Genomic DNA, 907,359 nt, shown 5'->3' on the forward strand with positions numbered 1-907,359 from the left:
TTTTACTTACCGCAGTTTAAAATGTATGTATTTATAGGGAATAGATACATATAATATATGTAGACTGTGATATTTGATCAATGAATGGGGCATCAGACCAATTAATCAAATTAAAAGTTGAGAAGGGCCTAAGTTCTTTGGCTCAAACTTGGGGATCCCAGAGACTTTTCTATAAATTTAGATACAGTAAAAAAAAAAAAAAGAAAAGAAAAGAAAAGAAGAAAAAGGCTTCTGGCATTCCTTCTAGAAATAAAAATTATTGATTAAACCTAATAAATATTAAAATTAAAGGTATAAGTGTTAATAAAATTGAGATAAAAGTTTGTAAAATTGGTATGTTTAAATGGGCTTTATATAAACTTTTTGCTTAATTATGTTGTGGGATAGATATGTTTCAATGGAAAAACGCTTCCCCTTCTTGGTATTACAAGGCTGGGCACATTTCTGTCCCTCAGAAAATATTAATTGAACAAAATAAAGGAAACCAATAGAGTTACATGAGCCGTCCAATATAATGTAAAACTAAAAACTAATATTCAGTGGCTAATAGAAAAATATAATAAGAGGTTTACCCTGGGTTTAACTTATAACTCAAGGAAAAGAGACCTTACTAAATGCCTTATGCAAGCTTTGGAAGACAAGATAAATTGAACCTTAAAGTTTTAAAACATGGAATTCTTTGTTTACAGCTCTTCTCACTGATACAAAAAAGCCAAATAAGGAGATACAATTGGGCCTGCGTGACAGAGCAGTTCTCTGGGGAACTGGAAGTGTCTGTCATTGTCTTGCAGATCAGAAATGTATATACAGCAAACAGTGACCTAGGACTGAGCCTAATTAGCTCAATGAGAGAAAACTTAAGGCCAAAGAAATTTTTGGCATTTTAGAACTCAGAACTCTGATGGGTCCGTCAGACTTTGTCAAGAAATCTTAAATGTCTTTTTCATAAATAGTAAGCCTTAGTGATTTGAGCAAGCAAATTAAGCTTACTCCAACTATTATTATACCTATCTTATAAGTAAGTTTTAAAGTGAAGCTATGAGATCTCTAGCTTTGGTCTGTTTATAAGCCTGAGTACACATTATAGATGTGAGATATTTCTACAGCTAAAAAAAAAAAAAAAAAACAAAGTCAAAGAGCTCTGCTTAATTGACGTAAAAAGTAATAGCTTACAAATTAAGTATTTTTAAAATAAAAACTGACTAAGTTGACCTTCAGGTTCACGTGAACTGGAAAATATTCAATATTAAGATAACACTTGGTATTGTTTAGTTTAAGTATGTTCTAATTAATATAGACATCTTTAAAGTCATCAATATTAAGTATAATACCTTTACTGTACCTAGGTTTAATGAAAGTCAAATAAGATCCTGTTATATATGTTACAGATTTGTCAAAAAAAATAATAGTAATGTGGTGTGATAAAATTTGAAGTAAATTAAATGCAAATGAGATGAGAGTTTTGGGTAAATTTTTTAAAATATATATTTAAAATGTATGCTTAAGATAATCTCTAAATGTTTGGTATCTAAATTCTAGAGTTGTGCTAAATTAAGTTAAATGATAGGATTTTATTTAATAGCTATACCATTTTCAGATAAAATAAGATTGAAATATGAATTACTTAACATATGACTTCCTCTTACAGAGAAACTAAAGGTGTTTAGAAATATTAATAAATGCTTGGTGCCACTCTGAAATAGTCTCTATTATTAAGGGAAAGATCTCAGTATCCTAGGAAGGTAAGATAAATGTGTAAAGGAAGATATAAGGAATGGAATTATATTTTGTTAATGAAAAATAGTGACTTTGTCCTGAATCTGGTTACTTCTGAATGGAAGAAAAAATAAGGGACACACTAATACGAGTATAGAAAGCTGGGGAAGGCTTGTGGAAGAGGAACCCTGAGGAAAGAGTTTTGTACGTGGTCAGAATTGGCTAAGTTTAGAATCAATTTGGGCAAAGTAAATGAATCTTAGAAGTAAGCTGGTACAAGACTAGATTTGGTTTTCTCTCTGTTAAGGGGACAAAATTTTCTTAAAATATTAATCCACCTTCAGTAACAAATTGTAAAGCTTCTTATGCGACTTAAGTGATCTGTTGTGCCTTTACCTTTGAAATATTTTCTTGTTAATGAGTAAGTACTACTTTACAGTGATCTATACGTTTATCTGACCAAGTGTTTTGAAAACTTTTAACAAGCTCCCCAAATATCAATTTCTCATTAAAATTCTTTTAGTCTCCAGTTAACTATGGGATGCTACAAAGGGTCCCTGAAACATCTCAAAGAGAGATTTTAAAGTAGTAAGTTTCATTTGGCATGTTAACTAACATGGGAAGTATTGTCAAATGAATAATAAATCTTCCTAGGTTATATTGTATGAGAAAATATTATTAATATAGATATTCTAGAAATTATATGGACTCCCTAACATTCTGGTATATCTGAAATGTTACCAGTCATAATTCTGGTTATTGTGACCAGGTTTCTTTATAGATTACAGTGTAATGTTGTTTAACCATGCTGTTAATTCTGTTGTCATTTATAGGCAGGTAATTGTTTTCTTCTGATGATTTTGCAAAATACTCTCTCTTCAAGGAGATTTACTGATTTCTAATAAATTTCAAACTATAGCACTGAAATAAACTGGGTAAGAAATTTTAAAGGTCTAATGAAAACTCTGATTAAAAGAATTAGTTACGTGGGACTGAGTAAACTGATGAATATGGTTACAATTTTTGATTTTGTCTGAAATACTACTGGCTTTTAACCTGTTTACCAGACATAAAGAAACTCTTCTCCTTAAACTAGTTATGATTCACGTCAATTTGATAAATTATACCTATGTAAGCAGACTTAGAACAGTTATCTTTTCTCTCTATCTGATCCCTCAAGAGACTAAAATCTTTAAGGTCCCCAGTGGCTCTATGAGATAAATTAGGAAGATCGTCTCCTAACAGGTATAGGAACCTCAAGGTATTTTAAGGACTTCAAAAAGAAAAGAATTTACCTAAATCTGTTAGGCAGAAATCTATGACAAGCCCTTGACGGGGCTTTCCTGGCCTTAGCAAACCTTATTAACATTCTAGCTTAAAAGTCCTTATTAAAAGTTCCAACACAGCCAATTTAAAAGAGCCTATATGATCAAATAATCAGACTTAACTTGTAAACAAATTCACCTTGATTTGACTATATTTGATAAAAATGAGGGAACTTTAGAGAGAAAAAGATTATATTTTAGTGGATATTAAATTCTCGTTTTGTTAATTGAGGTCTATATTTAGTAAGACACTTCCCAGATCATTCCTTGCTGTCATGTTACATTGCTGCAAAGTTTAATTGAATTATTAAAAGGACACTGTATGTTTCTTTCTGAAGCTTAGTAATATATCCTTGGGTAAAGATCCAATGCCCCATGACATGCGGCCAGGGGATTATACATACTGGAACAGGCATGACTTAAAAAACTGTCTCCAACATGAATGGAAGGACTCTATCAGGTACTCTTAACTAGACCATACACAGCAAAGCTGAAGGAAACTGACTTTCAGATTCATTTCCAATCAGAAAGAGCCCCTGCAGTGCACTGGCCTATAGAGCACTGCTCACCTTAAAACAAGGCCCAAATGGAGAAAAAGCTACCAGGCCAGGATGAGAAGACGACGACATATGAGGTAGACAGCTGACCCAAGACACCAGACCAGGCCTGTATACCAATTACTTTGATAATTTCTCCTACCTTTGATTATGAACTACTCCAATTGTTAAGTTTATGGTAAATTACCTATGTCTAGTACTTCTGTGTTACCTTGGTGGGTTTCCCTACTCCAAGGCTCTAACTAGATAGCCCTCAGAAACGTTATTCTAAAAAGGAAATTATAGTTCTGTTTAGGCCACTGTTGATCTTACAAGGTGGGAGACCTCACCTGGCCAATTAATACCTGCTCGAAGCCTGACCATAAATACGAACTTTCTCGTAAGATCACTCAAACTCAGTCAGAAACACAAGAAAAATTTTAACCCAAAAATATAACTTCTTGACTATTAAATTCTTAATCGTGACTTTATTAACGTTACTAGCTGTATTACTTATATCCTGTCTATTTTATAAGATTGTTTTCTCTTACATTTCCCAAAGTGTAGCTAGGCCTACAACAAGATTGATGATGGCAAATCATATTGAAGAAATACATAAAATTTATAACCCTGCATAAAATAATTATAACAGTGTGATTCTAGGTATGGGAATGAGCAACGAAGGGTAAACATTTCCTGGATCATAACAGACTAGTAAGACAGGCCATCCAGAGAACTTTTAGTATCAACAGGGCCTGATAAAAACACCTAACACCTTGAATGGCAGGTCAGAAGTTTCTTCAACCTGAACTAGGAATGAGCCTTCATAGCACCCTGGGACAAAATTGGTCATGAAATGTCTCTCAAAATATTGGTCGAATTTAGGACCAAGGGGGAGCACTGTGAATGAAAATACTACAATGTGAATGAAAATACGGCAACCATGTCAGTAAACAAAGAATGCTGAAACCAAGTCATCAGCAGCTGCCACCATCTCCCAGGGAGGACAGGCCTGTTGCTCAGCCTAGGCAGCCACTCAGAATGGTGCCCTCTGAGGGGACTCAGAATAAGAAAGGACAGAATACTGGCCCTAGATAACTAGGTGCTTGTAAAAGGAATGAATTCAATGAGCCAAAATGTTTACTTCCTCCCATACAAAGAAAATCACTAAATTCTTGAACTTGAGATGCCTGGATTTCTTTAGATAACAAGCAATCTTTTATTCTTCCAACTCCCTGGTCTTTGTTGTAAAGTTCCTATATAATCCTAGCTCCTCCCCTACTTCTTGGGAGCAGTCCCTCAGACAGATTTGAAGGCTGTCATCCCGCCTCGAGTCCTCCCGCCAAATAAAGCATAACTCTAAACTTTCAGGCTACACATTTCTTTCAGTCGACAAGTCCCAGAATAGACACAACTCATCAATTCTGTAATGGAACACACTGGATCAGGAACCAAAAGCATGTTCTAGTCCAGAAAAACTACGGGACCCTCTTTCTTCCTGTCATTATACAATCCCACCAGAACTCATTAATTTGCTGTCTGCTCATCTGGCAACCAAACTCAGAGAAGAGTCAACTCAGCAGAGTGCCGTGCTGGGGAGAACACCCCGCAGCAGCATGGCGGGCTGCCTGCCCTCCCGCACGCTCTGCTGACCCCTAGTGTCCTCCGTGGAGACCAGGCCAACAGAGCTGTTCCCAACAGCTGCAAAGTCCCACACATTAAATAAAAGCGTTTTATTTTATACGATATGTTACGTATATAACCATCTCTGAAGACAGCTTTGCAAGAAGCCCAAATCTTCAACATTAATCTGCAAAGGCAAATGCTGCCCCCAAGGGAAAACAAGTCTTAAAACGATGCTAAGGCCTCCAAAGTCCTCTCCAGGACCATCAATCAAACTGCCTGCAGGCCTGCAGCTGCAGGCGGCTACATGTCTGTTTTTAAAGCAACCCCTTCCTGCCGTCAGGTGCTACAATGTCCCTCTACGCCCTCCCATCTGAGGGTAAGAGCAGCCAATGCAGAACCTTGCAGGGAAGCACTGACAAGACTGGACACAGAGGATCAGAGCTAAACTAAGCCTTCTGATGACACGAGCTTGTCACTGTGTCATTTTACAGATGAAGATATATAGAGAGAGGTGGGGTGATCTTGCTCAAAGTCACACAGCTAATAAGTGGCAAAGTCTGTAACCCAGCTACACCCTCCGGTGTGACGCCCCCGCTGGGACGCCCACAGGGTTCTCTCGTGCCTGCCGGACCAGTCCTTTACTGTCACTCATAACCCACCACAGGGTCTGACACTAGCCTGCCTTTTCAGCCTCTTCTCCCTCTAGTTTCTCAGGAACAAGGCTGCTCGGGACACTGTGTGACTTCCGGCTCCCCAAACCCTCCGTGCTCAGGGTGGTCTTGCCTGTGCATCCAGCACCCTGCTCAGAGGCTCTTCCTCCCCTGCAGGAGGACGTTTCCACTCTCCGCAGGGACACCCCCTCAGGGAAGCCCTCTTTTCGCCCTCAGCATGGCAGGTGTCCCAGGCCACATCCCGAGCTGCCCCATTAGGACTGCGGGTGCCCAGGTTTGCTAGTCAGACCAGCAGCCTCAGAGCCAGGGTTTATGCCCGGGTCACCCTGCAAACCTACTGCCCGCCATCACAGCCCCCAGCCAGCAGGTCACCTGGAAGTCGCAGCAAGTGCCCCACCCAATCCCGAAGTCTCTTCATTTGCCAGCACCGCTGATGACTGGTCTCCAACCTTTGGTCAGTTTTGCACAAAACAGCAGCTTCCACTGTGAAGCAGGGGGTTTTCTCTTCTGCTCCCCATCCTTACTGGAAACGTCAAGGGAAACCAAAAGGCCTTTTCTCAACCCTTTTCTGATGACACCCTCCCACCCACAATATTCACATGCTCAAGAGCTTTGGGTCCACGTGGTTTTGTTTCCCATACGCTAAGTGGCTCAAAACACTGCGGGATTCTTTCTCTTTTGAGAGTATTTGTTTGTACTGAGTTTATCGGCTTTAATCACTTTTTGTGTCTCTCTTCAGTGTCCCTAGCAGTTGCCACTTCTTACTCCCTTCAGCAGCCTCCCTCCCAACATCTAGTCTAGGAAATCAGCTGTGATGAGGGGCCCGGGGGCAGTCACAGAAGATGGAACTAAGGCACAGAGAGGCGACATAATTTGCCTGAGAAGATCAGCTTCAAGCCCCAACACTGTGTGTCACGTCCCTCTGTTTAACTCTTATGCTAAACTAGTTAACTTTTTATAGATTATGGTTATAAACAGATGAGGTATCAAAATACATACAAGGACACACATCAACTCTATGATGTTCATTAACTCCACTATTTTGTTTCTATTTATTTTATTTCTGTTAAAAAAAATTAGGAACCTCTGCAGTCAATATAGCAAAATGTTAATGGGTTTTAAATCCAGAATGTAGAGGCGTAAGTGTATCATTAATCATAATTATTTGTATGCTCACAAAATGATTTGACAGTCTCTCTCCCCTCCCGCTACTCGCTACTGGCTCTCACCTGAGCTCCCAGACCACACATCGAACAGCCTTTCACTTTACCCACAGCTGAACTCATCAGTTTTCCCCCAGAGCTCCCTCTGCAGCTTTCCCTCCTCAGAGCACAGCAGGACCATCACTTACCTCATTAATCCACCCAGAAACCTGGGCCTTACTCCATCCTACCTTCACAGACATCATTCATCCTTTCCTTTTTACCATCTAAACATGCCTAAAGTCTGTTCGTTTTTTCCCAGTGACTGTCCCACTGACTGTCCCACCGCTCAGGTGGAAGCCACCAACACTGCACACCTGGACTCACGAGTCTCCCAAGTGGCCCCACAGCCGCTCTCCCATACTAGACACAAATGGGATATTGTCACTCCCGTGCTTTTATGACTCTTTTCAAACCTACTGTTCTTAGAAGAAACTCCAAGTTTTTCACCTGGTGAAGGTGTTTGCCATGAAACTTTGAGCTCAGGAACGGCAGGACCCCCCTCCTTCTTGGCCCTCCCCTTTCCCCAAGGCCCAGCCCTCTCCCCCTCAGCCCCGCCCTCTGGCACAGCGCTGGCTCAGGAGGACCTGCTGAGCTACACCAGCCTGTATTCTAACCCTGGTCTTGAGTTCTTAGCAAACTGCTTCACTTATCCATACAAATCCAAGGTAGATTAGAAAGATTTTAGATGTTGAGCTAGACTATTGATTTGGGGATTTTGCACTAGCAACCTGCAAGTACATGTTCTAATGATTCTGTCTTCTTAAAACCACACCCAGGTTTTAGTAGTATTTGTGGAATGTCTTCGGAGTAAAAGGGACTGTACTTTAACAGACTATATGTTTTATAACATGAACAACCCGGACAGGGTCACAAATGGAATCGCCTCACAAGTGACAGAAGACAGGTGAGAGGCACAAAGCAACAGGTCTCAAAGATGGTAAGAGCAAAGTTGTTTCGCCAACCCCCCAAAAATTCCTGAAAGAACCAAAAATTCTGAATTTTGAAAGTAAAAGGCTATCATATATAGAAATAAAATAAATGATCCTCTTCATCAGTGTTTCAAGATCTGACTCCAGATATTTTAGCAGGCCATACTGAATCCTAGCACAGAAAAATCAGATGGACTAGTGGTGAGTAAGTTCCAGGAAAACGGCAGTAATTCCTCCACTTGTGTAAAGACATACACTCACCTGCCGAAGGTGAATGTAGAACGCATTCTGGAGAAATTTGGAAGCTTCCAGGGTCCGCTTCTGAATGGCAAGGACACGGACAGCTTGGGAGCATGCTTCTAACTCAGTCACCGGCATTCTTACACTGCAGGGGGAAAAGGAGGCCCTCAGTCGAGAGCAGAGATATTCCTGTCGTGTCTCCCAGGCCGCGCCTCGGGGACTCAGTGCCCTGCAGCAGCCCGGCCCCAGGCGAGGACACGCAGCGTGGCCCACCCAAGCAGGAGGGGCACTGTGCTTGAGAAATCCCATCCCCGATGGGGGCAAGAGGGGCTGGTGGGGTTGAGTGAACCTATAAATGCCCACAGAAATATGCCTGCATTCATTCAAGTGATACAAGCAACAGTAGCAGGCTATTTAACAAAATTTCAATTTTCAGTGGAAATTTTGCCATTCCTTTCCACTTGTCCCCTGCACTCTGAGACAGGCTTAGGCTCTCTCACACCTGCAACTCTGAAGCAATAGTTGTGAAGTAATTTTACTTTGCTGCAAGTGTCCTCGCTCCCCGTGTCACTGTGTCTGTCCTCTCTTAACACAGTCGGATATCTTCCTGGATCTCTACCTGAGTTCCTTTCTCCTCCTCCTCAGATCCTGAGATAAAGGACAAGTGAAGACACATGACCAGAAAAGGCACTGTGGACTTGACCGAAATCCACAGTGACCCCCTAGGTGAGTGCTGCCCACCCCTTACCTTCGATTCTCAAGGTTCTGCCCAGGGTGACATCCAGCCCAGAGAGGTGGCCCAATTAAAAGCTATGTGGCTTGGGCACGGGGACAGGTGCAGGAGCTGGTTCCGGGGCCAGGCCCCTCCCCACGTCTGCTCCCCTCTCCCCCGAAGCCCCGCTGCCAAGCACTCAGGCTCCGTGATCTGATGTCCTTCTCTTCTACTCTACTCCAAACCCTTTTCCTTTTCCTTTTTTCCCTAATTATCCCCAGCTGGAGTGATTTTTCAATCGCAGTATCTAAAAAATTTCCTGCAGCCGAAAATGAGGTCTCCAGATATCAATGCCCATATGCTGGCTCCTGAAGAGAGCCGCTGGCTAGGGGGACCCTCACCAACACTCACGGGGCATCAGACATGTTCCAGGGTCGGCCACCCCCAACAAGAGTTTGCTGTGACCCCTATGCCCGCACAGCATCCCTGCTCACAAAAATATAGTTGGCCCACTTATCGGTTATTAAGAAGCAAAAATACAAAATTGCTCATGTTTCTTACTAAAATTATCTATGAAGCGGAAAAGGGAATTGTAATAGAAAAGAACAATTTTGACCCCATGTTAGGTCTGTTCCTTTGGCTTTAACCCTGTGCCCTGTTTTCTAGGCTCAGACTTGCTATCTCTGCACCATTTGTAAAAGAAAGTTGCCTTTAGACTGAAATATCCAGGACAGCCTCTTCTCCTGGCCGTGATCTTGAAGGATGCTAACTAATCTGCACTTATGTAGAGATGGCAAGTTGCAAAATAGAGAATAACTTTGTTTTATTTTTGGAGGTTTTACAGGGGCAACATGATTTGATCCACATGGACAGCTGCAAGAACAGCGGATTCAAAGGACAAGCAATTCATACAACAAGAAGTTTCCAACAACCAACTGCAGCCCCGCCCCTTTTTAGTATAAAAGGAGACTCAATTCTGACTTGGGGAAGATGGTTCTCCAGGACATCAGTCTGCCATCTTCTGGGTCTGCCAGCTTTGCAAATAAAGTCACTATTCCTTGCTCCAACACCTCATCTCCCAGTTTATTGGCCTGTCATTTGGTGAGCAGAATGAGTTTGGACTCGGTAACAAAATGACTGCATTGGAGGTAGTATGTCTCCACTCTTTCCTCGTTTCCAATATGTAACATGCACATTATTTATGATCTAGTGCAAATAATTCATCAAAGACAACCACAAAAAGAAACTATACTCACCCAGCTATCAACACTGAAGTCAAAACCTGTCAATTTTATATGCTGTTTAAGAACACAACCGAAAAACCTAACATAGGGAGTCGATTCCACGGAAATAAAATTATTTCTACTCCTTCAAAACTTTTTCTTTTCTTTTCTATTTTATTTTGTTTTGCTTATTGAAAAGAAAATAAAAGTCAAATCATTTTATTTCACGTATTTTTGTTATAGCTACATACTTTAAATACTACAAAAAGACTTAAATTGCAATAAAAAATTGTTCATATATTAGTATAAAGATATATACACAATCAATGGGGATTAGGAAAGGAATGGACATTTACTAAAAATCCACTGCAATCCAGTCTTTTACAAGCATATCATGGAATATAAGCTCTATTATCCAGGGAGCCTCACCCACATTCTCACTACTGAGTCCCTTAGTAATCAACCACTAAGTCACCAGCATAGAACCATGTGATCAGTATTTTAGGAATAAATGAGGGAATTAGCTCATTCAATTCTAAAACAAAAACCCTAAAATAAATACTGAACTTATTTACAGATAAAGAAAATTTGTCCCCAAAAAAGTAAAGTTTCTTCCTCAAGGTCACAAAGCTAATAACTGGTAAAGGTAAGATTTGAACTAATCTGCCTGATTCTAAAAACTAAGGTGGAAATCCCATTCGACTGGGGAGTGTCCAGCTGCACAGCCTATCACCCTATCTTTGTTCAGAGCTGGCCTTAGACAGCCTGAGACAGCACCCCATTCCTGTGGAACTCGAGGGCAAATGATAACAATAAGGATTTTATATCCAGCAGTTTCTTAGGTCTCATGTATATAAAGTGTCAGCAGGTCAGCAGAAAATCTCTGGGAACCATGAGTGGGTCCAGACCTTTTTGCTGATTAGAAACTCAATCTATCAGGATAGAGTGACCTTCCCATGAGAGGCCACATGGACATAAACTAAAGGCAGCTGAACAATGGAAACTAGCAAGACCCCGGAACTCAAGCAAGGATCCCTGCCATCCCCCACCCAGTTGCCTCTTCATCCGCGTGGACATGAAGACAGAAGACCCGGGTTCTTGTCCAAGTTACACTATCATGGATTCTCACCCATAAAAAGGTACGACTCTATGCTGTCGTAAGTCCTTTCCAACTCAAATATGATGACACCAATATCTCAGCAGAATATCTATGTCTCCACTTCCCCTCTTCTAATAGGAGACTATTTCTGTGGACACAAAGCAGAAATCCAATTTAAAAAACCATGCAAGAAGCCAGGCGAATTTCTGCTTAAGAGACTTTGCTCTCACGCTCAGTGAATGAAAACTCAGAAAAAGTGGTCCTTCTCCCTCAGCAAATGGGAGGTAGCCTGATTGTGTGTGTGTGTGTGTGTGTGTGTGTGTGTGTGTGTGTGTAAATCAAATATAATCATGTCTGGGACGTGTACAGATTATTTTTAATTTCACTGTAATTTCATGGGGATGAGCCAACATTTAAAGTAATTTGAATGTAGTGTTCTGAGACAGACTCAGTCTCTTTTGGTGGAGGAGGTGAAAGGGGAGAGTAAAGGAGGAAAGAGGTAAATGAAGCAAAGAAGTAAGAATACTGCTAGGGAAAGGCAAGACGTTAATTTTGTTCCTCATTGCATCACATACAAATTAGGGACTGGCTTTCCCCCGATGTCTTATCGAGCACTGAGTTGCAGAAGAAGAGGCGACAGCCCATTTCTCACTGAGATTGTGACTGTACGTGGCATCTTATAGACACAAATCATTTACCCTGATCAAACACTCTAGCAGCAGGCTGTAATTCTCCTGTTTTGAGAGACAAGAAAACAGGAGTTCAAAGCGGGTAGATAACTTGACAAAAGTCAGAGGACCAGTAAACAAGAGAGGATGAATTCAAACTCAGATCTGAATGCAGAGTCTCATCTTCCCACTCCCAGGGCTGGAAAATCCTTAACACACAGGCTCCCCAGCTCCCCTGCAGTGTTCCTGGCGCCAAGCATTTCCCATGGTAATGGTCTCCAGTTCTCACAGACACAGCGCTCTGTGCAGCCAATGACCTTGATCAGACCTTGATCATCTACCTGCCACGCCCACCAGGCTTCACCATACAGGCAGGAAAGCTGGCTTTCAAGTGCATACAAAGCCACCCTTGGTCTAACCTGGGCTCTTCTGCAGCTTCTCCAGCCTAAAGGCAGCCATGAAAGTGCTCACAGTTTGTACGTGAGCCACACTACCTCTCTCCATCTGTGTCCCCACCTATACTACTTAGCTATGAACATTTTGAGAATCTTGGAAACAAATTTTTAAAAACAGAAAAGAAAGGATTCTGGAACAAGTACTTAATACTTACAATTTTAAATGACAAGTTACAAAGTGAGTATTGACAAACCGAATCTTCCTTTCTAAATGTCAGTTTTAAGCATTTAAAAATATAATAGCAAAAAATTCTCACTTACAAAATTAACAAAAACATAAACAATAATCTGGAATAAATTCAAAAATAATGCCCATATTCTAAATGGAGAAACTTCAGGACTGTACTGAGGGTTAAAGTAAGAGGTATGAATGTAGAGACATAAACATATTGCATGGAGAAAAGCAGTTTTGTAAAGATGTAAGTTCTCCTAAGAATAATTCAAAACTTACTAAAAAATCCCATGAAAATTCCAATCTGATTTTTTTTAACTTGAACAAAATATTTTGGAATTCTTCAGGAATAATAAAGTCATAATACTTGACAAGAAAATTTGGGATGGAAGAAAAGAATCAAAAAAAATCAGACTGCCAGTTATTAAATAAATTTTTACAATATGTAAGATATGGTGCTGGAGTAAGGAAAGGAGATTGACAGAAGGGAACCATGAGCTCAAAAAGAGACTCTAGTGTATGTAAGTATTTTGTACAGGTGGGATTTCAAATCAAAGAGAAAATTATGAATTCGATAATTGTCCTGGGACAGAGAATCACCTGGAAAGAATAAATTCCATTCCTGTCATAATGACCACAAGATAAATTGCAGATAGTGATGTAAATATTAAAAAGTACTAGTAACAGCAAATACAACTCTTTGCTCTTATTAACTCAACTTCTCCTCACTATAACATGTACTATTATAATCTCCATCTTAGAGATTAAAAAAACCTACAGAAGAGATTTATTCCATTATAAGAGAGTATTTCTAAGAATAATGTCAAAGATAAAACCCATAAGGAAGACATTTACTATCCTAAGAATAGTTTGAGCCACAACAAAAATCAAAAAACTTCCTGAACAAAATGAAAGGAAAGAAATGACAAGAAAAAGCTCTGTGATACATGTTGATGAATTCACGAAGTTAATTTTCATAACATACAAAAAGCTGTCACAAAGCAACAAGAAGCTCCCTCACTTAAATGTGGGCAAAGGACAAAAGGAATCATTCATTTTAAAAAAGTCAAATGGCTAATGAGTGAAAAATGCTCAAAACTTCACTGGTCATCAAATGCAAACAAAAACAATGAAAAAGCACTTTTGCTTATCATATTGGCAAATATTTTTAAGATATTCTAGCTAGTGTCCATCTGTGGGAGAACAAATCATGAGCGACTTTTTCAGAGGATGACATATCAATGGATTTGTAAGCTCTGAAAAACGTACATACACACTGACTCAACTCCACTTCTAGGAATCGTTTCCTTTAGGAAAAAAAAATCAGTCCAAAAAGATGTACCCATCAGGGCATTTACACAGCACTGTTTACAAAGGTGGGAAGAAAAACTGAAGTGAAATCATATCCAGCGATAGAGAATTGGTTACATAAGTAATTGTGCATTTTTTCATTCCCCAATGGAGAAGGAATTTCTAGTCACTTGAAAGGAGTCTGTGATGAATGTAAATGTCACATCCAGGGACTAAATTTCCAGAAGCCTTAACTAAAGGAATACACATACAAGATCACAGGAATGTCTGTACAAGAAGGATGCAACTCAAACATTCTTTCTGACAGTGGAAAATGGAGAAAACTTAACTGTCCACCATCAAGACAATGATGCGGTAAATCAAGGCGAGCTGCGGGCGCTGAGGGAGCCGGCGTTTCGCCGTGGTCCAGGGCCTTGTCCACAGCACTCTCCCACCAAATGTGTCCGTGGACAAGAGACGACACCCGCACATCAGGAGACCCCTCCAATCTATCTGAAAGGGCCGGGTGAGTCTGGAGTGGGAGGACGTCCATGATATACCCCTGAGTGAATAAAGCGAGCTGCAGAAAAACATATAGTATGGTCTCATTTTTAAATAAAGCATATATACACACACCTATACATTGATTTCTCATATGTGTATATATATGTATCTCATAGGCATAAAGGTCATGAAATATATATACCAAATTTTCAACAGCTTTTACTCTCAGGAAATAATGGGAAGGGAGTTAGGGGCCTTCCTGTACCACCACAGTTCTCTTTTCAGTATTTCAGTTAAGTATACTTGGAATTTAAAAGTTTATTTAAGTCCGAAGTAAAATGGACGATGCCTCCATAAGACAGAATGCTACACTGGTCTTTAAAAATCATGCCAGGGGAGATAGAATATTGTAGAAAAACATGTAATAAGCCGAATGGAAAATGGAGGTCTCCGAACAGTAAACAGGGACAGAGTGCTCACTGGTTTTTATGACAGAGATGATACACACTGACGAAAAGAACAGAAAATAAATGTTAAATTGTTAATTATTATCTCTGAGTAGCGGGACCAGGATAGACTCTTTTGCCCCTTTTTTCAGACATATTATATTAAATGCACATTATTTTTCATCTGAAAAAAGCATTTTTAGACGTGTAGTACCACGCAGTGGGGAATAATACATGAATACTTACAGAAACAAGTAACTAGGAGACACCGCAGCAGCGCCACACAATGTAGAACGGGCAATCCTGATTAACACCGCTCAGTTACATAAGGATCCACAAAGTGAGAGCACCTGCTGTAACAGGGCGTGGCCCCCTTCTATTTGTCAGTTGTGTCTTCAGGGCTGAGGCAGTTCTGAGCACGGCCAGTGTCAGTTCCGGTGTCTGGATGGATGCTACTGGAGGTGAGGGCACCTGCAAGCAGAAAGGAAGAACAGAAACCATCCTCTGCCTTTTCTGTCTTGTTTCTTTGTTACTTTAAAAGAGAGGCATAAATAAGATAAACTGTGTATCTCCCCTACTGAAATTTCAGTAATGAAACCGTTTTTAAAGGCTTCAGAGCTTATATTCTGTCTATAACTGTCTTTTCAACAAAGCATCATATTTATTAAATGTTAATTGACTCAGTTAATTAACTCCCTGTTGAAACATTCAAGTAAAGAACATGAAAGGCCTTACGTAAAAGAACCACACCTGCAGTGACTAGCTCAGCTGTCTTGACGGCAATGCAGTCAGCCCCCACCATCCCGTGGCCCTGAGCTCCTGATGCTGGTAAGAGAGCACGCTGCCGCCTCAGATGGAGAGATACTGTGAAAGCATTTTTTGAACTCTACAGTACTGACAAAACATAACTGACAAATCCCAGGCTCCTTTGAAGCTGTCATTTTCGGTTTCTGGCCAACCCCAGTCAATGAGCAGAACCACCCCATTCCCGAGTCATGGGACTCACGTGGGAAGAAATTTTGTAGAAATTTCCAGGTACAGAATGTAACCAACTATATGTAGAACTCTGACAAAAGAAAAGATGAAATACTCTGATGTTGAAGACACTCAAAATATTCTCCTAAGCCTTAGTAGCTGGAAAGGCTGGGCTTCTCCTCAGCCACTTATTTATTTCACAGCCAGTGAGCATCTCCCACAAACCCTGTTTCCCTGTGTCTGCTGGGAGCCTCAGGCACACTCTTGCTGTCGATCTTATAAGTCACAGGGCAGACGCGTGTCTCTCATGCCTGCCACCCTCACACAGGCTCGCCTCCTAGCCTCACTGTCTGAACTTGGCCCCATTTTCTCACCTGTTTATTTGGTATCTGTTCTTCTGTAAGCTGCCTGAAATGCTTTTTGGAACAAGTCAGAAGAATGAGTGGGTAGAGAAATGGACAGTTGGACAGGTGAGAGGTGGGCAGACAGACAGAGAGACTCCAAGAAAAGGGGAACAAAGAAAATTCCCTATGCAGAACCCTCTTCTAGTCAGGGAAGAAAACCGCCACGGAGACGTGTGAAGAGCTAGGTGGCTTAGGGCTGTTTCCTGGATTCCATGAAAAGTCCCACCAAGAGAGAGGGTAGAACTATAAATAATAAAAGAAAAAAGCATGCATGCTTGAAAAATATATCTACAATATGTACTTTCTAAAGAATAGATTCAAATCAGCAGGGCCCAATTACACAATCCTTGGGTATTTACAGAAATGAGAATCCCATCTCCAAACCACAAGGCATCCCTTCGGAGCACTGAGAGTCTACACGGGGCTGTTATAAAGCCTTCACCACAAAAGCTATGCTCTCCTGCACTTACGAGGAACGAGCAGCTGTGCTCGGGCTGCCCACGCGCATCATTTGCACCCTACAGCACCTCTACGGGGGAGGGACGCCTAGCGAGCCCCATCTCTGCAGGACAGAAAACAAGCCCGGGAGAGGCTAAGCCGACCTACCAGTTCTCCATCTCACAGGACTGGTCACTCCAGAGCAGGACTCGAACTCGGACCCACGTTTGTAATCACGGTACTACCGTGCTTTGTGTGCTTTTTGTGTGTATAATACATTTGTTTCTGGCATGAAAGTATATTTAATAAATGATCGGTTGTCCTGTCTATCTCATTTGCTCACAATCAATCTTTATAGTGTTGAATTGTACTCTTTTTCCGTGGAGAAAGGAACGGAACGAGCGGGTGTTAGAATGAGGTGGGGCTCCATTCTTTATCTGTTACCTCATCTCATCCAAGTCCCCAACCAGGGAGAAGGAGCAAATGTTTTCTTCATCTTTTAAAGAGAGGGCTCCACTGATGGTGACTTAACTCCAAAACCAAGTCTGGGGAAAGGGCACATTCAGCAACCAGAGCATTATCACCTGTAGGAAGGCAAAAACAGCTCACGGGAGGGCTCAGGGGGTCACCCTGATTTAATTTCAATCGATAAAACAATAATGCACTCTAAAAATACTAGCATGCAATGGATTGGCTCTTTCTTGACATCTAGCAAGTTTCCACAGCCCACATGTAAAATTATCGTGAACCAGTGAAAGGAAGTGTCTACAGACAAGAAAAATCAATGCCACAGGTAAACTGAAACCCAGGCTGGAGGAAAGGAAGAGAAAGGGCATAGTAAAGAAGTGGGGAAAGGCTGGGGAAAAAAAATCATCACACGGACTCTCAAGCATCATCCAACAAGCATATAATCATTCGAGAGAGAGAGTTACTGAGGTCCTATTCTGTGCAAGATTGTAGAGCGGGTGAAGCAAGAGCGCAGCGACCATGGTGGCAGCAAGTGGCGGGGCTCAAATACACTTCTGATCCCGGTACCTGGCACACTTGTCCTCAGTATAAAGGCAAAAAAAAAAAAAAGTAAAATAACTCTGTAAACTCAAAGCATTGTTAAAAAAAAAATTAAACAAAACCTAAATACCTGGACAGACAAACCACGCACATTGCTGGATCAGAAGACAGCGCTCTTGGAATGGCAGTGCTCCCCAGAACGATCCGTATATTCAACGTGGTCTCGATCACAATCCCTGCGGGCTCCTCTGCAGAAACTGACTAGCTGCTGCTACAATTCATATGGGAATTCGAGGGTCTCAGTAACCAAAACGTACTTGAAAAAGAAGAACAATGTGAGAGGACTTGTAATTCTCAATTTCAAACCTTACAACTGTATGTCTAGGTGAGATTAGAGGCCATTGTGAAGTTATTACTGTGTTTATCCGTATTTTCTAAATTCTCTACAATGAATATAACTGTTACAATAAGAAAAATAAAAAGTAAGGTATCTTTTAAAACATGCACACCGATTCATTCATTGGGAAAAAAATATTTTAACTATAAAGAGGTAACCAAATATCTAGTGAAAAAGGACTACTTAAAAACAAGTGTGTATTTACATTTTTCATAAATTGAAAACTGAAAAGCACAAACACATCAAGTTTCTAGGGAGACCGATGCAACATATTAATAGTTATTTTCAAAAATTCTAATTGAACAATGAAAACTCAAGAAAGGGAAAATCGCGATTGACAGCCAACTGCAAACACATGGAGAGCAAAGGCCTAGAAATCACAGTTCCTTTAACTCTGATACTAACTCAATAGAAGAGGAAATTCCTCCCTGTGGGGACAGTGGAATCCCATGCATAAGACAGGATACACAGTACAAACTGCACTAGAATCTGGGGTGATTTTCTTAGAAGAATTCTAAAGTTACAACATTGCTGAAAAACTATAAAAACACTGAAAGACAGATTAAAACACACAGTCATATATATTATATAGAAACATATGAAGTCTGCTCCCATGTTGCATAGAAATACAAACATATTTGTTCATTTATGGGCACTGAATATTTTATCCCAGGTAGAATATTTCAACTAAAACAAATAATCAATAATACACACCTCTTGTCAAATCTACTTGATAAGGTACTCTGCTATGTAACCATAATGTGTCTAAGATAGATCTAAAATTAGTGAAAAAGATCTTTGTATGGTTTCTTGAACTCTTCTCAAAATTCCAAGCTTAATTTTAAAATAGATCTGAGCAGTATTTCTATATTAACTTTTCCCTCGTGAAATGAACAGCACAGTCTGTTGTCAAAATTCTGTCCTTACAATGATTCACGAGCACTGTATCCTAACAAAACTGCTGGACAGCAAGGCACTATCCAGACACTGTGACCAAACAAATGAAACACAAGGAAGACAGTGACCCTATTCTGGAGGGCTTACCGTCTGTGTCAACTCTGGGGTTTTTATTTGATTGGTTTGATTGGGTAGCAAAATAAAATCAATCAAGTACTTTCTTCTTTAAGCATTCTGTAAGTCATGACTCTGTTGTTAGTGTCATGAGAAGGAAAGACTAAAGCAAGACTTCATTAGGTCAATTAGCAACAGCCATCACTGGGGAGTGAGTAATAAAGAAGTTAACTGATAGCAATGCTTCTGCCTACATGAGACCTAAAATAAACCTACACTGATCTCTTTAAGGAAAATGAGGAGATGAGGCCCCAATGAGAAAAACAAAAACTAACAAGAAATCAAAAAAGTAAAGACTTTTTCATTAACGATTCCAGGAAGGAGTGGAGCATGGTGGTGAAGAGCACAGATGCTGGGGACAAACATGAGGGTCTGAACTCCCACAGCACTGGGTAGCTTTGACACTGATAAGTCAGTGAAATTTTCTGCATCCCAGTCTCCTATCCATAGACTGGGGACAACAACAGCACCCGTCTCCTAGAACGGTCCTAATAATTAAGTTATTTTATATATAAAAGTTTAAATAAAATACCTCAGATATTAAATATTACCCCAAAAGCACAAGGAAAAAGAAAACAGAGATAAATTGGAGTTCATCAAATTTTAAAACTTTGCTTCAAAGGACACCATCCAGAAAGTGAAAAAACAACACACAGCAGAAATTTTTTCAAATCATTTATCTGATAAGGAATTTGTATCTACCAAAAAAAAAAAAAAAAAAAAAAAAAAGAACCTCCTACAACTCAACAATAAAAAGGCAACTCAATTAAAAAATGAATAGAGGATCTGAAAAACATTTTCAAGGAAAATATACAAATGGCCAATAAGCACAACGAAACGATGTTCAATATCATTAGCTGTAAGGGAAATCAAGTCAAAACCACTAGGAGAAACCGCTTCACACTCACTACAATAGGTTATAATCAAAAAAAGAGTAACAAGCACTAATGAGGACACAGAAGATGCAGAGGTCGCAGCCGTTGCTGGTGAGGATGTAACACAGCCTGGCCACTTTGGAAAAACGCCTGGCAGGTCCTTAGAGAGTTGAACATTTGGTTTCTGAATAACCAGGCAATTTTGCTTCCTGGGCACACACGTAAGAGAACTGAAAACAAATGTTCACATAAAAACTCCTACAGGAATATTCACGGTGCCATTACTCATCACAGCCAAAAAGCAGAAACAACACAAATGTCTATCACGTGATGAATGGGTAAACAGAGGGGCCCAGCCATACAGAGGAATATTATTCAGCAATAGCAAAGCATAGAGTACTGACCCAGGCCACAACGTGGACAAATATTGAAAACGTTACTCAGTGTGAAAGAAGTCAGTCACAATAGATGCTTCCACTTACATGAAGTAACTCGATTTACATGAAATTTCCAGCAGAGGCAAACCCACAGAGAGAGAAAAGTGGCTCCCTGGGGCTGTGGGAGGATGGGGAAGATGGGGATGTCTGCTTATGCGTAAGGAGCTTCCTGTTGGGGGGATGAAAATGTTCTAAGATTGAATGGGATGCACAATTCTGGGCATAGAGTAAAAACCACTGTACATTTTAATGGGTGAATTGTTATTAAAACTGTTAAGAACGAAAGCACCTCGGGCCAGTACCTTCCCATAGTAAATGCAAATTGCTAAATTTTATTACAGGAAGAAGAAACTGCCCTCAGCATGAAAGCAGGAGTTCAGCAAATGTGAGTTAACCGAAATTGGACAAGAGCATTTCACTTGAAACAGTTGCTGAGTGTACACAAAATATTAAGACATGACAAGGAAAATCAGTTTGACATCACGAAGAAGCATTCTGCTTCAAATGCAGATCAAGGATTCGGCAAGCCCAGCTGCTAGAAATGACCAGAGAAGAAACCTGGTTCTTTAAACAAGCACCAGAGCCAACAAGGAAATAGTGGTGAGGAAAGCAGGCGGCCGAAAATCTGGAACAGTTTGCTACAAATAATTTCTCCACTGAAAATTCAAAAATAAAATGAAAGTGATGTAATACTGTGTTGACCTCACGTGAATGGGCTTCCTCCGGTTCTCGACAGTTTTGTAACCCCGAATGAGAGACTCAGGAGAATCAGAATGGCTCCTGGGAGTCCCCAAATGACTGCCCACCAGCACGCTGACCACCATCACATCTGCCAGGGTGGAATTGCAGAGAAGAGACCAACTTCTGAAAGGCACAGGAAATATTGACAAGGGAAAAAAAGGCTGATGTCAGTCTTGGGACAGAGGCCCTGAGAGCAGAGGCCAGAAGGCTGCAGGTGAACTGGAGTGGCCCTGGGGCAGGAAGGGACCACGGGGGAGCAGATCTCAATTCTCTTCTCTCTCTCCCTCGGGTAGGAGAGATAAAGTCTGCATCCTTCTCACCTGGAACTGTGGGTTCTGGCTGGCAGAAGTCTTACCGACATGGAATGAATGACTCAAGACTGTGGAAAAAGGAAAGAAAGCGAGAGGGAGTAGGGAGCCAACTCCAAGAGCCTCTCAAATGCTCCCATATTTATTGTGTATAATCAAAGAAAATAGTCTTTAACAGTTGTGTGATAGTAAACAGGAACTTGGGGAAAGACAGGATGAGACAGAGATTGTAGAATCCACAATGAGTAAAAAGGCTTAGTTTACCTTTAGGGGAGTCATGGGGAGAGGGGAACAAGATAAATTCTTTAGATATTCATTACAAAGCAGACCACCAGTCCAGCCAGGTCCGTGTTTTGGGGATAATAGACTATCTAACAGCACGCACGCCCAGCATTTATAGCTGAGGGCCTGGGTCATTGCTGTGCAATGAACAGAGTGCTATCTAAAACCTCAAATATGCAAGCAAGGCATTGTCTCTGCTTTTTATGGCAAGGAGACAGGAGTGAGGATGCACAGGTGCTTGCTTGAAAGCAGTTACTAAGCACACTTTTTCTTCTTAAGGTTGACATGCGTCTGGTGTCTGTTAAATTTGTTAACCCAATCATGGGCTATCACATGGAACCATTATGGAGGACACCCTAGGATGACAAATCCTGGCTCTGGGTCTTTTCCTGCCAGCTTCGGCCATTCCAGCAGGGTCTAGACACATCCCTGAATAACGATCCCACAGAACCACCCAGACTCTTAACTCCTGGTGCTTGGAACTTAATTTTAGCTCTACACAACTTAACATAGAAAAGTTTCAGAAATAATAGATATTATATTCTTTTTATATCTCATCATAGAACTGATTTTTCTGATTGCTCTAAGCTGCTTCTACTTGGTAAATCACCTAATTCTGCAGGTGAATTCAGTACTTTCCATTGCGCATAACTAGACAGTCTGGGCCCTCTGACTTCTATTGGTCAAATAAATACCGATACACCTAATTGATTTCATTGTTCATCAATTTCAGCCTGGAGGTGAGGGAGTGTCACTCTGTTCCTCAGCCCACCCTCTACTCTATTCTCTTCAGCAACTCAGGCCTCCTGAATACAAAACGTAGCATCTGTTTCCCTTCATCTACACTTTCCACAAACGCAACAGGAAACATCAGCCTAGAGAATGAATTCAACACAAATGTTAAAACAAAAATCTACAAACCTGAAGCAACTCCATCTCCGAATCATGATACACAATGACATGAAAGTAAGGGTGTCAGGTACAAAGCACGCGTGAGCCTGACCACCTCATTTCTATTCTTCAAAGGAAGGAAGGTTTTCATGTTTTTTATTATCATTCTTTGTCATTGTTTCTGATTAAGCCAAAAAATAGTTTATGAAATAATTAAGCACTGCAATAACAGATTTTCGCTGTATCAATTACAGAAGGCATTCAGAGGGGATAGGAAAACCCACCTATGTAAAAAATGCAAAATTTCTTCCCCTGTTAAGAACACGTATACAAAATGCAACAGAGAATTCAAATTCATGTGGAGAGGAGCAAAAGCCACAGAATCAAACAAAGTCATTACTATGAGTCAATTCAAAATTCACTGGACAAACATGCTCAATGCATTCAAAGAATTTTAAAGGCACACTGCAAACCATTCACTTAATGATCTACAGGCTAGAGGAAGAATTTCCCTCTTTAACAGACAACAGAAATCAATAGGTTGCCCCACCAAACGAGGACCAAACAACAATCAGGTTTTTAACAGTTCTGATAAATCAGCATGTTCTAAACATCAAAATCCAGAAATTTTAAACATTCATTCACACCACAATGAAACAAGCACTTAAAAAAAAAAAACAATAACCCGAAGAAACTAAGCACAATTATCATGTACCTGGATCAATGGGAACTTCTTGTAACGCTGGAAGAAAGAACAGGCTATAGCCTTTTACTTAAAAAATAAAACTACATTTAAAGATAACTGCTAAAACACATTTCATCATTCATGTTGCCTTGAAAAATCTGAGGCACTCGTATCTGATCAGAAAAGCAATTCTGAGTAATAGTATGTTACAATTCAGTGCCAGTTTGCTTTAGTAGAAAAAAGAAAAGCTACTGTTTCTCATCCTGCACAAAGAGTAAAGAACCTTCCTGCCTCTATCTCCTCCTATTTTCTAAGCTCATTCTCCCCAACCCTTCTGAAACAAGTATGAGAACCTTTTATTCCCACCAATATGCCAAATGACAAAAGAGTATCAATTTATTTGTATAAATATATGCCTACACCTTGAACTGGAAGAGAAAGGTATCAGAAGGCTATATGGAACTTATTTCTACCTTCCTGAAATCACACACACACACACACACACGTTCACAGAGACACAGACATGTACACACTGAATTACTGGGCAATTCACAAGCTGAGGACTTCCAATTTATAGAAGATAACTTTGTAGTTAGTTTAAAATACAAAACTGTCAGCTTTTGAAAGCCTTCATCATCTGCTAAATCATCCAAATATCAACGAGACCCAATTAGCCTTCTCTGTAGAATATAATTTCCCATGATGGCAAAACAGACCCTAAGTAGTGGATCCAAGACTCGTGTTTATCACTACCTATGATCGTTTTTAAACACGTAAACAGATTCAGAAAGTATGTCCCAACAACATTTATTCTTATTGAAATAGCATATGTATTCAATTGTCTATACAGAAAATAGGTCCCATGATGGTGTTTAAGAGCTATTTTGTGTATTGAAATATTTATTTTTAAGTTCAGACAAGGAGGGTCTGTATTACTCAGTTGTAGAACACCTGCTTAGCATGCACAATGTGCTGGCTTCAGTCCCCAGTACCTTCATAAAAATAAATAAAAATAAGTGCTTATTTAAAAATAAGAATAAATTTATAAAAAGAGTAAATGCAGACTAAAAACCACTGCAATCTAGGAGCCATAATTTTAATAAAAAACAAGAGTTTCTATCAAATATTCACTATATGACAATCACAGAGACAACCACAAATCGCCCCTGACAACCATCACGTGTGATTCTCAGCAACCCTACTAAGTAGACACCGAAGAGAAACCCAGCATTGCGGATGAAGAAACGGAGCTCGGAGGAGCCGGGGACGCTGACCGTCCTGCTCCCCGTGACACCACGTCAGCCCAGGATGAGCGCTGACAGAGCTGCACTGAGGGGACACCCAGCTGCACGGAACCTTGGTGCACTGGGGAGTCCCAGAAAACACTCAAAACTGTTCAGTGAAGAACCAGCTCAAATATATTACATTGTGCCACATCCTTTAAACAGGGAACATGACTGAGACCTTTTTGATGCCTCCGTGTCCTTTCTGCCATTATCAATTATTTGCCCTCTCAGCATGCCCAGTCATGAATTGGACCCCATATGAAGTGCACTCAGATGGCAGAGCTTTTAAAGCTGTTTTATGAAGTTTGTAAGACTCTGTCTATGCCTCACACAGGCGGTCATCCATCACTTCTCACCGGTGTGGATGTACCACATGAAATCACACCTTTCTGCTTTTTAAAATCCCTCCATGTAATCCAGACTTTTCAACAGCAAAGAAGCAGCTCAACCAGAAACAGTGGATAGCTTTTCACCAAATGGACTCGAACAGCCCATCGGACTACCTGGAAGCCCTTTTTTTCTATTAAACCCACTTCCAAGGACTTCATCATTTTCTGATTGGTGGACTTGGCCTCTGACTGGCCTACTCTGAGAGCTCCCAGCCTCACATCCGGGGGTGGGAGAGGACCCTGCTGTTCGGGGAAATCAGTGCGGAAGGCGGAAATCTTCCACCCAGGTCCGCACGGGTAGAAGTGCCACAACGTGCTCAGAAAATATACCGTCAGCAACCCTGGGCTCCCATGGACTGATGTCACATTAACCAAACTCATGAGAGACTGATGCAAGAAAACCAGAAATTGAATTTATTAATGTAACAGGAGATGTGAAACTACGAACCAGACTGAAATATCAGAGTTCAACTATGAGTACAGATTCTCCTCAACGGCCCAATCACGGGCAGGCAGTCACATGGCAACCATGGACAGAAGCAGAGCAGGAAGGGTTTCTAGATTAACTCAATGGACTAAATTTCTGTTATACGAACAGATCTGCTGCCCAGAAGACATTTAACGCCAATCACGGTGCACTGTCCGTGGACAGTGGCTGAGACACGACTGTGAGCACCTGTGTAACTCTCCTTTCCCTGTCCTTTCTGGGCTAAGTGATGCACAGAGGTACAGAGATCCAGGGATGCAGATACCTCTAAACACCCAAAGCCCATCCCTGGGAGCCTGGAAACCAGACAGCCAGGGTTTAAATACCAGCTCTGCCACTTACTAGCTCTGTGACCTTGGCCAACTTACTTACTCTCTCCGTGCCTCAATTTCCACATTGTAAACCTGGGATAACAATCAAATCTCCCTTACTCACTTGTTGTGAAGATTGAAGGATTCATTTCTGTAAAACGCTCAGAAAAGAATGTAGCACATTTTTGGTGCTCAACAAATGTGAATTTAATAAGAAAGTGATTTACAAGTCTCCCTACTAATCATCTTCTGTGTTTCATGGCTAGTCTGAGTCCCAAAGGAAATCCTTATTTCCCCTCTTATAAACTCTTGGGGAGCACCCTTCTCTTGCATCCCACCACCTGTTTAAACTGAGAGAAGGGATGCCTCCTCCACACTCCTCTGGTCCATGGAGAGTGCTTCCCCCTTCACACCCCTGACCCCTGGCCAACGGCTAGCACTCCTCACAATAACAGATTGAGGTGTGAGTCCGGAGAGACAAGCAGGGCATATGAAACCTTTCCTTTCCCTCCAGTGTTGGCCACCCTTGGGAAGCACCCGGGATGCTCAGCTCCATGGCAGGGCAGCCCTGTGCAGGATGGGGCAGATCATCTTAAGGGAAGGCTCGCTGTGGCCCAGAGCTAACTGGGACTGCGTGAGTCTCTAATTCTGGGACACAGTATCATGACACGCATTTTCCCACAGCCCTGAATTTCATGGAGAACGTGGCTTCATCAGTAATAAAGGAGACATTTATCGCCTGTCTGTTCTTCTGTGTCATCTCTCAGTTGGCTGCTGGAGAAAACATGTGTATAAGTATTGGGTCCCCTTAAGCCCCAATATATATGAAGTAACAAAAAATTCTGTGGCTTAACATTGGTTCAGGGCGACTGTGTAACGGTCCTGACTCTGCTGATGCTAAATTATGGGTATAGGAACTATGGAACCTCCTCAAATATCTTTCATCATAAAACCAGCTTTTCTTATTTTCCTGTTTCTTAGTAATTGCCAAAGACTGTAAAATGATGGCTTCATACAAAACAGGAGCTAAACTTTATGAGCCCTTTGACATTCCCACTGTGCTAAACACTTTACATAATTTCTAATTCTCACAATTCTGCAAAGCAGATACGAGCATCCCCATCTCACAGACGAGGGAGAAACTCAGAACAAACTGACTCAGGCTCACGTGGCTCAGTGGCAGCGCGTGCACGCAAACCCAAGTCAAAACACTACACCCCTTCTTATATGTACAAAATCACCTCCCACCAAATGACACACAGCGGCTGGGTCAATACTCAGGGAACTCAGTACACTTTTCAGCTTTAAGGTGCTCCAGAGGCCGCTTCTAGCTGCTTTATAAAATCCCGGCTCACTGGTTGCTAACACTGGAATAAAAGACCGATTTTGCCATTGTTTGCACAGCAAGTCTGAAATGTTCACAGCGAGATGACAGAATAAAACTAAGATATAAGCAGAATAATTTTTCCAGGTAGACAGACATAATGGACATTGTGCTATTCTGAAGCACTAAGCAAAGGAATCAAAGCAAAAAAATATTTGTTAAGCCTTCTTTTACAAACAGGAAAATTAAGACTGTATGAAGGTGCAACAGCGCCTCCTATGGCTAAAAAGACCTTCCAGGTTGCCGGGAAAGATGCAACACAAAAATTGCCTGTTGAATCAGAAACAAGAATCAGATAACTAAAAGCTTATGTAGCACATACTGCACTTTGCTTCGGGGAAGGGAGGGGTATTCAGTATTTAATCTGACATTGCTAATACTCCTGAATATAAACAAAAGACACAGGCTCATGGAAACTCATCTTAGAAGAGGAAAGAATCCAGTCCAGCCACTTCATTTTACAGGAGGGGAGACTGAGATCTGGGATCTGTCCTCCTGGCAATCAGCAGCAAAGCTCTCTCTCCTAGGCCTCATGTCTTGCACTGTAGCAAAAACCAACAGATCTGTACTAGGCCTATATTCATAAAAGTCACGTCTGTATTTTTCCAACAGTAGGTAATCTAAGTATCTTGCAAAATACTTCTCAAAGAGCCAGGAAATCATACAAGTGTATTGAAATACAAAAACATTTATTTGCACATTAAAACAGCATGAGCTTTATTCTATTAAAAAAAGTGACATGTCAAATCAATGTTTTGATATTTTAAAACCTATTAAGCAGTGCAGAAAAATAAATCAAAATTTCTTTAATCACAAAAGAAAGAAGCTTATTCCCTGAAAATGATCAATGTGGATTTTTCTAAACTTAATAGTTCTGGTCAGATTTCTACGAATTTAAATGTCTGAGTGGATGGTTACACGGCAACATGAATTCTGAGTTGTAACAACACACATTCTGTGTAAATAATCTTCAAGGCCGTCTGCTTAAGGTGATTTAACTAGTCCCTGTCTCACTAGAATGATACAGATTTCATTAAACCTTCATACTGCACACACACACACAAAACCCTGAATCCTTGTTACTTTAAGCCATATTCATATATTCATATATATGCATATTGAATATGCATCAGAAACAAGCCACCCTCTTTAGTATTCAGAGTTGATCCTTCTAAACTATCTGTCCTTGTGACAGCATATTTTTACTAAGCAGCTCTTGGGTGCTTCGTATACAAGGCGTCTACATCTCACAGTCAAACAAGGTAAACGGCATCACTCAAATTTCACAAATGAGGAAATGTACTTAAGCCATGAAAACAACTTACATATTCATCATCAGGAAAGAAAAGAGTAAAGATTTTACTTACAATATTCACTGACAAAACTTTCCTCCATACTAAGACTACATAGAACCAATTCAGTCTTTGTAAATTTTTCTGTCAATAAGCACCACTAGAGAAAAACAAGCAACATCATTAGCAATGGTTGGACTTTCAAAGCCCACTCCTATTTTGCACTATAATCATTTTTAATGTTTTGTTTTTAGTGTTTACAGAGCACTAAAATAAAAAAATATAAACTTTTTAAGTCATTGCCTGAGAATGCAACATTTGTGAAAATGTACAATTTAATTTATGCCACTCTGTCTCACATTCTCACTGGTGTCTCTCCTTTGAAGGCTTCATCAAGCTGAGATCGCTAAAATCGGTCATTTATGGACTCACAGGAGTTCGGGAAACCACTCAACGTGGGGCTGATCAGAGGAGCAATTGAGAATGCATCCTGTGCAGCCTGGGTTCCAGCCCTGAGTCCTGCCAGCGCCAGCTGCTGTGAGATTTGGACAAGCTGCCCCATCTCTCAATCCCTCAGCTGCAAAAAAGGAGACACTGATACCTACCCTCAAACACCTGCTATGAAGTAAAACATGAGGAAAGCATTTTAGCCTTAGGTAGGTGTCCACTCAGAGCAAGCTTGGTCATTATGATGATGAGGATTACTTTTAATAAGTTAAGGCAGACCAAAAAATTAGAAATCACCATAAAGGAGAAACATTTTATGTCAATGAGCATTTCCTTTTGAATGGATTGCAGAATGTTCTATTGAATTTTTTAATAAACCAAATTTTGTCCACTAATTATAGATTTACAGGTTCATGGACAAGTCTCCAGAAAAAGAATTAGAGGCCTCTAACCTCTGAATACTAAGAAAGTAAAGTTTAAAAAAAATCAGGGGGGAGATTATACCTCACTTGAGAGAGTATGTGCTCAGCATGCATGAGGCCCTCAGTTCAGACACCAGTAACTCCATTTAAAAACTTTTTTTTAAGAAATGGAGAATTAAATCAAAAAGATGGAGGAATACAGAATTTTTTTAGAGACTCAACTCAGATTTAAGATGGGGAAAAAAATATCCATTTCTCATAGGAAATCTTGAGAACTATGTAAACCGGATCTGAGTTGTCTAATCTTTTAACATTATTCATGAATTCATATTACCAAGTCTTAAAACTGCCTGATAACCCACAGTGGTGATACTGATCATAACAGCTGCCAACACGGATCGAGCTCCGGCTAGGAATGCTCTGTTCTGCCATCTCTGCCCCTGAGGCCTCACCAGGCTGAGAGCACTAAATTCAGTCATTCATGAGCATCTCGTGTAAGTCCTCCCTTTGTGCTTCTCACTCCCCCCTCACCAGCCCCTCTGAGGGAAGCACTGTTATCATCTTCCCCACCGCAGATAAGGCCACTGAGGCACAGAGACTAAACCTGCTCCAGGTCACATCGGCATTAAAGGACGTCTATAATTCTGCTGTTTTACTATTGACAAAGGAATCTGAGATATCAATTCAAGGGAGACTGTTAAATAATCAAGTCTGTCAGGTCTTCACCTCAAAGAGCAGATACTATAAATTCCTGATGTAGGATGAGGCTGCCGCCACAAACTGACTCAGCTTGAAATTAATATCCAAGATGAAGCAGCGGATACACGTAAATATTCACGATTGTCAACTCCGCTCACGGGTCTGGGCCCTTCACTGCCTGAACGGGGGTGAAATCCCCACCCGTGTCAGGGAGGGAAGCGCGGCTCTTCCAGGTCTCACCCAGGCTTCACGGGCTGTTTCCCCCCACAGGCTGTCCTCAACGATTAAAAAGCTCTCAAGATTTTTACACCATGCAAAACTGAAAGACATTTCTGCAGATGGAGCACTTTCTCAGGCTTAAACCTTTTTTGCCTACACTCAGCAAGGGGGAAAATAACACATGACTCTGCAAAGTCTCTGAGCCTCACCACTCACAGGAGTAGAATGGCCTCAGCACAAGATGACTCTTCACGGATGAGAACAAAATAAAGCCGCCCCCAACCACAGGCACTCCCAGAGACAGCGCTCAGCAGTCTTCTGCACACTCACGGTTGTGCAGCCCTCACCACCATCTATTTCCAGAACACTTCATCACCCAAAAGAACACCCCTGTCACTAGCAGTCACTCCCTAACCCCCCTCCACCTAGCCCCTTGCAACCATCACCTGCTCTCTGCCTCTGCATGTGCCTATTCTGGGCATTTCAGATCACTGAAGTCAACAATATGTGGCCGTTTGTGTCTGCTTCCTTTCACTTAACGTGCTGTTATCAAGGCTCGTCCATGTTGAAGTGGTATCAGCATCTCTCTTTTTTTTTTTTTGAAAATGTTAAAGTTTATTAGAGGGTTGTAAGTACTATCAAAAAGAGTAGAGAGGAGCATAAGTGATTGGGTTTCAAAGGGAAAAGGGCGGGTTGAGCAGTCAGGGTGGACTTCCCAGAGCAGGTGGCCTTTTTCATATTCCCCTTTATTTATTTTTTCTTTTTTATTCACTCTTACGTCTGAATAATGTTCCACTACATGGAGATACTACATTCTGTTCATCCATTCAGCAGCTATGTATGGACGAGGTCCAGAAGAATGAGTGTAAGAGGTGACTAGGCAGGGATGGCATTTAAGCAAAGGGCAAGATGTGCTTTAAAAAAAAAAAAGCCAACAAACAGAGGCACAAGGAAATTCAGCGAGTTTCTGAGAAAGTGCATGCTTGCTTCAGCAAGACTGCCGTGCAGGGCTGTGGGGGAGAGTGACAGGAGACACAGTGAGGGAGTCACCTGAGAAGATTCCCCACTGCAAGCAGCTCAGCCAATTCTCCTCCCTCATCCTGTATTTTAGAGCCATTTTTTTCTAGGTTTTCTCTTATTTCAAGTAACAGTACTTTAACTACACATCTGATCATCTGCATCAGATCACCTTACCTCCAAGCCACAGAAAGTCATTCACTGACTGGAGCAGCTCCAAGACATAACGGTGATGGACCAGGGAGTCCTGCAGCATCCCGGCCTGCAGGCACAAACCCCCACATGTTCCATGGTGATGTCCGGAAAGTAAAATGCATGGAAATATCTCACTGCTTGTGCACGATATCTGCCCCCAAATTGCCCCAAAATCATGCTGGCAAAGCACTACTGAGCCCTCTCACTACAAAAAAAAAAAAAAAAAAAAGATAGAGAGAGAGAGAACAGAAAAGAAAAGAATAAAGCTAAGAAGGCAAATTTAGGGTCTTCCATTGAAAACCAGCAACCATCACTGCCAGTATCTCAGCTGGAATGGTCCTGACTTCAAAAACCACTGCGCAGTTACATTTCAAACGTGATAGACATATATGTATTTCACGTAGATGATATTACAGTAGGATTTTTCTTTTCGAAATTTCCAGTTGCAACATTAACACAAGAAAGTTTATGTTTCAGCTTTAAAAAAATCAATTATCTTCCACTTTCTTAATTTTGAACCTATTATTATTTTATAAAGGGAGCTATGCTGCAGATTATAAACCAACTGTTTGGCTTCTGCAAACAAGACCTTTATGACTTCACTATTTCAGAGCAAGCTTTAATGATGCTTTGAGAAGTGGGGCCTGGGGCGCTCACTAACAGCTCTTTAAATACTGACAAGGATGTGCTATTAAGTAATGCAAAGGCTCTAACTCTACATTAACTCAGAAACCAAAGAAACTACACCAAAGCCTTACTTTATCATTTTTAAATATTCCTATTCTTTTGAATATTAAATTTCTTAAAAGATAAGATTTTTTTTTTGAGAAAGACAGCAGCTGTATTAAATTTCCTCTCACCAAGAAAGCAATCTTTATCAAGAATAAATACCCCTATGGAAATCCAAAAGACGGGACGTTTCTAGCTAAGTGAACATGCAGATCTCAACACAAACCTAAATCCTATCAGATCTCACTCGAACGAGCTCAACAAAGTCCTGGGCTACCCTGGAACTTAGCTCTTCTCTTCCAAATGTTGGCTGAGCTAAGATCATCACACAAGGCAGGGAAGAAGAGAAAAGTCCACCTGGCTGCATCCGTTTTCTTCCAGCCACAAGGTGCCGCTAGGGGGTCCCCGTTAATAAGCCCTCCCCATGAGGAAATCCGGCATCCACACTGCCCCTGCCGTCCCCAAGCAGCCCCGACGCCCCTCTCCCACTGGTGGCCCCCCAGCCTGTCAATGGTCTTCTAATGACCCTCCCAGTTGGTGGCACTCTCCCCCTCTTCCCTGCTTCACACACACACACACACACACACACACACACACACACACACACAGAGCCAGGACAGCCTTCCCAAAGCACAAATTTGATTACATCACCCCCACTTCAAACCCTTCAGAGGCTCCCTGGTAGAGTTCTAGCCCCACCCCCGACCCTGCTCGCCCAGCCTCACCTCAGTACCCAGGTCCCCAATGACCTCAGGTGCCCCCTGACCTGCTGCTACTTCCCACTTGCCTCCAGGCTCATTTTGACTGTTTGTCAAGGAAGCCTTCCTTCCCTCGAACCTCTGCACTTTGGGTTAGGTGCCCCTGCTGTGTTCCTAGAACATTCTACGCTAAGACAACTTCTGACACTGCTAAGCTCTCAAGAAGCAATACATTTTGCTTACTACTGTGAGTCCACCCTCTCTCCCCTGGACACTCAGAATTGCATGTGTTATGAATAAATGAATGAAGGGGTGGGTCTCAAAGGGACGGGCAGAGCTGCTCTCGCCCACCCCGACCCCTTCTTTCTGTAGAACATCAGAAGCAAAACCAGGAGTACCTCTCCTGAGGGTCACTTTCTGCTGACACCCTTCACTGCCTCTTCTGTGTCAGTTCTAGTAAAAAACCAAGCTCCTCCAAAGCCCTCCATCCCTAGGCCCACTCCAGTGTCCTCCCAAGCAGGGGCACCCTCCACCCTGGACCACACAGTGCACTCTCCCCGAGTCCCCACCCCACAAGCCTCCAGGCCTCTACCCGGGCTGCTCCTGCCACCTGAGTCACCCTCTTGATTCCTTCTCCTGGCTGACTCTTACTCTGTCCTCATAACTGAATGTAGAGCCCATTTCTTCAAGGAAGTCCTCTCTGATGATGTCCTTTAGCTCTTGGCTGGGCTCCCTCTACAGCAGGACTGCTTGGCGACCAACTGGTGTTTGTCCACCTGCTCCTCTGAGACCATGACCTCTTGGAGGCCACGTGGGAAAAAGGAGTGAGATGACAAGAGGGGTGGGAAGAGCAAAAAGCAAAATCACAGCCCAAGTCCCAGATTCAAGGATTCTGTCTCAGAAGAAAAGAATAAAATGTTTCATACGTATGTCATTTGGCTATGATTTTTGTGGCTCATGGAAAGCAAGAGGTTGGTGTTCTAGTCTAAAATCCAAGTTACATGCAAAGAAATGTACATATTCATATCCAAAGGAAACCAGAGCTGCTCAACAACAGTTTGCAGTTAAAATCAAAGGAAATTTGATAAAGGCAATCTCTCTCTCTCTCTCTCTTTGTTTTTTTTTTTTTTTGTATCATATAGTTGTAGAAGTATTTGTATAACTAAGTGATGGCTACAGCCTATGATTCTGCACTGGAGTGTTTGGGGCAGAGGAAGCCCAGATTACATGCACTGTGTAAATACAATCACACCAACACACTGACAGGTGCCCTACTGGCTGAGCTGAAGTTCCAAAGCAGACAACCTTACGATGCAAGACAGCTCTCATTAGAAAGTAAGGAATGCAATGTTCTGTACTCAATTACATACGTTATATGGGCCATTAAGCGATAGTGCATCTTGTCTAATGAAACCCCAAAATAAATTGTTAACGTCGATTTTCTCCATCTGACCCTTATTTGCTAACTTTGGATATCAAACCCTCACTCCATACGGAAAGCTCAGACCTACGCTGCAGCAGGTTACATCCCGTGGAAGAAAGCCTATCAAGGGAGAACTGGAGAGTTTCCCTTCAGAAGCTGCTAAGTCTGGTTTTGCACCTGTACGTCATTTGCAACCACGTCATCGTCAAAGGAGTAAGACCTTACCTCTGTGGGGCGAAAAGCACTGCGGTGCTTCCGAACCATCAAAGAACACTGAGCTTTGTGAAACAGTCCTGAGGCACTTAAATCGTACTTTTTCTGAAAGGCTCCAAAACTGACCCAATTCACCATTCCAGGTACAACAGGGAGGTACCGGAATTAGTAGAGAGAACATGCCCTTGAAGTCTGACAAGGCCCTGCTTGAATCCTGCTACAGCATTTACTAGCCGCTAAATGGACCAATTCCTTAACCCCTCTGAGAAGGCTTCCCAATCTGCAAAAGGGGGCTGCCACCGCCCACCTGGGAGGCACGGATGTGAATGCAACACGCAAGTAGGGCGGCCGACTGGTACCTGACACGGGGCCTGGCTAGTTTCCCTCCGCTGCCCTTCTCCCCCTTTAAACTTGCACTGTTCCCCTGGTAAGGGTCAAGCCCCGGACCAGAATGCCCGATTCTTCTGTGTATCCCCGGATACATGTCTTACCCTTAGGAGGCCAGAAAAAGAACTATCTCCTCCAACGTCACTATCAATGTTCTTAAGAGTCTGGGTTTTTTAAACTCTATTTTGCAGGGAGACTATTCCAGAACTGTCCAACCACCATTCTCCACTTTGGCTCCTTCTCACCTCAAATCTTCTGACTGCTGGCCTTTTGTTCGTGGGAAAGAGAGTCCGCTAGGGTGGAGACTCCCTAGGCCTCTGTCCCTCCCTCACAGGTGAGTGTGACTACCTTCTCAACACTCCTCACTCCGACTCCATCTTCCGAGGAGGTTCCCCTCCTGGAACATGCAGCCTCTGCATCATCCCCAGACGCGCACGCGTGGCCACAACCCTCCATTCAGATTTCTTCCTGGGTGGCCCTGCCCACCCCCAAGACCCTTAAGGATAAATGCCATTGCTCTGAAAATCCCAAACGCCGCTGACTGACACACCAAACCTGCATGGTCTGGGCTTTCCTCCAACCCAGGCACAGCCCTGCCCCCCCTCAGCCTCAGTCTGCACCTCTTGAGATGAGCTCATCCACCTGCACAGCTGTGAACACCAACTAGGAATGACGACTCCCAACGTGTATCTCTAGTCCGGCTCCTTCAACTGAGCCCCAGGGCCATAGACCCGAGTGCCTCTTTGAAGTCCTAACTTGGATGACACATGGCATCTTAAAAATGCCTCATGTCCACCATTTACTCTGGACTTCTATTCCTGGCAGGTACCTAGCAGACTCCCCAATTTAGTAATAGCCCAAGCACCCACCTAGGTGTTTGAGGTCACATTCAATTTCCCCTATTCCCTCCCCCCAGCCCTGCCCTGGAATCAGTCTTGTCATTTCCATCACTAAGCCAATCTCAAATCTGGTTCTGCAGGGACCACGGCCGGAACCCTACAAGCTCACAGCAAGGTACAGTGAGTCACAGTCCTCCGAAGGGTGCTTCCTGGAGGCGGAGGCATCTCCTGCCATCTGTCACCTCAGAAGTTACTGGATTCTCACAAACAAGGACCAGGAGAAGGGACTCAAGGTTCTCCCATGGTCTGAACTTTGAAGGGCCCGAGGTCTGGGGGAGCTCCTAGTTAGCAGACACACTTGCCAGTGAGCAGATGAGGATGGAGGAACCCAGGCAAGACTGTTCTCACTCCGACCCCTGGGCTCTCGGGAGCCACAGGAAAGGCCTGTGTCCAGGGCACAGCCCAGCCTTCACAGATCCCAGCCTGCATTTGTCAACCCGGACAGCCTGGACTCCTTCTACTTGCGACACTTACTTCTGTTCTGTTCCCCCCGAGAATGTGATGGACTCTTTCAGAAAGTCTGGCCTGTCTCAAGCGAGACCAAGTCAGTGAAGGATGAAGTGTCGACATTTGGACCAGAGCATGAAAGGAGAAACAAGGCCTCATGGCCAGCATGACGGTGGTGGCCAAACCCTTCCCCCGGGTGAGATGAACCAGGGTGTGGGTGAGATTGCAAGGTCACTTCACAGCTGAATAGGGTGTTGGAGACTCACTACCGCAAACTAACGACACGGCCGTCAGTGGTGGACGTCAGCTGCAACAGACACGGAGTCAGCTATTTACTGCCATCATGGGTTAATAGTAAAGGCTGGTGCAGGGAGGACTGCATGGCTGCTGGAGGCAAACCACAGACCCGGCTCTGAATGCCCACTGGCTGGAGCAGAGAGGAAGCTACAGTCCCCTTTAGCGGTCCCTGTGTCCACCAGATCCAAGTGAGCCAGCTACTTAGGAGAAGGCCATGTTGTTCTGATACTCAGAAAAACCAGCCTCGTAAAGGGAAAATAAGAGTGGCATGGAGTTTAGACCCGCTCCTGCCTCTCTATGAAGGCAAAGTAAAGTAAATGGCACCGGGAAGGTGAATGAAAAAACAAAAAACAAAAAACCGGTGACTGCTTCTTCCAACAGCATCCCCTGCAGCTGCTCACCCCCGAGACTGCCACTTTCTCACCAGTGACCGCCGGCCAGGAAGCTCCGTCACGCACGTCACACAGCGACAGCCCTGAACCGCGTGCCAAGCACGTTTGTCTAAAAGCCAGAATCAAGGAAGATGCTGCAGATTTTGACATTCCAAGTTTAAATACTCCTTGAAAAAAATCCCTCAGCAGCCGCCTAAATCAATTCACATCTCACTTCTTCAAAACAATCAAACAAATTTAATAAGGGCGCATTTGTCACCAAACATAAGGAGGACCAAACTGGTTCCTCAAAGCAAGGATTTTAACAGGTATCAAACACCAGTGGGTGATGTGCTAACAAAGCAAAAATTCCAAAAATCTAGAAAATAAAAAGATGACTAGGATAATATATGGATCAAGGCAACTATTAAGTTTTTGCTTTTTAAAGCGATGGGGACAGCACGGAGGACAATCTCGCTATTTCCAATGCAGGGTGTGCACAGTCCACTTTTCAGACGCAACAACATGCTCACAGGGCGGTACAAGATAGAAAGGGAAATAGAAAAAGGAAAAGAGGAACAGCGAAAATTAGAAACACATGAGAACAAAATAACTGAGAGCAATTACAAGAATTTACGTGAGTTTGGTGAGGACAGGGACGAGGGGACGGTGAGACCCACCCTCACCTATTGTTCCAGGGAAGGCAGGGGCCTGAAGCGAGCGGCGCTGCCGGGGGACCCCAACGTGGTCAGCGCCCCAAACCTAAACTTCACCTAGATGCGTGTAAACAACTTTTGAGCTACAAAATGTGGTCGCATTTCAAGCTGGACAATTTTACTCACTCCCACCAAGAGTAACAGGAGAGAATTAGGCTCTGTTCCTGCACCAAAGCATTGTTTAAAAAAGTAATGACTGTGGAATAGTAAAAGCAACAATGGAGTAAAAGTGACTGGAGGAGAACTTACTTGACCCGAGCTCACAGGCCGCGTTATCTCAGTGACGTTCAGATGCTGACTGAGCGCTTATGGTACGAAAACAGACCCACTAGGAGGGAGGGTTAATGCGGTGCTGTATTTTGATGCTGAGAGCCATGCCTGGTACACGAGGTTCTGGGTAAACAATGGTGACAGTGTCAACCACTATGGGCTAAGCACACATCCAGCTACTCCTCCAAATCCCAAGGGCAGACTTCAAAAGGCAAAAAAAAGCTGGCATTCTCTGGTGGGTCTGCAGACTCAGAGCCAAGCAGTTGCTGAGGAAAATGTCACCAGTGCCTCCTACGACAAAAGAGGAGGCACTGGCCAGGGGGCTGGGACAGGGCTACAGGCTTTCACTTCTCACCCACCAGTCTGTCCAGGGGGAGAAGATGGTCCCTGCTTACGTTGCACTGATGCACCTACCTTGACTAATGCCTGGGGGCTCAGCAGGAGGTGACAGGTGATGTGAATGGAGCCAGCCTCGGTGTATCATGGTGCTGGCAGCTGTGCCCTCAGCAGTACCCAGGCTCCTAAACCTGCCACCTAATCTCCAAGTAGCAGAAGGGGAGTGGTTGCATGCAGATCTCAGGGTCCTGCAAGGACAAGTACAGATCATGGCCACTACATGCCTCGCCCCTTCCTTAAGCCATAAAGGCATGTCCGGAGAGGAACTGAAAATCCATCCAGAGCCCGCCAGGCACCACACACAGGTGGGACTCGGGTATCCTGAGGATCTCACTCACAGGGCTGGTCTGGACTTTCTTTTTATCAATTCTCTGGCATCTTCTCCTCCAACTTACCAACAACCAGAAAGTAGGATCTGATCTTTAGTAAGTTCAAGAATCACAGAGCACCGCCTCCACAGCAGTCCCGGCAGCACGTGCCAGGTACTCCGACTGTCACCTGTGGGACCGCCATCAGCGCTCTCCAGACTCAAGGCCGTAGGCTGGGGGACAGAGCTTCCCTCACTCTCCCCAGCAAAGGGGGACCACCTCTTGGCAAAGGCATCTCAAACTCTTCTGCCCGAGGGACAGCACGATAGATACACGGGGAAACAGAGCAGAAGGTGGGGGTGTAGGCAGCCCAGAAGAGCTCGTCTGCACTTCCTACGCAAAGTGAGGCCTTTGACCTAATCACAGGGACAAAGTGAGGACGAACCTTTCCCTGCTCTGTCCCATACTCCGTGACAAGCATTTCCCTGCGTAAGGAGCTCATTCGGAAGTCCCTGGGGTGTTACTGATGTCCTAATCTGGCATGGTGGCTTTCGGGCTTGAAGAGAGGGCCTGAGCCATGCAGGTGCTGGGCCTGGGAGGCAGGAGACACCGGCTCCACCCCCAGCTCAAGTAGTGCCTCATTCTGCGTCTCAGGATTGAGCATCTCATCTATAAGCAAAGGGATGAGTCTGTCCCAGGACAGGCTGCCCAACAGAAATGAAATGAGATCCATGTAAAGAAAGTTTCCCAGTTGCCACATTTAAAAAGTAAACGAAGAAACAAACAAACAAAAAACAAATACAAGAAACTGATTTTAAGAACAGATCTTACTTATTCTACTGTATGTAAAATACTATCATTTTGACATGTAATCAATATAGAAAGTAACAAGATAGATTACATTCCTTTTACTAGATGTCTCAGCATCTGATGTGCATTTGACCTACAGCACATGTCAGTTCAGACCAGCCTCCTCCCCAGCGCTCCTAGCATCAGTGGCTGTGGCTGCTCTATTGGACAGCAACACCAGGGGTCCCACCAGGGGTCCTGGCTGAAAAGCGGGAGTAAGTGTCCACACTAACTCTAAAAGGATCTCTCTGAAACAAAGGCGGATTCACTTTTAAATGTCTGTAAACCGGCAGGCTTCACCTCCCTCCACCCCTGGCTACAAGACAGCCCTCCTCCTTGCTGATCCCTTCCTGGTTGTAGGGAAGCAATCCGGCACACAGCCAGGGCGGCCGGGGCTCCAGGAAGACTTACATGCTGTCTGTGTCCAGTTCCATGAAGTCCTCCTTCTCAAACAAGATGCAGAGGAGGGGTATCCTGTCCCCAGGCTTGTTGGGGGCCCATCCAGCCACTTGGACTTGAGCATGATGAAGAGTGACTCAGTGAAGTCCTTGATCCTCTTCTCCACCACACTGCAGTCCTCGTAGATTGAAGACCACGTCGGTGCGCATCTGCTAGGCTACCTCCCCATGCAGCACAAAGACAAAGAGCTGAGAGTCATTAAGCGAGGTGTCATACAGCTCCTCTGCACGTGGAGCTTCTTGAAGGCCTTGGCCAAGAGGCAGTCGGTAATGGTGACAAGGCCCACTACCTTGCGGTGTGTCTGGAAGTTTCTCCAACCATTCTCGGGTGCATAGTGGTGTCTGTTGTGGATACAGAGTGCCCACTGGAGCCACACTGGCTGATCTGGCTCACCAAGGAGATTCGCTTATAGATGCAAAAGAAATTCTTCTCTGAGATGATCCCCATGGCTTGGACCACCACGGGGAGAATCTCGTCGTTCTCAGTGCACTGCACGTAGTCAGGGAAGCTTATATTGCAGCACCTGCCGAGAGGGGAGAGGAGATCGAGGTACATACTGTGCTGTGGGCTGTGTGCCCCTCTGGGTTGTGGTGACCTGGTGTGTACCAGCCAGAAGGCAAGGGAAGCCCAAGCAAAGCTGGGGGTACAGTTTGTCCTCAGTGTCTGCACATGGCTACCGTAGCTCGGATCACATTACCCAGCTTTTGGTCTAGGCTTCCTGCCCCTGCATAAAAGGGTCATTTCTTGTTTTCTGTTTCCAAGCACCTAGCAAGACCCTGATGCAAAGTCAGTGCTCAACACTGCTGAATAAAGAAATGAACAAAGGAACTGCTTTCCCCACCCCCCTTCAGCAGAATATAAAGAAAATAACCACAGTGGGATCAAAAGATCTGGATTTCAACTCCAATTTATTTGAACTCCTAAGCTGCAGAATAATGGATAAGAAAACTTGCCTTGGGGAGGAGGGTACAGTTCAGTGGTAGAGCACGTGCTTAGCATGTACGAGGTCCTGGGTTCAATCCCCAGTACCTCATTTTAAAAAATGAAACAAATAAATAAACCTAATTACCCTCCTCAAAAATATTTTTTAATTCAAAATTCAAAAAACACCTTGCAATTGACACAACATTGTAAACTTGATTATACTTCAATAAAAAAAAAAAAATCCTTGCCTTACAAGAATATATCTGGATTACGGAAGTTTGCAAATGTAAAATGCCTAGGGTACCACCTGCATAAAAAGGGGGTACTGTACAAATTTACTATCCCTCGTTTATGAGCTGTATTTCCTTCGGGGGTGTTATAACCTCCCAGAGCTAATTTTCTCAGATTAAAAAGAAAATATTACCTGATTCTCAGTACTGCTGAAGAATCAGATAACCCTATGAAAACATCTGACACACAGAGGTTACTCAATAAATGTTTGTTGAATGAATGAATAAACAAGCAAAGTGAATGCTCATCCCTGCCACAGACCATCAAAACGGTACTGCCTGGAAATCCCAAGCCCACATTCCACCCGACTCTACACTAACCATGTGGGTGACCTGAGCAGGCCTGTGTGCTTCTCTAAGCCCCAGTTTAATCATGAATAGAAATGAGGGCAATAACACAAACCGCAAAGGGTTAGTGAGTCAGTAATGAATTATACCCGAACTTTGCAAGATTGAACCATTAAGGAAAATTGGGCAAAATGTCCATAGGGCCTCTCCATATTATCTCTTACGACTACATGGGAATCTACATTACATCTCAAAATTAAAAGTCTAACGTTTTAAAGAGGCTATTGAGATTAAATGAGCTCACTTTCTCAAATAAGGAACACACAGTACAAATAGGACAATGCTCAGCCCATGAGATACACTCAGTTAAATTTCCCACAAAACCCACTGGTCCCTCCAACTTCAGAGCACAAGGATGGGTCCTCGTGGCCAGAGGCCACTGCACCTCAAGCTAACAAAGCTAATGGTCCCCACTTCTTAGTGTCCCTGTCACCACCCTAGGTTTAATTTTGTATTTGTAATATTTTTCTTTTTATTAAATGGTACCCCCCAATTGCATAGCCTTCAGGTCACCAAAATCTGACCACAGAGATCATGATGGCAGCCCTTCTTGGTGAAACAATAAAATTAAAAGCCATTTCCACAAGAACTCTGTGTAAATCTACTAGGGAACTTCATCCTGGACTGAGGGGAAGAGGACTGGGGAGGAATGGGCAATCTGGGGCACAGAGAACCATGGGCCACCTGTCCCACGATGGACTTTAGTTTCAACACTCACCCTCCAGGAACTTCAAAATACACACAGACAGAGTGCTATGGACAAGATTTGTTTTCTTTTTAAAGAAATCCCTGACTCCCTAGCAGGTCTTGTTTCTACCGAGACACAAATGGCTTATGTGTATAATGTTTCACAAAAACCCTAAAATATTATCACCCCAACTTGACACATGAAGACACTGAGGGATAGAAGTTTATCACATTGTGCAACATTAGAGAGAGGACACGTCAGACACCGAATTTAAACCCAAGCCCCCGCTCCAGTCCTTGCACTAGAAAGTGTGACATACTGACCCTTTCCTGCCCTCTCCCTGCAATAAATCTCTGAAGAGTCTTTTCTGTGCCACCTGGAATCACAATCACATGAGTTTTCCACAAAGAGCTATGCCACTCCTTGGAGGACGTATCAAAATCTAAAGGGTTGGAATGGGAGGAGAGATTTGCATTTTCTGTTTCTCAAAGGAAACATGGCTTTAAAAGAAACTGAAAAGGACTTATCTAGTCTAAGGTCTCAGTGTGCAGAGAAGGAAACGGAGGCTCAGAAGAGATGAGGAAAGAGCCTTATTAACATATATTGCCTGAGTGCAGCACTAAGCCAGCCCTGGGCACTGCTGGGGGAGGATCTGGGAGGCCCAGGAGAATGAGTGTTAGAAAAAGGAAAGAGAAGAAGCATACAAGACCCTGTCTCTACATCACCATACCATGGAGTTCCACCAAATTACCCAGTATGGGTGCAGTCAACATTGAGGTGGGCTAAACAGGTTATAGAAACCTGGAAGTCTCAACCACAGTGGAAATTCCAACATTTACTGTGCTTTTTTCCCAGTTCAAGCATCAGCTCAGTGGATGCTCTGTACCAGGGACTACACGAGGCCTGGAGTTCTCCCAAATACAGATCTCTATTACCACGTGTGCAAACCACATAAAGGCCCACCAGAAGAAAAGTGCCCACAGATAAGATGGAATTACTGAAACTGAAAGCAGCCAACCAGCATATATTACTAGGAAAAATGGTGCTGCTAGAAATGGACTCATGGACATAGAAAGCAAACTGTGTTTAACAGGCAGGAAAGGGGGGATTAACAGATACACATTAATAAATATAAAATACATGACAAGGACCTACTATATAGCACAGGGAACTATATTCAATTTCTTGTAATGAGTTGTACTAAAAACAATATATAACATATGTATATACATATGAATATGTTTATAACTGAATCTCTGTTGTACACCTAAAACTAACATTGTAAATTGACTACACTTCAATAAAAAATAATTTAAAAAATAAGAAAAAATAAAAGAAAATTGTAATCCCCTTAGCTGTAGGTGGTGGGGAATTCTGGTTGCAAGCACGAAGTCCACTGTATCACTCCAGCACTGACTGAACTCTTTCTCACCATCAGAGAGTTACTTGGTTTCACTGAGGTTACTTTTCTCTCCTGTGAAAGGCAACAGTTGCAACTAATGATGTATAGAATCTCATCATTCACAAGTCCAACAATTAGTGAGAACTTCCCATGGGCCAGGCTCTAGACAGATGAAAAGGTAGGGTCCCAGATTTATTCATGCATAGAAGAAGTTTAAGCCATAAAGACATTAATTCTTCCTGTTTTGATAGACAGATTCAATGCAATTCTGATTAGAATACACACCAGATTTTTCCTGGAATGTAACAAGTTAATTTATGATCAGGAACAGCCAAGAAACTTCTTTAGAACCACCACTGGGGAGGGGTGGATAGATCATTCATTTCCACTGTTCTTTCTGAAGTGATGAAACGTTCTGGAATAATAATGGTTGCACCACTGTGAATATTGCAAAAGCTGCTGAATTGTACCATTTAAATGGATGGACTTCATGGTGTGTGAACAATATCACAATAAAGCTGTTATATGAAAAAATATTTCTCGACAATTATTTTTCACTCTATACAACTAGTCTGCCCCACAATTTAAGAAAAACAAAAAACCGAAACAAACCAAACTGTGCCAGGAGTTCTTTAGGACTGCAATGTCCCTAGGTCTCCAATGCCTCTGGTGGTACAGTTCCTGTTAACACACTCTAGCTGGGCTGGACTAGTTAGGGACTGTAACTGTATTCCTAAAATCGGCGGTCACGTGTTTCACCCTGGGAGAGGGAAGGAAGGAGGATGTCCCAGCCTCATGCCTTCAATTCATTTTTAACTGAACAAAGCCCTGCTTTCAACACTGTAATCCCTCTCACTATAAAAACACGTGACATCAACAAGCACCACCATCATAACACCTGAAAGTGTTCAAGATACTTACCTGGGGCAGAAACACTGAGGGAGGAGACGGAAGCTCGCTCAGCACTGGCGCTCCCTTTTCCCGACTTCACCAGGAGAAGCTGGGCTTTACAGCTGGAGACTCTCAGCCCGGGGAGCAGCGCCCACACCTCTGAGCTTGTCCTCAGGGAGCGGAAAAGGGAGAGGAGGGCAGCCCCGGGGTCGCGGGGCAGGGAAAGCGGGGGCGGGGTGACGCTGGCTGCAGCCCCGCTCGGAGGCCAGCCCCAGCCCCAGCCGCCCGCCCCCGTCCGGGTCCGCAGACACCGCCCGCCCGGGATACAGCCCGCCTAGGGGCGGGGACGGGTCGGCTGCCGAGGAGAGGAAGCCCGGGAGGAGGGGACTCGCGGGCGGGAGAGGGAAAGGGGACGCCAGCAGCGGACTGAGTGGAGCCCGGCTGGGGCGAGAGGCGGCAGGTGCCCACCTGGCCCTGGACAGGTGTGGCCGAGGCGCCTGGGCAGGTGGCGCGGGCAGAGGGCCCTGGCCCAAGGAATTCAGCTGAACACACGCTGACTCGCGCCCTCGCGGGCTGTGACACGCGGACCGCCCTCCCGCAGCCGCCTGACCGCTTTTCCGGGAGACCCCACCTTGCACTTCAACAGCCAGAGGCCCCAGCCTCGGGAAGGAGCCAAAGGCCTACCGGGCGACAGAGCTGAGAAGCCTTTGGGGCTGATCCCCGTCTTGGAGCTGGGGCTTATAACCCGCGGTCCAGCTGGCACCGACTGCGCATGCACAGGAGGGCCAGAGATCCTCTTGGTTCTTTGAGAAAAGCTGAGGTAGCAAGGGAGAGAGAAGATGGGAGAAGGAGGAGAGGAGGGGAAAAGTGGAGGGAGACAGATGGACAGGAGGAGCAGAGAGAAGGGAGGGATCTGGAGAGGGAAGGGTAGTAGTGGAGATGGAGAGAAAAAGCTTTACCTCTGGGGGCACCCCAAAGGAGGAAGCAGTCCTGCCTCTGTACCTTTCTCTAACCCTTCAAGACCCACAGCTCAAGTTTTACCTCCCTGGTCCAGCCCTCCAGCCAAGGCCTCTGCAGGACCCCTACAGGGATCACACCCGTTGCCCCCACGAGGAGCTGGGTTTCCTGTTGCTCTGGGAACCAAGTACCCGCAAGTGTTGTCGCTCAGAATTACCTTGGGAAGAGTACATATTCCCCTTTTACACGCTGGGAAACAGGTAGGCAGGATCTCTGCCTTAGCTCCACTGTCCCAGGTGCTGGGCTGGCGGGGAGCGGGAGGTACAAATCAGAGCCCCAGACGGAGCAACTGCCTTATTGTTGGTGCATAGTCCCCATCCCTACTGAGTAAACCACACCCCACCCTAGAGGAACCATCAAGGGCTCACAGTAGGTCCCTGGGTGTGGGAGAGCTGTCCTCAGTTCCAGTGCCCAGCTTGCTAGGTAGATAGGAGTGTTACCGAGTCCAAATTCATACTCCTCAGTGCAGGACAGGCCAGTAAGTTGGGAGACCAGGTGTTGGGGCATGGAATAGCAAGTTTCTGTAGACCTAGATGACAAACTAATGTCCTGGAAAACCATCTCCCCAAGTCAGAATGCAGGCTCCTTTCCTAAGTGCTTGGTTGCTGCAAACTTCTTGGTATAGGAATTCTTTGTTGTTAGAATCCTTTGTTCTTGCAGCTATCTGCCTGGGTCAAATCTCTGTAAACCTCCAGCAAAACAAACGTTATTTTCTATTCTGCAACATGTTATCTTTATATGAATGGAAAAGTGTTAAATACCCTTAAAAGTCAGAGCCTTCAGAATAGGCTCTCCTGTATATTTTAGGCTTTAGGCAACATTGTTTCACAAGCAAGATGAAGCCTAGGAGACAGAGCACAGTGTTAAAGTCAAAGGAACAGATATAATATGGAGTCAGATTTGTTCTTTTCTATTATCGGGGCAGAAGACACTTGAGGATTTGAATCCCTTTAAGTTAAAAATAAGTAAAACTTTAAAGGAATTTACATACATAGGTGGGAATGTGCATAGCATATCTGGAAAAGCACACAAAGGATTGTAAACAGTGACATCTCCAGGGAGGGCTGAAAGAACAGAGGATGAGGGAAAACTTCTTTCACGTGTATTTTTGTGCTCTGTTTCAATTTTTTAACCATCTGCATGTATTTCTTTTTCAGTTAAAAAAAAAGTGTAATGGAGCAAAGGAGTAACTAGCTCAGCAAATACAGCTGTGAAGGAAAAGCCCAGCTGGGCTAACGAGCTAAGTCACAAATCTAAGTGTGATAAGTGTAGGTTTACTGATCTAAGTTCTGCTGGGCTAACTCATAAATCTGAAGTTTAGTGTCAGTTTACTTGGCTAACAAGCTAACTCGTAAATCCAAGCTCAACAAGTGTCAGTAATGTGATCTGTTCCAAATTGATAAGCTCCAGTGTACTGATTCCTTGCTTTTTGTTGTTTGAACCTTATTGGCTAATAGCCCCATACTTGTAATTAACCCTATAAAACCTCATGTGCATGTCTTGGAGGTGCTCAGAGCTTCGGAGCAGAAGCCCCTCTGAGCCCGCCGGCATAATAAATCTGAGTACTCCAACCCTCTGAGTGGTGCTTGTTTCTTGGCTGGCCTGTCATTTCCGTAACACAGCAGCCATGGAATCACTGAGCCATCATGTTTGATTTAAGCCAGGAAGCATTTATTGACTCTCTCCTATGTGCCCAGTGCTGTTTTAATTCTTCTTTTTTTTTTTTTATAAAGTAATAACATGCTATCCCTTACCGCTGCCCAGGGCTGGTGGAAAACCAACTGAGTTTTTCTTGAGTTGTTTTCCAAGGTGTAGGGATGAGTTATAAACAGAACACATCTTCAGGGCAAAACAGGCGGAGTGGTTTTCCAGAAGGCCAGATAGCTATGAAGAGTTTTCAATAGAGGCGCCCAGACGCTGAGAGAGAAAGCCTCCAGGACTCTACAAAAAGCTGCCCAAAGTGCCTTCTCCATGGCACTACTGAAATAGGAAAGAACAAATCTGACTCCATATTAGATCTGTTCCTTTGACTTTAACCCTGTGCCCTGTTTCCTAGGCTTAGTCTTGTTGGTTCTGCACCTTTTGTAAAACAATGTTGCCTAGAGCCTGAAATATACAGGAGACCCTATTCTCAAGGCTCTGACTTTTAAGGATATTAACACTTTTGCATTCATATAAAGATAACAAGTTACAGAATAGAAAATAACATTTGTTTGTTGGAGGTTTACACGGATCTGACCCAGGTGAAGAGCTGCAAGAACAAAGGATTCTAACAAAGAATTCATACACCAAGTTTGCAACAACCAAGCATTCCCACTTCCCCTTTTTAATATAAGAGCCTGAATTCTGACTTGGGGAGATGATTCTCCAGGACATTAGTCTACCATCTTCTCAGCTGGCTTTCCAAATTAAAGTCTCTATTTCTTGCCCCAAAACTGTTCTCCTGATTTATTGGCCTGTAATGCACGAGCAGAACAAGTCTGGACTTGGGAACACAAACATACATTGAAAGTACCCATTTGGTATATTAAATGACCTGCTTCCACATGTCTTCCTGATGTTTTCTTCTCTTGACCACTCCTGCTATGTTTATGAAAACCCTGTCATGTGGACACATTTGCATCTCTAGCCACTACCCTTCCAGGTAAGAACTGATGCCAAGAAAGCAATGGAAGTTGCAAGAAGTTATTACCTGGCCATAAAAGAGCAGAAGTGTATTCTGGCTGATGTTCAGGAGCAGGATAGGACACCTGACAAGATGTCATAAGTTGGATAAACAGCTGGGCACCAAAGGAGAAGCTTCTAAACTTCCATGAGGGACTTGTTGGATAGGAAGGAAAAGTCCCAGACTATAGCTCGGATCCCACCAAGAGCTTCCTGGGCGAGGCTGGGCAAGTCATTTAAATTCTCTAGGCCCGTGCTGTCCAACATGGGAACTACCAGCCACATGCAGAATTATGAAGTTATTCTGTAGCCAGACAGAATTATAAATAAACATTTTATTGCAAAGGCTCAGCACATATAATGTTTAAAAACATTATTTATTATCTTGCCCTAAAGAGTTATTTTTGTATGTCTAGCTTTCTGTGGTTTGTAATGCTTGCGACTAATGATTCCCTTACAGTGAGGTATTTTGAAATTATAAGATACTGGACACAGTACCCTCATATCACAGTTGAAAAAAACTGATCCACATAAGCAAGGTGATCTGACTTAGTTGTTATGAGCAAGGGCTCTGGGGCCAGCTTGCATGAGTATAAATTCTCACTCTGCCTCCAGGGGGTTCTGTGTGAATCTTGGACAATCTATTTTTGTTGTTGTTGTTGTCGTTGTTATTATTTGTGCCTCTTTTTCCTCACCTTTTAAGTAGCGAGGAATATGTAGACTCTATCTCCTATTGTGTTGGCAGGATTAAATGAGTAAACGTCTGTGCTGCCCACTTCCCTGGGTTTCAGCATTCTCCAGGCAATCAGTGTCAAACTCAGAGGCATTCTCCACTGTCTTCGTCAGTCTGGGATGCTGTAACAAATTACCGTGGGTTGGGTGGCTTAAACAACCAGCATATTCCTTATGGATTGGAGGCTGAGATTTTCAAGGTCAATGTATCTGGGAGAGAATTGCCTTCATGGCTCGAAGATGGGTGTCTTCCCACTATCTTCATGGGCCAGAGAACATAGAGAAGCAAGCACTCTGGGGCCCTTTATAAGGGCACTAATCCCATTCATGAGGGCTGTATTCTCATGACCTCATTTTATCCTAGTAATCACCTCCCAAAGGCCCCGCCTCCCAATACCATCACCCTGAGAGGTGGGGTTTTGACATATGGATTTTGAGGGGATGCAAACATTCAGTCCACACATCGGCTAACTCTCCCCAATATGCAGTCATCAAACCTGTAGCTAATTTCAAAGTAATGTTTATATCTCTCTGCCCATTTCCATTCCTACATCCACTAACACTGAAGCCCTGTTATATTTTATTCCTTATTTTTCTGGTAGAGATTTAGTTGATTCCTCTAACTCCAATGTTCTCCTCACTCCAAACAGTCTGCTTAACAGCCCTGCCAGGTAGGTCTTCCTTAAAACACCTTCCCACTTCACCTGGTTGTTTTTTAGGTGTAAATCTCAGAATTCTCTCCACACCCCATCCTAGACCTTTAATCCCTTACACTACCTCTCACTATGTTATTTTCCTATTACCACTGTAACAAATTTCCATAAGCTTAATAGCTTAAACCAGCACAGATTTGTCAGCTTATGGCTGTGGAGGTCAGAGATCCAACACATTTCTCATTGGGCTAAATTCAAGGTAACAGCAGTGTTCCTTCCTTCTAGAGGGTCTAGAAGAGAATGTTTCCTTGTTTTTTCTTTTCCAGTTTCTAGAGGTCACCCACCTTCCTTAGCTGGTGCCCCACGACTTCCTCCATTTTCATGGTCAGCAGCCTTTCTGAACATTGCCCCATGGCTACACCTCCCTCTGATTTTAAACTCAGCTGGGAAATATCCTCCATTTTAAGGACCCCTGTAATTACATTCAGCCCGCCTGGACAATCCAGGCTACTCACCCTATTGTCTCATCTCAGGATCCCCTTGTCCCATCCCACTCAGGCATTATGTATGTGGCTGTGACACTCACCTTGTGTAACATTTCCTTTCATGAGCAATTTAACGTTCAAGGCACTTATGAATGACTTTTTGATTTTCTTCCTTAGCCTTTCTACATTCAGTGTGTCTGGTGAGATTATATGAATCCTTTTTATTTGTGGCCCTCCACTAATCTTTAATAATGTATCATGGGTTTAAAAGGCTAATAGACAATTTAGAAGACAGAAATCCTCTAAGATTTTTGTCCTAAGTGGAGAAACAAATGATGGTGTATCCAAACACTGCTCACAATAAACTATTCAGTAAAAACTCAGCACTAAACAATACTCTGCTATAAGACAAATAAGCTATTAATACAGCAACACAGATGACTCTCAAAATAATTACACTGAATGTAAGATGTCAGACAACATAGAGTAGATACTGCATGAATCCATTCATACAGGGATCTTGAAAATGCAAACCAGTATTTTGTGATAGAAAGCAGATCAATGGTTTCCAGGGGAAGAGATGGGGAGGGAGGGAGGGACAACAAAAGGCAGGAGAGAAGCTTTGTGGGTGATGGGTATGTTCACCGTCTTGAGTGTGGTCATGGTTTCTTGGGGATATACTTATGTCAAAACGTATTAAGCTGTACACTTTAAACGTGTGAAAATTATTTTGCCAAGTATACCTCAAAGCTGTTTTAAGAAAAAAGACACTTCAGTCCTGATCCACCTCAGCGCCTGATTGGTGTGACATGATCAGTATCTCACCCAGTCTGCCTAACGGGAAGGTAGAAAACCTCTCACGGAAGATAACATATGGATTTTTCACTTGCAATGTCTGCCATGTAATAAAGAATTTCTAGACATGCAACATGTCAAGACTATATGACAGATAATATGAGAATAAGAAACATTAGACAAAGGATGCAAACCCCCAGGTGATGAAGGCATCAAAGTTACCAATAAAGGCTATAAAATACTTTTAATATATTCAAGAAAATAAGGAAATTATGGGAGAATAGATAACAGGGTAAAGACTTTCACCAGAGACATATACTGGAATCTATTTTTAAGAAAAATCAAACAGATACTCTAGAACTGAAGCTTTCAGCTGTGGAAACAGGTAAACAGAGCTAATTAGGATCCCTTTTAAGTAAAACTTTCAGTAATGCCGGGTAAAATACAACAACAAAAGTAACACAGAGCTAACTATGGAGAGAGAAGTTCCCAGGTGACAATAAAAGAAGACACATAAAGCCCAGTGTGGTAATCTTGTGAGCTGATGCCACCGCACCCTGGAGGGAAGGGGTTTTAATCTGCACATAAATAGGGACACAATGTCCATTTCTGAAAAAGGGTCCATACCAGATGTAGAAGACTCTTCCTTTATATCTATATAGTCAGAGACAGAGATGTAAAGTGGCAGCAGAGGTCACAGTGACACAGGGCCCTGGGCCAAGGAGTGTGAGCACCTCTGCAAGCTGGGAAAGGCAGGAAGATGAATCCATCCCAACAGCCTCGGTGTGGAAGGTAGCCTTGGCCACACGTTGGTTTTAGCCCACTGATAATGACTTTGCACTTCTGCACCCTAGAACAGTGAGACGATGCATGTGTATTGCTTTAAGCCACTGAGTCTTTGCTCCTTTGTTACAACAGCAATAGGAAAGGCACTCAGGAACCAACATGAACATGAACCACAGGCTGCCTGCTGTGCTGGCAGCAAGTCCTTTGTCTCTGAACCTGGGGGAGTCTCCTGTCTTGTGGCAGCAACCAAAAACTACCTCATGCTAACTTGGCAGCTTGCAGAGGGTCAAATCTTAACCCTGCACAGTTCTTGATATTTAGTTAATAAAAATAATGGTGTCATCATGGATATTTTTCCATCTTTTAAATACCCTTCAGTCTTCTAATAAAGCTACTTCTAATTGAGAGACCGTGTAAATAGTTTTCAATCTTAATAATAAATAGCTGAGGTTTTATTTGCTTACTTAAATTATGAATGATAATATTCACATTAGTAAAAGTTATTAAAATCAACATTGTTTAATGAAAATATCAAGTTTCTTTTTGCATGAACATGTATTAACTACAGGAAATGTTCCATACTTTGTTCTACAATTTAGTGGTAGAGTCTTAAAGAATATTTTCCTCAAAAGATACTATGGCGAAGGGATTTCTTTTGGTGGAACAGTTCTTACATCAAATCTGGTGCATGGCTCAGGCCACTGGGAACTTAGAGATGATAGAAATTAGGAGGCATTATAAACACAGAATCATTTTTAAAGGAATTAAAAAACTGGATGTGTGAAAACAAATAATCAGAGAATATTCTGGTGAAATAAAAGTATTTTTTCAGCTTAAGCAAGACACGGGGTGAATAAATCTAAAATGAAAAAAAGCACCCAGAAATTAGCAGCGAGTCATGCATGCAGTGTGACTGATCAAAACCAAGTTGTTTCCAAACCAGTGTGCAGGCTTGAAGCCTTCATGAATCAAGTCTGTGTGGCACCAGGCCACCTCGAATACATGTTGATGAGGTATGTATAAGCCCTTCACCATCCCAGCTCAAAGCCCACACATGAGCCACAAGACCATCACCTACACATCTGCAAAACACACAGCATGGTGAATAACACTTTTCTTGTTCAGTAGCCGGTGGCAGGGCACTGTGAGCAGACAGAGATACAGGGGCACAGAGACACAGAGGTACTTCCCCTCGCTCAGCTGATAAACTTCCATGCATTCCTGGGTACAGGATTGTCATAAAATGCACCAGGGATTGATCCTCCTTCTAGGAAAGGAATGGTAGGGCTGTCCTCAGGTTTGAGCAAGGGTGGCCGGAGGATCTCAGAAGAGCTGTTTCAGCACAACGAATAGAAATTTCGGCCACCGTGAACACGAGAGACAAGTCTCCTGCCATCCCGGTTGGCACTTGGGCTCCTGACAAAAGCTGGGCTCAGTAAAGGGTTGAGCAGAAGGCACAGACCTTAGGGATGCCCCAGCAAGAGACAGGAGGTAGGGCCTGGTTTATACTGCTCTGGGTGTATCCCAGCCTCATCCGAATACGAAAACAGAAATTTGCAAAACAGCAGAGCTGGGATGGATCACCTACTCCAGACTCCTCACATTACAGTTAAAAGGGTGGCAGCCCTGAGAGGCAAAGCAACGTGCTAAAGGCAGAGCGTGGAAGTGGCAGCGCCAGATAAAATGCACCGTGCCAACCCCTGTTCAAGGATGCTGACACTGAGTATGGGGCCAAGGTTTCCAACGAGGAGAATGAGACAGTGTAAATACTTTGTTCCCCCCAAAACCCCAAATAGTTTTTAATGGCACAAAACTCACCTTAACTAGCTCTCTTCTGAGGGGGCTCTCTTCTGCTTCTTCGTCTTTCTGTCTGTCTCCATTTCTCTGTCTCAGACACAAACACATACAATTTTGTGAAAGGGGACTTCCTGCCATACAAAGACAGACTTCACATCTTCAGAAAGACACTTAACAAAGCACATTTCTGAATTCAAGTCTTTGGGTGAGGTCTGGGCAAGTGGCTTATTTTCTAGAACAATCGGTGGTTCCAAAATCAGGAGATCATCTTCCCCAAAGGAAGAGTTCTGGTCCGTGTTGATGAAGTTGGGGATGTCACATTTCATGAGCCTGTTTGGCTCCTCCTCTGGCCACCTGCTGCATCTGATGGCTTCCTGGAGCCGAATATCACTGTCAACGGCTATGGTTGGGATACCAGCTTTGGCCTTGTCCAAGTGGTCCACTTCATCGACGTAGCAGTGAAAGAGGGACCTAGATTCGTCATTGCCCTGCCAGAGAACACCTTGGGCACCAGCGGCCTTCCAAAGTCTGACACAAAGCTGTTCAGTCTGAATCCTTTCTCGGGAGACACTACATTGCAATAAAGAAAACCAAAATAAAAGACCGCTCACACTCTAGCTCGGTGACCTGAAGAATCATAGTTTTTGCCATCTACTGAGTGCAAATCCCTGCACAGAGCATGCTGACAAGCACTGGAAGTGAGAGACATCACTTCTGAACACATACAATTAAACCCAAGGCAAAAGTGTCAAGTGAGGACCCTTGGACCATCCTGAAAAGACATCGCTCCCTTAGAATCTTCAATATTGGTGCATCGCACCCCAGTGTTTCTCAGTGGGACATTCAGATCATCTTCATCAGAATTAGTTAAAGTGCTTCTTAAAATGCAGAATTCTGGTGTGCACACACCCAGTCTCCAGAGGTAGGGACCGGTAGTCTGTATTCATAGCCACCAAGATCACTAAACATGCTCAGGTTTAGCACCGCGGTCTATATCGGGTCACCTGAGCATCGACAATGCTGTCTCACGGGGTGGGGGGTTGCCATGTGTGTCAGGGTGTTGTCCTACCCACGTGTCTCCCCTGATTCCCAGAACTGACAGTGCAGCCCCATTGGGCAAGAAATACTACCATTTCACAATGCATACACAGGGCGCCCGACTGATAGATACAATCAGTGATAGGAGAGGGGACAAAACTCAGGTTCCTGATCCCTTGTTTCACTTACTCTGGGACAAATGATCAATTCAAGGGTAATAAATCAGTGAATGAGTGAATAACATGACTCTTGTTAGTCCCACGAATGCCTGGAAGAGCGAGCCTGGGCACACTAAGAACCATAACAGCCCATCTACTTAATTGCCATTCTCCCCAGATTTATGGAAAGGTTACTTCCACCCAGGCAGTGACCCCTGAAGGGCAAGAATCATGTCTGAACACACTCTTAAATCCAGAACAGAACCTGACAACAATCAGGCTCCTGAGTCTGTGTTTAGCGAGTGTGGAATCTCAGTAATTTCAGCTCTTAGACCTTGCCTTCCCATCCCGCCCCTCACGATATGGCCCTTATGACCAGCTCTCCCGGGGCTGGGGCCACGGATCCCATTTACAGGACTGGAAGAATCTGATCATGTAAACCATCCCCCAGATTATCATCAAGAGTCACCTGCATTTCAGGGATCAGTAATCCCAGAAGCTTTGCAGTTCAGGCAGCTGAGGCATTTTTATATCAGCTCTGTCTTCTACTGTGACGGCCTGGGTGACATCAGACAAGGAATTCTCAAAAGCCTGAGCCTTTCCTTTCAGGAATAATCTAATTAAAAAATCTCATTGACCACTCAACAAATGTGATGTGAAGATCAATGATTTACACAGGAGTACAACATTTACTAGGTGGTGGATTTAGAATCAGAGAAAAATCATTTGAGAAAGATTGACAGAATGTAGCTTTAACACGAATTTAAGTATTCTTACTTTTCAGTAAATCATCTTCTCTCCCACTTATCACTTCACCCAAGTTTAAAAGATGTTTGAGAACAGGGATGAGTGTGCCAGCACTCTGTGACCCAATAAGCTAAAATGTCACCTAGGAAAGAGGGGAGTAACACATTTTTAAAAAGCATGGTGAGGATGGTGGGGTCATCCCCCAACTCCAGACTAACAAGCTCTGAGTAATAGCTTTCCTGCCTGCCTGGGGCATCAGCTGATGTGAGAACCCACCCAGAAACCTCACTGGTCAGCAGCTCTTCTGTAACACAGGCTACACTTTCTCAGAATTAAGAATTGGTTCCAGTAACCCCTTCGCTGAAGAATAAAGACAAAGGAGAACAACAGAGTTCTGCCCCTCCCCAGGGGAGAGCCCAGACCTTGGGCTGCATGCACTGCACCCTCCTTCCAGGAGAAGGATAAACTGGAGAAGGGCGTCCTGCAAAACTGAGGCAGCAAAGGTTGAGATGGGAACAAATTGACCAGCTGGCCAGGGACAGAACCCTCTGTCGCTGCCTTGGCGGCTGCCTCCGCCCCCTCAGCACATCCTGCCCACCTCTGGTGGTTAGGTTGTCAGGGAAACTGTGCTTTGCAACCTGGGGCAACAGAGGCTGCCCCAAGCCAAGCTGCGGGGGAGATGGGAGCTAAACCACCAGCTCCCAAGCGGCAAGCTCCATACCCCGCCAACACCCCGCCGCCCCCGCACCCTACCGCACCCCCAGGGCAATATGACCCGGAGAAGGGTGACCTGGGAACGAGGGGCAGCAGAGGCCGCCCCCACATCAGGCCTCCAGAGAGATGGGAGCTTATTCTCCAGCTCGCCAGGGGCAGCCTCCCTCTCCTCTCCACCCCCTGATCTCACCGCACCCACCTCCCAGGAGCAACCTGACCGGGTGTGGGGTGTCAGGCGAATCTTGGGCGGGAGAGGCCGTCCCCAGGCCAGGTAGGGGAGAGGAGAAGGAGTGGCCCCATTAGGCGGGGCAGAAAGCTGTCGCAGCTGCCCATAACCCTCAACCGAATCGCGCTGGCCTCCCAGGAGCAAGCTGACCTGGAGACGGGCATCCGGCTTCTTTGGCAGCAGAGGACGCCCCCAGGATTGGCCACGGGGAAGAGGAGAGCAAATTGACAGGCTCTGCGCTGCAGGTCCTCTACCCCCGCCATCGCCACCACTGCACCTTAAAGGCACCGCCCAGGGCGCCCCTCTCCCAGCAGGCTGAATGGGACAGGTGTGTCTGGTGATCTGGGGCAGGAGAGGCTGCTCCCACACCAGGCCATCGGGGATACTGGAGCTAATCCACCAGCTCCCCAAGGCAGCCCCCTCCCCCCTCAGCAGCCACCAGTCCTGCCCCCTGACCTCAGGGTGGCCTCCTCTAGGGAGCAGGCTGACCTGGAGATGGATGTCCGATGAACTTGGGGCAACAGGGACCGCCCCCAGGGCAAACCATGGGGGGAAATGGGAGAAAATGGACCAGCTCCATAGGAAAACCTGCCTCTAATGCCACCACCACCAACGTACCACGCCCGCCTCCCGGGGACAGGCTGACTAGGATACATGTGTCCCGTAACACAGGGCAACAGAGACAGCCCCCAGGGCAAGCCAAGGGGAAGATGGGAGCAAATGGGCCCCCTCCCCCGCTGCAGGCCCCTGACCCCCGCCACCCCTGCACCCTGACTACCCTGCCTCCCTCCCCCAGCAGGCAAAGTGGGACACGGGTGTCCCGGGACCTGGCGCACCAGAGGCCGCCTGCAGGCCACGCGGCGCAGACATGGGAGCTAATCCACAAGCTTCCCAAGGCAGCCTCCCTATCCCAGCAGCCACCAACTTACCAGCCCCCTGACTGCACCGCACCCATCGCCCAGGAGCAAGCTCACCTGGAGTCGGACCTCAGGCAAATCTCCTGCGGCAGAGGTCGTCCCCAGGCTCTACCGCGGGGGAGAGCAGAGCGAAATGACCGGCTTCCGCGCAGCAGCCCTTCTACCCCCATGGGCCCCGCAACTTAATGGTACCGCCCCCACTCCCCACTCAGCAAGCTGAGTGGCACAGCTGTGTCCGGAGACCTGGGGCAGCAGAGGCGGCTCCCAGGCCCAGCAGCCAGGAGAAGGCAGCTATTGCACCAGTTCGCCAGGGGCAGCCCCGCTCCGCCCCTCTGCCGCTGCCAAAGGCCACTGACCTAACCGCCCCACATCCCAGGAGCAAGCTTACTTGGAGTCCAACATCTGGCGAATCTCTGGCGGCCAAGACACCCCCAGGCCAGGCTGCAGGGAAGAGAAGAAATCAACCGCCTTGCCCGGGCAGCCTCCCACCCGCTGCTGCCGCCGCCGCCGCCCCAAACCATTGCACCAGCCTCCCGGCGTCAAGCTGACTGCGAGGATGTGCACTTGCCTTCTGATCCTACCCAAGTACCTGATCACCTCCCTGCACCCCTACACTCCCTGCACCTCTGCACCCATGCCACTCTCTGCACTTCTGCACTCCCTGCACTTCTGCACCCCCGCATCCCCTGAACTGCCTGCGCCCTCCACAGCCCCTGCATCCCTGGCACCACTTACACTTTTGCACTGCCTACACCCCTGCACCCCTGCACCCCTGCATATCCCACACACCACCTCTTGGGCCTGTGGCAGAGTCTCTGCTGTTAGACCAATGCACAGGGACTCACATCTTTGCCAGTATATGATGCATCAGTGGACGTCTGGGGTTGGCTGCAGGAAGGTACATGTTCCCGGTCACTAGCTAGGGCCACTAGGGTGATCTCTGTGAGGTCACCCAGGACGGGCTCAGAGATGCTGTTTTCCGAGAAGAGAGGAGTTGAAACTGGTCTTGAGGGCAGAGCTGTGCTCACCAGGCCATCCACGCTTCATGTTTTACACAGGGCTTGGGGGAGTGAAATGGATCTGGCCAAGTAAGACCTGCCTGCTGTGCGCCCAACTCAGTCCTGGGCTCTGAGGCAAACCCACTGGCTCCCACCATCAGGGCCGAGTTTGGGCACCTGAATGGTCCCTTGGAGGCATCCCATCAGTTCTCAGGAAGAAGTCTGGCTGCTTCCAACCCATGGCCCTCCCTCCCACTGTGCTGGCCTCAGGAAGGTTCCTTATTTGGGGAAAAAGGCAGCCAACCCCCTACCCCACCCCTCACAGTGCTCTCACCCAGGCTGGTGCTTTCTCTGCCCTTCAGAGTCTGGAAAGCCATCCCTCTTCACTTATGTCCCTTCTGAGATGGACTTGCTTCCACTCAATTCTAGGCGAGGATGCACCATGGAATGCACTGGGTAAGAGCACCAAAATAAATAGCTTCTTCTGTGAGGATTTCTGTTTATCTACTGGGGCTGGGCTGTGTGTAGTTTGCTACAGCTATTGGTGTGAGAAGCTAACGCCAACAGTGTGTCCTTGTTTTCATCTCCCCGCTGTCTTTGGGTTTTCCATAGACACTCCTGAGACATTTCCTTCTTTTAGTTTTATTCCTGTTATTATACAGGGGCCCTACTGACATGGAGGTAAGGTATTGGGGGACCAGGACACAGCAGGGCATCTGTAGTCCTGTGATTATTTCTCATTGAGCCTGTGCCCTGAGCTGTGACATCCACAAGTGTGTCTCTTTCCCCCCACCCCAATTTGGGTGACACAGAAGGGATTTCCCTTCCCCCAGGTTGGTTAGGCTCTGGTAAAATAATTTCTCATTTAAAAAAAAAAACAAAAAAACACAACCCCCCACAATGGAACAGAATGTTCTGGGTGTATTTCAATAGAGATATTTTCTCCTTTACTGGCAGGAAGCATGAGGGGTTCTTCTCTGATCTTCACTCTGAGAACAGTGCATGGTCCTGGAGGTAAAATGCATGTAAAAGAGCAGAGGGCCCCTCTGACTGGCCCCCTGGAGTTGTCACACTCAGACTTCCCCACGCTGAGCCTCCTGATGGTCACAGGGAGCTTTGAAATCTGCCTGCCCCAGCGGGTCTTACAGCAGTGTGTTCTGCCCTGGGAGATGTGACTCTCCAAGCCTGCCTGGCTGCCTTTCTGGGTGGGGAGCAGCTTTTTCCCTCAGTTTTCTGGTGGATCTAAGAAGAGCAGTGGGTTTGCAGCTTCTTAAGCTCTGGTGTTGTTTTCAGGACAGAAGGAGCAACTTCTGAGCTCCTCACAAGCTGGACCAGAGGCTGGAAGCCTCCCCTCCTCTGCCTCCATGCAGACAATCAGTGGCTGTGGTTCTAGCCGACTTTCTGAAGATGTGGATTTAAACACACATATCCCAGCCCCCACAGGAGCACACAGTCCCATAAATCCCTATAATTTCCACTGGTAACTACGGAGCTGATGGGGACATGGGTTTCACGGCTGCAGAGACCTGACTGCACGACTTGCTCCGTGGAAAAATAACGTGGTTGTTCTGGGCCTTGTCTGAAGTGGCTCGCTTACCATACCTGGTACATGGGAAATATAAAATAAGTACTAGAACCTCCAGTTTTGCTCCCTCCAGGGCCTTCGAACATAAAAAGCAATAAGTGAACTCAGACGGCCTAGTCACCACAATGAGGTCCAACCAGCCTGGCTCTCCTGAGTGACGGGCACTGACTTGCACCTTAACTCGGAACAGTAGGAGAACCGCCTTCCTCTAACTGGGCCTCTCCCCACACCAGGCACGCCCTCAGCTGAGACGGGGCCAACTCCCCCATTGAGGTGTGTGCTGGTGGCTTCAGTGTGACCTGGCCCTGCCGGGACATGAACCTGCAGTGAGTGAGGTGGAGGGTCAGGAGGAGGGGAGTCCCTGCTGGGGCAGCAGGGGGCCCAGCAGCACCCTGCCCAGCCTGGTGTCTGGGGCTCCCCAACACCTCCTACGGCCCCCGGGTCAGCTCTGGTCTGGGCCACTCCACGCACCCACCCAGTATCTTATCATTAAGTTCCTTTTTGGCTTTTATCAGCCAGAGGTGGCTTCTGTTGCTTGTTCAGTGAAACAGTGCATCGGGAAACCAGACTATTTCTAACATCAGTAAAATACCAACCTCGGTCAGCTCGCCAGCAGACTGTGCAGCACAAAGGCCTGCACAGGGCTGTGCAAATGCCTTACGTGAAAGGTCCTCATCATCTGTCATCAGAGATACAGAAGCTGGTGGTTCAGGTAAAACCTCAGGGAGGGATTGAGGAATCCAAAGCTGGTTGGTTTCAAAGACTAACTGGTTGGAACAGACCCGAGCTGTGGTCAGAAACCTGGCTCAAAGTCACGCAGACTCAGCGCCATAAGTGCCGGGTGGGGCCAGTGCTGTTCCCTTCGCAGGCTCTCGTTTGGGAGCCACTGTAGCCCCTTACATGCAGCAGGGAATCCAGCCCCCTTAGCCCTCATCCTGAGTGTTACATGACACAAATGCTGGGAGTGTTTAATTTTCATCTTTGTTTAGGGGGACGATGGTGGGGCAAGAGGAGACATAAATTCACACTTAGTGACACCAAGTCACAGCCAGTACCTCCTCCTCGGAGAGCTATGTGCTCCCACAGTGGTGGCTGGGGGCTGGGCAGAGCCCCTCTGCTGGTCCCAGAGGGAATCGCTCCTCTAGCTGTAACTGATGGGTTGGACAACCAATCCAGAGGGGACAGAGCATCTTTCCTGGGAATTTGGAACTGACACACAGAAATCAAGTTCACTCATCTGGGGATTGGGAGGAGGGTGGAAATCAAATGAAACAGAGCAGGAGAGAAAGTTACAAGTGAATGAGAGAGAGACAGAGAGGCTGAACTTGTGAGAGCAAATAGTGGGAAGGAAGGAAAACAATCAGGGGACAGAGGAATTCCAGCTCCTGACTGTCTAGTCTGTCCCAGCCCATCAACGACCCTGCAGGGATGGTTAACATCATTCCAGTTTTGCAGATTAGGAAACAGGCTGAAAGAGATGGGGGTTGGCTTCAGGTGCACAGTTAATTTAAGTGCCACTGGACCCCTCACTTCCCACTGCCTGAAGGCACCATGATCCTCAAAGGGACCCTGCTGTGCTGACAGCCCAGCACCCTGATCAAAGGGCCTCTGCGGGAGTGGGAACCCCTCTGAGTGTGGAGAGTTCCCTGCACCGAGATGCCATGCATCAGCCGGCTCCCGCTCACCCCAGGTTAACGTCTCCCCAGCTGTGCAGTCTCCCGCACCGCTTCCCTCCCTGCCAGGCACCCCCATCCTTACCACCGAGTGTACTGCAGGAATTCAGGCACAGGGATGCCCAAAGCAACACGAGCCCACCGGCTGTACAAACAGCAGACTCCCAGCCCCAACTGGGCTTCATGGGGATAGTAGGTGTCCTCAACTTTCATGTATCTAAGGCAATCTGCTTCTTCAGCTGGAGGCTATAGAGAAAAATAAAAGGTCCAAAACATCATTCAGTGAGGAATTCCTCCAAGGACCTGACTCCAGAGTCTACAACCAGGTGTGCTGGCCGCTCCTACCCCCGGACTTGGGGTGAAGTGATCAGCACAACCCCCGGTGGCCCAGCTCCTCGGCTTGGCTGCCCAGAGGGGGCTGGGGGAATGGGTAAGGCCAGGGCACTCAGGAAGAGCACAGAGGCCCTGTCCTCACCCCTCCACACTTGTAAGCCCTTCCCCAAATCTCAAGGCATCGGACAGAGAGCAGCCACCACAATAAGGAGATGCCCCCATCTCTTCACTCACTCCTGTCAGCTCACTTACATGCTGAGCATCCACTGGGTCCCAGGACATGACACACAGGATGGCCGATGGGACAGACTTGGTCCTTCCCCATGGACCCTGTTCAATCTGATGGAAGAATGATCACTCATAAACGGTTTCTCAAAAGGATACATAGACCAAAGACAAACTGCAGAGTGAATCAAATTTTAAAATATATATGAAGATCCCCCAGTCTCCCGGCTGAATGTTAACAGCATAAAGCAAAAAGATCTTGCCTTCGATCACCAAGGAATTGGTCACCCCCTCTCAGGAGGAAAGGAGAGTTATTCTTTGAGCAGGACACAGAAGTTGTCCATCAGATTGGACCAGGGCCTCTGCATTCATTCAGCAATTCTGTATAAGCTCCTACTACGTATGGGCATCTAGTAACTAGACCCATTCCCAAGGCCCTTGGGCTTTATTAGTCAACAAAATACACATGACTCCCCATCACTGGGGGCTCAGAATTTTAGCAGAGGAAACAGGCAGCATGTTGGAGGTAGCAAGAGCTTGGGAAAAAAAAGAGTGATATGAGCAAACTCAGGTGATGGTGGTGGGGTGGGAGGCAGGCAGGAGGGAATAAGGTAATCCTGGCAGATCTCACGGAGTAATGAACTTGAAGCAGAATAGATCCGGAGGAAGAAGGAAGAGCCGGAGACAGAGGCCCCCAGAGTGAAGGGGAGAGTGTGGGTGGAGGGGCAGAGCACGCTGGGTCCTAGAAGACTTTGGGACGACTTTGGCTCCTAATGAAATGGTGACTCTTTTAGTGAGTTTTGATGGGATGGGTGATGTAGTCCAATTTATGCTTTTGTTTTGGTTTTTTTGGGGGGGAGGGTAATTTATTTATTTTAATGAAGGTGCTGGGGATTGAACCCAGGATCTCATGCATGCTAAGCAAGCGCTCTACCACTGAGCTACACCCACCCCCTCAATGTATGATTTTAAAGGCTCCCTCTGACTCTGTGTGGATGAGAGATTGTAGAAAAGCAAAGATGGAAGAAGGAGGCTATTTGGTGTCCAGGAAGGGGCTGAAGGTGGCTCCTAGGAGGGCATGGAGCAGGGAGTAGGTGGTTAATGAAGACAGAGTAGCCAGAATTTTCTAACAAGCTGGATTTGCTGTGTGTGTGTGTGTGTAAGAGAAAGAGAGAGAAACAACATGGTTCCAACATATGTACCTGGATAATGGGAGTGATGTCCTCTCCATCCACAGTGGATGGGACAAGGTGGGGCTGAGCAGGTGGAAAGGGGCTGGAATCAGCTCAGTTCTTCAATGTCATGGTTAAGGGTTCTTATTAGATATTGCCACAGAAATGCCTAATAGGTAGAGTCTGGGGTTTTTTTTCTTTCTTTTTAACATTAAAAAAATATAATTTAAATCTATTAATTGTATTATGTAAATTAATTTGGAATTTCATTTCATGCCAAGGTATATGTTATAATAGCCAAATGGAAAATGTATCAGAAAAGGGGAGAAATGAGGGCTTTCACATAAACTGACTGTCCATAGCGTAGGTAAAATTTCAATAAAACCCGTCTTCAGGGCAAAAACCTCATCTTGGTGTTACATAAAAATAAACGAAAAAGGACTATGTTGAGGTATCATTATTTCATGTTATGTAATAGCCCCAAACAAACACACTGTTTAACTATGAGGCTTGTAGAAATACTATTTGCTTTATTCACATAAATACAAAAATGCAGAAAAGTTCTAAGGTAGAATAAGCATCTTAGTGGAAATAATAGAGATCTGAGCATTTTACATGATATGTATGGACTGATTCAAAATTTGGAAAAGTTATTTACATAGTAGAACATATGTATGAATGTGAAAGCAAGATGAATGAAAGAAAAAGAACATGAGTATCAGGGAGAGAGTTCCAAATGGAAAGGGCAAATCAGGGAGTTTTGGACAAATCGATAATTTTATGGCATGTCAATTTCCAAGTCTGGTTGCTTCCACCAAAGGTATAGCAGAGAGATAGAGAGACCCAGGACCCAACTCCGGGGCACATTCACAGTAAATGTTCGGAAAAAAGAGCAGACGTTGACAAAAGACCAGCCAGTGGACAGAAAGCAGAGCGATGGTCTGGAGGCCAAGTAAAGCAGGAACAAGGGGGAGGAGGGATGGGAGAGTTGGGTCAAATGCTGCCAAAGGACCACGCATGATGAAGACTAAAAACTGACCTCTATATTTAGCAATGTGGGGTCACTGATGGCCTTGACAGAGCAGTTTCCATACAGCGAGGGATCGGGGAAAAGCCAGAGTGTCTGTAAAAGGGGATGGCTCAAGAGAATACGCAGACAGTGAGTTTAAACTACTCCTTAAAGATTTGCTGCAAAGACATGGGGTGGCAATTGGTGGGGGTGAATTAGGGTCAAGGAGTGCTGTTTGTTTCTTTTAAGAGGATGGACTTTTATATACTGATAGGAGCCAACTAGCAGAAGAACAAAATAAATGAGGTAGTGAGAGAGACGATGGTTGTGGGAGTGACAGCCCAGAGAAGATGGGAGGGATGGGACCCCCCCCCCGTGACTTTGGAGGAACTGGCTTTTGATGTCACCTGTAACAAGAGGTGGGACAGCGAGAGTGAGGTCACAGACATCAGAAAGCGAGCGGATGTGCTGGGAGTTGCTCGTAAAGTTCTCTTATGTTGGCTTCAGTTTGCTTGTTCAAAGTAGAAAAGTAACCTTATCACCTGAGGAACGAGGAGGAAGAGTTACTGGAATAATGAGCAGAAGATACGAAAGAGCCTTCAGGGAGAATGGGACAGTGAAAAGAGCAGGGGAAATGGGGGGAGTGTGCTCTCAGAAAGTTACATTTTATCTTTGAGGTCCCCAAGTGTGTGATGTGTGATTGCCCTCCCTGCTGCCTATGAAATAAAAATTAAGTATGGTTCAGGGAAAATGCTATTTCATTCTAAGAGGCTGCCTGTTTCTCAGGAATGGTCATCTTAAACTGCAAACATTACAAAAATGTTCAAAAGATGAACTTGTGTATCCAAAGACCCACTATTTTCTATAAATTTGGTTGCTATTTATTTCCCCTATCAATACCACGGAACCGGTACTGCCTAGGATGGTGGTACATCGATGCTTAAAAAGAAATGAGTTCTGTATCCTTTTCCTAAACTCCATGGCTTCCTTAACACCCCATTCCCCTTGGAATTTAGGGATGTCCGCTATAAGAATTGAGAAACAGTTTGAGAAAATCCCAGCTCAGAATTACACAGCACAACCTCAGCTCAGAAGTATACAGCCGTCAAAAAATTTTTAGAAGCAAAACTCCGTAACTACTCTTAAAGACTTTTGCAAACCTGTGCCTGCCAAGATGTTTCCAAACTGGAAAGGTACTCCAATCACTTGCCCGGTACGGGAACCAGAAGCTGGCCAGCCTTTTCTGTAAAAGCCAGAGAGTAAATATTTTCAGTTTTGCAGCTCATTGTGTTGTAACCATGCAGGTCTGCAATAAGAAAGCTAAGAGCACTGGGAGACAGGAAACAAATGGGCATGCCCACACCCTCCCTTCCACTCAGGGCAGCTTCTCTGTGGTGGGGAGCTTTGCCACAATCACTTGTTTCTTTGTTTCCATTGGTTTCTTTGTTTCCACCTTACTGCTCAACCTCAGAACTTCAAGTGAGCCTGGTCCTTCAGCATCCATGCAGAGAGAAGGCTGAGTGGGGGTGGGGACCCCACCTGACAGAGAAGGGAGATTGCTTGTCACCATGACATGAGACAATCACACCTTCTGGGGTGAAAGGGAACAAAGACAAGGGAGGGGCACAGCAGTGGGACCCCTGGGTCACCTGCCAGGCTTGCTCTCCCTCCACGGCCACCCTGGGGGCCTGAGGGGTGTTGGGCCTCAGCTACAGTGATTAGGCTGAGGGGACTCAGGATAAAGGACCCTCCACCTCCTCACCGGGTTCCAAATGCAGCCTCTCTAATTCTACCCTCTGAGTTTCTGGAACTCAGCTGGAAGAATACATAGATCAGGCCAGACCCAGAGCCCAAGCCAAACACGTCAGCGGTCACGTAGGTTGTAACCCCATGCTCAGTGGTCGGGGTCTCCTTGCAAATCAGCAGAAATCCCTGTTCTGCCTCATTCCTGGGAGAAACCCCAGATCTCCTGCTCTGTCTGTTCTCTTGAGGGTATTGTCCTGGAAGGATGGAGAGTCCTTGAACTTGGCCTTCCAAACGTACATAAGCAGCCTGTTCAATGAAACAAATTATGCGACTTTTCACATTTGCCAGTTTTTTGATTCCAGAAAGGCCGCGGGACTCATTCTCACTGTCTCCTGTGCCCCCACCACTTGGTGTCCCTCTGCTCATGGAAACACTATTTTCCACAACTGCACCCTGCCTCCCAGCTGGTCAGAGGGGAGTGTCCCACAAAGACACGGGTGTTTGTGAGGATACTGTCCCCCAGCAGAAAGCCTGCTCCTGGAGCCACGGACAGGGGTCTAGCCTCCTGAGCCACTCAGCTCTAATTCAAAGCCTGAAGTGGGGACCCAAAACATTGCTGAATGACTTTCTGAGTCACCTGGGCTGGAGGGACCTGGTTTTTCTTTCCAGGAATGGATGTAGCGCAGTCTCCATTTTCAGGGCTGACATTCATGATGTATCTAGTTCCCGCAACTGCACCTCAGGAAGGAGAGGCCCTTCCACCCCACTGGTTGGAAACCCAGCCCAGGGGAGTTCTGAAGCACCGCATCGCTGCCAGGTCCAGCATCCCTGCAGAGTGGCCCCTGCCCCTGAATGAGCCCCTTCCCTGGGCCTTCCCTGCCCCAACACGACCACACCCCAGGCTGTGCCAGAGCTCTGGGGCTCTGCGTGTCCAGGTCACACAGGTGGGACCTGATCCAGGTGTCCCCTGGACCTCAAGGGGGAGAGTTCTGCCTCTGCATCAGGGGAAGGTGACCCCACATGGCTGGCAGGACACTCTCACTATGGACCTCCAGGAGCCCTGGGAGCAGTTTCCCTGCAGGTGTTAGGAGCCATCATCAGAAGGGCAGGCCCCTCTTTGGGCAGACCGTCTTGCTGTCCTGGGCCCACGTGCTGACCAGAGGAATCTACACGCTCCCAGGAAACCCCAGGCAGCCTTACAAATTGGTCACTTGGTGGCCTGGTACCATGGGCTCCTTGACCATCCCATGAGGGTGGTCCTGGCAGGCATGGTCTCCAGCTGCTCCCGTTAAGAAATCCCCCTGGGTTTCTGTGGTCACAGAGCCCACACCAGAAGCTTCCAGTCCTGCAGTGACCCCCACAACAGTCAGCTCCCCTGTGCATGTCCAGGGACAAATGACAGCAATTTATTGCCAGGAACCTGTGATGAACAAGGGGATGGGATTCCATACTAAGTTCAGGATTCTGGTAACTCACTCTGCACCCCAAAAAGCATCCATGAGAAATGTGTGTATTGGAATGTCTTTGCCCCTAGGAGAGCTGCTCCTCAGGGCTCCTGTGGCCCTCCAGCCCCACTCAAGTTTCTCAGAGCCTGGGTCTAAATTTCTATCTCCCTGCTTTGGTGGAAGGCCGCCTGTGTCTTGTGGTCACGGGTCACTTTATTGCATGACTTGGCATGTTCTTAGTGCCCGTCCTCCACTCCTGCGCCCGACTCCCAAGATGTTCCCACTGACCCTTGGCTCCCTGTGTGGGTCAGGGGCCCTAAGGCTGCCCCCTTCACTCTCCTCCTCTGCCCCACCCCTGGGACCACCCCTAGATGGACTGGGAGGTGTTTGTAAATGAGTCTCACACGAGGACATGACTGAACAAAGCAGAGCCCCCCACCGGGAAGCACACCTGCTCCCTTCTCTGAAGAGGACCCCACAGCCCCACACTGCCACCCAGGGGTCTACTCAGGACACAGTCCGCCAGTTCTGGGCAAGCGTCTCCCTGGAATCCTTGCTTCCAGAAGGGTCTCTCTGTCCTTCTTCAGAGTTTAGAGTTGTTCCAGTGTCCCTGACCACCAGAATGCCCAGCACGGACCCTTCAAGAGACCTGGGGAGGCAAGGAAGATATGTGGCCACAGGTCTCACAAGACACATCTGCTGGGACCCCAGGCCAAAGGGCGGTCCTCCTTCCTTCTCAGGTGTGGATCCCGTGGTAACTTTTTGCAGGGAGCCCGACTGGGGAGTGGGGCCCGGAGCAGTTCATGGGGCTCTCTGGGCAGGGAAGACTTAGGCCAGGAGGCCTTGCCTGGTTTCCCTGCTGGGCCAGCTCTGAAAACCCCCAGTTCCTCTGTCTGTGGCTGGAGGCCCCCCAAGCCTCAGGGCGGGGCCCTTTCTCTCAGCCTCCACTGCCTCCAAAGCCACGCTGGCGCTGGCGTGGGGAAAGAGCTTTCTTGCCCTCTTGTGTCCAATTAGCCACAGGTGGATGCTGTGGGGAGCTGGAGAGAGAGGTAGCACTTGCTCAGGTGTGAGTGGTTAAGCAAGTTGACACCCTTTCAACTAGCCTTATACATTGGAAAGAGGACTTTCCTGGGAAAGAGAGAAGTTACTTTCAGTAGTATGTGTATAGATATCTTTGTTTCTTTTCTTTTCTTTTTCTTAAGGACTCATAAAACTTCTCCCAGATCATTCCTGGTAAGGACCATTATCTAGGGATCAATCAAGAAATGAAGGAGGAGAGGGGTAAGGATATGAGGAGAGAGGAGGGGAGATCAGAGCCCACAGAGAGGAGATGCCCCTCCCTGGGGCCGCACACTGGGCAGTGGCTGCTGGCATCCAGGTCTCCTGTTCTCAGACCCATTTCATCCGGGGGGTGTTTCTAAAAGAAACAGTGGTGGAAGGGCCGTGGAGGACACCTAGACCTCCCAGAATGGACAGCGGGAGAAGAGTCACCATGCTGGCCCTGGGCTCTGGAGCCAGACCTACAGTGGAGACCACAGGTCTTGTGAGAAGAGATTCCCAGCGTGTTCAGAGCTGTTTCGGGCTGTGTCCCAACTGGAGGTTGCAATCCCCAACCTCCAGAAAGAGAGGCCAGGCACCCCACCCGCCAGGTGGTGTTGCCTTTGTTGGGGAACAGTGATATTTGGTTGTGACATGTTTGGTGGCTCTCTCTAAAAACTTCTTTGACTTACATTTGTATCCCAGACACCAGTTCCAGGGCAACAGAAAAAGCATACCCTACATCCTTTTGCACTCAAATCTTCCCCAAAGAGCAAGTATTTGCCCATGAAAATGCCAGCTGCTCTTCTAAGGCCCCCTAAATACCCAGCAGTGTAGGCGGTGCAATCTTGATCAGGGACAGGAGGAGAGGGACCAGCGGTCCTCCGGCAGGCTTGGCCCGGTGTGGAAGCTGCGCTGTGTGTGTGTGGTGGGGAGGGCCATGCACGCAATCCTGTTTGAGGGGCCTCTGTGCACACCAGCATTATGGTCTGAGGTTTCATATAAAAGATCCAGGCATCCTAACCGGTCATATACAGCCCCTCACCCTTGGGCTGGAGCCACCAGGAGCTCAGTACCTCTAACAGAGGCGTGCCCAAAGTGGGGAAAGTTCATGGGACACTCCGGGGGCAGGGCCAGTGGTGCTGGGGAAGGCAGGGAGTGCAGTGAAGGGTGGGGGAAGCAGAGCCCCTTGCTCTGGAGTGAGGGTTCTTGGGGAAACCACAGAGCAAGGCACACACCATCCCCACCCTATACCCCAAACTCCTAGCCCCGCCTTCACAGGGGCCGCTCTGCGCCCTCTCACAATGGCTCTCCTGTGAGACCGCACCCAACCCGGCATCTGGCACCCCTGCCCTACCTCCCCTGTTGGGACAGAACCCTGTCTTCTTGGAAACTGCCCAGCAGCGCAAATTCAAGGCCGGCAGCGGGCCTGGTGGATCTGCACTTCAGGTGCCCTACCTGGCCAGCCGTGTGTGCCTGCGCTCAGTCCTCTATCTTGCCCACCGGTAGCCTGGGTCCACGTCCGGTGCAAGCGGAGGCCGCGGAGCCCAGGCTGAGCCACGCACACGGACAGGTGAGGGTGCCCCCGCCCTGCTGCCCCGCCCAGTGGTGGCAGCAAAGCCCCAGCCTCCGGCCTGCGCCACCTGCAAGTGAGAACTTCTGCTCGCGCGCGGCCCCGCCCAGCTGCCCCATAAGCCTCCCCCCACCCGCGTCCTGGCCTCGCCCTGGCTCCCACTGGCTCCGCAAGTTCTGACCTCGCACGTCTAGCCTTGGGAGGACGCAGACGCAAGCGCTAGGGGAGAGCCCCTCTGCGTTGCCATGGCTACAGGCGCCGCGCTCTGCGCGGGCCGGCGTGCGCTTCTGGGGCGGGGAGCGGGCTCCGGAAGTGTGTAGCTGCCGGGGACCAAGGCGGTGCTTGCTGCTGGGGATGGCGGCTTGCTCGGCCGGGCGACTAGTTCTGGCCTGGTCAGTCGGCGGCCGACATCCTATCTGGGGCGGCGTCCCACAGACGGTAAACGTACATCCGTGCCGTCGGCGAGGCCGGTGGACATGAACCGGGGTGGGATCGGGGTTGGGGTGGTGGCCAGGGAGGGGCTGTGGTGCCAGGGAGCGGGTTGGGCTGGGGGGACTGGGCTGGGGCACAGCCTCAGGCTTTCCTCCCCCTCAGGCCCTGGGGCTGGGGCCGCGAGTCTGGGTCGCCCTGGGTGGCCGCGGCCTCCCAGAACCCCCGGGAAGGGCAGGCAGGAGGACCCCTCTTAGATGAAGCGGGGCCTTACCCGGGTTTTGAAGAGCCCCAGAATCAGATGTTGGAATGGGGTGGTTTATCAGCCTTGTTTATCTGCAGGGAAATTTCAGTTCCATCCAGATGTTGGTTCCTTCAGTCAACCTCAGGAATAAGACACAAGGGTCAGTGCTGATTAGCAGTTATCTAGGGCTTGACTCAAAATAGACTGTGCGGGGTGTAGGGATGGTAGATGGGACCCTCCCTCTCGAAGTTAGCAGTCTTCTGGGATTAGAGGCCCCAGTTGAGGATTACATCCTCATCTGCAGTAATGGACGTTGTGGGAAACACACAGAGAATGGAGTGGTGTGGCGGCGGTAACTCATTACAGAATCCAGGACCCTTGCCTGGCTCTTGTGTAGAGAAGTCTCGCCTAGGATAGGGCAGCAGTTATCAAAATGTATCCAAGGCCCCTGAGGTGCAAGACCATTTTCATAGAAATGCCGGGATGTCACCTGCCTTTTGCACACTCTTGCTCTCCCGAGTTCCTGTGGGGTTTTCCAGGAAGGAACTGGCCTGTGATATCACAAAACAGGGAATGCAGAGGCAGATAGGAGAATTCAGCTCTCACGAGTCCAAAAGAGATTTGCAGAAATTAAAATCACTGCTATTCTTCTCACTAATGATTTTTGTTTTGAAAAAAGACTTATTTTCTTGTTTAAGAGTATTAATGGTAACATGTAGTAGGTTGTTAATTTTTTAAGTGAATTCATACACTTTTTTTAAGTTCTTATTTAACTTCTAACATAGGACCTATTGATAGATTTAACTCACATATAAATATATATAACTATAACTATATATAACTATATATAACTCACATATAAATAGCAGCCTTTTGGAGTTCTCAGTAATTGTTAAGAGTGTATAGGGTTCTGTAGAACAAGAAGTTTGAGAGCCCCTGGAGAACGGGTGCTCAGGTGCTAGTCAGGTGCTTAGCGGTGTTAGACGGATGCCAAGATGTCTTCCGCAACTGCTCCTGGACTCGAAGTAATTGGCCACATGGAGATGGGTGGGCAGTGCCTCCACTTTACAAACCAGAAGCTCCTGAATGTGCCTGGAGTCTAGGCCATGGGCTGTGCAGGGATTCCTGTTCTATCTGTTCTATCTAAGCCGGGATTCCTGTGCAGAGGCCTGTCCCTGAAGACCCGCTCTCCTTTGCTCCCTGCCAGGTACCTTCTGTGTGATGTCAACCCTCCAGAGGGCTTCAGCCTCCATAGGAATGTCTGCATCTACATTACCTTCCTCCTGAAGACCCTGCTGAAAATGGAGGAGTCGGTACTGGTGCTATCCCCTTGGGGCCACCTCTACCACTGGCAGAGCCCCGACATCAACCAGGTCCAGATTCTCTAGTCCGACTTCTTTGATCTCCCATGTCTCAACATAAACATCCCTGACATTGAGTATGAGCAGTTCATTGCAGGTGAGGTGGTGGTCATTTCACTGGAGCCAGGTGGTCGTTGTTCTGGTTCCGATCTGAAAATCGGGCCATCTTAATTTGGGCTTGTCAGTCTGCTTAGGGGCCCTGCTCATGTTTCCCACACTGCAGGTGAATTTGGCCTTTCCATAGTTTTTCTCGGGAAATCGATTTGAAGTGTATGAGCTCTATGTCCCCTTACCTCTGAAAACCCTGGCCTCCTGGTGAGATGGAGCGGTGACAAGGAGGCCACTGCCACAGAGGCCTTTTCCCAGCAGGACTCGCTCCCTGTGTAGCCAGAGCTGTTCTTACCTGTAGGAAAACACGATGTGTGTGTAGCATGGGCCACGTGCTGGAGAAGATATGTAACTGCCCATCCAGTATAATTTGGTCCTGCTCAAGCTTCCCATTTTAAGTTTTGTAAGAGGGAAGTGTTGAATATTTTCATTGAATAAAGGTATTTAGAGCTTATCATTATTTTTTTTTTTATTGAAATATGGTTGATTCACAATGTTTTGTTAGTTTCAGATATACAGCTGTTTTGTTAGTTTCAGGTATACAGCATAGTGATTCAGTTGTACATATACATAGTCTATTCTTTTTCAGGTTCTTTTCCATTATAGGTTTCAAGATACTGAATATTGTTCCCTGTGTTCTACAGTGAATCCTTGTTGTTTGTCTGTTTTACATATAGTAATTTGTATCTGTTAATCCCAAACTCCTGAGTTTGTTTTCTAAGTCTGTGAGTCTGTTTTTGTTTGATAAATAATTTCATTTGTATCATTTTTTAAAATTCCACATATAAGTGATATCATATGATACTTGTCTTTGTCTGACTTATTTCACTTAGTGTGATAATCTCCAGGTCCATCCATGTTGCTGTAAGTGGCATTATTTCCTTCTTTGTTACGACTGAGAAATATTCTGTTATATCTAAATACCACATCTTTATCCAGTCATCTGTCAGTGGATGTTTATGTTGCTTCTATGTCTTGGCCATTGCAAACAGTGCTGCCTGTGAACATTGTGGTGCAGGTATCTTTTGGAATTAAGGTTCCCTCTGGATATATGACCAGGAGTGGGATTGCTGGATCAAGTGATAAGTCTTTTTTTTTTTTTTTTTTTTTTTGTCTTTTGAGGAATCTCCATACTGTTTTCCACAGTGGCTGCACCAAACTACATTCCCATCAACAATGTAGGAGGGTTCCCTTTTCTCCACAGCCTCTCCGGCATTTATGGTTTGTGGATTTTTGAATACTGGCCATTCTGACTGGTGTTAGATGATAACTTACTCTAGTTTTGCTTTGCATTTCTCTCATAATTGAGCAACATTGAGCATTTTTTTAATATGCCTATTGGCCATTTGTGTGTCTTCATTGGAGAATTGCTTGTTTAGTTGTTCTGCCCATTTTTGGATTTGGTTGTTTATTTTTTTCTTATTAAGTTGTATGAACTATTTATATAGTCTAGAAATTAAGCCATGGTCAGTCTCATCTTTTGCAAATATTTTCTCCCATTCCATAGGTTGTCTTTTAGTTTTGCTTATGGTTTCTATTGCTGTGCAAAAGTTTATAAGTTTAATTAGGTCTCATTCATTTATTTTGGCTTTTATTTCTGTTGCTTGGGTTGCTTAGATTGCCCTAGGAAAACATTGCTGAGATGTATGTCAAATAATGTTTTGCTTATGTTTTCTTGTGAGAAGTTTATAGTGTCTTGTCTAATGTTTAAGTTTTTAAGCCATTTTGAGTTTGTTTCTTTTTGGTTTATTTGTGACTCTATTGTATGCTTTTGATTTGTGGTTACCTTATTTTTCAACTATATCAACCCAATACTATACCTATTTCCTTTAGACTGATAATCACGTAGGCTCCAACACATCCTAAGAATAATGAAGAAAAAAAAGAAAGAAAAAAATCTATATTTTCTTGCTCCCCTCTCCCATTCCCACCTTTTTTTATTTTGATGTCCTTTTTCTTTTTACATCTTCATGTTTATTCTCTTGTAACTCGTTATTGCATTTCCAACTATGGTTTTCCTGTTTCTATAGCATCCTGCTTCCTTTCTGTTTAGAATAGAACCTTTTAATGTCTCTGATAGGTTCAATATTGCTGAGTTATCTCCCCTCCTCCCTCCCCACCCCACACCTCTGAATCCTCAGCCCAGGAAAGCTAAACCATTCTAGCCTTCATCAGTTCTGGGAAAGCAGTCTTCAGAGTGGGAAAAAAACATTGAAAAATAATATACTGTGAGTTGCTTTCTACCCTTGCCTAGAGATGAGAAACATGAAGGTGGAGGAAAAAAGTTGGAGGTGGGGATCACAAAGTCTTTTCTCCTTTTGCTACTGAAGAAATGATTGCTTTTGTAATTAATGATGATGCCCTTTAAATTGGTGAGATCGAGATTCCACAGCTTCAGCCCCTGTGAATAACCAGCCGGGAGAAAGCTCTCCAGGGCCCCTGCAGTGGGAAAGGCAGCCCCTCTGAGCACCTGTTGTTCTGTATTCTTCCTGCCTCCACACGGGTTCCTAGGCACCGTGCAGGACGATGCAGTTACCCGAGGTGGAGGACGGGAGACCCCTGCTGGGTGGCGAGCCACAGGAGCCCTCACTTGAAGGACAAAGTGAAGAGTAGTGGGGCGGGCGTAGGAATAGAGGATGGTTGAGACCCAGGATGGTGTCTTGGAGTCCAGCAGGCGAGGCTGGCGGGGCAGATGGGGCCATGGGGCATGGGCAGTCCTTGAGGGATCTGAAGCAAAGATAGGAACCAAGAGACTGGATTCGTGTGGGGGTACAGCGCCCCCTGGAGGCCGCGGGGCAGCGCAGTGAGCCCAGAGGGAGCGGGCACTTCCCCAAAGCTGGGTTGACAGGTCACAACCAACTCACTGGGGACCAAGAGGCACTGAGTTATTTTTAACTTTTTGTCCCTCTTCCTGGAAAAGAAACTGCTGCCTGTTTAATAGCCTCTGTCGTTAGTGAGAATTAAAGACATGAAGCAAGATTGCCTCAAAAGTCATCCATTGTGTAGTTGTTAATAAGGGTCAAATGCAGACTTGAATAGATGAAATGAAACATTCATCAGAGGATTTTAAAATCCTTTAAAATAAAAATTCTTGCTGCCTTTGTTCTTCATTTCAGGGTTCACTTGGTGATAATAATAGTAACCAAAGTAATAGCAAACCCTTACAGAACTCTGTCCTGCTGTTCCAGGAACGCTGTGTTCATGACAATCCAATGAGTTGGCACCACTGTGAGTTCCACTTTAAAGGTAAGGACATTCACTAATCACACGGCTAATAAATGGCAGAGCTGGGACTTGAACCCAAGCTGTCTGGCCCCAGAGCCCCCTCTCAGCCCCTTCACTGCAGCTCATCACTTGGCATGCCCGACACAGGCCAGCATTTAAGAGCAGTGTGTCCTTGGCCAAGTTTGCTTCACCGCTTGGTCTCTATTTCCTCATCTGTAGAATGGGGGTGTGGGCAGTGAACTCTGTGAGCTCAGTTGTCATTTCCTCCAGCTCTGATATTCTACTGCTTTGGGTTAATTTAGTAAGTATCCAAGCCCCTTTATGGCCCACTCATGGGCTGGCGCTTTGCTAGGCCCTGGGTTACGGAGCAAACTAAGATCAGCCTGCTTCTCCAAGGAGCCTGTGTCCCTCCATGGGAAACAGCTGCGAGGCCCAGGCTCCCTCACTGGCAGTTGGGGTCTGGGCAGGAAAGTCTGATAGGAGATGATGGAGGCAGAGCTCCTCCGGGAACAGTGGTGGCCACACAGCTCTCAGGAGCGGGAGCCTCTGTCCAGACTTCTGAGAGGGGAGTCCTCATGAGGCCAGTAGCCCCCCAACCTAAGCCCTCAGGACAAAGATCCAGCCATCCCGCCAGTGTCACCATGGAGCCAGTCCATCCTCATCACTGTGCCTCTGTGCTCCTTTGTCCTGGGGCCTCTCTTCCCCCTACACCCAGAAGACTCTTCTCCCTCTCTTCTCTGAGTGTCCCCTCACTTCACCCGTGGTCCCTGCTTCCTGGGCAACCATCTCTGGAGTTGACGCTTTGCCCCCTCACAACCCCCGTTTGATCAGGAGCCTGGGTTGACCTCCTTGTGCTCACTTTCCACCTTCAGATCATTGCTCCTCCTCTCTTGGGAGCACCTGGAAAACCCAGATCCTTTCCTAGCAGTGCCTGCCACCCTGGCCTCCCTGCTCATCTGCCTCAGTCAGGAGCACCTGGACCACCACCTCTGTATTGCCTCGCCTCCTACCATCAAGACGTCAAAGCTGATTCTCCCTCCACCACCCAGTATGGTCATTTTAGGGTCTTCTTCTCCATCAGCCTGAGCCAGCCACCCCCCATTCACCCTACCCATGGGCTCATACCCGGGCCTGACTCCACCCCAGGTCCATGCTCTCTCCTTTAAGTGCCCACCTCTAGCCATCCAGCTACTTCACCACTGGCCTCCCTGGCCCTCCTTCACCCTCACTGGGGCATCATGGGCTGACTCCTCTGCTTTCCTGCCTGTCCACGTTCCTCTTACTTCCACTTCCCCACCTTCTAGCTCTGCATCCACAGTCAGCACTCTCTTTATGACAAACAAAACTCCCTTGACCCTTGATCTTTTCAGTTCCTCACCAGGCCGACTTCCATCTCGGTTCACCCAGCTCTATTTGTTCTGAGCCTGCAAGCAGAAGGCTCTCCCAGCACAGATTTCTAAGACTACAAATCAATGCCCACCATGTTGCCACTGCCAGGTAATCCTCCAGGGTTTCTCTAGTGAGCACATTTCCCCACTTATCACTCAGTGGTGTCAACATTCTCTGCTCTCTGCACACCTCTAACCTTCCCTCTGTCTCTTCCCTGACTCCCAGCAGATGGCCTTGCCTCCTGCTTCAGAGAGAATGGCATGTTACTGGAAAGGAACTCGCTCACCTGCAGCAAATCTGCTCACCTCACCTTTTCTCTGTCCCTCACCCACCTGGACTCTAGCTGTAGTTGTTCATAATTTGGTGAGTTTAGTTGACATATATATACACAGTTAAAAGCATAGCACACTATAGGCTACCTTCTAGGGCTTACTTTATTCATTTAACATTGAGTGTATGATTCATCCACTTCGCTGCATGTACCTGCAGCTCATTTGTTTTAACTGATCTTAAATGTTGTGTGTGTGAAAGTAACACAAGACAAGGGTAAGCCAGGATTCAGGATGCTGGTTACTTCCTGTGAGAAGAGGCCAAGAGCAGGATAGGGAAAGAGGACACAGTATGTCACTGTCAATAGTCCTGTTCTGATGCTGGGTGATACGTTCACAACTGTTTCTTATAATATTAATTTTAATACATAAATACCTCTGACAGGCACCTAAGGTGAGAATGTGTCATGAACCAAGACATACAATGGGTAATATTACATCATTATTGTTATGTAATCTTGTTATAAAATATATTAATCATAATCTTACATTATGTGTTATGTGTTATATATTATATAGATGCATGAATTATATATTATGTATATAAACACCTACATATATATTATATACTATCTGCTAATAAATAAACAGAACATAATATGCTAGTATATCTACTATTATGTATTATTTAATAAATAATAACATACTATATCCTGTTATATGACATGGCACATAATCTTTAATAAAATAAGAAATCTGTCACTATATATAATGGTAATTAATAAAATTAAATAAAAACGCCCGCAGCTTTTAACGCCAACACCGCTCCAGCTGTCACTGTCTTTTCTCTTCCCTTTCATGGTCGAGGTCCTCACAGTGCTATCCGTTCCCCCTTTCATCTCCTTATCCTGAACCTTCCTCCTCCTCCCATCCCATGCTGCCTTCTGCCCCGTGGTCCCTCTAGTCACCAGCGGCCTCTGGGGCACTGATTTCCGGGCACGGTCTCAGGCCCCAGCTCACCTGCCTGTCCGCCACCTCTGCCACCGCTGGTGGGGGCGGGGTGGGGGCAGAGTGCACCTCTTGTCCTGGAAGAGAACACAGCACAGACTCAGTGACCAGCAGCAGGTGTGGCCGGGAACTGCAGGACTGAGGGGAGAGCCAGGCTGTCTGCATCCAGACCTGGGGCACTTGGAGTGTGAAGAAGCCCCGTCCTCACTGCCCCTGAAGTGAGGAAAACACCCTCAGGTGAGTTAAAGTGCTTATGACCCAGGTCTGTTGGCTGGAAAGGACAAACGGGCCCCTAAGGGGAGGGTAGTTGATGTTCCAGGCCCCACCAAGGCCCTAAGGGCTGGCGGGGAACCAGGCTGGACACTCCACTGGACCCAGTGCCCCCTCCGGGGTGGGGCCTTCTGGAACAAGCAAAAAGCCCTCGGTCTGTGAGGTGAATGGGGCAGTGAGGGAGCATCCCTGCAGCGAGTCAATTGACGTCAGGGCCTGTGGGATCCATTTTTATGGCCACATCGAGCCTCAGCAGAAGCCACAGCAGGAGTGGATTCCTGTCTCTCCAGCTCTCATCCTCGTGTCTGATTGCCAGGATTCAGAACCGATCCCCTGGGGTGCTAGGACAGTTATAGGCAGAGGCAGCTTGGGGAGGCCTCAAGAGGGCGGTACTGGCCTTCCTGCCAACACGATTACACGAAGATCAAACAATCCATCGATGGGAAGAAAATAAGAACCATGGTCACATCTGGACCCCAAGCTTAGACGTGGTGCATGGGTGACATTTATCGACAATCCAGTGAGGTTCTGTCCAGAGCTAGAGGCCAGGGCAGCAAGCCGGGAGTGGCACTAAGGAGCATCATGGTGCAGAGGCTGGACTGGGGGCCTGCAGGCTCCTCCCAGGAGGAGCCTCAGTGTTTGGGAGGTGGCTCACATGCCTCCTTCGTGTCACCAGCAAGTGATGCCACCTGCGGAAAATCAGCTGTAATCCTGAGCCGGGTCAGCCCTGGGTGATGTGATAAAGGCTCCTACAAGAAGGGGCACCAGATGGACAGTGAACCAACCAACAGGCTGATGAGTTTCCCGCCTGTGTTTATCCTGTTTTCATAGCCAAGAATGAGGAGAGAGTTGCATGGCTCACCATGAATATTTTAACAACTTGAGAGGGTTCCATGTCTCACTGCAATTCAGTGTCACCTGGAGGAATTCAGGCGGTGTTTAGACCCAGGGGAGGCTAACGGCCTCTCAGTTCCTCATCAACCTGGCAAACCCACCAGCCCTCTATGGCCAGAAATTGGCAAGTGCCCTCCCTTGTTATAACAAAACCCTTCCCACTCACATCTGTGGTGAGCTTTTGTTTTTTTAATTAATGGGAATGAAGATACCTTACAGTCTCCTCAGGCCTTTCCTTAGGGATTCTGCCCTTAGTCCCCGGCAAGGGGGCCCGCTGCCCTGGGTCCTGCACTACAGAAGGTCCCCCTGGCCCTGACACTTCCTCTGGCCACGCCCTCCATGGGGTGGAGTCAGCAGGGCCAAGGGGACACGGTCATTGGCTCCATCCCGTGCTCTGGAAACCCAGGACCCCGAATGCCTTGCCTCTGCAGCCCCTGACCCATTTCTAGGTCATGCACCGGCTCTCCCCAGATTTCAGATTCCCAGGACTCATAGAGAGGCCAAAGGGCAGCTGTTTGCATGGAGGGTATAGGCCGAGCACAGACGTGAATTCTGAGTGTCCCCCTTTGCACATCCAAGGCCCCTTGTGACAAGGGATGGACCCAGCATTTGGAAGAAAAGGGTCAGGCTAGTGATCAGAGACTTGGAATCAGCTCTCCCCACACACTCACTTTCTTTGCAGGACTCTCCTGAGTCTGGGAATTCTAAATTTGAACCTGGCCTTCCCCCTTATAATGAATGTATATTTGTAAAGGCAGGACTTTAGAACCTACTGCACTTAAAATGTTTAGATATATAGGATGTGAGCTCCCAGGTATGTTCTGGCCCTGCACTTCCAAAGGTCCAGAGCAGTTATGTTGGCTCTGCTGAGACTGTAAGTGGCAAAGACCATCTCCAGAGAGGAGGGGCTCCTGCTTCACGCTCCGAAGTCAGGATCTTCTGAGCGGATAAAACAATGGACACTGAGACCCTCAATTGTAAATTGATTTAGAATAACGCCAAAGGTGTGTATGATGTGTGTGTGTGCACGCGCGCACCTGGGGATGTGTGTGGTACATGACTGTGACTGTGTGTGTGTGTGTGCGCTCGCGCCTGGGGATGTATGTGGTTGTGTGTATGTTATGTGTGTGTTTGAGCCTGAGGACGTGTGTGGTTGTTTGTATGGTATGTGCTGTGTGTGGTACATGAGTCCATGTGTGTGTGCGCGTGGGGATGTATGTGAAGCAGAGCCAGTGTGTCTGCACATGTGTTTGTGTGTACGTGCATGCATTAGTTTTAACAGTAGAAGCTGTCCTTTAGAATTCTGAAGTAGTAAAAATTGTGTGATGTCCTTTGCTGTATAATTCAAAATTAAAATAATATTCAATCACCAGAAATTTATTCCCCAACAGATTCTGATTTTTTTTTTCCATATTGATTATGTCTTCATTTTACTGATGAGGAAACTGTAGCTTAGAGATGTTAAATGACTCAACCAAGGGCATGGAGCTCACGAGCCCAGGGCCAGGACGCAGTCCAAGCCATGCTGTTCCAGAGTCCTGGAGCCCTGCTCACGATCACGCATGGCCTCTTGGCGGGGGAACAGATTCTGATGGGCTGTGGCCAGCGTGCAGACTGCCCAAGCCGGGGACTCGGGAAGCCGGGCGGGGAGTACCAGACAGCAGACATGAGTGAAGGGCTGCTCAGAAATCAGATAGTTTCCTAGGTCTTCGATGAGTAAGGAGGCTTACTACTCATCCTTTATCCCTTTGCTGGTGGCTAAAAGGGACCAAGGCCCAGAAGAGCACTTCTGGGAGCTGCCTGCCAAAACCTGGAAAAGGACTGCGCAGGACTGGCTCTGCAGTAGGAGCAGAGGAAGGAAATGTCGCCTCCTGGTGGACATTCTTGGTGATGGCAGTAGGAGGCCTAGCAGCCTTATTATGGAGGTGTCAGGACAGGGTCCTTAGTGGAGGATATTTTTCACGTGGTTTAAAAATCATTGCTTCATATATTGTATCCAATTTGTGGTTTATTTTAGGATGGTATATATTGTCTCTGTTACTCCATATTAGCTGGATTGATTACTTTTTTATTGTTAATTTTCTCTTCAATGATTTGGAAGCTATATTGCCTTTTAATGAAAATTCTCTCTAAATTTTTATAAATCATCTCTAATTTCATAACTTTATATGTAATTGGACCAGTATTTCTATAACAGTCTCAAAAATGAAATAATCTATTAGATCCTGTTCCTCAATAATGATAAATTTAGCATATTTTACCTCTCTGCTGTTCCAGATTGTGTGTGTGTGTGTGTGTGTGTGTGTGTGTTTGTCCTCCAGTTACTATTTCTTAGACAGTTACTTTCAGTTTGTTACATTAACAATGAAATTATAGGTATAAACTTCTTGGATTTCATTGCTCACTACCACTATTTAATCCCATGTCTTTCCCACTTTTGAGTTATTTACTTATAGGGATTTTCAAATCACTGGACACATGATTAGCTAAGTTTTTTTGAGCAGTGGACTTGGAACCCTTACATGTCTATATGCAGCTTTATGTTCTCCTCCTCAACAACTCTCAGCGTGTTATTGATGGCCCAAGCCATGTTTTAAAATATGGCATTGTTTTTCATCAACAAAAAATGTTTTATTGATTTAAAGTGCTGTCTTTTTATGACTGCCTAGTCATGTCTGGTGAATAAAGATTTCCTTAACCTTCCTCCATCTTTTCGCCATAACTCGGATTCAATGACATGCATGTTTTCACCATTTCTCAGTTGGGCTTCCGCTTTGACTTCCACTTTAAACCATCACCCCACTCTTTTTATCTATGCTTATTCCTGAATAAGTGAGGTCTCTATCGGATTAAAGGTGGTTCCCGTCAGAGATATGTGGCTCCCTGTCCAAAGGTCCAAAGGAAGAGAAAAGGAAAGATTCCTGTTTCTGGTGGTTACATTTTGTCAGCTTAGAGATCTAGTTATCCGTGTGGCTGTGGTGGAATTTGCAATATCTTGGCTCAGAGTTTCCTTTTTCTGGCTTACTAGGGGAGCCGCATTAGCTGGGGTCACGGCGCTGTGGCCATTGTCAGGATCCCGGGGCTGAGGCAGGTCCTCTCCTCCCTTGTTATTTTGATCTTGCAAACTGGGTCCCAGCTATGTGAACCCTGCACCTAGGCGGCCAGGATCGCCCCCCAAGTGGCTTGTCCCCAGTTCCTCGGCGTCCCTCACTGCTATCAACTAGCTCCAGTCAGGGTACAAGCTGGCTTCCACTGCGGTCCTTCCTCCTTCCTCTCCAGGCAGGCCCTCCTTTCCCACTAGTTGGCCCTAAACCTTCTCTCCTGCTCTACATACGCTGAAGGAGTTCTTCAGCGTTTATAGCAGGTAGATGGCGCTCTTCTATATTTGGAACCCTTCAGTGCTTGCAGTGGAAATTTAGGTGGAAAGGAAGAGCTTGGGGGTTCTCCATATCTAGAGGCTCCCTATCCAGCAGATTCAACTAACTGTGGATTGAAAATGTTCGGGAAAAAACAGAAAGTTTCAAAAAGCAACACTTGAATTTGCCATACACTGGCAACTACTTACATAGCATTCATGTTGTATTAGATACCATGAATAATCTAGAGATGACTTAAAGTACACAGGAGGACACAGCAAAAGAGAATATGACAACGAATGTACGTGAATATTCATGTATAACTGAAAAACTGTGCTCTACACTGGAATTTGATGCAACATTGTAAAATGACTATAACTCCATAAAACAAAAGTTTGTATATATATATAGAAAATGTACATGGGAGGGTGCACATAAGTTCCATGCAAGTCCTATGCCATTTTATACAAGAGGTGTCAGCATCCATGGATGTTGACGTCTGGGGGAGTCCTGGAACCAGTGCCCCATGGTTACCAAGGGATGACTGGAAGTCCAGGCTCCTTGTCCCAGCCTATCAGGTCCCCACATGGTCTGAATGCTGCCTGTACCACACTCTCCCTGTCACTCTCCTCCAGCCCTGCCAGACTGCCCTCTGATTCTTCAACAGGCCACACTCACTGCACTTCATGTCTGGCCCCTAGAAATACACGTTACTTTCTGAGCATGGCTCTGCTTTAATAAAACGGGCTGCATTGTCACTAGAGAGGACAGTGTGGAGGTTGCTTTAAAAACTGAAAATGGACTTAACTCATGATCCAGCCCTCCCACTCCCAGGCATATATCAAGAGAAAACTCTAATTCAAAAAGTCACATGCACCTCAATGCTCACAGCAGCACTATTTATAATAGCCAGGACATGGCAACAACCCAAGTGTCCATCGACAGCTGACTGGATAAAGAAGTAGTAGTATATTTATACAAAGGAATACTACTCAGCTATTAAAAAGAACAAAATAATGCCATTTGCAGCAACATGGATGGACGTAAAGATAGTCATTCTAAGTGAAGTAAGCCAGAAAAAGTGAAAAATGCCATATAATATCACTTATATGTGGAATCTAAAAAAAGACATAAATGAACTTAACTACAAAAGAGAAACAGACCCACAGACATAGAGAAACAAATCTTACGGTTACCAGGGAGAGAAGGGGATGGGAAGGGATAAATACGGGAATTCAAAAAGTGTCCCTCTTGGGGAGTGATGGGAATGATAGATATCTTGATTGTGGTGATGGTTTTCTGGGTGTAGACATCTATCAAATTCATCAAATAGTACATGTGAAATATGTGTAATTTACTGTAAAGGAATCATACCACAATAAATGTGCCTGTAAAAAAAAAAGAAAAGAAAAGAAAAGATTGGCGGCATTGTGTCCTACGTTTTTATGTGTCTTCAGTGAGTGGGTCTTCAAGTTTCTGGTCTGCCATATTTTCTGAACCAGAAGTGCCCTCCTTCCCTTCTCTTTGATAAACTGTCAGTGGGTGGCATTTATTCCTGTGGCTTCAACTGCTCTCTGTCCACTGATTAACCGTCAAATGTTTTCAGTCCCAGAAATATACTTGTAATTGAAAAGTAGACATTCCCACTTGATTAGCCCATAAAAATCTCAAGCTCTGTATGTTTGAATTTACACTTGCTCAGAACTAGGTTTACATCTTCAAACAATGGCATCACTATCCCATCTGTTTTCCGTGCCATATATCTGGGAGTTTTCCTTTACTTTTCCACTCCCTCACTCCCGTCAGTATTACAATTCTATTCCTTAATGTCCCCCAGCTAAGTCCCTGCCCCTCGCTCCCCACTGCATTAACTCACACCCCTTGCTAGTATCCCCAGTGCTGTTCTTTAGAGTGAACAATCCACTTTGCTCACTTTTAATGACAAATTTGTGTCACTCTCCTCCTTAAAACCCCAAAGAATTCCCCGCTGCATATGTGAGGAAGTCCACGCTCCCTGATTTAAAGTTACACCTTCTCATCAGCTAGTTGCTGCTTTTTTTCAGCCTCAGCTTCCATTAGTTCCTCACAGCCTTTAACCTCACTGACCTTCCTTCCCTAAGTGCAAAGTGCTCTTAGACACGACCAGACCTCTGCACTAGACACGCAAGCTGGCGAGAATCCCGTGCCCAGCACGCACTCTCCTGGTCTAGAGATTTGCTGGAATCCTTCAGATGTCAGTGCAGAAAGCATTTCCTCTCTGACACCTTCCCTACCTTCTAGAACCCTTCCCCAGGCAGTGCAAGAGCCCCTCTGAACATACAATATACATGATGCCAAGTGACTCTTACCACATTGTTTTGAAAATCTATTTAAATTTGTCTCTTCCACGATACACTGTGATCTCCTTGAGGGATAGGGGGCTGTGTGGTATTTGTCTAGACAGCTAATGTCTGGCGCAGACCCTGGGCCATCGGAAACAGTCTGCTGACTCATCAAGGATTGTTGTCTTTGCGATGCAAGAAAGACTACATGATTTCTGATCTTACACCATCCGGCAAGGGTCAAAATAATTTCACATAGAACTACACAGGCAAAATATGTGTATTCCTTTCCTCTTTGTGAGCCTGAGATCATAGGCATCTTGGAACGAAGGTGTCACTCTAAGCTGTGTGTCCCCAAGGCTGTCACGTCCAGCTTCAACATATTTTTTAGAAGTTGTAGGGATACGCGTACATCACCCCATCTTAGAGCAAACGGCGCTTCAGCCTGACCTAGTTTAATGTTCATATAAATATCATAAGTCTTCCAAACTGAAGCCTGAGGAAACATTTCCCTTCTCTCCTTCCAGTCTGTCTGCCATCTGCACCCCACATCCCCACTGCTCAACTGTGTCAGACCACCTTCCATCTAGAAACATTTTCAGTGGGACAGTTGGATGAGAACTAATTACAGCAGTCATGAAAATGGTCCCATGAACGTAGGCTCTGCACAAGGATGCTTTGACCAGAGGCCTCAGCCGTGGCCTGCAGGATCTGTTCACGTGTTCTGCCTGGCTTCCCTGAAGACGTTCTGCAGACAATCAAGCCTGCAGTTAAAGTCATAGAAGGCCCAAAAAATCCAGAAAAATAGAGTGAGATTCATCTCCTTGGGAATATTTTTGAAAACCATCCACTAATAGGAAAAAGAGTTTTAAGATGTTCATTTCAGAGCAGATTATGTCCAACTGCAGGTGGGTCAGTTTTGTCATTGCTGCTCGCTAGTTGGCTTTCTGCTGCTTCTAACACGCCTCTGTTTAGAGAAGTGGCCTGAGTCGGCCCTCAGAGCAGAAAGGTGAGCTGGGCCTGGTGACAGCCAAGCTCCTCTGCTGTGTAGTAACCTGCTGAGAAGGAAGGGATGGCCCAGGGCTTCCTCTGACTCTCTCCCTCAGTTATAAACTCTATGAAGGGAAAATGGAACAAAAAATCTTAATTCAATATGGTATTGTCAAAGTATAAAAATAACTGTCTTTGGAGGGGATGGTATAGTTCAAGGGGTAGAGTACATGCTGAGTTCAATTCTCAGTACCTCAATGTAAAAAAAAAATAAGAAAAAATCTTTAAAAAAAAGAAAAAGAACAAAGAAGAAAAGAGATCTCAAACAACCCAAGTTTAAAAAGAAAAAAATAAAGTCTTTTAATAATAGTAATCAGCTCGGTCTTTTGCTAGATTAGGAGTTTGGGATTAACAGATACAAACTACTATGTATTAAATAAATAACCAACTCCCAGGTCCTTAATTACCTAGTTCAACCTGAATCCTTTCTCTTTTTTCCCCTAAGCAACCCGTGGAAGCCACTGAAATTCTCATTTTATGAAAGAATTCATTTAAAGGCAGTTTGAAAGTTACTGGTTAAAACAGTTATTTGTGGCTTCCATGAATATAGGTATAGTAAGAAAAATAGACAATAAACAAGTAAGCAAATAAATATATGATGTACTGCCAGGTACTAATAATTGCCACAAAGAAAGATAAAGCATATTAGGAGAGAAAATGATTGAATAGGAAATATGTGCGTGCTATTTTAAATAATGTGGTCAGATAAGTCCTCTCTGAGGGTAAAATAATTTGAACAATGTCCTGAATGAAGCAAAAGAATAAGCCACGTAGGTAACAGACAAGAAAATCCTCCCAGGCCAGGAGAAGTGTAAGTACAAGACTTGGAGTTACAAACACAGCTGTCCTGGTGGGGATCATCTGGGCAGGTGAAGATGGGCTGGAGCAGAACGGTGAGAACAGAGGCTTCAGAGACGGGTGAGGGACCAGATCACACAGGGCCTTGGTAGGGACTCTGGATATCCTTCTGAATACAATGGAAGATCACGAGAGTATTTTGCAAAGCGGAACAACTTGATCTGATTCATACTTTAATAAGACCATTGTGGGTAACATATAGGGAATAAACAATGGAAGCAGGGCAAGGTAAGCTGATGGGAAGCCAATGGGAAGAGTGCTGCTGACCTGGAGAGAGACACCGAGGTTGGGCTGGGATGATGGCGGGAGACAGGCTGAAAGGGGGACTACGATTTGACAGTAACGGTCACAGGCATTAATGCTCAAGTTGCACACAGACACAGAGTGGTTCAGGGTGATGGGTATGTGATATTTGGGGCTGAGTCACAGTTTTTGTGCAGAGACCTGACAGGAGAATAAAGTGGGGACGTTAACGTTGGTAAGAAGAGTTGGTGGGTGTTGAATTCCCCCTAGAGCCGCATCTCTGTTTCTCGGTAGATGAAGTCAGCAGAGCAGGGATGGGTGTTCCTATTTCTGCAGAGAATTGCGTGTCTTCCTCATCGACAATTTCGAGAGGCCGACGTGCCCATCCAATTGCAACATCTTCAATCTGCCTCTTTCTATCCAGGAGGAGATTTCAAAATAAGATGCCAATCAAAAATCCCCGTGTCCAGAGTTAGAGCTGTGTGCCTTTGGGATGATCTCAGAGATGCCTCCACAGATGCTCAGTGTGCTCTCTCTCCCTCAGAGCACACAGTTCCCTTCAGTCCGGTGGGTCTCAGCAGAGATTTCACAAATAGACCCTCTCAGGCCCTGGGGACCAACTTCCCGCTTGGCCGAGCTCTGAAAATGAGCACGAGTTCCGGGCAAAGGGCCTTCTTCAGGACGCCATCTGGCAGATTACATGAGGAAAGTGTCCAAAGAATGGAAGGGTTGATGGTATAAATGGATTTTAATTTTTGCTCTGAATCTGATTCTGTCCTTCTGTTTTGTTAAGGAAGTTTTCTTAGGCCAGACATGATTCTAATTTCTTCTATTTGATCATCCAAGAGGTTGAGATAGGGTTTTTGTTTTAGGGTAAGTATCTTTAAAAAAAAAAAAAATCCTTGCAAATAGCATCTTGTTAGGCATTTGGGCAAGACAACCAGTAAATTCTGCCAGCAGTATTGAACCCCCTTGTTCCTCCAGGGGGTCTCCAAATTTATATATGTTCCAAATCTGACCCAAAACCAATGAGTCTTTTCTTTTTTTAAGCACTTCACCATGGACAAAAGATGTCACTAAAGAAGGTGTGAAAAGAGCAGGTCCCCATCATTCAGAATCCCTTCCAAAGGGCCCACAGAAGTAAAGAGGAGACGAACGAGAGAAAAGGTTTATTTATACACATGCAGGAGCCAACCAGAAAAGTAACTACCATGTTAAATGGTGAAAGTTAAAGGCTTTTTATCAACCTAACTTAATAGGGCAAAGGGAGAGGAGAGAATTGGCTTCCATGACAGGTTTTCTTCTACATCTATTGAATCTCAGGTATCTTCAGCTTAAAGTGCTTTTGTATTAACCGTGGGTTCCATCTGACTTTCCATTCCTCGAACTTTGTTCTTTTTCAAGATTCACTCATGTATTCTGAGCCCCTGGATTTTCCACGTGAATTTTAGATTGATTGTCAGTTCCTGCAAAACAGAACCTGGGATTTGGGTAGGCATTCTTTGAATCCTTAGATCTATTTGTGGACTATTGTCATCTTAGTAGAATGAAGCCTTCTGCTCCATGAATATGGGATTATTTTCTGTGAATGTAGGTCTTAATTTCTCTCAACAGAATCTCTCATCTATTGTAGTCTTCAGTGCCCAAGTTTGATACTTCTTCCTCACCTCTATTGGACGCTGATTCAGAAAAGACACGACCTCCTGGAGAACCTCTGCTGCCACGGAGCTGACATGGAGCTGAGTCCTGAAAAGGCTTTAAATTCTTTTAAAAACAGGATTAGTGTACTTTAATTACTCCATAGATGAATAATGAATGGGTCACATTAACATAGGATTTTAATCCTTTTAGAATTAGTAGAGTAATACAGACACATTACAAAAAATTGAAATATTGCCTAAAAGAGAAGAGATTTGTAATTCCCACCCACAGAGGTGACTGTCATGAATGATTTGTTGCTTAGGTCTCAGTCTCTGTGTCTCTCAGTATGTCTCTTTCCATCTCTGCCTCTCACACACTCACAATCAGATCAATTTACAACTATATTGATTTCACACATATGTGGTAGTGCAGATGGGACCCTGGATGCAGACAGTGGGTCTGCATACTTCCACCCTGAGGCCTCCCTTGACATTGGATTGAGACCAGGCACCCACTTTTCCAACTGCACAGCATTCATTCATTCACATCAACCAGAACGAATGGACCCCATCCCCTCTCCATCAACATTAGTGTTGCCTTAATTCCGACTGTTTCAGCCAGTGCTGTGATGAACACCCTTGAAAAGGCATCTTTGAATAGGTGTGTAAGGATTTTAGTGGGATGAAATGTAAGGATCAGAAGTTCTGGGGAAGAGATGCATCTGTGGCCCTTTGATGCGTCCTGCACCCTGTTCTCCTGAAGAGGAGCGTCCCTTCACTCTTCCCTCCAGGGGATCTGCTGGAACCTCTGCCTGCTTACATTGTCGCCAGGGCTGGTTGTCACCTGACTAAAGACCCGCCAGTGTGATGGTGACCGGTGCTGTCTCTGCAGTGTTTCCGTCTGCCTGAGTTCTCACCTGAGTGGTCAAGCCTCTCTAACACACACTGGCCACCTGCATTGCCTCTCATTGGAACTGCCCATTTCTGTTCTATTTCTGTTTAGAACACTGGGTTTGAAAGATTTTTGGACTACAGGGGTGGGAAACCCTTCGCCAACCTTGGGTTATGAAGAATGCTTTTTCCAGGTTGTGGTTTGTCTTTCCAGCTGTTTTTCTGGGCTTTTGCTAATTTTTTTTATTTGTTTGGTTTTGTTTTTGCCACAGGAAGAGCTAAGCATCTCCCTTATGTCTTCTGGCTGTGGTGTCTCAGGGGGAACAGCAGTGTCTACCCTGAGATTATGCACAGAGTTACTAAAACGGGCTTCATTTTGTACATCACATCTTTAATGTGATATCCCTGGATATCCCCTTAAAATAATAAAAATGCTGTTTCAAGTGAAAACAAAAAAAATCACCAGCCCCAGCTTAAAACATGTGGGCAGGGACAAAAAAAAACACCTTTTTTAAAGTTTCATTGACAGGGAACACCCAGGAGAGGTAAAGACACGCAGAGAGAAAGAGGACTTGGGGTTGTCAGGGGCTGGGTGAGGAGGGAGGGGAGTGCACGCTCTGGATCCATGGTTTCACTTTGAGGAAAGAAATAGTGTGAAACTAGATGGTAGTGATGGTCGCACATCATTATGAATGCACCTAATGCTCCTGAATTGCACAATTTAAAAGGGAAAAGGTCTATATTTTATTACAGGAAACTTTAAAAAGAAAAGTAAAATCTGAAACAAACAAAGCAAAGTAAAGAAAAACCAAACAAAAACATCTCCAGCGGAAGGGACGTCGTTTGGGAAGGGGGAGGGGGAGGGGACTGATGGTGGGATTTTGGAGAAGATTTTGGAGAAGGTGTGGGTGGGTGCAGAGGGCGCTCTGCCCCAGGGGGTGGTGATGCCTGAATTGGCTCTTCATTGCCCAGCAGTCCAGCTGCAGATGCAGGTTCAGGAGGAGCTGCAGGAGCGGCAGGAGGGAGCTTGGGGTCTCCTGCTGGATCCAGATCGTCCTTTTTTTGGTCTCTGACATCTTCCCCTGCCCCTACCTGCTTCGTAGCTGTTGGATGTGGAGAGAGTTTTAAGTCCTGTGGAAGTGCTCATGCTGTGAGAGAGGAAAAATTTACCCACCTGCCTCCCTTTCCATGTTCCTCTTCAAGGACACAAATCTTCCTAGACCTTTCCAGACAGCTCCCACCCAGAAAGTGCCCACAAGATGTGTTCTGTGACTGAATTCTCCCAGACAGGTGGTCTGAGGCCATTCTTTGCTCTGGTCCCAACAGTAGCCTCTGGGGACGCCTCCCTGTGTGGCCCAGCCCTCACCCCTCCCTCACTTACGCACATGCACCAGCCCTGCCCTTCTCATCTTCGGGCTCTGCTTCGGGGGCTCCTGGTCCTCCACCTGACTTGCAGCGAGATGGGCACTATGCTCCAGGTCAGAGCCGGGTGTGCTGAGTTGCCCGTCAGCCCCAGGCAGGTCCCTGGGTCAGAGGCCTGCCCCATTCATTTCTGGGTCGTCGTGGTGGGGACTCCCCCATATCCAGACCCACCTGGAGCCTGCGCTGGCCCTCAGAAGAGTAGCACACGAGCCTTTCACTTGGGGAGGTGGCGTGGGTGTTCTTATCCATCAGCTCCTGTTCAATATGTGGTATCTGGCTCTGCAATGACAGTGACCAGCAGCTGACCCGGCCTGGAAGTCTCAGAGCCCTGCACGGCCAGGAACACTCCTGCTTCTGTCCACTCAACCCTCTGCTGCCAGATCAGACCTTGTTCAGCTCAGTCACCCAGGAGGGAAGAGACATACCCAGAGAGCATGGGCTCCACCTCGGGCAGCAGGACCCTTCCCCGGCTATCCACATCCCAGCCAGCCAGCTTTGACCTGGGCTGTGGGTGTGACCGGTCCCCCAGGCCTCTGACCTGCTCTTGCTTGATGCAGAAACCCATCCCCAACTTGACTGCTTCACCTCTACCAGCCAGGAAGGGGCCGTGGGGCTACCTGGGTGGGATCTGAGTGGTGGCCTGGCCTGGCCGGGCCTGCCCTGGGCCTCCCTGTGTTACCTTTGGGTCTCTCTGGCCAAAAGACCAGAGGCGCCTGTGGTGAGACCTGACCCAGCACCGGCAGCGTTGGTACAGCCCCTCGCTGCGGGCTTTCCGGAGGCCTTGGCCTCGGGATGTTGGGATGCAGCAGAACATGCCTCTGTCTCCAACCAAGTGAGCTGAGTAGGGGCTTCTCTACAAAGCGGGTGCCTGCTGACCTTGGTTCCAAGTTGTGCTCTATTGCCAGGGAAGTGAGGTCAATTCCTGCGGTCCCCTTACCCAAGCTTCCTCCTTAAACAAAGCTCCCCAAGGGACTTTCTGGGCTGCCAATGGCTCACTTCCCACCCCATGCCATGTCCTCACACAGCGACACCAACTCAGCCCGCCCCCATAGCCCTGGGGGAGCCTGGATACAGCCAGGGCCACAGCTCTGAGGACACAGCTGGGTTCATAGCCAGCTCCCCCCACTCAGCAGTGCTGTCACCCTGGACAAGCCACGTGCCTCTCAGGGTCTCCCCAGTCCCCCATCGGCACAGTGGGGATCATTCTAGCCCCTGATTCCTAGAGAAACCATTCTGTCTGTAGACCAAGAAACAGCTACTGCACCTGTCTCATCCACGGGCTGGCATCACAGGGAGCTCATGCACAGACTCAGCAAAGGAAGGACCTCTCAGAGGGCTGGTGAAGCACAGAGCACATGCCACACAGGCCGGGGTCTGCCCTGGGGTCTGGAGAAAGTCACCTTCCTTGCTGCTTGCTTCCCAGCTCCCGGTCGTGGGATTGAAATTAAATACAACTCTGACATCATCCGCTCTGGCATACAACCTCCTAGGTCATTCTGTCATGTTGACATACAGGCCCAGTGTCCCATCTCGGCCTCTGTGGTGGGCTGCCCCACAATGGCTTCCTGTTTTTTGCCTTCTGGTCACACGTCCTTGTATGACCCCCACACCCTCCCCTGGAGGGTGGATGGACATTGGGACCAGCTTCTGACATGTAGGCTGACTTGTGAAAATGTGTGTGAGTTCCACTCCTTCCCAACTCCAGTGTTCGTTTTCTCTGTCTGACTCTCAGTGCCTCTCTCTCTGTCTTGTCTCTCTCTGTTTCTCTGTCTCCCTCTGCTTCTCTGTGTTTCAGTCTGTCTGTCTCTTTTCCTGGATGTATGTGTGTATATATTTATGTGTATATGTGTGTATTTATGTGTGTGTATTGTCAGGGCCCAGGGAAGGTCACTTCTGAAAATGCCTTGATGACATATTGATTATTTTGAATTCATGTTACTGAAGAAAAATCACCTTTGAAAGTTGTGTAAGAACTTTGGTGGGATCAGCGCTAAGGATCAGCACTACTGGGGAGGGATGCACCTGTGGCACTTTTATGTGTCCTGTACCCTGTTCTCCCAGAGAGCAGAGTCTATTTGCTCTTCCTTCCAGGCAATCTGCTGGGTCCTCTGCCTCCTCACATTGTCACCAGAGCTGGCTGTCACCAGGCTATAGACCTGCCAGTGTGATGGTGGCCAATGCTGTCTCCACAGTGTGTCTGTCTGCCTGTGTCCTCACCTGACACACACTGGCCACCTGCACTGCCTCTCATTGGAACTGACTGTGTGTGTGTTTTGTTTCTTTTCAGAACACTAGATTTCAAGAGGTTTATGTACCACAGGGATGTGAAGCCTTTCTCTGACCTTGGGTCATGAGGAACGCTTTTTCCATTTTGTGGTTTGTCTTTCCAGCTGTCTTTCTTGGCCTTTGTTTTCTGGTTTTGTTTGGTTTTATTTTGCCACAGGAAGAGCTAAGCATCTCCCTTCTAGCTCTGTTTTTGCACTTAGAACAGCAGTGCCTACCATGAGATTATGCACAGAGTTACTAAAAGGGCTTTGTTTAGTACATCTCATCTTTAATCCATCTGGATTTTCCTCTCAAAATACAAAAATGCTAATTCACATAAAAACAAAAAAATTTACCCATCCCTGCTTAAGATATATGGGCAGACAAAAAAAAAAAAAAAAAAACAAAAAGGCCACCATTTATATGATTTCATTGATAGGGAACCTCCAGGATAGGTAAAGACACAGAAAGAGAAGGAGAATTAGGGCGTGTAACAGGCTGGGGGAGGGAGGACTTGGGGTGTGCTTTGGATACAAGCTTTTACTTTGAGGAAGGCAATAGTCTGAAACCAGTGGTGTTGGTCTCACAGCATTGTGAATGCACCTAATGCACCTTAATTTCACAATTTAAAATGGGAAAAGGCTAAACTTTATTCTTATAAACATAAAATATAAAAATAGAATACACTATATTAGAAAAGAATAAATATGACTCCATATTAGATCTGTTCTTTTGGCTTTAATCTTGTGCCCTCTTTTCTAGGCTTAGTCTTCCTAGCTCTGCACATTTTGTAAAATAATGTTGCCTTTACCTGAAATATACAGGAGAGCCTATTTTCAATGCTCTGATCTTTAAGGATATTAACATATTTGAGCTGATATAAAGACAACAAGTTGCAGAATAGAAAATAAATTATGTCTTGTTAGAGGTTTTACAGAGGCACTATGACCTGATCCACATAGACAGCTGCAGACCAAGATAATGGCAGACTAATGTCCTGGAGAACCATCTTCCCCAAGTCAGACTTCAGGCTCTTTATTTAATGAAAAGGGCAAGGGCTGTGGTTGGTTGTTGCAAACTTCTTGGTGTAGAATTTCTTTGTTCTTGGAATCCTCTGCAGCTGTCCATGTGGGTCAGATCATGGTCCCTGTAAAACCTGGAACACAGTTTCTGCTTAAGGGGAACTATGCTACTTACATATCTGTGGCGAAGCACTCGCTCCAAATCAGCTTTCCAGTGCAAATTGCCTTTCCTTGCAAACCGGCTCTAGGAAGCATGCTGAGAGATTACAGTCAGTGTTTCTAGATGTCCCTAAGCCCTTGATGCTAGATGCAGCAATGCCTCTCTCCTTGTTCCTTTATCAGATCTTAATGTGTGTGGAAGAGGTCCTTCACCTACGTTGTTCGGAACACAGAGTTTCTGCTTGAGGGGAACTAAGCTATTTACATATCTATGGGGAGGCACTCGCTCCAACTTGGTTATCCAGCACCTTTTTGCAAGGAAAGGCAGCATGCGCTGGAATTCTGAGTTGGAGCGAGTGCACCCCCATAGATATGTAAGAAGCATAGTTCCCCTCAAGCAGAAACTGTGCTCCCAATAAGTTAGGTGAAGGATGGCTTCCCAACACCTTTAGTTCTGAGAATAGAACAAGTGAAGAGTCATTCCTTTCCCTAGCAGGAAGGGCTTGGGGATGTCTAGAAACACTTGCTGTGAATTTTCATCATGCTTCCAAGAGCCAGTTTACAAGTACAGACAGTTTGCACTGGCAAACAGAGTTGGAGCGAGTGCCTCCTCTAAGATATGTAAGTAGCATAGTTCCCCTCAAGCAGAAACTCTGTGTTCCCAAAAAGCTTGGTGATGGACGGCTTCCACATACATTCAGCTCTCATAATGAGCATGTGGAGATGCGTTTGTTCATCAAGCATAAAGGCAATGGGTTATAGGAACACTTACTCTGATTTCTCAGTATGTTTCCTGTTGCCGGTTTTCAGCTTCATGCTATTTTCACTGTAAAACCGAGTTGGAGCTTGTGCCTCCTGATAGATATGTATGTAGCATTTTTCCCCTATCAAAGAAACTGTGTTTTCCCAACAAGCTAGGTGATGGACGGCTTCCAACACATTCAGCTCTCAGAATTGAGCATGTGGAGAGCCGTCCGTTCATCTAGCATAAAGGAAATGGGTAGTACTAGAAACACTTACTCTGATTTTTCAGTATGTTTCCTAGTGATGGGCTTCAAGTTCATGCTGTTTTCACTGTAAAACCGTGTTGGAGCTAGTGCCTCCCCATAGATATGTATGTAGCGTAGTTCCCCTCTCAAGGAAACTCTGTGTTCCCAATAAGCTAGGTGAAGGATGGCTTCCAGACACATTCAGCTCTCAGAATTGAGCACGTGAAGAGACATTCATTCATCTAGCTTAAACGGAATGGGTAGTACTAGAAACACTTACTCTGATTTCTCAGTATATTTCCTACAGCCAGTTTCAAATTTCTTACTGTTTTCAATGTAAATCTGAGTTAGACCTAGTGCCTCCCCATAGGTATGTATGTAACATAGTTCCCCTCTCAAGGAAACTCTCTGTTCCCAACAAGCTAGGTGATGGATGGCTTCCATATCATTCAGCTCTCAGAATTGAGCATGTGGAGAGGCGTTCGTTCATCTAGCATAAAAGGCAGAAGGACATCTAGAAACACTTACCCTGATATTTCAGCATGTTTCTTAAAGCCAGTTTCCAAGTAAAACTGTATGCAATGGAAAACTGGGTAGGAGCATGTGCCTCCCCTTAGATATGTAAGTAGCGTAGTTCCTTTAGGCCAGAAACTCTGGGTTCACAGCAAGTTTTTTGAAGGATGGCTTCAACACACATTCAGAGCTCAGAATTGAGCATCTAAAGAGGTGTTCATTAATCCAGCATAAAAGGCACACGGACATCTAGAAACACTTGCTCTGATACCTCATCATGTTACCTAAAACCTGTTTCCAAGTAAAAGCTGTCTGCAGTGGAAAACCAGCTTGGAACGAGTGCATCCCCATAGATATATAAGTAGCGTAGTTCCCCTAGGCTAGAAACTCTGGGTTTGCAACAAGCTAGGGGATGGACGGCTTCCACACACATTCAGCTCTCAAAATTTAGCAAGTGGAGAGACTTTCATCCATCTAGCATAAAGGAAGTGGTTTGTACTAGAAACACTTACTCTGATTTCTCAGCATGCCCTAAAGCCGGTTTCCAAGTAAATGCACTTTGTGTTGGAAAACAGAGTTGGAGCAAGTGTCTCCCCATAGATATGTAGGGCTGGTAGTTCCCCTAGGTCAGAATCTCCGTGTTCCCAAGAAGCTAGGAGAAGGAAGGATTCATCACAAATCCAGATCTTAGAAGTAAGCATGTGGAGAGGCATTCATTAATCCAGCGTAAAGGGCAGGATGACGTCTGGACACACTTACTCTGATTACTCAGCATGTTCCTTAGAGCCAGTTTAAATGTAAAGGCGATTTGCACTGCAAAACCCACTTGAAGCTAGAGACTCCACATAGATATGTAAGAAGCGCAGTAGCCCTAGTAGGAAAACTCTGGGTTCACAACAAGCTAGTTGAAGGATGGCTTCCACACACAATCCTATCTCAGAAGTGAGCTTGTGGAGAAGTGTTCATTCATCCAGCATAAAGGACAGGAGGACATCTAGAAACACTTACTCTGATTTCTCAGCATGTTTCCTAACCGGTTTCCAAGTAAAAGCAGTTTGTACTGTAGAATGGTGTTGGATCAAGTGCTTCCCAATAGATATGTAAGTATCATAGATCCCCTAGAACAGGAATTCTGTGTTCCCAACAAGCTAGGTGAAGGATGGTTTCCACACACATTCAGATCTCAGAAGTGAGCACGTGGAGAGGTGTTCATTCATCAGCGTAAAGGGCACAGGGACATCTAGAAACACTTACTCTGATTTCTCAGCATGTTTCCTAAATCCGGTTTTGCAAGTAATAGCAGGTTGTGCTGGAAAACCGAGTTGGAGCGAGTGCTTCCCCATACATATGTAAGTAGCATAATTCCCCTAGGACAGAAACTCTGGGTTCCCAACAAGCTAGGTGAAGGACGGCTTCCACACACATTCAGATCTCAGAAGTGAGCATGTGGAGAGGTGTTCTTTCATCCAGCATAAAGGGCAGGGGGACATCTAGAAACACTTTCTCTGATTTCTCAGCATGTTTCCTAGAGCTGGTTTCCAAGAAAAGGCGATTTGCACTGGAAAACCATGTTGCAGCGAGTGCCTCCCCTATATATATAGATATGTCAGTGCCCTATCACAGAAACTCTGTGTCCCCAACAAGGTTGGTGAAGGATGGATTCCACACACATTGTTTCCAGAGGGGAACAAGTGGAGAAGAGTTCATTTAACTAACATAAATTGCATGGTTATATTACACACAAGTACCCTGATTTCGCTGCAAGTTTACTAAAGCTGGTTTCAAGGTAAAGGCAGTTTGCACTGGAAAACCGAGATGGAGCGAGTGATTCCCCTTATAATTATAGGTACGGCAGTCCACCTAATACCGAAACTGTTTTCCCAAAGAGGTAGGTGAAGGACGGCTTCCATACACATTCAGATCCCAGAATGGAGCAAGTCGAGAAGTGTTCATTCAGCTAGCCTAAAGGGCTTTGGTACTTTAACATACAATTACGCTGATTTCTCAGTACGTTTCCCAGAGGCGGTTTAAAGGTAAAGGCAGTTTGTTTTGGAAAACCGAGTTTGTGTGATTGCCTCCACTTATATATATAGTTAAGACAGTCCCTCCAACACAGAAACTCAGTGTTCCCAACAAAGTAGATGAAGGACATCTTCCCCACACATTCAGCTCCCCAAATGGAACATGCGGACAAACGTTCATTCAGCTAACCTAAATGTTAAGATTGCACCTAGAAACACTTACCCTGATTTCTCAGCATGTTTTCTAGAGCCGGGTTCAAGGTAAAGGCATTTTGCAATGGAAAACCGAGTTGGAGTGAGTGCCTTCCCTCATATATATAGGTAGAGCAGTACCCTAACACAGATACTCTGTGTTCCCAACAAATAGATGTAGGACGGCTTCCACACACATTCAGTTCCCAGAATCTAACATGTTGAGAATCGTTCATTCAGCTAACCAAAATAATCAAAATAAAAGAGCTCTACTTATTTGACTTAAAAATAAGAGCTTACCAATTAAATATTTCTAAAATAAAAACTGACCAAACTGTCTTTCAGGTTTACATGAACTGGAAAATATTCAATATGAATGTAATACTTGGTATTAATTTTTGTTTAAGTGTGTTCTAATTAATATAATACCTCTACTGTACCTAGGTTTAATGAAACTCAAATAAGATCCTGTTACATTTGTTGTAGATTTGTCAAAAAAATAACTGTAATGCGGTGTGATAAACTTCTAAGTAAATTAAATGCAATGAGGTGAGAGCTTTGGGGTAAATTCTTTAAAAATATATTTTTAGTCATGTATGCTTAAGGTAACCTCTCTAAATATTTGGTATCTTTAAATTCTAGAATTGTGCTAAATTCAGTTAAATGATGGGAGTTTATTAAACAGCTATGCCATTTTCAGATTAAATAAGATTGAAATATTAATTACTTAACATTTGACTCCTCTTACAGATAAACTAAAGGTGTTTAGAAATATGAATAAATGGTTGGTGCCACCCTGAAATATTCTCTAACTCTTAAGGGAAACATCTTAGTATCCTGGGAAAGTAAGATGAATATGTAAAGGAAGACACAAGGAATAGAATTATATTTTGTTAATGGAAAATAGTGACTTTCTCCTAAAGCTGGTTACTTTTGAATGGAAGAGAAAATAAGGGACAAAATAATATGAGTATAGAAAGTTGTGGAAGAGGAACCCTGAGGAAAGAGTTTTGTACATGGTCGGGATTGGCTAAGTTTAGAATAAATTTGGTAAAAGTAACTGAATCTTAGAGGTAAGCCAGTACAAGCCTAGATTTGGTTTTGTCTCTGTTCATAGGACAAAGTTTTCTTAAAATGTTAATCCGTCTTCAGTAACAAATTGTAAAGCTTCTTTTGCCCCTTAAGTGATCTATTCTGCATTTACCTTTGGAATATTTTCTTGTTAAGGAATGAATACTATTTCACAGTAATCTATACTTTTATCTAACCAAGTGTTTTGAAAGCTTTTAACAATCTTCCCAAATATTAAATTCTGATTAAAGCCTTTTGACCTCCTGTTAATTTTGGGATGCTACAGAGGGCCCCTGAAACAGCCCAAACAAAGATTTTAAACAAGTAAGTTTCAGTTGACATGTTAAATATCATGGGAAGTATTGTCAAACAGATAATAAATATTCCTAGGTTGTATTGTATGAGAAAATATTATTAATATAGATATTCTAGGAATTATATGGAATCCATAAAATTCTGGCATATCTGAAATGCTACCCATCATAATTCTGCTTATTGTGACCGGGTTTCTTTATCGATTACTGTGCAACAGTGTTTAACCATGCCTTTAAATCTTTGGTCATTTATAGACTGTTATTGTTTTATTCTGATGATTTTGCAAAATGCTTTCTCTTCAAGGAGATTTACTGGTTTCTAGTAAATTTCAAACAATAGCACTGAACTAAACTGGGTAAGAAATTTTAAAGGTCTGACAAAAATTCTTATTTCATAAAACTGTTAACAAAAGTATTGGTTACATGGGATTGAGTAAACTGATGAATATGGTTATAATTTTTGATTTTGTCTGAGATATTACTGGCTTTTAATCTGAAGAAAGAAATTCTTTTCCTTAAGCTAATTATGATTCACAGCAATTTGATAAATTATACGTTTGTAAGCAGACTTGGAACAGTTATCTTTTCCCTCTATCTGACCTCTCCAGAGATTGGAAACACTTAGGTCCCCAGTGGCTCTATCAGATCAATTAGATAGATCAACTCCTAACAGGTATAGGAATCTCAAGGTATTTTAAGGACCTTAAAGAGAAAAGAATTTACCTAAATCTGTAAGGCAAAAATCGATGACAAGTCCTTGACATGGCTTTCCTGGCCTTAGAAAACCTTATTGAAATTCTAGCCTGAGACTCCTTATTAAAAGTTCCAACACATCCAATTTAAAAGAGCCTATATGCTCAAATAACCAGAATTAACTTGTAAACAAATTAATCTTGATGTGACTATATTTGATAAAAATGAGCATAACTTTAGGGAGGAAAAGATTATATTTTAGTGGATATTAAATTCTACTTTTGTTAATTGAGGTCTATATTTACTAAGACACTTCCCAGGTCATTCCTTGCTGTTATGTTACATTGCTGCAAAGTTTAATTGAATTATTAAAAGGACACTCTAGGTTTGTTTCTGAAGCTCAGTAATCTATCCTTGGGTGAAGGTCCAATGCCCCATCACCTGCAACCAGGGGATTATACATACTGGAACAGGCATGACTTAAAGAATTATCTCCAACCTGAGTGGAAGGACCCTTTATCACGTACTCTGAACTAGACCATATACAGCAAAGCTGAAGGAAACTGACTTTTGCACTAGTTTCTAGTCAGAAAGGTCCCCTGCAGTGGACTGGCCTATAGAGTACTGCTCACCTTCAAAAAATGCTCAAGTGGAGAAGAAGCTACCAGGCCAGGATGAGAAGAAGATGACATCTGAGGTAGACAGCTGACCCAAGATACCAGACCAGGCCTGTATACCAATTACTTTGATAATTGTTCATATCTTTAATTATAAACTAATCTGATTGTTAGGTTTGTGGTAAATGACCTATATCTAGTACTTCTGTGTTACCTTGGTGGGTTTCCCTACTCCAAGGTTCTAACTAGATAGCCCTCAGAAAATTTATTCTAAACAGAAATTGTACTGTTTAGGCCACTGTTGACATTACAAGGTGGGAGACCTCACCTGGACAGTTAATAATAGCTGCTCCGAGCCTGACCATGAATATGAATTTTCTTATAAGATTGCTCAAGCTCAATCAGAACAACAAGCAAAATTTTAACCCAAAAATGTAACTTCTTGACTGTTAAATCCTTACTCATAACTTTATTAACATTACTAGCAGTATTACTCATATCCTGTCTATTTTATAAGATTGTTGTCTCTTATACGTCCCAATGTGTAGCTAGGCCTCCAACAAGATTGATGATAGCTAAACATCTTGAGGAAAAAAATAAAATTTATAACCCTGCATACAAAAATTTTTAACAGTGTGATTCTAGGTATGGGAATGAGCAACAAGGGGTAAACAACTCCTGGATCATAATAGACTAATGAAACAGGTGATCCAGAGAATTTTTACTATCAACAGGGTGTGATTCAAAAACTAGCATTTTAAGTGACATGTCAACAGATTCTTCACCTGATCTAGGAATGAGCCTTCCTAGCACCGTGGGACAAAATTCGTCATGAAATACCTCCCAAAATATTGGTCTAATTTAGGACAAAAGGGGAACGCTGTGAACAAAAATACTGCAACCATATCAGTAAACAAAAAATGCTGAAACCAAGGCATCAACGGCTGCTGCCACCCCCCCTCTGAGGACAGGCCTGCAGCCCAGCCTCTGCAGCCACTCACAATGGTGCCCTCTGAGGGGACTCAGAATAAGAAAGGACAAGACACTGGCCCTAGATAGCTAGATGCTTGTCAAAGGAATGAATTCAATGAGCCCAAATGTTTGCTTCCTCCCATAAATAGGTGAGAATTAAATTCTTGAATTTGAGATGCCTGGTTTTCTTTAGGTAAAAAGTAACCCTTTATTGTTTCATCTACCTGTTCTTTGTTGTAAAGCTCCTATATATATCTTAGCTCCTCCCCTGTCTCTTCCAAGCAGTCCCTCAGAGCCATGTGAGGGGCTATCATCCCAGCTCAAGTCCTCCCACTAAATAAAACATAACTCTCAACTTTTATTTATTTATTTCAGTTGACAGTTTTGGCAACCATGGAGGGCCCCAGAGCAGACTTCCCTCCTTCCCCTGAACTGTACGAGAAACTGAAGCCTTGGTACCAGCAGTGGCCCTTTGTGCCCATGCACCTCCTCGAGCAGTCCAGATGAATTTGGGTGAGTCTCTCCTGGTTCTTGGATCTCCCATAATTGTCTATAATCCTGAGTTTGATTTGGTAGTGTATCCAGGTAGCTGGCCCTCCAGTTGAAAGATGCTGGGGGGAATTACCCATCCAGTGGAGACATACTGGGTGGGACCTGGTAGAAAGATACCAGGAAATGCCCACCTAGATGAGACATCCTAGGTGGGTGGGTGGTTGAAAGACACCAGGACAATACCTACCTTGAGGAGACGTCCTAGGTGGGGCTGGTTGAAGATCCCAGGGAAATGCCCACTCAGTGGAGATGTCCTAGTTGGGGCCCGGTTGAAAGATACTGGGGTCTGGACTGAGTGGTTAGGTAAGAGGCTGGTCTGATGCTTTCCTCAATTTGGCTACCTCCATTGCATTTGTCGAGGTAAAAGTAAACATCCTATGAGGAACCTTTCAACTCCAAAATATGGGACCTTCCTCCTGGCTGGCAACAGCTTCCTTGGGTGACTGAGAAACTTGCAGTAGTGGTAGAGGCAATACCTAAATAAATGGAGAGAGATACTCTCATGTCCTGTTCATGTATAAGTGATAAATTTGATGTATCAAAGTGCCCAATAGACTTAATATGTTTTTTCTTCTTAAAACATGTATAGACTCAGAACAATCTCAATTTAATTCCCAGCATACTTTCATAGAGTAATTGCCTATCTGATTCTAAACTTTATACATAAATGCAAAGAGCTAGTAAAACTAAAATCTTTCAAAATAAAAGCTAAGTTGTAGGGATAACACTGCCTGATTTCAAGACTTACTATAATTATGGTAAATAAGACAGTGTGGTTTTAGCATTAGGAAAGACACAAGGAGGAGTAGATCAGAGTAGAGACCCCAGAAATAAATCCATTCATGTATATTAGTATGTCAGAGCTTATCAGATTATATAGTTGAACCGTAATCAGTCAATTCATCAGCTTTACCTCACTGAAGCTTTTTTGTGATTGCTATGAAAGTTTCTAAATGGTTGCTCTCAATCTTTGTATTTATCGTATCATCTACTTGTTGCATTATGTTGACTGGCAGCAATTTGCAAACCCCACTTTTCAGTAGCACCGCTTTAGGGACACTTCCAGATACTCAGCAGTGGTGTAGAGAAGAATGTCTGTCTCTGTATTGTTCGTAATAACAGAAAAACTAGAATCAACCAGACTATCCATCAAATAGAATCAATATGTAAATTATGGTATGTTACATAGTCATATGCAACAGTGTGGATGAATTTTTGGAAATGCAGAGTTAAAAAAAGAACAATATATCAGTAAAGTCTAAAATGTAAGTGGACTTTTTTTAAAGAAAACAATTTTGATTAAACCCACTTTCATGATAGCTATACCTCCAATTTTGGAGGATTTTCCAGTAAAAGGAGGGGAATTATATAGCTGAAAAACACTCTGATATTTTCAGAGATACTGCTTTTTTTTTAATGGATTGTACAGTGGACAGTATATTATCAGGGTACAGTTTTCTTCAGTGTGATCATGCCTTTACTCTTAGGAGATATAATGCTGACATATTTGGAGTAATGGGTTATGATGTTTGTAATGAATGAAAATTGTTAATGGTCGAGAAGAATTTATACAGAAAAGACAAAGTATATGTGGCAAAGTTTTAAAATTCTGTGAACCTAGATGAAAGATTTAGAGGTGATCATTTTACTGCTCAGGCAAGTTTGATATTTTCTTTTTCTCGTGTGAGAGTTGTTCTGTTTATATTTTCTGTCTCTATGAGAGTAAATTTTGATAAGTTGTATTTCCTAGGAAATTATTTGCTTCTCTTTCAAATGCATTTGTATCAAGTTGAAAAAAAATCTTTTAAGATCTTTTCATGCATTGTATCCATGATTGCTTCTTCCTTGTCATTTCTTATTTTGTGTAGTTGAGATTTCTCTTGTCTTGCAGATAAGTTTGGCTAGTGATTTGTCTTTTTTGTGAATTTTTTCAAAGAACCAGCCTTCTGACTTACCTGTTCTGTTTTTCTGTTTCTGTTTCATTAACTTCTAATCTAAGGAAACTGCAGAAATAAAAGGTGTTCACATGTTCAAAGGGACCACCAGGAACCTGAGGAAACATACCTGGGAACAGTCCTAAGACATATCTTAATAAAATTACTGGACATTTAAAATGAAGAAAATGTTTTTATTATTTTTAATTTATTTTCTTCTTTGTCCTGTCTACTTTCTTTTACATTCCTATTGTCTTTTTCTAGGTTGTTTGTTTGTTTGTTTGTTTTTGAGTCAAAAATTCACTTGCTTTCATTCATTCTTTTTTCCTTGATATAAACACCTCATGCTATGGAATTTCTTCTGACCAGTACACATATCCCATACATCCTCATAAGTAATATTTTTATTAGTTTTTGTTTTGGAACTTCTTCAGCTCTGGCTTGTGTTTTTCCTCTCACCAAAGAGCAGTTTGCTAGAGAGTTGTTTGCTTTTCAGGTCCAGATGGAAGCTCGTTCTTCACCATTAATTGCTAGTTTTACTGCATTATTACCTGTGTGTGTTATCTGGATCAGTTTTTGCGAATGTTCCATGTACCCTTGAGATGCAAGTATATTTTCTATTACAAGTTTTGATATTATAAAATTAGATATGGATTCATAATACTTTTTATTATATTTCTGTTTGATGCCCCTAATGTTTTGCCTTGATTTGTCTTGAAATACTTATCTTATTAGTGTGTTTCTATTTTACCTTACTTCTCTGAGTTCTGCTTTATGAAGGTTGTTTGGTCTATTATTTCTCCATTCAAATTTATAGATTTTAGCATTGTAAGTGTTTCTTTGTCCTTCTGATGACAAGATTACCCCTCTGCTTCCTTCTTGTTTCATTTTGTCTGGAATCATACTGTTCATCTCGTTTTTAGCCCTTTTGTACCATTTTGCTTAAGTATGTTTTCCCTTTACAGCAGAGATTTATGCTTTGTCCATGACTCAGTTTGAAAATCAAAAGCGAATTTAATTAGTGGGTTAAGCCTAGTCATATTTATTGACATGATTTGTATGTTAGGTTTCAGTTTTGTCCTATTGTTACATTCAATGAGTATCACATTTACTAAGTTTTTCTATTTGGTCTTTTTTCTTTGTTCTTTTTGGATGGCTGTAATTAGGAAATTCTAATGCTTTTGTTTTAGTATTACTTCTATATTGATATAATAGCCTTAGTTGTCCTTTTTTTCCTTAATCTTCTAATTGACTTTTTGCTTATAGTGACATCCTTAGACCCTGATTAGTTTTATGGCTGTTTCTGAGCTTATTTGTATTTCCTGTCTTTTCCTTCCTGTTTCCTGTAGCTTGTTACATTATTTCCACTTCACCAGAGCACATAACATTGTTTTCAGATCTACAATTGAATGTACTCACTGCTCAGTTTTTCTGCCAGCTTTTCCCGTCAAGTCTTGGTTGCTTGAAATTTCTCCCTTTCTGTAAGGTTTCATGATAACAGTGTTACCTGTGTTTGTGAATATCTAAATTGGTTTACATCCTCTCAGAGCCTTGCTCCTTAAAGGGTAATACATGATGGGTAACAGTCCTTGATACACTTCCTTTTCTTGAAAATGTTGCTCCACTTATGTTTGCTTTGTTTACTGGTGACAAAGTCTGTTGCCAAACCTACATTTGTTTGTTTGTTGAGACTTGACCTTTTTTTTCCAACATCCTCATTCTTGTCCAGAGGGCTTTTTCTTCTTTTTAAAGATCTAGTGGCTTTATTAAGGTATGTATTTAAGAGGACTGTTTCAGGTTAGTTTTCTCAGGTTCAGGGTGGTCATTTTGAAAATGTGGATTAGGAATTCTTTTATTTCTGGACAATTTTTCTAGATTATGGCTTTTAATTTTAGATTTATTTCATTATTCTCTTTAGATGCTACAGTCATTTTTAATTTTTTATTTCTTATATTATTTTGCAGTCTGCTGTCTTTATCCAGAACTTTGTTTGTTTCAGTTTTTTCTTTTTTTTTCCTTTTAATCTTTGGTTGCTCTTTTGCTGCTTTAATGCCCTTTTTCACTGCTGTTTATTAAAATTTTTAGTCAAGTATGTTTTCTCTCTGGGCTGTCTATTAGTCTGCTTGGGCTGCTATGACAAAACACCACACACGGGGTGCTACACAACAGAACTTGAATTTCTCAAAGTTCTAGAGACTGAATGTTCAAGGTGAAGGTGCCAGCAGGGTTGATTTCTGCCAAGGCCTCTCTGCTTAGCTTGCAGGCCACACCTTTTCACTGCCTCCTCACATGGCCTTTTCTCTGTGTGCACATGGAGAGTAAGTGAGATCTGGTTTCTCTTCCTCTTCTAATAAGAATGTTATTCCCATGGGATTAGTGCTCCACCCTTATGACCTCATTTAACCTTAATTATTTCCTTAAAGGCTCTATCTCCAAATTTAGCCACATCAGGGTTAGGGCTTCAATATATGCATTGGTGAAGGGACATGGTCCAGTCTGCACCAGGCTCCTTGTAATTTAGTTACTATTCTAAATCACTTTATTTTTATGTTTATTCCTCACTTTGATCAGCTCTTACTTCCTTAGTTCCCACATACTACAAATCCATTCTTTTGGATTTCCCGGTAGTCTGAGCTCTCATCCCCCAGAACTGAGACATCATCTCAGTACTTTCCAACTCATGGTGGGACTTTTTCTTTCTGGGAGTCATATTATTTGTGTTTAACCATCTCTAAATTCTCTGTCTCTGCTTTTACATGTGTTTGCCACAGTCTCCAGCTGACTCTTTCCATAGATGTGGCTCTCAGCTTCTATATTTGAATATTTATTTGCTTATTTAATGATGATTTGAAGTTAGTAATATTTTGTATCTCCTCATTATTCTAAAGTCATGGGATGTTGTCATTAATTTTATTTGCTCTCCTAATATTGATCCTGTTAGTTTTTTAGAGGATACATGGACAGATCCAGATTTTAATAGTTGCTGTTATTCATCAGATATTGGAAACCAAATGTATCTGTTTTAATATGTTTCCTCTCCTTTTTCCTGCTATATCAGGCACTCTGTTTCTTGTTTTTCTTTTTTTACCTCAAACCCTAGAAATAGAAAAATAAACAAATGAGACCTAATGAAACTTACAAGCCTCTGCATAGTAAAGGAAACCATAAATAAAACAAAACAAAACAAACAAAAAAAACCTATGGAATGGGAGAAATTGTTTGCAAATGAAACTGGCAAAGGCTTAATCTCCAGAATTATAAGCAGCTCATACAACTTAATAAGAAAGAAACAAACAACCCAATCCAAAAATGGGCAGAAGACTTAAATAAGCAATTCTCCAAGGAAGAAATACAAATGATCAATAGGCACATGAAAAATGTTCAATATCAATAATTATCAGATAAATGCAAATCAAAACTACAATGAGATATCACCTCACACCAGTCAAAATGGCCATCATTCAAAAATCCACAAATGACAAATCCTGGAGAGGCTGTAGAGAAAAGGGAACCCTCCTACACTGCTGGAGGGAATGCAGTTTGGTGCAGCCACTGTGAAAGACAGTATAGAAATTCCTCAAAATACTAGGAATAGACTTACCATATGACCCAGGATTCCTGCTCCTGGGCTTATATCCAGAAGGAACCCTTCTTCAGAATGACACCTGCACCACAATGTTCATAGCAGGACTATTTACAATAGCCAAGACATGGAAACAGCCTAAGTGTCCATCAACAGATGACTGGATAAAGAAGAAGTGGTATATTTATACAATGGAATACTACTCAGCCATAAAAACTGACACCATAATGCCATTTCCAGCAATAAGTATGTTCCTGGAGAATGTCATTCTAAGTGAAGTAAGCCAGAAAGAGAAAGAAAAATACCATATGAGATCACTCATAAGTGAAATCTAAAATACATACATACATACATACATGTCAGAAACAGACTCATAGAATACAAACTTGTGGTTGCCAAGGGGGTGGGGTGGGTGGGAAGGGACAGATTGGGATTTCAAAATGTAGAGTAGATAAGCAAGGTTATACTGTATAGCACAGGGAAATATATACAAGATCTTATGGTAGCTCATGGAGAAAAAAATGTGACAATGAATATATATATGTTCATGTATAACTGAAAAATCGTGCTCTTCACTGGAATTTGATGCAACATTGTAAAATGATTATAACTCAATAAAAAATGCTTTAAAAAAAAGTTCCCATGGGTTAATAATCATAGCCTTTCTGCCACCCTAATCCTGGCAACTGTTTGAATATGAAGCTTTTAAAAAGCAGAGATAAATTGAATAGTTAGAGCAACAGCAATAAACACATGTGGTATCTCTGAAATTCACAGGACATGATTATGTACATTATATAAACTGTGTAAGTTTCTCATACAAAACAGAACTTAATATAATTGTGAGTAGAAAATAGATGCTCCTAGTTTAGCAGCTATTACAACATCAGGTAAGTCCCCTTTGTGTGTAGTGCCTGGAGCAACAGTTTAAAAGGAAGTCCACAAAGCTAATGTCTAACCTTTTTAAAACTCATAAATCAAAATAAAAAGATGTTCAATAAGATGTATTCTGTGCATAGGAATATGTAGTCCTAGTCCCACTGCCCCTTTTATCTTTTCACACATGGTTCATTTCAAACCATGATGTGCCTTGAATGTACATATTTGAATATTCTAACTTTCAGCCTAAATTTGATCCAAACTCTCTGTAAGCAACTGCTCTCTAAGACAGGCTCCAGGAAAGAAGTTTCAGGCTAGACCACTCAGGGCTGTAAATTGGACTGTGAATTGAGTGGCCTGATGTACCCAGAGTGGGATCTTGGCCCTTAATGTCTTTTGACTCTACGAGAAGGAGGAGTGGGGCTGGAGCAGGGATGAAGTAGAACTAGAATGGTGCTTTTATTGACAATGCAAAGGTGATAGGCTAATTACATGATCAGATTACATAAATAATTAGGTTAAGCTAATAATCTAAAATTACACAGTCTAATGATCTTAGGTAACATCCTTTTTAAGATTCCTTTTTAGGAAACTGGAAAAAGAAGAGCACATTGTGTCTGAAGTATATAAAACAAAAGAATGATGACACTTAGAATGGAAATCAGTGAAATGGAAAACAGGAAACCAATAGAGAAAATCAGTAAAACCAAAAGCTGGTTCTTTGAGAAGGTCAAGAACATTGATAAATCTCCAGCCAGGTTAACTAAGAAAAACAGAAGACACAAACTGCTAATATCAGGAATGAAAGAGAGCCATAAATATGGATCCCCTAGTCATCAATTTGATAACCTAGATGAAATGGTCCAATTCCTTAAAAGAAAGAATTCTGCCAAAACTCCCAGAAGGATAAATCTGAATAGGCATATATTTGTTAAAGAAACTGAATCAATATTTAATCTCCCAAATCAGAAAGTATCAGGCCCTCATGTGTCACTGGTGAATTCTACCAAGTTAAGGAAGAAATGATACCAATTCTCTGCAGTCTCTAACAGAATGTAAAAGGAGAGGGAATACTTCCTAACTCATTCTGTGAAGCCAAAATTATTTTCATAGCAAAACCAGGCAAAGACATACAAGAAAGAAAAACTACAGACCAATATCTCTCATGAACATAGATGCAGAAATGCTCAACAAAATATTAGCAGGTTGAATCTAACAATGTATAAAATGAATTATATGCCATGATAAAGTGGGATTATCCAGCTACGCATGGCTGGTTTACCATTTGATAATCAGTCAATGTAACCCATCATATCAATAGCCATAATAAGAAATATCATATAATCATACAATAGATACAGAAGAGCATTTCAAAAAATCTTGGGGGAGACAGAGAAGATGGTGGAGTAGAAGGATGCTCGCAGGTCACCCTCTCCCACAAATACACCAAGACCCACATCTACAGACCCACTCAGCCAACCAGAGCACCTGTGGAACTCCGACAGAACATCGCCCTCTTCAAAAGATAAAGATGCCAAAAATCTGGTAGGAGAAAAGGAAAAAAGAAAGAACAAAAGGCAAAGCAGCGCGGGATGGGTCCCGCGGGGAGGGAGCGGCAAAGGAGGACTGGCGCTCGCTCGCTGGGTCTCCCCTCTCCAACTGAGAGGCCAGCGGGATGGAGGGGGAGCCTCTGAGGCTCGGATCTGTACAGAACAGCCCTTGACTAACAGAACTAAGTTAAATGGGCACAGAGCGTCCCCCCGACACCCAGCCTGAGATGCGGGCCGGCAGTGGCGGGCAGGGCCAGGCTGCAAAAGCCGGGCGGAGGACGGCGGTGGCTGCACAGAGGCAGCCCCGGGGGAATGCAAGGGGCTGCGCGCGGTGGCTGTGGGTGCACAGGGCAGAACAACCTGGGCCCTCCATAAAACAGCAAGGTTGATGTGCTCTCGGGGGAAGGGTGCACACCCCCATCTCTGAAAACCCGCGGAAAGTTTTCGGGGGAAGAGAGGCGGGGCTCAGGCACAGCCGCCATATTCTCCACGCTTAGCACTCAGGCGGGGGCGGGGGCAAAACCTGCATCCGCACAGAAGGGCTTAGCAGCCTCAAAGGCCAGGCTGAGACTGGCCTGCAGCCCGGGGCAGATAGGATCCTTCCGTCCTGGTCCCTCAGAGAACTTGCTCCACAAAGACAAACAAGGAGCTGGGTTTTGGCTCGGAGCTGGGTTTTGGCTCGGAGCAGGGACAAGGCTGTCCCTTGGTCTTCCCCGAGCCCACCCGCGGAGCGCCGACCAGGGCGGAGCGCGCAGCCGCACAGAGCAGCGGAGCTACCGGCGGCGCAGGTAGAGCGAGAGCGGCCCCCGCCTTTCGGGCAGGAACACAGCCCCTGACTGAGGTGCTAGGAGGGGGCACAACCCACCCTCCTACCTGGCCAGTCTGCAACATCTGACTGCGGCATCCGGAGGGGCAGCGACCCGCCCGCCCACAGCAGAGGAGAGCTGCATCTGACCCAGTGTTAGGAGGAGGCGCGATCTGCTTGCCGACAGGTGCTGGGAGCAGCACAGAAGAGGGCGCCAACGGAGGGCCTCTGAAAACAGCAAGCTGAGCTTCCAAAACAGGATGAAGACAGAAAGACTTCGCATTAAAAGCACACAGACTCCAGGAGAACACCGACAACCCCCCCCCTTTTTTTTAAATCTGTTTTTACCTGTTCTATTTTCTATTACTCTCTTAATCTTTACTTCTTAATTCATTTCTATTTCTCTTGGGTTTTGATGTCCTGCTATTGATTAGACACAGGTTTCAAATACCTGGACACAGGTATCAAATATTCATCTCCCCCCCACTTTTTTGTAAAGGTTTTAAAAGGACGTCTCAACCTGATTAATACTCTGCTTCAACTCACTCTTCTATTATTCATTATACACTGTTTTCAAACCCTCTTTCTCCCTTCTTTTAAAATTCTTTCTCTCTCTCTCTTATTTTTTTTCCCTAAGTTCTATTCCTAAATAGGCATCAGATAGATAAAATCCTTAAGGACCAAAATAAACAACTGATACTCCATAAACCACAGTGCCAAAGAGGTATGACCAAGATGAAGAAGCAGAAAAACCTTTCCCAATTAAAAGAACAAGAGAAATCCCCTGAAAGAAAGATCAACAAAATAGACATCGATAGCCTACTAGATCAAGATTTCAAAAAAGGAGTGATCGAATTGCTGAAGGAATTAAAAGAGATAGTGTTTAGAGATATAAAATATGTCAAAAATGAAATTGAAGCTATAAAGAAGAGCCAAGTAGAATGGGTAAACTCATTGACAGAGATGAGGAATGATCTAATAGCTGTGCAAAGCTGACTAGATAATGCAGAGGAACGAATTAGTGATCTAGAAGACAGGGCAATAGAAAGCACCCATTCAGAAGAACTACAAGAGAAGCAAATAAAAAATAATGAAAATAGCATAAGGGACCTATGGGATAATACAAAGTGTCCCAATCTTCACATAATAGGGGTCCCAGAAGGAGAAAAAAGATCAAAGGGGATTGAAAAGGTTTTTGAAGAAATCATGACCGAAAACTTCCCAAACTTAAAGAAGGAATCAGATATCCAAGTACAGGAAGCTCAGAGGGTCCCAAACAGGAAGAACCCAAATAGACCCACACCAAGACATATCATAATCAAGATGGCCAGAGTCAAGGATAAAGAAATGATTCTAAAGGCAGCAAGAGAAAAGCAAAGAGTAAGTTACAAGGGAACCCCCATGAGGCTCTCAGCTGATTTCTCTACACAAACACTACAGGCCAGAAGGGAGTGGCAAGATATATTCAAAGCCCTGAATGAAAAAAAGATGCAGCCTAGGATCCTTTATCCAGCAAGGCTATCCTTGAGGATAGAAGGAGAAATAAAGAGTTTCACAGACAAAAAAAAAAAAAAAATGCTGCAGGAGTTTAACAACACTAAACCCATGCTAAAAGAAATATTGAAAGGGCTATTCTAAATAGAAAAGCAGCAGGATGCTACAGAAATGAGAAACACACAACTGGAAAGGTGATAACTCATGAATTACAAATAAAGTAAACATGAAATTATAAAAGAAGACATACAAATCACTGAGAGTGGGAGAGGGAGGCAGGGAAATATAGAATATTTTTTCTTTCTTTTTTAAATTTTTTTTAACAGTAGGATGGGTTTGAGATCATGTTACTATCAGTTTAATAAAAACAGTTATAGTAATGGGTTGATAGATTTACAAAAAAAGGGTAACCACAAGCCAAAAATTTACAAAGGAGTCACAAAAAGTAAATAAAATCCATGATAATACAAAGGAAAATTACCAAACCACAAAAGGAAGAAGAAAGGAACAAAGAGGATATACCAATTCAACTGCAAAGATAAGTTCAAAATGGCAATAAACACACATCTATCATTAATTACTGTAAATGTTAATGGACTAAATGCTCCAGTCAAAAGACACAGAGTGGCAGACTGGATAATAAAGCAAGAACCTTCAATATGCTGCATACAAGAGACCCACTTTAGGGAGAAGGACACATATAGACTGAGAGTGAAAGGATGGAAAGGACATTCCATGCAAATGGAAAAGCCAAAAAAGCAGGTGTTGCAGTACTGATTTCAGACAAAATAGACTTTAAAACAAAGGCCATAAAGAAAGATAAAGACGGACATTTTATAATGATTAAAGGAGTGATCCAAGATGAGGATATTACACTCGTTAATATATATGCACCCAATATAGGAGCACCTAAGTATATACAAGAATTACTAACAGAGATAAAGGGGGATATTGATGGGAATACAATCATAGTTGGAGATTTTAACACTGCATTAACATCACTAGACAGATCTTCCAGACAGAAAATAAACAAGGCAACAGAGAAATTAAATACTACAATAGAAAAACTAGATTTGGTGGATATTTTCAGAGCATTACACCCCCAAAAAATAGGCTATACATTCTTTTCAAGTGCACATGGAACATTTTCCAGGATCGATCATGTACTTGGGCACAAAATAAACCTCAACAATTTTAAGAAGATAGAAATTATCTCAAGCATCTTTACTGACCACAATGCCATGAAACTGGAAATCAACAACAGAGAAACAAAGGAGAAAAAAAGGAAAGCATGGAGATTAAACAATATGTTATTGAAAAAACAATGGATCAATGAGGAAATCAAAGCTGAAATTAAAAAATACCTTGAGACAAATGATAATGAAAGCACAACCACTCAAAACCTATGGGACACAGCAAAGGCAGTGCTAAGAGGGAAGTTTATAGCGATACAGGCCTTCCTCAAAAAAGAAGAACAATCTCAAATAAACAATTTAACCCACCACCTGAATGAATTAGAAAAATAAGAACAAAAAGCCCCAAAAAGCAGCAGAAGGAAGGAAATAATAAAGATCAGAGAGGAATTAAATATGATAGAGATTAACAAGACCACAGAAAAAATCAACCAAACCAAAAGCTGGTTTTTTAAAAAAGTAAATAAAATCGACAAACCTCTAGCCAAACTCACAAAGAAGAAAAAAGAGAGAGCACAAATTAGCAAAATAAGAAAGGAAAATGGAGAAATTACAACAAACAAAATAGAAATACAGAATATCATACGAGAATATTATGAAAAACTATATGGAACCAAACTGGTTAACCTAGAGGAGATGGACAAGTTTCTGGAAACATACTGTCCACCAAAACTGAATCAAGAAGAATCTGAACACTTGAACAATCCGATCACTAGAAAGGAAATAGAAATAGCAATTAAAAACCTCCCTACAAATAAAAGTCCAAGACCGGACGGCTTCACCGGGGAATTCTACCAAACATACAAAGAAGAACTCATACCAGTCCTTCTCAAACTCTTCCAGATGATTGAAAAGGAGGGAATACTCCCAAACTCATTCTATGAAGCCACCATCACCCTGATACCAAAACCAGGCAAAGACACTACAAAAAGAATTATAGGCCAATATCACTGATGAACATAGACGCCAAAATCCTCACCAAAATTTTAGCAAATAGAATCCAACAACACATAAAAATGATTATACATCATGACCAAGTGGGGTTCATCCCAGGGACACAAGGCTGGTTCAACATACTCAAATCAATCAGTGTAATGCATCACATCAACAAGAGAAAGGACAAAAACCACGTGATCATCTCAATCGATGCAGAAAAAGCATTTGATAAAATTCAACACCCATTTATGATAAAAACTCTTGCCAAAGTGGGTATAGAGGGAACATATCTCAACATAATAAAAGCTATATATGACAAACCTACAGCCAGCATAGTACTCAATGGTGAAAAACTCAAAAGCTTCCCACTAAAATCTGGGACAAGACAAGGATGCCCACTATCACCACTCCTATTCAACATAGTCCTGGAAGTCCTAGCCACAGCAGTCAGGCAAGAGAAAGAAATAAAAGGGATCCAAATTGGAAAAGAAGAGGTAAAGGTGTCATTATATGCTGATGACACGTTACTATATATAGAAAACCCTAAAAGGTCCACACAAAAGCTACTAGAGCTGATTGAAGAATTCAGCAAGGTAGCAGGTTACAAAATTAACGTTCAAAAATCAGTTGCATTTCTTTACACTAACGATAAGTCAACAGAAGAAGAAAGTAAAGAAACAATCCCCTTTAAAATAGCACCCAAAGTAATAAAATACCTGGGAATAAATCTAACCAAGGAGGTGAAAGAATTATACACAGAAAACTATAAACCATTGATGAAGGAAATTAAAGAAGACTTTAAAAAAAATGGAAAGATATTCCATGCTCTTGGTTTGGAAGAATCAATATTGTTAAAATGGTCACACTGCCCAAGGCAATCTCCAGATTTAATGCAATCCCTACCCAATTACCCAGGACATATTTCACAGAACTAGAAAAAATCATAATAAAATTCATATTGAACCATCAAAGACCTAGAATTGCCAAAGAATTACTGAAGAGAGAGAAAGAGGCTGGAGGAATAACTCTCCCAGACTTCAGACAATACTATAGAGCTAGAGTCATCAAGACAGCATGGTATTGGTACCAAAACAGACATATAGACCAATGGAACAGAAAAGAGAGCCCAGAAATGAACCCACAAACTTTTGGTCAACTCATCTTTGACAAAGGAGGCAAGAATATACATTGGAATAAAGACAGTCTCTTCAGCAAATGGTGTTGGGAAAACTGGACAGCAGCATGTAAAACAATGAAGCTAGAACACTCCCTTACACCATATACAAAAATCAACTCAAAATGGATTAAAGACTTAAACATAAGACAAGATACAATAAACCTCCTAGAGAAAAACATAGGCAAAACATTATCTGACATACATTTCAAAAATTTTCTCCTAGAAGAAATAAAAGCAAGAATAAACAAATGGGACCTAATGAAACTTACAAGCTTCTGCACAGCAAAGGAAACCAGAAATAAAACAAGAAGAAAACCTACAGAATGGGAGAAAATTTTTGCAAGTGAAACCGACAAAGGCTTGATCTCCAGAATATATAAGCAGCTCATACAACTCAATAAGAAAAAAATAAACAACCCAATCCAAAAATGGGCAGAAGACCTAAACAAGCAATTCTCCAAGGAAGACATACAAATGATCAAAAAGCACATGAAAAAATGCTCAATATCACTAATTATCAGAGAAATGCAAATCAAAACTACAATGAGGTATCACCTCACACCAGTCAGAATGGCCGTCATTCAAAAATCCACAAATGACAAATGCTGGAGAGGCTGTGGAGAAAGGGGAACCCTCCTACACTGCTGGTGGGAATGCAGTTTGGTGCAGCCACTATGGAAAACAGTGTGGAGATTCTTACCATATGACCCAGGAATCCCACTCCTGGGCTTGTATCCAGAAGGAAATCTACTTCAGGATGACACCTGCACCCCAATGTTCATAGCAGCACTATTTACAATAGCCAAAACATGGAAACAGCCTAAATGTCCATCAACAGGTGACTGGATAAAGAAGAGGTGGTATATTTATACAATGGAATACTACTCAGCCATAAAAACCGACAACATAATGCCATTTGCAGCAACATGGATGCTCCTGGAGAATGTCATTCTAAGTGAAGTAAGCCAGAAATAGAAAGAAAAATACCATATGAGATCGCTCATATGTGGAATCTAAAAAACAAAAACAAAAACAAACAAACAAAAACAAAGCGTAAATAAAGAACAGAAATAGACTCACAGACAGAGAATACAGACTTGTGGTTACCAGGGGGGTGGAGGGTGGGAAGGGATAGACTGGGATTTCAAAATTGTAGAATAGACTACACTGTATAGCACAGGGAAATATACACAAAATGTTATGATAACTCACAGAGAAAAAATGTGACAATGAGTGTGTATATGTCCATGAATAACTGAAAAATTGTGCTGAACACTGGAATTTGACACAACAATGTAAAATGATTATAAATCAATAAAAAATGTTAAAAAAAATCTTAATATCCATTCTTTTTTTTTAATATTAGTAAACTAGGAATAAAAGAACTTCCTTAACTTCTTAACTTGGTAAAGAACATCTACAGACATCCTACAGCTAACATCATACTTAATGAGGAGAAATTAGATGCTTTCCCTATAAGATAAGAAGCAAGGTAAGGTGATCCTCTCTCACCATGTCTTTTCAGCAACCTTCTGGAAGTCCTAGCTAATGCAGTAAGACAATTAAGGGAAACAAAAGATACGCAGATTTGGAAGGAAGAGGTGAAACAGTGTTTGTTCACAGATAGCATTGATTGTCTATATAAAAATTTCCAAAGAATCAACAACAAGAAACCTCCTGACACTACTAAGCAATCATTGTAAAGTTACAGGATATGATGCTCAGGCAGGTGGTAAAAAGAAATGAGCTCTCAAGTAACAAAGAGTTCCTCTAAGAAGACACCTAGATGCATATTGCTAAATGAAAGAAGTCAACCTGAAAAGGCTTTATTCTGTATGACTCCAGCTGTAATATATTCTGATGAAGGCAAAACTATGTAGATAGCAAAAAGATCAGTGGTTGCCAGGGATTCAGGGTGATAGAGGGAGGGAGGAACAGGCAGATTACAGAGAATTGTTAGGACAGTGAAACTATACTGTAGGATACTGTGATGTGGTTTCATGTCATTATCCATTTGTCAAAACCTACAAAGTGTAAAACACAAAAGGTCCACCCTGATGTAAACTATGGATTGTAGTTAGTAAAAATGTATCAGTATTGGCTCATCAGTTGTAACAAATGTAGCACACTCATGCAGATATTAATAATAGGGAAACTGTGGAGGGAGGTAGAGGTAAAGGGGTGTATAGGAACTCTGTGCTTTCTGCTCATTTTTTCTGTAACGCTAAAACTTCTCTACAAAATGAAGTGTGTTAAAATAAATAAACAAATCTGCCACATATAGCAGTATAGATGAGTCTGTGAGGATGTTATTTTTTTACATATTTTCACAATTAAAAACTTACATCATTAGGTACCAGTTTTCCCATGGTGAGGGGCTGGGAATGCAGTCTCAGAAATCATATATTAACAATCACTAAAGCATATTTTCAGTTACAGCCTTCTGCTTTTCTAAGCCTTCTTATCTTTTTTGGAATTATCTTAAAACTCCTTACCCATCTTACTTCTATACTAAAGTTTTGTTTGTCACTCATATGTTTTTGGGCTGCAACTATAAACACCGCTGATGAAAATTGGGTTTGTTTTTAATAGTCTTCAAAATACTTTAAATTGTAGCAACAGTGGCCTGAAATTAAGGCCCAGTCTGAATGACTCTTTTAACATCTGAAACCAAGAGGGGTTCTTTTGGCCTAATTGCAAGTTTCCATCTGCATTCTTCTTTCACAGGTGAGGTCCTGTGGTCAGACAAACCTTCTTCCTTATCAAAAGGACCAAGTAGGTGAGGTTCTTGTTTATCCCTGAGTAGCAAGTTTCACTTCCCAAGCAGCCCGCAGAATTACACAGAAAAGCCACTCACATCCTCCCACAGGAACCAGGGGTCACTGCACCCTCTTGATAATGCAGAGCCCACTTCCCATAACCCCTGGATGTTCCCTCTGCTCCCGAGTGCAGTGCCCGTGTGGCCCTGGATGGCCTGTGCCCTTCCAGCCTCACCTATGAGTGTGTATGACTAGTAAACTTACATAGGTCTCATCTGTCCAGTGTGAGATGGTGGGTACTCAGCTATTTAATTACCCCAGGGCAGGAATCTTGCCACCAACAGAGTGACTAGGAGGCAGTTGGAATCATGAACAGACTTGTCCATGCCTGACCACGGTCACCTAGTCAGTGTTGGCTTGATTGCTCTTGGCTAACTGGTTCTGTGATATGGCAGGGGCCACTTGGGACACAACCACCAGTTGCTGGCAGGCTTGTACTTTGGCCTGCTCTGCTCTGTGTTCTTTTTTGGGTGTCACTATCTCTTCCCACTCTAAAAGCTCTTGTCCCTAAAAGAGAATTGTTAATTTGCTATGTCCCTGTGTGACTTGTCAATCTGTTTAGCAGATGGTCTGTGAGGCTCCTGCCTGCAAAAGTGGTGACAACACAGTCCCCCAACTACTCAGAACTTGAGCCCCACCTACCAGAGTAACTCTAGTTGCTGCGTGTAGCCTGGTGACCATCCCTGGCTGCTCAGGGTACCATTACCTACCATGGTTGTTGTGCACCACCGGGCACATGAATGGCTCCTTGAGGAAAGGCAGGAGACTACCACTCCAGGGAGAATTAAGCATGGTAGCCCAGTTGCCTAATGAGCTGGTGTTGTTCAGACAAGGGTAGCAGCCTTTCCCATCTCTGCTGCTCCTCCCCTCCTGCCATTGCACATGCTCTTCTGACCCTCAAGGGTATCTAGAGGCACATTCATGGTGGCCTGTGGCCCAAATGCTGATGAGTAAGAAAAAAGGATCTGTCCCTTCAAGTGACCAGAGGAGGTACCTTAACTGTTCATCCAGTACAAACCCTCTAGCCAAAGTACCTGAGTTTTGCTTAGTCCTGCTGTTTACCAACCAGAGGACTAACCTTGGCATCATAGGCCTTGACCCAGGCCATGGACTAAATGACCTCTTATTTGTGGACTCTGAACCCAGGACACTGACTGGCATTCCCTGGGGGAGGAGGCAGATGCCTATGAGGCTGACTGCTGGGTTCTCTTTCCCTTGTGACCCATCCAGAAGGCCCACTCTGTGGGTGATTAGATAGACAAAAACTGAAAGCCAAGACTTTCCATGGCTAGAAATCCAAAATAACTGAGGAAATCTGTACAGAGAGAAATGAGAGATAAAGAGACCTGCATGGCAGGAGAAAAAGAGCATATCAGAGGATGCTCAATCAACTTCTGGGTTATGTCCAGCTTGCATCCTCCCTTTGGACCTAATATCTCTAGGCCAGCAGAGCAGAAGGTTGGTGGGACAGGAAGCAAAAAAAAAAATTGTTACAGAGTCATTGTGGGTAATAGTGAGTAGTGCAAGTCTCATCTCCACCCCTTGATTCCATGGCCTGTGAATCCTGGCTGCAGGGGAAATAGCACCAAATACCCAACGCTGATTCCAATCACATACAGCCTCCTGGAGAACCTTGCCTCAGTTTATGCAAGGTATTGCCACCCAGCTGGCACTGTAACTGAATCTTCAAAACATTCAATCAAGCCACCTGCTTCAGGATGGTAGAAAAAGTGGAATGACTAATGAACCCCATGAATATGGGCTTATTACCTCACTTCATTTGCTGTGAAGAGTGTTCCTTAATCAGAAGCAATGCTGTGCAGAATACCATTCCCCTTCCATGATGGAAGCAGTCTGATATAATCACCGGGTAGCTGACTGATCACCCTGGAGAATGGTGCCATATAGATATCTTTATATATACTATATATAAATATCTTTATATCTATATCTATCTGTATCTGTATCATCTATATCTATATCTACATCTATATCTATCTATCTATCTATCTATCTATCTATCTATCTATCTATCTATATATATATATATAGAGAGAGAGAGAGAGAGAGAGAGATACACACATAGCAGACAGTGCTGGTCTCTGCTGCTGGCACATGGGGCTCTCAGCAGCTGCTATAGCCACGTTGGCCTTGGTGATTGGAAGCCTGTGTTGCTGAGCTCATGTGGAACCTCCATCCCTACCACCACGGCCACTTTGTTCATGAGCCCATTGGTTGATGACAGGTGTGGCCGGGGAACAGAGTTGGACCTGCATCCAGAGAACAGGTAATGTTATCAACTGTCTACTTATTAAAATCTTTCTCAGCTGAGGTCACCTCTTGCTGAACATTTACCTGGAACACAAATATTTTCACTTTTTTTTTTTTTTGCCCATTCAGAAAAGTCTGTCCACCTAGCTTTTCTCTAGACTTTGTTGTCATCAGTTTTCCAATCATGTTTTTGCCAAGTCCCTGACTATCAAGCCAAACCATGGACCACAGCCCATGAATTAGTGTAATTGCATGTCTCGTTGTTTCTCCTTCCGAGCTGTGAGATAACAGAATGAATATTATATATACGTCTCTGACCCAGGTTCCTGGCACAGAGCTTCTGAAACCTTTGTAATTTCCTAAGTGGTAAGAGCACTAGAAGCAGCTTTTGTTCTAATATTTGCTTTTGACCCCATCCCTTTCACAGGGCTCCTGAAACCCTTGTAAATTCCTAAGTGATAAGAGCAGTAGGAGCATCTTTTCTACTAAGGTGACTCTGAATAGGCCCCTGGATGGCTCCTGGATGGGGCCTGGTCACCAGTAAGACCAAGCCATAATTAGAAGCTTGGAATTTCCAGTGGGGAGGATATAGCTCAGCATTAAAGAGCATGCTTAGCAAGCACGAGGTCCTGACCTCCACTAAAAATAAATAAATAAACCTAATTACCTCCCTCCAAAAACTTAATAAAAAATGTTTTTTAAATAAGCCACAGTAATTTTTTCTATAAAATAGAAGCTTGGAATTTTCAGCCCCAATCCCCATCTTCCAGAAAGGGGCTGGAAATGGAGTTCATAATTGATCATGTCTATGTGAGGAAGACCCCATAAAATCCCCAAAGGATGGGGTTCAGGGAGCTTCCATGTTGGTGAACACATCCACACCATGAGGGTGAAAACCCTCAAATCAGGATAGTCTCAGACCTTGCCCTATGTATCACCTCATCTGGCTACTTACTTATATTATTTATTATACCTTTTAATAAGCTGATAAATGTTAACTGTTTACATAAGTTCAGTGAGCTGCTCTAGGAAATTAATCAAATCTGAGGATTGTGGGAACCTCCAGTTTGTAGCCAAATTGGACAGAAGTTGTGTGTAACCTCGGGACCTATTACCTGTGATTGGCATCTAATTGTAGTAGGGTAGGAGAAATCTTGTGGGAATGAGCCTTTATATATATATAGTGACCTGACACTATCTCCAGGTATATAGTAAGACACACATCTGGTGTCACAGAGAATTACTTGCAACGAGGAAAAACCTCCACAAGTTTGATGACCGGAAGTGTTCTGTGTGAGTGTTCTATGTGACAGTAAAGGACACTCTTTGGTGGAAAACTGAGTTTTTTCTTTACACAAGCAAAATGAACAACCAGGGGCATTTTTTGAAATTCTGACCACTAGGAAGATTTCCCTTCATGATTTGCTCAAGAATGTTTCAGAAAGGGCCTGCAGTGCTGCAGTTGCTCACTTTTGGTAAGTGCCTACATATTTTGCAGGACCATATGTAAACGAGGTCCTAGTTCTCTCTTTCTCTGTCCACTGGTCATAGACAACTCCCCATGAGGACACAGATGCATGCTGGGAGAGAGAAAGTAGTGTAGCAGGAATGGGGACCATGGGCTTTTGGTCCATTTCTTTTTGTTTGTTGTATTAGGTAAAATTGATAAAGTTTGGCAGCACATGTACAATATATTGTATGTAAATACATATATGCAATATACTGCACATATTTTTAAAATTTACATATATGTACTCTTCATTGTTTCTAGGAACAGTTTAGAGCTTTAGCTCTTTAAACTTACACAGTTATCAAAGGAATAAAGTCAACCACAAATTAAGAATCAACAGAATGCGGTAATCCAATAATAAAGAACAGTCAAATGTGCTTACACATATTCAAGAATTCAATCATCCAATTTATAAATAATAAGCAGTTCATTTGAGTCTTTTTTTTTAGATTCCACATATACGTGATATCATATGGCATTTTTCTTTCTCTTTTTGGCTTACTTTATGTAGAATGACGATCTCCAGTTCCATCCATGTTGCTGCAAATGGCATTATTTTATTCTTTTTAATGACCAAGTAGCATTCCATTGCATACATTATATCACACTTTCTTCATCTAATCATCTGTTGATGGACTTTTGGGTTGTTTCCATGTCTTGGCTATTCCAAACAGTTCTGCCGTGAACATTGGGGTGCACATGTTTTTTTGAATTATATTTCTCTCTGGGTGTATGCCCAGGAGTGGGACTGCTGGATCACATGGTAATTCTATTTTTAGTTTTCTAAGGAACCTCCATACTGTCCTCCACAGTGGCTGCACCAATTTACATTCCCACCAACAGCATAAGAGGGTTGCTTTTTCTGCACACCCTCTCCAACGTTTATCATTTGTGGACTTTTTACTTAATGGCATTTCTGACTAATGTGAGATGATATCTTGTAGTTTTGATTTGCATTTCTCTAACATTTAGTGATGTTAAGTATCTTTTCATGTGCTTATTGGCCATCAGTCTGTCCTCTTTGAAGAGATGTCTATTTAGGTCTTCTCCTCATTTTTTGATTGGGTTGCTTTTTTGTTGTTATTTTGTTTTGTTTTGTTTTTGGTATTAAGGTGTATGTGCTGTTTGTATATTTTGAAATGTAGGCACTTGTCAGCCACATCATTTGCAAATATTTTCTGCTATTCTGTAGGTTGTCTTTCTGTTTTGTTGATGGTATCCTTAGCTGTGCAAAAGCTTTAATGTTTAGCATCTGGTCCATTTCTTCATGAAATGTACTTGTGCCTTCAGGGTCTGCTTGAGCCCAGTCTCATATATACCACTTTGATTTGATAATTCAGTGCTGCTGTGCATGACCAATTTTATGGATTTGTGGGTTGGGAAACACTCAATTCATTATGGGCAAGTTAGGCTATGTATTAGGGTTCTACAGAGAAACAGAAACAACAGGAGATATATAAGTGTATATAAATATACACACCCCAACAGACCTTATATGTTTATTATAGGAACTAGCTAACAATTACAGAAGCTGAGATGTTCCAAGTACTGCAATCAGCAAGCTGAGGAGAGCCAATCCTATAATTCCAGTCCAAATCTGAAGCCAGGAAAAAACTGATATCTCAGATCATGTGGTCAGGCAGGAGGAGATCATTCTTACTCTTACTAGGAGGGCTAGTCTTTTTGTTTTATTCAGGCCCTCAACTGACTGATGAGGGAAACCCATATTAGGGACAGTAATCTGCTTTACTCTGATTCAAATGTTAATCTCATTCAAAAACACCCTTACAGACAAACACAGAATAATTTTTGATCAAATATCTGTGTACCCTATGACATAGTCAAGTTGATACAGAAAATTAACCATCACAGGTTGCATGCAACTTGGTGGCCCATGGTTATACATTTAATCCCTATAGGCCATGCTGTTTCTCAAAAGGAGAACAGTTATCTGCAAATGATGGTAGGGCCATACTTAAAAATCCTAAAGACCTGTGCTGTGAGTCACCTGTATGGGCCAGTCAAAGATCCCAAACAGCATCCCTATCTGCCACTGACACTCTAAGCATGTGTAGAAGGGGTATCTTGACATGCTCCACGCCATTGAACCCTAGAAATTTCACTAAGGTTAAATTTCCGTGAATTTTTTTTCAGATTAATTTCCCACCCTTTGACATACAAATATATCTGCCTTTTTCTCTTTCTCTTGTCATTCAAGTCTTTTCAACAAATAATGCAAATATTGATTTTTCTTGATATTCCATAAGTCCCATAGGCTTTATTCATTCTTTTTCATCTTTTGGTTTTTTTTGTTTATGTTCCTCTGGGTAATTTCAAATGACCTGGCTGTGAGTTCACTTATTCTTTCTTCTGCTTGATTGGGTCAATTGTTGAGGCTCTCTCCATTGAAATGTTCAGCTCAGTCTTTGTATTCTTAGCCCCAGAATTTGTTTGGTTCCTTTTTGGGGTTGCTTTCTGTTGAAATTCTGATTCCATTCATATACTGTTTTTCTGATTTCTTTTAGCTGTTTGTCTGTTCTTTTGTAGCTAACTGAGCTTCTTTAAGGTGACTATTTTGAATTCTGTCAGGCAGTTCATAGATCTCCTTTTCTTTAATGTTGGTCACCAGAGCTTTATTTTGTTCCTATGGTGGAGTTGTTTACCTAATTCTTTGTTATTCATGTAGACTTGTGTTAGTATCTGGGTGTTTGAAGAAGAAATCACCTCTTCCAGTCTTTACAGACTAGCATTGTCAGGGAAAGCCCTAGTTGTCAGGGTCTGCAGGTGGATGGGCCCAGTGCTGGGACCTGCAGTGAAATTGGGCATTCACTTTGCTCTCTTTCTTCCACAGGAGAATCCATAGGCTGAGGGAATCTCTTTTGGTATTTCATGGTGCAGCCCAGGGGAAGAAGTGAGGCAGGTATAATGTGACTCTTTCTCTTACCCTTTTCAGTGTATCTTTTTTCATTTTTGTGCTCCATCAATATGCTGTAACTTCTCATCTGGATTTTGGAGCTCTCTTGAAGTTATTTTCATCCATGAGTTGTTGTTAAATTGGTGTTTCTGTGGAGAGACAAGCCTACAACTTTATTTTTGCCATCTTGCAGACATCAGTCTTGACTTTATATTTAGAGCTTTTAAAATCTTTCAATGAAGTTTTCATTAGGCAAATCTTGTGCAAGTTCTTCAGTTTTCACTGTAAGAAAATTTCACTGTAAATTTTCTCTTCCACTTTCTTTTGTTAAATTCATTCCTAAGAATTTTTTTTGATGCTATTGCAAATGAGTTTTTTATCTTAATTTTGTTTTTGGATTGCTCATTGCTAATGTATGCAAGTTCAATAGATATTTATAAATTGATCGTGTATCTTGTAACTTTGCTGAACTCATTTATTAGTTCTGATATTTTTCAGTGGGTTTCTAAGACTTTTCTATATACAAGGTCATGTCATCTGCATATAGAGGTAGCTTTACCTTTTAATTTCCCATCTGGATGACTTTTATTCCATTTTCTTACCTAATAGCCCTGAGACCTTCAGTGCAAAATTAACTAGTAGTGGTGAGAGTGGTGTAAGGGCAAATATAAATGAAGAATAAGAAACTTAATATTCTCTCTTAAAAATAAAGGAAAAGATGTCCCCCTTTCTTTTCCTTACAGCATATTCTCTTATAAACTTATAACTGTAAATTCTTTATCTACACCTTTAAGATGAATATGACTCTTTTTAAAAGCCTCATGGCAGCTTATAACCCTTAGAATATCTTTTTCAAGGAGCCTCAGAGCCATCTCTTTGAAATGGACACTTCGTGGGAGATAGTACTTAATTTCTGTGGCAGCGTGGGAGCCTAACTTCGAAGGGTGCCTCGCTCCAAGTTACAAAATTACTTCCTGTCATAAAGATACGAGAAGCTTATTTTTCCTTTTATAAGTACAATTAATTAACACAGATGGTCATCCCAATTACCAATAGAATTTAGGATAAACCATATGCAACAAATGGTGCTCTCCAGTCTTCTTACTTGAGGACTAGTTGTTTATCTTGAGAACATGTGTGTAATGAGTTGTATCTGTTTCGTCACATAGAAGTGTGAGATATCTTTCTGTCTTTGTAGTCTCTTAGCAGATTGCCTGTAATGTGCATCATTTTCTGGTTTAATGCTTATTCAATAAAAAATTCTTTTCTTTGCCTTCTACTTTTGTGTAAAGGTTTTCTCTGTTGGGACAAAGCTTTATCACCGACAGTTTTGGTGATGAGAATGGGATGAGTCTGGCAGTTCCTGACTTGGGCAGATCAGCTGGAAATCTGTGGCCACACTATAGTCAAGTAAAGGCCCTAAATTATAAACAATCTTCTTCCTTCTAATTCTCTGCTCTTTTGGTATACTAGCCAAACAAACTACCCTGTCCAAATTCAAGGTTTTACTATTGAGTAAGCGCAGATAATTATGGGCTCTAAAATCTCATCAGGGTCACCATATGGTTAGAAAATACAGGAAGCTAGGGATGCTGCCTGTAAGGTCCTTTTTTAAACTGTCATACTTGGGATGGGCATGCACATGTGATTCCAGTCCTACAGTGACAAGTGGACAATTCTTTTGATTTGCAAAGGTTTTAGAAAGGCTTTATCCCAGTAAATCAGTTAATTATATTTATGAGATGAACATCATTCTAATCATTCTAAGAGGAAAGTTAAAAAAAATTATTTGGAGAGCCAGAAGGAAATATTTTAAAAAATAGAAGAGAAAATGTGAGAATTAAAGGCATTTTCTCTTTCACAGACCATTGCTCTTCCTCACTGTTGGGCCCTCCATGCTTCTTCTGCTTCCCCTGAATGCCTCCCTCCCTGCTCACCTCTCCATGCCTCAAACTGACTCAGGGAAAGAGGGAGGTGGTAATCTTTGAGATGGGTGGTTCCCTTTAGAGCACAATTTCTTTAGTTGGTAATAAATTGCCAGCTCAGTTTGAAGGCACAGAGTTATGTACTTCATGGCCTAGGCTGAGTCCACTTAATGTCTTAGACAGGATTATCTTTTCAGGAGTCCTCTATTATCCACACACCATGTAGCTAGAAAGACAGAAATGATAAAGAGAGAATCACAGAAAGATTAAGAGCTTGGATAAAATTGCATGTCTGCATAGGAAGGCAACAGATGGAGAATAGCTGTGCTTGGCACTTGGAAAAAGGCAAATCAACAAGGTATTACCCTAATTAATGTAAACACACAAAGGGAAACCAAAGTGCTCACGTGACTCACATTTTTCCTGTGTTAATGTAAAGGAAGCGAGCCCATCCTAACTGGATCACCAGCAAAGCTGATGCCATTGAGAGGCTACCCAGAACTCCTGGGTAATGCAGACATCCTTCTCACCAGCTGATGTTCCTCATTTAAAGGCTTCTTTTCCCCATGCCCCAGAATTTCACTGAAGTACATCTCAGTGTGTTTTCAGTTTACAGCGTACGCATGGGAATGTACTCTGATTACTGCGCAGCATTTAACAACCAGCAGCTGCATGGAATTCTGCAATTGGCAGATTTTGCTCCTTTGATAGAGCAATCACATTAGATTAGGGTCTGGAAGAGCACAACATAGAGGGATACGGTGGCCAAGGGAAGCTGACTATCTGCCGCCCCACCCCCTATAGCTATGGAATAAATGGGGAGTTAAGAACTCATTGAGAAGTGTTGCTAAGAGCTGTACTTGAAGCCTTTCCACTAAAGGTGAGCTGGGAGATGTCACAACAGTGTTCTCAGAAGACAGGTGAGTCCCCCATTGATTTCCATCAGTGGTTTGTTGAAGCTTTCTCAGAATTCCCTGCTGTTACCCTGGAGGCAGACCAAAATATGCTCTGGTTTTTTGTTTGTTTGTTTGCTTGTTTTGGCTCTTTTGCTAACTATTCACATCCAAATTAAGGAAAACTATTAGGGTGGCAAGAACAGACTATTAGTCAAATCTTAGCAGCAGATACTTAATTTCGGGACAATCTAGAGAAAGACAAAAAAGAAAAGAACAAATTAGACTTCTGTGTTGGCTGCTCAGTTAGAATTCTTTACTAAAAGTAGCAATTCCTACTCTGGTCAACCTATGAAAGGATCAAAGGAAGGGATTCTAGGAAGAGACTATGGAGTATTCAGGGATTTCAGGGACAAGAGAATCAGGAGAACCTAGATGAACAAAACCTTCATCTAGGAAATACTTGGCAAATGGCTCAAAATTGGACAGATTGAGAGAATCCTGGTGGTGGGAACTGGTAAACGATATGTGTCAGTACCTTTTCCTCAGGCTAATCTCTTTGCCTGTTCTGAGAAAGACTGGTGCTGCTTATTCTACAATTTCCTCAGAAATTTCTTACTTTCCATCTGGCAAGAAATCATTACAGGTTGTTGGTATTCTGAACCAGTCTCCTTACTTGTTCCTTTTCCTTCACAATTCCCATGAGATAATGTCCTCTTACTAAGGAATGTGTGTTCTTATTTCTCCCTATTCATCTATAAACCTACTGGGGAGTGATCTATGTGCAACTGAAATGGAATATTCTGCCCTCTGGATGGAGTATCTCTGGGCTCCTTGGGGAAAAGACAGCCAATTTGGTCACTACGGGCCTTTTGAAAGAAGAGGGGCATGATAGAGAGTGGAAGTCTCACACCAGGCTGGGCAAGCACACCAAGCTAAAACAAAGCAATGTATCACTTTGGGTCTAAGAAATGATGTTTTATTTCCCTTCCACCTTTGTGGAGAGGTTTTTTAAGTTGAAAGATTTCGGTTTTAATTATATTTCCCCAATAGTGGACATCCTTGTCTTCTTCCTGATCTTAGGGGAAAAGCATTTTATCTTCCATCATCAAGTACCATTTTCAATCATCAAATATGATGTTAGCTGTGGGTTTTCAAAAATGGCCCTTATTAGGTTGAGGCAATTTCATTCTATTCCTAGTTTGTTGTGGGTTGTGTCATGAAAGGGTGCTGGTTTTCTCAAATGTTTTCCCATATCTATTGAGAGAATCATATGTGTTAAAGTGAGATAACAATTTGAGTTTATCCTATTAGTATGATGTATTACTGTGGCAATCGTTTTTGATATTGTGTAATTGATGGTTTAGCATCTTCAAATCATGGGCCAAGCTAATGGCTGAAGATGTTTACATAAATACCACTCCTGAGTTTCCACAGATACATAAAAATCATATTACAAACCCTTCCACCATTAACCCCAACATCTGTGTTTTGCTTCCTGCTCAGTAGGTCCCAGTAGGGCACTTCCTCACCTTACATATTATAGTAGGGTTACTATAGTTTATTACCACCATTCATGATTTTCCTTCATGTCTCTGTCTCTTGGCCAACCCTGGTGCTTCCCTGTGTGGCCCTGGATGGTGTGGCTTGTCCCTTCCTCTTGGTAAATTGCAAATAATAAAGTTTTCCTTCAAGGGCAGTTGTCTCCATGTCTCATTTTACTATACTTGATTAAAACAAATCCCAGGTGCATCTTAACAGCTGGTGCAGTGAGCAGGGTGGTTCAGTGATGGATGGGAATGATACATCTCTTACTAACTGGATCCAGCTGACCACAAATACTGCTGGATGTTGACACACTTGTGATTTAGCAGCCACCACATTGTATTGTGTCTGTTGGGTTTCTCAGCTTATCCAATTCAATTGTCAGAGCTCAAAAAGCTGAATCCACACTTCTTAGCTTGGGATGCTGTAGTCTGAGCACAGAGGTCCCCAGTTGGTCCCTATATGTTTGTGATGTACCTAATCTGGATGAGGTCTCCAGGGATCTTTAGGATAATTGGCAAAGGTCTGAGCAAAGGTCACCTAAAGGGACAGCAACAGTTACTCTCTTGCCTTCACCTGATGAGTGAGACCTATCTGTTGTCCTTCCAGGACAGTGTTGGTAGGGGCTGCTCCAATAGTCTTCCTTATATTCCTTGTATGCAAAAGACATACTAGCCTGGCTTATTAGGTAGCAGAAGACTGCCTGAGTAAGCATCTTCACACTGAAAGGACCTACTGGCTCTCAGTTTGTGGGTACCCATCCCATGGAGACCATGGCTCCCCACAAATGTTATGTTGTTGCAAAATCCTCTTCTGCTGTCTGCCTTGCTGCTGTCACAGTTTGATCCCAGACCCAAGGATATAAGATATAATACAGCCCATCCCCAGAGCCCTCCCTGGAAATCAATGACCCAATGTTTAATGAAAAAGAGAAAAGGAAAGGAATATCTGGTTGTGACTCCCCCAAAACTCCCAAGGATGTGTTCCAGTTAATAAAAAATTTAAAATACCTAATCAATGTGCATGAGATATCTTAAGTGCTGCTGCTAATAAGTATACAAAAGGTCTTAGACTTAAAACAAAAAAAAAACCTGACATCTAAAGCTGATGCCACTCCTGTGCTCTTGGATGTAAATGCCAGACCTTCTGAGGTCAAGTAGACATCCTGTTGACCACCAAGGGAGGCCATCACTCACAGTGAAAGCCACCAAGGATCACTAGGAGTTTTCAGGTAAATACCCAAAGCGGTCTGATCAAAGACAGACAGGGGACAACCCACTTAAAGATACAAGCTACTCTAAAAGAGTTTGTTTCAGAGTTAAAAGGTTAGGGGAAAGGAGCTGATTATAATGCAGAGAGGGGCTGTACCAGGTAAAAGCTGCTGCCTAGAGCCACCGGGCCACTCCCTCTCTTTCCATTTGTCTTATCAGCAGAGAAAAAAACTAAAAAGCACATCTTCAAGCAAATAAAAGCTTTAAAACAGAAAAAAAGGGAAAAACCTTAGATAAGGGAGAAAAATCAAAGATAATGAAATAAATGATACATATGATATTTTAATATTAATATAGTAAATAAATTATATGTGTATATAACACAGAATTATATTAAAAGAATGGTCCATAATTTGACCCAATCGGATGTCCAAACTTTCTATATGAAGTTTATAAACTAAAATACTTTTTGTAAAAAAAAAGATTAAAAAAAAGATGTTGATTGGCTTTTGTGCCTCTAACACAGGTTGTAAATTAACTTTATTATTTTCTAAAATGTTCCAACTGACAAAACTTCATGGACTTCATTAATACTGGGGCACAAATATACCTATGGATACCACTAAATTTAAACATTGTACAATCTATAATCTTAGGAGTGTAAACTAAATATAAAACATAGGGAAAATAGGTAAACTTCACTTTAACTGTTTTCTCACCTAAATTTTCCATAGTCATAGTACTTATTGTCTTAAAATATCCCATATTGGGAATAGGTGCTCTAACAATAAATAAAACATTAAAATTTTAGTAAATCTTTGGCACTTACAAACTGGCTTGATAAAATGGAAATCCATGGACCTCTAGTTAAAATAGTTAACGTGGCCCAGTAAGATAAAATAAGGCATTCGTGTATCAAAAGTTATTATACCAAACCTAATTAATAGAGAAATGATTGTTTCCACTACTTTTCTGTTTGACACTGATTTTACCTGTTCTTAGACATGGAAAAAATAATACCTCATGGTCAGTTACTACAACCTTCATCCTATAGTCCCATCCATTAGGGTCCTGAATTCATCTGCTTGGGCTGCCCTAACAAAACAATACAGGCTGACTATTTTAAACAGCAGAAATTTATTTTGTCACAGTTCTGGGAGCTGGAAAGTACAAGATCAAGGTCTGGTAGGGTGCAGTTTCTAGTGAGGGCTCTCTTCATGTCTTGTATACAGCTACTGTCTCACCATGTCCTCTCATGCCTTTTTTTATGGTGTGCAGACACAGAAAGAAAAGAGCTCTCTGCTCTCTCTTCTTATAAGGCCAATAGTCCTATGGGATCTGGACCCCACCTTTATGACCTCATTTAGTCTTAGTTACTTCCTACTCCAAATACAGCGACCCTGGGGGTTAGGTCTTCAACATATGAATTTTCTGGGACACAAACTTTCATTCCTTAACTTCCCTTATACTTAGTATCCAATAATATTAAAATTACTGGCTCTATCCAATTAACAACTGGTAAACAAATGTCTACAAAACTGACCAAATTTCAGGTAGTCAACTCAGCACTGGATGCACGATGCACTTACCAAAAAATTATCCCATCTCCACATTTATTAGAACTATTGGGACATTGCCTGCCTAAGAGTTGACTCCTTCAGGATAAAGAGCTCTGTGAACCTCTTGTCTCACACTTACCCAAAATATAAATATGGTAGGCCCTCCGTGTCCCTGGGATCCACATCCATGGATTCCACATCCACAGATTCAAACAATTATGAACTGAAAATATTTTTAAAAATTTAAGAAATTTCCAAAAAGCAAAACTTGAATTTGTGTTGTGCTGACAACTATTTATGTAACATTTGCATTGTATTTGTGACTACTTACATGGTATTTACATCATATTAGGTATTATTAGTAACCTAGAGGTGATTTTAGATTGTATAGGTTATATGCAAATACTAATCTAGTTTCTATAAGGGACTTGAGCATCTGAGAATTTTGGTGTCCATGAGAGTCCCTGGAAACAATCCCTGTGGATCCTGAGGAATGACTGTGTAAATAAAAAATATAAATCAAAATCATATGTCTCTATTTATACAAGGCCTTGTCAGGATATTCCTTTTTTCCTTTGAAGTTATAGACATTACTAATACGATCCAAGGCACACATTGTACTTCTCAAAATACACATTCTGGACTCTTGGAAAAGGCATTTAATAGAAATTCCATGTCACTGCTAGGTCTCAGATAGATGGTATAAATGAGAGATGTAATTTTCTTCTCAAACAATTCCTTTTCAAATTCTGATCCAGGCAATGGATTCCTAAATGGATCTCTAACTTAGTCATTGAGGAGAAACTGGGATGGAAAACAGGTTGGGCATCTAATTGAAGGAAAGCCCAGGACAATGACATTGTTGTTAGTTTGGAGTTGGCTAAAATTGTATGAACAGAGTAAGCTTTTAAGGTCATGCACAGAGGATTGGAAACCAAATGGCAGGTACACCAATTTCTGATCCCCAATGTGTGGGTAGCTTTCTCAGCTAAGTCAGTAACCAGAACTTCCCATCCTAGATAACAGATCACTTTGGATAACTGATTGGTTCCTCATCCTCCACCATCTGTCAGGTGATGTCTGATAACCCTGGGCTGTCTTTAGAAAGACTTCTATTAGGTTGGTTTTGCCAGAGTTCCCCTTAACACGGATATTTCCTCAGTAATTTTCCATCCACTGACCTCCACTCTGCTCCTTGACTATACATGTCTATTTGCCCATGCTATATTTCGTATTGAGTCTGGTTCTACACTGAGATCTCTTTTCCCCTATTTTCCTCTATTGCAATAGTCCTGACTAAAATCTCTTTTTATGGATTTACTGTCCAACTCTGGTTTCTCTTTGATGAAACAATGATTTAGCCATATTTAAGTGACTCAGTATCATTCTACCTAATCCCACTTTTGATGTCAACTGTATCCAGGGTCCCCAAGATTACCCTTGGGTTGAGTGATTCACTAGAAGTTTTCACAGGACTTACTTATGACTAAGATTGATTCTAGCAAAATCAGCAAGTGAAAGGGGTCATGGGTTAATGTCCAGAGGAAATTAGGCATAAGCTTCCAAGGGTCTTCTCCCAGGGGAGTCATATAGAATGTGTGTGATTCCTCCAGAAACAAATTTTGATAGCACATGTGGCATGTTGTCTACAGAAGCCATTAGAGACTCAGCGACCAGGGTTTTTATGGGGGCTGGTCATGTAGGCACCCTTTGCCTGGCACATACTAAAATTCCAGACCCTTTGAAGGACAGCAAACAATTTTGTTTGCACAAAGAGGTTTAGGTGCAGTGAAATACACTTTCAGAAATCCAGGTTTCCAAACCTTTTCAAAATTAAAGTTCTAAGATACTAGCTAAGGGCCAACTTTAAAGCAGGCCTTCTAAGGATAGCAGTCTCAGTCCACTTAAATGGCAACATTGCTTCAATTTATTTTTAGTTTGCAAATTCACAGTGCTTTCAGTGGCTCAACCCCTGTTTGTGGTTAGTTGTGAGTTCAGACTTGTGAGTGACAGACACATTAACGTGGCATGGGATTATCAAATTCAATCATTTCAACTGTTGCAGTTGTTGCTACTATCTGTTTTCGTGTGTATTTGAATCCTAAATGCCAAAATGCAAACAAGTATAAACTTTGTGATGAATTTTCTAAGTGGACATTTAAACAAGAAGAAGTTCCCTCTGAAGATTTTTGTACAGTTTGTAAAAATGGTAGTCAGTCAGATATAAACCAGCATATGCTAACAGCTAAGCACAAGAGACGGATTATTTTCTCAGTACTATAGAAAGTGGTAAAATAATTTTTTGATTAATAGGAATTCAGACTGAGATACAATAGTTGCAGCAGAAGTTGTGAACACCCTCCATACTATATATCTTCATCAGTCTTTCAACTCAAATGACTGAACATACTGCTGCCAGAATTACTTTCTGATTCCAAAGTTGCAATTAAAATGTCAAGTGCCAGGATAAAGTCCACTGCAAAAACTCCACAAATAATAGCTTCACTTATGATTACAGAGATTATCAATGTTCTAAATGCTTCATCTTTTTTTTTTTTTTAGCATAGCCTTGGATGCAAGCAATTGCATGGCAGAAAATACATTATTTACCACTTGCTTCTACATGACTCTTGCTGCTGGTAAAACAAACACAAATTTTGGTGAATGTTTGCATAAACATACAAAAATGTTTATTCCAAGCCGAAATAAAGTATGATTCTATGGCAGATGTTGGCTGTTCTACCCATATTCTGCATAATGTTTACTGTTCAAATAGCTTTGTTGCTGAGTCAAAACTTATTCTGTTCACCTCACAACAGGGCAATAAACTGGGAGATGAAGTGTTGGGGCAAGGAATAGTGACTTTATTAGGAAAGCCAGCAGAGGATAGCAGACTAATGTCTTAGAGAACCATCCTGCTCTAGTTATAACACAGGCTCCTTTTATACAAAAAAAAAAAAAACAAAAAACCAAGGGAGGGCAAGTGGTTGGTTGTTGCAAACTTCTTGCTGCAGGCATTCTTTGTTCTTGCAGCTGTCCACGTGGGCCAGGTCATGATGTCCCTGTAAACTTCCAACAGAGTTTTTTCTCTATTTTGCAACTTGCCATCTCCACCTAAGTGAAGAAGGGCTGACATCCTTAAAGGTCAGAGCCCTGAGATAGGCTCTCCTATCTATTTCAGGCTAAAGGCAACATTATTTCACAAAAGGTGCAGAGCTGGCAAGACTGAGCCTAGAAAGCAGGGCACAGTGGTTAAAATTAAAGGAACAGATATAATATAGAGTCAGATTTGTTTTCCTTGATTACAGTTTCTGTTGTCCTTTCCATTAATGTTGAAGTAACTGTCATGAAGTTGTTTTCTGACTTCAGTATTTACACTGTTTGAATTGAGCGATTGAAAGATTTTTGTGACTTTTGTTGGCATTCAGTATTTTTCATTTCTCTTGCATTCAGAAACTCATTGGTGCTCTCTAACAAACACAGCTGGAAGAGTTCTCAGTTAATTTAAAGCAGGGAACTAATATTTTAATTTTCAAGGAAAGGCCCCAAATTCTTGTTTACTTTTTGAATAATCCATTGAATGAAGCCAGTTTGCTTATTTCTTATTTATCATTTTCAATATCTCTTTAGCGATAGAACTATGGAAATTGAAAGAAGAGCAAAAAGTGTTACTGAAATATTCCATTGTTTAATGGAACTTGGTGAAATCTCCCTGTCAGACTGTTCTTAAAAGGGAAAACATTAGTTATGAATAGGAAAATAAATTCTGACTTGTGGATAATCATTATTGTATCTGCCATGACTCTATTTTGAAGTGAGTTTCATCTCTTGAAGAATTTGAGTGTTATACATGGATGTTACTAGTTGCTCTTCTAACAAAGAGACAAGTGGAATTATCATGTGTAGTTTTAAAAAGGAAAGAAATAGCTGACCTAAAAGTTCTCTTTTTGTCAGTGGACATGTTAGGAAGTCATTAATCAAGAGATCCAACATAATCCTGAAGAATGGAAAAGGCAAGTTTTGCCATGAATGATGTATCAGGTGTTTCAACAAATCAATTTGTAGAGCAGTTCCCAGAGTTGTTAACTTTATGCCATTATACTTGTTCATAAGGCTAAAGTTGTGTGTTTTCTCATTAATGAATGTCCAACGGACAAAGAACAAGTGAGATGTGACCATTGCAGAAGATATGTGACAAAGTAAATTGAACAATGGCAAAGTACTCTCTCTGGAAGAAATTCTATAACTGAATTCCACAAAACAAAGAACTGTTAAGCAGAACCAACAGTTCAGGGAAATATAACTAATGAAAGAGATATGTAATTTAAATGCTTGTAATTTATTTCAGATGAACAACAAATAAAAGTATGTCTCACGGCTTGAGCATTACTTGCTAAACCTGGCAATTCTACCCAGTGTGCTGGAAGTCGCAGACCCCTTTCTAACTGAGCTGGCTGGAGGGCTTTAGGGAAATGCACCGCGGGCTTTCTGGCCCAGGACGAGGCAGTCGCTCTGGGCCTTCTGCGCATGTGCGCCGCCCCCACTTCCCCTCCCCCCACTCGCCCGTGTGTTCCAGTTCCCTGGTCGCGAGGAGACGGCGCCCGAGACTCTGGCGCCTGAAGGCGCGGGGGGGGGGGGAAGGCTGGGAAGCGGCTGTTGAGCGCCGGAGGGTTGGGCGCGTGGAGCAGGGGCCTTCGCGCGAGAGGGGTGAGTGAGAAACGGCTTTGTCCTCTGACCTCGGTGTGAATCCGGCTCCGTTTTCACGCACCTGAGGAGACCCGGCGCGTCCCAGCGCTTGTTACCGGGCGAGGCGGAGTTTCCTCATCTCCGGGATGAAGCGCGGTCCGAGGCGCCGGTGCGGCCGCGCGCGGACTCCGGCTTTCCGGCGCTCGGTATACACGCACTTCTCATCTCAGCAGAGAAACGCCTTCTTTTCTCCTCGGGATCTCGCTCCATCCTCCCAACCACCTGCGGTCAGTGTCGCGGCCCTTTTTAACAGTGAAATAGGCTCAGAGAGGCGATAGGAATCCGAAGTGGCGACCGGCGCAGGGGCAGGAGGAAGGAGAGATTCCATACCTCATCCTCGGCCCAGCATGAAACCTGAGCATGAGTCAGTCGCAGCAGTTAGCAGCTCCGTGGCCCTAACCTAACCCCTTTAGGAAATCATTTTGAAGTCAATGCGGCATTGGATTTGGGGAGTTCTTGTTTCTAAAGAACTTGTGAGCCTGGCACATAAACGGACGCGTCCAGGTCCCTCTGACCGCCCCCGCCCCAGCGTTGCCTGTGTTCTCAGTAGCGCCAGTTTGCTTTTACAGGTGGTCCTGCTTGTAACTCAAGCTGACAGGAAGATCCCGGAGCTTGAGATTTTGGGTGAATATTCCAGCTGGCTTGGGTCCAGCTTTTATGTAACAAAGCAGCTTTTGTGATGTAAGGGGGTTCCAGGAGCAGGAATCCCTGATAGGACAACAGTAGGTCTGAGACTTCAGTACAGATCCAGAGCCCTAGTGGAAGGGGCTCTTATTGCTCAGCCAGAAGCAACGTGGGTCCTCTTGCCAGGACCACTGTCATATCCAGACTGTCACAGACTGGGTGACGGTGGAAGCTTTGGGCCAACTTTCAGAGGAGGTGTAAGCTGTGGCTGGGATAGGAGGGCAAGACAAAAGGAACAGAAGATACTGCTTCTTGGGGAGTTATGAAAGCATCGTGTGGAAGGAAGAGCTTACCAGCCACAGGGGAGGGAATTGCCTACTTCATCCCTTCATTCTTCACTGCACTCTTTCTGGACTCTAAGCTGCTCCCCCACTACACCACAACTAGAGATATGCTGATGCCCTGTAGTGATGTTAGAGAATCAGAGATGGTACGGCAAGACAGGTCTTTAATACCTGGACTTCAGACAGGACTGTTTCTGCTTTAATTGAAAGACGGTGTTGGGATAGTGTGGGCAGGAAGTGGGTCTAAAATATTAAGTGGTTACAGTCATATATTTTATTATGGCAGAATCAGGAGCAGACATTGAGTCTCTTGATAGTTCAGGCAGGTTTTCTATACTTTGACAACAGATAAATCAAAACCAAATTTTTTGTTTGTTTGCTTGTTTTTGTTTTTGTCAAAAGATACTTTTGAGAACCTGAAACCATAACTTGTTAAGAGGATTTTTTTTTCCTTCCAAAAGAGACCAGCCCTTTAAAACACCCCATCCCTTTTTTTTCAGAATCTTGTTGGGATTCTCTGTTTTGTGATGAAGATTACACATTTTTGTTCACTGTTTTTGCTCAGCATCAGTTTTAAGGAAAGCATTATATTCCATTACTTGGTTTTTCCTAATTGGCTGAATTAGTTTAATGTGTTTACATTTTTCTGGGTTACAGCATACATTGTTCATAAATTAGCAGGAAACAAATGTTTTTACATTTGAAAACTAATGTGACCAGGCACTGCATAGTCATACAGAGTCATGCATGGACACAGAGTGTCCCTTTCTGCCCCTTCTCAAGTTGTCTCCCTTTCTGAGGTGTTTGCCAGCTACTGTGTGGAGCTTGTTGGGCAGGTGACGTCTCTCATGACCTTTCCTTCTTTCTCAGCTGTACCCTCACAGTTCTGCACTCTCTTCCAGGACCAGCAGAAAATGATCACATCCAAGGTGAGTTGTTTAATTTATGCACAGTTTTGCTTAACGGTGACTATCTGAGGTTTATAAAATGCACATTCATATGAAATAGTAGAAATGAATAAGTTAACATCAGGAAAAATAGAGAGGAGAAGTCAGCAAATGGCAGTCTATGGGCCACGTGCAGCATGCTGCCTGTTTTTTCATGGCACACAAACTTTAGAATTTTTAGATGATGGAGAAACAAGCAAATCAATAGTAATATTCTGTGATGTGAAAATTTTATGAAATTCCAGTCTCAGTATGTGTAACATTTTACTGGGACACAGTCATGGTCATTCATTTATGGTTCTGGCTGCTTTAGATTTGTGTACAAGGGCACATTTGAGTGTTGTGGCAGGCACTGTATGGCTCACAAGTTTAAAATATTTTCTGTGTGGACATTTACTGAATATGTTTGCTTACCTCTAGTACAGAGTAGCAGATCGATAGTAGGACAAAGACACCATGTAGGTAAATGTGAATCTTGTGATCTTACTGAGTTGTGAAACTAGGAAATAAAAAGTTTTTTGAGAGGTTTCATTAGGTGACATTGTGAACCTTCCAGTTGCAGCCTTAAACATTACCTAAAGAAGTGGTAGAAATAAGGTGAACGATTCTTATCCAATCCAGGGGAAAAGTTAAGAGATGCCAAAAGAACATACATGATAAATAATTCAAATGAATTGAGTCAGTGTTAGCACTTATAATTGTTCAGAGAAGGGACTGGTCTTGGTAGGCCAGGGCGACCTAGGGTGGTTAGTAGGATGAGGCTTTGTGACAGTCCTGAGGACTGGGCAGAATCTAACTCTTTGTAGAGTCTGATAAGGGATCCCCCTCTTATTTAATTGTGGTAAAATGCATGTGACATGAAATTCACAGTGCAACCATTGAAAAGTATAGAATTCAGTGGCATTTTGTACATTTACAATATTGTGCAACCATAGCCACCGTCTACTTCTAGAATCTCTTCATCACACCGAAAGGAAACCCTGTGCCCTTAACAAGCAGTACCATAACTTAACAGTTACTCTCCATTTACCCCAACCCCTAGCAACCACAAATCTGTTTCCTGTTCATGGATTTCCCTATTCTGGGTAGCCCATATACATGGAATCATGTAGCCTTTTGTTTATGGCTTCTTTCACTTATTGTGTTTTCAAGATCTATCCATGTTGTACCCTATATCACTTCTTCATCTGTTTTATGACTGAATAAATATTCCATTGTGTGTATGTATGTATATATATATTTATGTATATATATACATGTAATTGATGGGCACTTGTGATTCCATTTTCGGTTATTGAGAATAGTGCTGCTGTGAGCGTTCTTGTACAAGTTTTTGTTTGAAGACCTATTTTCAGTTTTTTCCTAGGGGTGAAATGGATGGGTCATGTATGTGATAATTCTGTGTTTAAATTATTTTGAAGCTGCCAAACTGTTCCACAGCAAGGTCCCTTGCAAGTCATATGAATTTTATGTTAGCTTTTCTATTTCCACACAAAAGTCTGTTGAAATTTTGATAAGGATTGCATTGTATCTGTAGGCCATTTTTGGGAATATTGTCATTTTGAGAATAGTAAGTCTCAGAATCCATGAACATGAGGTGTTTTTCCATTAATTTAGGTTTTTAATTTCTTTCAGCAATGTTCTGTAGTTTTTAGTGTACAGACCTTACACATCCTTGCTTAAATTTATTCTTAAATATTATTTTAGATGCTGTTGTAAATGGAATTGTTTTCCTAACTTCCTATTTGATTGCTTATTGATAGTGTACAAATACAAAGGTTTTTTTAGTGTTGATCTTGTATCTTACAACTTTGCTGAATTTATTCACTAGTTCTAATAGTTTGTAGATTCTTTAGGATTTTCTATTTATGTCATCATGTCATCTGCAAATAAGAGACAATTGTACTTCTTCCTTTCCAGTTTGAATGCCATTTATTTATTTACCTTCCTACCCACCTACATACCTACCTACTGACCTATTTGCTCTGGCTAGAATTTCTAGTGCAGTGTTGAATATATAAGTGGCCAAAGCAGGCATCCTTGTTTTTTGTTTGTTTGTTTTGTTTGTTTTGTTTTGTTTTTTAAATCATCTCAGTCTTCTTCAATGTGCAGTTCAGAAGTGTTAAGTTTATTTACACTGTTGTGCAACCAACCTCCAAAGCATTTTCATCTTGCAAAATTGAAAATCTGTACCCATTAAACAGAAACTCCCCACTCCCCTCTGCCTCCTATTCAACTTTCTGTTTTTGTGAGTGTGAGTACTCTTGATACTTCATATATGAGTGAAATCATACAGGACTTGTCTTTTTGTGACTGGCTTATTTTACTTACTGTAATGTCTTCAGGGTTCATCCATGTTGAACTATGTTTCAGAGTTTTCTTCCTTTCTTAAGGTTGAATGATATTCTGTTGTGTATATATATATCACATTTTGTTTATTCATTCATCTGTTGATGGATATTTGGTTTGCTTCTGCCTTTTGGCTATTGTGCATGATGCTTCTATGAACATGGGTGTACAAGTATCTCTTTGAGACTCTGCTTTCAATTCTTTTGAATAAATACCAAGAAATGGTATTGCTGGATCACATGGTAATTATATTTTTAAGTTTTTGAGGAATCACCATACTGTTCTCCACAGCATGTATACCATTTTATATTCCCACCAACAGTGCTCAAGTGTTCCAAGTTCTATATGTCCTCACCAACACTTGTTATTTTCTATTTTTTTTATAGCAGCTATCGTAATGGGTGTAAAGTAGTATCTGATTGTGCTTTTGATTTGTGTTTCCCTAATGATTAGTGATATGGAGCATATTTTCATAAGCTTGTCGGCCATTTGTATAGTTCCTTTGGAGAATTGTCTTAAGTCCTTTGCTCATTTTTAAATAGGTTTTTTTTTTTTTTTTGGTTATTGAGTTGTAGGAGTTCTCAGGGAGCCCCCAGACAGATCAAAACGCAATTCTTTGACGATACACGTATAGCTGTATCTCGTTTTAGTGTGCCTTGCAGATATTGCATTTTTTATAAATTGAAGGTTTGTGGCAACCCTACATTGAACAAATCTATTTGTGCCATTTTTCCAGAAGCATTTGCTTACTTCTTGGTAATTCTCATAACGCTTCAAATATTTTCATTATTATTTTATTTGTTATGGTGATCTGTGGTCAGTGACATTTGATGTTACCATTGCAAAATGATTGTGACTTGTTGCAAGCACAGATGATGGTTATTGTTTTTTAGCAATGAAGTATTTTTTAACTTAAGTATGTCCATTTTAAAAGATGTAACAATATTTGCACAATTATTAGACTACAGTATAGTGTAAAAATAACTTTTATATGCACTGGAAAACCAAAAAATTCACATTACTGAATTTAGTGCATTGATCTGGAACTGAACCTGAAATATCTACGAGGTGTGCCTGTATTGACCACTCTGTCACCAGCAAGCCAAACCAGGAATGCCTTGATTATTGCAGGTGTTTTGTTAGATAGCAGAGTTCTGAAAAACTTGATTCTGAGAAGTTTTTTTTAGTTTAAACATTGCTTTACAGGAGGGATGGAATTCTGTGTTTCCCTACTTTACTATTTTACCTCAAGATTTCCACATCAGTTTTATTTTCATTTTTTGAAACTTATTTTTTTTATTGAAGTGTAGTTGATTTGCAACATTGTTTTAGTTTCTCTTATATAACAGAGTGATTCAGTTATACATATATACACATACTCTTTTTCATTATTATTTTCCACTGTGTTTTATTACAGGATATTGAGTATGGTTCATTATGCTACACAGTAAGGCATTGTTGTTTATCTGTTTTATATATAGTAGTTTGTATCTGCTAATCCTAGAGTCCTAATGTACCCTCCCCATCCTCTTTCCCCTTTGGTAACCATAAGTTTGTTTTCTATGTCTGAGAGTCTGTTTCTGTTTTGTAAATAAATTCATTTGTGTCATATTTTAGATTCCACATGTAAGTGATATCATAAGGAATTTGTCTTTCTCTTTCTGACTTGCTTCAATTAATATGATAATCTCTAGGTCCATCCATGTTGCCGCAAATGGCATGATTTCATTCTTTTTTATGGCTGAGTAATATTCCATTGTGTATATATACCACTTCTTCTTGATCCATATATTGGCTAATGAACATTTAGGTTGCTTTCATGTCTTGGCTATTATAGATAGTGCTGCTATGAACATTGGGGTGCATGTATCTTCTTAAATTATAGTTTTCTCTAGATATATGTTGAGTGGGATTTCTGGATCATATGGAACTCTGTTTTTAGTTTTTAAAGGAACCTCCATTTTGTTTTCCATTGTGCTACACCAATTTACATTCCTACCAACAGTGTAGGAGGGTTCCCTTTTCTCCACATTCTCTCCAGCATTTGTTATTTGTGTTTTTTTAATGATGGCCATTCTGGCCATTGTGATTTTGCTTTGCATTTCTTTAATAATTAATGATTTTGAGCATCTTTTCATGTGTCTGTTGGCCATCTGTATGTGTTGTTTGGAGAAATGTGTCTTTAGGTCTTCTGCCCATTTTTTGATTGGGTTGTATTTTTTGTTGTTATGTTTGAGTTGTATGAGCTACTTATATATTATGGAAATTAATCCCTTGTCAGCCTCATTGTTTGCAAATATTTCCTCCCAGTCCTTATGTTGTCTTTTCATTTAACTTATGGTTTCCTTTACTGTGCAAAAGCTTATAGGTATGATTAGCTCCCATTTGTTGATTTTTGCTTTTATTTCTATTACCTTGGGAGATTGAACTAAGAAAACATTGGTACAACTGATGTCAGAAAATGTGCCTGATTTCTCTTCTAGGAGTTTTATGTCATCGTGTCTTATGTTTAAGTCTTCAATCCATTTAGAGTTCATTTTTGTATCTGGTCTGAGGGAGTAATCTAACTTCACTGATTTGCATGTAGCTGTCTAGCTTTTGCAACACCACTTGCTGAAGAGACTGTCTTTTCTCCATTGTATATTCTGGCCTCCTTTGTCAAGATTAATTGACCATTGTTGTGTGTGGGTTTGTTTATTGGCTCTCTATTCTGTTCCATTGATCCATATGTCTGTTTTTATGCCAGTACCATGCTGTTTTGATTACTGTAGCTTTGTAGCATTATCTTAAGTCTGTGAGTGTTATGCCTCCAGCTTTGTTCTTTTTCTTCACAATTGCTTTGTTAATTCAGGATCCTTTAGGGTTCTGTATACATTGTAGGATTATTTGTTCTAGTTCTGGGAAAAATGTCCTGGGTAACTTTTTAGGTATCCCATTAAATCTGTAGATTGCTTTAGGTCTGTCACCTTCTTGGTCAGGTTTATTACTAAATATTTTATTTATTTTTGATGTGATTTTAAAAACAAACTGTTTTTTAACTTTCCCTTTCTGATATATCATTGTTAATGTAAAGAAATGCAACTGATTTCTGTATATTAATCTTATATCTGCTACCTTGCTGAATTCATTTACTAGTTCTAACAGTTTCTGCGTGGCATCATCCGTGTTTTCTACATATAGTATCATATCTTCATATAATGATAATTTTGCCTCTTCTTTCAATGTGGATCCCTTTTATTTATTTATTTATTTATTTTTTGTCTGATTGCTGTGCCTAGGACTTCCCAATACTATATTGAATAGAAGTGGTGAGAGTGGGCATCCTTGTCTTGTTCCAGATTTTAGTGGAAAGGCTTTCAAGTTTTCACTGTTGAATGTTATGTTGGCTATGGGTTTATCATGAATAGGTTTTTTTATGTTGAAATATATTCCCTCTATATCCACTTTGGTAAGAGTTGTTATCATAAATGAGTGTTGAATTTTATCAAATGCATTTTCTGCATCTCGAGATGATTATGTGATTTTTGTTCTTTATTTGATATGGTGTATCAAGGTGATTGATTTGCATATGTTGAACCATCCTTGTGTCCCTGGGATGAATCCAAGTTGTGTGATCTTTTTTATGTGTAGCTGCATTCTGTTTGCTAATACTTTGTTAAGAATTCTTGTATCTCTGTTCATCAGTGATATTGGCTTATAATTTTCTTTTTTGGTAATGTCTGTGTCTGGTTTTGGCATCAGGGTGATGGTGGTTTCATAGAATGAGATTGGGAGTATTCTCTCTTCAATCTTTTGGAAGAATTTCAGAAGGATTGGTATAATTTCTTCTTTGTATGTTTAGTGGAATTCCCCAGTAAAGCCATCTGGTCCTGGACTTTTGTTTGCAGGGAAGTTTTTTGGGGGGTTTTTTGGTGTTTTTTGTTTTTGTTTTTTTTAATTACTGATTCTATTTCACTTTTGGTGATTGGTCTGTTCAGATTATCTGTTTGTTCCTGTTCAGTTTGGTGGGCTGTGTGTTTCTAGAAAGTTCAATTACTTCTAGGTTTTCCAGCTTGTTGACATATAATTGTTCATAGTATTCTCTTGTTTTTGTTTGTTTGTTTTTTGTTTTTGTATTTCTGTGGTACTGGTTGTTATTTTTCTTCTTTCATTTCTTATTTTGTGTATTTGGGTTCTCACCTTTCTTCTTGGTGACCCTGACCAGAGGTTTGTTGATTTTGTTTACCCTTCCAAAGAACCAGCTTTTGGATTTAAAAAAAAAAAATTTTTTTTTTTTTGCTTTTTTAAAAATGTCTATTTTATATATTTTTTTCCTCTGATCTTTATTGTTTCCTTCATTCTGCTGACTTTAGATTTTGTTTGAGCTTTTTCTAATTTTTTTAGTTGGTATTTTAGGTTGTTTGATATTTTTCTTATTTTTTTGAGGAAGGCCCGTGTCACTATGAACTTCCCTCTTAGGATTGTTTTAGCTGCATCCCATAGATTTTGTGTGGTTGTGTTTTCATTGTCGGATGTCTCAAGATAGTTTTAAATTTTCTCTTTGATTTCAAAATTGACCCATTGGTTTTTTAGTAGCATGCTGTTTAGTCTCCATGCAGTCAGTTTTTTTCTCATTTCTCCTGCTGTAGTTGATTTCTATTTTTATGTCATTGTGGTCAGAAAAGATGCTTGAAATAATTTCTATCCTCTTAAATTTGTTGAGACTTTTGTTTCATAGTATGTGGTTAGTCCTAGCAAATGTTCCATGTGCATTTGAAAACAATGTATATTCTGGTGTTTTGGAGGACATAATGTTCTGATAATATCAGTTAGGTCTAATTGTTCCATAATATCATTGAGAATTTCTCTTTGATTTTCTGTCTGGAAGATATGTCCATTGATGTGAGTGGGTGTTAAAGTCTCCTAATCTTACTGTAATTCCATTAGTTTCTCCCTTTAAGTGTGTGTGTGTGTGTGTGTGTGTGTGTGTGTGTGTGTGTGTTTGTGTGTGTGTGTGTGTGTTTAGATTTCACATGAATGATATCGTGGTATTTTTGTTTCTCTTTCTGGCTTACTTTGCTTAGAATGGTGAAGGACCTAAAGAATAGTCATTCTAAGGGAATTTTGTAACTTTTGACCACCTTCCTCCAGTTTCCTCTCACCACCCCTTAGTCCTCCACTCCCAGCCAATGGTAACCACTAATCTGATCTCTTTACTTATGAGTTTGTTGAGTTTTTTGTTTGTTATGTTTTTATTTAGATTCCACATAGAAGTGAAATCATATAATATCTTGTGTCTGACATCACACTTATAATGCCTTCAAGGTCCATCCATATTGTCATAAATAGCAGACATTCCTTCTTTTATTGCTGAGTAATATTCTCTCTATATATATATTTTATATTCTATATATATTTTATTCATAGTAGTTTATACCTCTTAATATTCCCTACCTCTGTAATGCCCTGCCCCCTTCCTTACCCTACTGGTAACAGTTTGTTCTCTATATCTGTGTGTGTTTCTTTTTTCTTATATTCACTAGATTTTTTTTAATTTATTCTACAAATAAGTGATATCATACAGTATTTGTCTTTTTCTATCTGACTTATTTCACTTAGTATAATACCCTCCAAGACCATCCATATTATTACAGATAGCAAAATTTCATTATTTTTAATGGATGAGTAGTATTCCTTTATGTATATATGTACCACATCTTCTTTATCCACTCATCTGTTAATGGACACTTAGGTTGCTTCCATATCTTGGCTATTGTAAATAATGCTGCTAAGATCATCAAGTACATATATTCTTTGAATTAGGGTTTTAATTATTTTTTTTGGATATATACCCAGGAGTGGAATTGCTGGGTCATATTTTCAAATTCTTTGAGAATCGTCTATACTGTTTTCCACATTAGCTGCACCAGTTTACATTCCTACCAACGGTATACGAGGGTTCCCTTTTCTCCACATGCTTTCCAACATTTAATATTTATTCTCTTTGATAATAGCCATTCTGATAGGTGTGAGGTCATATCTCATTTGTCTGATGATGGCCATACATATGTTTTCTTTGGAAACATGTCTATTCAGGTCTTCTGCCCATAGTTATTTTTTAGGGGTTTCTCTTGCTCATTCATTTGGACATATTCTTCTGTCTTCTAATTTTGCTTAGTTTTCTCTCTCTAGGAGATAAGTGAAACAGTTACTGTTGCTGTCTTGAAGGGGCTTCCTTATGTGGAAGCATCCCCATACAGTCATCATGTACCCAGTTGATCTGACTTGAACACACGTTATGCCTTTCCTTAGGGTGTGCTGGCAGCTGTCACCTTGGTAGTAGGTGTTACTGGAATGGAGAGACTACAGTTGGATCCAGGTTTGAACTCGGGCTTCCACTCTGCTTAGTGGCTGTCTCTGCCTTCTTATGAGTGGATGTGAGTCACAGATTGCTGGACTAGGAGCCCTGAAGGTCAGGTCCAAGCTGGCTTCATGTATGTGCTCTCCCCGCTTCCAGCACTGGTACCTTTGCTCTAGAGGGGAGCAGCACTGGAGCGAGGTTGGGCATTTGGCTTGAAATGGGGTACAGGCCATGGGGGTCCTGCCAGGGCAGAGATCTGGACTGCTTCTGTAGTAAGCCTGGGTAAGCAGCAGCAATGCATGCCCTGACCTTGCTCAGATGCTGTTTTGAGTCTGAGTTTCCTTTTTCCCTCACAGCTTGGCTCTTCCCTTGGCTTCTGTCACACTTGCCCTGGTACAGAATTGCACCACAGGGCACATAGGGCCTGTGTGGGCTCCCAGCATGGGTCTGGGCACCAGCTGTGTTCATTTGACTTCAGCTGGAGATCAGAGGTGCTCCTCATGTGCTTACTGTGTAAGCACCAGTAACGGATGCCCCTGCTCTTCTCAGGTGCCAAGCTGGGTTACACACACCTGGGACCTCATCCCAGTGTGGAGCTGCTTCATGAAGCAGGTGGGGCTCCAACGTTCACTGGGCTCTGTTTTGGATGCCTGCTGCAGCAGTCACAGGAAACCAGGCAGCCCGTGTGCTTAGCCTTGCTTCAGGAGCAAGCAGGCATGTGAATGCTCCTCACTGGTGAAGTTCACAGCCCTCCTGTTGAACTTACTGGCCCTCCAATTGGCCAAGGGGCTCACCTTCCCTGTATCAGACCCCATGCTAGGGCACCAAATATGTGGCTTGACCACTCACTGCCTGAGGAGGATCTCCCCTGTGTAATCTCCCTTTTCATCTGTGTCCTCTCTCAGGGGCACAGGTCTCAACCTGATCACTTCTCTTCCCTTCTTGCCATATTCTGTGTGGATCTTTCTTGCAGCCTCGGTGGTACAGGAGTCTTTCTGCCAGTCTCCAGTTAGTTTTAAGTGCGAATTGTTCCACTTGTGGATGTAGCTTTGATGTGTTTGTGAGGGGAGGTGAGTTCTGCGTTGTTCTGTACTATCTTCATCTCCTTCCTCTGTCAAGTGAATACTTTGCCCGTTAAGTTAAATCTTGTATTACTTATTTATAAAGTCCTATAATATACATGTACGTGGAGACATTCTCAAAATAACTCAGAGACTTGGGTGCAATATTCAGGTATTACAAAGTTACAAAGCAAGCAGTAATAAAGACATCACCAAGAAGTTATTATTGAATCCAGAGAATCTTCAGTGGCTCAGGATAAGATGGATTATTTTTCACATGGGCGTTAGAATTATTTTTCATCTTTAAATTCTCTAGTTTTCTCAGAAATACCATGTATTGGTAAAGTATAAGAACTCAACTGTTCAACAGTTTATCACAAAATGTCTGAACTTTTAATGAATTTTTTCAATTCAATTCAATTATTCATTCATCAACTACTTATAAGAATCTGCTAGGTGTCCTTTGCTATATACTGTAGGTTCTAAGAAAAATGAACTGTGGGCGCTTACAAAGGAGCCACTCTCAGTGTGGTGGGAGTGGGAGATGGGGACACTGATAGAATATTGTAAAAGTCTTATAAGTGAGGTGCACACAAAATTCTGGTTCATAGTCTTTTTCTTTAAAACTTGCAGCTGTTTTATTGATCACTTTATCACACTTCCCTGTAGTGGAAATATATGAATAAACTGAGATTTAAGGGTTGTTTAAAAATTTTCCTGTCATGATAAAACTTATTATTCCAAGTAATCAAAACAAATATAATTCAACTATTTATGAATAAGTCTTAAACACAAAAGTAAAGTTTTATTGGAAATATGTCTTACAGAGATTGAGTTGCATGGATTTTTTGGAAACTAGTGTATTTTATTAGTGGATGAGAATTACCGCAAGGAAAAATAGTTTAGCATTAATTCTACTTCAAGGTCAATTCCATGGATGTAAGCACTGAGAAAATTTGTTTGCATAAATAAGTAGATGTGAGTGAATGGAGTTTTGTTATAGTAATGCCTCTCAATTTTTGGAATTGCTCCTGAATAATATGCCACCGAAGAGCTATCAAAGAAAAAATACTTTTAATGATCTATCAGCTGATAACTCTGATTAGGTTCTCTTTCAATTTAATTGAAATCCAGTATAGTCATCCCTTGGTATCTGCACGATCCCATACAAGGATACGAAAAGTGATCTTTGGGTGTCTCTCTATATTCGTGGGTTCTGCATCCTCAGATATGGGCGACTATAACTGAAAACCCCTTGACTTGTAAAAGGATATGTTCTCACTCACCAGTTAGTTGTTCCTTTCTTTGATGTACTTGAGGGGTTTGCACCTTGAGGGGATTGCACCTCCATAAGATTTTCCATGGTCTTTATAAGTATGTTTTTGGTAAAGAACATGTAACTAGACTTGTTAATCCTATTATGAAATGCTCCGCCCTTTATATTGAGTATTTAACCTGATTTCATTTTGTTGTGGTTACACATTTAAATTTATAGCAGCTTGACTTCAACATCCTGCAGAAAACTGCTCCTTTACAGCTTTGTCCCCAATTCTTGATGTCACAAAATTACATCTTTATACATTGTGTGCTCTAAAATACAAAAATTATTATTTTAAATGTCTTATTCTCTAAATTCTGTAGAAAAAAAGATTTGGAATTACAAATCATAGTTACATTAATAAAAACTTTTATTCTAAATTTTTAAAAATGTATAACTCAAATTATGTAGAAAATAAAAAGTACAGTTATAAATAATTGTCATAGTAATACTACTTCTTTAATTGCCTATGTATTTCCTTTTATTGGATCTTTATTCATATGGTTTCAAGTTAATGTTTAGCATCCTTTCATTTTACCTTGCAGGACTTCCTTGAGCATTTCTTGCAGGGCAGGTCTAGTGGGCATTCACTCCCTCAACTTTGGTTTATCTGGGAATGTCTTGGTTTCTTGGCTATTTAAAGAGCAGTTTTGTCAGATTTGTATTCATGGTTGACAGGTTTTTTCATTTAGCTCTTTGAGTATATTGACCCACCGCCTTCTGACCACCAAAGTTTCTGATGAGAAGTCTGAAGATAATCTTAATTGAGGATCCCTTGTATGTGATGAGTCACTTCCTCTTGCTGCTTTCAAGATTCACTTTGTCTTTTGAAAGTTTGATTGTAAGGTGTCTTGATATGAGTCTCTTTGATTATCTTAAAACTTGGAGTTTGTCAAACTTCATGGATGTTTATATTCATGTCTTTCATTAAATTTGGGAACTTCAATTGAAACATTATTTCTTTGAATATTCTTCGAATATTTCTGTGACTTTCTTTGAATGTTTTCTGTGCCCCTTTTTCTCTTTCTCTCTTCTTGCTCTGGGACTCCTACATGCATGTTTTGCTGTGATTGATGGTGTTTCTTAGGTCCCTTAGCCTCTGTTCAGTTTTCTTCAATCTTTGTACTTTTCCGTTCCTCAGCCTTGATAATTTCCATTGTCCTGTCATCAAGTTCACTGATTCTTTTTTCCATCAGCTCAAATCAGCTTTTGAATATCCATATGAACTTTTCATCTCAGTTAATGTACTTTGAAGCTGCATAATTTCTTCCTGGTTTCTTTTTAGATTTTCTGTCTCACTGATTTCCATTTAGTTCACATATCATTCTTGATTTTCTCCACATTTTTCTTAACTTATTTGAGCATCAGTAAAACAGTTGTGTTAAAGTCTTTGTCTGATATACCTGCCATTAAGTCTTCTGTAGTGATGGATTCTTTTGATTTTTTTCTTTTGCATGGGCTATACTTTTCTGTTCCTTTGTATCTTTTGTGATTTTTTTGGTTGTACACTGGTAAACACTGGTAATAATGTCATAACTCTAGAAAAAAAAGATTTTCCCCCTTTGCAGGGTTTGCTGTTCTTTCTTTTTTGTTAATTTTTTTTAATTGATATAGATTCTCTGTGTGAAGAATCAGCCTGATGTGTAAACTTAATGTCTTCTTAAGTCTTTTCTGGGCTGTTCCTTGGGTAAGCACAGTCACTTTTTAATTTTCCCAATATTTGCAATTGTTTTTTAATTTCCTAATTGTTAATCTGGTTCTGAAAAGGGAAAAGGAAAAAAAAGGGGGGGCCCAAAAAAATGAAGGGGCTTGTGACACTGTGGGGAAGTGCATCAGTGGCATTCTGCTTTTTTGCACCTCTTTGATCAGAAGTCTCAGCCGTCAGAACACAGATCCCCAGTATTTGGAGGACTTTGTCCTTTTTATCCACTCTAGCTCCTGTAAGGAGCTGCTACTCTGCTATGGGCTTAAATTCAATGAAATAAGCCAAAAACACCACCCAAGCCTTCTCCTGGTCATTGCAAGCCTCAACGGAGCCCAGAGTTCCAAAATCCTACATTCAGACAGATTCTGCCAGTGCAGTTGTTGTTTGTGTAGGTATATCTGTCTGGTGCTCATTCTCCATTTTTTCAGAATTCTCTCACATTCCTTTATATAGCTGAATAATATTCCATTGTATGTAAATACTACATTTATTTATCCATTCATTGATGAATTCATCTATTAATGGAAATTTGGATATTTTCTACCTTTTGGTTGTTTTGAATAGTGCTGCTATGAATATGTGTGTGTATGTAGTTCCTGAGTGTGTATACATACACACACAGATATGAATATGGAATTTCACACATCATGTCAAATATGACAGTTTTATGTTTAATTTTTTGAGGAACAGTCAAAACTATTTTCTGTAGCATCTTAAACGAGTTTTTCATTTCCACCAGAAATGTATGCTGGTTTCAGATTCTGTAATTCTGGCCAAAACCTGTTTTCCATTTTTCAATTGTAGTCATACTAGCATGCGCCAAGTGGTACCTCATTGTGATTTTGATTTCCATTTCCCTAATGACTTGTGAGGTTGAACAGCTTTCTATATTTGAACATTAAAAAAACAGCAGCAAACTTTGGAGCAATGTCCTCTCAAGTGCTTTGCACATATTTTAATTGGTCCTTTTTGTTGAGTTGTCAGAGTTCAGTGTATATTCTGGATATCCGACCTATATTAGATACATGATTTGGGAATATTTTCACCAATTGTGGAAATTTATTTTCCTTTCTGATAAGATCCTTTAATGCACACAAGTTTTAATTTGAGATGAAGTCCAATTTATCTGTTTTTACTTTTACTGTTTATGCTCTTGCTGTCATATTTAAGAATACATTGCCAAATCTTATGTTTTCTTCTAAGACTTTTGTGGCTTTAACTCATATTTAGATTCATTTTGAGTTAATTTTTGAATATACTGTTGAGGTAGTTGTCCAACATCATTCTTTCCCTGTGTTATGCACTTGTCCCAGGACCAGACTGTTCTTTCCCCATTGAAAGGTCTTGGCCCATTGTTGAAAATCAGTTGTCCATAATGCATGCATTTATTTCTGGACTCTGTATTTTTCCATTAGTCTTCATGTTTATACTTATGCCAGTACCACACTGTTTTGAGTACTGTAGCTTTGTAGTACTTTTTGAAATCAAACTCCTCCTAATTTGTTCTTTTTGTTTTTTTAAGATTGTTTGGACTATTTAGGACTGCTTGCAGTTCCTTAATTTTGAATATCCGCTTTTCCATTTGTGTAGAAAAGGCTGTTGTATTTTAATAGGGATTGCATTGAATCTTCAGATCATTCTTGGTAGTATTACCACTTTAACAATATAAAATCTTCTAATTTATGAGAATGGAATATCTTTCTATTTATTTAGGTCTTTCATTTCTTTTAGAATTTTTTTGTAGTTTTGGATATCCTTGATTAAATTTAGGTATTTTACTCTACTGGATGGTATTTTAAATACATTATTTAAATTTACTTTTTGTGTTGTTCACTGCTGGCATAGAGGGGAAAAACTGATTGTTGTGTGTTGATTTTGCACTCTGCAACTATGGTGAAATTCATTTATTAGCTCTTGTAGCTTATTTTGTGGGGTTTGTGTGTGTGTGTGTGTGCGTGGTGTGTGTGTGCGTGTGCGCGTGATTTTCTCTATATAGGATAATATATGCAAATAGAGACAGTTTTACTTCCGCCTTTCCAATATGAGTGTATTTTATTTTTCCTAATCACTCTGGCTAGAACTTAAATTTTTAATTTTTTATTGAGTTACAGTCATTTTACAATGTTGTGTCAAATTCCAGTGTAGAGCACAACTTTTCAGTTACACATGAACATATGTATATTCATTGTCACTTTTTTTTCACTGTGAGCTACCAGAAGATTTTGTATATATTTTCCTGTGCTATACAGTATAATCTTGTTTATCTGTCAGCGTCTACAGTATTTTGTCAGTATCTACAAATTTTTCAATCCCAGTCTGTCCCTTCTCATCCTCCACCCCCTTGACAACCACAGGTTTGTATTCTATGTCTATGAGTCTGTTTCTGTTTAGTATTTATGTTCTTTTTGTTTTTTTTTAGATTCCACATATGGACGATCTCATATGGTATTTTTCTTTCTCTTTCTGGCTTACTTCACTTAGAATGACGTTCTCCAGGAACATCCATGTTGCTGCAAATGGCATTATGTTGTCGGTTTTTATGGCTGAATAGTATTCCATTGTATCAATATACCACATCTTTATCCAGTCATGTGTTGATGGACATTAAGAGGCTGTGGAGAAAAGGGAACCCTCCTACACTGTTGGTGGGCATGCAGTTTGGTGCAGCCACTGTGGAAAACAGTATGGAGATTCCTCAAAAGACTAGGAATAGACTTACCGTATGACCCAGGAATCCTGCTCCTGGGCATATATCCAGAAGGAACGCTACTTCAGGATGACACCTGCACCCCAATGTTTATAGCAGCACTATTTACAATAGCCAAGACATGGTAGGAGCCTAAATGGCTAGAACTTTTAGTACAATAGTGAACAGAAGTTTTGCAAATGGGCATCCTTGTTCTGTTCTTCATCATGAGGAAGTTTTCAGTCTTTCACCAGTAAGTATGTTTTTTGTAGGCTTTTCATACTTGCCCTTTATCATGTTGACGAACTTTGCTTGTGTGGTTTATTTTCTTCATGTTTTTATCATCAAATGGTGTTGAATTTTTTTGTCCTGCATCAATTGAGATGATCATGCGGTATTTTTTCATTTGTTTTACTGGGGTGGTGTGTTACATTGATTGATTTTTATTATGTTAACCATCATTCTATTCCTGGGATAAATCCCACTTCATCATGGCATATAATCCTCTTAATATGCTGCTGAATTCAGTTTCCTAGTATTCTGTTGAGGATTTTTGCATCTGTATTCTTAAGGAATATTAGTCTTTGGTTTTCTTTGCTTATGAAGTTTTTATCTGGCTTTGGTATCAAGATAATGCTGAACTCATAGAGTGAGTTAGGAAGTATTCCTAGCTTTTCTATTTTTTTGGAAGAGTTTGAGAAGGATTGGTAATTCTTTAATCATTCATTAGAATTCACCAGTGAAGCCATCTAGTCCTTGATTTTTCTTTGTTGTGCTGTTTTTCATTACTGATTCTATCTGTTTACTTGTTACATGTCTGTTGACATTTTGTATTTCTTCTTGAGTCAGTTTTGGCAATTTGTGTTTTTCTAGGAATTTGCCCATTTCATCTAGTTATCTAATTTATTTGGTGTACAGTTGTTCATAGTATTCTCTTTAAATGATTTCTTCCTGTAATGTATCCACTTTCATTTCTGATTTAGTTCCTTGTGTCTTCTTTCTTTTTCTTAGTCAACATAGTTTAGCTAATGTTGTTTTATTAAAGGAATTAACTTTGGGATTGACTTTTTCTCTCTGATTTTTATTCTCTCTTCATTTGTTTTTGCTCTAATATTGATTATTTCCTTCATTTTTTTGGTTTGGGTTTCATTTGCTCCTCTTTTTCTAATTTCTGAAGATGTAAAGTTATGCTATTGATTTGAGATCATTCTTCTTTCTTAATATAGGCATGTACTACTATAAATCTCCCTATATGTATATCTTTGGCTGCATCCTATAAGTTGAGTTATTTTGTGTTTTCTTTTTCTTTTGTTTCTAAGTGTTTTCTAATTTTTCTTGTGATTTCTTCTTTGACCCATTGATTGTTTAAGAATGTATTGTTTAATATCCACATATTTTTAAAATTTCCAGTTTTCACTTTGTTACAGATTTCTAGCTTTATTCTGTTATGGGCAAAGTGCTTATGATGATTTTGGTCTTTTTAACTGTATTGATACTTGTTTGTGGTCAAACCTATGGTCTATCCTGTACAGTGCTTCTTTTGCCATTGGAAGAACATATATTCTGCTAATGGTTGGTAGGGTATTCTACATACTTTTCTTATGTCTGTCTGTTTTATAATGTTGTTCAAGTACTCTTTTCTTACTGATCTTTTATCTAGACATTCTATTCATTGATTGAAGTGGTGTAGTGAAATCTCAACCTATTGTCGTAGAACCACTTCCTTCTCCCTTCTAGTCTGTCAATATTTGCCACATATATTTTGGTTCTCTCTTCTTAAGTCCATACATGTTTTTGATTGATTGATTTTCTTCATGAATTAATCATTTTCAAAATATATAATGTCCTTTGTGACTTAATATATTTTTTCTGATATTAATATAGAGATCCAGCACTCTTTAGGTTACTATTTGCATGGATATCATTTTCCATCCTTTAGCTTTGAACATACTATGCCTTTGGATCTAGACTGATTCTCTTGTAGACAGCATATAGTTGGATCATGCTGTTGTTGTTGTTTTAGTCTGCCAATCTCTGCCTTTTAATTGGTGAATTTAATCCATCTCTGTTTAAAATAATTATTCGTAAGGGAGGACATATGCAACTGTGTTCAATATTTTGTCTTATACCATTTATGTCCCTAATTTTGTCAGTTACTGTTTTCCTTTGTTTTTACTTGATTTGTTTGTAGTGTACTGACTTAATTTCCTTGTCATTCTCTCTTGGGTATGTAATTTAAATATTTTCTTAGTGGCTACCATGGTGATTATTTTTAACATATGAAACTTATAACAATCTAGTTTAAATTCATAGCATTGTGGCATCGAGAGCATGCAAAAATTCTGCTCCTCTACTTCTCTCTCTACCCTCACCATGTTGTTGCTTTCCCAAATTGCACCTTTATCAGTTTTGTATCTAATAACATACAATTATTTTTTATGTATTTGTCTTTTGAATCTTGTAGGGGGGAAAAAAGTGGAGTTGCAAACCCAAGTGCAATAATATTGGTTTCTATATTTACTTACATAGTTATCTTTACTGGAAGTCTTTATTTTATGGCTTTGTGTCAGTTAACTGTCTTATATCCTTTCATCTCAACCTGGGGGTCTCCCTTTAGCATTTCTTGCAGGGTAGGGCTGGTGTAATGAACTCCTTTGGCTTATGCTTATCTGGAAATATCCTCATTTTTAAAGGACATTTTTCGTTGGTATAGAATGTTCAGTTGACAGGTATTTTTTTTTCCCTTCAGCACTTTGAATATATCAACCCAATGCTTTCTGGCCTCCCAGGTTTCTGCTCAGAAATCTGCTTTTAATCTTAATTTGGATCCCTTGCATTTGATGAGCTGTTTTTCTCTTGCTGCTTTAAAGATTCTTTCCTTTGTGTGTTTGATTGTAATGTGTCTTGATGAATGTATTTTAAGTTTATCCTACTTGACATTCTTTGAGTTTCTTGGGTGTATAGATTCTTGTTTTCCTTGAAATTTGGGGAATTGGGGGCCATTATTTCTGCAGTTATTCTTTTCTCTCCTCTCTCTCTCATTCTCCTGCAACTCCATAGTTTTTGTGTTGGTCTGCTTGATGGTGCCCCATAGGTCATTTCTGTCATGTTTACTTTTCTTCATTCCTTTTTGCTCTGCTCTTCAGACTTGATAATTTCAATTTTCCTATCTTAAGTTAGATGATCCTTTTATGCAGTCTCAAGTCTTATTAAACTCCTGTAGTGAATTTTTCATTTCACTTATGGTAATTTTCAGTTACAGAATTTCTATTTGGTTCTTTGTTTTATTTTCTCTTTATTGATATTAATTTTTCATTTATAAATTGTTTTCCTGGTTGCATTTATTTCTTTGTTTTATAGTTTCTTTTTGCATATATTTAATACAGTTGATTTTATTTTAAGTCTTTGTTTAGAAAGTTCAGTGTTTGATCTTCCTCAGGGGCATTTCTGTCAATCATGTTTTTCCATTGATTGGGCCGTACTTTCCTATTTCTTTGTATGACTTGTGATTTTGTTGTTGTTGTTGTTGAAACTGGACATTTTGCATATTATATTGTTATTGTATGTTGTGTAATATAATTCTAGAAGTTGCTTTCTTGCTTTTCTCCAAGTTTTGCTGTTCTTGATTGTCAAAGGCTTCAGTTATCCATATGACTTTTCCAAACTGCCTTTTTTTCCCCCACAAAGTCTGTATTTCTTGTCATGTGTGGTAATTGAATTCTCTGTTCTTTTAGCTTGTGTTCAGTTAGTGTTTTGACAGACTTTCCCTTGTAGGCAGGATTAAAACAAAAACTAAAAAAACAAAACAAAACAAAACTTCCCAAACCTCCATCTTTCACACTATGGAAATTGGCTGTGTGCTGGTGTTATTCTTCAGGACTCAGCATGTCCATGTTCAACTGCCCCAGCCTTCACATTCTGCTTGCAGTGTTGTAGAGACTGGCTAGAGGTGAAAGCTAAGGGTCTCTGAGGTCTTTTCTAGGCATTCATTCTGTCCTGGGCATGTGTATGGCTTTCTAAATTCCCTGATGTACAAAAGTCATTTTGATTATCTTAATTTCCCAAAGAAGATAGATACTCTGTCAACTTTTTCCCCAGGCTTCAGGTGATCTGTTCTGTCTCTATTGTAATCTTTTGCCCAAGTAATTATGAGTTTTTCTTATTTTTGAGCAGTGCAGAAACCCCTGCTTTTCTGCCTGGACTGAGGCTTTTTTTCCCCTATAATTAAAAATTATTATTATTTTTTGGTATAGTTGATTTACAGTATTATGTTAGTTTCAGGAATACAACATAATTTGATATTTGCATATATTGCAAAAGGATAAACGAGGTATGATTCTTTGCAAGTGTTTACTCCTTTCCCCTATATTGCATGTTTTATAGAAATCATTTTACTAGTTTGCTTACATGCTGAATATTAATATTTTTTCAATTTTTCACTCTTCTGTATTTGTTCCAAGTTTCCTTTTGACTTGATGGCACTGATGCCAAAAGATAGGTGCCCTAAATGGGCTCCCAGATGACTGTACAATCCACAGCCACTGAGAAGAGGATGCTATGATACATTTGAAAAGAAGTAAAGGTAGATTGTGTTTCAAGTTACTATTTGTCTTTTCTTGAATCAGTAGAGAAAGGTATGGCACAAACAAACCTTTGATGCCAGGCAAAACTGAATTTGAATGCTAACTGGTTGCCTTTACCAGTTTGTAACCTCAGCCTAGTTACTTAATTTCTCTGTTTTTTTTTCAATTAATAATGAAGCACTAATAATTAAGACTTGCCTATAAGTATGCAGGTTATTTTGTTGTCCCAGTATTAAAGGTAATTTGTGAAAATAGGAGTTCTTGAGCTGTAGAAAAGCTGTAATTTAAGAATGGCCATGTGTGAGGCCCTTCAAGGTGCTACCCCTTTATTAGCTCATATAATTCCTACAGTTTTGGAGTTAGCTTTCACTTTTACATCATTATAGAGCTGATGAATACTAGTGAATAAAGTTTTATATATAGAATGTACTTGGAATGATTTATTCAAGGGAACATTGTAAGTGGGTGAGATATTTTACCTGAGTTTGAGTTCACTGCAAGAAATGACAGTAGACTTGTCATTTTTTCTTTTTTGTCATTTTTTTCATCTCATTTGCCTACTTGAGAACTTGTCTTTATAGCTTTAGATTTTCAGCTGATTGGCGGAGCAATGCCACTACTCATATTTCAGGGCATCACAGTCTCTGAGTCCTGAGCATGTGGGAGTGTGCATGATCATTATGGAGGGATGCTTAAGGTACATGTACTTCCTCAGGAAGTTAACAGTCTTATGCTACCTGTTCAGTAAACCACAGAACCACTTCCTTTCCATTTATGACCCCAATAAGTGTCTTCTCTGGCTTTACCAGAAACTAGTTAATGCTGGTCTCTTATATTCTCAGTGATTTCTTATGTCATATGTTTCTCTCTCTTGGATTCTGCTGTTTCAACAGATTGAATTCTGGAATATTTTATACAGTGTGTTCAGGGATTTATGGTTTTTAGTTTTATGATCCACTTCTTTTTCTTTGTTGTATGAATGCCTGTTTGGCTGCTTGTATAGTTCTGGGTGAAAAAATAGTTATAGTCATCAGAAAATTGTAAGCATCTCTCTTTCCATTTCCTTCTATTACTGATTTTTACTGAGGATGAATCAGGTGTCAGTCTGAGTCTCATTTCTTTGTGGCCAGTCATTGCTTATTTACTTTCATAGGCTTTAAAGATTTTTAGTTGTATTTCAGAAATGTCATCAGATTGAGCTACACATTTTTACTTTCTTCCCATAAATGTCTTTGTATTTACAAGTGTTAAAATGTGTTCTTTAAATCTGAAGATTCATGTGTCTCTTCAGGCAGATGTTCTGTTGTTTCTTCTTTTGTTTCCTCTATTCTACGTGGTCTGTCCTGGAATTTCTTTTAGAGTAGTGTTTACCTCCTGGATTCATCCATATTTTATAAACTCTTCAATAGTTCTTTGATTTTCATTTTTATGAGAGGTTTATATAATTTTGTATTCGCTATCCTATTTGTTTTCTAGTAGCCTTTTGACAGCATTTATCTTATGTTTCCACAATTAAGAAAATGTGATGATTTAATTTTCAAGTGCTCTCATTTTTCTCTCTCATGGATTCTTGTAACACTCTTTATTTTAACGTCTAATTTGTCCAAGTATTGCTACTCCAGCTTTCTTTTGGTTTCCATTTGCATAGAATATTCTTTTCCATCCCATTACTTTCAGCCTGCATGTGTCTCTAGCTCTGAAGTGGGTCTCTTATAGAAAGTGTATATATGGGTCATGTATTTTTTTTAATTAATGATAGACTTTATTTTCTAGAGCAGTTTCAGGTTCACAGCAGAATTGAGCAGAATATACAGAGTTCGCACATAGCCCTCCCCACCCACACATATATACTCCCCTTCCCTCAACCTCCCTCATCATGTGGCATATTTGGTGCAATCGATCAACCAACATGGACACACTATTATCAACCAAAGTCCATAGTTTACAGTAGGGTTCACTCTAGATGCTGTACATTCTATAGGATTTGACAAATGCATCATGACATGTAGCCACCACTATAGTATCATACAGAATAATTTCATTGCCCTAGAAATCCCCTGTGGTCCATCTATTCATTCTTTTCTCCTTCTATCTCTCCAAACCCCTGGAAACCACAATCTTTTTTTTTTTTGTTCCTGTATCTGTGCCTTTTCCAGAGTGTCATTTGGTTGGAATCGTACAGTTTATAGCCTTTTGAGACTGACTTCTTTCATTTAGTAATATGTCTTTTAATTTTCTTCCATGTCTTTCATGGCTTGATAGCTCATTTCTTTCTTTCTTTTTTTTTTACTGCACATATGTTTTTTAATTTACATATATGTATTGTTCATTGTTTCTAAGAATGTTTAGAGTTTTGGCTTACATAGTTATCAAAGGAATAAAGCCAAACACAAAATAAGAATTAATGCAAAAAGATACATACATCCTGCTATTAACAGCAACATTATTTATGATTGCCAAGATAAGGAAGCATCCTAAGTGCACATCAATAGTTGAATAGCTAATGAAGATGCAGCATATATATATGTAATGGAATACAGCTCACCCATAAGAATCAATGATATTTTTTGCTGTTTTTGGCCCTTAATTCACTCTTTTTTTGTTTTTTTTTCACTTCAAAAACCAGAATTTTATAACTGGCATAAACATTTCCATTACATCAAAATACCTAGAAATAAACTTAACCACAGGGGTTACCTATACTCCAAAACTCAAAATGATACAAAGAAATGGAAAGATTTTTGTGCTCTTGGATTGGAAGAATCAACACTATCAAAATTGGCCACACTACCCAAAGCAACCCACAGATCCAGCACAACTGCTCTCAAAATACTCAGCAACACTCCTCACATAACTAGAACAAACAATTGCAAAATTTATAAGGAACCACAAAAGATATGGGTCTCATTTTTCTATCCATTCAGCCAGTCTATATCTTTGGTTTCAGCATTTAATCTATTTACATTGTATGTTCTTATTGCCATCCTCTTCTTATTCTGTTTTCTTGTGGTTGATGACTAGAGAAATTTAACATTTGTTGTAAAGCTGGTTTTGTGGTGCTGATTTCTTTTAGCTTTTGTTTATCTGTGAAGCTTTTGATTTCTCAATCAAATCTGAATGAGAGCCTTGCTGAATAGCGTATTCTTGGTTTTAAGTTTCCCCTTGCATCACTTGAAATATATCGTGCTGCTCCCTTCTGGCCTGTAGAGTTTCTGCTGAAAAATCAGCTGATAACCTTATAGGAGTTCCCTTATATGTTATTTTTTGCTTTTTTGTTCCTGATTTTAATATGTTCTCCTTATCCTTAACTTTTATCAGTTTGATGACTATGTGCCTTGGTGTGTTCCCCTTTGAGCTGATTCTTTGTGGAACTCCCTGTGCTTCCTAGACGTGGGTGACTTAAATTTCCCAAGTTAGGAAAGTTTTTGGTGGTTATCTCTCCAAAATTTTTCTGAGGTTCTTCCTCTCTCTTCTCTTTCTGGGACCCCTATAATGTGAACATTAATGCACTTCATGTTGTCGCAGAGTTCCCTTAAACTATCTTCACTTCTTTTCATTCTTTTTCCTTTTTTCTGTTCTGCAGTAGTGATTTCCACTAATCTGTCTTCTAGCTCATGGATCCGTTCTTCTGCCTCATTTAGTCTATTCTTGTTTCCTACTAGTATGTTACTCATTTCAGTAATTTTATTTTTCAACTCTGTTTGGGCATTCTTTATATTTTCTGACTCTTTGCTGAAACCTCCCCAGTGCATCTGTACTTCTTCTGAGCCTCGGAACATCTTCACCATCATTAGTCTAAACTCCTTGGATAGTTTGCCTATCTACTCATCACTTAGTTCTTCTTCTGGAGGTTTATCTTCTGTCTTGACCTAGAAGATATTTCTCTGCCACCTCATACTTTCCATCTTTCTATTTGTATCTTTAGGTAGATTAGTTATGTTTCTCAGCCTTGGAGAAGTGGCCCTCTGTGGGAGTCATCCTGTGTGTCCCAGCAGTACACTCCTGTCTTGTCACCCAAGGCCCAGAGTCCAGCTGGTCCCATGGCAGAGTCTGGCCTGTGTTTGTGGACTCCTTCCACAGTCTTTGGCATTGCTGCTTTCTTATTTTCAGTGCCTGCTCCCTGTTGGATGAGGCTGAACTAGAGGCTTATGCTGGTTTCTTGGCAGGAGGAGTCAGTGCCTGGCCACTGCTGGGTGAAGGTTGGTCCTGGACCTCTGATGGTTAGAACCCTGTTTAGGCACATGTCTAGAGATGTTTATGGCTCTGGAAGACTGCTGATGGGTGGGTCTATGTCTTGGTGCTGATGGCCATATCAAGATGACAGCCTCCAGGAAAGCTCATGTAGATGAACACTCCCAGAATGTCCACTACCAGCTTTTATGTCCCCTGGGTGAGCCACAGCCATCCCCTAACTCTCCAGGAGACCTTCCAAAACCAGCAGGCAGGTCTGGCCCAGGTTCCTATGAAATCACTGCCTTTGCCCTTGGACCTGGCACACGTGAGATTCTGTGTGTGTTTCCCAAGAGAGTGAATTCTCTGTTTCCCCCCACTCCCATGGGGATCCTGAAGTTAAGTCCTGCTGGCCTTCAAAACCAGATGTCCTGGGGTCTTCTCCCAATGCCAGAACCCTGGGCTGTGGAGTGTAATGTGGGGCTCAGACTGCTCACTCCTGCAGGGGGGCCTCTGCTACTTATTCTTCAGCGTGTGGGTTGCCCACTCAGTGAGTATGGGGCCCCAATTATACCACAAGCATGCCCCTCCTGCTGTCCCTCTGCGGTTCCCTCTTTATGTTTCCAGTTGAAGATGATCTGTTTTGCTAGGTTCCAATCTTTTTATTTTAAATGGTTGTTTACCAGTCAGTTGTGGTTTTGTTGTAGTCATGAGGAGAGGCGAGCTCGTGGTCCCACTACTGTGCCATCTTGACTCCTCTCTGATGGATTCTTATAGCCAACTCTTCTCACTTTATGTAGAAGCAATATTCCCCTGAACATATTTGAGTATTCTATTTAGACTATTTCAAAATTTTCCCTTATTTTTGTACTTCCCCCCCTTTCTCTTTAGTCATTCTGTTCATTCTGGTGGCTTACTTTTAATGCTTTGGTTTTCCCTTCTTGTTTGATATGTCATCATTTTTCTCTCCTGTTTTTCTTTGAAAACTAGTTTAGCACAGGTGACTTGGTAGGTAAGGATGCAGGTATGGATGTATCTTACCACAGGCTCTAACCAGAAGGTTCTGTAGGTGAGTGGGTAGGGGATTGACATATGAGGACTCTCCTTCAGCCCAGGCAGAAAGGAGGCAGGCAAGCAAGCAGGAGGTCCCCCTTCAGTTCTTGAAATGGAGAATGGTATATCCTGAAATTAGAGCACTAAGATCTGTTTCATTAAGTAATTGCTTTGAAAGAAGCTACACGCTGTTATGGAGGATTGAAGTGTGAGGAGCTGCATTCTTAGTTAGCTTCACTTTGGGCAGAACTGTCTGTGTTGTCCATATATAGTCATCTGTTGGTATCTGCAGGAGGTTGGCTCCGGGACCGCCCATGGATACCAAAATCTGCAGACACTCAATTTCCTTACATAAAATGATGTAGTAATTGCATAAAACCTACTCACATCTTCCTATGTATTTTTATTTTTTAATTTTTTTTCAGTTTTATTGAGGTAAAATTGACATATGGCACTGTATACATTTAAGATATACAACATAATGATTTGACTTATCATGAAATGACTGCCACAATATACATAATTAATATTCATCATCTCATATACATAGAACATTAAAGAAATAGAAAAAAAAGTCTCCCTTGTAAGGATTTAACTCTTAACAATTATCATTTATAACATAGAGCAATGTTAGTTATCTCTATCATGTTGTATATTACATCCCTAGTACTTACCTTATAACTGAAAGTTTGTACCATTTGTTTACCTTCATCTATTTCCCTCTTCTCCTGCCTCCCTACCCCACCTCTGGTAGCCACAAATCTCATCTCTTTTTCTATGAGTTTGTTTGCTTGTTTTGGGAATATAATTTACCTGTAGAACTAAGTTAGTTCCTGGTATACAACATGATGATTCTGTATACATTTCAAAATGATCACCATGATAAGTCTAGTTATAATGTTACTCTACAAAGATATTATATAAATACTGACTATATTCCCTACACCTTATATTTTGTACCTGAGACTCATTTATCTTGTAAACTGAAAGTTTTTGCCTCTTTAATATCCCTCACCTATTTCACATGCAATATAATGTGTATGTGCAGTCAGACTGTAATAATTCTACCTAATAAAAAGGGAAAGAAAAGTCCCTCACCTGTTTCTCTCCTTACCCCACCTCCCTCCCCTCTGGCACCCACCTGTTTGTTCTCTGTGTGACTTTGTTTCTGTTTGGTTATGTTTGTATTGATACTTTTTTGTTATCAAATTTATGGTCTATCCTGTACAGTGCTTCTTCTGCCCTTGGGAAGAACATATATTCTGCTAATGGTTGGTGGGGTATTCTACATACTTTTCTTATGTCTGTCTGTTTTATAATGTTGTTCAAATACTCTGTTTTCTTACTGATCTTATCTAGACATTCTATTTATTAACTAAAGTGGTGTAGTGAAATCTCAACCTGTTGTCATAGAACCACTTCCTTCTCCCATCTAGTCTGTCAATATTTGCTACATATAGTTTGGTTCTCTCTTCTTTAGTCCATACATGTTTTTGATTGATTGATTTTCTTCATGAATTAATCATTTTAAAAATATATAATGTCCTTTGTGTCTTAATAGTGTATTCTGATATTAATACAGAGATCCAGCACTCTTTAGGTTTCTATTTGCATGGATATCTTTTTCCATCCTTTTGCTTTGAACACACTATGCCTTTGGATCTAGACTGATTCTATTGTAGACAGCATATAGTTGGATCATGCTGTTGTTGTTGTTTTAGTCTGCCAATCTCTGCCTTTTAATTCATGAATTTAATCTATCTCTATTTAAAATAATTATTTATTAGGGAGGACATATGCAACTGTGTTCAATTTTTTGTCTTATAACATTTTTGTCCCTAATTTTGTCAGTTCATTTGTTCATTTGTTTTAATTTTCAGATTCCACATATAAGTGCAATCATATAGTATATGTCTTTGATTTATTTCACTTAGCATAATACTTTCTAGGTCCATCCAGTGTTGTTGCAAATGGCAAGATTTCATTCTTTTCTATGGTTGAGGAATATTCCATTGTGTGTGTGTGTATTTATGCATATATATATATATATCATATCTTCTTTATCCAGTCATCTGTTGATGGACACTTAAGTTGCTTCTATATCTTAGCTATTGTGAATAATGTTGCATTGAACACAGGGGTACAAATTTCTTTTCAAATTAGTATTTTCATTTTCTTCAGATAAACAGCCAAAAGTAGAATTGTTGGGTTGTATGGTAGTTTTACTTTTAATATTTTGAGTATTCATACTGTTTTCCATATTTATTGGTTGCACTAATTTACATTCCCACCAGTAGTGCATGAAGGTTCCCTTGTCTCCACATCTTTGCCAACACTTGTTATTTGTTGTCTTTTTGATGATAGTCATCTGACAAGTGTGAGGTGATATCTCATTGTGGTTTTGATTTTTATTTCCCTGATGATTAATGATCTTGAGCATCTTTTCATGTGCCTATTGGCCACCTGTATGTCTTTGGAACAATGTCTGTTCAGTCCGTTGCCCATTTTTAATTGTTGTTTTTTCATTAATGTCAAGTTATTTGAGTTTTTTGTGTATTTTAGATATTAACCCCTTGTTCGATGTATCTTTTGCTAATATCTTCTCCCATTCAGTAGGCAGCCTTTTTATTTTGTTCATAATTTTCTTCAATGTGCAAAAGCTTTTTAGTTTGATGGAGTCCCAATTGTTAATTTTTGCTTTTGTTTCCCTTGCTCAAGCAGACATATGCAAAACATATTGCTAAGACTCATGTCAGACAGTGCACTGCCTGTGTTTTTTGGGAGAAGTTTAATGGTTTCAGGTCTTTCGTTTAGGTCTTTGATCCGTTTGAGTTTATTTTCCTATGCGGTATGAGAAAGTAGTCTGGTTTGATTCTTTTGCAAGTGACTATCCAGCTCTGCCAGCAACATTTATTGAAGAAGCTGTATTTCCCCCATTGTATATTCATGCCTTCTTTATGGTAGACCCTCCCATATAATTTATAGTCTCTAGATTACTCTGATACCTCACACAATATAAATACTATGTAAATAGTTGTAAATACAGTGTAAATTCTACATAAGTAATTGCTGGTGTGTGGCAAATTCGGTTTTGCTTTTGGAACTTTCTGGAATTTTTTCCCCAAATATTTTCAATCCACAGTTGGTTGAATCTATGGATGCGGAACCTGGACATATGAAGGGCTGACTGTATGTAGATTTATTATTTTTTAATGTGTCCCAGATTTAGAGAATGGCTGCTCATCAGCCTTAGTCTTCACTGATTGCTGGATCTCCACAGAGTAGTGGGCCACCAAGGGGCCCTGGCAGTCGGTTTTTTCGTCAGTGGGTCACCCATCTGACTACCTGTGCTGACTCCCACCTGGTTTGAAGGCTTAGAGCTTGGTGGTCTCTGGCTGTGGTTGGAAGCCACCGCTTCTGCCTACCTGTGTTTCTATAAATTGTAGGCACCGTGCCTCTAGCTTTGTCTGATGCTATTTGCTGGTATTATCCAGAAGTTACATGAAATTGCCTTTTTTTAGTGTATTCTCTTATTTGCACATTTGTTTGTTTAATTGTTTCTTCTACTTCTATTATTGGAGGCATCAGAGGCAGATGTGTGTTTTAACTCCAGTATCTTTAATTGGAAATGTCAGATATTTGTGAAATTGTGCTTATTATTTTCCACTATTGTCTGTCATCTGGTTATGCTCTCACATTTCAGAAAATTTCTTCTCAGCCTTCATAGCCTAGTTTTCTTTTTTTCTTCCAGCCACTCAAATATTGCTGTTCCCTCAAGTTCTGTGCTGCTTTCTCTTTCCTCAATCTGTCTCATTGCCATTTTCACCCACATCCTTATTTTCATAGTAGACCCCTCTCCTGAACTCCAGAATCCTCTGTCTCACCTTTAAGTGAATATTTCCACTTCTATGTTCTGAAGACATTTGGAGCCCTGTATGTAAGTCTAGTATCTGTTTCATTGTCACTGCTCTTCCTTCTGTTTCTCCAGACTTGACAAGTTTCCAGAACCTCCAGGGCAGATCATGCAGACCCTCTGGGAATAAACTCTTCCTCCCTCCCTTTGCTCAGCAATTTCCCTGTTTAGCATCTTCAGTGCTGCCCCCCTTAATTTAGTCAATCCAGCTACACTGTACTCTGGGATCATTGCTTCCTCACTGACAATTAGTTTGTATAACTGGGACAGAGATGTGTATTCCCATTGCATGATTGGCTTCCTGCTGTTCACAGCAGAGACCTGCATTGAGTGGAGGTGGGGGAAGGGAGGGAGGCAAGGCCCCAAGGGAGTGTGTAAGATGCTTCTGCACACATCATCTGTTGCCATTCCTTTAGGGCATGAGAAGAAAATATTAGCTTGTTCATTTACATTTTTATCGGAAAAATAACACAATTAAGCTCTCTTCAAATGTGAATTGACAGCATTGTATTTAATTTATAGATAAATATAAATAAAACTGATGATTGCTCAAGAATTTTAGGGATTTAGGTGAGTGATTAAATATTTGGAGATCACTAACAGGATTTAAGTCAAATAGATTAGCTTATTTCCTCCCCAGAATCTCTTCTCCCTGCCTCTGTAGCCTTTATTTTATCACAGGTTCAGACTTGCTCTCCTGTCCTGTTTTGCAGTCCATTGTCTAGCCACATTTTTTCAAGTCTTTTTAACTTTCATTGATGTTCTGCCATCTATTTATAGAGAAACTGCTATTTATATTTAATCACTGAAAGTTTTATCTGCTCAGTCAAATCCAAGGTGTTAACACTCACACGAACTTGCACAGAACCCCTTTATGATCTCTGTCAGCATTGTATGTATTTGTAGTATGGATCTTGTAAGTCCTATGTTAGGTATGTCTTTATATGTTTCATTATAAGAGTAAGTTCTTTCAGACCAGGAAGAGTTTACTATTCAACTTGGAATTCTCAAAATCTAGAGCAGATCTGGGCGCATGAGGGCATGCAGATATTTTTCCATTTAGTAGTAAATTAATTCACCAGTGTTATTTCTGCTGATTTCTTTTTCACTCACAAAGTGTAGCACAAAACAAGCTATATATTAGAGGTCCTTTATAACATTTCTGGTCAATTTTCAATAGTAAAAATGGTAAAAATTTGTACTTAAACAGTTATTCTTTTTCCCACATCACCTGATTTGGGCCATTTCAGATTGAGTAGAAGCACATTTTTCTAGGGATCCTTGTCATTCAGGGATGTGGCTGTGGGCTTCACCCAGGCAGAATGGCAGCACCTGGCCCTGCTTAGAGGACCCTGCACAGGGACGTGATGCTGAAGAACTACAGCCACCTCCTCCCAGTGGGTGGGTAGCACTTGCTTCCCATGTAGTCCCCCCATTTACATGTCCTTTCTTACTTACTTGTGGAATTTTTGTAGAATATAATAATATTTAGGTTGGGGATTTAGAGGTAAAGGATAATTTATCCCTTTTTGGTACCAGGAAGAATATGTTGTCCTCTGTCCCATAAAAGGATTAAGTGAGCTTTTTTTTAATTGGACACTCTTTGAGGCATACTGTCCTCCTCCTTCAAAGGCCCCGCAACTCATCCAATTTGTCTCATCATGCAGTGCTCATTTACAGGGTATTGCATCCCTAAACCAGAAGTGATCCTCAAGCTGGAGCAAGGAGAGGAGCCATGGATATTAGGGGAAGAATCATCAAGCCGGAGTGTCCCAGGTGAGTTAGTGTGAGTCTGAGCCAGATGAAGTTGAGGAGGAAATTAGATCACAAAGAGTTAGTTCAGAGATTACGGCCATTGAAATGGTCTTCAGGAGTCACTTTTTAGTGGCTCTTGAACTTTGGAAGTAGCTTGCTGACATGACCCAAACCCAGTGTCACTAAATCATCCAGTGTCTCCTTTTGTCACTCTCATACCCAAATGGTTTCCTTTTTTTTTTTTTAAAAGGTGTAAATTATATAGAGTTAAATACAGTGTTTAAGTGTTCAAGTAAATACAATTTTGTATGTGTACAGACCCATATTTCCATTATGAAGGTTTATATATGGAACATTTTTTAGCACCCCAGGAGGCTCCCTGGTGTCCTCTTACCAGTAAGTAAGTAACATCTCTCCCTTCTATTATCATAGATCAAGTTTGCCTGATTTTAACTTCAGATAACTAGTCATACAGTACGCACTGTATGTGTATTTGCTCTGTGTATATACATGCGTACACACTATACATGTGTATATATACTACAAATACACAAACATATATGTAGAATCTAGCTTCTTTGGATCAGCACTGTGTTTGTGAGATACATGTGTATTATATATATTAGTAGTTTATTGCTTTGTGTTGCTGTGTAGTGTTCCATTGTGACTGTTCCAGAATTTATCTGTCCATTTTATTATTGAAACACATTTAGGGTACATATTTGAAACATACTTGTTATAGATAGATTTATTTTGAAATTTGGGGCATTTGAAAAAGGGTGTTATAAATTGTTGTAATTGAAGTATAGCTGATTTACAATATTTTATTTGTTTCAGGTGCTCCATTTAAAGTTACTACAAGATAATGCCTATAATTCCCTGTGCTATACAATATATCCTTGTTGCTCATCTATTTTATACATTGTAGTTTCTATTTGATAAACCAGACCCCGAATTTGTCCCTCTCCACTTCCATCTCCCCTTTAGTAACCATGTTTGTTTTCTGTATCTGTGAGTCTGTTTCTGTTTTGCATATACATTCATTTGTAAAATTTTTTAGTTTCCACGTATAATTGATATATAGTATTTGTCTTGCTCTGACTCATTTCACTAGAGCATAATGTTTTCTAGGTCTATCCACATTGCTGCAAAAGACAGATTTAATTATTTTTTATGACTGAGTAATGTTCCACTGTGTGTGTGTGTGTGTGTGTGTGTGTGTGTGTGTGTGTGTGTGTGTGTGTGTGTGTGTGTGTGTGTGTGTACGTACCTCCTCATGTCTTTATCTGGTCATCTGTCAGTGGGCACTTGTGTTGTTTCCATGTCTTGGCCATTATAAATAATGCTGCTGTGAACATTGGGGTGCATGTATTTCTTCAAATTAGTGTTTTTGTTTCCTTTGGATATATACTCAGGAGTATTATCTGCAAACAGGGACAGTTAAACCACTAACCCTCCAATTTGGACACCTCTTACTCTGTGTGCATGTGTCTATGATTGCTGTGATTAGGGCTTCCAATACTGTGTTAACAAGTGGCGATAGTGGGCATCCCTGTCTTGTTCCTGGATTTAATGGGAAAGCTTTCAGCTTTTCACCATTGAGTATGATGTTGGCTGTGAGTTTGTCATAAATGGCCTTTATTATGTTGAGCTATGCTCCCTCTATACCCACTTTAATGAGAGTTTCTATCATGAATGAATATTGAATTTCATCAAATGCTTTCATCTGCATCTGAGATGATCATGTGATTTTTTCCTTCCATTCATTAATGTGGTGTGTCACATTGATTGATTTGCACATTATGATCCTTTTTGTATACTTTTGTATTCACTTTGCTAATATTTTGTTGAGGATTTTTCCATCTATATTCATCAGAAATATTGGCCTATAATTTTCTTATTTCATAGTGTCTTTGCCTGATTTTGGTATCAGGGTACTTTTTACCTGTGGAATGAATTTGGGCATGTTCTGTTCTCTTCAACTTTCAGAATAGTGTGAGAAGGGAGGTATTATTTCTTCTTTATGTGTTTGGTAGAATTTCCCTGTGAAGCCATCCGGTCTTGGACCTTTGTTTGTTGGGAGATTTTTTTATTACAAAACAACCATTGTACATTTTTTATTTGTAGTTACCATAGCCTTAAGGTACTAGCTCAGAAGCCCTGAGAGCTGGGTCAGAGCTGGTTCCATTCCTCAGAAGGAAGCAGTACAGGAGCAGGAGAGGCTGGACTGTGCACCCTCTGTACTAGCCCTGGCACATGTCAGTGTTCCAGGACACTCCCGGTCTGCCATCCCTGACAGCACCAGTAATGCCCCCCATCCCATTCAATGTACTGTCAGGTCTAGTCCAGTTCTGTCCCCCATTTGTGCACTCCCCTCAGCAGCAGCCTAGTGAGGAGCTGTGCCATGAAGCAAAAGGGGCAGGAGCGGGTACTTTGTGTAGTCTGGGGGGCAGTCCAGGGAAACCAGCCAGAGTTCTGGCAGTCTCAGTCTGCTTCCTCCACCTTCTTTTTTGAGCAGGCAAGCATGTGTGACATGCCCTTCATGAGTGGAGTGCCGAGTTTCTCACAGTGCCCTCTCCAGTCCCACCGATGTTCATACCAGCCAAGGGGCCTTGTCTTCCTGGTGTTGGGCCCCAGGGCTGGGGGGCCCGGTATGTGGTTTGAACTCACTCCTTGGGGAGGATCTCTGAGCCTGTGTAATATCCCTCCTAGTGGTGCAGGTCTCGACCTGATCCCTTCCTTCCCAGCTCCCTGTGGGTCCTGTTTACAGCCTTAGTTGTGTAAGGGTCTTTCTGTGGGTCTCCAGATTGTCTTCAGTGAGAATTGCTCCAAATATAGATGTATTTTTGATGTGTTCATGGAAGGAGATGAACTCAGCATTTTCCTCTGCTGCCACTTTGATTTACTTTTCCATAAGTATTCTTCATGTGTCTTGCAGGATGTTATTTTTGTTAGATGTATAACCAGAAATAAACTTTCTGAGTATAGAGTAGTTACATGTTTAGCTTTAGTAATATTTAATTTAAACAGTTTTCCAAAATATTTGTACTCAATTATACTGCCACTATCCATGTGTGAGAGTTCCAGTTGCATCACATCCTGTTAGCGCTTAGTATTGTCAGTCTAATTAATTTTAGCCATTCTAGTCATTGTGGTGTGTTACCTGATGAAATTTTAATTTCCATTTCTGTGATGATTAATGATTTTGAACATCTTTCCTTATGTTTGTTTTCTATTTGGGTATCTCCTTTAGTGAGGTGAATATTCAGGTCCTCTATTTTTATTATATTATTGGGTTATTGGTCTTTTTCTATTGATTTATAGTATTTAAAAATGTATTCCAAGAATGAATCTTTTGTCAATAGTATGTATTGAAAAATACATTTTTGAAATGTCTTGCCATTTTCTTAATATCTTCTGATGAACAGAAACATTAAAAAGACTATCCTTTCTTCTACTGAATTGCAGTTTTGTCTTTGTCAATTATCAGGCAATCATATATGTATGATTATGTTCCTGGGCTTTCTGTTCTGTTCCATTGGCTGATCTATCCATCTTTAGGACAACACTACACTTATAATATTATAACTTAATAATAAGTCTTGCTATCTGGCAGCATTAGCCTTGTAGGTTTGCTGTTTTCCTCAAGACTGCTTGGCTGTTCTACAGCATGAATACAGACTGCTGCCAGGATTATCTTTCATCTACAGAATATATTATAATGATATCTATGTTTTTAGACATTCTGGACAATTCTGTGCTACTATAGGTCTTCTGCATTTTCATTAAATTTTAGAATCAGCTCATTTCCACAAATACACACACGCACACACACACGCACACAGGCACACCCTGTTAGGACTTTTTTTTTTTTTTTTTTTTTTTGAGATTGTATTGCTTATTTTGAGGAGAACTGACATCTCAACAGTGTTGCATTTTCCAGTCCATGACCCTGGTACCTTTACTTAGGTCTTTAATTTCTCCTGGTTCTGTGGTTTTCAGTTTAGCAGTTTTGCCAATTTTTCATTAAGTACGTTCCTGAGTATTTTATACTGTTTTCACTTTTTTCTTTGTGCTGTCTGTACTATTTATTCTCTAATTGTTTAATGCTAATATATAGGAAAACAGTTGACGTTTGCACATTTCCCTTGTATCCCGCAGCCTCCCTGATTCACTTATTCTGGTAGTTGTGATGTAGATTTATGAAAATTTTCTGTGTAAACCATTTTGTCATCTGTGAATAAAGACAAGTTTACTTCTTCCTTCATAATCTTTATGCTATTTTTCTTTTCCTTGTGTTTTGTACTGGCTCAGAATACCAGTAAAGTGTATAAAAGTAGTGAGAGTGAAAATCTTGGTCTTGTTTCTGACCTCAGAGAGAAACCACTCAGTAAGTTACCATTAATTTTTGTGTTAACTGAAGGATTTCTGTAAATTCCCTTTATTTCTTGAGGAAGTTCTCTTCCATTCCTTGTTTGCTAAGACTTTCTTTAAAATTATGAATAAATATTGAATTTGGCCAAATGCTTTCATTGCATGTAGTGAGATAATCACATAACTTTCCTTATTTATTCTGTGATTATGGTGTATAGTCTTAGTTGATTTTCAGTTGTTAAACCAATCTGATATTTCTCAAATACATCATCTTTGATCATAATGTATTGTTTTTATAATTACTGAATTTGATTTTTCTGTGTGTATCCATAGAGAGGTTATCCTGTAATTTTCCTTGTTGTAATCTTCCATATTTGAGGTTGAAGACTGTACTACTTTCATTTTCATAAGATGTTGAACATTGTTTCATATTTTTCAATTCTGTCCATGATTTTATAGAAGATTTTATTATTTTAATATTTGGAAGATGTTACCAATGAAGCCATTTGGGCCTGAAGTTATCTCTTTGTAGAGATATAAAGTTTCAGGCTGTTATGTTTTTAATATTTATCTTTCTTAATATTATCATAAATACAACAGATGTAGTTTCTGGAACACTACAGACAAATTATTATTTATTAAAGCCAAGTAATAACAGTGTGGTTCTGACATACCTTAATACCTTACACTTGGTATGATGAGGTATTCTACACATACATGCAAAGTTAATGTTGCAGGAGAAGAACGGTGATAAAATGAATCTGGCCATGTTTCTATGGAAGAGAGAGGGGTAGCTCTCCCCCATCCTCTTTTCAAAGAAGAGATAAAAACCTTTCTTCCCTTGGAGGATCCTGAGTTCTCTCTCTAAACTTTTGGTATATAAATAAATTTCTTCATGGAGGAAAAAAGCCCATTGTTTTCAGCTTTGCACCAAGGATGTCACCAGTATCAGGATGAAATATTGAATTTTCAGAAACTTCAAAACTGGTCTATATACTGCCTCCTCCAAAAACACATCATTTTTGTCCTCATTGTAACCAGTTAGTAGCCCGGAGACCATCCCATTCTGAAGACAGCAGTGTTCAATAATATGACTACCATGCTGAGGTGTGTGTACCAAGAAGGAGGTGAGGACAGTAGAATCAGGCTCATTCTTTCTCATTTTTGAAAAGTCAGCAGTGGTTAGATGTCCTCCAGAGGGGGGTTTAAATCCAGATTTGATACACTGTCCCAGAAATGAGTGTCCCTCCCCACTACCTTGTGCCTTCCACAGGAATCATAAACTAAGTATTTGGGAAGCCTCTGTAATCTTGGTTGTACAGGCTACTAGAACAAGCTTTTCACATGGGAACCAGTGACCCAGACAGTTTTTTGCCAGGATCCACAGTGTTTCCATTGCTTATAGCACCACATGGGTGTTTTTCAACATTGTCAGAGTTCTGTCATTGAGCAGGATGACCGCACCTGCTTGCACTTTGGCAAAGCTGAAGGCCAGAGCAGAGAAGGCAGTTAGAGAAAGCCTCTGTGACTCCAGGCATTAGATGTTTAGCTTGCTGGCCTGCAAGGCTTTACTTGCAGAGTTTTCTTTTTGAAAGTCTTTTTCACGTTGTAAGCTGTAGATCCCAAATTGAAACACTGAAGAGTGGGTACAAGCAGCCTAGAGACCCATTATCAGCCCCTGATGGGTCAGACATCAGATTTTAACTCATTAACTCATTTTAACACATTTGCTCTTTAGCAAACAGCGTTACTTTTCCAAAAGGCATCTCCTAAAGTGTATCTCCATCTCGAGACTGCCCTGCTCATGCTGTCTCCTTTGTATACCACCTTCCCTCAGGTAAAAATAATTTCTAAGCCTTTTAAAGCCCCCATAAGCAAAACTTATCCATCATGGGAGCCTGTTCTCTCCAGGAGTGTAAGATTCTAGATACGGATGCTAAGCTTTCACCACAAACACTTCTTTCCCTGATTGGGAGGACCGTCTCTAGGAACTATGCCAAGTTGATTTATACCGTATATTCTGATGTAGTAGCTAAAAAATAACACAAAGCTGTTGTTAAAAATTACCTCTTTGAGTGATGTCAGCATCGTGGCAGTGTGAGATACTCATTTTCTATACGCCATTCAACCTATAAGCAGTAAAACATCTGTAACTCAACACATCGCCTGTCTGCCCAACACACCAGGACACCAGAGAGTTCCATATGCTTACACATCTAAAGGTGGCTGGCCTGGAACACATAGAGGAGGTGGGACCTGAGAACAGCCAAGAGTGGATGACAGTGGATGAAAATGAGCAGTTTATTGGGGACAAAGGTGTGGACTTGCCCAGAAGAAAAATATATTTATTCTAGATTTGTAAAATGGTGGCTTGATTCTGATCTGAATCCAGATGTAATGATAATGTTTGTCTCAGTGATACATTTTTTAAAAAATATGTATTATCGGTTCTTAGGACTTTGAATGCAAAGAAGCAGAATTTTGTAGATAGTAGAGGAGTAAAAAACAGTCATCCATAACCAAAAATCTTATAATAAAGGTAAATGAAACTTTTGGAACCAGGTTTAGAATTTTATTCCTTAAGGTTTTGTTTTCATGGTATATAGAAAGAAATGTTGAAGCATGTATATGAAAGCAGGATTGAATACTGATATTAAATCAGGTGAGGTTTGGGTGAAAGCCAGAAAGGATTGAAACAGGGTTTGATGGTCAGGAGAGGTCCACTGCTGAACAATGCTGATGAAATAAAGGGAAAACACCAGAACTAGGGTGGAGCTGTTAAGTCCAATCCTGTGGCAAGAATGGCTTGTCCATTGCTTGATTTTTCTCTTTTTAACATATTTTTCTTCCTCATGAATCAGAGCTAGAAATAGAATTAAAGCTTGTAGATTAGTATTGTTCCTTTGTGAATTAGACCTTTTAGAATATTAATTCATTATTTTTTTCTGTAAAATGCTAATTATACTTTTTTATTTTTTAACATTTTTATTGACTTATAATCAGTTTACAATGTTGTATCAAATTCCAGTGAAGAGCACAGTTTTTCAGTTACACATGAACATATATTTATTCCTTGTCACAATTTTTTCTCTGTGAGCTACCATAAGATCTTGTATATATTTCCCTGTGCTGTACACTATAATCTTGTTATCTAGTCAACATTTTGAAATCCCAGTCTATCCCTTCCCAACCCCTGCCCCCTTGGCAACCACAAGTTTGTATTCTATGTCTCTGAGTCTGTTTCTGTTTTGTATTTATGTTTTGTTTGTTTGTTTGTTTAGATTCCACATATGAGCAGTCTCATATGGTATTTTTCTTTCTCTTTCTGGCTTGCTTCACTTAGAATGACATTCTCCAGGAGCATCCACATTGCTGCCAATGGCATTATGTTGTCGGTTTTTATGGTTGAATAGTATTCCATTGTATAAATACACCACATCTTCTTTATCCAGTCATCTGTTGATGGACATTTAGGTTGTTTCCATGTCTTGGCTATTGTAAATAGTGCTTCTATGAATACTGGGGTGCAGGTGTCATTCTGAAGTAGGGTTCCTTCTGGATATATGCCCAAGAGTGGGATTTTTGGGTCATATGGTAAGTCTATTCCTAGTCTTTTGAGGAATCTCCACACTGTTTTCCACAGTGGCTGCACAAACTGCATTCCCACCAGCAGTGTAGGATGGCCCCTTTTTCTCCACAGCCCCAAGCATGATTTATTATTGCCAGGTACAATAGGAAAGAAGATGTGAGTGGATGTGTATACGCAGTTGTCATATTCTAGGCATGAAGAGTTACCGATCTAAACTGATGAAGTCCCCAAAACGAATGCTATTTCCTCTAAATATACTTGTCAGCTTATCTTCCTTATCACTCTATTTATATTACAGGATTAATTTAGAGCAGTAGAAACTATTCAAGGAAGAAGTTTGATGAGTTAAACAAAGGTAGAAAATGGCGCCATGATGACAAACATGAAAGAATTCATTCTGAAGAGAAACCTTAAGAATGTAATAAAAATGGGAATGGCCTCTTTCTTAATGAAGACTCTGTTCAGCATCAGAAAATTCAAATTTTGGAGCAACCTTTTGAATACAATGAATGTAGGAAAGCTTTCCATGAAAATTCACTCTTTGTTATACATAAGAAAGCTTAACATAGGAGAGAACACCTGTCAATACACTGAATGTGGAAAAAAGTTCTGAGACATGCCATCTCTTATTGCTCATCAAAGAACACATCCAGAAGATAATCACTATGAATTTAATAAATGTGGAGAGAACTTCTCTGAGAAATCCATTCTCTTTGAACACAGTGTTCACCTTTTGAACCAGAAGTCAAACCTCATTCCAAATCACAGAACCAACTCAACTGACAACATAATTAAGTATAATGAATATGGAAATGCTTTCAGTGAAAATCTAGTCTAGGTGTGCAACAGAGCATACGCGTAAGAGAAAAACCTTATGCGTGCCATGAATGTGGAAAAACTTTCAACCAGAAGCCAGCCCACAAAAGATGTAAGAGAACCCATGCAGGGGGAAAATCCTGTGAAAGTGATAATTGTGGGAAAACTTTCTTCAAGAATTCAGACCTCATTAAACATCAGAGAATTCATACAGTGGAGAAACCTTAGAAATGGCAGGAATGCAGGAAATCCTTCAGTGAAAAGTCAACTTTCACCCAGCATTTTAGAACACAGGAGAGAAACCATATGAATGCCCTGAATGTGGGAAACCCTTCTCAGTTAAGTCGGTCCTTACTGTACATCAGAAAATGCACACAAGGGAGAAGACTTATGAATGCTATGAATGTGGGAAAGCCTTTCTCAGAAGGTCAGACCTCATTAAACATCAGTGAACTCACACAGGGGAGAAGCCTTAGAAATGTAATGAATGTGGGAAGTCCTCCTCTGAGACGTCAACTCTCACTAAACATTTGCAAACTCACACAGGTGAGAAGCCCTATGAATGTATTGACTGTGGAAGTTTTTTGCGCTACTTCTTGGGTTTCACAGAACATCAGAGGATACACACGGGAGAGAAACCATTTGGCTGTCATGAATGTGGGGAAAACTTTCATCAGAAGTCAGCCCTAGTTGTTCATGAGAGAACTCACATAAGAGAGAAACCATATGAATGTGGGAAATCATTGTGTGTGAAGTCAAAACTCATTGCACATCAGAGAACACACACAGAGGAGAAACCCTTGGAATGTAATGTTTGTGGGAAATCCTTCTGTGTGAAGTCAAAACTCACTGTACATCAGAGAACACACCTGGGGAGAAACTCTATAAATATGATAAATGAGGGAATTCACATTGGGTGAGGTCCAGAGTTTGTAGAACACAGAACACAGAGTGGAGAGGAAATCTATTAATATAATGATTTTGAGAACACCTTTGGTCTAAAATGAGTTCTCACAATACAGAGCAGAGAACTTCTGGGGGGGGAGAAAATAATATGAAGAGGTTCTGAACACAGGAAAATTTTCTAGTAGAATTTGGACCCTGCAGTGTATGACACAGCTGAGTGGGGATAATCCATTGTTGAGTGAATACAGGGCACCTTTTGCCCAAAGCCACACCTTACTAAACATCAGAGAAACCACATAGGGTAGAAACCTCTATCAGCATTTGCAGAGAAGACTTTACCCACAGGCTGGAGAAGATGCACAAGCTATAGGAAATTATAGGAGAACATTTACTATGAGGTGATATTTTATTGGCCTTGTGTGAAATTCTTGATGTGGCATCTCAGTGGGCATGAGGTAGTAGTTTGTAGAAAAAGTGAGTGGAAGCTTTTAAGTTAAACCTAAGTTTATCATACATCAGAGATGTTCAATTGAAGTGTCTAGCAATTTAGGAAATGTGGGGAATGTCTTCAGTTTAGCACTTTACTTTGTTAAAATACAATCTGGCCCATTGCCCGGTGTGCTGTTCCTTTCAGTTTGAGGTAGTAGATGTGAACTGGAGCCAGTGGTTGTAAGCAGTGCAAAGGTTTATTGCTCCGGCATATGTGAAACAAGGGAAGATTTTTGCAGGGAGACCTACCTGCAAGAAGACTTTCTGATGTCCAGGTGGAGAGAGAGATCCTGGTCTTGGTGACATACATAGGACAGGAGCCTGCCAGCAGGATTTTTAAAATACTTCTGGGGCAGACTAATTTTGAGTGGCCTGTCCTGAAGTGGTGGGTCAAGGGGGCAAGGTGGGTTGCCTTGAGTGCAACTTACTAGTTGTAGCAGAAGTGGGTGAGTATAGAACATGGGTGGTTTCTGCCCTACCAGTGTTTTAATGGTTTGGCCAACTGTCATCCTTCTGTGAGTGGCTAACTGCAAGCAACTTTATTTCCCAACTCACTTAATACTTCTCGTGTGTGATACATACAGTGATTTTTTAGAAAGCAAAACATTCACCTACAAATGTATACGTTGGCAGGTACGGAGCTTTAAAAGGCACAGATAGATTAAACAACTAGGTGGGTCACTGTCGCTTTCAGCAGAGCAGTGCACTCAGTAAGGACAACGAGAAAAGCAGTTCACAAAAAGCACCTATTTAAATGCAACCTGTTGTTGCAAAAGCAAGGAGGGCTAGTATGGTAAAATCCAGGAGGGGAGTGAAAGACGGAAAGCAAATGGGGAAATGTGGCTGTTTTACCTGGGAGCACTTGTCAGTTCTGGCTACAGGGAGGAACCTGGCTATTGAGCTTGGCTCAGGCAGAGGGCTATAGCTTGGTGGCAGGGGAGCGGAGCTGTAGGGTGCAGGGAGACCAGAAACCAGAGACTGGCAGAACTTTGGCAGTCAAGGCTTGAGTGAACATTTTTGAAACATAGGAGACTTCAAACACATGGCCAGTTTCTCAAAATTTTTAGAAGACTGACACAGGGCAGGAGTCTGGAAACCTAAGCTGTTTTTTGTTTTTTCATCACTGAGGGAAACGTGAATAGAATTCAGGAACTGCCAGCAGGATGGGCCCTCGGTGAGCACAGCATGCTCTCAGTGAGTGCAGGGTCGTACCAAAGGATGGCTGTCCTTTACCAAACCTGCAAACAATTTGCCACTCATTTCAAAAATCTCCCAGAAAGAAAACTCAGGAACAGATGACTTCACTCCAGCTATTCCAAATATTTAAAGAAATAGTAGCAAGCTTTTATAAGCTTTTCCAGAGAAAGGATGATGGGGGTTTTCCTGTTCATTGATAGCAAAACCTGTAAGATATTTCAGGAAAGTAAAGGTACATTATGAATTTAGATGCAAAATCCTGGAATTTAAAAAAAAAAAACATCCAACAATATCATCGCAGAACATATCTTGACTAAACGATGTTTATTAGAGGAATGAAAGAATGGATTTAATATTTAAAACTCAATTGATTTGGTTTCCCAATCCCCTTACTCTCGGATTCCGCTTTCTCCCTTGCATTTGCACATTTCTCTCCTGCTTGCCTGTCCTAGAGTGGGAGTCAGAACGGCCCTGACCTAGGGGATGAGAAAGGTGTTGAGGTGAGGTGCCCCCTTGCAGCAGAAGTGCTGAGGGCACATGGAAGAGATGATCAGCATGGCTGAGATGCTGGTAATACTGGGCAGATAAGTAAGTGTACTGAGGGTGGCAAAAGCCAGGTTTCTCACTGTTGGAGACGGTATCTGTAAACACGGAAGGGGGTAGCTAGAAAACCACCTAAAGTGTTGGATTGGAATGTAATTCAGATTTTAAATACACAAATAGTTATCGTAGTGCTTGCGGGTGTGTGTTTTGGATCTGTGTGCTGAGAGGACCTAAACAGAATGACACCCCACCAGCGTTGAGCACACCAGGTGCCAGGTTGTTAATTTTAAGTACTGTCTTCCCACCAATGAAAGACCAGGTCTGTGAAGTGATGGCTTATTGAAAGTCAGAGATGGCGAGAAATACAAGACGATCCTGAATCATCTTATCTATTAGACAATAAAATGTCAAAGAATTACAGAGACATGTTAAAAGGACAAAAGAACCATCTAGTACAGCTTCCACTGGCCAAATTTGAGACAATTGAAACTTCAAAACAAAATGAACAGCATCATAATAAAGGAGACTTAAAATGGGAATCCATTAATTTGTACTGATACAAATCTGTGAATACACGAAGGAAATCTTTATACAAGGCCAACTAATAAATGTAGGAGGAACAATGGCGATAGAAATATCACAGTGTGATAACTGTCATACTGGTGGCTGATTCAGTAAGTAATTGACAATGCAGGCTAGAGTTTGTGGGTAGAGGTTTGATGGACAGGATATTGGCATACTCTCCAAATAGTTCCCCCCAAAGAATAATCAGCTACAAAGGTGAAAACAGTGACTTTATGAGAAACCTGGCAGACAGCAGCATAATCAGATGATCAAAGTTCACTTCACCAGCAGTAGGGCAAGTCAGTGTGTCGTACCCCTGATGAGATGCACTGAGAAGAGCCAGGGTCACTCGTGCTGTATTCCTGCTGAGGACGCGTGGCCAGAGTGTGCTCACGAGGAAACGTTAGATAAACCCCCTTGAAAGGTTCTTTTACAAAATTGAAAGTGTATGTTTAAATTGGCAAGGACAAAAGGAAAAGGCTTCCAGATTGGAGGAGGTTGAAGATACTTAACAAGAAAACAAAAAGGAAAACCAGAGCAGTTGGCATAATTCAGAGTGTACGGATTGAATGATAGTGTCTGTTTCCTGACTTGGTTCAGTAGGTGAGTGTTTTTGTTAGGGGAAGTGGAGTCTCACGTCTGCAGGTTATTTTCAGATGCTTTAGCGAAAGGGGAATGCATGTGAGTGTGTGTAGAGGTAAGAGTGCGAGCAGGTGTGCAAGGGACGTGGAGGAGATGCAGTGCGTGCGCAGTTGGGGAAATCTGAGGTTTTTGTACACTGCTTGTGACTTAAAGTTTGAAGTCATTTCAAAGTAAATCTGTAAGCATTAAAGTTAACTGATGTAGCCTAACACACTAGTAGGAAAAGACAAGTGAAGCCATGTTAGTATCAGTAGATGCAGAAAATATATTTGAAAAATATATTTACACACCTTCATGATTGAAAAAAAAAAACAAACTAGGAATGAAAGGAAGTTTCATTAAAAACAACACTAACAAAATAAAAATCATACTCAGCAGATAAATACTGGACTATCTCTTCCTTATGTGAATAATGAGACCAAGAAGGCTTGTCACCACTACTTTTATTCAACATTGGACTGAAAGCTCTAGTTTGGTCAGGTCAGTAAGGCCAAAAAGATTAAAAAAAAAAATAAAAGAGGCATAAAAACTGTTAAGATTGAAGTAAAACTCATTATTTTCAGGTGTTATCATTGTATTCATAAGAGTCAAAAAAGTTTATGGAAGAGTTATTAGAAATAAGTGAATTTAGCAAACCGACTATATAAAAATCATATTTTTGTGTATAACCAACAAATAGAAAAATTAAGTGATACCAGGACAATTGTATCCTTCTGGGTAGGGTAGCATGGGCCAGACTTATCCCCCTGCCTGACAAAATTGGGTAAAAGGAAACGAAGAATTATTTTCACGTCACTGGATGTCAGGCAATAAAGGGCAGTGATCCTTGGAGATGATGGGTAGGTTCGCCGCATTGTGATGGTTACACAGGTGTATTTGTTCAATTTTACCAAGTCGTACAATTGAAATATGTGCATTTAAAACACTGTTACATTGCTGTTAAATTTATAACAGCCCTAAAACAGTTCTAGAAATCCAAAAACTGCATCCAAAAATCGAGAAGTTAAAAGACAAAAAGGACTTTTGATGACTTTGAAGGCTGAATTCTCCCCCAGATTGGTTGATTGAGTGCTTCCCTGATCACCATCCAACAGCTGGTTTTGTTGTTAGAAATTAGCAAGTCTGAATTGAAAATGTGTATGCAGATTCCGTGGCCGATCACAGCTAAGGAGATCTGAAAATAGCAAAGTCAGTCTACAGGGCGTAGACCGCTAGATGACAAGGCTGTTACAGGCACACCTCAGAGTCGCTGTGGGCTTGGTTTGGGACCACTGCAATAAAGTAAATATCGCAGTAAAGTGAGTCACAAATGTTTTGGTTTTCCAGTCATATAAAAGTTATACATTGTAGCCTATAAAGTGTGCCATAGTCTTATGTCTAGAAAAAGTGTACTTGCCGTAATAAAAAATACTCTTAAAAAATGCTAACCATCATACGAGCCTTCAGCAACTTGCAATCTTTTTGTAATGGTAACATCAAGGAACACTGATCACAGGTTATCGTAACAAGTTAAATAGTAATGAAAAGTATGAAATGCTGGGAGAATTACCAGAGTGTGACACACACACATGAAGGGAGCAAATGTTGTTTTTTCCCAGACCCCATCCCCAACCTGAACCCCTAGACCCACAGCCCTCCCACTCCCCATCAGTCTTGTCCTCAGGAAGTCCCACCCCTTTCCTTGAGGTGGTTTGATGCAATTTAACAATTTCTCTAATTCTGGGCCCTGTGGCAACTGCTTCGTTCCTGACAGCCTACTATATTTGCAAAATCCATGAGAGCCACATTTAGTAGGCAAAGTTCCCAGGAACAAAAAGGAACAGGAAAGATGGAGCTGAACTCCATTTGGTGAGGCCAGCCCCGGGGGAGAGTGAGGCCTTGCGGCTGGGTGAGGAGGACCCAGGAATGGGGGTGGGTCAGGGAGACCCAAGGCTCTTCTCTGCCACTGGTTGGAGCTCATCTCATTGAGGTCTTCCAGCTAAAATCTGCAGGCACAAGATCCCGCATCTGGCCGGACAAGGGCAGCTCACCCAGGCCCGCCCACATCCAGCGACCCCGCTCTGGGCACCGGGCCCATATCAGTGGGGGGGGGATGCCCCGCTACACAGGGCCTGCCTGGGTGTGGCTGCCCCATGGGTCAGGGCAGTGACAGACACGGGTAGGGGATTGCTCTCCATACAGCTTATTAAGATGGACCCAGAGCCTGACCTGGTCCCACTATGGAATGTGGATGGTGGGGCTACTGGCCCATCTTGAGCACCACGATGAACGGTCAGCCCCTTACCTCCCATCCCAAACCGTGTGGTCCCAACCTCCTGCCCTGGACAGGGCTGTGGGGAAAAAACACTGCTCTCGAGAATACTTGGGTGTAAAAAACACCAGAAGCCCCTCCTGACCCCTGTCCTCGGCATGTGGCAAGGACTGGGCCACCCCCTCCAGCAGAGTGCTCACAGGCCTGGCTGGTAGTCTTGGAGACTCTAGCCAGCTGCTCCTTCCCTGCCGATGCTCAGGCTGGTGAGAAGTCCTGCAGTGATGTTAGAGCAGCCACATAGCTAGATATGAGCAGAGAAAGGGAGACACAGAGCAATGGCAGGAGTTGGGCAGAAAGGAGGGCCACAGGCCAGATGCAGGAAACCTTGTGTCATATAAGCACCAGGGGTCCCTGGGCAGAGAAAGAAAAGCAGGAACCTCTGGGCTGATAAGTGGTCATGCCTTTGGGGGTGAGAAGTGGCTCTGAGGTCAATAAAGAAAGGTGAGGAAAGTAGGAATTTCCAGTGTCTGAATGTAACTTTTTGCTTATTTTCCCCACATTTCAATAAAATTAGCCTTGCTGATAAGAAGTACCCATCATGCACCGACCCCGTGACACTTCCCATCCAGACTAAACAAGGACAAACATCCCTCCTCCCTTTGGAAGGTGGAGCTGGGATGAAAATCAGGCAATTGAACCTAGACCGTTCTCTCCCTAATGAATATCCTGCCCATTCATCTTTGCACCCCATGTAACCAACTTGCCAAAGAAACCCAGGGCAGCCCCTCACCTGAGCCTGCCCGCTCTCGCCTTGAGAGCGTACTACCCATCCTTTAATAAATCCTCACTTTACTTTTTTAACCACCGTGTCTTGTCTCTGAATTCTTTCTGGGATGGGACGAGAGCCTGGAACACTGGTTGCATCTACCGGCAACAGAATCATGCAGTACTTTTCCTTTCGTGTCTGGCATACAGCGCCCCGCCCGTCAGCCGTGCTCACCCATGTGCAGCCCCTGGATGCTGTTTGGTCTTTTCTCCCCACCTTCCCTTCTGCCGGGGACGCTGGCCTCCCTCTGCTCTACCCGCCTAATTCCCTTCCTGTGTTTGAAAGTTCAGCTCCTGCCACCTACTCCAGGAAACCCCCCAGGTTGAGGGGCTCACCCCTCTGCACCTCTGCTGTTCTCTCTGCAATGGCTGGTTCTCTGTCTTTCTGTCTAAGTGACTGCACACTCCTTCAGGGCAGGAACCAGGACTCATTACTCATGTTTGTGTCCCTGTGTTGACCTGGTCAGAGCTCGTATCTCCGCTGATGTCTCCCATTTTCTGCATCCCAGGTCCTCCCTCTCGAGCTTTACGCCCACACATCTACCTGCCTAGTAGATACGTTCATGCAGTTGGCCTCCAGCAGTGGTTCTGGGGCCCCAGGTTCACATCACAACCACCTGGAGCTACCATGATGCCTGCGGGTGACAACTGCTGTGTCTCTTCTCAACTCTGTGTGGAGCAAATTCAGACGAGTGGCTAGAAGTCAGCCCCGTGGTGGGATGCTTCCCACCACTGAATTGGCAGATACTAAAATCAGGACTCCTCCCCTCTCCCCAGGAATGAGTTGTTAAACACTGACCATCACACCCTTCCTGGGAGGGCCTGACGGTTTGTCAACACCCAGATTGCTGGGTCCACCCACCCACAGGGTTCCTGACTTAGGAGGTCAGGGGTAGGGCCTGAGAAATTGCATTTAAAAAGTTCCCAGTGACGCAAGGCAGCTGGACTCAGAGTCAGAGGCCTACAGACCCTTTAGCATCATGTCCAAAAGGAAAGTCATCATCCTTCCATCAAGCCTGCTCTTTCTCTGTGTTGTGTGTGGGCAATGGCAGCACCTTCCACCCAGTTTCCTCAGCCAGAAATCTGAGGATTGTCTCCTCAACTTCTGGGCTAAGTGGTCACCAGATCCTGTCACCTCTCTTCCATCAGCCCCCTCTGATCCTTCCCCTTCTCCCTGATCTCAGGGCCTGGGCCCAGCCTCATTCACTCTCCCTCCCTCCCTCCTGTCTGTTCTTGTGCCAGCCTCCCAGGGAGGCATCCAGCTCCCCTCCTCACCTGTTCTGGTCCACTCTCCTTGTCACCTGGCGGCCTGGTCCTTATGAGCTGAGACATCCATCCCATCATAGGATTCCAGCATGAAAGGGGTCCTGGCTCCCGATTCATTCTCTTCATGAGTCCTTCGGTCTGGAGGTCCCCTCCCTTCATCATCCTTCAGCCCCCACCCCCATCAGGGCTGGGCAGCTGTATTTCCTCTGGGATCGCTGCACCCTCTCCGTCCCCATGGCCTATTGAAGAACATTGATTGACAGCGTTGCATTCGTTCCTGCTGTACAGCGTGGTGATTCAGTTATACATGTATATACATTCTGCTTCATAGTCTTGTCATTATAGGTTATTAATACTTACTGGATACAGTTCCCTGTACTATAAAGTGGTCCTTGTTGTTTATCTAGTGTGTGCATGGTCATGTGCACCTGCTGACCCCACCCTCCTCATTTAACCCTCCTCACCACCACTTTCCATCCTGGGAACCGTAGTTTGTTTTCTGTGTCTGTGAGTCTGTTTCTGTTTTATAAATAAGTTGACGTGTATCATTTTTTTAGATTCCACATACCAGTGATATATTTGTCTTTCTTTGACTTACCTCACTTAGTATGATAAATGCCATGTCCATCCATGTTACTGGGAATGACATTATTTCATTCTTTTTATGGCTGAGTAGTATTTTATTGTGTGCATACATGACATCTTCCTTATCCATCATCTGTCAATGGGCATTTAGGTTGCTTCCGTGTCTTGGCTGTTGTAAATAGTGCTGCTGTGAACATTGGGGTGTATGTCTGGGAAAACTAAAGATTGTCATACTAAGTGAAGTAAGTCAGAGAGACAAAGATAAATACTACATGATGTAACTAATACGAGGAATCTAAACAAATTGCAAAACTGATACCATGTTATAATGAAGCCACTGGGAGAAACTGCTTCTCAGGGGTTACAAGCAAGCTGAGATACTCCAGCTGAGTACAAATCCTCTTGTTCCTGGTGATCTCGCCTCTGTTTCTACTGGGATTGGGCCTGGATAAAATCTGACCACCAGCCTCAGTCTTGGGGAGAGGCATTTAAAGACAGAAACATAAAGGAAGCATCACATGAGATTGTCAAGTCTGTCTGGAGTCAGCAGCCCATCATCTGCCCATCTGTCCCTGGGCCACTTCACGTCCAGCCAGAGAAACCCAGCCTGCCAGACTGTCACCGGGGAAGTGGACCATTTCCCTGCCCCCAGCACTGTGGTACTGAGAGTGGACATTGGAGACACACTGTCTTTGATCCCAGTTCCAGCCCTGCTACCTGTATGGACTTGAGTCACAGTGCTCTGACCTCCTAGCCAGGGCCTCAGCCCCTCTCATTGGGTTTGCTCTGGAAATTAGAAACCCTCAGACCTCAGGATGCTCTTGCCCATCCCTCTCATGTGGGCGCAGTTTTCCGCTGGCCACACAGAGTGTGAGCACTGGCTTAGACACACACACATACAAAGACACACACATAGACCCCCGTGCACGGTGACATTGAATACGGATTATGGGGTGGGATCAGAAGAGGAACAGACATTGAGGAGGAAGTAAGAGGAAGAATAAAGGGGTAGAAGGCAGCACCTACATATGACAGCACTCCCCCATTTTTCCAGGTCTTATTCTGCATATGCCTGAGGACATCCCTGGAAGAATCTGCTAGAATCATTCTCACTGTGCAGGTGGGGAGACAGACAGACCTGGACAGACACCAGGACTTATCCAGGATGGAGAACAGGTAAGACTGAGGAGCTGAGTCTGGAAGCCAGGGCGTCTCCTCACAGCTGCACACTGAGCCTCCCCGGGAGCCGTGGAGAGGGCGGGGCTGCTGTCACTGCGGAAGAGGTGGGTCTGCGTGGAGAAGGGGGTGAGCAGGCAGCAGCCCACAGGGCTGTGTGTGGAGGTGTTGTCTGTGGAGGGGGTTCCAGGAAGTGGACCCCAGGAAGTGACATCACTTCCTTGACCACAGACCCCAACAGAAGTGGAACCTGGTTACCAGGCACCCACATTCTAGAGATGGCCCCAAACCAGCTCACTTGGCTGGAGACAGTTGAGGAAGAAACATATTTTCCTTCTGTGTCCCGATCTCCCAGGGCTTCTCCATCAGGAAGCCCTGGAGTGAGAGCTTGTTCAGTGGCTGTAGGCATTGGATGAACCCTCAACCCAGATGCCTCTGGTCTGTTATGAGGAGGTCACCTAAGGTAACACGGGGTGGCCTGGAACAAGCCAGTCTGGGACCAGCCTCCTCTGAGAGCCCTCCCTGGGCAGGCTCGCTTCCCCTCATCTCCACGTGGGGGAAGGGGGACTTGAGGGGAGGTGGTCCCTCTGGGCAGTAACGGGTGATTGAACATGTGGTAACCCGGTGGTCCTGTCATGGCCACACCCGAGGACAGGGCTGGCAGGGGGGAAAGAGGACTCCTGAGGGGCATCTTATCTGTGCCAGTGGGAATCCAAGGCCCTCAGGTTGTCAGACTCTTTGTCCCTGATGGAGGTCCGTGCAGAGAGCGGTGTGAGTGTGTCTGGACTGGAGATGCCCTGTGGGTCTGAGAACCAGCCTAGAGAGCCAGACAGGGCTCTGAGGTTTCTGCCTGGCCGCTGGGCACTGTGTTTGCAGGACCCACACAGGAGGTACAATTATTTGGCCCAGTCACCAATGTTCCATGTCATCAGAGTGCTCACCTTTGAAACAGAAGGTCCAGCACCTGCTGGGCAGTGGTGAAACCTCTATAGTTGCCCAGGTATGTGTACAGTTAGGAGCGGTTGCCACACAGGATGGCAGGCATCAGGTTTGCCACCAGCTTCTCCAGCCTGCGTTGCTGGACTCTTCATAGAGACCTGAGTCAGAGGCAATACTGGGGACCACCATGGGGGTTTGGGCTGGTGCTCAGACCAAATCCTCAAGCCTTAAGTTATTGTGCCAAGAGCTGGAATAGGGGAGCCCTGAGCAGATTCAAGGTACTCAGAATCACCAGTACATGAGGCGGAGGTGATGATTAAATGCATTAGTGTCTCAGATCATTGTGTCAGCACCACAGTGACAGCACCTCCCTGCATGAACTACATCATCCCTGTGACTGCTGCCACAATATCCCATTCCAGAGATGAGAAGACAGAGGATCATCCCTTGGTGGGAGGGATGAGGTTTTTCAGGCCAATGTGGACATGTGGGATGGAGGGAAAACAGGATAGTCTGTAGAAAAATGCAGAAACACCGTTGACTTAACATGAACTGAGATTCTGTCAAAGTCTCTTTCTGAGATTCTGACTCATATGTGTCCACTGACTTTGTATCTGACCAAGGCAGGGCCTGGGCTGTGAGGACAGGTGGGGGAGATGAGGAATGAGATTCCTTTCCCAGCAGGTCTCTAAGAGGGAGCCCAGGGGAGGAGCGGGACAGTACTGGACTCAGGGCTTCCTGGGTATGGCGTCTCTTCGCTGGCACTCAACTTGTGCCTGTCGTGGGATTTGCTGGTGTCATGGGGCGCCAGCCTCTCCTCCAGGGAGATGGAGTGTGGGATCCCATGGACCAGGTCTTGTCCCAGCTCTTGTGTGGGTCCTGCAAACACAGTGCCCAGCGGCCAGGCAGAAACCTCAGAGCCCTGTCTGGCTCTCTAGGCTGGTTCTCAGACCCACAGGGCATCTCCAGTCCAGACACACTCACACCGCTCTCTGCACGGACCTCCATCAGGGACAAAGAGTCTGACAACCTGAGGGCCTTGGATTCCCACTGGCACAGATAAGATGCCCCTCAGGAGTCCTCTTTCCCCCCTGCCAGCCCTGTCCTCGGGTGTGGCCATGACAGGACCACCGGGTTACCACATGTTCAATCACCCGTTACTGCCCAGAGGGACCACCTCCCCTCAAGTCCCCCTTCCCCCACGTGGAGATGAGGGGAAGCGAGCCTGCCCAGGGAGGGCTCTCAGAGGAGGCTGGTCCCAGACTGGCTTGTTCCAGGCCACCCCGTGTTACCTTAGGTGACCTCCTCATAACAGACCAGAGGCATCTGGGTTGAGGGTTCATCCAATGCCTACAGCCACTGAACAAGCTCTCACTCCAGGGCTTCCTGATGGAGAAGCCCTGGGAGATCGGGACACAGAAGGAAAATATGTTTCTTCCTCAACTGTCTCCAGCCAAGTGAGCTGGTTTGGGGCCATCTCTAGAATGTGGGTGCCTGGTAACCAGGTTCCACTTCTGTTGGGGTCTGTGGTCAAGGAAGTGATGTCACTTCCTGGGGTCCACTTCCTGGAACCCCCTCCACAGACAACACCTCCACACACAGCCCTGTGGGCTGCTGCCTGCTCACCCCCTTCTCCACGCAGACCCACCTCTTCCGCAGTGACAGCAGCCCCGCCCTCTCCACGGCTCCCGGGGAGGCTCAGTGTGCAGCTGTGAGGAGACGCCCTGGCTTCCAGACTCAGCTCCTCAGTCTTACCTGTTCTCCATCCTGGATAAGTCCTGGTGTCTGTCCAGGTCTGTCTGTCTCCCCACCTGCACAGTGAGAATGATTCTAGCAGATTCTTCCAGGGATGTCCTCAGGCATATGCAGAATAAGACCTGGAAAAATGGGGGAGTGCTGTCATATGTAGGTGCTGCCTTCTACCCCTTTATTCTTCCTCTTACTTCCTCCTCAATGTCTGTTCCTCTTCTGATCCCACCCCATAATCCGTATTCAATGTCACCGTGCACGGGGGTCTATGTGTGTGTCTTTGTATGTGTGTGTGTCTAAGCCAGTGCTCACACTCTGTGTGGCCAGCGGAAAACTGCGCCCACATGAGAGGGATGGGCAAGAGCATCCTGAGGTCTGAGGGTTTCTAATTTCCAGAGCAAACCCAATGAGAGGGGCTGAGGCCCTGGCTAGGAGGTCAGAGCACTGTGACTCAAGTCCATACAGGTAGCAGGGCTGGAACTGGGATCAAAGACAGTGTGTCTCCAATGTCCACTCTCAGTACCACAGTGCTGGGGGCAGGGAAATGGTCCACTTCCCCGGTGACAGTCTGGCAGGCTGGGTTTCTCTGGCTGGACGTGAAGTGGCCCAGGGACAGATGGGCAGATGATGGGCTGCTGACTCCAGACAGACTTGACAATCTCATGTGATGCTTCCTTTATGTTTCTGTCTTTAAATGCCTCTCCCCAAGACTGAGGCTGGTGGTCAGATTTTATCCAGGCCCAATCCCAGTAGAAACAGAGGCGAGATCACCAGGAACAAGAGGATTTGTACTCAGCTGGAGTATCTCAGCTTGCTTGTAACCCCTGAGAAGCAGTTTCTCCCAGTGGCTTCATTATAACATGGTATCAGTTTTGCAATTTGTTTAGATTCCTCGTATTAGTTACATCATGTAGTATTTATCTTTGTCTCTCTGACTTACTTCACTTAGTATGACAATCTTTAGTTTTCCCAGACATACACCCCAATGTTCACAGCAGCACTATTTACAACAGCCAAGACACGGAAGCAACCTAAATGCCCATTGACAGATGATGGATAAGGAAGATGTCATGTATGCACACAATAAAATACTACTCAGCCATAAAAAGAATGAAATAATGTCATTCCCAGTAACATGGATGGACATGGCATTTATCATACTAAGTGAGGTAAGTCAAAGAAAGACAAATATATCACTGGTATGTGGAATCTAAAAAAATGATACACGTCAACTTATTTATAAAACAGAAACAGACTCACAGACACAGAAAACAAACTACGGTTCCCAGGATGGAAAGTGGTGGTGAGGAGGGTTAAATGAGGAGGGTGGGGTCAGCAGGTGCACATGACCATGCACACACTAGATAAACAACAAGGACCACTTTATAGTACAGGGAACTGTATCCAGTAAGTATTAATAACCTATAATGACAAGACTATGAAGCAGAATGTATATACATGTATAACTGAATCACCACGCTGTACAGCAGGAACGAATGCAACGCTGTCAATCAATGTTCTTCAATAGGCCATGGGGACGGAGAGGGTGCAGCGATCCCAGAGGAAATACAGCTGCCCAGCCCTGATGGGGGTGGGGGCTGAAGGATGATGAAGGGAGGGGACCTCCAGACCGAAGGACTCATGAAGAGAATGAATCGGGAGCCAGGACCCCTTTCATGCTGGAATCCTATGATGGGATGGATGTCTCAGCTCATAAGGACCAGGCCGCCAGGTGACAAGGAGAGTGGACCAGAACAGGTGAGGAGGGGAGCTGGGTGCCTCCCTGGGAGGCTGGCACAAGAACAGACAGGAGGGAGGGAGGGAGAGTGAATGAGGCTGGGCCCAGGCCCTGAGATCAGGGAGAAGGGGAAGGATCAGAGGGGGCTGATGGAAGAGAGGTGACAGGATCTGGTGACCACTTAGCCCAGAAGTTGAGGAGACAATCCTCAGATTTCTGGCTGAGGAAACTGGGTGGAAGGTGCTGCCATTGCCCACACACAACACAGAGAAAGAGCAGGCTTGATGGAAGGATGATGACTTTCCTTTTGGACATGATGCTAAAGGGTCTGTAGGCCTCTGACTCTGAGTCCAGCTGCCTTGCGTCACTGGGAACTTTTTAAATGCAATTTCTCAGGCCCTACCCCTGACCTCCTAAGTCAGGAACCCTGTGGGTGGGTGGACCCAGCAATCTGGGTGTTGACAAACCGTCAGGCCCTCCCAGGAAGGGTGTGATGGTCAGTGTTTAACAACTCATTCCTGGGGAGAGGGGAGGAGTCCTGATTTTAGTATCTGCCAATTCAGTGGTGGGAAGCATCCCACCACGGGGCTGACTTCTAGCCACTCGTCTGAATTTGCTCCACACAGAGTTGAGAAGAGACACAGCAGTTGTCACCCGCAGGCATCATGGTAGCTCCAGGTGGTTGTGATGTGAACCTGGGGCCCCAGAACCACTGCTGGAGGCCAACTGCATGAACGTATCTACTAGGCAGGTAGATGTGTGGGCGTAAAGCTCGAGAGGGAGGACCTGGGATGCAGAAAATGGGAGACATCAGCGGAGATACGAGCTCTGACCAGGTCAACACAGGGACACAAACATGAGTAATGAGTCCTGGTTCCTGCCCTGAAGGAGTGTGCAGTCACTTAGACAGAAAGACAGAGAACCAGCCATTGCAGAGAGAACAGCAGAGGTGCAGAGGGGTGAGCCCCTCAACCTGGGGGGTTTCCTGGAGTAGGTGGCAGGAGCTGAACTTTCAAACACAGGAAGGGAATTAGGCGGGTAGAGCAGAGGGAGGCCAGCGTCCCCGGCAGAAGGGAAGGTGGGGAGAAAAGACCAAACAGCATCCAGGGGCTGCACATGGGTGAGCACGGCTGACGGGCGGGGCGCTGTATGCCAGACACGAAAGGAAAAGTACTGCATGATTCTGTTGCCGGTAGATGCAACCAGTGTTCCAGGCTCTCGTCCCATCCCAGAAAGAATTCAGAGACAAGACACGGTGGTTAAAAAAGTAAAGTGAGGATTTATTAAAGGATGGGTAGTACGCTCTCAAGGCGAGAGCGGGCAGGCTCAGGTGAGGGGCTGCCCTGGGTTTCTTTGGCAAGTTGGTTACATGGGGTGCAAAGATGAATGGGCAGGATATTCATTAGGGAGAGAACGGTCTAGGTTCAATTGCCTGATTTTCATCCCAGCTCCACCTTCCAAAGGGAGGAGGGATGTTTGTCCTTGTTTAGTCTGGATGGGAAGTGTCACGGGGTCGGTGCATGATGGGTACTTCTTATCAGCAAGGCTAATTTTATTGAAATGTGGGGAAAATAAGCAAAAAGTTACATTCAGACACTGGAAATTCCTACTTTCCTCACCTTTCTTTATTGACCTCAGAGCCACTTCTCACCCCCAAAGGCATGACCACTTATCAGCCCAGAGGTTCCTGCTTTTCTTTCTCTGCCCAGGGACCCCTGGTGCTTATATGACACAAGGTTTCCTGCATCTGGCCTGTGGCCCTCCTTTCTGCCCAACTCCTGCCATTGCTCTGTGTCTCCCTTTCTCTGCTCATATCTAGCTATGTGGCTGCTCTAACATCACTGCAGGACTTCTCACCAGCCTGAGCATCGGCAGGGAAGGAGCAGCTGGCTAGAGTCTCCAAGACTACCAGCCAGGCCTGTGAGCACTCTGCTGGAGGGGGTGGCCCAGTCCTTGCCACATGCCGAGGACAGGGGTCAGGAGGGGCTTCTGGTGTTTTTTACACCCAAGTATTCTCGAGAGCAGTGTTTTTTCCCCACAGCCCTGTCCAGGGCAGGAGGTTGGGACCACACGGTTTGGGATGGGAGGTAAGGGGCTGACCGTTCATCGTGGTGCTCAAGATGGGCCAGTAGCCCCACCATCCACATTCCATAGTGGGACCAGGTCAGGCTCTGGGTCCATCTTAATAAGCTGTATGGAGAGCAATCCCCTACCCGTGTCTGTCACTGCCCTGACCCATGGGGCAGCCACACCCAGGCAGGCCCTGTGTAGCGGGGCATCCCCCCCCCACTGATATGGGCCCGGTGCCCAGAGCGGGGTCGCTGGATGTGGGCGGGCCTGGGTGAGCTGCCCTTGTCCGGCCAGATGCGGGATCTTGTGCCTGCAGATTTTAGCTGGAAGACCTCAATGAGATGAGCTCCAACCAGTGGCAGAGAAGAGCCTTGGGTCTCCCTGACCCACCCCCATTCCTGGGTCCTCCTCACCCAGCCGCAAGGCCTCACTCTCCCCCGGGGCTGGCCTCACCAAATGGAGTTCAGCTCCATCTTTCCTGTTCCTTTTTGTTCCTGGGAACTTTGCCTACTAAATGTGGCTCTCATGGATTTTGCAAATATAGTAGGCTGTCAGGAACGAAGCAGTTGCCACAGGGCCCAGAATTAGAGAAATTGTTAAATTGCATCAAACCACCTCAAGGAAAGGGGTGGGACTTCCTGAGGACAAGACTGATGGGGAGTGGGAGGGCTGTGGGTCTAGGGGTTCAGGTTGGGGATGGGGTCTGGGAAAAAACAACATTTGCTCCCTTCATGTGTGTGTGTCACACTCTGGTAATTCTCCCAGCATTTCATACTTTTCATTACTATTTAACTTGTTACGATAACCTGTGATCAGTGTTCCTTGATGTTACCATTACAAAAAGATTGCAAGTTGCTGAAGGCTCGTATGATGGTTAGCATTTTTTAAGAGTATTTTTTATTACGGCAAGTACACTTTTTCTAGACATAAGACTATGGCACACTTTATAGGCTACAATGTATAACTTTTATATGACTGGAAAACCAAAACATTTGTGACTCACTTTACTGCGATATTTACTTTATTGCAGTGGTCCCAAACCAAGCCCACAGCGACTCTGAGGTGTGCCTGTAACAGCCTTGTCATCTAGCGGTCTACGCCCTGTAGACTGACTTTGCTATTTTCAGATCTCCTTAGCTGTGATCGGCCACGGAATCTGCATACACATTTTCAATTCAGACTTGCTAATTTCTAACAACAAAACCAGCTGTTGGATGGTGATCAGGGAAGCACTCAATCAACCAATCTGGGGGAGAATTCAGCCTTCAAAGTCATCAAAAGTCCTTTTTGTCTTTTAACTTCTCGATTTTTGGATGCAGTTTTTGGATTTCTAGAACTGTTTTAGGGCTGTTATAAATTTAACAGCAATGTAACAGTGTTTTAAATGCACATATTTCAATTGTACGACTTGGTAAAATTGAACAAATACACCTGTGTAACCATCACAATGCGGCGAACCTACCCATCATCTCCAAGGATCACTGCCCTTTATTGCCTGACATCCAGTGACGTGAAAATAATTCTTCGTTTCCTTTTACCCAATTTTGTCAGGCAGGGGGATAAGTCTGGCCCATGCTACCCTACCCAGAAGGATACAATTGTCCTGGTATCACTTAATTTTTCTATTTGTTGGTTATACACAAAAATATGATTTTTATATAGTCGGTTTGCTAAATTCACTTATTTCTAATAACTCTTCCATAAACTTTTTTGACTCTTATGAATACAATGATAACACCTGAAAATAATGAGTTTTACTTCAATCTTAACAGTTTTTATGCCTCTTTTATTTTTTTTTTTAATCTTTTTGGCCTTACTGACCTGACCAAACTAGAGCTTTCAGTCCAATGTTGAATAAAAGTAGTGGTGACAAGCCTTCTTGGTCTCATTATTCACATAAGGAAGAGATAGTCCAGTATTTATCTGCTGAGTATGATTTTTATTTTGTTAGTGTTGTTTTTAATGAAACTTCCTTTCATTCCTAGTTTGTTTTTTTTTTTCAATCATGAAGGTGTGTAAATATATTTTTCAAATATATTTTCTGCATCTACTGATACTAACATGGCTTCACTTGTCTTTTCCTACTAGTGTGTTAGGCTACATCAGTTAACTTTAATGCTTACAGATTTACTTTGAAATGACTTCAAACTTTAAGTCACAAGCAGTGTACAAAAACCTCAGATTTCCCCAACTGCGCACGCACTGCATCTCCTCCACGTCCCTTGCACACCTGCTCGCACTCTTACCTCTACACACACTCACATGCATTCCCCTTTCGCTAAAGCATCTGAAAATAACCTGCAGACGTGAGACTCCACTTCCCCTAACAAAAACACTCACCTACTGAACCAAGTCAGGAAACAGACACTATCATTCAATCCGTACACTCTGAATTATGCCAACTGCTCTGGTTTTCCTTTTTGTTTTCTTGTTAAGTATCTTCAACCTCCTCCAATCTGGAAGCCTTTTCCTTTTGTCCTTGCCAATTTAAACATACACTTTCAATTTTGTAAAAGAACCTTTCAAGGGGGTTTATCTAACGTTTCCTCGTGAGCACACTCTGGCCACGCGTCCTCAGCAGGAATACAGCACGAGTGACCCTGGCTCTTCTCAGTGCATCTCATCAGGGGTACGACACACTGACTTGCCCTACTGCTGGTGAAGTGAACTTTGATCATCTGATTATGCTGCTGTCTGCCAGGTTTCTCATAAAGTCACTGTTTTCACCTTTGTAGCTGATTATTCTTTGGGGGGAACTATTTGGAGAGTATGCCAATATCCTGTCCATCAAACCTCTACCCACAAACTCTAGCCTGCATTGTCAATTACTTACTGAATCAGCCACCAGTATGACAGTTATCACACTGTGATATTTCTATCGCCATTGTTCCTCCTACATTTATTAGTTGGCCTTGTATAAAGATTTCCTTCGTGTATTCACAGATTTGTATCAGTACAAATTAATGGATTCCCATTTTAAGTCTCCTTTATTATGATGCTGTTCATTTTGTTTTGAAGTTTCAATTGTCTCAAATTTGGCCAGTGGAAGCTGTACTAGATGGTTCTTTTGTCCTTTTAACATGTCTCTGTAATTCTTTGACATTTTATTGTCTAATAGATAAGATGATTCAGGATCGTCTTGTATTTCTCGCCATCTCTGACTTTCAATAAGCCATCACTTCACAGACCTGGTCTTTCATTGGTGGGAAGACAGTACTTAAAATTAACAACCTGGCACCTGGTGTGCTCAACGCTGGTGGGGTGTCATTCTGTTTAGGTCCTCTCAGCACACAGATCCAAAACACACACCCGCAAGCACTACGATAACTATTTGTGTATTTAAAATCTGAATTACATTCCAATCCAACACTTTAGGTGGTTTTCTAGCTACCCCCTTCCGTGTTTACAGATACCGTCTCCAACAGTGAGAAACCTGGCTTTTGCCACCCTCAGTACACTTACTTATCTGCCCAGTATTACCAGCATCTCAGCCATGCTGATCATCTCTTCCATGTGCCCTCAGCACTTCTGCTGCAAGGGGGCACCTCACCTCAACACCTTTCTCATCCCCTAGGTCAGGGCCGTTCTGACTCCCACTCTAGGACAGGCAAGCAGGAGAGAAATGTGCAAATGCAAGGGAGAAAGCGGAATCCGAGAGTAAGGGGATTGGGAAACCAAATCAATTGAGTTTTAAATATTAAATCCATTCTTTCATTCCTCTAATAAACATCGTTTAGTCAAGATATGTTCTGCGATGATATTGTTGGATGTTTTTTTTTTTTTAAATTCCAGGATTTTGCATCTAAATTCATAATGTACCTTTACTTTCCTGAAATATCTTACAGGTTTTGCTATCAATGAACAGGAAAACCCCCATCATCCTTTCTCTGGAAAAGCTTATAAAAGCTTGCTACTATTTCTTTAAATATTTGGAATAGCTGGAGTGAAGTCATCTGTTCCTGAGTTTTCTTTCTGGGAGATTTTTGAAATGAGTGGCAAATTGTTTGCAGGTTTGGTAAAGGACAGCCATCCTTTGGTACGACCCTGCACTCACTGAGAGCATGCTGTGCTCACCGAGGGCCCATCCTGCTGGCAGTTCCTGAATTCTATTCACGTTTCCCTCAGTGATGAAAAAACAAAAAACAGCTTAGGTTTCCAGACTCCTGCCCTGTGTCAGTCTTCTAAAAATTTTGAGAAACTGGCCATGTGTTTGAAGTCTCCTATGTTTCAAAAATGTTCACTCAAGCCTTGACTGCCAAAGTTCTGCCAGTCTCTGGTTTCTGGTCTCCCTGCACCCTACAGCTCCGCTCCCCTGCCACCAAGCTATAGCCCTCTGCCTGAGCCAAGCTCAATAGCCAGGTTCCTCCCTGTAGCCAGAACTGACAAGTGCTCCCAGGTAAAACAGCCACATTTCCCCATTTGCTTTCCGTCTTTCACTCCCCTCCTGGATTTTACCATACTAGCCCTCCTTGCTTTTGCAACAACAGGTTGCATTTAAATAGGTGCTTTTTGTGAACTGTTTTTCTCGTTGTCCTTACTGAGTGCACTGCTCTGCTGAAAGCGACAGTGACCCACCTAGTTGTTTAATCTATCTGTGCCTTTTAAAGCTCCGTACCTGCCAACGTATACATTTGTAGGTGAATGTTTTGCTTTCTAAAAAATCACTGTATGTATCACACACGAGAAGTATTAAGTGAGTTGGGAAATAAAGTTGCTTGCAGTTAGCCACTCACAGAAGGATGACAGTTGGCCAAACCATTAAAACACTGGTAGGGCAGAAACCACCCATGTTCTATACTCACCCACTTCTGCTACAACTAGTAAGTTGCACTCAAGGCAACCCACCTTGCCCCCTTGACCCACCACTTCAGGACAGGCCACTCAAAATTAGTCTGCCCCAGAAGTATTTTAAAAATCCTGCTGGCAGGCTCCTGTCCTATGTATGTCACCAAGACCAGGATCTCTCTCTCCACCTGGACATCAGAAAGTCTTCTTGCAGGTAGGTCTCCCTGCAAAAATCTTCCCTTGTTTCACATATGCCGGAGCAATAAACCTTTGCACTGCTTACAACCACTGGCTCCAGTTCACATCTACTACCTCAAACTGAAAGGAACAGCACACCGGGCAATGGGCCAGATTGTATTTTAACAAAGTAAAGTGCTAAACTGAAGACATTCCCCACATTTCCTAAATTGCTAGACACTTCAATTGAACATCTCTGATGTATGATAAACTTAGGTTTAACTTAAAAGCTTCCACTCACTTTTTCTACAAACTACTACCTCATGCCCACTGAGATGCCACATCAAGAATTTCACACAAGGCCAATAAAATATCACCTCATAGTAAATGTTCTCCTATAATTTCCTATAGCTTGTGCATCTTCTCCAGCCTGTGGGTAAAGTCTTCTCTGCAAATGCTGATAGAGGTTTCTACCCTATGTGGTTTCTCTGATGTTTAGTAAGGTGTGGCTTTGGGCAAAAGGTGCCCTGTATTCACTCAACAATGGATTATCCCCACTCAGCTGTGTCATACACTGCAGGGTCCAAATTCTACTAGAAAATTTTCCTGTGTTCAGAACCTCTTCATATTATTTTCTCCCCCCCCCAGAAGTTCTCTGCTCTGTATTGTGAGAACTCATTTTAGACCAAAGGTGTTCTCAAAATCATTATATTAATAGATTTCCTCTCCACTCTGTGTTCTGTGTTCTACAAACTCTGGACCTCACCCAATGTGAATTCCCTCATTTATCATATTTATAGAGTTTCTCCCCAGGTGTGTTCTCTGATGTACAGTGAGTTTTGACTTCACACAGAAGGATTTCCCACAAACATTACATTCCAAGGGTTTCTCCTCTGTGTGTGTTCTCTGATGTGCAATGAGTTTTGACTTCACACACAATGATTTCCCACATTCATATGGTTTCTCTCTTATGTGAGTTCTCTCATGAACAACTAGGGCTGACTTCTGATGAAAGTTTTCCCCACATTCATGACAGCCAAATGGTTTCTCTCCCGTGTGTATCCTCTGATGTTCTGTGAAACCCAAGAAGTAGCGCAAAAAACTTCCACAGTCAATACATTCATAGGGCTTCTCACCTGTGTGAGTTTGCAAATGTTTAGTGAGAGTTGACGTCTCAGAGGAGGACTTCCCACATTCATTACATTTCTAAGGCTTCTCCCCTGTGTGAGTTCACTGATGTTTAATGAGGTCTGACCTTCTGAGAAAGGCTTTCCCACATTCATAGCATTCATAAGTCTTCTCCCTTGTGTGCATTTTCTGATGTACAGTAAGGACCGACTTAACTGAGAAGGGTTTCCCACATTCAGGGCATTCATATGGTTTCTCTCCTGTGTTCTAAAATGCTGGGTGAAAGTTGACTTTTCACTGAAGGATTTCCTGCATTCCTGCCATTTCTAAGGTTTCTCCACTGTATGAATTCTCTGATGTTTAATGAGGTCTGAATTCTTGAAGAAAGTTTTCCCACAATTATCACTTTCACAGGATTTTCCCCCTGCATGGGTTCTCTTACATCTTTTGTGGGCTGGCTTCTGGTTGAAAGTTTTTCCACATTCATGGCACGCATAAGGTTTTTCTCTTACGCGTATGCTCTGTTGCACACCTAGACTAGATTTTCACTGAAAGCATTTCCATATTCATTATACTTAATTATGTTGTCAGTTGAGTTGGTTCTGTGATTTGGAATGAGGTTTGACTTCTGGTTCAAAAGGTGAACACTGTGTTCAAAGAGAATGGATTTCTCAGAGAAGTTCTCTCCACATTTATTAAATTCATAGTGATTATCTTCTGGATGTGTTCTTTGATGAGCAATAAGAGATGGCATGTCTCAGAACTTTTTTCCACATTCAGTGTATTGACAGGTGTTCTCTCCTATGTTAAGCTTTCTTATGTATAACAAAGAGTGAATTTTCATGGAAAGCTTTCCTACATTCATTGTATTCAAAAGGTTGCTCCAAAATTTGAATTTTCTGATGCTGAACAGAGTCTTCATTAAGAAAGAGGCCATTCCCATTTTTATTACATTCTTAAGGTTTCTCTTCAGAATGAATTCTTTCATGTTTGTCATCATGGCGCCATTTTCTACCTTTGTTTAACTCATCAAACTTCTTCCTTGAATAGTTTCTACTGCTCTAAATTAATCCTGTAATATAAATAGAGTGATAAGGAAGATAAGCTGACAAGTATATTTAGAGGAAATAGCATTCGTTTTGGGGACTTCATCAGTTTAGATCGGTAACTCTTCATGCCTAGAATATGACAACTGCGTATACACATCCACTCACATCTTCTTTCCTATTGTACCTGGCAATAATAAATCATGCTTGGGGCTGTGGAGAAAAAGGGGCCATCCTACACTGCTGGTGGGAATGCAGTTTGTGCAGCCACTGTGGAAAACAGTGTGGAGATTCCTCAAAAGACTAGGAATAGACTTACCATATGACCCAAAAATCCCACTCTTGGGCATATATCCAGAAGGAACCCTACTTCAGAATGACACCTGCACCCCAGTATTCATAGAAGCACTATTTACAATAGCCAAGACATGGAAACAACCTAAATGTCCATCAACAGATGACTGGATAAAGAAGATGTGGTGTATTTATACAATGGAATACTATTCAACCATAAAAACCGACAACATAATGCCATTGGCAGCAATGTGGATGCTCCTGGAGAATGTCATTCTAAGTGAAGCAAGCCAGAAAGAGAAAGAAAAATACCATATGAGACTGCTCATATGTGGAATCTAAACAAACAAACAAACAAAACATAAATACAAAACAGAAACAGACTCAGAGACATAGAATACAAACTTGTGGTTGCCAAGGGGGCAGGGGTTGGGAAGGGATAGACTGGGATTTCAAAATGTTGACTAGATAACAAGATTATAGTGTACAGCACAGGGAAATATATACAAGATCTTATGGTAGCTCACAGAGAAAAAATTGTGACAAGGAATAAATATATGTTCATGTGTAACTGAAAAACTGTGCTCTTCACTGGAATTTGATACAACATTGTAAACTGATTATAAGTCAATAAAAATGTTAAAAAATAAAAAAGTATAATTAGCATTTTACAGAAAAAAATAATGAATTAATATTCTAAAAGGTCTAATTCACAAAGGAACAATACTAATCTACAAGCTTTAATTCTATTTCTAGCTCTGATTCATGAGGAAGAAAAATATGTTAAAAAGAGAAAAATCAAGCAATGGACAAGCCATTCTTGCCACAGGATTGGACTTAACAGCTCCACCCTAGTTCTGGTGTTTTCCCTTTATTTCATCAGCATTGTTCAGCAGTGGACCTCTCCTGACCATCAAACCCTGTTTCAATCCTTTCTGGCTTTCACCCAAACCTCACCTGATTTAATATCAGTATTCAATCCTGCTTTCATATACATGCTTCAACATTTCTTTCTATATACCATGAAAACAAAACCTTAAGGAATAAAATTCTAAACCTGGTTCCAAAAGTTTCATTTACCTTTATTATAAGATTTTTGGTTATGGATGACTGTTTTTTACTCCTCTACTATCTACAAAATTCTGCTTCTTTGCATTCAAAGTCCTAAGAACCGATAATACATATTTTTTAAAAAATGTATCACTGAGACAAACATTATCATTACATCTGGATTCAGATCAGAATCAAGCCACCATTTTACAAATCTAGAATAAATATATTTTTCTTCTGGGCAAGTCCACACCTTTGTCCCCAATAAACTGCTCATTTTCATCCACTGTCATCCACTCTTGGCTGTTCTCAGGTCCCACCACCTCCATGTGTTCCAGGCCAGCCACCTTTAGATGTGTAAGCATATGGAACTCTCTGGTGTCCTGGTGTGTTGGGCAGACAGGCGATGTGTTGAGTTACAGATGTTTTACTGCTTATAGGTTGAATGGCGTATAGAAAATGAGTATCTCACACTGCCACGATGCTGACATCACTCAAAGAGGTAATTTTTAACAACAGCTTTGTGTTATTTTTTAGCTACTACATCAGAATATACGGTATAAATCAACTTGGCATAGTTCCTAGAGACGGTCCTCCCAATCAGGGAAAGAAGTGTTTGTGGTGAAAGCTTAGCATCCGTATCTAGAATCTTACACTCCTGGAGAGAACAGGCTCCCATGATGGATAAGTTTTGCTTATGGGGGCTTTAAAAGGCTTAGAAATTATTTTTACCTGAGGGAAGGTGGTATACAAAGGAGACAGCATGAGCAGGGCAGTCTCGAGATGGAGATACACTTTAGGAGATGCCTTTTGGAAAAGTAACGCTGTTTGCTAAAGAGCAAATGTGTTAAAATGAGTTAATGAGTTAAAATCTGATGTCTGACCCATCAGGGGCTGATAATGGGTCTCTAGGCTGCTTGTACCCACTCTTCAGTGTTTCAATTTGGGATCTACAGCTTACAACGTGAAAAAGACTTTCAAAAAGAAAACTCTGCAAGTAAAGCCTTGCAGGCCAGCAAGCTAAACATCTAATGCCTGGAGTCACAGAGGCTTTCTCTAACTGCCTTCTCTGCTCTGGCCTTCAGCTTTGCCAAAGTGCAAGCAGGTGCGGTCATCCTGCTCAATGACAGAACTCTGACAATGTTGAAAAACACCCATGTGGTGCTATAAGCAATGGAAACACTGTGGATCCTGGCAAAAAACTGTCTGGGTCACTGGTTCCCATGTGAAAAGCTTGTTCTAGTAGCCTGTACAACCAAGATTACAGAGGCTTCCCAAATACTTAGTTTATGATTCCTGTGGAAGGCACAAGGTAGTGGGGAGGGACACTCATTTCTGGGACAGTGTATCAAATCTGGATTTAAACCCCCCTCTGGAGGACATCTAACCACTGCTGACTTTTCAAAAATGAGAAAGAATGAGCCTGATTCTACTGTCCTCACCTCCTTCTTGGTACACACACCTCAGCATGGTAGTCATATTATTGAACACTGCTGTCTTCAGAATGGGATGGTCTCCGGGCTACTAACTGGTTACAATGAGGACAAAAATGATGTGTTTTTGGAGGAGGCAGTATATAGACCAGTTTTGAAGTTTCTGAAAATTCAATATTTCATCCTGATACTGGTGACATCCTTGGTGCAAAGCTGAAAACAATGGGCTTTTTTCCTCCATGAAGAAATTTATTTATATACCAAAAGTTTAGAGAGAGAACTCAGGATCCTCCAAGGGAAGAAAGGTTTTTATCTCTTCTTTGAAAAGAGGATGGGGGAGAGCTACCCCTCTCTCTTCCATAGAAACATGGCCAGATTCATTTTATCACCGTTCTTCTCCTGCAACATTAACTTTGCATGTATGTGTAGAATACCTCATCATACCAAGTGTAAGGTATTAAGGTATGTCAGAACCACACTGTTATTACTTGGCTTTAATAAATAATAATTTGTCTGTAGTGTTCCAGAAACTACATCTGTTGTATTTATGATAATATTAAGAAAGATAAATATTAAAAACATAACAGCCTGAAACTTTATATCTCTACAAAGAGATAACTTCAGGCCCAAATGGCTTCATTGGTAACATCTTCCAAATATTAAAATAATAAAATCTTCTATAAAATCATGGACAGAATTGAAAAATATGAAACAATGTTCAACATCTTATGAAAATGAAAGTAGTACAGTCTTCAACCTCAAATATGGAAGATTACAACAAGGAAAATTACAGGATAACCTCTCTATGGATACACACAGAAAAATCAAATTCAGTAATTATAAAAACAATACATTATGATCAAAGATGATGTATTTGAGAAATATCAGATTGGTTTAACAACTGAAAATCAACTAAGACTATACACCATAATCACAGAATAAATAAGGAAAGTTATGTGATTATCTCACTACATGCAATGAAAGCATTTGGCCAAATTCAATATTTATTCATAATTTTAAAGAAAGTCTTAGCAAACAAGGAATGGAAGAGAACTTCCTCAAGAAATAAAGGGAATTTACAGAAATCCTTCAGTTAACACAAAAATTAATGGTAACTTACTGAGTGGTTTCTCTCTGAGGTCAGAAACAAGACCAAGATTTTCACTCTCACTACTTTTATACACTTTACTGGTATTCTGAGCCAGTACAAAACACAAGGAAAAGAAAAATAGCATAAAGATTATGAAGGAAGAAGTAAACTTGTCTTTATTCACAGATGACAAAATGGTTTACACAGAAAATTTTCATAAATCTACATCACAACTACCAGAATAAGTGAATCAGGGAGGCTGCGGGATACAAGGGAAATGTGCAAACGTCAACTGTTTTCCTATATATTAGCATTAAACAATTAGAGAATAAATAGTACAGACAGCACAAAGAAAAAAGTGAAAACAGTATAAAATACTCAGGAACGTACTTAATGAAAAATTGGCAAAACTGCTAAACTGAAAACCACAGAACCAGGAGAAATTAAAGACCTAAGTAAAGGTACCAGGGTCATGGACTGGAAAATGCAACACTGTTGAGATGTCAGTTCTCCTCAAAATAAGCAATACAATCTCAAAAAAAAAAAAAAAAAAAAAAGTCCTAACAGGGTGTGCCTGTGTGCGTGTGTGTGTGCGTGTGTGTATTTGTGGAAATGAGCTGATTCTAAAATTTAATGAAAATGCAGAAGACCTATAGTAGCACAGAATTGTCCAGAATGTCTAAAAACATAGATATTATTTTAATATATTCTTTAGATTAAAGATATTCCTGGCAACATTCTGTATTCATGCTGTAGAACAGCCAAGCAGTCTTGAGGAAAACAGCAAACCTACAAGGCTAATGCTGCCAGATAGCAAGACTTATTACTAAGTTATAATATTATAATAGTATAAGTGTAGTGCTGTCCTAAAGATGGATGGATCAGCCAATGGAACAGAACAGAAAGCCCAGGAACATAATCATACATATATGATTGCCTGATAAATATAAAACTGCAATTCAGTGGAAGAAAGGATAGTCTTTTTAATATGTTTCTGTTCATCAGAAGATATCATTAAGAAAGTGATAAGACATAGTTCAAAAAAGGTATTTTTCAATGCATACCACCGACAAAAGACTCATACTCAGAAGATATTTTTAAACAACTATAAATCAGTAAGACCATTATCCCAATAATATAATAAAAGTAAATGGCCTGTATAATCACTTCAGTAAAGGAGATATCCAAATAGGCAACAAACATATGAAAGAATGTTCAACATAATTAGTCATCAGAGAAATGGAAATTAAAACTTCATGAGGTAACACACCACAATGACTAGAATGGCTAAAATTAATTAGACTGACAATACCAAGTGCTAACAAAGATGTAATGCAATTGGAACTCTCACACAAGGATGGTGGCACTATAATTTAGTAAAAACGTTTTGGAAAACTATTTAAATTAAATATTACTAAAGCTAAATATGTAACTACTCTATACTCAGAAAGTTTATTTCTGGTTATACATCTAACAAAAATAACATCCTGCAAGACACATGAAGAATATTTATGGAAAAGGAAATCAAAGTGGCAGCAGAGGAAAATGCTGAGTTCATCTCCTTCCATGAACACATCAAAAATACATCTATATTTGGAGCAATTCTCACTGAAGACAATCTGGAGACCCGCAGAAAGACCCTTACACAACTAAGGCTGTAAACAGGACCCACAGGGAGCTGGGAAGGAAGGGATCAGGTCGAGACCTGCACCAGTAGGAGGGATATTACACAGGCTCAGAGATCCTCCCCAGGGAGTGAGTTCAAACCACATACCGGGCCCCCCAGCCTTGGGGCCCAACACCAGGAAGACAAGGCCCCTTGGCTGGTATGAACATCGGTGGGACTGGAGAGGGCACTGTGAGAAACTCGGCACTCCACTCATGAAGAGCATGTCACACATGCTTGCCTGCTCAAAAAAGAAGGTGGAGGAAGCAGACTGAGACTGCCAGAACTCTGGCTGGTTTCCCTGGACTGCCCCCCAGACTACACAAAGTACCCGCTCCTGCCCCTTTTGCTTCATGGCACAGCTCCTCACTAGGCTGCTGCTGAGGGGAGTGCACAAATGGGGGACAGAACTGGACTAGACCTGACAGTACACTGAATGGGATGGGGGGCATTACTGGTGCTGTCAGGGACGGCAGACCGGGAGTGTCCTGGAACACTGACATGTGCCAGGGCTAGTACAGAGGGTGCACAGTCCAGCCTCTCCTGCTCCTGTACTGCTTCCTTCTGAGGAATGGAACCAGCTCTGACCCAACTCTCAGGGCTTCTGAGCTAGTACCTTAAGGCTATGGTAACTACAAATAAAAAATGTACAATGGTTGTTTTGTAATAAAAAAATCTCCCAACAAACAAAGGTCCAAGACCGGATGGCTTCACAGGGAAATTCTACCAAACACATAAAGAAGAAATAATACCTCCCTTCTCACACTATTCTGAAAGTTGAAGAGAACAGAACATGCCCAAATTCATTCCACAGGTAAAAAGTACCCTGATACCAAAATCAGGCAAAGACACTATGAAATAAGAAAATTATAGGCCAATATTTCTGATGAATATAGATGGAAAAATCCTCAACAAAATATTAGCAAAGTGAATACAAAAGTGTATAAAAAGGATCATACACCATGATCAAGCGGGTAAATTTATTTGAGAGATGCAAGGATGGATCATTATGTGCAAATCAATCAATGTGACACACCACATTAATGAATGGAAGGGAATAAGTTCCATGTTCATCTCAATACATGCAGATGAAAACATTTGATCAAATTCAATATTCATTCATGATAGAAACTCTCATTAACGTGGGTATAGAGGGAGCATAGCTCAACATAATAAAGGCCATTTATGACAAACTCACAGCCAACATCATACTCAATGGTGAAAAGCTGAAAGCTTTCCCATTAAATCCAGGAACAAGACAGGGATGCCCACTATCGGCACTTGTTAACACAGTATTGGAAGCCCTAATCACAGCAATCATAGACACATGCACACAGAGTAAGAGGTGTCCAAATTGAAGGGTTATTGGTATAACTGTCCATTTGCAGATAATACTCCTGAGTATATATCCAAAGAAAACAAAAACACTAATTTGAAGAAATACATGCACCCCAATGTTCACAGCAGCATTATTTACAATGGCCAAGACATGGAAACAACACAAGTGCCCATCGACAGATGACCAGATAAAGAACATGTGGGAGGTGTGTGTGTGTATGTACTTATGTACACACACACACATACACAATGGAACATTACTCAGTCATAAAAAATAATAAAATCTGTCTTTTGCAGCAATGTGGATGGAACTAGAGAACATTATGCTCTAGTGAAATGAGTCAGAGAAAGACAAATACTATATATCAATTATATGTGGAACCTAAAAAATTATACAAATGAATATATATGCAAAACAGAAACAGACTCACAGATACAGAAAACAAACACGGCTACTAAATGGGAGACGGAACTGGAGAGGAACAAATTCAGGGTCTGGTTTAACAAATAGAAACTACAATGTATAAAATAGATGAGCAACAAGGATATATTGTATAGCACAGGGAATTATAGGCATTATCGTGTAATAACTTTAAATAGAGCACCTGAAACAAATATAATATTGAAAATCAACTGTACTTCAACTGAAACAATTTATAGCACCATTTTTCAAAAGCCCCAAAGGTCAAAATAAATATATTTAAAACAAGTATGTTTCAAATATATACCCTAAATGTGTTTCAATAATAAAATGGACAGATAAACTCTGGAATAGTCACAATGGAACATTACACAGCAATAGAAAGCAATATACTACTCATATACACAATACACATGTATCTCACAAACACAGTGCTGATCCAAAGAAGGTAGATTCTATATGTATATGTGTGTTTGTAGTATATATACACATGTATACAGTGTGTATGTGTGTAAGTATATACAATGCAAATGCACATACAGTGCATACTGTATGACTAGTTATCTGAAGTTAAAATCAGGCAAACTTGATCTATGATAATAGAAGGGAGAGATGTTACTTAATTACTGGTAAGAGGACACCAGGGAGCCTCCTGGGGTGCTAAAAAATGTTCCATATGTTAACCTTCATAATGGAAATATGGGTCTGTACACATACAAAATTGTATTTACTTGAACACTTAAACACTGTGTATTTAACTCTATATAGTTTATACCATTTTTTAAAAAAAGGAAACCATTTGGGTATGAGAGTGACAATAGGAGATACTGGGTGATTCAGTGACACTGGGTATTTGAGTCATGTCAACAAGCTACTTCCAAAGTTCAAGAGCCACTAAAAAGTGACTCCTGAAGACCATTTCAATGGCCGTAATCTCTGAACTAACTCTTTGTGAACTAATTTCCTCCTCAACTTCATCTGGCTCAGACTCACACTAACTCACCTGGGACACTCCGGCTTGATGATTCTTCCCCTAATATCCATGGCTCCTCTCCTTGCTCCAGCTTGAGGATCACTTCTGGTTTAGGGATGCAATACCCTGTAAATGAGCACTGCATGATGAGACAAATTGGATGAGTTGTGGGGCCTTTGAAGGAGGAGGACAGTATACCTCAAAGAGTGTCCAATTAAAAAAAAAGCTCACTTAATCCTGTTATGGGACAGAGGACAACACATTCTTTCTGGTACCCAAAAGGGATAAATTATCCTTTACCTCTGAATCCCCAACCTAAATATCATTATATTTACAAAAATTCCACAAGTAAATAAGAAAGGACATGTAAATGGGGGGTATACATGGGAAGCAAGTGCTACCCATCCACTGGGAGGAGGTGGCTGTAGTTCTCCAGCATCACATCCCTGTACAGGGTCCTCTAAGCAGGATCCAGGTGCTACCATTCCGCCTGGGTGAAGCCCACAGGTACATCCCTGAATGACAAGGATCTCTAGAAAAACGTATTTCTACTCAATCTGAAATGGTCCAAATTAGGTGATGTGGGGAAAAAAAGTGTTTAAATACTAATTTTTACCATTTTTACTACTGAAAATTGACCAGAAATGTTACAAAGGACCTCTACTATATAGCTTGTTTTGTTACACTTTGTGAGTGAAAAAGAAATCAGCAGAAATACCACTGGTTAATTAATTTACTACTAAATGAAAAAATATCTGCATGCCCTCATGTGCCCAGATCTGCCCTAGATTATGAGAATTCCAAGTTGAATAATAAACTCTTCCTTCTTTGGAAGAACTTACTCTTATAATGAAACATATAAAGACATACCTAACATAGGACTTAAAGGACCCATACTACAAATACATATGATGCAGACACAGATCATAAAAGGGTTCTGTGCAAGTTCGTGTGAGTGTTAGCACCTTGGGTTTGACTGAGCAGATAAAACTTTCAGTGATTAAATATAAATAGCAATTTCTTTACAAATATATGGCAGAATATCAATGAAAGTTAAAAAGACTTGAAAAAATGTGGCTAGACAATGGACTGCACAACAGGACAGGAGAGCAGGTCTGAACCTGTGATAAAATAAAGGCTGCCATGGCAGGGGGAAGAGATTCTGGGAGGAAATAAGCTAATCTATTTGACTTAAATCCTGTTAGTGATCTCCAAATATTTAATCACTCACCTAAATCCCTAAAATTCTTGAGCAATCATCAGTTTTATTTATATTTATCTATAAATTAAATACAATGCTGTCAATTCACATTTGAAGAGAGCTTAATTGTGTTATTTTTCCGATAAAAATGTAAATGAACAAGCTAATATTTTCTTCTCATGCCCTAAAGGAATGGCAACAGATGATGTGTGCAGAAGCATCTTACACACTCCCTTGGGGCCTTGCCTCCCTCCCTTCCCCCACCTCCACTCAATGCAGGTCTCTGCTGTGAACAGCAGGAAGCCAATCATGCAATGGGAATACACATCTCTGTCCCAGTTATACAAACTAATTGTCAGTGAGGAAGCAATGATCCCAGAGTACAGTGTAGCTGGATTGACTAAATTAAGGGGGGCAGCACTGAAGATGCTAAACAGGGAAATTGCTGAGCAAAGGGAGGGAGGAAGAGTTTATTCCCAGAGGGTCTGCATGATCTGCCCTGGAGGTTCTGGAAACTTGTCAAGTCTGGAGAAACAGAAGGAAGAGCAGTGACAATGAAACAGATACTAGACTTACATACAGGGCTCCAAATGTCTTCAGAACATAGAAGTGGAAATATTCACTTAAAGGTGAGACAGAGGATTCTGGAGTTCAGGAGAGGGGTCTACTATGAAAATAAGGATGTGGGTGAAAATGGCAATGAGACAGATTGAGGAAAGAGAAAGCAGCACAGAACTTGAGGGAACAGCAATATTTGAGTGGCTGGAAGAAAAAAAGAAAACTAGGCTATGAAGGCTGAGAAGAAATTTTCTGAAATGTGAGAGCATTACCAGATGACAGAGACTAGTGGAAATAGTAAGCACAATTTCACAAGTATCTGACATTTCCAATTAAAGATACTGGAGTTAAAACACACATCTGCCTCTGATGCCTCCAATAATAGAAGTAGAAGAAACAATTAAACAAACAAATGTGCAAATAAGAGAATACACTAAAAAAAGGCAATTTCATGTAACTTCTGGATAATACCAGCAAATAGCATCAGACAAAACTGGAGGCACGGTGCCTACAATTTATAGAAACACAGGTAAGCAGAAGCGGTGGCTTCCAGCCACAGCCAGAGACCACCAAGCTCTAAGCCTTCAAACCAGGTGGGAGTCAGCACAGGTAGTCGGATGGGTGACCCACTGATGAAATAACCGACTGCCAGGGCACCTTGGTGGGCCCCTACTCTGTGGAGATCCAGCAGTCAGTGAAGACTAAGGCTGATGAGCAGCCATTCTCTAAAGCTGGGACACATTAAAAAGTAATAAATCTATATACAGTCAGCCCTTCATATGTCCAGGTTCCGCATCCATAGATTCAACCAACTGTGGATTGAAAATATTTGGGGAAAAAATTCCAGAAAGTTCCAAAAGCAAAACCGAATTTGCCACACACCAGCAATTACTTATGTAGAATTTACACTGTATTTACAACTATTTACATAGTATTTATATTGTGTGAGGTATCAGAGTAATCTAGAGACTATAAATTATATGGGAGGGTCTACCATAAAGAAGGCATGAATATACAATGGGGGAAATACAGCTTCTTCAATAAATGTTGCTGGCAGAGCCGGATAGTCACTTGCAAAAGAATCAAACCAGACTACTTTCTCATACCACATAGGAAAATAAACTCAAATGGATCAAAGACCTAAACGAAAGACCTGAAACCATTAAACTTCTCCCAAAAAACACAGGCAGTGCACTATCTGACATGAGTCTTAGCAATATGTTTTGCATATGTCTGCTTGAGCAAGGGAAACAAAAGCAAAAATTAACAATTGGGACTCCATCAAACTAAAAAGCTTTTGCACATTGAAGAAAATTATGAACAAAATAAAAAGGCTGCCTACTGAATGGGAGAAGATATTAGCAAAAGATACATCGAACAAGGGGTTAATATCTAAAATACACAAAAAACTCAAATAACTTGACATTAATGAAAAAACAACAATTAAAAATGGGCAAGGGACTGAACAGACATTGTTCCAAAGACATCCAAAGACATACAGATGGCCAATAGGCACATGAAAAGATGCTCAAGATCATTAATCATCAGGGAAATAAAAATCAAAACCACAATGAGATATCACTTCACACTTGTCAGATGACTATCATCAAAAAGACAACAAATAACAAGTGTTGGCAAGGATGTGGAGACAAGGTAACCATCATGCGCTATTATTAGGAATGTAAATTAGTGCAGCCAATATGGAAAACATTATCAATACTTCTCAAAATATTAAAACTAGAACTATCATACAACCCAACAATTCTACTTTTGGCTGTTTATCTGAAGAAAATGAAAATACTAATTTGAAAAGATATTTGTACCCCTGTGTTGAAAGCAACATTATCTACAATAGCTAAGATATGGAAGCAACGTAAGTGTCCAGCAACAGATGACTGTTTAAAGAAGATATGAGATATATATACATATATATATATAATATATATGATTACACACACACACATAATGGAATATTCCTCAGCCATAAAAAATAATGAAATCTTGTCATTTGTGACAACACTGGATGGACCTAGAAAGTACTATGCTAAGTGAAGTAAATCAAAGACAAATACTGTATGATTGCACTTATATGTGGAATCTGAAAATTAAAACAAATGAACAAATATAACCAAACAGAAACAAAGTCACTCAGAGAACAAACAGGTGGGTGCCAGAGGGGAGGGAGGTGGGGTAAGGAGAGAAACAGGTGAGGGACTTTTCTTTCCCTTTTTCAGTTTTATTAGGTAGAATTATTACAGTCTGACTGCACATACACATTATATTGCATGTGAAATAGGTGAGGGATATTAAACAGGCAGAAACTTTCAGTTTACAAGATAAATGAGTCACAAGTATAAAATGTACAGTGTAGGGAATATAGTCAGTAATTATATAATAACTTTGTAGAGTAACATTATAACTAGACTTATCATGGTGATCATTTTGAAGTGTATACAGAATCATCATGTTGTGTACCAGTAACGAACTTAGTTCTATAGGTAAATTACATTCCCAAGACAAGCAAACAAACTCATAGAAAAAGAGATCAGATTTGTGGCTACCAGAGGTGGGGTATCGAGGCAGGAGGAGAGAGAAATAGATGAAGGTAAACAAAAGATACTTTCAGTTATAAGATAAGTACTAGGGATGTAATGTACAAAATGATAGAGATAATTAACATTGCTGTATGTTATAAATGATCATCGTTAAGAGTAGTAAATCCTTACAGTTCTTAGCACAAGGGAAACAATTTTTTCTATTTCTTTAATGTTGTATCTATAGGAGATGATGAACATTCATTATGTCTCTTGTGGTAATCATTTCATGAAGTAAGTCAAATTATTATGTTGTACATCTTAAATGTATACAGTGCCATATAAAAAAATTAAAAGATAAAACACACAGGAAGATGTGAGTAGGTTTTATGCAAATACTACATCATTTTATGTAAGGAAATTGAGTGTATGCAGATTTTGTTGTCCATCGGAGGTCCTGAAGCCTACCTCCTGCAGACACGGACAGATGACTGTATATGGACAACACAGAAGTTTCTGCCCAAAGTGAAGCCAGCTAAGAATGCAGCTCCTCACACTTGACTCCTCCATAGCAGCATGCATTTCTTTTAAAGCCACTATTTAATGAAACAGATCTTGATGCTCTAATTTCAGGACACACCACTCTCCCTTTCAAGAACTGAAGGGGGACCTCCTGTTCCCTTGGCTGCCTCCTTTCTGCCTGGCCTGAAGGAAGAGTCATCCCATATCCATCCCATACCCATTCACCTATAGAAACTTCTGGTGAGAGTCTGTGGTAAAATACATCCAAATCTGCACCCTTACCTACCAAGTCACCTGTGCTAATCAAACTAAATCTTAAGAGAAAAACATGAGAGTCAAATGATGATTTGTCAAACAAGAAGAGAAAACCAAAGTATTAAAAGTAAGCCACCAGAATGAACAGAATGACTGAAGAGTTAGGGGGGAAGTTCAAAAATAAGGGAAAGTCTTGAAATATTCTAAATAGAATACTCAAATATGTTCAGGGGAATATTGCTTCTACATAAAGTGAGAACAGTTGGCTATAAGAATCCATCAGAGAGAGGAGTCAAGATGGTGGAATAGTAGGACCATAAGCTTGCCTCTCCTCATGACTACAACAAAACCACAACAGACTGGTAAACTATCATTAAAAAAAAAAAAAAAAGATTGGAAACTAGGAAAAAAAGATCTTCTTCAACTGGAAATATAAAAAGGGAACCACAGAGGGACAGCAGGAGGGGCCTTGCTTGCGGTATAATCAGGGCCCCATACCCACTGAGTGGGCAACCCACACGCTGAAGAATAATTAAGTGGCAGAGGTCCCCCTACGGGAGTGTGCATTCTGAGCCCCACATTACACTCCATAGCCCAGGATTCTGGCATTGAGAGAAGACCCCAGGACATCTGGTTTTGAAGGCCAGCAGGACTTAACTTCAGGATCCCCATGTAGTGGGGGGAAACAGAGACTTCATTCTCTTGGGAAACACACACAGAATCTCATGTGTGCTAGATCCAATGGCAGAGGCAGTGATTTCATAGGAACATGGGCCAGACCTGCCTGCTGGTTTTGGAAGGTCTCCTGGAGAGTTAGGGGATGGCTGTGGCTCATCCAGGGGACATAAAAGCTGGTGGTGGACATTCTGGGAGTGTTCATCTACATGAGCTTTCCTGGAGGCTGTCATCTTGATAGGGACATCAGTACCAAGACATAGACCCACCCATCAGCAGACTTCCTGAGCCATAAACACCTCTAGACATGCCCCTAAACAGGGCCCTAACCATCAGAGGTCCAGGACCAAGCTTCACCCATCAGTGGGCAGGCACTGACTCCTCCTGCCAAGAAACCTGCATAAGCCTCTAGTTCAGCCTCATCCAACAGGGAGCAGGCACCAGAAATAAGAAAGCAGCAATGCCAAAGCCTGTGGAAGGAGTCTACAAACACAGGCCAGACTCTGCTGTGGGACCAGCTGGACTCTGGGCCTTGGATGACAAGAGAGGAGTGTACTGCTGGGACATACAGGATGTCTCCCACAGAGGGCCACTTCTCCAAGGCTGAGAAACATAACTAATCTACCTAAAGATACAAATAGAAAGATGGAAAGTATGAGGTGGCAGAGAAATATCTTCCAGGCCAAGACACAAGATAAAATTCCAGAAGTTAGTGATGAGTAGATAGGCAACCTATCCAAGAAACAGTTTAGACTAATGATGGTGAAGATGTTCAGAGACTCAGAAGGAGTACAGATGCACTAGGGAATATTTTAGCAAAGAGTCAGAAAATATAAAGAATACCCAAACAGAGTTGAAAAATAAAATTACTGAAATGAATAACACACTAGAAGGAAACAAGAATAGACTAAATGAGGCAGAAGAAAGGATCTGTGAGCTAGAAGACAGATTAGTGGAAATCACTACTGCAGAACAGAAAAAAGGAAAAAGAATGAAAAGAAGTGAAGATAGTTTAAGGGAACTCTGCGACAACATGAAGTGCATTAATGTTCACATTATAGGGGTCCCAGAAAGAGAAGAGATTAAGAAAGGACCTCGGAAAAATTTTGGAGATATAATAACCAAAAACTTCCCTAACTTGGGAAAGCTAACAGTCACCCAAATCCAGGAAGCACAGACAGTAACACCCAGAATCAGCCCAAAGAGGAACACACCAAGGCACACAGCAATCAAAGTGATAAAAATTAAGGATAAGGCAAACATATTAAAATCAGCGACAAAAAAGCAAAAAATAAAATACAAGGGAACTCCTATAAGGTTATAAGCTGATTTTTCAGCAGAAACTCTACAGGCCAGAAGGGAGCAGCACAATATATTTCAAGTGATGCAAGGGGGAAACTTACAACCAAGAATACTCTATTCAGCAAGGCTCTCATTCAGATTTGATTGAGAAATCAAAAGCTTCACAGATAAAAAAAAAAAGCTAAAAGAATTCAGCACCACAAAACCAGCTTTACAACAAATGTTAAAGGATTTTTTCTAGTCATCAACCAGAAGAAAACAGAATAAGAAGAGGAAAAAAAAAAAAAAAAAGACCTACAAAATAAAACCAAAGCAATTAAAATGGCAATAAGAACATACAATGTAAATAGATTAAATGCTGCAACCAGAAGATACAGACTGGCTGAATGGATAGAAAAAGGAGAACCATATCTTTTGTGGTTCCTTATAAATTTTGCAATTGTTTGTTCTAGTTATGTGAGGAGTGTCATTGAGTGTTCTGACAGAGGTTGTGCTGGATCTGTGGATTGCTTTGTGTAGTGTGGTCAATTTTGGTAGTGTTGATTCTTCCAATCCAAGAGCACAAGAAATCTTTCCATTTCTTTGTGTCATTTTGAGTTTTGGACTATAGGTAACCTCTGTGGTTAAGTTTATTTCTAGGTATTTTGACGTAATGGAAATGTTTATGCCAGTTATAAAATTCTGGCTTTTGAAGTGAAAAAAAAAAAAAAAAGAGTGAATGAAGGGCCACAAATGGCAAAAATACCCGTCTTTGTTATGGGTGAGCTGTATTCCATTACAGATATATATGCTGCATCTTCATTATCTATTCAACTATTGATGACCTAGAATGCTTCCATATCTTGGCAATTATAAATAATGTTGCTGTTAATAGCAGGGTGTATGTATTTTTTGCATTAATTCTTATTTTGTGGTTGGCTTTATTCCTTTGATAACTATGTAAGCTAAAACTCTAAACATTCTTAGAAACAATGAACAGTTCAGATATGTAAATTACAAAATATGTGTAATAAAAAAAAAGAAAAGAAATGAGCTATCAAGCCATGAAAGACATGGAAGAAAATTAAAAGACATATTACTAAATGAAAGAAGTCAGTCTGAAAAGGCTATAAACTGTATGATTCCAACCAAATGACACTCTGGAAAAGGCACAGGTATAGGATCAATAAAAAGATCACAGTTTCCAGGGGTCTGGGGAGATGGAGGGAGGGAGGAACGAATAGATGGAGCACAAGGGATTGTTAGGACAATGAAATTATTCTGCTTGATACTATAGTGTTGGCTACATGTCATTATGCATCTGTTGAAAACCATAGAATGTACAACATCTACAGTGAACTCTACTGTAGACTATGGACTTTGGTTGATAATAGTGTGTCCATGTTGGTTCATTGATTGCACCAAATATGCCACATGATGAGTGAGATTGAGGAAAGGGGAGTATACATGTGTGGGTGGGGAGGGCTATGTGTGAACTCTGTATATTATACTCAATTCTGCTGTGAACCTGAAACTGCTCTAAAAAAAAAAAGTCTAGTATTAATTAAAAAGAAAAAAAAAGACCCATATATATGCTTTCTTTAAGAGACCTACTTCAGAGCTAGAGACACAAACAGGCTGAAAGTAAGGGGATGGAAAAGAATATTCTATGCAAATGGAAACCAAAAGAAAGCTGGAGTAGCAATACTTGGACAAAATAGATTTAAAAATACTGTTACAAGAATCCACGAGAGAGATAAAAGAGAATACTTGGAAATGAAATAGTCACATTTACTTCATTGTGGAAACATAAGATAAATGCTGCCAAAAGGCTACTAGAAAACAAATTGGATAGCGAATAGAAAATTATATAAACCTCTCATAAAAATGAAAATCAAAGAACCATTGAAGAGTTTATAAAATATGGATGAATCCAGGAGGTAAACATCACTCTAAAACAAATTCCAAAACAGATCACATAGAATAGAGGAAACAAAAGAAGAAACAACAGAACATCTACCTGAAGAGATACATGAATCTTCAGATTTAAAGAACACATTTTAACACTTGTAAATACAAAGACATTTATGGGAAGAAAGTAAAAATGTGTAGCTCAATCTGATGACATTTCTGAAATACAACTAAAAATCTTTAAAGCCTATGAAAGTAAGTAAGCAGTGACTGGCCACAAAGAAATGAGACTCAAACTGACTCCTGATTCATCTTCAGCAAAAATCAGTAATAGAAGGAAATGGAAAGAGAGATGCTTACAATTTTCTGAGGACTATAACTATTTTTTCACCCAGAACTATACAAGCAGCCAAATAGCCATTCATACAGAAAAGAAAAAGAAGTAGATCATAAAACTAAAAACCATAAATCCCTGAACACACTGTATAAAATATTTCAGAATTCAATCTATTGAAACAGCAGAATCCAAGAGAGAGAAACATATGACATAAGAAATCACTGAGAATATAAGAGACCAGCATTAACTAGTTTCTGGTAAAGCCAGAGAAGACACTTATTGGGGTCATAAATGGAAAGGAAGTGGTTCTGTGGTTTACTGAACAGGTAGCATAAGACTGTTAACTTCCCAAGGAAGTACATGCACCTTAAGCATCCCTCCATCATGCCCATGGACACTGCCACATGCTCAGGACTCAGAGACTGTGATGCCCTGAAATATGAGTAGTGGCACTGCTCCACCATTCAACTGACAATCTAAAGCTATAAAGACAAGTTCTCAAGTAGGCAAATGAGATGAAAAAATTGACAAAAAAGAAAAAATGAGAAGTCTACTGTCATTTCTTGCAGTGAACTCAAACTCAGGTAAAATATCTCACTCACTTAATAATGTTCCCTTGAATAAATCATTCTGTGTACCTTCTATACATAAAACTTTATTCACTAGCAGTCATCAGCTCTAAAATGATGTAAAAGTGAAATCTAACTCTAAAACTGTTGGAATTATTTGATCTAATAAAGGGGTGGCACCTGAAGGGCCTCACACAGGCCGTTCTTAAATTACAACTTTCTACAGCTCAGGAACTGCTATTCTCAAAATTACCTTTAATACTGGGACAACAAAATAACCTGCATATTTATAGTCAAGTCTAAATTATTAGGACTTGATTATTAAAAATGGAAAAAATAGAGAAATTAAGTAACTAGTCCATGGTTACACACACCTGGTAAAGTGCACTAGTCAGCATTCAAATTCAGTTCTGTCTGGCATCAAAGGTTTATTTGTGCCATATCTTTTCCTACTGATTCAAGAAAAGACAAATAGTAACTTGAAATACAATCTACCCTTACTTATTTGCAAATGTATTATCCTTTTCTCAATGGCTGTTGATGGTAACAGTCATCTGGAAGCCCATTTAGGGCACCTATCTAATGGCATCCATGCTATCAAGTCAAAAGGAAACTTGGAATAAATACAGAAGAGTGAAATAAATGAAAAAATTAGTAACATTCAACATGTAAGCAAACTAGTAAAATGATTTCTATAAAACATGCAATATAGGGAAAAGGAGTAAATACTTACAAAAAATCATATCATGTTTATCCTTTTTCAATATATACAAATATCAAATTATTTTGTATTCCTGAAACTAAAATAATACTGTAAATCACCTATATAAAAAAATTAATTATGGGGAAAAAGAGAAAAAAAACATAAAACAAAAAAAAATCCTCAGTCCAGGCAGTAAAGCAGGGGTTTTCTGCACTGCTGAAAAATAAGAAAAACTCATACTTACCTGGGGAAAAGATTACAGTAGAGACATAGTAGATCACCTGAAGCCTGGGGGAGAAGTTTAGAGAGTATCTTTGGGAAATTAAGATAATCAAAACCACTTGTGTACATGAGGGAATTTAGAAAGCCATACACATACCCAGGACAGAATGAATGCCCAGAAAAGACCTCAGAGACCCTAAGCTTCCACCTCTAGCTGTTCTCTACAACACTCCAAGCAGGATGTGAAGGCTGGGGCAGTTGAACATGGACATGCTAAGTCCTGAAGAATAACCCAGCACACAGCCAATTTCCAAAGAGTATGAAAGATGGAGGTTTGGGAAGATTTTTTAGTTTTTGTTTTATCCCAATCTACAAGGGAAAGTCTGACAAAACACTAACTGAACACAAGCTAAAGGAACAGAGAATTCCATGACCACACATGACAAGAAATATAGACTTTGGGGGAAAAAAAGGCAGTTTGGAAAAGTCATACGGATAACTGAAGCCTTCAACAATCAAGAACAGCCAAACTTGGAGAAAAGCAAGAAAGAAATTTCTAAAATTATATTATACAATATACAATCACATTATAATATGTAAATGTCCAGTTTCAACAACAACAACAACATAATCACAAGTCATACAAAGAAATAGGAAAATATGGCCCAATCAATAGAAAAATATGATTGACAGAAGTGTCCCTGAGGAAGACCAAACACTGAACTTTCTAAACAAAGACTTAAAATCAACTGTATTAAATATACTCAAAAAGCAAAAAGAAACTACAAAACAAAGAAATGAATGCAACCAGGAAAACAATTTATAAGTGAAAAATGAGTACCAATAAAGAGAAATTAAAACAAAGAACCAAATAGAAATTCTGTAACTGAAATGAAAAATTCACTAAAGGAGTTTAACAAGATTTGAGAGTGCATAAAAGAATCATCTAACTTTAAAATAGAAAAATTGAAATTATCAAGTCTGAGGAGCAGATCAAAAAATGAATGAAGAAAAGTAAACATGACCTAAATGATCTATGGGGCATGATCAAGCAGACCAACACAAACACTATGGAGTTGCAGGAGAATGAGAGAGAGAGGAGAGAAAAGAATAACTGCACAAATAATGGCCCCAAACCACCCAAATTTCAAGGAAAACATGAATCTACACACCCAAGAAACTCAAAGAATGTCAAGTAGGATAAACTTAAAATACATTCACCAAGACACATTACAGTCAAACTCACAAAGGAAAAAATCTTTAAAGAAGTAAGAGAAAAATAACTCATCAAATGCAAGGGATCCTAAGTAAGATTAGCAGCAGATTTCTGAGCAGAAACCTTGGAGGCCAGAAGATATTGGGATGATATATTCAAAGTGCTAAAGGGAAATAAATACCTGTCAACTGAAAATTCTGTATCAATGAAAAATGTCCTTTAAAATGACAGTATTTCCAGATAAGCATAAACCAAAGGAATTCATTACCACGAGCCCTACCCTGCAAGAAATGCTAAAGGGAGATCCCCAGGTTGAGATGAAAGGATATGAGACAGTTAATTGACTCAAAGCCATAAAATAAAGATTTCCAGTAAAGATAACTATGTAAGTAAATATAGAAGCCAGTATTATTGCATTTGAGGTTGCAACTCCATTTTTTTCCCTTACATGATTTAAAAGACAAATGCATAAGAAATAATTATATGTTATTAGACACAAAATTTATAAAGTGCAATTTGGGAAAGCAACAACATGGTAAGGGTAGAGAGAGCAGTAGAAGAGCAGAATTTTTGCATGCTCTCAATGCCACATTGCTGTCAATTTAAACTAGATTGTTATAAATATCATATGTTAATAATCTCCATGGTAGCCACTAAGAAAATATTTAAATTACATACACAAGAAAGAATGACAAGGAAATTAAGTCAGTACACTACAAACAAATCAAGTAAAAACAAAGGAAAGCAGTAACTGACAAAATTAGGGACAAAAATGGTACAAGACAAAAAATTGAACACAGTTGCATATGTCCTCCCTAATAAATAATTATTTTAAACAGAGATGGATTAAATTCACGAATTAAAAGGCAGAGATTGGCAGACTAAAACAACAACAGCATGATCCAACTATATGCTGTCTACAAGAGAATCAGTCTAGATCCAAAGGCATAGTACGTTCAAAGCAAAAGGATGGAAAAAGATATCCATGCAAATAGAAACCTAAAGAGTGCTGGATCTCTATATTAATATCAGAATACACTATTAAGACACAAAGGACATTATATATTTTGAAAATGATTAATTCATGAAGAAAATCAATCAATCAAAAACATGTATGTACTAAAGAATAGAGAACCAAAATATATGTAGCAAATATTCACAGACTAGATGGGAGAAGGAAGTGGATCTATGACAACAGGTTGAGATTTCACTACACCACTTTAGTCAATAAATAGAATGTCTAGATAAGATCAGTAAGAAAACAGAGTACTTGAACAACATTATAAAACAGACAGACATAAGAAAAGTATGTAGAATACCCTACCAACCATTAGCAGAATATATGTTCTTCCCAAGGGCAAAAGAAGCACTGTACAGGATAGACCATAAGTTTGATAACAAAAAAGCATCAATACAGTTAAAAAGACTGAAATCATAATAAGTACTTTGCCCATAACAGAATAAAGCAATAATCTGTAACAAAGTGAAAACTGGAAAATTTAAAAATACGTGGCTATTAAACAATACACTCTTAATCAATGGGTCAAAGAAGAATTCACAAGAAAAATTAGAAAACACTAAGAAACAAATGAAAAAGAAAACACAAAATATCTCAACTTATGGGATGCAGCCAAAGACATACATATAGGGAGATTTATAGTAGTAAATGCCTATTTTAAGAAATAAGAATGATCTCAAATCAATAGCATAACTTTACATCTTCAGAAATTAGAAAAAGAGGAGCAAATGAAACCCAAACCAAAAAAATGAAGGAAATAATCAATATTAGAGAAAAAACAAATGAAGAGAGAATAAAAATCAGAGAGAAAAACAGTCAATCCCAAAGTTAATTCCTTGAATAAAACAACAGTAAGTAGTCTTTAGCTATGTTGACTTAGAAAAAGAAAGAAGACACAAGGAACTAAATCAGAAATGAAAGTGAGGACATTAAAGGAAGAAATCATTTAAAGAGAATGCTATGAACAACTGTACACCAAATAAATTAGATAACTAGATGAAATGAGCAAATTCTTAGAAAAACACAAATTACCAACACCGGCTTAAGAAGAAATATAAAATCTCAACAGACATGTAACAAGTAAACAGAATCAGTAACGAAAGACAGCACAACAAAGAAGGGTCAAGGACTAGATGGCTTCACTGGTGAATTCTAACGAATGATTGAAGAATTACCAATCCTTCTCAAACTCTTCCAAAAAATAGAAAAGTTGAAACTACTTCCTAACTCACTCTATGAGGTCAGCATTGTCTTGATACCAAAGCCAGATAAAAACTTCATAAGCAAAGGCAACCATAGACCAATATTCATTAAGAATACAAATGCAAAAATCCTCAGCAGAATACTAGGAAACTGAATTCAGCAGCATATTAAAAGGATTATACTCCAAGATGAAGTGGGATTTATCCCAGGAATAGAATGATGGTTAACATAATAAAAATCAATCACTGTAAAGCACCACCCCAGTAAAACAAATGAAAAAATACCACATGATCATCTCAATTGATGCAGGAAAAAAAAAACAACAACAATATCATTTGATGATAAAAACACGAAGAAAATAAAGAACAGAGGCAAACTTCCTCCACATGATAAAGGGCATGTAAAAAAAGCCAAAAAAACATACTTACTGGTGAAAGACTGAAAGCTTCCTCATGATGAGGAACAGAACAAGGACACCCATTCACACCACTGCTGTTCACTGTTGTCCTGAAAGTTCTAGCCAGAGCAACTAGGAAAAATAAAAGACACTCATATTAGAAAGGCAGAAGTAAAACTATCTCTATCTGCATATATTATCCTATATAGAGAAAATCACACACACACATACACACACAGACCCACAAAATAAGCAAGAGCTAATACATGAATTTCACCATAGTTGTAGAGTGCAAAATCAACACGCAACAAATCAGGCTTTTTTTTTTTTTTTCCCTATACCAGCGATGAACAACACAAAAAGTAAATTAAAAAAATAATTCTATTTACAATAACCATCCAGTAGAGTAAAATATCTAATAATAAATTTAACCAAGGATATGCAAATCTACAAAAAATTTCTGAAAGAAATTAAAGACCTAAATAAATAGAAAGATAGTCCATTCTCATGAATTAGAAGACTTTATATTGTTAAAGTGGTAATACTACCAAGAATGATCTGAAGATTCAATGCAATCCCTATTAAAATTCCAACAGCCTTTTCTGCAAAAATGGAAAAGCTGACACTCAAAATTATGGAATTGAAAGCAGTCCTAAATAGTCCAAACAATCTTAAAGAAAGCAAATGAACAAATTAGGAGTTTGATTTCAAAAAGTACTACAAAGCTACAGTACTGAAAACAGTGTGGTACTGGCATAAGAATAAACATGAAGACTAATGGAACAATACAGAGTCCAGAAATAAACGCATGCACTATGGACAAATGATTTTCAACAATGGGCCAAGTCCTTTCAATGGGGAAAGAACAGTCTGGTCCTGGGACAAGTGTATAACACAGGGAAAGAATGATGTTGGACAACTACCTCAACACCATATTCAAAAATTAACTCAAAATGAACCTAAATATGAGCTAAAGCTACAAAATTCTTAAGAAGAAAACATAAGATTTGGCAATGTATTCTTAAATATGACAGCAAGAGCATAAACAATAAAAGTAAAAACAGATAAATCAGACTTCATCTAAATTTAAAACTGTGTGCATCAAAAGATCTTATCAAGAAAGAAAAATCAATTTCCAGAATTGGTGAAAATATTTCCAAATCATGTATCTAATATAGTTCTGATATCCAGAATATACACTGAACTCTGACAAATCAACAAAAAGGACCAAATAAATACGTGCAAAGAACTTGAATGGACATTTCTCCAAATTATTTTTTTTAATGTTCAAATATAGAAAGATGCTCAACGTCACAAGTCATTAGGGAAATGCAAATCAAAACCACTTAGCCCATGCTAGTATGACTACAATTAAAAAATGGATAACAGGTTTTGGCCAGAATCAGAGAATCTGAAACCAGCATATGTTTCTGGTGGAAATGAAAAAATGGTTTAAGACACTATAGAAAACAGTTTGACTGTTCCTCAAAAAATTAAACATAAAACTGTCGTATTTGACATGATGTATGAAATTCCATAATCATACATGTCTGTGTGTGTGTGTGTACACACACTCAGGAACTACATATATACACATATTCATAGCAGCACTATTCAAAATAACCAAAAGGTAGAAAAATTCCAAATGTCCATCAACAGATGCATTCATCAATGAATGGATAAACAAATGTAGTATTTACATACAATGGAATATTATTTGGCTATAAAAAGGAATGTGAGAGAATTCTGGGAAGATGGTGGGGTAGGAGCACCACACAGATATACCCACACAGACAACAACAGCACTGGCAGAATCTGTCCAAATGTAAGATTTTGGAACTGTGTGGTCCATTGAAGGCTTGCAACTTCCAGGAGAAGGCTTGCACAGTGTTTTTGGCTAATTTCAATGAATTTTAGCCCATAGCAGAGTAGCAGCTCCTTACAAGAGCTAGAGTGGGTAAAAAGAACAAAGTCCCACAAATACTGGGGATCTGTGCTCTGAGTGCTGATTGATACTTCTGATCACAGAGGTGTAAAGAAGCAGAAAGCCACTGATGCACTTCCCCACAGTGTCACAAGCCCCTTCATTTTTTGGTTTTCCCCCTTTATTTTATTTTTTATTTTTATTTTTTGCATTTCCCCCATTCAGAACCAGATTAACAATCAGGAAATTAAAAAGCAATTGCAAATATTGGGAAAATTAAACAGTGACTGTGCTTACCCAAGGAAGGGCCCAGAAAAGACTTAGAAGACATTAAGTTTACACATCAGGCTGATTCTTTGCACAGAGAACCTATATCAATAATAAAACAAAAATAACAAAAAAGAAAGAACAGCAAACCCTGCAAAGGGGGAAAATCTTTTTTTTTTCTAGAGTTACCATATTATTACCAGTGTTTACCAGTGTACAACCAAAAAATCACAAAGGATACAAAGGAACAGAAAAGTATAGCCCATGCAAAAGAAAAACATGAAAAGAATCAACTACAGAAGACTTAATGGTGGATATATCAGACAAAGGCTTTAACACAACTGTTTTACTGATGCTGAAAGAACTCAAGAAAGATGTGGAGAAAATCAAGACCATGATACATGAACAAAATGGAAACCAGTGAGATAGAAAATCTAAAAAGAAACCAGAAAGAAATTATGCAGCTTCAAAGTACATTAACTGAGATGAAAAATTCATATGGATATTCAAAAGCTGATTTGAGCTGATGGAAAAAAGAATCAGTGAACTTGATGACAGGACAATGGAAATTATCAAGGCTAAGGAATGGAAAAGTACAAAGATTGAAGAAAACTGAACAGAGGCTAAGGGACCTAAGAAACACCATCAATCACAGCAAAACATGCATGTGGGAGTCCCAGAGCAAGAAGAGAGAAAGAGAAAAAGGGGCACAGAAAACATTCAAAGAAAGTCACAGAAATATTCGAAGAATATTCAAAGAAATAATGTTTCAATTGAAGTTCCCAAATTTAATGAAAGACATGAATATAAACATCCATGAAGTTTGACAAACTCCACGTTTTAAGATAAAATCAAAGAGACTCATATCAAGACACCTTACAATCAAACTTTCAAAAGACAAAGTGAATCTTGAAAGCAGCAAGAGGAAGTGACTCATCACATACAAGGGATCCTCAATTAAGATTATCTTCAGACTTCTCATCAGAAACTTTGGTGGTCAGAAGGCAGTGGGTCAATATACTCAAAGAGCTAAATGAAAAAAACCTGTCAACCATGAATACAAATCTGGCAAAACTGCTCTTTAAATAGCCAAGAAACCAAGACATTCCCAGATAAACCAAAGTTGAGGGAGTGAATGCCCACTAGACCTGCCCTGCAAGAAATGCTCAAGGAAGTCCTGCAAGGTAAAATGAAAGGATGCTAAACATTAACTTGAAACCATATGAATAAAGATCCAATAAAAGGAAATACATAGGCAATTAAAGAAGTAGTATTACTATGACAATTATTTATAACTGTACTTTCTATTTTCTACATGATGTGAGTTATACATTTTTAAAAATTTAGAATAAAAGTTTTTATTAATGTAACTATGATTTGTAATTCCAAATCTTTTTTTCTACAGAATTTAGAGAATAAGACATTTAAAATAATAATTTTTGTAGTTTAGAGCACACAATGTATAAAGATGTAATTTTGTGACATCAAGAATTGGGGACAAGCTGTAAAGGAGCAGTTTTCTGCAGGATGTTAAAGTCAAGCTGCTATAAATTTAAATGTGTAACCACAACAAAATGAAATCAGGTTAAATACTCAATATAAAGGTGGAGCATTTCATAATAGGATTAACAAGTCTAGTTACATGTTCTTTACCAAAAACATACTCATAAAGAACATGGAAAATCTTATGGAGGTGCAATCCCCTCATGGTGCAAACCCCTCAAGTACATCAAAGAAAGCAACAACTAACTGGTGAGTGAGAACATATCCTTTTACAAGTCAAGGGGTTTTCAGTTATAGTCGCCCATATCTGAGGATGCGGAACCCACGAATATAGAGAGACACCCAGGAGCATCAGTCACTTTTGGTATCCTTGGAGGGGATCGTGCAGATACCAAGGGATGACTATACTGGATTTCAATTAAATTGAAAGAGAACCTAATCAGAGTTATCAGCTGATAGATCATTAAAAGTATTTTTTCTCTGACAGCTCTTCGGTGGCATATTATTCAGGAGCAATTCCAAAAATTGAGAGGCATTACTATAACAAAACTCCATTCACTCACATCTACTTATTTATGCAAACAAATTTTCTCAGTGCTTACATCCATGGAATTGACCTTGGAGTAGAATTAATGCTAAACTATTTTTCCTTGCGGTAATTCTCATCCACTAATAAAATACACTAGTTTCCAAAAAATCCATGCAACTCAATCTCTGTAAGACATATTTCCAATAAAACTTTACTTTTGTGTTTAATACTTATTCATAAATAGTTGAATTATATTTGTTTTGATTACTTGGAATAATAAGTTTTATCATGACAGGAAAATTTTTAAACAACCCTTAAATCTCAGTTTATTCATATATTTCCACTACAGGGAAGTGTGATAAAGTGATCAATAAAACAGCTGCAAGTTTTAAAGAAAAAGAATATGAACCAGAATTTTGTGTGCATCTCACTTATAAGACTTTTACAATATTCTATCAGTGTCCCCATCTCCCACTCCCACCCCACTGAGAGTGGCTCCTTTGTAAGCGCCCACAGTTCATTTTTCTTAGAACCTACAGTACTACAGTATATAGCAAAGGACACCTAGTAGATTCTTGTAAGTAGTTGATGAATGAATAATTGAATTGAATTGAAAAAATTCATTAAAAGTTCAGACATTTTGTGATAAAATTAGTTGAACAGTTGAGTTCTTATACTTTACCAATACATGGTATTTCTGAGAAAACTAGAGAATTTAAAGATGAAAAATAATTCTAACGCCCATGTGAAAAATAATCCATCTTATCCTGAGCCGCTGAAGATCCTCTGGATTCAATAGTAACTTCTTGGTAATGTCTTTATTGCTGCTTGCTTTGTAACTTTGTAATACCTGAATATTGCACCCAAGTATCTGAGTTATTTTGAGAATGTCTCCACGTACATGTATATTATAGGACTTTATAAATAAGTAATACAAGATTTAACTTAACGGGCAAAGTATTCACTTGACAGAGGAAGGAGATGAAGATAGTACAGAACAACGCAGAACTCACCTCCCCTCACAAACACATCAAAGCTACATCCACATGTGGAACAGTTCGCACTTAAAACTAACTGGAGACTGGCAGAAAGACTCCTGTACCACCAAGGTTGTAAGGAAGATCCACACAGAATATGGTAGGAAGGGAAGAGAAGTGATTAGGTTGAGACCTGTGCCCCTGAGAGAGGACACAGATGAAAAGGGAGATTACACAGGGGAGATCCTCCTCAGGCAGTGAGTGGTCAAGCCACATATTTGGTGCCCTAGCATGGGGTCTAATACAGGGAAGGTGAGCCCCTTGGCCAATTGGAGGGCCAGTAAGTTCAACAGGAGGGCTGTGAACTTCACCAGTGAGGAGCATTCACATGCCTGCTTGCTCCTGAAGCAAGGCTAAGCACACAGACTGAAAACTGCACAGGAGGCTGCCTGGTTTCCTGTGACTGCTGCAGCAGGCATCCAAGCCTGAGCCCAGTGAACGTTGGAGCCCCACTTGTTTCATGAAGCAGCTCCACACTGGGATGAGGTCCCGGGTGTGTGTAACCCAGCTTGGCACCTGAGAAGAGCAGGGGCATCCGTTACTGGTGCTTACACAGTAAGCACATGAGAAACACCTCTGATCTCCAGCTGAAGTCAAATGTACACAGCTGGTGCCCAGACCCACGCTGGAAGTCCACACAGGCCCTATGTGCCCTGTGGTGCAATTCTGTACCAGGGCAAGTGTGACAGAAGCCAAGGGAAGAGCCAAGCTGTGAGGGAAAAAGGAAGCTCAGACCCAAAGCAGCATTTGAGCAAGGTCGGGGCATGCAATGCTGCTGCTCACCCAGGCTTACAATAGAAGCAGGCCAGATCTCTGCTCCGGTAGGACCACAATGTCCTGTGCCCCAGTTCAAGCCAAATGCCCAACCTCGCTCCAGTGCTGCTCCCCTCTGGAGCAAAGGTACCAGTGCTGGAAGCGGGGAGAGCACATACATGGAGCCAGCTTGGGCCTGACCTTCAGGGCTCCTAGTCCAGCAATATGTGACTCATGTCCACTCCTAAGAGGGCAGAGACAGCCACTGAGCAGATTGGAAGCCTGAGTTCAAACGTGGATCCAGCTGTAGTCTCTCCATCTCCAGTAACACCTACTAGCAAGGTGACAGCTGCCAGCAAACCCTAAGGAAAGGCATAACTTGTGTTCAAGTCAGATCCAGCTATCCCTCCAAATCCACTAGTTACATGCTGACTGTATGGGGATGCTTCCACATAAGGAAGCCCCTTCAAGACAGCAACAGTAACTGTTTCACTTATTTCCTAGAGAGAGAAAACTAAGCAAAATGAGAAGACAGAAGAATGTATCTCAAATGAAAGAGCAAGAGAAAACTCCTAAAAAAAAAAAACTATTGGCAGAATACCTGAATAGACATATTTCCAAGGAAGATATGTGTATGGCCAGTACATGTGTGAAAACATGTTCAGCATTGTTCAGCATCAGAGAAATGATATATCACCTCACGGCTATCAGACTGGCTATTATCAGAGAAAATAAATATCAAATGTTGGAGAGCATGTGGAGAAAAGGGAACCCTCATACACAGTCGGTAGGAATGTAAACTGGTGTAGCTACTGTGGAAAACAGTTTCTCAAAAAATTTGAAAATATGACCCAGCAATTTCACTCCTGGGTATATATCCAAAAAAAAAAAAAAATTAAAACACTAATTGAATAAAATATATGCACTCAATGAACACAGCAGCATTATTTACAATAGCCAAGATATGGATGCAATCTAAGTGTCCATGACAGATGAATGGATAAAGAAATGTGGTATATATACACATAATGGAATACTACTCAGCCATAAAAAAGAGTGAAAGTTTTGCCATTTGTAATAATATGGATGGTCTTGGAGGGTATTATACTAAGTGAAATAAGTCAGATAGAGAAAGACAAATGTTGTATGATACCACTTATTTGTAGAATATATTTAAAAAAGCTAGTGAATATAAGAAAAAAGAAACACAAATATAGAGAACAAACTAACAGTTACCAGTAGGACAAGAAAGGGGGAGGGGCATCATAGAGGTAAGGAATATTAAGAGGTATAATCTCCTATGAATAAAATATACATAGGATATATATAGAATATAAAATATATATAGAGAGACTATTACTCAGCAATAAAAGAAGAAATTTCTATTTATAACAATATGGATGGACCTTGAATGTATTATGATAAGTGTGATGTCAGACACAAGATATTGTATGATTTTACTTATATGTGGAATCTAAATAAACACATAACAAACAAACAAACAAACCCACCAAACTCATAGGCAAAGAGATCAGATTAGTGGTTACCAGTGGCTGGGAGTGGAGAACTAAGGGGTGGTGAGCAGAAACTGGATGAAGGTGGTCAAAATTTACAAACTTCCCTTAGAATGACTATTCTTTAGGTCCTTCATCATTCTAAGTGAAGTAAGTCAGAAAGAGAAAAAAAAAATACCACGATATCACTCACATGTGGAATCTAAACACACACACACACACACACACACACACACAGACAAATGAACTTATTTACAAAACAGAAACAGACTCACAGACATAGAAAACAAACTTACGGATAGCAGGGGGAAAGGAGGCCAGAAGGGATAAATTGGGAGCTCAGAGATTTGCAGATCCTAACTACTTTGTATAAAATAGATAAATAATAAGTTCCTTTTATACAGCACAGGGAAATATACTCAATATCATATAGCAACCTATAATGAAAAATATGAAAATGAATATATGTATGTATATGCATAACTGAAACATTATGCTGTACCCCAGAAGTTGACACAGCATTGTAAACTAACTATACTTCAATAATAAATAGATAAACAAAAAATATTTACAAAATTCCAGTTATAAATTAAATGGGTACTGGGGGTTTAATGTACAACATGATGATTACAGGTCACACAAAGTGTGGTATATATGAAAGTTTGAGTAAATCCTAAGAGTTACATCACAAGGAAAAACATTTTTTTGGTATGTATATGAGATGATGGACATTAACCAAACTTTTTGTGATATCTGTTTCATGATATATGTAAGTCAAGTTATGTTGTACACTTGGACTTTATGGTTGTAGGTCAACCATATTTCAATAAAACTGGAAATAGAGGAGAGGTCAGATCAAAATGACAGAATAGAAGGACATGGAGCTCATTTTCTCCTACAAATACATCAAAAATAAATCTACATGTGGAACAATTCTCACAGAATACCTGCTGAATGCTGGTAGAAGCTCTCATAAGACCAAAATTCCAAGGATTACCACATAACAAGGTAGAATGAAGGGGAAAAGAGTGGAATCAGATTGGGACCTGCACCCCTGGGTGGGAGCTGTGAGGGAGGAGATGTTTCCTCACCCTGGGCAACCCCTTCACCAGCATGGAGATCCACCAGGACAGAAAGGGAGCTTCACAGGCTCAGAGGAGAGGGCAGCAGTCAGTGTGCAGCAGGCAGAAGGGAAAGAGACTGGCACAGAGGGTCCGTGCCACCTCGCTGCATTCCCCAGCCCAAGGGGCGTATCTCCATGTGCCTGCAGAGGCTGGGTGCTGAAACTCAGGCTTCAGAGGTCAGATCTGGGGAGAGGACTAGGGTTGGCTGTGCAGGGACAGCCTGAAAGGGCTAGAGCCTGTTCTGAGCCACAATCAGGGGCATGCACAGGAAGAAAGTTGGGTTCATCATGGAACCCCCAGTGTTGACATGCATGATCAAAGAAAGGGGCAGGGTGGGGCCACAGGAGCCTCACTCACAGAGCACTCACAGTAGGGGAGGCTCCACCTACCCTCCTATAAGCATGCCAGCACCAGTGGGAGGCTGTGCTCAAATCCAAGCCGATCCCCAGAGGCTGTGCAACCTCAGAAGCAGGGCTGAAATCTGAGCATCACAGGGGCTGGGCAACCCCCAGATGTATACAACCACAGGCATTCTGTAAACTCAGTGCCTGCAGGACAGCTGAGCAGAGCTGGTGCTTCCCTGGCCAGGGGAGGTCTGGCTGTAGGCTCCGTGACCTTGTGCATGCAAACGTGAGGTTGGGGTCTGGGCTGACCCAGCAGCACCCACAGCAGGTCCAGGTGCATGACTCCAGCGGGCCTGGGCCTCAGCTCAGCAGTTCTGCACCAGCAGATCTGTGCCAGTGATTTTGGAATCACAACACCTAAGGGACACCCAGGCTGAGGGCCTGAATTCCCATGGTTGCAGTGGGCCAAGGGCAGTGCCCAAAACAGTGTACTTTCTGAGCCACACACCAGGTGACTGGTGACACCACAGAGCACTCTTCCTAGGGGACAGCTACTGCAGAGGAACACTAAGTAGCTCCTCTCCCAGCGGGAGCACTCCAGGCCCGCCTACACACACTACAGTTCTGTGTCCAATCTAGGGGCATCCAACCCAACAACTAGGAAGTAGACCTGCCCTCAACAGAGCTGTGACAACCACAGAGCAAAAAGGAGACCCCACCCAACACCCAGTGCAGGCTCTGGGAACCACAGCAAAAATCACACCCCATACCAAGGGAATAACGACCAGCACACACTGAGGAAGCATATGGGAGGCAGCCATACTAAAACCAACCCTCACACCAAAAATATTAGACTCACAGAGGCTACACAGGGACACTCCCACTTAAAAAAGCCCTTCAAGACTGTAGCAGATAACTGTTTCACCTAAATTCATAGAGTCAGAGAAATGTAAGTAAAATGAAAAAGTAGAGGAACCACTACCAACTAAAGAAACTAGAGGATTCTACTGAAAGAATAAACAACGTAACAGACCTCTCCAGACTACCAGAACGTGAGTTCAAAAAGGAGGTAATGAAACCACTGATGGAATTAAGAAAGTCTACTGATGGGAATGCAGATCATTTTAACAAGGAACTAGAAATTATAAAGAGGAGCCAATTAATTTAGAAAACTCATTTGCTGAGACAAAAACTGGCTAAAGGCAACAAACAGCAAACTGGATAATGCAGTTTGAATGAAAAAGTGATTTGGAAGATAGAATAACAGAAATCACCCAATTGGTACAGCAGACAGAAAGACAAATGAAAAAAAAAACAGTGAAAGCAATATACCAGACCTATGGGATAATATAAAACATCCCAATCTAAGCATAATAGGGATCCCAGAAAGAGAAGAAAGAGAAAAGGAGATAAAAAATTTATCTGAAGAAACTATGGCTGAATACTTCGCAAACCTAAAGAAGGAAACAGATATCCAGGTACAGGAAGCACTGAGGATCTCATAAAACATGAGCCCAAAGAGACCTACAATAAAACAAATTGTAATTAAAATGGCCAAAGTTAAAGAGAAGATTCTAAAGGTAGCAAGAGAAAAACAAAGAGTTAATTACAAGGGAATCCCCATAAGGCTACCAGTTAATTTCTCTACAGAAACATTGCAGACCAGAAAGGAGCAGCAAAATACATTCAAAGTCCCGAAGGAAAAACACCTGCAACCTACGATACTCTACCCAGCAAGATTATCATTTAGAATAGAGGGAGAGACAAAAACTTTCTCAGACAAGTAAAAACTAAAACAATACAGGAACACTATAACTATCCTAAAAGAAATAGTGAAAGTCCTTCTCTAAATACAAAAGAAGCAGGAATTCATAGAAAAGAAAAAAAATCACAACTGGAAATGTGATAACTACAGTGAATGGCAAAAAGAAATATGAAGATGCAAAAGAGGACATCAAAATCATAAAATGTGGGGGAGGAGAGTAAGAAGGTGTAGATTTTTTTTTTTTAGAATGTGTTTGAGCCCATATGGCTACCAGTCTAAAGGAAATATATAAAGTAATGGGTTAACATACTTGAAAAACAGGGTAACCACAAATGAAAAACATACAATAGAGTCAGAAAAAGCAAAAAGAACAGAACAACAGCATAATACAAAAGAAAACCATCAAGAACACAGTATGAATACTACTCAGCCATAAAAACCGACAACATAATGCCATTTGCAGCAACATGGATGCTCCTAGAGAATGTCATTCTAAGTGAAGTAAGCCAGAAAGAGAAAGAAAAATACCATATGAGATCGCTCATATGTGGAATCTAAAAAACAAAAACAAAAACAAACAAACAAAAACAAAGCATAAATACAGGACAGAAATAGACTCACAGACAGAGAATACAGACTTGTGGTTATCAGGGGGGTGGACAGTGGGAAGGGATAGACTTGGATTTCAAAATTGTAGAATAGATAAACAAGATTACACTGTATAGCACAGGGAAATATACACAAAATGTTATGATAACTCACAGAGAAAAAAATGTGACAATGAGTGTGTATATGTCCATGAATGACTGAAAAATTGTGCTGAACACGAATTTGACACAAAATTGTAAAATGATTATAAATCAATAAAAAATGTTAAAAAAAATACAATATGAAAAACAAAAAAGAACAAAGAAGAAATACAAAATCAATCAGAAAACAAAGTTTAAAATGGCAATAAATACATATCTATCAATAATTTAAAAGTCAATGGACTAAAGGAAAACACAAATGAACATTAATACAAAACATAAACAAACTCATAGTGATAGAAAACAAAATTGTGGTTGCCAGGAGGAGAGGGGTGGGAAGGGACAGACTGGGAGTTAAAAATTTGTAGATACTGACAGACATATGAAGAACAGATAAACAAGATTATACTGTATAGCACAGGGAAATATACACAAGATCTTGTGGTAGCTCATGGTGAAAAAGAATGTGACAAAGAATATATGTATGTTCATGTATAACTGAAAAATTGTGCTCCACACTGGAAACTGACACAATATCATAAATTGACTATAACTCAAAAAAAAAAAAAAAAAAAGAAAGAAAAAAGAAAAATGAAAAACTGAATGGATTAAATGTTCCAAGCAAAAGACACAGACTTGTATACTGGATAATAAAACAAAAGCCTACAATATGCTACCTATAAGAGGTCCACTTTAGGGCAAAGGACACATACAGATTGAAAGTCAAAGGATGTAAAATGATGTTTCATGCAAAAAGAAATGACAAGAAAGTGGGGGTATCAATACTCATATCAGACAAAATAGACTTTAAAATAAAGACCATAAAGAAAGAATAAAGGACACTATGTAATGATAAAAGGAACAATACAACAAGAGGTTTTTATACTCATTAACATATGTGCTTGCAATACAGGAGCACCTAAGTCCTAATAGACATAAAGGGAGTGTGTGTGCGTATGAATGCGTGTGTGTGTATGTATATATATATATACATACACACATATATATATACACATAAACATAAAGGGAGAAACTAATGGGATTACAGTAAGAGTAGGAGACTTTAACACCCACTCACATCAATGGACAGATCTTCCAGACAGAAAATCAAAGAGAAATTCTCAATGATATAATAGAACAATTAGACCTACCTGATATTATCAGAACATTATATCCCCCAAAATACGAGAATATGCATTCTATTCAAATGCACATGGAACATTTATAAGGATTGATTATGTAATATGAAACAAAAGCCTCAACAAATTTAAGAGGATAGAAATTATTTCAAGCATCTTTTCTGACCACAATGACATAAAAATAGAAATCAACTACTGCAGGAGAAATGAGAAAAAAACTTACTGCATGGAGACTAAACAACGTGCTACTAAAAAACCTGTGGGTCAATAATGAAATCAAAGAGAAAATTTAAAAATATCTTGAGACATTTGACAATAAAAACACAACCACACAAAATCTATGGGATGCAGCTAAAATAATCCTAAGAGGGAAGTTCAGAGTGACACAGGCCTTTCTCAAAAAATAAGAGAAATATCAAACAATGTAACCTACCAATTAAAAAAACTAGAAAAAGATGAAACAAAATCTAAAGTCAGCAGGATGAAGGAAACAATAAAAATCAGAGGAAAAAATATATAAAATAGACATTTTAAAAACAGTAGGAAAAAATGTTTTAAATCCAAAAGCTGGTTCTTTGGAAGGGTAAACAAAATCAACAAACCTCTGGCCAGGTTCACCAAGAAGAAAAGAGAGAGAACCTAAATACACAAAATAAGGAATAAAAGAAGAAAAATAACAACCAGTACCACAGAAATACAAACAAAAACAAAAACAAAAACCACAAGAGAATACTATGAACAATTATATGTCAACAATTGGAAAACCTAGAAGAAATGGAAGTTTCTAGAAACACAAAGCCCACCAAACTGAACAGGAACAATCAGATAATCTGAGCAGATCAATCACCAAAAGTGAAATAGAATCAGTAATTAAGAAAGAAAAACAAAAAGCTTCCCTGCAAACAAAAGTCCAGGACCAGATGGCTTCACTGGGGAATTTCACTAAACATACAAAGAAGAAATTAAACCAATCCTTCTCATATTCTTCCCAAAGATTGAAGAGAGAATACTCCAAATCTCATTCTATGAAACCACCATCACCCTGATACCAAAAACAGACCTAGACATTACTAAAAAAGAAAATTATAGGCCAATATCATTGATGAACAGTGATACAAGAATTTTAACAAAATATTAGCAAACAGAATGCAATTACACATAAAAAAAGATCACACAAGTTGGATTCATCCCAGGGACACAAGAACAGTTCCACATATGCAAATCAATCACCTTGATACACCATACCAAATAAAGAAAGGACAAAAATCACATAATCATCTCAAGATGCAGAAAATGCATTTGATAAAATTCAACATCCACTTATGATAAGAACTCTTACCAAAGTGGGTATAGAGGGAATATATCTCAACATAAAAAAAACCTATTTATGATAAGCCCACAGTCAACATAACATTCAACAGTGAAAACTTGAAAGCCTTTCCACTAAAATCTGGAACAAGACAAGGATGCCCACTCTCACCGCTTCTATTCAATATAGTATCGGGAAGTCCTAGTCACAGCAATCAGACAAAAAATAAATAAATAAATAAAAGGGATCCACATTGAGAGAAGAGGCAAAATTATCATTATATGAAGATGATATGATACTATATGTAGAAAACATGAATGATGCCACACAGAAACTACTACAACTAGTAGATGAATTCAGCAAGGTAGCAGATATAAGATTAACATACAGAAATCAGTTGCATTTCTTTACATTAACAATGAAATATCAGAAAGGGAAAGTTAAAAAAATGTTTTTAAAATCACACCAAGAATAAGTGAAATATTTAGTAATAAACCTCACCAAGGAGGTGAAAGACCTAAAGCAATGTACAGATTTAATGTGATATTTAAAAAGTTACCCAAGACATTTTCCCCAGAACTAGAACAAATAACCCTAAAATGTATACAGAACCCTAAAAGATCCTGAATTACCAAAGCAACTGTGAAGAAAAAGAACAAAGGTGGAGGCATAACACTCCCAGACTTATGATAATGTGACAAATCTACAGTAATCAAAACAGCATGGTACTGGCATGAGTATATAAACCCACACACCTATGGTCAATTAATCTTGACAAAGGAGGCCAGAATATACAATGGAGAAAAGACAGTCTCTTCAGCAAGTGGTATTGCAAAAGCTAGACAGATGCATGCAAATAAATGAAGTTAGAATAGTCCCTCACACCATATACAAAAATGAAGTCTAAATGGATTGAAGACTTAAACATAAGACATGATGACATAAAACTCCTAGAAGAGAAAGCAGGCACATCATTTTCTGACATAAGCTGTACCAACGTTTTCTTAGGTCAGTCTCCCAAGGTAATAGAAATAAAAGCAAAAATAAACAAATGGAAGCTAATCATACCTATAAGCTTTTGCTCAGTAAAGGAAACCATAAACAATATGAAAATACATCCTATGGAATTGGAGAAAATATTTGCAAACAATGAGACTGACAAGGGATTAATTTCCAAAATATATAAATAGCTCATACAACTCAAACATAACAAAAAAATCCAACCAAATCAAAAAGTGGGCAGAAGACCTAAACAGACATTTCTCCAAATAAGACATACAGATGGCCAATAGGCACATGAAAAGATGCTCAACATCATTAATTATTAAAGAAATGTAAAGCAAACCACCATGGGGTACTACTTCACAATGGTCAGAATGGCCATCATTAAAAAAAACACAAAAAACAAATGCTGAAGAGAATGTGGAGAAAAGGGAACCCTCCTACACTGTTGGCAGGAATGTAAATTGGTGCAGCACAATGGAAAACAAAATGGAGGTTCCTTAAGTAACTAAAAACAGAGTTCCATATGATCCAGAAATCCCACTCCTCAACATATATCTAGAGAAAACTATAATTTAAAAAGATACATGCACCCCAGTGTTCATAGCAGCACTATTTACAATAGCTAAGACATGGAAGCAACCTAAATGTTCATTAGCCAATGAATGGATCAAGAAGTGGTATACATACACAATGGAATATTACTCAGCCATAAAAGAGTGGAATCATGCCATTTGCGGCAACATGGATGGATCTAGAGATTATCATATTAAGTGAAGCAAGTCAAAAAGAGAAAGACAAATTCCTTATGATATCATTTACATATGGAATCTAAAATATGACACAAAAGAACTTATTTACAAAACAGAAACAGACTCTCAGACATAAAAAACAATCTTACAGTTACCAAAGGGGAAAGAGGATGGGGGAGGGTAAATTAGGACTCTAGGATTAGCAGATACAAACTACTATACATAAAACAGATAAACAACAATGCCTTAATGTATAGCATAGTGAACTATACTCAATATTCTGTAATAATACATAATGGAAAATAATATGAAAGAGTATGTGTATGTATGTGTGTATAACTGAATCACTTTGCTAGATACCAGAAACTAACACAATGTTGCAAATCAACTATACTTCAATAAAAAAGTAAGTCTTAGAAAATTAAAATAAAACTGATGTGGAAATCTTTAGGTAAAATAATAGAGTAGGGAAACCTAGAATTCCATACCTCTTGTAAAGCAATGATTAAACTAGAAAAAACTCTCAGAATCAAGTTTTTCGGAACTCTGCAATCTAACAAAACACCTGGAATAACCAAGGCATTCCTGGTTTGGCTTCCTGCTGCCAGAGTGGTCAATACAGGCACACCTTGTATATATTTCAGGTTCAAGTTCCAGACCAATGCACTAAATTCAGTAATGTGATTTTTTGGTTTCCCAGTGCATATAAAAGTTATTTTTACACTATATTGTAGTACAGTAAGTGTGCAATAGTGTTACATCTTTTAAAATGTACATACTTTAATTTAAAAATACTTTATTGCTAAAAAATGCTAGCCATCTTCTGAGCTTCTAATGAGTCACAATAATTTGGCAATGGTAACATCAAAGGTCACTGATCACAGATCACCATAACAAATATAATAATAATGAAAATGTTTGAAGTGTTATAAGAATTACCAAGAAGTGAGTAAGTACTTCTGGAAAAATGGCACAAATAGATTTGTTTGATGCAAGGATGCCACAAACATTCAATGTATAAAAAATGCAGTATCTGCAAGGCACACTAAAACAAGATACAGCTATATGCAACTTGTTTTTCAAAGAATTGTGTTTTGACCTGTCTGGGGGCTCCCTGAGAACTCCTACAACTCAATAACAAAAAAAAAAAAAAAAAAAGAAAGAAAGAAAAAAATTATTTAAAAATGAGCAAAGGACTTAAACAGACGTTTCTCCAAAGAAAATATACAAATGGCCAACAAGCTTATAAAAATATGCTCAACATCACTAATCATTAGGGAAATGCAAATCAAAAGCACAATCAGATACTACTTTACACCCATTACGATAGCTGCTATCAAAAAAAAGCAGAAAATAACAAGTGTTGGTGAGGATGTACAGAAATTGGAACACTTGTGCACTGTTCGTGGGAATATAAAATGGTATAGATGCTATGGAGAACAGTATGATGGTTCCTCAAAAAATTTAAAATATAATTACCGTGTGATCCAGCAATATCATTTCTTGGTATTTATCCAAAAGAATTGAAAGCAGAGTCTCAAACAGATATTTGTACACCCATGTTCATAGAAGCATCATGCACAATAGCCAAAAGGCAGAAGCAAACCAAATATCCATCAACAGATGAATGAATAAACAAAATGTGATATATATACACAACAGAATAACATTCAACCTTAAAAAATGAAGAAAATTCTAAAACATTGTACAACATGGGTGAACCCTGAACACATTACCTTAAGTAAAATAAGCCAGTCACAAAAAGACAAGTCCTATATGATTTCACTTATATATACATGAAGTATCAAGAGTAGCCAAACTCACAGAAAGTTGAATAGGAGGCAGACGGGAGTGGGGAGTGTGAATAAAAATACTGCAATGTGAGTGAAAATAGTGCAAACATATCAGTAAACAAAGAATGCTGAAACTAAGCCATCAGCGGCTGCCACCACCCCCCAGTGAGGACAGGCCTGCAGCCCAGCCTCTGAAGCCACTCACAATGGTGCCCTCTGAGTGGACTCAGAATAAGAAAGGACAGGACACTGGCCCTAGATAGCTAGATGCTTGTCAAAGGAATGAATTCAATGAACCCAAATGTTTGTTCCTCCCATACATAGAAAAACACTAAATTCTTGAACTTGAGATGCCTGGTTTTCTTTAGATAACAAGTAATCTTTTATTGTTCCAACCACCTGGTCTTTGTTGTAAAGCTCCTATATATCCTAGCTCCTCCCCTACCTCTTTGGAGTGGTCCCTCAGAGCGATCTGGGAGGCTGTCATCCTGGCTCAAGTCCTTCTGCCAAATAAAACATAACCCTTAACTTTTAGGCTGCATATTTATTTCAGTTGACAGGAGTTTCTGTTTAATGGGTACACATTTTCAATTTTGCAAGATGAAAATGCTTTGGAGGTTGGTTGCACAGCAGTGTAAATAAACTTAACACTTCTGAACTGCACACTTAAGAAGACTAAGATGATTAAAAAAAAAGAAAAGAAAAACAAGGATGCCTGCTTTAGACACTTATATATTCAACACTGTACTAGAAATTCTAGCCAGAGCAAATAGCACAGTAGATAGGTATGTAGGTGGGTAGGTAGGTAAATAAATAAATGGCATTCAAATTGGAAAGGAAGAATTACAATTATCTATCTTCAGATCACATGATGACATATATAGAAAATCCTAAAGAATCTACAAACTATTAGAACTAGTGAATAAATTCAGCAAAGTTGTAAGATACAAGATCAACACTAAAAAATCCTTTGTATTTCTACACACTATCAATAAGCAATCAAAAAGGAAGTTAGGAAAACAATTCCACTTACAATAGCATCTAAAATAATACTTAAGAATAAATTTAAGTAAGGATGTGTAAGATCTGTACACTAAAAACTACAGAACATTGCTGAAAGAAATTAAAAACCTAAGTTAATGGAAAAACACCCCATGTTCATGGATTCTAAGATTTACTATTCTTAAAATGGCAATATTCCCCAAAGTGGTCTACAGATACGATGTAATCCTTATCAAAATTTCAATGGCCTTTTGTGTGGAAATAGAAAAGCTAACATAAAATTCATATGACTTGCAAGGGACCTTGCTGTGGAACAGTTTGACAGTTTCAAAATAAGTTAAACACAGAATTATCACATACATGACCCATCCATTTCACTCCTAGGAAAAAACTGAAAATAGATCTTCAAACAAAAATTTGTACAAGAACGCTCACAACAGCACTATTCTAAATAACCAAAAATGGAATCACAAGTGCCCAATTACATGTATATATACATATATATATATACATATATACATACAATGGAATATTTATTGTCATAAAAGGGATGAAGAAGTGATATAAGCTACAATATGGATGGATCTTGAAAACACAATAAGTGAAAGAAGCCACAAACAAAAGGCTACATGATTCCATGTATATGGGCTACCCAGAATAGGGAAATCCATGAACAGGAAACAGATTTGTGGTTGCTAGGGGCTGGGGTAAACGAGAGTAACTGTTAGTTAGCTTACGTACTGCTTGTTAAGGGCACACAGTTTCCTTTTGGTGTGATGAAGAGATTCTAGAAGTAGATGGTGGCTATGGTTGCACATTTTGAATGTACAAAATGTCACTGAATTCTACACTTTTTAATGGTTGAACTGTGAATTTCATGTCACGTGTATTCTATCACAATTAAATAAGAGGACTCAACAAAGATTTAGATTCTGCCTCTAAATGTCACAAAGCTTCATCCTACTAACCACCCTAGGTTGCCCTGGTCTACTCAGACCTGTCCCTTCTCTGAACAATCATGAGTCCTAATACTGACTCAATTCATTTGAAGTATTTATCACATATGTTCTTTTGACATCTCTTAACTTATCCCCTGGATTGGATAAGAATCATTCACTTTATTTTTACCACTTCTTTAGGTAATGTTAAGGCTGTCACTGGAAGGTTCACAATCCCACCTAACAAAGCCTCTCAAAAAACTTTTTACATCCTAGTTTCACAAGTCAGTAAGATCACAAGATTCACATTTACCTACATGGCGTCTTTGTCCTACTGTTGATCTGCTACTCTGTATTAGAGGTGAGCAAACATATTCAGTAAATGTCCACACAGTAAATATCTTAGGTTTGTGAGCCAATCTATTTCACAACCACTCAACTCCACCCTTGTAATGTACACAAATTTAAGCAGCCACAGCTGCAAATGAATGAGTGTGACTGTGTTCCAGTAAAATGTTACAGACACTGAGAATAGAATTTCATAAAATTTTCATATCACAGAATATTACTCTTGATTTACTTGTTACTCAGTCATCTAAAAATTCTAAAGTTTGTGGGCCCTGGAAAAACAAGCAGCATGCTGCAAGTGGCCCATGGACTGTGATTTGCTGACTTCTGCTATTTTTCCTGATGTTAACTTATTCATTTCTACTATTTCATATGAATGTGCATTTTATAAACCTCAGATAGTCTCCGTTAAGCAAAACTGTGCATAAATTAAACAACTCACCTTGGATGTGATCATTTTCTGCTGGTCCTGGAAGAGAGTGCAGAACTGTAAGGGTACAGCTGAGAAAGAGGGAAAGGTCATGAGAGACATCACCTGCCCAACAAGCTCCACACAGTAGCTGGCAAACACCTCAGAAAGGGAGACAACTTGAGAAGGGGCAGAAAGGGACACTCTGTGTCCATGCATGACTCTGTATGACTATGCAGTGCCTGGTCACATTAGTTTTCAAATGTAAAAACATTTGTTTCCTGCTAATTTATGAACAATGTATGCTGTAACCCAGAAAAATGTAAACACATTAAACTAATTCAGCCAATTAGGAAAAACCAAGTAATGGAATATAATGCTTTCCTTAAAACTGATGCTGAGCAAAAACAGTGAACAAAAATGTGTAATCTTCATCACAAAACAGAGAATCCCAACAAGATTCTGAAAAAAAAGGGATGGGGTGTTTTAAAGGGCTGGTCTCTTTTGGAAGGAAAAAAAAATCCTCTTAACAAGTTATGGTTTCAGGTTCTCAAAAGTATCTTTTGACAAAAACAAAAACAAGCAAACAAACAAAAAATTTGGTTTTGATTTATCTGTTGTCAAAGTATAGAAAACCTGCCTGAACTATCAAGAGACTCAATGTCTGCTCCTGATTCTGCCATAATAAAATATATGACTGTAACCACTTAATATTTTAGACCCACTTCCTGCCCACACTATCCCAACACCGTCTTTCAATTAAAGCAGAAACAGTCCTGTCTGAAGTCCAGGTATTAAAGACCTGTCTTGCCGTACCATCTCTGATTCTCTAACATCACTACAGGGCATCAGCATATCTCTAGTTGTGGTGTAGTGGGGGAGCAGCTTAGAGTCCAGAAAGAGTGCAGTGAAGAATGAAGGGATGAAGTAGGCAATTCCCTCCCCTGTGGCTGGTAAGCTCTTCCTTCCACACGATGCTTTCATAACTCCCCAAGAAGCAGTATCTTCTGTTCCTTTTGTCTTGCCCTCCTATCCCAGCCACAGCTTACACCTCCTCTGAAAGTTGGCCCAAAGCTTCCACCGTCACCCAGTCTGTGACAGTCTGGATATGACAGTGGTCCTGGCAAGAGGACCCACGTTGCTTCTGGCTGAGCAATAAGAGCCCCTTCCACTAGGGCTCTGGATCTGTACTGAAGTCTCAGACCTACTGTTGTCCTATCAGGGATTCCTGCTCCTGGAACCCCCTTACATCACAAAAGCTGCTTTGTTACACAAAAGCTGGACCCAAGCCAGCTGGAATATTCACCCAAAATCTCAAGCTCCGGGATCTTCCTGTCAGCTTGAGTTACAAGCAGGACCACCTGTAAAAGCAAACTGGCGCTACTGAGAACACAGGCAACGCTGGGGCGGGGGCGGTCAGAGGGACCTGGACGCGTCCGTTTATGTGCCAGGCTCACAAGTTCTTTAGAAACAAGAACTCCCCAAATCCAATGCCGCATTGACTTCAAAATGATTTCCTAAAGGGGTTAGGTTAGGGCCACGGAGCTGCTAACTGCTGCGACTGACTCATGCTCAGGTTTCATGCTGGGCCGAGGATGAGGTATGGAATCTCTCCTTCCTCCTGCCCCTGCGCCGGTCGCCACTTCGGATTCCTATCGCCTCTCTGAGCCTATTTCACTGTTAAAAAGGGCCGCGACACTGACCGCAGGTGGTTGGGAGGATGGAGCGAGATCCCGAGGAGAAAAGAAGGCGTTTCTCTGCTGAGATGAGAAGTGCGTGTATACCGAGCGCCGGAAAGCCGGAGTCCGCGCGCGGCCGCACCGGCGCCTCGGACCGCGCTTCATCCCGGAGATGAGGAAACTCCGCCTCGCCCGGTAACAAGCGCTGGGACGCGCCGGGTCTCCTCAGGTGCGTGAAAACGGAGCCGGATTCACACCGAGGTCAGAGGACAAAGCCGTTTCTCACTCACCCCTCTCGCGCGAAGGCCCCTGCTCCACGCGCCCAACCCTCCGGCGCTCAACAGCCGCTTCCCAGCCTTCCCCCCCCCCCCCCCCCCCCCCGCGCCTTCAGGCGCCAGAGTCTCGGGCGCCGTCTCCTCGCGACCAGGGAACTGGAACACACGGGCGAGTGGGGGGAGGGGAAGTGGGGGCGGCGCACATGCGCAGAAGGCCCAGAGCGACTGCCTCGTCCTGGGCCAGAAAGCCCGCGGTGCATTTCCCTAAAGCCCTCCAGCCAGCTCAGTTAGAAAGGGGTCTGCGACTTCCAGCACACTGGGTAGAATTGCCAGGTTTAGCAAGTAATGCTCAAGCCGTGAGACATACTTTTATTTGTTGTTCATCTGAAATAAATTACAAGCATTTAAATTACATATCTCTTTCATTAGTTATATTTCCCTGAACTGTTGGTTCTGCTTAACAGTTCTTTGTTTTGTGGAATTCAGTTATAGAATTTCTTCCAGAGAGAGTACTTTGCCATTGTTCAATTTACTTTGTCACATATCTTCTGCAATGGTCACATCTCACTTGTTCTTTGTCCGTTGGACATTCATTAATGAGAAAACACACAACTTTAGCCTTATGAACAAGTATAATGGCATAAAGTTAACAACTCTGGGAACTGCTCTACAAATTGATTTGTTGAAACACCTGATACATCATTCATGGCAAAACTTGCCTTTTCCATTCTTCAGGATTATGTTGGATCTCTTGATTAATGACTTCCTAACATGTCCACTGACAAAAAGAGAACTTTTAGGTCAGCTATTTCTTTCCTTTTTAAAACTACACATGATAATTCCACTTGTCTCTTTGTTAGAAGAGCAACTAGTAACATCCATGTATAACACTCAAATTCTTCAAGAGATGAAACTCACTTCAAAATAGAGTCATGGCAGATACAATAATGATTATCCACAAGTCAGAATTTATTTTCCTATTCATAACTAATGTTTTCCCTTTTAAGAACAGTCTGACAGGGAGATTTCACCAAGTTCCATTAAACAATGGAATATTTCAGTAACACTTTTTGCTCTTCTTTCAATTTCCATAGTTCTATTGCTAAAGAGATATTGAAAATGATAAATAAGAAATAAGCAAACTGGCTTCATTCAATGGATTATTCAAAAAGTAAACAAGAATTTGGGGCCTTTCCTTGAAAATTAAAATATTAGTTCCCTGCTTTAAATTAACTGAGAACTCTTCCAGCTGTGTTTGTTAGAGAGCACCAATGAGTTTCTGAATGCAAGAGAAATGAAAAATACTGAATGCCAACAAAAGTCACAAAAATCTTTCAATCGCTCAATTCAAACAGTGTAAATACTGAAGTCAGAAAACAACTTCATGACAATTACTTCAACATTAATAGAAAGGACAACAGAAGCTGTAATAGAGGAGAACCAATCTGACTTTTTATTGGATCTGTTCGTTTAATTTTAACCACTGTGCCCTGCTTTCTAGGCTCAGTCTTGCTAGCTCTGCACCTTTTGTGAAACAATGTTGCCTTTAGCCTGAAATACACAGGAGAGCCTAGTCTCAGATCTCTGACCTTTAAGGATGTTAGCCCTTCGGCACTGTTGTGGAGATGGCAAGTTGCAAAACAGAGAAAAACTTTTTTTGTTGGAAGTTTCCAGGGACACCTTGACCTGGCCCACCTGGATGGCTGCAAGAACAAAGAGTGCCTGCAGCAAGAAGTTTGCAACAACCAATCACACCCCTTCCCTTGCTTTTTGTATAAAAGGAGCCTGTATTCTGACTAAAGCAGGATGGTTCTCTAAAACATTGGTCTGCCATCCTCTCTGCTGGCTTTGTGAATAAAGTTGCTATTCTTTGCCCCAGTACCTCATCTCCAGATTTATTGGCCTGTCCTAAGGTGAGCAGAATGAGTTTGGACTCAGCAACAAAGCTATTTTAACAGCAAGCACTATGCAGAATTTGGGCAGAACATCCAACATCTTCCATAGAATCATTCATGCTTAGTTTCAGCTTGGAATAAACATTTTTGCTCCTTTATGCAAACATTCACCAAAATGTGTATTTGTTTTACCACCAGCAAGAGTCGTGTAGAAGCAAGAGGTAAATATGTATTTTCTGCATTGCAATTGCTTGCATCCAAGGCTGTGCTGAAAAAAGATGAAGCATTTAGAACACTGATAATCTCTGTACTCATAAGTGAAGCTATTATTTGTGGTGTTTTTGCAGTGGACTTTATCCTGGCACTTGACATTTTGATTGCATTCTCACTGTGCTAGTGGGGAGATAGACAGGCCTGGACAGACACCAGGACTTATCCAGGATGGAGAACAGGTAAGGAGGAGGAACTGAGTCTGGAAGCCAGGGCGTCCCCTCACAGCTGCACACAGAGCCTCCCCGGGAGCCGTGGAGAGGGCGGGGCTGCTGTCACTGCGGAAGAGGTGGGTCTGCGTGGAGAAGGGGGTGAGCAGGCAGCAGCCCAGAGGGCTGTCTGGAGGTGTTGTCTGAGGAGGGGGTTCCAAGAAGTGGACCCCAGGAAGTGACATCACTTCCTTGTCAACAGATCCCAATAGAAATGGAACCTGGTTACCAGGCACCCACATTCTAGTGATGGCCCCTGAGCCAGCTCACTTGGCTGGAGGCAGTTGAGGAAGAAACATGTTTTCCTTCTGTGTCCTGATATCCTGGGGCTTCTCTGTCAGGAAGCCCTGGAGTGAGAGCTTGTTCAGTGGCTGTAGGCATTGGATGAACCCTCAACCCAGATGCCTCTTGTCTGTTATGAGATCACTTAAGGTAACAAGGGGTGGCCTGGAATAAGCCAGTCTAGGACCAGCCTCCTCTAGGAGCCCCCAGGCATGCCCACTTCCCCTCATCTCCATGTGGGAGAAGGGGGACTTGAGGGGAGTTGTCCCCTCTGGGCAGGAACTGGTTGTTGAACCTAGTGGTCCTGTCATGGCCATACCTGAGGACAGGCCTGGCAGGGGGGAAAGAGGACTCCTGAGGGGCCTCTAATCTGTGCCAATGGGAACCCAAGGCCCTCAGGTTGTCAGATTTTTTTCCCTGATGGAGGTCCATGCAGAGGGTGGCGTGTGTGTCTGGAGTGGAGATCTCTTATGGGTCTGAGAACCAGCCGAGAGAGCCAGACAGGGCTCTGAGGTCTCTGCCTGTCCGCTGAGCACTGTGTTTGCAGGACTCCACACAGAAGATGGGACAGGACCTGGTTCATGGAGCCCCCTACTCCATCTCCCTGCAGGAGGGATAGGTGCTCCACGACACCAACAGAGCCCAGGACAGGCTCAGGGTGAGTGTGAGGAAGGAGACTCCACATATATGAAAACCTGGATACCTGCCCTGCCCTGCTCCTCCTCTGGGCTTCCTCTTAGAGAGCTGCTGGCAAAGGAATCTGATTCCTCATCTCTCCCACCCGCCCTCACAGCCCAGGCCCTGCCCTAGCCAGATACAAAGTCAGTGGCCACATATGAGTCAGAATTTCTCCAAGAGACTTTGACAGAATCTCAGTTCATGTTAAGTCAAGGATGTTTCTGCATTTTTCTACAGATTTTCCTGGTTTTCCTCAATCCTCACATGTCCATGTTGGCCTGAAAATCCTGATCCCCCCCCCACCCTGGAATCAGCCTCTGTCTTCTCATCTCTAGAATGGGATGTTGTGACAGCAGTCACAGGGATGATGTAGTTCATGCAAGGAGGTGCTGCCAGTGCTGTGCTGAGACAATGATCATAGACACTACTGCATTTAATCATCGCCCACTGCTCCTTGTACTGATGATGCTAAGAACCGTGAATCTGCTCAGGGCTCCCCTCTTCCACCTCAGGCACAAGAAACTGAGGCTTGGGGATTTGGTCTGAGCAACAGCTGGAACCCCCCTGGTGGTCCCCAGTGCTGCCTCTGACTCAGGTCTCTCCTCTTTCCACCCCAGGGGGAAGATGCATCAGTAGAAAGAAGCAATGAGACCTGCATGGCATCAAGCCTTCAGCAACATAAGCTGGAGAAGCTGGTAGCAAACCTAGTGCCTGCTGCCCTGGGAGGCCACCCCTCCTACCTGCACACATTCCTGGGCACCTATAGAGCTTTGGCCACCACCCAGCAGGTGCTGGACCTTCTGTTCCAAAGGTGAGCACTCTGTCCTCATGGGACATTGGTGACAGACACCTAATTGCAGTGACATGTGGGATTGTCCCTCTACCTCTCTGAGCCTAAATTTGCTCCTCTGCACACTGTGGTCAAGGGAGGATCAGGCCCTAGGCGGGTAGGAACAGAGGGAAACCTTCATGGAAAGTGCTTTCTAGGAATCTGGCCCCTGGAAAGGTCAGCTGGAGGGGCTGTGGTTGTGCTAACTGGTCACTGTCCTCCTGCCCATGTGGAAGCCTCTGCCTCCTGGGTAACTGGGATTTTGTCCTTGGGTGGAAATTTTTCCCATTTAAAAGGGGATTTGTGATGCCATTAGCTGTCCCTGTCCTAGGAGAGTGAGAGTAGGGTCTGCAGGAGGGAGAAGTGGGGTCCCAGGCCCACTCAGATGTGTGTGATATAGTAAGGGCCCCTAGAGACAGGTGCTTCTCTAGGAACAACCATCATGTAATGCATTAAGCAGAAAACAGCCTTGCATTCCAGGACTTCCATTTTCCCGGGAGTCACGCTGTCACACTAGACATCACATCCACGTAGTGTTCTCAGTACAGTCCATGTGACACCTTCCTGGCCTCCTCTAGGTACGGATGCATCCTCCCTTACACTTATGATGACAGTGGACCCCTGCACCAGCTGAAACAGTGAGTCCCTGAATGAAGAGGGAGGGACTCCCTTCCCCAAAGACTATGTGGAGCTGTGGGCTGTGTGGATGGGTGGGGGTGGGCATAACCCTGGATCTCACACATCCTCTGATTCTGGCTTGAGAGCAGAAGTCTAAGAGCATCTCCTGGCAAAGAGGAAAGGAGATCCTGAGGGCTATCGTCCACACTGTGGTGCTGTGAGGGGCATACAGGTGGGCAGAGGCCAGAGTCAGCCCCTACGAGAACCCACAGCCATCTCCTCTCCATCCCAGCCATGCCCCCACCCACTTCCTGGGACCCAGCACACAAGCGGTGGAGAGCATCCTGCTCAGCATCTGGTGGAGCCTCAATGGTGGGGACTTAGCTGGTGCTCAGGGGACACAGTGAGCCTCAGGGGACAGCTGTGGCATCCTATGGAAGGAGAGTGGAAGAGGCAGGAGGACACCCAGGCAGGGTCCCTGGCAGGTTAGGCAGCAGGCAGGTGCAGAAGCTAATATCTGAGGTGTTAGGGATCCCGCAGGAAGCCTGGGTGGCAGACACAGCCTGTCTGTTCCCTCCTGGGTCAGACACTCATAGACCAGCTCCTGTGTTCCTGAGATGGCAGTGCCCAGAGCAGACAGCCTGCCTGTCCTCACAGAGTTGCCATGCAGTGGGGAGGGGCAAGCAGAGGGACAGAGAAGTGTGACAGGCATCCCTGAAGAGGGGAAGAGGTGGTCACACCACTGACAAAGGGCTGTCCTTTCTGAAGGCTTGTAGCAGCCCCTCCTCTGTGTCCAAGCCCACCTCTGCCCAGACTGCCAGCCGAGATGGGACATGGAGCAGAGCCAGTCTCTGGATGGGCAGGAGCCAAAGGCAAAGAGGCCCAGGTCCCTGCTGGGCTACCCTGGGAGCCCAGCCTGGAAGGAAAGGCCAAGCCTCTGACTCTAGTGCCCCCCCAACTACCCCCAGAGCCATGCCTCCATCCTGGGCACCTGGCTGCTCCAGTACCCAGAGGATCTCCACTAGCCTCCAGAATTTCCCTGCCTAAAGACCGTACTAATGTATTTAGAGGTGGGCATGCCTGGCTCAGACATGGAGCATCAGGCCCACTTTCTCCTGGCACAGCTGGAGCAATGGAGCTCCCAGAGGCAGAGAGTGATGGTGGGGAGGATGCAGGTGGGTGATGGGGTGAGTGAGGAGGGGAAGGCACTGGACCACACAGAGCAGAGCCTCCTGAAGCTGGAACTGGCACAGGAGCAATGAGGATGCTCAGAACACTCATCCCCTGGATTGCAGTCTGGGAAGACTTCCTGGGGGTGGAATCTTGGACTAAGAGTTTACTGATTCGCAGTGATGTTTCCCCTTTCTTTGGGAGAGACGTGGGAAAGCAGTCATACTGATGAGAGTTTCCCTTCTTGGAGCTACAGCACAAGCTCCAAACCTGCTGGGGAAACACTTCTGGACAGAGAGCCAGCTACACCTCTCCTGCCTGAGACAGCTCCAGAGCCAGAGCAAAGGACCGTGCTGTAAGTATCAGTCAGTCTCTGCTGTCTCCCCTCCCCTTCAGTGCCAGGACACTCACTGTTCCTGATGTGCCTGTGAATTTACATTTCTAAAATAACCTAACATGTTATCTTAGAGGTGATAACATGTTACTTGTGGCCTGTTGTGCCTGGCTGACTAATGTATGTGGACACTGATTATCATTTTTTAATCTTTTAAAAAATAAAAAAAGGCAGGACATCACGTTAAGGCAGGGTCCTGGATATGTTCCCTTCATGGGAATTTTGATTTGCAACAGGGGCACCCACTCGAGCTCAGATGAGCAGAGTCTTCCCAAAACATATCAGATGCCGGAGAAGCTGCAGGGAGGTCCTAACCTCAGGCCAGAGGTCCTGGGAGGTGCTCACAGGCCCACCCATTCCTCAGTCTCCTCCAGCAGTGACCCACTGCCCCACCCCTGGTCCAAGCCCCAGGACTGTCATCCTTGCCTTCAGCTTCTGCAGGGGATGGAGATCTGCCTTTCCCCTAAAACCACAAATAGGGGGTGAGGGCCAATGATGTCCAACAGCGTAAAGTCAGGGATTCCCATGGTTTGAGATAACTGAGTGAGGCCACGGTCAGCGACGTCTCTACTCTCTGCCTGAAGACGGCTGCCCCCAATCACAGAACATAGGTCCTCACAGGGAGAACATGCTGAGCTTTTCCTGGATGAGGAGAGACAGAAGCCCCTGATTAAACTGGGAGCAGACAAAGGAGAGATCAGAGGACTCAGGGGAAGGGCTGCCTGGGCTGAAGCGCTACCCTGATGCTTTGGAGCACAGGCTCAGTGTCAGTTGGTAGGACTTGGGCAGAAATGATCACATCCAAGTCTGAAGGCAAAACCAAATTCAACTCTAGAAAATGCCTTCAGTACAGAAGCCCAGACAGCCCTGGGCCACTTGGAGGTTTTGGAAGCTTGAGATGCTGTGTAGCTTATGACAGACCAGGGGTTAAGTAACACACTCCCAAGTTCTTAGAAAACCACAAACAAAACCTCTGAGACTTCTGATTCTGCTAAGGGTCCCACCTGGTAAAACCCCTCAGGAGATGCTCTGATGTCAGCCAGTCATGGAAAGCTTACAGTTCAGCTGTGAGGACCTGTAGTCTGGCTGCAAGGGCCATCCAATCCCCTTACAAGTCACCCACCTATACATTCTGTGGTTTTGCTTTTAGAAATCCTTCAGCCCGTCAACCCTCTGAGTTCATACTGTCAAATACAGGTAAAAGCTTTGTGTTCCTGGTTTGCAAACCTTGCAAACAACACACTGGTCCTTTTGCTTCAAGACATCCTGATTCATTTCTGGGATTTAATTCTCATTTTAGGATGACATCAGAAATACTGCATAACTTATTCAGATTAATTATTTCCAGATCTTGATTGAGTATTTACTGTATGTCAAGCACTGAGCAGAGAGCAGACTGAGAACTGATTGAGGAGCTTCCTGGCCTGGGAGAAGCTCTGAATCCACAGAAGGAGAGAAGACATGGTGGAAAGCACCTGTATCCTAGCAAAATGGACAGGGATCATGCTCAGAAAAGTCAGAGAGTGATCCTAGATTTAGAAGCCGCCTGTGGATGACAGGATTGGGCTCCAGTATCAGACATGAAAAAGACATGGCTGTGGAAGAAGCTGGCAGCAGGAACAACAGAAGCAGCTTCTTTAAGGGCAAAGGACCAGAAGGTACATTATGCAGCTTTGAATTTCACATTTTCTAAAGCTTTCAATGGATATGATAATAACTCAAGTTAAGTGCAAATGTGACTGCTAATATAAGGTCATGCCATTTTTTCAAGTTCTACATCATTTTAGATGAAATGAGACAAATATGCTGTGTGATACGTTTCTAATCTGCTTTTACATTTTATTGTTAATATAAACAGCAAAGGGCCATATGTGTCTTTGGATATATTAACTTCTCTGCACCAGACACACAGGGTTGGGATATGGACAAGTGACCCCAGCAGGTTCCCACTCTCTCCTTGTCTCCAATGTCTCCTGTGAGACATTGACCTCCTCTCTGTTCTCTGCTGTGGACCATGGACCCAGGGCCCAGCTCAGGGACTCCATCAAATCTCCCTGAGACCCTGCCCTTGGGAAGTGCCCAGTAGAGTTATGAACAAGAAAAGGACTTCAACTAGAAGGCAAACTGAAGACTTTGATCTTACGGAATCTGGTTTCTCCCAACAGCAAGACTGATGTGTGTGTGTGAATGTTGCCTGTTTGTCTGACATCCATGGAGCCAGCAGGATGCATGCCATTCCTCACATGGCCACCAGAAGGAGGGGTGTGTAGCTGCTTATGACAAACACTCTGCTCCATTCAATTTAGCCTTCATCAGAACATGTTTTATAAACTCAGGATTTCTTTAAGGCATATAGATTTGCTTTTCTTCTTCAATCTCATTTGGAATCTAATGTAAATACACTATAATTCACAACTATAAGGTGAGCCACTGAGTGGAAGTTGTCCCTTGTGGCACACTGACATGTATAATTCTGTGTCCAGCCCCCATCTGTGTCCACCTCTGTCCCTTCCTCTCTCCCTTCAACCATCTGTAAATATCTAAGTAAAACACTTTGACAAGCAGTGTAATGTTCTAAAGATATTTTAAATAATGTTGCCCTTTGTGTGTGTGATGTAGATCTTTGGGTGCAAGTGGTCTGCTCACAGGACAGTGGGATTGTCTCTGAATCCCTAGGAGACAACTGAAAGGGGCAGTGGGTCTCAGTGGGAGCCACTTAAAGGGAAAGATCTGCCTAGAACAGCCAAGGTGGATCCACGCTGTCTCCTATCCCCAGAGCACTGGATCTGCTTTCCCCTGGGGAGCTTTGCTAAAATCCTGTGTATCCTAAAGGGTCAGAATAAACAACAGTGATTATAGGAACTGTGGGAGAGGGACAGGTTATGGTTTTAAACCTGCTACTCTGCATACAACAGCCTTCCTTGTATTGTATTATAATGAATGCTCAGCCACCTGGGAGCAGAGTCTACACCTTGGTTTTGAGTATATTACAGGTTCCTAGCCCAGCACTCGGCCAAGAAGACATGCTCATGTTGCTGAATGAATACATTTGGGAGGGAAGATATGACAAGTTTGCAAATGTATTTGAAACGGGGACTCTCCTGGAGCTGTCCTGACAGGTCATCATAAGTAGTCACCTTTCTCACCTGCCAGGCCTGTTACACCTGATGGTCTTCTCATAGTGCCCCTCAGCCAAGACCCACCTGATCCCAGGTGTCTCCAAGGTCACATCTCACCACCTGCTCTCACTTCTGTTCTCACTTCAGCCCCTTTGACTGCCTTACTGTGTAGCCCTCCACTCTAGTTCTCAGGGGACACCTCTAATTCCCTTAGGGATCCAATATCAGAATATTAGATCCTATGGACCTACAGTTTCATGATGGGACTGAATTTACAGATCAGTAACCACATGGAGAAACACAGCTCTGCATCACTGTTGTAATGGTGGGTTTCCCTTGAATGTTAAACTCAATGGCGTAAAACAAATGTGTTCCATTTTTCTTTGCAATGAGCATCCCTGCTAAATTTTACCCTTTCTTTCATAATGCTCTAAGAGACCTGACACACAGCAGGAGGAACAGAATGAAGTTACATCGTGTTATAATGCAGTATAGAATAGTGTGATACTTCTGAAAACTGCTGTTATCCAGTTGTGCTAGTTATGTTAAAAAAGTGTATGAATGTTACCCCTTAAATTTCTCATGTTTACATGAAATTCAGAAGATAGTGGTGAATTTATCAATTTCTTTCTCTGCATTAATTTGGATGATCCTGGTTTTTTCTATTCACACTGTTAATGTAGTGCATTACACTGATGTATTTTCTTACGTTGAAGCCTTCTTGCATTTCAGGAATAATTTGCACTTGTTTATGGTGTACAATTCTTCTTAGGTATATAGATATAAATGACTAGTATATAAGTATTTTTCTGCCCTTCCAACCTCAGCTCAGCCTTCCTGAGCCCTGGTAGGGTGGCCGGTGATGGCCAGGGCACAACACTGAACCACAGAGGTTTATGCCTTGTCATTAGTCATGGTAAGTGTTATTACTAACCTCTGACTGTTGACTTACACAGTCATGACTGTCAGACAGACCTGCACTCACCCATTTCCCGCCTCCATGCCTCACTCTCCACTCATTTCTTCTTGGATACATTCACTTCTTCCTTAAATCCATCCTTCCTCACTCTCAGTGACAACCTGACAGTGGCAAACTCTCTCAGTCTCTTTGATCTGGAAATGGTCTCATTTTGCTTTTACTCCTGAGTGATGGCTCAGAAGGAAAAATATACGGATGCTCCTGTGATGTGTCGCTTGGCATCTGAAGATGTCGTTCTGTCATGTGCTCTGCCCTGATTTGGTCCTGCTGCCTGGACTGCTGTTTGCACTCATTGTCCTCAGCCTTCCCTCCTCTGTGAGAAAGTCTTCAATTGTCCTTCACAGTAAAGCAAAATGCTTCAGTCATACATGATGTACGTATATTCACTTTCATATTCTTTTTCACCATAAGTTACTACAAGATATTGAATACAGTTCCCTGTGCTACACAGTGTGAACTTGTTGTTTATCTAGTTTATATATAGTACTTAGTATCTGCAAATCTTGAACTCTATTTATCCCTTCCCACCCCCTTCTACACCTGGTAACCATAGGTTTCTCTATGTCTGTGAGTCTATTTCTGTTTTGTATATAAGTTTTTTTTTCTTTTTTTAGTTTTGACATATAAATTCTATCGTATATCTCTCCTCTTTCTGATTTACTTCACTTAGAATGACAATCTCAAAGTCCATCCAAATTGCTCCAAATGGCATTATTTTATTGTTTTTATAGCTGAGTAGTATTCCATTGTATAAATATACCACAACTTCTTTATCCAGTCATCTGTCAATGGACACAGAGGTTGTTTCCAAGTCTTGGCTATTGTAAATAGTGCTGCTATGAATATTGGGGTGCAGGTGCTCTTTTGAATTATGGTTCCTTCTGGATATATGTCCAGGAGTGGGATTGCTGGGTCATACAGTAAGTCTAGTTTTAGTCCTTTGAGGAATCTCCATACTGTTTTCCACAGTGGCTGCACCAAACTGCATTCCCACCAGCAGTGTAGGAGGGTTCTCTTTTCTCCACACCCTCTACAGCATTTATTGTTTATGGATCTTTTGTTTTCAAATGTCCCACATTTATATATATGTGAAATATGTTTAATACAGTGATGGTGGGTGTGGTTAGTGCATCTGGCAGCAGCAAGACATTTTGAAGAACCAAATGTTGACTACAGTATATCATGCAAGGATATCTATATACACACAAAAAGATTTCTTTTCTTAAAAAAAAAAAAGTACAAAACATGTTAAAGGATAAATACAAGATACAAAATGCAAAATGCAAAAGATAACACAGAACAATAAAACCAAAAAGTATAACTCCCAGAGAACTATAAACATTTGGAAGGGACAGAGGAGTACCCTTGGCTGCACTAAGAAAGCAGAACCACCAATATTAAAGACACTTACTGAAATGTCTGAACTAAAACCCAGGTGGACCAGTGCTGAATTGCATGGCCAATTGCGACACGCTGGCTACTGCATTGACAAGTCGGTGGCTGGAGCTGTGCAGCACCTGAACATTTGGCAGTAGAACCCAGAACAGGAAATGCCAACTCTCTAGACAGCAAAGGGTTAAGTCAACTGTGATTCTTTTTCTTCCTGTCAAGAGCCAGAGAAATACTTGATATTTTCAGTTGTGTCTTTGTAATAGTTAATAAATTAACATGACAAAAACTTGACTATATACATCTGCTGGTCTAACTACATATTATAACTTTTACAGGAGTCCAGCCCTTTCATCACTTTATCTGCTGTGCTCTTTTATAAGCCAGCCTTGCAAATCTGCCCAGAAAAACCACCATCACCATCACCACCACCCCCAGTTTTTTCCCATTAGGATACCCTTCTTCCCTGTTCTGAGATGGAATTAAGGAAATCTGAGTTCCTTACTAGATTTCTGGCCCAAGTTTTCATCCCTCACTGGGACCTGAGACATCTGCAAGGCTGCTTCCAACACTGCTTGGCTTGGCCTGGAGAGGACACCACATGCTGGAGTGTGACCACAGGATGGGTGCCTGTGGGTGGGGCAGGCACGCTGAGGACAGTGCTAAGACATTTAAAAGTCCCTAATGTTTTGGAGACCTACAGTCACCTACAATTTAGGTAGTTAAATCTAAAAATTGAAAACACTAAAAAAAGTATTATCGTAGCCTGTGATTAGTTAACCCATTCAAATCTGTGACATACAAAATGGTTTATTGGAATTCAGGAACTGCCCATTATTAAGAACTCTGTTTTAAAGGAACAGTGCAAAAAAGAAAAACCTAACCCAAATTGAAAAAAGAACCAAAAAAAAGAAAACAACAAAACAAAAAACGCCAAAACCACACTTCAAAACATTTTTCACTAAATACTGATACAAACATAGCAAAGAGTATAAAAATTTATTCATTTAAATATACACAAACTCTTTTCAACACAAATACTGTTTTAATACTCATCGAGGATATACAGACGAGGTAGAGGAGGACATGGAGAGAGGATATATTGCAACAGCCTAGACTAAACTGTTAACTTTATTTTACTGCAAACTTTTTGTAACAAAAATGTCTTTTTTCTTCCAATGTGGACAAGGATTCTCTCAGCAGAGGTGCGGGGCTATTTCTTGGCCAAGCTCACTCTTTTGGATGTGATGAAGGCCATGCCATCCATGGGTCCATGTGTGCGCATTTAAGGCAGCTTCCATCTCAAAGGTCTTGGCTCACACTTTGCACGTTCAGTCCTACACTGGGCAGTGGCTGGCTTGTCCTCAGGTCCAGGCTTGTTCCCCTGGACCTCGTTCTGCTTGGCCATAGGCTGTCATTCCTTGAGTTTGTGGACGATGAAGAGGTGCTGGGATAGGGAGACGTGCGACGTGTAGCCAAGGCCGCACTCCTGGCACTGGTGTGAGGAGCCATCTGACTTGCACTGCGGGATGTGCTCGTGGAACCGCAGCAGGGTCTCCAAGGTGAAGCTGCACATGAGCACCTGCGGACCTTGAAAACATTTTATCTTCAGCTTCTTCACGTGTTGGGTGATGGCTCCTCTGGCAGGCCTGAACTCTAGAATGGGTTCTTCCAACTTCCACTTGGGGCTGGGAAACTTGGCATCTTCTTTGTTTCCTCCTCATTGGTGACTTCTGTCATTTCTTTCAAGTCAGGATCCTTAATACTGTGCATGAGTTGGATGTGTTTCTCCAGCATCAGCCATTTAGTGAAGGTATCCCTGGAGTCTGCACAGTGCGAGCAGGTGTAAGCTTTCCTGATGCCTGTGTTTGACCCGGTTGTGCTGGCAGATGCTGACGGATGAGCTGAAAGATCTGTCACACTGGCGGCAGAGGGGTTTCTTCATTTGCTTCCTGTGCTCCTTCCTCATGTGGGAAATGTAAAAATCTCTGCACGAACAGGCAGTCACACTCCCAACACATCCACCCAGGACTGGTCACTTTCTTCAGTTCCACTGACTTTTTCACAGGTGATGGGGATTTCTTTCCCAGTTTCTCTTTCGCATTCATGGATCTGGTGTCTTTGTTTTGATTTGCTGAATTTTGAGTTGTAGGCCTAATGCTCAAAGGCAAGTCTATACCGAAGTTTGGAGGCCCTTTGATGATTTTCAGTGTCCATGTGTAGACTTGATATGGTCAATCATGAGTTGCTTCTGTGCATATAAAAGAGAACAGTCCAGACACTTGGAAACAGACACCTTCTAGTTTTCACTGTGTTGGTCACAGTGGTGATACAGCAGGCTTTGCAGTGTGAATACAGTGTCACACATGGAACACTTATATGTTATTTTTGGCTCTCTGATCTTGATGCCAGAATGCTGTCTGTAGGCATGGGAATGTGTACTTGGGGAGGACTTAAATGCCAGAGGACAGATAAGACACTTGTAAAAGACTTCACACTTGCATGTGAGACTTCAGCGGGGCCACGTCAGGGTACACAACATTGCAATGCAAACATCAAAAGCCAACTCTCCGTGTGTAGTGTAGACAGTTCTTGGTGACGTGGGTGTGGAAGTGCACCAACCTGCAGATGGCCTCGCACTCAGGGTGGGTGTAGGGAGATTTGTGCTGATGGATTCTCTAGTGGGAGGCATAGCTGCACTAGTTAGGAAGCCACATCTGGCAGACAGTGCAAGTCTTTTGTCCATTTGTATCTGCAGCCTGCTGGACGTGGGCAGCCAGCGATGTCTCACCCTGGAAAACTTCTTCACACTCCAAACATTCCAGACTATGCCTCCAGAGCTTGGATGGGTCTTCATCCAGGGGCATAGCTGGAATGATGGGTGTGCTCGAAGGGGCTGACATGACCGTCCCAGTTATGCCAGACTGAATTTATGTTACAGTGTGGGTGTCAGCTCCCATGGAGCTTGGGAGAGCAGAAGATGAAGCAGGAGTATTACGTGACAGAGAAACAATAATTTGATCAGCTGAGATCGGCTTCAAAATCAAGTGGAAGCCCTGCATCACCACCCCCTTGTGCCCGCAGGCATGAGACAGGAGGCTGTGCTTGTTGTAAAAGACAAGGTTCTTACCATAGTGGTTGCACATTACTTCGGTGCGCATGCTGCATCTGTCCTAGTGTTGGGTCAGGCTCTTTTCCAGGGCAAAGGAGTCCCCACACTCCAAGCACTTGTACCCATGGGTCCATAACATGATGCTCATGTTGGCAGGAGGACTGAGGCTGGGGATGTAAACTGGGGCTGGGTTGATGCTGCGCAGCACCTTGTTGAAAGCTGCCACCACAGAACTCTGCAGGGAGGACACCACCTGGACCTGTGACATCTTTTTGGGTGGCTATGAGGCTGTGATGTTAATTATTTGCTGCTGAGGTTGAGTGAGCACTTGGCAGAGCTCGGAGGTGGCCTGGGCACCCTTAGGCTGAAGGTTAAGGTTGGTGAGGTGCACAGTCTTTGGCATAAGTTTGGCGTTGGCCAGGCTGATGGATTCTCTAGTGGGAGGCATAGCTGCACTGGTTAGGAAGCCGCAAACAGCGGTTTGTTGCTGGATCGCGTCGGTGGCTTTAATGATGGCGCTGCTGGTGCTCTGAATGGAGGCAGCAGATATGACCATGGCTTTGACTGTGGTGTTGTTGACGAGCTTCAAATTAACGAGCTGCAAGCCAGCCATCTTCATGGCCGGCACCGGGAGGAAGGTGGTCACCACAGTCTTGATCATGACCTGTCTGAGGGTGAGCTTGACAGGGGCAACAGCGTTGAAGACCAGCAACTGCAGAGGAGCCCTGGGTGGGAGGAAAGGATGGTGGCCAAGGCTGGAGATGAAAGAAGTGGCATCATGGATGCCACCATGGACCCCATTTGCTTGGAAGGCTTTTTTCCAGCATCGAGATCAACTTGGGGCATCACCCTCATCACCGTCCCCTTGATTTCCCCAGAGGACATCTTGATGGTTTCGATGCGGACTTTGGGGACTGCCGGTGTTGACCCTGCGGGAGAGGAGGGTGACCCCTTGCTACTGTTCTCACTGGAGATGCTCCGGGGAACACCTGGCTGCTTGAGGGATGCTTTTTTCATCCCATCGATGAGACTCTGGGATTCAGGAGATTTTTCAATGGCTCTAGGGCTGTTGTTTACTTCTTTTGGTAATGGAGAGGACTCCCGGGAATTGGTCACGGTTCTTTGGAGGAGTCGGAAGCAGACTTTTCAGAATCAAGGGCTGCGATCACAGCTCTACAGGAAGAAATCTTGGAGGCTGGCTTGGTCCTCTACAGTGCCATGATGCCAAGGGAGGTGTCTTTCTTCTCAGAGCTCAGCTTCCCCTCATGGACCCTGTTTTCAAGCACATTTTCAGAGTTCTCCTTCAATCTATCCTCCATTTCTCACTTTAAAAGGTTCGTAAGCACTTAGATTTACAGAATTTGTTTCCATTTCCATTTCTCTCTTAACAACTGTGTTTTTATCTAGACTGCCTGATGTAGGGAATCCAGTTTTGCTTAAGCTTAAGATGTTTCCCTTCATTAATTAGCAAGAAGCAGCCAGACTACATACAAACTTATCTGTTACAAGGAAAATACATGGCCTGTCTAAAAACCTGTTCTATTTCAACATATTTTAAAAATGATTTAAAGGTCCATAAAGAAAAAAAAAAGGAAAAGCTCTTCTAAGGAGGCTCACCTATAATAAAAAACACAAAAGAAAATACACTGCCACAAGAGGAGGAGGAACAGGGAAATTTCTGACTTGATTTTTGTTGATGGGGCAGGAGAGGAAAGAGTACAATGTTGCCCCTCTTAGGAAACATGCAACCAGTCCCCTCTCTCCCTCTTCTTTATTCCTGTCAAGGTAGTTTTGAAATTACATATCAGCAAAATAATGATATAAATAGAATTTCAGAAAAGATTTAATAAAAAACATTGTTAACATAACCATGTGCTAAGGTGCACAGTATCAATCACCCATATTCTAAGTGACCCTTCCCACCAAAAGCCACCACAGGTCCCCAGCTGGGAGTGAAGCACAAGCTTACTCCTACGGAGTCAACAAGTCTTGCAGCTAAAATACTGAGAGATTTGACAATCTTTAAATGTCTGTATTTCTAAACTATACTGGAGAGTGGAGAATATGCTGTAAAGGCAATAGCTATGGTCACTGCAGAGGGAAAGGAAAGCTGAATTTAAGAACGTCTTTAACCAATTTCTAGGGAAGGGGCTGAGAGAGGGTGCTGAGGGGTCCATGCAGCCTGCTCAGTAGAGAAACGCATTTCCATCACACAGGATAAGGGATCAGATCCTAGGTTCTGAGTGGAAGCCTCTCAATAAGCCAAATCCACCCTTTTCTGTCACCACACTGCAGAACACAACATCGTGAGTGGCTGAGGGGTGGGAAAGAGTCACAGCATTTACTTCTATGCAGCATGCAGTAGGCACAAGGTGGGAAACAGCGTGGCCTATCTGGGCAATTTAGAAAGTACCCCAAGAGTCTGACAGATTTGAAATTTGAGGAATGTAGTTTTAAGTTTGGGGTCTTGCAGTAGTAACAAGTCATCATTCCCTAAATGATGGTGAGTCAAGAGAGACTGGTGAGAGAGGAGTTATATGATCAGATGTGCTCTTAAGGCAGTCAGCCATGGCGGCGGTGTGCAGGACTTCAGGAATGGGGAGTCACGAGAGCAGCAAGGATAGGAAGGGTGGAGGGGAGACTGAGCCCTGCAGGATGTCATTGTGTGGGGGGTGATGGGACATGACAGCAGAGTCTCCTGGGCTCCCTAGGCAGGCTGCCCTCACCACAGAGCAGCACATACTGCACAGAACCACCTGCTTCTTTGTTTCTTTTCCACTTAAGCCTTGGGCAAACCAATTTCCTTTACATTTTGTGGTATCAGCTAGCTTTCTGGGGTTAGTCATAATAATCCCCCAGGTAACAAAGACATCTTAGGTTCCATGAATTCACAACACTTCCCACAACCTAAGGATCTTATAATATCTTTAGAGACAAGAGAGATATAGATGGATAGGAATTTACTAACATAGGAAAGATGGCCCAAAATAAATCACATCTAAGAACTCAAGTTAATTTCAAGAAGTATTACTTAAGAAAGACCATGACTGAAACTAGGGTGTGTGCAAAATACAATACTGAAAAATCTTTAAGTTTAAATAGCATGCCCATCATTTTTTTGGGGGGGTGGCTATTGAAGGAGACTCTTGCTCCTTCCCTTCTCTTGGCATATACTTCTCATTTGCCCTTAAAATCTCTGGATTTTAAGGAAATAAGGGAAAGGCCTGAGCTGAAGAGATTACATACAGGAAGGGGAATAAAGCTCTTGTAGGGCCTATGATAAGAACTCTGGTCTTGATCCTGAAAGCAGTGGTGCCACCAAGGGCCACAAAGAAGTAGACGAGTGTGCACTTAGATCAGAGCTTGACTGCAATGTAAATATGGAAGAGATGGACAAGAAGGATTCAGAAAAATACACAGGATTTAAGACAAATGGAAACAGTAGAAAGCAAGACAATGCAGAAATGTCGATGGCAAAAATGAAGAAATGTGAGTGGGTTGATAGAAGCCCTTCAGATCATGGTCTTTACTTCTAATCCTTCAGCCTCAGAAAAGAAAAATTAACTGTCCAACTATACAAAAGACCTCTCTCCACTCTTTCTTGCATCCTCAATGACCCCGGCTCCTAAGGGGGAAAAACCCTCCCTTTTATTTTAAAACCTGGCTCTTCTATGGGGTCTTTCTGTTAAAAAATATCCATATGTTCCCCTTTTTAAAGGAGACCATCCCAATAGCCAGAACCTGTCCACCTCTGTGCTGATTCAGCCCGAATGTCTAGACACTCACATACTTCTCATAGTTAAATCACGATGATCTAAATCTCATGTAGTAATTCCATTTTCCTGGCCAATGGGTAGATCAAACAAAAGCAAGTGAGCCAATGTTGGCTAAGGTGAGGGGAAGGCTACTTTTTGCAGTGGGTGTGCAGGGGTCCTAGGGAAAAGAAACCATTGCTCTTACAAACAAACATATGGGAAGAGGCCACCTTCTTCCACTGGACATTAGTTAAGTAGACAAGACACGTAGCTAGAGTCAGCACGGGGCCATGAAGACAGCTAGCAAAGACAAGATGACATGTAGAGTACAGCAGAGTTTAAAGACAGAAATTCTGAGTCTGATGCTCTCACTAAGGCTGGACTTTTCCACCTCAAGCCAGTTGGGCACAGGTTTTAGAAGATGCTCTCTTTGACCTCAACCAAAGGCACAGTGAATCCATTCCTCCATTAACCTGGGAGTTTTCTCATTAAACTCAGCATATTCTTACTTTGAAATGTACCTTCTAAAGTTCACCAAATATAAGGGGATAAGAAAAAGTCATAAGTTAATTAGGCACTGATATGAAGCGGTCACAACGAAATCTTTTTAAGACACATAAAGTCCATACTTACTGGACTCTCTTGGCAGAGACACTCAAGAAGTAGTGCTGTGTATGAGGCTAAGATGCAATCCTCCATGTGTTTGCCAGCACGCTGAAGAGCTGAAAATATTTAAACCAAAAACTGTAACAGTACATTAAAACACAAAAGCACACAAAGACACACAAAAGCATCCAAGAAATCAATACCTCTGTTAGTCATTTCCTTCAAAACCACTAAACATCAATAAATGGTGCTAGGAAAATGGGATATCCACACAAGCCAACAAAAAATAACACAGATGGAAGAGGGACCTTAACATAAGAGTCATAAAACCCTTAGATGAAAACATAGGACTAAATCTCAGTGGCCTTGGGTTAGAAAATAGTTTCTTAGATACAACAACAAAATCACAAGTGACAAAATAAAAAGTAGGTAAGTTGGACTTCATCAAACTTAAAGCTTTTGTGTTTCAAAAGACACCATAAAAAAAGTGAAGACAATTCACAAAATTTATCTGCAAATCATGTACTCGGTAAGAGTCAAGTCTGTGGAACATATAGAATTCTTATAACTCAACCAAAAAAAGACAACCCAATTAAAAATATGGGCAAAAGATTTTGAGAACTATTATTGTAATTTATGGCAATACCTCTCAGTTTAACAAAGTGAGGCTAATAAAAGAACCCCCAAATTTCAGAAGTATAAAAACCTTTAGGGGTCCTATTATTCAGCTGCTTCTCTTTACAGATAAGTAAAGAGAGAAGCAGGAAAGAAGAGCAGACCTTGCCTGCATTGGACACATACCTTCCTCACTTCCTAGTGAGTTCTTCCTCACTGTGAAGAACTCCTACATGCACTGAAATATCAAAGCTTATTTGCACTGAACTAGAGGGGCCATACAAATAGCAAGTTTATAAAAATGTATGAGTTAAACATGTTTTGGAGGAAAAAGAACACATTTAATTTGAATACATCAAAATAAACATACCTTTATTGAGGTCAAGTTCTTCATCATTTTCCTCCTGTTTCTCTTCTGTACCATCTATCTTCTCATTTGACACCCACCGTATTTCTCCACTTCTTTCTTGCCTCTCCACTCTTATCATGTTGACTGGTGGGAGCATCTTTGATCAACTCATCTGTTTTATTTTCTGCCAAATGGGCTGTTCTCTCTCACTCAAGGAATAGCTGATAAAGATGATTTTTGAAGATCATTAATAGAGATCACCAACCAGCATGAATATATCCAAAGCTAAGGCTCAATTTGCTTTTAAACATCACCAACCCTAAGAAGCATTTGTCTGGTAAACAAGTGTAGATATCAATAAATGCCCTTGCTCCTCATCCAACTGAAGGCCAAAACAAAAGTATAAATGCTGTTGAAATTCAATCAAGTAAATTAAGTGCATCTACTAATGATGCAGGAATTCTGTTTATGAGAATCTCAACATTTTTTCTTAATTTGGATTATACTGAGAGGAAATTCAAGCAAAAAATACAAATGAAAAGTTAAAAGAATTAAACAATTTTTAAATCCTAGCAGCCTGGATAAATTAACTGGAAGGAAGAAAGAACATTGAATAAAACATAATATTGGGGGAAAGTAATGTGGCTTCTTTAAAATGAATTTAAAGGGATTAAGAGATAAACAAGAACTAGTAAAAGTAAAAAGCTAGTTCTCAGAGAAAGACCTAGAACTGGACCTCAACTAGAATACTTAACAATGGAAGTACAATTGTCAATGGAAGGACACACCAAAAACTCTAAAAGGGAACCACTAAACCTCCTGCCTTCACTCCCTTTATTTCCACTTGCTGCTGCAGTGCTGAATGTACAGAAAGCATTTCATATACTCACTGATACGACTGGGGAAACCCAAAGTTACTAATGACAGCTACATGAAAACCACATGCCAAGGAGATCTCAAAACTTTGCTAAATATATACAAGCATGGTATGTAAAATTTAATATCCTCAACAAAATAAAATTTCAGCTTTATATGAAGCAGTATTTCTTAAAATTGGTTCCAGGTTCCCTAGGGGTCCCCCAAATCCTTTCAGGAATCTGTGAGCTCAAAACACCATTCATAAGTATATTAAAAGGTCAACTGACTCCTTTCATTCTCTCACAACTAAATGGTGGGAGTTTTCCAGAATCTACATGCCATGTGATTATGTTTATACACCAATGGCTAATAGATTGAGTTCCTGAATTTTACCATTTTTTTGTTTTGACTTCTAATTTATCAATAGATAAAGCACACATAAACAAAAGTTACTTGGTATGCCCAATAATTATTATAATGTATACTTTATATCACGTAAAAGTATACAGAATAAATAAGTCCTGAGATCCAAATGTTTGAAAAGGAATGATAGGCTCCTATTTCTGACTCAAGAAAATGAGAAGTTGTTGAACGTTAATACCTAAAGACACAGATCAAGCATTTCTAGTTTCAGAAAGGCCAAAAGGATTAACGGGTTAGCAAAGGCTTTGGAAAAAATAGTAATAAAGAAAAGGTTCATGATCACTTCTCAACATGTGCAAACTGTCACTTAAGGAAATGACAAAGGTAGCTAGGAACTGGCAGAAAGTATTATACTGGCAAAAGTGAAAACCAGTAACAGCCTGCACTGTCAAGAAGCAAAAAACCCACATACAGTGTTACAGAGGAGTATAAATCAGCTGATGAGGGAGTATGTGACAGGGGTGGGGGCAAGCTGGGGACATCAATTTTAAATATACATACTCTGACACAATTCCTAAGCCAGGAAATTACTCCAAAGACATACATACTTTGAATGGTATGCCCCAATATTTAGGTACACACATCCCGGGCACAGATCAGACCAGTAAGTGATGCTGGAGGACTTGAACCAGATGGGATAAAGCTAAAACTTGATTTGTAATTTGTTGTTAATAATCTACATTTGACTCATAAACAAAGAGGCCTTGTTTCTGTTTTTTGCTAACAATGCCTAAGGAGTGATTACAGTAGTTGAAAACAGTCAGCAAAGTGAATGATAAGTAAGGGTACACAGTCTAACTGAGTATGCCTCTCACTGACCCAGTGAGAGAGGAAGAGGAAGAGGATGGGAGGGAAGGTAGGAGCGAGACAAGGTAACAACAGATGAAGAAACTGGACAGATGTAAAGACTGAAGGTGTTAGTTTGTTTTTAATTTGTTGCTTACTGCACTAAAGCCTGAACTGCAGGGACTTGTCCAGCCACCCTTAAACTACCACCTCCCTCTCCCCTACAGAAGGAAGAATCAAAAAGACATGATGTTTCTATGTTGACAAGACAGTGCCAATCCCAAGCATTATACTCAACTAGATTGACCAGTAGACCTAAACCCTACAAAAGGTAAAATATGCCTGTTACCACAGGTGAGAATTAAAACAAGTGAATATACAACTTTTATTGACAGCTAGAAAACTAATCAGTGTGCTATCATCTTCAGAATGGTTAATAACCAACTTATAATTATAAATAATGGTCTTCCCAAAGAATGACTTCACCACTTTTAGTTCTTATACCCTTTATTTTCACACATGGCCCTTCATGGCTCTCTTGTGCGCTCTAAGAGGTTCTATTCATAAGGAATTGATTGAAACTCACAATATATTGAGCAACTGATTCTTAAATCCAAAACTAAGATGCAGTCTTGGTCATCTTAACAGATCAAGTACTCACTTCTGAAACAGTCACCTGAACCCACCAGCCCTCGAATACCAGACCTCTGCCCCTGAGGTAGGTGCCGCGGCACCTGAAGCACACAGCTCACCGCTGTGCCCGTCACACCGCCCTGCCCTCCTGCTGTGCTGCTGCCCCATTCTGACACAGGGAGTGGGAAGAGGATAAAGGCTGTCACCATTGTTATGACACTAACAACGAATATGCATCAACACAAATATTAAAAATTAAAAAGGTATAGCTATTCCTTTACTGAGATACACTGTTGACAATAATATTTCTGAGCCAAGATACCAGGCTGGTTTTTAAAATATCAACTGCTAAAAGCAGTTAAATCTTTACATGAATAAGTGAATTATATGATGGCAATTTTAAAATGATGACATTAAGAAAAGAAGAAACAAGAGGAGTAACTTATTTTTACATGTAATACAATCTTTCAGTGAGAATATATGTAGAAAATACGACCTACCATTATCATTAGTTAAACTGAGCAGCACCCCAGGGACGGCCCTCATGCCGTCTTCTACTGCTCTGCCCACGTGATTGGTGATATTCTGGTGAGGCAGAGGCTGACTGTTGGGTAAGCAAATACTGTTCTCAGCATGGTTATACTGCTTAGTTAATTCTTTACAATGTTGTGATGCTCTTAAGAGAAAACAAAATGTAGACTATTATGCTAAACACACATACATTAAGAATGTCTACCTACTTGGACCTTACTGTTTTAAATTTATCATAAATGCTGCCAAATTAATTTTTTCTACTAAAGAACTTATAATGTATTACCTATTCAATTCTGAACCAAATGTGTCTGGTAATCAAACTAAGTGCTAAAATTTTGCTTTATTTTGGGAAAACTTGATACTATAATTTTTTGTAAGCAAACTTAAAATTATAAATTCAATGCAGATGTTTATCACTTTACTACCCACAGCTGTCCCCCATTTTACAAAACCGTCCAGCATAACATCCTACTACAACCCATCCCCAAACAAGTTAAATATTTAAAAGCTAACACTGGGCACTTCTGAATTTCATTTAGATGTTTTTTCCATTTCAAATGTAAGTTCTTAGCTTAGGTAAAGAATACTATTTATATTAATATTGCATAATAACCCTGTATAGATAACTATTAAATACTTCATAAACATTAGAACAAATCAAGTTTTTTATGGAGGTACTGGGGATTGAACCCAGGACCTTGTGCACACTAAGTGTGTGGTCTATACTGAGCTATACCCAACCCCCCACATCATATTGTTTAACATGAGGTCATTTAACTGACATGTCTCCTGGCAGTCATACAAGGGTATCATCTATATCGAAGGATTCTCAAGATGCTACCCAAAATAATAAAGAAATATAATCTTTAAGTGGGTCTAGTATTTCTGAAAACTCTGTTTAAGTCCATTGATTTAAAAAAAGTCTATGAGAGATGAAGTAACCTGACTCTGCCAGCTGAGTCTTCATGTATTATAAACCACACAAAACCCCTAAAGAAACCTGTACTATGTCTGATTGCTCTCCACCTGCTCCTTAAAACATACTCTTTGGTTAAGAAGCAGTTCCTTGTGTCTGACATGAAATAATTTGTTCTTTAGAAGTTTGGGGATGTTCACCAGAATTGCCATGCTATTACTGTTAACTCACAGGCTTTAAGGAGCACTGAGCTAATAAATCTGCTGGGAGGTGAGGTGGGAACAACAGGAGAATATTTAATTGTTCAATATGCTATCCCTGCTTTAATCAGGGTTCTGCTGAAAATTTGGAAAAGCCAGATGAGTGGTCTTTCACAAACATCCAATTCTGACCTCTACTGCCTCTTTTAAGACATCTGATACAAAGGTCCTAATCACAAAGGTTCCTAACTGCCTCCTTTTAGAAGGCACGTGTCAGGGGTCATGAAGTACACAAAAGACATTTTCAAACTAAGAAACAGATTTTAACTTGCAAGAATATACTTTGGTAAGGGAGGGTAAACTTGGTTACAGAACAACCAGAATATGCCTTAAGGCTACTAAGCGTGATATAATTTATAAATATAAGACAAAAAGAGATGACAAGGGAGCCTACAAATTAAAAGCAAATCTAATAGTAACTAGAGACTCCTAGAAATTTGAGACTATTGGAAATTTGAATAATGACTATATATATGATAATATTAAGCAATTAATAATTTATAAGGTATGAGAAGGGTATTGTGGTTATATTTTTAAGAGTCCTCTTTTAAAGATTATATACTCAAGTATTTATGGATTAAATGTTTTGAAATCTGTAATTTGCTTCAAAATAATATAGAAGGGGGAATGGATAGGGTTATACATGGAAACAGGACTGGCCATGACTGCTGGTTATTCAAGCTGAATGAGGTGTACAACAGGGGTTATGATGCTACTGTCTGCTTTTATCTCTGTTTGAAACTCTTTGAAATAAGAGGTTAAAAAACAGACAAATGTGTCAGGCTGAAGTGGGTATTTGATACTATACTAAGGATGTTGGATATACATCCAAAGAAATAAGGTATCACACAGAATTGGAGTTTGGATTATTACAAAGCAGAGATCTGTGGAAGGTTAACCCCCTGTGGTACTGGGGTTGTACTGGACAGGCTAGAGACCAGAGAACCAAGGCAGCGATATCAAGAACTGGGGTAGAGATATTAGGAAGAAGCTGCTATAATGAGCTAGAATCAGGGCTGGAGACAGACTTGGAAACTTTACATGCACTGAGGAGGATGAAATAATGCTATCTGCAGCAACATGGGTGGACCTAGAGATGATCATGTTAAGGGAAGTAAACCAGAAGGAGAAAGACAAATACAATGATACCACTCATAAGGGGAACCTAAAAAGATGTCATGAGCCTATTTACAAAACAATAATTACTCACAGAAACTAACAGACATAGACCCTTTTATCTTTGGTAACATATAGTTACCGAAGGGGAAGGGGAAGTGGGAGTCATAGGTTAGGAGTTTGGGATTAGCAGACACAAACTACTATAAACAAAATCAATAAACAACAAGGTCCTACTGTACAGCACAGGGAACTACATTCACTAGCTTGTAATAACCTATAATGAAAAACAATCTGTCTATCTATTGATATCTATCTATAACTGAATCACAATGCTGTACACTAAAAACACAACACTGCATATCAGTTTGAAAGGAAAAAACAAAGAAAGCATGACATTTCAGAAAAACTTACTCAGCTGATGAAACAATGAGTTGGGAATCTTTATACGCTATCAAGTAGCTTTGATTCTCTGGATTATGCACTGTTACCTAAAAGGGAATTTTTTGAAATTTCATGGCAATCCATAACATTCATTCATTAATTCATGCACAACACGCAGTGCTCTAAAAGACATAAAGATGAAGAAGGATTGTCAGCCTTTGTCATCTAAGGGAATAGCAACCCCTGTGTTCTAAATTGAAAATAATAGAGCTATTGCTTTACTACAAAATTAAAACATCACTGTTATAATTGCTTGTTCATAATTAATATATTCTGTACTATACATTCCCAGTAATGAATTACCAAGCATTTTAAAGATCAGAAAAGAACAATCACTAACTTAATAAACAAACTAATATTTAAAGTTCTTGAAGTAGATTCATCTAGAATTTTTAAAAATTATATGTTTATCAACTGTACTTGAAGCACTCTAGAAGAACCAAGAAATAATTTCCATTTCATCTATGCCAGAAACTTTTCATTCATAATAGATCATTTTCCCACAGGTGTTTCAAAAAAATTCCCTGCTAATCCAATCTGGCCAACACACAGTCTATGTGTCTTGAAATTCACTGGCAGCATAAATTCTAGTCTACTGTGAACTTGGTTAAGTCATTCAGAAAAGTCAAAAAAACCACAAATATACTTATGGAATACAGTTCAGAAGTACTCTTCAAAGCCAGATATTATTATAAGTTGTGATTACAACAATGTGACTAAGTAGTTACATCAAGAAAATTCTTATTAATTAAAAAATATAACAAAAACTGGACTGAATTTAACTATTATTTTCTACAAACAAGTTAATGTATTTAAGCAGGATTCCACATTAAGGAAAGAACTATAATGTTTGGCAATATGAACAAACTGACACGCATGATTTCATATGGTGCCACAAACTTAAAAAAACTACACTGCTCATTTAACATGTTCTTTAACTTTGGTTGCTCAAGAATGCATTACAATTTCAACTTGGATTAGTAAACGTAAAACTCTAGGGATGTTTAATATAAAACTATGACAGTCTCACACACAGAGTCATATTTAAGATTAAATAATTTCCCCCATTATTACACTTTCTTAAACTCATTAACATCTCTCTGCTCCCCATAATGAGGCCACTAGTTTCTGTTCATCTTCATCTCTACTTAAATGATCCACACATCTTTCACTAGGAGAAAAGAAATGAATATACATTAGCATGTCTCATCACTTCAATACTTATCCCCTTAACTAACATATAAAAGCCATCTGTACACATGCTATGAATATGCTAGAACTTCTCTGAATACTATTTATTCTAAGTTTTATTCTGTGAGATGTTAAAATATGAGATTGTAATTTATTTTTTTTAATTTCCATAACTTTCCCATATCAAAGTGTTAATGGCTTTATCTTTAAAAGATTTTCAAGATGCTACTAAAAAGAACAGATCTTTTCAAACTGATGCAATTATTCTTTGAAGTATGTGAATTTTCTTCAGGCTTTAAATAATATATTAAAATGTTTTATGTATATATATCATACCTTTACAATATGACTCAGACCACCCAAGAGCCAGAGTTCTTTAACAAGTCTCCTGCTCATTTTGAAGTAGGAGACAGTAACGTGTCCATAGCTAAATGTCCAGTCTGAAAATCAGAAGCACCATTAATGCTTATTGATGCACAACAAGAATTCTGAAGCAACAACTGTAGAGATTTTATTAAAAAAATACTGCATGCAACCAGCCCATAGTATTTTGGGGGGTTGTGTAATTAGGTTTGTTTGTTTATTTACTTTTAATTTATTTTTCAATGGAGGCACTGGGGATTGAACCCAGGACCTCATGCATGCTAAACATGTGCTCTACCACTAAGCTAAAACCCCACAGTATTTTTATAACACACTAAATGTCTTTTTCTGTTAACCTAAACTTATTTAAATTGGTATCAGGAAAGTCTTAAACTGAAGAATTTTTTTTTTAACCACTGGCTTATTTCAGAGAAAATCCATTATTTCCAGGAGTCGATCATTTGCTAGTTCAATAAAATACATACTGGTATTGTTATTTCTACCATATAGAGGCTCAAGGGTGAGGCAGATAAACCAAAGTGTACATGTATTTCAACTATAGATCAATATATTGAATTAATTTACCACAAAAGTTGTAACAAGCACCATTGCATGAAGAGGGTGTGGGTGTGTCTAAATTTTTGCCTGATGGTAAAAATTGGTATCTTACTGCTATGCTTTGTATTTTTCTGTTTTGAAAATGAGCCTGTTTTCATGTATTTATCAGTTAACTGTATTTCTTCTACTGTGAGCCCCCCTGTCAAATATTCCTTCCTTATTTTCCAGCAAAGTTTCTTATCTTGTTCATATTGTTCTCTATATTTTCTTATCTATTCTGAATAAAAATCCTTTGTTACTTTTAGGGTTTCAGATTCACCAGTTTTAAACTTTACACTGCAGCGTTAGCAGCTTGGATACCCGTCATGTGGCCACCATGACAGTATATATATACACAAATAATTATTTAGGACTACAACTAGAGGGAGCACAGAGCACTGAGAGCCTTATTTATAAACCAATCTACTTTTTCTTTTTCTTTATATTCCTTTAATTTTTATTTTTCCTTTTTATTGTATTTCTTAAAAAAAAAAAAACAAAAAAAAACAGAAAAACATGTAGCCACACTCCCAATAAAGGGCAACCTGGTTCCTGCTGCATAAAGAAGCTTTAGTCTAACAAAAGAAACGCTTTAATTAAGCAAAGCTGAAAAGACCTGGCTTTCTTCCCAATGTGTCTTTCCTTTGAAAGAAACTTTACATTAAGTCTTCCTGACCTATCTAAAACTGAATATAAATTATATATTTAGAAATGTAAAAAACAGATCTAGTCAACAAAAATCTTAGTATTATTTGATTTAGAAGAGATCTAATCACACAAAGCAACTTTAAGATTAATGTAATTTATAATATAGCTCTTAATACAAACATGAAATACATAATACTGCATTTCCACAAAGTGTGGGTCAGGAGTAAAGTAGTCTAATATTTTTTGAGGCTTTCATTTATAACCTAGTAATAGCAGGATTTCTGTTATTCTGTCCACAATCTCTACTTTTCCAATAAATAAAATTAAGCCACTAAATTTCAGTGAGGAATTCACAAATAAACTATTAGAAAAGCCAGAAACTTTCAAATTATGAATGAAGATAACAACATGATTAATTTATAATTCGTTACACAAACATGAAACTGTAAAGTATATTTCATTTACTGTGACACTCTGAGGTTTACTACCAGTGGCCCAGGTAGTATTTCTGAGTCTGGATGGTTCCAAAATCTGGCATTATATAGAGCTTTTGTAGGAAACTAGAGAAAAAAGAAAAAAGGTCAACTGTTTCCACCCTAGAGTGGTGCCTTATAAAATTACCTCATTTTAAAAAAAATCATACAGAATAATTGAAATACAGAAATACACATCCTAGACAGAGGACAGACAGTACCTGGCCCCATAGCAGACATGGTGTCACTGGGCTTTTCTGCCACAAAATCAACATGTGCACTCAGGTAAAGGGTCCCAGGTCCCAGCCTGTCTCCTAATGGCTTTATGTTCTGAGAATGTAGAAATGGTACAATCAAAAGAGAGGGAAGGGGGAGGAGAGAACTGACAGATGCAACTAAAGTTTTAACTTTTCAGAAGTCACAGCTGGTTCTATATTATATTTATCTTTGGATACTGTAGCTTTTCTTTTTCTTTTTGAGGTATGATTGGCACACATTAGGTCAGTTTCAAATGAGTAACATAATCATTCCATACTTGTACATATTGTGAAATAGTCACCCCAAGTCAGTTGATGAGTCCAAGCTGTTACTGTTTGCCACTTAACAGGCCAATAAACCAAGAGAGGAGTTGCTGGGACAAGGAATAGTGACTTTATTCAGAAAGCCAGCAGATGGAGATAATAGCTGACTGGTGTCCCCAAAAACCTTACCCGAGTTCAAATTCAGGTTTCTTTATACTAAAAGGGGAGTGGTTGTGGTTGGTTGGTGCAAACCTCCTGGAACCTGAATCCTTTCTTTGCTGCTGTTGATCTGGTCACAGTGTTCCTATAAATCTCCACAAGACCAATGTTCTTCTGTGTTTTGCAACTTTTTATTTCTATATGAATGGAAAGGTGTTCTTCTTTAAGGGATAAGAGCCTCGAGAATAGGCTCTCCTGTACATTTCAGGCTAGAGACAACATTCTTTTAGTGATTACTTTGTAGCAAAACCAATAGAATACAAAGCTTAAAATACAAGAAACAGATCAACATGGAGTCAGGTTTGTTCTTCCCTATTTGAAGTCTAGATGAACTTCCATCACCATAGACACATAAATAATTTTTTTTTCTGGTGAGAATTTTGAAGGTCAACTCTCTTAGCAAGTTTCAAATATGCAATATAATATTATTAAGTATGGCCACCATGCTGCTTCTTACATTTCCATGCCTCATTTGTATTAAAACTGAAGTTAAGTTTCTCTTCACCTTCACCCATTTCTCTGCACTCACCTCCTGCCTCTGGAACAACCAATCTGTTCTCTATATCTATGAGCTTGGATCTCTTTCTTAATTCCACATATAAGTGAAATCCTCCAGTATTTGCCTTTCTCTGAGTTATTTCATTGAGCATAATGCTCTTGAGGTCCTTCCATATTGTCACATGGCAAGATTTCATTCTTTTATTTGGCTGAATAATCCAGTTGTACACCTGTATCACCATTTCTTTATCCACTCATCTGTCATTGAACACGGGTAGTTTTGACATCTTAGGTGTTGTAAATAATGCTGCAGTGAGCATATGGGTGCATATATCTTTTCAAGTATTTTCCTTATATGCATGACCATGACATTGAGCAGTACACCAGCAATTGACCCAACGTTAACTGACTGTACTTCAATTTTTTAAAAAAAGTTAAGTGTTTTCCTTTTCTTTGGATACATACCAGAAGTGGGTAGCAGTGTTGTATGGTAGTACTGTTTTGAATTTGTTGAGAAAACTCCATTCTGTATCCATAGTGACTGCACCCATTTACATTCCCAACAATAATGCACAAGGGTTCCCTACTCTCAATATTCTCTCCAATATTTGTAATGTCTTAGGCTTTTTTTTCCCTTGATAATAGCCATTGTATTCAGTGTGAGGTGATATCTCATTGTGGTTTTCATTAGCACCTCCTTGATGATTAGTGACACTGAGCTTCTGTTCTTGTACCTATTGGCCACCTGTATATCTTTCTTAAAAATTATTTATTTAGATCTTCTATGCATTTTATAATCATAGAACTTGTTTATTTTTTGTTTCCTATTGATTTATATGATTTCTCACATGTTTTGGATATTATCCACATGTCAGTTATGATTTTCAAATACTTTCTCCCATTCAGAGGGAACTTTTTTATTTATTGATGGTTTCCTTTGTTGTGCAGCTTTTGAGGTTCATGTGATCTGACTTGTTTATTTTTGCTTTTGTTTCCTTTGCTCTGGAGGCAGATCAAAAAAAAAAAAAATCACCAAAGCTGACATGAAGAAGCTGACTGCCTTTTTTATTTCTAGAAGTTTTATATTTTCAGATCTTACATTTAAGGCTTTAATCCATTTTAAGTTAATTTTTGTGGATGGTGTGAGATGGTGACTCAGTTTCCTTCTTTTGCTTCTGGCTGTCCAGCATTCCCATCAGCATTTACTGAAGAGATTATCCTTTCCCCATTGTATATTCTTAGCCATTTGTTGTAAATTGACTGAAGTAACTGATGATACATGCATAGGTTTATTCCTGAGCTCTGTATTTGGTTCCATTCACTTGTGGGTTTTTGTCTATGCCAATGCCATCCTGTTTTGATCACTATAGCTTTTTAATAATAGTTTGACATGAGGGAATGTGATGCCTCCAGCTTTGTTCTTCCTTCTCAAGGTTGCTTTTGCTATTGGGTGTCTCTTGTGTTTCCATACAATTTTTAGGATTGTCCTATTTCTGTGAAGAATGCCATTGGATTATATTAAAGATTGCAGTACATCTGGAGACTTTGGGTATATGGACATTTTAACAATATTAACTTTTTCAATCCATGTGGATGGAATATCTTTTCATTTATTCCTGTTGTCTTCAATTTCTCTCATTGAAGTCTTACACGGTATTATGGATATTATTCATCTGAACTTGAGTGTGCATCAATTGAGGTGAAACAAATGACTAGTTGGATATTCTAATTCAATTATTCCCTGTGCCTTTGAGAATCACATTTGCCAGTGAGGAAGAAAGGAGAAACAGATGTCCCAGAAGAGGTTAAGTAAAAATCTCACAGTTCTCAATTTGAATCGGATGCATCTGTATAAACAACAGAGAATTTTCTCAAATATGTAATATCTAGCACTTCCTAGGGAAAAGACCTAGAAACAATGATCAAGCCAGAAGCAGGGGGGATACCAGTGTCAAATATTTAGTATTCAATATTATTTCCCACTAAAAGAAACTAAGGTTTCTTGGAGAAATTACTGATTCTAGTCCTGGGCAGGAAGCATACAAGATAAGCTTGAAACATTTTGCCAAACCAGATGTCAAGGAAGCTTTCAGACTACAAGGATCACATCAAAAGGACTTAAGATCTAACCTGAAGGGGTTCTAACTGGTGACAAGATCAGACAGGTTGAACAGCAGCAAATACAATAACTGCAGTGCATTGTAATCTGTCAAATAGGTTTTAATCCTTGACTTCACTTTGGTTTTTAAAATACATCATCTTTGCAAGATGACAGGGTAGCAATTCATTGTTTTGATAATGGATAAGTGAATGAAAACAAAGAAGCATCTAACCTGCCTTTCCTCTATGAACTGGTTCAATGGGTGACCCAACAGTAGATGAAGGGAAGTGTCTCTTTACAAAATTAAACCAGCTGATAAGTGAAGAAGAAATGATGTAATTAAAATATCATCCTTCTTCACCCCCAAATGGATTAACCAATCTAAGCATTGAACGTCATTGCTGCTAACACCTCAAAATAGACAGACAACTTGACATTTTGTCATTTGATGCAACAGCACATCAATACCTAGGGTCTCATCAAACATCTTGAACGTTAGTCTGATCAAGCCTCTGAATACCCACCTAAAGACCCAGCTCAGGAGTCACTTCTTCCAGAATGCCTCCCATGGTTGCTCCCAAACTAGATTAGGCACCCCATCTGTGCGCCCAGGGCCCCTGGGCTGGCTACGCTCTCCTGTAGCACAGCTCATACTCTTAGCCCACTTGTCTGTCCCTGCCACACCCAGCAGGAAGGATGGGCAGCCTCCCAGAGCTCTCCCCAAGAGTGGCCTTGGCCCAGCTGGAAACCTATCTCATCAGCCCTGCCCAGCCTCATGGCCCTAAGGAGGGTCCCATTTCTTTCTCCTCCACTGCCTGCTTTCTCCAGATAAAATTAACTTTAAAGTAATTAAGCCCAGCAAAACATAACTGACTGAGTAAGAACTGTTGGTGCCTGGCAGAGCTGTGAAGCACCACTTCTGCCTAAGCCTGTGTTTGGAGGGCAGTGGGGTAGGGGCCTGATCCCAGGTCCACACTCTTGGGGCCTAACCACCCTGTGGCAGAGATAAACCTCTCTGAGCATCCAGCCACCTACTGAGACTGTCAGGAGACTTCTTAATGAGATTAGGCAGAGCCTGAGAGAGCTCTGTCTCATGTGTGGAGGATTTCTATTCAATTATTCAGAGCAGGACAGAACCTGCCCAGGAGGATGTGGGACCCCTTGTCAATAAGGCAGCTCACTCCTGCCCTAATTCTGCCATGGTCAGTCCAGCCCCCCAGGGTCCATGGTAGCCTGGGGCAGAGTCCCCACCAGACAGAAGGATGATCAGAGCTGGCCTGGGGTATGGGGCAAAGCCAGGTCTCTTGCTGCCAACCTGGGATTTCTCACCCTCCTTTGGAACCTAGGTGAGCTCTCAGGGGTGACCACAAATGAGCCATCCCATAAGGAAGCAGACAGCCCTGCCCACAACAGGGTGTGGTGATAGGAAAGACTTTCCCAAGTGGAAAACACTGAGTCTGGGGCCAAGGTTATGGGTTGTGGCTACATAAAAAGTGGGGGCACGGTGTGTAAGGCCAAGACCCACCACCCACCCCCCTCCTGGGAATAAGATGGTGACATCACACACATTGAGGGGAAGGACACAGACACCCCAGGACCTGGAGGAGGCCACAGAGCAGTGTGCTCCACCTCCTGGCCATCAGGTCGTCCTCCCTTCAGGACTTAAGGGTGTGAAGAGAGGTCCCGGTCACATCACATCCACAGGGACCCTCAGGACACCTGGGGGGAGGGGCTCAGACCCAGCATCCTCTCCCTTCTTTACCCCTCCCAGCCCCTGCCCCACCAGGCTGGTCCCCACCCTTCCCTCACTGCCCAGCTCAGCTCAATCTTTCCTATGAGCCTGAAACACTCATATCTTATACTCAAAGCCTCATGACCTTTGGGCCAGTGCAAGTGTCTCTCCCCCCAAAAGCCTTCCCGCACTGCCCAGCCCCCATCTGGTCTCCTACCTGCCCCCATGAGCACAGAACAGAGCTCAAAGCCTGCCTCTTTCCCTCCTAATGCTGCCTGCCCCCAGAGAGCTTTCAAGTCCTCGAAGTCTGAGGTCTGGAATCCACTGTGCAGAAAGGTTTCATCACCAGTGTGGCCGCACAGCCTCCAGTCCAATCCCGACCCCCAGAGCACCCGGTGGGCAGAGAAGCCCCATGCAGCGCGGCTGCTCTCACCTCCAGGGGGCAGCAAAGAGGAGGCGGAGGGCAAGCTCATGTTGGGTGGACCCAGCCTCCTTTCTCTTCTTCAGATGACACCGCCCACATCCATTCTGCCCCTTGCACTCTCAGCTCAGGGACTGGCATCCCACTCCCCTGGCACCAGGACTGGTCTGGGAGTAGACTGTCTCCATGCCGGGCCCATGAGCAGCAATCCTGGGACACTTGGGAGGCTCTTGTTAAACAGTCTCCCTCTTCCCGTGGGGCAGGCCCAGGGGGCTGGGCTGATTAGACATGAGCCTGCAACAGCCTGGGGGCTCTGAATGGGTAAGGCTGGCTGGGAGGGAGGCCCACCCCCAGGTAGGCAGGGACAGGGTGAGGAAAAGGAGGCAATGTCCCAAGGATACCATTTGGGCCCCTGGATCCAGCCACGCCTGAAGTTACACAGCCTGAGGCCTTTTCCATTATATGGCCTGATAAATATCCCTATTTGCTTAGGCCGGTACAGGTGTTCCTGACACCCACATGACTAACATAACTAACATGGAGAGTGACTTCAGGCCCTCGGCAGGATTCCCTGATGTGAGGCTGGGGGGTGGTATTCTCAGGTGGTCCAACTTAGCAGTCCCACAAGCACACATGGGGACAACAGCTTCCTCTCAGACATGTGAGGCAGAAACTCTCCACATCACTCAGGGCACCATAGCTCTGCCTCCTTGTCACAGAAGTGGGGTCCTGACAGGAAGGGGCTCTCTTAAGCAGATGATCCTTGGACCCTCCCACCACCAGGGTCTCAGCCCATCTGCAGGTGTTATGCCTGGGAGCTCACTAGGGCACACAGGCAACACTCCTGTGTGTTTGCAGGCCCACACGTGTACATGCCACAGGTACAGTCACACAGCCACTCAAACACTTGCTCTGGCCCTGCATTGCTGGGAGTCCTGAGATGCATAAAAAATGGTACCTGTGCTCCCAGACCCCACAGGTGATCCCTAAGACATGTGGGGAGATGGGCAGGATGGCATGGTCGCAAAGAGAAAGTCCGAGCCCCCTCAGGGAACAGAGCAGCCAGGGAGGGCTTCCTAAAGAATGCCCCAGAGGCAAGGCTGGAGCAGAGCTGGCACACAGTCCCTGTCCGGCTACACCCCGCCATCTAGAAGCTCCCCTGGAGCACTCACCAGCACTGCTCAGTGGGTGCTGATACTCATCAGAGACCCATTCTGTCCTCCTCTTAACCAAGTTCCAAGAGCTAAGCAGCCTGACACAGCTGGAGTCCCAAGCTGTGGTCCCCAGGATGCTCCTGATGAGGACTCCATCATCAACAACACAGAACTTCAAAGCCCCTTCAGCCCTGGCTCACCAGGAGGGTTCTAATTCCTGCTTCCTCAGAGGCCAACGTGACACAGTTGGCGGCTACATCCTTGTAAATAGGCACCACTCACCACCTGCTGCAGGGGTACAGGGGTAAGTGGGTCTGCAGCTTGAGCACCTCCAGTTGCTCCTCTCTCTCCCTCCCCCTTCCCCTTCCTAAGTCATCATCCCCATTTCACACATGTGGAGACTGAGGCCAGAATCGGCGGGCTCCTGAGCCCACCAGAGCATTCCCAGGTGGAAGATAAGAATGGAAACCCAGATGCAAATGAACATCTTTACAAAACAGAAAGAGACTCACAAACACAGAAAACAAACTTATGATTACCGGGGGAAAGCAGAGGGAAGTGATAAATTGGGTGTGGGATGAACAGATACAAACTACTACATACAGAACAGATAAACAAGGTCCTGCTGCAGAGCACAGGGAGCTGTACTCACTAACTTGTAGTAACCTATGATGAAAAAGAATATCTATGTGCATAACTGAATCACAATGCTGCAAAAAATAAACCAATGCAACATTGTAAATCAACTATAGTTTAATTAAAAAAAAAAAAACAGATCTGAAAGAACCCAGATCCTGGCTTATACCCAATACCCAGACAGCTATCAGGCCACACAGACCCCAAGGCCAGTACCTGGAGCCCAGTGTGAGATTCTACTTCCCCTGGGTAACCTCCCTTCCTTCATCACCTACTCCCAGCCCCACAGGCACAGCTCAGAGGGGATGGACAGACCAGTGGCCCTGAGCCCCTGATAGAACAGCTTAGGAGGGGAAACACCTTCCAGAAATGAGTCCCCCAAAACTATTCCCTGCTCCAGACAGTGAGCATGGCAAAACCCCTCAGTGTGACTGTAGCCTTTGTGCTGGACCTCAGCATCCCCCGTGGAAGTGGCCCCTGCCCGGGAGAGGCTGTGCCATCAACTCCTATCATTTCTTGCCAGGAGAGGCCTTCAAATCCAGAAGCTGACCAGGAGGGAAAGGCCAGCAAGAGGTGGCAGGACACGGCAGCTATAAATGCAACAAGCCCCACATGCCGTGGGACCCTGAGTGGTTCTGAGCATGACCCCGAGCTTGAGGGGGTCTTAGAGAACAGAGGTCCCATGTGTCCATCTGCCCTGTTATCCATCCAGGGGCTTTTACTGAGCACCCATGACCGATGCACCAGGCTCCGCTCTAGGAACTGAGCAGTGAATGAGACAGACTAGTCCCCACCCTCACAGACCTGATGCTCCTCACAAATAAACTAATAACATAATTGCAGGTGGGGAAGCTAGCAAAGGAAAAGAAGGCTTTGTCAGGGAATGAGAGGGGCCCTTCTTGGAGCCAAGAGGAGCCTCTCTGAGGAGGTGAGATCTGAGGAAGAGCTGAGCCTGAGGAGGAGCCTGTCATGTGAAGAGCCTTCCAGATAGGTGTGGATAGCATGCGCTAAGGCGCCGCGGTGGGAGCCTGCTTCACCTATTGGAGAAACAGGAATAAAGTCAAGATTGCTGAAGCTGAGATGTCAAGAGGAGTGGCGGCAGTGAAACAGGGGAGCTCAGCCCTTGTGGGGGTACTTGGGGGCTTTCAGGCCATGATAAGGGGGTCTAGATTTTATTCTCAGTACTGAAAAAAACCATTGAAGGGTTTCAACAGGAGAGGGAGGTGATTGGACTGATTTTTCAGGTAATTCTGGCTGCTGCATGGACAGAGTCCTGGAAGGGAGAGCAGAGGCAGGGAACATTAAGTGAACACAAGGATCCAGGCTGAGGCTGGGGACATGGCGGTGGAGGTGGTGAGAACTGGACAAAGGCCTGAGATAGGGTGAGGGTCACGTGCATAGTGGGAAGGCAGGCAAGGAACAAGGAGAATGCTGGTTTGCTATCAATCCTTCACGTTTCCCACATCCAATTACTGACCCTAACCAGGCCCGACCCTGCTTAGCTTCCAAGGTGCCTTCACATTTCTGAAGCAATCCCTGCTTCACTCTGCTCTCTGTATAATCCCCCATGCTCCCCAGGGCTATCTGAGATGATGCTCACACAGCCCTGGGCACAGGGGTCCATAGACACTGGGTATTGAGAGATGCCTCTGCTTTTTAACAGGCCATCACCAGGAGCCTGTACTAGACCACAGCTGCCAAGCACACCACATTCCTCCCCTTGGTGAGGTTCCTGGGCTGGCTCCCAGGGCCATTCAGATGACTCCCCACAGACTTCTACACTGAAGGAAGGAGGAACGGAAAGTCTGGGGTCCAGGCCCTAGAAGACCCCATGTGCTGTGACTCTGTAAAGTCCATATATAAAGAGTGTACAGAAACAGAATACAAGATGGAGTCTGGGGCAGAAATGCAGCCATTAGTGGTACATCAGTGATTCCCACCAGATAAGATCCCGTGTCCCATGCACACTGGCCAGTGACCCCATGTGGAGCCACGGAGTAAGCTAGGGAGCTCGAGCAGCAGGATTGGGCCAGGTCCGGCCTACTGAGCATTTTGGAGGTGGGTAAGAGTGACACAGACACCCTGTGGGATGGCTCAGGGCTGGGTAGGAGAGGAAACCCTCTGGAAGGCATGAGTGAGTCTGACAAGCTCTGAGCAGGCTGGACTTTAAAGGAGCAGTTGTAAAGTCACACACTAGAGTCAGTCACCTGCACAGGCTCCAGGAGGGGTTCTGTGACACATCACCCTTTCTTGGGCAAAAGCCCTGCACTTGAGGACCAGAGACTCAACCAGAGCCATAGCGGGAGGAGAGGCTGAGGGTCAACAATCACCAAGGTTTCATTAATATCAGCAGAGCATCCAGAACCAGCAGTGACCATGCTTCTCCCCCTGCACCAGTCAGACATCATGAGGACAGTGACTGTGGCTCCTGTTTCCTGAGCACCTCTTTAGTGCCAGGCACCAGCTTAGTTCTCCACTGTCATTACCTCATTTGGCTCTGGAGACAACCTGTTAAGGGAGGGACCACTGTCCCCATCTTATAGGCAGGAAAGCTGAGGTCAGCAAATTAAGTCCCCTATCAAGAGACATTAGGGATGCTGTGTGTTAAGAGGGGCAAGGATAAAATGAACAAATCCAAAAGAACCAAGTGAGAAATATTCAGGCTGCAGGATGTGAAGCCTGAAAAAGTCTGAGGGCACAGTGGCTGTCTTTAAACATTTAAAGGGCTGTGGGGTGGAAAGAGCCTCAGGTTAGTGTATCCCAGCGTAAGGGCCCTCGGAGCTGCAGGGATCTCATCCCACACATATGGGCCCTGAGGCCCTGGGGGCCAACTCCAGTAAAAGCCTGGGAGGGAGGGAGAGGTGAGTGCCGGCAGGGGCCCTGGGACCACCGAGGACTGAGGAGGAGCAGCAACTGATGTCTGCAGCCATGACAGGGAAGGCAGCAAGGACCCTGGGGCCAAGCCAGGTCAGGGCCCCTCAGCACCTGGCACTGGCCTCCCAAGTTGGGCACCACTGTGACAAGCTCCAGGAGCCCAGCCCAGTGCCGAGTTCAGGTCTCAGAGCTTTAGGCCCCAGTCCAGGAGCAGAGCTAAGGCAAGAGCTAATGCCTCTGCCTTTGCACCAAGCAGGAGGTCTGCATGGGGAGGAGAGAGCACCGAGACCGCCTCCCAGGCCAGGCCCAGGCTGAGCCTGCAGGGGCTCAGGCCACGTCAGGGCCGGCACAGGGACAGACTGAGCCAAGAGCTCTAGCCAAGGGCCCAAGGAGGATGGTGTCTAGCCAGTGGGGTCCATGTCTCTGCCCTGAACTGGGGGTTGGTAGACCTAGGCAGGGCCCAGAGACCAAGGGGTGTCATGTACTCTTGTCCAGGGAACAGGAGAACAGAGCGAACGGTAGCCAGGACACAGAGAGAACCAAGGCTAAGGGTACAATGTGCCACCGCCCAAATCCCTTAACTACAGCACGGGGCTCAGTATGCCTCTGCTGGGCTCCCCAAGGATGGCTGCTTGCCAACAGCCTTCTTCCTGCTATACACACATCACCTGTCTAGATCCACCACCACAACGCTGAGGTAACCCCACATCACAGACACTGAAACTGAGGCTTGGACAGGGCGAGTGGCCTTTTAAGATCACACAGCAGATCAGTCACAGCTGGGATTTGAAACTGGCTCTGCCTGACCCCTTCCCACCAAATAGAGCAAGTTATGGGCTCTACAGCCAGCTGCTCAGGGGCTGGCCAGGTTGGCTGGGTTCTGGCCCTGATGCGCACTCAGAACAGTAAGGCTGCAGTAAGACTGTGGTTCCGTGCAGTGGCAGCCACGGGTTCACAGAGCCTGGCCCACACCGGTGGCTGCAGGCAGCCTCTCTGTGAGTCAGGTCATCAATATCAACCTGCTTCCCTGTGGCCTGGCCTGGCCCAACTCCATTCCTTCCGTGGTCCAACAGCGCCCACCTCCGGCCCAGGCAGGGAAGGCAAGAGAGCTTGGCTTCTCCAAAACCAGAGAAGGGCAGCCAAGAAAAGCAGGCCAGGGCACAGAGGGGCCATGAAATCCTGTGCCTCCAGGCTTGTGCTCCTGAGAGGGGAGACCACGGGCTTGGGTGCCAGAGGCTCCTCTGTAGGCAGTGAAGAGGACACCAGCCCACCCAGGTCAGGGGAGGGGCACCACCCCAGACACATGCCTCACAGACACACCCACCCACAAACACTCACAACAATGAGGGACCTGAGCCACAAACACCTGTGCCACCAGGACTGGGTGCACACACTGGCCCATGGAGATGGAAATGAGCCTCACACGCCTGTGACATGGCCCACAAGGAGCCCAGCCCACCTGCTCACAAGCTCTCCACTCTTGCCCTGCAGGGCAGAGCACAACCTGTGCCGTGGCTTTGGTGGGCCAGGGAAAGCCTGCACCTTGCGTAGCATGGTGACTGCCCAGGCACACAGGGGGCCCTGCGCAGCCCAGCTGGTAACAACCCCGCTGGTCTCCAGTGCTGTGCACAGGGGCCAGACACTCACCTTCCTGCAGGGCCTGAAAAGGGTTGTTGACCTTGATGACCCTGAAGGAGCAGGTTATCTTCTAGCTCTGCCAGATATCATCGCTGAGGCTCAGGTCTGGTGCGGCCAGCTAGAAATGCCCTGTCGTCCTTGGCCACATTCTCCTGGAAGATGGCACCTGGAGGAGAGGAGAGGTCATGACCAGGCCTAGAGAGGGGGTCTCCTTCCCCACCCCACCCCCTCCCTTGGCCCTCAGGTAATGGTGCTGGCAGGACTGCAGGTTGCCAGGTGGTGGGAGTTCTGGGCTGGAGTTTCAGCTGGATAGGAGAGTTTAAGGCTCTCCTTGGTCCACCAGCACAGAAATACACCAGCCCCCATAGGCCAACACACTTGACATGAGTTACACATGCACATGGCACATGCTGCCACCAGGTCACACAAGTCTCTCACAACCAAGCTACTTCAATTATGAGCCATGACCCACATAATGGACTGAGCCAAGCTGGCATGACCTCAGGCAGCACATAAAGGCCCTGACATGGTCACAGGAGTGTCATCCCAGAAGCCAGAAAATTTCCCCACACCAATGGCCCCGGCCCCAATCCCAAAAATGGATCGATGACTTCCTTCTGCCCTGCTGGCCTAGAGCAGAGCAAGCAGGTCCGCGGTGGCTTTCCTGTGCCAGGGGGCTTTGTTATGCAGGGGCTTTTGGTGACTGATGACAGGCAGCTCAGTGCCAGTCTGGCTGCCTGGGCTCTGCCTCCTGTTCTCCATCCTTCCCCACTTTTTCTTCTTCCGATTACACTGGGGGTCTCTGGAAGAGGGTATTGGAGAAAGTTCCTAGACTCCTTGCCTCCTGACACAGGAAGGCTGAGCCCAGAAGGGGCCATTCTTAAACCATGAACAGCTCCTCCAGGGTGGCCTCCAGCTGGACCTTTGCATCCTTGCCTTGCCCAACTCTGTGCACTTACACCTGAGATCAGTCAGACTCGCCAGAGCCGGGCTCTGTAGCCTGGACAGCTCTGGAGTCCTCCCTCCTCTCCAGGATCTGGGGGTCATCACAGTCCCAGGGTTGGCCCCAATGATTCCCCCCGAGCTGGGGGCTGGGCAGGAGGATGGAGGTCCCCTTCCATGCTATACCCAGAGCTGCAACGCTGACCTCAAGACCCAAGCCCCACGGACACCACCACCCACCACTGGGAAGCAGGCTTGGCCCGGGTCTCTGCCTGGGGATTGCAGCGCACCAAGCCCAGGCCTAGTCCCTCACCAACCCTCACACCCCTGCCTGGCCTGGCCCATCATTCCTCAGTTCTCACCCCTCCCAACTCCCAGTTTCTCTCAGCTCCCTGGTCTTTCCCAACTCCCAAAAAGCAACCCCTGTCAGTCCCCCAAACCTGCCCAACTTTCTGGGATTTCCCCATGCTGCTATCAACTCCTACACACTCCCCATCCACAGGCCCCCTCCTCCTCTCCTCTGTCTCATCTTTTCTCTCCTGGTTTTCCCTCCATTGGTCGCATCCTGCTCATCTTGCACACACACACTCCCCCAATACACTACTGCCCAGGCTTCTCCCCTGGCTCTCTCCCCCCAGACCATCTGCCAGCACCCAAACTTGGGCCTTGAGAAACTTCTGGGGCTGTCCAGGATTGGGTTTCCATCGCCACAATCAGATACACACTCACACCCACATCCACACTGGGAGATACAGACACACACCAGGGAAACAGGCAAACACTGTGTCTACTCTAACTAGCTGAGAGACAATCATGTACACACCAACACAAGCTACAATGGCCCCACACACCCCAATGCTCTCTTACAGTGACATCAACGTGGTGCCAGGCCCATACACAGCCACACATGCTGACAACACCCACCCACCCACAGTTCAGGTTGGGCCTCTTTGATCCTGCCCTGCCAACTTGGTGAGACCAGGGCCCTGTCTGACCCAACTCCCACTGCTCTGAGATGAGAATAAAGGCTAGTGCTACCCCACCTGAGGCCCAGCCAGGGTCTAGATGTGTCCTCTAGCCCAGGGTTCCCCAAAGCCAAGTCCCTAAGTGTCCACAGAGGCCACAAGGCCCCACAGGGGTACTGGAAACTCAGGAAGCAGCGGGAGCCCTCGGGAGCAAGGGGCTGCCCATGCACATCTCCCCATGGGGTGGCACAGCCTGGCATTTCTTGGTAGCAGCACCCACCAAGCCACTCAGCTCAGGGAACAGCCAAGTCTGGACACTGCATGGCTGGGGTCCCCCTGCTCAGCCTCGGTCCCGCAGCCCACTGCACCTACCGATGTGGATGTTGGAGTCAGGCCTACACCGACATGCATTGGCATACCCAGCAGAGAAGTCACAGTGTCAGTGCTTCCATGTCCCCTGGTATGCGGTTCATCTGTGGGCAGAGCAAGGCTGAGGGCAGCATGAAGCTAGGAGGCACCAGTCTGGGTGCAGTCCTGGTGAGCTGAGCACGGTGCATCTTCCCAGGCCTGCCTGCCCCAGCCCAGCCCAGCCCAGCCCATCGCGGTCAGGCCGCTGCTCCGAATCTGATGGTGGCTGTGGTGACGCGACAGCTCAAGCCCAGGCTGGCGCAGCGGTGGAGTTGGTGGTGCTTCCCATGGCTCATGAGGCTTCAGAGGCAGCAGAGGCAGTGGCAGTGACAGCCAGGACCACACAGTGGCCTGTGGCTCACAGTGTGTCTGGGCCCCCGTGAGGAGTGAACTGCAGAAGAAGACCCCCCTTCCCTGCCCCCCTCCACCCTCCTCTTGTCCAGGTGACCGCACAGTCTCAGCCTTGCCCTGCGCTGCTCTTCACTTGCAGCTCAGAGAGGGTGCAGGATGCTCCTTGCTCCCAGCCAGAGGGACTTTCAGAGGCCAGGATGGTGGGGGGAACCACCAGGGCTGCAGTGTGCAGATGTGAAGGAAAAGCCGAGCTGGGCTGAACTCGTAAATCTAAGTTTAACAAGTGTCTGATTACTGATCTGAGTTCTGCTGGGTTCACTCATAAATCTAAGTTAATAAGTTTTGGTATGCTGATTCCCTGCTCATGTATTTTTTGATAGCCAGCTAAATTTTCAGAGAGACATATCTGGCCTTGGAATGTCAGTTTGCTGCCTCCCTGCCTCTGCTTTTGTGATAATGATGCTGCCTAAAGCTGTTCCATGCCTACTGGTGGAATACCCCAACCTTATAATTAACCCTATAAAACCTTATGCATACGTTCTGGAGGTGCTCAGAGCTTCGGAGCAGAAGCCCTTCCAAGCCCGCCGGTTTAATAAATCTGAGTACTCCAACTCTCCCACTGGTGTTTGTTTCTTGGCTGGCCTATCGTTTCCATACACACAGACTTGGTAGCCCGGGGCCTCGTGCCCCTTGTTCGCCAATGATGTGAAGATGAAGAAGGGTAGGACTTGCACTGCTCTCTGGGGTTCCTGGAACCCCCTGGTGCCTGCCAACCTCAGCCACTAACTGCCTCACTCCACGACCCTCGCTCTGGGCAGAAAGACCCTCATGGAGCCAGGACAAGGATAGCCAGGAGAAAGATGGGGAAGGATGCTGAGCCAGGCCCCGGGATGCAAGGGGACACACCATGGCCAAATATCTGGAGCAGAGCTATGGCCATGGGCTGGACCCTAGATGGCCCCAGGGACCTTGGTGGATGCCCATCCACTGCCCTACAACTTGGGGCTCAGCAGCAAGTCAGGCAGGATGCTCGGACTCTGAAGCCCAATTCATGGCCAGAAGCTGGCACATCCCTCACCTCAGTGCCTGGAGGTGAGGAGCTTTGCAAGGGGCTGGCCTGCTCAAAATCTGACTATGCAGGGAGCCTTTTACACGTGAGCCAGGGGTTGAGAGTTCCTTTCTCTTAGCTAGTGGAGAGCGGGGTTCTCCACACTGCTAGGTGAATGTTTCTGGCCAGCTACCACCACCAGATGTAGAGTTAAGCTATTTAGGGCCCCAGCCTGGGAGGAAGTGGTAAGCCTGAAGGGTAGTCACCACTTCCCACCTTCCGACCCCCTACCAAGTTTCAGACACACTGGGCTCCACATGGCACACTCAAGATTTTGGGCAAACAGCTGAGACTTCCCAGACCAAGATTCCATGGAAGTTTGATCTGGAAGCACCTGATAGAGCCTCCTACTGGAGTCCACTCCTGGGAGCCCAGGAGCACCCCTTAGCCCTGTTGTTGGCCTAGCCCCAAGGCCTCTACCTTGATCAGGATCAGATGCTGGGCATGAGAGATTCAGAGATGCTTTCCTGGAACTCCTCACTCAGAGGAGAGACAGACAGTTAAACAGATTATTAAAAGATGTGGCAAGGACCCCGAGTGCCATGTATGCACAGGCACATCCTGGGCTGTGATCTAGCCTGGGAGGAAGAGCCAGAGGATGGCTGCCTGGATGAGGCGACAGCTCTAAAGGCTGAGTGAGGACTACCAAGGGAGAAGGAAGGGAGGCTTTCAGGCATTGAATGCTGGTTAGCCAGCCAAAGCAAGAAGAAAAATAATTTAGTGTGAGTGACAGACTGTGTGTGTGTGTGTGTCCCCAGTGAGGCAGCCACTGCAGTGGCTGATGGGATTTAGTTGGGCAGGGGCAGCCTAGGGGAGAGAAGCTGGTTTGAAGAAACAGTAGGGAGCCACATGGACTGGCAAGGTGACTTCCGGGATGAGGGGCCAATGAGCAGAAACAGAAAATTGACCATGTATGCAGAAGGCCGAGCTGTCCAGTTGAGTGTGGTGCTCACACAAAGGCACTTCCTCAAGGAATCCATCTTGGCCTTGAATTGTAAAACATGCCCCACTCAGGCTCTACAAACTCTCCATGTCTCCCTTCTCATTCCCTGGAAATTCTACTGTGCACTGGCTGAACAGCTGTAGACAGAAGAAAAACAAATAAAGGATGGATTTTATTATATAACAGTTTGGTTCCTATGGGGACTGTCTCCACCTCGGAAGCATGGTAGTATACTCACCCTCTAGGGGCTCAAACTTGAGATCAAGAGCCACAGGGTCAGGGATTCTGCAAACACACTTGTTTGGACCCCTGCAGTATGGCAGTAAAGTAGGCATGTGATAATTCTAACCCAGTCAGAAGTTTTTCTTGATATTATACTAGGCAGAGGTAGCATGATTGCAATGAGACCAATCTCAAGACCCCCTTCCAAATACTAAGACTGTCAACTGACAAGCACACAGTTTTGAGGAGGCTTCTGTCAGTTTGTAGTCTGGATGATGAGATCCCTCTACTTTGAAACCTGAGGGCTATGACTCAGGCTGGCTTTCCCCTGGAAGTTCTTGGCCAGAGTATCTTCGTCCTCTCCACCTCCCACAGTGTGGGGTCCTTCCCCATCCCAAGATGCTCAGCTCCTAATGCTCATCCTCCTGCACTCCCAAGGCAAGCCAGTTTTCCCTGCTAGACTGGAATGGCCTGGGGAGCCCTTCACTAACCAGGAGGGGCACTCTGCACAGGTCCCATTTCTCCTTGAGCTGGGAGGCTGGCCCAGAGATGACTGGGGCACTATGCCCCCTACCTCTATGCAAGATTCTGTGAATCCTGTCTGCCACCTGAAGTTGGGATTACCAGTTTCTAAGGACATTGGCTATTACTGGGGCTTTATCAGGCTCATCAAATCCTTAATTACTTATTGATCCTGGCCAGCCCAGTCCCTTTAAGACCTAATAACCTCTGAGACTGCAAAAGCTGTCTCCCCCAAACCAGACTCCTGGGGCAGCAACTCTCCTTGATGAACAAGTTCACCCCAACTCTAATAACCTGGCTGGAGAAAGATTAGCAATCTCTGAGTCATATGATGTAAATCCATTTCACAGAGGGGAAAACTGAGGCCAAGAGGAGTAACTTGCTGAAGGCACCTGGTGAGTTGCTGGTAGACCCAGGACTCAATCCTCTTGGTTTGCTCCTCACTACACAAAGATGTATTCACAGAAATTAAAAGTGGGTCAATAAATCCTTCATTTGAACATTGTTTAGCCAACACAAGTGATCACTTTTTCTAAAAAGATCTTCAGCTATACCAATTCTAGCTATATTTATTCAATATTTACCGTAGGTAGGCACTGGGCTCAGAACCTACATCTTACTAGAAGATGGTATTCCCACTTCCCACTTGGGAAAGGAGGTGCAAAGCGATACCCTGAGCCCATCAGGAGTCTTAATGGGAACACTACTGCAAGCCTGTAGTTTGCCACCAAACCTGCAGATGAAATGTCAAGAAAAAGAAAACATGGTGGCTGCTAGGAAACCACAATCATCGTCACTTAAAGTATTGTCATCCCATAAAGCAGACCTCTCCTTTCTCTGCCATCTCGTTTCTCATCCCAGCCAATAACTGGACTTAGGGAGCACCAGCTGGAATCCTGATCTTCCCAGGAGCCTGTGGCCCTGGCATATTCCCTGTGGGGCTGTCTGCTGCACGTAGAACCACCACTGCCCAATCCCTGAAGAGGTAGCCCCTCCCCAATCATGCTCCTTTAAGTAAGCCCCCAAACCAGACAAGATACTGTACCATGAAATACTGCCTTCCTCCCCCCCTCCCCAGCATAGAGCCCTGACCCAGGATTTCTAAGCTAGTTCAGCCCAGACCTGCAGTGAAGGTGACCACTTGCAAGAGAGAGCAAGACCCAGCTTGGGGGATTCTCTGCAGGCTTTGGCACAGAAGACCAGTGCCCCTGAGAACACAAGGAGGAAGCCAACCACCGTACTGGGATCAACCTCCCCCAGGGAGGGGTCAGCATCTTAGAAAGAGCCAAGCTCTATGCCCTGTATCTTCAGTTCCAAGCTGAGCTCTACCCAGTGGCTCCAAAGAACCCGCATCTGCCAGAATCTGAGCTCAGAAAATCCCACTGCTATTTTCCTCTCTCAACCCACTGGGTTTTTCTTTAAAAGAAAAAAAGACAAACCAACAACAACAACAAAAGCATGTATTTATTCCTTATTTCATGCTTTCCCTCAGTCACTGCCTTTGGTCTTCTGTTGTACATTAACTGTCCATCTCTACTCGACCTCCTTACCCCTTCCTCCCAACCTCTTTCATCTCATTTTTACTGTTTCTTAGCATATGTTTATTTGATTTCATCTTCTTTGTATTACTGTACTTTTTACTTTATTTTTACTCTGGTTAGCCTCATGGGTTTTTACTTTTCAATTTTCCAGGCCAGCAATCTTCTGCAGCCATCATTTCTCATTCCATTATTTGAGGCTTCTATTCATTTAGCTTTGATTTTCTCCACCTTGGGGGCTGGGCAAGTGAAACTAACTGAAGGTGCCCTCCAGGCACCCGCCTTGCTGCAGCCTCCAATGCAGGACCCACTGGTAGGCCCCAACCCCCTGGCCACACCCCGCCTCCCCAGGTACTCTTTCTACTTCATTGACAATGTAACAGAGGACAACAAATCTGACTCTATGTTGGATCTGTTCCTTTAGTTTTAACCACTGTGCTCTGCTATCTAGGCTCAATCAACAATGTTGCCTTTGGCCTGAAATAGACATGAGAGCCTATCTTGGGGCTCTGACCTTTAAGGATTTTAGCCCTTCTGCACTTATGTGGAAACAGCAAGTTGAAAAATAGAGAGAAACTTTGTTTTTGTTGGAAATTTACAGGGACACCATGATCTGGCACACGTGGATGGCTGCAAGAACAAAGAATGCCTGCAGCAAGAAGTTTGCAACAACCAACCATACCCCTCGTTTGCAGTGTGTGTGTGTGTGTGTGTGTGTGTGTGTGTGTGTAAAAGGAACTTGTACTCTGACTAGAGTAGGATGGTTCTCCAAGACATTGTTTGGCCATCCTCTCAATCGGCTGGCTTTCAAATAAAGTCGCTATTCCTTGCCCCAACATCTCATCTTCCAATTTATTGGCCTGTCGTGTGGCTAGCAGAGTGAGTTTGGACTTGGCAATACCAGTGGCACAGTGCAGGGACCCATGTCTGGCAGCCCAGGTGAAGAGGCTTCCATTGGTTGGAGCCACGACCCACAGGCCAGCAAGGAGGAAGGAAATCCCACAGTGTATCCTCCTTAGACAGCAGCACCTCCTGTCTGTCTGCAGGGCAGGGGCCTCTCTATCCCCATTCTATGGTTAGGAAACTGGAGCCCATTTAGAGTATGCAGTGTGCTTAAAACCAGGATAATCTGAAATGTTACCTGCGTGAGAAGTTCCCTCCTCTGCAAAAAAAAATCTAGAACCTCAGAGATCTGGTCCCCTGAACCCAGGCTTCCCTGACATGGTAGATGGTAGGACCAAATGCTTGTGGCTGTCATGCTGACATCTAGGGCTCCCACTGGCCACAAGGAGTCCAGCAAGGTCCATCCTTTCCATAGGCTCCTCCTCAAAAGGGCAGAAAAGGCAGGCCTGAGTTTGCAGAGAGCCATTATCAAATACCAAAGGCGAGCAAAAAGAAGGAGGGTTCGGTTACCAGGAAGAACCTGAGCTGTCATCTCAGTCCCAGGCCTCCTGGGGCAGCCTGTGTCCCAGCTTCCTCCTAGAGCAGTGGTCCTCCAGGTATGTGTGTGCCCCCAGCCTGGATCCAGGGTGTTCCTCAGAGGAGGTCCTGGCTTCCAGGGATCTAGCCCCACCCCACTTCCCTCAGGCTTGAACTTGTGTGCTCCAAGTCCTGCTGTCTTCAAGGGAAGGGCTCTGCAGCTGAGAGTCTAAAGTTTGAAAACCTCTGCCCTGATGAATCAATCTCTCCGGAGTCCAAAGGCTGCCCCAGGCCCTTCCCTGGCTGCAGACAGGGATCCCTGCTTCCCCACTACAAGGCCTGAGGAGGCTTCTCCTTTCCCTGGCTCCTGGGCCCTGCGACTCTGGCCATTTTGCACTTGCGGGAGCTCCCAATCCCCCCAGGAAGGACAAGAAGCAGGGAACCAAACCCCAGGCTATCTTCCTCCAGAGAAAAACTCGGGTCTTTACACCCTGATCAGTCACTGCCAAAGCTCTACACCCAGGATGTGGAGCAGCACAGAGGCCTCCTGTCCTTCCCACCACTGCCCAGAGGCCTTCCCGCCCCTGCCATCTGCTGCAGTAGGTCCCTGCAGTGGGCTCCACATGGGCTGAGATGAGCCCATGAGCTGAGTCAAGGAAGAAAGTGCACATCCCAAACTGAGAAAACAGAAAAAGGTAAAGTGTGGAGGTAGAAGCACACATAGAAACACAGAGGGGAGGGCAGCAAGATGTGAAGGAGGAGTTGGTGGAGGGGCCAGGATGGAATTTGCCAGAAGGGTCCTGGTGGGAGAATGCTGAGGCCAGTTCACTACTTTTCAGACATGTCTCTACAAAGCAGGGGCCTAGGGTGGCCCTGGGCAGCCAGAGACATGTAAGCCATTATGTCTTCAGCAGGCATCACAGGTTAGCCAGAGGGCCACTGATGCTCAATAGAGAGTCAAGACTGAAGGGTGAACCCCTTGTCCCCTTGGCCACCAGGGAGCTCACAGGAGGCTTACCCACCCTGACTCTGCACATCACACTCTGTGCCAGTTGTATGTCTTCTGCCCTCATGAGGGATGGGGCTGCAGGTGTCCACAAGTGAGGTGCGGTCCCTGGTCTCATTGGACCCGACTCACATCTGCTCCTCATTCGGTGATGGGATACCCAACTGTCACCATTCTTCCTGTGCTAAGAGCTAGAATGGAGGCTCCAGACACTCTGTGAAATGAATGTGAGAGGCTCAGCCCTTCCCAACTCATCCCATCCTACATCAGTTACAGCCTGGCCTGCAACCTCTCAGAGCTGAACCCCCACTTTCCAAAGAGGCAGGGATTAGGGGACCTGCATCTGCCTGTAGCCTTGGCTCACCTGGAAGATAACTCCTTCCCCAGGCTCAGGCATCCAGCTAGACACAACCCCTAATGAATCAGATCACCCTGTTCATGGACACACTCATTTCCATGAGCAGTTTTTCTTGACTAATCACCTCTTATTTTACGTGGCAATGAAATGAAATTTTGATTGATTTACTCTGTCTGGGTAAAACAGCATTTTAGCAGTGTGTAAACCCACAGGACGAAGGTGCTACCTCCTGGGCATGCTTCTGAGGACTTGTCCAGGATTGGGGCTTTTCCCCAAAGTGCCTCTGAGAGATTTCTGTGTGCTAGCAGAGTGACAGGAACAGATTTGTCTTTTAAACATCTGCTCCTTGGGTAAGAGGGAGTGAGAAAAGGAAGCAAAGAGCATGAATCCAGGACAGTGTCAGTGGTGGCCTGGACAGGGAGGGGAGGGAGATACAGAGAGGTGATGAACGCACTTGGAGTTGGGACCCAGGGACAGGGGAGGACTGACAGAGCCCCAGGTTCTGGTTTGAGAAGTGGGGAGATGAAGCTGCAGCATGGACAGGGGAATGGGTGGGAAGATAGTTTCAGAAGGCAGCTTGGGGCCAACTGAAACTTAGACACTTAGGAGATTAGATCAAATCTAATACACTTTCCTTATGAAATCACTGGGAGAAGCTGATTAGCAGGGAATTTCCACTGAGACTGAGGGTCTTCTTACTCCAGCGGATAAAAATCCTACTGTTCCTGGGGAAGGTGACTGTTTATACTGGGGATGGAATTTGGGGAGAAGCATGTGAGGACAGGAACATAGAGGTAGAAACAAATGAGACTGTGAAATCTCTCTGGTGACAGCAACCCTTCAACTGCCCATCAGTCACTGGACCACTGTGTGTCCAGCCAGAGATGACCCTGCCAGGCTGTGTGCCCATGAAAGGGACAGTCTCCCTGTCCCCAGCACTGTGGTGCTGAGTGTGGAGAGTGGAACCAGACTGTGTGAGTCTGGGATCCCAGCTCCAGCCCCTGCTGCCTGCATGGCCTGGGGTCACGGGGCTCTGACCTGCTGGCCAAGGCTTGAACCCCTTTCATTGGGTTTGCTTTGGAAATCAGAAACCCTCAGATGTCAGGAAGCTCTTGCCCAACCCTCCCACATGGGGGCAGTTTTCTGCTGGCCACACAGAGAGTGAGCACTGGCTTGCACGTGTGCACAAGCACACACACACAAACACACATGCACAGTGACATTAAATAAGGACTATGGGGCGGGATCAGGAGAGGAACAGATGTGCAGGTGGTAATAAGACAAAAAATCATGGGGTCGGAGGCATCACCTACAAGTGACACAACCCCCACACTTTTCAGGTCTTATCCCACATGCGCCTGAGGACGTCCCTATAAGTATGAGCTAGAATCAGCCCCACTGTGCAGGTGGGGAGACTGTCCTGGAGAAACACCAGGATAAATCCAAGATGGACAACAGGTAAGAATGAGGAGTTGAGTCTGGAAGCCAGGTCGTCTCCTCACAGCTACACACAGAGCCTCCCCGGGAGCCGTGGAGAGGGCACGGCTGCTGTAACTGCGGAAGAGGTGGGTTTGTGACAAGAAGGGGGTGAGCAGGCAGCAGCCCAGAGGGCAGTGTGTGGAGGTGTTGTCTGAGGAGGGGGTTCAAGGAAGTGGACCCCAGGAAGTGACATCACTTCCTTTACCACAGACCCCAACAGAAATGGAACCTGGTTACCAGGCACCCACATTCTAGGGACAGCCCCAGAGCAACCTCACTTGGCTGGAGACAGTTCACAGAGAAACAAGTTCTTTCTGTTTCACAAACTCCTGGGGCTTCTCCTCCAGGAAACCCTGGAGTGAGAGGTTTCTGAGAGGCCGTAGGTGTTGGTTGAACCCTCAACCCCAACATCTCTGCTCTATTATGAGGCGATCACTTAAGGTAACACCGAGCAGCCTGGAGCAGGCCAATCTGGGACCAGCCTCCTCTGGGAGCCCTCCCTGGGCAGGCCCACTTCCCCTCATCTCCATGTGGGGGAAGGGGGACATGAGGGGAGGTGTCCCATCTGGGCAGGAACCAGTCATTGAACATGTGGTAACCTGGTGGTCCTGTCATGGCCACACCTGAGGACAGGGCTGGCAGGGGGGAAAGAGGACTCCTGAGGGGCCACTTCTCTGTGCCAGTGGGAATCCAAGCCCCTCAGGTTGTCAGCTTTTTTGTCCCTGATGGAGGTCTGTGCAGAGTGGTGTGTGTGTGTGTGTGTGTGTGTCGAGACTGGAGCTGTCTTATGGGTCTGAGAATCAGTCAGGACAACCAGACAGGGCTCTGAGGTTTCTGCCTGGCTGCTGGGCACTGTGTTTGCAGGACTCCTCACAGGACCTGGTCCATAGACTACCCCATGCCATGTCCCTGCAGGAAAGGCAGGTGACCCACAACACCAACAGAGTCCAGGACAGGCTCAGGGTGAGTGTGAGCGAGGAGACTCCACACCCAGGAAGCCCGGGTCCCCGAGCTGCCCTGCTGCTCCCCTGGGCTCCCTCTTATACACCTGCTGGCAAAGGAATCTGATTCCCCATCTCTCCCACCCGCCCTCACAGCCCAGGCCGTGCCTTGGCCAGATGCAAAGTCAATGCCCACTTATAAGTCAGAATCTGAGAAAGAGACTTTGACAGAATCTCAGTTCATGTTAAGTCAAGAGTGTTTCTGCATTTTTCTACAGACTGTCCTGTTTCTCCTCCATCCCCACATGTCCACGTTGGCCTAACAATCCTGATCCCTCCCACCCAGGGATCAGCCTCTGTGTTCTCATCTCTAGAATGGGATGTTGTGGCAGCAGCCACAGGGATGAGGTCATTCATGCAGGGAGGTGCTGTCACTGCTGTGCTGACACAATGATCTGAGACACTGATGCATTTAATCATCGCCCTCCGCCCCTTGTACTGGTGATGCTGAGAACCTTGAATCTGCTCAGGGCTCCCCTCTTCCACCTCTGGCACAAGAACTTGAGGGTTTAGGATTTGGGCTGAGCTCCAGCCCCAACCCACTGGGGGTCCCCAGTGCCACTGCTGACTCATGTCTCTCCTCTTTCCACCCCAGGGGAGAGATGGACCATCAGGAAGCAGGGCTGAGACCTACAGAGTGTGGAGCCTTCAGTGACACAGGCTGGAGAAGCTGGTGCTGAACCTGGTGCCTGCCATCCTGGGTGGCCACCCCTCCTACCTGAACACATTCCTGGGCAACTATAGAGGCTTCACCAATGTCCAGCAGGTGCTGGACCTTCCGTTCCAAAGGTGAGCACTCTGTCCTCTTGGGACATTGATAACTCAACCACTTACTAGCAGTCACATGTGGGATTGTCACTCTACCTCTCTGAGCCTCAGTTTGCCCATCTGCACACTGGGGTCAACAGAGGATCAGGCCCTAGGAGGGCAGGAACAGAGGGGGCCCTTCATGGAAAGTGCTTTCTGGGGCCCTGGCCCCTGGAAAGGTCAGCTGGAGGTGCTGTGGTTGTGCTAATTTGTCATTGTCCTCCTGACCATGAGGAAGCCTCTGCCTCCTGAATCACTGGGACTTTGGCCTTGGGTGAAACTGTTTTTCCATTTCAAAGGAGACTTGTGATTCCATTAGCGGTCCCTGTCCTAGGAGAGTGAGGGCAGGGATCCCTGGGTGGGAGAAGTGGGGTCCCAGGCCCACTCAGATCTGTGTGATGGGGCTTGTTGGGCTCATTTATTCTTCAAATATGAAGGTCCACTAGGGACAGGTGCTTTCCTAGAAACAACCATCATTTGATGGATCAAGTAGATAACAGCCCTGTCCTCCAGGGCTTCCATTCTCCCAGGAGTGACACTGTCACACAAGATGTCACATCCAGGTAGTGTTCTCAGTACAGTCCATGTGACTCCATCCTTGTCTCCTCTGTGGGCCTTCCATGCAGGCCTGTTTCAATTCAGTGACCTGGGTGTATGCTATTGAACGCCATCCAGTGCTGGGAGGCAGGGGTGGCCCCAGACCTGGTATCTGCCCCAGGAGCAGCTCCCTGGTGGGGACAGTACCTCACAGGCCTTGACTGTCCCCAGCACAACCTCTTCTGATTCATCCATCTCTGCTCCCTTGGTGGGCTCCAGAGCCCAGGCCTTTTTCTCAGCATGGCCTGTGCCTCCCTTACCTTCAGGTTCATGGAGTTTGAGGCAAAGGAGGAGATGCAGTTTCAGCAGGTGCAGTGGATGCAGAGGGTGCAGGGCCTGCCTCCTCCAGTCCCACCAAAGCTGGAACCTCAGGGTCCCAGCTCAAAAAATGGGCCCTCAGCCAGGTACCCATGTGCCCAGTGGAGCTGAACACAATGGTAACAGGGGCTTAGGGACAGCCACTGTGCCCCCATCAGTCCTCTTCCCTCAAGGGGGTCACCTCAACAGCCACTGAGGGAGTCTAAGCTGCCCTTTTTCACCCTGGGGTACTGATTTGGTCAGTTACAAAACTCCCATCTCCCTGTCTAAGGACACCACATACAGCCTGCCTGAGAAGTGGGCTGGATGGGGAGACACTTGGAAAATTGGAGGTTCCACACTTGCTCATATGTGACTCTTTTAGAAGCTCCCCCTTACCTCTCCCTCCTCATTCCCCATCACTGTGAGTGAAGATGCAGGTGGTCTTGACTCCCAACCACACCCACATCTATGTCTTCAAAACACTGTCTGAACCTACATGTGCGCTGTGTGGTCAGGAGCTGGACGCAGGGGCCCCTCACCTTTATTTCCTCCTCCCGCTCTGTCCCAGTGTGTGTGCCCAGGAAGCTACACACATCCCAGTGTCCCTGGGAGACCATGGCACCTAAGGAGATTCTCCCTGAGGCTGTGAAACAGTATGTGGACACCATGGATGAGCTGGTGGGGCCTGTCCCCTTAGCCACTGGGGGGCTAGATGCAGAATTCCAAGAGGACAGAAATGAACTGAAGCAGGAAGAGAACGGGACCTACACAGACCCAGATCTCCTGAGCTACACTGACAAGCTGTGCTCCCAGGAAGCCTGCGTCACCAAGGTGGGCTGGGCCTGGAGCCTGGGGGCTGCAAGATTCCAGGGACTGGCACTCTCAGCACCAGGACTGGGGTTCTACCCGGGCATTTGGGACTTAAGTTCTGAACCTTGTCTCTGAGCTCTGTGTGTGTGCGTGTGAGCGTGTGTGTGTGTGTGTGAGCGTGTGTGTGTGTGTGTGTGTGTGTGTGTAGCTGACTGCCTCGGTGGTTTAAAACATGCTACCTAATGGAGGACAATGGGGTAGGTCTCTTTTTCACTTTCCCTCCTGGTATTCATGGCTCACAAATTACCCCAGGACAAGGATACTCACAGCCTCTTCCTTCCTTCTTAGGGAGAGGCAGTCATTCACCCTCGATTCCTGGCAGACTTGCTTTCCCCAGAACCACAGCTGGACCTCTTGGCCCTAGCTGAGGAGTTGGAACAGGAGGAAGGACTCACCCTTGAAGAGGTGAGCCAGAGGAGAGAGGGACACTCAGGGAGACAAGGGAGGGATGGACCCCAGGTAGAAGAGGGAAGGCGAGAGACACCCAGGTAACCAAGGGAGGAAAGGACCCAGGTCAGCCGGGGGAGGGATGGGAATGCAGAACAGGAGGCCCACCTGGCTCTGTTCATCCCTCCCCTGCCTGGAAGGCCTGGCCTTGTGGAGGGCCTGCTAGGGACTCGATGCGATGCAGGACCATAGGAAGGAGAGGATGGGGGCCCAGAGGGAAAGGAAGGACACACAGCTGGGAATAAGGCCCAGGAGGACAGCAGGAGTGCTCTAGTGTCTGTACTTTGACTGGAGTCCTGGAGACATCCCCCCTCTTGCTCCCCAATGCCATCATCCCCCTGCCCAGCCCTCCTTCTCCCCTCACCATGTATGCGGGGCCAGTCACTGTATGCCTCCCTCCTACCAGCTGGTGCAGAAAGGACTCCTGGATCTGAAGGAGGAGTTGGGTGTGCGGGCACCCACCAGTCACAGTGCACCCCATTAGGACTCAAGTCCTCGTGAGTCTGATGTTGGCCTAGATGCCCAGACACATGACTAAGGCCCCCAGCTAGGGGTCGGTGATGAAGACAGCCCAGCAGACGTTCATTTTGAGGAACTTCTAAGGTGCTGCCGAGCAGACAGTGGCCTGTTCAGCACCAAATGCTTTATTCTCTCCAGGACATCAGGGTTTCCCTCCATTCCAGGCTGGACAGCCCCTCTCCCCTTCCCAGGGTCAAAAGCGCACTGCAAGGAGCCTGGGACCCAGGGATGCCTCAGTTCTCAGAGAGACATCTCCTATAAGGGAGGACCCAGGGCCAGGGGATGGGTCCAGTGAAGACAAGGGGCAGCTCCCCAGCCTGGCCTTCCTCTTGGCCTCTCAGTCCAGCCTGTGGCCCTGGGCGATGTCCCACAGCTCTGCCCCAGGGCCCTTGAGATTTGTCTGCCCTGGAGGTGGGGGGCCCCCCAGGCCCCCTCCCCTCAGAGAAATGGTCTCAGCCCAGCACCTCCACCAGCTGCCAAGTCAAGGAAGCGACCTCTAGTGGAGGCCCAGTACCTGCTGGGAAGCTGTCCCTGCCCAAGCCTGACCTCGGGGTCTCTGGGAGGCCAGCCTTAACTCTGGGGCTGGCTCACCCCTCACTGGGAAAAAAGAGGTGTGACCTGTTTGTCACAGGGAGGAGGAGGAGAAAGAGGCACTGCAGCCAGTAGGGAACAGCAGGCCAGCCCTCCACTGCCAGCCCCCAGGGGGTCCCCCGGGGACCTTAGGGCTTCTTCTCATTCAGTGCTGACCCCAGCTGATGTGGGGGTTAGGGAGGAAGGACAAGGAAGGAGGGGGGACCATCAGGGCCCGGGTGGTGTAGGGTGGAGGGGAGTTAAGAGGCTGGGGGGTGGATCTGGATGGCTGTGGGTGGGAGCAGCACCTTGGGGTGATGTATGTAAAATGTGAATGATGACAGTTTTGTTTGGAAATGATCTCAGACCACTGTAGTCTTATTCATGTCTGTGCTGCTCTACAGAGAGGGGTCCAGAGAAGGAGGCTGAGGAGGTCCCAGGAGCTACGGATCCACAGGGGGCTGACTAGATCTTCCTCCACATTGACACAGGGTCCTCAGACTGGTCCTGGGAGCCTGCAGCTCCCACTTACCCCAGGGACCCCTGCATTGTCATTTTCCCTCGAGCCTGATTGGCCACGGGCCTGTGGGGCATTCCCTCATCATCTGCACCCCTGAGCAAACTAGGGATGGAGAGCTGTTTTCATGCCTTTCAGCCCTCTGAACACTATCCAGTTTTCTAGAATGGAGCCAAGAGACAGCCCTTGTCTTTGGGGAGCTTCAGTCTGCTTCCCTGAGGTGGCCAGATGATAGGCCAGGGTGTCCTGACCAGAGAGGAAGTCTTGGCCTGAGAGACAGGGCTTTTTGCCTCTCTGCTCCATTGTAGAGGGAGCCTCCTGGGATTATTGCAATGTGGGGAGTGGTGGAGGCAGCTCCCTCTTAATCCCAAGGACACAAGGGGAATGGGCTGAGAGGAAGTTCACGGGGCACCTGTTAAAGGTGTGTGAAAAGGGAATGACAGTCAGTGTCGTGGGATTTGTGGGATTTATGGGATTTCTGTGCGGAGCATCTTGTCCAGCTGAGGGAGGAGGACTCATCTTGCTGTGGCCTTAGGGGCTAACGAGTCTGCAGAGGTGCCTCACAATTACTATTCTTTCCCTTCCCACCCACAGCTGGCTGGACCTGTGTGTGGACTGGTGGCAACAGAAATTTGTATTTGCATATAAAACAGTTCCTCCTATAAGGGAACCCCACTACACTGTTGATGGGAATGCAGTTTGGTGCAGCCATTATGGAAAACAGTACGGAGATTCCTCAAACAACTTAAAAGACTTACCCTATGATCCAGCAATTCCATTCTTGTGCATATATCTGGAGAAAACTCTAACTGGAAAAGATATATGCACCCCAATGTTCACAGCAGCACTACTTACAATAGCCAAGACATAGAAACAACCTAAATGTCCAATGACAGATGACTGGATAAAGTAAGTTGTGGTACATTTACACAATGGAATACTACTCAGTCATAAACAAGAATAAAATAATGCCATTTGCAACACTTAGGTAGACTTGGAGATGGTCATTCTAAGTGAAGTTCACTAGAAAGTGAAATATAAATACCATATGATATCACTTACATGTGGAATCTAAAGGAGAAGACACAAATGGACTTATCTGCAAAACAGAAACAGACTCACAGACAGAGAAAACAAACTTATGGTTATCAGAGGGGAAGGGAGAGGGAACGGGTAAATTGAGAGTTTGAGATTTGCAGATACTAACTACAATATATAAAATAGATAAACAACAGGTTTATACTGTATAGCACAGGGAACTATATTCAACATCTTGCAGTAACCTTTAATGAAATAGAATATGAAAGCAAATATATGTATGCTCATGGGGTATGACTAAAGCATTACACTGTACACCAGAAATTGACACAAAATTGCAAACCAACTACACTTCAAAATATATATATATACACACACACACACACACACATGCACACACACACAGGGAAAAGAGACATGAAACGGGAAAATTTCCTTGAAAACCACAAACTACCAAAACTTAACTCTGATGAACTAGATGACCTAATACATATTAAAACTCTTAAAGTCATTCAATTCATAGGTAGAGTCCTTCCAAAGAAGAAATCTCCTGATCCATGTATTCACTGGCGATTTCCACCAAACGTTTCAAAAGAATAATATGAATTCCACAAAACCTGTTCCACCAAGTAGAAGCAAAGCGATTATGTCCCAACTTATTTTATGAGGCCAGCATAACATAACACTAAACCCTGATAATGACAGCTCAAAAATGTAAATTTCTGACAAATACTCCCAGGAATATGGATACATACCTACACAAATTCTCAACAAAATATAAGTTGTGTTCATTTTCTCTGGCTGTTATGACAAATTATTATAAAGTATTACAAATTACAAACTGTATCATTAAATTACAAATTACTATTTACTAGCTTAAAATACCTCAAATTTATTATAGTAATGTTTTGCAGGTCAGTAGTCTGATGTCAGTCAAGGTGTCAGCAGGGCTGATTCCTTTTGAGGCCTTACAGGAGAATCTGTTCCCTTTCCCTTTCTGGCTTCCAGAGGATGCATGTCATCCTTGGAAGAAGTTGGTCCCTTCTTCCATCTTCAAAGTGCATCACATTAGTCTCTGCTTCTATCATCTCATGGTCTCTCTGACTCAGTTCCTGTGTCCCTCCTTTTATATTAAGTAAACCCAGAAAATGTATGATAAACTCAAAATTTTTAACTTAGTTACTTCTGCAAAATCCTTTTTGCATACAAGGTAACAATCACACATTGCTATAGAAGTGATTAGACACGGATCTCTTTGGGGAACTGTAATTTAGCCTACAGCAAGAAATCCACGAGAATACCTACCTTAAGCATCCACATGAATATCACCAAGTGGAATTTATTCCAAGAATGCAAGCCTGGTTCAATAGCCAAAAATCAACACTGTAATTTAACCTATGAAGAGTCTAAAGAAGAGAACCCATGTAGTCACATCAATTAATACAGAAAAAAACATTAAACAAAATTCAACACCCGTTCATATTAAAAATGCTCAGAAACTAGGAATAGAAGGGTACTACCTTCAACCTAACAAAGAACATCTGCAAAACACTCACATCTCACATCATAATGGTGAAAGAATGAACGCTTTTCCCAAGTTCGAAAACGTTAGAATGTCTGCTGTCTTCTGTCAGTTTGCAACTTTACTACAGGTTCTAGTTAGTGCAGTACAGCAAGAAAGGAAATAAAGGCATATCGACTAGAAAAGAAGAAATATAATTGTCATTTACAGATGACATCATTGTCTATGGAGAAAACTCCAAGGAATCTATAAGAAAACTCATAATATATTATAATAAATAGATTTAGCAAGATCCCAGAATATAAGATTCATACATAAACATGAATACACAGCATTAATCATACTTCCATATACTAGCAGTGACCTGAGCACTTGAAAACCAAAGTTTAAAACATATACAATAGGTTTCAGTTCAATGTGGCGCCATGGAAACATCCTGAACTCACCTCCACCCACAAACACACCAAATGTACAGCTACATGTGGAACAATTTCCTCTGGAAAAGCCTGAGAAATGGTGGAGCAACCCCTTCACATCAGGCAAACCAGAGGGAAACCATATCAAAGCAGGTGGGAAAGGCTGAGACACAATTTCACCATAAACCCCACCCCTGAACAGACACACTCAGGAGGGAACTCAAAACACGGAACTTCTCCCTGAGGTATGAACGGTGTGTACCCCCACACTGGGGACTCAAACTTTGAAGACTGACAACTGAGAGAGAAACCCCCAAAACATCTGACTTGGAAGACCCTCAAGGACACATGACTGTGAGACCCACTGAGTTGTGGTGAATTCAGGAACGCCTCTTAAAAGGCCTGTGCTTTTGGTCCAGGGCCAAGTGCAGAAGTGGCTCTTTGAAAAGCACCCACACTTTATGTGAAAGAGACTCATTTCCAAAATTTAAAGCATTGGTCTGAGGGGCAGGGGCTGCTGGGATACTCTACAGGGGCTGAGGCTGGTGGTGGTGCCATCCTCCTGCTCTCCCTCTGCCTTAATAAAACTGGCAGGTACCATCTTTTTTTTCCCTTCCCTTTGGGTGCCAGCTTTATGCTCCAGCCAGCAGGTGCCATCTTCCCTGCTCTCCCTCTGTCTTGCCGTATTTCTTACTTCATCTTTTCCCATTTCTTCTGCTCCCCTTTATTCAGAAGGTGTCATCTTTGCACCCTCCCACTGCTTCACTCCAGCCATCTTCGCTCTCTCCCTCTGATGGGCTTCAGAGAGCCAGTATCTCCAAGCGGGGAATGTCTACACACCGGTGACCCAGGTTTTGTGGCTTCCACTCAGGGGATGCTCCTTGATCACCTACCTCTGGAGGCCAGGACCGATTGCATGTCTCGGTCCAATGGGACTGTAACAGTTGGAGAGGCACTTCTTGGCAAGCTATGACTTTCAGGGCACTGAGACACACCCCCAGCCTTTATGTGAAAAAAAAGGCCTTCTTTCTAGTCTTAGAGCTTTCGACTTGGAGGCAGGCTTCAGGTTTGGCACACATCATGAGACTACTGAGGTGCTCTCAGGGAAGGTAGGCTATGGGTGCCATCATTACACTCTCAGTCTGCCTTGTTACATACAGCTCACTGACATTTTCCAGAAAGGAGCTTGTATACTTATCTGAAGCCCTGTTCACTGTGACTGTTCTCCAGGAGACATCTCCAGAATTCCTAGCTCTAGGGGCCAGCAGGGCCTATATTTGCAGTCCCAAGCCGCAGGATATTTGTATTCTTTAAAAGTTGTTACTGGGCGGTTTGGATTCCAATCAGCCTGAATCTTGGTGTTGATTGAGAGCCTACCCTTTAGGATACTGACTGGTCTTGGCACACCCTCAACTGCTAGGAGCTGTTAAAATAAAACAAGCTGCTTGGATAATCAGTTTCACTGACAACCAAGGGTAGGCAGGGTTAATTGACAAAGTTCTTCTCCCACACAACTCTTCAAGACTGGGAGAGGTGGCTGTTTTACTTAATGCATAGAAACCAACACAGAAAGTCAAGTGAAATGAAGAAACAGAAGACTCTGGACAACATTCCAAATGAAAGAACAAGATAAAACCCCAGAAAAAAAAAAAAACTTAATGAAATGAAGAAAAGTAATTTGCCTGATGAAAAATTCAAAGTACACTCATAAGTAAAGCCCACTGAACTCAGAAGAATAATGGATGAACACAGTGAGAACTTCAACAAAGAGCTAGAAAATAAAAGAAAGTTCCTAACAGAAGTCACAGAACTAAAGAATACAATAATTAAACTTAAAAATGCACTAGATGAAGCACACACACACACACAAAATCAGTGAACTCAAGGACAGGTGAGGGGAACTCCCTCAAACATAGAAGCAAAAATGGAAAGGAAGGAAAAAAAAAAGTGAAGGCAGCTTACAAGATTAATGGCAAAACATCAAGCAGAGTAACATTCTCATTATAGGAGCTCCAGAAGAAGAGAAAAGGGGCAGAGAACATATTTGAATAAACAAGGTCTGAAAACTTTTCCTAACCTGGGAAAGGAAACAGACACCCAGTTACAGGAAGCCCAGTGAGCTCCAAAGCAGACTGAAAACTAGCAAGGAGTTTTATTAAATCAGTAAATTTTAAAACTTCCTACAAAACAAATCCAGGACCACCAATATCATAGAAATACAAAATATCATACAAGGATACTATGAACAACTACATAGAAACAAAATGAATAACCTAGATGAAATGGACAAGTTTCTGGAAATATACAGTCCATCAAGACTGAATCAAGAAACTGACCACTTGAACAAACTTATCACTAGAAATGAAATTGAATTAGCAATAAAAAAACCTCCCTACAAATAAAAATCCAAGACCAGATGGCTTCACTGGGGAATTCTACTGAACATACAAAGAACTCATACCAGTCCTTCTCAAAATCTTCCAGAAGACTGAAAAAGAGGGAGTACTCCCAAACTCGTTCTATAAAGCCACCATCACCCTGATACCAAAACCAGGCAAAGACACTACCAAGAAAGAGAATTATAGGCCAGTATCACTGATTAAAATAGATGCAAAAATCCTCAACAAAATATTAGCAAACAGAATCCAGCAGCACATAAAAAAGTTCACAAACCATGATCAAGTTGGACTCATCCCAGGAACACAAGGAAGGTTCAACATAAGCAAATCAATCAATATATTACACCACATCAACCAGAGAAAGGACAAAAAACACATGATCATCTCAATCAATGCAGGATAAGCATTTGATAAAATTCAACACCCATTTATGATAAAAACTCTCACCACAGTGGGTATAGAGGGAACATATATGAACATAATAAAAACTATTTATGACAAACCTATAGCCAGCTTAGTACTCAAAGGTGAAAAACTAAAAACTTTCCCACTAAAATCTGGGGCCATCAAAGTTGTCCACTCTCACCACTCCTATTCAACATAGTCTTGAAAGTCCTAGCCACAGTAATCAGGCAAGGAAAAAGAAATAAAAGGGATCCAAATTGGAAAACAAGAGGTAAAATTGTCACTATATGCAGATGGCATGATACTATAGATAGAAAAACCTAAAAGTTTCATATAAAAACTACTAGAACTAATCAAATAACTCAGCAAGGTAGCAGGATACAAGATTAATGTACAAAAATCAGTTGCATTTATTTACACTAACAATGAATCAATAGGAAAAGAAAGTAAAGAAACAGTCCCTTTTTGAACAGTACTGAAAGTAATAAAATACCTAGGAATAAATCTAACCAAGGAGGTGAAAGACTTATACACGGAGAACTAGAAAACACTGATTAAGGAAATTAAAGAAGACTTAACAAAATGACAAGATATCCCATGCTCCTGGATTGGAAGAATCAATAGTGTTAAAGTGGTCATACTGCCCAAGGCAACATACAGATTTAATGTAACCTCTATTAAATTACCCAGGGCATATTTCACAGAACTAGAACAAATCATAATAAAATTTATATGGAATCACAAAAGACCCAGAATTGCCATAGCACTGCTGAAGAAAAAGAATGAGGCTGGAGGAATAATGCTCCCAGACTTCAGACAATACTATAGAGCTACAGTCATCAAAACAGTATGGCATTGGTACAAAAACAGACCTGTGGACCAATGGAACAGGATAGAGCCCAGAAATGAACCCACAAACTTTTGGTCAATTAATCTTTGACAAAGGAGGCAAGAACATACAATGGAATAAAGACAGTCTCTTCAGCAAACGGTTTTGGGAAAACTGAACAGCAGCAATGTTAATCAATGAAGCAAGAATACTCCCTCACATCGTATACAAAAATACACTCAAAATTGATTAAAGACTTAAACATAAGACAAGACACAATAAACCTCCTAGAAGAAAACATAGGAGAAACATTATCTCACATCTATCTCGGTAATGTTCTCCTAGTGCAGTCTACTCAAGAAACAGAAATAAAAGCAAAAACAAATGAATGGGATCTAATTAAACTTACAAGCTTTTGCACAGCAAGGGAAAACATAAGCAAAACCAAACAACAACCTATGGAATGGGCTCACTCTAAGCCAGGCATACACTGTCCATGAGCCTCCCGGGGACTAGGTGTTTTATTCACTGAAGTAGCTTAACAACTAGTACGTGTCCTAATGCATACCGACACCACTTGCTGAATTAATTACAAACTGGGAAACCCAGGTGGAGTTAGCGGTTCTGTCCAGAATTATCTCGTATCAGTGTTTTCACCAACTGACACAGTTATCTATTTCCTTATCAGTCTGTCTCCTACACCACCTGCAGCTCTCCTCAGGGTGGGCAGGAACATGGGCCAGGGCCAGGCAGAGAAGATGCTCTAAGTGATAAATCTCACCAGGAGAGGATGTTGCCCTAGCCCACATAACACTGTGACACAAGTCTGACAGTCTCACTTCCACAGACTCTGCTTCACACTCCAGGATGATGTCCAAGAGACTGAGGGGAGGGAGGACACTGGTCTCACCAGGCCTGCTCACTTCCAGGGAGTAACAACTAGAGCACTAACCCGAGGCCAAGGGCTCAGAGCTCACCGATGTGTTTCATTCAATCCTCCCAACCCTGAGGTGGGTATCGCTACCCCCTCTCTACAGGAGAGAAAAACAAGCTCAGGTCACATACAGGTGTCCAGAACCCACAGTATTCCCTGCTCTACTATACAGACTCCCAGCCAGAGATCAGAACATGGGCCTCCGACAATCTGGTGTGAAGTCAGTCAGTGGGTGGTGGGTTCTTGGGTGTTTATTGTTAGGCTGCATAACTCACATGTTAGATATGTATCAAATATTAAATACATTGTAAAGAACGCCATCCAGTTTGGCTGCCACCCCCATACTGCCAGAGACAGGAAAGCAGAAGCACCATAAAAGCAACCCAAAGACCCTCTCCTGCCTAAATGACTTTGCTGTCCTCTCTTCTCCTACCCCCAGCCCCCATCAGCAGGCCTCAGGCCCAGCACAAGAGTAAGGGAAGCAGCATCAAGAGCTACCCTGGTAAGTGTCAGAGGTCAGCAGCAGACATCTCATGACCACCCACACCTCACTGTGCCACCTTAAAGAAGTTCAGCCTTATCAGATGACTCCACCTGGGCCTCAGATGCCCAGACCAGTGGTGGACACTAGCCCAGGCTGCATTAGAATCTCTCCCCCAGGAGCTGGAGTGCTCTGAAGACACATACCTCTGGGAAGCTAGGGTCAGCTCTCTTCTGCCAAGTGCATGGGAATGTAGTAAAATTGAAACAAGAAGAAACAACAACAACAAAAAAAAAAACAAACAGCTGTGCAGAGATGCAGCATGCAAGAAGATTTTGTAAATGTACAGAGAGTGGGGAGTAGATGCCTTGATCTAGTTTTCAGTTCCTACCTTCCTATCTTCTTTTAGTTCCTATGATCTAGTTTTACATCCATACCTGAAGCTTTAACTGCTCTTCCTGTCTGTGCAACACCATGAGAAATATCCCTGGATCATAATCACAAACTCCCCGATTTCTACAACCCATTTGCTACACGTAGTGCCTGAAATGCTTTAGCACCCTTTCCCTATCTTTCACTCTGCTAGCTGCAAGTCATTCTCCAGATTCTGGCTTAAACAGCACTTCCTCCAGGAAACCCTCCCAGACTACTCCTCAAACCTTTGCTCAACTTTTTATTCGTATAAACGGTAGCACTCTGCATTCATCATATTGAGTAAATGTGATTACTTTCCTGTTAGACTGCAAACACCAAAAAGTAAAAAACCACTTTGATCATACTGCTTAGCACACAGGACAGGTACATGCTCAGTATCATTACTAAATGAATGAAAATCAAGAAACTGGTGGAGGTACATAGGAGGAGTCAGAAGGATCAACACTGATAAACACCCTTCTGACAAAAATGAAGCTGCTTTGACCCTACCTTCCTCACCCCTTCCAAGTTTCTCAGTTCCTCCCTTCTTCCATCTCCACAACAGGCCCAAGTTGGCCATGACAATCATCATGTTATATTCTGGTGCCAACATATTCAGGAATCCAGGATGCAAGAAGCACATTTCCAGGTAACTCACTGTAACAGAGGAAAGTCTACAGTAGTTTAGGGAAAAAAATAATAATTACAGGTTTTGAGGTCTAGACAAATCCCAGTTCTGCTATACATTTACTGGCTGTGAACCCTGGACAAGTTACCTGAGGCCTGGTTTCCTCAATCTGTACAGTGAAAAAAATAATAACTCAGAGGTGAGGATGAAAATGACTTTGCAACCACAGCAACTAAGGCAAGCTTGCAACTAATGTTAGCCAGCTGGTCATGGTGAAGTACCGCAGACCTCACCCCTACACCCCACCCCCAGCTCCTACAAGCCATGGATGGGTTCAGAGACCAGAGCTTACCCTAAGACTGAGCATCTGAGACAGACCTTGGAGAACATCTATCCTGTTGGCTTTCCAATGCATGGGAGCCCCAAGAAGTGAAAGAGAAAAGAGAAGGCAAAGAGGAAGAAACAGCATACCAGAATCAGGCAGGTGGGTGGGCAGAGCAGGCTGGATGTGTGGTGGGGTCGCCTGAGATTTTTTGGGGGAATCATTTGTTTTTTATTTAGTAGGTACATTACTGCGAGCAAGGTGAGGAATAAACTATACATAATTCCTGGAAAACTCAACTAGGATGCTTTTCATTAAAGTATTTTTATTAATACTTGAGAATTGAGAACACACAAATTCAATTCACCAGAATGACATATATATTATAGCTAACCACCAGAAGCACATTAGGGATGTAACTAATATCAAAATGAATTTTGTTTGCATTTTACTTGCACTCAAAACTGTTCAGAAACTCTGGATTTTCTGTTGCTCATGTAAGACGGTCTCCTCCCATCTTTGAGCTCCAAAAACCAAACAAGGGACTTCTTTATTAAAAGTCAAATTAACAGCTAAACCAGCACAACTAGGAATCTGGCCTGGAGCCTCTGTACATGATTTATACCACTGCTGGTCCTGCCTTTGAAACAGGTGGTACCAATACCCAGCAAAGTCCCGGGGAGGGATGGAGGGAGGGCTAGAGGTGAAAGTAATAAGGATACATTGTTGGAGGAGATGAATGTCAGAGGAAGGCAGGACCTGAATAGGGCCCAGCACCTCTGTAGGATGGGCTGGAGGGAAACACCACGGGCATCTAAACAGGACATTCCTCTGGTGCAGGGACTGAATGTGCTGCGCACAAACTGCATGCAGGTCATTTGGCAGAACCGCCTCCACCACATACACACCAGAGGCCAATAACACTTCCAATCAATGCAACAACAAAAAGCAAAACAAAACCCATATACATTTCAAAATTCCTGTGGAGACTGGATAAAAATCACACCCACTGAGTAGCCGTAAATAAGTAGACGGAAGAGACAAGTGCACCGGTTAGAAAGTCAAAGAGAGACAAAGAAGGAAACACAAAATTGGATGAGGAACCAGCAGAAAACGGCCATCCTTCGAGGACCTTCCCCTACCAAATCAAGTCCCAACTCCTTAGAAAACAAAGCCCCTCAGAACTCGGCCCCACCCATCACAGTTGCCTCCACTCCAGCTTTCTCCCCAAGGCACCCACCCACAGCCTCACTTCTCAGACAACTCCTGGTTTTCCTGACCTAAGGTACCGTGTTCAGACTGCTGTGCCTCGGCGTGTGCACTCTCCTCTACCCAGAGTGAACTTCTCACGGCAAAATCCCAGTCAGACACCAACACCCAGTGCGAAGGTTTGCGAAGTCAGACATGGACATCCACACACCACTCAGGCCTTTGTCACCCACGGCACTCTACAGGGGCTTCTGTGTTCCTGCTCAACTGCACCCCATTGTCTGGAACAAGAGCTACTGAAGGGCAGGTGCCACGTGAGTCCTTGCAGAGAACTGATGCTCAATGAATTCTAAGTGAATGACCTTGCATGAAAGGTTTTTAAAAGGCTAAAAAGCAAACCATGCAAAAAGCAGACAATAGATATTTTCTGTTATTGAAAGCATGCATTTTCTCAACTCCAATCTTTGGCTGAGTATCACTTAGGAAGCAGACACAGATGCTCTACCACTTCCTAGTTGGGTATCTGTGGGCAAATTAAGTAACCTCGCTGTGTCTCAGACTTCCACTTACTGAAAGGAACCACCCCTGCAGTGTGGTTAAGAGGACTAATGAATATATGCTTAAAAAAATAACAGAAAACATTGACTAAATGGTAGTTCTTACCAGCCTGCTGTGATCACAGAAACATTAACAGGACCAGATACTGCACCATCAGGAATATGAGCACGACAAAATTTTTGTTAAAACTATGTTTTTTTTGAGGACAGCTGAAAGTCAACAAATCCAACAGCCTGTCTTCCAGCTGCACCCTGCTCTCTACATCCTCAGTACTGATCCCTAGTGACCACTATGTCCCCGGCTCCTCCGACAATGTGGACTCCCAGGTCTCTGGCCTCTGACCACACCTCCTCCTCCTCTTCTGTAGCTTGTACACTAAGGACACCTAAAGTCAGGCATTCCTTCAGCTCAGCTCACACTTTTTTCTCAACTTGTCCCCTCTCAAACCTTCAATTATCAGATCTATGGAGATGACCCCACAACCTCTCAGTTACATTCAGAAAATGTTTCAAGCTGGATTTATACAACATAGATGGTTACCTTAATTAGATGATGAAGCATACAGCTTCAGCTTCTCTCTTTCATACCAATTTTTTTCCCTTTTCTCCTGAGTCATACACCTCACCAGTCTTAGGCATCCTCTTCCTTTAACCACCTCTTAAAACTACTTGCTTGCCAAGGCTTCTTCTTTGGTCTTTCTGTTCTGTCTCACTGGTTCTTAACTTCTCTGGGATAATGAACCCTTTGAAAATCTACAAATGATATGGATTGTTTACTAAAAAGATAAACACACAGCATATATGTATGCAATTTCACCTAACCAATGATCTCAAATAAGAATCTGTGTTCCTGTACACCAGACTACCACTTACACAAATTTTCATCTCCAGATTCTATGTCCCTCTTATTTCCAGGATACCTTGTGGATACAACCCAAAGGACCTACTGGCATCATAAACTTAACAAGTCCAACCAGAACTCACTAATTCTCCTTAACAAACTTCCTCTGCCTACAGTATTCCTCCTCTAATAATGGCACCACCATGTCCCTAAGCTAGAAGCCTTGCAATTAACAAACTTCCCCATACCACATCACCAGGTCCTGTCTCAGAATCTCTCCCAAATCCATATCCCACCTCTTAAGCCTCTTACCCTGTAAGACCTCATCATCCTTTGCATCCCATACCTGCCATGATGAAAAGTCCACCACACCTCTGACAAGAGCCCATTATTGACTCTAACATCTCCATCCTCCACACCGCTACCTCACTTCACCTTTAGAAGGTCACTAGCCTAGCTGATTCCCCACCTCAGTTTCCTCCTGTCATTTCCACCTGTGTCAACCTAGATGTTCCCAGAATTTCAAAACTGATCATGTGCCTGCCTCTCTTCAAAAACTCTGATGCTTCTCCATTGCACAAACATAAAATCAAACTCCTTTCTGCCTACAGAGTCCTCCACAATTTGCCACCTAAGTCCTTTTGCAGGATTGGATCCCATAGCTTAGATTGTCACTTGCACCTATTATCTTTCTATCAAAATCACACCACTAAGAAAGGCTCAGTTCAAACTCCACTCTTTATATTCCCTACATAATGTTAAGGAAAGGACTTTTCATAGAAAAGACAAAATTCCTGATGAACAGATTAAGAAAATAAAATAAAATAAATTTCTTCCTTAAAATTTAAGTCCTTCTGGAAACATTAAGCTTCTCAAAACATCAGTTCTTCAAATATTATTAATAATTCAATCAAGAAATCCTTCAAAAACCCAGCATCATTAACCAACATTTACTAAATACTAATAATGCACAATGTAAATTAAACTCTTATATGAAATACCATCAACCTGAAGATAAAAAGTCATAATCTGGGCCCAGGATTCTAATTCCAGTAATATTAGTAATTGAATTTTACTTAAGAAAGGAAAAAAATATATAGTAAGTGGACTTCACATTTTACCTAATAGAGACTTAAGTCACGTAAGTCCACAGTCGAGATAGAATGTTACCAGATATAAATCGTCTTCAGACTAGGAAAAATTCTCATCAGATTAAAAAAAAAACTTAACTGAAATGTCACAAAATTAGACTTTTTCAGTACATATTTAAGCGTTAATTTTTTCTAAGGGCCCAAGGCTGTGATGGGCAATTCCAAGCCCCTCACAATGAGACCTGGTGACTAGCACACATACCAGCAGGTGCACAGCAATCAGACCTACTCCAGGTAAGCGAAGTTGTGGGCAGTACCGTCTTTCTGTTACCTTCTAGGACCTTGTTTCTTTTAGGCCTGACCTAACTTAATTCCTCTTATGGCTCCTAGCCTACTGAGTTCACATGAATCTTCACAGCTGTGTACTGTGAAGCACTCTGCTCCTGAAGAGAATGCAAATATTCAAGCATTTTTTAAAAGGATTGTAACTAGTCTTTATACCTAGCTAGCATACGTGGTAAAATATTCCTTCTATGTATTTCTAAAATTATGACCATTCAAATTTGAATACGTTTCTGAAATAAATTTGCTTTAAGAGTAAAATATACTAAAATTCCAAAATTATTAATAACACTAATTAAGGAAAATAGGGAGTAATGAAAAGAGCTCTGGCAACCGAAACAGGATCTCACTCTACAATCTCAAGTTTGACTTTTTAGTTGTGTGACCTTAGGAACTGGCTTCACCTCAAAACACTTTCTCATCTGAAATAGAGCTAGCACTGCCCTTCCCTCTCTGCTGGTGACTGTTCAGATAACATGAGATAAGGTACCTAGCAGAGTACCTGACACGAAGTGTTCATAAGTAGCCTGCTTCCTTCATTCAATACAAAAGGCACACTCACATGAAAGTTTAGGTGTAAGGAAGCCTACACCTCCACAAGTCTCCATCAGCACAAAATACCACAGGTAGTTGGTTCCAATAAAAAAAAAAAAAAAAAAAAAAACAGCATAACCCCCATCCCACGAACAATTCTGAGGGATCTGGAGCCAGACAAGGGAGCCTGCATGTGGTTCTGCAAGAACTCCATCAGGGCGGCATACGCACTGGCCACTAAAGCTTCAACAGGAAAAGTCCACAGTCATTGTGCTAAAATCTCTGGAAGTCTTTATGCCAGCACGAGAACTCACACAGGGTAAAAGAGGGAACAAAAGTCAAATTAGGCCCAACTCCAAAAGACTCCTTAAATAAATCACAACAGCGATGCTGACTTATCCTTCCTGAAAAGCGAACAGTACCATGCCCAAACCCATTTAAACACTTCAAGATGGAGACATTCCACACCCTAACTGATGCCACTTCATGCCTTTTAGAGAGCCTGCTCAGGACAGCACCCCTGGCACCATGGAAGGTTCTGAACCAAAGCCGACCACGGAAAAGGCAGGGGAGGGGGGAAAACAAGACGATGACTTCAGGGTTGTGCACACCGGCCTCTGAGGCCCGCTGTCCGGACCACAGCCGCCTCCTCAAGCATCTGAAGTAATTCGCGGCTTCACTATGGAGACATCAGGGAAAAGCCGCGAGGCGAGCACCCTGGGGCAGGGGGCCGTTCCTGTCCCGGGGATCCCGGGGTCCCCTGGTCCCGGCCTCTGCCCCCGGGCCCCTCCCCCAGTCTGCGAGCCCAGCGAGGGCCGCCCAGGAAGCGCCGCGAGTAACGCCCCGGCCAAGCGGCCCGGCCCTACCCGAGACCCCCTGCTGCGGTCCGGCCAGGGTCGGTGTCGCGGGTCGGGGCCAGCGCAACGGCCGCATTAGGCGAGACCAAGCTGGAAGCCGGGCGGGCGCGGCCGGCACGCGGGACGCGGACACTCACCACACCACGCGGTAGGAGCCCTCGCGGATGAGGCTGCTGGAGCGCGGCCCCACGTGGAACACCTGCCAGCGGACCATTTAGGGACCGCGCCACTGCCGCCGCCTCAGCAGCCGCCTCGGAAGAGCTGCGGGACTTCGGAACCGCCAGCTGCTAAGCCCAACTGCCAACTGCCGCTTGCCTGCCTGACCAACCGGCGGGCCGGTAGGCAGAGGGAGGGGCGCAGCTAAGGAGGGGCTCTGGGGCGGGGCCGGGCAGCGAGCACGCGGATTGGCTCCTGTAGCCTGGGGGCGGGGCTGCGCATCAGGATGGAGACACGTATGTGAACTCGTGTCCACACAATTTGTATTCTTTTTTTTTCTAGTAGCAATAATTTTGCTGTGAACATTTGAATACCAGTTTTTTGGGGATCTATGTTTTCATTTCTCACAGCTGCATACCTGAGATTGTCATGGCTGGGTTATAAGGAAACTCTATGGTTGGCCTTTTTAGAAACTCCAGACTGTTTCCAAAGTGGCTGGACCATGTTACATATTTCCACTAGTAGACTATGAGGGTTCCAATTTAGCTCTACAATATAGGCAACAGCTGTTATTGTCTGTCTTTTTGATGATAGTCATCCTCATGGTTCTGAAGTGGCATCTCCTTGTGGTTTTGGATTGCGCTTCCCTGATATTGAGCTTCTTTCATATGCTTTTTGGCCATTTGTATATCTTCTTTAGAGCAGTATGTATTAGCAATTATGTATTCTAGATAAAAGGCTCTTTTCAGAAATGTAATTTGTAAAAAATAGTCTCTCATTCTGTGGCTTGTCCATTACTTTCTCGAGAATGTCCTGCCCCAGGGCCTGGCATTAGCTCTTCCCTCTGCCTTGAATCCTCCCTGGACACGTACGTGGTGGTCTCCCTCCTTCCTTCAGGTCTTGGCTCAAATGCCTGCTTGTCAGTAAGATCTCCCCGGATCCCTTGCAGTGATCACCCAGTAAGAAGAGTGATGACAGCCCCATGCTTCACCATCTGTCCCACCTCCCTGCCTCATTTCCCTTCAAGCTTTTATTATCATTTCCATGTAAAGAACAGTCTTTTGTGAGTTGTATAATTCTTAACTGAAATGAAAATTTCATAAAGGATTTTTTTAACCAATTTGTTACTGCTGTATCCCAAATGTTATTCACTTTTTGTAATGCACTATGAATGCAAATGAAAGAATGAATGAATTGCATGAGAAACAGTAATATATTTCACTTTATTTTAATAAATCTATGACTTTTTCCAAATCTGCGTGTGAATGTATATGCCAGCATAGTTCAGCCATTCTTTAGTCAGCTGATATAAAACTAATTTCTTCATTTTTCTTGGAAAGTAACCTTTGGCTTTGGAAGATTTAATAGAAAATAATAGAGGAAAAGCTAAAATAATTAACTACTTAATAAAGACTTAAATGTGGCTACCAGTGGTACAACTTGAGTTGATTGAAGCTTGAAGATGGGTAGCTCCTGGGAAGGGTCATCATCTGCCACTGTGTCTCCCCTCTGAGTGTGAGGGAGTTTGCATGTCCATGGATGCATGTGTGACCAGTCTGGGAGGTCACAGGTCTCGAAGGCTTGTCAGTACCAGCTTCTGCTCTATCCTGGCCTGGCCTTGTGTACATTGACAATCAGGTTCAGTCCTTGGGAGTTTTCTGGGAGTGTCTGTCTTTCCCTGGGACACAACTAAATAATTACAGCCTAATGTGATAAGTGCTAGGCTAGAGTTCTATGGAAAGAACAGGATAGTTGCTGTAGAGGCCACAATTTATTTTGGGGGACCTGGGGTAATCTTCATGGTGAGGCAATATTTGGGGCTGTTCTTAAATGTTCTTATAAACTTAAGAGAAGAGATGAGAGACTTTCACAGTACATGGAGCAGTTTGATCAAAGGCATAGATGTGGAAAGCTGTAATGTATTTGGGGTGAGGAATTCTGAAGTTGGAGGAGGGTAATACACAGCAGAATTGGAATGGGATTTGGGTAGGGGTTGAGACTTGCAGAGATGGATGTGGTCATAGCATTCTGGAGTGGCAGTGAGATTGGAGAGGGAGAAATCTGCTTCTGAGACTTTTTTTGGGGCTGACCTAGATAGGAAGTGTTGCCTAACTGGATGTGGAGGGGAGAGACTGGAAGAAGACTTCTTGCTTGGTTGTTTGGACTGGATTGGCATAAGCCAAGGTTGGATATTCAGAGGATGGACACTGGGGACATAAAGGAACAGAGGATCAACTGGTCACATTGATTTCTTTTAAGTTTTTATTTTGAAATAATTATAGCATAACTAGTACACTGAGATCCTAGGTAGCCTTCACCCAGTTTTCCTGAATGATAACACTTACAAAAGTGTTAAAATCTGGAAATTGACATTGGTATGATCCATAGAACTTTTTGTGATTTCGCCGGTTTCCAATGCACCCGTGTATGTGTGTGTGCATGTATGCCTCTTTGTATCTGTGCAGTTTTATTACATGTTGATTTCTGTAACCATCACTACAATCAAGATATAGAATTGTTCCATCCTCTGCAAAATCTCTCACACTCTTTCCCTTTTCCTTTTCCTGACCCCTTGCAGTCACGAATGTGTTTTCCATCTCTGTAATTCTTGTCATTTTTGAGAGTGTTAAATAAATGGAGTCATATAGTATGTAACCTTTGATATTGGCTTTTTATCACTCAGTACAATTAATTCCCTTGAGATCCATCCAATTGTTGAGTGTATCAAAAGTTCAGTTCTTTCCATTGTTGAGTAGTAGTATTCTGTGGTATGAATGCATCAAAATTTGTTTCATACATTGAGGGACATTTGGGTTGTGTTGAAGTTTTGGCTATTACAAAGAAAACTGTTATGAATATTCATATATATTAACTTTTGTGTGTGGATATGTTTTCATAACTTTGTGAAAAGTGACCAGCATTGCATCTGCTGTGTTGCATATTAAATGTATATTTAGGATGTATTTTTAAGAAGCTGCCAAACTATTTTCCACAATGGCTGTACCATTTTAACATTCTCAGAAGCAATATATGAGATATCTAATTTTGCCACATCCTTGGTATTGCCTCCATTTTAAACAATTTTAGCTGTTCTAATAGATAGGTATAGACTAATATCTCATTGTGATTTTAATTTGCAGTTTCCTAATAGCAAATGATCATCTTTTCATGTGTTTGTCTTCTGTGTATTCTCTTTGATAAAAAAGATCTATGTCTTTTGCCCATGTTCTAGTTGTATTGAAGTGCTCAGCATCACCACTCTGTGCCACCTCGTCCTGCCTCGTTGCTCCTGAAGGGGGAGGAAGCAACTACTGGCCCCACAGACTCTGCTGGGAGGGGCTGGGGAGGCAGATTTCTGAGTAGCACTCCTCCCACTAACCACCTTTACCTCAGGGCTGTCAGGTCAGGCTGCAGGTCCAGTTCTACACTTGGCCACACTGATTCCACAAGGGGTCAGGTTTGTTTTGTTTTTTTTTTTTTTTTGGTTTTTTTTTTTTTGGTTTTTAGCTGGAGTAGGGCCAGTATTAAGAACAAGGTTTTTTTCTGCCAGACGTCCTTTCCCTGTCCCTGGGCAAGAGGTGGGCAGAGGCTTTATTTACAACCCTTATGTTCTGATGGTTCCAAGTCTAGGCTTTTCCAGCACCTCATCAGGGATGAAGGGGGAAAGAAAACCCAGGGAGCTTCACCACTCTTCACATTGTCAGCTTCCTGGCCAAGTCAGACTTCCCTCCATTTATCATAGCTTTCCTGTGTTTGTTTGTGGTCTTAATGCCAGGATTTTTAGTCACAAGAAGGACTGGCAGCAATGGAGTGACTTCATCTTGGCCTCATGTTGGTTTTTAAGGACCTGGGCCACTTCAGGAGATGGTCTAGACTCAGTAGAGCTTTGTGAAGAGACCTCAGCGTAGGGCCATTGACACCAGGAGATGATGGATGAGGGCTTGGGAGCCACTCCAACTGTGTCTGAACCTTGGCACCTGTGCTTACTGTTTGGGACATAAGGCTCAGCTTTCTCATCGTACAAATGGGGGTGATGCTGTTGCTGCTAATAATGCCTGTGTCTGTGACATTAAACATTTAGAGCAAGTTGCAGGGTACCTGACCGTTCTAAGGGCCCAGTAAAATTGAGCTCTTGCTTTATCTGTAGGTGAGATTCTTGGCTCTAAGAAGATCATTTTTGGGCTTAGTGAGAGTGATCTAAGTGAGAACAAAAGCCAGATTACACGGGATTCAAAAACCAAGCAAAAGATGAGAAAAGAAGTCAGTGTACCTTCAAGGTAATTTGCTGGACAAGTAGAGAGAGGGTTGTGAAGGGATTACAGGGAAGTGACTGGGGGAGAAACGAGTGTGAAGTTTAGATAGGAAAGAATAAAGGACTGAAGAGGGAGATATAAACAGGTAAATTACAGAAAGAGCCAGGTTGCTGCTGATCCTGCATTTAATACCCGGGTATAAAGGAAAGAAAACTATTCCCTGAGACCAGGCACACTCTGCCCTGAACTCCTGTCCAGCACAGAGCCCAGTTCCTGGCTGTCATCACTGATGCCACCAAGTATGTTGACCTTTACCACTTCCAAATCAGACACACACTGAAACTGTCACCCACCACTTCAGCCGCTGGTAGTATGCAGCTCCTGTTGCAGAAAGGAGAGAAACAGAGGAAAGGTGAGACTGAATGAGGAGCTGGGGCATCAGGAATTTTTATATAATAAACTCCAGTCATTTATTATTATACCATCAGACATTTATTAAGCATCTGCTTTATTTCAGGCATGTGCTCTGGTTATGATGATGACAAAATAGACATTATCCTTGTGCTTACGGAGCTTTCCTTCTAATGTGGGAGTCAAGCCTTACGTATTCATGCACAGTTGTGACACGTGCTGTGAGGGGAAGGGAACTTGTACAGTGGGGTTATATTACCAGGAGGAATCTGCATACATGTAGAAGGTAAGGAAGGCCATCTCAAGGTAGAGAGATTGGAGCTGAAATGAGGTAGTGGGTACTGTGGAAGCTGAGAAGTGTGGGGAAAGTTCTAGACACAGGACACAGCATTTATGAAAGATAAATGCGAAATGTTTGTGGAACTGAATGAAAGCCACCAAGAACAATGTGTTCAGCAAGTAGAGGCAAGACCTGAGATGGGAGGTGGAGGAAGGTGAGCCATGCAGACATCGTAGGCACCCAAGGTCTAGGGTGTTATTCTAAGAATGGTGGTTTCCTGTTACAGAGTCATAAGTAGAGTGACATAGAGTACATGTTCTGGTCCACATCTTTAAGAAATGACACTGTGTGCCCTGTAGGACTTATATTAGAGAGAGCCATGGATGGGTATGAGGAGACTAAGCCCAGTATCAAAGGGGGAAAATTGAGAGAGGAGGCAGTTTGGACAAGGGTTATGGCCATGGAAATGGAGGGAAGTAAGTGAACTGGAGACTTAGTGATGCAACAGATGTGGAGGCAAAGTAGAGAGAGATGTTCAGACGACTCTCAGCTTTGTGGCTGGGTGACTAGTTTCCAGTTTCCAGTAATCAGGATCACTGGATATTTGGGGGAAGTAAATATGTTTATTTTTAGACTTTTATTTGATCCAAGATGCTTCTTGGAAATGTTGAAAAAGAAGTTGCCTGTGTGGATATGAAGGGAAAACAAAGGCTTATAATGGAAACAGGGGCTTCAGACTGGGCAGTGAAGACTGAGGAGGTCTGCAGAGGGGTGGGAGGAATTCCAGGAAAGATGATATAATACTGTCATCAAAGGGAACAGTATTAGGAGGCAAGCCTAAGAGTGAGAGGCATGGCGGTGTCTGAGGAGAGAGGCAAAGATTTAAAGATTAGATTTAGAATAGAAATTGTATGAACATTGTAGAAACTGAATGAAGGAACTGGTGAAAGTCTGGCCTGGCACAATGTTTTCATCCATATCCCTTAGAGCACTGGGTCCTTGGGAGTGTTACTGTCATGTTCTCTCTCTGTCTTTCTCTTTTTCTCTCTCTCACACACAAACATGTTTCATGATAGAGTAAGTATGGGGATCACTCTTAAGATGAAACAGTTTGTCAACAACATAACTTCTAAGAGTATTTGTCTAGGATTGTGAGTTCTAAAGGTGTATGGCCCATTTAAAAATTCGTACTACTCTCAGGGATCCAAGTTAGCGTTCTCTGGAACAGCACTGGAGAGACACCTGCTGGGTGTCATTAACAGACTCGGCCACAGAACTGTGCATCAGCCCCTCTCAACATCCTCCTTACCCTCTTGACCCCTGCTCCCCAACCCCCTCTCTGGTAAAGGTACAGTTTTTCTCAGGTGTTGAAATAGCCGGGGTCACTGTCAGGGTGCTGTGGGTTTAGGGCAGCGGAGGTCAAAATATTTGGTGAAATCAGAGATGACAGCCAGGAATCTGGATCCATTCCAGCCAGTGGTTGGGTGAATAGTGTGACTGGGTGTTGGGTGGGATGAATCTTTGGTAACCAGTGAAAGCCTCCAACTTAGCAGCAGGGGTCTAGTTCATTTACAGGCAAACAGGAAACCTTTTGAAAAGGATATTCTGGAAGAAACCTTCTGCAGATAATCGCCGTGGGGATGGGAAGGGATGAACAGTAAAAGAAAGGAAGTAACTGAAAGATAGCCCCTGTCCTGGAGACTGTAATGATTTAATCTTAGAACGTTTGTGAGTGACATTTGGAGAGTGAAAGTTTGTTATTTAAATGTTTAGAACTTGGAAGTTCTTTTATGTTGGTAATCGATGTGTTAGTGTATAGCTACTTTGCACATAGCTTTGGCCATAAGGAAAAATGGACCTATTTCAATAAGTAACTCTCATCACCACTGGTATGGTAGTGAGATCACCAACATCCTCTTCATAGAGGGTTATATACAGTTTTAAAAAGCAGAGGAAGAAGATCACTATAGAAGGTTTGAGCAAATAAGAGTGATATTATGAGTAACTGGGTGTTTTGTGAGGTGGGATTTTGCTGGAATCGGAAGCCCAGCATTTATCTTGTCATCTCCAGTGCCTAGTGCAATACCTGGTAAACAGTCAGCTTTTGATTGAATGGTTGGATGAATAAATAATCCCTAAAATACATTTTTTTAAAAGAAGAACCAGAGCAGAACACTTGAGACTATATTTACTTTGGAGGTCAGACAAAGCCAAAAGTATCCAGATGACCTCTAAGTTCTGGCATGAATTTGTAGCACTAGTTTTACATAGTTGATGGTTGCTGATAAGAGTGAGAAATTGGGGATTTTAACAGGTAGAAAACTACTGACTTTTGCTTGGTCCCACATGTTTTGCAAGGAGAAAGCCAAGATGTCAGGCAAGAAGAAACAGTTGGTCTTGCTATAGCAATGAATAGCAGAATATTGCAGATTTGATTAACATTAAGTTTTAGTTCTATTTTTGTAACTTCCTACACATAAGTATTCCTGCATAAAAGATGAATGATATGCACATGAGAGTGTTGTGTTGAGTGAATGTATAGATGAGTGAATTCACATGTACCTTTGCTGGACGCAGCCTTCTTATTTCTTAATCTATTTGTATCCTAGTGTTTGACATGACCAGTTCTGTCTCAAGCATGCATAGGTATCTATTTAAGATTCAAATTACCTCATAAGGACCCTCATTTTACCCTAGGATGATGGTAAACAATTGGCATTATCTGTATATCATTATGTCCTCTATATTTCTTATTTTGATTGTCTTGTCATTAATTTCCTCATTTTACCTCTTTCTTCTCCCAGGACATGGAGGCTTTATTTTTCTCTGTTCAATTACTGATTTAATTTTTCTATGTTTAAAAAAAAATTACTGACTTGTAACTACAGTCATCCCTCGTTATCTGCAGGGGATTGCTACCTAAATCCCCAGATGCTCAATCCCTTAAGTAAAATTGTTCGTAGTTTGCATATAACCCACACAAATCCTGCTGTATACTTGAAATCACCTCTTGATTACTTATAATTTCTAATACAACATAAATGCTATGTAAGTTGTTACTGGAGCACAGCAAATTCAAGTTTGCTTTTTGGAACTTTATGGAATTTTACACTCAGTATTTTGGATCTGTGGTTGGTTGAATCCACAAATGCAGACCTCATGGATACAGAGTGCTGACTGTAACATGAACCATACTTGTCATTAGGACCACAGAGATACACAGGACATAGCCCTTCTCTCCAATAAGCTCCAGTCAGTAGAAGAAGTAAACATACATGTGTAGCACCAGTAAGACATTGTAGTAAGCACAGAACAGAACAAATATAAGGTTCTGTGTTATTGTGGACAGAGACTTGTTATAATGAGGATCAAGGTGGGCAAGGCAGGCTTTTTAGTGGAGGTTATGCTGCAGCCAAACCATCTCCTTTACTTCTCTGTCTCTTTTGCTGCATTACATTCCAAAAGCCAAATGGATCAAACCCTCAGAAGATAGTGTTGATCTGTCATCAAATTTTCTTTCCCTGCTGAAAGAAGCTTCCTTTGAGGAGCTAGTCTTTGCTAGGTAATCCCATTAACAGAAAACCCTGTATTTCAAATCAATCAGTGAATACAAAACACAAAATAGCTTTGTTAGAAATCGCTCAGGTTCTATCATTTACAGCAGTTTATGGCTGAACTGCCTTTATCTTTAAACAACAAAAAATGTTGAAGGGATTTTAATTTCTGAGGACTCAACTCAAACCCAAGATATGGTGGTCGACTCAGACTTCTTAATGCACTTAGAAAATGTAGGATTTTGACTGTTTTGAAACATCTTTGTGAATTACAGAGATAAGACTGAAAATAAAAATCATCTAAATTCTCTATTAAGAATAAATTTTGTGTTTTTTGAAACCTAAAAAATATTCTGGCTTATGTTAAAATGCAGAGGATCCTCTCCTATAAAGAACCAAACTTAGAGCAACAAATTTTTAGCTTGGGTTTTAAAGGGTGAAAGAGGACAGTTAGAAAGAAAAGAAGCCTAGAGCCAGTTTTGTGTCAAAAAAAATTTGAAAGAATCAAAATCTTTTATTTTTGCTCCATGACTTAATAATTAAATTGAACTTTTCTTTTTCCAAAACAAACAGTCAGAAACGATGATTGCAATAGTTAAATAAGTAATTTTTTCTTTCAAAATGTTATAACACCTTTAGGATCAAATTACTTTCAAAATTAACTTGATTTCTTTCTGAATGAGAAGTACCACTTGAAAATGAAAATCTTGCATTCTAGAGGCATTATAAACAAGGGAGAAAAACTGTACTGTTTTAAAGCATGCTGGAATAAATAACAATATTTCTTTATTTGGGCACATCACTAATAGCCAATAACATTTGGAAGATTTGGAGGCGATCTAGTTTGTATTAAACATATTTAAACACTTTAAAATGCATCATGAATTAAGTCAAGCTTTACCTCAAATAGATGCTAAAAATATCAAAATTTATAGAGTTTTCCTGTATTTAAGTTCATGATTATCTAACAACCACTTGGCTTTTGTTTTTCCGCAGAGCACAGTGAGATGAACTAGAAAAAATGGAGAAGCATGGCCGGTCCTCGAAAGACAAGTAAAATGCCAAGTCTCCGGACAAACCTGAGCGGTGAGCACATCATAGGAGCCTGTAGATGGCATCCAGGCTATGCGTGGGTGCTTTCCATTCGGAAAATGCAGTATCTTCTGTGCACACATGTCACAAATAATGTGAGGATAAATGTGTTTTGTACATTGTGTTTTACCTCTTAACTTGGTTTCATCAGGCTTCTATGAAATGCCACACACTGTGCTTTCCCAAAATTGGGGAAAGCATCATCCTTGCTTAGAACACCAACAGCATGTAATTTTTGTGATTTTTTATGGTTATATTTATTCAAATGCTGTTTATTTGTATGATACACATTTTCATAGGAACTTCCACTTTGTCAACCTGATAAATCACATTTCTTCAAAAAAAAAAAAAACCAACTTTCTTCTAAACATATGCTAGCTTTTGAATAGTTTTTAACAACTGATTTTTGGATTGAAACAAGTAGTTTTTGTAAATATTACTTATAAAAATGGATCTGAAACAGAGTCTGAGAATCATAACTGTATATGAATAAGGGATATGAATAAGGGATTTTTTTTGTATTGGTAAATATATCTTATTCAATCCTCCAATAAGCTAAATTTCATTAATTTAAATAATTAAGAAGTAATCTGATTAAAAGTAATGAGGCAAGAAACAAGATTTTTTATAATATCACAAGAGCTATGCAAAATCTGCCTGATTTCATTCATTCTCTATAAAACACACGTAACTATATTTATATAGTTATATATGTATATAGTTAGTACTATTTGTATACCCACGTGGATGGAGCTGTTACTCCAATCACTCGGAATTAATTTTTGCTCAGCATGCCTATCAGCAGGCATTTACTACGTGTTTTGTTAATTGATTCAGGTATTGCTAATCAGTTCACTGATTTGCAAGTTAGGAAAGACAAAGTCAAGTTGCTTAAATCATTTTACAAACAATCCTGTTTCTTAAAAATATATCACTTTTATTATCATAGCTGTACATATACTGTATACAGATATGTTAGTAGTATAGAATCTATTACTATATGGGTAATCTAATAGATATATTATCATGTCATCATGTCATGTCAAAGTTGATTATAAAGCGATGTTGCTCTTTTTATCAATGGGGGAAAAAGTCCTGGCTGAATATTGTAGAAAACAAAGCTTGTATTACAGAGTGCATTTTAAAAATATGTATTAGGTTTCACACATCCAGATTTTGAGCAATGAAAAAGAATAAAAATTAATGTCTCTAAATGTGCCAGAAAGAAAATGAGCATCTTTGTTAGATATGAAACAATTTTGCATTTTTTCTTTAGAACTACACACATTTTGCATTATTTATAGCTGCCTGTAAGTTAATTTCTACATCTCAATTGCTAATGTTATTTATAATATGTATTTGCTTTTTTCTAACATTTTTTACTGATTTATAATCATTTTACAATGTTGTGTCAAATTCCAGTGTAGAACCCAATTTTTCAATTATACATGAACATATATATATTGTCACTTTTTTCTCTGTGAGCTACCATAAGATCTTGCATATATTTCCCTGTGCTATACAGTATAATCTTGTTTGTCTATTCTACAATTTTGAAATCCCGTCTATCCCTTCCCACTCTCCCCCCCTTGGCAACCACAAGTTTGTATTCTGTATCTATGAGTCTGTTTCTGTTTTGTATTTATGCTTTGTTTGATTCTTTGTTTGTTTGTTTGTTTTAGATTCCACATATAAGCAATCTCATATGGTATTTTTCTTTCTCTTTCTGGCTTACTTCACTTAGAATGACATTCTCCAGGAGCATCCATGTTGCTGCAAATGGTGGTGTTGTTTGTTTTTATGGCTGAGTAGTATTCCATTGTATAAATGTACCACCTCTTCTTTATCCAGTCATCTGTTGATGGACATTTAGGCTGTCTCCATGTCTTTGCTATTGTAAATAGTGCTGCTATGAACATTGGGGTGCAGGTGTCATCTTGAAGTAGGGTTCCTTCTGGATATATGCCCAGGAGCGGGATTCCTGGGTCATATGGTGAGTCTATTCTTAGTCTTTTGAGGAATCTCCATACTGTTTTCCACAGTGGCTGTACCAAACTGCATTCCCACCAGCAGTGTGGAGGGTTCCCCTTTCTCCACAGCCTCTCCAGCATTTGTCATTTGTGGACTTTTGAATGATGGCCATTCTGACTGGTGTGAGGTGATACCTCATTGTAGTTTTGATTTGCATTTCTCTGATAATTAGTGATATTGAGCATTTTTTCATGTGCCTATTGATCATTTGTATTTCTTCCTTGGAGAATTGCTTGTTTAGGTCTTTTGCCCATTTTTGTATATGCATTTTTTAAAAGCTCCAGCTTACTTGAAATAATACTTAACTTTTAAATTTTCTTCATGTACATACTAACAAGCCTCAGTCTGACTCACTGTTGCAGTGGTACCTGTTGGTCCAGCTGTGTAGAAATGCTGGCGATAGTTTGCCTTTTCAGTTTAGATGGTAGTTATACTTTTAATAATAAAACATAAAAATTAATAAGCTAATTTCTGATCAAGGAGGGTGAAAACAGGAAAGTGCACACAGTTGAGACTCCACCCTGAAACAGCTGTGCTTCCACTTGGAGATTAGGTTGGAACAGTGGGGAACACAAGGTCTTCTGTGCTATTAAGCTAAAGTAATGTGAAACACAGAATTTCACCTTTCATTCTAAATATTCTCATCTAAATATGTGGATTTACTGGAATTAATTTTATTTGACACTGTATATGTAATAATTTGCAAAATCTATTTCTACTTACTTTGGTCTTTCTGCCTAGGACAATAGCAGAAGCCTTTTGTCATATATTGTTTCCTATTATCTGCACAATTTTGATGAGGTCAGACAGTTTTACATAGAGTCGTGTTGTTCTTCACTGGTGAGCGATTTGACAGTGTGTGTCATTGTTTTGTCACTGCTGCTGTTGTATTCTTCTCAATTATTTGAATATCCTGTGCTTCTCACTGATTAGGACACTGGAAAGGAGCAGTGTGTGTTTCTACTGCCTGAACACCAGGACCTCCTTCAGACCTCACAGATGAAGTTTGAAGATTTTCCAAAAGACCTCAGAAAACTAAAGAAAGACATGAGAGGTAATGTACAGTCTTAAAGAAACTCATGATTGTTATTTATGCTTTTTCAGTGAGAAGACAGACTTCTGTCACGTCATTGTTAAAAGATAAATAATCCCCCCCACCCCGCCCTTGGTGCACCTGCCCAGGATCTTGTGGCTTGTGAACTTGCCTGGGAAGAAAATATTTTCTTTCACATATTTGATCAAAAAACACATGCATGTGTAATGCTTTATTGTTAGTTGAGAAGCCTTATAACAAACCATTTTGAAGAGAGTTTGAAATTCTTTGAATTTGTAAATTCAAAGTAATATATAAAAGCAAATTATTTATGATTTTTTTGTGTGTGAAAAAATCTCTCATCCCCTCCCCCCTTTTGATGAAGTACAGCTGGCTTACAATATTTTATTAGTTTCAGGTGCACAACTTAGTGATTCAGTTTTTTCACATATAACAGACCGTACAAAGTTATTAGAGTGTTACTGACTATATTCCCTATGCTGTGCCTTACATCCCTGTGACTTACTTATTTTATAACTGGCAGTTTGTACCTCCTAATTTCCTTCATTTTTTTTACTCATCCTTTTAATGTTCTTTTCATGAGACTTCTTGTTATTGAGTTGAGACACCTCACCTACCTATTTAATCCTCTTTCTAACTATTTAAGTACAGAAAGGAAGTGAGTAAGTTTATGTGAGGTTTTCATTTCATGTCTCACTTGATGAGAAGAAGAGGCTTGGTTACTGCTGCCCAGAAACAAAAACAAAAAAAAATGATAAAAAATTTTAAGAGAGTCAGTCTCAGTGCTAAAGTGTTTATTCAAAGATATTGCTCTATACTCAAATTTACAGAGTTGTTATACTCCAGTTAGAGATGTCTTTATATGGATTAAAATCAAAATAGTAACATTATATAGTCTGCTTGTAGTTTGTCAACACTCAGCATTTATTATAGGCCTGATGCAGGATAGGTATTTGCTAGGTGCTGTGGGTACCCAAGGATACAGCCATAGCTGTCCAGGGAGGGTGAAGACTTGTCATCAAGATGCTCCGCCTTAGAGCCTCTAATATGAGTGCTCATTGAGCCCTAAAATGACTGCCTTGTTTTTTAAAAAATAACAATTAAAACTACGTTATGTTTATGTAATGCTATGTTACTATGCATTTAAGTATGATTTCTTAAAGCAATACAAAACCCAAACCCAAATGCTATGTTACTATGCATTTAAGTATGATTTCTTAAAGCAATACAAAACCCATGTATAATATTTATCATACCTCAAAATTTTGCCAGTTATCTTGATTTGCTTATGAAATTCCTCTCTCTCTCCCTGTTTTCCAACCCCTGCTTCAGATGTAGTGCTGGACATTTCAGGGCTATCTGGAAAATATTTAACACTTAATCAGTTCAGTCTTGAAAAGCAGGATTTTATAGTTCACAAATGATTTTATAAACAAGTGTCATGGTGAGCTCATTAACAGGGGATTTATGTTTACTTTGGTTGGTGCTGCACTTTGGAATGTTACCTCATTTACTTTTCATATCTACATGCTTTCTTGCTATAGTTACATGAGGTCATGAAAATGCTCACATTTCTAACTCACAAGACTCAGAGCTAAAAAGGGAGAACTAACAGCCACTGGGAAATGGATTTGAAAAGGATGGGTAGGCAGCAGCGATGAGAGCTATTTCCTCCTGCATGTCTGTCTTCTCGAGCAATGATCACTTATTGAAGGAGCATCTTAGCAATTTCTGAGTGCCTCAGAGGGTTAAGAAGGTGATGATCTTAGCCCCGAGGGTTTATACTTTATATTGGGATAAGAAGAACTTTTCTGAATGGTCTGTTCCCTCAACTAGCACCTGTTATATGTACCCAGCACCACATTTCTCAAGTTTGTCCATAGGCTGTTACAATTTGGTGCCCTAGAAATGGGGGACTTCATGGCTAAATGAGTATGAGAACTGCTGGGCTAAGATAAGCTTGAAGGCATTTCCAGGGCCCTCTGGACAAAGGGCGGCAGCAGTTCCCAGCTCACTTGACCACAGGGCACTTTTCCCACAGTGTGTCTGGTAGGTGCTGTACTCGGAGGAACTCACTTCAAGAAATGCAGGCCTGCTGCCCTGTTAGTAACAGAAGTATGGCGTGTGCCTCAGAGGGGCTTACAGTAAAGGTGGGGAAATGAAACTTTAGGTCATGAAATAGTCTCATTACATGTTACTGTTCTTGTAAAATGAGATCAGCTTGAATGGCTGTTGACAAGGCTGTCAAACTCTGAGTGATCTTTTAAAAACTGACAAAATTCAGAACAAATTATGCCTTTTATTTTTTGCTTTTCCAAATTTTTTTTTCATAAAAATAAGATGTTTTGTGACACAAGGAAGGAAATCTTGTGATCTGGAATTTAAATTCTATTTCTAGGAAGGATCTAGCATGAAGGCAGCATTCCATATCAACAAGGTGTAGAATAAAACTGCCTCATGTCCCTTTATGGAATGAGATGGGTATAAATATACATTGATTTGACTAAATAGGAGTCAAATAGGAGGTTATTTTGGATACAATTACTTTAAATTAATATCTACCTTGATAAATGTACCCTAATAATGATCCCTTTTGAGTGATCAATTTAGGTAATTCATTTCAGAAGATTCAAATAGCCTGTACACTTTTTTTTTCAGAAGCAACATTTTTAAAGAAGACTTAGAGAATTAGATGATATATATAAAGAACTTATCCCAATACTTTCCATATAATAAATATCTCAAAAACATTGGCTATTTATAATAAGGAAAATAGAATAAAGAGTGTAATTAGTTTGATAAAGACAGATAAGCTGTCAGCCCCAAGTCACCCATCTTCTGGCTCTGTCACTATTTTTGCTTCCAGTCTTAATTTTTATTTCTAAGGAAAGATTGAGAAATAATGTGTCATGGCTCAGACATTTTAATAAGACAACTGAATCTCATTTTAGCATTTTATAAGAGCATCCACTGTGTTTGGAAAGATTGAGAAATAATGTGTCATGGCTCAGACATTTTAATAAGACAACTGAATCTCATTTTAGCATTTTATAAGAGCATCCACTGTGTTTGGTATGTATATTGTTGCCACGCTATCTCCAGCTCCTCAGGGAGCTCCCTGGCTTTCCAAGCTCAGTGACATGTAGTTGGTTTACCAGCCTAGTCAGCTTGTGCCTCTTCTGACTGTGAGCAGCTCTTCTTGATGCCATCGTGCCCCATGATGCCTTCTGTTCCCGTTCCTTTCTTGGGTAGACATCATTCCACTTGCCACATGACTTAATATGAACAGAGCATTGAGTAATTAAGTTACTAGAACTGGACATAAATGTTCTCATGCACATTCTTCCCTGTATCCTCTGCCCTCCCCCACCTTCAGTATCTGACTTGAAAATATTTAAAATTCATTACCTATATCTTCAAGTTGAAATAATGTCTTTGTCCAGACATACACAGGAAAAATCAGCCCATAGACTTATTTGTATTGATTTGTATTTGTTTGGAACACTTACATTTATAATTGTAGATTTCTGATTTTATTTATTTTTGTTTGAGAAAAGAAAAAAATGATGTTATAAACTTAATTCCAATACAACCAGTAGCTTTTTTTGAAATAACTTTATTATGAGTAGCTTGAATTGAGTCCCCCAAGCAGAGGAGGGGGGCTTGGAGGGAGCCCTCCTGGAGTCCAGGGTCCCGAATGCCTGCTCAGGGCCAGCCTGACAATTCATATATATTGGATATTTTATCTCTAGTTTCCTACATACCAAGGTAATAAAAACAACTTACTGGCCTTATTTTTAAGTGGTGAAAATTCAACAGTATATATTTATATAAATTCAATATATTTAAATTAGTATTTAATATATTTAAATTATTGTTTAAATAGATTAAATTTATATGAATATATAAATACATTTATATTGATATGTTTAAATTAGCATATATTAGTATACACTATATATTAGTTTTATATATTTTACCATAGCTTTATATATGTATATATATATACACACAGAGTAAATTACCTGAGGATGAGAAGGCCTTCTATACCCAGGGCTTTACATCTTGGGATGTTTGCCAAAGCCTTAGACAGAAGCAGAATGGGGACAGCACACCAATGTCTACTTGTCTTGTCATCCTCTGAATAAACTTTAACAGGAAACTACCTAAAGGAAAAAGTTTTAAGGAATCACTGTTGCCAATAAGCACATGAAAGGATGCTCAACACCATCAGATATCATGTGGGGAAATGCAAATCAAACCCATAATGATGTAACTGCTCACCCACTAGGACAGCTCTAATCCAAAGGACAGACAGTAACCACTGTTCACAAGGACGTGGAGAAACTAAACTCATCTACTGCCAGGTGGGAATGCAAAACGGGGCAGCTACTGTGGAAAACAGGCAGCTTCTCTAAAAACTAAACACAGTTATGATACGATCCAACAATTCCACTCCTAGGTATATAACTAAGAGAAGTGAAAGATTGTGTTCATATAAAAACTTGTTCAGTGAACATTCAAAGTAGTTATTCATAACAGTTAAAAGTGGAAACAATTCAAACATCTACCAACCAATGAGTGGATAAATAGAATGTGAAGTATCTCTGCAGTGGAATATTATTCAGCCACAAAAAGGAATGAAATATGGACACGTTACAGCACAGATGAATCTTAAACACATTATACTATGTGAAAGAAGATGGACATAAAACAAAGGGCCACATATTATATGATTCCTTTTATATGAAATGTTTGGACTATGCAAATACACAAATCTTTTTATATGAAAAATTTAGAATACAGACAGAAAATAAATTAGCTGACAGCAGCTGGGGACATGGAAAATGAGTTCTGACTGTTTATGGGCACAGAGTTTCCTTCTCTAGATGATGAAAATACTCTGGAATTAGTGGTGATGGGTGTACAACTTTGTAATTATACTAAAAACCACTGAATTGAACAATTTAAAAGAATAAATTTTGTGGTATGTGAATTGTATCTTAAAAAGGCTGTTGTAAAAAGAATCAGCATTATTTCAATTTCATTCCTTTTAGTAAGATAAGTATTCTTCTATATTGTAGAGTTTCTGATAACCATGCAGCTATATATATATATATTTTTTTTTAAGTTAAGGTAAAAGATACTTTTTTTTTTTTTTACTGTTGGAAGCCGTTCTTCTGTTGTAGATGTTAAAAAGAAAAAAAAAGAAGAAAAAAACAGAAACAACAACAACAAAAAAAACCAGGATAAATACCAAGGGTAACTGGCCTCCAGTATCTGCAAACAATAATATTAGATCATTCTCATAGGCTATTTCTTCCCTACCATGGATCTAATCACTATAATTATACTATTTTGAGATAACAAAGGGGTGGTGCTTTATTGTGCATTCTCTGCTACTGTGTGGTATCTTAAGGACCTTGAAGCCATGTAGTTAATGAAAATCTGACTGCTTCCTCAGATCATCACTATAGAACGATTTTTAGGAAATCCTTGGGAGCTCCTGGAAGGGTATTACCCGTATTTTATATCTCCCAAAGTGCCTAGCACAGAACTGCATATGCTTACGATATTCACTGGAAATTGTTGACTGAAAAAACTACAAAGTAAAAAGTGTAAGTAGACGTCTCACTTGCCCTCCCTTCTGGTGGCCTAACACCTCACTCATGACACGGGGAACATGGTAACAGCCAAGCTTCCATTTCACTGTTCACGTGGACCAGGGTCTACCAGGTGCCTGGCACCACCACAGACACCAGGCCCGCAACTTCTAAGGGGCGCTGACTACTATCCTCTCACTCACTGTGCTACGGGCAACGGGATCAGCAAACTCATCCCCAGACTGTAAACTTCCAAGCTCTAGCAAGCTACAGAATAGCTCTTCTCATTATCAACCTTGACAAAGGGTAAAGGTGGGAAACAAATGCTGTGTTCCGTAGAATGGCCGCCCCATCAGATATGGAAAAGGGGAAGTTAGAATGGGCCGTTGGTGCTGCTCTGGAAGTGGGTGCATTAACGGATGGTTTTTAACATGGATGGATGAACGATGGACAGACACTGAGATACATATGAGTACGTCTGCTCGGGGACAGAACTAAGAAACAGATGTACACACATACCACATACACACACAGAGGGAGAGAGGTGATGATTAAACAAATGTGATAAAACATTATCAGGTAGGGAAGTGGGTAAAAGGTAAATGAGCATCTTTATATTATTCTCACAACTTTTCTATGAGTTGAAATCAAAAGAAGGAGGAGAAAATAAAGTGTTAAGCGTTGGTCAGCCAAAACCACTATGATTTTCAGGAGGGCGGAAACCAGGCAGGAGTGAGGGAAAGGAAGCTCTGTGAGATGCCCTTTCCGGAAGCCCAGGAATGGAAGGGCTCCAAGTAGGAGAGAAAAGAAAAAGAGGAACATCCTGACGTATAACTAAAAGAAAGGCAAAAGGAGCAACAAATGCAGAAGGGATGACATGGTAGGAAAGAGCTGGATGTCTGTGAGGCAACGTGTACTTATGCACCAAACACATTAAACAGCCTGGTCCCTGTCATACTCATGTTACCCTTGTCTATGAAGTGCATATCACTGCACAGCTGCTTGGTAACAATGCGTGTTTACCTGCAATACGGAGAGCTCTCTGAAAGTGCGTCCATCAACGGTCTGATGATAAACTAATAAAAAAAAAAAAAGGAAAACAGTATTTGGTGTTGAGTTGTAACTATAATTTTGAAAAGTCAGCCTGCCCCACCTGCACATCCTACACAGCCTACAGAAGAGCCGTTATAAGCAAAGCTCATCTCTTCTGCTGGAGGTTAGTTTACGACAGCCTTGGAGGACACCTAAATTCCACCAGAATGACAAAATACTGAATTTCCCCACCTGATAAAAACCTACGGAACACTGAGAAGACAATACACATTAAGAAGGAAGGAAGGAATCCAAAGGAGAAACACATGGTGGAAAATGTGGAAGTCTATCCTCAAAAATATCACTAGACAAAGGCAAGCTCACAGGAGAGCAAGAGGTGGGGAATGGAGGGAACGGTGCCTAGTCCAGCACTATCCACGCAGTGGGACAATGAGGGAAGTTTACTCAGGCTCCCTCTAAAGGGGGGCTCAATTACCATCCCCAAGTCAGTGAACGAATGACTCACAGGCACCATAATATAAAACGTGAAAGCACATCTGTGATCGTCACAATTGCTTTGCTTTGGGTGCTTTCTGACAAATGGAAGTGTAGACGCTAATAACACAGCTCAAAAGGCCACGTATGCTCAATACAGTGGATAACAATTCACTGACTCAGAACTGGGGGAGCGGCATCACTAGACAGGCAGCAAGACTTCAGAGACTCAGGACCGTGGAACAGGACCGCCGACAAGCTTCTGGCGCAGTCTTCATGCTGCTGACTTCTGCTCAGAACACTGACACCGAACAGCTGCTTTTTCACACTGGTCATGAGGCCGGCAGCCTGTCGACAAACTACATTACAGGAAGTCTTTCCAAGCACGATAGCTGAGTTTAGAGAAACAGGATTTGATGTACACAAATCTGTAAAATGTTACTTGTAATGTTAGACCCCTAGTATTTATTTGTGAAGATCTCGTATGCTACAATGTATGGCTTCGCCTTTCATCCTTTGACAGAGGCAACACAGGAATGGAAAGACTGTCATTACCTCAGAAAATTCTGGTGAAAATGGGAGAACCCTTGTTTCATACAGCTCCAAAAAATGGGTAACGCCTTCTTTGGTCAGGATTTTGTTTCCACTTTCAAACATTCTTTTATAAATACACAGGTGCCAGGATGGGTGGAAGAGCCAGCATCCTGTGGAAATAAACATGCAGCACTGACATTTGCTTCTCACTCTGTTTACTTCCACAGTGGACGATATATTCATAAACAATCACATGCACAAATGTTAATTTCCCCACACCGCTACAAACTTGAGTTTCTTTTTAATCACATCCAAGAGTGTCTAATTACTGAGGAACCAAAATAACCTCAGTATTCCATTTTCAGATCATTTTATTTAGAAAGACTGCAAGCAAATGCTACGGCAGCTACAGGGTACAAGAATTAAATGTTACCCCACACATGGGGGCTGGAACCTTAGATCTGGGGTGGTTTCAGTCCACTTTTCTCTCACCTTACTTCCATTTGTTTCTCATACACAGACCTGACACTCTCCTTTGCTGAACACCCTTGAGTGGCTTCTCAAAACCTGTAACAGAATCAGAACAAGGCAGGAACTGACCCTGACAATTGTCCCAGCCTTACACCTCCCACCCCACACCACTATCCTGTGCCTCCCTGGTCTGCTCCCCTGGTCCTGTCTCAGGGGTCCTGCACCCAGAGCCCCCTCCTCAACTTCCACATCATTCCTCAGGCAGGCCCTTCCTGCCTGCCCTCTCCAGGGCGTGGCCTCGCTCCCTGGACAGTCCATTTCAGCCCCTTGTATGGGACTTATGATCAAAACTATTGGTTCATGGAAAACAAATCAAGTGCAGAACAGCACGTCTGTCTCACGACTTTAGCCCAGTGCTTAGGATGTTCTGGACACTAAAGTAAATATCTATTAAACAAATACATAAATGAGTAAGGAACAAAAAATGAAATCAATATGCACTTTAGAGATACTTTAATTATTGTGAAATATTCTTTAATTCTGTTTTTGAAAATATAGCAAGTTTTCTCCAGCTCTCGTATTCTATAAATAAATCAATCCATTTGTGTGTGTGTAATTTACAGCAAGGTGCCTGTTCAGTTCTTTGGCAATGGTTAATTTTTCAAAATCTGTCACTGCTATTTGATTTGGTTTGCCAAGAGTTGAGGGCAAAACATGGTAATAAGAGAATCGTTTTAATAGTAAATGTATAAGTGAAGTCACAACAGGATTGAATTAAATTCTAGCCCCAGGTGGGGCTGTAGATTCTTACGGTCTGAGAAAAATCCCAGTGTATCAGAAAACAAGCACAGCAATCAGCTAGTAAAGCTCAGTCCCTAATGGGCTCAAACCGTTAAAGCTGTAATTACCTAAAGCAGGCCCTACAACTCACTTACCTAGGTTAATCTCATGTGTAAACACGGTAATGAAGCACTTTATCATTCATGTGAATACAAGACACCGTTAGCCTGCATTTAGCTGTTCCACTGACCTAAACTTAATTTCATAAAATAATTTTATGAAGCTCTCTGGGCTTCATTTTATTTCTCCTATAATGCTCACATAATACTATACTGATTAAGGACCTAAAACCAAATTTAAAACAATACCTTGGAATTTTCTCTTCCTAAGAAGTCCAACCTACAGAGCAGTAACTGAAACCCCAAGAAAGCAACTCAAACAATGAGAGAATAAGAATGGAAAGCAGTTAAAATATAAAATTAAAAATGCATAATATACCATCATTAAAACATTACCAAAGAGTCCTTATCCCTTAAGGCTATATACTGAAATAATTTCAGATGAAATGATGTGCTGTCTAGGAATGTGCCTCAGAATCATTCGAGACAGGTTACGTGTAAGGCAGAGGCTAGCCACAAGCCGCTCACTGTGGAAGCTGGGTGATGAGGGTTCATCATATCAACTCGTTTTCTATAAATGTCTGAAATTTTTCATAATCAAAAGCTTATTAAATTACCATACCTCTAAATTATAGAAAACTCTGCAGCCACTTGGTATTAAATTCTCAAGGACTATTTAAGGATATAGGTAAATGCATTTGGATACTCCGCTGAGTGAGAAAGAAATACTACAATCAACCCACAAGGTATGTATCTGGAATGTCAACAGCTGGCTCTTGGTGGCGGCAAATTCATATATTCATACAACATTCTCCACAATGAACGGGATTAGTTATAAAATCAAGGGGGAAAACTGGAAATGCTAGAAAAAATCAAAATGAAAGTATTACCATTTTCCTCTGACACTGCATATTCAAACAGATTGTTTAGCTTTGATAAAACTGGCTTTATAACATGTATCTGAAAACAAAAGCAAAAAGCCGTAAGAAATGAAAACTCACCTTTAAAAACTCAAAATAATTTTTCATCTATTTATGTAACAGTAGCCCGTCTGTTTCCCACCCCCCCCACCTCCCCACTATGCATAAAAAATATGCAGAAAGTGCCTGATTGCCCAGTTTTTCAACTGTATAAATTCAGGTCTGTAAGACAGAGTATGGCAAAACTAACAAATATGACCCAGAACACAGTTACAGTCATGTCACAAATATGGCCTGAGCATAAAGGACATCATGTAGTCCTCAATGGTCCCGGGAAACAGGCAGGGCTGATAATACCACTGTACCACAAGGAGGAAAAAATACTGAAACACTTAAGTCACTCAAGTCATTCACGGTCACACATTTAGAAGCAAAGCCAGTTCAGAGTTCAGTGCTCCTTATTTTTAGACTGCGCTGTAGATGCCAGAGGCTAATTTATATGTCCTTCCAACTAAAGGTAAATCGGAATTTCTGAACAGTGAGATCTTAACAGATCTACGGATTAAGGAAAACCGTAAAATTCTCTACGACTTTAGCAATGCTTTCTCTACTCCTCATCCAAGCATCTGCATATATATTTAGCACATGAGAGTAATTTCTTATTCCAGTCCACACAGTGCTCAGTGTGCATTTGGACTGACACCTGACAATGACTCCATAGACGGCTGGCCCCAGAGTGGCCTTCAGCTTACAGACTGGGAACCCCTACACCAGGGCTTCCCCTGGGAACACGTAAAATATTCAAGTTCTCAGGTCCCGTCCCAGACCTACTGAATCAGAAACTTGGGGTACCAGATCCAGCAATTTATACTTAAGCCACCTGGGAGACTTTAAGGACTGTTACAGTTTGAGAACCACTGCACTGCATTAGGTAATCTTAAGAGATTCCTCTCAATGAAAAAACTCCATGATGCTAAAAAAATGAACTCAAAGTCAACTGAAAATGATTTTTCAAGTTTCCATCCTCAGGATCAGGTATGCAAAGACAAAAAGAAACAAAAAAACAAAACAAAAAACTAAAAAGCAAAGCAAAGGAAAAACAAAATCAAAGGGCTATTAATTAATTAATAACAATTTACCTCTGACTTTAAGTATTATTTTCCTAAGTGTGTATTTCTTTGGAGATTACTCATAACATCAAGAAACTAAAAATTAACAAACACTTAAGTAAATGTCAGGAAGATCGAATACAACAAATTCTCTGAATGATAATTAAAGTCAACTGAAAGTATTCTTTAATTTCCTGAGCTTATATTCAATTTTAAATTGTATCTATGCCAGGAAACAAAGTACACTTATATTCTATTATGCTATATCCAAGCTGGTCTTTTTGTCTTTTTTAATTTTACAGAATGTTTGAAGAAAAGAAAATAAAAAACCTGTATCTACATAGGATTCTTAATATAGGAAAACACTTACCTGATTTCCTTCAAGAGTTTCCATAATTAAAATATAGTTTTCCCAAAACTTTAGAAGCTCATCTTTTTCCTTCTCAGACCACCAACACAGACTTGGGCCTAATGTGGTTTAAAAAATTAGTTCCAGGATTTAGTTCCTAAAGTAGGAAACTTCATTAAGTTTCTAAATGACAGTAGTTCTAAAAATTACGCCACTATTACCAAACATTGCATTCTCTAACAATGGGGAGCTTTAAACATGACTTTTGGTTCTACGTTCTTAAATGTGAGCAAGTATCTAAGGGTCACCAGACATCCAGAGAAGCCTCCAAAGATTGAGACTAAAACAAACAAACAAGGAAATCCAGAAAAAACAAAACTACGCAGGAAAAAGAAAACCTAAACAAGAAAAAAACTTTCACTAGTATTTTAAGGGGAGATAAAACAGTGTTAGTTATGATATAAGAACAAGATACTATTAAAAAGAGGAGAATCCAAAAATGAAAAAGATCTCATGAGAACACAAACTGATAGCAAAAACAAGAAACTCAAATAAAGGACTGGAAATAAAGTTGAGGCAATCACCCAGGAAGTGGAGCAAAAAGACAAAACCATAGAAAGTCAGAGAGAAAAGATGCCTTGCAGACCAGTCCAGGCAGTCCAATATTCAAAAAGAGAACAGAAAGTGAACAGGGAGGAAGGAAAGCAAAGTCACTTGGGAAAAGTTCCCAGAACCAAAGGACATGATTTCCAGATGGAAGAGGCCCACCAAGTGCCCAGCACAAGGATGTAAACAGGCCCATGCCAAAACTGGGACTGCAGGACCCCGGGGACACAGCCTCCACGATCTTCCATGGAGAAAACATCACATCTAAACAAACATGATTCAGGATGGTTCCAGACTTCTACCCAGTAACAACGGAAGCTCTAGCTTCTAAGACAACAGATCAACGCCTTTAAAATCTTGAACAGCAATGTTTTCCAAGCTAGACCTCTACTCCAATCAAACCTTCGATCAAATGATCAAATGTGAGAGCAAAACAAAGGCTCTAGACATGCTTGGTCTTGGCTCCCACTTGGGACATAAAAAGCCACATGAGAACAGGACTGCCATACCAACGAAGAGAAAAGGCTGGATAATCTACAGAAGCATAAGCTTTTGGGGGTGCCCATCAGAGAGCTGAGGTTGCAGTGCAACCAGGTGTTGTGAATTCCAAAGGGCAGGATGTGATGGTCGTTCAAAAAAAAAAGCAGTTAAGAAATAAAATAAAATTTTGACAAGTTTTAAACAGTCAAGTGGTCCCAATGCCAAGAGATAAAATAGAAAACAAAACCTGGCTTAGCAATGGTCCAGGTATAGAACTTGTACATAATCATAATGATAATTAGTATGTTAAAGAATCTAGCAGAAAAGAAAGACAACATGCACGAACAGATGGGGACTTTCAGGAGATGAAAACTATTTTTAAAAATTGTCAGGTGGAAAGGAGAGAAATAAAAACATCAGAAATTAAGGATCCTTTGACAAAATTATCAGATAAGCAACGTCTTAAAAAATTTTATCTCAGGAAACTACTGGAAAATGAACTACACCAAAACAGATAAGTAAACCAAAAAAGAAGAGATGAACTCCAGGAAACAAGAGCTCCAACACAGGACTCAGGTAAAGGGAATCCCCTGGATGATGGTGAAGGCAGATCTAAGAATGTCAGCTGTGCACCAGGCTGAGCTTGTAAGAGGACACCAGGAGAGACTTCTTTGGGAAAGTTTATAATGCCGGATGATCTGACTTTGTACAGGAAAGATTTAGACAACTAAGAATTTGGGGCTGAATTAGTGATAAGGATGGAGATAACCAAACAAATTTTAAAATGACACAAATCTAGGAAAAACCTGCAGGAAGGAAAAAAATCATCATAGTTTACTATATACATCACCTGTGAACAGTATTTTCTTGGTCATAATTTTCTAAATGTTGAACCCACACTTAACCAAAATGAGAAGTATGACAAAGGATTTTATGATATAACTAGATTATTCAAGATAGAGGGCAAATACCAAAATAATCAGCTAAAAGAGTAAAAGTGGTTGATCTCTCTGAAAGGAAGGAAACTAGGGGGGAGGGGCAAGCATGGAAAGACCATTATCTTTAAATGTGTAGAATGATTGACTCTTTAAAATAAATGCAAGTTTAACTCTGGTAATTTTAAAAATGTTTTCCAGTGACAACTCTCATTAGATGATTACCAACTTATGGTCTATTAAAATACTACTATCTCATGTTTTAACTTACATAAAAATCTAATCTCACAACTTCAACCAAGCAAAAATCCTTTACCAGTATAAATAATTACATAGCTACAGGTGAAAGACTAGAAAATTTGCATCTACTGAGGCAGTTTTGAATCACTCAATCCACTTTGGATTTTGACAGCTCAAAATGAACTTAAGATGACTTTCACATATTTCAGCGAAGAAACCAAACTGAAGGGCCTTGCTATTTCATCTGCTCTTGTTCGGCAATAAAGCGGTAGGAATTTACTCATACACAGGATCAAAATGTTAGAAAAAAATTAAAACTTCATTCTTTTCTTTTAAATGAATTGCAAAAATACCCTCAAAATGTCTACTTAAGGCACATATGCTGAACAAACACTGTTTAGAGAACTACCAAGGGAAATTTCAAGAGTGTGATGGTTTCCAGGACAAAATCCTCCTAACAGTCAAGAGTCAATTCATTGATCAGTACTTGCAAATAGTTTTCCTACCCCTCTGATGGGCTCTAACCCTTCATTAGAACGGACCTACCACGATATAGTAAAAATTTGGTCTGTAAAATCCTGCAGGGGCTCAGTCCCCTTCCTGAATTACTGCGTGGATGCAGTATGTCACTGCTGTGGGTCAGAAAGGTGAGGAAATGCAGACTGCTCTTGGCTGCAGTGATTTGTTATCACTTTAAAGAACAACGTTGAGATGAGGTTCCCCAGGTTTTTCGGACTCTCTGGGTACCATGAGAATAACCAAATTCTGTATGGATCGCGGAGATGACCCCTGGAACTGACTGTCGGAAGCAGAGGACCTCCCTCCCAGAAAGTCAGGCAGGGATGGGCCCTTTGGGGAGGGGGAGGGGCAAGTACCAGTTCCTTCCTGGGGGGCGCACGCGCACTGCGCCCCCAGCTCCGCCGACACCTCCACCGCCCGCTGCAGCAGGTAGCGCGCCCGCTTGCGCGTCAGGGCGTCCTCGGCCTGGGCCAGCCCGGCCTGCACGGTCCTACAGAAGAGCTCCGCGCCGGGCTCGGGCAGCAGCTTCTCGGCCAGGGCGCTGAGCACCAGCAGCTGCGGCCCCACGAGGCCCAACCCTGAGGGCGCCCCGGGCGCGACCAGCCCGCCCCCCACGGCCCGCAGCGCCGCCCCGCCGCACTGGCCCAGGGCCGGCAGCAGCCGCCGGGCCACCAGCGCCGCCGCCTCCTCGGCCGGCCCCGCCTCGTCCCCGCCCAACGCCAGGCCGAGGGCGGCCTGCGCCACCCGCTCCAGCAGCGCCGCGTCTTCGCGGGGCCGCAGGCAGGGCCCCACGGCCGCCAGCACCTCCACAGCCGCCTCGGAGGCCCCCTCGAGGCCGGGCGCCAGCCCCACGGCGACTAAGTCGCGCAGCGCCTCCTGCGGGCCCCCGGCGAGGCGGGCGCACGAGCGCAGGGCCGCGCCCGCCGCCCTCAGCAGGCGCCGGCGCTGGTGGGCCGGGGAGCCGGAGTGCGGGGCGCACGCGCAGGCTCCGCAGCAGCGGCACCAGGTACCTGGCCGCGGACCTCGCGCGCCGCCGCCCCCGCTCGCCTCCTGGTCCTCGAGTCGCTGCAGAAGAAAGCGCAGCGTCTCCACGCGCTCCGCGGAAGCTTCCCCGCGGCACAGCGCCCCAAGCAGGACCCGGGGATCCCATCTCTGCGCGATCAGCGTACCCGCGAGCCGCCGAGGCCGGGCGCCCAAAGGAAGGCGTGCGCGTGCGCGGCTGGCCCGGGCGCGCGCCGGCAGGTAGGGAGCTTGGCTTCCCGCCTTGGGCCTTGGCGCGCTTCTGACAGATTCCACAGCCAGTTCCTGGAGGCTGATCCGCTCGCTCCTGCCCCCCCCCCTTTTTTTTTAACTTTAAAAAAATATGTTTTATTTTCAAGGCACAAGTTTACAAAAAGGCAATTTTAAATTGTTAGCACTTTAATCCAATGCCAGTGTGATACAAGCACTAAATCTGCTATTAGTCATAAATGTTCTCATTGTTCACGGCAGACCGGTAGGCACTATACAGATAAATCAAGTATCATTTATCTTGTTCCACTTCAATTCAGTAATGTTCTGACTCCACAAGTTCTCTTTAAGAAAGATAATTCTGAATTTAAATAAAAATTTTCATTTCCCTATCATGCCAAAATCCTTGAAGTTTTCTTGTGCTAAATGACAGAACATTAATTGTAGAGAATCAAGTACCCCATAAACTCCATTATGCCAACACTAATTAAAATTTCTAATTTAGGGTAAATTCAGATCAACTTCTTCAGAAATAGAGGTGTCTCTTGTTATTCAGCAAAACATGATGGAGACAGAGTAATTGGACCGACATCTAGACATCTAGACCCTTTAAATAACTAACTTTTAGATGCCCCAGTTTCCCACTTTATCATTAAGGAACAATATTCTCCCTCTTGACAAATTTGCAAGTCTGTTTTGAAAATGAACCATTCCCATCAATTGTGAAATTAAAATTCCTCAACTAACAGAGCTTACAAAAGATAAATCTAGTACCATGTATTGGTCACTTAGAAGTCAATGAAATCCACTTTCATTTTGTGCTTGGGGAAAATGCTTTCAATGAAAAAGGAAATATACATGGGGACCAGCAAAAAGAAATAAACCAGTCCACTATTATATTTGGAAACTTCAACATCCCTCTTTCAGTAGGAATAATTTAGGATGGAATGTAGAATTTAACAAAAGAATCTCACTGTATTACAATGCATCAAGCAATCTCACTGAAAGGGGTGGGGGAAAAGATGCTGACCTAAGTAACTTGGGAAATAAACAGAATCTATAAAACTAAAGGCAAACGGAACTGCACATAAGCACTGTACTCCAGTTGATAAAGCTGTTTCCGTGGTATAGTAGTTAATTCTGATACTGCTATACGTGTACACTGGAACTGAACAATTAGGTAAATGAATAGCAGTAGGTAGAAAGAGAGATTTCTCACTATTGGAGTGGAAATTCACAGATAAGCAAAGGAGGAGGCTACAGTGATCCATGTGGTAATGTATTAAAGTTGGAGACATCAATAAGAACTCACATTTTATTGGTTATAGAAAAATATGTGTGTGTGCCTAGGTTACTATACACACATATATTTTACACTCTGTTCTCTGAGAGAGCCTAGAAGCAGTGACATCCCAGTAGCAACAAGAACATCTAAGGCCCAGATCTTGGTTTCAAATACCATTTTTCCAGATAAAAGAACCAGGCTCCTTGCAGAAATGGCTGATTCTAGGGCTAGAGCAGAAAATATACAATGTGAGCTCTTATAGTGACAGAAGGCAAGTACTTAAGGAAGTACTTCTTTTTTTTTTTTTTTTTTAGTATTTTTTAAAATTGGATTATAGTCATTTTACAATGTTGTGTCAAATTCCAGTGTAGAGCACAATTTTTCAGTTATACATGAACATATATATATTCATTGTCCCCTTTTTTTTCTTTTGCTATGAGCTACCACAAGATCTTGTATATATTTCCCTGTGCCATACAGTATAATCTTGTTTATCTATTCTGCATATGCCTGTTGTATCTACAAATTTTGAAATCCCAGTCTGTCCCTTCCCACCCCTTGCCCCTTGGCAACCACAAGTCTGTGTTCTATGTCTATGAGTCTGTTTCTGTTCTGTATTTATGCTTTGTTTGTTTTTTTTTTTAGATTCCACATATGAGCGATCTCATATGGTCTTTTTCTTTCTCTTTCTGGCTTACTTCACTTAGAATGACATTCTCCAGGAGCATCCATGTTGCTGCAAATGGAGTTATGTTGTCGGTTTTTATGGCTGAGTGGTATGTTTTATGTATAGTATATATGTTAATCCCAAACTCCTGGTTAATCGCACCCCCCCATACACTTTCTCCTTTGGTAAGCATACTTTGTTTTCTATGTTTGTGAGTTAAATTCTAGTTTGTAAAAAGGTTCATTTTTGTCATTATTTTTTGATATCACATATGTGTGATATCATATGACATTTGTCTTTCTCTGTCATATGTAATTCACTTAATATAATAATCTCTATGTCCATTCATGTTGCTTAAAATGGTATAATATTGTTTTAATGGCTGAGTAATATTTCATTGTATACATATTCATTGTATCACATCTTCTTTATCCAGTCATCTGCTCATGGACATTTATCTTGCTTCCATATCTTGGTTATGGAAACACTGCTGCTAAGAACACTGGGATGCATGTATCTATTCATGTTATGGTTTTACCTAGATATATGCCCAAGAGTAGAATTACTCAATCATATGGTAACTCTGTTTTTAGTTTTTGGGGGACCTTCCATACTATTCTCCATATTGGCTGCACCAGTTTACATTACCCCCAACAGTGTAGGAGGGTCCCTTTTTCTCTATACTCTCCCCAGCATTTATTCTTTGTGGACTTTTTAAGGATGGCCATTCTTCCTGATGTGAGGTGATACCTCATGTAGTTTTTATTTGCATTTCTGATCACTAGTAATGTTGAGCATCTTTTCATGTGCCTGTTGGCCATCTGTCTGTCTTAGAGAAATGTCTCTTTAAGTATTCTGCCCATTTTTTGATTGGGTTGGTTGTTTTCTTTTATATTAAATTGTATGAGCTATTTGTATATTTTGGAACTTAATCCCTTGTCAGTCTCATCATTTGCAAATGTTTTTTCCCATTCTGTAGATTGTCTTTTTATTTTGTTTATGGAATCCTTTGCTCTACAGAAGCTTTTAAACTTAATTAGGTCCCAGTTGCTTATTTTTGCTTTTATTCCATTACACTATGGAGCTGTTGGAAAAAATGTTGACACAATCCATAATTTTCAGTGCCTTGGCTTTTGCCTCTGGATACAAAAAAAAAAAAGTCCTGACTGAGGACCATCACCAGGACACAGCCAGAAAGAACCAAATGTACAGCTGAGAGAACAGAACCAAATCCCGGGAAGAAGTACAAACATTTGAGACCCAAGCTAGACTTGGATCCTGCCCCAAATGCCAGAAATATGATCTGTGGCACACTGTATAATGAATAACTTGCTCAGTTCCTTATATGACTCTTCCTTCATAATCTGAATTTTGTGTATGCATGAAAATGTTCTTCGGTGACCCCCACATCTCACTTCTACCTTCCACAGGAGAGCCAGGTGGCTTTATTCTCCCAGTTGTGTCCCAGGGAAAGATAGACACTCCCAGAAAACTCCCAAGGACTGAACCTGATTTTTAATCTGCACAAGGCTAGGTCTGGAGGGAGCAGAAACAGGAACTGACAAGCCTTCCAGACCTGCAACCTCCCGGACTGGTCACACACGCATCCATGGACATGCGACCTTCCTCACACTCAGAGGGGAGACACAGTGGCAGATGATGACCCCTCCTAGGAGCTACCCATTCTCAAGCTTCAATCAGTTCAAGTTGCACCACTGGTAGCCACATTAAAGACTTTATTAAGGTTTTTGTTTAGTTTTGCTTTGTTTGTTTGTTTGTTTGTTTTTAGCTTTTCCTCTACTGTTTTCTATTAAATCTTCCAAAGCAGAAGGTTACTTCTGAAGAAAAATGAAGAAATTAGTTTTATATCAGCCGACTAAAGAGTGACTGAACTGTACTGGCATATATGTCCACAAGCAGATTTGGAAAAAGTCATAGATTTATTTAAATAAAATGAAATATATTTTTTAATTCTCATACAATTCAGTCATTCTTTCATTTGCATTTATACTGCATCTGTTATGTAATGAGAATTATACTTGGGGTACAGCAATAACAAATTGGTTAAAAAAAATCATGGAACTTCCAATTCAGTTAAGAATTAAACAATTCACAAAAGACTGTACTTTACATAGGAAATGGTAATAAAATCTTGAAGGGAATGAGATAGGGATGTGGAGCAGCAAGGAGGCCTGTAGGGCTGGAGCAGAGTGAGGCCCGGCCAGGCTGTAGAGTTAGATCAGAGAGGTAACCACTTAACAGATGACGTAGGACTCATGGGTGCTGTGTGCATTTTGGCTTGATCTCTGAGGAGTGGAAAGCTATGGGCAGAATGAGTTGAGCAGTGACCTGACTGGATCCCCTGGTGCTGGGTGGTAAACAGCCTGAAGGAGTGAGGGCAGGGGAAGGAGCATGGTTAGTGGCAACCACAGCCATCCTGTCAAGTGGTGGTGGTAACTCTGAGCAGGTAGAATGAAGGAGATGAATGAGGGACATATTCTGAAACTGGGGATGGAGTTCAGTGATGGTGAGGAGATGAGGTGGAGATAGGGGAGAAGTCAAGAAAGACCATGAAACTGGGGCTTCAGCACCTGTCAGGATGGAGTTACTGTCACAAAAAGAAGGGGAGACTGAGGGAGAGCAGGTTCATGGGAGAAGTTTAATCTGTTTTTGGCATGATAGGTGTTCACATGGAGATATTGTGGTGACAGCTTGGATAGAATAAATCTGGACTGTATGGAAATGTTTGGAATGAAGAAATTAATTTCAAGTCATGACAGTCTAGATGTCATGGATGCCACAAGTCTGGATGAGGTCAGCAAGGAGATGAGTTGCTGAGAAAGAAAACTGGTCCAAGAACTACTTCCTGGGTCAAAACTAATCCTAAAGGATTTAAAGAAAAGTAGAAACCATCAGTAGAGTCACAGAATGAAAGGCCAGTGAGTTCTAAAAATACAGAAAACAGCCACAAAAACAATTATAAAAATGGTAGAATGTATTGAACTGGAATCCACATGATGGAAGCATTTCAAAGAAAGAGAGAGATTGACTGTGTCAAATGAAGCCAATAAAAAAAAGTGAAGATTGAGAAATCTTTATTTTTCTGTGATAGAATTTTCCTAAAATGGGATTGTGAGGGAGACACAGTTCAGCACATTTGCACACACAAGAACCAAAGGATTGTGTATTTAAATGCTTGAACTTCTGGCAAGTAAATTATACCTCAAGAAATCTTGCAAAATAAAGGAGCATTTAACACATATCTACCTAATATAGCTACTCCCAGGTATCCATCACACAGAGTAAATGAAAACAAATATTTAAAAATAGACACATGTATAATTATTAAAAAATATTTATTCATAACCCACACTTGAACTAACCCAAATATCTATTATTAAGAGAATGGATAAATATTTTGTGATATATTCTTACAAGGACAATTTTTTAGCCCTACAAACAGAATGAATGGAATATTCAAATAAAAACAAGTAATTCTGAAAAACATTACCTAGATCCAAAGAGACAGACATCAATGTGTATATTGTGATTTATTTCATTTTTATCAAGTTCAGCCACCATCCAACTGATGGATACATATTGTGAGAGTGTTTGTGTTTCAATAGGAATGTGACAGAGAGGTATTTTCTGTGTTAATGGATATGATAAAAAACATATGGTTCATACACTGAGTTTCAGATATTGTTGAGGGTTAAGTTAAAGATTTATGAAGCCATAAACTTAACATTCACACATTTCACTACATTTTAATTTTATATACATATAAACACATAAAGAGTTAAGAAAAATTACCAGTAGCCAGTAATAGAGAGAATCACATTTTAGTTACAACCCTCCCCTCTGACACAGCCCCTCCCCTACACACTGGGTAACTGACCAGTCCAGGATGTCAGTTGCTGGTTGGGTTCCAAGTGGAATGTTGGGGTGTCCCCTGGGGCTTGCTGTCATTGGTGGATCCACGGTAATTGGGCAGAGCCCTGAGTATGTCAGTGCCATGGAGGGGCTGCTGTCCTCTGTGGAGCTTGGCTTTAGTCTGATCCTGAGGGAGCTGAGTGCAGACCTGGTGTTGCTGCTGCCCATTGGTCTGTGTTCTCAGTTCACTTTCCAGAGCCTTCAGTGGGAAACAGTGTTGAGTCTGCCTGTCCTCAGCTCATTGCTTGGTGTCTTATTTACTTTCAGACTTGTTCAGTCTGTTAGAAGTCACCATAAAGGTCGCCGTAAAAGTCACCAGAAAGGAAGACATGAAAAGCAGCTGGCAGAAACACTGGCTGCACAGATTGAGGAGAAATGCCACCTCATTAACAAGCTTCGTGCTGCTAAAAAAGAGTGTGCCAGGATGGAGACATCTGTAGAGAATGCCAAGCTAGAGAAGGAGCCAATAAACATACCCAGCCTCGCTGACACTTTCAGAACAGTGATGAACATCAACCTGAGTTTGAGGAAGGAAATCAATTCTCTGCTTCAAGAACAGAAGAAAGAGACATTCCTGCAGTCTATACAGGAAGAGATGGCAGAGATGCTAAAAGTGTTCAAGTTCCTGGAAGAGGTCATGAGAATCAGCACATCACAAGGGGCTTTTATAAACCAGCCAGGAGACCAGGTACCAAGCCCTGCTGGTCTGTTTCCCAGGAGTGGGCCCTCTTATTAAAGCTGTGCTGTTCCCTCTCCTCCAACTCAGGCCTCCCAAGCTGCCAGGCTGCATTCACTCAGTAAGTCAGATCTCCACCTGAGCTGCACTGAGGCCAGTGGATGGAGGGGAAATCCCTCCTTTGGACCAGAGTTCCTCCAGCTGTACCCGTGAGCACAGCAGTGAACTTTTTCATGGTCAGCTTCATCTAAAATGTACTGGAATTCCCAGAAAACACCAAGTAATGTGGGACTTTCTCAATATTCACAGAATGCTTGGATTGTCTCTAATTAGCAGTGAAAGAAATGTATTTAAGAGACTGATCTTTTACTCAGTTTCAACCTTCATTAAACCATATTTCTCAAGACAGTTTTGGTAATTATTATACATCAATTGTATAAGAGAACTGTATATATAGTTTTCTCTGTACAAATATTGCATTATAATTTGATAATATATGTAGTTTATCAATATAGACTTTAGTTGGCCATAGCATTTTTTCTAAAGTTAATTTCTTAAAAGTCAAAAGTTGAAGTTAAACAAATGTTTATGCCTGAGTTTTGTATTAAAAAAAAAAAGACTATCTTTTCAGATGGTAATAGTTTATCCTTATAAAAATTTTTATTTAATATTTATATTGTGCTATAACAATAGATATATTTCAAAATAAATTTGATAAATTTCATAGAAATTGTTTCTTTTTCCTGCAATAATGCTGTAGTATGAGTTTTCTGACCAAGAAGAAATCCACCTGGACAATTTGTGGGAACCTCCACATACCTGCCCTTATCTCTCCCTTGCCATCTGGCACGCAGTTTTCTTTTCATACATAATTAAGTCTTAGGTCCATAATAAGTATCATTATTCACAAATGATGTGCAGTCATTGCACAATGGGCACAAAGTGGTTTTTATTATGGTAGAAGGGAAGGAGCTCATAACACTTTGGTAACTGGAGAGAATCACATGAATAAATGACGGAGCATCATCATAAGATATATGGCATTTCCTAAAGAAAAATTGTGCTTGGGTTGGAGAAGATTAATTAAAACTAAAAAGAAAGTCCTGTCTTCCTGTTGGGGAGGAAAGGATGATTCCAAACACATTTCAAAATAAACAGAAGATGTGGCATTTCAGAGGTGATACATGTAAATATAAAGAGGGAAAGTGGAAGCAGTGCAATCTGGACTGGTCTTGGCAGAAGTGGTCCTGAAAGACCTTTTCTAGGAAGGGACACCTGAGCATGAAGGACACCTGGAGAGAAGCTCTGTAGGTTGTGGGGACAGTACAGGTGACAGCTCTGAAGGAGTTGTCATGATCACAGTGTGTGTGAGGACCAGTCAAATCCAGAGTCTCCAGAATGCAGTGAAAGAATGGGAGAAGTGAGTGTAAGGCTACCAGAGGTCAGAAGATTGAAGGAGCTGACACCACAAAACTTTGATTTCAATTTGAACAGTTATTAGCTACCACTTTGGAAAAAAGATAAAAAGGGTAGGACAGCATGACAGTGATTTGAGGCTGATGATGGTGGTGACTGGAATAGGGGAGAGATGGAAGTGCAGGTGGAGCAGTGAAACTGGTTCCTCTTGAGTCCTGCAGGCAGAGACCATGGGACATAAAGGGGTTTGTGGGTTGAGGAAAGTGAAGAGTCAGGATGAAGATAAGAAGTCCTAGTGAAGCATCTGCATCAGAGGTGATGACTTCCAGTGAAATAGGGATGAAAACAGGAGTGCATTTAGAAGAGAAATTGGAAAGAGACTGTTTTGAAGAAGACTTTAAACAAGGTCCCATGACACCAGAGTACAAATGCCCAGTGCTCAGGGGGTACAAAGATCTTGGGGTCAGGGAGTGATTAGAAGGGCAGCTACAAACTCAGGGAGGAATGTTACTCTAGCAGAGACATAGACCAAGGCTGGGTCAACTACAGAGGGGAAACTCCATGGGCCTGTTTGTGCTCCCAGGTCAACTTGGGTTTCTCAGTATCAACAATAAAACAAAGGGCCACAATGGTGGTCTCCTTGAGTCTGTCCCCACATGCTGGGGTTTGAGTTATGCAGAATCCCCACCCTGGTCCCTTTTCACAACAAAGGAAGTGACACCTCAGGTAGTCACAAAACCCTCGAGAGCAATGAGGAACATGGTCTGAAGCATCACACAAGAGTCATGGCACAGGAAGTGCTCCTGTTGCCTTTGGCTCTTGTAAAATGATGGCATCCTGTGTTTGACATGGTGACTCAGCCTGAAGTTGGGGTTTGAACTCAGTTCTACCTCTAGGCACTCTGTTCCCCTATCAGGTGATCTTGAGATGGTAAGACAACCTACTTTCCTTATGCTTCTGAGGGTGAATTCCACACTATCATCTATGAAACTCTGAATCTATTACCTCCCACTTCCCAAGGCTGGGGTTGAGCATCCTTTAGCCAGAACATTAGAGCCCATGCAAGCAATGTCACATGTGTCTTAACCCGGAGCAGGAGCCTCACTTCCCTTTGAAAATTAGAATATACGCTGTAATAAGGGACAGTAGTCGGATACCTGGATGCTTAAAGGAGAATATTAAAATTACGCTAAAAATGAGATACTTTCAGTTACATAAATAAAGTAACTTATCTCACTAAGAAGGGAGAATTGACATTTGGGGGACATTTCTTTGAGTATGAAAAGTTCACTATCAATGCAGTCAGATCCTTTTATCTTTTTAATATTTCTTTTCTTTTCTTTCTTTTGTCCTGGGACCATCCAATTCAAGTACATTAGATAGGATGGTGGGGAGAGGGAGATGCACTCGCCCTCACTCTCCCTAACATAGTGCAAAGTAGGCATACCTCTGCTGGTCCAGGTAGGAGTAGGGAAGTGGGTGAGCCCACAGCCTCAGTCCTAGAGGCAAGCTGAGAGAGAGGTGGTGGAGGTCTGTGTCTTCCTCATCACAGAGGCTCAAGACCCCTCCACCTTGGCCTCTCCCCTACCAGCAAAGGCAGATGGCAGTGGGATCCTGGCTTCAATTCCAACACACTCTGTCCTGACTTGGTCACCAGCAACATGTGTTCTCCAAAGATCACTGACAGGAGCTTGAAGGATATGTCCCTGCAGTGCTGTGGAAACCACAGGTGGTGCTGACCTGCTCAGAGATGGTGCTGGCCATCTGCTTGTCAGTCTCTTGATTCCCAGGTGTCACCAGCACCACACCTACACTCAGCACCAGGTAAGGGAGCTGTTCTAGGATTCGCTCCAGCCCCCAGGTCAGGGCAGAAGGCATCACAGCCTTAGGTGCTGGAGGGAGCTTTCTGCCATATGTGGCTTCCAGGTCCACTTCAACTGCAAAACTTACTAACTTACAATTAGAGAGAAAAACCATAGAGCCTGAGACAGCTCCCAGCCCCCCCCTCTGTCAATTACTAATCTGTTCTTTGTAACTAGGAGTTAGGTTTTGGTGTTTTGACAGTTTTGGGGGTTTTTTGTTTGCTTGGGGTTTCTTTTTTGGTTCCACAATGTGAGATCATATGATATCTGTCTTTCTCTGTCTGATTTATTTCAATTAACATAAGATTCTCAAAGTCCATCTGTGTTGTTGCAAATGGCAAGATATCTTTCCTTTTATGTCTGAAAAATATCCCATATATATTCAATTGGATATTTATTATATATATGCATCACGTTTTCATACATGTGGAATATTTGTATCATATGTATATATCACATTTTCTTTATCTGTTCATCTATTGATGGAAATTTAAGATTACTTCCATGTTTTGGCTGTAGTAAATAATGCTGCAGTAAGCATGGGAGTGCAGATAGGTTTTTCAGTTAGTGTTTTTGCTTTCTTTGGATAAATACCTAGGGGGGATTGCTGGATCATATAGTAGTTCTATTTTTATTTTTTGAGGAACCTCCATAGTGTATTCCATAGTGGCTGGATCAATTTACATTTCCACCAACAGTGCAGGAGGGTTCCCTTTTTACCACATCCCTGATAGCACTTGTCATTTCTTGTCTTTTTGATAATAGCTGTTCCAATAGGTGTGAGGTGAAATCTCATTGTGGCTTTGATTTGCATTTCCTAGATGATCAGACACCTTGAAGATTCTTTCATGTGTCTGTTGACTCTCTGTATGTCTTCTTTGAAAAAATGCCTAAACAGATCGTCTGCACATTTTTAATCAGATTGTGTTTTCTTTTTCTTTTGTCTTTTTCTTTCTTCCCTTCTTTGGCTATTGAACTGTAGAAGATCTTTATATATTTTCAATACTAACTACTAGTCATACATGAGTTTACAAATATTTCCTCCCATTCCATAGGTTGCCATTCCATTTTGTTGATGGTTTCCTTTGCTGTGCAAAAGTTTTTTAGTTTGATGGAGTCCCATTTTTTTTTTCACTTTTGCTTTTGTTGCCTTTGCTTGTGGTGTCAAATTTTAAAACTCAGTATTAAGATCAATATCAAGGAGCTTAGCACGTATGTTTTCTTCTGTAAGTTTTACATCTACATTCAACTCTTTAATCCACTTTGAGTTAGTTTTTGTGGGTGGTGTAAGCTAGTGGTATAGCTTCATTCTTTTGCATGTGGCTCTTCTGTTTTCCAGACCCCATTTATTGAAGAGAATGCATTTTCTCCATTGTATATTCTTGGCTCCTTTGTCATAAATTAATTAATTCATGGGTTTATTTCTGGCCTCTCAATTCTGTTCCACTGATCTGTGTGTCTGTTTTTATGCCATTATCATATTATTTTGCCTCCTGTAGCTTTGTAATAAAGTTTGAAGTGAGGAAGTATGATTCATCCAGCTTTGTTCTTTCTCGAAATTTTTCTGACTATTCAGGGTCTTTTTTTCTTCTATAAAAATTCTTGGATCAATTATTCTCTTTCTGTGTTCCCACCTTATATGTTGTTTGGCCTGAGGCTTCCCTGCCCTTAAGCCTACAGGCTATTGGGTGGGGCTGGGTCTTGGTGCTAATGATCCCATCAGCCTCCAGGGAATCTTATTTACATGAACATTCCTGGAATGTCAGTCATAAGTTTTTATGTCTCCAGGGTGAAGCACAGCCATCCCCTAACTCCCCAGGAGACATTTTAAAACCAGTAGGCAGGTCTGGCCCAAGTTCCTATGATATCACTGCCTCTGCCCTTGGACCTGGCACATGTGAGATTCTGTATGTGTCCCAAGAGAATGAAGTCTGTTTCCCCTAGTCATGTGGGGCTCCTGGAGGTAAGCCCCCTGGCCTTCAAAACAGATGTTCTTGGGTCTCCTTCTCCCACTGCTGGAGCCCTGGGCTGGGGAGCCTGACATGGGGCTCAAAGCTCTCAGTCCTGTGGGAGGGCCTCTGTCACAATTATTCTTCAGCTTGTGGGTCACTCTGTGGAAATTTCTTTATATTTCCTGTTGAAGAAGATCTTTTTTGCTAGGTTCCAGTCTTATTTTCAATGGTTGTTTAGCAGTCAGTTGTGGTTTTGTTGTAGTCGTGAGAAGAGGTCAACTCATGGTCCTACGACTCTGCCATCTTGACCCCCTGATACTCTATTTTCTTTTAGCCAGACATACAGAGCTGTGATGTAGGTCAGGTGTAACCAGTACTTTCCCACCCCACCCAGGATTTGACTTTTTATCATGGGATCCAGTGCCTGACTTGGGTGCCCAGTAGTCCCTGATATATGGTGCTTGGGAAAAAGCCTGTTTTTCCATAGTGTGAAATAACAAGACAATTCCTTACCCTGCATATCTGTTTGGTTAAAATCTTACTCCAATGCATCTCCAAGGACTCCCAGATCCCTTTCTCTTCTTCATCCTAACACAAGGTCCTTAGCTTGCAGCATATCTGACTAGCTAGTTCTCCAGCTTCAAGTCTCCCCTCTAAACCATCATTCACAAGTGCTTCATGATGGCCTTTCAAAAACACCTATCTGAGTGCACTGCATCCTGGTGTTGACTGAAATAAACACACAGCCTAGAAGTTAAGAGTTATGTTTTATTTGGTGGGAGGACTCAAGCTGGGATGACAGCCTCTCAGATCATTCTGAGGGACTGCTCCAAAGAGGTAGGGGAGGAGCTAGGATATATAGGAGCTTTACAACAAAGACCAGGTAGTTGGAACTATAAAAGATTACTTGTTATCTAAAGAAAACCAGGCATTTCAAGTTAAAGAATTTAGTGTTTTTTTATGTATGGGAGGAAGCAAACATTTGGGCTCACTGAATTCATTCCTATGACAAGCACCTAGCTATCTAGGGCCAGTATCCTGTCCTTTCTTATTCTGAGTCCACTCAGAGTGCACAACTGTGAGTGGCTGCAGAGTCTGGGCTGCAGGCCTGTCCCCACTGGGGAGTGACGGCAGCTGCTGATGACTTGGTTTACTGATATGGTTGCAGTATTTTCACTCACATTGCTGTATTTTCATTCACACTGGCATAAATGCATTTCCATGGCTAAGCAGTGACTACAGAATGGTGCCCAAACTCTTCAGCAGACCCTTAAGACCCTTTTGCAAAGATGGCTTGCCATATTCTGATTCTTTGTCTCTGAGCACCTTATATTCTAGCTATATCAGATTTTACCATCCATTTCTTGTCATTTTATTGGTTACTTTTCAAAATCCAATTTAAATATAATTGTACAAGTATATTTAATCACTTCTCTCTTGTGTTTCTATTGTTTCTTTTATATAACTAAAAAAAAACCCTTTATACTCGGTAGTGGTTACTCAGATATCTATCAGTTCTCTACTAGTCTATGAACTATGAAGGGAGGGTCTAGTTTTTATTTTTTATTTTCTATTAATTTAATAAAACAATTGTTGAATGATAGTTATTAGAGTATAATATCTATGATTCCTTACTGATCTAAATATCATAAATTTTTATTATTCAGTTCTATTTTAGGAGACAAATCACCCTTTAAATTCATAACTTGCCTTTCTAGAAAGCATTTTGGTAATAAAAGTATCAAGAATCTTAAAAACTGTCCATTAACTCTGACCCAGTAATTATAATTCTAATAATCTATATTAAGGAAATAATCAGAAATGTAATTTAAAAAAAGGCTATCAATAAGGATGTTCAACACAATATTTCTTAAGAGCAGGGAAAATTGGAGTATAATTACTTGCAAGAATCTAATGACTTACTAAACTACAGCACAATCATAAGATGGATTATTATGAAACCATCTTAAAGGGTTCTTGAATTATAGTAAATGACATAGGAAATGCTTATGGTGTAACTTTCAGTGGGAAAACATGTATAAAAGTGAATACAGATGTCCAGTCAAATGGAATGATGAATTCATAGGCTGAGCCTTTCTTCTGCTGAAAACACATTGCGATGAATGGGAACATAAAAGAGAAAACCAAACCAACACAATGTGCTTTACAAAAAATGTTAATATCACTTTGGACCAGAAATTGTAGAGAAGCCCAAGTTAATAAATACTGCGGAGGTGAGAGGTCACTGGAGTGTACACATGGAGGAGAAGGTAAAGATCTTGGCTTACATGGAAACTGGTGGGGAAAGAGGTCACACAGCAGGGAATGAAACTGGTCTCACCACTGGAAATCCAGAGCTGTGACCGGGCTCCAGACTCATGAAAAGAGGGTGAAAAGAGCTATGGTCCATACACAGCTGTGTGTCTAGGGCAGCAACAGCAGACAGATACAGCTTTCTAGACATAACCTGAGCCAAGTCATTCACTACCTTGATGTCCGAATCTGCAATAACCTAACATGTCCACATGGCAGGACTCCCAGGCAGGCTAAGTCAAAATAATTGAAAAAATTAAGAGAGTGCAGATGCATGGGGTCAGGGGATGGGAGAGAGCAAGGGACAATCAGATTGACAGACAGTTTCTGTCAGAACTCCTCAACTCTTCAGTTGTAACACAAAAGCAGTCATACATAATTCATAAATGATTGGATGTATAAGGCTATGTTCCAATTGAACTTTACTTACAAAAAGCCTACAGGCTGTAAACTTCTGACATCTTCTGACACCTGTTTTAAATCAACATTCAAAATCCTTAAAGAAAACTAATGAATAGAAATAAAGTGTACAGCTATTAACAAGTGAAAGATGAAACAAAAGCTAGAAAATCCAAACAGAATTTTAATATATTTTAATAAACATCAAAGAGATAAAGGAAAGATAATATTCAAAATAAGAACAAAAATTATTTTAAAAGAAACACAGATATGGTAAACAACATATTATAAATCTTAAGAAAAAATTATTATGATTTTAAGATAGTTGCATTGAAAATATAAACACCAGGTTGGAGAGAGTCATAGAGACAGTTAATGAACTGGAAGACATCGTTGAGGAATGCATGAAGGTTATAGCAAAAGGAGTGGGGTAGATTTTAAAAATATAAAAGACAAGTTAGGAGACATAGAGTGTTGGACTAAGTGGCTCCAATACCCATCTAAGAGGAATTTCAGGAAAAGAGGAGAAACTGATCTATATATGAAAAGGTAATTGTCAAGAATTCTTAAAACATTAAGGTAGACATCAGTCTTTAAAATAAAAGTTCTATGTGCAGAGAAAGATAATAAACAAACAAACAAACAAAGTCATACTACATATATTAAAGCAAAGCCAAAGATGAATAAGGATGAGAAAATTACAAAAGTCAACAAAAATAAAAGATTATCTACAAAAGAATGACAGATTGAAAACAGATGTATCAGTGATAAGAGCTGGCAGAAGAAAAAAAGTATCCTCAAAATATTGATGAAAATGTATCAATCTACAATTCTATATCCAGCAGACTGTTCATTCAAAAATAAGAAAGAAAATATTTTGCAGTCATTTCCAGACTCAGAACTTAATGCCCACCAAGCCTCAGTGAGAAAACAACCAAATGAGAAAGGAAAAATGGGATGCAAAAGTGGTGGCAGAGTGATTAAATATATTGATAAATGTTGTTATTATTTAAAGATTATAAAATATCAGTAATTTTTAAAAGAAGAATGATAGTAGTAAAAGTCTGGAAAAACAGAAGAAAGAAAAAAGTAGTTAATTAGTAGTTAGAATGTTCTAAAAGTTTTATCTTATTTGGGAAGGTAAATATATTGAGTAAATTTATGGCATGTTTTAAAACTAGATACATTAAGAAAATATGTTAATAATTAAGATCAGCCAACAAATTAATAGTAATACTGTCTACAGCTTTCAAAATGTATTGCAGGAGTCAGGGAGAGAATGTTGACAAAATTTTAGGACAATAGGAAGCCAGAAAAAAGACATAGTGTAAACATAAATACATTATCCAACTATAGAGCAGAGTATGTAAGAATGGACAAAAATTACGAAAACTGTATGCATCATGGTGTCAATGGAATAATTCATGCATGTGCAACATATACACATACTAGAGAAAAACATACCAAAATATTAACCTTATATTTTTGGACTACAGAATGGCAGATGATGGAAGAAATTTTCACATGCTGAAATATGGATAAGTCATTCTGGCTTATACATGATTTGGCTTAAAGTTTATGCTAGCTACAACAGACTATTTTGAGGGTTTCAAACATGAATTGTACATCTGCTTTAACTATGAAAGAAAAGAATGCATTCAAGAATCAAAATGGATCAGTACCATACTGTTTTAATTATTGTAGCTTTGTACTATACTCTGAAGTCAGGGAGCATTTTTCCCTTAGTTCTGTTCCTCTTTCTTAAGATTGTTTTGTCTATTTGGATTCTTTAGTGTTTCCACACAAATTTAAATCATTTGTTCTAGGTCTGTGAAAAATGCCCTTGGTATTTTGATAGGGATTACATTGAATCTGTAGACCGTCTTGGGTAGTACTTAACAATACTAATTCTTCCAATCCCAGAACATGGTATACCTTTCCACCCATTTGTGTTGTCTTCAACTTCTTTCATCAGTGTCACTATAGATGTGTTCCTATATCACTGAAAACTTGAGTTTTCTGCACTGAATCATACTCGAGGACACCACCAGTCATTCTCAAAACAATATCTGCTAATAGTTGCTAGCTGTAACCTCATGGTCTCAGGGTCTCCCCTTGTAACTATGCAACCACTTTGGACCATTCTTTGCTTAACAAACACCTTTACTTCTTGCCAGCTCCAATTCTAATTCTTGACAAACAACATATGTAATTTTGCAGTTTTTGCATGTATAAGTCTTCCCCATTTTGTGCTTCACCAGAACATAAACCAAGTGCTTCTCGATTCTTTGTCTCCCAAGCCACAATCCTGAGATTGGCTCAAATAAAACTGTTCTCTGTTCCTACTGTAAATTGCTCATTGATTATTTCCATTGATAAAAATAAATATATTTTCTTCTCCACATTTTTCCATGTTGCCTGATGTTCCATACTGAAATGTTAGCACTTCTCCGTTACAGACTCGGCTGAATTCTAACCTATGTCCTCTATAAGTTATATATATTTTTGACGACAGGAATCTTTTTTTTTTTAAATTTTATATTTCTTCAGTGGCCTAAGAGACCACTGAGACTCGGGATGTGATTATTTCCTTTAGAAAGCACCTCCGGCTTCGGGGGCACAGAGAGAAATGAGAAATCAGGTTGAACTATGTTAACACAATTCAGGCACAAAATAATGAGGGTGTAGAGTTAGGGTAATGGCAGAGGGAGTGAGGAAGGGGCTACCTGGGGCCTTTAAAAGTTTGAATTTCACTTTATTTTCTTGATCATAGTACATCTAATTAGGTGGAATCTGAAAAATTCGGAACCGTGGAAAGCAAGTAAAAATCACCTGTAATGCCAACCATCAAATCCATATTTTTTGGTTTAATTCTTAATTTTTGAATGTATGTATTCTCACTCTTGCTTTCTCACTATATACATTTATTTTAAATGCTAATTTAGTATATATCATATTTCTAAGCAAATTAACATTATACTGTTTTGAAGTTTTTCATCTTTACATATATTTGAGTATTTTACAGCATGTTGCTAAAGAATTTTCCACTACGTGATATTTAAAAATTCAGTTGGGGTGGTAATAGCTCAATGGTAGAGCACATGCTTAGCATGCACAAGGTCCTGGGTTCAATCCTCAGTACCTCCATTTAAAAACTAAATAAAATAAAAATTCAGCTGATTAACTATTTTATAGCTTATTTAATCAGTTCCATTTGTTGGACTTTTGCTTCAAATCTTATTTCATTTAGAAATGTGTACAGCTAAAAGGTAAGATTTTTAAAGAGTCTAAGAAAAAGACCTTGCTCACACTGAAATGTGTTAATTTGTTTCTTGATATCAAATATTCAGTGTTTAAATTTCTCCAGATGTTCAATAAGTGTGTTTTTCTGTTTCTTTTTGGCATTTCGTTTGTTCAGATACTCAGTTTTGTTCAAGCACCTAAGTAAGGTCTGTTCATTGCAATGATATGTATAGTTTGCACATTGTGGTTAATCCATCCTGAGCTTGTCTTGATATCTGGAGTGAGCTGTGAGGTGTAAATGAAAAAAAGTGCGTGTAAACATGTTTCAGACTGTGCTTAGCCCATGCTCAGTATCTGCTATGACTCTTGTCTTTTCCCCTTGGTTTCATCAGGCAGCTGCTTGTTTTGTTTGTTTTTAAGGAACCAGCCCTTAGATTTCTTTCTTAATTTCTCAGTTTTCTCATTCATTCATATCTGTTTTAATTTTTCCTACTTTTACATTCTTTTAGGATTTCTTGCTGATCTCATAGTGTCTTCATTTATTGAAAATTCAATTGCACACCTTCCACACACTGGGCTTTGTGCCAGGTGTTGGGAATGCAGTGGTCAGCAGATAAAGATGCCCTGTCCCCAGGAAGCTTATAGTTGAGCCCAGACTTTAATTCTCTTTGTTTAATAATAAAAGCATCTCTATATACAGATAGGCAGATGTATGAGTGTAGATATGGCTGTTTTCTGTAATTTTTGCTATAGAGTCATATTCTCATTATTATGTAAATCTCTACTGTATAATGTTGAATCATAGAAAATTGTTGATATTCAGGATCAACACAGGGTCAGGAGGAACACACCAAGGCACATGGTCATCAAATTGACCAAAATAAAGGATAAGGAGAAAATATTAAAATTAGTAGTAGAAAAGCAACAAAAAACATACAAGGGAACTCCCATAAAGTCATCAGCTGATTTTTCAGCACAAACTCTACAGGCTAGAAGGGAGTGGCATGATATATTTAAAGTGATGAAAGAAGAAGACTTAAAACCAAGAATACTCTTTCCATCAAAATCTTCACAGATAAATGAAAGCTAAAAGATTTCAGCACCACCAAACCAGCTTTACAACAAATGTTAAAGGACCTTCTCTAGTCATCCATAAGAAAAGAGAACAAAAAGAAGAAAGTGGAAGAAGAAAAAAAAAAGACCTACAAAAGATTGTTTTGGCAGTTTGGGGTATTTTGTGGTTCCTTACAAATTTTGGAATTGTTTGTTCTGGTTCTGTGAGGAATGCTGTGAATATTTTGATGGGGTTGCATTGGATCTGTGGGTTGCTTTGGGCAGTGTGGCCATTTTGATAGTGTTGATTATTCAAATCCAAGAGCACAAGAAATATTTCCATTTCTTTGTGGCATTTCAGTTTTCAGGGTATAGGTAACCTCCTTGGTTAAGTTTATTTCTAGGTATTTTGTTGTTTTTGATGTAATAGAACTGTCTCTGCCAGTTAAAAATGTCTGGCTTTTGAAGTGAAAAAAAGTGAATGAAGGGCCACAAATGGCAAAATATCTTTCTTTTTCATAGGTGAGTTAATTCCATTATATACACATATACTGCATCTTCATTATCTATTCAAATATTGATGTGCACTTAGGATGCTTCCTTATCTTAGTAATTATAAATAATGTGTTAATAGCAAGGTGTATATATCTTTTTAAATTAATTCTTATTTTGTAGTTGGCTTTATTCCTTTGATAATTATGTAAGTTTAAAAAGCTAAAGCTCTAAACATTCATAGAGACAATAAATAGTACATATAGGTAAATTTTAAAAATATAGGTGCAGTAAAAAGAAAAGAAAAAAAGATAAAGCCATGAGAGACTGGGGAGTAACTTTAAAGACCTATTACTAAATGAAAAAAGCCAGCCTGAAAAGGTTAAAAACTGTACGATTCTAACCAAATGACAATCTGGAAAAGGCACAGCTACAGAAATAATAAAAAGATCCTGGGGAGAGGGAGGGAGGGAGGGATGAATAGATGGTGCACAAGGGATTTTTAGGGCAATGAAATTATTCTGTGTGATACTATAGTGGCTATGTGTCATATGCATTTGTCAAAGCCCACAGAATGTACAACATCAAGAGTGAACCCTAATGTAAACTATAGACTTTGGTTGATAATAATGTGCCCATGTTGGTTCATCGATTGTACCAAATATACCACATTGATGTGGGATGTTGAGACTAGGGGAGTATGTGTGTGGTGGTGATGAGGGCTATGTGTGAACACTCTGTATTGTCTGCTCAATTCTGCTGTGCACCTGAAACTGCTCTAAAAGAATAAAGTCCATTAACAAAAAAAAAACGAGGATGGATCAATTTGTGATATAATCTTACAAGGACGAATTATTCAGGCCTACAAACAGAATGAATAGCATATTCAATTAAAAACATGTATCTTTAAAAATGTTACTTACAGCAAAAGAGACAGACATCACAGTGTACAGTGTGATTTATTTCATTTTTATCAAGTTCAGCCACAATCAAACTGATGGATGCATGTTGTCAGAGGGTGTGGTTCAGTTGAAATGTGACAGAAGTGTATATTCTGTGTTAATGGATATGATTCAAACATATGGTTCATACACCTGACTTTTTGGAGACTGTGGAAGTTTAGGAATTTGAAAAATTTGTGAAATCAATAACTTAACATTGATACATTTCACTCTATTTTTTTACTGTATGTAGATATAAACACAAAAAGAAAGAGGTAAGAGAAGTTATCATGGACAGTAATGGAGAGAATGACACTTTGGTTACAACCCTCCCCTCTGACGCACCCCCCCCCACACACATGGTAACTGACCAATCTGGGATGGCAGTTGCTGGTTGGGTTCCAGGTGGAATGTTGGGGTGTCCCCTGGGGCTTGTGGCTGGTGGCTCCATGGTAACTGGGCAGAGCCCTGGGTGGGTCAGTGCCATGGAAGGGCTGCTGTCCTCCATGGAGCTTGGCTTTGGGCTGATCCTGAGGGAGCTGAGTGCAGGTCCTGGTGGTGCTGCTGCGCGATGGCCTGTGTTCTCAGTTCATGTTCCAGAGCCTCCAGTGGGAGGCAGTGTTGAGTCTCCCTGTCTTCACCTCATTGGTGAGTATCTTATTTACCTGCAGACTTGTTCAGTGTGTTAGAAGACACCTTTATCAAAGCTATGAAAACCAGCAGGCTGAAACACTGGCTGCCTAGATCGAAGAGAAGTGCCATCCTCATCGACCAGCTGTAAGTGGCTAAACAGGAGTGTGCCAGGATGGAGACTGACATTAAAGAACGCCAGGCTAGAGAAGGAGCCAGTAAATACACCCAGCCTTGCTAACACTTACAGACAGTTGATGACGGTCAACCTGAGTTCAAGGAAGGAAATCAGTTTTCTCAGTTGAAGAACTGAGGAAAGAGAGATCCCTGCAGTCTATTCAAGCAGAGGTGGCGGAGATGCTGAAAGGGCGCACGTTCCTGGAGGAGGTCACGAGAATCAGCACATCACAAGGGGCTGTTACAAACCAGCCAGGGGACCGAGCACCAAGTCCTGTTGGTCCCTTTCCCAGGAGTGGGCCCTCGTATTAAACCTGTGCTGTGCCCTCACTCCATTCAGACCTCCCAAGCTGCCTCTGCCCTTGGACCTGGCACATGCGAAATTCTGTGTATGTGTCCCAAGAGAATGAAATCTGTTTGCCCCAGTCACATGGGGCTCCTGGAAGGTAAGCCCCCTGGCCTTCAAAACCACATGTCCTGGGCTCTCCTCTTACCAACGCTGGACCCCAGGGCTGGGGAGCCTGTCATGGGGCTCAGAACTCTCAGTCCTGTGGGAGGGCCTCTGTGACTTAATTACTCTTCAACTTGTGGGTCACACACCCAGGCGGTATGGGGCCTGATTCTATTGTGAGCATGCCCTCCTACTGTCCCCTGCAGGTCTCTCTGTATATTTCTAATTGAAGAAGATCTTTTTTGCTAGGTTACAGTCTTTTTTGTCAATGGTTGTTTAGCAGTCATTGTGGTTTTTGTTTTTAGTCATGAGAAGAGGTGAACTCGTGGTCCTACGACTCTGCCATCTTGACCCCCCGATACTCTATTTTCTTTTAGCCAGACATACAGAGCTATAATATAGGTCAGGTGTAACCAGTGCTTTCCCACCCCACCCAGGCTTTGACTTTTTAAACTTGGGACCCAGTGCCTGACTCGGGTGCCCAGTAGTCCCTGATATACTGTGCTTGGGAAAAAGCCTGTGTTTTCATAGTGTGAAATAACAAGACAATTCCTTACCCTGTATATGTGTTTGGTTAGAATCTTACTCCATTGCATCTCCAAGGACTCCCAGATCCCTTTCTCCTCTTCATCCTAACCCAGGGTCCTTAGCTTGCACCAGAATATCTGACTAGCTAGTTCTCCAGCTTCAAGTCTCCCCTCTAAACCATCATTCACAAGTGCTTCATGATGGCCTTTCAGAAACGCCTATCTGAGTGCACTGCATCCCGGCCTAGAAGCATTCCCGTGGCTAAGCAGTGACTGCACAATGGAGCCCAAACTCTTCAGCAGGCCCTTAAGACCCTTTGCAAAGATGGCTTGCCATCTTCTGATTCCATGTCCCTCAGCACCTTATGTTCTAGCTATATCAGATTTTACCATCCATTTCTTGTCACTTTATTGGTTACTTTTCAAAATCCAATTTAAATATAATTGTACAAGTATATTTAATCATTCCTTTTCTGTGTTTCTATAGTATCTTATTTATATAACTAAAAAAATACCTTTATACTGGGTAGTGGTTACTCAGATATCTATCGGTTCTCTACTAGTCTATGAGCTATGAAGGAAGGGTCTATGTTTCTATTTTTTATTTTCTATTAATTTCATAGAAGCCTGATGAAAGCCAAGTTAAGAGGTAAAAGACAATGCACAAAACACATTTATCCTCACATTATTCATGATGTGTGCACAGAAGATACTGCATTTTCCAAATGGAAAGAGCCCACCCATAGCCTGGATGCCATCTACAGGCTGCTATGATATGCTCACTGCTCAGGTTTGTCCAGAAACCTGGCATTTTCCTTGTCTTTGGAGGACCAGCCATGCTTCTCCACTTCTTCCAGTTCATCTGACTGTGCTCTGTGGAAAAACAAAAGCCAAGTGGTTGTTAGATAATCATGATCTTGAATACAGGAAAACTCCATGTATTTTGATATTTTTAGCATCTGTTCGAGGTAAATCTTGACTTAATTCATGTCATTTTAAAATATTTAAATATGTTTAATACAAACCAGCTCATCTCCAAATCTTCCAAATGCTATTGGCTATTAGTGATGTGCCAAAAAAATTTTTTTTAATTTATTCCAGCATACTTTAAAACAGTACAGTTTTCCTCCCTTGTTTGTTTTTTTGTTGTTTGTTTGTTTGTTTTGTTTTTTAGCTGTTTATAATGCTGTCTGTAATGGAAGACTTTCATTTTAAAGGGGTATTTCTCTCAGAAAGTAATCAAGTTTAATTTGAAAGTAATTTGATCCTAAAGGTGTTATAACAATTTTATACAAAAGAAATATGTATTTAACTATTTCAGTCATTGTTTATGCCTATTTGTTTTCAGAAAAGAAAAGTACAATTTAATTATTAAGTCATGGAACAAAAAGAAAAGATTTTGATTCTTTCAAATTTTTTTTGACACAAAACTGGCTCTAGGCTTCTTTTCTTTCTCACTATCCTCTTTCACCCTTTAAAACCCAAGCTAAAAATTTGTTGCTCTCAGTTTGGATATAGCAGAGGATCCTCTGCATTTTAACATACGGCAGAATATTTTATAGGTTTCAAAAAACACAAAATTTATTCTTAATAGAGAATTTAGATGATTTTTATTTTCAGTCTTATCTCTATAATTCACAAAGATGTTTCAAAACAGTCAAAATCCTATATTTTCCTAAGTGCATTAAGAAGTCTGAGTTGACCACCATGTCTTGGTTTGAGTCTAGTCCTCAGAAGTTAAAATCCCTTCAACATTTTTTGTTGTTTAAACATAAAGGCAGCTCAGCCATAAACTGCTGTAAATGATAGAACCTGAGAGATTTCTAACAAAGCTATTTTGTGTTTTGTCTTCGCTGATTGATTTGAAATGCAGGCTTTTCTGTTGATGGGATTACCCAGCAAAGGCTAGCTCCTCAAAGGAAGCTTCTTCCAGCAGGGAAAGAAGATTTGATGACAGATCAACACTATCTTCTGAGGGTTTGATCCATTTGGCTATTGGAAGGTAATAGAACAAAAAGATAAAGAGAGGTAAAGGAGATGGTTTGGCTTCAGTATAACCTTCACTAAAAAGCCTGCCTTGCCCACCTTGATCCTCATTATAACAAGTCTCTGTCCACAATAACACAGAACCTTATATTCTGTTCTGTGCTTACTACAATGTCTTACTGGTGCTACACATGTATGTCTACTTCTTCTACTGACTGGAGCTTATTGGAGAGAAGGGCTATGTCCTGTGTATCTCTGTGGTCCTAGTGACCAGTATGATTCACGGTACAGTCAGCACTCTGTATCCATGGGGTCTGCATTTGTGGATTCAAAGAAACACAGATCCAAAATACTCAGGCAAAAAATTTCATGAAGTTCCAAAAAGCAAACTTGAATTTGCTGTGCTCCAGTAACAACTTACATAGCATTTATGTTGTATTAGAAATTGTAAGTAATCAAGAGGTGATTTCAAGTATACAGGAGGATGTGTGTGGGTTATATGCAAACTACAAACAGTTTTATTTAAGGGATTGAGCATCTGGGGATTTTGGTAGCAATCTCCTGCAGATACCGAGGGATAACTGTATGTAGTTACAAGTCAGTAATTTTTTTAAAGACAGAAAAATTAAATCAGTAATTGAATAGGAAAAAAGAAGGCCTCCATGTCCTGGGTGAAGAGAGAGATAAAAGGAGGAAAGTCAATAACAACACAATCAAAATAAGAAATATTGAAGACATAATGATATACAGATAATGCCAACTGTTTACCATCATCCTAGAGTAAAATGAGGGTCTTTTTTTTTATCTTGTATCTCCATTAGGAAAACATAGCATTATTGAGTTACTATTACATACATCCAATGAAGAACTCAATCATTGATCACAGCGTTAAGAGCTCCTGGGTTTTGGTCCCATCAGCCCTCTTTGAAATGACCTATAAAATGAGGGTCCTTATGAGGTAATTTGAAATCCAAATAGATACCTATGCATTGCTTGAGACAGAACTGGTCATGTCAAACACTAGGATACAACTAGATTAAGAAATAAGGAGGCTGCATCCAGCAAAGGTACATGTGAATTCACTCATCTATACATTCATTCAACACAACGCTCCTCGTGTACATATCATTATCTCTTATGCAGGAATACTTATGTGTAGAAAGTTACAAAAATAGAACTAACTTACTGTTAATCAAATCTGCAACATTCTGCTATTCATTGCTACATCAAGGCCAACTGTTTCTTCTTGCCTGATATCTTGGCTTTCTCCTTGCAAGACATGTGGGATCAAGCAAAAGTCAGTATTTTTCTACCTGTCAAAATCCCCAATTTCTCACTCTTATCAGCAACCTATCAACTATGTCAAACTAGTGCTACAAATTCATACCAGAACTTAGAGGTCATCTCGATACTTTTGGCTTTGTTTCACCTCCAAAATTTAGTCTCAAGTGTTCTCCTCTGGTTCTTCTTTTAAAAAAATGAATTTTAGAGATTATTTATTCATCCACCCATGCAATCAAAAGCTGACTGTTTACCAGTCATTACACTAGGCACTGGAGATAACAAGATAAATGCTGGGCTTCGGATTCCAGCAAAATCCCACCTCACAAAACACCCAGTTACTCATAATATCACTCTTATTTGCTCAAACCTTCTATAGTGATCTTCTTCCTCTGCTTTTTAAAACTGTATATAACCCTCTATGAAGAGGATGTTGGTGATCTCACTGCCATACCAGTGGTGATGAGAGTTACTTATTGAAATAGGTCCATTTTTCCTTATGGCCAAAGCTATGTGCAAAGTAGCTATACACTAACACATCAATTACCAACATAAAAGAACCTCCAGGTTATAAACATTTAAATAACAAACTTTCACTCTGCAAATCCCAGGCACATACCTTCTAAGATTAAATCATTTCAGTCTCCAGGACAGGGGCTATTTTTTGGTTACTTCCTTTCTTTTACTGTTCACCCCTTCCCACCCTGACCCCGATTATCTGCAGAAGGTTTCTTCCAGAATATCATTTTCTCGGTATCCTATTTGCCTATACATGAACTAGTCCCCTGCTGCTAAGTTGGAGGCTTTCACTGGTTACCAAAGATTCATCCCACCCAACACCCAGACATGCTATTTACCCAACCACAGGCCAGAATGGATCCAGATTCCTGGCTGTCATCTCTGATTTCGCCAAATATTTTGACCTCCACTGCTCTAAACCCACAACACCATGACACTGAACCTCTGCTATTTCAACTGCCTGAGAAAAACTGTAACTTTCCCAGAGAGGTGGTTGGGGAGCAGGGGTGGAGAGGGAGGGGAGGATGATTGAGATGGACTGATGCACAGTTCATGTGGCCGAGTCTGTTAATGACACCCAGCAGGTGTCTCTCCAGTGCTGTTCCAGAGAACGTGGACTTGGATTCCTGAGAGTCAGTAAGTACTGCTGCATGGGCCGTCCACCCTGAGACTCACGGTGCTAGACAAACACTCTTCGAAGTTATGTTGTTGACAAACTGCTTCATCTTAACAGTGATCCCCATACTTACTCCATCATGAAACATGATTGTGCACGAAAGAGAGAAAAAGAGAAAGACAGAGACAGAGAGACAGAGAGAGAACATGACAGTAACACTCCCAAGACCCAGTGCTCTAAGGGATAGTGGATGAAAACACTGTGCTAGGCCAGACTTTTACGAGTTCCTTAATTCAGTTTCTACAATGTTCATACAATTTCTATTCTAAATCTAATCTTTAAATCTTTGCCTCTCTCCTCAGACACCGCCATGCCTCTCACTCTTAGGCTTGCCTCCTAATAATATCCCCTTTGATTACAGTACTGTAACCTCTTTCCTGGAATTCCTCTCACCCCTCTGCTGACCTCCTCAGTCTTCACTGCCCAGTCTGAAGCCCTTGTTTCCATCGTAATCCTTTGTTTTCCTTTCATATCCACACATACAACTACTTTTTCAACATTTCCAAGAAGTATGTTGGATCAAATAAAAGTCTGAAAATAAACTCATGTTTTCTTCCCCCAAATATTCAGTGATCCTGATTACTGGAAACTGGAAACTAGTCACCCAGCCACAAAGCTGAAAGTCATTTAAACATCCCTCCCTACTTTGCCTCCACATCTGATGCATCACTAAGTCTCCAGTTCACTTACTTCCCTCCATTTCCACGGCCATAACCCTTGTCCAAACTACCTCCTCTCTCAATTTGCCTCCTTTGATTACTGGGCTTAGTCTCCTCATAGTCCATCCAGTGGCTCTCTCTAATATAAGTCCTACAGGGCACACAGTGTTATTTTTAAAAAATGTGGACCAGAGCATGTACTCTATGTCACTCTACTTATGACTCTGTAACAGCTAACTGCCATTCTTAGAATAACACCCTAGACCTTGGGTGCCTACGATGTCTGCATGGCCCACCTTCCTCCACCTCCCATCGCAGGTCTTGCTCCCACTTGCTGAACACATTGTTCTTGGTGACTTTCATTCAGTTCCACAAACATGTCACATTTATCTTTCATAAATGCTGTGTCCTGTGTCTAGAACATTCCCCACACTTCTCAGCTTCCACAGTACCCACTACCTCATTTCAGCTCCAATCTCTCTACCTTGGGGAGGCCTTCCTTACCCTCCACATCCATGCAGAATCTCCCTGGCAATATAACTCCACTGTATAAATTCCCTACCCCTCACAGCACGTGTCACAACTGTGCATGAACACGTAAGGCTTGACTCCCACATTCGAAGGAAAGCTCCATAAGCACAAGGATAATGTCTATTTTGTCATCATCATAACCAGAGCACACACCTGAAATAAAGCAGATGCTTAATAAATGTCTGATGGTATAATAATAAATGTACTGGAGATTTATTATATAAAAATTCCTAATGTCCTAGCTCCTCATTCAGTCTCACCTTTCCTCTGTTTCTCTCCTTTCTGCAACAGGAGCTGCAGACTACCAGGAGCTGAAGTGGTGGGTGACAGTTCCAGTGGGTGTCTGATTTGGAAGTGATAAAGGTCAACATACTTGGTGGCATCAGTGATGACAGTCAGGAACTGGGCTTTGTGCTGGACTGGGTGTTCAGGGCAGAGTGTGCCTGGTCTCAGGGAATAGTTTTCTTTCCTTTATACCCGGGTATTAAATCCAGTATCAGCAGCAACCTGGCTCTTTCTGTAACTTTACCTGTTTATATCTCCCTCTTCAGTCCTTTATTCTTTCCTATCTAAACTTCACACTCCTTTCTCCCCCAGTCACTTCCATGAATCCCTTCACAACCCTCTCTCTACTTGTCCAGCAAAATACCTTGAAGGTACACTGACTTCTTTTCTCATCTTTTGCTTGGTTTTTGAATTCCCTGTAATCCTGGCTTTTGTTCTCACTTAGATCACTCTCACTAAGCCCAAAAACGATCTTCTTAGAGCCAAGAATCTCATCTATAGATAAAACCAGAGCTCAGTTTTACTGGGCCCTTAGTAACAGTCAGGAATCCTGCAACTCACTTTACATGTATAATGTCACAGACACAGGCATCATTAGCAGCAACAGCATCACCCCCATTAGCACGATGAGAAAGCCGAGCCTTAAGTCCCAACCAGGAAGCACAGGTGCCAAGGTTCACACACAGTTGGAGTGGCTCCCAAGCCCTCATCCCTCATCTCCTGGTGTCAATGTCCCTACGCTGAGGTCTCTTCACAAAGCTCTACTGAGTCTAGACCGCCTCCTGAAGTGGCTCAGGTCCTTAAAAACCAACATGGGGCTAAGATGAAGTCACTCCATTGCTGCCAGTCCTTCTTGTGACTAAAAATCCTGGCATTAAGACCACAAACAAACACAGGAAATCTATCAAAAATGGAGGGAAGGCTGACTGGCCAGGAAGCTGACAACGTGAGGAGTCATGAAGCTCCCTGGGTTTTCTTTCCCCTTCACCCCTTATGAGGTGCTGGAGAAGCCTGGACCTGGAACCACCAGAAGATAAGGGTTGTAAATAAAGCCTCTCCCTCCCTCTAGCCCAGGGACAGGGAAAGGAACATTCTGCAGAAAAACCTTGTTCTTAATACTGGCTCTACTCCAGCCAAGACCAAAAGAAAACTGGCCTCTTGTGGAATCAGTGTGGCCACATGCAGAACTGGACCTGCAGCCTGACCTGGCAGCACTGAGGTAAAGGTGAGTGGGAGGCTATGGTACTCAGCAACCTGCTTCCCTCAGCCTTCCCCCAGGTTCTGGGGGGTCAGAAGGCACTTCCTCCCTGCCAGCAGCAATGAGGCAGAACAAGGTAGCTCAGAGTGGTGATACTGAGCACTACCATCTAACTAGGACATGGGACAAAGACATAGATACTTTTTATGAAAGAGAGTACACAGAAGACAAACACATGAAAACATTTGCCATTAGGAAACTGCAAATTAAAATCACAATGAGATATTACTCTATACCTACATATTAGAACAGCTAAATCTGTTTTAAATGGTGACAATACCAAGGATGTGGCAAAATTAGATATCTCATATATTGCTTCTGAGAATGTTAAAATGGTACAGTCATTATGGAAAATAGTTTGGCAGCTTCTTAAAAATACATTCTAAATGTACATTTAATATGCAACACAGCAGATGCAATGCTGGCCACTTATCACAAAGATATGAAAATGTATCCACACACAAAAGTTAATACATATGAATATTCATAACAGTTTGATTTGTAATAGGCTAAAACTTCAACACAACCCAAATGTCCCTCAATGTATGGAACACATTTTGGTGCATACATACCACGGAACACTACTATTCAACAATGGAAAGAAGTGAACTTTTGATACACTCAACAATTGGATGGATCTCAAGGGAATTAATTCTACTGAGTGAAAAAAAGCCAATATCAAAATATTACATAGTATATGACTCCATTTTTTAACTACTCTCAAAAATGACAAGAATTACACGAGATGGAAAACACATTCGTGACTGCAAGGGGTCAGGAAAAGGAAAAGGGAAAGAGTGTGAGAGATTTTGCAGAGGAAGGACAATTCTATATCTTGATTGTAGTGATGGTTACACAAATCAACATGTAATAAAACTGCACAGATACAAAGAGGCATACATGCACGCACACATACACGGGTGCCCAGGGAAACCGGCGAAATCACAAAAAGTTCTATAGATCATACCAATGTCAATTTCCAGATTTTAACACTTTTGTAAGTGTTATCATTCAGGAAAACTGGGTGAAGGCTACCTAGGATCTCAGTGTACTAGTTATGCTATAATTATTTCAAAATAAAAACTTAAAAGAAATCAATGTGACCAATTGATCCTCTGTTCCTTTATATCCCCAGTGTCCATCCTCTGAATATCCAACCTTGGTTTATGGCCATCCGGTCCAAACACCCAAGCAAGAAGTCTTCTTCCAGTCTCTCCCCTCCACATCCAGTTAGGCAACACTTCCTATCTAGGTCGGCTCTGAAAAAAAATCTCAGAAGCAGATTTCTCCCTCTCCAATCTCACTGCCACTCCAGAATGCTATGGCCACATCCATCTCTGTCAGTCTCAACCCCTACCCAAATCCCATTCCAATTCCCCTATATATTACCCTCCTCCAACTCAGAATTCCTCACCCCAAATACATTTTATAAGAACAGTCCCAAATGTTGCCTCACCATGAAGATTACCCCAGGTCCCCTAAGATCAAGAAATCATGGCCTCTTCAGCAACTATCCTGTTCTTTCCATAGAACTCTAGCCTAGCACTTACCACATTAGGCTGTAATTACTTAGTTGTGTCCCAGGGAAATACAAACACTCCCAGAAAACTCCCAAGGACTGAACCTGATTGTCAATCTACACAAGGCCAGGCCAAGAAAGAGCAGAAGCTGGTACTGAAAAGCCTTCCAGACCTGTGAAAATCCAGACTGGTCACACATGCATCCATGGACATGCAAACTCCCTCACACTCAGAGGGGAGACACAGTGGCAGATGATGACCCTTCCCAGGAGCTACCATCCTCAAGCTTCAATCAGCTCAAGTTGCACCACTGGTAGCCACATTTAAGTCTTTATTAAGTAGTTATTTATTTATTTTCGCTTTTCCTCTATTATTTTCTATTAAATCTTCCAAAGCCAAAGGTTACTTTCCAAGAAAAATGAAGAAATTAGTTTTATATCAGCTGACTAAAGAATGAGTGAACTATGCTGGCATATACATTCACATGCAGATTTGGAAAAAGTCATAGGTTTATTAAAATGAAGTGAAATATATTATTGTTTCTCATGCAATTCATTCCTTCTTTCATTTGCATTCATACTGCTTACGTAAAGTGAATTACATTTGGGATAAAGTAAACTAGTTAAAAAATCCTTTATGAAATTTCCAATTCAGTTAAGAATTAGACAATTCACAAAAGACTGTACTTTACATGGAAATGGTAATAAAAGCTTGAAGGGAAATGAGGCAGGGAGGTGGAACGGATGGTGATGCATGGGGCTGTCATCATTGTTCTTACTGGGTGATCACTACAAGGGATCCTGCGAGATCTTACTGACAAGTAGGCATTTGAGCCAAGACCTGAAGTAAGGAGGGAGACCACCACGTATGTGTCCAGGGAGGATTCAAGGCAGAGGGAAGAGCTAATGCCAGGCCCTGGGGCAGGATATTCTCGAGAAAGTAATGGACAATCCACAGAATGAGAGACTATTTTCCCCAAATCATATTTCTGAAAAGAGCCTTTTATCTATAATATATAATTTCTAATACATACTGCTCCAAAGAAGATATACAAATGGCCAACAAGCATATGAAAGAAGCTGAATATCAGGGAAGCACAATCTAAAACCACAAGGAGATGCCACTTCAGAGCCATGAGGATGACTATCATCAAAAAGACACACGATGACAGGTGTTGGCTATAATGTAGAGGTAAATTGGAACTCTCATAGTCTGCTAGTGGAAATATGTAAAACGGTGCAGCCACTTTGGAAGCAGTCTGGAGTTTCTAAAAAGGCCAACCATAGTTTCCTTATAACCCAGCCATGACAACCTCAGGTATGCAGCTGTGAGAAATAAAACATAGATCCCCAAAAAACTGGTATACAAATGTTCACAGCAAAATTATTCCTAATAGAAAAAACAATACAAATTATTTGGACACCAGTTCACGTAACCTGTCTTCATCCTGAGGCGCAGCCCCGCCCCAGACCACAGGAGCCAATCCGGGCGCTCGCTGCCAGGACAGGCCCCGTCCCAGAGCCTTCTTCAGCTGAGCCCCTCCCTCCGCCTACCGGCCCGCCCCTTGGTCAGGCAGGGAAGCGGCAGTTGGCAGTTGGTCTTAGCAGCCAGCGGTTCCGACGCGCGGCAGCTCTTCCGAGGCGGCTGCTGCGGAGGCGGCGGCGACAGCGCGGTACCTCCGGGAGGCGCGGCGTGGGCCGAGCGGCGGCCGCGGAGCGTTGAGCCCAGCGCGGCGGCGACGGCGGCGACGGGCGCGGGCCCCGAGCTGGTCCGCGGGCAGGTATTCAACGTGGGGCCGCGCTCCAGCAGCCTCAACCGCGAGGGCTCCTACCGCGTGGTGTGGTGAGTGTCCGCGCCCCGCGTGCCGGCCGCGCCCGCCCGGCCTCCCGATGGGCCTCGTTGGATGCAGCAGTGGCGTCGGGCCCAATTCGAGACCCAGACCCTGGCTGGACCCAAGCCGGGCTGCCCCGTCGTCCGCGTGCCGGGGGTCTCGGGCGGGGCCAGTCCGCTTGGGACGGGGCGTTACTTGCGGCGCTTCCCGGGAGGTCCTCGCTGGAGCACGGAGTGGGGGAGGGGCGCGGGGGTCGGAGACCGAGATCCGGGAACCCCGGGAGCCCCGGGACGGGAACGGCCCCCACCCCAGGGTGCTCGCCTCGCGGATTTCCCTTGACTTCCCCATAGTGAAGCCACGAAGTACTTCAGATGCTTGAGGAGGCGGCTGCGGTCTGGAAAGTGGTTCTCAGCAGCGCGTGTGCACAACCCCGAAGTCACCGTCTTGTTTTCTCCCCCCCTTGCCTTTTGCGCAGACGGCTTTGGTTCAGCACCTTCCGTGGTGCCGGGGTGCTCCCCTGCACAGGCTCTCTAAAAGGCATTTAGTGGCACCAGTGTGGGTGTGGAATGTCTCCATCTTCAACTGTTTAAGTGGGTTTGGGCATGGTACTGTTCGCGTTTCAGGAAGAGTAAGTCAGCATCGCTGTTGTGATTTATTTAAGGAGTCTTTTGGAGTTGGGCCTAATTTGACTTTTCCCCCCTTTTACCTGGCATAAGCTCTCTTACTAGCATAAAGGTTTCCAGAGGTTTTAGCACAATGACTGTGGACTTTCCCTGTTAATGCTTATGTGGCCAGTGTGTATGCGGCCCTGATGGAGTTCTTGCAGAACCACATGCAGGCTGCCTTTGTCTGGCTCCAGATCCCTCAGAAGTGTTCGTGGGATGGGGTTCGTGGTGTTTTTTTGTTTTTGTTTTTGGTTTTTTGTTAGAACCAACTACCTGTGGTATTTTGTGCTGATGCAGACTTGTGGAGGTGCAGGCTTCCTTACGCCTAACCTTCATGTGAGTGTGTCTTTTGTTTTGAATGAAGGAAGCAGACTATGATCACTTCATGTCAGGTACTGTGCTAGGTACGTTATCTCATGTTACCTGAACAGCCACCCGCAGAGAGGGAAGGGCAGGGCTAGCTCTATTTCAGATGAGAAAGTGTTTTGAGGTGAAGCCAGTTCTGAAGGTGCCACAACTAAAGAGTCAGACTTGAGATGGTAGACTGAGATCTTGTTTCAGTTGCTAGAGCTCTTTTCATTACTCCCTATTTCCTTAGTGTTATTAATAATTTTGAAATTTTAGCATATTTTACTCTTACAAGCAAATTTATTTCAGAAACATTCAAATTTTAACGGTAATAATTTTAGAAATACATAGAGGGAATATTTTACCATGTATGTTAGCTAGGTACAAAGACTAGTTAAAATACTTGAATATTTGCATTCTCTTCAGGAGCGGAGTGCTTCACAGTACACAGCTGTGAAGATTCACGTGAACTCAGTAGGCTAGGAGCCATAAGAAGGAATTAAATTAGGTCAGGCCTAAAAGAAATAAGGTCCTAGAAGGTAACAGAAAGACAGTACTGCCCACAACATCACTTATCTGGAGTAAGTCTGATTGCTGTGCACCTGCTGGTATGTCTGCTAGTCACCAGGTCTTGTTGTGAGAGGCTCGGAATTGCCCCATCACATCCTTGGGCCCTTAGAAAAAATTAACTGCTTAAATGTGTACTGAAAAAGTCTAATTTAATGACATCTCAGTCAAAAATTTTTTTTTAATCTGATGAGAATTTGTCCTAGCCTGAAGATGATTTAGATCTGGTAACTTTCTATCTCGGCTGTGGACTTACGTGACTTAAGTCTCTATTAGGTGAAATGTCAAGTCCACTTACTAAATATATAATTTTCCTTTCTTAAGAAAGATCCAAGTACAACTAATATTGGAATTAGAATCCTGGGACTAGATTATAACTTTTTACCTTCACGTTGATGGTACTTCATATAACAGTTTAATTTCCATTGTGCATTATTAGTATTTAGTAAATGTTGGTTAACAATGCTGGGTTTTTGAAGTATTTCTTGATTGAAATATTAATAATATTTGAAGAAGTGATATTTTAAAAAGCTTAATGTTTACAGAAGGACTTAAATTTTAAGGAAGAAAAAATGTTTTTAATTTTCTGAATCTGTTCATCAGGAATTTTGCCTTTTCCATGAAAAGTCCTTTCCTAAACATTATGTAGGGGATATAAAGAGTGGAGTTTGAACTGAGCCTTTCTGAGTGGTGTGATTTTGATAGAAAGATAATAGGTGCGAGTGACAATCTAAGCTATGGGATCCAATCCTGCAAAAGGACTTAGGTGGCAAATTGTGGAGGACTCTGTAGGCAGAAAGGAGTTTGATTTTATGTTTGTGCAATGGAGAAGCATCAGAGTTTTTGAAGAGAGGCAGGCACATGATCAGTTTTGAAATTCTGGGAACCTCTAGGTTGACACAGGTGGAAATGACAGGAGGAAACTGAGGTGGGGAATCAGCTAGGCTAGTGACCTTCTAAAGGTGAAGTGAGGTAGCGGTGTGGAGGATGGAGATGTTAGAGTCAGTAATGGGCTCTTGTCAGAGGTGTGGTGGACTTTTCATCATGGCAGGTATGGGATGCAAAGGATGATGAGGTCTTACAGGGTAAGAGGCTTAAGAGGTGGGATATGGATTTGGGAGAGATTCTGAGACAGGACCTGGTGATGTGGTATGGGGAAGGTTGTTAGTTGCAAGGCTTCTAGCTTAGGGACATGGTGGTGCCATTATTAGAGGAGGAATACTGTAGGCAGAGGAAGTTTGTTAAGGAGAATTAGTGAGTTCTGGTTGGACTTGTTAAGTTTATGATGCCAGTAGGTCCTTTGGGTTGTATCCACAAGGTATCCTGGAAATAAGAGGGACATAGAATCTGGAGATGAAAATTTGTGTAAGTGGTAGTCTGGTGTACAGGAACACTGATTCTTATTTGAGATCATTGGTTAGGTGAAATTGCATTCATATATGCTGTGTGTTTATCTTTCCAGTAAACGATCCATATCATTTGTAGATTTTCAAAGGGTTCATATCCCAGAGAAGTTAAGAACCAGTGAGACAGAACAGAAAGACCAAAGAAGAAGCCTTGGCAAGCAAGTAGTTCTAGGAGATGGGAAAGGAAGAGGAAGCTTAGGACTGGTGAGATGTATAAGACCAGAGAAAAGGGGAAAAAAATGGCATGAAAGAGAGAAGTTTAAGCTGTATGCTTCATCATCTAATTAAGGTAACCATCTATGTTGTATAAATCCAGCTTGAAACATTTTCTGAATGTAACTGAGAAGTTGTGGGGTCATCTCCATAGATCTGATAATTGAAGGCTTGAGAGGGGACAGATGAGAAAAAATGTGTGAGCTGAGCTGAAGGAATGCCTGAGTTTAGGTGTCCTTAGTGGGCAAGCTACAGAAGAGGAGGAGGAGGAGGTGTGGTCAGAGGCCAGAGACCTGGGAGTCCACATTGTCGGAGGAGCCAGGGACATAGTGGTCACTAGGGGTCAGTCCTGAGGACTGTAGAGAGCACAGTGCAGCTGGAAGATAAGCTGTTGGATTTGTTGACTTTCAGCTGTCCTCAAAAAAACATAGTTTTAACAAAAATTTGTCGTGCTCATATTCCTGATGGCGCAGTATCTGGTCCTGTTAATGTTTCTGTGATCACAGCAGGCTGGTAAGAACTAACATTTAGTCAATGTTTTCTGGTATTTTTTTAAGCATATATTCATTAGTCCTCTTAACCACACTGCAGGGGTGGTTCCTTTCGGTAAGTGGGAGTCTGAGACACAGCGAGGTTACTTAATTTGCCCACAGATACCTAACTAGGAAGTGGTAGAGCATCTGTGTCTGCTTCCTAAGTGATACTCAGCCAAAGATTAGAGTTGAGAAAATGCATGCTTTCAATAGCAGAAAATATCTATTGTCTGCTTTTCCCATGGTTTGCTTTTTAGCCTTTTAAAACCTTTCATGCAAGCTCATTCACTTAGAATTCATTCAGCACCAGTTCTCTGCAAGGACTCACGTGGCACCTGCCCTTCAGTAGCTCTTGTTCCAGACAATGGGGTGCAGTTGGGCAGGAACACAGAAGCCCCTGTAGAGTGCCGTGGGTGATAAAGGCCTGAGTGGCGTGCAGCTGTCTGTGTCTGGCTTCACAAACCTTAATGCTGGGTGTTGGTGTCTGACTGGGAGTTTGCCGTGAGACGTGCACTCCGGGTAGAGGAGAGTGCACACGCCGAGGCACAGCAGTCTGAACACGGCACAGCTGGCCAGGAAAACCAGGAGTTGTCTGAGAAGTGAGGCTGTGGGTGGGTGCCTTGGGGAGAAAGCTGGAGTGGAGGCAGCTGGGATGGGTGGGGCCAAGTTCTGAGGGGCTTTGTTTTCTAAGGAGTTGGGACTTGATTTGGTAGGGGAAGGTCCCCGAAGGATGCCCTTTTTCTGCTGGTTCCTCATCCAATTTTGTGTTTCCCTCTTTGTCTCTGTGACTTTCTACCTGCTGCACTTGTCTCTTCTGTCTACTTATTTAGGGCTACTTAGTGGGTGTGATTTTTATCCAGTCTCCACAGGAATTTTGAAATGTATGTGGGTTTTGTTTCACTTTGTTGTTGCATTGATTGGAAGTGTTATTGGCCTCCGGTGTGTATGTGGTGGAGGTGGATGTGCCAAATGACCTGCATGCAGTTTGCATGCAGCACACTCAGTTCCTGCACCAGAGGAGCGTCCTGTTTAGGTACCAGTGGAGTTTCCCTCCAGCCCATCCTACAGAGGTGCTGGGCCCTAGTGAGGTCCTGTCTTCCTCTGACATTCGTCTCCTCCATCAACCTGTCCTTATTACTTTCACCTCTAGCCCTCCCTCCATCCCTCCCTGGGACTTTGCTGGGTATTGGTACCACCTGTTTCAAAAGCAGGACCAGGAATGATATAAGTCATCTACAGAGGCTCCAGGCCAGATTCCTAGTTGTGCTGGTTTAGCTGTTAATTTGACTTTTAATAAAGAAGTCTCTTATCTGGTTTTCAGAGCTCAGAGATGGGATGAGACCCATTTTACATGAGCAACAGAAAATCCAGAGTTTCTGAACAGTTTTGAGTGAAAGTAAAATGCAAACAAAATTCATTCTGATATTAGTAACATCCCTAATAATGTGCTTCTTGTGGTTAGCTATAATATATATGCCATTCTGGTGAATTGAATTTGTATGTTCTCAATTCTCAAGTATTAATAAAAATACTTTAATGAAAAGCATCCTGGTTGAGTTTTCCAGAAACTATAGTTTATTCCTAACCTTGCTTGCAGTAATGTACCTACTAAGTAAAAATCAAGCGATTCCCCAAAAAACATCTCAAGCGACCCCACCACACATCCAGCCTGCTCTGCCAACCCACCTGCCTGACCCTGAGATGCTGTTTCTTCCTTTTTCCTTCTCTTTTCTCTTTCACTTCTTGAGGCTTCCATACATTGGAAAGCCAACAGGATAGATGTTCTCCAGGGTCCCCCAGATGCTCAGTCTTAGGGCAGGCTCTGGCCTCTGAACCCATCTGTGACTGGTAGGAGCTGGGGATGGGGTGTAGGGGTGTAGTCTGCAGGACTTCACCATGACCAGCTGACTAGGATTAGTTGCAAGCTTGCCTTAGGTGCTGTGGTTTCAAAGTCCTTTTCATCCTCACCTTTGAGATATTATTTTTTTCACTACACAGATAAGGAAACCAGGTCTCAGGTAACTTGTCCAGGGTTCACAGCCCGTATATGTATAGCAGAAGTGGGATTTGTGTAGACCTCAAAACCTGTCATTATTCTTTTTTTCCCGTAAACTACTGTAGACTTTCCTCTGTTATAGCGAGTTACCTGAAACGTGCTTCTTCCAGCCTGGTTTCCTGAATGTATTGTCACCAAAGTATAAAATGATGATTGTCATGGCAAACTTGGGCCTGTTGTGGAGATGGAAGAAGGAGGAACCAGAAACTTGGAATGGGTGAGGAAGGTAGGGTCAAAGCAGCTACATTTTTATCAGAAGGGTGTTTATCAGTGTTGATCCTTCTCACTCATCCTACGTACCTCCACCAGTTTCTTGATTTTCATTCATTTAGGAATGATACTGAGCGTGTACCTGACCTGTGTGCTAAGCAGTACGATCGAAGTGGTTTTTATTTTTTGGTGCTTACAGTCTAACAGGAAAGTAATCACATTTACTGAAAATGATGAGGTGCACAGTGCTTCCCTTTATACCCATGAAAACTGGAGCAAAGCTTTGAGGAGTAGTCCAGGCCAGTTTCCTGGAGGAAGTCCTGTTTAAGCTAGGACCTGGAGAATGACTTAGAGCTTGCTGAGTGAAAGAGAGGGAAGGGTGCTAAAGTGTTTCAGGCACTACTTGTGGGAAATAGATGGTAAGAAGGTAGGAACTAAAAACTAGATCAAAGCAGCTGCTCCCCACCCTTTGTACATTTACAAAATCTTCTTGTAGCCTGCATCTCTGCACAGCTGTTCTTGTTTGTTTGTTTCTTCTCTTTTCACTTTTACCACATCCCATGCACTTGGCAGAAGAGAGCTGACCCTCGCTCCCGTGAGATATTTGTCTTCAGAGCAGTCTGATTCCTGGGGGAGAGAGTCTGATCCAGCCTGGGATAGTGTTCACCACTGGTCTGGGAACCTGAGGCCCAGGTGGAGTCATCTGATAAGGCTGAGCCTCTCTAAGTTGGTGCAGTGAGGTGGGGGTGGTCATGAGATGTCTCCTGCTGGCCTCTGACACTTACCAGGGTAGCTATTGGTGCTGCTTCCCCGGCTCTTGTGCTGGGCCGAGGCCTACTGATGGGGGCTGCGGGGGAGGAGAAGAGGGGAGGGCAAAGTCATTTAGGCAGGAGAGGGGCTTTGGGCTAGTATTAGGGTGCTTCTGCTTTCCTGTATCTGGCAGTATGGGGGTGGCAGCCAAACTGGGTGGCGTTCTTTACAATGTATTTAATATTTGATACGTATCTAACATGTGAGTTATGCAGCCTAACCGTAAACACCCAGGAACCCACCACCCACTGACTGACTTCACACCAGATTGTCGGAGGCCCACGTTCTGATCTCTGGCTGGGAATCTGTATAGTAGAGCAGGGAATAGTGTGGGTTCTGGACACCTGTATGTGACCTGAGCTTGTTTTTCTCTCCTGTAGAGAGGGGGTAGCGATACCCACCTCAGGATTGGGAGGATTGAATGAAACACATCGGTGAGTGCTGAGCCCTTGGCCTCGGGTTAGTGCTCTAGTTGTTACTCCCTGGAAGTGAGCGGGACTGGTGAGACCAGTGTCCTCCCTCCCCTCAGTCTCTTGGACATTGTCCTGGAGTGTGAAGCAGAGTCTGTGGAAGTGAGACTGTCAGACTTGTGTCACAGTGTTATGTGGGCTAGGGCAACATCCTTTCCTGGTGAGATTTATCACTTAGAGCATCTTCTCTGCCTGGCCCTGGTCCATGTTCCTGCCCACCCTGAGGAGAGCTGCAGGTGGTGTAGGAGACAGACTGATAAGGAAATAGATAACTGTGTCAGTTGGTGAAAACACTGATACGAGATAATTCTGGACAGAACCACTAACTCCACCTGGGCTTCCCAGTTTGTAGTTAATTCAGCAAGTGGTGTCGGTATGCATTAGGACATGTACTAGTTGTTCAGCTACTTCAGTGAATAAAACACCTAGTCCCCGGGAGGCTCATGGACAGTGTATGCCTGGCTTAGAGTGAGCCCATTCCATAGGTTGTTGTTTGGTTTTGCTTATGTTTTCCCTTGCTGTGCAAAAGGTTGTAAGTTTAATTGGATCCCATTCATTTGGTTTTGCTTTTATTTCTGTTTCTTGAGTAGACTGCCCTAGGAGAACATTGCCGAAATATATGTGAGATAATGTTTCTCCTATGTTTTCTTCTAGGAGGTTTATTGTGTCTCGTCTTATGTTTAAGTCTTTAATTGATTTTGAGTTTAGTTTTGTATATAGTGTGAGGGAGTATTCTCACTTCACTGATTTATGCTGCTGTTCAGTTTTCCTAAAACCATTTGCTGAAGAGACTGTCTTTATTCCATTGTATGTTCTTGCCTCCTTTGTCAAACATTAATTGACCAAAACCTTGTGGGTTCATTCCTGCACTCTCTGTTCTGTTCCATTGGTCCATAGGTCTGTTTTTGTATCAATGCCATGCTGTTTTGATGACTGTAGATCCGTAGTACTGTCTGAAGTCAGGGAGGATTATTTCTTCAGCCTCGATCTTTTTCTTCAGTAGTGCTGTGGCAATTCTAGGTCTTTTTTGATTCCATATAAATGTTATTATTATTATTTGTTCTAGTTCTGTGAAATATGCCCTGGGTAATTTAATAGAGGTTACATTAAATCTCTATGTTGCCTTGGGCAGAATGACCATTTTAACAATATTGATTCTTCCAATACAAGAGCATGGGATATCTTTCCATTTTGTTAAGTCTTCTTTAATTTCCTTAGTCAATGTTTTCTAGTTCTCCGTGTATAAGTCTCTCACCTCCTTGGCTAGATTGATTCCTAGGTATTTTATTACTTCGGGTGCTGTTTAGAAAGGGACTGTTTCTTTACTTTCTTTTCCTGTTGATTCATTGTTAGTGTAAATAAGTGCAACAGATTTTTGTACATTAATCTTGCATCCTGCTACCTTGCTGAGTTCTTTGATTAGTTCTGGTAGTTTTGTGTGGAACTTTTAGGTTTTTCTATATATAGTACCATGTCATCTGCATATAGTGGCACTTTTACCTCTTGTTTTCCAATTTGGATCCCTTTTATTTCTTTTTCCTTGCCTGATTGCTGTGGCTAGGACTTCCAAGACTATGTTGAATAGGAGTGGTGAGAGTGGGCAACCTTGATAGTCCCAGATTTTAGTGGGAAAGTTTTTAGTTTTTCACCTTTGAGTACTAAGCTGGCTATCGGTTTGTCATAAATAGTTTTTATTATGTTCATATATGTTCCCTCTATACCCACTGTGGTGAGAGTTTTTTATCACAAATGGGTGTTGAATTTTATCAAATGCTTATCCTGCATTGATTGAGATGATCATGTGTTTTTTGTCCTTTCTCTGGTTGATGTGGTATAATATATTGATTGATTTGCTTATGTTGAACCGTCCTTGTGTTCCTGGGATGAGTCCAACTTGATCATGGTTTGTGAACTTTTTTATGAGCTGCTGGATTCTGTTTGTTAATATTTTGTTGAGGATTTTTGCATCTATCTTAATCAGTGATATTGGCCTGTAATTCTCTTCTTTGGTAGTGTCTTTGCTTGGTTTTGGTATCAGGGTGATGGTGGCTTCATAGAATGAGTTTGGGAGTACTCCCTCTTTTTCAGTCTTCTGGAAGGGTTTGAGTAGGACTAGTATGAGTTCTTCTTTGTATGGTTGGTAGAATTCCCCAGTGAAGCCATCTGGTCGTGGACTTTTATCTGTAGGGAGGTTTTTTTATTGCTAATTTCATTTCATGTCTAGTGATTGGTTTGTTCAAGAGGTCAGTTTCTGCTTGATTCAGTCTTGGTGGACTGTATATTTCCAGAAACTTGTCCATTTCTTCTAGGTTTTTCACTTTGTTTCTATGTAGTTGTTCATAGTATCCTCATATGATATTTTGTAATTCTGTGATATTGGTGGTCCTGGATTTTTGTTTGTAGGAAGTTCCAAAATTTACTGATTCTTACTAGTTATCAGTCTGCTTTGGAGCTCTCTGGGCTTCCTGTAACTGGGTGTCTGTTTCCTTTTCCAGGTTAGGAAAAGTTTCAGACCTCGTTTCTTTAAATATGTTTTCTGCCCCCTTTTCTCTTCTCCTTCTGGAGCTCTTATAATGAGAACGTTATTGTGCTTGATGTTGTGCCATTAATCCTCTTAGCTGCCTTCACTTTTTTTCCTTCCTTTCCCTTTTTGCTTCTATCTTTGAGGGAGTTCCTCATACCTGTCCTCGAGTTCACTGATTCTTTCTCGTGCTTCATCTATTGTATTTTTAAGTTCAATTATTGTGTTCTTTAGTTCTGTGACTTCTGTTAGGAACTTTCTTAAATTTTCTAACTCTTTGTTGAAGTTCTCACTGTCTTCATCCATTATTCTTCTGAGTTCAGTGGGCTTTATACGAGTGTACTTTGAATTCTTCATCAGGGTAATTACTTTTCTTCATTTCATTGTTTTTCTTTTTTCTGGGGTTTTATCTTGTTCTCTCCTTTGGTACATTGTCCACAGTTTTCTGTGTTTTCATTTCACTTGACTCTCTGTGTTGGTTTGTATGCGTTAAGTAAAACAGCTACCTCTCCCAGTCTTGAGAGTTCTGTGGGAGATGAACTTTGTCAGTTAGCCCTGCCTACTCTTGCTTGTCAGTGAAACTGTGATTATCCAAGCAGCTAATTTTATTTTGACCAGCGGTTGAGGGTGTGCCAAGACCAGTCAGTATCTCAAAGGTGAGGATCTCAACACCAAGGTTCAGACTGATTGGAAACCATACCCCCCAGGTAACAGCTTTTGAAGAATATAAATATCGAGGCTTGGGACTGCAAATGTAGGCCCTGCTGGCCCTTAGAGCTAGGAAGTCTGGAGGTGTCCCCTGGAGAACAGTCACAAAGAACAGGGCTTCAGATAAGTATACAAGCTCCTTTCTGGGAAATGTCAGTGAGCTGGAGCAAGGCAGGCTAAGAGTGTAATGAAGGCGCCCCCAGGCTACCTTCCTTGAGAGCACCTCAGTAGCCTCCTGATGTGTGCCAAACCTGAAGCCTGCCTCCAAGTCCAAAGCTCTTGGACTAGAAAAGGGGGCCTTTTTTCACATAAAGGCTGGGGGGGTGTCTCAGTCTAATGTGCAAGGCACGAAAGTGGTAGCCTGCTGGGAAGTGTGTCTCCAACTGTTACAGACCCATGGGAGTGAGACATGCAGTTGGTCCTGGCCTCCAGAGCCAGGTGATCAAGGAGCATGCCCTGAGTGGAAGCCACAAAACCTGGGTCACCAGTGTGTAGACATTCCCTGCTTGGAGATACGCTCACTCTGCAGCCTATCAGAGGGAGAGCGCAAATATGGCTGGAGTGAGGCAGTGGGAGGGTGCAAAGATGACACCTTCTGAATAAAGAGGAGCAGAAGAAATGGGAAAAGATGAAGTAAGAAATATAGCAAGACAGAGGGAGAGCGGGAAGATGGCACCTGCTGGCTGGAGCATAAAGCTGGCACCCAAAGGGAAGGGAAAAAAAAGATGGTACCTGCCAGTTTTATTAAGGCAGAGGGAGAGCAGGAGGATGGCACCCACCACCAGCCTCAGTCCCTGAGGAGTATCCCGGCAGCCCCTGCCCCTCAGACCAATGCTTTAAATTTTGGAAATGAGTCTCTTTCACATAAAGTGTGGGTGCTTTTCCAAGGGCCACTTCTGCACTTGGCCCTTGGACCAAGAGCACAGGCCCTTTAAGAGGGGTTCCTGAATTCACCACATCCCAGTGGATCTCACAGCCATGTGTCCTGAGGGTCTTGCAAGTCAGATGCTTTGGAGGTTTCTCTCTCAGTTGTCAGTCTTAAAAGTTTGAGTCCCCTGTGCAGGGGTACAAACCGTTCACACCTCAGGTGGAAGTTCTGTGTTTTGAGCTCCCTCCTGAGTGTGTGCACACCAGGGGTGGGGTTTCTGGTGAAACTGTGTCTCAGCCTTTCCCACCTGCTTTGTTGTGGTTTCCCTGTGGTTTGCCTGATGTGAAGGGGTTGCTCCACCATTTCTCAGGCTTTTCCAGAGGAAATTGTTCCACATATAGCTGTACATTTTGTGTGTTTGTGGGAGGAGGTGAATTCAGGATGTTTCCATGGTGCCACCTTGAAATCAAACCTATTGTATATGTTTTAAACTTTGGTTTTCAATTGCTCAGGTCACTGCTAGTATATGGAAGTATGATTAATGCTGTGTATTCATGTTTATGTATGGATCTCATATTCTGGGATCTTTCTAAAGCTATTTATTATAATTTATTGTGAGTTTTCTTACAGATTCCTTGCAGTTTTCTCCATAGACAATGATGTCATCTGTAAATAATGACAATTATATTTCTTCTTTTCTAATCGGTATGACTTTATTTCCTCTTTTGCTGTACTGCACTGACTAGAACCTGTAGTAAACTTCCAGACTGACAGAAGAGAGCAGACATTCTAACGTTGTTTTCAAGCCAAGAAAAGCGTTCATTCTTTCACCATTATAATGTGAGATGTGGGTGTTTTGCGGATGTTCTTTGTTAGGTTGAGGCAGTGCCCTTGTACTAGTTTCTGAGCATTTTTTATATGAATGGGTGTTGAATTTTGTTTAATGCTTTTTCTGTGTTAATTGATGTGACTGCATGGGTTGTCTTCTTTGGACTCTTCATAGGGTAGGTTACAGTGTTGATTTTTGACTATTGAACCAGGCTTGCATTCCTGGAATAAATTCCACTTGGTGATTGTCTATTCATGTGGATGCTTATGGTAGGTGTTCTTGTGGATTTCTTGCTGTAGGCTAAATTATGGTTCCCCAAAGGAGTCAGTGTTTAATCACTTCTATGACAACTTGTGAGTGTTACCTTGTATGGCAAAAGGGAGTTTGCAGAAGTAACTAAGTTAAAAATCTTGAGATGAGCTTATCATAAATTTTCTGGGTTTACTTAATATAAAAGGAGGTACACAGGAACTGAGTCAGAGAGACCATGAGATGATAGAAGCAGAGACTAATGTGATGCACTTTGAAGATGGAAGAAGGGACCAACTGCAAGGATGACAGGCATCCTCTGGAAGCCAGAAAGGGAAAGGGAACAGATTCTCCTGTGAGGCCTCAAAAGGAACCAGCCCTGCTGACACCTTGACTGACATCAGACTGCTGACCTGCAAAACATTACTATAATAAATTTGAGATATTTTAAGCTAGTAAATAGTAATTTGTAATTTAATGATACAGTTTGTAATTTGTAATACTTTATAATAATTTGTCATAACAGCCAGAGAAAATGAACACACATATTTTGTTGAGAATTTGGGTATGTATCCTGGGGATATTTGTCAGAAATTTTCTTTTTTGAGCTGTCATTGTCAGGTTTTGGTATTACGTTATGCTGGCCTCATAAAATAAGTTGGGACATAATCACTTTGCTTCTACTTGCTGAAACAGATTTTGTGGCATTCATATTATTCTTTATAAATGTTTGTGGTTTTCAAGGAATTTACCCACTTCATGTTTCTTCTCCCTGCATTTGTGTGTGTGTGTGTGTTTGTATAATTTTTTTTGAACTGTAGTCGGTTTACAATGTTGTGTCAATTTCCAGTGTACAATATAATGCTTTAGTCATAAATGAACATACATATATTTACTTTCATATTCTAGTTCATTAAAGGTTACTGCAAGATGTTGAATATAGTTCCCTGTGCTATACAGTATAAACCTATTCTTTATCTATTTTATATTTTGTAGTTACTGTCTGCAAATCTCAAACTCTCAAATTACCCGTTCCCTCTCCCTTCTCCTCTGATAACCATAGTTTGACCGCTCTGTCTGTGAGTCTGTTTCTGTTATATGGATAAGTCCATTTGCATCTTCTCCTTTAGATTCCACATTTAAGTGATATCATATAGTATTCATATTTCACTTTCGGGCTAATTTCACTTAGAATGCCCATCTCAAAGTCTATGCATGTTGTTGCAAATGGCATTATTTTATTCTTGTTTATGGCTTGAGTCGTATTCCATTGTGTAAATGTACCACAACTTATTTATCCCGTCATCTGTCGTTGGACATTTAGGTTGTTGCTATGTCTTGGCTACTGTAAGTAGTGCTGCTGTGAACATTGGTGTGCGTGTATCTTTTCAATTAGCGTTTTCTCTGGATATATGCACAAGAATGGGATTGCTGGATCATAGGGTAAGTCTTTTTAGTTGTTTGAGGAATCTCTGTACTGTTTTCCGTAATGGCTGCACCAAACTGCATTCCCAAAAACAGTGTAGGGAGGTCCCTTATAGGAGAAACTGTTTCATATGCAAATACAAATCTGTGTTGACACCAGTCCACACAGTTCCAGCCATGGGTGGGAAGGGAACAAATTGTAATTGTGGGGCCCCTTTGCAGACTCGTTAGTTCTTAAGGCCACAGCAAGATGGGTCATCCTCCCTCACCTGGACAAGATGCTCCCGCACAGAAATCCCACAAATCCCACAGCATCGCTGAATATCATTCCCCTTTTACACAACTTTAATAGGAACCCTGTGAACTTCCTTCAGCCCATTCCCCTTGTGTCCTTGGGATTAAGAGGAAGCTGTCTCCACCACTCCCCACATTGCAGTAATCCCAGGAGGCTAGAAGAGGCTCCCTCTACAATGGTGCAGAGAGAGAAAAAGCCCTGTCTCTCAGGCCAAGTCTTCCCCTCTGCTCAGGACACCCAGACAGGACACCCTGGCCTATCATCTGGCTGCCTCAGGGAAGCAGACTGAAGCTCCCCTAAGACAAGGGCTGTCTCCAGGCTCCATTCTAGACAACTGGTTAGTGTCCAGAGGGCTGAAAGGCATGAAAACAGCTCTCTATCACTTGTTTGCTCAGGAGTTCAGATGATGATGGGATTCCCCACAGGCCCGTGGCCAATCAGGCTTGAAGGAAAAGGACAATGCAGGGGCCCATGGGGAAAGTGAGAGCTGCAGGCTCCCAGGAGCAGTCTAAGGACCCTGTGTCAATGTGGAGGCAGATCTAGTCAGCCCCCTGTGGATCCGTAGCTCCTGGGACCTCCTCAGCCTCCTTCTCAGGACCCCTCTCTGTAGAGCAGCACAGACATGAATAAGACTACAGTGGTCTGAGATCATTTCCAAACAAAGCTATCATCATTCACATTTTACATGCATCACCCCAAGGTGCTGCTCCCACCCACAGCCACCCAGACCCTCCTCCCCCAGCCTCTAACTCCCCACCACCCCACCCCACCTTGGCCCTGATGGTCCCCCCTCCTTCCCTGCCCTTCTCCCTGCCCCTCACATTACCTAGGGTCAGCACTGAATGAGGAGGAGCCCCTAAGGTCCCCTGGGGACCCCCTGGGGGCTGGCAGTGGAGGGATGGCCCGCTGTTCCCTACTGGCTGTTTCTCCTCCTCCTCCTCCCTGCGACAAACAGGTCACACTTTGTCTGTTTTGCCTGTGAGGGGAGAACCAACCCCAGAGTCAAGGCAGGCCCCCCAGATTCCTAGGTCAGGCCTAGGCAGGGACAGCTTCCCAGCAGACTCTGGGCCTCCACTAGAGGACCACTTCCTTGACTTCACAGCTGGAGGAGGTGCTGGACTGAGGCCAGTTCTTTGAGGGGAAGGGGCCTGGGGAGCCCCCTGACCTTCAGGGCAGTCAAATCTCAAGGACCCTGGGGCAGAGCTATGGGACATCCCCCAGGGCCACAGGCTGTACTGAGAAGCCAAGAGGAAGGCCAGGCTGCAGAGCTCCTCCTTGTGCTCACTGGACCCATCCCTTGGCCCTGGGGCCTCCCTAAGAGGAGATGTCTCTCTGAGAACTGAAGCATCACTGGGTCCCAGGCTCCGTGCAGTGCGCTTTCGACCTTGGGGAGGCAAGAGGGGCTGTCCAGCCCGGAATGGAGGGAAACCGCGATGTCCTGGAGAGAGAATAAAGCCTTTGGTCCTGAACAGGCCATTGTCTGCTCAGTAGTGCCTTAGAAGTTCCTCAGAATCAATGTCTGGTGGACTGTCTTTATCACTAACCCCTAGCTGGGGGCCTTGGTCATGTGTCTGGCATCTTGGCCAACATTAGACTCATGAGTGCTTGAGTCCAAATGGGGTGCATTGTGACTGGTGGGTGCCCGCACACCAAACTCTTCGTTCAGGTCCAGGAATCGTTTCTGCACCACCTGGTAGGAGGGAGGTGGACAGTGACTGGCCCCGCATACATGAGTGAGGGGAGAAGCAGGGCTGGGCAGGGGGATGATGGCATTGGGGAGCAAGAAAGGGGGCATTGCCAGGACTCCAGTCAAAGTACAGACACTAGAGCACTCCTGCTGTCCTCCTGGGCCTTATTCCGAGCTGTGTGTCCTTCCTTTCCCTCTGGGCCCCCATCCTCTCCTTCCTATGGTCTTGCATCATACCCAGTCCCTAGCAGGCCCTCCACAAGGCCAGGCCATTCCAGGCAGGTGAGAGATGAACAGAGCCAGGTGGGCCTCCTGTTCTGCATTCCCATCTCTCCCCCAGCTGACCTGGGTCCTTGCCTCCCTTGGTTACCTAGGTGTCTCTCGCCTTCCCTCTTCTACCTGGTGTCCATCCCTCCCTTGTCTCCCTGAGTGTCCCTCCCTCCTCTGGCTCACCTCTTCAAGGGTGAGTCCTTCCTTCTGTTCCAACTCTTCAGCTAGGGCCAGGAGGTCCAGGTGTGGCCCTGGGGAAAGCAAGTCTATCAGGAATGAAGGGTGAATGACTGCCTCTACCTAAGAGGGAAGGAAGAGGCCTGGAGTAACTTTTGAGTCATGAATACCAGGAGGGAAAGTGAAAAACAGACCCACCCCATTGTCCTCCACAAGGTAGCCTGTTTTAAACCACCGAGGCATTCATCTAGACACACATTGAGAGAGAGAGAGAGTGAGCGAGAGAGAGTGAGCAAGCAAGAGCACTCAGGGATAAGGATCAGAACTTAAGTCCCAAAGACCCAGCAGAACCCCAGTCCTGGGTGCTGAGAGTGCCAGTCCCTGGAATCTTGCAGCCCCCAGGCTCCAGGCCCAGCCCACCTTGGTGACACAGGCTTCCTGGGAGCACAGCTTGTCAGTGTAGCCCAGGAGATCCGGGTCCATGTAGGTCCCATTCTCTTCCTGCTTCAGTTCATTTCTGTCCTCTTGGAACTCTGCATCTAGCCCACCAGTGGCTGAGGGGACAGGCCCCGCCAGCTCCTCCATGGTGTCCACATAGTGTTTCACAGCCTCAGGGGGAATCTCCTTAGGTGCCCTGGTCTCCCAGGGACACTGGGATGTGTGTAGCTTCCTGGGCACACACACTGGGGCAGAGCGGGAGGAGGAAATAAAGGTGAGGGGCTCCTGCGTCCAGCTCCTGACCACGCAGCACACATGTTGGTTTGGACAGTGTTTGAACAACATGGACGTGGGTGTGGTTTGAGTCAAGGCCGACTGTATCTTCACCCACATTGATGGGGAATGAAGAGATAGAGGTAAGGGAGCTTCTAAGAGAGTCACATGTGAGGAAGTGTGGAACCTCCAATTTTCCAAGTGTCTCCCCATCCAGCCCGCTTCTCAGGCAGATTGTATGTGGTGGCCATAGGTAGGGAGGTGGGAGTTTTGTAGCTGACCAAATCAGTACCCCAGGGTGACAAAGGACTGCTGAGACCCCACAATGGCTGTTGAGGGTGAAAGACCAGTAACCCCCTTGAGGGAAAAGGACTGATGGGGGGACAGTGGCCATCCCTAAGCCCCTGTTACCTTTGTGTTCAGCTCCAGTGGGCACTTAGGTACCTCGCTGAGGGCCTACTTTTGGGGCTGGGAACCCCCAAGGTTCTGGCTTTGGTGGGGCTGGAAGAGGCAGGCCCTGTACCCCCTTCATCCACTGCACCTGCTGAGTCTGCATCTCCTCCTTTGCCTCACACTCCATGAACCTGAGGGGTGAGGGAGGCACAGGCCATGCTGAGAAAAAGGCCTGGGCTCTGGAGCCCACCAAGGAAGCAGAGACAGAGGCATCAGAAGAGGTTGTGCTGGATACAGTCAAGGTCTGTGAGGTACAGTCCCCAGCAGGGAACTGCTACTGGGGCAGATATCAGGCCTGGGGACACCCCTGCCTCCCCAGCACCGGATGGTGTTCAACAGCATACACCCAGGTCACTGAATTGAAATGGGCCTGCATGGAAGGCATAGAGGGGAGATCAGGTAGGATTCATGTGAACTGTACTGAGAGAACTACCTGGATGTGACATCTTGTGTGACGGTGACTCCTGGGAGAATAGAAGCCCTGGAGGGCAGGGCTGTTGTCTGCTGGATGCATTAAATGATGGTTGTTCCTAGGGAAGCACCTGTCCCTAGTGGACCTTCCTATTTGAGAAATGAATGAGCCCAATCAGCCCCATCACACAGATCTGAGTGGACCTGGGATCCCACTTCTCCCTCCCAGGGGTCGCTGCCCTCACTCTCCTAGGACAGGGACAGCTATTGGACCACAAGTCCCTTTTGAAATGGGAAAACAGTTCCACCTAAGACCAAAGTTCCAGTGACCCAGGAGGCAGAGGCTTTTCATGGGCAGGAGGACAATGACCAATTAGCCCAATCACATCCCTTCCAGCTGACCTTTCCAGGGGCCAGGGCCCCAGGAAGCACTTTCCATGAAGGGCCCCCTCTGTTCCTGCCCTCCTAGGGTCTGATCCTCTCTTGACCCCAGTGTGCAGAGGGGAAAACTGAGGCTCACAGAGGTAGAGTGACAATCCCACATGTGACTGCTAGTAAGTGGCTGAGTCACCAATGTCCCATGAGAACAGAGTGCTCACCTTTGGAACAGAATGTCCAGCACCTGATGGGCGGTGGTGAAAGTTTATAGTTGCCCAAGATTGTGTGCAGGTAGGAGGGGTGGCCACACAGGATGGCAGGCACCATGTTCACCACCAGCTTCTCCAGCCTGTGTCACTGGAGGCTCCACACCCTGTAGGTCTCATCCCTGCTCCCTGATGGTCCAGCTCCCCCCTGGGGTGGAAAGAGGAGAGACATGAGTCAGAGGTAGCACTAGGGACCCCCAGGGATTGGGGCTGGGTCTCAGACCAAATGGTTAAGCCTAAAGTTCTTGTGCCAGAGGTGGAAGAGAGAAGCCCTGAGCAGATTCAAGGTTATCAGCATCACCAGTACAAGGGGCAGAGAGCGATGATTAAATGCATTAGTGTCTCAGATCATTGTGTCAGCACAGCAGTAACAGCACCTCCCTGATGAACTACCTCATCCCTGTGACTGCTGCCACAACATCCCATTCTAGAGATGAGAAGACAGAGGCTGATCCCTGGGTGGGAGGGATCAGGGTCCTCAGGCCAATGTGGACACGTGGGGATGGAGGAGAAACAGGACGGTCTGTAGAAAAATGCATAAACATCCTTGACTTAACGTGAACTGAGATTCTGTCAAAGTCTCTTGAGATTCTGACTCGTATGAGGGCACTGACTTTGCATCTGGCCAAGGCAGGGCCTGGGTTGTGAGGGTGGGTAGGAGAGATGGGGAATCAGATTCCTTTGCCAGCAGGTCTTTAAGAGGGAGCCCAGGGGAGCAGCAGGGCAGCTCTGGGACCCGGGCTTCCTGGGTGTGGACTCTTCTTGTTCACACTCACCCTGAGCCTGTCCTGGACTCTGTTGGTGTCGTGGGTCACCTGCCCTTCCTGCAGGGACATGGCATGGGGTAGTCTATGGACCAGGTCCTGTGAGGAGTCCTGCAAACACAGTGCCCAGCAGCCAGGCAGAAACCTCAGAGCCCTGTCTGGTTGTCCTGACTGGTTCTCAGACCCAAAAGACAGCTCCAGTCTCGACAGGCACACACCACTCTCTGCACAGACCTCCATCAGGGACAAAAAAGCTGACAACCTGAAGGGCTTGGATTCCCACTGGCACGGAGAAGAGGCCCCTCAGGAGTCCTCTTTCCCCCCTGCCAGCCCTGTCCTCGGGTGTGGCCATGATAGGACCACCAGGTTACCACATGTTCAATGGCTGGTTCCTGCCCAGAGGGGACACCTTCTCTCAAGTCCCCCTTCCCCCACATGGAGATGAGGGGAAGTGGGCCTGCCCAGGGAGGGCTCCCAGAGGAGGCTGGTCCCAGATTGGCCTGCTCCAGCCTGCCCGGTGTTACCTTAAGTGATCGCCTCATAATAGAGCAGAGGTGTTGGGGTTGAGGGTTCAACCAACACCCACGGCCTCTCAAAAACCTCTCACTCCAGGGTTTCCTGGAGGAGAAGCCCCGAGAGTTCACGAAACAGAAAGAACATGTTTCTCTGTTAACTGTCTCCAGCCAAGTGAGGTTGCTCTGGGGCTGTCCCTAGAATGTGGGTGCCTGGTAACCCGGTTCCATTTCTGTTGGGGTCTGTGGTAAAGGAAGTGATGTCACTTCCTGGGGTCCACTTCCTTGAACCCCCTCCTCAGACAACACCTCCACACATTGCCCTCTCGGCTGCTGCCTGCTCACCCCCTTCTCCTCACAAACCCACCTCTTCCACAGTTACAGCAGCTGTGCCCTCTCCACGGCTCTCGGGGAGGGTCTGTGTGCAGCTGCGAGGAGAGGACTTGGCTTCCAGACTCAACTCCTCATTGTTACCTGTTCTACATCTTGGATTTATCCTGGTGTTTCTCCAGGACGGTCTCCCCATCTGCACAGTGGGGCTGACTCTAGTCGTACGTCTAGAGATGTCCTCAGGCGCATGTGGGGTAAGACCTGAGAAGTGTGGGGGTGGTGTCACTTATAGGTGATGCCTCCAACCCCATGATTTTTTGTCTATAACCAAGCTCACATCTGTTCCTCTCCTGATCCCACCCCATAGTCCTTAATGTCACTGTACATGTGTGTCTATGTGTTTGTGTTTCTATTTTTTCTTTTTCTTTTTTTAACATTTTTTATTGATTTATAATCATTTTACAATGTTGTGTCAAATTCCAGTGTTCAGCACAATTTTTCAGTCATTCATGGACATATACACACTCATTGTCACATTTTTTCCTCTGTGAGTTATCATAACATTTTGTGTATATTTCCCTGTGCTATACAGTGTAATCTTGTTTATCTATTCTACAATTTTGAAATCCCAGTCTATCCCTTCCCACCCTCCACCCCCCTGGTAACCACAAGTCTGTTCTCTATCAGTTTATTTCTGTCCTGTATTTGTGCTTTGTTTTTGTTTGTTTGTTTGTTTTTGTTTTTGTTTTTTAGATTCCACATATGAGCGATCTCATACGGTATTTTTCTTTCTCTTTCTGGCCTACTTCACTTAGAATGACATTCTCCAGGAGCATACATGTTGCTGCAAATGGCATTATGTTGTCAGGTTTTATGGCTGAGTAGTATTCCATTGTATAAATATACCACATTTTCTTTATCCAGTCACCTGTTGATGGAAATGTAGGCTGTTTCCATGTTTTGGCTATTGTAAATAGTGCTGCTATGAACATTGGGGTGCAGGTGTCTGTGTTTCTGTGTGTGTGCTTGTGCACAAGTTCAAGCCAGTGCTCACTCTGTGTGGCCAGCATAAAACTCCCCCAACATGGGAGGGTTGGGCAAGAGCTTCCTGAGGTCTGAGGGTTTCTAATTTCCAAAGCAAACCCAATGAAAGGGGTTCAAGCCTTGGCCAGCAGGTCAGAGCCCTGTGACACCAGGCCATTCAGGCAGCAGGGGCTGGAGCTGGGGTCACAGACTCACACAGTCTGGTTCCACTGTCCACACTCAGAACCACAGTGCTGGGGGCAGGGAGACTGTCCCCTTCATGGGCACACAGCCTGGCAAGGTCATCTCTGGCTGGACACACAGTGGTCCAGGGACAGATGGGCAGTTGAGTGGTTGCTGTCACCAGAGAGATTTGACAGTCTCATTTGTTTCTACCTCTATGTTCCTGTCCTCAAATCCCTCTCCCCAAGTTACAGCCCCAGTATAAACAGTCACCTTCCCTGGGAACAATAGGATTTTTACCCAAGGAGTAAGAAGACCCTCAGTCTCAGTGGAAATTCCCTGCTAATCAGCTTCTCCCAGTGATTTCATGAGGAATGTGTATTAGATTTGATCTAATCTCAGAAGTGTCTAAGGTTCAGTCTGCCCCAAGCTGCCTTCTAGGAACTCTCTTCCCACCCATTCCTCTGTCCATGCTGCAGCTTCTCTCCCCACCTGCTCAAACCAGAACCTGGGGCCCTGTCTGTTCCCTCTTCCTCACCCTACATGCAGCCAGCTCCTCCCCTGTCCCTGGGTCCCAACTCCAAGTGCATTCATCACCTCTCTGTATCTCCCTCCCCTCCCTGTCCAGGCCACCACTGACACTGTCCTGGATTCATGCTCTTTGCTTCCCTTTCTCACTCCCTCTGACCCAAGGGAGGGATGGTTAAAAGACAGATCTGTTCCTGTCACTCTGCTAACACACAGGGAACCTCTCAGAGGCACTTTGGGGAAAAGCCCCAATCAGCCAGACCTGAAGGCCCTCCTCCTGCCAGCAGCCCACCTGGCCTTGCTCCCCTCAGTCCAGCCACTCTGGCCTCTGTCTGTTCTTCCAAGAACCACCCCCAACCCCTTCAAAAGCCCTAAGCTGGGAGCACATTGAGCACTTTATCTGGATGACTCCTTCTTCAGGTTTACCTCAAATGCTGGATGTTGGTCTGCCCTGGGCCCTCAGCTCCTCCCCCAGGGCTCTTTCCATCAACCAGGGAGTCGTTATTGTAGTCTGCTGGGCCCCAGGGTTGGTTTGGGGAAATTTCAGGAACCTGGGATCCTGGGCAACCTCCCGGTGCCCAGCCCTGTGACTCCTCCTGCCACTAGCTTGCAGGTGACCCAGAGTGCTTTGTCACTCCCTGTCAACCTGGGAGAAGAGGCCCTGCAGCCCTCCAGAGCCCCTCCTCCCTGCTCATTTTCCAAGGTGAATTAAATGAAGGAGAAAGCCAGAGGAGTGTGAGGGGCTTTCAGATCCTGACCTGCCCGTTACAAACACAACTCTTCTTTAGTTTCCTAGGTTGGTCTTCCAGGGCTCAGGGTTCCTAGTCACCTGGTTGCAATCCTCACTTCTTTTGTTTTATGATGTGGCTGGTACAACTTGCCTGGCACCATTCCAGGCAATGGCAATACTGCAGTGAATGAAATCTACAGAGCCTGCCTGCTTGGAGCTTACAGTCTAGTGTGGGGAGAGTGATCATTAATATGTTTACATCTCTGTTGGATCTGACCCCTGCCCTCTTCGTCCAGCTGCTACCCCATCTCTCCTTCCCTTTAAAGGAGACACTGTCAGAGGCTTGTCTAGACTCTGCTCTGACTGCTCTGATGGAATTATCTGTCTGTGAGAAGAGCATTCTGAGTGGAGCAAACTGCAAGCCACAGGGGTGTTCAAGGGATTCAGATAGTCCAGGGTGATGGGGTGGGTGGCAGGTCAGCAGGGATGAGGCCTGGGAGGGAACCCTAGAGAGAGGTGTGCTTCTGCTCTGCATGGGGGGGGCAGGAGGGCTCTTGGCCCAGGAGTGACAGGATAGACACCCAGTAACCGAGTCACTGTGGCTGCTGTGGCTGAGAACAGACTGCAGGGGACAAGAGAGGAGCCCCAGGTCCAGGCAGGGGTGATTGTGCTGTCAGGAGGCCAGGGTGGTGCTGGTGGATGGGTGAGAAGAGGTTGGATTCCAGGTCTCAGTTGAAGCTAGAGAGGTTAGGGTTTGCTGTTGGATTGGATGTGGGGTTTCAGGGAAACTCACAAGTTTCACCACATCAGAAAAGCTGGAACTGTCTGGGTAGGGGAAGGCTATTGGAGAAGCAGGCTTAGGGATGGAGAAAATATGTTAATAATTAAGATCAGCCAACAAATTAATAGTAATACTGTCTACAGCTTTCAAAATGTATTGCAGGAGTCAGGGAGAGAATGTTGACAAAATTTTAGGACAATAGGAAGCCAGAAAAAAGACATAGTGTAAACATAAATACATTATCCAACTATAGAGCAGAGAATGTAAGAATGGACAAAAATTAACAAAACTGTATGCATCATGGTGTCGATGGAATAATTCGTGCATGTGCAACATATACACATACTAGAGAAAAACATACCAAAATATTAACCTTATATTTTTGGACTACAGAATGGCAGATGATGGAAGAAATTTTCACATGCTGAAATATGGATAAGTCATTCTGGCTTATACATGATTTGGCTTAAAGTTTATGCTAGCTACAACAGACTATTTTGAGGGTTTCAAACATGAATTGTACATCTGCTTTAACTATGAAAGAAAAGAATGCATTCAAGAACAAAATGGATCAGTACCATACTGTTTTAATTATTGTAGCTTTGTACTATACTCTGAAGTCAGGGAGCATTTTTCCCTTAGTTCTGTTCCTCTTTCTTAAGATTGTTTTGTCTATTTGGATTCTTTAGTGTTTCCACACAAATTTAAATAATTTGTTCTAGGTCTGTGAAAAATGCCCTTGGTATTTTGATAGGGATTACATTGAATCTGTAGACCGTCTTGGGTAGTACTTAACAATACTAATTCTTCCAATCCCAGAACATGGTATACCTTTCCACCCATTTGTGTTGTCTTCAACTTCTTTCGTCAGTGTCACTATAGATGTGTTCCTATATTACTGAAAACTTGAGTTTTCTGCACTGAATCATACATGAGGACACCACCAATCATTCTCAAAACAATATCTGCTAATAGTTGCTAGCTGTAACCTCATGGTCTCAGGGTCTCCCCTTGTAACTATGCAACCACTTTGGACCATTCTTTGCTTAACAAACACCTTTACTTCTTGCCAGCTCCAATTCTAATTCTTGACAAACAACATATGTAATTTTGCAGTTTTTGCATGTATAAGTCTTCCCAATTTTGTGCTTCAACAGAACATAAACCAAGTGCTTCTCGATTCTTTGTCTCCCAAGCCACAATCCTTAGATTGGCTCAAATAAAACTGTTCTCTGTTCCTACTGTAAATTACTCATTGATTATTTCCATTGATAAAAATAAACATATTTTCTTCTCCACATTTTTCCATGTTGCCTGATGTTCCATACTGAAATGTTAGCACTTCTCCGTTACAGACTCGGCTGAATTCTAACCTATGTCCTCTATAAGTTATATATATTTTTGACGACAGGAATCTTTTTTTTTTTTTAATTTTATATTTCTTCAGTGCCTAAGAGACCACTGAGACTCGGGATGTGATTATTTCCTTTAGAAAGCACCTCCGGCTTCAGGGGCATAGAGAGAAATGAGAAATCAGGTTGAACTATGTTAACACAATTCAGGCACAAAATAATGAGGGTGCAGAGTTAGGGTAATGGCAGACGGAGTGAGGAAGGGGCTACCTGGGGCCTTTAAAAATTCGAATTTCACTTTATTTTCTTGACCATAGTACATCTAATTAGGTGGAATCTGAAAAATTCAGAACCGTGGAAAGCAAGTAAAAATCACCTGTAAGGCCAACCATCAAATCTGTATTTTTTTGGTTTAATTCTTAATTTTTGAATGTGTGTATTCTCACTCTTGTTTTCTCACTATATGCATTTATTTTAAATGATATTTTAATACATACTGTATTTCCAAGCAAATTAAGGTTATACTGTTTTGAATTTTATTTTTCACCTTCACATACGTTTCAGTGTTTTACAGCATGTTGCTAAAGAATTCTCCAGTATGTGATATTTAAAAATTCAGTGGGGGGTGGGTGGGTAATAGCTCAGTGGTAGAGCACGTGCTTAGCATGCACAAAGTCCTGGATTCAATCTTCAGTACCTCCATTAAAAAAATAAATAAAATAAAAATTGAGTGATTACCTATTTTAGAGTTCATTTAATCAGTTCCTTTTGTTGGACTTTTGCTTCAAATCTTATTTCATCTAGAAATGTGTACAGCTAAAAGGTAAGATTTTAAAGGGTCTAAGAAACAGACCCTTCTCACACCTGAAAATGTTAATTCGTTTCTTGAAGACAAATACTTAGTGTTTAAATTTCTCCAGATGTTCAATTAATTTTTTTCTGTTTCTTTTTTGCATTTTGTGTGTTGAGGTATTCAATTTTGTTCAAGTAAATAAATAAGTTCTGTTCATTGCAATGATACATAGAGTTTGCACATTGTGGTTAATCCATCCCGAGCTTTTTAGTATTTGGTGTGAGCCGTGAGGTTTAAATTTAAAAAATGCATGTAAACATCTTTCAGACTGTGCTTAGCATGTGCTCAGTATCCGCTACAAGTCTTGTCTTTTCCCCTTGGTTTCATCAGGCAGCTGCTTCTTTTGTTTGTTTTTAAGGAACCAGCCCTTAGATTTCTTTCTTAATTTCTCAATTCCCTCATTCATTCATAGTTGTTTTCATTTTTCCTTCTTTTACCTTCTTTTAGTATGTCTTACTGATCTCATAGTGTCTTCATTTATTGAAAATTCAATTGCACACCTTCCGCACACCGGGCTTTGTTCCAGGTGTTGGGAATGCAGTGGTCAGCAGATAAAGATGCCCTGTCTCCAGGAACCTTATAGTTGAGCCCAGACTTTAATTCTCTTTGTTTAATAATAAAAGCATATGTATATACAGATACATAGGCAGGTGTATGACTGTAGATATGGCTGTTTTCTGTAATTTTTGCTATAGAGTCATATTCTCATTATTATGTAAATCTCTACTGTATAATGTTGAATCATAGAAAATTGTTGATATTCAGGATCAGCCCAAAGAGGAACATACCAAGGCACATGGTCATCAAATTGACCAAAGTAAAGGATAAGGAGAAAATATTAAAATTAGCCGTGGAAAAGCAACAAAAAACATACAAGGGAACTCCCATAAAGTCATCAGCTGATTTTTCAGCACAAAATCTACAGGCCAGAAGGGAGTGGCTCGATATATTTAAAGTGATGAAAGAGGAAGACTTAAAACCAAGAACACTCTTTCCATCAAAAGCTTCACAGGTAAACAAAAGCTAAAAGATTTCAGCACCACCAAACCAGCTTTACAATAAATGTTAAAGGACCTTCTCTAGTCATCAAACCATAAGAAAACAGAACAAAAAGAGGAAAGTGGAGAAAAAAAAAAAGACAAAAGATTTCTTTGGCTGTTCGGGGTATTTTGTGGTTCCTTACAAATTTTGAAATTGTTCTAGTTCTGTGAGGAATGTTGTGAGTATTCTGATGGGGTTGCGTTGGCTCTGTGGGTTGCTTTGGGCAGTGTGGCCATTTTGATAGTGTTGATTATTCAAATCCAAGAGCACAAGAAATCTTTCCATTTCTTTGTGTCATTTCAGTTTTCAGGGTATAGGTAACCTCCTTGGTTAACTATATTTCTAGGCATTTTGTTGTTTTTGATGTAGTAGAACTGTCTCTGCCAGTTAAAAATGTCTGGTTTTTGAAGTGAAAAAAAGTGAATGAAGGGCCACAAATGGCAAAATATCCTTCTTTTTCATAGGTGAGTTAATTCCATTATATACACATATACTGCATCTTCATTATCTATTCAACTATTGATATGCACTTAGGATGCTTCCTTATCTTAGCAATTATAAATAATGTGTTAATAGCAAGGCGTATGTATCTTTTTAAACTAATTCTTATTTTGTGGTTGGCTTTATTCCTTTGATAAGTATGTAAGTTTATAAAGCTAAAGCTCTAAACATTCATAGAGACAATAAACAGTACATATAGGTAAAATTTAAAAACATAGGTCAGTAAAAAGAAAAGTGAAAAAGATAAAACCATGAGAGACAGGGAAGTAACTTAAAAGACCTATTACTAAATGAAAAGAGCCAGTCTGAAAAGGCTACAAACTGTATGATTCCAACCAAATGACATTCTGGAAAAGGCACAGATACAGGAACAATAAAAAGATACTGGGGAGAGGGAGGGAGGGAGGGATGAATAGATGGTGCACAAGGGATTTTTAGGGCAATGAAATTATTCTGTGTGATACTATAGTGGCTACATGTCATATGCATTTGTCAAAGCCCACAGAATGTACAACATCTAGAGTGAACCCTATATAAACTATAGACTATGGTTGATAATAACGTGCCCATGTTGGTTCATCGATTGTACTGCATATGCCACAGTGATGCGGGATGTTGAGGCTAGGGGAGTACGTGTGTGGTGGTGATGAGGGCTATGTGTGAACACTCTGTATTGTCTGCTTAATTCTGCTGTGAACCTGAAACTGCTCTAAAAGAATAAAGTCTAGTAAAAAAAAAAAGGATGGATCAATTTGTGATATAATCTTACAAGGACGAATTATTCAGGCCTACAACCAGAATGAATGGCATAGTCAATTAAAAACATGTATCTTTAAAAATGTTACTTACAGCAAAAGAGACAGACCTCACAGTGTGCAGTGTGATTTTTTTCATTTTTATCAAGTTCAGCTACCATCAAACTGATGGATACATGTTGTCAGAGGGTGTGGTTCAGTTGAAATGTGACAGAAGTGGATATTCTGTGTTAATGGATATGATTCAAATATATAGCTCATACATTGACTTTTTGGATACTGTGGAGGGTTAGAAATTTGAAAAATTTGTGAAATCAATAACTTAACATTGATACATTTCACTCTATTTTTTACTGTATGTAGATATAAACACAAAAAGAAAGAGGTAAGAAAAGTTATCATTGGACAGTAATGGAGAGAATGACACTTTGGTTACAACCCTCCCCTCTGATGCACCCCTCCCCCACACATGATAACTGACCAATCCAGGATGTCAGTTGCTGGTTGGTTTCCGGGTGGAATGTTGGGTTGTCCCCGGTGCTTGTTGTGGCTGGTGGCTCCATGGTAACTGGGCAGAGCTCTGGGATGGGTCAGTGCCATGGAAGGGCTGCTGTCCTCCATGGAGCTTGGCTTTGGGCTGATCCTGAGGGAGCTGAGTGCGGTCCTGGTGGTGCTGCTGCGCGATGGCCTGTGTTCTCAGTTCATCTTCCAGAGCCTCCAGTGGGAGGCAGTGTTGAGTCTCTCTGTCTTCACCTCGTTGGTGGGTGTCTTATTTACCTGCAGGCTTATTCAGTGTGATAGAAGTCACCGTTATCAAAGCTATGAAAAGCAGCGGGCTGAAACAATGGCTGCCCAGATCGAAGTGAAGTGCCACCTCATCGACCAGCTATATGCGGCTAAACAGGAGTGTGCCAGCATGGAGACGACTTTAAAGTATGCTGGGCTAGAGAAGGAGCCAGTAAACGTACGCAGCCTCGCTAACGCTTATCAACAGCCTCATCAACAGACAGTTGATGACGGTCAACCTGAGTTCAAGGAAGGAAATCAATTTGCGCATTGAAGAACTGAGGAAAGAGAGATCCCTGCAGTCTATTCAAGCAGAGGTGGCAGAGATGCTGAAAGGGCGCACGTTCCTGGAGGAGGTCACGAGAATCAGCACATCACAAGGGGCTGTTACAAACCAGTCAGGGGACCGAGCACCAAGTCCTGCTGGTCCCTTTCCCAGGAGTGGGCCCTCGTGTTAAACCTGTGCTGTGCCCTCACTCCACTCAGACCTCCCAAGCTGCCTCTGCCCTTGGACCTGGCACATGCGAAATTCTGTGTATGTGTCCCAAGAGAATGAAATCTGTTTGCCCCAGTCACATGGGGCTCCTGGAGGTAAGCCCCCTGGCCTTCAAAACCACATGTCCTGGGCTCTCCTCTTACCAACGCTGGACCCCAGGCTGGGGAGCCTGACATGGGGCTCAGCGCTCTCAGTCCTGTGGGAGGGCCTCTGTGACTTAATTACTCTTCAGCTTGTGGGTCACCCACCCAGGCGGTATGGGGCCTGATTCTACTGTGAGCATGCCTTCCTACTGTCCCCTGCAGGTCTCTCTCTATATTTCCAATTAAAGAAGATCTTTTTTGCTAGGTTACAGTCTTTTTTCTCAATGGTTGTTTAGCAGTCATTGTGGTTTTTATTTAGTCGTGAGAAGAGGTGAACTCGTGGTCCTACAACTCTGCCATCTTGACCCTCCCCGATACTCTATTTTCTTTTAACCAGACATACAGCGCTCTGATGTAGATCAGGTATAACCAGTACTTTCGCACCCTATCCAGGCTTTGACTTTTTAATCATGGGACCCAGTGCCTGACTCGGGTGCCCAGTAGTCCCTGATATACTGTGCTTGGGAAAAAGCCTGTGTTTTCATAGTGTGAAATAACAAGACAATTCCTTACCCTGTATATGTGTTTGGTTAGAATCTTACTCCATTGCATCTCCAAGGACTCCCAGATCCCTTTCTTCTCTTCATCCTAACCCAGGGTCCTTAGCTTGCACCATAATACCTGACTAGCTAGTTCTCCAGCTTCAAGTCTCCCCTCTACACCATCATTCACAAGTGCCCCATGATGGCTTTCAGAAAAGCCTATCTGAGTGCACTGCATCCTGGCCTAGATGCATTCCCGTGGCTAAGCAGTGACTGCCCAATGGAGTCCAAACTCTTCAGCAGGCCCTTAAGACCCTTTGCAAAGATGGCTTGCCATCTTCTGATTCCATGTCCCTCAGCACTGTATATTCTAGCTATATCAGATTTTACCGTCCATTTCTTGTCACTTTATTTGTTACTTTTCAAAATCCAATTTAAATATAATTCTACAAGTATATTTAATCATTCCTTTTCTGTGTTTCTATTGTATCTTATTTATATAACTAAAAAAATACCTTTATAGTGGGTAGTGGTTACTCAGATACCTATCAGTTCTGTACTAGTCTATGAACTATGAAGGAAGGGTCTATGTTTCTATTTTTTATTTTCTATTAATTTAATAAAACAGTTGTTGAATGATAGGTATTAGACATAATATCTATGAGATTCCTTACTGATCTAAATATCCTAATTTTTTATTATTCAATTCTATTTTAGGAACCAAACCACCCTTTAATTCATAAAAGTTGCCTTTCTAGAAAGCATTTTGGTAATAAAAGTATCAGGAATCTTTAAAAAATGTCCATTAAATCTGATCCAGTAATTGTAGTTCTAATAATCTATATTAAGGAAATAATAAAAAGTATAGTAAAAAAAAAAAAGCTATCAATAGGATGTTCTACACAATATTTCTTAAGAGCAGGGAAATTTGGAGTCTAATTTCTTACCAGAATCTAATGACTTACTAAATTACAGCACAATCATAAGATGGATTATTATCAAACCATCTTAAACAGTTCTTGAATTATAGTAAATGACATAGGAAATGCTCATGGTATAACTTTCAAGGCGAAAACATATATAAAAGAGAATACAGATGTCCAGTCAAATGGAATGATGAATTCATAGGCTGAGCCTTTCTTCTGCTGAAAACACATAGCAATGAATGGGAACATAAAAGAGAAAATCAAACCAACACAATGTGCTTTACAAAAAAATGTTAATATCTCTTTGGACCAGAAATAGCAGAGAAGCCCAAGTTAATAAATAATGTGGAGATGAGAGGTCACTGGAGTGTGCACATGGAGGAGAAGGTAAAGATCTTAGCTTACATGGAAACTGGTCGGGGAAAGAGGTCACACAGCAGGGAATGGAACTGGTCTCACCACTGGAAACCCAGAGCTGTGACCGGGCTCTAGACTCATGAAAGGAGGGTGAAAAGAGCTATGGTCCATACACAGCTGTGTATCTAGGGCAGCAACAGCAGACAGATACATCTTTCCAGGCATGACCTGAGCCAAGTCGTTCACTAGCTTGCTGACCGAATCTGCAATAACTAAACATGTCCATATGGCAGGACTCCCAGGCAGACTAAGTCAAAATAACTGAAAAAATTAAGAGAGTGCAGATGTGTGGGGTCACGGTACGGGAGAGAGCAAGGGACAAACAGATTGACAGGCATTTTCTGTCAGAACTCCTCAACTCTTCAGTTGTAACACAAAAGCAATCATACATAATTCATAAATGATTGGATGTATAAGGCTATATTCCAATTGAATTTTATTTACAAAAAGCTCACAGGCTGTAAACTTCTGACATATTCTGACACCTGTTTTAAATCAACATTCAAATACCTTAAAGAAAACTAATGAGTAGAAACAAAGCATACAGCTATTAACAAAAGTAAACATAGATATGGTAAAAAAAAAACATATTATAAATCTTAAGAAACAAAAAGTTATTATGATTTTAACATAATTGCATTGAAAATATTAACATCAATTTGGACAGAGTTATAGAGAGGGTTAATGAACTGGAAGACATTGTTGAGAAATACATGAAGGTTATAGCAAAAGGAGTGGGGTAGGTTTTAAAAATATAAAAGACAAGTTAGGAGACATAGAGTGTTGGACCAAATGGCTCCGATACCCTTCTAAGAGGAATTTCAGGAAAAGAGGAGAAACTGATCAATATATGAAAAGGTAATTGTCAAGAATTCTTGAAACATTAAGGTACACATCAGTCTTTAAAATAAAAGTTCTAAGTACAGGGAAAGATAATAAACAAACAAACAAACAGACAAATAAACAAATAAATAAAGTCATACTACATATATTAAAGCAAAGCCAAAGATGAATAAGGATGAGAAAATTACAAAAGTCAACAAAAATAAAAGACATTATCTACAAAAGAATGACAGATTGAAAACAGATTTATCAGTGATAAGAGATGGCAGAAGAAAAACAGTATCTTCAAAATATTGATGAAAATGTGTCAATCTACAATTCTATGTCCAGCACACTGGTCATTCAAAAATAAGAAAGACAATTTTTTGCAGTCATTTCCAGACTCAGAACTTAACGCCCACCAAGCCTCACTGAGCAAACAACCAAATGAGAAGGGAAAAATGGGATGCAAAAGTGGTGGCAGAGTGATTAAATATGTTGGTAAATGTTATTATTTAAGGATTATAAAATATCAGTAATTTTTAAAAGAAAAATGATACTAGTAAAAGTCTGAAAAACAGAAGAAAGAAAAGAGTAGTTAATTATTAGTCAGAATGTTCTAAAAGTTTCAGCTTATTTGGGAAGGTAAATATATTGAGTAAATTTATGGGATATTTTAAAACTATATACATTAAGAAAATATGTTAACAATTAAGATCAGCCAACAACAGTAATACTGTCTATAGCTTTCACAATGTATTGCAGGAGTCAGGGAGAGAATGTCAACAAAATTTTAAGACAATAGAAAGCCAGAAAAAGACATAATGTAAACATAAATATATTATCCAACTATAGAGCAGAGAACGTAAGAATGGACAAAAATTACAAAAATTGTATGCATCATGGTGTCGATGGAATAATTCGTGCATGTGCAACATATACACACACTAGATAAAAACATGCCAAATATTAACCTTATATTACTGGACTACAGGATGACAGATGATGGAAGAAATTTTCACATACTGAAATATGGGTAAGTCATTCTGGCTTACACATGATTCGGCTTAAAGTTTATGCTAGCTACAACAGACTGTTGTGAGGCTTTCAAACATGCACTGTACATCTGCTTTAACTATGAAAGAAAAGAATGCATTCAAGAATCAAAATGGATCAGTACCATACTGTTTTAATTACTATAGCTTTGTAGTATACTCTGAAGTCCGGGAGCATGATTCCCTTACTTCTGTTCCCCTTTCTTAAGATTGTTTTGGCTATTTGGATTCTACTGTGTTTCCACACAAATTTTAATAATTTATTCTAGGTCTGTGAAAAATGCCCTTGGTATTTTGATAGGGATTGCATTGAATCTGTAGACCGCCTTGTGTAGTATGGTCATATTAACAATACTAATTCTTCCAATCCCAGAACATGGTATACCTTTCCCTCTGTTTGTGTTGTCATTATAGATACGTTCCTATATTACCAAAAACTTGAATTTTCTGCACTATAGCAAACTCAAGGACACCACCAGTCATTCTCTGAACAATATCTGCTACTAGTTGCTATCTGTAACCTCATGGCCTCAAGGTCTCCCCTTGTAACAATGCAACTGTTTTGGACCAATCTTTGCTTCACAAACACCCTTACTTCTTGCCAGCTCCAGTTCTAATTCTTGACAAGCAACATATGTAATTTTGTAGTTTTTGCCTGTATAAGCCTTCCCCATTTTGTGGTTCAGCAGAATACAATCCAAGTGCTTCCTGACTCTGTCTCCCAGGCTATAATCCTCAGATTGGCTCAAATAAAACTGTTTTCTGTTCCTACTGTAATTGTTTATTGATTATTTCCATTGATAAAAATAAATATATTTTCTTCCCTACATTTTTCAATGTTGTCTGATGTTCCATACTAAAATGTTACTCATTCTAAAACCATATTAAGAAGTAATTTTTAAAAAGCTACTGGTTGCATTTGAATTAAGTTTATAACATCATTTTTTCTTTTCTCAAACAAAAATAAATAAAATCAGACATCTACAATTATAAATGTAAGTGTTCAAAACAAATATAAATCAATACAAATAAGTCTATGAGCTGATTTTTCCTGTATATATCTGGACAAAGACATTATTTCAACTTGAAATGATAGGTAATGAATTTTAAATATTTTCAAGTCAGATACTGAAGGTGGGGGAGGGCAGGAGGTACAGGGAAGAACGTGCATGAGAACATTCGTGCCCAGTTTCAGGAACTTAAGACCTTGTGTTCCCCACTGTTCCAACCTAATCTCCAAGTGGACGCACAGCGGTTTCAGGGTGGGGTCTCAACTGTGTACACTTTCCTGTTTTCACCCTCCTAGACCAGAAAATTAGCTCATTAATTTTTATGTTTTATTATTAAAAGTATAACTACCATCTAAACTGAAAAGGCAAACTCTCTCCAGCATTTCTGCACAGCTGGACCAACAGTGCCACTCCAACAGTGAGTCTGACCGAGGCTTGTTAGTATGTAGATTAAGAAAATTTTAAAGTTAAGTATTATTTCAAGTAAGCTAGAGCTTTAAAAAAATGCAAAGACATATTATAAATCACGTTAGCAATTGAGATGTAGAAATTAACATCCAGGTAGCTATAAATAATGCAAAATGTGTGTAGTTCCAAAGAAAAAAGTAAAATTGTTTCATATCTAACAAAGAAGAAGCTGTTCACCTTCTTTCTGGCACATTTAGAGACATTAATTTTTTTTTATTGCTGAAAATCTGGATGTGTGAAACCTAATACATATTTTTTAAAACACCCTCTGTAATACAAGCTTTGTTTTGTATAATATTCAATCAGCCAGGACTATTTCCCCCATTGATAAAAAGAGCAACATGGCTTTATAATCAAGTTTGACATGACATGATAATATATCTATTAGATTACCCATATAGTAATATATTCTGTACTACTAACATATCTGTATACAGTGTATGTACAGCTATGGTAATAAAAGTGATATATTTTTAAGAAACAGGATTGTTTGTAAAATGATTTAAGCAACTTGACTTCCTTTGTCTTTCCTAACTTGTAAATCAGTGAACTGACTAGCAATACCTGAATCAATTAACAAAACATGTAGTAAATGCCTGCTGATAGGCACGCTGAGCAAAATTAATTCCGAGTGATTGGAGTAACAGCTCCATCCACGTGGGTATACAAATAGGACTAACTATATACATATATAACTATATAAATATAGTTATATGTGTTTTATAGAGAAAGAATGAAATCAGGAAGACTTTGCATAGCTCTTGTGAAATTATACAAAAATCTTGCTTCATTACTTTTTACTCAGATTACTTCTTAATTCTTTAAATTAATGAAATTTAACGTATTGGAGGATTGAATAAGATATATTTACCAATACAAAAGAAATCTTTATTCATATACAGTTATGATCCTCAGACTCTGTTTCAGATCCATTGTTATAAGTAACATTTACAAAAACTACTTGTTTCAATCCAAAAATCAGTTGTTAAAAACTATTCAAGAGCTAGCATATGTTTAGAAGAAAGTTTTTGTTTTTAAAGAAATGTGATTTATCAGGTTGACAAAGTGGAGATTCCTATGAAAATGTGTATCATACAGATAAACAGCGTTTGAACAAATATAACCATAAAAAGTCACAAAAATTACATGCTCTTGGTGTCCTAAGCAAGGATGATGTCTTCCCCAATTTTGGGAAAGCACAGTGTCTGGCATTTCACAGAAGCCTGATGAAAGCCAAGTTAAGAGGTAAAAGACAATGCACAAAACACGTTTATCCTCACATTATTCATGACACGTGTGCACAGAAGATACTGCATTTTCCAAATGGAAAGAGCCCACCCATAGCCTGGATGCCATCTACAGGGTCCTATGATGCACTCACTGCTCAGGTTCATCCAGAGACTTGGCATTTTCCTTGTCTTTGGAGGACCGGCCATGCGTCTCCATTTTTTCCAGTTCATCTGATTGTGCTCTGTGGAAAAACAAAAGCCAAGTGGTTGTTAGATAATCATGATCTTAAATACAGGAAAATTCTGTGTATTTTGATATTTTCAGCATCTATTTGAGGTAAAGCTTGACTTACTTCATGACACATTTTAAAATGTTTAAATATGTTTAATGCAAACCAGATCATCTCCAAATCTTCCAAATGCTATTGGCTATTAGTCATGCACCAAAAAAAAAAAAAAATTTTTATTTATTCCAGCATGCTTTAAAACAGTACAGTTTTCCTCCCTTGTTTTTAGGTATTTATAATGCTCTCTGGAATGCAAGACTTTTATTTTAAAGTGGTATTTCTCTCAGAAAGTAATCAAGTTAAATTTGAAAGTAATTTGATCCTAAAGGTGTTATAACTTTTTTAAAGAAAAAATATGTATTTAACTATTGCAATCATTGTTTCTGCCTCTTTGTTTTGGGAAAAGAAAAGTACAATTTAATTATTAAGTCATGGAACAAAAAGAAAAGATTTTGATTCTTTCAAATTTTTTCGTCACAAAAATGCTCCAGGCTTCTTTACTTCCTCACTGTCCTCTTTCACAAAATTTGTTGCTCTAAGTTTGGTTCTTTATAGGAGAGGATCCTCTGCATTTTAACATAAGGCAGAATATTTTACAGGTTTCAAAAAACACAAAATTTATTCTTAATACAGAATTTAGATGATTTTTATTTTCAGTCTTATCTCTATAATTCACAAAGATGTTTCAAAACAGTCAAAATCCTACATTTTCTAAGTGCATTAAGAAGTCTGAGTCAACCACCATATCTTGGGTTTGAGTCTAGTCCTCAGAAGTTAAAATCCCTTCAACATTTTCTGTTGTTTAAACATAAGGCAGCTCAGCCATAAACTGCTGTAAATGATAGAACCTGAGAGATTTCTAACAAAGCTATTTTGTGTTTTGCGTTCGCTGACTGATTTGAAATGCAGGCTTTTCTGTTGATGGGATTACCCAGCAAAGGCTAGCTCCTCAAAGGAAGCTTCTTCAGCAGGAGAAGAGATTTGATGACAGATCAATAGATCTTCTGAGGGCTTGATCCATTTTGCTTTTGGAATGTAATGCAACAAAAGATACATAGAAGTAAATGAGATGGTTTGCCTGCAGCATAGCCTCCACTAAAAAGCCTGCCTTGCCCACCTTGATCCTCATTATAACAAGTCTCTGTCCACAATAACACAGAACCTTATATTTGTTCTATTCTGTGCTTACTACAATGTCTTACTGGTGCTACACATGTATGTCTACTTCTTCTACTGACTGGAGCTTATTGGAGAGAAGGGCTATGTCCTGTGTATATCTGTGGTCCTAGTGACCAGTATGATTCATGGTACAGTCAGCACTCTGTATCCATGAGGTCTGCTTTTGTGGATTCAACTGAACACAGATCCAAAATACTCAGGGCAAAAAATTTCATAAAGTTCCAAAAAGCAAACAAATTTGCTGTGCTCCAGCAACAATTTACATAGCATTTATGTTGTATTAGAAATTAAGTAATCAAGAGGTGATTTCAAGTATACAGGAGGATGTGTGTGGGTTATATGCAAACTACAAACAATTTTATTTAAGGGATTGAGCATATGGGGATTTGGGTAGCAATTCCCTGCAGGTATCGAGGGATGACTGTATGTAGTTAGAAGTCAGTAATTTTTTTTAAAGACAGAAGAATTAAATCAGTAATTGAATAGGAAAAAAGAAAGCCTCCATGTCCTGGGAGAAGAGAGAAGTTAAAGGAGGAAAGTTAATGACAAGACAATCAAAATAAGAAATATCAAAGACATAATGATATACAGATAATGCCAAGTGTTTACCATCATCCTACAGTAAAATGAGGGTCCTTATGAGGTAATTTGAATCTCAAATAGATACTTATGCATGCCTGAGACAGAGCTGGTCATGTCAAACACTAGGATACAAATAGATAGATTAAGAAATAAGAAGGCTGCGTCCAGCAAAGGTACATGTGAATTCACTCATGTATACATTCACTCAAAAAAACACTCTCGTGTACATATCATTCATCTCTTATGCAGGAATACTTATGTGTAGGAAGTTACAAAAAATAGAACTAAAACTTAATGTTAATCAAATCTGCAATATTCCGCTATTCATTGCTACAGCAAGACCAGCTGTTTCTTCTTGCCTGACATCTTGGCTTTCTCCTTGCAAGACATGTGGGATCAAGCAAAAGTCAGTAATTTTCTACCTGTTAAAAACCCCAGTTTCTCACTCTTATCAGCAACCATCAACTATGTCAAACTAGTGCTACGAATTCATGCCAGAACTTAGAGGTCATCTCGATACTTTTGGCTTTGTCTGACCTCCAAAGTTAATATAGACTCAAGTGTTCTCCCCTGGTTCTTCTTTTAAAAAATGAATTTTAGGGATTATTTATTTTCCACCCATGCAATCAAAGGCTGACTGTTTACCAGGCATTACACTAGGCACTGGAGATAGCAAGATAAATGCTGGGCTTCAGATTCCAGCAAAATCCCACCTCACAAAATACCCACTTACTCATAATATCACTCTTACTTGCTCAAACCTTCTATAGTGATCTTCTTCCTCTGCTTTTTAAAACTGTATATAACCCTCTATGAAGAGGATGTTGGTGATCTCACTGCCATACCTGTGGTGATGAGAGTTACTTATTGAAATAGGTTCATTTTTCCTTATGGCCAAAGCTATGTACAAAGTAGCTACACACTAACACATCAATTACCAACATAAAGGAACTTCCAAGTTCTAAACGTTTAAATAACAAACCTTCCATCTCCAAATCTCACTCATAAACCTTCTAAGATTAAATCATTTCAGTCTCCAGGACAGGGGTTATCTTTTGGTTACTTCCTTTGTTTTACTGTTCACCCCTTCCCACCCCCACCCCAATTATCTGCAGAAGGTTTCTTCCAGAATATCCTTTTCTGAGGGTTTCCTGTTTGCCTGTAAATAAACTAGAGCCCTGCTGCTAAGTCGGAGGCTTTCACTGGTTACCAAAGATTCATCCCACCCAACACCCAGACACGCTATTCACCCAACCACTGGCCGGAATGGATCCAGATTCCTGGCTGCCATCCCTGATTTCACCAAATATTTTGACCTCCGCTGCCCTAAACCCACAACACTCTGACACTGAACCCTGCTATTTCAACGCCTGAGAAAAACAGTACCTTTCACAGAGAGGGGGTTCGGGAGCAGGGGTGGAGAGGGAGGGGAGGATGTTGAGAGGGACGGATGCACAGTTCTGTGGCCAAGTCTGTTAATGACACCCAGCAGGTGTCTCTCCAGCGCTGTTCCAGAGAACTCGGACTTGGATCCCTGAGAGTCGGTAAGTATTGCTGCATGGGCCGTCCACCTTGAGACTCACAATCATAGACAAACACTCTTAGAAGTTATGTTGTTGACAAACTGTTTCGTCTTAAAAGTGATCCCCATACTTACTCCTTCGTGAAACATGATTGTGTGTGAGAGAGAGAAAAAGAGAAAGACAGAGACAGAGAGACAGAGACAGAGAGAGAGAGACACAGAGAGAACATGACAGTAACACTCCCAAGGACCCAGTGCTCTAAGGGATACGGGTGAAAACACTGTGCCAGGCCAGACTTTTACGAGTTCCTTAATTCAGTTTCTACAATGTTCATACTATTTCTACTCTAAATCTAATCTTTACATCTTTGCCTCTCTCCTCAGACACCGCCATGCCTCTCACTCTTAGGCTTGCCTCCTAATGCTGTCCCCTTTGATGACAGTACTATACCCTCTGTCCTGGATTTCCTCCCACCCCTCTGCCGACCTCCTCAGTCTTCACTGCCCAGGCTGAAGCCCCTGTTTCCATCATAAGCCTTTGTTTTCCCTTCATATCCACACAGGCAACTACTTTCTCAACACTTCCAAGAAGCATCTTGGATCAAATGAAAATCTAAAAATAAACTCATGTTTTCTTCCCCCAAATATTCAGTGATCCTGATTACTGGAAACTGGAAACTAGTCACCCAGCCACAAAGCTGAGAGTCATCTAAACATCCCTCCCTACTTTGCGTCAGCATTTGATGCATCACTAAGTCTCCAGTTCACTTACTTCCCTCCATTTCCACGGCCATAACCCTTGTCCAAACTACCTCCTCTCTCAATTTGCCTCCTTTGATACTGGGCTTAGTCTCCTCATAGCCATCCATGGCTCTCTCTAATATAAGTCCTACAGGGCACACAGTGTCATTTCTTAAAGATGTGGACCAGAGCATGTACTCTATGTCACTCTACTTATGACTCTGTAACAGCTAACCGCCATTCTTAGAATAACACCCTAGACCTTGGGTGCCTACGATGTCCGCATGGCTCACCTTCCTCCGCCTCCCATCTCAGGTCTTGCTTCTGCTTGCTGAACACACTGGTCTTGGTGGCTTTCATTCACTTCCACAAACATTTCACATTCCTCTTTCATAGATGCTGTGCCCTGTGTCTAGAACATTCCCCATGCTTCTCAGCTTCCACAGTACCCACTACCTCATTTCAGCTCCAATCTCTCTACCTTGGGGAGGCCTTCCTTACCCTCCACATCCATGCAGAATCCCCCTGGTAATATAACCCCACTGTACAAATTCCCTTCCCCTCACAGCACGTGTCACAACTGTGCATGAACACGTAAGGCTTGACTCCCACATTCGAAGGAAAGCTACATAAGCCCAAGGATAATGTCTGTTTTGTCATCATCATAACCAGAGCACAACCTGAAATAAAGCAGATGCTTAATAAATGTCTGATGGCATAATAATGAATGACTGGAGCTTATTATATAAAAATTCCTGATATCCCAGCTCCTCATTCAGTCTCACCTTTCCTCTGTTTCTCTCCTTTCTGCAACAGGAGCTGCAGACTACCAGGAGCTGAAGTGGTGGGTGACAGTTCCAGTGGGTGTCTGATTTGGAAGTGGTAAAGGTCAACATACTTGGTGGCATCAGTGATGACAGCCAGGAACTGGGCTCTGTGCTGGATGGCAGTTCAGGGCAGAGTGTGTCTGGTCTCAGGGAATAGTTTTCTTTCCTTTATACCAGGTATTAAATGCAGCATCAGCAGCAACCTGGCTCTTTCTGTAACTTACCTGTTTATTTCTCCCTCTTCAGTCCTTTATTCTTTCCTATCTAAACTTCACACTCCTTTCTCCCCCAGTCACTTCCCTGAATCCCTTCACAACCCTCTCTCTACTTGTCCAGCAAAATATCTTGGAGGTACGCTGACTTCTTTTCTCATCTTTTGCTTGGTTTTTGAATCCCTGTAATCTGGCTTTTGTTCTCACTTAGATCACTCTCACTAAGCCCAAAAACGATCTTCTTAGAGCCAAGAATCTCATCTATAGGTAAAGCAAGAGCTCAGTTTTACTGGGCCCTTAGTAACGGTCAGGTGCCCTGCAACTCACTCTACATGTATAATGTCACAGGCACAGGCATTATTAGCAGCAACAGCATCACCCCCATTTGAACGATGAGAAAGCTGGGCCTTAAGTCCCAACCAGGAAGCACAGGTGCCAAGGTTCAGACAAAGTTGGAATGGCTCCCAAGCCCTCATCTGTCATCTCCTGGTGTCAATGGCCCTATGCTGAGGTCTCTTCACAAAGCTCTACTGAGTCTAGACCACCTCCTGAAGCAGCTCAGGTCCTTAAAAACCAACATGGGGCCAAGATGAAGTCACTCCATTGCTGCCAGTCCTTCTTGTGACTAAAAATCCTGGCACTAAGACCACAAACAAACACAGGAAAGCTATCAAAAATGGAGGGAAGGCTGACTGGCCAGGAAGCTGACAACGTGAGGAGTGGTGAAGCTCCCCGGGTTTTCTTTCCCCCTTCATCCCTGATGAGGTGCTGGAGAAGCCTGGACCTGGAACCACCAGAAGATAAGGTTGTAAATAAAGCCTCTCTCCACCTGTAGCCCAGGGACAGAGAAAGGGACGTCTGGCAGAAAAACCTTTTTCTTAATACTGGCTCTACTCCAGCCAAGACCAAAAGAAAACTGACCCCTTGTGGAATCAGTGTGGCCACGTGCAGAACTGGACCTGCAGCCTGACCTGGCAGTGCTGAGGTAAAGGTGGTGAGTGGGAGGAGTGCTACTCGGCAATCCGCCTCCCCCAACCTTCACCCCGTGGGACTATGGGGCCAGCAGGTGCTTCCTCACCCCCTCCCCCAGCAGCGACGAGGCAGACTGAGGTGTCTCAGAGTGGTGATACTGAGCCCTGTAATACAACTAGGACATGGGCAAAGACATAGATGTTTTTATCAAAGAGAATACACAGAAGAGAAACACAGGAAATGATGGTCATTTGCCATTAGGAAACTGCAAATTAAAATCACAATGAGATATTACTCTATACCTATCTATTAGAACAGTGAAAACTTTTTAAAATGGTGACAATACCAAGGATGTGGCAAAATTAGATACCTCATATATTGCTTCTGAGAATGTTAAAATGGTACAGCCATTATGGAAAATAGTTTGGCAGCTTCTTAGAAATACATTCTAAATATACATTTAATATACAACACAGCAGATGCAATGCTGGTCACTTATCACAAAGATATGAAAATGTATCCACACACAGAAGTTAATACATATGAATATTCATAACAGTTTGATTTGTAATAGCTAAAACTTCAACACAACCCAAATGTCCCTCAATGTATGGAACAAATTTTGGTGCATTCATACCACGGAATACTACTACTCAACAATGGAAAGAAGTGAACTTTTGATACACTCAACAATTGGATGGATCTCAAGGGAATTAATTCTACTGAGTGAAAAAAAGCCAATATCAAAATATTACATAGTATATGACTCCATTTTTTAACACTCTCAAAAATGACAAGAATTACAGAGATGGAAAACACATTCGTGACTGCAAGGGGTCAGGAAAAGAAAAAGGGAAAGGGTGTGAGAGATTTTGCAGAGGAAGGACAATTCTATATCTTGATTGTAGTGATGGTTACACAAATCAACATGTAATAAAACTGCACAGATACATACAGGCATACATGCACGCACACATACACGGGTGCCTGGGAAACTGGCAAAATCACAAAAAGCTCTATGGATCATACCAATGTCAATTTCCAGATTTTAACACTGTACTACACTTTTGTAAGTGTTATCATTCAGGAAAACTAGGTGAAGGCTACCTAGGATCTCAGTGTACTAATTATGCTATAATTATTTCAAAATAAAAACTTAAAAGAAAAGAAATCAATGTGACCAATTGATCATCTGTTCCTTTATGTCCCCAGTGTCCATCCTCTGAATATCCAACCTTGGTTTATGGCCATTCGGTCCAAACACCCAAGGAAGAAGTCTTCTTCCAGTCTCTCCCCTCCACATCCAGTTAGGCAACACTTCCTATCTAGGTCAGCCCTGAAAAAAAGTCTCAGAAGCAGATTTCTCCCTCTCCAATCTCACTGCCACTCCAGAATGCTATGGCCACATCCATCTCTGTCAGTCTCAACCCCTACCCAAATCCCATTCCAATTCCCCTATATATTACCCTCCTCCAACTCAGAATTCCTCACCCCAAATACATTTTATAAGAACAGCCCCAAATGTTGCCTCACCATGAAGATTACCCCAGGTCCCCCAAGATCAAGAAATCGTGGCCTCTTCAGCAACTATCCTGTTCTTTCCATAGAACTCTAGCCTAGCACTTACCACATTAGGCTGTAATTATTTAGTTGTGTCCCAGGGAAATACAAACGTTCCCAGAAAACTCCTAAGGACTGAACCTGATTGCCAATCTACACAAGGCCAGGCCAAGAAAGTGCAGAAGCTGGTACTGAAAAGACTTCCTGACCTGTGACCTCCCAGCCTGATCACACATGCATCCATGGATATGCAAACTCCCTCACACTCAGAGGGGAGACACAGCGGCAGATGATGACCCTTCCCAGGAGCTACCCATCCTCAAGCTTCAATCAGCTCAAGTTGCACCACTGGTAGCCACATTTAAGTCTTTATTAAGTAGTTATTTATTTTAGCTTTTCCTCTATTATTTTCTATTAAATCTTCCAAAGCCAAAGGTTACTTCCCAAGAAAAATGAACAAATTAATTTTCTATCAGACGACTAAAGAATGAGTGAACTATGCTGGCATATACATTCACATGCAGATTTGGAAAAAGTCATAGGTTTATTAAAATGAAGTGAAATATATTATTGTTTCTCATGCAATTCATTCATTCTTCCATTTGCATTCATACTGGATTACCTAAAGTGAATTACATTTGGGATAAAGTAGTAACAAACTGATTTAAAAAATCCTTTATGAAATTTCCAACTCAGTTAAGAATTAGACAAGTCACAAAAGACTACTTTACATGGAAATGGTAATAAAAGCTTGAAGGGAAATGAGGTAGGGAGGTGGGACGGATGGTGATGCATGGGGCTGTCATCATTGTTCTTACTGGGTGATCACTACAAGGGATCCAGGGAGATCTTACTGACAAGAAGGCATTTGAGCCAAGACCTGAAGGAAGGAGGGAGACCACCACGTATGTGTCCAGGGAGGATTCAATGCGAGGGAAGAGCTTATGTCAGCCCCTGGGGCAGAATATTCTCAAGAAAGTAAGGGACAAGCCACAGAATGAGAGACTATTTTTTCCAAATCATATTTCTGAAAAGAGCCTTTTATCTAGAATACATAATTGCTAATACATACTGCTCCAAAGAAGATATACAAATGGCCAACAAGCGTATGAAAAAGCTCAATATCAGGGAAGCGCAATCCAAAACCACAAGGAGATGCCACTTCAGAACCATGAGGATGACTATCATCAAAAAGACAGACGATGACAGGTGTTGGCTATAATGTAGAGATAAATCGGAACCCTCATATTCTGCTAGTGGAACTATGTAAAACGGTGCAGCCACTTTGGAAGCAGTCTGGAGTTTCTAAAAAGTCCAACCATAGAGTTTCCTTATAACGCAGCCATGACAATCTCAGGTATGCAGCTGTAAGAAATAAAACCTAGATCCCCAAAAAACTGGTATACAAATGTTCACAGCAAAATTATTCCTAATAGAAAAAAAAAACCAAACTGTGTGGACACCAGTTCATGTATCCTGTCTCCATCCTGAGGCGCAGCCCCGCCCCCAGACCACAGGAGCCAATCCCCGCGCTCGCTGCCAGGACAGGCCCCGCCCCAGAGCCCTCCTCGGCCGCGCCCCTCCCTCGCCTACCGGCCCGCGCATTGGCAGTTGGCAGTTGGTCTGAGCGGTCGTCGGTTTGGATGCTCCGCGGCTCCCGCGAGGCGGCGGCGGCTGCTGCTGCGGTGGCGGCGGCGGCAGCGTGGTCCCTCTGGGAGGAGCGGCGTGGGCCGAGCGGCGGCCGCGGAGCGTTGAGCCCAGCGCGGCGGCGGCGGCGGCGGCGGCGGGCGCGGGCCCCGAGCTGGTCCGCCGGGAGGTCTTAGACGTGGAGCCGCGCTCCAGCAGCCTCATCCGCGAGGGCTCCTACCGCGTGGTGTGGTGAGTGTCCGCGGCCCGCGTGCCGGCGGCCCCCTTCCGGCCTCCCGCTCCGCCTCGTTGGCTGCGGCAGTGGCGTCGTGTCCGAATCGCGACCCTACCCTGGCCGGACCGCAGCCGTTCTGCCCTCCGTCCGCGCGCCGGGTGTCTCGGGCGGGGCCGGACCGCTGGGGCCGGGGCGTTACGCGCGGCGCTTCCCGGGCGGCCCTCGCTGGCGCACCGAGTGGGGGAGCGGCGCGGGGGTCGGAGGCCGGGACCCGGGACCCCCGGGACGGGAACGGCCCCCAGCCCCAGGGTGCTTGACTAGAGGCCTTCCCTTGACGTCCCCATAGTGAAGCCGCGAAGTACTTCAGATGCTTGAGGAGGCGGCTGCGGTCTGGAAAGCGGTTCTCAGCGGCGCGTGTGCACAATCCCGAAGTCATCGTCTTGTTTTCCCCCCTCCCCTGCCTTTTCCGCGGACGGCTTTCGTGGTGCCAGTGGTGCTCCCCTGCGCAGGCTCTCTAAAAGGCATGAAGAAGCACCAGTGTGGGTGTGGAATGTCTCCATCTTCAAGTGTTTAAATGGATTTGGGCATGGTACTCTTCGCGTTTCAGGAAGGGTAAGTCAGCATCGCTGTTGTGATTTATTTAAGGAGTCTTTTGGAGTTGGGCCTAATTTGACTTTTCCCCTCTTTTACCGGGCGTGAGCTGTCCTACTAGCATAAAGGCTTCCAGAGGTTTTAGCATAATGACTGTGGACTTTTCCTGTTAAAGCTTTAGTGGTCTGTGTGTATGCCGCCCTAATGGAGTTCTTGCAGAACCACATGCAGGCGCCCTTCTCTGGCTCCACATCCCTCAGAAGTGTTAGTGGGATGGGGTTGATGGTGGTTTTGCTTTTGTTCTTGTTTTTGTTTTTTGTTGTTAGAACAAACTACCTGTGATATTTTGTGCTTATGCAGACTTGTGGAGGTGTAGGCTTCCTTACCCCTGAACCTTCATGTGTGTCTTTTGTGTTGTATGAAGGAAGCAGACTATTTATGATCACTTCATGTCAGGTATTGTGCTATGTACCTTATCTCATGTTACCTGAACAGCCACCTGCAGAGAGGGAAGGGCAGTGCTAGCTCTATTTCAGATGACAAAGTGTTTTGAGGTGAAGCCAGTTCTGAAGGTCGCACAGCTAAAGAATCAGACTTGAGATTGTAGACTGAGACCCTGGTTCAGTTGCCAGAGCTCTTTTCATTACTCCCTATTTTCCTTAATTAGTGTTATTAATAATTTTGAAATTTTAGCATATTTTACCCTTACAAGCAAATTTATTTCAGAAACATTCAAATTTGAACGGTAATAATTTTAGAAATACATAGAGGGAATATTTTACCACGTATGCTAGCTAGGTACAAAGACTAGTTAAAATTCTTTAAAAAAAAATACTTGAATATTTGCATTGTCTTCAGGAGCAGAGTACTTCACAGTACACAGCTGTGAAGATTCACGTGAACTCAGTAGGCTAGGAGCCATAAGAGGAATTAAATTAGGCCAGGCCTAAAAGAAATAAGGTCCTAGAAGGTAACAGAAAGACAGTAATGCCAACAACATCACTTATCTGGAGTAAGTCTGATTGCTGTGCACCTGCTGGTATGTGTGCTAGTCACCGGTCTCGTTGTGAGAGGCTCGGAATTGCCCATCACATCCTTGGGCCCTTAGAAAAAATTAACTGCTTAAATGTGTACTGAAAAAGTCTAGTTCTATGACATCTCAGTCAAAAAAAATTTTTTTTTAATCTGATGAGAATTTGTCCTAGCCTGAAGATGATTTAGATCTGGTAACTTTATATCTCGGCTGTGGACTTAAGTGACTTAAGTCTCTATTAGGTGAAATGTCAAGTCCACTTACTAAATATATATTTTCCTTTCTTAAGAAAGATCCAAGTACAAATAATATTGGAGTTAGAATCCTGGGACCAGACTATAACTTTTTACCTTCAGGTTGATGATATTTCATATAAGAGTTTAATTTCCATTGTGCATTATTAGTATTTAGTAAATGTTGGTTAACAATGCTGGGTTTTTGAAGGATTTCTTGATTGAAATATTAATAATATTTGAAGAACTGATATTTTAAAAAGCTTAGTGTTTCCAGAAGGACTTAAAATTTTAAGGAAGAATTTTTTTTTTTTAATTTTCTGAATCTGTTCATTAGGAATTTTGCCTTTTCCATGAAGAGTCCTTTCCTAAACATTACGTAGGGGATATAAAGAATGTAGTTTGAATTGAGCCTTTCTGAGTGGTGTGATTTTGATAGAAAGATAATAGGTGCAAGTGACAATCTAAACTATGGAATCCAATCCTAGAAAAGGACTTAGGTGGCAAATTGTGGAGGACTCTGTAGGCAGAATGGAGTTAGATTTTATGTTTGTGCAGTGGAGAAGCATCAGAGTTTTTGAAAAGAGGCAGGCACATGATCAGTTTTGAAATTTTGGGAGAATCTAGATCGATACTGGTGGAAATGACAGGAGAAAACTAAGGTAGGGAATCAGCTAGGCCAGTGACCTTCTAAAGGTGAAGTGAGGTAGCGGTGTGGAGGATGGAGATGTTAGAGTCAATAATGGGCTCTTGTCAGAGGTGTGGTGGACTTTTCATCATGGTAGGTATGGGATGCAAAGGATGATGAGGTCTTACAGGGTATTGGTTTTGCTTATGTTTTCCTTTGCTGTGCAAAAGCTTGTAAGTTTAATTAGATCCCATTTGTTTGTTTTTGCTTTTATTTCTATTTCTTGAATAGGCTGCACTAGGAGAACATTGCCGAGATATATGTGAGATAATGTTTTGCCTATGTTTTCTTCAAGGAGGTTTATTGTGTCTTGTCTTATGTTTAAGTCTTTAATCGACTTTGAGTTTAGTTTTGTACATGATGTGAGGGAGTATTCTTGTTTTATTGATTTACATTGCTGCTGTTCAGTTTTCCCAAAACCACTTGCTGAAGAGACTGTCTTTATTCCATTGTATGTTCTTGCCTCCTTTGTCAAAGATTAATTGACCAAAAGTTTGTGGGTTCATTTCTGCGCTCTCTATTCTGTTCCATTGGTCTGTAGGTCTGTTTTTGTACCAGTGCCATGCTGTTTTGATGACTGTAGCTCTGTAATATTTCTGAAGTCTGGGAGGGTTATTTCTCCAGCCTTGTTCTTTTTCTTCAGGAGCGCTGTGGCAATTCTGGGTCTTTTGTGATTCCATATAAATGTTATTATTATTATTTGTTCTAGTTCTGTGAAATATGCCCTGGGTAATTTAATAGAGGTTACATTAAATCTCTATGTTGCCTTGGGCAGAATGACCATTTTAACAATATTGATTCTTCCAATACAAGAGCATGGGATATCTTTCCATTTTGTTAAGTCTTCTTTAATTTCCTTAGTCAATGTTTTCTAGTTCTCAGTGTATAAGTCTTTCACCTCCTTGGTTAGATTTATTTCTAGGTATTTTATTACTTTGGGTGCCGTTTAAAAAGGGACTGTTTCTTTACTTTCTTTTCCTATTGATTCATTGTTAGTGTAATATAAGTGCAACTGATTTTTGTACATTAATCTTGCATCCTGCTACCTTGCTGAGTTCTTTGATTAGTTCTAGTAGTTTCTGTATGGAACTTTTAGGTTTTTCTATCTATAGTATCATGCCATCTGCATATAGTGACAATTTTACCTCTTGTTTTCCAATTTGGATCCCTTTTATTTCTTTCTTCCTTGCCTGATTACTGTGGCTAGGACTTTCAAGACTATGTTGAATAGGAGTGATGAGAGTGGACAACTTTGATGGCCCCAGATTTTAGTGGGAAAGTTTTTAGTTTTTCACCTTTGAGTACTAAGCTGGCTATAGGTTTGTCATAAATAGTTTTTATTATGTTGATATATGTTCCCTGTATACCCACTGTGGTGAGAGTTTTTATCACAAATGGGTGTTGAATTTTATCAAATGCTTATCCTGCATTGATTGAGATGCTCATGTGTTTTTTGTCCTTTCTCTCTTGATGTGGTGTATTATATTTACTGATTTGCTTATGTTGACCCATCCTTGTGTTCCTGGGATGAGTCCAACTTGATCATGGTTTGTGAACTTTTTTATGTGCTGCTGGATTCTGTTTGCTAATATTTTGTTGAGGATTTTTGCATCTACTTTAATCAGTGATACTGGCCTATAATTCTCTTTTTTGGTAGTGTCTTTGCTTGGTTTTGGTATCAGGGTGATGGTGGCTTCATAGAATGAGTTTGGGAGTACTCCCTCTTTTTCAGTCTTCTGGAAGGGTTTGAGTAGGACTAGTATGAGTTCTTCATTGTATGGTTGGTAGAATTCCCCAGTGAAGCCATCTGGTCTTGGACTTTTATCTGTAAGGAGGTTTTTTATTGCTAATTAAATTTCATGTCTGGTGATCGGTTTGTTCAAGAGGTCAGTTTCTTCTTGATTCAGTCTTGGTGGACTGTATATTTCCAGAAACTTGTCCGTTTCTTCTCAGTTTTTCACTTGGTTTCTATGTAGTTGTTCCTAGTATCCTCGTATGATATTTTGTATTTCTGTGATATTGGTGGTCCTGGATTTTTGTTTGTAGGAAGTTCCAAAATTTACTGATTCTTACTAGTTATCAGTCTGCTTTGGAGCTCTCTGGGCTTCCTGTAACTGGGTGTCTGTTTCCTTTTCCAGGTTAGGAAAAGTTTGAGACCTCGTTTCTTTAAATATGTTTTCTGCCCCCTTTCCTCTTCTTCTGGAGCTCCTATAATGAGAACATTATTGTGCTTGATCTTGTGCCATTAATCCTCTTAGCTGCCTTCACTTTTTTTCCCTTCCTTTCCCTTTTTGCTTCTATCTTTGAGGGAGTTCCTCATACCTGTCCTCGAGTTCACTGATTCTTTCTCGTGCTTCATCTATTGTATTTTTAAGTTCAATTATTGTGTTCTTTAGTTCTGTGACTTCTGTTAGGAACTTTCTTATATTTTCTAACTCTTTGTTGAAGTTCTCACTGTCTTCATCCATTATTCTTCTGAGTTCAGTGGGCTTTATACGAGTGTACTTTGAATTCTTCATCAGGCTAATTACTTTTCTTCATTTCATTGTGTTTTTTTTTCTCGTGTTTTATCTTGTTCTTTCATTTGGAACATTGTCCACAGTCTTCTGTTTTTTCATTTCACTTGACTCTGTTTGTTGGTTTCTATGCATTAAGTAAAACAGCCACCTCTCCCAGTCTTGAAGAGTTGTGTGGGAGATGAACTTTGTCAGTTAGCCCTGCCTACTCTTGCTTGTCAATGAAACTGTGATTATCCAAGCAGCTAATTTTATTTTGACAGCTCCCAGCAGTTGAGGGTGTGCCAAGACCAGTCAGTATCTCAAAGGGGAGGATCTCAACACCAAGGTTCAGACTGATTGGAATCCATACCCCCCAGTAACAGCTTTTGAAGAATACAAATATCTTGAGGCTTGGGACTGCAAATGTAGGCCCTGCTGGCCCCTAGAGCTAGGAAGTCTGGAGGTGTCCCCTGGAGAACAGTCACAAAGAACAGGGCTTCAGATAAGTATACAAGCTCCTTTCTGGGAAATGTCAGTGAGCTGTGGCAAGGCAGGCTGAGAGTGTAATGATGGCACCCCCAGCCTACCTTCCCTGAGAGCACCTCAGTAGCCTCCTGATGTGTGCCAAACCTGAAGCCTGCCTCCAAGTCCAAAGCTCTTGGACTAGAAAAGGAGGCCTTTTTTCGCATAAAGGCTGGGGGTGTGTCTCAGTCTAATGTGCAGGGCCCTGAAAGTGGTAGCCTGCCAGGAAGTGTGTCTCCAACTGTTACAGACCCATGGGACCGAGACATGCAGTCGGTCCTGGCCTCCAGAGCCAGGTGATCAAGGAGCATGCCCTGAGTGGAAGCCACAAAACCTGGGTCACCAGTGTGTAGACATTCCCTGCTTGGAGATACGCTCACTCTGCAGCCTATCAGAGGGAGAGCGCAAATATGGCTGGAGTGAGGCAGTGGGAGGGTGCAAAGATGACACCTTCTGAATAAAGAGGAGCAGAAGAAATGGGAAAAGATGAAGTAAGAAATATGGCAAGACAGAGGGAGAGCAGGGAAGATGGCACCAGCTGGCTGGAGCATAAAGCTGGCACCCAAAAGGAAGGGGAAAAAAAGATGGTACCTGCCAGTTTTATTAAGGCAGAGGGAGAGCAGGAGGATGGCACCCACCACCAGCCTCAGTCCCTGAGGAGTATCCCAGCAGCCCCTGCCCCTCAGACCAATGCTTTAAATTTTGGAAGTAAGTCTCTTTCACATAAAGTGTGGGTGCTTTTCCAAGCGCCACTTCTGCACTTGGCCCTGGACCAAAAGCACAGGCACTTTAAGAGGGGTTCCTGAATTCACCACATCCCAGTGGGTCTCACAGCCATGTGTCCTGAGGGTCTTGCAAGTCAGATGCTTTGGGGGTTTCTCTCTCAGTTGTCAGTCCTTCAAAGTTTGAGTCCCCAGTGCGGGGGTACAAACCGTAGTCCCACCTCAGGTAGAAGTTCCATGTTCTGAGCTTCCCTCCTGAGTGTGTTGTGCACACCAGGGGTGGGGTTTCTGGTGAAACTGTGTCTCAGCCTTTCCCACCTGCTTTGATATGGTTTCCCTCTGGTTTGCCTGATGTGAAGGGGTTGCTCCTACCATTTCTCAGGCTTTTCCAGAGGAAATTGTTCCACGTGTAACTGTAGATTTCGTGTGTTTGTGGGAGGAGGTGAATTCAGGATGATTCCATGGCGCCACCTTGAATTCAAACCTATTGTATATGTTTTAAATTTTGGTTTTCAATTGCTCAGGTCACTGCTAGTATATGGAAGTATGATTAATGCTGTTTATTCATGTTTATGTATGGATCTTATATTCTGGGATTTTTCTAAAGCTATTTATTATAATTATCAGTTTTCCTACAGATTCCTTGCAGTTTTCTCCATAGACAATGATGTCATCTGTAAATAATGACGATTATATTTATTCTTTTCTAGTCGGTGTGCCTTCATTTCCTTTCTTGCTGCACTGCACTGACTAGAACCTGTAGTGCTAAGTTGCAAACTGACAGAAAAGAGCAGACATTCTAACGTTGTTTTCAAACCAAGAAAAGCGTTCATTCTTTCACCATTATGATGTGGGATGTGGGTGTTTTGCGGATGTTCTTTGTTAGGTTGAGGTAGTGCCCTTCTACTCCTAGTTTCTGAGCATTTTTTATATGAATGGGTGTTGAATTTTGTTTAATGCTTTTTCTGTATTAATTGATGTGACTGCATGGGTTCTCTTCTTTAGACTCTTCATAGGGTAGGTTACAGTGTTGATTTTTGACTATTGAACCAGGCTTGCATTCCTGGAATAAATTCCCCTTGGTGATCGTCTATTCATGTGGATGCTTATGGCAGGTATTCTTGTGAATTTCTTGCTGTAGGCTAAATTATGGTTCCCCAAAGGGGTCCATGTCTAATCACTTCTATGACAACGAGTGAGTGTTACCTTGTATGGCAAAAGGGAGTTTGCAGAAGTAACTAAGTTAAAAATCTTGAGATGAGTTTATCACAAATTTTCTGGGTTTACTTAATATAAAAGGAGGTACACAGGAACTGAGTCAGAGAGACCATGAGATGATAGAAGCAGAGACTAATGTGATGCACTTTGAAGATGGAAGAAGGGGCCAACTGCAAGGATGACAGGCATCCTCTGGAAGCCAGAAAGGGAAAGGGAACAGATTCTCCTGTGAGGCCTCAAAAGCAATCAGCCCTGCTGACACCTTGACTGACATCAGACTGCTGACCTGCAAAAGATTACTATAATAAATTTGAGATATTTTAAGCTAGTAAATAGTAATTTGTAATTTAATGATACAGTTTGTAATTTGTAATACTTTACAATAATTTGTCATAACAGCCAGAGAAAATGAACACACTTATATTTTGTTGAGAATTTGGGTGTGTATCCTGGGGATATTTGTCAGAAATTTTCTTTTTTGAGCTGTCATTGTCAGTTTTTGGTGTTACGTTATGCTGGCCTCATAAAATAAGTTGGTACATAATCACTTTGCTTCTACTTGCTGGAACAGGTTTTGTGGCATTCATATTATTCTTTATAAATGTTTGTGGTTTTCAAGGAATTTACCCACTTCATGTTTCTTCTCCCTGCGTTTCTTTGTGTGTGTGTGTGTGTGTGTGTGTTTGTATAATTTTTTTGAAGTGTAGTCAGTTTACAATGTTGTGTCAATTTCTGGTGTGCAGTGTAATGCTTTAGTCATAAATGAACATACATATATTTGCTTTCATATTCTATTTCATTAAAGGTTACTGCAAGATGTTGAATATAGTTCCCTGTGCTTTACAGTATAAACCTGTTGTTTATCTATTTTATATATTGTAGTTAGTATCTGCAAATCTCAAACTCTCAATTTACCCGTTCCCACTTCCTTCCCCTCTGATAACGATAGTTTGTTCGCTCTGTCTGTGAGTCTGTTTCTGTTTTGCAGATAAGTCCATTTGCGTCTTCTCCTTTAGATTCCATATTTAAGTGATAACATATGGTATTTATATTTCACTGTCTGGCTAATTTCACTTAGAGTGTCCATCTCCAAATCTACCTATGTTTTGCAAATGGCATTATTTTATTCTTGTTTATGCCTTGAGTCGTATTCCATTGTGTAAATGTACCACAACTTATTTATCCAGTCATCTGTCGTTGGACATTTAGGTGTTTCTATGTCTTGGCTATTGTAAGTAGTGCTGCTGTGAACATTGGGGTGCGTGTATCTTTTCAATTAGAGTTTTCTCTGGATATATGCACAAGAATGGGAATTGCTGGATCATAGGGTAAGTCTTTTTAGTTGTTTGAGGAATCTCCATACTGTTTTCCGTAATGGCTGCACCAAACTGCATTCCCAAAAACAGTGTAGGGGGGTCCCTCATAGGAGAAACTGTTTCATACGCAAATACAAATCTGTGTTGACACCAGTCCACACACAGTTCCAGCTGTGTGTGGGAAGGGAACAAATAGTAATTGTGGGGCGCATTTGCAGACTCGTTAGCCCCTAAGGCCACAGCAAGATTGGGTCATCCTCCCTCACCTGGACAAGATGCTCCCGCACAGAAATCCCACAAATCCCACAGCGATGCTGACTGTCATTCCCCATTCTCCTTTTACACACCTTTAACAGGCACCCCATGAACTTCCTCTCAGCCCATTCCCCTTGTGTCCTTGGGATTAAGAGGGAGCTGCCTCCACCACTCCCCACATTGCAGTAATCCCAGGAGGCTAGAAGAGGCTCCCTCTACAATGGTGCAGAGAGGCAAAAAGCCCTGTCTCTCAGGCCAGGTCTTCCCCGTCTGGTCAGGACACCCAGACAGGACACCCTGGCCTGTCATCTGGCCACCTCAGGGAAGAAGACTGAAGCTCCCCAAGGCCAAGGGCTGTCTCCAGGCTCCATTCTAGAGAACTGGTTAGTGTCCAGAGGGCTGAAAGGCATGAAAACGTCTCTCCATCCCTAGTTTGCTTAGGGGTGCAGATGATGATGGGATGCCCCACAGGCCCGTGGCCAATCAGGCTCGAGGGAAAAGGACAATGCAGGGGTCCCTGGGGAAAGTGAGAGCCTCAGGCTCCCAGGAGCAGCCTGAGGACCCCGTGTCAATGCGGAGGAAGGTCTAGTCAGCCCCCTGTGGATCCGTAGCTCCTGGGACCTCCTCAGCCTCCTTCTCAGGACCCCTCTCTGTAGAGCAGTGCAGACACAAGTAAGACTACAGTGGTCTGAGATCATTTCCAAACAAAATTATCATTATTCATATTTTAAATACATCACCCCAAGGTGCTGCTCCCACCCACAGCCACCCAGACCCTCCTCCCCCAGCCTCTAACTCCCCACCACCCCACCCCACCTTGGCCCTGATGGTCCCCCCTCCTTCCCTGCCCTTCCTCCCTGCCCCCCACTTCAGCTGGGGTCAGCACTGAATGAGGAGGAGCCCCTAAGGTCCCCTGGGGACCCCCTGGGGGCTGGCAGTGGAGGACTGGCCCGCTGTTCCCTACTGGCTGTTTCTCCTCCTCCTCCTCCCTGTGACAAACAGGTCACACCTTGTCTGTTTTGCCTGTGAGGGGCGAACCAGCCCCAGAGTCAAGGCAGGCCCCCCAGATCCCGAGGTCAGGCCTGGGCAGGGACAGCTTCCCAGCAGACACTGGGCCTCCACTAGAGGCCACTTCCTCGACTTCACAGCTGGTGGAGGTGCTGGGCTGAGGCCAGTTCTTTGAGGGGAAGGGGCCTGGGGAGCCCCCTGACCTTCAGGGCAGACAAATCTCAAGGGCCTGGGGCAGAGCTCTGGGACATCCCCCAGGGCCACAGGCTGTACTGAGAGGCCAAGAGGAAGGCCAGGCTGCGGAGCTCCTCCTTGTGCTCACTGGACCCATCCCTTGGCCCTGGGGCCTCCCTAAGAGGAGACGTCTCTCTGAGAACTGAAGCATCACTGGGTCCCAGGCTCCGTGCAGTGCACTTTCGACCCTGGGGAGGTGAGAGGGGCTGTCCAGCCTGGAATGGAGGGAAATCATGATGTCCTGGAGAGAGAATAAAGCCTTTGGTCCACTGTCTGCTCAGTAGTGCCTTAGAAGTTCCTCAAAATCAATGTCTGGTGGGCTGTCTTTATCACTGACCCCTACCTGGGGTCTTGGTCACGTGTCTGGTATCTTGGCCAACATTAGACTCACGAGTGCTTGAGTCCAAATGGGGTGCACTGTGACTGGTGGGTGCCCGCACACCGAACTCTTCGTTCAGGTCCAGGAATCGTTTCTGCACCAGCTGGTAGGAGGGAGGTGGACAGTGACTGGCCCTGCATACATGGGTGAGGGGAGAAGCAGGGCTGGGCAGGGGATGATGGCATTGGGGAGCAAGAGGGGGGATGTCTCCAGGACTCCAGTCAAAGTACAGACACTAGAGCACTCCTGCTGTCCTCCTGGGCCTTATTCTGAGCTGTGTGTCCTTCCTTTCCCTCTGGGCCCCCATCCTCTCCTTCCTATGGTCCTGCATCGTACCCAGTCCCTAGCAGGCCCTCCACAAGGCCAGGCCTTCCAGGCAGGGGAGGGATGAACAGAGCCATGTGGGCCTCCTGTTCTGCGGTCCCATCCCTCCCCCGGCTGACCTGGGTCCTTGCCTCCCTTGGTTACCTGGGTGTCCCTTGCCTTCCCTCTTCTACCTGGGGTCCATCCCTCCCTTGTCTCCCGGAGTGTCCCTCCCTCCTCTGGCTCACCTCTTCAAGGGTGAGTCCTTCCTCCTGTTCCAACTCCTCAGCTAGGGCCAAGAAGTCCAGATGTGGTTCTGTGGAAAGCAATTCTGCCAGAAATTGAGGGTGAATGACTGCCTCTACCTAAGAATGAAGGAAGAGGCTGTGAGTATCCTTGGCCTGGAGTAACTTGTGAGTCATGAATACCTGGAGGGAAAGTGAAAAAGAGACCTACCCCATTGTCCTCCACAAGGTAGCCTGTTTTAAACCACCGAGGCAGTCAGCAAGACACAGAGAGAGAGAGAGAGAGTGTGTGAGCAAGCGAGCGAGAGCACTCAGGGACAAGGATCAGAACTTAAGTCCCAAAGACCCGGCAGAACCCTAGTCCTGGGTGCTGAGAGTGCCAATCCCTGGAATCTTGCAGCCCCCAGGCTCCAGGCCCAGCCCACCTTGGTGACGCAGGCTTCCTGGGAGCACAGCTTGTCAGCGTAGCTCAGGACATCCGGGTCCGTGTAGGTTCCGTTCTCTTCCTGCTTCAGTTCATTTCTGTCCTCTTGGAATTCTGCATCTAGCCCACCAGTGGCTGAGGGGACAGGCCCCACCAGCTCCTCCATGGTGTCCACATACTGTTTCACAGCCTCAGGGGGAATCTCCTTAGGTGCCCTGGTCTCCCAGGGACACTGGGATGTGTGTAGCTTCCTGGGCACACAGACTGGGGCAGAGCGGGAGGAGGAAATAAAGGTGAGGGTCTCCTGCGTCCAGCTCCTGACCACGCAGCGCACATGTCGGTTCGGACAGTGTTTGAACAACATGGACGTGGGTGTGGTTCGAGTTAAGGCCAACTGTATCTTCACCCACAGTGATGGGAAATGAAGAGGGAGAGGTAAGGGGGAGCTTCTAAGAGAGTCACATGTGAGGAATTGTGGAACCTCTAATTTTCCAAGAGTCTCCCCATGCAGCCCACTTCTCAGGCAGGCTGTATGTGGTGGCCTTAGACAGGGAGATGGGAGTTTTGTAACTGACCAAATCAGTACCCCAGGGTGAAGGCAGCTGAGACTCCTCGATGGCAGTTGAGGTTGAAATACCAATGACCCCCTTGAGGGAAAAGGACTGATGTGGGGACAGTGGCCATCCCTAAGCCCCTGTTACCTTTGTGTTCAGCTCCAGTGGGCATGTGGGTACCTGGTTGAGGGCCCACTTTTGGGGCTGGGGGCCCCCAAACTTCCGGCTTTGGTGGGGCTGGAGGAGGCAGGCCCTGCACCCCCTTCATCCACTGCACCGGCTGAGTCTGCATCTCCTCCTTTGCCTCAAACTCCATGAACCTGAAGGGTAAGGGAGGCACAGGCCATGCTGAGAAAAAGGCCTGGGCTCTGCAGCCCACCAAGGGAGCAGAGACGGAGGCATCAGAAGAGATTGTGCTGGGGGCAGTCAATGTCTGTGAGGTACTGTCCCCAGTGGGGAACTGCTACTGGAGCAAATATCAGATCTGGGGACACCCCTGCCTCCCCAGCACCGGGTGGTGTTCAGTAGCATACACCCAGGTCGCTGAATTGAAATGGGCCTGTGTGGAAGGCGTAGAGGGGAGATCAGGAAGGAGTCACGTGGACTGTACTGAGAGCACTACCTGGATGTGACGTCTTGTGTGACGGTGTGACTCCTGGGAGAACGGAAGCCCTGGAGGGCAGGGCTGTTGTCTGCTGGATGCATTAAATGATGGTTGTTCCTAGGAAAGCACCTGTCCCTAGTGGACCTTCCTATTTGCAGAATGAATGAGCCCAACCAGCCCCATCACACAGATCTGAATGTGCCTGGGACCCCACTTCTCCCTCCCAGGGGTCCCTGCCCTCACTCGCCTAGGACAGGGACAGCTATTGGACCACATGTCCCCTTTGAAATGGGAAAAAAGTTCCACCCAAAGCCAAAGTGCCAGTGACCCAGGAGGCAGAGGCTTCCTCATGGGCAGGAGGACAGTGACCAATTAGCCCAAACACATCCCTTCCAGCTGATGTTTCCAGGGGCCAGGGCCCCAGGAAGCACTTTCCATGAAGGGCCCCCTCTGTTCCTGCCCTCCTAGGGTCTGATCCTCTCTTGACCCCAGTGTGCAGAGGGGAAAACTGAGGCTCACAGAGGTAGGGTGACAATCCCACATGTGACTGCTAGTAAGTGGCTGAGTCACCAATGTCCCATGAGAACAGAGTGCTCACCTTTGGAACAGAAGGTCCAGGACCTGCTGGGCAGTGGCGAAAGTTTATAGTTGCCCAGGAATGTGTGCATGTAGGAGAGGTTGCTGCCCAGGACGGCAGTTACCAGAGTCACCACCAGCTTCTCCAGCCTGTGTCACTGAAGGCTCCACACCCTGTAGGTCTCATGCCTGCTCCCTGATGGTCCAGCTCCCCCCTGGGGTGGAAAGAGGAGAGACCTGAGGCAGAGGCAGCACCGGGGACCCCCAGGGGTTTGAGGCTGGAGCTCAGACCAAATGGTTAAGCCTAAAGTTCTTGTGCTAGAGGTGGAAGAGGGAATCCCTGAGTGGATTCAAGGTTCTCAGCATCACCAGTACAAGGGGCGGAAGGCGATGATTAAATGCATTAGTGTCTCAGATCATTGTGTCAGCACAGCAATGACAGCACCTCCCTGATGAACTACCTCATCCCTGTGACTGCTGCCACAACATCCCATTCCAGAGATGAGAAGACAGAGGCTGATCCCAGGGTGGGAGGGATCAGGGTCCTCAGGCCATCGTGGACATGTGGGGATGGAGGAGAATCAGGACGGTCTGTAGAAAAATGCAGAAACTTCCTTGACTTAACATGAACTGAGATTCTGTCAAAGTCTCTTAGATTCCGACTCATGTGGGCACTGACTTTGCATCTGGCCAAGGCAGGGCCTGGGCTGTGAGGGCGGGTGGGAGAGATGGGGAATCAGATTCCTTTGCCAGCAGGTCTCTAAGAGGGAGCCCAGGGGAGGAGCAGGGCAGCTCTAGGACCCGGGCTTCCTGGGTGTGGACTCTTCTCGATCACACTCACCCTGAGCCTGTCCTGGACCCTGTTGGTGTCGTGGGTCACCTGCCCTTCCTGCAGGGACATGGCATGGGGTAGTCTATGGACCAGGTCCTGTGAGGAGTCCTGCAAACACAGTGCCCAGCAGCCAGGCAGAAACCTCAGAGCCCTGTCTGGTTGTCCTGACTGGTTCTCAGACTCATAAGACAGCTCCAGTCTCGACACGCACACACCACTCTCTGCACAGACCTCCATCAGGGACAGAAAGCTGACAACCTGAAGGGCTTGGATTCCCACTGGCATGGAGAAGAGGCCCCTCAGGAGTCCTCTTTCCCCCCTGCCAGCCATGTCCTCGGGTGTGGCCATGACAGGACCACCAGATTACCACGTGTTCAATGGCTGGTTCCTGCCCAGAGGGGCCACCTCCCCTCAAGTCTCCCTTCCCCCACATGGAGACGAGGGGAAGTGGGCCTGCCCAGGGAGGGCTCCCAGAGGAGGCTGGTCCCAGATTGGCCTGCTCCAGGCTGCCCGGTGTTACCTTAAGTGACCGCCTCGTAACAGCAGAGGTGTTGGGGTTGAGGGTTCCACCAACGCCTACAGCCTCTCAAAAACCTCTCACTCCAGGGTTTCCTGGACGAGAAGCCCCGAGAGTTCACAAAACTGAAAGAACATGTTTCTCTGTGAACTGTCTCCAGCCAAGTGAGCTGGCTCAGGGGCCGTCACTAGAATGTGGGTGCCTGGTTACTGGGTTCCAATTCTGTTGGGGTCTGTTATCAAGGAAGTGACATCACTTCCTGGGGTCCACTTCTTGGGACTCATTCCTCAGACAACACCTCCGGACAGCCCTCTGGGCTGCTGCCTGCTCACCCCCTCCTCCTCACAAACCCACCTCTTCCACAGTTACAGCAGCCCTGCCCTCTCCACGGCTCCCGGGGAGGCTCTGTGTGCAGCTGTGAGGAGAGGACTTGGCTTCCAGACTCAACTTCTCATTGTTACCTGTTCTACATCTTGTATTTATCCTGGTGTTTCTCCAGGACGGTCTCCCCATCTGCACAGTGGGGCTGACTCTGGCCGTACTTCTAGAGATGTCCTCAGGCGTGTGTGGGATTAGACAAGAGAAGTGTAGGAGTGGTGTCACTTGTAGGTGATGCATCCAACCTCATGATTTTTTGTCTTATAACCAAGCTCACATCTATTCCTCTCCTGATCCCGCCTCATCGTCCTTATTTAATGTCACTGTGCACATGTGTCTGCGTTTGTGTTTCTGTGTGTGTGCTTGTGCACACGTGCAAGCCAGTGCTCACTCTCTGTGTGGCCAGCAGAACACTGCCCCCATGTGGGAGGGTTGGGCAAGAGCTTCCTGAGGTCTGAGGGTTTCTAATTTCCACAGCAAACCTGATGAAAGGGGCTCAAGCCTTGGCCAGCAGGTCAGAGCCCCGTGACCCCAGGCCATGCAGGCAGCAGGGGCTGGAGCTGGGGTCACAGGCTCACACAGTCTGGTTCCACTGTCCACACTCAGCACCACAGTGCTGGGGGCAGGGAGACTGTCCCCTTCATGGACACACAGCCTGGCAGGGTCATCTTCTCTGGACACACACTGGTCCAGGGACAGGTGGGCAGTTGAAGGGTTGCTGTCACCAGAGAGATTTGACAGTCTCATTTGTTTCTACCTCTATGTTCCTGTCCTCACATGCCTCTCCCCAAGTTCCAACCCCAGTATAAACAGTCACCTTCCCCCAGGAACAACAGTTTTATCCACTGGAGTAAGAAGACCCTCAGTCTCAGTGGAAATTCCCTGCTAATCAGCTTCTCCCAGTGATTTCATGAGGAAAGTGTATTAGATTTGATCTAATCTCCTAAGTGTCTAAGGTTCAGTCTGCCCCAAGCTGCCTTCTGAAACTCTCTTCCCACCCATTCCCCTGTCCATGCTGCAGCTTCATCTCCCCACTGCTCAAGCTAGAACCTGGGGTTCTGTCAACTTCACCCCTGTCCCTGGGTCCCATCTCCAAGTGCATTCACCACCTCTCTGTATCTCCCTCCCCTCCCTGTCCAGGCCGCCACTGACACTGTCCTGGATTCATGCTCTCTGCTTCCCTTTCTCACTCCCTCTGACCCAAGGAGCAGATGTTTAAAAGACAAATCTGTTCCTGTCACTCTGGTAACACACAGAAGTCTCTCAGAGGCACTTTGGGGAAAAGCCCCAATCCTGGACAAGTCCTCAGAAGCATCCCCAGGAGGTAGCACCTTCGTCCTGTGGGTTTACACACTGGTAAAACACTGGGATCCCCAGACAGAGTAAATCAATCAAATTTTCATTTCATTGCCACGTAAAATAAATGGTGTATAGTCAAGAAAAACTGCTCATGGAAATGAGTGTGTCCATGAACAGGGTTATCTGATTCATTAGGGGTTGTGTCTAGCTGGATGCCTGAGTGTGGGGAAGGAGTTATCTTCCAGGTTAGCCAGGGCTCCAGGCAGATGCAGGTCCCCTAATCACTGCCTCTTGGGAAAGTGGGGGTTCAGCTCTGAGAGGCTGCAGGCCAGGCTGTACCTGACGTAGGATGGGATGAGTTGGGAAGGGCTGAGCCTCTCACATTCATTTCAAAGAGTGTCTGGAGTCTCCACTTTGTAGCTCTTAGCTCAGAAGGAATGGTGACACTTGGGTATCCCATCACCAATGTGGAGCAGATGTGAGTTGGGTCCAGTGAGACCTGGGGCCGCACCTCACTTGTGGACACCTGCAGCCCCATCCTTCATGAGGGCAGAAGACATACAACTGGCACAGAGTGTGGTGTGCAGAGTCAGGGTGGGTAAGCCTCCTGTGAGCTCCCTGGTGGCCAAGGGGACAAGGGCTTCTCCCTTCGGTCTTGACTCTCTATTCAGAATCAGTGGCCCTCAGGCTAACCTCTGATGCCCACTGAAGACATAAATGGTTGACATGTCTCTGGCTGCCCAGGGCCACCCTAGGCCCCTGCTCTGTAGAGACATGTCTGAAAAGTAGTGAGCTGGCCTCAGCATTCTCCCATCAGGACCCTTCTGGCAAATTCCATCCTGGCCCGTCCACTAACTCCTCCTTCACATCTTGCTGCCCTCCCCTCTGTGTTTGTATGTGTGCTTCTAACTCCACACTTTACCTTCTGCTGTTTTCTCAGTTTGGGATGTGCGCTTTCTTCCTTGACTCAGCTCATGGGCTCATCTCAGCCCGTGTGGAGCCCACTGCAGGGACCTGCTGCAGCAGACGGCAGGGGCGGGAAGGCCTCTGGGCAGTGGTGGGAAGGACAGGAGGCCTCTGTGCTGCTCCACATCCTGGGTGTAGAGCCTTGGCAGTGACTGATCAGGGTGTGAAGACCCGAGTTTTTCTCTGGAGAAAGATAGCCTGGGGTTTGGTTCCCTGCTACTTGTCCTTCCTGGGGGGATTGGGAGCTCCCTCAAGTGCAAAATGGCCAGAGTCGCAGGGCCCAGGAGCCAGGGAAAGGAGAAGCCTCCTCAGGCCTTGTAGTGGGGGAGCAGGGATCCCTGCATGCAACCTGGGAAGGGCCTGGGCCAGCCTTTGGGCTCCGGAGAGATTCATCAGGGAGAAGTTTTCAAACTTTAGACTCTCAGCAGCAGAACACTTTCCTTGAAGACAATGGACTTAGAGCACAGAAGTTCAAGCCTGAGGGAAGTGGGGTGGGGCTAGATCCCTGGAAGCCAGGACCTCCTCTGAGGAACACCCTGGATCCAGGCTGGGGGCACACACACACCTGGAGGACCACTGCTCTAGGAGGAAGTTGGGACACAGGCTGCCCCAGGAGGCCTGGGACTGAGATGACAGCTCAGGTTCTTCCTGGTAACCGAACCCTCCTTCTTTTTGCTCGCCTTTGGTATTTGGTAATGGCTCTCTGCAAACTCCTGCCTGCCTTTTCTGCCCTTCAGAGGAGCCTATGGAAAGGATGGACCTTGCTGGACTCCATGGAGCCAAAGGGAGCCCTGGATGTCAGCATGAGAGCCACAGGCGGGCTTGAGCTGGCATTTGGGCCTGCCACCTACCATGTCAGGGAGGCCTGGGTCCAGGGACCAGATCTCTGAGGTTCTAGATTGCTTTTTGCAGAGGAGGCAACTTCTCACGGAGGTAACATTTCAGATTATCCTGGTTTTAAGCACACTGCACACTCTAAATGGGCCCGTTTCCTGACCACAGAATGGGGATAAAGAGAGGCCCCTGCCCTGCAGACAGGAGGTGCTCCTGTTTAGGGAGGATACGCTGTGTGATTTCCTTCCTCCTCACTGGCCTGTGGGGCGTGGCTCCAACAAATGGAAGCCTCCTCACCTGGGCTGCCAGACATGGGTCCCTGCACTGTGCCGCTGGTGTTGCCAAGTCCGAACTCACTCTGCTAGCCACACGACAGGCCAATAAATTGGGAGATGAGATATTGGGGCAAGGAATAGCGACAGAAAGCCGACAGATTTAGAGGATGGCAGAACAATATCTTGGAGAACCATCCTGCTCTAGTCACAATATAGGCTCCTTTTATACAAAAAAACCCCCAAAATACAAAGGGGGTGTGGTTGGTTGTTGCAAACTTCTTGCTGCAGGCATTGTTTGTTCTTGCAGCCATCCACTGGGCCAGGTCAAGGTGTCCCTGTAAACTTCCAACAAAAACAAAGGTTTTTCCTCTATTTTGCAACTTACTATCTCCACATGAGTGCAGAGGGGCTAACACCCTTAACCGTCAGAGCCCGGAGAATAGGCTGAGTCCCGAGAATAGGCTCTCCTGTCTATTTCAGGCTAAAGGCAACATTGATTCACAAAAGGTGCAGCGCTGGCAAGACCGAGCCTGGAAAACAGGGCACAGTGGTTAAAACTAAAGGAACAGATCCAATATAGACTCAGGTTTGTTCTCCTCTGTTACATTGTCAATGAAGTAGAAAGAGTACCTGGGGAGGCGGGGTGTGGCCAGGGGGTTGGGCCTACCAGTGGGTCCTGCCTTGCAGGCTGCCGCAAGGCGGGTGCCTGGAGGGCACCTTCAGTTTCACTTGCCCAGCCCCCAAGGTGGAGAAAATCAAAGGCTAACTGAATAGAAGCCTCAAATAATGGAATGAGGGCTGCAAAAGATTGCTGGCCTGGGAAATTGAAAAGTAAAAACCCATGAGGCTAACCAGAGTAAAAATAAAGTAAAAAGTACAGTGGTATAAAAGAAAATGAAATCAAATAAACATATGCTGAGAAACAGTAAAAATGAGATGAAAGAGGTTGGGAGGAAGGGATAAGGAGGTCGAGTAGAGATGGACAGTTAATGTACAACAGAAGACCAAAGGCAGTGACTGAGGGAAAGCATGAAATAAGGAATGAATACATGTTTTTGTTGTTGTTGGATTGTCTTTTTTTTCTTTTGAAGAAAAACCCAGTGGGTTGAGAGAGGAAAATAGCAGTGGGATTTTCTGAGCTCAGATTCTGGCAGATGCGGGTTTTTTGGAGCCACTGGGTAGAGCCCAGCTTGGAACTGAAGATACAGGGCGTAGAGCTTGGCTCTTTCTAAGATGCTGACCCCTCCCTGGGGGAGGTTGATCCCAGTACTGGGGTTGGCTTCCCCCTTGTGTTCTCAGGGGCACTGGTCTTCTGTGCCAAAGCCTGCAGAGAATCCCCCAAGCTGGGTCTTGCTCTGTCTTGCAAGTGGTCACCTTCATGCAGGTCTGGGCTGAATTAGCTTAGAAATCCTGGGTCAGGGCTCTATGCTGGGGAGGGAGGGAGGGAGGAAGGCATTCTTTCCTGGTACAGTATCTTGTCTGGTTTGGAGGCTTGCTTAAAGGAGCAAATTTGGGGTGGGGATTGGGCAGTGGTGGTTCTACGTGCAACAGACCGTGCCCCAGGGAATATGCCAGGGCTGCAGGCTCCTGGGAAGGTCAGGATACCAGCTGGTGCTCCCTCAGTCCAGTTATTGGCTGAGATGAGAGACGAGACGACAGAGAAAGGAGAGGTCTGCTTTATGGGATGACAAAACTTTAAGTGACGATGATTGTGGTTTCCTAGCGGCCACCATGTTTTCTTTTTCTTGACATTTCATCTGCAGGTTTGGTGGCAAACTACAGGCTTGCAGTAGTGTTCCCGTTAAGATTCGTGATGGGCTCAGGGTATCACTTTGCACCTCCTTTCCCAAGTGGGAAATGGGAATACCATCTCCTAGTAAGATGTAGGTGCTGAGCACAGTGCCTACCTATGGTAAATATCGAATACATTTAGCTAGAATTGGTATAACTAAAGATGTTTTTAGAAAAAAATGATCACCTGTGTTGGCTAAAGTCTGTTCAAATGAAAGATTTACTGACCCACTTTTAATTTCTATGAATACATCTTTGTTTAGAGAAGAGCAAACAGAGGATTGAGTCCTGGGTCTGCCAGCATCTCACCTAGCGTCTTGGGCAAGTTACTCCTCTGAGCCTCAGTTTTCCCCTCTGTGAAATGGATTTATATCGTATGACCCAGAGATTGCTAATCTCTCTTCTCCAGCCAGATTTAGAGTTGGGGTGAACTTGTTCATCAGGTTGAGTCGCTCCCCCAGGAGTCTGGTTTAGGGGAGCCAGCTTTTGCAGTCCTTGAGGTTATCAGCTCTTAAAGGGACTGGGCTGGCCAGGATCAATAAGTCTTAAAGATTTGATGAGCCTGCTAAAGCCCCAATAATAGCCAATGTCCTTGGAAACTGGTAATCCCAACTTGAGGTGGCAGACAGGATTCAAAGAGTCTTGCCTAGAGGTAGGGGGCATAGTGCCCCAGTCATCTCTGGGGCAGCCTCCCAGCTCTAGGAGAAATGGGACCTGTGCAGAGTGCTCCTCCTGGCTAGTGAATGGCCCCTCCAGGCCATTCCAGTCTAGCAGGGAAAACTGGCTTGGCTTGGGAGTGCAGGAGGATGAGCATTAGGAGCTGAGCATCTTGGGATGGGGAAGGACCCCACACTGTGGGAGGTGGAGAGGACGAAGATACTCTGGCCAAGAGCTTCCAGGGGAAAGCCAGCCTGAGTCATAGCCCTCAGGTCACAAACTAGAGGGACCTCATCATCCAAACTAGAAACTGACAGGAGCCTCCTCAAAACTGTCTGTCTCCTCAAGTACTTCTTAGTATTTGGAAGGGGGTCTTGAGATTGGTCTCACGGCAATCATGCTACCTCTGCCTAGCATAGTATCAAGAAAGCCTTCTAACTGGGTTAGAATTATCACATGCCTACTTTACTGCCATACTGCAGGGGTCCAAATTAAGTGTGTTTGCAGAATCCCCTACCCTGTGGCTCTTGTTCTCAAGTTTGAGCCCCTAGAGGGTGAGTATACTACCATGCTTCCGAGGTGGAGACAGTCCCCATAGGAACCAAACTGTTATATAATAAAATCCATCCTTTATTTATCCTGTGTCTGCAGCTGTTCAGCCAGTACATGGTAGAATTTCCAGGGAATGAGAAGGGAGACATGGAGAGTTTGTAGAGCCTGAGTGGGGCATGTTGTACAATTCGAGGCCAAGATGGATTTCTTGAGGAAGTGCCTTTGTGTGAGCACCACACTCAGCTGGACAGCTCGGCCTCCTGCATACCGGGTCAATTTTCTGTTTCTGCCCATTGGCCCCTCATCCCGGAAGCCACCTTGCCAGTCCATGTGGCTCCCTACTGTTTCTCCAAACCAGCTTTTCCTCTCCCCTAGGCTGCCCCTGCCCAGCCGAGTCAGTCCCATCAGCCACTGCAAGGGCTGCCTCACTGCTCTCCAAGCCTGCACTGGCCCCTCTCCACGGCCTCCTCCCCCATCTTTCCAAGGTAAAATTTGCCAGTGACTTCTATGCCAGGCAGCACGGGGACACACACACACGGATACACACGGACAGACACACACACACACACACACACACACACACTTCATTTTCCTCTTGCTTTGGCTGGCTAACTAGCATTCAATGCCTGAGAGCCTCACTTCCTTCTCCTTTGGTAACCCTCACTCAGCCTTTAGAGCTGTCACCTCTTCCTGGCAGCCATCCTCTGGCTCTTCCTCCCAGGCTAGATCACAGCCCAGGACGTGCCTGTGCATATACATGGTACTTGGGGTCCTTGCCACATCTTTTAATAATCTGTTTAGCTGTCTGCCTCTCCTCTGAGTGGGGAGTTCTAGGAAAGCATCTCTGAATCTCTCATGCCCAGCACCTGATCCTGATCAAGGTAGAGGCCTTGGGGCCAGGCCAACGACAGGGCTAAGGGGTGCTCCTGGGCACCCAGGAGTGGACCCTGGTAGGAGGCTCTGCCAGGTGCTCCCAGATCAAACTTCCATGGAATCTTGGTCTGGGAACACTCAGCTGTCTCCTCCAAATCTTGGGTGTGCCATGTGGAGCCCAGTCTGTCTGAAACTTGGTGGGGGGTGGGGCGGTGGGGAATGGTGGCTACCCTTCAGGCTTGCCACCTCCTCCCAGGCTGGGGCCCAAATAGCTTACCTCTACATCTGATGGTGGTGCCTGGCCAGAAACATTCACCTAGTGGTGTAGACAGCCCCGCTCTCCACTGGCTCAGAGAAAGGAACTCTCAACCCCAGCTCACGTGTCAAAGGCTCCGTGCAGGGTTGGAGTCTGAGCAGGCCAGCCCCTTGGAAAGCTCCTCACCTCCAGGCGCTGAGGTGAGGGATGCGCTGGTTTCTGCCCATGAATTGGGCTTCAGAGTCTGAGCATCCTGCCTGACTCGCTGCTGAGCCCCAAGTTGTGGGGCAGGGGATGGGCACCTGCCAAGGTCCCAGGGGCCATCTAGGGTCCAGCCCATGGCCACAGCTCTCCTCCAGCAGTTTGGCCACCAGCGGGTCCCCTTGCATCATGGTGCCTGGCTCAGCGTCCCTCCCCATCTTTCTACTGGCTATCCTTGGCCTGGCTCCATGAGGGTCTCTGCCTAGGATGGGGGTCGTGGCGTGAGGCACTGAATGGCTGAGGTCAGTGGGCACCAGTGGGTTCTGGGAACCCCTGAGGGCAGTGCAAGTCCTACACTTCTTCGTTTTCACGTCTGGCGAACAGGGGGCGCAAGGCCCCGGGCCGCCAAGTCTCTGCCCACCGCAGCCCTGGTGGTTCCCCCCACCATCCTGGCCTCTGAGCATCCCCCAGGCTGGGAGTGAGGAGCACCTGGAGCCCTCTCCAAGCTGCGCGGGGCAAGGCTGAGACTCCACAGTCACCTGGAGTCAAGAGGATGGTGGAGGGGAGGGAGGCAGGCAGGGAGGGGAACAGGAGCGGACCAGAGGGTGGGTGGGTTGGCTTCCTCTGCAGTTTGCTCCTCGCAGGGGCCCAGACACACTGTGAGCCATGAGCCGCTGTGTGGGCCCGGCTGCCACAGCCACCACCAGATTCAGAGCAGAGGCCTGATGGCACTGGGCTGGGCTGGGGCAGGCAGGCCGGGGAAGATGCACCGGGCTCAGCTCCCCAGGACTGCACCCGGACCGGCGCCTCCCTGCTCCACGCTGCCCTCAGCCTCGCCCTGCCCTGGGCAGATGAGCCGCATGCCCAGGGGACATGGAAACACTGACACTGTGACTTCTCCGCTGGATATGCCAATGCTTGTCAGGGCAGGTCGACTCTTCCACCTCGGTAGGTGCGGTGGGCAGCGGGACAGAGGCTGAGCAGGGGGGCCCCAGCGGTGTGGGGGGCACATGGCGTGCAAACTTGGCTGTTCCCTGAGCTGAGGGGCTTGGGGGTGGTGCTCCCTAGAAGGGCCAGGCCGCGCCGCCCCACGGGGGAGATGTGCATGGGCAGCTCCTTGCTCCTGAGGGCTCCCGCTGCTCCCCGAGTTTCCAGTACCCGTGGGGCCTTGTGGCCTCTGTGGACACTTAGGGCCTAAGCTGTGGGGAGCCCCAGGCTAGAGGCATATCTAGACCCTTGCTGGGCCTCAGGCAGGGTAGCGCTAGCCTTTACTCTTGGGTGAGAGTAGCGGGAATCAGGGGGCAGAAAGGGCCCTGGTCTCACCAGGTTGGCAGGGCAGGATCAAAGAGGCCCAACCTGAACTGTGGGTGAACGTGGGTGGGTGGGTGTTGTCAGCGTGTGTGGCTGTGTATGTGCCTGGCACCATGTTGATGTCACTGTAAGAGAGCACTGGGGTGTGTGGGGCCATCCTAGCTTGTGTTGGTGTGTGCATGACTGTCTCTCAGCCTGTTAGAGTAGGCACAGTGTCTGCCTGTTTCCCTGGTATGTGTGTCTATGTATCTCTCATTGTGGGTGTGGGAGTGTGTGTGTATCTGATTGTGGCGATGACAGCCCAATTCTGGACAGTCCCAGAGTTTCCCAAGGCCCAGGTGTTGGGGGCTGGCAGGTGGTCTGGGGAACGAGAGCCAGGGGAGAAGCCTGGGCAGTGGTGTGTTGGGGGAGTGTGTGTGTGTAAGATGAGCAGGATGCGACCAATGGAGGGAGAACCAGGAGAGGAAAGATGAGACAGAGGAGAGGAGGAGGGGGCCTGTCGATGGGGAGTGTGTGGGAGCTGGTAGCAGCATAGGGAAATCCTAGAAAGTTGGGCAAGTTTAGGGGACTGATGGGTTGCTTTTGGGGAGCTCCTCGGCAGTAGCCTTTATAGAAGTTGGGAAAGACCAGAGAGCTGGGAGAAACTGGGGGTTGGGAGGTGTGAGAAGGCAGGAATGATGGGCCAGGCCAGGCAGGGGTGTGAGGGTTGGTGAGGGACTAGGCCTGGGCTTGGTGCGCTGCAATCCCTAGGCAGAGACCCGGGCCAAGCCTGCTTCCCAGTGGTGAGTGGTGGTGTCCGTGGGGCTTGGGTCTTGAGGTCAGTGTTGCAGCTCTGGGTATAGCGTGGAAGGGGACCTCCCTCCTCCTTCCCAGCCCCCAGCCTGGGGATCATTGGGCCCAGCCCTGGGACTGTGATGACCCTCAGGGCCTGGAGAGGAGGGAGGACTCCAGAGCTGTCCAGGCTGCAGAGCCAGGCTCTGGCGAGTCTGACTGATCTCAGGTGTAAGTGCACAGAGTTGGGCAAGGCAAGGATGCAAAGGTCCAGCTGGAGGCCACCCTGGAGGAGCTGTTCATGGTTTAAGAATGGCCCCTTCTGGGCTCAGCCTTCCTGTGTCAGGAGGCAAGGAGTCTAGGAACTTTGTCCAATACCCTCTTCCAGAGACCCCCAGTGTAATCGGAAGAAGAAAAAGCTGGGAGTGATGGAGAACAGGAGGCAGAGCCCAGGCAGCCAGGCTGGGACTGAGCTGCCTGTCATCAGTCACCAAAAGCCCCTGCATAAAGAAGCCCCTGGCACAGGAAAGCCACCGCGGACCTGCTTGCTCTGTTCTAGGCCAGCAGGGCAGAAGGAAGTCATCGATCCATTTTTGGGATAGGGGCCAGGGCCATTGGCCTGCGGGGAAATTTTCTGGCTCCTGGGATGACATTCCTGTGACCATGTCAGGGCCTTTAGGTGCTGCCTGAGGTCATGCCGGCTTGGCTCAGTCCATTCTGTGAGGCATGGCTCATACATGAGGTGGCTTGGTTGTGAGAGACTTGTGTGACCTGGTGGCAGCATGTGCCATGTGCATGTGTAACTCACGTCAAGTGTGTTGGCCTATGGGGGCGGGTGTATTTCTGTGCTGGTGGACCAAGGAGAGCCTTAATCTCTCCTACCCGGCTGGAACTCCAGCCCAGAACTCCCACCACCTGGCAACCTGCAGTCCTGCGAGCACCTAAAGGCCAAAGGTGGAGGTGGGGTGGGGAAGGAGAGCCCCTCTCTAGGCCTGGTCGTGACCCCTCCTCTCCTCCAGGTGCCATGTTCCAGGAGAATGTGGCCAAGGACGACAGGGCATTTCCAGCTGGCCGCAGCAGACCTGAGCCTCAGCGATGACATCCTGCAGAGCTAGAAGATCACCTGCTCCGTCAAGGTCATCGAGGTCAACAACCCTTTTCAGGCCCTGCAGGAAGGTGAGTGGCTGGCCCCTGTGCCCAGGGCTAACAGGGGTGGGGCCTGCCAGGCGGCACAGCACTGGAGACCAGCGGGGTTGTTACCAGCTGGGCTGCGCAGGGACCCCAGTGCCCCTGGGCAGTCGCTGTGCTACACAAGGTGCGCGCTCCCTCCCTGGCCCACCAAAGCCATGGCACAGGGAGTGCTCTGCCCTGTGGGACTGGAGTGGAGAGCTTGTGAGCAGGTGAGCTCAGCTCCTTTTGGACCATGTCACAGGCATGTGAGGCTCGTTTCCAGCTCCGTGGGCCAGTGTGTGTGCCCAGCGCTGGTGGCACAGGTGTGTGTGGCTCAGGGCCCTCTTTTTGTTGTGTTTGTGGGTGGGTGTGTCTGTGCGCCGGGTGTCTGGGGTGGTGCCCCTCCCCTGACCTGGGTGGGCTGGTGTCTTCTTCGCTGCCTATGGAGGAGCCTCTGGCACCCAAGCCCGTGGTCTCCCCTCTCAGGAGCACAAGCCTGGAGGCACAGCATTTCACGGCCCCTCTGTGCTTTGGCCTGCCTTTCTCGGCTGCCCTTCTCTGGTTTTGGAGGAACCAAGCTCTCTTGCCTTCCCTGCCTGGGCCAGAGGTGGGCGCTGTTGGACCAGGGAAGGAATGGAGTTGGGCCAGGCCAGGCTTGGGGGTGGGGGGTGGGAAGAAGAGCAGGGAAGCAGGTTGATGTTGATCACGTGACTCACAGGGAGGCTGCCTGCAGCCACCTGTGTGGGCGGGGCTCTGGGAACCCTTGGCCGCCACTGCACTGAACTGCAGTCTTGCTGCAGCCTTATGCTTCTGAGTGTGCGTCGCGGACAGAACCCAGCCAGCCTGGCCCGGCCCCTGAACAGCTGGCTGTAGAGCCCATAACTTGCTCTATTTGGTGGGCAGGGGTCAGGCAGAGCCAGTTTCAAATCCCAGCTCTGTGACTGATCTGCTGTGTGATCTTAAAAGGTCACTCACCCTGTCCAAGCCCCTAGTTTCAGTGTCTGTGAAGTGGGGCTACCTCAGCGTTGTGGTGGTGGGTCTAGAGAGGTAATGTACACACAGCAGGAAGCAGGCTGTTGGCAAGCAGCCATCCCTGGGGAGCCCAGCAGCGGTGTGCTGAGCCCCGTGCTGTAGTTAAGGGTTTGAGCGGTGGCACATTGTACCCTAAGTAGGCCTTGATTCTCTTTATGTCCTGGCTACCATTCACTCTGTTCTCCTGTTCCCTGGACAAGAATACATGACACCCCTTGGTCTCTGGGCCCTGCCTGGTTCTACCAACCCCCAGGTCAGGGCAGAGACATGGACCCTGCTGGCTAGACACCATCCTCCCCGGGCCCTTGGCTAGAGCTCTTGGCTCAGTCTGTCCGTGTGCCAGCCCTGATGTGGCCTGAGCCCCTGCAGGCTCGACCCGGGCCTGGCCTGGCAGGCGGTCTCCGTGCTTTCTTTTCTGTACGCAGCCCTCCTGCTCGGTGCAAAGGCAGAGGCATTAGGCCTTGCCTTAGCTCTGCTCCTGGCCTGGGGTTGGGGGCTTTTTTCCATCCTTTAGTCTGAGTACCCAGAGGCCTAGGAGGAAGGGCGGGGCCACACTGTGGTCCCTCGTCTGGGTTCTGGGCCCGAAGATCTGAGACCTGAACTTCGCACTGGGCTGGGCTCCTGGGGCGTGTCACAGTGGTGCCCATCTTGGGAGGCCAGTGCCAGGAGCTGAGGGGCCCTGACTTGGTTCCGCCCCAGGGTCCTGGCTGCCTTCCCTGTCATGGCTGCAGACATCAGGTGCTGCTCCCCCTCAGTCCTGGGTGGTTCCAGGGCACCTGCCCTCACTGGTCTCTTCCTCCCTCCCTCCCAGGCTCTTACTGAGGGGGTTGGCCTCCGACTGCCTCAGGGCCCACACATGTGGGATGAGATCCCTGCAGCTCCAAGGGTTACACTGGGGTACAGTGGCCTGAGGCTCTCTCCACCCCACAGCCCTTTAGATGTTTAAAGACAGCTACTGTGCCCTCAGACTTTTTCAGGCTTCACATCCTGCAGCCTGAATATTTCTCATTCGGTTCTCTTTTGGAATTGTTCATTTTGTCCTTGCCCCTCTGAACACACAGCATCCCTGATATCTCTTGATAGGGGACTTAATTTGCTGACCTCAGCTTTCCTGCCTCTAAGATGGGGACAGTGGTCCCTCCCTTAACAGGTTGTTTCCAGGACCAAATGAGGTAAGGACAGTGGAGAACTTAGCTGGTGCCTGGCACTAATCAGTAAAAGCCCCTGGATGGATAACAGGGCAGATGGACACGTGGGACCTCTGTTCTCTGAGACCCCCTCAAGCTCAGGGCCCCACGGCATGTGGGGCTTGTTGCATTTATAGCTGCCCCGTCCTGCCACCTCATGCCGGCCTTTCCCTCCTGGTCAGCTTCTGGATTTGAAGGCCTCTCCTGGCAAGAAATGATAGGAGCTGATGGCACAGCCTCTCCCGGGCAGGGGCCACTTCCACGGGGGATGCTGAGGCCCAGCACTAAGGCTACGGTCACACCGAGGGGGTTTCCCGTGCTCACCGTCTGGAGTGGGGAATAGTTTTGGGGGACCCACTTCTGGAAGGTGTTTCCCCTCCTGAGCTGTTCTGTCAGGGGCTCAGGGCCACTGGTCTGTCCGTCCCCTCTGAGATGTGCCTGTGGGGCTGGGAGTGGGTGGTGATGGAAGGGAGGTTACCCAGGGGAAGCAGATGCTCACCCTGGGCTCCGGGTGCTGGCCTTGGGGGCTGTGTGGGCTGATTGCTGTCTGGGTGTTGGGTGTGAGCAAGGAACTGGGTTTCTGGTCTTCTGTTTTTAACTGAAGTGTAGTTGATTTACAATGTTGTGTTGGTTTATTTTGTGCAGCATAGTGATTCAGTTATGCATGTATATTCTTTTTAGTTATAGGTTATTACAAGTTAGTGAGTATAGCTCCCTGTGCTCTACAGCAGGACCTTGTTGTTTATCTGGTCTGTATGTAGTAGTTTGTGTCTGCTCATCCCACACTCCCAATTTATCCCTTCCCTCTGCTTTCCCCCTGGTAACCATAAGTTTGTTTTCTGTGTCTGTGAGTCTCTTTCTGTTTTGTAAAGAATTTTACTTGCATCTGGGTTTCTGTTCTTGTCCCCACCTGGGAATCCTCTGGCGGGCTTGGGAGACCCCCTCCCTGGCCTCAGTTTCCACATGTGTGAAATGGGGATGATGACTTGGGGAAGGGAAGCGGGAGGAGGAGAGAGGAGCAACTGGAGGTGTGGGGCCTGCGAGCCTGGCTGCTCGAGCTGCCGACAGCATTACCCCCGCACCCCTGCAGGAGGTGGTGAGTGGTGCCCATTTGCAAGGAAGTAGCTACCAACCCTCCCGTGTTGGCCTCTGAGGAAGCAGGAATTAGAACCCTCCTGGTGAGCCAGGGCTGAAGGGGCTTTGAAGCTCTGTGTTATTATTGATGGAGTCCTCATTTGGAGCATCCTGGGGAGCACAGCTTGGGGGTCCAGCTGTGTCAGGCTGCTTAGCTCCTGGAACTTCATTAAAGGAAGGACTGTGGGTCTGTTACGAGTATCAGCTCCCACTGAGCAGTGCTGGTGAGTGCTCCAGGGGAGCTTCTAGATGGCGGGGTGCAGCTAGCTGGACAGGGACTGCATGCCAGCTCTGCTCCAGCCTTGCCTCTGGGGCATTCTTTAGGAAGCCCTCCCTGGCTGCTCTGTTCCCTGAGGGAGCTGGGGCCTTCACTCTGTGGCCATGCCATCCTGCCCATCTCCCCACATGTCTTAGGGGTCACCTGTGGGGTCTGGGAACGCAGGCACCATTTGTTCTGCCTCTCACGACTCCCAGCAATGCAGGAGCACAGCAAGTGTTTGTTGAGTGGCTGTGTGACTGTACCTGTGGCATGTACACGTGTGGGCCTGCAAACACACAGGAGTGTCGCCTGTGTGCCCTAGTGAGCTCCCAGGCATAACACCTGCAGATGGGCTGAGACCCTGGTGGTGGGAGGGTCCAAGGATCGTCTGCTTAGAGAGCCCCTTCCTGTCAGGACCCCACTTCTGTGACAAGGAGGCTGAGCTACATGCCCTGGGTGATGTGGAGTTTCTGCCTCACATGTCTGAGAGGAAGCTGTTGCCCCCATGTGTGCTTGCGGGACTGCTAAGTTGGACCACCTGAGAATACCACCCCCCAGCCTCACATCAGGGAATCCTGCCAAGGGTCTGAAGTCACTCTCCGTGTTAGTTATGTTAGTCATGTGGGTGTCAGGAACACCTGTACTGGCCTAAGCAAATAGGGATATTTATCAGGCCATATAGTGGAAAAGGCCTCAGGCTGTGTAACTTCAGGCGTGGCTGGATCCAGGGGCCCAAATGGTATCCTTGGGACATTGCCTCCTTTTCCTCACCCTGCCCCTGCCTACCTGGGGGTGGGCCTCCCTCCCAGCCAGCCTTACCCATTCAGAGCCCCCAGGCTGTTGCAGGCTCATGTCTAATCAGCCCAGCCCCCTGGCCCTGCCCCACGGGAAGAGGGAGACTGTTTAACAAGAGCCTCCCAAGTGTCCCAGGATTGCTGCTCATGGGCCCGGCATGGAGACAGTCTACTCCCAGACCAGTCCTGGTGCCAGGAGAGTGGGATGCCAGTCCCTGAGCTGAGAGTGCAAGGGGCAGAATGGATGTGGGCGGTGTCATCTGAAGAAGAGAAAGGAGGCTGGGTCCACCCAACATGAGCTTGCCCTCCGCCTCCTCTTTGCTGCCCCCTGGAGGTGAGAGCAGCCGCGCTGCATGGGGCTTCTCTGCCCACCGGGTGCTCTGGGGGTCGGGATTGGACTGGAGGCTGTGCGGCCACACTGGTGATGAAACCTTTCTGCACAGTGGATTCCAGACCTCAGACTTCGAGGACTTGAAAGCTCTCTGGGGGCGGGCAGCATTAGGAAGGAAAGAGGCAGGCTTTGAGCTCTGTTCTGTGCTCATGGGGGCAGGTAGGAGACCAGATGGGGGCTGGGCAGTGCGGGAAGGCTTTTGGGGGGAGAGACACTTGCACTGGCCCAAAGGTCATGAGGCTTTGAGTATAAGATATGAGTGTTTCAGGCTCATAGGAAAGATTGAGCTGAGCTGGGCAGTGAGGGAAGGGTGGGGACCAGCCTGGTGGGGCAGGGGCTGGGAGGGGTAAAGAAGGGAGAGGAGCCTGGGTCTGAGCCCCTCCCCCCAGGTGTCCTGAGGGTCCCTGTGGATGTGATGTGACCGGGACCTCTCTTCACACCCTTAAGTCCTGAAGGGAGGAGGACCTGATGGCCAGGAGGTGGAGCACACTGCTCTGTGGCCTCCTCCAGGTCCTGGGGTGTCTGTGTCCTTCCCCTCAATGTGTGTGATGTCACCATCTTATTCCCAGGAGGGGGGTGGGTGGTGGGTCTTGGCCTTACACACCGTGCCCCCACTTTATATGTAGCCACAACCCATTACCTTGGCTCCAGACTCAGCCTTTCCCACCTGGGAAGATCTTTCCTATCCCCACACCCTGTTGTGGGCAGGGCTGTCTGCTGCCTTAGGGATGGCTCATTTGTGGTCACCCCTGAGAGCTCACCCAGGTTCCAAAGGAGGGTGAGAAATCCCAGGTTGGCAGAGAGAGACCTGGCTTTGCCCCATACCCCAGGCCAGCTCTGCTCCTCCTTCTGTCTGGTGGGGACTCTGCCCCAGGCTACTGTGGACCCTGGGGGGCTGGACTGACCATGGCAGAATTAGGAGGGCAGGAGGGAGCTGCCTTATTGACAAGGGCTCCCACATCCTCCTGGGCAGGTTCTGTCCTGCTCTGAATAATTGAATAGAAATCCTCCACACATGAGACAGAGCTCTCTCGGGCTCTGCCTAATCTCATTAAGAAGTCTCCTGACAGTCTCAGTAGGTGGCTGGATGCTCAGAGAGGTTTATCTCTGCCACAGGGTGGTTAGGCCCCAAGTGTGTGGACCTGGGATCAGGCCCCTACCCCACTGCCCTCCAAACTCAGGCTTAGGCAGAAGTGGTGCTTCACAGCTCTGCCAGCCACCAGCAGTTCTTACTCAATCAGTTATGGTTTGCTGGGCTTAATTACTTTAAAATTATTAATTTCAGCTGGAGAAAGCAGGCAGTGGAGGTGGAGGAAGCAATGGGGCCCTCCTTAGGGCCGTGAGGCTGGTCAGGGCTGATGGGATGGTTTCCAGCTGGGCCAAGACCACTCTCTGGGAGAGCTCTGGCAGGCTGCCCATCCTGCCTGCCGGGTGTGGCAGGGACAGACAAGTGGGCTAAGAGTATGATCTGTGCCACAGGAGAATGTAGCCAGCCCAGGGGCCCTGGGAGCACAGATTGGGTGCCTAATCTTGTTTGGGAGCAACCATGGGAGGCATCCTGGAAGAAGTGACTCCTGAGCTGGGTCTTGAGGTGGGTATTCAGAGGCTTGATCAGACTAAAGATCAAGATGTTTGATGAGACCATAGGTATTGGTGTGCTGTTTCATGAAATGACACAAAGTCAAGCTGTCTGTCTATTTTTGAGGTGTTAGCAGCAATGATGTTCAGTGCTTATTACATTGGTTAATCCATTTGGGGGTGAGGAATGATGATATTCTAATTACATCATTTCTTTTTTATTTATCAGCTGGTTTAATTTTGTAAAGGGACACTTCCCTTCATCTACAGCCACCCATTGAAGCAGTTCATAGAGGAAAGGCAGGTTAGATGCTTCTTTCTTTTCATTTATTAATCCCATTATTAAGACAATGAATTACTACCCTGACATCCAGCAAAGATGACAAATTAATTTTAAAAACCAAGATGAAGTCAAGGATTAAAACCTATTTGATGGATTATAATGCACTACAGTTATTGTATTTGCTGATGTTCAAACTGTCTCATCTTGTCACCAGTTGGAACCACTTCAGGTTAACTCTTAAGTCCTTTTGATGTGACCCTAGAAGTCTGAAAGTTTCCTTGATATCTGGTTTGCCAAGATGTTTCAAGCTCTTCTTGTATGTTTCCTGCCCAGGACTAGAATCAGTCATTTCTACAAGCAACCTTAGTTTCTTTTAGTGGGAAATAATATTGAATACTAAATATTTGATATTGGTATCCCCCCTGCTTCTGGCTTGATGATTGTTTCTAGGTCTTTTCAGTGCGAAGTGCTAGATAGTACATATATGGAAAAATTCTCTGGTTGTTTATACAGATACATCCAATTCAAATTGAGAACTGTTAAGATTTTTACTTAACCTCTTCTGTGACATCTGTTTCTGCTTTCTTCCTCACTGGCAAATCTGATTCTCAAAGGCACAGGTAATAATTGAATTAGAATATCCAGCTAGTCATTTGTTTCACCTCAATTGATGCACACCCAAGTTCAGATGAAAAATATCCGTAATACCATGTAAGACCTCACTGAGAGAAACTGAACAACAGGAATAAATGGGATGACATTCCATCCAATGGATTTGAAGAGTTAATATTGTTAAAAAATACCCAAAATGACCTACAGACTTAAGGCAATCTTTAATATAATCCAATGGCATTCTTCACAGAAATAGAACAAACCATCCTAAAAATTGTATGGAAACACAAAATACACTCGATAGCCAAAGCAATCCTGAGAAAAAGAACAAAGCTGAAGGCATCACATTCCCTCATTTCAAATGATATTACAAAGCTATAGTGATCAAAACAGTATGGCATTGCTATAAACACAAACCAACAGATGAATGGAACTGAATACAGAGCTCAGGAATAAACCTATGCATATATCATCAGTTACTTCAGTCAATTTACAACAGATGGTTAAGAATATACAATAGGGAACAGATACTCTTCAGTAAATGCTTATGAGAATGCTGGACAGCCACAAGCAAAAGAAAGAAACCGAGCCACCATCTCAAACCATCCACAAAAATTAACTTAAAATAGATTCAAGCCTTGAATGTAAGATCTGAAACTGTAAACCTTCTAGGAAAAAAAAAAATGGCAGTCAGCTTCTTCATGTCAGCCTCAGTGATAATCTGCCTCCAAACCAAAGGAAACAAAAGCAAAAATAAACAAGTGGGACTACATGAAACTCAAAAGCTTCTGCACAACAAAGGAAACCAACAAATAAAAAGCTCCCTGTGAATGGGAGAAAGTGTTTGAAAATCATAATTGACGTGTGGATAATATCCAAAACATGTGAGAAATCATATAAATAAATAGGAAACAAAAAATAAACAAGCTCTATGATTATAAAATGCATAGAAGATCTAAATAAATACTTTTTAAGAAAGATATACAGGTGGCCAGTAGGTACAAGAACAAAAGCTCAATGTCACTAATCATCAAGGAAATGCTAATGAAAACCACAATGAGACATCACCTCACAGTGAATACAATGGCTATTATATATATTTTAAAAAAGCCCAAGACCTAACAAATATTGGAGAGGATGTTGAGAATAGGGAACCCTTGGGCACTATTGATGGGAGTGTAAGTTGGTGCAGTCACTATGGAATACAGAATGGAGTTTTCTTAAAAAATTAAAAATAGTACGACCAACAAACCTGCTATCCACTTCTGATATTTATCCAAAGAAAAGGAAAACACTAACTTTTTTCTTAAAAATTGAAGTAGAGTCAGTTATAATGTGTCAATTGCTGGTGTACCATTCAATGTCACAGTCATGCATGTAAGGAAAACACTAACTTGAAAATATATATGTACCCCTATGCTCACTGTAGAATTATTTATAATAACCAAGATATAGAAACTACACAAGTGTATGATGACAGATGAGTGGATAAAGAAATGGTGATACAGGTGTACAATGGAATATTATTCAGCCAAATAAAAGAATGAAATCTTGCAATGTGATAATATGGAAGGACTCCAAGAGCATTATGCTCAATGAAATAACTCAGACAGAGAAAGGCAAATACTGGAGGATTTCACTTATATGTGGAATTAAGAAAGAGATCCAAGCTCATAGATAACAGAGAACAGACTGGTGGTTCCAGAGGCAGGAGGTGGGTGTGGTGAAATGGGTGAAGTTGAAGAGGAACTATCTTCCAGTTTTAATACAAATGACGCATGGAGATGTAAGAAGCAGCATGGTGACCATACTTAGTAATATTATACTGCATATTTGAAACTGGCTAAGAGAGTTGACCTTCAAAATTCTGAGAAAAAAAATTGTTTACACATGTATTGTGATGTTAATCTAGACTTCAAATAGGGAAAAACAAACCTGACTCCATATTGATCTGTTTCTTTGATTTCAACCTTTGTATTCTATTGCTTTTGCTACAAGGTAATCACTAAAAGAATGTTGCCTCTAGCATGAAATGTACAGGAGAGCCTATTCTCAAGGCTCTCTCTCTTAAAGAACACCTTTCTATTCATATAGAAATAAAAAAGTTGCAAAACAGAGAAAAACATTGGTTTTGTGGAGATTTATAGGAACATTGTGAGCAGATCTAAAGCAGCAATGAAAGGATCAGGTACTTGGAGGTTTGTACCAACCAACAACAACCCCTTCCTTTTAGTATAAAAGAAACCTGAATTCAAACTTGAGTAAGAAGGTTTTGTGAGACACTAGTCTGCTATTATCTCCGTCGGCTGGCTTTCTGTATAAAGTTGCTATTCCTTGTCCCAGCGACTCCTCTTTCAATGTATTGGCCTCTTAAGTGGCAAACAGTACCAGCTTGGACTCATTAACTGACTTATTGTGATTACTTCACAGTGTATACAAGTATGGAATCATTATGTTGCTCATTTGAAACTAACTTAAGTTGTGTGCCAAGTATACCTCAAAAAACAAACAAACAGAAAGCTATGGTATCCTAGCACAAATATAATATAGAACTAGCTGTGACTGCTGAAAAGTTCAAACTTTTGTTGCATCACATGTCAGGTCTCTCCTCCCGCTTCCCCCCGTCTTGTTTGTACCATTTCTACATTCTCAGAACATAAAGCCATTAACAGATAGGCTGGGACCTGGGACCCTTTACCCAAGGGCTTGTGTTGATTTTATGGCAGAAAACCCAGTGACACCATGTCTGCTACAGGGCCAAGTACTGTCTGTCCTCTGTCTAGGATGTATATTTCTATATTCTGTATACTTTTTAGTTTTTAAAATGTAATTTTATAAGGAAGCAAAGTAAGGTGGCAACAGTTGATCTTTTTCTCTTTTCTCTAGTCTCCTACGAAATCTGTATATAGTGCCAGACATTGGACCCATCCAGACTGAGAACTACCTGGGCCACTGGGAGTAAAACCTCAGACTGTCACAGTAAGTGAGCTGTAAGTGTCTTTCTGAGATTCCTACTAATGTTTGGGCATCGATATTGCATCTGGCCAAGGCAGGGCCTGGGCTGTGAGGGCAAGTGCGAGAGATGGAGAATCAGATTTCTTTGCCAAAAGATATCTATGAGGGACCCTAGGGGAGGAGCAGGGCAGCTCTGTGAACCGGGTCTTACTGGATGTGGAGTCTCCTCTCTCGCACTCCCCCTGAGCCCATCCCGGTCTCTGTTGTTGTCGTGGGGCACCTGCCGTTCCTGCAGGGAGATGGAGCAGGGACTCCATGGACCAGGTCCTGTCCCATCTCCTGTGTGGGGTCCTGCAAACACAGTGCCCAGCAGCCAGGCAGAAACCTCAGAGCCCTGTTAGGCTGTCTTGGCTGGTTCTGGATCTACAAGACATCTCCAGTCCAGACACACACACACACAACCCTATGCACAGATCTCGATCAGAGACTAAAAAGCTGACAACCTGAGAGCCTTGGATTCCCATTGGTACAGATTAGAGGCCCCTCAGGAGTCCTCACTACCCCCTGCCAGCCCTGTCCTCGGGTGTGCCATGACAGGACCACCGGGTTACCAAGTGTTCAACAACCTGTTCTTGCCCAGAGGGGACACCTCCCCTCAAGTAACCTTTTCCCCACATGGAGATGAGGGGAAGTGGGCCTGCCCAGGGAGGGCTCCCAGAGCTGACTGGTCCCAGACTGGCCTACTCCAAGCCACCCTGTTACTGTAGGCGACCTCCTTATAATATACCAGAGGTGTCGGGGCTGAGGGTTCAATAAATGCCTACAGCCTCTCAGAAACCTCTCACTCCAGGATTTCCTGAACTGAGAAGCCCCGTGAGGTAGTGAAACACATGGAGAACATGTTTCTCTGTGAACTGTCTCTAGCCAAGTGAGCTGGCTCTGGGGCCGTCATTAGAATGTGGGTGCCTGGTAACCAGGTTCCATTTCTGTTGGGGTCTTTGGTCAAGGAAGTGACATCACTTTCTGGAGTCCACTTCCTTGACCCCCCTCCTCAGACAACACCTCCACACACAGCCCTCTGGGCTGCTGCCTGCTCACCCCCTTCTCCTCACAAACCCACCTCTTCCACAGTTACAGCAGCCCTGCCCTCTCCACGGCTCCCAGGGAGGCTCTGTGTGCAGCTGTGAGGAGAGGACCTGGCTTCAAGACTCAGCAACTCATTCCTACCTATTCCTCATCTTGGATTTATCCTGGTGTTTCTCCAGGATGGTCTCCCCATCTGCACAGTGGGGCTGATTCTAGTCGTACTTCTAGAGATGTCCTCAGGTGCATGCGGGATAAAACCTGAGAAGCGTGGGGGTGGTGTCACCTGTAGGCTGATGCATCCAACCACAATGTTTTGTCTTATTACCACCTGCACATCTGTTCCTCTCCTGATCCCAGCCCCACAGTCCTTATTTAATGTCACTGTGCACGTGTGTCTGTGTGTGTGTATTTCTGTGTGTGTGCTTGTGCACATGTGCAAGCCAGTGCTCACTCTCTGTGTGGCCAGCAGAAAACTCCCCCCACGTGGGAGGGTTGGGCAAGAGCTTCCTGAGGTCTGAGGGTTTCTAATTTCCACAGCAAACCTGATGAAAGGGGTTCAAGCCTTGGCCAGCAGGTCAGAGCCCCGTGACCCCAGGCCATGCAGGCAGCAGGGGCTGGAGCAGGGATCACAGACTCACACAGTCTGGTTCCACTGTCCACACTCAGAAGCACAGTGCTGGGGGCAGGGGGACTGTCCCCTTCATGGGCACACAGCCTGGCAGGGTCATCTTCTCTGGACACACAGTGGTCCAGGGACAGACGGGCAGTTGAAGGGTTGCTGTCACCAGAGAGATTTGACAGTCTCATTTGGTGCTGCCTCTATGTTCCTGTCCTCACATGCCTCTCCCCAGGTTCCAACCCCAGTATAAACCGACACCTTCCCCAGGAACAACAGGATTTTTATCCGCTGGAGTAAGAAGACCCTCAGTCTTAGTGGAAATTCCCTGGTAATCAGCTTCTCCCAGTGATTTCATGAGGAAAGTGTATCAGATTTGATCTAATCTCAGAAGTGTCTAAGGTTCAGATAGCCTCAAACTGCCTTCTGGAACTCTCCTCCCACCCATTCCCCTGTCCATGCTGCAGCTTCATCTCCCCACCTGCTCAAACCAGAACCTGGGGCCCTGTCTGCTCCCTCTTTCTTCCTCACCCTATATGCAGTCAGCTCCTCCCCTGTCCCTGGGTCCCAACTCCAAGTGCATTCATCACCTCTCTGTATCTCCCTCCCCTCCCTGTCCAGGCCACCACTGACACTGTCCTGGATTCATGCTCTCTGCTTCCCTTTCTCACTCCCTCTGACCCAAGGGAGGGATGTTTAAAAGACAAATCTGTTCCTGTCACTCTAACACACAGGGAACCTCTCAGAGGCACTATGGGGAAAAGCCCCAATCCTCAGCCAGACCTGAAGGCCCTCCTCCTGCCAGCAGCCCACCTGGCCTTGCTCCCCTCAGTCCAGCCACTCTGGCCTCTCTGTCTGTTCTTCCGAGAACCATCACCTGCCCCACCTTCAAAAGCCCTAAGCTGGGAGCATATTGAGCACTTTACCTGGATGACTCCTCCTTCAGGTTTAGCCTCAAATGCTGGGTGTTGGTCTGCCCTGGGCCCTCAGCTCCTCCCCCAGGGCTCTTTCCATCAACCAGGGAGTCGTTATTGTAGTCTGCTGGGCCCCAGGGTTGGTTTGGGGAAATTTCAGGAACCTGAGATCCTGGGCAAACTCCCAGTGCCTAGCCCTGTGACTCCTCCTGCCACTAGCTTGCAGGTGACCCAGAGGGCTGTCACCCCATGTCAACCTTGGAGAAAAGGCCCTGCAGCCCTCCAGAGCCCCTCCCTGCTGGTTTTCCAAGGGGAATTAAAGGGAGGAGCAATCCAGGGTGGTGGGCGGGGCTTTCAGATCCTGAGCTGCTCATCACAAGCCCAGCTGTTTAGTTTCCTAGGTTGGTCTTCCAGGGCTCAGGGTTCCTAGTCACCTGGGTGCAATCCTCACTTCTTTTGTTTTACTATGTGGCTGGTACAACTTGCCTGGCACCATTCCAGGCACTGGGAATACTGCAGTGAATGAAACCTACAGAGCCTGCCTGCTTTTAGCTTACAGTCTAGCGTGGGGAGAGTGATCACTAATATGTTTACATCTCTGTTGGATCTGACCCCTGCTCCCTCCCTCCAGCTGCTACCCCATCTCTCCTTCCCTTTAAAGCAGACACTGTCAGAGGCTTGTCTAGACTCTGCTCTGACTGCTCTGATGGAATTATCTGTCTTTGAGAAGAGCATTCTGAGTGGAGCAAACAGCAAGCCACAGGGGTGTTCAAGGGATTCAGATAGTCCAGGGTGCTGGGGTGGGTGGCAGGGCAGCAGGGATGAGGCCCTGGGAGGGAACCCTAGAGAGAGGTGTGCTTCTGCTCTGCATGAGGGGGAGGCAGGGAGGGCTCTTGGCCCAGGAGTGACAGGATAGATACCCAGTAACTGAGTCCCTGTGGCTGCTGTGGCTGAGAACAGACTGCAGGGGACAAGAGAGGGGCCCTGGGTCCAGGCAGGGGTGATTGTGCTGTCAGGAGACCAGGGTGGTGCTGGTGGATGGGTGAGAAGAGGCTTGGATTCCAGGTCTCAGCTGAAGCTAGAGAGGTTAGGGTTTGCTGTTGGATTGGGTGTGGGGTTTCAGGGAAACTCACAAGTTTCACCACATCAGAAAAGCTGGAACTGTCTGGGATGGGAGCAGGCTATTGGAGAAGCAGGCTTAGGGATGGAGAAAGGAGCTCACCTGTGGACAAGTCCAGTTAGAGCTGAACACAGGACCTCTAGTGCTGATGCTGGTTAGATGCTGATGATAAAGGAGAGGAATTCAAAGGAAGTCTTGGCTGGAAACCAAGGTTTGTGGGTCAGGGAGAGACAGCACTTAAAGCCTTGGAACTAGGTGAGATCATTTAAAGACCAAATGTGAAAAGGAAAGGGCAAAACGTGTGTGTGTTGCGGTGGTGGGGAGTGGAGTAGACTGAGCAGGAGAAGCCACAGAGGTAAGAATCAGGAAGCTGTGGAGCAGGGAGAGCAGGGCCAGGTGAAGTGACTGTTTCATGGAGAAGGGGATGTCAGCTGTACCAAATGCTGATGGGGAAAGATGAGAATTGAGGGGTGACCACTTGATTTAGCAACATGGAGGCCACAAGTGACCTTTACAGCGTGATTGGGTGAATGGTGGGGGTGAGGCTTGGAGTGGGTTCTAGAAAGAAGTGGCAGAACATTTGGAGGGGAGTCTGGACAAGCCTCTGACAGTGTCTGCTTTAAAGGGAAGGAGAGATGGGGCAGCAGCTGTTGGAGATACGAGGGTCCAGATCCGATAGAGAGGTGAACACACTGATGCAGGAGAGGAGGGAGTTACTGGAGTGATGTCCTAGGGTGGAGAGCTTGACTTTCCAGGAGCAGAGAGCGAGGGGAGGTGGAGACGGAGGAGGGTCCGAGGAGCAACTGCATTCCGGCCGAGCCGACACCGCGGGCCATGGCAGTTGGACTCCCGCGGCAGGAGGAGCTTGATCCTCCGAGGTGGCGGGGCGCTCCTTTCCTTACCCTTTCGGAGCTGCTCCTGCTCCCTCTTCGGAGCCATACTTCATCGTGGGCGCGCGGTCCTGGCGTCGGGTAGCCGGCCTGGCGCAGCCCGGAGGCCTGGGGTGAGGATCGGTTGGTGCGGGCGGGGGCGCCGGGGTCTAGCCCGGGGGACGGAGGGCGGCGACCGGGCCCGGGCTGGGGTCGCGCCGCTCTTCGGGGTCCCTGGGGGCTCGGCTTGTAGGGAGGGGGCGCTGCGATGGCGCGTCAGGGAGCTGGGCTGGTGGGCAGGGTATTGGGGATGGGGGGGCCTGTGGTTTCTGTCCGGGGCTGCTGAGGCTGAGTCTGAGGGAGGAACACTGCGCCTCGGGACACGCCCGGGCCTGGGTGGGGGACGGGACTCTGCCTTCCCAGCCTCCGCAGGCGGTTGGGGTTAGGGCGCTGGGCCTGGGACGCCACCCTAGGTCCTGTCTGCCCTGGGGATGGGGCCAGTGGACTTTCCCTCCAGGTTCCCTCCTTCATTCTTAAGGACAAATTGTTAGGAGAATTGTTATTGTCTGTTTTAATGTTCTGCCTATGTGAGTTTGGCACTGGCACTTGTCTAACTACCAGCAACTTTAAATTTAAATCTTAGAGGATCCAAACTTCTAGTACAGATGGTGCGATGTTGCCAGGGAGGTTTGCACGTATAAAATCCGTGTCTTGTATGTATATTTTCTTGCACAGTTCAGGTGAGTGAAAGCGGCTTGCAAGGTCCTGAGAGGTTTCGGATTCCCTGGTTGTGAGTATTAGACCCTAGTGAAAATACGGGCGAGGACGACTGGCTTACTGGCCCTTATCAAGTGACCCGCGGGCTCTGACTACTTGGAGAATGCTGTTCATAGGGATTATTATTCGGATAGTTTTGTGGTGGCTAAACTTGATTTTTAGAGCATTTTTCAGCAGAGTAATTTTTTCTCCCTTGCTGTGGAATTGCCCAAATGAGATTCCTGGTGTTGCAACTTCTGGGCGTGTTTTGTCTGGGGAGACTGGGAACAGACTCTGGAAGTTAAGTTCTCACAGCCCCCTTGTGAATCCCCTAAGCTTGAAAGCTTTGGCTGTGGGGTAGTTGTTTACTTTGTTTTCTGTTCCCTCTGGGAGGAAGCATTGTCTCCTACTTTGTATCTTCCAGACATCTGTGGCCTCCCCCACCCCGCCCCCCTGTTTGTGAGCAGTGAATGAGGAGAGGCTGGCCTAGTGGTATGCAGAGGTCTGCAAAAGGAAATCCAGGAGTGGTTTTAGTGAAATGAGAGCTTTGTGCCATGAATAGCGGTGGCTCAGACCAGACAGCAACTTGAAGAGATGGCTGTCCTTTGATGAAGCCTGGGCTGATGTTTTTTAGATCGCTGAGTTATGAAGTATTTTGTCTGGAACCTGGGAAGCCATTTCATTATTGCCATTTGGTGTACGTTCAGTACCTTCCAGTATCACTGATGTTAACTTGTCTTTGTCCTAAGAAATATTAGTCGCAGCTTGAAGTGTTATTTACATAGTGCTGCTGCTTGGTTATCTGCCGATTTCATGATGCAAACTTCCTCAGACTTCTACTTTGGAGGCTTTTCTTCCTGGTCTGAACTAAGGCAGCTGCTGCATTTATTTTACTTTTACATTTAAACCCACAAAAATCTCTGGATTAAAAAAAAAAAGTGCCTTTAAGGTTTGAGAATCTCCTTTCACAAAATTTGATTACTTTGCACCCAATATTCATTACTTTGACCTCGTCTTTGTTCTGAAGGCCACATACAAGGCACTAAAGTTATTGCAGAAGTAACTTGAAAAACTTGGGAAAGACAATTCTATAGGATTAAAGGAATGCTGAGACTATTCAAGTCTGAAGTCCTTGAAGAGGAAATAAAAAACTGCACTAGGAAGTGTAGTGTAGCCTGTAACTGGAGTCCTTGTGGGGCTCTGGGCCTGAGATTCTCCTAGAGGCTAGAAGAGTCACTTAAAATAGCCTTCAGGAAAAACCAATTTTTAAAAATAAGGTGGCAAAAACCAACCAAACAAAAACACCCAACATTTAGCAGTGTTCAGGTGTCAGTAAGCAAGGTTTTCTTTCTTTTGAAGTGTCATTTGACTACTTCCCTTACCAAGATAATTGTGTGGAAAAATGTAGATTCCAATATTAAAATTTAAAGTGAATTGAGTTTCCTACTCTTACTAGTGATGACTGGAGTAAAAATTATCCATATAAAAAACTCTCTAGTTTTGTTTTGTTTTTTTAATTCTGAAAGCTTTCTAGCTTCTTTCCTATTTAGGTCTTTAATCTGCCTGGAATTTACTTTGGTGTGTGGTGTGAAGAGTAGTCTCTTTCCCATGTGAATATTGAAGTACCATTTATTAAGAATGCTGTTTCCCTACTGACCTGCTGAGGCATTTCTGCCAGATATCAAGTGTTGGTGTATGTAAGTGTCCTTTCTGAGCTCTCTGTGCTGTTCCATTCTGTCTTTCTATCTTTAGATCAACAGCACGCTGTCTGAATGTCTACTGCATTATAATAGGTGTTACTGTCTAGTAGACTAGATTTTCCCATCTCGTTCTTTAAGAGTGTCTTGGCCATCTTGGCACTACACTCCCTACAAGTTTTAGAATCTTTTGACATCTTCTACCAAAATCTCTGTTGGGATTGTTACTGGCATTGATACCTATACTATACTTGCTTGTGCAGTGTTTATTCATCACATACCTTTCCGTCTACTTAGGTGTTCTTTGATACTTGCCAATAAAGGCTAATGTAAGGTTTCTTCCTGCACACTTTCAATCCATATAGTCCATACGTTGTTCATAGTACTTGATGCCAGTGTAAATGCTATTTCTTTTTCTCTTTCAGTCCATTACAATGCGATGAATGTCACTGATTGATTTTCCAGTGTTAATCTACTTTTGTCCCTAGAATAGACTGGTCTGCTCATAATGTATTATTCTCTTTATATATTACTGGATTTGGTTGGCCGATGTTATGATTACAGTTTTGGAGTTTACTTCCTTGAAGGCCATTGGCCTGTAATTTTTATTTCTCTGTCTTTGTGAAGTTTTAGTAATTAAGGCTGTGCTGGCTTTGTGACCAAGCTGGGGTTTGCTTCCTCTTTTTCTGCTCTCTGCAGGAGGTCCTGTACTAGTGACATTATTTCTTCCTTAAATGTTTGGTAGACTTCATCAGTGAAGCCACTGGACCTGGAAGATGTATATTCCTTTAATAATTATAGGACTATTTAGATTTTACATTTCTTTTGGTATAAATTTTGGTAATTGTATTTTTGAAAGAAATATATCCATGTCATCTGAATTTTTAAATATTGTTCATAGTATTTTCTCATTATTTTCCATATATATAGGATCCTTAATTAATTTCTTTTTAAAATCTTGCTTGTTTTTTGTTTTCTTTCTCTCTTTCTCAGTTTCTGATCACTCTTGCCAGCCAGGGATTTTCAACTTTATTAGTCATTTCAAAGAACCGTGTTTTTTCTTTTCTTTTGATCTTTCCATTGTATATATTGCATTATTTTATATGTTATTAATTTCCACTCTTATTTATTCTATGTTTTTGGGTTATTTTCTTTTTCTAATATCTAAAATGGATGCTTTCTCATTAGTTTGCTGCATTTCTTACTTCAAGACTAAAAATCTACTTAGAAGCACAAACTTTGACATGTAACATTGAAATTTTTCTTTATTGACAGATAGTTGATTTATAATGTTTCAGATATGTAGCAAAATGACTCAGTTATACATATATAAACATATATTTTAGATAATTTTTCATTGTAGGTTATTACAAGTCATTGAATGTAGTTCCTCGTGCCATACAGTAGGTTCCTGTTATTTATCTATCTTATATATAGTAGTGTGTATCTGTTAATCCCAAATTCCAGATTCATCCTTCCTCACTCCCCTTTCCTCTTTGGTGACTTTAATTTTGTTTTCTATGTCTGTGGGTCTAGTTCTGTTTTATAAATACATTCACTTGTGTCACTGTTTTAGATCCCACATGTAAGTGCTATCACATGATATTACTTTTTCTCTGGCTTACTTCACGTAGGATAATCATCTCTAGGTCCATCCATGTAGCTTCAAATGGCATTAATTCATACAGTATTCCACCTGAATACCACATCTTTATACATTTATATGTCGATGGACATTTAGGTTGCTTCCATGTCTTCGCTGTTGCAAACAGTGCTGCTGTATGTGTCTTTCTGAGTGAGAGTTTTCTCTAGATATGTGCCCAGGAGTGGGATTCCTCGATCATATGGTAACGCTATTTTTAGTTTTTAAAAGAAGCTCCATACTGTGCTCCATAGTGGCTGCACCAGTTTTATTTGTGGAATTTTTGTTATTATTATGTTCTAAAGAGTTACTAAGTTCCATTTGGTATTTCCTTTTTGTCCACTGCATTGTTTAAGAATGTATTTCTCCATTTTCAAATATATGGGGATTTTCTCATTATCTTTTCATCATGTCTTGCCATTATTGATTGCATTGTTGTAAATCATGTTTACCACTCTTTCAATTAAGCATGGTCTTTTTGTAAATGTTTCAAATAGAATGTGTAATCTGTTCTCATTGGGTGTGAGTTGTAGGTGTGTCATTAGGTTAAATGTGTTAATAGCTATATTGATCAAATTGTCTATTTCTTCACTGAATTTAACTGCTTTTGACTGCTTTTTCTATCTATTCCTCAGAGACTGTGTTAAATCCTTCCATTGATATTTTGGTTTTTCTATATCTGTAGTTTTGAGTTTTACATATTTTGAGCTTCCTTTCTTAAGTACATATCAACCTTAAATTGTTACATCTCCTTGGTAAGCTGAACTTTGTATTACCATGTAATAACCCCCTTAATCTCTAGGAATACTTTTTTACTTTAAAATCTATTTTGTCTGATACTAACATAGCCACACTAGCTCTTTTTGGGTTAGTGTTCACACAGCGTATTTCTTTTATTCCTTTTTCTTACAGTCTTTCTGTATCTTTATGTTTTAGATGTGACCTTTGTAAAGATACAGTTGAATTTTTTAAAAGTCCGATTTACAACTATTTGCCATTTAACTAAAGCATTTAATTATCTTACATTTGATAGAGTTATCAATGTATTCATGTTAAAAGTAACATCTTATTTTGTTCTCTCTATTCATCATCCTCTTTTATCTTTCTTTTTCTTTCCTTTCCTTTCTCGCTTCTTGGGTTTGTTTATATTTGTCACTCCACTTTCCCCCCTGATTTTCCTCTCTGCCCCTCTTTGTGTTTGTCTGTTATTTTCTCCTAAATTAAAATCTGCATTCTTAATTTACCAATTCTACAGTTAACCAATATTTTTACTATTTTCCTGGACAACACATCTGCTGGCTTGTATTTTCATTCTTTTACTTTTGCTTTACTCCACAGACATCACTGTTGTGGACAGTGCTCATTTATATCTACCAACCTATTAAATGCCCTTTCCTTTCCATTCCTTCTTGTGTCTCAGTCCTTCCTCCTGGGATCACTTTCCTTTTGCATGAAATACCTCCTTTAGCATTTCCGTTAGTGCAAACCTGCTTCTCAGTGAACTCTTTCAGTTTTGTTTGCCTGAAAACAATATTTCACCCTCTTTCTCGAAAGCTATTTTTCCCCTAGTCTGGAATTCTAGGTCAGAAATGTTCTTTAGTACATCAGAGTTTCATACCACTATTTTCTGCCCTGTGTGTGTGTGCACACTGTTGAGAAGTCCACTGTCAGTCTAAGGAGTCTGTTATTTCCTCAACCTGCTTTAAAGAATTTTCTGTCTTAGTTTTCTAGTGTTGCTTTACATTATATCAACATGTTGGCTTTTTACTGAGGTGTTCCAAGTGCATAGTGATGGGTTTTTGCAGTTGAGAGGCCTGGGGGATAGGATGAGACACAGAGATGCATAGAGTTTGTAGGAATTTAGACTGGGATTTCCACATCTTTGAGCCTCAGTTGTTGGTTCTATGAAAGAGGTTTGGTGATATTTACTTGGAATTTATGTATTTATGTTGTATACCTGGAGCGTCCACTAGGTGCCAGATCCTGACCTGGGGAGTGTGAACACAAAGATGAGCCTCTGCTTCTGAGACTCTTCCAGCAAGTTGGGTTCCGGTAGGCTTGTTAACAGACATGTGCAGAGGGGAGCGTTACAGCCAAAGGCAGTACAGGATGGTGGGTTCTATGAGCTCTCTGGGGTGTGAGTCACAAAGACTTCCTGGTTGGTGGGGCTTGAATTTATCTTAGAGGTTGAGTAAATTTTCACTGGACAACTCAGGAGAGAAGGTATTTGTAGGAGAGAGAAGAGCATGAGCCAGGGCTGAAAGGTGGGAAAGAGCATGGCTCTTTAGTGGTACTGAATTGTTCGGATGGGAGAGGGGAAGCCTTTGGGAAGGTGCTGATTGGCTTAGTTGGATGAGTGGCCATCCCGAGACCAATCGTGTGTAGCCTGGGCCAGGCTCTTGCAAGACCTCCGTTACTGCTGCAGCCCTGAGTGCTGGTGTAGTTCCCAGGGGAGGAGGTGTTACTGGGTGCCAGTCCTGGAGGTGTTCATTGCAGCTTGAGCAGTCTGACCTTTGTTTGGCAGTCAGAGGAGTCAGTAAAGGATTCATTTAATTTAATTAATTTTAATTAAATTTTTAATTGTGATGAAATACACATAACATAAAATTTGTCATTTTAACCATTTTTTAAGTGAACGACTCAACGGCCCTTCAGTATAGTCACACAGATGTTCAACCATCCATCTCCAGAGCTGTAAAAGCAAGTTGCTATTTGACTCATTTGTGGTAAATGATAAAAGTTACTCAGCATGATTTTTGTATTGTTTATCAATTCTTCCGCTTTATTTAGTTACACACACCCTCTGCACCAGTTTGTGCATTTGGATATTTTCTATTACAAGTTATATGGTAGAACTTTGTCTTTCAAGCTTCTTATGAAATTACATAAAAGAAAAAGATCAGATCTTGAATCAACAGCTAATTTATCATTTTTGTCCATCTCTGAGGGGATTCCCAGGGAATATATAATGATGTCCTAGACTAAGAACTTGCTGTGTTGCTTATGAATACAGAGGGAGCTAACTACTCATGGAAAATTTTTGGAAGGCCACCTATGCCCTGAAATGTACAAAACTGGTAAAATTGATATTTATCTGGCATGTATAATTTTTGTAGCTTGATTAATTAGTAATAAAATACACACTGGTTCGGTGAATAATGTTGCTGTCACTTTCAACCTTAGTTGTACAATTACTCTATCTAATAATACATAGTGTGTTCCCATGAAGAGATAAAGCAAGGTGAGTGCAGTCCTTTTATCTGTATTCTAACTGGTATCCCAGGAGGCCATCAGCATGAGTTTTAATTCAAAACATCTGTGTTACCTAAACATACTAGATACTGAAATACTATTTAGATGATTCTGTTAGATGTTTCATATTTACACACATTAAACAGCATTTTATATAATTAAATGTAAAAAGGTTAAGCAAAATTAATTTTTGAACAAATTTTGAATAAAAGACATTACAGAATTATACATTGACCCAGAGCTTTTATAATCTCCCTTAACTGAAGCTCTGTACCCATTAAACCACCACACCCCATTTTCCCTCCCCTCCCAACCCTAGCTCTTTACAGCCTCCATTCTACCTTCTGTCCCTATGACTCTGACTACTCTAGGGACCACATACGCATGGACTTATAGAGTGTTTATCATTTTGTGACCGATTTATCCTGGAAGCCTTATGTCCTCAAGATTCATCCGTGTTGTAGCAGGTCAGAATTTCCTTCCATTATGAGGTCAGATTGTACAGATATACCACATTTTGTTTGCCTGTTGATCTTATTAATGGATGTTTGGGTAGCTTCTGCCTTTTAGCTATTGTGAATGTTGTGAACATGGGTGTACTAATATTTCTTTGAGAACCTGCTTTCAGTTATATTGGGTATATACCCAGAGGTGGAATTGCTAGATCATATGTAATTTTTAGTCTGTATATTTCTAGTTTTTTAAAATTATGATAGAACTGAAAATAGCATTATATTAGTTTCAGGTGTAAATCATCATGATTCAGTATCTGTATACATTGTGAGATGATCACAATAATAAGTCTAGTTAACATTCACCACCATAGGTAGTTACACAAATTATTCTTTTGGTAATACTATTTTTAGTTTCTTGAGGAATTGATATGCTGTTTTCCATAGCGTCTGCACCGTTGTATATTCCTACGAACAGTACACAAAAGTTACAATTTTTTCACATATTTGCCAACACTTGTGTTAAAAAGGTTTTTTTTTTTTGATCCTAATAGGTGTGAGGTGTTATCTCACATCATGGTTTTAATTTGCATTTTCCTAATAACTAAAGATGCTGAGCTTCTGTTTATATCTTTTTTGGCTACTTTCAGTATCTTTTTTGGAGAAATATCTTTTAAAATCCTTCACCCATTTGTTTTAATTGAAGGTTAGTTGATTTACAGTGTTGTGTTCTGGTGTACAGCATAGTGATTCAATTATACATACATATAAATATATATTCTTTTTCATTATTTCTTGTTGTTTCAAGATATTGAATGCAGTTCCCTGTGCTCTACAGTAGAAACTTGTTGTTTATTTTATATATAGTTGTTTGTATCTATGAATCCCAAACTCCTAAATTATCCCTCTTCCTCTTCCCCTTTGGTAACTCTACATTGGTTTTCCATGTCTATGAGTCTCTTTGTCTCTTGTTTTAATTTTAAAGATCCTACATATAAGTGAAATCATGTATTTATCTTTCTCTGCTTGACTTACTACACTTATTTTGATTACCTCTAGACCCATCCATGTTGCTGCAAATGTCAGCATTTTATTCTCGTTCTATGGCTGAGTAGTATTCCATTGTATATACGTACCACACCTTTATCCATTCATCTTTTGATGGAAATTTGAGTTGCTTTCATGTCCTGGTTATTGTAATAGTGCTACTGTGAACATTGGGGTGCATGTCTCTTTTGGAGTTAGAGTTTTCTCTGGATGTATGCCCAGGAGTGGGATTGCTGGGTCGTATTCTTCATCCATTTTTAATTTACTTATTTTGTTGTTGAGTTGTAGTAAAGACTTAAGCAGGATGTTCTCATTTTGACCTATGGTTTGGAGAGGACTGAGCTTGAAACTTTTGCAGTAACCAGGGCAAGAGTAGAGGAGGACCAGAGCTGTCTGCAGCTGAGAGGATGCACACTGCACATACAGGTGTTCTACACAATGGCCCACCTGGCTGTCCTTCTCTGGACCTTGGGTGGCCTTGGACAAGGAAGACTTAGGTCATTCCCTTAAAGTCTGGGATCTGCCAAGATCCTTGCCTTGTTAACTTCCATGAAAGGCTCAAAGTAGTCCCAGGCCCATGTGAAATCCAGGGTTTTGGTCCTTCCAAGTGACCCAGGCTTGAATGGCTTATAATCAGGGCTATAGGATGTCTGGTCTTCTGCAGCAGTGGCTGGGGGGTGGGGCAGGCTCTAGAAATCACAGAGAGTGACGCCATGTTGGAACACATAAAAGCAGACTCTCCTATTCCTGTTTTTGACAAGCAGATAGTTCAAAGGGTTGTAGAGTCAGACTGCCTGGGGTCAAATCCTACTTGGTCACTTCCTGGGTGGGCAACTTACATAAACTTCTAGTACCTCAGTTTCCTCCTCTGTCTAATGAGAATAATTAGCATGCTTCCCCTATTAAGAATTAAGAGTAAATGAGTTAATAATGTATGTAAAGCATTAGAGCCATGCCTAGTTCATAGAAAATTATGACCAGTATTGTCATTTTCACTGAGATCAGGGCCTCCCCAGCTTCTGATTTAACTACTGCCCAGCTTCCTGCAGCAATCCCCACCCAGGTCAAGGTGCCTGTATTACCCAACCAGGTCCTGTCTCCTGGGGGTTCTCATGCCCATCATAACAGGGCCTGATCCCAGGCTGCCAGCATAGGGCAGCATTGCACCATGCTGTCCCTGCACAGAGCAGTAGGTCCAGCCTGGGAAGTCTGCATCTGTGTCCCTGGCAGGATCCCCTCTGGCCTGGCATGCTGGGCATGGGTGGCTGGAGACTGTTGTTTCTGCCAGCACAGCTCCTGGCATCCGCCTTCAGGAGGCTCCCAACCCTGTGGGGCTCCTGTAGCTCTTTCTCTGCCTTTTGTGCAGCCTGGAGGCACTAGAAAATGGCCTTGACTTGGTGCACAATCTCCTCATCTGTAAAATGGGAACAACTCTGTTGCAGGGCTTGGCTTAGGGTGTAGGGTGGAGGCAGGAGATGTTTTAACAACTTCCACCATGGCCTTCTTTAGGGAGTGGGCTGGGCTGGGAGGTGATGTCATCTGGTGGGGTTTGGGGGGGTGTTAGGGGAGTGGGGAAATGGGGTGTGGGGGGTTGTGTTTCTGGACATGTAACCTGCTGAAGTAGAGTGTGGCCGTGAGGACGTGCACAGGGGTCTCTGCTCCAGGCTGTGGCTGGCTGTGTGGTCCTGAAGACAGGGCTGATCTGGGCATGAGCGCACCTCATTCTTGAAGAGCCTCAGTGCCTTTTCCTCTATTTCGTGGAATGGCCCTCCCTTTCTCCTTCATCATCTTCTAACCCTGCTTGGGCTTCTCAGAAGTTCTTAACAGCCTTCTAGGTAGCTCAGGGCCTGACATCAACTTCCCCTGGTCCCATGCCAGCCCCCAACAGCAGTCATAGCCCCATCTGGGGCTACCCAAGTTCCTGCCATTAGGGCCTGAAGCTCACACCAGAACAAGTGTCTGTCCCAACATGGCCCTTAGCAGGGGACCAGGGAAGTGGTCCAGCTTCCAGTAAAGAAGAGTCCCAGCTCAATGTTTCTAGTCCTGGAATCTCAGGGGCTTCAGGGGTCTAGCCCTTGGCTTCCTCCCCTACAATTCTTTGAGGGCCCTGAACACTGGCCAACCCCACTTTAACCATCTGTGGTCACACACCTCCAATAGACCATGGCAGATGCAGGTTCCCCCCCACCTCCTTAGAAGCTTAGGACCTGAAAAGCCCTGCAAAAGAGCCATAGACTGGCAAAAGAACACTCTGTGACTCCAGCGATCCAGAAATGCACATTAAAACAACTTTGAGACATAATTGTTCACTTACCAAAATGAAGAACTTTAGAAATTAATAACACTTAATGTTGGTGGAGATGCAGAGAAACAGTCATGATTTTCTCTTGGAAATATTAATTGGTTCTAAAAAACTGCTTTCAAAGACCATTTTGGAAATATGTATTAAAATATTTAAATCATGTATTCCTTTCTAGTCATTTATCATAAAAATAATTGCATAAGACCCAAAATGCACATATGAGTACTTTTATAGTGGCATAAAAAAAGTCCATCAGCAAGTGACTGGTTAAATAACTAATGACATGTGCATGGGAGAGAACTGTCATCAGGGGAAAAAAATAAAGATAACAGAAAATAAATTCACAGCCAGGAAAGGGCTCACATTAAAATGTTCATTTACTTACTAATTAATCCATTGGTTTAACTTTAACTAACATTTATTGAACATTGAGATGTGTCAGGCGTTGTTCTGGATAAAGGACATAAAATCATAAATGAGATACACCCTATCTTTCTTTTCATGAGTCTTATCCCTCTATGGGGAGACAGATAATAAACAAATGAAAAATAAAATAATTTCATGTATGATCCTTTTGTCAGCTTGTATTTAAAAATGAATAGAGAAAATGATAGGAAGAGAAACATCATAAGATAAACAGTCGTTTCATGTTGGTGGTTAACAGTTAGCATTTGTGTTACTAATAACTGAAAACTTTACTGCAGGAGCTGAACTAGTCAACGGTTGAACTGTCTCGTGTGTCCTGTGTCCGGGGCTGAGAAAGCCGACCACTGTCATCTGGCAGCACTGCCACCTGGGGTGAGGCTGTCAGTCTCTGCTTGGCTCCTCAAGGTCACATCACAGCCTCTTCTGGATCTGCTGTCCACATTCCAGGTCTGAAGGAAGAATGGGGAAGTGGGAAGGGAAAAGTCTTTCTCCTGGGGTCTTTATCTTTTTATCATCCAGGATCAGAGCTTCAGCCAAGATAGTTTTTCAGAGAGGGCCACGTGGCAGCTTTTAGCTGCAGGAGGGCAGGGGAGAACATGGAGATGGTGTCAGAAGCGATCGTCATTGTCTTCTCCACATTTTGTGGCATTTTCTAAATCAATCAAGGCATTAAAAAGAGGTTTCATGTAGAGGAAATCAAGAGCTTTCTACATTTTAAGAGATAGGGGAGGGGTGGTGTATTGCATTCTCTTAAGGCCTGGCAGGTTGACAGAATCTGGCAGACAGAAAAAAAGTCACAGAGCCCTGGGTGACACTGATGTGCCTCTTTTGTGGAGAGGCAGTACATAGGTTTCAGTGGCGGCAGGTGGAAAGTGTCAGCTGAGCAGTAGCCCAGCCTCTCTTAGGTTATGACACTGAATCATCTTCAAGTGGAGCTAAATCTCCTGAGATTTGCCCCTTTCCTCATGAGACTAAGTCCTCTGTACAGGGGAGAAAATTCCCTTTGGCCTGCCTGAGAATAAAATATTTTCTTTACTGTCTGTATGGCGTCCCTCCTCAAGCAAAAAGCAGCCCAGCATCTCACAGGTGATCGCCCCTAATCTTAATCAGGTGGAGCAAAATTGCATGAGTTTTTCCACTTTTCTCTCAAGACTGAGTCTTCTGTTCAGAAGAGAGAAACCTTTTTGAGCCACTGAGAATAAAAGCTTTACTTCACTCTCTGTATGACTTCCTTTCTCAGGCCAGAATTAGCCTCTCAGATGATCACCAAGAATAATCTTTAGGTGGAACCAAACCTCGTGAGATTTGCCCCTTGTTCTCCTGAGGCTGTGTCCCCTGATCTGGGGAGAGAATCCCTTCTGCCCTTTTGAGAATAATAGCATTTCTTTACATTCTGTATGGCTGGCCCTCTCAGGCGAGCAGTAGCCCAGTCTGTGACAGGTGATCCCCAATAATCCTAATCGTGTGGAGCCAAATCTTGACAGAGGCCCCAGTTTTCTCAAGAGAGTAAGTCTCCAGATCTTTACTGTCTGCGTATCTTCCCTTCTCGTGCGCGCTGTATCGCAGCCTCTCGCAGGTGGTCATCCTGAAGCCTCTTAAGGTTAAGCCATGTCTCGTGAGATCTGCTCCTCTTCTTGCTGAATTCAGGCCTCTCCTTTGGCGTAAAATCATTCCCCGTATTGGAATCAGGTCGGTTCTTCTTCTGAAGGGATGAAAGGGCTCCATCCCCAGATGGTGTTACTCATAGCTCCGGAGACAGCACCTATCTTGTAAGGATGCATTTTCTTCTCACATGATCGTGAATCCAGTCCGACTCATCTCAGTGAGCACACATCCTCTCAGAAGCCCCAGCGGTCTCAGGAGAGCTGCCCCTTTTCTCGAGAGCCTGAGTCCCCTACTCAAGCAAGAGGAATCCCTTTGGCTCTCCTGAGTGTTAAAGCTTTCCTTTCCTGTCTGTATGCCTTCACTTCTCAGGCCAGCTGCAGCCCAGTTTCTCTCAGGTGATCACCCTGAATCCTCTTTAGTTGGAGTCAAATCTTGCAAGATTTGCACCTTTTCTCACAAGACTAAGTCCCTGGTTCAGGGGAGAAAAATTCCTGTGGCATCCCTGAGAATAAAAGCTGTTCTTTACTGTCTGTGTGGCATCCCTTCTCAGGCCAGCAGTAGTGCAGGCTCCCACAGGTGATCACCCCTCATCCTAGTGAGGTGGTGTGAAATCTCATGATTTGTCCCTCTTCTCACAAGTCTAATTCCTGTTCAAGGGAGAAGAGTCCCTTTGGCACTCCTGAGAAACAAACATATGGATCAATGGAACAGAACAGAGAGCCCAGAAATGAACCCACAGACTTTTGGTCAATTAATCTTTGACAAAGGAGGCAATGGAATAAAGACAGTCTCTTCAGCAAATGGTGTTCGGAAAACTGGACAGCAGAATGTAAATCAATGAAGTTAGAACACTCTGTCACACTACACAAAAATAAACTCAAAATGGGTTAAAGACTTAAAAATAAGACAAGACACAATAAACCTCCTAGAAGAAAACACAGGCAAAACGTTATGTCACATTTATCTCAGCAATGTTCTCCTAGGGCAGTCTACCCAAGCAATAGAAATAAAAGCAAAAATAAGCACATGGGACCTAATTAAACTTACAAGATTTTGCACAGCAAAGGAAATAATAAGCAAAACAAAATGATATCTTTTGGAATGGGAGAAAATATTTGCAATGGGTGAAACTGACAAGGGCTTGATCTCCAGATATAAAAAGTTCATATGACTTAGTAAGAAAAAAAAAAACAACCCAATCCAAAAATGGGCAGAAGACCTAAACAAGCAATTCTCCAAGGAAGACATGAATGATCAAGAGGCGCATGAAAAGATGATCAATATCACTAATTATCAGAGAAATGCAAATCAAAACTACAGTGAGGTATCACCTCACACCAGTCAGGATGGCCGTCATTCAAAAGTCCACAGATAATGGATGCTAGAGAAGGTGTCAAGAAAAGGGAACCCTCCTACACTGCTGGTGGAAATGCAGTTTGGTGCAGCCACTGTGGAAAACGGTATGGGGATTCCTCAAAAGACTAGGAATAGACTTACCATATGACCCAGCAATCCCACTTCTGGGCATATATCCAGGTGGAACCCTAATTCAAAAAGACACCTGCACCCCAATGTTAATAGCAGCACTATTTACAATAGCTGAGACATGGAAACAACCTAAATGTCCACTTACAGATGACTGGACAAAGAAGATGTAGTATATTTATACAGTGGAATGCTATTCAGTCATAAAAATGACAACATAATGCCATTTGCTGTAATATGGGTTCCCTGGAGAATGTCATTCTAAATGAAGTAAACCAGATAGAGAAAGAAAAATATCATATGATTATCACTCATACGTGGAATCTAAAAAAAAAAAAAGAAGAAGAAGACAAGTAAACTAAAATACAAAACAGAAACAGACTCACAGACATAGAATGCAAACTGTGGTTGCCATGGGGGAGGGGTGTAGGAGGGACAGACTGGGAGTTTGAGATGTGTAGATACTGAGAGGTATATATAAACTAGATAAACAAGCTTATACTGTGTAGCACAGGGAAATATATTTAAGATCTTCTAATAGCTCTTGGTGAAAAAGAACATGAAAATGGATATATGTATATTAATTTATGACTGAAAAATTGTGCTGTACACCAGAAATTGACACAGCATTGTAAACTGACTATAACTCAATAAAAAGAAAAAACAATTCAAAAAGCCTCTTTTTTTGTTTTCACTTTCAGGTTCTGCTAATTAAGCCAAGTGTGTAGTCTTAGGTGATGGGGGCTGTGTATATATTTCAAGGACACGATAAGAGCTATAACTTCAACTTTTCTCCTAGGATTAGTTTTCTTCTCTCAGGGTCAGCATTTTGAAAAGATGTCTGATCAAGTCAGCTTTCTCTACAGTTTTGGGATGTCGAAAGAGCTCCATCCTGGCATTTCAGAGTTGAGTTCTTGCCAGCATTGGCAAGAGAAGAAGCCAGCCAGAGATCCAACAAGTGGCTGCCTCTCCAGGAGCTGTTCAGCTTTTGAGCTACAGTTTCCCATCATTAACTTGGTATCCTAAATCAGCTATGATCTGAACAACCTTCTGAGGGCCTAGTGATGGATCCAAAGTGTGCTGCTTCTGAGTCTAGCTCCCTAAGGAGTTCTTCTTGGGTCTGTTGGACTCTCTCATCTGTCCCTCTCCAGCAGGAACGGCTGGGGGGATTTGGAGCACTAGGTGATCGGCCTTACGGTGCCCACTGTCCGGCAGAATTGACAGAATTGCTATAGTGGGATCCCCTGCAGAAACACTACCCATCAAGAAGACAGATCCACAGACATTCCACTGGGTTCTCAGTTGCCAGAGGACACCTTGTGACCCGAAAAAGCAGATTCCTTTTCTTCAGAGATGAGCACACTCAGTCCCTCATGTCACCAGCAAAGTGTTTGTTCAGACCAAATGTACATAATCTTCCCAGTTTAAGCCTAATATTGAAAAAGGACAGCCAACCCACTTCCTTTCAATATTCCCCCTAGGTCCCTGCCTAGGAAATGTACCAGTACCCTCTCAGGACTCCAAGTCCCAACAAAAACAGCTCCAGTACAATTCAGGACATTATTTAAAGCAATGACATCCTGATATCAGGAGACTCACCAAAGCACCTAGAAAGACCAAGAAGCAGGTGGCATTAGAAAGACCTGTGCTGGTACCACGCTGCAGTCTGGGGTAGGCTCCAGCTGTACCCCTGGTGGTGTTTCTAGACTATCTGAAGAACAATACTTTTCTCTCTGAATAAGAACACAGAATTCCAGAAAACACACCATCTGCAGTCAAAGAAAGGAATCATTTCTCCTGCAGTCATCTTCCCTGTACCCAGGACTGGGGAGACAGTGCTGGCCTTCCCAAGGCCAGGATGAGCTGGCTAACAAACCCTGTCTCTCCACCTTCCTCTCACTGTCAGCCCCGGCAGTTTCCTTGCTGGTATTTTTGTCTTGATCTCTGAGTCTCTCCTTACACCTGTCTTTGTCTCTTTTTTTCCCTGTCAGTCTCTGTCTTTGTCACAGTGTCTCTGTTCTTCTCTCTCTCCCCTTTAACTTGCTCTCTTTTACTCTTCTTGCCTCATCTTTGCTGTGGTTGATGCCTGATGAACATGTCTCTGCCTCTCTTAGGTCCTCACAGGCAGGGCTCTTTCATAAAACACAATCACTGGCAAATGCCTCTGTCAAAAATTCACTACACCGAGACGACAGTAATTAAAATCCCATGCTGCCTGGGAAAGACTCATTGACTGGGAGCGACCTCTTGGTGGATACAGGCCATGGCCACTTCTAGGTCAGGAGACTCTTCTGTACTCCATCTCCATCTTTCAGTCGCAGGTCATTGTCTTCAACAGTGAGATGATGTGCTGGCTGCCTCACTAACAGAGACAAAGGGTAGTAGGTTTTTTTTTTTAAGTCATTTCTGAGTGTTTTGTGTAGAAAATTTGGTGCATCAAGAAAAAATTTTAATAAAGACTATCTTACAAACCATTGTAAATTACAGTGATCCCTTGTTTTAACAACCTTCTATTATGATTTGAAGCCTGCTAACGAGGCATGTTTGTACCAAAAAAATAGCACATAAAAATCCAGAGGACAAACAACAAAGTATTCTAAAAGCATACTCATTTGCTGGAGCCAACCTGAGATTCAACTGCAATTAGATACTCAAAATTGCAACAGTGCATAGCAGAGTGTCATGAAATAAGCATTTCTCCTGCTTCCATAGGCTTCCCTTCATCGTGCAAAATTTATCACAGGACCCCCCAAAACAAAAAGCCACCAAGCCTTTTAATTTGAATTTTCAAATATTTGAGTGTCTATGATAACTGCTCAAAATGCTCATTGAACTTAGAGTAAACTTGCTTCTCCAAAAGATGGCCTGTTGCTGAAAAAGAGTACCACCAACAGGAAACACACACATACACACTGTTCAAAAGGCCCTCGAGATGCAAAAATGTCAAAATGGCCATGTCTTTCTAATTTTGGATAGATGTTAGTATGTCACAACTTGCCCTCCAGGAGGCGCTCTGGGACTCAGTAATTGTCATTTCTGTCAATAAAGTGGGAAAATGCTCAAAGGTAACCTGGAGCCTTTTGGATCTGATCCTACCCCTTAAGTCTTTTAAGAAGTGCTATCTGAATACACTCTCCAGGCGGCTGGTGGTCCAGGGACATCATGTGGTTTCCGCACCCACCATCTATGCGCAACCAGAATCCAAAGGCAACATCACAGCTCTGGACACTTCGAGGGGAGACTTGAGCCCCGCGGCCCCGACTTTGTGGATCCTCTCGGGCGGCCGCCTGGTCCAGAGCCCGCGAGCCTCGGGGCAAGTGGCCGAGTCCGGGCCCCGCAGCCCCAGGCCAGGTCCCGCCCCGCCCCGTCCCCCAACGCAGGCGCCCGAGGGGACGGCCCCGCTGCCCTGTGGGCCCGGGGCGCGCGCAGGAGGGACGCCCTCCACTCAACACCCGCCTTCGTGGCCCGAGCCCAACGGCCTTACGCTGCCGACAGCGGAGCGGCTGCGACTGGTAGCGGCGGCCCCGGAGCCGAGGACCCGGGTAGGATCGCGGCCTGGCAGCTGGAGACTCGGGCCCCTTGCTGGCGCGCAGGCGGGCGGGGAGGAGCGACAGGCAGAGCTGCACTTACCAGCCTCTGTGCTTCTCCCCGGCCGCCGGGAGGGTCACATAGTCAGTGACCCACTCAATCTTCAACTTCCTTGTCACGATCCCGGGCCTCCCAGGCACCCACACAGTTCAGGGGTGAATCCCCTTCCCCGCAGCCCTCACACCTGCCTCTGCTCACGCCTGCGCACTGGCTCCTGGGGGGGGGTGGGGGGCTGGGGGCGGCTCCCAGCCTCAGGACTGCCGCAGGGATAGCCATGTTTATTTTTCATTTACTGAAAGTATTTCACTTGGGATCAAATGTAAAAGAAATACGTGGTAAGATTTCTTGTCCAAAACATAATTTAATGACTACAGTCTGCCTTTGTAAGATTTCCTTAGTGAACATTATTTGGATCCCGTCAACTGACCTGAGTCAAACAGCAGGTACCAAAATTGTTCAGTAGTACATTTTCCTTGCGTCATCAGTGAGTAATGCATTTGACCATGTGGAGTTTTATTGGATGTGAACTATTTTTACTAATAATCACCTTGATGTCCTATGTACTTCTAGGCTGAAAGTGTGGGTGTCCAATACGCCTAATTTTTGATGACAGAGTTTTTTGTTTGGTTTTTTTTTTTTTTTTTTGGCAGATCTCAATTTTTGATCCAGTTTTTTGGACATACTGCTTCCCCAAGTTCCTATTCCTCCACCTCTGCCCACCTCATTAGAGAACAGAAGAGGATCTTCTCTGAGCTGCTTCTAAGGAACAGGCAGATGAAAACCCCACTGTAGATCCAATCGCCTGCCTGGGAAATGAAAGCATCTTTGCCACAAGAAAATCCTGGTTAGAAACTGCATCTCTAATTCCCCTGGGAATGAAGAGACACCAAGCAGAGGGCCTCTGTGGTGGGTAAACGAAACCCAACTCATCTGAAAATCACTCCATCTCCTCCCCTTCTTCTTGGTGTTTAGTGTAAGCAAACAGCCCAGGTCATCACCACATGGCTTTCATTAGTTTTTTTACTTAAGAAGAGAAAAGTCATCTAAATGAGGACAAATTCTCCAAATCAATGGTTGACTTCCTAAGGTCTCTTGTAGCTGAAAGTGGCCAGATGAACGTCAGGCAGATTAGAAGTGAGCAAAAGGATCGATGTGGGCTGTGTGGGTTTTGGGGAGACTGTTTAGATAGAGTAGATGCAGCTGAGTTGGCCCTTTGACCCTTCCTCTTTCCTCATTCCTGCCTCAGAGGTAAAGACACGGGGACTGGACAAGGTTGGTGCTCCAGCAGCCATTTTGGACCAAGAGACAGCCTTGAGGATGGACACCAGCTAAAGATACTGAAAGGGTCTGAAAGATGGATAATGGCTGACTACTGTGGTGTGCTGTTGACAGTATGAACTCTCTACACTTGTAGTTCTTTTCCATGAGAAAGGAAAAACCTTACCACTCTACGCCTGTGGTATTCTGGGGTTTCTGCTCTATTAGGGAAATATCGGCATCCAATGAGAGTGGTCCCGTCTGGCCAAGTCAGACAACCTGAGCTGCCCTGACTCTGACACCACATCCCCTATCATTCTCTCTACTTATGAGCTACACAACATCTCAACCTTCTACAGGGTCTAAGGTAGAAAAGGGATGTTCAGGGATCTGTACTGAATGTGTTTTCTAGGGGCAAATTTGGTTTTACATAGAGACTCTGGAATGATGATTCTTAGTAACATCCTACAAACCAACCCAGAGCCTGTGCTCCTAAGCCTCAGGGTAGAGCCTCAGCCCAAGCAGGCCTTCCCCTGGGCCCTTGAATCTCTGCTTCATCTGCTCCCAATTTAAACAAGGGCTTCTGTTTTTCCCCCTCTTGGGAGACCTTGGAATTTCCTTTGTGAGGACCTATGTTCTCTGCACCGGGGGCTCCATCTCTGGGCGGCGAGGAGGGAGGTCACTGACCGTGGTCTCACTAACTCAGACCATGGGACCCCCTTGACCTTACTTTGATGGACATGTTGGCCCTCCTTCCTCGCCACTTGTGCTTTTGGGCAAAAGGCAGAGTCCCTTCCCCTGCAGAAGCTGAATGACAGGATGTTAGCCACGGGGGTTCTGGACCAGGAACAAGGCAGGGAGTCACTGCTGGGGGAGCCTGAGGGGTGGAAGGGCCTGTGCTCAGCTCTGAAGCTCCTGACCTGAAGCTCTGGCCTTCGCGTAGTTTCCTTGAGCACCTGATATGTTTTGTTACAACTGTTTCTGCTCATATGAGCTCAAGTGGGAGCCGCTGCTGCAGCTAGGAAATTCCGCTGGAGGGAACACATCCAAGGCCTTGTCTTTAATTTGGTGACACACCTTATTTTTAATATTTAAAATTTATATTTAAAGCAAAAAACCCCATGATAATCAGTCTTCTCATACATTACTCAGCCAGACACAACAGGCTACTGTAATATGATATCACCAGTAAGAATAACCAGGGCTTGTAAATTCACAGCCACATCAGGCACAGTGGGTGTGCCAGCACTGAAGGGGAGGGGAGGCAGCAGAGCCTGACTCATACTTACAGCACTTTCCTTTGATCAAAATGTTCTGGAATAGATATTAAAGGGGGTTATGTAACATTGTGAATGTACTTAATGCCAAGTACACGTACAATATAAAATAATCAAAAAATTAAACTTGAAAGTAACTGTATATCATAGAATAAATAATTTAGTGTATGTAAGAGAACAAATTTATTTTTTTTAAATAAGGAATTACAGGGAAGGGGAAGGACGTCTCCAGTGCTGCTGCTGGCACCCGGGGCAGCTCAGCCCCCGGCCCTGAAGGCACTGCGCGTGCTGGAGCTCCTTGCTGATCGGGTAGCAGCTCTAGGTGTATCCGGGGAGGACCTGGCTCTAGCACCTGAGTAACCAGGAGAACTGGGTGTGTTGTGGTCTCTGATCTAGAACTGGATAACCCTGTGGGGTCACAGCTGGGCCAAAGCACAATGGCGCCCCAGGGCCGGTGGGGGAGCTCTTGCTGAGGTTGGCTGAGGCTCTGGATGTGAGGCCGGGCAGGCGGCTGGCTGAGGTGGTAGAGGAAGTGCTCGAGCAGCTTTTCCTGATGTTTCGGGCTCTGAGATGGAGGATAGCTGTTGCCTGAACCTCCTCTAGAATTGGAGCCTGTGCAGGTGCTTTTCCTGGCTTTGAACTTAAATGAGAGCTGGGGCGGGAGCAGGCTCTGGCTCTGGAGCTGTCCTGGGCAGGAGACGTGCAGCAGGCTTTAGGTCTCCAGGTGCTTCCAGAGCTTGCTCTGAGCTGCTGCTGTAGCTCTAAGACGGGAAACTGTCATCAATAGGACTGCTTTTCCATGTGTCTCCCCAAAACAGGCAAGTCCTCACTGCCAGGCAGTGAAGCCTCAGTCCAAGAGCCCATGCCCAAGAAGCATTCTCAGATGCAGTCCAGGGCAAATGGTCTGAGGCTCCGCATTGCTCCTGGGCCAGTTCCAGCCTCAGGAGGCTCTGCTCTGTGGGGTCCAGTGCTTTCCCGTCCTGACTCACCCCATCACCCACCCTGCATGGTCCCCACCATCACCCTCTGCCTCTGGGAGCTCCAGCTGTGCCAGAAAATGGGCCTGGTGCTCCAGGTCTGAGCCAGGTATGCTCAGCTCTGCATAAGCCAGTACCATCTTCAGGCAGGGAAATTCTGGGGGCTGGTGGAAATCCTCTGGGCACTGGCGCAGCCAGGTGCACAGGACGGAGGACATGGCCCTGGGGGTGATAGTGGGGAAGCAGAGTGACAGGCCTGGCCTTGCCTCCCATGCTGTGCTTGCATGGCAGCCCTGCAGGGACATGGCCACTCTGCCCTTGGCTCCTGCCCATCCAGAGGCCGGCTCTGCTCCATGTCCCATCTCACCTGGCAGTCTGTGCAGAGGAGGGCCTGGACTCAGAGGAGGGGCTGCTACAAGCCTTCTGAAGGGACTTCCCTTTATCTGTGGTTTGACCACTTCTCCCCTTTTCAGGGACGCCTGTCACACTGCTCTGTCCCCCCAGCCCCTCCCCACTGGACGGCACCTCTGTGAGGACAGGCAGGCTGTATGCTCTGGGCACTGCCGTCTTGGGAACACAGGAGCTGCTCTATGAGTGTCCGATCCAGGAGGGAACAGACAGGCTGTGTCTGCCTCCCAGGCTTCCCGTGGGCCTCCTCACACCCCAGACTTTAGCTCCTGCACCTGCCTGCTGCCTAATCCTCCAGGGACCCTGCCTGGGTCCCCTCCTGTCCCTGCCACTCACCTCCCAAAGGGTGGACTCAGCTGTCCCCTGAGGCTCACTGGGTCCCCTGAGCACCAGCTGAGTCCCCACCATTGAGGCTCCACCAGAGGGTGGGCAGGATGCTCTCCACCCTTTGTGTTCTGGGTCCCAGGAAGGGGGTGGGGGCAGGCCTGGGATGGAGAGGGGATGGCTGTGGGTTCACTTAGGGGCTGATTCTGCCCTCTGACCTCCCAGATGCCCCTCACAGCACCACAGCCCCAACCACAGCTCTCTGTGTCTCCTTTCCTCTCTGCCAGAAGAAGCCCCAAGACTTCTACTCTCAAGCCAAAACCATAGGCTGTGTGGGATTCAGGGTTTGCCCCCCCAAACTTATCAACACAGTCCACAGCTCCACACTTACTTAGGCAAGGGAGCCCCTCTCTTCAATCAAAGAAACTCCCCATTTCAGCTCATACAGGGGTCCATCCTCACCAGTGTAAGGGAGGATGTATCCATATCTAGAGGAGGCCAGGACTGTGTCACATGGACTGTCCTGAGCACATGACCTGGATGTGATGTCTAGTGTGACAGTGTGATTCCCGGGAGTATGGAAGCCCTGGAGGGCAGGGCTGTTGTCAGCTCAGTGCGTTAAATGATTGTTGTTCCCATAAATGTGCCTGTCCCTGGTGGGCCTTCCTATATACCTGAGGAATGAGTGAGCCCAACCAATCCCACCACACAGAGCTGAGTGGGCCTAGGACCCCACTTCTCCCTCCCAGGGATCCCTGCTCTCACTGACCTAGGACAGGGGCAGCTAATGGAATCATGAGTTACACTTGAAATAGGAAAACATTTTAACCCAAGGCCACATTCAGTGATGCAGGAGGCAGAGGCTGCCTCAAGGGCAGGAGGAGATGACCAGTTAGCACAACCACAGCCCCTTCCGCTGACCTTTCCAGGGGCCAGGGCCCCAGAAAGCACTTTCTGTGAAGGGCCCTCTCTGTTCCTAGTATCATCCTAGGGCCTGATGCTCTCTCACCCGAGGGTGCACAGTGACAAACTGAGGTTCACGTTGGTGGAGTGACATTCCCACATCTCACCACTAGTATGTGGCTGAATCACCAATGTCCCATGAGGGCAGAGTGCTCACCTTTGGAATAGAAGGTTAGCACCTTCTAGGCAGTGGCCAAAGCTCTATAGGTGCCCAGGAATGTGTGTAGGAAGGAGGGGTTGCTTCCCAGGGCAGCAGGCACCAGGTTTGCCACAAGCATCTCCAGTCTGTCTCTCTGGATGCTCCACACCATGCAGTCCTCATTCCTGCTCCCTGTTGACACATCTTCCCCCTGGGGTGGAACAGAGGAGAGACATGAGTCAGAGGCAACACCATGGACCACCATGGGGTTTAGGGCTGGAGCTCAGATTGAATCCACAGGCCTCAGGGACTTGTGCCAAGAGGTCGGACAAGAACACTCGCGGCAGAATAAAGGTTCTCAGCATCACCAGGAAAAGTGTCAGTGGGTGATGATCAAGTGCATCAGTTTCTCAGGTCATTGTGTCAGCCCAGTGTTGACAGCACCTCCCTCTATTAACTACATCATCCCCTTGACTGCTATCAAAGCATCTCATTTTAGAGCTGAGAACCCAGAGGCTGATCCCGGAGTGTGTGGGATCAGGATTGTCAGTCCAACATGGACACGTGGGGATGGAAGGAAAACATGAACATCTGTACAGAAACACAGAAACACCCTTGACGTAACATGAACTGAAATTCTATCAAAGGCTCTTTCAGAGATTCTAATATGTGGACGTTGACTTTGCATCTGGCTAAGGCAGGGCCTGGGCTGTGAGGGCGGGTGGGAGAGATGGGGAATCAGGTTCCTTTGCCAGCAGGTCTCAAGAGGGAGACCAGGAGAGGTGGAGGGCAGTTCTTGGACCCAGGGCTTCCAGGGTGTAGAGTCTCCTTGCTTGCACTCACCCTGAGCCCGTCCTGGGTTCTGTTGGTGTCTTGGGACCGCTGCCACTCTTACGAGCAGATGGAGCAGGGGACTCCATGAACAAGGTCCTGCGTGATCTCCTGTGTGGAGTCCTGCAAACACAGTCCCCAGCAGCCAGGCAGAAACCTCAGAGCCCTTTCTGAATGTCTCGGCTGGTTCTCAGATCCACAGGACATCTCCACACCAGACTCACACATACCACTCTGCGCAGATCTACATTAGTGACAAAAAAGCTGACAACCTGAAGCCCTTGGATTCCCACTGGCACATGTAAGATGTCCCTCAGGATTCCTCTTTCTCCCCAGCCAGACCTGTCCTTGGGTGTGGCCATGACAGGACCACCAGGTTACCAAGTGCTCAACAGCCTGTTCCTGCCCAGAGGGGACACCTCCCCTCAAGTCCCCCTTCCCCCACATGCAGATGAGGGGAAGTGGGCCTGCCCAGGGAGGGCTCCCAGAGGAGGCTGGGCCCAGATTGGCCTGCTCCAGGCCACATTTTTTACCTTAGGTGACCTCCTGGTTAAAGTCCAGAGGTGGCCTGGTTGCTGGCTGAACCAAAACCTACAACCTCTGAGACACCTGTCATGCCAGGTTTTCCTGAAGGTGAAGCCCAGGAGTTCAGGACACAGAAGGAGAACATGTTTCTCTGTGAACTGTCCTCCAGCCAAGTGAGCTGGCTCAGGGGCCGTCACTAGAATGTGGGTGCCTGGTTACTGGGTTCCAATTCTGTTGGGGTCTGTTATCAAGGAAGTGATGTCACTTCCTGGGGTCCACTTCCTGGAACCCCCTCCTCAGACAACACCTCCACACACAGCCCTCTGCTCACCCCCTTCTCCACACAGACCCACCTCTTCCACAGTGACAGCAGCCCCGCCCTCTCCACGGCTCCCGGGGAGGCTCTGTGTGCAGCTGTGAGGGGACGCCCTGGCTTCCAGACTCAGTTCCTCCTCCTTACCTGTTCTCCATCCTGGATAAGTCCTGGTGTCTGTCCAGGCCTGTGTGTCTCCCCCCCTGCACAGTGGGGGGGATTCTACACTGGTACTTCTAGGGACGTCCTCAGGCGCTTGTCAGATAAGACCTGAAAAGTGTAGGAGTGGTCTCACATTTAGATGATGACTCCAGTGTCGTTTCTGCCTCTTATTTCCTCCTCTGTGTCTGTTTTTCTCTTGATCCCACCCCATGGCACATATTTAATGTCAATCTTCGTGTGTATGTGTCTGTGTGTCTGTGTGTCTGTGTGTCTCTGTGTGTGTGTGTTGTGTTTTTAGGCTTATAAGCCAGTGCTCACTCTCTGTGTGGCCAGCAGAAAACTGCCAGCACTTGGGAGGGTTAGGCAAGAGCATCCTGAGGCCTGAGGGTTTCTAATTTCCAAAGAAAAGCTGATGAAAGGGGTTGAGGTCTTGTATAGCAGGTCAGAGCACCATGACTCAGGCTATACAGGTAGCAGGGGCTGGAGATGGAATCAAAGACTCATAGGCAGTCTGGCTCAACTGCCTACACTCAAAACCACAGTGCTGGAGGCAGGAGACTGTCCCCTTCATGGGGCACACAGAATGGCAGGCTGGGCTTCGCTGGCTGGATGCACAGTGGCTCAGGGACAGACAGGCAGATGATGGCTGCCATCACCAGACAGGCTTGTCAATCTCATCTGCTGCTTCCTTTATGTTCCTGTCCTTAAGTCACTCTCCCCAGGCGTCAGGTTGGCTGTCAGGTTTTATCCAAACCCAGTATTACCAGAGTCCAGGTCAACAGGCACAGAGTCTTTCTTTGTCACCAGTAGTACTGCATCCTGCTTGAAACCCCCGGGAAGCAGTTCCTCCCAGTGACTTCATTATAAGATGGAATCACTTTTACCTTTGTTTAGATTCCTCATATTAATTATATCATAATATTTCTCTTTGTCTGACTTACTTCACGTAGTATAATAATCTCTAGACTTCCCAGACATACAGCTCAATATTCACGTCAGCTCTGTTTACGACAGCCAAGAGGTGGAAGCGCAGTCAGTGTCTGTCTACAGTGAGTGGGTAACGAAGACGTGGTATACGTACACCTCGGAATACTAGGTAGTCACTACAGGGGGTAAAAGAGTGTTGTTTCCAGCTAAATGGAATGGACACAGAGATTAGCATACTCAGTGAAGTAAGTCAGACAGAGAAATATAAATATATAACTTATACGTGGAATCAAAAAAAAAAATACAAGTAACCTTATTGACAAAACAGAATCAGACTCACAGACATAGAGAACAATCTGTGGTTACCAGGGGGAAAGTGGTGGTGGGGAGGGAGAAAGCAGGAGTGTGGGATTACAGATACATAGCAGTATAGACAAAATTGATAAAAAAAAAAAAAAGGACCTGCTGTACAGCACAGGAAACTATATCCAGTAACTTGTAATAACCTATAATGGAAAAGAATGTGAGAAAGAACATATATACATGCATAACTGAATCATTATGTTGTACACCACGGACTTATACAACACTGTAAATCAAATACGCGTCAATGTAAAAATAAAGTGTATCAGAATTGATCTAATCTCATAAGTGTCCAAGGTTATGTGCCTTCTGGAACTCTCTTCCCACCCTTCCCCCATCCATGCAGTAGCTCCATCTCCCCACCTGCTCAAACCAGACCCTGGGGCTCTGTCTGCTCCCTCTTTATTCCTCATCCCTACATGCAGCCAGTTCCTCCCCTGTTCCTGGGTCCCAACTCCAAGTGCATTCATCACCCCTCTGCATCTCCCTCCCCTCCCTGTCCAGGCCACCACTGACACTGTCCTGGATTCATGCCCTTTGCTTCCCTTTCTCACTCCCTCGGACCCAAGGGAGGGATGGTTAAAAGACAAATCTGTTACTGTCACACAGGAAATCTCTCAGAGGCACTTTGGGGAAAAGCCACGATCCTCAGCCAGACGTTAAAAGCCTTCCTCCTGCCAGCAGCCCACCTGGCCTTGCTCCCTTCAGTCCAGCCACTCTGGCCTCTGTCTGTTCTTCCAAGGACCACCCCCTGCCCCACCTTCAAAAGCCCTAGGCTGGGAGCACACTGAGCTCTTTACCTGTGACTTCTTCAGGTTTACCTCAAATGCTGGAGATTGCTCTGCACTGGGCCCTCGGTTCTTCCCCCAGGGCTCTTTCCATAATCCCGGGAGATGTCAGCCTGGCTTTATGGGCCCCAGGACTTGCCTGGGAAGTGGCAGGAAGCTGGGGCTCTAGAAAACCTCAGGTTCCCAGTCCCATGACTCATCCTGCAACTGCCTAGCAGGTATCCCAGTGGGCTCTACAGCCCTGGGCGACCCCAGGATAAAAGGCCCTGCACTACTCAGGAGCCCTGGCCCCTGCTGGTTTTCCACATGTAATTTAGAGAAGGAGAAAGCAAGCCACAAGTGTAGTGACCCAAACAGTATGGTACTGGCATAAAAACAGGCACTTGGACCGATGGAATAGACTACAGAGCCCAGAAGTAAATCCACACATGTATGGTCAAGAAATTTACAGCAAAGTAGCCTAAAATGCAGAGTCGGGGAAAGGACAGTCTCTACGATAAATAGCGTGTGGACAACTGGGCAGTTACATGCAAAAGAATCCCACTGGACTGCTCTCTTACATCATCCAAAAACAGAAGTCAGAATGGATTAAAGCCTTGAATAGAAGACCTGAGACCATGTAACACCAAGAAAGAATAGGTAGTGAGCTCCTTAACATCAGATTTGGTTTTTAATTCGTTGGCTCTGACTACAAAAAATAGAAGAAATAAAAGTAAAAATTAACAACTGAGGCTACATCTTGTTGAAAAGCTTCTGCACAGCCAAGGAAACCATGCACACACTGAAAAGCTGAGGTATGAAATGGGAGAAAATATCTGCAGTTCAGATCTGATTAGGGGTAATATCCAAAATATACAAAAACTGACACAACTCAATAGCACACAACGTCTCGTTAAAAAATGGGTACAAACACTAAATAGCCATTTTTCCAAAGATGACATACAGATAGTCCACAGGCACAAGAAAGATGCTCAGCATCATTAATCATCTGAGAAATGCACATCAAAACCTCGATAAGATATCATCTCACACTTGCCAGAACGGCCATCATCACAAAGGTCACAAGTAACAGATGTTCACGAGGAAGTGGAGGAAAGGGAAACCTTGTACAGCATTGGTGGGAATGTAGATTTTTGCAGCCATTTTGGGAAAAACATGGAGCTTCCTCAAAGCCTAAATATAAAACTCATATGATCCAGAAATTCCACACCTGGATATATGTTTGAAGAAAAGAAAAACTCCAATTCAAAAAGATACTTGCACCTCAATATATATAACAGAATTATTTACAATAGCCAAAAAAATGGAAGCAATCTAAGTGTCCAACAATAGATGAATGAATCAATGAATGAATAATAATAAATAAATAAATAAATAAATAATATATAATTTATTTTATTTGCATTTATACATATAGGATGGACTACTACTCAGTCATAAAAAAGAATGACATTTTTCCCATTTGAAATGACATGGAATTATCTGGAGGATATTGTGCTTAGAGGAATAGGTCAGACAGAGAAGACAAATACTGGATGTTATCACTTATATGTGGAATCTGAAATATAAAACAAGTGAACGTATATAATAAAACCAAAACAGCCTCACAGGTATAGAGAAACAAACTAGTTGTTACTGGTGGTGAGAGGGAAGGAAGAAGGAACAAGAAGGGGTAAAGGATTAAGAGACACAAAGTACTACATATAAAACAAATAAGCTCTGTGTCTATAGGAATGTTTACTTGTGTGTTTTAAACTTAAGCCCCAGTTTCATCCTGAGGAAGCTGGTGGATGCTGGGGTGGGGAGAAGCTACCTTTGTAAAATAGTTGCCAAGCTTTCCAACAACTCAAAGGCATCAGCTCCTCAGGCCACCCGAGGTGGATGTGTGACCAGCTTCTCCATTTCTTTTAAGAAAGTGGTCTGTCCGAAGTTTCTGTCCTTTTGAGATTCAATTTTGGATCCATGAATTTTTTTTATGGGGGGGAGATAATTAGGTTTATTCACTTGATTTTATTTTTAGAAGCGGTACTGGGGATTGAACCCAGGACCTCATGCATCCTGAATATGCGTTCTATCACTTGAGCTATCCCCTCCCCTTGAGACTCAATTTTGTAACTTTTGTTTCCAGAAAATTATTCATGTAGCCTAACAGGGCCAGTATATAGGTATGTAGTTGTTCATTATCTTTTTATAATACATTTTTGTAAAGTATTTCTTTGTCTTATTCATAATTAACTTATTTTTTACTGTCTTGACAGGGTTCACTTATTTCCAAATAGAAAACAATACTTTCCTTTTGCAAAAACCAACATTTATTTGTATTCATCAAGCAGAGTGGTTGGTTTCTAATTGGTTATTTTAGATTTTTGATATTAATTTCTCCTCATTTTCACTGAAAAATACTGTATGATATCTCTCATATACGGAATCTAAAAAAAAAAAAGAAGAAGACAAATGAACTTATATATAAAACAGAAACAGACACATAGACCTAGAATACAGACTTGTGGTTGCTGGAGGGAGTGGGGCGGGAAGGGATAAACTGGGAGGTGGAGATTTGCAGATATTGACAGGTATATATAAAATAGATAAACAAGTTTATACTGTACAGCACAGGAAACATAGTCAATATCTCGTAGTAGCTCACAGTTAAAAAGAATATGAAAATGATTATATGTATATTCATGTATGACAAGAATTGTGCTGTACACCAGAAATTGGCACAACGTTAAAACTGACTATAACTCAATAAACAAAAATGAAGGCAAAAAAATAAAATAAAAATGGGAAAAAATATTATTTTAGGAGCAGGTCTTACCAATTGGAGTCCCATGAATTATATCACGAGAGCCATTTCTCAGACAATTGATAAATGATTGTAAGATTGACAAATTCTCATAAGGGAAAGAAAGGTGGAAGAATGAGCGAGATGGCCCAAGGGCATGGTCTGGGGACAGCCGGCCCAGAGATGCAGTGCTGCTCCGAACTGAGCGATTTTGAATTTTGAATTTCAGATTCTTGGCTGTAAATGCCTCACTTTAGAGCCCCTCAGATTCAAATCTGACCTAAGACACAGGCTCTTTTTCTGTGATTACTGAACCCTTCAATGTTGGTGCTCAAATATCATTTGCTGAACAAATCCTCACAGATACTTCAACATCACACGTTTTCATGAAGCTGAACCTGAATAAAGAGATCTCCATGTCAGGATAGGGCCCCTGCTCTGTTTTCAAAGGGGACAAATGCTGAATTTCTTTCTTTGTCAAAGTAGTTATCTAGTTTTTGAATGCTAGTTTGTTTCCCCATGTTTTTGATAAAACTGAATTGATTGGAAAGGTAAAATAAGAACTCCTTTCCCCCAGGGCTATAGTCATTCTTCCAAACTGAGCTGGAAAACACTGTTGTTAGTTTTAGTAGCATTTTAAAGAACTTCTTCCCCATATATTGCTTCTAGAGGACATTCTTAAGCCTGGGTAACCAGTATGAAAGATGTGGAAAGAATCAGGTATAATGAGAAAGTCTGAAAGCATTTCTCTTGAGCAAACTAGCCTATTTCCAATAATGCCATTATTTTTATTAACATTATTTTTGATTTATAAAATAAATTTGTGCAATAGCAATCTCCTCTCCTTGGGGCCTTAGAAATAATATCCACCATCTGTGGAGAATTTATTACATTCTGGTCATTCAGCACATGCTAATTTGATCCTCACAATAATCCTATGAGGAAGGTCATAGGATCAGAGAAATTCAATACTTTCATCACACCTACCAGGGTCTGGAGCAGGGATTTGAACTCAGGGCAGAAGGAGGCTAAAGCCGATTTTCCCACCTTACTGTGCTGCTTCCCTAGGACACCAGGAAGCTGCTTTGTATCCAACATGAAGCTGAACTCAGTTAGAAACAAGCACATGGGCCGAAGACCTACCTCCCACAGGGAAGATGGCTTGGTGCCGCTCAGAAAACGTCAGCTTAACACCCTGAGATTAGTTAGCCTTGCATCTCTCGTCCATGAAGGGCTGTTTAATTCAAGTCACGTGTGGGCATTTTCGCTCCGAGTACAACATCAGTTCTAAACCTGGTGGTATCTCACAGAGGCACACGTCAAAACCCAGGAAGCAACCTGAGCTGTTACTGTTCCCAAGCAGAAATATCCTTGGAAGTTTACCTGAACAGAAGGCCTATCTGAAACCCTGGAGGTTTGCCCAGCCTTGGTTTCCTGTCTGACTGAAAGCAGAGAGACGCAGACACGGAGCCAAGGGGTTTGTGCTTCTGGGATCAGCAACCTCAGTTTGAGGATTTGGACCAGCGAGGCTGCATGCAGCCTGCAGCCAGGGCCCTGCCAGCACCACCAGTCCGGGGGCCCAGCAGCACAGTGAGACACCGGAGGAAGAAGGTAAGCGTTACAAGCGTAACAAGGCAACGGGGCAAACTGACTTCCCACCTGGCGGAGAAGGGGAGACAGATCCCCCGGGGTTATTTTTATAGATTACCCAGGAGGGATCTTTTGCTGCCTGCAGTACTGCCGGTAGCTGATGTGTACTGAGCACTTGCCCTGCTCCTGGTGCTTAGCACCTCACACATAGCATGTCAGTGGTGAGTAATTATAATGAGTGGCTGAAAAGGCAAGCGTGCGGCTTTAAGGCTTTCTACAGAGGCTGCTGTTTCGGCACAGTCTTCGCTAGAAAGAGCTGCCTCCGTTTCTAGAGCTGCTCCACCTCAGCTGCCTGCACCGTTTCCTACGCCCCAGCGCAAGGTGGCCCCGAGTCAAGGCGCTGTGGTGTTGCCGTGCCGCGGCCAGGACTGGAACAACAGCCCCAATGCCTGCTTTGGGAAGCAGGGCCTCAGGTGCACCCACAGCCCTCCAGCAGTTATTTCCCGCCATCTCCCCATCTCCCCGTGATGCTTCCTGCTCTGGTTAAACTTAACCCCGGGCAAACCGTATCTCTTCCCTCCTGAAAACCCTCCCTTTGCTTAGGGAAGACGGGGCAACATGTGTGGGGGAAAGGGGAAACTCTCTTCAAGGGTTGTTTTCTAAGGAAGGAGAGGAGATCTCTAGGTATTCCACAGCAGACTTGCTGTCTCATTGGCCAGAATATTTTGGTCAAGTACCCATTTCTAAATCTAACTTTTGCAGAAATGAGACTGCCGTGATTAGCTTAGACTCACCGGGATCGTCCCCTAGAGCTGGGGGTGGGGTTGACATCCCCAGAATTATGTGAGCAGAGGTAGACACCTGAGTAGATGGAGGTTAGGAAGGGAGAGCCGGGGGAGTGGACACTGCGTAGCAGCCCTCAGTGTCCTCTGCAGGCGGGGAAAGTCCTTCCTACCTCTGACCCAGACAAAGTCTTACTTTCCCACAAACATCACTGCTCCAGGGCTGGGTCCTGCTATTAAGGAAAAGAAATTCTTTCCTCTTTATGTCTCCATGCCACTCTATACCAGCCTCTATTATAGCTCCTACATCTTCTTGTTTTTAAACATCTTCTTTTTATGCATATCTCTTCCAGGTGGGTTAGGAGCTCTCTGATCAAAAAGGCCTGCATTATTCAATGTTGTATTTTCAGCACCAGCTGAAACATAGGTGCTCCATAAATGTTGAAATGATTTCTGAATTTCTTTTATGAAGGTCTATTTCATCATTACCTAGAATGCAGGTATGGGGTGCGTGTTTGGCTTTAAAATGTGGGAGAGACCATAGGATGATTCTGTTGTTGGTTGGTTGGTTGGTTGGAATTAATTTTTATCCTGCCTAATTTAAAAAAAAAAGGATGTAAGGGAGCAGGGGCGCCTGGGTGTGATGTACTGTGCTGAGCGTCGCTGTTCCTTTAATCCCCACAGCACACAGGACAGAGGGATGCAGCAATTCAGACCTCATCCACCTGTGCTCCAGCTCAAAGACTGACATATTTCCCGACTTGCCCAAGGCTCTGGCAAGGAAAACTCAGGTCCCCAAACCCAGGTCATTCTGGTGCAGCAGTAACCAGCTGGGTTTTCAGCAACTTGGATGGAGCCATCTGTTTTCCCAGCCCACATAAAAATATGCACAACAAAGGTACAAATCAGCAAATCTACAGCTCCCAGGGGACCCAGCTGGGCTGTGCCCTCCCTTTGGGGACCACTGAAAGGTAAATCTGGCCCTGGAAGACAGAGGGCCAGCAGCAAGGCTAAGGGGCTAAGCAAACCCAGACTCTCTCATCCCTTTCCTGCCTTTGCCTAGAACAGAGTCCACCTGGCTCCCTGGCCACGTGGCCATGTGCCTGTGCAAGGGGCACCACAGGGCATGCTGAGTGCCCAGAAAATTACCAGCAGCCTCATGTAGTTTGCACCAGGCCACCAGGAACTGGCCACATAGGAACTCCCTTCTCTGACACTCCTGGGTCCTCAGACTGTCTGGTCAACACCCACATTCTCACAGAATAAACATGGTGAGCCCAGGTGGTCAGGAACAGAGTGGGGTTTTGTGTCCTGGTCTTAGAGAAGAGAGCCCCTTAGCTTTTCCCACATAGCTGCCTTCTGTGGCCGCAGCTTCTCCTTCCCTACCACACCACATCACAGAAGGGAACTTAGAGCCATCTTGGCTCTCCAGTGAAGACAGAGGACAATAGATTCCACATGAAAAATGGAACAAAATGGGGGTGCTGTTAGCCAGCCACCTAGGTGCAGGTGGCATTTGGTAACCCAGGATGGGGTGGTGATTTAGAGGGGCATTTCTCAAAGTCATTACAGTTAATTATCACAGAGTTACAGACTCATCAGCAGGCAAAGAGCCAGCTCCAGATCCCCAGGGAAATTCAGATGGCTTAATAAGCAAAGTGGCATGCATGTAAGGCAGCTGATTCTCTATAAAGAAATGATTTCATTATTTCTTTATTCCTCACTCCTGGATCCCATGCCTATTATATACTCACCACATCTTGGAAGTCATGTGTCCAACAGGGCTCTGGGTCGGGGAAATTACTGTGCTCCTTGTTTTTAATTTAGCAGCACACTTTCACCACGGGACCAGTGCATTTTTTCATGACTCCTGATTCATCTCAGAAAGGTGCATTTCAATCTGGTCATCTTCTAGACTCCGTGGTAGTCACAATTGAACCAAAATTCTGCAGAGACACTGATGCAGTCTTAACAATGATTGCATGAATGGCATCACCACCATTTACTGTATAGAAAGCCCTTGCACGTCTGGGAGCCAGAGCAGGAGCTTAATGGACATCATGCACAGAAACAGGGGATCTGTTCATTAGAGCTGGTGCTGAACAGAAAAGAAATGTACTGGGCTTTGAACATTACTTCCTCTTCTGGTTTCTTTTTCTTTGATTGTTGTGCTAAGGTCTCTATCATTACTCCTGAGAAGCAGGAATCATCTCAGAAAGTATCCTGCTCTTTGGCAGAAACCCCTGCTGACTCATCCTGCCCCACAAACCCTGCTAGTCCAGCGTAGAGGAAGAGGGCTGTGTGTCTGCTCAAAGCCACTCTCCCACAAATATGGGTGCCTGGATTCCCGTTTCTTTGCTGCTTGTGAATTTCCATTTTCTCTGAGCCTTCTCTCCTCATGTAGCCCCGAGGAGCAGAGGTTAATGAAAAAATGAAGAGCTTGACTTTATAAATGAAGTAGAAAACACATTCTCTAAAAAAGCAAAAACTAAGTGAGCTAATATCTGTGGAGGATAAGGAAAAGATTTTTCTGAGCTAAATAAGAGTAGTGATTTAATTACAGTGTTGCTACTTGAAGATATTTTATTGCGCTCATTATTGCTGTCTCCTTTTTATTATTTTTCAGTGTGACTGAAGAGCCTATCATATCAAGTCTAAGCTTCCAGTATTTAAAATTACATGAAAATTTTGCAGAAAATAATTGACTTGCTCCCAGCACATCAACTTGTCAGGCAAGACCTGGGTGGAATAATACTTCACATCAGGGGACTGCAAACTTCTTCTGTAAGGAGCCAGAGAGTGAATATCATATGTTTTATGGTCCATGTTGGTTCTGCTGAAACTGTTCAATTCTGTCCTTAACATAGAAGCAGCCATACCCAATACGTAAACGAATGTGTGTCCTTGTTCCAATAAAATTTTATTTATAAAAACAAGCCACAGACCAGATTTGGTTCTTAGGTAATGGCTTGCTGACCTCTGCTTCCTAGCAAAGCCCTAATAAATTTTCTTCTTTGGCTAAATAGTGAATGGGAGCTTGTAAAACCACAGCCATTCTGAGGGGATGACACAGCCCCATATGAGGTGGTAGCCAGCACACAATACCTGGGTTTCTTTCTTCTACTTTCTAACAATAATAATAACTGATAATTTAACAGCTATTTTCAGCTTAGAAAGTACATATTATCTACTTGAACTGCAAATTCTGTGAGCTAACATCATCACAGTGCAGATTATTTATTATCTCAGGCTTCCAGTTTCTGGGGATAGTGGGTGGGTTATCCATACCAAGTATCCTACTGAAAACAACTGAAGAAGCTGAATATAATACAAAAAGCATCTACCTAAAAGCACCTGAGAGCTAGCAAGGTAGGAAGAAACTACCAGACCTAAAAGGAGAGAAAATATTAAGACGCTCAGAAGCAACTTCTGCCCTGATCGCTATTTGCTGATCCTGGCAAAACTGAACTTTGCTTTTGGTAATTCATGGGGTGATCAGGGCTGAAATCAAAGCCTAGGGCCTGTACAAGCTAGAAAATCTTTAAGAAATCACCAGTACTGTATACTTGAATCTCTGGGGTAAAAGAGAGCCAGAAGTGAAGCTGACTTCCTGCAAATAAGCGGGTAGATTTCACATCCCCACGTGGATCAAAGGCCCTCTAGCCTTGAACTTGGCTGAAGGTGATAGTTCCTCCAGACATCTTTCAGAAGCAAAGATATGTCACATCTGGATGAAGGCACATATACTTTATTCTGGGCCTCAGATTACTCCTGTAAATGATTTCCCAAGCAGGAGGACCTAGCACGACAGCAAGAAAATAAGCTACACAATTAACTGGAGCACCAGGATGTCAACAAGAACAGATCTGCAAACACTTTAGCTGTTAGAAGTATCAGAGACAGCTCAGAGAACAAGTGTGTTTACTATTCTTAAAGGAAAAGAGCGAGCAGGATTGATAGCAGAAAACCATAAAAATGGCAGTGTAAATTTTTCTTTAAAGAAATAATAGAACATCTAAAAAAAGGAAAATCAAACAACCAAAAATTAAAAACTTAATAGAAAATTTTAATAGCAGATTAGACCTACAATAAGAGAGAATCAGATATTGGTAGCCCCATATTTGGAGAAGAGGTGCCCAATAGCCCACAAGTAGCAAGGGCCCCAAAATGATAAGTTTATTTCTTTGGAGTTGAACATCCCACTAACTTTTCAGTATGTGGCCAACTTTGTGATTATATGTGTTTATATTGCTAAGGGAGAGAGGAAAACTTACCATCTTTTCCTGCCCACCTTAAACTGATGATTTTCGATCCAGTTTTGGAGCTTCATTCTGCCTCCTGATGACAAGTCCCCATCAGGCCACCAGGACGTTCCTTCTGTCCTATCTAGGAGTTTTGGTCTTGTGACCAAATTCACTTGATCTGCCACAACGGAATTCAATGGAATACACTTTAGTTTCAGTTTTTTTCTAGATAATGAAATGAAAAAAGAACAGCCTGCTATTCATCAAATGACCCTTGTGTTTAATAACCAAACATAAATCGAGTTGGGATTCGAGGGGGAAAAATAATGAAAGAGTATTAATAAAAGTATTTCTTCATGTAAAAGTATTTAAAAGTCTACACATGAGAGTGTTGGTGGCACGGGTAGTCCCGCTGCTCAGAGCGGGCCGTGTAATCCTGTTCTCCCTCAGCCCTGGACACTGCCCTTAGCCTGATGCTCCCAAGGTCCCCTGGCCCCTTTTGTACCTAACTTCACTGGGACTGAACTCTGCCCAGATACCTTCAGAGGGATCACAAAGACTTGACCAATTCAATGTGATTGATGTTTTTTGTCTTCAAATAATAAATGATAATCTAAATGACACTCCACCCTAATTTTGTGTTACAGTTTTCATAAACTGTAATTCTCTGTATATTTTAAGCCCTGCAAAACTATCAGATAGCATTGTACTTACCACCTACTCTTTCTCTTGTTCTTTATTCCTTTTTGGATTTCTGTAGTAACTTTCCTCCTGTCCAGAGAATTCCTTTTAGCATTTATCTTAGTATGTGTCTTCTGGTAATGAGTTTCTCTGTTTTTATTTGTCTAGAAAACTGTTTATTTCACCTTCACATTTGAAAAATACTGTCACCTGATAATCAATTTCAGGTTGATATTTTTTTTTTCTCTTGCATTTTGGAGACATCATTGCATTGTCTTCTGGTTTTTAGTTCTCTTTTGAGAAAATAGCTATCATTGATGCTTCTTTAAAGGTGTCAGTTTTCTCTGGATGCTCTTAAGATTTTGGCTTGCAGAAATGTACAACCATGAGCCTAATCGTGGCTTCTTTTGTACTTACCCAGCTTGGGGTTTGTAGTACTTCTTTGATATCTTTCACCAGTTTGAGGGGGGAATAATCTCAGCTACTGTTTTTTCAAATACTGTTTCTGCACTATTATCTCCCTCCATTTCTTCTCTGATTCCAACTACATATGTGTTGGACCTTTTCTCCATATGCATGTATCTCTTACGTGACTTTTCTGCATTCTTCAACTTTCTGCTCTCTGTCCTTCAATTTGAATATTTTAACTGACTTAATCAGTTAACAAATCCTCCTTTTTGTTATGTCCAGTATGTGATTAAACCTTCTATTTAGATCCTAATTTCAGTTGTTACATTCTTCAGTTGTAGAAATTTCATTTGATGCTTTTATAGACTTTACTTCTCTGGTGAAAATCCCTTTTTAAAATTGATTTTTCTTGAATATATTAATCAGGATTTTTAAAAATCCATGTCTCTTAATCCTAGCATCTAGCTTAACTATGGATCTGTTTCTATTGTCAGTTTTTGTTTAGAATGCTGTTTCCTGGCATATCTTGTACTATTTTACTGAATGTGTAATGTTATTTATGAAAAATTGTAGATGTTCAGGATTATATTATCTTTCTTCCAAGGAAATTTATCCCATCCTCTGACAAACAGGTACAGTAAACAAGAGACTGGGCTGATTCCAACAACTTGTAATCTCTGTAAGGCTTTAATACCTCTGGCAGATCAACTGAGAGCCTAGGGTACTTACTAGTGAAACTGAGGACAGTCATCGGTTAGGTCCATTAAACTATAACTTGCTTAATAAAACAGTAAACTGTAACCTACCTCAATAATCAAGCTCACTTTGTCTTTACAGAAACTCACATGTCCTTCAAGCATCATGCAGCCTAAACAATGTTTGCCCAAGTTGTTTTTCAGGAAATTGGAGTCAGCCATTTTCAAGTTTGAGCCCCAGCTAGTTAAGATTAATTGGGACCACTGACCCACCAACTGGGTTATGCACCAAGTGTCCAATCCATGATCTGTTGGCATCAGAGGGTCAAAAACTCCACCCTCAGAACATGCTAACACCACCATTTCCTGAACACGCATCCCATGAAGAAGCATGTACCTTAGGTGCCCCTGCACAGAACAAGGATGACATCACCTTTTTGTTACCTCCAGTCACCTTTCCCCACCATGCCTCACACCATCCTGCTTCTTTATCCTGTAAATATCCCTTCACCTTTGGGGAGGCAGATTTGAGATTTGTTCTCCCATCTCATCTTCTCACTTGGCTGCCTCATGAATAAACCTTTTTTTAAAATATATATTGTGTTGCAGTTTAGTCAGTTTACAATGTGTCAATTTCTAGTGTACAACATAATGCTTCAGTCATACATGAATATACATACATTCATGTTCATATTGTTTTTCACCATAAGTTACTGCAAGATATTGAATATAGTTCCCTGTGCTATGCAGTATAAACCTGTTGTTTATCATTTATATATATATAAAATTAGTATCTGCAAATCTCAAACTCCCAATTTATCCCTTCCTCCCTTCCCACCCCCTTCCCCCAGTAATAACCATAAGTTTGTTTTCTGTCTGTGGGTCTGTTTCTGTTTTGTAAATAAATTCATTTGCCTTTGCTTTTTTTTTAGATTCTACATATAAGTGATATCATATGGTATCTTCTCTTTCTGGCTTACTTCACTTAGAATGACATTCTCCAGGGACATCCATGTTGCTTCTCTGCAGCAAACCTCAGCATCTCAGCATTTCAGCTTGCTGCACATCAGGGAAATGAGCTTGGTTCCAAAGTCCTTCTGAGCAGACCCTGAGCTCCATTTTTTACCACGTCACCCTTCTGAGACTGCCCTAAACTCCTTTTTTTTTTTTTTGCTTTTAACCTGCCTTCTGCTTGACTTTTTAGCTTCTTGCCTGTACACCTTAAGAATTTAGAAAGTGCCTTTAGGTGAAACCCAGAGTATCCTCTACACTTCTCATCTCAGAGGTCTTAGCCTCAGGTCCTGTCTTCCCAGGCAGTCCTGAACTCCAATTTTTGTCTCCCTATATGTGTGAGATACTGAAAGCTCTGATGGATTCTTGCCTCTTAGAATCTACCTTCTGCCCAGTGCTCAGCCTTTCCTCCTATGCCAAAATTTGGCAGGTACCCTGAATGTGGCACAGAGAATATTCAACTTACATGAGTTTCTCTTCTCCTGTGATCTTAACCATTCAAGTCCTGGGTATCTTGGCTGCTCTTTAATAGCTTATAAAAATGTGTATTTTGTGTTTTATGTGGATTCTCTAGGTGTTTCAGCAGGAGGCTCGATCTGCTGTGAGAGACTCCGTTATCGCCGGAAGTAGGATAAGCTTCCTATAACAGAAACACGCACTTGTCTCTCTGCTTTCATCACTTGTCAGGCACAAGAAAATTAGACTCTAGATATCTTCTCGGATACATTAGAATCTTCTTCCAATACCAGTTAGATGTCTTATAGTTTAATTACTTTAGGGCTAAGTCTACCTAGTTTGTATGTATGAATATGTCCAAACCTTCAAGTAAAAGAATGTGTGTGTCACATGCTGCCTGAAGTGTGGTCTTCTGGTCCAATGTCTGGGAAGACATACTTCCCTAATTTGAGTTTTTAGGCTTCTGGTTAATCTCTACTAATTTCTGAATGTCTCTAATTCAGTGAAATTCTCCTGTTGTTTAGAGATGGAGTTTCCTTATTTCTCTTGCAAACATTATTCAGCCCCAATAATTTCCTGGTCTTTTGCTTTCTGAGCCTACACTTTTGTTACAAAATGCTTCAAAATAAGGAAAATAGGAGACATTCCTATGTAGATCTGTTCATGTGAACATTGCTATTCTTCTCTTTTGTGATTCTTTAAAAAAAAAAATCTTTTAACTGTATTTAGACTCCATCCATTGAGGCCCATTTATTACAAACCCATTAGACATTATTAAATCAATTAAAATATATCATTCAGTAGACACTGTATTGAACCTAATTTAAAATGCATATGTTGGAACTATAGTGGATCACTGTGTTGTCAGATATGGTGGTTCTTCATCTGTTGCTGATAATGATGAAACTGTGTTTTGAAAAGTAAAAGCCATCTGCAGCTGCTTGGAAAGTCAATTGACATTTTGTTAATTAGCATTTATTTACAGTAGTTGAATAACAATATCAAACTACAATAAGGAATGAGCAGCTGACATTTAAAAAAGCTGGTAACATTAAGTTTTATCATTTGGCATCAAGTGAAAAGCACAAACTCTTTCACAGTCTAAAATGGGATTCACTGAAATCTGCTTAAATCAGGAAATAAACTAGAAAAGGGAATGAGAGTTCCCAGAGAGGTGGGGTTAAGGGGTGGCCTTGGGTCTTAGAATGTCACAGATGAGAAAACCACTAGTTGAGTAGCCAGTTAAGCAAAAGGGGAGGGTAAGAAGTAGGTGAAGTTATTTCCTTTTCTAGTGGCTTTTTAACATATGCCAAATTATCACTGGAATTTTGGCAGTTAGGTAATACCAAATGACTTAATGATCAAATTAAGATGTCACACTCAACTCAGGTCCTGAACTGTTACCATCAACCTCTGTGCATGAAGCAGTCAGGGAGCGAGGGGGAAGAGAGGAGCTGATTTTATCAGGACCGTTTTGACATATTAAAATTTGACGTCAGAAAAAACATAGTGAGTGTTTTGACCGCTTGCTTGCTTTCTTCCCTCCCCATGACTCCTAAGAAATAAGAAGCCAAAACTGAAAGGTACTAAGATATTTTCATAAAAAATAGGTGGTCCTGTCACCAAATTTCCAGCTGATCTTAAGTGATGGTATCAATAAACAAATGAGCCACAATTTCACCATCATACATGGTGAAGCACATTTGCACATCTGTATTCATCCTCTATAACTGGCATATGAGATCGCTCATATGTGGAATCTAAAAAAAAAAAAAAAAACCAGCAAAATAAAACATAAATGCTACATGTTCTTTGATGAAGGAGAAAAAATAAATTACTCTGCTCTTGTGTCTTTTAAGAATGTTAATGCACTATCTAACACAGGAGGTCCACTGTGTCATAAACTTTCATAAGAAACCTTTTCTTTCTTAAAAATGCTGGCAAGCTGGCTTTGCCTTGCAATTACGATACCCTGTAGCAGCAAAGGCAAAACATATTGCCAGTAAACAGCTAATGATTTCCATGATTGTAAGTATGCGAACAGCTATGCATTTATGAAACTAGAAATCCATTCTCTCATGTCTCTGCAGGCTTGGTGTGATTCTCCTACCCAGCCATAATTCCCACTCCAAGAAGTAGGATGGATACTTAGTGATCTGGGAGACAGGCCTGTCAGTATTGGATGAAATCTGCAATTCCACTGATCTTAATGGCTATGGACAAATTAGGAATATGGATACAGAACATTTTAACAGAAAAAAAAAATGCATCAACTTTTTCATTCTCCAATTCACTCCAGCCAAGTGACACCAATGGACCATCTCTGACCAGGGGTTCAAAGCTAGTTTTTTAAAATACTCTCATTTACTAAAAAGTAATGAATGAGAGACTGTAAAGGCCAGTTACTACAGAGAATGTTCACTCCACTGAAGCCAATAATTGTAGCTTAAAAATGGTGGCTTTACATTTTAATTATTAATCTCACTTTCAGCAGATGTGTTCCGAATCTGCCCAGCTACCCGCTTGGCTTCAGTTAAATGAAATATTTCTTTTGTTATACCTACAAGATGCTAGTCAAAGAAAAACTGGCTCTATAAAGTATTTCTTCTATGAATATGATTAGTTAAGACCCATAAATTTTCCTGAAGAGTTAAGATAGGGAGTTTTTTTGTTTGTTCATTTTGTTGTGTTTTTTAACACCCAGCCTAAAGTGTGATATGACAGCAGGGCACCATGTTCTTTTGTTCATTGGATCTCCACTTGGTCTTCTTTTTTTAAAAATTGAAGTACAGTCAGTTACAATGTGTCAATCTCTGGTGTACAGCACAATGTCCCAGTCACGCATATACATACATATATACGTTTTCATATTTTATTCACTAAAGGTTACTACAAGATATTGAACAAACTTCTCTGTGCTATACAGAAGAAAAACTTTTTTTTAATCTATTTTTATATAAAGTGGCTAACATTGTGAATCTCAAACTCCCAAATTTATCCTTTCCCACCCCTTTCCCTGGTAACCATAAGATTGTTTACTATGTCTGCAAGTCGGTTTCTGTTTCATAGATGTCTTTTTTTTCTTTTTCTTTTTTTAAGATTCCACATATGAATGATAATCATATGGTATTTTTCTATCTCTTTCTGGTTTACTTCACTTAGAATGATGATCTCTTGGTCCATCCATGTTGCTGCAAATGGAATTATTTTATTCTTTTTATGGCTGAGTAGTATTCCATTGTATAAATATACCACAACTTCTTTATCCAGTTATCTGTCAATAGACATTTAGATTGTTTCCATGTCTTGGCTATTGTATATAGTGCTGCTATGAACACTGGGGTTCACGTATCCTTTTGAATTAGAGTTCCCTCTGGTTATACATGCAGGAGTTGGATTGCTGGATCATATGGTTCCATTAGGTCTTAATATGATTCCAGTTACCTTTTCCATCAAAGCATGGAAAGGTTTAATTTTTTTTTATTATTAAACATTTCCCTTCCTTACCAGTAACTTTATTTGAGATCTAGATAGGTCTGAACTTACCTACCCTTGTTCTCACACAGGAGATCAGTTACTTAAAAAAAAAAATTCTTTTTTTCATGGTGAATTAGCAACCATTTCATATTAAATCAAACTGGGTTCCAGGCACTCTAATGTATATCCAGCTGTGTTAGGAATAATGTGATTCACCTGTTCAGTAACCATGTAAGTTAGGCATTATTATCCCTATATGTACGTTAGGAAACTGAGGCTCATGGAGGTTGAGAGGAGTTCAGAGTGACACAGTGGAAATCAGTTAATGACAGATCGAGCCTTCCTATGATTCCCGTGCCAGTGCTCCTTCTACAACAGAACATTTTGCTCATTGCGTGAAGACAATCAGAAAGAAAGCTGATAGTATTAAGATGATGCCCTTACCCCTAAGGTTTTAATTCAGTTCTGAGCTATGCTGCCTTTGATTTGGATTGGTCCTCTTTTCTCTTAAAAATCAAAACTAATGCCAAACTCTCCATTACAATTAAAACATCCAGGAAAGGCTGGCTTAGTCTCCTGTTGCACCTTTTCTAGTTTAAGACTAAAGTAGGCATATCTATTATTGAGCTTTCAAATTCAGAAGTCAAAGGAGGTAAGAAAGCCAAAATGATCTCTGGAAGTTAATGGGAACTTTCTTATCCTGCCACAGAATTCTCCATTTCTCTTGTTTTGTTAGAGACCGTTTCTTCCTGCTTTCTCTTCTCACAATCCGAGCAATGTTTGCATTTTCTTGTATGTTCCTAAGTATGGAGTTATCTTCAGTATTTCAAACTCACTGAAAACTAGCCCTTTAAAGAAAGTTCAACATAGGAGAGAATGTGGGCTTTGTCACAGACAGACTTGGCATCAAATTCCTTACCCGAGCCACTCCCACACTGTAAGAAGAGGCAAGCTCGTAACCTCTGAGCCTTGGTTTCCTGATGATATTTGCACCCTACAGTGTTTTTGCTGAATAAGATAACATTAACATCATGTCTGAGACAGCAGGAAACTTGTGCGGTAAAAATGACTCCCTTTCTCTCCATTCCTCTTTGTTAGTTTATCTAGAGGCAGCTCATTTTCTACAAAGCAACTTTCTCCATCGCTGCTCTTTCTGGCCTGCACAGTAATTTATTAATTAATTATTATTGTTTTTGTTGTTGTCGTCGGTGGTGGTGGTGATGGTAAAACACATATAATGAAATTTACTATTTTTACAACTTTTAAGGGTACAGTTCACATTGTTCTGCAGCCATTACCACCATCCACCTTCAGAACTGCTTCATCTTCCCAGACTGAGCCTCTGTACCCAGCAAACATTAACTCCCCATTGCTTCCTCCCACCAGCCACTGGCAAACACCATTCTACTTTCCCTCTACCAATTTGACTACTCTAGGCACCTCATGTAAGTGGAATCCCACAATATTTGTCCTTATGTCCCACAATGTGACATTCCTCAAGGTTCATCACTGCTATAGCATGGGTCGGAGCTTCCTTCCTTCCTGAGGATGAGCAGTAATCCATTGCATGTCTATGCCATGCTCTGCTTCTACTTCCATCTGGATGGTGATTTTGACCATAGGGATGCTTGGGCAAGAACCTGAGACTGACTTCCTTCAGAAAGGACCCCTGTAGCTCATTCTGGGAGCTGAGTAGGTTAAGTAACCAAGGAGCCCCCAGAGAAACCTAGCGCTGGTGGGTTGTCCTCGGCAGCCCCCTCCCCGCTTTCTCCTCTCTGTGATCCAGTGCTGTTTGCTTGCTGTCCTTTCCGTCCTCTGTGTTGGGTGTGCCATCTAAATAGCAACAGCCTAACCCGCACCCTAACCCCAAGCTCTCATTCCGACAGTAAACTAGGCAGCCACCCAGTGTGAGGACAGGTACGTAACAGTTACTGTGAGTTTTAAAATCTTCCTGAAATGGAGCTTGGATTGATGACTCAGGACTTTTACGCCTGTGAGATTAGGAGAGAGTCTGTTTTTACTCATCTGTCTCTCGCCTCCCTCTCCTTCCTGTCTCTCCCTGCCCCTCTTTCATTTCTTACGCTTGTGATACTTCTTTTGCTGTCGTGATACATCTGAGTCTACGTTCCTTCCCTGAAGTGGGGGCAAAGAAACATAGTATTAACTCAGATCAGTAATTTCCTAATTCAAAAATATTCCTAGGAAATTCTCCCCTTTTGGCTCATTTCATTTTGTATCTCTAGGTCTCCAAATCTTAGGAGGAAGAGAAGAGTGAAAAGCTAAATGCCACAGCACAATATTGTGTAGTTTACTGGGAATTTGAAATAATGGAAAATCTGGTACAAATACACCAAACTTCCAGGTTAGTCCTCAAGACATCTATCTTTTTACTGTAAGTAAAAAGAGGACGTAAGACATTCATATTTCTCTTTAGAAAATGAAGAAATGTAAGTCAATCTTGGTTTCTTGCATTCAGAGCACTGTGAAAAGTCATCAGGGGAAAACTTGTGTTCTTCTCAACCTAGGCAGCTCTCTAATTCTCTCTTTAAAAAGAGGAATGAGTGATTTTTATCAGAAGCTTTATAAAGCCCAAGTCCCAAAGCAAACATGTTTATAATCAAGCTGTCCCTAGAGGCACGCCTACCACAAACGCTGGATGGCTTGGTGCCATGAGAAGAATTGTGGGGCTTTAGAGTTGGAAGGATCTTGGTCCAAAATTCTAAATGGATGCTTCTCTTCTAGTTCACAACATGGAAGAGGTAGGCCCCAAAGAGTAGGGGCTGTGGCATGTATGCTCCATGGTTGTTGTAGGCTGCTGGGGCGTAGGATCAATGTATTTTGGGCAGCATGAAGGTGGAGGAAAGAAAGGCTGAGAGAGGGAGGAAGGAGGGGGAATAATGGAGAAAATAAAGGGAGGGAGGAAGGAGGCAGGGAAGAAGGACAGGAAGGTAAATAGTATTTATTACACACACACACACACACACACACACACACACACACACACACACACACATAGAATTTTTGTTTAAGAGCTTTTACTATTTAGATTAAATTATCCCAGCAAAGCACAAATAAAGATATTAATATCCCATATTTAGAGTTGAAGAGGTTGAAGTTCAAAGAGTGTGGACTCAGATATTTGTAGCTTATTGGAGAAAAGAGGCACTGATAGGGGAAGCAGAATCTCTCTCGAAGGGGACATAAGGCAGAGAAAGGGCAGAAAGGATGCGTGCGATGGACCCACGCCCATTAACTGCTTCCTACGTTTGACCGCGGCACTATGATGATGAGACCGCGGCCAAGCCCAGGAGTTACACAGACCCTGAATTAATATTGACTGAAATGAATTCCCTCCTTTGTCAGATATGGGAAAAGAAAAGGTGATAGTAGGATTCACATCGTTCTTCTTTCTGCAAGTCCTAGTACACCGCCAGACTTAGCCCCTCACCAACTGCGGTGCGTGGTACCTTACAGACACACGGTAGGAAATGGCCCAACGCACAGATGCAATGTTTCAAGGGAGGAAAACTTCACTTTGATCCAGGCAGTATTTGTGCCCCAAGACGTGAGTTCTGGTTATTCTGATTTCAGCTCCTAGAACAGTGAGTGTTAGGACTGATTGGGCTAATAACTGATTTCAGGAGAAGAGAAGAGACTCCTGGAGCACACTGTGTCTGACTCCTAAGCAGGCCTTTGCTGACATATTATTTAAATAACTTAGGAAAAGTGAAGGGCTCGCCAATTCACCAGCGCCTCTGGTCTCCAGGCGTGTAAATGTATTTTTCAGCATCTCACATGTAATGTTCTGAGGCTTCAGGCCGACTTCTCTGGCAAATCATTTAACATCCATGTGTCTCAGGTTCTTCCACAATAAAATGTGAAAGCAAAGCTGGTCTCTAGGGCATCTGCCAGTTCCAGATTTCTGGGCTCCTGCAATTCCCTGTGTATGAACTCTTGTCTGTGGATGGAGTATTGGAGTCACACTTTTTTCTGCACCGGTGCAAAGATTTAAACACAGACTTTCATCACCATCATCATCACCCCAGTGATTTTTACAGAGTGTGCTAAGAATTATTCCTATTTCTATTCCTAATTCTCATTATAATTCTTAGAACAGGCATTATTATCTCCAAAATGCTGATGAAGAACTGGCACTAGTTCAAGAGTGATCCAATACTGGTGACTAATTTGGGGTTGCTGTAGGAGCGCTGCAGTATGTAGAATATTTTCAGAGTTGATTCACTCAAAAAGGTTTTTGTTTGTTTGCTTGCTTTGCTTTTTGCTTAATTCTTTCTCTTTATTTAAGACTGCTTCCTCAGGCTAGATTCCCAAGAGAATAATTGTATTTTTTTTCAAAGACAGGAAGGTTCAACTCCTTTTCAAGGCAACACAAATCTCACTCCATCTTGCAGGTAGCTCCCGAACTTACCTTCCTACCCACAGAATGGGCCACTTACTCCTTGGTGTCATTTCTGGACCCTGTGCACATTCCTGTCACAGCACCTCTAACATTTTCTCAAATTGAATCACTACATGCCTATCTCTCCTTACCAGAGTCTACCTGTGAATCCCTAAGCCAATTACTTTTATATTTATCGAGAGAGAATTTTTAAATCTTTGTTCCATCAGTTCAATAGCACTTGATATATAATAAGCACATAAAAAATCTTGACTGAATGAATGAAGCGTTGATAAATTAGCTTTCACAGTATTGTGTAGATTTAAACTACAAGCAAAAAGTGTGTGTGTTCTATCTTTTCTACATTTGCATCAGAGTGGAGGACTGCCGGGGAAAATTCCCTAAAGCATGCTTCCTTTTCCTGGGCACCACACTCTATGAAATATTCCTGTAAGTACTCTCCCTTTTAGTTCAGGAAATTCTCTCTGGTCTACTTACTCTCAACCATCTAGCCCTGATGTGATTTCCAGGGTTTCTGCTTCATCCTGATCCTGTGTTCTCCTTCTTCACCTGTCTCCTCACTACTGACAGCTAGTTGGATGGTTAAGTATTGCTCTAGTTTCCACTGACAAGAGATGGAAATGGTTACCATGTTCTCTGGGTTTATACCATTGTATCTTGATTGATCAACATTAGCATTTGTTTAGTTATTGGTTCTAAAAATACTCCTCTTGTCCCTCCTTTTTCCTACCTACTTGTGATGGTTAATTTTACATGTTAACTTGATTGGGCCGTGGGATATCCAGGTATCTTAAGAAACGTTATTTCTGATTGTGTCTATGAGGGTGTTTCTGGGAGACATTAGCATTTGAGTTGGTGGATTGAGTAAAGCAGATGGCCCTCCCCAGTGTGGGTGGCCATCATGCAACCTGTCAAGGGCCTGAACAGAACAAAAGGCAGAGGAAGGCTGGATGTGCCCTCCCTCTGCCTGAGTGCTTGAGTTGAGACATTGATTTTCTCCTGCTCTCAATGCTCCAGGTTCTCGGGACTTCAGACTATGCCACCAGCTTTCCTGGGTCTCCCACATGCAGACAGCAGATTATGGGACCTCTCACCCTCCATAATTGAGCCAGTTCCTCACAATAAATCTCTTTCTAGAAGATATATATATATAATATAATCTCAGAAACAGAACCAATGGGATTGTATATATAATCTGTTTCCCTGGAGAACCTCCATTAGAAGTAGAATACCTATTTTTATTTCCTCTATTGGATTCATCTAAACTTATCTTCCCATCAGTACTTTTTTCTTAGTTTATACCCTTCATTTGTTGAGGAGAACGTCTTCAAGTAACTTTATAAGAAGAGTACATGGGAGGCAGATTTTCAATATACTGGTATATTTGAGTATGTTTATTATTGGGTTGAGCATTTGAATGAGCATTCCGTTCTAAATTGAAAATAATTTCCCTCATACTTCAAAAACATTGATCCACTTCCTTTTAGCATCACCGTTATTGTTGAAAATTTTGATGTCAAGCTGGGTCTCATCTATTTGCATGTGACCTCCCTCCTACTGCTCCAGTCCTGCTCCCACTGCTGGAAACTTCATGATCTCACATCCAGAATTGCACATAAGAATATCATTCTGTGTACAACCTAAGTGTGTATAATGACTCACTAATCCTGTTTGGCATACAATAGGCTCTTTTTTTATACGAAATTTGTGAGTCTGTGGTGTCTCAAATGTCACTATCTGAGTGACACTTTCCCTGACCACCCAGCTGAAGTTGCAGACCTGCCCCAGTATTCAGTCTGTCTTCCTTCCCTGCCTTGATTTTGTCCAGAGCGCATACCAGTCTCAAAAACACTGAATAATTACTTTACCTTTTTTCCCCTCTTCTATCACTAGAATGTAAACTCCAAGAGTGCACAGATTTTGCCTTTTTTTATTCACTACTATATGTCAAGAACTCTGCCCAGCATTGAGTGGGTATTTAATAAGCACTTGTTAAATAAATTGTTTCATATTTAAGAAAGAAGCAATAAAAGCTGCATCTGCATGTGAAGGGCTTGTCAACTGGCTTCTTCAGTTTAGATTAGGTGTATGGGCTGCTGCCCATGAGGAGAGCCACCCATCACACTGGGAACTCTCAGGGGGGAGGTTAGAGAAGAAGTTACACTGGGGAGCAAATACCCAAGTTCTTTCCAGAGGGTTCGTTCTGAAAACCAATTGAGATACCAATTTTTATTTAGAGTTATGAATAAATATCTTTAAAAATATGTGGGAGGAGGCTGCACAGCAAGAAAGAGAGAATAGAAATCAGAAGTAACTCCACTTAAATAGATGGTAGGTTTATTGGTGATAATTTTTTCTTTGTATTTTTCAATACCTTTCAGATTTTTGTATATGTTATAGAACTTACAGAAATTAAAAAAAATACGTTGACAAGATGCCCTAGTAAGGTTTACCCCGTGATTGCTGTGTCATGTGAACTGCTTGTGTGTGTATCTATTCAGTACTTCCTCTTCATTCCAAGTTTCATTCCAAGCCGATCCCTCTTCCTTCCTCATTCCAAGCTGATTCTTCTCTTCAGCTCTCTTCATGTCCCTTTACCTCTTTAACCATTAGAAATACCATTTTAATTTAGACATAGGTTTATTTAGAACTCTTATATTTGATAGAGTTTTTAGCATTTCTGCTACTTAGGCAACAAAGCCTGATTTCTATCACTAACATTTTTTTCTTTTTTAGCAAAGTGAAATCTTAAACTCTCTTCATAAACTTGTAAAAATAAAAGCCAAACTTAAATATGTCCCTTTCTCTTAAAGAAAAAAAAAAATGGGGAGTGGGGATAAGTATAAACGACTGCATGTATGACTGTGTTTCTTGGAGAAAGGAGAACAAATTTGGAAACAGACAGAAGGGTGCATGTTTCAAAATGAAAGAAAAAACATCCTGAAATACCAATAAAATCCACTTTTAATTTCCAAAGTTTGATCAGTTTCTTTTTTTTTTTTTAAACCTTTTACTTCTCTATCTTATTTATTATCCCACTCCCCCATTAGTATATAAGTACTATGAGGGCAGGGGTTTTTGACTGTTTTTTTAACTACTGTATCCCCAGTGCCCAGAACCGCATAGTAGATGTTCAATAAATACTTCTCAAATGTATAAAATAATTGTTTTTAAAAATTATTTTGATTGCTGGGTATGGAATAAACTGGAAGGTAACCAGAGTGGAGTGTAAAGGAGCCTAATGCAATAATCTGGGCAAGAGGTAACAGGGTTTAGACTAGAGTGATGGCAGGAGGACAGTTTGGGGGATGTGTCTTGGAGGGAGAGCTGACAGGTTAGACAATGAAGTTATTCTTACAGATTGGGAGAAGGGAGATCATCACTGTTTCTGGCTGAGCAATGGGTGTTGTCATTTACTGAGACAGAGAAGACTGGAGCAAACAGGTTGTGCGCGGAAGAAGAAAGGGGAGGTTACGAAAACTGGTAGTTACCTGTTTTCCTTGCTTTCTCTGTAGTGCTTAACATTCAGATAATACCTGTTCAGCTATGAAAATCTTAACACAGTGACAAGTCAATTCACCTACGACCAGAGCACCCAGAGCTCTTGGATACTGTTGGAGAGTCACTCAAGGAAACAGAAACTTCATCACAGGGTTTAAAAAATAAAAAAGATTAGTGAACTGATAATGAAAACAAATTCCAAAACACCAAATTCTGCCAGAGGCTCTACTAGCATGGTGGTTACAGCGAGACGTCGGTGTTACGTCTACACTTTGTGTCTTCAGCAGGGAAACATGAGTTAAAATCAGGGTGTGGGGAACCAGGCAGGTATAGACTGACTCACACGCCACCACTTCTTAGCTGTGTGGTCTTTGGTTAAGTTACTTAAACCTCTGCGGGTTCCTCAGCTGTTCAAGAGAAAGCATTCTATCTTAACTGAGGTAATTATTTTAACTCAGAGAGTTGTGAATGTTCAAAGAGAACGTGTAAAGTGAAGGGCTGAGCATCATCCCTGCCACACAACCCAGTAAGTGGTGGCAGCTACTACGACGCCCGTGGGTAAGCGCACTCGGATTTCAGAGGCAGCTCCAACTGAGAGGGCTACGAGCTTACGCTCTAGGCGTCTACCCTGGGAAGGCTTAAGGGAACCCTAACTCACCGCAAAGACATTTCAGCCTTTCTAAGATCCAGGGCAAAGCTCTGGTCTAAGAGGATACAAAACCACGGAACTCTGAGGACACCAACTATTGAAGAAGTACCAGGCCCACGGCTTGGAGGACAGTCCCTCGCCCTGGCAAACTTCCCCACACCTCACCCAGACTGACAGAATCCGTCTGTTCCCAGGAAATGCAGCCCTGCCTCCCGACCCGGCGCCCAGGTACATCCTGAGTCCGTCGTTGTGCAAATGAAGCTCCCGGCGCAGACCGGGACCCTCCAGGTGACGGCGTCGCCGAGGGGACCCGCGGGAGTGCAGGGCCTTCGATGTGGGGACCCTGGCCTGCAGGCCTCGGGGCGCTGGGCGCTTCTGGAAGCGAGGACCCCGGGCGAGGGGGCTGGAGGACGGACGGAGTCCTGGTCGAGGGGTGGGATTACCCGGATGCCACTGTCGCCTGGATGGTCCCTGCGGCGTCCCGGGCGGAGTCGGTGCAGGACTCCCCCGGCCGCTGCCTCGGAAACCGGCGGAGCCCGGCGGGAAGGGTCGTCGGCCCCGCGTGGGGACGGGGAGCCGCGGCGACCCCGCGGCGGGGACGGCGAGGCCCGGCGGCCGCGGTGCCCTGAGGGCGAGCGGGGCCGGCGGGCCCGTGTCCGCGACGAGGAGGAGCCGGAGGACGGCGGAGAGCTGCGGCGACCCGGCTGAGGGCGAGCCGGGGCTTCGGCCAGTGCGCGGAGCCAGGAGGGGCGGGCGCCGCGGCGGTACAGGGCTCCGGGGGCCGCGGCCGCGGCGGCAGCTCGGACCCGGGGCACCCTGGGCGCGGCCCCCGGCGCGCCGCCCCCCCCGCAACCGCAGCCCCGGCCGCCGCCCCCGCAGCCGCAGCCCCGGCCGCCCCGGCCGCCGCGCGCCGCCCCCGCAGCCGGAGCGAACGCCTCCCTCCGCCCCGCGCCGCCTCCGGGGCCCGGCGGAGCGCGCCCCCGCAGCTGGCGGTCGGAGGGCGCGGGCACGCGCCTGGCACCTGCCCGCCTCCCTCCGGGGCTCCCCGCGCCTCCTCTCAGGCGGCGGCCGCAAGAGCCGGAAGTGGGGGGGAGCGCGGAAGGCGGCGCGCGGTCCGGCGAGGGGAGCCAGAGTTTGATCAAGTTCTTGAAGAGCAGACTGAACACTGCACCTCAAATACACGTAGACTCACACATACACAGTACATCTTATAAAAAAACAAAAAAAGTATTAAAAATGCAAATAATGATCCCAACTGAAATCCCCTGCCCTAAATTCTAGAGATACGTTCTCTAGGATGAATTCTATACTTTTACTGAAAAACTATATAGTGAACATTTACTAATTATTATATTTCTTTAAAATCAGATTTTTTTCCAGAATCATCAATGTACCGTAATCTACCATTCCAATACAATTTTTCATGTAACTTATTTCCAGATTTTGATATTATAAATAGAAAGTAAAGAACATCTCTGTGCAAAAAGCATTGTTCACATCTCTTTTTCATTTCTAATGACGGCTTTCCTGAAGAAGAATCCCCGGCCAATTGACCAGAGGTTTTTAGTCTCCAGAAACTTACCAACAAATACCTCCCCAGGAAGCTCGAGACTGGACCCCCTCCCGCGCCCCAGTTATCTGACAGTAGACACCACCTGACCCTCTCTCACCCTAAGTTGGCAATTAAATAGGGTTAAAGTGATGTTGAGATTTGTGAAATTATCAGAAATTTGAACTTTCCTCCATCTTTATTGACCATTGGTAATTTCTAAGTGACTTATGCCTTTTTATCCATTTTTTTTCTATAGAAGTGTTAGTATTTTTCTTACAAATTTATTAAAACTCTAGGAAAAATGTTACCTCTTTGCCTATCAGTGGCAAACATTTTCCCAACCTTTTCATTTCAATGTTTCCCATGATATTTTTACTTTAAGAAATGAGAGTTTTGATATAGTGTTTAAAACTTTATGTCATCAATTCTATCAATCGTGTCCTTTGCTCAAAGTTTCCTTCTAAAATGAAAAAGATGATATATATGTATATGTATAACTGAATCACTTTTCTGTACACTTGAAACATTGTACATCAACTATACTTCAATTAAAAAATAAAGAATTAAAAGACCCTTCTCCTGAGAGTCATTTTTATTTGTTTCTAATATTTGTGTTGTTCTATTTGCTATATACATTGTTTTATACAGACATCACTGGAATTGCTTAGTGTGTGTGACATAGGGGATAAGCTAAGGACCTAGCCTCATGTTTTCGTATTCCATTTATTGTGTGATCCATTCCTTCCTTTGTTTTGTAACGTTGCCTTTACAGTATCTCAAGCCATTGTACCTTTGAGGGTGCTTTTTTTGAGGGCTAGTCTCTTTTATTGATCCATACCTGTGCACATGCCACTCTTTACAGTTGCTTTGTGAGCTATCTTCTAATGAGTAGTAAAATAGTAAAATGAATTCACCCTCACCTGTCCTCATTAGCTTTCCTTTCCAAATTTTCTTTTGCTATTTTTATATATTTATTCTTTGAGCAAAACTCCCAAAGAAAAATCCCATTGAGAGTAGCCTCCCAGAGGAGGGCCTAGGAGTTGAACAGATTTTCCACCAGTCAGTCGCCTGTTCCCAGCATGGGGCTTCCTCCCCACCTTCCACAGCCCCAGTGTCTCTCAGCACCCCTCTTCTTAGAGGTCTGCCAGGAAAATGAGTACATTTCTCAGTGGCATTTCCTCTGCTAGGACTTAGGGCACCACTCCATTGTCTCCTTTATCCTCCATCAACCAACAGTTTGCTGGCTTCTTTTGCTCACATTTTTATTTTTTCACTTTAGTGGGTTTCCTATAGTGAGATAAGATAACTTTGTACATTGAATCTACCATTTTAAACTGGAAATTGGATTTGTTTGCTTTGGGTGGGGTATACAGCATCCTCACTTACACTGTCTCATATATTTCTCACAAAAATTTTTTAAAGATGGCTCCTATGATTGGAATTTCACAGCTAAGCAAATGGGATTTCATGAGGGAAATTAACCTACCTACGATCACACAGCTGGTAAGTGGGGACCCCAGGATTTGAAGGCAAGTCTATAAGGAACATTAGTAATAATAAGAATAATTCAAGGAAGGCTAACACCTATCTAGCTCTAACATGTGGAAGGCAGGATAATGGCCCTCAAAGATGCCCGTATTCTAATCCCTGGAACTTGTGAATGTGTTATGACGCCTGGTGAAAAAGAATTAAGACGGCAGATGGATAGAATTATTTGCTAACCAAGTAATCAGCAAGGGGGATTATTGTGGGCTATTTGGGTGGGCCTAACTCTGCTTAGCTACAAAATGCCAGCTGTCCCTAAGCTCCAATTGCTTACTACTCAACAACAGTCCATGTACAAAATAGAACTATGCCCAGACTGGCAGAGAAGCCCTGGACAATACTGCAGATTCAAGAATTGTCAGGACTATTCTAATGCCTTTCAGCCAAAAATGCTTCAATTCGTTATAATTTCTGAGTATATACTTTTAGAATCAAAGTTTTAAATTTGTTTAGTTCTGTGTGCCTGTGTGTATTCACAGCAATCCAGGCTCTTTATCTACAGTCTGAAAAAACAATATTGAATTCTAATGCCTCAGTGATCTGCCAGTATGATTTGTAAAGCCAGGTCATGTCCCTCCTGGCAAAAAAGGCCCTGATAGCCACTCACTGAAAACTGTTTACCACGGAGGGAAAATTCTGACATGATCCCCCCACCGCCAGCCTCCTTCTCCTGATGTTGACATTCCCTTCACTGTCCTCCAGTCACAGAGGCCTTTATTAAGCACTTATTATGTGCTCTATGCCAAGTGCTTTAGATGCATTATCTTATTTAATATTCATAATAGTGCTAGGAAACAGATATTATTGTCATTTTATAGATAAATAAATTCATATTCAGAAATCATGAACCTTGATTGAGGTGACATAAACATTGAGTGTTGGCGCCACCTGTTTAACTCTCTATGTACTGATTCAACCCCAAGATACACATCTTCCCTGAATTCAACTATATGTTCAACTGCCTTATTGATCTCTCCACTTGAATGTCAAATAGGTATCTTAAATTTAACACACTCAATAATCCAAATCAGAAATTTTGTGTTGGTAAGGATGTGGAGAAAAGGAACTCCTTATGTACTCTTGGTAGGAATGTAAATTGGTGCAGCCACTGTAGAAAAAGGTATAGAGGTTCCTCAAAAAAATTAAAAATAGAACTATCATGATCCAGCAATTCCAGAAGAAACAAAAGCACTAATTTGAAAAGATACATGCACCCCAATTTCACAGTAGCACTATTGACAATAGCCAAGATATGGAAGCTACTCAAATGCCCATCAACAGACAAATGGATAAAGAAGAAAGTGGTACATATATATAACGGAATATTACTCAGCCATAAAAAGGAATGAAATTTTACCATTTGTAGCAATGTGGATGGACCTAGAGAATATTATTCTTAAATATTGAAATAAGTCAGAGAAAGACAAATATGATATGATACCATTTATATATAGAATATAAAAATTAATGCAAATGAATATATATATAAAACAAAAACAGACTCACAGACATAGGGGGAAAAGACATATGATTACCAAAGGGGCAGAAGAGGGACAAATTAAGAGTATGGAATTAATGGATACAAACAGCTATACATAAAATAGACAAATACAAAGTTCTGCTGTGTAGCACAAAGAATGATACCCCATATTTTATAGTAACCTATAATGGACTATAATCTTCAAAAATCAACTAAACCACTTAGCTGTGCATCTGAAACTAATGCAATATTGTAAATCAATCATACTTCAATATTTTACAAAAAGACATGGACCAAAAAAGAAAAAAAAGAAAAAAGAATTTTTTGTTTCCCCTTTTTATCCCCATCTTCCCAACATCAGTCAATGGCACCACCCAGTTGCCAAAAACAAAAGCTTGGGTGTCATCTTTCATTTCTCTCCTTTCCTCAAAACCAACATTCAGTTTCTCAGCACCTCCTGCCTGGCTTCAGTCCAAAACATAACCTCAATCTGCCCACTTCTCTCATCTCCATTGCTACTAGCCTAATCTGAGCCATCTTCAACTCCCACCTGAGATAAGAGCTTCCCCATCGGACTCCCTGTATCTACACAGCTGTCCATCCCATGGTGTCTCTCACCGTCTCTAGGAAAAGTCACCACTCACTCCTTAAACCCACCCCAGGACTTCTTCCTGTTACACTTAGAGCCAAAGTCCACCACAGCCTTCAAAATTATACTTGATCTGGCATCCCTGCCAGTGTTCTACCCTCATTGTTGTTGTCTTTGTTGTTATTGTTGCTGCTGTTGTTAGGGAAGGGGAACCCAACAACAGAGAGCTGTGTCACTCACACTCCTTAATACATGGTGCCAAATCATCTTTGTTACACATGATCCACACTTGTTTGTTAGTTGGTTGGCTTACTTCCTTTTGCCCAAATCCCCCTTTGCAATTCCTCTCCTTAAGGGAAGCAACTATTCTAATATGTTTTTTTCTGTCTTATTATAAATTGTATATTGCTGTTTTGTATACATATATTGTTAATTTATGTAAATGATACTGTGTAATAAGTCACATTCTGCTTCATACGTTTTTCACTCAGTGTCATGTTTGGAAGATCCATTTATGTTGCATGTTGCCTCTAGTCTGTGTCTTCTAACTGCTGTGTAGTAGTCTCTGGTGCATCTGTCACCTTTTGAAACATCATCCCCTGAGGAGTGGACCCCCAGGCTAGCCTGGCTCCTGCTCCCCAGCACCACAAACAGTAAACATCCCATTACTGGGAACTTACCTGAGAATTGCTTTGCGATAGATATCAGAGTGGAGTTGCTGGTAAACTGCACTGCCAAGTTGCTATCCAGAAGGCTCATCACTCTATGTTCCCCCCAGCAATGCATAACAGGGCCATAAATCCCCTGCCCTGTGTCCCTGCCAGCCTAGGTATAATCTTGCTTTCTGAATTTCATCCCTCAAATAGAGGAAAGTTTATGATAGCTAATGACTTTGAGCATCTTTTCTGTGTCATAGAACTTTAGGTTTCCTCTTCTGTAATTTGCCTGTACATAGCCTTCACCAATTTTTTTTCCACTAGGATTATGTTTTTCTTGCTAATTTTGCAAGAGCTCCCTGTAAATTCTGCGTATAGTCTCTTGATCAATGTTAGACAATGAAAATATTTTCTCCCAAACTATCATCTGTCTGTTAACTTTATCAGTGTCATTTCCTGTTGAATTAGTTCTTTACTTTGATAAAACTGAAGTTATCTTTTCTGTTTTTCTTTATGGTTTGTGCTTCTGAAGTTTTTAGGAACTCCTTTCTTACAGCCAAGATGCAAGTAATCAGGGCTTTTTGTTTTTCCCTTCCAACGCTTGCAGCTCTTTTTTCCTCTCTTATTCCTTGGAAAAGACCTCCAGTTTATGTTACACAGTAGCAATGATAATGAGTATCCTTCTCGTGTTCCCAATTATAAAGACACTATATCTTCAGTTTTCCCAGAAGTACAGTGTTTGTTGTGGGTTTTCAGTTAAAGTGAGTCCCTTCAGTCCTTGTTTCCTGATAGGCTTACCATAAATGTGTATTGACTTCTTTATGTTTTATCAAGTGATTTTTCTTCATCAATTGAGATTAGTAATATTTGAATAAATATTTATAAATATTTTAACATTTTTATAGTATTCTGATGTGATGAATTAGGTTGATAAACTTTTCTCATGTTAAACCATCCTTTCACTCCAAGATAAAATGGATAATTAATCTTTCAAATAGAGTTTGGCATCTATCATCACAAGTGAAATAGACCTATCATTTACTTTTGAGTATTTTTTTAACATTTTTTTATTGAGTTATAGTCATTTTACAATGTTGTGTCAAATTCCAGTGTAGAGTACAATTTTTCAGTTATATATGAACATACATATATTCATTGTCACATTTTTTCACTGTGAGCTACCACAAGATTTTGTATGTATTTCCCTGTGCTATACAGTATAATCTTGTTTATCTATTCTACATATGCCTGTCAGTATCTACAAATTTTGAAATCCCAGTCTGTCCCTTCCCATCCCCTGCCCCCTTGGCAACCACAAGTTTGTATTTTATGTCTATGAAGCTATTTCTGTTTTGTATTCATGTTTCTTTTCTTTTTTTTTTTTTTTGGTTCCACATATGAGCGATCTCATATGGTATTTTACTTTCTCTTTCTGGCTTACTTCACTTAGAGTGACATTCTCCAGGAGCGTCCATGTTGCTGCAGATGGCGTTATGGTGTCCTTTTTTATGGCTGAATAGTATTCCATTGTATAAATATACCACTTCTTCTTCATCCAGTCATCTGTTGATGGACATTTAGGCTGTTTCCATGTCTTTGCTATTGTAAATAGTGCTGCTATGAACATCGAGGTGCAGGTATCTTTTTGAAGTAGGGTTCCTTCTGGATATATGCCCAGGAGTGAGATTCCTGAGTCATTCCTAGTCTTTTGAGGCATCTCCATACTGTTTTCCACAGTGGCTGCACCAAACTGCAGTCCCACCAGCAGTGTAGGAGGGTTCCCTTTTCTCCGCAGCCTCTCCAGCATTTGTCATTTGTGGACTTTTGAATGATGGCCATTCTCGCTGGTGTGAGGTGATACCTCATCGTAGTTTTGATTTGTCTTTTGAGTACTTTTTGTGTCATCCTTATCTGCCTGTGAAGTCATTGCAGTGGCCTCACAGAATAATCTGGGCAACTCATTTCCTGTGTTCTATAAGTACTTTTACAAGACAGAAATTGACTACTCCTTGAGATGTTAGTAACACTAATGTGTAAAACAGTCTGTACTTGAAATTTGAGGGGATGGTTTGTCTTTTAGAAACCATTTCAGCTAGTAATTACTGATATTTAAGTATTAAGTATTATTGGAATTTAACTGGAATATTTAAGTTCTCCATTTCTTCTCTGCCAACTTTGACATCCTGTGATTTCTTGGCATCTGTCTATTATATATAGGTTTTCTAATGCTATTAGATATTACTCTTTATTTTTTAAAATCTTTGTTGAGGCTGACATTTTTGCTTTTTAGTTTTGATTCTTATTTATATTCTCTCTTTTATCTTGTATTAAGTAAACATTTTACTGAAGTAAAACATATGCACAGAAAATTATATATCAAAAGTGTGTAGCTCTTGAATTTTTGTGGGGTACATACCTAGGAATAGAAATGGTGGATCAAGCATACATATGTACAAAAAACACTTGTACAAAAATTATTACAGCAACATAATTTGTAACCACCAAAAGTGAAAATAACCTAAATATTAATCAATGATAGGCTAGATAAAGACACCTTAGTGTGCTTATACCATGGAATACTATGCAGCAATAAAAATGTAAACTCCTCCTACTCACACAAACATGGAAAAATACACAAACATAAGGTTCGACCAAATAAACCAAACCCAAAGGGGTACATATTATATGACTTCAGTTATGTAACATTTAAAATAGACAAAACTAAAGTACGGTTATGGGAGTCAGAATACTGGTTAACTTTGGGGGGTCAGGGACTCGGAAGGGCTTCAGGTAGGACTCTGGGGGGTGCTGATAGTGTTCTGTATCTTTTTTTTTTTTTTCTTTTTTTCCCCACCTACATCTTCCATTATTCTAAGCACCACAGAGGACTAAGAGAGAGGACTACGGCAGTCAGGAGTACCCAAAGCATGCATGTCAATTTAAAGACACTGTCAAAAGGCAAATGCCCTCAGCTGCGGGACCTGGTCATGCGCTGCACCACCCTACACGCAAGTCGTGCCCATGACCGCAGCAGCCGCTCGCAGCCACTCCAGCCTGCAGAATGAGCGGAGAGCGGGCCTGGCCGCCTTGGCCCTGTGCCCTGCCATCCACGCCTCCTCCCCAGGCACGTATCTCCCTAGCAGCCCCGCCCCCTGCCCGGCCTCCCGCCCGAGGGACTGATAACCTGCCCCCGCCCAGGACCCCCTTGGCCTCGGCCAGGAGCCCTAGGGGCTGCTCGTCGCTCGCAGCCCCTTCTCCACTGATCCCGTCGGCGGCGGTGGCGGCCGCCGCAACGAGGAGACCACAGGCGCCGAAGGCGCTTCGCGCTGGGGGCCCCGCCGCCCCGTGCATCCGCCCGCCCTCCAGCGAAAGCAGCGGCGGTGGGGGCGGCCGCAGAGGCGGTGGCGGGTCCTCCGCCCCCTCCCCCGCCCCCGCCGGAACCCCCCACGCGTACATCACCCAACAATGGCCGCCGGGCAAGGCCGAGGGGGGCCTGCCTCGCCCACCGCCTCCGGCACCGCGGGGCGCACTCGGGCCCCATGTTCCGGCCCCGGCAGCCGCCCCTCTGCCTCCCAGCTGCGGCGGCAGCCCCGAACCCGACCCCGGAATCCTAGGCCCCTGATCTGGCCTGGCCTCGGGCGGTGGCCTCCTCCCGGCCCCATCCAAGCCCCATCCAAGCCGGGAGGAACAAGACCTGCCGCCTCCTTCACCCTCTGCCAGTGACGAGGGACCGCAACCTCTGCCTGAGAACTACTGATCTATATCTTGATCTGGGTAGTATTTACAGACGTGTGTTCACTTTGTAAAATTCCGCGAACTATGTGCACTTATGATTTATGCACGTTTCTATGTGTAAAAGTGCTGAACGGGATACAGATGAATATAATGTGATGAATAAAAAGCACAATATTTATGAAGTTATAATACCATTAGCTTTCTTACACCTAATAAAGTAGGAGTTAAATACATACAGCAAACCTTTTAGAACCTATTTAAAATGTAATTAGAGTGGGAGACATCAGTACACTTCTTTTAGACTCAGAGAACCTGGTACTCAAAAATAAAGACAAGGAGAGATTGAATAATGTATCAACAAATTCAAATTAATAAATCTTTAGAATAATTTTGGAAACCTCCAGTGGAAAAGACAGTCTTCATATACCAAAAAGTATTTACAGAAATCAGTAACAGACATATCCAAAAAGTAAACAGTATAAATTAAGGTTATTAATAACCCAATAAAATTAAGAATAAATAATAAAATTTTGACCAAAAGTAGAAAACATTAAGTACTTGGAAAGTAAGAAATATGTTTCTAAATAGACATTAGGTCAAGAAGATTTCAAACTAAAATGATAAACTCTATAGAAAGCAATGAAAAAGGAGGACACTTCCCACGTGAACTTATGGGCCAAAGATGTACTCCAAGCTAAAAAATAATCGTAATGGTCATAATGCTTTAATTTAAGTAAGAAAGGTAAAAGACAGAGGGAGGGTATAGCTCAAGTGGTAGCGTGCATACCTGGTTCAATCCCCAGGAACTCCATCAAAAAGTAATTAAGTAAATAAACCTAATTACCTCCACTCCCACCCCTAAAAAAAGAGATGAAAGATGAAGAAATTTGCTATCTATCTAGGAAATTTTAGAAAGATTAGTAAACTTTTTTTTTTTTTTTTGCAATTTAGGAAGAGAGAATTTATGGAGATAAAAATTGAACCTGACGAGAAAAAAAATTTAGTACAATAATTAGTGAATCCAAATGCTTGTATTTAAAAACAACAATAAAATACATAACCTAGTGCAAACTTGATTAAGAAAATAGAAGAAAAATGAAAAATATGAATACTTAGGAATGAGTAAAGAGACAAATTACAATATAAGAGAGTTTTTTTTAATTGTAAGACAGAATTATATGAAGCTCCATGGCAACAAATTTGCAAATCTAGAGGAAATGGGTCATTTCTCAGTAAAATATAAATGACCAAAATTAACCTAGGAAGGAGATATGAAAAATTTTGAATAAACCAATTACCACAGAAGACATTGGAAAATTCAAAAAGACCTTTCACTAAAAATGTTACCTACTGGTTTTATAGCTGAAATCTAAATAACCTTTAAAGAGCAGATAGTTACTATGTCATTTAAATGATTCTAAGCCAGAGAGAAAAATCCAGAAGCTCCTGATTCATTTGACAAAGCCCACTCAACTTTACTGCACAAAGTTTTACACCAGAACTTTGTAAAGAAGAAATAGATAACTGTAATCTCTTTTCCGAAAAGCAAATAGAATCTAGCAGTGTAACTAAAGAATAAAACAACATGGATAATTAGGATTTATTCAAAGAGTGCAAAGGCTGCTGTGTATTAGGAAACCTATCAAAGTAATCTGTTAGAGCAACAAGGGAAAAATCGGATCATACAAAAGATGCTTAAAAAGACACAATGAATTCAGTAATCATTCCTATAATGAGCCAGGTAAGGGGTGTAACTTCCAGAATGCCCGAGTGAGCAGTTCAGAAAATACTATCCCCAGAAAACGGTGATAAAACTTGACAAAATTGTCAAGAAAAACTATTATTTCAAACTATACAAATTAACCAAAACACACAACAAATTAAAGAGTATGATTTACTCCTGTTCACAACATTCCATGTTGTGAAATCTCTTTAGTCTGATATTAATGTAGAATTCTTTACATCGGTGTTTTTTATCTTCTATCCTATTTGTAACTTTATATGCAAAGTGGATTGCTTGTAGAAACCTCTTATGTCATTTACATGTAATGCTATGAGTAATATTAGATTTAAACACACTCTTTTGCTATTTGTTTTCTCTCTGCCCCATCTATCCTTTGCTCCATTTTTCTCCCTTTCTACTTAAAAATTTGTTAGTATTCCATTTTACCCACTATTAGCTTAGTAGATACAGCCCCTTTTTCTTTTGTAGCAGTTGTTCTACAATTTATAAAATACATATTTATCATTGTCTACCTTCAAATAATTTTATAACACTTCCTATATATTTTGAGAACCTTATAACAGGATACTTCTCCCCTGAAAAAAATGCATTATCGTCTCATATTTTAGTTCTACGTATGTTGTAAACCTCACAACATATGCTTGCTTTCTCTAAACAAATATCTTTTAAAGAGATTTTAAAAGTGTGGAAAATGTGTCATGTTTAATCACAGATTAGCATTTTCAGTGGTCTTTATTCTTTGGTGTAGATCCAAGTTTCTTCTGGTTTCACATTCTGTCTGAAGAATTTCTTTGTACATTTGAACATTATTTGTAGCATAGGCCTGCTGGCAATAAATTTTCTCAGTTTTTATTCACCTTTGAAAAGTCTGTACTTGAATTTCATTTTTGAAGATGTTTGTAGTTTATTGAATTCGAGATTGGCACTGTTTTCTTTCAGTGCTTTAAAGATACCACCTCATTGTCCTCTGGCTCTGACCAGAAGTCTGCTGTCTGCTGTATTTTTATTTTCCTCTCTGTTATTGTGTCCTCCCTCACCCCTACCTGCATTTATGATTTTCTTCTTATAGCTAGTTCTTTTCAACAATTTGATCATGATGTGTCTTGGTGTGATTTCTTTGTTCTTTCTTTGTGGTTCATTGGGCTTCTTACATTTGCAAGTTGAGAGTATTCATCAAATTTAGACTTTTTTTCAGCCATTATTTCTTCAAATATTTTTTCTCTCTCCTCTCCCATTCCAGGATTCCAGTTACACATATTTTAACTGCTTGATATGATCTCACAACATTGATGTTCCATTCAGTTTTTCCTCAGGTTTTTCCCCTTCTGCATTTTATTTGATGTTATGTCTTTTCCCTGTGGTGTCTCAGCTACTGTTAATCCCATTCAGTGTAATTTATAATTCAGGTATTGCACTGAGAAAAATAAAGTAGGGAAGGGAGATAGAATCCAGGTGGATATTTTAACTATGGTCATCAGGGAAAATCTTATTATTATGGTGAGATTCAAGCAATGTCCTGAAGGAGGTGAGGTCAAGAGAGTCAAGTCTTCAGCATCCTCCAAATCTTTTTCTATTATACCTTTAGCACTGTTTTCTACTTAATTTGTTCTTTTCCCTAATACAGTAAGGGTAGTTATCCTCTGTCTTCTGTATGCTACTTTTTGTCTCAGAGTCTGCTTAATTATTGTCTTTCATGTTTGTCTCTCTCTTGCCTTCTTTCTCTTATTATTGATTTCTTGTGGCTTCTGGTTCTATAATGGTTTTATTTTATTCTTTCATCCTTTCCAAAGCTTTGACTACTCACTCATCAGCTCCTTCCTTCATATATTTGAATACTTTCCTCTCCTTTAATTTCTTATTTCTAGAGACCACATTTTCTTTAACTTAGTTCATAATTAAGGGGAAACATATTCCATGGCATGTCTGCATCTGGTGAATATCCATCACCTGAGTTTTGCTTGTCATGTACTTTTTATTTTCTTTGTGGCTGTTTTCTGATTATTACTCAATTTTGAATGGGACCAGTTCCTTCTGGATCAATTCATTAGGAAAGGCTGTGCAGGGAGGGTTCGTGAACTGAGTAGTGAACAAAAGACAGCTTGGGCTTAGGACTTCCTCACTCTTTCATACCATATACATGTACATAGTGCATGTTCTCAAAGTCTAACGTTCTAGAACCACTTTTGGGATAAGCAGAAAGTTTGCTTGTCTCCTATATGCAATGTTGTTTTGGTATGGTAATTTAGTGTTTATTGTTCCTGATTATTTTCTTTATCTAGTATCAGCAGCAGCTGAGCTCATTGTCACTTATGCTCATTCACTCATTTACCCCATTAAACTGATAGCCTCTTGTAGCAATGGTAGGTCCACACAGACTTTCATTTAGCCTTGCATCTCCTGCCTCTCTATGGTGCTAGACCGGGTTTGGGATACTCCCAAAAGCCCACCTCCACCCTGCCAGACCTACTGATACAAGAAAGTAAATATGGTCTGGCCCTCAACGTGGCCAGCTTCTTAGAAGTCCGTGTGCTCCTCAAGACCTGCCAAGGCATGTGCCCATTCTGGCCAAGTCCCTGTGATTGGTCCACATATCACCACAGTTGACAGGTGTCCCTCATAGACTGTTGTTCCCTGGCATTGCTCCTCCCTTATCTGATGCTCTTCTCTGTGAGGTGCTATTGTTGTTTTGGACTTGCTGGTTTCTTTTTATTTTAATATTTTTTAATTGAGTTATAGTCATTTTACAATGTTGTGTCAAATTCCAGTGTAGAGCACAATTTTTCAGTTATACATGAACATACATATGTTCATTGTCACATTTTTTTCACTGTGAGCTACCACAAGATCTTGTATATATTTCCCTGTGCTGTACAGTGTAATCTTGTTTATCTATTCTGCATATGCTGGTCAGTATCTACAAATTTTGAATTCCCAGTCGGTCCCTCCCCCCCCAACCCTTGGCAAGCACAAGTTTGTATTCCATGTCTATGAGTCTGTTTCTGTTTTGTATTTATGGTTTTTGTTTTTTGTTTTTTTTTTAGATTCCACATATAAGCGATCTCATATGGTATTTTTCTTTCTCTTTCTGGCTTACTTCACTTAGAGTGACATTCTCCAGGGACATCCATGTTGCTGCAAATGGCATTATGTTGTCATTTTTATGGCTGAATAGTATTCCATTGTATAAATATACATCTTTATCCAGTCATCTGTCAATGGACATTTAGGCTGTTTCCATGTCTTGGCTATTGTAAATAGTGCTGCTCTGAACATTGGGGTGTAGGTGTCTTTTTGAAGTAGGGTTCCTTCTGGATATATGCCCACAAGCGGGATGACTGGGTCATATGTTAAGTCTATTCCTAGTCTTCTGAGGCATCTCCATACTGTTTTCCACAGTGGCTGCATCACTGTGAAGAGAAGAGTGAAACAGAAAAGCCTTGATCCCAATCTTTAATTGGTGGTCTCCAGATTTCAACTCAATAAATATTTACTGAACACCACAAGGAATAAGATGGTGTGTTTAATGCCAGGGAGGGTAAGAAGATGGAGGTAGAAAACCATAGCAAATGTCTGAAAAACACAAGCAATCCCATTCTTTTGGACACAAGCATAAGGAAACAAATCCGCATCTGTCCCTGTAGTGGGAATAGGAGCGTTGCTTCAGCAGAAAAGTCTCTGCAACTTTGCTCTACGTGCAATAGTCCTATTCATGTGCAGGGCACCCTCAAGACTGCCCTAATATTACAATGCTTGGAATTATTAATAAATGATGCTGAACCATCCAAATAATTGTAGTAACTAATATTCAATGTGTTCTTTGGTCAGTGCTTTCATTCAGAACCATGTGGGTCACTTAACAAAATAGAATTTTATGACAAAAAAAGATCAAATTAGAAGAAACAGTTCTCTGAAGTGGCTCCTTGCCTAGCTAATAATGTGACTGTGCCCTGCAGACTTAAAGTAATTGTTCTGTGGTAATTACGCCAAAAAAGACTTGGTGTCTCTTCAGGATACCAGGTGAAAAATAAGTGGGATCAGGGGCTTTGGGGACCCTGATGCTGCTGCAGGGGAGAAGTGGATTTAAACACAACTAAGCAGGAAGTGGGGTTGGCCACTTTTATTCTCCTTAAATCTGGGGATACTGAAACCAAAAATTAAACTGCAAGATGTCATGAGGTTAAATTGCTTCTCTCTTCTTCCCCAAACCATGATAAAACCCCTTCACCTCAAAGAGTAAGTAAATGACTCTCAAAGCATTTGCTCATTCATTGCCCCCTCCAACTGCCTGTCCATCCCCTTTTCTTTGACTCCTCTGTGTTTCCCCAGGAAGCATATTTTGCTCAGTCTCTGGGTTCTGGGGAGAAGCCAATGAAACGCTGACCTGCTATTTGTAAAACAGATCTTACAAGGTGAACAGTAGGCATTTTTCCTCTTTCTGAATCTTGTGGGGTGTCCTACAGATGGATTAGCCATGGGAGCCCTTGAATTGGAGAGGAACCTGGGATGAAAAGCCTTAAGCTCTGCTGGTCTAACATCAGATATTGGCTTTCAAAAATATAAGTAAACTTGGCAAAGTTGTGATAGATGGTTCTGGACTGGAAAAAGCTACATGTGAAGCAGATTTCTAGAGAATATATTTGATTACATTAGCAATAATAGTTAGATGGATCTTACGGGGAGAGATGGAAGGAAGAGAATTACGGAGCTAAAGCCTCTTCTAGGAATAATGGTTCTCTGAAATGTGGTCCCCTGGCCAGCAGCATCAGCATCACCTGGAAACTTGTTAGAAATGCCAATTGTCAGTCCTCACTTCAGACCTGGTGAATCAGAAATTTTGCAGGTTGGACCCAAGAATCTGTTTTAACAAGCTATCCAGGTGATTCTGTTGTATGTTATAATTTGAGAATCAATGCACCAGGGGAAGAAAACGAACTCAAGGTGTAGATATGTAGTTTTCAAATTTCTTTATCTAGCATCCAAATCATCTGGGGAGCTCAAGGTGTAGATATGTAGTTTTCAAATTTCTTTATCTAGCATCCAAATCATCTGGGGAGCAAAGATTACCAGGCCCTACTCTAAACTAGAGTTCCTGATTCAGTAGGGCCAGTTGGGGTGGAAGATACTTTGCATGCTAACATGTTCCTAGGTGATGCTGATGCTGGTGGACCAGGAACCACACTTTGAGAACCACTGGTCTACATAAAAGATTTGAGTAAAGGCAAGACTTCAGGTTAGAAAAGGATTTTCTGGAGAGATTTGAGGGTGGGTGGGGGATGGGAGAAGAGGTACGACTACATTCACGTGTCAATGATTTACACTGAGAATGGCTCTGTCTGCTTTGTGCTCTGGGGAGGCAGCAAAGCCTAGCGAGTCAGGGATTGTACTTTCGCTCACCAAGTTTCCTGCTGCCCATGCTTGAGAGTGGCAGGAAATTAGCAGAAAAGGCCAGCAGTCCAGAAAGCGCCAGGGAGACATTCTTCCAAGGGGCCTGCATGAATCAAGGCCCAAGCACCAACCATAGTGGTCACACGTCAGTAGACACCTGCGGGGAGAGATGAGTTCATCAGGCAGATTCCCCTCCTCGGACCCTGACAAGTTAGCACCTCAGAAGCCTCCAGAACTGAACCAGAATTGAGGGAAAGGGCTGACATGTCCAAATGGACTTAGATTGTTCTCACCACCACATAGGAAGAGGGCCAGGGCCATCCCTGAAAGGGTGAGGGATCCTGGGAATAACAACAAAGACATGGCATTTGAAAGGGTCCATGCTGTTAGTGTCTTTCATAGGCTCTTTGAGAGACTGTTAAAGACAGAAAATTTGAAATTTAGTTTCAATGATGCTTCATCAACATGGGTAAGGGCTTGCCTGTGACAAGCCCTCAAGCTTGGGCCTGAAATGACCGCCTCAGTTGCCTGACCCAAGGGACTGGCCTGGTGGAGGCATAAAAAAGAAATTAAGTTGGGTTCTGGGGCATAAAATGACTAATTATGAAGAAACAATTGATAAACTGAGGGACATTCTACCAAACAGCTGGCTTGTACATTCAAATGTGTATTGCACATTAGATTATGGAATTGTGACAACAGTTTCCTAAATTTGAACAAAAATGAATCTGAATTTGTCTATGGATGTAGCAGGTCCAAATCACAATCCACAGACCAGTATAGTGAAGTTCATAATTCATCACAAAGAACTTACACACCAAGAATAGAAATTGTTTCTTTTTCATTTTAAAAATCATTTTAGAACTTTCAAGAGTCCATGGTTGAGTTCCTTCTCTGGGTGGCTGGCAGGCTGTTCTCAGAGTGGGCTGTGCTGGATCTGTCCAGGGCAGGTGTGGAATATCACACGGTCTTGATCTCAACTTTCCCCCGGGTGATAAGAGACACAGAGTTTACTGCTGACATCTGAGACAGGAAGAGCAGCTTCATGAAATACCTTTCAGAGTAACTGCTCTTTGATTTCTCTTCTTGTGTGATCTTTCTTGCTTCTGAAATTCTACAGTGCTTGCAATCTGAACCAAGCACCCGAACACTTGATTTTATCCAGCCTGGTGTTTTCCCCAGTTGTTTTGTGTATGTATCATTCATCTCCCAACACAGTAACCTCTTCAACGCAGGAACTGTGTCTTCCATTACTTTTTTATCCTGAATAGCATTGCCCTGTACCAGACTCCTGTAAGCACAGAAGGAATATTGGTCAGTTTATCCACAGAAAGAATGAATGAATAAATTAATGGCAGTGCACATTTCTCCTATTATGCTAATTAAATAATAAAAAACAGCTCCCCCCAGAAACATGTCTGTTGGATTTGAGAGAATTTGAGTAAATTATTTACTAAAAAACGTAAGAATTCTCCATCTGTATATAAGTTGTAATTTGCATAATTAATGGTTGTCTGTATATTCCTTTCAACTCCTAGTTAGACAATTACAGCGTGCCTCATTCTTAGGACCAGTGATGATGCATCTGTAAGCTTACTCACTGCTTATCTCAAGTGGGCTGTTGGACTAAGCCAGGCTAGACTGTGAAATAAGCAAAATTTAGCTCTGCCGCCCCTCCTTCCTCTGGCTGTGCACACCCTCCTAAAGTATCTCCTATCCCCACTCTCCATCTTCTTCCTAACTAGTAGTCAACCAATTAAATAGCTGGAAAGAGCTAAAGTATTACCCCTCTATAGGACTATTTGTCTTTTAGCAAAAAAGTCATTAAGCATTAGCTTTTAGAACCTAAAAAAGTTATCTCTAACTGTACACTTTCATATATTGAAAAGCCAGTGGGAGAGAGATTCAGGGATCAGGTTCCTTAAATCTCCCCTTCTAGGAAGAACCCCATTTTACCTATGCATGAAGCAGTGCCCATTTCTTTTTCTTTCTTTCTTTTTTTTTTTTTTTTGGTTCTCCATTGTAAGATTTCCTTTTCTTTTTTTTTAAATTGAAGTATAATCAGTTACAATGTGTCAATTTTTGGTGTACAGCACGGTGTCCCAGTCATGCATATACATACATATATTTGTTTTCTATTTTATTTTTCATTAAAGTTTATTACATGATACTGAATATAGTTCCCAGTGCTATGCAGAAGTTTGTTCTTTATTTTTACATATAGTGGTTAATATCTGCAATTTTCAAACTCCCAAACTTATCTCCTCCCACCCTTTTTACCCCAGTAACCCATAAGATTGTTCACTATGTCTGCGACTGTTTTGTAGATGAGTTCATTAGTGTCTTCTTTTCTTCTTTTTTTTTTTTTTCAGATTCCACATGAGTGATATCATATGACATTTTTCTTTCTCTTTCTGGCTTACTTCACTTAAAATGACGATCTCCAGGTCCATGCATGTTGCTGCAAATGGCATGATTTTGTTCTATTTTACTTACTTACTTTCTAATGGAGGCACTGGGGACTGAACACAGGACCACGTGCATGTGAAGCACACACTCTATCACTGAGCTTTACCCTCCCCTGAGGCTTGCTTCTTTTAGGGGCGGGTCCTGCTCTTCCTGGACCCTTCTGTAAAGATACCTGTTTTACTGGGATGATCCCTGGTAGAGCAACCTGGATGGGGGAAGGGGATGCTAGAGGGTCGGCAGTAAACAGGAGGCAGGCTCCGAGCCCCCTGCTGCCCAGGCCTGTGTCCCTGAGACAGTTGTGCTCTGCCTGCACATGCTGGGCTGGCGCTGTGTGCCCTTTGCTCTACTAGGTGTGGATGCTGCCAGGACCCCCTGCTGACTTACCCAGAGGAGCTGGGTGGGCAGGAGAGGGGGCCACAGCTAGAAGACTTCCTGCACTCACCTGAGGCTGTCTGTACCCATGTGAGAAAGGTCACCCCCAGGAATAACCTTGGACAGGGCTGCAAGTTAGCCTTGCCTGGGAGGGATAACCCAGCAGTGCACTGTCTCTGAGGACCACCGCCCACCATGGGCCTCGCCTCCAAGCCAGCGATGGCCTGCCTGCCCCTTCCCTGGGAGCTCCAACTGGCTTCATTGGTGGTTGATTAGGAAATGGATGCTAGGCTTGCCTGCCCGTGGGGGTATGTTTGAATCAGGCAGGAGGCAGTGGCCGCCTGCCAGATTTTTGGCTTGATTCACTCATCACCCCCAGTCCTAATCCCAGAGGCCATGTCAGAAAGGTGCATGGGCGCTGCTGGGTGCCCTAGACCCACCCTGTGCCCCAGTCAGCCTGAGGGAAAGATCAAAGCTGGGCTTCAGTGGGTGCTTTTGTGCTGTCTCCTTTTGGAAGGAATCTTGGCAGAGATTGTGTGTTGCCTCCAGGCACCAGGATATAATTCACACCTTGATATCATTGTCTCACCGTTTGCCTGGATGGTTGCCTTTATTTTCATAGGAAAGATCAAGGGTGTCTGTGGCTCAGGAGTTGTCAGGTCAGAACATCGGGCCCAAGTGGGATGGGCTCCTTGGCGCCACCTAGTGTCAGGCACAGCCGTCGGTGAGGAGAATGCTCACAAACGGGGATTCGCCCACCTCCTACTTAAATTCTTGGGTCCTGGCACGATGGGAGTAGAGAGAGCACTTTTCTTTCTTCCTAAAGATAATAGTCAAGTGGCAGTGACTGAGCTGGCATGAGTGAAATAATGCTACATGGTAGTGAGCACGAAGAGCTCGTGTGGAACACACCGGATCATCCTGAGAGTTTAGAGCTGGGGCCATGGGTGTGAGAGGATGAACAAGACATGGACAGATGGAGGAGGAAATGCAGAGTGAGGGGGTGAGTGCAAGTGGGGTGCTAAGTTTACAGCAGTGGCTGAAGGGGAAACCAAGATAAGACTGGAAAGGAAGATGGGGGCCTTGAATGCTGGAAGATATAGTTTGAAGTTCACCTTAAAGTTCTGGGGATACTTGAAAACTTTCAGCAGGGAAGTGACAGGTTGAAAAGGGTGGGTTGGAATATAGACATGGTCAGATCCCACCTGTGACAACCATGCAGGGCCAGCAGCTGCTCGAAGGAATGCAGAACAAACCAGGAGCGGAGACACATGTGAAACAGGCAGGCCAGGGAGCTGTTGAAGCGCCTTCCAAGGCTGGGATGAGTTCAGGCTAAAATCCCACCTCTCTGATTGTGGCAGCCAGCTCTCCTCCCTGGGGCCTGGAGGTTTCAACATCAGAGCTCTGCAGCCACACAGCCAGCCCAGCTTGGGGGTGAACTTCTTCAGAAGCTGGAGTTATTAGGCTGAGAATGGAACCAGGAGGCTGACTCCTGGATTTCTGGCTTGCCCTGGGGTGCTTTTGACCCTCCATCCCCAGAGGCAGCCTTCCAGGCCACAAGAGAGGCGCCCACAGCTTCCAGCCATCTCTAGTCTGGCAGTAGCTGCCCCAGGCTCTTGGCTTTACCCTTCCTCCCACAGGGCTTAGCTGGGTGCTGAGTTTGTGGAAAATGTGCTTCCTGAAGCTGGGGCTTCCCCGTGGAGCTTGACAGCAACAGGCACCCCCGGCCTCAGCCTGAGGGGTGACTCTGCGGGGGCGGCCATGTGTCTCAGGAACTCATGGCAGCTGCTCCCTCCTCAGGTGGGCAGTGAGGGGGCAGCTGTGTGGCCCCTTCCACTCCTTCAAGCATCACTCAGAGGAAGATGATTCCCCTCCAGTGGAAGGCAGGATAAAGAAGGGACTGCAGAGGGGGTCATAGCACGCCTCAGTACCCTCTGGGCGCTGAAGTCCTGGCCTAGCTCTGGGCACGGGGCTGCCACAGTCAGGGCGGCAGAAGGCAAAAGAGAGGGCAGCGTGTGGCCCCTGACAAGGGGGATCCCAATCCCCTCACCAGAGGTCTCTGCCATATCTGCACAGGGAGTGGGTAGTGGCCCAGAGGGGAGTGTGGGGTGTGTGTGTGTGTGTGTGTGTGTGTGTGTGTGTGTGTGTGTGTGGTTTGAGCCTACATGGAGCCTCACGCTGAGACACTGCATTTCTGCTGGCAGAGTTTCCTGCTCCAGATGACTTCCTGCCCCAGATTCACCATGGAGACTGCTTGGAATTTGGTCCCACACTTTCCAAATTCAGGACGAGATCTGGCAAAGGTTCCCTCCCTTTACCTCCCATCCTCTCACTTCTCAGGGAGGAAGCCACCTGACCAGCCAGCCCTCCTCCCCTTCTCTCTAGGGAGACCCAGGCTGGGATCTGCATGACCTGTCAGATTTGAATTAAAGCAGTTTGCCCTCTGTACCTGGGAGAGGGGAATGGGGGGCAGCTGCTGCCCAGGAGGATAGGGTTGGGAAGGGGCAACCCAGAGGACTGGAGGCTGGCAGGGAAGGGTTTGGCCTGAAAATCAAGGTGTTAAAAATGGCTGGTAATTCATGCACTTGGCTCATTCTTCCCAAGGCTTGGCTGCAGGCCTCTGTTTCCTCAACTTAGAAAGTTAGAATCTTGCAGTTCCTGACTCTCTGACTGATGAGGGCTCCTGAGTTGGCTGTTGGAGGAAGGGTGGGAGGGAGCAGGAGATGGGCAGACTGCCTCCTCCCTCCCAGTTAATAGCCACTTGCTCCTCAGGCCTCCAGCTCCAGCCCCTCCCCCAGAGGCTCAGGTGCAAGTTTGCATGTCCACCAGCTCCCTTGTCTCCTCTAGGGAAGTTGGGTCCTGCTGGGATTTTTCCAGCCAGGTCACCTTACAGGCCACCAGCCCATCTGGTCACCAGGCTGCCTCCCTTTTAGCAGCTGTCAGGGCCCCCTTCAGGGTCAGGGGTGGTGGTATCCCAGGGACCGAAAGACAGCGGGGGTGGGGACAGGGAAGCCTTGATAAGTTCACCGCCTCTGGGCTGCTCCCCTGCCCCCCCACCCTACCCCCGGCTCACTTCCTCAGATCCTGAAGTCCCCCCCAGCTTTAGGGTACCCGAGTGAGGAAGAGATTTGGGCCAAGGCGGGATTGAGATCGGGCCCAGGACACAAGGCTCTCCGCAGTTGTTGGAAAGGGATTCCCTGTGCTGAGAATCACTTCCCGCTCCGATCTCACCAGGTTTCTGAGAGGCTGAGTGACTTGCCTCAAGGGACACAGCTGGGAGCGCGGGGACGCCGACGTCCCGGTCACCGCTGTTCCCACCGCCAGCACGTGCGGCTCCGCTTCCTTCCGCGCTCCTGTCTGGTTGCTGCCGCCCCCCCACCCTCACCCTCCGCCCGGTTTCGTTTTGGCGGCGGGAGGGCAGACCGGCTGCTGGACCGAGGGCGGGACCTCCCCAGGCGGGGGTCCCCGCTCCTAGGCTGGGGGCGCGAAGGGCAGCTAAGCGGGGCCTCTTCCTGGTCGGCACTGGGGCCCCCCAGCCCCCCGCCCCCCGCTCACCTGCGCACCGCGCCCCCGGTCCCCCCTGCCCCTTCCCGACTCCGGCTCCGGGTGTCCCGGGGCCGCGCCCAGCCGCCCGCCCGCCTGCCCGGGAGCGGCGCGGCCGAGGCGGCGTGCAGGGGCCGGCCTGGGGCCACGCGGGGCTGGCGGGGCGTCTTCGCCGTGGAGCCGCTCGGCGGCCGGGGTGAGTCGCCCACCCCCGGGCCCACCGGGGCCTCTGCCCCGGCGCCGACTCCCGCGCCCCGGCCCGGGTCTGCGCTCCCCTCCCCGCCCCCCACAACAGCCCGCCCGAGGCCCCAGACCTCCCCGCGCCCCCCTCACCGCCTCCCTTCGGAAGGGCCGTTGGATCGCGCCTTGCACGTTGGGCACTCATGGCGTTAAACCGGCCATCGCCACTATCCCCCTTCCTCCGGGTCCACTCCCCTCTAATTCCCAGTCTGGATGCTTCCCGCCCCCCGGCCCCTGCCCCAGCCTGCAGTCCCGAAAAGTTCCCCCGGCGGCGGCGGACCCCTTGCCAAAGGAGCCGCGCAGGGCTGGGCTTCCTGGCCCACTTCCTTCCGCAGACGGGCCTGGTTTGGCACCCAGCTCTCCTCCCGCGGGCCGGCTGGCAGACGAAGGCAGCCCTCCATCCTCTCCAGGTTCAGTTTCTGCATGTTTACAATCGGGGCATCCAGATCGTAGCAGAGCCTGGGCAGGGGGCTTGTACTATTTTATTCTTTTTTTATCGCAGTTTAGGACCCCCCCCCCTTTTTTTCTCCATTTCACGTAAATATAATCGTGCTTTGGAGAATGGATGTGGGCTGGTGAAACTTACAAGTCACTGGTTTATGTCAGAAAGTCATTAATTCACTTGTTTATGCTTTCTTGTTATTAGAATAGTCATGTATTCTACTTAAGACATAGATGTCAAACACCTGGTAGAAGCGCCAACAAGTTCTCCTAACATGCTCATCGCAGATGTTGCTAATCGAGCATGGCACGCCTTTCCTTCTCCACACCAGGCTCCAGGCAGCCGTCGCCATCGCCCGGTGCTGGCATGCAAGATCAAACCCTCCCGCCACTGCTGTTCTTCCTAATAACAAAATACCTAGGAAGCAGTAATTTATCAGAATATTATTTGAAGTCAGAGCAAATGACCCGTTACCAAAAAATACAAGGAGGAAATAAAATAACACAAGTGAAAATAAATTAGAAGGAAGGACTTATAAAAAGAAGTGGGAAAGTCAAGGGGAGAGGATGGACAGGGTTCCATGTAGTTAATGTCAGAACTTAATTACATCAACCGCATTCAGTTGTTTAAAAAAAAAGGAAAAAGAAAGAAAGAAAGGAGGAGGGAAGGGAGGAAGAAATGGGGGACGTTTCTGGAGGGAGTGTCACATGAGGGAGGGATGAGTGATGTTAGACAGTGTCCTTATTTCTGTGACAGATGCAGCAATGAAATTCATAAGGCTGCCCCTCAGTAAACGCCGAGGGCATAAGCCTTAGGCATAATTCAACGAAGGCAGTTTTATAGTGGGTCAACATAATGTGTTCTAATTTGATACCAAAAAAAGAACCTAGACCACTGAGACACGTGAGTGGGTAATCCCAAAGGGAACTGAGTGGTTTTGCAGAATATTTCCTACATTTGGGATATTACTGCCAACCCATTACACAGTACATACAACTTTGCCAACTCACTACAGAGTATAACTTTCTAATGACTATAATACCACGAACTAGTATCATCCTTGGGTAAGCCCTGATAAAATATTACCCTTCCTATCTCCCTTTTAAGTCACTTTTAGAGTGCACCAGAAACTTCTGTCACTGCCTTCCCGTCACAACATTGCTATGTCCTACAATAAGGCATTTCTGAATTGGTTATATGTTAGAAGAGCTGCTTCCTTGCAAACATGTGAAGCATATTAAACTGACAACTGCCTTTCTTCGCCGTGGTGTGACACATGCTGGTGCTGTGTCCACCAACATGGCAGCGGTAGTTCCAGTTGCTTCCCAATCAAGAATGGCTTCTGACATAACTCAGTGGATGGTGCTCCATGAATATGCCTTGAATAAATAAATATCAAAGACCCTCTTATGTTTTTTTAAATTTATTTTTATTGAGTTAGAGACAGTTTACAATGCTCTGTCAATTTCTGGCATACAGCACAATTTTTCAGTCATACATGAATATATACATATATATATTATTTTCATATTCTATTTCCCTGTGAACTACTACAAGGTCTTGAATTAATTTCCCTGTGCTGTACAGTATTCACTTGTTTATCTATTCTGTATATACCTGTCAGTATCTACAAATCTTGAACTCATAGTCTGTCCCTTCCCACCCTCCTCCCTCCTGGCAACCGCAAGTTTGTATTCTATGTCTGTGAGTCTGTTTCTGTTTTACATTTAAGTTCATTTATCTTCTTTTGTTTTTTGTGTTTTTTTAGATTCCACAAATGAGTGATTATCATATGGCATTTTTCTTTCTCTTTCTGGCTTTACTTCACTTAGAATGACATTCTCCAGGGACACCCATGTTGCTGCAAATGGCATTGTGTTGTCATTTTTATGGCTGAGTAGTATTTCATTGTATAAGTATACCACCACTTCTTTATCCAGTCATCTGTCAGTGGACATTTAGGCTGTTTCCATGTCTTGGCCATTGTAAATGCTGCTGCTGTGAACATGGGGGTGCAGGTGTCATTTTGGATTAGGGTTCCCTCTGGATATGTGCCCAGGAGCGGGATTCCTGGGTTACATGGTAAGTCTATTCCTAGTCTTTTGAGGAATCGCCATACTGTTTCCACAGTGGCTGCACCAAACTGCATTCCCACCAGCAGTGTAGGAGGGTTCCCCTTTCTCCACAGCCTCTCCAGCATGTCATTTGTGAACTTTTGAATGATGGCCATACTGACTGGTGTGAGGTGATACCTCATTGTAGTTTTGATTTGCATTCTCTGATAAATAGCATTGAGCATTTTTTCATATGCCTACTGGTCATTTGTATATCTTCATTGGAGAATTGCTTGTTTAGGTCTTCTGCCCATTTTTGGATTTTTTTTTCTTATTAACTTATATGAGCTTTTTATATATTCTGGAGATCAAGCCTTTGTCAACTTTCATCTTTTGCAAAACGTTTCTACCCTTTCTGTAGAGTGTTTTTGTTTTGCTTGTGGTTTCCTTTGCTGTGTAAAATCTTTTAAGTTTATTTAGGTCTCATTTTTTATTTTTGATTTTATTTCTCTTTCTTGAATAGACTGCCCTGGGAGATCATTGCTGAGATGTATGTGAGATAATGTTTTGCCTATGTTTTCTTCTAGGAGGTTTATTGTATCTTATGTTTATGTCTTTAATCCATTTTGAGTTTATTTTAGTGTATGGTATGAAGAAGTGATCTAGCTTTACTGATTTATATTCTGCTGTCCAGTTTTCCCAACACCATTTTTTGAAGAGACTGTCTTTATTCCATTGTGTATGTTTTTGCCTCCTTTGTCAAATACTAATTGACCAAAAGTTTGTGGGTTCATTTCTGGGCTCTCTGTTCTGTTCCATTGATCCATATGTCTGTTTTTGTACCAGTCCCATGCTGTTTTGATGACTGTAGCTCTGTAGTATAGTCTGAAGTCTGGAAGGGTTATTCCTCCAGCCTCATTCTTTTTCTTCAGTAATGCTTTGGCAATTCTGGGTCTTTTGTGATTCCATATAAATTTCATTATGATTTGTTCTAGTTCTGTGAAATATGCCCTGGGTAATTTGACAGAGATTGCATTAAATCTGTAGATTGCCTTGGGAAGTATGACCATTTTATCAATACTTGATTCTTCCAATCCAGGAGCAGAGGATATCTTTCCATTTTTAAAGTCTTCCTTAATTTCCTTAATCAATGTTTTGTAGTTCTCCATGTATAAGTCTTTTGCCTTCTTGGTTAGATTTATTCTTAGGTATTTTATTACTTTGGGTGCTATTTTAAAAGGGATTGTTTCTTTACTTTCTTTTCCCATTGATTTGTCATTAACATAAAGAAATGCAACTGATTTTTGTACATTAGTCTTGAATCCTGCTACCTTGCTGAATTCTTTTATTAGTTCTAGTAGTTTTTGTGTGGAACTTTTAGGGTTTTCTATATATAGTATCATGCAATCTGCATATAGACACAATTTTAATCTCTTCTTTTCCAATTTGGATCCCCTTTATTTCTTTTTCTTCCCTGAATGCTGTGGCTTGGACTTCCAAGAGTAAGTTGAATAGAAGTGGTGAGAGTGGACAACCTGTCTTATCCCAGATTTTAGTGGGATGGTTTTCAGTTTTTCAGCCATTGAGTACTGTGCTGGCTGTACTTTGTCATAAATAGCTTTTATTATGTTGAGATACGTTCCCTCTATACCCACGTTGGTAAGAGTTTTTATCATGAATCGGTGTTGAATTTTATCAAATGCTTTTTCTACAGCTATTGAGATGATCACGTGGTTTTTGTCCTTTCTCTTGTTGATGTGGTGTAAACATTCATTGATTGTGTATGTTGAACCATCCTTGTATTCCTAGGTTGAACCCAACTTAAATGGATAAAGAACCTTTACAAAAAACCTACAATTAAAACCATTTCTTATGATCAAAGACTGAATGCTTTCTCCCTAAGACTGGGAGCAAGGCAAGGATGTTTACTCTTATAATGCTTATTCCTTATAGTACTGGAAATTATCGACGCTGCAAAAGGCAAGGAAAAGTCATACCAGTTCTAAAGGAAGAAATAAAATAAAATTATTGCTATTACAGGTGACGTGAGTATCTACGTAGATGGAGATAATCCAAAAAAATCTGCAAAAACTTCTAGAACTGATAAATGAGTTCAGTAACATTGCAATAATAGCATTCAGAAATCAACTGCACTTGTAAATAATAAAAACAAATATTCGTAACACATAGTTTAAAAATGAAACACCAGTTGTAATTACTGAACAAAAGGAAGTACTTAGGTGTAAATCTAATAAAATACTTACCGAATCTGTACGCTAGAAACTGTAAAGTGCCGATGAAAGAGACCAAGAGGTGCTAAAGAAATGAAAGTCACTGTTTTTATGATTTGGAAGCCTCAACACAGTAAAGATGCCTGTTTTCCTTAAACTACTCATAGATTCAAGGCAATTCTTTTGGAAATCTCAGCAAGCTTTCTCTTTTTGTTTTGTTTTGTTTATATGTATATTACTAATAGGATTTACTTTTTTAGAGCAGTTTCAGTTTCACACCAGCAGTGAGCAGAAAATACAGAGAGTCCCCACATAGCCCTCCCCACCCACACGTGTATACTCCCCTCCCCTCAAGGTCCCCCATCAGTGTGGCATATTCAAGTGCAATCGATGAGCCAACATGGGCACATTATTATCAACCAAAGTCCACAGTTTACAGTAGGGCTCACTCCTGATGGTGGACGTTCTATAGGGTTTTGACAGATGCATAATGACACGTAGCCACCACTGTAGATCACACAGAATAATTCCATTGCCCTAGAAATCCCTTGTGCTCCACCTGTTCATCCCTCCCTCCCTCTCCCCAAAGCCCTGGAAACCGCCATCTTTTCATTGTTTCTGTATCTGTGCCATTTCCAGAATGTCATTTGGTTGGAATCGTACAGTTGGTAGCCTTTTCAGACTGGCTTCTTTCATTTAGTAATATGTCTTTTAAGTTTCTTCCATGTCTTCCATGGCTTGATAGCTCATTTCTTTTTTTTTTCCCTGCACATATATTTCTTTAATTTACATGTATGTACTGTTCATTGTTTCTAAGAATGTGTAGAGCTTTAGCTTTTCTAACTTACATAGTTATCAGAGAAATAAAGCCAACCAGAAAATAAGAATTAATTCAGAAAGATACATACACCCTACTATTAACAGCAGCATTATTTATAGTTGCCAAGATGAGGAAGCATCTTAAGTGCACACCAATATTTGAACAGATAATGAAGATGCAGCATATATATATGTAATGGAATACAGCTCACCCATAAGTAAGAAGGATATTTTGCCATTTGTGGCCCTTCATTCCCTTTTTTTTTTGGTTCAAAAACCAGAATTTTATGACTGGCATAAACATTTCCATTACATCACAAACAATAAAATACCTAGAAATAAACTTAACCAAGGGGGTTACCTATACTCAAAAACTGAAATGACACAAGGAAATGTAAAGATTTCTTGTGCTCTTGGTTTGGAAGAATCAACACTATCTAAATGGCCACACTGCCCAAAGCAACCCACAGATTCAACGCAACCCCCATCAAAATACTCGTGACATTCCTCACAGAACTAGAACAAATAATTCCAAAATTTTTATGGAACCGCAAAATCCCTGAACAGACAAAGCAATCTTTTGTAGGTCTTTTTTTTTCTCTTTCTTTTTGTTCTCTTTTCTTATGGTTTGATGACTAGAGAAGGTCCTTTACCATTTTTTTGTAAAGTTGGTTTAGTGGTGCTGAAATGTTTTAGCTTTTGTTTATCTGTGAAGCTTGTGATTTCTCCATCAATGTACACCTTAAACTTTAAAAACTTAAAAAAAGAGAGAGAAAGAATGGACTTCAGTTAATAATGTATCACTATTGGCTCACCAGTTGCGACAAATGGGCCATAGTAATATAAGATCTTAATATTAGGGGAAACTGGTTGAGGGGGATATGGGACCTCTTTGCATTGTCTTTGCAACTTTTTCATAAATGTAAAATGATTCTAAAATAAAAAGTTTATTTAAATAAAAATAAAAAATAAAATGTACTGAAAATCATTGAATTGTCCCTTGTAATAAGTGAACTTCATGGTATATAAATCATACCTCAATAAGCTGTTTAAAAAGTTAATAAAGTCACAATGGGATCAGGGCTGGGCTCAGGCAGGGTCAAAGCCAGGGTCAGGGAAGGGTCAGGGCCCAGGCTCAGGGGCCAGACTCAGGGCTGGGTCAGACCAGGGTCAGGCCAGGGTCAGGTGGGGGTCAGCAGCCTTGGAAATGGGCTTGGAGGCGTGGATCCCCAAAGGCTGAGGCCAGCCTGGGGCCCTCCTCTGGCTGCTGCTGCTGCCACCCACAGCCACCCTGGAGCTGTGAGGGCCCTCCCCCAGGGCCTCGGCTGCCCCGGCTGCCCCGGCCGCGCTCCAGATGTGGGGAGGCCGGTGGAGGATGGTGCGCTGACTCCCGATGGGCAGCGCTGTGCTCCTGGAGCCGCAGGTGCATTGGGCCTTCAGGGTGGGGCTCAAACGGGCTACACAAGAGGGTCTCAGGGGGGCGTGGCTATGACCGGGGCCTGGGTGCCCTGAGTCACTGAATCTCATCTTCTCTCTGCCCTTCCCTCCAACCAGGCAGCCCAGAGACCCCCTCAACACAGGCGAGTCAGAGGCCCCCACCGTGGGGCCTCTGGGTGGGCACCTCCCCAGGACCTTCGTGGGGCTGTGGAATGGGGCAGGTAGCAGGGTCCGGCCCTGAGGCTGGGAGGCTGGCTGGAGGAAAGCACCAGGACTGCTGAATAAGTGGCCCTTAGTGTGGGCCTGGGGGTCTCACTTCCCTGGGAGCCCTGGGAGCACAGGCCCTAGGCCGGGAGGCCCACTCTCATGGGGCCGGGGCGCAGCCCTGCCCTCCCAAGTGTGGGTCCTAGAGCCAGGGCTGTCTTCATTAGCCCTCTCCCACTTTTAGAAATGGAGGGTCCTGAGTCAGAGAGGGGCAGTGACTTTCCTCAGGTCACACAGATACACAGACTTCTGCCTGTGAACCTATTTCCCTGAGATACTGGGATGACATGGAGGGGGCACGAGCCCTTAGCAGCCATGACCTTGAGCAAGTAATATTGGCAAGCTACGAGGCCTGTAGTTCTTTGACCTGCAGAGCAGGCCCTGAGGTGTGCTAAGTGAGGGATGCGATGGCTGTGATGGTCCAGCCCTTGGCAGGCTCACTCAGGGATGTCTGTCACCCTGGAGATGCTGCTGTCACCTGCTGTGGCTGCCCTTGTTCCCCCTGCCCTGCCCACCGGGCCACTGAGCCCTCATCCCCACAGGGCTTGCTCAGTTGTGCTCTGATGTCCAGTTCTCAGTGGCACCCTGGCATTGTGGCCAGGCCTCTGGACACTTGGCCTTGGGTTCCCATCTACTGAAGTGGACGGGACCTCCCTGGTAGTGGCACCTGGGGCACTACCGGTGTCTCTGTCATAGGAGACAGGGGCATCTCCACAGTGTGCGGGAAGCCCAAGGTGACAGGGAGGATGTACGGCGGCTGGGACACGGTGGCGGGCCCGAGGCCGTGGCAAGCCCTCCCGCTGGGCCAGGGCTCGCGTGTCTGTGGGGCCGCCCTCATCAGCTCCCGCTGGCTGTTTGCTGCCGCCCACTGCCTTCTCAAGTGCGTTCTCCTACGGTGCCAGCAGAGGTGCTGGCAGGGGAGGGGTGTGCAGGGGAAGGGGAGAAAGGGGGTGATGGGCATCCCACAGCAGTCCTCTGGGGCAGTCTGTGGCCTTCAAATGCACGTCATCCCTGCCTTTGACCTGTGCGCCCTCCACCTGGACTGTCCTCCTCGCTCGCTTGTCTGATCCTCCTCATGCTGTGCCCTCAGCCCTCGTGCCCGTCCCCCCACACAGATGTGCCTGAGGAGAGTGGCAGTGTCGGTCCTGGCTGCCGTGTGGTGTGGACCAGCCTCAGACCACAGCTGCTTCTCAGTGTCCCCACATTCCTGGCTGTCAGCCTCTAGGCGGGGAACTGGAACTGCGTGTATGGCCAGCAGCTGGGCCACTCTTCTTACCTGTGCAAAGTGACTTCCCAGGAGGAGCTGTGGTCACTGGTGTGAGTGGGGGGGCCCCTGCTGCCAGGCTGCATAGGCGGGAGATGGGGCTCCCTGGAGTGACAGGAGTCTAACTCACTGCCCCTCCTGGGCCTGGCTCCGTGCTCAGCTTCTGAATGGATGAGGAGCGGTCTCCAGGGAGCAGGGGCATCATAGCCCAGGTCCAGGTGCTGGAGCTTTGACAACCCAGAGTCCTGTCATGCCTAGTCTGTGCCACGCCCCATGCACACCTCTCTGTGGCATCGGGGGCAGCAAGGCCCCACCTCACCCTGTCCCCACCCTGTCAGAAGAGAAAGCCCAACATGGGTGAGAAGGGCAGACTGCACGGTGGGGGGGGGAGGTCAGGAGAAGCCCTGCGTGCCAGTGGAGAGGGAGGGGCTTGCTGGAAGGGGGCAGGGGGGAGGGTGTCCGGGTGGACGAGCCACGCATGCAAGCTCAGGGAGGTGGGAATTTTCACCACCTGTGTTCAGGGAACAAGGCAAGGTTCCATTTCCTGTCCTCATTTGCTCATTTAACAAATCTTTTGTGAGTGCTTATAACTAGTGGACAAGCAGCCCTTGGGCAGGAAGATGTTTAAAGAAAGGAGGGGTCGGGAAAAGTGCGGGGCCAGAAGGTGGAATGTGGGGAACCCTGGGAAGGGTGAAGTCAGAGCTGAGACTGAACCAGAACTCCTCCTGTGTACAAGCACAAGGCCTTCATTTGATGACCCCCCCTTCCCCGCCATCCAGCGCTAAGATTAAATGCTCCTCCAATTCTAGGGTGTGATGGAGAAGCCATATGCTGAGGTTGTAAGTAGAGTTTCAATTAGCCTCAGGAAAGAAGGGCTCCTGACCATTAAAAATGGGGAGGCAAAAGCTGCCTGGCATCATGTGGGTTAGAGGGGTCCAGAGGGATGTGGGCAGTTAGATGAGGATTCAGGGGAAGAGAATTAGCTCACACTCAGACATGATGGTGACAATGTGCCTTTCCTCCTCCAGAAAATCTCACATCCTGGAGAACTACCAGGGTTTGTTAGGAAACCCCCAGCTGTACCAGCACACCAGGCGCACCCAGAAGATATCTGTGAGCCATATTATCATATACCCAGACCCTGATAAGTGTCATCCCTCTGGGAGTGACATAGCCATGTTGCAGCTGCTCTTTCCTGTGAACTTCACCTCCTGCGTCATATATAGTACCGGAAGTCCTAGCCACAGCAATCAGACAAGAAAAGGAAAAGACATAGAAATTGAAAGGGAAGAAGTAAAACTGTCCTTATTTTCAAATGACATCACAATATATAGAGAAAACCCTAAAGTATCTATCAAAATATTAGAACTAATAAACAAATTCAGTAAAGTTTTTAGGATACAAGATTAATATACAGAAATCTGTTGCTTTTCTATACACTAATAATGAGCTCTCAGGAAGAGAAATTAAGGAAAATGTCCAATTACAGTTGCATCAAAAATAATAAAATACATAAGAATAAACTAGAAAAGTGAAAGACCTATGCTCTAAAAACTATAAAATATTGATGAAGGAATTTGAAAATGATAACAGAGAAATGGAAAGATATCCTATGCTCTTGGAATGGAAGAATTAGTAATTGTTAAAATATCCATTCTACCCAAAGCAATCTACAGATTGAATGTAATCTCTATTAAACACCCATGATATGTTTCCCATAACTAGAAGAAATAATTCTAAAATGTATACAGAACCATAAAAGGTCACAAATTGCCAAAGCAATTTTGAAAAACAGAAAGTGCAAAGCTGGGGCTATCATTCTCCCCGACTTCAGACTATAATACAAAGCTACAGTAATCAAAAGAACATGGTACTGGCACAAAAACAGACACAAATCAATGAAACAGAAATAAATCCAGGCAGTGATGATCAATTAATCTACAACAAAGGAAGCAAGAATGTACAATGGAGAAAAGATAGTTTACTTCAATAAGTAGTGCTGGGGAAACTGGAAAGGGGCATATAAAGGAATGAGATTAGACCACTGCCCCCACACCATGTACAAAAAATAAACTCAAAATGGATTAAAGACCTAAATGTAAGAACTGAAATAATAAAATTCCTAAAAGAGAACATATGCAGCACATACTCTGAAATAAATTTAGAGCAATAATTTTTGGATCTGTCTCCTAAGGCAAAATAAATAAAAGCAAAATAAACAAATGGGATCTAATCAAACTTAATAGTTTTTGCACAGTAAAGAAAAATGTTAACAAAACATAAAAGACAACCTATTGAATGAGAGAAAATCTTTGCAAACAATTTGACTGATAAGGGGTTAATATCTAACATATATAAACAGCTCATAAAACCCAATATAAAAAAAACCCACTTAAAAAATGAGCAAAATATCTGAATATACTTTTTCCAAAGAAGAAATGCAGATGGCCAACAGGCACATGAAAAGATTCTCAGCATCACAGAGCATCAATCATCTGTCAGAATGGCTATCATCAAAAACAAAAAATTAATGCTGGTGAAGATGTGAAGAAAAGGGAACGTGTACACTCTTAGAAGGAATGTAAATTGGTGCAGCAACTGTGGAAAACAGCATGGAGGTTCCTCAGAAAACTGAAAATAGAACTAATGCACGGTCCAGCAATTCCACTCCTGGGTGTACGTCCAAAGAAAACAAAACAGCTAATTCCAGAAGATACATGCACCTCCATGTTTACAGCAGCATTACTTAAGGGAGCCAAGACACAGAAGCTCTCCAAACACCCCTCTACTCGTGACTGTGCGGAGAAGCCATAACAGCAGTGCAGTTCTGCCGTTTGCAGCAACATGGACGGACCTAGGGAGTGTTACGCTTAGTGAGATAAGTCAGACAGAGAAACACGAATGCCCTATGTTATCACTTACATGTGGCATCTAAAAACCAAATGAATACATATAACAAAACAGAAATGGACTCAGATACATGGAGGATACACTAGTGGTCACCAGTGGGGTGAAGGAAGGCAGGGTGAGGCAAGGTTGGAATATGAGATAAAGAGATACCAATTACTATGTATAAAATACATAAATAACAAGGTTATATTGATCACCACATGGAAATATATCCATTATTTTGTAATAATTCTTAATGGATATATTATGTAAAATATTGAATCACTATGCTGTACACTTTAATATAATATTGCAAATCAACTATATTTCAATTAAAAAATAAAACAAAGTTCACCTTAAAAAGGCAGGAAAACACAGGTTCTCTATTAGTTTCCTAGGGTTGCTGTAGTAAAGTACCATCAACCAGGTGACTTTCAACAACAGAAATTTATTTTTTCACATTTCTGGAGGCTAGAAATCTGAAATTAGGATGTGTACATGGCCATGTTCTTGCTCTGAGGGCTCCGGGGGAGAGTTTTTTGCATCCTTTCTCTTAGGTTCTGTTGTAGCTGACAGTCCTTGGTCTTTTAGGCTTGTAGATATATCACTCCAAACTTTGCACCCATCTTGACATGGACTTCTCCTTGTGTGTCTGTGTCTCTTTTGTTTTCATAAGAACACCAGCCATAATGGATTAAAAGTCTGCTTTGCTTCAGCATAACTTCATCTTAACTAAACCTGCAATGGTCCTACTTCCAAATAAGGTCACATTCTGAGGTTCTGAGGACATGAACTTTGGCAGGATATTAAGAACAAGTTGTATCTCTCAACCTGTTCCTTGACTCAAAATCATTGAGAAAAGCAGGTACCACAAATTTAGGTGGCTTAAAACAATACAATTCTATTGATCAGAAGTCAGCATGGGCTCAACAGGGTTTACTGTGTAGGGTCTCACAGACCAAATTCAAGTTGTCATCCAGTCCGGGCTATTATCTGGAGGGTCTGGGAAAGAATCTGCTTTCAAGTCATTCAGGTTGTTAGCAAATACTGCAGAGTAGTGGAAAGGAAATTCTCTCCTGGAATTAAAAAGGAAGATTAAACTTAATTTCACTTGGGGTATTGTCAAAAGCAGAGATTGAGTAAGAACACGTATATAGGTAATTTGCTGGAAAAAATCCCAGATAGTGGAAAGGAGGCCTCTGGGAGATCTGCTATGGAATGAATCTTTGTGTGCCCCCAAAATTCATATTCTAAAGCCTAATATCCAATGTGATACTATTTGCAGTTAGGTCCCCTGGGAGATGATTATGTCATAGGGCAGAACTCTCATGAGTGGGACCAGTGTCCTCTTTAAAGAGACCCATGTTATCTCTCTGGTTCTTTTTCCACCACGTGAGGGCACAAGAGAAGATGATTATCTATGAAGCAGGAAGTGGGTCCTCACCAAACACAAAATCTTTGAGTGCCTTGATTTTTGGCCTTCCCAGCCTCCAGAGCTGTGAGAAATAAATGTTTGTCATTTAAGCCACCCAGCCTATGGCTGTTTGTTATACCAGCCGAATCAGACTTGCGACAAGAATGATGGAAGGAGTAAAGACTGAGGGCAACTAAAACTTGATCCCATGGGAACCTTCAGAGGAACTTATAGAGTGTCTCTTCCAGTTGCTTGTGTGAGAGCCACCAGGAGAGATGCTTACCCATTGGCTCTGATAGGGCTGCTTTTCAGGGAAGTAAATCTCCCCACTACCACTTCCAGATTGTGACGGTGCTTCTGTGCTTGACAGTGGGCTGCGGTCTCTGATATCAGTCTCTCTTTGCAATCTATTTTTGCATTTATCTTTGTTTCTAGCAATCTATCAATGTTTCTAGAAACATACAGTGTTATTAATCTATAAAATATTTAACCTTGGCTTTGTTATATTTTTCTAATTTTATTTTTAAAATGATGAATTCCTGTCTTTAGGACACTTTAAGGTCCACACAGGGAAAATGAGGAGAATGTACAGATACTGTCCCATATACCCCCACAGATGCATAACATATTCTGTTATCAGTATTCACCACCAGAGTGGTACAATTGTTACTATTGATGAACCTGCACTGAAACATTAAAATCACTCAAAGTTCACAGTTCATATTACCATTTACTCTTGGTGTTGTATATCCTATGGCTTTGCACAAATGTATAGTGAAATATGTCATACAGAGTATTTCCAATGCCCTAAAAATCCTCTGTTCTCCACCTAGTCATCCCTCCCCTCTGCCGAGCCCTGGAGCCCACTGCTATTTTTACTCTCTCCATAGTTTTGCCTTTTCCAAAATGTCATATAGTTGGAATTGTGGGGTAAGTAGCCTTTTTAGATTGGCTCCTTTCACTTAGTAATATGCATTTAAGGTCCTTCCATGGCTTGGCATCTCATTTGTTTAGTGTTGAATAATATTCCACTGTCTGGATATACCATGATTTATTATTTACTCACCTATTAGAAGACATCTTGGTTGCTTCCAAGTTTTGGCAGTTATGAATAAAGCTGCTTTAAATGTCTGCATGTAAGTTTTTGTGTAGATATAAGTTTTCAAATTCTTTGGCTAAATACAATTTCTGGATTGGATAAGAGCATTTAGTTTAATAAGAAATTGTCAGACTATCTTCCAAAGTGGCTACAGCATTTTACACTCCCACCAGCAATGGATGAGATTTCCTGTTACTCTGCATCATCTTTGTTAGTATTTAATATTTCCAGTGTTACAGATTTTGGCCATTTTAATAGCTGTGTAGTGTCTCTAACTGATGTTTTAATTTGCATTTCCATGATGACTTATGATGTGGAGCATCTTTTCATGTGTTTATTTGTCATCTGTTCATTTTCTTTAGTGAGTTATCTGTTCAGGTCTTCGGCCCATTTTAAAAATTGGGTTGTTTGTTTTTGTATTTTAGGATTTTAAGAGTTCTTTGTATATTTTGGATAACAGTCCTTTATCAGATGTGTCTTTTACAAATATTTTCTCCCAATCTGTTGCTTGTATCCTTGTTTTCTTGGCCTTGTCTATTGCAAAACAGAAGTCACTCAGCAATAGAAATTTAATACAAGTAGTTATCCAATTGAAACAAATATGCTTGTTGTTGAAATGAGGGATTTCTTCCCAATTCCTGATGCTTCTTTCTATGCAGTCTCCTGTAGTTGTAACACATTTCTTTCTTTCAACCTCATTCACTGCTCTCCCACAGAGGTGTGGGTTGGGGATGACCTATGTTATTGGTGAGTTTTGAAGGAAAAGCTGACAGGTATGTCCCAGTTCCTTTCTTTCCACTTCCTCTTAGAAGCGATCTGCCCCACGGTTCTTCTCTATTTCTCCAGTGGCAGGTCCCTACCATGGGGTCATTTGTGCCCCCAACTTCAAAGCAGTGCATTATGGGGCCCATTTTTCTGCACCCTCATCAGTACTGGATACTAGTGCACATCTGGGACTCTGCCATTGTATAGGCAACATCTGAGTCTTGCTCTTTTAAATGTATTAGAATGAATTGGATTTATCATGTGTATTTTTGATTGAAATTCTTCATTCATCCTTATCTAGTCCTATCTTTTGACCATATTTCTTTCAGTGTTTATATTTTACTTGTTGACGTGGATGATCTATTTTACATATTAATAATATTATTTTTTCTCTCATATACTCCCAATAGTTTTTGATATACAGAAGTAGAACATTTTACATAGTTAAATCTATTATCTCACTATTTCTTCTTCTCCTTTACTTCCTTCTTCTTCTTTTTTGTATTCAAGTTATTTGCCGTTAAAAGATGAGTTAGTCATCATACTTTTCTGGGATTTTATTGTCCATATTTAACTCTTTAATTCAAGTAGAATTTATTTTATAATCTATTGTGAGCTAAGTAGGTATTTTTGTAAACACTTTAAATAACAACACTTGTTTGTAAAGCTATATTTACTACATGTTAATTTATTAAATATTTAGAGTTTATTTCAAACCTGTTTTTTCTGTTCTGTTCAATTATAATACTTTTATTTGAAAATGTTAGCCAGATGATAAAGCCCAGTATATCAGCTTTTAAAATCATAGCCTTTATTTCAAAGGTAAAGGGGACAAACATGTGTTAGGCTCCTCTGCGGTTTCAAGCCACTTCACATGAGACAGACGTCAGAGGCAAAGCCAGTGAGCACAGTGACACAAATGCAAAAAGTGATAGAGTTGTCCTCAGTTATCCTACTCCATACCCACTGCATCTCTCTGCCTCTCTGTACGGACACAGGGTCTCATAAAATTAACTCCAGCTCAGTTCAGCTTATCTCATCTCATCTCACTAACTTCATAGCATTTTCTCTGTCTTTCAGTTTTTCAAGGGGCCATGTCATCCTAATAGCCAGAGAAGTGGTGGAGAGAGATGGGAGATAAAGTAAGACAAATAAATGTTATATGAGAGTTGAGGAAGAAGGCCCTATAAACTCAAAAGATCCCCAATTAATCAACAGCGTGTACTCTAAGTCTGCAGATCAGCCTCTTGCCAAAGCCTGCTCACTAACCCGGGGCATCATTAGCACAAAGGCATATTGTTCCCCAAGCGGACAGTCCTCTGGGGCCTCCACTTCCCCTGGCATGCCCCCACTCCAGCCTGTAGATTTTCCTCTTAGTTATCATAATTCCCTTGGAACCCATCTGTCTCTGACCTACTATGGGAAGTTAACAAAGGCTCCTAGAATAATCTATGGCCAGAAGTGTTTCCTGAAAACTTGTTCCTGATCCTTCAAGCTCCCGATGAGCACTCACTGAGAGACCTGCTTCCATGAGATAAAAAGCCCGTAGAGACAGGCGGGTAATGGCCAAAGCCCAGGGTCCCTGAGGATGTTTCCAGGGCTCAGTCTCCATCTCCAAGTTCCAGAACCTTCTTTTTGCTTTTACCACAGACTTTCTGGGAGTAACTAATACACAGGAGAAAGATCGGAAAATTACTGAGCCAGAGTTCCAGGAGGTAGCCCTCCAGGGTGACTCCATTCTGGGCTGAGGAAGCACAGGCCCCTCCGCTAGACTGTCACATCCGTCTCCGCTGTTTCCCTTGCTCCTTCTGCTGAGTGCTGTGCTGTGACAGACACCAAGTGCAGAGGATGACGTGTGAGGAATCAGAGTAGTGGATATGAAGTCCTCTTTTGGAAATCTTAGTGTTTCCCCATTGCCATGTGTTTTAATATTGATAACTGATTGGCAAAGTGAATTTCTTATATATTAGCTTTCATCCCCACAATGGCCTCAGGAAATACACATCATGATCAACAATTTACTAGTGTGGACGCTGTGCCTGGGACACAAATCTTTGCACATAGATTCCTATGTACTGGGCCTTACGTTCTATAGGAAGCATCTCCCAGGTGCGATTGCTCCATCTAAGGCTATGCCTGCTTTAAATGTCACTGGGTACTGTGCCAAGGTCTACTCTACTCTTACTTAGTGTAGACAACAATAAAACAGAGAGAGGACAACACGCGTGTGATGTCTTCCCTCCAGTGAGCAATCTCAGCAACACCCCTCCTCACCTCCCAGACGCAAGAGAATTCCAAAGGTCCTGACAGTATTTTTATACAGAGTCATCCTCAGCAGATCATAGACTCCATGGCTCTGGCCTTGAGAGCCGCTAGAGTCACAGAAGGAAACACTGGTGGGCAACGATAGGCCCACCTGTTCGGCTGCATCCCTTACCACTTTGCCTTTACCTCTTTCCTGTAGGAGATTCTCATCCCAGTTCTGGGTTTGCTCTCAGCTGTGGCAGATCTTTCCCATACTTGTTTCCCACCTCAAGCACGTGCATCTCTTTCCTTCTCTACCCAAAGTCTTTCCCCGGTGTTCTAGGAACTTGCTCATCCCAATGTCAGGAGAAGTCTGTGAATGATTTAACACATCGCTACCCCGCCACGCCCCATGTCCAGGGAGCAACCCTCAATCAAGGAGGAATTGGAGTCAATCGATAAATATTGTATATCTAAGATCTCTCTGCCTAACCCTAAGAATTTAAGAATTTCTCCTTGGTTTTCCTCTAAAAGATTTATAGCTTTGCATTTACATTTCGATCGATAATCCATTTTGACTGATTTGAATTAGGTTTAAGGTTTTTTTTTCTTTTTCATATGGATACGCAGTTGCCTCAGTTCCATTTGTTGAAAGTTTATCCTTTCTCCATTAAACTGCTTTTGCAACTTTTCACAAAATCGATAGACCATATTTGAATGAGTCCATCTCTGGACTCACTATTCTGTTCCACTTGATGTATGTCTATATCTTTACCAATACCATGATGTCTTTATTGCTCTGGTTTTTTAGTAATTCTTATAATCAAGTAGTATGTCCAATTTTATTTTCCTTTTTCAAAATTGTTTAAACTGTTCTAATCCTTTGCATTATAATGTTTTGCATTATAGAATCAGTCTATATCTAGTATAAATCTTGCTGAGATTTTTATTGAAATTGAATTAAATTTTAAGAATTGACACCTTCACAGTATTGATTCTTTCAATCCATGGACACAGTATTTATTTAGGTCTTCTTTTCTTTCATCATCAATTTGTGATTTTCAACAAACAAACCCTGCCCATATTATGTTGTATTTATTCCTGGGTATTTGATACTTTTGAAGTACTGTAAATGGCATTTTAAAAAATATCTGCTTCCAAATACATATTGCTAGTATGTAGAAATATGATTGATTTTTGTGTGTTGAACTTGTACCCTGTGGCTTGTTGAATGTATCAGTTCTAGGAAGCTTTCAGTAGGGTAGGTTCCTTGGGTTTTGTATGAATACATTCATGTCATCTGCTCATAGGCATAGTTTTATTTTTCCCTTTACAATCTGTGTGCCTTTCATTTATCTTTGTAACATTATTAATACTGGTGGCTGCTTATAGTATGATATTGAATAGGGTTGGTGAGAGAAGACATCCTTGATTTGTTGAACTCAATGAAAATATACTCAGCCTTTCACCATTAAATATGTCAAGTGAAAGTATTTTAAAATACCCTTTTTTATGTTGTGGAAGATTATTAAGAAATGTTCATCATGAATAGATGTCGAGTTCTATCATATCCTTGTTCTGCGTCAATTGGTGTTATGATGTGGCTTTTCTTTTGTCTGCTAATATTGTGCATTATGTTTATTGGTTTTCAATATTGAACTGTGTGAATTTCTTAGATAAACCCTGGTTTAATATTGTCTTAATATAGTTTTGGATTTAATTTGCTAATATTTTATTGAAGTTTTTGTATTTATATTCATGAAAGATATACATCTGTAGTTGTTTTAACACCTTTATTGTGGCATGATTCCTGTACAGGAAACTACACATATTTCAGATGTACAATTTGATGAATTTTGACAGAGGCAAACATCAATGAAGCCACTACCACAATCAAGATAGCTAACATTTCCATCACTCCCCAAGAGGTGCAAATTTTGAATTCCCAATATATCCCTTCCCAAAAGCTTTATCCTCTGATAACCATAAATTTGTTCTCTATGTCTGTGGGTCTGTTTCTGTTTTGTAGATGAGTTCATTTGGGTCCTTTAATATTCCACATATAAGTGCTATCATATGGCATTTTTCTTTCTGTTTCTGGCATACTTCACTTAGAGTGATGTTCTCCAGGTCCAGCCATGCTGCTACACATGGCATTATTTTATTCTTTATTATGGCTGAGTAGTATTCCATTGTGTGTATGTATGTATATGTATATAAATACCACATCTTCTTTATCCAGTCATCTGTCAATGGGTATTTGGGTTGTTTCCATGTCTTGGCTACTGTAAATAGTGCTGCTGTGAACATTGGGGGTGCATGCATCTTTTCAACATATACTTTTCTCCAGACATACGCCCGTGAGTGGGATTGCTTGATCATATGGCAAGTCTTTTTTAATTTTTTTGACTGCTCCCAATACTGTCCTCCATAATGGCTGCACCAATTTACATTCCCACCAACGGTATAAGAGGGTTCCTTTTTCTCCACTTCCTCTCCAGCATTTATCATTGGTGGAATTTTTAAAGGTGGTCATTCTGACTGACGTGAGGTGATATCTCATCGTAGTTTTGATTTGCATTTCTCTTACAATTAGTGATATTGAACATCTTTTCATGGGATTGTTGGCCATCTGGATGTCTTCTTTGGAGAAATGATTACTTAGGTCCTCTGTCCATTTTTTGATGGGGTTGCTTATTCTTTTATATTAAGCTGTATGTGTTGGTTGTATGTTTTGGAAATTAGTCCCTTGTCAGTCACAGCATTTGCAAATATTTTCTTCCATTCTGTAGGTTGTCTTTTCATGTTATTTATGGTATCCTTAACTGTACAAAAGATTTTAAGTCTAATTAGATTCCATTTATTTATTTTTTGCTTTTATTTCCATTACTCTAGGAGCTGGTCATAAAAAATATTGCTGTGATTTGTGTCAAAGAGTGTTCTGCCTATGTTTTCCTCTAGAAATTGTATAGTATGCAGTGTTACATTCAAGTCTTTCATTCATTTTCAGTTTACTTTTGTACATGGTGAAGAGAATGTTCTAATTTCAGTCTTTTACAAGTAGCTGCCCTAGTTTTCCCAGCACCACTTGTTGAAGAGACTGTCTTTTCTCCATTGTGTGTTGTTGCTTCCTTTGTCATAGATTGATTGACTGTAGGTGCAAGGGTTTATTTCTGGACTTTGTATTCTGTTCCATTGATCCAGGTGTCTGTTTTTGTGCCAGAACCATACTGTTTTGATTTCTGTAGCTTTGTATGATAGCCTGATGCCAGGGAGGGTGATTCTCCCAGCTCCATTCTCCTCTTTTAAGACTGTTTTGGCTATTTGGCATTTTTTGTGTTTCTTAACACAATTTATTTTTAACAATTTATTTTGCTCCAACTCTGTGAAAAATGTCATTCGTAATTTGATAGGGATTGCACTGAATCTGTATATTGCCTTGGGTATTATGGCCATTTTAACAATATTGATTTTTCCAATCCAAGAACATGCTATATCTTTCCATCACTTAAGTGAATTCAATTTCTTTCCTCAGTGTCTTATAGTTTTCAGAATACAGGTCCTTTGTCTACTTGGTTAGGTTTAGTCCTAAGTATTTTATATGTTTTAGTACAATGGTAAATGGTATTATTTCCTTAATTTGTTTTTTCCCATTTTTCAGTATTATTAGGTAGAATTGTTACAATTTGACTGCACATATACAATGTATTGCATGTAAATACATATACCCAAAATACTGCACCTTGTTTTTAAATTTACATATATGTATTTTTCATTGTTTGTAAGAAGGTTTAGAGCTTTAGCTATTTAAACTTACATAGTTATCAAAGGAATAAAGCCATCCACAAAATAAAAATTAATTGAAAAGGATAAATACACCTGCTATTGACAGCAACATTATTTTTATAATTGCCAATTATAATTACCAAGGTATGGAAGCGTTATAAATGCACATCAATAGACTGAAGGGAAAAGAAGATGTGGCATATATATGTAATGGAATACAGATCACCCATAAGAATGAAAGGTATTTTGCCTTTTGCAGCCCTTCATTGACATTTTTTCCACTTCAAAAACCAGAATTTTATAACTGGCATAAACATTTCCATTGCATCAAAAGTACCTAGAAATAAACTTAACCAAGGAGGTTGCCTATACTTTGAAAACTATAAAACATTGATGAAGGGAGTTGAAGATGATACAAAGAAATGGAAATATATCTTATGCTTCTGGATTGGAAGAATCAACATTATCAAGATGGCTGTACTACCCTAAACAATCTACAGATTCAATGCAACCCCTGTCAAAGTACTCACAATATTTTTCACAGAACTAAAGCAAAAATTCCAAAATGTATATGAAACCATAAAAGACTCTAAACTGACAAAGCAATCTTTTGAAGGTCTTTTTTTCCCCCTTTCTTCTTTTTGTCCTTTTCTTATAGTTTGATGACAAGAGAAGTTTCTTTAACATTTGTTGTAAAGCTGGTTTGGTGCTGCTGAATTCTTTTAGCTTTTGTTTATCTGTGAAGCTTTTGAATTTGCCTTCAAATCTGAATGAGAGCCTTGCTGGGCAGAGTATTCTTGATTGTAGGTTTTTCTCTTTCACCACTTTACTTATATCTTGCCACTCTCTCCTGGCCTGTAGAGTTTCTGCTGAAAAATCAGCTGATGGCCTAATGGGAGTTCCCTTGTATATTATGTGTTGCTTTTCTCTTGCTAATTTTAATATTTTCTCTTTATCCTTAATTTTTGTCAGCTTGATGACTATGTGCCTTGGTGTATTCCTCTTTGGGTTTAGTATCTCTTCAAAAAATATCTCAGGTTCTTTCTCTCTCTCTTCTCTTTATGGTACCCCTATAATGCGAGTATTAGTAAGCGTCATGTTGTTCCAGAGTTCTCTTAAATAATTTCTTTTTCTGCTATTTTGTTGTTAGTGGATAGAAATGCCACTGATTTCTGTATATTAGTTTTATATCCTGCAACATTACCAGATTCAGTGATGAGCTCTAGTAGTTTTCTGGTTGCTTCTTTAGGGTTGTCCATGTATAGTACCATGTCATCCACAAACAATGACAGTTTTACTTCTTCTTTATCGATTTGGATTCCCTTTATTTCTTTTTCTTCTCTGATAGCTATGGCTCGGGCTTCCAAAACTATGTTGAATATAAGTGGTGAGAGTGGGCATTGTTGTCCTGTTTCTGATGTTACAGGAAATGCTTTCAGCTTTTCATCATTAAGTATGATATTAGCTGTGTGTTTGTCATACATGGCCTTGATTATGTTGAGGTATGTTTCATCTGCACACCATTTCTGGATAGTTTTTATCACAAATGGATATTGACTTTTATCAAAAGCTTTTCTGCATCTATTGAGATAATCACACAGTTGTTATTCTTCAGTTTGTTAATGTGAGGTATCACATTGATTGATTTGTTGATATTGAAAAATCTTTGTATCCCAGGGATAAATCTCACTTAATCATGGCATATGATCCTTTTAGTGCATTGTTGGAGTCCATTTGCTAGTTTTTTGTTGAGGATTTTTGCATCTATACTCGTAAGTTATATTGGCCTGTGATTTTCTTGTTTTTTGGTATCTGTCTTGTTTTGGTATCAGGGTGAGTGTGGCCTCATAGAATGAATTTGGAATTGTTCCTTCCTCTTTAATCTTTTTGGAATAGTTTCAGAAGGTTAGATGTTAACTCTTCTGTAAATTTATGTTAGAATTCACCTGTGAAGCCAGCTAGTCCTGGACCTTTGCTTGTGGATATTTTAAAATTACTGACTTAATTTGGTACCAGGTAATTGGTCTACTCATATTTTCCATTTCTTTCTGATTCAGCCTTGGCAAATTGTACCTTTCTAAGAAATTGCCCATTTCTCCTAGGTTGTCCTTTTTGTTGGCATATAGTTGCTTCATAGTAGCCTCTTACGAGCCCTTGTATTTCTGTGATATTGATTGTGACTTCTCCTTTTTTATTTTATTAATTTGGGCCCTCTCCCTTTTTTCTTGATGAGTCTAACTAAAGGTTTGTCAGTTTTATTCATCTTTTCAAAGAACCCATTTTAGTTTCATTGATTTTTTTTTTGTCTTTATTTCATTCATTTCTGCTCTGAATTTTATGATTTCTTTTCTTCTACTAACTTTGGGTTTTCTTTGCTCCTCTTTCTCTAGCTGCTTTACATTTAAGTTTAAGGTTGTTTATTTGAGATTTTTCTTGTTTCCTGAGGTAGACTTGTATTGTTATAATCTTGCCTCTTAGAACTGCTTTTGCCGCATCTCAAAACCTGTGTGATTGTTGTGTTTTCATTTTCATTGATCTCAAAGTATTTTCCAATTTTCTCTTTGATTTCTACAGTGATTCACTGATTGTGTAGTGGCATATTGTTTAGCCTCCACGTATTTGCAGTTTTTGCATTTTTTTTTCCTTGTAGTTGATTTCTGACCTTATAGCCTTGTGATCAGAAAAGGTTCTTAGTATGATTTTAATTTTCTTAAATTACTGAGGCTTCCTTTGTGATCCAATATGTGATTGATTCTGGAGTTTATTCCATGTGCATTTGAGAAGAATGTGTATTATGTTGCTTTCAATTAGAATGCTCTTAGATATTAATTAAGCCCATCTGGTCTAACATGTCATTTGGGGTCTGTATTTCTTTACTGGCTTTCTGTCTGGATGTCCATTGATAAAAGTAGGTGTTAAGGTTCCTCACAATTATTGTGTTATTGTTGATTTCTCCTTTTATGTTCGTTAAAAATTGCCTTATATATTGAGGTGTTCCTTTGTTGGGTGCGTATATATTTACAGCTGTTATACCTTCTTGGATTGGTACCTTGAGTATTATGTAGAATCCTTTTGTGACTCTCATAACAGTCTTTAAGATCACTGTTGTTAGATATAAGTATTGCTACTCCAGCTTTCTTTTGGTTTCCGTTTGTAAGGAATTTTTGTTTTCCCATCCCCTCACTTTCAGCTTGCATGTGTCTCTAGGTCTGAAGCGGGTCTCTTGTACATAGCATACACATGCGTCTTCTTTTTGTATCCAGTCCGTCAGTCTATATTTTTTGGTCAGAGCAGTTAATCCCTTTATATTTAATGTAATTATCAATACGTATATTCTTATTACCATTTTGTTAATTGTGTTGGGTTAATCTCACAGATTCCACTCACATTAAAGTTTCTTAGGTCTTTTTCCCTTCAGTGAGGTTTTACATACCTTTGTATATAGTTAGATTCTTTAGTCACATTCTACATTCTATTCTGGGATACACTGATCTCCTAGCTATTTGTAACTTGTATACATCAATATTTGGTTTTTATGCTGTAAAGTTCTGTGGGTTTTGACATACATATAACATGTACCTGTTTTTAAAATATACAGATGGTTTCACCAAGCTAAAAAATCTTCAAAGCTTCACCTAGGAAACTGATCCCTTCCTCTTGTTCCCTGAACTCCTGGCAACCACTGATCTGTTTATAATATATATAGTTTTCGCTTTATTCAGAATGCTATATAACTAGAATTGTACAGTATGTAGCCTTTTCCGATGGGTTTCTTTAACTTAGTGATATTCATTTAAGATACATTTGTGTATTTTCATGTCTTGATGGCTCATTCTCTTATTCAGTAATATTCCATTGTATGGATGTACCACTGTTTGCTTACCCATTCATGTACTCAAGGACATCCTGGTTGCTTTTAGTTTTTAATAGTATTGAGTAAAGCAGTTGTAAACGTTTAGGTGTTGAATTTTATATCTATATAGCTTTGAAATATTTAAATACCTAGGAGTGCAGTTGCTGGATTTTATGGTAATACAATGAACTTTGTAAAACACTGCTAAATTGTCTTCCAAAGTGGCTCTACCATTTTCCATTCCCAGCAGCATTGCATGAGAGTTCCTGTTACTCTGCATCCTCACCAACAACAGGTATTGTCAGTTTTTGGTTTAGTCTCTTTGAAAGCTGTGTAGAGGTAACCCATCAGTTTGTTAATTTTCATTCTCCTAATAACAAATGGTGTTGAACATCTTTTTACATGCTTATTTACTGTCTGAAAATCTTCAGTAGTTGTCTGTTCAGATCTCTTGTTCACTTTAAATCAGATTATGTTCTTATTGTTGAATTTTTTTTGTAAATTTTGAATACAATATATATAATATATATTCTGCTATTGTTCAGTAAAGCATTCTGTAATTGTAAATTTTACCTTTTCAGTTAATGGTGATGCCCAGTTCTTCCACATCCCTGCTGGCTTTCTTTTTCTTAGTTGAATCCAGTACTAATAGAGGAGAGTTGAAGTCTCTAATTATATTTGTAGGTTTGTTTATTTCTCCTTAACTCCACCCTCTTTATTCTGTGCATTTTAAAACTCTTTTGTTAGGTATATGTACATTTAGGAATCTACATTTTCTTGGTAAATTGATAAGTTTATTATGTAATGTTCTTATTCTTGGTAATTTTCATTCTTTGAAGTATACTTCTTTGTATTAATATATTCACTTCAGTATTATTTTGATTAGTGTTTGTACGCTATATCATTTATCATTCTTTCATTTATAAACACTGATATTTGACATTGGTTTCTTAAAAACCACATATAGTTTGACTATGTTTTATTTATTTGTAGGGATGTTTCTTTTATTTTGACAACTTCAGTATGTTTTATTGTGTTATAGATATATAAAGTTTATCCTCTTAACCATTTAAGTGTACAGTATAAAAGTGTTACCAAATGCATATTGTTATGTAACACATCTCTAGAATTTTTTCATCCTACAAAACTCAAATTCTATACTCATTAGGAAGCTAACTTTCCTCTCCTGACAACCACCATTCTACTTTCTTTTTCTAAGAGTTTGGCTGCTCTAGATAACTCTTATAAGTAGAATCTTACCATATTTATTGTGAGAGTCTGTCTTTTAAATGGTGAGTTTAGGTCATTTAAAATTAATGTAATTATTGATATGTTTGGATTTAGATCTACCATTTTAAGTGATTTATGTGTTTTTCCTCTGTTTTTCCTTTGTTTCCCCAAATCCTGCCTTCATTTTGAGTTATTTGAATACTTTTATCATTCAACTTTATTGACTGTGTTTTTTTTATGTCTTGTATAAATAGTTTTTGATGGTTTCTTTGAAAATTACAGTTTACATATTTAACTTTTCACAGTCTCATTGAAATGAATACTTTTATCCTTAAGTGGAATTTTGTCTTAAAACCATGTGAATCTCTTTAACCCCTTTATTTTGTAGTTGTATTATATATTACAACTGTACACATTAAAAAACCTGCAGATAGTGTTATTATTTTTTCTGCTTTCAACCATCAACTGCATTTCAAAGAACTTAAGAGAATAGCCTATTATATGTACCATGACAATGACCATTTCTCTTGCTTACTATCCCTAAGATACTATCATTTTCTGGTATCATTTCCCTTCAATCTGAAGAACTTCCTTTAGCAATTCCTTTAGGGCAAATCTGCTGGCAACAAATTCTGTTAGTTTTCCTTCATCTGAGAACACTTTCATTTCACCTTCATGCCTAGAGTCATTTTTAATAAATATAGATTTTCAAGCTGATAGTTCTGTTCTTTCAGCAACTGAAAAATATGCCACTTCCTTCTGTAGTTTCTGGTTAGTCATTCAAATTGTTCTTCTCTTACAGGTAATATGCCATTTTTTCTGACTGATTTCAGTTTTTCTTTTACTTTAGTTTCAACAGTCTGATTATGATTGGTCTAAGCATGGAATTTCTTTGGGTTTATCCTGTTTAGGGATGGTTTATCCTGTTTAGGGATAGGTTTATGTGGTTTGCCACACTAAGGAAGTTTAGAGATGTTATATCTTGAATTATATTTTTTCAGTACTGAACTTGTTCTGCTGTCCTTCTGGGACTCTGATGGCAAGAATGTTATGCCTTTTGTTATTTTCTTACAGGTTCCTCTCGCTCTGTTAATTTGTCTTCAATATCTTTTTCCAGGTTAAATAGTTTCTATTGATCTATTTTTCAGTTTCACTGACAATTTCATCTGTTATGCACTTTATGCTTTTGAGCTCATTTAGTGAGTTTTATACTTCAGTTATTTTATTTTTCAGTTCAAATATTTCCTTTTGATTTTTTTTTTTTTTTTAATTTAAGGAGCGATGAGAGCTTTGTTAGCACCCAGCAGACAGGCCAATGGGTGGGCTGACAGGCCAATGGTCAGGTGTTCGCACAGGCAGCAGGGGACACGTGGGAAGGTGAGTGTTCAGTCAGGCAGGTAGGCAGGCAGGCAGGCAGCAAGCAGGAAGGATGCAGCTGGGGGCTGCCCTGTGAGGGGTGTGGCATTCCTCCAGCTGCTGCCTGCTGGGGCCTCAGTCTGTGGCTTAGAACTCGGTGTCCACCACTCAGGAAGCTGGCCTGCCTTAGTCAGGCATTGATGAAGACCGAAGCCTGGCCTCCTTTTGTAGCTGGATCTCCTTTAGTGCAAATATGGAAGAAGTGTCAGGAAGTTTGTGGATGCGCTTCCACAGGCTGAGGAAGAACAGAAGTTTCATGGCATCCTCTGCGGAGATACAATTGCGAACTTCAAGCTGCAGCAGCTTGGTGTGGAGGTCAGCCCCGCCTCTGTCAAGTCTACTGCAAGGACAAGGGGACTGGGGATAGCAGTATGTCTTGAACTCTTCACTGGACAGGATGCCTGGCCACGTCTCCTCAGTTGGGGGCTCCCAAGACGCTGAAGATGAAGTGCAGCTGTTCCTCCACCGTGGAGCCCAGGGAAGAAGGGCCGGCCCGTGGCCATCTCATAGAAGATGCAGCCCACACCCCACATGCCAATCTGAGAGGAGCAGTCCGTGGACCTGAGCAGGATGTTGGGGGCCGGTACACAGCCTTACAACCTAATTGGAGTAGGTCCTCATTGGAACTGACTCGGCCCGGGCCAGCTTGAGCTCTCCTCTCTCGTTGATGAGCAGGTTCTGGGGCTTGACGTCTCGGTGTAGCACCTTCTGCCGGTGGCAGCAGGCCAGGCCGCGGATCAGCTGGAACAGGAAGAGTTTCGCATTGTGCCTGTTGATGACGTTCCCACAGCCATCTGGGTACTGCGTCAGGTCCCTGTCCGGGTACTCAAAGACAAGGGTGAGCGACTTCTCTGAGGATAATGTCGTGTGGCGGGATGATGCTGGCGTGTTTGAGGTCCTTGAGCAGGGACGCTTCCCAGAAGGCGGTGCAGGGCGCCCCCTCTTCGTGTTCAGTCTGATCTCCCTGGTGCCACAAGGTTGTCTGTGAGCTTGCTTTTGCCTTTGCAGACGGTGGCATATGTACCCTCTCCCATCTTGTCCAACTTGATGTAGGTCTCCAGTTTCCCAAAGTCGATCCCAGGCAGGCTGACACGGCGGAGGCGGCAGCCGAGGGGCTTGTCAAAGATGGGGATATTGGGGGTCAACTTCTCACGGTAGGCCCTCGGGCAGCCGGGTGTCGGCTGGTAGTGATGGGCGCTTGTCGACGTTCTCCGTGGAGATCTTGCGCGGGGAGTAGGGGGGTGGGGGATGGGGTGGGGGTTGCGCATGCGCACCCTCCCTGGTGACCGCACCTCATGCGAGGGCAGCGGCGGAAGCCTGGTCCCTCTCCCCGGCCGACCCCACCTTCCAGTCCTCGTGTATAATCTCTGGTGCGGAGCTGAGGGGCCCCGTCCAGAGCGAGGCTCCCCAGCGGCAGCTCGTGTGGGGGCCCCTCCACGGTCACCCGCTGCCGCCGCCGCTCTCACCCAGGCCTGTCTGTTCAGGGGCACCAGTTGGCCTTGTCTACACCTCGGCGCCCTCGGAGTGTCACTGACAAGCCGCCTTTTGATCTTCTTCAGCGGATCCGTGGCGACCGGCGGGGGCGCGCGAGCCACCTCAGCGCCGAGGGGCCGGCAGGGCGGCGCCTGGGGCGGCGGCCCGGGCTGAGGCCGCGCGACCTCCTTCTCCTGCTTCCCCTCCTGTTCACCGCAGGCGCCCGTCCCAGGGGGTCTTCGGCCGTGGCTGCCGGGCCCGGGCCGCCGCCCGCTGAGGAGGAGGAGGAGGCGGCGGCAGCGGCGGCGGCGTCCCGCTCAGCCGGCCCTGAGCTCGGCCGCTGCGGGCGGTGGCCCCGGGCTCCTCAGGCGCTGGCTCGAGTCCGAGAGCTCGCGGCGGCGCGCGGTTCAGGGCCGACCGCTGGCGGAGACGCGGCGGACCCCCTTCTGATCCTTCTTTATACCTCATTTCTGAGTCCTCCAACCTATGTATTAATTTTAGGAGTGCTTGCAATTTCTCGTTAGAATATTTTAAATAACTTACTATTTTAAAATCTTTGTCAGGTAATTCTAATAACTTTGTCATGTCAATGTTGATATTTGTTGATCGTCTTTTCCCGTAAGAATTGAGAGTCTCCTGTTTCTTCAAATGCTGAGGAATTTTGGATTGCTATATCAGGCTTTCATACGCTGAGGGTTTTTTTTTTTTAATCCTTTGAATAAAGTTGGTATGTTTGTTTTGGCAAGAAATGTACCTGGTTAAATTCAGGCCACAGGTTTCAGCCCATCTTCCTTGGCTCCGGGTTGACTGTCAATTCAGTTTCAAAACCTTTGCAGAGCTATTCAGATCTGCCCCACTAAGTGCACGTCCAGCGGCTGTCCGGGTCTGACCAGAAGTCTTTCTGATAATCAGGTTTTACAAGTCTTTATTACACTGATTAGCATCAGGTCCAGCCATGCACACAAAGTTTGGGATTAAATTTCCTAAGATTATTTAAAAATTTACTGAGATTTCTTTCATGAGGTCTGCCCTCATCAGTAACCTCCCCAGTACACTTCATGTCCCTGGAGTACTTCTCTCAGGTTCTGTATTCAGAAACACAGGGCCTTAGTTATTCTGTGCTGCTTACTTTTGGGACCAAGAGGTGACAGGACCAGAGGATGAAAAACAGGGTAACTTTACCAGAGATTTGGTGGTACTTTAAATTCTGGTCTTCTTTCCAATTCTCCTGATGTTATTCAGTTTGCAGGGTCCTCTAACAGCTGCTCTGTGCATTCTGTCTCAGAGCTGCACTCAGTGGTACAGACAGGGTGGAACGTGTTTTCTCCAGCTTACCTGGAACTGACTCCCACAATTATTTATTTACTTTTTATTTCTGCATATTACCTGCACCCAATCTTGGCCTTCTAGATTTCTGAATACTTCTGGTCTTGACTCATTTTCCTTCTTCCCCATTCAACTGCCTAATACTCAGTCACTGTGTTATTAAATGACATTAATTCCTTTTATTTTGTAACTGCTTTGCCTAGCCTCACTCCAAGTGCAAAGGGCAGACTCACTGAGATTTGGGGGAAATGCCTGGTAACTACTGTCCTGCGTTGGTTAATTAGAACATCAACAAGATTACAAAGCAATATTTTATGATTTCCCATTGGCATGTTTCACAGAAAACATTTTCAAGTTGAAGTAAATAATGGAAAGAAGTACTCGCTAACAAATTAATTACCTGTTAATTTATCACTAGAGTGACTGGCAAGCTAGAAAATAAATTTATTACTTTTTATCTTAAGCTGAAGTACACAGAGAATTTCTGTGTGCAGCTCCTTACACGTGGTGTTCAAGGATGACAAGTTCCCTGTATAGCAGCCCTGGGAAATTCTCTGGAAATGTTCCATCACAGTTTCCACTAGCTAGCTCTGCTCGTGGCCCTCAGAGCCAGCTACACACAAAGTAGGGAAATGTAAATAAACTTCCTCTTTCCTCTCTCTTCTGCCTCTTCAGGCTTTCTATCTGTGCTTCCTACAAACATCTCAATTCCAACAAGCCCCTCTCTTGAGCGTACTTCCTGCTAGATTTATTTAATTATATTCCACTTCATTTCTGGATGTAAAGCAGCTTATTATTTCCTCAGCTTCTTTCCCTCACTGCTAATCTTCTTGAAAGACTGACATACTCCTCCCAGAAGAGAACTGGAATGATGTCAAAGGAATGAAATATTACATTGGTTCTCAAAGTGTGGTCCCTATACCAGTAGCAATACAGCACCTAGTAACTTGTTATAAAGGCAGATTCTTGAGTCCCACCTATAGAATCAGAAACTCTTCAGGTGCAGCCCCACAATCTGTGTTTTGACAAGCCGCCTAGGTGATACTGATGTACGCAAAATTTGGGAACCATTGTAAATAGGGAGTTAATAATTGCCTGGTACTGGTGGAATGAAGGGGAAGGGTGTGGTCCGTATGTGGGTTGCTTGTCAAATTGTGAGGACTTATTGAATTGGTTATTCCATGCTTGAAATAAGTCTTGTCACTAGCACCCTGAGTGGCTGTGCGCAGTGCAGGAAGGGAAAGCGAAGTATAAATGGTGGGTGCGAAGGGCTGACAGCGCCCCAAGTGTCTTTCACCTCTGCCTTCTCCATCTGGTGGCCTGCAGAGTGTTCTCCCCAGCTACTGTGAACACTTTGGCAATTATTCCAAGGGGCATTTTTCTAATAAAAACCCACTCATTGTTCCTCCAGGGTTTTTTTCTCCTTCAGTGGCCCTGGAAGCACTAGGCAAACACATTTTTAATGACCAGAATTCACAGATACGGTATTATCCTTCCTCTCCATGTATGATTTCAGTAATCCACTGAGACTTCTTGGCTGGCTTTTTACAGTCCTTAACATCACATAAATTTTGATTCAGCCAAGTAGGTTTCCTTAACATAATACAGTTATTTCAGTATTATAAGATAATCATAAATCTGAATCATTATGTCTTGTGTTGGACACAGAATTATATGTTGAGCCATAATTTATAATTGAACAAAGTTGGTCCTTCTTAACAAAGCATTCTTTGATATCACTGAATCATCAAGAGAAATAAGGAAATGGTGATTGGCTAAACAAAACTTCTATTGTAAGAAAAAATCTTTCTTCAGAGAAATATTGAGCAAGTGGAATATATGTTCATGACAGTACTGACATTGATCCCAGCGATCCTACATTGGCGTTTCCATCTAAACATCATGAAAATACAGGATATAAAAGTGTGTGTGTGTGTGTGTGTGTGTGTGTGTATACACACATACATATAAATAAATACACTACAATTCACTATCAATAGAAACACCAACCCCTGGAAAACACTCAATATTTTCTGGAAGTTTCCTCACTGTTATCAAACAAGAGATAAAGTTATTTGAACATTAGTGTCAGGGAGAAATTTCTGTAGTTAGCTTGTAAGTATCTATGCACTGTGCACTGTTCCTCCCATTAGAGTAGCAGGAAGAGTTTTACAATGGTTAATTTTATTTCACAAATATATGCTCACAACTCAAAAGTTGATTATAATTGACCCTCAAATAATGCAGGAGTTAGGGGCACTAATCCTCCTTGCAGCCAAAAGTCTGTGTGTAACTCAGAGTTGGCCCTCCATATACTTGGTTCCTCCACATATGTGGTCCCGATTTGGTAGACTCAACCAACCTCAGGTCATTTGGTAATGTAGTATTTAATATTGAAAAAAATCCCTGAATAAGTGGACTCATGCAGTTAAAATCCACAGTGTTCAAGGACTGACTGAATAATGCTTTGTTTTAGAAGATTGTCTTTATAAATAACAAATTTTGATTTCAGTTTTTGTAAGTACTTTATATTTTGAGAAAAATTATGTATTTGCTCATAATTTATATTAACGTTTTCAGCTTGTTTTATCATTTATTTTTTCCATTTCTCTTTTTTGGGGGCTGTGATTTACCTTTACTGAAAAAACACAGTTGGTAAGTTTAAAGTTCGATGGGTTTGACAAATGTATACACCTATGTAACCACCACCTTAATTAAGATACACAGCATTTCTACAACAAAAACTGTTCACTTCTCTCTTTTTCCAGTTACTGCCTTGCACCCAGAGAGAAAAACCGCTGTTCTGGTTTTCATTATCATATATTGATTCCTCTATGTTATTGTATGTGTCAGTAGTTGATTTCAATTTATTACTAAGTAGTAATTAATTTCCACGACTAATGATTTTACCCACCTTTTCATATATATTTTGACATTCATTTATTTTCTATGTTGAAGTATTGATAGAAAAATACCCCCCATCTCTGTATTGGGCTGAGTGGTTTCTTACTGAATTATCAGTGTTCTTTATATGTTTTGGATATAAGTTCTATATCAGATATGTGTTTTGGAAATATTCTCACGAAATCTCTGGCTTATCTTTATTTTCTTAAGAATTATTTGCAACAGGCTTAAAACAACAAAGATTTATTACTTCTCTATTCTGTGGTTTTGAAATCTTGGTGATTTTCCTCCTGGTCTTGCCTAGGGTCACTTCTATGGCTTAAATGGAAATGAAACACCCAAAACAACCTACTCACATACCTAGAAGTTGATGCCATCACTGTGTGTGCCCCAAGGAGGCCTCTCCTCTTCTAGAAAGCTAGTGTGAACTTCTGCAAAACTTGGAGGCCTCAAGATTCTAAAAGAGTGAAAGCAGAAGGTGTGATGCTTCTTAAGTCCCAGTATCAGAAGAAATGTAATATTAGTTGTGTTGCATTCCATATTTACTCCTTTTATGATTCCTTCTTCACTCCTGGTATTTCAAGTTTCCTTCTGGTGTCACTTCCCTTCTGCCTGAAGAACTTCTTTTGGGAATTTTTACGAGCAGCTCTACTGGCAACAAAATTTCTTAGTTTTCATTCATCTGAGAATGTCTTGATTTCACCTTTATTCTGGAAGGACAGCTTTGCTTGATGTAGAAATCTGGAGTAATATATATTTTTTTCTTTCATTGCTTTAAAGGTGTGCCACTTCCTTCTGGGTTCCATGGTTTCAATTGAGATAGCTACTGTTCTCCCTTGTAATTAGTTCATCTTTTCTCTTTTACTACTTTTGAGAGTTTCCCTTTATCTGTAGTTCTCAGAAGTTTATTTCTGATGTGTCTTGATATGTATTTCTGTTTGGGGTTCACACAGCTCCTTGTACCTATAAATTTATGTCTATTATTTCTTTGAAAACTATTTCAGTCCCACATTTTTCTCTTTTCCTTTTGGGACTCTGCTGATACAAATGTTAAATTTTTTGTTATTTTTCTACAGATGATTCCCTGTGATTCTATTAACTTCTTTCAGTCTATTTTCTCTCTGTTGTGCAGTTTGGGTTATTTTCACTGTTCTCTTCTGTCTTCAAGTTCCGTTATTATTTGCCCTGTGATAGTAATTCTGAATATTGATCATTGGCCTCTCTGGTGGCTTTTTTATTTTGGTTAATGTATTTTTCAGTTCTATAATTTCTATTTGATTTTTTATATCCTCCATTTCTTTGCTTAGATTTTCTATGATAGATTAGAAAATCACTATTTATATTAATTGATTCAGGAAAGATCATCAGGAGATGCTAAAATTAATGGATAAATGCTTGAGGAAACAGGGTTTATACATAGTGTCAAAGTTTTGCCCCAGAAAACAATGATTAATTACTTATTAATTGATAAAGTACTTACACATATCAGTTAATAAATAAAAATACTTATTAACTAACTTCAAAGTGGAGTAACCTCACTGACATCATCTTAGTCAAGTGATAAAAGTTAACATCATCAGTCAGAGACACATGAATATCATGGGTCTTTATTATGTTGCACTGAAAAGACCACAGGTTGACTTCTCTAGTATTCTGGCCCAAAATGCATATGCTTAATCTTATCATACAAAAATATAAAACAAATCTAAATCAAAGGAAATTATATGAGATGAATGGCCAGAACTCTAAAAATGTTAAGATCATAAAAGATAATTAAATATTAGGGAAATCGTTCCAAAGTAAAGGTAACTAAAAACATATGACAAATAGATCAATGTATGATCCTGAATTGGATCCTGGAATGGAGACAGAAGGGTGAAAAAGAAGTCCATTTTTATTTATTTGTTTTGTTTATTTGTTTTGTTTTTGCTATAAAGAACATAGTTGGGAAATCAGAAAACCTGAATGGCTCTGTGGATTAGATAGTGGTACTGTATGAATACTAATAATGTCCTGATGTTAATGGCTGTGCTGTAATAGGGGAGTGTGTTAGTCTCCTAGTACAGTCATAATTTACTGTCAAAATATTACAGATTGAGTTCCTTAAACAACAGATTTTTTTTTCCCAGAGGAAATGCTTCATTTTATTTCCACTCACGATACCCCAAAAATGATCAGTCCCTACCCCTCCCTCACCTTGATGTGGCCCTCACCCCAACAACTTCACACAACACTGATTTTCTCCCAGAGCTAAAATGAACACCCAATCACCAATAACGGCTGTTCTCCACCCAGCCCACCTCCCCATCTGCCTGTATATCCATCTGCTCTGCGAACTTGGCCACCTTTTGGTTCCATCCCCCAAATGTAGTTCTCCAAGGTCACCTGGCTTGTTTGGCTTACATTCTATGGGCACCATTCTTAGAACTTTTCTTGGCTTAGTCCCCAGATGGTTCCCCTGTCCTCCTATGCATCGTCATTCTGCAGAGCTTCCTGGCCTCATTTCCCTGTTTGGGAGACTAAGTTTCCAAGCTCTCCCCTGCTCCCCAAATTCCCTGTGGGGCTCTGTTCCTCAGCTGTTACATAAGGATGTACATGTTGACTGAGGCCAAACATGCCTTGATTCTGTGGAGAGAAGAGGGGAGCCAAATCAGAATGTAAACGAGAGGAGACAAGGATCAAAGAGGAGAGAGAAAGGGGGGTGGGAGGAGGGAGGGAAGGGTTTGATGGGAAGCTGGATGCAGGGGGATGACAGCGGGATGGACCCTCCCACCTCAGCCCCAGAAAGACTAGGGAGCCAGAGCGGAAGACCAGCGCCCCCTACCGCACAAAGCCCCTGCCTGGCTAGCTGTTCCGGGTCCCCTTGCTTCAAGCCTTGTACACTTAGATGAGCAGCCCCTTGACATACTGGATTTCCCACTCCGCCTACTCAGCCGTCTCCCTCAGCTCCCGGTTCCGAGTCTCCAGCCCCTGGCACCCGCCCTCCAGGGCCTCGCCCTCTGGGCGCTTCCTTGGCAGGTACCTCAGAGCCGCTGATGTGGTCTGGTCCCTCTCCTTTTGCTCGTGGTCCCCGTGGGCGGTGGCAGGATTGGGGTAGGGGGCTGGGCGAGAGGGTGGAGGTGGACAAAGGGGTTGCTGGGATGGGGGCCGGGTTGCCAACCCAGAGTCCCCTGGCCCAGCCTCCCTGCAACAGTAGATGGCTAGCAAGTCAAGGGTATCCAGGGCTGGGGCCTGGGGGAGGTCAATGGTGAGAAGGGGAGGGGCGGTGGCAGCAGCGGTTTAGGACTTCGGGATGATGGTGGGAGGAGGGAGCATCAAGGAAGAAGTCTTCCATCTGCTCAAGTTCCTTTATAGGAGGGAAGCATAGCTTCTAGATCTGGGAAGATGAGGGGAGGGCACCTGAGGGCAAGGGGGCTCCAAAGGGGGAAGGGCTGTAAAGTCGACCAGCTCGGTCATCCAGTCAGGGAAGCCATCATCTACCAGGGGAGCTCCCCCACCCGGAAGCCCGCCCTCCAGGGCTCCCCCAAGGACCTCATAGGGGCCCAGGAGGGCAGGGGCCTGGGGCGGGGGGTGGCTCCCATAGTCTATGAGCCAGCCCAGCCCACTAGCTGGGACCAGGGTCCTGTCCAGGTCCAGCCCCAGGGTCGCCAGGAGTGACATGGCTGTGGTGTGGGTGCTGGGCACGGATGGCAATGAAGGAGGCTGCGCCAACAGCTGGGAGGAGATTCTGGAAGTTGCTCAGCTGGGCGAAAACAGGCACCAAGGCAAAAGTGGAGGACTCCATGGCTGCAGAAAGGAGAGGCAGCGGCGGCCTCAGGTGAAGAAAGAAGGCAGGATCCGCGAGCACAGGCACGCAAGCGTAGAGACTGGCCTGGGGCGCAGAGGGGCCGCAGCTGCAGAGCCATGGCCGGGGCTGTGCAGGCGGAGGCGGTGTCGTGGTAGCAGGAGGAGAGACCTTCATCTGAGGATGGGGAAGAGGCAGCCCCGGGGACTGGGGACAGATATAAACAACAGAAATTTAATTTCTCACTGTTCTAGAGGCCAGAAGTCCAAGATGAAGTTGCCAGCAAGGCTGATTTCTTGTTAGACTTCTCTTCCTATTTTGCAGACATCCATCTTATTGTGCCCCCAACAAGGCCTTTCCTCAGTGAGCATGGACGCTCCTGCTCTCTCTTCCTCCTCTTATAAGGTGTCAGTCCTTTTGGATTCGGGTCCCACATTTATGCCCTCCTTTAATCTTAATCACCTTCTTAATGGCTGTGTTATCAAATGCAGTGACGCTGAGGGTTAGGGATTCAACATATGGACTTAGGGGAAACAGTTGAACCCATTACAAAGTGTCCTTGGTTTTAGGAAATACACACTAAAATATAAGTAAGAAGACAGCATGTTTGCTATATAATTTAGGGAAAAACTGGAGAGAATATTAAAATAAAAAGTGATAATACGTTAACAATTGGGGAACTGAGATGAACTGTATGTACTTCTTTGTACAATACTTTCAGCTTTACTGAAAGGTTTCAATTATTTCAACATAAAAAGGTAATGGAAAATGACACGTAGATTTCTCTCCATCCACTGCTTCTACCAAAAGTGATCCAATGCATTCAGATTCTCAATCTTTTAGCTTTGTTTTCATATACAAGCCATGAGCTTACAGAAGACAAGCCACAGTCTTACCAGTTTACCCCAGGGTTGCTGAGCAGAGAGTATAAGGCCAAGAGGATGGACTTAGTCATTGAACTCCTCCCAGTGTTACTTTTCTATCACAAATCAAACGGCTTCCTGAAGCTGGATCCAACTAAAATGGTATGTTTTTCCATTGGGCTATTTATCTGTTCTTGCACAAACTGCCCAATCGTTTAACTTTGTAAGTATTGACTCCTGTATATTCTCTAATTCTATTATCTCTATTCTCTTTATGGTAATTTGTCAAGATTGTCTTGGCCATTCTTGGTACTTAAACTTCTGTACAAATTTTAGAATCAGCTTATTAATTTCCATTAAAAAATACCTGCTAGGATTTTTATTGCAACTGCACTGAATCTGTAGATCAATTTAAGAACTGACATTTTTACAATACTGAATTTTTTTAATATGTGATTATAGGATGCTCTGCCACGCTAACTGAGATAGTCTTTTATTTCAACAATGTGCTGCAGTGTTCTCTGTAGAGGTTTCACGTGTCTTTTACAGATTTATCCCTAGCTATTTGTTGTATTCTGATGAGACTATGACTACTATTATTTAAAACTGTTATTTTGCAATTTTTTGTTGCTACATATAGAAATACAATTGGTTTCTGTATGTTACGTATCTGGCAACTTTAGTAAATTCACTCTTGGATTTTATTTATAAACAATAACATCATCTGTGGGGTTGAGAGTTTTATTTATTTCTGGTTTTATGTATTTTTTCTTTCCTTGATTTATTACAGTGAATAAGACCTTCATTATAAATTAAATAGAAGTGGTAGTTGTCTCAGTCCTAATCTCAGGGGGAAGACTTCAGTATCTCATCATCAGATATGATGATTCCTTGAGATTTTTTTGTTGTTGCTGTTACTATAGTTCAGATTAAGGAAATTCACTTTTGTCCTTATTTTACTAAGTATTTCTTAAAAAAATTTTTTTTTATTGAGTTATAGTCAGTTTACACTGTTGTGTTGATTTCCAGTGCAGAGCACAATTTTTCAGTTATACATGAACATACATATATTCACTGTCACATTCTTTTTCACTGTGAGATACCACAAGATCTTGTATATATTTCCCTGTGCTATACAGTATAATCTTGTTTATCTATTCTACATATGCCTGTCAGTATCTACAAATTTCAAACTACCAGTCTGTCCCTTCCCACCCCCACCCCCACCCCCCCGGTAACCACAAGTTTGTATTCTGTCTATGAGTCTGTTTCTGTTTTGTATTTATGTTCATTTGTTTTTTTCTTTCTTTATTCTTCATCTTTTTTTTTTTAGATTTTACATATAAGCGATCTCATATGGTATTTTTCTTTCTTTTTCTGGCTTACTTTACTTAGAATGACATTCTCTAGGGACATCCATGTTGCTGCAAATGGTGTTATGTTGTCATTTTTATGGCTGAATAGTCTTTCATTGTAGAAATATACCACATCTTCTTTATCCAGTCATCTGCTGATAGATATTTAGTCTGTTTCCATGTCTTGGCTATTGTAAATAGTGCTGCTGTGAACATTGGGGTGCAGATGTCTTTTTGAAGTAGGGTTCCTTCTGGATATATGCCCAGGAGTGGGATTCCTGGGTCATATGGTAAGTCTATGCCTAGTCTTTTGAGGAATCTCCGTACTATTTTCCACAGTGGCTGCACCAAACTGCATTCCCACCAGCAGTGTAGGAGGTTAGGGTTAGGGTTAGTTTTTTATTAATGAAAAGGTGCTAAATTTTATGAGATTCTTCCCCCACATTTGCTATAATTATGTAGTTTTCTGCTCTTCTTTCTTAACATGGTAAATTATATTGATTGACTTTGAATCTTAAATCCACCTTTTATTCCTTGGACAAAGCTAACTTGTATTATTTAAAATATGCCTTATTTGATATGCCAATATTTTGTTTGAGGCTTTATGTTTCTATATTTACCAGGTGGATTATTCCATAATTTTCCTTTTTCTGGTAATATTCTTGTCAAGTCTGTTATTAAGACTATGATAAGACTTTTTTAAGGTCAGCATGTGATCAACTTTGTTAGATGTTCCATGTGCACTAGAGGATAAAACTACTCTATGACTGTTGGATGCAGTGTTCTATGCATACATTTTTAAATATATGGTATAAATATTCTATAGCATTACTGATATTTTTGTTCTGTCAGTTACTGAGAGAGTTTTTTAAATCTCCATTTATGATTTTAGATTTAATTTTAACTTTGAGAGCTGTTGCTCAGTATATTTTTAGGTAAATTTAGAATTTTATATCTTCCTGTTAAATAAAATCAATAAATGGATTCACTAAAGTTGCAGGATACAAAATCAATATATGGAAATCTGCTGCATTGCATTACTATAGGCTAATGACAAACTCAGATTGAGGGAAATTAAGAAAACAATCCCATTTACAATTTTATCAAAAAGAATAAAATACCTGGACTAAAATTAGCCAAGGAGGTAAAAGACGCTTTATATTTAAAACAATAAGACACTGATGAAAGAAACTAAAGAAGAGACAAGTAAATGAAAGTATATTTTGTGTCCATGGATTAGAAAATTACATTATTAAAGTGTCCATAGTACTGAAAGCAATCTACATATTCAATGCAAACTTGATCAAAATCCCAATGGCATTTTTCACAGAAATAGAACAAGCAATTCTAAACTTTGTGTGGAGCTATGAAAGACCTCAAATAACCAAAGCAGTCTTGACAAAGAAGAACAAAGCTGGAGGATCATGAGCCTTGATTTCAAATATACTATAAAGCTCTACTAATCAAAACAGTATGGAAAGGCAACCTACGGAATGAGAGAAAATAATTGCAAATCATGTATCTGATAAGGCGTTATGTCCAAAATATATGAAGAACTCCTACAACTCAATAACAACAACAACAAACCCCCCAAATAATCAAATTTAAAGTGGGCAGAGGAATCTGAACAGACATTTTGCCGAAGAATATGTACAATTAAACAACATGTACATGAAAAGATGCTCAACAGCACTAATTATCAGGGAACTGCAAATCATAACCACAGTGAGATGCCACTCACACCCGTCAGTGGCTTTTGTCAAAAAGACAGGAACTACTATTGGCAACGATGTGGAAAAAAGGAACACTATGTGCTGTTGGTGGGAACGTACATTGATACAACTACTATAAAAAACAGTATGGGGGTTCCTTAAAAGATTAAAAATAAAATCCCCATATGATCCAGGAATCCTACTTGTGGGTATATTTTCCAAAGAATTAAAATCAGGATCTAGAAGAGGTATCTGCAGCCCATGCTCACAGCAGCAGTATTCATGACAGCCCAGATGTAGAAACCTCCTAAATGCCCATCCACAGAGGAATGAATAAAGAATGGGAGATATGTAGGTATGTGTAAATATACATGTAAATATGTGTATGTGTGTATGTATATATACACACACACAGTGTATCTAATTGTGTATGTATGTGTATATAAAGTGTATGTGTATATATATATGTGTAATAAAGTGTATGTGTGTGTGTGTGCATGTGTGTGTGTGTTATATATTTATATATTTATATATATATATATATATATATATATATATATATAAATAAAATTAAGCCATGAAAAAGAATGAAATCTTGCCATTTGCAACAACATGAATGGACCTTAAGGAAATTATCCTAAGAAAAATTATTCAGATAGAGAAAAAAATCATATGATTTCACTTAAATGTATAATCTAAAATTTTAAAAAGAAGAAAAAACAAGCTTATAAATACAGAGTGGTGGTTGCCAGAAGCAGAGGGTAGGGGTGTGAGTGAAATGGCTTAAGGGAGTCAAAAGGTACAAACTTTCAAAACTTCCTACACTTTGATGGGAATGCAGTTTGGTGCAACCATTGTGGAAAACAGTATGGAGATTCCTCAAAAGACTCAAAATAGACTTACCATATGACCCAGCAAGGCAAGGCAATTTAAGACAAGACAAGACAAAAGACAAAACATCAACTGTAATGGCCAAGGTCAGTTCTGAGAAGTTGGACCTGCTTCCTTTGTTTGAGATTTCAGTGCAAAATAATAAATCATTTATGCCTGGTTGGAACAATTTACTTCCAAGTAAGAGTTTTGTTACAAAGTTCTGCTTCTCCTAAAGGAAGTAGGAGGGCTGACAAATGAAATGGAGGCAGAAGCTGCCACTCGCACCTTCACCAAACACCCCCTCCCCATGGTAAGTGTAACAAAAGCAGCAAAGTTGAATATTAAATAGTAAAGAAGAGCAGGGGCAGAGGTGGTCGATACACACAGCCTCACTCGGGAAAGTGCCTGGTTCAACACCAGCCAAGATGCAGCAGCGTGCTCTCCTTGGTCCAAATTTCTTACTGTCCATCCTTGCCACACAGTGCAGCTGTCACTCACGCTACAGCTCATGAAGCTTGACCTAACAGCTCTGACAACCGGTCCTCGAATGCTGATCATGTTGATGGAGAACCTTCCTGTCTTCTGGTTAAAATCCTACTCCACAGAGTTCCTGCTGAACTGCCGACAATAACATGACGACAGGATTCCCAAGGGCCAGCCTCCCACCTGACTCCCAGGGTAGTCTCCATTCCTGAAGCATCTCCAGCCACTGTCTATGTGCACTCACCCTGCAGGTCTCCAAAGATTCAGTTTTCCCCTAACCACTGAGGTCTCCTGGAGCACCTCCAAAGTAAACCCAGGACAAGACAGCACATCTGGGCCTAGGACAGCATCTCCAACATATCCTCCAGAATAATGGCTCCTCCTGGGCTGAAAGCTCACTGAGGAAGTACACTTGCAGTGGCGACACTGACAGGATTTGCAACTTTGTAATTTTCTGAGCCTTTACTACACTTAACTTCATGTTAATATACAAAGTAAAGCAAAGCAAAACACAGTGCCTTTCATTAATTCAAGTGTTGTGTTTTGCTTTGTGGGTGTGATAACATGAACCCTCACGTCTCTGACACTTGTTGACAGACCAGACTGTGAAACCAACGTTTAGCGGCACACACTGTGGGAAATGCCGGTCTGACGGCAAGACGGTGGCCAAGAGGTCGAAGACTGAGGTCTGGCCCTATGTCTGAGTGTGTGACTTAGGGCAACTTTTATATGCTGTGTATCTCAGCTTTCTCATCTATAAAGTGGGGAAAATAACGCTTGTGCTAACTGCCTCATAGAGGAATTGCAATGGATAGAACTGCTTCAAAAAGCATAGAGTACACTTGTGAGATTTTAGGATGGTGTCCAGGGTAGAAGGGCACGCTGCCTGAGAGCTGCAGGCTGCCCAAGCTTCCTAGCGAAGAACACAGCTGTCCCCGGTACCTTGGGAAGCCCAGGTGCTCTGTGAACCGTGAACTGTGCCCTCTTCTTCTCTGAAGGATGAAGGAGACGCAGGCTCTCCAAGCCAGGCCGGGTTACTCAGGACGAAGCAGGGCCTGTACAGGACCCTCTTCCGACATCTCACAGCAACAAGCCCACATCAGTATCTTCAAAAATACACACGGCAGAGTTACCAGAGGAGAAGGGGCCCACTCAAATTTCATTCTCAGATCTCTTCCACCTCCTAAGTGCTTCTGTGAGAGGAAAGCAGGCAAGCAATGGACAGGAGGGAGAGAAGGGGAGGGGAAGATAGGAGAGTGTGGTAGGCTGATTTGCTCAGAAAACAGCAGAATGAAATAAATGACTATGTTTCCTGAGACACTGGTCAGGAAAACACTCCAGCCCTGGCCGTGACAGCACTACACTGTGTCAACTGCACTGTGAGTAGGGGGACAGTTTCCAGGGTCCTGGAAACAGAGCCTGGAGGACAGGAACCTGCACACAGGGCTCTCCACATCAGCACATTGTGCAGCAGAACTAGTGCAGAACCAGACTGGGCAAAAATAGCATCGAGGACTGGACAGCTTATTTATATACAACATGTGACAATGAGTCTCAATTATGATGCCCCCGAAACCTCTGGTTCATTTTATTTGTAGCTAAAGTAAATAGTGACCTTTATTACCAGTTACGTGAAATCTACATGGTCAATTATTTCTTTAACAAGACAGTCTCAATGAATATAATGATGTCTCTTGATGGTGAAGGCACTGGGGTTTTTTATTTTCTAGCTGCATGTTGTCTTGTTCGCTGTTGTTAAAACAAAGAGCGTGTGTAACTTTTAAAATCAGAATGAAGCTGCTTCCCTGGTGGGGGGAGACCTATACTTACTCCTTTTTCATGCGTTCATTCAAAACATTGATTTCCTCCCAAGTGTGTGTAAGACACACACACACACACACACACACATATAAATACTTACATAATCAAATAAGACGAAGTCACAAACGATATCCTAAGATTTTTGTTTTTCCAGGAAACAACAGCTCTTTTTCTTAAGCAGGAAGTGGAAAAAAACAATCATTTGATGGTAGTTTTACACAAAACCAGTAGAACATAGTGGCTGAGGATCATGAACCTGTTGTAAGACAAACCTGGATTCTAACCCACTGCTGGCACCCAGTGAACATGTGACCTTGGCTGCATCACAAACTCTCCATGCTTTAATCGCCTCCTCTGCAAAATGCGGATAATCATCATCACTTCAAGGGGGTTTTATAGGGATTAAAATGAGATAAACACACAAAGCACTTGCAAATACAAAATGTCAAGCCCACGTCTAGCCTCTGGCTCCAGGTAAGTCAAATGTCATGTGACCTCATGTTCCCACCCAGTACAAATTTGAAGAGAACACAGTTGTGGTATGTTTTTTTAGGCAAAACACATCCAGGGCGCTGGGTCTTAATGTTTATCCAACCATTATTAGCAGAAGCAACAAGAGATGCTGTCACTTGAAGGTGAAAGTCATCCAGGGCACAATCAAGCAAAATAAGTTCAGCCAGAAGCTCAAGGACCAGAGCAGGACTCAGCCATCACACACACACACACACACACACACACACACACACACACACACACACACACACAGGGCGGTCTAGTTAGGCAACACAGGGGCCTTGCTGGGTTATGGCCTGAGCACCAACATTTTAGAGTCCATCAGGCGAGGGTGTTGGGAAAAATAAGAAAAAGATACAAAATACAATCAAATGCTTGGGCACTTCCCTGGAGAAAGCAGAAAGGGAGCTGGGCTTTTCCAGGGTGTAGTAAATGGCTGGAGTGGACTGAGCACCACTGAAAACCTTAGCCGGGTTTTGTGACCCCCCTTCTTTATCTTGGGTAAACCCTGAAGACATAATGCTTGAAGGCAAAAAGGTGAACAAAAATAGAGTGCAACAGCCTTCACACTTGTTGCTGAAACACAGGTCCTTCACCTTTGAAAGACAATCATGAGAACTTGCGGAGGGCTGTCCTCGTATAATAGGACAAATTGTGTTTAAGTTGGGAAGCCAGCTGCTCCTTGACCAGTCATCCTTTTATCATCAACAGAACTTTAATTAGCCTCCCTCTGCTTCCTATGTTATGCCACAGATCTTAACTTTCACTTGTCTGGAACCAAACTGCAGTAAGTACACCCATAGTAAATAAAACAATGAGCTTTTCAGACAACATGCAACTAATTCTCATTAAGTTGACACTGGGCTATTCAAAATAGTGCCTAATTCACATCAACTATTTTCCCATAAATGACAATGTTCTATACTAAAATTTCAACAGAAACTGGTCTCCCACCCACATCTTCTTGCATGTTTTCCAGTAAGAAGGATTTTCAATCTGTCTGGCTTCCATTTCCTGATTTTCCTCTTAAGTATGGGGCCATGTCAGGTCACGTGGTAACAATGCACAAATTTCAAAAACATAATGCTGACTTAAAAAAAAAGTTGCTGAATGATACCCATTGACACCATTTACATAAATGTAAAGGGGATGTGACTATGTAGGATTTATGGACCCACACAGTAAGCCAAGCAGGGGGCAGGCTTCTCTAAGGAAAGGAGCCCCCAACACCCCGCCTCTGGATCAGTGACTCTGGGGAGGCAGGAAGGTTTCAAGCAAGATGGGGGATATTTGTTAAAACCACGTGGAGGCACGTGGTTACTCATTATATTCGCCTCTGTGCTTTTTTAGATGTTGGGACTATTTCATAAAGTTGTTAAGAGAAAAACAAATGGAGGGTGACAGCAGCCAACAGGTGAGGAGAGTAGGCGCCCTATGCTTTCTGACCCCACCCAGGCACACGCCCACCTGAGAGCTGGGGTAGCAGGGCACATGCCACTGCCCAAACTCATCCATTGAGAAAGGCTGAGTAACCTGTACATGTGCCTCAAGGGCAGGGGCCCTGCTCCCTCATCTTGAATTCTCCCCATGCTAAGGACCTGAAATGTGAATATTATTTGAGTCAATCAATATCTGTCAGAAGAGGATTTCTTGTGCTGCTATTTCCTAGCCCAATAATCAAGCACATTGGGTCAAGTTCCCTTTCCTGAAGGAATCTGAAAAGATGAGTGGGTTACCGCTCCAGACTAATGACCAGCCTGTTGAAAACTAAAACCCTAAAGCCCCTGGTGCAGAGGTTGGGATCCAGCAGGTAAGGAGTGGGGCCCAGACTCCCTGTATTAGGTCATAACAGTGAGAGGCACCAGGCTTGGGAACACCGGGACTAGCTCCACACCCAACATTTCTTTCAGTTCTCATATTCAAAGAAAATCACTCACCTGTGTTATTCCATACAGATTCTGATTCAATACGAGGAGGGCAAAGTCCCAGAATATTCTTAACAAGTACCTCATCTGACAGGCAAGTTTGAGAAACGCTGTGTTAGGGTGCCTTGGGGTCATTAACACCAAATAATAAAAGGCAACTTATTAGTATGATTTTATTTAATAAGTAGTTAAGAAAGGATGTTTAAAAATATAAAGTTATGGATAAGAGCCAGTTTGTTCTAAGATCAAATTTTAAATCATCATTGTTTTTCAGAAAGAAAAACAGAAGCATCGTTAGTGAAAAAGGATGTGTCAACCTCACCTTTCAATTTCCTGGAACTTTCCACCCCTGCTTTCCTATTTAATACGTAGTATTTCCTTTGGACACACACGCAGCCAACTTCACAATGCAGGCTTTACAAGATCACTGCCCCAGATACCAAAAAGCCAGCCAGGGACTCAGTGGGGGGAGCCCTGCTGCAGCCTGACTGCACCCACTTCCACGGCTCCTGCTTTGGCAGAGAAAGGGTAATCATGTCTTGTCAAACACTGATGTCACCTCAAATTCCTTTTCATTTCTGACAAGCCATCTGATGCAGGGTGGAGGTGGACTTCACACTTGCTTGAGGAAATTAACAGTGGAATGTACTTTCATGGGCTCAAAGGCTCTGCACACAGCGGAGCTGAGAGCCGGTCAAGTGAGCCTGACTCAGGTTAACGCAGAAGGAAAGGAGCGTGAAATCCCATCCGGCAAAACAGACCCCAGCAGCCAGTAGTTTCCAAGGGCTGAAGGCAAAATCTGTATCACAGAGGTGCCTAGGTAAGTGTGAAACTATCCTGGCTGGTCCATCACATCAAGGTTCACACCACATCAAATATCTTTTGGAGGTGTTTAGTGCACACCTTTGACAAGTTCCATGTTTGAGATGAGGCCAATCCAAATAGGGGCTCCTTTCAGGGTGTGCCCAAGTGATCTGTGAACCCTCCTCCCCATTCCCACAGCCAAGGGCCAGTCTTCCACATATGCTGCATCCGCTTCTCCCCTAAATCCAAGGCTGCTACTGTGATGTGAAGGTCTTTAAAGAATTAAAGTGGGAAAGCTCTCAGGCTAAAAACTGAATTACAATCTATAAAGTTGTGAAATCAATCAATGAGGCCAGCTTTTTTTTTTTTATCAATGAAATAGGAAACTTGTCTATTTTGTAAAACTGTCACACCTTGTGTGTGCACATGTACATGGAGTCATACTGGAAAATGGGTTTCTTACTAAGTATCAGGCTGGGGGAAAAAATAAGAAAGCCACGAAAACAGAAAGAAATGTAGTACTTCCCAGAGGACACGCTTCCCTCTCTAGGAAAGTCCTAATGATGAATCCTGTTAAAGCAGAGCACAGCTCCATCCCAGGGTCTCTGGAATCTCCCAAACCCTCAGGGAGCCCCCACTCTGCAGGCAACAGAGGGGCCTTCTTCCCTGCTCCTTGCAAGGTGGAATGAGTCATCGTCTGGACAGGGAAGACTATGGGCTGGGAAAGCGTGGTGTAGTAGCGTGTTTTTTAACCAAGTAACTTCTGGGTGAGTTAGTTTCTTATCAAGAGAACAAACATGGTATGCCAAGCCTTCACAGAGTGTGATTTTAAAGAAATATTACTCAAGTCTCCATCTTTCCTTTGTGTGGGTGCAGAGTCAGCACAAGGAAACCGTGGCTCAGGCAAGTGAGAAAAAATGAATTTAGATTATGTTTACAAGCCAAGGAAAGGAGAAAAGAAGACACGCTGAACAAATCCTCTACTGCAAACATTGCTAACGTGTTTTTAAACTGAAGATTATGCCACCACTTCAGATATTTTTTCTTTACTATTTTGCCCAGCAGATTACAAAACTGCATCTAGGACTGAAATAGCAGATTGCCTCAAGAGCAAATGACAGTATTTGTACCAGAAGTGCTGGCAGCCAGCGGCACAGCTGGGTTTCTGCACAGCAATCTTCAAACTGGGGCTCCAAGAATAACCTCACCTACTGCACCAATGCTAAAGGGCTGAATCCAAAAGTCAGAAGAGCTCATTATTCCATATTTTTTCCACCACCTCCTTCCCAAATGCACGTGTACCTGCCTGACCTCCTCTGCCTGGGGAAGGCTCAGAATGAAGAAGAAAAAGAGAGTGAGAGTAGGCCAGGGTGACAAGGGCCCCAGGCATTAGCAGCAGTGAATGGTCCATTATCCACAGGATGCAGGAACACAAAAAAGATGGAAAACTCCAGATGAGCCAAACAGTTACTTACATGAATGGTTTTAATCTGCCCCTGTAAATATAAATTAAAAAATATTTATCCAAATTTCATCTCCTCTCCAAGGCTGGGGGTACCTTCGTAAAATAACATCATTTTTATTAAAAGAGACTCAAGAATGGAGGGAGGAACTTGTAGTAACCTTAATAATTACTAGGATGGTCCCAAAGGCAGTCCTTGTGCACCTATAGCACAACTCACTAGACAAAAACCAAATCTCCTTTAAGTGCTTGAGGAAAACAGCCACCTTTAAACAAAGGTGCCAGCACTTCCTAGTCTGTACTCACTGACTGCCAATGACGATGCGCTGGTCTTCCCCGTGTCTCTGCAATTTCTACCAAACAGTCTGGAAAGGCAAATTAAACAGAAGTCTTTGCTTAAGGACACATTAATTATGAAACCCATCCAATTAAAGTGCTGTAGCGGGCATTCACGGCATCCCTTCCCTGTCTTTGAAAACGGCCAGGGCTTTGGCAGTGGAAATGGGTCTCTCTCTCTCTTTTTTAAAATTTTTTATTGAATTATAACAATTTTACAATGTTGCAGTCAAATTCGAGTGTAGAGCACAATTTTTCTGTTATACATGAACATACACATATTCATTGCCACATTTTTTTTTGCTGTGAGCTACCACAAGATCTTGTATATATTTCCCTGTGCTGTACAGTGTAATCTTGTTTATCCTATGCTGCATATGCCTGTCAGTATCTACAGATTTTGAACTCCCAGTCTCTGCCTCTGCTACGTAGGCTGACCTCCAAGCAAACCATAGGCTCTTCCATACCAAAGAGAATAAATGGACAAAGTTTTTCAGGTTAGGACAGTGCTTTTCAAACTACATAATGCAGAGTACAGAATACTGTATCAATGTTCCATATCCCCACATCTCCCATGGCGCAGAAGGTCCAGAATCTCACAAACTAAATTCAATTAACAAAAGGCCAGGGGTTCAGGTAAACAGAAGCCTACATTCAAATAAATGTTAATTTAATCCTAGAGAAACCAAGAGTGGAGGATTAAGGGAAGGCTAACACTCCCACCCTTCCTCTCCAAACCATCAGTGTGCTCCTAAGACAGGCTCTCCTTATGACTCCCTGAACTATACTTCTCAGGAAGGTCAGGTGCGCCTGGAGAAAGGGCCTCTACCTTCATTACCACGCCTTGACTCAGCTGAATCTGGGTAAGCCAAGTGACGTCATGGGTAAAACAAAGCTCTCTGCCTTCCTTTTCATTTTTCACTGAGTTAGCTAAAATCCCAGTGAAAAATGAGCATGTTAAACCCTCCACAATCCTCACTAGCAGAAGCAAATAATGGTCACAGAATCCCAAAATCCAGGGGGAAAAAAAACCCAACTTTTAAGCTTTGGAATAGATTTTCATCCTTATATTTGACTGAATGTACAAGATTTGGGGGGAAATTTACTCCAAGCCAGAAAGTCACCCCAAGAAGACCCCACTAAAAAAGACCTGGGAGGCAGTATGATTATTCCCATTAGTCATCAAATCTCCTCAACCCCCACTGGTAGAAGGCACCAGCCTAGTAAGAGCAGTCCTCAGCCAAACCCTCTCTGGAGAACTCAGAATGCACAAAGGAGCCTTCCTCAGTAAGACAAAGGGAGGCCCCTCATAGTGGAAATCCTGCTGATGCAAACAGCCCATCATGTCAGTCAGGGGAGATCATCAAGAAACCACTGCAAGAGTACCTGACACTAAAAGGAGCCTCAGACACTCCCATCCATTCTCAGAAACAGTTCCAGAGAAGTCTCATTAACTCTACACAAGAGACTGGCATGAAATTTACATTTTCTCCCCAGTCAAGGCCTTTCTCACCAACAAAGACGTGGAATAAAAAAAAAAATTACCTAAGCAGAGTTAGTATTATTTTTAGAAACAACTCTTCATTTCCATTTTAATTTACTTAAAATTCAAAACTTGCTAATAATAGAAAGTATTTCAGTATCATTAAAACTGGAAGTTGCTGCAAAATAAAATATGTATTTCAGAGTCAAACTCAAGGATCTTGTTGTAAAATATTTGGTCTTCATTACTCTCTCAGCATTCAAATTGTAAAAAGGAAACATGTTCCAGGCTGGTTAATTAACCAGTAACATAAGTCACATAACTGAACGCTGCTGCATCCTAAATAAATCAGAATAGATTAACAGAATCCTTCGAGCTTATTCTGTCTCAGAACACATTTCAAACCCACCAAGGTGGCTCTAACTGGAAGTTAAGAAAGAAGAAACGTGCTTCCTGTGTGTCAGCAACAGAGGTTTGCAGGGGAGCCACTGTTCCCAGGTGAGGGGTCTGGCTGTTCTGAGCTGGCTGGAGTTGCTGCCAGACCCCTGGGGCTGGTCACCAGAGCATGACTGGACCAGACCAGAAGCAGAAGATGTTTGAGGGGTGCTTGGAAACAACAAGATGAGGATGCAAATATGAGCAATTTGGAAACTGACAGGTCTTACTCTTTTGCCATAATCTGCAAGCTGAGAAGTAAATTTTAGCAAAAGTCTGCAGTCCTGTCCCGTGGCAGCCTCTCTCCCCCTACTGCTTATGGCCCTTACCCAACTCCTCCTAGTGTCAGCGGTGTTCTTTAACAACCCCTCCAGCAAGTCTGAAAATGTAACAGATTTGAAAACCATCATTTCTGTCCCAGAATGACTACTCGAGCACAGTGACAGAGAAGCAGCCTCCTCGGATAAACAAAAAACCTGTTTTCACAAAACAAGGGATTGGATTAGACTAGTACCATCTAATAACATCTTAAGCTAAAAGATGCAAACAAAACACTATGAGAGGTATTTACACCAAGGCCTAAATGCCACAAACAGAGAAATCCTCTCCTTGCTGACTCCTGGGTCCCAGTCTTACAAAATGACACCCGGCAGTTACTGTCCCTAAAAGAGCTTTCCTTCCAAAATGAACATTATCCAAATGCCCGCCACTTCCAGAGCAAAAGTAAAGCATTATGTCTAAAAAATAAAAAAAAATCCTACATACCTTAATTTTAAAATAATGCTGTTGGAAAAACAGTGCCGACAGACTTGCTCCACACAGGATTTGCCAGCAACCTTCAGTTTGTGAGAAATGCGGTATACGCAAAGCACAGGAGAGCAAGGTGCACCTGTACTCCTCAGTGGGAACCTAGCAAGGGCTAGAACACAGGAACTCAAACCCAGAGGTAGTAAAATCTAAAGATGAACCAAAAGCAGCACAAACCCAGAACAATCAAAAGCCAAAGTTAAGCTTTCCACCTCCTCAGCAGAGGTTAATCCCAGCATGTCTCAAAGTCTAGATTTGTTACATTGGCTTAGATTTGCTGGGAATGAAGTGATGAGGATGAGGAGAGATGCTGAAATGCCAATCCAGTTTAAACACCACGCTGAGAACTGTACTAAGGCCTTCTGTGCAGCTTCTTTTTTTTTTTTTTTTTTTAAAGAAAACCAAAGTGCTTTGGGGACTGGAATAGATTTAATTAACTAAACGTTTTGCCTGGCATGTGACAATTTTTCATTTAACATTCCTCTTTATAAGTACGTAGCCCAGTAAAATCCTCTTTTACTTAATGTCCACTCCCTTCTTCCTTTTATTCCCTCTGGTTTTCACTGGTGTTAGGTATTGCTAAAAACAGAACACATAGATTCTAGAAGACCTCTGGAGGGCTGGAGCATGATTGGTGAAAGGAGGAAGAACAGAGGCCAAAAGGACTAGCAGTCTCAAGCAGAGAGCAGGACTACTCAGGGAGTTCGTCAGAAGCCCACCACTTCCGCTCCGCAAATCCACAGAAAAGCACAGAGACCCTCTGCCAACAAGTAAGGAGAAGGGTTGCTGGTTCTATGTTCTTTCCTGAGGACAGCACGTAACTTAAAACTATGGAAAGGTTATTTGAAATGTTTGGTTGCGAAACAAAAGCTCAGTAAATAAAGCTTTGCAAGCAGATTAAATGAAATAAAACATTAGCCTGAATTCTCACAAACTGGAATCTCCACCCACCACATTCACATGTGTTTCACCCCACCTCATGTAATTTTCACCCTGCTCCCATCTCCTCCTCCAACAGCCCTCAGATGACCAAACTGTGGACAAACTAATGTGAGAACCTGTGTACCTGCCATCCATTAAAAAAAAAAAAAAAAACTATATATATATATATATATATATATATCTCAATCAAAACTCAGGTCACAGAGCTGCTTCCTGCCCACTGCACAATTTGTTTTGTGAACTAGACCTACATTGTCTTCCAGGGAGTTATCTTAATTTTTCTAAAGAAGCAGATCAATCTGTATTTCAAAGATCCATAACAAAGAACACTCTCTTTTAGAATGGCATTCAAAGCAGGGAAGAAGCAAGACTAAACCAGAAGCCTGCCCTGCTTACTACATTCCTCAGGAACATTTTCTGAATAGCTCCAATTCTGCAACTAGAACTGTAGCATCAGGTGACCCCTGCCTTGGATGTAAGTCCTAAAGGACTAAAACTCCGTTACTCTTGTTTGGCTTTCTGCAGTGCTTAGCACGGTCAAGAAACCAGACTTCTAATAACTGAAAAGAATCTAAGTTATTCCCTCCTTCTTCTCAATTTCAATAGTCCTATTTTCCAATTCCTTATATTACTTTACTGCTTAACAGGGATGGCAGACCCCTACTGTCTTGCCATGAAACATTAAATAAATATATAGGAGGCAATTCTGGGTCTCATATTATTAAACATAATAAAAGGCACATGGCTTATGATATTTCCAATCTAATAAGCAATCATGTCACAGCCTACATAGCAGCTATGTTTATAACACTTAACACTGATAAAATCCCAACTACACCTCAAGAAGAGAAGGCAGTATTTTGAATGAGATCATTTCAAATCCAAGACTCAAGGTGGAGAGGTACTGAACCTTGGGCCACACACATAACAGTGGTTAGAAAACAGTTTACTTCCAGGGTCTCAAGCACCAGTGTACAAACATTCCAAGATGTTACTGTTTTCTGCCTAGGTAATAGTAAAAGGCTTATCAAGGATGAGTAAACATCCTGCAAAGAAAAGCTATTACCACTGTACAGTGTGCTTTAAAAATATTTTAGTTCAAATCTGAACCCTAGCAATAAGTAAGTAATACAAACTACTTGGACATTCCAACCTATGGGATGGTTCTAACTTAAACTACAGGTAAAGAAAACTGAAAATTTAACTTTTTGTTGTTTGCTACTTTTCCAAACAGCAATTTATTATATAAACAATCTTCTAGTATTCCAATAAAACTTACCTCAGTATAACAAAAATCCAGGATTTTGGATCCTTCTCTGACATCCTTATTTGCTCCTCAATTAGACGCTTCATAGGCTTTCAAGTGAAACTCAACAGTTGGTTCCGAGATCATTTACGCGTAGCTAGATCATTTACATGTGAGTGGCCCTGTCACCTTTATAGAGCACTGCCTATAATGAGGTCCCCTCAGACAAGGGCTCACTGGACAACAAGCCACAATTGGATAATACTAAAATGATCCAAGATTTCCTAATTCTCTGAATTTGGAGAGGATTTAGGGAAACCTCCTCCCTAAAAATGGGAGGATAAAGAAAGGTAGTATTTCAAAAAGGAGCATCTTCTGTTTGAAGGGCCCCCAAGGAGCTGCACCATTATCAACCAAGCAGCAATATACATCCAAGTGCAGTCACAAGTTCACCTCCAAGTCCTTGGACGTGGAATCCGACTCCTCCTTGAACAGTTAATGACAGTGCACAAAAACCCCACGAGGGCCACCTCTATGCTCTTCTGGAGTTTCAGGAGGTCCATGAGGGCAGAAGGAAGCTGAGCAGAAGGTAAGGCATAGGGTGGAGGAGGAAGAGAAGAAAGGGGGGTTGGTGCTAGAAGCAGGGGCAGAAGTGGCCCTGGGTCATGAAGAGCTGGTTGGAGAGGATGGAAATGGGCTGGGAGCATCTCTGGAGTGTTGGAATCCAGTGCCTTCATTTTGAGGGTGAGGAAACTGAGGCTGTGGTCACAAAGCCAGTAAGTGACAGGAATCAGGCCCAGGTTGCCTAAGCCCCACCGCTGAGAAGGCAAGATGCAAGGACAATAAATGAAGAGGTTCGAACTGCATGGTGTGGAGCACCTTTCTCCGTGTTCACCTCACACTCCCCTCCAAGGAAGAACGCTGAATGAAAGCAGCAGAAAAGGGGTGCATGCTGGGGGAGGAGGAGGATATGATTAGTTAATGGGCTTCTATCTTCAATGATAGCTCCATCAGATGTATTTGTATTGGGCTCTGATTTTTATACTCTTAAGAGGCCAAGATCAATGCTTCTCCCCAGATAAAGGAACACACTACTAGCTTTGCATCACAAGTGGAGGAAACTGGAGTGATTATGAAGTTGAATAAGTAATAAGATGCTGCTAGAAATGGTAAAAGACCCCTTTGATGCTACACAGCTGTGCTTGAGACTTCTGTTCTTTAGGGACTGGCTCTAAAAATATAAGATTATATCCTTGAAACAGGCTTTGCAGAGAAGGAAAAACCTCCATTCAGTAAGCTTAACCATTAACTTGGAGGGGGGTGAGTACCATAAAATCCAGTGCTTCTCATGTTAAACACGCACAGGAATCACCATGGGATCTCATCAAAATGCAGGTTCTGACTCCATATGCCTGGGATCAGGCCTGAGATTACAGCAAGCTCCCCAGCGATGCTGATGCCACCAGCCCAGCCCATGGATCATACTTCAACCACAAGACCATTAAAAAAAAAAAAAAAGGTACAAAAGCCACATTTCAAGGTATGTTTATCTCACAACTTAGACTGCTGGCTACAAAAGAGTGACATGTGCGTCTTCTTCCTTCTGGTGAGTGACAGGCTCTGCAGAAATGGCAACATAACTTCTTTTCTGGGAGGGGGAGGGGTTCGAGTCTGCAGGTAAGCATAACAGCACGCAGTACACGGCACTGTGATTATTTAACGCAACAGGAGTTGCTCGGGGTTTGGGACCGGGAGGGGAAAAAACCTGTGCGTCACACAACAAAGGGACAGTAAAGGCAGGAGTCAGGGAACCTGATGTAAGTCCTCTTGGGTGGCCAAATGGATGAAGTGTTCATTTTCATGAAAGCTAATCTTTCCCATTTGCACTCAAAATGGGCCCTGTGTTACTTTCCAGGAGTCCTGAGGCCTTTGTTCTGACAGCCCACAGGAAGGCCTGGAAAAGACCACGAGCAGGACTGCTCCAAGCCAGGCACACAATTATGTCTGCAATACCCGGCACCATTTCTTTCCACGGTCTCACATGCCTTAGTGGAAATGTAAGCTTTCTGAGGACTATCTTGTAGTCTTTCTGGGCTAGTCCAAATTTGAGGAATAAAATTTTTAAAACTAGCCTTAGGAAGCAATGTGGCTTTGAAAATCTTGACTCAAATACCTGACAGTCACTAGTGACATGACCTTGGATAAACTGCTTAAGATTTCTGCTTCCTTAAGTATAAAAGAGGATAACGGCCGCCTAGTGAGGGTCCAGTAAGCTCAGGTACTTTGAGTGCCTGGCAGCTCAGTGGCGGGCCCAGTAAGGTTCAACAGCAGGAGTATCACCCGTACCATCAGGGCCACCTTCTCCAACTAAGCCAACCAACACCGGTCCTCACTACACTGAACAGACAGGCTACCGGCTAGGCCCTGTGCTCAGCAAGCCTACATTGCAAGCCAACAACACATAAAAGTCACACTCACTTTTTAAACATCGTTGATGAGTCTCAACTTCTACATACTCATCATCTAGGCACTGTGGTATTCAGGAAAGAAAGACCGTAATATACACAACCAGCCTCTTCACTATCCCCAGTGCCATCTCTTCACTAATCCTGTCTTCCCATCACATCTCCTCATCCTCATTCTGACAGCACAGCACCCCAAAGAGGAGGAAGAGAGCCTCACCTCTCATCCCATCTCCCCACTACATGTCCCTCCTGGGCCAACAGCAACTCATCTTCCCCAGCATAGTGTGAGAAGGAATGGCCTGCCCCCTCCCTGCCAGCTTAGTACCAACCACATGGAACGGCTACTTACCAAAAGCAAAACCCTGGAAGACCATTATTTACAAGTAAGTGCATATGATTAATGCTTTAATGTCCAGTATTTCCATATATATTATTCCAATCAATCCCAACAATAACCCTGTGAAGTTTCTAGGGCTGCTATTCCTATTACCATCATTACAGATAAAGGCTCATGGAGTCTGATGTAGGACACAAGTTCATGGCCACTTTCTCTCATTATCTAAGACAGAGATCTCCCCAAGAAGTCGGTGGTGAGAACATTCCAGAACAATCCATGTAATTCAATTACACACATCTTTTTGATGGAGACCACTGGAGCCCATTTTATCAGCCTCAGCTGTTCTGCTCTAAGTTATCAGGATCTGTAAACCACACCCCACCATCGAGAGCCCTTCATCATACCCAGAACAAGGTCTCCTGTGTTGGAATGTAAATAGCAACGCTGAATCAAGGTTGAAGTCAAAACCCTACATTTTCCTCAGTGAAGGAAGGGTCCTGCACTAAGAAGAGCCTTCTCCTGAGCTTGGGAAAGTCTCTTTGGATGATTTAGAGCAAAGAGAAACTTGCCCAGGTGCTAGACACTAGGAGATCCCACCAGGTGAAGTGCTGGACAGTTGTCCCTTTCCTTACCTACACCAGTGTGTTCTCAGCTCTCACTTAACCACAGTTTGTTTATCCATTAATCCAGTGACAGACATTTGAGTTGTATCCATTCTTGCTATGAGCACCTGTGTATGAGTTTTTGCATGGATCGCTGTTCTCATTTCTCTTTGGTGTTTATCTAAAATTCAAAGTGATGTTAACTGTGTTAATGATATTTCAGCATTGCCAAACTTATTTCCAAAGAAGCCGCACCAATATGCATTCCCACCAGTGTAGAAGGGTGCCAATTTCTCCACATTCTTGCCAGAATCTGCTGCTTTCCATTTTAAAATTATAGTAATGACAGAAGGCGTGAAGTGGCATCTCACTTTGGTTTTGACTTGTATTTCCCTAATGACTAAAATCGCTGTGCACATTTTCATGTGCTTATTGGTTATTTGTGTATCATATTCAGAAAAATGTCCACTCGAGGCCTTTGCTCATTTCTATTTGGGTTATTTTCTATTATTCAGTTGTAAGTTACTTAACATTCCAGATATAAATTTCTTATCACATTTACAATTTGCAAATATATTCTCCCACTTTGTGGATTATCTCTTCACTTTCTTGATTATGTCTTTGAAGCACAAAATGTTTAAATTTGATGTTCAATGTATTTGTTTTTCCTATCTTGCTTGCTCATGGTGTCATGTATAAGAAGTCTTTGCCTAATGCAAAGTCACATAAATTGAACCCAATATTTTCTCCTAGGAGTTTTCTAATTTTATCTCTTAAACTTAGGTCTTTAATCCATTTTGAGATAATTTTTGTATATGCTGTGAGGTAGGGTACACAATTATTTTTTTTTGCAAGGGGATTTTCATTGTCCCAGCACCAATGTTGAAAAAACTATATTTGCTCATTGAATTATCATGGTACTTTATTGAAGGCTGTTTGACTATAAATCTAAAGTCCTCTTTCTGGATTTTCAAATATGGAATCATTGAATAAAGATAATTTTACTTATTCCTCTCTAATCTAATGTCTTTTATTTATTTTTCTTGCCTAATTTCTTTTGGGTTAAATCTTAAAAATAATTATGTTTTATGGTATATCTACCTAAAAACAGTTCCTCCAGATTTTGAGTAACATGAAAATTCAGAGTTCTGCTAAATCAAGTTAAATGATGGAAATTCACTGAATGTCTGGATCATTTTTAATGAAATAGAATAATGAAACATTAATTGCTATAGAAGTTATGTTTACCTACAAGAAGAGCAAAAGAGAGCAAGTGAGATAAAGAGGAGAGGGACAGAGACAGAGAACGAGAGACAGGCTGTGACAGACAGAGATTGAGATCAAGAAAAGGAGAGACAAAGACAGGTGTAAGGAGAGACTTAGAGTTCAAGACAAAAAGACCAGCAAGGAAACTGCCAGGGTTGACAGTGAGAGGAAGCTGGAGAAACACGGTGCGTTAGCCAGCTCGTCCTGGCCTTGGGAAGGCCAGCATTGTCTCCCCAGTCCCAAGTACAGGGGAGATGCCTGCAGGAGAAATGACTCCTTTCTTTGACTGCAGATGGTGTATTTTCTGGCATTCTGTGTTCTTATTCAGAAAGAAAAGCATTATTCTTCATATAGACTAGAAACACCGCCAGAGGACAGCTGGAGCCTACCCCAAACTGGTGCTTGGTACCAGCACAGGTCTTTCTAATTCCACCAGCTTCTTGGTCTTTCTAGGTGGTTTGATGGGTTCTCCTGATATTGAGATGTCACTGCTTTAAATGATGTCCTAAACTTTATTGGAGTTGTTTTTGTTAGGATTTGAAGTCCTAAGAGGGTACTTGTATATTTACTAGGCAGGGACCCAGGGGGAAAATTGGGAGGAACTAGGTTGGCTGTCTTTTTGAACACTAAGCTTAAATTGGAAATATTATGTACATGTGATCAGAATGAACTTTTTGCTAGTGACATGAGAGATTGAGCCTGCTCATCTCTGAAGAAGAGGGACATTTGCTTTCTCCAGCCACAGGCATTCTCAGGCAATGGAGAACCTAGTGGAAGTGTCTGAGGATCAGTCCTCTTGATGGTTATTGGTTCTGCAGGGGATCCCACTATAGCAATTATGCTAATTCTGCTGGACAGTGGGCACCATAAGGTGGATTGCCTAGTGCTCTGAATCCCCATGCAGTTTCAGCCACAGAGAGAAACCAAGACAAGTAGGAGAGACCAACAGTGACTTCTTAGGGGAACTAGACTCAGAAGCAGCACACTTTGGATCCATCATTGGGCCCTGAGAACATTGTTCACATCATAACTGATTTAGGAGACAAAGTTAATAATTGGAAACTGTACCTCAAAGTTGGAACAGCTCCTGGAGAGCCTGGATCTCTGGCTGGCTTCCTGTGTGACTGCAATGAAGCCAGTACTGGCAAGAGCTCAACTCTGAAATGCTAGGATGGAGTTTTTTTGACATTCCAAAACTGTAGATAAAACTGACTTGATAAGGACATCTTTTCAAAATGCTGACCTTGAGAGAACAAAAGTATTCCTAGAAGAAAGACTGAAGTTGTAACTCTTAACATGTCCTTGAAACGTACACACAGCGCCCTTCACTTGAGACTATAACCTTGGCTTAACTAGCATATAATGAAAGGGAAAGGGAGAAAAAAAAAAAAAAGAAGGAAAGAAGCTTTTTAAACTCAAGCAGGAAAACTGTAAGATCTCTGTTTGTGTCCACCTGGATGGATGTCTGTCTGTGCATGTGTTATAAATGATATGTCCCTACCTTCAGAGGGTGTCATCAAAGTGAATTTGTAAAAGAACTTTATTTAATTGACTTAAAAAGTAAATGTTTACCAATCAAATATATATAAATGTCACTTAAGTCCAAATTTTGAAGGATCACATGATCTAAAATTAATCCTTAATGAATAATAATTATATTTTAGACCAGATATTTTTTTAAAAAAAGGAAAAAACCTATTGTGTCTGTTGGAGCTAAAATGTCCAAGCCTTGCATTAAATGCAGCCTCAGTATTTCCTTCATTAACTTTGACCCCATCTCTGTTCAAATGGTCAATTACTGCTCTGATTGACCAAGGAAGAGGCAATAGGCAAAGATGTCGGTTAAATCCAGTAGCGTCATTTTTTTATCTAGATATTGTCAGTTTTATAATTTGTTTGTCAAAGTAACATGCCGGTGTGCCTTCCACATTTAATATCCTCTCCAAGTCACTTTGATCAACTCTGACTCATAGATCACTTCCTAATTTTATTGAGACTTTGTTTCTCTGTTGGTTGGGTTGACAAGCCAGGGGGCATTTCTGAGAGTGGAGAGCTCAGACCTGAATGTTCTGTGGTCTTTACCAGAAAATAGACCTTCTGATTCTGCCAAACGCACATGTGCATCACCCATCAAGGTTCTCCCACTTGCTCAGTCAACGGGACAGCCCAGGCAGAGGTGGGAAAGAGAAAAAGAAAAGCAAACACAGGGATTCATCCAGAAACTCAGGCAGGAAACATGGTGATGCGAAAGGATGTTGAGGGGGTCTTTAAAGGTACCCTGGCAGAAAGGTGCAAGGCTTTGTGTTTGAGACTCCAAGTGAGTTTTACAACAGTAACATTTTAACTGCCAATCAACAGCCTAGGGTAGTGGATCACAACTTTTGAGTTTCATGGATTTTAGGAATGTGGTTTGCATTGGGCAGTGACTTCTCCTCACCATTCTGGCCCAGCTCTCCCTTGAGGAGGAACAGAGAGAGGGAGCAGGGCAGACTCCTTCTAGTTGGTTTACTGGCTGGTGTCTCCTTTGCTGCTGCTGCCTGCTCCCTAAACTGCCCACCCAGCTGGACCACCAACCAGGGTGCCGTCATCCACATTGGCAACAGCTTCTGCCAGCCTTTCCTCCATGTCCTTCAGGTGCTGACTCGGTGGTGGCTGCACGTAGTCCTCGCTCAGACCTGGTCTCACGATCCCCACTCGCTGCTCCACTGCCCAGGACAGGTTCCGCTGGCACAAGTGGGTGGTGGCATGCCTGGCTCACCGGCTGGCAGATTCCTCATTTCTGAAATAGTCATTTCAACTCACCCGCAATCAAATATCAAATCTCTGCTCCTGAAGTAGGTACTCTGGAACCTGAAGCATATAGTTCATCACTCTGCCCATCACGCCATCCTGTTCTCCTGATTTGGTGCTGCCCCATTCTGATACAGGGAATGGGAAGAATGTAGAGATTGTCATTATTTTTTATGACAGTAACAATACTAACAATAAAATTAAAATGTATAGGTATTTCTTTAATGAGATACACTGTTGGCTATAATATTTCTAAGCCAAGCTACCCGGCTCGTTCTAAAAATATCAACTCTTAAAAGCACTTAAATCTATACATGAATAAGTGAATTATATGATGGCAATTTAAAATGACGACATTAAGAAAAGAAGAAACAAGGGGATTAACTTGTTTTTACATGTAATGCAATCTTTCAGTGAGAATCTATATAGAAAATATGACTTATGTTTATCACTAGTTAAACTGAGCAGCACCCCAGTAATGGCCCTCATGCAGTCTTCCCACTGCTTTGCCCATGTGATTCGTGGTGTTCTGGTGAGGCAGAGGCTGACTGCCAGGTAAGTATTTTCTGTTCTCAGCACAGTTAAACTGCTTAATGAATTCTCCCTCTTTAAATATTCTAGGAAAATGTGAATTAGATAAATACATAAATAGAGCACCACTGCTTAAAATTTTCCTTCCTTCAGAACTTCCCTATATAAATGTTCTAGCTCTGGGGAATTTAAGTGGAATTACATATTTGGGGGGCCATTCTGTGCTAAATGAGTTTACAAAATATTTTTTCAGCTATGTATAATCCTATGTTAAAATACCCTTCACCCTGTGTTCTTTATGATACAGTAAACATCAAATTTCAGTTTTAAGTCAATAACTAAGTACAATAGTATAAATGTAAAATCTATATCAGAAACAGCTATTTTTTATGTAAAATAAACACAGCTGAGTTTGTGTCAATATATAAAGCTAGGATGCTCAAATCAGCACATTCAGACTCATTTCTTTACAATAAACCTATCAGGTCTGGCTGAAGCAAGTAATTTTTACAAAACCATTAATATAATATGCTCTCAAAATCATTCAGAGAAGGTAGAGTTAGGACACTCTGCTTATAATAAAATCTACACGTACTGAAGGTGATGTAGGTAAGCATTAATATAACAAAAAGGTCTGGGTTGGGATATTCTAACATGTGGGACATTCTGTACTTAACACTTATTTCAATGCACAGAAACAGAATTAACTATCTAAAGATTTAAGCTTTGAACCCTCAAAATTCTGACTAGGTAACTAAATGTTTACAGAGCAAAATATTTTGGGAAATTAAAATGCCATAGGCCTTGGGAGATTTCCTTGAACAAAAACATAATAAAGCCATCTGAAAATACCACTACTGATCATGATTAGTAATGTTTTTTTCTAACTTCAAAAAAGTTAAACCCAACTTTTATATGTATGCTTTACTTTTAAGAGAATGTGTCAAAGTCCTAATGAAAATGAGGAACTGATTCTTTTTCATCATGGGCTATGTCCTATATTCAGCATCCAGACACAATGTTAAAAAATTGTTAGTATCTTTTTACTTTTTTCTATGCTATTAATATCAAAAATTAGTAAAACATTTTTTCAGTAGTTTTTCATTACAGAGAATCAATACTTACAGAATTAAATCTCTGGTATGGGATGTGAGCTATGATAACTAAATAGCGTTTTAATAGTATAAACTGACAAGTTAAGAGAAGAAAGGTCATGAGAAAATAACCTTACATAATTTATTAAGAAAAAACTTCTGGCATTAAACTCTAAATATTTAGCAAGTAAGACTAACTCAACCCATAATTAGGAAATACTTACAGATGAAAGAAAGTATTTTTTAATAGCCAAATAAAGTAGGATTTTTAAATAATGCTTCTCAATCCCAGGAACTTCAATACCTGATGCTGCTGTGACTCATCCAAGGTTTTAAAGAACATAGCAGAAATAGAAGCAAGAATAAACAAATGGGACCTCATGGAACTTACAAGCTTCTGCACAGCAAAGGAAACCGTAAGTAAAACAAAAAGACAACCTACGGAATGGGAGAAAATTTTGGCAAATGAAACTGACAAAGGCTTGATCTCCAGAATATACAATCAGCTCATACGAGTTAATAAGAAAAAAACAAACACCCCAATCCAAAAATGGGCAGAAGACCTCAACAAGCAATTCTCCAAGGAAGACATACGAATGGTCAATTGGCACATGAAAAAATGTCCAATATTACTAATTATCAGAGAAATGCAAATCAAAACTACAATGAGGTATCACCTTACACCAGTCAGAATGGCCATCATTCAAAAGTCCACAAATGACAAATACTGGAGAGGCTGTGGAGAAAAGGGAACCCTCCTACACTGCTGGTGGGAATGCAGTTTGGTGCAGCCACTGTGGAAAACAGTATGGCGATTCCTCAAAAGGCTAGGAATAGACTTACCGTATGACCCAGGAATCCTGCTCCTGGGCGTATATCCAGAAGGAATCCTACTTCAAAAAGACACCTGCACCCCAATGTTCATAGCAGCAACAGCCTAAATGTCCATTGACAGATGACTGGATAAAGAAGATGTGGTATATTTATACAATGGACTACTATTCAGCCATAAATACCAACAACATAACGCCATTTGCAGCAACATGGATGTTCCTAGAGAATGTCATTCTAAGTGAAGCCAGAAAGAGAAAGAAAAATACCATATGATATCACTCACATGTGGAATCCAAAAAAAAAAAAAAAAAGCCAAATCATAAATACAAAAGAGAAACAGACTCATAGACATAGAATACAAACTTGTGGTTGCCAAGGGGGTGAGGGGTGGGAAGGGACAGACTGGGATTTCAAAATATAGAATAGATAAACAAGATTATACTGTATAGTACAGGGAAATATATACAAGATCTTATGGATGCTCACAGCGAAAAAAATGTGACAATGAATATATATATGTTCATGTATAGCTGAAAAATTGTGCTCTACACTGGAATTTGACACAAATTTGTAAAATGACTATAACTCAATTTTGAAAAGTTAAAAAAAATAAAGAACATAGCTAGCATTTCATGTGCTCTTGGGTACATTAAAAAACTGGGCATGGCACATTTAGTAGCCAAGCTCGTAACACTAGAAGAAAAGAGACTAGGTTAGGGGAACTAAAATACCTAGTGCATTCGTTTTTTGTTTGCGTAGTACCAAAACAAGCAAAAGGACACGCGGTGGGGTGGGGGTGGGTGGTGTCAAAGCATCGTCCATACAGATCACAATAAAAAAAAATGAGCAAACCAAATTATTAAAAACTTATTGATGCATAGTATGGGATTAGGCACAGTACATTAAAAATATAAATAAAACATGATCACTTTCAGTGTATTCCTTACATTATTACTAGTAAGCAAAAGTAATCTCAGCTACCTTTCATAATGCTTCTCATTCATAAAGGTTATAAATAATATCTAATTGGACATATTCCAAATGTCTAGATAATTCAGTCAAATCAAGATATTAAATCCATTATAGTATGTAAAAGACGATTCCAATCAAATCATACTACAATCAAATTTATCATTTGTACATGTAAAATTTGGGGTAAGAAAGAGCTGAAAAGATTCTTTAGCATAACACTCTTTTAAGCATCTGGAAGCTGAATCCTATTCTATCCTTATGAAAGACTACATCATCCAACTTCCCTCCATCCATGTATAATCAAGTCCCTTAAATAAATCAATCACATTTTAACTTATCACTGGCTATAACCTACACCGATGATAACAAAATCATAAATGTTTGGCTTTGCCAGTTAGAATTTTTTACTGAGAAAGAGGATGCATACGATTATCAAATACAAAAATAAGATCTTACCTAAGGCAAAGTGTGTTTAGAGGCCTGGGAGCTCTTCAAGCCACTTAACAAGTACTCAGTTTCACCAAATTCCACCACATCACTGAAGTGCTTCAAATCCTGAACAACAGTATATAACCGCCAAGGAAACAGAAGTCCACTTCCTTGTAACTCTGAAGTAGCGTATTTAAATCTGTGGGCTTCCTGGGCTCTATTATCAGATGGCAACCGAAAGAAATGCTGTAAAACATTGGTAGTAGTAGGATAAGTTCGTGGTTCAAAAGTTGAGAACCAGGGTACTAATGTGTGTTCAGGACATTAAAAGGCTGGATAACACACAAAATTCTATCTAAGTGCAGTAAAACTGTACATAGCTGCCTACTTCTTTGTCTCCTTTTCCACATTTCAGTGCAGTAACTACATCTTGGTAGGGCTGAGTAGGTATTATCACAGTTTTTATCACTTGGGGTGGTGGTGCAGGAGCCTTAAAAACTCCATCATCTTTTTCATTTGGTTCCTTTGAAGACAGCCTCACCTATTAATAAAGGTATTAAGTTAGCTGATCTAAATGAATATATAAAAATAGCAACATGTCATCTACTTGGTAAATTTAGCTTAATAATAATAACCCCCTCTCTCTCTGCTAAAGGTAGGAGGAGGCCTCTGAAAGGTCGTAAGGGATACTTTAAAAATTCCATGCACTACAAGGTAAGCCTCATGTATGTTTCATTCACAAAAGAACCACTCAGGAATTCCTTCTGGTCTTTTAAAACTTACATTTCATACAACTTGCTATTTGTCCCCAGGACCACTAGGAGGAATAAACAACCACAATTACACACATAAATAGCACTTATAAGCAGCTCAGGATGGACAGGAAAAGTACAACAAATGAACAAAAGAATTTTTAACTAGAGGCATCATAGTTTAGGGCAGGAAAACATAGCCATCATATGCACAGTGATGGTTCTATACTAGCAACAGGAGTGTAATTTATCAACTTAAGAAGACAAGGAACTGTACATTATATTTTAGAATGATTTCTACCCCTATTTTGTTGTTAAACAGAACTCATTCTTTGACAGCTCCAGATGGCTGAGGTGTTACCATTAGTGAGAAGTATTAATGTATGGTCCTATCACTCATTCTGAAGAAAATAATTTGATAAGAATCTTTTTCAAATGTGTTTTGAATTGAAAGATATTACTGGAATGCAGGGGAAAGTTCTACTCTGAAAAGCAAATTAATCACTCAAAGCCACTTTAAGTTCAATGTAATTTATAATATAGCTCTTAATGTAAACATGAAATATACAATACTGCATTTCCATAAAGTGTGGGTTAGGAGTAAATACAGTCATTCAACATTTTTAAGGCTTTCAGTTATAACCTAGTAATACCAGCATTTCTGTTATTCTGTCCACAATCTTCACTTTTCCAATGAATTAAACTAAAGCCACTAAATTTTAGAGAGGAAGTCAAAAATAAACTATTAGAAAAGCCAGAGACTCTCAAATTATGAGTGAAGAGAGCAACTGATTAATTAATTTACAATTCATTGCACAAACATGAAATTGTAAAGTACAGCTCACTTACTGTGACACTCTGAGGTTTTACTCTGGTGGCCCAGGTAGTTTTTCTAAGTCTGGATGGTTTCAATGTCCAACACTATACAGAGCTTTTGTAGGAGACTGGACAAATGAGAAAAAGATCAACTGTTTCCACCTTACTTTGCTTCCTGATAAAATTACTTCATTTTAAAAATTAAAAATTATAAAGAATAGTTGAAATACAGAAACACATGTCCTAGACAGAGGACAGACAGTACCTGGCCCCATAGCAGACATGGTGTCACTGGGCTTTTCTGCCACAAAATCAACATGAGCACTCGGCTAAAGGGATCCAGGTCCCAGCCTGTCTCCTAATGGCTTTATGTTCTGAGAATGTAGAAATGGTACAAACAAAACAGAGGGAAGGGGAAGGAGAGAACTGACATGTGATGCAACTAAAGTTTTAACTTTTCAGAAGTCACAGCTTCATCTATTTTATATTTATCTTAGGATACTGTAGCTTTTTTTTTTTTTTTGAGGTATAGTTGGCACACAACATTAGGTTAGTTTCAAATGTGCACCATAATTATTCCATACTTGTACAATATTGTGAAATAATCACCACAACAAGTCAGTTGAAGAGTCCAAGCTGGTACTGTTTGCCACTCAACAGGCCAATAATCGAGAGAGGAGTTGTTGGGACAAGGAATAGTGACTTTATCCAGAAAGCCAGCAGATGGAGATAATAGCAGACTAGTGTCCCCAAAAACCTTCTTACCCAAGTTTGAATTCAGGTTTCTTTTATACTGAAAGGGGAGGGGTTATGGTTGGTTGGGGCAAACCTCCTGGTGCCTGAATCCTTTGATCATTGCTGTAGATCTGGTCACAATATTCCTATAAATCGCCACAAGACAAATGTTATTCTCTCTTTTGCAGTTTTTTTCCCCTCTTTATATGAAAGGGAAGTTGTTCTTCTTTAAAGGTCAGAACCTTGAGAATAGGCTCTCCTGTACATTTCAGGCTGGAGGCAACATTCTTTCAGTGATTACTTTGTAGCAAAAGCAATAGAACACAAAGGTTAAAATCAAAGAAACAGATCAATATTGAGTCAGGTTTGTTCTTTCCTATTTCAAATCTAGATGACAACTATCACCATACAGACATAAACAATGTTTTTCTCTGATGAGAATTCTGAAGGTCAATTCTCAGCAAGTTTCAAATATGCAATCTATTATTATTAAGTATGGTCACCATGCTGCTTCTTACATCTCCATGAGTTATTTGTATTAAAACTGGAAGTTAGTGCTCCTCTTCACCTTCACCCAATTCACCACACTCACCTCCTGACTCTGGAATCACCAATCTGTTCTCTGTATCTATAAGCTTGGATCTTTTTTCTTAACTCCTCATATAAGTGAGATCCCCTAGTATTTGCCTTTTTCTAAGTTTTTTTTTTTTTTTTAGCATAATGCTCTTGAGGTCCCTCCTATTGTCACATGGCAAGATTTCATCCTTTTATTTGGCTGAATAATATTCCATTGTACACCTATATCACCATTTCTTTATCCACTCATCTGTCATTGAACACTTGGATAGTTTCTATATCTTAGCTGTTGTAAATAATGCTGCAGTGAGCATAGGGGTGCATATATCTTTTCAACTTAGTGTTTTCCTTATATGCATGACTGGGATATTGTATGGTACCCCAGCAACTGACACATTGTAACTGAGTGTCATTCAATTTAAAAAAATGTTATTGTTTTCCTTTTCTTTGGATAAACCCCAGAAGTGGAAGGCTGCTTTGTATGGTAGTACTGTTTTTAATTTTTTGAGAAAACTTCATTCTGTAATCCATAGTGACTGCATCAATTTACATTCCCATCAATAGTGCACAAGGCTTTACTAACCTCAACATCCTCTCCAATATTTATTTTTTATATATCTGATAGCCATTGTATTTGGTGTAGGTTATGTCTCATTGCAGTTTTCATTAGCATTTCCCTGATGATTAGTGATGTTGAGCTTCTTTTCAAGTACCTATTGGCCACAGGTATATCTTAATATTCTTTTATAACACAGGGAAATATATTCAAGATCTTGTAGTAGCTCATGGTGAAAAAGAATATGAAAATGAATATATATATTCATGTATGACTGAAAAATTCTGCTGTACACCAGAAATTGACACAACATTGTAAACTGACTATAACTCAATAAAAAAATTATTTAGCCACTCTACCCATTTTTCATCATAGCACTTGTTTATTTTTTTGTTTCCTACTGACTTGTATGGTTTCTCTTATATTTTGGATATTATCTGCATATCAGTTATGATTTTCAAACATTTTCTCCCATTTGGATCGACCTTTTTTTTTTTTTTTTGATGGTTTCTTTGGCTGTGCAGAAGATTTTGCGTTTCATATAGTCCCATTTGTTTATTTTTGCTTTTGTTCCCTTTGCTCTGGAGGCAGATCCAAAAAAATTATTACCAATGCTCAGGTCAAGAAGCTGACTGCCTTTATTTTTCCCTAGGAGTTATATACTTTCAGATCTTACATTAAAGGCTTTAATCCATTTTCAGTAATTTTTGTGGATAGTGTAAGATGGTGGCCCTGTTTCCATTTTTTTGCTTGTGGCTGTCTAGCTTTCCCATCAGCATTTACCTGAAGAGATTGTCCTTTCCCTATTGTATATTCTTAGCCATGATTTTGTAAATAGACTTAAGTAACTGATGATATATGCATAGGTTTATTCCTGAGCTCTGTATTCAGTTCCATTCATCTGTGGGTTTGTGTTTATGCCAATGCCATACTGTTTTGATCACTATAGCTTTGTAATATACTTTGACATGAGGGAATGTGATGCCTCCAGCTTTGTTCTTCTTTCTCAAGATTGCTTTGGCTATTGGGTGTCTTTTGTGGTTCCATACAACTTTTAGGATGGTTTGTTCTATTTTTGTGAAGAATGTCATTGGATTTTATTAAAGATGGCATTAAGTCTATAGATTGCTTTGGGTATATGGGCAGTTTTAAAATATTAACTCTTCCAATCCATGTGGATGGAATATCTTCCCATTTATTCCAATTATTTTCAATTTCTCTCATTGATGACTTATAAGTATTATGGACAGTGTTCATCTGAGCTTTAGTGTGCATCAGTTGAGATGAAACAAATGACTACCTACTTGGATATTTTAATTCAGAGTCCCTGTGTCCTTGAGAAGCAGCTTTCCCAGTGAGGAAGAAAGGAGATATAGATGTAACAAAAGAGATTCAGTAAAAATCTTAGAGTTGACCAATTGAATTGACTGTACCTCTATCAACTATTGAGTATTTTATCACGTATCTAATATCTGGCTCCAGCCAAAAGCAGGGGGGATTCCAATGTTCAGTAGTAAATATTCAATATCACTTCCCACTTTAAAAGAAACCAACATTTCTAGAGAAATGATTGATTCTAATCATGGGCAGGAAATATACAAGATAAGCTGGAAACATCTTAGCAAACCAGATATCAAGGGAGCATTCTGACAACTAGGGTCACATTAAAAGGACTTAAGAGTGAACCTGAAGAGGCCCCACCTGGTTAAAGATGAGTCAGTTTGAACATCAACAGATATAATAACTCAATGTATTAAACGCCATCAAATGTACTTTAAGCCTTGATTTCATCATGTTTTAAAAATTATTTCATCGTCTTTGCAGAATCATAGGAATCATCATTATCTTGATGATGGATAAATGAATGAAAATAAAGACCCATCTGACCTGCCTTTCCTCTATGAACTGTTTCAACGGGTGACCCAACAGTAGATGAAGGGAAATGTCTCTTTATAAAATTAAAGATGCTGACAAATGAAAAATAACTGGTGTGATCATTTTTCAGCTCCAAATGGATTGATGAATGTAAGCATAGAATATCATCCCTGCTCACATCTCAAAAAAGGCAAACAACCAGACGTTATGTGGCCCCTGATGAAGATGAAAGAGCACATATTACCTCGGGTCTCAGCAAACATCCTTACTCTGAGTCTGATCAAGCCTTGAAGACAGCTGGAAATCTGCAGGAAACGGAGAGAAGAGAGGGATGTGCTGAACTGTGTCATGAGTACACAGTCCGCAAAATCCATTCTGGAAAAAAACTATAGAGGGAAGGGCTTAGGATTTTCCATGGATACAGTTTTAGACAGAGAAAGGAATGGAGGAGGCACGTACAGACTAAAAGTGATTTAAAGACATCAACACAATGAGCAAGCCTCATCTATAGGGTCTAGAGAGGCACACTTGGGTGGTAAGAATAAAGAAACTCAAGGAGATTAATGACTGTAAAAATCAGGACAGTCAGTACTTTTGGAAATAGGGAGCTGGTTGAGATTGGGAAGGGGCAGAGGGAGGGTATTCGGGGTTGGCTAGAAAAGCACAATTTCTTGGCCTGGATGGAGGTTAAAAGAGTGTTCTTTTTTTGTGGCATACTTGATTTAACATATTATACTGGTTTCATGTGTATAAAATAGTTTCAAATTTTTATAGATTATACTCCATTTAAAGTTATTTAAAATTGGGGCATATTTCCTGTAGTATACAGTGTATCTCTGTAGTTGGCATACTTGTTCATTTATCTATCTGAAAATATTTATGCTGAGTGAAAGCAGCCAGTTACAGAAAGATGTCCCTCATATAAAACGCCGTGTTTTCTTTAGATGAACATTGTCAGGTTCCTACTGGACCATGTGTTGCAGAATAGAAATGATACGAATTCCTGGGCTAGAACCTAGGCATTGACCACATATTGTCTATCATCTTATCTGAATGCCTTTAGGCATGAAATGCATCATTTGGGGGAACTTGATTTTCTTATTTATCAAAATGAGAAGGATATCTATCTCAGTTTATTTCAAAAAAAAGTGGGAATTTGATGAGATAATTAACATCAATGCCAGACAAAGAGTAGACAGTAAATGCTTAGGAAAACTTTTTTTGATGCAATATATAGAAAAAAACAAAAGCAACACACAAAAATTACTAGAGCTGATAAAAGAATATGGCTAGGTTGCAGGATACAGGAGTAACATACAGACATCAGTAACATTTCTTTACACTAATAATGAATTATTACAAAAAGAAAGTAAACAAACAATATCTTTTAAAATCACATTCAAAAACATAAAATACAAATAAATTTGACCAAGGAGGTGAAAGACTTAGATGCAGAGAACTAAAAAACATTGATTAAGGAAATTAAAGATGACTTAAAAATGGGAAAAATATCTCATGTTCTTGGATTGTAAGAAGCATTATTGTGAAAATGCCCATAGCACCCAAAGCAATGTACAGATTTAATGCAATCCCTATCAAATTACTCGTGACATTTTTCACAGAACTAGAACAAGTCATCCCTGAAAATCACATGGAATCACAAAAGACCCAGAATCACCAAAGCAATACTGAAGAAAAAGAACAAAGCTCCACAAATAAGTCTCCCTGCCTTTAGACAATACTACAGAGCCACAGTAATCAAAAGAGCTGAGTATTGGGAGAAAACACAAATGGATCAATAGAACAAAATAGAGAGCCAGAAATAAACCCACAGAACTTTGGTCAATTAATCATTGACAAAAGAGACAAGAATACACAACAGAGGAAAAAAGACAGTCTCTTCAGCAAGTGGTGTTGGGAAAACTCAGTAGCAGAAGGGAAATCAATGAAGTTAGAACACTTCCTCACACATACACAAAAATGAATTTAAAATGGCTTAAAGACTTCAATAAAAGACAAGACACAGCAAAAATCTTAGAAGAAAACATAGGCAAAATATTATCTGATGTACATCTCAGTAATGTTCTGCTAGGGCAGTCAACCCAAGCAATAGAAGTAAATGCAAAAATAAACAAATGGGACCTAATTAAACTTATAAGCTTTTGCACAGCAAAGAAAACCATAAACAAAACTAAAAGACAACCTACAGAATGGGAGAAAATATTTGCAAGAGATGAGACTGACAAGGGCTTAATTTCCAGAATATATAAACAGCTCATACAACTTAATAATCAAAAACCAATAACCCGAACCCAAAGTGGACAGAATTCCTCACAAGCAGTTCTCCAATGAAGACATACAAATGGCCAATAAGCACATGAAAAAATGACAATGTTGCTAATTATCAGAGAAATACAAACCAAAACTACAGTGAGGTATCACCACAGCAGGCAGAATGACCATCATCCAAAAGTCCACAAATTATAAACACTGGAAAGGGTGTGGAGAAAATGGAACCTTCAAGCCCTGCTGGTGTAGATGTAGTTTGGTGCAGCCATTGTGGAAAACAGTATGGAGATTCCTCAAAAACTAAAAATCGACTTACCATATGATCCAATAATCCCACTCCTGTGTATATATCTGGACGGAATTATAATTTGCAAAGATATGCACCTCAGTGTTCATAAGAGCACTATATACAATAGTCAAGATATGGAAGCAATGTAAACGTTCATGGACAGATGACTGCATAAAGAAGTTGTGGTATTTATACAATGGAATACTACTCAGCCATAAAAAATAATGAAGTAATGTCATTTGCAGCAACATGGATAGACCTGGAAATTGTCATTCTAAGTGAAGTAAGCCACAAAGAAAGAGAACAATACCATAGGATATCATTTACATGTGGAATATAAAAAAAAGACAAATGAACTTATTTACAAAATAGAAACTGACTCACAGACATAGAAAACAAAATGGTTACCAAGGAGAGAATGGGATAGGGAGGGATAAATTAGGAGATTGAGATTTACAGATATTAACTAATATATATAAAATAGATAAATAATAAGTACATACTGTATAGTACAGGAAACTATATTCAATATCTTGGAGTAACTTATGGTTGAAAAGAATATGAAAATGAATATATGTATGTCCATGCATGACTGAAGTATTATGCTGTACACCAGAAATTGACACAACTTTGTAAACTGACTATATTTCAATTATACACACACACACACACACACACACATACAGAGAGACACACATACAAAAAATACACAAATGGGACCTAATTAAACTTAGAAGCCTTTGCATAGCAAAGGAAACCATAAATAAAACAGAACAACAACCTACAGAATGGGAGAAAATATTTGCAAATAATACAACTGACAAAGGTTTAGTTCAAGAATATATAAACCACTCATACAACTTAATAATAATAATAAAAAAACCTCACTCCACAAATGGGCAGAAGACCTAAAGAAGCAATTCTTCAGTGAAGACATAGAAATGAACAACAGGCACATAAAAATGCTCAGTAACACTAATTATCAGAGAAATACAAATCAAGACTACAATGAGGTATCACCTCACACCAGCCAGAGTGGCCATCATTCAAAAGTCCACAAACCATAAATTCTGGAGGGGGTGGGGAGAAAAGGGAACCCTCCTACAGTGTTGGTGGGAATAGAGTTTGGGGCAGCCATTATGGAAAACAAGATGGAGATTCCTCAGAAAACTAAAAATAGACTTACCACATGGAGGGAAATCTAATTCAAAAAGATGCATGCACCCCAAAGTTCATAACAGCACTACTTACAATAGCCAAGACATGGGAGCAACCTAAATGTCCATCCACAGATGATTGGATAAAGAAATTGTGGTATATTTATGCAATGGAACATAACTCAGCCATAGAAAGAATGCAATGCCATTTGCAGCAACACGGATGGACCTGAAAACTGTCACTGTAAGTAAGCTGGAAAGAGAAAGAAAAATACCATAGGGTATCACGCATATGTGGAATCTAAAAAAAGAAAAAGGAAGACACCAGTGAACACAGCTGTGAAACAAAAACAGACTCACAGATGTAGTAAACAATCCAATGGTTACCAGGTGGAAACTGGGTGGGAAGGGGTAAATGGGGAGTTGGAGATTTGCAAATGTTAACTACTACATATAGAAATAGATTTAAGAAAAAATCTTCTGTATGGCACAGGGAACAATACTCAATATCTTGTAGTTAAGTTTTATTGAAATGAATATGGAAACAAATAAATATATATATAACTGAAACATTATGCTTTACAACAAAAATGGATACATTGTAACTAACTATATTTGAATTAAATACATAAATGAATAAAATGCCATGTTATATACAGTGGAAGAAAGCAGATTGACTGAGGACAGGAGGAGGGAGGTATGGATTACAAATGGGCATGGAGAAACTTTGGAAGAAGATGGGTCTGTATTTTTCTCTTAATCAGGCTGATGCTTTTATAGGTATATACATATGTCAAAACTCATGGAAATGTACAGTTTAAATTAGTGCTGTGTTTTGTATCTCATCTGTCTACCCATGAAGCTGTGAATAAAGAATCACAGACTGAATGATTTGAAGCAGTATTTCCCCCACCTTTGCTGGTGTTAAGCAGCCCCAGGTGCCGTGGAAAATCCATATTCCTGGTCCTACTACTGAGCCCTCTGGAAAGCACCAGGTGAACTGTGCTTTCCACAAGAGTCCCAGGAACTCTCATGCTCAGAGAAGTCAGGAAACACCGGTGGAAACTAAGTGGTAGCAGAGAAGGAGCCTTCCTTGATCTTGACCAAACTATCATCAGGTGAAGCCAAATGAAGCTTTACCAGCAACAGCCAGGGGGAAACAGATCTTTGATTTCCTAGTGTTTCCCACAAGCACATGATCATTAACTACCATGTAACCAAGATTTGTCACCAGTCTCTCCTTGAAGGAAATTTCAAAGCGCCCCAGCATCTTATATCATTGGAGAACCTGGGAGAAAGCTAAGCCAATGGGGGAAGTGGCTCCCCCTGAGAACCAGGTTATTGCAATGATCCAATCAGGATCCCGCCTCCTATAGAAGAACATAAAGAGCTGTGCTTAACTTTTCATCTTGAAGGGTATTTGCTGGCTTCTGTTGTGAAAAAAGGTGACTTTAATGCCAGGTAAGGCAAACTAGAATTTTTTAATATTTATATAAATGTAGTGGTGTGATTGGAAGTCATTAAATTTTTTTTTCTTAAAACTAGGTAGATTCAGGTATTTCTTTTGATATTCTTTTGAGTATTGCAGTTCCTCAGATGTGTTATGTATGCCCTATGTCAGTTTTTCTTTACATTTTAAATTAATTTGTGGTATTCTTTATATGAGATTGAGTTTAACTCTTTGTTTTATTGATGCTGAAAATGTATTCTTCTCTGTATCACTCAGTATAACTTTGTTGCTTATGTCTGTTTTCCTTTATGGCAGCTGTGCTTCCATTTTCTAAGAAAAAATATAAACAGTTTTCTTTACTTAACAAGACTGAAATTACACAAAGCATGCATTCAACATAGGAACTGAAGTCAAATTTATGAACTTTGGAAATGGAGGAGAAATTTAATACACAAAACTTAAAATTACTAATTGGAAACAAACCAATTTTCTTGATGGGTACAAATAAATGTTGGTTTCTGCAAAAGGAATGTATTGTTTTTCTAACTGAAAATAGATGAACCCTGTAAAGGCAATCTTTAAAAGTTAGTTTATTATGACTAAGACAAGAAATACTGCAGCAAAAAAAAAAAAATCTAAAAAAGACAATGTACAATTTCATAGCTATAATTGGCCATGTTAGGCTATGTGAATAATTTTCTGGAAAACAAAAGTTACCAAAATTAAATCTAGAAAATATAAAAACTCTGTTAACAGTTCTCTTTCTTGAAAGAATTGTAAAAGTTGTCACACATTCACCTCAGGGTGGCCTGAGGAGCTGATGCCTTTGAGTTATTTGAAAGCTTGGCAACCATTTTACAAAGGTAGATTCTCCCCACCCCAGCATCCACTAGCTTCCCCAGGATCAAACTGGGGCTTGTTTAAGTTTAAAACATACAAGCAGAAATTCCTATAGACACAGAGCTTATTTAATTTATTTTTAGTAGTTTGTGTCCCTTAATATTTTACCCCTTCTTGTCCCACCCCCTTTCCTCTCACCACTAGTAACTAGTTTGTTCACTATATCTGTGAGGCTGTTTTGGTTTTACTATATATGTTCACTTGTTTTATATTTCTGATTCCACATATAAGTGATAACATCCAGTATTTATCTTCTCTGATCTATTTCTCTAAGCACAATATCATCTAGGTCATTCCACATCATTTCAAGTGGAAAAATGTCATGCTTTTTTATAACTGAGTAGTACTCAATCATTCATATACACACACACACACACACACAAATAAAATACATTATATATATGGTTTGTTTATTCATCTATTGCTGGACACTTAGGTTGCTTCCATTTTGGGGCTATTGTAAATAATGCTGTTATAAATATTGGGTTGCAACTATCTTTCTGAATTGGTGCTTTTCTAGTCTTCAAATATATATCCAGGTGTGGAATTTCTGGATCAAATGATTGTTACATATTTTGTTTTGAGGAAACTCCATGTTGTTTTGCATACAGGCTACAACAATTTAAATTCCCATCAACGCTGTACCAGGGCTCCCTTTACTCCACATCCTCATGAACATGTGTTTCTTGTGATCTTTTAAATGATGGCCATTCTAGCCAGTGTGAGGTGATACCTCATTGGGGTTTTGATGTGCATTTCTCAGATGATTAACAATGTTGAGCATCTTTCCATGTGCCTGTGGGCCATCTGTATGGCATCTTTGAAAAAAATGTCTATTCAGACCTTGTGCCCATTTTTTAATGAGACTGATATGTTTGTTTGTTTGGAATTGAGTTCTGTGAGTTCTTTACACATTTTGGATATTACCCCCAATCAGATGTGAATTGCAGTTATGTTCTCCCATTTGATACCCTAACTTTTCTATTTGTGCATGGTTTCCTTTGCTTTGTAGAAGCATTCCAGTTTGATGTAGTCTCAGTTGTTAATTTTTACTTTAATTTCTCCTGCTTTTTGGACTCAGAGCCAACAATTAAAAACCAAATCTGATGTTAAGGAGCTCACTACCTAGTCTTTCTTGTTATATGGTTTCAGGCCTTCTATTCAAGGCTTGAACCCATTCTGACTTCTGTTCTCTGGATGATGTAACAGAGCAGTCCAGTGGGAGTCTTGTGCCTGTAGCCGTCCAGCTTTCCCCACGCTATTTATTGTAGAGACTGTCCTTTCAACTACTGTGCGTTTCAGGCTTCTTTATTGTAAATCTCTTGAACATACATGTGTGGGTTTATTTCCGGGCTCTGTATTCTGTTCCACTGATCTGTGCAACCGTTTCTATGCCAAAACCATACGGTTGAGTCACTACACTTTTGGTTCACTTTCTCCTTCTCTAAATTCCACCTGGAAAGCCAGCAGTGGGGCAGGGCTCCTGAGCACTTCAGGGGCCTCTTCCCATGGAGTCAACAGCAGGCTCTAGAGCCCTCTGGGCTCACCTACAAGGCAGCTGCAGGATGAGTCATGGGACTCGGGGCCTGGGGGCCTAGAGCCCCAGCTTCTTGCCACTTCCCAGGCAAGTACTGGGGCCCATGAGGCCTGGTCTCCTGGGGCTATGAAAAGGAACTTGGGGGAGGAACTGAGGGCCCAGGGCTGAGCAACCTCCAGCATTTGAGGGAAACCTGAAGGAGGGGACATCCAGGTAAAGAGCTCAATTGGTTCGGAGCCTATAGCTTTTGAAGGCTGGGCAGGGGGTGGTCCTTGGAAGAACAAACAGAGGCCAGTGTGGTTGACTGAGGGGCCAGGTGGGCTGCTGGCAGGAGGAGGGGCTTCAGGTCTGGCTGAGGATCAGGGCTTTTCTCCAAAGTGTCCCTGAGAGACTTCCTCTGTGTTAGCAGAGTGAGAGGAAGAGATGCTTTTTAAATACCCCTCCCTTGGATCAGAGGGTGTGATAAAGGGAAGCAAAGAACATGAATCTGGGACAGTGTCAGTGGTGGCCTGGACAGGGAGAGGGAGGGACATACAGAGGGGTGATGAATGCACTTGGTGTTGGGACCCAGGGACAGGGGAGGAGCTGACTGCATGTGGGGTTAGGAAGACCGAGGGGGCAGACACATCCCTGGGTTCTGATTTGAGCAGGTGGGGAGATGGAGCTCCTGCATGGATGGGGGAAGAGTGGGAAGAGAGTTCCAGAAGGCAGCTTGGGGCCACTTAAACCTTGGACACATGAGATTCAATCAGTTCTGATGCACTTCATTTATTTCATGGAAGTGTATTTGATTTACAATGCTGTAGAATAGCATACTGCTTCTGTTACACACATATATGTGCTTTCTCACATTCTTTTCCACTATAGGTTATTACAAGTTACTGGATACAGTTCCCTGTGCTCTGCAGTAGGTCCTTGTTGTTGATCAGTTTTGTATGTACTGCTGTGTATCTGTAATCCCACACTCCGGATTTCTCCCTCCCCACCACCATTCCCCCCAACCTCGGTAACCACAGACTGTTTTCTATGTCTGTGAGACTGTTTCTGTTTCATAAATAAGGGCATTTGTATCACTTTTTTGTATATTCCATATGTAAGTTATATATTTGCCTTTCACTGTCTGACTTACTTCCCTTAGTACGATAACATCTACCTCTATTCCATTGAGTTGGAAATAACATTCTTCCATTCCCTGTTACAGCTGAGTAGTGTTCCATGGTGTATGTATACCACATCTTCCTCATCCATGCATCTGTCGGTAGACATTTACTTTGTTTCCAAGCCTTGGCTGTTGTAAATAGAGTTGCTATAAAAATTCAGGTCTATGTCTGGGAAACCTAGAGATTATCATACTATGTGAATTAAGTCAGACAAAGACAAATATTATATGGTATAATTAGTATGAGGAATCTAAACAAATGACAAAAATGATACCATTTTATAATAAAGTCACTGGGAGAAACTGCTTCCCAGGGGGTTTCAAGCAAGCAGAGGTACTCCAGCTGATGAAAAATACTCTGCACCTGATGACCTGGACTCTGTTTATATTGGGTTTGGACCTGGATAAAAGCTGACAGCCAGCCTAAGTCTTGGGGAGAGTCATTTAAGGACAGGAACATAAAGGAAGCAGCAAATGACACTGACAAGCCTGTCTGGCGATGGCAGCCATTATCTGCCTGTCTGTCTCTGAGCCACTGTGCATCCAGCCAGAGAAGCCCAGGCTGCCAGGCTGTGTGCCCCATGAAGGGGATAGTCTCCCTGCCCCCAGCACTGCGGTACTGAGTGTGGGCAGTGGAGCCTGACTGCCTTTGAGTCTGTGATTCCATCTCCAGCCCCTGCTACTTGGATGGCCTTGACCTCCAAGCCAAGGGACTCAACACTTCTTATGGGGTTTGCTTTGGAAATTAGAAACTCACACCTCAGGATGATCTTGTCCACCCCTCCCACATGCAGGCAGTTTTATCATGGCCACATAGAGAGTGAGCACTGGCTTAAAAGGCTGCACAAACACACACACACAAACACATGAACATTGACATTAAATATGGGCTATGAGGTGGAACAAGAGAAAAACGTGCACAGGGGAGTTAGTAAAAGGAAGAAAAAGGGTGTTGGAGGCATCACCCACATGGGACACCTCTCCCCCATTTTTCAGGCCTTATTCCACATACGCCTGAGGACAGCCCTAGAAGTACCCGCTAGAATCACCCCCACTGTGCAGGGGGGGAGACAGACAGGCCTGGACAGACACCAGGACTTATCCAGGATGGAGAACAGGTAAGAATGAAGAGCTGAGTCTGGAAGACAGGTGATCTCCTCACCGCTGTGCACAGAGCCTCCCCGGGAGCCATGGGGAGGGCAGGGCTGCTGTAACTGTGGAAGAGGTGGGTTTGTGTGAAGGGGGTGAGCAGGCAGCAGCCCAGAGGGCTGTGTGTGGACGTGTTGTCTGAGGAGGGGTGTCAAGGAAGTGGGCCCCAGGAAGTGAAGTCACCTCTGTGACAAGAGACCCCCAACAGAAATGGAACCTGGTTACCAGGCACCCACATTCTAGTGATGGCCTCAGAGCCACCTCACTTGGCTGGAGACAGTTGACCGAGAAAGGTGTTCTCTGTGTCCTGATTTCCTGGGGCTTCTGTTTTAGGAAAACCTGGAGTGAGAGGTTTTTCAGATGCTGTAGACATTGGTTCAATCCTCAACCCAGATGCCTTTGTTTTTTAACCAGGAGGTCACCTAAGGTAACACAAGGTGGCCTGGAGCAGGCCAGTCCTGGCCTGGCCACCTCTGGGAGCCCTCCCTTGGCAGGCCCACTTGCCCTTGTCTCCATGTCAGGGAAGGGGGACTTGAGGGGAGGTGACCCCTCTGGGCTGGAACTGGTTGTTAAAGCCACTTGGAAACCTGGTGGTCCTGTCATGGCCACACCCAAGTACAGGGCTGGTGGGGGTAACAGAGGACTCCTGAGTGGCCTCTTATCTGTGCCAATGGGAATCCAAGGGCCTCAGTTCTCAGCTTTTTTGTCCCCGATAGAGGTCTGTGCAGAGAGTGGTGTGTGTGTGTCTGAAGTGGAGATGCCCTGTGGGTCTGAAAACCAGCCGAGAGAGCCAGACAGGGCTCTCAGGTTTCTGCCTGGCTGCTGGGCACTGTTTGCAGGACTCCACAGAGGAGATGGGACAGGACCTGGTCCATGGAGTCCCCTGCTCCATCTCCATGCAGGAGGGGCAGGTGCCCAACGACACCAACAAAGCCCAGGACGGGGTCAGGGTGAGTGTGAGGGAGAAGAGCTGCCCCGCTCCTCCCCTGGGCTCCCTCTTAGATACCTTTTGGCAAAGAAATCTGATTCCCCGTCTCTCTCACCCGCCCTCACAGCCCAGGCCCTGCCTTAGCAAGATGCGATGTCAATGTCCAAATATTAGTAGCAATCTCAGGAAGACACTCTAATAGAATTTCAGTTCATGTTAAGTCAACGTTGTTGCTACATTTCTCTACAGAATTTCCTGTTTTTACTTCATCCTCTCATGCCCATGTTGGGCTGACAATCCTGATCCCTCCCACCCCAGGATCTGCCTCTGTGTTCTCGTCTCTAGAATGGGATGCTTTCATAGTGGTCACAGGGATGATGTAGTTCATGCAGGGAGGTGCTGTCACTACTGTGCTGACATAATGTGAGAAACTGATGAATTTAATCATCACCCAATGGCACGTGGCCTGTTGATGCTGAGAACCTTTATTCTGCTGAGGGCTCTCCTCTCCCACCTCTTGGTCTAAGTTCCTGTAGCTTGGGAATTCAGTCTGAGCTGCAACCCCACCCCCTCTGAAGGTCCATGGAGCTGCCCTGACTCATGTCTCTCATCTTCTCCACACGAGAAGGAAGATCCGTCATCCAGGAGCAGGAATTTGCCCTGTACGGCATGGAGCAGCCACAGAGACAGGCTGGAAAAGCTTGTGGCAAACCTGGTGCCTGCTGTCCTGGGCGGTGACCTCTTCTACCTGCACATGTTCCTGGGCACCTATAGAGCTTTGGCCACAACCCAGGAGGTTCTGGACCTACTGTTCCAAAGGTGAGCATTGGGAAAATTGGGTGAGCAATGACCATGGGACATTGGTGATTCAAGCACCTACAAGCAGTGAAATGGGGTAATGTCACTCTACCAATCTGAGCCTGTTTGCCCCTATGTACACTGGGGTCAAGAGAGGATCAGGCCCTAGGAGAGTAGGAATAGAGGGGGTCCTTAATGGAACATGCTTTTGGGGGACCAGGCCCCTGGACAGGTCAGCTGGAGGGGCTGTGTTTGTGCTCATTGGTCATTTTCTGCTCCCCATGAGGAAGCCTCTGCCTCCTGTGTCACTGGGATTTTGGCTTAGGGTTGAAATGCTTTCCCATTTCAAAGATGACTTGTGAGTCCATTAGCTAGGAGAGTGAGAGCAGGGATCCCTGGGAGGAAGAAGTGGGGTCCCAGACCGACTCAGGCGTGTGTGATGTGGCTAGTTTGGGGTCATTAATTCCTCAAAAAAATAGCAAGGTCCACTAGGAACAGGAATTTTTCTAGGAACAACCATCACTTAATGGATCAAGTACACAAGAGCCCTGCCTCCAGGGCTTCCGTTCTCCCAGGAGTCACATGTCACACTAGACATCACATCTGGGTATTGTTCTCAGTACAGTCCTTGTGATGTCTTTCTGGCCTCATCTAGATATGGATGTGTCCTACCTTATAGTGATGAGGATGGTGGACCCCTGCACCAGCTGAAACAGTGAGTTTATCTGAATGAAGAGGGAGGGTCTCCCTTCCCCAAAACAATGTGGAGCTTTGGACTGTGAGGATGGGCAGGGCAGGCAGAACCATGGATCCCACACATTCTCTGATTCTGGCTTGAGAGCAGAAGTCTTAGGGCTTCTCCTAGCAAAGAAGAAAGACCCATAGAGCTGTGGATGGGGCTGTAGTGCTGTGAGGGGCATCTGAGAGGTCAGAGGTCAGAGTCAGCCCCTAAGTAAACCCACAGCCATCCCCTCTCCATCCCAGCCCTGCCCCCACCCCCTTCCTGGGACCCAGAACACAAGGGGTGGAGAGCATCCTGCCAACCATCTGGTGGAGCCTCAATGGTGAGGACTCAGCTGGTGTTCAGGGGACCCAGTGAGCCTCAGGGGACAGCTGAGCCCACCCTGTGGGAGGTGAGTGGCAGGGGCATGAGGGGACCCAGGCAGGGTCCCTGGAAGATTAGGCAGCAGGCAGGTGCAGGAGCTAAATTCTGGGGTGTGAGGAGGCCCACAGGAAGCCTGGGTGGCAGACACAACCTGTCTGTTCCCTCCTGGATCGGACACTCATAGAGCAGCTCCTGTGTTCCCAAGACGGCAGTGCCCAGAGCAGACAGCCTGCCTGTCCTCACAGAGGTGCCGTCCAGTGGGGAGGGGCTGGGAGATGGACAGAGCAGTGTGACAGGCATCCTCGAAAAGGTAGAGAGATAGTCATACCATTGACCAAAGGCTGTCCCTTCAGAAGGATTGTAGAAGCCCCTCTTCTGTGTCTAAGCCCACCTCTGCCCAGACTGCCAAGTGAGATGGGACATGGAGCAGAAATGGCCTCTGGATGGCCAGGAGCCAAGGGCAGAGTGGCCATGTCCCCGCAGGGCTGCCATGAAAGCACAGCATGGAAGGCAAGGCCAGGTCTGTCACTCTGCTTCCCCACTACTACCCCCAGGGCCATGTCCTCCATCCTGGGCACCTGGCTGCTCCAGCACCCAGAGGATTTCCACCAGCCTCCAGAATTTCCCTGCCTGAAGATGGTACTAGCTTACCTAGAGCTCAGCATGCCTGGCTCAGATCTGGAGCACCAGGCCCACCTTCTCCTGGCACAGCTAAAGCTCCCAGAGACAGAGGGTGATGGTGAGGAGGATGCAGGGTGAGTGATGTGGTGAGTGGAGAGGGGAAGGCTTTGGACCACGCAGGGCAGAGCCTCCCCAGGCTGGAACTGGCCCAGGAGCGATGTGGAGGCTCAGATCACTTTTCCCCTGGATTTCGGTCTGGGAAGTCTTCCTGGGAGTGGGACCCTGGTCTGAGACTTCACTGATTGGCAGTGAGAACTTTCCTGACTTTTGGGATACAAGTGAGAAAGCAGTCCAATTATTGATGAGAGTTTCCCTTCTCGGAGCCACAGCACCAGCTCAGAGCAAGCTCTGGAAGCACCTGGAGACGTAAAGCCTGCTGCACCTCTCCTGCCCAGGACAGCTCCAGAGCCAGAACAAGCTCAAGCCACAGCCCTTGCTCAAGTTTAAGGGCCAGATGAAGGGATATACCAACTCCAAATCCAGAGCCAGAGCCTGCTCCCGCCCCAGCTCTCATTTAAGTTCAAAGCCAGGAAAAGCACCTGCACAGGCTCCAATTCTAGAGGAGGTTCAGGCAACAGCTGTCCTCCATCTCAGAGCCCGAAACATCAGGAAAAGCTGCTCGAGCACTTCCTCTACCACCTCAGCCAGCCGCCTGCCCGGCCTCACATCCAGAGCCTCAGCCAACCTCAGCAAGAGCTCCCCCACCGGCCCTGGGGCGCCACTGTGCTTTGGCCCAGCTGTGACCCCACAGGGTTATCCAGTTCTAGATCAGAGACCACAACACACCCAGTTCTCCTGGTTACTCAGGTGCTAGAGCCAGGTCCTCCCCGGATACACCTAGAGCTGCTACCCGATCAGCAAGGAGCTCCAGCACGCGCAGTGCCTTCGGGGCCGGGGGCTGAGCTGCCCCGGGTGCCAGCAGCAGCACTGGAGACGTCCTTCCCCTTCCCTGTAATTCCTTCTTTTTTAAAAAATAAATTTGTTTTTACCTTATATACACTAAATTATCCTGTGATACAAATTTACCTTAAACTTTGAATCTTTTAATATTTTAAATTCTACTTGTACATGGCATTAAGCATATTCACAATGTTATATAACCCCATTTAATATCTATTCCAGAACATTCTTATCAAAGAAAGAGCTGTAAGTATCAGTCTCTCCTGATTTCCCTCACCTTCAGTGCTGGGACAACCAATGTTCCTGATGTGTTTACGAATTTACAATCCCTGATTATTCTTATTAGTGATAACATATTGTTGTGGCCTGTTGTGTCTGACTGAGCAATATATGAGGAACCTGATTATCATGGTTTTTTGCTTTAAATACAAATTTTAAATATTAAAAATAGGCTGGTCACCAAATTAAAGACAAGGCCTTGGATGTGTTCCTCCCAGCGGAATTTCCTAGCTGCAGCAGCGGCTCCCACTTGAGCTCATATGAGCAGAAAGAGTTGTAACAAAACATATCAGGTGCTCAAGGAAACTGCAGGAAGGTCAGAGCTTCAGGCCAGGTGGTTGGGAGCTGAGAACAGGCCCTCCCACCCCTCAGGCTTCCCTAGCAGTGACTCTGCCCCATCCCTGGTCCAGCCCCTTCAAGGAGGGCATCCCTGCCATTCAGCTTCTGCAGGGGAAGGAACTCTGCCTTTTGCTCCAAACCACAAATGGGATGGAAGGTGGGCCAACATGTCCATCAAAGTAACTTCAGGGGATCCCGTGGTCTGAGTAAGACAATGGTCAGCAACGTCCCTCCTCTCGCCCAGAGATGGAGCCCCCCATGCAGAGAACATAGGTCCTCACAAAAAGGAAATTCCAAGCTCTTCCTGGAGGAGGAAACACAGAAGCCCCTGATTAAACTGGGAGCAGATGAAGCAGAGATCCCAGGGCCCAGGGGAAGGGCTTCTTAGGCTGAGGCTCTACCCTGAGTCTTAGGAGCACAGGCTCTGTGTTGGTTTGTAGGAAGTGACAATGAATTATCACATCAGAGTCTCTTTGCAAAACCAAATCTGCCTCCAGAAAACTCCTTCAGTACAGATCCCCAAACATCCCTTTTCCACTTGGAGGCTGTGGACGTTTGAGATGTTGTGTAGCTCAGAAATAGGGAGAAGGATAGGGGAGGGGATATCCACAGAGTCAGGTCAGGGCAGCTCAGGTTGTCTGACTTCACAGGAGGAGACCACTCTAACTGGATGCCAGTATTTCCCTAATAGAGCGGAAAACCGAGAATACCAGGGGCAATTGGGAGTTTTTTTCCTTTCTCATGGAAAAGAACTACGAGTGTAGATTTCATACTGTCAATAGCACATCACTGTAGCCAGACATTATCTCTTTCTGCCCCTTTCAGCATTTTTAGCTGGTGTCCATCCTCAAGGCTGTCTCTTGGTCTGAAATGGCTGCTGGAGCACGGGACTTGATCCGCCACCATGCCTTCATCTCTGAGGCAGGAAGGAGGAAAGATGAAGGGCCAAACGACCAACTCAGATGTATCTACTCTATCTAAACAGCCTCCCCCAAGTCCACACAGTTCACACGATCCTTTTGCTCACTTCTAATCTGCCTGACGTTCATCTGGCCACTTTCAGTGACAAGAGACCTTAGGAAGTCAATCACTGACTTGGGAAAATTCTGTCCTCATTTAGACCATTTTTCTCTTAAGTAAAAAATGAAAGCCATGTGGTGATGACCAGGGCTGTTTGCTTACACTAAACACCAAGAAGAAGGGGAGGAGATGGAGTGATTTTCAGATGAGTTGGGTTTCAGTTACCCACCATAGAGGCCCTCTGCTTGGTGTTTCTTCATTCCCAGGGGAATTAGAGATGCAGTTTCTAACCAGGATTTTCTAGAGGCAAAGATGCTTTCATTTCCCAGGCAGGCGGCTGGAACCACAGTGGGGCTTTCATGTGCCTGTTCCTTGGAAGCAGCTCAGAGAAGATTCTCTTTTGTTCCCTGATGAGGTGGGCAGAGGTGAAGGATGGAAACTTTGGGGGAAGCAGTATGTCCAAATCGCTGGATCAAAATTGAGACCTGTCCAAAAAAATCTGTATCATCAAAAGTGGACCTATTTGACACCGACACTTTCAGCCTAGGGATATGTGGGCCATCAGGGTGATTATTAGTAAAAGTACTTCACACCCAATAAAACTCCACATGGTCAAATGTATTATTCACTGATAATTTATGCAAGGAAAATATACTACTGAACAATTTTGATATGTGCTGTTTGACTCAGGTCAGTTGACAGGGTCCAAATAATGATCACTAAGGAAATCTTACTAAGACAGACTCTATAGTCATTAAACTATGTTTTGGACAAGAAATCTTACCACGTATTTCCTTTATATTTGATCCCAAGTGAAATACTTTCAGTAAATGAAAAACATGGCTATCCCTGCAGCAGTTCTGAGGCTGGGAGCCGCCTCAGGCTCCCAGTTGCCAGTGCGCAGGCGGGAGCAGAGGCAGGTGTGAGGGCTGCGGAGAAGGGGATCAGCCGCTGAACTGTGTGGGTGCCTGGGAGGCCCTGGGTCCTGACAAGGGAAGATGAAGACTGAGTGGGTCACCAACTATGTGAGCCTTCCTGCGAGGGAGAAGCTCTGAGACTTGTAAGGGCAGCTCTGCCTGTCGCTTCTCCCCACCCGCCTGCGCACCAGCAAGGGGCCCGACTCTCCAGCTACCAGGCCGTGATCCTACCCGGATTCTTGGTTCCGGGGCCGCTACCAGTCACAGCCCTTCCATCATCGGCAGGGTAAGGACCCCGGGCTGGGGCCACAAAGTCAGACATTGAGTGGAGGGCGCCCCACGCGCTCACAGCTCTCCCTCCAGGGTGCCCCTGGGGCATCCTGGGCAGCAGGACTGTCCTTGAGCGCACCTGCGGTGGACGTGCGGCGGGACCTGGCTCTGGTCTGCGGCTGCCTGGGGCCTGTATTCAGAGAGAACTTCTCAAAAGACTTAAGGAGTAGGATCAGCTCCAAAGGCTCCAGGTTACCTTTGAGCATTTTCCCTCTTTATTGACTGAAATGACAATTAACTGACTCTCAGAGCGCCCCCTGGAGGGAAATTGGTGGTGACATACTAACATCTAACCAAAATTAGAAAGACATTGGCAGCTTTTGATATTTTTGCATCTGGAGGGCCTCTTGAACTGTGTGTGTGTGTGTGTGTGTGTGTGTGTGTGTGTGTGGTACTCTTTTCCAGCAACAGGCCGTTTTTTGGTGAAGCAGGGTTGCTGTAAGTTCAATCAATGTTTAAAAATTCATTTTGAGCAGTTATCATAGACATTCAAATATTTGAAAATTCTAATTATTAAAATGCTTTGTAGCTTTTTGCTTTGAGGGGTCCTGTGGTAAATTATGCATGAGGAAGGGAAGCTTACGGAAGCAGGAGAAATGCTTATTTCATGACATTCTGCTGTGCACTGTTGCAATTTTGAATAACTAATTACAGGTGAATCTCAGATTGGCTCCAGAAAATGCATATTTTCTTTTGAGAATACTTTGCCATTTGTCCTCTGGATTTATATGTACTATTTTGTTGGTATAAATATGCCCAGTTAGCAGACTTCAAATTATAATAGCAGGTTGTTAAAACTAGGGATCTCTAATTTACAATGCTTTGTAAGACAGAGATTGGTTGTCTTTCTCTATTAAAATTTTTTCTTGAGGTACCAAACTTTCCACACAAAACACTCAGAAATGACTTTAAAAAAGAAAAAAAATGCACTGCCCTTTGTCTCTAGTAGTGAGGAAGCCAGCACATCATCTCACTGTTGAAGACAACGGCCTGCGATTGAAAGATGGGGATGGAGAACAGAAGAGTCTCCTGACCTAGAAGTGGCTGTGGCCTGTATTCACCAAGAGGTCACTCCCAGTCAATGAGTCTTTCCCAGGCAGCATGGGATTTTAATTACTGTCATCTGGGTTTAGTGAATTTTCAACAGAGGCACTTGCCAGTGATTGTGTTTTAGAAAGAGCCCTGCCTGTGAGGACCTAAGAGAGGCAGGGACATGTTCATCAGGCATTGACAACAGCAAAGGTGAGGCAAGAAGAACAAAAGAGAGCAAGTGAGAGAAAGAGGAGAGAGAGAAAAACAGAGAGACACTGTGACAAAGACAAAGACTGACAGGGAGCAAAAGAGACAAAGAGAGACTCAGAGATCAAGACAAAAAGACCAGCAAGGAAACTGCCAGGGTTGACAGTGAGAGGAAGGTGGAGAGAGAGAGTGTGTTAGCCAGCTCAATCTGGCCTTGGGAAGGCTAGCATTGTCTCCCCAGTCCTGGGTACAGGGGAGATGCCTGCAGAAGAAATGATTCCTTTCTTTGACTGCAGATGGTGTGTTTTCAAGAATTCTGTGTCCTTATTCAGAGAGAAAAGTATTATTCTTCAGATAGTGTAGAAACACCACCAGAGGACAGCTGGAGCCTACCCCAAACTGGAGCATGGTACCAGCACAGGTCTTTCTAACCTCACCTGCTTCTTTGTCTTTCTAGGTGCTTTGGTGAGTTCTCCTGATATCAAGATGTCATTGCTTTAAATAATGTCCTGAGTTATACTGGAGTTGTTTTTGTTGGGACTTGGAGACCTAAGAGGGTACTGGTATACTTCCTATGCAGGGACCTAGGGGGAAATTTGGAAGTGGGTTGGCTGTCCTTTTTCAGTATTAGGCTTAAACTGGAAAGATTATGTACATTTGGTCTGAACAAACTGTTTGCTAGTGACATGAGAGATTGAGACTGCTCATCTCTGAAGAAAAGGGACATTTGCTTTTTCCAGCCACAAGGCGTTCTCAGCCAACTGAGAACCTACTGGAATGTCAGAGGGTTCATCCACTTAACGGTTAGTGGTTCTGCAGAGGATTCTGCTATAGCAATTATGTCAATTCTGCCAGACATAAGGTAGATCACCTCGTCCTCCAAATACCCCCAGCAGTTCCTGCCAGAGGGAGACAGATGAGAGAGTCCAACAGGCCCGAGTGAAACCTTGGGGAGCGAGATTCAGAAGCAGCACACTTTGGATCCATCACTTGACCCTCAGAAGGTTGTTCAGATCATAGCTGATTTAGGACAACAAGTTAATGACAGGAAACTATAGCTCAAAAGCTGAACAGCTCCTGGAGAGGCAGCCACTTGCTGGATCTCGGGCTGACTTCTTGTGTGATTGGAATGAAGCCAATGCTGGTAAAAACTCAACTCTGAAATGCCAGGATGAGTTCTTTTGACATCCCAAAACTGTTGAGAAAGCTGACATGGTAAGACATCTTTTCAAAATGCTGACCCTGAGAGAATAAAAGTATTCCTAAGGAGAAAAATTGAAGTTATAGCTCTTATCATGTCCTTGAAATTTATACACAGCCCCCATCACCTGAGATAACGGACTTGGCTTAATTAGCAGAACTTGGAAGGGGAAAGCAAAAACAAAAACAAAAAACAAAAGAAAGAGGCTTTTTAATTTTTTTCTTTTTATTGAGTTATAGTCAGTTTACAACGTTGTGTCAATTTCTGGTGTACAGCATAATTTTTCAGTTATACATTAATATACATATATCCATTTTCATATTCTTTTTCACCAAGAGCTACTAGAAGATCTTGAATATATTTCCCTGTGCTACACAGTATAAGCTTGTTTATCTATTTTATATATACCTCTCAGTATCTGCACATCTCAAACTCCCAGTCTATCCCTCCCACACCCCTCCCCCATGGCAACCACAAGTTTGTATCTATGTCTGTGAGTCTTTTTCTGTTTTATATTTGTCTTTTATTTTTTTTTTTTTAGATTCCATATATGAGTGATATCATATGGTATTTTTCTTTCTCTGTCTGGCTTACTTCACTTAGAATGACATTCTCCAGAGACATCCATGTTGCCACAAATGGCATTATGTCATCATTTTTTATAACTGAATAGTATTCCATTATTTAAATATACCATGGTTTCCTTATCCAGTCATCTGTAGATGGACATTTAGGTTGTTTCCATGTCTTGGCTATTGTAAATAGTGCGTCTATGGACATTGGGTTGCAGATGTCTCTTTGAACTAGGATTCCTTCAGAATATATGCCCAGGAATGGGATTGCTGGGTCATATGGTAAGTCTATTTTTAATCTTTTCAGGAATCCCCATACTTTTTTCCCACAGTGGCTGCACCAAACTGCATTCCCACCAACAGTGTAGGAGCGTACTCTTTTCTCCAGACTTTCTCCAGCATTTATCATTTGTGGACTATTTAAAGAAGGCCATTCTGACTAGTGTGAGATAATACCTCATGGAAGTTTTCATTTGCATTTCTCTGGTAAGTATTGATATTGAGCATTTTTTCATGTGCCTATTGATCATTCATATGTCTTCATTGGAGAATTGCTTGTTTGGGTCTCCTGTCCATTTTTGAATTGGGTTGTTTGTTTTTTTTTCTTATTAAATCATATGAGCTTATTATATTTTCTGGAGATCAAGCCCTTTTCATTTTCATCTTTTGCAAATATTTTCTCCCATTCTGGTTATCATTTTGTTTTGCTTACGGTTTCCTTTGCTGTGCAAAAGTTTGTAAGTTTAATTAGGTCCCATTTGTTTATTTTTGCTTTTATTTCTTTTGCTTGGGTAGAGTGCCCTAGGAGAACATTGCTGAGATAAATGTGAGATAATGCTTTGCCTAAGTTTTCTTCTAGGAGGTTTATTGTGTCTTGTCTTATCTTTAAGTCTTTAATCTATTTTGAGTTTATTTTTGTGAATGGTGTGAGGGAGTATTCTCACTTCATTGATTTACATGCTGCTGTCCAGTTTTCCCAAAACCATTTGCTGAAGAGACTGTCTTAATTCCACTAAATGTTCTTGCCTCCTTTGTCAAACATTATTTGACCAAAAGTTTGTGGGTTCATTTCTGGGCTCTCTATTCTGTTCCATTGATCCATATGTTTGTTTCTCAGGAGTGCCAAAGGGACTCTTCTCCCCTGAACAGGAATTAGACTTGTGAGAAAAGGGGCAAATCATGTGAGATTTCACACCACCTGATTAGGATGAGGGGTGATCACCTGTGGGAGCCTGCACTACTGCTGGCCTGAGAAGGGATGCCACACAGACAGTAAAGAACAGCTTTTATTCTCAGGGATGCCACAGGAATTTTTCTCCCCTGAACCAGGGACTTAAGTCTTGTGAGAAAAGGTGCAAATCTTGCAAGATTTGACTCCAACTAAAGAGGATTCAGGGTGATCACCTGAGAGAAACTGGGCTACAGCTGGCCTGAGAAGTGAAGGCATACAGACAGGAAAGGAAAGCTTTAACACTCAGGAGAGCCAAAGGGATTCCTCTTGCTTGAGTAGGGGACTCAGGCTCTCGAGAAAAGGGGCAGCTCTCCTGAGACCGCTGGGGCTTCTGAGAGGATGTGTGCTCACTGAGATGAGTCGGACTGGATTCACGATCATGTGAGAAGAAAATGCATCCTTACAAGATAGGTGCTGTCTCCGGAGCTATGAGTAACACCATCTGGGGATGGAGCCCTTTCATCCCTTCAGAAGAAGAACCGACCTGATTCCAATACGGGGATGATTTTACGCCAAAGGAGAGGCCTGAATTCAGCAAGAAGAGGAGCAGATCTCACGAGACATGGCTTAACCTTAAGAGGCTTCAGGATGACCACCTGCGAGAGGCTGCGATACAGCGCGCACGAGAAGGGAAGATACACAGACAGTAAAGAAAAGCTTTTATTCTCCGGAGGGCCAAGGGATTACTCCCCCCTGAACAGGGGACTGGGTCTAGTGAGAAAAGGGGAAAATCTCGTGAAATTGCTGAGGCTTCTCTGAGACGATATGTGTTTACTGAGCCAAGGGAGGCTGGATTCACGCTCCTCTGAGTGAAAAGTCGTAGAGGATAGGATTTGGTCTCAGGAGTGAAAAAGGGCACCATCTGAAGATGGAGTCCGTTCTTCCCTCCAAATAAAGGACAGGCCTCATTTCCAATAAGGGACGTCACTTTCCCATATAGGAGCAGCAAGAATCCGTGTAAAAAGTGGCAACTCTCATGAGACTTGGCTCCACCTAAAGAGGATTCTTGGTGATCACCTGAGAGAGGCTGGGCTACTCCTCGCCCAAGTAGGTAAGGCATACAGACAGTAAAGAAAAGCTTTCATTCTAAGAGTGCCAAAGGGAGTTTATCTCCCATGATCTGGAGACTTACTCTCTTGAGAAAACTGGGGCCTCTCTCAAGATCTGGCTCCACACGATTAGGATTATTGGGGATCACCTGTCACAGACTGGGCTACTGCTCGCCTGAGAGGGCCAGCCATACAGAATGTAAAGAAATGCTATTATTCTCAAAAGGGCAGAAGGGATTCTCTCCCCTGATCAGAGGACACATTCTCAGAAGAAAACGGGGCAAATCTCAGGAGGTTTAGCTCCACCTGAAGAGGATTCGGGGTCATAACCTAAGAGGCGGGGCTACTGCTCGGCTGAGACTTTCCACCGCCACTGCCACCATTGAAGCCTATGTACTGCTCTCCACAAAAGAGGCACATCAGTGTCACCCAGGGCTCTGTGACTTTTCTTCTGTCTGCCAGATTCTGTCAACCTGCCAGGCCTTGAGAGAATGCAGTACACCACCCCAGCCCTATTTCTTAAAATGTAGAAAGCTCTTGGTTTCCTCTACATAAAACCTCTTTTTAATGCCTTGATTGATTTAGAAAATGCCACAAAATGTGGAGAAGACAATGATGATCGCTTCTGACACCACCTCCACGTTGTCCCCCACCCTCCTGCAGCTAAAAGCTGCCACGTGGCCCTCTCTGAACAACTACATTGGCTGAAGCTCTGATCCCGGATGATAAAAAGATAAAGACCCCAGGAGAAAGACTTTTCCCTTCCCACTTCCCCATTCTTCCTTCAGACCTGGAATGTGGACAGCAGATCCAGAAGAAGCTGTGATGTGACCTTGAGAAGACAAGCATGAGACTGACAGCCTCACCCCAGATGGCAGTGCTGCCAGATGACAGCAGTCAGCATTTTCAGCCCTGGACACATGACACATGACACAGTTCAACCCTCTACTGGTTCAGCTCCTGCAGTAAACTTTTCAGTTATTAGTAACACAAATGCTAACTGTTAACCATCAATATGAAATGACTGTTTACCTTATGATGTTTCTCTTCCTGTCATTTTCTCTATTCAGTTATAATTTTGACATACAAGCAGACAACAGGATCATACATGAAATTAATATTTTTTATTTTTTTATTATCTGTCTCCCCATAGAGGGATAAGACTCATGAAAAGAAAGATAGGGTATATCTCATTTATGATTTTACTTCCTGTATCCAGAACAACGCCTGACACATCTCAGTGTTCAATAAATGTTAGTTAAATTAATGAATTAATTAGTAAATAAATGAACATTGTAATGTAAGCCCTTTCCTGGCTGTGAATTTTCTGAAATCTTTTTTTCCCCCCCTGATGACAGTTCTCTCCTATGCACACGTAATTATATATTTAACCAATCACTTGCTGGTAGATTTTTTAAGCTACTATAAAAGTACTCATATGTTCATTTTGGGTCTTATGCAATTATTTTTATGATAAATGATTAGAAAGTTATGCATAATTTAAATATTTTAATACATATTTCCAAGATTGTCTTTGAAAGCAGTTTTTTAGAACCAATTAATATTTCCAAGAGAAAACCATGACTGTTACTTTCTCTGTGTCTCCACCAACATTAGGCATTATTAATTTCTAAAGTTTTTCATTTTGGTAAGTGAACAATTATGTCTCAAAGTTGTTTTAATGTGTGTTTCCTGATCACTGGAGTCACAGAGTGTTCTTTTGCCAGTCTGTGGCTCTTTGGCAGGGCTTTTCAGGTCCTAAGCTTCTAAAGGGGGGACCTGCATCTGCCATGGTCTATAGGAGGTGTGTGGCCACACATGGTTAAAGTGGGGTTGGCCAGTGTTCAGGGCCCTCGAAGAATTGTAGGGGAGGAAGCCAAGGGCTAGACCCCTGAAGCCCCTGAGATTCCAGGACTAGAACCACTGAGCTGGGACTCTTCTTTACTGGAAGCTGGACCACTTCCCTGGTCCCCTGCTAAGGGCCATGGTTGGACAGATACTTCTGGTGTGAGGTTCAGGCCCTAATGGCAGGAACTTGGGTAGCCCCAGATGGGGCTATGACTGCTGCTGGGGGCTGGCATGGGCCAGGGGAAGTTGATGTAAGGCCCTGAGCTACCTAGAAGGCTGTTAAGAACTTCTGAGAAGCCCAAGCAGGGTTAGAAGATGATGAAGGAGAAAGGGAGGGCCATTCCACGAAATAGAGGAAAAGGCACTGAGGCTCTTCAAGAATGAGGTGCGCTCATGCCCAGATCAGCCCTGTCTTCAGGACCACACAGCCAGCCACAGCCTGGAGCAGAGACCCCTGTGCACATCCTCATGGCCACACTCTACTTCAGCAGGTTACAAGTCCAGAAACACAACCCCCACACCCCATTTCCCCACTCCCCTAACACTCCCCCGAAACCCCACCAGATGACATCACCTCCCAGCCCAGCCCACTCCCTAAAGAAGGCCATGGTGGAACTTGTTAAAACATCTCCTGCACCCACCCTACGACCCTAAGCCAAGCCCTGCAACACAGCACAGTTGTTCCCATTTTACAGATGAGGAGATTGTGCACCAAGTCAAGACCATCTTCTAGTGCCTCCAGGCTGCACAAAGGGCAGTGAAAGAGCTACAGGAGCCCCACAGGGTTGGGAGCCTCCTGAAGGAGGATGCCAGGAGCTGTGCTGGCAGAGACAACAGTCTCCAGCCACCCATGCCCAGCATGCCAGGCCAGAGGGGATCCTGCCAGGGACACAGACCCAGACTTCCCAGGCTGGACCTACTACTCTGAGCAGGGACAGCATGGTGCAATGCTGCCCTATGCTGGCAGCCTGGGATCAGGCCCTGTTATGATGGGCATGAGAACCCAGGAGACAGGACCTGGTTGGGTGATACAGGCATCTTGACCTGGGTGGGGATTGCTGCGGGAAGCTGGGCAGTAGTTAGATCAGAAGCTGGGTAGGCCCTGATCTCAGTGAAAATGACAATACTGGTCATAATTTTCTATGAACTAGGCATGGCTTTAACACCTTACATACATTATTAACTCATTTATTCTTAATTCTTAATAGGGGAAACATGCTAATTATTCTCATTTGACAGAGGAGGAAACTGAGGTACTAGAAGTTTATGTAAGTTGCCCACCCAGGAAGTGACCAAGTAGGATTTGAACACAGGCAGTCTGACTCTACAACCCTTTGAACTATCTGCTTGTCAAAAATAGGAATAGGAGAGTCTTCTTTTATGTGTCCCAACATGGTGTCACTTTCTGTGATTTGTAGAGCCCACCTCACCCCCCAGCCACTGCTGCAGAAGAGCAGACATCCTATAGCCCTGATTATGAACCATTCTCTGCCTGGGTCACTTGGAAGGACCAAAACTCTGGATTTCACATGGGCCTGGGACTACTTTGAGCCTTCCATGGAAGTTAACAAGGTGAGGATCTTGGCAGAGCCCAGACTTTAAGGGAATGACCTAGATCTTCCTTGTCCAAGGCAACCCAAGATCCAGAGAAGGACAGCCAAGTGGGCCTTTGTGTAGAACACCTGTATGTGCAGTGTGCATCCTCTTAGCTGCAGACAGCTCTGGTCCTCCTCTACTCTTGCCCTGGTTACTGCAAAAGTTTCAAGCTCAGTCCTCTCCAAACCATAGGTCAAATGAGAATATTCTGCTTAAAGTCTTTACTGCAACTAAACAACACAAAAAAATCAGTGAATTAGAAATGGATGAAGAATATGTTCCAGCAATACCACTCCTGGGCATATATCCAGAGAAAACTCTAATTCAAAAAGACACACGCACCCCCAGAGAAAACTCTAATTCAAAATGACACATGCACCCCAATGTTCACACTAGCACTATTTACAATAACCAATATATGAAAGCAACTCAAATTTCCATCAAAAGATGAATGGATATAGGTGTGGTACGTATATACAATGGAATACTACTCAGCCATGAAACAAGAATGAAGTGTTGAAATTTGCAGCAACATGGATGGATCTAGAGGTAATCATACTTAGTAAGTCAAGCAGAGAAAGATACATATTATACAGTTCCACTTATATGTGGGATCTTTAAAATTAAAACAAACGAACTTATTTACAAAACAGAAAGAGACTCATAGACATGGAAAACCAATGTAGAGTTACCAAAGGGGATGGAGCGGAGGGATAATTTAGGAATTTGGGATTAGTAGATACAAACAACTATATATAAAATAAACAAAAAATTTCCACTGTAGAGGACAGGGAACTGTATTCAATATCTTGAAACAACCTATAATGAAAAAGAATATATATTTATATGTATGTATAATTGAATCACTATGCTGTACACCAGAACAAACACTGTAAATCAACTAACATTCAATTAAAACAAATGAGTGAAGGATTTTAAAAGATATTTCTCCAAAAAAGATACACAAATAGCCAAAAAGCATATAAACAGAAAAAATTTTTTTAAACAAGTGTTGGCAAATATGTGAAAAAACTGGAAACTTTGTGTACTGTTGGTAGGAATATACAATGGTGCAGCTGCTATAGAAAACAGCATATCAATTCCTCAAGGAACTAAAAATAGTATCACCACACATGAAAAAATAAATTGTGTAACTACCTATGGTGGTGAATGTTAACTAGACTTATTATTGTGATCATCTCACAATGTATACAGATATTGAATCATGATGATGTACACCTGAAACTAATATAATGCTATTTGTCAATTCTATCACAATAAAAAAAACTAGCAATATACAGACTAAAAATTACATATGATCTAGCAATTCCACTTCTGAGTATATTCCCAATATAACTGAAAGGAGGATGTTGAAGAAATATTAGTACACCCATGTTCACAACATTCACAATAGCTAAAAGGCAGAAGCTACCCAACCATCCGTCAAAAAGATGAACTGACAAAAATGTGGTATATATGTACAATCTGACCTCATAATGGAAGGAAATTCTGACGTGCCACAACATGGATGAATCTTGAGGACCTAAGTCTTTGAGGACAATTAGGTCAAAAAAGATAAACACTCTATGATTCCATGTGTATGAGGTCCCTAGAGTAGTCAGGTTCATAGAGATGGAAGGTAGAATGCAGGCTGTAAAGAGCTAGGGTTGGGAGGGGAGGGAAAATGGGGGGTGGTGGTTTAATAGGTACAGAGTTTCAGTTAAGGAAGTTTATAAAAGTTCTGGGTCAATGTATAATTCTGTAATGTCTATTTTACTCAAAATTTATTCAAAAATTAATTTTGTTTAACTTTGTTACATTTAATCTTATAAAATGCTATTTAATGTATATAAATATGAAACATCTAACAGAATCATCTAAATAGTACTTCAGTATCTAATATGTTTAGGTAACACAGATATTTTGGATTAAAACTTATGCTGATGGCCTCCTGGAAGACCAGTTAGAATATAGATAAAAGGACTCCAGTTACCTTGCTATATCTCTTCATGTGAACACACTATGTATTATTAGATTAAGTAATTTGACAACTAAGGTTGAAAGTGACAGCAACATTACTCACTGAACCAGTGTGTATTTTATTACTAACTAATCAAGCTACGAAAATTATACATGCCAGATAAATACCAAGTTTTGTACCTTTAAGGGCATAGGTGGCCTTCCGTATTTTTTCCATGAGTAGTTAGATCCCCTCTGTATTCATAAGCAACACAGTAAGTTCTTAGTCTAGGACATCACTATATTCCCTGGGAATCCCCTCAGAGATTGACAAAAATAATAAATTAGCTGTTGATTCAAGATCTGTTCTTTTTCTTTTATATAATTTCATAAGAAGACTGAAAGACAGAATTCTACCATATAACTTGTAATAGAAAATATCCAAATCCACTCACAAACTGGTGCAGAGGGTGTGTAACTAAATAAGGTGGAAGAATTGATAAACAGTAAAAAAAATCATGCTGAGTAACTTATACCATTTACCACAAATAAGTCAAATAGAAACTTGCCTTTACAGCTCTGGAGATGGATGGTGAACATCAGCGTGAGTATACTTAAGTGTCGTTGAATCATTAGCTTAAAAATGGTTAAAATGACAAATTTTATGTTATGTGTATTTTATCACAATTAAAAATTTAATTAAAATTAATTAAATGAATCCTATACTGGCTCCTCTGCTAAACAAAGGTCAGACTGCTCAAGCTGCAATGAACACCTCCAGGACTGGCACCCAGTAACACCTCCTCCCCTGGGAACTACACCAGCACTCAGGGCTGCAGCAGTAACGGAGGTCTTGCAAGAGCCTGCCCCAGGCTACACACGATTGGTCTTGGGATGGCCACTCATCCAAACTAAGCCAATCAGCACCCTTCCCAAAGGCTTCCCCTCTCCCATCCAAACAATTCAGTACCACTAAAGAGCCATGCTCTTTCCCACCTTTCAGCCCTGGCTCATGCTCTTCTCTCTCCTACAAATGGCTTCTCTCCTGATTTGTCCAGTGAAAATTTACTCAACCTCTAAGATAAATTCAAGCCCCACCAACCAGGAAGTCTTTGTGACCCACACCCCGGATGGCACATAGAACCCACCATCCGGTACTGCCTTTGGCTGTAACGCTCCCCTCTGCACATGTCTGTTAACAAGCCTACCGGAACCCAACTTGCTGGAAGAGTCTCAGAAGCAGAGGCTCATCTTTGTGTTCACACTCCCCAGGTCAGGATCTGGCACCTAGTGGACGCTCCAGGTATACAACATAAATACATAAATTCCAAGTAAATATCACCAAACCTCTTTCATAGAACCAACAACTGAGGCTCAAAGATGTGGAAATCCCAGTCTAAATTCCTACAAACTCTATTCATCTCTGTGTCTCATCCTATCCCCCAGGCCTCTCAACTGCAAAAACCCATCACTATGCACTTGGAACACCTGGTCAGTCACATAGTCAGTAAAAAGCCCACATGTTGATATAATGTAGAGCAACAACAGAAAACTAAGACAGAGAAAATTCTTTAAAGCAGGCTGAGAAAATAACAGACTCCTTAGACTGACAGTGGACTTCTCAACTGTGTGCACATACACACAGGGCAGAAAATAGTGGTATGAAACTGATGTACTAAAGAACATTTCTGACCTAGAATTCCAGACTAGGGGAAAAATAGCTTTTGAGGAAGAGGGTGAAATAATGATTTTCAGGCAAACAAAACTCAAAGAGTTTACTGAGAAGCAGGTTTGTACTAAAGGAAATGCTAAAGGAAGTATTTCATGCAAAAGGAAAGTGATCCCACGAGGAAGGACTGAGACACAAGAAGGAATGGAAAGGAAAGGGCATTTAATAGGTTGGTAGATATAAATGAGCACTGTCTACAACAGTGATGTCTGTGGAGTAAAGTAAAAGTAAAAGAATGAAAATACAAGGCAGCAGATGTGTTGTCCAGGAAAATAGTAAAAATGTTGGTTAACTGTAGAATTGGTAAATCAAGAATGCAGGTTGTAATTTAGGGGAAAACAACAGACACACACAAAGAGGGGCAGGGAGGAAAATTCAGTGGGGAAAATGGAGTGATAGATATAAACAAATCTAAGGAAGCAAGAAAGGAAAGGAAAGAAAAAGAAAGATAAAAGAGGATGATGAATAGAAAGAACAAAATAAGATGTTATTTTTAACATGAATACATTAATAACTATATCAAATGTAAGATAATTAAATGCTTTAGTTAAATGGCAAATAGTTGTAAATTGGACTTTTAAATATTTCAACTGTATCTTTACAAAGGTCACATCTAGAACATAAAGATACAGAAAGACTGTAAGTAAAAGGAATAAAAGAAATATGCTGTGTGAACACTAACCCAAAAAGAGCTAGTGTGGCTATGTTAGTATCAGACAAAATAGATTTTAAAGTAAAAAAGAATTACTAGAGATTAAGAGGGTTATTACATGGTAATACAAAGTTCAACTTACCAAGGAGATGTAACAATTTAAGGTTGATATGTACTTAAGAAAGGAATCTCAAAATATATAAAACTCAAAACTACAGATATGCAAAAACCAAAATATCATTGGAAGGATTTAACACAAGTCTCTCAGGAATAAATAGAAAAAGCAATCAAAAGCAGTTAAATTCAGTGAAGAAACAGACATTTGATCAATATAGCTATTAACACATTTGACCTAATGACACACCTTTAACTTGCACCCAATGAGAACAGAATACACATTCTTTTCAGGCCTATTAGAAACATTTAAAAAAAACACCATGCTTAATTGAAATAGTAGTAAACATGATTTACAACAATGTAATCAATAATGGCAAGACATGATGAAAAGATAATGAGAAAATCCCTGTGTATTTGAAAATGGAGAAATACATTCTTAAACAATGAAGTGGACAAAAAGGAAATACCAAATGGAAATCAGTGACTCTTTAGAACATAAGGATAACAAAAATTCCGCAAATAAAATTGGTGCAGCTACTATGGAGAACAGTATGGAGCTTCTTTTAAAAACTAAAAATAGAGTTACAATATGATCGAGGAATCCCACTGCTCGGCACATATCTATAGAAAACTCTCACTCAAAAAGACACATACAGCAGTATTGTTTACAACAGTCAAGACATGGAAGCAACCTAAATGTCCATCGACAGATGAATGTAGAAAGAAGATGTGGTATATAGGTGTGGAATACTGTATGAATTAATGCCATTTGAAGCTACATGGATGGACCTAGAGATGATTATCCTATGTGAAGTAAGCCAGACAGAGGAAAGGTAATATTATATGATATCACTTACATGTGGAATCTAAAAAAGTGACACAAGTGAATGTATTTACAAAACAGAAATGGACTCACAGACATAGAAGACAAAATTAAAGTCACGAAAGTGGAAAAGGGAGTGAGGAGGGATGAATCTGGAATTTGGGATTAACAGATACACATTACTATATATAAAATAGATAAATAATAGGAACCTACTGTACAGCATGGGGAACTATATTCAATAATTTGTAATAACCTATAATGAAAGATAATCTAAAATATATGTTTATATATGTATAACTGAGTCACTTTGCTACATATCTGAAACATTATAAATCAACTATCTGTCAATAAAGAAAATTTCAATGTTACCTGTCAAAGTTTGTGCTTCTAAGTAGATTTCTAGTTTTGAAGTAAGAAATGCAGCAAACTAATGAGAAAGCATCCATTTTAGACATTAGAAAAAGAAAAGTAAAATTACCCAAAAACATAGAATAAAGAAAATAATATGAGCGGAAATTAATAACATATAAAATAATGCAATATATACAATGGAGAGATCAAAACGAAACAAAAGAAAAATCAAGGTTCTTTGGAATGACTAGTAACGTTGAAAATCCCTGGCTGGCAAGAGTGATCAAAAACAGAGAAAGAGAGGAAGTAAAGAAAAAACAACCAAGATTTTAAAAAGAGAAATTAATTAAGGATCCTATATATGGAAAATAATGACAAAATACTATGGATAGTATTTAAAAATTCAGATGAAATGGATATATTTCTTTCAAAATTACGATTACCAAAATTTATACCAAAAGAAATGTAAAATCTAAAGAGTCCTATAATTTACTGAAGAATATACATCTTCCAGTTCCAGTGGCTTCACTGATGAAGTCTACCAAACATTTAAGGAAGAAATACTGTCACTAGTACAGGAACTCCTAGGAGAGCAGAAAAAGAGGAAGCAAACCCCAGCTTGTCACAAAGCCAGCATAGCCTTAATACTAAAACTTTGCAAAGACAGAGAAATAAAAATTACAGGCCAATGGCCTTAAAGGAAGTAAATGCCAAAACTGTAAACATAACAGCGGCCAACCAAATACAACAATATATATAAGGAGGATAATACATTATGAGCAAACCAGTCTATTCTAGGAACAAAAGCAGTTTAACACTGGAAAATCAATCAGTGATATTCATTGCATTGTAATGGATTGAAAGAGAAAAAGAAATAGCATTTACACTGGTGTCAAAAACTATGAACAATGTATGGACTATATGGATTGAAAGTGTGCAGGAAGAAAACCTTACATTAGCCTTTTCTGGCAAGAATCAAAGAACACCTAAGTAGATGGAAAGATATGTGATGAATAAACACTGCAAAAGCAAGTATAGCATAGATGTCAATCCCAGTCAAAATCCCAACAGAGATTTTGGTAGAAGATGTCAAAACATTCTAAAACTTGTAGGGAGTGTAGTGCCAAGATGGCCAAGACACTCTTAAAGAACGAGATGGGAAAATCTAGTCTACTAGACAGTAACACCTATTATAATGCAATAGACATTCAGACAGCATGCTGTTGATCTAAGGATAGAAAGACAGAATGGAACAGAACAGAGAGCTCAGAAAGGACTCTTACATACACCAACATTTGATATCTGGCAGAAATGCCTCAGCAGGACAGTAGGGAAACAGCATTCTTCTTAATAAATGGTACTTCAATATTCACATGGGAAAGAGACTACTCTTCACACCACACACCAAAGTAAATTCCAGGCAGATTAAAGACCTAAACAGGAAAGAAGCTAGAAAGCTTTTAGAATTTTAAAAAACTAGGAAGTTTTTTTATATGGCTAATTTTTATTCCAGTCATCACTAGTAACAGTAGGAAGCTCAATTCAGTTTAAATTTTAATATTGGAATCTACATTTTTCTACGCAATTATCTTGGTAAAGGAAGTGGTCAAATAACACTTCAAAAGAAAGAAAACCTTGCTTACTGACACCTGAACACTGCTAAATGTTGGGGTTTTTTTGTTTGGTTGGTTTTTGCCACCTTATTTTTAAAAATTGGTTTTTCCAGAAGGCTATTTTAAGTGACTCTTCTAGCCTCTAGGGAATCTCAAGCCCAGAGCCCCACAAGGACTCTAGTTACAGGCTGCACTAAACTTCCTAGTGCAGTTTTTTATTTCCTCTTCAAGGACTTCAGACTTGAATAACCTCAGCATTCCTTTAATCCTATAGAATTGTCTTTCCCAAGTTTTTCAAGTTAGTGTTGCAATTACTTTAGTGCTTTGTATGTGGCCTTCACAACAAAGATGAGGTCAAAGTAATGAATATTGGGTGCAAAGTAATCAAATTTTGTGAAAGGAGATTCTCAAACCTTAAAGGCACTTTTTTTTTTTTTAATCCAGAGATTTTTGTGGGTTTAAATGTAAAAGTAAAATAAATGCAGCAGCTGCCTTAGTTCAGACCAGGAAGAAAAGCCTCCAAAGTAGAAGTTTGAATAAGTTTGCATCATGAATTCAGCAGATAACCAAGCAGCAGCATTAGGTAAATAACATTTCAAGCTGTGAGTAATATTTCTTAGGACAAAGACAAGTTAACATCAGTGATACTGAAAGGTACTGAACGTACACCAAATAGCAATAATGAAATGGCTTCCTAAATTCCAGACAAAATAGTTTATAACCCAGCAATCTGAAAAACATCAGCCCAGGCTTCAACAAAGGACAGCAGTCTCTTCAAGTTGCTGTCTGGTCTGAGCCACAGCTATTCATGACACAAAGCTCTCATTTCACTAAAACCACTCCTGGATTTCCTTTTGCCAACCTCTGCATACCAGCAGGCCAGCCTCTCTTCATTCATTGCTCACAAACTGGGGGGGGGGGGGGGGGGGGGGCACAGAAGTCTGGAAGATACAAAGTAGGAGGCAATGCTGTGCTCCCTCCCAGAGGGAACAGGAAACAAAGGAAACAGCTACACCCGACAGCCAAAGCTTCCAAGGTGACCGGATTCAGAAGGGGGCTGTGGGAACTTAACTTTGAAAATCTCCGTTCCCAGTCTCCCCAGACAAAACACGGACGGAAGCTGCAACACTGGAATCTCACTTGGGCAATTTCATAGCGAGGGATAAAAATCACTCCGCTGAAAAATGCTCTAAAAATCAAGAGTAGCCGCCACAAAATTATCTGAATAAATAATCCCTATGAACAGCATTCTCCAAGTAGTCAGAGCCCCTGGGTCACTTGATAAGGGCCAGTAAGCCAGTCGTCCTAGCCCTTATTTTCACTAGGGTCTAATACTCACCGCCAGGAATCCAAAACTCTCAGGACCTTGCAAGCCGCTTTCAGTCACTTGCACTGTTCAAGAAAATACAGGTGCAAGATACGGATTTTAAATGTGCAAACCTTCCTGGCGCATCGCACCATCAGTACTAACAGTTTGGATCCTCTAAGATTTAAAGTTGCTGGGAGTTACACAAGCGCCAGTGCCAAACTCACATAGGCCAGGCATTAAAAAAGACACTAACAATTCGTCCTTAAGAAGGAAGGAGGGAACCTGGAAGGAAAGTCCACTGGTCCCATCCTCATGGCAGACAGGACCTAGGGTGGCGTCCCAGGCCCAGGGCCCTTATCCCAACAGCCCGTGGAGGCTGGGAAGGTGGAGTTCCCTTCCGCACCCCGCCCCCACCCCGGCCCGGGCACATCCCGAGGTGCAGAGTCCCTCCCTCAGACTCCACCGCTGACTGAGCCCCGGACCGAAACCACAGGACCCCCAACCCCAACACCCTGCCCGCCAGCCCAGCTCCCCGATGCGCCATCGCAGCGCCCCCTTCCCGCAAGCCGAGCCCCCAGGGCCCCCGAAGAACACCGTGACCCGAACCCGTGCCCGGTCGCCGCCCTCCATGCCCCGGGCACGGCCAGCCCCCGCCGCCTCCTCGGCTCCCCCAGCCCGCACCCCCGGTCCCCACCCCAGGCCTCCGAGCTGCACCAGGCCAGCTACCCGCCGCCAGGACCGCGCGCCCGCGATGAAGTTTGGCTCCAAAGAGGGAGCAGAAGCAGCTCCGAAAGGGTAAGGAAAGGAGCGCCCCACCACTTCGGGGGATCGGGCTCCTCCCGCCCCGGGAGTCCGACTGCCCTTGGCCTGCGGTGGCGGCTCGGCGGTGACCGCAGCTGCTCCTCGGACCCTCCTCCGTCTCCCCCTCCCCTCGCTCTCCGCTCCCCTGGCGGGGCTAACGTGGCTGCCACAGACCCAGAGGCTTAAAAAACTAGAAAGCTTTTAAGAGAATAGTTTCATGACCTTGAGGGAGAGAAAACCTTCTTCAACAAGACTCAAAAAGCACTAGTCACTAAGGGGGAAAAGACGTAACAGAAGTGAGAGGAAGCCACGCTGGGAGAGGTCATTCCAAACCATGCAACTGACATTAGATTCACAAAGATTCTATAAGGAAATTCTGTAAATCAGTAAGGAAAAACTGGACAAGCAGGAGATGAAAAACGACTACAAATTGCTTGCTGGTCCTCTCACTGGAGGGTGGACTCTAATTTCCCTTCCCTTAAATCTGGGTTGGCCTCACAGACTTGCTTGATGAATAGACATGTCTGGAACATACACGATTAGATCAGAAGAAGCCTTGCAGCTCCCCACCCAGATGCACGTATGCACAGTCTGTTCTCTGTTTCTGTGCAGGAGATGCACCTGCTCCTGGAAAATCAAGCTCTCCACCCGAGGACATCACTCCAGTAACTCCCTCCTCTCCTGCATGAGTGTGTTCACCTCTCTATGGGACCTGGACCCTCGTATCTCCATCAGCTGCTGCCCTATCCCTGCTTCCCTTTAAAGCAGACACTGTCAGAGGCTTGTCCAGACTCCCCTCCAAATGCTCTGCCTCTTCTTTCTAGAATCTACTCCAAGCCTCACACCCACCATTCACCCAATCACCCTGTCAAGGTCACTTGTGGCCTCCATGTTGCTAAATCCAGTGGTCACCCCTCAGTTCTCATTTTTCCCCATCAGCATTTGGTACAGCTGACATCCCCTTCTCCATGAAACAGTCACTTCACCTGGCCCTACTCTCCCTGCTCCACAGCCTCCTGATTCTTAACTCTGTGGCTTCTCCTGCTCAGTCTACTCCACTCCCCACCACCGCAACACACACACGTTTTGCTCTTTCCTTTTCACATTTGGTCTTGGAATGATCTCACCTAGTTCCAAGGCTCTAAGTGCTGTCTCTCCCTGACCCACAAACCTTGGTTTCCAGCCCAGACTTCCTTTGAATTCCTCTCCCTTATCATCAGCATCTAACCGGCATCAGCACTAGAGTTCCTGTGTTCAGCTCTAACTGGACTTGTCCACAGGTGAGCTCCTTTCTCCATCCCCAAGCCTGCTTCTCCAATAGCCTTCCCCCATCCCAGACAGTTCCAGCTTTTCTGATGTGGTGAAACTTGTGAGTTTCCCTCAAACCCCACATCCAATCCAACAGCAAACACTAACCTCTCTAGCTACAGCTGAGACCTGGAATCCAACCTCTTCTCACCCATCCACCAGCACCACCCTGGTCTCCTGAGAGCACAATCATCCCTGCCTGGACCCGGGACTCCTCTCTTGTCCCCTGCAGTCTGTTCTCAGCCAGAGCAGCCACAGGGACTCAGTTACTGGGTGTCTATCCTGTCACTCCTGGGCCAAGAGCCCTCCTGCCTCCACCTCATGCAGAGCAGAAGCACACCTCTCTCTAGGGTTCCCTCCCAGGCCTCATCCCTGCTGCCCTGCCACCCACCCCAGCACCCTGGACTATCTGAATCCCTTGAACACCCCTGTGGCTTGCGGTTTACTCCACTCAGAATGCTCTTCTCACAGACAGATAATTCCATCAGAGCAGTCAGAGCAGAGTCTAGACAAGCCTCTGACAGTCTGCTTTAAAGGGAAGGAGAGATGGGGGAGCAGCTGGAGGGAGGGGGCAGGGGTCAGATCCAACAGAGATGTAAACATATTAATGATCACTCTCCCCACACTAGACTGTAAGCTCCAAGCAGGCAGGCTCTGTAGGTTTCATTCACTGCAGTATTCCCAGTGCCTGGGAGAGTGCCAGGCAAGTTGTACCAGCCACATCGTAAAACAAAAGAAGGGAGGACTGCACCCAGGTGACTAGGAACCCTGAGCCCTGGAAGACCAACCTAGGAAACTAAAGAGCTGGGCTTGTGATGAGCAGGTCAGGATCTGAAAGCCCCGCCCACCGCTCTGGCTTGCTCCTCCCTTTAATTCCCCTTGGAAAATGAGCAGGGAGGAGGGGCTCTGGAGGGCTGCAGGGCCTTTTCTCCAAGGTTGACAGGGGGCCACAGAGCCCTCTGGACTCAACTGCAAGCTAGTGGCAGGAGGAGTCACAGGGCTCTGGACGGGAGATTGCCCAGGATCCCAGGTTCCTGAAATTTCCCCAAACCAACCCTGGGGCTCAGCAGACTACAATAACGACTCCCTGGTTGATGAAAAGAGCCCTGAGGGAGGAACTGAGGGCCCAGGGCAGACCAACATCCAGCATTTGAGCTAAACCTGAAGGAGGAGTCATCCAGGTAAAGTGCTCAATGTGCTCCCAGCTTAGGGCTTTTGAAGGTGGGGCAGGTGATGGTTCTCGGAAGAACAGACAGAGGCCAGAGTGGCTGGACTGAGGGGAGCAAGGCCAGGTGGACTGCTGGCAGGAGGAGGGCCTTCAGGTCTGGCTGAGGATTGGGGCTTTTCCCCAAAGTGCCTCTGAGAGGTTCCCTGTGTGTTAGCAGAGTGACAGGAACAGATCTGTCTTTTAACCATCCCTCCCTTGGGTCAGAGGGAGTGAGAAAGGGAAGCAAAGAGCATGAATCCAGGATAGTGTCACTGGTGGCCTGGACAGGGAGGGGACAGAGATACAGAGAGGTGATGAATGCACTTGGAGTTGGGACCCAGGGACAGGGGAGGAGCTGGCTTCATGTGGGGGTGAGGAAGAAAGAGGGAGCAGACAGAGCCCCAGGTTCTGGTTTGAGCAGCTGGGGAGATGAAGCAGCTGCATGGACAGGGGAATGGGTGGGAAGAGAGTTCCAGAAGGCAGCTTGGGGCTAATTGAACCTTAGACACTTCTGAGATTAGATCAAATCTGATACACTTTCCTCATGAAAACATGGGAGAAGCTGATTAGCAGGGAATTTCCACTGAGACTGAGGGTCTTCTTACTCCAGCGGATAAAAATCCTGTTGTTCCTGGGGAAGGTGACGGTTTATACTGGGGTTGGAACCTGGGGAGAGGCATGTGAGGACAGGAACATAGAGGCAGCACCCAATGAGACTGTCAAATCTCTCTGGTGACAGCAACCCTTCAACTGCCCATCAGTCACTGGACCACTGTGTGTCCAGCCAGAGATGACCCTGCCAGGCTGTGTGCCCATGAAGGGGACAGTCTCCCTGCCCCCAGCACTGTGGTGCTGAGTGTGGACAGTGGAACCAGACTGTGTGAGTCTGTGATCCCTGCTCCAGCCCCTGCTGCCTGCATGGCCTAGGGTCACGGGGCTCTGACCTGCTGGCCAAGGCTTGAACACCTTTCCTCAGGTTTGCTGTGGAAACTAGAAACCCTCAGACCTCAGGAAGCTCTTGCCCAACCTCCCACGTGGGGGGAGTTTTCTGCTGGCCACACAGAGAGTGAGCACTGGCTTACGCATGTGCACAAGCACACACACAGAAACACACACAGACACACGTGCACAGTGACATTACATAAGGACTGTGGGGCGGGATCAGGAGAGGAACAGATGTGAGGGTGGTAATAAGACAAAAAGTCATGGGTTTGGAAGCATCACCTACAAATCACACACTCCCACACTTTTCAGGTCTTACCCCACATGCGCCTGAGAACATCCCTAGAAGTATGAGCTAGAATCAGCCCCACTGTGCAGATGGGGGACCGTCCTGGAGAAACACCAGTATAAATCCAAGATGGAGGACAGGTAAGAATGAGTTGCTGAGTCTGGAAGCCAGGTCGTCTCCTCACAGCTGCACACACAGCCTCCCCGGGAGCCATGGAGAGGGCAGGGCTGCTGTAACTGTGGAAAAGGTGGGTTTGCATGGAGAAGGGGGTGAGCAGAGGGCTGTGTGGGGGGGTGTTGTCTGAGGAGGGGGTTCAAGGAAGTGGACCCCAGGAAGTGACATCACTTCCTTGACCACAGACCCCAACAGAAATGGAACCTGGTTATCAAGCACCCACATTCTAGTGACAGTGCCAGAGCCAGCTCACGTGGCTGGAGACAATTCACAGAGAAACATGTTCTCTTCTGTTTCACAAACTCCGGGGGTTCTCCTCCAGGAAACCCTGGAGTGAGAGGTTTCTGAGAGGCCGCAGGCATTGGCTGAATCCTCAACCCCTACATTTCTGGTCTATTATGAGGAGATCACCTAAGGTAACACAGGGTGCCCTGGCACAGGCCAGTCCTGGCCCAGCCTCCTCTGGGAGCCCTCCCTGGGCAGGCCCACTTCCCCTCGTCTCCATGTGGGGGAAGGGGGACTTGAGGGGAGGTGGCACCTCTGGGCAGGAATGAGTCATTGAACACATGGTAACCTCGTGGTCCTGTCATGGCCACACCCGAGGACAGGGCCATCAGGGTTAAAGAAGACTCCTGAGAGGCCTCTAATCTGTGCCAATGAGAATCCAAGGCCCTCAGGTTGTCACCTTTTCTGTCCCTGATTGAGGTTTGTGCAGAGAGTTATGTCTGTGTCGGGACTGGAGATGCCTCATGGGTCTGAGAACCAGTCAGGACAAGCAGACAGGGCTCTGAGGTTTCTGCCTGGCTGCTCGGCACTGTGTTTGCAGGACTCCACACAGGAGATGGGACAGGACCTGGGCCATGGAGTCCCCCACTCCATCTTCCTGCAGGAAGGGCAGGTGCCCCACGACACCAGCAGAGCCCAGGACAGGCTCAGGGTGAGTGCGAGTGAGGATACTCCACACCCAGGAAGCCCCGGGTCCCAGAGCTGCCCCGCTCCTCCCCGGGCTCCCTCTTAAAAGACCTGCTGGCAAAGGAATCTGATTCCCCATCTCTCCCACCCAACCTCACAACCCAGGCCCTGCCTTGGCCAGATGCAAAGTCAGTGCCCTCATACGAGTCAGAATCTCAAGAGACTTTGACAGAATCTCAGTTCATGTTAAGTCAAGGAAGTTTATGCATTTTTCTACAGACTGTCCTGTTTCTCCTCCATCCCCACGTGTCCACGTTGGCCTGAGGACCCTGATCCCTCCCACCCAGGGATCAGCCTCTGTGTTCTCATCTCTAGAATGGGATGTTGTGGCAGCAGTCACAGGGATGAGGTGCAGGGAGGTGCTGTCACTGCTGTGCTGACACAATGATCTGAGACACTAATGCATTTAATCATTGCCCTTCACCCCTCATACTGGTGATGCTGAGAACTGTGAATCTGCTCAGGGCTCCCTTCTTCCACCTCTGGCACAAGACCTTGTGGCTTGAGCATTTGGTCTGAGCTCCAGCTGAAACCCCCTGGGGGTCCCTGGTGCTGCCTCTGACTCATGTCTCTCCTCTTTCCACCCCAGGCGGGGAGATGGACCATCAGGGAGCAGGGATGAGACCTACAGGGTGTGGAGCCTCCAGCGACACAGGCTGGAGAAGCTGGTGATGATCCTGGTGCCTCCTGTCCTTGGCAGCAACCCCTCCTACCTGCACACATTCCTGGGCAACTATAGAGCTTTCACCACTGCCCAGCAGGTGCTGGACCTTCTGTTCCAAAGGTGAGCACTCTGTCCTCATGGGACATTGGTGACTCAGCTACTTACTAGCAGTCACATGTGGGATTGTCACTCTACCTCTCAGAGCCTCAGTTTGCCCCTCTGCACATTGGGGTCAAGAGAGGATCAGGCCCTAGGAGGGTATGAACAGAGTGGGCCCTTCATGCAAAGTGCTTTCTGGGGGGCCCTGGCCCCTGGAAAGGTCAGCTGGAAGGGATGTGTTTGGGCTAATTGGTCATTGTCCTCCTGCCCATGAGGAGGCCTCTGCCTCCTGGGTCACTGGGACTTTGGCCTTGGGTGGAACTGTTTTCCCATCTCAAAAGGGACTTGTGGTCCAATAGCTGTCCCTGTCCTAGGAGAGTGGGAGCAGGGACCCCTGGGAGGGAGAAGTGGGGTCCCAGGTCCACTCAGATCTGTGTGCTGGGGCTGGTTGGGCTCATTCATTCCTCAAATAGGAAGGTCCACTAGGGACAGGTGCTTTCCTAGGAACAACCATCATTTAATGCCATCCAGCAGACAACAACCCTGCCCTCCAGGGCTTCCGTTCTCCCAGAAGTCACAGTCACATGACGTCACATCCAGGTAGTGCTCTCAGTACAGTCCACATGAATCCTTCCTGGTCTCCTCTCTAGGCCTTCCATGCAGGCCTGTTTCAATTCAGCAACCTGGGTCTATGCTATTGAACACCACCCAGCACTGGGAGGCAGGGGTGTCCCCAGATCTGGTATCTGCCCCAGGAGCAGCCCCTTGCTGGGGACAGTACCTCACAGGCCTCGACTGTCCCCAGCACAACCTCTTCTGATGCCTCCATCTCTGCTCCCTTGGTGGGCTGCAGAGCCCAGGCCTTTTTCTCAGCATGGTCTGTGCCTCCCTCATCCCTCAGGTTCATGGAGTTTGAGGCAAGGAAGGAGATGCAGATTCAGCAGGTGCAGTGGATGAAGGGGGTACAGGGCCTGCCTCTTCCAGCGCCACTAAAGCCGGACACTTGGGGGCCCCCAACCCGAAAATTGGGCCCTCAGCCAGGGACCCATATGCCCACTGGAGCTGAACACAAAGGTAACAAGGGCTAAGGGATGGCCATTGTCCCCACATCAGTCCTTTTCCTTCAAGGGGGTCACCTCAACACCCATCAAGGGGGACTCAGCTGCCCTTTGTCACCCTGGGGTATTGATTTGGTCAGTTACAAAATTCCCACCTCCCTAAGGACAGTCAGTTACGAAATTCTCACCTCCCTGACTAAGGACACCCTGTAAAGTGTGCCTGAGAAGTGAGCTGGATGGGGAGATACTTGGAAAATTGGAAGTTCCACACTTCCTCACATGTGACTCTCTTAGAAGCTCCCCCTTGCCTCTCCCTCCTCATTCCCCATCACTGTGGGTGAAGATGCAGGCAGTCTTGACTCCAACCACACTCATGTCCGTGTCATACAAACACTGTCCAAACCAACATGTGTGCTGTGTGGTCAGGAGCTGGACGCAGGGGCCCCTCACCTTTATTTCCTCCTCCTGCTCTGCCCCAGTGTGTGTGCCCAGGAAGCTACACACATCCCAGTGTCCCTGGGAGACCAGGGCACCTAAGGAGATGCCCCCTGAGGCTGTGAAAGAGCATGTGGACACTATGGAGGAGCTGGCGGGGCCTGTCCCCTCAGCCACTGGGGGGCTAGATGCAGAATTCCAAGAGGACAGAAATGAACTGAAGCAGGAAGAGAACGGGACCTGTATGGACCCAGATCTCCTGAGCTACTCTGACAAGCTGTGTTCCCAGGAAGCCTGCATCACCAAGGTGGGCTGGGCCTGGAGCCTGGGGGCTGCAAGATTCCAAGGACTGGCACTCTCAGCACCCAGGACTGGGGTTCTGCTGGGTCTTTGGGACTTAAATTCTGAACCTTGTCCCTGAGGGGGTTGTGTGTATGCGTGTGCATGCACGCGCACATGCAGCTGACTGCCTTGGTGGTTTAAAACATGCTACCTAATGGAGGACAATGGGGTGGGTCTCTTTTTCACTTTCCCTGCTGGTATTCTTGGCTCACAGATTACCCCAGGCCAAGGATACTCACAGCCTCTTCCTTCCTTCTTAGGGAGAGGCAGTCATTCACCCTCGATTCCTGGCAGACTTGCTTTCCCCAGGGCCATAGCTGGACCTCCTGGTCCTAGCTGAGGAGTTAGAACAGGAGGAAGGACTCACCCTTGAAGAGGTGAGCCAGAGGAGGCAGGGACACTCAGAGAGACAAGGGAGGGATGGACCCCAGGTAGAAGAGGGAAGGCAAGAGACACCCAGGTAACCAAGGGAGGCAAGTACCCAGGTCAGCCGGGGGAGGGATGGGACCGCAGAACAGGAGGCCCACATGGCTCTGTTCATCCCTCCCCTGCCTGGAAGGCCTGGCCTTGTGGAGGGCCTGCTAGGGACTGGGTGCAATGCAGGACCACAGGAAGGAGAGGATGGGGGCCAAGAGGGACAGGAAGGACACACAGCTGGGAATAAGGCCCAGGAGGACAGCAGGAGTGCTCTAGTGTCTGTACTTTGACTGGAGTCCTGGCGACATTCCCCCCTCTTGCTCCCCAATGCTATCACCCCCCTGCCCAGCCCTCCTTGCCCCCTCACCATGTATGTGGGGCCAGTCACTGTCCACCTCCCTCCTACCAGCTGGTGCAGAAAGGACTCCTGGACCTGAAGGAGAAGTTGGGTGTGTGGGCACCCACCAGTCACAGTGCATCCCATTTGGACTCAAGTCCTCGTGAGTCTGATGTTGGCCTAGATGCCCAGACACGTGACCAAGGCACCCAGGTAGGGGTCAGTGATAAAGACAGCCCACCAGATGTTGATGTTGAGGAACTTCTAAGGCACTACCGAGCAGACAGTGGCCTGTTCAGCACCAAATGCTTTATTCTCTCCAGGACATCAGGGTTCCCTCCATTCCAGGCTGGACAGCCCCTCTCCTCCCCGGGGTCAAAAGCGCACTGCACGGAGCCTGGGACCCAGGGATGCCTCAGTTCTCAGAGAGACGTCTCCTATTAGGGAGGCCCCAGGGCCAGGGGATGGGCCCAGTGAGAAGGGGAGGCTCCCCAACCTCTCAGTCCAGCCTGTGGCCCTGGGCGATGTCCCACAGCTCTGCCCCAGGGCCCTTGAGATTTGTCTGCCCTGGAGGTCAGAGGGCTCCCCAGGCCCCATTCCCCTCAGAGAACTGGCCTCAGCCCAGCACCTCCACCAGCTGCCAAGTCGAGGAAGTGGGCTCTAGTGGAGGCCCAGTGTCTGCTGGGAAGCTGTCCCTGCCCAAGCCTGACCTCGGGGTCTCTGGGAGGCCAGCCTTAACTCTGGGGCTGGCTCACCCCTCACTGGGAAAAAAGAGGTGTGACCTGTTTGTCACAGGGAGGAGGAGGAGAAAGAGGCACTGCAGCCAGTAGGGAACAGCAGGCCAGCCCTCCACTGCCAGCCCCCAGGGGGTCCCCCGGGGACCTTAGGGCTTCTTCTCATTCAGTGCTGACCCCAGCTGATGTGGGGGTTAGGGAGGAAGGACAAGGAAGGAGGGGGGACCATCAGGGCCCGGGTGGTGTAGGGTGGAGGGGAGTTAAGAGGCTGGGGGGTGGATCTGGATGGCTGTGGGTGGGAGCAGCACCTTGGGGTGATGTATGTAAAATGTGAATAATGACACTTTTGTCTGGAAATGATCTCAGACCACTGTAGTCTTATTCCTGTCTGTGCTGCTCTACAGAGAGGGGTCCTGAGAAGGAGGCTGAGGAGGTCCCAGGAGCTACAGATCCACAGGGGGCTTACTAGCTCTTCCTTTGCATTGACACGAGGTCCTCACACTGCTCCTGGCAGCCTGCAGCTCTCACTTTCCCCAGGGACCCCTGCATTGTCCTTTTCCCTCGAGCCTGATTGGCCACGGGCCTGTGGGGCATCCCATCATCTGCATCCCTGAGCAGACTAGGGATGGAGAGCTGTTTTCATGCCTTTCAGCCCTCTGGAAACGAACCAGTTCTCTACAATGGAGCCTGGAGGCAGCCCTTGTCTTTGGGGAGCTTCAGTCAGCTTTCCTGAGGGGGCCAGATGACAGGCCAGGGTTTCCTGTCTGGGTGTCCTGACCAGAGGGGAAGACCTGGCCTGAAAGATAGGGCTTTCTGCCTCTCTGCACCATTGTAGAGGGAGCCTCTTCTAGCCTCCTGGGATTATTGCAATGTGGGGAGTGGTGGAGGCAGCTTCCTCTTAATCCCAAGGACACAAGGGGAAAGGGCTGAGAGGAAGTTCATGGGGTGTCTGTTAAAGGTGTGTAAAAGGGGAACAACATTCAGCGCTGCTGTGGGATTTGTGGGATTTCTGTGCGGGAGTATCTTGTTCACTTGAGGGAGAATGACCCATCTTGCAGTGGCCTTAGGGGCTAACGAGTCTGCAAAGGCACCCCACAATTACTATTTGTTCACTTCCCACCCACGGCTGGACCTGTGTGTGGACTGGTGTCAACACAGATTTGTATTTGTGTATGAAACAGTTCCTCCTATAAGGGACCCCCCCTACACTGTTGGTGGGAATGCAGTTTGGTGCAGCCATTATGGACAACAGTACGGAGATTCCTCAAACAACTAAAAAGACTTACCCAATGATCCAGCAATTCCCTTCTTGTGCATATATCCAGAGAAAACTCTAAATGGAAAAGATACATGCACCCCAATGTTCACAGCAGCACTATTTACAATAGCCAAGACATAGAAACAACCTACATGTCTAACGACAGATGACTGGATAAATAAGTTGTGGTATATTTACACAATGGAATACGACTCAAGCCATAAACAAGAATAAAATAATGCCATTTGCAACAACATGGATAGACTTGAAGATGGTCATTCTAAGTGACATTAGCCAGAAAGTGAAATATAAATGCCATGTGATATCACTTAAATGTGGAATCTAAAGGAGAAGACACAAATGGACTTATTTACAAAACAGAAACAGACTCACAGACAGAGAAAACAAACTTATGGTTACCAGAGGGGAAGGGAGTGAGAATGGATAAATTGGGAGTTTGAGATTTGCAGATACTAACTACAATATATAAAATAGATAAACAACAGGTTTATACTGTAAAGCACAGGGAACTATATTCAACATCTTGCAGTAACCTTTAATGAAATAGAATATGAAAGCAAATATATGTATGTTCATTTATGACTAAAGCATTACACTGCACACCAGAAATTGACACAACATTGTAAACTGACTACACTTTAAAAAAAAATCACACACACAGGGAAAAGAAACATGAAATGGGTAAATTCCTTGAAAACCACAAACGTTTACAGAGAATAATATGAATTCCACAAAATCTGTTTCAGTAGGTAAAAGCAAAGTGATTATGTCCCAACTTATTTTATGAGGCCAGCATAACATAACACCAAAAGCTGACAATGACAGCTCAAAAAAGGAAATTTCTGACAAATACACCCAGGAATATGGATACACACCCAGACAAATTCTCAACAAAATATAAGTGTGTTCATTTTCTCTGGCTGTTATGACAAATTATTATAAAATATTGCAAATTACAAAGTATCATTAAATTACAAATTACTATTTAGTAGCTTAAAATATCTCAAATTTATTACAGTAATGTTTTGCAGGTCAGTAGTCTGACATCAGTCAAGGTGTCAGCAGGGCTAATTCCTTTTGAGGCCTTACAGGAGAATCTGTTCCCTTTCCCTTTCTGGCTTCCAGAGGATGCCTGCCTGCCTTGCAGTTGGTCCCTTCTTTCATCGTCAAAGTGCATCACATTAGTCTCTACTTTTATCACCTCATGGTCTCTCTGACTCAGTTCCTGTGTACCTCCTTTTATATCAAGTAAGCCCAGAAAATTTGATAACCTCATCTCAAGATTTTTAACTTAGTTCCTTCTGCAAACTCCCTTCTGCCATACAAGTTAACATTCACACATTGTCATAGAAGTGATTAGACATGGACCCCTTTGGGGAACCATAATTTAGCCTACAGCAAGAAATCCACAAGAACACCTACCATAAGAATCCACATGAATAGATGATCACCAAGTGGAATTTATTCCAGGAATGCAAGCCTGGTTCAATAGTCAAAAATCAACACTGTAACCTACCCTATGAAGAGTCTAAAGAAGAGAACCCATGCAGTCACATCAATTAATACAGAAAAAGCATTAAACAAAATTTAACACCCACTTACATAAAAAATGCTCAGAAACAGGAGCAGAAGGGCACTACCTCAACCTAACAAAGAACATCCGCAAAACACCCACATCCCACATCATAATGGTGAAAGAATAAGTGCTTTTCCTGAGTTCGAAAACAATGTTAGGATGTCTGCTCTCTTCTGTCAGTTTGCAACTTAGCACTACAGGTTCTAGTCAGTGCAGTGCAGCAAGAGAGGAAATAAAGTCATACCAACTAGAAAAGAAGAAATCTAATCGTCATTATTTACAGATGACATCATTGTCTGTGGAGAAAACTCCAAGGAATCGATAAGAAAACTCATAATAAATTATAATAAATGGCTTTAGCAAGATCCCAGAATATGAGATCCATACATAAACATGAATACACAGCATTAATCATACTTCCATATACTAGCAGTGACCTGAGCAATTGGAAACCAAAGTTTAAAACACATACAATAGGTTTCAGTTCAAGGTGGCGCCATGGAAACACCCTGAACTCACCTCCTCCCACAAACACACCAAATCTACAGCTACATGTGGAACAATTTCCTCTGGAAAAGCCTAACAAATGGTGGAGCAACCCCTTCACATCAGGCAAACCAGAGGGAAACCACAACAAAGCAGGTGGGAAAGGCTGAGACACAGTTTCACCAGAAACCCCACCCCTGGTGTGCACACACTCAGGAGGGAGCTCAAAACATGGAACTTCTCCCTGAGGTGTGAATGGTTTGTACCCCCGCACTGGGGACTCATACTTTTAAGACTGACAACTGAGAGAAACCCCCAAAGCATCTGACTTGCAAGACCCTCAGGACACATGGCTGTGAGACCCACTAGGATGTGGTGAATTCAGGAACCCCTCTTAAAGGGCCTGTGCTCGTGGTCCCAGGGCCAAGTGCAGAAGCAGCCCTTTGCAAAGCACCCACACTTTGTCTGAAAGAGACTCATTTCCTAATTTTGAAGCATTGGTCTGAGGAGCAGGGGCTGCTGGGCTACTCCCCAGGGTCTGAGGCTGGTGGTGGTGCCATCTTCCTGCTCTCCCTCTGCCTTAATAAAACCGGCAGGTCCCATCTATTTTTCCTTCCCTTCCCTTTGGGTGCCAACTGCATGCTCCAGCCAGCAGGTGCCATCTTCCCTGCTCTCCCTCTGTCTTGCTGTATTTATTCTTCTTTTTTGTTCTTCTGCTCCCCTTCATTCAGAAGGTGCCGTCTTTGCAACCTCCCACTGCCTCACTCCAGCCATCTTCCCTCTCTCCCTCTGACGGGCTCCAAAGTGCCAGTATCTGCAAGTGGGGAATGTCTACACACTGATGACCCAGTTTTCATGGCTTCCACTCAGGGGTTGCTCCTTGATCACCTGGTCTTGGAGCAGGACTGATTGCATGTCTGGGTCCCAAGGGACTGGAGACACACTTCTTCGCAGCCTACCACTTTCAGGGCACTGCACATTGGACTGAGACAACCCCCAGCCTTTATGTGAAAAAAGGCCTTCTTCCTAGCTTTAGAGTTTTGGACTTGGAGGCAGGCTTCAGGTTTGGCACACATCAGGAGGCTACCGAGGTGCTCTCAGGGAAGGTAGGCTGGGGATGCCATCATTACACTCTCAGTCTGCCTTGCTACAGCTCACTGACATTTCCCAGAAAGGAGCTTGTACACCTATTTGAAGCCCTGTAATTTGTGACTGTTCTCCAGGGGACACCAGACTTCCTGGCTCTGGGGGCCAGCAGGGCCTACAATTACAGTCCCGAGACTCAGTATATTTGTATTCTTTAAAAGTTCTTACTGGGGGGTTTGGATTCCAATCCGCCTGAATCTTGGTGCTGACTGAGAGCCTCCCCTTTGGGATACTGACTGGACTTGGCACACCCTCAACTGCTAGGGAGCTGGTAAAATAAAAAAAGCTGCTTGGATAATCACAGTTTCATTGACAACCAAGCGTAGGCAGGGTTAACTGACAAAGTTCATCTCCCACACAACTCTTCAAGACTGGGAGAGGTGGCTGTTTTACTTAATGCATAGAAGCCAACACAGAGAGTCAAGTGTAATGAAGAAACAGCAGACTATGGACAATGTTCCAAATCAGAGAACAAGATAAAACCCCATGAGAAAACCTTAGTGAAATGAAGATAAGTACTTTGCCTGATGAAGAATTCAAGGTACACTCACAAAAAAGCCCACTGAACTCAGAAGAAAAATGGATGAACACAGTGAGAACTTCAACAGTTAAAAAATATAACAAAGTTCCAAACAGAAGTCACAGAACTAAAGAATACAATAATTGAACTTAAAAATACACTAGATGAAGGACAAGAAAGAATCCGTGAACTCAAGGATAGGTGAAGGGAACTCCCTAAAACATAGAAGCAAAAAGGGAAAGGAAGGAAAAAAAAAGGGAAGGCAGCTTACAAGATTAATGGCACAACTTCAAGCAGAATAACACTCTCATTATAGGAGCTCCAGAAGGAGAAGAGAAAAGGGGCAGAAAACATATTTGAAGAAATGAGGTTTGAAAACTTTTCCTAACCTGGGGAAGGAAACAGACACTCAGTTACAGGAAGCCCAGAGAGCTCCAAAGCAGACTGATAACTAGTAAGGGGATTTGCTGAATCAGGAAATTTTGAAACTTCCTACAAACAAAAATCCAGGATCACCAATACCATACAAATATAAAATATCATACGAGGATACTCTGAACAACTATATAGAAACAAATGCATAACCTAGAAGAAATGGACAAGTTTATGGAAATATACAGTCCACCAAGACTGAATCAAGAAAAAGATTATACTGTATAGCACAGGGAAATATATACAAGATTTTATGGTAGCTCACAGAGAAAAAAATGTGACAATCAATATATATATATGTTCATGTATAACTGAAAATCTGTTCTCTACACTGGAATTTGATACAACATTGTAAAATGATTATAAATCAATAAAAAAAAGTTAAAAAAAATAGAGAGAAATTGACTACGTGAACAAACCGATCACTAGTAATAAAATCAAATAAGCAATAAGAAAAACCTCCCTACAAATAAAGTCCAGACCTGATGGCTTCACTGGGGAATTCTACCAAACATACAAAGGAGAACTCATATCAGTCCTTCTCAAACTCTTCCAGAAGACTGAAAAAGAGGGAGTATTCCCAAACTCATTCTATGAAGTCACCATCACCCTGATACCAAAACCAGGCAAAGAAACTATACAAAGAAAATCACAGACCAGTATCAATGAACATAGATGCAAAAATCCTCAAGAAAATATTAGCGAACAGAATCCAACAGCCCTTAAAAAAGATCATACACTATGATCAAGTTGGACTCTTCCCAGGAACACAAGGATGGTTCAACATAAGCAAATCCATCAATATAATACACCACATCAACAAGAGACAGGACAAAAACCACATGATCAACTCAATAGATGCAGGAAAAGCATGTGATAAAATTCAACACCAATTTATGATAAAAACTCTCACCAAGGTGGTATAGAGGGAACAGATATGAAAATAATAAAAACTATTTATGACAAACCTACAGTCAGCTTAGTACTCAATGGTAAAAAACTAAAAACTTTCCCACTAAAATCTGGGACTATCAAGGTTGCCCACTCTCACCACTCCTATTCAACATAGTCTTGGAAGTCCTAGCCACAGCAATCAAGCAAGGAAAAAGAAATAAAAGGGATCCAAATTGGAAAACAAGAGGTAAAAGTGTCACTATATGCAGATGACATGGTACTATATATAGAAAACCTAAAAGATCCACACAAAACTACCAGAACTAATCAAATAACTCAGCAAGGTAGCAGGATGCAAGATTAATGTACAAAAATCAGTTGCACTTATATACACTAACAATGAATCAACAGGAAAAGAAAGTAAAGAAACAGTCCCTTTTTAAACAGCACCCAAAGTAATAAAATACCTAGGAATAAATCTAGCCAAGGAGGTGAGAGACTTATACATGGAGAACTAGAAAACATTGATTAAGGAAATTAAAGAATACTTTAAAAAATGGAAAGATATCCTATGCTCCTGGATTGGAAGAATCAATATTGTTAAAGTGGTCATACTGCCTGAGGTAACATACAGATTTAATGCAACCTCAATCAAATTACCCAGGGCATATTTCACAGAACTAGAACAAATCATAGTAAAATTTGTATGGAATCACAAAGACCCAGAATTGCCATAGCAGTACTGAAGAAAAAGAATGAGGCTGGAGAATAACCCTCCCAGACTTCAGACAATACTACAGAGCTACAGTCATCAAAACAGCATGGCATGGGTACAAAAACAGACCTACTGACCAATGGAACAGAATGGAGAGCCCAGAAATGAACCCACAAACTTTTGGTCAATTATCTTTGACAAAGGAGGTAAGAACATACAATGGAATAAAGCCAGTTGCTTCAGCAAATGGTGTTGGGGAAACTGAACAGCAGCATGTAAATCAATGAAGTGAGAATACTCCCTCACACCATATACAAAAATAAACTCAAAATCAATTAAAGACTTGAACGTAAGACAAGACACAATAAACTTCCTAGAAGTAACATAGGCAAAACATTATCTCACATATATCTCAGCAAAGTTCTCCTAGTGCAGTCTCATCAAGAAATAGAAATAAAAGCAAAAACAAACAAATGGGACCTAATTAAACTTACAAGCTTTTGCACAGCAGAGGAAAACATAAGCAAAACCAAACAACCACCTATGGAATGGGCTCACTCTAAGCCAGGCATCCACCGTCCATGAGCTGCCTGGGGACTAGGTGTTTTATTCACTGAAGTAGATGAACAACTAGTACGTGTCCTAGTGTATTCTGACACCACTTGCTGAATTAATTAGAAACTGGGAAGTCCAGGTGGAGTTAGCGGTTCTGTCCAGAATTATCTCCTATCAGTGTTTTCACCAAGTGACACAGTAATCTATTTCCTTATCAGTCTGTCTCCTACACCACCTGCAGCACTCCTTAGGGTGGGTGGGAACATGGACCAGGGCCAGGCAGAGAAGATTCTCTAAGTGATAAATCCCACCAGGAAAGGATGTTGCCCTAGACCACACAACCCTGTGACCCAAGTCTGACAGTCTCACTTCCACAGACTCTGCTTCACACTCCAGGACGATGTCCAAGAGACTGAGGGGAGGGAGGACACTGGTCTCACCAGGCCTGCCCACTTCCAGGGAGTAACAACTAGAGCACTAACCCGAGGCCAAGGGCTCAGCGCTTACCTATGTGTTTCATTCAATCCTCCCAACCCTGAGATGGGTATCGCTACCCCCTCACTACAGGAGAGAAAAACAAGCTCAGGTCACATACAGGTGTCCAGAGCGCACACTCTTCCCCGCTCTACTGTACAGACTCGCAGCCAGAGATCAGAACGTGGGCCTCCGACAATCTGGTGTGAAGTCAGTCAGTGGGTGGTGGGTTCCTGGGTGTTTACGGTTAGGCTGCATAACTCACACATTAGATATGTATCAAATATTAAATACACTGTAAAGAACGCCACCCAGTTTGGCTGCCACCCCCATACTACCAGAGATAGGAAATCAGAAGCACCCTAAAGGCAGCCCAAAGCCCCTCTCCTGCCTAAATTACTTTCCCCTCCCCTCTTCTCCCCACCCCCCGGCCCCCATCAGCAGGCCTCAGCCCAGCACAAGAGCAGGGGAAGCAGCACCAAGAGCTACCCTGGTAAGTGTCAGAGGTCAGCGGGACACATCTCATGACCACCCCCACCTCACTGCACCACCTTAGAGAGGTTCAGCCTTATCAGATGACTCCACCTGGGCCTCAGCTGCCCGGACCAGTGTGGACATTAGTCTAAGCTGGATCACATTCTCTCCCCCAGGAGTCGGAGTGCTCTGAAGGCACATATTCCTGGGAAGCTAAGGTCAGCTCTCTTCTGCCAAGTGCATGGGGATGTGGTAAAAATGAAAAGAGAAGAAACAAATAAAATAAACCAGCTATGCAGAGATGCAGGGTACAAGATTTTGTAAATGTACAGAGGGTGGGGAGTAGCTGCCTTGATCTAGTTTTTAGTTCCTACCTTTCTACCATCTTTTAGTTCCTACGATCTAGTTTTAGAGCCATAACTGAAGCTTTAACTGCTCCTTCTGTCTGTGCAACACCAAGAGAAATATTCCTGGATCTTAATCACAAACTCCTCAATTTCTACAACCTATTTGCCACAAGTAGTGCCTGAAACACTTTAGCACCCTTCCCTCTCTTTCACTCAGCTAGCTCTAAGTCATTCTCCAGGTCCCAGCTTAGACAGCACTTCCTCTAGGAAACCCTCCTGGACTACTCCTCAAAGCTTTGCTCCACTTTTTATGGGTATAAAGGGTAGCGCTCTGCACCTCATCATTTTCAGTAAATGTGATTACTTTTCTGTGAGACTGTAAACACCAAAAAGTAAAAACCACTTCGATCCTACTGCTTAGCACACAGGTCAAAAACATGCTCAGTATCATTCCTAAATGAATGAAAATCAAGAAACAGGTGGAGGTACATAGCAGGAGTCAGAAGGATCAACACTGATAAACACGTTTCTGATAAAAAATAAAGCTGCTTTGACCCTACCTTACTCACCCCTTCCAAGTTTCTACTTCCTCCTTCTTCCATCTCCACAACAGGCCCACATTTGCCATGACAATCATCACTTTATACTTTGGTGCCAGTACCTTCAGGAACCCAGGCTGGAAGAAGCACGTTTCCAGGTAACTTGCCACAACAGAGGAAAGTATACAGTAGTTTAGGGAAAAAAAGAATAATGACAAGTTTTGAGGTCTAGACAAATCCCAGTTCTGCTACACATTGTCTATGAACCCTGGACAAGTTACCTGAGACATGCTTTCCTCATCTGTACAGTGTAAAAACTAATACCTCCAAGGTGAGGATGAAAAGGACTCTGAAACCACAGCACCGAAGGCAAGCTTGCAACTAATGTCAGTCAGCTGGTCATGGTGAAGTCCCACAGACCTCACCCCTACACCCCAGCCCCAGTTCCTACCAGCCACGGATGGGTTCAGAGTCCAGAGCCTGCCCTAAGACTGCGCATCTGAGAGACCCTGGAGACCATCTATCCTGTTGGCTTTCCAATGCATGGGAGACTTAAGAAGCGAAAGAGAAAAGAGAAGCAAAAAAGGAAGAAACAGCATCTCAGGGTTAGGCAGGTGGGTGGGCAGAGCAGGCTGGATGTGTGGTGGGGTCGCTTGAGATGTTTTTGAGGGAATCGCTTGATTTTTACTTAGTAGGTACACAACTGCAAGCAAGGTGAGGAATAAGCTGTGCATAGTTCCTGGAAAACTCACCTAGGATGCTTTTCATTAAAGTATTTTTATTAATACTTGAGAATTGAGAACATACAAATTAAATTCATCAGAAGTGGCATATAAATTATAGCTAACTACCAGGAGAACATTATTAGGAATGCTATTAACATCAAAATGAATTTTGTTTGCATTTTACTTGCATTCAAAACTGTTCAGAAGCTCTGGGTTTTCCGTTGCTCATGTAAGATGGTCTCCTCCCATCTTTGAGCTCCAAAAACCATACAAGAGACTTCTTTATTAAAAGTTAAATTAACAGCTAAACCAGCACAACTAGGAATCTGGCCTGGAGCCTCTGTACATGATTTATACCACTGCTGGTCCTGCCTTTCAAACAGGTGGTACCAATACCCAGCAAAGTCCCAGGGAGGGATGGAGGGAGGGCTAGAGCTGAAAGTAATAAGGACAAGTTGATGGAGGAGATGAATCTCAGAGGAACGCAGGACCTGACTAGGGTCCAGCCCTTCTTGGGGATGGGCTGGAGGGAAACTCCACTGGCATCTAAACAGGATGCTCCTCTGGTGCAGGGACTGAACGTGCTGTGTGCAAACTGCATGCAGGTCATTTGGCACATCCACCTCCACCACATACACACCGAAGGCCAAAAACACCTCCAGTCAATGCAACAACAAAAAGCAAAACAAAACCCAGGTACATTTCAATGCCCCTGGAGACTGGATAAAAATCACACCCGCTGAGTAGCCCTAAGTAAGTAGACATAAAAGACAAGTGCAGTAGGTAGAGAGTCAAAGAGAGACAAAGAGAGAAACACAAAATCTGACAAGGAACCAGCAGAAAAGGGGCATCTTTCAGGGACTTTCCCCGACCAAATCGAGTCCCAAATCTTCAGAAAACAAAGCCCTTCAGAACTCGGCCCCACTCACCCCAGCTGCCTCCACTCCAGCTTTCTCCCCAAGGCACCCACCCACAGCCTCACTTCTCAGACAACTCCTGGTTTTCCTGACCAGCTGTGCCGTGTTCAGACTGCTGTGCCTCGGCGTGTGCACTCTCCTCTACCCGGAGTGCACGTCTCACGGCAAACTCCCAGTCAGACACCAACACCCAGCGCGAAGGTTTGTGAAGCCAGACATGGACAGCCGCACGCCACTCAGGCCTTTGTCACCCACAGCACTCTACAGGGGCTTCTGTGTTCCCACCCAACTGCACCCCATTGTCTGGAACAAGAGCTACTGAAGGGCAGGTGCCACGTGAGTCCTTGCAGAGAACTGGTACTGAATGAATTCTAAGTGAATGACCTTGCATGAAAGGTTTTCAAAAGGCTAAAAAGCAAACCATGCAAAAAGCAGACAATAGATATTTTCTGCTATTGAAAGCATGTATTTTCTCAACTCTAATCTTTGGCTGAGTATCACTTAGGAAGCAGACACAGATGCTCTACCTCTACCACTTCCTAATTGGGTATCTGTGGGCAAATCAAGCAACCTCGCTGTGTCTCAGACTCCCACTTACTGAAAGGAACCACCCCTGCAGTGTGGTTAAGAGGACTGATGAACATATGCTTTAAAAAATACCAGAAAACATTGACTAAATGGTAGTTCTTACCAGCCTGCTGTGATCACAGAAACATTAACAGGACCAGATACTGTACCATCAAGAGTATGAGCACGACAAAATTTTTGTTAAAACTATGTGTTTTGAGGACAGCTGAAAGTCAACAAATCCAACAGCTTGTCTTCCAGCCGCACCCTGCTCTCTACAGTCCTCAGTACCGATCCCTAGTGACCACTATGTCCCCGGCTCCTCCGACAATGCAGACTACCAGGTCTCTGGTCTCTGACCACACCTCCTCCTCCTCTTCTGTAGCTTGCCCTCTAAGGACACCTAAAGTCAGGCATTCCTTAGGCTCAGCTCACAGATTTTTTCTCATCTTGTCTCCTCTCAAGCCTTCAATTATCAGATTTATGGAGATGACCCCACGACCTCTCAGTCACGTTCAGAAAATGTTTCAAGCTGAATTTATCCAACATAGATGGTTACCTTAATTAGATGATGAAGCATACAGCTTCAACTTCTCTCTTTCATACCATTTTTTTTTTCTTTTCTCCTGAGTCTTATACATCTCACCAGTCCTAAGCTTCCTCTTCCTTTGCCCACCTCTTAAAACTGCTTGCTTGCCAAGGATTCTTCTTCGGTCTTTCTGTTCTGTCTCACTGGTTCCTAACTTCTCTGGGATAATGAACCCTTTGAAAATCTACCAGATGATACAGATTGTTTACTAAAAAGATAAACACACAGAATATATGTATGTGATTTCACCTAACCAACGATCTCAAATAAGACTCTGTGTTCCTGTACAACAGACTACCTACCACTTATACAAATTTTCTTCTCCAGATTCTATGTCCCTCTTATTTTCAGGATGCCTTGTGGATACAACCTAAAGGACCTACTGGCATCATAAACTTAACAAGTCCAAACCAGAACTCACTATTTCTCCTTAACAAACCTCCTCTGCCTACAGTATTCCTCCTCTAATAATGGCACCACCATGTCCCCAAGCTAGAAGCCTTGCAATTAACAACCTTCCCAAGACCACATCACCAGGTCCTGTCTCATAATCTCTCCCAAATCCAAATCCCACCTCTTAAGCCTCTCACACTGCAAGACCTCATCATCCTTTGCATCCCATACCTGCCATGATGAAAAGTCCACCACTCCTCTGACAAGAGCCCATTATTGACTCTAACATCTCCATCCTCCACACCGCTACCTCACTTCACCTTTAGAAGGCCACTAGCCTAGCTGATTCCCCACCTCAGTTTCCTCCTGTCATTTCCACCTGTGTCAACCTAGATTCTCCCAAAATTTCAAAACTGATCATGTGCCTGCCTCTTTTCAAAAACTCTGATGCTTCTCCATTGCACAAACTTAAAATCAAACTCCTTTCTGCCTACAGAGTCCTCCACAATTTGCCACCTAAGTCCTTTTCCAGGATTGGATTCCATAGCTTAGATTGTCACTTGCACCTATTATCTTTCTATCAAAATCACACCACTCAGAAAGGCTCAATTCCAACTCCACACTTTATATCCCCTACATAATGTTTAGGAAAGGACTTTTCATGGAAAAGGCAAAATTCCTAATGAACAGATTCAGAAAACTAAACAAAAATTTTTTTTCATTAAAATTTTAAGTCCTGGAAACATTAAGCTTTTAAAAATATCAGTTCTTCAAATACTATTAATATTTCAATCAAGAAATCCTTCAAAACCCAGCATTGTTAACCAACATTTACTAAATATTAATAATGTACAATGTAAATTAAACATATGAAATATCATCAACCTGAAGATACAAAATTATAATCTAGACCCAGGATTCTAATTCCAATATTATTTGTACTTGGATCTTACTTAAGAAAGGAAAAATAAATTGTAGTAAGTGGACTTGACATTTCACCTAATAGAGACTTAAGTCACGTAAGTCCACAGCCGAGATAGAAAGTTACCAGATCTAAATCGTCTTCAGGCTAGTAAAAATTCTTATCAGATTAAAAAAAAAAACTTTTGACTGAGATGTCATAAAATTAGACTTTTTCAGTACACATTTAAGCGTTAATTTTTTCTAAGGGCCCAAGGATGTGATGGGCAATTCTGAGCCCCTCACAATGAGACCTGGTGACTAGCACATATACCCGCAGGTGCACAGCAATCAGACCTACTCCAGATAAGTGATGTCGTGGGTAGTACCCTCTTTCTGTTACCTTCTAGGACCTTATTTCTTTTAGGCCTGACTTAATTTAATTTCTCTTATGGCTCCTAACCTACTGAGTTCACGAGAATCTTCACAGCTGTGTACGGTGAAGCACTCTGCTCCTGAAGAGAATGCAAATATTCAAGTATTTTTTTAAAGAATTTTAACTAGTCTTTGTACCTAGCTAGCGTATGTGGTAAAATATTCCCTCTACGTATTTCTAAAATTATGACCATTCAAATTTGAATACGTTTCTGAAAGAAATTTGCATGTAAGAGTAAAACATGCTAAAATTTCAAAATTATTAATAATACTAATTAAGGAAAATAGGGGGTAATGAAAAGAGCTCTGGCAACTGAAATAGGATCTCAGGCTACAGTCTCAAGACTGACTATTTAGTTGTGCGACCTTAGGAACTGGCTTCACCTCAAAACACTTTCTCATCTGAAATAGAGCTAGCCCTGCCCTTCCCTCTCTGCAGGCGGCTGTTCAGGTAACATGAGATAAGGTACCTAGCAGAGTACCTGACAGGAAGTGTTCATAAATAGTCTGCTTCCTTCATTCAACACAAAAGACACACTCATATGAAGGTTTAGATGTAAGGGAGCCCACACTTCCACAAGTCTCTGTCAGCACAAAATACCACAGGTAATTGGTTCTAATAAAAAAACAAAAAACAACAAACAAAAAACACCATCACCCCCATCCCACGAACACTTCTGAGGGACCTGGAGCCAGACAAGGGAGCCTGCATGTGGTACTGCAAGAACTCCATCAGGGCGGCATACGCACTGGCTACTAAAGCTTTAACAGGAAAAGTCCACAGTCATTGTGCTAAAACCTCTGGATGCCTTTATGCTAGTATGAGAGCTCACGGGTGGGGGGGGGGGGGTGTAAAAGAGGGAAAAAGTCAATTTAGGCCCAACTCCAAAAGACTCCTTAAATAAATCACAACAGCCATGCTGACTTATCCTTCCTGAAACGCGAACAGTACCATGCCCACATTCACTTAAACACTTGAAGATGGAGACATTCCACACCCACACTGGTGCCACTACATGTCTTTTAGAAAGCCAGCGCAGCGAAGCACCCCTGGCACCATGGAAGGTGCTGAACCAAAGCCGACCACGGAAAAGGCAGGGGAGGGAGGCAAACAAGATGATGACTTCGGAGTTGTGCACACCCGCCGCTGAGAACCGTTGCCCAGACCACAGCCACCTCTTCAAGCATCTTAAGTAATTTGCGGCTTCACTATAGGGACGTCAAGGGAAGGCCGCTAGGCGAGCACCCTGGGGCTGGGGGCTGTTCCCGTCCCGAGGGTCCCGGGGTCCCGGGGTCCCCGGGTCCCGGCCTCCGCCCCCCGCGCTCCTCCCCAACTCCGCGCGCCAACGAGGGCCGCCCGGGAAGCGCCGCGAGTAACGCCCCGGCCGGAGCGGCCCGGCCCCGCCCGAGACCCCCGGCGCGCGGATGGCGGGCAGCCCGACTGCGGTCCGGCCAGGGTCGGGGTCGCGAGTCGGGCCCGACGCCACTGACGCAGCCAACGAGGCCGAGCGGGAGGCCGGGAGGGGGCCGCCGGCAAGCGGGGCGCGGACACTCACCACACCACGTGGTAGGAGCCCTCGCGGATGAGGCTGCTGGAGCGCGGCCCCACGTCCAACACCTGCCCGCGGACCAGCTCGGGGCCCGCGCCCGCCGCCGCTGCCGCCGTTGCCGTCGCCGGCGCGTTGCGCTCAACGTTCCACGGCAGCCGTTCGGCCCGCGCCGTGCCTCCCGGAAGGACCGCGCTGCCGCCGCCGCCGCCGCCACAGCAGCCGCCTCGGGAGAGCTGCGGGGCTTCGGAACCGCCGGCCACTCAGACCAACTGCCTACTGCTGCTTCCCTGCCTGACCAACCGGCGGGCCGGTAGGCGGAGGGAGGGGCGCAGCTGAGGAGTGCTCTGGGGCGGGGCCTGTCCTGGCAGCAGCGCGCGGATTGGCTCCTGTAGTCTGGGGGCGGGGCTGCGCCTCAAGATGGTGACCCGTATGTGAACTGGTGCCCTCGCAATTTGTATTCTTTTTTTTTTTTTTTAATTAGGAATAATTTGGCTGTGAACATTTCTATACCAGTTTTTTGGGGATCTATGTTTTATTTCTCACAGCTGCATACCTGAGGTTGTCATGGCTGGGTTATAAGGAAACTATGGTTGGCCTTTTTAGAAACTCCAGACTGCTTCCAAAGTGGCTGCACCGTTTTACATATTTCCACTAGCAGACTATGAGAGTTCCAATTTACCTCTACATTATAGCCAACACCTGTCATCGTCTGTCTTTTTGATGATAGTCATCCTCATGGTTCTGAAGTGGCATCTCCTTGTGGTTTTGGATTGCGCTTCCCTGATATTCAGCTTCTTTCATATGCTTGTTGGCCATTTGTATATCTTCTTTGGAGCAGTATGTATTAGCAATTATGTATTCTAGATAAAAGGCTCTTTTCAGAAATATGATTTGTGGAAAATAGTCTCTCATTCTGTGTATTGTCCATTACTTTCTTGAGAATATGCTGCCCCAGGGCCTGGCATTAGCTCTTCCCTCTGCGTTGAATCCACCCTGGACACATACGTGGTGGTCTCCCTCCTTCCTTCAGATCTTGGCTCAAATACCTGCTTGTCAGTAAGATCTCGCAGGATCCCTTGTAGTGATCACCCAGTAAGAACAATGATGACAGCTCCATGCATCACCATCCGTCCCACCTCCCTGCCTCATTTCCCTTCAGACTTTTATTACCATTTCCATGTAAAGTACAGTCTTTTGTGAATTGTCTAATTCTTAACAGAATTGGATATTTCATAAGTATTTTTTAAACCAGTTTGTTACTGCTTTATCCCAAATGTAATTCACTTTATGTAATGCAGTATGAATGCACATGAAAGAATAAATGAATTGCATAAGGGACAATAGTATATTTCACATTATTTTAATAAACCTATAACTTTTTCCAAATCTGCATGTGAATGTATATGCCAGCATAGTTCAGTCATTCTTTAGTCGGCTGATACAAAACTAATTTCTTTATTTCTCTTGGGAAGTAACCTTTGGCTTTGGAAGATTTAATAGAAAATAATAGAGGAAAAGCTAAAATAAATAAATTACTACTTAATAAAGACTTAAATGTGGCTACCAGTGGTACAACTTGAGCTGATTGAAGCTTGAGGATGGGTAGCTCCTGGGAAGGGTCATCATCTGCCACTGTGTCTCCCCTCTGAGTGTGAGGAAGCTTGCATTTCCATGGATGCATGTGTGACCAGGCTGGGAGATCACAGGTCTGGAAACTTTCAGTACCAGCTTCTGCTCTTTCCTGGCCTGGCCTTGTGTAGATTGACAATTAGGTTCAGTCCTTGGGAGTTTTCTGGGAGTGTTTGTATTTCCCTGGGACACAACTAAATAATTACAGCCTAATGTGGTAAGTGCTAGGCTAGAGTTCTATGGAAAGAACAGGATAGTTGCTGAGGAGGCCACGATTTCTCGATCTTGGGGGACCTGGGGTAATCTTAATGGTGAGGCAATATTTGGGGCTGTTCTTATAAACTTGAGAAGAGGTGTTCTTATAAACTTAAGAGAAGAGATGTGAGACTTTCGCAGCACATGGAGCAGTTTGATCAAAGGCATAGATATGGAAAGCTGTAATGTATTTGGGGTGAGGAATTCTGAGTTGGAGGAAGGTAATACACGGCAGAATTGGAATGGGATTTGGGTAGGGATTGAGACTGGCAGAGATGGATGTGGCCATAGCATTCTGGAGTGGCAGTGAGATTGGAGAGGGAGAAATCTGCTTCTGAGACTTTTTTTCAGAGCCGACCTAGATAGGAAGTGTTGCCTAACTGGATGTGGAGGGGCGAAACTGGACGAAGATTTCTTGCTTGGGTGTTTGGACCGGATTGGAATAAGCCAAGGTTGGATATTCAGAGGATGGACACTGGGGACATAAAGGAACAGATGATCAATTGGTCACATTGATTTTTTTTCCTTTAAGTTTTTATTTTGAAATAATTATAGCATAACTAGTACACTAAGATCCTAGGTAGCCTTCACCCAGTTTTCCTGAATGATAACACTTACAAAAGTGTAGTACAGTGTTAAAATCTGGACATTGATGTTGGTATGATCCATAGACCTATTTGCGATTTTGCTGGTTTCCCGTGCACCCGTGTGTGTGCATGCGCATGTATGCCTGTATGTATCTGTGCAGTTTTATTACATGTTTATTTGTGTAACCATCACTACAATCAAGATACAGAATTGTTCCACATCTGCAAAATCTCTCACACTGTTTCCCTTTTCCTTTTCCTGACCCCTTGCAGTCACAAATGTGTTTTCCATATCTCTAATTCTTGTCATTTTTGAGAGTATGAAATAAATGCAGTCATATAGTATGTAACCTTTTGATATTGGCTTTTTTTCACACACTATAATTAATTCCCTTGAGATCTAGCAAATTGTTGAGTGTATCAAAAGTTCACTTCATTGCATTGTTGAGTAGTAGTGTTCCGTGGTATGAATGCACCAAAATTTGTTCCATACATTGAGGGACATTTGAGTTGTGTTGAAGTTTTGGCTATTACAAATCAAACTGTTATGGATATTCATATGTACTAACTTTTGTGTGTGGATACGTTTTCATATCTTTGTGATAAGTGACCGGCATTGCATCGGCTGTGGTGTATATTAAATGTATATTTAGAATGTATTTTTAGAAGATGCCAAACTATTTTACATAATGACTGTATCATTTTAACATTCTCAGAAGCAATATATGAGATATTGAATTTTGCCGCATCCTTGGTATTATCACCATTTAAAACAGTTTTAGCTATTCTAATAGATAGGTACAGAGTAATATCTCATTGTGACTTTAATTTGCAGTTTCCTAATGGCAAATGTTTCATGTGTTTGTCTTCTGTGTATTCTCTTTGATAAAAAATATCTATGTCTTTGCCCATGTCCTAGTTAGATGGCAGTGCTCAGTATCACCACTGTGAGCTACCTTGTTCTGCCTCGTTGCTGCTGGTGGGGAGGAAGTGCCTGCTGACCCCCCAGAACCTGGGGGAAGGCTGAGTGAAGCAGGTTGCTGAGTACCATTGCCTCCCACTAACCACATTTACCTCAACGCTGCCAGGTCAGGCGGCAGGTCCAGTTCTGCATGTGGCCACACTGATTCTACAAGGGTTCAGTTTTTCTTTCAGTTTTTGGCTGGAGTAGGGCCAGCATTAAGAACAAGGTTTTTATCTGCCAGACATCCCTTTCCCTGTCCCTGGATTGAGGGAGGGAGAGGCTTTATTTACAACCCTTATCTTCTGGTGGTTCAAGGTCCAGGCTTCTCCAGCACCTCGTCAGGGATGAAGGAGGAAAGAAAACCCAGGGAGCTTCACCACTCCTCGTGTTGTCAGCTTCCTGGCCAGTCAGCCTTCGCTCCATTTTTCATAGCTTTCCTGTGTTTGTTTGTGGTCTTAGTGCCAGGATTTTTAGTCACAAGAAGGACTTTCCAGCAATGGAGTGACTCCATCTTAGCCCCATGTTGCTTTTTAAGGACCTGAGCTGCTCCAGGAGGCGGTCTAGACTCAGTAGAGCTTTGTGAAGAGATCTGATTGTAGGGCCATTGACACCAGGAGATGAGGGATGAGGGCTTGGGAGCCACTCCAACTTTGTCTGAACCTTGGCACCTGTGCTTACTAGTTGGGACTTAAGACCCAGCTTTCTCATCGTTCAAGTGGAGATGATGCTGTTGCTACTAATAATGCCTGTGTCTGTGACATTATACATGTAGAGTGAGTTGCAGGATACCTGATCGTTACTAAGGGCCCAGTAAAACTGAGCTCTTGCTTTATCTGTAGATGAGATTCTTGGCTCTAAGAAGATCATTTTTGGGCTTAGTGAGAGATGATTTAATGAGAACAAAAGCCAGATTACAGGGATTCAAAAACCAAGCAAAAGATGAGGAAAGAAGTCGGTGTACCTTCAAGGTATTTTGCTGGAGAAGTAGAGAGAGGGTTGTGAAGGGATTCAGCGAAGTGACTGGGGGAGAAAGGAGTGTGAAGTTTAGATAGGAAAGAATAAAGGACTGAAGAGGGAGATATAAACAGGTAAGTTACAGAAAGAGCCAGGTTGCTGCTGATGCTGGATTTAATACCTGGTATAAAGAAAAGAAAACTATTCCAAAAACAGGCACACTCTGCCCTGAACCCCCGTCCAGCACAGAGCCCAGTTCCTGGCTGTCATCACTGATGCCACCAAGTATGTTGACCTTTACCACTTCCAAATCAGACACCCACTGGAACTGTCACCCACCACTTCAGCTCCTGGTAGTCTGCAGCTCCTGTTGCAGAAAGGAGAGAAACAGAGGAAAGGTGAGACTGAATGAGGAGCTGGGGCATCAGGAATTTTTATATAATAAACTCCAGTCATTTATTATTATGCCATCAGCCATTTATTAAGCATCTGCTTTATTTCAGGCGTGTGCTCTGGTTATGATGATGACAAAACAGACATTATCCTTGTGCTTATGGAGCTTTCCTTCGAATGTGGGAGTCAAGCCTTACGTGTTCATGCACAGTTGTGACACGTGCTCTGAGGGGAAGGGAATTTGTACAGTGGGGTTATATTACCAGGGGGATTCTGCATGGATGTGGAGGGTAAGGAAGGCCTCCCCAAGGTAGAGAGATTGGAGCTGAAATGAGGTAGTGGGTACTGTGGAAGCTGAGGAGCGTGGGGAATGTTCTAGACACAGGGCACAGCATCTATGAAAGAGGAATGTGAAATGTTTGTGGAACTGAATGAAAGCCACCAAGACCAGTGTGTTCAGCAAGTAGAAGCAAGACCTGAGATGGGAGGTGGAGGAAGGCGGGCCATGCTGGCATCGTAGGCACCCAAGGTCTAGGGTGTTATTCTAAGAATGGCGGTTAGCTGTTACACAGTCATAAGTAGAGTGACATAGAGTACATGTTCTGGTCCACATCTTTAAGAAATGACACTGTGTGCCCTGTAGGACTTATATTAGAGAGAGCCACGGATGGGTATGAGGAGACCAAGCCCAGTATCAAAGAGGCAAATTGAGAGAGGAGGTAGTTCGGACAAGGGTTATGGCCGTGGAAATGGAGGGAGGTAAGTGAACTGGAGACTTAGTGATGCATCAGATACGGAGGCAAAGTAGGGAGAGATGTTCAGACGACTCTCAGCTTTGTGGCTGGGTGACTAGTTTCCAGTTTCCAGTAATCAGGATCACTGAATATTTGGGGGAAGAAAACATGAGTTTATTTTTAGATTTTCATTTGATCCAAGATGCTTCTTGGAAGTGTTGAGAAAGTAGTTGCCTGTGTGGATATGAAGGGAAAACAAAGGCTTATGATGGAAACAGGGGCTTCAGCCTGGGCAGTGAAGACTGAGGAGGTCGGCAGAGGGGTGGGAGGAAATCCAGGACAGAGGGTATAGTACTGTCATCAAAGGGGACAGCATTAGGAGGCAAGCCCAAGAGTGAGAGGCATGGCAGTGTCTGAGGAGAGAGGCAAAGATTTAAAGATTAGATTTAGAGTAGAAATAGTATGAACATTGTAGAAACTGAATGAAGAAAGTGGTAAAAGGCTGGCCTGGCACAGTGTTTTCACCCGTATCCCTTAGAGCACTGGGTCCTTGGGAGTGTTACTGTCATGTTCTCTCTGTGTCTCTCTCTCTCTGTCTCTGTCTCTCTGTCTCTGTCTTTCACTTTTTCTCTCTCTCACACACAAACATGTTTCATGATAGAGTAAGTATGGGGATCGCTGTTAAGATGAAACAGTTTGTCAACAACATAACTTCTAAGAGTGTTTGTCTACGATTGTGTCTCAAGGTGGACGGCCCATGCAGCAATACTTACCGACTCTCAGGGATCCAAGTCCGCGTTCTCTGGAACAGCACTGGAGAGACACCTGCTGGGTGTCATTAACAGACTCGGCCACAGAACTGTGCATCCGTCCCTCTCAACATCCTCCTCAGTCTCTCCACCCCTGCTCCCCAACCCCCTCTCTGGGAAAGGTACAGTTTTTCTCAGGCGTTGAAATAGCAGGGTTCAGTGTCAGGGTGTTGTGGGTTTAGGGCAGTGGAGGTCAAAATATTTGGTGAAATCAGGGATGACAGCCAGGAATCTGGATCCATTCCGGCCAGTGGTTGGGTGAATAGCGTGTCTGGATGTTGGGTGGGATGAATCTTTGGTAACCAGTGAAAGCCTCCGACTTAGCAGCAGGGCTCTAGTTCATTTACAGGCAAACAGGAAACCTTGAGAAAAGGATATTCTGGAAGAAATGTTCTGCAGATAATCGGGGTGGGGGTGGGAAGGGGTGAACAGTAAAAGAAAGGAAGTAACCAAAAGATAACCCCTGTCCTGGAGCCTGAAATGATTTAAACTTAGAAGGTATGTGCCTGGGATTTGGAGAGTGAAAGTTTGTTATTTAAATGTTTATAACCTGGAGGTTCCTTTATGTTGGTAATTGATGTGTTAGTGTGTAGTTACTTTGCACATAGCTTTGGCCATAAGGAAAAATGAACCTATTTCAATAAGTAACTCTCATCACCACAGGTATGGCAATGAGATCACCAACATCCTCTTCATACAGGGTTATATACAGTTTTAAAAAGCAGAGGAAGAAGATCACTATAGAAGGTTTAAGCAAACAAGAGTGATATTATGCGCAACTGGGTATTTTGTGAGGTGGGATTTTGCTGGGATCTGAAGCCCAGCATTTATCTTGTTATCTCCAGTGCCTAGTGTAATGCCTGGTAAACAGTCAGCTTTTGATTGAATAGGTGGATGAATAAATAATCCCTAAAATTCATTTTTTTAAAAGAAGAACCAGGGGAGAACACTTGAGTCTATATTAACTTTGGAGGTCAGACAAAGCCAAAATTATCAAGATGACCTCTAAGTTCTGGTATGAATTTGTAGCACTGGTTTGACATAGTTGATAGTTGCTGATAAGAATGAGAAACTGGGGTTTTTAACAGGTAGAAAAATACTGACTTTTGCTTGATCCTACATGTTTTGCAAGGAAAAAACCAAGATGTCAGGCAAGAAGAAACAGTTGGTCTTGCTATAGCAATGAATAGCGGAATATTGCAGATTTGATTAACATTAAGTTTTAGTTCTAATTTTTGTAACTTCCTACACATACGTATTCCTGCATAAGAGATGAATGATATGTACACGAGAACATTGTGTTGAATGAATGTATAGATGAGTGAATTCACATGTACCTTTGCTGGATGCAGCCTTCTTATTTTTTTAATCTATCTATTTGTATCTTAGTGTTTGACATGACCAGTTCTGTCTGAAGCATGCATAGGTAACTATTTGGGTTTCAAATTACCTCATAAGGACCCTCATTTTACTGTAGGATGATGGTAAACAGTTGACATTATCTGTATATCATTATATCCTCAATATTTCTTATTTTGATTGTCTTGTCATTAACTTTCCTCCTCTTACCTGTCCCTTCTCCCAGGATGGAGACCTTCTTTTTTCCTATTCAATTACTGATTTAATTTTTCTGTCTTTAAAAACAATTAATGACTTCTAACTACATACAGTCCATCCCTCAGTATCTGCAAGGGATTGCTACCAAAATCCCTAGAGGCTCAATCCCTTAAATAAAATTGTTCATATTTTGCATATAACCCACACACATCCTCCTGTATACTTGAAATCACCTCTTGATTATGTATAATTTCTAATACAACATAAATGCTATCTAAATTGTTACTGGAGCTAGAAAATTCAAGTTTGCTTTTTGGAATTTATGGAATTTTTTGCCCTGAGTATTTTGGACCTGTGTTTGGTTGAATCCACAAATGCAGACCCTGTGGATACAGAGGGCTGACTGTACCGTGAATCATACTGGTCACTAGGACCACAGAGATACACAGGACATAGCCCTTCTCTCCAATAAGCTCCAGTCAGTAGAAGAAGTAGACATACATGTGTAGCACCAGTAAGACATTGTAGTAAGCACAGAACAGAACAAATATAAGGTTCTGTGTTATTCTGGACAGAGACTTGTTATAATGAGGATCAAGGTGGGCAAGGCAGGCTTTTTAGTGGAGGTTATACTGAAGCCAAACCATCTCCTTTACTTCTCTGTATCCTTTTGTTGTATTATCTTCCAAAAGCCAAATGGATCAAGCCCCTCAGAAGATCTACTGGTCTGTCATTAAATCTTTCCCTGCTGAAAGAATCTTCCTTTGAGGAGCTAGTCTTTGCTAGGTAATCCCATTAACAGAAAAGTCTGCATTTCAAATCAGTCAGTGAATAGAAAACACAAAATAGCTTTGTTAGAAATCTCTCAGGTTCTATCATTTACAGCAGTTTATGGCTGAGCTGCCTTTATGTTCCAACAACAAAAAATGTTGAAGGGATTTTAACTTCTGGGGACTAGACTCAAACCCAAGTTATGGTGGTCTACTGACTTCTTAATGCACTTAGAAAATGTAGAAAATATTTTGAAACATCTTTGTGAATTATAGAGATAAGACTGAAAATAAAAATCATCTAAATTCTGTATTAAGAATAAAATTTGTTGTTTGAAACCTATAAAATATTCTGCTTTATGTTAAAATGCAGAGGATCCTCTCCTATAAAGAATCGAACTTAGGACAACAAATTTTTAGCTTGGGTTTTAAAGGGTGAAATAGGACAGTTAAAAAGAAAAGAAGCCTGGAGCCATTTTTGTGTTGGAAAAATTTTTGAAAGAATCAAAATCTTTTATTTTTGTTCCATGACTTAATAATTAAATTGTACTTTTCCCAAAACAAAGAGGCAGAAAGAATGATTGCAATAGTTCAATATATATTTTTTTCTTTAAAAATGTTATAATCACCTTTAGGATCAAATTACTTTCAAATTTAACTTGATTACTTTCTGAGAGAAATACCACTTTAAAATGAAAGTCTTGCATTCCAGAGAGCATTATAAACAGCTAAAAACAAGGGAGGAAAACTGTACTGTTTTAAAGCATGCTGTAATAAATAAAAATATGTATTATTTATATGGGAACGTCACTAATAGCCAATAGCATTTGGAAGATTTGGAGATGATCTGGTTTGCATTAAACATATTTAAACATTTTAAATTGTGTCATGAATTAAGTCAAATTTTACCTCAAACAGATGTTAAAAATATCAAGATATATAGAATTTTCCTGTATTTAGATCATGATTATCTAACAACCACTTGGCATTTGTTTTTCCACAGAGCACAATGAGATGAACTGGAAATAATGGAAAAGCATGGCCAGTCCTCCAAAGACAAGGAAAATGCCAGGTTTCTGGACAAACCTGAGCAGTGAGCATATCATAGCAGCCTGTAGATGGCATCCAGGCTATGGGTGGGCTCTTTCCATTCGGAAAATGCAGTATCTTCTGTGCACACATGTCATGAATAAATGTGAGGATAACTGTGCTTTTCTGCATTGTATTTTACCTCTTAACTTGGCTTTCATCGGGCTTCTATGAAATGCCAGACAGTGGGCTTTCCCAAAATTGGGGAAGACGTCATCTTTGCTTAGAACACCAACAGCATGCACTTTTTGTGATTTTTTATGGTTGTATTTGTTCAAATGCTGTTTATTTGTATGATGCACATTTTCATAGGAACCTCCACTTTGGCAACCTGATAAATCACATTTCTTCAAAAAAAAAAGCCACTTTCTTCTAAACATATGCTAGCTTTTGAATAGTTTTTAACAACTGATTTTTGGAATGAAACAAATCATTTTTTGTAAATGTTACTTATAAAAATGAATCTGAAACAGAGTCTGAGAATGATAACTGTATATGAATAAGAGATTTTTTTGTATTGGTAAATATATCTTATTCAATCCTCCAATAAGTTAAATTTCATTAATTTAAATAATTAAGAAGTAATCTGGATAAAAAGCAATGAAGCAAGAAGCAAGATTCTTTTATAATTTCACAAGAGCTATGCAAAGTCTTCCTGATTTCATTCTTTCTCTATAAAACACATAAAACTATATTTGTATAGTTATACATGTATGTAGTTAGTCCTATTTGTATACCCATGTGGATCCGATCACTCGGAATTAATTTTGCTCAGCGTGCCTATCAGCAGGCATTTACTACATGTTCTGTTAATTGATTCAGGTATTGCTAGTCATTTCACTGATGTACAAGTTAGGAAAGACAAACGAATCAAGTTGCTTACATCATTTTACAGACAATCCTGTTTCTTATAAATATATCACTTTCATTATCATAACTGTGCATATTCTGTATATAGATATGTTAGTAGTATAGAATATATTACTATATGGGTAATCTAATAGGTACATTATAATGTCATGTCAAACTTGATTATAAAGCGATGTTGCTCTTTTTATCAATGGGGGAAAAAGTCCTGACTGATTGAATATTATAGAAAACAAAGCTTGTATTACAGAGGGTGTTTTAAAATATATATTAGGTTTCACACATCCAGATTTTGAGCAATGAAAAAAAATAAAAATTAATATCTCTAAATGTGCCAGAAAGAAGGTGAACATCTTCTTCTTTGCTAGATACGAAACAATTTTACTTTTTTTCTTTAGAACTACACACATTTTGCATTAATGTTAATTTTGGATGCCTGGATGTTAATTTTGACATCTCAGTTGCTAACATGATTAATAATATGTATTTGCATTTTTTAAATCTCCAGCTTATTTGAAATAATACTTAACTTTAAAATTTTCTTAATCCACATACTAACAAGCCTCGGTCAGACTCACTGTTGGAGTGGCACTGTTGGTCCAGCTGTGCAGAAATGCTGGAGAGAGTTTGCCTTTTCAGTTTAGATGGTAGTTATATTTTTAATAATAAAACATAAAAATTAATGAGCTAATTTTCTGATCGAAGAGGGTGAAAACAGGAAAGTGTACACAGTTGAGACCCCACCCTGAAACCGCTGTGCATCCACTTGGAGATTAGGTTGGAACAGTGGGGAACACAAGGTCTTCTGTGCTATTAAGCTAAAGTAACGTGAAACACAGAATTTCACCTTTCATTCTAAATATTCTCATCTAAATATGTGGATTTACTGGAATTAATTTTATTTGACACTGTATATGTAATAATTTGTAAAATCTATTTCTAATTACTTTGGTCTTTCTGCCTAGGACAATAGCAGAGGCCTTTTGTCGTATGTTGTTTCCTATTATCTGCGTAATTTTGATGAGGTCAGACGGTTTTCACAGAGTCATGTTGTGTTGTTCTTTACTGGTAAGCAATTTGACAGTGTGTGTCATTGTTTTGTCACTGCTGCTGTTGTATTCTTCTCAGTTATATGAACACTTTGTTCTTCTTGCTGATCAGAATGCTGGAAAGGAACAGTGTGTGTTTCCACTGCCTGAACCCCAGGACCTCCTTCAGACCTCACAGATGAAGTTTGAAGATTTTCAAAAAGACCTCAGAAAACTAAAGAGAGACCTGAGAGGTAATGTACAGTCTTAAAGCAACTCATGATTGATATTTGTGCATTTTCAATGAGAGGACAGACTTCTGTCACATCGTTGTTAAAAGATAAATATTCCCCCCCCCCACCCCGCCCTTGGTGCACCTGCCCAAGATTTTGTGGCTTGTGAACTTGCCTGGGAAGAAAATGTCTTTTTTCACATATTTGATCAAAAAACACATATATGTGTAATGCTTTATTGTTAGTTGACAAGCCTTATATCAAATCATTTTGAAGAGAGTTTGAAATTCTTTGAATTTGTAAATTGAAAGTAATACATAAAAGCAAATTGTTTACAATTTTTTTTTTTGGTGAAAAAACTCCCTTTCATCCCCTCCCTGCTTTTGATGAAGTACACTTGGCTTACAGTATTATATTAGTTTCAGGTGCACAACTTAGTGATTCAGTTTTTTCATATATTACATACCATACAAAGTTATTACAATATTATTAACTGTATTCCCTATGCTGTACCTTACATCCCTGTGACTTATTAATTTTATAACTGGCAGATTGTACCTCTTAATTCCCTTCACCTTTTTTATTCATCCCTTTTACCTTCTTTTCATGAGGCTTCTTCTTGTTATGGAGTTGAGACACCTCACCTATTTAAGCCTTTTTCTATCTTTTTAAGTACAGACAGGGAGTGACTAAGTTTATGTGAGATTTTCATTTCATGTCTCACTAGATGAGAAGAAGAGGCTTGGTTACTGCTGCCCAGAAACCAAAAAGATGATAAAAAATTTTAAGAGATTCAATCTCAGTGCTGAAGTGTTTATCCAAAGATATTGATCTGTAATCAAATTTATCGAGTTGTTATATTCTGATTACAGATGCTTTTATATGGATTTCAGTGAAAATAGTAACATTATATAATTTGCTTGTAGTTTGTAAACACTTAGCTTATTATAGGCCTGATATAGGATAGGTATTTGCTAGGTGCTGTGGGTACCCAAGGATGCAGCCATCTCTGTCCAGGGAGGTGAAGACTTGTCATCAAGATGCTCCACCTTAGAGTCTCTAATACGAGTGCTCATTGAACCCTAGAATGACTGCCTTGCTTTTTAAAAAAAATAACAACTTAAACTATGTTATGTTTATATAATGCCACATTACTATGCATTTAATTATGATTTCTTAAAGCAATACAAATCCCAAATCATTCATGTATAGTGTTTATCATATTTCAAAATTTTGCCAGTTATCTTGATTTGCTTATGAAATTCCTCTCTCTCCTGCTGTCTCTCTTCCCCCACCCCAACCTCTGATGTAGTGCTGGACATTTCTGGGTTATCTGGAGAATATTTAACACTTCAATCAATTCAGTCTTGCAAAGCAGGATTTCATAGTTCACAAATGATTTTATAAACAAGTGTCATGGTGAGCTCATTAACAGGGGATTTATGTTTACTTTGGTTGGTGCTGCACTTTGGAATGTTACCTCATTTACTTTTCATATCTACATGCTTCCTTGCTATAGTTACATAAGGTCATGAAAATTCTCACATTTCTAACTCTCAAGACTCAGAGCTAAAAAGGGAGAACTAACACCCACTGGGAAAAGGATTTGGAAAGGGCGGGTAGGCAGCACCGATGACAGTTATTTCCTCCTGCACGTCTGTCTTCTCAAGCAATGATCACTTATTGAAGGAGCATCTTAGAAATTTCTGAGTGACTCAGAGGGTTAAGAAGGTGATGATCTTAACACCAAGGGTTTATACTTTATATTGGGTTAAGAAGAACTTTTCTGAATGGTCCGTCCCCTCAACTAGCACCTGTTGAATCTATCCAGTACCGCATTTCTCAAGTTTGTCCATAGGCTGTTACAATTTGGTGCCCTAGAAATGGCGGATTTCATGGCTAAATGAGTATGAGAACTGCTGGGCTAAGATAAGCTGGGAGGAATTTCCAGGGCCCTCTGGACAAAGGGCGGCAGCAGTTCCCAGCTCACTTGACCACAGGGCACTTTTCCCACAGCGTGTCTGGTAGGTGCTGTAGTCGGCGGAACTCAATTCAAGAATCGGAAATCTGCTACCCTGTTAGTAACAGAAGCACGGCGTGTGCCTCAGAGGAGCTTACAGTAGAGGTGGGGAAATGAAGCTTTAGGTCATGAAATAGTCTCATTACATGTTACTGTTCTTCTAAAATGAGATCAGCTTGAATGGCCATTGACAAGGCTGTCAAACTCTGAGTGATCTTTAAAAAACTGAAAAAAATCAGAACGAATTATGCCTCTTATTTTTTGCTTTTCCAAAAATTTCTTTTTCATAAAAATGATATGTTTTGTGACACAAGGAAGGAAATCTTGTGATCTGGAATTTAAATTCCATTTCTAGGAAGGATCTAGCATGAAGGCAGCATTCCATATCAAGAAGGCGTAGAATAAAACTGCCTCATGTCCCTTTATGGAATGAGATGGGTATAAATATACATTGATTTGAGTAAATAGGAGTCAAATAGGAGGTTATTTTGGATACAATTACTTTAAATGAATATCTGCCTTGATAAATGTACCCTAATAATGATCTCTTTTAAGTGATCAAACTAGGTAATTCATTTCCGAAGATTCAAATATCCTGTCAACTTTTTTTTAAGAAGCAACATTTTTAAAGAAGACTTAGAAAATTAGATTATATATGTAGAGAATTTGTCCCAATATTTTTCAAATAATAAATATCTCAAAGACTTTGGCTACTTATAATAAGGAAAATAGAATAAACAGTGTGATTAGTTTGATAAAGACAGATAAGCTGTCAGCCCTAAGTCACCCATCTTCTGGCTCTATCACTGTTTCTTCTTCCAGACTTAATTTTTGTTTCTTGGAAAGTCTAAGAAATAGTGTGTTATGGCTCAGGCACATATAGTAAGACAACTGAATCTCATTTTAGCATTTTATAAGAGCATCCGCTGTGTTTGGTATGTATATTGTTCCCATGCTTTCTCCAGCTCCCCAGGGAGCTCCCTGGCTTCCTGAGCTCAGTGACGTGTAGTTGGTTTATCAGCCTGGTCAGCTTGTGCCTCTTCTGACTGTAAACAGTTCTTGATGCCGTCGTGCCCCACGGTGGCTTCTGTTCCCTTGCCTTTCTTGGGTAGAAATCATTCCACTCGCCACACGACTCAACATGAACAGAGCATTGAGTAGTTAAGTTCCTGGAACTGGGCACGAATGTTCTCATTCACATTCTTCCTTGTACCTCCTGCCCTCCCCCACCTTCAGTATCTGACTTGAAAATATTTAAAATTCATTACCTATCATTTCAAGTTGAAATAATGTCTTTGTCCAGACATATACAGGAAAAATCAGCCCATAAACTTATTTGTATTGATTTATATTTGTTTGGAACACTTATATTTATAATTGTATATGTCTGATTTTATTTATTTTTGTTTGAGAAATGAAAAAATGATGTTATAAACTTAATTCAAATGCAACCAGTAGCTTTTTTAAAATTACTTCTTATTATGATTTTAGAATGAGTAACATTTTAGTATGGAACATCAGACAACATTGAAAAATGTAGAGAAGAAAATATATTTATTTTTATCAATGGAAATAATCAATAAACTATTTGCAGTAGGAACAGAGAACAGTTTTATTTGAGCCAATCTGAGGATTGTATCCTGGGAGACAAAGAGTCAAGAGGCACTTGGATTGTATTCTGCCAAACCACAAATGGGGAAGGATTATAAAGGCAAAAACTGCAAAATTACATATGTTGTTTGTCAAGAATTAGAATTGGAGCTGGCAAGAAGTAAAGGTATTTGTTAAGCAAAGATTGGTCCAAAATAGTTGCATAATTACAAGGGGAGACCTTGAGACCATGAGGTAACAGCTAGCAACTACTAGCAGATATTGTTCTGAGAGTGACCGCTGGTGTCCTTGAGTTTGCTACAGTGCAGAAAATTCAAGTTTTTGGTAATATAGGAACGTATCTATAATGACAACACAAACAGAGGGAAAGGTATACCATGTTCTGGGATTGGAAGAATTAGTATTGTTAATATGACCATACTACACAAGGCGGTCTACAGATTCAATGCAATCCCTATCAAAATACCAAGGGCATTTTTCACAGACCTAGAATAAATTATTAAAATTTGTGTGGAAACACAAAAGAATACAAGTAGACAAAACAATCTTAAGAAAGAGGAACAAAACTAAGGGAATCATGCTCCCAGAGTATACTACAAAGCTATAGTAATTAAAACAGTATGGTACTGATCCATTTTGATTCTTGAATGCACTTTTTTCTTTAATAGTTAAAGCAGATGTACAGTGCATGTTTGAAAGCCTCAAAACAGTCTGTTGTAGCTAGCATAAACTTTAAGCCAAATCATGTATAAGCCAGAATGACTTATCCATATTTCAGTATGTGAAAATTTCTTCCATCATCTGTCATCCTGTAGTCCAATATCATAAGGTTAATATTTTGGTATGTTTTTATCTAGTATGTGTATATGTTGCACATGCATGAATTATTCCAGTGACACCATGATGCATACAATTTTTGTAATTTTTGTCCATTCTTACATTTTCTGCTCTATAGTTGGATAATATATTTATGTTTACATTATGTCTTTTTTCTGGCTTTCTATTATCTTAAAATTTTGTCAACATTCTCTCCCTGACTCCTGTAATACATTTTGAAAGCTATAGACAGTATTACTATTAATTTGTTGGCTGATCTTAATTATTAACATATTTTCTGAATGTATATAGTTTTAAAACATGCCATAAATTTACTCAATATATTTACCTTCCCAAATAAGATGAAACTTTTAGAACATTCTGACTAATAATTAACTACTCTTTTCTTTCTTCTGTTTTTCAGACTTTTACTAGTATCATTTTTCTTTTAAAAATTACTGATATTTTATAATCCTTAAATAATAACATTTACCAACATATTTAATCACTCTGCCACCACTTTTGCATCCCATTTTTCCCTTCTCATTTGGTTGTTTGCTCAGTGAGGCTTGGTGGGCGTTAAGTTCTGAGTCTGGAAATGACTGCAAAAAATTGTCTTTCTTATTTTTGAATGACCAGTGTGCTGGACATAGAATTGTAGATTGACACATTTTCATCAATATTTTGAAGATACTGTTTTTCTTCTGCCATCTCTTATCTGATAAATCTGTTTTCAATCTGTCATTCTTTTGTAGATAATGTCTTTTATTTTTGTTGACTTTTGTATTTTCTCATCCTTATTCATCTTTGGCTTTGCTTTAATATATGTAGTATGACTTTATTTATTTGTTTATTTGTCTGTTTGTTTGTTTGTTTATTATCTTTCCCTGTACTTAGAACTTTTATTTTAAAGACTGATGTGTACCTTAATGTTTCAAGAATTCTTGACAATTACCTTTTCATATATTGATCAGTTTCTCCTCTTTTCCTGAAATTCCTCTTAGAAGGGTATCGGAGCCATTTGGTCCAACACTCTATGTCTCCTAACTTGTCTTTTATATTTTTAAAACCTACCCCACTCCTTTTGCTATAACCTTCATGTATTTCTCAACAATGTCTTCCAGTTCATTAACTCTCTCTATAACTCTGTCCAAACTGATGTTAATATTTTCAATGCAATTATCTTAAAATCATAATAACTTTTTGTTTCTTAAGATTTATAATATGTTTTTTTTTACCATATCTATGAAAATTTTATTTGGATTTTCTATAATTTTTGTTTCATCTTTCATTTGTTAATAGCTGTAAGCTTTGTTTCTACTCATTAGTTTTCTTTAAGGTATTAAAATGTAGATTTAAAACAGGTGTCAGATGTCAGAAGTTTACAGCCTGCAGGCTGTTTGTAAAGTTCAATTGGAACATAGCCATATACATCCAATCATTTATAAATTATCTATGATTGCTTTTGTGTTACAACTGAAGAGTTGAGGAGTTTTGACAGATACTGTCTGTCAATCTGTTTGTCCCTTGCTCTCTCCTGTCCCCTGACCCCACACATCTGCACTCTCTTAATTTTTTCAATTATTTTGACTTAGCCTGCCTGAAAGTCCTGCCATGTGGACATGTTAGGTTATTGCAGATTCAGACATCAAGTTAGTGAATGACTTGGCTCAGGACTTGCCTGGAAAGCTTATCTGTCTGCTGTTGCTGCTCTAGACACACAGCTGTGTATGGACCATATCTCTTTTCACCCTCCTTTCATGAGTGGAGCCCAGTCACAGCTCTGGGTTTCCAGTAGTGAGACCAGTTCCATTCCCTGCTGTGTGACGTCTCACCCCACCAGTTTCCATGTAAGCCAAGATCTTTACCTTCTCCTCCATGTGCACACTCCAGTGACCTCTCACCTCCACATTATTTATTAACTTAGGCTTTTCTGCTATTTCTGGTCCAAAGAGATATTAACATTTTTTGTAAAGCACATTGTGTTGGTTTGATTTTCTCTTTTATGTTCCCATTCATTGCTATGTGTTTTCAGCAGAAGAAAGGCTCAGCCTATGAATTCATCATTCCTTTTGACTGGACATCTGTATTCACCTTTATACATGTTTTCCCACTGAAAATTATACCATGAGCATTTCCTATGTCATTTACTATAATTCAAAAACTGTTTAAGATAGTTTCATAATAATCCATCTTATCATTGTGCTGTAATTTAGTAAGTCATTAGATTGTTATAAGAAATTAGACTCCAATTTTCCCTGCTGTTAAGAAATATTGTGTTGAACATCCTATTGATAGCTTTTTTTTTTTTACTATATTTCTGATTATTTCCTTAATATAGATTATTTAAATTATAAATACTGGATCAGATTTGATGGGCATTTTTTAAGATTCCTGGTACTTTTATTACCAAAATGCTTTCTAGAAAGGCAACTTAAGAATTTAAAGGGTGGTTTGTCTCCTAAAATAGAATTGAATAATAAAAATTTATGACATTTATATCAGTAAGGAATCTCAGAGATATTATTGTCTAACATCTATCATTCAATAAGTGTTTTATTAAATTAATATAAAATAAAAAATAAAAACATAGACCCTTCCTTCATAGTTCATAGACTAGTAGAGACTGATGGCTATATGAGTAACCAGTACCCAGTATAAAGGTATTTCGTTAGTGATATAAATAAAATACTATAGAAACACAGGAGAGGAATGATTAAATATACTTGTAGAATTATATTTAAATTGGATTTTGAAAAGTAACCAATAAAGTGACAAGAAATGGATGGTGAAACCTGATACAGCTAGAACATAAGGTGCTGAGGGACATGGAATCAGAAGATGGCAAGCCATCTTTGCAAAGGGTCTTAAGGGCCTGCTGAAGAGTTTGGACTCCATTGGGCAGTCACTGCTTAGCCACGGGAATGCTTCTAGGCCAGGATGCAGTGCACTCAGATAGGCTTTTCTGAAAGGCCATCATGAGGCACTTGTGAATGATGGTTTAGAGGGGAGACTTGAAGCTGGAGACCTGCTAGTCAGATATTCTGGTGCAAGCTAAGGACCCTGGGTTAGGATGAAGAGGAGAAGGGGATCTGGGAGTCCTTGGAGATGTACTGAAGCAAGATTCTAACCAAACAGATACACAGGGTAAGGAAGAAGGAGAGGTAAGATGACTCTTTAATAGCCCGTATAGCTGGTTGGATTTCCCAGAAGGGAATCCAGGAGGAATGAATAGTCCAGATATACCCCTGTATTCATGGAATGCAGTAAACATAAGATGAGAAGGTTTTCTGATCATGCAAACCACACAAGTTTATATACTTTAGAAGGGGTTAACATTTTATTCCAAATCAATATCCAGCCACTGAGGAATTCTGTTCAGGGAATTGGAGTGATATGATTTGTGTCTTGAAAATATTGCTTTGACAAGCATAGAATTTCAGAGACCAGTTAGTAATGAACTCAAATAAAAGATGATAGTGAAAAAAAAAAAGATGATAGTGATTTTGACAAAGAAGGGAGACAAAAGTGATGCAAAGAACTTTAAAAAAAAAAAGATTCTAATTTGAGGGCCAGTGAGGTTGATATAAAGTAACTATTTAAATGTACAAGGTAATATATTAGTACTTCTTAAAAATTTTTTTATCACTCCATAATTTCCTCCAGGTGAAAGACTTTAGGTTACTATAAAGTTTTTCTGTTTGAGATGTTTAAATAACTTTAAATAGGCTTTGAAAGATACATTTTAATTTGTCATACTTTTTCCAAAGTTAGTAAACTTTAATCATCTTTCTCTCTCTCCTGAATTTCCCTCCCCTTCCCTGTACCAATATGCACATGTTCTCAATTCAGATAAACATTTTCTGGATGTTTAGACTTTTCATGCTGTAAATCTCTTGACTCTCCATTGCTTTCAGTGGTAACTTTGCTAGTAGAAGGGAGAGTTAATGAGAAGAAAATCAAGTCATTGGTCATTTACTTTTAAGATTTATGCCATTTATTCCCATTAGAAAAAAATAGTAAAGTTGCATTTCCTCATTTTCACTAACCACTTGCTTTTCTGACCTGACTGCCTTGAGAAAACCACAGTAATTAAAGGTGGTTATTTGACATTTCAAGTGAAGATTTATTTTATTTTAGAAATTATCCCTGATTGTGTTACAGTGTGTACTTTGCAAAAATGTTTTCTTTTCATGCAATAATCAACTTAGATTAATTCATAGCCATAAGATGCTGTCTCACACAGGAACGCAATAAACAAATTATCAGGTGAATATAGTCTTCACATATGTAGTAAACTGTCACCATGGGATTCAAGTCATTTACAGTAATCTCTTTGTGAATGTTTCATTCTCTGTGACTGAGGTGCTGTGATGATTTCTTTTTCCATTTTCAATTTGTAAACCCCTGTTCACCCTTTGTACTCAGCTAGAGAGACTCTTCAGTAAAGCTGTCTGGATGAACTTGCCCTGCAGGAGAACATTGATAAAAATACACTGGTTGCTTTATAAGTAGACATTTACAGAGGTAAATGACAGCATGTTAAAAGTGAGGGTGTAAGTATCAATACCTTTTCAAATTACACCAAAATACTACCGATTAATATCTTTTTAAAAAATTTAAAAAGTCAGAGAATGTGAAATATTTTAAAAAATATGGATTAGTGAGATCTCTTTTACATTGATAGTGGAAATATAAATTAACACACTTTCTTGGAAAAATATCTGGCAATATTTCACTAACTTTTTAAAATCCACATTCTCTGACCCAGCTTTTGGTCCCTAGATTTATATACCAGTGCAGAGGTGACCAGGCTAACTACATTTATAGCAGCAGCAACCAAACCCCTCAGATATTTTTCAATAAAATAATTGCTGAGTAAATTAGTATCTTCTCTCAAAAAGCATCTGTTGAAGAGTGAAACTAATTGCACTACATTTATCTGCATTAAAAATATATAACTCTTATTAATACAATCTTAAGAAAAAACAAGGCATGGAAAATACAAACAGTATGATTTCAATTTTCAAAGTTTATATATCTATATAACTTATTTAGGGATAGCAAGGGGATGAAAAAGACAACCTTGAAGGTAGTGGTTGCCTCTGGGCCTGAGGGTGGAATGTAAGGAGCATATGGGACTCTTCCAAAATACTAGTTCTGTGTCTTAAGTTGGAAATTGGGTATATGTTATATACATGTTATATATGCTCCTCTGTTCATATATATCTTTAATCATTGTATTTAAGAAGAAATAAAAATAGGTAACCATCCAAGAATCTATCTGAATTAGAGTTGAGATGTAATCATCTGGTCTTACTAATTTAAAATGTGTGACAATACAGCCTTTTTTTATTGTTTATGATGAAATTATATAGCTTAGCAAATTCAAGCGTAAACACAATTAAGGACCATGTGAAATTTAATTAAAAGAACAAACTATGTTTAAGAAGACTTCAAATATATGTTTGCAGATGAACAGTACTATATATAAAACCATTTTTGGGGAAAGAGTAACTTGAAAAACTAGCAAGTTATCTGGTGAACAGTTAAAACAGATATTCTGAATAAGCAATAAATAAAAATAAATTAAATACTAGTACCAGAAAGCTGTTAAGTACTTAGAAAAATATAATCCATTAAATTAATAGATTATTGTTTTTACTAGTTCTGAGTGAAGTCAGAGAAACAGAAACCATATTTGTTAGTGTAATGGAAATCATTTTACACAGGTAATTTTGTTACCACATGTTAGAGCAAAAAGGGACTCTCAGGTAAATATTGGGAGCAGCCATCATGCCTAGGGCTAGAGGAATGACATGAAGAGGTTGGAGTTGTCCAGCAACCTAGCACGTGAGGGAGAGCGTTCTGTGGGGCTCAGACCCAGACGTCTGTGGAGATGATGCTGCCTGTGCAAACAGTGCCCGAGGAGCTCAGAGAATGAGCCTCGCAGAGCTGAGCCTGGGAGCTTTGAGGAGGTGGTACTGACTGGGCTGGTACTTTGGAGGGTGCTTTGATGCTGGGTTTGGGCCTGTAAAACCAAGCCGGAACGGGAGCCACCTGCTGATTCGTGAGAAGTGTCTGGGAGCAGAGCTCACCAGAGCAGCAAATCCCCTAGCTTCCCGTCCCCTCCTCCAACCCCTCTCTTCCCTTCTCCTCAGTGAAACCTGTCAGGGAGCCAGATGGCAAAGGACAAAGGTAATTGTTTGACTCCCAGCACCAGCATCCCAAGCCTTAGGAGTTTGGGACTAAGAGGCAAAATCTTAATAACTTACTACTTATTTCATTCTTTTTTTCTTTTTTATTGAAGTGTAGTTGATTTACAATGTTGGGTTTGTTTCTAGTGTACAGCATAGTGATTCAGTTATATACACACACACGTATATATGTTCTTTTTCATTAGAGGTTACTGCAAATTATTGAATATAGCTCCCTGTGCTCTACAGTAGGACTATGTTGTTCATTTATTCTGTATATAGTTGTTTGTATCTGCTAATCCCAAACTCCCAATGGATCCATTCTCCCTCCCTTTCCTCTTTGGTAACCATAAGTTTGTTTTCTATGTCTGTGAGTCTCTTTCTATTTTTAATTCTTTAATTTACATTTTTATTTCCATTATTCTAATGTAACCCCACCTGTCTCTCTTATGGTTCTTAAAGTTAAGAATAAATGGAAGAAATGCATCACTTGTGGAGATACTTAAACCATACTGTACCTTGTCTTCTCCTGGTTAACATTTCTTCGTGTTATTTTTACACTTTATTTAGTCCTTTCATTGTTGCTTTGTAGACAGCCTCACAGATGACCATACCCATTGCTAAAACTCTGAAAAGTAAAAGTCAGAACAGAGCACGGATGGAGGATTCTGACCAGTGTCTGGAGCAGTAGAAAGGCGTTGAGCTTGTTTGAGTAGCACACCTCACGTAGCCATAATCCACATCCTCTTCGGTTTTAATAATAGTTACTTGTTAAGTCAATTATCCATGTGATTTGCAGGTCATTCTTATTATACCTCTGCCACCTTCCTGTGATACCTGTGGTCTTGGTTTCTGTATCTTAAAACTGTGACACAACATTGTAAAATGACTGTAACTCAATTAAACTGTTAAAAAAAAACCCTCTGAATGTATATACGTTGGAACTCATGGTTTCTGATAAGCCTTATCAATTTTCCTAAGAAATCGATAATTTCACAAAAACATCTAAAGTTCTTGTGCAGTGTTCTGAAAGTTGCAACTTCACTGAGATTTCTTTTTTCAAATTTTTTACTCAATAAACATTGGTCTATAACATTATATAAGTTTCATGTGTACAACATTGTACTTCTAATTCTTGGTGCCCTACAGTGACCTCGTCACCAAAAATACTTTCCATGTGTCACTATCCAGTTGTCCCACCATTACCCATTTTGTCCTTCCCCTCTGGTAACCACTACTCTGTTCTCAGTAGCTACATGTTTATTTTTAGTAGGTTTGGTTTATTCATATATTTTGCTTTTTTGTTTGCTAGTTTCTTTTTTATATTCCACATATGAGTGAAATCATACAGTATTTGTTTTTCTGCACTGACTTATTTCACTTCACAGAACACCCTCAGGATGCATCCATGTTGTTGACTAGGGTGAAATTTCATCTTTTTATGGCTGAGTAATACTGCATTGTGTATATATGTACCATATCTTCTATATCCATTCATATATTGATGGGCAATTAGGTTGCATCCATATCTTGGCCGTTATAAGTAATGCTAGTGAACTAAGGGTGCATGTATCTTTTTGAATTAGTGTTTTAGTATTCTTAGGATAAAGACCCAGAAGTAGAAAAGGTGAGTCATATGGTAATTCTATTCTTAATTTTTTGAAGAATCTCCCTGCTGTTTTCCGTAGCAGCTGCATGAATTTACATTCCCAGAAACAGTGCGTGAGGTTTCTCTTTTCTCCACATTCTTACCAACACTTGTTATTTCCTATTTATTTGGTAATAGCCATTCCGATAGGAGTGAGGCAATTGTGGTTTTGATTTTCATTTCCCTAATAATTAGTGATGTTGAATATCTTTTGAAGAGTCCATTGGCCTACTGTATCTTTTCTTTGGAAAAATGTCTGTTCAGGTCTTCTGCCCATTTTTAATTGGGTTGTTTGGTTTTTTATGTCGAGTTGTATGAATTCTTTGTATATTTTGGATACTAACCCCTTATCAGATATGTCATTTGCAAATATATCCTGCCATTCAGTAAGCTGCTTTTTGTTTTATTAATATTTTTCTTTATTGTGCAAAAGCTTTTGAGTTTAATGAAGTCCAATTCATTTATTTTTGCTTTTGTTTCCCTTGCTTGGTATTACCAAAAGAATGTTGGTAATAGCAATGCTCAAAGCATAGTGCCTGTGCTTTCTTTTAGCAGTTGATGGTTTCAGGTCTTACATTGAAGTTTTTAACCCATTTTGGGTTGATTTTTGTGTATGGTGTGAGATAGTGGTCTGGCTTTCTTTCTTTTTTTTTTTTTTAAACCTGGCTTTCCAGTTTTTCCAACACCATTTATTGAAGAGACTCTGCTTTCTCTCCATTGTATGTTCTTTTCTTCTTTGTCAGAAATTAATTGCACATACATGTGTGAGTTTCACTGTGGGCTTTCAATTCTGTTACACTGATGTATGTTTCCATTTTTCTGCCAATACCATGCTCTTTTGATTACTATGTTTTTGTAATACAGTTTGAAATCAGGGCACGTGAAGCAAATAACAGTGGTGTCTCTTTCAGTTGATGGGTGTTGCTCATTGCCATTTGCTTGTGTGGAACATTCACTAAACTCCTTCATGTCGGTGAAAACCCGCTGGATCCAATACTTATTCCAGTTCCAGCATTGGTGCATTTCAGAATTGGAAGACTTTGGGAACTGTAGTGACAGAACTACTCCAGAAGCTCTGAAGGAGTCTCTGAGGTTTCTAGGCCAGTCAGAGATGCCTGCATTTACACTTCAAGGCATTATTTAATGACTTTTAGGGGCAGTATGTGGTCTAGCCCCTGGCCAGTATTATAATGATCCTGTGAAAGCTTCTGGGATAGTCATGTCTGCCTTTGGTAAGCATTATCACCTAGTCCTAGAAGTATGATTTTACTATACCCTTAGAAAATGTCAGAAGCTTCACTTTGAATAAGTTAATATTTGTAGTGTATTGGTGTACATTGCATAATATTTTCAGTTTTATGTAAATTGAAACTTTGATACTCAAGGCATAGTACTATTTTATGTGTAGATTTTAATCAAAGAATTCATTTGTACAAGTCCTAAATGTTAAAGGAACCTTTTAATTTTTAAAAATATTATGGTTAAGGATGGACATATTTAAAGAATTCTAGAACCATATGTGAAATATTATGAGCATTTTCGTGGTAAGAATGTTTTAATTTTATTGTAAGATGTTGTGTCTGTCATCTTAAATATGGCTTAAATCAGTGAAGGAATAACTTTTTACAACCACTTTAGGAAAGTTGAATGTTTTTACTTATTTAGAAGAGTTGAGCTTGTAAATAATCTTTCATAATATGCCTTCCCAGTGTGTCTGCTGTCACTCTGAAGTGGCAGCCACACCATCAGTTAAAGAGATACTTGTCTCCGCAGCTACAGAACCTTCAGCCTGTAAAACTTACATCAGAAGCAGATGAAAGCCAAGCCTTACAATGTCTGTGAGGCGTGTTTGACAGTCCTTAACTCTAAACCAGGAGTTCTGTAGCAGCGCCCTGGCCTCGGGTCCTTTGGTTAGAATTAGTACAATTCCAGATTAGACAAACTGGGACTTCTTGTTATTTACTATTGTTATTGTTTGTATATTCCGTTTTATTTTGATGTAACTCAAGCTTAGAGGAAAGTTGCAAATGGGACTTGGAAATCCTACATTTTGTTTACCTGGACAACCAGTTGCCTAATTTTCCTATTTCCCATTTTTTCTGCCATTCCCTCCCTCCTGCCCCTCACATACAGACCTGTATGTATGTGTGCTTGTATGTACATATGCAGGTGTGCATGACTTTTTTCCTGAACCAACCGCCAGCAAGTCAGAGATATCACAGTCCTTTACCCCAAATACTTTAGTGTATATGTTCTGAGAACGGGGATGTCCTTTGACATGTACACAGTATAATGATCAAATTGGACAAATTTGACATCGATCAATTATCTAATCCACAGCCCACATTTAGAAGTGTTCTTTATAGCTGTTTTTGCAGATCTAAGATCACACATCGCGTTTAGTTGTCACATCTCCTGAGGCCTCTTGAACCTGTGGCAGCTCCACAGTCTTTGTCTTTCTGACGGTGCCATCAGGGCGCGCACAGCGGCTTGTTTTGTACACACACGTCTCTTCTTCTGGGTTTGTCTGCCGAGCGATCCGTGTCCTGTCTGTTGGCTGACTTGTGTCCGAGGGCTGTCGGTCTCATTCCTGCTAATGAGGATAAACACTTTGGTCACTTTGTCTAGGTGGTGTCTGCCTGTTCCTCCACTATGAAGTTATGTTTTTTTCCATTTAGAATCAGTAAATCACTTGTGTGGTGATTCTTTGAGGGTATCTAAATACCCTGTCCTCATCCTCCTTCACCCACTAGACTGAGCATCTGTTAAAACTTCTAACTTCCTTATTCCTTCTCTGTTGGTTGAAGCTTGTCATTCCTGTGTATACATTTCTTTAAAACAAGCTTGGTATACCTTTAATTCCATTTTAAGCTACTTTGGTCTTTAATGTTTTATGAGAGGCATTCATCAGTATTAACTAATTAATTATAGTTATAGCTTATAGGAAAGGTTAAGTTTATAGGAAAACCCAGTTTACCTTTCCTTGTAGTCTCTAAGTCTCATCTTTAGAATTCCTGTAAACTTCTACAATTTATTTTGCCTTCCTATGAAAAGTTCTGAGCTCATGGTAATGTTTATTTAACAATTTGTTTATTCTCGGAAATCAAAAGTTGTTCCCATGAAGAGCCATATGATTTGGAAAGGGAAATGGCTAGAAATAGTCCTATCCTATTTTCAGTAGGAAACAGTCTTTAGTAAGTGACACATTATGTCATGATTCATCACATTAATGTATTCAAAAAGCAGCATTATTTTGAAAAATTAAGTTGGATTTATGCATGGACTTAGGTATAGAGCTCTATTGTTGAGTATCAAAATTCCTTAAGACCTTTCCTTTGGCTACTTTGCTGATGGTTGTAATTCAGAACAGGCACAGTGATGGAAATATAAATAGAACATTTTTGATTTTGTAGATACTTTTTTTCATTTCTTTTCTCATAGTATAGGTGACGCATGATCCATTTTAGTGGCAGAAGTATGTGAATATCTTATATATGTACCTTAGAAGGAAACATGTGGCAAAACATCTATTTTCAAGCGGGACCACGTTGCCTTCTGAAGTTAGGGGAAAGCAAATGTCCAACACCGAGAAGTGTTGTGTTTTGTGATGCTTTTACCTTTTTTGATTGCATTGTTGACCATTAAAAAGATAAATATTTAGAAAATGGGAGAATATATATATTTTTTATTGAAGTATACTCGATTTACAATGTTGTATTAATTTTTGATATACAGCATAATGATTCATTTACATGTGTGGTATATATATAAATATATATATAAAATCCTTACCATATTCTTTTCCAGTATACATTACTACAAGATATTGAATATAGCTCCCTGTGCTATACAGAAGAAATGTGTTGTTTATCTACTTTATATATAGTACTTAGTGAGTGCAAACCTCGAACTCCCAATTTATCCCTTCTTTTACCCCCTGGTAATCATAAATATGTCTGAATCTGTTTCTGTTTTGTAAATAAGTTTATTTGTATCTTTTTTAAAGATTCTACATATAAGCGATATCATGTGGTATTTTTCTTTCTCTTTCTGGCTTACGTCACTTCGAATTACAATCTCCAAGTCCATCCATATTGCGGCAAATGGCATTTTATTCTTTTTATTGCTAAGAAGTATTCCATTGTATAAATATACCACAAATTCTTTATCCATTCATCTGTCAAGGACATTTAGGTTGTTTTCATGTCTTGGCTATTGTAAAGAGTGCTGCTATGAACATTGGGGTGCATGTATATTTTCAAATTAGAGTTCCCTCTGTATGTATGTCCAGGACTGGGATTGCTGGATCATGTGGTAAGTCTATTTTTACTCTTTTGAGGAATCTCTATACTATTTTCCATGGTTGCACCAAACTACATTCCCACCAACAGGGTAGGAGGGTTCCCTTTTCTCCACACCCTCTCCAGCATATATCATTTGTGGACTTTTGAATGGTGGCCATTCTGACTGGTGTGAGTTGATACCTCATTGTAGTTTTGATTTGCATTTCTCTGATCGTTAGCAATACTGAGTATTTTTTCATGTGCCTATTGGCCATTTTATGTCTTCATTGGAGAATTGCTTGTTTAGGTCTTCTGCCCATGTTTGGATTGGGTTGTTTGTTTTTTCCTTATTAGGTTGTATGAGCTCTTTATATATTATGAAAATTAAGCCCTTGTCAGTCTCCTCTTTTGCAAGTATTTTCTCTGAATCCATATGTTGTCTTTTTGTTTTGCTTATGTTTTCCTTTGCTGTGCAAAAGCTTATTAAGTTTAATTAGGTTCCATTTGTTTATTTTTGCTTTTATTTCTATTGCCTGGGTAGACTGCCCTAGGAGAACATTGCTGAGATTTATGTTGAGAATGTTTTGCCAAAGTTTTCTTCTAGGAGATTTACGGTGTCTTATGTTTTCATCTTTAAGCTGTTTTGAGTTTATTTGTGTGTATGGAGTGAGGGAGTGTTCTTACTTCATTGATTTACATGCAGTTGCCCAGCTTTCCCAATACCACTTCTCAGGAGATGATTTTCACTGAATTTGCCCCCTTTGTGGAAGATTCATTGACCATAAGTCTATGGATTTATTTCTGGGCTCTCTATTCTGTTCCATTGATCCATATGTCTGTTTTTGTGCCAGTACCACACTGTTTTGATTACTGTAGCTCTGTAGTATTATACGAAGTCTGGGAGGGTTATTTCTCCAGCTCCGTTCTTTTTCTTCTGTACTGTTTTGGCAATTCTGTCTCTTCTGTGATTCCATATGAATTTTAGGATAATCTGCCCTAGTTCTGTGAAATCTGTCCTGGGTAATTTGTCAGGGATCACATGAAATCTATACATTGCTTTGGGCAGTATGGCCATTTTAACAAAAATTCTTCTAATCTAAGAGCATGGGGGTATCTTTCCATTCCTTTAAGTACTCTTTAATTTCCTAATCAATGTTTTGTAGTTCTCTGTGTACAAGTCTTTCACCACCCTGATCAAACTTGTTCCTAAAGTATTTTATTTTTGGGGTATGATTTTAAAAGGATTGTTTCTTTTCTTTTGTGTTGTTTCATTGTAAGTGTAAAGAAATGTGACTGATTTGTGTATGTTACTCTTGTGTCCTGCTACCTTGACAAATTCTTTTATTAGCTCTAGTAGTTTCTGTGTGGCGCCTTGAGGGTTATTTATATATAGTATCATGTCATCTGCATATAGTGGCAGTTTTACTTCTTCTCTTCCAATTTGGATCCCTTTTATTTCTTTTTTTGTCTGGCTACTATGCCTAGGAATTCCAGGGCTGTGTTGAATAGAAGCAGTGAGAATGGGCATCCTCTTCTTGTGCAGATTTTAATGGGAAAACTTTGAACTTTTCACCATCGAGTATTATGTTGCCTGTCAGTTTGTCATAAATAACTTATATTATGTTGAGATATGTTCTCTTTATACATACTTTGGTAAGAGTTTTTATCATAAACAGGTGTTGAATTTTACCAAATGCTTTTTCCACATCGATTTAGATGATCATGAAAATTTTCCCTTTTCTTTTGTTGATGTGGTGTGTCATGGGGATTGATTTGCATAAGTTGAACCAGGCTTGTGTCCCTTAGATGAATCCAACTTAATCATAGTGTGTGATATTTTTAGGTGTTGTTGGATTCTCTTTGCTGATATTTTGTTGAAAAGTTTTGCATCTGTGTTCACCAATAATACTGGTTTATAGTTTTCTTTTTTGGTAGAGTCTTTGTCTGGTTTTGGTATCAGGGTGACGGTGGCTTCATAGAATGAGTTTGGCAGTTTTCCCTCCTTCAGTCTTTTGGAAGAGCTTGAGAAGGATTGGTATGAGTTCTTTGTATGTTTGGTAGAACTCCCCAGTGAATCCATCTGGTCCTGGACTTTTGTTTGCAGGGAGGTTTTTTTATTGTTGATTCGATTTCCCCTCTAGTGATCTGTCTGTTCAAATTATCCTATAACTATTTTGGTGAGAATAATCATTATGATTTTTTTAAATTGATGTATATTTAATTTAGAATGATGTATTAGTTTCTGGTATAGAGCAAAGGGGTTCAAGTATATATATACACACTCTAATATATATGTATATATATATTCTTTTTCAAATCTTTTCCATTATAGGTTATTACAATATATTTAACATTGTTCCATATGCTATACAGCAGGCCCTTTTGTTTATATATTTTATTTACCGTAGTGTGTATATATTAATCCCAAAATTCTAGTTTATTCCTCCCCCCACCATTTTTCCCTTTGGTAACCATTATTTTTTTCTGTGTCTGTGAGTTTAATTCTGATTTGTAAACAAGTTCACTTTTGTCATTTTGTTTTAGACAGCACTAATCATATCATGATATAACATTTGTCTTTCTCTGTCAGACTTATTTCATTTAATATAATAATCTCTAGGTCCACTTGTGTTGCTGCAAATGGCATAATCTCATTCTTTTTATGCTTGAGTAATATTCCATTGTGTGTGTGTTTGTGTATATATATATATATATATATATATATATATATATATATATATATATATATATATATATAACATCTTTATCCACTCATCTGTTGATGGACATTTAGGTTGCCCCCATATCTTGGCTATTGTAAAGAGCGATGCTGTGAACACTGGGGGGCATGTGTCCATTTGGGTTATAGTTTTACCCAGATACATCCCCAGGAGTGGGATTGCTCAGTCATATATTAACTCTGTTTTCAGTTTTTTCAGGAACCTCTGTACTCATCTCCAAAATGACTGCACCAATTTACATTACCACCAACAGTGTAGGAGGGTCCCCTTTTCTCCACACTCTCTCCAGCATTTATTCTTTGTAGACATTTTAACGATGGCCATTCTGACTGGTGTGAGGTGACACCTCATTGTAGTTTTGATATGTAGTTCCCTAATAATTAGCGATATTTTAAATCTTTTCATGTGCCTGTTGGCCATCTGTGTGTCTTCTTAGTGAACTGTCTATTTAGGTCTTCTACCCATTTTTTGATTGGGTTGGTTGTTTCCTTTTATATTAAGTTGTATGAGCTGCTCATATATTTTGGATTTAATCCCTTGTCAGCCTCATCATTTGCAAATGTTTTCTCCCATTCTGTCCGTTGTCTTTTCACTTTGTTTATGGTTTCCTTTGCTATGCAAAGCTTTTAGGTTTAATTAGGTCCCATTTGCTTATGTTTGCTTTTATTTCCATTACGCTAGGCACTGTTGGGGAAAAAAAAGTTATTGCTGTGATTTACGTGCCTATGCTTTCCTCTAGGAATTTTAGAGCATCTTGTCTTATGCTTAGGTCTTTAATCCATTTTGAGTTTATTTTTGTTTATGGTGTTAAGAGATGCTCTAGTTTCATTTTTTACAGGGAGCTGTCCAGTTTTCCCAGCATAGCATTTATTAAAGAGACTGTCTTTTCTCCATAATATATTCTTACCTCCTTTGTCATAGGTTAATTGATCAAATGTGTGCACTTATTCCTGGGCTTTCTCTTCCATTCCATTGGTTTTTGTGTCTGATTGTGTACCATTATCATCCTATTTGATTGGTGACAATTATTTTTTGAATGTTTTGAGACTTCATCCATGAACGTTATGGACCTGGGCTTTTCTTGTTAGGAAGTTTTTTATTCTGATTTCAATCTTCTTCTTTCTTATTGGGCTGTTTAGCCTCTCTATTTTTCTTTATTCAGAAAAAAAGGTAGGATGGTAGGATGTATGAGACTAAGAACTTACCCATTTCTTGTAGGTTCTCTAATTTGTTGTTGCATAACTGTTCACTTTTTGAGGCATCTGTTGTAATTTCTCTTTTTTTTTTTTAATTTCTGATTTTATTTATTTGAGACTTTTCACTTTTTCACAGTCTAGCTAAAGTTTTCTCTGTGTTGTTTATTTAAAAAAAAAAAAACCAAAACCTCAATTTTGTTGATTTTTTTGACATTTTGATTTCTCTATTTTCTTTGTCTCTGCTCTAGTCTTTAGATTTTCCTTGCTTCTAACTTCAGGTATATTTTGTTCTCATTTTCTAGTGTCTAAGTGTAAAGCTTGGTCATTTATTTGAGACATTTCTTCTTTTTATAATATAAGAAATTATCCATATAAACATCCTGCTTTTGCTGCATCCCATAACTTTTGGTAAGTAGTGTTTTCATCTTTTTTAGTCTGTGGGCATTTTTAACTTTCCCTTTTGATTTTGTCTTTGACACTTTGTTGTTCAAGGGTGTGTTATTTAGCTTCCATGTTTTGATAATTTTTTATCAGTTTCCTTGCTGCTATCAATTTCTGCTTTGTCTCTGTTGTGGCCAAAATAGATATTTGGAATGTTTTTAAACTTCTTAAAATGGTTACGTCTCATTTTGTGACCTGGCGTATATTTTATCATGGGGAACATTCTGTGTGTGCTTGATAAACATGTGTATTTTTCTGCTATTGGGCAGAAACTTCTGTATATGTTAGTCAGTCTTGTTTGCACTACAGTGTATTCAAGTCCACTGTTTCTTTATGAACTTGCTATCTGGATAAACTATCAATGACTCAAAAGTCAGGCATTGAAGTCTCCTATTACTGTTATATAGCAGACAGTTTTTCCTTTCTAATTTGCCAGCATTTGTTTTAAATATGTATTTGCTCTGATATTTGGTGTATATATATATGTACAACTGTTTATCTTCCTGTAGAATTGACCCATTTATCTTTATGTAATGGCATTATTTTCTTTTAGAGGCAGTTTTTCATGTAAAGCTGATATTTTCTGATATAAATATATCCACTTCTGCTTTCTCTCAGTTACGTATGCATAGTATATAAATTTCCATTGCTTCACTTTTGGTCTGTTTGTCCCTAAATCTAAAGTGAGTTTCTTGAAGACAGGATTCAGTTGGCTTTATCTTTCTATTGGGGAGTTTCATTCACTTCCATTTAAAGTAAGTATTTATAGGAAAGGTTTTGAGCTTGCTGTTTTGCTAACTGTTCCCTGTCCTGCATTCTTTATACCTCTTCTTTTTTGCTGTCTTATTTTGTGTTTAATGACTGTTTTTGCATGGATAACTTTTGATTCCTGTATCTTTTTCAGTTGTAAAAATGATGTAGGCAGTTATATTGGAATTACCAAGGTTCTTAAATAAAATGTCTTATAACATTTTATATAAGAAATGGCTTATTTTAAGCTGGTAACAACTGAACTTCACTTGTATAAAATAATGATAAAGTTTACCTTTTCACCGCTCATATTATATGATATTGCATATATATTTTAAATATCTATGTTATATATAATACATTTATATCTGTTTTCATGATGTTTCCATTATTCTACATATGAGTGATCTTATATACCAGTTGTCTTTTATTTCCAAATTATCTCATTTACATAATGTGCTTAAACTCCATTTCTGTTTTAGCAAATTGGAGAATATCCTTTCTCTTGGATGCATACTGTCCAATTGTGCACATTCCACATACTTTTATTCATTCATCTGCTGATGAATGGCATTTGGGTTTCCGTAATTTTGGCTGTTGTACATAATGCTGTAAACATGGGCATGCATACACTTCACCAAAATTCACATCGAAGTTCTCATATCCTTTGGGTATATATATGCAGAAATGGAAACGTTAGATTGTATGGTGATTTATTCTTAATTTTTTCGCTAAAGTCGTATTGTTTTCCAAAGTGTTTAGACTATTTTACAGTATAAACAACAATTTGTAAGGTTCTCTTTTCACCACATTCTTGCCCCACCTGTTGTGTCTTCTTGATGATAGATATTCTAACAGGTGTGAAGTCATATCCCATTTTGGCTTTGGTTTGCATTTCTCTGATCAATAGAGATATTGAGCATCTTTTCATGTGACTTTTGGAGCTCTTTGCAAAAATATCTATTTATTTATTCTGTTTTTTTTAATTGAATTGGTTGGGTTTGTTCCTTGGTCTTGTTTTTATGTTGTATGAGTTTTTACATATTTTGGATATTAATCTATTCTTGAATACACATTTTCAAAAATTTTCTCAAATTCTGTAGTTTATCTTTTTTGAATTTTTAATTGTTCTTTTGTGGTGCAAAACCTTTTGAGTTTGATGTGGTCCCATGTGTTGATTTTTGCTTTTGCTATTTGTGTTTTTGTCATTATGTCAAGACAAATCCTTGCAAAAAGCAATATCAATGCAGTTGTTTAGGATGTGTTCTAGGAGTTTTATGATACCGGTGTTTAATCCATTTTGAGTTAATTGTTTGCGAATGGTGTGAGACAGGCATTCAATATTTTTATTGCATGCATTTGTGTAGTTTTCCCCTGCACCTTTGTTGAAGTGCCTATCTTGCCTCATTGGGTGTTCTGGGTTTTCCTGTCTAATATTAGTTGACCATATATAGCCAGATTTAATTCTGGCATCTCCTATTCCATTTGTCCATGTGACAATTTTTTTTGACAGTACCATATTGTTTTTAGTAGTGTGGGTTTGTAGTATAGTTTGAAGTCAGGAAGCATGATACCTCCATGCTTCCTTTCCTTCTAAGGACTGCTCTGGCTCCTGAGGGACTTACGTATTTACACACAAATTTTAAAACTCTGCTATTTCTGTAATGATTGCCTTTTCTATGTTGATTTGGATTGCAGTGAATTTATAGATAGCTTTGGGTAGTATGGCCATTTTAATAGTATTAATTCTCCAGATCTACATACATAAAGGGTGTTTTTTTTTTTTTTACTTTTTTTTGTACTTATTTCAGAAAGTTTGTAGTTTTTGTTGTATAAATCTTTCACTTCCTTGATTAAATTTACCCCTATGATATTTAATTTCTTAAAGTAATCTCTCTACTCATTATTGGTTTTGTTCATTTGTTTTGTTTTCTTTTCATTTGCTGTTCTGAATGAGGTCATTTCCTTTATGTCTTTTTCAGCTGCTGCATTATTAATACGAAACAATATATCTGGTTTCTGTATGTTGATGTTTGTATCCAGCCGCTTTTTTGAACTCATTAGGCAATTCCAACAGTGCTTTATTTGGCTCATTGGGATGTAAGATCATATCAGCAAATAGTTATGATTTTATTTCTTTGTTTCTGACTTGGATGCCTTTTATTTCTTCATCTTGCCTAATTACTCTGTTTAGGACTTTCAGTACTATATCTATTGATTAGAAGTGGTGAGAGTAGGCATCCTTTTTTTTTCATGTTATTAGAGGACCCACTTTCAATTTTTCTTCACTGAGTATATTGCTACCTCTGCTTTTGATATATATTCCCTTTATGATTTTGAGGTATTCTTAATTTGTTAAGGGTTTTTATTATGAAAGGCTGTTGCATTTTATCAAATGCTTTTTCTGCATCAACTGAGATGGTTGTTTTAACTCTTCAGTTATTGATACAATATTTTACATTTATTGACTTGCATATGTGGAACCATCCCTGGATCCCAGGGTGAAATCCCACTTGGGTAATGTGTATACTCCTATTAAGATGTACTTGAATTTGATTTGCTACTATTTTGTTAAGAAATTTTGTATCTACATTCCTCAGTGATACTGCTCTATAGTTTACTTGTGGTACCCTTATTTACTTTTGGTATTCAAGTAATTCTTGCTTTGTAGAATTAGTTTGGATGTGTTCCTTGTCCCTTGATATTTTTGAGGAATTTGAGAAGAATGTGTATTAATTCTTCTTTAAATGTTTGGAAGAATTCTCCAGTGAAGCCGTCTGATACTGGGATTTTGTGTTCTGGTAATGAGTAGTTCCCCCCACCTTTTTTTCCCAAAGTCTCACTGTAGCATACATTTTTGGCTTCTCTTACTAGAAGTGATTTGTTACTAAGAGTGGGAACATGTAAAAAAAAAAACAAAAAGCTCATGGAGGGAAACAAAAGGGAGTGCTACTCAGTAGTAGGAAGATGTGTGTTTGGGGCTTGGGTTTTGGATGTGCCCACATACCAATAGGTAAATCCTAGTTTGGGGATGTGGTCCCAGAAGCCAATGGGATGACCTTTGGGATCATCCAAGGGTGAACAGGAGGGTATTCATTCAGTTTTTTTGTCTGCCTTCTTCCCTTTCATTCCTCTCCCAGTGTGGTGCAATCTCTCCTATGGAGAGAAACAGATCCTTCCAGCTGCAGCATGCACAGCTGACCTCTGACTCCCCAGCTTCCCCTTCCACCTGCTTTCCCAGAAAGGCTGAGCTGTCTGTCCCACTGCCGCCTGCTGCTTCCACTTGTGCTGCTGCCACTGTCACTGCCACGCCCCTTCTCTCCAGTACATGCTGAGGTCCCGTCCAACTCTTTGAGGATCTGTAGGTGAGTGGCTCCCTTGTATGCTGTGTAGAGGAACTTTTTTTGGTTATGGATGTACCATTCTTTTTGTATCGTAGGAGAAAAAACAAAATGTACAAATCTCACTGCCGTGATGCTTATGTAACTTTTCAGTTTGGTCTTTTAAAAGTATTTTCTTTCTACATTTGAACTTCTCACTTTGCTTATGTGTTGATCTCATGATTCTGATGAACATCTTTATGACCATTATGTTGAATTCTCTTTTGGATAAATCAGTTATCACCACTTTTATTAGAATTGGGTTCTGAAGATTGACTTCATGCTTTTCTTTGGGCCATATTTCCTTGTTTCTTCATTTTCCATAAATCTCTGTTTTGGTTTCTGTACATTTGACAAGTAACCACCTCTCAAATGTTCACGGACTGGCCTCGTATGGCAGATAAACCTCACTAATCAGCTAGTCCATAAATTTTGCTTTCCTCAAAGCTTTGTGCTTGTCCAAATGGCCACCTATGTTCATAGTGTGCACAGGGTACTAGGTTGTGCCAAGTCCTGCCAGTATCCTTAGCAAACGAGATAGAAACCTCTCTCTTCAGTAGCAGCCAGAAAAGTTGATATCCTGTGTGCCGTCCATCTTCTCTCCTCAGGTAGAGGCAGGGAACTGGGATTTTTCTCCTATACATTCTACAATAAATTGGGGGCAGGACCTATGGAAAATGCCTGCACTTTTGTTCAGACCACATACTCTTTCAAAACATTTCTGTGCGGTTTGTCACTGCCAGGAATCTGGTGGCTGCTGGGTTCTGTGGGCTCTCAGAGGTGGGCGGGGCAGCTGGAGGTTTGAGTCTTTCTCTGGAGCTGGGTGGGGAAGGAGCTGCGTTAAGTATTCACCTGCCCATAAAAATTACCAGAGGCTGGGGATTGTCTTTTTCCTCATTTGCAGAGAGAGACAAGTTAGGAGAGACCCCTTTGTTCAGTAGCTGGAAACGCTGCTGCCGCAGTGGTGAAGGGAAACTTCTTCCCGGAAAGGACTGTGATCTTGCAGTTACTTCAGACATGAGCTGGGGAAGGGAGTCACAGGAGAGGGCATGAGGCTAATAGAGACCGCTGACTTGTTCTCTGTACTCACTGAGCAGCCTAGTGAGTGCAGGGCCTCATAATCTCACGGTGAAAAAAATAGCTGAGTTAGAAATCAGACCCTCAGGTGGCAGCCAAAACAATCAGAGTAATATATAGTTCTCCTCCTAGGGAAATCTGAAAGCCTGATCCCAGCCTGTACAACACACAAACGCACATGCACACACACACACACACACACACGTACACACGCGCACACACGCACGCGCACACACACGTACAGACACATACACACACACTGGAGGAAGGATTGACAGGAAGCGCTCCCATGTGCAAGGTCATTTGATGTCTGACTTTCAGGCAGCATTTCTAAACATTGCACTTAAGTGTGTAGTCTACACCCTGCACTGGAGAAAATGGGAGCTGTGTTTTTGCCCGCGTCCTCTGTTGTGAGATAGGAGAAATAACCCCTGAAGGACCTTGCGCACCTGTTTTCAATCACCGCTTTATTATCTGTGGTCCCTGGGTGACTCATGAATATTGAGCCCTCTGACCTCCAAGAACAAGGTGATCTAGGGACCTCAGAAGGCACCTATAAATGTTGGTGCCCTAGATGTCTTGTCCGAATCCTGTGTTTCTTAGAATGAAGTTGAGAGCCAGGGTTTACATCCTGAATGCAAGGGCCACTGCTGGCATTGGGTTTATGGCCCTCGTGTATGTTGGCTTTTCCTAACATGTGAGTATTTTGTCCGTCATCCCTTGTGTAGGAGAACCAACCCATTTTTAGATTCCTCTCACAGGAAATTGATTCTTGTGTAGCAGTTTATTTATTACATCATGGGAGAAGGGAGTCAGGAGACTCCAGTTATGCTTTTGCCTTGATGTCCAAATTGAATACTTTAAAATAGTCATATATTGAATTTTATCAAAAAAATAATAATTAAAAAAAACCCTTGAAACCATTTTTGCCAGTAATGGACATGAGCTTATTGCCTCTAAATGTAGCAAAACCCCAGAAACAGTAATTTAGCAGCGAAGAGTAAAATTAAGAAGACAGAGAGTCAACCAATTGCTTTTTGTTCTTTGGACTCACCTTGAAGAACCAAAAAGTAACTCATCTGGGCTTCAACCCTGCTCATGGGGCACTTTCTTGTCATCAAGACTTCCCATATCCCGGTAGATGAATCAATGGGCAGTATTTTTTCTTGAGGAAAACACAATAAAAACAAAAGTAACATACTCATTTTTATGTTAAATAAGACTAACAACATGATTCATTATAACAGCTAAGAAGGAAAAACACCAAGCATTGGGAATGGTATGGAGCAATTTGAGTTTTTGTATTGGTGATGAGACGTTTTAATGGTACAAACATGTTGGAAAAAATCAATTTAAGCGCACAAACTCCGCATCAACAGGCAACTCTGCCCCCAGGATTTTGCTCAAGGAAAAAGTAGGTAAACAAAAAATGTGTCCATAGATATTTATAGTAGATAATTTTTTCATTCCCTCCAAAACTGGAGACAGACTAAATATCCTACGATGGGAGAATACATAGACGTTGTACAACCATCTAAAGTTTTAAACTGGAATACACATGATTAATATGTTCACAGCTTTATAATACAACAAAATGGTACAATCTCATTAAAATCATGCTGAGAGCAATGGTGAGGTGGCAGGACATGCTGTCCTGTTGAAAATAAGAGCCTCCATTACAGATTGTAACCTGAATCCTCACCTCCCCTTTCCGTGGTCAGCTTCCAGAATCCTGGCAGACTCTCCCGACACTGCCGCAGAGAAGATCACGGACCACTTGTTGAGACATCGGGGGCCATCCAAGGCAAAGCCTCACAGTTGCATGTGCAGCCCGTAAGTAACGCAGGGAGGAACACTGAGAGACGCAGGCACACAGAAGTCATGTGCAGCTGATTTCTATGCATCTCTTAACATGTAAGGGCAGGGTAGGACTATGTGATATGAGAGCATGTCTTCTAGCATGAAAAATGGAGGAAAAAACTTCATTGAAGTGAGGTAACAAAGGAACAGAAAAGAATGAAAAGATCATAGGAAAACATGAAATAAATGATCTGTTAATATATCTCAAGAAAATAGAGAAGGTATTTTATACAATGACACTGTTGTTTACATACAAAACTCTATATATTACATATATGTGTGTATATATTCATGTACAGATATATATATACACATAATATCTATATGAATAAGGTTGCCCAATCACCCAGAAATTTCCACCAACAGACTTGTTACACTCAGTTGCAGCTCTCCATCCCTGCATTGAAAGAAATGTCCTGGCCTATTGGGAGAATTTGAACAGAACAACCTGGATTTACGCTCCCTAAAAGGATTCCCCAAATGCACTCTTCAGTACATATATCAGTTTCAGTTACCCAATCAACATAATCACAAATGCTTCTAATGCCAACTTTACTTTTCAAGGTAGTTTAGAAAATCTCTCACCGCTTCTAATTCCATCGGCTCCCACTGGATACGTGAGTTCAGAATTCACATGCAGAGTATTCATCACACAGCCCTGTGAATATCAGCCCTTTCTTGGCGAGTTAGGAATGAGTGAACTTTCCTGTATCTCAGTTTCCACCAGGGTGTTATGAGGCCACAGCAGATACTGCCTTGTTTTGTCCTCACGAGGGTGGAGTGGGATAATGCAAATAATGAGTATGTTTCTAATCTGTTCTCACAGCAAGGCTAGGCAGTTTCTGTCGGCAGATGTGGCGGACTCCTGTGGCCTGCATGGGCTCTGACTTTCTAGCCAAAGAGCACTGAACCCCAGCTCTGAAGTGGGAGGTGATGGTGTCAATGGTTCATAGGATGACAGTGCCTGAATTCACTCTCCTGAAGCACAAGAGTAGTTAGGATCTCTTAGGATCTGAAGTTCACTTGATAGAGAGGGGAACAGGGTACCTGGAGGCAGATCCCAGAGTTCAAAACCCAATCACAGGCTGAGCCTCCAGCTCAAAAACAGGTTGGCATCATTTTACAAGAGCCAAAGACAAGAGAAGCACTCTGTGTACCATGACTCTTGTGTGATGGTTCCAGCCAGGTTCCTCATTTCTCTTTAGAGCCCTGTGACTACGTGAGGTGTCCCATCCCTTGTGGTGGAAAGGGACCAGTTTGGGGACCAGGTTATGCACAACTCAAGCCCCAACATGTGTACAGACTGAAGAAGACCACCACTGTGATCACTGGTTTATTTTTGATCCTGGGAAACCTAATTTGACCTGTGAACACAAACAGGCCCATGGAGTTTATCCAGTGACGTCAACCCAGTACTTGGACTCCATCTCTGCTAAAGTAACTTCACACACCAATGACCCTTCATATTTATAGCTGCCTCTCTGGTTACGCTGTAACCCCAAGACCCTTGCATCCCCATTAGAACATCTTATTTCTACTCTGCTGTCATGGAACCTTGTCAAAAGTCTCCTTCCAAACTCTCACATTTCAATTTCCCTTCCCAATACACCCCTCTGAATTCATCTGCATTTCACTGGAAGACACTGGTTCTGATCTTGATGCTCAGATAAGAATTCTGTCTTCAGCCCCACTCCTTTCTTCCCTCAAACCCACAACCATCATCTATCACATTTTCCCTGCCTGCAGGGCCCCTGGTTGATTTGATTCCATCTCTCCATCTCCACTTCTTTTGCTTCCACTGGGTCCAGTCATCTCTGTCCTCAGCCTCAAATCACTGTCACCTTCTCACACTCGGTTTATCCTCTTTCCAGAGTGGCAGCCAAAGACCAATTTACTTGAAATCAAGCTATTTATTGTGGTGACAGTTCCCTCCATCTTCTGATGCCTGGTGGCATTTACCCCCTTTTCTGCCATTCACTCACTGCATTCTGGCCAGGCTAGATTTTGACAGGTCTTCACGCCCAGCATGATCAGCACTGTATCTCCTGTTTGTGCCTTCATCCCACAGGGTGTCTCTCCAGGTGTCTGCCATGCTGAGGTGTCCCCTCCTCGGAGGGGCCTTCCAGTCCCACTTCTGCCAAGACCACCAGCCCCCACTCCACCGCTGCCTCTTTCCCTGTTTCTATTTCTTACACAACTTATGCCATCCTGACAGGCAATATCTTCTCTTTAATTTTCCTCTTTAGAATCTTTCTTTACTCCTTTCAGTGTCAGTACCACGAAGAAATCGACATAGTTTTTAATTTTAATTAATCTTCCCCAGCCCAAGCACCATACATTTGTCAATTTTAGGAAATGTGACATATCTTATGATACTACCTCTATCATTTATTCATGTGATTCCCTCCAGTTACAAAAGTATTGTGTCTCCTTCACTTCTGACATAGTAAAAACCAATTTGTGCTCATTGCCTTATAAGAGTGCATGATGTGTAAACAAAGATAGTAATTGTGGGCCTCAGACTAAATTTTGTATGAAAAAAACCTCCCTGCCCTAGTTTTCCACCAAAGTTTGAGTGCAGGATGGTGAATGAGAGAGGAGGGGCAGGGATGTGATGATTTTTCCAAATTGTCCAGTTGAAATTCTTCTTGATCAGAAACTCATGTTGCAGATTTCTTGCAGGGAGAGAAATGAAACAATCTCACATAATTATCAAATTCAGTTTTAATATGGATATTGTTATAGCAGAATATAAAACTTGAATTATAAAATTTCTTCTAAGAGTACAATTTAACTTCATCTTAAAGACGTTTGTTTTTTTAAAACTATACATACTCAGGTGAAAAAAAGGCTCTTCGACTTAAACTTATGAATTCAGAATTAAACTCTAGAAATAAATGCTATGGCCGTCTAAAAGTTTATATTGACAAGTTGCATACAATTTCAAATTATAATGTAACATTTGTGCACAGAATAACTCTATGTGTACTTCTCTTACATGGCTGATATATAATAGTTACCCAAACTGTCTTGAGAAATGAGGCTTAATGTAGATTCCAACTAAGCAGAAGATCAGTCTCAGTTACAGCATTTCTTTCAAATGAATAAGAGAGAATCCACACATTTGCTGAATATAGAAAAAGCCCCATACTTCGTGCTGTGTTCTGGGAATTCCAGTATATTTTAGATGAGAGATGTTGACCATGAAGGAGTTCACTGCTGTGCTCACTTTTAAAGTTGGAGGGACTCTGGTCCGAAGGAGGGGATTCTCCTCCATCCACTGGCCTCCGTGCAGCTCAGGTGGAGATCTGACCGAGTGAGTGCATGCAGCCCGGCAGCTTGGGAGGCCTGGGTGGAGCGGAGGGCACAGCATGGCTTTAACACGAGGGCCCACTCCTGGGAAAGGGACCAGCAAGGCTTGGTGCTCAGTCCCCTGGCTGGTTTGTAACAGCCCCTTGTGATGTGCTGATTCTCGTGACCTCCTCCAGGAACGTGCGCCCTTTCAGCATCTCCGCCACCTCTGCTTGAATAGACTGCAGGGCTCTCTCTTTCCTCAGTTCTTCAACGAGAAAACTGATTTCCTTCCTTGAACTCAGGTTGACCGTCATCAACTGTCTGTAAGCGTTAGCGACGCTGGGTACGTTTACTGGCTCCTTCTCTAGCCGGCGTTCTTTAAAGTCGTCTCCATGCCGGCACACTCCTGTTTAGCCGCATACAGCTGGTCGGTGAGGTGGCACTTCACTTCGATCTGGGCAGCCAGTGTTTCAGCCTGCTGCTTTTCATAGCTTTGATAAAGGTGACTTCTAACACACTGAATAAGTCTGCAGGTAAATTAGACACCCACCAAAGAGGTGAAGACTGGGAAACTCAACACTGCCTCCCACTGGAGGCTCTGGAAGATGAACTGAGAACACAGGCCATCAGGGAGCAGGGACACCAGTACCGCAATTAGCTCCCTCAGGATCAGCCCAAAACCAAGCTCCACAGAAGACAGCAGCCCCTCCATGGCACTGACCCACCCAGGCCGCTGCCCAGTTACTGTGGACCCAACAGCCACAACAAGCCCAGAGGGACACCCCAACATTCCACCTGGAACCCAACCAGCAACTGACATCCTGGATTGGTCAGTTACCCAGTGTGTGGGGGAGGGGCTGTGTCAGAGGGCACGGTTGTAACCAAAGTGTCATTCTCTCCATTACTGTCCAATGGTATTTTTCTTACCTCTTTCTTCTGTGTTTAGATCTATATAAAGTAAAAAATAGTGAAATGTATCGATGTTAAGTTTTAGATTTTACAAATCTTTCATTTTCCTAACCCTCAACAGAATATACACCCTCTGTCACATTTCAATTGAAGTACACACACTCTCGCAACATGCATCCATCAGTTTGATGATGGCTGAACTTGACAAAAAAAAAAATCTCAATGTATACATCGATGTCTGTATCCTTTGCTCTAAGTAATGTTTTTAGAGCTACATATTTGTATTTGAATATGCCATTCATTCTGTTTGTAGGACTGAATAATGTGACCTTATATGACTGTATCACAAAATATTTATCCATTCTCTTAATAATAGACATTTGGTTTAGTTCAAGCGTGGGTTATTATGAATAAATATTTTTGTGTATATATGCATGCATCTTTTTTCTAAATATCTGTTTTTATTTACCCTGTGAAATGAGTACCTGGGAGCAGCTCTGCTGGGTAGATATGTGCTAAGTGTTCCTTCATTTTCAAGGAGATTTCTTGGGGGATATTTTACATGCCATAAATTCACTCATTTAAGCACAAAATTTTTTGGCTTTTGTGTGTGTAAATGTGCAGAGTTGTGTCTCCCTCACAATCCCATTTTAGAACAATCCTATCACAGGAAAAATTTTCTCAATCCACACTTTTCTTTATCAGCTTCATTTGACAGAGTCAGTCTCTCTCCCTCTTTGAAATGCTTCCATGATATAGATTCCAGTTCAATACATTCTACCATTTTTATAATTTTTTTGTTGTTGTTTTCTGCATTTTTTATTTTAAGAACTCAGTGGCCTTTCCTTCTGTGACTCCGCTGATGGCTTCTACTTTTCTTTCAAACCCTTTAGCATTAGTTTGACCCAGGAATTAGGTCTTGATTCAGTTTCCTCTCCCAGCCACTCATCTCCTTGCTGACCTCATCCAGACTTGTGGCATCCATGACATCTAGACTGTCATGATTTGAAATTCACTTCTTCATTCCAAACCTTCCCAGACATTCTAGATTTATGCCCACCCAGCTGTCTCCACACCATCTGCCGGTGGACATCTAACAAGCCAAAAACAGATTAACCATCTCCTCTGAACCTGCTCTCCCTCATTCTCCCCATTTTGTGACAGTAACTCCATCCTGACAGGAGCTCAAACCCCGGTTTTGTGGTCTTTCTTGACTTCTCCCCTCTCTCCACCTCATCTCCTCCCCATCAGCAAGGCCTTCATGTTCAATTTCAGACTGTGTCCCTCATTGGCCTCCCCCTATTCTACCTGAGCAGAGCTGCCACCACCTGCCACTAACCACGCTCCTTCCCGGGCCCTCACTCCTGTAGGCTGTTCTCCACCCAGCACCAGAGGATCCAGTCAGGTCACTGCTCAGCTCCTTCTGCCCAAAGCTTTCCATTCCTCACAGATGAAGCCAACATGCACACAGCACCCGTGAGTCCCACGTCATCTGTCAGGTGGTTCCCTCTCTGGTCTAACTCAACAGCCTGGCCGGACCGCACTCTGCTCCAGCCTCACAGGCCTCCTTGCTGCTCCTTGATTGTGACGGGGTGCTCCTGCCCCAGGGCCTGGCATTAGCTCTTCCCTCTGCCTTGAATCCTCCCTGGACACACATGTGGTGGTCTCCCTCCTTCCTTCAGGTCTCAGCTCAAATGCCTGCTTGTCTGTAAGATCCTCCCCAGTAGGAAGAGTGATGACTGCCCCATGCGTCACCATCCGTCCCACCTCCGTGCCTCATTTCCCGTCAAGGTTTTCTTACCATTTCCATGTAAAGTACAGGCTTGTGAATTGTCTAAATATTAACTGAATTGGAAGTTTCACAGGGGAAGGTTTTTTTAAACTGCTTTGTTGCTGCTTTATCCTGAATGTCATGTTCATTACATAATAAATACAGTATAAATGCAAATGAAAGGATGTCTCAATTGCATGGGAATAAAATATATGTTTCATTGTACTTTAATGAATTTCTCAGTTTTTCCAAACTGCGTGTGGACACACATGCCAGCAGAGTTCAGGCGCTCTGCAGTCCACTGATGTAAAGTTAATTTCTTCAAGATCTTCTTGGGAAGTAACTGTAGGGTCTGGAAAATTTAATGAAAATATTTGAGGAAAATCTAAATGAAATGAATAAATGATTAATAAAGACTAAAGACGATTTTTTAAATAACAATAGAGTTAATAAGCCACTAGCTAACTATTTATATTTAAGTATATAAACTTAATAATATAAAATAATGTTTACTGCAGCACAACAGGCACTAACTCTGGGTCAGGAGTTGGAACTAAATTCTCTACAAAACAGAAACAGACTCACAGACACAGAGAACAAACTGATGGTATCCAGTGGGTAAATGTGGTGAGAAGGGGTAAATTGGGAATTTGAAAATTGCACCTCTTGGGGAGCGATGGGAATGTCAGCAGTCCTGACCGTGGTGGTGGTTCATGGGTGTGTACATCTATCACACTTCATCAAATTGTACATGTGAAATATGTGTGATTTACTGCACAGGACTCGTGCCACAATAAAGCAGCTTAAAATACAGAAACAAACTTGGAAAAAAAAAAGAGCTGCAGCTGACGCAGTGCGGGAGCTGAGGTCCGGTGCTGAGATGGCGCAGGTGGTTGCTGCAGCCCAGGCCTGACGAGAGCTGTGATGTGCGCATGCTCTGTCCCTGGACCTGGAGCTGCCACATGCGCTCATCCTACTTGCTGAGCTGGATCAAGAGCCCTGACTTGCGCCTGCCTTTGCACTGGAGCTGGGTTTGGTGCAGGTGGTTGTTCTAGCTCTTGACATTAAACAAGAGATCTTGCTGGAACCTGTGTTGGCTCTGAATCTGAAGCTGGTGTAGGTGGTTGTTCCATGTCTTGAGTTTGCATGGAAGCTGTGGCGTGAGCCCACTCTGGGTCTGGAGGAGCTGATGCTGGTGCCTGTTCTGGCCACTGAGACTGAACGGGACCTGTGGCTGCAGCCTGCCGTGGGTCTGCAGCTGTCGGGGGCACTAGAGTTGGAGCTGGTGGTAGCTCCTGAGGTGGTTCTACATCTTGCTTTGGAACTGGTGCTGCAGCTCCAAGACAAGAAACTATCATCGACGTGAGTGCCTTTGCATGTGCCTGCCAAGTACATTCATTCCAGTCAATGAAGTGTGAGGCCAAGATCCCACCCCTAGGAAGTCTTCCAAGACTGCAGTCCATGGGAACAGTGACCTGAGCCTGCTCACTGCTCCTGACCCCACCCCAGCCTCTGGAGGCTGGAGAACAGCCCTGTATCCCCAACACATGCCCACAGCACCCACCCTGATTTCCTCACCCTCATTCTCTGCCTCAGCAAGTTTGAGTTGCTCCATCAGTGCCAGAAGACTGTGGACATGGTGTTCCAGTCCCAAGTTGGGAACTTTGAGACCTGAGGGCCATGTAGGACAATGGCAATGTTCTCATGGGGAAATTGGGGAGCTGGTGAAAATCCACAGGAAACTGGTATGGCCAGGATGGAGGAAATGGCCCTGGGGCAGAGAGGTGGGCAACAGAGTCTGAGTCCAGGCCTTTCTTTCTTCACTAAACTTCCAGGGCCTGTTGGGGCCAGGGCAACTGTGCTTCTTGTTCCTGCCCATCCAGGGGCCAGTCGTACCCCTTGTCCACCTCTCACCTGGCAGTCCTGGCAGAGGCAAGCCTGGTCACCAAGGAGGTGATGGCAAAAAGCCTCCATTGAAGGGAGGCTTTGATCAATGGAGTGAGGGCCTCTCCCCTTCTTCAGGGAAGCCTGGCACACTGCTGTCTGTCTCCCTGGTCTCCTTCCCACTGGAGTGTCGCCTCTGGTGTCGGCTCTGTTCCTGGCTGTCACTGGCACGCTGGAGGTGCTCCATGAAGATCTGATGGGTGAGGGCACAAATGGTCTCTTTCTCCTGCCCAGGCTCCCAGGTGCTACCTGAACACCTGCAACTTTAACTCCTGTGTCTGCATGTTGCTGACCCCACTAGGTTCCCCATGCGGGGCTTCTCCTCCTCCCACTGACACTCATCTCCCACAGGGAGGGCTCAGCCAGCCCCTGAGCCCACTGAGCCCTTGCTGTGGAAGTTCCACCAGATTAGTGAGAAGGACGCTCTCCACTTCCCCTGTTATAGCTCCCAGGATGGGGAGGCAGGCTGCGATGGGAAAGGATGGGTATGGCCCTCCAGCCCATCTCTGCTTTCCCAATGCAACCACAGTCCCAGTTACAGCTTTGACTCCCTTCCTCAGACCTTGCCCTCTTACAAGATCCATGATGTGTGGGATCCAGGATTCTGCCAGCATGTCTGATCCACAGTCCTCACGCTCCTCTCCCAGTTCTGTGGAGAAGGGAGCCTCTCCTGTTGGATCCAAAGCTCACTCACATGGCAGCTGGTCCAGGGCTCTGCTGCCCTCATCAGAATGCATCAGGATGCACCCACGTCTGGAGGAGGCCAGCTGGGGGCACACGGACTGCACCGTGGGCACTACCTGCTGGTAATGTGTCCTGGGACTGTCTGAATCCCGACTAGGATGAAGCCCTGAGGGCAGGGTTGTCTGCTCTGTGCATGGGATTATGGTTTGTGTCTGGAAAAGGGCTTGTGCCTGGTAGCTTCCTATACATTTGATGAATGAATGAGGCCCAGCCGGTCCCATCAGAGCTGTCTGAGTTGGCCTGAGGCCTCTCGATATGTTCTCAGGGATCCCTGACGGCTTCATCCAGGACAGGAACACCCCAGATAAAATCTCAACTCTCCTCCTCAATAGGGACAAACAACTCATTCCAACAGCCATGGAGGTAGTGATGGATGAGGCCAAGCCCTGGGGAAGGAGGAAACACACTAGCACAAGAGCTCCTCCAGCAGGCCTACCTCAGGGCCAGGAACCCAGACAGCACTTTCACGGAGGACGTCACAGTCCCCACAGTAACCCTGTGAGGTTAACCCTCTATTCACTCCACTGTTCAGAGGAGCAGCCTGAGGCTCAGAGAAGTGTAGTGACCGTCTGAAGACTCACAGCTGGCAGGTGCCCGAGTCCCCACCCTGCTGTGGAGGGGCAGGGCCCTCACCTTTGGAACAGCAGGTGCAGGACCGGTTGGGTGATGGCAGATGCTCGGTAAGTGCAGGGAATGTGGGGACACAGGGGGGTCATTTCCCACGAAATTGGGTACCAGGTGCTCCATTAGCTTTTCCACCCTGCCTGGCTGGATGGTCCACACCATGCAGGCTTCATTCCTATTCACTGTTGATCCACTTTTGCCCTGGGATGGTGCAGAGGAGGGACATGGTGTCAGGGAGAGCACCATGGGCCACCAGGAAGGAGGGTTAGGGGCTGGAGCTCAGGCTCAACCCCCAAACCTCATGCCTTGTGACAAGAAGTGGGTGAATGAAAAAAAATTCCTAGTATTAAAGGTAGAATTTGAGGTGGAGAATGACTGAAAATGTTAGTCTTGAGGTCATTTTGTTAACTGAGTAATGACAGCACCTCCCTGTATCAAGCGCATCATTTCAGTGAGTCCTGATGAAACATCGCATTGTGGAGATGAGAACCCAGAGGCTTGTCCTGGGGAGGCATCTGGTATCAGGACATGCAGGACACTCAGGGCAGCACTGCTGAGATGGCAACAGAAGGAACCACATCACGGCCCCACATCAGGGAAGGGCAGGATGTAGTGGTAACTGATCTCCCTTCTGGAATCTTGTGCAGCTCACTGAGGCCCCAGATATCATTGGGTCTTTTAACCCTCTGAAAGTTCTTGGAGTATTGTTTAAGTAGAAATAAACTTTGATGTCTAAAAAACAAACAAAATATACAAAATATAAAAACAAACAAAAAACAGGATGTGTTCCTCAGGTTAGCAAGATGCAGAGAAACAAACATAGTACCATGATCTCCATGTCCTTCTAGGTAAAAGCATCCCCACCAGTCACAATGATGTGTAAAAGTTGGAGAAGTGGAAGGATTGTCTGGCCAACATGGACACCCGGGTATAAGTCTTAAAAGAAGAAAATCCATAGAAAAATGCAAAAATACTCTTGACTTAATGTGAGATGACATCATATGAAAGTCTCTTTTCTGATATTTGTACAAACATGTGGGCAGTGACTTTCCATCTGGCTAAGGGGGGGGGGGCTGGGCGGTGAGGGCGGGTTTGGGGAGGAGGTGGGGCCCTAGGGCCCTTTCGGTAGAAGATTCTAGGAGGTAGTCCTGGGGAGCACAGGGCTGTCTGAGGCCTGGGGCCCCCTTTGCTGGTATCTGAACCCTGGGTGTTGGGTCCCCTCAGCACCAGCACGCACCCTGAGCCAGCGCTGGACTCTGGGGGGCGGGGATGGGCACCTGCCCCTGTGGCAGGAGGATGGAGCAGGTGAGCAGGAGGCAACATGGACCAGGTCCTGTCCAGTCTCCTGTGTGGATCCCAGTAAACCCAGTGCCCAGCAGCCAAGCAGAAAGCCTCAGAGCCCTGCCTGGCTGTCTTTGCTGGTTCTCAGACCCACAAGATATGTCCATCCAGACACGAGCACACCGCTGACTGCACAAACGTCCACCAAGGAGGGAGAAAGTTGACAGCCTGATGATGACAGGGCCTGGGTTCCCACTGGTACAGATAGGAAGCCCCTTAAGAATCCTCCTTCCCCCACGCCAGCCTGTCCTGGGGGGTGAACATGACAGGACCACCCGCTTATCAGCTGCCCACCTACCTCTTCCTACCTTGAGGGGACCCTCCCGTCCTGTCGTTATTCCTGCCACATGAAGAGGAGGGGGAAGGGGATCCATGGAGGGCTCCCAGAAGTGCCCTAGGCCACCCTTTGTTACCTCAGGAGACCTCTTGGTAAATGACCAGAGGCATCGTGGGTGAGGGTTGAGTGAACATCTGCAGCTCTGCAGCATCTGGAAAGCCTTTCACTCCAGGGTTCCCTGAAGCCAGAGCCCTGGTAATTTGTGACACAGCAGGAGAAACCCTTTCACTATGCAGTGTCTCTGGCCCTGTGAGCTGGGAATGAGGCTGTTGCTAGAATGTGGGTGCCTGTTAACAAGGATTTCAAATTCCGTTAGGGTCCATTGTGAAGAAGGTGTCTTCCCTTCTGGGGTCCCCTTACCTGAGGCCTCTCCTTGGGCAACATCAGTCCTAACAGTGCTCTCCACGCAACACCACATCCATGCAGTTACAGAGAACACTTCTCCCCACAGCCCCCTGGGAAAGTCTGGGTGCCCCCAGGGCCCTGGCTTGAGACAGAACTGGGTTCAGACTCAGCTCCCCATTCTTACCTCCTCTTGGTCCTGGAGAAGCCACCGTGCCTCCCAGGGCCTGTCTCCTCACCCGCAAAATGCGGACCGTTCCAGCGATACTTCCCAGGGATGTCTTCTCATGTATGTGGGACAAGACCTATAAACCTGGAGGAGTTGTGTCACTTGGAGGTCGGAGCCTCCAACCTCTTTTCTTCCTCTTGTCACCTCCCCCGTGTCTGCCCCTTTTCTGACCCCACGCACAGTCCTTGCATCTGCGGTCACTGTGTGTGTGTGTGTGTGTGCGCGCGCGCGCGCGCGTGCGCGCGCGCACATGCCAGTGCTCCTGTTCTGGGTGCCTGAAAGAAAACGGCCCCACATGGGGAGGAAAGGGCAAGTGCTTTCAAGATGTTAAGCCTTCTACTTTCCAAGCAAACCCTATAGAAGCGGGTGGAGCCTTGACTTAGGAGGGCAGAGCATCCCATTACCTTGGGGTTCTGCCTGTTGTGCGCCCTGGGCCAGTCCCTGCCTCTCTATGGGCTTTTGTTTCTGAATTATCCAACAAGGGAGGAGATTCAGAGCTGCAGGAGTGTGACCTCAGCATAAAGGTGGCCCCAGGGCCCTCCCCTCTGGGTGGGGTGTGGGTAGGAACGCACTGAGGAGGCTCCCCTCACCTGGGCTCCTCAGAAGAGAGCTGGTCAAATGCCCATCTGGGCTGCTGGAGGCTCATCGTCCCCCACAAGGCCGTCTGCACGTCTGAACCCAGTTACAAGAGCCCCTGCGACAGCCTGGATGCAGCCAGGGCCCAGCTGGAGGACACAGAGTTGGGGTCATACCTGGCTCCACCTGCCTACCAGCTGTCATTCTGAGCAAGGCCTCTCTCAGGGTCTTCCCTTCTCCCCTCAGTGACTCCCCTCAGTTCCCACCTCCGAGCACGCACATCCCTGTGCAATGCCTTCCCCTCGGGTGTCGACTGGACTTACAACTCCATGGAGGACGGCAGAGTGAGCCAGCGCTACTGCCAAGACTGGGGCTCCAAACAAGTGAATAAGCACTTTTCTGGGTGGTTCTTGTGGGCTGGGGCTGGGCACAAAAGGGCACCACAACAGCACCCACAATCCACGTTCCTTGGAGCAGCTCCACCAGCCACTGAATTTCCGCCAAACCTGAAACCTGTCCCTCCGGTAGAAGCTCCAAGATGGGAGGCCTCCTTCACAGACAAATGGGAGTGTGACTCAGCCCACTGTTGTGCCATGCCCTCGGGGAGGTAGCCTGGCAGTAACCAGGCCCTGATGCCGTAGGTCCTGGGGGCTCAGGAATGCAGCCCCGCCCTGCTCCAGAGCTAGGTTACCGAGCGGTGTCACCGCTGCCTGTCACGGAAACAAGAGCACCAGGCGTAAAATCCAGGACACTCGGCACATGTAATGTGCCCCTCGGGAAGGCACCTGCTGCTCTGGAGCATGGCGGGGAGGGGGGAGATGGCGCTCCTGCCCTCTGAGGCCTCAGAAACGCAGTGTGCCCAGCCCCCAGCTGTGTGTTCGGTTAGAAACTGGCCCCTCAGGCCACAGTCATGCTGAGCAGCTAACAGGCCCCCTTCAGATAAAGCCCGAGCTCCTGGGTCTGTTGCCTCCTGATGTAACACTTTGTTTAATCCTTTCTCCATTAGTTATAGTCCTGTGTGGCCAAAATTCTCATATCTAGTAAACAAAGGACTAAAAACCAGTAATGCTTTAGGTAAAAAAGTCATAAAAAATAGAATTATATTGATCAGTTCATTCAGTCCCATGTACTTAATTCTCATTCTGCTCAAGTTCGGTTTTTCCATTATCTCTGTGTACTTCGCCTGCTGATTGTGGGTGATGGGGCAGTGATAATTCCAAGAAGTCTGTAAGGTTTTGTTTGGTTTTGTTTTTTTTCCCTTAAGGCCTGTAAGATTTGCCCTGTGAAGTGGGGGTCTCGGTCACTGAAGGCTGTGGAAACATATTTTCTAATGGCTTCTTTGCCATTCGGAGGGCAACATCCTTGCAGCATAGAGACATTTTAACCCATCAAGTGAAACATGGAGTTTGCCAGGGACCTGGGAGGAGCCCAGCGGCCTTCATGGGATTCCAATCGCTCCTGCTGTGTGTGTAATTCACAGTTGTTTACCCACCTTAATATCTCTGATTTAGGAGCAGACTGCTGTTCTGTTACAAGGACATCAGGATGGAAAATTCTTACAATGAGGGGTCAATTTTTTTTTTTAAAGAAGCAGAGTGGGTTTTACCTACACAGGCCATTATCCTTACAGATTCTGCTACAGCTGCTTTGCCTGAAAGATAGTGAGGGCCCTTCCCTGATGCTTGATCAGAGTCCCTTTAGCGTGAGCCTTAATTTTGATGACAAGTTACATTTTATGTCAGGATATATAAGATTTTCAGGAATTTCATACAATTTCTGGAGCTTGAAACATACCCATAGAGACACATCATGGAAATGCTTAATGTTACTCCTTATTTGATAATGCTTCCCATTTAATACATCAAATATGCCTAATTACTTTAATATCGTTCTTTTTAGAAGGAGAGAGAACATGTCTCAAAGTGAGTTCTAAGTCAAAAACATTTCATTTAGAATTTGATTTGGGGGAATTTTGTCAATAATATCAAAAATGTTTTAAAACATGTAGCCAAATAGGTCATTATGAAACAGTGCTTAGTTATTCACTGAAGTAAAATAACAAAAATTTCAAATGTAGAAGGTTAAATGGCTTTGAGCAAAGCTTAGTTCTACTATTGACAGGGCTGGTTTTACCTGAGCCGTCAAAGCCTGACACATATAACACAGAATGTAAGTGATATTTTGATGAGATACAATCTGTTTGGTTTTTTCCACCCTAGGTGGATTGTTTAAAGGTAAAAAAAGTCCATCCTAATCTCTTATTGTCAAGAGCATAACAACAGAAAAACAATTGTCCTTTACAAAGAGAAATCCAATTTTATATTTTTGATATTAAAACTCAATTAACTTTATTCCAATATTATCCATTTTTCACTACACACAAAATTCCTTTTTTTTTAAATTGAGATATAGTCAGTTTACAATCTTGTGTCAATCTCTGGTGTACAGCACAATTTTTCAGTCATGCATGAATATACATATATGCATTTTCATATTAAAGTTTCTTTCTTAAATTTCCTTTTTTCACTTTCCTTTTTTCACAAATCTTTGACAACTTTCTGTGTCTATTTTAATTTGTCCTTTGCTTCTTTTCCCATTTAACAAAAACAACATTATCCCATTTGACTAGTAAACGCAGGTACAACAAAAATTGTTCCTCTCAACTATATTTAATGCTAACCTTGAAGGCATATGTGAATTAATTAAACCAAGTTTAAAATTAGCTTTCAGTTTGTGGAGTTTATGCTAGACCATGTGAACTTGCAAACACTTTGGTTAGTTTTCTTTTTAAGTACAGGACAATTTTGCCCTAAAATCCTGATCTTTCCTAATACCTACAAGCATTCTGAGAGAACTACACGAGGCCTCAGGACTGGTAAAGATAAGTAGGACTTGACTTGTTTCCAGACTTGTACTTCTAGTTTTGTAGATATTTGCAAGACAAAGACAGTTGTTGCCATTAGCCTTTGAATATTGGCCTCCTGCTGATTTATTTCTAGGAGACTCTGGGGTATCACTGAGGACATGGGTGGATTTTCTCCCCATCTAGTGGGTTTGGTTCTAAAAGGGGCTTTGGGTGTCAATGATGGAGAAGGAAGAGGAGGAGGAAGAGGGTGTAGTGGAGGAGGACAAGGTCGGGGCAGTCAAATAAAGAAAAAGAGTTTAGAAAACAGGCCGGTAAAGGGATGGAGGAGAAGATGCAGAATTGGGAGGCAAGGTAGAAGAGGGACAAGAAAGTTCAGTTGATTTTTCAAGTTTAGGGAGAGTGTGAGTCAACCCTTCATTTACTGCCTGGAGGGAGGCAGTTTTATTGGTGTTACATTTAGAGGCCTCTAGAGACCAATTAAAATATGCTTCACATTATTTGAAGAAAAGTTATGCTGTTTTCATGAATTGGTAGAATTAATGTCAAAATCACCATAATATCCAAGTCAGTCTACAAATTCAATGCAATTCCCATCAAAATACCAATGGCATTTTTCATAGAACTGGAACAAATAATTTTAAAATTTGCATGAAAACACAAAAGACCCTGAGTATCCAAAACAATCTTGAGAAAGAAGACCAGAGCTGGAGGAATCACACTCCCTGGCTTCAGACTATACTACAAAGCTACAGTAAACAGAATAGTATGGTACTGGCAGAAAAAAAGACACATACATCATTGGAACAGAATAGAGAATTCAGAAAGAAATCATACTTATGGTCAATTAATCTGTGACAAAGAGGGTAAGAATATACAGTGGGAAAGGCAGTCTCTTTAATAAGTGGTGCAGGGAAAATTGTAGAGCCACATGGGAAGGAATGAAGTTAGAACATTCCCTAACATCATATACAAAAATAAACTCAAAATGGATTAAAGACCTGAATCTAAAACTGGAAACCATAAAACGCATAGAGGAAAGCATAGTGGGAACACTCTATGCATATTGTAGGAATATTTTTTGGATCTGTTTCCTAAGGCATAGGAAATAAAAACAAAAATAAACAAATGGGACCTAATTAAACTTAAGAGCTTTTGTATAGCAAAAGAAACCATCAACAAAATGAAAAGATGAGCTACTGAATGGTAGAAAATATTTGCAAATCATATGACTGATAAAAAGTTAATATCCAAAATACCAAAACAGCGCATACAGCTCAATATAAAAAGCCAAAAAAACCTGATTAAAAAGTGAGCAGAAAACCTGAATAGTTTTCCAAAGAAGACATACAGATGGCCAGACTTTCTAATCATCAGAGAAATACAAACCAAAACCACTCACACCTGTCAGAATGGCTATCATCAAAAAGACCACACGTAACAAATGTTGGGGGGGATGTGCAGAGAAAGGAACACTTATACACAGTTGGTGGGAGTATACCTGATGAAGCCACCATAAAAACAGTATGAAGTTTCCCTGAAAAACTAGAAAGACAACTACCCTATAAGCCAGCAATTCCACTCCTGGGTTTCCTGAAGAAAATGAAAACACTAATTTGAAAAGATGCATGCACTCCACTGCTCATAGCAGCACTAGTTACAATACCCAAGATATGAAAGTAAACTAAATATCCATTGACAGATTAAAGGAAAATGAATATATATAAATATATCTCTTCATGTATACACACACACACACACACACACACACACACACACACACACACACACACACACACAATGGAATATTACTCAGCCATAAAGAGAATGAAATTTTGCCATTTGCAATCACATGGGTGGACTTGGAGGATATTATGCTTAGTGAAAGAAGTCAGACAAAAAAAGACAATACTATTTGATATCACTTGTATCTGAAATGTAGAAAATAAAACAAAGTAGCGACTATAACCAACTAGAAACAGACTCATCCGTATAGAGAACAAGCTCGTGGTTGCCAGCGGGGAGATGAACGTGGGAGGGGCAAGGTGGGATAGGGGATTAAGAGGCACAAACTACTAGGTATAAAATAAACAACCTACAAGGATACATTGTACAGCACTGGGAACACAGCCAAAATTTTATACTAGCATCAATGGAATATAATCCATAAAATTTTTGAATCAAGATATTGTATGCCTGAAACTAATGTAATATTATAAATCAACTGTATCTGAATAAAGAAAGAAACCTGCACTCCAGTTGCCCAGTGTTCTGTAGAAGTTCATGTCCTATCCTTAAATCAGGCCACCAGAAAGGAAAAAGGACCTGTGGTGCTGGTAGCAGTAAATAGAAGAGCTTGGACCATTTACAGATAGTCTTGCAAACTGATGTCTATGTCTTGAAACTCATTTCTAGACCCTCATAAAATCAAAGACAAAGGGTTTTTAGAAAGCGTGGTCCAGATTTTCTTTTTAGATCTAAACACAAGGGGGATTAAATATGTTCAGCTTAGTCTGGTGGCAGAATCAGGAATCCCATTCTCCTTGTAAGAAGGTCAGTGTTCCTCCCACCATTTGAAGAAACTCAAAACACCTCATTTTATGATTTTGCCGTGGCTGGGGGATCTCAGACACACAGAAGTTAAAATAATAAAAGTAATAATCTTTTATAACATTGTATTTGTATAATAAAACACAAAACTCAAACAAAAAATAATTAGGATTAGCGCTCACCAGATGTAAGGGTGCTTATTAAGTAAGGATTGGTTGTGGATTTGAAATGGTTACACAGTTGTGAAGGGGAGTGAACTCTGGAACTACAAGGTTGCAGCTAGCAGCTGCTGGCAGATACTGTTTTGGAAACCACTAGTGGTGTCCTTGAGTTTGATATAGCTCAGAGAAAATTCAGGTTTTCAGTGGTGCAAGGACATATCTGAGACCAAAACTCCAGTGGCCGCCCTGATCCATTTTTGTGTGCTTGAACTGTGATTACTCCATTATAATTTGAATTTGTCATCAGTAAACTCAATGACGATTTGAAAAACACAGTAGACCTAAATGAGTTACACATTGTTGCTTTAATTTTCCATCAAGAATCCATTTCCCCGTTCTTGCAGCACAGAGCTGGGCTCTGTGTCCAGCCCCGGCCCCCATCGCAGGCATTTGATGTCGTTGCCAGTGGGAGAGGAAAGAAGTGACATGTGCCCTTCTAGACCTGACTGATAATATCCTCCCGCTCCACGCATTTCTTTCCCCTCTTTCCCTCATGCTGATGGGTGCAGATGTGGTGAGGTCCTAGGGGTGGAGAAGGCACAAAATGGAAGAACTCTGGGTTCCTGAAGGACCACACCAAGGAGTGCAGTCTCTCCTACCTGAACACCCACCCAGCACTGTTATGTGGGAAACCATAGAGTGATAGGCTACTGAGATTTGGGGGGTTATTTGGTAATTCACCATAAACTTATAATATACCCCCAATAGGTTTAAGTCACAGGATTAATTTAACTCGTGATGAACCTAGTAGATTTAAAAGACTGAAGTCAGTTTGGCTCTAACAGCCGAGCTGGTCAGTACGAGGGCAGGATCCTCTTACCCACTCAGCATCGGTGCCCCGAGCACTCAGGTGGTGCCAGTGCTGGAAGCCCCCACAAGGCCCTGCCCTCCCGGAGCTCACAGTTGGGAGAGGAAGATGGGCAGGACCATGAGAACCCCTCAAACATGTGAATGAGAAGAGCGAATGCTAAGTGGAACCAAAGCAAGGAGCTGCCCTGACGTGGGGCCCACTAGGTGAGGGGCTCTGGAGAGGCTGCCCTGAGGTGACATCTGCATCTCCAGCAGCATGACAAGAAGGAGCCAGCTGGTCAACAGCCTGGGGATATGTAGCCTTGCAGAAGGCACAACAGTGCAGGACCGTGGAGGCAGAAGTGAGTTTGGCCAGAGAGGAGGTTGGAAAGGAGGCCAGTGTGGCTGGAAGGAGCTGGGGACGAGAGCCGGGGGGGGGGACTGGGGAGGGCAGGGTCAGGGCCTGGTGCAGGAGGACAGCATTAGTGACTTACGTCTATTGTTATGTGACAATGCTTCCCCAAACGCAGTGGCTTAACCACCAAACAGTTGTTACTGCCAGTCCCTGTAGGCCAGGAGCCCTGCAGGCCCCAGCTGGGAGCTTGTGCTGAGTCTCTCAGGAGGCTGGGGCTGGGGCCTGAACTGCGGCAGGATCTGCTCCACTCAGGCCTGGAGCCCGTGCAGCGGGCATTTGTGGGACTCAGTTTGGGCTGAAAGCCTGAGTCCCTCTCTGTCTGTCGCTCTCCCTCAGTGCTGGGACACGTGGGCCTTTCTAACCACAACTCATAAGCCAGAGTCTTGCCCCCCAGACTGAGGGGCCTGAGAGAGACATACACCTACACAGGGAGCTCACATCAGCGTGAGGATGTGCTCAGACACTGGCTTTTTATAATCAAATCATGGAAGTAACTAATGTTGGCTCACTCTGCCAGCTTCTATACAGTTACGTGTCCAGCCTACATTGGCAGGAAGGGATTGCACAAGGATGTGTGTGCTCGGAGGTGGGAACTGAGGGGAGTCACTGAGGGGAGAAGGGAAGACCCTGAGAGAGGCCTTGCTCAGAATCACAGCTGATAAGAAGGCGGAGCAGGTATGACCCCAACTCTGTGTCCTCAAGCTGGGCCCTGGCTGCATCCAGGCTGTCGCAGGGGCTCTGGTGTAACTGGGCACAGATGTGGAGATGGCCATGGGGGAGGATGAGCCTCCAGCAGCCCAGATGGGCGTTTGGCCAGCTGTCTTCTGAGGAGGAGCCCAGGTCGGGGGAGCCTCCTCAGTGCGTTCCCACCCACACCCCGCCGAGGTGCGAGGGCCCTGGGCCCACCCTACTGCTGAGCTCGCACTCCTGCAGCTCTGAATCTCATCCTTGTTGGATAACTGGGAAATTAAAGCCCATAGAGAGGCAGGCACTGGCCCAGGGCACACAACAGGTGCAGCCCCGAGGTAATGGGATGCTCTGACCTCCTAAGCCAAGGCTCCACCCGCTTCTATAAGGTTTGCTCTGGAAATTAGAATACCTAAGATCTTGAAAGCACTTGCCCTTTCCTCCCTACGTGGGGCTACTTTCTTTCAGGCACCCAGGACACGAGCACTGGCATGTGCACACGAACACACACACACACACACACACACACACTAGATGACATTAGATGTAAGGACTGTGGCCTTGGGTCAGAAAAGGGGCAGACACAGGGGAGGTGACAAGAGGAAGAAAAGAGGTTGGAGGCTCCGACCTCCATGTGACACAACTCCTCCAGGTTTATAGGTCTTGTCCCACATACATGAGAAGACATCCCTGGGAAGTATCGCTGGAACGGTCCACATTGTGCGGGTGAGGAGACAGGCCCTGGGAGGCACGGCGGCTTCTCCAGGACCAAGAGCAAGTAAGAATGGGGAGCTGAGTCTGCACCCAGGTCCGTCTCAAGTCGGGGTCCTGGGGGCACCCAGAGTTTCCCAGGGGCTGTGGGGAGGACTGTTTGGATTGATGTTGTCCAAGGAGAGACTTAGGTAAGGGGACCTCAGAAGGGAAGACACCTTCTTCACAATGGGCCCTAACAGAACTTGGAACCCTTGTAAACAGGCACCCACATTCTAGCAACAGCCTCATTCCCAGCTCACAGGGCCAGAGACACTGCGTAGTGAAAAGTGTCCTCCTGCTGTGTCACGAATTATCACGGCTTTGGCTTCAGGAAACGCTGGAGTGAAAGGCTTTTCAGAAGCTGCAGAGCTGCAGATATTGGATCAACCCTCATCCCTGACGCCTATGGTCATTTACCGGGACGTCCCCTAAGGCAGCACAGGGTGGCCTAGGGCACTTCTGGGAGCCCCCCCTGGGTGCCCTTCCCCTCCCCTTCATGTCACAGGGAGAGGGACAGGAGGAGAGGGTCCCTTCAGTGTAGGAACAGGTAGGAGGGCAGCTGATAAGCGGGTGGTCCTGTCATGTTCACCCCACAGGACAGGCTGGCGTTGGGGAAGGAGGACTCTTGAGGGGCCTCTTATCTATCCTAGTGGGAACCGTAAACCCTCAGGCTGTCATCGCTCTCCCTCCTTGTGGAGATTTGTGCAGTCAGTGGTGTGCTCGTGTCTGGATGGACATATCTTGTGGGTCTGAGAACCAGCAAAGCCAGCCGGGCAGGGCTCTGAGCTTTCTGCCTGGCTGCGGGGCACTGGGTTTACTGGGATCCACACAGGAGACTGGACAGGACCTGGTCCATGTTGCCGCCTGCTCGCCTGCTCCATCCCCCTGCCACAGGGGCAGGTGCCCATCCCCGCCCCCCCCCCCCCCCCGAGTCCAGCGCTGGCTCAGGGTGAGTGCTGGTGCTGAGGGGGCCCCAGAACACCCTGTGCTCCCCAAGGCTCCCTCCTAGAGTGTTTCACCAAAAGGAACCTGAGGCCTCACCTCCTCCCCAAACCCGCCCTCACCGCCCAGCCCCCCCTTAGCCAGATGGAAAGTGACTGCCCACATGTTTGTACAAATGTCAGAAAAGAGACTTGCAAGATGCAGTCATCTCACATTAAGTCGAGTATTTTTGCATTTTTCTATGGATTTTCTTATTTTAACACTTACCCCCCGGTGTCCTTGTTGGTGAGACAATCCTTCCACTTCGTCTCCAAGTCTGACCCCTCCCTGTGACTGGCGGGAGTGCTTTTACCCAAAAGGACATGGAGCTCATGGAACTATGTTTATTTCTCTGCATTTTGCTGATCCTGTTTTTTGTTTGTTTTTATATTTTGTGTTTGTTTGTTTGTTTTTTAGACATCAAGGTTAACTTCTACTTAAACAATACTCCAAGAACTTTCAGGGGTCAAAAGGCCCAAAGATATCTGGGGCCTCAGTGAGCTGCACAAGATTTCAGAAGGGAGACCGGTTACCACTACATCCAGCCCTTCCCTGATGTGGGGCTGTGATGTGGTTCCTTCTGTTGCCATCTCAGCAGCGCTGCCCTGAGCGTCCTGCATGTCCTGATACCTGATTCCTCCCCAGGAGAAGCCTCTGGGTTCTCATCTCCACAATGCGATGTTTCATCAGGACTCACTGAAATGATGTGCTTGATACAGGGAGGTGCTGTCAGCACTCAGCTAACAAAATGACCTCAGGACTAACATTTTCAGTCATTCTCCACCTCAAATTCTACATTTAATACTTAGGAATTTTGTCTCGTTGGCCCACTTCCTGTCACAAGGCATGAGGTTTGGGGGTTGAGCCTGAGCTCCAGCCCCTAACCCTCCTTCCTGGTGGCCCATGGTGCTCTCCCTGACTGCATGTCCCTCCTCTGCACCATCCCAGGGCAAAAGTGGATCAACGGTGAACAGGAATGAAGCCTGCATGGTGTGCACCTTCCAGCCAGGCAGGCTGGAAAACTAGTGGAACACCTGGTACCCAATTTCATGGTAAGTGATCCCCTGTGTCCCCAACCTTCCATGCACTTACCGAGAATCTATCATCTCCCATCAGTTTTGACACCTGCTGTTCCAAAGGTGAGGGCCCTGTCTCTCCACAGCAGAGTGGGACCTCGGGCACCTGCCAGCTGTGAGTCTTCAGAAGGTCGCTACACTTCTTAGAGCCTCAGGCTGTTCCTCTGCACAGTGGGGTGAATAGAGGGTTAACCCCATAGGGTTACTGTGGGGACTCTGAGGTCCTCCTTGAAAGTGCTGTCTGGGTTCCTGGCCCTGCGGTAGGTCTGCTGGAGGAGCTCTTGTGCCAATGTATTTTCTTCCTCAGGGCTTGGCCTCATCCTTCGCTGTCTCCATGGCCTTGGATTTGAGCTGTTTTTTCCTATTGAAGAGGAGAGTTGAGATTCCACCTAGGGTGCTCCTGTCCTGGGTGAAGCCATTCAGGGATCCCTGGGGACATTTGGAGAGGCCTCAGGCCCACTCAGACTGCTGAGGTGGGGCTGGTTGGGACTCATTCACTCATCAAATGTACAGCAATCCCCGCTGGGTGCAGGCCCTTTTCCAAGCACAAACCATAACCCAGTGCACAGAGCAGACAACCCTGCCCTCAGGGCTTCACCCTAGTCGGGAGTCACACAGTCCCAGGACACATTACCAGCAGGCAGTGCCCACAGTGCAGTCCGTGTGCCCCCAGCTGGCCGCCTCCTCCAGACGTGGGTGCATCCTGATGCATTCTGCTGACGGCAGCAGAGCCCTGGACCAGCTGGCATGTGAGTGAGCTTTGGATCAAGTGGAGGGGTTCCCTTCACCAAAGAGCTGAAAGGAGTGTGGGGACTGTGGATGGGAAGTGCTGGCAGAATCATGGATCCTACACATCATGGATCTTGAGAGAAGGCAAAGGTCTGAGGAAGGGAGTCAAAGCTGTAACTGGGGCTTTGGGTGCTCCAGAGAAGCAGAGAGGGGCTGGAGGTCAGAGTCCATACCCATCCCTTTCCCATCCCGGCCTGCCTCCCCGTCCTGGGAGCTATAATAGGGGGAGTGGAGAGCGTCCTTCTCACTGATCTGGTGGAACTTCCGCAGCAAGGGCTCAGTGGGTGCTCAGGGGCGGGCTGAGCCCTCCCTGTGGGAGATGAGTGTCAGTGGGAGGAGGAGAAGCCCCGCATGGGGAACCTAGTGGGGTCAGCAACATGCAGACACAGGAGTTAAAGTTGCAGGTGTTCAGGTAGCACCTGGGAGCCTGGGCAGGAGAAAGAGACCATTTGTGCCCTGCACCCATCAGATCTTCATGGAGCACCTCCAGCGTGCCAGTGACAGCCAGGAACAGAGCCGACACCAGAGGCGACACTCCAGTGGGAAGGAGACCAGGGAGACAGACAGCAGTGTGCCAGGCTTCCCTGAAGAAGGGGAGAGGCCCTCACTCCATTGATCAAAGCCTCCCTTCAATGGAGGCTTTTTGCCATCACCTCCTTGGTGACCAGGCTTGCCTCTGCCAGGACTGCCAGGTGAGAGGTGGACAAGGGGTACGACTGGCCCCTGGATGGGCAGGAACAAGAAGCACAGTTGCCCTGGCCCCAACAGGCCCTGGAAGTTTAGTGAAGAAAGAAAGGCCTGGACTCAGACTCTGTTGCCCACCTCTCTGCCCCAGGGCCATTTCCTCCATCCTGGCCATACCAGTTTCCTGTGGATTTTCACCAGCTCCCCAATTTCCCCATGAGAACATTGCCATTGTCCTACATGGCCCTCAGGTCTCAAAATTCCCAACTTGGGCCTGGAACACCATGTCCACAGTCTTCTGGCACTGATGGAGCAACTCAAACTTGCTGAGGCAGAGAATGAGGGTGAGGAAATCAGGGTGGGTGCTGTGGGCATGTGTTGGGGATACAGGGCTGTTGTCGAGCCTCCAGAGGCTGGGGTGGGGTCAGGAGCAGTGAGCAGCCTCAGATCACTGTTCCCATGGACTGCAGTCTTGGAAGACTTCCTAGGGGTGGGATCTTGGCCTCACACTTCATTGACTGGAATGAATGTACTTGGCAGGCACATGCAAAGGCACTCACGTCGATGATAGTTTCTTGTCTTGGAGCTGCAGCACCAGTTCCAAAGCAAGATGTAGAACCACCTCAGGAGCTACCACCAGCTCCAACTCTAGTGCCCCCGACAGCTGCAGACCCACGGCAGGCTGCAGCCACAGGTCCCGTTCAGTCCCAGTGGCCAGAACAGGCACCAGCATCAGCTCCTCCAGACCCAGAGTGGGCTCACGCCACAGCTTCCATGCAAACTCAAGACATGGAACAACCACCTACACCAGCTTCAGATTCAGAGCCAACACAAGTTCCAGCAAGATCTCTTGTTTAATGTCAAGAGCTAGAACAACCACCTGCACCAAACCCAGCTCCAGTGCAAAGGCAGGCGCAAGTCAGGGCTCTTGATCCAGCTCAGCAAGTAGGATGAGCGCATGTGGCAGCTCCAGGTCCAGGGACAGAGCATGCGCACATCACAGCTCTCGTCAGGCCTGGGCTGCAGCAACCACCTGCGCCATCTCAGCACCGGACCTCAGCTCCCGCACTGCGTCAGCTGCAGCTCTTTTTTTTTTCCAAGTTTGTTTCTGTATTTTAAGCTGCTTTATTGTGGCACGAATCCTGTGCAGTAAATCACACATATTTCACATGTACAATTTGATGAAGTGTGATAGATGTACACACCCATGAACCACCACCACGGTCAGGACAGCTGACATTCCCATCGCTCCCCAAGAGGTGCAATTATCAAATTCCTCATTTACCCCTCGCCACCTCCTTTGCCCCCTGGATACCATCAGTTTGTTCTCTGTGTCTGTGAGTCTGTTTCTGTTTTGTAGAGAATTTAGTTCCAACTCCTGACCCATAGTTAGTGCCTGTTGTGCTGCAGTAAACATTATTTTACGTTATTAAGTTTATATACTTAAATATAAATACCTAGTGGCTTATTAACTCTATTGTTATTTTAAAAAATTGTTTTAAGTCTTTATTAATCATTTATTCATTTCATTTAGATTTTCCTCAAATATTTTCATTAAATTTTCCAGACCCTACAGTTACTTCCCAAGAAGATCTTGAAGAAATTAACTTTACATCAGTGGACTGCAGAGCGCCTGAACTCTGCTGGCATATGTGTCCACACGCAGTTTGGAAAAAGTGAGAAATTCATTAAAGTAAAATGAAATATATATTTGATTCCCATGCAATTCAGTCATCCTTTCATTTGCATTCATACAGCATCTATCATGTAGTCAGTATGACATTCAGGATAATGCAGTAACAAAGCAGCTTAAAAACACCTGCCCCCGTGAAACTTCCAATTCAGTTAAGAATCAGACAATTCACAAGACTGTACTTTACATGGAAATGATAATAAAACCTCGAAGGGAATGAGACACTGATGTGGTCGAGATGGTGATGTATGTGGCAGTCATCATTGTTCCTACTGGGTGATCACCGCAAGGGACCTGGGGAGATCTTACAGACAAGCAGGCATTTGAGCTGAGACCACCACGTGTATGTCCAGGGAGGATTCAAGGCAGGGGGAAGAGCTAATGCCAGGCCCTGGGGCAGGAGCACCCCGTCACACTCAAGGAGCTGCAAGGAGGCCTGTGAGGCTGGAGCAGAGTGCGGCCCGGCCAGGCTGCTGAGTTAGACCAGAGAGGGAACCACCTGACAGATGACGTAGGACTCACAGGTGCTGTGTGCATGTTGGCTTGATCTGTGAGGAAGGGAAAGCTGTGGGCAGAAGGAGCTGAGCAGTGACCTGACTGGATCCCCTGGTGCTGGGTGGAGAACAGCCTACAGGAGTGAGGGCCCGGGAAGGAGCGTGGTTAGTGGCAGCCACTGCCATCCTGTCAAGAGGTGGTGGCAGCTCTGCTCAGGTAGAATAGGGGGAGGCCAATGAGGGACACAGTCTGAAATTGAACATGAAGGCCTTGCTGATGGGGAGGAGATGAGGTGGAGAGAGGGGAGAAGTCAAGAAAGACCACAAAACGGGTTTGAGCGCCTGTCAGGATGGAGTTACTGTCACAAAATGGGGAGAATGAGGGAGAGCAGGTTCAGGGGAGATGGTTAATCTGTTTTTGGCTTGTTAGATGTCCACCGGCAGATGGTGTGGAGACAGCTGGGTGGGCATAAATCTAGAATGTCTGGGAAGGTTTGGAATGAAGAAGTGAATTTCAAATCATGACAGTCTAGATGTCATGGACGCCACAAGTCTGGATGAGGTCAGCAAGGAGATGAGTGGCTGGGAGAGGAAACTGAATCAAGACCTAATTCCTGGGTCAAACTAATGCTAAAGGGTTTGAAAGAAAAGTAGAAACCATCAGCGGAGTCACAGAAGGAAAGGCCACTGAGTTCTTAAAATAAAAAATGCAGAAAACAACAACAAAAAAATTATAAAAATGGTAGAATGTATTGAACTGGAATCTATATCATGGAAGCATTTCAAAGAGGGAGAGAGACTGACTCTGTCAAATGAAGCTGATAAAGAAAAGTGTGGATTAAGAAAAGTTTTTCCTGTGATAGGATTGTTCTAAAATGGGATTGTGAGGGAGACACAACTCTGCACATTTACACACACAAAAGCCAAAAGATTTTGTGCATAAATGAGTAAATTTATGGCATGTAAAATATACCCCAAGAAATCTCTTTCAAAATGAAGGAGCACTTAGCATATATCTACCCAGCAGAGCTGCTCCCAGGTACTCGTCTCACAGGGTAAATGAGAACAGATATTTACAAAAAAGATGCATGCATATATATACAAAAATATTTATTCATAATAATCCACACTTGAAGTAAACCAAATGTCTATTATTAAGAGAATGGATAAATATTTTGTGATATAATCTTACAAGGACACATAATTCAGCCCTACGAACAGAATGAATGGCATATTCAAATACAAACATGTAGCTCTAAAAACATTACTTAGAGCAAGTGATACAGACGTCAAAGTATACATTGTGATTTTTTCCATTCTTGTCAAGATCAGCCACCATCAAACTAACGGATGCATGCCGCGAGAGTGTGTACTTCAATTGAAATATGACAGAGGGTGTATATTCTGTTGAGGATTAGGAAAATGAAAGATTTGTAAAATCTAAAATTTAACATCGATACATTTCACTCTATTTTTTACTGTATATAGATATAAACACAAAAAGAAAGAGGCAAGAAAAATTACCATTGGACAGTAATGGAGAGAATGACATTTTGGTTACAACCCTCCCCTCTGGCACAGCCCCTCCCCCACACACTGGTAACTGACTAGTCTGGGATGTCAGTTGCTGGCTGGGTTCCAGGTGGAATGTTGGGGTGTCCCTCTGGGCTTGTTGTGGCTGTTGGATCCACAGTAACTGGGCAGAGGCCTGGGTGGGTCAGTGCCATGGAGGGGCTGCTGTCCCCCGTGGAGCTTGGTTTTGAGCTGATCCTGAGGGAGCTAAGCGCAGTCCTGGTGTCGCTGCTCCCTGATGGCCTGTCTTCTCAGTTCATCTTCCAGAGCCTCCAGTGGGAGACAGTGTTGAGTCTCCCTGTCCTCACCTCTTTGGTGGGTGTCTTATTTACCTGCAGACTTATTCAGTGTGTTAGAAGTCACCTTTATCAAAGCTATGAAAAGCAGCTGGCTGAAACACTGGCTGCCCAGATCGAAGAGAAGTGCCACCTCATCGACCAGCTTTATGTGGCTAAACAGGAGTGTGCCAGGATGGAGACGACATTAAAGAACGCCGGGCTAGAGAAGGAGCCAGTAAACGTACCCAGCGTTGCTAACGCTTACAGACAGTTGATGACGGTCAACCTGAGTTCAAGGAAGGAAATCAGTTTTCTCAGTGAAGAACTGAGGAAAGAGAGATCCCTGCAGTCTATTCAAGCAGAGGTGGCGGAGATGCTGAAAGGGCGCACGTTCCTGGAGGAGGTCACGAGAATCAGCACATCACAAGGGGCTGTTACAAACCAGCCAGGGGACTGAGCACCAAGCCCTGCTGGTCCCTTTCCCAGGAGTGGGCCCTCGTGTTAAAGCCATGCTGTGCCCTCCCCTCCACCCAGGCCTCCCAAGCTGCCGGGCTGCATGCACTCACTCAGCCAGATCTCCACTTGAGCTGCATGGAGGCCAGTGGATGGAGGAGAATCCCCTCCTTCGGAGCAGGGTCCCTCCAACTTTAAAAGTGAGCACAGCAGTGAACTCCTTCATGGTCAACATCTCTCACCTAAAATATACTGGAATTCCCAGAACACAGCACGAAGCATGGGGGTTTCTCTATATTCTGCAAATGTGTGGATTCTCTCTTATTCATTGTGAAAGAAATGCTGTAACCGAGACTGATCTTCTGCTTAGTTGGAATCTACATTAAGCCTCATTTCTCAAGACAGTTTGGGTAACTATTATATATCAGCCATGTAAGTGAAGTACACATAGAGTTGTTCTGTGCACAAATGTTACATTATAATTTGAAATTGTATGCAACTTGTCAATATAAACTTTTAGACAGGCCATAGCATTTATTTCTAGAGTATAATTCTGAAGTCATAAGTCTCAGTTGAAGAGCCTTTTTTTCACCTGAATATGTGTAATTTAAAAACAAATAAAGGTTCTTTAAGATGAAGTTAAATTGTACTCGTAGAAGAAACTTTTATTATTTAAGTTTTATATTCTGCTATAACAATATCCATGTTAAAAATAAATTTGATAATTATGTGAGATTGTTTCCTTTCTCTCCCTGCAAGAAACCTGCAGCATAAGTTTCTGATCAAGAAGAAATTCAATTGGACAATTTGGAAAAATCATCACATCCCTGCCCCTCCTCTCTCATTCACCATCCTGCACTCAAACTTTGGTGGAAAACTAGGGCAGGGAGGTTTTTTTTCATACAAAATTTACTCTGAGGCCCACAATTACCATCTTTGTTTACATCATGCACTCTTACAAGGCAATGAGCACAAATTGATTATTACCACGTCAGAAGTGAAGGAGACACAATACTTTTGTAACTGGAAGGAATCACATGAATAAATGACAGAGGTAGCATCATAAGATATGTGACATTTCCTGAAATTGATAAATGTATGGTGCTTGGGCTGGGGAAGATTAATTAAAACTAAAAACTATGCCCATTTCTTTGTGGTGCTGACACTGAAAGGAGGAAAGAAAGATTCTAAAGAGGAAAATTAAAGAGAAGATATTGCCTGTCAGGACGGCATAAGTTGTGTAAGAAATAGAAACAGGGAAAGAGGCAGCAGTGGAGTGGGGGCTGGTGGTCTTGGCAGAAGTGGGGCTGGAAGGCCCCTCCGAGGAGGGGACACCTCAGCATGGCAGACACCTGGAGAGACGCCACGTGGGATGAAGGCACAAACAGGAGATACAGTGCTGATCATGCTGGGCGTGAAGACCTGTCAAAATCTAGGCTGGCCAGAATGCAGTGAGGGAATGGCAGAAATGGGGGTAAATGCCACCAGGCTTCAGAAGATGGAGGGAACTGTCACCACAATAAATAGCTTGATTTCAAGTAAATTGGTCTTTGGCTGCCACTCTGGAAAGAGGATAAACCGGGTGTGAGAACGTGACAGTGATTTGAGGCTGAGGACAGAGGTGACTGGACCCAGTGGAAGCAAAAGAAGTAGAGATGGAGAGATGGAATCAAATCAACCAGGGGCCCTGCAGGCAGGGAACATGTGACAGATGATGGTTGTGGGTTTGAGGGAAGAGAGCAGTGGTGATGAAGACAGAATTCTTATTTGAGTATCAGGATCACAACCGGTGTCTTCCAGTGAAATGGGGATGAATTCAGAGAGGTGTATTGGGAAGGGAAATTGAAACGTGAGAGTTTGGAAGGAGACTTTTGACAAGGTTCCATGACAGCGGAGTAGAAATAAGATGTTCTAATGGGGATGCAAGGGTCTTGGGGTTACAGCATAACCAGAGAGGCAGCTATAAATATGAAGGGTCATTGGGGAGTGAAGTTACTTTAGCAGAGATGGAGACCAGGTACTGGGTTGACGTCACTGGATAAGCTCCATGGGCCTGTTTGTGTTCACAGGTCAACTTAGGTTTCCCAGGATCAAAAATAAAGCAGTGATCACAAGTGGTGGTCTTGTTCAGTCTGTACACACGTTGGGGCTTGATTTGTGCACGATCCCCAACCTGGTCCCTTTTCCACCACAAGGGATGGGACACCTCAGGTAGTCACAGGGCTCTAAAGAGAAATGAGGAACATGGCTGGAATCATCACACAAGTGTCATGGTACACAGGGTGCTTCTCTTTGGCTCTTGTAAAATGATGCCAACCTGTTTTTGAGCTGGAGGCTCAGCCTGTGATTGGGTTTTGAACTCTGGGATCTGCCTCCAGGTACCCTGTTCCCCTCTCTATCAAGTGAACTTCAGATCCTAAGAGATCCTAACTACCCTTGTGCTTCAGAAGCGTGAATTCAGGCACTGTCATCCTATGAAGCACTGACACCATCACCTCTCACTTCAGAGCTGGGGTTCAGTGCTCTTTGGCTAGAAAGTCAGAGCCCATGCAGGCCACAGGAGTCCGCCACATCTGCCGACAGAAACTGCCTAGCCTTGCTGTGAGAACAGACTAGAAACATACTCATTATTTGCATTATCCCACTCCACCCTCGTGAGGACAAAACAAGGCAGTATCTGCTGTGGCCTCATAACACCCTGATGGAAACTGAGATACAGGAACATTCACTCATTCCTAACTAACCAAGAAAGGGCTGATATTCACAGGGCTGTGTGATGAATACTCTGCATGTGAATTCTGAACTCATGTATCCAGTGGGAGCCGATGGAATTAAAAGCGGTGAGAGATTTTCTAAACTACCTTGAAAAGTAAAGTTGGCATTAGAAGCATTTGTGATTATGTTGATTGGGTAACTGAAACTGATATATGTACTGAAGAGTGCATTTGGGGAATCCTTTTAGGGAGCGTAAATCCAGGTTGTTCTGTTCAAATTCTCCCAATAGGCCAGGACATTTCTTTCAATGCAGGGATGGAGAGCTGCAACTGAGTGTAACAAGTCTGTTGGTGGAAATTTCTGGGTGATTGGGCAACCTTATTCATATACATATTATGTGTATATATATATCTGTACATGAATATATATACACATATATGTAATATATAGAGTTTTGTATGTAAACAACAGTGTCATTGTATAAAATACCTTCTCTATTTTCTTGAGATATATTAACAGATCATTTATTTCATGTTTTCCTATGATCTTTTCATTCTTTTCTGTTCCTTTGTTACCTCACTTCAATGAAGTTTTTTCCTCCATTTTTCATGCTAGAAGACATGCTCTCATACCACATAGTCCTACCCTGCCCTTACATGTTTATGAGATGCATAGAAATCAGCTGCACATGACTTCTGTGTGCCTGCGTCTCTCAGTGTTCCTCCCTGCGTTACTTATGGGCTGCACATGCAACTGTGAGGCTTTGCCTTGGATGGCCCCCGATGTCTCAACAAGTGGTCCATGATCTTCTCTGCGGCAGTGTCGGGAGAGTCTGCCAGGATTCTGGAAGCTGACCACGGAAAGGGGAGGTGAGGATTCAGGTTACAATCTGTAATGGAGGCTCTTATTTTCAACAGGACAGCATGTCCTGCCACCTCACCATTGCTCTCAGCATGATTTTAATGAGATTGTACCATTTTTTTGTATTATAAAGCTGTGAACATATTAATCATGTGTATTCCAGTTTAAAACTTTAGATGGCTGTACAACGTCTATGTATTCTCCCATCGTAGGATATTTAGTCTGTCTCCAGTTTTGGAGGGAATGAAAAAATTATCTACTATAAATATCTATGGACACATTTTTTGTTTACCTACTTTTTCCTTGAGCAAAATCCTGGGGGCAGAGTTGCCTGTTGATGCGGAGTTTGTGCGCTTAAATTGATTTTTTCCAACATGTTTGTACCATTAAAACGTCTCATCACCAAGACAAAAACTCAAATTGCTCCATACCATTCCCAATGCTTGGTGTTTTTCCTTCTTAGCTGTTATAATGAATCATGTTGTTAGTCTTATTTAACATAAAAATCAGTATGTTACTTTTGTTTTTATTGTGTTTTCCTAAAGAAAAAATACTGCCCATTGATTCATCTACCAGGATCAGGGAAGTCTTGATGACAAGAAAGTGCCCCATGAGCAGGGTTGAAGCCCAGATGAGTTACTTTTTGGTTCTCCAAGGTGAGTACAAAGAACAAAAAACAATTGGTTGACTCTGTCTTCTTAATTTTACTCTTCGCTGCTAAATTACTGTTTCTGGGTTTTTGCTACATTTAGAGGCAATAAGCTCATGTCCATTACTGGCAAAAATGGTTTCAAGGGGTTTTTTAATTATTATTTTTGATAAAATTCAATATATAACTATTTTAAAGTATTCAATTTGGACATCAAGGCAAAAGCAGAACTGGAGGCTCCTGACTCCCTCCTCCCATGATATAATAAATAAAGTGCTACACAAGAATCAATTTCCTGTGAGAGGAATCTAAAAATGGGTTGGTTCTCCTACACACTGGATTACAGGCAAAATACTCACATGTTAGGAAAAGCCGACATACACGAGGGCCATAAACCCAATGCCCAGCAGTGGCCCTTGCATTCAGGATGTAAACCCTGGCTCTCATCTTTATTCTAAGAAACACAGGATTCGGACAAGACATCTAGGGCACCAACATTTATAGGTGCCTTCTGAGGTCCCTAGATCACCTTGTTCTTGGAGGTCAGAGGGCTCAATATTCATGAGTCACCGAGGGACCACAGGTAATAAAGCGGTGATTGAAAACAGGTGCGCAAGGTCCTTCAGGGGTTATTTCTCCTATCTGAGAACAGAGGAAGCGGGCAAAAACACAGCTCCCATTTTCTCCAGTGCAGGGTGTAGACTACACACTTAAGTGCAATGTTTAGAAATGCTGCCTGAAAGTCAGACATCAAATGACATTGCACATGGGAGCGCTTCCTGTCAATCCTTCCTCCAGTGTGTGTGTGTGTGTGTGTACATGTGTGTGTGCGTGTGTGTGTACAGGCTGGGATCAGGCTTTCAGGTTTCTCTAGGAGGAGGTGAACTATATATTACTCTGACTGTTTTGGCTGCCACCTGAGGGTCTGATTTCTAACTCACCTATTTTTTTCACTGTGAGCTCATGACGCCCTGCGCTCACTAGGATGCTCAGTGAGTACAGAGAACAAGTCAGCGGTCTCTATCAGTCTCATGCCCTCTACGTGACTCCCTTCCCCGGCTCACGTCTGAAGTAACTCCAAGATCACAGCCCTTTCTGGGAAGACACTTCCCTTCACCACTGCTGCAGCAGCGTTTCCAGCTACTGAACGAAGGGGTCTCTCCCAGTTTGTCTCTCTCTGGAAATGATGAAAAAGACAACCCCCAGTCCTCTGATAACTTTCATGGGCAGGTGAATACTTAACGCAGCTCCTTCCCCACCCAGCTCCACAGATAGACCCCAGCCTCCAGCTACCCCACCCACCTCTGAGAGCCGACAGAACCCAGCAGCCACCAGATTCCTGGCAGTGACAAAGTGCAAAGAAACGTCTTGAAAGAGTATGTGGTCTGAACAAAAGTGCAGGCATTTTCCATAGGTCCTGCCCCCAATTTAGTGTAGAATGTATAGGAGATAAATTCCAGTTCCCTGTAATTAAGGGTGAGGAGAAGAGAAGATGGACGTCACACAGGGCATCAACTTTTCTGGCTGCTACTGAACAGAGAGGTGTGTATCTCGTTTGCTAAGGATACTGGCAGTACTTGGCACAACCTAGTACCCTGTGCACACTATGAACATAGGTGGCCATTTGGACAAACACTAAGCTTTGAGGAAAGCAAAATTCATGGACTAGCTGATTAGTGAGGTTTATCTGCCATACGAGGCCAGTCCATGAACATTTGAGAGGTGGTTACTTGTCAAATGTACAGAAACCAAAACAGAGATTTATAGAAAATGAAGAAACAAGGAAATATGGCCCAAAGAAAAGCATAAAGTCAATCTTCAGAACCCAATTCTAATAAAAATGGTGATAACTGATTTAACCAAAAGAGAGTTCAACATAATGGTCATAAAGATGTTCATCAGAATCATGAGATCAACACATAAGCAAAGAGAGAAGTTCAAATGTAGAAAGAAAATACTTTTAAAACACCAAACAGAAAAGTTACATAAGCATCATGGCAATGTGATTTGTACATTTTGTTCTTTCTCCTATGATGTAAACAGAATGGGACATCCATAACCAAAAAATTGCCTCCACACAGCACACAAGGGAGCCACTCACCTACAGATCCTCAAAGAGGTAGACGGGACCTCAGCATGTACTGGAGAGAAGGGGCGTGGCAGTGACGGTGGCAGCAGCACAAGTGGAAGCAGCAGGCGGCAGTGGGACAGCTCAGCCTTTCTGGGAAAGCAGGTGGAAGGGGAAGCTGGGGAGTCAGAGGTCAGCTGTGCATGCTGCAGCTGGAAGGATCTGTTTCTCTCCATAGGAGAGATTGCACCACACTGGGAGAGGAATGAAAGGGAAGAAGGCAGACAAAAAAACTGAATGAATACCCTCCTGTTCACCCTTGGATGATCCCAAAGGTCATCCCATTGGCTTCTGGGACCACATCCCCAAACTAGGATTTACCTATTGGTATGTGGGCACATCCAAAACCCAAGCCCCAAACACACATCTTCCTACTACTGAGTAGCACCCCCTTTTGTTTCCCTCCATGAGCTTTTTTTTTTTTTTACATGTTCCCACTCTTAGTAACAAATCACTTCTAGTAAGAGAAGCCAAAAATGTATGCTACAGTGAGACTTTGGGAAAAAAAGGTGGGGGGAACTACTCCTTACCAAAACACAAAATCCCAGTATCAGACGGCTTCACTGGAGAATTCTTCCAAACATTTAAAGAAGAATTAATACACATTCTTCTCAAATTCCTCAAAAATATCAAGGGACAAGGAACACATCCAAACTAATTCTACAAAGCAAGAATTACTTGAATACCAAAAGTAAATAAGGGTACCACAAGTAAACTATAGAGCAGTATCACTGAGGAATGTAGATACAAAATTTCTTAACAAAATAGTAGCAAATCAAATTCAAGTACATCTTAATAGGAGTATACACATTACCCAAGTGGGATTTCACCCTGGGATCCAGGGATGGTTCCACATATGCAAGTCAATAAATGTAAAATATTGTATCAATAACTGAAGAGTTAAAACAACCATCTCAGTTGATGCAGAAAAAGCATTTGACAAAATGCAACAGCCTTTCACAATAAAGACCCTTAACAAATTAAGGATACCTCAACATCATAAAGGGAATATATATCAAACACAGAGCTGGCAATATACTCAGTGAAGAAAAATTGAAAGTGCGTCCTCTAATAACACGAAAAAAAATAAAAAAGGATGCCTACTCTCACCAGTTCTAAACAATAGATATAGTACTGAAAGTCCTAGCCAGAGTAATTAAGCAAGACAAAGAAATAAAAGGCATCCAACTCAGAAACAAAGAAATAATATCATCACTATTTGCTGATATGTTGTTACATCCCAATGAGCCAAATAAAGCACTGTTGGAATTACCTAACGATTTCAAAAAAGTGGCTCGATTCAAACATCAACATACAGAAACCAGATGTATTATTTCGTATTAATGATGCAGCAGCTGAAAAAGAAATAAAGGAAATGATCTCATTCAGAAGAACAAATGAAAAGAAAGCAAAACAAACAAACAAAACCAGTAATGAGTAGAGAGATTACTTTAAGAGATTAAATATCATAGGGGTAAATTTATTCAAGGAAGTGAAGGATCTATACAACAAAAACTACAAATTTTCTGAAAGAAATACAAAAAAAAAGTAACAACAAAAAAACAACATTTATGTATGTAGAGCTGGAGAATTAATACTATTAAAATGGCCATAGTACCCAAAGCTAACTACAAATTCACTGCAATCCAAATCAACATAGAAAAGGCAATCATTACAGAAATAGCAGAGTTTTAAAGTTTGTGTGTAAATGCGAATGTCCCTCAGGAGCCAAAGCAATGCTTAGAAGAAAAGGAAGCATGGAGGTATCATGCTTCCTGACTTCAAACTATCCTACAAACCCAAACTACTAAAAACAATACGGTACTGTCAAAAAAAATTGTCACATGGACAAATGGAATAGGAGATGCCAGAGTTAAATCTGGCTATATACGGTCAACTAATATTAGACAGGAAAACCCAGAACACCCAATGAGGCAAGATAGGCACTTCAACAAAGGTGCAGGGGAAAACTACACAAATGCATGCAATAAAAATATTGAACGCCTGTCCCACACCATTCGCAAACAATTAACTCAAAATGGATTAAACACTGGTATCATAAAACTCCTTGAACACATTTTAAGAACCGTATTGATATTGTTTTTTGCAAGGATTTGTCTTGACATAATGACAAAAACACAAACAGCAAAAGCAGAAATCAACACATGGGACCACATCAAACTCAAAAGGTTTTGCACCACAAAAGAACAAGTAAAAATTCAAAAAAGATAATCTACAGAATTTGAGAAAATTTTTGGAAATGTGTATTCAAGAAGAGGTTAATATCCAAAATATATAAAAGCTCATACAACATAAAAACAAGAACAAGGAACAAACCCACCAATTCAATTAAAAAATAGACAGAATAAATAAATAGATATTTTTGCAAAGAGCTCCAAAAGTCACATGAAAAGATGTTCAATATCTCTATCGATCAGAGAAATACAAACCAAAGCCAAAATGGGATATGACCTCACACCTGTTAGAATATCTATCATCAAGAAGACACAACAGGTGGGGCAAGAATGTGGTGAAAAGAGAACCTTACAAATTGTTGTTTGGAATGTAAAATGGCCTAAACACTTGGAAAACAATATGACCGTAGCAAAAAAATTAAGAACAGATCTACTATACAACCTAACATTTCCATTTCTGCATATATATAACCAAAGAGTATGAGAACTTCGATGTGCATTTTGGTGAAGTATATGCATGCCCATGTTACAGCATTATGTACAACAGCCCAAATTAGGGAAACGTAAATGCCCATCAGCAGATGAATGGATAAAAGTATGTGGGATGTGCACAATTGGACAGTGTGCATCCAAGAGAAAGAAGGATATTCTTCAATTTGCTAAAACATAAATGGAGTTTAAGCACATTATGTAAACGAGATAATTTGGAAATAAAAGACAACTGGTATATAAGATCAGTCATGTGTAGAATAATGGAAACATCATGAAAATAGATATAAATATACTATATATAATATAGATGTATAAAATATATATGCAATATCATATAATATGAGGGGTGAAAAGGTAAATTTTATCATTACTTTATGCAAGTGACGTTCAGATGTTACCAGCTTAAAATAAGCCATTGTTATAAGACATTTTATATAAGAACCTTGGTAATTCCAATATAACTGCCTACATCATTTTTACAACTGAAAAAGATACAGGAATCAAAACTTATCCATGCAAAAACAGTCATTAAACACAAAATAAGACAGCAAAAGAGAAGAAGTATAAAGAATACAGGACAGGGAACAGTTAGCAAAACAGCAAGCTCAAAACTTTTCCTATAAATACTTACTTTAAGTGGAAGTGAATGAAACTCCCCAATAGAAAGATAAAGCACAGCTAAATGGATAGGGAAAAAAAAGAGCCAACTGAACCCTGTCTTCAAGAAACTCACTGTAGATTCAGGGACAAATAGATCAAAAGTGAGGCGATGGAAATTTATATACTATGCATATGTAACTGAGAGAAAACAGAAGTGGATATATTTATAACAGAAAATATCAGCTTTACATGAAAAACTGCCCCTAAAAGAAAAGAATGTCATAACATAAAGATAAATGGGTAATTCAACAGGAAGATAAACAGCTGTACATATATATATACCAAATATCAGAGCAAACATACATTTAAAACAAATGCTGACAAATCAGAAAGGAAAAACTGTCTGCACTATAACAGTAATAGGAGACTTCAATGCCTGACTTTGAGTCATTGATAGTTTATCCAGATAGCAAGTTCATAAAGAAACAGTGGACTTGAACTACACTATAGTGCAAACAAGACTGACTAACATATACGGAAGTTTCTGCCCAATAGCAGAAAAATACACATGTCTATTACCAAGCACACACAGAATGTTCCCCATGAAAAAATGTATGCCAGGTCACAAAACAAGACGTAACCATTTTAAGAAGTCTAAAAACATTCCAAATATCTATTTTGGCCACAACAGAGACAAAGCAGAAATTGATAGCAGCAAGGAAACTGATAAAAAATTATCAAAACATGGAAACTAAATAACACACCCTTGAACAACAAAGTGTCAAAGACAAAATCAAAAGGGAAAGTTAAAAATGCCCACAGACTAAAAAAGATGAAAACACTATTTACCAAAAGTTATGGGATGCAGCAAAAGCAGGATGTTTATATGGATATTTTCTTATATTATAAAAAGAAGAAATGTCTCAAATAAATGATGAAGGTTTACACTTACGCACTAGAAAATGAGAACAAAATATACCTGAAGTTAGAAGGAAGGAAAATCTAAAGACTAGAGCAGAGACAAAGAAAATAGAGAAATCAAAATGTCAAAAAAATCAACAAAATTGAGGTTTTGGTTTTTTTTTTTTTAAATAAACAACACAGAGAAAACTTTAGCTAGACTGTGAAAAAGTGAAAAGTCTCAAATAAATAAAATCAGAAATTAAAAAAAAAAGAGAAATTACAACAGATGCCTCAAAAAGTGAACAGTTATGCAACAACAAATTAGAGAACCTACAAGAAATGGGTAAGTTCTTAGTCTCATACATCCTACCATCCTACCTTTTTTTCTGAATAAAGAAAAATAGAGAGGCTAAACAGCCCAATAAGAAAGAAGAAGATTGAAATCAGAATAAAAAAACTTCCTAACAAGAAAAGCCCAGGTCCATAACGTTCATGGATGAAGTCTCAAAACATTCAAAAAATAATTGTCACCAATCAAATAGGATGATAATGGTACACAATCAGACACAAAAACCAATGGAATGGAAGAGAAAGCCCAGAAATAAGTGCATACATTTGATCAATTAACCTATGACAAAGGAGGTAAGAATATATTATGGAGAAAAGACAGTCTCTTTAATAAATGCTATGCTGGGAAAACTGGACAGCTCCCTGTAAAAAATGAAACTAGAGCATCTCTTAACACCATAAACAAAAATAAACTCAAAATGGATTAAAGACCTAAGCATAAGACAAGATGCTCTAAAATTCCTAGAGGAAAGCATAGGCACGTAAATCACAGCAATAACTTTTTTTTCCCCAACAGTGCCTAGCGTAATGGAAATAAAAGCAAACATAAGCAAATGGGACCTAATTAAACCTAAAAGCTTTGCATAGCAAAGGAAACCATAAACAAAGTGAAAAGACAACGGACAGAATGGGAGAAAACATTTGCAAATGATGAGGCTGACAAGGGATTAAATCCAAAATATATGAGCAGCTCATACAACTTAATATAAAAGGAAACAACCAACCCAATCAAATAATGGGTAGAAGACCTAAATAGACAGTTCACTAAGAAGACACACAGATGGCCAACAGGCACATGAAAAGATTCAAAATATCGCTAATTATTAGGGAACTACATATCAAAACCACAATGAGGTGTCACCTCACACCAGTCAGAATGGCCATTATTAAAATGTCTACAAAGAATAAATGCTGGAGAGAGTGTGGAGAAAAGGGGACCCTCCTACACTGTTGGTGGTAATGTAAATTGGTGCAGTCATTTTGGAGATGAGTACAGAGGTTCCTGAAAAAACTGAAAACAGAGTTAATATATGACTGAGCAATCCCACTCCTGGGGATGTATCTGGGTAAAACTATAACCCAAATGGACACATGCCCCCCAGTGTTCACAGCATCGCTCTTTACAATAGCCAAGATATGGGGGCAACCTAAATGTCCATCAACAGATGAGTGGATAAAGATGTTATATATATATATATATATATATACACAAACACACACACAATGGAATATTACTCAAGCATAAAAAGAATGAGATTATGCCATTTGCAGCAACACAAGTGGACCTAGAGATTATTATATTAAATGAAATAAGTCTGACAGAGAAAGACAAATGTTATTTCATGATATGATTAGCGCTATCTAAAACAAAATGACAAAAGTGAATTTGTTTACAAATCAGAACTAAACTCACACACACAGAAAAAAATAATGGTTACCAAAGGGAAAAATGGTGGGGGGAGGAATAAACTAGAATTTTGGGATTAATATATACACACTACTGTAAATAAAATATAAACAAAAGGGCCTGCTGTGTAGCATATGGAACTATGTTAAATATCTTGTAATAACCTATAATGGAAAAGATTTGAAAAAGAATATATATATATATATGAGTGTGTATATATATAATTGAATCCCTTTGCTGTATATCAGAAACTAACACATCATTCTAAATCAAATATACATCAATTTTAAAAACTCATGATAATTATTCTAAACAAAATAGTTACAGGATAATTTACCTTAACAAAATTAAGGACCTTTATGAAAGCCCAATTTAACATTTCCAACAAAGAGAAAAAACTGCATACTTTCCCTCTAAGTTCTGGTAGATGGCACAATGTCCACTCTCACCACTTCTATTCAATCTAGGAAGTCTAATTTATAGCATTTTAGAAATAAAAAATAATAAAATGAACCAAATCATAAAGGAGGGAATTGTCTGTATGCAAAGGGAATAATCCTTTATAGAAAAAAAATATATATATATAGAACCACTTAAAGCAATTCTGAGCAAGAACAACAAAGATGGGGGGATCACATCTCCTGATTTCAGATTATATTGAAAGCCATCATCCTCAAAACACGATTTGACTAGCACCAAAACAGGCAAGGGGACTCACAGAATAGAATAGAAAGCTCAGAAATACACCCAAGAATAGACAGTCAACTAATTTTGGCAAAGGTATCATGAATACACAACGGGGAACCAATATTCTCTTCAATACATTTCATTGGCTAAAGGGGGATATACACTTGCAAGAAAGTTGAATCCTATTTACACCACACACAATAATCAACCCAAAATGGATTAGAGACTTAAACATCACAACTGAAAGTACGAAACCTCTTGAAGGAAACGTGCAAAAAGCACACTGACCTTGGATGCCTCAGGTGGGCTCTGGAACCCAGGGGGGGCCGCGTGGTCTCCCCAGCCAGGCTGGGTCCAGCCCAGGTTGCTGTGCGCTGTGCTCTGGGTCAGCGGGGACCCGGCCTCAGCCTGCCTGCGCAGCTGCCACTGGGAAGCACGCCGGCCCAGGTCAGCAGGCGTCCAACGCTGCCAAGCCCAGGGCCCAAGGGCCCCCCAACTCCAGGTAACAGAAAATGTAAAAATACACCTTCCGATCAATGTCAGAAGATCACAAAGACCCAACAGTATAGTGAGAAGACAACGCGAACAACAAGAAAGGCCAGGAGGCTGAGAGACCTTCTGAGAGGTAACTCACCCGAAGCAGGGCCAGGTGAGAGGATCCCAGCAGCACTGCAGGGCAGGACGCCAGGAGACAGGGCCACCGGGGAGGTGACAGCGCTCCCTTCTGCGGGAGGGTCCCAGCCACCATGGTAGCTCCAGGTGACCTACATCAGCCTCCACTTTCAGTGTCGTCCCCAGGTCACCACCACCCAGCCAGGTAGGATTCTGATTGGCTGCGTCTTATCTGACGTCACCTGTGCGCACTGTGTGCCGCCTGAGAGTCAGCAGTGCCTGTGATTGGCCGCCTCCCTGCCCTTTCCCAGCCAAAGTCACTCCACACATCCCTTTAATCAGTCCCCTTCTCTCTCCCTGACCCTAACCCAAAGGTCCCTGCATGAGCCTTGGAAGAAAAGCATCCTTATCCAGTTCTGGATCTTAGGGGATTAGAAGTTTTTACCATTAACTATGCTGTTATTAGCTGCAGACTTTTTCTTTTTCTTTTTGTTAATCAAACTATGGAAGTTCCCGTCTGTTCCCAGTGTATAGGGTTACATTATGATTAGATATTGAACGTTGTCCTATTCTTTACCTGCAACTATTGTGATAGTAGTATTCTTGTTCTAAATACTGCTATATGGTTATTATATTCATGTATAAATATCAACTCGGCCTTTAATAGTTGAATTTTCCCTATTAGGTATGGAGTTTTTTGTGGTTTTTGTTGTTTTCATATTGTTTTTCATTATAGGTTTCTACACGATATAGAATATAGTAACTGTGCTATAAGGAAGAAACTTGTTTATCTGTTTTATATATAGTAGTTAGTGACTCCAAATCTGGATTCCAATTTGTCCCTTCACATCCCCTTAGTCCCCGGGTAACCATAGTTGATGTTCTGTCTCTGAATCTGTTGCTGTTTTGTAAATAAGTTCATTTGTGTCATTTTTTTTTTAAATTTAGATTTCACATATGAGTGGCATTTTTTTTTTCTCTTTCTGGATTACTTCATTTAGAATGACAATCTCCAGGCCCATCCATAGTGCTACAAATGACATTATTTTATCCATTTTATGCCTAAGTATTATTCCATTGTATAAATATACCACAATTTCTTTATCTAGTCACCTGTCAATGGACATTTAGGTCATTTCAATGCCTTGACTATTAAATTCTGCTGCTGTAAACATTGGGGTGCATGTATCTTTTCAAAATAGAATCCCCTTCAGAAATATGCCCAGCAGCGGGATTGCTGGACCATATGTTTAAGTCTATTTTTAGTTTTTGGAGGAATACCCATATTGTTTTCTATAATGGTTACACCAAACTACATTCCCACCAACAGTATAGGATCATTCCCTTTTTCTCCACACCTTCTTTGGCATTTATCATTTGTGGATTTTTAATGATGACCATTGTGACAGGTGTGAGGTTATATCTCACTATAGCTTTCATTTTGATTTTCATTTTGACAATTAGGGATATTGAACATTTTTCATCTGCCTATTGGCCATTTGGCTTACTTCATTGGAAAATTGCTTCTTCAAGTCTTTGGTTCATTTTTAGACTGGATTGTTTGTTCTTCTGTTATTCAGCTGTATGTGCTGTTCTTATATTCTGGAAGTTAGGCCCTTGTCATTCCCATCATTTGCAAATATTTTCTCCCATTCCATAGGTTGTCTTTTTGTTATGCTTATGGTTTCCTTTGCTGTGCAAAAGCGTATGAGATTAGTCAGGTCCCATTTGTAGTTTTTTTGGCTTTTATTTCTATTGCCTGGTGGATTGTCCTGGTAAAACATTGCCAAGATTTATGTTAGAAACTGTTTTACCTATGTTTTCTTCTATGAAGCTGATCATGTCTTGCCTTATGTTTATAAGTCTTTAAGCCATTTTGATTTTATTTTTGTGTATGGTGTGAGGGAGTGTTCTAACTTAATTTACATGTCACTGTCCAGTTTTCACAATACCACTTGGTGAAGAGACAGTCCTTTCTCCATTGGATATTCTTATCTCCTTTGTCAAATATTGATTGCAGGTTTGTGGCTTTATTTCTGGGCTGTCTATTCAGTTCCATTGATCCATATGTCTGTTTCTGTGCTAACACTACACTGCCTTGATTACTGTATCTCTGTAGTATTGCCTGAAGTCTGGTGTGCTTATTCATCCAGCTTCATTCCTTTTCTTCAGTATTTCTTTAACAATTCTAGGTCTTTTGTGATTCCATATAAGTTGGCAGATTATTTGTTCCAGTTCTGTCAAAAATGTGCTGGGTAATTTAATAGGGATGGCATTAAATTTGTAGATTGATTTGGGTAGTATGGTCATTAGCAATATTTATTCAAATCCAAGAGCATAGAGTATCTTTCCATTTTTTTAAGTCTTCTTTAATGTCCTTAATCAATATTTTGTAGTTTTCTATGTGTAAGTCTTTCATCTCCTTGTCAGATGTATTCCTAAGTATTTTATTTTATTGGATGTAATTTTGTTTTATTTTATTTTTTATAGAGTTATAATCAGTTTACAATGTTGTGTCAATTTCTGGTGTAGAGCACAATTTGTCAGTCATGCATTTGTATATATGCATTCATTTTCATATTCTTTATCACCATGAGCTACTACAAGATCTTGTATATATTTCCCTGTGCTATATAGTATAATCTTGTTTTTCTATTATATATATACACCTGTCAGTATCCACAGATCTATAGCTTCCAGTCTGTCCCTTCCCATTCACCTCCCCTGTGACAACCATAAGTTTGTAGTCTATGTCTGTGAGTCTGTTTCTGTTTTGTATTTAAGTTCATTTGTTTGTTTCTTTGCTTGTTTGTTTGTTTTTTAGATTCCACATATGAGTGATATCATATGGTATTTTTCTTTCTCTTTCTGGCTTACTTCACTTAAAATGACATTCTCAGGGACATCTATATTGCTGCAAATGGCATTATGTTGTTTTTTATAACTGAATAATTTCCATTGTATAAATATACCACAACTTCTTTATCCAGTCATCTGTTGATGGACATGTAGGCTGTTTCCATGTCTTGGCTATTGTAAATTAGTGTTGCTATGAATATTGGGATGCAGAAGTCTTTTTGAATTAGGGTTCCTTCTAGACATATGCACAGGAGTGGGATTGTTGTGTATTTTGGTAGGTTGATTTTTAGTCCTTTGAGGAATCTACATACTGTTTTCCACAATGGCTGGACCAAACTGCATTCCCACCAATAGTGTAGGAGGGTTCCCTTTTTGCTACACATGCTCAAGCATTTATTACTTGGCGACTTTTGAATGATAGCCATTCTGACTGGTGTGAGGTGATACCTCATTGTAGTTTTGATTTGCATTTCTCTAATAATTAGTGATATTGAGCATTTTTTCATGTGCCTATTGGTCATTCATATGTCTTCACTGGAGAATTGCTTGTTTAGGTCTTCTGCCCATGTTTGAATTGGGTTGTTTGTTTTTCTCTTATTAAGTTGTATGGGCTGTTTATGTATTCTGAAGATCAAGCCTTCATCAGTTTCATCTTTTGCATACATTTTCTCCGATTCTGTTGGTTGTCATTTTGTTTTGCTTATTGTTTCCTTTGCTGTGCAAAAGCTTATAAGTTTAATTAGGTCCCATTTGTTTATTTTTGCTTTTCTTTCTTTTGCTTGGGTAGACTGCCCTAGGAGAACATGGCTGAGATATATGAGAGATAATGTTTTGCCTATGTTTTCTTCTAAGAGGTTTATTATGTCTTATCTTATGTTTAAGTCTTTAAGCCATCTTGAGTTTATTTTTGTGTATGGTGTGAGAGAATTCTAACTTCATTGATCTACATGCAGCTGTCCAGTATTCCCAACACCGTTTGCTGAAGAGATTGTCTTTATTCTATTGTATGTTCTTGCCTCCTCTGTCAAAGATTAATTGACCAAAAGTTTGTGGCTTCATTTCTGGGCTCTCTATTCTGTTCCATTAATCCGTATGGCTGTTTTTGTACCAATATCATTCTGTCTTGATTACTGTACCTCTACAGTATTGTCTGAAAAATGGAAGGGTTATTCCTCCAGCCTCATTCTTTTACTTCAGCAATACTTTGGCAATTGTGGGTCTTTTGTGATTCAATATAAATTTTAATATGCTTTGTTCAGTTCTATGAAATACGTCCTGGGTAATTTGATAGGGATTGCCTTAAATCCACAGATTGCCAAGAACATTAATCATTAACATTATATTCTCAATTTTGCCAAGGATGGTCCTCAGCTAGCACCAGTACAAACAATGACTGCCTTATGGCAGTAGGACTCAACTGCCTATTTTAGAGCAGAGATGAGGGACATTCCTAAGAGGTGTTTAAGTGGAGGCCATAAAATCTTGGCTTGACTAAAACTGGGAAGACAGGGAGTGCAGAAGTGGGTGGATCAGTGGATCATAGGGTTAGATGAAATCTGAGACTCTTGGAGTGTGGTCCAAAAACCACATAATAGCTTAGTTACAAGAATAAGAGAAGTTTCTATTATATTTCGGAAGCTAATGAAATGAAAATATCTGGTACAGTCTTAAATTGTAGGAGACATTGTTTAGTTTTTGAAAATGAGGTGCATTAAAAAAACTTTTACGGGGGAGGGTATAGCTCAGTGGTAGGAGGTCCTGGGTTCAATCCACAGTACCCCCATTAAATCAATCAATCAATAAACTTAATTACCTCCTCTCCAAAAAAAAAAAAAAAAAGGATTTATAAAAGCATAAATATACCTCTGTAAGGTAATTTGAGCACATAGGTTACTGTAAGAAAACTACTTCAATACTGCAGAAAGCCCAGCTGGAACCAAACATTTGGCATATATTATTTGTACTAAAGTGCAATGCTTTTTTTACTATATAAACTTAATTTTAGAATTTTGTCCTGATGACTAGATGAAATATGGGACAAAAAAATTGGCTACATTCCTAGAGAAATGTATTTTGAAATCCATTGTTTTCATTATATGTCACAGAACACAGGCTCATGAACAATGATGTTTAAAGCTGGACTGGTTTCTTTTTCTTCCAGATTTTGGACACATTTGATCTACATAAGTTTTTCTACAGGATTGCTGCTGTCATTATGTCTTTCAGATAACATACAACATATGGTCCACTGAGACACATACATTTTCCTCTTCACTGCTCTAACTCAGTACCACAAAGAATGTCTGGGCAGATCGTAGGCATTCAAATTTTTTTCAATGAACATATAATCACAGAACACTTAGAGTGGATTAGGGAAGAAATAAAAAAGCAAATGAAGAGACATGAAGACTCATATAATTGGGGCTAACCTAATGGGAAAAAGGTGAAGTATTTCATACCTGTAAGAATATATAGGTTATTTCCCTTATAATAGTTATGGTTTCATTTGTCATGGAGAGTTATAAGAATTACTGACACCTCAATTTCATAGTAAAGTGGTTAAAATATCTTCATGGAAGACCATTAAAATATGAATAAATACTTATCCATTTACTATGGCCAGATATGGCCTTCCGTGCAAGTGAATCACTAGACAAATCCTGAAGGCCTATGCACACCCTGGGAGTCATTATGAATGATTTCCAAAGGTATCAGATATGGCTGACCATGTGTGGTATGTAAGCACAATTCCTAAATTCCAGCTAGGCTGCAAAACATAATTTTGCTATTCATTCATTCAAAAAAAAAAAAAAGACTGAGATAGAATCAAAAGATAATTTCAATGCCTGGTCTAAAAAATACAGATTCAAAATATTATATAATATACCACATATTATGTGAACCATATGAATGACATACTCATTAATGTTTTAGATGCAAAACTCTAGCAAATTCTTTGACTTCTTTTTTTTAATGAGTTATAGAATTAAGGAGTCATTTCTACCCTTAAGTAAAAAAGAATTTTTCACCCTTTCCCTATATAGGTTGCTAAAATTACATGTTCTTGGTCCTAAAACCCCACTGGATGGAAAAAGCAAGACTCATTTGTATTCAGTATTAACAGTGGAGTGAGCTTACAGGATCCTCTAATATGTAACTACAGGACACTGACTTCAGTCAAGGACTATTTAGGACTCAATGAGTAGATTTTCCACTCTCAGTCATGAGGACCTCAGAATGTGGAAATGAAAATCACTCTGATTTATGACTGACCAAATTTCTGTTTCTATCTTCATGATTATCTTAAAAGATTAAATAATATTTTCCCAACTAAAAAAGAGCTGTGCTTGACATTTAATCAAATTCTGGTATAACTGTATAACTCATTCATTGTGTGTATCATCATTAATGACACTTAAACAACCTGTAAAAACCACATCCTAATAAAAGGATGGAGCCAGTCTTCAGAATATCATTTGGCCTCAGTCTCATGCAATGTCAGCCTCTAGGAGAAGTCCTGAAATAGCAAGAACTTTCCCAGAGCCTGGGATGATACTAAAATCTGAACTTCAGAAGATGTGTAACATTCCAAAGCAGAAATGTTTGGAGTAGTAAATGCTCTGATATAATTATAAGTTTCAATGATTTCAAAGAGAAAGGCTTTTAATAGATTTTTTTCTTTTAAAAATGTCTTTTGATGCTTTAATATTATCTGAAATTTCCATCCTTGCTTATTTCATAGGAATATAGGAAGAATCAATAAAATAATATTTATATAGCTTTTAAAGTTACTGGAAAAATGTGTTAAATATCCAGAGAAACTTATACTGCCTATAAAAATAAGATAGAATGTTTTAAAGATCTGAAAAATATCAATATACTTTGTTTTGGGGCACAATGTTTTGAGAAAGCAAATAAATACCACGTTGAACTCAAATCATAAGTGTAGACAAAAGTTACAAGAATATCTAACTTTCCATCAAAAGCATAACGTTTTGATGCCTTTATAAATTTATGCTATTTTAACCAATAATTCTTGTATTTACTGTCAGAAAAAACCCCCAGTAATGATGAGCAAAATCCACAAAATAGCATGTTCAGCTAAATGCTAGGCTCTTGAAACTCTGTGATTCATGATTAAACAATTTGTTTTTCTGTGATGTCAGAATAATCCTTTTAAACCAATGCCTATTTTTAAAAATGCCTCCTAACTTTCTGCTGAAAAGAGGGGGGAAATGCAACATTTCACTTCAGAATTTATCTTCAATAATAAATTGTTCCGTGTTTTCTTTGAAAGGCTGGATGTGCCCTTTTGAGGATACCTGGTACACTTTCCCTACTTCAACCTCACAGGCTGAAATTAGAAAGAGACATTGTGCAGAGTGTCACACTGTTAATGGTGCATTTAAAACAACTAAAACATATATCAGAGTTAGAAAATCCTGTTAATCCCAATAATTGACATAAGTCCAGACATACTTTGGAAACATCCAAATACTGACAAAGAAAGCCTATGAACAAGACTTCATCTTTTAGGGGATTGTAAAAATACTTTTTTTTAAAGAAATTAAAAATATATTTGACATACAACATTGTGTTAGTTTCAGGTGTACAGCATAGTGATTGGACATTTATATACATTATGAAATTATTACCGCAATAAATCTAGTAACTGTGGCCATACAAAGTTATTACAGTATTATTGACTATGTTCCTTATGCTGTATATTAGAGCCCTATAATTTATTTTATATTAAATATAAGATTGTACATCTTAACCACTTCAACTTTTTCAACTGTATCTGCACCCCTACCCCTCGCAACCATGAGTTTATTCCCTGTATCTATGAGTATATTTGTTTGGTTTTGTTTGATCATTTGTTTTGCTTTTTAGAATTCATGTATAAGTGACATCATGTGATATTTGTCTTTCCCTGTCTGACTTATTCTCCTTAGAATAATACCCTCTAAGTCAGTCCATGCTGTGGCAAGTGGAAAGCTTTCCTTTTTATGGCTTAGTAATATTCCACTGTGGGTGTCTGTATATGAAATATATATATGTAAAACTAACCTTCATCCATCCAGCTGTGGTGGACTCTTCGTTGGCTTTCATATCTTAGTATTATAAATAATGCTTCAATGAATAGAGTGGCGCCTCTATCATTCCGAATTACTGGTTTTATTTTTAAGGGGTGAAATATCCAGAAGTGAAATTGCTGGGTCATATGATAGTTTTATTTTTAATTTTGAAGAATCTCCATGCTGTTTTCCATCGCAGTTGCACACATTTACATTCCCACCAACAGTGCACAAGGGATCCCTTCTCTCCACATCCTCCCCAATACCTGTTATTTCTTGCCTTTTTGATAATAATTCTGTCAGGTGTGAGGTGACATCTCATTGTGGTTCTGATTTGCATTTTCCTGATGAGTAGTGATGCTGAGCATCTTTTCATGTGTTTGTGGGCCATCTTTTTGTCCTTTGGAGAAATGTCTATTCAGGTCCTCTGCACAATTTTAAGTCAAATTCTTTGTTTTTCTGATATTAAGTTTTGTGATTTCTTTATACAATTTGGATATTGACTCTTCATCAAGTATATTATTTGCAAATATCTTCTCCCATTCAGTAGGCTGTCTTTTCATTTTGTTGATAGTTCCCATTGCTATGCAAAACCTATTCCTTTCACATTGTCCCATTTGTTTATTTTTGCTTTTCTTACCCTTGCCTGAGGAGACAGATCCAAAAGAAAATCCTTAGAACTAATACCAAAGAATGTCCTACCTATGGTTTATTGTAGTTGCTTTGTGATTTCAGGTCTTACATTTATGTCTTTAATCATTTTGAGTTTATTTTTGTGAATGATGTAAGACCGGTTTCAATCTTTTGCGTGTGGCTGTCCAGGTTTCCCAAAGGCATTTATTGAAGAGGCTATTATTTCCCTATTGTACAGTATTAACTCCTTTGTCATAAGTTAATTGACCATAAAACTATGGGTTTATTCCTGGGGTCTCCATTCTGTTCCATTGATTTGTGTGCCTGTTTTTCTTCCAGTACCATACTGTTCTGATGCTGTAGCTTTTTGTTCTACTCTTTGTACGATAGTGACAGTTTTACTTCTTCCTTTCCAATTTGGATGCCTTTATTTCTTTTTCTTCTCTGATTGCTATGACTAGGACTTCTCATACTAAGAGGAATAAAAGCGGGGAGAGTGGGCATCCTTGTCTTGTTCCTGATCTCATAGGAAATGATTTCAGCTTTTTACCATTGAGTATGATGTTAGCTGTGGCTTACTCATAAATGGCTTTCATTATGTTGAGGTATGTTCTCTCTATGCCCACTTTCTGGGAAGTTTTTATCATAAACAGATGTTGAATTCTGTAAAAAGATTTTTCCGTATATACTGAGATATCATATGTTTTTTATTCTATTTGTTAATGTGATGTATTACATTGACTGATTTGAAATAGTGCAACATCCTTGCATCTCTGTGATAAAATCCACTTGACCATGGTGTATGATCCTTTTAATTTTTTAATGCTAGACAGCCACAGGCATAAGATTTTTACTGTTGAATTCAGTTGGCTAATAGTTTGTTGAGAAATTTTACATCTATATTTATCAAAGATATTGGCCTACAGTTTTCTTTTTTTGTGGTATCTTTGGCTTTGCCCAGTAACTCTGGCCTTGAAGGAGGACCTTGAAAGCATTTCTTCCCCTTCAATTTTTTGGGAAGAGCTTGAGAAGGATAGGTATTAACTTTTCTTTAAATATATGGTCGATTCCCCTGTGAAGCCATCTGGTTCTAGACCTCGGTTTCTTGCGAGTTTTTTGATGACTGATTCAGTATCATTACTAGTAAATGGCCTGTTCAGATTTTCTATTTCTTCCTGATTCAGCCTTGGAAGATTTATTTATTTATATACATTTTTTTTTTTGAAGTAGAGTTAGTTTACAATATTTCATCAATTTGAGCTTACAGTACAATGCTTCAGTCATATAGGAACATAAATATATTTGTTTTCATATTCTTTTTTGCCATAAGTTACTACAAGATATCGAATATAGTTCCCCACATTATACAGAATAAAATTGTTGTTTACCTCTTTTACATATATCAGTACAAAGAAATCTTGAACTACCAATTTGTGCCTTCCCACCTGCTTTTCTCCCTGGTAAGTTTGTTTTCTATGGCTGTGAATCTGTTTCTGTTTTGTAAATAAGTTTACCTGTCTCCTTTTTTTTTTTAAAGATTCCACATATAATTGGTAAAATATGATACTTTTCTTTCTCTTTCTGGCTTAATTCATTCACAATGATATTCTCCAGGGACATCCATAGTATGGCAAATGGCATTATTTTACTTTTATGGCTGAGAAGTATTCCATTGTATAAATATACCATAAATTCTTTATCCATTCATCTGTCAAGGACATTTGGGTTGTTTCCATGTCTTGGCTATTGTAAAGAGTGCTGCTATGAACATTGGGGTGCATGTATATTTTCAAATTAGAGTTCCCTCTGTATATTTGTCCAGGACCTGGATTGCTGGATCATGTGGTAAGTCTATTTTTACTCTTTTGAGGAATCCCTATACTATTTTACACAATGGTTGCACCAAACTACATTCCCACCAACAGAGTAGGAGAGTTCCCTTTTCTCCACACCCTCTCCAGCATGTACCATTTGTGGACTTTTGAATGGTGGCCATTCTGACTGGTGTGAGTTGATACCTCATTGTAGTTTTGATTTGCATTTCTCTGACAATTAGTGCTATTGAGCATTTTTTCATGTGCCTGTGGGCCATTTTATGTCTTCATTGGAGAATTGCTGGTTTAGGTCTTCTGCCTATTTTTGAATTGGGTTGTTTGTTTTTTCCTTATTAGGTTGTATTAGCTGATTATATTCTGAAAATTAAACCCTACTCAGTCTCATCTTTTGCAAATATTTTCTCCTATTTTGTAGGTTGTCTTTTTGTTTTGCTCATGGTTCCCTTTGCTTTGCAAAAGCTTATAGGTTTAATTAGGTCCCATTTGTTTATTGTTGCTTTTATTTCTATTGTCTGGGTAGACTGCCCTAGGAGAACATTGCTGAGATTTATGTCAGAGAATGTTTTGCCTATGTTCTCTTCTAAGAGGTTTAGAGTGTTTTGTCTTATGTTTAAATTTTTAATCCATTTTTTAATTCATTTTGTGTATGGAGTGAGAATTGTTCTACCTTCATTGATTTACATCCAGCTGTCTAGTTTTCCCAACATCATTTGCTGAAGAGGCTGTCTTTACTCCACTGTATGTTCTTACCTCCTTTGTCAAAGGTTAATTGACCAAAAGTTTGTGGATTTATTTCTGGACAATCTATTCTGTTCCACTGATACTTACACAGCCTTGGAAGATTGATATTTGTAGGAATGTATCCATTTCTTTTAGCTAATTCAGTTTCCTGGCATATAATCCTTTGTAGTAATCTCCTATAATCCTTTGTATTTCTGTGATATCAGTTGTCACTTTCCTTGTTTTAGTTCTGATTTTGTTTATTTGGGCCATCTCAAAATTTTTGTGATAAGTCTACTTAAAGATTTCATTTAGTATTTTTTTTTCTGAGATTCTATCTTGGTCTTTCATGTGGAGGGCATTCCTTTTTCTCCTCATTTTGCCTAGTATCAGTTTGTTTCTATGTATTAGGGAGATCAGATACAATTTCCAATTTTGTGTTGAAGGTGTTATATGTGGCCAGGAGCATAGTCCCCCATGGTTGCCAGAGCCAGGTGCCCCAGGAGTGTCCCCTGTGAAGGCTGCAGGTGCCTTCCTGTTCTGGCTGGGATGTACTTGCTGCAGGTACACTGCTGTGTGAAGACAGAGCCACTTTCAGGGGCACTGGTGCTGGCTAAGGATGCTCACTGGCCTGGCAGGGCTGGGAGCCACTCTGGAGGAGTGCAGGCTGGGTTAAGTCTGTAGGTCAACCTGCATTGGGGCGAGGATGCTGTTACTTTAGATGTGTGAATAAGAAATGGTGCCCACCAGCACTAGTCCAGCTAGATAGAGGCCAAAAAAAAGACAAAAATCACCAAAGCCCCAAACAAAAAAATGGCACATATCAAAGACAGAGTTCCTGGAAAACCTGTGTTACAGTCAACTCTAAAGGCTGTTGCTGCAACTGAGTAATTCGAATCATGCTAGGTTTTGTTTCATTTAAAGAACTTTCTGATCCAAAATGGTTATGTAGTATGTTAAAAAGGTAAGCATGAGTTAGGCTTCCAAATACAGAGAAAAATCCAGCCAGAGAATAATAAGAACAAAAATGTCTCAGGCATTCCCAGTGGAAAACTGGTTCCAATACATGAATGCCACCATATTGGCATGTTTAGGGGGACAGAGCAAATACCGTCTCATTAATATGTCATTAAAGCAGGCGCACTGCATGTGCATGCCATTCTCCGAACTGAACCATTATCATGAGGAGTCTGATTGCTTTTTAGGGAATGGAAATATCCCAGCTCTAACATCTACAAGTCTCCAAGTTCAGTCAATGTTTGTAAGTTTCCAGTCAGTGCTTTTCTGTGAGTTTCCAGATCATTGGTATCTATAAGTCTGTCCCCAGCACATTTGAAGGAACCACATAACAGACACAAAAAACAATGTTGATTAAATCAGAAATTATTTCGTCAAAAAACAAATTGTTTCCCATGAGAAAAATACAATTCAAAAAGACACATGCATCTGAATTTTCATAGCAGCACTATGTACAGTAGACAAGACATGGAAGCAGACCAAATGTCCATCAACAGATGACTGGATACACAAGATGTGGGGGGGTGTATATATATACATATATATATATACACACATATATATCATATATATACTGGAATTCTACTCAGCCATAAAAATAATAAAATACTGCCATTTGCAGCAGCATAGATGGACCTGGAGATCATCATTCTAAGTGAAGTAAGCCAGAAAGAGAAAGAAAAGTACCAAATGATATCACTTATATGTGGAATCTAAAAATAGGACACAAATAAACATATCTATAAAACAGAAACAGACTCACAGATACAGAAAACAAACTTATAGTTACCAGGGGGTAAAAGGGGTGGGAAGGGATAAACTGACAATTTGAAAATTGCATCTCTTGGGGAGTGATGGAAATGTTGGTATTCTTAATTGTGTTAGTGGTTTCATGGGTGTAGACATCTATCAAAATTCATGAAATTGTACATTTGAAACATGTGTAGTTTACTATACAGGAACCATACCACCATAAACATGTTAAAAAATAAGTTAATGATGAACTCAAAGAAGAAACTAAAAAATACCTTGAGAAAAATGCAATGAAAGCACCACCACACAAAATCTGTGGGATGCAGCCAAAGTGTCCTAAGAGGGAAGTTCATAGCAAACCAGGCCTTCCTCAAAAGACAAGAACAATCTCAAATAAACAACCTATCCCCCTGCCTAAAACAATTAGGAAAAAGAAGAAAAAATAAAACTAAAAGTTAGCAGAAGGAAGGAAATAATAACGATTGGGGGGGAAATAAATAAAACAGAGATTTTAAAAAAATGACAGAAATAAAATCAATCAAACCAAGAGCTGGGTTTTTGAAGAGTAAACAAAATCAACAAACCTCAGCCAAGCTCACCAAGAAGAAAATAGAGGTCAAAAATAAACAAACAAACTAAGAACTGCAAATGGAGAAAATGCAACAACACCACAGAGATACAAAAATAATAAGAAAATACTATGAGCAACTATATGGCAAGAATCTGTACAACCTACAAAAATGGACAGGCTTCTACAAACATAGTCTGCAAAAACTGAAGTGAGAAAAACTAGATAATTTGAACAGACAGATCACTAGAGGTGAAATTGAATCAACAATAAAAAACTTCCCAGGAAACAAAAGTCCAGGACCAGATGGCTTCAATGGGGAGTTCTATCAAACATACAAAGAATTCATACCAATCCTTCTCAAGCTTTTCCAAAAGACTGAAGAGGAGGGAATGCTGCCAAACTCATTCCATCAAGCCACCGTCACCCTGATACCAAAACCAGACAAAGACTCTATCAAAAAAGAAAACTATAAACCAATATTATAGGTCAACATAGATGCAAAACTCTTCAACAAAATATCAGCAAAGAGAATCCAACAACACCTAAAAAAATTATACACTATGATCAAGTTGGATTCATCTAAGGGACACAAGCTTAGTTCAACTTATGCAAATCAATCCCCATGACACACCACATCAACAAAAGAAAAGGGAAAATTTACATGATCATCTAAATCGATGTGGAAAAAGCATTTGATAAAATTCAACACCCACTTATGATAAAAACACTTACCAAAGTATGTATAAAGAGAACATATCTCAACATAATATAAATTATTTATGACAAACTGACAGGCAACTAATACTTGATGGTGAAAAGTTGAAAGCTTTCCCACTAAAATCTGCACAAGAAGAGGATGCCCATTCTCACTACTTCTATTCAACACAGCACTGGAAATCCTAGCCATAGCAGTCAGACAAGAAAAAGAAAAGGGATCCAAATTGTAAGAGAAAAAGTAAAACTGCCACTAAAGGCAGATGACATGATACTATATATAAATAACCCTCAAGACTCCACACAGAAACTACTAGAGCTAATAAAGAATTTGGCAAGGTAGCAGGACACAAGAGTAACATACACAAATCAGTCACATTTCTTTACTCTTACAATGAAATAACACAAAAGAAAAGAAACAATCCTTTTAAAATCATATCCAAAAAATAAAATACTTTAGGAACAAGTTTGATCAAGGTGGTGAAAGACTTATACACAGAGAACTACAAAACATTGATTAGGAAATTAAAGAGTACTTAAAGAAATGGAAAGATATCCCATGCTCTTAGATTAGAAGAATTTTTGTTGAAATGGCCATACTACCCAAAGCAATGTACAGATTTAATGTGATCCCTGACAAATGACCCAGGACAGTTTTCACAGAACTAGAACAGATTATCCTAAAATTTATATGGAATCACAGAAGACACAGAATAGCCAAAACTCTACTGAAGAAAAAGAATGGAGCTGGAGAAATAACCCTCCCAACTTCACATAATACTCTAAACTACAGTAATCAAAACAGTGTGGTACTGGCACAAAGACAGACATATGGATCAATGGAACAGAATAGAGAGCCCAGAAATAAATCCATAGACTTATGGCCAATGAATCTTCCACAAAGGAGGCAAGAATATACAGTGAAGATCATCTCCTGAGAAATGGTATTGGGAAAGCTGGGCAACTGCATGTAAGTCAATGAAGTCAGAACACGCCTTCACTCCATACACACAAATAAACTCAAAACAGCTTAAAGATGAAAATGTAAGACACCCTAAATCTCCTAGAAGAAAACATTAGCCAAACATTCTCAACATAAATGTCAGCAATGTTCTCCTAGGGCAGTCTACCTAGGCAATAGAAATAAAAGCAAAAATAAGCAAATGGGACCTAATTAAACTTATAAGCTTTTGCACAGCAAACTAAAACATAAACAAAACAAAAAGACAACCTATGGAATTGGAGAAAATACTTGCAAAAGATGACTGACAAGGGCTTAATTTTCAGAATATATAAACAGCTCATACAACCTAATAAGGAAAAAATAAACAACCCAGTCCAAACATGGGCAGAAGACCTAAACAAGCAATTCTCCAATGAAGACACACAAATGGCCAATAGGCACATGAAAAAAATACTCAGTATTGCTAAAGATCAGAAAAATGCAAATCAAAACTACAATGAAGTATCAACTCACACCAGTCAGAATGGCCATCATTCAAAAGTCCACAAATGGTACATGCTGGAGAGGGTGTGGAGAAAAGGGAACTCTCCTACCCTGTTGGTGGGAATGTAGTTTGGTGCAACCATTGTGGAAAATAGTATAGAAATTCCTCAAAAGTAAAATTAGACTTACCACATGATCTAGCAATCCCAGTCCTGGACAAATATACAGAGGGAACTCTAATTTGACAATATACACACACCCCAATGTTCACAGCAGCACTCTTTACAATAGCCAAGACATGGAAACAACCCAAATGTCCTTGAGAGATGAATGGATAAAGAATAGTGGTATATTTACACAATGGAATACTACTCAGCCATAAAAAGAATAAAATGCCATTTGCCGCAATATGGACGGACTTGGAGATTGTCACTTGAAGTGACATAAGCCAGAAAGAGAAAGAAAAATACCATAGGATATCGCTTATATGTAGAATTTTAAAAAAAGATACAAATGAACTTATTTAGAAAACAGAAACAGATTCAGACACATTTATGGGTAAAAGAAGGGATATATTGGGGGCTCAAGGTTTGCACACACTAAGTACTATATATAAAGGTGATAAACAATAAATTTCTTCTGTATAGCACAGGGAAGTATATTCAATATCTTGTAGTAATGTATAATGGAAAAGAATATGGTAAGGATTATATATATATTTATATATATATATATATATATACACACACACACACATATAAATGAATCATTATGCTGTATATGAAAAATACAACATTGTAAATTGAGTATACTTCACTGAATATATATATATATATATATATGTATTCTCCCATTTTCTAAATATTTATCTTTTCAATGGTCAACAATGCAATCAAAAAGGTAAAAGCATTACAAAACACAACACTTCTCGGTGTTGGACATTTGCTTTTCCCTAACTTCAGAAGGCAACGTGGTCCCGCTTAAAAATAGATGTTTTGCCACGTTTCCTTCAAAGGTACATATATAAGATATTCACATACTTCTGCCACTAAAATGGATCATGCGTCACCTATACTATGAGAAAAGAAATGAAAAAAATTATCTACAAAATCAAAAACAATCTATTTATATTTCCATCACTGTGCCTGTTCTGAATTACAACCATCAGCAAACTAGCCAAAGGAAAGGTCTTAAGGAATTTTGATACTCAACAATAGAGCTCTATACCTAAGTTCATGCATAAATTCAACTTAATTTTTTTACAATAATGCTGCTTTTTGAATACATTAATGTGATGAATCATGACATAATGTGTCACTTACTAAAGACTGTTTCCTACTGAAAATAGAATAGGACTATTTCTAGCCATTTCCCTTTCCAAATCATATGGCTCTTCATGGGAACAACTTTTGATTTCTGAGAATAAACAAATTGTTAAATAAACATTACTATTAGCTCAGAACTTCTCATAGGAAAGCAAAATAAATTGTAGAAGTTTACAGGAATTCTAAAGATGAGACTTAGAGACTACAAGGAAAGGTAAACTGGGTTTTCCTATAAACTTAAGCTTTCCTATACGCTATAACTATAATTAATTAGTTAATACTGATGAATGCTTCTCATAATACATTAAAGACCAAAGTAGCTTAAAATGGAATTACTTATACCAGACTTGTTTAAAGAGATGTATACACAAGAATGACAAGCTTCAACCAACAGAGAAGGAATAAGGAAGTTAGAAGTTTTAACAGATGCTCAGTCTAGTGGGTGAAGGAGGATGAGGACAGGGTATTTAGATACCCTCAAAGAATCACCACACAAATGACTTACTGATTCTAAATGGAAAAAAACATAACTTCATAGTGGAGGAACAGGCAGACACCACCTAGACAAAGTGACCAAAGTGTTTATCCTCATTAGCAGGAATGAGACCGACAGCCCTCGGACACAAGTCAGCCAACAGACAGGACACGGATCGCTCGGCAGACAAACCCAGAAGAAGAGACGTGTGTGTACAAAACAAGCCGCTGTGCGCGCCCCGATGGCACCGTCAGAAAGACAAAGACTGTGGAGCTGCCATAGGTTCAAGAGGCCTCAGGACACGTGACAACTAAACGCGATGTGTGATCTTAGATCTGCAAAAACAGCTATAAAGAACACTTCTAAATGCGGGCTGTGGATGAGATAATTGATCGACGTCAAATTTGTCCAATTTGATCATTATACTGTGTACATGTCAAAGGACATCCCCGTTCTCAGAACATATGCACCAAAGTATTTGGTGGTTAAGGAGCATGGCATCTCTGACTTGCTGGCACGTGGTTCAGGAAAAAATCATGCACAGCTGCATATGTACATACCAGCACGCATACATACAGGTCTGTATGTGAGGGAGGGAATAGTAGAAAAAATGGGAAATAGGGAAATTAGGCAACTGGTTGTCCAGGTAAAGCAAATAAAGGATTTCCAAGTCCCAGCTTGCAACTTTCCTGTAGGCTTGAGTTACATCAAAATAAAAAGCTATATACAAACAACAACAGTAAATAACAAGGAGTCCCAGTTTGTCTAACCTGGAATTGTACTAATTCTAATGAAAGAAGCCGAGGCCAGGGCGCTGCTACAGAACTCCTGGTTTAGAGTTAAGGGCAGTCAAACACACCTCACAGACAGTGTAAGGCTTGGCTTTCATCTGCATCTGACTTAAGTTTTACAGGCTGAAGGTTCTGTAGCTGCGGAGACAAGTATCTCTTTAACTGATGGTGTGGCTGCCACTTCAGAGCGACAGCAGACACACTGGGAAGGCATAGTATGAAAGATGATTTACAAGTTCAACTCTTCTAAATAAGTAAAAATATTCAACTTTCTTAAATTGGTTGTGAAAAGTTATTACTTCATTGATTAAAACCATATTTAAGATGACATGAAACATCTTACAATAAAATAATAAAAATGTTCTTGTCACATACGAACTTGCTGGTTATAACACTTCACATATGGATCTAGAATTCTTCAAATACGTCCATCCTTAACCATAATATATTGAAAAGTTAAAAAGTTGCTCTAACATTTAGGACTTGTACAAATTAATTCTTGGTTAAAATCTACAAATAAAACGGTATAATGCTTTGAGTATCAGAGTGATTTGTATACAATTGAAAATATTATACAATATACACCAGCACACTACATATATAAATTTATTCAAAGTGAAGCCTCTGACATTTTCTAAGGGTATCACAAAATTAACTTCTATGACTAGGTGATAATGCTTACCAAGGGCAGAAATGACTATCCCAGAAGCTTACACAGGCTCTTCATAATACTGGCCAGGGGCTTGGCCACATACTGGCTGCCCCTAAAATTGTCATTAAATAATGACTTAAAGTGTAATTGCAGGCATCTCTGACTGGCCTAGAAACCTCAAGAGACGCCATCAGAGCTTCTGGAGTAGTTCTGTCACTATAGATGCCAATATCTTCCAATTCTGAAATACACTGATGCTGGAACTGGAATAAATATTGGACCCAGCAAGTTTTCACTGACCTAAAGGAGTTTAGTAAATGTTCCACACAATCAATCAAACGGCAATGAGCAACACCCATCAACTGAAAGAGACACCACTGTTATTTGCTTCACATGCCCTGATTTCAAACTGTATTACAAAGACATAGTAATCAAAAGAGCATAGTATTGGCAGAAAAATTTAAACATACATCAGTGTAACAGAATTGAAAGCCCGCAATGAAACTCATACCTGTATATGCAATTAATTTCTGACAAAGAAGAAAAGAACGTACAATGGAGAAAGGAGAGTCTCTTCAAAATCATGTTAGAAAAACTGGACAGCCAGGTTTAAAAAAAAAAATGAAGCTAGACCACTATCTCACATCATGCACAAAAATCAACTCAAAATGGATTAAAATCTTCAATGTAAGGTCTGAAACCATAAAACTCCTAAAAGCCAATATAGGCACTATGCTTTGGACATACAGGTGGCCAACGGACTCTTGAAAAGATATTCAACATCACTAATTATTAGGGAAATGAAAATCAAAACCACAATTGCCTCACTCCTATTGGAATGGCTATTATCAAATAAATAGGAAATAACAATTGTTGGTAAGAATGGGGAGAAAAGGGAAACCTCATGCACTATTTCTGGGAATGAAAATTCATGCAGCTGGTATGGAAATGAGTAGGGAGATTCCTCAAAAAATTAAGAATAGAATTACCATATGACCTATTCTACTTCTGGGTGTTTATCCTAACAACACAGAAACACTAATTCAAAAAGATGCATGCAGCCCTATGTTCACTAGCATTACTTATAACAGCCAAGATATGGATGTAACCTAATCACTACCAATACATGAATGGATATAGAAGATATGGTACATATATACACAATGGAGTATTACTCAGCCATAAAAAGATGAAATTTCACCATTGCCAACAACATGGATGCACCCTGAGGGTGTTCTGTGAAGTGAAATAAGTCAGTGCAGAAAAACAAATACTGTATGATTTCACTCATATGTGGAAAATAAAAAAACTAGCAAACAAAAAAGCAAAATAAATGAACAAACCAAACCAACTAAAAATAAACATGTAGCTACTGAGAACAGAGTAGTGGTTACCAGAGGGGAAGGACAAAATGGGTAACGGTGGGACAACTGGATAGTGACACATGGAAACTATTTTTGGTGATGAGCTCACTGTAGGGCATCGAGAAGTAGAAGTACAATGTTGTATACATGAAACTTATATAATGTTACAGACCAATGTTAATTGGATAAAAAATTTGAGAAAAGAAATTTCAGTGAAGTTGCAACTTTTAGGACACAGCACAAGAACTCTAGATGTTTTTGTGAAATTATCAATTTCTTATAAAAATTGATGAGGGCTTATCAGAAGCCATGAGTTCCAACATATATACATTCAAAGCTTTATGATACAGAAACAAAGACAACATGTAGCACAGAAAGGTGGCGAAGGTATAATAAGAATGACCTGCAAATCACGTGGACAATTGAGTTAACAAGTAACTATTACTAAAACTGAAGAGGATGTGGGTTATGGCTACATGAGGTGTGCTACTCAAACAAGCTCAGCACCTTTCTACTGCTCCAGACACTGGTCAGAATCCTCCATCCGTGCTCTGTTCTGACTTTTTCTTCTCTGAGTTTTGGCAATGGGTATGGTCATCTGTGAGGCTGTCTAAAAAGCAACAATGAAAGGACTAAATAAAGTGTAAAGATAACACAAAGAACTGTTAACCAGGAGATGACAAGGTACAGTGCGGTGTAAGTATCACCACAAGTGATGCATTTCTTCCATTTATTCTTAACTTTGAGAACCAAAGAGAGACAGGTGGGGTCACATTAGAATAATGGAAATAAAAATGTAAATTAAAGAATTAAAAACAGAAAGAGACTCACAGACATAGAAAACAAACTTATGGTTACCAAAGAGGAAAGGGAGGGAGAAGGGATACACTGGGAGTCTGGGATTAGCAGATACAAACTACTATATACAGAATAAATGAACAACAAAGTCCTATTGCAGAGCACAGGGAGCTACATTCAATAACTTGTAGTAACCTCTAATGGAAAAGAATATAAATATGTGTGTGTGTGTGTGTGTGTGTGTGTGTGTGTGTAACTGAATCACTATGCTGTACACTAGAAACTGACACAAGATTGTCAATCAACTATACTTCAATAAAAAGGAAAATAAAAGAATGGAATAAGTAGTTAAGATATTGTCTTTTAGCCCCAAACTCCCTTTCTGTACTAAGGCCTGGGATGCAGGTGCTAGGAGTCAGCCAATTACCTTTGTCCTTTGCCATCTGGCTCCCTGACAGGTTTCACCAAAGAGGAGGGAAGAGAGGACTTGGAGGAGGGGAGGGGCAGCAGAGTGGCTTGCTGCTCTGGTGAGCTCTGCTCCCAGACACTTCTCACAAATCAGCAGGTGGCTCCGGTTCCCCGCTTGGTTTTACAGACCCAAACCCAGCATCAAAGCACCCTTCAAAGTACCAGCACAGTCAGTATGACCTCCTCAAAGCTCCCAGGCTCAGCTCTGCGAGGCTCATTCTCTGAGCTCCTGGGGCACTGTTTGCACAGGCAGCATCGTCTCCACAGACGTCTGGGTCTGAGCCCCACTGGAACACTCTCCCTCATGCCAGGTTCCTGGAGAACTCCAACCTCTTCATCTCATTCCTCTGCCCTAGGGATGATGGCGCTCCCAGTATTTACCTAAGAGTTCCCTTTTTGCTCTAACATGTGGTAACCTAATTACCTGTGTAAACTGATTTCTGTTAAACTAACAAATATAGTTTCTGTTTTCCTGACTTTACTCACAACTAGTAGAAACAATAATCCATTAATCTAATGGATTATATTTTTCTAAGTACTCAACAGCTTTCTGACACTAGTATTTAATTTTGCTTTTATTTAACTGCTTATACATGATATCTGTTTTAACTGTTTACCAGAAAATTTGCCAGTTTTTCAGGTTACTATTTCCCCAAAAAAGGTTTTACATATTACTACAATTCATATACAAATTTGTATTTAAAATCTTCTTAAACACAGTTTGTTCTAAACGGTCCTTAATTGTATTTACTCTTGAATATGCTAAGCTGTACAATTTCTTCATAAACAATAAAAAAGGCTGAAGTGGTCACACATTCTAAATTAGTAAGTCCAATGATTAGATTTCAACTCTAATTCAAACAGATTCTTGGATGGTTGCCTAATCTTATTTCTTCTTAAATACAAAGATTAAAGATTTATATGCACAGAGGAGCATACATAACATGTATACAACATATACCCAATTTCCAACTTAAGAAACAGAACATAATTAGTACTTTGGAAGAGTCCCATATGCTCCTTACATCCCACCCTCAGCCTAGAGACAATCACTACCTTCAACTTTGTCTTTTTCAGCCCCTTGCTATCCCTAAACAAGTAATTATATATACATATATTTAATGTTGAAAATTGAAATTATAATATTTGTATTTTCCCATGCCTTGTTTTTCTCCAGATTGTATTAAGAGTTAACTATTTTTAATTCAGATAAATGCAGTGTAATCAGTTTCACTCTTCAACAGATGTTCTTTGAAAGAAGGTATTTATACAGCAATTATTTTATTGAAAAATATATGAGGGGTTTTGATGCTGCTGCTGTAAATATAAACAGCTATGTAGTTAGCCTGGTCACCTCTGCACTGGTATATACATCTAGGGACCAAATGCTGGGTCAGAGAATATGAACTTTTAAAACTTAATGAGATATTGCCAGACTGTTTCCCAAAGTAAGTGTGTCAATTTATATTTCTGTTGTCAGTGTAAAAGAGTTCTCACTAATTCAGATCTTTGTCAATATTTCACATTCTCTGACTTTTTAAATTTTTGAAAAATATATTAATCAGTAGTATTTCCCAAGATGAAATCCTAGGTGTAATTTGAAAAAGTATTGATATTTACACCCTCACTTTTAACATATTGCCTGTCATTCACCTCTGTAAATATCTACTTATAAAGCTACAGGTGTATTTTTACCAATGTTCTTCTGAAGGTCAAGTTCATCCAGACAGCTTTATTGAAAAGTCACTCTAGCTGAGACAAAGGGTGAGCAGGAGTATGCAAATGGAAAATGGAAAAAGAAATAATCACAGGACCTCATTCACAGAGAATGAAACATTCACAAAGAGTACTTTTAATTACTTGAATCCCATGGTGACAGTTTACCCCATATGTGAAGATGATACTTTCATGTGATAATTTGTTTATTGGGTCCCTGTGTGAAACAGCATCTTACAGCTTTTGAATTAATCCAAGTTGATTATTGCATGAAAAGATAACACTTTTGCAAAGTACACACTGTAACACAATCAGGGATAATTTCTAAAATAAAATAAGTCTTCATTTAAATGTCAGATAAATAATCACCATTAATTATTGTGGTTTTTCTCAAGGCAGTCAGGTCCGAAAAGCAAAAGATTAGTGAAAATGAGGAAATACAACTTACTTTTTTTTTTGTAATGTGAATAAATGGCATAAAGTCTTAAAATTAAATGACCAATGACGTGATTTTCTTCTCATTAACTCTCCCTTCCACTAGCAAAATTACCACTGAAAGTAATGAGAGTCAAGAGATTTACAGCATAAAAAGTCTAAACATCCTAGAAAATGTTTATCTGAATTGAGTACATGTTCATATTGGTACAGGGAAGGGGAGGGAAAATGAGAAGAGAGAGAAAGATAATTAAAGCTTACTGACTTTGGAAAAAAATCACAAATTAAAATGTTTCCTTCAAAGCTTATGTAAAGGCTTTTAAACATCTCAAACAGAAAAACTTTACAGTAATCTAATGTTCACCTGGAGGAAATTATGGAGCGATCAAATTTTTAAGAAGCAGTTATATATTAGCTTGTACACAGAAACATTTAAATAGTTTATACCACCCTCACTGGCCCTAAAATTGGAATCATTTTTTAAAGGTCTTTCCATCTCTTCTGTCCCCCTCCTTTGTCAAAATGATTATCATCTTTTATTTGAGTTTCTTACCAACATGTCTCTGAAATTCTATGCTTGCCAGAGCAGTATTTTCAAGACACAAACTATATCACTCCAATTCCCTAAACAGAATTCTACAGTGGCTGGATATTGCATTTGGAATAAAATGTAAATCCCTTCTAAAGCATATGAACTTGTGTGTTCTGCATGATCAGAAAACTTTCTCATCTTATGTTTATTGCATTCTATGAATACAGGGGTATCTGGACTATTCATTCCTCCTGGATTCCCTTCTGGAATAGTATTAGCATCCAGCCCGGTATACAAGCTATTAAAGAGTCATCTTATCCCTTCTTCCTTACTCTCTGTATCTGTTTGGTTAGAATCTTGTTGTAATGCATCTCCAAGTACTCCCAGATCCTTTTCATACTAACACAGGGACCTCAGCTTGTGCCCTCAACGACTGACTGTCTAGGTCTGCTGCTTCAAGTCTCCCCTCTAAACAATCATTCACAAGTGCCGCATGATGGCCTTTCAGAAACGCCTATCTGAGTGCACTGCGTCCTGGCCTAGAAGCATTCCCGTGGCTAAGCAGTGATTGCAGAATGGAGTCCAAACTTTTCAGTAGGTCCTTAAGACCCTTTGCAAGGATGGCTTGTCATCTTCTGATTCCATGTCCCTGAGCAACTTATGTTCTAGCTATATCAGATTTTGCAATCCATTTCTTGTCACTTTTTAGGTTACTTTTCAAAATCCAATTTACATATAATTTTCCAAGAATATTTAAACATTCCTTTTCTGTGTTTCTACACTATCTTATTTACATAACTAAAAGTACCTGTATACTGTATAGTGGTTATTCACATAAGTATTGGTCCTCTTATTAGTCTATGAACTAGAAGGAAGGGTCTGTTTTTATTTTTTATTTTCTATTAATTTAATAAAAGTTGTTGAATGATAGGTATTAGACTATAATATCTCTGAGATTCCTTACTGATCTAAATCTCATAAATTTTATTTTTCAATTCTATTTTATGAGACATCCCACCCTTTAAATTCACAAGTTGCTTTTCTAGAAGGTATTTGGGTAATAAAAATCAAGAATCTGAAAACAAATATACATTGCCTCTGATCCCATAATTATCAGAATCTATATTAAAGAATAATCAGAGCTATAGTAAAAAGACTCTCAATAAGGATGTTCAACACAATGTTTCTCAAGAGCAAGGAAAACTGGAGTCTAATTTCTTACAAGAATCAAATGACAACTAAATTACAGCACAATCATAAGATGGATTATTATGAAATCATCTTAAAAAGTTTTTGAATTACATTAAATGACACGGGAAATGCTCATGTTATAATTTTCAGAGGGAAAAAAATGTATAAAAGTGAATAGAGATATCCAGTCAAATGGAATGATAAATTCATAGGCTGAGCCTTTGTGCTGCTGAAAACACACTAGCAATGAATGAGAACGTAAAGAGAGAAAACCAAGCCACGCAGTGTGCTTTAAAAAAATGATAGTATCTCTTTGGACCAGAAATAGCAGAGAAGCCCAAGTTAATAAGCAGTGTGGAGGTGAGAGGTTACTGGAGTGTGCACAAGGAGGAGAAGGTAAAGATCTTGGCTTATGCAGAAACTGGTAGGGGGAGAGGTCACACAGCAGGGAATGGAACTGGTCTCACTACTGGAAATACAAAATGTGACTGGGCTCCACATTCATAAAAGGAGGGTCAAAACAGCTATGGTCCATACACAGCTGTGTGCCTAGGGCAGCGAGGCCCAGTCCCTCCCTCGGCCTCTGTAGAGGCGCCCTCCGCCCAGCCTCTGCAGACGATCCTGGCCATTGTTTGCAGGGGACGCCTGTTAGAATGCATTGTTTCGGCTGTTTCCAACTTGCCCTGGCCCCTCCGGGGCAATCGCAGAGGACCCCATGCCGGCCCCCTCTGTTCCGCTCGCCCCCCACAACCGAGTGGGCAAACGGGGAGACCTGCTCGGAAGAGCCACCCAACTTTTCAGGAACAGCCTCCCACCCAACCACCCACGCAGCCCCCGGGCTCCCACCAGCGGGCCCCTCGCTCCCGACACGAGGAAGGGGTTGCTCCCCTGCCCCCAAGCCATCTAGACTGTTTCCAAGAGTGAGTGTGATGGTCAAACACGTCTGTACACACCAGGGGCTCCACGGACACCTGATGGTGGATTTGCTCAGAAGATGGGTGGGGAGGGGCCGCCCTAGAGGAGCGGAACACATAGTATGGATGGGGGCTGGGGCTGGGGGGCGGGTAGGACGGCAGGACCATCCCGGGGGACTGGGCGAGATAATGAGTTCCGGAGACTCGAGGGCGGGCTCGCAGGACGCCAGAGGGGACAGGCGAGGCGCCACCTGGGACCCCGCGCGGGCGAGGGGCGCGCCCACTATACCTGCGGCTCCGGCTCCATGGCCATTTCCTAGTTCAGACGCGCCGGGACTGAACTGACACCATCTGAGCGAGCCAAGGCCAGGTCTGAAAGAGGAGGGAGCAGGCAGGAAAGGGAGGGGTCGAGGAAGGCAAGAGGGAGGGGAGGCGATGGGGAGTTTGTCTTGGCCTTTTGTGCGGACACCTCCCGGATTCCGCACCCGCACTGGCCTACCAAAAGAGACGTGGGGCCACTGAGCGAGGCACGAGGCCGTCCCCCAGAGCACCTGTCGGCCTCACGCCTTGAAGTCCACCCAAAAAGAGCAGCCCCTCCCCCACCCCGCCTGGAGGAGTTGGGGACCGGGCTCACCTCGGGGAGGGAGCTAAGGTGAGCTGAGCGGGGCGGGGGTGCTCTACTCGTCCGCGCGAGGACAGTGCAGGCTCGGGGTTCCTAGAGTAGATCTGGCGCGGCTTGTCCAGAGCAGGCGAACTGTTGGGTCAGAATGTGCTCCTGTTCCTCTATTCTTCCTTTACTGCCTTCTTTTGTAATGGATGGATACGTACATTAAGTAGATACTTAATTCGTTTATACTTTATTCACTATTTGAGCCCAAGTACTTTATACAGTAGTTGAGTCTTCTTAGTGGTTAGTCTAGGGCTTACAATATTTATTTTAATTTATAAGAATCTATCTCATATTTATACTGACTTAATTTCAAAAATATAGAAACTTTACTCCTCTATAGCTCCATTCACTTCCCACCTTTTTATGTTACTACTGTTATACAAACTATGTGTGTGATTTATATATGGTACAAACTTATAATTATTAGTTTATATAATCATTTGTCTTTTAAAGAACTTGAGAGAGGAGAGAAGTATATTTATAAACTATATTATATTAATCTTATTTACCCTTTATTGTTCTCTTCATTTTTTTTCTGTAGATTTGAATTACCATATGGTGTCACTTCCTTACTCTAATACAAATACAGCTTTTGTTTCTACTAGTTCCTTTGTTCTCAAGTATATTACATGTCTATATGTCACAGGCTCAATAATATACATATTGTTTTATGTACTTCCTTTTAAAGTTAGTCAAAAGAATAAAGAAGAAATGTGCAGCTGTATTATATTGTGTGTAGATAAAAATTATGTCTACCAGTGATTTGTGTGTGTGTGTGCATGTAATTTCAAATTATGGTCTGGTGTCATTTACTTTCAGAAATATAAATTTATATTTTGGTCTAAATAAAAAAGTTTTAAATTAAAAACTAGGGATATAAATAAGAACATTAATTTTTCTTCTAAGTCTTAACTTTGTGTCCTCAAATAACTGGAGCTATTTTTCAGCTTAGGTCACACAGAGGCACACTGTGAGCAATCAGTCTAGTGTCACCAGCATCACCTCCTACAGGCAGAGGGTAGGAGCTGTCATAAATGTAACTACACTTTAAAACCAAAAAGAAATAAAGTTCTCCTTTGCACTGGAATAGTCCAAAACCCTGTTGCTGTCTCTAGTAAAGAAACATACATTCCACTATGTAGAACCAAGACACCAAATTAACTTCAGGTCTAATTTATCTAAATTTAATTCTCAGTCTTATGTCTAATGTGAAAAACCTAAAGACTTTTGCTAGGAGGACAAGAAGGAGACACATTCAGCTAAGGGAAATGAATACCAACAGCCTGCATTCACATTCCTGAAACCATCACACGGGAACGTCCCACACACAGGAGAAGGCTGCTACTCTGCTGGCTGATTTACTATGGTTTTAAATAAGACGCAAGGACATCTTTGCTCACGGTGCTATCTTCACACGTAATCCCTTACTATATTTAATTTCTTGTAACAACATATAACGGAAAAGAATCTGAAAAGAAAATGATGTATGTACGTATGCATATGTATAGCTGAATCACTTTGCTTTACACCTGAAACTAACACTGTAAATCAACTACCCTTCAATGAATTTTTTAAATTCATCCTTTAATCCTCTGTACATATCTAAATAAAATAAACTCTTCAAGGCCCACTTCAAGTTTCATCTCTTCCAGTCTCACCCTAAGTCCAGCTGACTCGTTCTATTCAATTCCTGACCACAGGCAGCACATTTTGTGACGATTAGATAATGCTGGACCCCATGGGCTGTTCTGTAATAAATTAGCCCTCCAGAGAACCTCTCTGACATGGCTCTCCCTGACAACGCTCCTGCTTTTCTCTGCTGTTCTCCCTGCAGAAATGGATAAACCGTGTTCCCATCAGGTCAAGAAAGGGGTGCAGCCCTGAAAGTAATTGGGGCCCCCTCTCTTTCTAGTTTCCCAGGTTCTCTGCAGTAGCTGCGTCACTCCACATTAGCAGTATTGACAATACACACTCCCATCATCTGAACAAATCTTCCCTCACTTTTGCAAGGATGAATTTTAGTTTCCGTAAAGAATTTTAAAAGACAATAAATCTTAAGTAAATTTCCCCCAAGCCCTTTTTTTCAATGCTGATGGATCTTAATAAACAGAACACTTCATCTGTTGAAAATTAATACCCCTTTCTAATACATCTAGTCCAGCAGAACTTAATATCATCATATTAAATGTAATATAAAGTCCAAAAGAACTAAACATCACCATCATTGTTAAATTTTTTGCAATTCCAAAGTACAATTAATTAAATATAATTTTCCTAATACATCTAGCAAGGTCAAGGATCATCAGCCTAATTATATTTCCTTTTTAATATGCCGTTAGGCTCTTTGCTTGTTCAGTCTTTAGCCATTTATTTTGAAGTATAAAAATAATATTCTGGCTGAAAGAGAATTTTTTACAAACAGGTTATTTTTGCTGCATTCTTTGAATTGATTGGGTATGCTCTATAAATAGTTACAGGAAAAGCATCTTCAAAAAACAGTGATTTTTCAACATCTAAAACAGACTCAGATTCCACAAATCATGTGTTCATCTAACTTATAGCCTTGTATTTTGATGTGGTTTTCCATGTAAATACATTTTAAGGCTTGCAATAGGAATGTATTCTATTAAAAATAGATGTTATTGTTAAAAGTTACAAAGTACCAAACATTTATGATGCATTCCTCAAAACAAATCTAAATCGTCTTACTATAAAATGTTTGCTATTTCACACATTCTTTTAGGTCTAAGAGACAAATAGCACTGGCCAACCCAAACACACCCCTGCCAGCTACAACAGGACAAATGAACACCAATGCACAACACTAGACTTCTGCTACTCAGAGCGTCACTCAGGCCATCATCCTGTGAGCCCTGAAATACCCACTGATTATGATAAGACATATTTTTAATCTAAAAAATAAACATTTTCAATAAGTAAAAGTAAGCAGATTCACAGATAAAATTCATACCCCTCTTTTCCTTTTCCGACCAACCAATCTTACAGCAGCAGACAACATGTGAAGTACAGCACACATGATTTCCCAATGTCCCAACATAATAAGGGGAAGCTTTTTAACAGCAAATACTATTTCAGGTAAGAATACTTAGAGGCTTTACATTATACACTCTACATAGGAACATTTAAGCAATGAATGCTTCTTTTCCCATTGTTATTATGAACTTTAACAACACACAGAAAAGCCTTTCTGGAAGTTAGATGAGGGGGTGGGAAGGGATAAATTTGGGATTTTGAGATTTGCAAATGTTAACCACTATATAGAAAAATAGATAAAGACATTGCTTCTGTATAGCACAGAGAACTATATTCAATATCTTATAATAACCTTTAATGACAATGAATATGAAAATGAATATATATATGCATGACTGGGACATTATACTGTATACCAGAAATTGACACATTGTAACTGATATACTTCAATTTTTTAAAAAAGATTATGTTTGTAAAGTTCTGTATAGACTGGAATGTGCCAAACAAACTTAATAATGATAACCAATAAAAATAAGAACAACCAAAAAAAAATACATAAATAAACATTTGGCATATATGAAAATCAATACAAATTCAAATTATTTTTAAAATTATCTATTCTCATTCTGGTTTCCATATGAATAAAATACCAAACTTACACGCATATATAACAGGCCACATCCATACCTATGACTTCATGATTAAGAGAACAGACTCTGAAGCCAGATGGCTGAAGTCTGCACCCAAGCTCCGCCCTCTACTCTCCTGGGAACATTGTGATCCCTCTGCAACTTGGTTTTCTGGACTATACACCAGGGACAATGGTGTCTACCTCACAGGATTATGAGGATGAAATGAGCTAATATTAGATTGCTAGGACAATGACTGGCAGGTGGTAAATAAAGCCCAATAGCCTGGAGGTTTCCGTGGTTGTTATGACTGTTGTTGTCATAATTACCAGTATGATTATTTCTGTTGCTGAAGCAGCTGCTACTACTACTGCTGTGTTTACCAAAATATATTTGCTCATGACCTCATTTGGCATAGGATGAACCAGAAACTTCTCTTTGAGGCCATTCTTACTATCTAAATCATTCCCATGTAAATTCTCCCATTTTCCTGCTCATAGGTCAGGTTAAATTTAATCTTTATTTGGACATGAAAGATCCCAAGCTGACTTAGGATCATTATCAACATTACAGTTAGTGAATTACCCTTTTGGGTGAGAGGAGACTCGGCTACATGTTTACTAGCTCTAGGGTATTCCTTCAAAATGGGCAAGTGAGATAAACAATGTTTCGACTGTACAGCACAGGGAACTATATTCAGTATCTTTCAGGAACCTGTAATGAAAAAGAATATGAAAATGAATATATGTATGTATGTGTATGACTGAACTATTGTGCTGTATGCCAGAAATTGACACATCGTAAACTGACTATACTTCAATGAAAAAAAGTTAGACATAAAAAATGGGCAAGTGTATACGTGTGTGATGTTTTAAGCATGGACCTCATATGAGACTGGTTTTCTATCTTCTTCTTGATTCCTTAAGAGACAGGGTTACTGTTGTGCCAAGTTAGCAGGTTGGTGTTTAATTCTGATCTGAGTCATGCTCGTTTGCTAAAGGAGAACTGTGTCAAATCACAGTCTGATAAACTCCCATATGCCTTCCCAGCTAATCTCATTATGCTTCATATACCTCAAAATGCAGAAGGGTAAGCTAAGAAGTCATCACAGAACTCAAATATAGATTCTATGAAAAGTATGAAATCCTCTGTCTTTGGTTCCTTGGAGGAGAAAGGGTTTAGAAATACAAGAGATCCATCATCGTTGCTACTCTAGGCATCCAGAGAACAACCTCTTCCTCCTGCCGAACAGCAGTGTGTCCAGCTAAGCAATCTTCTGTTATCGCACTGAAAACATCTTTTCTGAAAGTAAAAACAGCACAGCCACCTCCTTAAATAGCAGTGCATTCAGCCACAGTCTTACTTTCAAGAAGAGGACAGATCACAGAAAATTATTTGGCTATTCTGAAATATCTAAAGAAAACCAGAATTCATAGCTTTCATTGTATATAAGAATAATAGCTTGAAATACTTCTATAAACACATTCCAAGGCATTAAGGCTATTCATTTCCCTGGAAATGGGTCATGAGGTACTAAAATGTTTGCACATGAAAAGAGGAATTACAGGTCACACAATTTGAACTGTGCAGGTCCACTTACACACAGATGTTTTCCAGTAGTAAATTCTGCAGTACCACACGATCTGAGGTTGGTTGAATCTGTGGACGTGGAAATGAGGATGTGGAGGGACTCCGTACATGAAGGGCTGACTATAATTTACACAGAACTTTTTGACTACACAGAAGGCTGGTTGGTGCCTCTAACCTCGTGTTGCTCAAGGGTCAAATGTATTTGCATGCATCCTTTAAAATCTCAAGTAGATATAATGGATAGATTTTTATTCCAAATACAACACAGGTAAATAAAACTAGCTTTCTTCAGCAATATAACACTTTGCAGCAGGTTTTTCTCTCGCCAACATATGGAAAAAAAAATTCCTTATCTCTCCAAAAACAGACCTGACAGAGCTGAGTACAAGACCCAGGCCAAAGAGACGCCGAGCAAGCTCATCACGAGTCATGACTGGAGACTGTTCCACAAACCCTCTCTGAGACAGAAGGTCAACAGCAGTGTCACCATCAACAGGTGTACATTACAGGACTGGCAAAGTCTTACCCCCACTTTATGAAATGTCCTAGTGACAGGGTTAGGCGACTGTGCTGAGATGATGTTCAACACAGACGCACTGTTCGTATGCTAAGAGGCCATCTCATGCCAACTAGTTGAGTTTGAAGTCTTAATGATTTGGACATGAATCTTATTTCAGTAAGCTTAGAAATGGAATGTCAAAGAAATCATGAAATCCTATTCTCATGGACAACATATGAGGCATCCACCTTATTTCTGTTCACTTAACAGGAAAAGTGTGATGGGAGGCGGGAAGGGCATGGCTTGCCTTTTTGAGAATTTCATCTCTAAACAAGAGACATTTCCTATCATATCTGCCAGCTCGTCAGGTGACAACCCGGCTGCTTCCCTCTTCATGATGCCTGTGCTCCCCGCCTGTATTCCTTGCCCAGACAGATTTTCCATCTCTGATACAGCCCAAGAGAAGAGACATGAAGACTCAGCCTAAGCGTGCTATCTGCAATACACCGTAGAAAAGATTTTTTAAATGTTTCCCTCCGGCAGAAAAATGTGGTTTTCCATTTACCTTTATTCCACCAACAAACTCACCTTGGCCATATTGATTATTATGAGATGAATGTTTTTTTTTTTATCTTTTAATCATTATTGGGCATAGTCACTGATATTTATAAAGTCCTCCTCCTGCAGTCAGCTGGCTTATTTGTTCAACAGTATTTATTCAGTGCCTACAATATGCCAGGTTTACCATAGTTTCTGATCTAAATTCACCAGCAACCAGCTGTACCACAGTAAATGGTTCTGAAAAACTGAACTGCATAATATTTGGATTTGCATCATTCTCAGATTAACAGAAATGCCTGGGGTGAACCTGCCCACCTACTCAGATAGAGGTTCCATTCGAATCCATCCCTTCCTGGCTGGATTTTGGAGCATCTGTCTGGTAGGGGTTGTCTGCTCTGAAATAAAATATTGAGAGGAACAACTGTGGGTCACACGTCTAGCTACAGATTCCAGGTTAGAGGCAGAAACTCAAGGAATCACATCACCCCATTAGTTGTGGCTCATCTGGGGAGACTGCACCAGGAGAACACTGGGGACTTCAGGCCTCACTTCTCTCCCTTTCCCTGACCTGAAAAATCTGAACTGCTTGCCACTCCTTCCTCTGTGCACTTCCTCCTCCCCTGCAAAGGTGAGAAAGGCAGCTACTCCCCATTTCAAGGTGAAGGAGGGCTGCCAGTAGCAACACCTTCCATCTGGGCTCATTATTCTGGGATTTTACTACATTTTCCTGATGGTTTACTAAGGACTGGGTTCCTTGCTTGGTTTTGTTTGTTTGTTTTTGCTCACTGTTACCTTTCTTTCCATCCATACTAGCACTCAGGTGGATTTCATTCAAGTGACAATTTATTTCTAGACAAGGTATTCTAGAAATAAGCAACTTCTGGAACTTTGAAAATAAGCTTTGTGAGACTAAGAATAAAATAGTCAGAATATTGACACTTGGTGGAGATGATTATTTGTTGTTTTATTTGGGAAGCTCTTACTTAACCACATGCTGTAAAATTCTATCCTCTGCACAGTGCTTACAGGACTGTGCAGGTTACAGAGCCCAGAAAATGATTTCAAAGATTTTCTGTAAGGAAAGTTCACACTTATGCCCCAAATACTGTCCAACTTCAGAAAACACATGGGTACTCACTTGTTTAGCCTTGGTCTTTGTGATGGTATCAAAAATAATTTCTTCCTCTCTTTTATAGTAGTTTTGGAAAATAATTCCTCAAATCCATGACAATCTATGTATGGCTCTTCAATTTTTTCCCAAATAAGTGAAACACTGGAGTCTCTAAAGTTAAGCAAAAAACCAGTGAGAGAGCCATCAAGCCAAACCCCAAGACATCACGGGGAGCATGAACAGAAAGGACAAGGAGGAGAGGGTGGAAGAGAAAACAATAGTAATTTTGGAAAGAATAATTTCCAGGAATTCTCAGTTATCAAGTCATTATGTAAAAACATAAATGAAAAACCCCTCTCAGGATGGCTATCAAGGCTGGAAATGTTTGCTATCTCACAATCTCAACTTGACTCATCAGCTTTGTGGATTACTCATGGGCTAAAAAGCAATCATTTTATGACCCACAGTGGTCCCCTCCCTCTTTCTACCACTGCCCATCATTCCACGTGACCTGACCTTTCAATGACTGCCGACTCACGTGGTACCACCTAAAAAGGGTAGATCCATTTTTTTAAAAGCAAAAGAACAACTAAACGAAACAACTTCATATAACGCATATGGATGAAGTGAGTTTGGGTCACAGTTTGAAATGATGTATCAGCATATATAATTGACGTGGCAAATTATTCAGAGAATGAGCTGCAAAGCATGAAGTATTCAAAATATATAGATTCTTCCCCTCAGAATGATTCAGTGAAAATAAATATGAGAAATGAGAATGAGCCTGGTAAATACCCTATTTCTAAATCTGTGCCACACCAGACAAATTTCAAAGAATCCTGAGAACTTAGGACAAAGACGTCCAGTAAAATTTAAAGTGCATGTTTTGTCTGCCACCAGCACATTCCACACCCACGTCACAGCACTGTCCCAGAGATCAAGAACACAGGCTATGGTCTGTGCATTGATAAGCCATACGCCAGCGGCATACCTGGTGGGAAGCAAAATGTAACTTTTATAAAAATCATATAAATGTATAATTTTATGACCTCACAGTGTTGCTGATCTTCGGTAGAAGTGCCACGAAGTGCTCAGAACTAGATCATTTCACTCATGGAGTGTGGGTGTGTGTATTTTTGTTTAGCATGTTTCCGAAAAGACTACTGCAAACAAAATGGAAGAGTAGTAATGTGCCTTAAAAGGGATGCAGAAAGCATCCTCAAGACTCAGTTTGTCTAAGGATTTGATTCACTTTTATAAGCTATTTGTCAGTGAGGTTCTGCAACTAGGCAACAGAGCATGTGTGCTAAGAAAAATATATCCCTCTATCTTTAAAAAGTCAATCAAAAACTAGACAGAAATCTGTACATTGATATATGTCATTTGTTTTATCCTTTGGATACTTCTGGGAAAAAGTCGAAAATTTTAAATAGCAGATTGCTTCATGGAATATTGATGTAAAAATCCACAGACAAGCTTTAGAGTGGTACTTAGAAACACATTAAATTGCCACTTTCCCAAAAGTTTGAAAGGAAAATGCTTCCTTCATATTGACAAATTGTGCAAAGACAGACTCCCATTTGTGTTACCTTTTACTGTGTAGCTGAATTCTGGTCCAACAGAGAGGCTTCATTGGCCGACAGGGTTCTATTGGCTGTTTCCTACTCCCTTTGTCCTGGTTCATCCCTAATCCAAACAAGCCAGTTGGCAATGGAGGACGAAGGAATCCACACACTCGTGGTGCTGGTAAAGTGCTGCTCCCAGCTTGTGGTGGGAGAGGGAGGCCTGGTCCAGGAAGCAGAGGGGCTGGTGGGGGAAGGGGGATGCCTGTTCCAGGATGGGGGTGGGGGAGGGGCTGGAGGAGGTGGAACCCCCATACCTGGCAAAGGAGGAGGTGGGGGATTCCCAACTTCAGGAAGAGGAGGGGGAGGGGGGATCCCCACTCCAGGAAGTGGGGGGGAGGGATTCCCTCACCAGAAAGTTGGGGGGGAGGGCATGGCAGCATATCTGTGCCAGGCAGAGGAGGAGTTGAGGGGCCTGCTGTACTGGGCAGAGCAAGCCCTGTCATGCCAGAGCATATCCCATGTCATGGGAGAGGGGGGAGTGGGGGCCACTGGGGCCAGGCCAGGCATGGAGCTGGAGGACTCTGTACAAGGCAGAGGTGGTGGGGGTGGGATGTCATGGCTGTTTTCAAAGGAGGAGCAAACAGAGTGCTCACGGCTGGCTTCAGACTCAGTATGAAGAGAAGGATGGGAAGGCTGAGGTCCGGCCTGTCCTTGACCATCAGACCAGGGAAGTGTGGGAGTGGTGGAGTCTGGCTGGACTGATGTGCGTCGAGCTGTACTGATATTCGCCTTGGAGACACAACCACAGATATCTCTGAACAGAATTTTGTCTGAGGTCCAGAAGGTGAGGACGGCACCGCTGAGTCTCCACTTTCAGCCCGAGGTGGGCCTGGGGGACACTCAGGTGGGGCACTAACAGAAGGCAGCGTCAGTGTCCTGCCCTCTTCTGTCAGGGACGTCTGGATTGACTTTGCCTGTCAAACCCTTTTCTCCTAACCTGAGAGCTTCCAGACAGACGTCTTCTGAAGGTGCCACTCCATTCTGAACCCTGTGAGGGCCAGCTGCCACCTCCATGTCCACAGCAGGGTACTGCTTCTCTAGTTCAGCTATTTTGGTCCTCAGATCCTCAATGGTCTGTTCCAGCTGCTGAATGACAGTGGCCTGACCCTCAGACTTCTGCCAGAAACTTCCTGAGGGGCAACAAAGACATTAGAGATAAACATAAAGTAAGGAATACTCAAAATACCAAAAAAGAAAAAAAAAGGGGAAAAAAAGATAAAATTAAGCAAAATATATCTGTTTGGTTATAATACTTTGAAAAGATCCCTCCGTGGGAAGATACTATCAGCATTTCTATGTGTCGCCTCTTCTCCACCCTCGGATTTCAGAGTGGGGACACACATTACCATAAAGTCCTAAGGTCCTTGTCTAATCCTTGAATGAAAGCATGGAAGACAAGTAGACCCCTGAGCAGAGGGGAGACAATTCTGAGTGATGAACCAACTTACTTCCAAAATACGCTACTCGCTTCCCTGCCCGGTAACACCTGGTAGTAGAATGTTCCCTTAAGACATTTTAAATTCTAAGTTCTAAAGTTAATCACTTCCTTTAAGAGGTAATCTCTAAAAAGGTCTTCAGTAAGATCATGCGAGATACTTGTGATTTATATGGCCATGGGCGTATGTCTTATGTGCATGAATACAGCTTATATTATGTTCACTGTGATTCAAATTTTGACCCGAGGCATTTCAGAAAGTGGTACCCTGGACTCTTCACAATTTGTCAAGATAGCTGAGAACAACTGTGCCAACGTATGAATCACCCTCACATCCAAATGGTGCCCAGCCCTCCCAAGGCATGCAGTCGACCAGGAACAGTTTAAGGGAAAGAATGCTTTGCTACCCAAATCAAAGGGAAAAGCCCTATGGGTAAATTAAATAGGAATAATAGATGAGTAAAAATAAAAGAGAAGAAAGAGGAATGGGTAGAGAAAAAGGAGGAGAACAGGAACAAGAGAAGGTACCAGAGAAGGCAGCACAGACTCCAGCTGTGAAGCTGCAGTGTCAGGCAGCTGCTCACACAGGCTGGGAACTAACTGCTCAGTGGGGGCTGGACTGAAAGGATGAGAGGGAGCGAGTTCTCGTGCTGCAAACTGTTTCTCCAGAGCTTCCCAGGGCTTTTCAAAGATGATCCCAATAGAGGCCGCCGTAAAGAGCCACAGCCCACAGACACAGACATTACTATCTTCCCCACGTGGGAGCCTGAAGCTGACCCTGCAGACCTGCTCTTTATTTACTGAGGAAGAATAATTAATAGGTAATATAAAGATGATATGAAGTGTAAAACTAAACTTGTATCTTGCTTGTCAAAAACTAAATCAAAAACAAAAAACAAACAAAAAAACCTTATCAAATCTTTTTCTTTACTATTTATAAATCCAAAACAAGTACTTAACCCATTTGCAGTGGAAAAGCTACAGGCAGACAAGACAGAAATGCATATATTTACTATAAATGAAGTATTTTGGTGCTATGGGTATATTTGTTCAAAATCTTCAGAAGTAGTTTTTTTTTTTTTTAATGGGAATAGGAAAGGTATAAGCTTAACAGTCTTAAACCTAACCCATTACCTCTTCCCTAAAAACGCTGTATTTACTACAACATTTCACCTGCTGAAGGTCATTTATGCTGCTCACTGAGAGCTAAAGAGAAGCTGCACCTTCAGAGACACGGCCCTGCCAGGAGGCCCTTACTGCCCTGTAATCAAAGAACAGCAGGTAGCTCTTACTGTACAAGGAAGCTGCAAGGGAAACTCATTTACTGTTCAACTAATTAAGGAATATAACACACCTTACACAGGCAAAATTGTGAGGCTCTTATCATTTATATGTAAATGTAGGTATTCATACATATATTTAAAGAAAATCTAAGTCACTATTTCTCACCAATGTCTACACACAAGACTACAGTATTACAACGCATAGTTTGGGAAATTAGGCCATATATTCTCTAAATAGTCCATAGTAAAAGGAATAACTTTAATAAACAATCACTAATATCCTGAGAGTTAATTCCACTCTCCAATTACAATGCTACAGGAAATCACAAGCCAAAAATCTAGCTCCCAAATTCATCCAGAAAGTACAAATATTCAAAATTTCTTCCTGAACCTGCATTAGTAAAATATATAGAGTATTTGCATTTTTCCAGAATAGCCTTAAAAGTGACCATTAAGAATTAATAAGTATTTTTTGAGTTATCCTAGAATGTAAATAATGCTCTCATTTTCCCTTTTATGGGAACATATAAAAAATTACTTGAGGAAACACATTCTGTAAATTCTAGTAAAGTTTTCCAAAACTCAATTTAAAAAAATATTTTTATTGAGGTATAATAAAAATAGATTATATAAGTTTCAGGTGTACAACAGTGATTCACAATTTTTAAAGGTTATGTTCCACTTACAGCTATTGTAAGATATTAGCTATATTCCCTGTGTTGTACTATATATCCTTGTAGCATATTTGTTTTATACATAGTGGTTTGTATCTCTTAATCCCCTAAAACTATTTTGCCCCTCTCTACCTCCCTCTTCCCATTGATAACCACTAGTTTGTTCTCTATATCTGTGCTTCTGCTTCTTTTTATTATATGCATAAGTTTGATTTATTTTTTAGATTTCAAGTATAAGTGGTTTCATACAGTATTTGTCTTTCTCTGACTTATTTGAATAAGCATAATAAATTCCAGGTCCTTCCATATTGTTGCAAATGGCAGAATTTCATTCTTTTTTATAGTTGAGTAATAGTCCATTGTGTGTGTGTGTCAGTGTATATCATATATGGATGCTGAATTCAGTCAAAAGCTTTTTCTGCATTTATTAAAAAGATCATATGGTTTTTATTTTTCAGTTTGTTAATGTGTATTACACATTGATTTGAAGTTATTGAACCATCCTTGCATCCCTAGGATAAATCCTACTTGATCATGGTTCATGATCCTTTAAATGTATTGTTGGTTTCACTCTACTACTATCTTGTCGAGGATTTTTACATCAATATTCATTAGTGATATTGGCTTATAATTTTACTTTTTGTGTGATATCTTTGGTTGTGGTTTCGCGGTGATGCTGGCCTCATGGAACAAGGTCAGGAGTGTTCCTTCCTCTGCAATTTTTCAAAATGGTTTGAGAAGAATAGGTTAACTCTTCTCTGAATGTTTGGTAGAATCCACTTTTGAAGCCATTTAGTCCCGGACTTTTGTATGTAGGGTTTTTTTTTTTTTTTTCCTTTATTACTGACTCAGTTTCATTGCTGGTAACTGGTTCTGTTCATATTTTCTATTTCTTCCTGGTTCTGTCTTAAAAGATGGTACATTTCTAGGAATTTGTTTATTTCCTCTAGGTTGTTCATTCCATTGGCATGTATTTGTAGTAATCTCTTATGATCCTTTGTATTTCTGTGTGTCAGTTGTAACTTCTCCTTTCTCATCTCTAATTTTATTGATTTGGGCCCTTCTCTTTTCCTTGATGAATATGGCTATGGCTTTATCAATTTTGTTCATCTTTTCAAAAACCAGCTCTTAGTTTCATTGCTCTTTTCTATTATTTTTTAACTCTATATTTCATCTCTTTCTGCTCTCATCTTTATGATTTCTTTCCTTGTACTAACTTTGGGTTTTGTTTGTTCTTCTTTTTGTAATCCTCTAGGTGTAAGGTTAGGTTGTTTACTGAGATTTTTCTTGTTTCCTGAGGCAAGTTTGTATCACTATAAACTTCTCTCTTAGAACTGCTTTTGCTGTATTCCAAAGGTTTTGGATCATTATATTTTCCTTTTCATTTGTTTCCAGGTATTTTTTTAAATTCCTCTTAGAGTTCTTCATAGTTATATTGGTTGTTTAGCAGCATATTGTTTAGCCTCCACATATTTGTGGGTTTGGGTTTTTTGTTTTTGTTTTGGTAGTTTTTTCTTGTACTTGATTTCTAGTCTTGTAGCATTGTGGTCAGAAAAGATACTTGATATTTCATTTTTCTTAAATTTACCCAGACTTGTGGCCTATCATGTGATCTATCCTGGAAAATGTTCCACGTGCACTTGAACAGAATGTATTATGCTGCTTTTGGATGAAAACACTCTTTTCCATCCCCCTCCCTTTCAGTCTGTGTGTCTTTAGATCTGAAGTGAGTCTCTTGTAGGCAGCATATATATGGGTCATTTTTGTATCCATTCAGCCACTCTATGTGTTTTGATTGGAGCATGCAGCCCATTTACATTTAAACTAATTATTGATATGTATGTCCTTAATGTCATTTTGTTAACTGTTTTAGGGTTGTTTTTGTGGGTCTTTTTTTGTTCCTTTTTCCTTCTTTTGTTTGCTTCTCTTGTGATTTGATGACTATCCTCCAATATTATGTTTGGATTCCTTTTTTTTTAATGTACCTATTATATATTTTTAGATTGTGATTACCATGAGGTTGTTTGTTTTTTTTTTAATTGAAGTATAGTCAGTTACAATATGTCAACTTCTGGTGTACAGCCTAATGTCCCAGTCATGCATATATATACATATATTCATTTTTATATTCTTTTTCATTAAATGTTATTACAAGATATTGAATATTGATATTCCCTGTGCTATACAGAATAAGTTTGGCTTTTTAAATCTATTTTTATATATAGTGGTTAAAATTCACAAATCTCAAACTCCAAAAAATATGGAATGCTTCACAAATTTGCATGTCATCCTTGTGCAGTAGCCATGCTAATCTTCTCAATATCATTCCAATTTCAGTATCTACATGCTGCCGAAGTGAGCATCCATGAGGTTTTTATTTAGCATGCAATATATACATGTGATTGTTATAAGTTTGTTGACCTCTTAATTTCAAATGCATTTTAAAAATCCTGCAGTTGTACTCTCCTCCCCTCATGATTATTGTTTCTGATATATGTTACATCTAATTACTGTTTGTATCCCTTAATTGCTTATTGTGGATACAGGTGACTTTACTACTTTTCTCTTTTAACATTCCTACATGTGTGGGTGATTTCCTACCTTTACTGTATGTTTGCCTTTACTGATGAGATGCTCACTTTGTGGGCAGTGTATCCTTAGTTGTAGGTTTTTCCCTTTCATCAATTTAAATGTTGTGTAACTCCCTTCTGGCCTGCAGAGTTTGTGCTGAAAAGTCAGCTGATAGCCTTATGGGAGTTCTGTTGTTTGTTATTTGTTGATTTTTCCTTGCTGCTTTTAATATGATCCATTTATCTTTAATTTTTGTCATTAATTTAATTACAGTATGTCTTGGTGTGCTCCTCTTTGGGACTCTTGTGCTTCCTGGACTTGGGTGACTGTTTCCTTTCCCAGTTAGGGAAGTTTTCAGCTAGTATGTCTTCAAATATGTTGTCAGTCCCTTTCTCTCTCCCTTCTCCTTCTGGTACCCTTATAATGTAACTGTTAGTGTGCTTGATGCTGCTCTAGAGGTCTCTTAAACTATCATCATTTCTCTTCATTCTTATTCTCTTTTCAGTTAAGCATCAGTGATTTCCTCTGTCTTCTAGCTCACTGATTCCTTCCTCTGTATCATTTAGTCTACTGTTGATTCCTTCTAGTGTATTTTTCACTTCAGTTATCATATTCTTCATCTCTGTTTGGTTATTCTTCATATTTTCTAACTCTTTGTAAAAACTCCTTTCTTGTTCTGTGAATCCATTCTCCTCCTGAGTTTCTGATCATCTCTACCATCATCACTCTGAACTCTTCCTCAGGTAAACTCTCTATCTCCACTTCACTTAGCTCTTCTTCTGGGGTTTTATCTTGTTACTTTGTCTGGAACATGTTCCTTGCTGCCTCATTTTGCCTAACTTTCTGTTTTTATTTTTATGTGTCTGGTACAGTAGCTGCATTTCAGGACCTTGCAGAGGTGTCCCTCTGCAGGAGACATCCTGTTCCAGCAGCACACTCCCCTCTCATCATCCAAGCTCTATGCTGTATGTTCCCTCTATGAGGGATGGATCATTCTACTGTGGTGGGCTGGCTATGTGGGTAGGTTTCATTGATTCCTGGTCCACTTAGATGCCAGGTTCTGCCTTGTACACAGGCTGCTGGCCACTGGTTGGCAGAACTGGGTCACAAGAGAGCTGACTGCAGAAGCTGGGGGAATGCTGGGGCTAATAACAGCTCACTGATGAGCAGAGTCAGGGTCCAGGTGGCCCCAGGGTTGTTGCCCACCAACTGGTGGGTGACCAGGTCCTGGGGCAAGTACCAGAGGAAAGATGACAAATCTATTTTATTCAGCATACTAAGTATTTTATTTTATATATCACCAAATTTGACATTATATTTTTTAAATATTGCTTCAAACCCATAAATTAGTATAAGTGGTAGAGTCTGCCGTCTACTTTGGCTGAACAATTGTGTACAATAAGTCAGCCAAAATTCTTTCATTTCTGTATAATCTTATATGTGTGATGTTGGTTATTTCTTATAAATTGCTTGATCACTTGAATATCACAAAATACAAGCTGCCATTAAAAATAATACATTCAACAAAGTATTTTCAAAATAAAGATTATCTGGTTCCCAGAAAAAGAAACATTACTATAATATTAAGGCCAAAACTGTCAAAAAGAAAGCTAAGATATATTCACGGAAAGCTTCTGCTGAAAAGTTAAATTTGCTCATCTTTGAAACTTTACTATGTTTACTATGTAATTCATTTTCTTTAATATTCAGATTTTCAAGTTCTGCAAAATTCTAAGGCCATGTTACTGGCAAGTTAGGATACCTCTAGATAGCTGTAAAATATGAATTCTACTCTTCACAGACACATACTTATTTCTTAACTCTTTATTTCTCAAGCTCTAAATTCTGAACAGTCTAAGGTTTTGGAGAAAACCAGTGAGATTCCAGATTTACAATAAGCTAATACATGCTATTATTCTATAGGAAAAGAAATCCAGATTTTAAAATAGAATAAAATTATGCACAGAAATAAATTACAATAAATTTCAATTTTTGAAAAGGATTTGCATTTCTCTGATAATTAGTGATATTGAGCAGTTTTTCATGTGCCTATTGATCATTTGTATGTCTTCCTTGGAGAATTGCTTATTTAAGTCTTCTGCCCATTTTTGGATTGGGTTGTTTGTTTTTCTTATTAAGTCGTATGAGCTGCTTATATATTCTGGAGATCAAGCCTTTGTCAGTTTCATTTGCAAAAATTTTCTCCCATTCTGTAGGTTGTCTTTTTGTTTTACTTATGGTTTCCTTTGCTATGCAGAAGCTTGTAAGTTTAATTAGGTCCCATTTGTTTATTCTTGCTTTCAAAATGTAGAATAGATAAACAAGATTATACTGTATAGCACAGGGAAATATATAAAAGATCTTATGGTGGCTCACAGAGAAAAAAATGTGACAATGAATATATATATTTTCATGTATAACTGAAAAATTGTGCTCTACATTGGAATTTGACACAACATTGTAAAATGATTATAAATCAATAAAAAAAGTTTAAAAAATAAAAATAAAAGTCTCAAAGGTAAAATTCTTAAAAAAGAAAAAGCTACAAATTCTTGGGAAAAACTCAAATTATCACAAGGACAAAATAAATAAAACTTTCCTTGGCAATTCAAAAAAAAATTTCAACTTTGAAAAGGAATTTCAAGAAATAAGGGAATATCAGTACATATGGTAACTGGTAAAAAACATACCCAGGATGCCTTAAATGAGAACATTTTATGGAAAATCATTTCTCACAGAGCAGTAAAATAGCATTTCTGGAATCCTTACAATGGAAATGATGAGCTATTGAAATTGTAATATTTCTGAACTGGAATGGAAATGACAAATCACTTCCGAACCATTCACTGCCTAGATGAGAAATGTGAGGTGGAGAGGAGAGGGATAAGTCAGAAATCATAACTGGCTGGGTAACTTTAAACACCTATGGCAGTAGTTGATAATTTGATTGATGGAACGGTTAAAGTCACCATCATTAGTGAATGACCAGAGTGGAGGTAATAAACAGCATGTTTAGGAAAGGAGTCAGAAAAAAATGGAAATAAACAGTCTTTTTGGTTCCCTCACATCTTCTGAATTTTCTCTCCCATGACCTGCGTTGTGGCAAGGTCCTGCACTATACTCCAAAGCAAAACATTCCTTAACTGTCCCAGTTCGTGCAAGGAAGAAAAACAGTCTGTCACAGCTTCCCTTCGTTGATGATCCACACAAACAACACAGCTTAGTGTCTCACCTCCCAGCTGCCTCCCTGCGTCAAAACCCAACTAGCCTCCAACATCGTTAAAGTTCCAAACAACAAAGCTCACAGAAAATCGAATGCAATGGCTTGGGAATGTTACCCAGAGGGGCAGAGCTATACCTTCTGACCCTGCTGCCACTCGGCTGGAACTGCTGTCCTGGTGACCCTCGTGTTCTCACTGCCAACACTACAGCTCCAACCTAGACTTTGTAAAGGCTGCGAAACTATTTCTCACTCCTTCCTTCTTAAAATCCTCTCCTCACTTGGCTTCTATGATTTTACACTCTCTCCTCCCCATTTGCTTTTCTCTTCTCTCTTTTGAATTTTTTTGGAGTACAGTACCAAACCTGAGTAATTCCCAAGACTCTGTCCATAGCCCACAATCCTCTCTCTCTGTGCTAGAGGAGCTCAACAATTTTTTCATCTTAAATCTCTCATCTCTGTCCTGCAGATTTGCAAGTTTTTCCCTCTCAACAATACTTCACTTCCATATTGTGACTTCATAGTTATCATTGCTATTTTGTTAAATTTTATCTTTTATTGAGGAATAATTGACATAATATTTCTATTTGACTATTTTCCTTTTTCTTTATATTTAAAATGCATCTTATCCTATAAATAAATATCACCTCTCTGCCTTGCACTTTCTCAAGGCTTGGCAGTAGCTTTGATTAATGTTTCTAATTTATTAGCTCTTAAACTTGATGTGCAGCAGAATCCCCTGGAGGGGCTGTTTACACAGACTGCTGGGCCCCACCCCCCGCGTCTCCAGTTCAGTAGGCCTGGGGCAGGGCCTGGGAATTTGCATTTTGCATTGATGCTGATGCTGTTCCTCCAGGGACCACACTTTGAGAACCACAGCCTAAATTTATACTCTAGATATGGTTACCAAATCCATTAGTTCAGCCTTTGGCTGCTACTTTTTCTTTATCACATCAGCACTTTAGTTCAGAATCTCCCCACTTCATAATTGAGAGTTTTAGGAGCTGGTCCTCCTGATTGGTTCTAGTCTCCCTCTTCTTATCAGTACGACATTCTCTCACAAGGTCCTTAAACATGAGTTCATCATGGTACATCCTTGCTCAAAAACTCATGGCTTTTATGTTGAGCATAAAACATTATAAACTCTCTACCTGGCTCATAAGGTCTTTCATAGCCTGTAAAAAAGTGGATACCCTAATTACCTCCCCTGCCTACTGCAAAGGGCTACTGTGAGGGTTCTGTGGGAGACAGTCAGCTCCCTTTATTCAGTTATGTTCTATGAAGTCACCGAGAACAATGAATTAGTGAGCACTGAACCGCTGCTTCTGGGGAAAAAGTGTCCAGTTCCCACAAGCCTCCAGCTACAACGTTTTCTAAAGTCACCTTATTTAATATAATAAATATATTTAGATTGTATTAAATGTATACATTGTATGTAACACACACTTTCCCTATAAGGCACGCCACAGCCCTCCTGCACCTAGGACACTAAACAGCACTGCAGCCCTATGCTTGGGGGCATTTTAAATAGCAAAGTCTTCAGCAGAAAGCACAAAAAGGTGGAAAATGTGGCACTAAATAGGCAGCAGAAAAGACATTTATTTACAGAATTAGCTGAAGCAAGAAGGCAGAGTGTTGCTTCATCCCACCGTGGCTGGGGAAGACGCACGCCAGGTGACGCCAGTTTTTCGCCACTTTGCGCATGTCTGCAAATGAAGTAAAGGGCCTGCAAGCAGTGGTTTCAGGGCTGTAAATAAATTCTAGCTAGTTGTCAGGCTTGCAAATACAGAATCTCTAAATGATGAGGATCTACTGCACTAAGAAAGCAACTTTGGAAGCCAGAGTACTGCTCAGACATGACAATAATAATGACAAAATATCATCTAACAATTTGAGCACCTACCATGTGTCAGGAGCTCTTCTAAGCCCTTCATGAAAACTAATGTATTTAAATCTCACAGAAACCTATGAGACAGGAGTTATTATTATCCCCAGTTTGTAGATGAGGTAATTAAGGCATAGAGAATAAAAAGCATGGCTGAGGTTCCCCAGTTAAAAGTGGAATAACTGGGATTTGTGCCCAGGCACACTGGTTCAGAGCCCGATGCTCAATCACTATGTTGTGAATATAAGCAAAATTTCCACCTCTCCCCAATAAGCACCTCTGCTTGAGTCAGCGTGGTCTCCAGTATGTTTATTCATTCATCAAACATTTTCTGATCTGCCCAGAAATGTCAGACACTGTGTTAGATACTGGAGGGGCAAACAGAATATGGATAGTCTTAGCTCTAAGGAGCCCTACTGCCTTTGAGACATGCATGAGGCACCAATTATGGGAAAGTAAGGCAAGTGCAGGGATCCCAGAAGAGACATCAAAAGGAGTCTCTAGACTGAGGCCTCTCTGGGAAAGTGTCTAAGAGGGAGTGAAGTTTGACATGAGTTTAGATTAAGAAACAGAAATTCAGTGGATTAAAAAGGCCACTAGGAGTGCAGAAGAAAAAAATGTAAAAGGCAGACAGGAAGAATGCTAAAGTTTTCAGAAAACCTGACTGTCTTTTCAAGGCTAGAACAAACTAAACAGGCAGGAAATAGTAGGGGGTAAGGCTAATGGCAAGGGAAGGCAAGGGAAAGCCTTGCACATCAAACTCCGGAGTCTGACTCTTCTCTCAGACCCTATGAGCAGTCATCAAATGGGTCTGAGAAGACATCAGATACAAATAAATCTGAATTTCAGGAAGAAAGTTCTGGAGGACTGTGGGGGAAAGATCAGGAGGGGTTGGGACTGGAAGTGATGAGATCTGCTGGGAGACAGCTGTGGTCACCCGACATGGCTGAGGCTGGGCTGGGGCTGGGCTGAAACAGGGCTGTGGGGCTATGGGGTGGCAGGACAGGCAGGAGCACCAGAGGGGGACTGAGATGCTGGAGGAACGGAGTGAGCAGCCTCTCATGTCCCCTGGACCCTTGCACCTGTCAGTGTCTTCCCTGCCTCAACACCACATTCACTTCTACTTCTATATCTTCACTCTCTTCTCCATCTGCAATACTCTCTCTTCTTCCCTCCCTCTGTCCAGAAGTGATGACTTTGAGGACTTGATCTAAGTTGCACCTTTCCTAAGAAGCTGTCCTTAATTACAATTTCTCAACAGTTCCCTTTTTTTTTTTTAAATTCTGTAGTGCAACATACACTAAATACCTTGACAAAATCACATTACATCGAGCAAATCATTTCATATATACAGAAAAGCCCAGGACCTTACAATTCTTTGTATTTCCTTCTGTACCTATCACAACTACCTTGCACATAGTACATCAACAGATGTCCAACAAAGTTCAGTAAAAGATAAACATCCTTTATAAGCTAAGAACCTTTATAGGCCAGTTGTCAATTTAGATCAGCTGCTTGAACAATTTGCCTTTCTCCCCAGATCATTACCAACGTTGCCCAACGGAAAGGAACTTCATACCTTCTAAGGCTCTGTAGAGCAAACACACAGCTTCATTTCACGGTAAGCCCTATGGCCCCAGAGAAAAGAAAAACGTTGTGTGACCTCTAATGCTTCTTTCATATTCTCATCTCAAGTTGTAGCTGCTTTCCAGGGGCCTGCTGCTTTTCATTCTTAAAATTGACAGAATAGTTTCTCTTATTTCTTTATTTCTAACACTAAAATGTCTAATTTTTTTCTCTTAGAGTTTCCATAAAATAAATACTTTTCAGAAAAATCCTGTCTCTTTCTTAATGCATTATATTGAACACTTTGCCAAAGTGTTACCCATTTTCAAAACTGGTGCCTCCACAAGGGTGTCCTTGTGTCTCTGCCCTCCCCAGCCACACCTCGCCCCACTCTCCCCAGCCACACCTCGCCCCACCCTCCCCAGCCACACCTCGCCCCACCCTCCCCAGCCACACCTCGCCCCACTCTCCCCAGCCACACCTCGCCCTCCCCACACTCACTGAGCCAAAGTGCTTATCAAGCACCTAAGAATGAGCAGAGTCTGAGGTAAACTTCAAGGAAGAGTAACCGTGTTTTGGGGCCTCAGCCACGCCTTTGCCTCTCTTCTTGAACCCCTCTGTTTCTTACTCTGGTCTATATTTTAGCTGTATGCTTGTCTTGTGAATTGTGGTTTTGTGGTTTTATAATTAAGTTATGTGAATTCATATCCTTTTTTGCCTTAGAGTTTAGCAGGAACTTAACATTAAACAATGATTTTTCCAACATTTTGATATATCTAATAAATTCTAATAAAATTCAAGTGACTTGTTTTCATGTCTCCATTTCTTTTCTTCAGAATTGTGTTCCCCACACCTTTCTTTTGATCTGAACAATTCTTTTTTTACTCTTTGAACCTGTCTCTGCCAAGACACATGTGAGTAGTCCCTCAAGTACCACTGACTAGGCTGCTCCTCATCAGTCACATGCATTTCCTTGATTTGTTCCTAAATAAAGATGTTTCTGAAACTGATAATACATTGTACTGAGGGGTCGTTGTATACAGAGCCCTATAGGAGATACTTTAAAAGGAATACCAATAGAAAAGAATATTCAATCCCTCAATTAAGTCTGCAGCCCAGTTAGGCACTGCGAGGTTGAGAGGGCCCAGGGGGACTGAGCAGAGCAGGACCCCAGGGTAAGAGTTTAAAGCCGATTTCAAATGAGGTTAAAACTGGAATGAGATAGGATTTTGCCACTCCCCTCAAATCAGAAGCATTTTTCTAACCTTTGAGAATGTATTTGCATATAAACTGTACAACATATGCGATAAGAGAGTATTGATCTTATTTAATTTCTTTTAATTATCTAGCACTTTGTCATAGATGTGGCTATTCACAATTAATAAATATCATAATGTGTGGGTAGACCTAACTTTAAATTGCTTGATCTTATCAATTCTTGCCCCAAAGCTAGAGTTTTTAAAGATCAAACTTTATTCTATTTACCTTTCAACTAGTCCATTTACATTAGAAAGATGCTAAGAGTTTTAGGGAAAAACTTGAAAGCACACATCTTATATGTAATTTCAAAAGCAAAAAATAAATTAAAAACTGGGTGGTAACCAGTTTTGCTACCATATATTTATCTTTAAGGTAGGAGCAAAACTTTCTAGAGAATGACATTTGGCTACAATATTTATATACTGTAAAAATGTAAAAGAATTTTCAGTTTATAAATGGTATTTCAAATGCCAAAGAATAAAAAACAGAATTGAGAATCCTATTTCAGTTTTATGAAATAACTCTTTAGACACAGCAGATTTTCAGAGCAAATTATTTAAAATTAAAATAATCCATAAATGAGGTGTAAAGAAAATAATTTTAATTAAAAACTTCCTAATTCCATAGGTGCATCAGTAAAAGCACCCAAGGAGCAACAGTAGTTCTCTCTCTTCGTGTGAGTGCTGACTGGGTTTGCTCTGAGCATCACTGCAGCCTTTGACTCCTTTCAGCTGAGGAAAGGCTTTATGAGTCATGTTTCTTCCAGGGATATGGAGCTCTCAGAATTATTAACTACAATGACAGAGTCAAAGTCAAAACCCATTCAACAAATATCAGTGTGCTGCTCAGACTGAGAGAACAGGTGCCTGAACTGGCATCTGAAGAAAACCCCAGAGGGAGCCCGGCACCGGGCTCCACGCCCCGGCTCAGCAGTCCTGGGGTCTCGCATTGCATCACAACTCAGAGAGGGCAGGCAGCCCTGGAGGTCACTGAAACCTCTCACGTTCATTATTCACACAGAGCAAATGGGCTTAAAACCCCCATTTCCTTCTGCAGGGGCAATTTACAGAGATAAAGACTGTCATCTAGCAACTAAGAAGCAAGGTGCTTTACAGGAAAAACAGAATTGTCAGGTTTCTTAAACAGTAATGAAGCACCAGAGTTAGCACAGCAAAGTTCTGATGAAACTTAAACATGGACAGGTGACCTGACCGGTTTCTCTCTATGTCCTCTGAAGCATCTTGACATCAGACTCTTATAAATGGTATAAATAGAATAGAATAACATAAACTTGTCACCTCATCCTTTGATGATTTTGGCATGAGACGGTATTCAGCAGCCACAGGGCAATGACCCATGTAAACATATAACTTTTATCACAGTGGAGACAACATGAGGTATAAAGTCAAACAGATCTATGTTCAAATCCTGGCTCTTACCCTTTTATCAGTTTTTTGACCTTAAGCTAGTGATATCCTGTAAACATCATTTTCTTATCAGTTAAATATTATAATAATTACTTTAAAGGATTATTCTAAGTGTTGCATAAGATAATACAGTAAAAGAATAGGTGCACAGAAGATTGGCAATTAATTCTGCTTTCCTGAACCCATTTTATGGCCAGTTATTCAGCCTCTTATGACACAGACAAACATCATCTAAAGAAAGAACGAGTCCCTAAGTAAACTTATGACAAAGAGTCAGTGATTCCAAGAGTAAGTGGAATCACTGCTGAGTGCTTGACCTCAATTACTTCCAAATATTGTCACCTCCCAATTAGTGTATTACATTTTCTAGCTTCCAGACAATTCACTGGCAACAAGGAAATGAGAAGGTGTGAAATTTAAATCAATCTATTTCACCATTGCATTTCCAAGCTGTAAAAGCAGCTGTTTTTAAATCACCCAGTTCATCAGGTTTTCTGCTTATTATTGGTTCGCAGCTTAAGAAAAATAGAAAATCACTATAATTTGATAGACACGAGTATCTACCTTGAATTATTATAGCTGGAATCTTAATATATAGAGCAATGTTGTATGTGTTGTATCATTGTTGATTGTGTAGAATACTTTTTGTCCAGGTTTTCTTTGGCATTATCATATATAACAGAGAATTCAGTAAGATATGGCCTGGAGATGAGAACTAGAAAAATCTGATACGTTAGCTCAGATTAGAACTTAGTCATGTTAGAAAAAGTGTCACAAAAATAATGAAAAGATATTATAAATATTTTTCTTAATTATATCTCACTTTATTTCTCTTTACCGCTCTTTATTTTTCTTCATCGTATTCACTATCAGCTAATCATTACACAGTAATGAACATTCAGCTGAGCCCACCACGCCTCTCCAAGTCCCCTAGCATGATGTAGGTTTCTGCTCTAAAAAAAGAAGCTGGGAAAACCTGTTTTATGACATTACCCTTAAGAAAATCTTTACTCTTATGATAATGACCAATCTAGCCATATTTCTGAAAAGCACAGGAATGGATATATGAAATGAAGTTCTCAACTAATGTTATAGTCTTATTTCTCCTCCAGGAGGAGCAAACTTTCATGTATGATGCAGGGCTGCTTCACTTGAAGAGGGACGTCATTTTATATTTGGAAAAAGTCTCAAAAATCAGCAAACTATTTGATTTTACAGAGATGAACACTATGCCCTAGATGGCCTGAGTATGTTATCACAAAATAACCAGAAACAGACCTGAGCCTGGAACCCAGGAATAAACTGTTTCATTTTCTGCTTAGACCACACTCCAGAAAACATTCTTCTTATTCGCAATTTCAAATGCTAAGTTATTTTCAAAAGTATAGTAGGAGTATGTGTAAGTAAAATTTGCAAATGATTTTATACTCAAAAGAGCAATTGCTAACCACAATTATAAGTGTTTCCTATTATTGTAGGAGGTGCATATTTGTGCAGGGAAGAAAGTCATAAAATTTGGCCTCCTTATTAACAGAATAAAAAAATTTTGTGGAAATTAAACTAACGCTTTATCCAACCAAAGCAACTGAAGAATATTATTTGATTTTAGGAAAGCTCTAACACATTAAAAACATCTTATCCATGTGACTGTTAGCTCAATCAGGCACATTCTCCTGCACAGAGCGGCCGCTGCTCACTACTGGAGTGGCTGCTGCGGGCTCAGCTCCTTGGCTGGACACACAACGACACAGATTCTGAGACACCTGTATTCAGTTCCACCTCAAGGCTGACTTTCTTGGCAAAGTCTGAATAGAAGAAAGCATCCGCTTCCACCTGCCTGGATTCCCCTGCAGGCTGAGAAACAGGGCAGCCTAGCGAGCGGGCAGATGGAAAGGGAAATCACTTTGTCACAATTTTAAGACAAATAAGAGAGAAAGGGATCTGACATCCTAATCAAATCTTCTTACCTCCTGAACAGCATCTGATTATTTTTTCAGAGTTTCTACAACAGCAGATTGAGATTCTGGGTTAGAAAGGAAGAAGACAATATATTTAATAGCAAATTTTCTCATTTCTTTGATCAGAAAACAAAACTAACTAAAATATATCTTTTAACCATAAGTACCCAAAATATGCAGGTTATCTCCCAGTTATATCTCCATGTTATAAGACAAGACTGCTTTTCTGCATATTTAACACACAAAATATATAACCCTAATGTCACCAGTTATTTTTAAAATCAGATTAGCACTATGCCCTTCTTTACACATCAATCATGGTTATTTCCCTCAATTGCTAGTTTGTTTTGGGGCCAGGAAGTACCTGCAAAGACATTCACTTTTTATATTAGCCACTTAAGTTTGTACAATGATAGAAGCCAACTCACCAGTCCTGAAGGACGGAATGATGAACGTCTTATCTGACTATTTGACAATCCACCTTCCACTTTAATGAGAGAGAATGAACACTCACCAAGAGGCACTGAGTAATAAGAGATTTTGCTCCTTTAAGTTTGTCATTTGAGAATCTACAAGACTGCAAATTCTTCATGTTGGAAAACCTAAAGGACACCCAAGTCCACATTTTGGTTTGGTTTTTTTAAACTCAGGATACTTTCTTCTAAGTGAAGCTTGCATGGTAGTTTGAAAACAAAAACATAACAGAGCCTCCAGGAACCCCCAGGGCTGCGTGGATCAGTCTGAAAATGACTCATCATGTCCATCCTGGGCATTTGCAGTGAGAGACCAGAGGCCCAGAACACAAGCATCTGGGCCAGATGAAGACTAGAGTCTGTCTCCTGTCACATTGCTCCCCACCGCAAACTGGCACGCAGACCAGACACCTGATGAGACACAGCAGTCTCTCTTGGGGACACTTTAGACATTTCCACTTTAGTAGAATTTTAGTTGATGTATGTGACAATGTATAGGAAAAATAAGAGGCACTTATTTAAATCATACAGTATATTGTTAAACTATGTTGAAAGTTTTCACTTCACGTAGATTAAAGCACCATCTCCACACGGGCCCAAGGGCCTTCTTTCGTCCACCCGCACCCCGACCTCTCTAACCACCTCTGCTCCAGCCGCACGGCCTTCCTGCTGCCTTTGGATGCACCAGTCACACTCCCTGCACCAGATCTCTGCAGCAGGGGCATCTGCACACCCCTGCTCCCTGCCCCCTTCCTTCCGGGCTCTGTGCAGTCCTCCTGGGCCCTCTATTCAGCAGCAGCCCCGCCAGCTCCCCAGCTCTCCCCATTCCCTGGTGATTCCTTCACAGTGTGGCTCCTCAAATGAAATACAACTCAATTCACTTGTTTGCTGATTTATTTATCAAATCCTATGAAGACAGAGATTTTGTAGATTTTTTTCCCCCTTATTGAACCCCTAGCATCAAGAATAGTGCCTGGCACACAGCAGATGTTTAAAGTATCTGTTGCGTACTTGTAGGAGGGAATGAGAGGTCAAAAGAATGATCCAGTGATTCCAACCACGGAATTGGGAGCCACCAGGAAGAGAGCGAGCTGAGCAGGGAGGGAGGGGCAGGGATCAGACAGAAGGCACAGGCACCACCTGAGCTCTGAGTCTCTTTCAGAACAAAAATCACCGAGAAGACCAGGAAATAGTCACTCACCAACAGGCATCACTGTGGCACAGAATTAGCAAGTGGCCTTAAAATACAAGCCCTTTCGCAGACAAATACTGTTTCACTGAGTTAAGTAAAAGGGCTTCTTTTCTCTTATACTGACAAATCTCGACTCTGAAATTAACACCTGAGTTAGCCAATTTGGAAGAAAGATCATTAACAGCAGGGCTAGGAAGAGTTAATATTAAATCCTGTCCAGACTGGAACATTTTTATTTTCTGCTGTTTTTAGTCACCTCCAAATCCTCCCAAGTACAATAGACTTGAGAAAAGGCCCTGGGGCTTTGCACTGATGAGAAAGTGTTCCCTTCCTCCTCTCTATGTGGATAGTGCAGGAGGAGCTCACAGGGTCCCCTGGTGGAACACTAACAGCCCTAGACCTGGTGACCTGCCCCCAAAAGCAAACTCCTGGACTCTGACGGTGAACAAGAATGTGTAAAGCTGACCAGAACAATGAACTAGAAAGATTTATCAGTCGATATTTTGAACACTGACATCTAAACAGTGGATTTCCCTCTGAATCAGTGTGACCTGAATTGAATTGATTTTCCCATCCCCATCCCTTTCACTATACTTCTTATTTCCTTGAATCAGTGTGTTACAACATCTAGGAGAATCTTATACATGAAAATATTCTCTTCAAAATCAGAAGCTGAACTATAGGAGTTCTAGAGGGTCAAGATTTTAAGGTGAAAGAAACATACAGAATAACTGTACTACAAAGTAAGGGGGGAATTAATGAGAATAGTCAGAGAAGAAAGAAAAATGAATGTTGAGGAGAAAGAAGATAGTAGAGAGTAAAAGTAAGAAAGAGGGAAGAAAAGGAAGGGAAAGAGAAACAGTAAAGATAAGATTGAGAAATTGCAAAACGTGGAACAAGCAGAGAGAAGAGAGCATGCTGGGGGCCGATGACCAGGAAGCTGGCTTGAGTAACGGCTCAGGTCTGGAGTAGGTGGGCAAGAGTGTGTGAGGAACCCACTCAGCTCTACAGCATCCTCAGGATCCTCGCCCCTCATGCAGACTCCCACGTTCTCCTCTCCCAGGGCCCAGGAGCACTTTCGGGAACTGCCTTCTACTCCAGAGCCGGCAGCTGGGTCCCATTCATTAACCAGGATGGTGGCTTTTAAAGAGTAACTGGTGACCTTACAGGGCAACATCTGCCAACTCCACTCTCCCTTCTTAAGAATCAGGAAACAAGCCTGGTTTGAACAAACATTACTGTGACACAAAGTAAGAGAACGAGCAGCCCTGACAGAACATTAAATGTTCCATTTCTTTTTTTTTTTTAAGTTCCCTCACAAAAATGCCTGGGCCCCCCCAACAACTCCAAATACGTTTCAGAAATGATTTCTTCATCACCACAAATAAGCCTATGACTTACAAAACAAAATGTACCTGGATGAGTTTCACATTTGCAGAGAGGACAGCAAGAAAAATGAAGAGGATGGGCTGTTCTGCAATGAATGGAAAATAAGCCACCCCTTTAACATATACAAATTATACCTTATGAAAATGAATGACGCAGTCTCTAACAAGTTCTACTTTTTTTTTTTTTGGATGAAGCAGAAAAGAGTTTTATTTCTTTGCCAGGCAAAGGAGCTCACAGCCGGCTAGTGCCTCCAAGACAGTGAACCTGCCAAGGATAGAAGGAAGGGGGTTTTACAGTAAAAGTTCAAGAGTTCAAGGGGCGGCCCTAGTTTCCATAGAGACCGCATACAGGGTAACAGATTGTTGCAATGTTGTCCTTGTTTTGCAGAAGCAGCTCTTACTTCCATCAGGCATGTTGTTATGGGCATGTTTACCTCTGGCCTTGGGAATCTCCTAATATTGTTGTGCCTACAACAAAGGGTATTTAGGAAGGGAGCCTATGGAAAAGTGCTCTAGAGAAAAACTTGTGCAGTTTAGATGCAGATTGATATATGTTTCTAGGACTGAAGTAGGCTGAGACCTGGGCCCTCTTGCTGCAGTCCCTGCACCTCAAGTAACGAAATACAAAGAAACCACAAGAGACTACAAACAAGTGCCTGTGTGTGCAGTTGCAGTGAGTCATGAACAATAAGAGACAGAAAACAGAAACCCAATTGACATTTCTGAGGTGTTGGGGGCAAAAGCACACAGCCCCACCAGGGGGCTGGGCAGACCACCCAACCACCCCTCCTCTCCAGTCCCACCCTGGTGGGCCAGAGCAGGAAAAGTGCCATCTAAACCCTTGAACACTTAAGCAGTTACAAATACCAGATGGTCGCCGATGACAATATTCCCCACTGTGAATTCCTTCCATATCTATGGAAAGTAGGAAACGGGCATCATTCTCCCCTAGCTGCTTCCTAATGAACTGGGGTTTCATCTGAGTTTTTTCTGATGGAAAAATGTACGTGTTCACGCTGTTTAGCAGGGGGGTGTGTTAGAGACGTCACCGTAGTTTTACAAAGGCAGGGAACACAGTGCACCGTAAGCTAAAAAACATATAAAACCCTGGAATAACATTGATGAGCACAAGCAATAGCTGAAATATTCCTGAAAACATAGAGCACAGCTTTTAGGAATTGAAAACAAACTTGGAAACCAATGAGGGGCGTCAGAGAGAACTTCAGGGGCATTTGTGTCAGCACCGTCAACATTCTGAATCTAGCTTTTTACATCATCAAGAAGGGAAGGGGCATTTCCAGAGTCATCAGGGATGTGAACACAGCGCATGGCAGGAGTAACCACACCGGTTTCTCCCTGAGAAGCCGTCAGTATGTCTAATGCCACTTGGTTCTGTAAATCTGCCTCCCACATTAGGGGGAACTCCATGTTCAGTACTGTAAAACTGCTGATTATCATTCAGGGCTTTTGTGTGAAGTTAGCCAAGGCCTCTACGTGCAGGGTCACCTTCTTCAATCCTATATTTGGGACAAAGAAGTTGAGTAGACAATCACACCACTTAAGAACAGATATCCTCCATCCGGTATGGATATAAGGTAGGCTAGCAAACTTTACTGTGGTAATGTCACATATCAGTGACCTTGTGCCCAAGGAAAACCCAAGGCACATCTACCAATCCTGGTGGTAGCCAGGGCCAAAGGCTAACCTGCAGGCCCAGTGGGCTCCATCTGGGGCTCTCCAGTAAATTCCTGATCAGTGAGTCCAGTCAGTGGCAAACAAGTCACTGCTGTTTAATATTACAAGATGATGGCACTGTTCAGTCCTTACTAAAGCCCATATATTGGGTGGAATTTGGCCAATGTTGGAAGGAGTGATTCCTTTGTTCCCAACATAAAGAGGCCAAACCACGTGGCCTGCCATAGTCAGGAGTCAACCAAATGACCCCATCCCATACCTGATTAAGCATTCTAATGTGCGGCACAGAATCTGAACAAATCCATCTTACACCCAGTCTGCACTGCCAAGAGCTGTGCACTGCAGCACAAGTGAGGAGAGGGGCTGATGGAGCACACAGCGCCCTAGGCCCCCCACCCCCAACCTGGCCCAGCCAGCCACCCCGCACCCCCTCACTCTGACATGGCCACATAACTTGGCCACCTGGTTTTAGGGACTTTGTAAGGTTTTCTTTTTTCATTTGCTCATCTGTCAGGAAAAGAGACTCACTATTGGTTCTTCAGCCTCCAACTCACTGAGAAAAAAAGAGGAAATACTCCCAGTGCACTTCTAGAAGAGGTGCTGCCTTTAGTCCCAAACCCTGCAGAGTGTTCATCATCTGGGGACTTGCTCCAGACTTTCCTCTCCTTTTCTCATCTCATCCTGCCAATTGCCCAGAAGACAGACTGAAGTAGAGTTTGGATGGTGGGGGAGGGAGTCTGCATCGGGGCTGAGTTTATTTGCACATTGCAGAAAGAAGAGACTCCAGTGGAGAGAGGTTGGTGCAAAGCCACAATCACAAATTCAGATGCTGTAAGTCTGCTGGAGGGGCCACACTTACATGGCCTGATGGAGGCCAGAGCTCAGAGTGGCAGCGGGTCCCAGCCCTGTTGTAGGCACCCTTGATGGTGGCAGGCAGCATGGGGAGCCTGACCCCAGAGACACCCTCACCTAGCAGTTATGCATGCTGTCTCTGGATCTGATCAGAGACATCCAAAATACCAATGAGGACACAGAGGGCACTACAGTGGTCCCCAGATGGAGCTCAAGCCTGCTCCTTGCCCTCCACTCAGGAGAAACACAAGAGATTCCATGGACTGCCTGAGCACCACCAGTCCCGGGGCTCCAGGGCTCACAGGCCCAGGCTTCTGTGTGGGCTTCTCTGTCCAGGCCCATCAGTGTGGTCAGCTTGGGGTCTCAGAGCAGCATGAAGACAAGCACCAGAAGCAACCCCTCTGCACAGAGGTGGTTTAGATCATCCTCCTCCTTGGGATAATCAGGGCACAGCCCAAATCAGAGCACAAGCCAGGTGAGCTTAAGCCGCTGAGCAAGGGAGATTCAGGGCTGCACACCTGCAGGTGGCAGGACTGCAGCAAGTGCAAGTGTGAGGGGTGCACCCACCCAAAGCCTCTGCCGTCAGCCTGGATTTGGACAAGCGGTGCCTGCACCTGGAGCAGATCATGACTGACTGAGGGACCTGTGTGTGTGTGTTGTTCCAATGATGACGAGGACAACCTGCGTTCCTACAGCCAGTCTCACCCCTGCGCATGCTCGTCTGCCACAGTGTCATCTCCCTCTCCTTGTCCTGTCCATGGTGTAACTTTCAGCCAAAGGTTGCCCCAAATTGTGCCAGGGATGCTATGACCTGGTGAACGTGTCTGCGATGCTGTAAAAATTCACATAGGTTGCTGCAAAGCTCCCAATGTTTTTTCCAGACACAATGTGCTGTATCTCTGTTTACACAACACCACCTGTGTCTGAGAAAACCAACTTATGCCCCACTACATGGCACAGTCACAAAACTTCACGCAAATATGTTACACATTCAGAAGAATGAGGACCAATCAGCACATTTTCAGACCATATCCTGCCCCATGGAAGGCTTCACTGCAAGACACTGATGTCCCTTTGGACCCCATGTATAACACACAGTCACAGTAAAATTCAACCCATACTTTCCAGGCTTCTCACACATTGCTCAGTGCAAAGAGTATCTACATGAAGATCCACCACTTTGTAAAAAATGATTTGTTTTAAGACACTTTTTTAAGTTTGGCCTTGCTGGAACTTCTTATAAGGGATCTCAAGCTGAACTTTTGAAAGGCCTCCCAAGGCCAGGAAAGCCCCACCGCCAGCCCCCACCTGCAATGCCTGCAGACCCAGGTGCACTTTTCTCTTCTCATTTTCCAAAATATCCTGAGGTTCCCGCATCTGCCATGAAATGGCCTTCCTTATTTGCTTGGAAAGTCTCCTAGGAACCTAAGAGTTTCCAAATTCTGAATGTCTCAAGTAGGAAGAAAAGATAAAGGCTTCAGTTCTGTTTATAAAGGTGCAATTTACCAAATCACTGTAAGCCATAGTTAGCTTAAGAGGAAGGGCCCCTTACATCCTAATTCTGGCCAGGGGTCATGAGATCTCTGATTCTACTTTTCTTCTCCAAATAGCTTCCACGCAGCAGGGATTCCAAGGGGGTGCAGCTGAGAGGAAAGGGAGTGTCCCTGAAGTGAAAATGGCTGTGGCAGCTGCTGGGGCAGTCCCTCCTCCCTTCCCCACTCCCATCCCAGAGTCCCAACCCCCAGGGACAGAAAAGTACATGACAACTACGGAACAATGGGAGACAAGGGCCCTGGCAGAGGAGCCTCTCCAGGAGCCAGGCCCATCCAGCCCAGCGTGGCTCCCCAGGCCCCCCTGGGCACACCAAGGTCAGCGCTGCCGCTACTCACAGCAGCCCCCTCCCCAAACTCCATGGCGCTGGGGCCACTGACAAAGTGTATGAGTGGGAACGTGGGCCACCACAGAGGAGGCTGTGACTGAAGAGCTGAGCTGATGTGGGAACAAACTTTACATTTTAAGGAAATATGCACTTACATAAAATTATTAAACTACAGCTTCTTTAATGGTACACGTTAATTTGATTCAAATCTAGTCAATTTAATTGAAAGAGACTTCATTAAATTTCATTTAAACAGCATGACTTATGACTAGCTGCCTAACAAATGGTGGAGGTCTGTAATTCTGGTATACCACATCCTTCCACAAAGGAAGATGGGGTTAAACATGTAATTTCCCTAAAGGGGGCCAAACTTGTATTCTGCTTATTTGATTATTTAACAGTATGGATCTGCTGCTCATTGCCAGCAAAGGATAGCCACACATGAGGTTTAGCTTGCATATATAAGGGGGAAATTTGGGCTGATTTTTTAAGAAATTGAACATGGAGAACCATTTATAGGAGACATGGCTGATCTGTTCTACAGCATTTTTTCCCCTTGACCATGCAGTAAGTTGAGATGAATGCCATCAAACATGCCCTTGGCCCCTTATAGAATTTCTGCATTACCTCCATTAAACATGTGTTAGAGCACTGGGACTAAGCTTGGAAATGGGGTGATGATGCTGTATTTGCATTTCATCCCACAGAATCTCTTTTATTAAGAACCAGTAGAAACACTTCTTTTGGATACAGGAGGCCAGAAAAGTTGTTCTTCTGAGACTGTTGCTTTTAATCTCACGGACACATGGCATGATATAGAATTGTTCCCTCTCCCTTTCTACTTTCAACCTGAGAGATAAATTTGCAACTACCTTTAAAAACTGCCTAGTCCTTCTGAAATACATTCTGCTTCATTTTATTGTTCCATCCTAAATTCCTTTCATTTTAATCTATTTTCCTTTATAATTCTTTTGGACACTTTACATATTCATAAGCTGCTCAACCCCCCCCCCCCCCGCCTTTTTTTTTCTTTTTTGGAGCCAAAGTAGGTAACAATTCTTTCAGCCATCATGTAAATACAATTTTTAGGATTTCTACACAAAAAGTTTGTCATGTTTCTACCAACTCTCCTTCCATATTTTCCTCCAGGATTTTCTGTGCCCAAACAGCTTTTCTAAAATCAGCCCTCTATTCACTCTCTTGATCACTCATATTACTAAAGATAAGGGCCTTGATTTTCCAAAGATGCACCCAGAATGATCCAGTCTCTGTTCACACCCAGACATCTTGATCATGATCTCCATGAATTCATCAACTAAAGTTAATTGTCTGTTTGTATAAATCTGTTGAGTAATCTTTGAAACTTGGTACTGAGCCTTTAAAATGGTCCATGGGATGTTTCAGCACAAACACAAAACTCAAATACTTGCATTTATGTGCTGAGTAGATATTTTATTTATTTACATCTTTTTCAACAAAAGATCCTCAATTATTCACTCAAATATTTAAGTATATGTGTCCAAAGGTCTTAAAATGTTGGGAGTCTACATAAGAGACAGATATGTAGAAACAGATAAATTACATACCTAAATAATTCAAATGATAGAAATATAAATAAAATGGCATGGGACTTCAGAAGAAAAAACCACCATAGCAGGGAGGTGGATTGAATCAAATACCTAAAGGAAAATGAAGAGAGAGAAGATGAAGAAAAATGATCATTGACAAGGTTTTCTTCTTATTAATGTTTCTGCTGTGAACTTTTGGAGCACGTTGCTTCCTAACTTCCTTATTAGTTCTTCCTAACTTGCCTTGTCCTTCCAGGAAGCATTCTACAGACCACAGAGGGTCACTATTGATACCTTATACTCCTCTGTGGAGACAACACAAACATGCTTTAGGGAGCAGGGTGGCAGCAGAAGATGCCCAGGAGTCTGCAGCCCTTGTGCAGCTCACTGGTGGGAAGGACACAGAGGCTTCACCTCAGCCTGCGCACTCAGAGTCATTTAACAGAGGGTCAGTTTCTTCATCAATATTTGAAAGTAGAGAAAAACTCGTTTCTAAAAATGGATCATGAGAAAAATGAAAGACAGGTCCATGACAAAGGCAGAAAATGCAGCACCGTGGATCTGAATTAGCTGGACATATAAATTAGAAACCAATATTAAGAAGAGTTGGAGGACAAAAAAAAAAGGTAAAGAAACCCAATCTTCTAAGATGAAACCATAAGTCTTTCTTTTCCAAAAAAAAACAAAAAAACAAAAACATTGAGTTCTTCTACTTTAAATTAAAATTGAAAAGGACCACATGTTGTGAATAGTGATTTTAGCCATGATGTCACTGCACAATATTATGCACCAATATTGTCAAGTTTATCACTATTCACAATCATGTTATCAAAGCTTGCAATTCATATCTATTTTTTAAAAGCAGTAGACTTTATGCAAGGTTTTCACTATGTTATTAACATTCTCACTCTTACCACTGACTGCTTGCCTAGGACAGGGAGGGTAGGTATTGTGGCCCCCACATGAGAATGCCCCACAGAATCACAGCAGGAAAAATTTAGAAAGGGACACTGGACAATTTGGACAAAATAGCTGTTGGGCTGTTGGGTTTATACAAGATCAACTGGAGAAAAACAAGTCACTATACTAAACTATTTTCTACTTACCTCCATCATCCTCTTCAAGAATGCATATTTTAAAAGGAGACAAGTTATTATATTAAAAATTGCTGCTCTGGCATTTTGCAAGCTATGTCAAATAAAAGGAAAAATTAGGTTACAAACTTTCTGGCATCAATTTCAACTATTGTCTTTTACCAAACTGAAATCCAGATTATCACTAATTAACTTTCCATATAGTGTTCCTCTAGTATACAACAAAATCAATAACATAAAATGTTTCATAATGTTAAAACTGCCCTAAAATTTTAAAGGTTATTATAAATGTTTTGATTAGAAAAGTTAAGAAAGGGTAGACACACTAGGGAAGAAAAAAATGGAAACACCTCCCTAATCAATGATGTAAAACATAAGATATAAACGACTGTTAAAAGAACTCGGTGAAATTGATCAGTCTTACAATATCTGCACCTGGCTATTTCCAAACCAGGAAGTAATTTTTAACATAAACAAATAAAATAGTGTATTTAATGTGATCAAGACTTTTAGTTACACGCTTTTCCTTTTAAAGCTAAATATGGTTTTATGTCCTTAATGTTTTTTCAGGTGTCATTATGGTCAGAACTCCCTCAGCCTTGAAGACCTCTGCATTAAGGAACCCTACCTTGGCCTTTGATCAACTGTACTCTGTACCACAAGAGACTCAGAGCTCTACATGGAACAATGTTCCCTACATGGCATCTCTCATTTTTTGTTCATTTCAGGGGGTAAAGTCCACCAAGAAAACACGAAGCCATGTTTCAAGAGCACTAAATGTTAAAAGAGGGACGTGCAGGGTTGGGTGTGGGCCCCCTTTTAGTGTCTCAGTGCAAAGGAAAAACAGGCAAACACATCACTCCAGGACTGGGATAAAAACAGGAGGTTATGAGCACCAGGCTCCCTCTGCAGACCTTTAGGCAGGAGCCTAGAATAAAGTCATTGATGATGTGGGTCATTGTTGGTTTTAAAGGAAACTCATGAGGAAGATAATGACTCCGTTCTAAATGCTAATTCTATGCTTTAACATATAATTCTCACAATATCCCAGTGCAGGAGATGTTATTCTTATCACCATTTTATAGGTGGAGAAACTGAGTACAGTGGTTTGGAAACTTGCTCAAGGTTTCAGAGCTGATAAGCGGCAGAGCCCAGCTCCATACTCTTATGCTGCACCCTTTTTTACAAGTCCAGATCAAGCTTCTGCCCACCGTCTTTCTCTCAGTAAGCCAATGGGGTGGAGGAATCAAAATTCTTAATTCCAGCACCAATGCTACCATTTAGGAAAACTTGGCGAGGGAGAGATTTCTGAATAGTGACAATGCTCTGCTATTTACTCATCACTTAATGGGTCAGATGTCAATATTCCTGATCAGTCCACCAAAAAGCAGCTGGGAATTCATTATGCCAAAATGAAAAAAGAAAGAAATAATAAAACATCCAAACTCCATAAAAACATCATTACAAAAATGTGATTCTATTTAATACAATCAAGTGCTTTCCTAGTTTTGAGCTCCATATGTAGCTGATGTTAACCTCATGCAATCTTCAAAATACTTTAAAAAATTACACAAAATACTTTAGGACAACACAAGGTACAAAGAGAAAAAAAACCAAAATTTTTTTAGAAAAATAAATATTACATCTGAATGTATAATTTTTAAGATTCCTTAAAATTTAGATTTAATAAAATGTGTATCTCTATCTTGCCTCTCCCAGTTATCCCTGAAGGCAAAGGAAAAATGAAGAAAAGCACGAAGAAAGCAGTAAGGGAAGAGACATTGGGAAGAGGTGGCCACCACCTTTGAAGCCAATAGACCAGAATTTCCCTTCCAAGCTCTCTCAGCCCACACAGGATGTACAGCTTCTCCCTGGGGGGTGGCCACAGCTGGACCCTGAAGTGGTGGTTCTCAAACTAAGTACACAAGGTAGTAACTGGACAATTCCAGTGCCCCATTCCCCAAAAGTCTAACTCAGCATCCTTGAAGATGCAGCATAAGGATTCTCAATTTAACAAGCTTCCCAGTGACTTTGCTTGAGTTAATCTAAGAAATGCTTAGAAGAGAAACCCAGACTCACTACCCAGTGAGCACCACACAGATACTTGCTGTGACCTTCAGAACATTCACTCTTCCTGGGGGCCTACCTGTGTCAGCATCCCTGGGCCTGTGTTCTTCATCAGGAAGTTTAGATGGTGGCCAAGCCAAGCAGACGGGACTCACCTGGGAAACTCCCCGTCTATATAATCCAGTGAGCGTGTGGGTTGACTAACTGCAGCCCAGGTGTGAAGTTGATCTTGCTATATTTCAAAACAAAAAGTTTAAGCTATTTTAATTCAATCATGAAAGCGGAATCTTCCTGACTGATATATTGCAACATTATTTCTATCATAAACATACATGTGTGGTGGGCATCTACATACATACAACATTAAACAGCATTTTATACTATTCAATGTAGATTCATAACATAAACATTCTTTCACACAGTCATTTCATTTTCATAACCATGTGTCTCGACTTCTTTTTTATGGTAAAATTTAGGTCTCTTTCTTTGAGTGTAAGAGGCCATGTAGGCCTGTAAGGAATTACAAGGTCAGAAAATCCACTCAATCTCAGAGGTCCCTGACCAGGCATCTTCAATACCCTGGACTTTGATGTCCCTTTGAAATCTGTTAAAAATTTGAGGCAAATTAAGAGGACAGGCTGTGCTGGGCATCACAGGACAATAATGGCTTCCTTGCCTTCAACAACAAAAAGCCCGGGAAACTGATTCATCCTGAGTCCAGGTTGGGAACTGTGAGGGAGAGAAACTATGAAAAAGTAAATGAGCCTGCCAAGAAGAAAAGAACCGGGCAGGAATCTGGCAAAGAAAGCTCTTCCCGGCTGCAGACCAGCAGAATCTGGACAGAATGAGAAGCAGGCTCATAACTACACCTCGTGCCAGGAAGCAAAGTGGAAATCTCACAGAGGAGGCCACTCCAAGGCCTATAAACACCTCGGGAAAGTGCTCATTAGGATTTCACTGCTTCAGGATCCACGCACCCAGTTATACACGCCCTCGGTTCTCTTCACGACATTTTCCTTACTTACAGATCCACCTCCTTAAACCATTTGATCAACATAAAGTAGAGCAGATAGAATAACAGAGTGGTAGAAACAAAAACAAAAAAGTTTACTGTAACCACCACACTGAGGCTGTAAAATAAACTGAGTTAACCAATGGACAGGCATTGCTATCTCTGTAGTTTGTTTAACAAATTGATTTAAGAAATTCAAAAAATATTCTTCAGCCTCCACAGTAAAATACAATGTATAGGTCAGGTAATTGAAGCTTTACCTTTGGGGCAGTTTAGGCCCAAACTGAGAACCCAGATTCCCCAGTCAGCTAGTATTGAGCCAGAAAGGTTGCAGTTGAAACCTCGACAAGCATTTCAGAATCTCTTTCAAGAATTCATATCTTGATTGACACCAGAAGGTTTGCTATTTGGCATACTAAGTATCAGGAATAGCTTTTCATTGTCAAAATAGGTGGTTTAATTAACATGATATTAGAAATGAGCTCTCATTGGTAAAACTAAAGGAATTTAATGAAGTGGACCAGCAAAAATAAATCAGAGAATATCCTCATTCTTACAAGAACAAGGTAAGACTTGGGCGAGGGGCGATGTCCAGGCTTGATGCCTGGATGGTGCTGCACTGAGCCACTGGTTTAGGAGCTGTCTCTTAGGCTGCTGGTAACCATTAGGCACAGAATCCCCCCTTCTGCATGTCTGCACCACGTGAACCTTTCATGGAAGGAGTCGTCAAGCAAGTGCCAGGGTAGCAAGCTGTACCTTCCCTGAAACGGGGACTCTCACTGAGAAAGCTTCAGCACCCCCATAATAAAGCCACTCAGCCTCTGACTTCATTTGCTCCACATAAAAGAGGCAGCTTCAGCAGCCAAGGGGATAAATGGTTTGACTCAGGATTTCATCATTCACCAAATACAAGGTTTGCTCAAAGCACTCTCTACAACCTGACGGAAACCAAAAGCAACGCCGGCCAGCGCTCCAGGCCTGCAGTCACAGCCCAGGACTGGGGTACATTTCAGTGCTGTGATGGAAACCTCAAATCCTCTCCCTCACTCTACGGCTCCACTAGCAGAAAATAAGCAAAACACAAACTTCTTGCATGTCTCTCTAACCTCTACAGAATCCAATGTCCACTCTTCAACTTGTCCTTTAAATGTTTCTGTGTTCCTTCCAATCATCCTCCCAAATTCATCCGTCCGTGTTTCCTAAGTGAAGCCCCACTCCACCAGCACGCCCTCCCTAGTCCTCCCCACTCACGGAAACCAGTCAGTTATGAAGTTGAGCTGATGCCTCACCTCACCGCTCCTGAATCACAAGGCTGACCCAGCATGCCTGCCTCCCCTCATTCTGACAGTTCACAGCGTGCTGTCCAGAACAGTGGCTTAACACTTTCCTGAATGCATCTCAGCTTCCCTCCAATTGACTGAAAACTCCTTCATCACATGAGGAATGTACACAGGTCTAGTATTTGGCAATGTTAACACGACTTCATAAAAGCCACCTCATGTTCATTGAATTAACACAATTGTCAGATAATTGCTTTGTTTTGTTTTGTTTTTTGACAAAAGAGATGGCTTGTCAATCTGAGCAGTGGCTGTAGCTGGTAATCTCATTTTCCTCATTTACTTAACAAACTACCAAGGGGTACTTTGTGTATCAAATGGAAAGCAGCGTTATCAAGCAATCCATTATCTCTAAACCTACTGTCGATTTTACAATACAAAGAGAAATACGGAGTAGACAAAACTCCTGGTATATAATCAGTGCTGCACACTAGACAAGTCTCATAACTTTATGAGGCCTCAGTGTTCTCACCAGTAATTCAGGAAAAATGCCTGCTCTGGTCGTTTTTACAAGATTGGTGTGAGGTGGGAGAAAATGCCACGTGGAAAGAGCCAGGAAAACCACACGGTCTTATGCACGTGTAACCGCCGTGATTACCACTTGTTTTGATTTTCTTTCATCTGTTTGATTAGAATAGTCACATATTTCTTATACTTTAAAAACTCCTTTTTAGAGGAATTCAAAATTGTCATCATACATATAAAACACCTTCACAGAACCAGCACCAAATCTCTGCTTTATGATGAGAAGCTAGTTGATCAAACTTTAGTCTGCAAAGTCTCCTTGGCATTTGTGCTGACTGTCACTAAGTTTTGAATTCAGTGAGTAATTCCCTGTGGTATTTCCTCAATCATCCATGTTTGTCTTTTTCTCTGTTGTTTTCCTAACATTTTGGAAATGTATTTGCTATTTTCCCAAGTACGGTATATAAGCTCCTTGCCACCAGTTACCAACCATATCCTATGTCCCCTTATTCTCCCCTGGATGTTATTCTGTATACATAACAGATACACAATGAGTATTAAGGAACTACACGGGTCAAGATCAATAAACATTGTCTTTTAACAAATTAAACCACAGTTTTACATCTGAGTTAAAGCAGGGAAATTTTTCCCTGGCACTACTGCACTTTCTTAAACTCTTAAATGTTTGACTTTTGTTGAACTGGATCATTTCTTACTGTAAAGAAAACAGATACAAGCTTTCTACCATAGGCAGATTAGAAGATTGAAAATCACAATCTAAAAGTGGCATAAATAGTTCACAAGCCTGCTATTTCAAAAAAGAAAAAATGGTTTCTTTTAGCAGATATTTCCCCATCTTTTAACTGGCCTATAAACAATAGCCCCCCAAATAACTCAGGCTATAATCCACAAATACTCTATTTGAGAGGGCCCACAAGAAAATCATGATGATCAAAGTCAGGGACTCTAAGAGTGCTGCACTGAGATCCTTCTAGTGAAGATGAGGGTTTGGTTGTCACCTTAAAATATTTCAGGTTAACACTTTTTTGATGGTGCTATCTACATACAAGAAAATTTCATTGTCCTCAGTCTGTTTATTAAAGCAGAATCCTAATGACTCTCTGAGAGGCATGGTGCCCTTCCCATCTTCCCACTGACACTCCTATGACTCATCAGTAGGTGGAGATGGGCGGTCCACACATGTGGGAACAATCAGTCTGGGTTCCTCACTTCCTAAGATGCCCTCAGCACCACCCCAGCTCAAGTGTCCATCAAGGCCCAAGGATCTATATTTGAGTGCTAAAATACAGTCAGTGCATCCTAGACAGTCCAGGAAGTACAGTCTCCCACCAGATATCCAAAGTGTGACTGAGGGAAAAAATGTAAAACATTGCCCCACAGTGTGCTGCACACCCGTTTCTTTCCATGTACTCCATCTACCCTGGAGGGCACAGAGGACTGCGTCTCAGGCCAGCAGAGGGCTCTTTGCCTGCACCTGCTCAGCTGGCCTCAAGACCTGGCTTGGGTGTGAGCCCTGAGGAAGGAGTCGAGGTCCCCCGGGAGTAGCCTGCAGGGCACGCCCATCGCCTCACACAGCACTGTCTGCAGGAGGGTCTGCAGGTGAAAGTTCTTGTCTTAGAACTTCACAGCTACATTTGAGGAACTAAATACTTGGATGGCATTTTGAGTTTATTTGTGCTGTTTTCATCTTACAGATGAGATGTGCTTTCCGTTCTGGCCATTAGAATATTTGAAGTAAGTACACGGCCCGCCCGCCTCAGGCCTGGGGTCCCGAAAGCGTGTTTCTGGTTAGCCGTGATCCCAGCTCCAGCTCATGTTCCTCCCACAGTGTTGCCTTTTTTTCCATTTTCACTCATAGCTGATTTTTATTATCTTATGTTATGCTGTCTTACTTTCTTGCTAATTACTGTAAATTCTTTTTGGAATAAGGTGACAAATACACTAGTATTAGGGAAATGATGGAAGATCCATTTCTACTTAAACTCATTTGAACTTTTTCTAGGACGACTGGCTGAATAAAAGGTAGCTTCACTGGATAACAGACTAAATTGTACTCACAACATTTTGGTTTGCACTGACCTTTTAATTATTAAAAAACCACAGCACAACTGTACAGAACTGCTCTGAAACAGGGGAGATAAAAATAAGTAATCAGTACCACACACAGCAGCACCCACTGGGTCTGTTCTTCTTTCTCTGACTATTTTATGTGGGTGTAATCATACTGCACGAGCTTTTATAATAACATAGTATGTACATTTGTTTAATTATTTGATCATTTTCACACTGATAATTTATATCGCTCCCACAATCTTGACACAATTAACATTACACTGTAGCCATTTAATCAGCTCTAGACAGAACACGAAAAAGTGACCAAAGCACCCCTGGTTCATATTTAAATAAGTTATAAACCTGGAAGGGTACACAGGACCTTTGAATGATGCAGGTTTGAACTGTGAGGGTCCACTTAGATTTTTTCAGCAGTAAATACTACAGTACTGCTCAGTCTGTGCATGATTGAATCTGCAGGTGCGGAGGAAACAACAGCTATGGGGCCCAACTATACCATACAGGTGCATTGACCCCCACACTGTTCAAGGGGCAACTGAGTATATAAAAATGAGAAATGCAAATGAATACTAAGAGTAATATCAAGAAAACTAAATCTAAAGTTGAGCTGAGGTCTTTGAAATTGTTTCAGGATAATATAAAGGGTGTTTTCCTAAATATGTGTTCAAAACAAGCACTGACATTACCACTACTGAGACTGCAAATTCATGCCAATTTTGTGGAAGGGAATTGAGTATCCAACGAATTTAAATACTGATCCCTTTGGAACCAGCAATTCTACTTACAGAGTTTTCTCCGAGGAAAAAGTAAATTAATGATATGTAAAAATATTCATATATTAGAATATATTTATATCAGTTATTTATGTTTTAAAAAGAGAAAAAAGCAAAATTTCCAACAACAGCAATACGAATAAACAATTATGGTAGGTACAAGTAAGCAAGTCATTAAAATCACATCACATCAAATGCCCTGTAACATTTTCTTCATGATATATGTTCATCGGTGAAAATAACAGGATACAAACTGCATGTGCATTGTAAAATTAATAACCTGAGGTAATGACAGAAGAGGCCATTAGAACCACTCTTGCTGGAGACTAGAAAAAATGACATATATGTGTATATATGTGTGTGGTATGTGTGTATATATATGAATATATACATTTACATGTGTATTTATTCTGCTGAAAGGCAAAGCAGAAGGGAGTATTAAATTGAGAAACTGAAAAGCAAGAATCCAGGGGAGAACACACACCTAGGAAGTGGACACTCATGTTCACTTTTTTTCCCTGAGGGTTTCTGTGAGAATCTGACTGCAAGTTATGAGGGAAAGGATCGGAGGGTGGTGATTCTGACACCTTCACTGTATGTTAGAATTCAAGAGGCCATCATACTAGGAATAAAGGCAAACTAGAAGTAGACCAAAATTCAACTTCAAATCATCTAAATCCCTGAATATAATTCAAGCTGATCCTGGAATGTTAGTGTCCCAGATCCCTCACAAAACCAAATACAAATCCTATCTGTAAAAAGGTTATATCACTTCAGGTATCTACACAGCATAAAATAAAAAATAACTGGAAGCATGCTGACACAAATAAAAAATTTCTAAAAATCAATAGAAAAATAACAGAAGACACACAAGTGCATCAGATATTATCAGACACATATTTTTAAATAATTATATTGAATTGTTTCAAGAAAATAAAAGACAAAATGTAGAATTCCAATACAAAACTGTAAACAATTAAAGAACTGAGAAATTCTAGAATTGATAAAATAACCAAAATTAAACTAGGCAACAGATGTGTTTAAGGGTAGATGAGAAGCAGTTGACTACAGAGTTAGTGCATTTGAAGAGAGATCAACAGAAACCATTTAGGATGAAACAGAGTCAAAAGGATCGCTGACCACAGAGAGAGTAAGAGACATACAGGAAACAGTGAGAAACTATAACCCATGTGCAACTGGCCTGACAGAAGGAAAGGAAAACAGACAGAATAACACTGAAGCATCATCTGAAAAGAGGCCATGGCTGATGCCATTATAAAATGACAGAATACATTCGAGTCACTGATTTATGAAGCCCTATGAAAACTAGAAGAATAAATATAGAGACAACCACACTTAGGTACACTTGGTAAAACTTTTAGGGAAAAAAGGTAAAAATAAAATTTTAAAAGCAGCCACAAAAAATAGATTAACAACAGAAAGCAGTAAATAGGCTATTTTTCTTAAGGAGTCAGTGTCATCGGAATCTATAAGATACTGGAATAGGTCTTACTGAAATGCTGAAATGGGCTCAGTCAAGGTGGTGGAATAAGAAGATGTGGAGCTCACCTCTCCTGGTGAACACATCAAACATACGTCTACATGTGGAACAAATCTCACTGAAAAGCTAACTGGAAAATGGCAGAAGGACTGGCGTACAACCAAGGCTGTCAGAAAGATACACAAGTAATCGTGTAGGAAGGGAAGAGAAGTGATGTGGTTGGGACCTGTGTTCCTGGGAGGGAACTGAGTGCAAGGGAGATCATATGGGTGGAGCGCCTCCATGCAGAGTGAGCAGTAGAAACCACAGATTGGTGGCCCCAGTCCTGGGAGGCTATGTGGGGGAGTCAAGCCCCCTTGGTTGGCTGCAGGGGTCACAATTATGGGGTATGTGGGAGGTGGGGTAGTGTGGGGACCAGGGAGAGTAAAGGTGGGGAAGAGGGGGAGGGCGGGGGAAGGGGGAGAGTGGAGATCCTGGATACAGTCATGCTGTGCACTAACTTCACAGGACACGGAGCCCTCTGTGAGATAAATCACACCTGGTCCTCGTAAAAGTGAGTCACAATGAGCAGGGAAGGGGAAGTGAAGGGACTAATCCAGACAAGAGGCCTAAAGCAGAGTGATGGTGGTGGCTGTTTCACTTCAAGGAAGGAGGACCAATTGGTGGCATTTGGCAAAGGAGTCTGATTTCAAAAATGCTGACTCTAAGATGCCAGTGGAAACCTGAGGTCAAGGCTCTCAGCAGGCAGACAGATGCATATGTGACTAGAGTTGGGATCTGAATGCAAGTCAGGATGTATGTGTAAAGACAAAGAGGAGGGGAGAGGGGAGGGAAGACAAATGTAAGGACTTTACATTAAGGAACATCTATATTTTAGCAGCAAGAAGGAAAAAGGAGAAAAAATAGTGTTTTGCAGCAAGCCAAGTGAATAGGCATTTTTAGGAAGCATTGCTTAAAACTACCTCAAATCCTACCAGAAGTAAAGTGAATTCTCAAAAAACTAAGAGAATAGGCAGGAGGGTAGAGCTCAGTGCTAGAGTGTGTGCTTAGCATGCATGAGGTCTTTGGTTCAACCCCCAGCACCTCCACTAAAAATAAATAAACTTAATTAACTCCCCCCAATAAATAAATAAAATAAGGAAATAAAAGATAAATCTTTAAAAATTATTTTAAAAAACTAAGGAAACAGACATCTTTTCAGAAAGATCTTAAATGGTGATGTGACTAGAAATTGAATAATAGAGGACAAAATAGTGGTAGAAAAATAGAAGCATATTTTCCAGAACTTTTGCAAGAAGAGTTAGTCCATGTAAGAGGAAACTGAGTAAGATCACATAAAACTCCAAACTCCCAATAAAAAGAGAGTCCCAGCTCAGAATGAATAGGCTGGACGGTTGCTAAGGACAAGGAGAGGCATTTGAAACAGGGAAGGGCCAGCAAGAGGCAGTGGGAAATAAAACATGTGCTGCGCAGTGAAGGGTACGCAGGCAGCTCAAAGCAGGCCTCTCGGACGTTTGTGGACTTTCTCCAGTAACTGCCCACAGCTCTGGGTAGGAGAGCAGAAGGTGATGGCAGTGAGGGAGACACTCCAGGAAAAGCCTGAGAAATGCTAAGATAGTAGGAAGCTTATCTCCGCACAGATCTGCTTAGTACAGCAGCAACGGTTCCAGAAACAGAATTTCCTAAATCGGAAATTTAGCATGACTTTTGTTTTGTGCCTAACAGTCCAGCTCACACTGGAAGCAGGGACAGGCAACAGGGCTGTTGTGTTGAGGTTCCCGAGATATGGGAGCAGGCCCAGGAAGAGGCGATCCTGGTAGGAAGGCACCGTATGACATGACTGATGAACACACACACACACACACACACACACACACACACACACACACACACAAACACACCCCTAATTCCTGGCACTGTGAGATTAGGAGATCCAAAGTGATCCAACAAAGGTATGGATTGCAAAAACATGTGATCTGATTAAAAAGAAACCAACTGTAAGTTAAGGGAAGAAGTAAAAGGAATTTTTTGAAGGAAAAAAGTAGCTCAGTTTATCAAAAGGGCACGTAGGTTCAGACGGGGCCTGGAGGAGACAGATCAGGACTGAATTAGATGGAGGGGAGTGTGATGTGTGAGTAAATGTCAAGGCTCACGGTGGTAACCACCCTTGAGAAGAAATAAGAAAAGAAGTGCTGAGAGCAAGGGCTAACTTGGACCAGTGCCATTTATTCAAAAGTCCGCTGGTCCCTCTGAGGGTACCGCACACCCCTGTGTGGTGAGAGACAGATCTCTGCTCATTAGCATTCAGTCTCATAATCAGATACTCACAAACCTCAAGCTGAGGGGGAGAATATCCAAATGCCTGTAATGGCACTTGCTTCACTAGAAGGAAGTATTGCAGGAAACTGCATTTGTGGTTTTTCAAGGCAGAACTCCCCTCCCTCGGAATCCAGGCTTCACACACCACAGCCTAGATTTTCTCAAAGGTTTTAGCTGAAGGTGAAGTTTGACAATTTGCTTCAGGAAAACAGAGACCAAGCAGAAGCAGCACATATGTTAAAGCTGCCTGCTGAGTCTCTTTCTCAGAAAAAGAAGTTTAAATAAAGGGTCAGACTTAAAATTTATCATTGACCATGAGTAGCAGCCTGGAAGTAAGGTAAAAATCCATAATGAGCTCTGCTACTTACACACGAGGGTGTGGATGGTGCTTCCAGGGAAACTGATGGGACAGCGAGCAGACTGTACCGCCATCACGGCCACAGCTGTTATCACCATCGTTCAAAGACAAGGCCTGTGCTCACACGTCACTCTCCAGAGCTCAAACATCACTACACAACACAGAGGCTTCGACAAGCCACTTCTAAAGACCACGCACTCATACTAATGTACCAGTTTATCCATATGATCCATGTACAGTCCCCTGGGAAGACAGTTTATTAGCTCAGTCTTGTTTCTACAACATATTACTTATTTTCTGAAGTTATTAACAAAGGAAGGTTCCTGTTAGAACTTGTGCATTTGCCTTTGACCATACTTGTGAAGCGCTGTTATGTTTGTATTCATAGACTAACGATTCTAAAACACATTCAAAGACCTCTGCATAACAGTGACGGTGGTTAAGAGCAGACATTTCAGAGTTCAACACACTGAGATGGGAACCATTTCCTACTAATTACAATATCCAGTCTCCCTCTCTCTAAAATAGATATTAATAATTAATACCTCCCAGGGGTGTTATAAGGTGTTATAATGATCAAATGACATATGTAAAATCCTTAGCAAAGTAAGGACTTCAGAAAATGTTATTGTTATTTAAGATCATTAGAGGTCATGGAGTTGGACATCATTTACCAGTGAGGTAACACAGTAAGAGTTTAGAAACAAAATCAATTTTCATCACCTAGGGCAGTACTCTTTAGATGGACTTTAATATCAAATTATGATTAAACATCACAATAATATTAATTAAAGTCATACTCCAACAAGGTTCTGAGAAGGATGTGCCTTAATTGTGTTTTGCTTGGTCTTACCTTGTGAAAACTTTCCTCACGCTTAAAGACACTGCTTCTTGTGTGTAACTAAGGGGAACATGGGATGAACTGATGTCTTGTTTAATCAGTGGTCATATTATGCTGGGTGCAGAAGAGATTAACTGGTTTCCGTCAGTACCGCATGGACCATGTCTGATGGATGGCTGACCTTAATCTGCGTTTGTAGCCCATCACATCTGTAAGAGTCCATGATCTTTATATCTTGACATAAACTCCTTAAAAGTGAAATAATATTTCAATAAAAGTTAATCCTTTAGCTAAAGGACATAGTCGTTTAGTAAATTCAACTTAGTGAAAATTGTTTTATCTAAATAGGAAGGTGTGTTTGTTTAACCTAAAACTCAGCTGAAGGGAGTTATCCAGAGCTTTAACTGAGAAAGCACTGGGTCATAAGAGTACAAGAAACCTTTAATTTCATCAACATCACCATTCAAAATATTGGATTATTTTCTCCAATATGATTATATCCTTAACTGTATCCATATTTGTTTTCATCTGTACTTGGAGAAAGAAAACTACAGTTACTATTTTCCTGGCAATGTAGAAAGCAGCTTCCATTTCTCTCCAATTTTAAAAAAATTGCTAAATGAACAAAATTTTTTAATTTTAAAAATCAAAACTATTACAATTAATTTTCCAGTGAGTATATCTTGTGGTGCTGAATTTTAAAATGTCTTCCAGTCACTCTGTAAACTTGGAAATTATACCTGACCCTTAAACTACATGGGTTTGAACTGCATGGGTCCACTTACATGCAAATTTTCTCAACAGTAAATACTGCAGTACTACCAGTTGGTTGAACTGCAGATATGAAGAGCTCACTATAAATTATATGCAGCTTTTAGACTATCGGAGGGTAGACCCTCACCCCCACATTGTTAAAGGATCACTGCGATCCCATTCTGGGAATTCTCTTTCCATAATTTGAAATGACCAGAAAAGGGCAGAGCTACACATCTGATACTTGGATCCCTGTGCATGAATAAAAAGAAACTTTCAAAATGAAGCTGAGTTCTATTTTTGACTGAAATTTAGCACCTCAATGGCCATATTTGCTGAGCATAGAGACATGCCAAGAAGAAATGGCAACCTAATTTCTTTTCTGCACAAATAGGGGAATAAAAATTAACAATGCAATAGAATAAATGCTGTAGAATAAATGTAGTAGAAATGCTTGGCATTAGCAGAAAAAGAAATGGAATAATCTGACATTAATAGTACCTTGCTCATTTTATGCATACACAGAAAATGTGTGTACCAACAATTATGTGGTACAACTAAATCGCTTACAAATCAAATCAGAAATACTTGGTATGTGTGATAAGGGTAAAGATAAAAAATGTGTAAAAATAAACCTATAAAAATAACTTTATCTCTATCTGTATATGCATTCCATAACAACTTCTTAATCTAGAATACATACCCTGTAGACAAGATTATTAAAGAGGTTGAAAATTTTTTCTCTCTGATTGTTTGAAAGTTTGATAAACTCATAATTATTTTATTCTCAGTCTTAAATATTCTGTAACTTCAATATTCCATAACCCCTTAGCTTCAAAAGTAAAATTCAGAAGAACACGCTTATAAATATATAAAGAAAGCAGCAAAAGGAAAAAATATCCCAGGGATTAGGCCTGGGGCCACAGTGAATACTGAGTAAGATTATATTTGATATACTTTTTGTTAAAGATAGGGATTTATTCAGTACATTTCTAGGTTTGAATATCTGCATTTTACACCTCAACTTTTTTCAAATAAGAATAATGAAAGTATTAAACAGAGAAAGTCCCCATAAGAAATTACAGATGGCCTTAGCTCTATTGAAGATTCTGTCAACTGCCTGGAGACCAATTGCCTCTCTCTCTTTCTCTCTGTCAGCTGAGCAGTTTCTCAATCATACACAAACAGTGGACCAAAGCCTTAATGAGCAGTCTGGGGAAAGTGTTCTGTCATTAAGCTGAGTTCTAGCACAGCAGCTTTCATTAGCTGAGCTAAAACTCTTTGAGAATTCAAAGGTAGGACCCCCTTGGAGTCAAAGGAAGAAAGGCAAAATGCAGTTTGCACATCTAGGCAGCAACTAATATTCACAGAACAGATTTTCTAGAGCGAGGCTTTCCCAAACCTAACTGATCAAAAACTCCTATAATCCAGAGTCCCGCCTCAGACCCAGCCCACCACACTTTCCAAAAGCAGAGCCCCAAAAGGAGAATTGTAGAAGCTCTCTGGACAGCACAGCACCGTGGCAGAGAGGAGCAGTGGCTGAAGGTGCAGACCTAGCCAGGAGGTGGCTAAGGAAGGGCCTTGGGAACCATGAACAGGAGCTTTGGGGTTGCCCTCAGGTGAGGGTGAAGCATCTCCAGCAAGTGTGATGTGATCACTCCTTTGCTTGGGAGAAGCTGGGGTCGGGGGACCAGAGTGAAACCATGGAGCCTAATTACGAGACATTACATTTGTCCAGCGGCACAAAGGTTACTTGCAGCAGAGTGATGACAATGGAAAAGAAACAAGGCCAGAGTTTCTAGACCCTTGACCATTGAACAACGCAGGTTTGAACTGCACAGGTCCACTTATGCACAATTTTTTTTCAATAATAAATAGTAGTAGTACGCGATCTGCAGATAGAATCGTGGGTGCAGGTGGATGGCCGCCTATAACCTATAGGCGGATTCTCCACTGCACTCCCCTGCGTTGTTCAAGAGTCAACAGCATCTTTGAATCAACAGGCTTCGGCAGCAGACGGGCTATGAAAGGTGAAGAAAAGGCACGAGATGTGGAGTCAGCTTTCTTGGGTTTGAATTCTATCTCTGCCACTTATGACTTAGCAAGTTACACCAAGTCTCAGTTTTCACATCAGAAAATGGAAGTAGGATTAAATAAATTGTTTAAATTAAAATGAATCAATTTAAGTGATCCATGTGAAACACTCAGCACAGTGCTTGGCCCTTAGTAAGCACTGACAAGACGTTGGCTGCTGTTCATGGGTTTTGTCGTTAACGATGTTGTTGTAAACAGATAACCACCGAGACCTACTCTGGGCAAGGCATTGCTCAAATAAAAAAAAAATTTTTTTTTGAAAGAGGAAAACAAGCTCCCCTGATGACAAGTATGGAGATCCAAGACCACTTTCCGTTCCCCCATGACAGCTGCTGAGGTATTTACTTACTTATTTTTGCAAAAGAGAGAAGTGCTTAAGCGTGGAAACAATTTAGTTTTGTTGCTGTAACAGAAAAGAACAGATCTGACTCCACATTAGATCTGTTCCTCTGGCTTCAACCCTGTGCCCTGTTTTCTAGGCTTCCTTTTGCTAGCTCTGCACATTTTGTAAAATATGTTGCCTTTAGTCTGAAATATACAGGAGAGTCTATTCTCAAGGCTCTGACCTTTAAGGATATTGACACTTTTGCACTTCTATAAAGATGACAAGTTGCAGAATAGAAACTAACATTTGTTTTGTTAGAGGTTTTAAAGGGGCACCATGACCTGACCCAGGTGGGCAGCTACAAAAAAAAAAAAGAATTCCTACATCAAGAAGTTTGTAACAACCAACCACACCTTCTCCCCTTTTTAGTAAAAGGAGCCTGAATTCTGACTTTAGGATGGTTCTCCAAGACTTTAGTCTGCCATCCTCTTGGCCTGCCAGGTTTCTGAATTAAGTCGCTATTCCTTGCCCCAACACCTCGTCTCCTGATTTATTGGCCTGTCATGTGACAAGCAGAACGAGTTTGGACTCGGTAACATTACCATGATCCTCAATGCCACAGATCATTGCAGTATGAATATCCTGGCATAAAGAAACAAGAAATAAGTTTCAGTTTTCTGACTCTCTCCTCCATGCCTACCGACTGGACTGGCAGAACCAAATTAGACCCATGTGGATTCACATAATCTGCATTTGCCACGGGACTAGTCACTCCCTCTCCCATTCTCCTGCTTACACTGGGGAGAGCATCACCCACCCACAGGTCTTCACTGCTATGTCCAAAGTGAGTCTGAAGCTCCTGCTTTGTCAAGATACCACTTTAAAGGGTGTGCCTATAGCAGTTCTCAATGGCACTGGCACAATACTGACACAGATTGGTGCCCTGATAAATCTGGGACAGGTTCTTAAATACCAAGGCAATATATCCTATAGAGAGAGTAAATTTTTTATTAGACAGGAAACCAGATGTTATACTTCTCAGTATATGCTTTCCCACATACTTTGAAAGTCAGCTTACACAGACAACTCTCTTTCAGTTTTGTAACTTACAGCTGGGAAGGGGAGGGACTGATGGACCAATGGTGGCCCCGCAAAGACCTTCTGCTACATCGTGCACAGATCTCAGAATCTGTGTCCTGAATACCCTGTTTGCAGAGTATTATGCCAAGATCGGCATTCTAAGGTACATAACACCCGATTTCTCCTCAACCTTGCCTTGGCTTCTACTGCCATCTATTCTGAATCTGAAAATCACCTCTTATTACAGTTGTATTTGCATTTGCAGTAGAATGCTAGAAATAAAGGCTTTCTCCTCTGCATCGTATGATCTGAGAACTCCATCTCCTCTTGTCAGAAGTCCTCTTCCCCAACCACCTTCAGTACATATATAGACAACATACAACCAATATTTACTACAAAATGGGGTGATTTTCAGACTCCAAAAAGTTCCACTAATGCCAATTCCCAACCTCAGTTATATTTTGGCTTTGCATCAGATGCTTCTTTTTCAAGGATATCCTATTTTTGTGCCCCTGAAGGAGTCACTAGGGCCTTCAATACAGCCTAACTACCTTGAGAAGCCTGGCCTTAGAACATGATGGTGACTGACAAGCAGGCACCTTACTCCTACCCGTAGGCTTAAATGTGGGCTTTCTCCAGACTCACAGACAGTGGGAAGCTCCAACGCATTTCTGATCTGCACCCAAGGTGCGTCCCTTCAGCGCTAATCAAAACTGCCCTCCTCCCAGGCAGCTGCTCCCGAGGGAACTAGTCATGCCAGGGCCTTCACCTGGAGCATCGTGGCAAAAATTCTCATTTTTAAAGTTCTCATTTCAGAGCAGTATTTAAAGTACATCTTCAGGACCTTATTTTTCATACTAGATTTCTCAGGCTGCTAATACTGAGCTCCACATTTCCTAGGCTGTCTTCCATCTTTGAATCCCTAATATCTACTGATAAGAATCCCCAACATCCTTTTCAAACATCTTTAAAAACAGCCCAAGATTCTTTACAGCACATTAACCTGAGCCTGGAATTAATATGATTAATTTGTTAAAGAAATACTCATTACCCAATTACATTTAATGAACGCTCTGGACCATTAACCAAAAGAACATGGGGAAAGTGGAAGAAGTGTTCCCTTCTCTAACGGAGGCAGTATGGCTTGGGGAAAAACAAATTGACATGAGTGTACAGGTAAGTCATTTAACTTTTGCATCAACTCCGCTCCCAAGCCAACATCCTCAACTCCCCCCTCACTAACCTTCAGATGTATCCATCCCCATGGGTAAAACATCAGCTTGAGATCAGCGCACTGTTTTGCCGTTACCACATCTAATGCTGGGGCAAAGCCAGCATTAACCCATCACCTCCCACCTCTGCCTCCACAGGCACCCCTTCATTCCTCTAGTCAGCCTGCAGTCCTGGTTCTGTGGTATCCAAATGAAACATTTTCCACACCACCCGGCCTCAGAGACCTCTACTGACCCAATGCAGAAGTCAGCATCTCCCAGTTTGTAGAGAACACTGAATCCATCAGCACACCCTCACTTCCCACGAGCCACCTAGAAAGCACTGCATCCTCCTTTCCATGTTTGTTTTCAACACAGGTGCTCCTATTCATGTCCCTGGCCAACCCCCACCTGCAGGGGTTGCTGTGCATCCTGCCCCTTTTGGCTTTCTCAGGACCATACACTACCCATTCTCCTTTCTGCCCTAAATCTGCAACATTTCCTGCTCTGTTGGAGCCTTGCCATCAGCATCTACACAGGCTCGAAACACTCCCAAGCTTTTTTTAAAAAAATAGTTCTCCTTCCCCACTCATAAACCACTCAGTTCTTCTCTCTGACACAAAACCTCCGGAGCTCATCCCACACCCACGCTGACCCACCTCCCACCTCCTCGGCCTGGGATACCCGGCCAGTGCCCACTGCAACACACTCCAACTCCTCTCTATATCTGCAAGGTTATTGACAATAATTTTTGGCAAATGCAATGACTACTTTGCAGTCTTACTCTTTCCTGACCTCTTGGCAACATTTTACATCACTTAATATTCCACCTGCTTTTTTTAAAATCACCGTCTCTGACCTACCTCTCTGACTGCTCTTTATCTGTCTCCTCATGACCTCCTCCCTGCCCACTGCATAAATGTTCATCTCTATGTCAGGCCCTTCTTGATTCTCACCACAGGCACTTTTCAGTGTGTAACAGCTTCAGGTATCAGCTACACGATGAAGATTCCTCAATCTCTCTCCCCGAGGCTGTCTCCTGACCCCTAGACACAAATAACCAATTACTTTTACATCTCTTTCAGTAGATTATCCTCAATTTCAGTAAGACCTAAAGTGTGAACTAACACTTCTCCCAACCTGCTCCTCTGTGCTTTACACAGTAAACAGCATCCCCCTCTACCCTATCGTTCAAGCCAGAAATCTGGGCATATATCCTTGTTTCTGCCCTCTCACTCACCTTTACACGATCAAATCCCCAGGGCTTGTCATTTCAACCTTCTAAGGTAGTGTTTCTCAAAATGTGGTCCTCGGACCAGCAGCATCGGCATCACCTGGGAACTTGTTAGAACCACAAATTTTTCAGCCCCACCTCAGACCTCCTGACTCAGAAACTCTGGGGGTGGGGCCCGGCAATGTGTGTTAACAGGCCCTCCAGGTGATTGCAATGCCCGCTCGAGTTGGAGAACCATTAATCTATCGATATCATCAGAACTGCCCTTTATTCAGGCCCGCCACCACTTACATGGTTAAGAGAAGTTCCTCCCCTTCTCCTGGATTACCGCAACATCTCAGAATCTTCCAGCCTCCGAGTCATACCCACAGAACACCCCTCGGCCCACACTCCACAAACACCCAGAATGCTCCCTCTAAAACACAGATCTGATCACATCACACTCCTCTGCCTACAGCCCTCCAGCGGTTCCCTGCTGCTCTCAGGATTGAGTTCCGATTCCTAGACCCAGGTTCCAGAAGCCTCCATAAATGGTTATGTGCCATCCAGAATCTTTGCCTCAGATGCCTCCTCTGCCCCTGCCCCTCCCACTGTGACACTCTGCTCCTGCCACACTGACCACTCAAAATGCAGCTCCTGTCCCCCCGTGAAATACTGTGCCACTGCCTCTGCTCATCAAGGAGCCCCTTTGACAATAAGTGACACAGCACAGGGAGAGGCATCTGCATTTTTTATGGAAAAATTCAGTAAGTATTATGTGACTGGCTGGTGACCAGGCATGCGTAGAGACAGGAAGAAAAGTCATATAAACTGACCCAATAAGGTTACCTCATGCTCCAACACTGCTGGTGGGAGCACAGTCTGGCACAACCATTGTGGAAAACAGTATGGAGATTCCTCAAAAAACTAAAAGTAGACTTACCATATGATCCAGCAAACCCACTTCTGGGTATATATCCAGAGGGAACTCTAATGCAAAAAGATACATGCACCCCCAATGTTCATAGCAACACTGTATACAATAGCTAAGACAAGGAAGCAACCTAAATGTACATCAACAGATGACTAGATAAAGAAGTTGTGGTATATTGATACAATGGAATATTACTCTGCCATAAAAAAGAATAAAATAATGCCATTTGCAGCAATACGCATGGACCTAGAGATCATCATTCTAAGTGAAGTAAGCCAGAAAGAAAAAGAAAAATACCACATATCACTCATGTGTGGAATTTTAAAACAAGGACACTATGAACTCATCTACAAAACAGAAACAGACTCTCAGACTTAGTAAACAATTCTATGGTTACCAGGAAAAGGGGATGGGAGGGGATAAATTTGGGAGTTTGAGATTTACAAATGTTAGCCACTATATATTAAAATAGATTTAAAAAATATTTCTTTGGTATAGCACAGGGAACTATGCTGAATACCTTATAATGACCTTTAATGGAAAAAATATGAAAATGAATATATATGTATATATACGTATATGCAAGACTGGGACATTGTGCTGTATACCAGAGATTGACACATTGTAATTGACTGTATTCAATAATAAATAAATAAAATTTTAAAATTAAATAAAATTAATTAATTTAACACATATATTACCTATGTATAGACCAGGGACCAACAAACTGCAGCCTGCAGGCCAGACCTGGGCAGCTGCCTGTTTCTGTAAATGAATTTTTGTTAGGAAATAACAGCCATGCTTGTTCATGACACACCATCCATGGCTGATTTCACACTACAACCACAGAGCTGAGTACTTGTGACAGAGACAGTGAATCATTTACTAAAGACTAAAGTATCTCCTATCTGGCCAACTTTAAAAAACTTTGCCAACTCCTCATCTAAACAAAAAAGATAATATAAAGGAAATGAATCTACTTTCAGATTTCCAAACTCTAGTAAAAATCTGGGGGGGAAACCCTCCAAGCTCCTGGCTGGGTGGTGTCTTCTCAGTCCAAGTTACCACCATGGGTCTACACTTCTCCTGGCTCTTGACGTGAGAGAAGGAAGGCCCTGAGAAATGCAAGTCACATCAGTAGAGCTAATTAATATTCAGCCAATATCCAGGAGAAAGAGAAGAAAAGAAAATCAGGATGGAAAAGTTGGGCTGGGTCACCCATTTTGATAAAAGTCCATCATAGAAATTCAAAATGAATTCTGTATGACCCACTGTTAGCCAAATGGATGATAAAAAGCACCAGCTGTGAGAGCCAGAACAGGTGTCTGAAATATCATGCTCTTCTTCAATGAGGAAAAGACAAGTCACAAATAAGAAGTATGTCATTAACTTAAAAAGTGTGACTGCTACAAATGAGTTTTTAAAAATTTATTTTCTAAACTTCAGTGAACTTTATGGTCGGGGATTATCCTGAAATCTATAAAAGTACTGGCAGCATTCCCGCTCCGCTCAGCACACCGTGTGGTGCGGGGATAACAATCAGCACTGTTGCTACTTTTGCAACAAAACACTTGAATTGTGCATAATGTGGGGGCAGGGATCACCTGTTTTGCCTTCTAAAATAAAATACACAAAAAGCAGCACATGTTAGAAATTTACTAAATGACATATCAGGTGGAAAAAAATAATCTCAAAATATATGTGCTTCAATTCATACCCATAAAAGCTTGGGTACCGATTACCACAGGATCCAGCCATAAACCATTCAATTGTAAGATTAGAAATGAATGTGACAGAGTCCTCTTTAAAATGATGGAGCCCAGAGAAATAATAATTTTCAAAATGTATACTAAAATCCTTCTATTCCACGTTGAGCTGTATGACGACAAACACGGGGGATGGAATCTGACCCACCGTACAATCAACCCTGTGGTGAAGCAAGGTTACTAACACAACCATTTAAAAACCATGCACGTGCACAGCCAGCAAAGAAAGAAACCAAGTTCGAACTTCTTGATACACATCCACTTATTATATTCTTTAGGAAGTAATCTATTTTTTAACTAAAAGTAAAATTGGATGAAAAAGATGCCCCTTGGAGAAAACTAAGAACAGTAAGCAGATTTCTTCCTGTTTGTATTTACTGACTGTTCCCTTCAATAATTTTATCCTACAGGAATTATCCAACCAAGAAAATCAAACATATTCCATGGGGTGAATTCTTGGAGGGAGAAGAGCAATGCTGTGCAGCAAACCAAGCTCTAGCCATTTTGGCTCCTCTGCCTTTGGAATTCTGTGTAAAACAGAGGTCCTTATAGAAAGTGGTGCTTTCACTCGTTCATGCCACATTATCTACAAAGTACGCCAGACACTCATACACGACAGAGCAAAAAGGACCGTGAAAGATTTCAGTCTAAAATGGGACTGGAGGACAGGGAAGGGAGGATCTCAGTCACACGCCCCTAGAAAAACAGAACTAAGAACTGAGAGGCTGATTTGCCATAATTACAGAAGATAGAAACCTGTCTCCTGACCAATGAACAAACGTCCGTCAAGAATCCCTCCCCATACTTGAGCCAACGAACTCACTGCCTGGGCTCTGGCTGGACCTCCTCCTCTTTTCACTCCCTGAGCATAAAAAGGGCCACCCCAAACCCTCAACGGACTTCCTGAATTACAATTCCTCTGCTATTCCTGAATAAATGCAATTTCTGGTCATTTGAGCTTGCCTCAGTTTACCTCCTTTGTTTAGGTTGACACTACAAATAAGTAAGTTATGTGCCAACATTTGCATGGAATCCTTTCCCAGGGAAAGCACGGAGCCGTGACGTGGTCATGGACACACCACCAAGTGGCCACGACGGTGTCACCTCCAAGAATTGTCAGTTTTCTGACCCACAGCTTTTCCTACTGTCTCCACTTCCATTCCACTCCATCCAGAAAGATGTGGGGAGGGAGGGCTGGGAAAAGAATGTGCTAATTACACCAGTAAAACCAAGAGTAGCAAACAGATCAAGAAAGAATGGCAATAAGCCCGGAAGCACACATCCCACAGAGTCGGTGCCCCAGCCAAGTAATTCCCGAGCTAATCCACTTTCCATCCCATCCTCCACCTTCTTTCCCTCCAAGTGTTCATAAGATTATTAAATACAGGTAACTCCTGACCGTTCAAAACAATTCACTTAGTAGATTCTTCAGGTCTTCCTTTCCTCAGTCACCCTGGCTTTCCTTCCAGCCCTCCTCCTCATGAAACCACGGCGTATTTATTGAATGGCTGTGCTGGGTTCTGTGATAGAAACGGGAAAGATCTAAACAGTCATCACTAGTATTCACTGGGTACTTACTACATGCCAGGTGTTGTGCTAAATGCTTTATCAATTCATCCCATTTAATCTTCAAGATAACCCCCAGAGGTAGGTACTGTTATTATACATGAAAAACTTTAACCTGTGACCTTGAATAAATGTCCTAATCTCCTAAATAAGTGGAGGAGATGGGATTGGAATCCAGTTTAGGACGAGAGTGCTCCAAACCGCTCTGGGGAGACCCAGTCTCTGGGGAGACTCGGACGCCTGTGTTCATCACAGACCCGTGTTTCCATGGTAAACACGGGGACACAGCACACCTCCACATAACATTTAATTTGCGTGGGGACATACAGGGCATGCTGCCTATTATGATACATGTGTTAGGTCCTCTGAGGGAGAAAATGCAGAACTGATGGTCAAGGAAGGAAGGTGTCTGAGAGGAATGTCATCTAACTCTGAACAGCATTCTAGGAGAGAGTAGAGCTTAGCTGGGAAATCACAGTTCAGGAGCAGAATCAGCAGTGCGCACAGAGCTCTGGGGTGAGACAGAGCACGGACAGCTGGGGGAACTGAGGTCTTCAGCAGGGGTGAAGGATGGGGTTTGGAGGAACAGAAAGAAAAGTGGGTCATGAGCTCAAAAAGAATGAAAGTGTTGAAGGCAGGAGGCAGATGATGGAAGTCCAAGGAATTTGGACTTCAGTAGGACAGAAAAAACCACTAAAAGGCTTTATGTAGGAGAATGATACGTCGAATGTGCAGGATTTCTCAACTGCTGACACTTGGCACTCGCTAACTCTTTGTTGGGGCAGAGGTCCTGTAAAATGCTTGGCAGCATCCCTGGCCTCCACCCATTAGATGCCAGCTGTACCCTCCCCCCATTATGGCAACCAAAATTGTCTTCAGACATTGCCAGATATACCCTGGAGGGCAACACGGCCCTGAAACGAGGACCACAGGGCTAGAGTAAGGAGACTGGACTGGAGACTGGTAATCGACAGACCCAAGATGATAACTGGAAAGGCTGATGTGATAAGCCAAGCAAGTGATGGCTGATCAGATAGGAGATTTTCCTGATTCCTCTCATATAACATAGCCTCACAATCTGACCCCCGAGAATCATCTAGAGGACAGTCCAAGCCCACCCTGTGCAGAATCCTCTCTACCTCTGAAGCCCATCTCCCCCAGCAGTGCCATCATCTCCCCTCCCCAGCACGGACCCTGAAGGCCTCATCAGCACAGCCTTCCTCTCGCTCTATCACATGGTCCAGTGCCTGCTTCCCAGCACCTCCCCCACAATCCCGGGGGACAACAAATCTCAGCCAACACCCTGAGCTCCTCAGTTCTAATCACTCTGTAGACTGGACTTTGGAATCAGGAGCCCAGCCCCACCTCTCAGATCTTAAACACAATATCCTCTGGCCACAGCCACCCATGAATCCATTCTCTCTCCATGCTCACTCCACCCACTCTTCACTGTCCTTAAGAACTTTAATCCCAATTTACTACTCGCCACTTTATCCTAATTTACTAGATTTATATGCTTGTCTTTTTAGCATATAACCCATGGCCTATACTGGTAGTCCCTGTTCCTTTGCCCTCGATCAATTGCCACCATGATGTCCCAAAGGATCACAAATTCCAGAAGTCCAGAAGAAAGTGATCATCTTGCGTGAAACCTGCTCTCACTTCCGTATTCTGACGCTTACTAGAATATCACCATCCACCCAGACATGTGAATCAGAAACCGAGGAAATCATCGACTCCTTTGCTTCTCCACATCCAATCGGATATCAAGTCCTGACAATTCTAAATCCTAAATATTCCTCAAATCTATCTCTTCCCATCTCCACTGCCTCCATTCAGTGTAGGCACTTTTACTGAACACCCAGACACTCATTTTAAATTTCTTCAATCCACTCACCATTCTGCCACCAGAATAAATTTTTTTTAAATAAATGCCAATCTGTTTATGGCTTAACTACTCAAAATTATTTAAAGCACATAGTATGACATCAATGTCCTTGTTTACATGTCTGGCCTCCTTTCCACCTGTCAGTCTCCCAATTTACAATCTAGAAGTTCTTATAAACTATGGTCACCTGCATCTCCATGCCTGGTATACATACTTCTCTTTTTATAGCCGATTCCTGCAAAGAACTCCTAGGTGTCTCTCAAGGTCTTGCCCAAATGTTATCCCCTGAGCTACCAAGAAGACTCAGTTACCCCTTCCCTTCCCGTTTGTTCCCCCTACTGTGCATATCTCCACTGGGACCCGTAACATGGTTATGACCTGGGTAGAGTGACAGTTTACATACATTGAACACTTATCATATACCCCATACTGTGCAAAGTGTTTTACTTGTATTCATGCTTTCTTCTTACTCAGAAACCACTATATTACTCCTCATTCTACAGAAGAAACAAACTTTGAGAAATTAAGCCATTTACCTAAGTTTGCACAAAAAGTGGAAAATCCAGGGCTCAAATCCAGAACAGTCTGACTACAGAGCTGACTTCAACTACTAAATTCCAATAATTTGTTTATATGTCTTATGTAAGTCAGTGTCAATCAGTAAGATATTTAGAATACAGAGAGAAAAAAAGAAAGGAAAGTTATATGTTTCTTCTAAGAGGAAAGAAAAGAAAGAAAGGGAACGGAAGGGAAGGGAAGGCAACCAAAAACTTTGTTGTGCTGGATGTGGGCTCCCTTTGTAAGAAAGGGATAAACCAAATGAAAATTAAATTAAATATAGGATACTTTTGAGTGATTGTTTATTCAGATAACAGGATCCATTTGAACTTGACCCCATGACCATCCTAGTTTGAGTGGTCTGGGCACTGTGATGTTAAGAAGGAAATGAAATCAGAACACAGTCCTGCCTCTGCAGGGCAATATTTACAGTATCCATATCTTCTTCAACTTTTGCCATAAATGTATCAATAAAACATTAATCCTAAAAATATACCCTAAGGATAAAAGTGAACCTACTGGGAGATGGAACAGTCCAGGCTTGGACTAGATGGAGGGGACGGTAGAGGCACTAACAACAGGCGAGGTGGCAGGAGTAGGATGTGAAGTTGATGGAACAACAGCAGCAAATCAGAAAGCTTACTATTTAAGTTTCAAAGCAGATTACTAAAGGGAAACCAGAAAAACAATATTAACTATACTGGGAGGAATGGGGAGGGGCAGGGAAGGCGGTACCTAAATCCTCACCACGACAGCCAGAAGGTGGCAGTAACGTTGACGACTGCATCTGCAAACTTAAAAATACCAGAAGTCAAAACCAGCTAAACAAGAGCAGGGACAGCACATGGGGGAGACACTGACAGTGGGGGGCGGGGCGAGGAGCAGGGCTGCTGCATGACTTCCAGCCTCCCTGCCTTTCACCAAGGTCAATGTGGTACTTTAGATCTTTTAAGTCTCTCAAATTAAAAAAAAAAAAAAAACTATATAAGTAAAACTGAGAAAGGATTACAGCTTCAATCTTCTTTAGTTACCCTGCTTATAATGGATTTATGCAGTGATTACCTAGGTAAAGGAATGGATAGAAAACATGGCTACTAAATGAATTTCAGAAAATGAAATCTATTTTGCTACTGACCTCTAAGTGGACATTAGAGATAAGTCTGCAGAAAAAAGAAGTATATCAGCTAAAATGATTTTAAAAGCTGATCTGAAAATTAAGTATAATTTTAACACCACAAATAAAACAACTTTTGAGAGTTAATACTGTACATAATGTTTCAAAAGTAAAAATAGAGCCCTGCACACACACGTGCTCTTCGAGCTGAAAGACACGTCATAGCTTTTACTGCTTCTCAGGAAAATACTTGTGTAGGTTTGACTAAATAGCATCTGAGTATTCTTCCTGCTCTGAAAAAAAAATGAATACAAATACAAATGATCATTTCCATTGGTCAATCAAATCTCCACTCTCTCTCGAGGACAGTTGAGTAGAGTGCATTCCATTCATTTCCTGGGTGTGTCTGCTCTTGTTATTGATTAATGACATCTTTCAACAGGTTCGAGATCATGTTCCTTTTATTCTTTTTGGCCTGAATTTTTATGTCTTCCTCCTCTTTAATTTTAGCCTCACTAACCCAAACACTCATCCAAACCTATGCCCGCTTACATACACACCAAGGAGCTCCTGCCCATGTGGGCAGCATGCAGACAGACCACTACATATGCAGCAAATTGGCACATCTGCCAAATTCAAAATAGCCCAGCATCCAGAAATACTCTACTAAAAAGATATTTAAGGTCAGTTCTATCGGATTAAGTGGATATAACCATATAGTCCTGCCAAAATGCTTGGGCCAAGTAAACTTGCTCTTTTAAATTTTTTAAATATATTTTTATTGAAGTATAGTCAGTTTACAATATGTCAATTTCTGTTATACAGCATAATGCTTCAGTCATATATGAACATGCATATATTTGTTTTCATATTCTTTATCCCCTTAAGTTACTACAAGTAAACTTGCTTTATTTTTTGTGACGTAAAGTGTTGAAGTGAAATCTGACATAGTTAATGATTGAAGAAATCCTAGAAGAGCTCACTAATGGATAATCAACAATTATATAAGATAATTTAGTGGTTTGCTGAAAACAGCTGCTGATGAATATGACCCAGAAAAAGGGATCTCAAAATGAATAAAGGCATTCTAAGAAAAAGTATCTTAAGGGACCACATACTAATTCTTGCAAAATGACCTCCATCCACACCTAACAGGCAATGAGCCAGGGTCCGAGGTCCACAGTAGGCTGAGGACTGGTGATACCTCGTCCACAGGTTGCAAGCCAATGGCCTGAAACTTCAAATTACGTGATGTGTCATAATAGTGAATGTTTTGCTATTTCTAAAGATTTAGAAACCACGGTAAATATTTCAGGAGAGATTTTTCCCCACACTTGAGAGAGATGACTAGACCAGGTTCCAAAAGGAAAAAAATCTTTCCCCAGACCACAAAAAATACCATGATCCACAACCCAGCGGTACGACCTACCAGGCTGCAAGCACGAGCACGATTCATATGTTTTCCCCGACTGTCTTCAGAACTGCTCTAGCTTAGAATTTTGTTTGAAACGTATATACAACAAAAACAAACCAACAAAGCAAAAGGCAAATGTGAGGATAATGGGCAATGCTACTCAGCCATTAGAGGAACGCAATCTTTCTCATCTCTGAAAGCAGGGCTACAAAAAGGGCTATCAGCCCTTTTGATGGCTGAAATAATTTTAAGTGTCATGGCCCTAATTTTGATCAGCTAATAAAGTGAACATTCCACTCAGCAAAAAGCAAAAGCTAATGTGTGTCAGGTAATATGCTAGGTATTAGTTTTCTCAATAAACAGAATTTTATTCAAGAAAATATAGAACACCATATACTTCTGTCCTTATAATATTTTCCTCCTAAAATTGACTTGTCTTCTCTACCTCAGTAAATGGCACTACCATCCACCCAGCCACTTAAAATCAGAACCAAGGAGCCATCTTTGATTTCCTTTTTCCATTGCCCCCATTCGAGACCCACCAGAAGAACCAGTAGCTCTGCCTCCAGAATTCATCCCACACCCACTGACCCTCTGTCACCTCCACCACCACCACATCTCGCTCCACTCCTGCCATCGGTCCCTCTGGTGTTCTGGCTTCTGCTTCTGCTCCTACACAATGCTGCCCAGAGACCAGGCCACGAGATCCACGTGCAGTATGGAACAAATATGTACTTACCCCGCACAAAGCCTTCCAAAAGCTCCCACTTGAAAAAAAAAATCCATTTTCCTTCCATAGCTTTCAAGACCCCAAGTGTTCTGGCTCCTGAGGCCTTTCTTTCTGTCCTCATCTCCCAAAACAGCAGCTACAGAGGCCTGCAGGCTATGCTCTGCTTAGGTCATGCCTGCCTGCACTCCCTGAGCCCTGTGCACCTGCCCCGGGGCTTCCTGGAATGACCTTCCCTCCAACCTGACCTCATGGCTCCTCACATTACACGTGAGACTTGCTTCACTCCACATTCACCCCACCCCACTCCCATTCACTGATCACAGTACTTGAATTTATTTCCTTCATAGTGCTTATTAGAATCTGATGGAGGTTCATTACCTATGCTTTCATTTGTTTTTGTTTTTGTTTTCGACCTGTCTCAGCCCACTGGGAAGAGGATATAAATTTCAGAAGAACAGAAATCATATTTCTCTTGCTCAGTAATGTATCTCTGGAGCCTGCAACACTGCCTGGCATGTTGAATGAATTCAGTAAACATCTGTGAGTGAATTAACATTATCACTCAAAGCTCTTTGCCTTTCAGTATTCTTGAGATTTTAACCTAGTCAAAATGTGAGAGAAAATGTGAAATCCTTTCATCTTTTCTATAGCATTTCTAAAGCACAATCTTAGGCCCTAAAAATGTATACAATTCCATGGACCTAAATCAAAAGGGTTGACAGAAGTAGGCTAAACCGCATGAGTAAGGTCTCCAGATCAAAACTCTAGTGCTCTTATTAGGAGTGTAGACAGAGATGAAGAGGGGAGGGGAGGGGAGGGGGAGGTTTGTTCTCAGGAAAGGGAGCAAAGCTGGGGTGGGGAGAGCGCCGGTTGTGAGCTCTTCCCACAGGGTGTTCTGTCTCAAAGGGCCACTGTCCTGGAGAGAACTGTTGGTTAGAAGTTCTCCCAGCAGTGATTTTCTGGAAACCAGCAGAGGGGCTAATTACCAGAAAGTTCTCTCCCTACAGAAAAGCGCCTGCCTCCCCACTGCCCCACTAACACCTCAGTTCACATAACTCCCTGTGCTGTTACCTCTGCTGGGCTTTGGAGAAAATTCTTGACTATGCGAACCGTAAATACACACTTCTGTGCTGAAACGCTATTTAAGTGTATGGAATAACATCTGTTACTAGAGCACCTTTAATTTCATATTTGTTTTGGATTAGGTTGGATTAGGTTTGGATTTGGTAGAGAGGAAGTACAGAGCCAACAAATAAAGTAAGGAGTAAATGCAGTCACAAAGCTGGGGAAAGGAATTCCCCGTTCTGAGGAAATTTCTTCATACCATCGCTAAGGGACTATGTATTTTGCTTTTCACTCTCCATGTCACACCCAGGTGCCTTCCAAAATGACAAGTGGGAGGGGTCACTAGTCTAACACAAGAATGGAGTGAGGTGGGGGGTAAGAAACAGACTGTTTCTTGATTCAGCGATTTTTAAAATGGAGGAATAGGATTATTCTATTCTTTTCAGCTTATTCCAAGTCCACATTTATTGACTGATAAGACTATTTCTGTTCTTTTTTTAAACTTTTGGGGAGGGGGCAGTAATTAGGCTTATTTATTTATTTTTAAAGGAGGTACTGGGGATCGAACACAGGACCTCATGCATGCTAAGCATGTGCTCTACCACTTGAGCTATACTCTCCCTTGAGACTGTTTGAGCTCTAAGGGAGGAAAATGCAGTCAACTTGGGAACAGTTTTAATCAAAAAGCAATTGTTAGGGGGAGGGTATAGTTCAAATGGTAGAGCACATGCTTAGCATGCACAGGGTCCTGGGTTCAATCCCCAGTACCTCCTCCAAAAGTAAATAAATAAATAAACCAAATTATCTAAACCCCCGCCCCCCAAAAAGCAATTGTTAGACACGGCTAGTGTTTGCCTTTGTACCGTATTTATTTTACTTCCTAGTTGCAAACTGATATATCTCCTAGAACACAGCTCCATAAAGCTTTCAGCCCACCACATTCCACAGGTTCTCTCAATAATAACACACACCTCTCAAAAAGGAAAAGGGAGGAGAAAAAACTTAGTTGTTAATTCTTCTCATAGGAGAAAAAGATCTACCAAGCAGTGATTAACTCCATGTCATAAATGAAAAGACAGGTCACTCGATCAGTCTTAAGAAGAAAGCATCACAAGTCACAGTACATCCTGAGGAACCTTCTTTCCACACGGGAAGTATCAAAAAGATCTCACAATATTTTATGTGACTTACGTCCCTAATACCGAAAGGAGACCGCAGTTACGACGGATAAAGCAGAGGAATTAGAAAAGCAGACACATACAGACATTTTATTATTTCCTGTCACTTCCTGATCCCAGCCAGGGCTCATTCTCATTGTCTTCCAAAACGCACATTATCGCCCGTCTCGTTCAACAGCGGCTCCACGGAGAGGAGACCGGCGTCAGAAGCCCTGAGTAACCGGAACTAACCCGCGTGGGTGAGCCAGCGTTCTGCCTCCCAGACACCGGGCGCCACACGAGTGAGCCGCGCAGACCTCCAGTTGCCTCACGAGAATGTCCTATGTAATAATTCTTACACACGTGGGTTTAGATGCACACTCATCACAACCTCCCATGTCACACACATACCACATACCTGAGAAAGGTTAGCAATACTCTGACCTGAAAACGATAATCCAGCTGCTCTGTTATTCATTATGAATTATGAAATGGCTTTGGAATTACTGTTCGGCAGTATTAGCGCTCCTGGTGAATGGGAGCCGGGGGAGAAAGCAGACAGCGCTGCTTCGTGTCACCAGTCAGTACACAGACGAGTTATGAATACACTGAGATCGCATTCCGGGCCCTGGGAAACCCCCCGTCCACGGGGAACACAGCTCTTGCCCTGTGGAGCTGCTTCTGAGGGCACGTCTGTGACCAGCAGAGTCAGAAATACTGGCCCAGAACCACCTTAAAACCATCGGGCTAGCAAAGTGTCAAGAGTGGCCATCTGTTAAGAAAAGGGCGTTTGGCAAATGTACTGACGAAAACCCTAGTGAAAAAGGAAACAAACCAGCTGAGCGGCAGAGGGGAGGAGGGCCTGCGTCACATACGGGTTTTTAAATTATAGGCTGATTGGGGCCGACCCACAGCACAGTTGCTATTCCGACTGCGGTGGGCCTCCGAGCCAGTGAGTGCTGTGGAGTCTCCTACTTACGTCAAACGGAGCTGAGCTGGACTGGGCACTCTGCCCGCACGGTTCCCCGAAGCAGTCACTGAAAGGAAGGAGGAGACGCATGGCAATGATCCGCGAGCAAAGCTGCTCTGCTTCTTCTGGAGGCCCGTTCTCCTGCTGGCTGAACAGCTTCTCCAACAGAGTTCGTCCTGCGGGTGAGACACGGTCATTAGGCGGGAGCACTGGCATGTCCCCTGGCTCAGAACTCCCCCGAGGAGAGGCCAGCAAACACAGCCTGTGGAACACTGTTGCCAAGGCTACGGACTTGTGCAGAGAGAGCTCTGCAGTCAGGTCTGGGACACCACACTGGACAGGGGAGCTCTGGTTCACTCCCCCATCCTCCAAAACAACTCCTACTCCCAAAAAGGATGGGCCCCGTTATGAGTCCTACCTCTTCTTGTACCTGCAGAAGCGCCCGGCCTTCTGGATTTCATTGGAAACCCCCCTTCTGCTCTGTGTTATCCCTGCCCCTGGCTCTCTGAGGAAGAAGTCAGTAGCCACCATTTGGGCTAAGAAATGTCAGTGGCTAACATTCAGTCTGGGATGTGGCAATGGGGAGGGGGAGGAATAAGGTAACAGGGAGGTAGGCACCAGCCTCCGAGTAGGGGAGAGGGCTGGCCAGAAGGAAAATTCACCCAGAAGAGGAAAATGATAGAAACTGCAAAATTTTCTTATATGCACCTCAGAAACATAACTCTAGGGTAGGTCTACACAGCAGGTTTTTATTATTTCCCTAAAAGAGATAAGAAAAGAGAGGCACAAGGAGAGCAGGACACTGGCTGAGGACCGGGGCCCACCTGTCCCACGGTTCTCGGTCCCGGTCCTGGCTGTCCCTCAGACTCACCTGAGAGCAGAATGAAGGGGACGGGGACTCCGGCATCAGTACCTCACTGGGCACCAACTGATTCCAACCTCAGCCAGAGCTGAGAGCTGCAAGTCCAGTCCCTCATCCATTTCTGAAGCTACTCACTCTGACTTATCATCCTTTGGGAAGTTAGTCAGCAGGTGTCTGCACTAACCGTCTGTGGTAGGAGAACTACAACGTATCCCCGGTCCCGTCCAGGGCCACCCGCGGGTCACTCAGCCCCGGCCCTGCTCCCGTCCGCCCTCCCACCAACAGAGTCAGTCCTCAGACTTAAAGTCACTTATCCAGAAAAGCTTCCAGTGACCCCCTTCCACACTCTCATGGCATCCTTCAAAGCTTCTTTGTGTAATTATTTTAGTTAATTATTTGTGCAATTATTAATTTAATGTCTGCCTCCTTTACTAAAACAACCTCTCTGACAGCCAGCACACATCCTGCAAATCCAGCCACTTGCACATAAGAAATATCAAAACATATTTTTAGGATTTCTAAATGAATACAATGTTACGATTCTCTGATGAAGATTCATTCGCGCCATGGTCGGAAGTGGAAATGATCAGCAAACTTTCTCTGTACAGGGTCAAATTGTAAATATTTTAGGTTTTACAGGTCATGTAAGGTCTCTGTTGCACATTCTTCTTTGGCTTTGTTTTGCTTTGTTTTCTTTTTAACAACTTAAAAAATGTGAAAAGTCCTCTTAGCTGGGGGCTGCACAGAGCCAGGCCCAGGTCTGTGCATCAGTCACAACATTGAAATTTCAAACGTGTAAGTGCTCAGTCCTGCACAGTCTAGGAGCCATGCAATTTTCATGCCTCCTCCTATGTTTGTTTGTAAAACAAAACTAAACTCCAAATCTACCTGTGACATGTAGAACGTCAGAGCAGGGCAAAGGAGTTGTTCTCTCCACTCCTGCAGGTCACTAGAGAACACATGTTGGTCTCCCAGGACTTTTCTAAGGAGAAATAAAAGATTTTTTTCCCTACAGAAATTAAGCTTGCCTGCAAACCTGACTGAACCCAAACACCTAGGAAATCACATCCCTCAATCCTCAAGTGATTAATTATCATGACAGTGCACCCACATTATACATCTTACAGCAGGCCGGAAAACAGCCAGAGAACTAGTGAGTTCTTTTCTGAAACTCAACATTGTATATGATAGAAAATAAGGGATATAGGATCTTGCCTGGGGTGTGTGTGTGTGTGTGTGTGTGTGTGTGTGTGTGTGTGTGTTCGTATTTGGGAGCAAATAAATGTATATTTGTATATCGAGTCAAAAATTAACAAAAGTGGCTAGGGAACAGAGTGGAAGAGGGGGCGTGCAACCCCCAGAGCTTCAGTTCCCTGAGGAGCAAACACCCCTACATTGGGAGCTTCTCAGCCACAGCTCCCCCTGGGCCGGGCCACCTGTGCTGGGGGCGGTCCAGCATGCTGCACCCTGACCCAGACTCCCGGGATGCCCGCAGCCCCGCCACAACTCCTCTGGTTCTAACAGCCTGATGTGTCTCCAGACAATGCCAAACGTCTCCTGTGTGGCAAAATGGCCCTGGATTGAGAACTCCTGCCTTAGCCTCTCTGAAGGGAAGTCCACCTCCTCGCATTAACAACAGCCTGGCTGCCCTGGAGACTTCCTCTTACAGACCTCTCAGATGGAGACGTTTTATGTCAAACCCCACCTATCTCAGCGACCAGAAGTCAGTGGTGATCTCTGATCCCCACCCGCACTTTCAAATAGTTTGACTCCTTCAAACCGATCAGCTCTCTTGAAACTCTTGCCACTGGCGAGACCCCCTGCCATCCACAGCCTTCTTGTCCTCCCCTCCCCTTCACTAACCCTTCACCCCCTGACTCACTGCCCTCGTTTCCACCTTGACTCCTCTCATCCTTGTCTCGGACACTCAGAAAGATAACTCACCTGTGACCTTGAATCCTGCCTCCTGAGCTTCCTCCACCCCCCGCAGGGACCCGCTCCAGTGCCAATACCAGTACCCACACCAACATCCAAGGCCACTCCCACCCTCCAGGGCTCCCCATCACCCTCAGAGTAAAGCCCTGACTGAGGAGCATCCCTGGCTGCCCAGGCGCCTCCTGCTCCGCCCACTCCAGGCTCCCCTGCCGGCCTCCTCCTCCTCCAGCACCCTGACTCCCCCACCTTGGAGCTTCTGCACCAGAACACTCTTCCCCCAAATACCTGAATGACCCACTCACCCACTGTCACTTCATTCACGCTTCTGCTCAGTCGTCACTGCCGGAGAGGACGTCCTGACCACCCTGTCGCCCTTTTCCCCTTACTCGCCTTCGCCCTGCAGAGAGCTCCTCCCTTGAGTTTAGGTCCATCTGGGGCCGACTCCTTCCCGTGGAGGGAGACCCCGTTTTAGCAGATGCGCTTAATTTTATGAAAAATCTCCCGGAGCCCACATCCCTCCCTACTCCCAGCTACTGTCCCATTTCCTAGTTTCCTTTACATCAAAACTACCAGCTAGATCATCAAAAAGTCTACAAATAAATGTTGATGAAGATGTGGAGAAAAGGGAACCCTCATACACTGTAGGTGGGAATGTAAACTGGTGCAGCCACAATGAAAAACAGCATGGAGATTCCTTAAAAAACTAAAAATAGAACCACTCACTATATGATCCAGAAATTCCTCTCCTGAGTTTATAACCAGAAAAAAACAGAAACTCTAATTCTAAAAGGTAACATGCATCCCAATGTTCATAGCCACACTATTTACAACAGCCAAGACATGGAAACAGCCTAAATGTCCATTGTCAGACTGACTGGATAAAGAAGATGTGTACACACACACACACACACACACACGATAGAATATTACTCAGCCATAAGAAAGAATGAAATATTCATTTGCAGCAATGTGGATAAGCCTAGAGAATAATTTATGCATAATGAAATAAGTCAGACATTGAGAAAAGAGAAACACAAATACTATATGATATCAGTCAGATGGGGAATCTAAAAAATAATACAAATGAGTGTATACAAAACAGAAACAGACTCACAGACATAGAAAACAAATATGTGCTTACCACATAGTGGGGGGAGGGACACATTAGGGGCATGGGGGTAACAGATACAAGACTACTATAAATAAAATAGATAAGCAACAAGGATTTACTGTAGAGCACAGGGAGTTATGCCCAGTTTCTCGTCATAACCTATAATGGAGTACAACCTGCAAAAATACCAAATCGCTGTGCTATACACCTAAAACTAACACAATATTGTAAATCAGCTATATCTCAGTTAGAGAAGACGACTGGCTGGAATTACCTATACCTGCTACCTCGAGCCCCTCACTCCGGACCCAGCCCACTCTCATCTGACAAGTCTAATTTGACTTCCACCCCCACAGAGCAACAGAAACTGGTAGCCAGCATGGTACCAAAAACACTTACGCCTTTATCTTACTCAATTTCTTAATCTCTCCAAGAACACTTTCCAGGCATCTTCCTGATGCTGCCCTCTGTTTTCTCTACCTCCCTGGCCACTATCTCTCAAGGCCTATGTACTGGCTTCTCTGTTAAATGTTAACATTTGAGTGCATCTGGGCTCATCCTATGGCATTCTCCCCACTCTCCCCATATCCTCTCCTGTGGTCTCTCTCAGTCTATACTCCTCTCCCTAAAACTGGGCAAGCTTTTGTGACGGCATCAACTACATGCAGCAGAAGCAACATGGTGCTTAGAAGGCATGCGGCAGCTCTATGAAGATCCTCAAGGCTGTAGCATAGTGGCAGGAGGCCTGGGGAAGAAGATGAGAGTTCAAAAACCCACCAAACCAGCGTGAGATTTCTTCCCCCAGTATCCCTCAACCTGGACTCAAGGACCCAAAACCCAGAAGTGGGTATCAGCACTGACTAGGAAAGAAAGCTTTAGGGGGCAATCTGGCAGTGTGTATCAATAATCTTAAAAATTTCACCCCTTGACCCAAAAATTCAACTTTGGAAAATCTATCCTAGGTAAATATTCAGAGGTATATTCAAAAAGTGATGCATCACAGGATTATTGTGAAGATTAAATGAGATAATGCATGTAAAGTGCTTAGCTCAGTTCCTGGTACTGTAATAAATGGACAGTTACTAGGGAAAAAAATGAAAGAAACTGAAATGTCCAACAATAATGACATAGATTTTTTTAAAGATAGCTGTATATATATGATGGAAGGATAAATTTAGGAGTTTGAAATTTACAAATATTAACTACTATATATAAAAATCAATAAAAAAAACAATTTTGTTCTGTATAGCACAATTCAGTATTTTATAATACCTTAAATGAAAATGAATATATGTATGTATGTGTATGACTGGGACATTAGGCTGTACACCAGAAATTGAGATATTGTAACTGACTATAGTTCAATTTAAAAAAAAAAAAGAATATATATAAATGATGGCCTACTATACAGCCATCAAGTCATGTTGTTATAAAAGGAACAACAACTTAATTAATGTAAACACATTGAATATATGGAAAGGAATAAGAAAAGTAACACTCAACAGGTATCACTGGAGAACACCAGTGCACCAGTCATCACTGATAACAGAATTAATAGGGAAATAAATAAAGCATTTAACCTGCCTTTCCTGGTATGAACTGTATTTTAGGGTAATAAAAGATACCTAGGTGATTAAAGAAGTTCGCAGTACAGAAAAATTCCCGCCAAAAAATGCAAAGAAACTGACGATATTAGAAAATTGCAATCTGTAATGATTCACCTAATGAATAGATGGGAAACCCATTAGAAAAAAGAACAATTGAAAAGTTTGCAAAGAAGAGATCAAAGTGTCATCTCCAAACCCACAAGTCCTTCACAGAGTCAACACAATTGACACAGGCAAACATGGTGACCCTCTTGATGGGGGCGGGTTATAAAGTCCACAGGGCTGCCCATCAAGCACACGTGCTGTCCCTCTGGAAAAAGCACAGGTCAAACCTATGTCAGATTGGACCTAACCTCTTATCTCGGGTATCAGAGAGTTGTGTGAATGTGCTGATTAACAGGTAACACTAAACGAATTCTATACGCATTCAATATAATAATGAAGTTATGGCATATTCAAAGTACATTTTTGAGATGCATTCTTAAGCATTTGAGATTAATAACTCAAATTAGTTCATAAAAGAAGGGTGGGGGTTGGGGGACAGAGGGAGACTGAAGCTATTGTGGCATCGATAATGCTGATAATTACTGAAGCTGGGTACATGGGACGTCATCATAGCTCTACTTTTATGTATGATCAAATTTCACAATAAATATCTTAAATCATGCTACTAAAAAGATTTAAGGACATGGAAAATGTGTCACAAATATTATGTGAAATAATCAAGATTACAAAGCTCAGCAAGGCACGGTCCTGATTCTGCAAAAACAGCAGACGTGACTTCGCTTATTAAAGAGTCAAACCACTGTGGTGAGAACATGGAAAGTTTTCATTGTTTCTAGGACCTGAACACTAGCTGGACTGTACTGATCTCCCATTCTGACCACTGAAGATAGTTTGACCAGAGCAGGGAGAGTGGACAGAGACATGACCTTCTGTTCTGCTTCCGACACTTGATGACCAGGGATTTAACTGGGACACACTGGCCCTATCAGACATCAGATGTCCTGCATCTCAACTGGGGAGAATGGGCTGACCTAAGGCTTCTGAACCAAAGCTTACTTCTTAACTGAACAAACTAGCTGGCTGTGACAAGGAAACAGAGGCCCCCAGGTTCCCTCTGGCACCCCCTTCCCTACCCCACCACCCACCCCACACTGACAAGCAGTTCAGGGGACCCCCCAACTCCTGGGCCTTCTACTCTGCTCCTTGGTCAGAGCACCTGTTTCTAGACTGGATGTGTCAATCACACTAACAAATGAAAATAATTGGCCCTAGAATATGCATAAGCATAACTTTTCTAAGTGCTCTGCTATTTAAACCATTTTACTTCATATTTTCATTCATTATGTAATCAACACTTACAGAGCTCTTACTATATACAAATCAGCATTAACAGGTTGGTATAAACTCCATAGGCACCCAGGAAGCACCTTTTGGTGAATCTACGACTCCAAGTACGTGGGCAGGAGAGGGGTGCAGCTTCTCAGGCTCTCCCTTCCCTGCCCCTCCCTCCCTTCCTCCGAATAACAGAAGACCCAGTGGGAGGGACAGTCTTTCTATTCTTCAAACCCAGCCTCCAACTGTCACTTTATAAATTAGGAAATGCAGGCCCAGGAATGCTAGGTCACACTGTCTTTACCTAGGAAAGCTCGTCTTACTAATCACATACATCACATACCTAATGGATGGCTGAAGAATTCTAGGGGAGTTCTTTCTCTTCTTTTATAGAATGGTGTCCTTTCTGCCCATCCCTTTCCACTGTAAACATCTGTCACTAGATTCCTTGAGGCCATCCAGACAAAGCAGCGCAGCCTAGGCAACCAGGGGCTTAGGCTGTGGAGCCTCTGCTTGGGGCCTCCTGATGCTGCCACCGCCCCAGCTGTGGCCTCAGACAACTGACTCGACCCCTCTTAAGCCTCAGTTTCCTCGCCTATACCTGGAATAATTATCCTCACTGCCTCCTATGACAGTTTTTAAAATTAAATTAAATAATTTTTGTAATGGGCTTAACATAGTGCCCAGTAAATGTTATCTATTACTTTTTTTTTTTTCCTCAAAGGCTCTGTACTTGGATAAATAAAAATTTGTCTCAACTTAATGGAAGTCATAAGTAAATAATGGAATCATAAGAATGTACCCACAATCTAAGAGAAAAAATGTAAGCAAGGTTATCACAGATTAAAATATCTTCAACCATTAAGTGTTTTTTTTTACATTCAGTGTATGTTAATTATATCAACAAGGTAAATACTTATGATTTTCCTAGCTAGAATTCTTAACTTCTGTTTAAAAAAAGATGTTTTCATTGTCTGTTTTACTATTTTATTAAATTAATGATAAAATCATATTCACCCAATGACAGGGAACTTACTAATCATTAATGCTCTCCAATTATTTCTGCACTAATTCCCTCTCCCTCCTCCCACATACACTTACACACTATTAGCTTTAGCACTTGGAATCGCTTTGCAGGCTTAAGCTACAGTTGTCCCACAGCATCTGTGGCAGATTTGTTCCAGGACCCCCTCAGATATCAAAATCTGCAGATGCTAAGTCCCTTATATCAAATGGCTTAGTATTTTCATATTACCTATACACATCCTGCCTTAAACTTTAAATCATCTCTGGATTACTTATAATACCCAATACAATGCAAATGCTCTGTAAATAGTTGCTGGACCCAGCAAATTTAAGTTTTGCTTTTTGGAACTTTCTGGATTTTTTTTTTAAATTTTTGACCTGCCGTTGGTTGAACTGGTGGATACAGAGAACCTGTAGATACAAAGGGCCGACTATATCTATAAATACTCCTCTAGCACTGGTAAGCAAACATCACAGGGCTAGATAAACATAGAAACAACAGCCAGGGGACAATCTGAAAGGACTATTTACCATCACAACACACGCAGTGATCTTGCACAATGAAGTAAAATCATCAGTCCCTACACTGGAGTGCTGTTGGGTAAAGAAGCAGTGACATTATATAAAGCAAGAAGCCTTCTATATGAATAGAACTATACAATGTAAAAGGCATATCCACAACTATTGTCAGCTTTGTAAAGCAGAGCAAGAGTTTATCATCATGATTTCACATGGACTCCAATGTTCACAGCAGCACTATTTACAATAACCAAGACATGGAAACAATCCAAATGTTCATCAACAGATGACAGGATAAAGAAGTTGTAGTATATTTACACAATAGAATACTACTCTGTCATAAAAAAATAATAAAATAATACCATTTGCAGCAGCATGGATGGACCTGGAGATCGTCATTCTAAGTGAAGTAAGCCAGAAAGAGAAAGAAAAATACCATATGGTATCACTCATACGTGGAATCTTAAAAAGAAGACACAAATTAACTTATTTATAAAATAGAAACAGACTCATAGACATAGAAAACAAACCTATGGTTACCAGAGGGGAAAGGGGGTGGGAAGGGATAAATTCGGAGTTGGAGATTTGCATATACTAACTACTACATGTAAAATAGATAAACAACAAGCTTCTTCTGGATAGCACAGGGAACTGTATTCAATATCTTAAGGTAACCTACAGTGAAAAAGAACATGAAAATGAATATATGTATGTATATATATGAGTGAAGCATTACACTGTACACCAGAAATTGATAAACATTGTAAACTGACTATACTTAAATAAAAAAGATGAGTATTTCTAAATTCCCAAAAACCAAACCAAAAAAAAAAAAAAGAACTTATCATCATGATTTCAAAGAAACCAAATGAGGAATGAAAAGATTCTAGAATCTGCCTGATGTCATAGACTTGGCAGCACCAAAACTGGGCACGTACTCTGCTCTCCTAATTTTTATTCTAAGCATCTTCCACTTCTGTGTGGGCCGGCAACTCTGGGAAAACTTCTGACCAACATTCTGTACTAAGATATAAAAGAGACCATGAGGTCTGTGCCCTGCAGGGGCTAACAACTAGTCACAATGACCAAAGCTTAATAAGGAATACTTTAAGTGCATTCTATTCAGAACATACTATCTTAATTAAACATCTCTAGTGGAACTGGGGGGCAGGACATAGCAAAGACAAGATATAACCAAGTTCTTAGGGGTCATCATGTGCCGAATAATCTCCTGGGTTCACCAAAGGATATCATCGTGAGGAAAACATGCTCCCTGTCCTTAACTAATGACAATATAATAGGACAAAGTAGGCAGGACACTCTTGTAGAAGAGATGTAGACAGAGTATGGGCTCCTGACCAGTGGTAACACAGAGCAGGGAGAGTCCCTGGCTCCTTCTCTGTCTACTGGAGACTATAAAGTGAACAAACAGGAAGAGAAACTTTCCATACTGATACTTGCTCTTGGAGACAACAGGAGACTTCTTTTCCCACTAGCCTTGATGATACATGCAACTTTTCTGTTTTTATTGGACCCAAATACTAACAATTTTTTGTTGTTACTAGGATTAATGACTCAGTGATAATCAACCACTTAATTTTCAGTATTTTAGAGCCAGAAACCTGAGAGATTATTTGGCTTAATACTCTAATTTTTCCTGCAAAGAAATCAAGATCCAAATATTTGGGTAACATGTCCCAGCTCATACACAGAGGAAGGTTAGGTGTGAGTTTTGGGTTATTTTATGCACCATAATATCATTAATTTTTAATAGTCTGTTTTCAATTTATACTTTAACAGCCTAGAAACATATAATGGATATTTTTTCCTTTTGGATATTTTTTAATGGTTGAAGGATGAATATAATTGCTATATTTTGAAAGGTATCAATATAAGTTTTTATTTCTACAGGTCACATCTCTTATGCAAAATGAATTAAATAAGTCTCATGACGTTAATCTTTTCTGATATCATAGCTCAGACATATCTATTTAATAAATTTCTCTTGAAATCCTATATTATCTACCAATTTAAATCATAAGAGGAAATGCAGTTGACCAGCAAATCCAGAGTTAGACATTAATGATGATTCCTTAAGTTCATGATGTAGAGAATAGAGAGAGATCACATATTATGTATCATCATATACTGATGGCCTATGCTGGATAAATAATATAAACAGACAAGGCCAATTACAATCACATGGAAATTAACATGTCTAATGTCAGATCCAAAGCGCTGCAAGTTTTACAGTGGAAGAGTGGCTCTTATGAGAATAAACATCTGGCAATTTCTCAAGAAAAGAAGGCGAGTGAGTGGTCAAATGGCTGGATGGGTCATGGGAGGAGCAAGGACCCAAATGGGCCCCACCTGCAGAGATGACACCCACAGCTCAGGAAGGGACTCAGCACAAGGGGCCAAGCTCCCTGCTTCCCAGGGCTCAGAACCCACTGGGCCCATGGCTGGTGCTGATCCAGACACTCTTACAGCAACACTCCCACAGTCGGGCTCAAAACTCCAGAGAAAGAAGGAAGACTTAGATATTTTAAACTTACAAAATGCAGATGGGGTACAGATGTGCTGGTTTTCTTAGTCCTTAATAGTAAGTGCCCATAATGTATCTTCATAATAGTTTTGAAGAAGGTGACTGCTCTGTCTAAAGAACCAGGACTCACATGTGTTGCATTTTTTTCTTTTACCTGAACTAAGAATATGGAGAAAAAGTAGCAAAAAAAGTGTTCAAAATCAATTACAATAAAACATCACACAGAGACAGAGCATTCAAAAAGTGACCTGATAGAGGGAGCTCTGACTACAGTCACTACTAAAATTTGTAAAAATTTAAAGTTCAATTTTGGCATCCATGAAGGCTTTTTTGGGGGGAGAAAGAAAAGAAACCATGAAACTTCAACTGTATATAAAATAGATAAACAACAAGTTTCTTCTGTACATCACAGGGAACTATACTCAATATCTTGTAATAATGTATAATGAAAAAGAATATGAAAACAAATATATGTATATATATGTATGACTGAAGCATTATGCTGTACACCAGAAATCGACACAACATTGTAAACTGACTATAACACAATAAAAAAGAAAGAAGAATCTATGAAACTTCAATTGATCAAGGAATAAAACATGACAAGAACAAGCTGAGAAATTTACTCTAATGAATCTAATAAAATTGCCCAAGGAATATCCTAGAACATGTGTGACAATGGCCAACAACCCCTCTCAGGACCTATGTTAGATTATGGATTTCTCCAGTAATTTCTTCTAAGATCATGAAACAAATCAAAGTTCAAAGAAAACAATATAAAAATGTCAAAAGGAAAATGCCTTTAAAAACTTCATGTCAATCTATTAAGTAAATCCGTAAAAGCAAGTCTAATAAATGTCAGCTTTAAAATAACTCTGAGTGAAGGGTTTTTCACACATTTAAAGCAGTCTCGTAAAAGGAATGAGACACACTGACCATAGTTGCCACTCAACATTTGAACTCAAACATCAGATCGACTCTTGCAGTTGGAAGGAAAGTCAGTGGTCAAGTTCAGCCTCTCCAGGGTTGTGGTCATCTCAGTAGATCTCCAGCCAGTCTCTGAACATCTCCAGTCAGTCTCTGAACATCTCCAGTGAACAGTGTAATCACTCCTCCCGGGACCAGCCATTCCAAGGCTGGACACCCTAGGATGGATGCCTCCCTTACGCTGTATCGAATCACAAACTGTTAGCAAATCCATCACCTCCATCCTGAACACATTCAATCTTCTGCTTGAACATAAATCTCAGGTTTAAAATTTGTCCTGGTAGTTAATGGAGAGCCATAGAATAATTCTGAGAAGAATGTTAAAAATCTACCTGGAAAGGAGGAGATGAGGTTTTTGTTTTTGTTTTAATTTTGGAGGTAAATTTTAACAGGAAATTAGTGAAATTGGCTAGCTGGATACAAGAAGGAAATGTGAGGAACTTACTAAGTTGTACACATCCCAGATTTTTGGCAGAAGAGACTGGGTAAAGGATTGTGCAGACGCTATTACCACCCACCAGGGCAGGCAATGAACAGGGGAGCACAGTGGGTTTGGAGAAAAGGGAAGTTCAGTTTGGATCACCTCCCATATCCATACAAAGAATTTTAAAAAGCAACAGGAAATTTGAATCTGGAATTCACAGAGAGATCTGAGCCAGAAATTTGAATCTGGAGTCATAAAAACACAAGGAAAGGGTTCCTGAGGATAGATGTTAAGATAGACTAAGCATGAAGCTTAGGGGAAGTGGCATTTAGTTAACAAGGGTCAGGTGGAAGAAAAGGATGACAAGAAGATACATAGAAGCCAGCCCAAAATATAGAAGGTAAGCCAGAGAGAAGTAAGTAACAGAAACCAAGAAATTAGTGTTTCTCTATTTAGATTAAATATACATTTGTTTAAATGACGCTTTTGAAGAATTTTAAATAATTAGAGATTTTTATTAATATTGAGTGTAAAACACAACCTACTAAATTAAAATATTAATAATGTTTCTGGATTTTAGGATTATAGCTCCCCCAAAAGGGCACAGATTCACAAAAACTGATCCTACATAAGGTCAAAAAGAAAGCCACAGTAATTTCAAAAGATTCTACAAAGTATATACTAACTTCTCCTCTGATTGTTTTAATTATTTTGCTGTAAACAAATAAAAATTTTGCTTTTAAAATCCTATATGACTATTGTGATATTGTGATTTATAGTAAGAAATATGTGTTTGGTCTTTGACCAATTTCTGGAACAGATCTCCTAAACCTTTGGAATTTCATAAGTGATTGAAGTAAAAAAGGTGTCTTGATATTCATAACAAGCTACACCTGAGTTTATGTTAATGAGGTGACTTGCAGATAGCATCTAAGGATGGGGTTGGTGGTCAGGAGAACCAACCGAGTCATTAGAGAGTTGGAAATTTCAGTCCCACCCCCGACCTCCAGGGAGAGGAGAGAAGAGCTGGTGACTGAGTTCAATCATCAATGGCAATGATTTCATCAGTCAAGACTGTGTAATGAAGCCTCCATAAAAACCCAGAAGGTTGAGTTTCAGAGAGCTTCTGGGTCAGTGAACATGTGGAGATTCAGGGAGAGTGGCACACAGGAGCTCCACACCCATTCCCCATACCTTGCCCTGTGCATTTCTTCCATTTAAGTATTCCTGAGTTATATCATTGTATAATAAAATGGTAATCTGGTGATTAAAATGTTTCTCTGAGTCCTATGAGCTTCTCTAGAGAATTAATGAAACCCATGGAGGGGACTGTTGGAACCTATAAGCTGCTCAGTCACAACTTTTGATTGGTATATGAGAGCGGGCAGTCTTGCAGGACTGAGCCCTTCATCTGCGGGATCCAACACGATCTCCAGGTAAACACTGTCTGAATTGAGTTGAATTGTAAACACCCAGCTGGTGTCACAGAGAATTGCTCACTGGTGTGGGGAGAAATCCCTAACATCTCAGTTAGTGTTAGACTCTTTTAACTATGAAGTATAGGTATTATTAACTAAACTTTAGGTTTAAAAATATTTATAAGGGAGATCATATAATTCTTACAACTGAAAGACACTGAAAACATTTCTTTACCCTCAAAATAACTAGAAATAATACAAAAATAAAATACCATTCCCATTAGCAATGAAGCATATGAAGTACCTAGAAACTAGCTCAGCAAAGAAAACACAAACCTTCTTTAAAGAAGTCTGAAACTCTAAAACTCTATTAAAAACACATAAAAGATGATCTGAGCAAACGGAGATATTTCATAACGGAGATCTTGGATAATATTATTATAATACTTATAGTCCTCAATATCATTTACAAATTTAATAAATTGAACAGCATCAGGATTTTTTAATAAACTTAACCACTTATTTTAAATTTATATAGAAGACAGCAAGGTCCATCAAGAATTAAGTCTTAATAATGTTGAAACTTTGAAAACTCCCAGTTTATCCCTCCCCTCAACACTTTCCCATTTGGTAACCATAGTTTATTTGCTATGTCTGTGAGTTCAACTCTAGTTTGTAAAAAATTTCATTTTTGTCATTATTTTTTGATATCACATATATATGATATATGGCATTTGTCTGTCTCTGTCAGATGTAATTCACTTAACATAATAATCTCTAGGTCTATTCATGTTGCTGCAAAAGGTGTAATCTCATTTTTTAATGGCTGAGTCATATTCCATTGTGTATTTATATACCACATCTTCTTTATCTAGTCATCTGTTCATGGACATTTATCCTGCTTCCATATCTTGGTTATTGTAAATAGTGCGGCTAGGATCACTGGGGTGCATACATCTTTTCATGTTATGGTTTTACTCAAATATATGTCCAGGAGTGGAATTGCTCAATCATACAGTAACTCTCTTTTTAGTTTTTTGGGGGAACTTCCATATTATTCTACATATTGGCTGCACCAGTTTACATTACCCACAACAGTGTAGGAGGGTCCCCTTTTTCTCCATACTCTCCCCAGCATTTATTCTTTGTAGACTTTTTAAGGATGGCCATTCTGACTGATGTGAAGTGGTATCTCATTGTAGTTTTGATTTGAATTTCTGATAATCAGTGATATTGAGCATCTTTTTATGTACCTGTTGGCCAGCTGTCTGTCTTCCTAGAGAAATGTCTATTTAGATTTTCTGCCCATTTTTTATTGGGTTGGTTGTTTTCTTTTAAATCATGTTATATGTGCTGTTTGTATATTTTGAAATTTAATCCCTTGTCAGTCTCATCATTTGCAAATGTGTTCTCCCATTCTGTACATTGTCTTTTCATTTTGTTTTTGGATTCATTTGCTGTACATAATCTTTTAAGTTTAATTAGGTCCCACTTGCTTATTTTTGCTTTTATTTCCATTACACTATGGAGGTGTTGGAGAAAATATTAACACAGTCCATAATTTGCAATGTCTTGGCTCTTGCTTCAGGATACAAAATAAGAAAAGGTCCTCACTGAGGACCCTCACCAGGACACAGCCAGGAAGAGCCAAATGTACAGCTGAGGGGGAAGAGCCAAATCCTGGGAAGAAGTACAGGCATTTGAGACCCAAGCTAGACTTGGATCCTGCCCGCAAATACCAGAAATATGATCTGTGGCACAATGTATAATGAATAACTGGAGCAGATTCTTATATGATTCTTCCTTCATAATCTGAATTTTGAGTATGCAGGAAATGTCCTTTGGTGACCCCCACATCCCAGTTCTGTCGTCCACGGGAGAGCCAGTGGCTTTCTCCCAGTTGTGTCCCAGGGAAAGACAGACACTCCCAGTAAACTCCCAAGGACTGAACCTGATTGTCAATCTACACAAGGCCAGGCCAGGAAAGAGCAGAAGCTGATACTGACAAGCCTTCCAGAACTGTGACCTCCCAGACTGGTCACACATGCATCCATGGACATGCAAACTCCCTCACACTCAGAGGGGAGACACAGTGGCAGAATATGATGCTTCCCAGTAACTACCCATCCTCAAGCTTCAATCAGTTCAAGTTACACCACTGGTAGCCACATTTAAGTCTTTATTAAGTAGTTACTTATTTATTTTAGCTTTTCCTCCATTATTTTCTATTAAATCTTCCAAAGCCAAAGGTTACTTCCCATGAAAAATGAAGAAATTAGTTTTATATCAGCCAACTAAAGAATGACTGAACTATGCTGGCATATACATTCACATGCAGATTTGGAAAAAGTTATAGGTTTATTAAAATAAAGTGAAATATATTATTGATTCTCATGCAATTCATTCTTTCATTTGCATTCATACTGCATTATGTAAAGTGAATTACATTTGGGATAAAGCAGTAACAAACTGGTTAAAAAAATCCTTTCTGAAATTCCAATTCAGTTAAGAATTAGACAATTCACAAAAGACTGTACTTTACATGGAAATGGTAATAAAAGCTTGAAGGGAAATGAGGCAGGGAGGTGGAAAGGATGGTGATGCATGGGACTGTCATCATTGTTCTTACTGGGTGATCACTACAAGGGATCCTAGGAGATCTTACTGACAAGCAGGCATTTGAGCTGAGACCTGAAGGAAGGAGGGAGACCACCACGTATGTGTCCAGGGAGGATTCAACGCAGAGGGAAGAGCTAATGCCAGGCCCTGGGGCAGGACATTCTCAAGAAAGTAATGGACAACCCACAGAATGAGAGAATTTTTTTTTTCCAAATCATATTTCTGAACAGAGCATTTTATCTAGAATACATAATTGCTAATACATACTGCTCCAAAGAAGATATACAAATGGCCAACAATCATACGAAAGAAGCTCAATATCAGGGAAGCGCAATCCAAAACCACAAGGAGATGCCACTTCAGAACCACGAGGATGACTATCATCAAAAAGATAGACGATAACAGGTGTTGGCTATAATGTAGAGGTAAATTGGAACTCTCATAATCTACTAGTGGAAATATGTAAAACGGTGCAGCCACTTTGGAAACAGCCTGGAGTTTCTAAAAAGGCCACCCACAGAGTTTCCTTATAACCCAGCCATGACAATCTCAGGTATGCAGCTGTGAGAAATAAAACCTAGATCCCAAAAAAACTGGCTTACAAATGTTCACAGCAAAATAATTCCTCATAGAAAAAAAATTGAAAACAAATTACGTGGACAGCAGTTCACATAACCTGTCTCCATTCTGAGGCGCAGCCCCGCCCCCAGACCACAGGAGCCAATCCGCGCGCGCGCTTCCCGGCCCCGCCCCAGAGCCCTCCTGAGCTGCGCCCCTCCCTCCGCCTACCGGCCCGCCCGTTGGTCAGGCAGGGAAGCGGCAGCTGGCAGTTGGTCCGAGCGTCTGGCCGTTCCAACGCCCCGCAGCTCCCCTGAGGCTGCTGCTGTGGTGGCGGCGGCGGCGCGGTCCCTCCGGGAGGAGCGGCGTGGGCCGGGCAGCGGCCGCGGAGTGTTGAGCCCAGCACGGCGGCAGCAGTGGAGACGGCGGCAGGCGCGGGCCCCAAGCTGGTCCGCGGGCAGGTGTTCGACGTGGGGCCGCGCTCCAGCAGCCTCATCCGCGAGGGCTCCTACTGCGTGGTGTGGTGAGTGTCCGTGTCCCGCGTGCCGGCCGCGACCGCCGGCTTCCCGCTTGACCTCGCCTAATGCGGCCGTTGCGCCGGCCCCGACCAGCGACACCGACCCTGGCCGGACCGCAGCCGTGCTGCCCCGTCGTCCGGGCGCCGGGGGTCTCGGGCGGGGTTGGGCCGCTCGGCCGGGGGCGTTACTCGCAGCGCTTCCCGGGCGGCCCTCGATGGCGCACGCAGTGGGGGAGGGGCGCGGGGGTCGGAGGCCGGGACCCAGGGACCCCGGGACCTCAGGACGGGAACGGACCCCCACCCCAGGGTGCTCGCCTAGCGGCCTTCCTTTGACGTCCCCATAGTGAAGCCGTGAATTACTTCAGATGCTTGAGGAGGCGGCTGTGGTCTGGAAAGCGGTTCTCAGCGGCGGGTGTGCACAACCTCGAAGTCATCGTCTTGTTTTCCCCCCTCCCCTGCCTTTTCCGCGGTCGGCTTTGGTTCAGCACCTTCCGTGGTGCCGGGGTGCTGTCCTGCGCAGGCTTTCTAAAAGGCATGAAGTGGCACCAGTGTGGGTTTGGAATGTCTCCATCTTGAAGTGTTTAAATGGGTTTGGGCATGATACTGTTCGCGTTTCAGGAAGGATAAGTCAGCATCGCTGTTGTGATTTATTTAAGGAGTCTTTTGGAGTTGGCCCTAATTTGACTTTTCCCCCTTTATACCCCGTTTCAGCTCTCGTACTAGCATAAAGACATCCAGAGGTTTTAGCACAATGACTGTGGACTTTTCCTGTTAAAGCTTTAGTGGCCATTGTGTATGTCGCCCTGATGGAGTTCTTGCAGAACCACATGCAGGCTCCCTCGTCTGGCTCCAGATCCCTCAGAATTGTTCGTGAGATGGAGGTGATGGTGGGTTTTGTTTTTTTTTTTCTTACTTTTATTAGAACCAACTACCTGTGGTATTTTGTGCTGATGGAGTCTTGTGGAGTTGTAGGCTTCCTTACACATAAACCTTCATGTGAGTGTGTCTTTTTTGTTGAATGAAGGAAGCAGACTGTGAACACTTCGTGTCAGGTACTGTGCTGTGTACCTTATCTCATGTTACCTGAACAGCCACCTGCAGAGAGGGAAGGGCAGTGCTAGTTCTATTTCAGATAACAAAGTGTTTTAAGGTGAAGCCAGTTCCTAAGGTCGCACAACTAAACAGTCAGACTTGAGATTGTAGCCTGAGATCCTGTTTCAGTTGCCAGAGCTCTTTTCATTACTCCCTATTTTCCTTAATTAGTATTATTAATAATTTTGAAATTTTAGCATATTTTACCCTTACAAGCAAATTTATTTCAGAAACGTATTCAAATTTGAATGGTCATAATTTTAGAAATACATAGAGGGAATATTTTACCACGTATGCTAGCTAGGTAAAAACACTAGTTAATATTCTTTAAAAAAATACTTGAATATTTGCATTCTCTTCAGGAGCAGAGTGCTTCACAGTACACAGTTGTGAAGATTCTCGTGAACTCAGTAGGTTAGGAGCTATAAGGAATTAAATTAGGTCAGGCCTAAAAGAAACAAGGTCCTAGAAGGTAACAGAAAGACAGTACTGCCCACAACATCACTTACCTGGTGTAGGTCTGATTGCTGTGCACCTGCTGGTATGTGTGCTAGTCACCAGGTCTCATTGTGAGGGGCTTGGAATTGCCCGTCACATCCTTGGGCCCTTAGAAAAAATTAATGCTTTAATGTGTACTGAAAAAGTCTAATTTTATGACATCTCAGTCAAAAGTTAGTGTTTTTGTTTTTGTTTAAGTGATGAGAATTTTTCCTAGCCTGAAGATGATTTAGATCTGGTAACTTTCAATCTCAGCTGTGGACTTACGTGACTTAAGTCTCAAATGTCAAGTCCACTTACTGTATTTTGTTTTCCTTTCTTAAGTAAAATCCAAGTACAAATATTATTGGAATTAGAATCCTGCATCTAGATTATAGCTTTTTATCTTCAGGTTGATGATACTTCATATGAGAGTTTAATCTACATTGTGCATTATTAGTATTTAGTAAATGTTGGTTATCAATGCTGGGTTTTTGAAGGATTTCTTGATTGAAATATTAATAATATTTGAAGAACTGATATTTTAAAAAGCTTAATGTTTCCAGAAGGACTTTAATTTTAAGGAAGAAAACAATTTTGTTTAATTTTCTGAATCTGTTCATTAGGAATTTTGCCTTTTCCATGCAAAGTCCTTTCCTAAACATCAAGTAGGGGATATGAAGAGTGGAGTTTGAATTGAGCCTTTCTTAGTGGTGTGATTTTGATAGAAAGATAATAGGTGCGAGTGACAATCTAAGCTACAGAATCCAATCCTGGAAAAGAACTTAGGTGGCAAATTGTGGAGGACTCTGTAGACAGAATGGAGTTTGATTTTATATTTGTGTAATGGAGAAGCATCAGAGTTTTTGAAAAGAGGCAGGCACATGATCAGTTTTGTAATTTTGGGAGACTGTAGATCAACACTAGTGGAAATGACAGGAGAAAACTGAGGCAGGGAATCAGCTTGGCTTGTGACCTTCTAAAGGTGAAGTGATGTAGCAGTGTGGAAAATGGAGATGTTAGAGTCAATAATGGGCTCTTGTCAGAGGAGTGGTGGACTTTTCATCATGGCCGGTATGGGAGGCAAAGGATGATGAGGTCTTACAGGGTAAGAGGCTTAAGAGTTGGGTATTGGATTTGGGAGAGATTCTGAGATAGGGCCTGGTGATGTGGTATGGGGAAGGTTGTTAATTGCAAGGCGTCTAGCTTGGGGACATGGTGGTGCCATTATTAGGGGAGGAATACTGTAGGCAGAGGAGGTTTGTTAAGGAGAAATAGTGAGTTCTGGTTTGGACTTCTTAAGTTTATGATGCCAGTAGGTCCTTTAGGTTGTATCCGCAAGGCATCCTGAAAATAAGAGGGATGTAGAATCTGGAGATGGAAATTTGTGTAAGTGGCAGTCTGGTGTACAGCAACACAGATTCTTATTTGAGATCATTGGTTAGGTGAAATTGCTTACATACATTCTGTGTTTATCTTTTTAGTAAACAATCCATATCATTCAGTATATTTTCAAAGGGTTCATTATCCCAGAGAAGTTAGGAACCAGTGAGACAGAACAGAAAAACCAAAGAAGCCTTGGCAAGCAAGTAGTTTTAAGAGGTGGGCAAAGGAAGAGGAAGCTTAGGACTGGTGAGATGTATAAGACTCCGGAGAAAAGGAAAAAATTGATATGAAAGAGAGAAGTTGAAGCTGTATGTTTCATCATCTAATTAAGATAACCATCTGTGTTGGATAAATTCAGCTTGAAACATTTTCTGAATGTGACTGAGAGGTCTTGGGGTCATCTCCATAGAGATGATAATTGAAGGCTTGAGAGGGGATAAGATGAGAAAAAATGTGTGAGCTGAGCTGAAGGAATGCCTGACTTTAGGTGTCCTTAGAGGGCAAGCTACAGAAGAGGAGGAGGAGGTGTGGTCAGAGACCAGAGACCTGGTAGTCTGCATTGTCGGAGGAGCCGGGGACATAGTGGTCACTAGGGATCGGTCCTGAGGACTGTAGAGAGCAGGGTGCAGCTGGAAGACAAGCTGTTGGATTTGTTGACTTTCAGCTCTCCTCAAAAAAACGTAGTTTTACCAAAAATTTTGTCTTGCTCATATTCCTGATGGCGCAGTATCTGGTCCTGTTAATGTTTCTGTGATCACAGCAGGCTGGTAAGAACTACCATTTAGTCAATGTTTTCTGGTATTTTTTAAAGTATATGTTCATCAGTCCTCTTAACCACACTGCAGGGGTGGTTCCTTTCAGTAAGTGGGAGTCTGAGACACAGCGAGGTTACTTAATTTGCCCACAGATACCTAACTAGGAAGTGGTAGAGCATCTGTGTCTGCTTCCTAAGTGATACTCAGCCAAAGATTAGAGTTGAGAAAATGCATGCTTTCAATAGCAGAAAATATCTATTGTCTGCTTTTCCCATGGTTTGCTTTTTAGCCTTTTAAAAACCTTTCATGCAAGGTCGCTCACTTAGAATTCATTCAGCACCAGTTCTCTGCAAGGACTCACGTGGCACCTGCCCTTCAGTAGCTCTTGTTCCAGACAGTGGGGTGCAGTTGGGCAGGAACACAGAAGCCCCTGTAGAGTGCTGTGGGTGACAAAGGCCTGAGTGGCATGCGGCTGTCCATGTCTGGCTTCACAAACCTTCGCGCTGGGTGTTGGTGTCTGACTGGGAGTTTGCCGTGAGACGTGCACTCTGGGTAGAGGAGAGTGCACACACCGAGGCACAGAAGTCTGAACATGGCACAACCGGTCTGGAAAACCAGGAGTTGTCTGAGAAGTGAGGCTGTGCGTGGGTGCCTTGGGGAGAAAGCTGGAGTGGAGGCAGCTGGGATGGGTGGGGCCGAGTTCTGAGAGGCTTTGTTTCCTAAGCAGTTGGGACTTGATTTGGTAGGTCCCTGAAGGATGCCCTTTTTCTGCTGGTTCCTCATCAGATTTTGTGTTTCCCTCTTTGTCTCTCTTTGACTTTCTACCCACTGTACTTGTCTCTTCTTTCTACTTATTTAGGGCTACTACTCAGCGTGTGTGATTCTTATCCAGTCTCCAGGGGCATTGAAATGTATGTGGGCTATGTTTCGCTTTTTGTTGTTGCATTGATTGTAGGTGTTATTGGCCTCTGGTGTGTATGTGGTAGAGGCGGACGTGCCAAACGACCTGCATGCAGTTTGCGTGCAGCACACTCAGTCCCTGCACCAGAGGAGCATCCTGTTTAGATGCCAGTGCTGTTTCCCTCCAGCCCATCCCCAAGAAGGGCTGGACCCTAGTCAGGTCCTGCCTTCCTCTGAGATTCATCTCCTCCATCAACTTGTCCTTATTACTTTCAGCTCTAGCCCTCCCTTCCATCCCTCCCTGGGACTTTGCTGGGTATTGGTACCACCTGTTTCAAAAGCAGGACCAGGAATGATATAAGTCATCCACAGAGGCTCCAGACCAGATTCCTAGTTGTGCTGGTTTAGCTGTTAATTTGACTTTTAATAAAGAAGTCTCTTGTATGGTTTTTGGAGCTCTAAGATGGGAGGAGACCATCTTACATGAGCAATAGAAAACCCAGAGTTTCTGAACAGTTTTGAGTGCATTAAAATGCAAAGAAAATTCATTTTCATATTAGTAACATCCCTAATAATGTGCTCCTGGTGGTTAGCGATAATATATATGCCATTCTGATGAATTTAATTTGTATGTTTTCAATTCTCAATTATTAATAAAAATGCTTTAATGAAAAGCATCCTAGTTGAGGTTCCCAGGAACTATGTATAGTTTATTCCTCACCTTGCTCGCAGTTAAGTATCTGTTAAGTAAAAATCACGTGATTCCCCAAAAAACATCTCAAGCTACCCCACCACACATCCATCCTGCTCTCCCTGCTCACCTGCCTGACCCTGAGATACTGTTTCTTCCTTTTTGCTTGTCTTTTCTCTTTCACTTCTTGAGGCTCCCATACATTGGAAAGCCAACAGGATAGATGGTCTCCAGGGTCTCTCAGATGCTCGGTCTTAGGGCAGGCTCTGGGCTCTGAACCCATCCGTGGCTGGTAGGAGCTGGGGCTGGGGTGTAGAGGTGAGGTCTGTGTGGACTTCACCATGACAAGCTGACTAACATTAGTTGTAAGCTTGCCTTCAGTGCTATGGTTTCAGAATCATTTTCATCCTCACCTTTGAGGTTTTTTTTTTTTTTTTCACTGTACAGATGAGGAAACCAGGCCTCAGGCAACTTGTCCAGGGTTCATAGACAGTAACTGCATAGTAGAACTAGGATTTGTCTAGACCTCAAAACCTGTCATTATTCTTTTTTTCCCTAAAGTACTGTAGACTTTCCTCTCTTGTCACAAGTTACCTGGAAACATGCTTTTTCCAGCCTGGGTTCCTGAATGTACTGGCACCAAAGTATAACATGATGATTGTCATGGCAAACTTGGGCCTGTTGTGGGGTTGGAAGAGGGAGGAAGCAGAAACTTGGAAGGGGTGAGGAAGGTAGGGTCAAAGCAGCTTCATTTTTATCAGAAGGGTGTTTATCAGCGTTGATCCTTCTCACTCCTCCTACGTACCTCCACCAGTTTCTTGATTTTCATTCATTTAGTAATGTTACTGAGCGTGTACCTGACCTGTGTGCTAAGCAGTAGGATCGAAGTGGTTTTTCCTTTTTTAGTGTTTACAGTCTAACAGGAAAGTAATCACATTTATTGAATGATGAGGTGCAGAGTGCTACCCTTTATACCCATAAAAAGTGGAGCAAAGCTTTGAGGGCTAGTCTGGGCTGGCTTCCTGGAGGAAGTGTTGTTTAAGCTGGGACCTGGAGAATGACTTAGAGCTAGCTGAGTGAAAGATAGGGGAGGGTGCTAAAGTGTTTCAGGCACTACTTGTGGCAAATAGGTTGTAGAAATTGGGGAGTTTGTGATTAAGATCCAGGAATATTTCTCTTGGTGTTGCATAGACAGAAGGAGCAGTTAAAGCTTCAGGTATGGATGTAAAACTAGATCATAGGAACTAAAAGATGGTAGGAAGGTAGGAACTAAAAACTAGATCAAGGCAGCAATTCCCCACCCTCTATACATTTACAGAATTTTCTTGCACCCTGCATCTCTGCACAGCTGGGTTTTTTGTTTCTTCTCTTTTCACTTTTACCACATCCCCATGCACTTGGCAGAAGAGAGCTGACCCTCACTTCCCAGAGTTATGTGTCTTCAGAGCACTCTGACTCCTGGGGGAGAGAATCTGATCCAGCTTGGGCTAGTGTCCAGCACTGGTCTGGGCAGTGAGGCCCAGGTGGAGTCATCTGATAAGGCTGTACCTCTCTAAGGTGGCACAGTGACGTGGGGATGGTATTCTAGTGTCTCCCGCTGACCTCTGACACTTACCAGGGTAGCTCTTGGTGCTGCTTCCCTGGCTCTTCTTGTGCTGCGCTGAGGCCTGCTGATGGGGGCTGGGGGGGAGGAGAAGAGGGGAGGGCAATGTCATTTAGGCAGGAGAGCGGCTTTGGGCTGCTTTTCGGGTGCTTCTGCTTTCCTGTCTCTGGCAGTATGGGGGTGGCAGCAAAACTGGGTGGCGTTCTTTACAGTGTATTTAATATTTGATACATATCTATCATGTAAGTTATGCAGCCTAACAGTAAACACCCAAGAACTCACCACCCACTGACTGACTTCACACCAGATTGTCAGAGGCCCATGTCCTGATCTCTGGCTGGGAGTCTGTACAGTAGAGCGGGAAAGAGTGTGGGCTCTGGGCACCTGTATGTGATCTGAGCTTGTTTTTTTCTCCTGTAGAGAGGGGGTAGCGATAACCACCTCAGGGTTGGGAGGATTGAATAAAACACATAGGTGAGCGCTGAGCCCTTGGCCTCGGGTTAGTGCTCTAGTTGTTACTCCCTGGAAGTGAACGGGCCTGGTGAGACCAGTGTCCTCCCTCCCCTCAGTCTCTTGGACATCATCCTGGAGTGTGAAGCAGAGTCTGCAGAAGTGAGACTGTTAGACTTGGGTCACACGGTTGTGTGGTCTAGGGCAACATCCTTTCCTGGTGGGATTTATCACTTAGAGAATCTTCTCTGCCTGGCCCTGGTCCATGTTCCCACCCACCCTAAGGAATGCTGCAGGTGGTGTAGGAGACAGACTGATAAGGAAATAAATTACTGTGTCACTTGGTGAAAACACTGATAACGAGATAATTCTGGACAGAGCTGCTAACTCCACCTGGGCTTTCCAGTTCCTAATTAATTCAGCAAGTGGTGTCGGTATGCACTAGGACACATACTAACTGTTAAGCTACTTCAGTGAATAGAACACGTATTCCCCAGGCAGCTCATGGATGGTGGATTCCTGGCTTAGAGTGAGCCCATTCCATAGGTTGTTGTTTGGTTTTGCTTATATTTTCCTTTACTGGGCAAAAGCTTGTAAGTTTAATTAGGTCCCATTAGTTTGTTTTTGCTTTTATTTCTATTTCTTGAGTAGACTGCCCTAGGAGAACATTGCCGAGATATATGTGAGATAATGTTTTGCCTTGTTTTCTTCTAGGAGATTTATTGTGTCTTGTCTTATGTTTAAATCTTTAATCGATTTTGAGTCTACTTTTGTATATGGTGTGAGGGAGTATTCTCACTTCACTGATTTACATGCTGCTGTTCAGTTTTCCCAACAGCATTTGCTGAAGAGACTGTCTTTATTCCATTGTATGTTCTTGCCTCCTTTGTCAAAGATTAATTGACCAAAAGTTTGTGGGTTCATTTCTGGGCTCTCCATTCTGTTCCATTGGTCAGTAGGTCTGTTTTTGTACCAATGCCATGCTGTTTTGATGACTGTAGCTCTGTAGTATTGTCTGAAGTCTGGGAGGGTTAGTCTCCAGCCTCATTCTTTTTCTTCAGTACTGCTATGGCAATTCTGGGTCTTTTGTGATTGCATATAAATTTTATTATGATTTGTTCTAGTTCTGTAAAATATGCCCTGGGTAATTTGATCGAGGTTGCATTAAATCTGTATGTTACCTCAGGCAGTATGACCACTTTAACAATATTGATTCTTCCAATCCAGGAGCATGGGATATCTTTCCATTTTTTAAAGTATTCTTTAATTTCCTTAATCATTGTTTTCTAGTTCTCCATGTATAAGTCTCTCACCTCCTTGGTTAGATTTATTTCTAGGTATTTTATTACTTTGGGTGCTGTTTAGAAAGGGACTGTTTCTTTACTTTCTTTTCCTGTTGATTCATTGTTAGTGTAAATAAGTGCAACTGATTTTTGTACATTAATCTTGCATCCTGCTACCTTGCTGAGTTCTTTGATTAGTTCTGGTAGTTTTGTGTGGATCTTTTAGGATTTTCTGTCTATAGTATCATGTCATCGGCATATAGTGACACTTTTACCTCTCGTTTTCCAATTTGGATCCCTTTTATTTCTTTTTTCTTGCTTGATTGCTGTGGCTAGGACTTCCAAGACTATATTGAATAGGAGTGGTGAGAGTGGACAACTTTGATGGCCCCGGATTTTAGTGGGAAAGTTTTTAGTTTTTTACCATTGAGTACTAAGCTGACTGTAGGGTTGTCATAAATAGTTTTTATTATATTCATATCTGTTCCCTCTACACCCACTTTGGTAAGAGTTTTTATCATAAATGGGTGTTGAATTTTATCAAATGCTTTTCCTGCACCTATTGAGATGATCATGTGGTTTTTGTCCTGTCTCTTGTTGATGTGGTGTATTATATTGATGGATTTGCTTCTGTTGAACCATCCTTGAGTCCCTGGGATGAGTCCAACTTGCTCATGGTGTATGATCTTTTTTATGGGCTGTTGGATTCTGTTCGCTAATATTTTGTTGAGGATGTTTGCATCTATGTTCATTGATACTGGTCTGTGATTTTCTTTTTTAATAGTTTCTTTGCCTGGTTTTGGTATCAGGGTGATGGTGGCTTCATAGAATGAGTTTGGGAGTACTCCCTCTTTTTCAGTCTTCTGGAAGAGTTTGAGAAGGACTGATAGGAGTTCTTCTTTGTATGTTTGGTAGAATTCTCCAGTGAAGCCATCAGGTCTGGACTTTATTTGTAGGGAGGTTTTTCTTATTGCTTATTTGATTTTATTACTAGTGATCGGTTTGTTCACGTAGTCAATTTCTCTCTTTTTTTTTTAACTTTTTTTTATTGATTTATAATCATTTTACAATGTTGTATCAAATTCCAGTGTAGAGAACAGATTTTCAGTTATACATGAACATATATATACATTCATTGTCACATTTTTTTCTCTGTGAGCTACCATAAGATCTTGTATATATTTCCCTGTGCTATACAGTATAATCTTTTTCTTGATTCAGTCTTGGTGGACTGTATATTTCCATAAACTTGTCCATTTCTTCTAGGTTATGCATTTGTTTCTATATAGTTGTTCAGAGTATCCTCGTATGATATTTTATATTTGTATGGTATTGGTGATCCTGGATTTTTGTTTGTAGGAAGTTTCAAAATTTCCTGATTCAGCAAATCCCCTTACTAGTTATCAGTCTGCTTTGGAGCTCTCTGGGCTTCCTGTAACTGAGTGTCTGTTTCCTTTCCCAGGTTAGGAAAAGTTTTCAAACCTCATTTCTTCAAATATGTTTTCTGCCCCTTTTCTCTTCTCCTTCTGGAGCTCCTATAATGAGAGTGTTATTCTGCTTGAAGTTGTGCCATTAATCTTGTAAGCTGCCTTCCCTTTTTTTTTCCTTCCTTTCCCTTTTTGCTTCTATGTTTTAGGGAGTTCCCTTCACCTATCCTTGAGTTCACGGATTCTTTCTTGTCCTTCATCTAGTGTATTTTTAAGTTCAATTATTGTATTCTTTAGTTCTGTGACTTCTGTTTGGAACTTTGTTATATTTTTTAACTGTTGAAGTTCTCACTGTGTTCATCCATTTTTCTTCTGAGTTCAGTGGGCTTTTTTTGTGAGTGTACCTTGAATTCTTCATCAGGCAAAGTACTTATCTTCATTTCATTAACGTTTTCTCATGAGGTTTTATCTTGTTCTCTGATTTGGAACATTGTCCATAGTCTTCTGTTTCTTCATTTCACTTGACTCTCTTTGTTGGTTTCTATGCATTAAGTAAAACAGCCACCTCTCCCAGTCTTGAAGAGTTGTGTGGGAGATGAACTTTGTCAATTAACCCTGCCTACGCTTGGTTGTCAATGAAACTGTGATTATCCAAGCAGCTTATTTTATTTTACCAGCTCCCAGAAGTTGAGGGTGTGCCAAGTCCAGTCAGTATCCCAAAGGGGAGGCTCTCAGTCAGCACCAAGATTCAGGCTGATTGGAATCCAAACCTCCCAGTAAGAACTTTTAAAGAATACAAATATACTGAGTCTTGGGACTGCAAATGTAGGCCCTGCTGGCCCCCAGAGCCAGGAAGTCTGGTGTCCCCTGGAGAACAGTCACAAATTACAGGGCTTCAAATAGGTGTACAAGCTCCTTTCTGGGAAATGTCAGTGAGCTGTAGCAAGGCAGACTGAGAGTGTAATGATGGCATCCCCAGCCTACCTTCCCTGAGAGCACCTCAGTAGCCTCCTGATGTGTGCCAAACCTGAAGCTGCCTCCAAGTCCAAAGCTCTAAGGCCAGGACGAAGACCTTTTTTCACATAAAGGCTGGGGGTGTGTCTCAGTCTAATGTGCAGGGCCCTGAAAGTGGTACCCTGTCAAGAAGTGTCTCTCCAATTGTTACAGTCACATGGGACCCAGACATGCAGTCGGTCCTGGCCTCCAAGACCAGGTGATCAAGGAGCAACCCCTGAGTGGAAGCCATGAAAACTGGGTCATCAGTGTGTAGACATTCCCCACTTGCAGATACTGGCACTTTGGAGCCCGTCAGAGGGAGAGAGCGAAGATGGCTGGAGTGAGCCGGTGGGAGGTTGCAAAGACGGCACCTTCTGAATAAAGGGGAGCAGAAGAACAAAAAAGAAGAAGAATAAATACAGCAAGACAGAGGGAGAGCGGGGAAGATGGCACCTGCTGGCTGGAGCATGCAGTTGGCACCCAAAGGGAAGGGAAGGAAAAATAGATGGGACTTGCCGGTTTTATTAAGGCAGAGGGAGAGCAGGAAGATGGCACCACCACCAGCCTCAGACCCTGGGGAGTAGCCCAGCAGCCCCTGCCCCTCAGACCAATGCTTCAAAGTTAGGAAATGAGTCTCTTTCAGACAGAGTCTGGGTGCTTTGCAAAGGGCTGCTTCTGCACTTGGCCCTGGGACCACGAGCACAGGCCCTTTAAGAGGGGTTCCTGAATTCATCACAGCCCAGCGGGTCTCACAGGCATGTGCCCTGAGCATCTTCCAAGTTGGATGCTTTGGGGGTTTCTCTCAGTTGTCAGTCTTAAAAGTTTGAGTCCCCAGTGCGGGGGTACAAACCGTTCACACCTCAGGGAGAAGTTCCATGTTTTGAGCTCCCTCCTGAGTGTGTGCACACCAGGGGTGGGGTTTCTGGTGAAACTGTGTCTCAGCCTTTCCCACCTGCTTTGTTGTGGTTTCCCTCTGGTTTGCCTGATGTGAAGGGGTTGCTCCACCATTTCTCAGGCTTTTCCAAAGGAAATTGTTCCACATGTAGCTGTAGATTTGGTGTGTTTGTGGGAGGAGGTGAGTTCAGGATGTTTCCATGGCGCCACCTTGAACTGAAACCTATTGTATGTGTTTTAAACTTTGGTTTCCAATTGCTCAGGTCACTGCTAGTATATGGAAATATGATTAATGCTGTGTATTCATGTTTATGTATGGATCTCATATTGTGGGATCTTGCTAAAGCCATTTATTATAATTTATTATGAGTTTTCTTATCGATTCCTTGGAGTTTTCTCCACAGACAATGATGTCCTCTGTAAATAATGATGATTATATTTCTTCTTTTCTAGTCGGTATGACTTTTCCTCTCTTGCTGCACTGCACTGACTAGAACCTGTAGTGCTAAGTTGCAAACTGACAGAAGAGAGCAGACATCCTAACATTGTTTTTGAACTCAGGAAAAGCACTTATTCTTTCACCATTATGATGTGGGATGTGGGTGTTTTGCGGATGTTCTTTGTTAGGTTGAGGTAGTGCCCTTCCGCTCCTAGTTTCTGAGCATTTTTATATGAATGGGTGTTAAATTTTGTTTAAGGCTTTTTCTGTATTAATTGATGTGACTACATGGGTTCTCTTCTTTAGACTTTTCATAGGGTAGGTTACAGTGTTGATTTTTGACTATTGAACCAGGCTTGCATTCCTGGAATAAATTCCACTTGGTGATCGTCTATTCATGTGGATTCTTATGGTAGGTGTTCTTGTGGATTTCTTGTTGTAGGCTAAATTATGGTTCCCCGAAGGGGTTCATGTCTAATCACTTCTATGACAATATGCGAATTTAACTTGTATGCAGAAGGGAGTTTGCAGAAGTAACTAAGTTAAAAATCTTGAGATGAGTTTATCATAAATTTTCTGGGTTTACTTAATATAAAAGGAGGGACACAGGAACTGAGTCAGAGAGACCATGAGTTGATAGAAGCAGAGAGTAATGTGATGCACTTTGAAGATGAAAGAAGGGACCAACTGCAAGGCAGGCAAGCATCCTCTGGAAGCCAGAAAGGGAAAGGGAACAGATTCTACTGTGAGGCCTCAAAAGCAATCAGCCCTGCTGACACCTTGACTGACGTCAGATTACTGACCTGCAAAACATTACTGTAATAAATTTGAGATATTTTAAGCTACTAAATAGTAATTATTAATTTAACAATAGTTTGTAATTTGTAATACTTTATAATAATTTGTTGTAACAGCCAGAGAAAATGAACAGACTTACATTTTGTTGAGAATTTGTGTGGGTGTGTATCCATATTCCTGGGGGTATTTGTCAGAAATTTCCTTTTTTGAGCTGTCATTGTCAGGTTTTGGTGTTATGTTATGCTGGCCTCATAAAATAAGTTGGGACATAATCACTTTGCTTCTACTTGAGGGAACAGATTTTGTGGAATTCATATTACTCTCTATAAATGTTAGTGGTTTTCAACGAATTTACCCATTTCATGTTTCTTTTCCCTGTGTGTGTAATTTTTTTTGAAGTGTAGTCAGTTTACAATGTTGTGTCAATTTCCGGTGTGCAGTGTAATGCTTTAGTCATAAATGAACATACATATATTTGCTTTCATATTCTATTTCATTAAAGGTTACTGCAAGATGTTGAATATAGTTCCCTGTGCTTTACAGTATAAACCTGTTGTTTATCTGTTTTATATATTGTAGTTAGTATCTGCAAATCTCAAACTCTCAGTTTACCTGTTCTCACTCCCTTCAACTCTGATAACAATAGTTTGTTCGCTCTGTCTGTGAGTCTGTTTCTGTTTTGCAGATAAGTCCATTTGCGTCTTCTCCTTTAGATTCCACATTTAAGTGATATCATATGGTATTTATATTTCACTTTCTGGCTAATTTCACTTCGAGTGTCCATCTCCAAATCTACCTATGTGTTGCACATGGTATTATTTTATTCTTGTTTATGCCTTGAGTTGTATTCCATTGTGTAAATGTACCACAACTTATTTATCCCGTCATCTGTTGTTGGACATTTAGGTGTTTGTATGTTTTGTCTATTGTAAGTAGTGCTGCTGTGAACATTGGGGTGCATGTATCTTTTCAATTAGAGTTTTCTCTGGATATATGCACAAGAAGGGATTGCTGGATCATAGGGTAAGTCTTTTTAGTTGTTTGAGGAATCTCCGTACTGTTTTCCATAATGGCTGCACCAAACTATATTCCCACCAACAGTGTAGGGGGTTCCCTTATAGGAGAAACTGTTTCATATGCAAATACAAATCTGTGTTGACACCAGTCCACACACAGGTCCAGCCGTGGGTGGGAAGGGAACAAATAGTAATTGTGGGGCGCATTTGCAGACTCGTTAGTCCCTAAGGCCACAGCAAGATGGGTCATCCTCCCTCACCTGGACAAGATGCTCCCAAATCCCACAAATCCCACAGCGATGCTGGCTGTCATTCCCCTTTTACACACCTTTAACAGGCACCCCGTGAACTTCCTCTCAGCCCATTCCCCTTGTGTCCTTGGGATTAAGAGGGAGCTGCCTCCACCACTCCCCACACTGCAGTAATCCCAAGAGGCTCCCTCTACAATGGTGCAGAGGGGCAAAAAGCCCTGTCTCTCAGGCCAGGTCTTCCCCTCTGGTCAGGACACCCTGGTCTGTCGTCTGGCCACCTCAGGGAAGCAGACTGAAGCTCCCCAAAGACAAGGGCTGTCTCCAGGCTCCAGTCTAGAGAACTGGTTAGTGTCCAGAGGGCTGAAAGGCATGAAAACATCTCTCCATCCCTAGTCTGCTCAGGGATGCAGATGATGGGATGCCCCACAGGCCCGTGGCCAATCAGGCTGGAGGGAAAAGGACAATGCAGGGGTCCCTGGGGGAAAATGAGAGCCGCAGGCTCCCAGGAGCCGTCTGAGGACCCCGTGTCAATGTGGAGGAAGATCCTGTCAGCCACCTGTGGATCCATAGCTCCTGGGACCTTCTCAGCCTCCTCAGGACTTCTCTCTGTAGAGCAGTGCAGACATGAATAAGACTACAGTGGTCTGAGATCATTTCCAGACAAAAGTGTCATTATTCACATTTTACATACATCACCCCAAGGTGCTGCTCCCACCCAGACCCACCTCCCCCCGCCTCTAACTCCCCACCAACCCACCCTGGCCCTGATGGTCCCCCCTCCTTCCCTGCCCTTCTCCCTGCCCCCCCACATCAGCTGGGGTCAGCACTGAATGAGGAGGAGCCCCTAAGGTCCCCTGGGGACCCCCTGGGGCCTGGCAGTGGAGGGCTGGCCTGCTGTTCCCTACTGGCTGCAGTGCCTCTTTCTCCTCCTCCTCCCTGTGACAAACAGGTCACACCTTCTCTTTTTTGCCTGTGAGGGGCGAACCAGCCCCAGAGTTAAGGCTGGCCTCCCAGAGACCCCGAGGTCAGGCCTGGGCAGGGACAGCTTCCCAGCAGACACTGGGCCTCCACTAGAGCCCACTTCCTCGACTTGACAGCTGGTGGAGGTGCTGGGCTGAGACCATTTCTCTGAGAGGAGGGGCCCTGGGGAGCCCCCCGACCTCCAGGGCAGACAAATCTCAAGGGCCCTGGGGCAAAGCTCTGGGACATCGCCCAGGGCCACAGGCTGGAGAGACTCCCCTTGTCCTCACTGGACCCATCCCCTGGCCCTGGGGTCCCCCTAATAGGAGACATCTCTCTGAGAACTGAGGCATCCCTGGGTCCCAGGCTCCGTGCAGTGCGCTTTTGACCCCGGGGAGGAGAGAGGGGCTGTCCAGCCCAGAATGGAGGGAAACCCTGATGTCCTGGAGAGAATAAAGCATTTGGTGCTGAACAGGCCACTGTCTGCTTGGTAGCACCTTAGAAGTTCCTCAAGATTAACGTCTGCTGGCTGTCTTCATCACCGACCCCTAGCTGGGGGCCTTGGTCACGTGTCTGGGCATCTAGGCCAACATCAGACTCACGAGGACTTGAGTACAAATGGGGTACACTGTGACTGGTGGGTGCCCACACACCCAACTTCTCCTTCAGGTCCAGGAGTCCTTTCTGCACCAGCTGGTAGGAGGAAGGTGGACAGTGACTGGCCCCGCATACATGGTGAGGGGAGAAGGAGGGCTGGGCAGGGGGATGATGGCATTGGGGAGCAAGAGGGGGGATGTCGCCAGGACTCCAGTCAAAGTACAGACACTAGAGCACTCCTGCTGTCCTCCTGGGCGTTATTCCCAGCTGTGTGTCCTTCCTGTCCCTCTGGGCCCCCATCCTCTCCTTCCTGTGGTCCTGCATCGCACCCAGTCCCTAGCAGGCCCTCCACAAGGCCAGGCCTTCCAGACAGGGGAGGGATGAACAGAGCCATGTGGGCCTCCTGTTCTGCGGTCCCATCCCTCCCCCAGCTAACCTGGGTCCTTGCCTCCCTTGGTTACCTGGGTGTCTCTCGCCTTCCCTCTTCTACCTGGGGTCCATCCCCCTTGTCTCCCTGAGTGTCCCTGCCTCCTCTGGCTCACCTCTTCAAGGGTGAGTCCTTCCTCCTGTTCCAACTCCTCAGCTAGGACCAGGAGGTCCAGCTGTGGCCCTGGGGAAAGCAAGTCTGCCAGGAATCGAGGGTGAATGACTGCCTCTCCCTAAGAAGGAAGGAAGAGGCTGTGAGTATCCTTGGCCTGGGGTAATTTGTGAGCCATGAATACCAGCAGGGAAAGTGAAAAAGAGACCCACCCCATTGTCCTCCATTAGGTAGCATGTTTTAAACCACCAAGGCAGTCAGCTGCATGTGCGCGTGCATGCGCACGCATACACACAACCCCCTCAGGGACAAGGTTCAGAACTTAAGTACCAAAGACCCAGCAGAACCCCAGTCCTGGGTGCTGAGAGTGCCAGTCCCTGGAATCTTGCAACCCCCAGGCTCCAGGCCCAGCCCACCTTGGTGATGCAGGCTTCCTGGGAACACAGCTTGTCAGAGTAGCTCAGGAGATCCGGGTCCGTGCAGGTCCCGTTCTCTTCCTGCTTCAGTTCATTTCTGTCCTCTTGGAATTCTGCATCTAGCCCCCCAGTGGCTGAGGGGACAGGCCCCGCCAGCTCCTCCATGGTGTCCACATGCTCTTTCACAGCCTCAGGGGGCATCTCCTTAGGTGCCCTGGTCTCCCAGGGACACTGGGATGTGTGTAGCTTCCTGGGCACACACACTGGGGCAGAGCAGGAGGAGGAAATAAAGGTGAGGGGCCCCTGCGTCCAGCTCCTGACCACACAGCACACATGTCGGTTCGGAACAGTGTTTGGACATGGACGTGGGTGTGGTTGGATTCAAGACTGCCTGCATCTTCACCCACAGTGATGGGGAATGAGGAGGGAGAGATAAGGGGGAGCTTCTAAGAGAGTCACGTGAGGAAGTGTGGAACTTCCAATTTTCTAAGTATCTCCCCATCCAGCTCACTTCTCAGGCACACTTTATGGGGTGCCCTTAGACAGGGAGGTGGGAATTTTGTAACTGACTGTCCTTAGGGAGGTGGGAATTTTGTAACTGACCAAATCAATACCCCAGGGTGACAAAGGGCAGCTGAGTCCCCCTTGATGGCTGTTGAGGTGACCCCCTTGAAGGAAAAGGACTGATGTGGGCACAGTGGCCATCCCTAAGCCCCTGTTACCATTGTGTTCAGCTCCAGTGGGCACATGGGTACCTGGCTGAGGGCCCACTTTTGGGGCTGGGGGCCCCCAAGGTTCTGGCTTTGGTGGGGCTGGAGGAGGCAGGCCCTGTACCCCCTTCATCCACTGCTCCTGCTGAGTCTGCATCTCCTCCTTTGCCTCAAACTCCATGAACCTGAGGGGTGAGGGAGGCACAGGCCATGGTGAGAAAAAGTCCTGGGCTCTGGAGTCCACCAAGGGAGCAGAGATGGAGGCCTCAGAAGAGGTTGTGCTGGGGACAGTCGAGGCCTGTGAGGTACTGTCCCCAGCAGGGAGCTGCTTCTGGGCAGATACCAGATCTGGGGACACCGCTGCCTCCCAGCACTCGATGGTGTTCAATAGCATAGACCCAGGTTACTGAATTGAAACGGGCCTGCATGGAGGGCCTAGAGAGGAGACCAGGAAGGAGTCACGTGGACTGTACTGAGAGCACTACCTGGATGTGACGTCTTGTGTGAGTGTGACTTCTGGGAGAACGGAAGCCCTGGAGGGCAGGGCTGTTGTCTGCTGGATGCATTAAATGATGGTTGTTCCTAGGAAAGCACCTGTCCCTAGTGGACCTTCCTATTTGAGGAATGAATGAGCCCAACCAGCCCCAGCACACAGATCTGAGTGGACCTGGGACCCCACTTGTCCCTCCCAGGGGTCCCTGCTCTCGCTCTCCTAGGACAGGGACAGCTAATGGACCACAAGTCCCCTTTCAAATGGGAAAACAGTTCCACCCAAGTCCAAAGTCCCAGTGACCCAGGAGGCAGAGGCTTCCTCATGGGCAGGAGGACAATGACCAATTAGCCCAAACACATCCGTTCCAGCTGACCTCTCCAGGGGCCAGGGCCCCAGAAAGCACTTTCCATGAAGGGCCCCCTCTGTTCCTACCCTCCTAGGGCCTGATCCTCTCTTGACCCCAGCGTGCAGAGGGGCAAACTGAGGCTCAGAGAGGTAGAGTGACAGTCCCACATGTGACTGCTAGTAAGTGGCTGAGTCACCAATGTTCCATGAGGACAGAGTGCTCACCTTTGGAACGGAAGGTCCAGCTCCTGCTGGGCAGTGCTGAAAGCTCTATAGTTGCCCAGGAATGTGTGCAGGTAGGAGGAGTGGCCGCCCAGGACGGCAGGCACCAGGTTCATCACCAGCTTCTCCAGCCTGTGTCGCTGGAGGCTCCACACCCTGTAGGTCTCATCCCTGCTCCCTGATGGTCCATCTCCCCCCTGGGGTGGAAAGAGGAGAGACATGAGTCAGAGGCAGCACCAGGGACCCCCAGGGGGTTTCAGCTGGAGCTCAGACCAAATGCTCAAGCCACAAGGTCTTGTGCCAGAGGTGGAAGAAGTGAGCCCTGAGCAGATTCACAGTTCTCAGCATTACCTGAACAAGGGGCGGAGGGCGATGATTAAATGCATTAGTGTCTCAGATCATTGTGTCAGCACAGCAGTAACAGCACCTCCCTGCACCTCATCCCTGTGACTGCTGTCACATATCCCATTCTAGAGATGAGAACACAGAGGCTGATCCCTGGGTGGGAGGGATCAGGATGGTCTGGCCAATGTGGACATGTGGGGATGGAGAAGAAACAGGACAGTTTGTAGAAAAATGCAGAAACACCCTTGGCTTAACGTGAACTGAGATTCTGTCAATGTCTCTTAGATTCCGACTCTCATGTGGGCACTGACTTTGCATCTGACCAAGGCAGGGCTTGGGCTGAGAGGGCAGGTGGGAGAGATGGGGAATCAGATTCCTTTGCCAGCAGGTCTTTTAAGAGGGAGCCCGGGGAGGAGCAGGGCAGCTCTGGGACCCGGGGCTTCCTGGGTGTGGAGTATCCTCACTCGCACTCAGGTGTCATGGGGCACCTGCCCTTCCTGCAGGAAGATGGAGTGGGGGACTCCATGGACCAGGTCCTGTCCCATCTTCTCTGTGGAGTCCTGCAAACACAGTGCCCAGCGGACAGGCAGAGACCTCAGAGCCCTGTCTGGCTCTCTCGGCTGGTTCTCAGACCCATAAGACATCTCCACTCCAGACACACACACGCCACCCTCTGCACGGACCTCCATCAGGGAAAAAAATCTGACAACCTGAGGGCCTTGGATTCCCATTGGCACAGATTAGAGGCCCCTCAGGAGTCCTCTTTACCCCCGATGGCCCTGTCCTCGGGTGTGGCCATGACAGGACCACGAGGTTACCATGTGTTCAATGACTCATTCCTGCCCAGAGGGGCCACCTCCCCTCAAGTCCCCCTTCCCCCACATGGAGACGAGGGGAAGTGGGCCTGCCCAGGGAGGGCTCCCAGAGGAGGCTGGGCCAGGACTGGCCTGTGCCAGGGCACCCTGTGTTACCTTAGGTGATCTCCTCATAAAAGACCAGAAATTTAGGGGTTGAGGGTTCAGCCAATGCCTACGGCCTCTCAGAAACCTCTCACTCCACGGTTTCCTGGAGGAGAAGCCCCAGGAGTTTGTGAAACAGAAAGAGAACATGTTTCTCTGTGAACTGTCTCCAGCTATGTGAGCTGGCTCTGGCACCATCACTAGAATGTGGTTGCCTGGTAACCAGGTTCTATTTCTGTTGGGGTCTGTGGTCAAGGAAGTGATGTCACCTCCTGGGGTCCAATTCCTTGAACCCCCTCCTCAGACAACACCCCCACACACAGCCCTCTGCTCACCCCCTTCTCCATGCAAACCCACCTTTTCCACAGTTACAGCAGCCCTGCCCTCTCCACGGCTCCCGGGGAGGCTCTGTGTGCAGCTGTGAGGAGACGACCTGGCTTCCAGACTCAGCAACTCATTCTTACCTGTTCTCCATCTTGGATTTATACTGGTGTTTCTCCAGGATGGTCTCCCCATCTGCACAGTGGGGCTGATTCTAGCTCATACTTCTAGGGATGTTCTCAGGTGCATGTGGGGTAAGACCTGAAAAGTGTGGGAGTGGTGTGATTTGTAGGTGATGCCTCCAAACCCATGACTTTTTGTCTTATTACCACCCTCACATGTGTTCCTCTCCTGATCCTGTCCCACAGTCCTTATGTAATGTCACTGTGCACGTGTGTCAGTGTGTTTGTGTTTTTGTGTGTGTGCTTGTGCGCATGCGTAAGCCAGTGCTCACTCTTTGTGTGGCCAGCAGAAAACTGCCCCCACATGGGTGGGTTGGGCAAGAGCTTCCTGAGGTCTGAGGGTTTCTAATTTCCATAGCAAACCTGAGGAAAGGTGTTCAAGCCTTGGCCAGCAGGTCAGAGCCCCGTGACCCCAGGCCATGCAGGCAGCAGGGGCTGGAGCAGGGATCACAGACTCACACAGTGTGGTTCCACTGTCCACACTCAGCACCACAGTGCTGGGGGCAGGGAGACTGTCCCCTTCATGGGCACACAGCCTGGCAGGGTCATCTCTGGCTGGACACACAATGGTCCAGTGACTGACGGGCAGTTGAAGGGTTGCTGTCACCAGAGAGATTTGACAGTCTCATTGGGTGCTGCCTCTATGTTCCTGTCCTCACATGCCTCTCCCCAAGTTCCAGCCCCAGTATAAACCGTCACCTTCCCCAGGAACAACAGGATTTTTATCCGCTGAAGTAAGAAGACCCTCAGTCTCAGTGGAAATTCCCTGCTAATCAGCTTCTCCCAGTGATTTCATGAGGAAAGTGTATCAGATTTGATCTAATCTCAGAAGTGTCTAAGGTTCAGTTAGCCCCAAACTGCCTTCTGAAACTCTCCTCCCACCCATTCCCCTGTCCATGCTGCAGCTTCATCTCCCCACCTGATCAAACCAGAACCTGGGGCCCTGTCTGCTCCCTCTTTCCTCCTCACCCTACATGCAGCCAGCTCCTCCCCTGTCCCTGGGTCCCAACCCCAAGTGCATTCATCACCTCTCTGTATCTCTGTCCCCTCCCTGTCCAGGCCACCAGTGACACTATCCTGGATTCATGCTCTTTGCTTCCCTTTCTCACTCCCTCTGACCCAAGGGAGGGATGTTTAAAAGACATATCTGTCCCTGTCACTCTGCTAACACACAGGGAACCTCTTAGAGGCACTTTGGGGAAAAGCCCCCATCCTCAGCCAGATCTGAAGGCCCTCCTCCTGCCAGCAGCCCACCTGGCCTTGCTCCCCTCAGTCCAGCCACTCTGGCCTCTGTTCTTCCTAGAACCACCCCCTGCCCCACCTTCAAAAGCCCTAAGCTGGGAGCACATTGAGCACTTTACCTGGATGATGACTCCTTCAGGTTTACCTCAAATGCTGGGTGTTGGTTTGCCCTGGGTCTTCAGTTCCTCCCTCAGGGCTCTTTCCATCAACCAGGGAGTCCTTATTGTAGTCTGCTGGGCCCCAGGGTTGGTTTGGGGAAATTTCAGGAACCTAAGATCCTGGGCAAACTCCCAGTGCCTAGTCCTGTGACTCCTCCTGCCACTAGCTTGCAGGTGACCCAGAGGGCTGTCACCCCATGTCAACCTTGGAGAAAAGGCCCTGGAGCCCTCCAGAGCCCCTCCCTGCTGGTTTTCCAAGGGGAATTAAAGGGAGGAGCAAGCCAGGGCGGTGGGCGGGGCTTTCAGATCCTGTGCTGCTCTTCACAAGCCCAGCTCTTTAGTTTCCTAGGTTGGTCTTCCAGGGCTCAGGGCTCCTAGTCTCACCTGGGTGCAATCCTCCCTTCATTTGTTTCACAATGTGGCAGGTACAACTTGCCTGGCACTATTCCAGGCACTGGGAATACTGCAGTGAATGAAACCTACAGAGCCTGCCTGCTTTTAGCTTACAGTCTAGCGTGGGGAGAGTAATCACTAATATGTTTACATCTCTGTTGGCTCTGACCCCCGCTCCCTCTCTCCAGCTGCTCCCCCATCTCTCCTTCCCTTTAAAGCAGACACTGTCAGAGGCTTGTCTAGACTCTGCTCTGACTGCTCTGATGGAATTATCTGTCTGTGAGAAGATTATTCTGAGTGGAGCAAACCGCAAGCCACAGGGGTGTTCAAGGGATTCAGATAGTCCAGGGTGCTGGGGTGGGTGGCAGGGCAGCAGGGATGAGGCCTGGGAGGGAACCCTAGAGAGAGGTGTGCTTCTGCTCTGCATGAGGGGGAGGCAGGAGGGCTCTTGGCCCAGGAATGACAGGATAGGTACTCAGTAACTTGAGTCCCTGTGGCTGCTGTGGCTGAGAACAGACTGCAGGGGACAAGAGAGGAGTCCCGGGTCCAGGCAGGGGTGATTGTGTTGTCAGGAGACCAGGGTGGTGCTGGTGGATGGGTGAGAAGAGGTTGGATTCCAGGTCTCAGCTGAAGCTAGAGAGGTTAGGATTTGCTGTTGGAGATACTAAACGGGGTTATATAACATTGTGAATATGCTTAATGCCATGTACAAGTAGAATTTAAAATATTAAAAGATTCAAAGTTTAAGGTAAATTTGTATCACAGGATAATTTAGTGTATATAAGGTAAAAAATTTATTTTTTAAAAAAGAAGGAATTACAGGGAAGGGGAAGGACGTCTCCAGTGCTGCTGCTGGCACCCGGGGCAGCTCAGCCCCCGGCCCCGAAGGCACTGCGCGTGCTGGAGCTCCTTGCTGATCGGGTAGCAGCTCTAGGTGTATCCGGGGAGGACCTGGCTCTAGCACCTGAGCAACTAGGAGAACTGGGTGTGTCGTGGTCTCTGATCTAGAACTGGATAACCCTGTGGGGTCACAGCTGGGCCAAAGCACAGTGGCGCCCCAGGGCCTGTGGGGGAGCTCTTGCTGAGGTTGGCTGAGGCTCTGGATGTGAGGCCGGGCAGGCGGCTGGCTGAGGTGGTAGAGGAAGTGCTCGAGCAGCTTTTCCTGATGTTTCGGGCTCTGAGATGGAGGACAGCTGTTGCCTGAACCTCCTCTAGAATTGGAGCCTGTGCAGGTGCTTTTCCTGGCTTTGAACTTAAATGAGAGCTGGGGCGGGAGCAGGCTCTGGCTCTGGATTTGGAGTTGGTATATCCCTTCATCTGGCCCTTAAACTTGAGCAAGGGCTGTGGCTTGAGCTTGTTCTGGCTCTGGAGCAGTCCTGGGCAGGAGAGGTGCAGCAGGCTTTACGTCTCCAGGTGTTTCCAGAGCTTGCTCTGAGCTGGTGCTGTGGCTCCGAGAAGGGAAACTCTCATCAATAATTGGACTGCTTTCTCACTTGTATCCCAAAAGTCAGGAAAGTTCTCACTGCCAATCAGTGAAGTCTCAGACCAGGGTCCCACTCCCAGGAAGACTTCCCAGACCGAAATCCAGGGGAAAAGTGATCTGAGCCTCCACATCGCTCCTGGGCCAGTTCCAGCCTGGGGAGGCTCTGCCCTGCGTGGTCCAAAGCCTTCCCCTCTCCACTCACCACATCACTCACCCTGCATCCTCCTCACCATCACCCTCTGTCTCTGGGAGCTTCAGCTGTGCCAGGAGAAGGTGGGCCTGGTGCTCCAGATCTGAGCCAGGCATGCTGAGCTCTAGGTAAGCTAGTACCATCTTCAGGCAGGGAAATCCTGGAGGCTGGTGGAAATCCTCTGGGTGCTGGAGCAGCCAGGTGCCCAGGACGGAGGACATGGCCCTGGGGGTAGTAGTGGGGAAGCAGAGTGACAGACCTGGCCTTTCCTTCCATGCTGTGCTTGCATGGCAGCCCTGCGGGGACATGGCCACTCTGCCCTTGGCTCCTGCCCATCCAGAGGCCAGTTCTGCTCCATGTCCCATCTCACTTGGCAGTCTGGGCAGAGGTGGGCTTAGACACAGAAGAGGGGCTTCTACAATCCTTCTGAAGGGACAGCCTTTGGTCAATGGTATGACTATCTCTCTACCTTTTCGAGGATGCCTGTCACACTGCTCTGTCCATCTCCCAACCCCTCCCCACTGGATGGCACCTCTGTGAGGTCAGGCAGGCTGTCTGCTCTGGGCACTGCCGTCTCGGGAACACAGGAGCTGCTCTATGAGTTTCCAATCCAGGAGTGAACAGACAGGTTGTGTCTGCCACCCAGGCTTCCCGTGGGCCTCCTCACACCCCAGACTTTAGCTCCTGCCCCTGCCACTCACCTCCCACAGGGTGGGCTCAGCTGTCCCCTGAGGCTCACTGGGTCTCCTGAGCACCAACTGAGTGCCCACCATTGAGGCTCCACCAGATGGTTGGCAGGATGCTCTCCACCCCTTGTGTTCTGGGTCCCAGGAAGGGGGTGGGGGCAGGGCTGGGATGGAGAGGGGATGGCTGTGGGTTCACTTAGGGGCTGACTCTGACCTCTGACCTCTCAGATGCCCCTCACAGCACTACAGCCCCATCCACAGCTCTATGGGTCTCCTTTCCTGTTTGCTAGGAGAAGCCCTAAGACTTCTGCTGTCAAGCCAGAATCAGAGAATGTGTGGGATCCATGGTTCTGCCTGCCCTGCCCATCCTCACAGTCCAAAGCTCCACATTATTTTGGGGAAGGGAGACCCTCCCTCTTCATTCAGATAAACTCACTGTTTCAGCTGGTGCAGGGGTCCACCATCCTCATCACTATAAGGTAGGACACATCCATATCTAGACGAGGCCAGAAAGACATCACAAGGACTGTACTGAGAACAATACCCAGATGTGATGTCTAGTGTGACATGTGACTCCTGGGAGAACGGAAGCCCTGGAGGCAGGGCTCTTGTGTACTTGATCCATTAAATGATGGTTGTTCCTAGAAAAATTCCTGTTCCTAGTGGACCTTGCTATTTATTTGAGGAATCAATGACCCCAAACTAGCCACATCACACACACCTGAGTCGGTCTGGGACCCCACTTCTTCCTCCCAGGGATCCCTGCTCTCACTCTCCTAGCTAATGGACTCACAAGTCATCTTTGAAATGGGAAAGCATTTCAACCCTAAGCCAAAGTCCCAGTGACACAGGAGGCAGAGGCTTCCTCATGGGGAGCAGAAAATGACCAATGAGCACAAACACAGCCCCTCCAGCTGACCTGTCCAGGGGCCCGGTCCCCCAAAAGCACGTTCCATTAAGGACCCCCTCTATTCCTACTCTCCTAGGGCCTGATCCTCTCTTGACCCCAGTGTACATAGGGGCAAACAGGCTCAGATTGGTAGAGTGACATTACCCCATTTCACTGCTTGTAGATGCTTGAGTCACCAATGTCCCGTGGTCATTGCTCACCCAATTTTCCCAATGCTCACCTTTGGAACAGTAGGTCCAGAACCTCCTGGGTTGTGGCCAAAGCTCTATAGATGCCCAGGAACATGTGCAGGTAGAAGAGGTCACCGCCCAGGACAGCAGGCACCAGGTTTGCCACAAGCTTTTCCAGCCTGTCTCTGTGGCTGCTCCATGCCGTACAGGGCAAATTCCTGCTCCTGGATGACGGATCTTCCTTCTCGTGTGAAGATGAGAGACATGAGTCAGGGCAGCTCCATGGACCTTCAGAGGGGTTAGGGTTGCAGCTCAGACTGAATTCCCAAGCCTCAGGAACTTAGACCAAGAGGTGGGAGAGGAGAGCCCTCAGCAGAATAAAGGTTCTCAGCATCAACAGGCCAAGTGCCATTGGGTGATGGTTAAATTCATCAGTTTCTCACATTATGTCAGCACAGTAGTGACAGCACCTCCCTGCATGAACTACATCATCCCTGTGACCACTATGAAAGCATCCCATTGTAGAGACGAGAACACAGAGGCAGATCCTCGGGTGGGAGGGATCAAGATTGTCAGCCCAACATGGCCATGAGAGGATGAAGTAAAAACAGGAAATTCTGTAGAGAAATGTAGCAACAACGTTGACTTAACATGAACTGAAATTCTATTAGAGTGTCTTCCTGAGATTGCTACTAATATTTGGACATTGACATCGCATCTTGCTAAGGCAGGGCCTGGGCTGTGAGGGCGGGTGAGAGAGACAGGGAATCAGATTTCTTTGCCAAAAGGTATCTAAGAGGGAGCCCAGGGGAGGAGCGGGGCAGCTCTGCTCCCTCACACTCACCCTGACCCCGTCCTGGGCTTTGTTGGTGTCGTTGGGCACCTGCCCCTCCTGCATGGAGATGGAGCAGGGGACTCCATGGACCAGGTCCTGTCCCATCTCCTCTGTGGAGTCCTGCAAACAGTGCCCAGCAGCCAGGCAGAAACCTGAGAACCCTGTCTGGCTCTCTCGGCTGGTTTTCAGACCCACAGGGCATCTCCACTTCAGACACACACACACCACTCTCTGCACAGACCTCTATCGGGGACAAAAAAGCTGAGAACTGAGGCCCTTGGATTCCCATTGGCACAGGTAAGAGGCCACTCAGGAGTCCTCTGTTACCCCCACCAGCCCTGTTCTTGGGTGTGGCCATGACAGGACCACCAGGTTTCCAAGTGGTTTTAACAACCAGTTCCAGCCCAGAGGGGTCACCTCCCCTCAAGTCCCCCTTCCCTGACATGGAGACAAGGGCAAGTGGGCCTGCCAAGGGAGGGCTCCCAGAGGTGGCCGGGCCAGGACTGGCCTGCTCCAGGCCACCTTGTGTTACCTTAGGTGACCTCCTGGTTAAAAAACAAAGGCATCTGGGTTGAGGATTGAACCAATGTCTACAGCATCTGAAAAACCTCTCACTCCAGGTTTTCCTAAAACAGAAGCCCCAGGAAATCAGGACACAGAGAACACCTTTCTCGGTCAACTGTCTCCAGCCAAGTGAGGTGGCTCTGAGGCCATCACTAGAATGTGGGTGCCTGGTAACCAGGTTCCATTTCTGTTGGGGGTCTCTTGTCACAGAGGTGACTTCACTTCCTGGGGCCCACTTCCTTGACACCCCTCCTCAGACAACACGTCCACACACAGCCCTCTGGGCTGCTGCCTGCTCACCCCCTTCACACAAACCCACCTCTTCCACAGTTACAGCAGCCCTGCCCTCCCCACGGCTCCCGGGGAGGCTCTGTGCACAGCGGTGAGGAGATCACCTGTCTTCCAGACTCAGCTCTTCATTCTTACCTGTTCTCCATCCTGGATAAGTCCTGGTGTCTGTCCAGGCCTGTCTGTCTCCCCCCCTGCACAGTGGGGGTGATTCTAGCGGGTACTTCTAGGGCTGTCCTCAGGCGTATGTGGAATAAGGCCTGAAAAATGGGGGAGAGGTGTCCCATGTGGGTGATGCCTCCAACACCCTTTTTCTTCCTTTTACTAACTCCCCTGTGCACGTTTTTCTCTTGTTCCACCTCATAGCCCATATTTAATGTCAATGTTCATGTGTTTGTGTGTGTGTGTGTTTGTGCAGCCTTTTAAGCCAGTGCTCACTCTCTATGTGGCCATGATAAAACTGCCTGCATGTGGGAGGGGTGGACAAGATCATCCTGAGGTCTGAGTTTCTAATTTCCAAAGCAAACCCCATAAGAAGTGTTGAGTCCCTTGGCTTGGAGGTCAAGGCCATCCAAGTAGCGGGGGCTGGAGATGGAATCACAGACTCAAAGGCAGTCAGGCTCCACTGCCCATACTCAGTACCGCAGTGCTGGGGGCAGGGAGACTATCCCCTTCGTGGGGCACACAGCCTGGCAGCCTGGGCTTCTCTGGCTGGATGCACAGTGGCTCAGAGACAGACAGGCAGATAATGGCTGCCATCGCCAGACAGGCTTGTCAGTGTCATTTGCTGCTTCCTTTATGTTCCTGTCCTTAAATGACTCTCCCCAAGACTTAGGCTGGCTGTCAGCTTTTATCCAGGTCCAAACCCAATATAAACAGAGTCCAGGTCATCAGGTGCAGAGTATTTTTCATCAGCTGGAGTACCTCTGCTTGCTTGAAACCCCCTGGGAAGCAGTTTCTCCCAGTGACTTTATTATAAAATGGTATCATTTTTGTCATTTGTTTAGATTCCTCATACTAATTATACCATATAATATTTGTCTTTGTCTGACTTAATTCACATAGTATGATAATCTCTAGGTTTCCCAGACATAGACCTGAATTTTTATAGCAACTCTATTTACAACAGCCAAGGCTTGGAAACAAAGTAAATGTCTACCGACAGATGCATGGATGAGGAAGATGTGGTATACATACACCATGGAACACTACTCAGCTGTAACAGGGAATGGAAGAATGTTATTTCCAACTCAATGGAATAGAGGTAGATGTTATCGTACTAAGGGAAGTAAGTCAGACAGTGAAAGGCAAATATATAACTTACATATGGAATATACAAAAAAGTGATACAAATGCCCTTATTTATGAAACAGAAACAGTCTCACAGACATAGAAAACAGTCTGTGGTTACCGAGGTTGGGGAGAATGGTGGTGGGGAGGGAGAAATCCGGAGTGTGGGATTACAGATACACAGCAGTACATACAAAACTGATCAACAACAAGGACCTACTGCAGAGCACAGGGAACTGTATCCAGTAACTTGTAATAACCTATGGTGGAAAAGAATGTGAGAAAGCACGTATATGTGTGTAACAGAAGCAGTATGCTATTCTACAGCATTGTAAATCAAATACACTTCCATGAAATAAATGAAGTGCATCAGAACTGATTGAATCTCATGTGTCCAAGGTTTAAGTGGCCCCAAGCTGCCTTCTGGAACTCTCTTCCCACTCTTCCCCCATCCATGCAGGAGCTCCATCTCCCCACCTGCTCAAACCAGAACCCAGGGATGTGTCTGCCCCCTCGGTCTTCCTAACCCCACATGCAGTCAGCTCCTCCCCTGTCCCTGGGTCCCAACACCAAGTGCACTCATCACCCCTCTGTATGTCCCTCCCTCTCCCTGTCCAGGCCACCACTGACACTGTCCCAGATTCATGTTCTTTGCTTCCCTTTATCACACCCTCTGATCCAAGGGAGGGGTATTTAAAAAGCATCTCTTCCTCTCACTCTGCTAACACAGAGGAAGTCTCTCAGGGACACTTTGGAGAAAAGCCCTGATCCTCAGCCAGACCTGAAGCCCCTCCTCCTGCCAGCAGCCCACCTGGCCCCTCAGTCAACCACACTGGCCTCTGTTTGTTCTTCCAAGGACCACCCCCTGCCCAGCCTTCAAAAGCTATAGGCTCCGAACCAATTGAGCTCTTTACCTGGATGTCCCCTCCTTCAGGTTTCCCTCAAATGCTGGAGGTTGCTCAGCCCTGGGCCCTCAGTTCCTCCCCCAAGTTCCTTTTCATAGCCCCAGGAGACCAGGCCTCATGGGCCCCAGTACTTGCCTGGGAAGTGGCAAGAAGCTGGGGCTCTAGGCCCCCAGGCCCCGAGTCCCATGACTCATCCTGCAGCTGCCTTGTAGGTGAGCCCAGAGGGCTCTAGAGCCTGCTGTTGACTCCATAGGAAGAGGCCCCTGAAGTGCTCAGGAGCCCTGCCCCACTGCTGGCTTTCCAGGTGGAATTTAGAGAAGGAGAAAGTGAACCAAAAGTGTAGTGACTCAACCGTATGGTTTTGGCATAGAAACGGTTGCACAGATCAGTGGAACAGAATACAGAGCCCGGAAATAAACCCACACATGTATGTTCAAGAGATTTACAATAAAGAAGCCTGAAACGCACAGTAGTTGAAAGGACAGTCTCTACAATAAATAGCGTGGGGAAAGCTGGACGGCTACAGGCACAAGACTCCCACTGGACTGCTCTGTTACATCATCCAGAGAACAGAAGTCAGAATGGGTTCAAGCCTTGAATAGAAGACCTGAAACCATATAACAAGAAAGACTAGGTAGTGAGCTCCTTAACATCAGATTTGGTTTTTAATTGTTGGCTCTGAGTCCAAAAAGCAGGAGAAATTAAAGTAAAAATTAATAACTGAGACTACATCAAACTGGAATGCTTCTACAAAGCAAAGGAAACCATGCACAAATAGAAAAGTTAGGGTATCAAATGGGAGAACATAACTGCAATTCACATCTGATTGGGGGTAATATCCAAAATGTGTAAAGAACTCACAGAACTCAACTCCAAACAAACAAACATATCAGTCTCATTAAAAAATGGGCACAAGGTCTGAATAGACATTTTTTTCAAAGATGCCATACAGATGGCCCACAGGCACATGGAAAGATGCTCAACATTGTTAATCATCTGAGAAATGCACATCAAAACCCCAATGAGGTATCACCTCACACTGGCTAGAATGGCCATCATTTAAAAGATCACAAGAAACACATGTTCATGAGGATGTGGAGTAAAGGGAGCCCTGGTACAGTGTTGATGGGAATTTAAATTGTTGTAGCCTGTATGCAAAACAACATGGAGTTTCCTCAAAACAAAATATGTAACAATCATTTGATCCAGAAATTCCACACCTGGATATATATTTGAAGACTAGAAAAGCACCAATTCAGAAAGATAGTTGCAACCCAATATTTATAACAGCATTATTTACAATAGCCCCAAAATGGAAGCAACCTAAGTGTCCAGCAATAGATGAATAAACAAACCATATATATAATGTATTTTATTTGTGTGTGTGTGTGTGTGTGTATGAATGATTGAGTACTACTCAGTCATAAAAAAGCATGACATTTTTCCACTTGAAATGATGTGGAATGACCTAGATGATATTGTGCTTACAGAAATAGATCAGAGAAGATAAATACTGGATGTTATCACTTATATGTGGAATCAGAAATATAAAACAAGTGAACATATATAGTAAAACCAAAACAGCCTCACAGATATAGTGAACAAACTAGTTACTAGTGGTGAGAGGAAAGGGGGTGGGACAAGAAGGGGTAAAATATTAAGGGACACAAACTACTAAAAATAAATTAAATAAGCTCTGTGTGTATAGGAATTTCTGCTTGTATGTTTTAAACTTAAACAAGCCCCAGTTTGATCCTGGGGAAGCTAGTGGATGCTGGGGTGGGGAGAATCTACCTTTGTAAAATGGTTGCCAAGCTTTCAAATAACTCAAAGGCATCAGCTCCTCAGGCCACCCTGAGGTGAATGTGTGACAACTTTTACAATTCTTTCAAGAAAGAGAACTGTTAACAGAGTTTTTATATTTTCTAGATTTAATTTTGGTAACTTTTGTTTTCCAGAAAATTATTCACATAGCCTAACATGGCCAATTATAGCTATGAAATTGTACATTGTCTTTTTTAGATTTTTTTTTTTTTTGCTGCAGTATTTCTTGTCTTAGTCATAATAAACTAACTTTTAAAGATTGCCTTTACAGGGTTCATCTATTTTCAGTTAGAAAAACAATACATTCCTTTTGCAGAAACCAACATTTATTTGTACCCATCAAGAAAATTGGTTTGTTTCCAATTAGTAATTTTAAGTTTTGTGTATTAAATTTCTCCTCCATTTCCAAAGTTCATAAATTTGACTTCAGTTCCTATGTTGAATGCATGCTTTGTGTAATTTCAGTCTTGTTAAGTAAAGAAAACTGTTTATATTTTTTCTTAGAAAATGGAAGCACAGCTGCCATAAAGGAAAACAGACATAAGCAACAAAGTTATACTGAGTGATACAGAGAAGAATACATTTTCAGCATCAATAAAACAAAGAGTTAAACTCAATCTCATATAAAGAATACCACAAATTAATTTAAAATGTAAAGAAAAACTGACATAGGGCATACATAACACATCTGAGGAACTGCAATACTCAAAAGAATATCAAAAGAAATACCTGAATCTACCTAGTTTTAAGAAAAAAAAATTTAATGACTTCCAATCACACCACTACATTTATATAAATATTAAAAAATTCTAGTTTGCCTTACCTGGCATTAAAGTCACCTTTTTTCACAACAGAAGCCAGCAAATACCCTTCAAGATGAAAAGTTAAGCACAGCTCTTTACGTTCTTCTATAGGAGGCGGGATCCTGATTGGATCATTGCAATAACCTGGTTCTCAGGGGGAGCCACTTCCCCCATTGGCTTAGCTTTCTCCCAGGTTCTCCAATGATATAAGATGCTGGGGCGCTTTGAAATTTCCTTCAAGGAGAGACTGGTGACAAATCTTGGTTACATGGTAGTTAATGATCATGTGCTTGTGGGAAACACTAGGAAATCAAAGATCTGTTTCCCCCTGGCTGTTGCTGGTAAAGCTTCATTTGGCTTCACCTGATGATAATTTGGTCAAGATCAAGGAAGGCTCCTTCTCTGCTACCACTTAGTTTCCACCGGTGTTTCCTGACTTCTCTGAGCATGAGAGTTCCTGGGACTCTTGTGGAAAGCACAGTTCACCTGGTGCTTTCCAGAGGGCTCAGTAGTAGGACCAGGAATATGGATTTTCCACGGCACCTGGGGCTGCTTAACACCAGCAAAGGTGGGGGAAATACTGCTTCAAATCATTCAGTCTGTGATTCTTTATTCACAGCTTCATGGGTAGACAGATGAGATACAAAACACAGCACTAATTTAAACTGTACATTTCCATGAGTTTTGACATATGTATATACCTATAAAAGCATCAGCCTGATTAAGAGAAAAATACAGACCCATCTTCTTCCAAAGTTTCTCCATGCCCATTTGTAATCCATACCTCCCTCCTCCTGTCCTCAGTCAATCTGCTTTCTTCCACTGTATATAACATGGCATTTTATTCATTTATGTATTTAATTCAAATATAGTTAGTTACAATGTATCCATTTTTGTTGTAAAGCATAATGTTTCAGTTATATATATATTTATTTGTTTCCATATTCATTTCAATAAAACTTAACTACAAGATATTGAGTATTGTTCCCTGTGCCATACAGAAGATTTTTTCTTAAATCTATTTCTATATGTAGTAGTTAACATTTGCAAAATCTCCAACTCCCCATTTACCCCTTCCCACCCAGTTTCCACCTGGTAACCATTGGATTGTTTACTACATCTGTGAGTCTGTTTTTGTTTCACAGCTGTGTTCACTGGTGTCTTCCTTTTTCTTTTTTAGATTCCACATATGCGTGATACCCTATGGTATTTTTCTTTCTCTTTCCAGCTTACTTACAGTGACAGTTTTCAGGTCCATCCGTGTTGCTGCAAATGGCATTGCATTCTTTCTATGGCTGAGTTATGTTCCATTGCATAAATATACCACAATTTCTTTATCCAATCATCTGTGGATGGACATTTAGGTTGCTCCCATGTCTTGGCTATTGTAAGTAGTGCTGTTATGAACTTTGGGGTGCATGCATCTTTTTGAATTAGATTTCCCTCCATGTGGTAAGTCTATTTTTAGTTTTCTGAGGAATCTCCATCTTGTTTTCCATAATGGCTGCCCCAAACTCTATTCCCACCAACACTGTAGGAGGGTTCCCTTTTCTCCCCACCCCCTCCAGAATTTATGGTTTGTGGACTTTTGAATGATGGCCACTCTGGCTGGTGTGAGGTGATACCTCATTGTAGTCTTGATTTGTATTTCTCTGATAATTAGTGTTACTGAGCATTTTTATGTGCCTGTTGTTCATTTCTATGTCTTCACTGAAGAATTGCTTCTTTAGGTCTTCTGCCCATTTGTGGAGTGAGGTTTTTTTATTATTATTATTAAGTTGTATGAGTGGTTTATATATTCTTGAACTAAACCTTTGTCAGTTGTATTATTTGCAAATATTTTCTCCCATTCTGTAGGTTGTTGTTCTGTTTTATTTATGGTTTCCTTTGCTATGCAAAGGCTTCTAAGTTTAATTAGGTCCCATTTGTGTATTTTTTGTATGTGTGTCTCTCTGTATGTGTGTGTGTGTGTGTGTGTGTATAATTGAAATATAGTCAGTTTACAAAGTTGTGTCAATTTCTGGTGTACAGCATAATACTTCAGTCATGCATGGACATACATATATTCATTTTCATATTCTTTTCAACCATAAGTTACTCCAAGATATTGAATATAGTTTCCTGTACTATACAGTATGTACTTATTATTTATCTATTTTATATATATTAGTTAATATCTGTAAATCTCAATCTCCTAATTTATCCCTCCCTATCCCATTCTCTCCTTGGTAACCATTTTGTTTTCTATGTCTGTCAGTCAGTTTCTATTTTGTAAATAAGTTCATTTGTCTTTTTTTTATATTCCACATGTAAATGATATCCTATGGTATTGTTCTCTTTCTTTGTGGCTTACTTCACTTAGAATACAATTTCCAGGTCTATCCATGTTGCTGCAAATGACATTACTTCATTATTTTTTATGGCTGAGTAGTATTCCATTGTATAAATACCACAACTTCTTTATGCAGTCATCTGTCCATGAACAGTTTACATTGCTTCCATATCTTGACTATTGTATATAGTGCTCTTATGAACACTGAGGTGCATATCTTTGCAAATTATAATTCCCTCCAGATATATACACAGGAGTGGGATTATTGGATCATATGGTAAGTCGATTTTTAGTTTTGAGGAATCTCCATACTGTTTTCCACAATGGCTGCACCAAACTACATCTACACCAGCAGGGCTTGAAGGTTCCATTTTCTCCACACCCTTTCCAGTGTTTATAATTTGTGGACTTTTGGATGATGGTCATTCTGCCTGCTGTGGTGATACCTCACTGTAGTTTTGGTTTGTATTTCTCTGATAATTAGCAACATTGTCATTTTTTCATGTGCTTATTGGCCATTTGTATGTCTTCATTGGAGAACTGCTTGTGAGGAATTCTGTCCACTTTGGGTTCGGGTTATTGGTTTTTGATTATTAAGTTGTATGAGCTGTGTATATATTCTGGAAATTAAGCCCTTGTCAGTCTCATCTCTTGCAAATATTTTCTCCCATTCTGTAGGTTGTCTTTTAGTTTTGTTTATGGTTTTCTTTGCTGTGCAAAGCTTATAAGTTTAATTAGGTCCCATTTGTTTATTTTTGCATTTACTTCTATTGCTTGGGTTGACTGCCCTAGCAGAACATTACTGAGATGTACATCAGATAATATTTTGCCTATGTTTTCTTCTAAGATTTTTGCTGTGTCTTGTCTTTTATTGAAGTCTTTAAGCCATTTTAAATTCATTTTTGTGTATGTGTGAGGAAGTGTTCTAACTTCATTGATTTCCCTTCTGCTACTGAGTTTTCCCAACACCACTTGCTGAAGAGACTGTCTTTTTTCCTCTGTTGTGTATTCCTGTCTCTTTTGTCAATGATTAATTGACCAAAGTTCTGTGGGTTTATTTCTGGCTCTCTATTTTGTTCTATTGATCCATTTGTGTTTTCTCCCAATACTCAGCTCTTTTGATTACTGTGGCTCTGTAGTATTGTCTAAAGGCAGGGAGACTTATTTGTGGAGCTTTGTTCTTTTTCTTCAGTATTGCTTTGGTGATTCTGGGTCTTTTGTGATTCCATGTGATTTTTAGGGATGACTTGTTCTAGTTCTGTGAAAAATGTCACGAGTAATTTGATAGGGATTGCATTAAATCTGTACATTGCTTTGGGTGCTATGGGCATTTTCACAATAATGCTTCTTACAATCCAAGAACATGAGATATTTTTCCCATTTTTAAGTCATCTTTAATTTCCTTAATCAATGTTTTTTAGTTCTCTGCATCTAAGTCTTTCACCTCCTTGGTCAAATTTATTTGTATTTTATGTTTTTGAATGTGATTTTAAAAGATATTGTTTGTTTACTTTCTTTTTGTAATAATTCATTATTAGTGTAAAGAAATGTTACTGATGTCTGTATGTTACTCCTGTATCCTGCAACCTAGCCATATTCTTTTATCAGCTCTAGTAATTTTTGTGTGTTGCTTTTGTTTTTTCTATATATTGCATCAAAAAAGTTTTCCTAAGCATTTACTGTCTACTCTTTGTCTGGCATTGATGTTAATTATCTCATCAAATTCCCACTTTTTTTTGAAATAAACTGAGATAGATATCCTTCTCATTTTGATAAATAAGAAAATCAAGTTCCCCCAAATGATGCATTTCATGCCTAAAGGCATTCAGATAAGATGATAGACAATATGTGGTCAATGCCTAGGTTCTAGCCCAGGAATTCGTATCATTTCTATTCTGCAACACATGGTCCAGTAGGAACCTGACAATGTTCATCTAAAGAAACACGGCGTTTTATATGAGGGACATCTTTCTGTAACTGGCTGCTTTCACTCAGCATAAATATTTTCAGATAGATAAATGAACAAGTATGCCAACTACAGAGATACACTGTATACTACAGGAAATATGCCCCAATTTTAAATAACTTTAAATGGAGTATAATCTATAAAAATTTGAAACTATTTTTATACACATGAAACCAGTATAATATGTTAAATCAAGTATGCCACCAAAAAAAGAACACTCTTTTAACCTCCATCCAGGCCAAGAAATTGTGCTTTTCTAGCCACCCCGAATACCCTCCCTCTGCCCCTTCCCAATCTCAACCAGCTCCCTATTTCCAAAAGTACTGACTGTCCTGATTTTTACAGTCATTAATCTCCTTGAGTTTCTTTATTCTTACCACCCAAGTGTGCCTCTCTAGACCCTATAGATGAGGCTTGCTCATTGTGTTGATGTCTTTAAATCACTTTTAGTCTGTACGTGCCTCCTCCATTCCTTTCTCTGTCTAAAACTGTATCCATGGAAAATCTAAGCCCTTCCCTCTATAGTTTTTTTCCAGAATGGATTTTGCGGACTGTGTACTCATGACACAGTTCAGCACATCCCTCTCTTCTCTCCGTTTCCTGCAGATTTCCAGCTGTCTTCAAGGCTTGATCAGACTCAGAGTAAGGATGTTTGCTGAGACCCGAGGTAATATGTGCTCTTTCATCTTCATCAGGGGCCACATAACGTCTGGTTGTTTGCCTTTTTTGAGATGTGAGCAGGGATGATATTCTATGCTTACATTCATCAATCCATTTGGAGCTGAAAAATGATCACACCAGTTTTTTTCATTTGTCAGCATCTTTAATTTTATAAAGAGACATTTCCCTTCATCTACTGTTGGGTCACCCGTTGAAACAGTTCATAGAGGAAAGGCAGGTCAGATGGGTCTTTATTTTCATTCATTTATCCATCATCAAGATAATGATGATTCCTATGATTCTGCAAAGACGATGAAATAATTTTTAAAACATGATGAAATCAAGGCTTAAAGTACATTTGATGGCGTTTAATACATTGAGTTATTATATCTGTTGATGTTCAAACTGACTCATCTTCAACCGGGTGGGGCCTCTTCAGGTTCACTCTTAAGTCCTTTTAATGTGACCCTAGTTGTCAGAATGCTTCCTTGATATCTGGTTTGCTAAGATGTTTCCAGCTTATCTTGTATATTTCCTGCCCATGATTAGAATCAATCATTTCTCTAGAAATGTTGGTTTCTTTTAAAGTGGGAAGTGATATTGAATATTTACTACTGAACATTGGAATCCCCCCTGCTTTTGGCTGGAGCCAGATATTAGATATGTGATAAAATACTCAATAGTTGATAGAGGTACAGTCAATTCAATTGGTCAACTCTAAGATTTTTACTGAATCTCTTTTGTTACATCTATATCTCCTTTCTTCCTCACTGGGAAAGCTGCTTCTCAAGGACACAGGGACTCTGAATTAAAA

General features: G+C 42.5%; 9 protein-coding genes, 8 long non-coding RNA genes, 2 other non-coding genes and 6 pseudogenes across 25 annotated transcripts in view; 12 read left to right on the forward strand and 13 right to left on the reverse strand.

Annotated features, from left to right (window-relative positions):
• Nucleotides 1-1,459, reverse strand: part of LOC116667340 — a 9,723-nt gene extending 8,264 nt beyond the window's left edge. Inside the window, exon 1 of the long non-coding RNA XR_004324241.1 lies at nt 729-1,459. This is a non-coding gene — a long non-coding RNA (uncharacterized LOC116667340). The remainder of the gene's footprint in view (nt 1-728) is intronic.
• Nucleotides 1,460-9,766: 8,307 nt separating this feature from the next.
• On the reverse strand, nt 9,767-54,524 carry LOC116666870 (melanocortin-2 receptor accessory protein 2-like). The gene is given in 8 exon segments (XM_032490540.1): nt 9,767-14,447; nt 15,064-15,288; nt 17,773-17,913; nt 45,167-45,395; nt 48,859-49,018; nt 53,433-53,904; nt 53,907-53,981; nt 54,485-54,524. Coding segments are annotated over 3 exon segments (516 nt in total). The 3' UTR covers nt 9,767-14,447; nt 15,064-15,288; nt 17,773-17,913; nt 45,167-45,395; nt 48,859-49,018; nt 53,433-53,503.
• A 4,081-nt stretch (nt 54,525-58,605) lies between these two features.
• LOC116667336 lies at nt 58,606-61,255 on the forward strand. The gene is made up of 3 exons (XR_004324236.1): nt 58,606-58,665; nt 60,582-60,586; nt 61,221-61,255. It is a non-coding gene; the product is annotated as an uncharacterized LOC116667336 (long non-coding RNA).
• A 22,606-nt stretch (nt 61,256-83,861) lies between these two features.
• LOC116667331 lies at nt 83,862-90,023 on the forward strand. The gene is made up of 2 exons (XR_004324231.1): nt 83,862-85,790; nt 88,648-90,023. It is a non-coding gene; the product is annotated as an uncharacterized LOC116667331 (long non-coding RNA).
• Nucleotides 90,024-136,886: 46,863 nt separating this feature from the next.
• LOC106730845 lies at nt 136,887-183,905 on the forward strand (annotated as a pseudogene).
• A 12,828-nt stretch (nt 183,906-196,733) lies between these two features.
• LOC116667318 lies at nt 196,734-630,791 on the reverse strand (annotated as a pseudogene).
• LOC116667326 (ral guanine nucleotide dissociation stimulator-like) lies at nt 250,954-256,944 on the forward strand. Its single transcript, XM_032492036.1, has 5 exons — nt 250,954-251,349; nt 251,987-252,180; nt 252,777-252,836; nt 254,243-254,341; nt 255,729-256,944. Exons 2-5 carry the CDS (start codon nt 252,026-252,028, stop codon nt 255,733-255,735), a joined length of 321 nt encoding a protein of 106 aa, XP_032347927.1. The 5' UTR covers nt 250,954-251,349; nt 251,987-252,025; the 3' UTR covers nt 255,736-256,944.
• LOC102507863 lies at nt 259,469-264,298 on the reverse strand (annotated as a pseudogene).
• LOC106730962 (NUT family member 2D) lies at nt 302,812-320,812 on the forward strand. Its single transcript, XM_032490541.1, is given in 6 exon segments — nt 302,812-303,430; nt 303,875-304,141; nt 304,469-304,664; nt 305,554-305,639; nt 305,642-305,753; nt 320,689-320,812. Coding segments are annotated over 6 exon segments (969 nt in total). The 5' UTR covers nt 302,812-303,246.
• Nucleotides 336,820-349,774, reverse strand: LOC106730810 (probable methyltransferase TARBP1). Its single transcript, XM_032490542.1, has 9 exons — nt 349,761-349,774; nt 348,428-349,410; nt 345,313-345,410; nt 343,804-343,873; nt 341,565-341,713; nt 341,189-341,357; nt 340,506-340,558; nt 337,905-338,041; nt 336,820-337,154 (listed from the first exon to the last, which is right to left on the reverse strand). Exons 1-9 carry the CDS (start codon nt 349,772-349,774, stop codon nt 337,043-337,045), a joined length of 1,785 nt encoding a protein of 594 aa, XP_032346433.1. The 3' UTR covers nt 336,820-337,042.
• Nucleotides 374,109-374,240, reverse strand: LOC116667434. The gene has a single exon (XR_004324309.1). It is a non-coding gene; the product is annotated as a small nucleolar RNA SNORA25 (small nucleolar RNA).
• LOC116666871 lies at nt 381,338-412,531 on the forward strand. Its single transcript, XM_032490543.1, has 3 exons — nt 381,338-381,350; nt 381,536-381,875; nt 410,527-412,531. Exons 1-3 carry the CDS (start codon nt 381,338-381,340, stop codon nt 410,801-410,803), a joined length of 630 nt encoding a protein of 209 aa, XP_032346434.1. The 3' UTR covers nt 410,804-412,531.
• LOC116667333 lies at nt 429,931-435,473 on the forward strand. Its single transcript, XR_004324233.1, has 4 exons — nt 429,931-429,941; nt 430,449-430,452; nt 433,823-433,833; nt 434,918-435,473. It is a non-coding gene; the product is annotated as an uncharacterized LOC116667333 (long non-coding RNA).
• On the reverse strand, nt 436,106-457,371 carry LOC116667321 (NUT family member 2F-like). Of its 2 annotated transcripts, XM_032492023.1 has the most exons (4): nt 457,361-457,371; nt 438,991-439,814; nt 438,569-438,685; nt 436,106-438,120 (listed from the first exon to the last, which is right to left on the reverse strand). In XM_032492023.1, exons 2-4 carry the CDS (start codon nt 439,351-439,353, stop codon nt 437,968-437,970), a joined length of 633 nt encoding a protein of 210 aa, XP_032347914.1. In that variant the 5' UTR covers nt 439,354-439,814; nt 457,361-457,371; the 3' UTR covers nt 436,106-437,967. The 2 variants fall into 2 exon arrangements, with proteins under 2 accessions (XP_032347914.1, XP_032347913.1); XM_032492022.1 differs by lacking the exon at nt 457,361-457,371 and having other exon boundaries at nt 438,991-441,980.
• LOC106730685 (translation initiation factor IF-2-like) lies at nt 467,478-499,884 on the forward strand. 3 transcript variants are annotated; one of them, XR_004324217.1, is made up of 3 exons: nt 468,214-468,370; nt 480,089-480,257; nt 487,139-495,030. XR_004324217.1 is itself a non-coding variant. In XM_032492021.1 (3 exons), the coding sequence occupies exons 1-2, from the start codon at nt 485,885-485,887 to the stop codon at nt 487,214-487,216; spliced, it is 636 nt and encodes a 211-aa protein (XP_032347912.1). In that variant the 5' UTR covers nt 485,161-485,884; the 3' UTR covers nt 487,217-487,394; nt 499,596-499,884. The 3 variants fall into 3 exon arrangements, 1 of the variants encoding a protein (XP_032347912.1); XM_032492021.1 differs by lacking the exons at nt 468,214-468,370; nt 480,089-480,257 and adding exons at nt 485,161-486,442; nt 499,596-499,884 and having other exon boundaries at nt 487,139-487,394; XR_004324218.1 differs by lacking the exon at nt 480,089-480,257 and having other exon boundaries at nt 467,478-468,370.
• On the forward strand, nt 483,755-495,030 carry LOC116667335. The gene is made up of 3 exons (XR_004324235.1): nt 483,755-483,765; nt 485,141-485,150; nt 488,132-495,030. It is a non-coding gene; the product is annotated as an uncharacterized LOC116667335 (long non-coding RNA).
• On the reverse strand, nt 568,166-572,745 carry LOC116666873 (annotated as a pseudogene).
• LOC102510696 lies at nt 575,704-610,413 on the reverse strand (annotated as a pseudogene).
• A 54,764-nt stretch (nt 630,792-685,555) lies between the features above and the next one.
• Nucleotides 685,556-718,722, forward strand: LOC116667325 (formin-1-like). Of its 4 annotated transcripts, XR_004324223.1 has the most exons (4): nt 685,556-685,836; nt 710,659-710,883; nt 713,697-713,808; nt 717,324-718,722. XR_004324223.1 is itself a non-coding variant. In XM_032492033.1 (3 exons), the coding sequence occupies exons 1-3, from the start codon at nt 685,575-685,577 to the stop codon at nt 717,361-717,363; spliced, it is 414 nt and encodes a 137-aa protein (XP_032347924.1). In that variant the 5' UTR covers nt 685,556-685,574; the 3' UTR covers nt 717,364-718,722. The 4 variants fall into 4 exon arrangements, 1 of the variants encoding a protein (XP_032347924.1); XR_004324222.1 differs by lacking the exon at nt 717,324-718,722 and having other exon boundaries at nt 713,697-713,880; XM_032492033.1 differs by lacking the exon at nt 710,659-710,883.
• Nucleotides 718,723-743,714: 24,992 nt separating this feature from the next.
• Nucleotides 743,715-869,279, reverse strand: LOC102510861. Its single transcript, XM_032490544.1, has 5 exons — nt 869,015-869,279; nt 851,844-852,214; nt 748,571-748,791; nt 747,772-747,933; nt 743,715-745,809 (listed from the first exon to the last, which is right to left on the reverse strand). Exons 1-5 carry the CDS (start codon nt 869,277-869,279, stop codon nt 745,638-745,640), a joined length of 1,191 nt encoding a protein of 396 aa, XP_032346435.1. The 3' UTR covers nt 743,715-745,637.
• On the reverse strand, nt 788,802-791,902 carry LOC116667334. The gene is made up of 3 exons (XR_004324234.1): nt 791,774-791,902; nt 790,212-790,355; nt 788,802-789,008 (listed from the first exon to the last, which is right to left on the reverse strand). It is a non-coding gene; the product is annotated as an uncharacterized LOC116667334 (long non-coding RNA).
• On the reverse strand, nt 797,456-797,564 carry LOC116667411. The gene has a single exon (XR_004324293.1). It is a non-coding gene; the product is annotated as a U6 spliceosomal RNA (small nuclear RNA).
• LOC102510633 lies at nt 814,704-815,721 on the forward strand (annotated as a pseudogene).
• A 3,277-nt stretch (nt 869,280-872,556) lies between the features above and the next one.
• On the forward strand, nt 872,557-876,575 carry LOC116667338. The gene is made up of 3 exons (XR_004324239.1): nt 872,557-872,782; nt 873,883-873,887; nt 876,563-876,575. It is a non-coding gene; the product is annotated as an uncharacterized LOC116667338 (long non-coding RNA).
• Nucleotides 876,576-881,890: 5,315 nt separating this feature from the next.
• On the reverse strand, nt 881,891-902,376 carry LOC116667332. The gene is made up of 3 exons (XR_004324232.1): nt 902,239-902,376; nt 891,791-891,794; nt 881,891-881,901 (listed from the first exon to the last, which is right to left on the reverse strand). It is a non-coding gene; the product is annotated as an uncharacterized LOC116667332 (long non-coding RNA).
• Between the last annotated feature and the right edge of the window lie 4,983 nt (nt 902,377-907,359).

The sequence above is a fragment of the Camelus ferus genome, chromosome 11 (assembly GCF_009834535.1).
Source record: "Camelus ferus isolate YT-003-E chromosome 11, BCGSAC_Cfer_1.0, whole genome shotgun sequence".
NCBI classification, from domain to species: Eukaryota; Metazoa; Chordata; class Mammalia; order Artiodactyla; family Camelidae; genus Camelus; species Camelus ferus.

Coding starts and splice junctions, on each gene's coding strand:
- LOC106730810 (XM_032490542.1), bottom strand. Junction 345,411..348,427: donor CGCCCCCCAGGAAGGAACTG/GTACTTGCCCCT, acceptor AAACCACATTAG/GCCCAAGTCTGTGTTGGTGG. Junction 341,358..341,564: donor TTTCACCAGAATTTTCTGAG/GTAATGACAGTC, acceptor GTTTGTCGACAG/GCTGCCGGCCTCATGACCAG.
- LOC116667326 (XM_032492036.1), top strand. CDS start 252,026: ATGGCATCAAGCCTTCAGCAACATAAGCTGGAGAAGCTGGTAGCAAAC. Junction 252,181..252,776: donor CTGGACCTTCTGTTCCAAAG/GTGAGCACTCTG, acceptor GGCCTCCTCTAG/GTACGGATGCATCCTCCCTT. Junction 252,837..254,242: donor CCCCTGCACCAGCTGAAACA/GTGAGTCCCTGA, acceptor TTGGAGCTACAG/CACAAGCTCCAAACCTGCTG.
- LOC116666871 (XM_032490543.1), top strand. Junction 381,876..410,526: donor GGCTCCTACCGCGTGGTGTG/GTGAGTGTCCGC, acceptor ATTTACCTGCAG/GCTTATTCAGTGTGATAGAA.
- LOC116667325 (XM_032492033.1), top strand. CDS start 685,575: ATGAGGTCAGACGGTTTTCACAGAGTCATGTTGTGTTGTTCTTTACTG. Junction 685,837..713,696: donor ACTAAAGAGAGACCTGAGAG/GTAATGTACAGT, acceptor TTCCGTGGTCAG/CTTCCAGAATCCTGGCAGAC. Junction 713,809..717,323: donor CACAGTTGCATGTGCAGCCC/GTAAGTAACGCA, acceptor GACCTCCTCCAG/GAACGTGCGCCCTTTCAGCA.
- LOC106730685 (XM_032492021.1), top strand. CDS start 485,885: ATGTCACAACTTGCCCTCCAGGAGGCGCTCTGGGACTCAGTAATTGTC. Junction 486,443..487,138: donor CCCCGGAGCCGAGGACCCGG/GTAGGATCGCGG, acceptor TTTTTTTGGCAG/ATCTCAATTTTTGATCCAGT.
- LOC102510861 (XM_032490544.1), bottom strand. CDS start 869,279: ATGAGGCTGCTGGAGCGCGGCCCCACGTCGAACACCTGCCCGCGGACC. Junction 852,215..869,014: donor CCTGACCAACGGGCGGGCCG/GTAGGCGGAGGG, acceptor TTTTGGGAGTAG/GAGTTGTTTTGGAGGATGGG. Junction 748,792..851,843: donor CCAGCTCAGCTCCGTTTGAC/GTAAGTAGGAGA, acceptor TTCCTCTCCCAG/TGTGGTGCAATCTCTCCTAT.
- LOC116667321 (XM_032492023.1), bottom strand. CDS start 439,353: ATGTTGTTCAAACACTGTCCGAACCGACATGTGCGCTGCGTGGTCAGG. Junction 438,686..438,990: donor AGGAAGCCTGCGTCACCAAG/GTGGGCTGGGCC, acceptor CTTCATTCTTAG/GTAGAGGCAGTCATTCACCC. Junction 438,121..438,568: donor AAGGACTCACCCTTGAAGAG/GTGAGCCAGAGG, acceptor CCCTCCTACCAG/CTGGTGCAGAAACGATTCCT.